General features: G+C 46.3%; 3 protein-coding genes across 10 annotated transcripts; all 3 read right to left on the bottom strand.

The window, feature by feature from the left end:
• Nucleotides 1–9,497: 9,497 nt before the first annotated feature.
• PABPC1L (poly(A) binding protein cytoplasmic 1 like) lies at nucleotides 9,498–481,771 on the bottom strand. 8 transcript variants are annotated; one of them, XM_063959585.1, is made up of 15 exons: nucleotides 481,614–481,771; nucleotides 478,630–478,828; nucleotides 278,845–279,038; nucleotides 198,057–198,172; nucleotides 197,278–197,417; nucleotides 187,946–188,040; nucleotides 175,410–175,547; nucleotides 164,890–164,985; nucleotides 164,313–164,579; nucleotides 151,439–151,526; nucleotides 141,822–141,944; nucleotides 113,295–113,428; nucleotides 87,041–87,134; nucleotides 85,652–85,782; nucleotides 9,498–9,824 (listed from the first exon to the last, which is right to left on the bottom strand). In XM_063959585.1, the coding sequence occupies exons 2-15, from the start codon at nucleotides 478,820–478,822 to the stop codon at nucleotides 9,744–9,746; spliced, it is 1,890 nt and encodes a 629-aa protein (XP_063815655.1). In that variant the 5' UTR covers nucleotides 478,823–478,828; nucleotides 481,614–481,771; the 3' UTR covers nucleotides 9,498–9,743. The 8 variants fall into 8 exon arrangements, with proteins under 8 accessions (XP_063815655.1, XP_063815653.1, XP_063815654.1 ...); XM_063959583.1 differs by lacking the exon at nucleotides 481,614–481,771 and adding an exon at nucleotides 481,471–481,603; XM_063959584.1 differs by lacking the exon at nucleotides 481,614–481,771 and adding an exon at nucleotides 481,516–481,592.
• Nucleotides 481,772–543,993: 62,222 nt separating this feature from the next.
• Nucleotides 543,994–591,123, bottom strand: YWHAB (tyrosine 3-monooxygenase/tryptophan 5-monooxygenase activation protein beta). Its single transcript, XM_063959591.1, has 6 exons — nucleotides 590,939–591,123; nucleotides 567,575–567,876; nucleotides 562,809–562,932; nucleotides 555,427–555,590; nucleotides 555,084–555,179; nucleotides 543,994–545,635 (listed from the first exon to the last, which is right to left on the bottom strand). The coding sequence occupies exons 2-6, from the start codon at nucleotides 567,866–567,868 to the stop codon at nucleotides 545,579–545,581; spliced, it is 735 nt and encodes a 244-aa protein (XP_063815661.1). The 5' UTR covers nucleotides 567,869–567,876; nucleotides 590,939–591,123; the 3' UTR covers nucleotides 543,994–545,578.
• A 232,289-nt stretch (nucleotides 591,124–823,412) lies between these two features.
• On the bottom strand, nucleotides 823,413–1,147,972 carry RIMS4 (regulating synaptic membrane exocytosis 4). Its single transcript, XM_063959592.1, has 6 exons — nucleotides 1,147,513–1,147,972; nucleotides 970,164–970,302; nucleotides 849,319–849,428; nucleotides 847,182–847,283; nucleotides 826,892–827,031; nucleotides 823,413–824,484 (listed from the first exon to the last, which is right to left on the bottom strand). Exons 1-6 carry the CDS (start codon nucleotides 1,147,613–1,147,615, stop codon nucleotides 824,266–824,268), a joined length of 813 nt encoding a protein of 270 aa, XP_063815662.1. The 5' UTR covers nucleotides 1,147,616–1,147,972; the 3' UTR covers nucleotides 823,413–824,265.
• Between the last annotated feature and the right edge of the window lie 5,461 nt (nucleotides 1,147,973–1,153,433).

Genomic DNA, 1,153,433 nt, shown 5'->3' on the forward strand with positions numbered 1-1,153,433 from the left:
CATCCACTTAGGACGTCAGAGAAATAGGATTATTTTCCGGTGCATGCGCAGATGAGACCCGGACCACATGTCCAACTGGTCCCGCAAACCACTCTGGTATTTGACCTGCTCACCGAATGGCCTCGTAGGCCGCAACCATCTTCTTCATCAACGGAACGTATTGATGGGTTTATACTGTTGCAAATCTGATCCGACTCTGGATCCTCAAATCTCATTGCACAGGAAAAACCAAATTCTCAACAGGTCAGAATCTAATCTTATCCCCAACTCCTACATCTGCGTCGTTGGGATCAACAGCGATTTCCTGTGTTGAAGAACTTTTAGAGAGAAACAACGATATGTACCCCTTGTTTCTTGACCACACCTTGACCAGGAGAGCGTGCCATTACAGAATAATAATGGTTCTTACTACTGAAGAAAAAACATCATACTGCCATCACTCTGGTGAAATGACACATGACAATCCTGAATAGCAAACCCAGGTAAGCTTAATGCGTATGAAACCGCATTAAAACCCTCATTCTACGTTTACAGGCTGGAGATCCCTGCCCTGAGAGATTCGATCTGTAGTTCAACTTCTTAAGTAGAAATCCTTTTGGGATTGTTCTGACCGAGCTGTCCGGCTCAGAAGCACGAAAAAAGGCTGAACAACAGCTTTTTCCCTTTTTTTTTTGACAGGGACAGCAGGACAATGTCCTGAACCTGAACCAACCCTTGTATGGCGTCGCATACTACCTCCCCGTCCAGAGGAGAATTGGTAAGATCTATTTTAAAATCAGTGAGGGGAAACATCTGGAAAACTCGTGTATGTCCCCCTTTTGACTTTACTCTTAACTCAATGTGTCAAGTCCATTCCAGGACTAACTAGAGAGTATTAGACGAGTTCCCACCAGTGTGGGCAACCAGCAAGATAGACCCAGCGACCTTCGGTGGATGTGGTAGAAACAGAGGACGATATCTGCTTCTGCAAACTTGAAAAGGCCACAGACCTCTTACCTTTTCCCCTTCCTCTACCTGCAAAGAATGGGAAAACAAAACAGTATCCAACCGGTCAAAATGACTGCATCCCACAAAAAATGCGTCACCAAGGGAACATAGCTCAAGACGGCAGACTTACCAGTGGTATCTGCCGAGATCAACTTAAAGCCATTCCCAAACCTGGGTACACCTTCATAGGGAAGATACTCCAGTATTTCTCGGAGTCAGTGCATACCTCTTGTAGTCTCATGGCAGCATGCTGCAATGTTCTAGATAAGACCCAACTTAAGGAATATTCCATCTCTCCCCAGGGTAATTATATCGGATAACAAGGTAACCGACCATTTGTGAATACAAGCACTCCCCCATGCGTATGTAGTGCAATTATCAAAACACAATTAAAATATCACTTAGCTTCCTGTATATGATCCGTTGTGACCCCGTGCAGACCAGGGGTTGACTTTCACTTTATTCTATCCACGGCGGGAAAAGAATAAACACTCGTATTCCTCGAGAAGATTTAAGACCATCTCGTCACGGCTGACCTAGAGCTTTATCAACAGAGTGACCAGCACATGAAAAGGAATAACTTTACTTCAGCTTTCAATAGAAATCGTAATATGAATATACATATTTAAATACACATATACACACATTCTACGTATATGTATTTGGTCAGGAACAGCAGGGTCCCTAGTGACATTAATGTGTTTTGAATGTGTATGAACATGTACTGAATGCCATTGTTGGGGATCTAACCAGGAAACATTATGGTCGACATAAAACATAGTATTCGTCGACAACAGGGAGTAGTAACCGGGCAAAATAACATTCTTGCGACCCGAGGGGTCGGAGGGAAATATATATACATAATGTTAATATTACTCCCCCGCAAATACTACCACGTCTGTGCTAAAGCTACAGCTCAATGTATCCGTACCATACATATACAGTGAGGTTTGAAAGTTTGGGCACCCCAGGCAAAAATTCATTTTAATGTGCAAACAGAAGCCAAGGAAAGATGGAAAAATATCCAAAAAGCATCAAATTACAGATTAGACATTCTTATAACATGTCAAAAAAAAGTTTGATTTTATTTCCATCATTTACACTTTCAAAAGAACAGAAAACAAAAAATGGCATCTGCAAAAGTTTGGGCACCCTGCAGGGTTAATACCTTGTACTGCCCCTTTGGGCAAGTATCACAGCTTGTAAACGCTTTTTGTAGCCAGCCAAGAGTCTTTCAATTCTTGTTTGAGGTATCTTCGCCCATTCTTCCTTACAGAAGTCTTCCAGTTCTTTGAGATTCCTGGGCTGTCTGTGACGCACTGCTCTTTTAAGGTCTATCTATAGATTTTCAATTATGTTGAGGTCAGGAGATTGTGAAGGCCATGGCAAAACCTTCAGTTTACGCCTCTTGATGTAATCCACCGTGGATTTTGAGGTGTGTTTAGGATCATTATCCATTTGTAGAAGCCAGCCTCTCTTTAACTTCAGCTTTTTCACAGATGGCATCAAGTTAGCGTCCAAAATTTGCTGGAATCTTATTGAATCCATTTTATGCACACTATAAGACTTTGAATGGGTGTGAACTGGCTCCTCCCTCCATGCCCCTCCTCCAGACCCCAGTTAGACACTGTGCCCAGAGAGACTGGACACACACTAGGGGAGCTCTCCTGAGTTTCTCTGAAAAGACTTTGTTAGTTTTTTTATTTTCAGGGAGACCTGCTGGCTACAGGCTCCCTGCTTCATGGGAGTGAGGGGAGAGAAGTCGGACCTACTTCTTCTGAGTTCAAGGGCTCTGCTTCTTAGGCTACTGGACACCATTAGCTCCAGAGGGTCTGATCACTTGGTTCGCCTAGCTGCTCGTTCCCGGAGCCGCGCCGTCACCCCCTCACAGAGCCAGAAGAAAGAAGCCGGGTGAGTATTAGAACAGAAGACTTCAGTGACGGCAAAAGACTTCAGAGTCTCTGAGGTACCGCGCAGCGGTCGCACTGCGCGCCATTGCTCCCACACACAAGCGGCACTACACGGGTGCAGGGCGCAGGGGGGGCGCCCTGGGCAGCAATTATACCTCATATAATGTCCTGGCAAAGAAGTATACAGTGCATAGGCACTGTATACAGACCCCTGCCAGTAAAAAAAACAGTGAAAAATTAGCGGGGCTGAAACGCGCCAAGCAGGGGGTGTGGCTTAGCCCTCACAACTCTATACATCGCCATTTTCTCCTCACAGAGATGCTGGCCCGCCTAAACACTGCGAAAAAACACTAACAGTGTAAAACGGAGGGGGGCACAGTTGCTTAGTGCACTATGGGCTCATATAAGCACTATATATGTATAAATGAGCGTGTGATTAATGAGTTGTATAAAAGTTTGTGTTTTCCCTGTCAGGATTCTACCCATTATAGCGATATACACGTGTCGACATGTGTATGGGCTCTGCCACAAACAGCTATGGGATCCCTTTGTCGACGTTGTCGACTCCTGCTGGTACTTCATTCTGTAGATGAAGTGTCAGCATGTCGGTAGTGCTGAGCTTTTCCAAAGTAAACACTGTATGGGAAGACACAGTCGTATGTGGGTGACCCTGTCGGCACCAACTCTATTACTGGGTGTAAATTAACATGATAATGTAAAAATATGCCTGTATATATACAGTGGGGTTTGAAAGTTTGGGTACCCCAGGCAAAAATTCATTTTAATGTGCAAAAAGAAGCCAAGGAAAGATGGAAAAATTGCCAAAAGGCATCAAGTCCATATCTCTCCTGCGGATCCCGTCTATACCCCATGGTCCTTTTGGAGTCCCCAGCATCCTCTAGGACGTAGGAGAAAAGAAGTATAGAACAGAACATTTACTTTTTTTTATCCAATCAAACTCAGTCCTGTATACCCTATTACTGTATGTCCATTAGTGTTATTATTTACACTGAAGAGAGAGAACAGAAAATGATTTTGACAAACTGAAATCTCAAATCTCTACAACTGTAGTATCCAGCCTTTTAGATTCTCACTGTGCAACATGGACTATGGTCGGTATCGCGAGCCTAGATAGATTGTGCTTGTGATATAGGATATGTGCGATTTTGACTAAGTGACAATTTTGACTATACTTTTATACTAGATAGTCAAAATTAACTTGCCTGCACAGTCTATCTAGGCTTGCGATATCAACCACGTGGGGCCGCGCATTGGGATCGCAAGGTGGCTTTCACCTTGCAATAGGCATAACTTTCCTTGCAATTTTGACTATATAGTACATATCTCACTATGGGGGTCATTCCGAGTTGATCGCTCGCTAGGTATTTTTTGCAGTGCTGCGATCAGATCGCTGCCGCCTATGGGAGAGTATATTTTCGCTTTGCAAGTGTGCAAACACTTGTGCACCCGAGCGGTACAAAATAGTTTGTGCAGTTTCTAATTAGGTCTGAACTTACTCAGCCGCTGCGATCACTTCAGTCTGTCCGGTCCCGGAATTGACGTCAGACACCCGTCCTGCAAACGCTTGGTCACGCCTGCGTTTTCCCAAACACTCCCTGAAAACGGTCAGTTGATACCCAGAAACACCCTCTTTCTGTCATTCTTGCGATCGGCTGTGCGAATAGATTCTTCGTTAAATCCATCGCCCAGCAACGATCCGCTTTATACCCGTATGAGGCGCCTGCGCATTGCGGTACACACGCAGTTTTGCCGAGTTTTGACCTGATGGCAGCGCTGCAAAAAATAGCTAGCGTGCGATCAGGTCGGAATGACCCCCTATGTGTACACACCTTAACACCAGTTCAGAGCCAAATTAACACACAAGCATGAAAAGATGGTTTGCATACAAATATGATGTGTGAGGGTATGCGCAGAACAGGTCTTGTGATGTTGCTCACACACCTGTCAGCCACAGCATGACAATTTCTGCGGCATCATCCCCGTTTTGAAGGCATGTCGGGTTCAGGGACTGCGTCATCGGACACAAACTTCCTGGACTTCGATGTCCAAATCCTCAGGGCAGCCTGAGTAAACTTCAGCTTACACAGGCTGACCGAAGCCTGTAACCAAGCCTGTAACCACTGTGATGGCGATCCAAGGTATCCTCAGGTGCAGCGCTCGGATCCTCGCTAATGCTAATCTCCTACAGACACCTCCTGCTGCATTAGAATATTAATGACACAGAATTGCACAACCGCTTCCTTGCAGCTATGCAATTCCTTACAAATATGAATCAGGCCCATACTTTATTAAAAACAACTTTGAAATGTCCACTTATTAGGAGCAAAGTATAATACACACTCAAACATGATGTGATATCAACCAGAGACATAAAGAAACAACCAATGACATGAAAATGTAAAGCTTTGAGCAAGCAGTATTATATGGATCATGTTACAGTTACAAGTGAAAACCTGGTTGCTTGGGAGATTTAGGGGTATATTAAATTGCAGTCGAAAACTGCCGTCTGTCGGAAAGACGGAAGTTTTCGACATACTAGGTCGGAAGGGGCTCCGACCTATTCAATACGCCCAAAAATGATCCGACAAGTCGGAAAAGCACGTGGATCGGCGGAATATCCACAGATACGCGTGCTTCTGTCGGAAACAAGGCCAAATCCGACAGGTTTTGGCCCCGTCTCCGACCATCTCAATCCGGCTTTAAAAAAAGTTGTATTGAAATGAGGGACCCGAGAGGAGGGGAAGGGGAGAGCCGTGGCTCCAGCAGTGTAGTAGGAGGATGGGGCACCGCCGCTGCTCACGGCAGCGTCCACCCGGCTCCAGCAAGCAAGGTCCGCTTGCAGGAACCGGGTGGACGCTGCCATGAGGTCTGGCGGTGGTGCCACGTCCTCCTGCTACGGCGCTACGCTGCTGTAGCCGCTGCTCTTCCCCGTATCCCCGCTGCTCTCTCCGTCTTCTCCTCCTCAGGTCCCTCATCTCAATTCGACTTTTCTTAAAGTCGGATTGAGATGTCAGGAACGGCCAAATCCTGTTGGATTTGGTCATTCATTGAATAGCCCTTGTCATGCATGTCGGAATGGATCAGACTTTAATTGAATATAGCCCTTAAAATGGGATAATATTGCAAATTACAAAAGGTGGACGCTAATCCAATTGTGTAGGACAAAACTATAGGGAACCCTGAGCAGCCTAGTGTGCTATGTTTAGTAATTATCCATCTTATAAGCACTTGTTTAGCAAATATTACAGCACTAGTATTGTGGACCAGTCATTTGCCAGGAAGCCAGCTGTTGTGGCCAGCATTGTCAGGCTTATTATTTTCCTTCGCTCATCTCCCTATCTTGCTCCCCATTCTCCTGTCTTATACCATCAATCTCCCCCTACATCTTGTATTTAACCCTCTGTCTCTCTCTACCGCTTCCAACCTCCCGTATCCCTTTCTACCCCGTGTCTCTTCATCCACCCCGCTCATTAAGTAAAGTTTAGAAGAGAGGGGTGTAAAGGTCAAAGGGTTGTGGGCAAGAGAGGGGGTGCAGGGACTAGATGGGATGAATAATAATAATTTTAAATATTTATATACAGGTTCCTGTCTATAGAAAGACAGTCATTCGTTAGATACTATATGGTCGACAGTCAAAAGTCAGACAGGGTCATAAGTCAGACACACAAAAAAAAAAGTTTTTGTTTTTCTGTTTTTATAACTTTTGCCTCATTTACTATCCATGTCACAAACTATTACCTTTTAATAAAGTTGTGGCGAGCAAAGTGGAGCGAGACACCGAGCCCGAAGCGTGGTGAGCCCGCGAGGGGATGAATTTCACCAAATTTGGGTTAAAAATGTTTAAAGACTCAAAAAAACAAACAAACCAGAATTTTGTTGTGTGTGTGTCTGACTTATGACCCCGTCTAACTTTTGACTGTCGACCATATGGTGTCTAACTAATGGAACAAAAAACAAATGGTCTGAAACTAGTGCTGTGCAGAGGGTGAATCTGACACTCTGGATATAACTTGTACCACCAATACAACAGAGGAGTGTATATGATCCTTCTCAGGAGAAACTAAGAGACACCGTGTTCTTTACTTCATTGGAAAGGAACTTACATTTAATTCCTTTCCCGTGTGCCCGTAAAGGTATCTTTAAACACTATCCTCTCTTCTCTGGTGGGAAATATTGCTGTGCAGTATAGAAAGATGAGACACTTACATGAGATTTCTGTCCCGCATACACGTAACAGGTTCTTTAAAATCCTTCGATCCCCATAAAACTGACGTCCTCCACAATCTTCACAAACAGGTTTATTCCACAGTTCACATAAAACATAGACAGAAAGAAACAGGTGTGGACAATCTTCCGGTTCACCTGGGAAACCAGCAGGATGGAAAATGGACTGGCACCTCCGTCCCGGCTGCAGTCACAGGATCGTGGTGCAAAAGCTGGATACAGTCCTAGCGGTGTCTCCCAAATGTCTCTTCGGTAAAATGACAGTCCTCCTGTACCGAACGGCTTCAACGCGTTTCTGTGAATACTTTCACCTTTGTCAAGAAGTGCCGTTCTGTTACTAGTCAGAGGTTTTATCCCTCCCCAATCACATCACATGACTGGTATTAAAATACACCTGTGTGGCTGGTTTAAACCACACAACTAAAACACATTACAATCAAATAAAACAAAGGCCACTAATAAAACAGCCGACTTTTAGATCCAGGTATTAGAATCCAGCGTAAAAATGGATAAAAAAATACATAAGAATTAAAAATGCCCTTATATAAAAAAACATCGGGTGTAATGGTATCCCATAACAAGTGGAGACCGGAGTCCCAAAAAAGGATCAGATGTGACAACATCTATATAAGTCACTAAGTGCAAACTTTAAAAAAACGCTGGTAAGAATGAGCCATACACACTGAATGGAAATGTCGGCTTTACAATGAATTTTATCATCCGTGGTTACACAACCCTTCCGAGAGGACAATAGAAAATCCGAAGGGGAGTAGTATCAAATATAGGAGGGTAAGATACTCTCCACAGATAATACATCAACTGGGTAAAAATAATTTATCACATCCAATATCCCATCAAACTGCTAAGACAATGGAACAAAACATATCAGTTGTCTTAGCAGTTTGATGGGATATTGGATGTGATAAATTATTTTTACCCAGTTGATGTATTATCTGTGGAGAGTATCCTACCCTCCTATATTTGATACTACTCCCCTTCGGATTTTCTATTGTCCTCTCGGAAGGGTTGTGTAACCACGGATGATAAAATTCATTGTAAAGCCGACATTTCCATTCAGTGTGTATGGCTCATTCTTACCAGCGTTTTTTTAAAGTTTGCACTTAGTGACTTATATAGATGTTGTCACATCTGATCCTTTTTTGGGACTCCGGTCTCCACTTGTTATGGGATACCATTACACCCGATGTTTTTTTATATAAGGGCATTTTTAATTCTTATGTATTTTTTTATCCATTTTTACGCTGGATTCTAATACCTGGATCTAAAAGTCGGCTGTTTTATTAGTGGCCTTTGTTTTATTTGATTGTAATGTGTTTTAGTTGTGTGGTTTAAACCAGCCACACAGGTGTATTTTAATACCAGTCATGTGATGTGATTGGGGAGGGATAAAACCCCTGACTAGTAACAGAACGGCACTTCTTGACAAAGGTGAAAGTATTCACAGAAACGCGTTGAAGCCGTTCGGTACAGGAGGACTGTCATTTTACCGGAGAGACATTTGGGAGACACCGCTAGGACTGTATCCAGCTTTTGCACCACGATCCTGTGACTGCAGCCGGGACGGAGGTGCCAGTCCATTTTCCATCCTGCTGGTTTCCCAGGTGAACCGGAAGATTGTCCACACCTGTTTCTTTCTGTCTATGTTTTATGTGAACTGTGGAATAAACCTGTTTGTGAAGATTGTGGAGGACGTCAGTTTTATGGGGATCGAAGGATTTTAAAGAACCTGTTACGTGTATGCGGGACAGAAATCTCATGTAAGTGTCTCATCTTTCTATACTGCACAGCAATATTTCCCACCAGAGAAGAGAGGATAGTGTTTAAAGATACCTTTACGGGCACACGGGAAAGGAATTAAATGTAAGTTCCTTTCCAATGAAGTAAAGAACACGGTGTCTCTTAGTTTCTCCTGAGAAGGATCATATACACTCCTCTGTTGTATTGGTGGTACAAGTTATATCCAGAGTGTCAGATTCACCCTCTGCACAGCGCTAGTTTCAGACCATTTGTTTTTTGTTCTTATGTGTCAATTTTTTAAAAGTGTTGGATGTACTTTGTGTGTCTGAAACTTGGAGCCTAATTAATTTAGATAGCGCAAGGCTGACCCCATCACCCAGCTGCACTGGTGTCTAACTAATGTCTGTCTATCTTTTAACTGTCTATGAGCTATACCACACAATTGTATACATATACTTCAACTTTCTGGTAATCCTTGATATGGTAATAAGTACAGTAGTTTTATTTATAGCTGAAATTTTCCCAAACTGAGCAAAACAGAAGTACAATTAGTAATTTACTTTGAAAAGAAAATTAAAAAAAACAAGTTTGCAGTGGCAAAGTTTTTGTTTAATGCAGAAATCAAAATAAAAAAAAATGTAAAAAAAAAAATCCCCAAAATTATATACAGTTACTGTTCATTTCTGAAAACATAATTTACTGTACCTCACACAATACTGAATAGAGACTCAAACAAAATACTAGCATTTTTTGTAAATATGTACAAACTGCATCCACTGTGCTTTTCATACAAATTGTACAGTTGTCACCAGTCCATAAGCATCACCAATAGTTAGGAGAACGTTACATGAGAGAAGGTGTGCCGGTTTTATGTGGACCATCCTTAGCATGGTGGGCTTGCAAGACAGCGACTGCTTCTTCAACCTATCATCATAAAATGCATTTTAGTATACAGCTTAGGAAAAAGAAAACCATCTTCATATGAAGAAAAACAGATGTAATCTAAGGATGTTTTATGGGCCCTACACATTTGTCGATCCGCCGCCGAGCTGCCCGATGGCGGATACGGCCGACCCGGCTGCGAGGGGGAGGGGGGGGGCAGTGACGGAGGGAGTGAAGTTTCTTCACTCCCACCGTCACCCGGCTCCATAGCAGTGCAGGCAAATATGGACAAGATCGTCCATATTGGCCTGCATGCACAAGCGACGGGGCACCAGCGATGAACGAGCGCGAGGCCACGCATCGTTCATCGCTGGTACCTCCACACTGAAAGATATGAACGGTATCTCGTTCATTAATGACAAGATCGTTCATAATTCTCACCCAGTGTGTAGGGCCCATAAGGTTTAATTTGCAGCATACTCAAGATCTAGAAGAGCAGACAGGCTAGACATCTATGACACCACCAAGGTAAGTATCACGGAAGCCTTACAGGAATATATATATCAATGTCAGTTCACAACACATTGTAATTCAAGTTAGATTACTCGCATACATTAACTTTACAATTTCGTTGCATGAATTTATTTAACTGGAATACCATGGTGAAGTTTTCCTCAGTGGTAATTAACTTTAAAAGATTACCACATTCGATAACAGCTTAAATTAAATATATGCATATATCGTAAGCACAGGAATACATATTAACTTTTGACATTCTTATCACATTCAAATGACATTTGTACAGAAACAATTGCGTTACAATATTCCTGCAATTGGGGCCCCATAAAACCACTGTCTATTGTAGCTAGGTATAATAAGCTTTGTGTACACTTGTCCTTGAAGGGTTATTTCCTGAGACAGTGTGAAGTCTGAAGTGAGTGTAATAAACCAAAGGGTTAAAGAATATCAACTATAGCCAGTTCTATCTTTCCAGGCAATTTGCAGTTCTATCCCTTCTATAAGCAATACATTTGTAATGTATCAATCCTTCCTTTGCTGTGCGGCAACATAAACCATTGGTGAATTTGTGTCTTTCTGGCTAATCCCTGATTAGTCTCCAACTTAGTAGAGTTACTGGCAATAGCCCACTTAGAGTTATACTGGTTGCTTTAAAGCGGTTTCCTTTAGTAAAGTTAATACTGACATCCGTTTTGCTTTCCTAGGTAATAGCCGTCCATAGGTGCATTTCTTAATCCTGCCACCTCTCGCACCATAGGCCTATGAATTGGCACTATCCGGTATGATGAGGGAGTTCCATGAATCTGGATGAATTCTCTACTTAGGAGTACTAATCAGGGAGCTAGTCACTCTGTCGCTGTGCTACCGTTATTCTACGTGTGGTAACAGTTACTTAAATAACGGCGTGCAAAGCTGCTGGGGTGTAATAAACTGACTATTGGGGAATTTCTATTCCTATTTTCCTGGTGATGATGTGAGTGGTGAGGTAATTGGGGATTTACAGATCTCTCCCTCCTTGTCACAACCTGGTCAATGTGGCAGCTGGCCATCTCCTTGGCTGACTCCAAGCTGGGGCTGCCTCCAGTGCTACCTCTCTGGCTGCAGACACAGGGAACCAAATCCAGCATCGCCTCAACAAGCCGTCGGAAGCTGGGAAGATTCACAGGAGACTGCTGTGATATCCGGTCTGCTGCTTCTTCAGACCAGACATCAGGAACTGGAGATGCATCAGACTTGCTTCCCTCTAAGCTGCCCAGCAACTCTCTCCTAAAATGGCTGCTCTAACTACCACCAACAGTCACACCAGCCAACCTGAGCCAGCCTCTCCCTGAAGCGGCATGTGATATCTGTGTAGCCAGCGCGCAGGTGACAGTTCCCATTCACCACACGCTAGATCTGTAGTTCTAGTCCCACTGTCGCCAATGATGCTCTGGTTCCATTAAATGTATATAAGGGCAGTATTTACAAATAAACAGCAAATATTCTCATAGGAGTGGGGTAGTAGAGTATTCACACTTATACTACTTCTTTAAAGAACATTTTCATATTTGAAGTGTCAAGATTCAGGAAAGGATAGCTTATTTGGTCATCTCCAAGATGCGTTTTCAATGTGATATACACAAAAACTGGTTGTAGTCGCCATATCGACAATCTCATTGTCGACCCACAAAAGTTTAACACCATAATGTTGAATATAATAATGCTGACATGGTTAAAATGTCAACACCTGCAAAATGTCAACATACTGTATGAAGTGTCAACAATACAAATTTTAGGATTCGGGTTTAGAGTTTAGCGTTGGGTTTATGTTAGACTTAAAATTGGGTGTTGACATGTTGCTGTGGTCATTGTCATTCTGAACGCATCTACCGCTCGATTATTAGCAAAACAGAGAATTTATCCACGTATTGAAAAAAAAACACTGGACTAAATGGTAATTAATCGCAATATCCAGACGTTTTGATCAGCAGAAATCGCATAGGGGCTAACCGGATACTGGATAAGTTGAAGATGTACATTTAACAATAAAGTTTTATGGAGGAATTACCGGTTTTTACAAAATATGATTGACACAAAAGAGTATAGGAATTTTGCTGGTGCAGATTGAACAGTTATAGTGTAACTCAAACAAGATCAGGTACTCTGCAGCATAGTATTTGGTCTCTCACAGGGAACTAAAATTGAGAACCAAAATAGGATTGTCTGAATTTTTCAAACTATAAAACACCTCTCTCTGTCTACAGGATCTCTATCAAGGACATTTTACATCATAATAATAATAATAATAATAATAATAATAATAATAATAATGTTTATATAGCGCTTTTCTCCCATAGGACTCAGTCGCTTTACAGACATCTGAAACATGGGAACATCCCCCCCCGAACCAATGAGACCTAATCCATCAGGGGCGGAACTACCAACAGTGCTTCGTACCGAGGCCCCTGGGGAGTAAGAGGCCCGCTGTTGTCATTACTGATCCACAATTCTGTCAGACTGACAGCTGTGACGCATCAGGGATTACTTTGGACAGTCCAGACGGTCAGCAATCCCAGATGAGCTGGGCTACTGTGCATGCACTATTGCACATGCAGTAGGAGGAGAGAGCCTTTTCAAGTCCTCTGACCAGTGTAACCACCGCCACCAGTCTTCTGTCTTTAGTCCGCTCCCACCACTGTGCTATCAGTGTCTTTCTTGGTTTAAACTGCTAAAGTTAGGAAAGACAAATCACTATGGGGCCAAGCTGTAGAAATAAATCTACATACACCGGCACCCTAAAGATGAAAATGCTGTAGTAAATTCAAGTTCTAACTACTTTCAAAACATATCCTTTGGGCAGGAAAACAGCAGCATCGCAATGGGCACTTAAGTTGGAGAATGCCGGTTCTCGCGACTAAACACCCTGTTTAGTCCAAGAGAACCGGTATTCTCCGGCATAACAGCATGCTGAATTAAAACGCACTGGGACCTCCCTCCATTCGTTAATCAATCCGCGCTTTATTGAATTGATCAAATTGTTATAACATACCATTAAACAAATTAACCTTATATGAATTAAAATATTTTAAAATATGCTTGGTTACTCTTTATTTGCCCCTTAATGTACTGTATACTACTAGAGTATACAGTGGGCATTATTAGTACTTTAGTAAAAATTTTTTTTAATGTACTGTATTTTACAAGACAAGACCAAATACACAACCATGTTGGGTAGTGAGGAATGATGCCTAAACTGGGTCCACAGCACACAGTAGTATGATCTCAATAGATATGCCTTTATACATCTAAAGTAAGAGTAAAACATACAATTTGTGATGCAGTACATCCAAATGTGGGTACAGAGAAATCAAGTCCAAATAATACAGATGTTGCAATTCATCGTTGTATCCACCTCAGGAGAAAACCAAAAGGACACCTAATAAATACTGTTACATCTCCTATGTGCAGATCCTACACTTACAGAGCATATTTTGATGTGGAACTAGCCTACAGTGTATGTCATCTTTTTGCCTTGTTCCTTTAATTCCAGTTTCCTCAAATAAAGCACAAGGAGTGGCTCCTCATAGCGTAAAACCAGTGAATCAAAGATAAAATCACAAAAATAAACAAATCTACCATTGGCTCGTAGGAATGCATACTGGACAGTAGCAGTAAATACGCATGTATACAATTATGGTAAAAGAAGCACCAACTTCCCAGGAAATAAGGAGTTCAAGTAATTACTATTTTCTCAGGTTCCCAGTTTCACATCTGCACAGCCATCCACCTACGCATTTTGACAATTACAGTCTTTTTCAAGGGTGTCTTTAAAAAAAGACTTAATAGTACCTTAATCTACAGGTAAAAGCAGATTATTATTTTTTTATTATTACATTTTATTTATAGGGCGCCACAAGTGTTTCGCAGCGCCGTACAAAGGGCAGTACAGGGAGACAAAACTTAGCATAACAGTAAATAAATAATAAAAATGGAGTGCAGGTAACAAAGAGCACCACAATTCTCAAAACATAATACAGCTTAGATGTAAGTAGCGAAGGAGTAATCATTGTACTACTTGGGGCTGGCGGCCACAGATAGAGATGAGCCTTTACCAGCAGGAGAAAAAGCAGGTAAAGATGGTCGCTGAGTGAAATGTGTCAAGAAGAGGGCTTAGACAAGAGGAAAGAGGGCCCTGCTCTGAAGAGCTAACAATCTAGTGGGGAGGGGCAACAGACAGATGACATGAGGTGCAAGCAAGCAGGTAGAAGCCTGATGGTGGTATGCGAGCAAAGCAGAGATGTCCAAGGCATGGGGCAGGGGGATGGAGGAGCAGCCTAAGGACTAGGTTATGCATTGGAGGGGTACGCTTTGATAAATAGGTGGGTTTTCAGTGCCCGTTTGAAGCTTTGCAAGGTCGGGGAGAGTCTAATGGAGCGGGGGAGCGCATTCCACTGAAGGGGTGCAGCACGGGCAAAATCCTGAACTCGTGCATGGGGAGCAGTGACCAAGGCAGAGGAGAGGCGACGGTCATCAGCCAACCGTAGTGGGCGGGAGGGAGTATGAAGGGAGAGGAGGTTGGAGATGTAGGGAGCAGTGGAATTAGAGATGGCCTTGTATGTGAGGGTGAGGAGTTTGAAGAGGATTCTGTAGGGGAATGGGAGCCAGTGTAGATTTTGTCGAAGGGGAGTGGCAGAAGTGGAGCGGCGGGAGAGGAAGATGAGCCTAGCTGCGGAGTTGAGGACAGATTGGAGGGGAGCAAGTGAGGCCAGTGACGAGCACATTGCAGTAGTCGAATCGTGAGATGACCAGTGAGTGGATGATAAGTTTAGTTGCACTCTGGGAGAGAAATGGCCTGATGCGAGCAATGTTGCGTAGCTGGAACAGACAAGATTGCGCCAGAGCTTGGATGTAGGGTGCAAAGGAGAGGGAGGAGTCAAGAGTGACGCCCAGGCAGCGGAGTTGGGGAACGGGGGTGATGATAGTGTTGTTAACAGTGATAGAGATATTTGTAGGGGGTGTTGCTCTGGCTGGGGGAAAGATAATAAGTTCAGTTTTATCCATGTTGAGCTTCAGAGAGCGCTCAGACATCCAGGAGGAGATGGCAGAGAGGCAGCTGGAGACCTGAGAGAGGACAGAGAGCGACAGATCAGGAGAGGAGAGGTAGAGTTGTGTGTCATCAGCATAGAGGTGGTATTGAAGGCCAAAGGAGTTAATGAGCGCACCCAGGGAAGAGGTGTAGAGGGAGAACAGAAGGGGGCCTAGGACAGAACCCTGAGGGACACCAACAGGAAGGATGGAAGGGTGTGAGGTGGTTCCGGAGGCAGACACAGAGAAGGAGCGGTTAGTGAGGTATGAGGTGACAGTAACAGTAACCCAAAGAAAATTCAGTGTTTTGCCAGAAGGGGGTTTCAGGAGGTATAAATAAGACTATCAAAAATAGGATTTTAATTACCTACCGGTAAATCCTTTTCCCGTAGTCCGTAGAGGATGCTGGGGTACACATTAATTCCATGGGGTATAGACAGGTCCACCAGGAGCCATTGGCACTTTAAGAGTTTAATAGTGTGGGCTGGCTCCTCCCTCTATGCCCCTCCTACCAGACTCGGTCTAGAAACTGTGGCCGAGGTAACGGACATACTTCGAGAGAAGGAAATACACAGATAGTGGCGAGATTCATACGAGCTCTCACACAAGGCAAACCAAGCTAACTAGCTTGAAACTCAGCAATAGTTGAAAACATTACTTAACCAAGTAACAACGCAGTACTTAACTAAGAACAAAGTCGTACTGAATCAAGTAACTACTGCAGGATAACGAAGCGCTGGGTGGGCGCCCTGCATCCTCTACGGACTACGAGAAAAGGATTTACCGGTAGGTAATTAAAATCCTATTTTCTCTTATGTCCTAGAGGATGCTGGGGTCCACATTAGTACCATGGGGATGTACCAAAGCTCCCAGAACGGGAGGGAAAGCGTGGAGGCTCCTGCAGAACTGACTGACCAAACTTCAGGTCCTCAGAGGCCAAAGTATCGAACTTGTAGAACTTAGCAAACGTGTTTGATCCAACCAAGTAGCCGCTCGGCAAAGCTGTAAAGCCGCGACACCCCGGGCAGCTGCCCAGGAAGAGCCCACCTTACGAGTAGAGTGGTCCTTAACATATTTTGGACACAGCAATCCTGCCGTAGAATACGCATGCTGGATAGTGAACCTGATCCAGCGAGAGATCGTTTGCTCAGAAGCAGGACACCCAATTTTCTTTGGATCATACAGGACAAACGTTTTTCTGTGACGAGCAGTCCTCTTCACATAGATTTTCAGAGCACCTGTGACTTTCGAAGGTTCAGGATCCAACGGTGTTTCCTGAGCAGATGAGTCGTGAGAGCAATGGACTGCAACAACGTCTCCCTGGACGATGCGTTTATCAGTAGATTTTCCAGATATGGGATTATGTTCACCCCGTCTGCGGAGGAGAACCATCATCTCTGTCATCACCTTGGTGAACACCCTTGGTGCTGTGGAGAGGCCGAACGGCAGTGCCTGAAACTGATAGCGACTGTCTAACAGTGCAAATCTGAGATAAGCCTGGATCGGCGGCCAAATCGGAATGTGGAGGTACGCATCCTTGATATCCAGGGATACCAGAAACTCTCCGCCCTCCAGACCTGAGATCACCACTCTCAGAGATTCCATTTTGAATTTGAAATCCCTCAGGTAAGGGTTTAGCGACTTCAAGTTCAAAATAGGTCTGACCGAACCATCCGGTTTCCGTACCATGAAAAGGTTCGAATAGTAACCCTTGCGTTGCAAACGCGGTGGAACTGGGACAATGACCGGTGACATTTCCAATTTTCGGAAGGCGTCCTGTAGGATCGCCCTGTCTGTCAGCAACGCTAGCAAGCCTGATTTGAAGAATCGGTGAGACGTGAGTTCTTGAAACTCCATTCTGTACCCCTGGGACACAATATCCTGTACCCAGGGATCCTGGCCGGACGACACCCAGACGTTGCTGAAACGTCTGAGTCTCGCACCCACCAACCCGTCCTCTAGGCTGTGCGGTCCACCGTCATGCTGAGGATTTTGAGGAACCAGAAGCAGGTTTCTGGTCCTGGGAGCCTGCAGGTGCAGGATTTTTGGATTTTGCACGACCACCCCTAAAGAAGGTGGTATGAGGTTTGGACATTTTTGTTCTAGCGGTCCGAAAAGACTGCGATGCAGTTGGGGAAAAAGGTTTCCTCGAAGAAGCAGTAGCAGAGGGAAGGAAAGGTGACTTATCCGCGGTTGCCTTGGAAATCCACGCATCTAATGCTTCCCCAAATAGAGCCTCTCCTGTGTAGGGTAGGTTCTTCACACTTCTCCTGGATTTCGCGTCTGCAGACCATTGGCGTAGCCAGAGTCCCCTGCGAGCCGAGACAGACATGGCAGATATCCGTGCAGTCAGTGCACCCAGGTCCTTCATGGATTCCACCATGAACCCCGCAGAATCTTGTATGTTACGTAAAAACAATTCAATGTAATTTCTATCCATTGTATCTAAATCCTCTAGTAATGTGCCTGACCACTTTACTATGGCTTTAGAAATCCATGCACAGGCAATGGTGGGCCTTAACGCCACTCCTGAAGCAGTGTATATGGATTTGAGTGTAGTGTCAATCTTATGACAGGGACAGGTAAAACCACCTTTTTAGACAGTCTGGAGACAGATGCGTCAACTATGGGTGGGTTTTCTCACTTTTTTCGATCCTCCTCAGGGAAGGGAAAGGCTACCAGAACCCTTTTGGGGATCTGGAATTTTTTCTCGGGGTTTTCCCATTAGACGCAGGGAAGGTTAGCGAGGCTGTCTTATTGTCAGTAAAGTAAGCCTCCTCAACCTGCTCAGGTGACGTGTCAGTAATGTTTAATAGATCTCTAATGGCCTCAATCATGAGCTGCACCCCCTTTGCAAGGGAAGCACGTCCCCATCATCGTCTGCTGTATCAGAGTCGGTATCCGTGTCATCTTGCATTATTTGGGCAAGTGCACGTTTCTGTGGGAACATAGTAGGGGGTCTTGCCGGAATAAGAACAGAACCTGACCAAACTGCCATAGCATTCTTTAACACCTGAGTTTCTGAACGCTGCTGGGTCCTCTCTGAGAAGCTCCGCCCCCTGAAGATGGCGCGTCTTCCGCACAAATTCTTTATACTGGCCTGAGGATTCTGTCACTAGCCGGGGGATTCAGACCCCGGTTAGCGTCTGTGTACTGAGGATTCTGTCGCTAGCCTGGGGATTCAGTCTCCAGTTAGCGTCTGTGACCAGTTTAGGGTATTCAGACGCTGGCTCAGGACGACCCTCATAGCACCAACACTGTGTGCCGCTGAGCCTTCTCGGAGCGCAGCCGTTCAGAGCTGCGCTCCTACCCTTGTGCCGCCATATCTCACCACCTCCTGTTCTTCTGGCTCTGTTAGGGTGTGGCAGCATGCTGCGGGAGTGAGCGGTTGCCTGGGGCAGCTAACGATCAGCACCCTCAGGAGCTCAGTGTCCTGTCAGCGGAGATAGTGGCTCGGACCCCTCAGGGCGGACACTACTCCCCACTAAGTCCCTCGAAGCAGGGAGGCTGTTGCCAGCAGCCTCCCTGTGCCTAAACTCGAAAATAAAATAATAAAACTAGAAGAGCTCCTATGGAGCTCCCCTAAGCTGTGACTGGCTCCTCCGGGCACATTTTCTAAACTGAGTCTGGTAAGAGGGGCATAGAGGGAGGAGCCAGCCCACACTATAACTCTTAAAGTGCCAATGGCTCCTGGTGGACCCGTCTATACCCCATGGTACTAATGTGGACCCCAGCATCCTCTAGGACGTAAGAGAAATTAGTTTTAAACCAGTTTCAAATGGAACACAAAGAGACAGTGACACGGGGTGTTCGTACAGAATCAAGTCTAATGGCAGCCTGAACACAAATATAGAAGACAGATTATTAGACATTACAGAAGCTAGCTTCCAGTAGAACCCATCATAGAGCACCAACCAATCAGCTTTTAACTGTCAAGTTACTGGCTGGGTTTAAAAAATGACAGCTAGGAGCTGACTGACTGTTGCATTATTAACTTCCACTTTATCACTTCTCCAGGCTTAATACATCTGACCCATAGTAGAGATCTTACAGAAGCTAGTTTCCGGTTGAACCCATCATGAAGCCTGTGAACTCACAAACCAAACTACAGCCTGGCTCAAGTGAGTTGCCACTTAATAAAGATGACTATGTAGAAGTTATTATCAGAGCTGCCTACCAGGTATAAAATCCACTCGATTGTTATGGACCAAGCAAGGTAAGACAACATTCAGACGGGTTGCGAGGATCTTCACTGTAATTCTGATGTTAGTATTTACAGTGATATAAGTCTATAATGAGCACAATTGGATGCATCTTTCCCGTTCTTAGGTAAAACTATAATTCTGGCCTTAAGAACGAGCCACCAGAAATCATGCTGAACACCTCAGCAAGAAGGGGTAGAGTATAGAATTGAATGCATTATAACAGAGGGCCATGAACCTGGAGCCAGGGCCTTGTTTGATTTAAGACCTTTCATCTGTAACTTCCCTGTGATTTCAATGGGATCATGAACATATTCCTGGGTGAGACCAGACTCTGAGAACATTACTCTCTGAGATTTTACACCTCAAATTGGTCACTATTAACCTGCTTGCCTTAGCTCCTCCCTCGTAAAAAGATTGGTTAAGTAATTTAAGGGAAGATTAAGCCTTGGAAGTTCTCGCGCAGCCACTAGTTTGTAATAGTCTGCATCTAAACCTGGTACTTTGTGAATTCTGTTGAAACAAGCAACCAGTTTAGTATGTTTGGGCAATTTCTGCAATCAACTTTTCTATTTAGCATGTGCAGTGGTTCTTATCAGATTGCCCCAAAACACTGCCTTATGGTCATCCCCCACGTGGCTAATTTATGGGTTGGCATTGGTAGGAAAGGATAGTTAATATCAGTGTCTAGTTACACACATATTCAAGGATTAAGATGAGTCAATCATCAAGGTGCCAGATGATGAGGCATTTACAGGACTGAGGATTCTCTATGTGCACTGTGACCTGACTAGGATTTGACCAAGTAGTAGGATGAAGTGTGTCATGCAAGATCTGTTGCACTGGAGAGAGACTTAAAAGGATTATATACAATCTTGTGTAAACACTGTGTACAGGGGAATCAAGGGAGCTGTTAAAAGTCCAATAAAGAACTGAGCATTTGGAACAAGTAACATTGAGTGGATTTTGGGGGAATAAAAGTTAACCAATACAGGTTGAGTATCCCATATCCAAATATTCCGAAATACGGAATATTCCGAAATACGGACTTCTTTGAGTGAGAGAGAGATAGTGAAACCTTTGTTTTTTGATGGCTCAATGTACACAAACTTTGTTTAATACACAAAGTTATTAAAAATATTGTATTAAATGACCTTTAGGCTGTGTATATAAGGTGTATATGAAATATAAATGAATTGTGTGAATGTACACACACTTTGTTTAATGCACAAAGTTATAAAAAATATTGTCTAAAATGACCTTCAGTCTGTGTGTATAAGGTGTATATGTAGCATAAATGCATTCTGTGCTTATATTTAGGTCCCATCACCATGATATCTCATTATGGTATGCAATTATTCCAAAATACGGAAAAATCCGATATCCAAAATACCTCTGGTCCCAAGCATTTTGGATAAGGGATACTCAACCTGTATATAAAGGATGGTGCTTAATTCCCCATCTTGGACAGTTTAGTGGTCCTTGACTATAATGGTTAAAAATAAGATTTTAAACCTACCGGTAAATCTTTTTCTCGTAGTTCGTAGAGGATGCTGGGACTCCGTAAGGACCATGGGGATAAACGGGCTCAGCAGGAGACATGGGCACTTTAAGAAAGACTTTGACTCTGGGTGTGCACTGGCTCCTCCCTCTATGCCCCTCCTCCAGATCTCAGTTAGAGAAACTGTGCCCAGAGGAGATGGACAGTACGAGGAAAGGATTTTAGTTAATCCAAGGGCAAGATTCATACCAGCCACACCAATCACACCGTATAACTTGTGTTAAACTAACCAGTTAACAGTATGAACAACAACATAGTTTCGGTCCAAAACCGATGAAACTATAACATAACCCTTATTTAAGCAATAACTATATACAAGTCTTGCAGAAGTAGTCCGCACTTGGGACGGGCGCCCAGCATCCTCTACGGACTACGAGAAAAAGATTTACCGGTAGGTTTAAAATCTTATTTTTTCTAACGTCCTAGAGGATGCTGGGACTCCGTAAGGACCATGGGGATTATACCAAAGCTCCCAAACGGGCGGGAGAGTGCGGATGACTCTGCAGCATCGATTGAGCAAACATGAGGTCCTCCTCAGCCAGGGTATCAAACTTATAAAACTTTGCAAAGGTGTTTGACCCCGACCAAGTAGCAGCTCGGCACAGCTGTAGTGCCGAGACCCCTCGGGCAGCCGCCCAAGACGAGCCCACCTTCCTAGTGGAATGGGCCTTAACCGATTTTGGTAACGGCAATCCTGCCGTAGAATGCGCTTGCTGGATCGTGTTACCGATCCAGCGAGCAATAGTCTGCTTTGAAGCAGGGCCGCCAACCTTGTTGGCTGCATACAGGACAAACAGTGCTTCTGTTTTTCTGATCCTAGCCGTTCTGGCCACGTAAATTTTCAAAGCCCTGACCACATCAAGGGACTCGGAATCCTCCAAGTCACGAGTAGCCACAGGCATGACAATAGGTTGGTTCATATGAAAGGATGAGACCACCTTAGGTAGGAATTGAGGACGGGTCCGCAACTCCACTCTATCCATATGGAAAACCAGATAGGGGCTTTTATGTGATAAAGCCGCCAATTCCGAAACTCGCCTAGCCGAAGCCAAGGCTAACAACATGACCACCTTCCAAGTGAGATATTTTAAATACACCGTTTTGAGTGGTTCAAACCAATGTGACTTAAGGAAACTTAACACCACGTTAAGGTCCCAAGGCACCACCGGAGGTACAAAAGGAGGCTGAATATGTAGTACTCCCTTTACAAAAGTCTGTACTTCAGGTAGAGAGGCCAATTCCTTTTGAAAGAAAATGAATAAGGCCGAAATCTGAACTTTTATGGAGCCTAATTTTAGGCCCAAATTCACTCCAGTTTGCAGGAAGTGAAGGAGACGACCCAGATGGAATTCCTCCGTAGGAGCATTCCTGGCCTCACACCAAGAAACATATTTTCTCCATATTCGGTGATAATGTTTTGATGTCACGTCCTTCCTAGCCTTTATTAGCGTAGGAATGACCTCATCCAGAATACCTTTGACCGCTAGGATCCGGCGTTCAACCGCCATGCCGTCAAACGCAGCCGCGGTAAGTCTTGGAACAGACAGGGCCCCTGCTGCAGCAGGTCCTGCCTTAAAGGAAGAGGCCACGGATCTTCTGTAAGCAATTCCTGTAGATCCGGATACCAAGTCCTTCGCGGCCAATCTGGAACAATGAGGATTGTTCTCACTCTTCTTTGTCTTATTATTCTCAACACCTTGGGTATAAGAGGAAGAGGAGGAAACACATAGACCGTCCGAAACACCCACGGTGTCACCAGGGCGTCCACAGCTATCGCCTGAGGATCTCTTGACCTGGCGCAATACCTTTTTAACTTTGTGTTGAGACGGGACGCCATCATGTCTATCTGGGGCAGTTCCCACCGACCTGCGATCTGCGTGAAGACTTCCTGATAAAGTCCCCACTCTCCCGGATGCAGGTCGTGTCTGCTGAGGAAGTCTGCATCCCAGTTGTCCACTCCCGGAATGAACACTGCTAATAATGCGCTTACATGATTTTCCGCCCAGCGAAGAATCCTGGTGGCTTCCGCCATTGCCACCCTGCTCCTTGTACCGCCTTGGAGGTTTACATGAGCTACTGCGGTGACATTGTCCGACTGAATCAGAACTGGTTTGTCGCGAAGTAATGCCTCCGCTTGACGTAGGGCGTTGTATATGACCCTCAACTCCAGGATGTTGATGTGGAGACTAGTCTCTAGACCCGACCAAAGACCTTGGAAATTTCTTCCCTGTGTGACTGCTCCCCAACCTCGGAGACTTGCGTCTGTGGTCACCAGGATCCAGTCCTGAATGCCGAACCTGCGACCCTCTAGGAGGTGAGCACTCTGCAGCCACCACAGGAGAGACACCCTTGCTCTGGGGTACAGGGTGATCCTTTGATGCATTTGTAGATGTGACCCGGACCACTTGTCCAGTAGGTCCCATTGGAAGGTCCTCGCATGGAACCTGCCAAAGGGAATGGCTTCGTACGATGCCACCATTTTCCCCAGGACTCGAGTGCAGTGATGTACTGACACCTGTTTTGGCTTCAATAGGTTCCTGACCAGAGTCATGAGTTCCTGAGTTTTTTCCATTGGAAGAAAAACCTTCTTCTGGTCTGTGTCCAGAATCAAGCCCAAGAAGGTCAGACACGTCGTAGGAACCAACTGTGACTTCGGGACATTGAGAATCCAGCCGTGTTGCTGTAACACCTTCAAAGACAGAGACACGCTGTCCAGTAACTTCTCCCGAGATCTCGCTTTTATGAGGAGATCGTCCAAGTATGGGATAATTGTGACCCCTCGCTTGGCAGGAGCACCATCATTTCCGCCATTACCTTGGTGAAAATCCTCGGGGCCGTTGAAAGCCCAAACGGCAACGTCTGAAATTGGTAATGACAATCTTGTACAGCAAATCTCAGGAACGCCTGATGAGGAGGAAATATTGGAACATGAAGGTATGCATCTTTTATGTCCAGGGAAACCATAAAATCCCCCCTTCCAGGCTGGCGATGACCGGCCTGAGCGATTCCATCTTGAATTTGAACCTTTTCAAGTATAGGTTCAGGGAATTTAAATTCAAAATGGGTCTGACCGAACCGTCCGGTTTCGGAACCACAAATAGGGTTGAGTAATAACCCTTTCCTTGCTGCAGTAGAGGAACCTTGACCACTACCTGTTGAAGATACAATTTTTGTATTGCATTCAACACTAACTCCCTCTCTGAGTGAGCTGCAGGTAGAGCCGATTTGAAAAACCGGCGAGGAGGCACCTCTTCGAATTCCAGCTTGTATTCCTGAAAAACAATTTCTATTGCCCAGGGATCCACCTGTGAATGAACCCAGATGTGGCTGAAAAGTCGAAGATGTGCCCCCACTTGAGCGGACTCCCCCAGGGAAGCCCCAGCGTCATGCGGTAGATTTTGCAGGGGCAGACATATTCCTGGGAACTAGCTGTGTGCAGCTTTTTCCCTCTGCTCTTTCCTCTGGCAAGAAAGGACGATCCTCGTACTCTTTTGCTTTTATTCGAACGAAAGGACTGCATTTGATAATGAGGCGCTTTCTTAGGCTGTGAGGGAACATAAGGCAAAAAATTCGATTTACCTGCTGTAGCTGTGGAGACTAGGTCCGAGAGGCCTTCTCCAAATAACTCCTCACCTTTGTAAGGCAAAGACTCCATATGCCTCTTTGAGTCGGCATCACCCGTCCACTGTCGGGTCCATAAGACTCGCCTAGCAGAAACAGACATAGCGTTTATTCTGGAACTTAGCAAACAAATGTCTCTTTGAGCATCCCTCATATATAATGCAGCATCTTTTATATGCCCTAGGGTCATTAAAATGGTATCCTTATCTAGGGTCTCAATTTCCGTAGATAAGGAGTCTGTCCATGCTGCGACAGCACTACAAACCCAGGTCGACGTCATTGCCGGTCTAAGAATTGTACCTGAATGTGTGTAAATGGACTTCATGGTAACCTCCTGTCTGCGATCAGCAGCATCCTTGAGGGTAGCCGTATATCTTGGGATGGCAGCGCTATCTTCTTTGATAAACGTGTTAAAGCCTTGTCCACCTTAGGAGAAGACTCCCATCATATCCTATCCGTTTGCGGGAAAGGATACGCCATAAGAATCCTCTTGGGAATCTGCAGCCTCTTGTCTGGAGATTCCCAAGCCTTTTCGCACAGCTCGCTCAGCTCATAAGAGGATGGAAAAGTGACCTCAGGCTTTTTCTCTTTATACATGTGTACCCTCTTGTCAGGGACAGGGGGTTCCTCTGTGATATGCAAAACATCTTTTATTGCAATAATCATATATCGAATTCCCTTAACCACTTTTGGCTGTAATTCTGCCTCCTCATAGTCGACACTGGAGTCTGAATCCGTGTCGGTATCTGTGTCCATTATTTGGGACAATGTGCGCTTCTGAGACCCGGAAGGTCCTGGTGACACAGGGACAGGCATGGTCTGACTACCTGACTGTTCCCTAGCCTCAGCCTTGTCTAATCTCTTGTGTAATAAATTTACACTAGCACTCAAGATATTCCACATCTCCATCCAGTCCGGTGTCGGCGCTGCCGATGAAGATCTGACATTCATACACTCCCCCTCCTCCTTAGGCGAGCCTTCCACTTCATACATGTCGACACACGCGTACCGACACACCCCACACACACAGGGAAGCTCTTATCTGAAGACAGTTCCCCACCAGGCCCTTTGGAGAGACAGAGAGAGAGTATGTCAGCACACACCCCAGCGCTATATAACCCAGGCAAAACACAGAATGTTTCCCCAGTAGCGCTGAAATAACACGTTTTTCGCCAATTATGTGCCCCCCCCTCTTGAAAAACCCACTGTCACCTCAGTAAGCAGGGGAGAGTCCGGGGAGCTTCCTCTCAGCGCTGTGCTGTGGAGAAAAATGGCGCTGGTGAGTGCTGAGGGAGAAGCCCCGCCCCCTCGGCGGCGGGCTTCTGTCCCGCTAAAATTATTCAAAAACATGGCGGGGGCTCTTTATATACATTTACAGTGCCCAGCTGTACATGTATATATGTGTTTATGCCATAATAGAGGTTTATATTGCTGCCCAGGGCGCCCGCCCTGCACCCTTACAGTGACCGTGTGAGGTGTATGGGAGCAATGGCGCACAGCTGCAGTGCTGTGCGTTACCTCAGTGAAGATCACGAAGTCTTCTGCCGCCTTTGAAGCCTTCTTACTTCTCATACTCACCCGGCTTCTATCTTCTGGCTCTACGAGGAGGACGGCGGCGCGGCTCTGGGACGAACTCCAGGGTGAGACCTGTGTTCCGACTCCCTCTGCAGCTAATGGTGTCCAGTAGCCTAAGAAACAGGACCTTGAAACTCAGAGAACTAGGGCTGTTTCTCTCTCCTCAGTCCCACGATGCAGGGAGTCTGTTGCCAGCAGTGCTCCCTGAAAATAAAAAACCTAATTAAAATACTTTCTTAGCAGGAAACTCAGGAGAGCTCCCTGCAGTGCACCCATCTCCTCTGGGCACAGTATCAAACTGAGGTCTGGAGGAGGGGCATAGAGGGAGGAGCCAGTGCACACCCAGAGTCAAAGTCTTTCTTAAAGTGCCCATGTCTCTTGCGGAGCCCGTCTATCCCCATGGTCCTTACGGAGTCCCAGCATCCTCTAGGACGTTAGAGAAAATAAGATTTTACTTACCGGTAAATCTATTTCTCATAGTCCGTAGAGGATGCTGGGGACTCCGTAAGGACCATGGGGGATAGACGGGCTCCGCAGGAGATAGGGCACTTTAAGAAAGCTTTGGATTCTGGGTGTGCACTGGCTCCTCCCTCTATGTCCCTCCTCCAGACCTCAGTTAGAGAAACTGTGCACAGAGGAGATGAACAGTACGAGGAAAGGATTTTTGTAAATCTAAGGGCAAGATTCATACCAGCCACACCAATCACACCGTATAACTTGTGATAAACTACCCAGTTAACAGTATGAACAATAACATAGCCTCGGATCAAACCCGATCAACTATAACATAACCCTTATGTAAGCAATAACTTTATACAAGTCTTGCAGAAGAAGTCCGCACTTGGGACGGGCGCCCAGCATCCTCTACGGACTACGAGAAAAAGATTTACCGGTAAGTAAAATCTTATTTTCTCTAACGTCCTAGAGGATACTGGGGACTCCGTAAGGACCATGGGGATTATACCAAAGCTCCCAAACGGGCGGGAGAGTGCGGATGACTCTGCAACACCGATTGAGCAAACAGGAGGTCCTCCTCAGCCAGGGTATCAAACTTATAGAACTTTGCAAAGGTGTTTGACCCCGACCAAGTAGCAGCTCGGCACAGTTGTAGTGCCGAGACCCCCCGGGCAGCCGCCCAAGAGGAGCCCACCTTCCTAGTGGAATGGGCCTTAACCGATTTAGGCAATAGCAATACTGCCGAAGAATGCGCCTGCTGAATCGTGTTACAGATCCAGCGAGCAATAGTCTCCTTTGAAGCAGGAGCGCCAACCTTGTTGGCCGCATACAGAACAAACAAAGCTTCGGTCTTCATGATCCTAGCTGTTCTGGTCACATAAATCTTCAAAGCCCGGACCACATCCAGGGACTCGGAATCCTCCAAGTCCCGTGTAGCCACAGGCACGACAATAGGTTGGTTCATATGAAAAGATGAGACCACCTTGGGCAGAAATTGAGGACGAGTCCTCAACTCTGCCCTATCCACATGAAAAATCAGGTATGGGCTTTTATATGATAAAACCGCCAATTCCGAAACCCACCTTGCAGAAGCTAAGGCCAACAACATGACCACTTTCCAAGTGAGGTATTTCAACTCCACTGTTTTGAGTGGTTCAAACCAAGGTGACTTGAGGAAACTTAATACTACGTTTAGGTCCCAAGGCGCCACCGAAGGTACAAAGGGAGGCTGAATATGCAGCATGCCCTTCACAAAAGTCTGTACTTCAGGAAGAGAAGCCAATTCTCTTTGAAAGAAAATGGATAAGGCCGAAATTTGAACCTTTATGGACCCTAATTTTAGGCCCAAATTCACTCCCGTTTGAAGGAAGTGAAGCAGACGGCCCAACTGGAACTCCTCCGTAGGAGCAGCTCTGGCCTCACACCAAGAAACATATTTTCGCCATATACGGTGATGTTTCAACGTCACGTCTTTCCTAGCCTTGATCAGGGTAGGAATTACCTCCTCCGGAATCCCTTTTTCCGCTAGGATCCGGCGTTCAACCGCCATGCCGTCAAACGCAGCCGCGGTAAGTCTTGGAACAGACAGGGCCCCTGTTGCAGCAGGTCCTGCCTTAGAGGAAGAGGCCACGGATCTTCTGTGAGCAACTCTTGCAGCTCCGGATACCAAGTCCTCCGTGGCCAATCTGGAACAATGAGGATTGTTCTGACCCTGCTTATTCTTATTATTCTCAACACCTTGGGTATGAGAGTGGCCCCTGTGTCGGTATGGCTGGGCTGCTTCAGGTCGGCACACCCTAACACTTTATTAACACTTATTATTTTTCCTATCACTTTGTATATATTATTTTAATCACACCACTTACATAGCACTTCTGTGCTTCTTATTAACCCCTATTAATTCTCACCTGTGTGCTGACCTGGGGTGGCCGACCTGTGCCGACATCATGGGGTCCTGCACCCCGGGCCCATACCTAGTATTAGGGACCCCCAGTGACGGAGAAGCCTTGTCGATCGGCCTGGGGGCTTAACCCTATATCTGCAGATATACGCAACTAAGATCTCCGTATTATCTGACTATTATTATGTAGTAATATTATTCACTCGGTGTGCATTAGGGAACACAGTTTTTTTCCTACACAGAATTACCCCTCCCCTTTTAGCACCTGAGTGACATTACAATCTGATTGAGCAGCTTTCCACTTTGTGTATTGTATGAGAGGAAGAGGAGGAAACACATAGACCGATCTGAACACCTAAGGTGTCACCAGAGCGTCTACCGCTACCGCCTGAGGGTCCCTTGACCTAGTGTAATATCGCTTTAGCTTTTTGTTGAGACGGGACGCCATCATGTCTATTTGAGGCAGCCCCCACCGACCCGTGATCTGTGCGAAGACTTCTTGATGAAGTCCCCACTCTCCCGGATGCAGGTCGTGCCTGCTGAGGAAATCCGCCTCCCAGTTGTCCACCCCCGGGATGAACACTGCTGATCGTGCGCTTACATGGCCTTCCACCCAGCGTAGAATCCTGGTCGCTTCTGCCATGGCCACTCTGCTTCGCGTTCCGCCTTGGCGGTTTACATGAGCCACTGCCGTGACATTGTCTGACTGAATCAGAACCGGTTTTTCCCGAAGCAATTCCTCCGCTTGACGCAGGGCGTTGTATATGGCCCTCAACTCCAGGACGTTGATGTGGAGACATGACTCTAGATTTGACCAGAGACCTTGGAAATTTCTTCCCAGTGTGACTGCTCCACAGCCTCGGAGGCTTGCGTCCGTGGTCACCAGGACCCAGTCCTGAATGCCGAATCTGCGACCATCTAGTAGGTGAGCACTGTGCAGCCACCACAGGAGAGATACCCTGGTCCTGGGAGACAGGGTGATCCTTTGATGCATTTGTAAATGGGACCCTGACCACTTGTCCAAGAGGTCTCATTGAAAAGTCCTCGCATGGAACCTGCCGAAAGGGATGGCCTCGTATGAAGCTACCATCTTCCCCAGAACCCGGGTGCAATGATGCACTGAAACCTTTTTTGGCTTTAATAGGTTTCTGACCAGGGCTATGAGCTCCTGAACCTTTTCGATCGGAAGAAAAACCTTTTTCTGGTCTGTGTCCAGAATCAGGCCCAAAAAGGTCAGACGTGATGTAGGGACTAGCTGGGACTTCGGTATATTGAGAATCCAGCCGTGTAACTGCAACGTCTTCATGGACAGAGACACGCTGTCCAGCAACTTCTCCCGAGATCTCGCCTTTATGAGGAGATCGTCCAAGTATGGGATAATTGTGACAACCTGCCTGCGCAGGAGCACCATCATTTCTGCCATTACCTTGGTGAAAATTCTCGGGGCCGTGGAAAGCCCAAACGGCAACGTCTGAAATTGGTAGTGACAGTCCTGCACTGCAAATCTCAGGAACGCCTGGTGAGGGGGGAATATTGGAACATGAAGGTAAGCATCCTTTATGTCCAGGGACACCATCCAATCCCCCCCCCTCCAGGCTGGCGATGACCGCCCTGAGTGATTCCATTTTGAACTTGAACCTCTTCAAGTACAGGTTCAGGGATTTTAGATTTAAAATGGGTCTGACCGAACCGTCTGGTTTCGGGACCACAAACAGGGTTGAGTAATATCCCTCTCCTTGCTGGAGATGAGGAACTGTGATAATCACCTGTTGAATATACAATTTTTGGATTGCTGCCAACACTAGCTCCCTCTCTGACGGGGAAGCCGGCAGAGCCAATTTGAAAAACTGGCGAGGAGGCAAGTCTTCGAACTCCAGCCTGTATCCCTGAGAAACAATCTCTAATGCCCAGGGATCCACCTGCGAGCGAACCCAGACGTGGCTGAAAAACCGAAGACGAGCCCCCACTAGATCTGCCTCCCCCCGGGAAGCCCCAGCGTCATGCGGTGGACTTTGCAGATGCAGGGGAGGACTTCTGCTCCTGGGAACTAGCTGTGTGCAGCCTTTTTCCCTTGCCTTTTCCTCTGGCAACAAAGGACGATCCCCGTACCTTCTTGCTCTTATTGGAACGAAAGGACAGCATTTGATAATGAGGTGCCTTTTTTGAAATGCTGCGGGGGGACATTAGGTAAGAAATTTGACTTACCAGCCGTAGCAGTAGGGACAAGGTCCGAGAGGCCGTCTCCAAACAACTCCTCCCCCTTGAAAGGCAAGGACTCCATATGCCGCTTTGAATCGGCGTCTCCCGTCCACTGTCGGGTCCACAAGAGCCGCCTAGCAGAAATAGACATAGCGTTTATTCTGGAGCTTAGTAAACAAATGTCTCTTTGAGCATCTCTCATATACAAGGCAGCCTCCCTGATATGCTCTATGGTCATTAAAATGGCATCCCTATCTAAGGTGTCAAGCTCCGTAGATAAGGAATCTGCCCATGCCACGACAGCACTACAAACCAAGGCCGACGCCATAGCCGGTCTAACAATAGTACCGGAATGAGTGTAAATGTGCTTCATGGTAATTTCCTGTCCGCGATCAGCAGGATCCTTGAGGGAAGCCGTATCCTGCGAAGGCAGTGCCACCTTTTTGGATAACCGTGTCAGCGCCTTGTCGACTTTAGGTGAAGATTCCCATCGTATCCTATCCGTTTGTGGAAAAGGATACACCATAAGAATCCTTTTGGGAACTTGTGGTCTCCTATCTGGAGATTGCCAAGCCTTTTCGCACAATTCGCTCAGCTCAAATGAGGACGGAAAGGTGACCTCAGGCTTTTTCCCTTTATACATGTGTACCCTCGTGTCAGGGACAGGGGGTTCCTCAGTAATATGCAAAACCTCTTTAATGGCAATAATCATGTACCGAATACCTTTTGCCACCTTTGGATGTAATTTGCATCTTCATAGTCGACACTAGAGACAGTATCCGTGTCGGTATCTGTGTCATCGATCTGGGATATGGTGCGCTTCTGAGGCCCCGAAGGTCCTGGCGTCACAGGGACAGGCATGGTCTGGCTACCTGACTGATCCCTAGCTTCAGCCTTGTCTAACCTTTTATGCAATAGATTGACATTTGCATTTAAGACATTCAGCATATCCATCCATTCCTGTGTCGGCGCTGCCGACGGCGATATGACATTCAAGCACTCCCCCTCCACATTAAGCGAGCCTTCCTCGTCAAACATGTCGACACACGCGTACCGACACACTTCACACACACACACAGGGAAACTCTTTTCTGAAGACAGTATCCCCTTTAAGGCCCTTTGGAGAGACAGAGAGAGAGAGTATGCCAGCACACACCCCAGCGCAATGACCCCGGAGACCAACACAAAATGTTTTTCCCCAGCCGCACTGTATAATATGTTATCCGCCAATTATGTGCCCCCCCATCTCTTTTAAACACCCCTTCACCGTGTGTAAGCAGGGGAGAGACCGGGGAGCTTCCTCTCAGCGGTGCTGTGGAGAGAAAATGGTGCTGGTGAGTGCTGAGGGAGAAGCCCCGCCCCCTCGGCGGCGGGCTTCAGTCCCGCTCAAAGTTATTAAAAAACGGTGGGGGCTCTTTTATATACATGTACAGTGCCCACCTGTACATGTATATTGTCTTTTGCCATAAGAGAGGTGTTATATTGCTGCCCAGGGCGCCCCCCCTGCGCCCTGCACCCTTACAGTGACCGGAGTATGTGAGGTGTATGGGAGCAATGACGCACAGCTGCAGTGCTGTGCGTTACCTCAGTGAAGCTCTGAAGGCTTCGGCCGCCTGAGACGTCTTCTGACTTTGTTTCTTCTGGCTCTGTGAGGAGAACGGCGGCGCGGCTCTGGGGGTGGACGCCCAGTAAGAACCTGCGTTCACCCCCTCTGGAGCTAATGGTGTCAAGTAGCCGAGGAAGCAGAGCCTATCAATTAAGAAGGTCTGCCGCTCTCTCCTCAGTCCCTCGATGCAGGGAGCCTGTTGCCAGCAGTGCTCCCTGTAAAAATGTAGAAAAAATCCAAACAAAAATGCTTCCTAGGCAGAGAACTCCAGGGGGGCTCCCTGCAGTGCACCCATCTCGCTCTGGGCACAGTGTAAAACGGAGGTCTGGAGGAGGGACATAGAGGGAGGAGCCATGGCACACCCAGAATCCAAAGCTTTCTTAAAGTGCCCTATCTCCAGCGGAGCCCATCTATCCCCCATGGTCCTTACGGAGTCCCCAGCATCCTCTAGGACGTTAGAGAAATAAAGATTTAGATCCCTATAAAATAGGACAGCAATACCTTTCTTTTTACATTTTGGGTAACAGACATAATAGGAGGAAGGGAAATATTTAGATTTAAGTTCTAGGAGACATGAACCAACAAAATGAGTATCCTGAAGAAATATATCTCCCCTCATGGGACAGAGAGTGAGATAAGGCACACATTTTTGAGGGGTTATTTAGACTTCGTACATTCAGTATCAAGACCTTAGTAAACATTGATAGTCACATAGGACGCAGTGCAGAGGACATCCAGGAAAGAGTGGTGAAGTGTTGGGAGGGCAGACTTGTAAGACTAGGTTGTCCGATGCATAATGACCATATGGGGTGAGCGGCAACAAATCTGAGTAAAAACCACAAATCTACAGGTAGAAAATAGGGAAATTAAAGTTATGAGTTCGTTAGAGTGTATAATAAGGTGAGTGAATCTGGAGTGTGAGGGAAGGGGCAACTAGGAGAGGAGAGGGCCAGAGGTAACATGAGTAAGGAGGTAGAGGGGAGAAAGAATAAAAGGGACAAAAACCAGATAAAAAGGTAGCATTTAGCACACAGTAAGCAAATCTTAAAAAGGGTCACATAGGAGATGCCAAATCCTTACCATCCACCCAAGTCCCCCCAGAAATAAGATCACCAACTCAAAAATAATGGAAGGACTATAAAGCAGGCCATGGGCAGGGGAGAAGGGCCACAAAAAAGTCCCCCCATACACCCCCCCCCCCCAAAAAAAATAACAAAAGGCAACAGCAAAAAGGACCCATGAACCACTACCAAATACATGCACAGGTAAATAAACTTGCATAACATACATAACCAGAATAATAGCATTAAGTGGTAACCCAAAATGATCTATGGAATAAGGTTCGAAAAACAAAGGTAACAAGTCCACACGTTGGGACCAGTAAAGAGTAGGACCCTTTCTACTGCATGGAACCAGTAGAAAGGATCCTACATAAACCAACAGAAACAAACTTAAGACCGTCAGTGTCAGTAAAATCACCAGAAAAGTCTAAAGCCAAAATTAAACTCTGGTCATCAACAAGGAACAATAAGAAGAAAGCAAAGTAAGGTTGGATCCTGTTCATGTACTGGATGGAGGTTTAGGATTGGGAGTACTAGTGTGCCAGTCCTTTCTCTGGGCACTTTGGGGTAAAGGCCACATGTCAAGGATTGTCACGGGCTATGCAACGTTTAAAGAAGATGGAGAGCTTAGTCTGGGGTTGTCAGCAAGGACTTTTCCAACCGACCCCACTTGTAACCCACAGATTATTGAGGTTATGATCTTTCAGAAGTTTGGGTAATGTGCTTCATTACAGTGAAGCCAAAGTATATCATCGCTAGGCAAAGCAAGCACACAAGAGCCCATCTCACAAGCTTCTGCTTGGAAGTCGGAGACAGCTTTGTGTAATTCGTTGTGAGTGGCCTGACGAAAGTCACTAAATTTCAGCAAGGGCAGTCAAAATATCCACCTTAATGGAGGCTGCAGTAGAATAGCCTACATCTGAGTTCACATAAGAAGTACTGCAAAGAAAAGGAGTGGAGGGTGGACGTCGCTGAGAGTCAGCAGTGTGTTATGCTTTAAAATAAGAAACAAGATCCTGTGTGCCAGACTTCTTGTTTTTGGGCATTATAAAAATAGTGTCCAGAAGGAATTGATACAAGGGATAAGTGGAGCAGCACCTTACATACAGAACATACTAACAACCAAGTTAGGGGAAGATCATTATATATTGTGGGAGTGAAGGCTATAGCCTAAACTGAGGAAATATGGGCTAATAAATCATATTTTCCGATTGGCGGGGGCAAGTATGACATAATTGTGCAAATCCGTCGAACATAACATGTCTGGCAACAGACAGTGGCAAAGAAGCAGGCTCTGGGTATCTGGGGCTGTACTGAGTTAGTAAATGGACACATTCTAGGCGAAGGCCAGAGGCTGAGGCTCCTGAGTCCCCACAATTTTTGCTAGGGAGTTGCAAGGCAGGCTTCCATGGCAATGCAGCAACACCCACACAATGGAGCTGTAGGAGGCAATACAACAGGTAGACATCAGTAGTTACAGAAAGGGTCGGGATGTTCTGATCTCAAAAGTGTTTGCTTTCAAATGAATTTGTCCTGAAAAACAGTAAAACTGCACATATTGGACCAGCTACGGTCAGGTATGAAGCAGAAACCATAGGAATAACTTATGCTGACAAGAAGTTAAGTTAGACTTTCTGTAAATGACAATAAACCCATAGTATTCGTCTGTGATTTACAGCACATAGACAAAGCAAATATAGGAACTAGCTTTGATCAGACGTTTGTCCAGGTAGGGAATGATAGTCAACCCCCTGGCCTCAGAAGATCCACCATTACGGCCATGATCTTGGTACAGTTGCCAGACCGAACAACAGTGCATTGAACTGGAAATGTTTGTTCTGAACCAAAAATATGCTGATGTTAATCCAATATGGGGAGATGCAAATACAGGTTATTGTGGTATATCAACACCATGACCTTGCCTTGCTCCCTACAGACTTCAGATTACATAGTGAACATGTCCACCCTGAGCTGGGTGTTCAAGGACATTAAATTCAGACTAGTGTGGAATGACTGGACACTGACATAAAGCTTCAACCCATTTTATCCATATGGGAACTGGAATGGCTGCCCAAGGAGAGTAAAAATTTAATGATTTCTGTTAGACCAAGACAACTTGTCTCTGATTTCATTGCTCAGCTGAACCCACTAAGCAACGGAGTTATCCAGGGACCTGGCCCAGGCTCTTCCCACCACCTCAGCATCAGTACATCCTGGCATGGGTGATACCTAATACCCAGGATGCAGATAAACGGTCACAGAATTTAACTGTCCTACCAGAACTTTAGAATGAAAACTGGAGCAGGTAGCTTCTTTTATAGAAGTATCCCTTCCAAGCCGTCACTTTCCTGTGTAACTGAGCATAAAATGAACACTAGACACTAGAACACAATCAGAAAAATGTAAATGAACCAATTGACAGAGACCAGTTAACCTCAAGAAACTTGCCACTCAAAACTGCTAAAGGAAATAAAATAAAACCAATGAAGTAACAACAGCACGGAAGAAATGCCACCGAGTCTTAGGGACTAGAACCATACTGGAGGACCCTTCATGCATGTGTTATAGACGTGGAGGAGTTACAGACAAGATTCCAAGTATAAAATATGCACTCCCAGATCCACTATTATATTCCAAACAGAATGGGGAGGGGGGAGAACTATAATTGAACAGTAGATGTGGATCAATGAATTTAAATGACTAATAGTGATGCATAAATTGATGGTGCTCTATAAAAGATATTATTTAAGCCATAAGGAACTATGCCTAAAGAGAAAAACATTTAATATTTCACTTTGTGCTGAAAAACAGGATTTTGATGCCTACCGGTAAATTCTTTTCTCCTAGTCCGTAGAGGATGCTGGGGTCCACTTCATGACCATGGGGTATAGACAGTTCTGCAGGAGCCATGGGCACTCTTAAGACTTTTCAATGGGTGTGAACTGGCTCCTCCCTCTATGCCCCTCCTCCAGACCTCAGTTATAGGAACTGTGCCCAGGGAGACGGCCATTTCGAGGAAAGGATTTACTTTAATACTAGTGGTTAGATACATACCAGCTCACACCTCAACCATGCCGCACAACATGGCATTCAACAGAACACACGCCAACAGGCATGAACCAATGACCGCAACATGCTGAAACTAATATAACACAACTTGTGTAACTCTAATAACAAATCTGCAGGTAAAGTACGCACTGGGACGGGCGCCCAGCATCCTCTACGGACTAGGAGAAAAGGATTTACCAGTAGGTATCAAAATCCTGTTTTCTCATACGTCCTAGGGGATGCTGGGGTCCACTTCATGACCATGGGGTTTATACCAAAGCTCCAGTACGGGCGGGAGAGTGTGGATGACATTGCAGCACCGATTGACCGAACTTAAGGTTTTCATCGGCCAAGGTGTCAAACTTGTAGAATTTTGCAAATGTGTTTGACCCCGACCAAGTAGCTGCTCGGCAAAGTTGCAATGCCGAGACCCCCCGGGCAGCCGCCCTGGATGAGCCCACCTTCCTAGTGGAATGGGCCTTCACCGACGTCGGCAACGGCAATCCAGCCGTAGTATGAGCGTGCTGAATCGTACCTCTGATCCAACGCGCAATAGTCTGCTTGGAAGCAGGACACCCAATCTTGTTGGGAGCATACAGGACAAACAAAGACTCTGTTTTCCGTATTCAAGCTGTTCTAGCGACATAAATCTTCAAAGCCCTAACCACATCTAGAGACTTTGACTCAGTGAACGTGTCAGTAGCCACTGGCACCACAATAGGTTGGTTTATGTGGAAAGATGAAACCACCTTTGGAAGAAAATGTAGACGAGTTCTCAACTCTGCCCTATCTTCATGGAAGATCAGGTAAGGGCTCTTGTGAGACAAGGCCCCTAATTCAGACACCCGCCGTGCGGATGCCAATGCCAAAAGCATCACCACTTTCCAAGTGAGAAACTTCAACTATCTCTTGTAAAGGCTAAAAAAACAATCCGATTGAAGGAACTGCAACACCACGTTAAGGTCCCATGGTGCCACTGGAAAATGGAGGCTGGATGTGCAGAACCCCTTTCACGAAGGTCTGAACCTCTGGAAGAGAGGCCAATTGTTTTTGGAAGAACACTGACAAGGCCGAAATCTGGACCTTGATTGACCCCAACCGGAGGCCCGCCTCCACACCAGCCTGCAGAAAATGGAGAAAATGTCCCAACTGAAACTCTTCCATAGGAGCCTTCTTGGATTCACACCAAGACACATTTTCTCCAAATACGGTGGTAATGTTTTGACGTTACTCCTTTCCTGGCCTGAATAAGGGTGGGGATGACTTCCTTGGGGATACCCTTTCGGGCTAGGATCCGGCGCTCAACAGCCATGCCGTCAAACGTAGCCGCGGTAAGTCTTGATACACGCACGGCCCCTGCTGCAGCAAGTCCTCGTGTAGAGGAAGAGGCCGAGGATCTTCTATGAGCAACTCCTGAAGATCTGGGTACCAAGCCCCCCTTGGCCAGTCTGTGGCAATGAAGATTGCTCGAACCCTTGTTCTTCTTATGATCCTGAGAACTTTTGGGATCAGCGGAAGTGGAGGGAAGACATACATTGACCGGAATACCCACTGGGTCACTAGCGCATCCACTGCTATTGCTTGAGGGTCTCTCGACCTGGAACAATATTTCTGAAGCTTCTTGTTGAGACGAGATGCCATCATGTCTACTTGAGGAACTCCCCAAAGACTTGTCACCTCTGCAAAGACTTTTTGGTGGAGGCCCCACTCTCCTGGATGGAGATCGTGTCTGCTGAGGAAGTCTGCTTCCCAGTTGTCTACTCCCGGAATGAAAATTTGCCGACAGAGCCTTTACATGTCTTTCTGTCCAGAGGAGGATCTTAGTCACCTCTGCCATTGCCGCTCTGCTTTTCGTTCCGCCCTGCCTGTTTATGTACGCGACTGCTGTTACATTGTAAGACTGGATCTGCACAGGATGATCTTGAAGATGTACCGCATGTTGAAGGACGTTGTAAATGGCTCTCAATTCCAGCACGTTTATGTGGAGGCAGGCTTCCTGACTTGACCATTTTCCTTGGAAGCTTTCCCCCCTTTCCCCATAACAGCTCCCCAGCCTCAGGGACTTGCATCCGTAGTTACCAGGACCCAGTCCTGAATCCCGAACCTGCGTCCCTCTAGTAGGTGAGAACTGTGTAGCCACCACAGGATTATCTTCCGGTGCATGTGTAGGTGGGATCCCGACCACTTGTCCCAACAGATCCCACTGGAATACTCTGGCATGGAACCTGCCAAACTGTATGGCCTTGTAGGCCGCCACCATCTTCCCCAACAATCGAATGCACTGATGGATCGACACACTTGATGGTTTCAATATCTGTTTTACCATTTTCTGGATTTCCAGAGCCTTTTCCACCGGAAGAAATACTCTCTGAACTTCTGTGTCCAGAATCATCCTGAGAAAAGACAATCTTGTCATCGGTTCCAACTGTGACTTTGGATAATTTATGATCCAACAGCGTTGTTGGAGTATTGACAGGGAGAGTGTGATGTTTTGTAACAACTGTTCCCTGGATCTCGCTTTTATCAGGAGATCGTCCAGATAAGGATTATATTGACTCCTATTTGACGAAGGAGGACCATCATCTCCGCCATCACCTTGGTGAATACCCTCGGTGCCGTGGAGAGTCCGAACGGCAACGTCTGGAACTGGTAACGGCAATCCTGTACTGCGAATCTCAGATAAGCTTGGTGAGGAGGATAAATGGGAAAGTAAGCATCCTTTATGTCTACAGACACCATGAAGTCCCCCTCCTCCAGACTGGAAATCACTACCCTCAGGGATTCCATCTTGAACTTGAACCTTTTCAGGTAGAGATTCAGATTTTTCAGGTTTAAAATCGGTCTGACCGAGCCGTCCGGCTTCGTAACTACGAAGAGGCTTGAATAAAAACCTTCTCCTTGCTGTGACAAGGGTACCAGGACAATGACCTGATCCTGACAATTTCTGAATTGCCGTTGTTACTGCCTCTCTTTCTGGAAGAGAAGCTGGCAAGGTCGATTTGAAAAATCGGCATGGCGGGACGTCTTGAAACTCTAGTTTGTACCCATGGGACACTATTTGTAAGACCCATGGGTCCAGGCCAGATTGAATCCAGATTTGACTGAAAAGTTTCAGACTTGCTCCCACCCGAGCGGACTCCCGCAAGGGAGCCCCAGCGTCATGCGGCAGATATGGCAGAAGCAGGGGTGGACTTCTGGTCCTGCGATCCGGTAGACGCTGTGGATTTCTTTCCTTTTCCCATTCCCCTACCTACAAAAAAGGGGGAACCTTTGGCCTTTTTGTATTTGTTGGCCGAAAGGACTGCATGTGAAAGTGGTGTCTTTTTTGCCGGTGTAGGAGCATAAGGCAAGAATGTCGACTTACCTGCGGTAGCCGCCGAGACTAACGCATCCAGCCCATCACCAAACAAGGCCTCACCTTTATACGGGAGAGACTCCATATTTCTTTTTTGAATCTGCATCAGCATTCCACAACGCCCTCCGAGCCGATACTGCCATGGTGGCGGTTCTTGATCCCAAGAGACCAATATATTTCATGGTTTCTAGTACGTACGCAGCAGCGTCTTTGATATGACCTAACGTTAGGAGTATCGCGTCTCCATCTATTGTGTCAATGTCTAATGACAAGTTTTCTGACCACTTCTCAATAGCACTACTCACCCACGCACAGACAATGGTAGGCCTGAGTAGTGTCCCATTGGCCACATCAATAGATCACCTCACTCACTTGCGCCGGTCGGCTCCTTAAGTGAAGCCAATCCAGGCGCAGGGAGAAACACCTTTTCTCTCTTTTATGACAGGGCCCTGTCTAAAATGCGGGGTGACTCCCACCTTTTGGAAAAAGGTAAGCTGCCTGAATTCCTTTTGGGAATCTGAAATTTCTTTTCATGTTAAATCAGACTCCCTCAAAGAGACTGTTCCTGAGGTGGAGGGAAAATTACATTACTTCTTTACTAAAGTAAACCCTCTCCTTGTGGTAAAAGAGGGGCTTCGTAACTTCTAACACCACCTTTATAGCTAAAACATGTTTTGAATGCTTTTTTGCTAATTTAGGACCTATTACCTGGAATCACTAGTGTCGACACAGGAAACAGAGTCCGTGTCGGTATCAGTTTGTACTTGCAAATTTGTATGTGACCCAGAGGGGTCCCTGTGGATGTAAGGCAGAACTATTAAAAATCACATCTTCAACAGATTATATTCAGTTTTCTGTATGAGATTCAGTAGTGATTCACACTATCATGTAACCTTTCACCCAGTCAGCCTCTTGGTGTCATATTACACCTCTGTGTCTCTAACATGTCTTCCACAGAGGAAGAGATTCCCTGCCACAGACATGTCACACACGTGCTCAACCACACCACAGACACTCCGGGACTTATAGGGGACAGACCCACAGTAAAATCTGTCAGAGGGACACAGATAGGATTTGCCAGTTCACAACCCAGAGCCAGTAACACAATGTCTGTGAACAGAAAATGCCCACTGACATGCAGCGCTTTTATAATGCTAATCTCACAATTATATAGCACCAAATTCACTGTGGCCCCCCCTGTTTTGTACCCTGATACTTGTTCAGTAGTGGAGGACCAACGTGGTCTCTGCAGCCTGAGGAGAGAAAATGGCGCTGAGCAGTGTGCTGGCTGACTGAGGAGGAAGCTCCACTCTTCAATGGTGTGTTTCTCCTCAGCTTTTATGAGGTAATTTTTTATACTTGCGGGGGTAGGACTGTGCCTCAGCAACTTATGCCCCTTATTTATGCCAGTTTCCAGAGGTTTCATGCTGCCCAGGGCGCCCCTCCCCCCTGCGCTGCCTGTGTATGGGTGGGCAACATGGCGCGCTGCGCTCCCGCCAGCCGCGCTGTACCTTCTTGATAGATCTGTCTTCTCCTACTCACCTGTCTTCTGACTTCTGGCTCTGTGAGGGGGGTGACAGTGTGCTGTGGGAGTGAGCATCTAGACACAGCTAACGTTCAGTACCCTTCAGGAGCTAATGATGTCCTGTCAGCCAGAAGCAGAGCCATGAAACTCTTCAGGAATTTGGTTCCCACTTCTGCCCCCTCATTCCCACGAAGCAGGGAGACTGTTGCCAGCAGTTCTCCCTGAAAATAAAAACCCTAACATAAGTCTTTTCCAAGAAACTCAGTAGAGCTCCTCTGGAGTGCATCCAGTCTGCCTGGGCACATTTCTAAAACTGAGGTCTGGAGGAGGGGCATAGAGGGAGGAGCCAGTTCACACCCATTGAAAGTCTTAAGAGTGCCCATGGCTCCTGCGGAACAGTCTATACCCCATGGTCATGAAGTGGACCCCAGCATCCTCTAGGACGTAAGAGAAATATTGTTGGGGTAAAGGTAGTATGTAGGAGTACAAAAATGGATAGGACCTAACAGAACAAGTTGTGATTTAAGAATTCAAGTAGTTTAATTAGTTTTCATTTAGGCCTATGTACAGGCAGCAATATCTTGATATATATATATATATATATATATATAGATATATATATAGATAGATATATATATATATATATATATATATATATATAATTTACTAGTGTGTCTGTCTAAGACTGACCAAGTTTGGGATGTAGTGGAGCAGGGGGTGGAGAGACGGGATGAGCAGCAGCGTTCAGGATGTGCCAGACAGTGGGGGAATGGGGAGGAGCTGGGGAAGACTATTAAGTAAAATCAAATAATCATATGTTTTGACATAGTTATTAGCAGAAAATGGTTCGAAAGTGGACTGAGATAAGGCCTGAAGAACCAAAGACAAATCCCTCGGAGCCACTGGAGGGACAAATGGAGGCTGTATTCGGAGTACCCCTTGCAGGAAAGCAAGTACATCTGGTAATGGAGCTAGTCTCTTATGGAACCAATTTGACAAGGCCAAGACCTGGACCTTAAGAGAAGCCAGGCGAAGGCCATGGCTAGGCCCGTCTGTAAGAAGGCTAACAGCCGAGGGATTCTGAGAACTTTAGGATTGCAGTGATGATGAGCACAACACTGGAAGTAGGAGTGCCATATGCAGTAATATATGTGGGCTGAGGCTGGTTTTCGAGCCTGAAGCATAGTCTGAATTACTGCACAGAAGCCTTTTTACCTTAGGGGAGAAGTCTCAAGAGCCACGCCGCCAAAGACCGTCATGATAGGTCCAGGTGCAGACAGGATCCCTGCAATAGCAGATCTGGTCAGAGGTAGAGGGAAGGGCTCGTCTATGGAGAGATACCTCAGATCAGAGAACCAATGGCATTAGGGTCATGCCAGAGCTACCAGAATGAGCTTACCGCCTTCCTCCTTGAATTTGCGCAGTACTCTGGGAAGGGATGATTCTGGGGGGGGGGGGGGGGGGAGAGATCTCTATCCCAGAGGGAAGTTCCATGGAACTGAGTGCTTTGCTGGGATCCAGTGAGGGAGTGATAAGGAAGTACTGTCTGGGTGGACGCCTCAGGAATTAGTGTGTGCCGACGAGAGAACACTTCTTGGACCCAGGTGTCGATTGTGATAAGACTCCATGCCTGGGCAAACTGAAGAAGCCGGTCTCCCACCCTTAGGTCACCCAGGCAGAGGCCCGTCCCGTTATGAGGAGGGTTTATCCTCAGGTTTGGTAGGACGTCTAGTGGCCCAAGCCTATTTGGCCCTGGGTTTGGAAGCCTTGCTGTGCGCTCTGAGCGTGGAAAGGATTGACCCTTGGATTTGCCTTGTGAACGAAAAATCCAAAAGGATGGATTGTGAGGAAGGTATAGTACATTTAGCAACAGTAGGTGCAGGGAGTGTGCCTTGCCCATGTATCGTGCTTTGGGGGTGGATGGGCGGGGCTGCTATGGCCTGGTAAACAGGTTGTAATGGCTGGTGAAAACCAATATAGGGAGCCATTGGAGGCTGCAGTTGCTGTGGAACAGCTACAGGGGAAGCCATAGTTGACTGCACTGGGTGTAGACCAATTCCCTGTGGAGCCAGTGTGGGCTGTACTGGCTGGGGTATCCCCATAGAGGGGGACCACCGGCGGGGCAGCTATATGGTCTGCAATTTTAGCCAGTAAGGTTGTAAATGAAGCCCATGGTGGCTCTTGTACAATAACTGGTGGAGCTGAGGTGCTGGGAGGCACTAGGCAGCCCTGGCATAAACCATCCTGTGATAAATCCTGAGGTAAAACCTCAGTGTGACAGGCATTACATGCTACCGCCGGCACTGCCCTTGCCTGTTTTGCTTTACTTTTGTTAGACATGGTAGCAGCAAGTAGTGAACACACACAATATGGTATTGAGCAGTGTGCAACAGGCACAGTATGTGACAAAAAGCGCACACAAATACAATATTTAGTAAAGTGTGGCAGAGTTAACCCAACACACACCAGTATTCAAGGGTCACAGAGAAAACAGCAATTATAACAGTAATTTAAGTAAGTTTGAAAAAAAGAGAAAATCAAACAGCAGTTGTAGTATAAGTCACATACAATGCAGAAAACAAATTTAACTGCAACGGACACTGGTATCAACTACACAGCACTTTGCGGAGGCTGGTAGGATTCAGCGTTTTGTATAACCTGCTACGTAGGAGAGGTATACAGGGAGACACAGCCCACCACCTTTGGAGACCTGCAGAGTTCTGTAGAATGGCTACTCAGTCTCTTGACAGGAAGGAGGAGCAGCCCAGGGCAGGAAGACCGCTGTGGACTGGCACCCTGGACTGGGGGAGGGGCCGCTGGGGAAGAGCTTACCTCGCCTGTGCTGAATATCACCACCAGTTCTCCTGGCTATTAAAGGGTCCCCAGCGCCAGTGTATATTAATACTCTGGTGGTCTACTCCAGCCGCGAGTACACTTAATGGCCTGGGAGCACATCAGCAGCCGAGGTCTGCCACCTAAGACCGCATTATACGTACTTCGCAATTGGAAGGACCTGCCTTACCTTAACACCATGTCTCCAGATGTAGTCCTGGGACGCCCCTGTGCCTTGCTAGCGAGAAGGTTGCAGTGGGAGTCCCGCCGAAATCACCTACCCACTTGTGGTGTCGTGGCCCGATGGGGGTGATGGAGAGCCTCAGTCACCCTGAGCATAATCCGAGATAAGGGGCCGTCGGAGCCACAAAAACACATGGGATCAGGGTCTTATCCTCAATCCCATGTGTTTTTGTGCGATCGTGGGTCCAATTTCGGACGATCGAAAACGACCTCTAACTGGACACCGCGAAAATGACCTTCGATCATTAATTGCGAAAACCGCCCATTGTGATAGTCTGAAATTGCATCGGGGCTAATAGGATAGCACCCTAAGTGTCTGCTTAACATCTGTTGTGTGCTTTTTATTGATTTCTCCAGCAATATATTACTTTGAGTCACCATGGATACCAGCACAGTGAGCCAGAGGTATTTTACACAGCATGTTTTACAAACATTACAAGCTTCTATTCAACATTGTAGATCAAAAAAAGTAATTACAATGAAAATAAATTATTTGCAGATAAGCAGGTATCATTAAAGGAGGTTTAAATAGAACACAAATGGAACTTCAGTCAACAAACCAGTAGATGAATTGCATAAGACTTTTGGGATATAGTAGACTCAACATGTATATATTCTAATCCTATTTAAGGATCACCAGGTTCCCCCGCCCAAAATAAACCCCAATGAAGCAAACACTATGTGCCTGATTCATGTTTGTAAGCAAAGCAAAAAAGCAGCAACATGTTGCACTGCAGGTGGAGCAGATGTAACGTGTAGAGAGCTTTAGATATGGGTGGGGTGTGTTCAAACTGAAACCTAAATTGCAGAGTAAAAATAAAGCTGTCTAACATTTGTGGGCTACATGCAAATGCAGCCAGTATTTACCTTGCACAGAAAAATACAAATGTATTTGCTCCCTGGGCATTGCAACATGGTTTGTTCTAGACATAGTTACTTGCTTGTTTTTTTTTTTTGCTTTACAAACATGAACCTACCTCCCAGCCAAGAACCAGACAGTGAGTGGCTGTCTGCAAAATGATTGATGGATGGTTGGTGTTATCCACCAAAGTGCTGATAGCCAATCACTGTGTCGAAGCATGAGAAGAGATGGCTTGGTACCACCGCAAGAGGAGCAAGTTATATTTTCTTTAATTTATTCCCGTGAATGGGGATGGGTAGGATTCCCAGTAGATTAAATTACCCAGGGCCCACAATGCTGTTAAGACAGCCATAGGTAAAGATGGCAACCGGGAAATGTCTGCCATATTAACATTGATTTTTGTACAGTACACTTTTTTTTTTTTTAAACGAACATAGGGGTATATGCAATAGCGGGCGAATTAGCAAAATAGGCGAATTCCGGGCCGTTTTCGCCTCCAAAAATCAATTCGCCTATGCAGTGCAGTCATTTTTCGCAAAAAAACGGCCCGTCAAAATTCGCCTTTTCTCAATTCGCCTTTTTCCGAATTCGCCTTTTCTGCAATGGTACAGATGCTGCAATTCGCCTCCAGCATATTCAATTCAAGTTTGGAAATTCGCCTGCAGTGCTTTTAGACAGCAAATTCGCGATTTTCACTCCGCCACACTTTGGAGGGTGAAAACAAATAAAAAAATTTTAAACATGTTTTTTTTGGTGTTTTTTTTTTTAGGAATAGCAGATCTATTTATATTAGAAGGGATTAGGTTTTTTTTTTTTTTTGGGGGGAGGCACAAATATTATTTATATATTTTTTAAAATATTATTTTTATTTTTTTTATTTTTTTATTGCTGGAACGGTAAAATCAGAAAAAAAAATGGCGTGGGGTCCCCCCTCCAAAGCATAACCAGCCTCGGGCTCATTGAGCTGGTCCTGGTTCTAAAAATGCGGGGAAAAAATTGACAGGGGATCCCCCGTATTTTTAAAACCAGCACCGGGCTCTGCGCCTGATGCTGGTGCCAAAAATACGGGGGACAAAACGAGTAGGGGTCCCCCGTATTTTAAACACCAGCATCGGGCTCCACTAGCTGGACAGATAATGCCACAGCCGGGGGTCACTTTTATGCCGTGCCCTGCGGCCGTGGCATCAAATATCCAACTAGTCACCCCTGGCCGGGGTACCCTGGGGGAGTGGGGACCCCTTCAATCAAGGGGTCCCCCCCCCCCCAGCCACCCAAGGGCCAGGGGTGAAGCCCGAGGCTGTCCCCCCCCATCCAATGGGCTGCGGATGGGGGGGCTGATAGCCTTTGTGATAAAAAAAAAGATATTGTTTTTTCCATTAGTACTACAAGTCCCAGCAAGCCTCCCCCGCAAGCTGGTACTTGGAGAACCACAAGTACCAGCATGCGGGAGAAAAACGGGCCCGCTGGTACCTGTAGTACTACTGGGGAAAAAATACCCAAATAAAAACAGGACACACACACCTTGATAGTAAAACTTTATTTCATACGCCGACACACACATACTTACCTATGTTCACACGCCGACATCGGTCCTCTTCTCCATGTAGAATCCCGGGGTACCTGAAAAGCAAAGTTCAATATACTCACCTTAACCAGGCTCCAGAGATAAATCCACGGACTTGGCAAAAAAAGAAAACGCATTTACCCGCACCAAAAACGGACTGAAAGGTGTCCCATGCTGACACATGGGACACCTTTCCACGATTAAGATCTGTCAGTGACAGTTGTCACTGACAGGTCTCTAAGCCAATCAGGAAGCGCAACTTCGTTGCGCTCACCTGATTGGCTGCTCGCTGTGACAGCGCATCGCACTGCTCCCTCCATTATATTCAATGGTGGGAACTTAGCGGCTAGCGGTGAGGTCACCCGCCGGTCAGCGGCTGACCGGCGGGTGACCCCACCGCTAGCCGCTAAGTTCCCACCATTGAAAGTAATGGAGCGGCTTTGCGAGGCGCTGTCAGAGTACAGACGGCGTCCAGCCAATCAGGTGAGCGCCACGGCAGTAGCGCTTCCAGATTGGCTGAAGGGACATCAGTGACAGGAGTCACGTGATGTCCCGGCATTCGGGAGAAAGGAGTGTAATGTGAAAACATTGGACCCCTTTCTAGTCCGGTATGGCTCGGTGATCGTTTTTTTATTTTACAAAGTACGTGGATTTACCTCTGGACCTGGACCTCTGGACGGACGCTGGAAGGTGAGTATAATTTTTTGACAGGTACCCTCGGATCGTCGGAGATCGTTGCAGTCGGCGTGTCAACACAGGTAAGTATGTGTGTGTCGGCGTATGAAATAAAGTTTTACTATCAAGGTGTGTGTGTCCTGTTTTTATTTGGGTATTTTTTCCCCAGTAGTACTACAGGTACCAGCGGGCCCGTTTTTCTCCCGCATGCTGGTACTTGTGGTTCTCCAAGTACCAGCTTGCGGGGGAGGCTTGCTGGGACTTGTAGTACTAATGGAAAAAACAATATCTTTTTTTTTATCACAAAGGCTATCAGCCCCCCCATCCGCAGCCCATTGGATGGGGGGGGGGACAGCCTCGGGCTTCACCCCTGGCCCTTGGGTGGCTGGGGGGGGGGGACCCCTTGATTGAAGGGGTCCCCACTCCCCCAGGGTACCCCGGCCAGGGGTGACTAGTTGGATATTTGATGCCACGGCCGCAGGGCACGGCATAAAAGTGACCCCCGGCTGTGGCATTATCTGTCCAGCTAGTGGAGCCCGATGCTGGTGTTTAAAATACGGGGGACCCCTACTCGTTTTGTCCCCCGTATTTTTGGCACCAGCATCAGGCGCAGAGCCCGGTGCTGGTTTTAAAAATACGGGGGATCCCTGGCCGATTTTTCCCCTGCATTTTTAGAACCAGGACCAGCTCGATGAGCCCGAGGCTGGTTATGCTTTGGAGGGGGGACCCCACGCCATTTTTTTTTCGGGTTTTTCCCCGTTTTTAAAAATCGCGGCAAAATCCGCCAAATCGGCCGATTTTCGCCCGCGACCCTGGCGAATCCGTTTTTCATTGCATATGGTGAATTCCGGAAGCCACCTTCCGGAATTCACCTGGCGAATTTGGTCGAATTGAAAAAACGGCGATAATTGCCGCGATTTCGCCCGCTATTGCATATACCCCATAGGATCTAGATCAGGCATTATCAACCTCGGTCCTCAAGACACACTAACTTCTAGTGATATCCAGGCTTCAGCACAGATGGTTAATCAGAATATCTGAGGTACTAAGTAAGTCACCTGTGCTCAAGCATGGATATCACTAAAACCTGGACTGTTAAACTAGGTGCACACCTAAAGATTTCTGTCCAATCTGTCTGGTCAGAACAAAAATCTGGTAATGTTTGGGATACTAAACTGTGTAGGGTAATTAATTCAGAAATAGATGTGGAGCCTCTACAGAATGACTTATTTAAACTTGAAACCTGGGCGTCTAAATGGGGAATGAGGTTCAATATAGAAAAATGCAAAGTTATGCATTTTGGGACCAAAAACACACATGCATCCTACACTCTAAATGGGGAAAATATAGGGGTAACTGTAGTGGGAAAAGATTGGGGGGGGGGGGGCTCATAGATAATAGGCTTAATAACAGTACACAATGTCAAAATGCAGGAAAAAAGGCAAGTAAATTGCTTGTGTGCATTAAACGGGGCATTGAGACAAGGGACGAGGATGTAATCATGCTACTGTACAAATCATTGGTACATCCGCACCTGGACTATTGTGTTCAATTTTGGGCACCATATTATAAAAAAGATATCGGGAAACTAGAAAGATTTCAAAGGCGAGCTACTAAATTGATTAAAGGGTTAGAGACACTGGAGTATGAGGAAAGGCTTACTAGGTTAAATATGTATACACTAGAAAAGAGGCGTCTAAGAGGGGGCATTATTAATATCTTCAAATATGTAAAGGGTCATTACAAGAAGCTAGCAGGGGATCTGTTTATTAAAAGAACCCTGTATAGGACACGAGGGCACTCGCTGAGGCTAGAGGAGAGAAAATTCCATACACAACGTAGGAAAGAGTTCTTCATGGTAAGGGCAATAAAGATTTGGAACTCCCTGCCGGAGAAGGTAATAATGGCAGACTCTGTAAATGCATTTAAAAACAGATTGGACACATTTTTAACTGGAAAATGTATCCAGGGTTATAGCATTTAACATAGTGACATTAATATCTGGGAGTGGTAAGAATCATAGTTGTCAATTGGTACTAAGCCATTACTTCAGCAGATGCATTATAATATGAACAGTTTAACACAGAATACAGGTTGAACCAGATGGGCATTTTGCCTCATTTTAACCTCACTAACTATGTAACCATTTGCTCCCAAACGCTGGAAAATGGTCCAAAACTATTTTTTGGATACATTTGTTAATTCAAACAGATTTAAACAATTTGTCTGAATGACCGTTGTCTGTTTTCAAGCGCTTTGGAGCCAATGGTTAATAGTTGTCATTTGCTCCCATACATTACCAGATTTTTTTCCCACAAGACAGATTGGACAGATGGTCTAGATACTTTATTGCTCTCTTTAATACTTCTGAAGAGTCTGAAAATATATCTTAAATAGGGAACATGGCATTGGTGCCAGATCTGACAAGGTTGCCCTTTATGCAGACGACCTCCTTTTGTTTTTGCATAAATACGCAGTCTATGCCTCTGGTCTTGCAGATTATTGATAGTTTTGGTAAGTACTCGGGTCTCTGCATAAACTGGTCCAAATCCTACATTATGCCCGTGGTGGGTCCTCCTCCCCCTGTTCCAAAAGTTTTGTTACCTTTGTGCTGGACTAGTCAATTTAAGTACTTAGGTATTCAGGTCACGAATGACCCCTCCGAGTTTGTCCCCTTGAATTTAGAACCACTGATGCGACACATTATTCATAAATCCAAAATTTGGTGTAAACTCCCTTTGACGGTAACCGGCAGGGTCAACCTGGTTAAAATGATACTATTACCTAAAATTCTGTACATCCTTTTACAGTCTCCCGTGTATATATTTCCCTCTTTTTTTCAGGAAGCTGAATAGTGTACTCTCCTCTTTAGTCTGGGCTAATAAGAGACCTAGGATTCAATTAAATACCCTTACTAGAACCAGACAGGACGGGGGATTGGCACTCCCCAATTTTCCGTTGTATTACTACGCTGCTCAAATCTCGCATATGAGGTCATGGTTTCAGGAGGTTGATAGCTCCTCTCTACATTCTGCGTTTATTCACTGCTATTACCCTAACTTCACTCCTCCGAAGGTTCTATTAAGCGGGAAGGTTTCTACCTACTCTCCCCCTATTGTCTTCCAATCTGTAAAAATTTGGCAGGCACTTAGAAAGTTGGCTGGGTTTGTGGACTTGGACCCCTTTGGCATTCACATTGGCTACCGGAATTAGATTCTTTTGAAGGGAGAGTGGCGTGGGCCCCTAAGGGTGTGGTGTCTGTCCCAGGTGTACTGTAATGGGGTATTGAAATCATTCCAACAGCTTAAAGAGGAATTTCCCTTGCCCAATTCCTATTTTTATAGATACCTCCAGCTTAGTCATGCACTGCACTCACAGTTTGGAGACTCCCTGCCCTTGATAAGTGTGTTTCCTATTAAACCCTTTATTCTCAGTCTTGGATGTACTAAGACTGTCTCCCTGGCTTAGTCCTACCTCCTTGCTCAGCTTGACATTGATCCTCTCTCCTATCTCCGCGCGAGCTGGGAGACTGATCTTGGTTGTTTGGACGACGAAGAGTGGGATCTCGCTAGTGAATACCCACGTACGGCTACGAAATCTCTTAGGATTTCAGCATATCCAGTTTTACATACTTCACCGTACCTATATGACCTCTGTGAGACTGAGCAGGATTGGGGATGGTCATTCTGCAATGTGCCCTAAATGCGGTGCTGTTCAGGGTACTTTTCTGCATCTGCTGTGGGACTGCAGTGTTTTGCAGATATTCTGGACGGGGGTAAGGTCGATTCTGGAGGACATGGGTATTCCTCTAATATTACTAACTTCGAAATTATGTGTTCTTGGAGTGGAAGCTTCTAGTTCTCTCTCCAAATGGAGAGAGAATGTATGTTCATAATATGTGTGCATTAGCAAAAGTGTGTATTGCTAGGGGGTGGTTGGTGCAAAATGGTCCCACATTATCCGCTTTTAGAGCACTTGTCAATGACATCGTTTTTAAGGAACGCTATGTTTATATACAAAATAATGCCAGATCTAGGATTGAGAGAATTTGGTCTTTTTGGCTTGAATCTACTTACTCAGCACCAGATATTCATCTGTTGCCTATGTGATGATATGATCAGTTCAGAACGTATACTTTTGGTCCTACTGTTTCTACTTTATATAATATGGTTATTTGGGTTTAAGTCAGAGAGTTGGGATCTTCGGATCACTTTAGGTTAATTACACATTTAAAATGTAAAAAATTATATAGATGGGAGTATAATAATACACGTACTCTTTTCTTTTCTTGAATGGATTCTTTTATTACATCACAGATCGATTGTTTCTTTGACTTGTTTTATATTTACCGATTGTTCTGATATCCGACTATGTATACTGTTCTTCCTTTTATATGATATTGCTTATATTATGAGTGTATGTGCTACTCTTTCTTCCATAAAAAAAAATTACTCTATTAAATAGGAACACGTTGAAAACATGATGATTTTAAGAACTGTTATTGAAACATTAGAAAAAGGATAAGGATCTATCTTTGGTACACATTTTTTTCCTGATAATTAACAATGATTCTTGATCAAATTCTAATGTTGGGTTTTTGCTTGTTCCATAAACTCGCAGTCTTTTTAACGGTCCAGATGATAGATTTCTTAACCAGCTTCAATAATGATTACCTTTATAACTATTATCAGAGTTACCTTTCTTTTTTTAAACAGATGGCATGTGTTTATAATGAAAAAATAAAATAAAAAAAATAAAAAAAGATGATCTCTAGAAAATTACAGACTCATGGACAGTGCTAGTAAGTCATAGTAAAACAACTGATAAGGAGCGTTATGGTAGACTTACCATTGTTAACTCTTTCTGCGAGGTACATTGGTTCCACAGGAAAACATCAGGGTGTACAGTGGATCTTGATCCAGAGGAACCAATAGCCTAAAGCTTTAGGCTCTCCCAGGACGCACTGGGGCCTCCCCTATAAACCCCGCCTCCAGCCACTAAGAGCTCAGTTTTGTTAATCAGTCTAATGCAGGAGCAGGCAAGAGAGAAGGCAGATGTCATATAGAACCACATTCTCACGACAAGAGAAGGTACCAGCAGCTAATGCCATACAAACCTAAAGAAGCAAGGTGCGTCAGGGTGGGTGCCCTGTGGAACCAATGTACCGCGCAGAAAGAGAGTTAACAATGGTAAGTCTACCATAACACTCCTTTTCTGCAGCAGGATACATTGGTTTCCACAGGAAAGCACCAGGGATGTCCTAAAGCAGTTACTCAAGGGAGGGGACGCGCCTTAGAGAGTATGAGAACCCAGCGTCCAAAGGAAGCATCCAGGGAGGCGGGAATCTCAAAGGCATAAAACCTAATAAACGTGTTCACTGAGGACCATGTAGCCGCCTTGTACATTGTTTTGCGGACGCACCACGGCGGGCCGCCCAAGAAGTCCAACAGACAGAGTAGAATGGGCTTTAATAGCAGCAGGAACTGGGAGTCCAGCCTGTGCATAAGCTTGTGCATCACCATTCTAATCCATCTGGCCAAGGTTTGCTTATTCGCAGGCCAGCCACCTTTGTGGAAACCAAACAGAACAAAAAAAGGGAATCTGACCTCTTGATAGAGTCAGTCCTTTCCATATAAATACGGAGAACCCTTACCACATCCAAAGAACACTCTTTGGAATACAAGTCTGAAGAGATAAAGGCCGGAACCACAATCTCTTTGTTAAGATGAAAAAAATTACACCACTTTAAGCAAATAACCCGGTCGAGTTTGTAAAACTGCCTAGCCACTGTGAAAAATCAAATAGGGTGGACGACAGGACAAGGCGCCTAAGTCCGACACCCATCTTGTCGAGGCAACAGGCCAGCAAGAACATGACCTTGGCCGTGAGCTATTTTAGGTGCGCCGACTGAGGAGGTTCATTGGAAACTCTTGCAGGGCTTTAAGTACAACAGCCAATCCCATGAAGCCACATGCAAGGACATAGGGAGGCTGAATCCTAAGTACGCCCTGGGTGAAAGTATGAACGTCAGGTATAGATGCAATTTTTCTCTGAAACCATCCGACAAGGCAGATATGTGAACCTTGAGGGAGGCCAGACGGAGACCTAAGTCAAGGCCTCGTTGCAGAAATGCCATATTCTGGAAGTTCTGAATGTAGAGACATCATAATTCTTATCAGCACATCAGGTGAAGTAAGAATTCCAGACCTTGTATTAAATCCGGGCATATGCTGGTTTGCGGGCCCTTCATATAGTTGGAAATCCTTTGGCCCTCAGGATTGATGCTTCAAGAGCCACGCCGTCAAGGCCAGTTTGGCCAGGTCTGGGTAGAGACAAGGACCCTGCGAGGAGGTCCGGACACTGAAGAAGTAGAAGGGGGTGTTTCGTCGATAGACCCTGCAGGTCTGAGAACCATAGCCGTCGAGGCCACGCTGGAGCGACTAGTATTCCTCCTTCTTGAATTAACTTCCATAGTAACCTGGGCAGGAGACACTGGAGGGAACACGTATGGCAGCCGAAAGTTCCATGGAATCGCCAGTGCGTCCACGAACGCTGCTTGAGGATCCCTGGTTCTTGATCCTAAGACCGGCTATAATTGACCGGCTCCGATGGACGCATTGCGAAGCTGATGAAAAGAACATCCACGTTAATGTATTGTTGTGTTATCAGTAAGCCAATGATATGAAATTTCAAGGGACAATGCGTTTCTCATAATATTTAAGATGCTAAAATGTATTTTTATTGTTGCACAACAAGGTTCAAATAACTCATATTGTGTTTGATTCAGATTGGATTGTTTATCTGTTTAAGTAGGTTTAAAAGTATATTTAAAAGTTGCTGCATAGCCTTGATATAGTTTTTATTTTTAACTCAGGCCTAAAATAACTTCTGGTGCTTGTATGATTTCTTTGGGACAAAGGAAGCTGCATGGTCTGTCCTCCATTTTGGACTAACCACATGGCCTGTCCACCATTTTGTGTAACCCTCATGGATGTGGAAGGGGGAGGAGCAGCGGCCCTTTTGGAAAGGTCATTTTTCTAAATGGCTGATTTTCATTGCTCAGAATAATCAGCTTTCCTTGGTCACATCAAACACCATTTATGAGTTACCAATGCATTTATTTAACCCATGCCATAGTCAATTACAAATAGTTTCAGCTGGGCCTAGTGAGAGTTAAGAGATGAATACTTGATGTAAGAATTACACACAGATATAAAAAAAATAAAGGTTTTTTTTTTCTTTTACCTCTAGGATTTAGTTAAAATCTGCTTGCTAGTTTGGGATAGCCATTGAAATGTTAATTAACCCGTCCCACTACCCTCTTGAACAGGCATATGAACCTCTGTTGATATGCAAATTAGAAGCACTGAATGGGTAAATGAGTCTCATAGGAGACCAGTGAATAGTACATATATATAATAAAATTATAATTATGTGTGTTTATATCAGTGTATGTTCTGCAAGATAGCTATCCAATCTGAATCATATCATTTAAATTATTGATTATTGCTAGTCATTATAGATCTGTGTGAAATAGGATACATTTGTTGCTATATAGTTAAAACTGAAACAACAGTATTTTAAGGAAGCAAGCGTAAAGACACAAACGCAGGTCTGCATAAAAGTTTATACAGAAAAAGTTGTGTCTAGTGGGCAATAGTAGTTAGTATTGCTCACATTTATAGAAGCTGTGTGATTTGTTTTATTGCGGACGCAAGGTTTTGTACACGTGTCTCGGACAAAGTAAAGGACTGCGCACGCAGCGTAAGGGACACGCACGGTCGCATGTTTGCGCAAAGTGCGTAAGATTGCGGGCGCTAAGTACAAATTATACAATAGGGTCGTTTAGTTCAAAGGTGGGATAGTAGACATTTAATACAATAGCACATAACTATCAGATTTCAAAAGCAGGTTACTCTAAATTTAGTTTAAAAAACTATTGCCTCTGGGGTAAAGCTGCCTATCTGAATGAATCCAAATTTTCTTTACAGAAAAGACAAAGTGTACTTGAGTGAGCGAACGAAGGAGTGAGTGAAATTCGAACCCCGGAATTCGGGATCCCGTTGTTTGGTACATCAAGTGAGTGGAGGCTTGATGGCGTGAGAAGGCTGACTCACGTTAGTATAAGGTTTAATACGCAAATCGTGAGGTGATTTGTAGAGGAGCGTGATAGTGCATTGTATTGCGAAGTATTAAAGTAAAAAGTTTTTTTTTGGTATTACGCTCCGGACTGAGGGTCCCAGTTTGTACAACGACCCGTGGTCGTACGGCAGATAAGTAACAAGTACCTATACGCTGTGCGATTGGACCGTGCGTTTGTGGGTGCGATACATAGCGCAACGTGATATCCTTTTACGAGCTTTTGCGTAAAATCGCGGTATCATTAGCTCTATATAGAGCATACTATAATAAAGTGCATAGGGAGTTTTCGCTGGTCTCTCTCAGGAAAATCTCCAACGACTGATACTTTACTGGAAAGGGTAAGTTATTCCTGAAAACTTCCAGTAAATATAGGTCAGATAGGGCCCTAGGTTGGGTACATTGCCTTCGCTATCGACAGTGTATAGTAGTACTGGCCAACATGGGCGTGAGTGGGTGAAAGCGCTCTGAGAACTTTCACCGTCTATTCGTATTGTGCATTGGGGATTGCGTAAAAGGAAACAGTCCGTGATGGGATCCAATTGCACAAGCGGTGGACGTTTTGTAACCAGGGTTCAGGTTGAAGAGCCGTGGCCCAAGGGATCAGCGAGGTTTGTTATATGTGGAAAATATGGTTCACACACGGAAGACTTTTTGTCTGAATGGGTACGTATGACTGACAAAGATAGGGTACCATTCCCTAAAGTGGGCAGCTTTGAACCAGAGGTATTGCAGAACTTAAGGATAAGAATATGTCTGATAAAATCCCGAAAACAAAGGGTCAGACATACAAATTGTTTAAACCTGTGACAGCAAGAGGGGTTGGTGAGTTTGATCATAAGGTATTGCAGGTGGTATGTTAAACCAAAGTCATATAAGACAAGAATGGAAATATAAGAACTGTTTGAACTTGTAGAAACAATAAATAAGTAGGAAGAAAAATAAGATTTTAAACCTACCGGTAAATCTTTTTCTCGTAGTCCGTAGAGGATGCTGGAACTCCGTAAGGACCATGGGGATAGACGGGCTCCGCAGGAGACATGGGCACTTTAAGAAAGACTTTGACTCTGGGTGTGCACTGGCTCCTCCCTCTATGCCCCTCCTCCAGACCTCAGTTAGAGAAACTGTGCCCAGAGGAGACGGACAGTACAAGGAAAGGATTTTTTTAATCCAAGGGCAAGATTCATACCAGCCACACCAATCACACCGTATAACTTGTGATATACTACCCAGTTAACAGTATGAAAAACAACATAGCATCAATCCAAGACCGATGAAACTATAACATAACCCTTATGTAAGCAATAACTATATACAAACCTTGCAGAAGTAGTCCGCCCTTGGGACGGGCGCCCAGCATCCTCTACGGACTACGAGAAAAAGATTTACCGGTAGATTTAAAATCTTATTTTCTCTAACGTCCTAGAGGATGCTGGGACTCCGAAAGGACCATGGGGATTATACCAAAGCTCCCAAACGGGCGGGAGAGTGCGGATAACTCTGCAGCACCGATTGAGCAAACAGGAGGTCCTCCTCAGCCAGGGTATCAAACTTATAGAACTTTGCAAAGGTGTTTGACCCCGACCAAGTAGCAGCTCGGCACAGCTGTAATGCCGAGACCCCTCGGGCAGCCGCCCAAGAAGAGCCCACCTTCCTTGTGGAATGGGCCTTAACTGATTTAGGCAGCGGCAACCCAGCGGCAGAATGAGCCTGCTGAATCGTGTTACAGATCCAGCGAGCAATAGTTTGCTTTGAAGCAGGCTCCCCAAGCTTGTTGGAAGCATACAGGATAAACAAAGATTCTGTTTTCCTGACCTTAGCCGTTCTGGCTACATAAACCTTCAAAGCCCCGACCACATCCAGTGACTCGGAATCCTCCAAGTCAGTAGTAGCCACAGGCACAACAATAGGTTGGTTCATATGAAAGGATGAGACCTTAGGCAGGAATTTAGGACGGGTCCGCAATTCCGCTCTATCCATATGGAAAACCAGATAGGGCTTTTATGTGATAAAGCCGCCAATTCCGAAATTCGCCTAGCCGAAGCCAAGGCTAAATACTTCCAGGTGAGATATTTCAACTCCACTGTCTTAAGTGGTTCAAACCAATGTGACTTAAGGAAACTTAACACCACGTTAAAGGTCCCAAGGCGCCACCGGAGGTACAAAAGGAGGCTGAATATGCAGTACTCCCTTCACAAAAGTCTGTACTTCAGGTAATGAGGCCAATTCCTTTTGAAAGAAAATGGATAAGGCCGAGATCTGAACTTTAATGGAGCCTAATTTTAGGCCCAAATTCACTCCAGTTTGTAGGAAGTGAAGAAAACGGCCCAGGTGGAATTCTTCCGTAGGAGCATTCCTGGCCTCACACCAAGAAACACATTTTCTCCATATTTGGTGATAATGTTTAGATGTCACGTCCTTCCTAGCCTTTATTAGCGTAGGAATGACCTCATCCGGAATACCTTTTTTCCGCTAGGATCCGGCGTTCAACCGCCATGCCGTCAAACGCAGCCGCGGTAAGTCTTGGAACAGACAGGGACCTTGTTGTAACAGGTCCTGCCTTAGAGGAAGAGGATACGGATCTTCTGTGAGCATTTCTTGCAGATCCGGATACCAGGTCCTTCGTGGCCAATCTGGAACAATGAGAATTGTTCTCACTCCTCTTTTTCTTATTATCCTCAACACCTTGGGTATGAGAGGAAGAGGAGGAAACACATATACCGACTGGGACACCCACGGTGTCACTAGGGCGTCCACAGCTACCGCCTGAGGGTCTCTTGACCTGGCGCAATACCTTTGTAGCTTTTTGTTGAGACGGGACGCCATCATGTCTATTTGGGGTAGTCCCCACCGACTTGCAATCTGCGCGAAGACTTCCTGGTGAAGTCCCCACTCTCCCGGATGCAGATCGTGTCTGCTGAGGAAGTCTGCTTCCCAGTTGTCCACTCCTGGCATGAACACTGCTGACAGAGCGCTTACATGATTCCCCACCCAGCGAAGAATCCTGGTGGCTTCCGCCATTGCCACTCTGCTCCTTGTGCCGCCTTGGCGGTTTACATGAGCTACTGCGGTGATGTCTGACTGGATCAGAACTGGTCGATTGCGAAGTAAGATCTCCGCTTGACGTAGGGCGTTGTATATGGCCCTTAGTTCCAGGATGTTGATGTGAAAAAAAGTCTCTTGACTTGACCAAAGTCCATGGAAATTTCTTCCCTGTGTGACTGCTCCCCAACCTCTGAGGCTCGCGTCCGTGGTCACCAGGATCCAGTCCTGAATGCCGAACCTGCGGCCCTCTAGAAGGTGAGCCCTGTTTAGCCACCACAGGAGAGATACTCTGGCCCTGGGGGACAGGGTGATCCTCTGATGCAATTGCAGATACGACCCGGACCATTTGTCCAATAGGTCCCATTGGAAGGTCCTTGCATGGAATCTGCTGTATGGAATGGCTTCGTATGTTGCCACTATCTTTCCCAGAACTTGAGTGCAATGATGTACTGACACTTGTTTTGGTTTCAACAAGTTCATGACTAGAGTCATGAGTTCCTGTGCTTTTTCCGTCGGAAGAAAAACCCTTTTCTGGTCTGTGTCCAGAATCATGCCCAAGAAGGGCAGACGAGTTGTAGGATTCAGCTGCGACTTTGGAATATTGAGAATCCAGCCGTGTCGCTGTAACACATTCAGCAACTTCTCCCTTGATCTCGCTTTTATCAGGAGATCGTCCAAGTACGGGATAATTGTGACACCCTGCTTGCGCAGGAGCACCATCATTTCCGCCATTACCTTGGTGAAAATTCTCGGGGCCGTGGAAAGCCCAAACGGCAACGTCTGAAATTGGTAATGACAATCCTGTACCGCAAATCTCAGGTACGCCTGATGAGGAGGATATATGGGGACATGCAGGTATGCATCCTTTATGTCCAGAGACACCAAAAAATCTCCCCCTTCCAGGCTGGCGATGACCGCCCTGAGCGATTCCATCTTGAACTTGAACCGTTTTAAGTAAAGGTTCAGGGATTTTAAAATCAAAATGGGTCTGACCGAACCGTCCGGTTTCGGAACCACAAACAGAGTTGAGTAGTACCCCTGCCCTCTTTGAAGCAGGGGAACCTCTACCACCACTTGTTGCAGACACAATTTGTGAATTGCCTGTAAAACTATCTCCCTTTCCAGGGGTTGTTTCGGTAGGGCCGATTTGAAAAACCGTCGAGGAGGCACTTCTTCGAATTCTAGCTTGTAACCCTGGGAAACAATTTCTATTGCCCATGGATCCACCTGTGAGTGGACCCAGATGTGTCTGAACCGTCGAAGACATGCCCCCACAGGAGCTGACTCCCTCAGGGGAGCCCCAGCGTCATGCGGTGGATTTAGCAGAGGCCGGGGAGGACTTCTGTTCCTGGGAACTAGCTGTGTTGTGCAGCTTTGTCCCTCTGCCCTTACCTCTGGCAAAAAAGGACGATCCACATGCTCTCTTGCTTGTATTGGAACGAAAGGACTGCATTTAATAATGAGGCGCTTTCTTAGATTGTGAGGGAATATATGGCAAAAAACTGGATTTACCTGCCGTAGCCGTGGAGACGGGATCCAAGAGGCAATCTCCGACCAATTCCTCACCCTTGTAAGGCAACAACTCCATATGCCTCTTTTAGTCGGCATCACCTGTCCATTGCATGTTCCACAGGACACGTCTAGCAGAAATCGACAGAGCGTTGACTCTACAACCCAGTAGGCTAACGTCTCTTTGGGCATGTCTTTTATATATATATATATATATATATATATATATATATATATATATATATATATATATATAAAAGACAACATCTTTTACACACACACACACACACATATATATATATATATACACACACACACACACACACACACACACAGGTTGAGTATCCCATATCCAAATATTCCGAAATACGGAATATTCCGAAATACGGACTTGTTTGAGTGAGAGTGAGATAGTGAAACCTTTGTTTTTTGATGGCTCATTGTACACAAACTTTGTTTAATATACAAAGTTATTAAACATATTGTATTAAATGACCTTCAGGCTGTGTGTATAAGGTGTATATGGAACATAAATGAATTGTGTGAATGTAGACACACTTTGTTTAATGCACAAAGTTCTAAAAAATATTGGCTAAAATGACCTTCAGGCTGTGTGTATAAGGTGTATATGTAATATAAATGAATTTTGTGCTTAGATTTAGGTCCCATAACCATAATATATCATTATGGTATGCAATTATTCCAAAATACGGAAAAATCCGATATCCAAAATACCTCTGGTCCCAAGCATTTTGGATAAGGGATACTCAACCTGTATACACACACTAGGGACAATAACATGGTATCCTTATCTAGGGTTTCAATCTCCACTGATAAGGTATCTGTCTACGCTGCTACAGCGCTATAAACCCATGCCGACACAATCGCCGGTCTGAGTAGTGTACCAGAATGTGTGTAAATGGACTTCAAAGTACTTTTACTGCATGCTATCTGCAGGATCCCTGAGGATAGCTGTAAAGTCAGCGCTACCTTTTTGGGTAAACGTGTCAATGCCTTGTACAGCCTAGGGGAAGATTCCCATCGTATCCTGGCCCCATTAGGGAAAGGATACTCCCTGAGAATTCTTTTTGGGAAGCTGCAGCTTCTTGTCTGGAGATTCCCGCTCTTTTTCTTCATGAGTACCCTCGTATCAGGGATAGATGAGTCATCAGTGATATGCAAAACATCTTTCATTACAATAATCATATATTGAATACTTTTCTGCCAATTTTGGCTGTACTTATTTGCATTATCGTAGTCGACACTGGAGTCAGACTCCGTGTCGATATCAGTGTCTATTATTTTGGATAGTGAGCGTTGCGAGACTCTGAAGGTCTCTGTGACATAGGGACAGACATGGGTAGATTCCCTGTCTGTTCTCTAATCTTGTGTAATAAATTCATCTTAGCACTTAATTTCACATATCCAATCAGGCGTCGGCGTGGTCGACGGAGACACCACACACACATTTGCTCCATCTCCTCCTTAGGAGAGCCTTTTACCTCAGACATGTCGACACACACGTACCGACACACCACACACTCAGGGAATGCCCTTCTGAAGACAGTTCCCCCACAAGGCCCTTTGGAGAGACAGAGAGAGAGAGTATGCCAGCACACACACAAGCGCAATATGACCCAGGAAAAACAGAGCAATTTAATGTTTACCCCGTAGCGCTGTTATTATCTGCACCGAATTATGTGCCCCCCCTCTTCTTTAAAACCCTCTCTTCTACCGTGGTATAAGCAGGGGAGAGTCCGGGGAGCTTGCTCTCAGCGGTGCTGTGGAGAAAAACATGGAACTGGTGAGTGCTGAGGGAGAAGCCCCGCCCCCTCGGCGGCGGGCTTCAGTCCCGCTAAAAGTGTAAAATTGGCGGGGGCTCATGCATATATACAGTGTCCAGCTGTGAGGAGAATTGGCGCTGAGAAAATTAAAATCAGTACTTATCATAAATGTCGGAGTATGTCGGTCGTACAGGTATTTTTCTTATTCTCCTTCTTATTCCGGTGTTCTTCCAATGAGTTTAGCAATGTAAAAAATAAAAGATGACTGTAGGTTAACCACTGGTGTATCTAATTTCTCAGAAGATACTATTGGGAGATACAGTCTACTTGTTCCCAAACTATGTATATTGGTGCAAGAAATACAAGAATAGTGGACCACTGCGCTCACAGCGGCTGCAGTTTTGTAGAACCCTGGTGTCACTCAACACCATATACCCTGAACATTAGCTAACAAAGAATGGGAACTACCAAACTGCGCACAGCTTATAAAAATCCACTAAAAAGTGAATATGTCAGTCAATAATAATAGCGAGGAGGTCAAGGACCAGTGTTCCTCTCTTCTTCTCTTTTTCCTTCTCAATTCCGAGGAATCCCCTTCTGATCTGTCGAATGTCCCTCAAAAACAAGGAAAGAACAATGTTGTGTAGTAGGTCCTGGATTTGAGTGATTTTCTGAGTTATCTGGTTTGACAAGATGGGTCGTACCGTACTCACGTCTAAAACGGAGGGGTTCACACACATAAAGGTTTCTTTCTGGAAAAAACTTCTCCTGACTGGATGGATGATTAGTCGTACTCTCTCAAATCCTCACCAAGTGGTGTCCCAACATGAGAAATACCGGGGAGAAGAATACCTTAATTAGTAAATACCCCACGGTCGAATATATTCAGTCAATCACACTGTAGACCGGAGAGATGGACTAGCGTACCGTACTCACACTCTAAGTGTATTCAATATACCCATAAAGGTATCTTTAAGTGTAATTCATACTCCAACAGATAAAATGAAAATCATACTCCAACAGATAAAATGAAAAGACGTAGATGGGCAGGCGTACCCCACTTACAATCTTCTATGGTGTTGTCTGGCCCGTAGCGGTTTCTTTTTCCACTTTCTTCCCAGGAAGTGGAACTCCACTATCGAATGCTCCCAATCTCGGTATAAAAATGTATATCGAAAATGGAAGTTTAATAAAAGGAATTTATTGAATTCAAACAGTAAAAAAGACAGCAATGGGGCAGAAAAAACTCTAATAGGCCGACCGGAAGATGTTAATACCATCCAAAAAAGGTGAAATAGATCCGGATTATCTCACCTCAATAAATGGTAGTCTGGAAGGTCTGTAGGTGATGTCTGGCCCTCACACCAACGCGTTTCGACCAGGAGGTCTTTTTCAAGGTCCTTTGAAAAAGACCTCCTGGTCGAAACGCGTTGGTGTGAGGGCCAGACATCACCTACAGACCTTCCAGACTACCATTTATTGAGGTGAGATAATCCGGATCTATTTCACCTTTTTTGGATGATATTAACATCTTCCGGTCGGCCTATTAGAGTTTTTTCTGCCCCATTGCTGTCTTTTTTACTGTTTGAATTCAATAAATTCCTTTTATTAAACTTCCATTTTCGATATACATTTTTATACCGAGATTGGGAGCATTCGATAGTGGAGTTCCACTTCCTGGGAAGAAAGTGGAAAAAGAAACCGCTACGGGCCAGACAACACCATAGAAGATTGTAAGTGGGGTACGCCTGCCCATCTACGTCTTTTCATTTTATCTGTTGGAGTATGATTTTCATTTTATCTGTTGGAGTATGAATTACACTTAAAGATACCTTTATGGGTATATTGAATACACTTAGAGTGTGAGTACGGTACGCTAGTCCATCTCTCCGGTCTACAGTGTGATTGAATATATTCGACCGTGGGGTATTTACTAATTAAGGTATTCTTCTCCCCGGTATTTCTCATGTTGGGACACCACTTGGTGAGGATTTGAGAGAGTACGACTAATCATCCATCCAGTCAGGAGAAGTTTTTTCCAGAAAGAAACCTTTATGTGTGTGAACCCCTCCGTTTTAGACGCGAGTACGGTACGACCCATCTTGTCAAACCAGATAACTCAGAAAATCACTCAAATCCAGGACCTACTACACAACATTGTTCTTTCCTTGTTTTTGAGGGACATTCGACAGATCAGAAGGGGATTCCTCGGAATTGAGAAGGAAAAAGAGAAGAAGAGAGGAACACTGGTCCTTGACCTCCTCGCTATTATTATTGACTGACATATTCACTTTTTAGTGGATTTTTATAAGCTGTGCGCAGTATGTATATTGGTGGATATACCTGGCTTACATAGAAAAATGTGTTCTCAAACTCATCAAGGTTTCTTTTAAGGATAATTAGGGCAAATATCTTATTCGGTGGTGCTTCTAAAACGAATGCATACCTCCACTTACACAAAACAAAGTTGATAGGAAGCCTATCAAGGTATCTTTTATGCCGAGATCTAATTCCTCATATTTCAATCACAATTCAAGAAAAGTACACGATGGAATAACAGAAGTTGATCTCTATTGTGCGTACCTAACTTACACTTATATAGTGTGCTATCCTCTCATAAAGGTATCTTTTTGTGACAAAGGTTCGTACCGGTACTCACGGATGATAAATATGTTCTAAGCACATCAGGGTATCTTTATCTTCTTTCAATTAGATGGAGGCTCTTATAAAAGTATAACAATTTTTTTTATAAATTACAAGAATAAAATAAAACAAAAATATTGGCTGCAGGGGGCTGCCAACCGCGATGGGGATTGGTCAGACCAACCTCATCTAGCATAAGGGACCGGTACCCTAACAAACTGAATAGTAAACATACAAAAGTGGTCGTACCTTTCCCACAGCACGGGTGGAGCAGTGTCCAGCAGGCAATAGTCCTCAGCCAACGCGTTTCGAGTAAGTCACTCTTTATCAAGGCTGATGGAGGACTGAATTGGTGAGGTTTTTATAGTAAGTGTCCGGGATTAGAGCTCAGTGACGTCACTTCCGGTTCCGGATTGTCCCGGTAGGACGTATGTGAAAATGGCTTATAATTCTCTTATTGTAGACTGATACATTGGTGGTACGAGTAGTATATAATTGAAGAAGTAGGGGAGCATGTTAAAAGACCAAAAAGTAAAGGATCCTGCAGAACCGCCGCGACCGGAAGTGACGCACCGCGGCTTCTGGGTAATGTAGTTTTCAGGAACAGGAAGTCTCCGTTTGCATCGCGAACAGCAGTACAGGCCGTGGAACCAACAATGTGGGGATTCTGGATATTGTAGTTTTTTTGTCCCGGATGTTATATCCAGTATTGAAGCCCGAGGTGTTAAAACAAGGTGGATTCTGGGTTTTGTAGTAAAATTCCATGGTTTCCCCGGCAACCGCCTCAATTAGAATTTAAAAGTAGATATGTCCATAGATCTTCTATGCATTTGTTCATTTCCACCAGGGCACTATATGAGAAATGGAATTACATTAGTGATAATGTAATGATATATTGAAAAATGGGTTAATTTATTGAAAAAAAAAAAAAGCTTTTACAGAGAGACTGAATATTCTGATATTTTATAAAAACCATTTAAGTTCAAAGTCCTGATTGAGTCCCCTGGGATTTAATGTTTTTAAATAAAAAATGGTGCGCATTTCTGTTCTGGCCAGTCTACTTTCCACATTTTTGTCCTTCCAAGTGGCTTTAATATGTTTCAAGCCAACAAATCTTTCTACATGATTAATCGAGCAGTTATGATGGTTTTTAAAGTGATTTGAAAGGTAGTGTGTTTGGAGTCCTTTTTTGATGTTTCTTAGATGCTCTGAGATTCTTATTTTTAGTGGTCTTGTTGTCCTTCCTATGTACGCTAATCCGCAGGAGCATTCCACTAAATATACAACATTCGGGGTGTTGCAGGTAATGAAGTCTGTGATTTTCATGGACTTGTTATTGATCTTGAGTTCTGTACATTTGGAGTTGGGATCTTTGATGTTACGGCAGCCTATGCACATACCGCACCTGTGGAATCCCTTGGTCCTAACCAGACTTCTTGATGGTAATGGAAGAGCGCTATTTACTAAATGATCCTTGAGATTTTTCGACTTGCGGTATATAAATGAGGGTTTATTGGGGATTATTTTGTTTAGAACTGGATCACGCTGGAGGAGGTGCCAATTTTAATAAAATATTCTTTCAAGTTGTTTATGCTGGGCATCATATTTAGTAATAAACGCCCATTTGAACTTATCCTTGTCTTTCTCCTCTTTATTCCCCTCTCTCTCTGTTGGTTGTAGCAAGGTCTCTCTTTCTTTTTTCTCCGTTTCTTCAATCACTTGATTCAGCATCTCTTCTTTATATCCCTTCTCTAGAAAGTTGCATTTCATCTGTTCCATTTGGTCTTTACAGACTTCTTTCTTACTGCAGTTGCGTTTCACACGTAGGAATTGGCTTTTTGGTACTCCTTTGAGCCAGGTGCTATGGTGTTGGCTGTCCGTAGGTATATAAGTGTTAACATCTGTTGGTTTGTGGAAAGTTTTAGTTTGTATATTATTGTCTTCTATATAAATGGTTAAATCCAAAAAGTTTATTTGAATTTTGCTGTGTGACAAAGTGAAATTAATATTAAATTCGTTCTCATTAATTGACTTAAAGAATTCCATTAAGGAGTTTTCACTACCTTCCCATAGAAGTAACACATCATCTATGTATCTCTGCCATTTTATCAACTGGGAGCCCCAAGCTACGTTGTTATAGATGTTCTTCTCTTCCCAATAGTTTAAATAAATTGGCGTAGCTTGCGGCAAATTTAGTTCCCATTGCGGTTCCTGTGCGTTGTATGTAGAAATCGCCGTTGAAAAAGAAGTAATTATTTTCTAAAATAAATTTTATGGCGTCGACGATGAAGTTCTTTTTTTCTACAGAATAATCTGACTTCTCCAAGGACCATGCTATTGCTTCCAATCCTTTGGTATGTTTGATACAGGTGTATAATGATGTGACGTCCGCTGAAGCAAGAATGCGGTCCGTATTCCATTCAAAGTTTTTCAGTTTATTTAGTGTGACTCCTATGTCCTTTAAAATAAGAATTTACTCACCGGTAATTCTATTTCTCGTAGTCCGTAGTGGATGCTGGGACTCCGTAAGGACCATGGGGAATAGCGGCTCCGCAGGAGACTGGGCACAACTATAAAGAAAGCTTTAGGTCTAACTGGTGTGCACTGGCTCCTCCCACTATGACCCTCCTCCAGACTTCAGTTAGGATACTGTGCCCGGAAGAGCTGACACAATAAGGAAGGATTTTGAATCCCGGGTAAGACTCATACCAGCCACACCAATCACACCGTATAACTCGTGATACAATACCCAGTTAACAGTATGACAACAACTGAGCCTCTCAACAGATGGCTCAACAATAACCCTTTAGTTAAACAAAAACTATATACAAGTATTGCAGACAATCCGCACTTGGGATGGGCGCCCAGCATCCACTACGGACTACGAGAAATAGAATTACCGGTGAGTAAATTCTTATTTTCTCTGACGTCCTAAGTGGATGCTGGGACTCCGTAAGGACCATGGGGATTATACCAAAGCTCCCAAACGGGCGGGAGAGTGCGGATGACTCTGCAGCACCGAATGGGCAAACTCTAGGTCCTCCTCAGCCAGGGTGTCAAACTTGTAGAATTTAGCAAATGTGCTTGACCCCGACCAAGTAGCTGCTCGGCAAATTTGTAAAGCCGAGACCCCTCGGGCAGCCGCCCAAGAAGAGCCCACCTTCCTCGTGGAATGGGCTTTTACTGATTTAGGATGCGGCAGTCCAGCCGCAGAATGTGCAAACTGAATCGTACTACAGATCCAGCGAGCAATAGTCTGCTTTGAAGCAGGTGCACCCAACTTGTTGGGCGCATACAGGATAAATAGCGAGTCAGTCTTTCGGACTCCAGCTGTCCTGGAAACATAGATTTTCAGGGCCCTGACTACGTCCAACAACTTAGAAGCCTCCAAGTCTTTAGTAGCCGCAGGCACCACGATAGGTTGGTTCAGATGAAAAGCTGATACCACCTTAGGGAGAAACTGGGGACGAGTCCTCAACTCTGCCCTATCCATATGGAAAATCAGATAAGGGCTTTTACATGACAAAGCCGCCAATTCTGATACACGCCTGGCCGAAGCTAAGGCCAACAACATGACCACTTTCCACGTGAGATATTTCAATTCCACGGTTTTAAGTGGCTCAAACCAATGTGACTTTAGGAAATCCAACACCACGTTGAGATCCCAAGGTGCCACTGGAGGCACAAAAGGGGGCTGAATATGCAGCACTCCCTTAACAAAAGTCTGAACTTCAGGTAGTGAAGCCAGTTCTCTCTGGAAGAAAATCGATAGAGCCGAAATCTGGACCTTAATGGAACCCAATTTTAGGCCCTAGGTCACCCCTGACTGTAGGAAGTGCAGAAAACGGCCCAGCTGAAATTCCTCCGTTGGGGCCTTCCTGGCCTCACACCACGCAACATATTTTGCCAAATGCGGTGATAATGGTTTGCGGTAACTTCTTTCCTAGCTTTAATCAGCGTAGGAATGACTTCCTCCGGAATGCCCTTTTCCTTCAGGATCCGGTGTTCAACCGCCATGCCGTCAAACGCAGCCGCAGTAAGTCTTGGAACAGACGGGGCCCCTGCTGCAGCAGGTCCTGTCTGAGCGGCAGAGGCCATGGGTCCTCTGACATCATTTCTTGAAGTTCCGGGTACCAAGCTCTTCTTGGCCAATCCGGAACAATGAGTATAGTTCTTACTCCTCTTCTCATTATCCTCAGTACCTTTGGTATGAGAGGAAGAGGAGGGAACACATAAACCGACCGGTACACCCACGGTGTCACTAGAGCGTCCACAGCTATCGCCTGCGGGTCTCTCGACCTGGCGCAATATCTTTCTAGCTTTTTGTTTAGGCGGGACGCCATCATGTCCACCTGTGGCCTTTCCCAACGGTTTACAATCAGTTGGAAGACTTCTGGATGAAGTCCCCACTCTCCCGGGTGGAGGTCGTGCCTGCTGAGGAAGTCTGCTTCCCAGTTGTCCACTCCCGGGATGAAAACTGCTGATAGTGCTAACACGTGATTTTCCGCCCATCGGAGAATCCTTGTGGCTTCTGCCATCGCCGTCCTGCTTCTCGTGCCGCCCTGACGGTTTACATGGGCGACCGCCGTGATGTTGTCTGACTGGATCAGTACCGGCTGGTTTTGAAGCAGGGGTTTTGCCTGACTTAGGGCATTGTAAATGGCCCTCAGTTCCAGAATATTTATGTGCAGGGAAGTTTCCTGACTTGACCATAGTCCTTGGAAGTTTCTTCCCTGTGTGACTGCCCCCCAGCCTCGAAGGCTGGCATCCGTGGTCACCAGGACCCAGTCCTGTATGCCGAATCTGCGGCCCCCTTGAAGATGAGCACTCTGCAGCCACCACAGCAGAGACACCCTGGTCCTTGGAGACAGGGTTATCAGCCGATGCATCTGAAGAAGCGATCCGGACCACTTGTCCAACAGGTCCCACTGAAAGGTTCTTGCATGGAACCTGCCGAATGGAATTGCTTCGTAGGAAGCTACCATCTTTCCCAGGATCCGCGTGCAGTGATGCACCGACACCTGTTTTGGTTTTAGGAGGCCTCTGACTAGAGATGACAGCTCCTTGGCTTTCTCCTCCGGGAGAAACACTTTTTTCTGTTCTGTGTCCAGAACCATCCCCAGGAACAGTAGACGTGTCGCAGGGACCAGCTGTGACTTTGGAATATTTAGAATTCAGCCGTGCTGTTGTAGCACCTCCTGAGATAGTGCTACCCCGACCAACAACTGCTCCCTGGACCTCGCCTTTATCAGGAGATCGTCCAAGTACGGGATAATTATCATCATTTCGGCCATTACCTTGGTAAAGACCCTCGGAGCCGTGGATAGACCGAACGGCAACGTCTGGAATTGGTAATGACAATCCTGTACCACAAATCTGAGGTACTCCTGGTGAGGATGGTAAATGGGGACATGCAGGTAAGCATCCTTGATGTCCAGTGATACCATGTAATCCCCCTCGTCCAGGCTTGCAATAACCGCCCTGAGCGATTCCATCTTGAACTTGAATTTTTTTATATACGTGTTCAAGGATTTCATATTTAAAATGGGTCTCATCGAACCGTCCGGTTTCGGTACCACAAACATTGTGGAATAGTAACCCCGTCCTTGTTGAAGTAGGGGCACCTTTACTATCACCTGCTGGGAATACAGCTTGTGAATTGCCTCTATCACTGCCTCCCTGCCTGAGGGAGTTGTTGGCAAGGCAGATTTGAGGAAACGGCGGGGGGGAGACGTCTCGAATTCCAGCTTGTACCCCTGAGATACTACTTGAAAGATCCAGGGATCCACCCGTGAGCGAGCCCACTGATCGCTGAAATTTTTGAGACGGGCCCCCACCGTACCTGGCTCCGCCTGTGGAGCCCCAGCGTCATGCTGTGGACTTAGAGGAAGCGGGGGAGGACTTTTGCTCCTGGGAACCGGCTGTATGCTGCAGCTTTTTCCCTCTACCTCTGGGCAGAAAGGACGCGCCTTTAACCCGCTTGCCCTTATTGGGCCAAAAGGACTGTACCTGATAATACGGTGCTTTCTTTGGCTGTGAGGGAACATGGGGTTAAAATGTAGACTTCCCAGCTGTTGCTGTGGAAACGAGGTCCGAGAGACCATCCCCGAACTCCTCACCCTTATAAGGCAAAACTTCCATGTGCCTTTTAGAATCTGCATCTCCTGTCCACTGCCGAGTCCATAACCCTCTCCTGGCAGAAATGGACATTGCACTTATTTTAGATGCCAGCCGGCAAATATCCCTCTGTGCATCCCTCATGTATAAGAGTGCGTCTTTAATATGCTCTACGGTTAGCAATATAGTGTCCCTGTCTAGGGTATCAATATTTTCCGACAGGGAATCTGACCACGCAGCTGCAGCACTGCACATCCATGCTGAAGCAATAGCTGGTCTCAGTATAACACCTGTGTGTGTATATATAGACTTCAGGATAGCCTACTGCTTTCTATCAGCAGGTTCCTTCAGGGCGGCCGTATCCGGAGACGGTAGTGCCACCTTCTTTGACAAGCGTGTGAGCGCTTTATCCACCCTAGGGGATGTTTCCCAACGTGACCTATCCTCTGGCGGGAAAGGGTACGCCATTAGTAACCTCTTAGAAATTACCAGTTTCTTATCGGGGGAAGCCCACGCTTCTTCACACACTTCATTTAATTCCTCAGATGGAGGAAAAACAACGGGTAGTTTTTTCTCTCCAAACATAATACCCTTTTTGTGGTACCTGGGGTAACATCCGAAATGTGCAACACATTTTTCATTGCCTCAATCATATAACGTGTGGCCCTATTGGAAGTTACATTAGTCTCATCGTCGTCGACACTGGAGTCAGTATCCGTGTCGACATCTGTGTCTGCCATGTGAGGTAGCGGGCGTTTTAGAGCCCCTGATGGCTTTTGAGACGCCTGGGCAGGCACAGGCTGAGAAGCCGGCTGTCCCATATTTGGTATGTCGTCAAACCTTTTATGCAAGGAGTCGACACTGTCGCGTAATTCCTTCCACAGAACCATCCACTCAGGTGTCGACCCCGCAGGGGGTGACATCACATTTATCGGCATCTGCTCCGCCTCCACATAAGCCTCCTCATCAAACATGTCGACACAGCCGTACCGACACACCGCATACACACAGGGAATGCTCTGACAGAGGACAGGACCCCACAAAGCCCTTTGGGGAGACAGAGAGAGTATGCCAGCACACACCAGAGCGCTATATAACACAGGGATCCCACTATAAATGAGTGTTTTTTTCCCTTATAGCTGCTCATTTATATATACTGCGCCTAAATTTAGTGCCCCCCCTCTCTTTTTTACCCTTATGTAGCTTGACACTGCAGGGGAGAGCCAGGGAGCGTCCTTCCAGCGGAGCTGTGAGGGAAAAATGGTGCCAGTGTGCTGAGGGAGATAGCCCTGCCCCTTTTCCGGCGGACTTCTCCCGCTTTTTCTGGAATTCTGGCAGGGGTATTTTTACACCTATATAGCCTTCCTGACTATATATGGTGTAGATTTGCCAGCCAAGGTGTATATATTGCCCTCAGGGCGCCCCCCCCCAGCGCCCTGCACCCATCAGTGACCGGAGTGTGAGGTGTGCATGAGGAGCAATGGCCCACAGCTGCAGTGCTGTGCGCTACCTTGTTGAAGACAGAAGTCTTCTGCCGCCGATTTTCCGGAACACTTCTTGCTTCTGGCTCTGTAAGGGGGCCGGCGGCGCGGCTCCGGGACCGAACGATTGAGGTCGGGTCCTGTGTTCGATCCCTCTGGAGCTAATGGTGTCCAGTAGCCTAAGAAGCCCAAGCTACCTCCAGTCAGGTAGGTTCGCTTCTTCTCCCCTTAGTCCCTCGCTGCAGTGAGTCTGTTGCCAGCAGATCTCACTGTAAAATAAAAAACCTAAAATATACATTCTTTCTAGGAGCTCAGGAGAGCCCCTAGTGTGCATCCAGCTCAGCCAGGCACAAGATTCTAACTGAAGTCTGGAGGAGGGTCATAGTGGGAGGAGCCAGTGCACACCAGTTAGACCTAAAGCTTTCTTTATAGTTGTGCCCAGTCTCCTGCGGAGCCGCTATTCCCCATGGTCCTTACGGAGTCCCAGCATCCACTTAGGACGTCAGAGAAATAGGATTTGCTCTTTACTACTAAAAGGTTGCAGAAAAGAATCTATAAGTGACGATAAATTGGATGTCAAGCTGTTGGTTCCTGCAATAATGGGTCTTCCTGGTGGATTAATAAGATCCTTATGGATCTTCTTGAATTGTGATTGAACTATGAGGAATTAGATCTCGGCATAAAAGATACCTTGATAGGCTTGCTATCAACTTTGTTTTGTGTAAGTGGAGGTATGCATTCGTTTTAGAAGCACCACCGAATAAGATATTTGCCCTAATTATCCTTAAAAGAAACCTTGATGAGTTTGAGAACACATTTTTCTATGTAAGCCAGGTATATCCACCAATATACATAGTTTGGGAACAAGTAGACTGTATCTCCCAATAGTATCTTCTGAGAAATTAGATACACCAGTGGTTAACCTACAGTCATCTTTTATTTTTTACATTGGTAAACTCATTGGAAGAACACCGGAATAAGAAGGAGAATAAGAAAAATACCTGTACGACCGACATACTCCGACATTTATGATAAGTACTGATTTTAATTTTCTCAGCGCCAATTCTCCTCACCACCATTTGTCACTTTATCTTTAGTTTTCTTGGATCATCTGGGATAGATCCAGGGTGTAGGTGGAGGGTAGCAGAGATTTGAACAGGAGCGCCAATAAACTTCTCAATAAAATTTCTTTTCCACAGTGTCCAGCTGTATATATGCTCTCTTTTGCCAAATAAGACGTTTATATTGCTGCCCAGGGCGCCCCCCCCCTGCGCCCTTACAGTGACTGCCGTTTGTGAGGTGTAATGGAGCAATGGCGCACAGCTGCAGTGCTGTGCGTTACCTCAGTGAAGATCAATGAAGTCTTCTGCCGCCTCTGAAGATCTTTTCCTCTCATACTCATCCGGCTTCTATCTTCCGGCTCTGTGAGGAGGACGGCGACGCGGCTCCGGGACGAACTCCAGGGTGAGACCTGTGTTCTGACTCCCTCTGGAGCTAATGGTGTCCAGTAGCCTAAGAAACAGAGCCCTGAAACTCAGAGAAGTGGGTCTGTTTCTCTCTCCTCAGTCCCTCGATGCAGGGAGTCTGTTGCCAGCAGGCTCCCTGAAAATAAAAAACCTAACAAAAATGCTTTCTTACAGGAAACTCAGGAGAGCTCCTCTGGGCACAGTATCAAACTGAGGTCTGGAGGAGGGGCATAGAGGGAGGAGACAGTGCACACCCAGAGTCAAAGTCTTTCTTAAAGTGCCCATGTCTCCTGCTGAGCCCGTCTATCCCCATGGTCCTTACGGAGTCCCAGCATCATCTAGGACGTTAGAGAAAGAAAAAGAAAAAAAAGAGAATGCAAGTACACCGCCATATTAGATGTGGAAGCAGTTACGGCCAGCATACAAACTATAGAAAATAATAAAAATATGAAAAATATGACTGTAACCTATATATGTACTAATGAATGTTAAAGTTTTATTTAGGAGGAGGAGGTGACCTGATTGTTTTCAGCCATTTCTCATGCACCCAGAGGAGCATCCAACCGGTAAAAGAAGAGCAGTAGCCTGTGGGGGAAGTGGCTGAGACCAGTGGAACAGGTAAGTATGGTATCATTCGTGTACATATATAGTAAAACCCAAAAAATAAAACAAAAAAAAATCAAGAAAGTAACGTCAGAAATGGAGAAAAAACCTGTCCGCACATAAGTATTTGCCAGTAGGAAAGCGGACAGAGCCAAGGTAACCCCAGGGTATTTCTTTCAGTTACCATGCCCCTAGTAAAGATGAGCTTGGAAATGTTTGTTGAACCATGTACAGACCCTTAGTACGGGATGAGAAGGATTGAATGAAATACTTCGCATGACCTAGAAGCTTGTTAAATTTTTTGTTTTTGTCTCTTGCAGTAATAGAAAACTCTCCATCTGGATAAGACCACTGGTAGACAATAATTCGGCAAATGGGAGGTGGCTGTCTCTGTGCAAATGGACGGGCTCAATAAGGCATTGAGTGTCAGGGTGCAGACTTCTTTGCATAATTGGAAAGGGGTCACAGTAGCTAATCTTAGATAGTGTGCTATTGAACATCACAAGAATAGTGCTAGGCGCAGAGAACAACAGGTGGAGAGGTTGAGGACGGTAAGTATACTGGCACATACAGGAAAGACCCATCAGTCCAAACCCCAGATCCCTAATGGTCAATAATATGTTACACTTGTAGGAAGGAAGGGCATTTTGCCAGAGATTGTAGGAGTAGTAGGACACATAGTCAATATAGATCCCCTAGACCGAAAACACAAGCCACACTATTAAACACATAGACGGGACCAAGGGACATATAGGAAGGAATCATAAGCCATATAGAAAACACAGATTCGGCTAATGGGAAGAACAAAATAAATGCAACATTACCCTTTGACAAAACTTGAAGACTAATGTTACATTTCATGGTTCTAGATTCATGTCCATCACAGGTAGAGGAAATTATCTCACAGATACCGGGTTCCCTCTGAACTTAGGCTGGACAGGACACTGGATTGACGGCTGGGATAGTCCCAGTAGAGATAAGACACACAGACATTTTTTTAAGGAGTAGACCAAGTAGAGAATCACTTCCCCATAGTGCCCAATCCAGTTGTCAAATTTTTATAAAATCTTCTCCACCTCTACAAACTCATCTGTCACCAACCTCTATTCTGTTTCTCTACAGTTTCCTCTTCATCTTTTGCGTTCACACAGGGTGGTACAATACATGGACCCAAGTACAGTTCAAACTCCACATGCATAGGTCCTTCAGAGTTCTGCCCAAATACAGTATATCTCAACAGCACAATGACACCAGTATTACTGCAGTGTGCCTTGTCATGCACAAAGGGTGGAGAATGGGAATACTGGTGAAGGGAAATTTTGTATAGACACTGATATGCCTGTTGGTGAATGGCAAACCTGACATTTTCTTTTTCATTTTATTCTTCTTTCTCTTCTCTAGAGATGTTTCTTTTTTCTTTTGAGTTATGCTCATGGTACTCTACATTGCAAACACACGATAGTTAAATTAAGATACAAAAATTTGTGTTCCCTGCATGAAGAGGCAGTCTGGAGGACAAAGGGGTATGGCCAGGAGTCCTCAGGACTGTGGGCAGGTGGACACGGTAAGCCAGTAGCCCCCAGAGCATACCTTCCAAGTCTAGCTGAGGTGGCACACGGTCTGACTCATCTAGGCAAAGAGGGTAGGTGCAGGCTGATGAGAGTCTACTGGTGTGCGCCAGGAATCTATTCTCATGCAGGTAAGAGAGCAATGACCTGTCTTACTTGCTTGAGGAAGAATATTGGTAAAGCAATACCAACAGAGCCATCCCATATCCCTCCTGCAGACGGATCTTTTCAGGAAATACAAATCGACTTCGTACAGTTAACACCCTTTAGGAATTATTGTTATGTATTGGTGTGCACTGATATTTTCTCAAACTGGGTAGAGGCATTTCCTGCCACCACGGATGCTGCTGTGTTTACCGCAAAGAAAAATTGCGCAGAAATTTGTGTGTAGATAATGGTACCCCTAGAAGTAGGAGCAAAGCTTGAAATTGTACTATTGTGATCATAGATACTGCCACTAGTATTATGTAGCTTCGGAACCACTCCCAGATCTTCACTCGACGAATCACCCTCTTCGAAATTTGTTTTTGTTTTGGTATTTGTGTTTTTGGGTTGTTTTTAAAAGGCAACCTCATGTCATGATTGATCCGCACAATGATCAGAAATACACCAATGAGGTGACAGTACAGTACTTTATTGAGATGAGCCAGCATTTGAGAACTTGACAAAAGAACTTGAAACTGTTGATTGCTGGTATGCCAAATGCTAACTGTCTTGATTGTGAACCAAGAGACTGTGTGATTGTTCTTACGCTCAGGTTGCCTAATAGACAGGTGGGAAGGACCATACCAAGATTTGTTGACAGCACTAAAGGTCGCCGAAAGAGAGATTTGGGTCCACTCGTCCCACTGCAAGAAGGTCGCTGACCCGGAGAGAACTCGTGACAAAGTAGTTTATTGCTCACATTCATCGAGTTTGTGTGTTCAAAGTGAACTGTGTGTTCAAAGAGCAAGGTGGAGAGCAAAGTGAACTGTGTGTTCCAAGTGAATTGTGTGTCCAAAGAGCAAGGCAAAGAGAACCTCGTATCACCAGAGACTCTGTTCTGTGAAGACTGAGAGGCGGCACTGTTGAACACTACCTGAGCGTACTAAAGGACTGCAGAAAGACCAGTGATTGTAATTGATTTGTTATGAACAAGAGTTATTTTGTTCTATTTCTCTTTTTTCTCTTTCCCGCTGAAAAACATTTTCTTTCAGGATATTCTATTTTTGCGAGGTTTTTTTTATGAGGAGTCGAGTGTGGGACTGGAACTGGTTCTGTAGGAAGTAGTGATTTCCTTATAGGATCCCAGGATTAGCTGATCAGTTTGTTAAAGTCAGAGAAAAATCAAAGTTCTAGTAGTTATGGAGTTCAGAGGTAATCAGGAACAGTCAGACAATGGCTACTCACACATTGCAGATAAAGAGCTCATTAATATATGTGGAAGAAAGGTTTATGAGTGTCTCTCCCCGAACTCCGAAGGTTTATGCTATTTAGGAAGGACACTACTTATAACCCTTGTTCAATGATTAAACAGACCTAGCATACGCTCCAGAAATGGAAACAATGTTCAGAAAATGATAGGAATATATAGATCATGAAAATTTTATGTGTCACTTTCACAATTTGTTTGTGTCTTCTTCATCTACCCAGCAGAACCTCAATCGAATCCAAACATCAGTGTACAAGGACATAGGTACATGTATGTGTGAAATGTTCGTCGCAAATCAGACATTATAGGCCAAAGCACTGTCCCAGCATACTCTATAGGTTGAATGTTGTCCCACACCCAACCAGTGGTGGTCCCGTGACCGCCGAGTGCATATAGAGGATGTCTCGTCCTCCTCCCTGTCTTCCCCAAATATAGTCAAGTGTCTGATTTGCGAAATTAATACATACTTGTGTCTGGGTCACAGATTATTGTATGAAATATTTTTTTCTTATGTTATTAATTGATGGCAGTTGTTGTTCACTGCCCAATGGTGGACTGTCGAAGTCAAAAATATATTAAATAAAGAGAACATACAAACTACACACATATAAGTCGCTATATTTGCAAATACGCGCAGCGAGCATAGCAATATATGGTAACACACGCATTTACACGGACATTCCACAGAGATGGATTCGACACTTATCTCATACAGTACATAATTATAATAATATCAAGCGCCAGACATCATGATGGTTTAGAATCGTATATGATGGAGTGGTGTCAAGTATGTGTATTATTTGAGCGAAACAAGATAGACCGGTCATGTTTACTATTGAAACAACCAGATTATTGTGTGGATTCATTTGATACTTGTTATTAAATTGTAGGACATTGCAACACGGAATTATGATTAAATGTATAAAAGCTAAAATCACTTTTATTAGAACAATAGATATTCCAAACAGGTAATGAACAGGAAACTCAGGCCAGCCCCTTTGGACATCCCCAAGGCTGAACCTGTTCAGCATATACAAAGGGACTGGTGACTCATCGTGAACCCCTCCCCCAGAAACTAGATAACACATTGATCACACAGAAGCTCAGTGTTTTTTTTGTCTCAGAGGATGATGGACTTGCTGCCAGTTCAGTTCCTGTATTTATTTACAGAGAGAGGGAGACATAAGATGCATTGGAGGGAATGGTAATTGTATCGCTGGCATGTAACTGTATGTTTTAACTGCTTACTGTGTGAGTGTAACCATGTAACTATAGGTATACTGTACTTTGTAGTATATATTTAATCCATATCCTTTTTAATAACAAATATATACATCAATGAGCTTTGGAACTCAGATAATGTGTGGGTGTATTGTTTTCTCTTATGGGATACAGTGTTTTGCGATGTACAGTGCACTTTTATCGTATATGGTAATAAGATGCGCCTGGCGTCTGCAATACATATTAGAGCGGGCATTTTAAATATTTGTGAGAAAGCAATTTGGCCGAGATGCCATCAGGTCTACATCTGGTAGGCCCCACTAGGAGTTGAAAGACTTCCGGATGAAGACTCTACTCTCCGGTGTACACGTCCTGACGACTGAGGAAATCAAGGGGGCCCCCCCTCCAGCCACCCAAGGGCCAGGGATGAAGCCCGAGGCTGTCCACCTCATCCAAGGGCTGCGGATGGGGGGCTGATAGCCTTGTGTAAAATAAAAGAATAGTTTTTTGCAGAAGAACTACAAGTCCCAGCAAGCCTCCCCCGCAAGCTGGTACTGGGAGAACCACAAGTACCAGCATGCGGGGGTAAAACGGGCCCGCTGGTACCTGTAGTTCTTCTGCAAAAAAATACCCAAATAAAAACAGGACACGCACACCGTGAAAGTACAACTTTATTACATACATGCCGACACACACATACTTACCTATGTTCACACGCCGACTCTGTCCACGTCTCCAAGTAGAATACGGGGTACCTGAAAATAAAATTATACTTACCTAAATCCAGTGTGTCCTGTTCAGACAGCGCATCGCAGAGCCTCTCCATTATCTTCAATGGTGGGAACTTTGCGGTCGGCGGTGAGGTTACTGACCACGGGTGACCTCACCGCTGACCGCAAAGTTCCCACCACTGAAGATAATGGAGAGGCTGTGCGATGCGCTGTCTGACAGCTCAGACGCGCATAGGCAATCAAGAGAGTGCCACGACGTGGCGCTCCCTGATTGGCTGACGGGACCCTCTGACAGGAGTCACGGGAGGGTCTCAGCATTCGGGGAAAGGGGTCCCATGTGTAAACATGGGACCCCTTTCAGTGCGTGGATCGGGTATGCGGTTTGTTTTTTTGCCAAGTACGTGGATTACAAAAAAAGAACAGGATACACTGGATTTAGGGGAGTATAATTTTATTTTCAGGTACCCCGGATTCTACTTGGAGACGTGGACAGAGTCGGCATGTGAACATAGGTAAGTATGTGTGTGTCGGCATGTATGTAATAAAGTTGTACTTTCACGGTGTGCGTGTCCTGTTTTTGAGTTTTTTTGCAGAAGAACTACAGGTACCAGCGGGCCCGTTTTACCCCCGCATGATGGTACTTGTGGTTCTCCCAGTACCAGCTTGCGGGGAGGCTTGCTGGGACTTATAGTTCTTCTGCAAAAAACAATATTCTTTTATTTTACACAAGGCTATCAGCCCCCCATCCGCAGCCCATGGATGGGGGGGGGGGGGATAGGAAGCCTCGGGCTTCACCCCTGGCCCTTGGGTGGCTGGAGTGGGGGTACCCTTGATTTAAGGGGTCCCCAACTCCTCCAGGGTACCCCGGCCAGGGGTGACTAGTTGGGGATTTAATGCCACGGCCGCAGGGACCGGTATAAAAGTGTCCCCCGGCTGTGGCATTATCTCTTCAGCTAGTGGAGCCCGGTGCTGGTGTTAAAAATATGGTGGACCCCTACGCTTTTTGTCCCCCGTATTTTTTGCACCAGGACCAGACGCAGAGCCCGGTGCTGGTTCTAAAAATACGGGGGATCCCCAGTCAATTTCCCCCCCGTATTTTTACAACCAGGACCGGCTCAAAGAGCCCGAGGCTGGTTATGCTCAGGAGGGGGGACACCACGCATTTTTATTTCTGGATTTTAACCCATTCCCACCCCTTCCCACTGAAAACCATGCTCTCTCTATTTTAGTCAGTTAAAAAAAAAAAATATTTAAAAAAATATATAAATAATAGTTGTGTCTCCTAATAGACAAACCAAGTACCTAATCCCTTCTAATATAAATAGATATGCTATTAGCAATAAAAAAAGCACAAAAAAACATGTTTTTAATTTTTTGTATTAGATTCCGCCAGCAAAGTGAGGCTGAATGAAATTGACGAAATTACTGTCGAAAAGCAGTTGTCGAATCGACATTCTTCAATTGAATATACTTTTGTCGAAAAGCCGCATTTTTACCATTGCAGACATGTCGAATTTGTCAATTATCGAATTTCAAAAAGTTGAATCTGAAAAGTCCGTTTTTTTGTCGAAAAGTACTGTATTGCATTGTCGAATATTTTTTTTGTGTCGAAAATGCCCCGTTTTTCGACATTTGCAGCAATTCGACCGCAATTGCATATACCCCTAAGTGAGAATGCAACAACAGAGCGACTAAGTACAATATTGCCAGACAAAGTACAATACCTGCCAGTAAATCCTGTATTATGTGACTGAGTCCACAGTAGAATATAAGTATTGGATAAATACTGTGATGTACTATATTTGCAGATCCAGATGCACCTAGCCTCTTAAGGTACAGAATATAGTTACAGTTATATCTGGGAAACACAGAGTGAAACCACACAGCAGATACAGGCATACACAGTCATAGTCAATGCAGAAATTATCACAATAAAGCCACACTGAAAATACATATACAGGTTGACTATCCCTTATCCAAAATGCTTGGGACCAGAAGTATTTTGGATATCGGATTTTTCCGTATTTTGGAACAATTGCATACCATAATGAGATACCCATGTCTAAGCACAGAATGCATTTATGTTTCATATACACCTTATACACACACCCTGAAGGTCATTTTAGCCAATATTTTTAATAACTTTGTGCATTAAACAAAGTTTGTGTACATACACACAATTCATTTATGTTTCATATACACCTTATACACACAGCCTAAAGGTCATTTAACACAATATTTTTAATAACTGTGTATTAAACAAAGTTTGTGTATACTGATCCATCAGAAAACAAAGGTTTCACTATCTCACTCTTACTAAAAAAAAAAGCTGTATTTCAGAATATGTAATATTTGAATATGGGATACTCAACCTGTAAAAAAAACAGCATGGTCCTAGACCGGAAGCATGTATCAGAATACTCGCACAATACTGTATATTCTGTAACAGGTACACTCTTTCTTAACTAACGCTGTCTGTATAAAGACATGTAGAATACTCAAGTGTTTGTAAAGTCACAGCACTGTATACAGGCGGCTTTACAAGGGAGATCTTGCCCTCCAATCCCAGAGACCAGTAGCAACTATGCTCAGAAGATGGCGCCCAGCATCTCCGTCAGGAAATGAGGGAGAGTGTGAGGCAGCTCAAGGGAGGGAAATCTATGTGGAGATGGCGCTCTGGGCACAGTTACTACACAGCCTTATTAAATAAGGGCGTTAGTACACCCGACCTGTACTTTTACGCCCTGGCGGCCTAGTGGGGTCCCTGCTCGGTGACAGTGTCCATGCCAGCGCCGCGACCAGTCTCCATAGGTCGCGGAGGGAACGCGATTTAATGGCGGGTCCAGTCTGGGGGACCCTCTTACCTCCTCCCCGTAGCAGCCACGCGATCCAGGAGAGCGGTCTGCAACTGTGTGCCTAAGCACGAGCGTCTCCACCGTAAGTACCCGGGAACAGAGGTGCGGGAGTATGCAACGCCGCTTGAGAGGTGATGGAGCTGCAGCGCTGAAGTGTCACCCTGACATACAGTGCTGACAGCCCAGTTGGAGAAATCTTAGAACATCTTTTTCAGGGCTGCCAAGTGCAGCCCTCCTGTTAGGTGACCTGCTGCAGGCACCAACTTAAAAACTGAGCTCAGTGCCTGGAGGCGGGATTTATAGGGGAGGCTCCAATGCATCCTGGGACAGCCTAAAACTTTAGCCTGTTGGTGCCTCTGGATCAAGATCCACTCTACACCCCGATGTTTTCCTGTGGAAACCAATGTATCCTGCTGCAGAAATGTGAAATGTAACACAGAAAAATTGCATATTTGACAAAACATGGAGTGAACCTACGTTTTAAAGGTGAACTGTCCCAGACACCCCTAGCCTGTGACTGCCAGCCAAATGTAGCATAATTGGATTAAAACATGTTCATTATTGCAATTTTTCAGAAAAGAAATTGAGAGACGCATTGCTTTTATTCTCTCGTGCATTTACTATAAAGACAGCTGCACATATAGTTACATAGTTTCTGAGGTTGAAAAAAAGACCGGTTGAACTCGATGGACAAATTATTTGGGGGCTCCTACGCTGTATAATTTTTAGGACTTTTTTTTTTTATTATATTGTGCGTGACCTTCCCACCATAACCCTGTATATCCTTATACATTAGGAATTTATCTAGCCCATTCTTAAAAGTATCGACCGAGTCCGCCATTACTACTCTGTCTGGCAGGGAATTCCAAACCCGTATTGTCCTTACTGTGAAAAAAACCTTTTCGCCTCTGTGTGCGAAATCTCTTCTCTTCTAACCCAAGCGGATGACCACGTGTCCTCTGAGTTGATCTTACCAAAAACGGATCCCTCGCAAGCTCTGTGTATCGTCCCCTTATATATTTGTAAATGTTAATCATGTCCCCTCTTAATCTCCTCTTTTCCAGTGTAAATTTGCCTAGCCTCGCAAGCCTTTCCTCATAATCCAGCGTTTCCATTCCCCTAATCAGTTTAGTAGCCCTCCACTGAACCTTTTCCAGTTCCAGGATCTTCTTTTTGTAGTATGGTGCCCAAAATTGTGCACAGTATTCAAGATGTGGCCTTACTAGTGATTTATATAATGAGAGTATAACACTCTCATCCCTTGAATCAATTCCACACTTTATGCATGCTAATACCTTGTTTGCCTTCTTTGCTGCTATCCTACATTGGGTACTGCTACTAAGTTTGTTATCTATGTGAACACCCAAGTCTTTTTCCAGCACAGAAACCCCTAATTTTACCTCGTTTAGTATGTAGATGGTATTTGTGTTTTTGCTACCAAAGTGCATTACCTTACCCTTGCCTGTATTGAAAATAATTCCCCATTTTGCTGCCCATGCTTCCAGTTTATATAAATCGTTCTGAAGAGACTCAGCATCCCCCTCCGAATTTATAACCTTACACAGTTTGGTATCGTCTGCAAAAATTGACACCCTGCTCTCCAGGCCTACTGCTAGATCATTTATGAAAATGTTGAATAATAGTGGTCCAAGTACAGACCGCTGTGGCACACCACTCAGTACTTCAGTCCAATCTGAAAAAGTTCCATTAACCACCATGCGCTGCTCCCTATTGTCCAACCAATTTCTAACCCACGTGCATACTGTGCTCCCTAGTCCCAGTTCTTGTAACTTATGGATAAGTCTCATGTGTGGTACTGTGTCGAAAGATTTAGCAAAGTCTAAAAAGATTACATCCACCTCCTTGCCCTGATCTAGGTTTGCGCTGTTTCATAAAAGCCTAATAAGTTTGTTTGACATGATCTATCCTTCACAAATCCATGTTAGTTCCTATTAGTAACCTTATCGGCTTCAGGGAACTTCTTTATACTATCTCTTATAATACCTTCCAGTACTTTCCACACTACAGATGTAAGACTAACTGGTCTATAGTTACCAGGTTCAGATTTACTTCCCTTTTTGAATATCGGGACTACTTCTGCTATACGCCAGTCTTTGGGAACTATGCCTGATGTAAGGGAGTCTTTGAAGATTAAAAATAGCGGTCTTGCTATTTAGCTATACAGAGTGTAGCTCCCTGAGAACCCTTGAGTGAATTCCATTTGGACCAGGTGACTTATTAATATGCATTTTTTTTAATCGGTCATAGAATACTTCCTCACTTATATAAGCACTTAGCGGTGCGGCATTATCGTTGCTAAGATTTTGAGTTAATCCCTGCAACTGTTCCCTCTCTTGTGAATACAGATGAGAAAAACTCATTTAATTTATCTGCTATGTTATTATAATGTTTGATTAAGACTCTCAGCTTGTCCTTTAAGGGGCCTATACTCTATACTGTATTTGATTTAATTATGCTCCATTTCCCTATGAGTTGTCATGCATGGCTCCTTCCAGCCTCAACTGTAAAGATAGGAGAAGCCAAGATCATTCTTTTGGGTCACCTGAAATACTAGCCTCATTAAAACTTCATTGATCACAAATGCCAATAGACATACTGCAAGATTAGCTTATAATACAACTTAATTTTACCCCAAAAGTTTTCATTTCAGTTGTCTGCTGGAGATGTGATACAGATCTGCAGACAATGGGCCATACATTGTAGACTTGCCTACTCATTGCTATCTTTTGGAAATGTTTATACTAGCCATTTTTCACAGACTAATTATACCCTTTTCACACAGAGGTTTTTACGAAGTAATTTGGCGGGTCAACCTGGGTCGTTTTTCTGTGTGAAAGGGTCAGCCTGGGTGGAAATACCCGGGACTTCGACCCTTGTTTTTACCAGGGTCAAAGACCCGGCAATTTCAACCTGGGTTGACCCTTTCAAGTGGGATCAGTATGAGATACCGGCGGTCTGGAGACCGACGCCGGGATCCAGCCAGAGCGCAGCGTGTCCCCTTCGTTCGCCACAGGATTCTTATTCCCCTTCGGGTGGTGGCGTGGCCAACCACCCAAGTGGGGAAACCAGCCGGCGGTCGGGACCGCTGGTATTGCAGATGGTGTCGGGATTTCTGGCGTCGGTATATTGACCGCCAGGATCCCGTCCGGCTGTCAATTGACTGCCTCCCTTTCACATAGGAGAAATACCTGGGTTGATCAGCAAATTACCGGGTAGAACTGCTTCACCCTGTAAATTGCTTTTCTATGTGAAAGTGGGATAAGGCTGAGTTTTCTGTGTGAAAGTGGTATAAGTATACTTATTGCATTTAGTCAACTTAGTACGCTATGATATATACATCTGTGTCATATACAAATAAGTTTGGCATCTAATATACATAATTGTTGTCAATTTCAGGTTTTAAATACCTTTGAGTGAAGGGACTCTGGAGATTCCAGCATGTGCAGTAGTTCAGAATTATCTATCTCCAACAGCATGCCAGTTATTTTACCGGCAAGGGCTGAGTGCATTCCATGTATCAGAGGATAAATCCGTTCACCTGTTACAAATAATCATTAAAATTGCAATTATTGCAACTTAACAGGGTAAATTAGTCCTCTTTTTCCACAAGACAACTGAGGACTGAGGACTGAGCACTCTATGCTGGTATGTTTTGTTCACAGTTTACGTAGGCTGGGGGAGTCTACCCCCGTAGTGCTTCAAGGTAATTAACATTATACAAAGTAAGTGGTCTACTGGTGGTCCTCTGCAATGGGTTTAATACTTGCGATGATGACCTGACCAACAAAACAGACACAGCATGGTGTCAGTCACATCCTCAGAAAACAGGATGGTGAGTACAGAAAATTTTGAAATCATCAGAGGAGCAAAAAAAATAAATAAATAAAAATTAAAGTCCCCCAAATACAAAACGGCACTTATGGGTGCCGGCACTCATGCAATTGTCTTGTCACTTTTAAAAATGCAGAGGTTTCCTCATACATTATTGCTGAAGTTGCACCAGGTCCCGTGAAGCGCTGCTAGCGTTGGGCGTTTTTTGGACATACCAGGAGACGGCGCTGATGAACTAATATGCAACACTTGTATATCTGTGTGTGACCAAGTCTCTGAATCTGAATATGAGAAGCTAAAATATAGCAGCTGCAGCTTTTTTCCCCAATACAAGTAAGTAACATTGGGCCAGATGTATTAACCTGGAGAAGGCATAAGGAAGTGATAAACTAGTGATAAATGCAAGGTGAGAACACACCAGCCAATCAGCTCCAATATGTAATTTAACAGTTAGGAGCTGATTGGCTGGTGCGTTCATCACCTTGCATTTGTCACTGGTTTATCACTTCCTTATGTCTTCTCCAGGTTAATACATCTGCCCCATTGTGCTCTGGATACAGACTGTGGGGCAGATTTATTAAGCCTGGTGAAGTGATGAAGTGGAAGGTGATAAAGCACCAGCAAGTCAGCTCCTAACTTTTTCAAATCCAGCCTGTAACATGGAAGTTAGGAGCTGATTGGCTGGTACTTTATCACCGTGCAATTTATCACTTCAGTGGGCTTAATAAATCTACCCCTCAGTTACACACAATATACAAGTGTTACATTTCAAATTAATTAGCACAGTCTCCTAGTGCACCCCAGTCACTAAAAAAAAAAAAAAACCCAAAAAGGCATCTGACGCTGGTAGTGGTTCCCAGGACCTGCCGGCTGACTAGCACATGACATCTTACGCTGCATGGCGTATTGAGATTAGAGGCATAAGGACACATGTGTACATGCATGAAAAGATAAATTTCACATACCAAGCATTTGTTTTTGCTCTTGTGGAGGTGCAGCTGCAAGCATGGAAGCAGTGAGTGGTTCTTGTCCTTGCATTAACACTGCAGGTTCTATAACCTGTGGGGAAACGGATACTGGCGATTATAAATATATAAACTTTTTTTCTCTCCACAAAATGCAAATGTGTGTTAAATCCCATTTACATATGTTTTTAACCTTTCCAAAAACACTGAATGTGAAAAATTTGATGATTCTCATTTATTTCACGGAGCATTATCTGCATAATTTGTTGGGAATCTCCAGGAAGCTGGGATAGACACAAAAGCACTGGGCAGAGCACAGTGTGATAACGGGATGCGTTTATGTGACCGGCGGAATACAGACGCCAGGACCCCGGCATCTGAAAATCCTGCCAGTCGGCATGCCGACCAACAGGGACTATTCCCACTTGTGGGTGTCCACGACACCCATAGAGTGGGAATAGAACCTGTGGCGAGGGCAGCGAGCCACGAAGCCCGCAAGGGGCTTTGTTGCGCTCGTCCCCCGCTGGCCATCCAACAGCCGGGATCTCACCGTCTGTATTGTGACCGGCGGTCTGCTGACCGCTCACACGTACCAAACCCGTGATAACGCCATTTACATCATCACTCTACATCACCCACAGTAAAACACCAATGAGAAGAATAAGGACTACATCTGTGTACAGGTGAATGGTAGCTATTTTAGCGTAGTACAGCTCCTCCTTGTAAACTAGTTTTAATATCCTGAGAATATCCTGCAAACCGTATAAATCTAGAGTCAATATTATATCACAGTTCTCCCCAGAACTTCCAGAAGACTATGGAAATATTTAGAGACCTCCTGGACTCCCAAAAGGTAGGCTAACCTCCCAGATCTGTGCCGTGCATCAAAGCGACAATGTTACCCACATGATGCAATGTTGTGACATCCCCTGCGGTCTGCTGTTAGAGTGATAAAAGCGGATTGGATAATCAGTGAGGAAACGTGGAGGCAGGGGGAAAGAAATATAGGCAAATGGCGTTAAGAGGTTTTGAGAGAGGGGAGAAAAAAAAAAACAGGTAAGAGAATAGGGGAGGGAGAAATGGTGTAAGAAAGAGAAGAGTAAAATGGGGGACAAAGGAAGAGGGGTGGAGGTTGCAGAGTGGGTCTGTCTGTGATGGGGAAGGAGAGAAAGGAAGGTGCTGAGAAAGGTTTGGAAAAACTAAGACCTAGAGAGGAATCATTCTACAATTCAATGTAAGTTCATTCTTAATAGTACATCAATAGGGTATCCAGTCTTCAGGTCGACAGTAATTAGGTTGACCACTATTGGTCGACGTGCATTAGGTCGACGTAGTTTATAGGTCAACATGGAAAAAGGGGTTTTCTTCATTTTTTTTTTTTTTCACGTTTTCATACTTTACGATCCACGTGGACTACGATTGGGAATAGTAACCTGTGCCGAGCGCAGCAGTTGAGGAGCGAAGCACCTTGCTCGAAGCATGGTAAGCAAAGCGAGCCATGCGAGGGAACATGGTGCACTGATTGGGGTTCCCAATCACTTTACGAAAAAATCGACACCATTTTTAAAAAAAAGGCATATCAACCTTTTTCCATGTCGACCTATTGACCATGTCGAACTATTCCAGCTGTCGACCTAGTTACAGTCGACCCTATGATCCACACCCCATCAATAGTATAACGCTCTATGTGCCTTCCTGTCAACTTTTCACTACATTATATATACTGTATATACACAGTTACATATCATATTACAGTCACGTGTGACAGACAATGTACACATAATGTAACTTGGTCTTTACAGTTTGCTTTATTCAACCAGAATGCACATTTTTATATTAACAAAATTATTTTTTCTTGCCAATCCCTAGCACTAAATCGAAAAGTCCAACAACGACCAGATCAGGCAGCTGGTCTAGTTTTGATCACCCCACCCACAGGAACCATATTATCAAAACAACCGTCATATACAATTTCTTTACCAGTGTAGGGTTTATAAAGTTGTTTAAATTCATTAAAACCATTTATTGTATTGCTTCTTTCACTTAACGTGAAAATGAAAAATAAGACTAGAATCCATTGTTAATAGAAGACCAAACTGACCCTATATGTGTAGGGGAACAAAGCTGTTACTACATCCTATAATAAGAGACATTAGACTTGAAGCAGTAATGTCTACCACCTGAAGAAAGCCCAATTTCTTATGTGTAGAATTTGATGTCACCAAGTCCTGTATCCTTATTTTGTTATGCTAAATACTACCTGACTTGAACTACTAATGTATATAAAGCTGAAACGTGGAATACTATAATTTCTGTAGAAAATCTTTATAATACCTAGGTATATAACCGCTAGAGACTGTAATAACTAAGGCTGTTGTACGCTAATAACCAATGTCTAACATGTACAGCCATTATTATCTGCTGCTGTAGCACATCTACTTTACGGTTCAACATGCAGTGTGTCCAAAAAGAAAGGTCGTGGTCTCGCAACAGTATGCCCAATTCAAATTACTCCGCACAGTAGCACAATCTAACATTATACCACACAGTAGTGTCCCGTATTCATGTTATGACATATATTAGTGCACCTTATACAATGCCCACAACAGCTGTGCCCCACTGTAGTGGTGGTGCCCCTTATGCAATGCCCACAGTGGTAGTGCACCTTATGCAGAGCCCATAGCAGTGGTGCCCCTTATGCAGAGCACCTTATGCCCCAAGGAGTAATGCACCTTATGCAGTGCCCCTGTAGTTATGCCCCCAATAGTGTATACACCTTGACAAAGGGGCGTTGTGGCCCCGAAACATTGGGAACGCATGGAGTAACTTTTACAATACACTGCATTTCTTTAAGTCTCTGAGTGCCGCTTTATTATCCAGCATTTTGATCTACAACATCCGTTGATTAGAGGGCACCGGAGATGCTGTATCCTACTTGTGGGAGTGCCGGTCCATACCAATCATACTATATATATATATATATATATATATATATTGCATAAAGTGGATTACATGATTTATAGAGTAACAATTGGCCTGACCGCAGCGATTTGTTTTTTCTCTGCATGTTGATAAAGTTGTCCCACAAGCAGCCTGGAGCCAGCAGCCACCACAGCCAGGGACAGCGCTGTCCCTGCTAGGGAGATAGGGCAACGACACCTGCAGCTGTTGAAATGGATAGCTGCAGGTGTCGAATGGTCTGTGCAACAGACCGTTCATACATTGCCCTTCACATCTGCGCACTCTTCTAGACAGCAGCACCGATAATGACAGGGGCGCATGTCACAGAGGGGGAGATGTATTAAGCCTTGAAAAGTGATAAATTGCACGGATATAAAGTACCAGCCAATCAGCTCCTGTCATGTTACAGGGTGGGTTTGAAAAAGGACAGTTAGGAGCTGGTTGTACATCTGGCCTAGAGAGAAACAGAGGGAGGTTATATGAAGTGTTGATATTGGGGGTTGGGGGGAGCGGACGGAGTGTGTTATCAGTGTGCTGATACAGTTTAATACATCTACCTCTGAGTGTGTGTATGTATGTATGTATGTATGTATGTATATATATATATATATATATATATAAAAGTATCGACATAAAAACCATATATATATATATATATATATATATATATACACATACATATAAAATGACTCCCACAGCACTCATTTAGAAAAATATCGGATTTCCACAGTATAGTTTATGTACAGTACAATAAGCACAGCACTGTATCCAGAGATTTAACATTAAATTGTATCAATCGGCAGTCTTTGTAGATCTTGTTGTAATAAAAATGCACTCCACAGCAACACCATTTCACATCAAAAAACACATCAAATGAAAGACTTACCATGATACAGAAGTACCATGCCTAAAGGTAAATGGAAAAAATGAGACACAGCTCACCACCCGCTGGCCAACGTTTCAGGATATCTGGGCGACCTTCCTTCAAGACAGCATTCAGAACACAAAAAAACGAAGCACTACTATGTGCTAGGCACTTACCTTAAATAGTGCTCGCTATAGTCCCCCCACGTGTGCCGGATTAGTGGATCTCCACACTGATATCTAGCTGGAAGTAGGGGATGTGCAGTCTCACCAATACGGTGTATTGGCTGCTAAGTAACAGAACAGCTGATACTGTACAACAAACTACTGCTCAACAGGCTGACTGGTAGAGCTATGACAGCACTGATTGATTACTGCACGTGTGGAACACTGTAATAAAACCTTCATGTGCTACCAGAGTAAAAGGGTCTTATGATTAAATGCATACACATTCTGCAAATGTAATAACTAATGAATATAGAATGAAGATAGACATAACACTAAGTACAGCACTGTTAAAGGGTAGGGTACAAAGAGCTGCAACAAGAATGAATTAAATAATCTGCTGCAGTATTAGTGCATAAAATAATGTACTAACAAATACTAACTTGCTGGCCATACAATAGGTTGATATTGCATACCAATGTACGATTTCACCACACTGTTCGATGCATTGTGTGCACATCGTGCATGTTTTGGGTACGATTACGATGCGATGCGCAACCCCGTCAAATGCATCAAATGATCATATGTGCACCCCATATTATCCGTCATATTCGTATGCACATCGTACCTTGTTTTATGCACATACGATGCATCATAGGCTGGAACATTCGATCAGCATCATTTGAGTGGCATTTCCCTGGACACTCCCACCCACCATTTTGCAGCTCCGCTGATGGCCGGAGAGGAGCGCACACAGCACACCAATGAATAAAGCCCCAAATCAAGCCAGGATTATACAGCATCTGGGTATGCATAATTGCTTTTCAACAATGCACACTGCCCACCAATGTTTGTTGATGCCTAGAGAGGATGTTTTTCAGCCCCTGCAGACTCTGATCTGTTTCTACACACACTGATCACCAATGTTTTATTATGCAGTACGGACACATCCTATATACTGCTACTGTCCACCTTTCTTTTGTGGTGCAAATATGCAGATACTGTAACCCAAAAGTATATTATGTGCTAGTGTCTTTCCATGTGTTATTTCTATGTTGTTTTTCAAATGTGATTTTACTACTGCACCCCAAATGCATATATTCTCATGCGGTTTTCCTAAGATGGTGTGGTGCAAAGGTTTTAGTGATATCCATCCTGCAGCACAGATGGTTAAATCAAAATAACTGAGCTACTAATTAAGTCACCTGTGCTGAAGCCTGGATATCACTAAAACCTGCACTGTTAGTGTGCCTTGAGGACCATGGTTGGGAATGCCTGCGCTAGAGTCTTCTATTGTGGTTTTCCTGTGCTGGTGTGGCGCAAAGGTGATTTTACAGATACTGTAACCCAAATGCTTATTACACGCTAGTGTCCTCTCATGTGGTTTTTACAGATGTGTCCTCCGTTATCTTGGCTGGCTAAGGCATTAGTCGTGATCGGGCATACGCAGCGTGACGGGGTGCAGAGAGGTGCGCCTAGTCGTAGGAAGGAGCACAGTGTGTTTGTCGTTACCTTTAAGTGTAATACCTGCGATCATCAACGAGATGTCGCTTTTTACAATCACCACTGTGCATGCGTGCGGTCTCCCGTAAAATACAATACTGAAACACATAGTAAGAACTACTTTCTAGTGCATCTCATTACGCTACATACAGTATACAGCGTCTCATTACGCTACATTATTTCATTCAGTATATACAGTACAGACGCAAATAGTACAGCATATATGGTCCATTTACAGTACTTTAGAAATATGTGAGCGTCCAAGTCCCGCAGACAATATCAACATAAAACCAGTAGTGTACACAGACGCAAACGGACGTGTTACAAGTACAGTGTTGCCTATTGATGTTAGCATCCTAATCCCATAGCCATTACAGCATAATAAAAACCAATGGATTTATTCATCTGTCGGCAGCGAAGTGTCCGAGTGGTGAACTGTTCCACTTCTCATGTTTAGAGTCCCAGGTTCGATTCCTAAAGTACGAATGCATGTTAGTTTCTTCAAGACACTTAATTATTTTTTTAAATTTTTATATCTATCATACTGTAGTATACTTTCACATTCAATACAAGTGTGCACACAAGTTTTAAATAAAGCAGGGCAAAGCTGCAGGAGCGTTTCTACTGTTAAGGCTCTATGCACCGTACAGTCGGGGTCATTCCGAGATGATCTTAGCTGTGCTAAATTTAGCACAGATACGATCATTCACACTGACATGCAGGGGGACGCCAAGCACAGGGCTATCCCGCCCCGCATGTCAGTGGCGGCCCCCCCGCAGAAGTGCAAAGGCATCGCACAGTGGCGATGCCTTTGCACTTTAAGAGTAGCTCCCGACCAGCGTGCTAGCCGGGAGCTACTTATCGCTCCCCGGCCCGCAGCGGCCGCGTGTGACGTCACGCAGCCGCTGCAGCCAGCCCCCGTTCAGTCCGGCCACGCCTGCATTGGCCGGGCCACGCCCACGAAGCGGCGGCCAGATGCCGCCGCTACACCCCCCCCGCGACCTGTTAATCAGGGCGAGGCGATCGTAGCGTCCCGATGGCCTTCGGCCGTCTGGCATGCGCCGGCACACTGAGGCGCATGCGCAGTTCTGACCCGATCGCACCGCTGCGACAAACTGCAGCGTGCGATCGGGTAGAATGACCCCCGGTACACATACAATTCTGTAACAGGGCAGACTCGATTGAAATGGCTACCACCTGTGACTCCTTGCCCCATGGAGGCACTCCGCTATGGAGCAAGTAACAACACAGGTTTTGCAGACTATGGGCCAATGCTAAAGAAGCGTCACAATCCCCTAGCTAAAATACACAGGGGCGATAGGGATAAGCGAGCTCTATGCACATAGCGATACACCGGACTAGATCGCATAGCAAACTTACAAAATGTCCGCCGCCCAATTCCCCCCGCATCGTGGCAGCCCTCAGCTATGAAGCGAGCGACGGCACAGATTTTGCAGGCTATGGGCCAATGCTAAAGGAGCATCACACTCCCCTAGCTAAAACACACAGGAGCGATAGGGATAAGCGAGCTCTATGCACATTACGGTACACTGGACTCGATCGCATAGCAAACTGACAAAATGGCCACCGCCCGTGAACCCCCACCTCGTGGTAGCACTCGGATATGGAGCGACCGACGGCATAGGTTTTGCAGGCTATGGGGCAATGCTGAAGGAGCAACACACTCCCCTAGCTAAAATACACAGGGGCGATAGGGATAAGCGAGCTCTATGCACATTACGGTACACTGGACTCGATCGCATAGCAAACTGACAAAATGGCCACCGCCAGTGAACCTCCACCTCGTGGTAGCACTCGGATATGGAGCGACCGACGGCATAGGTTTTGCATGCTATGGGGCAATGCTGAAGGAGCTTCAGAATCCCCTAGCTAAAATACACAGGGGCGATAGGGATAAGCGAGCTCTATGGACATAGCAATACACCGGAGTCAATCACATAGCAAACTGACAAAAATGGCTGCCGCCCAATTCCCCCCGCATCGTGGCAGCCCTCAGCTATGAAGCAAGCGACGGCACAGGTTTTGCAGGCTATGGGCCAATGCTGAAGGAGCGTCACAATCCCCTAGCTAAAATACACAGGGGTAATGAGGTCCTGTAGAATGATCAATTAATACTGTATAGTGTACAGTATACAGACGCAAAACAAGGAGTTTAAGCAACAGTGCGGTCTATTGAAGTCAGGGATACAGTACAGTAAGTGAGCGGCCAAGTCCCCTAGCCATTAGGGCAATTTCTAAAACTAATGGCAAGGGATCACTGCTTACTGTACATTTAGACATGAGCTTGTGCATCTGTCATGAGGTGTTTTTTTCCCTGACACAATTTTTTTTTTCTATTGTAATATACAGAGCCGGCCCTAGGCATAGGCAAACTAGGCAAATGGGGCACAAGCAGCTTCTGCAGATTAAAATGATATGCAGCATGCCTATATTCTGTGTGTGACTGCGGCCCTTAGGGGACTCGGACGCTCATATTCCAAAAGAACGGTATTTAGTGCACTGTACATACCTTAAAGACAATGAGCTACATTATTCCTTTCACACATTAGTTGCGTCTGCATACACAATCTTTAGTTGGTTTATGCCTTAGGTGACACGGACGCTCATACTGTATGTGTATTTCAAAAGCACGGTATTTTCCACCGCCTGCCCCGACACCCCTCGCCCTTCCCCCCTGGGAGCCTGCACAGTTCATGCAGTAGACAGGGAGGGAGTTCAGGTCAGGTACAATACACAAACGCCGACGATCTACAGTACTGTGTTGCTCAGTTAGTTGCGTCATAATACACTCATTTATATTTACTGGTACTGTATGTCTACGGGTGCTCATTACCGTTGTGTATTGTATATAGCGGAATGAGTCGCTCCTGCAGATTTACTCTGATTTATGCGAAACCTGTGTGCACCCTTCCATTGAATGTATTACAAAGAAGAAAAAAAAAGTGAATGTCACGGGAACACACACAAAAAAAATAGGATTTTAATACCTACCGGTAAATCCTTTTCTCTTAGTCCGTAGAGGATGCTGGGGACTCCAAAAGGACCATGGGGTATAGACGGGATCCGCAGGAGCCACGGGCACTTTAAGGCTTTGAATGGGTGTGAACTGACTCCTTTCTCTATGCCCCTCCTCCAGACTCCAGTTATAGAACTGTGCCCAGGGAGATGGACATTTCGAGGAAAGAATTTAATGTTGAAACACGGTGAGCGTCACACCAGCTCACACCTCAAACACGCCGCAGACCGTGTTATTCAAAAGAACACCAGCCGACGGCATGAAAAATATACAGCATATGCTGACCGAAAATGTAACACAACCTCTGTGTAAACACGACCAATAATATCATACCGCATGCCATGGCATGAATAACGTCAGCAACAGACTGAAAAGAAACACAACATGTGTAACCATAACCAATAACTGCAGATACAGTACGCACTGGGACGGGCGCCCAGCATCCTCTACGGACTAAGAGAAAAGGATTTACCGGTAGGTATTAAAATCCTATTTTCTCATAAGTCCTAGAGCATGCTGGGGACTCCAAAAGTACCATGGGGTTTATACCAAAGCTCTAGAACGGGCGGGAGAGTGCGGATGACTCTGCAGCACCAATTGCCCAAACAAGAGGGCCCCAACAGCCAGGGTATCAAACTTGTAGAATATTTGCATAATTGTTTGAACCCGACGAAGCAGCTGCTCTGCAAAGCTATAAACCCGAGACTCCTCGGCAGCCGCCAAGGATGAGCCCACCTTCTTGGTAGAATGGGCCTTCACCGATTTTGGTAACGGCAATCCAGCCGTAAAACGAGCAAGCTTAATCGTATTACAGATCCAGCGTGCAATAGTCTGCTTGGAAGCAGGTACCCCAATCTTGTTGGGAGCATACAGGATAAACAGATCCTCCGTTTTCCTGATCTGTCAACACAAAATTTTCTAAATTTCGACCACATCGAGATATTCCGATGTCGCCCAGGTGTCAGTAGCCACCGGCACCACAATAGGTTGGTTCAAGTGAAATCGATGAAACCACTTTTGGCAGAAACTGCTGCCGAATTCTCAATTCCGCTCTATCTTCATGGAAGATTAAACAGGGCTCTTGTGAGACCAAACCGCCAACTCAGACACCCGTCTTGCGGATGCCAAGGTCAACCCGCTGACCACTTTTCCAAGTGAGGAATTTCAACTTAACCATACTGAAAAGTTCAACCAAAGAAATTGCAGGAACTGCAACACCACGTAAAGATCCCATGGTGTCACAGAGGCCAAAAGGGAGGATGGATGTGTAAAACTCCTTTTACGAAAGTATTAGACTTCTGGAAAGGAGGCCAATTGTTTTTCGGAAGAAAACCGATAAGGCTGAAAGCTGAACCTTAATCGAGCCCAACCTAAGATCGCCTCCACACGATCTTGTAAGAAAAGAAGGGAGAAAATGATCCAACTGGAATTCTTCCGCAGGAACCTTCTTGGATTCACATCAAGACACAAAATTTTCCCCAAATATGGTGGTAATGTTTTGACGTTACTTCTTTTCTGACTGAAGAAGAGTAGGGAAGACTTCACTGGAAATACCCTTCCAGGCTGGGATCAGACGTTCAATCTCCAAGTCGTCAACGGAAATCGCGGTAAGTCTTGGAACACACACGGCCCCTGCTATAACAGATCCTCTCGCAGAGGAAGAGTTCAGGGATCTCCTATGAGTAATTGCTGAAGATCTGGATACCAGCCCTCCTTGACCATTCTGGAACAAGGAGGATCATCTGAACTTTTGTTCTTCTTATAATCTTTAACATTTTTGGAAAGAGTGGAAGTGGAGGGAACACACAGACCGACCGAAACACCCACGGTGTCACTAGGGCGGCCACCGCTATCGCTTGAGGGACCCTTGACCCGTAACAAAATTTCTGAAGTTTCTTGTCGAGGCGAGACGCCATCTTGTCTATTATCGGAATTCTCCAAAGCTTTAACACTTCTGTGACAACCGCTTGATGAAGACTCAACCCTCCTGAACGGAGAACGTGTCCGCTGAGGAAGTCTGCTTCCCAGTTGTCCACTCTGGGACCGAACCCTGCTGATAGAGCGCGTAAATGTTTTCGTCGCCCAGCGGAAAATCTTTCTGGCTTCTGCAATTTCTTCTCCGGTTTTTGTCTGTAGAAAACTGTTATAAACGGCCCTTAACTCTAGACCGTTAATGGGGCGACAAGTATCCTAACATGACACTTGTCCTCAGTGAGAATTGTGGCGCTACCACATGAGCGAGATACTGGTCTTGAAACCATGATTATCCCAGGTGGGAACCGGACAACTTGTCCAACAGGTCCCGCTAAACACTCAGGCCTGCAACCTGCCCACTGAATGGCCTCGTAGGCCCCAACCATCTTTTTCAGCAACTGAATGTATCGACGGATTGACACCGTTGCAGGTCTGCCAGACTGAATTCTCAGAGCTTCCCCCTTTTTTTTTTTTTTGGAAGCAAATAAACTCTTCTAGTACTGCCTCTAAAAATATTGCCCAAGCCGATCACCGCGTCGTTGGGACCAACAGGAATTCTGGCAAGTCCAGTTGTTGAAGAACTGTCAAGGTTTTGCACCATTTGGCTTCTTGATCTCTCCGTGATTCGGAGAGCGATCCAGTACAGAATAAATATGACTCCTTACTATCGAAGGAAACCCATCATACTGCCATCACCCTGGTGAAATGGTAACAACAAACCTGAATCGCAAACCTCAGGTAAGCCTAATGCGCAAGAAACCATAATTAGACCTTCTTACTCCACTTACAGAGTGGAGAACCCTGCCATGAGAGATTCCCTCATGGAGTTTAAGTAGGAAAATTGGGATTTGTCTGACCGAGTCGTCCGGCCTCGGGAGCACAAAAAAGCTTGAACAACAGCTTCTTCTTCTTTTTTTTTTTTAATGACCGGAACAGCAGGACAATGACCTGATCCAGACACAAATCTTGTATTGCGTCACATACTACCTCCCTGTCATGAGGATCGGTAAGGTTGATTTGAAAAAAATCAGTGAGGGGAACGTCTGGAACTCCCGTATGTCCCCCTAGTGACTCTTTCCTTAACTCACTGGTCCAAGTCCTTACCAGGACTGACTGAAGAGTTTTAGACGAGGTCCTACCTGTGTGGGCCGCAAGATAGACCCAACGTCCCACGGTGGACGTAGCAGAAAAAATTGATGATTTCTGCTCCTGTGTACCTGAAAAGGCAGCTGACCTCTTACCTTTTTTTTTTTTAACCTTCCTTTACCTGCAAAGAAAGGGGAATCCGTATCTATTCGGTCGAAATGACTGCATCCTACCATAATGCGTCACCAACCATTGTGAGGGAACATACGGCAAGAAGGTAGACTTACCCGTGGCACCTTCCGAGAGCATATTAACAAGGCCATCACCAAACCAGGCTTCAGCTGTATGGAGAAGAGACCCCACTTCTTTTCGGAGTCAGCATTTGCATTTCTTTGGTGAATCCACAACGCCCTCCTTGCCGAGACCGCCATGGAAGTGGCCCACGCACCCAAGAGTCCCATCCCTTGTAGTCGCACGGCAGTATGTTGCAATGTTCTAGACATGACCCAACTTAAGGAGTATCACATCTCTTCTCAGGGTAATTATATCGGATGACCAAGTAACCGACCATTTCTTAATACAAGCACTCCCCCCTGCGCATGCAATGCAAGTATAATCAAAGCATATAATTAAAATATCACTTCGCTTCCTGTATACGATCTTTTGTGACAGGGCCCCGTGCAGAACAGGGGTTGACTCTCACTTTATTCTATCCATGGTGGGAAAAGAATAAACACTCGGACTCCTCGTGATGATTTGAAACCATCTTTTCACGGCTGACCTAGTTATTTAACAGAGCGACCAGCACATGAGAAGGAAAAGTTTACTTCAGCATTCATTATAAATTTTTTGTATAAATATACACATTTAAATACACATATACACACACATCTATATATACATCTCATATGTATATATATTTTATTTATATATTTAAAAAATGGAGGGCGCAATCGTGAGTAATGAATCACACGTATTTTACTAACAAATAACCACTCACATACATTTCAATATAGGGTAACCGGTGCAATGAAGAAAACCAGTGTAGCCTCCGGACCGCTAACACTGGTAACCGCCGCTGCTCCCCAGATCCCACAGACACTGTAACATTCAGCTCCACGGACTTTGTACGCGAACCTCACACTCCGGTACTCCGGACAATGGGTGTCACGTCACACGTCCTGCTGGCCACGCCCAACGCGTTTCGTCAAGGGACGGAGTACTACACTGGTTTTCTTCATTGCTTTCTTCATTGCTCGAGCTACAGCCCAATGCAACCGTACTATATATATATATATATATATATATATATATATATATATATTAGCTTTTTTGAAATGCATTACATTATCATGTTAATTTATACCCAGTCATATTAGTTGGTGCCGACAGGGTCACCCACATACGTCTGTCTCCTCCATATAGTTTTATCTTTGGAAAAGCATACAACTACTGACATGCTGACACTTAATCTCATGAATCAAGTACCATCAGGAGTCGGCGGTGCCAACAGAGGGATTCCCAAAGCCGTTTGCGGCAGAGCACTCACATGCCGACACACGTGTAATAAACACTGACTATAATGGGTAGATCCCAGTATCTGACAGGGAAAACACAGGAACCGTTTACCAACTCATCTACCACACTCTCCTTATATATATTGCTTTATTTTTGTACATATACTGCACTAAACACTGTGCCCCCCCCCCGTTTTACACTGTGAGCTGTTCATCAGTGTTTTGGTGGGGCCAGCGTCTCTGTGAGGAGAAAATGGCACTGGATAGCGTTATGAGGGCTAAGCCACGCTACCGGGGCGCTTCAGTCCCGCTGGTTTTTTTTACATTTTTATACTGGCGGGGGTCAGTATACAGTGCCTACGTACACCTCTTTGCCAGGCTACATATATGAGGTATATTGCTGCCCAGGGCGCCCCCCCTGCGCCCTGCACCCTTGTAGTGCCACTTGTGAGCGGGAGCAATGGCGCGCTGCGCGGTACCTCAGAGACTCTGAAGTCTTCTGCCGTCACTGAAGTCTTCTATTCTTCTTTTACTCACCCGGCTTCTCACTTCTGGCTCTGTGAGGGGGGTGACAGCGCGGCTCCGGGAACAAGCAGCTAGGCGCACCAAGTGATCGAACCCTCTGGAGCTAATGGTGTCCAGTAGCCTAAGAAGCAGAGCCTTGAAACTCACAGAAGTGGGTCTGCTTCTCTTCCCTCAGTATCACGATGCAGGGAGCCTGTTGCCAGCAGTGCTCCCTGAAAATAATAAACCTAACAAAGTCTTTTCCGAGAAACTCAGTAGAGCTTCTCAGTGTGTGACCAGTCTCTCTGGGCATAGAATCTAACTGGAGTCTGGAGGAGGGGCATAGAGGGAGGAGCCAGTTCACACCCATACAAAGTCTTATAGTGTGCCCATGTCTCCTGCGGATCCCGTCTATACCCCATGGTCCTTTTGGAGTCCCCAGCATCCTCTAGGACGTATGAGAAAAAAAGGTTGGCACTTTGGGACTCGAACCCGGGACTCTCAGCGTGGGAGGCGGGAGCCTTCATCGCTAGCCCACGACGCTTCATGAAATATTCACATGTTCATGTGTAAAAGTACTGCAAGCAGCGATTCCTTCTCATTGGTGTTGGTTTATGCCTTACGGGACTCGGACGTTCATATTTCAAAAGCACGGTATTTAGTGCACTGTACATACTTTAAAGTCAATGAGCGACATTATTCCTTTCACACATTAGTTGCGTCTGCATACACAAGTGTTTTAACATGTTCGTTTGTGTCTGTATAAAGTATTTATTTTAACTCTCTCCGTGTGACCATTGGTCACCATCTATTACCTTTACAGTCGTCACTGACCATTTGCCAGAGCTTGTAGATCAATCCGCCGCTATTCGATCTAAAGTACTAGATTAGTGGAGCATTAGCCACCCAGTGGTGGTGAAGTGTATTGCATGCTGAGTATCTAGTCGCGCCTAAACACGCCTGTCCGTGATTAAACTCAGCAACCTAAGCTATCGCCTAGGTGTGACTAAACCTCCGTCTAGGCGCAGAAAGAGCCAAGATAACGGAGGACCCATCTGTATATTCAGATGTACTGCAAAGGTGATTTTGCTAGTGCACACCAAATGCATATTACCCGCTAGTGTCTTCTCTTGTGGTTTTCTTATGCTGTTATGGTGCAAAGGTGAATTTACAATGTACCCCAAAACCAGTCATGTACATAAATGTGCTCTACATTATACTGTATACTATTAAAGTACCAAATATGTATTTAATTCACACAAAGGGCTTGTTAATTTTTTTATTTTTTTTTAAATGACCTTTGTGAAAGTGAAATTTGTTTTGACACTCCTATACATAGGCAATCATTTACAATAACTGACACGTGTAAAAAAAAAAAAAAACAACAACTTTATTTACAACAATGAAACTGTTAAGATTTGGTCAAGCAAGACCCCCATTATTTGGGGGCCACTATTGTCTAATGTTCTGGCCACCCCCACTGTTGGGGGTTGTCAGAATAATAAAGTCCAGGGTAATAACATGTTTACTATGCTGATGTTTTTTGAAAATGATTCTACAAATGCCTTCTGGCTACCCCCACTGTTTAGGGTGGCCAGAATAATAAGAGTCCAGTTAGGCCCCCATTATTTGGGGGCTACAACTGTCTATTCCTCTGGCTACCCCCACTTTTGGGGGTGGCCAGAATAATGTCCATGCAATTAAATGTCTCTGGATTAGGATAGAGATTTATCAACCTCTATAAGTCTCATGAGTGACTGTAGACTGATGTGACTTTATAAGCCACAAACAAGATTAAAAGAAACCATGCATATGAGGAGCTTGTCAACTACAGCAAGCGTTATTATGATTCTGCATCAGTCTTGTGGGTTAGAAATAAAATCTCAGGACTGTGTTTCCTGAAAGAACATAAAAAGATCGAAGAGGAGCCGGGACTGAAGACACCTATCACATCAAACTTTGGTGCTACAAACAACTATTGTTCACAGTCCAGCAGGAATAAGTCCGGAGACCTGTGGTCCTCATGGCAGAGGCTGAAGAGGATGGTGCAGAGGAAGAGGATCAGGTTGAATCCCAGTAGAGTTCCAGCAATCTCAAATGGCAGAAATTAAAATTTTTCCACAGTCCCCTCCACTTTATCTTATGTACTCCTGCCACGGAACCACAGTCTCTGTTAAAGTAGGCCATATACTCTTCTCTGACCTTTTTGGTCACAGCAGTCCCGGTTTCGGCCACTGGTGATACCGCCACGGAGGGGAACTGCGCAACCTCTTCCGGATGGTCTGGGTCTTCCACCGCAGCCGTACCCACTGTCCTCTGCAGGAGAGTGGGCAATGTCAGTCTCCGTATTAGTTACCAAATGCCAGATGATTTTTTTAGTCCATAGTCTTAAAAACAGTCACAATGATATCAACGAGGGTTCCTCTCCCTAAAATGACCAGACAGACCTACCAGCTCTTTTTTTGTGGGAAGAACAAGGAGGTACTTATTCCAGCGTTAATCCAGTGTCCTAACCCGGGAGGTTACTGAATACTATCATACACGCTGTTTTGGGTGAGCACGCTTGACAACCCACACTATTTGTGGTGACCAAAAAGTACATGAGAGGTAACACCACCATAAGGATATTTTATTGGTGAAGAATTTCAAGGAGAGGAACCCTCGTTGATATCATTCTGACTGGTTTTAAGACTATGGACTTCAAAAATCATCTGGAGTTTGGTAACTATTACTAATGAGACTGGAAGTGATATAAGACTCTTGATATCTCTTTATGAACCCAGGGGTGCGCATAACTGCAAGCAATCTTCAATCTTAGTTAGTAGATAAAATGGAAATTATTTGACCTAGCGCCATTTAGTTGTAAAGTTAAAAAGTCCCACTGGAGTAAGCAATTGCTATGATGGTTTAAAGCATCTTATTACTTGGTAAGTGGGAGCTTATAGTTATGTTAGACAGCAAATACTGCTCTTCCATCAGCCAGCATAGCTTTAATAAAGTGCATAAGCTATGGAGCAAGGTAAAGTCACAAACATTTTACCCATCCACTGAGTCCGCAACTGATTTAAAACTACTGACCGCTGGTACTTAATCCTTAGAACGCGGTCTTGTCTGGAGGGAAAAGAAGGGGCTTAATTAAATGCCACAGTGTGGAGTCTAATGCTCTGGGTTAACAGGATTTTTCCTTGTGAACCATGTTAACTTAGCAGTGACACATTTAACGCTCCCTTTAGCCTGCTGCTTGTATGGTAAGGAGAGCCTGATAGTTTCCTGAACAAATGCCAGCTCGTGTTCCTACGGCCTTCTGGGGACCACATGGTACACTCCAGCTGCTATGGAGCTACATTTCCCAGCATTCCCTGTCACAGTTTTAGCATGCCCTAACAAGAAAACTGTGGCAGGACATGCTGGGAGGTCTAATTCCATAGGCAGCTGGAGTGTCACATGTTGCCTAGTCCTGGCGTACGAGATGCACGTGGAATAGAGACTTCATTTTGGGTAATTGGATAGTGGAAAATCCAAGATACGTATTTAGCATGGTTTGCTCTAACATCTATGAAACTGTAAGTGGCACTAGCCAACTAAAGTAACCCCTACTTCCAGATAACCATTCCAGATTACATCCGGCCCATAGTGTATGATTCTGGTGTATGACAGAAGTGTCATACACCAGAATCATAAACTATGGGCCGGATGTAATGCCCCTTTAAAAAACTTCCGAGTTAGGCCGGCTTCCATCATGACCGCCAAACTCGGGCGGCATTACTCTGGGACCAATGACGAAGACACCAGGTAAAGTGCACACGCAAGGGCTCCCTGCCGCTCCCCAGCTCACTCACGCTTCATTCTCCATGTATAATCTCCACTAAGATACTTTTTCTGTCTTCATTTATGAGGCATCTATAACAAGGAATTACTGTAAATATTCGCAGCAATAGACCATTACGGAATTTTGGAAGGTGCTTCCTCTCATCTGTGCTAAACTGTGGCCACTTTATATGACCCGCTCACTCCCAATTCACTGCGATTTGCACAATGGGAGCAGTAGCAGTCACTGAGGTTGAAAACAGTTTATTTCAGACACTATCCTTTCTGGACACTCTCATGACGATTGCACTTCCCACCTCAAGTCTGCAATGCTTTTTGGTAACAGGCTGAGGCGAGTTCTGCAGCGTTACAGCAGATGTTCATTTGCCTTCTTTCAAACCCTAAATAGGAGTTGAGGATCTGCTCACTGGCGAAGAGTGACCAGCAGTAGTAACCCAACAATGCCTAAAATATAGGGTCTCTTCTTTACTCTGAGACTATTACCTGACACCTAATGTATTTTGTACGCAGCAATTACTTTACAGATCTTTTGTGTTTACCTTGTGGAGTCGCAATGATTAATAGAGAATATATTTAGAATTATAATTACAAAATTATATTGGAATTGATTATTGGAATCTTGGAATACACAAATTGATATATTGTTCACCCTTGGATTTTTCCAAAATGATATGGGTTATTAAGAGACTGAATAATTGCCTCTATAAGGCACATATGCAAGAACGTGTGTGACATTGTGTGAAAACTTGCTAATAGGAATTGTTGTTGTTTAAATGGATCTTACTAATCGCTTAAATATATAACTGCATTGGGGCAGACTGCATCTGGCTATAATAATCTGTCTCACAAATCGGATATATTTATGTATGGAAATTTCCTGTGAGGTAATGGGTACACACAGACCTCTAAAGTTAGTTTCCTACATGTAACCTGGCCTCTATACAACCAGCAATTTCTAATCTGTGCATAGATCATCTAACCCGTGCACAGTCTGTATATAAAATACACTTGATGTAATCTTTTTTCATAACTTTTAGGCAAAAGGTATCATACCCCAAGAGATACTGTTTAATTAGTGTTTGTTTCATTGTGTCTATTATGGTCTTGTTTTGTACTGCTCCTGTCACAAATCTGTAGCAAACTGCTCTTAAATCGATAAGATTGTTTCTGTACAGTATAAAGATACATCTATAGACCATACTCATTTGGTACAATGAAGCAAAAATACACCATGGTTACATAATAGATACTGTTGTTTGCACAGCACAAAAGGAGATTTATGGTAGACTTACCACGGGTAAATCTTTCTGCGAGGTACACTGGGTTCCACAGGGTATACATCAGGATGTAGAGAGGGATCTTGATCCAGAGGCACCAACAGGCTAAAGCTTTAGACTGTCCCAGAATGCATTGCAGGGCCTCCTCTATAACCCTGCTTCCAGAAACTGTAAGCTCAGATTTGTTAACTAGTCCAATGCAGAAGCAGGTAAAAGAGAAGGCAGATGGTAGTCACATTGAACCACATTCTCATGACAGGAGAAGGGACTAGCGGCTAATGCCATACAAACCCAAAGAAGCTAAGTGCGTCAGGTTGGACGCCCTGTGGAGCCTAGTGTACATCGCAGAATTGTAACCATGGTAAGTCTACCATAAATCTCTTTCTGCAGCAGGGTACACTGTTCCAGAGGGAATACATTGGGGATGTCCTAAAGCAGTTACTCAAGGGAGGGGACGCACCTTAGCGGGTATGAGAACCCGGCGTCCAAAGGAAGCATCCTTGGAGGCGGAAGTATCAAAGGCATAGAACCTAATAAACGTGTTCACTGAGGACAACATAGCCGCCTTGCACAATTGTTATGCGGACGCACCGCGACGGGCCGCCCAAGAGGGTCCAACAGACCGAGTAGAAAGGGCTTTAATAGCAGCAGGAGCTGGGAGTCCAGCCTGCGCATAAACTTTTGCAATCACCATTCTAATCCATCTGGCCAAGGTTTGCTTATTCGCAGGCCAGCCACGTTTGTGAAAACCAAGCAGTACAAAGAGGGTATCTGAACTCCTGATAGAGGCAGTCCTCTCCACATATATACGGCGAGCCCGTACCACATCCAAAGACCGTTCTTTGGAGGACAATTCAGAAGAGATGAAGGCTGGAACCATAATCTCCTGATTAAGGTGAAAAGATGACACCACATTAGGTAAATAAACCAGGGCGAGTTCTAAGAACTGCGCGGTCACGATAAAATATCAAAAAGGGTGGACAGGACAACGCGCCTAAGTCTGACAACCTTCTAGCAGAGGCAATGGCCAGCAGAAACAGGACCTTGGCTGTGAGCCATTAAAGGTCCACAGATTCAAGAGGTTCAAATGGAGACTCTTGCAGGGCATTCAGGACAACAGACAAATCCGATGGACCCACAGGACGGACGTAGGGAGGCTGAATCTGCAGTACACCCTGAGTGAATGTATGAATGTCAGGAAGAGACGCAATTTTCCTCTGAAACCACCCAGACAAGGCAGATATGTGAACCTTGAGGGAGGCCAGACGAAGTCCTAAATCCAGGCCTTGTTGCAAAAAAGCCAGATGTCTGGAAGAACTAAACTTGGAAGCATTGTAATTCTTAGCAGCACACCATGTGAAGAATTCCAGACCCTATAATAAATCCATGCAGAAGCCGATTTGCGGGCCTTTAGCAAAGTGTTGATAACCTCCTCAGAGAATCCTTTGGCCCTCAGGAGTGAAACTTCAAGAGCCACGCCGTGAAAGCAAGTCTGGCTAGGTCCGGGTAGACACAAGGGCCCTGAACGAGGAGATCTGGGCGTTGAGGAAGTAGAAGAGGACGCTCTATCAATACACCCTGCAGGTCTGAGAACCAATGCCGTCTGGGCTACACTGGAGCGACTAGAAGTAGTATTCCTCCTTCTTTCTTGAACTTCCGTAGTACCCTGGGCAGAAGTGACACTGGAGGGAACACGTAGGGCATCCGAAAGTTCCATGGAATGGTCAGTGCATCCACGAATGCTGCTTGAGGATCCCTTGTTCTTGATCCGAAGACCGGAACTTTGTGATTGTGTCGAGACGCCATCATGTCTACATCTGGTAGACTCCACTTGTCCACTAGGAGTTGAAGGACTTCCTGATGAAGACTCCACTCTCCGGCGTGTACGTCCTGACAACTGAGGAAATTCGCTTCCCAGTTGAGGACTCCCGGAATGAACACTGCCGATATTGCTGGCAGATGGCATTCCGCCCAACGAAGGATTTTAGACACTTCCATCATTGCCATGCAGCTTTGAGTGCCACCTTGATGGTTTATGTAAGTCACTGTGGTTGTCTGATTGTACTTGAACAGGCCTGTTCTGTATCTGAGGCAGGGCAAGAGTCAAAGCATTTAACACTGCAATTCCAGAATGTTTATCGGGAGGAGAGATTCCTCCTGGGTCCACCGACCCTGAAGAGAGTGTGCCTCCAGCACCGCGCCCCAACCCCTCAGACTGGCGTCCGTATTCAGTAGGAGCCAGTTGGGGATCCAGAAGGGACGGCCCCTGCTCAAATGCTGGTCCTGTAGCCACCAGCTTAGTGACAGACGAACCTCCAGAGTCAAGGAGATCATTTGAGACCTGAACCGATGAGGCAGGCCATCCCACTTGGAAAAGATTAACCTCTGTAGAGGGCGGGAATGAAACAGAGTGTACTTTACCATGTCGAAAGCTGACACCATGAGGCCTAGTTCTTGCATCGCTGAGTTTTATAGACACTCTTGGGCGAGAGAGGAAGTATCCGATCCTGTCCTGAAGTTTCAGGACTTTCTCTGGAGACAGAAACAGTCTTTGGCTGTGTTTGTCCAGCAGTGACCACAGGTGCACCATGCTCCGAGCAGGGAGCAGCGAGGACTTCTTCCAGTTGACGAGCCACCTGTGGGCTTGTAGGAAGTGTATAGTCAGTTGCAGATGACGGAGGAGGACATCTTGGGAGTTTGCCAGGATCAGTAAGTCGTCCAGATACGGCAGGATCCCGATTCCCTGACAACGGAGATGAGCCGTCATCACGGCCATAACCTTGGTGAGGGGCCGTGGCCAGTCCAAACAGCAGAGCCTGGAACGGATAGTGAAGGTTGTCAATTGCAAACCACAGATATTGCCGATACGATATGGCAATAGGTATATGCAGATAAGCATCTTGTATATCCAGGTATACCATATAATCTCCGGGTTCCATGGCCAGTACAATCAATCACAGCGTTTACATACAGAACTTGGACACTCACAAATTTGTTCAGTGATTTGAGGTTGAGTATAGGGCAGAAAGACCCATTGGGTTTCGGGACTAGAAACAGGGTTGAGTAGTATCCTCCGCCTCTTTGGGACAGGGGTACCGGCACTACCACTCCTGTATCCGGGAGGGAACGCACAACCAGGTGTAGAGCTTGTGCCTTCAATAGGTCCCCCAGAACTGGCAAGGGGGACGTCTCTTGAAAGAGACTGCGTACCTGAGAAAGACAACTTCTCGCACCCATGCGTTTTAAGTTGTCTTTAACCAGACCTGAGTGAACTGCAGAGGTCGGCCTCCCACCCTGGGATCCCCCAGGGGGAGGCCCACCCCGTCATGCAGCAGGCTTGTCTTGTTTGGAAGCAGGTTGACGGGCGGCCCAGGATTGTTTTGGGCTTAGTGGTTTTGGGAGCACGAGCTTGTCGCGGATATGTCTGATCCTTTGATTCCCTTGAGGTCGAAAGGAACGAAAAGTGGTACTCTTTGCCTATTGTGCAGAAGGATTAGTATTCGGCAGAAATGCAGTCTTAGCAGCCGCTAAGTCAGTCACAATCTTATTGAGATCTTCCCCAAATAGGATGTCTCCCTTAAAAAGGAAGTACCTCCAAGGTCCTTTTGGAGTCCAGGTCCACCTTCCATGACCTCAACCACAGAATTCGGCGAGCCAGGATGGACGTAGTCAACGCCTCAGAGGACATATATATATGAGACAGATATTGTCTGGCATTGTCAGATATATCCTGATGCTGCTCATCCTCTATTGCCTGAACCCATGCTGCAATGCCTTTTGCGGCCCAGGAGGCCGCTATAGTGGGTCTATGTACAGCACCTGTAAGAGAGTAAATAGACTTCCGGCATCCCTTCACAAGCTTATCTGTCGGTTCCTTCAGTGAGGTGACAGTTAGAGTAGATGACACCACAAGACGGGTGACATGGGAATCCACTGGCGGTGAATTTTCCCACCTGTTACACAATTCAGCAGGGAGAGGATAACGAGCTAGAATCTTTTTTTAGACAGGGAGAATTTCTTTCCTGGAGAAGACCAGGGTTCCTGACGTATGTCTACTAAATGGTCAGAATGTGGTAAGACTACTTTAGCTACCTTCTGACGTTTAAACTTATCAGGTTTCTTAGACGCAGTAGTGGGATCTACATCATCATCGATTTGTAGAATCAGCTTAATAGCCTCCACTAGGTCAGGGACATCAACCTGAGTTGTAGATTCCTCGTCAGAAGCAACTGTATCAGTGTCTGACAGATCAGTATACTCCCCATACTCATCAGAAGTATCATCTGATATATTAGTGGATTGTGAGGAGGAAGCGGCCCGCTTAGATGACCCCTTGACCCCAGAGGGATGTGGGGTAGTTTTCTGTCTAACCAAAGATTGATTCAATTGCTGCAACTGGGTAGACAAATTATCCGCCCAAGGCGGATTTACCATAGGAACAATATAAGGGTGCAATGGCACAGGAGGTCCCATAGGGGTGTAAGGCGTGTCACAAGCGTATTGAGCATATTTGAGAACGCCGCCCAAGGTGGCTCCTGATTGGTCACAGGAGCTGCGGACTGACTGGCAGATAAATGGCACATATTACACAGACCATCATTTAAAGCTTCCCTCTCAGGCAAATCCCTGGTGCATGCACTGCATGGTACAGGAGCGCCAGTGGATTTCCCGCCCTTTGTGTTAGACATTTTAGTGAAAGTAATTGCAGAGCATAGGAGTGCAATACAGCCAGAGTAAAATACCTGCGAATAAACCCCCTAGTATGTGATAGCGTACACAGTACACAACACCAGCGTCTAACCCGGTACTACGTGACTGCGTACACAGTACACAACAGCAGCGAATAAATCCGGTATGATGTGACTGAGTACACAGTAGATTACACTTAACGGTAAATACTGTGCAGCACTATATACGAGACCCTGACACACCTAGTCCCCTAGGGTACAGTGACAGCTATAACTGGAATACACTGAAAGTGAAATCCACACAGCAGATACAGGCACACACAGTGACAATGCAGATAATTATTTCAGTCAGACAATAAAACTGCACTAGACTAGTAAATATATAAAACAATGCGCGGTCCAAGACTGGATGTATATATCAGAATACTCGTACAATATATTCTGGTAGAGGTACACTTGTTCTTAACTAACACTGTCTTAAAATGACATGTAGAATACTTAAGTGTCTGTAAAATCACAGTGCTGATGAATCAGACGGATTTACAAAGGAGACCTTGCCCTGCAGTCCCGGAGGCCACTCTCAGCTACTGTGAGAAGATGGCGCCCATAGTCTCAGTCAGGGAGTGAAGGAGAGTGTGAGGCAGCTCCAGGGCGGGAACACCAGCAGTAGATGGCGCCTGGAGCTGGAGGAGGGGCAACAGGTCAAGCGCCTTTTTCCCTATGCTGGTCCTCACCACCGGGTACTATGGAGCCTTAATAAAGTGGATATTTTACTATCTGACCTGTGCTCCCCATGCCCTGGTGGATATAGTGGGGTCCCTGCTCTGACACAGTGTCCACGCCAGCGTCGCGATTCGTCTCCTTAAACCGCGACCGGAACGCGATTTAATGGCGGGTCCCGCCTGGGGGACCCTCTTACCTCCTCCCTTTGTAGCAGCCACGCGATCCAGGAGAGCGTCTGCAGTGGTGTGCCTAGGAACTGGAGCGCCTCCGACGCAAGTACCATGGGTACAGAGCCAGCGGGAGTATGCAACGCTGCTGGGGAGGTGATCGAGCCGCAGCACAGTATGTCACATTGACATATGAAGTGCTGCGGCCCTTGAAGTCTTCTATAAAGCTTTTACAGGGCTGCCTAGCGCAGATCCCTTGTTAAGTGACCTGCTCTGCAGGCACTAACTTACAAACTGAGCTCACAATGCCTGAAGGCAGGGTTATAGAGGAGACCCCACAATGCATTCTGGGACAGTCTAAAGCTTTAGCCTGTTGGTGCTTCTGGATCAAGATCCATCACTACACCCGAATGTATAACCTGTGGAACATAGTGTACCCCGATGCAGAAACAATATTAGGTGTTTAAACACAGAAGAGCAGCTAACCACCACACATAGCAGGTAGTAGATCCAGCAATTGAACCCATCGTCTTTTCAGTCTGTCACACAGAAAATGACTGACTTCTTGCCCATGCAACATGCCTAGGATCACCGCACAGAACACAATCATATAGAATGGTTATTTTAGATCCCAAAATCCATAGGAAGCTCATCATTATCAGGGATAACTGGCGATTATTCAAACTATATGTGATGTGTTAAATGTTGTTTTGTTTTTTGACTGAGTTTAATTTTCAATAAAAACTTCAAATAATCTTTTAATTCCCTAATAAACGTTATGTTTTAAAATTTGACGTATGAGGTAGATAGTGCCCCACAAAGAGAGTACTTTTTTCTTTCTATTTGTAATACAAATTAATTAGAACCAGAACGCAGGATGCGTCCTGAACATATACACATCCTCTTTCCACTTTCATTATTAACTCTTTTAGAATCCCCAATTTCAAATCTATGGAAGTTCCCTAAAGGATGTAATAAGATTCATTCCCTTCGGGAAACACCTAGATCTTAAGAGCCGGTGGAGCCCCGGGCGCTTCACTGTCTATGCAGTGATGTCGCACGTGGAACGCAGACATGCGTTCCACCCATTATTCAATCTGGAAAGAAACGGCCATGCGTTCCACCTAAGATCAGCTTTACTGGAAGTGACAATAACAGGAAGCACCGGCCGGTGGAACGCAGGCGTGCGTTCCACCAGGTCGCGGACCCAGAAGTCTGCACTAGCACTGGACTCACCCCCGCTTTAATTATAGATTAAAAACATTAAATATTTAGCCTCAAGGTCACTCCCTTTATTCCGTGGAGCAAACTACCACATTAATCAACCATATGTATGTGAGGAAGGGCTCTAAATAGGAATCGGATGTTAGTCCTAGGCACCCACACTTCATACAGGAAATGATGTAATGAAGCTTTCACTATAAACTTCTCACAAAGAAGCACTTGGTCATTTCCACTGCAGCCACTGAAGTAGTAGGATCTCCGTATTTGCTCCCAGAAGGATATTTCTGCAAGCTTATTTTTTTCTTTATATATACTTTTTTCTACCTAGCATTTTTTTTCCCAGCAATTTGGAATTCTCCAATTTAGTTTTTTTTGGTCTTTAACAGACTCATTTGGTGTCTATTGTGTATGTAATATGTTTTGGCATATGGATATAGTACTGAGAAAGGTGGTGACTTTCTCGGCTACTAAATTAGCTATGCTGGTGGGTAAACTGAGCTTCTGTTCACGGAACTATGTATTGCATCAATGTCTGTCAAAATTTGCAACACACACCAACTCCCAGTATTCAGTGACATTTTGTGTAACTCTGAATATCACGCCAAATACCCCAGGGTGAGAAACTTTTCATCATAACCCTTTACAGTTATTTTAAACAAAACCCAGGGTATTACATGAAATATTTGAGAATACTAAAAGACAATAAGAATATATAAATATAAATTTAATACAGTGCCTGTTGGAGGTGTACCATATTCCCCATTGGCTGTATATTCCTTACTGAGCACGAATACTTGTACTGTGGCATTGTGCGTATGACTGATGGGTTAACTTGGGTCCGAGCGCCAGCTGTCTGGGTGCCAATATTTGCTGTGTTGGAAGAAATAAAAAAAAATTGAAAAATGACACAGAATACCAGACACAACATTTTTTACAGCAGTTATGTAATGAAGTTATTTTTAAACTTTTTTTTATATAATTAGTTTTTTTTTATTACTTACTGCAATGTTGGCTTGCCACAAAAAAATGAAAACAGAACAGACGGTACTAGCTAATAGTTCAAATATAAACTAGTAAGAACTGCTGCCTAGCAGCAGGGGTCAAGCTGCATAAATAAGGGTGGGTAGAGTATACTGTAGGTGTTCATTATTACACATCTCCAATGGATGTGTTGTAATTGTCTGACTAAAGTAAATAGGATTTTAATTACCTACTGGTAAATCCTTTTCTCATAGTCCATAAGGGATATTGGGGGAATCTAGTACGATGAGGTATAGATGGGGTCCAAAGGAGCCAGTGCACTTTAAATTTCTTCAGCTGGGTGTGCTGGCTCCTCCCCTCTATGCCCCCTTCCCACAGGCAGTTATAGGTAAAATAGTGCTTGAAGGAGAAAGGATATACTTGAGAGAAGGAACATAACGAATGGTGAGATTTACACACTAACACACGACTAACAAAAAACAACTAGTAATGGCTGGTAACAAGACAGCAACAGCTGAACAGGTAACCATAGAAGAGATAACCTGCAGAAAAGTCAACGCACCCAATATCCCTTATGGACTACGAGAAAAGGATTTACCGGTAGGTAATTAAAATTTTATTTTCTCTAGCATCCATGAGGGATATTGGGAGACTCTAGTATGATGGGGACGTCACAAAGCTTCCAGAACGGGTGGGAATGTGCGGAGACGTCTGCAGCACCGCCTGTCTAAACTGGGAATCCTCTTTGGCCAGGGTATCAAACCTGTAGAACTTCACAAAGGTGTTCTTCCCCGACCAGGTAGCAGCTCGGTATAGTTGCAAGGCCGAGTCTCCACGGGCAGCCACGCAGGAAGACCCCACCGATCTGGTAGAGTGGGCCTTCAGAGACTGTGGAACAGGTAAGGTTGCAGACACATAGGCCTGTTGGATAGTAAGCCTAATCTAACGAGCACTGGACTGCTAAGAAGCAGGGCAACCCATTTTCTGGGCATCATATAGCACGAACAAGAAATCAGTCTTTCTGATCCGAGACGTTCTCTTGACATAGATCTTCAAGGCACGCACAGCATCCAATGCCTCCGGAGGAGCAGAAGTGCCAGAACTTGACAGACCCACAATAGGTTGATTCAAGTGAAACGCTCTGTCCTCGCCAAAAACCAAGTAGGGACTTTTACACGATAAGGCCCGCAATTGTGAGACATGCCTAGCAGAAACCAGGGCCAACAACATCACTGTCTTCCACGTGAGGTATATGTCTTCTACCATCATCAGAGGTTCAAACCAGGAGGACTGTAGAAAATCCAACACTATATCCAAATCCCAGGGTGCCGTGCGCGGCACAAAAGGAGGTTGTAGGTGAAGTACCCCTTGCAAGAAGAACTGAACTTCTGCCAACACTGCCAATCTCATCTGGAAGAAGATGGAGAGAGCAGAAATCTGGACCTTAATGGAACCCAGACGTAAGCCCTTAGCCACACCAGCCTGCAGGAAATGTCCCAAGTGGAACTCCGCAGGCAGATACATGCGTTCCTCGGACCAAGAGACCTATCTTCTCCAGATAAGATGATATGTGTTTTCACGTCACAGGTTTCCTGGCCTGAACCATGGTAGCAATAACCTTTTTTGGAAAGGCCCTTGTGAGCTAGGATGTTCCTCTCAACCTCCATACAGTCAAACGAAGATGCCGTAAGTCCGGGTAGACAAACGGTCCTTGTTGAAGAAGATCTCTTCTCAGTGGTAGAGGCCAAGGGTCTTCGGCGGACATGTCCAGAAAATCCGCGTACCACGCTCTCCAAGGCCAATCCGGGGCAATCAGAAATGCCTGGACCCCTTGATTCCTGATCCGCTTTAGAACCCTTGGGAGCAATGGAATCGGAGGAAACCGGTAGACCATCCGGTAACGCCAAGGCGACATCAGTGCATCTACTGCCCTCGCCTGTGGGTCCCTGGTTCGTGAGCAATACCAACAAAGCTTCTTGTTGAGTCGAGAATCTATCATGTCTATTTGTGGGCAGCCCCACCGGTTGATGATCTGCTGAAACACACAATGGTGGAGCTCCCACTCTCCCAGGTGGAGATCGTGACGACTCAGAAAGTCCGCTTCCCAGTTGTCTACTCCCGGAATGAAGATTGCGGACATTGCTCTTGCATTTCTTTCTGCCCAGAGGAGTATCTGACACCTCTCGCATGCAAGCCCTGCTTTTTGTCCCTCCTTGCCGATTGATGTACGCCACTGCTGTGGCGTTGTCCGACTGAACTTGGATCGCGTGTTTCCTGAGTAGAGGAGAGGCATGAAGCAGAGCATTGTAGATCACCCGAAGTTCCAGAATGTTGATCGTTAGTAGGGCTTCGTGGGCTGACCACCTGCACTGGAATGGAGCCCCCTGGGTGACAGCCTCCCATCCTCTCAGACTCGCATCCGTCATGAGGAGGATCCAATCCTGAAACCCGAAACTTCGACCTTCCAGTAGGTTGGAGGACTGCAGTCACCATAGGAAGGAAATCCTGGCCTGAGGTGACAGCGGTATTATCCGGTGCATCTGAAGATGTGATACGGACCACTTGCTCAGGAGATACAATGGAAACGCTCTGGCTTCGAACCTTCCATACTGTGTCGCCTCGTATGAGGCAACCATCTTCCCCAACAATCTTATGCAAAGATGGATGGATATTTGCATAGGCCGTAGAACCAGTCGGACAATCTCCTGAAGTGTTCTCGCTTTGTCCTCGGGAAGGAACACTTTCTGGGCCAAGGCATCCAGCAACATTCCAAGGAACAGAAGCCGCTGAGTTGGCTGAAGGTGGGACTTCTGTAAATGGAGGATCCACCCATGGTGTGACAGAAGTTGGATAGCGTGGTCTACATGGAGCAATAAAAGCTCCATGGATCTTGCTTTTATCAAGAGATCGTACAGATAAGGGACAAAACTGACCCCCTGGACCCAGAGTTGGAACATCATCGCCGCCATCACCTTCGTGAACACCCTCAGAGCTGTGGATAGGCCGAAGTGTAGCACCTGCAACTGGTAGTGATCGTTCAGCAGGGCAAACCTCAGGTAAGCTTGGTGAGGTGGACAAATCGGGATATGGAGATAGGCGTCCTTTATATCCAGTGAGACCATGTACTCCCATTCTTCCAGGCACGCGATCACCGCTCGCAAGGATTCCAGCTTGAACTTGAAAACCTTAAGGTAAGGGTTCAAGGATTCTAGATTCAAAATGTGCCTTACCGAACCGTCCGGTTTCGGTACCGCGAACAGGTTGGAGTAGTAACCCTTTCCCTGTTGTTACAGTGGCACTGGAACAATGACTTGGGACTGAACCAATTTTAGGATGGCCTGTTGCAGCGTAACCCGCATATCCTCCAAAGCTGGTAAGCTTGATTTGAAAAATCGTTGCGGAGGGGCACCGTCGAACTCCAGCTTGTAGACCTGAGAAATTAGGTCCTTTACCCAGGCATCCTGGCAGGAGCTTTCCCAGATGCGGCTGAAGTGATGCAGCCTAGCTCCCACCTCGAGATCCCCTCAGGGTGGGTGGGCACAGTCATGCTGAGGCCTTAGTGGAAGCTGAACTGGTGCTCTCCCGAGAACCTGCGATTGCTGGTTTTCTAGTCTTACCTCTTGTGCCTCTAGCCGCATTGGAGGCGCCTCTGGCCCTAGATCTAAAACTGTTAGACCGAAAGGACTGGGTAGACGGTCTCGAATAGGAACGTCAAGCCGGTGGGGCCCAGAGGGGAGAAACATGGATGTCCCCGCAGTTACTTTAGAAATCCACGTATCAAATTCCGCCCCGAAGAGCCAACCCAGCTGAAAAAGTGAGACTCTACACTGCGCTTAGACTCTGCATCCGCTATCCACTGACGCAACCACAAAGCTCTGCGCGCCAACACTGCCATAGCACTGGTCCTAGCATTAATATTGCCTATGTCCTTGAGTCACACAGGACACGTGCAGTGTCCCGAATGTGTTTTAGGAGAGTCACAGTAGTGATCAGGGACATATCCCCTGAGAGGCACTCCTGAATTTGAGTAGCCCACGTATGAATGCCATGAGTCATCCAACAACCTGCTATAACCGGTCTTTGTGATATGCCTGCCGCTGTGTAGATAGACTTCAGTGTAGTCTCTATTTTTCTATCCTGGGGGTTCTTTATGGTAAAGGAGTCCGGAGCTGGCAGTATAGCCTTTTTAGATAGGTGAGAGTCAACAGCCGGGGATCTTCCCAGATTTTCCTGCCTTCAAGAGCAAATGGGAAAGTGTGCAAAAACTTGACACTTGGTATTTTTTTATCTGGATTTTTCCAGGCTAATTTAAACAGGCCATCTAACACCGCAGAATCAGGGAAAGTGACACTGGGTTTGTTATGTGCTAAGAAAAACGACTGCAATGGTGCAGCGTCCTCTATTGGGAGCTTTAACACGTCCCGAATAGCTAGAATGAGGGGTTCAATACCATGAGTAGAAGAGGAATCCCCAGTAACAGGATCCAATTCCTCCCCCTCCTCCTGTGTCTCCTCATCAGAGTCTGAGAGTAAAGCAGGTAACCCACGCTTTTGTGGTCCTGATCTAGAGAGAGGGGGCTCCTTTGCAGCTAGGTCTGCAACAGCCTGCTGCAGTTATATAGTTTTTCTAGCATTAGCAGTGAGCTGAGATGACATATCAGACATCATGGATTATATGGCACATAGCCAGGAAGGTTCTTGACCCCCCCCCCCCATTCCCCTCACTGTGCTGTGAGGATTGACTATATTGTTCACGTGATATGGAACCAGATGTAGAGGGAGAGAAGCTGGTGTGACATACACTGCATAATTGGTGATTTACCATATTTACAGTAAACACTTACATACACAGACAAGTAATCAATAGGAAGCCTGCCTCTACTGTATGTGAGGGGGAGACAGAGAGAAAGGAATAGCACACCCAAGCTAAACAGACCCATTGAGGCTGCAAGTAGTTATATCACAGTGAAACACTGGAGATTTTTGTCCTTTCCAGGACCCAGATCGTGTACAACAGCGGCTCTCCCCCTTTACCACACCCCTGTACCAGTTTTCCTGCGTAGTGTCTAGAGGAGCTGTGGGTCTGCTGCTGCAGTTGTAAGCAGAGGAGGGCGCCAAAACGCTGCTGGTCCCGCTCTGGGGAAGCTCCGCCCCATGTAATGGCACCGGAGTTTCAGTTATATTTATACTGACAAAGTGTCCCTAGGAGTGTAAAAACATCACAGCAAGTGCTAGTTTTAAACACCGCTGCCAGTGTACACAGGGCGGGGGGGGGGGGGTTTGGTGCTATTGCCCGCAAGATACTTTCTTACCTGTCTCAGCCACATGGTCCTGAGTCCAAAAGCTGCATCGGTGCCAGAGCCGCGGAAGTCCTCGCCGCAAGTACAGGGCACAAACAGTGGGAGTATGCGGCGCCGGCGTGGGGGGGGTGAAGTCCTTTTGAGATTCAAAACAAAAAGCTTTCTGGGCTGCCTCAGCATCCTACTGTTAAGTGCACCTGCAACTGCTGCAGGCACCAACTTAAAACTGAGCTACCAGTGCCTGGAGGTGAGGTTATAGAGGAGTGAAGCAATGCATCCTTGGACAGCTAAAGCTTTAACTGTTTGGAGCCCGGAAGCATCATCCACCTCTACACCCCGATGTTTACCTGTGGAAACCCTATGTACCCTGCTGAAGAAATGGAGAATTTATGAAGACAGCAGCACTAGCAAACAGTCACATACAATGCATGAATATACATTTTCAAATGGGCACTTATTCAACTACACAGTACCACAAAGGTAGGTACTGTAAGTAGGAAATCATTACTGTATTACCCATCTCCTGGGAGCGGGATACAGGCAGATCAATGTATGTGTGTGATACAGGGAGACTAGAACCCGGCTTCCTTAGTGCGATATTGCCGCCAAAAAACGGCCATCAGTAACAGATGTCCCAGTGAACACAGCCACACAGTGACTAGAACGCACCACGTGTACTTAGTCTCATTGCGTAAATACAGTTCATGGCGTTAAAAACGTAAAGGAGACTGGCCATGAACTGGGGGGAGGGGCGACCAGGGAAGGGCCTTACTCATCACTGCTAACCTTCACCACAGGGTTCTGCTGCCTCATTAACCCCCAGAGCCTATGATCCCTGAGGTCTAGCGCTGGTGGTCGACTGTCCGGTAGTCTCCAACCTGCGACATAAACACTGCGTTGAATGCAACTTAGACCGATAAGAGATCAAGACGCCTTACCTTCTCCCCATGTTCCGGACGCAGCCTGGGATCGCCAGCGTGGACCTGCTAGTACGTCTCGCTGGCAGAAACACCAACTTCTACGTAACTTCTTGTTGCGACACCAGCGGGAAGTTTTTGGAGTGACTTTAGCAAAACGTGTTTACACATAGCAAAGTCGCTCAAGATAGGGCTATATAAAATATAAAGCTTGTGGCTGTAAAACAGCCATACCGTTTCTACAGCGGTCCGGCTCCTGCCGCACCTAACAACTGAGTTCCCTGGGCCAGGAGGTGGGGTTATAGGGAGGCTGAACAGAGGCATCCTGGGAGCTCAAAAGTTTTACCGTTTGGTGCCCGATCCTTTCATGCCACCTATAACCCAATGTATATCCTGTGGATCTACTGTGGACCCCGAAGGAGAAATTACATATTTGTTTAACCAAAATACTTTATGGAATGCTCATCATCACAGCAACATTTACTACAAATCTAGAAATCTAAGGATGGCATTTCTATAATAAGTACAGTGCAGACTTTTCAGATAAAATACTACCTCTACTTTAACAGTCATGTATTTTATTTTTTAAATACATCCATGAACAAAACTGGAGATAGCAATAAGCTAACATACAGTATCATGAATGAATTTCCAGTGAACCATATATTGCATGACAAAATAATATGTCGTTTTCACCCCTTTTCTCATCATGAAACCATTAATAAAAGTAAAATGTATAGTAGAAAACAATAAAAGAAACTGATTTGACTTGCATCAATACAAAACACAATTTAACACACTAGATCATTAATAGTGTTGCTGAGCCTTCACATGTACAGTACATGTGGTGTAATACTTTTGTGTAAAATCAGGATTTTGGTACTTACCGATAAATCCCTTTCTCAGATTCCACAGGGGCCCACTGGAGCGCAGTTACAATGGGGATATAGTAGGCAGTAATTGGGAGCTGGCACTTTAAAATTCTAACACTGTGGCTAGCTCCTCCCCTACTATGTCCCCTCCAAGCCAGTCTACGTAAAACTGTGCCCGAGGAGAGCTGTAATAAACAAACTTGAAGGTAGAGGAGGTTAACGCCGCCATGTAAACCAGGATAACACAAAACAAACCTGGAACCTAACCTAACAAAAAGGTTAAACTGAACCAAACAAGCAGTCACATAGTGATCTGCAAACTGTTAAGCGAAAAAGGAGGAAACAGCGCTGGGTGGGCGTCCAGTGGCCCCTGTGGAATCGGAGAAAGGGATTTATCGGTAAGTACCAAAATCCTGATTTCTCCTTCATCCACTAGGGGCCACTGGAGCGCAGTTACAATGGGGACGTCCCAGAGATCCCAAAACAGGTGGGAGAGCGCTGAGAGTCCTGTAAAACCGCTCGGCCAAACTGCGATGCAGATGCCGCAAAAGTGTCAAACCTGTAGAATTTGACAAATGTATGTCGGCCCGACCAAGTAGCCGCCCGACAAAGTAGGCATGGAGACCCCACGGGCAGCCCCCCACGAAGGTCCCACAGAGCGCGTAGAGTGCGCTGAAATTGAAGATGGAGGTTCCAGAGAAGCTGCCATATAAGCTTGTCGGATGGTCAGTCGAATCCATCGGGACAAAGTCTGCTTAGAAGCCGGCCAACCACGGCGAGCAGCATCGTATAGAACAAATAAGGAATCTGACTTCCGAATAGTCGAAGTCCTAACCACATAGATCTTGAGCGCCCTGACAACGATCTTGAATCCGGAGAGTCCACCGAGAGTGCCGGAACCACAAGCGGCTGATTGATGTGATAATCAGACACCACCTTAGGTAGAAAAGACATGCGAGTACGAAGCTCAGCCCTATCCACATGAAACACCAGGTAAGGAGATCGACAAGAGAGAGCCCCAAGTTCCGACACCCGTCTGGCTGAAGCCAGCGCCAGGAGAAGGACCACCTTCCAGGTGAGATATTTTATCTCCACCCATTCCAGGGGTTCAAACAATGAAGACTGCAGAAAAGAGAGGACCAGATTAAGGTCCCATGGCGCTGTCGGAGGGCGGAAGGGAGGCTGTATTCGAAGAACTCCCTGAAGGAAAGTCTGAAATTCCGGCAGCAAAGCTAACTTTTTCTGGAAGAAAACCTAAAGAGCAGAGACCTGCACCTTTAGTGAACCCAGTCTTAAGCCTGCCGAAAAACCTGCCTGCAAAAAACTGAGAAGGCGGGCTAAGCGAAACACGGAAGGAGAAAATTCTCGACGTTCACACCAGGCTACATAAGCCGTCCAAATGCGGTAGTAGTGAGAAGATGCGACTGACTTTCCAGCCCGAAGCATAGTAGGTATAACCGTACGAGGAATCCCCTTCCTTTTCAAGATGGCTTTCTCAACAGCCACGCCGTCAAACGTAGCCTGCGTAAGTCTGGATAAAGAAAAAGACCCTGTTGTAGTAGAACGTCCCGCAGTGGCAGGGGCCAAGGCTCGGCTACTGACAACAGGTATAGGGTGGAGTACCAAACCCTGCGTGGCCAATCCGGAGCCACCAGGAGGACCAGAGCGTTTTCGCTCTTGATGCGTTGTAGAACCCGCAGCAACAGCGGGAAGGGAGGAAAGAGGTAAATGAATAGGAAATTCCAAGGAGCCGTGAGGGCATCCACGCCTGCCGCCGCCGGGTCCCTCGTCCGAGAGTAATAAAGAGGCAACTGATGGTTCAGGTGGGACGCCATGAGGTCGATTTGTGGTTTTCCCCACCAGCGGACCAGTTGCCAAAACACCTGGGGATGGAGTGACCACTCTCCCGGGTGCATGTCCTGTCGGCTTAGATAATCGGCTTCCCATTTGTCCACTCCTGGAATGAATATCGCCGAGAAGGACAGAGCATACTCCTCCGCCCAGAGAAGGATGTTGGTGACCTCCCTCATCGCTGCACTGCTGCGAGTGCCGCCCTGACGGTTGATGTACGCCAACGTCGTGGCGTTGTTGGACTGAACTCTGACCGCTCGACCGCGCAGCAGGTGATGTGCCTGAAGTAGGGCGTTGTATACCGCCCTTAGTTCGAGAATGTTTATAGGGAGAGCGGATTCGTGGATTGACCAGCGCCCTTGAAACCGACGTTCCAGGGTCACTGCCCCCCAGCCTCGCGTCCGTGGTGAGGAGAGTCCAATCCCACACTCCGAACCGCCATCCATCCAACAGATGTGCCGACTGTAGCCACCAGAGAAGCGATGACCGTGCCCTTGGAGATAGCATCACCCGCTGAAGAAGGAACAGATGAGATCTAGACCACTGATGTAGAAGACACAGCTGAAACGGTCGAGAGTGGAAGCGACCGTACGGAAGAGCTTCGAACGCTGCTACCATCTCTCCCAGAAGGCGAATGCACAGATACACCGACACCCGACGGTGTCGAAGTACCAACCTTACCAGTGTCTGCAAAGACAGGATCTTGTCTTGAGGAAGGAAAACCTTCTGACGGACTGTGTCGAGAATCATCCCCAGAAACAGCAGCCGTTGTGAGGGGCATAAGTGAGATTTCGGTAAATTCAGGATCCACCCGTGTCGAATCAGAAGGTCCTGCGTCATCCGGATATTCTGAAGCAACAGTTCTGCCGAGCTTGCCTTTATTAGCAGATCGTCCAGATAGGGAACAATCGTCACACCCTGCTTCCAAAGTAGGGCCATCATGACCGCCATGACCTTTGTGAACACTCTGGGAGCAGAAGAGAGACCGAACGGAAGGGCCTGAAACTGAAAAGGAGCGTCCTGTATCGCGAACCGGAGAAAAGCTTGATGAGGAGGCCAAATGGGAACATGTAAGTATGCATCCTTGATGTCTAAGGACGCCAGAAACTCGTTTTGCTCCAACCCCACAATAACAGACTGGAGGGACTCCATCTTGAACTTGAATACTCTCAAATACGGATTGAGATCCGTCAAGTTCAGGATTGGCCTTACCGAGCCGTCCGGCTTCGGTACGAGACACAGGCTTGAAAACAATTGTTCCACTTGCTCCAGACAAGGTAGAACCCCAACTGCCGCATATTTCTATTAGATGGCTCCCTCAGCCAGGTAGCCCCAGGAAACGGCAGCTTCTTGGACTAGCGATACATCGAGGGGTATACCCTTGGAGAGGTCTGATATCATTTCCTGCTATCTGTAGGGAAAGGATAGAAGAACAAACAATGTTTGAAACCTGAAAGTGTGTAATCGGATGTCTCCAGGCCGCCGACTGGAGCATATCCATCTCATCCGAAACTGGACAAGTCATTGTCATTTCTTCATCGGCGCCGAACTCCGCGGTACCTGAAGTGTCAGATGAACTGCTGTACAATGCGCCTCGATATCCTGAGATACTGGTTCAGACTCCACCGAAAACCGACGGCATCAGTATCCTGGACATCTCTCGCCTCCTCCAAGAGGGGCCACTCATCCGCAGAGTCGTGGAGGTTAGCAACCTCCTTATAGAAAACTGGAGAGGAGAAATGACGTACAAGGTCTCTGGTTAACAGTGACATTACCTGCATAAGCCGAGCTGTTCAAACAGGAGCGCCCTGCAGCTGCATTGAGGGCTGAGCAGATGGCTCCACCGCACAATCCACACCTAACAGGGAATTCTGACCGTTCCAGGTGATACGTTCAGTAAATGAAAGGAAAAAAGGTGGGTTAAAGAAGCGTAGCCCTATGTAATGTATGCACTATAACGTGCAGTGACAGATACGTTCCAAATAAACATTCTGGAGCAGCGGAGACTTGAACTGGTCACTGCGGGACAGGAGTATTAGCCACTAGGCTATAGGCGCTTTAAAGTAGGCTTTTGTTGTCAGATGTCCCCGCTACTAGCGTACTGAGCCACAGCGGCTATTTTGATATCACCCACATTCTCCAAAATACAAACAATATTATTACCAAGTGAAACAAAGGAATAATAAAGGGAAGACAACACCCGCCCTGTATGGAAAATTTGATGTGACGAGGTGAAATTATGTGGGACGTGAATCCAGGTCCGTACCTGGATGTCCCTGCTATTATAATAAATTGTGGTGGAGGTGTGAGCCGCAGCCGGCTGTAACTGTCCCTAGCCCCTTGGACAATGGGGCACTGGGTATAAGCCCTGCCACCCCGCTATGGCGCCTGGTGAAGTTAGAGCGAAGTATTATCAGTGTCAATGTAATAGATTGTACTTATCACTATTACCTGTCTCTCTGAAAAACACCTTCATCGCAAGCAGCGGTATCCGGGTAGAGGAAAAGGCCGCCAGCGCATGCAGAGCCGCCGGGAGCGGAGGACCTCCGGGAGTAAGCTCCGCCCCCCACATTATGGCGCCCATTTTAAATTTAACAAACTCCAGCGCAATCACAGCAGGGAGCGGGCAATGCTGAAACCGCCGTGCAGAGCGGGACTAAGCTCCGCCCCCCCGCTGTGGCGCTCAATTCAAAATTAACAAGCTCCAGCGCCAACGGTGCGGGGGGCGCCGCATTCCCGCTGTGCAGAGCGGGTCTACATCCCCCCCCCCCCCCTCCTGCTGTGGCGCTTAATAAAAAAAAAAACTGACAAGTTCCAGCGCCATCGGAGCGAGGGGCACCGCATTCCCCCGCCGGCAAAGTGCCGCCAATCCCTCTGTGCAGTGCGGGATTAAGCTCCACCCCCCCGCCATGGCGCCCAATTTAACTGTTAACTCCTCCAGCGCCATCGGAGCGGGGGGCGCCCCGCATCCCCCGCAGGCAAAGCGAGCCGCGGCCGGGGGATGCCGAAGCCGCTGTAGGGAACAAGCTCCGCCCCCTCCGTAATGGCGCCGAGCTTGAAACTGAATAGGCGCCTCTGTTATTTAGTGGAGGGAGCGGGGGGGAGCGCAATGTGCAGAGAGCAGGTTTTGAATCTTCGCACAGATTGTGATCATCAGTGAGCAATGTCAGAATGACACCCCCCCCGGTATCTGTATAATCACATACACAGTGTATTAGTCAGCGGTCCTAACTATTTGGCTATACCTGCCACTCTCAGCAGTCAGCAACTTCAAAGTGTATCTATAATAAGAACATAATAGGATCTTACTCACCGCTGCTGACTTCTTTGGAATGATGGAGTGGCCCCGACACGCGCCGCACGCAGCGGTGTCCGGCCACTTATACTCACTGCTGCCCGCTGCCAGAATCTTCTACCGATGGAGGGGCCCCGACACGCGCCGCACGCAGCGGTGTCCGGCCACTTATACTCACCGCTGCCAGAATCTTCTGCCGATGGAGGGGCCCCGACACGCGCCGCACGCAGCGGTGTCCGGCCAGTCTCCGGAGAGCTAGCGTCTCCTTCAGCCGGGGCCCATCCCGAGCCGCACGCAGCTGCGATGGGACCCCGCTGGCAGCCTCCCGCGGTGCAGACTGGCAGTGGCAGAACTGCCAGTCTGTGTGTGTAAGAAAGAATAATAAAAAAATAATAAAAATAAATAAAAAAATCTTCAGAGAAGAGCCAAGTGACCAGCTCACTCAGGCACTAAAATAAGACTGGGTTGGAGGGGGGACATAGTAGGGGAGGAGCTAGCCACAGTGTTAGAATTTTAAAGTGCCAGCTCCCAATTACTGCCTACTAGATCCCCATTGTAACTGCGCTCCAGTGGCCCCTAGTGGATGAAGGAGAAAGGGGGAAAGGAAGCAATGGTGGCATCTCTTGACCCCATCATGGCATGATTCTGTAGAATGGCATTACCTATCGGATTTTCAATGTCTTGGGGGAGTTTGCATATATGGGTATGACTTATCTTTCCAGCAAGCAACAGCATTTTATCCACTTCAATTCTCTCCTCCTTGATCTGGGCGTACAAACAATTACTGAATTAACAAAAGATCCCAACAAAGAGGACACTATTCTCACCGTTGTTGAAGGGTAACCCGAACCAAGATCTAAGTTAAATGTCTTCTAAGATTGGAATGCCTATTCAAATAGAACTACTTTCTGGGAGAAGTGGGTAGGTCACATAGGGACTAAAGGCTTAAAGGTGCTACCAACTGGTTTGAGTTAGAATGTAGGGTCAAATACCCATAGAGAGGGGAAAGAAAAGAGAAACCAGTTATAACTAGGGTGCACACAACCCAAAATAAAACTTTAATTTAAAAATATAATCTTTATTATAAATTCATTAAAACCCCTAATGTTATATCATAACATGTTATAATATGTTATTCAAGTTATCTGACCTACTGAAGGTGTATGGACTATGCCTAAATAAAATCTGCCTAAGGGGCTGGTCATTCACTACTGTTAAATCATTTATGCCCAATAAACAAACACTCAAGCCTAGTCCAGACTGTAACAGTGTATCTCTGAATCACGTGACCCACTCTGATAGAGGATTCACTCTGATACATGAGAATAATACACTGGGAAACTGTCATAATGCCTAATTATCAGCATAACATGTGATGATTGTCGCATATCGGTTTATATTTAAGAGGCAATGTCATACTTAGACATCTATCCTTATTGAAATATGCCACAGCCTGGCAATAAATGAAAGTGTGAATAGATGACATACTGTAGGGTGAAATAACCATTATAAAAGTGACAATTCCACTTCCTACCTAACAGTGTAAAAAATAAGAATTTACTTACCGATAATTCTATTTCTCGTAGTCCGTAGTGGATGCTGGGAACTCCGTAAGGACCATGGGGAATATCGGCTCCGCAGGAGACTGGGCACAAAAGTAAAGCTTTAGGACTACCTGGTGTGCACTGGCTCCTCCCCCTATGACCCTCCTCCAAGCCTAAGTTAGGATACTGTGCCCGGACGAGCGTACACAATAAGGAAGGATTTTGAATCCCGGGTAAGACTCATACCAGCCACACAAATCACACCGTACAACCTGTGATCTGAACCCAGTTAACAGCATGATAACAGAGGAGCCTCTGAAAAGATGGCTCACAACAATAATAACCCGATTTTTGTAACAATAATTATGTACAAGTATTGCAGACAATCCGCACTTGGGATGGGCGCCCAGCATCCACTACGGACTACGAGAAATAGAATTATCGGTAAGTAAATTCTTATTTTCTCTGACGTCCTAGTGGATGCTGGGAACTCCGTAAGGACCATGGGGATTATACCAAAGCTCCCAAACGGGCGGGAGAGTGCGGATGACTCTGCAGCACCGAATGAGAGAACTCAAGGTCCTCCTCAGCCAGGGTATCAAATTTGTAGAATTTAGCAAACGTGTTTGCCCCTGACCAAGTAGCTGCTCGGCAAAGTTGTAAAGCCAAGACCCCTCGGGCAGCCGCCCAAGATGAGCCCACCTTCCTTGTGGAATGGGCTTTTACAGATTTTGGCTGTGGCAGGCCTGCCACAGAATGTGCAAGCTGAATTGTACTACAAATCCAACGAGCAATAGTCTGCTTAGAAGCAGGAGCACCCAGCTTGTTGGGTGCATACAGGATAAACAGCGAGTCAGATTTTCTGACTCCAGCCGTCCTGGAAACATATATTTTCAGGGCCCTGACTACGTCCAGCAACTTGGAGTCCTCCAAGTCCCTAGTAGCCGCAGGTACCACAATAGGTTGGTTCAGATGAAACACTGAAACCACCTTAGGGAGAAAATGAGGATGAGTCCTCAATTCCGCCCTGTCTGAATGGAAGATCAGATAAGGGCTTTTACAGGATAAAGCCCGCCAATTCTGACACGTGCCTGGCCGAGGCCAGGGCCAACAACATGACCACTTTCCATGTGAGATATTTTAACTCCACAGATTCAAGTGGTTCAAACCAATGTGACTTTAGGAACCCCAAAACTACATTGAGATCCCAAGGTGCCACTGGAGGCACAAAGGGAGGCTGTATATGCAGTACCCCTTTTACAGACGTCTGAACTTCAGGTAGTGAAGCTAGTTCTTTCTGGAGGAAAATTGACAGGGCCGAAATTTGAACCTTAATGGACCCCAATTTTAGGCCCATAGACACTCCTGTTTACAGGAAATGCAGGAATCGACCTAGTTGAAATTCCTCCATCGGGGCCTTACTGGCCCCGCACCACACAACATATTTTCGCCAAATGCGGTGATAATGTTTTGCGGTTACATCCTTCCTGGCTTGACCAGGGTAGGGATGACTTCATCCGGAATGCCTTTTTCCTTCAGGATCCGACGTTCAACTGCCCTGCCGTCAAACGCAGCCGCGGTAAGTCTTGGAATAGACAGGGTCCTTGCTGGAGCAGGTCCCTTCTTAGAGGTAGAGGCCACGGGTCCTCCGTGAGCATCTCTTGAAGTTCCGGGTACCAAGTCCTTCTTGGCCAATCCGGAGCCACGAGTATAGTTCTTACTCCCCTCCGTCTTATAATTCTCAGTACTTTTGGTATGAGAGGAAGAGGAGGGAACACATACACTGACTGGTACACCCACGGTGTTACCAGAGCGTCCACAGCTATTGCCTGAGGGTCCCTTGACCTGGCGCAATACCTGTCCAATTTTTTGTTTAGGCGGGACGCCATCATGTCCACCTTTGGTTTTTCCCAATGGTTTACAATCATGTGGAAAACTTCTGGGTGAAGTCCCCACTCTCCCGGGTGGAGGTCGTGCCTGCTGAGGAAGTCTGCTTCCCAGTTGTCCACTCCCGGAATGAACACTGCTGACAGTGCTATCACATGATTTTCCGCCCAGCGAAAAATCCTTGCAGCTTCTGCCATTGCCCTCCTGCTTCTTGTGCCGCCCTGTCTGTTTACGTGGGCGACTGCCGTGATGTTGTCCGACTGGATCAGCACCGGCTGACCTTGAAGCAGAGGTCTTGCTTGGCTTAGGGCATTGTAATGGCCCTTAGCTCCAATATATTTATGTGAAGTGATGTCTCCAGGCTTGACCACAAGCCCTGGAAATTTCTTCCCTGTGTGACTGCTCCCCAGCCTCGCAGGCTGGCATCCGTGGTCACCAGGACCCAGTCCTGAATGCCGAATCTGCTGCCCTCTAGAAGATGAGCACTCTGCAACCACCACAGGAGAGACACCCTTGTCTTTGGTGACAGGGTTATCTGCTGATGCATCTTAAGATGCGATCCGGACCATTTGTCCAGCAGGTCCCACTGGAAAGTTCTTGCGTGGAATCTGCCGAATGGAATTGCTTCGTAGGAAGCCACCATTTTTCCCAGGACCCTTGTGCACTGATGCACTGACACTTGGCCTGGTTTTAGGAGGTTTCTGACTAGTTCGGATAGCTCCCTGGCTTTCTCCTCCGGGAGAAAACACCTTTTTCTGGACTGTGTCCAGGATCATCCCTAGGAATAGAAGGCGTGTCGTCGGGATCAGCTGCGATTTTGGAATATTGAGAATCCAACCGTGCTGCCGCAGCACTATCTGAGATAGTGCTACCCCGACTTCCAACTGTTCCCTGGATCTTGCCCTTATCAGGAGATCGTCCAAGTAAGGGATAACTAAAACTCCCTTCTTTCGAAGGAGTATCATCATTTCGGCCATTACCTTGGTAAAGACCCGGGGTGCCGTGGACAATCCAAACGGCAGCGTCTGAAACTGATAGTGACAGTTCTGTACCACAAACCTGAGGTACCCTTGGAGAAGGGTAAATTGGGACATGTAGGTAAGCATCTTTGATGTCCAGAGAGACCATATAGTCCCCTTCTTCCAGGTTTGCAATCACTGCTCTGAGTGACTCCATCTTGAATTTGAACCTTTGTATGTAAGTGTTCAAGGATTTTAGATTTAAAATTGGTCTCACCGAGCCGTCCGGCTTCGGTACCACAAATAGTGTGGAATAGTACCCCTTTCCCTGTTGCAGGAGGGGTACCTTGATTATCACCTGCTGGGAATACAGCCTGTGAATGGCTTGCAATACTGTCTCCCTGTCTGAGGGAGACGTCGGTAAAGCAGACTTTATGAAACGGCGAGGGGGAGACGTCTCGAATTTCTTGAGACGGGCCCCCACCGTGCCTGAGACCGCTTGTAAAGCCCCAGCGTCATGCTGAGGACTTTGCGGAGGCGGGAGAGGGCTTTTGTTCCTGGGAATTGGCTGTTTGCTGCAGCCTTTTTCCTCTCCCTCTGCCACGGGGCAGAAATGAGGCGCCTTTTGCCCGCTTGCCCTTATGGGGCCGAAAGGACTGCGCCTGATAATACGGCGTCTTCTTAGGTTGAGAAGCTACCTGGGGTAAAAATGTGGATTTTCCAGCCGTTGCCGTGGCCACCAGGTCTGTTAGACCTACCCCAAATAACTCCTCCCTTTTATAAGGTGATACTTCCATATGCCTTTTGGAATCAGCATTTTGGAATAACCCTCTTCTGGCAGAAATGGACAGCGCACTTACTCTTGATGCCAGTCGGCAAATATCCCTCTGTGCATCACGCATATATAGAAATGCATCTTTTAAATGCTCTATAGTTAGTAATATACTGTCCCTATCTAGGGTATCAATATTGTCAGTCAGGGAAGCCACCCCAGCACTGCACATCCAGGCTGAGGCGATTGCTGGTCGCAGTATCACACCCGTGTGAGTGTATATACATTTTAGGATATTTTACTGCTTTCTGTCAGCAAGTTCCTTAAGGGCGGCCGTATCCGGGGACGGTAGTGCCACCTGTTTAGACAAGCGTGTGAGCGCTTTATTCACCCTAAGGGGTGTTTCCCAACGTGCCCTATCCTCTGGCGGGAAGGGGTATGATGCTAATAACTTTTTAGGAATTAACAGTTTTTATCGGGGGAAACCCACGCATCATCACACACTTCATTTAATTCCTCAGATGCAGAAAAAACTACAGGCAGTTTTTTCTCACCCAACATAATACCCTTTTTAGTGGTACTGGTATTATCAGAAATGTGTAAAAACATTTTCCATAGCCTCAATCATGTAACGTGTGGCCCTACTGGAAGTCACATTCGTCTCTTCATCGTCGACACTGGAGTCAGTATCCGTGTCGGCGTCTGTATCTGCCATCTGCGGTAACGGGCGTTTTAGAGCCCCAGATGGCTTTTGAGACACCTGGACAGGCACAGGCTGAGTCGCCGGCTGTCTCATGTCATCAATCTTTTGTAAAGAGCTGACACTGTCACATAATTCCTTCCATAAGCTCATCCACTCAGGTGTCGACTCCCTAGGGGGTGACATCTCTGTTACAGGCAATTGCTCCGCCTCCACCACATTTTCCTCCTCATACATGTCGACACAACGTACCGACACACAGCACACACACAGGGAATGCTCTGATAGAGGACAGGACCCCACTAGCCCTTTGGGGAGACAGAGGGAGAGTATGCCAGCACACACCAGAGCGCTATAGATATACAGGGATAACCTTATATAAGTGTTTTTCACCTTATAGCTGCTGTATTGTTATACTGCGCCTAATTAGTGCCCCCCTCTCTTTTTTAACCCCTTTCTGTAGTGTAGTAACTGCAGGGGAGAGCCAGGGAGCTTCTCTCCAACGGAGCTGTGAGAGAAAATGGCGCCAGTGTGCTGAGGAGATAGGCTCCGCCCCCTTCTCGGCGGCCTTTTCTCCCGTTTTTCTGTGGAATCTGGCAGGGGTTAAAATTCATCCATATAGCCCTGGGGGCTATATGTGATGTATTTTCGCCAGCCAAGGTGTTTTTATTGCTGCTCAGGGCGCCCCCCCCCTAGCGCCCTGCACCCTGAGTGACCGAAGTGTGAAGTGTGCTGAGGAGCAATGGCGCACAGCTGCAGTGCTGTGCGCTACCTTGGTGAAGACAGGATGTCTTCTGCCGCCGATTTTTCCGGACCTCTTGCTTCTGGCTCTGTAAGGGGGCCGGCGGCGCGGCTCTGGGACCGAGCTCCGAGGCTGGGCCTGTGTTCGGTCCCTCTGGAGCTAATGGTGTCCAGTAGCCTAAGAAGCCCAATCCACTCTGCACGCAGGTGAGTTCGCTTCTTCTCCCCTTAGTCCCTCGATGCAGTGAGCCTGTTGCCAGCAGGTCTCACTGAAAATAAAAAACCTAAAACTAAACTTTCACTAAGAAGCTCAGGAGAGCCCCTAGTGTGCACCCTTCTCGGCCGGGCACAAAAATCTAACTGAGGCTTGGAGGAGGGTCATAGGGGGAGGAGCCAGTGCACACCAGCTAGTCCTAAAACTTTACTTTTGTGCCCAGTCTCCTGCGGAGCCGCTATTCCCCATGGTCCTTACGGAGTTCCCAGCATCCACTAGGACGTCAGAGAAATAAGATTTTACTCACCGGTAAATCTATTTCTCGTAGTCCGTAGTGGATGCTGGGAACTCCGTAAGGACCATGGGGAATAGACGGGCTCCGCAGGAGACTGGGCACTCTAAAAGAAAGATTAGGTACTATCTGGTGTGCACTGGCTCCTCCCTCTATGCCCCTCCTCCAGACCTCAGTTAGGATACTGTGCCCGGAAGAGCTGACACAATAAGGAAGGATTTTTGAATCCCGGGTAAGACTCATACCAGCCACACCAATCACACCGTATAACTCGTGATACTATACCCAGTTAACAGTATGAAATAAAACTGAGCCTCTCAACAGATGGCTCAACAATAACCCTTTAGTTAGGCAATAACTATATACAAGTATTGCAGACAATCCGCACTTGGGATGGGCGCCCAGCATCCACTACGGACTACGAGAAATAGATTTACCGGTGAGTAAAATCTTATTTTCTCTAACGTCCTAGTGGATGCTGGGAACTCCGTAAGGACCATGGGGATTATACCAAAGCTCCCAAACGGGCGGGAGAGTGCGGGTGACTCTGCAGCACCGAATGAGAGAACTCAAGGTCCTCCTCAGCCAGGGTATCAAATTTGTAGAATTTAGCAAACGTGTTTGCCCCTGACCAAGTTGCAGCTCGGCAAAGTTGTAAAGCCGAGACCCCTCGGGCAGCTGCCCAAGATGAGCCCACTTTCCTCGTGGAATGTGCTGTTACTGATTTAGGATGCGGCAATCCAGCCGCAGAATGCTCCAGCTGAATTGTGCTACAAATTCAGCGAGCAATAGTCTGCTTAGAAGCAGAAGCACCTATTTTGTTGGGTGCCTACAGGATAAAAAAAAACGAGTCAGTTTTCCTGACTCCAGCCGTCCTGGAAATATAAATTTTTAAGGCCCTGACTACGTCCAGTAACTTGGAATCTTCCGAGTCCCTAGTAGCTGCAGGCACCACAATAGGTTGGTTCAAGTGAAAAGCTGATACCACCTTAGGGAGAAACTGGGGACTAGTCCTCAATTCTGCCCTATCCATATGGAAAATCAGATCAGGGCTTTTACATGACAAAGCCGCCAATTCTGACACACGCCTGGCCGAAGCCAAGGCCAATAACATGACCACTTTCCACGTGAGATATTTCAAATCCACAGTTTTAAGTGGCTCAAACCAATGTGATTTTAAGAAAACTCAACACCACGTTGAGATCCCAAGGTGCCACAGAAGGCACAAAAAAGGGGCTGAATATGTAGCACTCCCTTTACAAATGTCTGAACTCCAGGCAGTGAAGCCAGTTCTTTCTGGAAGAAAATCGACAGAGCCGAAATCTGGACCTTAATGGAACCCAATTTTAGGCCCATAGTCACTCCCGACTGTAGGAAGTGCAGAAAACGACCCAGCTGAAATTCCTCTGTTGGGGCCTTCCTGGCCTCACACCACGCAACATATTTTCGCCAAATACGGTGATAATGGTTTGCGGTTACTTCTTTCCTGGCTTTTATCAGCGTAGGAATGACTTCCTCCGGAATGCCCTTTTGCTTTAGGATCCGGAATTCAACCGCCATGCCGTCCAACGCAGCCGCGGTAAGTCTTGGAACAGCCAGGGCCCCTGCTGTAGCAGATCCTGTCTGAGCGGTAGAGGCCATGGGTCCTCTGATATTATTTCTGTAAGTTCTGGGTACCAAGCTCTTCTTGGCCCATCCGGAACCACGAGTATCGTTCTTACTCCTCGTTTTCTTATTATTCTCAGTACCTTTGGTATGAGAGGCAGAGGAGGGAATACATAAACCGACTGGTACACCCACGGTGTCACTAGAGCGTCCACAGCTATTGCCTGAGGGTCCCTTGACCTGGCGCAATATCTAGTTTTTTTGTTTAGGCGGGACGCCATCATGTCCACCTGTGGCCTTTCCCAACGGTTTACCAACAGTTGGAATACTTCTGGATGAAGTCCCCACTCTCCCGGGTGGAGGTCGTGCCTGCTGAGGAAGTCTGCTTCCCAGTTGTCCACTCCCGGAATGAACACTGCTGACAGTGCTAAGACGTGATTTTCCGCCCATCGGAGAATCCTTGTGGCTTCTGCCATCGCCATCCTGCTTCTTGTGCCGCCCTGACGGTTTACATGGGCGACTGCCGTGATGTTGTCTGATTGGATCAGTACCGGCTGGTTTTGAAGCAGAGGCCTTGCCAGACTTAGGGCATTGTAAATGGCCCTCAGTTCCAGAATATTTAAGTGTTGGGACGACTCCTGACTTGACCAAAGTCCATGGAAATTTCTTCCCTGTGTGACTGCCCCCCAGCCTCGAAGGCTGGCATCCGTGGTTACCAGGACCCAGTCCTGTATGCCGAATCTGCGGCCCTCTTGAAGATGATCACTCTGCAGCCACCACAGTAGAGATACCCTGGTCCTTGGAGACAGGGTTATCAGCCGATGCATCTGAAGATGCGATCCCGACCACTTGTCCAAGAGGTCCCACTAAAAGGTTCTTGTATGAAACCTGCCGAATGGAATTTTGCTTCGTAAGAAGTTACCATTTTTCCCAGGACTCGTGTGCAATGATGCACCGATACCTGTTTTTGTTTTCAGGAGGTCTCTGACTAGAGATGACAGCTCCTTAGCTTTCTCCTGCAGGAGAAACACTCTTTTCTGTTCTGTGTCCAGAACCATCCCCAGGAACAGTAGGTGTGTGGTAGGAACCAGCTGTGACTTTGGAATGTATAGAATCCATCCGTGCTGTTGTAGCACTTCCCGAGATAGTGCTACTCCGACCAACAACTGCTCCTTGGACCTCGCCTTTATAAGGAGATCGTCCACGTACGGGATAATTAAAACTCCCTTTTTTCGAAGGAGTATCATCATTTCTGCCATTACCTTGGTAAAGACCCTCGGTGCTGTGGACAGTCCAAACGGCAGTGTTTGGAATTGGTAATGGCAATCCTGTACCACAAATCTGAGGTACTCCTGGTGAGGATGGTAAATGGAGACATGTCCTTGATGTCCAGGGATACCATGTAATCCCCCTCCTCCAGGCTTGCAATAACCGCCCTGAGCGATTCCATCTTGAACTAGAATTTTTTTATGTATGTGTTCAAGGATTTCAAATTTAAAATGGGTCTCACCGAACCGTCCGGTTTCGGTACCGCACACAGTGTGGAATAGTAACCCCGTCCTTGTTGAAGTAGGGGCACCTTGACTATCACCTGCTGGGAATACAGCTTGTGAATTGCCTCTAGCACAGCCTCCCTGCCTGAGGGAGTTGTCGGCAAGGCAGATTTGAGGAAACGGCGGGGGGGGGAAGACGCCTCGAATTCCAGCTTGTACCCCTGAGATACTACATGAAGGATCCAGGGATCTACCTGTGAGCGAGCCCACTGATCGCTGAAATTTTTGAGGCGGCCCCCCACCGTATCTGGCTACGCCTGTGGAGCCCCCGCGTCATGCGGTGGACTCAGAGGAAGCGGGGGAAGAATTTTGATTCTGGGAACTGGCTGACTGGTGCAGCTTTTTCCCTCTTCCCTCGTCTCTGTGTAGAAAGGAAGCGCCTTTGACCCGCTTGCTTTTCTGAAGCCGAAAGGACTGTACCTGATAATACAGTGCTTTTCTTAGGCTGTGAGGAAACCGGAGGTAAAAATTTTTCTTCCCAGCTGTTGCTGTGGATATGCGGTCCCAGAGACCATCCCCAAACAATTCCTCACCCTTATAAGGCTCTATGTGACTTTTAAAGTCAGCATCACCTGTCCAGTGTCGGGTCTCACATACCCTCCTGACAGAATGGACATTGCATTAATTCTGGAAGCCAGCCGGCAAAATATCCCTCTGTGCATCCCTGTTTTATAGGGTTACAGACCACGCTGCAGCAGCACTATCTGCAGGTCTCAGTCTAGTACCTGAGTGTGTAAATACAGACTTCAGGATAGCCTCCTGCTATTTATCAGCAGGTACCTTCAAAGTGGCCGTATCCTAGGACGGCAGTGCCACCTTTTTTTGACAAACGTGTGAGCGCCTTATCCACCCTAGGGGATATCTCCCAGCGTAACTTATCCTCAGGCGGGAAAGGGTACGCCATCAGTAACTTTTTAGAAATTACCAGTTTCTTATCGAGGGAACCCACGCTTTTTCACACTTCATTCACTCATTTGATGGGGGAACAAAACACTGCCTGCTTTTTCTCCCCACACATAAAACCCTTTTTCAGTGGTACTTGGGTTAATCAGAAATGTGTAACACATTTTTTATTGCCGGGATCATGTAACGGATGTTCCTAGTGGATTGTGTATATGTCTCAACCTCGTCGACACTGGAGTCAGACTCCGTGTCGACATCTGTGTCTGCCAACTGAGGCAGCGGGCGTTTTTGAGCCCCTGATGGCCTTTGAGACGCCTGGGCAGGCGCGGGCTGAGAAGCCGGCTGTCCCATAGCTGTTACGTCATCCAGCCTTTTATGTAAGGAGTTGACACTGTCGGTTAATACCTTCCACCTATCCATCCACTCTGGTGTCGGCCCACAGGGGGCGACATCCCATTTATCGGCATCTGCTCCGCCTCCACATAAGCCTCCTCATCAAACATGTCGACACAGCCGTACCGACACACCGCACACACACAGGGAATGCTCTGACTGAGGATAGGACCCCACACAGCCCTTTGGGGAGACAGAGAGAGAGTATGCCAGCACACACCAGAGCGCTATATAATGTAGGGATAAACACTATCACTGAGTGAATTTTCCCCCATAGCTGCTTGTATAAACAATATTGCGCCTAAATTTAGTGCCCCCCCTCTCTTTTTAACCCTTTGAGCCTGAAAACTACAGGGGAGAGGCTGGGGAGCTGTCTTCCAGCTACACTGTGAAGAGAAAATGGCGCCAGTGTGCCGAGGGAGATAGCTCCGCCCCTTTTTCGCTGACTATTCTCCCGCTTTTTTATTAATTCTGGCAGGGGTAATTATCACATATATAGCCTCTGGGGCTATATATTGTGATTATTTTGCCAGCCAAGGTGTTTTATTGCTGCTCAGGGCGCCCTCCCCCAGCGCCCTGCACCCTCAGTGACCGGAGTGTGAAGTGTGTATGAGGAGCAATGGCGCACAGCTGCAGTGCTGTGCGCTACCTTGGTGAAGACTGAAGTCTTCTGCCGCCGATTTTCCGGACCATCTTCATGCTTCTGGCTCTGTAAGGGGGACGGCGGCGCGGCTCCGGGAACGAACACCAAGGACGGGTCCTGCGGTCGATCCCTCTGGAGCTAATGGTGTCCAGTAGCCTAAGAAGCCCAAGCTAGCTGCAAGCAGGTAGGTTCGCTTCTTCTCCCCTTAGTCCCTCGATGCAGTGAGCCTGTTGCCAGCAGGTCTCACTGTAAAATAAAAAACCTAATTTAAACTTTCTTTCTAGAAGCTCAGGAGAGCTCCTAGTGTGCAACCAGCTCGGGCCGGGCACAGAAATCTAACTGAGGTCTGGAGGAGGGGCATAGAGGGAGGAGCCAGTGCACACCAGATAGTACCTAATCTTTCTTTTAGAGTGCCCAGTCTCCTGCGGAGCCCGTCTATTCCCCATGGTCCTTACGGAGTTCCCAGCATCCACTAGGACGTCAGAGAAAGTAGTCAGACGTGGTACTTATAACTTGTGCACACAATCTAACTAACTCCCTACAGCATTCAGAGCTGCAAGGGAGGAATATTGGTGTGGTTACCAGGGTAAAATTATTGGGCACTTTGCATGCGCCATATGATATACCAAGCTATTGGTATCGACTATAAGACATTTCCTCATATTGATAATTAATATTAGCGAGGACACTCAAGAAATGGGCCGTAATCCGGACTATGTTCCTGATTGTAGGTACATCCAAAGTATGAGTTATAATAACTAGGAGGGGCATAAAGATTTATAAAGGGTAGTCACCATAGCTCTTAACTGACTATCTATTAAAACGTGCAGCATATACAGGCTCTCTGTCCTATGAAAGATAATACAAGAGGACCACACTAATTGGAAAATATCCGGTACCTATATTTATACAGTATCGATGAACACCATCATTATAGTATATATGGTAACACATGTAGAGTAAAAGCGTATGCATAGGGGGTCCACTTTTTATTGATTTTGCAAGAACTCTGTGGAATATATAGGAAACACTTGTAACGAAATATTACCACTAGAGACGGTACAAATCATCTACAAGTTTAAGGAGAATTACTTGCGACCAAAAAATAAAACTATATATATTTACAATCACTCTTTAGCGGGGCTATTAAGCCTTTATTGGTAGAGGGGCGTGACAGCCTTTATTAAAAAAGTTTCTCTCTGTGTATTATAGTAGCTTTGACCATTTAATTCTATATTAATACACCTTTTATTATTTTTTTGTTTTGTAAATTTCACCTTATTTCACATTATGCAAAAAAATTTTTTATGTATACCAATAAAGACTGAACTGTTTCAGGTACGCCTGACCCTTTGCTTTACCTGGAGGTCGAAAGGAACTAAAGGAAGTACTCTTAACCTTCGGAACCGAAAGAGCAGTACTAGGCAGACATGCAGTCTTAGCAGATGCTAAGTCAGCAACGATCTTGTTGAGATCTTCCCCAAAAAGTATGTTTCCCTTAAAAGGGAGCACCTCCAAGGTCTTTTTAGAGTCCAGATCTACAGACCAGGACCGCAACCAGAGGATCCGGCAAGCCAGAATAGACGTAGTAGACGCTTTTGCCGCCAGGATACCTGCATCAGATGCCGCCTCCTGAATATAATGGGAGGCTGTAACAATGTATGAAAGACACTGTTTTGATGACCCCTTGGTCTTAGGCGGGCGAGGCTTAGCCAAAGACTGATTTAATTGCTGTAACAGAGAGGACAGAGTACCTGCCCATGGTGGATTAAATGCAGGGACAATATGTGGCTGTAATGTCACAGGAGGTCCCATAGTCTAGTCTATTCTAAGTCTAGTCACTAGCGTAGTCAGTAAATTAGAGAAGGTAGCCCACGGCGGGTCTTGATTTGCCCCCGTTGCTGCAGACTGGCTGAGGGGTATAAAACCCCCAGTACCTGAACCCTCAGCTGCACTATTTTCCTCAGAGAAACCCATGGCAGTAGCACTGCATGGGGCAGGAACAGCCATGGAACTATCACCCTGTTTACCTGACATTATATGAAAGCGCAACCGTTGGGTGAGGTAGTACAATATATACAGATAAAAGACCTGACAAAAATCCCCTGTATAGTGTGACTGCAAGCACAGCATACACAGAAGACTTAAGACGTATATGGTGACTGTAATACACAGAGAAAAATTCCAAGAGAGTAAATCCTGTGAAACACTATATTATATGAAACCCTGATGTACTTAGCCTCCCTCAGGGTACAGAATATAGGGATAGCAATATGTGCGAGATACACAGAATAGAAATCACACAGCAGCTATTGGCACACACACAGTCACATGTACAATGCGGAAATTATTACAAACAACAATAAAACTGCACTGGACTAGCAATACTAAGTAACTGCACTACTAAGTAAAGCTATGTAGAATATAACAATGCACAGTAAAGACTTCATGTATATCCCAGGGTACTTGTACTACACATCCCTGAATGTATGCACTTGTTCTTAACCAACACTGTCTAAATGACATGTAGAATACTTAAGTGTCCTGTAAATGCACAGCGCTGATGAAGCAGGCCGCTTTACAGAGGAGACATTGCCCAGCAGTCCCAGAATCAGCTCAGCATGTGTAATGGCGTCCAAATGCTGACAGGGAGTGAGGGAGACAGAGAGATGCAGCTCCAGGGCGGGAACATTTGCAGTAAATGGCGCCTGGGGCTGGGGGAGGGACTGCAGGTCAGAGCCTTATCCCCTAAGCTGGACTTCACCACCGGGTACTGTGGGCCTTAGTGGTCCTGGTGATATAGTGGGGTCCCTGTACGGCCACAGTGTCAACGCCAGCACGCGCGGTCCGTCTCCTAGAGACCGCGCCGGATTGCGATTTCCAGCGGGTCCCGCCTGGGGGACCCTCTTACCTCCTCCCTTCATGCGGCCACGCAATCCTGGAGAGCAGCTGCAAGTGTGTGTGCCCTAAAGAAAACCGGAGCCCTCCGCTGTAAGTACCCCGCAACCAGGGCGCGGGAGTATATAGCGCCGCCGGGGGAGGTGAGAGAACCGCAGCCTGATACGTCAGAATGACATATAGCACTTGTAAGTGCCTATGCTGCGGCCCTTGAATTCTTCTATCTTCTGTAAAAGCTCTTTTCAGGGCTACCCAGCGCAGCCCTCCCTGTTAGCTGCCTGCACTGCAGGCACCAACTTACAAACTGAGCTCAAGTGCCTGGAGGCGGGGATATAGAGGAGGCAGCGCTATGCATCTTGTTAACAGTCAAAGCTTTTAGCCTGTTGGTGCCTCGGATCAAAATCCAACTCTACACCCCGATATAATTCCCTGTGGAATCACAGCGTACCCCGCTGCGGAAAATAAACATTTTGAATTAAATAAAAAACAAAGTAGTGAGCTACTAATACCCCTTTCACACCACACAAATAACCCAGTATAGGCAAAATCGCGGGTCGCCTGACCCGGCAATTCAACCCAGGAATAAAGCAATGTTATACCCGGGTTGCATACCCGGTCAGTGGCTGTGTAAACGGGCTCCCGGGTCGATGCCACCCGGGACCCGTTTACTACAGCAGGGAGAGGCGGCGCGGAGATGATCTCATCTCCCAGCGCCGCCTCCACCTCCGCCCGGCATATTGCCAGGTCGGGAAAGCCTGCCGCAGCTGCAAATGCCGGATCCCACCTGGGAAGGACCCGTATCCAAATTCCTGGGTGGGATCCGGCATTGGCAGTGTGAAAGGGGTATGAGAAATTTGAATAAGTTGATGAGTAGTTCAATTAAAAACAAAACAAAAATAAACGTAAGCAGTCCTTACAATATTTACCACCACTATCTCTCTTACCAACTCGCTGACTCTGTGGACCAACTCGGGGCACCTGTGTTGAAGCTTGCTTCATTGTACTAATGTTAGAAGTAATACGTCGAGGAGGAACAGTCCTTAGTATAGGCGTGGGTGGATGATACTCTGAAGCCACACATGTAAAGTTTCAAGAAAGAGGAGACATTACATATTACATGTGGTGAAATGACATCCATTTCAAACCTGAAGGTCCTACAGCATAGTTTTCAATTAGACAGTTCATATAACATGAGACAATTTGTAAAGTCTAATACGGTATATGAATGCTTGTAAGTCGAGGAAAGTTAATTGAGACAGCTGTCAAAACCTGTAACTTCCAACTACTGGGAAAAATTAATAAAACCATTTCACTTGCAAGTGTGCTTGAGGCGTCAGGTGACTAATTTTTTTAACTCAATATACCAATACTAGACAGGGCTGCATCTTACTACTGATTTTATATGAGACCATGACCTTCAAAGAGTTAGGACAGGTCTAACCGTAAAGTACTCTCAGCTAGGAAACTGAAAAGAAAACGCTGCTTACGGAAGCATTACAGCTTGAAACTAATTACCGAAAACGTTATCAGTGAAAAGTGTTAATATTACATGTGAACCCCACCATCCATTTACTTTCAAAACTGCTGTGACATGGTAAAGGTTATTATTATTTTGAGTAAATATTACATTTAAACTGAACATACAACAAGCTGTACAGGAAACAATTATTGTTTCATTTTAACTCATTACTTGGGTCAAAAAAAGGTATATTTTACACAAAAACTGTTGTAATAGCAGATACGATAACAAATGTATGAACACAAATAAACAAATGTTTGAGATTAGGAAGTAAAAAAAAATGGCACATTTAACACATTGCAATAAAAATAGAAAAATAACTTAAGGGGATTACTGACAAGTAAGACAATACACTGCAGTCAGGAAATATGTAAATTACATCATAAAGGCAAACTGCTGTCATAATGAATTGAGCATCATTAGCTTCACAAACGGAATACATTTGATAAAAACAAAGAACAGGACGCAGGGCTGACAGAAAGAGTATAAAGGCAAATAAAATCTTAGGATAAAATATGGAATATATGAACAACACAGGAGAGAACTCAATTTCAGGCACGGGTAACCCAATTCACAAAATAAATTAAGAAATGATAAAAAGTAGGTTTGTTTACAGTGAGCAGAAAATAAATCTTGCATTTGATCTCATATACAGTCGAAACTGGTGAAGTGGGATCTCAAGGGACGGCACGTTTAATCTCACTTAAAGAGGTATCTCACTTATACAGGTTCAAGAAGTGTTTGTCTCACTTACAGAGGTTCTCACTTATGCAGGTTCAATCAGGATACCCCTGTAAATTCAGGTACATGTTACTTTAGTGGGGTATCACAGACTTGTCAAAACCTATACTAATCCCAGTAACAGAGGTTCTAAACGTGGTTGTCTCATTTATAGAGGTTAATAAACTGCACTAATATCACTTAAAGAGGTCCTAATAGCAATCGTCTCAGTTAGAGGTTTGACAGTCTCATCAACAGAGGTTTTGTGGTTTCCCACTTATCCAGGTTCGACTGTATGTATAAACCTATCCACTGTTAAGATAAATCTAACAAACATTTCATACCAAGGACGAGGGACCATTAGTTGCTAATGAGAGGAGGTTTTACTATCAGCACAGGAAGGTGTTGTTTACATGGGGATGTAGTTGACATCATGACGTACGGGATGCCAGCGGTCAGGAGGCCAGAGCCAGAATCATAACACCTGCCAGAATGCAGATGCCAGAATCCCAAACATAAGTATCTGGGGGAGGTTACGGTTAGGCTACATGGGGGAGGGGTTAGGCTGCAGGGGAGGGAGAGTTAGGTTTAGCTTCTGTTCTCACCCCTTTCAGGATTTTAACAGTCGGGATGCCGGGGTTGGTATTTTGACCGCCTTTATCCTGACTGCAGGACTCCCGAACTCATCCCCTTTACAGTAAGTGTTATTGAACTGTTAAATTCCTTTCTTAAATGAGGCTGTCATTGCAAACTTAAAAATGGATTGGAAGCCTTTTCCTACAAGTAATGATATCTGTACTACAGGATTTTATGGGCACAACTGAAACAGACAATTAATTGGACAGCAATCTTTGGAGGATATTTTCCACCTGTGAGGTTCAAATGGCAACGATCACTCTGAGCATTTTAATTTGCCATCCTCTGTATCAACAAAAGTACTGTAGACTCAGAGGTCGAAATTGATGAATCAGTGTTGAAAACCTTACTATGTGCTGTTATAACATAAATATGTTTTTATTGGCTCAATTACTTGAGAATGGGTTGTATTCTGCAAGGGGGAGGGGGCTTGATTTGTATTTTATTTAGAATGTTTAATTTATACTAAAGATGTACTATATTATAGGGTGGTGATTTTATTTTACTATATTTTACCACTTTCTAAAATGTTCTTTTCATTATGGTTGGTATTAGCTCCTTATTATGCAATTCAACTGGATAACTGTTTTAATTAAGATGAGAAATTACATCCAAAGAAATTCAACTTTGTGTTCCTGACTTTATGACCTTTAGCAGTGTGAGCTTAATGCCACAAGTACAATTGAGCAGGTGTATTACTTGGTTAGTTCAAATTGATTTACTGAATATGTAAAAAAAAAAAAAAAAAAAATTTAATAACCTACCGGTAAATCCTTTTCTCGTAGTCCATAGGGGATACTGGGAATCCATTTAGTACCATGTGGTATAGACGGGTCCACTAGAAGCCTTGGGCACTTTAAGAATTTGATAGTGTGCGCTGGCTCCTCCCTCTATGCCCCTCCTACCAGATTCAGTCTAGGAAACTGTGCCCGAGGAGACGGGCATACTTTGAGAGAAGGATAGATAAGGAAAGTGGTGAGATTACAAACCAGCACACACACAAAACAAGAAGAAAGCCATGCTAACCAAACTTGAAACAGGAACAGCAACAGCTGAACCAAACAACATTACTTAACCAAGTAACAGTGCAGGAAGAACGAAGCACCATTTCCCCTACGGACTACGAGAAAAGGATTTACCGTTAAGTAATTAAAATCCTATTTTCTCTTACGTCTTAGGGGATACTGGGGACCCATTTAGTACCATGGGGAAGTAACAAAGCTCCCAAACCGGCTGGGAGAGTGCAGAGGTTCCTGCAGAACTGATTGACCAAACTGTACGTCCTCAGAGGTCAAAGTATCGAACTTGTAAAACTTAGCAAACGTGTTTGAACCTGACCAAGTAGCTGCTCGGCAGAGCTGTACAGCCAAGACACCCCGGGCAGCCACCCAAGAAGAACCCACCGACCTAGTAGAGTGGGCCTGTACAGATTTTGGAAGCGGCAAGCCTGCCGTGGAATAAGCATGCTGGATAGTGAGCCTGATCCAGCATGTAATAGACTGCTTTGAAGCAGGACACCCAATTTTATTGGGATTATAGAGAACGAACAGCGAGTCCGATTTCCTGTGATGAGCTGTTCTCTTTACATACACCTTCAAAGCCCTCACAACATCCAAGGACTCTGAATTAGCAGAGGTGTCCGTAACAACCGGAACCACAATAGGTTGGTTGATGTGAAACGCAGACACCACCTTAGGAAGAAACTGCTGACGAGTTCTGAGTACAGCTCTATCCTCATGGAAAATTAGGTAGGGGCTCTTGTGAGACAACGCCCCTAGCTCCAACACACGTCTTACTGAAGCCAAGACCAACAGTATGACGATCTTCCACGTAAGGTAATTTATGTCAACTTCATGTAATGGTTCAAACCAGTCCGATTAGAGTAACTGCTGCACTAAAGGGAGATCCCAAGGTGCCGTGGGAGGCACAAAGGGAGGTTGGATGTGCAGAACACCTTTCAAGAATGTCTGGACCTCAGGGAGAGAAGCCAATTGTTTCTGAAAGAAAATAGACTAGGCCGAAATCTGGACTTTCTGGAGCCTAGACGTAAACCCACAACTACTTCCGACTGCAGAAAAAGCAGGAAACATCCCAGATGAAATTCCACCGCAGAATATTGTCTGCTTTCACACCAAGAGACATAGGGGGTCATTCCGAGTTGATCGTAGCTGTGCTAAATTTAGCACAGCTACGATCGTTAACTCAGACATGCGGGGGGACGCCCAGCACAGGGCTAGTCCGCCCCGCATGTCACTGCCGGCCCCCCCGCACAAATACAAAAGAGGCGATGCCTTTGTATTTGATGAGTAACTCCCGGCCAGCGCAGTGTCTGCGGCTGGCCGGGAGTTGCTCGTCGCTCCCGATGGCTGTAGCGCCCCCCTAACGGTCCGGCCACGCCTGCGTTAGCCGGACCGGTCCCGCTAAACGGGGCGGCCTAACGCCGCCGTTCAGCCCCCTCCCGCCTAGCGACCGCCTCTGTCTCAGAGGCGATCGCTAGGTAACGAAAGCTGCCATGCGCCGGTGTACTGCGGCACCAGCGCATGCGCAGTTCCGACCCGATCGCTACGACAAACTGCAGCGAGCGATCGGGTCGGAATGACCCCCATACTTCTTCCAGATACAGTGGTAATGTTTAGACGTTACCTTCGTCCTGGCCTGGATCATAGTCTGGATGTCCTTGTTAGGAATCCCTCTCTTGGCTAGAAACAGCCGTTCAACTTCCATGCCGTTAAACGTAACAACGGTAAGGCTTGATAGACAAACGGGCCCTGTTGCAGAAGATCCTTGCGAGGTAGAGGCCACAGATCTTCGATCAGCATCTCGCGAAGATCCGCATAGCCCTTCGCGGACAGTCCGGAGCAATGAGTATTGCTTGAACCTTTTTCCTTTGATTTCTCTTTAAAATTGTTGGTATCAGAGGAAGTGGAGGAAACACGTACACCAGCTGGTAGATCCACGGAGTTGTCAGAGCGTCTACTGCCACTGCCTGTGGGTCTCTCGACCTGGAACAATACCGCTTGAGCTTCTTGTTGAGTTGAGAGGCCATCATGTCGATCTGTGGATAACCCCACCGACGTGTCAACCACTGGAACACCTCCGGGTGAAAGCCCCACTCCCCCGGGTGCAGGTCGTGTCTGCTGAGGAAGTCTGCTTCCCAGTTGTCTACTCCCGGAATGAAGACCGCCGACAACGCCACGGCGTGTTTTTCCGCCCAGAGGAGAATTCTTGACACCTCTGACATTGTGGCTCTGCTTTTCGTTCCGCCCTATCGGTTTATGTACTTTACCGCCATCACATTGTCCGCCTGGACTTGAATGGCCTGATTCTGAAGTAGAGATGAGGCCTGCAGAAGGGCGTTGTAGACAGCCCTAAGTCCTAGACTGTTTATTGGAAGGATGACTTCCTGACTTGACAATCTTCCTTGAAACTGCACCCCGAGGGTGACTGCTCCCCAACCTGCGAGACTTGCGTCTGTGGTTAGCAGAATCCAATTCTGAAACCCGAACCTCCGACCCTCGAAGAGGTGAGAAGTTTGTAGCCACCACAGAAGGGAGATCCTGGCTCTTGGTGACAGACGGATCCTCTAGTGCATGTGAAGATGCGATCCAGACTATTTGTCCAAAAGCTCTAGCTGGAAGGGCCTCGCATGAAACCTTCCATACTGAAGCGCCTCGTAAGAGGCCACCATTATCCCCAGAAGGCGAATGCACAGATGTATCGAGATCCGGGTTGGCTTCAGGACAGCCCGAACCATCGACTGGATTACCATAGCCTTCTCCAAGGGAAGGAACACTTTGAGACTCTGTGTCCAGTATCATTCCCAGGAAAGAAAGCCTCTGTGTCCGTTCCAAGTGAGATTTTGGCAAGTTCAGAATCCACCCGTGATCCAAGAGTAGTCTGGTTGAGAGGCCAATGCTGTCCAGCAACCGCTCCCTGGACGGCGCCTTTATCTGAAGATCGTCCAGGTACGGAATTCTGTTCACTCCCCGTTTGTTGAGTAGAAACATCATCTCTGCCATCACTTTGGTGAACACTCTCGGTGCCATGGAGAGACCAAATGGCAGAGCCTGGAACTGGTAGTGACAGTCCTGCAGTGCAAACCGTAGATAAGCCTGATGAAGCGGCCAGATACGAATGTGAAGGTACGCATCCTTGATATCCAGAGATACTAGGAATTACCCCTCCTCCAGACCTGAGATCATCTTGAATTTGAACACTCATAAGTACGGGTTCAACGACTTGAGGTTCAGAGTCTGTCTTACCGAATCGTCCGGTTTCGGAACTACAAACAAGTTGGAATAATACCCCTTGTTTTGCAGATGAGGTGGAACTGGAACAATGACCTGAGTCAGTACCAGTTTTTGAATGGCGTCCTGTAAAGTTATACTTGCCTCTTGTGAAACTGGTATGCCTGATTTGAAGAGTCTGTGAGGTGGGAGCTCCTGGAACTCCAGTCTGTAGCCCTGGGAAATAAGATCTATGATCCAGGGATCCTGGCACGAACTTGTCCAGATGTGACTGAAGAATGTTTGTCGGGCTCAGACCTGCCAGTCTTCCAGGCATCACGGTCTACCATCTTGCTGAAGGTTTTGAGGAAGCAGAGCTAAAGCTCTGTACCTGTGACACGGCAGTTGTGGTTTGCGTGGTTTACCTCTATTGCACCTCTGGTGGCTGCAGAAGAACAATCTCTGTTTGCCCCTAAACTTGGCCGTCCGAAAGGACTGTAAAATGGGAGCTGAGTAAGCCTTCCTAGCTAAGGGAGCTGCAGAAGGAAGATATGTGGACTTACCCGCAGTAGCTTTTGAGATCCATTTGTCTAGTTCATCACCAAATAAGGGCTCTCCTGTGAAGGGTAGGACTTCCACGCCTTTCCTGGAGTCTGCATCAGCAGTCCACTGAAGTAGCCATAAGCCCCTGCGTGCCGACACTGCCATAGCAGTGTTTCGTGCATTAAGCAAGCCTATTTCTTTTATGGCTTCCACCATAAAGTTCGCAGTCTCCTGTATATGTTGTAGGAGTAAAATAATCTCCCCTTGAGGCAAGGTATCTAACCCCTCATTTAGGTTACCCGACCATTTGGCAATTGCTTTTGTAATCCACCCACATGCTATAGTGGGTCTCTGGGCCACCCCAGCAGCTGTATACAAGGATTTGAGTGTGGTCTCAATTTTACGATCAGCTGCATCTTTTAGGGAGGCTGCACCCGGGAATGGCAATACAATTTTTCGTGAAAGCCTGGATACTGATGCAGCCACTATCGCTGGATTTTCCCATTTTTTCCTATCCTCAGGAGGAAAAGGAAAAGATGAGAGCAACCGTTTAGGGTTTTGAAATTTCCAATCAGGATTAACCCACAGTTCTTCAAACAGAGTATTTAGTTCCTTTGACACAGCAAAAGTGGCTGAGGATTTATTTTTTATATTAAAATAAGATTTCTCACTCTCCTCTGTCACCTTATCAGGGATATGCAGAACTTCTCCGATAGCCTCTATTAGAGCCTCTATTCCCTGCGACACAGCAACCTCCCCCACCTCTGAGTCCACCTCCCCCTCCTCCATGTCTGACCTCTCATCATGAGAGTCAGACTGTAGGATATGGGCCAAAGTACGTTTTTGCAGACAAATGGCAGGGCACCGAGACGCTGGTTTGGGTACTGAGTCTCTTTTCATAAACTCAGTCATAGATTGTCTTAAGTATTGCGTCTCTTTCTCATTGCGGGACAATTTAGTAGAAATGTTGGAAATCATTCCCTGGTTCTGCCCCACTAGCCTGGGAAGGGACACCACACCGAGTACACACTAATGAACCCCCTGGAGAAGAGGAACACTGTGCCTTACATGAAACACGCTCTTTGCCTGACATACTGTAACAGCAACAGCTCACACACAGAGGAAAAGGTTAAATGCACAATTGGCACACAAAGAGCCCTTCCAGGGAGACAAAGAGAGAGTATGGAGCCAGCACACGGTGCCCGTGCCGCTAATGCCAAGCTTAGCCGGGTTGCAGACTAAGTACCTAGATTAGGGACTTAGGGGGTCATTCCGAGTTATTCGCTCGCTAGCTGCTTTTAGCAGCATTGCACACGCTAGGCCGCCGCCCTCTGGGAGTGTATCTTAGCTTAGCAGAATAGCGAACAAAAGAGTAGCAGAATTGCGATTAAATAATTCTTAGCAGTTTCTGAGTAGCTCGAGACTTACTCCTACACTGCGATCAGCTCAGCCCGTTTTGTTCCTGGTTTGACGTCACAAACACGCACTGCGTTCGGTCAGCCTCTCCCCCGTTTCTCCAGACACTCCCGCATTTTATCCTGGCACGCCTGCGTTTTTCCACACACTCCCAGAAAACGGTCAGTTTCCGCCCAGAAACACCCACTTCCTGTCAATCACACTCCGATCACTTAACCGATGAAAATTCTTAGTTCGGACGTGAGTAAATCTACTAAGTTTTGTGCTAAAATACTTAGCGCATGCGCATTTTTGCCTTAGTCGCTCCGTTGCGAAAATCGGCAACGAGCGAACAACTCGGAATGACCCCCTTAGTACACTAATAACCACTTCCCCCTGCTATGACCCACTGGTACCGCTGAGGTAATCTGGAGTCTCTCCGGAGGAGCTGCGCATCCCTGTCAGTCAGTGTCTTTGTCAGCTGCAGAGGGAAAATGGCGCTGGTGAGCTGCTGGATCCTCTCATAGTGAAGCCCCACCCCTCCAATGGTGCGCGGTCTTCCTGCTCTTTTTTATACTGGCTGTTTGTGTCTGAGTGCATAAAATGGAGACAGACTCCTTTTATGGCTTTGTTGCCAGTCTGGGTACTGTGTCTGCTGTTCAGCGTCTGTATCCTTACACAGGAGAAGCAGTCCGCCCCATTTAGAAGCCATACGTCTCCGTACCCTCATGCCAACATAATGGCCGGTGACCCGCTAACTGGGACGCCGGCTTAGTACTCACCACTCTTCTTTCTTCAGGCTCTGTTAGGGGTGGCGGCGTGCTGCGGAAACGTACACTCGCCGTGGTGGGGCTTGCGAATATTTTCGTCAGGAGCTGGTGTCCTGTCAGTGGGGGACGGGACCATTAACCCTGGGAGAGGTGGAGAGGTTGAGCCCCCCCCCCCCTCCTAAGTCCCATGAAGCAAGCAGGCTGGTGCCATCCAGTCCTGCCTGAAAATAACAAACAAAAAATAAATGCAGAAAATTCTTAAGGAGCTTCCAGAGACGTGACCGGCTCCTCCGGGAACATTTTCTAAACTCAGACTGGTAGGAGGGGCATAGAGGGAGGAGCCAGCATACACTGTCAAATTCTTAAAGTGCCCAAGGCTCCTAGTGGACCAGTCTATACCCCATGGTACTAAATGGATTCCCAGTATCCCCTAGGACATGGGTCTTCAACCTGTGGCCCTCCAGCTGCTGTGAAACTACACATCCCAGCATGTCCTGCCACAGTTTTGCTATTAAGGTATGGTAAAACTGAGGCAGGGCATGCTGGGATGTGTAGTTCCACAGCAGCTGGAGGGCCGCAGGTTGAAGACCCATGCCCTAGGACGTAAGAGGGGAAAAAAACAAAAAACACCTTGATCCTTTACACCACCACTTTTAAGTGTTCAGTTTTAAGCAAAAGTAAAACACTCTTCCAATTAAATGTTAGGACCACTGAAGTGCAGAACAATTTCTGTCTCTTTCTTGTTTACTTACGTGGAGGCCTGGAGTGTTGGGATGACCAGTGAGGAGCTGGACGTACAGGTGCTACTGGGCTTGGACTATAAAAGGCTCTGCTGGGTGGCTTCAAGTGAAATGGAAACAATTAACATTCCTGTGACAAGATGCATATTTTGCCCTATTGAATAGCATTATAATATGTAGACAACATAGGTGGCATGATTTGTATAAACAGCTGTGAAAGAGAACATTTACCACTTTCGATTTTACTATTCAATAATGATAATGCTTATTACATTGACAACGTTATGATAAACCTCAATAAATAACAAAATGAAAAACTATGAAATTTCATTTATACATTGCTGAAAGAATGGATAGTTTATTTTAATGTCTTAATTCCATCAAACATACCTTTATCAGACATTACACTGCTGAAAAAATAAGAATTTACTCACCGGTAATTCTATTTCTCGTAGTCCGTAGTGGATGCTGGTAACTCCGTAAAGACCATGGGGAATCGACGGGCTCTGCAGGAGACTGGGCACTCTATAAGAAAGATTTGGGACTATCTGGTGTGCACTGGCTCCTCCCTCTATGCCCCTCCTTCAGACCTCAGTTAGGGAAACTGTGCCCGGAAGAACTGACATTACAAGGAAAGGATTTTTGGAATCCAGGGTAAGACTCATACCAGCCACACCAATCACACCGTACAACTTGTGATACTATACCCAGTTAACAGTATGAACAACAACTGAGCCTCACTCAACGGATGGCTCATAACAATAACCCTTATTTAAGCAATAACTATATACACGTATTGCAGAAAGTCCGCACTTGGGACGGGCGCCCAGCATCCACTACGGACTACGAGAAATAGAATTACCGGTGAGTAAATACTTATTTTCTCTGATGTTCTAGTGGATGCTGGGAACTCCGTAAGGACCATGGGGATTATACCAAAGCTCCCAAACGGGCGGGAGAGTGCGGATGACTCTGCAGCACCGAATGAGCAAACACAAGGTCCTCCTCAGCCAGGGTATCAAACTTGTAGAACTTTGCAAAGGTGTTTGAACCCGACCAAGTAGCCGCTCGGCAAAGCTGTAAAGCCGAGACCCCTCGGGCAGCCTCCCAAGAAGAGCCCACCTTCCTTGTGGAATGGGCTTTTACTGATCTTGGATGCGGCAATCTACCCGCAGAATGAGCCAGCTGAATCGTGCTACAGATCCAGCGAGCAATAGTTTGCTTTGAAGCAGGAGCACCCAGCTTGTTGGGTGCATGCAGGATAAACAGCGAGTCAGTCTTCCTGACTCCAGCCGTTCTGGAAACATATTTTCAAAGCCCTCACTACATCCAGCAACTTGGAGTCCTCCAAGTCCCGAGTAGCCGCAGGCACCACAATAGGTTGGTTCAAATGAAACGATGATACCACCTTTGGGAGAAATTGGGGGCGAGTCCTCAATTCTGCCCTGTCCATATGGAAGATCAGATATGGGATTTTACATGACAAAGCCGCCAATTCCGACACACGCCTAGCCGATGCTAAGGCCAACAGCATGACCACTTTCCACGTGAGATACTTTAGTTCCACGGACTTAAGTGGCTCAAACCAGTGGGATTTCAGGAAATCCAACAAAACGTTAAGATCCCAGGGTGCCACTGGTGGCACAAAAGGGGGCTGAATATGCAGCACTCCCTTAACAAACGTCTGAACCTCAGGCAGTGAAGCCAGTTCTTTTTGAAAGAAAATGGATAGGGCCGAAATCTGGACCTTTATGGACCCCAATTTTAGGCCCATAGTCACCCCTGACTGTAGGAAGTGCAGGAATCGACCCAGCTGGAATTCCTCTGTAGGGGCCGTCCTGGCCTCACACCAAGCAACATATTTTCGCCATATACGGTGATAATGCTTTGCGGTCACGTCCTTCCTAGCCTTTATCAGCGTAGGAATAACTTCATCCGGAATGCCTTTTTCCGCTAGGATCCGGCGTTCAACCGCCATGCCGTCAAACGCAGGCGCGGTAAGTCTTGGAACAGACAGGGCCCTTGTTGCAGCAGGTCCTGTCTGAGAGGCAGAGGCCATGGGTCCTCTGTGCGCATTTCTTGCAGTTCCGGGTACCAAGTCCTTCTTGGCCAATCCGGAACAATGAGTATTGTTCTTATTCCTCTCTTTCTTACTATTCTCAGTACCTTGGGTATGAGAGGAAGAAGAGGAAACACATATACCGACTGGTACACCCACGGTGTCACTAGGGCGTCCACAGCTATCGCCTGAGGGTCCCTTGACCTGGCGCAATATCTTTTTAGCTTTTTGTTGAGGCGGGACGCCATCATGTCCACCTGTGGCAGTTCCCATCGCTTTGCAATCTGTGTGAAGACTTCTTGATGAAGTCCCCACTCTCCCGGGTGGAGGTCGTGTCTGCTGAGGAAGTCTGCTTCCCAGTTGTCCACTCCCGGAATGAACACTGCTGACAGTGTTTGCACGTGATTCTCCGCCCACCGAAGAATCTTTGTGGCTTCCGCCATTGCCATCCTGCTTCTTGTGCCGCCCTGGCGGTTTACATGGGTCGACCGCCGTGATGTTGTCTGACTGAATCAGCACTGGCCGGTTTCGAAGCAGGGGCTCTACTTGACTCAGGGCGTTGTAAATGGCCCTTAGTTCCAGTATATTTATGTGTAGAGAAGTCTCCAGACTTGACCACAGCCCTTGGAAGTTTCTTCCCTGAGTGACTGCCCCCCATCCTCGGAGGCTTGCATCCGTGGTCACCAGGACCCAGTCCTGTATGCCGAACCTGCGGCCCTCGAGAAGGTGAGCACTCTGCAGCCACCACAGAAGAGACACCCTGGCACTTGGGGACAGGGTGATCAGCCGATGCATCTGAAGATGCGATCCGGACCACTTGTCCAACAGATCCCACTGAAAGATCCTTGCATGGAACCTGCCGAAGGGAATGGCTTCGTATGAAGCCACCATCTTTCCCAGGACTCGCGTGCAGTGATGTACCGATACCTGTTTTGGTTTCAGGAGGTCCCTGACCAGAGATGCTAATTCCTGGGCCTTCTCCCCTGGGAGAAACACCTTCTTCTGTTCTGTGTCCAGAATCATGCCCAGGAAAAGCAGACGCGTCGTAGGAATCAGCTGCGACTTTGGAACATTCAGAATCCAGCCGTGCTGTTGCTACACTTCCTGAGAGAGTGCTACGCTGATCAACAACTGCTCTCTGGACCTCGCCTTTATGAGGAGATCGTCAAAGTACGGGATAACTATAACTCCCTTCTTCCGAAGGAGTATCATCATTTCGGCCATTACCTTGGTAAATATCCTCGGTGCCGTGGACAGGCCAAACGGCAACGTCTGGAACTGGTAATGACAGTCCTGTACCACAAACCTGAGGTACTCCTGGTGAAGTGGGTAAATGGGGACAGGCAAGTAAGCATCCTTGATGTCCAGCGACACCATAAAATACCCCTCTTCCAGGCTTGCAATAACCGCTCTGAGCGATTCCATTTTGAACTTGAATTTCTTTATATAAGTGTTCAAGGATTTTAAATTCAGAATGGGTCTCACCGAACCGTCCGGTTTCGGTACCACACACATTGTGGAATAGTAACCCCTTCCCTGTTGAAGGAGGGGGACCCTGATAATCACTTGCTGGAGGTACAGCTTGTGAATTGCCGCCAGTACTACCTCCCTTTCCATGGGGGAAGCTGGCAAGGCTGATTTGAGGTAACGGCGGGGGGGAGTCGCTTCGAATTCCAGCTTGTATCCCTGAGATACAATTTGTACAGCCCAGAGATCCACCTGTGAGCGAACCCACTGGTTGCTGAAGTTTCGGAGACGCGCCCCCACCGCACCTGGCTCCGCCTGTGGAGCCCCAACGTCATGCGGTGGACTTAGTGGAAGCAGGGGAGGACTTTTGTTCCTGGGAACTGGCTGCATGGTGCAGCTTCTTACCTCTACCCCTGCCTCTGGCAAGAAAGGATGCGCCCCTGACCCTCTTGCCTTTCTGAGAACGAAAGGACTGCATTTGATAATACGGTGCTTTCCAGCTGTCGCTGTGGACATGAGGTCCGATAGACCGTCCCCAAACAATTCCTCACCCTTATAAAGCAAAACCTCCATGTGTTTTTTAGAATCAGCATCTCCTGTCCATTGCCGAGTCCATAAGACCCTCCTGGCAGAAATGGACATACCATTAATTCTAGAGCCCAGCAGGCAAATGTCCCTCTGAGCATCCCGCATATATAAGACGACGTCTTTTATATGGCCCAGGGTTAGCAAAACAGTATCCCTGTCGAGGGAATCTATGTCGTCTGACAGAGTATCTGTCCATGCTGCTACAGCACTACACATCAGGCTGAAGCAATAGCAGGTCTCAGTAGAGTACCAGAGTGTGTATACACTGACTTCAGGATAGCTTCCTGCTTTCTATCCGCAGGCTCCTTTAGGGCGGCCGTATCCTGAGACGGCAGGGCCACCTTTTTAGATAAGCGTGTCAGCGCCTTGTCCACCCTAGGGGATGTTTCCCAACGTAACCTGTCTGTTGGCGGGAAAGGGTATGCCATCAGTAACCTCTTAGAAATCACTAGTTTCTTATCAGGGGAACTCCACGCTTCTTCACATAATTCATCAGATGGGGGAAAAGTCACTGGCTGCTTTTTCTCCCCAAACATATAAACCCTCTTGGTATTAACAGGGTTAATCTCAGAAATGTGTAATACATCTTTCATTGCAATAATCATGTATCGGATGGCCTTGGTCATTTTAGACTGTAAATGTGCCTCATCATCGTCGACACTTGAGTCGGACTCCGTGTCGACATCTGTGTCAACCATCTGAGATAGAGGGCGTTTATGAGCCCCTGACGGTTTCTGAGTCGCCTGGGCAGGCGCGGGCTGAGACCCCGGCTGTCCCAAGGCTGCAGCGTCATCAAACCTTTTATGTAAGGAGCTTACATTGTCGTTTAAGACCTTCCACATATCCATCCAGTCAGGTGTCGGCCCCGACGGGGGCGACACCACACTTATCTGCCCTTGCTCCGCCTCCACGTAACCCTCCTCATCAAACATGTCGACACAGCCGTACCGACACACCGCACACACACAGGGAATGCTCAGACTGAGGACAGGACCCCACAAAGTCCTTTGGGGAGACAGAGAGAGAGTATGCCAGCACACACCACAGCGCTATATAACACAAGGATTTTCACTTATAATTAGTGATTACCCAATAGCTGCCTTATATGTTTTATTTGCGCCTAAATTTATGTCCCCCCCCCTCTCTTTTTTACCCTTCTTGTACCTGGATACTGCAGGGGAGAGCCTGGGGAGCTGCTTCCAGCGGAGCTGTGAAGAGAAAATGGCACTGGTGTGCTGAGGAAGAAGGCCCCGCCCCCTCAGTGGCGGGCTTCTGTCCCGCTTTCTGTGTAAAAAAAAATGGCGGGGGTTTTTACATATATACAGTGCCAGACTGTATATATGTATTTTTATTGCCAAAAGGTACTTCAATTGCTGCCCAGGGCGCCCCCCCCCCCCAGCGCCCTGCACCCTACAGTGACCGGAGTGTGTAAGTGTGCTGGGAGCAATGGCGCACATCTGCGGTGCTGTGCGCTACCTTAAATGTAGACAGGAGTCTACTGCCGCCGATTTCGTCGTCTTCAAGCTTCTGTTCTTGTGGCTCTGCGAGGGGGATGGCGGCGCGGCTCCGGGAACGGACGATCGAGGACAGGTGCCTGTGTTCGAACCCTCTGGAGCTAATGGTGTCCAGTAGCAGTGAGTCTGTTGCCAGCAGAAGCTCACTGAAAATAAAAATAAGAATTTACTTACCGATAATTCTATTTCTCGGAGTCCGTAGTGGATGCTGGGGTTCCTGAAAGGACCATGGGGAATAGCGGCTCCGCAGGAGACAGGGCACAAAAGTAAAGCTTTTCCGATCAGGTGGTGTGCACTGGCTCCTCCCCCTATGACCCTCCTCCAGACTCCAGTTAGGTACTGTGCCCGGACGAGCGTACACAATAAGGGAGGAATTTTGAATCCCGGGTAAGACTCATACCAGCCACACCAATCACACCGTACAACTTGTGATCTAAACCCAGTTAACAGTATGATAACAAAAGGAGCCTCTGAAAGACGGCTTCCTACAACAATAACCCGATTTTTGTAACAATAACTATGTACAAGTATTGCAGAATAATCCGCACTTGGGATGGGCGCCCAGCATCCACTACGGACTCCGAGAAATAGAATTATCGGTAAGTAAATTCTTATTTTCTCTATCGTCCTAGTGGATGCTGGGGTTCCTGAAAGGACCATGGGGATTATACCAAAGCTCCCAAACGGGCGGGAGAGTGCGGATGACTCTGCAGCACCGAATGAGAGAACTCCAGGTCCTCTTTTTGCCAGGGTATCAAATTTGTAGAATTTTACAAACGTGTTCTCCCCCGACCACGTAGCTGCTCGGCAGAGTTGTAATGCCGAGACCCCTCGGGCAGCCGCCCAAGATGAGCCCACCTTCCTTGTGGAATGGGCATTTACATATTTTTTGCTGTGGCAAGCCTGCCACAGAATGTGCAAGCTGAATTGTACTACAAATCCAACGAGCAATAGTCTGCTTAGAAGCAGGAGCACCCAGCTTGTTGGGTGCATACAGGATAAACAGCAAGTCAGATTTCCTGACTCCAGCCGACCTGGAAACTATATTTTCAGGGCCCTGACAACATCCAGCAACTTGGAATCCTCCAAGTCCCTAGTAGCCGCAGGTACCACAATAAGCTGGTTCAGGTGAAACGCTGACACCACCTTAGGGAGAAACTGGGGACGAGTCCACAGCTTTGCTCTGTCCGAATGGACAATCAGATATGGCTTTGTGAGATAAAGCCGCCAATTCTGACACTCGCCTGGCCGAGGCCAGGACCAACAGCATGGTCGCTTTCCATGTGAGATATATCAAATCCACAGATTTGAGTTGTTTAAACCAATGTGATTTTAGGAATCCCAAACTACGTTGAGATCGCCCAGTGCCACTGGAGACATCAAAAGGGGGTTGTATATGCAGTACTCCCTTAACAACTTCTGGACTTCAGGAACTGAAGCCAATTTCTTTCTGGAAGAAAATCGACCGGTCGAAATTTGAACCTTAATGGACCCCAATTTGAGACCCATATACACTCCTGTTTGCAGGAAATGTAGGAATTAACCTAGTTGAAATTCTTCCGTGGAGCCTTCCTGGCCTCACACCATGGAACACATTTTCACCTAAGCAGTGATAATGTTGTGCGGTCACCTTCTTCCTGGCTCTGACCAGGGTAGGGATGACCTCTTCCGGAATGCCTTTTTCCCTTAGGATCCGGCGTTCACCCGTCAACGCGGCTGCGGTAAGTCATGGAACAGACATGATTCTTGCTGAATCAAGATCCTTTCTAGTATCTCTTGAAGTTCCGGGTACCAAGTTCTTCTTGGCCAAACCGGAGCCACGAGTATAGTTCTTACTCCTCTCCTTCCTATCATTCTCCCTACACTGGGTATGAAAGGCAGAGGAGGGAACACATACACCGACTGGTACACCCACGGTGTTACCAGAGCGTCCCAGCTATTGCCTGAGGGTCTCTAGACCTGGCGCTTCATGTGGGACGCCATCATAACCACCTTTGGTCTTTCCCAACGGTTTACAAACATGTGGAAACTTCCAGATGAAGTTCCCACTTTTCCGGGTGGAATTCTCCTAGTTGTCCACTCCCGGAATGAACACTGCTGACAGTGTTATCACATGATTTTTCGCCCAGCGAAGAATCCTTGCTGTCATTGCCCTCCTGCTTCTTGTGCCGCCCCGTCTGTTTACGTGGGCGACTGCCATGATGATGTCCTACTGGATCAGCACCGGTTGACTTTGAAGCAGAGGTCTTCCTAGGCTCAGAGCATCGTAAATTGCCCTTAGCTCCAGTATATTCATGTGGAGAGAAATCTCCAGACTTGACCACACTTCCTTGGAAATTTCTTCCCTGTGTGACTGTTCCCCAGCCTCTCAGGCTGGCATCCGTGGTCACCAGAACACAGTCCTGAATGCTGAATGTGCTGCCCTCTAGAAGATGAGCACTCTGCAGCCCCCACAGAAGAGACACCCTTGTCCTTGGAGACAGGGTTATCCGCTGATGCATCTGAAGATGCGATCCAGACCATTCGTCCCGCAAATCCCCCTGAAAAGTTTTTGCGTGAGATCTGCCGAATGGAATCGCTTCGTAAGAAGCCACCATTTTTCCCAGGACTCCTGTGCATTGATGCACTGATACTTGGCCTGGTTTTAGGAGGTTTCTGACTAGGTCGGATAACTCCCTGGCTTTCCCCTCCAGGAGAAATACCTCTTTCTGGACTATGCCCAGAATCATTCCTAGGAACAGCAGACGTATCATCGGAAAACAGCTGCGATTTTTGGAATATTTAGAATCCACTCGTGCTGTCGTAGAACTACTTTAGATAGTTCTTTTCCGACCTCCAACTGTTCTCTGGAAACTTGCCCCTTTCAGGATATCGTCCAAGTAAGGGATAATTAAGATGTCTTTCTTCTTTTAAGAATCATCTTTTCGGCCATTACCTTGGGGTGCCGTGGATAATTCAACGGCAGCGTCTGAAACTGATATTGACAGTTCTGTATCACGAACCAGAGGTACCCTTGTTGAGAAGGGCAAATTTGGACATGGAGGTAATCCGTGATGTCCAGGGACACCATATAGTCCCCTTTTTTCCGGTTCTCTATCACTGCTCTGAGTGACTCCATCTTGATTTGAACCTTTTTATGTAAGTGTTCAAAGATTTCAGATTTAGACTATGTCTCACCAAGCCGTCTGGCTTCAGTACCACAATATAGTGTGGAAGACTAATACCCTTTTCCTTGTTGTAGGAGGGGTACTTTGATTATCACCTGCTGGAAATACAGCTTGTGAATTTTTTCCCAATACTGCCTCCCTGTCGGAGGGAGCCGTTGGTAAAGCAGGCTTCAGGAACCTGCGAGGAAAAAATGTCTCGACTCTCCAATCTGTACCCCTGGGATAATACTTGTACGATCTAGGGGTCAACTTGCGAGTGATCCCACTCCGCGCTGAGACTCTTGAGACTACCCCCCCACCTCACCTGAGTCCGCTTGCACGGCCCCAGCGTCACGCTGAGGACTTGGCAGACGCGGTGGAGGGCTTCTTTTCCTGGGAAGGGGCTGCCTGCTGCAGTCTACTTCCCTTTCCTCTATGTCTGGGCAGATATGACTGGCCTTTTGCCCGCTTGCCCACATGGGAAACGGAAGGATTGAGGCTGAAAAGACAGTGTCTTTTTCTGCTGAGATGTAACTTGGGGTAAAAAGGTTGGATTTCCCAGCTGTAGCCGTGGCCCCCAGGTCCGATGGACCGACCCCAAATAACTCCTTCCCTTTATACGGCAATACTTCCATGTGCCGTATGGGATCTGTATCACCTGACCACTGTCGTGTCCATGACATCTTCTGGGAGATATGGACAACGCACTTATCTTGATGCCAGAGTGCAAATATCCCTCTGTGCATCTCGCATACATATATATAGAATGCATCCTATTAAATGCTCTATATCAATAAAATATTTTTAGTCAGGGAATTCGACCAAGCCAACCCAGCACTGCATCTCCAGGCTGATGGCGATCGCTGGTCGCAGTATAACCACCGTATGTGTGTATATACTTTTTAGGATATTTTTCCAGCTGCCTATCAGCTGGCTCCTTGAGGGCGGCCGTATCTGGAGACGGTAACGCCACTTGATAAGCGTGTGAGCGCCTTATCCACCCTAAGGGGTGTTTCCCAACGCGCCCTAACTTCTGGCGGGAAAGGGTATAACGCCACTATTTGCTATCGGGGTAAACCCACGCATCATCACACACTTCATTTTATTTTATCTGATTCAGGAAAAACTACAGGTAGTTTTTTCACTCCCACATAATACCCTTTTTTGTGGTACTTGTAGTATCAGAAATATGTAACACCTCCTTCATTGCCCTTAACGTGTGGCCCTAATGAGGAATACGTTTGTTTATTCACCGTCGACACTGGATTCAGTGTCCGTGTCTGTGTCTGTGTCGACCGACTGAGGTAATTGGGCGTTTTTTTTTAAAAACCCCTGACGGTGTTTCTGAGACGCCTGGACCGGAACTAATTGTTTGTCGGCCGTCTCATGTCGTCAACCGACTTGCAGCGTGTTGACATTCTCACGTAATTCCCTAAATAAGCCATCCATTCCGGTGTCGACTCCCTAGAGAGTGACATCACCATTACAGGCAATTTCTCCGCCTCCTCCAACATCGTCCTCATACATGTCGACACACACGTACCGACACACAGCACACACACCTGGAATGCTCCGACAGAGGACAGGACCCCACTAGCCCTTTGGAGAGACAGAGGGAGAGTTTGCCAGCACACACCAAAAAACGCTATAATTACATAGGGACAACCTTATATAAGTGTTTCTCCCTAATAGCATCTTTATATATATATTTATATCGCCAATTAGTGCCCCCCTCTCTGTTTAAACCCTGTTTCTGTAGTGCAGTGCAGGGGAGAGCCTGGGAGCCTTCTCTCCAGCCTTTCTGTGAGAGAAAAAATGGCGCTGTGTGCTGAGGAGATAGGCCCCGCCCCTTTTCCGGCGGGCTCGTCTCCCGCTCTTTAGTGAAGTTTGGCAGGGGTTAAATATCTCCATATAGCCTCTGGGGGCTATATGTGAGGTATTTTTAGCCAGTATATAGGTTTACATTTGCCTCCCAGGGCGCCCCCCCCCAGCGCCCTGCACCCTCAGTGACAGCGTGTGAAGTGTGCTGAGAGGAAAATGGCGCACAGCTGCAGTGCTGTGCGCTACCTTTAGAAGACTGTCAGAGTCTTCAGCCGCCGATTCTGGACCTCTTCTAACTTCAGCATCTGCAAGGGGGCCGGCAGCGCGGCTCCGGTGACCATCCAGGCTGTACCTGTGATCGTCCCTCTGGAGCTGATGTCCAGTAGCCAAGAAGCCAATCCATCCTGCACGCAGGTGAGTTCACTTCTTCTCCCCTCAGTCCCTCGTTGCAGTGATCCTGTTGCCAGCAGGACTCACTGTAAAATAAAAAACCTAAGCTAAACTTTCTCTAAGCAGCTCTTTAGGAGAGCCACCTAGAATTGCACCCTTCTCGGCCGGGCACAAAAATCTAACTGGAGTCTGGAGGAGGGTCATAGGGGGAGGAGCCAGTGCACACCACCTGATCGGAAAAGCTTTACTTTTGTGCCCTGTCTCCTGCGGAGCCGCTATTCCCCATGGTCCTTTCAGGAACCCCAGCATCCACTAGGACGATAGAGAAAAACCTAATAAATACTTTCTTTACTAGTAAGCTCAGGAGAGCCCACTAGGAGCACCCAGCTCTGGCCGGGCACAGATTCTAACTGAGGTCTGGAGGAGGGGCATAGAGGGAGGAGCCAGTGCACACCAGATAGTACCTAATCTTTTCTTTGGAGTGCCCAGTCTCCTGCGGAGCCCGTCTATTCCCCATGGTCCTTACGGAGTTCCAAGCATCCACTAGGACGTCAGAGAAAGAGAGATATAGTGAATACAAATATCCCTGCCTCCACATTGAGTCCAATGTCAGCGAACTACAATTATATAGCCTCAATAGTCTTTTACAAGAATAATGTATTCTCCATATCAGAGGTGTATGCTACAAGGTGTATCTAACAAATTCTAAAAGCTTGGTATCGATTAGCAAAAAAAAAAAAAAAAAGCATATGGGATTAGAACATTTAATTTTAATATATGAAGTAATGTCTATAAGAGTGACCTATTCCTTAAAGCAATACGTGTGGTTTGGAATATATATATATATATATACTAGAAGCAATAAGGAGAGCGCACTGGTAAACGTAAAATCAATCACTTTATATAAAAACAGTAATATCCACATACATTGCAGTAAGGATTTCCAAACTTCGTGAAGTCCACACGACCAGCAGAATTGCGCTCAACCGAGCTGGAAATGTCTCGTCGGCTCCGGACCCGGCGGGTGACGTCACAACGTCCTCAGCAGAAAGCCACGCCCAACGCGTTTCGACCTATCACAGTCTTGCGCTCTCCTTATTGCTTCTAGTACCAAGTACCAGTACCAATACCATTTACTCCCTGGCTGGGAGTTGGATTGAGCAGCACTGGAATAACATCCTCCAAAAAAGACTCTGGAAACACGGACATGCAGCGCAGGGATTGAATCCTGTTGTTTATATATATATATATATATATATATATATATATATATATATATATATATATATATATATATAGTAGACAACAAAGCAGGCGGCACTCCAAGTCTGTTTGAAATTCAAGTGTATTTCACACACAAAACATGATCCGACGTTTCGGGGTCCAAGCGCCCCTTTGTCAAGGTGAACGTCGGATCATGTTTTGTGTGTGAAATACACTTGAATTTCAAACAGACTTGGAGTGCCGCCTGCTTTGTTGTCTACTATCCAGTTTTATCTGAGATGGCACCCAAGCACTAAGTCCAGGAGGGGGAGTGCCGGTCCTCACAGTCTTTATATATATATATATATATATATATATATATATATATATATATATATATATATGTATGGACAGGAATGTGACCTAGAAGGCACTAGAACATCAGAAACAATTGTCCATAATGTAGTCCATATGCACGTAGGAATGCGGATATCCGAATATTTTTTTCAACCGTATTTCTGTCGTACTTGATTAGAATCCCACCCTGAGGTGCTGCTCTTTGAAGTGTGTGATAACAGGGGTGTGTGTGTGTATGTATATGTATATATATATATATATATATATATATATATATACACACACACATATATATACACATATACACACCAAGGTTCTGGCATTAGCAATGACGTGCTTACTTGTGGCATAGCAGGTAAGAAGTAGCTTCCATGCTGTTGGAACTGTCCAAGAAGAGGTCCGGGCAATGTCCTTACTGATGCCAATCTCTGCATATACTGGTTGGTGAGAATTGCCTTTCTTTCCTCCTTTCGTTGTGCAAGTGCTACATATAGTGGCTTTGTACTAACTATCCTTCCATTCATCTCTGTAACCGCTTTAGTAGCCTCCTCTGGAGAAGAAAAACACACAAAACCAAACCCTTTGCTGTGTCCTCCATCTGTCATTACCTAAAGTTGAAATACAAATATATATCTGTTGTAGATGCCATTGACGTTAAAACGAAATTATTTATTAAAATATAAACTGTAATAAGACAATGTGGAAAAAAGTTAGTTTTCCCAGGAGGACAAGAGTTTTGCTGAACATAATAGACGGAAACCAGCAAGAGGAGCATAACATGTAAAATATGTTGCTTTTCAATAGTCAAATTTACTTTCCACTTGACACATTTTAGTTATTTAGGACTATTTTGCTGCATGATTTCATTGTATCAGATAAACTCAAGCAGGCACCAAAGCTTACTGAATACATAATTACCTTTGCGCTGGTAATCGTACCATATGGAGAAAATTCCTTCCTGAGCCGGTCATCATCAATGCCGTCGTCCAGGTTTTTAACATATAAATTTACTCCCTGTAACATATTGATGAACAATACACACTGTTTATAAGAACATAAGAGCACCAGGACAAGGAACTACTAATATTAATTCTATTTAACCCCCACTGACAATCACCACACAGTATATTTACAGTTACTAATTTACCATGAGGATTTCATTAACAGTTTGTTTTCCCAATCTCCATTCAATACACGTCAGTTAAAATTACACTTCTGAATGCTAACTGCATACCACCCAACAACTAGACATGCAAATTGGAAAGCACTAAGCCCTGTTTCAGCTCAGCTTCTTTCAAGGTTTACAAGCCAAATCAATTCATAATACGCTTAGTGTAATCCAGAGGTTCTCAAACGTGGTCCTCAAGGCACCCCAACAGCCCAGATTTTAAGTATATCTATGCTTGGTCACAGGTGACTTCATTAGTACCTCAGTGAATTTGATTTAACCATCTGTGCTGACTCATGGATATACTTAATACCTGGGGATTAGTACGTAATCCCGCTGGACGGGATCCCGGCGGTCGAAATACCAACCACACAATCCCGACAGGGGTGGCGAGCGGAACGCAGCCCCTTGCGGGCTCGCTTCGCTCGCTGCGGGCACGGTGCCTCGCTACGCTCAGCACACTATTATATTCTCCCTCTGTGGGTGTCGTGGACACCCACGGAGGGAGAATATGTCGGGATTGTGGCGGTCGGAATTCCGGCGTCGGTATTTCGACCGCCGGGATCCTGTCCAGCGGGATGTTGACCGCATCACAATACCTGGACCATGACCATTAGTGCTGAAACACACGCGTCGGCTTTTGCTGGCTGGGAAAAAGCCGGATGGCTTTTTCCCGTGCCGGTATTGTAATGAACAGTGCAAAGGGTAGGGTCCTTTCACACTGCACGGCCCCGGCCCGGCTGCCGGGTTGCAGCCGGAAATATCCACTGGAAGGACCGGCTGCCGGGCCGGGGCGTCTTTGAAGGCAGTGGACCATGTGTGTGAAGGGGAGCTTTCACACACAACGGTTTTTTTCCAAGCCGTGTCTGCTGCTGCGCACAGCATCACACATGGCTCAAAGCTGTTGTGTGTGAAAGACTCTGCCGATGGCAAAAAGCCGGACAAACTATTTTTGCCTTCCGGGAGAAACCGGCGTGTGTGTTACAGCCCTTAGGGTGCACTGAGTACTGTGTTAGAGAACCGCTGGTGTAATCATAAAAACCACTGCTATAGTATCATGCTCATATGATAAGTAGGCAGTAACTAGGTAGGACTCTCATACTAAGAGATACACTGCTATATATTTGGTCTCTAAATAAACAGGACAAATAGAATGAATATGGGGTAATCTCGCACAGACACCCATCCACTGTTAATGTGATTTTAAATTTGCTAAAACCTGAAAAAACATTGAAATTAGTTTGAATGCTTTCTTATGGGCTCATTTCCAACTTTGCATTCACAAATTAATGATGTGTTTAAAGATTAAGAACATGGTATGATGTATTTCGCAAGTCTTAAAGCAAACAGAAACTGTTAAAAATGCATCAATAAAACCTCTAAAGAACACATTTTCACCTGTTTAACTAGTGCATACAGGTATGACAAGCCCTTAGAATATACCTTGGATGCATAAGTTACATAAAAATTATGACTTTCCACCTTTTGTTTTTAGAATGTAAATAAAATCCCACAAAAGCAACTACATTTTTTGACGTATAAACTTAAATATTTTCAATATTTTGTAAGATTGCGACTATCACAAAATAAGAATTTACTTACCGATAATTCTATTTCTCGTAGTCCGTAGTGGATGCTGGGGACTCCGTAAGGACCATGGGGAATAGCGGCTCCGCAGGAGACAGGGCACATCTAAAGAAAGCTTTAGGACTAACTGGTGTGCACTGGCTCCTCCCCCTATGACCCTCCTCCAAGCCTCAGTTAGGAAACTGTGCCCGGACGAGCGTACACAATAAGGAAGGATTTTGAATCCCGGGTAAGACTCATACCAGCCACACCAATCACACCGTATAACTTGTGATCTGAACCCAGTTAACAGTATGATAACAGAGGAGCCTCTGAAAAGATGGCTCCCAACAATAATAACCCGATTTTTGTAACAATAACTATGTACAAGTATTGCAGACAATCCGCACTTGGGATGGGCGCCCAGCATCCACTACGGACTACGAGAAATAGAATTATCGGTAAGTAAATTCTTATTTTCTCTGACGTCCTAGTGGATGCTGGGGACTCCGTAAGGACCATGGGGATTATACCAAAGCTCCCAAACGGGCGGGAGAGTGCGGATGACTCTGCAGCACCGAATGAGAGAACTCCAGGTCCTCCTCAGCCAGGGTATCAAATTTGTAGAATTTAGCAAACGTGTTTGCCCCTGACCAAGTAGCTGCTCGGCAAAGTTGTAAAGCCGAGACCCCTCGGGCAGCCGCCCAAGATGAGCCCACTTTCCTTGTGGAATGGGCTTTTACAGATTTTAGCTGTGGCAGGCCTGCCACAGAATGTGCAAGCTGAATTGTACTACAAATCCAACGAGCAATAGTCTGCTTAGAAGCAGGAGCACCCAGCATGTTGGGTGCATACAGGATAAACAGCGAGTCAGATTTCCTGACTCCAGCCGTCCTGGAACATATTTTCAGGGCCCTGACAACATCCAGCAACTTGGATTCCTCCAAGTCCCTAGTAGCCGCAGGCACCACACTAGGTTGGGTTCAGGTGAAAACGCTGGAACCACCTTAGGGAGAAACTGAGGACGAGTCCTCAATTCCGCCCTGTCCGAATGGAAAATCAGATAAGGGCTTTTACAGGATAAAGCCGCCAATCCTGACACGCGCCTGGCCCAGGCCAGGGCAAACAGCATGACCACTTTCCATGTGAGATATTTTAACTCCACAGATTTAAGTGGTTCAAACCAATGTGACTTTTGGAACCCAAACTACATTGAGATCCCAAATTGCCACTGGAGGCACAAAAGGAGGCTGTATATGCAGTACCCCTTTTACAAACGTCTAAACTTCAGGGACTGAAGCTAGTTCTTTTTTGGAAGAAAATTGACAGGGCCGAAATCTGAACCTTAATGGACCCCAATTTCAGGCCCATAGACACTCCTGTTTGCAGGAAATGTAGGAATCGACCCAGTTGAATTTCCTCCGTCGGGCCTTACTGGCCTCGCACTACGCAACATATTTTCGCCAATTGCGGTGATAATGTTTTTGCTGTTACATCCTTCCTGGCTTTTGATCAGGATAGGGATGACTTCATCCGGAATGCCTATTTTCCTTCAGGATCCGGTGTTCAACCGCCATGCCGTCAAACGCAGCCGCGGTAAGTCTTGGAACAGACAGGGTCCTTGCTGGAGCAGGTCCCTTCTTAGAGGTAGAGGCCACGGATCCTCCGTGAGCCTCTCTTGAAGCTCCGGTTACCAAGTCCTTTTTGGCCCATCCGGAGCCACGAATATAGTGCTTACTCCTCTCCATCTTATCAATCTCAGTACCTTGGGTATGAGAGACAGAGGAGGGAACACATACACTGACTGGTACACCCACGGTGTTACCAGAGCGTCTACAACTATTGCCTGAGGGTCACTTGACCTGGCGCAATACCTGTCGAGTTTTTTAATCATGTGGACGACTTCTGGGTGAAGTCCCCACTCTCCCGGGTGGAGGTCGTGCTGAGGAAGTCTGCTTCCCAGTTGTCGACTCCCGGAATGATTACTGTTGACAGTGCTATTCCATGATTTTCCGCGCAGCGGAGAATCCTGGCAGCTTCTGCAATTGCCCTCCTGCTTCTTGTGCCACCCTGTCTGTTTACGTGGGTGACTGCCATGATGTTGTCCGACTGGATCAACACCGGCTGACCTTGAAGCAGAGGTCTCGCTAAGCTTAGAGCATTGTAAATGGCCCTTAGCTTCAGGATATTTATGTGAAGTGATGTATCCAGGCTTGACCCTAAGCCCTGGATATTCCTTCCCTGTGTGACTGCTCCCCAGCCTCGCAGGCTGGCATCCGTGGTCACCAGGACCCAGTCCTGAATGCCGAATCTGCGGCCCTCTAGAAGATGAGCACTCTGCAACCACCACAGGATGGATACCCTTGTCCTTGGTGACAGGGTTATCCGCTGATGCATCTGAAAATGCGACCCGGACCATTTGTCCAGTAGGTTCCACTGGAAAGTTCTTGCGTGGAATCTAACGAATGGGATTGCTTCGTAGGAAGCCACCATTTATTCCCCCCCCCCCCCCCCCCAGAACCCTTGTGCATTGATGCACTGAGACTTGGTTCGGTTTTAGGAGGTTCCTGATTAGCTCGGATAACTCCCTGGCTTTCTCTTCCGGGAGAAACACCTTTTTTCTGGACTGTGTCCAGGATCATCCCTAGGAACAGAAGACAAGTCGTCGGAACCAGCTGCGATTTTGGAATATTGAGAACCCAATCGTGCTGCCGCAACACTACCTGAGATAGTGCTACACCGACCTCCAACTGTTCCCTGGATCTTACCCTTATCAGGGAATCGTCCAAGTAAGGGATAACTAAAAATTTCCTTCCTTCGAAGGGATATCATTTCGTCCATTACCTTGGTAAAGACCCGGGGTGCCGTGGACCATCCCTACGGCAGCGTCTGAACTGATAGTGACAGTTCTGTACCATAACCTGAGGTACCCTTGGTGAGAAGGGTAAATTTTGACATGAAGGTAAGCATCCTTGATGTCCCGAGACATCATGTAGTCCCCTTCTTCCAGGTTCGCAATCACTACTCTGAGTGACTCAGTCTTGAATTTGAACCTCTGTATGTAAGTGTTCAAAGATTTTAGAATCGGTCTCACTGAGCCGTCTGGCTTCGGTACCACAATAGTGTGGAATAATACCCCGTTCCCTGTTGCAGGAGGGGTACCTTGATTATCACCTGCTGGGAATACAGCTTGTGAATGGCTTCCAAAACTGCCTCCCTGTCAGAGGGAGACGTCGGTAAAGCCGACTTTTGGAAACGGCGAGGGGGAGACGTCTCGAATTCCAATATGTACCCCTGAGATATTACCTGAAGGATCCAGGGGTCTACTTGCGAGTGAGCCCACTGCGCACTGAAATTCATTGAGAACGGGCCCCCACCGTGCCTGAGCTTGTAAAGCCCTAGCGTCATACTGAGGGCTTGGCAGAGGCGGGAAAGGGTTTCTGTTTCTGGGAACTGGCTGATCTCTGCAGCCTTTTTCCTCTCCCTCTGTCACGAGCAGAAAAGAGGAACCTTTTGTCCGCTTGCCAACAAAGGACTGCGCCTGATAATACGGCGTCTTATTTTGAGAGGCGACCTGGGGTACAAACGTGGATTTCCCAGCTGTTGCCGTGGCCACCAGGTCTAAAAGACCGACCCCAAATGTCCCCTTTCAAAGGCAATACTTCCAAATGCCGTTTGGAATCCGCATCACCTGACCATTTTACTGGTAGAATTGGACAACGCACTTATACTTGATGCCAGTCGGCAATTATTCCGCTGTGCATCATGCATATATAGAAATGCATCTTTTAAATGCTCTATAGGCAATAATATACTATCCTTATCTAGGATATCAATATTTCCAGTCAGGGAATCCGACCATGCCAACCCAGCACTGCACCTCCAGGCTGAGGCGATAGCTGGTCGCAGTATAACACCAGTATGTGTGTAAATACCTTTTTTGGATACCCTCCTGCTTTCTATCAGCAGGATCCTTAAGGGCGGCCATCTCATGAGAGGGTAGAGCCCTTGTTCTTACAAGCGTGTGAGCGCCTTATCCCCCCTAGGGGGTGTTTCCCAACGCATCCTAACCTCTGGCGGGAAAGGGTATGCAGCCAATACTTTTTAAGAAATTATTAATTGTTATCGGGGGGAAACCCACGCATCATCACACACCTCATTTTATTTCTCAGATTCAGGAAAACTACAGGTAGTTTTTCCCTCACCGAACATAATACCCCTTTTTTTTGGTGGTACTCGTATTATCAGAAATGTATAAAAACATTTTCCATTGTCTCAATCATGTAACGTGTGGCCCTACTGGAAATCACGGTTGTCTCTTCACCGTCGACACAGGAGTCAGTAGCCGTGTCGGCGTCTGTATCTGCCATCTGAGGTAACGGCCGCTTTAGAGCCCCTGACGGCCTATGAGACGTCTGGACAGGCACAAGCTGAGTAGCCGGCTGTCTCATGTCAACCACTGTTTTTTTATATAGAGCGGACACTGTCACGTAATTTTCAACAGTACATCCACTCAGGTGTCGACCCCCTAGGGGGTGACATCACTGTTACAGACACTCTGCTCCGTCTCCACATCATTTTTCTCCTCATACATGTCGACACAAACGTACCGACACACAGCACACACACAGGGAATGCTCTGATAGAGGACAGGACCCCACTAGCCCTTTGGGGAGACAGAGGGAGAGTATGCCAGCACACACCAGAGCGCTATATATATATATACAGGGATAACCTTATATAAGTGTTTTTCCCCTTATAGCTGCTGTATGTTTTAATACTGCGCCTAATTAGTGCCCCCCTCTCTTTTTTTAACCCTTTCTGTCTGCAGGGAAGAGCCAGGGAGCTTCCCTCCAACTGAGCTGTGAGGGAAAATGGCGCCAGTGTGCTGAGGAGATAAGGCCGCCAAAAAGGGGGCGGAGCCTATCTCCCGGTTTTTTGTATATTCTGGCAGGGGTTAAATGCATCCATATAGCCCAGGAGCTATATGTGATGCATTTTTTGCCATGTAAGGTATTTCTGTCATGTTTTATTGCGTCTCAGGGCGCCCCCCCCCCCAGCGCCCTGCACCCTCAGTGACCGGAGTATGAAGTGTGCTGAGAGCAATGGCGCACAGCTGCAGTGCTGTGCGCTACCTTATTGAAGACAGGAACGTCTTCTGCCGCCGATTTGTCCGGACCTCTTCGCTCTTCTGGCTCTGTAAGGGGGCCGGCGGCGCGGCTCCGGGACCCATCCAGGCTGGACCTGTGATCGTCCCTCTGGAGCTAATGTCCAGTAGCCAAGAAGCCCAATCCACTCTGCACGCAGGTGAGTTCGCTTCTTCTCCCCTTAGTCCCACGATGCAGTGAGCCTGTTGCCAGCAGGTCTCACTGAAAATAACAAACCTAAACTAAAACTTTCACTAAGAAGCTCAGGAGAGCCCCTAGTGTGCACCCTTCTCGTCGGGCACAGAAATCTAACTGAGGCTTGGAGGAGGGTCATAGGGGGAGGAGCCAGTGCACACCAGTTAGTCCTAAAGCTTTCTTTAGATGTGCCCAGTCTCCTGCGGAGCCGCTATTCCCCATGGTCCTTACGGAGTCCCCAGCATCCACTTAGGACGTTAGAGAAAATACATTTGCATATTTGAACATGATACCAAAATTAAGTACTCACAAGTTGCACTGATCTCAATTTTAGCTTCACACTGAATATAGTAGAGTTTAATGTTTCAAGAAACCTGGTCACTTTGTGAGGATTTGAATATAAATTAGATTTTTGAGTGGATACGGAACATGACCAAATCATACAAACGGGTGATTTCAATGGTTTCTGATAATTTTTCATGCGGTTAAAAATAGGACTTTAATGAAACTTTTTTTCGGGTAATTAAATTAACCCATTTTCACCTGGCAAACAATTTCCCATATTCATGCACAAACACAGGAACTGTGATAAGTTCCTGGAGCCACGTGTTTCTGTTTTTCACAAAAAAGTGGCAGTTTCAGGGATTTTGTTTCGCCGTTGATAATGCTGGCTATCGGGGACAACTGAATTATCCCCCAGGGATCAATTAGCTGCAGTAATTTACTGTGGTCAATGAAATTCCTCCCATAGCGTTTTAGTAGAAACAACATTCTTCAAATTAAACCTTATTTTCTAGCCATATGAAACGGATACTATTTTGGGGACATGGCCTCCATATGTCAAGCATGTATAAAGTACACACCTCTCTCTTAAGCAGGCCACATATCTAAAGATTATCTTTCTAACAGTAATAGATTCTCACACATATTAACTTAAAAAAACCTTTTCTTATAAAATGTGGTTTGTGAGGTTAAAAAAGAAAAGCTTGAAAGAGTAAATGTACTCCTAATGCAATTCACATATGGGCACAATTTCTCTTACTTTATTTTCAGTACTTATCAAGATCCATGTATTGATACAATAACTCCAATGACACCCGTTGGTATACCCAAGAGGTTCCCTTTTACAGCAACATGGTCTTTCAAATTGCCTACCCTACAGATGAGTCCTCCAACAGCTTGCGGTGCGAGATGCCTGGAGTGAGTGAGCCAGATCCAGAGCAACTCTGCTACGTTGGGTGGCTTTATATTTGCCAAAAATTTGTCTTTGTTGCAGTGCAATGAGACTAGGACGCACAAGGGGACTGTGCTGAGTTTAATGGGATATATAACACTTGTATATTGTGTGTGACGGAGTCTGTATACGGAGCAGAACAGAACTTGTATTGGAAAAAAGATGTGGCTGCTACATTGTAGCACTTCATAAACAGATTTAGATACTCCGTTACACACAGTGTCAGAAATTAATCAGCACAGTCTCCTTATGCGTCCTAGTCGCATTGCATTGCGACTAAGATGCATTTTAGGCATAAAAGAAGCAAAAAACGCCAGATGCTATAAGATTCTCAAATGACCTGGCGTGCAAAGAGTGGCTGTTTGACGTGACTGCAGCAAAGATGTATGAGGACATATTTGTTTAATATACCACATCCAGTATTTGCCATCGTAATTGACAAATCATATGATCCTTCTCTTTAAAGCTGTACCCCCAGCTATTAAGATCATTTAATAAATTACTTTTACATTGAAGCTGCTACAAGCAAACACAATATTCAAAGGCTGCCCATTTAGGGAATATATAAAAGGTAATTAACCTTAAATAAAGAGCAATATATTTAATTTAAAAAACAAAAAATACACAGTATTATAAATATATTCTGATTACTCTGGTAGCTTATTTGCAATTTTTATGCTTAGAATACTGTGTTGCCTATGTAATAAAAGGCTAATGCTGCTCCTCACCTCTACGAGGGGGCATTCAAGTGTTTTGCGCGATGGCGGCCACTAGATGGCACCCGACAGAGCAATTCAAGTGTTGTTCCGTTCGGCTGCTCAGCCATCGGCGGTGACATTACTGTTATGCTGTTCTGTCATTTTGACGGGTGGGTAACTAGATTTTAATAATTTTTTTTTTTTTTATATTAAATACATTACACTCTTAATATATGGTTAATTACCTTTATATAGTCTATAAATCTTTAGAATATTTATCAGAGATACTCTTTAGGAGCTGCAATATGTTTCCTATAAGAGGAGATCATAGTGTTTGATTGATACTTTCCATCGTGTTATATCATTACATGCACCTGAAATCTACTGCTTTGGTTCTTTAGGAGCCTATTTATCAGAAAAAAATTGTGTGGTATACCAGAAAACACCTGTTTTCAGGCGATGTCTACAAATGTAAAGTATCCCATGAATGTATTTAGGGAGTGTCTGCAGCAGATAACAGATATCAGCTGCTGTTTCTTGCGTTCGATTACAACCGCTATGTATGAGAGTTACCAAGCGCCAAAATGCGAAGCTCTCATACGAGCCCCAGCCACTAGATGTTTTTAATGGTACATCCTAGCGATACATACATTTTTATTGCCGTAATAAATGGCATTAAGAATTTACAATTAACGGGTCTAAAACCCGATACTAAATATGCCCTTTAGTCTATATCAGGGGTGTCAAGTGGGAGGGACCAAAAATATAGGGGGGAATTAAATTGTCTGAAAAGTCGGTTGGGTGTCTGTTTTTTCCTGTCTATTAGATAGGAAATAACAGACACCCAACTGACTTTTCAAACAACTGAATACCCCCCAAAATGTTTATATTTAAGAATACCTGGTCCAGACTTGTCTGTGCTTTCTGAAATGGATTAAATGAGAAACATTTGGTCTATGAAGAGTTCCAGAACACAGCTTTGAAAGAGTACTCAGGGGCAGCAAGAGCTCATCAGTTTAAAAGTGCAAGTACAGTATTACGGAACAAGGTGTATACTGCACATGAACACAATGACGTCTGTCCCATGGTACCAACTGTTGTGTTAATACCAAGGAATTCAACAATTGCAGGGGATGGGAGTGACTTAAAAGTTAACTATATAAAATGGGTATTGTGTTCCACACCACAACACAAAAATGTTTGAACAGCAATACATACTACAAAGAGATAACATAAGAAATTAGGTGAAATTCCCAACGTCCGAAATTAACATGTTTTCATTAACCATAAGACCAACAATACGTTGAGCTACAGTAACGTCAGTGAGCTGGATTTTTATAATGTTCTGATATGTCCTCCTATAGCTTTGACAAGAAAACCCTGTGACTGAACATGCTGAATTTCATATACCGTATCACAATCCTGGTTACCTGATATCTACTAATTCGCTCCTGCTTGATCTGTTCAAATCTGCGTTTCAGTTCACTTTGACGTTCTATCCTTTTCTGAGCTCTTCCTACATAAACCATACGCCCATTTATTTCCTTGCCATTCATTTCGGCAACTGCCTGTTCAAAAGCAAGTAAAGCCACTTTTTGGACATTAGCATATTATAAAAATACAAATAACATTTTCAGACCAATAGTGAAGAGGTCAGAACTTCAATATTTAGCAAAATGTTTGAGTGATTCCAGAACCAGAGTTATGCAATTGTCTTGCAAAGATCTGAGACCCGATGAGGGGGTTACCTGGACATGGTGGGTAAGATTATGCAAAAAAACTCTAATTACAAAATTTATAGCAAAATGGAATATAATTCTAATTAGTAATGTTTGAATAGTGCACCTGCATTCTCTCTTTGTGTGTGGCACTACAGATCTGAGACTGCAGATGGTTACATATGGGCAGGGCCAGTGATATAATTGCAAATGAAGGACATGCTACATATACTTTCATAATTTGAAAAGGTTATGGTATGTCAAATCCCCCTTTTATAATGCTACACTGTTACAATACAATAACTTCCTCAGAGTACTTGAACTGTATAATGTTTGTTTTAAAAAGAAACAACTGTATTTCTGTACAAAAGGCAAGCCTAAAGCTGGGTACAGACTAGGTGATGTGCTCCTTGAGCGTCATCACCTAGTGTGTCTCCCTCCCGGCCCGAGCTGCCCGACGTGGGCATACACACTGTGATATCGCGAGCGATATTGCCCAGTGACGTCATGCCGCGGGTGGGCCGTGCATGCAGCTTTGGACGATGAGTCCAAATTGCGTGGCATGCACAGCCGACGCCAATTGTCATTAACGACCCGCGCATCATTCGTCATTTACAGAATACACAACGGACACTAGTTTACTATAGTAAACAATATCATAGTAACAGTTTCTGAGGTTGAAAAAAAAGACAATTTGTCCATCGAGTTCAACTTGTTAGTGCACTCCTATACTGTAATATTAACATATATTTAATATCGCTCAGGAAGGGTCAAAATGAGCAACGTCTTTTACTATATCGCCTAGTGTGTACGGACTTGAAGAGTTCTGGTTGTTTGGTATAACCATTATGAAATAAAAAAAATAGGAATTTGATACCTACCAGTAATTACTTCTCTCGCAGTCCGTAGAGGATACTGGAATGGTCTTAGTGCAATGGGGTATACATGGGTCCTACTGGAGCCTTGGAACTTTAAATCTTTAGAGTGTGTGCTGGCTCTTTCCCTCTATGCCCCTCCACCAGACCCAGTCTAGGAAACTGTTGCCGAGGAAACGGACATACATTGAGAGAGGAAATAAGTAGAGGAAAGTGGTGAGATTTCAAACCAGCACACAACAGGAAGATAGAAACATAACCATACTAGAAATTAGGGACAGCAACAGCTGATCCAACCCACAACAAGTAACAACATTTGCAGGAACAAAACCAAAGCACCGAGGTGGGTGCCCAGTATCCCCTACGGACTATGAGAAAAGGAAATCAAATTCCTATTTTATCTAACGTCCTAGGGGATACTGGGATGGTCTTAGTACCATGGGGAAGTCCCAAAGCTCCCAAGACCAGGTGGGAGAGTGCAGAGACCCCTGTAAAACAGATTGCCCAAACCAAAGGTCATCAGTAGCCAAGGTGTCGAACTTGTAAAACTTAACAAATGTATTCGACCCTGACAAAGTGGCAGCTCAGCACAACTGTAAAGCCGAGACACCCCGGGCAGCCGCCCAGGAAAAACCCACCGACCTAGTGGAACGGCCCAAACTGACGTCGGAACCGGCAAAGCTGCCGTTGAGTAAGCCTGTTGGATAGTAAGCATGACCGTCTACCATGTGAGATACTTCACATCAACCTTGTGTAAAGGTTCAAAGCAGTCCGACTGGAGAAATTTTACAACCAAACTGAGATCCCACAGTGCTGTAGGGGCCACAAAGGGAAGCTGAATATGAAGGACACCCTGCAGAAAGGTCTGTACTTCTGGGAGGGCAGCTAACTGTTTTTGGAAAAATATAGACAGAGCCGAAATCTGAACTTTAAGACTTTAAGAGAGCCCAAAAGTAGGCCCATGGCCATGCCTGACTGAAGGAAATGCAGGAAACGGCCCAGATTGAAATCCACAGCAGAAAACTGTCGATTTTCACACCAAGAGATATATCTCTTCCATATACGATGGTAATGTTTCGACGTGACCCCTTTTCTGGCTTGGATCATAGTCGAGATAACATTTGACGGGATGCCCTTTCTGGCTATCTAACCGCAAAAGTCTGGATAGACGAATGGCCCTTGCTGAATAAGATCTTCTTGAAGTGGCAGAGGCCAAGGATCTTAGATTGACATGGCCAGGTCTGCATACCAGGCTCTGCACGGCCAGTCCGAGGCAATGACAATTACCTGAACTCATTCCCTTCATACTCTTTTTAGAACTCTAGGAAGTAGAGGAATTGGAGGGAACAGGTACACCAACTGGTAAGACCATGGCGTCGCCAGAGCATCCACAGCTGCAGCTTGCGGATCCCTTGTCCTGGAACAACAACACAGGAGTTTCCTGTTGAGTCGGGAAGCCGTCAAGTCAATTTGCGGACATCACAACCACTGTGTTAGTTGTTGGAACACCGGCGGATGAAGGCCCTATTCCATAGGGTGCAGGTCGTGCATGCTGAGGAAATCTGCTTTCCAGATGTCTATTCCCGGGACACAGATGCCCGAGATGGCTTTGGCATTTTGTTCCACCCAGAGGAGTATCTTTGATACCTCTCACATTGCAGCTCTGCTTTTTGTACGCCACTGCCGTTGCGTTGTCATGCTGTACTTGAATGGCCTGATTCCGAAGATAATATGAGGCCTGTAGAAAGGCATTGTAAATTGCCCTGAGTTCCGAAATGTTTATCGGTAGAACAGTTTCTTGACTTGACCACCTTCCTTGGAACTGAGCCCCTTGGGTTACCGCTACCCAACCTCTGAGACTTGCATCTGTGATTAAGAGAACCCAATTCTGAATTCCGAAGGTTCGAGCCTCTACCAGGTGAGAGATCTGCAACCCCCACAGAAGGGAAATCCTGGCCTTGGGCGAGAGACGCATCATCTGATGCATCTGTAGATGTGAACTGGACCACTTTTCCAGCAGATCCAGCTGAAAGGGCCGCGCGTGGAATCTCCCGTATTAGATTGCCTCCTAGGAGGCTACCATCTTTCCCAGTAAACGTATGCATAGATGCACCGAGACCCTATTTGGCTTCAGGAGGGACCGAACCATCATCTGGATTGTCCTTGCCTTGTCCATAGGAAGGAAAATCCTGAGACACCGTGTCCAGGATCACACCCAGGAACTGAAGTCTCTGCGTCTGTTCCAGATGGGATTTTTGCAGATTGAGAACCCATCCGTGTGACGTGAGCAGGCGTGTTGTGAGGCTGATGCTTTCCCTCAACTGATCTCTGGACATAGCCTTGATCAGGAGATTGTCCAGATTTGGAACGATGTTCACACCCTGTTTTCGGAGTAGCAGCATCATCTCTGCCATCACCTTTGTGAATACCCTCGGTCCCGTTGATAGGCCAAAACGTAAAGCCTGGAATTGGTAGTGACGGTCCTGCAGTGCAAACTGTAGATACACCTAATAGGGATGTGAAGGTACGCATCCTTGATATCCAGGGACACTAGGAACTCCCCTTCCTCCAGGCCAGAGACTACCGCTCTCAGAGTTTCCATCTTGAATTTGAACACACATAAATACGGGTTCAGTGATTGAGGTTTAGGATGGGTCTTACCGAACCGTCCGGCTTCGGTAGCATAAACAGGTTTGAGTAATATCCCCTGTTCTGGAGTTGCGGCGGTACTGGAACAATGACCTGCATCCGTAACAGTTTTTGAATATAATTCCTGTAGGGTTACTCTTGTTTCTTGTGAAACTGGTAAGCCTGACCTGAAGAATCTGTGAGGTGGGATAGTTTGGAACTCTAACCTGTAACCCTGGGATATCGGGTCCTTGACCCAGGAATCCTGGCAGGTATTTTCCCAGACTTGACTTAAGTATTTCAGGCAAGCACCCACCTGCAGATCCCCCAGAGCACGAGGCCAACCGTCATGCAGAAGGCTTAGAGGAGGCTGAACCTGAACTCTGTTCCTGGGGACCAGCGGCCGCTGGTCTACGAGGTTTACCCTCGTTACCTGTGGAGGTGTTGGAGGCACCCCTGGCATTGCCCCTAAATCTGGCTACCCGAAAGGACTGCAGATTGGATCCTGAGTAAGTTCGTCTAGCTGGCGGAGCCGCAGACGGTAAATAGGTGAACTTAACTGCAGTAGCGTGAGAAATCCATTTGTTCAGCTCTTCGCCAAACAGGGCCTCATCTGTAAACGGCAAGTTCTCAACTCCCTTTTTGGAGTCAGCATCCGCTGCCCACTACAGCAGCCATAACCCTCTGTGTGCTGACACTGCCATCACTGAAGTGCGTGCACTGATCAAGCCTATTTCCTTGGTCGCCTCACATATAAAGTTTGCAGAGTCCTGTATATGTTGCAGGAGAGTGACTACTTCATCTTGAGACATAGTCTTGAAGTTTTCAATTAAATTACCTGACCATTTGGCAATGGCTCGTGTAATCCAACCACACGCTATAGTGGGTCTCTGAGCATCTCCCACTGCAGTATACAGTGACTTGACAGTAGTCTCAATTTTACGATCAGCTGAGTCTTTTAGGGAGCTAGCACCGGGCACAGGTAGTACAGTTTTACGTTACAACCTGGAGACCGAAGTATCCACCACCGGTGAGTTTTCCCACACTTCCCTATCCTCAAGTGGAAACGGAACAGATGACAATAACCTCTTAGGGATTTGAAATTTCTTGTCAGGATTAACCCATGTCTCTTTAAAGAGCGTATTTAATTCCTTGAAAACAGGAAAGGTAGCAGCAGATTTTGGTTTTACCGTTAAAAACATTTCCTCTGCCGTGTCTGCCTCTTTATAAGGGATATTTAGGACCACTCTAATAGAATATATGAGAGTTTCTATTCCCTGAGAAAGAGTACCATCCCCCACATCTACATCCACCTCCCCTTCCTCCAGATCTGAATGTTCATTATCAGAATCAGAGTGGAGTACTTGGGCTATTGTATGCTTTTGTGGATTAAGTACAGGGGACTGAGACGCTAGTCTGTGGTCTGAATGTTTAGTGACAAAATCAGCCATAGACTTCGTTAACGCCTGCGTCTCATGCTTGGCTAAAGCCAGCTCAGTGGAGATGTTAGTAAACATCCCTTTAATGGAGTCTAGCCATGCTGGTTCCTGCACACTGCTTCCCTGTGAAGGGACACTACATTGTGTACACATCAATGATCCCTCTGGTGAAGGGGAAAACTTAGTGTTGCATAACTGACACAGAGAGTTTATGCCAGACATACAGTATAGCAAAATGCACACACACAGGAAAAGGTTAAATGCACAGTTAACCCAAACAGCCTGTTAGAGACAGGAGAGAGAACCAGGCACACTTGCCCCTATAGCTAAAAGTAAAGCTTTGCTGGGCAGCGGACTAAGTACACAAGATAAGGACTTAATATATATATATATATTATAAAATAAGAATTTACTTACCGATGATTCTATTTCTCGTAGTCCGTAGTGGATGCTGGGGACTCTGTCAGGACCATGGGGATTAGCGGCTCCGCAGGAGACAGGGCACAAAAGTAAAAGCTTTAGGACTGGGTGGTGTGCACTGGCTCCTCCCCCTATGACCCTCCTCCAAGCCTCAGTTAGGATACTGTGCCCGGACGAGCGTACACAATAAGGAAGGATTTTGAATCCCGGGTAAGACTAATACCAGCCACACCAATCACACTGTACAACTTGTGATCTGAACCCAGTTAACAGCATGATAACAGAGGAGCCTCTGAAAAGATGGCTCACAACAATAATAACCCGATTTTTGTAACAATAACTATGTACAAGTATTGCAGACAATCCGCACTTGGGATGGGCGCCCAGCATCCACTACGGACTATGAGAAATAGAATTATCGGTAAGTAAATTCTTATTTTCTCTGACGTCCTAAGTGGATGCTGGGGACTCCGTAAGGACCATGGGGATTATACCAAAGCTCCCAAACGGGCGGGAGAGTGCGGATGACTCTGCAGCACCGAATGAGAGAACTCCAGGTCCTCCTCAGCCAGGGTATCAAATTTGTAGAATTTAGCAAACGTGTTTGCCCCTGACCAAGTAGCAGCTCGGCAAAGTTGTAAAGCCGAGACCCCTCGGGCAGCCGCCCAAGATGAGCCCACTTTCCTTGTGGAATGGGCTTTTACAGATTTTGGCTGTGGCAGGCCTGCCACAGAATGTGCAAGCTGAATTGTACTACAAATCCAACGAGCAATCGTCTGCTTAGAAGCAGGAGCACCCAGCTTGTTGGGTGCATACAGGATAAACAGCGAGTCAGTTTTCCTGACTCCAGCCGTCCTGGAAATATATATTTTCAGGGCCCTGACAACATCTAGCAACTTGGAGTCCTCCAAGTCCCTAGTAGCCGCAGGCACCACAATAGGTTGGTTCAGGTGAAACGCTGACACCACCTTAGGGAGAAACTGGGGACGAGTCCGCAGTTCTGCCCTGTCCGAATGGAAAATCAGATATGGGCTTTTGTGAGACAAAGCTGCCAATTCTGACACTCGCCTGGCCGAGGCCAGGGCCAACAGCATGGTCACTTTCCATGTGAGATATTTCAAATCCACAGATTTGAGCGGTTCAAACCAATGTGATTTGAGGAATCCCAGAACTACGTTGAGATCCCACGGTGCCACTGGAGGCACAAAAGGGGGTTGTATATGCAGTACTCCCTTGACGAATGTCTGGACTTCAGGAACTGAAGCCAATTCTTTCTGGAAGAAAATCGACAGGGCCGAAATTTGAACCTTAATGGACCCCAATTTGAGGCCCATAGACACTCCTGTTTGCAGGAAATGCAGGAATCGACCGAGTTGAAATTCCTCCGTGGGGGCCTTCCTGGCCTCACACCACGCAACATATTTTCGCCAAATGCGGTGATAATGTTGTGCGGTCACCTCCTTCCTGGCTTTGACCAGGGTAGGTATGACCTCTTCCGGAATGCCTTTTTCCCTTAGGATCCGGCGTTCAACCGCCATGCCGTCAAACGCAGCCGCGGTAAGTCTTGGAACAGACAGGGTCCTTGCTGAAGCAAGTCCCTTCTTAACGGCAGAGGCCATGGGTCCTCTGTGAGCATCTCTTGAAGTTCCGGGTACCAAGTCCTCCTTGGCCAATCCGGAGCCACGAGTATAGTTCTTACTCCTCTCCGTCCTATAATTCTCAGTACCTTGGGTATGAGAGGAAGAGGAGGGAACACATACACTGACTGGTACACCCACGGTGTTACCAGAGCGTCCACAGCTATTGCCTGAGGGTCCCTTGACCTGGCGCAATACCTGTCCAGTTTTTTGTTGAGGCGGGACGCCATCATGTCCACCTTTGGTTTTTCCCAATGGTTCACAATCATGTGGAAGACTTCCGTGTGAAGTCCCCACTCTCCCGGGTGGAGGTCGTGCCTGCTGAGGAAGTCTGCTTCCCAGTTGTCCACTCCCGGAATGAACACTGCTGACAGTGCTATCACATGATTTTCCGCCCAGCGAAGAATCCTTGCAGCTTCTGCCATTGCCCTCCTGCTTCTTGTGCCGCCCTGTCTGTTTACGTGGGCGACTGCCGTGATGTTGTCCGACTGGATCAGCACCGGCTGACCTTGAAGCAGAGGTCTTGCTAGGCATAGAGCATTGTAAATTGCCCTTAGCTCCAGTATATTTATGTGGAGAGAAGTCTCTAGACTTGACCACGTTCCCTGGAAATTTCTTCCCTGTGTGACTGCTCCCCAGCCTCTCAGGCTGGCATCCGTGGTCACCAGGATCCAATCCTGAAAGCCGAATCTGCGGCCCTCTAGTAGATGAGCACTCTGCAGCCACCACAGAAGAGACACCCTTGTCCTCGGAGACAGGGTTATCCGCTGATGCATCTGAAGATGCGATCCGGACCATTTGTCCAGCAGATCCCACTGAAAAGTTCTTGCGTGAAATCTGCCGAATGGAATCGCTTCGTAAGAAGCCACCATTTTTCCCAGGACCCTTGTGCAATGATGCACTGACACTTTTCCTGGTTTTAGGAGGTTCCTGACTAGCTCGGATAACTCCCTGGCTTTCTCCTCCGGGAGAAACACCTTTTTCTGGACTGTGTCCAGAATCATCCCTAGGAACAGCAGACGTGTCGTCGGGATCAGCTGCGATTTTGGAATATTTAGAATCCACCCGTGCTGTTGTAGCAGTACCCGAGATAGTGCTACTCCGACCTCCAACTGTTCCCTGGACTTTGCCCTTATCAGGAGATCGTCCAAGTAAGGGATAATTAAGACGCCTTTTCTTCGAAGAAGAATCATCATTTCGGCCATTACCTTGGTAAAGACCCGGGGTGCCGTGGACAATCCAAACGGCAGCGTCTGAAACTGATAATGACAGTTCTGTACTACGAACCTGAGGTACCCTTGGTGAGAAGGGCAAATTGGGACATGAAGGTAAGCATCCTTGATGTCCAGGGACACCATATAGTCCCCTTCTTCCAGGTTCGCTATCACTGCTCTGAGTGACTCCATCTTGAATTTGAACCTTTGTATGTAAGTGTTCAAAGATTTCAGATTTAGAATAGGTCTCACCGAGCCGTCTGGCTTCGGTACCACAAATAGTGTGGAATAATACCCCTTTCCCTGTTGTAGGAGGGGTACTTTGATTATCACCTGCTGGGAATACAGCTTGTGAATTGCTTCCAATACTGCCTCCCTGTCGGAGGGAGACGTTGGTAAAGCAGACTTCAGGAACCTGCGAGGGGGAGACGTCTCGATTTCCAATCTGTACCCCTGGGATACTACCTGTAGGATCCAGGGGTCCACTTGCGAGTGAGCCCACTGCGCGCTGAAACTCTTGAGACGACCCCCCACCGTACCTGAGTCCGCTTGTAAGGCCCCAGCGTCATGCTGAGGACTTGGCAGAAGCGGTGGAGGGCTTCTGTTCCTGGGAAGAGGCTGTCTGCTGCAGTCTTTTTCCCTTTCCTCTACCCCGGGGCAGATATGACTGGCCTTTTGCCCGCTTGCCCTTATGGGGACGAAAGGACTGAGGCTGAAAAGACGGTGTCTTTTTCTGCTGAGAGGTGAGTTGGGGTAAAAAGGTGGATTTTCCAGCTGTTGCCGTGGCCACCAGGTCCGAAAGACTGACCCCAAATAACTCCTCCCCTTTATACGGCAATACTTCCATATGCCGTTTGGAATCCGCATCACCTGACCACTGTCGTGTCCATAAACATCTTCTGGCAGAAATGGACATCGCACTTACTCTTGATGCCAGGGTGCAAATATCCCTCTGTGCATCACGCATATATAGAAACGCATCTTTTAAACGCTCTATAGTCAATAAAATACTGTCCCTGTCCAGGGTATCAATATTTTAAGTCAGGGACTCCGACCACGCCACCCCAGCGCTGCACATCCAGGCTGAGGCAATCGCTGGTCGCAGTATAACACCAGTATGTGTGTATATACTTTTTAGGACATTTTCCAGCTTCCTATCAACTGGCTCCTTGAGGGCGGCCGTATCAGGAGACGGTAACGCCACTTGTTTTGATAAGCGTGTGAGTGCCTTATCCACCCTAGGGGGTGTTTCCCAACGCGCCCTAACTTCTGGCGGGAAAGGGTATAATGCCAATAATTTCTTAGATATCAGCAATTTTTTATCGGTCATCACACACTTCATTTAATTCTTCTGATTCAGGAAAAACTACGGGTAGTTTTTTCACACCCCACATAATACCCTTTTTTGTGGTACTTGTAGTATCAGAAATATGCAAAGCCTCCTTCATTGCCGTGATCATGTAACGTGTGGCCCTACTGGAAAATACGTTTGTTTCTTCACCGTCGACACTGGAGTCAGTGTCCGTGTCTGTGTCGACCGACTGAGGTAATGGGCGCTTTAGAGCCCCTGACGGTGTTTGAGACGCCTGGAGAGGCATTAACTGACTTGCCGGCTGTCTCATGTCGTCAACAGTTTTTTGTAAAGTGCTGACACTATCACGTAATTCCTTAAATAAGACCATCCAGTCAGGTGTCGACTCCCTAGGGGGTGACATCACTAATACAGGCAATTGCTCCGCCTCCACACCATTTTCCTCCTCATACATGTCGACACACGCGTACCGACACACAGCACACACACAGGGAATGCTCTGATAGAGGACAGGACCCCACTAGCCCTTTGGGGAGACAGAGGGAGAGTTTGCCAGCACACACCAGAGCGCTATATATGTATAGGGACAACCTTATAAATAAGTGTTTCTCCCTTATAGCTGCTATATATGTTTTTATATGCCAAATTAGTGCCCCCCCCTCTCTTTTTTACCCTGTTTCTGTAGTGCAGGACTGCAGGGGAGAGTCAGGGAGACGTCCTTCCAGCTGAGCTGTGAGGGAAAATGGCGCTTGTGTGCTGAGGAGATAGGCTCCGCCCCCTTCACGGCGGCCTTTCTCCCGCTTTTTATGAGGTAAAATGGCAGGGGTTAAATACATCCATATAGCCCAGGAGCTATATGTGATGTATTTTTTACCATAAATAGTGTTTTCATTGCGTCTCAGGGCGCCCCCCCCCCAGCGCCCTGCACCCTCAGTGACCGGAGTGTGAAGTGTGCTGAGAGCAATGGCGCACAGCTGCAGTGCTGTGCGCTACCTTTCTTGAAGACAAGATGCCTTCTGCCGCCGATTTCTGGACCTCTTCACTCTTCTGGCTCTATAAGGGGGCCGGCGGCGCGGCTCCGGGACCCATCCATGGCTGGGCCTGTGATCGTCCCTCTGGAGCTAATGTCCAGTAGCCAAGAAGCCCAATCCACTCTGCACGCAGGTGAGTTCGCTTCTTCTCCCCTTAGTCCCTCGATGCAGTGAGCCTGTTGCCAGCAGGACTCACTGAAAAAAAAACAAAAAAAACCTAAGTCTATACTTTTATTCTAAGCAGCTCAGGAGAGCTACCTAGATTGCACCCTTCTCGGCCGGGCACAAAAACCTAACTGAGGCTTGGAGGAGGGTCATAGGGGGAGGAGCCAGTGCACACCACCTAGTTCTAAAGCTTTTACTTTTATGCCCTGTCTCCTGCGGAGCCGCTAATCCCCATGGTCCTGACGGAGTCCCCAGCATCCACTTAGGACGTCAGAGAAATAAATATATATATATATATATATATATATATATATATATATATATGTAGCTCAGACCTACTATAACCCCCCTGGTACCGGTGAGGTGCTGTGGAGGGTTCTGGGGGAGCAGCGCTTCCCTACAGCCATCGTCTGAATGCAGTGAAAATGGTGCATCTGGTTCCGTTTTGACCTGAAGCCCCGTCCTATCAATGGCGCGCTGCTCTATTGTTCTCTGTATTGTATTGCAGCTGAGAACAATAGATGAAGGGTTTATTTAATAAACCATGTTGTGCCTAGGCGCAGCAAACTAGCCAAGATAACCGTGGACCCATCTGTATATGAAAACAGGGTTAGAACCCTGTTTCTACACCAGCTCCAGTGTGTGTTTTGATCTGAGACGCAGCCGTCCCATTGTGGAGCCGTGCATCTCTGTACTCTAATGCCGCCAATGGAGCCGGCGACCTGCTACCCAGGACGCCGGCTCTGTACTCACCACTCTTCTAGTCTTCAGCTCTGTTAGGGGTGGTAGCGTGCTGCAAGAATGCACACTCACTTTCATTGGTTATCGAATAGTTCCCCCAGGAACTATGTCCCGTCAGCGGGGATCGGGACCACTAACCCTATAAGAGGTTGGTACAGCCCCCCCCCCCCCCCTCCCCTCCCTGAGTCCCACGATGCAGGCAGGCTGGTGCCAACCAGTCCTGCCTGAAAATAACAAACACAAAAATAAATGAATGCAGAAAACTCTCTGGAGCTTCAGAGGATGTGACCGGCTCTTTCGGGCACATTTTCTAAACTGAGTCTGGTAGGAGGGGCATAGAGGGGAGAAGCCAACACACTCTAAAGATTTAAAGTGCCAAGGCTCCAATAGGACCCATCTATACCCCATGGTACCAAGACCATCCCAGTATCCCCTAGGACGTTAGAGAAAAGTAATTTGTTTTTAACAATGTTTCAGTAGAAGCAATGATGGCTAAGCAATGTGTTTTACCCTTTATGCCTTTATGTTTCTTTTTATATATTCTTTTATTTAAGGATGCACATTACAATGAATACAAACAATAATAGCATGTCAAATACATCAATATCAAAATGCATCATAAATGTTTTTTCATAGATAAAGATAGAAAGTGTAGGTCCAGGAATATCATTAACTACACTACTACTGCTTCAGTTTTGTGCTTCTTCCAAGCAGAAATATCAATCCTTTACTGTCGGCACACAACTTACATCTCACAACTTACAAAGATTAGAAGGGAATTCTTACTTTCTGTGCTTCTTCATGATTTCCAAAGTTGACAAAACCAAATCCTCGTGAGCGGCCACTTTCGTCCATCATTACTTTTACACTTAGAGTGCTTCCTAAAACATACAATTAAATACAAACCTTAATTGTCTTTTATATAAATAGCTGAAGATCCCCACACAAGCAATTATTGTTTCTCACACAAGTAGCAGTAGAGAAGATCTTAATCATTACCGTACAGTCATACACAAAATATTCAGAAATATGATCTTCCAAGCTTGAGCATTTTGTTCACCAAGTAATAATATAACAATATACTTATCAAGTACTTATAAAACAATTAGAGTGCTGGTATTAGAATTAAGCACTATTTATTGCATGCTCAATATCCCATTACAGATTTAGAGATAGTTGTGCCTGTATTTTATGAATCTTTCAATAAAAACACAGAGGGGTATATTCAACTAGACATATTCATTTACCGTGGCTAATTAACCTCCCCCGAAGGGCTATCCAATTAGCCCCGCAGCCAGCACTGATCAGGGATTTTGCTTCACCTACCTCAGGCAATCGAAACCAATTCCCTGATAATCAGGCATTTTGTTCCTGAATGCGGAAACACACAGGACTTGTTACAGATTCTGTGTTTTTAACAGAAAAATATTCAAAAAATGGGAGCTATTTTAATTAAAAAAAATAAAAATATACAAATCCAGTTTTTGGCGGATTACATTTACCTGGTTTATGTGTTTTCCAAAAACCACACAAATTCCTGCTTTAGTATTTTCTATTAAACGCTTCTAAAATACCAAACCTTTACAATACCGATTATCAGAACATTGGTAACGGATACTGTATATTTGTTTACCGATAATCAGGCCATCGCGGCAATGCATTTACCCGGCAGCTGCTCCTCTCTGCAGCCACCAGGTATACACAAGGAAGAGGACAACTTCTCCTACATTTCAGCAGTGATCGGTTGCGCGACAGACACTGGGAGAGGGAACAAGGGAGCAGAGGGGCTGGAAGGTCCCTCTGAGATCTACAGCTGCTGTCATTTCTGACAGGTCGCATCAGATGCTATCATGTCAGGGAAAGCCTAACCTGGTGTGGCCACATCTGAAGTTAAGATATTATTTTAATAATATTAAATATGTTCATGTTACACTAATTAATAGAAAAAAATAAAAGCAGAAACAAATAGGCATAGTACCCTGGCAACTAATGTCATTGTAGCCTATGAGCTACATAACGCACATTTATTTGGGAAAGGGACCAAAAGATTCCATCCCTAGTGCTGTCTGTTCGAGCAAGTGCTGACAGATGATCAGGATCCAGGCCAGTCAGAATACAAGACAGCGGCATTCCGACACTCAGGATCTCGACATCTAATTGTTAAGTAAACTAATCCTAACCCTCCTTTTCCGCAGCCTGACCCGAACCCTCCCCTGGGGTACTTAGCAGTGTGGAGTCCAGGAAGACCTCGATCGGGATCCCAAAGTTCAGGATCTCGGCGCAGGCATTCCAATCTATGCCAGGATACCCCTTACTGCTACCAATGGCAGCTATAAAGAATATTTACAACAAGTGTCAGACTGCAATTATTAATAAATATGTCACTTAGTTTTTCTGAAGACATCTAGAAATATACATTATGGTAAGAACTTACCGTTGATAACGTGATTTCTCTTATGTCCACAGGTATCCACAGGATAACATTGGGATATTGTCGAGCGACAGCGAAAATGGCACCAACACGGTCAGGAGCTTTCTGGCCTCCCAGGATGCATTGGGGCCTTCATCATATAGTCCCGCCCACTGACTCAGTCAAATCAGTTCTTTCCACAGCGCGTTAAGGCAGGAACCTCAGGTAGAGACATGTTTAGGCGATAAGAACACACATGCACACCCTTCCATACAAGAAGGAAGAGGTTTTAGTGATTATTTAGATCCTCACATCAGATGCGTCAGTGTGGGATCCCTGTGGACATAAGAGAAAACACGTTATCAACGGTAAGTTCTTACCATAACGTATATTTCTCTGGCTGGGTCCACAGGATTATCCACAGGATAACACTGGGATTCCCAAAGCCATTTTAGTGGTGGGGACGCTCCTGATTGCACAGGAGGACCTTTCGCCCGAAGCCTGCGTCATGAGAGGCAAAGGTATCCAAGGCATAATGTCTAATGAATGTGTTTATGGAAGACCATGTGGTTGCCCTACATATCTGTTCTGCTGAAGCACCCTGTTGTGCTGCCCAAGGAGGACCTACCTTACGTGTAGAGTGTGCAGAGACATTAGCCGGAATAGGGAGATCTGCATGAGAATAAGCTTCTGATATTACCATTCGGAGCCATCTCGCCAGCGTCCGTTTACTAGCAGGCCATCCTCTTCTATGGAATCCGTAGAGGATGAAGAGAGAATCTGTTTTTCTGATGGCACTAGTACGATCTATGTAGATTCTTAAAGCCCGGACCACGTCCAGCGACGCTTCTCCCGCAGATAGTCCCGATACCTGAAAAGCTGGGACTACAATCTCTTCATTCAGGTGAAACTTTGATACCACCTTTGGAAGATAACTAGATCTTGTTCTGAGAACTGCTCTGTCTAGAAAAAAAAATTAGGAAAGGAGACTTACACGATAATGCTCCCAAATCTGACACTCTTCTGGCTGACGCCATTGCCAGTAAAAAAAAGCACTTTAGCTGTTAACAACTTGCGATCTGCTCTCTTAAGTGCTTCAGAGGACCCTGGAGACATTTAAGAACTAAATTCAAATCCCAGTGAGCTGCAGGAGTAACAAATGGAGGTTGAATATGTACTACTCATTGAAAAAACGTACGTACATCCTGTAAATCAGCAATCTTTCGCTGAAACCATACAGTTAACACTGATACCTGAACCCTCAAGGAAGCAACTTTAAAACCTTTATCCATTCCTGCTTGAAGGAAATCCAAAATCCTGGACACTTTAAAAGATCTCGGATTGAAATTTTTTCCAGTACACCAATGAATATAGGCTTGCCATATTCTATGATACACCCGGGCCAAAGAAGGCTTTCTTGCTCTAAGCATAGTTTGGATTACTTGTTTCGAAAATCCTTTAGCCTCAAAGATAGAGGTTTCAACAGCCACGCCGTCAAAGACAGGCGATCCAGATGACTGTGACAACAAGGACCCTGCATTAGCAGATCTGGACGTTGAGGGAGCAGTATTGGTGCTTCCACGGACATTCTCAACAGATCTGTGTACCAATGCCTTCTTGGCCAAGCTGGAGCTATTAGAATCATTGCTCCTTTTGCTTGCTTTATCTTTCTCACTATTCTGGGTAACAGAGATATTGGAGGGAACAGATACGCCAGCTGAAACCTCCATTCTACTGACAGTGCGTCTACAAGGACCGCTCCTGGGTCCCTTGTTTTCGATCCGTACCTTGGAACTTTGTTGTTTAGACGAGACGCCATAAGGTCCATCTCTGGTAGACCCCATCTGTTCACCAGTGTCTGAAACACTTCTGGGTGTAGTGCCCATTCGGTTTCCTGAATGGTGTGCCGACTGAGAAAATCCGCTTCCCAGTTTAGTACACCCGGGACAAATACTGCTGACAATGCTGGGAGATGGAGTTCCGCCCATTTTAGAATGGGAGTTACTTCCTCCATCAGTCTCTTGCTGTGAGTTCCTCCCTGATGACTGAGGTATGCCACTGCCGTTGCATTGTCTGAGCGAATCTGGACTGGTCTTCCCTGCAGACTGTCCTTTGCCTGAACTAGAGCCAAGTAAATGGCTCTTATTTCTAACAGATTTATTGGCAGGCGACTTTCCCTTGCGGTCCATTTTCCCTGGAACCATAGGCTTCCGAGTACCGCCCCCCAGCCCTGCAGGTTGGCATCTGTTGTTAGGACTTGCCACTCTTTTATCCAAAAGGGTCTCCCCTTGTTTAAATGGTCTGTCTGTAGCCACCACGCTAGAGACCTTTTTACGCTTACTGGAAACTTTATCATCTGCTTTTTTATCGTCTGATGATTTCCGTTCCATTTGCTCAGAATAAGGTGCTGCAATGGTCTGGAATGGAATTGCGCATATTCCACCATGTCGAAGGTTGATACCATCAGACCCAACAGTCGCATTGCTGCATGGACTGACATTGTCTGGGCGTGCAACGCTTCCTGAGCCATGACCTGCACCTTGACTATCTTTTTCTCTGGTAGGAGAACTTTCTGTAGGTCTGAATCCAATATGGCCCCCAAATGAACCATCCGCTGTGACGGATTCAGGGACGACTTTTCCCAATTTATGAGCCACCCGTGTCTCTGTAAACAAACTATCGTCTGTTGAAGATGGCTCAACAGTAAATCTTGCGACTGTGCTAAGATTAACAGGTCATCTAGGTATGGGAATATTCTTATCCCCTGTTTGCGCAGACAAGCTGCCATAACCACCATGATCTTGGTAAACACCCTGGGTGCTGTAGCTAGCCCGAAGGGCAGAGCTTGGAACTGAAAATGTTCCTAGGGGATAGCAAACCTGAGGTAACACTGATGCGACAGTGCTATAGGCACATGTAGGTAAGCATCCCGCACATCCAGAGATACCATGTAATCTCCCGGTTCCATAGCCAACATTATGGAGCGTAACGTCTCCATGTGGAACTTTGGGATCCAAATGTATTTGTTCAAGATTTTCAGATTGAGAATTGGTCGATATGACCCATTTGGTTTCTGGATTAGAAATAGATTGGAGTAAAACCCCTGTCCCCTTTGTGATGGAGGTACTGGGACAATCACACCTGACTGCAGTCATTTTTGGACTGCTTCTTGCAGGGCACTGGCCTTCGACTCTATACGAGACGGGCTGGTGCAAAAAAATCTTTGAGGAGGCTGCCTCCTGAATGGGAACCCATACCCCTGAGATACTACCTTCTGCACCCAAGCATCTGCTGTTGACTGTTGCCATATGTGTGCAAAATGAAGGAGTCGGCCCCCAACCCTGGAATCCTCCAGGCGGAGGCCCGTCTCTTCAGGCTGATGGTTTCTTTTCAGGTTTGGAAGCTGGCTTTTTGCTAGCCCACTGCTTCCTACCCCTGGATTTAAACTGGGGTTGCTTTGGCTCCTCTTTAGCTTTCGCTTTGCTTTGCCAACGAAATGAGCTAAATTTTAAACCCTTGGACTTAGGGTTATAAGTAGCCGGAAATCTGACCTTTTTCGATTCAGCCTCTGATTCTAGGATATCCGATAAAGGTTTTCCAAATAATATATTACCGACAAAAGGCAATGCTTCCAATTCTTTCTTGGATTCCGCATCTGCCTTCCAGGTACGTAGCCAAACTGCTCTGCGAGCGACTACTGTCAAGGCTGAAGCTTTAGAAGCAACTGTACCTACAGCAATTGCTGCTTCTTCCAAATACTGGGCAGATTGTCTTAAACGGCAAAAACGATCCTCTTGCTCCCTAGTAGGAGAAGGGATGTCATTCTCTAGTTCCTCTATCCATTTGCCCATTGCCTTTGCTACCCAAGCCGAAGCCATAGCAGGTCTTACCACTGCTCCTACTAGAGAAAATATATTTTTCAAAAGGCTCTCTACCCTTCTCTCTGTGACATCATTTAGTGAGGTAGATGACAGTGGTAAAAGCAGATTTATGCACGAGTCGCAGAACATGTGCATCTACTTTTGGAGGAACTTCTCTTTTCGAACAATCCACAGCTAGAAATGGATAATAAGAATCCCATCTTTTAGGAATCTTTTACTTTTTACTGGGCGCTGCCCAAGACTCATCCATCATTTCCGTCAGCTCATCTGACGCTGGGAATTCAGCTTTCACTGATTTTGTTCGTTTAAATACAGGTGCTTTAGCTTTTAACACTGTCTCGGCTGGCTCTTCCAACGAGAGAACAGCCTTCACAGCATTAATAAGTTCAGCTACATCTTCTGAACTAAAACTCTGCGACTGATCATCATACAGAGTATTCAAATCTATTGTATCATCATCCGATGTATCATCTTGTGTAGTCTGCCACACAGACGTATCTGTCTTAGTCTTACCTGTCCCTTGGTTGCTTGTAGAGGCTACTGGAACCAAACCATAGGAAGGGAGCAGCATGTATGGGTTCATAGTATAACCTAACCCTTGAGGTGGTGCTACCGGAGTTAACCTGTCTGCTATTGAAGATAGAGTCTTTGCGAACATATTCCATGGTGGCTCTGTTGGTGGTTGAACCAACTCCTGTTTTTTACTTCGCTGAAAAGAGAAACAGTTTGCACACAAACCCTCATAAGTGACCAATTGATTCATATCAATTACCCCTGACTTACAAGATAAGCATGTTAGGGCTGTAGGAGTGCTTGATAAATTCTTCTCATCACTTTTGCCGCTCACAGACATGGTAATAATCTGTTATTGACTACACAATTTGTGACTGGAAATCACCCTATATGTCAGTATATAGAGGTGAGATCAATCTGACCACAGTGCACCTGATTTGAGGGTCAGAACAGGACTAACATTACACAGAAAAGTCAGCACACATACTAGCAGTCAGTCACATGTTAAAGCATTAGACATTGCCATATGAGAATACAACCTCCATAACAACTTATACATAAGTAGGAAAATTGTACTTCTGTTTTTTAACTGGTTCTTTTTTCCAACATAACATGCAGAAAACACAGTAATATACAGGTCTCATATGCAATAGGTACTAAAAATTTACTATTCATACTAAGAAGTAGAGAGAATTTTTAGTACTGTATACCCTGCCTCCGGAGAGCGGGATACAGGGAGACTTACCACACTTCCATATCCAAGCAAATACGCTCGTAAGACGCTGAGTGGATTCAGACGCTACTGATGTACACTACCGCACTTGATAACTGATAACGGACACAGTCGCTCACTGGCGGACACGGACGCTGAGCGGCTTCCACGTGTATGCAGATGCTAAGGCCTGCGACTCGGTCTAGGCGGGATTTATAGTGTACACAACCGCAGCGTTTAAGCTGCGACCGAGTACCCTCGTGGTAGCGTCTGAGCCGGAAGTGAGGTCATTCAGTTCATGAAACGAGAGACACGTGGAAACTGGCCATGAACTCGGAGGAGGGACGGCCAGGAGAGCGTCTGAATCCCCGTTGACTTAAACTCCCAGGATCGCTGCCTCTACCTAGTCCTGGCGCCTATGATCCCCAGAGCGTAGCGCTGTCGCACTCGAGATGTTCGGCGCCTCAACACACTGTTTGTAGTCTCCACCAAATCAGTGTAGCTGCGTCCTGACCCCTCTAGTAAGAGGAAGTCCATAGACTCACCGTCTCCCCATGCTCCGGCCACAGCCTGGTTACGTCTGCTGGACCTGCTAGAACATCCGACACAGACGCCCATCGAGACAGCACTAATACCCGAAGGTAACCGTTGTTGCCACCCGGTGGGGAGTTGTTGGAGCGACTCTTTCTAGTATGCATTTAAGACGCTGTTAAGAGAAGTCGCTCACAAAGAACAACAACAAAAAGCTTGAGGCTGCTATATCAGCAGCCCTGCGACCATGCGGCTTCCTGCCGCACCAAGCAAAAAACTGATTTGACTGAGTCAGTGGGCGGGACTATATGGTGAAGGCCCCAATGTATCCTGGGAGGACAGAAGGCTCGTGACCGTGTTGGTGCCATTTTCGCTGTTGCTCGACAATATCCCAATGTTATCCTGTGGATAATCCTGTGGACCCAGCCAGAGAAAAATCAGGTTTGGAAATGTACGAGGTGATGACTAACACGCTTGTGGCAGTACTTCAGGTACATTTTTCAAGCTTCCCTTTTGTTCTGACTAATGCTGGATACACACATGCAGATATATCTGCAGATCAATGTATCTGCAGATATATCTAAAGCCGGATCAGCAGTGTGCTGTGCATATACACTGCCCCATCCGTCGGGGACTGACGTCATGAACTGGGCGAGCGTTTACACATGCCCGCCCAGTTCAGCTGTCAGTCACCGCTGGCGTCTGCAGCTTGTGTACAGGCAGTCGGCTGACCATCCGTGCACACTCCGACGTGCCAATATGTCTAACGATATATTGGCCGTCGGCTGTGCAGCATGGCCGTCGTTCACTGACATATCGCTCATACACACTGGCCGATGGACTCGCGATATATATTGGCAAGTGTGTACGCACCTTAACTCAATCTCACAATCACCTGTGCAAGAGAGGAAGTTGTTCTCTAACTCAACCCTCAAATTTTCCCAACAGGTCAGGTTTTGAGGATTTCGATTTGTGGAAGCAGACTGCAATTAAATTGCGGTAGCAGCCACAGGGCAGGCCATTTAGCATGCAATAGAAAGGATTGTAGATTCTGATAAAAAACAGAATCTGCAATCCTTACTGAATAACCCCCACAGTCCATACACAGTGCTTCTTTGAAATCCTAAGGTAAATCCTTAACACAAATTACACTAATGCATTAATGGTTCTTGCCAGATTTTTTTCCTTCTTCAGACTCGGTAACAGCACGAATTAAAAAAAAATCAAACTCAAATTGAGAATTGGTGTGCTTGGGCTTCTTGTGGGCAGGTTCCAGCTCCATAAGTGTCCTGGAAATGTTAGTAGAAACATATTCATGTTCCCACAGTTTATTTGAAACTTTTTTTAATAGCAGATGATATGCTTTCTAACAGTCCTAGCCTATGTATCTCAAGATGCCATGCTAAACTTATAAGCACACATAAGTAAATAAGAAGCACATGTGCAGCAGGGATACGGTCAGGATCCTGGCAGTGCGGGTCACGATCAAGTGTAGAATTTAGGTTAATCGCAAATAGAGGATTAGGGAAATATAAACACAAAAATACAATAAAACAATTCCACAATAAATTAAATAAAACAATTCCACAATAAATTAAATAAAACAAACTATCCCAAATCCACTCGCAGTGTCTCCCAGCCAAGGCTTGATTGAGCAGCTACGGCGTTTGGGAGGTGGAGAGGGGGTGTTCCTGGCCAGCTGTCCCAGAAGCAGGGGCATATCACCGGTTTTCCGGGAGGGACGATGCCAGGGGTCTGCATGACTGCACGCAAATTTCCTGGCCTCGCAAGCTGCCAGGAACCGGCCAGGCTGAGTAAGCATTAGCTTAAGCAGCCTGGCCAAACCTGCAACCATCGCAACCAATGGCCGTGGTGGTGTTCAAAGGCAGTGTCTACGGACGCTGCACTCTAATCGCAAATGCAGTGCAGGAGGTGCCTATTTCATATAGACACCTCCTGCTGCATTTGCACTTTGGTGGACGGAATGGCAAAGCCAGTTGTGTCCGCCCATCTCTGAATCAGGCAGAGTTTCAAAGTCATCTAGCAGCAGTGTGACATAGGTGCTACATACCAAAGGTAGAAAATATTTCCTTTAGTCTTACGTCATCCATGTCTTCACCGAAATTCTTAATGTAAACATTGGTAAATTCCATCACTTTTGCTCCATATTCCAATTCTCTCTCTCTCCGTGATTTAAAATGGCCGACAAATCTAAACACAGAAGAGATAACAGCTGGACTGTAGTGGAATGCAACAGTAATTTTAATTTCTAATGTTAGGACCTCAATAGAGACTTCTAAGCTGCAGATAACTCAAATATACTTTCTGCAGTTTATGCTCTGCCAGGATTGTCAGATAGGGGTTTTAGCTCATCCTATTTTTTTCTTTGGAAACCATCTAAACTAATCATCATAGTGTAACAAATACAACATACTGTTATCACTGTAGTTACATGGACTACATTCACACTCTAGAACTCCATGCTCTGTTGGTCAGAAAACAATTTAGCGTACTTGCTTTCTTTGAGTTGCGTGGCACTGATCTTATACAACGGCACTGATCTCATACAACCCGATACAGCCTTTAGACTGGTGCTTTTACTATCAAGCATTTTCGGAATGGATACACTGTGTCTGAATGATAGCATATGTTTTAATGCAAGACTGTAAAGACATGTTTACACACTTAATAATGTTTAAGTACAAGTAGTTATTGTTAATGTTTATAATTTTGAAGGTCTTCCGACTGATTATTCAACTGCAATTTACTACATTTTTATTCCAGCAGAAATGCATGTAAACTCTGCACAGTGCAAGCGGGTACAATACTGTATTCATTGAAAGTACTCACACTTTCCGATCATTGAGTAGCATGCCATTCATAGTTTGTATTGCCCGATTGGCAGCTTCCTGTGTCTCAAAGTGAACAAAACCATAGCCTCTAGATCCATTCTCATCACAAACCACCTAGAATATTTAAAATACATGTATTGTCACAGTTTAAGCTTTTTAGCAGTTAAATTGAGGGACAGTCCCAATAAATGGGTTTTTAACAAAGAGTGAACTATTGCCACAAAAAGCAGTGCCTGTGTTCATTATCAAACCTGTTAGCAACAAGTTGCTCATTGCATTCAGGTGTATTTGAAACGTTTGAACAGAACACATGCAAAATATGATACAGATATATCTGTTTATTTATAGTGCTTTTGTTTGGTTGGGGATGGGGGAGGAGGAGGGGCTGATTACACCGTACTGGCCCCTTTGTTTTTGGTGTATTCATTTTATAACTAGTTCCGAAAAAAAAAAAAAAATTTCAGAAAGGAATAAAAGAATCATTTGAATACTTAGTAGTATTGAAACTAGTATCAATCTTATCAACTTGTAACTTAGGTATCTACAAATGTGTCCTCATACACTATTGCTTCAGTTGCAACAAACCTCTCTACTCGGTGCGCCAGGTCTCGTGCGACTCAGCACAAATGGCTTTTTTTTTTTAAATGTATTTATTTATTTTGAGTCTTTACTGCAATAGGATGCAACAAAACCACTTCAATAGACTGAACTGATTAATTTGTTATCATGACTTGTTTATCTGTGTGCAACAGAGCCTGAATCTGTTCAAGAAGTGCTACGTTGCTTCTTTTTGTTACAAGTACACTGAGGGGGTAATTCAGACCTGATCGTAGCAGCAAATTTGTTAGAGTTATATTTGGGTGGGTTATATTGTTTCTGTGTAAGGTAAATACTGGCTGCTTTATTTTTACACTGCAATTTAGATTTTAGTTTGAACACACCCCATCCAAATCTAACTCTCTCTGCACATGTTATATCTGCCCCCCCCCCCCCCCCCCCCCTGCAGTGCACATGGTTTTGCCCAACTGCTAACACATTTGCTGCTATGATCAGGTCTGAATTACCCCCTGAATCCAACCAGCAAATAACAGGCATCAGGACCAATAGAAATGGAGTATGAAAATACAAAGTAGAAAAACTTCTCCATTCTCACAGGCCTCAGGCAAAAACAAGTGATTGGAGGTGGTTTTAAATGTGGTGTGGAAAAAATATTTAAAAAACAAGCATCTAAATGTGATTTTACAAACACACTGAGCCCAACCAGCAAATCACAGGCCTTAGGACAATTGAAATGGATAATTTTAGAAAATAAAACTCTGAAATTACAAAAACCAAAGTAGAAATTGAGAGTTAAGAAGTTTATAACATACTTCTCTCCAAGCAGCAAATCCCAGGCATCACACTAAAACAAGTGATTGGAGGTGGCGTGTGGTGTGGAAAAAAAATATTTAACAAAGTAGTATGCAAATGTGAGTTTACAAACAAATTGAACCCAACTACAGGTTGAGTATCCCTTATCCAAAATGCTTGAGACCAGAAGTATTTTGGATATCAGATTTTTCCGTATTTTGGAATAATTGCATACCATAATAAGATATCATGGCGATGAGACCCAAGTCTAAGTACAGAATGCATTTATGTTTCATATACACCTTATATACACAGCCTGAAGGTCATTTTAGCCAATATTTTTTACTTTAACTTTGTGCATTAACCAAAGTGTGTCTACATGCACACCATTAATTTATGTTTCATATACACCTTATACAAACAGCCTAAAGGTCATATAATACAATATTTTTAATAACTGTGTATTAAACAATCTTTGTGTACATTGAGCCATCAGAAAACAAAGGTTTCACTATCTCAGTCTCACTCAAAACATTCCGTATTTTGGAATATTTGGATATGGGATACTCAACCTGTATCACAAGTCGCAGAAAAGAAATAGAACTTCAGAAAGTACTTGTTTGTATGGACAGTTTGACACTAACACTTTCTATTAAATAAGAGTAACGTTTAGCGCCGCAAAAGTTTATTAGACTTCCTAAAATGCGGTGTTGTCTGCATATGCTAGAAATAAATTAAGCAGCTAATCTTCTGTGAATGGTAAATAAAATAAAGTTAGGCTAAACTGCTGTAATGGATGATTTAGTGTCTTTGGATTCGGGATGTGGTCAGGATCCTTACAGTCTGAATCACTGGGTTTGGGGTTAAGCACTAGGGGAGGGTTAGGGATTGGCTGCGGAGGTGGAGCTGGTTAGGCTGCGGGGAGGGATGGGGGGATGCTGCAGTTACAGTTAGGCTGCAGGAGGGGATGGTTATGGTTGAAATACCAGGATCCGTCAGGATTCCGACTACCGGGATTTCATACCCAACCTGTAGATACTAAGTAGGGTTTATAAGCACTATTCCATCTAAAATTATTGGCATGAAAAATTATAGTTGCTAATGTCATTTTTTATGAAGTAACCTGCAAATTGTGAGCACAATGATTAAGATCTTTCATTATTTAGACCAGGCCTGGCCAACCAGTGGCTCTCCAGATGTTGTGAAAAAAACACATCCCAGCATGCCCTGCCACAGTTTTACCATTTCCTAGTAGCAAAACTGTGGCAAGGCATGACAGGACTTGTAGTTTTACAACAGCTTGATAGCCACAGGTTGACCAGGTCTGATTTAGACCATCCAATTCCTAACCCTGACAGTCGAGTACAGTTGGTTTGACTTTTTGCATTTCTACTTTTTTTGAACAGTGTATATTTTGTTTTTCTCATCAGTCTGTACATTTAGACAAAACTGTATTTGCACTGTCTCGGTGTATTAAAAAGGTAAGCGTAACAATGTTAAAATACACTTTTCTGTTTTGTTTGATTTCTTTTTGATCAGGGGAGAAAAGCTTAAGTTATATTGGAATTGGTGGGAATTATTTCTAATTGTTTACAGTATTTCTAAAACTATTCATTGACTGGTAAAAAAAAAAAATTAAATAGGTATTTAATACCTACTCGTTATTCCTTTTCTCCTAGTCTGTACGGGATACTGGGATGGTAAGAGTTACCATGGCGTATAGATGTGGTACATTGGAGCCATGGCACTTTAAATTCTTCAGTGTGCTGGCTCCTCCCCTCAAAGACCCTCCTGCAGACTCAGTCTAGGAAAACTGTACCTGAGGAGACGGACATACTTTGAAAGGAGGAAAAGATAAGAAAAAGAAAAAAGTGGTGAGATACGAACCAGCACACAATGCAACAAGAGGATAGCAGCAAAGCCGAGACACCACGGGCAGCCGCCCAGGAAGAGCCCACCAACCTTGTGGAGTGGGCCTGAACAGAACTCGTCAGCGGCAAGGCAGCCGAAGAGTAAGCCTGTTGGATAGTCATCCGGATCCAACGCGCAATGGACTGCTTTGAAACAGGGCATCCAGTCTTTGTAGCGTCACAGAGAACAAAAAGTGAATCAGATGATTTCCGGTGACTAGCATCTCTCTTGACAAATTCTCAAAGCGCGAACCACATCCAAGTATTCTGAGGAAACGGACGTGTCAGACATCACAGGAACAATCGGTTGGTTGGTTGATGTGAAATGCAGACACCACTATAGGCAGAAACTGCAGGCAAGTCCTGAGCTCCGCTATATCCTCGTAAAACACCAGATAAGGGCTCTTACAGGATAAGGCCCCCAATTCAGAGACAGGCCTTGCTGAGGCCAAGGCCAACAACATGACAGTCTTCCATGTCAAATATTTCAAGTCCACCCAGTGCAAATGTGAAAACAACTCTAATTGCAGAAAGTTCAGGACCAAGGTGAAATCCCACAGTGCCGTGGGAGGAATAAAGGGTGGTTGAATACGAAGAACACCTTTTAGGAATGTCTGGACTTCCAGGATAACAGCCAACTGTTTTTGTAAGACAGACAGACAGACAAGGTAGATCTGAACCTTGATGGAAGAGCAAGAACCTTCCCAGATGAAAATCCACAGTGGAGTACTGTCGCCCTGACACCAGGAGACATACTTCTTCCAGATGCGGTGGTAATGCTTAGATGTGACCACCTTTCAAGCCTGGAGCAAAGTTGGGATAACCTTTCCAGGAATCTTTTTTCTAGCTAAAATCTGCCTCTCAACTTCCATGTCGTTAAACATAGCCGTGGTAAGTCTCGACAGATGAATGGCCTTTCCAGAAGAAGATCTTCCTGAAGCGGAAGAGGCCAGGGCTCATTGAGGGACATGGCCAGGAGGTCCGCATACCAGGCCCAACGAGGCCAATCCGGAGCAATGGGAACTGCCTGTACGCTTTCACTTTTTAGCCTTTTTAAGACCCAGGGAATCGGGGGGGGGAACAGACAGATGAACTGGTATGTCCACGGTGCCGACAGGGCGTCCACAGCTGCGGCCTGTGGATCCCTCGTCCTGAAGCAGTACCAACACAGCTTCTTGTTGAGACGAAAAGCCATCATGGCGATGAGCGGGCAGCCCCACCGCTGAGCCAGCAGCTGAAACGCTTGTGGGTAAAGACTCCACTCCACCTGATGCAGATCGTGTATGCTGAGGAAGTCCGCTTCCCAACTGTCCACTCCCAGGATGAATATGGCTGACATGGCCTTGGCGTTGCTTTCTGCCCAGAGGAGTATTCTGGACACCTCTCGCATTGCGGTCCTGCTTCTTGTCCCTCCTTGTTTATGCATGCCACTGCCGTGGCATTGTCTAACTGGACCTGTATGGCCTGATGGTGGAGGAAAGCATAGGCTTGGAGAAAGCCACTGTAAATCGCTCTGAGTTCCAGAATGTTTATGGGAAGAGAGGCATCTTGCGGTGACCACCGTCCCTGAAACTGAGCATCCTGGGTCACAGCACCCCAGCTGCAGAGGCTCGCATCCGTTGTAAACAGAACCCAAGTTTGAATTCCGAAGCAACGACCCTCTACCAGGTGGGAGATCTGTAAAAACCAAAGCAGCGAAATCCGTGCTCTTGGTGACAGGGAAATCCTTGGTACATGTGCAGGTGGGAGCCTGACCATTTGTTCAGCAGACCCAGCTGGAAAGGATGGGTATGAAATCTTCCGAACTGGATTGCCACGTACAAGGCTACTATCTTGCCCAACAGTCAGATGCAGAGATGCGCCAACATTTTTCGGAGGTTTCAGAATGGAGCGCACCATTGAATGAATTATCAAGGCCATGTCCATTGGAAGGAATACCTTCTGAGATACAGTGTCCAGGATCATCCCCAAGAACTGTAGTCTGTGATGGTACCAGGTGTGATTTCTGAAGATTCAGAATCCACCCATGATCAGTCAGTAGCCGTGTAGTCAGGGTGATGCTTTCCAACAGCCGTGCTCGGATACTACTTGATGAGGAGATCGTCAAAGTATGGAACGATAGTCACACCCTTTTACGCAGAGTTGTAGCATCATCTCCACCATCACCTTCGTGAACACCCGAGGTGCCGTGGATAGGCTAAAGGGTAGGGCTCGGAACTGGAAGTGATCTTTCTTTAGTGCAAACCTGAGGTAAGCCTGATGAGGCGGCCATATTGGGATGTGGAGGTAAGCTTCCTTTATATCCAGGGATACCAGGAATTCCCCCTCTTCTAGGCCCAAAATCACCGCTCTGAAGTATTCCATCTTGAATTTGAATACCCGAAGGTATGGGTTCAGAGATTTGAAGTTCAAAATTGGTGGGGCCGAACCATCTGGTTTCGGCACCATGAACAGGCTGGAATAAAAGCTCTAGTTTCTGAGTAGAGAGGGAACTGGAACAATGACCTACAGTTGTTTGATGGCCTCTAGCAAGATAACCTTGGACACAGGTGAAGCTGGTAAGCCTGACCTGAAGTATCTGTGAGAAGGGAGCGGTTTAAACTCCAACCGATCTCCTTGGGAGACTAGGTGTCTCACCCAAGTATCCCGGCAGGATTCCACCCAAATATGGCTGAAACACGTGAGGCCAGCACCCACCTGAACTTTCCCCTGAGGTCGGGGCCAACCGTCACACGGAGGTCTTGGCAGAGGTAGAGCCTGAATTTTGTTCCAGATAACCAGCAGCCACTGGTCTGCGTGTTTTACCTTGGTTTCCTTGAGCTGGGTTGGAAGCACCTCTGGCTCTGCTCCTAGACCTGGCCACACAAAAGGACTGGAGAGAGGGGCTGGGATAGGCACGACTGGGCGAAGGGGCTGCTGACGGCAGACAGGTGGATTTACCGGCAGTTGCTTGTGAAATCCACTTATTTAATTCCCCCGAAAAAGGAAGCCTCTCCTGTAAAAGGAAGGTTTTCAACACCCTTTTTGGAATCGGCATCCGCCGTCCACTGTCGCAGCCACAGAGCCCTGCGTGCCGACACAGCCATAGCTGTAGAGCGTGAGTTGATAATGCAAATCTCCTTAATTGCCTCATTCATGAAATTAGCAGAATCCTGAATATGTTGCAGGAGAGTTAGTAAATCATTTTGAGGCATGGTATCAAAACTCTCTTATGTTACCAGGCCATTTCACAATGGCCCTTGAGATCTCTTAAACACTTATCTGAACTGGCTACTGCCAGGCAGGAAAAACAATGTGTTAGTCATCATTTCTTTTATTGAATCCAGCCACTCAGGTTCCTGTGTGCTGCTTCCATGTGAAGGGAGACTGCACTGTGTACACAGCAGACAGACCACTGGCGAGGGAGAAAACTTAGTGCTACAAGACTGACAAACAACTTTTTTGGCAGACATGCTAATACAGTAGAACACACACACAGGAGCAGTGAAATAACACAGAGACCAAGTGTAAGCCTGGATGGAGTGATACAGAGGAGAGAACCAGCACACTGATTACCTCTATCAGCTAAAGCAGTGCTTTGCCGGGCAGCAACTGGAGCCTTAATAAGGTAACTAGTGTGTCAGTGTTTGGTTGTGTCCAACCAAAGGCATGGGGGAGGGGGGTTCTATCCATGACTGACAGAATACTCTACCCATCACATGGATACCACTGGTAATTGCTAGCCACGACTTGCTGGAGAATCTCCTAACCAGAGCAGAGAAGCAAGAGAATGGTCAGGTCCAGATTATGCAGTGTCTACAATTATGCAAGTCTGTACCATCCAGTTGCTTTCAGTACAGCTGATGCCACCTTCTGTGGTGCCCATTCAAGCTGCAGGAGATTCCGCACCACTACGGAACCTGAATCTCTCAAAGTTTGATGGAGACACCAAAAGTTGTTGGGAGGATTTATGAATATGTATTCAATTCAATTCGGGGTCCAGGTTGCGTACTTCCCTTTTGAATGGACAAAGGTGGCTTACATTATTTCCCTGCTGTGCAGACAGGCCCTAGCATGGACTTCCCTGCTGTGGGAGAGAAATGATCAGCTAGTCAACAACAGCACTAATTACCTAGACATTTCAGGAAAGTTTTTGATGAACCTGGACAGGTGTCAACAGCAGCATCAGGTGAAACTGGACGAGTGTCAACCGCAGCATCAGGTATCATGTGACAGACAAAGCACCCAGTCCGTGGAAAAATATGCAGTGCAGTTCAGAACCCTTGCTTCCGAGCGCAGCTGTAATTAAAAAACTTCTGGTTGCATCAGTCATGCAAGGGCTTTCTGAGCAAATTAAAGATTAACTGTGTCCAGAGAACTGCGCAGATGCCTGCACGACCTGATATCTTTGTGTGGCAGGTAGACCTCTGCCACAAAGAATGAGCTCAGGAAAGGAAACCGTTGCAACGCTTTAGTTTCAAGCTCGCTTATCCTTTCGCAGCTTCTGTTGTAACTCCATGCAGGTTAGGAAATCATGCCTCCCTGCCGAAGAGAGGGAAATGTGGTTCAAGAATAAGCTATGCTTATACTGAGATGAACCAAGTTACCTTCTTACTGGTTGCTCCAAGTGTCCGGGAAACGAAAGGACTTAACTGATCGAGGGTTGGTCAGAGTAGGCGCATTTCAAAAGAGATCAAAAGAAAATGATTCATCACAGTTTTTAACCTGCTGTTGGGAAAGCCCTATAAAAATCTGTAGGCCTTTTTGGATTATGGATGCAATGGCAACTTCATCTCGGCTAAGACAGTTCAGGAGTTAGAAATTCATAGTGTACATCTACTGACTACACTCAGAGTGGCCTGGAATAAACTTAGCATGTCTACCATTTGCTCCCGGACTTCAGAAGTTACCATGCGGTTTGGCGTCCTCCATAGGGAGTTAATTTTCTTCTATATACTCCCATCGGCTGAGTGTCCGATTATCCTGGATCTTTTGTGGCTACGTAAGCACGCTCCCACATAAGACTGGAGTGAACCCCAAATTTTGTCATGGGGATCGAGTGCCATCAGAGGTGTCTGACGACTATCAGACCTCCACAGAGTTGTTCAGAACTTGATTATCTCCCAAGAGAACGCTCTACCAGCTCCGTATCAGCCCTTCAGGGATGTGTTCAGCAAGAAGGCCACTAACACTATCCACTCATCGGGAATGGTACTGCTCTATTGACCTGCTACCTAGGAAACGGTCTCCTCGTGGAAGAAAGCGTTTTCACAAGCCCTTGCAGAAAACCAGGCCATGTCTGAAGATAGCAAAGACAACACTGAGAAGTGGGTTTATAAGAGCCAAAACACCCACAATAACTGGCCTTTTCTTCACTTAGAAGTACGGAGGTTTAACACCTTACAGTGATTACTGGGTCTGAACACCACCACCACCACCACGGACTGATACCCCTAATCTCAGACGTTTTCGATTGGATAAAAAGGGTAAAGCAGCTCGATATTTGTGAGGCCTATAATCAAATCAGGATCCGGTTTGGGGACGAGTGGAAGATAACCTTCAAACACTCATGACAGTCACTGAGTATTTGGTCATGACTTTTGGACTATGCAACACACCTGCTGTTTTCCAAAAGTACACGAATTCCATCTTCCAAGACCTTTTATATAAGTGTATTGGTGTATTTGGATGACCTTCTGATTTTCTCCGAGGATGTAACAAGTCACTGCCAGCATGTATGTGAAATGCTGTCTCTACTCTGGGTTAACCAGCTCTTCTGTAAATGAGAGAAATGCTCTTCTGAGCAAAAAGAACACCTATTTCTGGGATACATTATCTCAGGCTCCAGCCTCCAGATGGACCCAGGAAAAATCTCCACTATTGCCAACTGGCCTCGTCAAACGGGTTGAAGGTAATACAATGATTCCTGGGATTCTGAAACTTTTACCGACAGTTAATGAGGAATTACTCATCTGTCGCGGCCTCCCATCACCGCACTCACCAAAAGGGCCTTCTGAGGCGGAAGTGTTCACTAGACTGAGGCAGTTTTTCATCACAGCACCCATTCTAAGACAACCAGACTATGACCACCCTTTCTTTATGGAGGTGATGCCTCTACAGTTGGCGACGGAACGTGCAAAAAAATGAAGAGGAAAAATGGTACTCATGGGGGTACATTTACTAACATTCGTAATTCCCGAAAATAGGTCAAAGTTCAATCACGAATGACATCGACAGTGTAAAACTGCAACTTTTTGAATTTATTACGATGGATTTACTAAGCTGTCGTATTCGTGTTTTTCTTTTCTTCCGATGTCGATGTCATTCGTTTTTTTTTACCTAATTTTACGGCAGTGATTAGCAAAACACTGCCGTTTTTTTTTACAATCAATCTCGGCCGGATCTGTGTGATCCGTGCTGGGGTTCTTTTTATTTTTTATTTTTAATTAAACAATGTAAAATCCCCCAAAAAAATGCGTGGGGTCCCCCCTCCTAAGCATAACCAGCCTCGGGCTCTTTGAGCCGATCCTGGTTGCAGAAATATGGGGAAAAAAATGACAGGGGTTCCCCCATATTTAAGCAACCAGCATCGGGCTCTGCGCCTGGTCCTGGTCCCAAAAATACGGGGGACAAAAAGAGTAGGGGTCCCCCGTATTTTTAAAACCAGCACCGGGCTCCACTAGCTGGACAGATAATGCCACAGCCGGGGGTCACTTTTATATAGTGCCCTGCGGCCGTGGCATCAAAAATCCAACTAGTCACCCCTGGCCGGGGTACCCTGGGGGAGTGGGGACCCCTTCAATCAAGGGGTCCCCCCCCCCCAGCCACCCAAGGGCCAGGGGTGAAGCCCGAGGCTGTCCCCCCCCATCCAATGGGCTGCGGATGGGAGGGCTGATAGCCTTTGTTGTAAAATAAAAGATATTGTTTTTAGTAGCAGTACTACAAGTCCCAGCAAGCCTCCCCCGCATGCTGGTACTTGGAGAACCACAAGTACCAGCATGCGGCGGAAAAACGGGCCCGCTGGTACCTGTAGTACTACCACTAAAAAAATACCCAAAAAAAGACAAGACACACACACCGTGAAAGTATAATTTTATTACATACATACACACATACATACATACATACTTACCTATGGCCCCACGCAGGTCGGTCCTCTTGTCCAGTAGAATCCAAGGGTACCTGTTGAATAAATTATACTCACGAGATCCAGGGGTCCAGGCTCCTCGGCAAATCCAGGGTTAATCCACGTACTTGTTAAAAATAAAAAAACGGTATTCCGACCACGAACTGAAAGGGGACCCATGTTTGCACATGGGTCACCTTCCCACGAATGCCAGAAACCCACTTTGACTTCTGTCTAAGTGGGTTTCTTCAGCCAATCAGGGAGTGCCACGTTGTAGCACTCTCCTGATCAGCTGTGTGCTCTTGTCCTCACTGACAGGCAGCACACGGCAGTGTTACAATGTAGCGCCTATGCGCTACATTGTAACCAATGCTGGGAACTTTCTGCCCTGCGGTTGACCTAAAGTGACGTCACCGCTGAGCAGAAAGTTCCCAGCATTGGTTACAATGTAGCGCATAGGCGCTACATTGTAACACTGCCGTGTGCTGCCTGTCAGTGAGGACAGGACCACACAGCTGATCAGGAGAGTGCTACAACGTGGCACTCCCTGATTGGCTGAAGAAACCCACTTAGACAGAAGTCAAAGTGGGTTTCTGGCATTCGTGGGAAGGTGACCCATGTGCAAACATGGGTCCCCTTTCAGTTCGTGGTCGGAATACCGTTTTTTTATTTTTAACAAGTACGTGGATTAACCCTGGATTTGCCGAGGAGCCTGGACCCCTGGATCTCGTGAGTATAATTTATTCAACAGGTACCCCTTGGATTCTACTGGACAAGAGGACCGACCTGCGTGGGGCCATAGGTAAGTATGTATGTATGTATGTATGTATGTATGTATGTGTGTATGTATGTAATAAAATTATACTTTCACGTTGTGTGTGTCTTGTCTTTTTTTGGGTATTTTTTTAGTGGTAGTACTACAGGTACCAGCGGGCCCGTTTTTCCGCCGCATGCTGGTACTTGTGGTTCTCCAAGTACCAGCATGCGGGGGAGGCTTGCTGGGACTTGTAGTACTGCTACTAAAAACAATATCTTTTATTTTACAACAAAGGCTATCAGCCCTCCCATCCGCAGCCCATTGGATGGGGGGGGACAGCCTCGGGCTTCACCCCTGGCCCTTGGGTGGCTGGGGGGGGGACCCCTTGATTGAAGGGGTTCCCACTCCCCCAGGGTACCCCGGCCAGGGGTGACTAGTTGGATTTTTGATGCCACGGCCGCAGGGCGCTGTATAAAAGTGACCCCCGGCTGTGGCATTATCTGTCCAGCTAGTGGAGCCCGGTGCTGGTTTTAAAAATACGGGGGACCCCTACTCTTTTTGTCCCCCGTATTTTTGGGACCAGGCGCAGAGCCCGATGCTGGTTGCTTAAATATGGGGGAACCCCTGTCATTTTTTTCCCCATATTTCTTCAACCAGGATCGGCTCAAAGAGCCCGAGGCTGGTTATGCTTAGGAGGGGGGACCCCACGCAATTTTTTTTGAAAAAATAAGCACTTTCCCACCCCTTCCCACTGATATACATGCACGGATCTCATGGATCCGTGCATGCCTATCCAATCACGAATAAAAAAAAAAGGTCTTTTTTTTAAGCACTTTTTTACGAGTTGTAATTTTTGACGGCAGTGTTTGTTCTTTTTTGGCTTTGCACTTCTTAGTAAATGACCGAGATTCATACTTAAACAGCCGCGTTTTGACCGATGGTGTATTCATTCGTAATTTTTTACCTGAACTTGCAAAAAATTACGAATGCCCTCATCACTGCCGTGATTAGTGTTTAGTAAATGACCGAGATTAACCGAGATGACACTTTGAAAAAAAAACGGCATCTCGGTCAAAATCGGGAGCTTAGTAAATATACCCCATGGTCTCTCTTCACGGAACTTATCAATTTTCGCATCAGATACACAAATATTTTACTCACCCTCACTTCCAATTTCTATTGGTAAATCATCACTTTTACTACTCACCCTCATAGTCCATGGGCCAAAGCCAGATTTTATACTAATCGACACCAGTAAAGGGGGCAAAACTTTATTATATTTCTTTTGTAGAACTATGATAGTAGAGTTATTTGTATGATAACCTCACCAGAGTCCCAGCTTATAGGTAGTAAAACACAAAAATGTGTGTGTGTGTGTGTGTGTGTGTGTGTGTGTGTGTGTGTGTGTGTGTGTGTTGGTGGTGGGGAGGGGGGTAATTTCGGTTATAACAAAAGAACCACTTTGATGCAATTTTTTTATAGTTTGCATTGTATTTAAATTATTAATCACAATATGTATGCGTAAAGTTGTAACCCAAACAATTTGAGATATGAATAATTATTACTGAATAAAATTTAAGTATCTAGAAGTGAAATGTCTATACAGAGTCAAAAATCTTAATTTTCCTCCTCTACATCCTCATCCTCAGTCTCCCAGCTCTACTTCTCTCTAAACATGCTTTGAATTTTTGTTGCTACAGTTCTTTAGTGTGCACATCTCAGTACAGGCCAGGTTGTTACTTAGGCATGTACAACCTGGTAAGGTACAAGAGCGAGAACGTGAACAAGACAGTAAGTTCAATACTGATTCGGGAGCTGGTGACACACGTATCCACTCAATGGTAAGATTTCCATCGCCATCTGTTGTCCACCTATGAAGTGTTGGATTAGGAATTGATAGTTGGCCTTCAAGACATCGTCTCCATACAGCTGCCTGGTAGTTTGCCCGAAGAGTGTACATAAAGAGACAGTCTTTACAAGAAGGCAGCTGACTTGACTAACTCCCCGCATTTGGCACAAAATAGTTGGTAGCGCAATTCGTTGACTGAACATGTTTTGATAGAAGGCGAATACATGTGGCATGCAAACTGCTATATGTTGTCAAAGATTTCGTCAGTAATTTCCCACTCTTTGCCAAGTTCACTGAAGATCTGCCAGATGGTCTTGTCCTTTTTGTGTTGATTCAACGCCTTAATCTTTCCTCGACCTGCAAATGCACTCACAGTGTCACATCCGGTGAAAGCATGCAATCCAACAAGCGAATCACAGACATTGCTTCCCAATAAGTTGGCCATTTGACTAATGTCCAGAACAGAGTTCTATTCTGCGTTCCGCACTTGAAATACATTGAACAGTGAATGTTGCGTGCAAATCCAAGGCACAGTACAAGTACATCAGTATCTTCAGCCGATATAACTATTGCCTCAGAACCTGTTTCGGCCGCATGCAATGCATGTAGTAACATCCTAGTATCTGTCTCCTCTTGTGTAGACTTCAATTCAGTAACTTCTTCCCAGTCGTCTTTTGTGATTTTGTAGCACATTTCACCGCACGATACATAGAATACTTTGTCTTGCAGTTTGCTCATATTCTTTCGCAACTTCCACTGTTCAACCAAGAACTGAATAAGAGCGGACTTGTTTGAGGAGTTGCACAAAATTTTTCTCAATTGCTGAATATGGTGCGCTGGTGCAATGTTTTTGAACTGAAGACTATTGCTTCATCCACGAATGCATCTTTCTGCATCTTTAATTGAAGCGTCATGGTACACGTCAAAAACATCAATCCATGGACTCTTTGCACCCTCACGTACTAAACGGAAAAGAATGGAATCGGAAAGCTCTGCAAAAGTCTTTTCACTGCCCGTCATTTTCTGTACTAAGCTCATTCCGTCAATAATGCATGCGGAGTTGGAAGGGATGTCTTCTGCTGGGGAAACATTTTCCAGCTCTCATGCAAGTGCAGCCTTGTTTGTCTTCCTTAACGACCCATCACCATTAGCGAGTGACCAAGGCAGAGGTCCTAGAGGGTGAGACAGAACGTCTCTCATGTCAAGCTGTCGACTTTGGGCAATCAGAACCATGTGACCAAATAGGTTTCGGTCTGCCTTAAGAATAATTTGCTTTACCCCACCAGTTCTAATTATCTTCTTTGGTTTGAGATTAGAGAATGTTTTTAAGCTTTGTTTAGTGATCTTACCATGAAAAGATGTACTAGGGGAGATGTTCAAGGTGGTTTTCTTGAAGTTTTCGTATGCATCTTCTCCGACTTGATGAGCCCTTAGAATATCATCCACAACTTCTGCTGGCGCGATGACACCAGTCGATAGACTTACTAATTCAGAACTCTCATGGTGCATCGGATTGATCCAACTATTCTCCATGAGGTCAACCAGTGATTTGACATCTTCTTCGTCTTTATTAATTCTAGGTTGTTGGAGATCAGGATGTGATAGTCGGGTGCTATTCTGTCCTAACATGTCTCTCAATTGCCTGAGATACATTCTCCTGTACTCGCATGTTATGTAGTACTTACTCACTGCACCTGGATTTAGACTAAATACTTTTGTGCCACCTGGAGTTTGAGTGTCTTTGTTTACGGGCTCTTCTATGGCCTGAGCAGTGCCGACTTAACTACATCTATTGTATTAGCCGATTTTAAACTGCGTAATTCACGCTTCAATGTCTGGTTTTCTTTTGCAAGTTCGTACATCGACAGATTGTTCGGATAGAGAAGAAGCTTACCGTGGTCATCAGGGAATATGTGCAAGACGTTTGGGAAACTCGGTTTCCAATTTACATCGGATATGCTTCTTAGTTGAATCTTTTATTTCTTGAACAGAAAGATGTCATAGAAGCAACAACTCTTGAGGTAAGATCCGATATATACAGCACTTGAGGATGCTGAAGGAACTCATTTCTAATTAATTAAAATAATTCTGCATAAGCATGACTCAGCAGCTTCATATGAAAGTTCATCATCGCTGTCGTCTTTCTTGTCTGCGGTGCTGCTAAAAGCAGGCTCATCTCTCGTATACTCACGGTAGCATGACCTGTGGTAGTGAGCTTCAGCAGCTACAATGTTTCTACTAGTTGTAGCTATCATTCCGGTATCCATTTTTCTTATGGCAGCACATCTAACTATCATCGGCACGAATTTCGAGTCACTGAATCAAAAGCTCTCTTGTATTTCGAGACTTTCGGTACTTATTGACCTTCTGACAAAATATGCATATAGCAACGTAAACTTGGTTGATTTCGAACTGGCAGTTAGTGTGATATCACCTGCAATTTTGTCCTTTTCAAGAATTGTGGGGCAGATGTATTAAGCCTGGAGAAGTGATAAATAAGTGATAAGTGATAACGCACCAGCCAATCATTACAGGTTTCAAAAATGACAGTTGGGAGCTGATTGGCTGGTGTGTTATCACCTTCCACTTATCACTTCGTTATCACTTCTCCATGCTTAATACATCTGCCCCTGAGTCCAGTAATTTTTTCATTGTAAATATGCTTCGGCATTTGCGATGATATTACACCTGTGGTATTTCTCCATCAGATAAATATCTTGCTATTTTCAAGATAATGTCATGACCTCTAATTTCAGCTGCTCTCAGCAAGGTTTTCCATGATTCTCGACTTTGTACAGACACCAATTTTGAATCAGCACCTTCATCAGAACAGTGAATCAAACAGCTCATATGTGGTTGTCTGTTTTTTTTTTTTTTTTCCCCACAAAGCTGTGGCTATAAGGCAGTTATCATACAGAAATATTATGGCTATATATATATATATATATATATATATATATATATATATATATATCTTTAAGAAAAGTGCACTCGAGTTTTGCCCCTCTTAGTGGTACAGACATTTGGTCTGGCCCACGGACTATCATATTTGTAGAGGGTTCAGAAATGATAGAAAGAGGCTTCTCTAATACAGTTGGTGACATCCTTAGACTCTGCTGAAGGATTGTGAAATAATAAATCAATAGTGGATCAGTCGCTAGAAGATTAACCCAGTTTTACTTTAATTAGCAAGGGAAACGTTACGTAGAATTGACAACATGCCATACTTCACACGCACGGCAAGGAAAGGCTCATAGCATGGTCTTTATTTGCAAATGGTAGTCCTGCTACTTCTTTTATGCACTAAATTGCCTATTATGAATACAGTGTAACATCTGTAACCTCACATGCACTACTTTCTCACTTTGGGTCTAGATGTGTCACCTTTAAAACAGGCAAATTTGTGCTCAAAAAGAACACTAAGGCTGAAGAATAAACACTATATTTTACACCAGAACAGTAAGTAGTAAAGCTACTGCAGCTGACCTTAACTGCCACCACACTAAGTTAACATACAATAAGATAGGGAATTGAGGAACTGTTACATTAACCATGCAGTTCTATTAACAGACTAGACTTTAGATTTATTTTACCACAAGAATTATTTTTATTTTGGGGAACAGATAATGGGGACATGACAACAACTAGTAAGTACAATAAAACACGCTACCTCTCAAAACAAGACACACACTTAAAAAGACTTCAAATGTTTTTACACCCACAAAAAGAAAATAGGATTTTAATACCTACCGGTAAATCCTTTTCTCCTAGTCCGTAGAGGATGCTGGGGACTCCAAAAGGACCATGGGGTATAAACGGGATCCGCAGGAGACATGGCCACACTATAAGACTTTTACCGAGTGTGATCTGGCTCCTCCCTCTATGCCCCTCCTCCAGACCTCAGTTATAGGAACTGTGCCCAGGGGAGACGGACATTTCGAGGAAAAGGATTTTTGTTAAACTAAGGGTGAGATACATACCAGCTCACACCACAAACACACCGTACAACTGGATTAGCAGAAATACCAGATAACAGTATGAACGAAAAAACAGCAACAGGCTGAGCATAACCGATACACATCCGTCGTGTAACCGCAAACAACAACAATACAACTGCAAGTAAACAGTATGCACTGGGATGGGCGCCCAGCATCCTCTACGGACTAGGAGAAAAGGATTTACCTGTAGGTATTAAAATCCTATTTTTCCTTACGTCCTAGAGGATGCTGGGGACTCCAAAAGGACCATGGGGTCTATACCAAAGCTTCAGACTGGGCGGTAGAGTGCGGACGACCCTGCAGCACCGATTGAGCAAACATGAGGTCCTCATCAGCCAGGGTATCAAACTTCTAGAACTTAGCAAAAGTGTTTGAAACCGACCACGTAGCTGCTCAGCAAAGTTGAAGTGCTGAGACCCCTCGCGCAGCCGCCTAAGATGAGCCCACCTTCCTGGTAGAATGGGCCTTTACGGACTTCGGCAACGGCAACCCAGCTGAAGAATGAGCGTGCTTAATCGTATTGCAAATCCAGCATGTAATAGTCTGCTTGGAAGCAGGATTTCCAATCTTGTTGGAAGCATACAGAACAAACAGAGCCTCCGTTTTCCTAACAAGAGCCGTCCTGGCAACATAAATTTTCAAAGCTCTCACGACATCAAGAGATTTTGGCACTGCCACAGCATCCATAGCCACAGGCACCACAATAGGTTGATTTATGTGATACGAAGAAACCACCTTCGGCAGAAATTGTTGACGAGCCCTCAATTGCGCTATATCCACATGGAAAATCAAATATGGGCTCTTGAGAGACAAAGCCGCCAATTCTGACACCCGTCTGGCGGACGCTAAGGCCAAAAGCATGACCACTTTCCAAGTGAGAAATTTGAACTCAACCTTTCGCAAAGGTTCAAACCAGTGAGACATAAGAAATTGTAACACCACTTCAAGATCCCACGTGCCACGAACGGAGGATGGATATGCAGTACTCCTTTCACGAAAGTCTGAACTTCAGGTAGGACAGCCAATTCTTTTTGAAAGAAAATAGATAAGCCGAAATCTGCACTTTGATGGAACCCAATTTCAGGCCTGCATCCACGCCTGCCTGCAAAAAATGGAGGAAACGACCCAGGTGAAACTCCTCCGCAGGAGCTTCTTTGGCTTCACACCACAACACATTTTCTCCAAATACGGTGATAAGGCTAGAAAGGAGGTCACGGCGAAGCATTAAGGAGAGTGGGGATGACTTCCCCGGGAATACCTTTACGAGCTAGAATTTGGCGTTCAACCTCCACGCCGTCAAAACGCAGCCGTGGTAAGTCCTGAAATACGCATGGCCCCTGCTATAACAGGTCCTCTCTGAGAGGAAGCGGCCAAGGATATTCTATGAGCAATTCCCGAAGATTCGGATATCCAGGCCCTCCGTGGCCAATCTGGACTGACGAGTACTGCCGGAACCCTTGTTCGTCGTATGATCCTCAACACCTTTGGAATGAGAGAAAGTGGAGGGAACACATACACCGACTGAAACACCCACGGAGTTACCAGGGCGTCCACTGCACTGGCTTGGGGGTCCCTTAACCTGGAACAATACCTCGGAAGCTTCTTGTTGAGGCGAGACGCCATCATGTCTATTTCAGGAATTCCCCAACGCCTTGTCACTTCTGCAAATACCTCTTGATGAAGGGCCCACTCTCCTGGATGGAGATCGTTTCTGCTGAGGAAGTCTGCTTCCCAGTTGTCCACGCCCGGAAGTAAGACTGCTGACAAAGCGGTCACGTGCCTTTCCGCCAAGCGGAAAACTCTTGTGGCCTCTGCCATTGCCGCTCTGCTCTTTGTTCCGCCCTGGCGGTTTACGTACGCCACCGCTGTTATGTTGTCTGACTGAATCAGGACAGGTAGACCTTGAAGAAGGTTTTTCGCTTGCAGAAGGCCGTTGTAAATGGCTCTTAACTCCAGAACATTTATGTGGAGACAAGATTCCTGGCTTGACCATTTTCCCTGGAAACTTCTTCCTTGTGTGACTGCACCCCAGCCTCGGAGACTTGCATCTGTGGTCAGAAGGACCCAATCCTGGATTCCGAACCTGCGTCCCTCTAGAAGGTGAGAACTTTGCAGCCACCACAGGAGAGAAATTCTGGTCCTGGAAGAGAGACTTATTTTCCGGTGCATGTGCAGGTGAGACCCGGACCATTTGTTCAGCAGGTCCCACTGAAACACCCGGGCATGAAACCTGCCAAACGGAATGGCTTCATAAGCCGCAACCATCTTCCCTAGCACTCGAGTGCATTGATGAATTGACACTCTTGTTTCAGAATCTCCTTGACCATGGTCTGGATTTCCAGAGCTTTTTCCGCCGGAAGAAACACTCTCTGTAGTTCCGTGTCTAGGATCATGCCCAAGAAGGGCAGCCGAGTTGTCGGGATCAACTGAGACGTTGGCAAACTTAGAATCCAACCATGATGTTGCAGAACAGTCAGGGAAAGTTCCACATTTCTTAGCAACTGCTCTCTTGATCTCGCCTTTATCAGGAGATCGTCCAAGTACGGGATAATTGTGACACCCTGATTGCGTAGGAGTACCATCATTTCCACCATCACTTTGGTGAAGACCCTCGGGGCCGTGGAAAGCCCAAACGGCAACGTCTGAAATTGGTAATGACAATCCTGCACCGCAAATCTCAGGAAGGCCTGATGAGGATATCTCGGGACGTGTAAGTATGTATCTTTTATGTCGACCGACGCCATAAAATCCCCCCCTTCTAGGCTGGAGATCACAGTTCGAAGAGATTCCATCTTGAACTGGAAAGTTTTCAAGTACGGATTTAGGGATTTTAGGTTCAGGATCGGTCTGACCGAGCCGTCCGGCTTTGGCACGACAAAGAGGCTAGAATAGAACCCTTACCCCCCGTTGGGGGAGCGTTCATGACCCTCTGTTGACACAGCTTTTGTATCGCAGCATTTACTACTTCCCTTTCTGGAATAGAAACTGGCAAGGCTGATTTGAAAAATCGGCGGGGGAACATCTCCTGGGACACTATGTCTAAGACCCAAGGATCTAGGCCCGATTGAAACCAGACCTGACTGAAGATTCGGAGACGAGCCCCCATCGGCACGGACTCCCGTAGGGGAGCCCCAGCGTCATGCGGTGGACTTGGCAGAGGACTTTTGGTCCTGGGCGCCAGACACAGCAGGCAACCTTTTTCCCCTTCCTCTACCTTTTGAAGCGAGGAAGGACGAGACCCTTCCTTTTTTGTATTTATTAAGCCGGAAGGACTGCATCTGATAATGGCGCGCCTTCATCTGTTGTGCGGGAACATAAGGAAGAAAATAAGATTTTACTTACCGATAAATCTATTTCTCGGAGTCCGTAGTGGATGCTGGGGTTCCTGAAAGGACCATGGGGAATAGCGGCTCCGCAGGAGACAGGGCACAAAAAGTAAAGCTTTTCCGATCAGGTGGTGTGCACTGGCTCCTCCCCCTATGACCCTCCTCCAGACTCCAGTTAGGTACTGTGCCCGGACGAGCGTACACAATAAGGGAGGATTTTGAATCCCGGGTAAGACTCATACCAGCCACACCAATCACACCGTACAACTTGTGATCTAAACCCAGTTAACAGTATGATAACAGCGGAGCCTCTGAAAGATGGCTTCCTTTAACAATAACCCGAATTAGTTAACAATAACTATGTACAACTTATGCAGATAATCCGCACTTGGGATGGGCGCCCAGCATCCACTACGGACTCCGAGAAATAGATTTATCGGTAAGTAAAATCTTATTTTCTCTATCGTCCTAGTGGATGCTGGGGTTCCTGAAAGGACCATGGGGATTATACCAAAGCTCCCAAACGGGCGGGAGAGTGCGGATGACTCTGCAGCACCGAATGAGAGAACTCCAGGTCCTCCTTAGCCAGAGTATCAAATTTGTAAAATTTTACAAACGTGTTCTCCCCTGACCACGTAGCTGCTCGGCAAAGTTGTAATGCCGAGACCCCTCGGGCAGCCGCCCAAGATGAGCCCACCTTCCTTGTGGAGTGGGCCTTTACAGATTTAGGCTGTGGCAAGCCTGCCACAGAATGTGCAAGTTGGATTGTGCTACAGATCCAACGAGCAATCGTCTGCTTAGACGCAGGAACACCCATCTTGTTGGGTGCATACAATATAAACAACGAGTCAGATTTTCTGACTCCAGCTGTCCTTGCAATATATATTTTTAATGCTCTGACAACGTCCAGTAACTTGGAGTCCTCCAAGTCACTTGTAGCCGCAGGCACTACAATAGGCTGGTTCAGATGAAATGCTGACACCACCTTAGGGAGAAAATGCGGACGAGTTCGCAGTTCTGCCCTGTCCGAATGGAAAATCAGATATGGGCTTTTGTAAGATAAAGCTGCCAATTCTGACACTCTCCTGGCAGAAGCCAGGGCTAGAAGCATGGTCACTTTCCATGTGAGATATTTCAAATCCACCTTTTTTAGTGGTTCAAACCAATGAGATTTTAGGAAGTCCAAAACCACATTTAGATCCCACGGTGCCACTGGAGGCACCACAGGAGGCTGTATATGCAGCACTCCCTTAACAAAGGTCTGGACTTCAGGGACTGAAGCCAATTCTTTTTGAAAGAAAATCGACAGGGCCGAAATTTGAACCTTAATAGATCCCAATTTGAGACCCATTGACAATCCTGATTGCAGGAAATGTAGGAATCGACCCAGTTGAAATTCCTCCGTCGGAGCACTCCGATCTTCGCACCACGCAACATATTTTCGCCAAATTCGGTGATAATGTTGCACGGTTACTTCCTTCCTTGCTTTAATCAAAGTAGGAATGACTTCTTCCGGCATGCCTCTTTCCTTTAGGATCCGGCGTTCAACCGCCATGCCGTCAAACGCAGCCGCGGTAAGTCTTGAAACAGACAGGGACCCTGCTGAAGCAAGTCCCTCCTTAGAGGTAGAGGCCACGGATCTTCCGTGATCATCTCTTGAAGTTCCGGGTACCAAGTCCTCCTTGGCCAATCCGGAACCACTAGTATCGTTCTTACGCCTCTTTGCCGTATAATTCTCAATACTTTTGGTATGAGAGGCAGAGGAGGAAACACATACACCGACTGGTACACCCAAGGCGTTACCAGCGCGTCCACAGCTATTGCCTGCGGATCTCTTGACCTGGCGCAATACCTGTCCAGTTTTTTGTTGAGGCGAGACGCCATCATGTCCACCATTGGTCTTTCCCAACGGGTTACCAGCATGTGGAAGACTTCTGGATGAAGTCCCCACTCTCCCGGGTGAAGATCGTGTCTGCTGAGGAAGTCTGCTTCCCAGTTGTCCACTCCCGGGATGAACACTGCTGACAGTGCTATCACATGATTCTCTGCCCAGCGAAGAATCCTTGCAGCTTCTGCCATTGCCCTCCTGCTTCTTGTGCCGCCCTGTCTGTTCACATGGGCGACTGCCGTGATGTTGTCCGACTGGATCAATACCGGTTTTCCCTGAAGCAGAGGTTCTGCCTGGTTTAGAGCATTGTATATTGCTCTTAGTTCCAGAATGTTTATGTGAAGAGACGTTTCCAGGCTCGTCCATACTCCCTGGAAGTTTCTTCCTTGTGTGACTGCTCCCCAGCCTCTCAGGCTGGCGTCCGTGGTCACCAGGATCCAATCCTGTATGCCGAATCTGCGGCCCTCCAATAGATGAGCACTCTGCAACCACCACAGAAGAGACACCCTTGTCCTTGGAGACAGGGTTATCCGTAGGTGCATCTGAAGATGCGACCCTGACCATTTGTCCAACAGATCCCTTTGGAAAATTCTTGCGTGGAATCTGCCGAATGGAATCGCTTCGTAAGAAGCCACCATTTTTCCCAGGACTCTTGTGCATTGATGTACAGACACCTTTCCTGGTTTTAGGAGGTTCCTGACCAGCTCGGATAACTCCTTGGCTTTTTCCTCCGGGAGAAAAACCTTTTTCTGAACCGTGTCCAGAATCATCCCTAGGAACAGCAGACGAGTTGTCGGCATTAACTGGGATTTTGGAATATTCAGAATCCACCCGTGCTGTTTTAGCACTTCTTGAGACAGTGCTAATCCCATCTCTAGCTGTTCTCTGGACCTCGCCCTTATTAGGAGATCGTCCAAGTATGGGATAATTAATACGCCTTTTCTTCGAAGAAGAATCATCATCTCGGCCATTACCTTTGTAAAGATCCGAGGTGCCGTGGACAATCCGAACGGCAGCGTCTGAAACTGATAGTGACAGTTTTGTACAACGAACCTGAGGTACCCCTGGTGTGAGGGGTAAATTGGAACGTGGAGATACGCATCCTTGATGTCCAAGGATACCATAAAGTTCCCCTCTTCCAGGTTCGCTATCACTGCTCTGAGTGACTCCATTTTGAACTTGAACTTCTTTATGTACAGGTTCAAGGACTTCAGATTTAGAATAGGCCTTACCGAGCCATCCGGCTTCGGTACCACAAAAAGAGTGGAATAATACCCCTTCCCTTGTTGCAGAAGAGGTACCTTGACTATCACCTGCTGAGAGTACAGCTTGTGAATGGCTTCCAACACCGTCTCCCTTTCGGAGGGGGACGTTGGTAAAGCAGACCTCAGGAAACGGCGAGGTGGATCTGTCTCTAATTCCAACCTGTATCCCTGAGATATTATCTGCAGGATCCAGGGATCTACTTGCGAGTGAGCCCACTGCGCGCTGTAATTTTTGAGACGACCGCCCACCGTCCCCGAGTCCGCTTGAGAAGCCCCAGCGTCATGCTGAGGCTTTTGTAGAAGCCGGGGAGGGCTTCTGATCCTGGGAAGGAGCTGCGTGTTGCTGTCTCTTCCCTCGACCTTTGCCTCGTGGCAAATATGAATAGCCCTTTGCTCTCTTATTTTTAAAGGAACGAAAGGGCTGCGGTTGAAAAGTCGGTGCCTTTTTCTGTTGGGGAGTGACTTGAGGTAGAAAGGTGGATTTCCCGGCTGTAGCCGTGGCCACCAAATCTGATAGACCGACTCCAAATAACTCCTCCCCCTTATACGGCAAAACTTCCATATGCCGTTTTGAATCCGCATCGCCTGTCCACTGTCGCGTCCATAAAGCTCTTCTGGCCGAAATGGACATAGCACTTACCCGTGATGCCAGTGTGCATATATCCCTCTGTGCATCACGCATATAAAGAAATGCATCCTTTATTTGTTCTAACGACAGTAGAATATTGTCCCTGTCCAGGGTATCAATATTTTCAATCAGGGATTCTGACCAAACTACCCCCGCACTGCCCATCCAGGCAGTTGCTACAGCTGGTCGTAGTATAACACCTGCATGTGTGTATATACTTTTTTGGATATTTTCCATCCTCCTATCTGATGGATCTTTAAGTGCGGCCGTCTCAGGAGAGGGTAACGCCACTTGTTTAGATAAGCGTGTTAGCGCCTTGTCCACCCTAGGAGGTGTTTCCCAGCGCTCCCTAACCTCTGGCGGGAAAGGGTATAATGCCAATAATTTCTTTGAAATTATCAGCTTTTTATCAGGGGCAACCCACGCTTCATTACACACGTCATTTAGTTCTTCTGATTCAGGAAAAACTATAGGTAGTTTTTTCATACCCCACATAATACCCTGTTTAGTGGTACCTGTAGTATCAGCTAAATGTAACGCCTCCTTCATTGCCAAAATCATATAACGTGTGGCCCTACTGGAAAATACGGTTGATTCGTCACCGTCACCACTGGAGTCATCGCCTGTGTCTGGGTCTGTGTCGACCGACTGAGGCAAAGGGCGTTTCACAGCCCCTGACGGTGTTTGAGTCGCCTGGACAGGCACTAATTGATTGTCCGGCCGTCTCATGTCGTCAAACGACTGCTTTAGCGTGTTGACACTATCCCGTAGTTCCCTAAATAAAGGCATCCATTCTGGTGTCGACCCCCTAGGAGGTGACATCCCCATATTTGGCAATTGCTCCGCCTCCACACCAATATCGTCCTCATACATGTCGACACACACGTACCGACACACAGCAGACACACAGGGAATGCTCCTAATGAAGACAGGACCCACTAGCCCTTTGGGGAGACAGAGGGAGAGTTTGCCAGCACACACCAAAAGCGCTATATATATATCAGGGATAGCCTTATAATAAGTGCTCCCCTATAGCTGCTTTGTTATATAAAAATATCGCCATAAATTTGCCCCCCCTCTCTGTTTTACCCTGTTTCTGTAGTGCAGTGCAGGGGAGAGACCTGGGAGCCGTCCTGACCAGCGGAGCTGTGAGAGGAAATGGCGCCGTGTGCTGAGGAGATAGGCCCCGCCCCTTTTCCGGCGGGCTCGTCTCCCGCTATTTTGAGAAATCAGGCAGGGGTTAAATATCTCCATATAGCCTCTAGGGCTATATGTGAGGTATTTTTAGCCTTTATAGGTACTCATTTTGCCTCCCAGGGCGCCCCCCTCCCAGCGCCCTGCACCCTCAGTGACTGCCGTGTGAAGTGTGCTGAGAGGAAAATGGCGCACAGCTGCAGTGCTGTGCGCTACCTTTAGAAGACTGCAGGAGTCTTCAGCCGCCGATTCTGGACCTCTTCTGTCTTCAGCATCTGCAAGGGGGCCGGCGGCGCGGCTCCGGTGACCATCCAGGCTGTACCTGTGATCGTCCCTCTGGAGCTTGATGTCCAGTAGCCAAGAAGCCAATCCATCCTGCACGCAGGTGAGTTGACTCCTTCTCCCCTCAGTCCCTCGCTGCAGTGATCCTGTTGCCAGCAGGAATCACTGTAACATAAAAAACCTAGCTAAACTTTCTCTAAGCAGCTCTTCAGGAGAGCCACCTAGATTGCACCCTTCTCGGCCGGGCACAAAAATCTAACTGGAGTCTGGAGGAGGGTCATAGGGGGAGGAGCCAGTGCACACCACCTGATCGGAAAAGCTTTACTTTTTGTGCCCTGTCTCCTGCGGAGCCGCTATTCCCCATGGTCCTTTCAGGAACCCCAGCATCCACTAGGACGATAGAGAAAAGGTGACTTACCCGCAGTAGCAGTAGACACCAGGACAGCAAGGTTGTCACCAAACAAGACACTACCTTTAAAAGGGAGAACTTCCATAGCTTTCTTGGAATCGGCATCAGCATTCCATTGATGAATCCACAGCGCCCTCCTGGCCGAGACCGCCATGGCATTGGCCCTTGATCCCAAGAGGCCAATATCCCTCGCCGCATCCTTTAGGTAAGCTGCAGCGTCCCTGATATAACCAAGAGTCAAAAGAATGTTATCCTTATCAAGGGTATCCATGTCAGATGCCAAATTATCAGCCCACTTAGCAATAGCACTACTCACCCAAGCCGACGCCACGGCAGGCCTGAGGAGTGCACCCGTAGTGACATAAATGGCCTTTAATGTCGTTTCCTGCTTGCGATCCGCAGGATCCTTGAGGGCAGCCGTGTCAGGAGACGGAAGCACCACTTTTTTTGGACAGTCGGGACAGAGCCTTGTCCACATTGGGAGACGACTCCCATTTCTCCCTGTCGTCAGAGGGAAAAGGATATGCCATAAAAATTATCTTGGGAATCTGCCACCTTTTGTCAGGTGACTCCCAAGCCTTTTCACAAAGAGCGTTCAGTTCATGAGAGGGGGGAAACTTCACCTCAGGCTTTTTCCCTTTAAATAAACAAACCCTTGTGTCTGGAACAGGAGGTTCCTCAGAGATATGCAAAACCTCTTTACTAGCCACAATCATGTACTGAATACTCTTTACCAATTTTGGATGTAAAGTGGCTTCACTAAAGTCGACACTGGAATCAGAATCCGTGTCGGTATCCGTATCTGCCATCTGGGTAAAGGAACGTTTCTGTGACCCTGAGGGGGCCTGTACTTGAGACAACGCATCCACCATGGATTTTCTCTTTACGTTTGTGTCTGAGAATCAGATTTATCCAGCCTCTTAGATAATAACGCCACATTTGCATTCAGTGTACTCAACATATTCATCCAATAAGCAGTCAGCTGTGCCGACAGAGCCACTCCCAAATCCTTCTCTGTGCCCCCAGTAACTTCCTCCGGGGAGGAGCACTCAGCCTCAGACATGTCGACACACGGTACCGACACACACACACACTCACACAGGCAAAAGGGGACAGGGAAGCCTGTAGAAAGAACACAGAGGGAGTATGCCAGCTCACACCCCAGCGCCCATATACTACCTAAAACAATAATATATGATAATTTGCGCTGTATTATATAACACCAATTGACTGCCCCCCCGTTTTGTTCCCAGTACTTATAAGGAGAGTGGAGGTCCGGGCCAGCGTCTCTGCATGTACTGTGAAGAGATAAAATGGCGCTGGTAAGCTGTGCGGCTAAGCCCCGCCCCTTCCCAGTGCGCTGTAGTCCCGCTTAAATTTAAATTATTATACTGGCGGGGGACTCATACATAGTGCCCAGACACCTAATATGTGTTTTTGCCAGTTAAACAACCTCAGTAACTTGCTGCCCAGGGGGTTCCCCCCCCAGTGCCCTGCACCCTGTGAGTGCTGTTGGTGTGTGTGTGGGAACATGGAGCACAGCGCGACCGCTGCGCTGTACCTCCGTTACTGAAGTCTTCTGCCTTCTGCATACTCAACCGGCTTCTTTCTTCTGGCTTCTGTGAGGGGGGTGACGGCGCGGCTCCGGGAACAAGCAGCTAGGCGCACCAAGTGAGCGAACCCTCTAGAGCTAATGGTGTCCAGTAGCCTAAGAAGCAGAGCCCTTAACTCAGCAGTAGTAGGTCTGACTTCTCTCCCCTCAGTCCCACGATGCAGGGAGCCAGTAGCCAGCAGGTCTCTCTGAAAATGAAAAACCTAACAAAGTCTTTTCCAGAGAAAATTAGTAGAGCTCCCCTAGGGTGTGTCCAGTCTCTCCTTGGCACAGAATCTAACTGAGGTCTGGAGGAGGGGCATAGAGGTAGGAGCCAGTTCACACCCAGTAAAAGTCTTATAGTGTGCCCATGTCTCCTGCGGATCCCGTCTATACCCCATGGTCCTTTTGGAGTCCCCAGCATCCTCTAGGACGTAAGAGAAATAAAAAAATCCACTTATTATTAGGGTACAGCGGATAGGGACATTCTACATCAAGTAAGTAAAGTAATATACGCTGTCTCTCAAACACACACACACTCTTGAAAAAACACGATTAAATTATAAGACTGAAGATTTGTTTTCACTTTCAATAATTTGGGGTGCAGCTAAAGGGGACACAACCCACATTAAGTACAATAATATATGCTGCCTCTCCAAAATATACACTCTTGAATAAATACAATTTAAACTGAACTATAGAACACTAGATAACACTTTTTTTTTTTTTTTTTGCAATTATATTGTTTGTTATAACTGAAAGAGTGGTCTTCTTTGCAGTGCAGCTCACTTACACAGCACAGTATTTTTTGGACAATTTACAGATGTTTCCTCTTACAACTTGCCTGGCGTCAGTGAGCTGACAAATCCAGTGTACCTTCATTAGTGCCGGATGTCTTTTTGCTGACAAATTAGTCTTAGTTGCATTGCTTATTAAAATATGTGGCATGCCGATATTCTGTGCGCGGACGTGCCCGTATATGAAACACTGTAGTGTAGCATTTCATATGCAGATACAGCCACGGTCACACACAGAATATACCATACCGCATATCATTTCAATCAGGAAAAGCTGCTTATGCGTCCTATTCATATTATTTTGCGATTAAGGCACATTTTAATGGAAAAAGCCACACAAAGAGATGCTTGGCGCTATTAAGTCACTACAAGGACTGTTTAACGTGCAGGGAATACAGATGTAAGTGGACTTGTCTGTACCTTGAAATCAAACCATCTCTGCCCTCATACACAACTGATATATATATATATATATATATATATATACACATACATACACACATATATATACACATACAAGCACAATACTGTGCTAAAGTTTTAGGCAGTTGTGGAAAATTATGCTGTAACGTAAGAATGCATCAAAAGCATTAGTGTTAATAGTTTAGTTTTAGCAATTTACAAAAGTGAATGAACAGATGAAGTCTAAATCAAATCAATATTTGGTGTGACCTGCCTTTCCCTTCAAAGCAGCATCAATTCTTCTAGGTACACTTGTACACAGTTTTTGAGGGAACTCAGCAGGGAATTTGTTCCAAACATCTTGGACAATTAACCATAGATCTTTCTCAAATCCTTCTGTCTCTTCATATAATTCCAGAAAGACTCAATGTTGAGATCAGGGCTCTGTGGGGGCCATATCACCACTTCCAGGACTACTTGTTCCTCTTTACACTAAAGATAGTTGTTAAGGTGCATACATGGTGAGATTTATCCTTGCAATTTTGACTATATGGTAAAAATTGCAAGGAAAATTAGTGCAAATCGCAAGGTGTTAGCTATCCCATTGTGCGGTCCCGCTGGGTCGGTATCGCAAGTCAATCTTGACTATCTAGTACTAAAGTATAGTCAAAATTGTCACTTAGTCAAAATCGCGCATAGTCCATATCGCATATACAAACTCGAAGACAGCCAAAATCTCAACGTGTGTATGCACCTTCAATGACATTGGCTGTATGTTTGGGGTAGTTGTACAGCTGCAGAATACATTTCGAGCCAATCAGACTCCTCCCTGATGGTTTTGCATGATGGATAAGTATTTGCCTGTATTTCTTAGCATTGAGGACACCATAAGTCCTGAGTAAATCCCCAACTCCATTTACTGAAATGCAGCCCTAAACTTGCAAGGAACCTCCACCATGCTTCACTGATGCCTGCAGGCGCTCATTATTGTACCGCTCTCCAGCACTTCTGTGAACAAACCGTATACTGTTGGTTACTAAATTATGACACTAGAGGGTGCTTGTATCTCATTCCCTTTTTGCATCAAATTCCTGTGAGACACTGCAATGAAGATGCAATTAAAGTGCAGCTTTAATTTATGAGGTTGAACAAAAACACTATGAAAAAATTATGAATTGCAGCAATTTTTATACACAGTTCCCTATTTTCAGGGGCTCAAATGTAACTGAACAAATGAACATGATCATAAATAATTTTTAATACTTTAAGAATCCTTTGCAAACAATGTCTGCCTTAAATCTGGGACCAATAGACATTGCCAAATACTGGGTTTCCTTCCTTGTTATGCTCTACCAGGCCTTTACTGCAGCCGTCTTCAGTTGCTGTTTGTTCATGGGTCTTTATGACTGTCTTCAGCAAGTGAAATGCATGCTTGATCGGATTGAGATCAGGTGATTAGCTCAGCCATTGCAGAAAATTCACTGTACATCTGTATTGTGATGCGCTGTTCAATCAACTTTGCTGAATTTGCATCTCACACTCAGTCAGCCCCCAGTGACACATGAGCAAGACAAATGTCCATGCATGCGCATTAGCTGCCGGAGACTCAAACCAGGAAGCACTCTGATAGTGTTATACTATCATACTACTTCCAGCTCTGCAGCAGAACAGGCTCATATCAGAGCCTGTCATCTTGCAAGAAGGTTTCAGGAAATTTGTGTGAAAATATTACTTTTCACATAGTGAACTTGGGCAAAAATTTCACAGCCACATTAAAAATGTGGATTATGATAAAAATGCCTCAACTTTAAAATAGGATGCAAAGCATGCAAACATTTGGGAAGAAAAACCATTACAATTTAGTAACAGAACAGAAAGAGGGAAAAAAATAGGATTTTAATTACCCACCGGTAAATCCTATTCTCGTAGTCCGTAGAGGATACTGTGAATCCATTTAGTACCATGGGGTATAGACGGGTCCACTAGGAGCCTTGAGAACGTTAAGAATGTGAAAGTGTGCGCTGGCTCCTCCGTCTATGCCCCTCCTATCACACTCAGTCTAGGAAACTGTGCTCGAGGAGACGGACATACTTTGAGAGAAGGATAGATGAGGAAAGTGGTGAGATTACGAACCAGCACACACAGAACAATAGGAAAGCCATGCTAACCAAGTTGAAACATGAACAGCAACAGCTGAACAAACAAGAATACTGAACCAAGTAACAGTGCAGGAAGAACGAAGCACCGGGCGGGCACCCTTTATCCCCTACGAACTACGAGAAAAGGGTTTACAGGTAGGTAATTAAAATCCTATTTTCTCTTACGTCCTTTGGGATACTGGGAATCCATTTAGTACCATGGGGAAGTACCAAGGCTCCCAAACCGGGTGGGAGAGTGCTGAGGTTCCTGCAGAACTGATTGACCAAACTGAAGGTCCTCAGAGGCCAAAGTAAAACTTAGCAAATGTGTTCGAACCTGACCAAGAAGCTGTTTGGCAGAGCTATAAAGCAGAGACACCCCAGGAAGCCGTCCATAGGAACCCACCGACCTAGTAGAGTGGGCCTGTACAGATTTTGGACATGGCAAACCTGCCGTGGATTAAGCATGCTGGATAGTAAATTATAAAGGTAAATGGTCTTCAAGCGCTGCCAGAACTTCACGGGAGAGTCCTGTTACCGATGTCCTGTTGACTTCAAAATAAAGAACAGCAAGGAGAGAATTATCTTAACGTGGCTATTGAACTGTGCAACCACTATCTAAGGAACCTTTGGACTCACCCTTATAAAGTGAGATGCGTTCACGTAAGGTTTTTTTTTTCTCCTGCTGATCACACTTCTTACATAACACAATGGTAGTCTCTTAAAAATAGAACTCACCTAGGGTATATTTCCCTATATGCACAAAAAGGTTTCTTTTGGTCACCAACTCGTCACCATACGGTAAAGGTCATTAGTCTGTTTCCATATTTTTCATCCAAAAACCAGGAAAATGGGAATACTTCATAAAAAAATAATTTTTACATAACAAAGTCCATAAAATTGATCTAACATCCAATAAAAAATACTTTTAGTACCCCCTAAGATTCAATATGGTTTGTTCGACTCTATACCTTAAGGTGAAGTCCGGAAAACAGGATTTTAATACCTACTGGTAAATCCATTTCTCCTAGTCCGTAGGGGATGCTGGGGTCCAACTTCAGTACCATGGGGTATAGACGGTTCTGCAGGAGCCATGGGCACTTTAAGACTTTAAGGGTGTGAACTGGCTCCCCTCTCTATGCCCCTCCTCCAGACCTCAGTTATAGGAACTGTGCCCAGGGAGACGGACATTTCGAGGAAAGGATTTACTTTTATACTAATGGTGAGATTCATACCAGCTCACACCTCAACCATGCCGCACAACATGGAATTTAACATGACACGCCAATAGGCATGAACCATTTACAGCAACATGCTGAATACAAATGAAACACAACTTGTGTAACTATAAACGACAAGCTGCAGGTAAAGTACGCACTGGGTGGGGTGCCCAGCATCCTCTACGGATTGGGAGAAAAGGTAGGTAGGTATTAAAATCCTATTTTCTCATACATCCTAGATGATAATGGGGTCAACTTCAGTACCATGGGGTTATACCAAAGCTCCAGTACGGGCGGAAGAGTGCAGATAACCCTGCAGCACCAATTGACCAAACTTGAGGTCCTCATCGGCCAAAGTGTCAAACTTATAAAATTTAGCAAATGTGTTTGACCCTGACTAAGTAGCTGCTCGGCAAAGTTGTAAAGCCGAGACGCCCCGGGCAGCCGCCCAGGATGAGCCCACTTTCCTAGAAGAATGGGCTTCAGTACCGGCAAGCCTGCCGTAGAATGAGCGTGCTGAATTGTCCCTCTGATCCAGCGCGCAATAGTCTGCTTAGAAGCAGGACACCCAATCTTGTTGGGAGCATACAGAACAAACAGAGCCTCTGTTTTCCGTAATCGAGCTGTTCTTGCGACACAAATCTTCAAAGCTCTAACCACATCTAGAGACTGACTCAGTGAAAGTGTCAGTAGCTACCTGCACCACAATAGGTTGGTTTATGTGGAAGGATGAAACCACCTTTGGAAGAAATTGTTGACGAGTTCTTAACTCTGCCCTATCTTCATGGAAGATCAGATAAGGGCTCTTGTGAGACAAGGCACCCAACTCAGACACCCGCCTTGCGGATGCCAAGGCCAAAAGCATCACCACTTTCCAAGTGAGAAACTTCAATTCTATCTCCTGCAGAGGTTCAAACCAATCTGATTGAAGGAACTGCAACACCACATTAAGGTCCCATGGTGCCACTGGAGGCACAAATGGAGGCTGGATGTGCAGAACCCCTTTCACGAACGTCTGAACTTATAGAAAGGAGGCCAATTGTTTTTGAAAGAAAACTGATAAGGCCGAAATCTGGACCTTGATTGACCCCAATCTAAGGCACGCATCCACACCAGCCTGCAGAAAATGGAGAAAACGTCCCAACTCAAACTCTTCCGTAGGAGCCTTCTTGGACTCACACCAAGACACATTTTCTCCAAATACGGTGGTAATGTTTAGACGTTACTCCTTTCCTGGCCTGAATAAGAGTGGGGATGACTTCCTTGGGAATACCCTCTTGGGCTAGGATCCGACGCTCAACAGCCATGCCGTCAAACGTAGCCGCGGTAAGTCTTGATATACACACGGCCCCTGCTGTAGTAGGTCCTCTCGAGGAGAAAGAGGCCGAGGATCTTCTATGAGCAACTCCTGAAGATCTGGGTACCAAGCCCTCCTTGGCCAGTCTGGGACAATAAAGACTGCTCGAACTCTTGTTCTTCTTATTATCCTGAGAACTTTTGAGATCAGCGGAAGTGGAGGGAAGACATACACCGACCGGAATACCCACTGGGCCACCAGTGCATCCACTGCTATTGCTTTAGGGTCTCTCGACCTGGAACAATATCTCTGAAGCTTGTGACGAGATGCCATCATGTCTACTTGAGGACCTCCCCAGAGACTTGTCACCTCTGCGAAGACTTCTTGGTGGAGGCCCCACTCTCCTGGATGGAGATCGTGTCTGCTGAGGTAGTATGCTTCCCAGTTGTCTACTCCTGGAATGAAAATCACCGACAGAGACTTTACATGTCTTTATGCCCAGAGGAGGATCTTTGTCACCTCTGCCATTACCACTCTGCTTTTCGTTCCGCCCTGCCTGTTTATGTACGCGACTGCTGTTACATTGTCCGACTGGATCTGCACGGGATCTTGAAGAGGTACCGCTTGTAGAAGGCCTTTGTAAATGAGTCTCAATTCCAGAACGTTTATGTGAAGGCAGGCTTCCTGACTTGACCATTTTCCTTGGAAGCTTTCCCCGTGTGACAGCTCCACAGCCTCGGAGACATGCATCCGTGGTTATTAGGACCCAGTCGTGAATCCCAATCCTGCGTCCCTCTAGTAGGTGATAACTGTGTAGCCACCACAGGAGTGAAATCCTGGCTTTGGGGGACAGGATTATTTTCCGGTGTATGTGTAGGTGGGATTCGGACCACTTGTCTAATAGGTCCCACTGGAATACTCTGGCATGAAATCGGCCAAACTGTATGGCCTCGTAGGCCGCTACCATTTTCCCCAACAATTGAATGCATTGATGGATCGACACGCTTGTTGGTTTCAATATTTGTTTATCCATTTTCTGGATTTCCAGAGTTTTTTCCACTGGAAGAAATACTCTCCGTACTTGTGTGTCCAGAATCATCCCTAAAAAGGACAATCTTGTCGTCTGTTCCAACTGCGATTTTGAAAAATTCATGATCCAACAGTGTTTTTGGAGTATTGACAGGGAGAGTGCAATGTTCTGCACCAACTGTTCCCTGGATCTCGCTTTTATCAGGAGATCGTCCAGATAAAGAATTATATGGACTACTTTTTAACGAAGGAGGACCATCATCTTTCGCCATCACCTTGGTGAATACCCTCAGTGCCGTGGAGAGTCCGAACGGCAACGTCTGGAACTGGTAATGGCAATCCTGTACTGCGAATCTCAGATAAGCTTGGTGAGGAGGATAAATGGGAACATGCAACTAAGCATCCTTTATGTCTACTGACACCATGAAGTCCCCCTCCTCCAGACTGGAAATCACTACACACTGGGATTCCATTTTGAACTTGAACCTTTTCAGTTAGAGATTCCGAATTTTCAGGTTTAAAATCGGTCTGACCAAGCCGTCCGGCTTCGGAACTACGAAGAGGCTTGTTACTGCCATGGTAGCGGTTCTTTATCCCAAGAGACCAATATATTTCATAGTTTCTAGTACGTACGCAGCAGCGTCTTTGATATGACCTAAGGTTAGGAGTATCTCGTCTCCATCTATTGTGTCAATGTCTAATGACAAGTTTTCTGACCACTTTTCAATAGCACTACTCACCCACGCACAGACAATGGTAGGCCTGAGTAGTGTCCCATTGGCCACATCAATAGATCACCTCACTCACTTGCGGTTAGGGAGGCCAATCCCGGGATCGGTGGGATCCGGGCCCAAAAATGCCGGGATTTGAATCCTGGGATTGGAGCATCCAATCCCGGGATTCACGGGATTATCCTGCGCATGCGCGGCGGCGGGAGGGTGGGTGTGTAAGTAATAATACTTACTCATTTAGGCGGGCAGCAGCCATGAACAAGTTGAACGCGCGCGGCACTTCAAATGTAGCGCCGGCCGCCAGCGAATCCCGGGATTGAAAAAACGGCCCGGGATTGGCCTCCCTACTTGCGGTCTGTCGTCTCCTTAAGTGAAGCCATTCCAGGCTCAGGGAGAAACACCTTTTCTCTTTTATGACAGGGTCCGGTCTAAAATGCGGGGTGACTCCCACCTTTTGGAAAAAGGTAAGCTGCCTGAATTCCTTTTGGGAATCTGAAATTTCTTTTCAGGTTAAATCAGCCTCCCTCCAAGAGACTATTCAACTCCTGAGGTGGAGGGAAAATTACATTACTTTTTTTTACTAAAGTAAACCCTCTCCTTGTGGTAAAAGAGGGGGCTTCGTAACTTCTAACACCTCCTTTATAGCTAAAACATGTATTGAATGCTTTTTGCTAACTTAGGACCTATTCCCCTGGAATCACTAGTGTCGACACAGGAATCAGAGTCCGTGTCGGTATCAGTTTATACTACTTGTGCAAATTTGAATGTGGCCCAGAGGGGTCCCTGTGGATGAAAGGCAGAACTATTAAAAATCACATCTTCAACAGATTATATTCAGTTTTCTGTATGAGATTCAGTCCAACCTCTTACTGATATGATTCACACTATCATGTAACCTTTCACCCAGTCAGGCTCTTGGTGTCATATTACACCTCTGTGTCCCTAACATGTCTCCCACAGAGGAAGAACTCCCTGCCACAGACATGTCACACACATGCACAACCACACCACAGACACTCCGGGACTTATAGGGGACAGACCCACAGTAAAATCTGTCAGAGGGACACAGATAGGATTTGCCAGTTCACAACCCAGCGCCAGTAACACAATGTCTGTGAACACAAAATGCCCACTGACATGCGCTTTTATAATGCTAATCACACAATTATATAGCACCAAATTCACTGTGGCCCCCCCCACCGTTTTGCACCCAGACACTTGTTCAGTAGTGGAGGACCAGCGTGGTCTCTGCAGCCTGAGGGGAGAGAGAAAATGGCGCTGAGCAGTGTGCTGGCTGACTGAGGAGGAAGCTCCACTCTTCAATGGCGTGTTTCTCCTCAGATTTTATGAGGTAATTTTTTATACTGGCGGGGGTAGGACAGTGCCTCAGCACCTTATTTATACCAGTTTCCATAGGTTTCATGCTGCCCAGGGCACCGGCGCCCCCCCCCCCCCCCCCCCTGCAGTGCCTGTGTATGTGTGGGCAACATGGCGCGCAGCGCTCCCGCCAGACGCGCGGTACCTTTAGCCGTCACTTTCTTGATTGAAGATCTGTCTTCTAACACTCACCTGTCTTCTGACTTCTGGTTCTGTAAGGGGGGGGGAGGTGACGGCGGGCTGTGGGAGTGAGCATCTAGGCGCGGCTAGCATTCAGTTCCCTTCAGGAGCTAATGGTGTCCTGTCAGCCAGAAGCAGAGCCATGAAACTCTTTAGGGAGTTGGTTCCTACTTCTGCCCCCTCAGTCCCACGAAGCAGGGAGACTGTTGCCAGCAGTTCTCCCTGAAAATAAAAAACCTAACATAAGTCTTCAGAGAAACTCAGTAGAGCTCCTCTGGAGTGCATCCAGTCTGCCTGGGCACATTTCTAAAACTGAGGTCTGGAGGAGGGGCATAGAGGGAGGAGCCAGTTCACACCCTTGAAAAGTCTTTAAGTGCCCTTGGCTCCTGCGGAACAGTCTATACCCCATGGTCATGAAGTGGACCCCAGCATCCTCTAGGACGTATATGAAAAAGGAGGAATATAATCCCACCCTTATTCACCTTCCTGCTCCCGGGAATATAAACAGTCAGGGTAGTGGGTACCTCCAGAATAGTAAAAAAAAAAATCCTTCTTTAAACCAATAGGTAATTTTTATGAGCGGAATAAAAACCTTAGGGGTCCTCAACACCAACACATTTCGGAATAACTTCCTTCCTCAGGGTGTAGAGGCAAACAAACCATATGAGACTTATATACCCTACAGTACAAACAATCTGGCATTTCCTCCAATCACCAACCTTTATTCACAAAATACATGATTCCCATATCCTCTAATAAATATATATATATATAATTTCATATACATTTCCATCCAGCATAACTACACAGATGGGTATATAGCAGAAAAAATAAGATTTTACTCACCGGTAAATCTATTTCTCGTAGTCCGTTGTTGATGCTGGGAACTCCGAAAGGACCATGGGGAATAGCGGCTCCGCAGGAGACTGGGCACAACTAAAGAAAGCTTTAGGTCACCTGGTGTGCACTGGCTCCTCCCACTATGACCCTCCTCCAAGCCTCAGTTAGGATACTGTGCCCGGAAGAGCTGACACAATAAGGAAGGATTTTGAATCCCGGGTAAGACTCATACCAGCCACACCAATCACACCGTATAACTCGTGATACTATACCCAGTTAACAGTATGAAAACACTGAGCCTCTTAACAGATGGCTCAACAATAACCCTTTTGTTAACAATAACTATGTACAAGTACTGCAGACAATCCGCACTTGGGATGGGCGCCCAGCATCCACTACGGACTACGAGAAATAGATTTACCGGTGAGTAAAATCTTATTTTCTCTAACGTCCTAGTGGATGCTGGGAACTCCGAAAGGACCATGGGGATTATACCAAAGCTTTCAAACGGGCGGGAGAGTGCGGATGACTCTGCAGCACCGAATGAGAGAACTCAAGGGCCTCCTCAGCCAGGGTATAAAATTTGTAGTAATTTTGCAAACGTGTTTGCCCCTGACCAAGTAGCAGCTCGGCAAAGTTGTAAAGCCGAGACCCCTCGGGCAGCCGCCCAAGATGAGCCCACCTTCCTTGTGGAATGGGCTTTTACTGATTTAGGATGCGGCAGTCCAGCCGCAGAAAGCGCCAGCTGAATTGTGCTACAAATCCAGCGAGCAATAGTCTGCTTAGAAGCAGGAGCACCCATCTTGTTGGGTGCATACAGGATAAATAGCGAGTCAGTTTTCCTGACTCCAGCCGTCCTGGAAACATAAATTTTCAAGGCCCCGACTACGTCCAGTAACTTGGAATCCTCCAAGTCCCTAGTAGCCGCAGGCACTACAATAGGTTGGTTCAAGTGAAAAGCTGATACCACCTTAGGGAGAAACTGAGGACGAGTCCTCAATTCTGCCCTATCCATATGGAAAATCAGATAAGGGCTTTTACATGACAAAGCCGCCAATTCTGATACACGCCTGGCCGAAGCCAAGGCCAATAACATGACCACTTTCCACGCGAGATATTTTAGATCCACAGTTTTTAGTGGCTCAAACCAATGTGATTTTAGGAATCTCAACACCACGTTGAGATCCCAAGGTGCCACTGGGGGCACAAAAGGGGGCTGAATATGCAGCACTCCTTTTACAAATGTCTGAACTTCAGGTAGTGAAGCTAGTTCTTTCTGGAAGAAAATCGACAGAGCCGAGATCTGTACCTTAATGGAGCCTAACTTCAGGCCCATAGTCACTCCTGCCTGTAGGAAGTGCAGAAATCGACCAAGTTGAAATTCCTCTGTTGGGGCCTTTCTGGCCTCACACCAAGCAACATATTTCCGCCATATGCGGTGATAATGTTTTGCAGTTACATCTTTCCTGGCTTTAATCAGCGTAGGAATGACTTCCTCCGGAATGCCCTTTTCCTTTAGGATCCGGCGTTCAACCGCCATGCCATCAAACGCAGCCGCGGTAATTCTTGGAACAGACAGGGCCCCTGCTGCAGCAGGTCCTGTCTGAGCGGCAGAGGCCATGGGTCCTCTGAGATCATCTCTTGAAGTTCCGGGTACCACGCTCGTCTTGGCCAATCCGGAACCACGAGTATTGTTCTTACTCCTCGTTTTCTTATTATTCTCATTACCTTTGGTATGAGAGGCAGAGGAGGGAACACATAAACTGACTGGTACACCCACGGTGTCACTAGAGCGTCCACAGCTATCGCCTGAGGGTCCCTTGACCTGGCGCAATATCTCTCTAGTTTTTTGTTTAGGCGGGACGCCATCATGTCCACCTGTGGCCGTTCCCAACGATTTACAATCAGTGTGAAGACTTCTGGATGAAGTCCCCACTCTCCCGGGTGGAGGTCGTGCCTGCTGAGAAAGTCTGCTTCCCAGTTGTCCACTCCCGGAATGAACACTGATGACAGTGCTAGTACGTGATTTTCCGCCCATCGGAGAATCCTTGTGGCTTCTGCCATCGCCATCCTGCTTCTTGTGCCGCCCTATCGGTTTACATGGGCGAGTGCCGTGATGTTGTCTGATTGGATCAGTACCGGCTGGTTTTGAAGCAGAGGCCTTGCCTGACTCAGGGCATTGTAAATGGCCCTCAGTTCCAGAATGTGTAGGGAAGTCTCCTGACTTGACCAAAGTCCCTGGAAGTTTCTTCCCTGTGTGACTGCCCCCAGCCTCAAAAGCTGGCATCCATGGTCACAAGGACCCAGTCCTGTATGCCGAACCTGCGGCCCTCTTGAAGATGGGCACTCTGCAGCCACCACAGTAGAGATACCCTGGTCCTTGGAAACAGGGTTATCAGCCGATGCATCTGAAGATGCGATCCGGACCACTTGTCCAACAGGTCCCACTGAAAAGTTCGTGCATGGAACCTGCCGAATGGGATTGCTTCGTAGGAAGCTACCATTTTTCCCAGGACTCGCGTGCAATGATGCACCGATACCTGTTTCGGCTTCAGGAGGTCTCTGACTAGAGATGACAGCTCCTTGGCTTTCTCCTCCGGGAGAAACACTTTTTTCTGGTCTGTGTCCAGAACCATCCCCAGGAACAGTAGACGTGTCTTTTTTAGGAACCAGCTGTGACTTTGGACTGTTTAGAATCCAACCGTGCTGTTGTAGCACTTTCCGAGATAGTGCTACCCCGACTAACAACTGCTCCTAACAACTGCTCCTTGGACCTTGCCTTTATAAGGAGATTGTCCAAGTACGGGATAATTAAAACTCCCTTTTTTCGAAGGAGTATCATCATTTCGGCCATTACCTTGGTAAACACCCTCGGTGCCATGTACAGTCCAAACGGCAGTGTCTGGACTTGGTAATGGCAATCCTGTACCACAAATCTGAGGTACTCCTGGTGAGGATGGTAAATGGGGACATGCAGGTAAGCATCCTTGATGTCCAGGGATACCATGTAATCCCCCTCGTCCAGGCTTGCAATAGCCGCCCTGAGCGATTCCATCTTGAACTTGAATTTTTTTATGTATGTGTTCAAGGATTTTAAATATAAAATGGGTCACACCGAACCGTGCGGTTTCGGTACCCCAAACAGTGTGGAATAGTAACCCCGTCCTTGTTGAAGTAGGGGCACCTTGACTATCACCTGCTGGAAATACAGCTTGTGAATTGCCTCTAGCACAGCCTCCCTGCCTGAGGGAGTTGTCGGCAAGGCAGATTTGAGGAAACGGCAGGGGGGGGGGGGGGGGGACACCTCGAATTCCAGCTTGTACCCCTGAGATACTACATGAAGGATCCAGGGATCCACCTGTGAGCGATCCCACTGATCGCTGAAATTTTTGAGGCGGCCCCCCACCGTACCTGGCTACGCCTGTGGAGCCCCCGCGTCATGCGGTGGACTCAGAGGAAGCGGGGGAAGAATTTAGATTCTGGGAACTGGCTGACTGGTGCAGCTTTTTCCCTCTTCCCTCGTCTCTGTGCAGAAAGGAAGCGCCTTTGATAATACAGTGCTTTCTTAGGCTGTGAGGAAACCTGAGGTAAAAAAATTTCTTCCCAGCTGTTGCTGTGGATACGAGGTCCCAGAGACCATCCCCAAACAATTCCTCACCCTTATAAGGCTCTATGTGCCTTTTAAAGTCAGCATCACCTGTCCAGTGTCGGGTCTCTAATACCCTCCTGACAGAATGGACATTGCATTAATTCTGGATGCCAGCCGGCAAAATATCCCTCTGTGCATCCCTCATATATAAGACGACGTCTTATGTTCGCAAAATAGTATCCCTGTTTGACAGGGTTACAGACCACGCTGCAGCAGCACTATCTGCAGGTCTCAGTCTAGTACCTGAGTGTGTAAATACAGACTTCAGGATAGCCTCCTGCTTTTTATCAGCAGGTACCTTCAAAGTGGCCGTATCCTAAGACGGCAGTGCCACCTTTTTTGACAAACGTGTGAGCGCCTTATCCACCCTAGGGTATATCTCCCAGCGTAACTTATCCTCTGGCGGGAAAGGGTACGCCATCAGTAACTTTTTAGAAATTACCAGTTTCTCATCGGGGGAACCCACGCTTTTTCACACTTCATTCACTCATTTGATGGGGGAACAAAACACTGCCTGCTTTTTCTCCCCAAACATAAAACCCTTTTTTAGTGGTACTTGGGTTAATGTCAGAAATGTGTAACACATTTTTTTTATTGCCGGGATCATGTAACGGATGTTCCTAGTGGATTGTGTATATGTCTCAACCTCGTCGACACTGGAGTCAGACTCCGTGTCGACATCTGTGTCTGCCATCTGAGGGAGCGGGCGTTTTTGAGCCCCTGATGGCCTTTTGAGACGCCTGGGCAGGCGCGGGCTGAGAAGCCGGCTGTCCCATAGCTGTTACGTCATCCAGCATTTTATGTAAGGAGTTGACACTGTCGGTTTATACCTTCCACCTATCCATCCACTCTGGTGTCGGCCCCACAGGGGGGCGACATCACATTTATCGGCATCTGCTCTGCCATCACATAAGCCTCCTCATCAAACGTGTCGACACAGCTGTACCGACACACCGCACACACACAGGGAATGCTCTGACTGAGGACAGGACCCCACACAGCCCTTTGGGGAGACAGAGAGAGAGTATGCCAGCACACACCAGAGCGCTATATAATTTAGGGATTAACACTATATTGAGTGAATGTTTCCCAATAGCTGCTTGTATAAACAATATTGCGCCTAAATTTAGTGCCCCCCCTCTCTTTTTAACCCTTTGAGCCTGAAAACTACAGGGGAGAGCCTGGGGAGCTGTCTTCCAGCTGTACTGTGAAGAGAAAATGGCGCCAGTGTGCTGAGAGAGATAGCTCCGCCCCTTTTTCGCAGACTTTTCTCCCGCTTTTTTATGGATTCTGGCAGGGGTATTTATCACATATATAGCCTCTGGGGCTATATATTGTGATATATTTGCCAGCCAAGGTGTTTTTATTGCTGCTCAGGGCGCCCCCCCCCCCCCAGCGCCCTGCACCCTCAGTGACCGGAGTGTGAAGTGTGCATGAGGAGCAATGGCGCACAGCTGCAGTGCTGTGCGCTACCTTGGTGAAGACTGATGTCTTCTGCCGCCGATTTTCCGGACCTCTTCTTGCTTCTGGCTCTGTAAGGGGGACGGCGGCGCGGCTCCGGGAACGAACACCAAGGCCAGTTCCATGCGGTCGATCCCTCTGGAGCTAATGGTGTCCAGTAGCCTAAGAAGCCCAAGCTAGCTGCAAGCAGGTAGGTTCGCTTCTTCTCCCCTTAGTCCCTCGATGCAGTGAGCCTGTTGCCAGCAGGTCTCACTGTAAAATAAAAAACCTAAAATAAACTTTCTTTCTAGGAGCTCAGGAGAGCCCCTAGTGTGCTTCCAGCTCGGCCGGGCACAGAAATCTAACTGAGGCTTGGAGGAGGGTCATAGTGGGAGGAGCCAGTGCACACCAGGTGACCTAAAGCTTTCTTTAGTTGTGCCCAGTCTCCTGCGGAGCCGCTATTCCCCATGGTCCTTTCGGAGTTCCCAACATCCACTAGGACGTTAGAGAAAAAATTATAACCCATTTTAGGATAAAATAAGAATTTACTTACCGATAATTCTATTTCTCATAGTCCGTAGTGGATGCTGGGGACTCCGTAAGGACCATGGGGAATAGCGGCTCCGCAGGAGACTGGGCACATCTAAAGAAAGCTTTAGGACTAACTGGTGTGCACTGGCTCCTCCCCATATGACCCTCCTCCAAGCCTCAGGATACTGTGCCCGGACGAGCGTACACAATAAGGAAGGATTTTGAATCCCGGGTAAGACTCATACCAGCCACACCAATCACACCGTATAACTTCTGATCTGAACCCAGTTAACAGTATGATAACAGAGGAGCCTCTGAAAAGATGGCTCCCAACAATAATATCCCGATTTTTGTAACAATAACTATGTACAAGTATTGCAGACAATCCGCACTTGGGATGGGCGCCCAGCATCCACTACGGACTATGAGAAATAGAATTATCGGTAAGTAAATTCTTATTTTCTCGAACGTCCTAAGTGGATGCTGGGGACTCCGTAAGGACCATGGGGATTATACCAAAGCTCCCAAACGGGCGGGAGAGTGCGGATGACTCTGCAGCACCGAATGAGAGAACTCCAGGTCCTCCTCAGCCAGGGTATCAAATTTGTAGAATTTAGCAAACATGTTTGCCCCTGACCAAGTAGCTGCTCGGCAAAGTTGTAAAGCCGAGACCCCTCGGGCAGCCGCCCAAGATGAGCCCACTTTCCTTGTGGAATGGGCTTTTACAGATTTTAGCTGTGGCAGGCCTGCCACAGAATGTGCAAGCTGAATTGTACTACAAATCCAACGAGCAATAGTCTGCTTAGAAGCAGGAGCACCCAGCATGTTGGGTGCATACAGGATAAACAGCGAGTCAGATTTCCTGACTCCAGCCGTCCTGGAAACATATTTTCAGGGCCCTGACAACATCCAGCAACTTGGATTCCTCCAAGTCCCTAGTAGCCGCAGGCACCACAATAGGTTGGTTCAGGTGAAAACGCTGGAACCACCTTAGGGAGAAACTGAGGACGAGTACTCAATTCCCCCTGTCCGAATGGAAAATCAGATAAGGGCTTTTACAGGATAAAGCCGCCAATTCTGACACGCGCCTGGCCCAGGCCAGGGCCAACAGCATGACCACTTTCCATGTGAGATATTTTAACTCCACAGATTTAAGTGGTTCAAACCAATGTGACTTTTGGAACCCAAACTACATTGAGATCCCAAATTGCCACTGGAGGCACAAAAGGAGGCTGTATATGCAGTACCCCTTTTACAAACGTCTAAACTTCAGGGACTGAAGCTAGTTCTTTTTTGGAAGAAAATTGACAGGGCCGAAATCTGAACCTTAATGGACCCCAATTTTAGGCCCATAGACTCTCCTGTTTGCAGGAAATGTAGGAATCGACCCAGTTGAATTTCCTCCGTCGGGCCTTACTGGCCTCGCACTACGCAACATATTTTCGCCAATTGCGGTGATAATGTTTTTGCGGTTACATCCTTCCTGGCTTTGATCAGGATAGGGATGACTTCATCCGGAATGCCTTTTTTCCTTCAGGATCCGGTGTTCAACCGCCATGCCGTCAAACGCAGCCGCGGTAAGTCTTGGAACAGACAGGGTCCTTGCTGGAGCAGGTCCCTTCTTAGAGGTAGAGGCCACGGATCCTCCGTGAGCCTCTCTTGAAGTTCCGGTTACCAAGTCCTTCTTGGCCAATCCGGAGCCACGAATATAGTGCTTTCTCCTCTCCATCTTATCAATCTCAGTACCTTGGGTATGAGAGGCAGAGGAGGGAACACATACACTGACTGGTACACCCACTGTGTTACCAGAGCGTTTACAACTATTGCCTGAGGGTCTCTTGACCTGGCGCAATACCTGTCAAGTTTTTTAATCATGTGGACGACTTCTGGGTGAAAACCCCACTCTCCCGGGTGGAGGTCGTGCTGAGGAAGTCTGCTTCCCAGTTGTCCACTCCCGGAATGAATACTGTTGACAGTGCTATCACATGATTTTCCGCCCAGCGAAGAATCCTTGCAGCTTCTGCCATTGCCCTCCTGCTTCTTGTGCCACCCTGTCTGTTTACGTGGGTGACTGCCATGATGTTGTCCGACTGGATCAACACCGGCTGACCTTGAAGCAGAGGTCTCGCTAAGCTTAGAGCATTGTAAATGGCCCTTAGCTTCAGGATATTTATGTGAAGTGATGTATCCAGGCTTGACCCTAAGCCCTGGATATTCCTTCCCTGTGTGACTGCTCCCCAGCCTCGCAGGCTGGCATCCGTGGTCACCAGGACCCAGTCCTGAATGCCGAATCTGCGGCCCTCTAGAAGATGAGCACTCTGCAACCACTACAGGATGGATACCCTTGTCCTTGGCGACAGGGTTATCCGCTGATGCATCTGAAAATGCGACCCGGACCATTTGTCCAGTAGGTTCCACTGGAAAGTTCTTGCGTGGAATCTAACGAATGGGATTGCTTCGTAGGAAGCCACCATTTTTACCCAGAACCCTTGTGCATTGATGCACTGAGACTTGGTTCGGTTTTCGGAGGTTCCTGATTAGCTCGGATAACTCCCTGGCTTTCTCTTCCGGGAGAAACACCTTTTTTTTCTGGACTGTGTCCAGGATCATCCCTAGGAAACAGAAGACAAGTCGTCGGAACCAGCTGCGATTTTGGAATATTGAGAATCCAATCGTGCTGCCGCAACACTACCTGAGATAGTGCTACACCGACCTCCAACTGTTCCCTGGATCTTACCCGTATCAGGGAATCGTCCAAGTAAGGGATAACTAAAATTCCCTTCCTTCGAAGGGATATCATTTCGTCCATTACCTTGGTAAAGACCCGGGGTGCCGTGGACCATCCCTACGGCAGCGTCTGAACTGATAGTGACAGTTCTGTACCATAACCTGAGGTACCCTTGGTGAGAAGGGTAAATTTTGACATGAAGGTAAGCATCCTTGATGTCCCGAGACATCATGTAGTCCCCTTCTTCCAGGTTCGCAATCACTGCTCTGAGTGACTCAATCTTGAATTTGAACCTCTGTATGTAAGTGTTCAAAGATTTTAGATTTTAGATTTAGAATCGGTCTCACCGAGCCGTCTGGCTTCGGTACCACAATAGTGTGGAATAATACCCCGTTCCCTGTTGCAGGAGGGGTACCTCGATTATCACCTGCTGGGAATACAGCTTGTGAATGGCTTCCAAAACTGCCTCCCTGTCAGAGGGAGACGTCGGTAAAGCCGACTTTTGGAAACGGCGAGGGGGAGACGTCTCAAATTCCAATATGTACCCCTGAGATATTACCTGAAGGATCCAGGGGTCTACTTGCGAGTGAGCCCACTGCGCACTGAAATTCATTGAGAACGGGCCCCCACCGTGCCTGAGCTTGTAAAGCCCTAGCGTCATACTGAGGGCTTGGCAGAGGCGGGAAAGGGTTTCTGTTCTTGGGAACTGGCTGATCTCTACAGCCTTTTTCCTCTCCCTCTGTCACGAGCAGAAAAGAGGAACCTTTTGTCCACTTGCCAAAAAAGGACTGCGCCTGATAATACGGCGTCTTATTTTGAGAGGCGACCTGGGGTACAAACGTGGATTTCCCAGCTGTTGCCGTGGCCACCAGGTCTAAAAGACCGACCCCAAATGTCCCCTTTCAAAGGCAATACTTCCAAATGCCGTTTGGAATCCGCATCACCTGACCATTTTACTGGTAGACTTGGACAACGCACTTATACTTGATGCCAGTCGGCAATTATTCCGCTGTGCATCATGCATATATAGAAATGCATCTTTTAAATGCTCTATAGGCAATAATATACTATCCTTATCTAGGATATCAATATTTCCAGTCAGGGAATCCGACCATGCCAACCCAGCACTGCACCTCCAGGCTGAGGCGATAGCTGGTCGCAGTATAACACCAGTATGTGTGTAAATACCTTTTTGGATACCCTCCTGCTTTCTATCAGCAGGATCCTTAAGGGCGGCCATCTCATGAGAGGGTAGAGCCCTTGTTCTTACAAGCGTGTGAGCGCCTTATCCCCCCTAGGGGGTGTTTCCCAATGCACCCTAACCTCTGGCGGGAAAGGGTATGCAGCCAATACTTTTTAAGAAATTTGTTATCGGGGGGAAACCCACGCATCATCACACACCTCATTTTATTTCTCAGATTCAGGAAAACTACAGGTAGTTTTTCCCTCACCGAACATAATACCCCTTTTTGGTGGTACTCGTATTATCGGAAATGTATAAAAACATTTTCCATTGTCTCAATCATGTAACGTGTGGCCCTACTGGAAATCACGGTTGTCTCTTTACCGTCGACACAGGAGTCAGTATCCGTGTCGGCGTCTGTATCTGCCATCTGAGGTAACGGCCGCTTTAGAGCCCCTGACGGCCTATGAGACGTCTGGACAGGCACAAGCTGAGTAGCCGGCTGTCTTATGTCAACCACTGTTTTTTTATATAGAGCTGACACTGTCACGTAATTTTCAACAGTACATCCACTCAGGTGTCGACCCCCTAGGGGGTGACATCACTGTTACAGACACTCTGCTCCGTCTCCACATCATTTTTCTCCTCATACATGTCGACACAAACGTACCGACACACAGCACACACACAGGGAATGCTCTGATAGAGGACAGGACCCCACTAGCCCTTTGGGGAGACAGAGGGAGAGTATGCCAGCACACACCAGAGCGCTATATATATACAGGGATAACCTTATATAAGTGTTTTTCCCCTTATAGCTGCTGTATGTTTTAATACTGCGCCTAATTAGTGCCCCCCTCTCTTTTTTCTGTAGTGTAGTGACTGCAGGGAAGAGCAGGGAGCTTCCCTCCAACTGAGCTGTGAGGGAAAATGGCGCCAGTGTGCTGAGGAGATAGGCTCCGCCCCCTTTACGGCGGCCTTATCTCCCGGTTTTTTGTATATTCTGGCAGGGGTTAAATGCATCCATATAGCCCAGGAGCTATATGTGATGTATTTTTTGCCATGTAAGGTATTTCTGTCATGTTTTATTGCGTCTCAGGGCGCCCCCCCCCAGCGCCCTGCACCCTCAGTGACCGGAGTGTGAAGTGTGCTGAGAGCAATGGCGCACAGCTGCAGTGCTGTGCGCTACCTTATGAAGACAGGAAAGTCTTCTGCCGCCGATTTATGGACCTCTTCTTGCTTCAGCATCTGTAAGGGGGCCGGCGGCGCGGCTCCGGGACCCATCCATGGCTGGGCCTGTGATCGTCCCTCTGGAGCTAATGTCCAGTAGCCAAGAAGCCCAATCCACTCTGCACGCAGGTGAGTTCGCTTCTTCTCCCCTTAGTCCCTCGATGCAGTGAGCCTGTTGCCAGCAGGTCTCACTGAAAATAACAAACCTAAACTAAAACTTTCACTAAGCAGCTCAGGAGAGCCCCTAGTGTGCACCCTTCTCGTCGGGCACAGAAATCTAACTGAGGCTTGGAGGAGGGTCATAGGGGGAGGAGCCAGTGCACACCAGTTAGTCCTAAAGCTTTCTTGAGATGTGCCCAGTCTCCTGCGGAGCCGCTATTCCCCATGGTCCTTACGGAGTCCCCAGCATCCACTTAGGACGTTAGAGAAAATACATTTAAGTGGTTAAACTGAAAAACAGTACAAGAGCTATATGAACTCCGGTCCCTTTATATTTTGTATCACAACATATACATTCCACAGTGGTCCATACGCCTAATTTTCCATTGTTCTTTTTCCCACAATACTCCTGTTCGTTCAGAGGATTCGATTGGTCCGCCGTTGTCATGGTTACATCACATCCACCTTATATACTATCAGTCATATAGTCATCGTCTCCCCGGAGTTCCCGTCGCGTCACTTCCTGTCAATGGGACCCAAACAGGAAGTGCGCGGCCGCCACTTGAAGCGCATGTACCGCTGTGTCTGGAATCTGCTTCACACAGCCGTACGTCACATGGAATGTAAATAGAAATACATCAGTACATATATTCAAAGCCCCCATCAATATTCAAAACAGCATTCTCATAATATATATCAAATGGTTATAAAAAAAAAAAAGATGTTCTATATGATATGGTAATAATTTAAATATACCTCTAACAGAGCATAATTATTAAAGCCTCTCTATACGTATCAAGCCATAATGCTACATCATAGAAACCATTTGTTTCGAATTGCATAGTTCAATAGCCAATTTGGGATAATTATCTCCTTACTGCTCTTTATTTTGATGTCAACAGGACATCGGTAACAGGACTCTCCCGTGAAGTTCTGGCAGCGCTTGAGGACCACTTACCTTTGTAATTTGTGTGTGTTGAACAAGACTTGGTGCTCTTGCAAGTGGTGATTGAGCTGCAGCTGGTGGGCGCAAGTTACTCTATTCAATTCTGTTATATGCTGGATAGTAAGTCTGATCCAGCGTGCAATTGTCTGCTTTGAAGCAGGACACCCAATCTTATTGGGATCATAAAGAACAAACAGCGAGTCCGTTTTTCTGTGACGAGCTGTTCTCTTCACATACACCTCCTAAGACTTTGAAGTAGCAGAAGGGTCAGTGACAATCGGAACCACAATAGGTTGGTTGATGTAAAATGAAGACACCACCTTAGAAAGAAATTGCTGACTAGTTCTGAGTTCAGCTCTGTCCTCATGGAAAATTAAATAGGGACTTTTATGAGACAAAGCCTCCAACTCCGACACGTCTTGCTGAACCACTCTTCGTTCTCTGGCTCTGTTAGGGGTGGCAGCGTGCTGCGGGAATGTACGCTCGCCGTGGTGGGGCTTGCAAATAGTTCTCTCAAGAGCTCAGTGTCATGTCAGTGGGGAACGGGGCCATTAACCCTTCAAGAGGTTGGGCCATTCCCTCCCCCCTAAGTCCCATGAAGCAGGCAGGCTGGTGCCATCCAACCCTGCCTGAAAATAACAAACATATAAAATAAATGCAGAAAACTCTTCAGGAGCTTCCATAAGCGTGACCGTCTCCTCCGGGCACATTTTCTAAATGGAGTCTGGTAGGAGGGGCATAGAGGGAGGAGCCAGCCCACACTATTAAATTCTTAAAGTGCCCATGGCTCCTAGTGGACCCGTCTATACCCCATGGTACTAAATGGACCCCAGTATATCCTCTAGGACGTAAGAGAAAGAATCTTGTACCTTCACCGGTAATGTTTGAAATAAATACAGCAGTCTCTGTAAGACTTTAAATAGTGTTAATCCTCCCGAAAATAAAAAAAGGCATTTTCAATGTGCAACTAACTTTAAATAGTGAAAAAAATGGAGGATAATTAGCTTGAAAAAACAGGTCATATGTGTTGGTAAGGGAAAAAAAATAGGATTTTAATACCTACCGGTAAATCCTTTTCTCTTAGTCCGTAGAGGATGCTGGGGACACTTCAAGAACCATGGGGTATAGACGGGATCCGCAGGAGACATGGGCACTTTAGGACTTTTAAAGGGGTATGAACTGTCTCCTCCCTCTATGCCTCTCCTCCAGACTACAGTTATAGGAACTGTGCCGAGGAAAAAGGATTTATTTTGATTTAAACTAAGGTGAGATATACACCAGCTCAAACCTCAAACATGCCGTACAACATGGCATTTAACCCAACGCATGCAACGGCATGACTGACAGCAACAGGCTGACTATAAACGCAACACAACACGTGTAACCATAACCAATAACTGCAGATACAGTACGCACTGGGACGGGCGCCCAGCATCCTCTACGGACTAAGAGAAAAGGATTTACCGGTAGGTATTAAAATCCTATTTTCTCCTAGAGGATGCTGGGGACACTTCAAGAACCATGGGGTTTATGCCAAAGCTCAAGAACGGGCGGGAGAGTGCGGATGACTCTGCAGGACCGATTGACCAAACAAGAGGTCTTCCTTAGCCAGGGTATCAAACTTGTAAAACTTTGCAAAAGTGTTTGAACCCGACTAAGTAGCTGCTCGGCAAAGCTGTAATGCCGAGACCCCCTGGGCAGCCGCCCAGGATGAGCCCACCTTTCTGGTAGAATGGGCCTTCCCCGATTTCGGTAACGGCAATCCAGCTGTAGAATGAGCTTGCCGAATCGTATTACAGATCCAGCGTGCAATACTCCGCTTGGAAGCAGGAGCCCCAATCTTGTTGGGATCATAAAGGACAAACAGAGCCTCCGTTTTCCTAATCTTAGCCGTCCTGGCTACATAAATTTTCAAAGCTCTGACCACATCTAGAGACTTCGATTGCTCAAAGGCGCCAGTAGCCACTGGCACCACAATAGGTTGGTTCATGTGAAACGATGACACCACTTTAGGCAGAAATTGCTGACGAGTTCTCAACTCCGCTCTATCTTCATGGAAGATCAAATAGGGGCTCTTGTGAGACAAAGCCGCCAATTCAGACACCCGCCTTGCAGAGGCCAAGGCCATCAGCATGATCACTTTCCAAGTGACGAATTTCAACTCTGCCTTACGTAAAGGTTCAAACCAATGACATTGTAGGAACTGCAACACCACGTTTAGATCCCACAGTGCCACCGGGGGCACAAAGGGAGGCTGGATGTGTAGCACGTCTTTCACGAAAGTCTGAACTTCCGGAAGGGAAGACAATTCTTTTTGAAAGAAAATTGACAAGGCTGAAATTTGTACTTTAATTGAGCCTAACTTTAGGCCCGCATCCACCCCTGCTTGCTGAAAATGGAGAAAACAGCCCAGCTGAAATTCTTCCGTAGGAGCCTCCTTGGATTCACACCAAGACACATATTTCCTCCAAATACGGTGATGTTTCGCCGTTGCCTCTTTTCTAGCCTGAAGCAGTGTGGGAATTACTTCACCGGGAATACCCTCTCGGGCCAAGATCCTGCGTTCAACCTCTAAGCCGTCAAACAAATCCGTGGTAAGTCTTGGTACACACACGGCCCCTGCTGTAACAGATCGTCTCGTAGAGGAAGAGGCCAGGGATCTCCTATGAGTAATTCCTGAAGATCCGGATACCAGGCTCTCCTTGGCCAGTCTGGAACAATGAGGATTGCATGAACCCTTGTTCTTCTTATGATCTTTAACACTTTTGGAATGAGTGGAATCGGAGGGAACACGTATCGACTAAAACACCCACTGTGTCACTAGGGCATCCACTGCTATTGCTTGAGGGTCCCATGACCTGGAACAATATATCTGAAGTTTCTTGTTGAGGCGAGACGCCATCATGTCTATTTGAGGAATTCCCCAACGACTTGTCACTTCTGCAAAGACCTCTTGATAAAGACCCCACCTCTCCTGGATGGAGATCGTGTCTGCTGAGGAAGTCTGCTTCCCAGTTGTCCACGACCGGAATGAAGACCGCTGACAGAGCGCTTACATGCCTTTCCGACCAGCGGAAAACTTTTGTGGCTTCTGCCATTGCCGCTCTGCTCTTCGTTCCGCCCTGGCGGTTTACGTACGCCACTGCTGTTACGTTGTACGACTGAATCAAGACAGGCAGATCACAAAGAAGATGTTCCGCTTGTAGAAGGCCGTTGTAAATGGCCTTAAATTCCAGAATGTTTATGTGTAGACAAGCTTCCTGGCTTGACCATTTTCCCTGGAAATTTCCCCCCCGTGTGACTGCACCCCAGCCTCGGAGCCTCGCATCCGTGGTCACCAGGATCCAGTCCTGGATCCCGAATCTGCATCCCTCTAGGAGGTGAGAGCTGTGCAGCCACTACAGGAGTGAGATTCTGGTCTTGGAAGACAGGATTATCTGTCGGTGCATGTGCAGATGGGATCTGGACCATTTGTCCAACAGGTCCCACTGAAATACTCTGGCATGGAATCTGCCAAACTGAATGGCCTCGTAGGCCGCCACCATCTTCCCTAGCAACTGAGTGCATTGATGAATCGACACTCTTGCCGGCTTCAGAATCTGTTTGACCAGGTTCTGAATTTCCAGAGCCTTTTCCACTGGAAGAAAAAAACTCTAATTCCGTGTCCAGAATCATACCCAAGAACGACAGCCTTGTCGTCGGAACCAACTGTGATTTTGTTAAGTTTAGGAGCCAACCATGTTGTTGCAGAATTGTCAGGGAGAGCGTCATGCTCTGAAGGAATTGCTCCTTGGACCTCGCTTTTATCAGGAGATCGTCCAAGTATGGGATAATTGTGACTCCTTGCTTGCACAGGAGAACCATCACTTCCGCCATAACTTTGGTGAAAACCCTCGGAGCCGTGGACAGACCAAACGGCAACGTCTGAAATTGGTAATGACAATCCTGAACGGCAAACCTCAGGTAAGCCTGATGTGGAGGATATATGGGGATGTGTAAGTAGGCATCCTTTATGTCGACCGACATCATAAAATCCCCTTCCTCCAGACTGGAGATCACTGCTCGGAGAGACTCCATCTTGAATTTGAATTTTTTAGATAGAAATATAGGGATTTTAAGTTCAGAATAGGTCTGACCGAACCGTCCGGCTTCGGGACCACGAACAGGCTCGAATAAAAGCCTTCTCCCTGTTGTGGCGGGGGCACCGTGACAATGACTTGATTTTGACATAGCTTTTGTATAGCACCGCATACCACCTCCCTGTCCGGAAGACAAACTGGTAAGGCTGATTTGAAAAATCATCGAGGGGGCACGTCTTGAAATTCCAGCTTGTACCCTTGGGACACTATTTCTAATACCCATGGGTCTAGGTCCGAACGAACCCAAAAATGACTGAAGAGTCGGAGACGTGCCCCCACTGGTGCGTACTCCCGCAGAGGAGGTCCCAGCGTCATGCGGTGGATTTGGTAGAAGCCGGAGAGGACGTCTGCTCTTGGGAACCTGCCACAGCCGGAGACCTTTTTCCCTTTCCTCTTCCTCTGGAAGCAAGGAAGGAAGACCCTCGTCCTCTTTTCTATTTATTGGGCCGAAAGGACTGCATCTGATAGTGGTGCGTTCTCTTTTGTTGTGCAGGAACATAAGGTAAAAAGGATGACTTACCCGCGGCAGCCGTAGATACCAGGTCAGCGAGGCCGTCACCAAACAAGACACCACCTTTATACGGCAGAGACTCCATAGCCTTCTTAGAGTCAGCATCAGCATTCCATTGATGAATCCACAATGCTCTCCTAGCTGAGACTGCCATAGCATTGGCCCTTGATCCCAAAAGGCCAATGTCCCTTGCAGCTTCCTTAAGATAGGCTGCAGCATCCCTGATATGACCCAGTGTCAAAAGAATGCTATCCCTATCCAGGGTATCTAACTCAGATGACAAGTTATATGCCCACTTTTCAATAGCGCTACTCACCCACGCTGAAGCAACGGCAGGTCTGAGTAGCGTACCCGTAGTGACATAAATGGATTTCAATGTATTTTCCTGCCTACGATCCGCAGGTTCATTTAGGGCTGCCGTATCAGGAGACGGAAGCGCCACCTTTTTGGACAGCCGTGATAGAGCTTTGTCAACATTGGGGGGTGACTCACACTTTTCCCTATCCCCAGAGGGGAACAGATATGCCACCAGAATTCTCTTGGGAATGTGAAACTTCTTGTCAGGATTTTCCCAAACCTTTTCAAAAAGAGCGTTCAGTTCATGAGGGGGAGGGAACGTTACCTCAGGTTTCTTTCCTTTAAACATACAGACCCTTGTATCGGGAACAGCAGGGTCCTCTGTGATATGTAACACATATTTTATCACCACAATCATGTACTGAATGCTTTTAGCCAGTTTTGGATTTAATCTGGCATCACTATATTCAACACTGGAGTCAGAGTCCGTGTCGGTATCTGTATCTGCTATCTGGGTAAAAGATTGCTTTTGTGACCCCGAGGGGGTCTGAACTTGTGACAACACATCCTCCACGGATTTCTTCCATGCCTGGGTCTGAGACTTAGACGTATCCAATCTCTTATTTAATAAAGCCACATTCGCATTCAAAGCACTCAAAACATTTACCCAATCAGGCTTCGGCGGTGCCGACAGGGTCACTCCCACAGTCGTTTCTTTCCCTAATCCAGTCTCCTCCTGGGAAGAGCCCTCAGCCTCAGACATGCCGACACACGTGTACCAACACCACAAACACACTGGGCATATAGGGGACAGACCCACAGTAAAGCCTGTCAGAGAAACACTGAGGGAGTGTGCCAGCTCACAACCCAGCGCCTATCCCGGTTCTGAAACTTTTTTATATAATGCCTCAGACCTGTTAGCTCTTTTATATCATAAATCCAGCACATAATTAACTGTGCCCCCCCAATTTTGCACCGTTACTTGATACAGCAGTGTTGAGGAAGGACCAGCGTCTCTGCAGCTCTGTGAGGAGAAAATGGCGCTGATGAGAGCTGTGAGGGCTAAGCCACGCCCCCTTAATGGCGTGCTTCAGCCCCGCTATTTTTTAAATTATTTATACTGACGGGGGTCCGGATTCAGGGCCTAGGCACTTAAATACCACATAGCCAGTCTTAACATGAGGATTTTATGCTGCTCCCCCCCCCCCCCCCGCGCCCTGCACCCTGTAGTGCCGGTGTGTGTGTGGGAGCACGGTGCGCAGCGCGGCTGCTGTGTGTTACCTCAAAGCCATCACTGAAGTCTTCTGATCTTCTTCTACTCACCCGACTTCTGGCTCTGTAAGGGGGGCGACGGCGGGCTCCGGGAACGAGCATCTAGGCGTACCTAGCGTTCAGACCCTCAGGAGCTAATGGTGTCCTGTAGCCTAAGAAGCAGAGCCTTGAAACTCACAGAAGTAAGTCTGCTTCTCTCCCTTCAGTCCCACAAAGCAGGGAGCCTGTTGCCAGCAGTTCTCCCTGAACATAAAAAACCTAACAAAGTCGTTTTTCAGAGAAACTCAGGAGAGCTCCTCAGTGTGCATCCAGTCTCACTGGGCACAGATTCTAAACTGGAGTCTGGAGGAGGGGCATAGAGGGAGGAGCCAGTTCACACCCCTTTTAAAGTCTTAAAGTGCCCATGTCCCCTGCGGATCCTGTCTATACCCCATGGTTCTTGAAGTGTCCCCAGCATCCTCTAGGACGTAAGGAGAAAACCTTGGTAACGAATTACGAAAGGATGCCATTAAAATTCAAAGTTGAGTTTCAACAATTTCCCTGTGTGAGGAGATGGAGGGCAAGCCCCTCAGACTTGGAATTGTTAGCTTTATAACCGGAAAGGAGGCCAAATTTCTGATATTCCACAAACAAATTAGGCAGAGAGATCTAGGCTGAGGACATATTTCGTCATCAGGGAAAAGTGAGATTTTATATCATCTATTCTGAATTTTAATTTCCATCACTACGTTCAGGTGAACTTTAGCAACAAGTGGTTTAATACAGAGTGGATCGATGAGGGGTGAAAGAGGGCAGTCCTGTCTAGTCCCATTACTGATACCAAATGCTGGGGAGGTCAAGCCATTCGTCAAAACCGAAGAGGATGCAGTGTGAAACAAAGCTTTAATAGCATGGAGAAAGCTTCGAAAGAAGATTTCTAAGGGTTTGGAACAAACGTCTGGGAAAGTCTATCAAAGGCTTTTTTGGCATCTAATGCCATTATCACTGAGGAAATTTTCAACTGGTTAACATAAGACATCAGGTCTATCGCCCACCTGGTACTGTCAGAGGCTTGTCTAGTAGGTACAAATCCTACTTGTTCTGAGTCTGTAAGTTAAGTCAAATAGACATTCAGCTGTTTGCGAGGATCTTAGCTAAGAGATTGATGTACACATTTAGTAGGGAATTGGTACAGTAAGTAGCTCAAACTGTAGGGTCTTTATTAGATTTGGGAATAATGATTATTGTGGAATGAGTGATGTTCCAATAGAACATTCCCAAATTGAAGCACATAGTTCAAAGTAAAAAGCATATGTGGAATCAAGATGCTAAAAAAAAGTATTATAAATTGAGACGGTCTGTCTTAAAAAGTGCAGGCTGATTGGGCTGATGGTGTAAGAAGGCAAAGTAAGTAGCTACAACCAGAAGTAGATAAAAGTTGGGGACAATAAAGTCCTCACACCATCACAGTTTCTAAAGTTTTGGGGGCAAGACTGGGCATAGAAACCTAGGTCAGTCCACCTGGAAACATGAAACAATACATATTAAAAGCAACACACAACAATAAAGCAGTTTGCAAATGAAAACATACATAAAACATGAAAATTTGTCTATATATAATATATATATTTTTTACAATATAAAAAAAAAAAAAAGACACAAATAATCCATTTCAAATATGTGTAAAGCTCAAAATATTTTTTGGGGAGGACAGTAACATCTATACAGTGACCGAATATTTTTATTTTGTGGTGGGGGTAGAGGAGTTACATATTGAATACCCCTTTAAGGAATAAAATAAATAAATAAGAATTTACTTACCGATAATTCTATTTCTCGTAGTCCCTAGTGGATGCTGGGAACTCCGTAAGGACCATGGGGGAATAGCGGCTCCGCAGGAGACTGGGCACAAAAGTAAAGCTTTAGGACTACCTGGTGTGCACTGGCTCCTCCCCCTATGACCCTCCTCCAAGCCTCAGTTAGGATACTGTGCCCTGACGAGCGTACACAATAAGGAAGGATTTATGAATCCCGGGTAAGACTCATACCAGCCACACCAATCACACCGTACAACCTGTGATCTGAACCCAGTTAACAGCATGATAACAGAGGAGCCTCTGGATAGATGGCTCACAACAACAATAACCCGATTTAGTTAACAATAACTATGTACAAGTATTGCAGACAAGCCGCACTGGATGGGCGCCCAGCATCCACTACGGACTACGAGAAATAGAATGATCGGTAAGTAAATTCTTATTTTCTCTGACGTCCTAGTGGATGCTGGGAACTCCGTAAGGGCCATGGGGATTATACCAAAGCTCCCAAACGGGCGGGAGAGTGCGGATGACTCTGCAGCACCGAATGAGAGAACTCCAGGTCCTCCTCAGCCAGGGTATCAATTCGTAGAATTTTGCAAACGTGTTTGCCCCTGACCAAGTAGCAGCTCGGCAAAGTTGTAAAGCCGAGACCCCTCGGGCAGCCGCCCAAGATGAGCCCACCTTCCTTGTGGAATGGGCTTTTACAGATTTTGGCTGTGGCAGGCCTGCCACAGAATGTGCAAGCTGAATTGTATTACAAATCCAACGAGCAATAGTCTGCTTAGAAGCAGGAGCACCCAGCTTGTTGGGTGCATACAGGATAAACAGCGAGTCAGATTTTCTGACTCCAGCCGTCCTGGAAACATATATTTTCAGGGCCCTGACTATGTCCAACAACTTGGAGTCCTCCAAGTCACTAGTAGCCGCAGGTACCACAATAGGTTGGTCCAGATGAAACGCTGAACCCACCTTAGGGAGAAAATGAGGACGAGTCCTCAATTCTGCCCTGTCTGAATGGAAGATCAGATAAGGGCTTTTACAGGATAAAGCCGCCAATTCTGACACGCGCCTGGCCTAGGCCAGGGCCAACAGCATGACCACTTTCCATGTGAGATATTTTAACTCCACAGATTCAAGTGGTTCAAACCATTGTGACTTTAGGAACCCCAAAACTACATTGAGATCCCAAGGTGCCACTGGAGGCACAAAAGGAGGCTGTATATGCAGTACCCCTTTTACAAACGTCTGAGCTTCAGGAACTGAAGCTAGTTCTTTCTGGAAGAAAATTGACAGGGCCGAAATTTGAACCTTAATGGACCCCAATTTTAGGCCCATAGACACTCCTGTTTGCAGGAAATGCAGGAATCGACCTAGTTGAAATTCCTCCATCGGGGCCTTACTGGCCTCGCACCACGCAACATATTTTCGCCTAATGCGGTGATAATGCTTTGCGGTTACATCCTTCCTGGCTTTGATCAGGGTAGGGATGACTTCATCCGGAATGCCTTTTTCCTTCAGGATCCGGCGTTCAACCGCCCTGCCGTCAAACGCAGCCGCGGTAAGTCTTGGAATAGATAGGGTCCTTGATGGAGCAGGTCCCTTCTTAGAGGTAGAGGCCACGGGTCCTCCGTGAGCATCTCTTGAAGTTCCGGGTACCAAGTCCTTCTTGGCCAATCCGGAGCCACGAGAATAGTTCTTACTCCCCTCCGTCTTATAATTCTCAATACTTTTGGTAAGAGAGGAAGAGGAGGGAACCCATACACTGACTGGTACACCCACGGTGTTACCAGAGCGTCCACAGCTATTGCCTGAGGGTCCCTTGACCTGGCTCAATACCTGTCCAATTTTTTGTTTAGGCGGGATGCCATCATGTCCACCTTTGGTTTTTCCCAACGGTTTACAATCATGTGGAAGACTTCTGCTGAGGAAGTCTGTTTCCCAGTTGTCCACTCCCGGAATGAACACTGCTGACAATGCTATCACATGATTTTCCGCCCAGCGAAAAATCCTTGCAGCTTCTCTACGTGGGCGACTGCCGTGATGTTGTCCGACTGGATCAGCACCGGCTGACCTTGAAGCAGAGGTCTTGCTTGGCTTAGGGCATTGTAAATGGCCCTTAGTTCCAAGATATTTATGTTAAGTGATGTCTCCAGGCTTGACCACAAGCCCTGGAAATTTCTTCCCTGTGTGACTGCTCCCCAGCCTCGCAGGCTGGCATCCGTGGTCACCAGGACCCAGTCCTGAATGCCGAATCTGCGCCCTCTAGAAGATGAGCACTCTGCAACCACCACAGGAGACACCCTTGTCTTTGGTGACAGGGTTATCCGCTGATGCATCTGAAGATGCGATCCGGACCACTTTTCCAGCAGGTCCCACTGGAAAGTTCTTGCGTGGAATCTGCCGAATGGAATTGCTTCGTAGGAAGCCACCATTTTTCCCAGGACCCTTGTGCACTGCTGCACTGACACTTGGCCTGGTTTTAGGAGGTTTCTGACTAGTTCGGATAACTCCCTGGCTTTCTCCTCCTGGAGAAACACCTTTTTCTGGACTGTGTCCAGGATCATCCTTAGGAATAGAAGACGTGTCGTCGGGATCAGCTGCGATTTTGGAATATTAAGAATCCAACCATGCTGCCGCAACACTACTTGAGATAGTGCTACCCCGACTACCAACCGTTCCCTGGATCTTGCCCTTATCCGGAGATCGTCCAAGTAAGGGATAATTAAAACTCCCTTCCTTCGAAGGAGTATCATCATTTCGGCCATTACTTTGGTAAAGACCCGGGGTGCCGTGGACAAACCAAACGGCAGCGTCTGAAACTGATAGTGACAGTTCTGTACCACAAACCTGAGGTACCCTTGGTGAGAAGGGTAAATTGGGACATGGAGATAAGCATCCTTGATGTCCAGAGACACCATATAATCCCCTTCTTCCAGGTTTGCCATCACCGCTCTGAGTGACTCCATCTTGAATTTGAACCTTTGTATGTAAGTGTTCAAGGATTTCAGATTTAAATTAGGTCTCACCGAGCCGTCCGGCTTCGGTACCACAAACAGCGTGGAATAATACCCCTTTCCCTGTTGTAGGAGGGGTACCTTGATTATCACCTGCTGGGAATACAGCTTGTGAATGGCTTCCCATACCGCCTCCCTGTCGGAGGGAGACGTCGGTAAAGCAGACTTTAGGAAAACGGCGAAGGGGAGACGTCTCGAATTCCAATTTGTACCCCTGAGATACCACCTGAAGGATCCAGGGGTCCCCTGTGAGTGAGCCCACTGCACGCTGAAATTTTTGAGACGGGCCCCCACCGTGCCTGAGTCCGCTTGTAAAGCCCCAGCGTCATGCTGAGGACTTGGCAGAAAACGGGAGAGGGCTTCTGTTCCTGGGAACTGGCTGTTTGCTGCAGCCTTTTTCCTCTCCCTCTGCCACGGGGCAGAAATGAGGAGCCTTTTGCCCGCTTGCCCTTATGGGGCCCAAAGGACTGCGCCTGATAATACGGCGTCTTCTTATGTTGAGAGGCTACCTGGGGTAAAAATGTGGCCTTTTATAAGGCGATACTTCCATATGCCTTTTGGAATCAGCATCACCTGACCACTGTCTTGTCCATAACCCTCTTCTGGCAGAAATGGACAGCGCACTTACTCTTGATGCCAGTCGGCAAATATCCCTCTGTGCATCACGCATATATAGAAATGCATCTTTTAAATGCTCTATAGTCAGTAATATACTGTCCCTATCTAGGGTATCAATATTGTCAGTCAGGGAATCCGACCAAGCCACCCCAGCACTGCACATCCAGGCTGAGGCGATTGCTGGTCGCAGTATCACACCCGTGTGAGTGTATATACATTTTAGGATATTTTACTGCTTTCTGTCAGCAGGTTCCTTAAGGGCGGCCGTATCCGGGGACGGTAGTGCCACCTGTTTAGACAAGCGTGTGAGCGCTTTATTCACCCTAGGGGGTGTTTCCCAACGTGCCCTATCCTCTGGCGGGAAGGGGTATGATGCTAATAACTTTTTAGGAATTAACAGTTTTTATCGGGGGAAACCCACGCATCATCACACACTTCATTTAATTCCTCAGATGCAGAAAAAACTACAGGCAGTTTTTTCTCACCCAACATATTACCCTTTTTAGTGGTACTGGTATTATCAGAAAGGTGTAAAAACATTTTCCATAGCCTCAATCATGTAACGTGTGGCCCTACTGGAAGTCACATTAGTCTCTTAATCGTCGACACTGGAGTCAGTATCCGTGTCGGCGTCTGTATCTGCCATCTGCGGTAACGGGCGTTTTAGAGCCCCTGATGGCTTTTGAGACACCTGGACAGGCACAGGCTGAGTCGCCGGCTGTCTCATGTCATCAATCTTTTGTAAAGAGCTGACTCACATAATTTCTTCCATAAGCTCATCCACTCAGATGTCGACTCCCTAGGGGGTGACATCTCTGTTACAGGCAATTGCTCCGCCTCCACCTCATTTTCCTCCTCATACATGTCGACACAACGTACCGACACACAGCACACACACAGGGAATGCTCTGATAGAGGACAGGACCCCACTAGCCCTTTGGGGAGACAGAGGGAGAGTATGCCAGCACACACCAAAGCGCTATATATATATATATATATATATATATATATATATATATATATACACACAGGGATAACCTTATATAAGTGTTTTTCCCCTTATAGCTGCTGTATTGTTATACTGCGCCTAATTAGTGCCCCCCTCTCTTTTTTAACCCCTTTCTGTAGTGTAGTAACTGCAGGGGAGAGCCAGGGAGCTTCCCTCCAACGGAGCTGTGAGAGAAAATGGCGCCAGTGTGCTGAGGAGATAGGCTCCGTCCCCTTCTCGGCGGCCTTTTCTCCCGTTTTTCTGTGGAATCTGGCAGGGGTTAAAATTCATCCATATAGCCCTGGGGGCTATATGTGATGTATTTTCGCCAGCCAAGGTGTTTTTATTGCTGCTCAGGGAGCCCCCCCCCTAGCGCCCTGCACCCTCAGTGACCGAAGTGTGAAGTGTGCTGAGGAGCAATGGCGCACAGCTGCAGTGCTGTGCGCTACCTCGGTGAAGACAGGATGTCTTCTGCCGCCGATTTTCCGGACCTCTTCTTGCTTCTGGCTCTGTAAGGGGGCCGGCGGCGCGGCTCTGGGACCGGACTCCGAGGCTGGGCCTGTGTTCGGTCCCTCTGGAGCTAATGGTGTCCAGTAGCCTAAGAAGCCCAATCCACTCTGCACGCAGGTGAGTTCGCTTCTTCTCCCCTTAGTCCCTCGATGCAGTGAGCCTGTTGCCAGCAGGTCTCACTGAAAATAAAAAACCTAAAACTAAACTTTCACTAAGAAGCTCAGGAGAGCCCCTAGTGTGCACCCTTCTCGGCCGGGCACAAAAATCTAACTGAGGCTTGGAGGAGGGTCATAGGGGGAGGAGCCAGTGCACACCAGGTAGTCCTAAAGCTTTACTTTTGTGCCCAGTCTCCTGCGGAGCCGCTATTCCCCCATGGTCCTTACGGAGTTCCCAGCATCCACTAGGACGTCAGAGAAAAGAAAATACCGAAAAGTTTTTGTTGGAAAAACGATGCGCAATAATTGAAAAATGGGCAGATTAATTTTTGGTGGGGCACAAATCTTGCATCTAATTGGATATACTCCTTAGTAATTAATATACACATTCACTGTGTCCTTGTATCAAACACATCTTACTCACTATCCACCTCACATGTTCATTCATTCTGACTCCAAAAAGATACTGTACAGCACTTCAGCAAAGCAAAAAAAAAAAAGGATTTTAATTACCTACTGGTAAATCCTTTTATCATTGTCCGTAGAGGTTGCTGGGGTCCATTTAGTACCATGGGGTATAGACGAGTCCACTAGGAGCCTTGGGCACTTAAGAATTTGATAGTGTGGGCTGGCTGTTCCCTCTATGCCCCTCCTACCAGACTCAGTCTAGGAATCTGTGCCCGAGGAGACGGACATACTTTGAGAGAAGGATATAAAAGGATAGAACCAGCACAGACAAACAAGAGGAAAGTCATGCTAACCAAACTTGGAACAGGAACAGCAACAGCTGAACCAAACAACAATACTTAACCAAGTAACAGTGCAGGACGAACGAAGCACTGGGCGGGGGCCCAGTATCCTCTACGGTCTACGAGAAAAGGATTTACTGGTGGGTAATTAAAATCTTATTTTCTCTTACGTCCTAGAGGATACTGAGGGCCATTTAGTACCAAGGGGATGTACCAAAGCTCCCAAACCGGGTGGGAGAGTGCTGAGGTTCCTACAGAACTGATTGACCAAACTGAAGGTCCTCAGAGGCCAAAGTATCGAACTAGAAGAACTTAGCAAACGTGTTCGAACCTGACCAAGTAGCTGCTTGGCAGAGCTGTAAGGCCGAGACACCCCGGGCAGCCGCCCAAGAAGAGCCCACTAACCTGTACAGATTTTGGAATCAGCAAACCTGCCGTGGAATAAGCATGCTGGATAGTGAGCCTGATCCAACGCACAATTGACTGCTTTGAAGCAGGACACCCAATCTCATTGGGATCGTAAAGAACAAACAGCGATTCCGATTTCCTGTGACGAGCTGTTCTCTTCACATACACCTTCAAAGCCCTCACAACATCCAAAGACTTTGCAGTAACAGAGGTGTCGGTAACAACCTGAACCACAACAGGTTGGTTGATGTGAAACACCAACACCACCTTAGGAAGAAATTGTTGACGAGTCCTGAGTTCAGCTCTGTCCTCATGGAAGATTAAATAGGGCTTTTGTGAGACAAAACATCCAGCTCCGACACACGTCTTGCTGAGGCCAAGGCCAACAGTGTGACGGTCTTCCACGTAAGATATTTTACGTCTACTTCCTGTAACGGTTCAAAGCAGTCCGATTGGAGGAACTGCAGCACCAAATTGAGATCCCAAGGGGCCGTGGGAGGTACAAAGGGAGGCTGGATGTACAGAACCCCTTTCAAAAACGCCTGGACCTCAGGAATAGACGCAGATTGTTTCTGAAAGAAAATGGACAAGGCCGAAATCTGGACTTTTATGGAGCCCAGACGTGGGCCCACATCCACATCAGAAAAAGCAGGAAACGTCCCAGATGAAATTCCACCGCAGAATATCGTCTGTTCTCACACCAAGAGACTTATTTCTTCCAAATACGGTGTTAATGTTTAGACGTTACCCCCTTCCTGGCTTAGATCACATAGCCGTGTCTTGATAGACGAACGGGCCCTGTTGCAGGAGATCCTGGCAAAGAGGTAGAGGCCACGGATCTTCCAGGAGCATCCCCAGAAGGACCGCGTACCAGGCCCTTCTTGGCCAATCCAGAGCAATGAGAACTGCTTGAACCTTTTCCCTTTTTAATCTTTTCAGAATTCTTGGGATCAGCGGAAGTGGAGGAAACAAGTACACCATCTGATAGACCCATTGAGATGTCAGAGCGTCTACTGCCACTGCCTGTGGGTCTCTCGACCTGGAACAATACCGCTTGAGCTTCTTGTTGCGACGAGGCCATCATGTCAATTTCTGGAGATCCCCATCGACGTGTCCAGCACCTGAACATCTCTGGGTGACGGCCCTACTCCCCCGGGTGCAGGTCGTGTCTGCTGAGGAAGTCTCCTTCCCAGCTGTCTACTCCCGGAATGAAGACCGCCGACAACGCCACAGCGTGTTTCTCTGCCCAGAGGAGAATTCTTGATACCTCCGACATTGCTGCTCTGCTTTTTGTTCCTCCTTGTCGGTTTATGTACGTTACTGCTGTCACATTGTCCAACTGAACCTGAATGGCCTGATCTTGAAGAAGATATGAGGCCTGCAGAAGGGTGTTGTATACATCCCTGAGTTCCAGAATGTTGATTGGAAGAACGACTTCCTGACTTAACCGTCTTCCTTGAAACCGCACCCCCTGGGTGACCTCTCCCCAACCTCTGAGGCTTGCTTGTGTTATCAGAATCCAATTCAGAATCCTGAACCGTCGGCCCTCGATTAGGTGAGAAGTCTGTAGCCACTACAGAAGGGAGATCCCAGCCTTTGGCAACAGACGGATCCTCTGGTGCATGTGAAGATGCGATCCGGACCATTTGTCCAACATCCAGCTGGAAGGGCCTCGCATGAGACCTTCCCTGAAGCGCCTCGTAAGAGGCTACCATTTTCCCCAGAAGGCGAATGCATAGATGCACCGATATCCGGGTTGGCTTTAGGACATCTCGAACCATCAACTGGATTACCAATGCCTTTTTCAATGGAAGAAAAAAAACTTTCTGCGACTGTGTCCAGTATCATTCCCAAAAATGGGAGCCTCCAAGTTGGCTCTAAATGAGATTTCGGGAGATTTAGAATCTACCAGTGATCCAGGAGTAGTTTGGATGTGAGACCAATACTGCCCAACAACCTTTCCCTGGATGGTGCCTTTATCAGAAGATCGTCCAGGTATGGAATTATGTTCACTCCCTGCTTGTGAAAGAGAAACATCATCTCTGCCATCACCTTGGTGAACACCTTTGGAGCTGTGGAGTGACCAAATGGCAGGGCCTAGAACTGGTAGTGACAGTCCTGTAGTGAAAAGCGTAGATAAGCCTGGTGAGATGGCCAGATCATAATTAGAAGGTACGCATCCTTGATATCGAAAGACACTAGGAATTCCCCCTCCTCCAGACCTTAGATCACAGATCTCAGAGACTCCATCTTGAATGTGAACATTCGTAAGTATGGGTTCAATGATTTTCGATTCAAAATCGGTCTCACCGAACCGTCCGGTTTCGGAACTACAAACAAGTTGGAGTAGTACCCCTTGTTTTGCAGATGAGGAGGAACTAGAACAATGACCTGAGTCTGTACCAGTTTTTGAACGGCATACTGTAAGGTTACACTTGCCTCTTGTGAAGCTGGTAAGCCTGATTTGAAGAATCTGTGACGTGGGAGCTCCTGAAACTCCAGTCTGTAGCCCTGGGAAATAAGATCTATGACCCAGGGATCCTGGCATGACGATATCCAGATGTGACTGAAATTTTTTAGTCGGGCTCCTGCCAGTCTTCCAGGCCACGCGGTCCACCATCATGCAGAAGGCTTTGAGGAAGCAGAACTGGAGCACTGTTCCTGAGAACCTGCCGTTGCTGGTTTGCGTGGTTTACCTCTACCTCTTTTTATGGCAGCTGAAGATCCTTTGCCCTTAAACTTGGCAGTCCGAAAGGTCTTCATGGTTGTGGGAGCTGCAGAAGGAAGATATGTGAACTAACCCGCAAGTAGCTTTGGAGATCCATTTGTCCAGTTCATCTCCAAATAAGGCCTCTCCTGTGAAGGGAAGGCCTTCTGCGCCTTTCCTGGAGTCCGCAGTCCACTGGCGTAACCATAAGCCCTTGCGTGGTGAATGCATTAAGCAAACCTACTTCTTTTATGGCTTCCACCATAAAGTTTGCAGAGTCCTGTGTATGTTGCAGGAGTAACACAATCTCCCCCCTACATAAGGAATACAACCCTTCAATAAGGTTACCCGACCATATAGCAATGGCTTTAGTAATCCACGCACATGCTATATAGTGGGTCTCTGAGCCACCTCAGAAGCGGTGTACAAGAATTTGAGTGTAGTCTCAATCTTACGATGAGCTGAGTCTTTCAGGGAAGCTGCACCAGGGACGGGTAACACAATCTTCCATGACAACCTGGACACAGAAGCATCCACTATCGGTGGACTTTCCCATTTTTTCCTATCCTCAGGAGGAAAAGTAAAAGATGGGAGTAACTTTTTAGGGATTTGAAATTTCTTATCAGGATTAACCCACGGTTCTTCAAACAGGTTATTCAGTTCCTTTGACACAGGAAAAGTGACTGAGGACTTCTTTTTTACATTAAAATAAGATTCCTCACAGTCCTGTCACCTTATCAGGAATTTGGAGCACATCTCTGATAGCTTCTATAAGAGCCTGTGTTCACTGTGACAGAGTAGCGTACCCCCTTCTGAACCCATCTCCCACTTCTACATGTCTGACCCTTCAGAGTCAGACTGCAGGATATGGGCCAGAGTTCATTTTTGTGGACAAATGGCAAGGGACTGAGACGCTTGTTTGGGGACTGAGTCTCTGTTCATAAACTCATCCACAGACTGTCTTAAGTATTGCGTCTCTTTCTCATTGCGGGACAATTTATTAGAGATATTAGAAATCATTACTTTGAGGGAATCCAGCCACGCTGGTTCAGCCACGCTAGCCTGAGAAGGTGCACTACACTGAGTATATAGTAGTGAGCTCCCTGGGGAAGAGGAACACTCTGCCGTACATGAAACACACTCTTTGCCTGACATATTGTAAATGTGACAGCACACACATATAGGAAAGGTTAAAAACACAATTAACCCACAGAGAGCCCTTCAAGGGAGGCACAGAGGTAACTGGAGCCAGCACACCGCGCCCTTATTGCTAATGCCAAGTTTAGCCATGTCGCAGCCTAAGTACCCAGATTGGGGATTTCGTACACTAATAATCGCTCCCCCACCCCTGCTATGACCCCCTGGTACCGCTGAGGTAATCTGGAGTCACACCAGAGGAGCTGCGCGTTCCTGTCAGTCAGCAGCTGTGTACACTGCAAAGGGAACATGGCGCTGGTGAGTTTCTGGATCCACTCATAGTGAAGCCCCGCCCCTTCAATAGCGCGTAGTCTTCCCGCTTTTTTTATACTGCCAGAGGTAATTTGTGCTTAAAATGGAGACAGAACCGTTTTAAGGCTTAGTTTGCCAGTGTGGGTGCTGTGTACAGTGTACTGAGACGCAGTTGTGTACCGAGTCTGGAGACGCAATCCGCCCGGTTAGAAGCCATGCGTCTCCGTACCCTCATGTCGCCATAATGGCCGGCGACCCGCTAACTGGGACGCCGGCTTAGTACTCACCACTCTTCCTTCTTCTGGCGCAGTTAGGGGTGGCGGCGTGCTGCAGGAATGTACGCTCACCGTGGTGGGGCTTGCGAATAGTTCCCTCAGGAGCTAGTGTTCTGTCAGCGGGGAACGGGACCATTAACCCTTCAAGAGGTTGTACCGTTCCCCCCACTAAGTCCCAAGAAGCAGACAGCCTGGTGCCATCCAGTCCTGCCTGAAAATTAAAAAAAAAAAAAAAAAACAAATGCAGAAAACTCTTCAGGAGCTTCCATAAGCGTGACCAGCTCATCCGGGCACATTTTCTAAACTGAGTCTGGTAGGAGGAGCATAGAGGGAGGAGCCAGCGCACACTATCAAATTCTTAAAGTGCCCATGGCTCCTAGTGGACCAGTCTATACCTCATGGTACTAAATGGCATGCCAGTATCTTCTAGGACGTAAGAGAAAACAAAAACTCTTGCAAGCACTTCTTTGTAAAATATATATTCATATTTTTAACACACCTCAGTTTCACTAGAACTCCAATTATGAGAAGTATACAAACTTATGCTACATAGAACAGAAGAACTATCCATAAAAAAGAAGATTTATGGTAAGAACTTTCCCTTGTTAAATCTCTTTCTGCGATGTACACTGGATTCCACAGGGAATAACATTGGGGTGTAGAGTAGGATCTTGATCCGAGGCACCAACAGACTAAAAGTTTTGACTGTTCCCAAGATGCTCAGCGCCGCCTCCTCTATAACCCCGCCTCCGTGCACAGGAGCTCAGTATCGTTAACCAGTCCAATGCAGAAGCAGGTAAAAGAGACAACAGTTCGTAGCCACAGACACTACATTCTCACGACAGGAGAAGGTATCAGCGGCTAATGCCATACCAACCCAAAGAAGCTAAGTGCGTAGGGTGGGCACCCTGTGGAATCCAGTGTACCTCGCAGAAAGATTTAACAAGGGTAAGTTCTTACCATAAATCTCCTTTTCTGCTGCGGGTACACTGTATTCCACAGGGAATTACATCGGGGATGTCCTAAAGCAGTTCCTTATGGGAGGGGACGCACTGTAGCGGGCACAAGAACCCGGCGTCCAAAGAAAGCATCCTGGGAGGCGGAAGTATCGAAGGCATAGAACCTTATGAACGTGTTAACTGAGGACCACGTAGCCGCCTTGCACAATTATTCAAGGGTCGCACCACGGCGGGCCGCCCAAGAAGGTCCAACAGACAGAGTAGAATGGTCTTTGATGGTAGCAGGAGCTGGAAGCCCAGCCTGCACATAAGCATGTGCAATCACCATTCTCATCCATCTGGCCAAGATCTGCTTGTTAGCAGACTAGCCACGTTTGTGAAACCCAAACAGTACAAAGAGAATCAGACTTCCTAACAGAGGCTGTCTTCTTCATTTAGATACGGAGAGTCCATACCACATCCAAAGACCGGTCTTTGGTGGATAAATCCGGAGAGACAAAGGCCGGAACCACAATTTCCTGGTTAAGGTGAAAAGAAGATACCACCTTAGGTAGATAACCAGGGCGTGTTCAAAGAACCGCCCGGTCACGGTGAAAAATTAGATAAGGAAACCTACAAAACAAGGCACCCAAATCGGATACCCATCTAGCAGAGGCAATCGCCAGCAGAAACAAGACCTTGAGGGAAAGCCACTTAAAGGTCCGCAGATTCAAGATGTTCAAACGGAGACTCTTGCAAAGCCTCCAGAACCACCGACAAATCCCAAGGAGCCACAGGTGGGACATAGGGAGGTTTAATCCGTAAAACACCATGAGTGAATGTATGAACGGCAGAGTCGCAATTTTTCTGTGAAACCATACCGACTATGCAGAAATATGAACCTTGAGGGAGGCCAGACGAAGGCCCAAGTCCAGGCCTTGTTGTTGGAAGGCCAAAAGTTTGGCCGTACTAAACTTGTAAACGTCATGGATTGTTAGATGCGCACCAAGCAAAGTAAGAATTCCAGACCCTATGCTAAATCCGAGCAGAAGCCGGCTTACGGGCCTTCAACATAGTTTGAATGACCGCCTCAGAAAATCCTTTGGCCCTCAGTACGGTAGCTTCAAGAGCCACGCCGACAAAGCCAGTCGGGCCAAATCCTGGTTGACACAAGGGCCCTGAACGAGGAGGTCTGGACGTTGCGGAAGCAGACGAGGACGCTCTAGCGAGAGACCCTGTAGGTCTGAGAACCAATACCGTCTGGGCCACGCTGAAGCTATTAGAAGAAGGATTCCTCCTTCTTGCTTGAATTTCCTCACTTCTCTGGGCAGGCGTGACACCGGAGGGAACACGTACAGCAACAGAAATTTCCATGGAATTGCCAGTGTGTCCACGAACGCCGCTTGAGGATCCCTTGATCTTGCTCCGAAGACCAGTACTTTGTGATTGTGTCAAGAAGCCATCAAGTCTACATCTGGTAAGCCCCACTTGTCCACTAGGAATTTAAATACTTCTGGATGAAGGCTCCACTCTCCGGCGTGTACGTCCTGACGACTGAGGAAGTCCGCTTCCCAGTTGAGGACCCCCGGAATGAACACTGCCGATACGACTGGCAGATGACGTTCCGCCCATTGAAGAATCTGACACTTCCATCATTGCCATGCGGCTTCGAGTGCCGCCATGATGATTTGTGTACGCCACGTGGTTGAGATGCCTGACTGTACTTGAACAGACTTGTTCAGTACCAGATGCCGGGTCAGTTTCAGAGCATTGAACACTGCCCGCAATTCTAGAATGTTTATCGGGAGGAGAGACTCCTCCCTGGTCCACCGACCCTGAAGAGTGTGTTGCTCCAGCACCGCACCCCAACCCCTCAGATTGGCTTCAGTCGTTAGAAGAACCCAGTTGGAGATCCAGAAGGGACGACCCCTGCTCAATTGTTTGTCCTGCAGCCACCAGGTTAGTGACAGATGGACCTCCGGAGACAAGGAGATCATTTGAGACCTGATCCGGTGAGGCAGGCCGTCCCACTTGCCAAGAATCAGTTTCTGCAGAGGGCAGGAATGAAATTGGAGTATACTCCACCATGTCGAAAGCCGACACCATGAGGCCTAGTATTTGCATCGCCGAGTGTATCGACATACGCGGACGAGAAAGGAAGCAACGTATCTTGTCCTGAAGCTTCAGAACTTTCTCCTGTGACAAAAACAACCTCTGGCTGTGTGTGTCCAACAACACTCCCAGATGCACCATGCTCTGGGCAGGGACCAGGGATGATTTCTTCCAGTTGATGAGCCACCCGTGGGCTTGCAGAAACTGGACCGTCAGATCCAAATGACGAAGGAGAACTGGCCAGGATCAGCAGATCGTCCAGATACGGCAGGATCCAGATGCCCAGACGGCGGAGTGAGGCCGTCATAACTGCCATGACCTTGGTGAAAATACGCAGAGCCGTAGTCAGACCAAACGGTAAGGCCCGGAATTGGTAATGGAGATTGCCAATAGCAAACCGCAGGCATTGCTGATGTGACATGGCAATAGGGATATGCAGGTAAGCATCCTGTATATCCAGGGATACCATATAGTCCCCTGGTTTCAAAGCCAGCACAATAGAGCAAAGGTCTCCATACGAAACTTGGAGACTAACAAACTTGTTCAAAGATTTGAGGTTGAGAATGGGCCGGGAGGAACCATTCGGCTAGGGGACTAGGAACAGCGTTTAATAGTACCCCCCTGCCCCTCTGAGCCAGAGGCACCAGGCACTACCACTCCGGTGTCCAGGAGGGATTGTACTACTGAACGGAGAGTTGTTGCCTTCACCTGATCCGAAGGGATGTCCGTCAGGCAACAGCGAGGAGGGGGGGACGTGTCTTGAAGGATCTAGCGTCTCCGTGAGTGACGACTTCCCGTCCTCAAGCGAGTGCTCTTCACCATACCTGGGTGAACTGTAGAAGTCGGCCAGGGGGAGTCCCGCCCCGTCATGCCGCAGGCTTGTCAGATTTGGAAGCCGGCTGATGGACAGCCCAGGCGTTTTGGAAGTGCGAGACTGTTTTGGGTATGCCTGACCCTTTGCTTTACCCGGAGGGCGAAAGGAACAAAAGGAAGTACTCTTAGCCTTCGGGGCCGAAGGAGTAGTACTAGGTAGACATGCAGTCTTAGCAGACGTCAAATCAGCGACAATCTTGTTGAGAGCCTCACCAAAGAGGATGTTTCCTTTAAATGGGAGCAACTCCAGGGTTTTCTTAGAGTCCAAGTCCACCGACCAGGACCGCAACCAGAGAACACGGTGAGCCAAAATGGATGTCGTAGCAGCCTTGGCCGCCAGAACACCTGAATCTGAAGCTGCTTCTTTAATGTAATGAGATGCCATGATAATATAAGAGAGATATTGTCTGGCATGTTCAGAAAAATTGAACGGAAACTCAGCCTCCATTTCCTGCGCCCACGCCTCAATAGCTTCTGCGACCCAAGTAGCCGCAATAGTGGGCCTATGCGCAGCCCCTGCAAGGGTATAGATAGCTTTTGAGCAGCCCTCCACCCGCTTCTCTGTCGGTTCCTTGAGAGAAGTGATGGTAGTGACCGGCAGAGTAGATGACACCAGCAGCCGAGTGATTTGCGAATCCACCGGGGGTGGCGTTTCCAAATTTTTACTCAATTCTGCCGCAAGGGGCTAGCGGGCTAGAGTCTTCTTGTGCGGGGTGAATTTCTTTCCTGGGTTCTCCCAGGATTCCTGACGTATGTCAACCAAGTGGTCAGAATGAGGTAAAACCAATTTAGTAACCCTTCTGATGTTTGAACCTGTCTGGTTTCTTAGATGTAGTAGCAGGCTCAGGATCATCATCAATCTGAAGAATGAGCCTGATAGTCTCTAATAGATCAGGAACATCCACCTGTGAAACAGATTCCCCATCAGAAACATTATGATCAGAGTCTGTGGGGTCAGTATACACGCCATCTTCATTGGAAGAGGTATCCGGAACATGCGTGGATTGAGAGGAAGTAACAGCCCGCTTAGAGGACTTCTTAGGTTTAGTCTTAGGCAGGCGAGGGTCAGGAATATGTTTATCCAAAGAGTTATTCAAGTGCTGTAACTGAGTGGACAGAGCATCTGTCCATGGCGGATTAACCGCAGGGACCACATAAGGCTGATAAGGCACAAGAGGTCCCATAGGGGGTGCAAGTTTAGTTACCAGCGTAGTCAGTAAATTAGAAAAGACAGACCAAGGCCGGCCCTGATGTGCCCCCGTTGTTACAAACTGACTGGGGGGCACAGAACCCCCCAAACCTGAACCCTCCGCAGCCATGTTATCTTCAAAAGCATCTGGTACATCATAACCGCGCACGGCAGAATCAGCCCCAGACCCATCGCCCGCTGTAGCTGACATGATATGAAAGCATAAACCACGGGCGACACAGTAAAATATCAGCAAATATAATACCTAACACAAACCCCCCGTGCAGTGTGACAGCACAGACAGAGGATTTCTGAGGTAAAATGTGACTGAAAAACAGAGAAAAATACAAAATACGTATATCCTGTGAAATATTGTACCTATATTATCTAATAACCCCGACGCACTGATACCCCTCAGGTTACAGAATATAGTACTAGCAGTAGGAGTGAGATGCACGGAGTAGAGATCACCCAGCAGCTATATGCACACACACAGTCACATGTACAATGCAGGAATTATGACAAATAATAAAACTGCACTGGACTAGCAATACTATTATTGAGTAAAGCTATGTATAAACACAGATCTATCAATGCACAGTAAAAACTAGATCAATATCACAGGGTACTTATACTAAAAAAACACTGAATGTATGCACTTGTTCTTAACTAACACTGTCTAAATGACATGTAGAATACTTATGTGTCCTGTAAATGCACAGCACCGATGATGCAGGCGGCTTTACAGAGGAGGCATCACCCAGCAGTCCCAGATTCAGCGCAGCTGTGTGTAATGGCGCCCAACGCTGACAGGGAGTGAGGGAGACAGAGATGCAGCTCCAGGGCGGGAACATTTACTCTACATGGCACCCAGGGGCTGGGAGAGGGGCTACAGGCCAAAGCTTTATCCCCTTGCGGGTCTTAAAAAAATAAGATTTTACTCACCGGTAAATCTATTTCTCGTAGTCCGTAGTGGATGCTGGGGACTCCGTAAGGACCATGGAGAATAGACGGCTCCGCAGGAGACTGGGCACATCTAAGAAAGATTTAGGACTATCTGGTGTACACTGGCTCCTCCCCCTATGACCCTCCTCCAAGCCTCAGTTAGGAACTGTGCCCGGAAGAGCTGACACAATAAGGAAGGATTTTTGAATCCCGGGTAAGACTCATACCAGCCACACCAATCACACCATATAACACGTTATAGGAACCCCGGTTAACAGTATGATAACAAAATGGAGCCTCTGAAGAGATGGCTCACAACAAAACCCGATTTTTGTAACAATAACTATGTACAGGTATTGCAGACAATCCGCACTTGGGATGGGCGCCCAGCATCCACTACGGACTACGAGAAATAGATTTACCGGTGAGTAAAATCTTATTTTCTCTGACGTCCTAGTGGATGCTGGGGACTCCGTAAGGACCATGGGGATTATACCAAAGCTCCCAAACGGGCGGGAGAGTGCGGATGACTCTGCAGCACCGAATGAGAGAATTCCAGGTCCTCCTCAGCCAGGGTATCAAATTTGTAGAATTTTGCAAACGTGTTTGCCCCCGACCAAGTAGCTGCTCGGCAAAGTTGTAAAGCCGAGACCCCTCGGGCAGCCGCCCAAGATGAGCCCACCTTCCGTGTGGAATGGGCTTTTACAGATTTAGGCTGCGGTAAGCCTACCGCAGAATGCGCCAGCTGAATAGTGCTACAAATCAAGCGCGCAATAGACTGCTTAGAAGCAGGAGCACCCAGCTTGGTGGGTGCATACAGGATAAACAGCGAGTCAGTCTTTCCGACTCCAGCCGTCCTGGAAATATAAATTTTTAGGGCCCTGACTACGTCCAGCAACTTGGAATCCTCCAAGTCCCTAGTAGCCGCAGGCACCACAATAGGTTGGTTCAATTGAAAAGCTGAGACCACCTTTGGGAGAAACTGAGGACGAGTCCTCAATTCTGCCCTATCCATATGGAAAATCAGATAAGGGCTTTTACAAGACAAAGCCGCCAATTCTGAAACCCGCCTGGCCGACGCCAAGGCCAACAGCATGACCACTTTCCAAGTGAGATATTTTAAATCCACAGTCTTAAGTGGTTCGAACCAATGTGATTTCAGGAATGCCAAAACCACATTGAGATCCCAAGGTGCCACTGGGGGCACAAAAGGAGGCTGAATATGCAGTACTCCTTTGACAAAAGTCTGAACTTCGGGCAGTGAAGCCAGTTCTTTTTGGAAGAAAATCGACAGAGCCGAAATCTGGACCTTTATGGACCCCAATTTGAGACCCAACGTCACCCCTGCTTGCAGGAAGTGCAGGAATCGACCCAGTTGAAATTCCTCCGTCGGGGCCTTCATGGCCTCACACCAAGCAACATATTTTCGCCAAATGCGGTTATAATGTCTTGCGGTGACATCCTTCCTGGCTTTGATCAGGGTAGGGATGACTTCCTCCGGAATACCCTTTTCCTTCAGGATCCGGTGTTCAACCGCCATGCCGTCAAACACAGCCGCGGTAAGTCTTGGAACAGACAGGGTCCCTGCTGCAGCAGGTCTTGTCTGAGCGGCAGAGGCCAAGGGTCCTCTGTAAGCATCTCTTGAAGTTCCGGGTACCAAGCTCTTCTTGGCCAATCCGGAAACACATAAACCGACTGGTACACCCATGGTGTCACTAGAGCGTCCACCGCTATCGCCTGAGGGTCTCTTGACCGGGCGCAATATCTTTTCAACTTCTTGTTGAGGCGGGACGCTATCATGTCTACCTGTGGTTTTTCCCACCGGTTGACCAGCATTTGGAAGACTTCTGGATGAAGTCCCCATTCTCCCGGGTGGAGGTCGTGCCTGCTGAGGAAGTCTGCTTCCCAGTTGTCCACTCCCGGAATGAACACTGCCGTCAGTGCTAACACATGATTCTCTGCCCATCTGAGAATCCTTGTGGCTTCTGCCATCGCCATCCTGCTTCTCGTGCCGCCCTGTCTGTTTACATGGGCGACCGCCGTGATGTTGTCTGACTGGATCAGTACCGGCTGGTTTTGAAGCAGGGGTCTTGCCTGGCTTAGGGCATTGTAAATGGCCCTTAGCTTCAGGATATTTATGTGAAGAGAAATCTCCTGATTTGACCACAGTCCTTGGAAATTTCTTCCCTTTGTGACTGCCCCCCAGCCCCGAAGGCTGGCATCCGTGGTCACCAGGACCCAGTCCTGTATTCCGAATCTGCGGCCCTCTAGTAGATGAGCCCTCTGCAGCCACCACAGCAGCGACACCCTGGTTCTGGCCGATAGGGTTATCCGCTGTTGCATCTGGAGATGGGACCCGGACCATTTGTCCAACAGGTCCCACTGGAACGTCCTTGCGTGGAACCTTCCGAATGGAATTGCTTCGTACGAAGCTACCATTTTTCCCAGGACTCGTGTGCATTGATGTACCGACACTTTTCCTGGTTTTAGAATGTCTCTGACCAGAGATGACAATTCCTCGGCTTTTTCCAGTGGAAGAAACACTCTTTTCTGGTCTGTGTCCAGAATCATTCCCAGGAACAGAAGACGTGTCGTCGGGACCAGCTGTGACTTTGGAATGTTTAGAATCCAGCCGTGCTGTTGTAGCACTTCCTGAGAAAGTGCCACCCCCACTATCAACTGTTCTTTGGACCTCGCCTTTATCAAGAGATCGTCCAAGTACGGGATAATTAAAACTCCCTTCTTGCGAAGGAGTATCATAATTTCGGCCATTACCTTGGTAAAGACCCTCGGTGCCGTGGATAACCCGAACGGCAGCGTCTGGAACTGATAGTGACAGTCCTGTACCACAAATGTGAGGTACTCCTGGTGCGGAGGGTAAATGGGGACATGCAGGTACGCATCCTTGATGTCCAGGGATACCATGTAATCCCCCTCCTCCAGGCTCGCAATAACCGCCCTGAGCGATTCCATCTTGAACTTGAACCTTTTGATATAAGTGTTCAAGGTTTTTAAATTTAAGATGGGTCTCACCGAACCGTCCGGTTTCGGTACCACAAACATTGTGGAGTAGTAATTCTTTCCTTGCTGAAGAAGGGGTACCTTGACGATCACTTTCTGTGAATACAGTTTTTGAATAGCCACCAACACTGCCTCCCTGGCAGAGGGAGTTGCCGGCAAGGCAGATTTTAGGAAACGGCGGGGGGTAGACGTCTCGAATTCCAGCCTGTACCCCTGAGATACTACTTGAAGGACCCAGGGATCCACTTGTGAGAGAGCCCACTGTGTGCTGAAAAACCTGAGACGTGCCCCCACCGTTCCCGATTCCGCCTGAGCAGCCCCAGCGTCATGCTGTAGACTTACCGGACGCAGGGGAGGACTTCTGCTCCTGGGAACTAGCTGTGTGCTGCAGCTTTTTCCCCCTTCCTCTGCCCCTCGGCAGAAAGGATGAGCCTCTAGCCCGCTTATTTTTCTGGGGCCGAAAGGACTGTACCTGATAATACGGTGCTTTCTTTTGCTGTGGGGTAGCCTGTGGCAAAAAAGTCGATTTCCCAGCAGTAGCTGTGGAAACGAGGTCTGAAAGACCTTCCCCAAAAAGTTCCGCCCCTTTATAGGGTAAAACTTCCATGTGCCGCTTGGAGTCGGCATCACCTGACCATTGCCTAGTCCATAACCCCCGTCTGGCGGCAATGGACATAGCGCTTATTTTTGATGCCAGCCGGCAAATATCCCTCTGTGCATCACGCATGTATAAGACCGCGTTTTTTATATGGTCAATCGTTAGCAAAATATTGTCCCTATCCATGGTATCAATGTTTTCCGACAGGGAGTCGGACCACGCAGCAGCAGCACTGCACATCCAAGCTGATGCAATAGCGGGTCTCAATATAACGCCAGTGTGTGTGTATATAGCTTTTAGGGTACTTTCCAGCTTTCTATCAGCCGGTTCTTTTAGGGCGGCCGTATCCGGAGACGGTAGTGCCACCTTCTTTGATAAGCGTGTCAATGCTTTATCTACCCTAGGGGGTGTTTCCCAGCGTGACCTATCCTCTGGCGGGAAAGGGTACGCAGCCATTAACCGTTTAGAAATGATCAATTTCTTATCTGGGGAAGTCCACGCTTCCTCACACACCTCATTTAATTCGTCAGATGCAGGAAAAACTACTGGTAGTTTTTTCTCACCAAACATAATACCCTTTTTTGTGGTACCTGGGGTATCATCAGAAATGTGTAAAACATTTTTCATAGCCTCAATCATATAACGGGTGGATCTATTGGAGGGTACACTCGTCTCATCATCCTCGACACTGGAGTCGGTATCCGTGTCGACATCTGTATCTGTCATCTGAGGTAGCGGGCGTTTTATAGCCCCTGATGACATTTGAGACGCTTGGACAGGCACAAGCTGAGTAGCCGGCTGTCCTATGTCGTCAAACCTTTTATGTAAGGAGCTGACACTGTCACGTAATTCCTTCCATAAGTCCATCCACACTGGTGTCGACCCCGCAGGGGGTGACATCACATTCACAGGCATTTGCTTCGCCTCCACATCATTATCCTCATCATACATGTCGACACAGCAGTACCGACAGACAGCAGACACACAGGGAATGCTCTTACAGAGGACAGGACCCCACAAAGCCATTTGGGGAGACAGAGGGAGAGTATGCCAGCACACACCAGGGCGCTATATAACACAGGGATATCACTATACAGAGTGTTTTCCCCTATAGCTGCCTATAATATATATATATATATATACTGCGCCTAAATTGTGCCCCCCCTCTCTTTTTTACCCTTTCTGTAGTGCAGGACTGCAGGGGAGAGCCAGGGAGCTTCCTTCCAGCGAAGCTGTGAGGGAATAATGGCGCCAGTGTGCTGAGGGGGTTGGCTCCGCCCCTTTTTCGGCGGGCTTTCTCCCGCTATTTTATCGTTTCTGGCAGGGGTTAATATACACCTATATAGCCTCTGGGGCTATATATGGTGTTAGTTTTGCCAGCCAAGGTGTTATTATTGCTGCTCAGGGTGCCCCCCCCCAGCGCCCTGCACCCATCAGTGACCGCAGTGTGTGGTGTGCATGAGGAGCAATGGCGCACAGCTGCAGTGCTGTGCGCTACCTTGGAGAAGACAGAAGTCTTCAGCCGCCGATTTTCCGGACCACCTTCTTGTTTCTGGCTCTGTAAGGGGGACGGCGGCGCGGCTCCGGGAACGGACGACGAGGTCGGGTCCTGTGTTCGATCCCTCTGGAACTAATGGTGTCCAGTAGCCTAAGAAGCCCAAGCTACCACCACTTAGGTAGGTTCGCTTCTTCTCCCCTTAGTCCCTCGTTGCAGTGAGCCTGTTGCCAGCAGGTCTCACTGAAAATAAAAAACCTAAACTATACTTTCTTCTAGGAGCTCAGGAGAGCCCCTAGTGTGCATCCAGCTCAGCCGGGCACAGAAATCTAACTGGGTCTTGGAGGAGGGTCATAGGGGGAGGAGCCAGTGCACACCAGATAGTCCTAAATCTTTCTTAGATGTGCCCAGTCTCCTGCGGAGCCGTCTATTCTCCATGGTCCTTACGGAGTCCCCAGCATCCACTAGGACGTCAGAGAAAATTTGATTATAGCCTAATTCGACCTGTGCCCTTGCCCTGGTGGTCTAGTGGGGTCCCTGTACCGCCAGTGTCCACGCCAGCATACGCGGGCCACCTCCTAATGGCCGCTGCGGATTGCGATTTCCAGCGGGTCCTGCCTGGGGGAACCTCTTACCTCCTCCCCGAGTGCGGCCACGCAATCCCTGAGAGCTTTGGTTGGCGTGTGTGCCCTGGGTGAAGAACCGGAGCCTCCGCTGTAAGTACCCAGCAACCAGGGACGCGGGAGTATACAGCGCCGCTGGGGGAGGTGATGGAGCTACAGCAGGAGATATCAGAATGATATCTAGAACTAGAGTGCCTCTGCAGCAGCCCTTGAAGTCTTCTATCTTCTTTAAAATAGCTCTTCTTAGGGCTGCTGGAGCAGCCCTGCCTGATAGCTGCCTGCACCAACTTACAAACTGAGCTCCTGTGCACGGAGGCGGGGTTATAGAGGAGGCGGCGCTGAGCATCTTGGGAAGTCAAAGCTTTTAGCCTGTTGGTGCCTCGGATCAATGTCCTACTCTACACCCCGATGTTATTCCCTGTGGAATACCAGCGTACCCCGTTGCAGAAAGTTCTGTAGCATAAAATGCATTGGTAATGACTAACATAAGCTCTAATTTGGGCTTTGACACTCTGGAATACTTAATTCTCCGTTTACGGGCTCAAAAGAGGATATCACTACTCATGAACTACACTATACATATAAACTTGTTTACTTAATTTTTTAAGTATTAGTGCAAGTTGGACTAGTTCTGAACATAAACAATTACGAACAGTAAATATTATCACTTACCTTACAAGATAAAATGTTCCCAAATGCTGAAAAGGTATCATACAGGGCTTTGTTATCAATGGACTCATCAAGATTCTTGATGAATACATTTCCTACACCAGATTTCCGTAGCCCAGGATCTCGCTGAGACCACATGATTCTAATTGGTCTGCCTTTAATGACTTCAAAGTTCATTGTGTCCAAAGCCCGCTCAGCTAAAAAGGGGTTAATGGGGAGAGAAAAAATAGGACTTTAATACCTACCGGTAAATCCTTTTCTCTTAGTCCGTAGAGGATGCTGGGGACACCATTAGAACCATGGGGTATAGACGGGATCCGCAGGAGACATGGGCACTTTAAGACTTTGAAAGGGTGTGAACTGGCTCCTCCCTCTATGCCCCTCCTCCAGACTCCAGTTATAGGAACTGTGCCTAGGGAGACTGACATTTCGAGGAAAGGATTTATTGTTAAACTAAGGTGAGATTCATACCAGCTCACACCTCAACCATGCCGCAGGACATGGCATTCAACAGAACACAGGCCAACGGCATGAACAATTGCAGCAACAGGCTGACAATAAACGTAACACAACATATGTGTAACCATAACTATTAACTGCAGATACAGTACGCACCAGGACGGGCGCCCAGCATCCTCTACGGACTAAGAGAAAAGGATTTACTGGTAGGTATTAAAATCCTATTTTCTCATACGTCCTAGAGGATGCTGGGGCCACCATTAGAACCATGGGGTTATACCAAAGCTCTAGAACGGGCGGGAGAGTGCGGACGACTCTGCAGCACCGATTGAACGAACTTAAGGTCTTCATCGGCCAAGGTGTCAAACTTGTAGAACTTTGCAAAAGTGTTTGACTCCGACCAAGTAGCTGCTCGGCAAAGTTGCAATGCCGAGACCCCCCGGGCAGCCGCCCAGGATGAGCCCACCTTCCTAGTGGAATGGTCCTTCACTGATTCCGGTAATGGCAATCCAGCCGTGGAATGGGCCTTCTGTATCGTGTTACAAATCCAACGCGCAATGGTCTGCTTGGAAGCAGGACACCCAACCTTGTTGGGAGCATACAGGACAAACAGAGCTTCCGTTTTCCTAATCTGAGCCGTTCTGGCGACATAAATTTTCAAAGCTCTGACCACATCCAGAGATTTTGACTCAACGAAGGCGTCAGTAGCCACAGGTACCACGATAGGTTGGTTTATGTGGAAAGAGGAAACCACCTTCGGTAAAAATTGCTGACGTGTTCTCAATTCAGCTCTATCTTCATGGAAGATCAAATAAGGGCTCTTGTGAGACAAGGCTGCCAACTCAGACACCCGCCTTGCAGATGCCAAGGCCAACAGGATGACCACATTCCAAGTGAGGAATTTCAACTCCACCTTCCGTAAAGGTTCAAGCCAATGTGATTGAAGGAATTGCAACACCACATTAAGATCCCATGGTGCCACTGGAGGCACAAAAGGAGGTTGGATGTGCAATACGCCCTTCACGAAAGTCTGAACTTCTGGAAGGGAGGCCAATTGTTTCTGAAAGAAAATCGATAAGGCTGAACTCTAAACCTTGATTGAGCCCAATTTTAGGCCCGCATCCACACCTGCTTGTAGAAAATGGAGAAACCGTCCTAGCTGAAACTCTTCCGTAGGAGCCTTCTTGGATTCACACCAAGATACATATTTTCTCCAAATACGGTGGTAATGTATAGACGTTACCCTTTTTCTGGCCTGAATAAGTGTGGGAATTACTTCACTGGGAATACCCTTACGGGCTAGGATTTTGCGTTCAACTGCCACGCCGTCAAACGTAGCCGCGGTAAGTCCGGATACACGCACGGCCCTTGATGTAACAGGTCCTCGCGCAGAGGAAGAGGCCAGGGATCTCTGATGAGTAAGTCCTGAAGATCTGGATACCAAGCCCTCCTTGGCCAGTCTGGAACAATGAGGATCGCTCGGATCGTTGTTCTTCTTATGATTTTTAGAACTTTTGGAATGAGAGGAAGTGGAGGTAATACATACACCAACTGAAACACCCACGGTGTCACGAGAGCATCCACTGCAATAGCTTGAGGGTCCCTTGACCTGGAACAATATCTCTGAAGCTTCTTGTTGAGACGAGAAGCCATCATGTCTACTTGAGGAGTTCCCTAACGACTTGTCACCTCTGCAAAGACTTCTTGTTGGAGGCCCCACTCTCCTGGATGGAGATCATGTCTGCTGAGGAAGTCTGCTTCCCAGTTGTCCACTCCTGGAATGAAGATTGCTGACAGCGCTTGTATACTTTTCCGCCCAGCGGAAAATCCTTGTGGCTTCTGCCATCGCCGCTCTGCTTTTCGTTCCGCCCTGACGGTTTATGTACGCTACTGCTGTTACATTTTCCGACTGGATCAGTACAGGAAGATCTCAAAGAAGATGTTCCGCTTGTAGGAGGCTGTTGTAAATGGCCCTTAGCTCCAGAACATTTATGTGGAGACAAGTTTCCTGACTTGACCATCTTCCTTTGAAGTTTTCGCCCATTGTGACAGCCCCCCAGCCTCGGAGGCTTGCATCCGTGGTCACTAGGATCCAGTCCTGTATCCCGAGCCTGCGCCCCTCTAGGAGGTGAGAGCTGTGCAGTCACCACAGGAGTGATACCCTGGTCTTGGAAGACAGGATTATCCTCTGGTGCATGTGTAGATGGGACCCGGACCACTTGTCCAACAGGTCCCACTGGAACACTCTGGCATGGAACCTGCCAAACTGAATGACCTCGTAGACCGCAACCATCTTCCCCAGCAACCGAATGCATTGATGGATTGACACTCTTGCTGATTTCAGAATTTGTTTGACCAGACTCTGAAGTTCCAGAGCCTTTTCCACAGGAAGAAAAACTCTGTAGTTCTGTGTCCAATACCATTCCCAAAAACGACAACCGCGTCGTCGGAATCAACTGTGATTTTGGCAAGTTTAGGAGCCAACCACGTTGTTGAAGAACTGTCATGAAGAGTGCAACGTTTTGGACCAACTGGTCCCTGGATCTCGCCTTTATCAGGAGATCGTCCAAGTATGGGATAAGTGTGACTCCTTGTTTGTGAAGGAGAACCATCATCTCCGCCATCACTTTGGTGAAAATCCTCGGAGCCGTGGATAGACCAAACGGCAACGTTTGAAATTGGTAATGACAATCCTGAATTGCATATCTCGGGTAAGCCTGAAGCGGAGGATTAATGGGAACATGTAAGTAGGCATCTTTTATGTCCACCAACACCATAAAATCCCCTTTCTCCAGGCTGGAGATCACTGCTCGGAGAGACTCCATCGTGAATGTGAATCTCTTTAGGTAGAAATTCAGGGATTTCAGGTTTAGGATTGGTCTGACCGAGCCGCCCGGCTTCGCGACCACAAACCGGCTTGAATAAAAACCTTCTCCCTGTTGTGACTGGGGTACCTTGATGATAACTTGATTTTGACACAATTTTTGTATTGCGTCGCAAATTACCTCCCTGCCCGGAAAAAAAGCTGGTAAGGCCGATTTGAAAAAACGGCGAGGGGGGGACGTCTTGAAACTCCAGCTTGTACCCTTGGGATACTATTTGTAAAATCCAAGGGTCTAGGTTCGAACGAACCCAAAACGGACTTAAGAGTTTGAGACGGGCCCCCACCGGTGCGGACTCCCGCATAGGAACCCCAACGTCATGCGGTGGAATTAGCAGAAGCCTGGGAGGACTTCTGCTCCTGGGAGCCTGACAAGGCTGGAGATCGTTTACCTCTTCCACTTCCTCTAGTAGCAAGGAAGGAAGAACCTCGGCCCTTTCTGAATTTATTGGGCCGAAAGGACTGCATCTGATAATGGTGCGTTTTCTTTTGTTGTGGAAGAACATAAGGTAAAAAGGATGACTTACCCGCGGTAGCCGTATACACCAAATCATCCAGGCAGTCTCCAAATAAGGCCTTACCTTTATATGGTAGAGATTCCATACTTGGAGTCAGCATCAGCATTCCATTGGTGAATCCACAACACACGCCTAGCTGAGACAGCCATGGCATTGGCCTTTGATCCCAAAAGACCAATATCTCTCGCAGCTTCCTTAAGGTATGCTGCAGCGTCCTTGATATAACTCAGCGTCAAGAGGATGCTATCCCTATCTAGGGTATCTATATCAGATGACAAGTTATCAGCCCACTTTTCGATAGCACTACTTACCCACGCAGACGCAATGACAGGTCGTAGTGTACCCGTGGTCACATAAATGGACTTCAACGTAGTTTCTTGTTTACGATCCGCAGGATCCTTATGGGCCGCCGTGTCAGGTGACGGGAGAGCGACCTTTTTAGACAAACGAGGCAAGGCTTTGTCCACAGTGGGGGGTGACTCCCACTTTTCCCTATCCGTCAAGGGAAACGGATAAGCTGCCATAATTCTTTTGGGAATCTGAAACTTTCTGTCAGGACCTTCCAAACATTTTCAAATAGCGTGTTCAGTTCATGAGAGGGAGGAAACGTTATCTCAGGTTTCCTTTCTTTATACATACAGACCCTTTTATCAGGGATAGCTGGGTCCTCAGTGATATGTAACACATCTTTAACCGCCACAATCATGTACTGAATGCTTTTTGCCAATTTTGGTTCTAACCTGGAATCGCTATAGTCGACACTGGAATCAGTGTCCGTGTCGGTATCAGTGTCTGCCAACTGGGCCAACGTACGTTTTTGTGACCCTGAGGGGACCTGACTTTGGAACAACATATATTCCACAGATTTCTTCCAAGCCTGTGTCTGCGACTCAGACTTATCTAGCCTCTTACTAAGAGCCACATTAGCATTCAAGGCGTTCAACACATTTACCCAATCAGGTGTCGGCGGTGCCGACAGGGTCACTCCCGCAGCCGTCTGTGTCCCTAATACAGCCTCCTCCTAGGAAGAGCCTTCAGCCTCAGACATGTCAACACTCGTGCACCAAACACCCACAGACACACCGGGCATATAGGGGACAGACGCACAGTAAAGTTTGTCAGAGAGACACAGAGGGAGTTTGCCAGCTCAAACCCAGCGCCTAATCACCGGTTCTGAAACACTAAAGAATGCCCCAGACTTGCAGCGCTTTATATTAAATATATATTGCACCAATATTTCTGTGCCCCCCCTCCGTTTTGCACCCCGATACTTATTCAGAAGTGAGAGGAAGGATCAGCGTCTCTGCAGCCTGTGTAGAGGAAAATGGCGCAAGCTGTGTGAGCAGTGAGGACGAAGCTCCGCCCCCTTAATGGCGCGCTTCAGTCCCACTTTTTTGAAATATATATATTTATACTGGCGGGGGTAAAGACAGTGCCTAGGCACTTATGTCCCCTCTTGCCAGTTTATTTTGAGGCTTTTCTGCTGCCCAGGGCGCGGCGCCCCTCCCCCGCGCCCTGTACCCTGTAGTGCTGCTGTGTGTGTGGGAGCATGGCGCGCAGCGTGCAATCGCTGTGCGGTACCTCAGAATGCCATCACTGAAGTCTTGATTTTCTTCTACTCACCCGTCTTCTGACTTCTGGCTCTGTAAAGGGGGTGACGGCCGGCTCTGGGAGCGAGCATCTAGGCATACCTAGCGATCAAACCCTCAGGAGCTAATGGTGTCCTGTAGCCAGAAGCAGAGCCTTTGAACTCATTGGAAGTAGGTCATACTTTTCTCCCCTTAGTCCCACGAAGCAGGGAGACTGTTGCCAGCAGTTCTCCCTGAAAATAAAAAAACCTAACATAAGTCTTTTTCAGAGAAACTCAGTAGAGCTCCTCAGAGTGCATCCAGTCTGCCTGGGCACAATTCTAAAACTGGAGTCTGGAGGAGGGGCATAGAGGGAGGTGCCAGTTCACACCCTTTCAAAGTCTTAAAGTGCCCATGTCTCCTGTGGATCCCATCTATACCCCATGGTTCTAATGGTGTCCCCAGCATCCTCTAGGACGTATGAGAAAAAAATAAGATTTTAATTACCGATAAATCTATTTCTCGGAGTCCGTAGTGGATGCTGGGGTTCCTGAAAGGACCATGGGGAATAGCGGCTCCGCAGGAGACAGGGCACAAAAAGTAAAGCTTTTTCCGATCAGGTGGTGTGCACTGGCTCCTCCCCCTATGACCCTCCTCCAGACTCCAGTTAGGTACTGTGCCCGGACGAGCGTACACAATAAGGGAGGATTTTGAATCCCGGGTAAGACTCATACCAGCCACACCAATCACACCGTACAACTTGTGATCTAAACCCAGTTAACAGTATGATAACAGCGGAGCCTCTGAAAGATGGCTTCCTTCAACAATAACCCGAATTAGTTAACAATAACTATGTACAATTTATGCAGATAATCCGCACTTGGGATGGGCGCCCAGCATCCACTACGGACTCCGAGAAATAGATTTATCGGTAATTAAAATCTTATTTTCTCTATCGTCCTAGTGGATGCTGGGGTTCCTGAAAGGACCATGGGGATTATACCAAAGCTCCCAAACGGGCGGGAGAGTGCGGATGACTCTGCAGCACCGAATGAGAGAACTCCAGGTCCTCCTTAGCCAGAGTATCAAATTTGTAAAATTTTACAAACGTGTTCTCCCCTGACCACGTAGCTGCTCGGCAAAGTTGTAATGCCGAGACCCCTCGGGCAGCCGCCCAAGATGAGCCCACCTTCCTTGTGGAGTGGGCCTTTACAGATTTAGGCTGTGGCAGGCCTGCCACAGAATGTGCAAGTTGGATTGTGCTACAGATCCAACGAGCAATCGTCTGCTTAGACGCAGGAGCACCCATCTTGTTGGGTGCATACAATATAAACAACGAGTCAGATTTTCTGACTCCAGCTGTCCTTGCAATATATATTTTTAATGCTCTGACAACGTCCAGTAACTTGGAGTCCTCCAAGTCACTTGTAGCCGCAGGCACTACAATAGGCTGGTTCAGATGAAATGCTGACACCACCTTAGGGAGAAAATGCGGACGAGTCCGCAGTTCTGCCCTGTCCGAATGGAAAATCAGATATGGGCTTTTGTAAGATAAAGCTGCCAATTCTGACACTCTCCTGGCAGAAGCCAGGGCTAGAAGCATGGTCACTTTCCATGTGAAATATTTCAAATCCACCTTTTTTAGTGGTTCAAACCAATGAGATTTTAGGAAGTCCAAAACCACATTGAGATCCCACGGTGCCACTGGAGGCACCACAGGAGGCTGTATATGCAGCACTCCCTTAACAAAGGTCTGGACTTCAGGGACTGAAGCCAATTCTTTTTGAAAGAAAATCGACAGGGCCGAAATTTGAACCTTAATAGATCCCAATTTGAGACCCATTGACAATCCTGATTGCAGGAAATGTAGGAATCGACCCAGTTGAAATTCCTCCGTCGGAGCACTCCGATCTTCGCACCACGCAACATATTTTCGCCAAATTCGGTGATAATGTTGCACGGTTACTTCCTTCCTTGCTTTAATCAAAGTAGGAATGACTTCTTCCGGCATGCCTTTTTCCTTTAGGATCCGGCGTTCAACCGCCATGCCGTCAAACGCAGCCGCGGTAAGTCTTGAAACAGACAAGGACCCTGCTGAAGCAAGTCCCTCCTTAGAGGTAGAGGCCACGGATCTTCCGTGATCATCTCTTGAAGTTCCGGGTACCAAGTCCTTCTTGGCCAATCCGGAACCACTAGTATCGTTCTTACGCCTCTTTGCCGTATAATTCTCAATACTTTTGGTATGAGAGGCAGAGGAGGAAACACATACACCGACTGGTACACCCAAGGCGTTACCAGCGCGTCCACAGCTATTGCCTGCGGATCTCTTGACCTGGCGCAATACCTGTCCAGTTTTTTGTTGAGGCGAGACGCCATCATGTCCACCATTGGTCTTTCCCAACGGGTTACCAGCATGTGGAAGACTTCTGGATGAAGTCCCCCCTCTCCCGGGTGAAGATCGTGTCTACTGAGGAAGTCTGCTTCCCAGTTGTCCACTCCCGGGATGAACACTGCTGACAGTGCTATCACATGATTCTCTGCCCAGCGAAGAATCCTTGCAGCTTCTGCCATTGCACTCCTGCTTCTTGTGACGCCCTGTCTGTTCACATGGGCGACTGCCGTGATGTTGTCCGACTGGATCAACACCGGTTTTCCCTGAAGCAGAGGTTCTGCCTGGCTTAGAGCATTGTATATTGCTCTTAGTTCCAGAATGTTTATGTGAAGAGACGTTTCCAGGCTCGTCCATACTCCCTGGAAGTTTCTTCCTTGTGTGACTGCTCCCCAGCCTCTCAGGCTGGCGTCCGTGGTCACCAGGATCCAATCCTGTATGCCGAATCTGCGGCCCTCCAATAGATGAGCACTCTGCAGCCACCACAGAAGAGACACCCTTGTCCTTGGAGACAGGGTTATCCGCAGGTGCATCTGAAGATGCGACCCTGACCATTTGTTCAACAGATCCCTTTGGAAAATTCTTGCGTGGAATCTGCCGAATGGAATTGCTTCGTAAGAAGCCACCATTTTTCCCAGGACTCTTGTGCATTGATGTACAGACACCTTTCCTGGTTTTAGGAGGTTCCTGACAAGCTCGGATAACTCCTTGGCTTTTTCCTCCGGGAGAAAAACCTTTTTCTGAACCGTGTCCAGAATCATCCCTAGGAACAGCAGACGAGTTGTCGGCATTAACTGGGATTTTGGAATATTCAGAATCCACCCGTGCTGTTTTAGCACTTCTTGAGACAGTGCTAATCCCATCTCTAGCTGTTCTCTGGACCTCGCCCTTATTAGGAGATCGTCCAAGTATGGGATAATTAATACGCCTTTTCTTCGAAGAAGAATCATCATCTCGGCCATTACCTTTGTAAAGATCCGAGGTGCCGTGGACAATCCGAACGGCAGCGTCTGAAACTGATAGTGACAGTTTTGTACAACGAACCTGAGGTACCCCTGGTGTGAGGGGTAAATTGGAACGTGGAGATACGCATCCTTGATGTCCAAGGATACCATAAAGTCCCCCTCTTCCAGGTTCGCTATCACTGCTCTGAGTGACTCCATTTTGAACTTGAACTTCTTTATGTACAGGTTCAAGGACTTCAGATTTAGAATAGGCCTTACCGAGCCATCCGGCTTCGGTACCACAAAAAGAGTGGAATAATACCCCTTCCCTTGTTGCAGAAGAGCTACCTTGACTATCACCTGCTGAGAGTACAGCTTGTGAATGGCTTCCAAAACCGTCTCCCTTTCGGAGGGGGACGTTGGTAAAGCAGACTTCAGGAAACGGCGAGGTGGATCTGTCTCTAATTCCAACCTGTATCCCTGAGATATTATCTGCAGGATCCAGGGATCTACTTGCGAGTGAGCCCACTGCGCGCTGTAATTTTTGAGACGACCCCCCACCGTCCCCGAGTCCGCTTGAGAAGCCCCAGCGTCATGCTGAGGCTTTTGTAGAAGCCGGGGAGGGCTTCTGATCCTGGGAAGGAGCTGCGTGTTGCTGTCTCTTCCCTCGACCTTTGCCTCGTGGCAGATATGAATAGCCCTTTGCTCTCTTATTTTTAAAGGAACGAAAGGGCTGCGGTTGAAAAGTCGGTGCCTTTTTCTGTTGGGGAGTGACTTGAGGTAGAAAGGTGGATTTCCCGGCTGTAGCCGTGGCCACCAAATCTGATAGACCGACTCCAAATAACTCCTCCCCTTTATACGGCAAAACTTCCATATGCCGTTTTGAATCCGCATCGCCTGTCCACTGTCGCGTCCATAAAGCTCTTCTGGCCGAAATGGACATAGCACTTACCCGTGATGCCAGTGTGCATATATCCCTCTGTGCATCACGCATATAAAGAAATGCATCCTTTATTTGTTCTAACGACAGTAAAATATTGTCCCTGTCCAGGGTATCAATATTTTCAATCAGGGATTCTGACCAAACTACCCCCGCACTGCCCATCCAGGCAGTCGCTACAGCTGGTCGTAGTATAACACCTGCATGTGTGTATATACTTTTTTGGATATTTTCCATCCTCCTATCTGATGGATCTTTAAGTGCGGCCGTCTCAGGAGAGGGTAACGCCACTTGTTTAGATAAGCGTGTTAGCGCCTTGTCCACCCTAGGAGGTGTTTCCCAGCGCTCCCTAACCTCTGGCGGGAAAGGGTATAAAGCCAATAATTTCTTTGAAATTATCAGCTTTTTATCAGGGGCAACCCACGCTTCATTACACACGTCATTTAGTTCTTCTGATTCAGGAAAAACTATAGGTAGTTTTTTCATACCCCACATAATACCCTGTTTAGTGGTACCTGTAGTATCAGCTAAATGTAACGCCTCCTTCATTGCCAAAATCATATAACGTGTGGCCCTACTGGAAAATACGGTTGATTCGTCACCGTCACCACTGGAGTCATCGCCTGTGTCTGGGTCTGTGTCGACCGACTGAGGCAAAGGGCGTTTCACAGCCCCTGACGGTGTTTGAGTCGCCTGGACAGGCACTAATTGATTGTCCGGCCGTCTCATGTCGTCTTTAGCGTGTTGACACTATCCCGTAGTTCCATAAATAAAGGCATCCATTCTGGTGTCGACTCCCTAGGGGGTGACATCCTCATATTTGGCAATTGCTCCGCCTCCACACCAATATCGTCCTCATACATGTCGACACACACGTACCGACACACAGCAGACACACAGGGAATGCTCCTAACGAAGACAGGACCCACTAGCCCTTTGGGGAGACAGAGGGAGAGTTTGCCAGCACACACCAAAAGCGCTATATATATATCAGGGATAGCCTTATAATAAGTGCTCCCTTATAGCTGCTTTGTTATATCAAAATATCGCCATAAATGTGCCCCCCCCTCTCTGTTTTACCCTGTTTCTGTAGTGCAGTGCAGGGGAGAGACTTGGGAGCCGTCCTGACCAGCGGAGCTGTGAGAGGAAATGGCGCCGTGTGCTGAGGAGATAGGCCCCGCCCCTTTTCCGGCGGGCTCGTCTCCCGCTATTTAGAAAAATTAGGCAGGGGTTAAATATCTCCATATAGCCTCTAGGGCTATATGTGAGGTATTTTTAGCCTTTATAGGTACTCATTTGCCTCCCAGGGCGCCCCCCTCCCAGCGCCCTGCACCCTCAGTGACTGCCGTGTGAAGTGTGCTGAGAGGAAAATGGCGCACAGCTGCAGTGCTGTGCGCTACCTTTAGAAGACTGCAGGAGTCTTCAGCCGCCGATTCTGGACCTCTTCTGATTTCAGCATCTGCAAGGGGGCCGGCGGCGTGGCTCCGGTGACCATCCAGGCTGTACCTGTGATCGTCCCTCTGGAGCTTGATGTCCAGTAGCCAAGAAACCAATCCATCCTGCACGCAGGTGAGTTGACTCCTTCTCCCCTCAGTCCCTCGCTGCAGTGATCCTGTTGCCAGCAGGAATCACTGTAAAATAAAAAACCTAGCTAAACTTTCTCTAAGCAGCTCTTTAGGAGAGCCACCTAGATTGCACCCTTCTCGGCCGGGCACAAAAATCTAACTGGAGTCTGGAGGAGGGTCATAGGGGGAGGAGCCAGTGCACACCACCTGATCGGAAAAAGCTTTACTTTTTGTGCCCTGTCTCCTGCGGAGCCGCTATTCCCCATGGTCCTTTCAGGAACCCCAGCATCCACTAGGACGATAGAGAAACCCAATTCATTAACACGATAAAAGGTGGTGGTTGCCAACTGTTTGAGTACTCTATTTTTGACTGAGTTAGAGGTCACAAAAGATACTTCATATACAAGTTTCTATCTGTACATCCCATATCTGAAAACAAATGAATACAGGTTGAGTATCCCATATCCAAATATTCCGAAATACGGAATATTCCGAAATACGGACTTTGAGTGAGAGTGAGATAGTGAAACCTTTGTTTTTTGATGACTCAATGTACACAAACTTTGTTTAATACACAAAGTTATTAAAAATATTGTATTAAATGACCTTCAGGCTGTGTGTATAAGGTGTATATGAAACATAAATGAATTGTGTAAATGTACACACACTTTGTTTAATGCACAAAGTTATAAAAAATATTGGCTAAAATTATCTTCTGGCTGTGTGTATAAGGTGTATATGTAACATAAATGCATTCTGTGCTTAGATTTAGGTCCCATCACCATGATATCTCATTATGGTATGCAATTATTCCGAAATACGGAAAAATCCCATATCCAAAATACCTCTGGTCCCAAGCATTTTGGATAAGGGATACTCAACCTGTACTGTCTTTTCAAAAATGTGTCTAATGTAAATATTAAGATATGAATATACAACATTCCAGTACGACATTCCTTGGCCAGCCCATAATCACCATCTCCTTCAGATCTCTTGTTATTATGAGTTATGCTCAGCATCTCAAAACCATCTTAGGAAGCTGAAGACCCACCCCTAGGGCTTCGCCCACAATATGACAGACATGTAGAAGCACATGTAGATGAATCTTATATTGCAAAAAAAGCTAGACAAAACCTCTTCCCCACCTTAGCATTTACCTCCGCTCTTTGGAGTCTGAAAAGTCTGACATTCGTCAAAAGAAAAGACAAAAGCTCTGGTTTTTTTCTTTTGAATCCTGAAACTTCATTTAGTTTAACAATCATAGATGTTTCTTCTCCAGTATAACAATATAAGCGTGGAAAACAGGAACTCTAAGTTTATGTGATACTAGTAAAATGGAGCAGGAGTATGCCAGGTCACCTCGGCCTGCCCAACTATACTTACAGGTCCTTCTGTACTCTCCTGGTTTTCTGTACTCACTGCAGTAGTGGGATAACTCTCACTGTGAATGATGGAGACTGGGAAGGCCACTATTACATACATAGGTCATGTTCTTTTAAATAATATGGGGACTCCTTAAATGTGGCGCAGGATAGTACAATAAGTTGGCGTATTGGTTAGGAGGCTCTATCTAGTTCCAATATGTGATGATTCAATCACTAGGCTAATGGTCTTGGCAGGTGATCTCAAGTTTGTAAGAGTTTAATAAAGAATGTTAGTAGGAGCTTCCGGTGGGCAGGGCATCTGAGATGGCCACATTTTAGCACAGCTCCGGGATCGGTGTCTCTAACAAGCGGATTAACCTCACCTTTCAAAACTTGGGGATCCACTTATATTGCACCCTGGTGAAGGGAAACATGCTGAGACACCTTCAGAGATGTGGATCACCTGCCTGGATCTATAACTAACTTTTTCCTGGAGTGCGGACAGATTTCTGGCTGAGAGGCGCGAAAGCCAGCTGGCACCATACTGCAGTGACTTGAGTGTGGCGTGCCACTCAGCAGCAAATTAAAACAAGGATTATTAAAGCCCGAGTCCCGCTGTTATCGTACCCAGTGTGGAAAAGGTGGTGTGCGTAGCATCCAAAGGCAGAGAAAGCACTTATCAGCGCTCCTTAAAAGCAGCGCCGTAGCTTATTTACTTACCCGGACCCGCTGAGTACAAATATATTAAGACTTTGCTTTGGACAAACCTCCCCTGCCTTTGTAGGGCCGTGTGTTCAGACTGTATGAAGAAGGGAAAAACGAGACCTGCTTCACTGCCTGATGATAGCTGGTGAGTGACGGAGGTACGGCTGCACCAGCCTTGACCAGCTAGACACAGCACGAGGAATTATAATTTGTTACTATCGTCTCATGCATAATTGAACCAGAGACATTATGCTCTCTGCACACAATTAACTTTATTGGACTGCGTGGCGGTATAACCTTGATTAACTGCCACCTAACTACTGGGAGAAGCGGCACTGTAACCGCAACTTTCATCCTGACTCACTGGATACAAGCCTTAGGATTCCACACTCAATCATCAGTACCCTGCACCCTGGTTAGCAATTTTCCAACTATTGAGACCTATTGGACATAATACGCAGGGGTGCCGCAGACAGCTTGGATTCCTTAGACGGGACATATGGGAGTATAATTTGTGCGTGTCATCCCGGACACAACTAAGCCGGGAGCATCGCGATCACTGCATACAATTGGCCTCAGTGAACAGACCACGTGGCGGTAAACCTCTCAACTACCTGCCTTCTGATTCCTGAGTAAAGCAGTATCGCAATCACAGTCTCTACATGGATCTATTAGGCATAGGCTGCGGGGACCAGAGTATGGCGCCTTGCCCCTTGGTGAGAAACGCTACAATTAACATAATTACTGCACAGCAAAAGGAATACTCAGTGAATAGTGTACAGCAGAAAACTTGTGTAAAGTTCCCACTCGTACCTAAGAGTGAAGGGACTCATAGCTACAACAGTCTATCACCAGATTAAATATCTGAAGACCTGAAACGAACTGCATCTTGCTGACCTATACCTGCAGAAGGGAAACTGGAGCTCAAGGAACAATAATTCGAATCACACCTTCCGTAACTGATGTAAGACCAAATACCTACGCGATCTTGCGGACCTGCACCCCTTTTATTGAAAATCAGACATTTGGATTCAGAAGGAGTTGCCTCTCCTGGATGGACTTTGGGACTACGTTCCTATTTCTTCATTTGCATTAGGCGTTGGACTCTCTCTCCATAATATATTTTAAAATGACAGGTTTGATCAAGACACACAAGTCTAAAAACCCTCTATTTGTATTTACACACTCAGGGATGGAACCATAACTCATAACGTCCCGAGAGCGCAAACAAAGTTAACATAATAAAATAAATATGTTATATTACTGGGGGACCTACTACTGCAAAATAGCCAGACGACACATTGATGTGAATAAATACCTAGTTATTTAAATCCACTAGGAGTGTATACAATATTAGAACTGAGTGATAACATAGTAACCTTGTTATACATAATATTGATAAAGTGAATTGGTTTTGTGAGAAATTCTCTAGTAATATTGCCCCGAAGATGGAGTACATCCCATGATAAAAAAAACAAAAAAAACAAAAACCTTTACAACAGAAATTACAGTTAAAAATCTCAAGAGTGTGCTAATATACTGATCTGCAACCTACTACTCATCTGACAGACAACAACGCCATCTACTGGCATTAAAGCTTAAATCCTGCGCGCACACACTTTTGAGACTTCAATAAGTCTGAGGAACTACTTATTTGAAGTTCAACATCTCACTTTCCTTTGCTATAAGGTGCACAGGATAATTGCCCTCATTCTGAGTTGATCGCATGTAGCAACTTTTTGCTGCTCATGCGATCAACTTGACGCCGCCTATGAGGGAGTGTATTTTCAAAAAGTTTCCTGCAAAACAAGACCAGGGTCAGAATTAATTACTTACCCTGTGCGACGGATCCAGCAACGAAGGTCCCGGGATTGACGTCCGACATCCGCCCTCCAAACGACTGGACACGCCTGCGTTCGGATCTCCACGCCCGGAAAACGGTGAGTATTCGCCCCGGAACGCCTCCCCGCTGTCAATCATCTTGCGATCGCTTTCACTTTCTTCTCTCTTCTGGTCGTTGCCCGCCGACGGCTGTCGCCGGGCAACGACGCGTATGCGCATTGCGGGTGCCACGCATGCGCCGTAGCGAAGAACCGATGCGTGCGAACGGGTCGGAATGACCCCCAATATTCACACACCTTTAATATAAACACATTTGCCAACGCACTGAACTAATTTGTGATTTAATACACAAAACCAGTCTAGAGGAATACAAGCCAGAAACATTGATATTTTAAATCTGGCAATAAATAATTTACAGGCCAGATACACTAAAGACAAACACAGGGCCTGCACAAAAAGTGATTCAGCAAGACTGCAGGTTATTAGTCTTTACAGTGTTGCCACTGGCCTAATCCAGAAAGCAAAGTGACAGTTATTTTGATTAACAATACCACAAAAGGCTTAAATTAACAAAATGTCATAATACTCACTTTCTCTTCTGATAACTAATTTGAGTAATGTAGTCCTGCTTATAAACTTCAGGAGAGCACTCTTTTCTGATTAGGAACTATACTGATATTGGAAATAATTCATAAAAAAAAAAAATTATTATGTGGCCCATTCGGTGTATGGACACATTTTTGGCCAAATCCCTACCACCATTACCACCCAAATCTTCTACAAGCAATATGATCAAACCCAATAAATTACCACCAAAACTGGGCCCATCTCCACCCTCTTCACAGGGTGTCCCTTTCCCGGAGAGATTGGAGGTGAGTAAAGAAAGCCCTAACTCATCTGGCCCTGACATGGTGACCTCACTCCTCAACGTAATAATGCCTAAAATTGATGAGAAATCTGAGTCACTTATGCATAGGATTAATGAGAAATTTCAACAATTCTTACCTAAGATAGAGGAAAAGCTACCCCAACTCGTACCCAAAATAGATAAAAATTTGTCTATATTGCAGACTTAGTCAGCATTGGCTTGTTTGTCTGACAATACCAATAGACTAGAGCAGGCATTCCCAACCACGGTCTTCAAGGCACACCAACAGTGCAGGTTTTAGTGATATCCAGGCTCCAGCACAGGTGACTTAATTAGTAGCTCAGTTATTTTGATTTAACCATCTGTGCTGCAGCCTGGATATCACTAAAACTTGCAATGTTGGTGTGCCTTGAGGACCGTGGTTGAAAATGCCTGGACTAGAGAAGGTGGAACAAAGGGTTAGTGATGCAGAGTACAATCTAATCTCATTACAAGCTACTTGTATGTAAAACACGACTTCTTACCAGCCGCTAGTCGATAAGGTGGATGATTTAGAAAATCGCCTTAAGGGAAATAATCTCCACTTTGCTGGAATCCCAGAGCAAATTAGAGGGCTGGCATTGTTTGAATATTTAAGTAAAAAACTAATAGAAGCCCTTGACCTACAAGACGAACTGGGCACTGTACAAATTGAAAGAGAACAAAGGCTGGGCCGGAAAGGGAGACCCCAAGTAATAGCTCTCACCGAGTGATTGCAAAGTTCCTGGACTACCGTGCCAAGTAAAAATCTTTTCTCTAACGTCCTTGAGGATTCTGGGACTCCGTAAGGACCATGGGGAATAGACTGGCTCCGCAGGAGATAGGGCACTTTAAGAAAGCTTTGGACTCGGTGTGCGCTGGCTCCTCCCTCTATGCCCCTCCTCCAGACCTCCGTTTTACACTGTGCCCAGAGCAAGATGGGTGCACTGCAGAGAGCTCTCCAGAGTTCTCTGCCTAGAAGCATTTTTGTTTGGATTTTTTCTTTCTACCTTTTACTACTTTTTCACAGGGAGCACTGCTGGCAACAGGCTCCCTGCATCGAGGGACTGAGGAGGAGCAGACCTTCTTGTCAAAGATAGGCTCTGCTTCCTCGGCTACTGGACACCATTAGCTCCAGAGGGGGTGAACGCAGGTTCTTACTGGGCGTCCACCCCCGGAGCCGCGCCGCTGTTCTCCTAACAGAGCTAGAAGTACAGAAGACAGAAGTCGTCAGGCGGCAGAAGCCTTCAGCTTCACTGAGGTAACGCACAGCACTGCAGCTGTGCGTCACTCCCATACACCTCACATACTCCGGTCACTGTAAGGGCGCAGCGCCCTGGGCAGCAATATAAACCTCTGCATGGCAAAAAGTCTATATACATGTACAGGTGGGCTCTGTACATGTATATATAAGAGCCCCCGCCATATTTTACTAAGTTTGAGCGGGACAGAAGCCCGCCGCCGAGGGGGCGGGGCTTCTCCCTCAGCACTCACCAGCGCCATTTTATCTCCTCAGCACTGCTCAGAGGAAGCTCCCCGGACTCTCCCCTGCTTACACACGGGTAAATGGTGCTTAAAAGAGAGGGGGGGAGGAGCACATAATTGGCGGTTTACATATTATACAGCGCTGCTGGGGAAAAACAATTTGTGTTGGTCTCCAGGGTTATTGCGCTGGGGTGTGTGCTGGCATACTCTCTCTCTGTCTCTCCAAAGGGCCTTGACAGGGATACTGTCTTCAGGAAAGGGGTTCCCTGTGTGTGTGTGTGTGTGTGTGTGTGTGTGTGTGTGTGAAGTGTGTGTCGACATGTCCCCATGGTCCTTACGGAGTCCCAGCATCCTCTACGGACTACGAGAAATAGATTTACCTGTAAGTAAAATCTTATTAACAACCTTTATGCGCCAACGTGAGTTGGTGGTTGATAAACGGCGAATCCTGATTTTTCAGGATTTCTCTGTTGCGGTGGCCCAGAAACGAAAAGAATTCTCTCCAATTTGTACATTTCTGGTAGACGATAATTAGCAATTTGCATTACTGTATCCGGCCAAATTGAAAATCACGGAAAATGGTCACGGTTCCGCCTATAGATCATAACTCTCTATGACCTCTTTAGCTTTGAAATAATTTGATCTCCTAACTGCAAGCTCGATAAACAAACCAGTGCAGGTATATGTATATTGGACTTCAAAGAAGTCATTGCTCTTTTTGTTTATAATTTCGTTGTGTGTTATTACGAACCAATCAACCCCTGAGATACATATCAGGGATTGTCATAGTTATGTTTTGGAATGGAAAATGATTGAAAATTCATTGAAGCATGTACTTTCTTTGATTATTTATCTGCGTATCAACTTATTCTATGTGGATGACCCGGATCCATGCCCGTTAGGCGTTTGAGGATTCACATGCTTGCTCCTATTTACGTTACTTGGGGGACTGGTTTACTGGCAAAAGTATGTATACTAATACTGCCTTGGAGGTGTAATTTCTGAATGGTGACAGTATTTCTTACAAGTGAGTGATGAAGAACTATCCACTTTGGTCGGCAACAATCCATTACTAATGTCAACCCGTAAGGTGTGGCATCTCTTACGCCATAAACATTCCTTGAATTCACACGTATCCCTCTTTTTGCCCTTAGTTCATAACACGTTTTCAAGAAGGGAACGCAAATTATCCTTTTACATTATAGGACAGAAATGGAATCCTCACCATAAAAGACAGTTTGTCAACTGTGAATGCAGAAAACACATTTGCACAGGCAGTAGATCAATTCCCAACAATGAAACCCTTTCCTTTAGCATATTAACAAGGTCAACATTATGTGGCTAGCCTATCACCAAGTGATTATGACAACCCATTAGGTGATCTATTAATGACAGAGAACCCTTCTTCTAAAGCAATCTTGGTGCATTATAAATTCCTTCACATACCTTTACAATATGATTACTTGAAGACGGTGATGGTACAATAGGGGGACCAGCTCAGATCTTTCAACACAAAACAACAACTAAAAACGTTTGAATTATCTATTAAATGAATTCCAGTGGCAACCTATACTGAGCTATTCTTGAATATATTGCACAGAACATATCTTTCACCTAATCGTATATACCTAATGGGAATGATAGCGGATCATATATGTCCAAGATGTGGATTTCAGAGGGTGGAGCCATTACACTAATAATGGAGATGTCCAATAGTGAGAAGATTCTGGGTCCAGTTGTGGGATTATGTTAACAGTCACTTGGTCAATTGCTTACCTATAACACCTGAATGGGCGATATTTGGTATTACACCTGAGGGAACCCATGTAGCGCGTGGAGTGAGAAAATGGATGATAATATCGGCAGCAGCAAAAAATAAGAATTTACTCACCGGTAATTCTATTTCTCGTAGTCCGTAGTGGATGCTGGGGACTCCGTAAGGACCATGGGGAATAGACGGGCTCCGCAGGAGACTGGGCACTCTAAAGAAAGAGTCAGTACTATCTGGTGTGCACTGGCTCCTCCCTCTATGCCCCTCCTCCAGACCTCAGTTAAGGAAACTGTGCCCGAGAGAGCTGACATTACAAGGAAAGGATTTTGGAATCCAGGGTAAGACTCATACCAGCCACACCAATCACACTGTACAACTTGTGATAAACTTACCCAGTTAACAGTATGAACAACAACTGAGCATCACTCAACTGATGCTACATAACCATAACCCTTTGTTAAGCAATAACTATATACACGTATTGCAGAAAGTCCGCACTTGGGACGGGCGCCCAGCATCCACTACGGACTACGAGAAATAGAATTACCGGTGAGTAAATTCTTATTTTCTCTAACGTCCTAGTGGATGCTGGGGACTCCGTAAGGACCATGGGGATTATACCAAAGCTCCCAAACAGGCAGGAGAGTGCGGATGACTCTGCAGCACCGAATGAGCAAACACAAGGTCTTCCTCAGCCAGGGTATCAAACCTGTAGAATTTTGCAAAAGTGTTTGAACCCGACCAAGTAGCAGCTCGGCAAAGCTGTAATGCCGAGACCCCTCGGGCAGCCGCCCAAGAAGAGCCAACTTTCCTTGTGGAATGGGCTTTCACTGATTTCGGCTACGGCAATCCCGCCGCAGAATGAGCCTGCTGAATCGTGTTACAGATCCAGCGAGCAATAGTTTGCTTTGAAGCAGGAGCACCCAGCTTGTTAGATGCATACAGGACAAACAGCGAGTCAGTCTTCCTGACTCCAGCCGTTCTGGTTACATAAATCTTCAAAGCCCGGACTACGTCCAGCAACTTGGAGTCCTCCAAGTCACGAGTAGCCGCAGGCACCACAATAGGTTGGTTCAAATGAAAAGATGACACCACCTTTGGCAGAAACTGCGGACGAGTCCGCAATTCTGCCCTGTCCATATGGAAAACCAGATAGGGGCTTTTACATGACAAAGCCGCCAATGCTGACACACGCCTAGCTGAAGCTAAAGCCAACAGCATGACCACTTTCCACGTGAGATACTTTAGTTCCACGGTCTTAAGTGGCTCAAACCAGTGGGATTTCAGGAAATCCAACACCACGTTAAGATCCCAAGGTGCCACTGGTGGCACAAAAGGGGGCTGAATATGCAGCACTCCCTTAACAAACGTCTGAATCTCAGGCAGTGAAGCCAGTTCTTTTTGAAAGAAGATGGGTAGGGCCGAAATCTGGACCTTTATGGACCCTAATTTTAGGCCCATAGTCACACCTGACTGTAGGAAGTGCAGGAATCGACCCAGCTGGAATTCCTCTGTAGGGGCCTTTCTGGCCTCACACCAAGCAACATATTTTCGCCATATACGGTGATAATGATTTGCTGTCACGTCCTTCCTAGCCTTTATCAGCGTAGGAATAACTTCATCCGGAATGCCCTTTTCTGCTAGGATACGGCGTTCAACCGCCATGCCGTCAAACGCAGCCGCGGTAAGTCTTGGAACAGACAGGGCCCCTGTTGCAACAGGTCCTGTCTGAGAGGCAGAGGCCATGGTTCCTCTGTGAGCATTTCTTGCAGTTCCGGGTACCAAGTCCTTCTTGGCCAGTCCGGAACAATGAGTATTGTTTTCACTCTTCTTTTCCTTACGATTCTCAGTACCTTGGGTATGAGAGGAAGAGGAGGAAACACATAGACCGACTGGAACACCCACAGTGTTACCAGTGCGTCCACAGCTACCGCCTGAGGGTCCCTTGACCTGGCGCAATACCTTTTTAGCTTTTGGTTGAGGCGGGACGTCTTCATGTCCACCTGTGGCAGTTCCCACCGACTTGCAATCTGCGTGAAGACTTCTTGATGAAGTCCCCACTCTCCCGGGTGGAGGTCGTGCCTGCTGAGGAAGTCTGCTTCCCAGTTGTTCACTCCCGGAATGAACACTGCTGACAGTGCTAGCACGTGATTCTCCGCCCAACGAAGAATCCTGGTGGCTTCCGCCATCGCCACTCTGCTTCATGTGCCGCCCTGGCGGTTTACATGAGCCACTGCGGTGATGTTGTCTGACTGAATCAGCACCGGTTGGTTGCGAAGCAGAGGCTCCGCTTGACTCAGGGCGTTGTATATGGCCCTTAGTTCCAGGATATTGATGTGCAGACAAGCCTCCTGACTTGACCACAACCCTTGGAAGTTTCTTCCCTGAGTGACTGCCCCCCATCCTCGGAGACTCGCATCCGTGGTCACCAGGACCCAGTCCTGTATGCCGAACCTGCGGCCCTCGAGAAGGTGAGCACTCTGCAGCCACCACAGAAGAGACACCCTGGCCCTGGGGGACAGGGTGATCAGCCGATGCATATGAAGATGCGATCCGGACCACTTGTCCAACAGATCCCACTGAAAGATCCTCGCACGGAACCTGCCGAAGGGAATGGCTTCGTATGATGCCACCATCTTTCCCAGGACTCGCGTGCAGTGATGCACCGACACCTGTTTCGGTTTTAAGAGGTCTCTGACTAGAGTCACGAGCTCCTGAGCCTTCTCCGCCGGGAGAAACACCTTCTTCTGGTCTGTGTCCAGAATCATGCCCAGAAAGGGCAGACGCGTCGTAGGAATCAGCTGCGATTTTGGGATATTCAGAATCCAGCCGTGCTGTTGCAACACTTCCTGAGAGTGTGCTACGCTGATCAGCAACTGCTCTCTGGACCTCGCCTTTATGAGGAGATCGTCCAAGTATGGGCTAATTGTGACTCCTTGCTTTCTCAGGAGCACCATCCTTTCCGCCATTACCTTGGTAAATATTCTCGGTGCCGTGGAGAGCTCAAACGGCAACGTCTGGAATTGGTAATGACAGTCCTGTACCACAAATCTGAGGTACTCCTGATGAGGTGGATAAATGGGGACATGCAAGTAAGCATCCTTGATGTCCAGAGACACCATAAAATCCCCGTCTTCCAGGCTTGCAATGACCGCTCTCAGCGATTCCATTTTGAACTTGAATTGCTTCAGATAAATGTTCAGGGATTTTAAATTCAAGATGGGTCTGCCCGAACCGTCCGATTTCGGTACTACAAACATAGTGGAATAGTAACCCCTTCCCTGTTGAAGGAGAGGAACCTTTACAACCACCTGCTGGAGGTATAACTTGTGAATTGCTGCCAGCACTACCTCCCTTTCCATGGGGGAAACTGGCAAAGCCGATTTTAGGTAACGGTGAGGGGGCGTCACCTCGAATTCCAGTTTGTATCCCTGAGACACAACTTGTATAGCCCAAGGATCCACCCGTGAGCGAACCCACTGGTGGCTGAAATGTCGGAGACGCGCCCCCACGGCTCCGCCTGTGGAGCCCCAGCGTCATGCGGTGGATTTAGTGGAAGCCGGGGAGGACTTTTGTTCCTGGGAACTAGCTGCGTGGTGCAGCCTCTTTCCTCTACCCCTGCCTCTGGCAAGAAAGGATGCACCTCTGACTTTCTTGCTCTTTTGCGAACGAAAGGACTGCATTTGGTAATACGGTGCTTTCTTAGGCTGTGGCGGGACATAAGGCAAGAAATTTGACTTCCCAGCCGTAGCTGTGGAAACTAGGTCTGAGACACCGTCCCCAAACAATTAGTCACCCTTATAAGGTAAAACCTCCATGTGTTTTTTAGAGTCGGTATCCCCTGTCCATTGCAGAGTCCATAAGACCCTTCTGGCAGAAATGGACATTGCGTTTACTCTAGAGCCCAGCAGGCAAATGTCCCTCTGGGCATCCCGCATATATAGGACCGCGTCATTAGAACAGAGTCCCTGTCCAGGGTATCTAACTCCTCAGACAGAGTATCCGTCCATGCTGCTACCGCACTACACATCCAGGCCGAAGCAATTGCTGGCCTCAGCAGCGTACCAGAATGTGTGTAAACAGACTTCAGGATAGCTTCCTGCTTTCTATCCGCAGGATGCTTTAGGGCGGCCGTATCCTGAGACGGCAGGGCCACCTTCTTAGATAAGCGTGTCAACGCCTTGTCTACCCTGGGGGAGGATATATTGTTCATATAGGTAAAATTATATCTTTCCCTCTCTCTGGACCAACTAGAAGATATATCACTCTATATTAAAAAATGTTTTTTCTGAAAGAGATATGATTTCATTCCCCACTGTTAGACTATTTTTCTGCATTAATGTTGGAAGATGCAGTCAAGTGACTGTTGTTACTATTTAATATATTCTGTCTGTTTCTATCATTACAAACTTTTGCTTTAATATATGTATAAGGTTAATATTTAACATCTATGGCAATGAGGGAAGAAGTATTATTAAAATAATACTCTAATATCACCCCCTTTTTCTTAGATATATGTTGAGGGCAGAAACACCGCCGTACTGAGGGCGGAAGTGACTCCTATGTTTATCTATAATCTGGTGATGAAAAACGCCGCTCACGTGACGGGACGCATGCCACGTGATCGGTCCGGTCTGATTCCCTTAAGTTTTCGTGTACACACTAAGGGCGGAAGTGACATGCGCTAAAGGGCGGAAGTGACCCGCCCCGGCACCCGCCCCGTTCTTCATGATAGACACAGTCGATAACGTGATATGATCGAGGTCACGTGACCGGACTCCTCACCATTCACTTATCACATATGATATTGGTCCCTATTACGGGACATTACATTGGCTACAGCTCCGATCATGTGACATGATGTTAGTCACATGACCGGGCTTTGACACACATATCTTTGATAGGGAAAATCATGTGCGTTCCCTATACTGACCCCACCCAATCAGAGTGTCTAAAGAAAGGTTTCCATAGTAATTTAAGCCTCAACAAAGTCCCTGATTGGTTATCAATCTTTGTACTTCCTGGTTTTCTCAGTGATTATAATTAGATGTAATTTTTAAAACCTTATAAAAACTGTGATTAAAAATACAACTTAAACCTGTGTTTCCCCACTATGAGGGAAGTAGGTCTGTCTTCTTTATAAATGTTTTATTATTTGTCCATTATCTGATAAATGTTGCCACAATAGTTCCAGGTGCTAATTAGCCACCATATTGAAATGGGTGTATAAACCCCACATGTCTTACCTATGAACACCTTTGAAAAAGCTGCCACCCTAGTGCAGCGAAACGCGTCAGCTACAGGGACCCACGCCAGGAACTTTGCCTAATACGTCCGGACCATCCCCTACCACATTCCAGCACAAAGATCCATACCGGAAGGTGTCTGCTATTTGGCTGAACTGTCGAACTTCGTCTACCGCATTGCATGAGGAGCTCACCACTTACCATCTTGCAGCAACACATCCTCTAGCGGTAAAAGCCATAATTTTGGATATATACACCTCCTAAAATCTGTAGTTGCTGGACATATTAACCATTAGGGGAACAAATTTGGAACGGACTTTCCTAATTCAATACCATCTAAATTCCTGGCCTATGGGTAACCCTGGTTTTATTGATTCTATCATGTGTACTTTTTAATGTTATTATCTAGAACTACCATTGATGGTTTATATTCCTATATTAAATATACTCACTTTTAACCAAATATTGAATTATCAGATATTATTGTTGTTATATGTAAACAATCTAGCGCAGCCTTAATTGCTTTTTTTATATATATCTCTTGTGGGAGTGACTTCCCGTTTTTATGGTTGCTGCTTGACAGAGCACCCCATATCTAAGCGCCCGGGAACTTTGGATTATTCCAGATTCCCAGCGTAACCTGTCCGTTGGTGGGAAAGGATACGCCATCAGCAATCTCTTGGAAATGACTACCTTCCTATCAGGGGAATCCCACGCTTTTTCACATAATTCATTCAATTCATGTGACGGGGGAAAAGCCACTTCTTGCTTTTTCTCCCCATACATATAAATCCTCGTCAGGGACAGGATTTTCCTCAGAAATGTGTAACACATCCTTCATTGCCACAATCATGTAGCGGATGGCTTTAGTCATTTTAGGCTGCAACTTTGCATCATCGTCATCGACACTGGAATCAGATTCCGTGTCGACGTCTGTGTCAACTGGGATATTGGGCGCTTTTGAGACCCTGACGGCCTCTGCGCTGTGGGAGCAGGCATGGGTTGAGACCCCGACTGTCCCAAGGCTACAACTTTATCCAATCTGTTATGTAAGGAGCTTATATTATCATTTAACACCTTCCACATATCCATACAATCAGGTGTCTCTGCCCCGTCGGGGGTGACACCACATCTATTTGCACTTGTTCTGCCTCCACGTATCCTTCCTCAAACATGTCGACACAGGCGTACCGACACACCGCACACATACAGCGAACGCTCTGACTGAGGACAGGACCCCACAAAGGCTTTTGGGGAGACAGAGAGAGAGTATGCCAGCACACACCCCAGCGCTATTTAACACAGGGATTACACTGTACCTTAGTGTTTACCCAGTAGCTGCTGTTATATATATATATATATATATATATATATATATATATATATATCTCTGCGCCTAAATTTATGTGCCCCCCCTCTCTTTTTTACCCTCTATTGCACCTGTATACTGCAGGGGAGAGCTTGGGGAGCGTCCTTCCAGCGGAGCTGTGAAGAGAAAATGGCGCTGGTGTGCTGAGGAAGAAGGCCCCGCCCCCTCAGCGGCGGGCTTCTGTCCCGCTTCTCATGTGTAAAAATGGTGGGGGCTCGCACATATATACAGTGCCTGACTGTATATATGCATACTTTTGCCATCAGGAATCTTAATTGCTGCCCAGGGCGCCCCCCCCTGCGCCCTGCACCCTACAGTGACCGGAGTGTGTGGGTGTGCTGCGGGAGCAATGGCGCACAGCTGCAGTGCTGTGCGCTACCTTAAGTGAAGACAGGAGTCTTCTGCCGCCGATTTCGATGTCTTCTTGCTTCTGCTGCTTCTGTACTTCTGGCTCAGCGAGGGGGACGGCGGCGCGGATCCGGGAACGGACGATCAAGGTTAGGTACCTGTGTTCAATCCCTCTGGAGCTAATGGTGTCCAGTAGCCTAAGAAGCGCAACTTAGCTGCAGTGAGTAGGTTTGCTTCTCTCCCCTCAGTCCCACGTAGCAGAGAGTCTGTTGCCAGCAGAAGCTCTCTGAAAATAAAAAACCTGACAAAATACTTTCTTTTCTAGCAAGCTCAGGAGAGCCCACTAGGAGCACCCAAGCTCTGGCCGGGCACAGATTCTAACTGAGGTCTGGAGGAGGGGCATAGAGGGAGGAGCCAGTGCACACCAGATAGTACTGAATCTTTCTTTAGAGTGCCCAGTCTCCTGCGGAGCCCGTCTATTCCCCATGGTCCTTACGGAGTCCCCAGCATCCACTAGGACGTTAGAGAAATAAGAGTTATGGAAACACTTACCTTCGTTAACTCTTTTTCTTCGAGGTCCATGGGATTCACAGGGACATTGGGGTATAGGGCTGCAGAGTAGATCACAGCAACAGACATCTAAAGCTTTTACGCTCGCAGGATGCTCCGGTCCTTCCTCCCTATAAACCTCCCACTGGCGAATGGACTTCGGTTTTGTTAGCAAGCCCAACGTAGGAGCAGGATGAAGAGAGCGAAGGAAGAACAGTACACAAGAAACACTCTCAGACATAAGAGAAGGGAACAAGTGACCAGAAGAACCCATTGAAGCCAGGTGCGTTGGGTGGGCACCCTGTGAATCCCATGGACCTCGAAGAAAAAAAGTTAAAGGCAAATTTTACCATAACTCATTTTCTTCTTCAGGGTCCATGCTGATTCACAGGGACATCGGGGATGTTCTAAAGCAGTTAAACCACAGGGTGGGAACACTCCTCAGCTGTGAAGAGTACCCAACATACAATTGAGGCATCCTGAGAAGCAAATGTGTCGAAGGCACAGAACCTTAGGACCATGTGGCCACCTTGTAGAGCTGTTCTGCATGTCACACAGGGAGCTGCCCACAAAGGCCCAATAGACCTCATAGAATTAGCCGAGACCGTGTCCAGCAAAGGGAGGTCTGCTTGTTGGTAGCATGCGAGATGGTCGAGCTGAGCCGCCTGGCTATCCTCTCTTGTGAAAGCCGTACAGAACGAAGAGTGAGTCCGTTTTCCTGACAGAGACCGCTCTCTGTACATAAATCCGTAAAGCTCGAACATAATCCAGTGAGGCCTCACTGGAAGAAAGGCCCGGAGAGATGAAAGCCGGAACCATAATTTCTTCATTTACATAAAAACTTGAGACTAACTTCGGGAGGTAGAACAGCCCTATCCTGGTGAAAGATCAGGAATGGGGAGTTACACAAAAGTGTGCCTAAGTCTGACACTCTCCTGGCCGATGCAATTGCTAGCAGAAATAGCGTCTTTGCAGTAAGCCATTTAAGGTCCACCGAGTCCAGAGGTTCATAAGGGGATTTCTGGAGTGACCTAACGACTATGGACAGGTCCCAAGGGGTAACCGGAAGGAAAAACGAAGGTTGTAATCTGAGTACATCCTGGGGGAAGGTTCGAAAGTCAGGAAGTGTAGCAATCCTTTTCTGAAACCATATGGATAAGGCTGATACCTGCACCTGTAGGGAAGCCAGCCTCAAACAGAGGTCCAATCCGGCTTTTAGAAAATCAAGGATTCTGGAAACCCTAAAAGTATGAGGGTCACACTGGAAGTAGGAGTGCCACACTCTGTAGTAGATTTGTGCTGAAGCTGGTTTTCTTGCGTTAAGCATTGTCTGCACCGCTTGGCAAGAAAACCGTCAAAGACAGATGAGCCAATTCAGGATGTAGACAGGGACCCTGAGACAGCAGATCCGGACATAGAGGAAGTGGCAGAGGGTCATCTATGGAGAGATAGAGGTGGTCTGCGTACTAATGACGTCTGGGCCACGCTGGGGCAATTAGTATCATCATTCCCATATCTTGTTCGAACTTTCAGAGCACCCTTGGAAGAAAGGCCACTGGAGGGAACAGATACGCTAGTGTGAACTACCGGGTCACTGACAGAGCATCCGCAAACGCTGCTTCTGGGTCTCTTGTGCGGGATTGATGGGAGGCTATGAGGTCCACCTCTGGAAGTCCATACTTGTCCACTAGTAGTTGGAACATCTGCAGGTGTAAGGCCCATTCTCCTAAATGTATGTCATGGCGGCTGAGAAAGTCCGCCTCCCAATTTAGGACTCCCGGGATGAAGACTGCTGATATTGCCAGGAGATGGCGTTCGGCCCAACAAAGTATCTGTGCTACTTCATGCATCGCCATGCTGCTGCTAGTTCCTCCTTGGTGGTTTAGGTAAGCCACTGCTGTGGTGTCTGATTGAACCTGTACTGGTTTGCACTGAAGAACAGGCTTGGCTTCCTTGAGGGACCGGAGGATTACCCGTAGTTCCAGTACATGGATTGGCAACAGACTCTGAATAGGTCCGCCTTCCATGGAAGGAGTGGTGACACGTTACTGCCTCTCAACCTCGGAGGCTGGCATCCGTCGTCAGGATTACACAGTCCAATATCCAAAATGGACGGCCTTTGTCTAGGTGGGCTGTGTGCAGCCACCCAGTTAGGGAAAGCCGAACTTCTATGAAGTTGTCCATTCCATCTGGACAGAATTTGTAGCTGAAGGGGCCTGGAGTGGAACCGGCATATTCCACCATATCGAAGGCAGATACCATGGATCCCAGAACCTGCATCGCCGAGTGTATTGAAACTCTGCGATGGAACAAGAGCCTGCGCACTCGCGTTTGCAATGTCGCCCTCTTTTCTGCAGTAAGAAATATCCTCTAAATCTGTGACTCCAACAGGGCTCCCACATGCATCATCCTCTGGGATGGAATCAGGGATGTTTTTATCGGATTGATAAGCCATCCGTGTCTTTGAAGGAAATTGACAGTTATCTGTAAATGAGTGCATAGGGTGTCTGGGGATAGTGCCAGAATCAGTAAATTGTCCAGATAGGGATGGATTCTGATTCCTCGCAGATGACACTGTGCTGCCATGACCGCCATTTTGGTGAAGACTCTAGGAGTCGTAGAAAGCCAAAAGGCAGCGCCTGAACTTGAAAATATTGTTTGAGAATAGCCAATTGGAGGCATTTCTGATGAGCTGATAAAATAGGCACATGCAGGTACGCTTTCTGGATGTCCAGTGATGCCATGAAATCCCCCGGTTCCAATGCTAGAACTATAGAATGGAGAGTTTGATGGAAACATGAATGTATTTGTTCAGAGACTTGAGATTTAAAATGTCGATGTGACATGTTGGGTTTCTGAACTAGAAACAGGGTGGAGTAAAACCCTCTGCCACTGTGTGTTGGAGGTACAGGGATAATTACTCCAGTTTCTTGTAAAGTTTGAACTATCTTTTGCAGGGCAGCAGCTATGGCAGGATCCTTTGGGGAACCTGTGCAGAAGAAAATAAGAATTTACTTACCGATAATTCTATTTCTCGTAGTCCGTAGTGGATGCTGGGGACTCCGTAAGGACTATGGGGAATAGCGGCTCCGCAGGAGACTGGGCACATCTAAAGAAAGCTTTAGGACTATCTGGTGTGCACTGGCTCCTCCCCCTATGAGCCTCCTCCAAGCCTCAGTTAGGATACTGTGCCCGGACGAGCGTACACAATAAGGAAGGATTTTGAATCCCGGGTAAGACTCATACCAGCCACACCAATCACACTGTACAACTTGTGATCTGAACCCAGTTAACAGCATGATAACAGAGGAGCCTCTAGAAAAGATGGCTCACTACAGCAATAACCCGATTTTTTGGTAACAATAACTATGTACCAGTATTGCAGACAATCCGCACTTGGGATGGGCGCCCAGCATCCACTACGGACTACGAGAAATAGAATTATCGGTAAGTAAATTCTTATTTTCTCTAACGTCCTAAGTGGATGCTGGGGACTCCGTAAGGACCATGGGGATTATACCAAAGCTCCCAAACGGGCGGGAGAGTGCGGATGACTCTGCAGCACCGAATGAGAGAACTCCAGGTCCTCCTCAGCCAGGGTATCAAATTTGTAGAATTTAGCAAACATGTTTGCCCCTGACCAAGTAGCTGCTCGGCAAAGTTGTAAAGCCGAGACCCCTCGGGCAGCCGCCCAAGATGAGCCCACCTTCCTTGTGGAGTGGGCATTTACAGATTTTTGGCTGTGGCAGGCCTGCCACAGAATGTGCAAGCTGAATTGTACTACAAATCCAACGAGCAATAGTCTGCTTAGAAGCAGGAGCACCCAGCTTGTTGGGTGCACACAGGATAAACAGCGAGTCAGATTTTCTGACTCCAGCCGTCCTGGAAACATATATTTTCAGGGCCCTGACAACGTCTAGCAACTTGGAGTCCTCCAAGTCCCTAGTAGCCGCAGGCACCACAATAGGTAGGTTCAGGTGAAACGCTGAAACCACCTTAGGGAGAAACTGAGGACGAGTCCTCAATTCCGCCCTGTCCGAATGGAAAATCAGATAAGGGCTTTTACAGGATAAAGCCGCCAATTCTGACACGCGCCTGGCCCAGGCCAGAGCCAACAGCATGACCACTTTCCATGTGAGATATTTTAACTCCACAGATTTAAGTGGTTCAAACCAATGTGACTTTTGGAACCCAAAAAACTACATTGAGATCCCAAAGTGCCACTGGAGGCACAAAAGGAGGCTGTATATGCAGTACCCCTTTTACAAACGTCTGAACTTCAGGGACTGAAGCTAGTTCTTTTTGGAAGAAAATTGACAGGGCCGAAATTTGAACCTTAATGGACCCCAATTTCAGGCCCATAGACACTCCTGTTTGCAGGAAATGTAGGAATCGACCCAGTTGAATTTCCTCCGTCGGGCCTTACTGGCCTCGCACCACGCAACATATTTTCGCCAAATGCGGTGATAATGTTTTGCGGTTACATCCTTCCTGGCTTTGATCAGGATAGGGATGACTTCATCCGGAATGCCTTTTTTCCTTCAGGATCCGGCGTTCAACCGCCATGCCGTCAAACGCAGCCGCGGTAAGTCTTGGAACAGACAGGGTCCTTGTTGGAGCAGGTCCCTTCTTAGAGGTAGAGGCCACGGATCCTCCGTGAGCATCTCTTGAAGTTCCGGTTACCAAGTCCTTCTTGGCCAATCCGGAGCCACGAATATAGTGCTTACTCCTCTCCATCTTATCAATCTCAGTACCCTGGGTATGAGAGGCAGAGGAGGGAACACATACACTGACTGGTACACCCACGGTGTTACCAGAGCGTCTACAGCTATTGCCTGAGGGTCCCTTGACCTGGCGCAATACCTGTCGAGTTTTTCCCAACGGTTTATAATCATGTGGAAGACTTCTGGGTGAAGTCCCCACTCTCCCGGGTGGAGGTCGTGCTGAGGAAGTCTGCTTCCCAGTTGTCCACTCCCGGAATGAATACTGCTGACAGTGCTATCACATGATTTTCCGCCCAGCGAAGAATCCTTGCAGCTTCTGCCATTGCCCTCCTGCTTCTTGTGCCACCCTGTCTGTTTACGTGGGTGACTGCCGTGATGTTGTCCGACTGGATCAACACCGGCTGACCTTGAAGCAGAGGTCTTGCTAAGCTTAGAGCATTGTAAATGGCCCTTAGCTTCAGGATATTTATGTGAAGTGATGTCTCCAGGCTTGACCATAAGCCCTGGATATTCCTTCCCTGTGTGACTGCTCCCCAGCCTCGCAGGCTGGCATCCGTGGTCACCAGGACCCAGTCCTGAATGCCGAATCTGCGGCCCTCTAGAAGATGAGCACTCTGCAACCACCACAGGAGGGACACCCTTGTCCTTGGTGACAGGGTTATCCGCTGATGCATCTGAAGATGCGACCCGGACCATTTGTCCAGCAGGTCCCACTGGAAAGTTCTTGCGTGGAATCTGCCGAATGGGATTGCTTTGTAGGAAGCCACCATTTTACCCAGAACCCTTGTGCATTGATGCACTGAGACTTGGCTCGGTTTTAGGAGGTTCCTGACTAGCTCGGATAACTCCCTGTCTTTCCCCTCCGGGAGAAACACCTTTTTCTGGACTGTGTCCAGGATCATCCCTAGGAACCGAAGACAAGTCGGAACCAGCTGCGATTTTGGAATATTGAGAATCCAGTCGTGCTGCCGCAACACTACCTGAGATAGTGCTACACCGACCTCCAACTGTTCCCTGGATCTTACCCTTATCAGGGAATCGTCCAAGTAAGGGATAACTAAAATTCCCTTCCTTCGAAGGAATATCATCATTTCGGCCATTACCTTGGTAAAGACCCGGGGTGCCGTGGACCATCCATACGGCAGCATCTGAACTGATAGTGACAGTTCTGTACCATAAACCTGAGGTACCCTTGGTGAGAAGGGTAAATTTTGACATGAAGGTAAGCATCCTTGATGTCCCGAGACATCATGTAGTCCCCTTCTTCCAGGTTCGCAATCACTGCTCTGAGTGACTCAATCTTGAATTTGAACCTCTGTATGTAAGTGTTCAAAGATTTTAGATTTAGAATCGGTCTCACCGAGCCGTCCGGCTTCGGTACCACAACAGTGTGGAATAATACCCCGTTCCCTGTTGCAGGAGGGGTACCTTGATTATCACCTGCTGGGAATACAGCTTGTGAATGGCTTCCAAAACTGTCTCCCTGTCAGAAGGAGACATCGGTAAAGCCGACTTTAGGAAAACGGCGAGGGGGAGACGTCTCGAATTCTAATTTGTACCCCTGAGATATCACCTGAAGGATCCAGGGGTCTACTTGCGAGTGAGCCCACTGCGCGCTGAAATTCATTGAGACGGGCCCCCCACCGTGCCCGATTCTGCTTGTAAAGCCCCAGCGTCATACTGAGGGCTTGGCAGAGGCGGGAGAGGGTTTCTGTTCCTGGAAACTGGCTGATTTCTGCAGCCTTTTTCCTCTCCCTCTGTCACGGGGCAGAAATGAGGAACATTTTGCCCGCTTGTCCACGAAAAGACTGCGCCTGATAATACGGCGTCTTCTCATGTTGAGAGGCGACCTGGGGTACAAACGTGGATTTCCCAGCTGTTGCCGTGGCCACCAGGTCTGAAAGACCGACCCCAAATAACTCCTCCCCTTATTAAGGTAATACTTCCAAATGCCGTTTGGAATACGCATCACCTGACCACTGACGTGTCCATAACCCTCTACTGGTAGAAATGGACAACGCACTTAGACTTGATGCCAGTCGGCAAATATTCCGCTGTGCATCACGCATATATAGAAATGCATCTTTTAAATGCTCTATAGGCAAAAATATACTGTCCCTATGTAGGGTATCAATATTTTCAGTCAGGGAATCCGACCACGCCAACCCAGCACTGCACATCCAGGCTGAGGCGATTGCTGGTCGCAGTATAACACCAGTATGTGTGTAAATACATTTTAGGATACCCTCCTGCTTTCTATCAGCAGGATCCTTAAGGGCGGCCATCTCAGGAGAGGGTAGAGCCCTTACAAGCGTGTGAGCGCTTTATCCACCCTAGGGGGTGTTTCCCAACGCACCCTAACCTCTGGCGGGAAAGGATATAATGCCAATAACATTTTAGAAATTATCAGTTGTTATCGGGGGAAAACCACGCATCATCACACACCTCATTTAATTTCTCAGATTCAGGAAAACTACAGGTAGTTTTTCCTCACCGAACATAATACCCCTTTTTGGTGGTACTCGTATTATCAGAAATGTGTAAAACATTTTTTATTGCCTCAATCATGTAACGTGTGGCCCTACTGGAAGTCACATTTGTCTCTTCACCGTCGACACTGGAGTCAGTATCATTGTCGGCGTCTATATCTGCCATCTGAGGTAACGGGCGCTTTAGAGCCCCTGACGGCCTATGAGACGTCTGGACAGGCACAAGCTGAGTAGCCGGCTGTCTCATGTCAACCACTGTCTTTTATACAGAGCTGACACTGTCACGTAATTCCTTCCAACAGTTCATCCACTCAGGTGTCGACCCCCTAGGGGGTGACATCACTATTACAGGCAATCTGCTCCGTCTCCACATCATTTTTCTCCTCATACATGTCGACACAAACGTACCGACATACAGCACACACACAGGGAATGCTCTGATAGAGGACAGGACCCCACTAGCCCTTTGGGGAGACAGAGGGAGAGTTTGCCAGCACACACCAAAGCGCTATATATATACAGGGATAACCTTATATAAGTGTTTTTCCCCTTATAGCTGCTGTATTGTTAATACTGCGCCTAATTAGTGCCCCCCTCTCTTTTTTAACCCTTTCTGTAGTGTAGTGACTGCAGGGGAGAGCCAGGGGAGCTTCCCTCCAACTGAGCTGTGAGGGAAAATGGCGCCAGTGTGCTGAGGAGATAGGCTCCGCCCCTTTTTCGCGGACTTTTCTCCTGCTTTTTTATGGATTCTGGCAGGGGTTAAAATTCATCCATATAGCCCTGGGGGCTATATGTGATGTATTTTCGCCAGCCAAGGTGTTTTTATTGCTGCTCAGGGCGCCCCCCCCTAGCGCCCTGCACCCTCAGTGACCGAAGTGTGCTGAGAAGCAATGGCGCACAGCTGCAGTGCTGTGCGCTACCTTGGTGAAGACAGGATGTCTTCTGCCGCCGATTTTCCGGACCTCTTCTGTCTTCTGGCTCTGTAAGGGGGCCGGCGGCGCGGCTCTGGGACCCATCCATGGCTGGGCCTGTGATCGTCCCTCTGGAGCTAATGTCCAGTAGCCTAAGAAGCCCAATCCACTCTGCACGCAGGTGAGTTCGCTTCTTCTCCCCTTAGTCCCTCGATGCAGTGAGCCTGTTGCCAGCAGGTCTCACTGAAAATAAAAAACCTAAACTAAAACTTTCACTAAGAAGCTCAGGAGAGCCCCTAGTGTGCACCCTTCTCGTTCGGGCACAGAGATCTAACTGAGGCTTGGAGGAGGGTCATAGGGGGAGGAGCCAGTGCACACCAGATAGTCCTAAAGCTTTCTTTAGATGTGCCAAGTCTCCTGCGGAGCCGCTATTCCCCATGGTCCTTACGGAGTCCCCAGCATCCACTTAGGACGTTAGAGAAAATAGGATTTTGGTACTTACCAGGTAAATCCTTTTCTTTGAATCCATAGGGGGCACTGGAGTACTCTTGGGATATGGACGGCTTCCGTAGGAAACAGCACTGAATATTTAAATTTAGAATACTCCACCCCTCCATATCCCCGAGTACCTCAGTGTTTTTTACTGAGCCGAACAGGAACTATAGAGAGGTTGACAATGGAGTATTACATATAACATAACGGACAACAAAGTTGACACATAACGTTACTGACAACTAAACAGTTGACACCATAACCAGCACTTGATAATTTGAACAAGTCGGTGAGAGTGTGTTACCATAAGATCCCCTGAACTTACCACAAACTAGGTAAAACTGCTCTGGGTGGGCGTCGAGTGCCCCCTATGGATTCAAAGAAAAGGATTTACCTGGTAAGTACCAAAATCCTATTTTCTTTTTCATCCACTAGGGGTCACTGGAGTACTCTTGGGACGTACCAAAGCTTCCCCCGTGGGCGGGAGAGCTGTTTGGCACCTGTAACACTAGGCGGCCAAAGCTAGATGCTGATGCCGCAAACGTATCAAACTTGTAAAAGCACACAAACGTGTGCACTGAAGACCATGTAGCCGCACGGCAAAGCTGCGTCGTAGAAGCTCCCCGACCAGCTGCCCATGAAGTTCCCACAGAACGTGTGGAATGAGCGGTTACTGATGTAGGCGGCTGTAACCTAGCATGAAGGTAAGCCTGACGTATGGTCAGTTTTATCCATCTGGATAAGGTTTGTTTAGACGCTGACCAACAACGTATCCGTCTTACGAACTGAAGACGTTCGGGATACATAAACGCGTAATGTGCGTACCACATCCAGAGTTCCAGAATGTGCTGTCAACACAGGAACTACTATTGGTTGATTGATGTGAAAAGATGACACTACCTTTGGTAAGAACGAGGGATTCGTCCGAAGTTCCGCTCTGTCATCATGAAACACCAAATACGGTGGCTTGCATGACAAGGCACCCAAATCTGAAACACACCTTGCCAAAGCTAAGGCTAGAAGAAAAATTGTTTTCCAAGTGAGAAACTTTATATCCACTTGCTGTAAGGGTTCAAAATATGAAGACTGTAAGAAATCTAAAACCAGATTCAAGTCCCATGGCGCTGTAGGTGGAACGAATGGAGGCTGAACTCTGAGGACACCTTGGAAAAAAGTGTGTATAGATGGCAATAGAGCCAATCGTCTTTGAAAGTAAATTGACAAAGCAGATACCTGCACCTTTAGTGTAGATAAACGCAGTCCTCCATCTAAACCAGTCTGTAGAAATAACAAAAGGCAGGATAACTTGAAAGATGATGTCGGAAACTTCCGAGCTTCACACCAACCTATATAGGTACGCCATATTCTGTAATAATGAGCTGCCATAACTGGCTTCCTAGCTCGTAACATGGTTGGTATAACAGATTCTGGGATGCCCTCTCTTCTTAAGAGGGCGGTCTCAACAGCCACCCCGTCAAACGCAGCCGCGCTAAATCGGGGTAAAGGAACAGACCCTGTTGTAACAGGTCTGGACGTAGTGGGAGCGGCCAAGGATTGTCTGCGAGTAGTCTCCGAGGCCAATGAGGCGCCACTAGTATGACTGTGACAGACTCTCTTTTGATCCGTTTTAGCGCCAGAGGGAGCAATGGAAACGGTGGAAACAGATACACAAGGCTGTACGGCCACGCAACGGTGAGAGCATCCACCGCCACTGCCTTTGGATCTCTTGTTCTGGACAAATACTGGAGCGTTTGGTGATTGTGGCGAGACGCCATCAGGTCCACCTGAGGATAACCCCATCGCTGAACCAACATGTGAAACACTTCTGGATTTAATGCCCATTCTCCTGGATGAAAATCCCGACGACTGAGATAATCCGCTTACCAGTTGTCCACTCCCGGAATGAACACGGCCGACAATATCACCTGGTGGTATTCCGCCCAATTGAGGATTCGAGCTACTTCCCGCATTGCCATGCGGCTTCTCGTTCCTCCTTGTTTGTTGATGTATGCGACCGCCGTCGCATTGTCTGACTGCACTTGGACAGTCTGAGAGCGAAGCATGTGCACTGCTTGTCGTAGCGCATTGTAAATTGCGCGGAGTTCCAGGACATTTATAGACAGCAATCTTTCGTGATCCGCCCAGAGACCCTGGAGCTGACAATTTTGAATTACCGCTCCCCAACCTCTGAGACTGGCGTCCGTCGTTAGAATTATCCAATTCCAGCCTCCGAACAGTCTCCCTGCGGTTAAATTGTGTTCCTTGAGCCACCAGAGCAGAGACACTCTTGCCCTTGGCGACAACCTCACCCTGTGTTGAATCTGCAGATGCGAGCCCGACCACTGGGCGAGCATATTCAGTTGAAATGGACGCGAGTGAAATCTTCCGAACTAAAGCGCTTAGAAAGCTGCCACCATTGTGCCTAAGAGGCGAATGCACAAGTGTACAGACACTGTGCGTGGCTTGAGCACTAATTGTACTAGATGGCGTAGAATTTGTACTTTCTGTTGTGGTAGGTAAATTCTTTGATTGACCGTATCGAGAATCATACCTAGGAATTGAAGGCGTTGAGACGGAATTAGATGTGATTTCTTGAAGTTGACAATCCAACCGTGGTGAACCAGTACATCGTACGTTTGCAGCGCATGTTGGAGAAGCATCTGTTGAGCAGATCGTCTAAATACGGAACTATTGTCACTCCCAGGGCTCTGAGATGAGCTATCATCACAGACATCACTTTGGTGAATACCCGAGGCGCTGACGACAGGCCAAACGGTAGAGCCTGAAACTGGTAATGGTTCTGGCGTATTGCAAACCGCAAGAATTTCTGATGAGGCTGCCAAATTGGAATGTGTAAGTACGCATCCTTGAGATCTAGCGCAATCATAAATTCCTTTGGCTCTAAACCCGCAATCACGGAACGCAGAGACTCCATCTTGAATCTGTAATAAGTTACGTACTGATTGAGACCCTTTAAGTTCAATATTGGTCTGACTGAGCCATCCGGCTTCGGTACCACAAACAGACTGGAATAATAACCCTGACCCTGTTGATGTACAGGGACCGGAATCAAAACTGCTGAATCCAGTAGGGACTGAATGGCAATTTGCAGAACCGCCCTCTTGTCGTCCGACAGAGGCAATCCTGTCTTGAAAAACCGCAGAGGCGGAAGACAGTCGAACTCTATTTTGTAACCTTTTAACACTAAATTGCGGATCCACCCATCCGCGGATGTGTGGAACCACGCCAAATGGAACGTCTGAAGGCGTGCTCCCACAATCGGAGAACCGAGATGGGCTGGTAGCCCGTCATGCCACTGGTTTGTCGGTAACCTTAGCGTCCTGGCGACTTGTGTTGGTTTGTTGGAAACCACGTCCACGACCATGTCTAGCAGGCGTGGCTGTTCCTCTGCCACGTCCTCGAAAGGACTGAGGTCTAAAGGATTTGAACGAAGGTCCAGCGTACCTCCTTCTTGATATCGGTGGAGGCAATGGTAAGAAAACAGACTTTCCTCCCGTAGCCTCAGCAATCCATGCGTCCAATTCAGGACCAAACAACTTCTTGCCATCGTAAGGCAACGCCTCTATACCTCGTTTGACCTCTGCCTCCGCATGATAAGCACGCAGCCAGAGTGCTCTTCGTGCCGTAACTAGCGACGATGAAATACGAGAAGTGAGCTGACAGACGTCAGTAGACGCTGTACAGAGATACTCTACAGCCTCACCCATTTGATTTGCAAGAAGTATCAGGTCTTCGTCATGTAAAGCAGATTTGAGTTCTGTAATCCATATTATGAGCGCCTTAGTGACCCAGATGCCAACCAATCCAGGTCTCAGCATCACTGCTGCTGCTACATACATGGACTTTAGCATAGTTTCTATCTTGCGATCTGAAGGGTCTTTAAGCGTAGTAGCTGCTGGCACTGGTATGGTTAATTTCTTGGTAAGCTTCGACACTGACGAATCCACTATTGGTGGATTCTCCCATGTACATGTTACCGAGTCTGGAAACGGGTAACTAGACTTAAATCTGCGAGGTATAGAAAACCGTTTATCTGGATTCTGTCGTGTTTCTACTAACATCTGATTAAGAGATTCCGAGACAGGAAAACTTATTGGAGTTTTTTTGTCATTTAGTAAATACGACCTGATCATTTGTGAGAGGCTCCTCAGTTTCAGTAAACTTTAGAGACTGACGCACCGCTCTGATGAGATCACCAATGCCGGAACTGTTAAAATCCTCACCATCTGACTCCACTTCGCCCTCCTCACCCTCATCTTGTTCCGTGAGATCTGGCATGGAATCGTCAGAATGCAAAATAGCAGAAACTGGAAAATCATAAGACATATGAAATTTATCCCGTTTACCCAAAATGGATTTGGACCTTACGCAAGGCTGAGATGCCTCCGGTAGTTCTGGCGGTCTCACCCTAGACTCAGATCTTGCCGTTTCCCGCTCCTGTCGAGCGGCGGTCAATTCTGATTGCAACCCAGCCAGTACATTTGCTAACATTTCCCAAGGAGGGTTCGGTGAGGAAATTGGTTGTAAAACTGGAGCAGAAATTGTATTCTGAACCGAATCCACAAAACATACTGTACATGTGGTAGATCCATCCGGTAACACACTGCTACAGACTTTGCAATTATGCTTTTTAGTTTTTGCTGGTGCGTTACTCATTATGGCGACAGACAATACAATACACAAAAAACAGACACTTGCACGACTCAGTAAAATAGTACGAAGGTGTCTCTATATATATATCTGGCCAAGTGCAGTACACGTGGCCAGTACTATGAAATGTGATCCCAACTTCCCACTAACAACCCTGCGCCTCCAGTGGAGTAGAGATGTAGTACTGGAACGTTCTGGAATCACAGAGGAAGACACAGGAAGCATGGTTAAAATGGCTGCCATGCTTAACTTAACTTATAATCACAGTGCAGTATTCATACTGATATTATAAACAGCCTGTGTAACCATCCCTCCCAATATAAAACAGCCTACAGCCTTTATATCATACTGCTGATGTTGCTGCTGTACCTTCTCCCCCACCCCCACCCCGCGTCTGCTCCGTTGCGGATGCAGTGCGGCCCGGGCAGCGGGCTCGTGGGGCCGCCAGCGGGACCTGGAAGCGGGACGGGGAGCGCGCTGTGAAGCACTATGATTACCAGAGCAGCGGTGGCTTGTCATCGGCGGTGTGAGCAGCGCTCTGAGAAGCGGCGGCCGGAGCAGCGGGCGGGCTATGACCAGCGGCGGCCGGAGCAGCGGGCGGGCTATGACAAGCGGCGGCCGGAGCAGCGGGCGGGCTATGACAAGCGGCGGCCGGAGCAGCGGCGGCGGGTCAGTAGAGGGAACCCAGTGTAAATCAATGTCCCCACACCTCGGGTCGGCAGCGGGAGCTGTCCGCCCCGCACACATACCTGCACTCCCTTGTGGTGAGGCTCCGACGGGGCTTCTCAGTAAGCGCCGGCCAGCCTGTGTGCAGGAGATCTCTGTGTGGCTGTGAGGGAGCTCATTCAGTGAGGACCGACACGCCACTGCTGCTATCAGCAGCTTGCACTATCCCTGACCCTGCCTGTTGGAAGGGGGAAAGGGATGTAATAAAATTAGAAAAAATATTCCAAAAAAAAATAAAAAAATAATTCAAAGTAAGTGTGGACTCAGCCACAGAGCTGTTACTACGTCGAGCACAGAAAAAACACTGAGGTACTCGGGGATATGGAGGGGTGGAGTGTTCTAAATTTAAATATTCAGTGCTGTTTCCTACGGAAGCCGTCCATATCCCAAGAGTACTCCAGTGACCCCTAGTGGATGAAAAAGAAATGGTGGGGGAAGGGGTTCGGCGTTTGAGACATCGTATAGCATACCTGTGGGAGACTACTTCCCGGACCCAGCCGTCATGGTGGTAGGACACCAGGCGCCTGCGAACTGAAGCAGTCGGCCTCCCACCCTGGTGTCCCCCAGGAGGAGGCCAGTCCCATCAGGCTGTGGGTTTGTCAGTGGGTTTAGCGGCTGGCTGTCCAGTGACCCAGCCCTGTTTATGGGGTTTAGTGGGTCTGGATGTGGCTATCTAGCATGGAAAGGGTTGTCCCTTAGCCGTCCGTGAGGACGAAAGGTCCGGGGTGCATTAAATTTGGATTTGTACGTAGTTGCAAAATGCAGAAATGCTGTCTTAGAAGCAATAGTAGCCACAATCTCATCACGTTTTTTTTACCAAACAAGTAGTCCCCCGTGAAAGGTAGGCCTTTTTTTAATTACTATCGGCTTTCCAGGTACGTACCCAAATAATGCATCGTGCTGCAATAGAAGTAGCAGAGACTTTAGAGGTCAATAATCCTGTCTCTAAGGCCACCTCGCCTAGATCGGACGCTGCCTCCCTAATGTTTGCATCTGCCGGCATACTCTCTTCTAAGGCATCTGCCCAAATTTTAATGGACTTAGCCACCCATGCCGAGACCATGGCTGGTTTAATGACTGCCCCTGAGGGGGAATATATAGACTTGAGGCAAGTGTCTATCTTTCTGTCAGTGGCATCTTTTAGGGACGAAACACATGGGATAGCCAGTGTAGATGTGTGCACTAAGCGTGCCACATGGGAATCCACAGAGGGTGATGTTTCCCATTGTGCACAATACTTAGCTGGAAAAGGGTAAAACGTTGCCAGATGCCTAGGTATCTGAAATTGTTCATCAGGCGTAGCCCAGGCTTCCTGCATATGTTCTGTCAGTTGTTTGGAATGAAAAAACTCTGCTATAACAGTTTTTGGTTGCTTAAATACCAGCACCTAGGATTTGGATGTAGGGGCCGGCTGTTCTTCACTGCTAATTTCCAGGAAACCTCTCTGACTACAGCTCGTACATCTACAGTGGAATGACGTTCCTCCTCCGAGGAAAGGATGCCACGAGGGACGTGTCTGTCTGATCAGGTTCCCCAGAAGATTCCTCTGACTCAGGCTCCAGAGTAGATTGAGAGGATTGTAAAGGCCTTCTGTCGGGGCGCCCTTCCGGAGTTTTATTAGTCTTTAACGTTTGCTAGAATGCAGAAGTTTGAGACAAATTTTGTACTGAACTGGACAGTACATCTACCCAGGCAGGCTGTATGGAAAGTAAAGGAGGATGTAACATTGCAGGCTGTAGCTACTGTTGAAATCCCACACTGTACAGCTGAGCAGGTGCTGATAAGCAGTTTGCAATTTGTGTGAGGAGCTGTGAGAAGGAAGCCCATGGGGGTTCCTGTAGCAGAGGCTGCTCCGAAAAGGTAGACTGGTTAGGAGGATTATAACAATTTATGCATTGACCATCATTAACAGGATCCTGTGGGGTTAAGCCCGGTAAAGAGGTCCTACATGAAACCAGTACCGGATCAGCCTGCTCCTTATGTGCCTTTGTAGGACACATACCGTACCAATACCTAAAGCACACTACAGTGTATGGAATAAAAATGCAATCTGACTGCCTTAACAAAATTTTAATACGTACCGGTAAATCCTTTTCTCGTAGTTCATAAGAGATACCTGGGTCACTTAGTACGATGGGGCCAAAGGAGACGGTGCACTTTAAATTTCTTCAACTAGGTGTGCTGGCTCCTCCCCTCTATGCTCCCTCCCACAGCCAGTAAAGGTAAAACTGTGCAGGAAGGAGAATGTACATACTTGAGAGAAGGAACATAACAGTGAAAGGTGAGATTGATACACCAGCACAACAACAACTGGTAACAAACAGCAACAGCTGAACAGGTAAACTTCCTGAAAAGAAAAACCTGCAGAAAAGTCAAAACACTGTGGCAGGCGCCCAGTATCCCTTATGGACTATGAGAAAAGGATTTACTGGTAGGTAATTAAAATCCTATTTTCTCTATCCATAAGGAATACTGGGGTCACTTAAGATGGGGACGTTCCAAAGCTTCCAGGAAACTATGGAGACATCTGCAGCACCGCCTGCCCAAACTGATTATCTTCTTTGGCCAAAGTATCAAACTTGTAGAACTTCACAAAGGTGTTCTTCCCTGACCAGGTAGCAGATCGGCATAGTTACAAGGCCGAGACCTTCAGAGACTGCGGAACAGGTAAGGCTGCAGACACATAGGTCTGTTGGATAGTAAGCCTAAGCCAATGAGCAATGGTTGTTTAAAAGCAAGGCAACCTTTTTTCTGCGCATCATATAGCATAAACAAGGAACCCTTCTTACTGATCCGAGCCGTCCTCTTTTCAAGGCTCGCACAGCATCCAATGCCTCCGTAGGAGCAGAAGCGCCAGAACCTGTCGGAACCACAATAGGTTGATTTAAGTGGAACGCAGAGACGACCGTCGGCAGGAACAGCTGCCTAGTCCTGAGCTCCGCTCTGTCCTCGTAAAAGACCAAGTAGGGACTTTTACAAGCTAAAGCCCCCAATTCTGATACACGCCTAGCAGAAGCCAGGGCCAGTAACATCACCGTCTTCCACGTGAGGTAATTGTCTTCTACCGTCATCAGAGGTTCAAACCTGTAGAAATTCCAAATTAAAATCCCAGGGTGCCGTATGCGGCACAATAGGAGGTTGTATGTGGAGTACCCCTTGCAAGAAGGTCTGAACTTTTGGCAACACTGTCAATTTCTTCTGGAAGAAAATTCAGAGAGCTGAAATCTGGACCGTACTGGAACCCAGACGTAAGCCCTTATCCACACCAGCCTACAGGAAAGGTAAGAAACGTCCCAAGTGGAACTCTGCAGACAGATACGTTCGTTCCTTGCACCAAGAGACATATCTTCTCCAGATATGATAGTGTTTTGACGTCACAGGCTTCCTGATTTGTACCATGGTAGCAATAACCTTTTTAGAAAGGCCTTTGAGAGCTAGGATGTTCTGCTCAACCTCCATGCCGTCAAACAAAGTCGCTGTAAGTCCGGGTAGACGGACGGTCCTCGCTGAAGATTTCTTCTCATTGGTAGAGGCCAAGGGTCTTCAACGGACAGGTCCAGAAAATCTGGGTACCACACCCTCCGAGGCCAATCCGGGGCAATCAGAATTGCCTGGACTCCTTCATTCCGGATTCGCATTAGCGCCACTGAATCAATGCAATCGGAGGAAACAGGTATACCAGCCGGTAAGGCCAGGGCGACATCAGTGCATCCACTGCCCTCGCCTGAGGGTCCCTGGTTCGTAAGCAATATCAGCGAAGCTTCTTGTTTAGTCAAGTAGCCATCATATCTATTTGTGGGTAGCCCCACCGGTCGATGATCTGCTGAAACATCTGATCGTAGAGACCCCACTCTCCCGGGTGGAGATCGTGACGACTCAGGAAGTCCGCTTCTCAGTTGTCCACTCCCGGAGTGAAGATTGCGGACATAGCTCTTGCATTTCTTTCTGTCCAGAGGAGTATCTTTGACACTACTCGCATACAGGCCCTGCTTTTTGTCCCTCCTTGTCGATTTATGTACGCCACCACCGTGGAGTTGTCTGACTGAACTTAGATCTCGTGATTATTGAGTAGAGGAGAGGCCTAAAGCAAAGCATTGTAGATCGCCCGAAGTTCCAGAATGTTGATCGGAAGTAGGGCTTCGTGGGCTGACCACCTGCCCTGGAAGTGAGCCCCCTGGGTGACAGCTCCCCATCCTCTCAGACTCGCATCTGTCGTGATTAAGATCCAATCCTGAATCCCAAAACTTCGACCTTCCAGTAGGTTTGAGGACTGTAGCCACCACAGGAGGGAAATCCTGGCTTGAGGAGACAGTGGTATTATCCGGTGCATCTGAAGATGTGATCCGGACCACTTGCTCAAGAGATCCAATTGGAATGTTCTGGCATGGAACCGTCCGTACTGGAACACCTCGTATGAGGCTACCATTTTACCCAACAATCTTATGCAAAGATGGATGGATATTTGAGTAGGCCGTAGAACCATTCGGACGATCTCCTGGAGTGTTCGCTCGCGCTTTGTCCTCTGGGAGGAACACTTTCTGAGCCACAGTATCCAGAAACATTCCCACGAACAGAAGCCACTGAGCAGGCTCCAGGTGGGACTTCTGTAAACTGAGGATCCACCCATGGTGTGACAGAAGCCGAATAGTGTGGTATATATGGAGCAATAAAAGCTCTCTGGATCTCGCTTTTATCAAGAGATCGTCCAGATAAGGGACAATATTGACCCCCTGGACAAGGAGCTGGAACATCATCTCCGCCATCACTTTTGTGAACATACTCAGAGCTGTGGACAGGCCAAAGGGTAGCGCCTGGAACTGGAATTGATCGTTCAGCAGGGTAAACCGCAGGCAGGCCTGGTGAGGCGGCCAAATTGGGATATGGAGATTTTATATCCAGCGAGACCATGAACTCCCGTTCTTATAGACCCGCAATCACTGTTCGCAAGGATTCCCTCTTGAACTTGAAAACATTTAGGTAAGGGTTCAAGGATTTTAGATTCAGAATGGACCTTGCCGAACCGTCCGGTTACGGTACCATGAACAGGTTGGAGTAGTAACCCTTTCCCTGTTGTTGCAGTGGCACTGGAACAATGACTTGGGACTGGACCAACTTAAGGATGGCCTGTTGCAGCGTAACTCCAAAGCTGGTTAAGATTGATTGAAAAATCGTTGGGGAGGAACGCTGTCGAACTCCAGCTTTAAGCACTGAGAAATGAGGTCCTTTACCCAGGCATCCTGGCAGGAGATTTCCGAGATGCGGCTAAAGTGATGCAGTCAAGCTCCCACCTCGAGATCTCCTCGGGGAGGGTGGACACAGTCATGCTGAGGCCATAGTGGAAGCTGAACTGGTGCTCTGTTCCTGAGAAGCTGCGGCTGCTGGTTTTCTTGTCTTACCTATGGTGCCTCTAGTCTAGTCGCATTAGAGGCACCTCTGGCTCTAGAACTAAATTTGTTCGACTGCAAGGACTGGGCAGACGACCCCGGGAAGGAATGTCTAGCCGGCGGGGCCCCAGAGGGGAGAAACATGGATTTCCCCGCAGTAACCTTAGAAATCCACATATCCAACTCAACCCCTAACAGCCACTCCCCTGGGAAGGGGAGAGACTCCACACTGAGCTTGGAACCTGCATCCGCTATCCACTGAAGCAGCCATAGGGCTCTGCGCACCGACACGGCCATGGCAGTAGTCCTAGCATTAAGAGCGCCTATTTCCTTGAGAGAATCACACAGGATGCGTGCAGTGTCTGGGATGTGTCTTATGAGGGTCACTGTAATAACCAGGGGCATATCCCCCCCCCCCCCCCCCCAAGACACTCCTGAATTTGAGTCGCCCATGTATGAATGGCATGTGTCATACATATGGCGGAGCTAACTTGTTTCTCTGAACGATTAAAAAGGAGACAACAATATGTGAAGGAACTCAATGATACTAGTGAGACTATGATTTCCTCAACAATGCCGATTGATAGAGATAAGGAATTTAATACTTTGTTTTTCAGATTAGAGGATTTGTTAAAGGCTGAAACACGCCACTGGTGGGATATGGTGACCCTACAAAAATAAGATTTTACTTACCGATAAATCTATTTCTCGGAGTCCGTAGTGGATGCTGGGGTTCCTGAAAGGACCATGGGGAATAGCGGCTCCGCAGGAGACAGGGCACAAAAAGTAAAGCTTTTTCCGATCAGGTGGTGTGCACTGGCTCCTCCCCCCATGACCCTCCTCCAGACTCCAGTTAGGTACTGTGCCCGGACGAGCGTACACAATAAGGGAGGATTTTGAATCCCGGGTAAGACTCATACCAGCCACACCAATCACACCGTACAACTTGTGATCTAAACCCAGTTAACAGTATGATAACAGCGGAGCCTCTGAAAGATGGCTTCCTTCAACAATAACCCGAATTAGTTAACAATAACTATGTACAATTATTGCAGATAATCCGCACTTGGGATGGGCGCCCAGCATCCACTACGGACTCCGAGAAATAGATTTATCGGTAAGTAAAATCTTATTTTCTCTATCGTCCTAGTGGATGCTGGGGTTCCTGAAAGGACCATGGGGATTATACCAAAGCTCCCAAACGGGCGGGAGAGTGCGGATGACTCTGCAGCACCGAATGAGAGAACTCCAGGTCCTCCTTAGCCAGAGTATCAAATTTGTAAAATTTTACAAACGTGTTCTCCCCTGACCACGTAGCTGCTCGGCAAAGTTGTAATGCCGAGACCCCTCGGGCAGCCGCCCAAGATGAGCCCACCTTCCTTGTGGAGTGGGCCTTTACAGATTTAGGCTGTGGCAGGCCTGCCACAGAATGTGCAAGTTGGATTGTGCTACAGATCCAACGAGCAATCGTCTGCTTAGACGCCGGAGCACCCATCTTGTTGGGTGCATACAATATAAACAACGAGTCAGATTTTCTGACTCCAGCTGTCCTTGCAATATATATTTTTAATGCTCTGACAACGTCCAGTAACTTGGAGTCCTCCAAGTCACTTGTAGCCGCAGGCACTACAATAGGCTGGTTCAGATGAAATGCTGACACCACCTTAGGGAGAAAATGCGGACGAGTCCGCAGTTCTGCCCTGTCCGAATGGAAAATCAGATATGGGCTTTTGTAAGATAAAGCTGCCAATTCTGACACTCTCCTGGCAGAAGCCAGGGCTAGAAGCATGGTCACTTTCCATGTGAGATATTTCAAATCCACCTTTTTTAGTGGTTCAAACCAATGAGATTTTAGGAAATCCAAAACCACATTGAGATCCCACGGTGCCACTGGAGGCACCACAGGAGGCTGTATATGCAGCACTCCCTTAACAAAGGTCTGGACTTCAGGGACTGAAGCCAATTCTTTTTGAAAGAAAATCGACAGGGCCGAAATTTGAACCTTAATAGATCCCAATTTGAGACCCATTGACAATCCTGATTGCAGGAAATGTAGGAATCGACCCAGTTGAAATTCCTCCGTCGGAGCACTCCGATCTTCGCACCACGCAACATATTTTCGCCAAATTCGGTGATAATGTTGCACGGTTACTTCCTTCCTTGCTTTAATCAAAGTAGGAATGACTTCTTCCGGCATGCCTTTTTCCTTTAGGATCCGGCGTTCAACCGCCATGCCGTCAAACGCAGCCGCGGTAAGTCTTGAAACAGACAGGGACCCTGCTGAAGCAAGTCCCTCCTTAGAGGTAGAGGCCACGGATCTTCCGTGATCATCTCTTGAAGTTCCGGGTACCAAGTCCTTCTTGGCCAATCCGGAACCACTAGTATCGTTCTTACGCCTCTTTGCCGTATAATTCTCAATACTTTTGGTATGAGAGGCAGAGGAGGAAACACATACACCGACTGGTACACCCAAGGCGTTACCAGCGCGTCCACAGCTATTGCCTGCGGATCTCTTGACCTGGCGCAATACCTGTCCAGTTTTTTGTTGAGGCGAGACGCCATCATGTCCACCATTGGTCTTTCCCAACGGGTTACCAGCATGTGGAAGACTTCTGGATGAAGTCCCCACTCTCCCGGGTGAAGATCGTGTCTGCTGAGGAAGTCTGCTTCCCAGTTGTCCACTCCCGGGATGAACACTGCTGACAGTGCTATCACATGATTCTCTGCCCAGCGAAGAATCCTTGCAGCTTCTGCCATTGCACTCCTGCTTCTTGTGCCGCCCTGTCTGTTCACATGGGCGACTGCCGTGATGTTGTCCGACTGGATCAACACCGGTTTTCCCTGAAGCAGAGGTTCTGCCTGGCTTAGAGCATTGTATATTGCTCTTAGTTCCAGAATGTTTATGTGAAGAGACGTTTCCAGGCTCGTCCATACTCCCTGGAAGTTTCTTCCTTGTGTGACTGCTCCCCAGCCTCTCAGGCTGGCGTCCGTGGTCACCAGGATCCAATCCTGTATGCCGAATCTGCGGCCCTCCAATAGATGAGCACTCTGCAACCACCACAGAAGAGACACCCTTGTCCTTGGAGACAGGGTTATCCGCAGGTGCATCTGAAGATGCGACCCTGACCATTTGTTCAACAGATCCCTTTGGAAAATTCTTGCGTGGAATCTGCCGAATGGAATTGCTTCGTAAGAAGCCACCATTTTTCCCAGGACTCTTGTGCATTGATGTACAGACACCTTTCCTGGTTTTAGGAGGTTCCTGACAAGCTCGGATAACTCCTTGGCTTTTTCCTCCGGGAGAAAAACCTTTTTCTGAACCGTGTCCAGAATCATCCCTAGGAACAGCAGACGAGTTGTCGGCATTAACTGGGATTTTGGAATATTCAGAATCCACCCGTGCTGTTTTAGCACTTCCTGAGACAGTGCTAATCCCATCTCTAGCTGTTCTCTGGACCTCGCCCTTATTAGGAGATCGTCCAAGTATGGGATAATTAATACGCCTTTTCTTCGAAGAAGAATCATCATCTCGGCCATTACCTTTGTAAAGATCCGAGGTGCCGTGGACAATCCGAACGGCAGCGTCTGAAACTGATAGTGACAGTTTTGTACAACGAACCTGAGGTACCCCTGGTGTGAGGGGTAAATTGGAACGTGGAGATACGCATCCTTGATGTCCAAGGATACCATAAAGTCCCCCTCTTCCAGGTTCGCTATCACTGCTCTGAGTGACTCCATTTTGAACTTGAACTTCTTTATGTACAGGTTCAAGGACTTCAGATTTAGAATAGGCCTTACCGAGCCATCCGGCTTCGGTACCACAAAAAGAGTGGAATAATACCCCTTCCCTTGTTGCAGAAGAGGTACCTTGACTATCACCTGCTGAGAGTACAGCTTGTGAATGGCTTCCAACACCGTCTCCCTTTCGGAGGGGGACGTTGGTAAAGCAGACTTCAGGAAACGGCGAGGTGGATCTGTCTCTAATTCCAACCTGTATCCCTGAGATATTATCTGCAGGATCCAGGGATCTACTTGCGAGTGAGCCCACTGCGCGCTGTAATTTTTGAGACGACCCCCCACGGTCCCCGAGTCCGCTTGAGAAGCCCCAGCGTCATGCTGAGGCTTTTGTAGAAGCCGGGGAGGGCTTCTGATCCTGGGAAGGAGCTGCGTGTTGCTGTCTCTTCCCTCGACCTTTGCCTCGTGGCAGATATGAATAGCCCTTTGCTCTCTTATTTTTAAAGGAACGAAAGGGCTGCGGTTGAAAAGTCGGTGCCTTTTTCTGTTGGGGAGTGACTTGAGGTAGAAAGGTGGATTTCCCGGCTGTAGCCGTGGCCACCAAATCTGATAGACCGACTCCAAATAACTCCTCCCCTTTATACGGCAAAACTTCCATATGCCGTTTTGAATCCGCATCGCCTGTCCACTGTCGCGTCCATAAAGCTCTTCTGGCCGAAATGGACATAGCACTTACCCGTGATGCCAGTGTGCATATATCCCTCTGTGCATCACGCATATAAAGAAATGCATCCTTTATTTGTTCTAACGACAGTAAAATATTGTCCCTGTCCAGGGTATCAATATTTTCAATCAGGGATTCTGACCAAACTACCCCCGCACTGCCCATCCAGGCAGTCGCTACAGCTGGTCGTAGTATAACACCTGCATGTGTGTATATACTTTTTTGGATATTTTCCATCCTCCTATCTGATGGATCTTTAAGTGCGGCCGTCTCAGGAGAGGGTAACGCCACTTGTTTAGATAAGCGTGTTAGCGCCTTGTCCACCCTAGGAGGTGTTTCCCAGCGCTCCCTAACCTCTGGCGGGAAAGGGTATAATGCCAATAATTTCTTTGAAATTATCAGCTTTTTATCAGGGGCAACCCACGCTTCATTACACACGTCATTTAGTTCTTCTGATTCAGGAAAAACTATAGGTAGTTTTTTCATACCCCACATAATACCCTGTTTAGTGGTACCTGTAGTATCAGCTAAATGTAACGCCTCCTTCATTGCCAAAATCATATAACGTGTGGCCCTACTGGAAAATACGGTTGATTCGTCACCGTCACCACTGGAGTCATCGCCTGTGTCTGGGTCTGTGTCGACCGACTGAGGCAAAGGGCGTTTCACAGCCCCTGACGGTGTTTGAGTCGCCTGGACAGGCACTAATTGATTGTCCGGCCGTCTCATGTCGTCAAACGACTGCTTTAGCGTGTTGACACTATCCCGTAGTTCCATAAATAAAGGCATCCATTCTGGTGTCGACTCCCTAGGGGGTGACATCCTCATATTTGGCAATTGCTCCGCCTCCACACCAATATCGTCCTCATACATGTCGACACACACGTACCGACACAGCAGACACACAGGGAATGCTCCTAACGAAGACAGGACCCACTAGCCCTTTGGGGAGACAGAGGGAGAGTTTGCCAGCACACACCAAAAGCGCTATATATATATCAGGGATAGCCTTATAATAAGTGCTCCCTTATAGCTGCTTTGTTATATCAAAATATCGCCATAAATGTGCCCCCCCCTCTCTGTTTTACCCTGTTTCTGTAGTGCAGTGCAGGGGAGAGACTTGGGAGCCGTCCTGACCAGCGGAGCTGTGAGAGGAAATGGCGCCGTGTGCTGAGGAGATAGGCCCCGCCCCTTTTCCGGCGGGCTCGTCTCCCGCTATTTAGAAAAATTAGGCAGGGGTTAAATATCTCCATATAGCCTCTAGGGCTATATGTGAGGTATTTTTAGCCTTTATAGGTACTCATTTGCCTCCCAGGGCGCCCCCCTCCCAGCGCCCTGCACCCTCAGTGACTGCCGTGTGAAGTGTGCTGAGAGGAAAATGGCGCACAGCTGCAGTGCTGTGCGCTACCTTTAGAAGACTGCAGGAGTCTTCAGCCGCCGATTCTGGACCTCTTCTGATTTCAGCATCTGCAAGGGGGCCGGCGGCGAGGCTCCGGTGACCATCCAGGCTGTACCTGTGATCGTCCCTCTGGAGCTTGATGTCCAGTAGCCAAGAAACCAATCCATCCTGCACGCAGGTGAGTTGACTCCTTCTCCCCTCAGTCCCTCGCTGCAGTGATCCTGTTGCCAGCAGGAATCACTGTAAAATAAAAAACCTAGCTAAACTTTCTCTAAGCAGCTCTTTAGGAGAGCCACCTAGATTGCACCCTTCTCGGCCGGGCACAAAAATCTAACTGGAGTCTGGAGGAGGGTCATGGGGGGAGGAGCCAGTGCACACCACCTGATCGGAAAAAGCTTTACTTTTTGTGCCCTGTCTCCTGCGGAGCCGCTATTCCCCATGGTCCTTTCAGGAACCCCAGCATCCACTAGGACGATAGAGAAAATATGTTAAAAGCCAAAAAATCCCGAGAGGGCTAAGGATATTCAAAACTTTGTCATTTATAGATGACCCCAACTTAAAAGACAAATGGGATACTTTACTTGATGGGTGTTCATTTGCCCTGATGGGCTTGCTTATAAATTACCGTAGTGATAAAATTAGTTCCATCTCTAAAGAAATAGAGGAAACCAAAAAATTATTATTAACTCATTCAGAACACCCACAATATAAACTTAATGATCAAAAATTGAACCATAAATTAGAAGTGTTTGAGAGGGAGATCATAGACGGGAAAAACCGTAAATTTGAACGAGATAATGAAGATTACACCAACAATCAGGTACGCACTTATAATAAGAAACAGAATTACAGAGGGAGACCACGCAGTAGATCCAATTGGAGACAACAACACAACAACCGTTCCAATTCACGTAATATTCAGAGACGACAGTCTGTCAGTTATCAGAAAGAGAAATTATCTCATAACACACAGGATGGCTATCAGGCGGAAGCAATGGTAGTGAGACCGAAACAAACTTCCCGTCTCAATACCACTGCTGGCAACTCATCACAACATAAACCAATCAAAAATCCAGTTTTTTTTAGAGGAACAGAGCCAAAGCGATCGAGCTCTGTCCCCCTACCATCATCAGAACAGGTACAGTTCATTAAGAATCAATACTCCCAAAAGAGGAAGAGACCCAAGCATAGAGGCCAACGAGGAGGATATAGAGTGCAGAGGAAAAAAGAGAGACGTGAGATATTAAAAAAATCTAATATACATAATCTTTCCTCAATTGAGCTCAGTATAGATGACCAGAAACTTTTGAGCCGAGGCCTTAAATTTGCACCCACTAAACCTCCAGATCAGTTCAACTTATTCGTTGACCTGAACAGATATGTTCGCTCATTAACGAGAAAATAAGAATTTACTTACCGATAATTCTATTTCTCGTAGTCCGTAGTGGATGCTGGGGACTCCGTAAGGACCATGGGGAATAGCGGCTCCGCAGGAGACTGGGCACATCTAAAGAAAGCTTTAGGACTAACTGGTGTGCACTGGCTCCTCCCCCTATGACCCTCCTCCAAGCCTCAGTTAGGATACTGTGCCCGGACGAGCGTACACAATAAGGAAGGATTTTGAATCCCGGGTAAGACTCATACCAGCCACACCAATCACACTGTACAACTTGTGATCTGAACCCAGTTAACAGCATGATAACAGAGGAGCCTCTAGAAAAGATGGTTCCTCTGTTATCCGATTTTTTGGTAACAATAACTATGTACCAGTATTGCAGACAATCCGCACTTGGGATGGGCGCCCAGCATCCACTACGGACTACGAGAAATAGAATTATCGGTAAGTAAATTCTTATTTTCTCTAACGTCCTAAGTGGATGCAGGGGACTCCGTAAGGACCATGGGGATTATACCAAAGCTCCCAAACGGGCGGGAGAGTGCGGATGACTCTGCAGCACCGAATGAGAGAACTCCAGGTCCTCCTCAGCCAGGGTATCAAATTTGTAGAATTTAGCAAACATGTTTGCCCCTGACCAAGTAGCTGCTCGGCAAAGTTGTAAAGCCGAGACCCCTCGGGCAGCCGCCCAAGATGAGCCCACTTTCCTTGTGGAACGGGCTTTTACAGATTTTAGCTGTGGCAGGCCTGCCACAGAATGTGCAAGCTGAATTGTACTACAAATCCAACGAGCAATAGTCTGCTTAGAAGCAGGAGCACCCAGCATGTTGGGTGCATACAGGATAAACAGCGAGTCAGATTTCCGGACTCCAGCAGTCCTGGAAACATATTTTCAGGGCCCTGACAACATCCAGCAACTTGGATTCCTCCAAGTCCCTAGTAGCCGCAGGCACCACAATAGGTTGGTTCAGGTGAAAACGCTGGAACCACCTTAGGGAGAAACTGAGGACGAGTCCTCAATTCCCCCTGTCCGAATGGAAAATCAGATAAGGGCTTTTACAGGATAAAGCCGCCAATTCTGACACGCGCCTGGCCCAGGCCAGGGCCAACAGCATGACCACTTTCCATGTGAGATATTTTAACTCCACAGATTTAAGTGGTTCAAACCAATGTGACTTTTGGAACCCAAACTACATTGAGATCCCAAATTGCCACTGGAGGCACAAAAGGAGGCTGTATATGCAGTACCCCTTTTACAAACGTCTAAACTTCAGGGACTGAAGCTAGTTCTTTTTTGGAAGAAAATTGACAGGGCCGAAATCTGAACCTTAATGGACCCCAATTTCAGGCCCATAGACTCTCCTGTTTGCAGGAAATGTAGGAATCGACCCAGTTGAATTTCCTCCGTCGGGCCTTACTGGCCTCGCACTACGCAACATATTTTCGCCAATTGCGGTGATAATGTTTTTGCGGTTACATCCTTCCTGGCTTTTGATCAGGATAGGGATGACTTCATCCGGAATGCCTTTTTTCCTTCAGGATCCGGTGTTCAACCGCCATGCCGTCAAACGCAGCCGCGGTAAGTCTTGGAAAGACAGGGTCCTTGCTGGAGCAGGTCCCTTCTTAGAGGTAGAGGCCACGGATCCTCCGTGAGCCTCTCTTGAAGTTCCGGTTACCAAGTCCTTCTTGGCCAATCCGGAGCCACGAATATAGTGCTTTCTCCTCTCCATCTTATCAATCTCAGTACCTTGGGTATGAGAGGCAGAGGAGGGAACACATACACTAACTGGTACACCCACTGTGTTACCAGAGCGTCTACAACTATTGCCTGAGGGTCTCTTGACCTGGCGCAATACCTGTCGAGTTTTTTAATCATGTGGACGACTTCTGGGTGAAGTCCCCACTCTCCCGGGTGGAGGTCGTGCTGAGGAAGTCTGCTTCCCAGTTGTCCACTCCCGGAATGAATACTGTTGACAGTGCTATCACATGATTTTCCACCCAGCGAAGAATCCTTGCAGCTTCTGCCCTTGCCCTCCTGCTTCTTGTGCCACCCTGTCTGTTTACGTGGGTGACTGCCATGATGTTGTCCGACTGGATCAACACCGGCTGACCTTGAAGCAGAGGTCTCGCTAAGCTTAGAGCATTGTAAATGGCCCTTAGCTTCAGGATATTTATGTGAAGTGATGTATCCAGGCTTGACCCAAAGCCCTGGATATTCCTTCCCTGTGTGACTGCTCCCCAGCCTCGCAGGCTGGCATCCGTGGTCACCAGGACCCAGTCCTGAATAACGAATCTGCGGCCCTCTAGAAGATGAGCACTCTGCAACCACTACAGGATGGATACCCTTGTCCTTGGTGACAGGGTTATCCGCTGATGCATCTGAAAATGCGACCCGGACCATTTGTCCAGTAGGTTCCACTGGAAAGTTCTTGCGTGGAATCTAACGAATGGGATTGCTTCGTAGGAAGCCACCATTTTTACCCAGAACCCTTGTGCACTGATGCACTGAGACTTGATTCGGTTTTAGGAGGTTCCTGATTAGCTCGGATAACTCCCTGGCTTTCTCTTCCGGGAGAAACACCTTTTTTCTGGACTGTGTCCAGGATCATCCCTAGGAAACAGAAGACAAGTCGTCGGAACCAGCTGCGATTTTGGAATATTGAGAATTCAATCGTGCTGACGCAACACTACCTGAGATAGTGCTACACCGACCTCCAACTGTTCCCTGGATCTTACCGGTATCAGGGAATCGTCCAAGTAAGGGATAACTAAAATTCCCTTCCTTCGAAGGGATATCATTTCGTCCATTACCTTGGTAAAGACCCGGGTTGCCGTGGACCATCCCTACGGCAGCGTCTGAACTGATAGTGACAGTTCTGTACCATAACCTGAGGTACCCTTGGTGAGAAGGGTAAATTTTGACATGAAGGTAAGCATCCTCGATGTCCCGAGACATCATGTAGTCCCCTTCTTCCAGGTTCGCAATCACTGCTCTGAGTGACTCAATCTTGAATTTGAACCTCTGTATGTAAGTGTTCAAAGATTTTAGATTTTAGATTTAGAATCGGTCTCACCGAGCCGTCTGGCTTCGGTACCACAATAGTGTGGAATAATACCCCGTTCCCTGTTGCAGGAGGGGTACCTCGATTATCACCTGCTGGGAATACAGCTTGTGAATGGCTTCCAAAACTGCCTCCCTGTCAGAGGGAGACGTCGGTAAAGCCGACTTTTGGAAACGGCGAGGGGGAGACGTCTCGAATTCCAATATGTACCCCTGAGATATTACCTGAAGGATCCAGGGGTCTACTTGCGAGTGAGCCCACTGCGCACTGAAATTCATTGAGAACGGGCCCCCACCGTGCCTGAGCTTGTAAAGCCCTAGCGTCATACTGAGGGCTTGGCAGAGGCGGGAAAGGGTTTCTGTTCCTGGGAACTGGCTGATCTCTACAGCCTTTTTCCTCTCCCTCTGTCACGAGCAGAAAAGAGGAACCTTTTGTCCGCTTGCCAAAAAAGGACTGCGCCTGATAATACGGCGTCTTATTTTGAGAGGCGACCTGGGGTACAAACGTGGATTTCCCAGCTGTTGCCGTGGCCACCAGGTCTAAAAGACCGACCCCAAATGTCCCCTTTCAAAGGCAATACTTCCAAATGCCGTTTGGAATCCGCATCACCTGACCATTTTACTGGTAGACTTGGACAACGCACTTATACTTGATGCCAGTCGGCAATTATTCCGCTGTGCATCATGCATATATAGAAATGCATCTTTTAAATGCTCTATAGGCAATAATATACTATCCTTATCTAGGATATCAATATTTCCAGTCAGGGAATCCGACCATGCCAACCCAGCACTGCACCTCCAGGCTGAGGCGATAGCTGGTCGCAGTATAACACCAGTATGTGTGTAAATACCTTTTTGGATACCCTCCTGCTTTCTATCAGCAGGATCCTTAAGGGCGGCCATCTCATGAGAGGGTAGAGCCCTTGTTCTTACAAGCGTGTGAGCGCCTTATCCCCCCTAGGGGGTGTTTCCCAACGCACCCTAACCTCTGGCGGGAAAGGGTATGCAGCCAATACTTTTTAAGAAATTTGTTATCGGGGGGAAACCCACGCATCATCACACACCTCATTTTATTTCTCAGATTCAGGAAAACTACAGGTAGTTTTTCCCTCACCGAACATAATACCCCTTTTTGGTGGTACTCGTATTATCGGAAATGTATAAAAACATTTTCCATTGTCTCAATCATGTAACGTGTGGCCCTACTGGAAATCACGGTTGTCTCTTGACCGTCGACACAGGAGTCAGTATCCGTGTCGGCGTCTGTATCTGCCATCTGAGGTAACGGCCGCTTTAGAGCCCCTGACGGCCTATGAGACGTCTGGACAGGCACAAGCTGAGTAGCCGGCTGTCTTATGTCAACCACTGTTTTTTTATATAGAGCTGACACTGTCACGTAATTTTCAACAGTACATCCACTCAGGTGTCGACCCCCTAGGGGGTGACATCACTGTTACAGACACTCTGCTCCGTCTCCACATCATTTTTCTCCTCATACATGTCGACACAAACGTACCGACACACAGCACACACACAGGGAATGCTCTGATAGAGGACAGGACCCCACTAGCCCTTTGGGGAGACAGAGGGAGAGTATGCCAGCACACACCAGAGCGCTATATATATACAGGGATAACCTTATATAAGTGTTTTTCCCCTTATAGCTGCTGTATGTTTTAATACTGCGCCTAATTAGTGCCCCCCTCTCTTTTTTCTGTAGTGTAGTGACTGCAGGGAAGAGCAGGGAGCTTCCCTCCAACTGAGCTGTGAGGGAAAATGGCGCCAGTGTGCTGAGGAGATAGGCTCCGCCCCCTTTACGGCGGCCTTATCTCCCGTTTTTTTGTATATTCTGGCAGGGGTTAAATGCATCCATATAGCCCAGGAGCTATATGTGATGCATTTTTTGCCATGTAAGGTATTTCTATCAAGTTTTATTGCGTCTCAGGGCGCCCCCCCCCCAGCGCCCTGCACCCTCAGTGACCGGAGTATGAAGTGTGCTGAGAGCAATGGCGCACAGCTGCAGTGCTGTGCGCTACCTTATTGAAGACAGGTACGTCTTCTGCCGCCGATTTTTCCGGACCTCTTCGCTCTTCTGGCTCTGTAAGGGGGCCGGCGGCGCGGCTCCGGGACCCATCCAGGCTGGACCTGTGATCGTCCCTCTGGAGCTAATGTCCAGTAGCCAAGAAGCCCAATCCACTCTGCACGCAGGTGAGTTCGCTTCTTCTCCCCTTAGTCCCTCGATGCAGTGAGCCTGTTGCCAGCAGGTCTCACTGAAAATAACAAACCTAAACTAAAACTTTCACTAAGAAGCTCAGGAGAGCCCCTAGTGTGCACCCTTCTCGTCGGGCACATAAATCTAACTGAGGCTTGGAGGAGGGTCATAGGGGGAGGAGCCAGTGCACACCAGTTAGTCCTAAAGCTTTCTTTAGATGTGCCCAGTCTCCTGCGGAGCCGCTATTCCCCATGGTCCTTACGGAGTCCCCAGCATCCACTTAGGACGTTAGAGAAAAAGATATTTTGCTTCTAAGAAATTAGATAAAATGCAAATTACAGGCTCATCCATTATATTGGATGACCAAGATTATGTTGCTATTGAATTACTTGAGTCACTTCAGTTGGAGAGTAATACTTCATCAGGCCGGACACCGATATTTAATGCGGCCAGGTCTGGAGGAAGACTCAACACATTTAGAAATAGGTCTCAATTTTTTCCTTTGCAACATAAGAGCCCACAGATTGACATTGTCTATAAAAAGACTCTGGATGATTTTGATGTCATATGCTCTAAGGAAGCAAAGATTGTCAAATACAAACAGAATTTGCACATAAGGGAAAGAAAATCATTACAGAAATTAATGAGGGACCCCTCCCTTGTCATCAAGCCAGCTGACAAGGGAGGGGGGATCGTTATTCAGGATACAGCTGATTACGTTTTAGAGGCCAATAGACAATTGGGTGACATTGAGGTCTATACTAAATTGATGGGTAATCCCACCAAGATTTTTCTGGCTTCTCTTACCACATTAGTACAGGATGCATTTAATGATGGAATTATAACGAGGGAGGAAACAGACTATTTGATCCCCTCACATCCCATCACACCCACTTATTATCACCTCCCTAAAATTCATAAGTCACTTATAGCACCTCCCGGTCGGCCTATTATTTCTGGTGTTGGTCCCCTCACAGCCAATTTATCACATTTAGTTGATTTCTTTTTGCAGCCACATGCCACTTCATTACGTTCTCACATTAAAGACACTACTTCCTTCTTGAACTCCATTTCAGAGATCAAGTGGAAAGACATTTTTTTGTCACATGTGATGTAAGTGCACTTTATTCAAATATCCCCCATGCTAAGGGAGTAGCTATTATTGAGCAATATTTAAAGAAATCAGACTATCTGTCAGAGAGGCTTCAAAAATTCATAATAGACTCAATATCGTTTATTTTGTCTCACAATTATTTTTTCTTTGACAACACTTATTATTTACAGACACTGGGGACGGCCATGGGGACAGGGTTCGCGCACAGTTTCGCCAACCTATATATGGGCGCCTTCGAGGACGCTCATGTGTGGGGGAGGGGCTTGGGCGAGGACCTTGTCTTCTATGGCCGTTATATAGATGATTTGTTTTGTTTTTTTGATGGGGATTGCTCACAATGTTCTAATTTTCCCTCACTCCTTAATAATAATGAGTTTAATTTACAGTTCACTGGTATAGTAGATAAGAGGTCTGTTTCCTTTCTCGATATTACCATCTCAATATTGGAGGACAATATAGTAACCAAGACTTTCAGGAAAGAAGTAGATAATTATAATTTCCTTCACTTTGAAAGCATGCACTTTAAACCCTGGATGAGAAACATCCCATTAGGACAACTGCGACGATTGCTTCGCAACTGTAGCAACCAGGTGGATTTTAACACACAAGTCCTCGAACTTACTAGTGCATTTAGAGATAGGGGTTATCCTATAGACTTAATTAATTCGGCTTTGGATAAAGCAAATAACCTTGATCGGGCTCAGCTCCTTAGGTATAACACAAGGAAGACGTCTTTTAAAGAAGACTTACCACATTTCTTTTCTAAGGTTAATAGTGCCTCCGGGAAAATTAAAAAGGTTCTGATTAATAATTTCCCGATTTTACTGACAGATAAGATTCTCAAACCAGTTATAGGCCATTCTCCCTCTGTTATCTTTAAAAAATCAGAGAAAACTTGACACAACATCTTGCCCCCAGTCTCTTCGTGGATAAAAGACTGGAGGACAATAAATTGCAAAATCCGGTAGCCTCCTGGCTTAGGAGTAAACCCAATGGCTGTTATAGATGTGGTTCAGGGAACTGCACCACTTGTACTCATATTCAGAATAACCTGCACTTTTTTGAATCTCCTCAGAAAGAAGAATATATTATAAAATCATTTATTAATTGCAATAGTGAATACACCATTTATATGCTGGTTTGTCCTTGCGGGCTCCAGTATATAGGGAGAACGACACGCAAGCTAAAAGTTCGTTTTCTAGAACATAGACGCAACATCATTAAGGGATTCTTAAATCATGGGGTTTCAAAACATTTCTTACATTCTCACAATAGAGATCCAAAAGGTTTAAAACTAATAGGCATTGAGACCATTAGCCCGACTGTTAGGGGGGGAGATAGATTCGGCAGGCTCTGCCGTAGGGAGAACTTCTGGATACACAGATTGAGGTCACTTGTTCCTGGTGGCCTCAATGAGTGTATCGAGATGGATTGTTAATGTTCCTTGCTGAACATTGCAATATTCTCCCGCTTCCTTGGCTCATGTGAATTAATTATTTGTTCTCCCATATTCTGTAAATATATTCTTATGATATTCCTAAAGTATTTTTTGGAGTTAGTAGGAACATTATTATGGTCATCATTTATATTTTTATTATTTTTTTTATATTCATTTTTATTTTTAAGTTTATTATTTATATAACCTCATTTCAAATATTATTTTATTAGGCTTTATTTAATAAGAGTTGGTTATTCTTATATGTTTCAGATATATCAACAATATGATGATATCACAACAATTATTTATTTATTTTTATTTATCTCATTTAGGAAATTTCTTTGACATGTAATATGCAAGGAATTGTGATTGCTATCTTTGGGACAGAACTGCGCTCTCTCTCTCTCTCTTTTTGCATTTACATTTATTATGTATTTTTAATGTATATTTTTTATTATATACAATGAGTATTTAGTTATTGTATAGGGTTCTGAATATCCTTAATGCATACATAAGCCCTCAGCACTTATAGTGCGCACTAACAATCACAGTTGGTATCAGTGTCATAATATATTGTATCAGATTTGTTTTTGTGTTTGACACTTCTCCTCTTTTTTTATCTATGTTAGCTCCGCCATCTTAATACATCTTAATATATTTTATTTCAGCAGTTTTTAAATATATTCTATTTTATTTTATTAAGTTTATTCCTTCAAGGTATACTATCAAATATGTTTTCATTTAAACAACCAAGGCATTCTATGTATAAGTGTCAGTGTTACTATTGGAGTATTATTACATTGATTGATCACATCTGTGTAGGCTTAATTAAGAGCACTTTAAATACCACACACTTTGGCAAAGGAGTCATCTTTGAAAAAGTCACGGGTCACGTGACGAAACACGTCAGGACTCCTCCCCTTCGTTTCTTCACTGAACACCTGCATTCAGGACGTTTCCAGGCCACAGCTACTTCACCTGGCATTTACCCACGGCAGCTACGGGCGGCCCCCAATTGGCTTTACATCCAGCCGCAGGCGTTGTGAGGTCACGATCACCGTCTCCAGTACCTTCCATCTCGTAATCTACCGGCGGACGGTGCACGTCCAGGTAGATTGAAAGGAAGTTTCCTTTACAGCTGGATACCTCAGACGGCGTTTGATTTAGCAGCCACACGCCCGCCGCTCCTCATTGTCTGCACAGCCATAACAAGGTGAATACCAGCAGGTCAATACAACATATCCAGCGGCTGGCTGTTATATTTAAACACGCAACGTACCCTCCTGTTTCACCATCTATTGGGCATTTTCTGGACTTACCCGGGGACGCTCGGGTTCACCAGCCCTTATGGAGAGGTAAATTCATTCATATACAACCCATCCATGCGGGTAATCTCTATTACAGCAATTTTAGCAGCTGTGGCAACAGTGTTCTTAAAAGGATTGTAACATTCTGTTACATTTTTTGAACTCTCATAATATCCAGTTCAGTGAAACTTTATTTGATATTTATTACAGTAATCAAAGCTTAGATTATTAATGTGTTTTGAAAAAAATTTTTGTATTTTATAAATCAAGTACAGAGTATTGTTGTTAATAAATACACATACTTATTATTAAATTCATCTGATTCCTTGGTTGTTATTGAACCCGTGAAAATCTGGTGTGTGGTTCTACATGAGCGCCTCTATTAATTTGTATAATGTGTCATACAGCAACCTGTAAGCACAGGTCTTTGTGATACGCCAGCCCCTGTGTACAGCCCCTGTGTAAATAGACTTTAGTGTAGTTTCTATTTTTCTATCCCCAGAGTCCTTTAATGTAAAGGAGCCCGAAGCTGGCAGTACCACCTTCTTTGACAGTCGGGGGACATACGTCCACTGCTGGGGGTTCCTCCCAATTTTTCCTACCTTCTAGGGAAAATGGGAAAGTGTGCAAAACCCTTTTTGTCACCTGCTATTTTTTATCAGGATTTTTCCAGGCATGCTTAAACATGTCATCTAGTTCCGGAGAATCAGGGAAAGTGAAACTGAGTTTTTTCTGTCCTAAGAAAAACTACTGCGGTGCTGCAGCATCTTCTAAAGGGATTTTTAACACATCCATGATAGCCAGTATGAGGGGCCCCTGTGCAGAAGTTGAATCTTCAGTAATGGGATCTAATTCCTCCCCTCCTCTTGTACTTCTTCCTCAGAATCTGAGTGTAAATCAGGCGGACCACGTTTATGTGGCCCCGAGCTAGGGAGGGGGGGCCTGCTTATCATCTGCCTTTGCAGATAGGTCTGCAAAAGCCTGCTGCAGCTGTTGTCTCTTCTGAGTATTAGCAATGAGCTGGGATGACATATCTGCCATCATAGTTTTTATGGCACCAAGCCCCCACTAATAATTGGGTGTTTTACCATGTTTACACACACAGATAAGTATTACAATAACAAGCCTACCTTACTGTATGTGAGGAGACATAGAATGAGAGAGGGACAGCACACCCAAGCTTGTCAGGCTCAGTGAGACTGCAAGCTGTATCTATACATATATCACAGTGAAACACCGGAATTATTGTTTTTTTTACAAAACACTGTAAAGTGTCCCCTTATTACCACCCCTGCACCAGTTTCCTAAGTATCTGCGAGTGTCTGGAGGAGCTGTGTGTCCTTGCTGCTGCAGCTGGAAGCAGAGTAAGGTGCCAAAGCGCCGCTGGTCCCGCTCTGAGGAAGCTCCTCTCCCTGTAATGGCGCCAGAGCTAAGTAGATATTTATACTGGCAATGTCTCCTATACAGTGTAAAAAATAAGAATTTACTCACCGGTAATTCTATTTCTCGTAGTCCGTAGTGGATGCTGGGAACTCCGTAAGGACCATGGGGAATAGAGGGCTCCGAAGGAGGCTGGGCACTCTAGAAAGATTTATGACTACCTGGTGTGCACTGGCTCCTCCCACTATGACCCTCCTCCAAGCCTCAGTTAGGACACTGTGCCCGGACGAGCTGACATAATAAGGAAGGATTTAGAATCCCGGGTAAGACTCTTACCAGCCACACCAATCACACCGTACAACTCGTGATACTATATCCAGTTTGACAGTATGAAAAACAACTGAGCCTCTCAACAGATGGCTCAACAATAACCCTTTAGTTAACAATAACTATTTACAAGTATTGCAGACAATCCGCACTTGGGATGGGCGCCCAGCATCCACTACGGACTACGAGAAATAGAATTACCGGTGAGTAAATTCTTATTTTCTCTGACGTCCTAGTGGATGCTGGGAACTCCGTAAGGACCATGGGGATTATACCAAAGTTCCCAAACGGGCGGGAGAGTGCGGATGACTCTGTAGCACCGAATGAGAGAACTCCAGGTCCTCCTCAGCCAGGGTATCAAATTTGTAGAATTTTGCAAACGTGTTTGCCCCTGACCAAGTAGCTGCTCGGCAAAGTTGTAAAGCCGAGACCCCCTCGGGCAGCCGCCCAAGATGAGCCTACCTTCCTTGTGGAATGGGCATTTACAGATTTTGGCTGTGGTATGCCTGCCACAGAATGTGCAAGCTGAATTGTACTACAAATCCAGCGAGCAATAGACTGCTTAGAAGCAGGAGCACCCAGCTTGTTGGGTGCATACAGGATAAACAGCGAGTCAGATTTTCTGACTCCAGCCGTCCTGGAAACATATATTTTCAGGGCCCTGACAACGTCTAGCAACTTGGAGTCCTCCAATTCACTAGTAGCCGCCGGCACCACAATAGGCTGGTTCAGGTGAAACTCTGACACCACCTTAGGGAGAAATTGGGGACGAGTCCTCAACTCTGCCCTATCCATATGGAAAATCAGATAAGGGCTTTTACATGATAAAGCCGCCAATTCTGACACTCGCCTGGCTGAAGCCAAGGCTAATAACATGACCACTTTTCACGTGAGATATTTCAGATCCACGGTTTTTAGTGGCTCAAACCAATGTGATTTTAAGAAACTCAACATCACGTTGAGATCCCAAGGTGCCACAGGAGGCACAAACGGGGGCTGAATATGCAGCACTCCTTTCACAAATGTCTGAACTTCAGGTACTGAAGCTAGTTCTTTTTGAAAGAAAATCGACAGAGCCGAGATCTGTACTTTAATGGAGCCTAGTTTTAGGCCCATATCCACTCCTGCTTGCAGGAAATGCAGAAATCGACCTAGTTGAAATTCCTCTGTTGGGGCCTTATTGGCCTCACACCATGCAACATATTTCCGCCATATGCGGTGATAATGCGTTGCCGTAACATCTTTCCTGGCCTTAATAAGCGTAGGAATGACTTCTTCCGGAATACCCTTTTCCTTTAGGATCCGGTGTTCAACCGCCATGCCGTCAAACGCAGCCGCGGTAAGTCTTGGAACAGACAGGGCCCCTGCTGTATCAGGTCCTGTCTGAGCGGTAGAGGCCACGGGTCCTCTGAGAGCATCTCTTGAAGTTCCGGGTACCACGCTCGTCTTGGCCAATCCAGAACCACGAGAATTGTGTTTACTCCTCGCTTTCTTATTATTCTCAATACCTTTGGAATGAGAGGCAGAGGAGGGAACACACAAACCGACTGGTACACCCACGGTGTCACTAGAGCGTCCACAGCTATCGCCTGAGGGTCCCTTGACCTGGCGCAATATCTTTTTAACTTTTTGTTGAGACGGGACGCCATCATGTCCACCTGTGGTTTTTCCCAACGGTTTACCAGCATCTGGAAGACTTCTGTGTGAAGTCCCCACTCTCCCGGGTGGAGGTCGTGTCTGCTGAGGAAGTCTGCTTCCCAGTTGTCCACTCCCGGAATGAACACTGCTGACAGTGCTAGTACATGATTCTCCGCCCATCGGAGAATTCTTGTGGCTTCTGCCATCGCCATCCTGCTTCTTGTGCCGCCCTGTCGATTTACATGGGCGACTGCCGTGATGTTGTCTGACTGGATCAGCATCGGCTGGTGTAGGAGCAGGGATCTTGCTTGACTTAGGGCATTGTAGATGGCCCTTAGTTCCAGAATATTTATGTGAAGGGAAGTCTCCTGACTCGACCATAGTCCTTGGAAGTTTCTTCCCTGTATGACTGCCCCACAGCCTCGAAGGCTGGCATCCGTGGTCACCAGGACCCAGTCCTGTATGCCGAACCTGCGGCCCTCTAGAAGATGGGCACTCTGCAGCCACCACAGTAGAGACACCCTGGTTCTTGGAGACAGGGTTATTAAGCGATGCATCTGAAGATGCGATCCGGACCACTGGTCCAACAGGTCCCACTGAAAGATTCTGGCATGGAACCTGCCGAAGGGAATTGCTTCGTAAGAAGCCACCATCTTTCCCAGGACCCGTGTGCAGCGATGCACTGATACCTGTTTTGGTTTCAGGAGGTCTCTGACTAGAGATGACAACTCCCTGGCTTTCTCCTCCGGGAGAAACACTTTCTTCTGGACTGTATCCAGAATCATACCCAGGAACAGTAGCCGTGTCGTCGGAACCAGCTGCGACTTTGGGATATTCAGAATCCAGCCGTGCTGGTGCAGCACCTCCTGAGATAGTGCTACTCCCACCAACAACTGTTCTTTGGACCTCGCTTTTATTAGGAGATCGTCCAAGTACGGGATAATTAAAACTCCCTTTTTTCGAAGGAGTATCATCATTTCCGCCATAACCTTGGTAAATACCCTCGGTGCCGTGGACAGTCCAAACGGCAGCGTCTGGAATTGGTAATGGCAATCCTGTACCACAAATCTGAGGTACTCCTGGTGAGGATGGTAAATGGGGACATGCAAGTAAGCATCCTTGATGTCCAGGGATACCATGTAATCCCCCTCGTCCAGGCTTGCAATAACCGCCCTGAGCGATTCCATCTTGAACTTGAATTTTTTTATGTACGTGTTCAAGGATTTCAAATTTAAAATGGGTCTCACCGAACCGTCCGGTTTCGGTACCACAAATAGTGTGGAATAATAACCCCCGGCCTTGTTGAAGTAGGGGTACCTTGATTATCACCTGCTGGGAATACAGCTTGTGAATTGCCGCTAGCACCGCCTCCCTGTCTGAGGGAGCAATCGGCAAGGCAGATTTTAGGAACCGGTGGGGTGGGGACGCCTCGAATTCCAGTTTGTACCCCTGAGATACTATTTGCAGGATCCAGGGATCCACCTGTGAGCGAGCCCACTGATCGCTGAAATTCTTGAGGCGACCCCCCACCGTACCTGGCTCCGCCTGTGGAGCCCCACCGTCATGCGGCGGACTTGGAAGAAGAAGCGGGGGAGGACTTTTGCTCCTGGGAACCTGCTGTTTGTTGCAGCCTTTTTCCCCTGCCTCTGGACAGAAAGGACCCGCCTTTTCCACGCCTGTTTTTCTGGGTCCGAAAGGACTGAACCTGATAAAACAGCGCCTTCTTAGGCTGTGAGGGGACATGGGGTAAAAATGCTGACTTCCCAGATGTTGCTGTGGAAACTAGGTCCGAGAGACCATCCCCAAATAATTCCTCACCCTTATATGGCAACACTTCCATGTGCTTTTTAGAATCTGCATCTCCTGTCCACTGGCGAGTCCATAAGCCTCTCCTAGCAGAAATGGACAATGCACTTACTTTAGATGCCAGTTGGCAGATTTCCCTCTGTGCATCTCTCATATATAAGACTGAGTCTTTTATATGGTCTATGGTTAACAGGATCGTGTCTCTGTCTAATGTGTCAATATTTTCTGACAGTTTATCTGACCACGCAGCGGCAGCACTGCACATCCAAGCTGACGCAATAGCTGGCCTAAGTATAATGCCTGAGTGTGTATATACAGACTTCAGGATCGCCTCCTGCTTTCTATCAGCAGGTTCCTTGAGGGCGGCCGTATCCGGAGACGGTAGTGCCACCTTTTTAGACAAACGTGTGAGCGCTTTATCCACCCTAGGGGGTGTTTCCCAACGTGACCTATCCTCTGGCGGGAAAGGGAACGCCATTAGTACCTTCTTAGGAATTACCAATTTTTTATCAGGGAAAGCCCACGCTTCTTCACACACTTCATTTAATTCATCTGATGAGGGAAAAACTACGGGTAGTTTTTTCTCTCCAAACATAATACCCTTTTTAGTGGTACCTGTAGTTATATCAGAAATGTGTAACACCTCTTTCATTGCCTCAATCATGCAGTGAATGGCCTTAGTGGGCATCAGGTTAGACTCATCGTCGTCGACACTGGTGTCAGTATCAGTGTCGACATCTGGGTCTGCTTGCGGTAGCGGGCGTTTTAGAGCCCCTGACGACCCATGCGATGCCTGGGCAGGCACGAGCTGAGAAGTCGGCTGTCCCACATTTGGCATGTCGTCAATTTTCTTATGTAAGGAGTCTATACGTGTACTCATTACTTTCCATAAGCTCATCCACTCAGGTGTCTGCCCCGCAGGGGGTGACATCCCTTCTAAAGGCATCTGCTCCGCCTCCACATCATTATCCTCATCAAACATGTCGACACAGCCGTACCGACACACCGCACACACACAAGGAATGCTCCGAATGAGGACAGGACCCACAAAAGCCCTTTGGGGGGACAGAGTGAGAGTATGCAAGCACACACCAGAGCGCTATATAATGCAGGGACTAACTGAGTTATGTCCCCTATAGCTGCTTTTTTTATATATTATATACTGCGCCTAAATTTAGTGCCCCCCCTCTCTGTTTTTACCCTGTTCTGTAGTGTAGACTGCAGGGGAGAGCCAGGGAGCTTCCTTCCAGCGGATCTGTGAAGGAGAAATGGCGCCAGTGTGCTGTGAGAGATAGCTCCGCCCCTTTTCCGCGGACTATTCTCCCGCTTTTTTCCATATTCTGGCAGGGGTATTTTCCACATATATAGCCTCTGGGACTATATATTGTGGAATTTTTGCCAGCCAAGGTGTTATTATTGCTTCTCAGGGCGCGCCCCCCCCTCCCCCCCCAGCGCCCTGCACCCTCAGTGACCGGAGTATGAAGTGTGTATGAGGAGCAATGGCGCACAGCTGCAGTGCTGTGCGCTACCTTGGTGAAGACTGATGTCTTCTGCCGCCGTTTTTCCGGACCTCTTCTTGCTTCTGGCTCTGTAAGGGGGACGGCGGCGCGGCTCCGGGACCGAACACCAAGGACTGGGCCTGCGGTCGATCCCTCTGGAGCTAATGGTGTCCAGTAGCCTAAGAAGCCCAATCCGGCTGCAAGCAGGCGAGTTCGCTTCTTCTCCCCATAGTCCCTCGCTGCAGTGAGCCTGTTGCCAGCAGGTCTCACTGAAAATAAAAAACCTAAATCTATACTTTCTTTCTAAGGGCTCAGGAGAGCCCCTAGTGTGCATCCAACCTCGGCCGGGCACAAAATCTAACTGAGGCTTGGAGGAGGGTCATAGTGGGAGGAGCCAGTGCACACCAGGTAGTCATAAATCTTTCTAGAGTGCCCAGCCTCCTTAGGAGCCCGCTATTCCCCATGGTCCTTACGGAGTTCCCAGCATCCACTAGGACGTCAGAGAAATAGCATTTTAATTACCTACCTGTAAATCCTTTTCTTGTAGTCCGTAGAGGATGCTGGGGTCCACATTAGTACCATAGGGGTATAGACGGGTCCACTAAAAGCCATTGGCACTTTAAGAGTTTGAGAGTGTTGGCTGGCTCCTCCCTCTATGCCCCTCCTACCAGACCCAGTCTAGAAACTGTGCCCGAGGAGACGGACATCTTTTAGAGGATTTTACACAGATAGTGGCGAGATTCACACCAGCTAACACACAAGGCAAACCAAGCTAACTAGCTTGAAACATCAGCAACGGCTGAACAATATTACTTATCAAGTAACAAAACAGTACTTACCAAGAACTAAGCAGTACTGAACTAAGTAACCACTGGATCACGAAGGATCACGAAGCGCTGGGCGGGCGCCCAGCATCCTCTACGGACTACGAGAAAAGGATTTACCGGTAGGTAATTAAAATCCAATTTTCTCTTACGTCCTAGAGGATGCTGGGGTCCACATTAGTACCATGGGAATGTACCAAAGCTCCCAGAACGGAAGGGAGAGCGCGGAGGCTACTGTAGAACTGATTGACCAAACTTCAGATCCTCAGAGGCCAAAGTATCAAACTTGTAGAACTTTGCAAACGTGTTCGATCCAGACCAAGTAGCCGCTCGGCAAAGCTGTAAAGCCGAGACACCCCGAGCAGCCACCCAGGAAGAACCCACCTTACGAGTAGAGTGGGCCTTAACAGATGTAGGACACGGCAATCCTGCCGTAGAATACGCATGATGAATAGTGATCCTGATCCAGCGAGAGATTGTCTGCTTTGAAGCAGGACACCCAAGTTTCTTGGGATCATACAGGACAAAGAGTCCGATTTTCTGTGACGAAAAGCCCTCTTCACATAGATTTTCAGAGTCCTTACAACATCCAAGGACTTTGATGAAATTGAGGAGTCAGTAGCAACTGGCACCACAATAGGTCCTCCGACACACATCTAGCAGAAGCCAAGGCCAACAAAGTGACAGCCTTCCACGTGAGAAACTTGACCTCAACTTCCTGTAGAAGCTCAAACCAGTCCGACTGGAGGAACTGCAACACCACATTAAGATCCCAGGGCACCGTAGGCGGCAAGAAGGGAGGCTGGATGTGCAGAACTCCCTTCAAAAAAGTCTGAACCTCAGGGAGGGCAGCCAAGTGTTTCTGTAAGAAAATGGATAGGGCCAAAATCTGGACCTTTATGGATCTTAACCTCAGGTACATATCCACACCTGCTTGCAGGAAGAGGAGAAAACGTCCCAGTTGAAACTCCACCGCAGGAAACTTCTTGGACTCACACCAAGATACATATTTGTTCCAAATACGATGATAGCGTTTAGACGTTACTCCTTTCCTAGCTTGTATCAGGGTAGGAATGACTTTGTTCGGAATGCCCTTCCGAGCTAGTATCTGGCAATCAACCTCCATGCCGTCACACATAGACACAGTATGTCTTGATAGGCGAACGGTCCCTGGTGCAGCAGGTCCTCCCGAAGAGGAAGATCCAGAAGATCCGCGTACCAAGCCCTTCTTGGCCTGTCCGGAGCAATGAGGATTACCTGAACTTTTGTTCTCCTTATGATTTTCAGAACTCTTGGAATGAGTGGAAGTGGAGGAAACATGTACACCGACTGGAACACCCACGGAGTCACTAGGGCTTGCGGGTCCCTCGATCTGGAACAATACCGCTGAAGTTTCTTGTTGAAGTCTATTTCAGGTACACCCCATAGACTTGTCACCTCCGTGAACACCACTGGATGGAGGTCCCACTCTCCTGGATGGAGATCGTGTCTGCTGAGGAAGTCCACTTCCCAGTTTTTTTCTACTCCCGGAATGAAGATTGCCGACAGCACCAACGCGTGTTTTTCCGCTCAGAGGATGATTCTTGTTGCATTGCAGCTCTGCTCTTCGTTACGCCCTGTTGGTTTATGTAAGCCACTGTCGTTACATTGTCCGACTGCACTTGAATGGCCCGATTTCTCAGAAGATGGGCCGCTCTGAGAAGCCCGTTGTAGACGGCTCTTAATTCCAGAATGTTTATGTTGCATCTGTGGTTAGAAGGATCCAGTCCTGAATCCCGAACCTGCAGCCCTCCAGAAGGTGAGGTAATTGCAGCCACCAGAGGAGTGAGATCCTGGCCTTTGGCAACAGACGTATTCTCTGGTGCATGTGCAGATGAGATCCCGACTATTTGTCCAGGAGATCCAGTTGGAAGGACCGAGCATGAAATCTCCCGTATTGTAGAGCCTCGTAAGAGGCCACCATCTTTCCCAGAAGGCGAATGCACTGATGAACCGACACCCGGGCTGGCTTCAGGATATCCAAGACCATTGCTTGTATAACCAACGCTTTTTTCTCTGGAATCAACACCCCTCTGCACTTCCGTGTCGAGGATAATTCCCAGAAATGACAACCTCCTGGTTGGCTCCAAATGTGATTTTGGAAGATTCAGGATCCAACCATGTTCCTTGAGAAGTTAGGTCATGAGAGCTATAGATTGTAACAGCTTCTCCTTGGACGATGCCTTTATCAGCAGATCGTCCAGATATGGAATTATGTTCACCCCGTCTGCGGAGAACCATAATTTCCGCCATCACTTTGGTGAATACCCTCGGTGCTGTGGAGAGGCCGAATGGCAGGGCCTGGAATTAAAAATGACAGTCCAACAGTGCAAATCTGAGATAAGGTTGATACGGCTGCCAAATCGGAATGTGGAGGTACGCATCCTTCATATCCAGGGATTCCAGGAATTCCCCTTCCTCCAGACCTGATATCACCGCTCTTAGAGACTACATTTTGAACTTGAACTCCCTCAGAAAGGGGTTTAGTGATTTTAAGTTCAGAATGGGCCTGACCGAACCATCCGGTTTCAGTACCATGAAAAGGTTTGAATAGTAACCTTTGTTTTGCATCTGGGGAGGAACTGGTACAATAACCTGTGCTTCCACCAACTTCTGGATGGCTCCCTGTATGGTAGCCCTGTCTGCCGGCAAAGCTGGCAAGCCTGATTTGAATAACTGGTGAGGAGTCAGATCCTGAAATTCCAGCTGGTACCCCTGGGACACAATATCTTGTACCCAGAGATCCAGGCAGACGACACCCAGACGTGACTGATGTCTGAGTTTCACCCCCACCGGCCTACCTCCAGGCCGCGCAGTACACAGTCATGTTGAGGACTTTGGCGTACCTGAAGCAGGCTTCTGTCCTTGGGAACCAGCGGCAGCAGGTTTCTTGTATTTTGGTCGACCTCCTCTAAAGAAGGTGTTGGACAGTTTGGCCTTTCTTGTATTAGTAACCCGAAAGGACTGTGATGCAGCTGAAAAAAACGGTTTCTTCGTAGCAGGTGCAGCTGAGGGAAGAAAGGGTGACTTACCCGCTGTAGCCGTGGAGATCCACGCATCCAACGCTTCCCCAAAGAAAGCCTGACCTGTGTAGGGTAGGGTCTCCACACCTCTCCTGGATTCTGCGTCGGCAGACTACTGGTGCAGCCACAGACCTCGACGAGCCGAGACAGACATGGAAGATATTCCTGTAGCCATTGAACCCAGGTCTTTCATGGATTCCACCATAAATCCTGCAGAATCCTGAACCTTACGTAAAAACAATTCAACGTCACTTTTACCCATTGTATCCAATTCTTCAAGTAACGTGCCTGACCACTTTACTATGGCTTTGGAAATCCATGCACAGGCAATAGGAGGACGAAGTATCGTCCCTGAAGCAGTTTATACGGATTTGAGCGTAGTATCAATTTTTCGATCAGCCGGCTCCTTTAAGGCGGCAGATCCTGGGAAAGGTAAACCACCTTTTTCGAGAGTCTGGATAAAGACGTGTCCCACTATGGGTGGGTTTTCCCATTTTTTTCCTATCCTCCTCAGGGAAGGGGAAAGCAACCAGAACCCTTCTAGGGATCTGGAATTTTTTTTCTCCGGGTTTTCCCACGCTTTCTCAAAAAATAACATTTAATTCTTTGGACGCAGGGAAGGTTAGCGAGGCTTTCTTATTGTCAGTAAAGTAAGCCTCCTCAACCTGCTCAGGTGTTGTGTCAGTAATATTCAACACATCTCTAATAGCCTCTATCATCAACTGCAAGCCTTTTGCAAGAGATGCGGCCCTCCCGAGCACATCTCCATCACTGTCTGCCGTGTCAGAATCGGTATCAGTGTCATCTTGCATAATCTGGGCAAGAGCACGTTTGTGGGAACCAACAGAGGGGGGCCCTGAGGAAACAGAACCGGACCAAACTGCCATAGAGTTCTGTAAAACCTGAGTTGCAGATTCATCCTGTGCAACCGTAGTAGAAATCCGAGTTATCATAGATTTGATAGAGGATAACCATTCAGGCTCCCTTGCTTGCGCTAAAACAGTGCAAACCTGATTACACGGAATGAGATCATCCTAAGAGGACATATCCTCTGCAGCATATGACAGAGTCCCTGGACATAGCTAAATGGAGACCGCAGACACTCCACACACACACACACACACACACACACACACACACACACAGGGAAGGCTAGACAGAGTTTCACCCCCAAGAATGGCAAGAGAGAGACAGAGATTGGAGCCAACCCACACACAGCGCTTTCAATGGTATAGGGAGACCCCCAACCAGCACTGACTGTGCACCTTAATAGGTTACACAGCCTTCCCCCCCTTCTACAACCCCCTGGTACCGTAAGAGATAGCTGGAGTTGCTCTGGAGGGACTGTTCTTCACCGACAGCGTTTCTGAAGGCAGGAAAATGTCGCTGAACGCTGCTGGGTCCGCTCCGAGAAGCTCCACCCCCTTATTGGCGCTGTCTTCCCGCTCTTCTGAAGATTATACTGGCCTGAGGAATTGTGCTGGCAGCGATCCCGGGACCCTGACAGGCTTGAGAGGTCAGTGTGGGGTGTAGGCGGTGGCCCAGGGCACCCCTCACTGCAACGCACTATGCTCCGCTGAGTCCTGGAGCGCAGTTGGTACTGCACTCCATACCCAGTTGCCGCCATCTTCACACCGGCTCCCCGTTTGCTAGGGGGCTGGTGACTCACTCGCCACTGATCTTCTGGCTCTGTAAGGGGTTGGCGGCATGCTGCCGGGGTGCACGATCCCCTGTGGCGGAAAACGTTCTATGCCCTCAGGAGCTCAGTCTCCTGTCAGCGGAGATAGTGGCTCAGACCCCGCAGGGCGGACACAACTCCCCCCTCACCCATCCCACCCCTCCTTAGTCCCATGATGCAGGGAGGCTGTTGCCAGCAGCCTCCTTGTAAAATAATAAACTCTAAAATGAACTTTACTAAAGAAGCTCTGTAGAGCTCCCCTAGCTGTGACCGGCTCCTCCGGGCACATTTTCTAAACTGAGTCTGGTAGGAGGGGCATAGAGGGAGGAGCCAACCCACACTCTCAAACTCTTAAAGTGCCAGTGGCTCCTAGTGGACCAGTATATACCCCATGGTACTAATGTGGACCCCAGCATCCTCTAGAACGCAAGTGGAACATCACATAAATGCTAGTTCTCACTACCGCTGCCAGTGTACACAGAAGAGCTATTGCAGGTAACCCCAAGGAGGGATCCGTATGCCACCCCTGAGTAGCGCAGCACCAAGAACCAGGGGATCCCCCTAACAGGGCCCCTGGTTTGTACTCGCCACTCTTCTCACCTTCAGGCTATGTTAGGGGTGTCCGGCGTGCTGCGATTGCGTTCGCTAAGGCGCAATGCCCTGCTGTACCAAAAACCTGTGGTCCTGCAGCGGGGAAGCGGCTCTGATGACTTGAGACCGGTAACCGCTCCCCACCCCCCACCCCCACGGTGCAGGTATAGTGTTGACCAAACAGTATACCAAGAATAATAAAGTTTAAAATAAACTGAAGAAAAAATCCTCTGGAGCTCCAGAGTGTGGAGGCTGTGGGAGGGGGCATAGAGGAGAGGAGCCAGCACACCCAGTTGAAGAAATTAAAAGTGCACCGGCTCCTTTAGACCCCATCTATACCCATCGTACTAAGGGGGTAATTCAGAACTGATCGTAGCAGCAAATTTGTTAGCAGTTGGGCAAAACCATGTGCACTGCAGGGGGGGGAGGGGGGCGCAGATATAACATGTGCAGAGAGAGTTAGAATTGGGTGGGGTGTGTTCATACGGAAATCTAAATTGCAGTGTAAAAAATAAGAATTTACTCACCGGTAATTCTATTTCTCGTAGTCCGTAGTGGATGCTGGGAACTCCGTAAGGACCATGGGGAATAGCGGGCTCCGAAGGAGGCTGGGCACTCTAGAAAGATTTATGACTACCTGGTGTGCACTGGCTCCTCCCACTATGACCCTCCTCCAAGCCTCAGCTAGGACACTGTGCCCGGACGAGCTGACATAATAAGGAAGGATTTTGAATCCCGGGTAAGACTCATACCAGCCACACCAATCACACTGTACAACTCGTGATACTATATCCAGTTTGACAGTATGAAAACCAACTGAGCCTCTCAACAGATGGCTCAACAATAACCGTTTAGTTAACAATAACTATTTACAAGTATTGCAGACAATCCGCACTTGGGATGGGCGCCCAGCATCCACTACGGACTACGAGAAATAGAATTACCGGTGAGTAAATTCTTATTTTCTCTAACGTCCTAGTGGATGCTGGGAACTCCGTAAGGACCATGGGGATTATACCAAAGCTCCCAAACGGGCGGGAGAGTGCGGATAACTCTGCAGCACCGAATGAGAGAACTCCAGGTCCTCCTCAGCCAGGGTATCAAATTTGTAGAATTTTGCAAACGTGTTTGCCCCTGACCAAGTAGCTGCTCGGCAAAGTTGTAAAGCCGAGACCCCTCGGGCAGCCGCCCAAGATGAGCCCACTTTCCTTGTGGAATGGGCATTTACAGATTTTGGCTGTGGCAGGCCTGCCACAGAATGTGCAAGCTGAATTGTACTACAAATCCAGCGAGCAATAGTCTGCTTAGAAGCAGGAGCACCCAGCTTGTTGGGTGCATACAGGATAAACAGCGAGTCAGATTTTCTGACTCCAGCCGTCCTGGAAACATATATTTTCAGGGCCCTGACAACGTCTAGCAACTTGGAGTCCTCCAAATCATTAGTAGCCGCAGGCACCACAATAGGCTGGTTCAGGTGAAACGCTGACACCACCTTAGGTAGAAACTAGGGACGAGTCCTCAATTCTGCCCTATCCATATGGAAAATCAGATAAGGGCTTTTACATGATAAAGCCGCCAATTCTGACACTCGCCTGGCTGAAGCCAAGGCCAATAACATGACCACTTTCCACGTGAGATATTTCAGATCCACGGTTTTTAGTGGCTCAAACCAATGTGATTTTAAGAAACTCAACACCACGTTGAGATCCCAAGGTGCCACAGGGGGCACAAACGGGGGCTGAATATGCAGCACTCCTTTCACAAATGTCTGAACTTCAGGTACTGAAGCTAGTTCTTTTTGAAAGAAAATCGACAGAGCCGAGATCTGTACTTTAATGGAGCCTAGCTTTAGGCCCATATTCACTCCTGCTTGCAGGAAATGCAGAAATCGACCCAGCTGAAATTCCTCTGTTGGGGCCTTTTTTGCCTCGCACCATGCAACATATTTCCGCCATATGCGGTGATAATGCTTTGCCGTAACATCTTTCCTGGCCTTAATAAGCGTAGGAATTACTTCTTCCGGAATACCCTTTTCCTTCAGGATCCGGTGTTCAACCGCCATGCCGTCAAACGCAGCCGCGGTAAGTCTTGGAACAGACAAGGCCCCTGCTGTAGCAGGTCCTGTCTGAGCGGTAGAGGCCACGGGTCCTCTGAGAGCATCTCTTGAAGTTCCGGGTACCACGCTCGTCTTGGCCAATCCGGAACCACGGGAATTGTGTTTACTCCTCGCTTTCTTATTATTCTCAATACCTTTGGTATGAGAGGCAGAGGAGGGAACACATAAACCGACTGGTACACCCACGGTGTCACTAGAGCGTCCACAGCTATCGCCTGAGGGTCCCTTGACCTGGCGCAATATCTTTTTAACTTTTTGTTGAGGCGGGACGCCATCATGTCCACCTGTGGTTTTTCCCAACGGTTTACCAGCATCTGGAAGACTTCTGGATGAAGTCCCCACTCTCCCGGGTGGAGGTCGTGTCTGCTGAGGAAGTCTGCTTCCCAGTTGTCCACTTCCGGAATGAACACTGCTGACAGTGCTAGTACATGATTCTCCGCCCATCGGAGAATTCTTGTGGCTTCTGCCATCGCCATCCTGCTTGTTGTGCCGCCCTGTCGATTTACATGGGCGACTGCCGTGATGTTGTCTGACTGGATCAGCACCGGCTGGTGTAGGAGCAGGGATTTTGCTTGACTTAGGGCATTGTAGATGGCCCTTAGTTCCAGAATATTTATGTGAAGGGAAGTCTCCTGACTCGACCATAGTCCTTGGAAGTTTCTTCCCTGTGTGACTGCCCCACAGCCTCGAAGGCTGGCATCCGTGGTCACCAGGACCCAGTCCTGTATGCCGAACCTGCGGCCCTCTAGAAGATGGGCACTCTGCAGCCACCACAGTAGAGACACCCTGGTTCTTGGAGACAGGGTTATTAAGCGATGCATCTGAAGATGCGATCCGGACCACTGGTCCAACAGGTCCCACTGAAAGATTCTGGCATGGAACCTGCCGAAGGGAATTGCTTCGTAAGAAGCCACCATCTTTCCCAGGACCCGCGTGCAGCGATGCACTGATACCTGTTTTGGTTTCAGGAGGTCTCTGACTAGAGATGACAACTGTATATAAGAAATAAGAAAAAGATACAGCAGCGCCTGGGATCAACAGAGCATACAATATAGCACAATTAGTCAATTAATTACACATGCAAATATAAGTCACCGAGTGTCAAATCAATCCAACCCAGTCAATAATGCACATAAATGTTTTAATATAACACAATGGAATTGTATTTAAAATATACTGTGCACAGTATTAAATTAGAAAGATGCTTTGAAAAAGCCAAAAGAGAGAACATATAAAACATAAACATAAAAATGTGTCCACTATTGAACACAATAGTATAGCATATATGATATCACGGACCTGTCTCAGTTAGAAAATGTGATCATTAAGAAACACTGTTGCGCAGTTTAACTTGAAACAATGACTATGAGAACAGTGTATAGTCCTCAACAATGTATAGTAATAAATAAATTCGGACAGATATCTCAGTTTGTCAAGTCCATATATATAAAAAAATAAGAATTTACTTACCGATAATTCTATTTCTCGGAGTCCGTAGTGGATGCTGGGGTTCCTGAAAGGACCATGGGGAATAGCGGCTCCGCAGGAGACAGGGCACAAAAAAGTAAAGCTTTTACCAGATCAGGTGGTGTGCACTGGCTCCTCCCCCTATGACCCTCCTCCAGACTCCAGTTAGGTACTGTGCCCGGACGAGCGTACACAATAAGGGAGGCAATTTGAATCCCGGGTAAGACTCATACCAGCCACACCAATCACACCGTACAACTTGTGATCTAAACCCAGTTAACAGTATGATAACAGAAAGAGCCTCTTAAAGATGGCTCCTTAACAATATAACCCGAATTTGTTAACAATAACTATGTACAGTATTGCAGATAATCCGCACTTGGGATGGGCGCCCAGCATCCACTACGGACTCCGAGAAATAGAATTATCGGTAAGTAAATTCTTATTTTCTCTATCGTCCTAAGTGGATGCTGGGGTTCCTGAAAGGACCATGGGGATTATACCAAAGCTCCCAAACGGGCGGGAGAGTGCGGATGACTCTGCAGCACCGAATGAGAGAATTCCAAGTCCTCTTTTGCCAGGGTATCAAATTTGTAGAATTTTACAAACGTGTTTTCCCCCGACCACGTAGCTGCTCGACAGAATTGTAATGCCGAGACCCCTCGGGCAGCCGCCCAAGATGAGCCCACCTTCCTTGTGGAATGGGCCTTAACAGATTTAGGCTGTGGCAGGCCTGCCACAGAATGAGCAAGTTGAATTGTGTTACAAATCCAACGAGCAATCGTCTGCTTAGAAGCAGGGGCACCCAACTTGTTGGGTGCATATAGTATCAACAGCGAGTCAGATTTTCTGACTTCAGCCGTCCTTGAAATGTATATTTTTAAGGCTCTGACAACGTCCAACAACTTGGAGTCCTCCAAGTCGCCAGTGGCCGCAGGCACCACAATAGGTTGGTTCAGGTGAAACGCTGATACCACCTTAGGGAGAAAATGCGGACGAGTCCTCAGTTCTGCCCTATCCGAATGGAAGATTAGATAAGGGCTTTTATAAGATAAAGCCGCCAATTTAGATACTCTCCTGGCGGAAGCCAGGGCCAGTAACATAGTCACTTTCCATGTGAGATATTTAAAATCCACCTTTTTCAATGGTTCAAACCAATGGGATTTGAGGAAATCTAAAACTACATTTAGATCCCACGGTGCCACCGGAGGCACCACAGGAGGCTGTATATGCAGTACTCCTTTAACAAAAGTCTGTACCTCAGGAACTGAGGCCAATTCTTTTTGGAAGAATATTGACAGGGCCGAAATTTGAACCTTAATAGATCTCAATTTGAGACCCATAGACAATCCTGATTGTAGGAAATGTAGGAAACGACCCAGTTGAAATTCCTCCGTCGGAACACTCCGATCCTCGCACCACGCGACATATTTTCGCCAAATGCGGTGATAATGTTTCGCGGTGACTTCCTTCCTTGCCTTAATCAAGGTAGGAATGACTTCTTCTGGAATGCCTTTCCCTTTTAGGATCTGGCGTTCAACCGCCATGCCGTCAAACGCAGCCGCGGTAAGTCTTGAAAGAGACAGGGACCCTGTTGTAGCAGGTCCCTTCTCAGAAGTAGAGGGCACGGGTCGTCCGTGACCAACTCTTGAAGTTCCGGGTACCAAGTCCTTCTTGGCCAATCCGGAGCCACTAGTATTGTTCTTACTCCTCCTCACCGTATAATCTTCAATACCTTTGGTATGAGAGGCAGAGGAGGAAACACATATACTGATTTGTACACCCAAGGTGTTACCAGTGCGTCCACAGCTATTGCCTGTGGATCTCTTGACCTGGCGCAATACTTGTCCAGTTTCTTGTTGAGGCGAGACGCCATCATGTCTACCATTGGTCTTTCCCAACAGTTTATTAGCATGTGGAAGACTTCTGGATGAAGACCCCCCTCTCCCGGGTGAATATCGTGTCTGCTGAGGAAGTCTGCTTCCCAGTTGTCCACGCCCGGGAAGAACACTGCTGACAGTGCTATTACGTGATTCTCCGCCCAGCGAAGAATCTTGGCAGCTTCTGCCATTGCACTCCTGCTTCTTGTGCCGCCCTGTCTGTTTACATGGGCGACCGCCGTGATGTTGTCCGACTGAATCAACACCGGTTTTCCTTGCAGGAGTGGTTCCGCCTGGCTTAGAGCATTTTAGATTGCTCTTAGTACCAGAATGTTTATGTGAAGAGACTTTTCCAGGTTCGTCCATACCCCCTGGAAGTTTCTTCCTTGTGTGACTGCTCCCCAACCTCTCAGGCTGGCGTCCGAGGTCACCAGGATCAAATCCTGTATGCCGAATCTGCGGCCCTCCAATAGATGAGCCTTTTGCAACCACCACAGAAGATATACCCTTGTCCTTGGCGACAGGGTTATTCGCAGGTGCATCTGAGGATGCGACCCTGACCATTTGTCCAACAGATCCCTTTGGAAAATTCTTGCATGGAATCTGCCGAATGGAATTGCTTCGTAAAAAGCCACCATTTTTCCCAGGACTCTTGTGCATTGATGTACAGACACCTTTCCTGGTTTTAGGAGGTTCCTGACAGGTCGGATAACTCCTTGGCTTTTTCCTCGGGAAGAAAAACCTTTTTCTGAACCGTGTCCAGAATCATCCCTAGGAACAGCAGACGTATCGTCGGAAAACAGCTGCGATTCTTGGAATATTTAGAATCCAGTCGTGCCGTCGAAGAACTACTTTAGATAGTGCTCTTCCGACCTCCAACTGTTCTCTGGAACTTGCCCTTTTTAGGTCGTGCAAGTAAGGGATAATTTAGATGCCTTTTTTCTTTGAAGAAACATCTTTTCGGCCATTACCTTGGTAAAAAGGCCCGGGGTGCCGTGGATAATTCAAACGGCATCGTCTGAAACTGATATTGACAGTTCTGTACCACGAACCAGAGGTACCCTTGATGAGAAGGACAAAATTTGGACATGGAGGTAATCCTTGATGTCCAGGGACACCATATAGTCCCCTTTTTTCCGGTTCGCTATCACTGCTCTGAGTGACTTTATCTCGATTTGAACCTTTTATGTAAGTGTTCAAAACATTTTAGATTTAGACTATGTGTCACCAAGCCGTCTGGCTTCAGTACCACAATATAGTGTGGAAAAATAATACCCTTTTCCTTGTCGTAGGAGGGGTACTTTGATTATCACCTGCTGGATATACAGCTTGTGAATTGTTTCCAATGCTGCCTCCCTGTCGGAGGGAGCCGTTGGTAAAGCAGACTTCAGGAACCTGCGAGGAGAAGATGTCTCGACTCTCCAATCTTTACCCCTGGGATAATACTCGTACGATCTAGGGGTCAACTTGCGAGTGATCCCACTGCGCCCTGAGACTCTTGAGACTACCCCCCCACCTTGAGTCCGCTTGCACGGCCCCAGCGTCATGCTGAGGACTTGGCAGACGCGGTGGAGGGCTTCTTTTCCTGGGAAAGGGCTGCCTGCTGCAGTCTACTTCCCTTACCTCTATGTCTGGGCAGATATGACTGGCCTTTTGCCTGCATGCCCTCATGGGAAAGGAAAGATTGAGGCTGAAAAGACGGTGTCTTTTTTAGCTGAGATGTAACTTGGGGTAAAAAAGGTTGGATTTCCCAGCTGTTGCTGTGGTCCCCAGGTCCGATGGACCGACCCCCAAATAACTCCTTCCCTTTATACAGCAATACTTCCATCTGCCGTATGGGATCTGTATCACCTGACCACTGTCGTGTCCCTGACATCTTCTGGGAGATATGGACAACGCACTTATCTTGATGCCAGAGAGCAAATATCCCTCTGTGCATCTCACATACATATATATAGAATGCATCCTATTAAATGCTCTACATGAATAAAATATTTTCAGTCAGGGAATCCGACCAAGCCAACCCAGCACTGCATCTCCAGGCTGATGGCGATCGCTGGTCGCAGTATAACCACCGTATGTGTGTATATACTTTTTAGGATATTTTTCCAGCTTCCTATCAGCTGGCTCCTTGAGGGCGGCCGTATCTGGAGACGGTAACGCCACTTGATAAGCGTGTGAGCGCCTTATCACCCTAAGGGGTGTTTCCCAACGTACCCTAATTTCTGGCGGGAAAGGGTATAACGCCAATATTTGCTATCGGGGTAACCCTACGCATCATCACACACTTCATTTTATTTTATCTGATTCAGGAAAAACTACAGGTAGTTTTTTCCACTCCCACATAATACCCTTTCTTGTGGTACTTGTAGTATCAGAAACACGTAACACCTCCTTCATTGCCCTTAACGTGTGGCCCTAATGAGAAATACGTTTGTTTATTCACCGTCGACACTGTATTCAGTGTCCGTGTCTGTGTCTGTGTCGACCGACTGAGGTAAATGGGCGTTTTTAAAACCCCTGACGGTGTTTCTGAGACGCCTGGACCGGTCCTAATAGATTGTCGGCCGTCTCATGTCGTCAACCGACCTTGCAGCGTGTTGACATTCTCACGTAATTCTCTAAATAAGCCATCCATTCCGGTGTCGACTCCCTAGAGAGTGACATCACCATTACAGGCAATTTCTCCGCCTCCTCACCAACATCGTCCTCATACATGTCGACACACACGTGCTGACACACAGCACACACACCGGGAATGCTCTGACAGAGGACAGGACCCACTAGCCCTTTGGGGAGACAGAGGGAGAGTCTGCCAGCACACACCAAAAACGCTATAATTATATAGGGACAACCTTATATAAGTGTTTCTCCCTTATAGCATCTTTTATATATATACAATATCGCCAAAATCAGTGCCCCCCCTCTCTGTTTTAACCCTGTTTCTGTAGTGCAGTGCAGGGGAGAGCCTGGGAGCCTTCTCTCCAGCTTTTCTGTGAGAGAAAATGGCGCTGTGTGCTGAGGAGATAGGCCCCGCCCCTTTTACGGCGGGCTCGTCTCCCGCTATTTTTGAAGTTAGGCAGGGGTTAAATATCTCCATATAGCCTCTGTGGGCTATATGTGAGGTATTTTTTTGCCTCTAATAAGGTTTTTATTTGCCTCTCAGAGCGCCCCCCCCAGCGCTCTGCACCCTCAGTGACTGTTGTGTGAAGTGTGCTGAGAGGAAAATGGCGCACAGCTGCAGTGCTGTGCGCTACCTTTATGAAGACTCAGGAGTCTTCAGCCGCCGATTTTGGACCTCTTCTCTCTTCAGCGTCTGCAAGGGGGCCGGCGGCGCGGCTCCGGTGACCATCCAGGCTGTACCTGTGATCGTCCCTCTGGAGCTAGTGTCCAGTAGCCAAGCAGCAAATCCACTCTGCACGCAGGTGAGTTCACTACTTCTCCCCTAAGTCCCTCGTTGCAGTGATCCTGTTGCCAGCAGGACCCACTGTAAAGTAAAAAACCTAAGCTAAACTTTCTCTAAGCAGCTCTTTAGGAGAGCCACCTAGATTGCACCCTTCTCGTTCGGGCACAAAATCTAACTGGAGTCTGGAGGAGGGTCATAGGGGGAGGAGCCAGTGCACACCACCTGATCTGGTAAAAGCTTTACTTTTTTGTGCCCTGTCTCCTGCGGAGCCGCTATTCCCCATGGTCCTTTCAGGAACCCCAGCATCCACTTAGGACGATAGAGAAATAATAATAATGAGTAATATTCTGTTAAATGATGTTCATGCAGAGAAAAAATGAATATGAATACTTGTTCTCTGAAACATATACGTGTGGCGTCCCACCGTATTGTTACCTGGTGAGTAATAAAAAAAAAAAAAAAAAAGGAACCGATGGTCAGATTAACCACACCTCGTGTGGCTGCTGAATAGATAGAGAATATCGAGACCGCTGATCCCTGGTTGATTGACAAAGGGAAAGGTGTGAATACTGAACGCCAGACTGCGCTGGCCTGAGAAATCACCTTATGACGTTCTCACCGGAGATTCCGTCCCATAAATGGTGCAGATGATGGCCGCCAGACTGCGCTGGCCCGAAGGATCGCCTCACACCGCTCTCACCGGCGGACCCGTCCTGCGGCGAGGAGGAGTCAAGCTGGAATTAGACACCTCACGTCGACCCACCGGGTCAGATGGAAACGATGAGGCCGATGTGCTGCAGCGGAGATCGGCTTGCTGTGTCTCATAAGCACCGATCTGAGCTTTCGTGTCGGTTCAGACCTCTGAATGTCAGGCAAGAGGTTTTGCATGTATCAGGTGTCCCAGGTGGGAACAATGAGGAGGAGTCCTAACGCGTTTCGTCACGCCCACGTGACTTTCTCAAATAGTCATCATCTGCACCATTTATGGGACGGAATCTCCGGTGAGAACGTCATAAGGTGATTTCTCAGGCCAGCGCAGTCTGGCGTTCAGTATTCACACCTTTCCCTTTGTCAATCAACCAGGGATCAGCGGTCTCGATATTCTCTATCTATTCAGCAGCCACACGAGGTGTGGTTAATCTGACCATCGGTTCCTTTTTTTTTTTTTTTTTATTACTCACCAGGTAACAATACGGTGGGACGCCACACGTATATGTTTCAGAGAACAAGTATTCATATTCATTTTTTCTCTGCATGAACATCATTTAACAGAATATTACTCATTATTATTATTTTTTATATATATGGACTTGACAAACTGAGATATCTGTCCGAATTTATTTATTACTATACATTGTTGAGGACTATACACTGTTCTCATAGTCATTGTTTCAAGTTAAACTGCGCAACAGTGTTTCTTAATGATCACATTTTCTAACTGAGACAGGTCCGTGATATCATATATGCTATACTATTGTGTTCAATAGTGGACACATTTTTATGTTTATGTTTTATATGTTCTCTCTTTTGGCTTTTTCAAAGCATCTTTCTAATTTAATACTGTGCACAGTATATTTTAAATACAATTCCATTGTGTTATATTAAAACATTTATGTGCATTATTGACTGGGTTGGATTGATTTGACACTCGGTGACTTATATTTGCATGTGTAATTAATTGACTAATTGTGCTATATTGTATGCTCTGTTGATCCCAGGCGCTGCTGTATCTTTTTCTTATTTCTTATATACAATTACAAACATACAGAAGTTTGTTTGCAGCAGCGAACGGGAACTAAAGAGATACGATTAAATTGGATGTACATGTGCACACTTGCATGTGTATATATATATATATATAAATATATTTAATTTTCCCGTAAAAATTAGCGCCTAGGTTCTTTGTTTTCTTTAGAGATGACAACTCCCTGGCTTTCTCCTCCGGGAGAAACACTTTCTTCTGGACTGTATCCAGAATCATACCCAGGAACAGTAGCCGTGTCGTCGGAACCAGCTGTGACTTTGGGATATTCAGAATCCAGCCGTGCTGGTGCAGCACCTCCTGAGATAGTGCTACTCCCACCAACAACTGTTCCTTGGACCTCGCTTTTATTAGGAGATCGTCCAAGTACGGGATAATTAAAACTCCCTTTTTTCGAAGGAGTATCATCATTTCCGCCATAACCTTGGTAAATACCCTCGGTGCCGTGGATAGTCCAAACGGCAGCGTCTGGAATTGGTAATGGCAATCCAGTACCACAAATCTGAGGTACTCCTGGTGAGGATGGTAAATGGGGACATGCAAGTAAGCATCCTTGATGTCCAGGGATACCATGTAATCCCCCTCGTCCAGGCTTGCAATAACCGCCCTGAGCGATTCCATCTTGAACTTGAATTTTTTTATGTATGTGTTCAAGGATTTCAAATTTAAAATGGGTCTCACCGAACCGTCCGGTTTCGGTACCACAAATAGTGTGGAATAGTAACCCCGGCCTTGTTGAAGTAGGGGTACCTTGATTATCACCTGCTGGGAATACAGCTTGTGAATTGCCGCTAGCACCGCCTCCCTGTCTGAGGGAGCAATCGGCAAGGCAGATTTTAGGAACCGGTGGGGTGGAGACGCCTCGAATTCCAGTTTGTACCCCTGAGATACTATTTGAAGGATCCAGGGATCCACCTGTGAGCGAGCCCACTGATCGCTGAAATTCTTGAGGCGGCCCCCCACCGTACCTGGCACCGCCTGTGGAGCCCCACCGTCATGCGGCGGACTTGGAAGAAGAAGCGGGGGAGGACTTTTGCTCCTGGGAACCTGCAGTTTGTTGCAGCCTTTTTCCCCTACCTCTGCCTCTGGACAGAAAAGACCTGCCTTTTCCACGCCTGTTTTTCTGGGTCCGAAAGGACTGAACCTGATAAAACGGCGCCTTCTTAGGCTGTGAGGGGACATGGGGTAAAAATGCTGACTTCCCAGACGTTGCTGTGGAAACTAGGTCCGAGAGACCATCCCCAAAAAATTCCTCACCCTTATATGGCAAAACTTCCATGTGCCTTTTAGAATCTGCATCTCCTGTCCACTGGCGAGTCCATAAGCCTCTCCTAGCAGAAATGGACAATGCACTTACTTTAGATGCCAGCCGGCAGATTTCCCTCTGTGCATCTCTCATATATAAGACTGAGTCTTTGATATGGTCTATGGTTAGCAGGATCGTGTCTCTGTCTAATGTGTCAATATTTTCTGACAGTTTATCTGACCACGCAGCGGCAGCACTGCACATCCAAGCTGACGCAATAGCTGGCCTAAGTATAATGCCTGAGTGTGCATATACAGACTTCAGGATCGCCTCCTGCTTTCTATCAGCAGGTTCCTTGGGGGCGGCCGTATCCGGAGACGGTAGTGCCACCTTTTTAGACAAACGTGTGAGCGCTTTATCCACCTTAGGAGGTGTTTCCCAACGTGACCTATCCTCTGGCGGGAAAGGGAACGCCATTAGTACCTTCTTAGGAATTACCAATTTTCTATCAGGGAAAGCCCACGCTTCTTCACACACTTCATTTAATTCATCTGATGGGGGAAAAACCACGGGTAGTTTTTTCTCCCCAAACATAATACCCTTTTTAGTGGTACCTGTATTTATATCAGAAATGTGTAACACCTCTTTCATTGCCTCAATCATGCAGTGAATGGCCTTAGTGGGCATCAGGTTAGACTCGTCGTCGACACTGGTGTCAGTATCAGTGTCGACATCTGGGTCTGCTGTCTGAGGTAGCGGGCGTTTTAGAGCCCCTGATGACTTGTGCGACGCCTGGACAGGCACGAGCTGAGAAGTCGGCTGTCCCACATTTGGCATGTCGTCAAATTTCTTATGAAAGGAGTCTATACGTGCACTCATTTCTTTCCATAAGCTCAACCACTCAGGTGTCTGCCCCGCAGGGGGTGACATCCCTTCTAAAGGCATCTGCTCCGTCTCCACATCATTATCCTCATCAAACATGTCGACACAGCCGTACCGACACACCGCACACACACAGGGAATGCTCCAACAGAGGACAGGACCCACAAAAGCCCTTTGGGGGGACAGAGTGAGAGTATGCCAGCACACACCAGAGCGCCATATAATGCAGGGACTAACTGAGTTATGTCCCCTATAGCTGCTTTTTTTTTATATATTTGTATACTGCGCCTAAATTTAGTGCCCCCCCCCTCTCTTTTTTACCCTTTTCTGTAGTGTAGACTGCAGGGGAGAGCCAGGGAGCTTCCTTCCAGCGGATCTGTGAAGGAGAAATGGCGCCAGTGTGCTGAGGGAGATAGCTCCGCCCCTTTTCCGCGGACTATTCTCCCGCTTTTTCCTATATTCTGGCAGGGGTATTTTCCACATATATAGCCTCTGGGGCTATATATTGTGGTATTTTTGCCAGCCAAGGTGTTATTATTGCTTCTCAGGGCGCCCCCCCCCCCCCCCCCAGCGCCCTGCACCCTCAGTGACCGGAGTGTGAAGTGTGTGTGAGGAGCAATGGCGCACAGCTGCAGTGCTGTGCGCTACCTTGGTGAAGACTGATGTCTTCTGCCGCCGATTTTCCGGACCTCTTCTTGCTTCTGGCTCTGTAAGGGGGACGGCGGCGCGGCTCCGGGACCGAACACCAAGGACTGGGCCTGCGGTCGATCCCTCTGGAGCTAATGGTGTCCAGTAGCCTAAGAAGCCCAAGCTGGCTGCAAGCAGGCAGGTTCGCTTCTTCTCCCCTTAGTCCCTCGCTGCAGTGAGCCTGTTGCCAGCAGGTCTCACTGAAAATAAAAAACCTAATTTCTATCTTTCTTTCTAAAGGCTCAGGAGAGCCCCTAGTGTGCATCGAACCTCGTCCGGGCACAAAATCTAACTGAGGCTTGGAGGAGGGTCATAGTGGGAGGAGCCAGTGCACACCAGGTAGTCATAAATCTTTCTAGAGTGCCCAGCCTCCTTCGGAGCCCGCTATTCCCCATGGTCCTTACGGAGTTCCCAGCATCCACTAGGACGTTAGAGAAATAAAGCAGCCGGTATTTACTCTGCACAGAAACAAAATAACCCACCCAAATCTAACTCCCTCTGCATAGGTTACATCTGCCACACCTGCAGTGCACATGGTTTTGCCCAACAGCTAACAAATTTGCTGCTACGATCAGGTCTGAATTACCTCCTAAGTGACCCCAGTATCCCTTATGGATGTTAGAGAAATATATGTATGTGTGCAGTACTAAACTAACCTGTTAACACCTGTATCCTATGAGAAAAGGAGACAGGGATAGCAAGTCTGTACAGAGAAACTGAATAAACAGACAGCAGAGCTAGCACAAGTCACATTCAATGCATAAATGTACTGCAATGGGCACTACAGTATATCAACTACACAGACTGCAGTGGCTGGTATGATGAAGTGCTGTATAACTTGACACATGGGAAGAGGTATACTGGAAATTCAGAGCCCAGCATTCCTGGAGAGTTTCAGCTGCAGCCTGTGTCCCTGAGGAAATGGACGCTGCGTGTCTCTAAGGGTGGAGGGTGATGGAGGAGCAGCTCAGTGGCGGGAAACCGCTGTGGAGACCCGCTCTGAGCTGTGGGAGGGGCCACTGGGGAGGGGGGCATACCTTCCCTATGCTGACATTGACCCCTGGGGCACCTGGCTGCATAATATCCCCAGCAGGCCAGTATAATATTGCCCTGGTAGCATAGGGGGGCCGCGGACGGACCGGTACCCACATCAGCACCTTTGGTCCATCTCCATGAGGAGAGACCACAATAGAAGATGCGGGTCCCCGATTTCACAGGGACCCACCTTACCTGTCGTCCCCCTCCTCCCAGTTAACCGGTTGTGGTCCCCGAGTCACCAGGAAGTCTTGCTAGTGGAGAATTGTCCGGCGCCCACCGAGATCACCAGACCAGTTACTGGTGTTGCAGGCCTAGGCGGAGAGTTGTAGGAGCAGCAGCGCTGGCATCCACTGGACAGTCAAGCGTTGCGGTACTATAGTAAAAGATACTAAAAACAAATCGTAAAATAAAGCTCGGGGCTGCGTAGAAGCAGCACCCCTGTCTAATGGTGCATCCGGCTCCAGAGAAAACTATAGTGCCTTGGCCAGGGGGCGGGATATAGGGAGGAATGACCGGTGCATCCTGGGAGCTTAAAAGCTTTAGATGTCTGGTGCCCAGATTCAATCCACAGCCCTATACCCCGATGTCCCTGTGAATCAGCATGGACCCCGAAGAAAAAATAAGATTTTACTCACCGGTAAATCTATTTCTCGTAGTCCGTAGTGGATGCTGGGGACTCCGTAAGGACCATGGGGAATAGACGGGCTCCGCAGGAGACTGGGCACTCTAAAGAAAGATTTAGTACTACCTGGTGTGCACTGGCTCCTCCCTCTATGCCCCTCCTCCAGACCTCAGTTAAGGAAACTGTGCCCGAGAGAGCTGACATTACAAGGAAAGGATTTTGGAATCCAGGGTAAGACTCATACCAGCCACACCAATCACACCGTATAACTCGTGATAAACTTACCCAGTTAACAGTATGAACAACAAACAAGCATCACTCAACTGATGCCACATAACATAACCCTTTAGTAAGCAATAACTATATACACGTATTGCAGAAAGTCCGCACTTGGGACGGGCGCCCAGCATCCACTACGGACTACGAGAAATAGATTTACCGGTGAGTAAAATCTTATTTTCTCTAACGTCCTAGTGGATGCTGGGGACTCCGTAAGAACCATGGGGATTATACCAAAGCTCCCAAACGGGCGGGAGAGTGCGGATGACTTTGCAGCACCGAATGGGCAAACTCAAGGTCCTCCTCAGCCAGGGTATCAAACTTGTAGAACTTTGCAAATGTGTTTGAACCCGACCAAGTAGCAGCTCGGCAAAGCTGTAATGCCGAGACCCCTCGGGCAGCCGCCCAAGAAGAGCCCACCTTTCTCGTGGAATGGGCTTTCACTGATTTTGGATGCGGCAACCCAGCCGCAGAATGAGCCTGCTGAATCGTGCCACAGATCCAGCGAGCAATAGTTTGCTTTGAAGCAGGAGCACCCAGCTTGTTGGATGCATACAGGACAAACAGCGAGTCAGTCTTCCTGACTCCAGCCGTTCTGGTCACATAAATCTTCAAAGCCCGGACTACGTCAAGCAACTTGGAATCCTCCAAGTCACTAGTAGCCGCAGGCACCACAATAGGTTGGTTCAAATGAAAAGATGACACCACCTTTGGCAGAAATTGCGGACGAGTCCGCAATTCTGCCCTATCCATATGGAAAACCAGATAGGGGCTTTTACATGACAAAGCCGCCAATGCTGACACACGCCTAGCCGAAGCTAAGGCCAGCAGCATGACCACTTTCCACTTGAGATACTTTAGCTCCACGGTCTTAAGTGGCTCACACCAGTGGGATTTCAGGAAACTTAACACCACGTTAAGATCCCAAGGTGCCACTGGTGGCACAAAAGGGGGCTGAATATGCAGCACTACCTTAACAAACGTCTGAACCTCAGGCAGTGAAGCCAGTTCTATTTGGAAGAAAATGGATAGGGCCGAAATCTGGACCTTTATGGACCCTAATTTCAGGCCCATAGTCACTCCTGACTGTAGAAAGTGCAGGAATCGACCCAGCTGGAATTCCTCTGTAGGGGCCTTCCTGGCCTCACACCAAGCAACATACTTTCGCCATATACGGTGATAATGCTTTGCTGTCACATCCTTCCTAGCCTTTATCAGCGTAGGAATAACTTCATCCGGAATGCCTTTTTCCGCTAGGATCCGGCGTTCAACCGCCATGCCGTCAAACGCAGCCGAGGGAAGTCTTGGAACAGACAGGGCCCTTGTTGTAACAGGTCCTGTCTGAGAGGCAGAGGCCACGGGTCCTCTGTGAGCATTTCTTGCAATTCCGGGTACCAAGTCCTTCTTGGCCAATCCGGAACAATGAGTATTGTTCTCACTAGTCTTTTTCTTACAATTCTCAGCACCTTTGGTATAAGAGGAAGAGGAGGAAACACATAGACCGACTGGAACACCCACAGTGTTACTAGTGCGTCCACAACTATCGCCTGAGGGTCTCTTGACCTGGCGCAATATCTTTTAGCTTTTTGTTGAGACGGGACGCCATCATGTCCACCTGTGGCAGTTCCCATCGATTTGCAATCTGCGTGAAGACTTCTTGATGAAGTCCCCACTCTCCCGGGTGGAGGTCGTGCCGGCTGAGGAAGTCTGCTTCCCAATTGTCCACTCCCGGAATGAACACTGCTGACAGTGCTAGTACGTGATTCTCCGCCCAACGAAGAATCCTGGTGGCTTCTGCCATTGCCACCCTGCTTCTTGTGCCGCCCTGGCGGTTTACATGGGCCACTGCCGTGATGTTGTCTGACTGAATCAGCACTGGTTGTTTTCGAAGCAGAGGCTCCGCTTGACTCAGGGCGTTGTATACGGCCCTTAGTTCCAGGATATTGATGTGCAGACAAGTCTCCTGACTTGACCACAGCCCCTGGAAGTTTCTGCCTTAAGTGACTGCCCCCCATCCTCGGAGGCTTGCATCCGTGGTCACCAGGACCCAGTCCTGTATGCCGAACCTGCGGCCCTCGAGGACGTGAGCACTTTGCAGCCCCCACAGAAGAGACACCCTGGCCCTGGGGGACAGGGTGATCAGCCGATGCATCTGAAGATGCGATCCGGACCACTTGTCCAACAGAACCCACTGAAAGATCCTCGCATGGAACCTGCCGAAGGGAATGGCCACCATCTTTCGCAGGACACGCGTGCAGTGATGCACAGATACCTGTTTTGGTTTTAGGAGGCCTCTGACCAGAGTCACGAGCTCCTGAGCCTTCTCCTCCGGGAGAAAACACCCTTTTCTGGTTTGTGTCCAGAATCATGCCCAGGAAGGGCAGACGGGTCGTAGGAATCAGCTGCGACTTTGGAATATTCAGAATCCAGCCGTGCTGTTGCAACACTTCCTGAGAGAGTGCTACGCTGATCAGTAACCGCTCCCTGGACCTCGCCTTTATGAGGAGATCGTCCAAGTATGGGATAATCGTAACCCCTTGCTTCCGAAGGAGCACCATCATTTCCGCCATCACCTTGGTAAATATTCTCGGTGCCGTGGACAGGCCAAACGGCAACGTCTGGAATTGGTAATGACAGTCCTGTACCACAAACCTGAGGTACTCCTGATGAGGTGGATAAATGGGGACATGCAAGTACGCATCCTTGATGTCCAGAGACACCATAAAATCCCCCTCTTCCAGGCTTGCAATGACCGCTCTGAGCGATTCCATTTTGAACTTGAATCTTTTTAGATAAATGTTCAGGAATTTTAAATTCAATATGGGTCTGACCGAACCGTCCTGTTTCGGTACCACAAACATTGTGGAATAGTATCCTCTTCCTTGTTGAAGGAGGGGAACCTTTACCACCACCTGCTAGAGATATAACTTGTGAATTGCCGCTAACACTACTTCCCTATCTATGGGGGAAACTGGCAGGGCCGATTTGAGGTAACGGTGAGGGGGCATCACTTCGAATTCCAGCTTGTATCCCTGAGACACAATCTGCACAGCCCAGGGATCCACCTGTGAACGAACCCACTGGTGGCTGAAATTTCGGAGACGCGCCCCCACCGCTCCTGGCTCCTGTGGAGCCCCAGCGTCATGCGGTGGATTTAGTGGAAGCCGGGGAGGACTTCTGTTCCTGGGAACTAGCTGTGTTGTGCAGCTTCTTTCCTCTACCCCTGCCTCTGGCCAGAAAGGACGCACCTCTGACCTTCTTGGTTCTCTGTGATCGAAAGGACTGCATTTGGTAATACGGTGCTTTCTTAGGCTGTGAGGGAATATATGGCAAAAAGTTTGACTTCCCAGCCGAAACTGTGGAAACTAGGTCCGAGAGACCGTCCCCAAACAATTCCTCACCCTTGTAAGGTAACACCTCCATGTGCTTTTTGGAGTCGGCATCACCAGTCCATTGCCGAGTCCACAGGACCCTTCTGGCAGAAATTGACATTGCATTTATTCTAGAGCCCAGTAGGCAAATGTCCTTCTGGGCATCCCTCATATATAGTACAGCGTCTTTTATATGCCCCAGGGTCAGTAAAATGGTATCCTTGTCTAAGATATCCATTTCCTCAGACAGATTATCTGTCCATGCTGCTACAGCACTACACATCCAGGCCGACGCAATAGCCGGCCTCAGTATAGTACCTGAGTGTGCATAAACAGACTTCAGGATACTTTCCTGCTTCCTATCTGCAGGATCCTTTAGGGCGGCCGTATCCCGTGACGGCAGGGCCACCTTTTTAGATAAGCGTGTCAGAGCTTTATCTACCCTAGGGGAGGATTCCCAGCGCATCCTGTCCGTTGGCGGGAAAGGGTACGCCATAAGTAACCTTTTGGAAATCAGCACCTTCTTATCGGGGGAATCCCACGCTTTTTCACATAATTCATTTAACTCATGTGAAGGGGGAAAAGTCACCTCTTGCTTTTTCTCCCCATACATATATACCCTTTTGTCAGGGACAGGGTTTTCCTCCGGTATGTGCAATACATCCTTCATTGCTATAATCATGTATCGGATAGCTTTAGTCATTTTAGGCTGCAACTTTGCCTCATAGTCATCGACACTGGAGTCAGAATGCGTGTCGACATCTGTGTCAACCAACTGGGATAGTGGGCGCTTTTGAGACCCTGACGGTCTCTGAGCTGCAGAATCAGACACGGGTTGAGACCCTGACTGATTATCCAACCTTTTATGCAAGGAGCTTACATTATCATTCAACACCTTCCACATATCCATCCAATCAGGTGTCAGCGCCGTCGGCAGCGACATCACAGTCACTTGCACTTGTTCTGCCTCCACGTAACCGTCCTCGTCAAACATGTCGACACAAACGTACCGACACACCGCACACACACAGGGAATGCTCTAATTGAGGACAGGACCCCACAAGGCCTTTTGGGGAGACAGAGAGAGAGTATGCCAGCACACACCCCAGCGCTATATAACCCAGGGATTACACAGTAACTTAGTGTTTACCCAGTAGCTGCAGTTTATGATAATTTTGCGCATAAATGTATGTGCCCCCTCCCCCCCTCTCTTTTTACCCTTTTTCTACCTTGATACTGTAGGGGAGAGCCTGGGGAGCTTCCTCTCAGCGGAGCTGTGAAGAGAAAATGGCGCTGGTTAGTGCTGAGGAAGAAGGCCCCGCCCCCTCAGTGGCGGGCTTCAGTCCCGGGTCTGTGTAATAAAATGGCGGGGGCTCGTACATATATATACAGTGCCCGGCTGTATATATGTGCAAAATTTTTCACTGTCATTGACCTCTGTTCTGCCTTCTTTTCTGTCCCTCTGCACCCTGACAGCCAATATCTCCTTGCATTTACATACAGGGGAGTACAGTACACCTGGACTAGTCTCCCCCAAGGTTTCATTGACAGCCCAAGTATTTTTTCCCAGGCATTGCATGACTGTTTACAATCCTTTCAACCTGAGAGTGGATCAGTATTAATACAGTATGTCGATGACTTATTGCTGTGTTCTGATTCACTCGAATCGTCCTTGAAAGACACGAAACAGCTTCTGTTTCATCTTTCCCATACGGGACACAAGGTTTCAAAGGATAAATTACAGCTGTGCCAGACCAGGGTAAAATATTTGGGACATTGCTTGACTCAAGGACTTAGACATCTCACCGCTGATAGAATACAGGCGATTCGCGACATGACTCTGCCACAAACCCAGCAACAGATCCGCACTTTCCTTGGAATGTGTGGGTACTGCCGAAACTGGATCACAGGATTCTCCATACTGGCTTTACCTTTGCAAGAAATGTCTCTCCTCGAACAAACCAGATCAGATCTCGTACACAGATGAGTCCGAACTGGCCTTTGAGAGACTCAAACAGTGCCTATCACAGGCACCTGCATTAGGTATGCCAGATTATGGGAAGCCCTTTGAATTATACGGTACAGAAAGTGCAGGGTGCGCAGCAGGAGATTTAACCCAGAGACATGGTGATGCCAGCAGGCCGGTAGCTTACTATAGTGCACAGTTGGACACCGCAGCACAGTCTCTCCCCACATGCTTGCGAAGTGTTGCAGCGATAGCTTTGCTAGTAAGTAAAAGCGAAGACGTAGTGTTAAGACACAACCTGACCATCCATACACCTCATGCTGTATCAGCCTTACTGAACTCTGCCCAAACCAGACATGTCTCATCTGCTCGGTTTACAAAGTGGGAATTAGCACTAATGGCCCCTGTAAACATCACCATAAAGAGATGCAGCGCACTAAATCCTGCAACTTATCTGCCAAGTGTGCCTGGACAGGCACAAAGGGTGGAGGATGAGAATGATGGTGAAGGAGGATTTAGTGCAGATACTGATACGCATGATTGTATGGAATACCTGAATCAGACTTTCACTGCGAGACCTGACATCAGTGACAACCCACTGGAAGGCGTAGACTTTACCTTTTACACTGACGGCAGTTGCCACAGGCAGACGGACTCGGGAGACTTGTGTACTGGATACGCAGTCGTAGATGACAGAGGTATCATAGAAGCTGAACCCCTGGGCCCACCGCACTCAGCACAAGTTGCTGAGTTGGTCGCCCTAACCAGAGCGTGTGAATTGGCCAAGGGTAAGTCAGCTAATATATACACAGATTCTAGGTATGCCTTTGGAGTGGTGCATGATTTTGGGGCCCTATGGCGCCTCAGAAATTTCATGACGGCAGCTGGCACACCTGTAGCGCATGCGTCCCACATAAAAAGGCTTCTAACAGCGATACAAGAACCAGACAGAGTGGCTGTTATGAAGTGCAAAGCACACACTTACAACCAAGACCCAATCTCACTTGGTAACAGCCGGGCAGACGAAGCTGCTAAATCAGCAGCCAGCACCCCCATACAAACGAACATCACATCACTGATGACATTCAACACAATCAACACACAAAAATTAATTGAAATGCTAAATTTGTGTTCTCCACAGGAAAAGGCGGTCTGGAGGACAAAGGGTATGACCAGGAGTCCTCAGGACCCTGGACAGGTGGACACGGTAAGCCAGTGGCCCCCAGAACACATCTTCCAAGCTTAGCTGAGGCGGCACACGGTCTGACTCATCTGGGTAAAGAGGGCATGTGTAAGCTGGTGAGAGCCTACTGGTGTGCGCCAGGATTCTCTTCTCATGCAGGTAAGAGAGCAATGACATGTCTTACTTGCTTGAGGAAGAATATTGGAAAGTCAATACCAACAGAGCCATCCCATATCCCTCCGACAGACGGCCCTTTTCAGGTAATACAAATTGATTTCATACAGTTACCACCCTGTAGGAATTTAAAATATGTGTTAGTCTGTATTGATGTATTTTCCAACTGGGTAGAAGCGTTCCCTGCCGCCACAAATACGGCTACGTTCACTGCAAAGAAAATTGTGCAGGAATTTGTGTGTAGATATGGTATCCCTAGAATAATTGAACCATTTTACAGGTGAAGTCTTTCAGGTAATGTGCAAACTGATGGGAATTAATAGCAAACTGCATACTCCGTACCGACCACAGGCGAGTGCGAAGGTGGAGAGAATGAACAGCACTAATAAGAACAAGCTGAGCAAAGTGATGGCTGAGACTGGATTGTTGTGGCCAGAAGCTTTGCCACTAGTACTGTACAGCATCAGAACCACTCCCAGGTCCCCCCTTAACCTATCACCCTTTGAGATTCTTTTTGGCCGACAACCTCATGTAATGATAGACCCCCAGGATGATTTGAAATGCAATAACGAAGTCACTGTAAAATATTTGGTTAAGATGAGCCAGCAGCTGAGGAATCAAAATAGAAATCTAAAGCTGGTGATTCCTGACTAACCGAACAGTAATTGTCATGACATTGAACCTGGGGATTATGTAATGATTCGAAATTTTCTACGCTCAGGTTGCCTCATTGACAGGTGGGAAGGACCGTACCAAGTCTTGCTAACCAGCACCACAGCATTAAAGGTTGCCAAAAGAGAGACTTGGGTCCACTCGTCCCACTGTAAGAAGGTCGCTGACCCGTAGAGAACCCGTGACAAAGAGCAGAGTGTAGAGAACATCGTATCACTGGAGTGTCTGTTCCGGGAAGGTTGAGAGGCAGGACTGCTGAGACGGCACCTGAGCGCGGAGAACAACAAGACCAGAGGCGGTTGTCGCACCAGTTTTTTTTTTATTGTCTCCATCTCCCACTACCCTCCTTCTCTTTCTCCCCCTTCTTGTTTCCCTTCTCTTCCCTTAACAAGATGGACTTACCCCAAGAAACTGCGTTCCGAGTTTTCCTGTTAATCCTGTTGTTGACCAGGACAGTCTGTTTCGGTGAGGGTCCCAGAGAGGTCGAGAAAGGATCTGGAATAGGTTCTGATGGCGAGGATGGATTTGTAGAATCTTAAGTGCAACACATCACTCGAGCAAAGGCGAGTATCAGAAAGCGCTCTGGTAGTCAGGGAGCTCGGAGGCACTGTGAAGGGTTATTGTCTGAGGAAAATTGCATTTGTAGGAATTGTGAGAACATAGTCGCGGATGGGTGCATCCAGAGATGTCAGTCCAGCCTTAATATCGACATGGACAGTCATCCATTGAGTGATTACCACTCACTAGTGGGTAAGGTCTTAAACCAGACAGAATGCTGGGTGTGCTCACAAGTACTTGAAGGTCAGAGCAAGTCAGGATTAGTACCGTACCCTTTAGCAATATATGAGGTACTCGAATTACGGGGTGGGAGACCGGGTGTAGTATTGCTGACCGGCGGTCTCCTGACCGCCGGTCAGCTTACCGACGCCGGGATCCCGGCAGCATACAGACGCCGGGATCCCGGCGGGGAGGGGCGAGTGCAGCAAGCCCCTTGCGGGCTCGCTGCGCTCGCCACGCTGCGGGCTCGGTGGGTCGCCACGGGTTCTATTCCCACTCTATGGGTGTCGTGGACACCCACGAGTGGAAATAGTCCCTGTTAGTCGGCATGCCGACCATCGGGAAAGTGAGCCGTCGGGCTCGTGGAGGAGGTCATGTGACTGTCGGTCAGCTGACCGGCGGTCACATGAATACCACCCGGGAGACCGGTGGACAAGAAAATAAGAATTTACTCACCAGTAAATCTATTTCTCGTAGTCCGTTGTGGATGCTGGGAACTCCGTAAGGACCATGGGGAATAGACTGGCTCCGCAGGAGACTGGGCACTCTAAAAGAAAGATTAGGTACTATCTGGTGTGCACTGGCTCCTCCCTCTATGCCCCTCCTCCAGACCTCAGTTAGGGAAACTGTGCCCGGAAGAGCTGACACAATAAGGAAAGGATTTGGAATCCAGGGTAAGACTCATACCAGCCACACCAATCACACTGTACAACTTGTGATAACCATACCCAGTTAACAGTATGAACAACAACTGAGCCTCCTTGTACGGATGGCTCATAACAATAACCCTTTAGTGAAGCATTAACTATATACATGTATTGCAGAGAGTCCGCACTTGGGACGGGCGCCCAGCATCCACTACGGACTACGAGAAATAGAATTACCGGTGAGTAAATTCTTATTTTAAAAGAAATGCAATATGAGAGTGCGCTTTTCAAATCCCATGTAGATTTTATTAATTTTTTTTAAAAATTATTATTTGTATACACACAATTATAATAAGAATTTACTTACCGATAATTCTATTTCTCATAGTCCGTAGTGGATGCTGGGGACTCCGAAAGGACCATGGGGAATAGCGGCTCCGCAGGAGACTGGGCACATCTAAAGAAAGCTTTAGGACTAGCTGGTGTGCACTGGCTCCTCCCCCTATGACCCTCCTCCAAGCCTCAGTTAGGATACTGTGCCCGGACGAGCGTACACAATAAGGAAGGATTTTGAATCCCGGGTAAGACTCATACCAGCCACACCAATCACACTGTACAACTTGTGATCTGAACCCAGTTAACAGCATGATAACAGAAGGAGCCTCTGAAAAGATGGCTCACAACAACAATAACCCGATTTTTGTAACAATAACTATGTACAAGTAATGCAGACAATCCGCACTTGGGATGGGCGCCCAGCATCCACTACGGACTATGAGAAATAGAATTATCGGTAAGTAAATTCTTATTTTCTCTAACGTCCTAGTGGATGCTGGGGACTCCGAAAAGACCATGGGGATTATACCAAAGCTCCCAAACGGGCGGGAGAGTGCGGATGACTCTGCAGCACCGAATGAGAGAACTCCAGGTCCTCCTCAGCCAGGGTATCAAATTTGTAGAATTTAGCAAACGTGTTTGCCCCTGACCAAGTAGCTGCTCGGCAAAGTTGTAAAGCCGAGACCCCTCGGGCAGCCGCCCAAGATGAGCCCACTTTCCGTGTGGAATGGGCTTTTACAGATTTTGGCTGTGGCAGGCCTGCCACAGAATGTGCAAGCTGAATTGTACTACAAATCCAACGAGCAATCGTCTGCTTAGAAGCAGGAGCACCCAGCTTGTTGGGTGCATACAGGATAAACAGCGAGACAGATTTTCTGACTCCAGCCGTCCTGGAAACATATTTTCAGGGCCCTAACAACATCCAGCAACTTGGATTCCTCCAAGTCCCTAGTAGCCGCAGGCACCACAATAGGTTGGTTCAGGTGAAAACGCTGGAACCACCTTAGGGAGAAACTGAGGACGAGTACTCAATTCCCCCTGTCCGAATGGAAAATCAGATAAGGGCTTTTACAGGATAAAGCCGCCAATTCTGACACGCGCCTGGCCCAGGCCAGGGCCAACAGCATGACCACTTTCCATGTGAGATATTTTAACTCCACAGATTTAAGTGGTTCAAACCAATGTGACTTTTGGAACCCAAACTTCATTGAGATCCCAAATTGCCACTGGAGGCACAAAAGGAGGCTGTATATGCAGTACCCCTTTTACAAACGTCTAAACTTCAGGGACTGAAGCTAGTTCTTTTTTGGAAGAAAATTGACAGGGCCGAAATCTGAACCTTAATGGACCCCAATTTCAGGCCCATAGACTCTCCTGTTTGCAGGAAATGTAGGAATCGACCCAGTTGAATTTCCTCCGTCGGGCCTTACTGGCCTCGCACTACGCAATATATTTTCGCCAATTGCGGTGATTATGTTTTTGTGGTTACATCCTTCCTGGCTTTGATCAGGATAGGGATGACTTCATCCGGAATGCCTTTTTTCCTTCAGGATCCGGTGTTCAACCGCCATGCCGTCAAACGCAGCCGCGGTAAGTCTTGGAACAGACAGGGTCCTTGCTGGAGCAGGTCCCTTCTTAGAGGTAGAGGCCACGGATCCTCCGTGAGTCTCTCTTGAAGTTCCGGTTACCAAGTCCTTCTTGGCCAATCCGGAGCCACGAATATAGTGCTTTCTCCTCTCCATCTTATCAATCTCAGTACCTTGGGTATGAGAGGCAGAGGAGGGAACACATACACTGACTGGTACACCCACTGTGTTACCAGAGCGTCTACAACTATTGCCTGAGGGTCTCTTGACCTGGCGCAATACCTGTCGAGTTTTTTAATCATGTGGACGACTTCTGGGTGAAGTCCCCACTCTCCCGGGTGGAGGTCGTGCTGAGGAAGTCTGCTTCCCAGTTGTCCACTCCCGGAATGAATACTGTTGACAGTGCTATCACATGATTTTCCGCCCAGCGAAGAACTTATGCAGCTTCTGCCATTGCCCTCCTGCTTCTTGTGCCACCCTGTCTGTTTACGTGGGTGACTGCCATGATGTTGTCCGACTGGATCAACACCGGCTGACCTTGAAGCAGAGGTCTCGCTAAGCTTAGAGCATTGTAAATGGCCCTTAGCTTCAGGATATTTATGTGAAGTGATGTATCCAGGCTTGACCCTAAGCCCTGGATATTCCTTCCCTGTGTGACTGCTCCCCAGCCTCGCAGGCTGGCATCCGTGGTCACCAGGACCCAGTCCTGAATGCCGAATCTGCGGCCCTCTAGAAGATGAGCACTCTGCAACCACTACAGGATGGATACCCTTGTCCTTGGCGACAGGGTTATCCGCTGATGCATCTGAAAATGCGACCCGGACCATTTGTCCAGTAGGTTCCACTGGAAAGTTCTTGCGTAGAATCTAACGAATGGGATTGCTTCGTAGGAAGCCACCATTTTTACCCAGAACCCTTGTGCATTGATGCACTGAGACTTGGTTCGGTTTTAGGAGGTTCCTGATTAGCTCGGATAACTCCCTGGCTTTCTCTTCCGGGAGAAACACCTTTTTTCTGGACTGTGTCCAGGATCATCCCTAGGAAACAGAAGACAAGTCGTCGGAACCAGCTGCGATTTTGGAATATTGAGAATCCAATCGTGCTGCCGCAACACTACCTGAGATAGTGCTACACCGACCTCCAACTGTTCCCTGGATCTTACCCGTATCAGGGAATCGTCCAAGTAAGGGATAACTAAAATTCCCTTCCTTCGAAGGGATATAATTTCGTCCATTACCTTGGTAAAGACCCGGGGTGCCGTGGACCATCCTTACGGCAGCGTCTGAACTGATAGTGACAGTTCTGTACCATAACCTGAGGTACCCTTGGTGAGAAGGGTAAATTTTGACATGAAGGTAAGCATCCTTGATGTCCCGAGACATCATGTAGTCCCCTTCTTCCAGGTTCGCAATCACTGCTCTGAGTGACTCAATCTTGAATTTGAACCTCTGTATGTAAGTGTTCAAAGATTTTAGATTTTAGATTTAGAATCGGTCTCACCGAGCCGTCTGGCTTCGGTACCACAATAGTGTGGAATAACCCGTTCCCTGTTGCAGGAGGGGTACCTCGATTATCACCTGCTGGGAATACAGCTTGTGTATGGCTTCCAAAACTGCCTCCCTGTCAGAGGGAGACGTCGGTAAAGCCGACTTTTGGAAACGGCGAGGGGGAGACGTCTCGAATTCCAATATGTACCCCTGAGATATTACCTGAAGGATCCAGGGGTCTACTTGCGAGTGAGCCCACTGCGCACTGAAATTCATTGAGAACGGGCCCCCACCGTGCCTGGGAACTGGCTGATCTCTACAGCCTTTTTTCTCTCCCTCTGTCACGAGCAGAAAAGAGGAACCTTTTGTCCGCTTGCCAAAAAAGGACTGCGCCTGATAATACGGCGTCTTATTTTGAGAGGCGACCTGGGGTACCAACGTGGATTTCCCAGCTGTTGCCGTGGCCACCAGGTCTAAAAGCCCGACCCCAAATGTCCCCTTTCAAAGGCAATACTTCCAAATGCCGTTTGGAATCCGCATTACCTGACCATTTTACTGGTAGACTTGGACAACGCACTTATACTTGATGCCAGTCGGCAATTATTCCGCTGTGCATCATGCATATATAGAAATGCATCTTTTAAATGCTCTATAGGCAATAATATACTATCCTTATCTAGGATATCAATATTTCCAGTCAGGGAATCCGACCATGCCAACCCAGCACTGCACCTCCAGGCTGAGGCGATAGCTGGTCGCAGTATAACACCAGTATGTGTGTAAATACCTTTTTGGATACCCTCCTGCTTTCTATCAGCAGGATCCTTAAGGGCGGCCATCTCATGAGAGGGTAGAGCCCTTGTTCTTACAAGCGTGTGAGCGCCTTATCCCCCCTAGGGGGTGTTTCCCAACGCACCCTAACCTCTGGCGGGAAAGGGTATGCAGCCAATACTTTTTAAGAAATTTGTTATCGGGGGGAAACCCACGCATCATCACACACCTCATTTTATTTCTCAGATTCAGGAAAACTACAGGTAGTTTTTCCCTCACCGAACATAATACCCCTTTTTGGTGGTACTCGTATTATCGGAAATGTATAAAAACATTTTCCATTGTCTCAATCATGTAACGTGTGGCCCTACTGGAAATCACGGTTGTCTCTTCACCGTCGACACAGGAGTCAGTATCCGTGTCGGCGTCTGTATCTGCCATCTGAGGTAACGGCCGCTTTAGAGCCCCTGACGGCCTATGAGACATCTGGACAGGCACAAGCTGAGTAGCCGGCTGTCTCATGTCAACCACTGTTTTTTTATATAGAGCTGACACTGTCACGTAATTTTCAACAGTACATCCACTCAGGTGTCGACTCCCTAGGGGGTGACATCACTGTTACAGACACTCTGCTCCGTCTCCACATCATTTTTCTCCTCATACATGTCGACACAAACGTACCGACACACAGCACACACACAGGGAATGCTCTGATAGAGGACAGGACCCCACTAGCCCTATGGGGAGACAGAGGGAGAGTATGCCAGCACACACCAGAGCGCTATATATATACAGGGATAACCTTATATAAGTGTTTTTCCCCTTATAGCTGCTGTATGTTTTAATACTGCGCCTAATTGGTGCCCCCTCTCTTTTTTCTGTAGTGTAGTGACTGCAGGGAAGAGCAGGGAGCTTCCCTCCAACTGAGCTGTGAGGGAAAATGGCGCCAGTGTGCTGAGGAGATAGGCTCCGCCCCCTTTACGGCGGCCTTATCTCCCGTTTTTTTGTATATTCTGGCAGGGGTTAAATGCATCCATATAGCCCAGGAGCTATATGTGATGTATTTTTTGCCATGTAAGGTATGTTTTATTGCGTCTCAGGGTGCCCCCCCCAGCGCCCTGCACCCTCAGTGACCGGAGTGTGAAGTGTGCTGAGAGCAATGGCGCACAGCTGCAGTGCTGTGCGCTACCTTATGAAGACAGGAAAGTCTTCTGCCGCCGATTTATGGACCTCTTCTTGCTTCAGCATCTGTAAGGGGGCCGGCGGCGCGGCTCCGGGACCCATCCATGGCTGGGCCTGTGATCGTCCCTCTGGAGCCAATGTCCAGTAGCCAAGAAGCCCAATCCACTCTGCACGCAGGTGAGTTCGCTTCTTCTCCCCTTAGTCCCTCGATGCAGTGAGCCTGTTGCCAGCAGGTCTCACTGAAAATAACAAACCTAAACTAAAACTTTCACTAAGAAGCTCAGGAGAGCCCCTAGTGTGCACCCTTCTCGTCGGGCACAGAAATCTAACTGAGGCTTGGAGGAGGGTCATAGGGGGAGGAGCCAGTGCACACCAGCTAGTCCTAAAGCTTTCTTTAGATGTGCCCAGTCTCCTGCGGTGCCGCTATTCCCCATGGTCCTTTCGGAGTCCCCAGCATCCACTAGGACGTTAGAGAAATATAATTTGCCGGCCTGCTACATAAAAAACTTAGTTCAATTTGATATAAAAGATAAATAATCCTAAATGCTTATATTTTCATTGTGCTGAATTTTTATCCCAATACTCCAAACACCTAAGTCACTCTGCCCAAGTCCAGATATGTATAAGAACGTTTAGCAGCTTATTGCACCAGTTGTATTTGTTAGCAATTAAAGCCAAGCAGGTGGTTAATAATAATCTGAACCACAGCCTTCCTCACAGTTGAACAGTTCCATTTAGGCAGTTCATGAATTGATTTTGTTACAACTGTAACGGATTAAAAGTACTATTTAACAATTTAAAACTTGTATACCATACGTAATATCTCTGTTGTCCACCTTAAGAGCATGCATACGGCGTCCCTCCTGGTTAGTGTTTCTCGTCACTGTCCGTTTTCTCTGGAGGGGAATCACTTTATGTATCACTCGCCGTTCTTGCCCTCCCGGCGCCTGGCCGTACGGCTGGTATTTTTCCTCGTCAGCCTTAGTGGAGGTTTGCGGACTAATGTCGGGCAGTGAAGGCACGACTTCCCCTCACCTTCGGGGTGTTTGTAATCGCCGGCCAGCTGATGTGCAGAGTGCTGCGGTCTCCGTGTAAGTGTATGACAGACGTGTTTCCCCGCCTACTCGAGAGCATCGGCGGCTTCCTCAGTGTCAATTCTTATTTTCTCTGATGTCCTAGTGGATGCTGGGAACTCCGTAAGGACCATGGGGATTATACCAAAGCTCCCAAACGGGCGGGAGAGTGCGGACGACTCTGCAGCACCGAATGAGCAAACTCAAGGTCCTCCTCAGCCAGGGTATCAAACTTGTAGAATTTAGCAAATGTGTTTGAACCCGACCAAGTAGCAGCTCGGCAAAGCTGTAAAGCCGAGACCCCTCGGGCAGCCGCCCAAGAAGAGCCCACCTTCCTTGTGGAATGGGCTTTTACTGATTTAGGATGCGGCAGTCCAGCCGCAGAATGTGCCAGCTGAATCGTGCAACAGATCCAGCGAGCAATAGTTTGCTTTGAAGCAAGAGCACCCAGCTTGTTGGGTACATGCAGGATAAAGAGCGAGTCAGTTTTCCTGACTCCAGCCGTCCTGGAAACATACATTTTCAAAGCCCGGACTACGTCCAGCAACTTGGAAGCCTCCAAGTCCCAAGTAGCCGCAGGCACCACAATAGGTTGGTTCAAATGAAACGCTGATACCACCTTTGGGAGAAATTGGGGACGAGTCCTCAATTCTGCCCTGTCCATATGGAAGATCAGACACAGGCTTTTACATGACAAAGCCGCCAATTCTGACACACGCCTAGCTGAAGCCAAGGCCAACAGCATGACCACCTTCCACATGAGATACTTTAGCTCCACGGTCTTAAGTGGTTCAAACCAGTGTGATTTCAGGAAATCCAACACACCGTTAAGATCCCAAGGTGCCACTGGAGGCACAAAAGGGGGCTGAATATGCAGCACTCCCTTAACAAACGTCTGAACTTCAGGCAGTGAAGCCAGTTCTTTTTGAAAGAAAATAGATAGGGCCGAAATCTGGACCTTTATGGATCCTAATTTTAGGCCCATAGACACGCCTGACTGTAGGAAGTGCAGGAATCGACCCAGCTGGTATTCCTCTGTAGGGGCCTTCCTGGCCTCACACCAAGCAACATATTTTCGCCATATACGGTGATAATGTTTTGCCGTCACGTCTTTCCTAGCCTTTATCAGCGTAGGAATAACTTCATCCGGAATGCCCTTTTCCGCTAGGATCCGGCGTTCAACCGCCATGCCGTCAAACGCAGCCGCGGTAAGTCTTGGAACAGACAGGGCCCCTGTTGTAACAGGTCCTGTCTGAGAGGCAGAGGCCATGGGTCCTCTGAGATCATTTCTTGTAGTTCTGGGTACCAAGTTCTTCTTGGCCAATCCGGAACGATGAGTATAGTTCTTACTCCACTCTTTCTTACTATCCTCAGTACCTTGGGTATGAGAGGAAGAGGAGGGAACACATAAACCGACTGGTACACCCACGGTGTCATTAGTGCGTCCACAGCTATCGCCTGAGGGTCCCTTGACCTGGCGCAATATTTTTTTAGCTTTTTGTTGAGGCGGGACGCCATCATGTCCACCTGTGGCAGTTCCCAGCGATTTACAATCTGTGTGAAGACTTCTTGATGAAGTCCCCACTCTCCCGGGTGGAGGTCGTGTCTGCTGAGGAAGTCTGCTTCCCAGTTGTCCACTCCCGGAATGAATACTGCTGACAGTGCTAGCACGTGATTCTCCGCCCATCGAAGAATTCTTGTGGCTTCTGCCATTGCCATCATGCTTCTTCTGCCGCCCTGGCGGTTTACATGGGCGACCGCCGTGATGTTGTCTGACTGAATCAGTACTGGTTGGTTTTGAAGCAGGGGCTCTGCTTGCCTCAGGGCATTGTAAATGGCCCTTAGTTCCAGGATATTGATGTGTAGTTAAGTCTCCAGACTTGACCACTGGCCTTGGAAGTTTCTTCCCTGAGTGACTGCCCCCCATCCTCGGAGGCTTGCATCCGTGGTCACCAGGACCCAGTCCTGTATGCCGAACCTGCGGCCCTCGAGAAGATGAGCACTCTGCAGCCACCACAGCAGAGACACCCTGGCCCTTGGGGACAGGGTGATCAACCGATGCATCTGAAGATGCGATCCGGACCATTTGTCCAACAGATCCCACTGAAAGATCCTTGCATGGAACCTGCCAAAGGGAATTGCTTCGTAAGAAGCCACCATCTTTCCCAGGACTCGCGTGCAGTGATGCACCGACACCTGTTTTGGTTTCAGGAGGTCCCTGACCAGAGATGACAATTCCTGGGCCTTCTCCACCGGGAGAAACACCTTCTGCTGTTCTGTGTCCAGAATCATGCCCAGGAAAAGCAGACGCGTCGCAGGAATTAGCTGCGACTTTCGGATATTCAGAATCCAGCCGTGCTGTTGCAACACTTCCTGAGAGAGTGCTACGCTGACCAACAACTGCTCTCTGGACCTCGCCTTTATGAGGAGATCGTCCAAGTATGGGATAATATTAATAACTCTTCTTCCGAAGGAGTATCATCATTTCGGCCATTACCTTGGTAAATATTCTCGGTGCCGTGGACAGGCCAAACGGCAACGTCTGGAATTGGTAATGACAGTCCTGTACCACAAATCTGAGGTACTCCTGGTGAGGTGGGTAAATGGGGACATGCAAGTAAGCATCTTTGATGTCCAGCGACACCATAAAATCCCCCTCTTCCAGGCTTGCAATGACCGCTCTGAGCGATTCCATTTTGAACTTGAATTTCTTTATATAAGTGTTCAAGGACTTTAAATTCAGAATGGGTCTCACCGAACCGTCCGGTTTAGGTACCACAAACATTGTGGAATAGTAACCCCCTTCCCTGTTGAAGGAGGGGGACCTTGATTATCACCTGCTGGAGGTACAGCTCGTGAATTGCCGCCAGTACTACCTCCCTTTCCCTGGAAACAGCTGGCAAAGCAGAATTGAGGTAACGGCGAGGGGGAGTCGCCTCGAACTCCAGCTTGTATCTCTGAGATACAATTTGTACAGCCCATAGATCCACTTGTGAGCGAACCCACTGGTTGCTGAAGTTTCGGAGACGCGCCCCCACCGCACCTGGCTCCGCCTGTGGAGCCCCAACGTCATGCGGTGGACTTAGTGGTAGCAGGGGAGGATTTTTGTTCCTGGGAACTGGCTGCCTGGTGCAGCTTCTTTCCTCTACCCTTGCCTCTGGCCAGAAAGGATGCTCCTCTGACCCGCTTGCCTTTCTGAGGCCGAAAGGACTGTACTTGATAATACGGTGCTTTCTTAGGCTGTGAGGGAACCTGAGGTAAAAAAGTCGACTTCCCAGCTGTTGCTGTGGATACGAGGTCCGAAAGACCGTCCCCAAACAATTCCTCACCCTTATAAGGCAAAATTTCCATGTGCCTTTTAGAATCAGTATCACCCGTCCACTGCCGAGTCCATAATACTCTCCTGGCAGAAATGGACATCGCATTAATTCTAGATGCCAGCCGGCAAATGTCCCTCTGTGCATCTCTCATATATAAGACTACGTCTTTAATATGCTCTATGGTTAGCAATATAGTGTCCCTGTCAAGGGAATCAATGTTATCAGACAGGGAATCAGACCACGCTGCTGCAGCACTGCACATCCATGCTGAAGCAATAGCAGGTCTCAGTATAGTACCTAAGTGTGTATACACAGACTTCAGGATAGCCTCCTGCTTTTTATCTGCAGGCTCCTTTAAGGCGGCCGTATCCTGAGACGGCAGTGCCACCTTTTTTGATAAGCGTGTGAGCGCTTTGTCCACCTTAGGGGATGTCTCCCAGCGTAACCTATCCGTTGGCGGGAAAGGGTACGCCATTAGTAACCGCATAGAAATTACTAGTTTCTTATCTGGGGAACCCCACGCTTCTTCACACAATTCGTTTAACTCATCAGATGGGGGAAAAGTCACTGGCTGCTTTTTCTCCCCAAACATAATACCCTTTTTTGTGGTAACCGGGTTAATGTCAGAAATGTGCAACACATTTTTCATTGCCGTAATCATACATCGGATGGCCCTAGTGGATTGTATATTTGTCTCATCCTCGTCGACACTGGAGTCAGACTCCGTGTCGACATCTGTGTCAGCCATCTGAGCTAGCGGGCGTTTTTGAGCCCCTGACGGCCTCTGAGATGCCTGGGCAGGCGCGGGCTGAGATGCCGGCTGTCCCAAAGCTGCGTCATCGAACCTTTTATGTAAGGAGTTGACACTGTCGGTTAATACCTTCCACATATCCATCCACTCAGGTGTCGGCCCCGCAGGGGGCGACATCACACTTATCGGCACCTGCTCCGCCTCCACGTAAGCGTCCTCATCAAACTTGTCGACACAGCCGTACCGACACACCGCACACACACACACACAGGGAATGCTCTGACTGAGGACAGGACCCCACAAAGTCCTTTGGGGAGACAGAGAGAGAGTATGCCAGCACACACCACAGCGCTATATAAACAGGGATTTACACTAACAAAAGTGATTTTTCCCTATAGCTGCTTAATATACTCAGTTTGCGCCTAAATTTAGTGCCCCCCCTCTCTTTTTTACCCTTTGAGCCTGGAAACTGCAGGAGAGAGCCTGGGGAGCTGTCTTCCAGCGGAGCTGTGAAGAGAAAATGGCGCCGGTGTGCTGAGGGAGATAGCCCCGCCCCCTTCTCCCGCTTTTTTATATACTTTTATGGCGGGGGATTATGCACATATACAGTTTATTAGACTGTATTATGTGCTTTTTGCCATGTAAGGTACTCTAATTGCTGCCCAGGGCGCCCCTCCCATAACCCCCCCCCCCAGCGCCCTGCACCCATCAGTGAACGGAGTGTGTGGTGTGCATAGGGAGCAATGGAGCACAGCTGCAGTGCTGTGCGCTACCTTAATGAAGACCGAAGTCTTCAGCCGCCGATTTCCTCCGGTTTCTTCCGTCTTCTGGATCTGCAAGGGGAACGGCGGCGCGGCTCCGGGAACGGACGATCGAGGTCGGGCCCTGTGTTCGATCCCTCTGGAGCTAACGGTGTCCAGTAGCCTAGAAGCACAAGCTAGCTGCAAGCAGGTAGGATTGCTTCTCTCCCCTAAGTCCCACGTAGCAGTGAGTCTGTTGCCAGCAGATCTCGCTGAAAATAAAAAACCTAACAAATACTTTTCTTTCTAGGAAGCTCGGGAGAGCCCCTAGTGTGCAACCAGCTCTGGCCGGGCACAGATTCTAACTGAGGTCTGGAGGAGGGGCATAGAGGGAGGAGCCAGTGCACACCAGATGTAGTACCTAATCTTTCTCTGACGTCCTAGTGGATGCTGGGTACTCCGTAAGGACAATGGGGTATAGATGGGCTCTGCAGGAGACTGGGCACTCTTAAAAGAAAGATTAGGTACTATATCTGGTGTGTACTGGCTCCTCCCTCTATGCCCCTCCTCCAGACCTCAGTTAGTATCTGTGCCCGGCCAGAGCTGGATGCACCCTAGGGGCTCTCCTGAGCTTCCTAGAAAAGAAAGTATTTGTTAGGTTTTTTATTTTCAGTGAGATCTGCTGGCAACAGACTCACTGCTACGTGGGACTGAGGGGAGAGAAGCGAACCTACCTGCTTGCAGCTAAGCTTGGGCTTCTAAGGCTACTGGACACCATTAGCTCCAGAGGGATCGAACACAGGCCCAGTCCTCGGTCGTCCGGTCCCGGAGCCGCGCCGCCGTCCCCCTTGCAGAGCCAGAAGAACGAAGATAAGTTGAAAATCGTCGGCTGAAGACTCCGGTCTTCATTAAGGTAGCGCACAGCACTGCAGCTGTGCGCCATTGCTCCCTTAGCACACCACACACTCCGGTCACTGATGGGTGCAGGGCGCTGGGGGTGGGGGCGCCCTGGGCAGCAATTAGATTACCTTACTTGGCGAAAAGCACATAATACAGTCTGATAAACTGTATATGTGCATTAACCCCCGCCATTAAAGTACATAAAAGGACAGAAGCCCGCCGCTGAGGGGGCCGGGCCTTCTTCCTCAGCACACCGGCGCCATTTTCTCTTCACAGCTCAGCTGGAAGGAAGCTCCCCAGGCTCTCCCCGGCAGTATCCTGGTACACAAAGGGTAAAAAAGAGAGGGGGGGGCACATAAATTTAGGCGCAAAACTGTGTATATAAGCTGCTATAGGGGAAAAATCACTCAGTATAGTGTACATCCCTGTATTATATAGCGCTGTGGTGTGTGCTGGCATACTCTCTGTCTCTCCAAAGGGCCTGGTGGGGGAACTGTCTTCAAATAGAGCATCCCCTGTGTGTGTGGTGTGTCGGTACGCGTGTGTCGACATGTCTGAGGTAAAAGGCTAGTCTAAGGAGGTGATAGAGCGGATAAGTGTGTGGGAGGGTGTCTCCGTCAACAACGCCGACACCTGTTTGGATATGTGTAAGTGCTGAGGTAAAATTATTGCACAAAGGATTTGGGAACAGAAAGGAAATCTACCCTGGTCTGTCCCTATGTCACAGAGTCCTTCAGAGTCTCTCTATGTTCACTATCCAAAATAACAAAGTATCGACACGGAGTTTAACTCCACTGTCGACTACGATAATGCAAAGTTACAGCCAAGAGGGCTAAAAGATATTCAATATATGATTATTGGAATAAAAGATGATTTGCATATCACTGATGACTCATCTGTCCCTGACACGAGAGTACACATGTTAAGGGGAAGAATGCTGAGGTAAATTTCCCTCCTCTCATGCGGAAAAAGAGCGGGAATCTCCAGACAAGAGATGGCAGCTTCCCACAAGAGAATTCTCAGGCTGTATCCTTTCCCCACTAGGGCCAGGATGTGTTGAGAATCTTCCCCTTGGGTGTCCTGTTTGCACTAGCTATTCTCAGGGATCCTGCAGATAGCGTGCACATTCTAGTATACTACCCAGACCGGCGATTGTGTCGGCATGGGTTTATAGCGCTGTGGCAGCGTGGACAGGTACCTTATCAGCAGAGATTGAGACCCTAGTATGCATATAAATATTTTAAGATGCTGTCTTAAGTGATAGATTTATAATTATAAAGCATGCCCAAAGGGACATGAGTATACTGGGTCCTAGAGACAAAAGCTATGTCGATTTCTGCTTGACGTGTCCTGTAGAATATACATTGGACAGATGATGCCGACTTAAGAGGCATATGGAAGGCTGAGGATTGTGTGGAGAAAGGTTCTCTAGCCTGGTCTCCACAGTTATAGCTGGTAATTCTGATATTTTGCCTTATATTCCTGCACAGCCTAGGAAAGCACGACATTATTAAATGCAGCTTTTCGAATAAAGAAACAAGAAAGTCTGAGGTGCGTCCTTTCTTGTCAGAGCCGGGGGCAGAGGAAAGAAGCTGTACAACACAGCTAGTCCCCAGGAACAGAAGTCCTCCCCGGCCTCTACAAAAATCCACCGCATGTCGCTGGGGCTCCACAGGCGGAGCTAGGCCCGGTGGGGACACGCCTTCGTAAGTTCAGCCACAAGTGGGTTCACTCCCTGTTAGATCCCTGGGCAATAGAAATTGTATCGCAGGGATACAGGCTGGACTGTGAGAAGATGCCCCCTCACGAGGACCCGGCGGGCTTCCCCCCCAAGAGAGGGAGCCAGTGTTAACTGCAATTCGTAAATTGTATCTTCAACAGGTGGTGGTCAAGGGTCCCCTCCTTCAACAAGAGGGTGTTACTATTCGACCATGTTATAATCCCGAAACCAGACGGTTCGGTTAACCCATATTGAATTAAAATCCCTGAACATATACCTGAAAAGGTTCAGGTTCAAGATGGAATCGCTAAGAGCGGTCATTGCATGCCTGAAATGAATCGGGACATAAGGGATGCATACCTTCGTGTCCCCATTTATCCACCTCATCAGGCGTACCTCAGAATTGCGGTACGGGATTGTCATTACCAATTTCACCAAGGTAATGGCGGATATGATGGTGCTCCTGCGGAAGCAAGGTGTCACTATTATCACATACTTGGATGATCTCCTCATAAAAGCGAGATCAAGAGAGGAGTTGCTGGACAGCGTATCACCTTCTCTGGAAGTGAAACGGCAACACGACTGGATTCTATATATTCCAAAGTCGCAGTTGGTTCCTACAGCTCATCTGCCTCGCCTAGGCATGATCCTAGACACAGACCAGAAGAGGGTTTATCTCCCGATAGAGAGAGCTCAGGAGCTCATGACACTGGTCAGGAATCCATTGAAAACCAAAACAGGTGTCAGTGCATCACTGCACTCGAGTCCTGGGAAGGATGATGGCATCATACGAGGCCATCCCCTTCGGCTGGTTCCATGCAAGGACAATGGAACTTACTGGACAAGTGGTCCGGATCACATCTTCAGATGCATCGGTTAATCACCCTATCCCCCAGGGCCAGGGTGTCTCTCCTGTGGTGGCTGCGGAGTGCTCACCTTCTCGAGGGCCGCAGATTCGGCATTCAGGACTGGGTCCTGGTGACCACGGATGCAAGCCTCCGAGGGTGGGGGGCAGTTACACAGGGAAGAAAATTCCAAGGTTTGTGGTCAAGCCAACAGACTTGCCTTCACATCAATATCCTGGAACTAAGGGCCATATACAACGCCCTAAGTCAAGCAGAGTTCCTGCTTCGCGACCAACCGGTTCTGATCCAGTCAGACCGCAGGGGCTCATGTAAACCGCCAGGGCGGCACAAGGAGCAGGGTGGCGAGGGTAGAAGCCACCAGAATTCTTCGCTGGGCGGAGAATCAAGTAAGCGCACTGTCAGCAGTGTTCATTCCGGGAGTGGACACGACCTCCACCCGGGAAAGTGGTGACTTCATCAGGAAGTCTTCACGCAGTTTTGCAAATTGATGGAAACTGCCTCAGGTGGACTACATGGCGTCCCACCTCAATAAAAAGATAAAAAAGGTTTTACGCTGGGTCAAGGGACTCTCAGGCGATAGCTGTGGTCGCACTAGTAACACCGTGGGTGTTCCAGTCGGTCTATATATTCCCTCCTCTTCCTCTCAGACCCAAGGGCTGAGAATTGTAATAAACGGAGGAGTGTGAACAATATTCTTTGCTCCGGATTGGCCAAGAAGGACTCGATACCCGGAACTGCAAGAAATGCTCTCAGAGGACCCATGGCCTCTGCCTCTCAGTCAGGACATGTTGCAACAGGGACCCTCCTGTCTGATCCAAGACTTACCGCGGCTGCGTTGGTCGGCATGGCGGTTGAACGCCGGATCCTAGCGGAAAAGGGCATTCCGGGTGCAGTTATTCCTACGCTGATAAAGGCTAGGAAAGACGTGACAGCAAGACTTTTTCACTGTATATGGCGAAAATAGGTTGCTTGGTGTGTGGCCGGGAAGGCCCTACAGAGGAATTCCAGGGGGGTCGATTCCTGCACTTCCTACAGTCAGGAGTGACTATGGGCCTAAAATTAGGATCCATAAAGGCCAAGATTTCTCTCAAAAAGAACTGGCTTCACTGCCTGAAGTTCGGACGTTGTCACAGGGGTGCTGCATATTCAGCCCCTTTTGTGCCTCCAGTGGCACCTTGGGATCTTAACGTGTGTTGGATTCCTAAAATCCCACTGGTTTGAGCCACTTAAGAACGTGGAGCTAAAATATCTCACGTGGAAAGTGGTCATGCTTTTGGCCTTAGCTTGGACTAGGCGTGTGTCAGAATTGGCGGCTTTGTCATGTAAAAGCCCATATCTGATCTTCCATATGGAAAGGGCAGAATGGAGGAGTCGTCCCCAATTTCTCCCTAAGGTGGTATCATCGTTTCATTTGAACCAACCTATTGTGGTGCCTGCGGCTACTCGGGACTTGGAGGATTCCAAGTTGCTGGACGTAGTCCGGGCCCTGAAACTTTATGTTTCCAGGACGGCTGGAGTCAGAAAAACTGACTCGCTATTATCCTGCATGCACCCAACAAGCTGGGTGCTCCTGCTTCAAAGCAGACTATTGCTCGCTGGATCTGTAACACCATTCAGCTTGCACATTCTGCGGCTGGACTGCCGCATCCTAAATCGGTAAAAGCCCATTCCACGAGGAAGGTGGGCTCTTCTTGGGCGGCTGCCCGAGAGGTCTCGGCTTTACAACTTTGCCGAGCTGCTACTTGGTCGGGTTCAAACACTTTTGCAAAATTCTACAAGTTTGATACCCTGGCTGAGGAGGACCTTGAGTTTGCTCATTCGGTGCTGCAGAGTCATCCGCACTCTCCCGCCCGTTTGGGAGCTTTGGTATAATCCCCATGGTCCTTACGGAGTACCCAACATTCCCTAGGACGTCAGAGAAAATAAGAATTTACTTACCGATAATTCTATTTCTCATAGTCCGTAGTGGATGCTGGGAACTCCGTAAGGACCATGGGGAATAGCGGCTCCGCAGGAGACTGGGCACAAAAGTAAAAGCTTTAGGACTACCTGGTGTGCACTGGCTCCTCCCCCTATGACCCTCCTCCAAGCCTCAGTTAGGATACTGTGCCCGGACGAGCGTACACAATAAGGAAGGATTTTGAATCCCGGGTAAGACTCATACCAGCCACACCAATCACACCGTACAACCTGTGATCTGAACCCAGTTAACAGCATGATAACAGAGGAGCCTCTGAAAAGATGGCTCACAACAATAACAACCCGATTTTTGTAACAATAACTATGTACAAGTATTGCAGACAATCCGCACTTGGGATGGGCGCCCAGCATCCACTACGGACTAGGAGAAATAGAATTATCGGTAAGTAAATTCTTATTTTCTCTGACGTCCTAGTGGATGCTGGGAACTCCGTAAGGACCATGGGGATTATACCAAAGCTCCCAAACGGGCGGGAGAGTGCGGATGACTCTGCAGCACCGAATGAGAGAACTCAAGGTCCTCCTCAGCCAGGGTATCAAATTTGTAGAATTTAGCAAACGTGTTTGCCCCTGACCAAGTAGCTGCTCGGCAACGTTGTAAAGCCGAGACCCCTCGGGCAGCCGCCCAAGATGAGCCCACCTTCCTTGTGGAATGGGCTTTTACAGATTTTGGCTGTGGCAGGCCTGCCACAGAATGTGCAAGCTGAATTGTACTACAAATCCAACGAGCAATAGTTTGCTTAGAAGCAGGAGCACCCAGCTTGTTGGGTGCATACAGGATAAACAGCGAGTCAGATTTCCTGACTCCAGCCGTCCTGGAAACATATATTTTCAGGGCCCTGACTACGTCCAGCAACTTGGAGTCCTCCAAGTCCCTAGTAGCCGCAGGTACCACAATAGGCTGGTTCAAGTGAAACGCTGAAACCACCTTAGGGAGAAATTGAGGACGAGTCCTCAATTCTGCCCTGTCCGTATGAAAAATTAGGTAAGGGCTTTTATAGGATAAAGCCGCCAATTCTGAGACACGCCTGGCTGAAGCCAGGGCTAACAGCATTACCACTTTCCAAGTGAGATATTTTAAGTCCACAGTGGGGAGTGGTTCAAACCAATGTGATTTTAGGAACCCCAAAACTACATTGAGATCCCAAGGTGCCACTGGAGGCACAAAAGGAGGCTGTATATGCAGCACCCCCTTGACAAACGTCTGAACCTCAGGAACTGAAGCCAGTTCTTTTTTGGAAGAAAATCGACAGGGCCGAAATTTGAACCTTAATGGACCCCAATTTTAGGCCCATAGACAGTCCTGTTTGCAGGAAATGCAGGAAACGACCCAGTTGAAATTCCTCTGTAGGGGCCTTCCTGGCCTCGCACCATGCAACATATTTACGCCAAATACGGTGATAATGCTGTACGGTTACATCCTTCCTGGCTTTGATCAGGGTAGGGATGACTTCATCCGGAATGCCTTTTTCCTTCAGGATCCGGCGTTCAACCGCCATGCCGTCAAACGCAGCCGCGGAAAGTCTTGGAACAGACAGGGTCCCTGCTGGAGCAGGTCCTTTCTTAGAGGTAGAGGCCACGGGTCCTCTGTGAGCATCTCTTGAAGTTCCGGGTACCAAGTCCTTGTTGGCCAATCCGGAGCCACGAGTATAGTCCTTACTCCTCTCCTTCTTATGATTCTCAGTACCTTGGGTATGAGAGGCAGAGGAGGGAACACATACACTGACTGGTACACCCATGGTGTTACCAGAGCGTCCACAGCTATTGCCTGAGGGTCCCTTGACCTGGCGCAATACCTGTCTAGTTTTTTGTTGAGGCGGGACGCCATCATGTCCACCTTTGGTTTTTCCCAACGGTTCACAATCATGTGGAAGACTTCTGGGTGAAGTCCCCACTCCCCCGGGTGGAGGTCGTGTCTGCTGAGGAAGTCTGCTTCCCAGTTGTCCACTCCCGGAATGAACACTGCTGACAGTGCTATCACATGATTTTCCGCCCAGCGGAGAATCCTTGCAACTTCTGTCATTGCCCTCCTGCTTCTCGTGCCGCCCTGTCTGTTTACGTGGGCGACTGCCGTGATGTTGTCTGACTGGATCAGCACCGGCTGACCTTGAAGCAGAGGTCTTGCTAGGCTTAGAGCATTGTAGATGGCCCTTAGCTCCAGGATATTTATGTGAAGTAATGTCTCCAGGCTTGACCACAAGCCCTGGAAATTTCTTCCCTGTGTGACTGCTCCCCAGCCTCTCAGGCTGGCATCCGTGGTCACCAGGACCCAGTCCTGAATGCCGAATCTGCGGCCCTCTAGAAGATGAGCACTCTGCAACCACCACAGGAGAGACACCCTTGTCCTTGGTGACAAGATTATCCGCTGATGCATCTGAAGATGCGACCCGGACCATTTGTCTAGCAGATCCCACTGGAAGGTTCTTGCGTGGAATCTGCCAAATGGGATTGCTTCGTAAGAAGCAACCATCTTTCCCAGGACCCTTGTGCATTGATGCACTGAGACTTGGCCTGGTTTTAGGAGATTTCTGACTAGTTCGGATAACTCCCTGGCTTTCTCCTCCGGGAGAAACACCTTTTTCTGGACTGTGTCCAGGATCATCCCTAGGAATAGAAGTCGTGTCGTCGGGATCAGCTGTGATTTTGGAATATTGAGAATCCAACCGTGCTGGCGCAGCACTATCTGAGATAGTGCTACCCCGACTTCCAACTGTTCCCTGGATCTTGCCCTTATCAGGAGATCGTCCAAGTAAGGGATAACTAAAACTCCCTTCCTTCGAAGGAGTATCATCATTTCGGCCATTACCTTGGTAAAGACCCTGGGTGCCGTGGACAATCCAAACGGCAGCGTCTGAAACTGATAGTGACAGTTCTGTACCACAAACCTGAGGTACCCTTGGTGAGAAGGGTAAATTGGGACATGTAGGTAAGCATCTTTGATGTCCAGAGACACCATATAGTCCCCTTCTTCCAGGTTTGCAATCACTGCTCTGAGTGACTCCATCTTGAATTTGAACCTTTGTATGTAAGTGTTCAAGGATTTTAGGTTTAAAATTGGTCTCACCGAGCCGTCCGGCTTCGGTACCACAAATAGTGTGGAATAGTACCCCTTTCCCTGTTGTAGGAGGGGTACCTTGATTATCACCTGCTGGGAATACAGCTTGTGAATGGCTTCCAATACTGCCTCCCTGTCTGAGGGAGACGTCGGTAAAGCAGACTTTAGAAAACGGCGAGGGGGAGACGTCTCGAATTCCAATTTGTACCCCTGAGATACCACTTGAAGGATCCAGGGGTCCACTTGCGAGTGGGCCCACTGCGCACTGAACTTCTTGAGACGGGCCCCCACCGTGCCTGAGTCCGCTTGTAAAGCCCCAGCGTCATGCTGAGGACTTTGCGGAGGCGGGATAGGGCTTTTGTTCCTGGGAACTGGCTGTTTGCTGCAGCCTTTTTCCTCTCCCTCTGCCACGGGGCAGAAATGAGGCGCCTTTTGCCCGCTTGCCCTTATGGGGCCGAAAGGACTGCGCCTGATAATACGGCGTCTTCTTAGGTTGAGAAGCTACCTGGGGTAAAAATGTGGATTTTCCAGCAGTTGCCGTGGCTACCAGGTCTGATAGACCTACCCCAAATAACTCCTCCCCCTTATAAGGCAATACTTCCATGTGCCTTTTAGAATCCGCATCGCCTGACCACTGCCGCGTCCATAAACCTCTTCTTGCAGAAATGGACAGCGCGCTAACTCTTGATGCCAGTCGGCAAATATCCCTCTGTGCATCACGCATATATAGAAATGCATCCTTCAAATGCTCTATAGTCAGTAATAAACTGTCCCTATCTAGGGTATCAATATTTTCAGTCAGGGAATCCGACCACGCCAGGCCCGCACTGCACATCCAGGCTGAGGCGATTGCTGGTCGCAGTATAACACCCGTGTGAGAGTATATACATTTTAGGATATTCTCCAGCTTTCTATCGGCAGGTTCCTTTAGGGCGGCCGTATCAGGAGAGGGTAGTGCTACCTGTTTAGACAAGCGTGTGAGCGCTTTATCCACCCTAGGGGGTGTTTCCCAACGTGCCCTATCCTCTGGCGGGAAAGGGTACGATGCCAATAACCTTTTAGGAATTATCAGTTTTTTATCGGGGGGAAACCCACGCCTCATCACACACTTCATTTAATTCCTCGGATACAGGAAAAACTACAGGCAGTTTTTTCTCACCAAACATAATACCCTTTTTAGTGGTACTTGTATTATCAGAGATATGCAATACATTTTTCATTGCTTCAATCATGTAACGTGTGGCCCTAGTGGAAGTCACGTATGTCTCCTCATCATCGACACTGGAGTCAGTATCCGTGTCTGTGTCTGTCATTTGAGGTAACGGGCGTTTTAAAGCCCCTGATGGCGTTTGAGACCCCTGGACAGGCACAAGCTGAGTAGCCGGCTGTCTCATGTCGTCAACTGTCTGTCGTAAAGAGCTGACACTGTCACGCAATTCCTTCCATAAGCTCATCTACTCAGGTGTCGACTCCCTAGGGGGTGACAACTGTATAATAGGCAATTGCTCCGCCTCCATCTCATTTTCCTCCTCAAACATGTCGACACAATCGTACCGACACACCGCACACACACAGGGAATGCTCTGATAGAGGACAGGACCCCACTAGCCCTTTGGGGAGACAGAGGGAGAGTATGCCAGCACACACCAGAGCGCTATATATATATATACACAGGAATACCACTATAAAAATAAGAATTTACTTACCGATAATTCTATTTCTCGTAGTCCGTAGTGGATGCTGGGGACTCCGTCAGGACCATGGGGAACAGCGGCTCCGCAGGAGACAGGGCACAAAAGTAAAAGCTTTAGGATCAGGTGGTGTGCACTGGCTCCTCCCCCTATGACCCTCCTCCAAGCCTCAGTTAGGATACTGTGCCCGGACGAGCGTACACAATAAGGAAGGATTTTGAATCCCGGGTAAGACTCATACCAGCCACACCAATCACACTGTACAACCTGTGATCTGAACCCAGTTAACAGCATGATAACAGCGGAGCCTCTGAAAAGATGGCTCACAACAATAATAACCCGATTTTTGTAACAATAACTATGTACATGTATTGCAGACAATCCGCACTTGGGATGGGCGCCCAGCATCCACTACGGACTACGAGAAATAGAATTATCGGTAAGTAAATTCTTATTTTCTCTGACGTCCTAAGTGGATGCTGGGGACTCCGTCAGGACCATGGGGATTATACCAAAGCTCCCAAACGGGCGGGAGAGTGCGGATGACTCTGCAGCACCGAGTGAGAGAACTCCAGATCCTCCTCAGCCAGGGTGTGCCCCTGACCAAGTAGCAGCTCGGCAAAGTTGTAAAGCCGAGACCCCTCGGGCAGCCGCCCAAGATGAGCCCACCTTCCTTGTGGAATGGGCATTTACATATTTTGGCTGTGGCAGGCCTGCCACAGAATGTGCAAGCTGAATTGTACTACACATCCAACTAGCAATCGTCTGCTTAGAAGCAAGAGCACCCAGTTTGTTGGGTGCATACAGGATAACAGCAAGTCAGTTTTCCTGACTCCAGCCGTCCTGGAAACCTATATTTTCAGGGCCCTGACAACATCTAGCAACTTGGAGTCCTCCAAGTCCCTAGTAGCCGCAGGTACCACAATAAGCTGGTTCAGGTGAAACGCTGACACCACCTTAGGGAGAAACTGGGGACGAGTCCGCAGCTCTGCCCTGTCCGAATGGATAATCAGATATGGGCTTTTGTGAGACAAAGCCGCCAATTCTGACACTCGCCTGGCCGAGGCCAGGGCCAACATCATGGTCACTTTCCATGTGAGATATTTCAAATCCACAGATTTGAGCGGTTTAAACCAATGTGATTTGAGGAATCCCAGAACTACGTTGAGATCCCACAGTGCCACTGGAGGCACAAAAGGGGGTTGTATATGCAGTACTCCCTTGACAAACTTCTGGACTTCAGGAACTGAAGCCAATTCTTTTTGGAAGAAAATTGACAGGGCAGAAATTTGAACCTTAATGGACCCCAATTTGAGGCCCATAGACACTCCTGTTTGCAGGAAATGCAGGAATCGACCTAGTTGAAATTTCTTCGTGGGGCCTTCCTGGCCTCACACCACGCAACATATTTTCGCCACATGTGGTGATAATGTTGTGCGGTCACCTCCTTCCTGGCTTTGACCAGGGTAGGAATGACCTCTTCCGGAATGCCTTTTTCCCTTAGGATCCGGCGTTCAACCGCCATGCCGTCAAACGCAGCCGCGGTAAGTCTTGGAACAGACATGGTACTTGCTGAAGCAAGTCCCTTCTTAGCGGCAGAGGCCATGAGTCCTCTGTGAGCATCTCTTGAAGTTCCGGGTACCAAGTCCTTCTTGGCCAATCCGGAGCCACGAGTATAGTTCTTACTCCTCTACGTCTTATAATTCTCAGTACCTTAGGTATGAGAAGCAGAGGAGGGAACACATACACCGACTGGTACACCCACGGTGTTACCAGAACGTCCACAGCTATTGCCTGGGGGTCTCTTGACCTGGCGCAATACCTGTCCAGTTTTTTGTTCAGGCGGGACGCCATCATGTCCACCTTTGGTCTTTCCCAACGGTTCACAATCATGTGGAAGACTTCCCGATGAAGTCCCCACTCTCCCGGGTGGAGGTCGTGCTGAGGAAGTCTGCTTCCCAGTTGTCCACTCCCGGAATGAACACTGCTGACAGTGCTATCACATGATTTTCCGCCCAGCGAAGAATCCTTGCAGTTTCTGCCATTGCCCTCCTGCTTCTTGTGCCGCCCTGTCTGTTTACGTGGGCGACTGCCGTGATGTTGTCCCACTGGATCAATACCGGCTGACCTTGAAGCAGAGGTCTTGCTAAGCTTAGAGCATTGTAAATTGCTCTTAGCTCCAGTATATTTATGTGGAGAGAAGTCTCCAGACTTGATCACACTACCTGGAAATTTTTTCCTTGTGCGACTGCTCCCCAGCCTTTCAGGCTGGCATCCGTGGTCACCAGGACCCAGTCCTGAATGCCGAATCTGTGGCCCTTTAGTAGATGAGCACTCTGCAGCCACCACAGAAGAGACACCCTTGTCCTTGGAGACAGGGTTATCCGCTGATGCATCTGAAGATGCGATCCGGACCATTTTTCCAGCAGATCCCACTGAAAAGTTCTTGCGTGAAATCTGCCGAATGGAATCGCTTCGTAAGAAGCCACCATTTTTCCCAGGACCCTTGTGCAATGATGCACTGACACTTTTCCTGGTTTTAGGAGGTTCCTGACTAGCTCGGATAACTCCCTGGCTTTCTCCTCCGGGAGAATCACCTTTTTCTGGACTGTGTCCAGAATCATCCCTAGGAACAGCAGACGTGTCGTCGGAAACAGCTGCGATTTTGGAATATTTAGAATCCACCCGTGCTGTCGTAGAGATACTTGAGATAGTGCTACTCCGACCTCCAACTGTTCTCTGGACCTTGCCCTTATCAGGAGATCGTCCAAGTAAGGGATAATTAAGACGCCTTTTCTTTGAAGAAGAATCATCATTTCGGCCATTACCTTGGTAAAGACCCGGGGTGCCGTGGACAATCCAAACGGCAGCGTCTGAAACTGATAGTGACAGTTTTGTACCACGAACCTGAGGTACCCTTGGTGAGAAGGGCAAATTGGGACATGGAGGTAAGCATCCTTGATGTCCAGGGACACCATATAGTCCCCTTCTTCCTGGTTCGCTATCACTGCTCTGAGTGACTCCATCTTGATTTGAACCTTTGTATGTAAGTGTTCAAATATTTCAGATTTAGAATAGGTCTCACCGAGCCGTCTGGCTTCAGTACCACAATATAGTGTGGAATAATACCCCTTTCCGTGTTGTAGGAGGGGTACTTTGATTATCACCTGCTGGGAATACAGCTTGTGAATTGTTTCCAATACTGCCTCCCTGTCGGAGGGAGACGTTGGTAAAGCAGACTTCAGGAACCTGCGAGGGGGAGACGTCTCGAATTTCCAATCTGTACCCCTGGGATACTACTTGTAGGATCCAGGGGTCCACTTGCGAGTGAGCCCACTGCGCGCTGAAACTCTTGAGACGACCCCCCACCGCACCTGAGTCCGCTTGTACGGCCCCAGCGTCATGCTGAGGACTTGGCAAAAGCGGTGGAGGGCTTCTGTTCCTGGGAATGGGCTGCCTGCTGCAGTCTTCTTCCCTTTCCTCTATCCCTGGGCAGATATGACTGGCCTTTTGCCTGCTTGCCCTTATGGGAACGAAAGGACTGAGGCTGAAAAGACGGTGTCTTTTTCTGCTGAGATGTGACTTGGGGTAAAAAAGGTGGATTTTCCAGCTGTTGCCGTGGCCACCAGGTCCGATGGACCGACCCCAAATAACTCCTCCCCTTTATACGGCAATACTTCCATGTGCCGTTTGGAATCTGCATCACCTGACCACTGTCGTGTCCATAAACATCTTCTGGCAGATATGGACATCGCACTTACTCTTGATGCCAGAGTGCAAATATCCCTCTGTGCATCTCGCATATATAGAAATGCATCCTTTAAATGCTCTATAGTCAATAAAATACTGTCCCTGTCAAGGGTATCAATATTTTCAGTCAGGGAATCCGACCAAGCCACCCCAGCGCTGCACATCCAGGCTGAGGCGATCGCTGGTCGCAGTATAACACCAGTATGTGTGTATATACTTTTTAGGATATTTTCCAGCCTCCTATCAGCTGGCTCCTTGTTTTGATAAGCGTGTGAGCGCCTTATCCACCCTAAGGGGTGTTTCCCAACGCGCCCTAACTTCTGGCGGGAAAGGGTATAACGCCAATAATTTTCTATCGGGGGAAACCCACGCATCATCACACACTTCATTTAATTTATCTGATTCAGGAAAAACTACAGGTAGTTTTTTCACACCCCACATAATACCCTCTTTTGTGGTACTTGTAGTATCAGAAATATGTAACACCTCCTTCATTGCCCTTAACATGTAACGTGTGGCCCAAATGGAAAATACGTTTGTTTCTTCACCGTCGACACTGGAGTCAGTGTCCGTGTCTGTGTCGACCGACTGAGGTAAATGGGCATTTTAAAGCCCCTGACGGTGTTTGAGACGCCTGGACAGGTACTAATTGGTTTGCCGGCCGTCTCATGTCGTCAACCGACCTTGCAGCGTGTTGACATTATCACGTAATTCCCTAAATAAGCCATCCATTCCGGTGTCGACTCCCTAGAGAGTGACATCACCATTACAGGCAATTGCTCCGCCTCCTCACCAACATCGTCCTCATACATGTCGACACACACGTACCGACACACAGCACACACACAGGGAATGCTCTGATAGAGGACAGGACCCCACTAGCCCTTTGGGGAGACAGAGGGAGAGTTTGCCAGCACACACCAAAACGCTATATTATACAGGGACAACCTTATATAAGTGTTTTCCCTTATAGCATCTTAATATATATAATAATATCGCCAAATAAGTGCCCCCCCTCTCTGTTTTAACCCTGTTTCTGTAGTGCAGTGCAGGGGAGAGCCTGGGAGTTTTCCTAGCAGCGGAGCTGTGTAGGAAAATGGCGCTGTGTGCTGAGGAGAATAGGCCCCGCCCCCTTTTCGGCGGGCTTCTTCTCCCGTTTTTCTGACAACCTGGCAGGGGTTAAATACATCCATATAGCCCCAGGGGCTATATGTGATGTATTTTTAGCCAGCATAGGTACTTTCATTGCTGCCCAGGGCGCCCCCCCCAAGCGCCCTGCACCCTCAGTGACCGTTGGTGTGAAGTGTGCTGAGAGCAATGGCGCACAGCTGCAGTGCTGTGCGCTACCTCATGAAGACTGAGAAGTCTTCAGCCGCCGATTTCTGGACCTCTTCTCTCTTCAGCATCTGCAAGGGGGTCGGCGGCGCGGCTCCGGTGACCCATCCAGGCTGTACCTGTGATCGTCCCTCTGGAGCTAGTGTCCAGTAGCCTAAGAAGCCAATCCATCCTGCACGCAGGTGAGTTCACTTCTTCTCCCCTAAGTCCCTCGTTGCAGTGAGCCTGTTGCCAGCAGGACTCACTGAAAATAAAAAACCTAACAAAACTTTTACTCTAAGCAGCTCTTTAGGAGAGCCACCTAGATTGCACCCTTCTCGGCCGGGCACAAAAACCTAACTGAGGCTTGGAGGAGGGTCATAGGGGGAGGAGCCAGTGCACACCACCTGATCCTAAAGCTTTTACTTTTGTGCCCTGTCTCCTGCGGAGCCGCTATTCCCCATGGTCCTGACGGAGTCCCCAGCATCCACTTAGGACGTCAGAGAAATGTGCTTTTCCCTTTATAGCTGCTGTTAGTATCAAAACTGCGCCAAATTAGTGCCCCCCCTCTCTTTTTTACCCTTTTCTGTAGTGCAGGACTGCAGGGGAGAGTCAGGGAGACGTCCTTCCAGCGGAGCTGTGATGGAAAATGGCGCCCGTGTGCTGAGGAGATAGGCTCCGCCCCCTTCTCGGCGGCCTTTTCTCCCGCTTTTTGGTGAGTTCTGGCAGGGGTTAAAATACATCCATAAAGCCCTGGGGGTTATATGTGGTGTATTTATGCCAGCCAAGGTGTTTTACATTGCTGCTCAGGGCGCCCCCCCCTAGCGCCCTGCACCCTCAGTGACCGGAGTGTGAAGTGTGCCTGAGTAACAATGGCGCACAGCTGCAGTGCTGTGCGCGACCTTGTTGAAGACTGATGTCTTCTGCCGCCGATTTTTCCGGACCTCTTTGCTTCTGGCTCTGTAAGGGGGCCGGCGGCACGGCACTGGGACCGAGCTCCGAGGCTGGGCCTGTGTTCGGTCCCTCTGGAGCTAATGGTGTCCAGTAGCCTAAGAAGCCCAATCCACTCTGCACTCAGGTGAGTTCGCTTCTTCTCCCCTTAGTCCCTCGATGCAGTGAGCCTGTTGCCAGCAGGTCTCACTGAAAATAAAAAACCTAAACTTAAACTTTCACTAAGAAGCTCAGGAGAGCCCCTAGTGTGCACCCTTCTCGGCCGGGCACAAAAATCTAACTGAGGCTTGGAGGAGGGTCATAGGGGGAGGAGCCAGTGCACACCAGGTAGTCCTAAAGCTTTTACTTTTGTGCCCAGTCTCCTGCGGAGCCGCTATTCCCCATGGTCCTTACGGAGTTCCCAGCATCCACTAGGACGTCAGAGAAAATAAGAATTTACTCACCGGTAATTCTATTTCTCGTAGTCCGTAGTGGATGCTGGGAGCCCGTCCCAAGTGCGGACTCTCTGCAATACATGTATATAGTTATTGCTTAACTAAAGGGTTATTGTATGAGCCATCTGTTGAGAGAGGCTCAGTTTTTGTTCATACTGTTAACTGGGTATAGTTATCACGAGTTGTAGTGTGATTGGTGTGGCTGGTATGAGTCTTACCCTGGATTCCAAATCCTTTCCTAGTAATGTCAGCTCTTCCGGGCACAGTTTCCCTAACTGAGGTCTGGAGGAGGGGCATAGAGGGAGGAGCCAGTGCACACCAGATATAGTACCTAATCTTTCTTTTAAGAGTGCCCAGTCTCCTGCGGAGCCCGTCTATACCCCATGGTCCTTACGGAGTACCCAGCATCCACTACGGACTACGAGAAATAGAATTACCGGTGAGTAAATTCTTATTTTTCTTTAGAGTGCCCAGTCTCCTGCGGAGCCCGTCTATTCCCTATGGTCCTTACGGAGTACCCAGCATCCACTAGGACGTCAGAGAAATGTGGCATAAGTTAGTCTCGTCTTGTGCGGAGTTAACTCTACCGTCTTTTTTATCACTGAAATCTATGATGGCATCAATTCCTAATGGAGCACTAGACAGTTGGATTCAGCAAGGCTTCATTTTCCTAGAGGACCTGTTTATTGGAGATAATCGGATGTATTTCTCCCAATTGCAAGAGCGATTTAATATTAAGAAGCAGGACTTTTTTCTATATCTGCAACTGAGAAGTTGGAGTCAATCCTTTTTGACTCCTCCCCGCAGGAAACTAGTTTTTCCAGCCTTTATTAAAGTTTGGTTAGATGACTCCTTACACAAGGGGGGGGAATTCCTTGGTGGTACCAGTTCCAAATATTAGATAGTAAGAAAGGTAAAGTCTCAGTCTTATTGGGAGAGGGATCTGGATAGATCCTTTACGGATGAAGAGTGGGCATGTATATTTACTGATTGTTTCAAGATCTCTAGGTGTATCAACCACTCCGAAATGTTTTACAAACTTATTCAGCGAGCATACTTTACACCCGAACGGCAACACAAAATATGGCCATCAACGTCCAAATTATGCTGGAGAAAATGTGGGAATATAGGTGACATTTATTATATCTTTTGGGCTTGTCCCTACATACAGCCACTTTGGAAATATATTCCAAATGAGTACGGTGTTAGAATTTAATGTTCTTGCTGACCCGGCTATAGCACTTTTTCATTTATACCTGGATCAACTCTCTTAAGGGGATAAATATTTAATGGGACTTATATTTTTATAGCTACTAAAGCGGCTACTGCCCAATTTTGGAAATCTGAGAAAATTCCCTCTCTAGCAACTATTCAAGACAAAATCCATACACACTTTATATATGAAATAGCAGTAACCAAATACTCTTCTTCTCCAAACTCTATCCACATGAAATGGTACGGCTGGACTCTTTACAGGGAAAAAATAGGTCACACAACCATATATAGCAGCCCAACTGATCTCTCTGTGCTTCATTCCCCCAACTCTGATCTGTGATTAATGTTGGTGTTACGACTACTTTATTTTATCTTCTATTATCATTATTCTATAAATTGCCGATCGCTTTTGTTCTCATTGTTACCTATTGATTATATGGTCAAATGTTCAGTATTTTCAGCGTTAATTTGGAATTTGTTCCTGGCTTCCCTTTTTGTTTCCCCCTTTTCTCCTTTCTGTATCCTCATATCTGTGAAAAATGTCAATAAAAACTAATGTTTAAAAAAAAAGTACATGCAACTCTCCTAACCAGTCTGGCAGATGCTACTGCATCTAGTAAAACTGCTCACACTGTTATACATCCAAGGAGAACTTTACACACTGACAAACAGTTCATGGAACATTAAACGGAGGTCCCATAAAGCCACAAATGACAATGAGACAATGTTTTCCTGTGACTTGCTGCTGAAACTGTTAAATAGCTTTGCATGTTACTCATTTCCAGTATATTTAGATTAAATTTCCTCTCTTTCTTTGACCATGTCAACTACGCTATCCTCAAGAGGAGACCGGCAGGCTCCCCATCCTGTAGCACTGGAGTCTGTAGTTTTCTCTAACGTCCTAGTGGATGCTGGGACTCCGTCAGGACCATGGGGAATAGCGGGCTCCGCAGGAGACAGGGCACATCTAAAAAAGCTTTTAGGTCACATGGTGCGTACTGGCTCCTCCCCCTATGACCCTCCTCCAAGCCTCAGTTAGGTTTTTGTGCCCGTCCGAGAGGGTGCAATCTAGGTGGCTCTCCTAAAGAGCTGTTTAGAAAAGTTTTTTTTTAGGTTTCAATCTCAGTGATTCCTGCTGGCAACAGGATCACTGCATCGAGGGACTTAGGGGAGAGATTTCCAACTCACCTGCGTGCAGGATGGATTGGAGTCTTAGGCTACTGGACACTTAGCTCCAGAGGGAGTCGGAACACAGGTCAGCCTGGGGTTCGTCCCGGAGCCGCGCCGCCGATCCCCCTTACAGATGCTGAAGAGACGGCAGAACGGAGGTCCGGAAAGCAGGCGGCAGAAGACTCCTCAGTCTTCTTGAAGGTAGCGCACAGCACGGCAGCTGTGCGCCATTGTTGTCACACGGCTCACTGACTCAGTCACGGAGGGTGCAGGGCGCTGCTGGGGGCGCCCTGGGCAGCAATATAATTACCTTTAGTGGCAAAATAAATACATCACATATAGCCATTAAGGCTATATGTATGTATTTTAACCCAGGCCAGTTTCTTAAAAACCGGGGAAAAGCCCGCCGAAAAAGGGGCGGAGCTTATTCTCCTCAGCACTCAGCGCCATTTTCCTGCTCAGCTCCGCTGGTGAGGAAGGCTCCCAGGTCTCTCCCCTGCACTGCACTACAGAAACAGGGTGACAAAGAGAAGGGGGGCATAAATTGGCGATATTTATATATTAAGAGCGCATATATAGTAAACAACACCTTCTAGGGTTGTTTATATACATTTATAGCGCTTTTGGTGTGTGCTGGCAAACTCTCCCTCTGTCTCCCCAAAGGGCTAGGGGGTCCTGTCTTCGATTAGAGCATTCCCTGTGTGGCTGCTGTGTGTCGGTACGTGTGTGTCGACATGTATGAGGACGATGTTGGTGTGGAGGCAGAGCAATTGCCGATGATGGTAATGTCACCCCCTAGGGAGTCGACACCGGAATGGATGGCTTTAGTTATGGAATTACGTGATAATGTCAGCACATTACAAAAGTCAGTTGACGAAATAAGACGCCCGGCAAACCAGTTAGTACCGGTTCAGGCGTCTCAGACACCGTCAGGGGCTGTAAAACGTCCTTTACCTCAGTCAGTCGACACGGGTACCGACACAGATGAATCTAGTGTCGACGGTGAAGAAACAAACGTATTTTCCAATAGGGCCACACGTTATATGATCACGGCAATGAAGGAGGCTTTGCAGATCTCTGATACTGCTGGTACCTCAAAAAGGGGTATTATGTGGGGGGTGAAAAAACTACCTGTATTTTTTCCAGAATCAGAGGAATTGAATGACGTGTGTGATGAAGCGTGGGTTAACCCCGATAGAAAACTGCTAATTTCCAAGAAGTTATTGGCATTATACCCTTTCCCACCAGAGGTTAGGGCGCGCTGGGAAACACCCCCTAGGGTGGATAAGGCGCTCACACGTTTATCAAAGCAAGTGGCGTTGCCGTCTCCTGATACGGCCGCCCTCAAGGATCCAGCAGATAGGAGGCTGGAAACTACACTGAAGAGTATATACACACATACTGGTGTTATACTGCGACCGGCAATAGCCTCAGCCTGGATGTGCAGTGCTGGGGTAGTGTGGTTGGATTCTCTGACTGAAAATATTGATACCCTGGATAGGGACAGTATTTTATTGACTCTAGAGCAATTAAAGGATGCTTTCCTTTATATGCGAGATGCTCAGAGGGATGTTTGTACTCTAGCATCAAGAGTAAGCGCGATGTCCATATCTGCCAGAAGTAGTTTATGGACGCGACAGTGGTCAGGTGATGCGGATTCCAAGAGGCATATGGAAGTATTGCCATATAAAGGAGAGGAATTGTTTGGGGTCGGTCTTTCGGACCTGGTGGCCACGGCAACTGCCGGCAAATCCACTTTTTTACCTCAGACCCCCTCCCAACAGAAAAAGACACCGTCTTTTCAGCCGCAGTCCTTTCGCTCCTATAAAAAGCGACCAAAAGGACAGTCTTATCTGCCGCGAGGCAGAGGAAAGGGTAAGAAAGGGCAGCAAGCAGCCCCTGCCCAGGAACAGAAGCCCGCCCCGGCTTCTACAAAGCCATCAGCATGACGCTGGGGCTTTACAAGCGGACTCAGGAACGGTGGGGGGTCGACTCAAGATTTTCAGCAATCAATGGGTTCACTCACAAGTGGACCCGTGGGTCCTGCAGATAGTATCTCAGGGTTACATGCTGGAGTTCGAAAGGTCTCCCCCTCGCCGGTTCCTAAAGTCTGCTTTACCAACGTCTCCCTCAGAAAGGACGTCGGTTTTGGAAGCCATTCACAAGCTGTATTCTCAGCAGGTGATAGTCAAGGTACCCCTCCTACAACAGGGAAAGGGGTATTATTCCACACTATTTGTGGTACCGAAACCGGACGGTTCGGTAAGGCCTATTCTAAATCTGAAATCCTTGAACCTGTACATAAAGAAATTCAAGTTCAAGATGGAGTCACTCAGAGCAGTGATAGCGAATCTGGAAGAAGGAGACTTCATGGTGTCCTTGGACATAAAAGATGCTTATCTACATGTCCCGATTTACCCCTCACACCAAGGGTATCTCAGGTTCGTGATACAAGACTGTCATTATCAGTTTCAAACGCTGCCGTTTGGGTTGTCCACGGCCCCTCGGGTCTTTACCAAGGTAATGACCGAAATGATGGTTCTTCTACGAAGAAAAGGCGTATTAATTATCCCTTACTTGGACGATCTCCTGATAAGGGCAAAGTCCAGAGAACAGCTGGAAGTCGGTGTAGCGCTAACACAAGTAGTGCTTCAGCAACACGGGTGGATTCTAAATCTTCCAAAATCTCAATTGACCCCGACAACACATCTGCTGTTCCTGGGCATGATTCTGGACACGGTTCAGAAAAAGGTATTTCTCCCGGAAGAGAAAGCAAGGGAGTTATCCGAACTTGTCAAGAACCTCCTAAAACCAGGAACTGTGTCAGTACATCAATGCACAAGAGTCCTGGGAAAGATGGTGGCTTCGTACGAAGCGATTCCATTCGGCAGATTTTATGCACGAACATTTCAGTGGGATCTGCTGGACAAATGGTCCGGATCGCATCTGCACATGCATCAGCGGATAACACTGTCACCGAGAACAAGGTTGTCTCTCCTGTGGTGGTTGCAGACTGCCCATCTGTTAGTGGGCCGCAGATTCGGCATACAGGACTGGGTCCTGGTGACTACGGATGCCAGCCTACGAGGTTGGGGAGCAGTCACAAAGGGAAGAAACTTCCAGGGCGTGTGGTCAAACCTGGAGACGTCTCTTCACATAAATATACTGGAGCTAAGAGCGATCTACAATGCTCTAAGCCTGGCAAAATCGCTGCTTCAGGGTCAGCCGGTGTTGATCCAGTCCGACAACATCACGGCAGTCGCCCACGTAAACCGACAAGGCGGCACGAGAAGCAGGAGTGCAATGGCAGAAGCTGCAAGGATTCTGCGCTGGGCGGAGAATCATGTCGTAGCACTGTCAGCAGTGTTCATCCCGGGAGTGGACAACTGGGAAGCAGATTTCCTCAGCAGACACGACCTTCACCCGGGAGAGTGGGGACTTCATCCAGAAGTTTTCCACATGATTGTGAACCGTTGGGAAAAACCAAAGGTGGACATGATGGCGTCTCGCCTCAACAAAAAATTGGACAGGTATTGCGCCAGGTCAAGAGACCCTCAGGCAATAGCTGTGGACGCTCTGGTAACACCGTGGGTGTACCAGTCAGTGTATGTGTTCCCTCCTCTGCCTCTCATACCAAAGGTACTGAGAATTATACGGAAAAGAGGAGTAAGAACAATACTGGTAGCTCCGGACTGGCCAAGAAGAACTTGGTATCCGGAACTTCAAGAGATGCTCACGGAGGATCCGTGGCCTCTACCTCTAAGAAGGGATCTGCTTCAGCAGGGACCTTGTATGTTCCAAGACTTACCGCGGCTGCGTTTGACGGCATGGCGGTTGAACGCCGGATTCTAAAAGAGAAGGGCATTCCTGAGGAAGTTATTCCTACTTTAATTAAAGCCAGGAAAGAAGTGACCGCACAACATTATCACCGCATTTGGAGAAAATATGTTGCGTGGTGTGAGGCCAAGAAGGCTCCAACGGAAGAATTTCAATTGGGTCGATTCTTACATTTCCTGCAAGCAGGATTGTCTATGGGCCTCAAATTGGGGTCCATTAAAGTTCAAATTTCGGCCTTATCAATTTTCTTCCAGAAGGAATTGGCGTCAGTGCCTGAAGTACAAACTTTTGTCAAAGGTGTACTACATATACAACCCCCAATAGTGCCTCCAGTGGCACCGTGGGATTTGAACGTGGTTCTAAATTTTCTCAAATCTCATTGGTTTGAGCCTTTAAAATCGGTAGATTTAAAATACCTTACATGGAAGGTAACCATGCTGTTGGCCCTGGCTTCAGCCAGGAGAGTTTCGGAGTTGGCAGCTTTGTCATACAAAAGCCCATATCTGATATTCCATTCGGACAGGGCAGAATTGAGGACACGTCCTCAATTTCTCCCTAAGGTGGTTTCGGCATTTCACTTGAACCAGCCTATTGTGGTGCCTGCGGCTACTAGCGACTTGGAGGACTCCAAGTTACTGGACGTTGTCAGAGCATTAAAAATATATATTTCAAGGACAGCTGGAGTCAGAAAATCTGACTCGTTGTTTACATTGTATGCACCCAACAAGTTGGGTGCTCCTGCGTCTAAACAGACGATTGCACGTTGGATATGTAGTACAATCCAACTTGCACATTCTGTGGCAGGCCTGCCACAGCCTAAATCTGTAAAGGCCCATTCCACAAGGAAAGTGGGCTCATCCTGGGCGGCTGCCCGAGGAGTCTCGGCATTACAACTTTGCCGAGCAGCTACGTGGTCAGGGGAGAACACGTTTGTAAAATTTTTCAAATTTGATACTCTGGCTAAAGAGGACCTGGAGTTCTCTCATTCGGTGCTGCAGAGTCATCCGCACTCTCCCGCCCGTTTGGGAGCTTTGGTATAATCCCCATGGTCCTGACGGAGTCCCAGCATCCACTAGGACGTTAGAGAAAATAAGAATTTACTTACCGATAATTCTATTTCTCATAGTCCGTAGTGGATGCTGGGCGCCCATCCCAAGTGCGGATTGTCTGCAATGCTTGTACATAGTTATTGTTACAAAAATCGGGTTATTACTGTTGTTGTGAGCCATCTGTTCAGAGGCTACTTCGTTTGTGTTATCATACTGTTAACTGGGTTCCGATCACAAGTTGTACGGTGTGATTGGTGTGGCTGGTATGAGTCTTACCCGGGATTCAAGATCCTTCCTTATTGTGTACGCTCGTCCGGGCACAGTACCTAACTGAGGCTTGGAGGAGGGTCATAGGGGGAGGAGCCAGTACGCACCATGTGACCTAAAAGCTTTTTTAGATGTGCCCTGTCTCCTGCGGAGCCCGCTATTCCCCATGGTCCTGACGGAGTCCCAGCATCCACTACGGACTATGAGAAATAGAATTATCGGTAAGTAAATTATTATTATCAATTCTAGATCTAAGAGAGACATTCCTTGTCGCTTTAGAGTTGATTTTTGCGACCAAATCAGAGTTCTTGCCATTTTTGGATACCTGTTATTGTAGTCTAGGGCAGTAGTGACATTTTAATGTTAGGAATCCAAACTGAAGATTCTACATGCGCCATCTTGTCCAGGGGTCTACTCCTAATGTGGAAGAGAACATTGGCAGCAATTTGCGTTCATTACTTATGATCATACATTGAGCAGTTTGCACTTACAATGAATGAGAAATTTGTGTGGAGACTTTTTTTTGCACGGTATTTATTATCTTATCAAGATATTTGATTTGTTGTAATAGAATCAGTCAACTTTTTGATGGCTTCCAGCCATGTTATAGCAGAAGAGTAAACACCAGTGATGTATTCTATATTTACATTTTCCCAACATCAAGTTATAGTCCCGATACGGCCACTACTTGACAACAATTTTCCTCAATCCACTATAAACAGCACTAGCACCTTTGTGAAGCTTCTTAGAGAAGGTATTCAAGCGAAGTGGAAGAATTATCACATAATCAGATATTTTCTGTTTTGTAAAGCATTAGGATTATGAAAGTAAGCATCCTCAAGATCGATAGATGTGATAAAATCCTGTTTCTGAAAAAATAGGATTTTGGTTACCTACCGATAAATCCTTTTCTCGCAGTCTGTAGAGGATGCTGGGGTCCACAGTAGTACCATGGGGTATAGACTGATCCACCAGGAGCCATTGGCACTTTAAGAGTTTGAGAGTGTGGGCTGGCTCCTCCCTCTATGCCCCTCCTACCAGACTTAAGTCTAGAAACTTTGCCAGAGACGACGGACATCTTCGAGAGAAGGATTTAACACAGATAGTGGAGAGTTATACCAGCTCACACATACGAGGCACATCAAGCTAACTAGCTTAAAAAACTCAGCAACTGCTGAAACCTTACTTACCAAATAACAATGCAGTAAATAACTAAACAGTCGTACTGAACCAGATAACGGTTGCAGGAAAATGAAGCGCTGGGCAGGCGCCCAGCATCCTCTACAGCAGGCATTCCCAACCACGGTCCTCAAGGCACACCAACAGTGCATGTTTTAGTGATATCCAGGCTTCAGCACAGGTGACTTGATTAGTAGCTCAGTTATTTTGATTTAACCATCTGTGCTGCAGCCTGGATATCACTAAAACCTGCACTGTTGGTGTGCCTTGAGGACCGTGGTTGGGAATGTCTGCTCTACAGACTACGAGAAAAGGATTTACCGGTAGGTAACCAAAATCCTATTTTCTCTTACATCCTAGAGCAGGCATGTCCAAACTGCGGCCCTCCAGCTGTTGAAAAACTACACATCCCAGCATGCCCTGACACAGCTTTAGCATTCTCTGACAACAAAACTGTGTCAGGGCATGATGGAATATGTAGTTTCACAACAGCTGGAGGGCCGCAGTTTGGACATGCCTGTCCTAGAGGATGCTGGGGTCCACATTAGTACCATGGGGATGTACCAAAGCTCCCAGAACAGGAGGGAGATCGCGGAGGCTCCTGCAGAACTGATTGACAGAACTTCAGATCATCAGAGGCCAAAGTATCGAACTTGTAGAACTTAACAAACGTGTTCGACCCAGTTGCTGCTCGGCAAAGTTGTAACGCCGAGACACCCCCGGGCAGCCGCCCAGGAAGACCCCACCTTACGAGTAGAGTGGGCCTTAACAGATTTTGAACACGGCAGTCCTGCCGTAGAATAAGCATGCTGGATAGTGAATCTAATACAGCGAGATATAGTCTGCTTTGAAGCAGGACACACAATTTTCTTGGGATCGTACAGGACAAACCAAGTCCGATTTCCTGTGACGAGTAGTCCTCTTCACATAGATTCTCAAAGCCCTCACAACATCCAAGGACTTTGATGAAATTGAGGAGTCAGTAGCCACTGGCACAATAATAGGTTGGTTGATATGAAAAGCCGACACAACCTTTGGAAGGAACTGCTGACGCGTCGTGAGCTCAGCTCTATCTTCATGAAAGATTAAGTAGGGGCTTTTACAAGACAAAGCCCCAAATTCCGACACACGTCTTGCTGAAGCTAAGGCCAACAGGGTTGACAGCCGTCCATGAAAGAAACTTGACATCAACCTCCTGTAAAGGCTCGAAACAATTAGATTGCAGGAACTGCACCACCACGTTAAGATCCCAGGGTGCCGTAGGAGGCACAAAGGAAGGCTGGATATGCAGAACCCCTTTCAAGAAAGTGTGAACCTCAGGGAGGGAAGATAGTTGTTTCTGGAAGAAAATGGACATGGCCGAAATCTGGACCTTTATAGATCCCAAACGCATGCCCACATCCACACCTGCTTGCAGGAAGAGGAGAAACCGTCCAAGTTGAAACTCCACTGTAGGAAACTTCTTGGATTCACACTAAGACACATACTTTTTCCAAATGCGATGGTAATGCTTTGACGTTACTCCTTTTCTAGCCTGTATTAGGGTAGGAATGACCTTGCTTGGAATGCCCTTCCTAGCTAAGATCTGGCGCTCAACCTCCACACCATCAAACGTAGCCGTGGTAAGTCTTGATAAGCGAACGGCCCCTGTAGCAGAAGGTCCTCGCGAAGAGAGAGAGGCCTCGGCTCTTCCAGCATTAATTCAAGAAGATCCGCGTACCAAGCCCTTCTCGGCCGGTCCGGAGCAATGAGGATTGCCTGAATTCTTGTTCTCTTTGAGCTTTAGAATCCTTAGAATGAGTGGAAGTGGAGGGAACACGTACACTGTCTTGAATACCCACGGAGTTACCAGGGCGTCCACCGCTTGCGGGTCTCTCGACCTGGAACAGTACCGTCTTGTTGAGACGGGAAGCCATCATGTCTATTTGAGGTACACCCCAAATACTTGTTACTTCCGTGAACACATCTGGATGGAGACCCCACTCTCCTGGATGGAGATCGTGTCTGCTGAGGAAGTCCGCTTCCCAGTTGTCCACTCCCGGAATAAAGATTGCCGAGAGCGCCACCGCGTGCTTTTCTGCCCAGAGGATGATTCTTGTTACCTCTGACATTGCAGCTCTGCTCTTCGTTCCACCCTGTCGGTTTATGTAGGCCACTGTCGTTACATTGTCAGACTGTACTTGAATGGCCTCATCTTGTAGAAGACCGTTGTACATGGCTCTTAGTTCCAGAATGTTTATTGGAAGAATGGATTCCAGATTTGACCACCTTCCTTGGAAGGTTTCCCCTTGGATGACCGCGCCCCAACCTCTGAGTCTTGCATCCGTGGTTTGAAGGATCCAGTCCTGAATCCCGAACCTGCATCCCTCGAGAAGGTGAGGCAGCTGTAGCCACCACAGGAGTGATATCATTGCTTTCGGCGACAGACGTATCCTTTGGTGCATGTGTAGGTGAGATCCCGACCACTTGTCCATGAGATCCAGATGGATCGTAGGAGGCAACCATCTTCACCAGAAGGCGAATACACTGATGAACCGATACCCAGGCAGGTCTCAAGACATCCCGAAACATCGTTTGTATCACCAACGCTTTTTCCACCGGTAGAAATACCCTCTGCACTTCCGTGTCGAGGATCATCCCTAGGAAAGACAATCTCCTTGTCGGCTCCAAATGTGACTTCAGGATCCATCCGTGTTCCCTGAGCAGTCGTGAGGGCAATGGACTGCAACAACCTCTCCCTGGAAGATGCCTTTATCAGCAAATCGTCCAGATACAGAACTAAATTCACCCCCTCCTTGCAGAGGAGAATCATCATCTCTGCCATTACCTTGGTGAACACCCGCGGTGCTGTGGAGAGACCGAATGGGAGTGCCTGGAACTGACAGTGACAGTCCAACAGTGCAAATCTGAGATAAGCCTGGTGTGGCGGCCAAATCGGAATGTGGAGGTACGCATCCTTGATATCTAGAGATACCAGAAACTCTCCCTCCTCCAGCCCTGAGATCACCGCTTTCAGAGACTCCATTTTGAACTTGAATTCCCTTAGAAAAGGGTTTAACGACTTCAGGTTCAAAACTGGCCTGACCGAACCAACCGGTTTCGGTACCACAAATAGGTTTGAATAATAACCCTTGTTTATCAGATGAGGCGGAACTGGGACAATGACATCTGACCTTACTAATTTTTGAATGGTTTTCTGAAGGATAGCCCCATCTGTCAGCAAAGCTGGCAAGCCTGATTTGAAGAATCTGTGAGGTGGGAACTCTTGAAACTCCAGTCTGTACCCCAGGTACACAATATCCCGCACCCAGGGATCCAGGCCGGATAACACCCAGACGTGACTGAAACATCCGAGTCTCGCTCCCACCTGCCCGTTCTCCAGGCCGTGAGGTCCACCGTCATGCTGAGGATTTTGAGGAAATAGAGGCAGGCTTCTGGTCCTGGGAACCTGCGGGTGCAGATTTTTTTGGGGGGGATTTTGCCTGACCACCTCTGAAGAAAGTGGTAGGAGGTTTGGACTTTCTAGCCTTTGCGGTCCGAAAGTGGCTGAGGGAAGAAAGGTTGACTTACCAGCGGTTGCCGTGGAGATCCACGCATCCAATACTTCCCCAAATAGAGCCTGACCTGTGAAGGGTAGGTTCTCCACACCTCTCCTGGATTCCGCATCGGCAGACCACTGGCGTAGCCAGAGTCCCCCGCGTGCTAAGACAGCCATGGACGATGTCCTTGCAGTCAGATTACCCAGGTCCTTCATGGCATCCACCATGAACCCTGCAGAATCCTGTATGTTACGTAAAAACATGTCAATGTCACTTCTATCCATAGTATCTATTTCCTCAAGCAATGTGCCTGACCACTTTACGATGGCTTTAGAAATCCATGCACAGGCAATAGCAGGCCTTAACGCCACGCCTGAAGCAGTGCATATGGATTTGAGCGTAGTCTCAATCTTGCGGTCTGCCGGTTCTTTCAACACAGTAGACTCAGGTACAGGTAAAACCAACTTTTTTGACAGCCTAGAGACAGAGGCGTCCACTATAGGTGGGCTTTCCCACTTTTTCCTATCCACCTCAGGGTAGGGAATAGCGATAAGAACCCTCTGTGGGATCTGTATTTTTCAAATAATGCGTTCAATTTTTTTTTAGACGCAGGGAAAGTCAAGGGGGGCTTCTTATTGTCAGTGAAATAAGCCTCCTCAACCTATTCAGGGGACTTGTCAGTAATGTGTAAAACATCCCTAATGGCCTCAATCATGAGCTGTACCCCTTTAGCAAGGGAAGCCTCACCCCCCCCCCCCCCCCCTCCACATATCCCCATCACTGTCTGCTGTGTCAGAATCCGTGACGACTTGCGTAATCTGGGCAAGGGCACGTTTCTTTGGGTATATACCTGGGGATTTTGATGAGGAAGTGGGGACAGAACCAGACAAAACCTCCAAACTTGTGTTTCAGTCTCATTATGGGCTACCCTAGAAGAAATCTGGGATAACATTCGCTTAATGGAAGCCAACCAATGTGGCTCAGATTGAGAAGGCTGAGACATGATATTACATTCCTGAGTACAGGGAATGGATTCCTCTGGAGAAGATACATATTCTGCCGCACAAAACAGAGTCCCTGGACATTGCTATTTGAGAAATTTGCATACACGCACACACAGGAAAATGTCAGACACAGTTTCTCCCAAGTACCTTCAGAGAAACACAGTTAATGGAGCCAGCACACACAGCGCCCCAGTAGGCAGTTATGAAATAACTGCGTGGCGCTGACTGTGCACCCTTAATAGACTACACAGTTATATACAGCTCCCCTTCCCCCTTCTACAACCCCCTGGTACCGCACAGGATAGATAGAGTTATGTGGAGGGGCAGCGCTCCCTGTCAGCGTCTCTTGGTGTGGATCTGCAGGGAGAAAATGGCGCTGGTGAGCTGCTGGGACCGCTCTGAGAAGCTCCGCCCCCAAACATGGCACGTCTTCCCGCACTTTGAATCTTTATACTGGCCTGAGGTAATGGCGCTAGCAGCGGTCCCTAAGTCCCTGATAGCATGAGTGACCAGTTTTTCAAGGGTATTACGTTGGTTCAGGGCGCCCCTCTCAGCGCCGCACCCGAGTACCGCTGAGCCTGTCCAGAGCGCAGTGTCAGATCTGCGCTCCCACCCTGTTGCCGCCATTCACACCGGCTCCCCACTTGTCGGGTCACCGGTGACACACTCACCACCGCGATCTTCTGGCTCTGTTAGGGGGTGGCGGCATGCTGCGGGAGTGAGCGGTCGCCTCGGGGGTTAACGATCATCACCCTTAGGAGCTTAATGTCCTGTGAGCGGAAATAGTGGCCATTAACCTCAGAGGGTTGGATACTACTCCCCCCCCCTCCCCAAGTCCCACGAAGCAGGGAGGCTGTTGCCAGCAGCCTCCCTGTGCCTAATCACTCTTAAAAAATAATAAAACCAGAGAAACTCTAGGAGCTCCCCTAGCTGTGACCAGCTCCACCGTGCACATTTTCTAACCTGAGTCTGGTAGGAGGGGCATAGAGGGAGGAGCCAGCCCACACTATTAAACTCTTAAAGTGCCCATGGCTCCTAATGGACCAGTCTATACCCTAATATGAACCCCAGCATCCTCTAGGACGTAAGAGAAATAAGTCATAATTTTCTTGGCTATTGGTTCTTTAAGGAGACCCAACGTCCAGTTGAAGCGAAGTTCTACTTGACACATAAGCTACAGCTACATCTAAAGTACTCCATTCCAGTCTACATCATTTAAAAGAATTACACTATAGTCTCTTAATATTAGACTGATGTCTCTATTCCAATGACTTTGGTCTCTTATCCACTTGCTTAACATTTTTTTTACATCAAATGTAGCACTTATCTTGAGAAAAACGAGATTAATGGTAAGAACTTACCGTTGTTAAATCTCTTTCTGCGAGGTACACTGGGCTCCCCAAGGATTAACATCGGGGTGTAGAGTAGGATCTTGATCCGAGGCACCAACAGGCTCAAAGCTTTTGACTGTTCCCAAGATGCACAGCGACGCCTCCTCTATAACCCCGCCTCCATGCATAGGAGCTCAGTTTGTAAGTTGGTGCCATGCAGTAAGCAGGCACTTAACAGGGGGCTGCCTGAGGCAGCCTATTGATAGCTTAAATTGACAGAAAAGAAGAGGATTTTTCTACAGAGACTTCAAGGGCTGCAGCAGGCAAAGTCTATTAATTAGACTTCTCCGCTTGCAGCTCCATCACCCCCAGCGGCGCTGTATACTCCCGCGCCCTGGTTGCCGGGTCACTGCAGTGGAGGCTCCGGTTCCTTCCTACACTTCAGTCACACGCCGCCATCCTCCCGATCGTGGGGCCGCAGGAAGGGGGAGGTAAGGGGTCTCTTTGACCGCACTTTACCGCGATCCAGCGCGGCCGTGGGAGGCTGGCCACACGCGCTGGCGTGGACACTGATTACTGGGCAGCTGCTTCACTAGCCACCAGGGACGATTATAGGGCACAGGTCCGGGGGTTTTTTAGTAAAAATTACCCCGTTTTGTAAAAAGGTATCTTAACAACAGGATCGGTATGAAATACCTACAATCAAAATCCAGACGGTCGAAATCCCGACATCAATTGAGCGACGGTCAAAATCCCGACATGGACAAAATACAGACATTTAAAATACCGACATGTAAAATGTCGACAGGTCAAAATGCCAACATAGGCTTTTCATTGTGTTTTTTGTGTATGCTGACATAGGTCGACATGGACACCATATAAGTGTACCGCGTCACCTCGCACGATTCGCCATGCTTCGGGCACACTATTATATTCTCCTTCAGGTCCACTGGGATGGTAAAGTATGAACAAGTCGGTTTCAATGAAAAAATCATGAAAAACTCATGTCGGCATTTTGACCTGCCCACATTTACATGTCGGTATTTTGTCCATGTCGGTATTTTGACCGTCTGTCAATTGCTGTTGGGATTTCGACCGTCTGGATTTTGATTGTCTGTAAATTGACTGCATCCCTCTACAACAGGGCTGGCCAAACCGGTCCTCGAGATCTACCAACAGTTCATGTTTTCCAGGCCTCCTGGAGACCTGTAGAACTGTCAGTTAGGAATGAATGCAGCACATCTTAATTAGTAATGACTACACCTGTGCACTAGCCAGGTGATCTGGAAAATGTGAATTGTTGGTAGATCTCGAGGACCGGTTTGGCCAGCTCTGCTCTACAACAATACTGAGTAAAGTTTCTTATACCATCTAACGTGGTGGTTGATTTAAAATTCAAAAATAAAAACACCCAGAACATTTTTGATGATGCCAGCTCAATTGGTCGTAACAATGCCACCAGTTTCCATATTTGTATGGTAGATTACCCTGAGCAGAGGCACTCGTTTGAAAACAGGATTTTAAAATGTCTTTGATACCAGAATTGCTCCACAGGCATACACAAAGAGGCAACCTGCCCTCTGCTTTGCAGCATAAGAAAGTTGCATCTTTGGGACTGAAGGAAAAATATTAACCCCCTCCATGTAAGCATAAATAAAAAATAAACACACACAATACTTGACAGCCTAGGCATAGACCAGAAAACACAAAGTAGAATGGGATAAATGGTGTACAAAATTGAAAGGTGCATTTAAATTACCAGTCTACTTATCTAGAAAGGAGCTAACCCATTGGGCTGTCACGGGTTATTTAATACAGACATTAACAGCAAATATAAATCATGAAACTTCTGAGGAGGTGGAGGAGGGGTTATCAGGTTGATCCAGAGAAAGGTACAGTTGAAGAGCATAAATATTTTGACACCGACACAGTTTTCCTAATTGTGGCTCTGTACATCACTACAATGGATTTGAAATGAAACAATGGCGATGCAACTGAAGTGCAGACTCTCAGCTTTAATCAGGCGGTTACACAAAAGTATTGTATGAAACATTTAGGATTTGTAACCATTTTTATACAGAATACCCTATTTTCAGTGGCTCAGGCATACTTGGACATAATCATAAATAATTGTTCTTTTATACTTTAAGGGACCTTTGCAGGCAATTACGGACTTAAGCCTGGTATGAATGGACATCAACAAATGCAAGGTTTCCATTTTTGCTGTGTTTCCTGGCCTTTACCATACAGTAGCTGACTTCAGTTGCAGTTCATGAATCTTTCTACCTTTAGTTTTGTCTTCAGCATGAGAAATGCACCCTCAATCAGGTTGAGATCATGTAATTGACTCTGCCATACCAGAACATTCTACTTCTTTGTCTTAAAAATCTCCTGTGTTGCTTCCACATTATGTTTTAGGCCACTGTCCATCTGTAAAACGTCGTCCAACAAACTTTACTGAATTTGTCTGAATCTGAGCAGTTAGTATATCCCTATACACTTCAGAAATCATCAAACTGCTTCTGTCTTCTATAGTAATGTTATATCTCTGGTGCTAAAAAATAGGAATTTAATTAGCTACCAGTAAATCCTTTTTTCGTAGTCAGCAGAGGATACTGGGGATCCATGTAGTACCATGGGATATAGACGGGTCCACTAGGAGCAATGGGCACTTTAAGAAATTGATAGAGGGAGGAGCCAACCCACACTATGTCCCGCATACCAGACTCAGTCTAGGAAACCGTGCCCGAGGAGACCGACATACTTTGAGAGAAGGATAGATAAAGATAGTGGTGAGATTCCGAACCAGTACACACAGAGGAAAGCTATGCTAACCCAACTTTAAACAGGAACAGCAACAGCTGAACCAACAATACTTATCCAAGTAACAGTGCAGAAAGAACAAAGCACCGGGCGGGCACCCAGTATCCTCTACGGACTACGAGAAAAAGATTTACTGGTAGGTAATTAAAATCCTATTTTCTCTTACGTCCTAGAGGGTACTGGGGTTCCATTTAGTACCATGGGGATGTACCAAAGCTCCCAAACCGGGGGGATAGTGCTGAGGTTCCTGCAGAACTGATTGACCAAACTGAAGGTCCTCAGAGGCCAAAGTATCGAACTTGTAGAACTTAGCAAATGTGTTCGAACCTGACCAAGTAGCCGCTCGGCAGAGCTGTAAAGCCGAAACACCCCGAGCAGCCGACCAGGAAGAACCCACCGACCCAGTAGAGTGGGCCTGTACAGATTTTGGAACCGGCAAACCTGCCAAGGAATAAGCATGCTGGATAGTGAGCCGGATCCAGCATGCAATTGTCTGCTTTGAAGCAGGACACCCAATTTTATTGGGATCATATAGAACAAACAGCGAGTCGGATTTCCTGTGACGAGCTGTCCTTTTTACGTATACCTTCAAAGCTCTCACAACATCCAAAGACGTTGAAGTAGCAGAAGTGTCGGTGATAACCGGAACCACAATAGGTTGGTTAATGTGAAACGCTGACACCACTTTCGTAAGAAATTGCTGACAAGTTCGGAGTTCAGCTCTGTCCTCATGGAAAATTAAATAGGGGCTCTTGGGAGACAAAGCCCCCAGCTCCGACACAAGTCTTGCTGAAGCCAAGGCCAACAGTGTGACGGTCTTCCACGTAACATATTTTACGTCCAGCTCCTGTAATGGTTCAAACCAGTCCGACTGGAGGAACTGCAGCACCAAATTGAGATCTCAAGGTGCCGTGGGAGGCACAAAGGGAGGTTGGATGCGCAAAACACCTTTCAAACACATCTGGACTTCAGGGAGAGATAGCCAATTGTTTCTAAAAGAAAATGGACAAGGCCGAAATCTGTACTTTTATGGAGCCCAGACGTAGGTCCACATCCGCCTGCAGAAAAAGCAGGAAACGTCCCAGGTGAAATTCCACCGCAGAATATTTTCTGCTCTCACACCAGGAGACGTACTTATTTCTAATATGGTGGTAATGTTAAGACGTTACCCCCTTCCTGGCTTAGATCATAGTCTGGATAATAAGAATTTACTTACCGATAATTCTATTTCTCGTAGTCCGTAGTGGATGCTGGGGACTCCGTAAGGACCATGGGGAATAGCGGCTCCGCAGGAGACTGGGCACAAAAGTAAAAGCTTTAGGACTACCTGGTGTGCACTGGCTCCTCCCCCTATGACCCTCCTCCAAGCCTCACTTAGGATACTGTGCCCGGACGAGCGTACACAATAAGGAAGGATTTTGAATCCCGGGTAAGACTCATACCAGCCACACCAATCATACCGTACAACCTGTGATCTGAACCCAGTTAACAGCATGATAACAGAGGAGCCTCTGAAAAGATGGCTCACAACAATAATAACCCGATTTTTTGGTAACAATAACTATGTACCAGTATTGCAGACAATCCGCACTTGGGATGGGCGCCCAGCATCCACTACGGACTACGAGAAATAGAATTATCGGTAAGTAAATTCTTATTTTCTCTAACGTCCTAAGTGGATGCTGGGGACTCCGTAAGGACCATGGGGATTATACCAAAGCTCCCAAACGGGCGGGAGAGTGCGGATGACTCTGCAGCACCAAATGAGAGAACTCCAGGTCCTCCTCAGCCAGGGTATCAAATTTGTAGAATTTTACAAACGTATTTGCTCCTGACCAAGTAGCTGCTCGGCAAAGTTGTAAAGCAGAGACCCCTCGGGCAGCCGCCCAAGATGAGCCCACCTTCCTTGTGGAATGGGCTTTTACAGATTTTGGCTGTGGCAGGCCTGCCACAGAATGTGCAAGCTGAATTGTACTACAAATCCAACGAGCAATAGTCTGCTTAGAAGCAGGAGCACCCAGCTTGTTGGGTGCATACAGAATAAACAACGAGTCAGATTTTCTGACTCCAGCCGTCCTGGAAACCTATATTTCCAGGGCTCTGACAACGTCCAGCAACTTGGAGTCCTCCAAGTCCCTAGTAGCCGCAGGCACCACAATAGGTTGATTCAGGTGAAACGCTGAAAACCACCTTAGGGAGAAACTGAGGACAAGTCCTCAATTCCGCCCTGTCCGAATGGAAAATCAGATGAGGGCTTTTACAGGATAAAGCCGCCAATTCTGACACGCACCTGGCCCAGGCCAGGGCCAACAGCATGACCACTTTCCATGTGAGATATTTTAACTCCACATATTTAAGTGGTTCAAACCAATGTGACTTTTGGAACCCAAAAACTACATTTAGATCCCAAGGTGCCACTGGAGGCACAAAAGGAGGCTGTATATACAATACCCCTTTCACAAACGTCTGAACTTCAGGGACTGAAGCTAGTTCTTTTTTGGAAGAAAATTGACAGGGCCGAAATTTGAACCTTAAAGGACCTCCATTTCAGGCCCATAAACACTCCTGTTTGCAGGAAATGTAGGAATCGACCTAGTTGAAAATTCCTCCGTCGGGGCCTTACTGGCCTCGCACCACGCAACATATTTTCGCCAAATGCGGTGATAATGTTTTGCGGTTATATCTTTCCTGGCTTTGATCAGGATAGGGATGACTTCATCCGGAATGCCTTTTTCCTTCAGGATCCGGCGTTCAACCGCCCTGCCGTTAAACGCTGCCGCGGTAAGTCTTGGAACAGACAGGGTCCTTGCTGGAGCAGGTCCCTTCTTAGAGGTAGAGGCCACGGATCCTCCGTGAGCATCTCTTGAAGTTACGGTTACCAAGTCCTTCTTGGCCAAACCGGAGCCACGAATATAGTGCTTACTCCTCTCCATCTTATAATTCTCAGTACCTTGGTTATGAGAGGCAGAGGAGGGAACACATACACTGACTGGTACACCCACTGTGTTACCAGAGCATCTACAGCTATTGCCTGAGGGTCCCTTGACCTGGCGCAATACTTGTCGAGTTTTATAAACATGTGGAAGACTTCTGGGTGAAGTCCCCACTCTCCCGGGTGGAGGTCGTCCACTCCCGGAATGAATACTGCTGACAGTGCTATCACATGATTTTCCGCCCAGCGAAGAATCCTTGCAGCTTCTGCCATTGCTCTTCTGCTTCTTGTGTCACCCTGTCTGTTTACGTGGGTGACTGCCGTGATGTTGTCCGAATGGATCAACTCCGGGTGACCTTGAAGCAGAGGTCTTGCTGAGCTTAGAGCATTGTAAATGGCCCTTAGCTTCAGGATATTTATGTGAAGTGATGTCTCCAGGCTTGACCATAAGCTCTGGAAATTCCTTCCCTGTGTGACTGCTCCCCAGCCTCGCAGGCTGGCATCCGTGGTCACCAGGACCCAGTCCTGAATGTGCGGCCCTCTAGAAGATGAGCACTCTGCAACCACCACAGGAGAGACACCCTTGTGCTTGGTGACAGGGTTATCCGCTGATGCATCTGAAGATGCGACCCGGACCATTTGTCCAGCAGGTCCCACTGGAAAGTTCTTGCGTGGAATCTGCCGCATGGGATTGCTTCATAGGAAGCCACCATTTTTCCCAGAACCATCTCATTGATGTACTGAGACTTGGCTCGGTTATAGGAGGTTCCCGACTAGCTCGGATAACTCCCTGACTTTCTCCTCCGGGAGAAACACCTTTTTTCTGAACTGTGTCCAGGATCATCCCTAAGAACAGAAGACGAGTCGTCGGAATCAGCTGCGATTTTGGAATATTGAGAATTCAATCGTGCTGCCGCAACACTACCTGAGATAGTGCTACACCGACCTCCAACTGTTCCCTGGATCTTACCCTTATCAGGGAATCGTCCAAGTAAGGGATAACTAAAATTCCCTTCCTTCGAAGGAGTATCATCATTTCGGCCATTACCTTGGTAAAGACCCCGGGTGCCGTGGACCATCCATACGGCAGCGTCTGAAACTGATAGTGACAGTTCTGTACCATAAACCTGAGGTACCCTTGGTGAGAAGGGTAAATTTGGACATGAAGGTAAGCATCCTTGATGTCCCGAGACATCATGTAGTCCTCTTCTTCCAGGTTCGCAATCACTGCTCTGAGTGACTCAATCTTGAATTTGAACCTCTGTATGTAAGTGTTCAAAGATTTTAGATTTAGAATCGGTCTCACCGAGCCGTCCGGCTTCGGTACCACAACAGTGTGGAATAATACCCCGATCCCTGTTGCAGGAGGGGTACCTTGATTATCACCTGCTGGGAATACAGCTTGTGAATGGCTTCCAAAACTGTCTCCCTGTCAGAAGGAGACATCGGTAAAGCCGACTTTAGGAAACGGCGAGGGGGAGACGTCTCGAATTCCAATTCGTACCCCTGAGATATCACCTGAAGGATCCAGGGGTCTACTTGCGAGTGAGCCCACTGCGCGCTGAAATTCATTGAGACGGGCCCCCACCGTGCCTGATTCTGCTTGTTAAGCCCCAGCGTCATACTGAGGGCTTGGCAGAGGCGGGAGAGGGTTTCTGTTCCTGGGAACTGGCTGATTTCTGCAGCCTTTTTCCTCTCCCTCTGTCACGGGGCAGAAATGAGGAACCTTTTGCCCGCGAAAAGACTGCGCCTGATAATACGGCGTCTTTTATGTTGAGAGGCGACCTGGGGTACAAACGTGGATTTCCCAGCTGTTGCCGTGGCCACCAGGTCTGAAAGACCGACCCCAAATAACTCCTCCCCTTAATAAGGCAATACTTCCAAATGCCGTTTGGAATCCGCATCACCTGACCACTGTCGTGTCCATAACCCTCTACTGGTAGAAATGGACAACGCACTTAGACTTGATGCCAGTCGGCAAATATTCCGCTGTGCATCACGCATATATAGAAATGCATCTTTTAAATGCTCTATAGGCAATAATATACTGTCCCTATCTAGGTTATCAATATTTTCAGTCAGGGAATCCGACCACGCCAACCCAGCACTGCACATCCAGGCTGAGGCGATTGCTGGTCGCAGTATAACACCAGTATGTGTGTAAATACCTTTTAGGATGCCCTCCTGCTCTCTATCAGCAGGATCCTTAAGGGCGTCCATCTCAGGAGAGGGTAGAGCCCTTGTTCTTACAAGCGTGTGAGCGCTTTATCCACCCTAGGGGGTGTTTCCCAACGCACCCTAACCTCTGGCGGGAAAGGATATAATGCCAATAACATTTTAGAAATTATCAGTTGTTATCGGGGTGTCAAAGTCAGAAAAATATCTCTATACACACTGCCATATTTGCACCTCACACTGGTCCGCGCTGCGCATGCGTACGCTCTCCCGTACGTGCGCATACTCACAGTCGCGGGCACCCGCAGGCGCATGGTATGCGTATTTACGGTAGAGTTTATGCGATTGTAGCGTGCGACTCAATCATTACATATTTTCACTAATAATGTATTTTGTAGATCATGGTCCCTTTGATAGATTCTGAAAGTTTGGTTAATATAGAATGTTTATGAACAGAGGAATCCCTCTTTGTATGATACGAAGGGTCAGACAGGAGTAATACAGTGGTGTTTAGTATCCATCGGAAGAATATTTAATTAGAAATGTTCCGGTGTTGGTTTGAAACAGATCAATCGCTCGTGCGAATAGTTATGGACATAAGAAGTTTATGAACATTTACTTTATTTGCACTTTTTATTACCCATGCGGCGGGAAACCCAGTTTCCCTCCCACCTGAGCAGTTGGAAATAGTCACAGCCCACCTGTATGAATCAACCTATGACCTTTTGTTATAATACGAAGCCGAATTCCTGTGTCCAATGAACAATGAGATTGTAGGGACCATTGAATTGTATTGTGTGTGGGGCATAAATAGCAGGCCGACCATATCCAACTTCACTCTCTTCAACGGTTCTCATTGCTGATAATCGGGAGCTGGATATCGAGGCGCATGCGATCGTTCCCCTTGTGCGTAAGTTCTCTCCGTAATCATATTGTCTTACTGTGAGCCATTACTCTCTCTCCCTCTCTTCTCTTTCTCTCGTATTTTCCCTTGATTAGACTTGAATTGTATTGTATTGTATTTCCTGTGTAGTTATCTGGTTAGTTGGTTTATGTTATATTGTAGTGTATGCTTTGTACTGTGATTCCTTTTGCAAGTATAATAGTCATAATACACATAATAGGTTTCGGACCCTAAGCCCAGGTATCTGTGTATTCTTTATAGTGTTAAGTACTCCCTGAGCATCGGTGACACTCAAGCAGCTTTGTAGTTAATCAGGTTACACAAGGTTGCACTTACACTTTGTCTCTACATTAAGGTTTGCTGTGTATTCCATTGCTAAAGGTATAGATATAAAGGTTTAACGTTGTGAGCGTCTGCATCGCTGGTGATCTCCTCGTGGTCCCGAGCGCCGCTACGCTATAGCGAATCATTACGATAAGTCAACAGCCAATAGTCTGCCTGCCTGCGATCACTTGGCCGTGAGTGAACGTGACGCCTGAGCGTCTCGATCACGGCTAAGCGATCGATACGCAACTTGCGTACCCTTACGGTACTTCTTACGTAGATAGCGTACAGTGTTCTTAGACCTCATAAAGGGTTATATACACGATAAATATTTAGCTTTATCAATTGGCGGCTCGCCCGTCCTTCACATATCTGCACTAGGTAGATCAGCAGACATTATCCCTCAGCAAAGGGCGGGAGGTTGTATCCCTCGTAGTGCTGACAGGATAAGCGTCTGCTTCGCTTAGATAAAAGAGTGCTGAAGGAATCCGGGAACCGGAGGTAAGAACAAAACGCTAGTGTCTTTTAAAACTGTTTATTTTTCTGTCTTGCGTACACACGCACGCACACATATATATCTGCATTTCTTTTTCTTTTTCATTTTCGTATATCACTCTCCTGTCTGCCAGTTTTATAGTCGATAGAAGTGCTAAAAAAAGATTTGCCGTTATTTCATAGTTTAAGAGTAAAGGTAATATAGTTAAAAGATAGACAAACACACAGTTTTGCCTGGGAGATAAGGCGAAGTCAGTGTGTTGTGTGGTAGATGACCAGGGATCATCTACATTGATAAAAATATAAATTGTGTTACGGTGGATCTTTGCTTTGCGTACACGTGTCCCTAACAAAAGACTTGTGTACGCAATCCAAAGGCAGACGCACGCAGCGTACATTACGCAACGGAGCGTCCGGTTACGCCCACGTAGCTCGTCACGATAAGTTGATTTTTAACGCAACGCGATAAGTAACGCAAAGCGGTAAATAGCGCCACAGGCGATAAATAACGCAAGTCTATTTTTGGAAATCCAAAATTTAAATTAACAGATCCTGCTCCTAATTGGTAACACAGCTGGGCTAAAGAAAAATTTCTGCGCAGAAATAGAAATAGAAGCAAAAGTGTATATGTGATGAGTGAGTGTTTTTGTATCACATAAGTTTATATAACTTAAAGGTTGAACCACAAGAAAAGTCGAGTACTCGTGAGGTACACGCGTGTAAGTGACGTGCACGGTGGCTAGGGAGGCATCCTTGGTTAAACATAATATTTGAGCATTAGAGTATAGCGGACCAGTATAGAACAAGACCAGGAGGTCGTACAGAACAAGACCAGGAGGTCATAGTAGACCAGCAGGTCCAGGTACAGTAAACAGGGAAGTCCGCTATACAGTTCAGAGGCACAACACCAAGAGAAGGGTTGGTGCAAGACCCATATAGGCCGTACAAGCTCTGGCTGAAGGAATTCGCAGTCGTAAGTTTCGATTCCATTGGTCTTTCTGTACACAAGCTTAGTTGTTTGTGTACTGAACGACTGGACCGCACGTAATTGTGTACAGTAGTTAGTAATCTGACCTAGTACCATTAGAGTAAAGGGGTCACAAACGCTATTTGTACATTCTGACGTGATTTGTGTAATTTTTTATTTTTCAAGAAGGGAAGTTCGCTGGTCACTCAGGAACTATCTGACAAACCTCACCTTTACTGGAAAGAGTAAGTGTTCTGCGGATAACCCTCGCATGTTCCAGTAAACAACGGTTTTTATAGGTGCCCTGGGTCGAGTGCGCCAGCACCATATCGGTGTGATCAGGTCGCATTGGTCGGCGTGGGCGAGTGAGTGGGGTACTCGGTAAACCGCCACCGTCAGCCTATTGTTGGCATTTGGTTTTGCGTAAAGGGTTGGCTAAATAAAGCAACACTTTCGAACTATGGGGGCCACTTGTTCAGGTAGGGGACGATCAACCTCGGTTCGGGTTGATTCAGTGGTCCGACCAATTGGGTCGGCCAGGTATATAATGTGTGAGAAATATGGAAGTCACACAGAAACTTTATGTGATGAATGGGAGAGAATGACGGTACAAGACCGGGAGAAATTCCCAAGAATAGGTAGCTTCAGCACAGAGGTGTTACAAAATTTGAGGAGGATATGTCTCATAAAATCAACAAAGAGACGAGTTCAGCATTATGATTATTTACAGTTGTGGCAACAGGAAGGTGAGATACAGAGAGGTTTGGCTCAGGCGGCGGGATCTGGCTCTAACAGAAAACTGATTGCCACGGCCCCGCCGCCACCATATATATCAGGAGAGAAGTTGATTACGGAGAAAGACGCACTAAGGTGTAACACAAAATCACTTAGTAACTGTGTAAATGTTAATGATAATGTTAACCCATTAACCCATGCAAGTATTAACCCGTGCAAGTTGTACCCTGTTTTGAACTTTCCTCAGGAGTGTGATCAAGAGGACGAAGCGACAACGATTTCAGCGCTCTCTCTAGCAGCCACCATAGCAGAGACCACAGTAGGCACAGCAACACCCACGAGATTAGTAAAGGCCCCTAGCGGAGGGATAGGTGAGGTCGTATCAACTGGTAAGTACGGCACCATGCATTATGCTGAGACTATTTCACCACAAGCTGTAGAATCTACACAGAATGAGGTTGTTAGAATTACTCCTGTTAGGGTAATAGCAGTTCCCAATGGGAAAACAGATGTATCAGGAGCCACTCCCATAAGGAACATTGCCATGTACAGCCCATTTTCCCGAATGGAATTAAGGACCATAGTGTCTGAATTCCCTGACCCTAGAAAAGATTTAGTTGCCAGCCAAAAATACATCACAGACTTAGGAAACACTTTAGAGCCCAATAATAAAGATTGGCAGATATTGCTAAAAGCTTGTTTACCCTCCAATGTCGACTCAGCTCAATTTTTAGCTGATTGTGGACTAGATCTGGATGTACCTCTTACAGATGTGTACAACAAAGATAACGTAAGAAGGATAAACTTACAGTTAAAGGAGCATTTCCCAGCAGTTGTTAAATGGAATAAGATATTCTCCATTAAACAGAAGGAGTCAGAGACAGCTGCAGAGTATTTTCACAGAGCATTATTAGAAATGGCAAAATACACAGGTATAGAGGACATTAAAACAGACACAAACCATCGGGAAGTAGCAGTATCGGTACTGATGGATGGTTTAAAAGAGTCATTGAAGACTAGGGTACAGACCACGCAACCATGTTGGCGAGGTCTGTCTGTGGCTACTTTGAGAGAGGCTGCTATTGATCACGACAGAAACATCACCAGACATAGGGAACAACAAGGTGACAAATTAATGTCAGTAAGTATACAGGCTCTGACCACAAGGCAGCCTTTGTTTGTATCACCAAATCCTGTGGGTAAGTCAAGTATGGTTACTTGTTATTCTTGTCACAAACAGGGACACATGGCACGAGATTGTAGAGTAAAGAATCCACGAAACTCATACCAAACCCCTAGACAACGACACGACACACGACATTGGGAGCAAGGTCCGCAGAAACGGAGTTATGAGCCACATACAGGGGAAACAAAAAGATATCCCCCAAACAGAGACTGGCATGCCTCTGGTAGTTCCCAACTATCTCCCTCACAAATAGTTGCTGCCAGCGGGATTCAGGGAGGTCACCATACCCAATAGGGGTGTGGCCATACCTGTAATCTGCAGCCAGTGAAATTGATTGCCAACCTTGAAAGTGAACCCGAGGTCGCAATCAATGTAGCTGGTAAAACTTTAAACTTTCTTGTAGACACAGGGGCGGCCAAGTCAGTGATAAATTCGACAGTGGGCATGAGGACCACTGGTAGGACAATTCCAGCCATGGGAGTAACAGGAGTAGTCCAGCACTACCCTGTTAGCAAACCAGCCGAGATTACAATAGGGCCTTTGCATACCAAGCATTCCTTTTTGCTGGCTGCATCGGCACCAACCAATCTCCTGGGAAGAGACTTACTGTGTAAAATGGGGTGCGTCATTTATTGTACTCCTGAAGGTGTATTCTTGGACATACCTGAGAATCACGCTCAGGAAGTGCGAGACATGTTAGACTCCCCATCAAAATTAATGTCACATACCATTATGACAAATAGGAATCCATCCCAAGTAGAAGAGATGACATCTCAGATACCAGAGTCACTTTGGACAAAAGACGGACAAGACACTGGATTAATGGCAAACGTAGCTCCAGTAGTTGTACAAGTAAAAGATGGTAGGATAGCTCCAAAAATCCCACAGTACCCTCTGAAGCCAGAGGTGGAGTTAGGAGTTTACCCAGTAATAGAACGCTTGCTACAACAGGGCATTCTGGTAAGAACGTCCAGCACTGCCAATAGTCCCATCTTCCCTGTTAAAAAGAGTGGGGGGAGGGGTTACAGGCTAGTGCAGGATCTAAGGGGGATTAACAAAATAGTTGAGAGTCAGTTCCCCGTAGTGCCAAATCCAGCTGTCATCCTAATGCAAATCCCTCCCACTGCCAAATTTTTCACTGTTATTGACCTCTGCTCCGCTTTCTTTTCGGTACCTCTGCACCCTGACAGCCAATATTTGTTTGCATTCACATACAGAGGAGTCCAATACACGTGGACTCGATTGCCCCAAGGTTTCATAGATAGTCCAAGTATATTTTCTCAGGCTTTGCGTGATTGTTTACAGTCTTTCCAACCAGACAGTGGATCAGTATTGATACAGTATGTGGACGATTTATTACTGTGTTCAGATTCACTGGAAGCATCTCTGAAGGATACGAAACAGCTCCTGTTTCATCTTTCAGACACCGGACACAAGGTGTCCAAAGACAAGTTGCAATTATGCCAAACTAGGGTAAAATATTTGGGACACTGTCTAACACAAGGACTGAGACACCTGACCGCTGATAGAATTCAAGCAATTAGAGACATGACTCTGCCACAAACCCAGCAACAGATCAGAACGTTTTTAGGAATGTGTGGGTATTGCCGTAATTGGATCCCAGGGTTTTCCATTTTAGCGTTACCTTTGCAGGAAATGGTCTCCTCGAACAAACCTGATAGGATTTCGCATACAGACGAGTCCGAAACAGCATTTGAGAGACTCAAACAGTGCCTAACGCAGGCACCAGCACTAGGTATGCCAGACTATGGGAAACCCTTTGAACTATACGGAACAGAAAGTGCTGGTTGCGCGGCAGGCGTACTAACCCAAAAACACGGTGATGCCAGCAGGCCAGTTGCATACTACAGCGCTCAGCTAGATACGGTAGCGCGATCCCTCCCCACATGCTTGCGAAGCGTTGCTGCGATAGCATTGCTAGTGACAAAAAGCGAAGATGTCGTGCTAGGCCACAACCTCACAATCCATACGCCACATGCGGTATCAGCCTTATTGAATTCTGCCCAAACCAGACACGTCTCATCAGCGAGGTTTACAAGATGGGAATTAGCACTAATGGCCCCCGTAAACATCACCATAAGGAGATGCAGTGCATTAAATCCTGCAACATATCTCCCAGGTGTGCCTGGTCAGGCACAAAGGGTGGAAGGTGAGAGTGCTGGGGAAGGAGGATTTAATACAAAGGAAGATACACATGATTGTATGGAATATTTGACCCAAAATTTTACCGCAAGGCCTGACATCAGTGACAACCCACTGGAAGATGCAGAACTCACGTTCTACACGGACGGTAGTTGTCACAGACAGTCAGACTCGGGAGACTTGTGTACTGGATACGCAGTCGTAGATGACCAAGACACCATAGAAGCGGAACCGCTAGGCCCACCTCACTCAGCCCAGGTTGCTGAACTGGTCGCTTTAACCAGAGCATGTGAATTGGCTAAGGGTAAGTCAGCCAATATCTACACCGATTCTAGATACGCATTCGGGGTAGTCCATGATTTCGGAGCCCTATGGCGCCTCAGAAATTTCATGACGGCAGCTGGTACACCGGTAGCGCATGCAGCTCACATAAAAAGGCTTCTAACAGCGATACAGGAACCCGACAGAGTGGCTGTTATCAAATGTAAAGCACACACATATAGCCAAGACCCGGTATCACTTGGTAACAGCCGAGCAGACGAAGCTGCTAAGTTAGCAGCTGCTACCCCCATACAGACAGACACCACACAACTGATGGTATTCAATACCATCAACACACAGAAGTTGTGTAAAATGCAAAATTTGTGTTCCACACAGGAAAAGGCAGTCTGGAAGGCAAAGGGATGTGGCCAAGAGTCCTCAGGACTCTGGACGGAAGGACATGGTAAACCAGTGGCCCCCAGAGCATATCTTCCATGTCTGGCTGAAGCAGCTCACGGGCTGACTCATCTAGGCAAGGAGGGAATGTGCAAATTGGTAAGAGCCTATTGGTGCGCCCCAGGATTCTCCTCTCATGCGAGTAAAAGAGCAATGTCATGCCTTACCTGTCTGAGAAAGAATATTGGAAAGGCAATACCTACAGAACCATCCCATATCCCACCTGCCGGCGGCCCTTTCCAGGTAATACAAATTGACTTAATTCAATTACCCCCTTGTCGGAATTTGAAATATGTACTTGTTTGTATAGATGTTTTCTCGAATTGGGTCGAAGCATTTCCTGCAGCTACAAATACCGCTATGTTTACAGCTAAGAAAATTGTGCAGGAATTTGTATGTAGATATGGTATCCCTAGAATAATCGAAAGTGATAGGGGTACCCATTTTACAGGTGATGTCTTTTAAGGAATGTGTAAGTTGATGGGAATTGATAGCAAGCTGCACACTCCGTACCGTCCACAGGCGAGTGCGAAGGTCGAAAGAGTGAACAGCACTATTAAAAATAAATTGAGTAAAGTGATGGCAGAGACAGGATTGACATGGCCAGAAGCTTTACCCATTGTATTGTACAGTATCAGAACCACTCCCAGGTCCCCTCTTAATCTGTCCCCCTTTGAAATCTTATTTGGTCGACAACCGCATGTCATGATTAACCCTCAGGATGATTTGAAATGTAACAATGAAGTAACTGTAAAGTACTTGATTAACATGAGTAAACAGTTAAGGAATCAAAATGATAATCTAAAGTTGGTGATTCCTGATCTACCTGATAGTAGTTGTCATGACATTGAACCTGGGGATTATGTAATGATACGAAATTTTCTACGCTCAGGTTGCCTTATTGACAGATGGGAAGGACCATACCAGGTCTTATTGACTAGCACGACAGCATTGAAGGTTGCTGAGAGAGAGACTTGGGTCCATTCATCCCACTGCAAGAAGGTTGCTGATCCAGAGAAGTCCCGTGATAAGGAACAGACGGTAGAGGTTGTATCACTGGAGTGTCTGTTCCAGGAGGACTGAGGCGGCACCTGAGCCTTGAAGACCGAGAGCTGTTGTCGACTCCCCACTCCCTTTTATTGTTTTTCTCCACTTCCCATCCCCTCTCCCTCAAATGTATTTTTCCTCCTTCTCATTCTTCTTCGTCTCCTCCTCAAAGATGGACTTGCCCCAAGAGACTGTGATCCGGATTTTCCTGTTGACCATGATGTTGACCAGAACAGTCTGTTCCGGCGAGAGTACCATGGAGGTCGATAGAGGTTCTGGAATGGGTTCTGATGATAAAGATGGAGGCGTAGTTTTCCAAGATCAACCTAACCAACAAGCAAAGGCGAGTATCAGAAAACGATCCGATAGCTTTGACCACAGAAGAAATTGTGACGGATTGTTAGCTGAAGAAAACTGTATCTGTAGGCTCTGTAACAATGTCATCGAAGATGGGTGCATTAAGAAATGCCAATCCAGTTTTAATATTCATATGGACCGACATCCATTGAGTGATTATCACTCCTTAGTGGGTAATGTATTAAACAAAACAGATTGTTGGGTATGCTCTCAAGTACCTCAGGGTCATAGCAAATCAGGGCTAGTACCATTTCCTTTAACGATAGGGGAGGTACTTGAGTTAAATGGTGGGAGACCGGTGGACCGGAGGTTTAATATCTCCAGCCCTCCTAGTTTGAAGCTCCACCAATACCACGTGGATAGGTCCCTATTATGTTTTAACATCTCCAATCCCAGAAAGCCGGGAAATTGGGAAGTATCATGGAGTAACCACACCATGACCTTTTCACATAGAGCAGATAGAATGCCTACAGATACAGAGCTTGTACGCCACATAGCCAGTAGAGGAAAATATTTCCGGTATAGATACACCTTAGGAAATAGGATTACTAGAGTTGGAGAAGTATCACCAGGATACTGTGCACATATCGTACAACCTGATACGTGCATTAAGCAGATGGAAGAATTAGGGCTAGGAGATTTCACCTGGAAGGTGTGTAATATGGTAATGTCTTTCTCCGTCCCATATGTTCTCCCCGATGATGCATATTTCATATGCGGGAGAAAGGCGTACAAGTGGCTTGCCCCAAACTCTGAAGGATTGTGTTATATTGGAAGAGTATTGCCTGAAGTAATGACTGTAACTCATGATAAAATGAAAGACATACACCGTGGTGCCCAAGCTCCTTATACTCACACTCATTACGAGCACCTCGTTAAAAGACAATTGTCAGAAAGGTTAGAGCATCCGGCCTCTGATCTGATCCATGAATCCACCGGGATTCAGGTTCTGGTGGCGTTAGATTTCACTCGCACCGCTCGAGGAGTGATGAATTATAGATACATTTCCGCACTCGCCAATTTGTTAGATAATATCACTGAAATGTATGATGACACGTTTAGATACACTGGAAGAGAACTTCAAGCTTATAAAACAGAACTGGTACAGCATAGAATGGTTCTTAATTACCTCACAGCAGTGACAGGCGGATATTGTGTTACATTGGCAACACAGTACGGCGTGAAGTGTTGCACGTATATCACAAATAGCACCGAGGATCCGGTAGAGGTCATAGACCAAAAGATGGACGATATTCTCCAATTAAAGTGGGAATTTCGCCGAAAACACAATCTCACTCTTGCTGCTGTAGGTAATGAGCTGACTGGTTGGGTGTCATGGTTGAACCCGCGAAATTGGTTCTCTGGTTTAGGAGACTGGGCTCAAGGAGTCATAATGGATGTTGGGAAGTTTCTACTATGTATTTTAGGTGTCGTTATATCGATTGGATTGATATTTAGATGCGGGCAGGCTTTAATGAGGTGCAAACAAAGTACCAGAGTGATGAGTTTGAGGAGTGAGGAAACTGTAATTAACCTGGATTTGATTTACGACCCAACGATAGAAACAATGATGTGATGAAAATGCGATTTCTACGATCCGTTTCTTTCACCTGTTTTTCTGGTTTTTCTCCAAGATAACAAGACCCCCTTGGACGAGGAAGTTGATGAGACGCTATACAGACAACGGATGGACCAAAGAAGAAGTTTTGACCACTTGAGATATGGACACTTGATGAACTTTGCCATGGATCCCCAGTTTCCCTAGAATTCTTAAAATTACGCTAGCCCAACATTTTTTGTAAATCTAATGGCATTGACAAAGCTTATTGCTCACGCTTAATGAGCAAAACAGCGCTAAGAAGACGACTTTCAACTGATACCGAACAAAACTTCAACCGACAGATGTACATTAACCTGACATAGAATACCACCGCATTTACCGTAATTATGTCTTTTCTTCATTTCTACAACCCTCAGGTAATGACACACATAGTATAGGGAATACAGGCACAGATATCAGCAATCACATATTCCCCCATTCATGTATCATCAACTAAAATGTGCTCCCCATTTTGTTCAAAATCCGAAAAGAGCTCGGTAAAGTTGGACAGCCCATCCACAGACCTGTACCACGGGATAAGAAGGAATTCAAATGTATACTTCGCAATACCTCAAAGCTTGATTTACAACACGTACGGCACGATGATACATGACCCCCCAAACATGGACTCATACACACATGCTTCTGCTATCTCACTAGGTCATACCCTCTTCCCACCTACTCCTCTCTCCTCCCTTACCCAACCATGGAAATGAATTAACCCCTGACATATATTTTTCTCCTTTTGAAATGTTTTAGAAGGTGGCAGTTATTATTGACTGCCAAAGGGTGGACTGTCAAAGTCAGAAAAATATCTCTATACACACTGCCATATTTGCACCTCACACTGGTCCGCGCTGCGCATGCGTACGCTCTCCCGTACGTGCGCATACTCACAGTCGCGGGCACCCGCAGGCGCATGGTATGCGTATTTACGGTAGAGTTTATGCGATTGTAGCGTGCGACTCAATCATTACATATTTTCACTAATAATGTATTTTGTAGATCATGGTCCCTTTGATAGATTCTGAAAGTTTGGTTAATATAGAATGTTTATGAACAGAGGAATCCCTCTTTGTATGATACGAAGGGTCAGACAGGAGTAATACAGTGGTGTTTAGTATCCATCGGAAGAATATTTAATTAGAAATGTTCCGGTGTTGGTTTGAAACAGATCAATCGCTCGTGCGAATAGTTATGGACATAAGTTTATGAACATTTACTTTATTTGCACTTTATTACCCATGCGGCGGGAAACCCAGTTTCCCTCCCACCTGAGCAGTTGGAAATAGTCACAGCCCACCTGTATGAATCAACCTATGACCTTTTGTTATAATGCGAAGCCAAATTCCTGTGTCCAATGAACAATGAGATTGTAGGGACCATTGAATTGTATTGTGTGTGGGGCATAAATAGCAGGCCGACCATATCCAACTTCACTCTCTTCAACGGTTCTCATTGCTGATAATCGGGAGCTGGATATCGAGGCGCATGCGATCGTTCCCCTTGTGCGTAAGTTCTCTCCGTAATCATATTGTCTTACTGTGAGCCATTACTCTCTCTCCCTCTCTTCTCTTTCTCTCGTATTTTCCCTTGATTAGACTTGAATTGTATTGTATTGTATTTCCTGTGTAGTTATCTGGTTAGTTGGTTTATGTTATATTGTAGTGTATGCTTTGTACTGTGATTCCTTTTGCAAGTATAATAGTCATAATACACATAATAGGTTTCGGACCCTAAGCCCAGGTATCTGTGTATTCTTTATAGCAGGCTTTTTCAACCAGTGTGCCGTGGCACACTAGTGTGCCGCGACCAGTTGCAAGGTGTGCCGCAGAGCCAGAGCAGCTTCCTGCACCTTCAGAGTGAACTGTTGGCCCGGGCTCTTCTTAGAGGATCAGTCGTGCTCCGACCTTGACCTATACCTTGATGACGTGGCGGTGTGATATCATAGATCACGGACGCTGCGTCTCACCACCCAGCCAGCCCACCCGCCTGCATACACATCTTCCAGTTCCCGCCTGTATACACAGCTTTCCTTGCCCACCCACATCCACACCTGCCAACCGCCCGCTGCTCAGTATTCGCAGCACTCCACTATGAACAATCCCTGCCACTGAGGGACAGGGAGGAGGACAGCTAACCGGTAGGGGCTAATATCTGTTATGTTATTTCTCCCGTGGGAAACAATAGGATTTATGTGGGGAGAATAAGGATTTATGGGGAAAATAATGTGAATAATTCATGTGCGGAGCAATAGGATTTATGTGGGGAGAAATGTGATTGATTTATGTGTGAGCAACATGATTTATGTGGGGAGCAATACGATTTATGTAGGGAGCAACATGATTTATGTAGGGAGCAACATGATTTATGTGGGGAGCAATGTGATTGTTTTTTTCTGTATAGGCCAGTGTATGTATGTTGTTTTTTTTTACTGTGAGGGCCAATGTGTATTTCTTATTTTTTGATGGTGCGCCTTGGCAATTTTAAAATATTGTTCGATGTGCCGCGAGTAAAAAAAGGTTGAAAATCACTGCTTTATAGTGTTAAGTACTCCCTGAGCATCGGTGACACTCAAGCAGCTTTGTAGTTAATCAGGTTACACAAGGTTGCACTTACACTTTGTCTCTACATTAAGGTTTGCTGTGTATTCCATTGCTAAAGGTATAGATATAAAGGTTTAACGTTGTGAGCGTCTGCATCGCTGGTGATCTCCTCGTGGTCCCGAGCGCCGCTACGCTATAGCGAATCATTACGATAAGTCAACAGCCAATAGTCTGCCTGCCTGCGATCACTTGGCCGTGAGTGAACGTGACGCCTGAGCGTCTCGATCACGGCTAAGCGATCGATACGCAACTTGCGTACCCTTACGGTACTTCTTACGTAGATAGCGTACAGTGTTCTTAGACCTCATAAAGGGTTATATACACGATAAATATTTAGCTTTATCAGGGGGAAAACCACGCATCATCACACACCTCATTTAATTTCTCAGATTCAGGAAAACTACAGGTAGTTTTTCCTCACCGAACATAATACCCCTTTTTGGTGGTACTCGTATTATCAGAAATGTGTAAAACATTTTTCATTGCCTCAATCATGTAACGTGTGGCCCTACTGGAAGTCACATTTGTCTCTTCACCGTCGACACTGGAGTCAGTATCCGTGTCGGCGTCTATATCTGCCATCTGAGGTAACGGGCGCTTTAGAGCCCCTGACGGCCTATGAGACGTCTGGACAGGCACAAGCCGAGTAGCCGGCTGTCTCATGTCAACCACTGTCTTTTATACAGAGCTGACACTGTTACGTAATTCCTTCCAACAGTTCATCCACTCAGGTGTCGACCCCCTAGGGGGTGACATCACTATTACAGGCAATCTGCTCCGTCTCCACATCATTTTTCTCCTCATACATGTCGACACAAACGTACCGACATACAGCACACACACAGGGAATGCTCTGATAGAGGACAGGACCCCACTAGCCCTTTGGGGAGACAGAGGGAGAGTTTGCCAGCACACACCAGAGCGCTATATATATACACAGGGATAACCTTATATAAGTGTTTTTCCCCTTATAGCTGCTGTATGTTTAATACTGCGCGTAATTAGTGCCCCCCCACTCTTTTTTAACCCTTTCTGTAGTGTAGTGACTGCAGGGGAGAGCCAGGGAGCTTCCCTCCAACGGAGCTGTGAGGGAAAATGGCGCCAGTGTGCTGAGGAGATAGGCTCCGCCCCCTTATCGGCGGCCTTATCTCCCGTTTTTCTATGTATTTTGGCAGGGGTTAAATTCATCCATATAGCCCAGGAGCTATATGTGATGCATTTTTTGCCATCCAAGGTGTTTTATTGCGTCTCAGGGCGCCCCCCCCCCCAGCGCCCTGCACCCTCAGTGACCGGAGTGTGAAGTGTGCTGAGAGCAATGGCGCACAGCTGCAGTGCTGTGCGCTACCTTGTTGAAGACAGGACGTCTTCTGCCGCCGATTTTCCGGACCTCTTCTGTCTTCTGGCTCTGTAAGGGGGCCGGCGGCACGGCTCTGGGACCCATCCATGGCTGGGCCTGTGATCGTCCCTCTGGAGCTAATGTCCAGTAGCCTAAGAAGCCCAATCCACTCTGCACGCAGGTGAGTTCGCTTCTTCTCCCCTTAGTCCCTCGATGCAGTGAGCCTGTTGCCAGCAGGTCTCACTGAAAATAAAAAACCTAAAACTAAACTTTTCACTAAGCAGCTCAGGAGAGCCACCTAGTGTGCACCCTTCTCGTTCGGGCACAAAAATCTAACTGAGGCTTGGAGGAGGGTCATAGGGGGAGGAGCCAGTGCACACCAGGTAGTCCTAAAGCTTTTACTTTTGTGCCCAGTCTCCTGCGGAGCCGCTATTCCCCATGGTCCTTACGGAGTCCCCAGCATCCACTTAGGACGTTAGAGAAAACTTGGTTAGGGATCCCTCTTCTGGCTAGAATCAGCCGTTCAACTTCCATGCCATCAAACGTAGCCGCGGTAAGTCCTGATAGACGAACAGGCCCTGTTGCAGAAGATCCTCACGAAGAGGTAGAGGCCACGGATATTTGAGAAGTATCTCCAGAAGGCCTGCGTACCAGGCCCTTCTTGGCCAGTCCGGAGCAATGAGTATTGCTTGAACCTTTTCCCTTTTTATTCTTTTGAGAATTCTTCGGATCAGAGGAAGTGGAGGAAACACGTACACCATCTGATAGACCCATGGAGTCGTCAGAGCATCTACCGCCACTGCCTGTGGGTCTCTCGACCTGGAACACCGCTTGAGCTTCTTGTTGAGACGAGAGGCGATCATGTCGATATGTGGATCTGACTTGTCAAGCACCTGAACACTTCCGGGTGAAGGCCCCACTTCCCCGGGTGCAGGTCGTGTCTGCTGAGGAAGTCTGCTGCCCAGTTGTCTACTCCCGGAATGAAGACCGCTGACATCACAGCGTTTTTTCTTCCCAGAGGAGAATTCTTGACACCTCTGACATTGCTGCTCTGCTTTTCGTTCCGTCCTGTCGGTTTATGTACGTCACTGCCATAACATTGTCCAACTGGACTTGAATGGCCCGATCCTGAAGAAGATAAGAGGCCTGCAGAAGGGCAAGGCAAAGCGGAGATACGCCTGATGCGGCAGCCAGATCGGAATGTGGAGGTACGCATCCTTGATATACCAGGAATTCCCCCTCTTCCAGACTTAATATCACCGCTCTTAGAGACTCCATTTTGAACTTGAACTCCTTCAGAAAGAGGTTTAGTGACTTTAGGTTCAGAATGGACCTGACCGAACCATCCGGTTTCGGTACCACAAAAAGGTTCGAATAATAACCCTTGTTGTGCAAATGAGGTGGAACGGGCACAATGACTTGTGACTCCACCAACTTCTGGACGGCGGCTTGTAGGACCGTCCTGTCTGCCAGCAGAGCTGGTAAACCAGATTTGAAAAATCGGTAAGGGGGGAGATTTTGAAACTCCAGCCTGTACCCCTGGGACACAATGGGTGAGATTCAAATGATATATCACGCCCAATTTCCTTTCTAAAATGATCTCCGTTATCGTGCATATTGCGCCCATAGTAATCAGGTTTAGCTGTGTAAAGGGTTGGGTGCCTCGCTACTCCGGGGGTAGCGAGCTGAAATGATACAACGTCCCTGAGGGCAGAAACAGAATGGGTGTGGAAAGGGGTGAAAAGAATTGAATCCCGCCCAATATCTTGCACCCAGGGATCCAGGCCGGACGACACACAGACGTGACTGAACTGCCTGAGTCTCGCTCCCACCGGCCCCATCTCCGGGACCAGCAGTCCACCGTCATGCGTACCTGAAATAGGTTTCTGTTCCTGGGAACCTGCCGTAGTGGGTCTCTTGGACTTGGGTCTACCTCCCCAAAAGAAGGTGTTGGACAGCCTGGCCTTTCTGAACTTTGTAGTCCGAAAGGGCTGTGATGTAGGTGAAGAAAACGGTTTCTTCGGATCAGGAGCAGCTGAGGGAAGAAAGGGAGACTTACCAGCTGTACCCATGGAAATCCACGCATCTAGCGCTTCCCCAAAAGAGAGCCTGACCTGTATACGGTAGGGACTCCACACTTTTCCTGGATTCTGTGTCGGCAGACCATTGACGTAGCCACAGTCCTCGCCGCGCTGAGACCGACATGGAAGAAATTCCTGTAGCCATGGAACCCAGATCTTTCATGGATTCCACCAGAAATGCAGCTGAATCCTGAATGTTGCGCAAAAATAAGCCAACATCATCCTTATCCATAGTATCCAAATGTTCAAGTAAGGTGCCAGACCACTTACCTATAGCTTTGGTAATCCTAGCACTAGCAATAGTGGGACGCAGTATAGACCCTGAAGCCATGTACATGGATTTGAGCATATTATCAATCTTACGATCAGCCGCCTCTTTCAAGGCAGTAGGTTTCGGAACAGGTAACACCACCTTTTTTAAAAGTCTGGATACGGACGCGTCAACAATAGGCGGGTTTTCCCATTTTTTCCTATCCTCAGCAGGGAAAGGGAATGCCAACTGAACCCTCTTAGGGATCTGGAATTTTTTCACAGGGTTTTCCTAAGCCTTTTCAAAAAAAGCATTTAATTCTTTTGACACAGGGAAGGTTAGCGAGGCTTTCTTATTCTCAGTGAAGTAAGCCTCCTCAATCTGCTCAGGTGGTGTATCATTAATATTCAATACATCCCTAATAGCCGCTATCATCAACTGCACCCCTTTAGCAAGAGATGCTGTCACCGTACCCTATCATCACCGTCAGAATCTGTATCGGTGTCATCCTGCATAATTTGTGCTAAAGGACGCTTATGGGAGTACACAGCGGGGGGACCTGAGGTACCAGAACTGGGCCAGACTGCCATATTCTGCAGCACCTGGGTAGCAGATTCATTTTGTGCAACCCTCTGCGAGATCTGAGAAAATAAGATTTTAAACCTACCGGTAAAAATTTTTCTCCTAGTCCGTAGAGGATGCTGGGGACTCCGTAAGGACCATGGGATATAGACGGGCTCAGCAGGAGACATGGGCACTATAAAGAACTTTAGATGGGTGTGCACTGGCTCCTCCCTCTATGCCCCTCCTCCAGACCTCAGTTAGAGAAACTGTGCCCAGAAGAGACGGACAGTACGAGGAAAGGATTTATGTTAATCTAAGGGCAAGATTCATACCAGCCCACACCATCCACACCGTATAGCATGGAATATATGCAACCAGTTAACAGTATGAACAAAACAGTATCAGCCCACGACTGATCTTAACTGTAACATAACTCTTATGTAAGCAATAACTATATACAAGCCTTGCAGAAATATGTCCACACTCGGACGGGCGCCCAGCATCCTCTACGGACTAGGAGAAAGATTTACCGGTAGGTTTAAAATCTTATTTCTCTTACGTCCTATAGGATGCTGGGGACTCCGTAAGGACCATGGGGATTATACCAAAGCTCCAGACTGGGCGGGAGAGTGCGGATGACTCTGCAGCACCGATTGAGCAAACATGAGGTTCTTCTCAGCCAAGGTATCAAACTTGTAGAATTTAGCAAAAGTGTTTGAACCCGACCAAGTCGCCGCTCGGCAAAGCTGTAATGCCGAGACGCCTCGGGCAGCCGCCCAAGAGCCCACCTTCCTAGTGGAATGGGCCTTAACCAAATTTGGTAACGGCAATCCAGCCGTAGAATGAGCCTGCTGAATCGTGTTACAGATCCAGCGAGCAATAGTCTGCTTAGAAGCAGGAGCGCCAACCTTGTTGGCTGCATACAGGACAAACAGCGCCTCTGTTTTCCTAACCCGAGCCGTCCTGGCTTCATATATTTTTAAGGCCCTGTCTACATCAAGGGACTTGGAATCCTCCAAGTCCTTTGTAGCCACAGGTACCACAATAGGTTGGTTCATATGAAACGATGAAACCACCTTAGGCAAAAATTGAGGACGAGTCCTTAATTCAGCTCTATCCACATGAAAAATCAGATAGGGGCTTTTGTGAGACAAAGCCGCCAATTCAGACACCCGCCGTGCAGAAGCCAAGGATAACAACATGACCACCTTCCAAGTGAGAAATTTCAATTCAACCGTTTGAAGAGGTTCAAACCAGTGAGATTTTAGGAACTGAAACACCACGTTAAGGTCCCATGGCGACACTGGAGGCACAAAAGGAGGCTGTATGTGCAGCACTCCCTTTACAAAAGTCTGGACTTCTGGGAGAGAAGCCAATTCCTTCTGAAAGAAAATTGATAGGGCCGAAATCTGTACCTTAATGGAGCCTAATTTTAGGCCCATATCCACTCCTGTCTGTAGAAAGTGGAGAAAACAGCCCAGATGGATAACTTCCGTAGGAGGATTCTTGGCTTCACACCAAGATACATACTTTCTCCAGATACGGTGATAATGTTTCGGCGTCACCTCCTTTCTAGCCTTCATCAGAGTAGGGATGACTTCTTCCGGAATGCCTTTCCCAGCTAGGATTCAGTGTTCAACCGCCATGCCGTCAAACGTAACCGCGGTAAGTCTTGGAACACGCAGGGCCCCTGTTGCAACAGGTTCTCCCTGAGAGGAAGAGGCCACGGATCTTCTGTGAGCATTTCCTGAAGATCGGAATACCAGGCCCTTCGAGGCCAATCTGGAACAATGAGTATTGTCTGCACTCTTTTCCGTCTTATGATTTTCAATATCTTTGAGATGAGTGGAAGAGGAGGGAACACATAGACCGACTGAAACACCCACGGTGTCACCAGGGCGTCCACAGCTACTGCCTGAGGGTCCCTGGACCTGGCACAATACCTCCGAAGCATCTTGTTGAGGCGTGACGCCATCATGTCTATTTTAGGACGTCCCCACTGACTTATCTCTGCAAAAACTTCTTGATGAAGTCCCCACTCTCCTGGATGGAGATCGTGTCTGCTGAGGAAGTCTGCTTCCCAGTTGTCCACTCCCGGAATGAAGACTGCTGCCAAAGCGCTTATGTGATTTTCCGCCCAGCGCAGAATCCTGGTGGCTTCCGCCATTGCCACTCTGCTCCTTGTTCCGCCTTGGCGGTTTACATGAGCCACAGCTGTGACGTTGTCTGATTGAATCAGAACCGGTAGGTCGCGTAGAAGATTCTGCGCTTGACGTAGGCCGTTGTATATGGCCCTCAATTCCAGTACGTTGATGTGTAGACAAGCCTCCTGGCTTGACCATATCCCCTGAAAATTTCTTCCTTGTGTGACTGCTCCCCATCCTCGGAGGCTTGCGTCCGTGGTTACCAGAACGCAGTCTTAAATGCCGAAACTGCGACCCTCTAGAACAGTGTTTCCAAACCACGGTCCTCAAGGCACACCAACAGTGCAGGTTTTAGTGATAACCATGTTTGAGCACAAATGGTTCAATCAAAATAACTGAGGTACTAATTATATCACCTGTGATCATGTATGGTTATCCTTAAAACCAGGACTGTTAGTGTGCCTTGAGGACCGTGGTTGGGAAACACTGCTCTAGAAGGTGAGCACTCTGCAGCCACCATAGGAGAGACACCCTGGCCCTGGGGGACAGGCTTATTTTCTGATGAATTTGAAGATGGGACCCGGACCACTTGTCCAGAAGGTCCCACTAAAACGTCCTCGCATGAAACCTGCCGAAGGGGATGGCCTCGTAGGTCGCCACCATTTTTCCCAGTACTCGAGTGCATTGATGGACTGACACCCTTTTCGGTTTTAACAGGTCTCTGACTGTGTTCTGGAGTTCCTGGGCTTTTTCCATTGGGAGAAAAAAATAAGAATTTACTTACCGATAATTCTATTTCTCATAGTCCGTAGTGGATGCTGGGGACTCCAAAAGGACCATGGGGAATAGCGGCTCCGCAGGAGACTGGGCACAAAAGTAAAAGCTTTAGGACTACCTGGTGTGCACTGGCTCCTCCCCCTATGACCCTCCTCCAAGCCTCAATTAAGATACTGTGCCCGGACGAGCGTACACAATAAGGAAGGATTTTGAATCCCGGGTAAGACTCCTACCAGCCACACCAATCACACCGTACAACTTGTGATTTGAACCCAGTTAACAGCATGATAACAGAGGAGCCTCTGAAAAGATGGCTCACAACAATAATAACCCGATTTTTGTAACAATAACTATGTACAAGTATTGCAGACAATCCGCACTTGGGATGGGCGCCCAGCATCCACTACGGACTATGAGAAATAGAATTATCGGTAAGTAAATTCTTATTTTCTCTGACGTCCTAGTGGATGCTGGGGACTCCGAAAGGACCATGGGGATTATACCAAAGCTCCCAAACGGGCGGGAGAGTGCGGATGACTCTGCAGCACCGAATGAGAGAACTCCAGGTCCTCCTCAGCCAGGGTATCAAATTTGTAGAATTTAGCAAACGTGTTTGCCCCTGACCAAGTAGCTGCTCGGCAAAGTTGTAAAGCCGAGACCCCTCGGGCAGCCGCCCAAGATGAGCCCACTTTCCGTGTGGAATGGGCTTTTACAGATTTTGGCTGTGGCAGGCCTGCCACAGAATGTGCAAGCTGAATTGTACTACAAATCCAACGAGCAATCGTCTGCTTAGAAGCAGGAGCACCCAGTTTGTTGGGTGCATACAGAATAAACAGCGAGTCAGATTTTCTGACTCCAGCCGTCCTGGAAACATATATTTTCAGGGCCCTGACTACGTCCAGCAACTTGGAATCCTCCAAGTCCCTAGTAGCCGCAGGCACCACAATAGGCTGGTTTAAGTGAAATGCTGAAACCACCTTAGGGAGAAATTGAGGACGAGTCCTCAATTCTGCCCTATCCGTATGGAAAATTAGGTAAGGGCTTTTATAGGATAAAGCCGCCAATTCTGATACACGCCTGGCTGAAGCCAGGGCTAACAGCATTACCACTTTCCATGTGAGATATTTTAAGTCCACAGTGGTGAGTGGTTCAAACCAATGTGATTTTAGGAATCCCAAAACTACATTGAGATCCCAAGGTGCCACTGGAGGCACAAAAGGAGGCTGTATATGCAGTACCCCCTTGACAAACGTCTGAACTTCAGGAACTGAAGCTAGTTCTTTTTGGAAGAATATCTACAGGGCCGAAATTTGAACCTTAACGGACCCTAATTTTAGGCCCATAGACAGTCCTGTTTGCAGGAAATGCAGGAAACGACCCAGTTGAAATTCCTCTGTAGGGGCCTTCCTGGCCTCACACCACGCAACATATTTACGCCAAATACGGTGATAATGTTGCACAGTTACATCCTTCCTAGCTTTGATCAGGGTAGGGATGACTTCATCCGGAATGCCTTTTTCCTTCAGGATCCGGCGTTCAACCTCCATGCCGTCAAACGCAGCCGCGGTAAGTCTTGGAACAGACATGGTCCCTGCTGGAGCAGGTCCTTTCTTAGAGGTAGAGGCCACGGGTCTTCCGTGAGCATCTCTTGAAGTTCCGGGTACCAAGTCCTTCTTGGCCAATCCGGAGCCACGAGTATAGTCTTTACTCCTCTCCTTCTTATGATTCTCAGTACCTTGGGTATGAGAGGCAGAGGAGGGAACACATACACTGACTGGTACACCCACGGTGTTACCAGAGCGTCCACAGCTATTGCCTGAGGATCCCTTGACCTGGCGCAATATCTGTCCAGTTTTTTGTTGAGGCGGGACGCCATCATGTCCACCTTTGGTTTTTCCCAACGGTTCACAATCATGTGGAAGACTTCTGGGTGAAGTCCCCACTCCCCCGGGTGGAGATAGTGTCTGCTGAGGAAGTCTGCTTCCCAGTTGTCCACTCCCGGAATGAACACTGCTGACAGTGCTATCACATGATTTTCCGCCCAGCGAAGAATCCTTGCAACTTCCGTCATTGCCCTCCTGCTTCTTGTGCCGCCCTGTCTGTTTACGTGGGCGACTGCCGTGATGTTGTCCGACTGGATCAACACCGGCTGACCCTGAAGCAGAGGCCTTGCCTGACTTAGGGCATTGTAAATGGCCCTTAGTTCCAGGATATTTATGTGAAGTGACGTTTCCATGCTTGACCACAAGCCCTGGAAATTTCTTCCCTGTGTGACTGCTCCCCAGCCTCTCAGGCTGGCATCCGTGGTCACCAGGACCCAATCCTGAATGCCGAATCTGCGGCCCTCTAGGAGATGAGCACTCTGTAACCACCACAGGAGAGACACCCTTGTCCTTGGAGACAGGGTTATCCGCTGATGCATTTGAAGATGCGATCCGGACCATTTGTCCAGCAGATCCCACTGAAAAGTTCTTGCGTGGAATCTGCCGAATGGAATCGCTTCGTAAGAAGCCACCATCTTTCCCAGGACCCTTGTGCATTGATGCACTGACACTTGGCCTGGTCTTAGGAGGTTCCTGACTAGGTCGGATAACTCCCTGGCTTTCTCCTCCGGGAGAAACACCTTTTTCTGTACTGTGTCCAGAATCATCCCTAGGAACAGCAGACGTGTCGTCGGAATCAGCTGCGATTTTGGAATATTTAGAATCCATCCGTGCTGTCGTAGTACTACTTGAGATAGTGCTACTCCGACCTCTAACTGTTCTCTGGACCTTGCCCTTATCAGGAGAGCGTCCAAGTAAGGGATAATTAAGACGCCTTTTCTTCGAAGAAGAATCATCATTTCGGCCATTACCTTGGTAAAGACCCGGGGTGCCGTGGACAATCCAAACGGCAGCGTCTGAAACTGATAGTGACAGTTCTGTACCACAGACCTGAGGTACCCTTGGTGAGAAGGGCAAATTGGGACATGGAGGTAAGCATCCTTGATGTCCAGAGACACCATATAGTCCCCTTCTTCCAGGTTCGCTATCACTGCTCTGAGTGACTCCATCTTGAACTTGAACCTTTTTATGTAAATGTTCAAGGATTTCAGATTTAAAATAGGTCTCACCGAGCCGTCCGGCTTCGGTACCACAAACAGCGTGGAATAATACCCCTTTCCCTGTTGTAGGAGGGGTACCTTGATTATCACCTGCAGGGAATACAGCTTGTGAATGGCTTCCAATACCGCCTCCCTGTCGGGGGGAGACGTTGGTAAAGCAGACTTCAGGAACCGGCGAGGGGGAGACGTCTCGAATTCCAATTTGTACCCCTGAGATACTACCTGCAGGATCCAGGGGTCCACTTGCGAGTGAGCCCACTGCGCGCTGAATTTCTTGAGACGGGCCCCCACCGTGCCTGAGTCCGCATGTAAGGCCCCAGCGTCATGCTGAGGACTTGGCAGAAGCGGGGGAGAGCTTCTGTTCGTGGGAAGAGGCTGTCTGCTGCAGTCTTTTTCCCCTTCCTCTGCCCCGGGGCAGATATGAGTGGCCTTTTGCCCGCTTGCCCTTATGGGGACGAAAGGACTGAGCCTGAAAAGACGGTATCTTTTTCTGCTGAGAGGTGACCTGGGGTAAAAAGGTGGATTTCCCAGCCGTTGCCGTGGCCACCAGGTCCGATAGACCGACCCCAAATAACTCCTCCCCTTTATACGGCAATACTTCCATATGCCGTTTGGAATCCGCATCACCTGACCACTGTCGCGTCCATAACCCATCTTCTGGCAGAAATGGACATCGCATTTACTCTTGATGCCAGAGTGCAAATATCCCTCTGTGCATCTCGCATATATAGAAATGCATCCTTTAAATGCTCTATAGTCAATAATATATTGTCCCTGTCCAGGGTATCAATATTTTCAGTCAGGGAATCCGACCAAGCCACCCCAGCACTGCACATCCAGGCTGAGGCGATTGCTGGTCGCAGTATAATACCAGTATGTGTGTATATACTTTATAGGATATTTTCCAGCTTCCTATCAGCTGGTTCCTTGAGGGCGGCCGTATCAGGAGACAGTAACGCCACTTGTTTTGATAAGCGTGTGAGCGCCTTATCTACCCTAGGGGGTGTTTCCCAACGCGCCCTAACCTCTGGCGGGAAAGGGTATAATGCCAATAATTTCTTAGAAATTAGCAGTTTTTTATCGGGGGAAACCCACGCTTCATCACACACCTCATTTAATTCATCTGATTCCGGAAAAACTACGGGTAGTTTTTTCACACCCCACATAATACCCTTTTTTGTGGTACTTGTAGTATCAGAAATGTTCAAAACCTCCTTCATTGCCGTGATCATGTAACGTGTGGCCCTACTGGAAAATACGTTTGTTTCCTCACCGTCGGCACTGGAGTCAGTGTCCGTGTCTGTGTCGACCACCTGAGGTAACGGGCGCTTTAGAGCCCCTGACGGTGTTTGAGACGCCTGTACAGGTATTAACTGATTTGCCGGCTGTCTCATGTCGTCAACAGTCTTTTGTAAAGTGCTGACACTATCACGTAATTCTTTCCATAAGACCATCCAGTCAGGTGTCGACTCCCTAGGGGGTGACATCACTAACACAGGCAATTGCTCCGCCTCCACACCATTTTCCTCCTCATACATGTCGACACAACGTACCGACACACAGCACACACACAGGGAATGCTCTGATAGAGGACAGGACCCCACTAGCCCTTTGGGGAGACAGAGGGAGAGTTTGCCAGCACACACCAGAGCGCTATATATATATATATATATATATATATATATATATATATATATATATAGGGATAACCTTATATAAGTGTTTTTCCCTGATATAGCTGCTGTATATATTTATCTGCCAAATTAGTGCCCCCCCTCTCTTGTTTTACCCTGTTTCTGTAGTGCAGGACTGCAGGGGAGAGTCAGGGAGCCTTCCTCCAACGGAGCTGTGAGGAAAAAATGGTGCCACTGTGCTGAGGAGATAGGCTCCGCCCCCTTCTCGGCGGCCTTTCTCCCGCTTTAAGGAAAAATTGGCAGGGGTTAAATGCATCCATATAGCCCAGGAGCTATATGTGATGTATTTTTTGCCAAATAAGGTGTTTTTATTGCGTCTCAGGGCGCCCCCCCCCCAGCGCCCTGCACCCTCAGTGACCAGAGTGTGAAGTGTGCTGAGAGCAATGGCGCACAGCTGCGGTGCTGTGCGCTACCTTATTGAAGACAGGACGTCTTCTGCCGCAGATTTTCCGGACCTCTTCAGTCTTCTGGCTCTGTAAGGGGGCCGGCGGCGCGGCTCTGGGACCCATCCATGGCTGGGCCTGTGATCGTCCCTCTGGAGCTAATGTCCAGTAGCCTAAGAAGCCCAATCCACTCTGCACGCAGGTGAGTTCGCTTCTTCTCCCCTTAGTCCCTCGGTGCAGTGAGCCTGTTGCCAGCAGGTCTCACTGAAAATAAAAAACCTACTTTAAACTTTTACTCTAAGCAGCTCAGGAGAGCCCCTTAGTATGCACCCTTCTCGTTCGGGCACAAAAATCTAACTGAGGCTTGGAGGAGGGTCATAGGGGGAGGAGCCAGTGCACACAAGGTAGTCCTAAAGCTTTTACTTTTGTGCCCAGTGTCCTGCGGAGCCGCTATTCCCCATGGTCCTTTCGGAGTCCCCAGCATCCACTAGGACGTCAGAGAAACCCTCTTTTGTTCCGTGTCCAGAATCATGCCTAAGAACGATAGCAGAGTTGTTGGAACCAACTGTGACTTTGGTAGATTCAGAATCCAGCCATGTTGCTGCAGCACTCTCAGGGAGAGCGCCACGCTTTTCAGCAACTGATCTCTCGATCTCGCCTTTATCAGGAGATCGTCCAAGTACGGGATAATTGTGACTCCCTGCCTGCGCAGGAGCACCATAATTTCCGCCATTACCTTGGTGAAAATCCTCGGGCCATGGAAAGCCCAAATGGCAACGTCTGAAACTGGTAATGACAGTCCTGTACAGCAAATCTCAGGTACGCCTGATGAGGGGGATATATGGGGACATGAAGGTATGCGTCCTTTATATCCAGTGACACCATAAATATCCCCCCCCAGGCTGGAGATCACTGGCCGGAGCGATTCCATCTTGAATTTGAACTTTTTCAAGTACAGGTTTAGGGATTTTAAATTTAGAATGGGTCTGACCGAGCCATCCGGTTTAGGGACCACAAATAGGGTAGAATAGTACCCCTTCCCCTGTTGAACTAGGGGAACCTCGACAACCACTTGTTGTCGACACAGTTTTTGAATTGCAGCTAAAACTATCTCCCTCTCTGGGGGAGAAGCCGGTAGAGCCGATTTGAAAAACCGGCGAGGAAGCACGTCTTCGAAGTCTAGCTTGTAGCCTTGGGATACAATTTCCATCGCCCAAGGATCCACGTCTGACTGAGCCCAGACGTGGCTGAAGAGTCGAAGAAGTGCCCCCACCGGCGCAGACTCCTCAGTGGAGCCCCAGCATCATGCGGTGGATTTAGTAGAAGCCGGGGAGGACTTCTGCTCCTGGGAACCAGCCGTAGCAGGCTGCTTTTTCCCTCTTCCCTTACCTCTGGCGAGGAAAGAAGAGCCCCCACCTCTTCTGGATTTATGCGACTGAAAGGACTGCATCTGATATTGTGGCGTTTTCTTTTGCTGTGGGGAAACATAAGGTAAAAAAGTAGATTTGCCCGCGGTAGCTGTGGAAACCAGGTCCGCGAGACCTTCCCCAAATAAATCCTCACCTTTGTAAGGCAAAACTTCCATATGCTTCTTTGAGTCGGCATCACCCGACCATTGGCGGGTCCACAGGGCTCGCCTAGCAGAAATCGCCATGGCGTTGGCTCTCGAACCTAGCAGACCAACGTCTCTCTGAGCGTCTCTCATATATAAGACTGCGTCTTTAATGTGACCTAAGGTCAATAAAATGGTATCCCTATCCAGGGTATCAATGTCAGCTGACATGGTATCCGTCCAAGCCGCAACAGCGCTACAAACCCAAGCGGACGCTATTGCCGGTCTGAGCAAGGCCCCCGTATGTGTATAAATAGATTTTAAGGGGGAGGGCGTGGCCTGACTGGCAATGGGAGAAGCTGCACTACCTTTGAGCTCCTGCCATCTGGTTCAAATAAACCCCAAATAACCCCTCAGGCAGTGCCCTGGTGCCCCTTGCACTCCCCCCACCACCTCTGCTTGTACCTGCCTGATCCGGGGAAGCGAGCCACGGAATCGGAGGGCAGCCTTGGCTGCCTTTGCGGGTTGCGGCCTTCCCCTTCAGCTGAAGCCGGGGCCTCGATTTCAGCGCCTCGCGGGGCCGGACTCGGGAGCTCCCCGCGGGAGCCGGGGACCTCATCTCTCCCCCTCAGGACCACCCACGGCAACCAGCGGTGACCTCGTCCCCCTCGCGGGGACCCCCCCCGGCGGAAAAGCGAGGCCAAAGACACGGGCCTGCGGCCCCCTGTAGCCTCCGGCCGTCGCGGCCTAGCACGCACCCTGCAGCCGGGGACCGGAGTTTGAAGACACCCCGGCCGTGAGCTCCGGGACCGGAGCGCGGCCGAGAAGGGCCTCCCAGGACCCCGGATTTTCCCCCCGTGTGGCTGGACGCCCCACAATACATATGGAGGGCCCCTAAACCACTGACAGCCCCACGGAAGATAAAAAGGGGTGAGGAAAGCAGCCCTGGGGGAACTGAGGCGACCATTTTGGATTCCCGGGACACAGACTGGTGAGGGCTGTGCACACCTGCATGCAGCCCTAGGGAACTTTACAACACAGCACAAAAAAGGGCAGCATTACCTTCAGTACCCGGCCCAACTAGAATACTGTGAATACTTGCTGCTGCCACAACAGCCTTCCCATATATGCACTCCAGTTCCATAGAGACCTGCGACAACAATTCAGAACCGCCATCTTGCTTTCTGGCACATAGCAAGGATAAGCATAAGCTGCACTATATCAATCACACATCACCCCTGCAGGAATACAGAATTCGCTCGCACTTCTGCCCACATTGGCGACGGCCATGAAAGTGCTCTAATACCAACCATGTGCGCCCGGGCCACTGAATGGGGGATCAGGCTATGAGCCACCCCAACTGCGGAGTTGGCGCTTAGAAGAATCACGGCCTCAGCGTTATAACACTCGGACCCACATATCCCCGACACACTCTCAAAATGGCTTCCAGGATGATCTAACGCAAAATAATAAAATACTACACGTGCCATAGCTAAGCGGTCGGTCCCTATATACAACGCTCTGGCATATTATTCTCAACTCCGCGGTCGGAATATCTGACCTGTCTGGACTCTCCGCTCACTATACGGACCTTGACCTGTGTCCTAGCATCAATAATTTTTCTTCCCCCTTTTTTCACCCCCACCTTTACCCTCCCCCCCTTTTTTCCCTTTTATTTTTTCCGATATATGCCACTATGTCCAAAAACAAAAAAGCTTCGCAAGCCCCGACTAACTTCTTCGGCTCAAAGTCTAAGGGCCCGCAGAATCCCACCATGGCCACAAGCACCCCCCCCCTCCCCGTGTTCGTCGTAAACGGGTATCGACCCCCAGATACAGGCGGTCATGTCGAGCCTACTAGAGGGAGTACAGTCCGCATTCAAACAGGAACTCTCGAACGCTATAGCTGAATTTAAATCGGACCTTACAGCTCTTGGCAACCGAACGGACGAACTGGAAACAAAGACGGACGACCTCTGCCGCTCTCAACACCGCCTTGACAGAGAGCTCACTAGACTGCACGAGGAAATGGAGACCCTCAAAGAGCGACAAGAGGACCAAGAAAATCGCTCGCGTAGAAATAACTTACGCATACGCGGCGTCCCAGAATCAGTCCTCGGTCCATCGCCGTCTTCATTCTTGAGAGAATTCTTCAAACATTTAATATCAGACCTCACGGACGAAGAGTGTCACTGCGATAGGGCACATAGAGCACTCCGTGCGAAACCGTCTTCCGCCCAACCACCTAGGGATATTATTGTCCGCTTCCATTACTTCCGCACAAAGGAGAAGATCTTGTCCTCCGTTCGAGACTCATCGGAGATACTGTTCAAAGGCATGCAGATACAAATCTTTCAGGACTTGGCACCCTCCACAATCCAAAAGCGGCAAGACCTCCAGCCGGTCACCCGGGTCCTGCGCCAGCACCAGATCAGATATAGATGGGGATTCCCCTTCCAACTACACGTCTCGGTCAATAAATCTGTTCACTCTGTCAAGACCTTAACCCAAGGACAGGAATTGCTGGCAAAGCTAGATCTTCTCCCAGCATCATCTGTAGTTGACATGGCGGCCTCAGCATCTAAACCGCCACACCCTCAATCCCCTCTTCCTGACTGGACACGGGTGACCCGACAGCGCAACGTGGCCAAAGACCCCCCCTGATCTGGAGAAACAACCTGATGTGGAAAAGTATACGAACTATTGGTGCAATGCCTCCACATGAACGAGGGCAGCGGAAGAATCGACTCCCGTCTAAACGCCAAAGTCGTAATTATTCTCTGTTATTACTGTTATAATTAAGTTATAATTGCTTGCACCCCTGTGGTATTCCCCCCTCCCCCCCCCCCCTTTTTTTTTTCTCTTCATCTCGCCAACCCCCCCTCCCCTCCCCCTCTCCCCCCCCTCCCACACCCCCATTCTTGGTTTTTATGTTTGAATTTTTGTTATCTGGACACAGTTCTCAATGTCCCAAATTATACCATGCTAGATATAGACGAAAAATGGCCATAGCTATTCTCTACCCTTATGGCCCGGGTGCCTCACACCCTCTCACATGGTAGCCTGGTTACCCCCCCACAATCCCTTACTGTTGTTTACAATGTTACTTAAGCAGTGTTTTTTCTTAGCGGCCCCAGAGTGGGACCCACAACCTCAGGGATGTTTCCCCGCTTGGGGTATTTCTTCCTTCTCTCTATGTTCCTCCCTTTCTCCTTTTTCTTGTAGCCTTTGCTTGACCCTCCCGCTCATCATCTTGTTTGGCCCAGAGGGGTGGCCCTCGCCTGACACAAATTGTACGTTACTGGACTATACCTGGCAACATGCCATATTCCCCCACGTAAATGACAATGTCTCTTAAAATATTCTCGGTCAATGTAAATGGCCTGAACTCCCCACGGAAGCGCACCGTGTTCCTGAGTGCTTGCAGACGTGAGAAAGTCGATATAGCATTCCTTCAGGAAACACACCTCACCAGTCCCCACTCAACTTAAGGGCAAATGGTTTTCCCAGTCCTACTTCGCCTCAGCAGATAGTAAAAAACGGGGTGTGGCCATTATGGTCCATCGTAACATCCCGTTTATACATTCCAGGACAGTGACAGACCCAGATGGAAGGTTCCTCATGGTAATGGGTACCCTCCGCTCTATGACCCTTACTCTGGTTTCCATCTACGCCCCCAACCAAGACCAATCTCTGTTTTTCGACTCTCTCTCTAAACGCCTATCACGAGAAGCACAGGGTAGTATTATCATGGGTGGTGACTTTAATACCATAATCGACCCGTTGCTTGATAGATCTGGTCCCCCGCCTCTGTGACAGCCCTTCCTCGGGCCTCCCGCACACTCACCGCTAATATGAAACATCACGGCCTCTGTGACACTTGGCGTTCCCAACACCCCCACACCAAAGATTATAGGCATTTCTCAGCTCCACACCAACACTACTCCAGGATCGACATGATCCACATCTCCTCGGCTCTTGTACCATTGATCTCGGATACAGGCATCACACCACTAACTTGGACGGACCACGCTGGGATCTACCTCCTTACAGACATATATCGCACACCACGTAGGACATACAAATGGCGTCTTGGCGACTCGCTCCTACAACACCCCTCAGCACTAGAGGAAACTAGACTAGCGATCACACACTATTTCACTGAAAATATGTCCCCTGACATTCCACTTAATGTACTTTGGGAAGCTCACAAAGCCACGATTCGCGGCACCTTACTAGCAAAATCGTCGGCAATTAAGAAAAAAGCCGCACAGGAGATATCATACCTCGAATCTGAAATAGCCACCTTACTATCCAAACATAAAGCATCCCCCAATCCGTCCCTGCTCACCCAGATAGATTCCCTCCGGGGACAACTCAATACCCTTCTTTCCAACCGCGCGGCACTAATCCTTCGGAAACTGCAACAACGTTTCTATGACAAAATAGATACCCTACTGGCCAACAAACTACGTCGTAAACAGGCGTTGGGTGCAATAGATAAATTGTACTCGTCACAAAGGGGAACCTATACATATGACCCTGAAGTGATGGCCGAAGATTTCCGTCTTTTTTACAGCTCCCTTTATAACCTTCCCGACCCGTCCCCGTTATCTCTTGACGGATCTGGGGGGGTGCGTCCATACCTTTCTGATATCCCCCTCCCGACCCTATCTGGCAATCAGGTAGAGGCCCTTAATAGTCGAATATCGGAGGAGGAGACAATAGCAGCCATACGATCTATGCGCTCGACGGCTGCTCGGGGTCCGGACGGTTTCACAGCTCAATATTATAAACTTTTTGCGAAGGAATTGGCCCCACACCTAGCCTCCCTATTTAATGGTATCCTTGAGGGCGCCTCCTTCCGGCCGGAGACAACCCGAGCCGACATAGTGGTAATCCCAAAGCCTGACAAAGACCCGACTAGTTGCTTAAACTATAGACCAATTTCACTACTGAATATCGACCTGAAGATATACGCAAAAATACTAGCTAACCGTTTGGGTCCCTTGATGCCCGACCTGGTCCACCCGGACCAGGTCGGCTTTATCCCTGGACACCAGGCGTCAGACAACACTAGAAGGGCCATAGATCTAATACACTCAATTCAGAAACGGAAGTCTCCCTCCCTCATTCTGGCTCTCGACGCGGAGAAGGCCTTCGACCGCATATCGTGGCCTTTTGCCTTTGCTGTCCTTGACAAAATGGGATTTTCCGGAAACTTTCTAGAGGGGATCAAAGCACTCTACCGCTCTCCATCGGCCCGGGTTATGGTTAACGGTGTCTCCTCCTCCAACTTCACGATTGCCAATGGTACCAGACAGGGATGCCCCCTCTCCCCTTTAATCTTTGCACTAGTCATGGAACCCCTAGCAGCAAAGATCCGCAATAACAGCACTATCCATCGAATATCCACAGGCCTATCCGAACACAAGATAGCATTATACGCCGACGATGTCCTGATTTCCCTCACAGTCCCAGCCCGATCTCTCCCCGCCCTCTTATCGGAGATCAGCTCATACTCCCAGTTCTCCGGCTATAAAATAAACGTCAACAAAACAGAGGCCCTCAACTTTTATATTCCGGCAGCTCTCAAACAAGACATTCAAAATATCCTCCCCTGTAACTGGTACACAAAGAAAATCAAATATCTTGGTGTGTATCTGACCCACCATCACCACCAACTTTTCCAAGCAAACTACCCCCGCTTACTACAGATGATAAAGGAGAACCTGGTGGAATGGTCTAGCTATTTTATATCATGGATAGGCAGAATTAACTCCGTCAAGATGAGCGTGCTCCCTCGACTTTTGTATTTATTCCAGACTCTCCCGATTTATGTCCCTACCTATGTTTTCAAGTCCTTACAACGCCAATCCTCCCTCTTTATATGGAATCACAAACGTCCCCGTGTCAGACAAACTGCTTCAACGTCCCTCCAGAAACGGAGGCCTGGGTATCCCGGACTTTAGAAAATACTTCTATGCTGCACAACTTGCGCAGTGTACACAATGGTGCAACGAGGGTGGGACACGGAAGGTCTGGGTGGGGATAGAGGCAGAAGAAACGGGCCTAGCTACACTATCCTCTTTACAGTGGCTTCACCGGAACCAGCGCCCGCGTACGGCCCTATTACACCCCGTAGTAAGTCGCTCACTAGCGATATGGGACCTGACAAATAGACGGTTCAGTTTGGCCCCACACCCATCCCCCCTAATCCCGTTGTTTCACAACCCAGCCTTCCCTCCAGGTATGAGCAGAGCCACGTATACATCTTGGAGCTCGGGTGGTATTCTATACATCAACGATATCACACCCAACGCCACTTTCCCACAATTCGCAGATATCCGTGAAGGAACAGTAATCCCCTCTTCAGATTTATTTCGCTATCTGCAAATTAGACACTTCCACTCCACCAAAACCACTACCCTACTCCACAGACATCTATCCCCCTTTGAATATATTAGTTGGAAACGCACCAATACTAAAGGCCTCATATCAGACATTTACACCCTACTGGACGACCACCCCATTACACCCCAGGCCCCTCACGACGCGGCATGGGAGAGGAAACTGGGAATTACCATAGATAATGAAGATTGGGTAGATATATGGGACAACGCGACCTCCAGCTCTATATGTGTAAGAATCAAAGAAAATATCTACAAGCTACTTTATCGATGGTACTATGTCCCCTCTCGTCTACACGCAATGTTCCCCGACACTTCAGATGGATGCTGGAGAGGCTGTTCGGACATCGGTTCGTTCTTACATATATGGTGGACATGCCCCAAAATTTCCAAAATCTGGAGTGAACTCATTACTTTGCTTTCGCGCTTGTTTGACACCCACATTCTCCCTGACCCCCAATACTTTTTGCTCCCCATGACCCTCCCTACCCTCAATAGACAACAAAACAAACTGCTCCGACACGTAGTTTCGGCAATGACATGCAAAATAGCCATGGACTGGAAGAGCCCGACCCCCTCACCAATGCCGGTGATAATATCCCGGATATGGTATGTTCACAAAATGGAATATATGACCGCAGTCAGACGTAACACCTTAAAACAATTTGACAAAGTATGGTCCCCGTGGCTAAACCTACAACAGGCCTCCTCCCCATTTATAACCTGACACGGTAAGCCACGGACCGAACCAACTCTCGCCCCCGAAGGCCACCCCTCCACCCCCTATGTCCCCTCTCTCTATCTCCGACTGGATGCGCTTAGCTTCCTACACTTCTCTGTACCCTTCTACTCGCTCTTCGAGTACCCTTCTCTTCTTATTTCTTCTGTTGACTCTCTATGACGGAAAGCCACTCCGTTGCCGAGAGTTTCCCATTACATATGCCTTAACTTTAATTCCTAAATATGGGGGGGGGAAATAAAGGAAAAAAAAAAGGATCCATTCTGTTATCGTAACAATTTATTGTAACTACATTTGTTATCTAAGCACCCAAAATGTTCGGGTGCTATGTTGTTAAATGTAATTATTTCATGATCCATCCAATAAAATGTGTTTAAAAAAAAAAAAAAAATAGATTTTAAATAAGAATTTACTTACCGATAATTCTATATCTCATAGTCCGTAGTGGATGCTGGGGACTCCGTAAGGACCATGGGGAATAGCGGCTCCGCAGGAGACTGGGCACAAAAGTAAAAGCTTTAGGACTACCTGGTGTGCACTGGCTCCTCCCCCTATGACCCTCCTCCAAGCCTCAGTTAGGATACTGTGCCCGGACGAGCGTACACAATAAGGAAGGATATTGAATCCCGGGTAAGACTCATACCAGCCACACCAATCACACCGTACAACCTGTGATCTGAACCCAGTTAACAGCATGATAACAGAGGAGCCTCTGAAAAGATGGCTCACAACAATAATAACCCGATTTTTGTAACAATAACTATGTACAAGTATTGCAGACAATCCGCACTTGGGATATGCGCCCAGCATCCACTACGGACTATGAGAAATAGAATTATCGGTAAGTAAATTCTTATTTTCTCTAACGTCCTAAGTGGATGCTGGGGACTCCGTAAGGACCATGGGGATTATACCAAAGCTCCCAAACGGGCGGGAGAGTGCGGATGACTCTGCAGCACCGAATGAGAGAACTCCAGGTCCTCCTCAGCCAGGGTATCAAATTTGTAGAATTTAGCAAACGTGTTTGCCCCTGACCAAGTAGCTGCTCGGCAAAGTTGTAAAGCCGAGACCCCTCGGGCAGCCGCCCAAGATGAGCCCACCTTCCTTGTGGAATGGGCATTTACAGATTTTGGCTGTGGCAGGCCTGCCACAGAATGTGCAAGCTGAATTGTACTACAAATCCAGCGAGCAATAGTCTGCTTAGAAGCAGGAGCACCCAGCTTGCTGGGTGCATACAGGATAAATAGCGAGTCAGATTTTCTGACTCCAGCCGTCCTGGAAAATAAGAATTTACTTACCGATAATTCTATTTCTCGGAGTCCGTAGTGGATGCTGGGGTTCCTGAAAGGACCATGGGGAATAGCGGCTCCGCAGGAGACAGGGCACAAAAAGTAAAGCTTTAGGATCAGGTGGTGTGCACTGGCTCCTCCCCCTATGACCCTCCTCCAAGCCTCAGTTAGGATACTGTGCCCGGACGAGCGTACACAATAAGGAAGGATTTTGAATCCCGGGTAAGACTCATACCAGCCACACCAATCACACTGTACAACCTGTGATCTGAACCCAGTTAACAGTATGATAACAGCGGAGCCTCTGAAAAGATGGCTCACAACAATAATAACCCGATTTTTGTAACTATGTACAAGTAATGCAGATAATCCGCACTTGGGATGGGCGCCCAGCATCCACTACGGACTCCGAGAAATAGAATTATCGGTAAGTAAATTCTTATTTTCTCTATCGTCCTAGTGGATGCTGGGGTTCCTGAAAGGACCATGGGGATTATACCAAAGCTCCCAAACGGGCGGGAGAGTGCGGATGACTCTGCAGCACCGAATGAGAGAACTCCAGGTCCTCCTTAGCTAGGGTATCAAATTTGTAGGATTTTACAAACGTGTTTGCCCCTGACTAAATAGCCGCTCGGCAAAGTTGTAAAGCCGAGACCCCTCGGGCAGCCGCCCAAGATGAGCCCACCTTCCTTGTGGAATGGGCATTTACAGATTTTGGCTGTGGCAGGCCTGCCACAGAATGTGCAAGCTGAATTGTATTACACATCCAACTAGCAATAGTCTGCTTAGAAGCAAGAGCACCCAGTTTGTTGGGTGCATACAGGATAACAGCAAGTCAGTTTTCCTGACTCCAGCCGTCCTGGAACCTATACTTTCAGGGCCCTGACAACATCCAGCAACTTGGAGTCCTCCAAGTCCCTAGTAGGCGCAAGGCACCACAATAAGCTGGTTCAGGTGAAACACTGATACCACCTTAGGGAGAGAACTGGGGACGAGTCCGCAGCTCTGCCCTGTCCGAATGGACAAACAGATATGGGCTTTTTTGAGAAAAAACCCACCAATTTGACACTCGCCTGGCCCAGGCCAGGGCCAAGAGCATGGTCACTTTTCATGTGAGATGCTTCAAATCCACAGATTTGACTGGTTTTAAACCAATGTGATTTGAGGAATCCCAGAACTACGTTGAGATCCCACAGTGCCACTGGAGGCACAAAAGGGGGTTGTATATGCAATACTCCCTTGACAAACTTCTGGACTTCAGGAACTGAAGCCAATTCTTTCTGGAAGAAAATCGACAGGGCCGAAATTTGAACCTTAATGGGCCCCAATTTGAGGCCCATAGACACTCCTGTTTGCAGGAAATGCAGGAATCGACCGAGTTGAAATTTCTTCGTGGGGCCTTCCTGGCCTCACACCACGCAACATATTTTCACCACATGTGGTGATAATGTTGTGCGGTCACCTCCTTCCTGGCTTTGACCAGGGTAGGAATGACCTCTTCCGGAATGCCTTTTTCCCTTAGGATCCGGCGTTCCACCGCCATGCCGTCAAACGCAGCTGCGGTAAGTCTTGGAACAGACATGGTACTTGCTGAAGCAAGTCCCTTCTTAGCGGCAGAGGCCATAAGTCCTCTGTGAGCATCTCTTGAAGTTCCGGGTACCAAGTCCTTCTTGGCCAATCCGGAGCCATGAGTATAGTTCTTACTCCTCTACGTCTTATAATTCTCAGTACCTTAGGTATGAGAAGCAGAGGAGGGAACACATACACCGACTGGTACACCCACGGTGTTACCAGAACGTCCACAGCTATTGCCTGAGGGTCTCTTGACCTGGCGCAATACCTGTCCCGTTTTTTGTTCAGACGGGACGCTTTTGCCATTGCCCTCCTGCTTCTTGTGCCGCCCTGTCTGTTTACGTGGGCGACTGCCGTGATGTTTTTCCCACTGGATCAATACCGGCTGACCTTGAAGCAGAGGTCTTGCTAAGCTTAGAGCATTATAAATTTACCCTTAGCTCCAGTATATTTATGTAGAGAAAAGTCTCCAGACTTGATCACACTCCCTGGAAATTTTTTCCTTGTGTGACTGCTCCCCAGCCTCTCGGGCTGGCCTCCGTGGTCACCAGCATCCAATCCTGAATGCCGAATCTGCGGCCCTCTAGAAGATGAGCACTCTGTAACCACCACAGGAGAGACACCCTTGTCCTTGGATATAGGGTTATCCGCTGATGCATCTGAAGATGCGATCCGGACCATTTGTCCAGCAGATCCCACTGAAAAGTTCTTGCGTGAAATCTGCCGAATGGAATTGCTTCGTAGGAAGCCACCATTTTTACCAGGACCCTTGTGCAATGATGCACTGACACTTTTCCTGGTTTTAGGAGGTTCTTGACTAGCTCGGATAACTCCCTGGCTTTCTCTTCCGGGAGAAACACCTTTTTCTGGACTGTGTCCAGAATCATCCCTAGGCACAGCAGACGTGTCGTCAGGATCAGCTGCGATTTTGGAATATTTAGAATCCATCCGTGCTGTTGTAGCAGTATCCGAGATAGTGCTACTCCGACCTCCAACTGTTCCCTGGACTTTGCCCTTATCAGGAGATCGTCCAAGTAAGGGGTAATTAAGACGCCTTTTCTTCGAAGAAGAATCATCATTTCGGCCATTACCTTGGTAAAGACCCGGGGTGCCGTGGACAATCCAAACGGCAGCGTCTGAAACTGACAGTGACAGTTCTATACCACGAACCTGAGGTACCCTTAGTGAGAAGGGCAAATTTGGGACATGGAGGTAAGCATCCCTGATGTCCCGGGACACTATATAGTCCCCTTCTTCCTGGTTCGTTATCACTGCTCTGAGTGACTCCATCTTGATTTGAACCTTTGTAAGTGTTCAAATTTTTTTAGATTTAGAATAGGTCTCACCTAGCCTTCTGGCTTCAGTACCACAATATAGTGTGGAATAATACCCCTTTCCTTGTTGTAGGAGGGGTAATTTGATTATCACCTGCTGGGAATACAGCTTGTGAATTTTTTCCCATACTGCCTCCTTGTCGGAGGGATACCTTGGTAAAGCAGACTTCAGGAGCCTGCGAGGGGGAAACGTTTCGACATTCCAATCTGTACCCCTGGGATACTACTTGTAGGATCCAGGGGTCCTGTACGGTCCCAGCGTCATGCTGAGAGCTTGGCAGAAGCGGTGGAAGGCTTCTGTTCCTGGGAATGGGCTGCCTGCTGCAGTCTTCTTCCCTTTCCTCTATCCCTGGGCAAATATGACTCTTATAGGGACGAAAGGACTGAGGCTGAAAAGACGGTGTCTTTTTCTGCAGAGATGTGACTTAGGGTAAAAACGGTGGATTTTCCAGCAGTTGCCGTGGCCACCAGGTCCGATGGACCGACCCCAAATAACTCCTCTTCCTTTATACGGCAATACACCTTTGTGCCGTTTGGAATCTGCATCACCTGACCACTGTCGTGTCCATAAACATCTTCTGGCAGATATGGACATCGCACTTACTCTTGATGCCAGAGTGCAAATATCCCTCTGTGCATCTCGCATATATAGAAATGCATCCTTTAAATGCTCTATAGTCAATAAAATACTGTCCCTGTCAAGGGTATCAATATTTTTAGTCAGGGAATCCGACCAAGCCACCCCAGCTCTGCACATCCAGGCTGAGGCGATCGCTGGTCGCAGTATAACACCAGTATGTGTGTATATACTTTTATATGATATTTTCCAGCCTCCTGTCAGCTGGCTCCTTGAGGACGGCCCTATCTATAGACGGTACCGCCACTTGTTTTGATAAGCGTGTGAGCGCCTTATCCACCCTAAGGGGTGTTTCCCAACGCGCCCTAACTTCTGGCGGGAAAGGGTATACCGCCAATAATTTTCTATCGGGGGGAACCCACGCATCATCACACACTTCATTTAATTTATCTGATTCAGGAAAAACTACAGGTAGTTTTTTCACATCCCACATAATACCCTCTTTTGTGGTACTTGTAGTACAGGTTGAGTATCCCTTATCCAAAATGCTTGGGACCAAAGGTATTTTGGATATGGGATTTTTCCGTATTTTGGAATAATTGCATACTATAATGAGATATCATGGTGATGGGACCTAAGTCTAAGCACAGAATGCATTTATGTTTCATATACACCTTATATACACAGCCTGAAGGTCATTTTAGCCAATATTTTTTATAACTTTGTGCATTAAACAAAGTGTGTCTACATTCACACAATTCATTTATGTTTCATATACACCTTATACACACAGCCTGAAGGTCCTTTAATACAATATTTTTAATAACTGTGTATTAAACAAAGTTTGTGTACATTGAGCCATCAAACAACAAAGGTTTCACTATCACACTCTCACTCAAAAAAGTCCGTATTTCGGAATATTTGGATATGGGATACTCAACCTGTATCAGAAATATGTAACACCTCCTTCATTGCCCTTAACGTGTGGCCCTAATAAGGAATACGTTTGTTTATTCACCGTCGACACTGGATTCAGTGTCCGTGTCTGTGTCTGTGTCGACCGACTAAGGTAAACGTTTTAAAACCCCTGACGGTGTTTTTGAGACGTCTGGACCGGTACTAATTGTTTGTCGGCTGTCTCATGTCGTCAACCGACCTTGCAGCGTGTTGACATTATCACGTAATTCCCTAAATAAGCCATCCATTCCGGTGTCGACTCCCTAGAGAGTGACATCACCATTACAGGCAATTGCTCCGCCTCCTCACCAACATCGTCCTCATACATGTCGACACACACGTACCGACACACACAGGGAATGCTCTGATAGAGGACAGGACCCACTAGCCCTTTGGAGAGACAGAGGGAGAGTTTGCCAGCACACACCAAAAAACGCTATAATTATATAGGGACAACCTTATATAAGTGTTTTCCCTTATAGCATCTTTTTATATATTTCTAACGCCAAATTAGTGCCCCCCCTCTCTGTTTTAACCCTGTTTCTGTAGTGCAGTGCAGGGGAGAGCCTGGGAGCCTTCCCTCCAGCCTTTCTGTGAGGGAAAATGGCGCTGTGTGCTGAGGAGATAGGCCCCGCCCCTTTTTCGGCGGGCTCGTCTCCCGCTCTTCAACGGATTCTGGCAGGGGTTAAATATCTCCATATAGCCCCCGGAGGCTATATGTGAGGTATTTTTTGCCAAAAAATAGGTTTACATTGCCTCCCAGGGCGCCCCCCTCCCAGCGCCCTGCACCCTCAGTGACTGCCGTGTGAAGTGTGCTGAGAGCAATGGCGCACAGCTGCAGTGCTGTGCGCTACCTTAAGAAGACTGAGGAGTCTTCTGCCGCCGATTCTGGACCTTCTTCTCTTTTCAGCATCTGCAAGGGGGCCGGCGGCGAGGCTCCGGTGACCATCCAGGCTGTACCTGTGATCGTCCCTCTGGAGCTAATGTCCAGTAGCCAAAGAAGCCAATCCATCCTGCACGCAGGTGAGTTCACTTCTTCTCCCCTAAGTCCCTCGTTGCAGTGATCCTGTTGCCAGCAGGACTCACTGTAAAATAAAAAACCTAAGCTAAACTTTTCTAAGCTGCTCTTTAGGAGAGCCACCTAGATTGCACCCTTCTCGGCCGGGCACAAAAATCTAACTGAGGCTTGGAGGAGGGTCATAGGGGGAGGAGCCAGTGCACACCACCTGATCCTAAAGCTTTACTTTTTGTGCCCTGTCTCCTGCGGAGCCGCTATTCCCCATGGTCCTTTCAGGAACCCCAGCATCCACTAGGACGATAGAGAAACATATATTTTCAGGGCCCTGACTACGTCCAGCAACTTGGGAGTCCTCCAAGCCCCTAGTAGCCGCAGGCACCACAATAGGCTGGTTCAAGTGAAATGCTGAAACCACCTTAGGGAGAAATTGAGGACGAGTCCTCAATTCTGCCCTGTCCGTATGAAAAATTAGTTAAGGGCTTTTATAGGATAAAGCCGCCAATTCTGAGACACGCCTGGCTGAAGCCAGGGCTAACAGCATTACCACCTTCCATGTGAGATATTTTAAGTCCACAGTGGAAAGTGGTTCAAACCAATGTGATTTTAGGAATCCCAAAACTACATTGAGATCCCAAGGTGCCACTGGAGGCACAAAAGGAGGTTGTATATGCAGTACCCCCTTGACAAACGTCTGTACTTCAGGAACTGAAGCCAGTTCTTTTTGGAAGAAAATCGACAGGGCCGAAATCTGAACCTTAATGGACCCTAAATTTTAGGCCCATAGACAGTCCTGTTTGTAGGAAATGCAGGAAACGACCCAGTTGAAATTCCTCTGTAGGGGCCTTCCTGGCCTCGCACCACGCAACATATTTACGCCAAATACGGTGATAATGTTGTACGGTTACATCCTTCCTGGCTTTGATCAGGGTAGGGATGACTTCATCCGGAATGGCTTTTTCCTTCAGGATCCGGCGTTCAACCGCCATGCCGTCAAACGCAGCCGCGGTAAGTCTTGGAAAAGACAGGGTCCCTGCTGGAGCAGGTCCTTTCTTAGAGGTAGAGACCACGGGTCCTCTGTGAGCATCTCTTGAAGTTCCGGGTACCAAGTCCTTCTTGGCCAATCCGGAGCCACGAGTATAGTCCTTACTCCTCTCCTTCTTATGATCCTCAGTACCTTGGGTATGAGAGGCAGAGGAGGGAACACATACACTGACTGGTACACCCATGGTGTTACCAGAGCGTCCACAGCTATTGCCTGAGGGTCCCTTGACCTGGCGCAATATCTGTCTAGTTTTTTGTTGAGGCGGGACGCCATCATGTCCACCTTTGGTTTTTCCCAACGGTTCACAATCATGTGGAAGACTTCTGGGTGAAGTCCCCACTCCCCCGGGTGGAGGTCGTGTCTGCTGAGGAAGTCTGCCTCCCAGTTGTCCACACCCGGAATGAACACTGCTGACAGTGCTATCACATGATTTTCTGCCCAGCGAAGAATCCTTGCAACTTCTGTCATTGCCCTCCTGCTTCTTGTGCCGCCCTGTCTGTTTACGTGGGCGACTGCCGTGATGTTGTCCGACTGGATCAGCACCGGCTGACCTTGAAGCAGAGGTCTTGCTAGGCTCAGAGCATTGTAGATGGCTCTTAGCTCCAGGATATTTATGTGAAGTGATGTCTCCAGGCTTGACCACAAGCCCTGGAAATTTCTTCCCTGTGTGACTGCTCCCCAGCCTCTCAGGCTGGCATCCGTGGTCACCAGGACCCAGTCCTGAATGCCGAATCTGCGGCCCTCTAGAAGATGAGCACTCTGCAACCACCACAGGAGAGACACCCTTGTCCTTGGAGACAGGGTTATCCGCTGATGCATCTGAAGATGCGATCCGGACCATTTGTCCAGCAGATCCCACTGAAAAGTTCTTGCGTGGAATCTGCCGAATGGAATCGCTTCGTAAGAAGCCACCATTTTTCCCAGGACCCTTGTGCATTGATGCACTGACACTTGGCCTGGTTTTAGGAGGTTCCTGACTAGCTCGGATAACTCCCTGGCTTTCTCCTCCGGGAGAAACACCTTTTTCTGGACTGTGTCCAGAATCATCCCTAGGAACAGCAGACGCGTCGTCGGAATCAGCTGCGATTTTGGAATATTTAGAATCCACCCGTGCTGTCGTAGCACTACTTGAGATAGTGCTACTCCGACCTCTAACTGTTCCCTGGACCTTGCCCTTATCAGGAGATCGTCCAAGTAAGGGATAATTAAGACGCCTTTTCTTCGAAGAAGAATCATCATTTCGGCCATTACCTTGGTAAAGACCCGGGGTGCCGTGGACAATCCAAACGGCAGCGTCTGAAACTGATAGTGACAGTTCTGTACCACAAACCTGAGGTACCCTTGGTGAGAAGGGCAAATTGGGACATGGAGGTAAGCATCCTTGATGTCCAGAGACACCATATAGTCCCCTTCTTCCAGGTTCGCTATCACTGCTCTGAGTGACTCCATCTTGAACTTGAACCTTTGTATGTAAGTGTTCAAGGATTTCAGATTTAAAATAGGTCTCACCGAGCCGTCCGGCTTCGGTACCACAAACAGCGTGGAATAATACCCCTTTCCCTGTTGTAGGAGGGGTACCTTGATTATCACCTGCTGGGAATACAGCTTGTGAATGGCTTCCAATACCGCCTCCCTGTCGGAGGGAGACGTTGGTAAAGCAGACTTCAGGAACCGGCGAGGTGGAGACGTCTCGAATTCCAATTTGTACCCTTGAGATACTACCTGCAGGATCCAGGGGTCCACTTGCGAGTGAGCCCACTGCGCGCTGAAATTCTTGAGACGACCCCCCACCGTACCTGAGTCCGCTTGTAAGGCCCCAGCGTCATGCTGAGGACTTGGCAGAAGCGGGGGAGGGCTTCTGTTCCTGGGAAGAGGCTGCCTGCTGCAGTCTTTTTTCCCTTCCTCTGCCCCGGGGCAGATATGAGTGGCCTTTTGCCCGCTTGCCCTTATGGGGACGAAAGGATTGAGCCTGAAAAGACGGTGTCTTTTTCTGCTGAGAGGTGACCTGGGGTAAAAAGGTGGATTTCCCAGCCGTTGCTGTGGCCACCAGGTCCGATAGACCGACCCCAAATAACTCCTCCCCTTTATACGGCAATACTTCCATATGCCGTTTGGAATCCGCATCACCTGACCACTGTCGCGTCCATAACCCTCTTCTGACAGAAATGGACAGCGCACTTACTCTTGATGCCAGAGTGCAAATATCCCTCTGTGCATCTCGCATATATAGAAATGCATCCTTTAAATGCTCTATAGTCAATAATATACTGTCCCTGTCCAGGGTATCAATATTTTCAGTCAGGGAATCCGACCAAGCCACCCCAGCACTGCACATCCAGGCTGAGGCGATTGCTGGTCTCAGTATAACACCAGTATGTGTGTATATACTTTTTAGGATATTTTCCAGCTTTCCATCAGCTGGCTCCTTGAGGGCGGCCGTATCCGGAGACGGTAACGCCACCTGTTTTGATAAGCGTGTGAGCGCCTTATCTACCCTAGGGGGTGTTTCCCAACGCGCCCTAACCTCTGGCGGGAAAGGGTATAATGCCAATAATTTTTTAGAAATTAGCAGTTTTTTTTTCGGGGGAAACCCACGCTTCATCACACACCTCATTTAATTCATCTAATTCAGGAAAAATTACGGGTAGTTTTTTCACACCCCACATAATACCCTTTTTTGTGGTACTTGTAGTATCAGAAATGTTCAAAACCTCCTTCATTGCCGTGATCATGTAACGTGTGGCCCTACTGGAAAATACGTTTGTTTCCTCACCGTCGACACTGGAGTCAGTGTCCGTGTCTGTGTCGACCATCTGAGGTAACGGGCGCTTTAGAGCCCCTGACGGTGTTTGAGACGCCTGGACAGGTATTAACTGTTTTTCCGGCTGTCTCATGTCGTCAACAGTCTTTTGTAAAGTGCTGACGCTATCATGTAATTCCTTCCATACGACCTTCCAATCAGGTGTCGACTCCCTAGGGGGTGACATCACTATTACCGGCAATTGCTCCGCCTCCATACCATTTTCCTCCTCATACATGTCGACACAACGTACCAACACAGCACACACACAGGGAATGCTCTGATAGAGGACAGGACCCCACTAGCCCTTTGGGGAGACAGAGGGAGAGTTTGCCAGCACACACCAGAGCGCGCTATATATATATATATATATATATATATATATATACAGGGATAACCTTATATAAGTGTTTTTCCCTTATATAGCTGCTGTATTATTAATCTGCCAAATTTAGTGCCCCCCCTCTCTTGTTTTACCCTGTTTCTGTAGTGCAGGACTGCAGGGGAGAGTCAGGGAGCTTCCCTCCAACGGAGCTGTGAGGGAAAATGGCGCTTGTGTGCTGAGGAGAAAGGCCGCCGAGAAGGGGGCGGAGCCTTTCTCCCGCTTTTTTACGGAAAAACTGGCAGGGGTTAAATGCATCCATATAGCCCAGGAGCTATATGTGATGTATTTTTAGCCATCTAAGGTGTTTTTATTGCGTCTCAGGGCGCCCCCCCCCCAGCGCCCTGCACCCTCAGTGACCGGAGTGTGAAGTGTGCTGAGAGCAATGGCGCACAGCTGCGGTGCTGTGCGCTACCTTATTGAAGACAGGACGTCTTCTGCCGCCGATTTCCCGGACCTCTTCAGTCTTCTGGCTCTGTAAGGGGGCCGGCGGCGCGGCTCTGGGACCCATCCATGGCTGGGCCTGTGATCGTCCCTCTGGAGCTAATGTCCAGTAGCCTAAGAAGCCCAATCCACTCTGCACGCAGGTGAGTTCGCTTCTTCTCCCCTTAGTCCCTCGGTGCAGTGAGCCTGTTGCCAGCAGGTCTCACTGAAAATAAAAAACCTAAAACTAAACTTTTCACTAAGCAGCTCAGGAGAGCCACCTAGTGTGCACCCTTCTCGTTCGGGCACAAAAATCTAACTGGGGCTTGGAGGAGGGTCATAGGGGGAGGAGCCAGTGCACACCAGGTAGTCCTAAAGCTTTTACTTTTGTGCCCAGTCTCCTGCGGAGCCGCTATTCCCCATGGTCCTTACGGAGTCCCCAGCATCCACTTAGGACGTTAGAGAAAGGTAGTTTCCTGTCTGTGATCAACAGGATCCTTGAGGGCATCCGTGTCTGGAGACGGCAGCGCCACCTTTTTGGACAAGCGCGTTAACGCGTTGTCCACCCTGGGTGAGGATTCCCACCAAAACCTGCCCTGCGCAGGGAAAGGATACGCCATAAGAATTCTTTTGGGAATCTGCAGTTTCTTGTCTGGAGTTTCCCAAGCCTTTTCAAATAACGCGTTCAGCTCATGAGATGGGGGAAAGATTACTTCAGGTTTCTTTTCCTTAAACATGTGTACCCTCTTGTCAGGGACATCTGTGATATGTAAAACATCCTTTATTGCAATAAACATATAATGAATACTTTTGTCCACCCTTGGGTGTAACCTCGCATCATCGTAGTCGACACTGGAATCAGAATCCGTGTCGGTATCCGTGTCTGCTACTTGGGACAGGGGACGTTTCTGAGACCCTGAAGGGCCCTGTGACACAGCCAAAGCCATGGATTGACTCCCTGTTCTATCCCTGGACTCTGCTTTGTCCAACCTCTGATGTAATAAAGACACATTTGCATTTAAAACATTCAGCATATCCATCCAATCATGTGTCGGCATCGCCGACGGAGACACCACAATCATCTGCTCCACCTCCTCCTTAGATGAGCCTTCCGCTGCATCATGCCGACACACGCGTACCGACACCCCCACACACTCAGGGATATATCTATATGGAGACAGTTCCCCAATAAGGCCCTTTGGAGAGACAGAGAGAGTATGCCAGCACACACCCAGCGCCAACTGACACTGGAAACCAAATTCCCAGACAAACAGCGCTTTTATATAAATATACACTCACTGCGCCAATAAAAAGTGCACCCCCCCCCCCCCTCTTTTTTGCCCTCTGTAACCGTGTTCAGCAGGGGAGAGTCCGGGGAGCCAGCTTCTCTGCAGTGTGCTGTGGAGAAAATGGCGCTGGTTAGTGCTGGAGGATCAAACTCCGCCCCCTCAACGGCGGGCTTCGGTCCCGCTCAAATTTTCTATACTGGCGGGGGATTCTATAATATAGTGCCTCCGCAGCCTCTATATATATTATTAGCCAGTCCCAAGTGGTTTATAATTGCTGCCCAGGACGCCCCCCTGCGCCCTTCAGTGCCCGCTGTGTGTGTTGTGTGTGGGAGCAATGGCGCTGCGCGTTACCTCAGAGAAGATCTGAAGTCTTCAGCCGCCTTTGAAGTCTTCTTTCTTCTTATACTCACCCGGCTTCTATCTTCTGGCTCTGTGAGGACGGCGGCGGCGCGGCTCCGGGACGAACGGCGAGGGTGAGACCTGCGTTCCGACCCTCTGGAGCTAATGGTGTCCAGTAGCCTAAGAAGCAGAGCCTATCATTTAAGTAGGTCTGCTTCTCTCTCCTCAGTCCCACGATGCAGGGAGCCTGTTGCCAGCAGTGCTCCCTGAAAATAAAAAACCTAACAAAATTCTTTTTCAGAGAAACTCAGGAGAGCTCCCCTGTAGTGCACCCAGTCTCCTCTGGGCACAGGATCTAACTGAGGTCTGGAGGAGGGGCATAGAGGGAGGAGCCAGTGCACACCCATCTCAAGTTCTTTATAGTGCCCATGTATCCTGCGGAGCCCGTCTATACCCCATGGTCCTTACGGAGTCCCCAGCATCCTCTAGGACGTAAGAGAAATCATATTTTTGATAGAGGATAACCATTCAGGCTCCCTTGCTGGAATCTGTGCTAAATTAGTGCAATGCTGATTACATGGAATGGGATGATCTTGAGAGGACAAATCCTCTGCAGCATATGACACAGAGTCCCTGGACATTGCTATTGGTGACCACAAACACTCCACATACACACAGGTGATACAGAGTTTCTCCCCAAGAATGGCAAGAGAGACACAGAGTTTGGAGCCAATCCACACACAGCGCTTTTATACATATAATGGATACCCCTTATGAGCGCTGACTGTGTACCTTAATAGGTTACACAGCCGTTTTGCAGCCTCCCCCCCCTTCTACAACCCCCTGGTACCGTGAGATAGCTGGAGATTGCTATGGAGGGACTTGCTTCATTCCTGGATAGCGTTGTGCAGGCAGGAAAATGGTACTGAACGCTGCAGGGTCCGCTCTGAGAAGCTCCGCACCCAAAATGGCGCTGTCTTCCCACTCTTCATAGGATTATACTGGCCTGAGGATTGATGCTGGCTGAGATCCGGGGACCCCGACAGGCTGAGTGACCAGTGTAGGGTGCAGGCGCTGGCTCAGGGCGCCCCTCACAATGTACCGCTGAGCCTCCCGGAGCGCAGTTAATACTGCGCTCCTACCCTGATGCCGTCATCTTCACACTGGCCCCCCGCTTGCTAGGGGGGTCGGTGTCTCACTCGCCACAATCTTCAGCTCTGCAAGGAGGTGGCGGCATGCTGCTGGGGTGAGCGATCTATCCCCTCTGGAGCTCAGTGTCCAGTCAGCGGAGACAGTGGCTCAGACCCCGCAGGGCGGACACTGCTCCCCCCCCCCCCCCCCCCTAAGTCCCCCGCTGCAGGGAGGCTGTTGCCAGCTGCCTCCCTCTAAAACAATAAACTCTAAAAAAATAACTTTTACTAAGGAAATTCTGGCGAGCTCCCCTATGCTCCTTGGGCACATTTTTCTGAACGGAGTCTGGTGGAGGTGCATAGAGGGGAGGAGCCAGCACACACTGAACATTTCTTAAAGTGCCAGGCTCCAATGGACCCGATCTATACCCCATGGTACTAATCCTTTCCAGTATCCCCTAGGGCGTTAGAGAAAGCCACTATGATACTTAACACCCCTTTCACACCAGCACCTCTGAACACGGGTTTTTGGCACATGAACGCGCATAACTTGTGTTCATATGCGGTGTGAAAGGGTGCCGGGGTTGAAATACCGGGTCCAGTGACCCGGTATTTCAACCCTGCTCTTGAGCAGGGTTGAACTCGTGTTCAACCCGGCTCACTGTGCGGTGTGAACAGGAGCCAGGTCAATGCGACCCAGCTCCCGTTCACTCTCTATGTACGGGCGGCGCTTGGAGATCGTGTGATCTCCATGTGCCACCCCCGCCGCCGATGTCAGCAACCCGGCAATATGCCAGGCTGCTGACTGTGGTGTGAAAGCGTCTTACCCGGTAATATTACTGCATGATCCCGGGACTGTATTCCCGGGTAAGTCCCTGCATTTTAGGTATGAAAGTGGTATTACAAATGTAGCAATGCTCATCTTTGCAGTGGTACAGCATGCTGCAACACTGCTTGCTGCTTGGCAAACCAGGCTGCGACTATACACAGCTGGCAATCACTCCATTAAAACAAGCGATCGCCAGCTGCAAATAGTCACAGCCTAGCATACCATGCAGCATGCCGCATCGCAGTAAGTGGAGCATGGCTTCATAGCACATCTGTATTTCAGTGTTACTGTATGACCACTGATACTGCAACGTTTATGAACGATGTACTTGTTTTGCCTTGTAATGTAATTCACTGCTTTCTTGTGTGCTCATGTATTTATGTACTGTGTTAAGTGCTGCGGAACCCTTGTGGCACCATATAAAAAAAGATGAATAATATGTAATGGAATCACACATTTCTCAGGTGCGTTGATTTGTATGTCGTCTGCAAGTTTCAAGAAACAAATGCACTTAAACAAACTCGCTCTTAAGTCGATTGAACCTATAAATAAAAAGCAATATACTTTGTTACAGTTAAAGGGGGTATGTACAAACCAACACATTAATTTACTGATAAGTGATAAAACCCTTTGCATACAGTCCAAACTTACCATCAGCAGGCTGCTGGAAATTGATATAGGCATAGCCAAGAGATCGACGAGTGGAAATATCACGACACACCCTGATAGACAGTATCGGGCCAGCCGGGGAAAACTTTTCATATAACATTGCCTCCGTTACATCTGCATGCAGGTCACCTACATACAAAGAGGCCAATGGGTATCCTGTACCTGTTGCATTCATTGTTAGCTGTGAAAGGGTTAAAAGAAAAAAAAAGTGATTGTTCTTTAACTACATCTCTTATTTTACTTTAAGTCAATTGCATAGCAATGGCATTATAGAATTCCATGTAGTCATTCCACAATTACAGGGGTTTCTTTTAAATACACTATTTTTGTGAAGTTCTTTAGAAAAAGACAAACATTTCAGTTATGTTTCATCAATGTAAAATTATTGCATCATATACCATTACCTAACGTCTAAAGTACTGCATTGCATATTATGAATTAGGAGTCACTAATACCGCTTTTCCACTGCGACTTGGGAAATTGCAGGGTCTACCAACCAGGCAAATTCCCAGGTCTCAGCTCCGTGAAACTGGACGGGAGCAGGGTCATTTGCGTTCACACTGACCGAAATCTCAGGATTTGCGTGTTCATGTACAAAAACTCAGAATTTTAAAGTCAGTGGAAAAGCGGCATGAGAGATATGATCCTACTTAATTCTGCTCCCAGCCTCATCTTACAGTAGCTTATACAATTCTAGATGCTATTTTTATTACTTAATGCTGGCCATACGCAATCAGATAAAATGCCTGTCATACCGACAGGCATTTTATCTGACCTTGCCGATATCAAGACATGCACTGTGAGATAGGGATGGCCACTAAATATCGATGACTTGAAATAATCAATGGTTGTATTCTTGTGTCCACAGTCACACAAAAGACTCAGTCATTCACTCTCACTACTTGTGCTGCCACCAGACTGCTGACAGCGAGTCTTCATCCTAGGCCCGGCCAGCAGCAAACATGGCTGCTGCCTGCCACTGCTCAGCTCAAGTCAGTACTGTTTGTCAATCACTCACACCTTCCTGCCCTCTGGACGGCTACTTGCAGGGGGAGGGGGAGCCGCACATGCGCAGAGAAAAATGTGTCTGCTGGTTTGTTTCTCCAGTAAAACCTCTCCTGCACATGCGCCACTAACGATGCCAGGAACCATCTGTCATGGATGATAGCAAATTTTCTAGCCATCGATTGTTACAGCTAAAACACCCATCGATGGGTGTAATTCCGATGGCCATCCCTACTGTGAGATATCTTGCAGTGTATGTCACGTGATATCGGCGCTCCGCCCCCCGGGAAAGAGACATTTGGTCCTACGGCTGTGGTAGGGAATACACTGTCCGATGTGGCCGACATAACGCTTGAAAATATCACATCAGAGGTACATGCTGGTTGATCAGTCGCATATATGCTGCAATTATTTGGCCGATCCGCTGATATCGGCCGGATCAGCCACATAGTTGTAGCGTGTATACCCAGCAGTACCCATTCAAACGGCTGAGACAGATAATTAAGAGGCGGCTTCAGGTGCAAAAAACAAACTATAGAAACACAATTTTAAAATACAAACTTCACAAAAACTAAAAAAAAAAAAAAAAAAACACATGCATCTGTGACGGCTTTTCGCTGAGTTTCCAGTCAAAAACGCTGATATGGGGCCATCTATGATCAGCGACCCATTTGGAAGCGGAGGAAATTTTGATTATTAAAAATCCCAGAATTTTAAGAAGCCTTAGGGTGCATACACACGGTGAGATTCGGACTTATCCGATTCTCACCGTGCGACAGGGGGCCGGGTCGGCACTTAGCCAGTATCGCAAGCACATAATGAGTGTGCTTGCGATGCTGGCTATGTGCGATGTCAATCCTGACTATCTCTTCTAGAGAGATAGCCAGGATTGACTTGCCTGCACAGCCTATTTTTTCTGCCGATGCCGACCGCGCGGGGCCGCGCATCGGCATCGGATCGGGATCGCAAGGTGACTGTCACCTTGCGATCTGCACTATCTTTTCTTCCGATTCTGACTATATAGTCAGAATCGGAAGAAAATATCTTACCGTGTGTACACACCTTTACAAACTTTAGCTACTGGGAAGGTGCAACAATGAAGATAATAGTGGGTGAGCATGAACCTGGGGATAAGTAACGGGCAGATGTATTAACCTGGAGACGGCATAAGGAAGTGATAAGCCAGTGATATGTGCAAGGTGATAAAGGCACCAGCCAATCAGATCCTAACTGTTAATTTACATGTCGGAGCTGATTGGCTGGTGCCTTTATCACCTTGCACATATCACTGGTTTATCACTTCCTTATGCCTTCTCCAGGTTGATAAATCTGCCCCACTGTCCATGGCAGACACCTTGGAGAGTGATAAATTGCACGGTGATAAAGCACCAACCAACCAGCTCCTAAGTGCCATGCTACAGGCTGTGTTTGGAAAAATGACAGTTAGGAGCTGATTGGTTGGTACTTTATCGCCGTGCTGTTAATCACTCTCTAATGATTGATAAATGGGGACCAAGGTTTTGTCTTGCCAACAGATCTATGATAAAGCCAATAAAGAGCCCGTACATGCATTACAAAGCAAAGACGTTATCTTCCGGTAACGCCAGCTTCACGAATAACAGTGATTCTATACAATGACATGACGCATTTGCTGTTGTCGCCACCACCGTCAGTGTAGGCCGGCTGCCGCAGTCACAGACTCCGATCCCGGTACGGTCAGCGCAGCACGCCAGCATCAGCGGCTACTTTAACTCCGACTCACGCACGGGCGGACCACACGGTGGCGGGAAAGAAGAGGCGCTTGCAGTAAATAATTACCGAGAACTTCCACACAAAGCCCGCACCGCCCTGCCGGTCACTCACGCAGCCACTGCCTCCGGCCTACACACCCGAGTCCTGACTCTGGCCTCAGCCCGCCCAGTTACGCAGGAGCGGGATCACCATCAGGGGGCGGGGCCTACCCTTTATATGGCCTCTGTTCCTCTAGGCGACAACGACGTCTCCCTCTCTGTAGTCTCTACTCTCTTTCGCCGCCACCTACAGTGTCGTCAGAAATGAAGTAGGCAGCACGCGGCTCATCACCTGATGAGGTTGGTAGGGCATATCTTGGTTTAAAACACCCTTGTGCCCTAGAGATGGCTCTCGATGGTTTGTCATCGATGGTCAGCAGGTTTACCATCACTGGCATATGAAGGCTGTGTGACGACGATGGATTTATTATTTTGTTGCTGCAGGGTGTAATGGAGCTTAGCTCCACCCTATTCCTTAACTGATCCCCACAACCGTGATTTCGGGTGAAAACCATCAATGTTAATCACTGATAGCTTCATCAATGGTGACCATCGATAGATGACCTACCGATGACCATCCCTATCCTGTTCTACAATCCTCATGAAATGCTAGAGGGGAAAAATAGATAGGGGTTCATGCTGACAAAAGGCACAATTTTCTTAGCTTGATTCACACAGGCCATATCGTGTGCAGCTCTGCAAGGGTATCACATGCACCTAATTTACTGTAGTATATGCAGGCTCGGACTGGCCCATAGGGGTACAGGGGAAACCACCGGTAGGCCCCACTGCCTGGGGGCTCACCCTCTCAATTATACATTATAAATATGTTACTTTATACTGCACAGGACTATGGTGTATTTTCTACAGTGCATTGCTGTTATTAATCTGGTACATTATCATGCATGCACTAGCAGTATTTACTATATATATTATTTATCAAGGGGCCCAGACCATGAACTAATGGTTAGCCAAGCATATAAGAATGGGCCCCTACCACTGCATTTCCCCAGTGGGCCCTTCATGCCCCAGTCCGACACTGAGTATATGCACCTGCTTTACATCAGCAATTTAGAATACCTACCTAAATTTGAGACTCCAAAGTGGTAATTCAGATCTGATCGCTGCTAGCATGTGATCATATCCTAACTGCGCAAGCGTATGCACCGCAACAAGCACACGCGTCGGACAGCTACAACGGGCATCGCCGGTCAGCAACGAGATGGTGTGAAGGATCCATTCTCACTGGCGTACGCAAGATCATGACAGGAAGAGGCCGTTTGTGTGTGGCAACTGACCGTTTACAGGGAGTGTCCGGAAAAACACAGGCGTGCCCCAGCGTTTTGAGGGACGGTGTCTGATGTCAGCTCCACCCCCTGCTCAGCAGCATTCAATCGCACTGGAAAAGTCAGTCCTGAGCTGTGCAGAGACTGCACAAACTGATTTTAGCAGCTCTGCAAACACATAGGAATGCACATTTGCACAGCGAAAATACACTCCCCCTGTAGACGGCGACTATCTGATCGCAGGACAGCAAAAAACGCAGGAAAGCGATCAGATCTGCATTAGTCCCCAAGAGTGTGACTGTTCTGATGAAATTGAGATGGCTGAGAGCTCTGTGTCGGGAGATGTACAAAACATAATACAGTATATTACATGTCTGGAAAAGCCACATTTACCATGTAAAAGTCAGTTAAAACCTGATGCAACTACAATATATTAATTTAAGGGCCTGAATTAATATGTAAGATGTTGCATAGCCGTGGGAAAGCTGCTATGCTATACTGCAGGGGTGGGGAACCTTTTTTCTACCGAGGGCCATTTGGATATTTATAAAATCCTTCGGGGGCCATACAAAAATTCTCAACTTAAAAAATTACCCTGCCCCCCCCCCAGTAGGTCTGCCCCTTAGAGGTACTGTGTGTGCGTGCCAAAAAATGGGTGTGGCCAGTTAAAATGGGGACGTGATACATATATGCCCCCAATAGTGCAGTGCCAGATCTACAATTGCCCCCACAGTGCCAGGTATACAGATGCCCCCAGCAGTGCCAGGTATACAAATGCCCCCCACAGTGCCAGGTATACAGATGTCCCCACAGTGCCAGGTATACAAATGCACCCCTCCCCGCTGCTTACCGTTGCTGCTCCATTCGGCGGCGTTTCTCGTGTGTCAGGACAGGGAGGAGAGCGCGGCTGTCGGGCGGCAGCGTGTAGGACTTCAAACCGGCCGCCGGTTCGAGAGCCAATCAGAGCTCGCGGACCGGCAACCGCGGCTCCTGATTGGCTGCCGGTCCGCGAGCTCTGATTGGCTCACGAACCGGCGGCTGGTTTGAAGTCCTACACGCCGCCACCCGACATAGCCGCGGTCTCCTCCCTGTCCTGACAGCTGAGACACGCTGCCGCCGGACTGAGCGGCAGCGTGTCTCACTGACAGAAGCGGGTGGGCCGGAGCAAACGGCTTCGCGGGCCTTATACGGAGGGTAAAAATGATACACTATAGAATTATCTGCCAGACCTGACTGGTGCTAATCAAATCACATTCTACTAATCCTGAAGCTTATGCAGACTGGTGATTGGAATTCATCAGCCAGGTCCAAGAAATCTGCATCCCACGACTTTGTACAACAGTATCGGGCACACACACACACACACACACACACACACACAATCATGCTGCCGCTAAGGAAGGACTGCGAGCAATTACACAGAACCCATTCTGCACTTGCGCAGAATGGGTCTTGGACATATGCAGATCCCACACATTGGGTTTGTATGTAAACCATTGGGGTTGCGTACGAATCCAAATCAGGCCCCAAAGGCCTAATCCATGTTTGTACGCAATGCCAATGTTTACGCAACTGAGCGATTATTTGTAAACTTTGCATACGCTGCAATCGCATTGTACACACACCAAGATACCTTTGCGGAGTAATTTACAGGGACTGTTTGGGGGAGGTAATGAAGCAAAAACACAAGCATGTCACGGATGTTTTTTGCGGTATTTAAACATAGAATGTGACGGCGGATAAGAACCACTTGGCCCATCTAGTCTGCCCTTTTTTTTTTCTTCATATTTTTACATCAAACCTTATTTGAGCCTTATTTCTTTGTAAGGATATCCTTATGTCTATCCCATGCATGTTTACATTGTTCTACTGTCTCAGGTTTTGTGTGCACATGGATCCTGTTCTGCGGGATGCCGCAGAACAGGATCCGGATAGTGACACAAGGGATTTCAATGGAGAACAGTGAGGCATTGAAATCCCGCCATCCTGTAACCCGGCCCAACCGCAGCATGCTGCGGTGGGACTGCCACATATGTGTGGGCGCCTGCAGTCTCCTTGCAGCCAAGCGGTTCCCGCTAGACGTGTGTGGGCCCAGCCTCAGCCTCTACCACCTCTGCCTTCAGCTGCAATCAAGTGCATAGAGAAACATGGCATCAGCGTTGCTACTGCCGCTGTCAGTCTGCATGACCATAGACTCACTCGGATAGTCAATGTTCCTCATTATTGCGTCGATGTTGCATATGTGTACTGAGGACTTTGCAATGGCTCTGGTGGGCATCTATGGGCCTAATTCAGACTGGATCGCTGCAGCGGCAGCGATCGCAGTTTTAATCCCTATGTGGAGTGCGCGTGCTCACCCCGGGAGCCCAGTGAGATGCTAACTCTCTGGGCTGCGATCGCCTCTGCGCGGTCGTGGGGCAGGAGGGGGCATGCCAGCGGCGTTAGAACCCTGTTGTTGGGGCATGTCCAAACCGTTGGGGTCACCCAGCCTGCGAGCGCGCAGGAGCTGTGCTGGCAGGGAGCTATTAGCCAGGTGCAAAAGCATCACCGCCGTGCAATGCTTTTGCACCTGTGTGGGGGGGGTACGGCCTGACATGGTGGGCGTCCCCCCACATGTCTGAGTAAATGATTGTAGATGTGCTAAATTTAGCACATCTACGATCAGATCTGAATTACCCCCCTATATCCTTTTCTGGGCTGCAGCTTCACTTGAGATGATTAGCAGTTCCGTAACCTGAAAAAAATCGCAGCTGCGTAGGCATGTGCGTACAAACATGATTCAGGCCTTAACTTCGAATAAATACAAACCTCCATTACCATCCTCATTTCAAAATTCAAATGGGGCGATTGCACCTTTTATTGTAATAATGCAAAGAAAATGCAGCAGCTACATTAGCATAGTATTAATATCAGGGCTGGATTAAGATTTGTGGAACCTTTCCCCCCGTGTATAGTACTAGGAGTAACCCAAGTGTCCCCTCCCCCATGTCCGCAGATGACCCCATGTCCGCATGATGAACCTGATGTGATGGCATGGTTTCCAGCTCTATTCTGCATGCACAGCCAGCCTACAGCGCAGGGCAGCTCCAGAGTACTCTCAGCGGCATGGAAGTGATGTGTAACATGACGCTGATGAGCGGACTCAGTAGCCACTCTGCACTGTGCTGTATGCAGTCTGTCTATCCATGCAGAACTACGGCAGCACCCGTCTGGGAACAGGTGCAGTTGAGACATAACACAAACTGCATTTTTTACTGAACTTACACATCAAAATGTAAGCGTGTGTTCTTGCGATAACAATCTTGTGCTTTAGTGGCAGAAGAGGGGTTAAAGGGCTAGTGTAAGTTTGGGCAAAGCACAATAAGGGCATGTTCTTATCATGTCATGCTGATCACAAGAAAGATGCATATGTACCTGTTATGATGCAGACCATTTGCAAGTACTTGACCCCTGGTGTAAAGTGCAAACTGATAACAATTGGAAGCTACTTCTGATTAGTTGATTGCATCCTTCACCAGAATAGTATTCAGGGCCAGAATAAGAGGGGTTTGCAGGCTGCAACAGGGGGTGTCAACCCAGAGCATCCACTGCTGGGTATGGGCCAGTATATCTGTGTCAAAAGATAGCATCTGCAGATCTCAAGCCATTAGAGATGTCCGTTAAGATGGCGTTAATGTACATTTCTGAATAATGCCCTGACTCAGCAGGTCCCTGTGTTGATATGCCATCATTTTGTTTTTATGTTGGCTGAAAATTAAAAAGTTAAAACATGGCTCCATGTTGCCCCTGCATATTTATTTCCCTAGCCTCAGACCCACGTGACCTTTCCACAAATCTAAACATGCACGAGTGGCCAAAGTAGATAAATGTGCCAGTATGGCAGTCACCAGGTACTTTTACTGCGCAAGGTAGATAACCATACACAGTTTCTGCTAACGTACAGCTTTAATGTTTTGCATAAAGTATGCATGTATGTACTGCACATGCACACACACACACACACACACACACAAAAAAAGATTTTAAACCTACCGGTAAATCTTTTTCTTGTAGTCCGTAGAGGATGCTGGGCAGAGGCGTATCTAGCACGGGGCGAGCAGGGCACGTGCCCTGGGCGCCATGGCAGCCCCAACAGAGGGGGGCGCCACCGGCACCTGCACGGCCCACTCGCCCCATGCGTCAGGGATTCCGCCGACGCTACCCGCGGCGTTTTCCCTGTCTCCCCGGCTGCTGTGCCTGTCACAATAGACAGACAGCGGCAGCCAGGAGCCTCCCCCTACTCCCGCCCTGCAAAGTACGCGATTGCGCGATCGCGACCGCGGAGGTGCGCGCATGCGCACCTCCGCGGTCGCGCGCGCGCATGCGCGACCTCGGGGGGGTACGCTGTCCCTGAACAGTGCAACCTCAGGTGAGCGGGCCGGGGTAAACTTTATACTTTCTTGCAGTGTCGGTACAGGGGAGGGAAGGGGGTGCGGGACATTGTGTGTGTGTGTTAAGTGTGTGTATGTGGGACATTGTTCTTGTGGGACAGTGTGTGTGTGTGTTAATTGTGTGTGTGTGTGTGTGTGTGGGACAGTGTGCATGTGTGTTGTGTGTGGGACAGTGTGTGTGTGTTAATTGTGTGTGTGTGTGTGTGTGTGTGTGTGTGTGTGTGTGTGTGTGTGTGTGTGGGACAGTGTGAGTGTGTTAATTGTGTGTGTGGGACAGTTTGAGTGTGTGTTAATTGTGTGTGTGTGGGACAGTGTGCGTGTGTTAATTGTGTGAGTGTGTGACAGTGTGAGTGTGTTAATTGTGTGTGTGTGGGACAGTGTGAATGTGTGTTAATTGTGTGTGTGTGGGACAGTGTGAATGTGTGTTAATTGTGTGTGTGTGGGACAGTGTGAATGTGTGTTAATTGTGTGTGTGGGACAGTGTGAGTGTGTGTTAATTGTGTGTGTGGGACAGTGTGAGTGTGTTAATTGTGTGTGTGTGTGTGTGTGTGTGTGTGTGTGTGTGTGTGTGTGTGTGTGTGTGTGTGTGTGTGACAGTGTGAATGTGTGTTAATTGTGTGGGTGTGTTAATTGTGTGTGTGTGACAATGTGAGTGTGTGTTAATTGTGTGTGTGTGTTATTTGTGTGTGTGGGACAGTGTGCGTGCGTGTGTGTTAATTGTGTGTGTGGGACAGTGTGCGTGTGTGTTAATTGTGTGTGTGTGTGTTAATTGTCCCGGAGGTTATTGGCGTCTGTAGTGTGCGCCCCGTCCTCCTCCGCTGCCGCTGACAGGAGCGGTGGTGTGCGGCTCTCCCCCTCCTCCGCCGGCTCCGTCCTCCCGTCGTGGCCCTGCAGTGTGTGCCGGTCTCCCCAGCAGCAGCAGCAGGTTAGTCTCTCTCTCTCTCTCCCCCCCCCTCCTCCTCCCCCCCCCCCTCTCTCTCTCTCTCTCTCTCTCTCCTCCTGTGGATTGAATTTTGTAAGTATCATTTTCATTTTTACAGGTACCCCTATTGGATTCTACTGGACAAGTAGACGTGATCGGCGTGGGATGTAGGTAAGTAATCTGTCTCTCATTTTTACAGGTACCCCTATTGGATTCTACTGCACAAGTGGACGTGACCAGCGTGGGATGTAGGTAAGTAATCTGTCTCTCATTTTTACAGGTACCCCTATTGAATTCTACTGGACAAGTGGACGTGACCAGCGTGGGATGTAGGTAAGTAATCTGTCTCTCATTTTTACAGGTACCCCTATTGGATTCTACTGGACAAGTGGACGTGACCAGCGTGGGATGTAGGTAAGTAATCTGTCTCTCATTTTTACAGGTACCCCTATTGAATTCTACTGGACAAGTGGACGTGACCAGCGTGGGATGTAGGTAAGTAATCTGTCTCTCATTTTTACAGATTCCCCTACTGGATTCTACTGACAAGTGGACGTGATCGGCGTGGGATGTAGGTAAGTAATCTGTCTCTCATTTTTACAGCTACCCCTATTGAATTCTACTGGACAAGTGGACGTGATCGGCGTGGGATGTAGGTAAGTAATCTGTCTCTCATTTTTACAGATTCCCCTACTGGATTCTACTGGACAAGTGGACGTGACCAGCGTGGGATGTAGGTAAGTAATCTGTCTCTCATTTTTACAGGTACCCCTATTGAATTCTACTGGACAAGTGGACGTGACCAGCGTGGGATGTAGGTAAGTAATCTGTCTCTCATTTTTACAGGTACCCCTATTGGATTCTACTGGACAAGTGGACGTGACCGGCGTGGGATGTAGGTAAGTAATCTGTCTCTCATTTTTACAGATTCCCCTACTGGATTCTACTGGACAAGTGGACGTGACCGGCGTGGGATGTAGGTAAGTAATCTGTCTCTCATTTTTACAGATTCCCCTACTGGATTCTACTGGACAAGTGGACGTAACCAGCGTGGGATGTAGGTAAGTAATCTGTCTCTCATTTTTACAGGTACCCCTATTGAATTCTACTGGACAAGTGGACGTGACCAGCGTGGGATGTAGGTAAGTAATCTGTCTCTCATTTTTACAGGTACCCCTATTGGATTCTACTGGACAAGTGGACGTGACCGGCGTGGGATGTAGGTAAGTAATCTGTCTCTCATTTTTACAGATTCCCCTACTGGATTCTACTGGACAAGTGGACGTGACTGGCGTGGGAGGTAGGTAAGTAATCTGTCTCTCATTTTTACAGATTCCCCTACTGGATTCTACTGGACAAGTGGACGTGACCGGCGTGGGATATAGGTAAGTATGTGTGAGTGTGTCAGTGTGTTTTAATAAATTTTTACTGTCACGGTGTGTGAGTTGTGTTTTTATTTGGGTATTTTTTCTGTTGTAGAACTACAGGTACCGGCGGGCCCGCTATTTCCCTGCATGTTGGTACTTGAGGTTCTCCAAGTACCAGCAAGCGGGGGAGGCTTTCTGGGCCTTGTAGTTCCAGAACAAAAAACAATATTCTTTTTTTACTTATATGGCTATCAGCCTCCCATCCACAGCCCACGGATGGGGGGGACAGCCTCGGGCTTCACCCCTGGCCCTTGGGTGCCTGGAGGGGGGGTGACCCCTTGATTTAAGGGGTCCCCACTCCTCCAGGGAACCCCGGCCAGTGGTGACTAGTTGGGGGGGTAATGCCACGGCCGCAGGGACCTACATAAATGTGTCCCCCGGCTGTGGCATTATGTCCCTGGCTAGTGGAGCCTGGTGCTGGTTTTAAATATACGGGGGGGACCCCTACATCTTTTGTCCCCCGTATTTTTGGAACCAGGACCGGACTAAGAGCCCGATGCTGGTTGTCTAAATACGGGGAACCCCTGTCCAATTTTTTCCCAGTATTTAAACAACCAGGACCGGCTCAAAGAGCCCGAGGCTGGTGATACTTAGGAGGGGGGACCTCACTCAGTTTTTTTTTTACATTTTTAACCCATTCAGACCCTTCTCCATTAAGTTAATGGAAGCCCTGGACAACAAAATTGCATTCATGTCCTCCTCCCACTCCCTTCCCAGTCCCAAACACAAATTATTATTTTTTTCTATAAAAATGTACAATATATTACAAGTATGATGAGCAGGCATGCAGCGGGCATTGGCGGCTTTGGACTGAGTTGCAAATTAGTGGCGGAGGGCTGGGTCAGTTGATGGTGGGCGAGTTTGTAAGCCATTGGTGGTGGCAGCGGGCATCGGCTCAGAGGCAGTGGCGGGCATTGGCTCGGTGGCGGTAGGGGTCATCGGCAGGATTCGGCAGACATTATGGCTGTAGTGCCTCACCGTACGCCACTGACCTCACCGCACGCCACTGGTGTGTGGGACAGTGTGCGTGTGTGTAAATTGTGTGTGTGGGACAGTGTGAGTGTGTGTTAATTGTGTGTGTGTGGAACAGTGTCAGTGTGTGTAAATTTTTGCAGTCCAGTGTGTGTGTGTGTGGGGGAGAGGAAAGTAAGAGAATGTGTGTGTGTAGTCTGAGTGGGTGTGTGTAGGATTTGGGGGTGGCCAGTCTGTGTGTGTGTAATCAGTGTGTGTGGGATGTACTAATGGCCATTTACCGAAGAGAGATATGTATTAAACCACGGGCACTGAGATGCCCTTCTCACTCACCATCCAGCTGGGTGGGCGAGCCGGGCGGGTGGAAAGCCAGCAGCAGGGGCAGCATGCCGGATATCAGCAGCCGAGGGTAGGGGCTGTAATGCACGTGCGGAGCCCAAAGCCGGAGATCAGCAGCATGTTGACCGGCAATAAGCAGCTTCTGCTTCCGCGTTCAACATGCTGCTGATCTCCGGCTTTGGGCTACGCAGGGTTCGGGGGATGGGTGTCCGCTGCCGGTGTACTGCAGCTCCGGGGGTACGGGCTCCGGAGGCTTTCAGCACTGTTGAATATCCAGCTGCCTCAAGTATGTACAGCCCGCACCCTCTGCTGCTGATATCCGGCATGCTGCTGCTGGCTGTCCCCCCGCCCGGCTCGGCCACACAGCTGTATGGTGAGAAGGGCATCTCAGTTCCTGAGGTTTAACACATATGCCTCAGAAAATGGCCTCTGCGGTAAACGATACTAATGCTTACCGTGATAGTAACAGCGGGGAGGAAGGCGCACATCGGGATCCTGCAGCATGAAACAAGAACCCCTTCGGAGCGCAGCAGACCACACTGAAAAGGGTGCATACCCGGTGCGGTGCTCTGCATCCCGGGTGGTGCCGAAGATGTGGAGTGTCGGAGGTGGCAGAAGCGCCGCAGCTTGGGGTGAGAAACCGCTGCAGCCCTTCCGCTGCTAAACTCTGCAATTAGTCTATTAAGGGGGTGGGCTCCCCTCATCATAGTGCCCCACAGGCCATGTTAATTCTGGGGGTAGGATCCCCTAACTCTATAATGGGAATTTTGGCTCATATCATGTGCTGTAACGTGAATTTTAGCTCATACCGTGTGCTATAATGTGAATTTCGGCTCATACTCTGTGGGGTAATGTGAATTTTAGCTCATTCCGTGTGCTGTAATGTGAATTTCGGCTCATACCGTGTGCTGTAATGTGAATTTTGGCTCATACCATGTGGGGTAATGTGAATTTTGGCTCATACCATGTGGAGTAATGTGAATTTTGGCTCATACCGTGTGCTATAATGTGAATTTCGGCTCATACCGTGTGCTATAATGTGAATTTTGGCTCATACCAGGTGGGGTAATGTGAATTTCGGCTCATACTGTGTGCTATAATGTGAATGTCGGCTCATGCCGTGTGGGGCAATGTGAATTTCGGCTCATACTGTGTGCTATAATGTGAATTTCGGCTCATACCGTGTGCTATAATGTGAAAGGGGCACCAGTACTAGATAGTATAAGGGGTCCTACTACACTGAAGGACACGCCCCTTTTGAGTGACCACGCCCCTTTTCCGGGGCGCGCGCGCGCCTTCGGCGCGCGCATAATTGCTGTCTGCACTCTTTCATTCCACCTTCAAAAATTCAACTTCGACCACTGCACCTACATACACACCCTGACATCTTTATATGCAGTGACACCGGTGGCGTCTGCACATACTTTCCTTTTGTATTTTTTTTTTTATTATTATCATTTTATTAATTTATTATTTTTATAAATGGTTTTTTTTTGTTTTTTTTTTTTGTTTTTTTTTTTTGGGGGGGGGGGGGGGGGCGCCATTATTGATCTTGCCCTGGGCTCCAAAAACCCTAGTTACGCCTCTGATGCTGGGACTCCGTAAGGACCATGGGGATAGACGGGCTCCGCAGGAGACATGGGCACTTTAAGTAAGACTTTGACTCTGGGTGTGCACTGGCTCCTCCGTCTATGCCCCTCCTCCAGACCTCAGTTAGAGAAACTGTGCCCAGAGGAGACGGACAGTACAAGGAAAGGATTTTTGTAATCCAAGGGCAAGATTCATACCAGCCACACCAATCACACCGTATAACTTGTGATATACTACCCAGTTAACAGTATGAAAAACAACATAGCATCAGTCCAAGACCGAGGAAACTATAACATAACCCTTATGTAAGCAATAACTATATATAAGTGTTGCAGAAGTAGTCCGCACTTGGGACGGGCGCCCAGCATCCTCTACGGACTACGAGAAAAAGATTTACCGGTAGGTTAAAAAACTTATTTTCTCTGACGTCCTAGTGGATGCTGGGACTCCGTCAGGACCATGGGGATTAGCGGCTCCGCAGGAGACAGGGCACAAAAATAAAAGCTTTAGGACTAGGTGGTGTGCACTGGCTCCTCCCCCTATGACCCTCCTCCAAGCCTCAGTTAGGTTTTTGTGCCCGTCCGAGCAGGGTGCAATCTAGGTGGCTCTCCTAAAGAGCTGCTTAGAAAAAGTTATTAGGTTTTTTATTTTCAGTGAGTCCTGCTGGCAACAGGCTCACTGCAACGAGGGACTTAGGGGAGAAGAAGTGAACTCACCTGCGTGCAGGATGGATTGGCTTCTTAGGCTACTGGACACCATTAGCTCCAGAGGGATCGAACACAGGCCCAGCCATGGAGTCCGGTCCCGGAGCCGCGCCGCCGACCCCCTTGCAGATGCCGAAAAGTGAAGAGGTCCAGAAACCGGCGGCAGAAGACTTTTCAGTCTTCATGAGGTAGCGCACAGCACTGCAGCTGTGCGCCATTGTTGTCAGCACACTTCACACCAGCGGTCACTGAGGGTGCAGGGCGCTGGGGGGGGGCGCCCTGGGCAGCAATGATAATACCTTGTTCTGGCTAAAAATACATCACATATAGCCCCTGGGGCTATATGGATGTATTTAACCCCTGCCAGGTCTCACAAACACCGGGAGAAGAGCCCGCCGAAATAGGGGGCGGGGCCTATCTCCTCAGCACACAGCGCCATTTTCCTGCACAGCTCCGCTGCGAGGAAGGCTCCCAGGACTCTCCCCTGCACTGCACTACAGAAACAGGGTAAAAAAACAGAGAGGGGGGGCACTTTTTTGGCGATATTGTTATATTAAGCTGCTATAAAGGAAACAACACTTCTGTAGGGTTGTTCCTATATATTTATAGCGCTTGGGTGTGTGCTGGCAAACTCTCCCTCTGTCTCCCCAAAGGGCTAGTGGGGTCCTGTCTTCGATAAGAGCATTCCCTGTGTGTCTGCTGTGTGTCGGTATGTGTGTGTCGACATGTATGAGGACGATGTTGGTGTGGAGGCGGAGCAATTGCCGGTAATGGTGATGTCACCCCCTAGGGAGTCGACACCGGAATGGATGGCTTTGTTTATGGAATTACGTGATAATGTCAGCACGTTACAAAAATCAGTTGACGACATGAGACGGCCGGCAAACCAGTTAGTACCTGTCCAGGCGTCTCAGACACCGTCAGGGGCTGTAAAACGCCCTTTACCTCAGTCGGTCGACACAGACCCAGACACGGACACCGAATCTAGTGTCGACGGTGAAGAAACAAACGTATTTTCCAGTAGGGCCACACGTTATATGATCACGGCAATGAAGGAGGCTTTGCATATCTCTGATACTGCAAGTACCACAAAATGGGGTATTATGTGGGGTCTGAAAAAACTACCTGTAGTTTTTCCTGAATCAGAGGAATTGAATGAAGTGTGTGATGAAGCGTGGGTTAACCCCGATAGAAAACTGCTAATTTCAAAGACGTTATTGGCATTATATCCTTTCCCGCCAGAGGTTAGGGCGCGATGGGAAACACCCCCTAGGGTGGATAAGGCACTCACACGCTTATCAAAACAAGTGGCGTTACCGTCTCCTGAAACGGCCGCCCTCAAGGATCCAGCTGATAGGAGGCTGGAAACTACCCTGAAAAGTATGTACACTCATACTGGTGTTATACTGCGACCAGCCATCGCCTCTGCATGGATGTGCAGTGCTGGGGTGGTTTGGTCGGATTCCCTGACTGAAAATATTGATACCCTGGATAGGGACAGTATTTTATTGACTATAGAGCAATTAAAGGATGCTTTTCTTTATATGCGAGATGCTCAGAGGGATATTTGCACTCTGGCATCGAGAGTAAGTGCGATGTCCATATCTGCCAGAAGAAGTTTATGGACGCGACAGTGGTCAGGTGATGCGGATTCCAAACGGCATATGGAAGTATTGCCGTATAAAGGGGAGGAATTATTTGGGGTCGGTCTATCGGATTTGGTGGCCACGGCAACAGCCGGGAAATCCACCTTTTTACCTCAGGTCCCCTCCCAACAGAAAAAGACACCGTCTTTTCAGCCGCAGTCCTTTCGTTCCTATAAGAACAAGCGGGCAAAAGGACAGTCATATCTGCCCCGAGGCAAAGGAAAGGGTAAGAGAGTGCACCAAGCAGCTCCCTCCCAGGAGCAGAAGCCCTCCCCGGCTTCTGCAAAGCCCTCAGCATGACGTTGGGGCTTTACAAGCGGACTCAGGGGCGGTGGGGGGTCGACTCAAGAATTTCAGCGCACAGTGGGCTCACTCACAGGTGGACCCCTGGATCCTGCAGGTAGTATCTCAGGGTTACAGGTTGGAATTCGAGAAGTCTCCCCCTCGCCGGTTCCTAAAGTCTGCTCTGCCAACGTCTCCCTCAGACAGGGCGACGGTATTGGAAGCCATTCACAAGCTGTATTCTCAGCAGGTGATAGTCAAGGTACCCCTCCTACAACAGGGAAAGGGGTATTATTCCACACTATTTGTGGTACCGAAGCCGGACGGCTCGGTAAGACCTATTCTAAATCTGAAATCTTTGAACCTGTACATACAAAAATTCAAGTTCAAGATGGAGTCACTCAGAGCAGTGATAGCGAATCTGGAAGAAGGGGACTTTATGGTGTCCCTGGACATCAAGGATGCTTACCTGCATGTCCCAATTTGCCCTTCACATCAAGGGTACCTCAGGTTCGTGGTGCAAAACTGTTATTATCAGTTTCAGACGCTGCCGTTTGGATTGTCCACGGCACCTCGGGTCTTTACCAAGGTAATGGCCGAAATGATGTTTCTTCTGCGAAGAAAAGGCGTATTAATTATCCCTTACTTGGACGATCTCCTGATAAGGGCAAGGTCCAGAGAACAGCTGGGGGACGTAGTAGCACTAACCCAAGTAGTGCTGCAACAGCACGGGTGGATTCTGAATTTTCCAAAATCTCAATTGACCCCGACGACACGTCTGCTGTTCCTGGGAATGATTCTGGACACGGTTCAAAAAAAGGTGTTTCTTCCGGAGGAGAAAGCCAGGGAGTTATACGAACTTGTCAGGAACCTCCTAAAACCAGGAAAAGTGTCTGTGCATCAATGCACAAGAGTCCTGGGAAAAATGGTGGCTTCTTACGAAGCGATTCCATTCGGCAGATTCCACGCACGAACTTTTCAGTGGGATCTGCTGGACAAATGGTCCGGATCGCATCTGCAGATGCATCAGCGGATAACTTTGTCTCCACGGACAAGGGTGTCTCTTCTGTGGTGGTTGCAGAGTGCTCATCTGTTAGAGGGCCGCAGATTCTGCATACAGGACTGGGTCCTGGTGACCACGGATGCCAGTCTGAGAGGCTGGGGAGCGGTCACACAGGGAAGAAACTTCCAGGGAGTGTGGTCAAGCCTGGAGATGTCTCTTCACATAAATATACTGGAGCTAAGAGCGATTTACAATGCTCTAAGCCTGGCAAAACCCCTGCTTCAGGGTCAGCCGGTGTTGATCCAGTCGGACAACATCACGGCAGTCGCCCACGTAAACAGACAGGGCGGCACAAGAAGCAGGAGGGCAATGGCAGAAGCTGCAAGGATTCTTCGCTGGGCGGAAGATCATGTGATAGCACTGTCAGCAGTGTTCATTCCGGGAGTGGACAACTGGGAAGCGGACTTCCTCAGCAGACACGATCTACACCCGGGAGAGTGGGGACTTCATCCAGAAGTCTTCCACATGATTGTGAACCGTTGGGAAAAACCAAAGGTGGATATGATGGCGTCCCGCCTCAACAAAAAACTGGACAGGTATTGCGCCAGGTCAAGAGACCCTCAGGCAATAGCTGTGGACGCTCTGGTAACACCGTGGGTGATCCAGTCAGTGTATGTGTTTCCTCCTCTGCCTCTCATACCAAAAGTACTGAGAATTATACGGCAAAGGGGAGTAAGAACGATACTCGTGGCTCCGGATTGGCCAAGAAGAACTTGGTACCCGGAACTTCAGGAGATGCTCACGGAAGATCCGTGGCCTCTACCTCTAAGACGGGACCTGCTTCAGCAGGGACCGTGTCTATTCCAAGACTTACCGCGGCTGCGTTTGACGGCATGGCGGTTGAACGCCGAATTCTAAGGGAAAAAGGCATTCCGGAAGAGGTCATCCCTACCCTGGTAAAAGCCAGGAAGGAGGTGACTGCACAACATTATCACCGCATTTGGAGAAAATATGTTGCGTGGTGTGAGGCCAGGAAGGCCCCGACGGAGGAATTTCAACTGGGTCGATTCCTACATTTCCTGCAAACAGGATTGTCTATGGGCCTCAAATTAGGGTCCATTAAGGTTCAAATTTCGGCCCTGTCGATTTTCTTCCAGAAAGAATTGGCTTCAGTTCCTGAAGTCCAGACTTTTGTAAAAGGAGTACTACATATACAGCCCCCGGTTGTGCCCCCAGTGGCTCCGTGGGATCTTAATGTAGTTTTGGATTTTCTCAAATCCCATTGGTTTGAGCCACTCAAATCGGTGGATTTGAAATATCTTACATGGAAAGTAACCATGCTACTGGCCCTGGCTTCAGCCAGGAGAGTGTCAGAATTGGCGGCTTTATCGTATAAAAGCCCATATCTGATTTTCCATTCGGACAGGGCAGAACTGCGGACGCGTCCTCAGTTTCTGCCTAAGGTGGTTTCAGCGTTTCACCTGAACCAGCCTATTGTGGTGCCTGCGGCTACTAGCGATTTGGAGGATTCCAAGTTGCTGGACGTTGTCAGGGCATTGAAAATATATATTTCAAGGACGGCTGGAGTCAGAAAATCTGACTCGCTGTTTATACTGTATGCACCCAACAAGCTGGGTGCTCCTGCTTCTAAGCAGACGATTGCTCGTTGGATTTGTAGCACAATTCAACTTGCACATTCTGTGGCAGGCCTACCACAGCCTAAATCTATCAAGGCCCATTCCACAAGGAAGGTGGGCTCATCTTGGGCGGCTGCCCGAGGGGTCTCGGCATTACAACTCTGCCGAGCAGCTACGTGGTCGGGGGAGAACACGTTTGTAAAATTCTACAAATTTGATACCCTGGCTAAAGAGGACCTGGAGTTCTCTCATTCGGTGCTGCAGAGTCATCCGCACTCTCCCGCCCGTTTGGGAGCTTTGGTATAATCCCCATGGTCCTGACGGAGTCCCAGCATCCACTAGGACGTCAGAGAAAATAAGATTTTACTTACCGATAAATCTATTTCTCGTAGTCCGTAGTGGATGCTGGGCGCCCATCCCAAGTGCGGATTGTCTGCAATACTTGTACATAGTTATTGTTACAAAAAAATCGGGTTGTTATTGTTGTGAGCCGTCTGTTCAGAGGCTCCTACGTTTGTCATACTGTTAACTGGGTTCAGATCACAAGTTGTACGGTGTGATTGGTGTGGCTGGTATGAGTCTTACCCGGGATTCAAAATCCTTCCTTATTGTGTACGCTCGTCCGGGCACAGTATCCTAACTGAGGCTTGGAGGAGGGTCATAGGGGGAGGAGCCAGTGCACACCACCTAGTCCTAAAGCTTTTATTTTTGTGCCCTGTCTCCTGCGGAGCCGCTAATCCCCATGGTCCTGACGGAGTCCCAGCATCCACTACGGACTACGAGAAATAGATTTATCGGTAAGTAAAATCTTATTTTCTCTAACGTCCTAGAGGATGCTGGGATTCCGTAAGGACCATGGGGATTATACCAAAGCTCCCAAACGGGCGGGAGAGTGCGGATGACTCTGCAGCACCGATTGAGCAAACAGGAGGTCCTCCTCAGCCAGGGTATCAAACTTATAGAACTTTGCAAAGGTGTTTGACCCCGACCAAGTAGCAGCTCGGCACAGCTGTAGTGCCGAGACCCCCTCGGGCAGCCACCCAAGAATAGCCCACCTTCCTAGTGAAATGGGCCTTAACCGATTTTGGTAACGGCAATCCTGCCGTAGAATGCGCCTGCTGAATCGTGTTACAGATCCAGCGAGCAATAGTCTGCTTTGAAGCAGGGCCGCCAACTTTGTTGGCTGCATACAGGACAAACAGTGCTTCTGTTTTTCTGATCCTAGCCGTTCTGGCCACATAAATCTTCAAAGCCCTGATCACATCAAGGGACTCGGAATCCTCCAAGTCACGTGTAGCCACAGGCACGACAATAGGTTGGTTCATATGAAAGGATGAGACCACCTTAGGCAGGAATTGAGGCCAAGTCCGCAATTCCGCTCTATCCATATGAAAAACCAAATAGGGGCTTTTATGTGATAAAGCCGCCAATTCCGAAACTCACCTAGCCGAAGCCAAGGCTAACAACATGACCACCTTCCAGGTGAGATATTTCCACTCCACTGTCTTAAGTGGTTCAAACCAATGTGACTTAAGGAAACTTAACACCACGTTAAGGTCCCAAGGCGCCACCGGAAATACAAAAGGAGGCTGAATATGCAGTACTCCCTTCAAAAAAGTCTGTACTTCAGGTAATGAGGCCAATTTCTTTTGAAAGGAAATGGATAAGGGCGAAATCTGAACTTTTAATTGAGCCTAATTTTAGGCCCAAATTCACTCCAGTTTGTAGGAAGTGAAGAAAACGGCCCAGGTGGAATTCTTCCGTAGGAGCATTCCTGGCCTCACACCAAGAAACATATTTTCTCCATATTCGGTGATAATGCTTAGATGTCACGTCCTTCCTAGCCTTTATTAGCGTAGGAATGACCTCATCCGGAATACCTCTTTCCGCTAGGATCCGGCGTTCAACCGCCATGCCGTCAAAACGCAGCCGCGGTAAGTCTTGGAACAGACAGGGACCTTGTTGTAACAAATCCTGCCTTAGAGGAAGAGGCCACGGATCTTCTGTGAGCATTTCTTACAGATCCGGATACCAGGTCCTTCGTGGCCAATCTGGAACAATGAGAATTGTTCTCACTCCTCTTTTTCTTATTATCCTCAACACCTTGGGTATGAGAGGAAGAGGAGGAAACACATATACCGACTGGAACACCCACGGTGTCACTAGGGCATCCACAGCTACCGCCTGAGGGTATCTTGACCTGGCGCAATACCTTTGTAGCTTTTTGTTGAGACGGGATGCCATCATGTCTATTTGGTGCAATCTGCGCGAAGACTTCCTGACGAAGTCCCCACTCTCCCGGATGCAGATCGTGTCTGCTGAGGCAGTCTGCTTCCCAGTTGTCCACTCTAAGAATGAACACTGCTGACAGAGCGCTTACATGATTCTCCGCCCAGCGAAGAACTATGGTGGCTTCCGCCATTGCCACTCTGCTCCTTGTGCCGCCTTGGCGGTTTACATGAGCTACAGCGGTGATGTTGTCTGACTGGATCAGAACTGGTCGATTGCGAAGTAAGATCTCCGCTTGACGTAGGGCGTTGTATATGGCCCTTAGTTCCAGGATGTTGATGTGAAGACAAGTCTCTTGACTTGACCAAAGTCCTTGGAAATGTCTTCCCTGTGTGACCGCTCCCCAACCTCGGAGGCTCGCGTCCGTGGTCACCAGGATCCAGTCCTGAATGCCGAACCTGCGGCCCTCTAGAAGGTGAGCACTGTTTAGCCACCACAGGAGAGATACTCTGGCCCTGGGGGACAGGGTGATTCGCTGATGCAATTGCAGATACGACCCGGAGCATTTGGCCAATAGGTCCCATTGGAAGGCCCTTGCATGGAATCTGCCGTATGGAATGGCTTCGTATGTTGCCACCATCTTTCCCAGAACTTGAGTGCAATGATGTACTGACACTTGTTTTGGTTTCAACAAGTTCATGACTAGTGTCATGAGTTCCTGCGCTTTTTCCTTCGGAAGAAAAACCCTTTTCTGGTCTGTGTCCAGAATCATGCCCAAGAAGGGCAGACGAGTTGTAGGATTCAGCTGCGACTTTGGAATATCGAGAATCCAGCCGTGTCGCTGTAACACATTCAGTGAAAGTGATACGCTGCTCAGCAACTTCACCCGTGATCTCGCTTTTATGAGGAGATCGTCCAAGTACGGGATAATTGTGACACCCTGCTTGCGCAGGAGCACCATCATTTCCGCCATCACCTTGGTGAAAATTCTCGGGGCCGTGGAAAGCCCAAACGGCAACGTCTGAAATTGGTAATGACAATCCTGTACCGCCAATCTCAGGTACGCCTGATGAGGAGGATATATGGGGACATGCAGGTATGCATCCTTTATGTCCAGAGATACCAAAAAATCTCCCCCTTCTAGACTGGCGATGACCGCCCTGAGTGATTCCATCTTGAACTTGAACCGTTTTAAGTAAAGGTTCAGGGATTTTAAATTTAAAATGGGTCTGACCGAAACGTCCGGTTTCGGAACCACAAACAGAGTTGAGTAGTACCCCTGCCCTCTTTGAAGCAGGGGAACCTCTACCACCACTTGTTGCATACACAATTTGTGAATCGCATGTAACACTATCTCCCTTTCCAGGGGTTGTTTCGGTAGGGCAGATTTGAAAAACCGTCGAGGAGGCACTTCTTCGAATTCCAGCTTGTAACCCTGGGAAACAATTTCTATTGCCCATGGATCCACCTGTGAGTGGACCCAGACGTGGCTGAAAAGTCGAAGACGTGCCCCCACAGGAGCTGACTCCCTCAGGGGAGCCCCAGCGTCATGCGGTGGATTTAGCAGAGGCCGGGGAGGACTTCTGTTCCTGGGAAATAGCTGTGTTGTGCAGCTTTTTCCCTCTGCCCTTACCTCTGGCAAGAAAGGACGATCCACGTGCTCTCTTGCTTTTATTGGAACGAAAGGACTGCATTCGATAATGAGGCGCTTTCTTAGATTGTGAGGGAATATATGGCAAAAAATTTGATTTACCTGCCGTAGCGACGAGATCCGAGAGGCCCTCTCCGAACAATTCCTTACCCTTGTAAGGCAACAACTCCATATGCCTCTTTTAGTCGGCATCACCTGTCCATTGCATGTTCCACAGGACACGTCTAGCAGAAATCGACATATCGTTGACTCTAGAACCCAGTAGACTAACGTCTCTTTGGGCATGTCATATATATATATATATATATATATATATATAAAAGACAACATCTTTTACATATACATATATATAATAAGATTTTACTCACCGGTAAATCTATTTCTCGTAGTCCGTAGTGGATGCTGGGAACTCCGTAAGGACCATGGGGGATAGACGGGCTCCGCAGGAGACTGGGCACTCTAAAAGAAAGATTAGGTACTATCTGGTGTGCACTGGCTCCTCCCTCTATGCCCCTCCTCCAGACCTCAGTTAGGATACTGTGCCCGGAAGAGCTGACACAATAAGGAAGGATTTTGAATCCCGGGTAAGACTCATACCAGCCACACCAATCACACCGTATAACTCGTGATACTATACCCAGTTAACAGTATGAAATATAACAGAGCCTCTCAACAGATGGCTCAACAATAACCCTTTAGTTAGGCAATAACTATATACAAGTATTGCAGACAATCCGCACTTGGGATGGGCGCCCAACATCCACTACGGACTACGAGAAATAGATTTACCGGTGAGTAAAATCTTATTTTCTCTGACGTCCTAGTGGATGCTGGGAACTCCGTAAGGACCATGGGGATTATACCAAAGCTCCCAAACGGGCGGGAGAGTGCGGATGACTCTGCAGCACCGAATGAGAGAACTCAAGGTCCTCCTCAGCCAGGGTATCAAATTTGTAGAATTTTGCAAACGTGTTTTCCCCTGACCAAGTTGCAGCTCGGCAAAGTTGTAAAGCTGAGACCCCTCGGGCAGCCGCCCAAGAAGAGCCCACTTTCCTCGTGGAATGGGCTTTTACTGATTTAGGATGCGGCAATCCAGCCGCAGAATGCGCCAGCTGAATTGTGCTACAAATCCAGCGAGCAATAGTCTGCTTAGAAGCAGGAGCACCTATTTTGTTGGGTGCATACAGGATAAAAAGCGAGTCAGTTTTCCTGACTCCAGCCGTCCTGGAAACATAAATTTTCAAGGCCCTGACTACGTCCAGTAACTTGGAATCTTCCAAGTCCCTAGTAGCCGCAGGCACTACAATAGGTTGGTTCAAGTGAAAAGCTGATACCACCTTTGGGAGAAACTGGGGACGAGTCCTCAATTCTGCCCTATCCATATGGAAAATCAGATAAGGGCTTTTACATGACAAAGCCGCCAATTCTGACACACGCCTGGCCGAAGCCAAGGCCAATAACATGACCACTTTCCACGTGAGATATTTCAGATCCACAGTTTTAAGTGGCTCAAACCAATGTGATTTCAGGAAACTCAACACCACGTTGAGATCCCAAGGTGCCACAGGAGGCACAAAAGGGGGCTGAATATGTAGCACTCCCTTTACAAATGTCTGAACTTCAGGCATTGAAGCCAGTTCTTTCTGGAAGAAAATCGACAGAGCCGAAATCTGGACCTTAATGGAACCCAATTTTAGGCCCATAGTCACTCCCGACTGTAGGAAGTGCAGAAAACGACCCAGCTGAAATTCCTCTGTAGGGGCCTTTCTGGCCTCACACCACGCAACATATTTTCGCCAAATACGGTAATAATGGTTTGCGGTTACTTCTTTCCTGGCTTTTATCAGCGTAGGAATGACTTCCTCCGGAATGCCCTTTTCCTTTAGGATCCGGAATTCAACCGCCATGCCGTCAAACGCAGCCGCGGTAAGTCTTGGAACAGACAGGGCCCCTGCTGTAGCAGATCCTGTCTGAGCGGTAGAGGCCATGGGTCCTCTGATATCATTTCTTGAAGTTCTGGGTACCAAGCTCTTCTTGGCCAATCTGGAACCACGAGTATCGTTCTTACTCCTCGCCTTCTTATTATTCTCAGTACCTTTGGTATGAGAGGCAGAGGAGGGAACACATAAACCAACTGGTACACCCACGGTGTCACCAGAGCGTCCACAGCTATCGCCTGAGGGTCCCTTGACCTGGCGCAATATCTCTTTAGTTTTTTGTTGAGGCGGGACACCATCATGTCCACCTGTGGCCTTTCCCAACGGTGTACAATCATTTGGAAGACTTCTGGATGAAGTCCCCATTCTCCTGGGTGTAGGTCGTGTCTGCTGAGGAAGTCTGCTTCCCAGTTGTCCACTCCCGGAATGAACACTGCTGACAGTGCTATGACGTGATTTTCCGCCCATCGGAGAATCCTTGTGGCTTCTGCCATCGCCATCCTGCTTCTTGTGCCGCCCTGTCGGTTTACATGGGCGACTGCAGTGATGTTGTCTGATTGGATCAGTACCGGCTAGTTTTGAAGCAGGGGCCTTGCCTGACTTAGGGCATTGTAAATGGCCCTCAGTTCCAGAATATTTATGTGTAGGGACGACTCCTGACTTGACCAAAGTCCTTGGAAATTTCTTCCCTGTGTGACTGCCCCCCAGCCTCGAAGGCTGGCATCCGTGGTCACCAGGACCCAGTCCTGTATGCCGAATCTGCGGCCCTCTAGAAGATGAGCACTCTGCAGCCACCACAGCAGAGACACCCTGGTCCTTGGGGACAGGGTTATCAGTCGATGCATCTGAAGATGCGATCCCGACCACTTGTCCAAGAGGTCCCACTGGAAGGTCCTTGCATGGAACCTGCCGAATGGAATTGCTTCGTATGAAGCCACCATTTTTCCCAGAACTCGTGTGCAGTGATGCACCGATACCTGTTTTGGTTTCAGGAGGTCTCTGACTAGAGATGACAGCTCCTTGGCTTTCTCCTGCGGGAGAAACACTTTTTTCTGTTCTGAGTCCAGAACCATCCCCAGGAACAGTATGCGTGTGGAAGGAACCAGCTGTGACTTTGGAATGTTTAGAATCCAGCCGTGCTGTTGTAGCACTTCCCGAGATAGTGCTACTCCGACCAACAACTGCTCCTTGGACCTCGCCTTTATAAGGAGATCGTCCAAGTACGGGATAATTAAAACTCACTTTTTTCGAAGGAGTATCATCATTTCTGCCATTACCTTGGTAAACACCCTCGGTGCCGTGGACAGTCCAAACGGCAGTGTCTGGAATTGGTAATGGCAATCCTGTACCACAAATCTGAGGTACTCCTGGTGAGGAAGGTAAATGGGGACATGCAGGTAAGCATCCATGATGTCCAGGGATACCATGTAATCCCCCTCGTCCAGGCTTGCAATAACCGCCCTGAGCGATTCCATCTTGAACTTGAATCTTTTTATGTATGTGTTCAAGGATTTCAAATTTAAAATGGGTCTCACCGAACCGTCCGGTTTCGGTACCACAAACAGTGTGGAATAGTAACCCCGTCCTTGTTGAAGTAGGGGCACTTTGACTATCACCTGCTGGGAATACAGCTTGTGAATTGCCTCTAGCACAGCCTCCCTGCCCGAGGGAGTTGTCGGCAAGGTAGATTTTAGGAAACGGCGGGGGGGAGACGCCTCGAATTCCAGCTTGTACCCCTGAGATACTACTTGAAGGATCCAGGGATCCACCTGTGAGCGAACCCACTGATCGCTGAAGTTTTTGAGGCGGCCCCCCACCGTACCTGGCTCCACCTGTGGAGCCCCACCGTCATGCGGCGGACTTGGAAGAAGCGGGGGAGGACTTTTGCTCCTGGGAACTGGCTGTATGCTGCAGCTTTTTCCCTCTACCTCTGCCTCTAGACAGAAAGGACCCGCCTTTTCCCCGTCTGTTTTTCTGGGGTCGAAAAGACTGTACCTGATAATACGGCGCTTTCTTAGGCTGTGAGGGGACATGGGGCAAAAATGCTGACTTCCCAGCTGTTGCTGTGGAAACTAGGTCTGAGAGACCATCCCCGAATAACTCCTCACCCTTATAAGGCAAAACTTCCATGTGCCTTTTTGAATCTGCATCCCCTGTCCACTGCCGAGTCCATAAGCCTCTCCTAGCAGAAATGGACAATGCACTTATTCTAGATGCCAGCCGGCAGATCTCCCTCTGTGCATCTCTCATGTATAAGACTGAGTCTTTTATATGCTCTACGGTTAGCAATATCGTGTCCCTGTCTAGGGTGTCAATATTTTCCGACAGGGAATCTGACCATGCAGCAGCAGCACTGCACATCCATGCTGAAGCAATAGCTGGTCTCAGTATAACACCTGTGTGTGTATATATAGACTTCAGTATAGCCTCCTGCTTTCTATCTTTTTTGACAAACGTGTGAGCGCTTTATCCACCCTAGGGGGAGTTTCCCAACGTGACCTATCCTCTGGCGAGAAAGGGAACGCCATTAGTAACTTTTTAGAAATTACCAATTTTTTATCGGGGAAAGCCCACGCTTCTTCACACACTTCATTTAGTTCTTCAGATGGGGGAAAAACTATGGGTAGTTTTTTCTCCCCAAACATAATACCCTTTTCTCTATCGTCCTAGTGGATGCTGGGGTTCCTGAAAGGACCATGGGGAATAGCGGCTCCGCAGGAGACAGGGCACAAAAAGTAAAGCTTTTCCAGATCAGGTGGTGTGCACTGGCTCCTCCCCCTATGACCCTCCTCCAGACTCCAGTTAGATTTTTGTGCCCGGCCGAGAAGGGTGCAATCTAGGTGGCTCTCCTAAAGAGCTGCTTAGAAAAAGTTTAGCTTAGGTTTTTTATTTTACAGTGAGTCCTGCTGGCAACAGGATCACTGCAACGAGGGACTGAGGGGAGAAGAAGTGAACTCACCTGCGTGCAGGATGGATTGGCTTCTTGGCTACTGGACATCAGCTCCAGAGGGACGATCACAGGTACAGCCTGGATGGTCACCGGAGCCGCGCCGCCGGCCCCCTTGCAGATGCTGAAGTCAGAAGAGGTCCAGAATCGGCGGCTGAAGACTCCTGCAGCCTTCTAAAGGTAGCGCACAGCACTGCAGCTGTGCGCCATTTTCCTCTCAGCACACTTCACACGCAGTCACTGAGGGTGCAGGGCGCTGGGGGGGGGCGCCCTGGGAGGCAAATGTAACCTATATAAAGGCTAAAAATACCTCACATATAGCCCCCAGAGGCTATATGGAGATATTTAACCCCTGCCTGGATTCACTAAATAGCGGGAGACGAGCCCGCCGGAAAAGGGGCGGGGCCTATCTCCTCAGCACACGGCGCCATTTCCTCTCACAGCTCCGCTGGCCAGGACGGCTCCCAGGTCTCTCCCCTGCACTGCACTACAGAAACAGGGTAAAACAGAGAGGGGGGGCAAATTTATGGCGATATTTTGATATATATAAAGCAGCTATAAGGGAGCACTTATTATAAGGCTATCCCTGTTATATATAGCGCTTTTGGTGTGTGCTGGCAAACTCTCCCTCTGTCTCCCCAAAGGGCTAGTGGGTCCTGTCTTCGTTAGGAGCATTCCCTGTGTGTCTGCTGTGTGTCGGTACGTGTGTGTCGACATGTATGAGGACGATATTGGTGTGGAGGCGGAGCAATTGCCAAATATGAGGATGTCACCCCCTAGGGAGTCGACACCAGAATGGATGCCTTTATTTATGGAACTACGGGATAGTGTCAACACGCTAAAGCAGTCGTTTGACGACATGAGACGGCCGGACAATCAATTAGTGCCTGTCCAGGCGACTCAAACACCGTCAGGGGCTGTGAAACGCCCTTTGCCTCAGTCGGTCGACACAGACCCAGACACAGGCACTGACTCCAGTGGTGACGGTGACGAATCAACCGTATTTTCCAGTAGGGCCACACGTTATATGATTTTGGCAATGAAGGAGGCGTTACATTTAGCTGATACTACAGGTACCACTAAACAGGGTATTATGTGGGGTGTGAAAAAACTACCTATAGTTTTTCCGGAATCAGAAGAATTAAATGACGTGTGTAATGAAGCGTGGGTTGCCCCTGATAAAAAGCTGATAATTTCAAAGAAATTATTGGCATTATACCCTTTCCCGCCAGAGGTTAGGGAGCGCTGGGAAACACCTCCTAGGGTGGACAAGGCGCTAACACGCTTATCTAAACAAGTGGCGTTACCCTCTCCTGAGACGGCCGCACTTAAAGATCCATCAGATAGGAGGATGGAAAATATCCAAAAAAGTATATACACACATGCAGGTGTTATACTACGACCAGCTATAGCGACTGCCTGGATGTGCAGTGCTGGGGTAGTTTGGTCAGAGTCCCTGATTGAAAATATTGATACCCTGGACAGGGACAATATTTTACTGTCGTTAGAACAAATAAAGGATGCATTTCTTTATATGCGTGATGCACAGAGGGATATCTGCACACTGGCATCACGGGTAAGTGCTATGTCCATTTCGGCCAGAAGAGCTTTATGGACGCGACAGTGGACAGGCGATGCGGATTCAAAACGACATATGGAAGTTTTGCCGTATAAAGGGGAGGAGTTATTTGGAGTCGGTCTATCAGATTTGGTGGCCACGGCTACAGCCGGGAAATCCACCTTTCTACCTCAAGTCACTCCCCAACAGAAAAAGGCACCGACTTTTCAACCGCAGCCCTTTCGTTCCTTTAAAAATAAGAGAGCAAAGGGCTATTCATATCTGCCACGAGGCAGAGGTCGAGGGAAGAGACAGCAACAGGCAGCTCCTTCCCAGGAACAGAAGCCTTCCCCGGCTTCTACAAAAGCCTCAGCATGACGCTGGGGCTTCTCAAGCGGACTCGGGGACGGTGGGTGGTCGTCTCAAAAATTACAGCGCGCAGTGGGCTCACTCGCAGGTAGATCCCTGGATCCTGCAGATAATATCTCAGGGGTACAGGTTGGAATTAGAGACAGATCCACCTCGCCGTTTCCTGAAGTCTGCTTTACCAACGTCCCCCTCCGAAAGGGAGACGGTTTTGGAAGCCATTCACAAGCTGTACTCTCAGCAGGTGATAGTCAAGGTACCTCTTCTACAACAAGGGAAGGGGTATTATTCCACTCTTTTTGTGGTACCGAAGCCGGATGGCTCGGTAAGGCCTATTCTAAATCTGAAGTCCTTGAACCTGTACATAAAGAAGTTCAAGTTCAAGATGGAGTCACTCAGAGCAGTGATAGCGAACCTGGAAGAGGGGGACTTTATGGTATCCTTGGACATCAAGGATGCGTATCTCCACGTTCCAATTTACCCCTCACACCAGGGGTACCTCAGGTTCGTTGTACAAAACTGTCACTATCAGTTTCAGACGCTGCCGTTCGGATTGTCCACGGCACCTCGGGTCTTTACAAAGGTAATGGCCGAGATGATGATTCTTCTTCGAAGAAAAGGCATATTAATTATCCCATACTTGGACGATCTCCTAATAAGGGCAAGGTCCAGAGAACAGCTAGAGATGGGATTAGCACTGTCGCAAGAAGTGCTAAAACAGCACGGGTGGATTCTGAATATTCCAAAATCCCAGTTAATGCCGACAACTCGTCTGCTGTTCCTAGGGATGATTCTGGACACGGTTCAGAAAAAGGTTTTTCTCCCGGAGGAAAAAGCCAAGGAGTTATCCGAGCTTGTCAGGAACCTCCTAAAACCAGGAAAGGTGTCTGTACATCAATGCACAAGAGTCCTGGGAAAAATGGTGGCTTCTTACGAAGCAATTCCATTCGGCAGATTCCACGCAAGAATTTTCCAAAGGGATCTGTTGGACAAATGGTCAGGGTCGCATCTTCAGATGCACCTGCGGATAACCCTGTCTCCAAGGACAAGGGTGTCTCTTCTGTGGTGGTTGCAGAGTGCTCATCTATTGGAGGGCCGCAGATTCGGCATACAGGATTGGATCCTGGTGACCACGGACGCCAGCCTGAGAGGCTGGGGAGCAGTCACACAAGGAAGAAACTTCCAGGGAGTATGGACGAGCCTGGAAACGTCTCTTCACATAAACATTCTGGAACTAAGAGCAATATACAATGCTCTAAGCCAGGCAGAACCTCTGCTTCAGGGAAAACCGGTGTTGATCCAGTCGGACAACATCACGGCAGTCGCCCATGTGAACAGACAGGGCGGCACAAGAAGCAGGAGTGCAATGGCAGAAGCTGCAAGGATTCTTCGCTGGGCAGAGAATCATGTGATAGCACTGTCAGCAGTGTTCATCCCGGGAGTGGACAACTGGGAAGCAGACTTCCTCAGCAGACACGATCTTCACCCGGGAGAGTGGGGACTTCATCCAGAAGTCTTCCACTTGCTGGTAACCCGTTGGGAAAGACCAATGGTGGACATGATGGCGTCTCGCCTCAACAAAAAACTGGACAGGTATTGCGCCAGGTCAAGAGATCCGCAGGCAATAGCTGTGGACGCGCTGGTAACGCCTTGGGTGTACCAGTCGGTGTATGTGTTTCCTCCTCTGCCTCTCATACCAAAAGTATTGAGAATTATACGGCAAAGAGGCGTAAGGACGATACTAGTGGTTCCGGATTGGCCAAGAAGGACTTGGTACCCGGAACTTCAAGAGATGATCACGGAAGATCCGTGGCCTCTACCTCTAAGGAGGGACTTGCTTCAGCAGGGTCCCTGTCTGTTTCAAGACTTACCGCGGCTGCGTTTGACGGCATGGCGGTTGAACGCCGGATCCTAAAGGAAAAAGGCATGCCGGAAGAAGTCATTCCTACTTTGATTACAGCAAGGAAGGAAGTAACCGTGCAACATTATCACCGAATTTGGCGAAAATATGTTGCGTGGTGCGAAGATCGGAGTGCTCCGACGGAGGAATTTCAACTGGGTCGATTCCTACATTTCCTGCAATCAGGATTGTCTATGGGTCTCAAATTGGGATCTATTAAGGTTCAAATTTCGGCCCTGTCGATTTTCTTTCAAAAAGAATTGGCTTCAGTCCCTGAAGTCCAGACCTTTGTTAAGGGAGTGCTACATATACAGCCTCCTGTGGTGCCTCCAGTGGCACCGTGGGATCTCAATGTGGTTTTGGACTTTCTAAAATCTCATTGGTTTGAACCACTAAAGAAGGTGGATTTGAAATATCTCACATGGAAAGTGACCATGCTTCTAGCCCTGGCTTCGGCCAGGAGAGTGTCAGAACTGGCAGCTTTATCTTACAAAAGCCCATATCTGATTTTCCATTCGGACAGGGCGGAACTGCGGACTCGTCCGCATTTTCTCCCTAAGGTGGTGTCAGCATTTCATCTGAACCAGCCTATTGTAGTGCCTGCGGCTACAAGTGACTTGGAGGACTCCAAGTTACTGGACGTTGTCAGAGCATTAAAAATATATATTGCAAGGACAGCTGGAGTCAGAAAATCTGACTTGTTGTTTATATTGTATGCACCCAACAAGATGGGTGCTCCTGCGTCTAAGCAGACGATTGCTCGTTGGATCTGTAGCACAATCCAACTTGCACATTCTGTGGCAGGCCTGCCACAGCCTAAATCTGTAAAGGCCCACTCCACAAGGAAGGTGGGCTCATCTTGGGCGGCTGCCCGAGGGGTCTCGGCATTACAACTTTGCCGAGCAGCTACGTGGTCAGGGGAGAACACGTTTGTAAAATTTTACAAATTTGATACTCTGGCTAAGGAGGACCTGGAGTTCTCTCATTCGGTGCTGCAGAGTCATCCGCACTCTCCCGCCCGTTTGGGAGCTTTGGTATAATCCCCATGGTCCTTTCAGGAACCCCAGCATCCACTAGGACGATAGAGAAAATAAGATTTTACTTACCGATAAATCTATTTCTCGGAGTCCGTAGTGGATGCTGGGCGCCCATCCCAAGTGCGGATTATCTGCAATAATTGTACATAGTTATTGTTAACTAATTCGGGTTATTGTTGAAGGAAGCCATCTTTCAGAGGCTCCGCTGTTATCATACTGTTAACTGGGTTTAGATCACAAGTTGTACGGTGTGATTGGTGTGGCTGGTATGAGTCTTACCCGGGATTCAAAATCCTCCCTTATTGTGTACGCTCGTCCGGGCACAGTACCTAACTGGAGTCTGGAGGAGGGTCATAGGGGGAGGAGCCAGTGCACACCACCTGATCTGGAAAAGCTTTACTTTTTGTGCCCTGTCTCCTGCGGAGCCGCTATTCCCCATGGTCCTTTCAGGAACCCCAGCATCCACTACGGACTCCGAGAAATAGATTTATCGGTAAGTAAAATCTTATTTTTTGAGGTACCTGGGTTTATATCAGAAATGTGTAATACCTCTTTCATTGCCTCAATCATGCAACGATTGGCCCTAGTGGACATTAAATTAGACTCTTCGTCGTCGACACTGGTATCAGTATCCGTGTCGACATCTGTGTCTGCCATCTGAGGTAGTGGGCGCTTTAGAGCCCCTGATGGCCTTTGAGTCGTCTGGGCAGGCACGAGCTGAGAAGCCGGCTGTCCCGCATTTGGCATGTCGTCAAATTTTTTATGTAAGGAGTCGACACTTGCACGTAATTCCTTCCATAAGTCCATCCACTCAGGTGTCTGCCCCGCAGGGGGTGACATCACATTTATAGGCATCTGCTCTGCCTCCACATAAGCCTCCTCCTCAAACATGTCGACACAGTCGTACCGACACACCGCACACACACAGGGAATGCTCTTAACAGGAGACAGGACCCCACAAAAGCCCTTTGGGGAGACAGAGAGAGTATGCCAGCACACACCAGAGCGCTATATAATGCAGGGACTAACTGAATTATGTCCCTTTATAGCTGCTATAAGTTATACTGCGCCTAAATTTAGTGCTCCCCCCTCTCTTTTTTTACCCTTTCTGTAGTGCAGACTGCAGGGGAGAGCCAGGGAGCTTCCTTCCAGCGGAACTGTGAGGGAGAAATGGCGCCAGTGTGCTGAGGGAGATAGCTCCGCCCCTTTTTCGGCTGACTTTTCTCCCGCTTTTTTATGGATTCTGGCAGGGGTAATTATCACATATATAGCCTCTGGGGCTATATATTGTGATTATTTTGCCAGCCAAGGTGTTTTTATTGCTGCTCAGGGCGCCCAGCGCCCTGCACCCTCAGTGACCGGAGCGTGAAGTGTGCATGAGGAGCAATGGCGCACAGCTGCAGTGCTGTGCGCTACCTTGGTGAAGACTGAAGTCTTCTGCCGCCGATTTTCCGGACCAACTTCATGCTTCTGGCTCTGTAAGGGGGACAGCGGCGCGGCTCCGGGAACGAACACCAAGGACGGGTCCTGCGGTCGATCCCTCTGGAGCTAATGGTGTCCAGTAGCCTAAGAAGCCCAAGCTTGCTGCAAGCAGGTAGGTTCGCTTCTTCTCCCCTTAGTCCCTCGTTGCAGTGAGCCTGTTGCCAGCAGGTCTCACTGTAAAATAAAAAACCTAAATTATACTTTCTTTCTAGGAGCTCAGGAGAGCCCCTAGTGTGCATCCAGCTCGGCCGGGCACAGAAATCTAACTGAGGTCTGGAGGAGGGGCATAGAGGGAGGAGCCAGTGCATACCAGATAGTACCTAATCTTTCTTTTAGAGTGCCCAGTCTCCTGCGGAGCCCGTCTATCCCCCATGGTCCTTACGGAGTTCCCAGCATCCACTAGGATGTCAGAGAAATATATATATATATGTGTGTGTGTGTAAAAGATGTTGTCTTTTATATATATATATATATATATATATACACACACACACACTAGGGACAATAACATGGTATCCTTATCTAGGGTTTCAATCTCCGCTGATAAGGTATCTGTCTACGCTGCTACAGCGCTATAAACCCATGCCGACACAATCGCCGGTCTGAGTAGTGTACCAGAATGTGTGTAAATGGACTTCAAAGTACTTTTACTGCATGCTTTCTGCAGGATCCCTGAGGATAGCTGTAAAGTCAGCGCTACCTTTTTTGGGTAAACGTGTCAATGCCTTGTACACCCTAGGGGAAGATTCCCATCGTATCCTGGCCCCATTAGGGAAAGGATACTCCCTGAGAATTCTTTTTGGGAAGCTGCAGCTTCTTGTCTGGAGATTCCCGCTCTTTTTCTTCATGAGAGGAGGGAAATTTACCTCAGCTTTCTTCCCCTTAAACATGTGTACCCTCGTGTCAGGGACAGATGAGTCATCAGTGATATGCAAAACATCTTTTATTACAATAATCATATATTGAATACTTTTCTGCCAGTTTTGGCTGTACTTTGCATTATCGTAGTCGACACTGGAGTCAGACTCCGTGTCGATATCAGTGTATTATTTTTGGATAGTGAGCGTTGTGAGACCCTGAAGGTCTCTGTGACATAGGGACAGACATGGGTAGATTCCCTGTCTGTTCTCTAATCTTTTGTGTAATAAATTAAGCTTAGCACTTACTTTCACATATCCAATCAGGCGTCGGCGTTGTCGACGGAGACACCACACACACACACATTTGCTCCATCTCCTCCTTAGGAGAGCCTTTTACCTCAGACATGTCGACACACACGTACCGACACACGACACACTCAGGGAATGCTCTTCTGAAGACAGTTTCCCCACAAGGCCCTTTGGAGAGACAGAGAGAGAGTATGCCAGCACACACCCCAGCGCAATATGACCCAGGAAAAACACAGCAATATAATGTTTACCCCATAGCACTGTTATTATTATCTGCGCCAAATTATGTGCCCCCCCTCTTCTTTAAAACCCTCTCTTCTACCGTGGTATAAGCAGGGGAGAGTCCGGGGAGCTTCCTCTCAGCGGTGCTGTGGAGAAAAACATGGCGCTGGTGAGTGCTGAGGGAGAAGCCCCGCCCTCTCGGCGGCAGGCTTCAGTCCCGCTAAAAGTGTAAAATTGGCAGGGGCTCATGCATATATACAGTGTCCAGCTGTATATATGCTCTCTTTTGCCAAATAAGAGGTTTATATTGCTGCCCAGGGCGCCCCCCCCCTGCGCCCTGCACCCTTACAGTGACTGCCGTTTGTGAGGTGTATGGGAGCAATGGCGCACAGCTGCAGTGCTGTGCGTTACCTCAGTGAAGATCAATGAAGTCTTCTGCCGCCTCTGAAGATCTTTTCCTCTCATACTCACCCGGCGTCTATCTTCCGGCTCTTTGAGGAGGACGGCGGCGCGGCTCCGGGACGAACTCCAGGGTGAGACCTGTGTTCCGACTCCCTCTGGAGCTAATGGTGTCCAGTAGCCTAAGAAACAGAGCCCTGAAACTCAGAGAAGTGGGTCTGTTTCTCTCTCCTCAGTCCCTCGATGCAGGGAGTCTGTTGCCAGCAGGCTCCCTGAAAATAAAAAAACTAACAAAAATGCTTTCTTACAGGAAACTCAGGAGAGCTCCTGAAATGCACGCAGCTCCTCTGGGCACAGTATCAAACTGAGGTCTGGAGGAGGGGCATAGAGGGAGGAGCCAGTGCACACCCAGAGTCAAAGTCTTTCTTAAAGTGCCCATGTCTCCTGCGGAGCCCCAGCATCCTCTAGGACGTTAGAGAAAAAAAAAATAAGAATTTACTTACCGATAATTCTATTTCTCGTAGTCCGTAGTGGATGCTGGGGACTCCGTCAGGACCATGGGGAACAGCGGCTCCGCAGGAGACAGGGCACAAAAGTAAAAGCTTTAGGATCAGGTGGTGTGCACTGGCTCCTCCCCCTATGACCCTCCTCCAAGCCTCAGTTAGGATACTGTGCCCGGACGAGCGTACACAATAAGGAAGGATTTTGAATCCCGGGTAAGACTCATACCAGCCACACCAATCACACTGTACAACCTGTGATCTGAACCCAGTTAACAGCATGATAACAGCGGAGCCTCTGAAAAGATGGCTCACAACAATAATAACCCGATTTTTGTAACAATAACTATGTACAAGTATTGCAGACAATCCGCACTTGGGATGGGCGCCCAGCATCCACTACGGACTACGAGAAATAGAATTATCGGTAAGTAAATTCTTATTTTCTCTGACGTCCTAAGTGGATGCTGGGGACTCCGTCAGGACCATGGGGATTATACCAAAGCTCCCAAACGGGCGGGAGAGTGCGGATGACTCTGCAGCACCGAGTGAGAGAACTCCAGGTCCTCCTCAGCCAGGGTGTGCCCCTGACCAAGTAGCAGCTCGGCAAAGTTGTAAAGCCGAGACCCCTCGGGCAGCCGCCCAAGATGAGCCCACCTTCCTTGTGGAATGGGCATTTACATATTTTGGCTGTGGCAGGCCTGCCACAGAATGTGCAAGCTGAATTGTACTACACATCCAACTAGCAATCGTCTGCTTAGAAGCAAGAGCACCCAGTTTGTTGGGTGCATACAGGATAACAGCAAGTCAGTTTTCCTGACTCCAGCCGTCCTGGAAACCTATATTTTCAGGGCCCTGACAACATCTAGCAACTTGGAGTCCTCCAAGTCCCTAGTAGCCGCAGGTACCACAATAAGCTGGTTCAGGTGAAACGCTGACACCACCTTAGGGAGAAACTGGGGACGAGTCCGCAGCTCTGCCCTGTCCGAATGGACAATCAGATATGGGCTTTTGTGAGACAAAGCCGCCAATTCTGACACTCGCCTGGCCGAGGCCAGGGCCAACATCATGGTCACTTTCCATGTGAGATATTTCAAATCCACAGATTTGAGCGGTTTAAACCAATGTGATTTGAGGAATCCCAGAACTACGTTGAGATCCCACAGTGCCACTGGAGGCACAAAAGGGGGTTGTATATGCAGTACTCCCTTGACAAACTTCTGGACTTCAGGAACTGAAGCCAATTCTTTCTGGAAGAAAATCGACAGGGCCGAAATTTGAACCTTAATGGACCCCAATTTGAGGCCCATAGACACTCCTGTTTGCAGGAAATGCAGGAATCGACCGAGTTGAAATTTCTTCGTGGGGCCTTCCTGGCCTCACACCACGCAACATATTTTCGCCACATGTGGTGATAATGTTGTGCGGTCACCTCCTTCCTGGCTTTGACCAGGGTAGGAATGACCTCTTCCGGAATGCCTTTTTCCCTTAGGATCCGGCGTTCAACCGCCATGCCGTCAAACGCAGCCGCGGTAAGTCTTGGAACAGACATGGTACTTGCAGAAGCAAGTCCCTTCTTAGCGGCAGAGGCCATGAGTCCTCTGTGAGCATCTCTTGAAGTTCCGGGTACCAAGTCCTTCTTGGCCAATCCGGAGCCACGAGTATAGTTCTTACTCCTCTACGTCTTATAATTCTCAGTACCTTAGGTATGAGAAGCCGAGGAGGGAACACATACACCGACTGGTACACCCACGGTGTTACCAGAACGTCCACAGCTATTGCCTGAGGGTCTCTTGACCTGGCGCAATACCTGTCCAGTTTTTTGTTCAGGCGGGACGCCATCATGTCCACCTTTGGTCTTTCCCAACGGTTCACAATCATGTGGAAGACTTCCCGATGAAGTCCCCACTCTCCCGGGTGGAGGTCGTGCTGAGGAAGTCTGCTTCCCAGTTGTCCACTCCCGGAATGAACACTGCTGACAGTGCTATCACATGATTTTCCGCCCAGCGAAGAATCCTTGCAGTTTCTGCCATTGCCTTCCTGCTTCTTGTGCCGCCCTGTCTGTTTACGTGGGCGACTGCCGTGATGTTGTCCCACTGGATCAATACCGGCTGACCTTGAAGCAGAGGTCTTGCTAAGCTTAGAGCATTGTAAATTGCTCTTAGCTCCAGTATATTTATGTGGAGAGAAGTCTCCAGACTTGATCACACTACCTGGAAATTTTTTCCTTGTGTGACTGCTCCCCAGCCTTTCAGGCTGGCATCCGTGGTCACCAGGACCCAGTCCTGAATGCCGAATCTGTGGCCCTTTAGTAGATGAGCACTCTGCAGCCACCACAGAAGAGACACCCTTGTCTTGGATACAGGGTTATCCGCTGATGCATCTGAAGATGCGATCCGGACCATTTTTCCAGCAGATCCCACTGAAAAGTTCTTGCGTGAAATCTGCCGTATGGAATCGCTTCGTAAGAAGCCACCATTTTTCCCAGGACCCTTGTGCAATGATGCACTGACACTTTTCCTGGTTTTAGGAGGTTCCTGACTAGCTCGGATAACTCCCTGGCTTTCTCCTCCGGGAGAAACACCTTTTTCTGGACTGTGTCCAGAATCATCCCTAGGAACAGCAGACGTGTCGTCGGAGACAGCTGCGATTTTGGAATATTTAGAATCCACCCGTGCTGTCGTAGAACTACTTGAGATAGTGCTACTCCGACCTCCAACTGTTCTCTGGACCTTGCCCTTATCAGGAGATCGTCCAAGTAAGGGATAATTAAGACGCCTTTTCTTTGAAGAAGAATCATCATTTCGGCCATTACCTTGGTAAAGACCCGGGGTGCCGTGGACAATCCAAACGGCAGCGTCTGAAACTGATAGTGACAGTTTTGTACCACGAACCTGAGGTACCCTTGGTGAGAAGGGCAAATTGGGACATGGAGGTAAGCATCCTTGATGTCCAGGGACACCATATAGTCCCCTTCTTCCTGGTTCGCTATCACTGCTCTGAGCGACTCCATCTTGATTTGAACCTTTGTATGTAAGTGTTCAAATATTTCAGATTTAGAATAGGTCTCACTGAGCCGTCTGGCTTCAGTACCACAATATAGTGTGGAATAATACCCCTTTCCTTGTTGTAGGAGGGGTACTTTGATTATCACCTGCTGGGAATACAGCTTGTGAATTGTTTCCAATACTGCCTCCCTGTCGGAGGGAGACGTTGGTAAAGCAGACTTCAGGAACCTGCGAGGGGGAGACGTCTCGAATTTCCAATCTGTACCCCTGGGATACTACTTGTAGGATCCAGGGGTCCACTTGCGAGTGAGCCCACTGCGCGCTGAAACTCTTGAGACGACCCCCCACCGCACCTGAGTCCGCTTGTACGGCCCCAGCGTCATGCTGAGGACTTGGCAAAAGCGGTGGAGGGCTTCTGTTCCTGGGAATGGGCTGCCTGCTGCAGTCTTCTTCCCTTTCCTCTATCCCTGGGCAGATATGACTGGCCTTTTGCCTGCTTGCCCTTATGGGAACGAAAGGACTGAGGCTGAAAAGACGGTGTCTTTTTCTGCTGAGATGTGACTTGGGGTAAAAAAGGTGGATTTTTCCAGCTGTTGCCGTGGCCACCAGGTCCGATGGACCGACCCCAAATAACTCCTCCCCTTTATACGGCAATACTTCCATGTGCCGTTTGGAATCTGCATCACCTGACCACTGTCGTGTCCATAAACATCTTCTGGCAGATATGGACATCGCACTTACTCTTGATGCCAGAGTGCAAATATCCCTCTGTGCATCTCGCATATATAGAAATGCATCCTTTAAATGCTCTATAGTCAATAAAATACTGTCCCTGTCAAGGGTATCAATATTTTCAGTCAGGGAATCCGACCAAGCCACCCCAGCGCTGCACATCCAGGCCGAGGCGATCGCTGGTCGCAGTATAACACCAGTATGTGTGTATATACTTTTTAGGATATTTTCCAGCCTCCTATCAGCTGGCTCCTTGAGGGCGGCCGTATCTGGAGACGGTAACGCCACTTGTTTTGATAAGCGTGTGAGCGCCTTATCCACCCTAAGGGGTGTTTCCCAACGCGCCCTAACTTCTGGCGGGAAAGGGTATAACGCCAATAATTTTCTATCGGAGGAAACCCACGCATCATCACACACTTAATTTAATTTATCTGATTCAGGAAAAACTACAGGTAGTTTTTTCACACCCCACATAATACCCTCTTTTGTGGTACTTGTAGTATCAGAAATATGTAACACCTCCTTCATTGCCCTTAACATGTAACGTGTGGCCCAAATGGAAAATACGTTTGTTTCTTCACCGTCGACACTGGAGTCAGTGTCCGTGTCTGTGTCGACCGACTGAGGTAAATGGGCGTTTTAAAGCCCCTGACGGTGTTTGAGACGCCTGGACAGGTACTAATTGGTTTGCCGGCCGTCTCATGTCGTCAACCGACCTTGCAGCGTGTTGACATCATCACGTAATTCCCTAAATAAGCCATCCATTCCGGTGTCGACTCCCTAGAGAGTGACATCACCATTACAGGCAATTGCTCCGCCTCCTCACCAACATCGTCCTCATACATGTCGACACACACGTACCGATACACAGCACACACACAGGGAATGCTCTGATAGAGGACAGGACCCCACTAGCCCTTTGGGGAGACAGAGGGAGAGTTTGCCAGCACACACCAAAACGCTATATTATACAGGGACAACCTTATATAAGTGTTTTCCCTTATAGCATCTTAATATATAATAATATCGCCAAATAAGTGCCCCCCCTCTCTGTTTTAACCCTGTTTCTGTAGTGCAGTGCAGGGGAGAGCCTGGGAGCCTTCCTAGCAGCGGAGCTGTGTAGGAAAATGGCGCTGTGTGCTGAGGAGAATAGGCCCCGCCCCCTTTTCGGCGGGCTTCTTCTCCCGTTTTTCTGACAACCTGGCAGGGGTTAAATACATCCATATAGCCCCAGGGGCTATATGTGATGTATTTTTAGCCAGCATAGGTACTTTCATTGCTGCCCAGGGCGCCCCCCCAAGCGCCCTGCACCCTCAGTGACCGTTGGTGTGAAGTGTGCTGAGAGCAATGGCGCACAGCTGCAGTGCTGTGCGCTACCTCATGAAGACTGAGAAGTCTTCAGCCGCCGATTTCTGGACCTCTTCTCTCTTCAGCATCTGCAAGGGGGTCGGCGGCGCGGCTCCGGTGACCCATCCAGGCTGTAGCTGTGATCGTCCCTCTGGAGCTAGTGTCCAGTAGCCTAAGAAGCCAATCCATCCTGCACGCAGGTGAGTTCACTTCTTCTCCCCTAAGTCCCTCGTTGCAGTGAGCCTGTTGCCAGCAGGACTCACTTAAAATAAAAAACCTAACAAAACTTTTACTCTAAGCAGCTCTTTAGGAGAGCCACCTAGATTGCACCCTTCTCGGCCGGGCACAAAAACCTAACTGAGGCTTGGAGGAGGGTCATAGGGGGAGGAGCCAGTGCACACCACCTGATCCTAAAGCTTTTACTTTTGTGCCCTGTCTCCTGCGGAGCCGCTGTTCCCCATGGTCCTGACGGAGTCCCCAGCATCCACTTAGGACGTCAGAGAAATACAATTCACTACATATGCAAATTTGGTTGCATCTTGTGCTTAAGGTGGCTACACACTAGACAATATTTTAAGCGATATGGACGATGCAGAGGCACTGGAACAGATTATCGGTTAAATTCGTCCAGTGTTTACGTACTATGCTCTGCTGATACGCACTCCTGCAGGTCGTTTGTCGCATCCTCTGATTTTATACACTTGCAAGAAGATCTGTATGTCTTTAAAAACAGCATACTCCTGGATGTGGCCACTGACGATATCTTTTGTAAGATTGCACAGTGTGTATGCATTATGGTGGTCATTCAGAGTTGATCGCACGTAGCAATTTTTTGCTGCTCATGCGATCAACTTAACACCACCTATGGGGGAGTGTATTTTAGCATAGCAAGGCTGTGATCGCTTGTGCAGCCCTGCTATGCAAAAAAAAAAGTTTCCTGCAAAACAAGACCTGGGTCAGACCTACCTACCCTGTGCGATGGATCCAGCGACGAAGATCCTGGAATTGATGTCAGACATCCGCCCTCCAAACGCCTGGATCCGCCTGCGTTCACCTCACCACGCCTTGAAAACGCCCCGGAACGCCTCCCACCTGTCAGTGTTCTTGCGATCGCTTTCTGTGCAGACGATCGTGACCTGGCAAAAACACGCATGCGCATTGCGTGCGCCGCACAACCGCAGTCCCAACCCGTTCGCACCACAGCGAAGAACCGATGCATGCGAACGGGTCAGAACCACCCCCAATAACTTTTGTCCAGGAGTTCCAGGGAAAGCGTTGACGACATCGCATCATTTGCAAGTCATCTAATGTGTACCCACATTTAGAGGCGGAACAGGTTGAGAAGCAAGCAGAGGCCATGTACCGTAAGGTCATGATCACGCAAACCACCCTGTTCATACTGATCTTAAAGCTTAGTGCAGTGGTTCTCAAACTGTGTGCTATGGCACGGTAGGGGTGCCTCGGGACACTTGCAGGAGTGCCTTGGGTTAGTGGTCCAAACAATTAAAATTATTTATTGTCAATGTAATAGGCAAAACCAGTACTGTTGACTAACAGTCATAAAATACGTGGACAAAGCAAATCTTGTCCCTCATCACCCAATGTTTAATTTAATATTGCTTTCCAAATTTCTCAATAAGGAACTTTTGGCATAGGAGGTGCAGTGAAAAAAATTCTGATGCTCTAGGTTGCAGTGATTTAAAAGAGTTTTGGAACCTCTGGTATAGTGTGTACCCAGCTTTAGACACAGTAGTGGTTCTGTGGTCAAAGATGCTCTGTGTGAACAGCATAACTAAGCAGACCTTTTATGTTTTACAAACACATTATTTAAAAAAGACAAAAAAAATAAAAAAAAGTATTGTTCTTGAATTGCAAATGCATTGCAATGGTGTGGTGGTTGTTGGTCCCTGCTCCAAACACCCATGTTGGTGACCGCCTAAGGGATGTTATAGCCTCTCTCTCCAAGGACATAACACAAAGCACATCACCTGACTTTTTCAACTTCTTTGTATTTCCCAGAGAATATTTCTACGAAGTCAGCAAGTATGCTCACTCACAGCATACTAAATAATGCTATATTTAATAGCGGTTAATAACATTGTACACGGTCAAGTCACATTATTATGACCACCTCCTACATTTGACATCAGCAGCACGTAGCCCGTTAAGTACACCACGTGTTGTGCTCTGGCTTGGTGGGTATATTAGGTTTGCAAAAGGCTGTCTGCATACACATCACTTTTTGCGGTCATGGATAAAAGGGGCAGTTATCCAAGTTGCAAAAAAGTATGATTATTGGCTTTTGGGCCAAGGGTGGCAGTATTTCAGAAATAGTGCCTTTTGTAAACTGTTCACGTGCTGCTGTGAAGGTGCATCGTGACTGGATAAATGGAACCATTGCAAATAACCAACGTGGACACTGCAGAGCACCACATGCCGTTGATGATCGGCTACAGAGGTGCGTGAGGGCAGACCAACACACCACAGTGGAGCAGCTCACCATCAAAATTAACCTGGGGGATATCAGACTTGTATCTAAAAATGATAGTTCAGCCGGTCTAGCTGCTGTCTGCGCTACACACGGCGATTACTCTGGCTATTAGCTGGTGGTCATAATGTGACTTGACAATGTACACAGTTGTATATAAAAATGGTGTTAGCGGAATATGAATATTATACAGGGAAAACAGTATAAAGCGACAAGAACTGGCAGGGGTTCACACATGGTTTACGAGTCAGCTATTTAAAATGATACAAACAATGAGATTTTACTCACCGGTAAATCTATTTCTCGTAGTCCGTAGTGGATGCTGGGACTCCGTAAGGACCCTGGGACTCCGTAAGGACCATGGGGAATAGCGGCTCCGCAGGAGACTGGGCACAACTAAAGAAAGCTTTAGGACTACCTGGTGTGCACTGGCTCCTCCCACTATGACCCTCCTCCAGACCTCAGTTAGGATACTGTGCCCGGAAGAGCTGACACAATAAGGAAGGATTTTAAATCCCGGGTAAGACTCATACCAGCCACACCAATCACACCGTATAACTCGTGATACTATACCCAGTTAACAGTATGAAATATAACTGAGCCTCTCAACAGATGGCTCAACAATAACCCTTTAGTTAAACAATAACTATATACAAGTATTGCAGACAATCCGCACTTGGGATGGGCGCCCAGCATCCACTACGGACTACGAGAAATAGATTTACCGGTGAGTAAAATCTCATTTTCTCTGACGTCCTAAGTGGATGCTGGGACTCCGTAAGGACCATGGGGATTATACCAAAGCTCCCAAACGGGCGGGAGAGTGCGGATGACTCTGCAGCACCGAATGAGCAAACTCTAGGTCCTCCTCAGCCAGGGTATCAAACTTGTAGAATTTTGCAAATGTGTTTGACCCCGACCAAGTAGCTGCTCGGCAAAGTTGTAAAGCCGAGACCCCTCGGGCAGCCGTCCAAGAAGAGCCCACCTTCCTCGTGGAATGGGCTTTCACTGATCTAGGATGCGGCAGTCCAGCCGCAGAATGTGCAAGCCGAATCGTACTACAGATCCAGCGAGCAATAGTCTGCTTTGAAGCAGGAGCACCCAGCTTGTTGGGTGCATACAGGATAAATAGCGAGTCAGTTTTCCTGGCACTAGCTGTCCTGGAAACATAAATTTTCAGGGCCCTGACTACGTCCAACAACTTGGAATCCTCCAAGTCTTTAGTAGCCGCAGGCACTACAATAGGTTGGTTCAAATGAAAAGCTGATACCACCTTAGGGAGAAACTGGGGACGAGTCCTCAATTCTGCCCTATCCATATGGAAAATCAGATAAGGGCTTTTACATGACAAAGCCGCCAATTCTGACACACGCCTGGCCGAAGCCAAGGCCAACAGCATGACCACTTTCCACGTGAGATATTTCAAATCCACGGTTTTAAGTGGCTCAAACCAATGCGACTTTAGGAAATCCAACACCACGTTGAGATCCCAAGGTGCCACTGGAGGCACAAAAGGGGGCTGAATATGCAGCACTCCCTTAACAAATGTCTGAACTTCAGGCAGTGAAGCCAGTTCTTTCTGGAAGAAAATCGACAGAGCCGAAATCTGGACCTTAATGGAACCCAATTTTAGGCCCATAGTCAACCCTGACTGTAGGAAGTGCAGAAAACGTCCCAGCTGAAATTCCTCCGTTGGGGCCTTCCTGGCCTCACACCACGCAACATATTTTCGCCATATGCGGTGATAATGGTTTGCGGTCACTTCTTTCCTAGCTTTAATCAGCGTAGGGATGACTTCCTCCGGAATGCCCTTTTCCTTCAGGATCCGGCGTTCAACCGCCATGCCGTCAAACGCAGCCGCGGTAAGTCTTGGAACAGACAGGGCCCCTGCTGCAGCAGGTCCTGTCTGAGCAGCAGAGGCCATGGGTCCTCTGAGATCAGTTCTTGAAGTTCCGGGTACAAGCTCTTCTTGGCCAATCCGGAACAATGAGTATAGTTCTACTCCTCTTTTTCTTATTATCCTCAGTACCTTGGGTATGAGAGGAAGAGGAGGGAACACATAAACCGACTGGTACACCCACGGTGTCACTAGAGCGTCCACACCTAATGCCTGAGGGTCTCTCGACCTGGCGCAATATCTTTCTAGCTTTTTGTTTAGGCGGGACGCCATCATGTCCACCTGTGGCCGTTCCCAACGGTTCACAATCAGCTGGAAGACTTCTGGATGAAGTCCCCACTCTCCCGGGTGGAGGTCGTGCCTGCTGAGGAAGTCTGCTTCCCAGTTGTCCACTCCCGGAATGAACACTGCTGACAGTGCTAAGACGTGATTTTCCGCCCATCGGAGAATCCTTGTTGCTTCTGCCATCGCCATCCTGCTTCTTGTGCCGCCCTGTCGGTTTACATGGGCGACTGCCGTGATGTTGTCTGACTGAATCAGTACCGGCTGGTTTTGAAGCAGGGGTCTTGCCTGACTTAGGGCATTGTAAATGGCCCTCAGTTCCAGAATATTTATGTGTAGGGAAGTCTCCTGACTTGACCATAGTCCCTGGAAGTTTCTTCCCTGTGTGACTGCCCCCCAGCCTCGAAGGCTGGCATCCGTGGTCACCAGAACCCAGTCCTGTATGCCGAATCTGCGGCCCTCTTGAAGATGAGCACTCTGCAGCCACCACAGCAGAGACACCCTGGTCCTTGGAGACAGGGTTATCAGCCGATGCATCTGAAGATGCGATCCGGACCACTTGTCCAACAGGTCCCACTGAAAGGTCCTTGCATGGAACCTGCCGAATGGGATTGCTTCGTAGGAAGCTACTATTTTTCCCAGGACTCGCGTGCAGTGATGCACCGACACCTGTTTTGGTTTCAGGAGGCCTCTGACTAGAGATGACAGCTCCTTGGCTTTCTCCTCCGGGAGAAACACTTTTTTCTGTTCTGTGTCCAGAACCATCCCCAGGAACAGTAGACGTGTCGTAGGGACCAGCTGTGACTTTGGAATATTTAGAATCCAACCGTGCTGTTGTAGCACCTCCCAAGATAGTGCTACCCCGACCAACAACTGCTCCCTGGACCTCGCCTTTATCAGTAGATCGTCCAAGTACGGGATAATTAAAACTCCCTTTTTTCGAAGGAGTATCATCATTTCGGCCATTACCTCGATAAATACCCTCGGTGCCGTGGACAGACCAAACGGCAACGTCTGGAATTGGTAATGACAATCCTGTACCACAAATCTGAGGTACTCCTGGTGAGGATGGTAAATGGGGACATGCAGGTAAGCATCCTTGATGTCCAGTGATACCATGTAATCCCCCTCGTCCAGGCTTGAAATAACCGCCCTGAGCGATTCCATCTTGAACTTGAATTTTTTTATATAAGTGTTCAAGGATTTCAAATTTAAAATGGGTCTCACCGAACCGTCCGGTTTCGGTACCACAAACATTGTGGAATAGTAACCCCGTCCTTGTTGAAGGAGGGGCACCTTGACTATCACCTGCTGGGAATACAGCTTGTGAATTGCCTCTAGCACAGCCTCCCTGTCTGAGGGAGTTGTTGGCAAGGCAGATTTGAGGAAACGGCGAGGGGGAGACGTCTCGAATTCCTGCTTGTACCCCTGAGATATGTCAAAGTCAGAAAAATATCACGCTGCACATTGCCATATATGCACCTCATGCGTGTGCCCGCTGCACGTGCATGAGCCCTCCCATGCGTGCGTATACTCGCGGTCGCGTGCACTCGCAGGCGCACAGTATGCGCATTTACGGTAGAATTTGTGTGCGTCTAGCGGGCGACTCGATCGTTACATATTTTAGTCATATAATGTATTTTGTAGATTATGGTCCCTTTGATAGAATCTGAAAGTTTAGTTAATGTAGCATGTTCGGGGACAAAGAGATTCCTCTTTGTTTGATACGAAGGGTCAGACAGGGGTTACACAGTGGTGTTTAGTATCCATCGGAAGAGTATTAAATTAGCAATATTCCGGTGTTGGTTTGAAGCGGATTACTCGCTCGTGCATATAGTTATGGACATAAGAAGTTTATGGACATTTACTATATTTGCACTTTATTACCCATGCGGCGGGAAACCCAGTTTCCCTCCCACTTGAGCAGTTTGAAATAGTCACAGCCCACCTGTATGAACCAACCTATGACCTTTTGTTATAATGCGGAGACGGATTCCTGTGTCCAATGAACAATAAGAATGTAGGGACCATTGTACTGTACTGTGTGTAAGTGTATATAAAGACAAGCCGACCTGGGCCAGCTCTCTACTCTTTTCAACGGTTCTCATCACTGATAATCGGGAGCTGGATATCCAGGAAGGCGCATGCGATTGTTTCCCCTTGTGCGTAAGTTCTCTGCAACCATATTTATCTCCTATTTTGTTGTAAGCCATTCTCTCTCTCCTTCCCACTTAAATGTAATTGTGTCTTTGTTGTATTTTAATGTGTAGTAACTCGGTTAGGTATTTTTATGTTAGTTTGGTAGTGTATAACTTGTATTGTGTATTCTTTTGCGATTGAACGTTCATTCTCTCCCTTAAAAGGTGTTAGACCCTTAGACCGGTATTTGAGTGTTTATTATATTGCTAAAGGGTTCTCCGAGCGTAAGAGTCGCTCATACAGCTTTTAAACTAACAAGGTTACACTGTTGCATTTACACCTTATCACTGCACAAAGGTTTACAATATAAGTACATTGTTTATGATATTGTTACAAAGGTTTAACTCTGTGAGCGTCAGCGCCGCTTATGATCTCCTCGTGGTCTCGAGCGTCCGCTACGCTGATAGCGTATCATTACGGTAATCGGCAGCCTATAGCGTGCTTGCCTCTACGCATTAAGCCGTGAGCGAACGTGCCGCTCGTGCGTCTCGTCCACGGCTAAGCGTCCGCTACGCTGAGTGCGTACCCTTACGGTACCACATACTCCAATAGCGTACTGAGTCTCTTAACCTTTTAGCGTATTTAATATAGGATAAATATTAGGCTTTGTCAGATACCACTTGAAGAATCCAGGGATCTACCCGTGAGCGAGCCCACTGATTGCTGAAGTTCTTGAGACGGGCCCCCACCGTACCTGGCTCCGCCTGTGGAGCCCCAGCGTCATGCGGTGGACTTAGAGGAAACGGGGGAGGACTTTTGTTCCTGGGAACTGGCTGTATGCTGCAGCTTTTTCCCTCTACCTCTGCCTCTGGGCAGAAAGGACGCGCCTTTAACCCGCTTGCCTTTTTGGGGCCGAAAGGACTGTACCTGATAATACGATGCTTTCTTTGGCTGTGAGGGAACATGGGGTAGAAAAGCTGACTTCCCAGCTGTCGCTGTGGAAACGAGGTCCGAGAGACCATCCCCAAACAACTCCTCACCTTTATAAGGCAAAACTTCCATATGCCTTTTAGAATCTGCATCCCCTGTCCACTGCCGAGTCCATAACCCTCTCCTGGCAGAAATGGCCATAGCACTTATTTTAGATGCCAGCCGGCAAATATCCCTCTGTGCATCTCTCATGTATAAGACTGCCTCTTTAATATGCTCTATGGTTAGCAATATAGTGTCCCTGTCAAGGGTATCAATATTTTCCGACAGGGAATCTGACCACGCAGCTGCAGCACTGCACATCCATGCTGAAGCAATAGCCGTTCTTAAAATAATACCTGAGTGTGTATATACAGATTTCAGGATAGGCTCCTGCTTCCTATCAGCAGGCTCCTTCAGGGCGGCCGTATCCGGAGACGGTAGTGCCACCTTCTTTGACAGGCGTGTGAGCGCTTTATCCACCCTAGGGGGTGTTTCCCAACGTGACCTATCCTCTGGCGGGAAAAGGTACGCCATTAGTAACTTTTTAGAAATTACCAGTTTCTTATCGGGGGAAGCCCACGCTTCTTCACACACCTCATTTAATTCATCAGATGGGGGGAAAAGTAGGATTTTGGTACTTACCAGGTAAATCCTTTTCTTTGAATCCATAGGGGTCACTGGAGTACTCTTGGGATATGGACGGGCTTCCGTAGGAACACAGCACTGAATATTTAAATTTAGTAACACTCCACCCCTCCATATCCCTGAGCACTTACTCAGTGTTTTTTACTGAGCCGAACAGGAATTAAGAGAGGTTAATAATGGAGTATTACATATAACATAACTGACAATAACGAAGTTAACCCATAACGTTACTGACAACTAACAGTTGACACCCTAACCAGCACTTGTAACTTGAACCAGTCGGTGAAAATGTGTTACCATAAGATCCTCAGAACTAACCCCAAGTAAGTAAACTGCTCTGGGTGGGCGTCCAGTGACCCCTATGGATTCAAAGAAAAGGATTTACCTGGTAAGTACCAAAATCCTACTTTCTTTTTCATCCACTAGGGGTCACTGGAGTACTCTTGGGACGTACCAAAGCTTCCCCCGTGGGCGGGAGAGCAGTTTGGCACTTGTAACACTAGGCGGCCAAAGCTAGATGCTGATGCCGCAAAAGTATCAAACTTGTAAAAGCGCACAAACGTGTGCACTGAAGACCATGTAGCCGCCCGGCAAAGCTGCGTCGCAGAAGCCCCACGACCAGCTGCCCATGAAGTTCCCACAGAACGTGTGGAATGAGCGGTTACTGACGTAGGCGGTTGTAACCTAGCATGAAGGTAAGCCTGGCGTATGGTCAGTTTTATCCATCTGGATAAAGTTTGTTTAGATGCTGGCCAACCCATCTTGGCAGCATCATAGAGAACAAATAACGTATCCGTCTTACGAACTGAAGACGTTCGGGTTACATAAACGCGTAACGCACGAACCACATCCAGAGTTCCAGACTGTGCTGTCAACACAGGAACTACTATTGGTTGATTGATGTGAAAAGATGACACTACCTTTGGTAAGAAGGCGGGATTCGTCCGAAGTTCCGCTCTGTCATCATGAAACACCAAATACGGTGGCTTGCATGACAAGGCACCCAAATCCGAAACACGCCTTGCCGAAGCTAAGGCTAAGAGAAAAATTGTTTTCCAAGTGAGAAACTTTATATCCACTTGTTGTAAGGGTTCAAAATATGAAGACTGTAAGAACTCCAAAACCAGATTCAAGTCCCATGGCGCTGTAGGTGGAATGAAAGGAGGCTGTACCCTGATTACACCTTGGAGAAAGGTGCGTATAGACGGCAATAGAGCCAATCGTCTTTGAAAGTAAATTGACAAAGCAGATACCTGCACCTTTAGTGTAGATAAACGCAAACCTCCATCTAAGCCTGATTGTAGAAACAACAAAAGGCGGCATAACTTGAAAGCTGATGTCGGAAATTTCCGAGCTTCACACCAACCTATATAGGCACGCCATATTCTGTAATAATGAGCTGCCGTAACCGGCTTCCTAGCTCGTAACATGGTTGGTATAACTGAATCTGGAATGCCCTCTCTTTTTAAGAGGGCGGTCTCAACAGCCACCCCGTCAAACGCAGCCGCGCTAAATCGGGGTAAAGAAAAGGACCCTGTTGTAACAGGTCTGGACGTATCGGGAGCGGCCACGGATCGTCTGCGAGTAATCCTCGAAGATCCGAGAACCAAGCTCTCCGAGGCCAATGAGGCGCCACTAGTATGACTGTGAGCGACTCTCTTTTGATCCGTTTTAGCACCAGAGGGAGCAGCGGAAACGGTGGAAACAGATACACTAGACTGTACGGCCACGCGACAGTGAGAGCATCCACCGCGACTGCCTTTGGATCTCTTGTTCTGGACACATACTGGGGCGTTTGATGATTGTGTCGAGATGCCATCAGGTCCACCTGAGGATAACCCCATCGCTGAACCAACATGTGAAACACTTCTGGATTTAATGACCATTCGCCTGGGTGAAGATCCCGACGACTGAGATAATCCGCTTCCCAGTTGTCCACTCCCGGAATGAACACGGCCGACAATATCACCTGGTGGTATTCTGCCCAATTGAGGATTCGAGCTACTTCCCGCATTGCCATGCGGCTTCTCGTTCCTCCTTGTTTGTTGATGTATGCGACCGCTGTCGCATTGTCCGACTGCACTTGGACAGGCTGAGAGCGAACCATGTGCACCGCTTGTCGTAGCGCATTGAAAATCGCGCGGAGTTCTAGAACATTTATTGACAGCAATTTTTCGTGATCCGCCCAGAGACCCTGGAGCTGACAATTTTGAATTACCGCTCCCCAACCTCTGAGACTGGCGTCCGTAGTTAGAATTATCCAATTGCAAACTCCGAACCGTCTTCCTGCGGTTAAATTGTGTTCCTTGAGCCACCATAGCAGAGAAACTCTTGCTATTGGTGACAACCTCACTCTGTGGTGAATCTGCAGATGCGAGCCCGACCACTGGGCAAGCACGTTCAGCTGAAATGGACGAGAGTGAAATCTCCCGAACTGAAGCGCCTCGAAAGCTGCCACCATTGTGCCTAACAGGCGAATGCACAAGTGTACCGACACTGTGCGTGGTTTGAGTACTAATTGTACTAGATGGCGTAGCATTTGTACTTTCTGTTGTGGTAGGTAAATCCTTTGATTGACCGTATCGAGAATCATACCTAGGAACTGAAGGCGTTGAGACGGAATCAGATGTGATTTCTTGAAATTGACAATCCAACCGTGGTGAACCAATACATTGTAAGTTAGCAGCGCATGTTGGGTAAGTATCTGTTGAGACGGAGCTTTGATGAGCAGATCGTCTAAATACGGAACTATCGTCACTCCCAGGGATCTGAGGTGAGCTATCATCACAGACATTACTTTGGTGAATACCCGAGGCGCTGATGACAGGCCAAACGGCAGAGCCTGAAACTGGTAATGGTGCTGGCGTATTGCAAATCGTAAGAATTTCTGATGAGGCTGCCAAATTGGAATGTGTAAGTACGCATCCTTGAGGTCTAGCGCAATCATAAATTCCTTGGTCTCTAACCCCGCAATCACCGACCGTAGAGACTCCATTTTGAATCTGTAGTAAGTTACGTACTGATTGAGGCCCTTTAAGTTCAATATTGGTCTGACTGAGCCATCCGGCTTCGGGACCACAAACAGGCTTGAATAATAACCCTGACCCTGTTGGTGTACAGGGACCGGAATCAACACTGCCGAATCCAGTAAGGACTGAATGGCAATTTGCAAAACTCTCCTCTTGTCGTCCGACAGAGGCAATCCTGTCTTGAAAAACCGCAGAGGCGGCAGACAGTCGAACTCTATTTTGTAACCTTTTAACACTAAATTGCGAATCCAGCCCTCCGCGGATGTGTGGAACCACGCCCCATGGAACGTCTGAAGGCGTGCTCCCACAATTGGAGAACCGAGATGGGCTGGTAACCCGTCATGCCACTGGCTTGTCGGTAACCTTAGCGTCTTGGCGAGTTGTGTTGGTTTGATGGAAACCACGTCCTCGACCACGTCTAGCAGGCGTGGCTGATCCTCTGCCACGTCCTCGAAAGGGCTGAGGTCTAAAGGATTTGAACGAAGGTCCAGCGTACCTTCTTCTTGGCGCAGGTGGAGGCAATGGTAAGAACACAGACTTACCTCCCGTAGCCTCCTTAATCCATGCGTCCAATTCTGGACCAAACAACTTCTTGCCATCGTAAGGCAACGCCTCTATACTTCGTTTGACCTCTGCCTCCGCTTGATAAGTACGCAGGTAGAGTGCTCTTCGTGCCGTAACTAGCGAAGATGAAATACGAGAAGTGAGCTGACAGACGTCAGTAGACGCTGTACAGAGATACTCTACAGCCTCAATCATTTGATTCACCTGAATTATCAGGTTTTCGTCATGTAAAGCCGATTTGAGTTCTGTAAGCCATATTATGAGCGCCTTAGTGACCCAAATGCCAACCAATCCAGGTCTTAGCATCACACCTGCTGCTACATACATGGATTTAAGCATAGTTTCTATCTTACGATCTGACGGATCTTTAAGCGTAGTAGCTGATGGCACTGGTATGGTTAATTTCTTGGTAAGCTTTGACACTGAAGAATCAACTATTGGTGGATTCTCCCATGTACCCGTTACCGATTCTGGAAACGGATAACTAGACTTAAATCTGCGAGGTATAGAAAACCGTTTATCTGGATTCTGTCTGGATTCTACTAACATCTGATTTAGAGAATCCGACACAGGAAAACTTACTGGCGTCTTCCGTCGTTTAGTAAATATGACCTGATCATTGGTGAGAGGCTGCTCAGCTTCAGGAAACCTTAGCGACTGCCGTACCGCTCTGATGAGATCATCAATGCCGGAACTGTTAACATCCTCGCCGTCTGACTCCACTTCGCCCTCCTCCCCCTCATCGTGTTCCGTGAGGTCTGGGATGGAATCGTCAGACTGCAACATAGCAGACACTGGAAAATCATAAGACATATGAAAATTATCCCGTTTGCCCAAAATGGATTTGGACCCTACGCAAGGCTGAGACGCCTCCGGTAGTTCTGGCGGTCTCACCCTAGACTCAGATCTTAGCGTTTCTCGCTCCAGACGAGCAGCGGTCATTTCAGTCTGAAATTTCTCCAGTACATTTACTAACATACCCCACGGAGGGTCCGGTGATGAAATTGGTTGCAAAACCGGAGCAGAAATGGTATTCTGAACGGAATCCACAAAACATACGTTACATGTGGTAGATCCAACCGGTAACACACTGCCACATACTTTGCAAATATGCTTTTTAGTTTTTGCTGGTGCCTTACTCATTATGGCGACAGACAATACAATACACAAAACACAGACACCTGCACGACTCAGTAAAATAGCAATAAGGTGGCTCTGTATATATATCTGGCCCAGTGCAATACACGTGGCCAGTACTATGAAATTTGATCCCAAATTCCCACGAACACCCCTGCGCCTCCGGTGGAGAAGAGATGTAGGACAGGAACGTTCTGGAATCACAGAGGAAGACACAGGAAGCTGTTAAAATGGCTGCCCTGCTATACTTATACACATAATCACAGTGCATTCACTGATTATACTGTAACAATCCCTCTGCTGCTGCAGTATTTCACTGATATGTCCCCCCTGTAATGGCTGTTTATCTTATTACAGCGGCAGCGCAGCGTGTGGGCCCCCAGCGGGTATCGTAGAGCGCTACGTGTGTCCCAGCGGTGGGCTCCTATATATAGCGTGTCAGCTACCAAGGTAGCGTTCCGAGGTGCCTGGCCGGAGGCTGTGGCCTAACGGGCGGGTACCTGAGCGGGGAGAGCCGCGGCGCCTGCACGGAGGTCTGTGGCCGAACGTGTGGGCGCCTGAGTGGATAGAGCCGCTGCGCCTGCACGGAGGTCTGTGGCCGAACGTGCGGGCGCCTGAGAGGGGAGAGCCGCTGCGCCTGCACGGAGGTCTGTGACGAACGTGCGGGCGCCTGAGTGGAGAGAGCCGCGGTGCCTGCACGGAGGTCTGTGGACGAACGTGCGGCCGCCTGAGCGGGGTGGAATGGGCGGGCGCCTGAGCGGGAAGATGCCGGAGGCTGAGAGGGGAGAGCCGCTCCTTGCCGTCACCCAGCACTATGTCTCCACACGTCGGGGCGGCAGCGGGAGCTGACCGCCCCGTTTCACATACCTCACTCCTGCAGACGTGCGGAGGCTCCGACGGGGCTTTTCAGTAAGCGCCGGCCAGCCAGTGCAGGAGGATGTGAGGGCTGTGAGGGAGCTCTTTCAGAGAGGCCCGACACGCCCGTGCTGCAATCAGCAGCTGCACTATCCCTGACCCTGCCTTTTGGAAGGGGGACAGGGATGTGGTCAAACAGTAGAAAAAATAAAAATAAAAATAAATAAAAGTTTCTTCAACAAAACCGTGACTTCAGCTAAGCATGTGTTGCCACGTTCAGCACAGAAAAAACACACTGAGTAAGTGCTCAGGGATATGGAGGGGTGGAGTGTTACTAAATTTAAATATTCAGTGCTGTGTTCCTACGGAAGCCCGTCCATATCCCAAGAGTACTCCAGTGACCCCTAGTGGATGAAAAAGAAACCACTGGTAGTTTTCTCTCCCCAAACATAATACCCTTTTTTGTGGTACCTGGGGTAACATCAGAAATGTGCAACACATTTTTCATTGCCTCAATCATGTAACGTGTGGCCCTATTGGAAGTTACATTAGTCTCATCGTCGTCGACACTGGATTCAGTATACGTGTCGACATCTGTGTCTGCCATCTGAGGTAGCGGGCGTTTTAGAGCCCCTGATGGCTTTTGAGACAGTTGGGCAGGCAGGAGCTGAGAAGCCGGCTGTCCCACATCTGCTATGTCGTCAAACCTTTTATGTAAGGCGTTGACACTGTCACGTAATTCCTTCCACATATCCATCCACTCAGGTGTCGGCCCCGCAGGGGGTGACATCACATTTATCGGCATCTGCTCCGCCTCCACATAAGCCTCCTCATCAAACATGTCGACACAGCCGTACCGACACACCGCACACACACAGGGAATGCTCTGACTGAGGACAGGACCCCACAAAGCCCTTTGGGGAGACAGAGAGAGAGTATGCCAGCACACACCAGAGCGCTATATAACACAGGGATTAACACTATAACTGAGTGATTTTCCCTTATAGCTGCTTATATGTATACTACTGCGCCTAAATTTAGTGCCCCCCCTCTCTTTTTTACCCTTTGCAGTCTTGAAACTGCAGGGGAGAGCCTGGGAGCAATCCTTCCAGCGGAGCTGTGAGGGGGGAAAAATGGCGCCAGTGTGCTGAGGGAGATAGTTCCGCCCCTTTTTCGGCTGACTTCTCCCGCTTTTTTATGGATATCTGGCAGGGGTATTTTTCACATATATATATAGCCTCTAAGACTATATTATGTGAGTTTTATGACAGCAAGGTGTTTTATATTGCTGCTCAGGGCGCCCCCCCCCAGCGCCCTGCACCCATCAGTGACCGGAGTGTGAGGTGTGCATGAGGAGCAATGGCGCACAGCTGCAGTGCTGTGCGCTACCTTGTTGAAGACCAAAGTCTTCTGCCGCCGATTTCCAGGACCATCTTCTTGCTTCTGGCTCTGTAAGGGGGACGGCGGCGCGGCTCCGGACGACCGAGGCTGGGCCTGTGTTCGATCCCTCTGGAGATAATGGTGTCCAGTAACCTAAAAAGCCCAAGCAGGTAGGTTCGCTTCTTCTCCCCTTAGTCCCTCATAGCAGTGAGTCTGTTGCCAGCAGATATCACTGAAAATAAAAAACCTAAAAGTATACTTTCTTTTCTAGGAGCTCAGGAGAGCCCCTAGTGTGCATCCAGCTCAGCCGGGCACAAGATTCTAACTGAGGTCTGGAGGAGGGTCATAGTGGGAGGAGCCAGTGCACACCAGGTAGTCAAAGCTTTCTTTAGTTGTGCCCAGTCTCCTGCAGAGCCACTATTCCCCAGGGTCCTTACGGAGTCCCAGCATCCACTTAAGACATCAGAGAAATATACATTAATACACATTTAAAAAAACAGTCCATTATTGTTTAAAACTCCTTTTCCCTCACACTGGTCCTTTAGTGGGACCCTGGCTTGAGACTGTTCAGTAGGATCCCTGTACTTAAAAATTACTGGAGACCCCTGCTGGATACTTTCTGTAATCAAATCACACAAAGAGGGAGGATACAGAAAAATTGTGTAGCTGACAGGTAATTCCAGACTGGAAGAGCTCAGCTGCTATATAATCGGCTCATTATTATTTACAGTCATTCCCAGGGATGATGCACAGGACAAGAGACACAAGGCCTCTATAGGTCATCACTAATAGTGGCAAGACCCTACTGAACACAACTGTCCTACAGACAATAGGAAGGGGACTATAAAGCACCCCTTTATTTCAACAATAGCACTGTAACCACACACCTGAACACCCATTACATTTTCGGGAACAAGAGGGGCAAGGCCTACATTTCTGAAGTGTCTGGTGCTTATAATTTACTAAAATATCTCCACTGTGTTTAAGTAAACAGTGCCTTAAAACAGCTATTAAGTCCTAGCTCTTTTTTTTTTTTTTAAAGACTTAGGGGGTCTATTGTAAGGAGACTATTGCCCGCCCCCCCCCCCCAAATAATAAAATATTGAAGTTGCAGCAATGGATATTTTGTTATCAGAACAATTCAGTATTGCTCCAGTGTGGTGACAGCTGATCCAAAAATTAGATGCACAGCGAGCATACATAACACATGCTATGCATATGTATGGCTGCAAGAATGTATTGTGGAGGGACCCCATCAGAACCTCTTCCTAACCCAGCAATCCTTTTTAAATAGGAAGGAGTGGGACACCGGATCCAACACTATCTGAAGGTTCCTACAGGTGAACTCAAACAACATTTTTAGATTTTACTTAATATTAAGAGGCCCTAAAGGGACATCAATTATGAATGAGCCCATTACAAAAAAAAAAAGAATTTACTCACCAGTAATTCTATTTCTCATAGTCCGTAGTGGATGCTGGGTACTCCGTAAGGACCATGGGGAATAGACGGGCTCCGCCGGAGACTGGGCACTCTTAAAAGAAAGATTAGGTACTACATCTGGTGTGCACTGGCTCCTCCCTCTATGCCCCTCCTCCAGACCTCAGTTAGGGAAACTGTGCCCGGAAGAGCTGACATTACTAGGAAAGGATTTGAAATCCAGGGTAAGACTCATACCAGCCATACCAATCACACTGTACAACTTGTGATAACTATACCCAGTTAACAGTATGAACAACAACTGAGCCTCATTTAACAGATGGCTAATAACAAAACCCTATAGTTAAGCAATAACTACATACATGTATTGCAGAAAGTCAGCACTTGGGACAGGCTCCCAGCATCCACTACGGACTACGAGAAAAGAATTTACTCACCGGTAATTCTCTATTTTCTCTGACGTCCTAGTGGATGCTGGGTACTCCGTAAGGACCATGGGGATTATACCAATGCTCCCAAACGGGCGGGAGAGTGCGGATGACTCTGCAGCACCGAATGAGCAAACTCAAGGTCCACCTCAGCCAGGGTATCAAACTTGTAGAATTTTGCAAAGGTGTTTGATCCCGACCAAGTAGCAGCTCGGCAAAGTTGTAAAGCCGAGACCCCCTCGGGCAGCCGCCCAAGAAGAGCCCACCTTCCTCGTGGAATGGGCTTTTACAGATTTAGGAAGCGGCAGTCCAGCCGCAGAATGAGCCTGCTGAATCGCGCTACAGATCCAGCGAGCAATAGTCTGCTTAGAAGCAGGAGCACCCAGCTTGTTGGGTGCATGCAGGATAAACAGCGAGTCGGTTTTCCTGACTCTAGCCGTCCTGGAAACATAGATTTTCAGGGCCCGGACTACGTCCAGCAACTTGGAATCCTCCAAGTCCCGAGTAGCCGCAGGCACCACAATAGGTTGGTTCAAATGAAACGCTGATACCACCTTAGGGAGAAATTGGGGACGAGTCATCAATTCTGCCCTGTCCATATGGAAAATCAGATATGGGCTTTTACAGGACAAAGCCGCCAATTCTGACACACGCCTAGCCGAAGCTAAGGCCAATAACATGACCACCTTCCACGTGAGATACTTTAGCTCCACGGTCTTAAGTGGCTAAAACCAGTGGGATTTCAGGAAATCCAACAGAACGTTAAGATCCCAAAGGTGCCACTGGAGGCACAAAAGGGGGCTGAATATGCAACACTCCCTTAACAAACGTCTAAACTTCAGGCAGTGAAGCCAGTTCTTTTTGAAAGAAAATAGACAGGGCCGAAATCTGGACTTTAATGGATCCCAATTTTAGGCCCATAGTCACTCCTGACTGTAGGAAGTGCAGAAATCGACCCAGCTGAAATTCCTCTGTTGGGGCCTTCCTGGCCTCACACCAAGCAACATATTTTCGCCATATGCGGTGATAGTGTTTTGCTGTCACATCCTTCCTAGCTTTAATCAGCGTAGGAATGACTTCATCTGGAATGCCCTTTTCCATTAGGATCCGGCGTTCAACCGCCATGCCGTCAAACGCAGCCGCGGTAAGTCTTGGAACAGACAGGGCCCCTGCTGTAGCAGGTCCTGTCGGAGCGGCAGAGGCCAGGGGTCCTCTGAGATCATTTCTTGTAGTTCCGGGTACCAAGTTCTTCTTGGCCAATCCGGAACGATGAGTATAGTTCTTACTCCTCTTTCTTATTATCCTCAGTACCTTTGGTATGAGAGGAAGAGGAGGGAACACATAAACCGACTGGTACACCCACGGTGTCACTAGAGCGTCCACAGCTATCGCCTGAGGGTCCCTTGACCTGGCGCAATATCTTTTTAGCTTTTTGTTGAGGCGGGACGCCATCATGTCCACCTGTGGCCTTTCCCAACGATTTACAATCAGCTTGAAGACTTCTGGATGAAGTCCCCACTCTCCCGGGTGGAGGTCGTGCCTGCTGAGGAAGTCTGCTTCCCAGTTGTCCACTCCCGGAATGAACACTGCTGACAGTGCTAGCACGTGATTCTCCGCCCATCGAAGAATCCTTGTGGCTTCTGCCATCGCCATCCTGCTTCTTGTGCCGCCCTGTCGGTTTACATGGGCGACCACCGTGATGTTGTCTGACTGAATCAGCACCGGCTGGTTTTGAAGCAGGGTTACTGCTCGACTCAGGGCATTGTAAATAGCCCTTAGTTCCAGAATATTTATGTGTAGGGAAGTCTCCTGACTCGACCACTGTCCTTGGAAGTTTCTTCCCTGAGTGACTGCCCCCCAACCTCGGAGGCTTGCATCCGTGGTCACCAGGACCCAGTCCTGAATGCCGAATCTGCGGCCCTCGAGAAGATGAGCACTCTGCAGCCACCACAGCAGAGACACCCTGGCCCTGGGGGACAGGGTGATCAGCCGATGCATCTGAAGATGCGATCCGGACCACTTGTCTAACAGATCCCACTGAAAGATCCTTGCATGGAACCTGCCGAAGGGAATTGCTTCGTAAGAAGCTACCATCTTTCCCAGGACTCGCGTGCAGTGATGCACCGACACCTGTTTTGGTTTCAGGAAGACCCTGACCAGAGATGACAATTCCTGGGCCTCCTCCGGGAGAAACACCCTCTTCTGTTCTGTGTCCAGAATCATGCCCAAGAACAGCAGACGCGTCGTAGGAATCAGCTACGACTTTGGGATATTCAGAATCCAGCCGTGCTGTTGTAGCACTTCCCGAGATAGTGCTACTCCGACTAACAACTGCTCCTTGGACCTCGCCTTTATAAGGAGATCGTCCAAGTATGGGATATTTATAACTCCCTTCTTTCGAAGGAGTATCATCATTTCGGCCATTACCTTGGTAAATACCCTCGGTGCCGTGGACAGACCAAACGGCAACGTCTGGAATTGGTAATGACAGTCCTGTACCACAAACCTGAGGTACTCCTGGTGAGGGGGGTAAATGGGGACATGTAGGTAAGCATCCTTGATGTCCAGTGACACCATAACATCCCCCTCTTCCAGGCTTGCAATGACCGCCCTGAGCGATTCCATTTTGAACTTGAACTTCCTTATATAAGTGTTCAAGGATTTCAAATTTAGAATAGGTCTCACCGAACGGTCTGGTTTCGGTACCACAAACATTGTGGAATAGTAACCCCGTCCCTGTTGAAGGAGGGGAACTTTGATTATCACCTGCTGAAGGTACAGCTTGTGAATTGCCGCCAGTACTACCTCCCTTTCCTTGGGAGCAGCTGGCAAGGCTGATTTGAGGTAACGGCGAGGAGGAGACGCCTCGAACTCCAGCTTGTATCCCTGAGATACCACTTGTAGAACCCAGAGATCCACCTGTGAGCAAACCCACTGGTCGCTGAAGTTCCGGAGACGCGCCCCCACCGCACCTGGCTCCACCTGTGGAGCCCCAGCGTCATGCGGTGGACTTAGAGGAAGCAGGGGAGGATTTTTGTTCCTGGGAACTGGCTGTCTGGTGCAGCTTTTTCCCTCTACCCCTGCCTCTGGGCAGAAAGGACGCGCCTCTGACCCGCTTGCCTTTCTGAGGCCGAAAGGACTGTACTTGATAATACGGTGCTTTCTTAGGCTGTGAGGGAACCTGAGGTAAAAAAAGTCGACTTCCCAGCTGTTGCTGTGGATACGAGGTCCGAGAGACCGTCCCCAAACAGTTCCTCACCCTTATAAGGCAAAACCTTCATGTGCCTTTTAGAATCAGCATCACCTGTCCACTGCCGAGTCCATAATACTCGGCTGGCAGAAATGGACATTGCATTAATTCTAGATGCCAGCCGGCAAATGTCCCTCTGTGCATCCCTCATATATAAGACGACGTCTTTAATATGCTCTATGGTTAGCAAAATAGTATCCCTGTCAAGGGAATCAATGTTATCTGACAGGGAATCAGACCAAGCAGCTGCAGCACTACACATCCATGCCAAAGCAATTGCAGGTCTCAGTATAGTACCTGAGTGTGTATATACAGACTTCAGGATAGCCTCCTGCTTTCTATCTGCAGGCTCCTTTAAGGCGGCCGTATCCTGAGACGGCAGTGCCATCTTTTTTGATAAGCGTGTGAGCACCTTGTCCACCCTAGGGGATGTTTCCCAACGTAGCCTGTCCTTTGGCGGGAAAGGGTACGCCATCAGTAACCTCTTAGAAATCACTAATTTCTTATCTGGGGAACACCACGCTTCTTCACACAATTCATTTAACTCATCAGATGGGGGAAAAGTCACTGGCTGCTTTTTCTCCCCAAACATAATACCCTTTTTTGTTGTAACCGGGTCAATGTCAGAAATGTGCAACACATTTTTCATAGCCGTAATCATGCATCGGATGGCCCTTGTGGACTGTACATTTGTCTCATCCTCGTCTACACTGGAGTCAGACTCCGTGTCGACATCTGTGTCTGCCATCTGAGGTAGCGGGCGTTTTTGAGCCCCTGATGGCCTCTGAGATGCCTGGGCAGGCGCGGGCTGAGATACCGGCTGTCCCAAAGCTGCGTCATCGAACCTTTTATGCAAGGAGTTGACACTGTCGGTTAATACCTTCCACATATCCATCCACTCTGGTGTCGGCCCCGCAGGGGGCGACATCACACTTATCGGCACCTGCTCCGCCTCCACGTAAGCGTCCTCCTTAAACATGTCGACACAGCCGTACCGACACACCGGGAATGCTCTGAGGACAGGACCCCACAAAGTCCTTTGGGGAGACAGAGAGGGAGTATGCCAGCACACACCAGAGCGCTATATACAGAGGGATTTACACTAACAGAAAGTGAATTTTCCCCCAATAGCTGCTTATATCACCTTTGCGCCTAAATTTATGTGCCCCCCCTCTCTTTTTTACCCTTCTCGTAGTGTATACTGCAGGGGAGAGCCTGGGGAGCGTCCTTCCAGCGGAACTGTGAAGAGAAAATGGCGCTGGCTGTGCTGAGGAAGATAGCCCCGCCCCTTCAGCGGCGGGCTTCTCCCGCTTTTTTAATAATATTTATGGCGGGAGATAAGGCACATATACAGTTTATAACTGTATTATGTGCATTTTGCCAAAAAGGTATACATATTGCAGCCCAGAGCGCGCGCCCCAAGCGCCCTGCACCCACCAGTGACCGGAGCGTGTGGTGTGCTGTGGGAGCAATGGCGCACAGCTGCAGTGCGCTACCTTATTGAAGACCGGAGTCTTCAGCCGCCGATTTTCTCCGGGTTCTTCCGTCTTCTGGCTCTGCAAGGGGGACGGCGGCGTGGCTAAGGGAACGGACGACCGAGGTCAGGCCCTGTGTTCGATCCCTCTGGAGCTAATGGTGTCCAGTAGCCTTAGAAGCACAAGCTAGCTGCAAGCAGGTAGGTTTGCTTCTCTCCCCTCAGTCCCTCGTAGCAGTGAGTCTGTTGCCAGCAGATCTCACTGAAAATAAAAAAACCTAACAAATACTTTTTCTAGTAAGCTCAGGAGAGCCCACTAGGTGCATCCAGCTCTGGCCGGGCACAGATTCTGAGGTCTGGAGGAGGGGCATAGAGGGAGGAGCCAGTGCACACCAGATGTAGTACCTAATCTTTCTTTTAAGAGTGCCCAGTCTCCTGCGGAGCCCGTCTATTCCCCATGGTCCTTACGGAGTACCCAGCATCCACTAGGACGTCAGAGAAAAAGTGGAAACTAGCGTGTAAAGGGACAGAGCAGGTTTACCATACCCCTATAATGTTAGGGACCTGTCTGATAAGGTCACCTTGATGATTGGCAGGCAGGCTCATAATATTGACCAATTTCTTAGGCACTTACCACCACTAAAGTATGTTCCTCTGCAGTTCTCATCAGAGTCATGCTCCTGTCTCTACAATTACTAGAAGGAAGTTATGTAATTGCCACCAGTCTCTTCATGTATACCGATCTGTATGTATATTAGGGGGATGCAGTTATCATCCCGGCAGTCAGCATACTGATGCAGGGTTCCCAACTGCCAGAATGCCGGCAGGGGCCTAAGGGCTTTTCCCACTCGTGGGTGTCCACGACACCCAGAGAGTGGGAATAGAACCTGTGGCGATCGCAGACAGCCCGCAAAGGGCATTGTTGCGCTTGCCACCCTGCCGGCATTCTGACGGCCAGAATTCCGGCCGCCGGTCACACAACCTCCAACCCATATTAGGCACTACTGCCATCTGCCTCTGGCCATCTAAATGACTGGTAAGCATGCTTGCTACTTCTCCTCTTAATTCCAGACAGGTACGCAGTGTATAGAATGGCAGCCTGCATTCCAGTCAATGTGGTCGATTCAATTCACTGACAGTTGAATAGCGCCGGGAGCAGCGACGAGTGACCCTCAATTGTCGGGAATTCTTCTCTCATCCCCGGGGGATGAGAGAATAAACCCGACAAAAGTGCTGCAGCGCAGCCGACGCGAGGCTGATTGTCGGGAATCAGCCTCGCGCCGGGGAGTTAAGTCGGAGAATGCCCATTCTCCCGACAAAACCACCTGTTTAGTCGGCGAGAACGAGCCATCGCAGACTTAACTGGAGCTGAATTGAATAGCGTCGGGAGCTAATTCCCAGCGCTATTCAACTGTGGCTGAATAGAATTGACCCCAATGACATCACTGGTTGTTCTTCAATGTAGGTACCAGAGATTGTGTCATCGCTAGTTACAAATTAAGAGACATGGTGGTCACAGAATCTTCAGACATGGCGTTTCCACTTCACAACTGGTCTAGAAAATGGTTTCCAAACAGCAGTGCTTCCATGGTCCCGATTCTCCCACTGAGGAACTACACTGACAAATCCAAATAAAGTTAGTATGATTAATAGAAACCCAACAAGATTTTTTTTCAAGACAACCAAGAGCCAGAATTCAGAAACCCTTGGCATTACTCAATAAGTCAACCAATTATAATAATAAACAATTGTTTACTAGAGTTGCAACAGAGCAGCGTTCAACAAACTCCACTTTCTTCATTGTCTTGGCATCACATCTGCTCAGTGAATATAATAGAACACACTGAACTGATAACATGGATTATTTATTTTTGCTCTTGAATGGTTACATGTTCCTGATTATTCTGTGTAGGGTGAAACAAGAACTGCTGAAAATACATACACAAATTTGAGTACATCAATAACCAGTTTTTTTTTTTTTCGTTTTTTTTCCGCTAGACTACATTTTCACAACCACGTGTGTGCTAGGTAATCAAACCAACACAGAAGCAAATCTTAGGCAGAATACTGGTCAGTAAAAACAAAGCAATAATAATAATAATAAAAAAATAAAGAGCTACCAGATATACAGACAGGCTCAGTTCCACATTCACTACTGCATTTATAAAGCGCAAGTATTAACTGTATGTTTTGTTCAGAGATTTAAAGATCAGTGCATGAATGTTGCCTTTAAGCAGACAGACCGACATTGAGAAAAGATACAGCCAAGAGGAATGTAAAAGTCAGAATAATGCTGTGACACCCTAAACAGTGACTAACTAAATACAGTACTCTGCGCATTAATACAATTAAACAATGTAATTTGTTACTGGGGGAAAAAAAAAAAAAAAAAAAAAAAAGTATATCTAGAATATTTTTCATGAATAACTTATTTTCTTTATCAAGATCTTCATCAGATTAGTAGAAAGCAAAGTGACAAACGGTGTATAAATACACAGAACTTTTTGATTAAGGATCTAACCCAAACTAGGCCATGCGTAGGTAATGAGTTTAACAGACTGAAAATTTGGAAAATTCACCAGGATGGGCAAGCAGAACAATATGTGATTGCTTTAATTAAAACAAAAAAATGTAAACAGTTAAAATACTGTGGCCAAAAAGATAGAACTAATGACTAGTATTATAATGATGGGAAGACCATAAACATACATTATTTCCTTTAGAATCTGACAGTCATTATTATATTAGCAACGATAACCAATATAATTGTATTTTACAGTATGTTTTTGTTTTGAGCCCCTGATGTGTATAATAAAAACTAATTTTTTCCTTTTACATATATAGTGGCAAAAGTGAGCATAACACCAATTCAAAAACTCAACATGACTAAATATTCAAAAAACAAGACTCGATTATATTCAGGCTTACAAATTAGGTTCAATATGTAGCATTTAGATCAATCAAAATATATAATCGTTACAGGAAAACCCCAAAACACCATGGTATGAACCCAATCCATTCCAAAGGTTACAGTATGGTCACTAACATCCTGTAAAACAGGTGCAGAATTGTACTTCGACTTTGTCCTAAAATAGGCTGTAAATATTGAATAAATGGAAAAAAAAAAAAAAAAATCTAGATTTTTAGTAACAAAACCCCGTCATCACAGTGTTCAGTTAAAAATGAAGACAATTACATTTTTTAAATCATATATGATATAAATGTAAAATATCATATATACATAAAAGTTGGCATGCATTTCTCCTGTAAGACACCTGCAATTTTCCTTAATCCACAAATTGTTCTGCTACACGGAGGTTGTGAAAGTCGATGTACTATTCTCTTTACTGGTTGCACAAAAAGGGATATACAATACAGAGTGACGGTGAAAAAAAAACCCAAAAAACTAAAAAATAAAAATTGATGCGTGGCAGTTAGTTGTCTCCCTCTACGTTATCGGCCTCCTCACTCTGATGTTCTGAGGTCCATAGCTGTAAGACAAACACAACATTAGTGTACATAGCACAATGACTTTCCAGAAACTTCACCTACAAATGGAACAGCATTCTAAAGTGCATCTGAAAGTTTCATACACTTTGAATTTAAGGACGTCCAGAGAACAAACTTTTCAAAAGGCTTCAATCTAATAAGTAATAATTCAAGTAAATGTAGGGTAGATGTGTCACCATGATGGCATTAAGATGCCTATATTAGCACTCATTGACCCTACAGCATGCATTTTACCTCAAACCCCCATAAGAGTGCACAAGAAAATTCACAATGTCAGGCTACTGTATTTACAGGTGATATGTGCACTGAGTATCACCCTGTGGCATACAATGTCACATCGTATATAATTGAACAGACCCCTCCCAAAAATAAAAGTAGGTAATGTTCTGCTACGCTTTCCCCACCAACTGAAAACACTTTCAGTCCATGTCGTTGCAAAGATTACGCTGTGAAATGCCCCAATGCTGGCACATATACAATTCAGCAACCAGATACATGATGTCTTGCACCCCTTATTTTTTGCATCCATAACACACACATATATATATATATTTTTTTTTTATTTTTTTTTTGCATATATACATACACAATTACATTTTTTATTTATTACACACACCAGAAGAAGACTGTGTGCCCCAAAGTGCATGAATCAACAAGATTAAAACATGGTTATGTACTGCGTAACTATGGAGTACCCTGGAGGAAACCCATGCAAGCACGGGGAGAGTATACAAACTCCACACAGGGCCATGGTGGGAATCGAACACGTCCTCTGTGTTGAGGCAGTAATGCTACACTATAGAATAAAAATATATATTATATATATATATATATACACATACATATATATACACACACATAACATATATATATATATATATATATATATATATATATATATATATATATATATATATATATACACACACATATACATATATATATATATATATATATATATATATATATATATATATATATATATATATATATATATATATACATACATATATATACACATACACACACACATATATACATACACACACACACACACAAAGATGCAGTCCACTGGTGTAGAATAACCAGGTAATTCCCCCAGACCACTCCACTGGGAGAATGACGACCAGCAGCTCTGGCGCAATTCCCAAACATGCAATGATGTTGGATGTAACTGCAGCATTGCAAGATACCTTCTGCTACACAGATGCCCAAGCAGCTGAAATTTTATTTGATGAGGATCTACTTAGTGGGCAGGCTGATGTCACCGTTGATGAAGTGTATCACAACCTATTGAGGTTAAAGAAAAAAGAAATAGACTATTTACTCCATGGGACATCGCTGTCTGACTATTATAGAGCGAAAAAAATCCCTAGGGGGTTCCGCATTAGGAATACTCCTACGATCGGACGGAGTAACCCTGAATTTTGTCATCGGTGGATCTCCATTTTGAATAAATGTAGTATGGATCTGATACTACTTGTCACAGAAGAAGCGGGTAAAGAGTTAAAAAAATTCCGTGCTAAAATCATGGCCGCAACAGTGGAGCACAAGGAGATTTTGGAGGACCCTAAGTTTGTGCCGACTTGGGAAAAGTTGGAAGCCCAAGTCAACAAATATAAACAGGATCTCATCAACTTCAAAAAAGCCAAACTTCATAGTGTTAACATGGACTATGAGGACCATAGGGTCTATCGGTGGCTCCAGGGTATGGAGGTGGACCCCCCAAGATATACCAGGAAACGACCGACTTGGAGGGACAGACGGGGCAGGTTCCAAAAGAACCCCAATTCATCTAACAGTGACAGTGACTTTGTGGTTAATGACACTGATGAGCCACATTCCCCTGGTTCAGCCCCTTTAGGAGTAACAACCCGTCGTCGCGTGGAAAGTCCAGGTTCCAGCAAACAAGACGCGGGGGGCAAAACCAAAGGCTCTGGAAGGCCTCCAATAAATCAAAAGGAGAAGAAAAAGATTTGATATTTAATCTTTCGGATAGGGCATTATCAGAGTCGGAGGTACAAGTCTTGAACAAAGGTCTTTCATTTATTCCCACCAACAACTATGATCCATTTCGTTGGAAGGTGGAAGAGTACAGATTCACATGGAATCTCCGATAGAAATAATTTTTCCAACATAGGTCTAATACTCAAATGAAGGATCCAGGTTCCATGAAGAAAAAAATCCAAGTTTGACCCCGTCTCCAACAACCCTGCACTGAAAACCCTCTCTAGACTTCTAGATGACTCCGTATCTAAATTCTCTGCGGCACAACCTAAAATATATAAAAATGTCACGGAATTGGAAGCTCAAGCCATTAAGGATTTACAATCCTATTCTGATATCACCATCCGTCCAGCGGATAAGGGCGGAGCTATTGCGATTCAAAATAAATCCGATTATATTAGTGAAATTGATAAACAGCTATCCGATACTGCTACGTATAAGAAATTACACTATAATCCTACCGATCGTTATCAGAAACTGGATTCCATTTTGTCCACAGCGGTGAAGAATGGGTTGATTGATATGGAGGCAAAAATGGCCTTGATTCAGGAGGCACCGGTCACCCCTGTGTTATATACACTACCAAAGGTGCACAAGGACCCCGTGTCCCCCCCAGGCAGACCGATCATATCTACCAGAGGGTCGTTGTCCCAGCCTATTTCACAGTATCTTGATACATTTTTGCAACCTTTGGTGATGGTTCAAAGCACAATTTTAAAGGACACTACACATTTACTTAATTTGCTGGAAGAAATCACAGATGTACCACCGGATACAATTATGTGTACCATGGATGTAAAGAGTCTCTATACCATCATTCCACACGAGGCAGGGTTGAGGGCTGTAGAGACTTTTTTGCACACTAATCAATTTGATCAATTGGATATCCCTCTTTTCATACAATTATTAGAATTTGTTTTGACACATAATTATTTCATTCACAATGGGGATTATTATTTACAGGTAGCTGGGTGTGCCATGGGGTCTCCAGTAGCCCCCATGTACGCTAACATTTACATGTTTTTTCAAGAACAGTTGTTTTTCTTTTCATCTCCGCTTATTTCCTCTAGTATTATATTATATAGGCGGTACATTGACGATTTAAACCTGTTCTGGGGTGGGACACAGACGACCCTGGAGTCCCACATTGCAGCCATTAACAGCGATTCACCAGTTAAACTAACGGCATGCATGAGTACCAGTAACATCAACTATTTGAAAGTGGCGATTGGAATTAAACACTGCAAGATTACTACTGAGGTATTCTATAAAACAGATCGGAACACCCTGCTACTCCATAATAGCTTCCATCCACCCTCGTTAAAGAGGGGTCTCCCAAAATCCCAACTTATGAGAGCAGCACGTATCACGAATGACAGATCATGTTTGGAACCGGCACTTGATAAAGTTGTGCAGAAATTCCTTGTACGGGGTTATGACAGAAGGGTGTTGCTGGAATTAAAGGAAGAGGTGATGATGATTCCCAGGGAACAACTTTTAAGACCTTGTTCTAGAAAGATGGCTAATAAAATCCCTCTGGTCACCGAATTCACTACGGCCAGTGGTGTGTTATCCAGAGCAACTAAGGCCGTGTGGCCCATTGTCACCTCCGATAGGTACCTGCCATGCTTTAAAAATAAAACAATTATGCCAAGCTATAAGAGGGGCAGAAATCTCCATGATTTGTTAGTAAAGACGGATGTGTCCCCTAAACAGACAATTAATACCAAGGGATGCTTTAAATGCCTTTCTTGTGAGACATGCTGCTACATGAATACGGGTCCTACATTTGTGCATCCAAGGACTCAGATGTCACATCGGATACAACATTATGTGACATGCACAACCCAATTCGTGATCTACGTGATTTCTTGTCCATGCGGATTTATGTGGGTCAGACTATCAGAACGTTCAGGGAACGTATGGCGTTACATCGCTCTGCTATAAGGGGGGCGATTGAGGGAGGAAAAAAGAAGTGACCAACCAGTGGCACGCCACTTGAAATTGGCCAAACATTCCTTATCTGACCTTAAATATAAGATCTTGGACCACGTTCCGATATTACCACGAGGGGGTGACAGAGCAAAGGTCCTGGCTCAAAAAGAAGCAAGATGGATCTACAAATTGAACTCTTTAACACCGAGTGGCCTTAATGAACAAATGCCGTGGAATGTCTTTTTATGATCACATCATATTATTATGCAGCATATGACTCCTTATGAAAACTATGCTCATTGGGCTATATTAATCCATTCATGTCAACTATAGTATGATTGCTCAATTGTTCTCGTTATGTCATCAGCTGTTATGTGGTATATATTTAACCATTCTTTAGTACCTCACTCCTATGTGGTGCCGGGTGAAGTGACCTGTCCCCCTTGTGTTGGATAGGGGTGTGGGGAATTAAGGTTCCTGTTTATACTGTTATAACATTATTAGGTCATTGGCAGGGATCTTCCGATCTGCAGTGATATTGCATCATTCTCCTGGGTGTTCTTGCTTTAATGCTTTTAATCTTTTTACTTGCACGCTTCTTTGGGAGCACCTTTCACATATGTGTCTATTTGCTCTTTTCAGTCTGCCCTTGAGCGGCTACCGTGAGCCGCGGTGGGAGCAACAGCCGCGTCCGGTTGCCTAGCAACGACGCAACGTCATCAGTGGAAGCCGGTGACGGAGCTTGGGAGCGCGCACACCGCAGGCGTCCGGAAGCTGACCCAGGGAGACCTTACACGTGGAGACTATTTAGATAAGTACACTGGTGGGTCTGTGTTTGTTTTGTGTTTACTACACTAGTTTGAACACCTTGAAAAAACCGCCTATGGGCGTTGAAACGTCGGAATTATGCTCACTATGCACTATTTGCACTTTAAATAAATAAGCTGCTGTTTTCAAAAATCCGTGGAGTGCCGCCTGGTCCCTGTCTGGGGGAATTATCTGGTTATTCTACACCAGTGGACTGCATCTTTGTATACATTCATGGGATGGCACCCCGGTGGCTGTTATAATAGTGAGTGCCTGCTGCATCCTTCTTGATAGATAGACAGATAGATACACACACACATATATATATATACACATACATACAGCTATAAAGCAGTGGCTTTAGAAAAAAAAAAAAAAAGCAAGTTGCAGACTATACTGTGAAGTAAAGCGATCTTTATTGGATTGCTTTTAGATTTCCTTTTATAACCTAGGTTTTTAAACAGCACAGTTGTTTGGGTCCTGCAGGATTGTCTATTGGCCTGGGTATGTCCACTACCCTCAGGCTTCTAAGACGCTAAAGCTATCTCCAGTTTCAGAAGTAAGAATGTAATAAGTTTTTTCTCTTTTCAGTCTACAAACATTAAATATTTGTGTATAGGCCTGATCGTGTTCTGCAGAAGTCTAGCACAATTGGATCAACCTAGTAACATTTCTTGCTACTCACTTAGGGGTATATGCAATTGCGGTCGAATTCCCGAAATTGTCGAATTTCGGGTCATTTTCGACCAAAAAAAAAAATCGCCTATGCAATTCAGTGCTTTCCGACCAAAAAACGGACTTTCAAAATTCGACTTTTTGAAATTCGAATTTTTGCAAATTCGACTTTTCTGCAATGATACAAGTGCTGCAATTCGACCAAAGCATATTCAATTCAAGTTTGGAAATTCGACAGCAGTGCTTTTAGACAGCAAATTCGTCATTTTCAATCCGCCACACTTGAGGGTGAAAACAAATAAAAAAAATTTAAACATGTTTTTTTTTTGTGTTTTTTTTTGGGGGAATAGCAGATCTATTTATATTAGAAGGGATTAGGTACTTTTTTTTTTTTTTGGAGGCACAAATATTATTTATATATTTTTTAAAATATTATTTTTTTTTTTATTTATTTTTTTATGCTGGAACGGTGAAATCATAAAAAAAAAATGGCGTGGGGTCCCCCCTCCAAAGCATAACCAGCCTCGGGCTCTTCGAGCTGGTCCTGGTTCTAAAAATGCGGGGGGAAAATTGACAGGGGATCCCCCGTATTTTTAAAACCAGCACCGGGCTCTGCGCCTGGTGCTGGTGCCAAAAATACGGGGGACAAAAAGCGTAGGGGTCCCCCGTATTTTTAACACCAGCATCGGGCTCCACTAGCTGGACAGATAATGCCACAGCCGGGGGTCACTTTTATGCCGTGCCCTGCGGCCGTGGCATTAAATATCCAACTAGTCACCCCTGGCCGGGGTACCCTGGGGGAGTGGGGACCCCTTCAATCAAGGGGTCCCCCCCCCCAGCCACCCAAGGGCCAGGGGTGAAGCCCGAGGCTGTCCCCCCCCCCATCCAATGGGCTGCGGATGGGGGGGCTGATAGCCTTTTGTGATCATGAAAAGAATATTGTTTTTTCCAGCAGTACTACAAGTCCCAGCAAGCCTCCCCCGCAAGCTGGTACTTGGAGAACCACAAGTACCAGCATGCGGGAGAAAAACGGGCCCGCTGGTACCTGTAGTACTACTGGAAAAAAAATACCCAAATAAAAACAGGACACACACACCGTGAAAGTAAAACTTTATTTCATACGTCGACACACACATACTTACCTTTGTTCACACGCCGACATCGGTCCTCTTCTCCATGTAGAATCCAGGGGTACATGAAAATAAAAGATCAATATACTCACCTCAACCAGGCTCCAGAGATAAATCCACGTACTTGGAGAAAGAAAACAAACCGAACACCCGCTCCATGCCGGACTGAAAGGGGTCCCATGCTGACACATGGGACCCCTATCCCCGAATGCAGAGAGACCTGTCAGTGACAGCTGTCACAGAAAGGTCTCTATAGCCAATCAGGAAGCGCAACTTCGTTGCGCTCATCTGATTGGCTCTGTGCGTCTGAGCAGACAGCACATCGCACAGCCCAGTCCATTATATTCAATGGTGGGAACTTAGCGGCTAGCGGTGAGGTCACCCGCCGGTCAGCGGCTGACCGGCGGGTGACCCCCCCGCTAGCCGCTAAGTTCCCACCATTGAAAGTAATAGAGTGGCTTTGCGATGCGCTGTCACATCACAGACAGCGCACAGCCAATCAGATGAGCGCCACGGAAGTAGCGCTTCCTGATTGGCTGAAGGGACTTCAGTGACAGGAGTCACGTGATGTCCCGGCATTCGGGAGAAAGGGGTCTGATGTGAAAGCATTGGACCCCTTTCTAGTCCGGTATGGATCGTTGTTCGTTTTTTTGTTTTGCCAAGTACGTGGATTATCTCTGGACCTGGATGTACCTCTGGACGCTGGAAGGTGAGTATAATTTTTTCACAGGTACCTCGGATCGTCGGAGACCGTGGCAGTCGGCGTGTCAACATAAGTATTATGTGTGTGTCGGCGTATGAAATAAAGTTTTACTTTCACGGTGTGTGTGTCCTGTTTTTATTTGGGTATTTTTTTTTCAGTAGTACTACAGGTACCAGCGGGCCCGTTTTTCTCCCGCATGCTGGTACTTGTGGTTCTCCAAGTACCAGCTTGCGGGGGAGGCTTGCTGGGACTTGTAGTACTAATGGAAAAAACAATATATTTTTATTATCACAAAAGGCTATCAGCCCCCCCATCCGCAGCCCATTGGATGGGGGGGGGGGGGGGGGGGGGGACAGCCTCGGGCTTCACCCCTGGCCCTTGGGTGGCTGGGGGGGGGGGGGCCCCTTGATTGTAGGGGTCCCCACTCCCCCAGGGTACCCCGGCCAGGGGTGACTAGTTGGGTAGTTAATGCCACGGCCGCAGGGCACGGCATAAAAGTGACCCCCGGCTGTGGCATTATCTGTCCAGCTAGTGGAGCCCGATGCTGGTGTTAAAAATACGGGGGACCCCTACTCTTTTTGTCCCCCGTATTTTTGGCACCAGCACCAGGCGCAGAGCCGGGTTCTGGTTTTAAAAATACAGGGGATCCCTGCCCAATTTTTCCCCTGCATTTTTAGAACCAGGACCAGCTCGAAGAGCCCGAGGCTGGTTATGCTTTGGAGGGGGGACCCCACGCCATTTTTTTTTCCGGGTTTTTCCCGTTTTTTACCGTTTTTTAAAATCGCGGCAAAATCCGCCAAATCGGCCGATTTTCGCCCGCGATTCTGGCGAATCCGTTTTTCATTGAATATGGTGAATTCCGGCAGGCACCTGCCGGAATTCACCTGGCGAATTGAGTCGGAAAAAAAAACGGCGAAAAATTGCCGCGATTCGCCGTGAATTGCATATACCCCTTAGTCTTCTTAGGACGAATTGAGTCTGGTTGTGAGCTTTGCTCGTCGCAGGTTCTATTCCCACTCGATTGGTGGCATGGACCAATCAACCAAGTGGATAAACAGGCCAGGTGTCAGGATTTTGGGCTTCTGTAAAATGCTGGCTGTCGGGATTCTGGAGTCGGTATCCCCACAGCCGGCATTTTAACTGCATCCCCTTAGGACACGTGGAGAGGATTCCCATATACAGTAGCAATGTTCAGCTTTTCCGCGATCAAAGCGATTGCGAAAAAGTGCCCATAGGGAATGCATGGTTCAGTCGGACCCATGACTAGTCTCATACTAGTTTGCAGCAAAGCTGAACGTGACTACATCTGTAAATCAGCTTCTAGCTAGCATTTATCAAGTAAGTTCTATAAAATAATAAGTAGAAGCTGATTAGTTGCTATGGCCAAATTCTCCACTCTACAGACGGTGTAATACACGTCCCCCTAAGCTTTAGATCATAATTCGATAACACAATGTTTATCACAGTGAGAGATGTCAAGACATTATGTGGCTAGTTAAGTCTTGGTTATGTGTGGACACATTAGGGCAAATGTATTATAGCGGCACAGACTGACGCTATAGCATTTCCTGCTTCTCTTCGTTACCAGGGTGAAATGCCCATCTGAGCAAAGTGCATCATCTTAGTGCTGATGCGTCGTGTCTCCCTGCCCGGCCAGTTCCAGGGCACATAGAAGAGATCACGCTACTCACAAGAGATCTCACATGCAGTCCAGAGCTGTCAGCCCCCACAGCCAGAGATCGATAGTAGGTGTCATCGGCTATCGAAAAGTTACTGAGCACACACCGCCGCGGTAATACATAGGGGGGGGGGGGGGGGGGGAGCAGTATCAGTGCACACAATGTGCGCTGATACTACTTCCCCACCCCAACAACAAGTGATACATCTACCTCATTGTTTGGCTGTGCACATCAGAGAATAAACAGTGTTGCACTGCTACGTAACACATATGTACTATTCCCAAATTAAATAGTATTAAAAAGTTCTCACTTAAGGTCATATGAAAAGATGACAAATTTCATTTGGTACTTGTTTGCCCCTTAAGTGCCATAAACTAGGGTTATTAGCAGTTCTGGACGTTTACACATATAAACGTAGGAACAGGATCAAGTTGGAGATTTAAAGTTTGTTCATTTCAAGATCTTGACAAAAAAAAAGAAGAATTTGACTTACTGTAAGATTGTCCCTTAGTAGCTGCATGATAAGAGTGCTGTCTTTGTATGACTCCTCATTCAATGTGTCCAGTTCAGCTATCGCCTCATCAAATGCCTGGAGAGAGAAAATATTCACTTTTGGACAAGCATTGTATTTCTAGAATGAAATTCTGCACCTCATGATTAGACCACAATGATAAATATTTGCTTTCACAAGCTGTCTAGAGCTGACTAATATATTGATATTGCAACCTAGCAATGTTAGTAGTCCATAAGGAATAAATGTTGGAGAAAAAAATAAAAAAGAAAGATACTAATGTAAGAAAGCACCAGAAAAGGAGGAGGTGCAGTAAAACACTTACTGATTTTGCTAGACTGCAGGCCTTTTCCGGAGAGTTAAGAATTTCATAATAAAACACTGAGAAATTTAAAGCCAGACCAAGTCGAATTGGATGTGTAGGCTGCATCTCGCTTTTACTAATTTCAAAAGCTTCCTGATAAGACTGTTGAGAGCTTGCTACAGTACCTACAAAGTAAAGAAAATGAGCATTAGAATTTGTAAGATCTTTTCTGGTACAGATGTGGCCTAATATGCTGTTGCTGCAGACATGTCAAACAGCTCTTCATGGAGGACCAGGACCCGTGCGACTTCGCTTGCGTCAAGTGTCTTTCGCCCAACACTGCATATTAGTTGCAAACGGATTAATTTGATATGTGTAAATCTGTATGCTATTGAATCTCAGAATCAGTATACAAATTGCTCTGATGCAGCAGCCACAGCTTTTTTAATGCCAAGCTCCATTGTGCTTTGTATACAGACTCCGTTGCACAGTACCTGGTGGCTCACTTGGCATACTGAGGCAAGGTGTATGAGGACACACCTGTACATACATTATGTCGACTGCTACGCAAATCTAAAAATATTACAATTTACAATACTTTAATTTGCAAGTGACTGAATTAGAGTCAAAGTTATCCAGAGAGACAGGAGTGAAAGTTACAAAACACAATATCAACCTGCACACAAGGGGATGTGTTACAGGAACTGGAGCATAGCATTTTGCCCTACATTATCAACATGCAAGGTCCTTGTCAGCTGTCAGACAAAGCTTACAGCTACTTGGAGAAAGCGCTCTAACCTTGCTCAGTGAATCATAGCTCTTGCATCAGAATTAATTTCTCCACACAGCTCTCTCCCTGCACTGCATATTGTGTGTGAAGCTGTCCAAGGATTGCACTAGTTACAATTCACAGGCAATGGCTCACTAATCTGTTTCTTTACCACCAAGCATTGCAATCAAATAAAATGAAGTGTTTCAAACATAATATTGTGCTATACACAATGGATCAAGGAAATGACAATTTCTCCCTGCAGAAGCACATGGCAAGGTCAAAAGCACTTCCAATTGTGCATGGTCCTTATTGGTCTACTTTAGCATTACCTTAAATTAATGACACAAGCAAACAAATATTCTTTTCCAAGACCAGGGGGACTTTCAGTCACAACAGATGCTCATTCAAGTTTTAAATTCATCAACCAGCCAAAGAATAGGAAATACTTTCCACCATGGATGTCTGTATGATTGACTTCATGCCCAGTAAGTCAGACTAGTAAGTGCACTCTACATTCGGCAGATTTAGACACAAAAACAACTGGCAGCTACCTTCCATATAGATTTCACAAAAAATTTAAAAAAAATAGGATAAAAATATTCATGTAAGTTACCGGTGTTTTCACATAGGCCAAGTACCAGCAGTGACCACTTTATAAAAGTAGGATTTTGGTACTTACCAGGTAAATCCTTTTCTTTGAATCCATAGGGGGCACTGGAGTACTCTTGGGATATGGACAGGGCGTAGCCGGAAATGGCACATTTAAATATTTAAATTAGTAACTGGTTACCCCCTCCATACTCCCATAGAGACTTCAGTATTTTTACTGAGCCGAACAGGAGCGATAGAGAGGATGAACCATAGAGAATTACATATAACATTATAATATAACGGTCAACACTAAAGTTGACACATAACGTAAATTATAACGGTCAACACTAAAGTTGACACATAACGTAACGGACAACTAAACAGTTTACACCATAATAAATATCACCATAACATCGTATCCATTGGTGATAATGTGTTCCCATAAGATCCACTGAGCTTACCACAAGACAGGTAAAACTGCTCTGGGTGGGCGTCCAGTGCCCCCTATGGATTCAAATAAAAGGATTTACCTGGTAAGTACCAAAATCCTACTTTCTTTTTCATCCACTGGAGTACTCTTGGGACGTACCAAAGTTTCCCCCTTGGGCGGGAGAGCAGTTTGGCACCTGTAACACTAGACGGCCAAAGCTATATGCTGATGCCGTAAACGTAGCAAAACTTGCAAAAGCGCACAACGTGTGCACTGATGGTCATGCACCGATGACCCTGTAGCAGCTTGTCTAAGTTGTTTCTTAGAAGGTCCACGACCTGCTGCGTATGACTTTCACAAGGAACGTGTGAAATAGCCTGACACTGATGGAGGCGGTTGTAGCCTATGATGAAGCTAAGCCTGATGTATGGTATAAGGTCTGCTTGGAAGCTGGCAAAGCCAAGATAACTACATTACAGAGAACAAACTGTATGTCTGTGTTACGTACAGTTGATGTTTTGGGCTACATAAACGCACAGAGCGCGTACCACATCTCAAGTAATTGAAGTTCCTGAACCTACTGATAACACAGGAACTACGATTGATTAAGTGATGTATAACATCTTAGGTAAGAAAACGGAATTTGTGCGAAGTTTCGCTCTATGATCATAAAACACCAGATATGGTGACTTGCATGAGCAGGCACCCAATGTTAAAACACGCCTTGCTGAGGCTAAGGGAAACTGTTTTCCAAGTGAAAAGCTTAACATCCACTTGTTGTAAGGGTTCAAAATATGAAGATTGTAAGGAAAAAATTAAATCTAAAACCAGATTCAAGTCCCATGGCATAGTAGGAGGTATAAATGGAGATCGTACTCTGAGGACACCTTGCAGAAAGGTGTGTATAGTCGGCAAAAGAGCCAAACGCCTGTGAAAGTAAACTGACAAGGCAGAGACCTGCACCTTTAGTGTAGATAAACAGTCCTCCACCTAACCCAGTCTGTAAAAATATTAAAAGAGGGGATAACTTGAAAGATGATGTCGGAAACGTCCGAGCTTCCCACCAACCTACATAAGCATGCCAAATTCTGTGATAATGAGCTGCCATAACTGGCTTCCTGGCACGTAACCTGGTTAGTAGAAACAGATTCTGGAATCTGGAATTCTCCCTTAATAAGAGGGCGGTTTCAACAACCACCCTGGCAAATGCAGGTGCGCTAAATCGGGTAAAGAAACTGACCCTGTTGTAACAGATCCGGACGTGGCGTACGCGGTCAAGGACCGGCCGCGAGAAGTTCGGGGAGATCTGAGAACCATGCTTCCCGAGGCCAATAAGGCACCACTAGTATGACCGTCGTGGACTCTCGTTTGGTCCGCTTTAGCAACCTAGGAAGCAGCGGAAACGGTGGAACCGATACAAAGCTGTACGGCCACACGATCGTGAGAGCATCCACTGCATTTTGAGCTCGTGCTCTGGACACATACTGGAATGTTTTTTGTTTTGTTTTGTTTTTTTTATTGCGAGATGCCATTAGATCTCCCTGTGGGTAATGCCACTGCTGGACCAACATCTGGAACGTTTCTGAATTCAATGCCCAGTTTCCTGGATGAAAATCCTGACAGCTGGGACAATCTGCCTCCCAGCTGTCCACTCCAACACAATACTGCCGACAATATCACCTGGTGACACTCGGCCCAATTGAGGATTCAAGCAACTTCCCGCATGCCATGCGACCTCGAATTCCTCTGCGACAGCCGTGGCGTTGTCTGACTGCACCTGGACAGTCTGAGACCGGAGCATGTGCACTGCTTGTTGCAGCGTGTTGGAAATTGCCCTGAGATACAGGTCATTTAAGTGACAGCAATCTTCCATGATCTGACCAGAGACTCTGAAGTTGACAATTTTGGACCACAGCTCCCCAACCCCTGAGACTCGCGTCCGTTGTAAGAATTATCCAATTCCAGACGCCGAACATTCTCCCTGCGGTGAGATTGTGTACTTGGAGCCACCAGAGTACTGATACTGTGGCTCTTGGAGCCAACCGCACTATTTGATGAATTTGTAGATGCGTGCAATACCATTCAGGTGAAAAATGACCTGAATGAACTCCTGCAAACTGTAGTGCGTCGACAGACGCCACCCTCCTTCCTAGTAGTCGTCCAAATGCACTAAGATAGTCCGTGGATTGCGTACTAACTGTACGCGATGACGTACATTTTGTATTGTGTTCAGGCAGGGAAATCCGTTTATCCACGGAATCACTCCTATGCATGAATCATTTGTAACGGAATGAGGGTTGATTTCTTGAGGTTGACAATCCAACCGTGCTGAACGACGCCATTGTACGTTAGTAATGCACGTTGCAGGAATAAGCGTTGAGACGGAGCGTTGATGAGCAGATCTCCAAAGTACGGAAATGTTATCCTTCTCAGGGATCCGAGATGAGCTATTATGACAGCTTTTACTTGTGACTACCCGAGGCGCCGATAAGAAGCCAAGTGGTAGCATTTGAAAGTAAGAATGGATTTTTACAGAAAACCCTAAGTAGGCCTGTGTAAATTCGAGATCCATCGTAATCCGGTATTACTGCGGATCCCAATCTGCAGTCACCGACTGCAAGTATTCCATGATGAACCTGTAGCAAGCAACGTACTGTCTGCAGGGTCAGTATCGGACTGACAGTCATCCAGCTTTGGAACTATCCCAAACCGAAATATAACCGCGACTCGGGTGTTGACTGCGGTATCAAACTACTGAGACTACTATAGCCTGTGTCTCTGTAGCACTGCCGTCTTGTCCTCTGACCTAGGCAGACCTGTCTTGCCCATGGCAATGATGGAAAACCGTCGACTGTATTTTCATAATCTGTGAATCCAACTGTGCGGATCCACCCAGTACCGCCTATCCACAACTGACGATCGGAGATGCTGGAACGCCATTATGGCATTGGCTTGTCAGTGGCGTAGATGTAAAGGCCACTGAAACTTGGATAAAGTAGGTGGCCGTACCATAACCATAGTCTACCACATGTCCTGTAGCACGGCGGCGAAAAGACCGAGTCGTAAAGACAATATCCTGAGTAGTTCTATTCAGGAATTTGCGTAGACAATGGTAGGAAATCAGATATTCCTGCGAAAAGCAGGTGTCCAAAACAGGACCAAACCTGTAGCCAGCGCAAGGTAATGCCTCTATTCTCGTTCGAAATCCGACATCGCCTGTTAAGAACGTAGCCAAAGTGGACGTTGTGCCGCCACTAGTGAAGTTAAAAGGCGAGAACAAAACTGGCTGACGTCCACAGTAGCTGTAATCAGCGAGAAGTGGAAGGTGTTCTTCTTGTAGTGCAATGTGAACTGGAGTGCCATGCCCTACAGCTTCGTTAACCCAAACTCCCACCAAAGCAGGGCGAAGCAACATCCCTACTGCTGTGTCCTGTAGGGTATGCTCCGCCGCGTAATTAAACGTCGTAGACCGAAACGGACAAGGGATAACAGTTGAGAACCTGACGGACAGGCCTGTTGACATGAGGACTGGCGGTGAATCGACCGCAAACAATGCAGCTGAAACAATCATTTATAAGACAATAAGCAAATTTGTCCCCCCCAGGCAGTACATGCGCTCGCATCCCAAAGAGGAGCAGCAAGGGTCTGTCTGTGCAGTCGCATTTGTCCGACACACTGTCCGACCAACTTTGCAGCGAAGCTGCTTGTTTGACTTTGCATTAGACTTACTGCTCATGTACACCAAGCAGTAAGTACAGAAGGACAGATCCATATTGTGACTTAGTACCCTGTAAGTAAAGTGTGTTTAATCTGCATTACAGTGCACGTGTGCTGTACAAAAACAACTAAAACTCCTAACACCACCCCGGCTCCTCCAGAGGCTGAGTGTTGTAGTGCAGCAACTTCCTGGGAAGAACCAGGAAGTAAAGTTAAAATGGTGTCCGCCATGTGCTTGCAAGAATAGATTCTAATGTATACACCCAATCAGACGTGTGTGTGTGTGTGTGTGTGTGTGTGTGTGTGTGTGTGTGTGTGTGTGTGTGTGTGTGTGTGTGTGTGTGTGTGTGTGTGTGTGTGTGTGTGTGTGTATGTATGTATGTATGTATGTATGTATGTATGTATGTATGTATGTATATATATATATATATATATATATATATATATATATATATATATATATATATATATATATATATATATATATATATATATATATATATATATATATATATATATATATATATATATAATACCCCTATACACACATCCAGATTATAGATATATCATATTGCCCAGCAGTCATATTATTGTGACCCCCTCACAGGCTTAATAGCCTGAGCTGTTTGCTGCCTAAACGCAGCTTAGTTATTGGGGCCTCCCTGCGGGCATTCCTCCCCCTCCTCTGTCCTACAGCGTTGGACCGCGGCAGCTATGAGAGCTGTCCGCGGTCATGAAGCTGCAGACTTCCCCCCCACTGCTCCCCCCTGGATTTCCGACTATTCAGCGGATGGGAGCCGGGGAGCGGCGGAAGCAGGGACCAGGAAGCGGCGGGACTTTGAGCGGCTGTGGCCGGAGCGGCTTCCGGAGACTGGGGAGCTGATGAAAGAGCGGGCCGCGGCACTAGCTGTCCGCGGCTGGCTCGCCTGCTCTCCACTCCAGAGCCGTGTGAACCGAGGGAGGAGGGCGGCATGTGCAGACGCCGGAGATGCGGTGAGCGGTCCTGCGGCAGTGCCGGGGACCGCTCGCTGGCTCCCCTGCAAGCACTCAGCGACGCCGTATTTACACTGACCGGCGGGTAGGGAGCGCGGATGGGAGCGACGAGTGGCAGGCAGCAGGGGTTGACATAATATAAATAAAATACAGTTCCCACATAGAGGGCGGCAGCGTGAGCTGACCGCCCGCAATAAACAGTAATAGAAAGTAAGTGAGCGGCGGCAGTGAGAGCTGCCTACCGCTCAGTACCTGCACCACCCGTGGAGACCATGACGGGGCTTCTCTGCCAAGCTCCGTCCTGCTTCCATGTGCAGCCTGAGGCTGCAGTTAGCTCTGCTGATTTTTGTCAATGGCGGGGCCCTTTTCATGGGCACCGGCAGACAATCTGCTGCCCTTCTGCAGCACCAGCGATCCCAGACCCACGCTTTTTGATAAGCTGGGAAGGGATCGGGTAGAAAAAATGAAAAATAATCTTGTTTGAAGAGTCTAAGGACATCCTGTCCACTTGTACCTTCCGACTAGAGGCACAGAAAAATACTGAAGTCTCTATGGGAGTATGGAGGGGGTAACCAGTTACTAATTTAAATATTTAAATGTGCCATTTCCGGCTACGCCCCGTCCATATCCCAAGAGTACTCCAGTGACCCCTAGTGGATGAAAAAAATGTATTGTCTCAGATTATATGCAAAGCTAACCTTTTGTTTTTCCTAATCATTCATTGAGTGATTAAAGAGTCAAAATACCGTAGAAGCACAAATGAGTGGGTGAGGGCTAAATGATGGTTGAAACATCTATATTGTCGATTAATAACCGGGAATAGAAAGTGGAAAATCTGATGGCCCAATGCTCCTGGCCAAAGTAACTGGCTCCCCAACATATGGTTCCATAAAGACTTACCTTGTTTGTGATCTCCACATGCTACTTCAGAAAGGTACCGATAATAATCCCCTTTCATTTTCAAGTAGAAAACTTTGCTTTCCGGTGGTGTGGCACTGGCAATCAGATGCTTGTCCAGAAGTTCCTGCAATGGTGAGTGTGATAAACTGTAGTTTTTTTAGAGTTCATGTGGTTCTTATTTACATTAAAAGGAAAAAAAAAAAACATGTTTCCCCATTACCAATTTTAACACAAATATACTTGAGGAAATAAAAATAGAAACTGACATATTTAACAAGTATTTGATAATGCTGCAGCACCACAAACACAGTTGTGGAACTTTTACATTTTTAATTTTATTAGCTATTTTACGCAAGCCAACATTTATACTAAACTAGTTAGCAGTCCGTCAAAATGATGGAATATAATGGTAGTATCAGCGTCGGAAGCTGTACGCACCTGAACGGAGCAACACTTGCATTGCTTTGTGTGGCGCCATCTAGTGGCCGCCAGTGCACAAAACACTAATTCTCACTTTAACAAGCAACGTTTGCCTTAAACAAAAAAAACAAAACAAAATTATATATACATACATACACACACACCTTTAGGATATAACAGGATAGATATTCAAAGAAACCATTTGTGGACGTGTTCTTGTAGAACCACAATGAAGAGTCTAAATAAAGTGATATTTCTATACTTCACATACTGAAGATAATATGTAAGCAATGCCAGTTGGAGGGCTACAACTATCGATGTCATACCCGCCAGTAGGTGCATTATTGCTCTGTATGGCTCAGTCTACACTAACAGTGCTTTGTGGACAGTCATCTGCAGGGAGCCACTTGATGCCTCCCCCTGTAACTGCCAAGCGAGACGCTAAACAGGCAACATACTGTTTGACAAATGCATCACTGCCTACTTGTCAGCTATATGGAGCAGCCAAACAAGGTGCCAGTAACAATGGAAGACCTGGTGTCACAAACAACTGATTGAAATACCTTGCAAATTGTAAACTGCCCTAAAAGATAATTCTGAGGCAATTATCAGCTTTCCTGGAAGGGAGAGTTTAGCAATCGTGTCTTATTGAATCGAAGAGAACACATTTAAAAACGAAACATACTCTAAAAGATGGCATATGCACATACAATATATTATGTGTGTGTGTGTGTGTGTGTGTGTGTGTGTGTGTGTGTGTGTGTGTGTACACGTCCTAAACAGATTACCCTCTGTTGTTAGTGTTAAATTATGTAAACAAAGTGCATTTAACAGGTAAGGGGCATACACACGGAGTGACCCATGCATTCCGACTACATTACTTAGAAATTAAGCACCGATCTCTCCATGTGTATGCCCGTAGCGATAACAATGCGCAGCCCCGCACGTCGCTATTGCCGGTTCTAGATTGTGCCTAGTCAGGTCGCTCACTTCATTGCTGTGTGAAGTGAGCACCCCCCCACCCTCGCTCAGCACACATCGCACGGGGGGGGGGGGGGGGGGTTGGGATGTGTTCTGAGTGGTCAGTGATATGTTGCTCAGCACACATCTCTACATGTGTACCCCCCTGTACTGCTGGGTATTATGAGAGATGCTCCTAAGCAAGACCTGGAGTGCCAGAAGTTGCACATTCCGGTCACCACTGCTCTCTATAAACAGCATATTCACCAATAGGGATTTACCATTTTATTAAAAAAAATTTTTTTTTTTAAAGTAACCCACTGACATGATCTTTAAACATGTAGCACTATCAGTTTATGGATTATCTTCTGTACCGTTATTCTCAATTGCGTTGCTGTTACCGTGATACACAATAGTATAAAATGGAGAGAAAAAAGAAATCGTGGAAGAAATATGCATTAAAAAAAAAAAAAGTTGACAATCAAACCTGTAATTTGTTTCTTTTTTTATGCAGGTACTGGTCAAAACTCCCCCCAAAAAAACCTGTGAGATGTATTACAGTACATTAAGAAAAAAAAAAAAAAAAAAATTATATATATATATATATATATATATATATATATATATATATATATATATATATATATATATATATATATATATATATATATATATATATATATATATATATATATATATATATATATATATATATCGTATATACTAGAGTATAAGCCGACTTTTTCAGCACAGTTTTCTATGCTGAAAAAGCCCCCCTCGGCTTATACTCGAGTCAACGGCTGCAGCAGACGCCGTGGGCTGTGTGGGCGTCCGCTGCAGCCGGCTCCAGGGACAGACACTAGAGGTCATTATTGACCTCTAGCGTCTGTGCGGCGTTGCTATGGGAGAGACGTCATGACGTCTCTCCCATAGAGATGATCGGGTGCCGGGAAGCGGGCGCCGGCGCGGGCGGCCAGACGGAGCGGCGACCAGATGGAGCGGCGGCCAGACGGAGCGGGGATCCAGATGGAGCGGCGGCCAGACGGAGCGGGGATCCAGATGGAGCGGCGGCCAGACGGAGCGGATGAACAGATGGAGCGGCGGCCAGACGGAGCGGAGCAGCGCAGCAGCAGAAGAAGCGGTCGGGAAGCAGGAGCGGGGCAGTGGTAAGTATTGTTTTAGTGTGTGTTTATGTTTGTAAGCTGCAAAGGGGGCACAGTAACAGGGGGCAAACAAAGGGGGCACAACAACTACTGGGGGCAAAGAAAGGGGGCACAACAACTACTGGGGGCAAAGAAAGGGGGCACCACAACTACTGGGGCAAAGAAAGAGGGGTCATAACTACTGTGGGCAATGAAAGAGGGGGGCACAAATACTGGGGGCAAAGAAGGGGCATAACTACTGGGGGCAAAGCAACGGGGGCATGTTTTTATCTGTCACTGGGGGTATATGTGGCACTGGGGGCACAACCCTAGAAACAAACATTACCCCCTGGCAACAAGCATAACACCTACCGCATAAAATCCCTGGCAACGAGCATGACACCCTGAGCATGAAAACCCCTGGCACCGTGCATTTCCCACCCTAGGCTTATACTAGAGTCAGTAATTTTTCCCAGTTTTTTGTGGTAAAATTAGGTGCCTCGGCTTATATTCGGGTCGACTTATACTCGAGTATATACGGTATATATATATATATATATATATATATATATATATATATATATATATATATATATATATATATATATATATATATATATATATATATATATATATATATATATATATTTATTTTTTTATTTTTTTATTTTTTTTTTATTTTTTTTTAGATACATTACCTGGTTACATGTTGACTGAATATGAAAAATCACCCTTCTGTTGATTGATACTAGTTCAATTTAATGCCAAATAGAGCCAATAGCAGGCAAATTCTATTAAAAGATAGTGCACAAGTATTGCCATAGCAACCAAAAATATGCACAAATTAACCACTCCTATGCCAGGCAGTAATCCCACAGTGAATTCTACATAAGCACAAGTACATGCTCATTTTGTTTTTTTTCTATGGATTGCAGAAGGTTACTCCAGAGGAGTCTATAGATTTACCCCCAAAATCTATACATCCCCAATAACTCCACCGTGCTCATTCCCATTTATAAACTTCCTTCAATATGAAAAACAAACCTATCACACACCAGTGATAAGGGGGTGAACACACATAGTACAACCACCATTAAAATTACGTCTTAAGGTGCTCAAACGCTAGACGATAGTCTGAACAATTTGGCTGTTTACGACGGATCGGAACACCAAGTCGTTCATAATAGTGCACATCGTTCAGTGTCTATGAATGATAACGATGCGTGGTCCCGCAGGTCATTGGTCGGATGTTCTGATGTTCTCTGCTACAGGGAAGCTATCGTTAACAGCATGCTCTTGGATGTGGCCACTCCTAGATCTTTTGCAAGATCTTTAAGATATATCTAATGGGCCCTACACACTGGGCGATAATACTGAAAGATATGAACAAGATGACGTTCATATCTTTCAGTGAGGAGGCACCAGCGATGAACGATGCGCGGGCACCGCACTCGTTCATCGCTGGTGCCCCGTCGCTTGTGCATGCAGGCCAATATGGACTGCATTGCTATGGAGCCAGGTGACGAGGGGAGTGAAGAAACTTCACTCCTCCCCCACCCGTCACTGCACCCCACCGCCGGGTCGCCCTTCGGCCGTATCCGCCGTCGGGCAGCTCGGCGGCAGATCGCAAAGTGTGTAGGGCCCATTATGTGTATAGCACTATATCATAGTCCGGGACTGCAGGGGTGCTGTCAGGTAGTTCAAAGGAATCATTAAGGAGACTGCATCGTTTAAGTCATCTGGTGTACCATAAATTATAGTAAAACAAACCAAGTCATGCCCACAAGTCATAGCGGTCATTTAGCACCTATTTAAAAAGCTGAAATAGTTTGCTAGATAATCTCTTCTAGTTTTTAGCCATGCAAATTTTTAGAGAATGTTCTACTGGGACATCTCCAAAATCAATGTAGGAATCATCTCCCATACCCTGTTCCAACATCTGCAGCTTTCAGCTTCTGACGAGTTCCTACCTACTAGATGTAGAACTACACACATTAATGACTAGTATGGTCACCAAATGCCATGATAGTGTAGATCAGTGGTTCTCAACCTGTAGGGGATACTTGACGACCGAGGTTGAGAACCACTGGTGTAGATTACGAGGGAAAAAGAACAAATTAGCCTCAGCAGTTACTGCCCCAAAAAACGAACTGTAAAATTTAGCCAATGCCCTGAAGAGCATCTTAAACATTTTTGTTTTTTTATTTTAATAATCCATTGATTTGTATGTTAGGGCAAAATTACCAAGACATCTGTGCAGATTTCTGTTAGCTCTGCCTCAATCTTTTCACGGTATTCTCGTGCCATCTGTTGCTTCTTCTCATTGCCCTCAGTCTTTTGCTCAATGCTGGAGATCACACGCCAGGAGGAACGGCGAGCACCTACAACATTTTTGTAGGCAACAGAAAGCAGGTTCCTCTCTTCATTAGAGAGCTCGCCTCCCTGTTCGGTCACAGCTTTCATGGCTGCAGCCATATCATCATAGCGCTCAGCCTGTTCAGCTAGTTTGGCCTTCTGTACCAGTTCAGACTTGTCCATGATGAGTTCTATAGTAAAAAGACAAATTAAGAATTAATTCACATTCAGTCACATCATGGATGTCAGTATTCTGTAATGACAGATGAACAGCACTGTCAGGTTCTGCATGCGACAATCACTGGATGGTTTCATTGAAATTCTCACTTTGATTCAAGAAATATTAGGCAAGTACTTAATTTATTTTACTGGTACTATTAAAAATGTAAATGATAATGAAAGAAAAGCCTAAACACCCTAAACTTTAAGTACAATGCGCATATATTATGGAAATTTAGAAAACAAACACATAAAAACACGTTTTGCACTTGGGTAATCAAAAAGGTGTTACAATATGAATGTGAGCTGACACATTGGGGGCGAATTCAATTGTTCTGGCAGTCTAATTTTCCAGTCTAAAACAGGATTATTTAGACACCCAAACAATTGTCACAAATCAATTGTTGCATGGGCCAAACAGACCGATTTTAGGAAGTTGCGAGAAAAATAAAGAAGTGACCTCCATGGCTGCTGGTCACCCAAGCGTCAAAACAATTGAATTGCTGTCATCAGTTACCATCTAGTGGCAGCCACGGCCCTATTGTTTACATGTCACAACATTCAACAAAAAAAGGGCAAGATTCTGAGTCACATTAAAAAAAAACAAATGCAGCAGCGGTTATGGGCGGTTGGCAGTCTGCAACTTAATGCAAATGCTTACAAACTCCTTTTCATGAGTACTTTCGTGTGGAAGTACTGAGACACCCACTCTTAGCGCCCATGCGCACTGTAAATAAGATTTTAAACCTACCGGTAAATCTTTTTCTCGAAGTCCGTAGAGGATGCTGGGGACTCCGTAAGGACCATGGGGATAGACGGGCTCCGCAGGAGACATGGGCACTTTAAGAAAGACTTTGACTCTGGGTGTGCACTGGCTCCTCCCTCTATGCCCCTCCTCCAGACCTCAGTTAAGAGAAACTGTGCCCAGAGGAAATGGACAGTACGAGGAAAGGATTTTAGTTAATCCAAGGGCAAGATTCATACCAGCCACACCGTATAACTTGTGTTAAACTAACCAGCTAACAGTATGAAAAACATAGTTTCGGTTCAAAACCGATGAAACTATAACATAACCCTTATTTAAGCAATAACTATATTCAAGTCTTGCAGAAGTAGTCCGCACTTGGAACGGGCGCCCAGCATCCTCTACGGACTACGAGAAAAAGATTTACCGGTAGGTTTAAAATCTTATTTTCTCTAACGTCCTAGAGGATGCTGGGACTCCGTAAGGACCATGGGGATTATACCAAAGCTCCCAAACGGGCGGGAGAGTGCGGATGACTCTGCAGCACCGATTGAGCAAACATGAGGTCCTCATCAGCCAGAGTATCAAACTTATAGAACTTTGCAAAGGTGTTTGACCCCGACCAAGTAGCAGCTCGGCACAGCTGTAGTGCCGAGACCCCTCGGGCAGCCGCCCAAGACGAGCCCACCTTCCAAGTGGAATGGGCCTTAACCGATTTTGGTAATGGCAATCCTGCCGTAGAATGCGCTTGCTGGATCGTGTTACAGATCCAGCGAGCAATAGTCTGCTTTGAAGCAGGGCCGCCAACCTTGTTGGCTGCATACAGGACAAACAGTGCTTCTGTTTTTCTGATCCTAGCCGTTCTGGCAACGTAAATTTTCAAAGCCCTGACCACATCAAGGGACTCGGAATCCTCCAAGTCACGAGTAGCCACAGGCACGACAATAGGTTGGTTCATATGAAAGGATGAGACCACCTTAGGTAGGAATTGAGGACGGGTCCGCAACTCCACTCTATCCATATAGTAAACCAGATATGGTGGCTTTTATGGAATAAAGCCGCCAATTCCGAAACTCGCCTAGCCGAAGCCAAGGCTAACATGACCACCTTCCAAGTGAGATATTTTAACTCTGTTTTTGAGTGGTTCAAACCAATGTGACTTAAGGAAACTTAACACCACGTTAAGGTCCCAAGGCGCCACCGGAGGTACAAAAGGAGGCTGAATATGTAGTACTCCCTTAACAAAAGTCTGTACTTCAGGTAGAGAGCCCAATTCCTTTTGAAAGAAAATGGATAAGGCCGAAATCTGAACTTTTATGGAGCCTAATTTTAGGCCCAAATTCACTCCAGTTTGCAGGAAGTGAAGGAGACGACCCAGATGGAATTCCTCCGTAGGAGCATTCCTGGCCTCACACCAAGAAACATATTTTCTCCATATTCGGTGATAATGTTTTGATGTCACGTCCTTCCTAGCCTTTATTAGCGTAGGAATGACCTCATCCGGAATACCTTTGTCCGCTAGGATCTGGCGTTCAACCGCCATGCTGTCAAACGCAGCCGCAGTAAGTCTTGGAGCAGACAGGGCCCCTGCTGCAGCAGGTCCTGCCTTAGAGGAAGAGGCCACGGATCATCTGTGAGCAATTCCTGTAGATCCGGATACCAATTCCTTCGCGCCCAATCTGGAACAATGAGGATTGTTCTCACTCTTCTTTGTCTTATTATTCTCAACACCTTGGGTATAAGAGGAAGAGGAGGAAACACATAGACCGACCGAAACACCTACGGTGTCACCAGGGCGTCCACAGCTATCGCCTGAGGATCTCTTGACCTCGCACAATACCTTTTTAACTTTGTGTTGAGACGGGACGCCATCATGTCTATCTGGGGCAGTTCCCACCGACCTGCGCGAAGACTTCCTGATGAAGTCCCCACTCTCCCGGATGCAGGTCGTGTCTGCTGAGGAAGTCTGCTTCCCAGTTGTCCACTCCCGGAATGAACACTGCTGACAGTGTGCTTACATGATTTTCCGCCCAGCGAAGAATCCTGGTGGCTTCCGCCATTGCCACCCTGCTCCTTGTGCCGCCTTGGCGGTTTACATGAGCTACTGCGGTGACATTGTCCGACTGAATCAGAACTAGTTTGTCGCGAAGTAATGCCTCCGCTTGACGTAGGGCGTTGTATATGGCCTTCAACTCCAGGATGTTGATGTGGAGACAAGTCTCTAGACCCGACCAAAGACCTTGGAAATTTCTTCCCTGTGTGACTGCTCCCCAACCTCGGAGACTTGCGTCTGTGGTCACCAGGATCCAGTCCTGAATGCCGAACCTGCGACCCTTTAGGAGGTGAGCACTCTGCAGCCACCACAGGAGAGACACCCTTGCTCTGGGGGACAGGGTGATCCTCTGATGCATTTGTAGATGTGACCCGGACCACTTGTCCAGTAGGTCCCATTGGAAGGTCCTCGCATGGAACCTGCCGAAGGGAATGGCTTCGTACGATGCCACCATTTTCCCCAGGACTCGAGTGCAGTGATGCACTGACACCTGTTTTGGCTTCAATAGGTTCCTGACCAGAGTCATGAGTTCCTGCGTTTTTTCCATTGGAAGAAAAACCTTCTTCTGGTCTGTGTCCAGAATCAAGCCCAAGAAGGTCAGACGCGTCGTAGGAACCAACTGTGACTTCGGGACATTGAGAATCCAGCCGTGTTGCTGTAACACCTTCAAAGACAGAGACACGCTGTCCAGTAACTTCTCCCGAGATCTCGCTTTTATGAGGAGATCGTCCAAGTATGGGATAATTGTGACCCCTCGCTTGCGCAGGAGCACCATCATTTCCGCCATTACCTTGGTGAAAATCCTCGGGGCCGCTGAAAGCCCAAACGGCAACGTCTGAAATTGGTAATGACAATCTTGTACAGCAAATCTCAGGAACGCCTGTTGAGGAGGAAATATTGGAACATGAAGGTATGCATCCTTTTATGTCCAGGGAAACCATAAAATCCCCCCCTTCCAGGCTGGCGATGACCGCCCAGACAGATTCCATCTTGAATTTGAACCTTTTCAAGTGTAGGTTCAGGGATTTTAAATTCAAAATGGGTCTGACCGAACCGTCTGGTTTCGGAACCACAAATAGGGTTGAGTAATAACCCTTTCCTTGCTGCAGTAGAGGAACCTTGACCACTACCTGTTGAAGATACAATTTTTGTATTGCATTCAACACTAACTCCCTCTCTGAGGGAGCCGCAGGTAGAGCCGATCTGAAAAACCGGCGAGGAGGCACCTCTTCGAATTCCAGCTTGTATCCCTGGGAAACAATCTCCATTGCCCAGGGACCCACCTGTGAGTGAACCCAGATGTGGCTGAAAAGTGGAAGACGTGCCCCCACTTGAGCGGACTCCCCCAGGGAAGCCCCAGCGTCATGCGGTGGATTTTGCAGAGGCAGGGGAGGACTTCTGTTCCTGGGAAATAGCTGTGTGCAGCTTTTTTCCTCTGCCCTTACCTCTGGCAAGAAAGGACGATCCTCGTACTCTTTTGCTTTTATTCGAACGAAAGGACTGCATTTGATAATGAGGCACTTTCTTAGGCTGTGAGGGAACATAAGGCAAAAAATACGATTTACCTGCCGTAGCTGTGGAGACCAGGTCTGAGAGGCCTTCTCCAAATAACTCCTCACCTTTGTAAGGCAAATACTCCATATGCCTCTGAGTCGGCATCACCCGTCCGCTGTCGGGTCCATAAGACTCGCCTAGCAGAAACAGACATAGCATTTATTCTGGAACTTAGCAAACAAATGTCTCTTTGAGCATCCCTCATATTTAACGCAGCATCTTTTATATGCCCTAGGGTCATTAAAATGGTATCCTTATCTAGGGTCTCAATTTCCGTAGATAAGGAGTCTGTCCATGCTGCGACAGCACTACAAACCCAGGCCGACGCCATTGCCGGTCTAAGAATTGTACCTGAATGTGTGTAAATGGACTTCATGGTAACCTCCTGTCTGCGATCAGAAGCATCCTTCAGGGTAGCCGTATCTTGGGATGGCAGCGCTATCTTCTTTGATAAACGTGTTAAAGCCTTGTCCACCTTAGGAGAAGACTCCCATCGTATCCTATCCGTTTGCGGGAAAGATACACCATAAGAATCCTTTTGGGAATCTGCAGCCTCTTGTCTGGAGATTCCCAAGCCTTTTCGCACAGCTCGCTCAGCTCATACGAGGATGGAAAAGTGACCTCAGGCTTTTTCCCTTTATACATGTGTACCCTCTTGTCAGTTCCTCTGTGATATGCAAAACATCTTTTATTGCAATAATCATATATCGAATGCCCTTAGCCACTTTTGGCTGTAATTTTGCCTACTCTTAGTTGACACTGGAGTCTGAATCCGTGTCGGTATCTGTGTCCATTATTTGGGACAATGTGCGCTTCTGAGACCCGGAAGGTCCTGGTGACACAGGGACAGGCATGGTCTGACTACCTGACTGTTCCCTAGCCTCAGCCTTGTCTAATCTCTTGTGTAATAAATTTACACTAGCACTCAAGACATTCCACATCTCCATCCAGTCCGGTGTCGGCGCTGCCGACGGAGGTCTGACATTCATACACTCCCCCTCAGGTGAGCCTTCCACTTCATACATGTCGACACACGCGTACCGACACCCCACACACACACAGGGAAGCTCTTATCTGAAGACAGTTCCCCACCAGGCCCTTTGGAGAGAGAGAGAGAGAGAGAGAGAGAGAGTATGCCAGCACACACCCCAGCATTCTATAACCCAGGCAAAACACAGAATGTTTCCCCAGTAGCGCTGAAATAACACGTTTTTCGCCAATTATGTGCCCCCCCTCTTGAAAAACCCAATGTCACCTCAGTAAGCAGGGGAGAGTCCGGGGAGCTTCCTCTCAGCGCTGTGCTGTGGTGAAAAATGGCGCTGGCGAGTGCTGAGGGAGAAGCCCCGCCCCCTCGGCGGCGGGCTTCTGTCCCACTCAAATTATTCAAAAACATGGCGGGGGCTCTTTATATGCATGTACAGTGCCCAGCTGTACATGTATATATGTGTTTATGCCATAAATAGAGGTTTATATTGCTGCCCAGGGCGCCCCCCTGCGCCCTGCACCCCTACAGTGACCGGAGTGTGTGAGGTGTATGGGAGCAATGGTGCACAGCTGCAGTGCTGTGCATTACCTCAGTGAAGATCACGAAGTCTTCTGCCGCCTTTGAAGCCTTCTTACTTCTCATACTCACCCGGCTTCTATCTTCTGGCTCTGCGAGGAAGACGGCGGCGCGGCTCTGGGACGAACTCCAGGGCGAGACCTGTGTTCTGACTCCCTCTGGAGCTTATGGTGTCCAGTAGCCTAAGAAACAGGACCTTGAAACTCAGAGAACTAGGGCTGTTTCTCTCTCCTCAGTCCCACGATGCAGGGAGTCTGTTGCCAGCAGTACTCCCTGAAAATAAAAAACCTAATTAAAATACTTTCTTAGCAGGAAACTCAGGAGAGCTCCCTGCAGTGCACCCATCTCCTCTGGGCACAGTATCAAACTGAGGTCTGGAGGAGGGGCATAGAGGGAGGAGCCAGTGCACACCCAGAGTCAAAGTCTTTCTTAAAGTGCCCATGTCTCCTGCGGAGCCAGTCTATCCCCATATGGTCCTTACGGAGTCCCAGCATCCTCTAGGACGTTAGAGAAATATAGATTGGTGTATCCTTCAATCCTTCCATCGAAAGTTGCAGCAGGCCTATGGCAGATGTATTGACTTTAGAATTTTTACGATGGCCCCGCCCTGCGCCCGCACTTTCTGCAGGGGGGGGGGGGGCGCAGAAAAAGCAATCGCCTCTGCCTGTCAACCTTCTGTTTCCAGGGAGGAGACGGAGCGTTGCGGAGGCGGCACGAACGATGGGCGGCACGACGTGAACGGGGGCGTGTCGTACCCGTGATCGATGCGGCTGTGTGATATCTCACGCAGCCGCCGCGATGAGTAAGATGGCGCCGGGTCTCCTGCGGGAGGCATTAAGATTTTTTACGATGAAGCAGAAATTGCAAGGCGCTCGCAATTTCTGCTTCAAGGTGGGGAGGCACCGGTCAGCATGCTGGGCAGCCTTGCCCAGCGATGGGCGGCCCCCAGCATACGATCCATTAGCAGAATTTCCTATCCTTACTGAATTGGCCCTTTGTCTGACCATGGCCGCCTATGCTTGCAACACTCCACACCATAATATATTATATATATATATATATATATATATATATATATATATATATATATATATATATATATATATATATATATACACACACACACACACTATATATATATATATATATATATATATATATATATATATATATATATATACATACATACACACACACATACATACACACTATATATATATATATATATATATATATATATATATATATATATATATATACACACTATATATATATATATATATATATATATATATATATATATATATATATATACACACATATACATACACACACACATACATATACACACACATACATATACACACACACAGTGGATGGTCCGGCTCTCCCGTCAGTAGTGATTATGCGCCGGGTGCCCGCACGAGGAAGTGACAGCAGCAGTAAGGGATGGTACGGCACTCCATGCGTCTTAAATAATTCAATCTAAGATTGAATTATTTAAGACGCATGGAGTGCCGTACCATCCCGTACGTACACACACACATACATACATAGACATTGCCCATAGCAACAAGAATCTAGCTATTATCTTCTAGAAGGTACTAGAGAAATGAAAAGTAGAGTCTGGCTGTCTTCTATGGTCTCCACTTCTAAAAACCAGCACTTCAGTAAATATACCCCTAGTGGCCAAAATTATTAAAATCAGTAGGCGATTTTAAGAGAAGTAGCTATTCCGTATATAAGGTTGATTTAAGATATCCAAATTTGTATAAAAACAGAAAAGCAAAAAGGTATGCAGAGACTAATGAAGTTTATCACTCAAAATAAAGGATAAATGATGAGATCTGACAGACTTTGAACGTGGAATGATTGTTGCCGCTCGCAGCAGCGGTATAAGCATTAACAAAAATGGCTGCTGTGATGAAGCGACAGTTAAAATTATACAAAGAGTGGACCAGGAAACAAAAATCTGGATCTGAGCACAAGGCCTGCCAGCAGACTTTCAATCCAACAGCAACAATCTCAATCCCAGCAACAGTGCAGCAAATTCTGTATAATCTGAACCAGGGACCAATTCAGATGGCCTCAAAACCAACAGAAACCCGCACATTATGTGCTACAGAAACACAGGGCCTAACCGTGGGAAGCTGTTGATTTACAGACTGTCTATACCGAAAGCCAATGAGAGAGAGTGAAAATACCAAAGCCAAAATACAGACATGTTCAAAATGCCATGGGCACTTTAAGAATTTGACAGTGTGGGCTGGCTCTTCCCTCTATGCCCCTCCTACCAAAATTAGGCAAGAAAACTGTGCCCGAGGAGACGGACATACTTTGAGAGAAGGATAGATAAAGATAGATTGCGAGATTCCGAACCAGCACACAGAGGAAAGCTATGCGAACCCAACTTTAAAACAGCAACAGCTGAACCAACAATACTTAACCAAGTAACAGTGCAGGAAGAACGAAGCACCAGGCGGTCGCCCAGTATCCTCTACGGACTATGAGAAAAGGATTTACCAGTAGGTAATTAAAATCCTATTTTCTCTTACGTCCTAGAGGATACTGTGGTTCCATTTAGTACCATAGGGATGTACCAAATCTCCCAAACCGGGTGGGAGGGTGCTGAGGTTCCTGCAGAACTGATTTACCCAACTGAAGGTCCTCAGAGGCCAAAGTATTGAACTTGTAGAACTTAGCAAACGTGTTCGAAACAGACCAAGTAGCCGCTCAGCAGAGCTGTAAAGTAGAGATACCCCGGGCAGCCGCCCAGGAAGAGCCCACCAATCTAGTAGAGTAGGCCTGTACAGATTTTGGAACCGGCAAACCTGCCGTGGAATAAGCATGCTGATCCAGCATGCAATTGTCTGCTTTGAAGTAGGACAGCCAATTTTATTGGGATCATATAGAATGAAAAGAGTCGGATTTCCTGTGGCGTATACCTTCAAAGCCCTCACAACATCCAAGACTTTTGAAGTAGCGGAAGTGTCTGTTATGACCAGAACCACAATAGGTTGGTTAATGCGAAATGCTGACACCACCTTCGGAAAAAATTGCTGATGAGTTCGGAGTTCAGCTCTGTCCTCACAGAAAATTAAATAGGGGCTCTTGTGAGACAAAGACCCCAGCTCCGACACACGTCTTGCTGAAGCCAAGGCCAATAGTGTGACGGTCTTCCACGTAAAAAAAATTAACATCCGCCTCCTGTAATGGTTCAAACCAGTCCGATTGGAGGAACTGCAGCACCAAATTGAGATCCCAAGGTGCCGTGGAAGGCACAAAGGGAGGTTGTATGTGCAGAACACTTTTCAAAAACATCTGGACCTCAGGGAGAGAAGCTAATTGTTTTTGAAAGAAAATGGACAAGGCCAAATTCTGGAATTTTATGGAGTCCAGACGTAGGCCCACATCCACACCTGAGTGCAGAAAAAGCAGGAAACGTCCCAACTGAAATTCCACCACAGAAATAAGTTCTGCTCTCACACCAAGAGACATTTCTTCCAAATATGGTGGTAATGTTTAGACGTTACCCCCTTATTGGCTTGGATCATAGTCTTTATAACTTTATTAGGGATCCCGTGTCTGGCGAGAATCAGCCGTTCAACTTCCATGCCGTCAAACGTAGCCGCGGTAAGTCCTGATAGACGAACGGTCCCTGTTGCAAAAGATCCTCACGAAGAGGTAGAGGCCACGGCTCCTCGAGAAGCATCTCTAGAAGGTCCGCATACCAGGCACTTCTATGCCAGTCTGGAGCAATGAGGATTGTTTTAACCTTTTCAGATCAGAGGAAGTGGAGGAAACACGTACACCATCTGATAGACCCATGGAGTCATCAGAGCGTCTACCGTCACTGCCTGTGGGTCTCTCGACCTGGAACAATACCGCTTGAGCTTCTTGTTGTGACGAGAGGCCATCATGTGGATTTGTGGATATCCCCACTGACATGTCAAGCACCTGAACACTTCCAAGTGAAGGCCCCACTCACCGGGGTGCAGGTCGTGTCTGCTGAGGAAGTCTGCTTCCCAGTTGTCTACTCCAGGAATGAAGACCGCTGACAACGCCACAGCATTTTTTTCTGCCCAGAGGAGAATTCTCGACACCTCTAACATTGCTGCTCTGCTTATCGTTCCGCCCTGTCAGTTTATGTACGTTACTGCTGTTACATTGTCCGACTGGACTTGAATGGCCCAATTCTGAAGATAAGAGGCCTGCAGAAGGGGTGTATATGGCCCCGAGTTCCAGAATGTTGATTGGAAGGATAACTTCCTGACTTGACCATCTTCCTTGAAACTACACCCCCTGGGTGACTGCTCCCCAACCTCGGATTCTTTCATCTGTGGTTAACAGGATCCAGTCCTGAATTCCGAACCTCTGACCCTCGACGAGGTGAGAGGTCTGTAGCCACCAAAGGAGGGAGATCCTGGCTTTTGGCAAAAGACTAATCCTCTGGTGCATGTGAAGATGCGATCCGTTACATTTGTCCAACAGATCAGGGTCTTCCATGAAACCTTCCGTATTGAAGCGCCTCGTAAGAGACCAACATTTTTCACAGGTGGTGAATGCATAAATGCACAGATACCTGGGTTGGCTTCAAGGACATCCCGAACCATCGACTTGATTACCAATGCCTTTTCCAATGGAAGGAACACTTAATGCGACTCCGTGTCCAGTATCATTCCCAGGAATGGGAGCCTCTGTGTTTGCTCTGGGTGAGATTTCGGAAGGTTCAGAATCCACCCGTGATCCTGGAGAAGTTTGGTTGAGAGGCCAGTGCTGTCCAGCAACCTCTACCTGGACGGCGCCTTTATCAATAGATCGTCCAGGTACGGAATTATGTTCACTCCCTGCTTGCAGAGTATAAACATCTCTGCCATCACCTTGGCGAACACCCTCGGTGCCGTGGAGAGACCAAATGGCAGGGCCTGGAACTGGTAGTGACAGTCCTGTAGTGCAAACCATAGATAAGCCTGGTGATGCAGCCAGATCGGAATGTGAAGGTACAAATCCTTGATATCCAGGGACACAAGGAATTACCCTTCCTCCAGACCTGAGATCACCGCTCTGAGACTACATCTTAAACACTTTTAAGAACGGGTTCAAGTTCTTAAGGTTCAGAATTGGTCGTACCGAACAGTCTGGTTTCGGTACTACAAACAAGTTGTAATAGTACCCCTTGTTGTGTATATGAGGTAGAACTGGAACAATGACTTGAGTCTGTACCAGTTTTTGGATGGCCTGCTGTAAAGTTATACTTTCCTCTTGTGAAGCTGGTAAGTCTGATTTGAAGAATCTGTGAGGTGGGAGCTCTTGGAACTCCAGTCTGTAGTCCTGGGAAATAAGATCTATTACCCAGAGATCCCGGCACGAACTTGACCAAATGTGACTGAAGAATTGTAGTCGGGCTCCCACCTGACAGACCTCCAGGCGCCGCGGTCCACCGTCATGCTGAAGGCTCTGAGGAAGCAGAGCCTGAGCTCTGTTCCTGAACACCTGCAGTTGCTGGTTTGCGTGGTTTACTTCTTGCGCCTCTGGAGGCCGTAGAAGCACCTCTGGATTTTCCTTTAAACTTGGCTGTCCGAAAGGACTGTAAATTTGAAGCTGAATAAGCTTTCCCGGCTGGGGGAGCTGCGGAAGGAAGATACGTAGACTTACCCACAGTAGCTTTGGAGATCCATTTGTCTAGTTCGTCTCCAAACAAGGCCTCTCCTGTGAATAGTAGGCCTTCCACGCCTTTCCTGGAGTCCACATCAGCAGTCCACTGGCGTAGCCACAAGCCCCTGTGTGCTGACACTGCCATAGCGGTGGTGCGTGCATTAAGCAAACCAATTTCTTTTATGGCTTCCACCATAAAGTTTGCAGAGTCCTGTATATGCTGCAAGAGTAAAACAACATCCCCCCAGACAAGGAATCTAACTCCTCAATTAGGTTACCTGACCATTTAGCAATGACTTGTGATTTAGTGGGTCTTTGGGCCACCCCAGCAGCTGTGTACAATGATTTGAGTATAGTCTCAATTTCACAATCTGGTGCAGCTCTTTTAGGGAGGCTGCACCAAGGACAGGAAATACAATTTTACGTGAAAGCCTAGAGACTGATGCGTCCACTATCGGTGGACTTTCCCATTTCTTCCTATCCTCCAGAGGAAAAGGAAAAGATGAGAGCAACCTTTAAGGGATTTGAAAATTTCTTTTCAGGATTAACCCACAGTTCTTCAAACAGGGTATTCAATTCTTTTGACGCAGGAAAAGTGACTGAGGACTTCCACATTAAAATAAGATTCCTCACACTCCTCTGACACCTTATCAGGAATTGCAGAACATCCAATAGCCTGTATAGGAGCCTCTATTACCTGTGAGATAGTAGCATCCCCCCACTCCATGTCTGACCCATCAGCGTCAGACTGCAGGATATGGGCCACAGATAATTTTTGCGGACAAATGGGAGGGGATTGAGACGCTGGTTTCGGGACTAAGTCTCTATTCATAAACTCATCCAGAGTCTGTCTTAAGTATTGCGTCTTTCTCATTACGGGATAGCTTTGTAGAAATAGGTGAGATCATTCCTTTAATGGAATTAACCCATTCCGGTTCAGCCTTGCTATTCTGGGAAGGTGCACTGCTTTGAGTACCCATTAGTGAGCCCCCTGGTGAAGAGGAACACTCCGCTGTACAACACACTTTGCCTGACATAATATAAATGTGACAACACAAACACAGGAAAAGGTTAAGCACAATTAACCCACAAAGAGCCCTTCAGGGAGAGACAGTAATTTGGAGCCAGCCCCCACTGCGCCGTTATCGCTAATGCAAAGCTTAGCCGGGTCACAGACTAAGTACCCTGATAGGGTACTTAGTGCACTAATAATCGCTCCCCCCCACCACCACCACCATGCTATGACCCCCTGGTACCGCTGAGGTAATCTGGAGTCACACTGGAGGAGCTGCGCGTCCCCTTCAGTCAGCGACTGTGTCCAATGCAGAAGGAAAATGGCGCTGGTGAGCTGTTGGATCCTCTCATAGTGAAGCCCCACCCCTTCAATGTCGCGCGGTCTTTCCGCTTTTTTTTTATACTGGCTGAGGTAATCTGTTGCTTAAAATGGAGAGAAAACCATTTTAAGGCTGTTTTTGCCAGTGTGGGTACTGTGTACTGAGACGCAGCTGTGTACTTTGTCTGGAGACGCATTTCGCCCCAGTTAGAAGCCGTGCATCTCTGTACCCTCATGCCGCCATAAATATAACAAACAGAAAATAAATGAAGGAAACTCTTCAGGAGCTTCCATAAGCGTGACCAGCTCCTCCGGGCACCTTTTCTAAAGGGAGTCTGGTAGGAGGGGCATAGAGGGAGGAGCCAGCCCACAATATCAAAATCTTAAAGTGCCCATGGCTCCTAGTGGACCAGTCTACACCCCCATGGTACTAAATGGAACCCCAGTATCTTCTAGGACGTAAGAAAATGGGTCATGTAGTCTGACTGACCACATTTCGATTACACCATGTAGATGATAGCAGGAAGATAGGCCAATAGCATCGATCATTCTTGCATCGTCGCAACTCTTCGGGCTGGTGAAAGCAAAATTATGAAAATGCAGTTTATCGTATTTGAGCTAAATTCCCCACGAAATATACAGAGAATTAGTAGATACCCTGCCTTAAGGGCAAAGAGTGGCCAAACAAAGCACATACCTAGAAGTCATTATATGACCACTGTTTGTGCAAGATATCTATTTCTATTTTTAAACCTAGGCGTAGGGCAGTCGTATAGAAAAAGAAAATAGGATTTTGGTTACCTATCGGTAATTCCTTTTCTCGTAGTCCGTAGAGGATGCTGGGGTCCACAATAGTACCATGGGCTATAGACGGGTCCACCAGGAACCATTGGCACTTTAAGAGTTTGAGAGTGTGGGCTGGCTGCTCCCTCTATGCACCTCCTACCAAAGTCAGTCTAGAAACTGTGCCCGATGAGATGGACATCTTCGAGAGAAGGATTTAACACAGATAGTGGCGGGATTCATACCAGCTCACATACAAGGCACATCAGGCTAACTTAGCCTGAAAACTCAGCAACCACCGATAACATTACTTACCAAGTAACAATGCAGTACTTAACTAGAATGTTGTACTGAACCAGATAACAATTGCAGGAAAATGAATCGCTGGGTGGGCACCCAGCATCTTCTATGGACTACGAGAAAAGAATTTACCGGTACGTAACCAAAATCCTATTTTCTCTTACGTCCTAGAGGATGCTGGGGTCCACATTAGTACCATGGGGATGTACCAAAGCTCCCAGAGTGGGAGGGAGAGCGCAGAGGCTCCTGCAGAACTGATTGGCCTCTGATCTGAAGTACAGTCAAAGTATCAAACTTGTAGAACTTTGCAAACGTGTTCGACCCAGACCAAGCAACGCTTTAATAAAACTATGACGGGGAGAGTTAAGTTCCTTCACTCCCTGATGTCACCAGGTCCCATAGCCCTGCATTCTAATATTGGCTTGCAGGTATAAACGAGCCGGCACCAACGATGGACAACAGTTGTATTGCCGAGACACCCCGGGCAGCCGCCCAGGAAGACCCCACCTTACAAGTAGTGGGCTTTGACAGACGTAGGACACGGCAAGCCTGTCGTAGAATACGCATGCTGGATAGTAAACCTGATCCAGCAAAAGATCGTCTGATTAGAAGCAGGACACCCAATTTTCTTGGGATCATACAGGACAAACAGGGTCCGATTTCCTGTGACGAGCAGTCCTCTTCACATAGATTTTCAGAGCACTTACAACATCCAAGGACTTTGATGAAATTGAGGAGTCAGTTGCCAATGGCACCACAATAGGTTGGTTGATCTGAAATGCCGACACAACCTTTGGAAGAAACTGCTGACGTGTCCGGAGCTCAGCTCTATCTTCGTGGAAGATCAAGTATGGGCTTTTACAGGACAAAGCCCCCAACTCAGACACACGTCTAGCAGAAGCAAAAGCCAACAATGTGACAGCCTTCCACATTAAAAAAAAAAAAATGACCTCGACCTCCTGTAGAGGCTCAAACCAGTCCGTTTGGAGGAACTGCAACACCACGTTAAGGTTCCAAGGCGCCGTAGGCAGGTACAAAGGGAGGTTGCATGTGCAGAACTCCCTTCAAAAAGGTCTGAACCTCAGGGAGGGCAACCAATTGTCTTTGGAAGAAAATGGATAGGGCCGAAATCTGGACCTTCACAGATCCCAACCACAGGCCCATATCCACACCCGCTTGTAGAAAGAGGAGAAACCGTCCCAGTTGAAACTCCAGCACAGGAAATTTCTTGGACTCACACCAAAATACATTTTTTCCAAATTCGATGGTAATGTTTAGACGTTACTGCTTTCCTAGCCTGTATCAGGCTAGGAATAACCTTGTTCGGAATGCCCTAGAGCTAGTATCAGGCGTTCAACCCCCATGCTGTCAAATGTAGCCGCGTTAAGTCTTGATAGGCGAACAGCCCCTGCTGCAGCAGGTCCTCCCGAAGAGGAAGAGGCCTTGGCTGTTCTTGCAGTAGATCCAGAAGATCCACGTATCAAACCCTTCTTGGCTGGTCCGGAGCAATGAGGATCGCTTGAACCCTTGTTCTCCTTATGAGCTTTAGAAATCTTGGGATGAGTGGAAGTGGAGGAAACGCGTACACCGACTGGAACACCCACGGAGTTACTAGAGCATCCACCGCCACTGCTTGCGGGTCTCTCGACCTGGAACAATACAGCCGAAGCTTCCTGTTGAGATGAATGCCCATCATGTCGATCTGGGGAACGCCCCAAAGATCTGTTACTTCCTTGAATACCTCCGGATGGAGGCCCCACTACCCTGGATGGAGATCGTGTCTGCTGAGGAAGTCCGCTTCCCAGTTGTCTACTCCCGGAATAAAGCTTGCTGACAGCACCAACGCGTGCTTTTCTGCCCAGAGGATGATTCTTGTTAACTCTGCCATTGCAGCTCTGCCCTTTGTTCCACCCTGTCGGTTTATGTAAGCTACCGTTGTCACATTGTCCGACTGCACTTGAATGGCCCGATTTCCCAGAAGATGGGCCGCTTGGAGAAGACCGTTGTAGGCGGCTCTTAGTTCCAGAATGTTTATAGGCAGGCCGGCTTCCAGACTTGACCACCTTCCTTGGAAGGTTTCCCCTTGAGTGACTGCGCCCCAGCCCCGGAGACTTGCATCCGTGGTTCGAAGGATACAGTCCTGAATCCCGAACCTGCGGCCCTCCAGAAGGTGAGGTAATTGCAGAGACCAGAGGAGTGAAATCCTAGCCTTTGGCAACAGATGTATTCTCTGATGCATGTGTCTATGGGATCCCGACCACTTGTCCAGGAGATCCAGTTGGAAGGACAGAGCGTGAAACCTCCCGTACTGCAGAGCTTCGTAAGAGGCCACCATCTTCCACAGAAGGCGAATGCACTGATGAACTGACACCCGGGCTGGCTGCAAGACATCCCGGACGTTCGTTTGAATCACCAACGCCTTTTCCTCTGGGAGAAACACCCTCTGCACCTCCGTGTCGAGGATCATTCCCAGAAAGGATAACCTCCTGGTTGGTTCCAATTGTGATTTTCGAAGATTAAGGATCCAACCATGTTCCCTGAGAAGCTGGGTTGTGAGTGTTAAGGACCGTAACAGCTTCTCCTTGGACGATGCCTTCATCAGCAGATCATCCAGATACGGAATTATGTTCACCCGGTCTGCAGAGGAGAATCATAATTTCCGCCATCACCTTGGTGAATACCCTCAGTGCTGTGGAGAGCCCGAATGTGAGGGCCTGGAACTGAAATTGACAGTCCAACAGTGCAAATAGAAGATAAGCTTGATGCGGCAGCCAAATCGGAATGTGGAGGTATGCATCCTTGATATCCAGGGATACTAGGAAATCCCCCTCCTCCAGACCTGATATCACTGCCCTTAGAGACTCCATTTTGAACTTGAACTCCCTCAGAAAGGGTTTTAGTGATTTTAAGTTCAGAATGGGCCTGACCGAACCATCCGGATTCGGTACCACAAAAAGGTTTGAATAGTAACCTTTGTTTTGCATATGAGGAGATACTGGTAAAATAACCTGTGCCTCCACCAACTTCTGGACGGCTTCTTGCAGGACAGTCCTGAGCTGGCAAGCCTGATCTGAAAAATCGGTGGAGGGAGATTTTAAAATTCCAGCCTGTACCCCTGGGACACACTATCTTGCACCCAGGGATCCAGGCCAGAGGACACCCAGACATGACTGAAATGTGAGTCTCGCTCCCACCTGCCCCACCTCCAGGGCGTGCAGTCCATAGTCATTCGGAGGACTTTGGTGTACCTGAAGCAGGTTTCTGTTCCTGGGAACCTGAAGCCGCAGGTTTCTTGAACTTGGGCCGACCTCCCCGAAAGAAGGTGTTGGAAGGCTTGGCCTTTCTGGCCTTGTTAGACCGAAAGGGTTGTGTTTTAACTGAAGAAAAGGGCTTTCTTCGGAGCAGGTGTAGCTGAGGGAAGAAAGGGTGGCTTACCAGCAGTAGCCGTGGAGATCCACGCATCTAATGCTTCCCCAAAGAGAGCCTGATCTGTGTAGGGTAGGGTCTCCACACTTCTCCTGGATTCCGCGTCGGCAGACCACTGACGCAACCAGTCCTCGATGAGCTGATATAGACATGGAGGAAATCCCTGCAGCCATGGAACCCAGGTCTTTCATGGATTCTACCAGAAATCCTGCCGAACCCTGAATGTTACGCAAAAACAATTCAACATCACATTTCTCCATAGTATCCAAGTCCTCCAGTAACGTGCCTGATCACTTTGCTATAGCTTTGGCAATCCTAGCACTGGCAATAGTGGGATGTAGGATCGTCCCAGAAGCCATGTACACATGGATTTGAGCATACTATCAATTTTACGATCAGCCGGCTCTTTCAAGGCAGTAGATCCTGGAACAGGTAAAACCACCTTTTTTGAGAGTCTGGATACTGACGCGTCAACAATAGGCGGGTTTTTCCATTTATTCCAATCCTTGACTGGGAAAGGAAACACTACCAGAACCCTTTAAGGTATCTGGAATTTTTTATACAATTATACGGCAGTTAATCTGCCAGATCTGGCTGGTTGGAATGAGAATCTGGTATTGGATAAGAGCAACTGACCATTTGCTCCCAAACACAGGAAAATGGTCAAAAACTGTCATTCTTATGGGCCCTACACACTTGGCAATATCCTTGACCGATTTTTCTTCCGCTATTTTAAGCATACACACTGGACAATATATATGAACGATATGAGATTACATACATCAGTTTCGTCCAAATCGACTTGCAGGTTTAAACGATGAACAATTTACGTGCATCGTTGTGGATACCCACTGAAAGATATGAACGATTTATTGTTCATTTTTAAATGATATCATTCATATCTTTCAAAGATAACGCCAAGTGTGTAGGGCCCAATACAAATTGGTTAAACCACAGCTTTAACCAATTAATCTTAATGACTGGTTTTGTCCATTTTCCAGTGTTTGGGAGCAAATGATCAGTTGCCAATTGTTCTCATCCATTATTACATGTTCATTCCAACCAACAGTATCTGGCAGATTATCTGATGGATAACTATAGTATATACCCAGCTTAACATTTCTGAATTCAATACAATGAATTCAAATACACAAAAAGCTACATGCATTTTTGATATAGTTTCTCTCTGCAAGCAAACTCATAAAATTTCTTATACAACTGCTCTTTATTCTAAAGTCATCTCATTAATGCTTTTACCATTTTATACATGTACATAATCAAGTAGCTATCAAATGAATTACTGCATCACTATCTATTTGGACAAATCCCATTATGGCTTTCTGTTTGTAGCCCTCAGTTTCCACACAAACATCTACAAATTCTTATAGGTATTGTTTTTAATTTGCAACATTATATATCATGTGCAGCAGTGGTCAGGGAACAGGGGTTAATTACCCCAAATTGGGTAAAAATGAAATTCCTGGGGGTAATGGGACGGTCGCGCTGCCAAGACACAGCCCCGTCCAGCATCGGCCGGCTCGCGATGTGACGTGCTGACGTCACACCGCGCTCCCTCCTGCCCGCGGTGTGACGTGCTGACATCACACCGCACTCCCTCACGCCCGCCCTGCGCTGTCCTCCCGCCCGCGACCCACCAACCCACACACAGAACTTGAAGTGTTCTGTGGCTGACCGCTGACTGAGTTCCACAGGATCATTCAGTGGCCCACATAACAGTGGGAAATCCCACTGACATTACTGAGGTGAGGATGTGACCATTTGTCTCCTAAAAGTTGTGTCACGTACCCCCCCCCCCCCCCTTCCCTCTTTATCCGTCTTTCTTATGGGCCCTACACACTGGATGATAATACCGAAAGATATGAACGATCTCATTCATATCTTTCAGTGTGGAGGCACCAGCAATGAGCTGCCCCGCGCTCGTTCATCGCTGGCGCCCCGTCTCTTGTGCATGCAGGCCAATATGGACGATCTCGTCCATATTTGCCTGCACTGCTATGGAGCCGGGGGAAGTGAAGAAACTTCACTCTTCCCTGTCACTGATCCCACCCCCCGGGTCGCTCGTATCCACCCTCGGGCAGCTCGGCGGCACATCTGCCAGTGTATAGAGCCCATTACATTCATTCTGGTGTTTTGGGGGAGAAAGTGTTAATTAACCCATTCATTGCCAAAAAGTGTGTGAGTGTGAGTGTGAGAGAGAGAGAGAGAGAGAGAGAGAGAGAGAGAGAGAGAGAGAGAGAGAGAGAATGTATATATATATATATATATATATATATATATATATATATATATATATATATATATATATATATATATATATATATATATATATATATATATATATATATATATATATATATATATATACCAGGAAGATGAGCCGCACTCACAGACTAATAAATGGTATAAACCTCCGGCGTTAGACCAATAAGTCACATAGCCTGGAACAGTTTCCAACGTTTCATGTCTTTATGACATTTTTTCAAGGATACAAACATACAATGAAAAATGTTACACTTTTAAACACTCACCCGAGTTCGTGCGCTGGCTGCCGTCCCGCTCCGTGAAGAGGCGTGATGACGTCATTAACATGCGACTAGCGCTGACGTCCCGTCTCTAGGCAACGGAGACGTCTTGCTGATAGTGCTACCATCACCATGGTGATGGTAGCACTATCAGCAAGACGTCTCCGTTGCCTAGAGACGGGACGTCAGCGCTAGTCGCATGTTAATGACGTCATCACGCCTCTTCACGGAGCGGGACGGCAGCCAGCGCACGAACTCGGGTGAGTGTTTAAAAGTGTAACATTTTTCATTGTATGTTTGTATCCTTGAAAAAATGTCATAAAGACATGAAACGTTGGAAACTGTTCCAGGCTATGTGACTTATTGGTCTAACGCCGGAGGTTTATACCATTTATTAGTCTGTGAGTGCGGCTCATCTTCCTGGTATATGTTCATCACACAGAGCGGGCACCATAGCAGCTGTTTGAGGTATTGGAGTGCCGGACAATATATATATATATATATATATATATATATATATATATATATATATATATATATATATATATATATATATATATATATATATATATATATATATATATATAACCATATATTGCCGGCACTCCACTAAAACGGCAGCTTGCTCCGGTGCCACATCAGAAATAATGCAAGTTCCAAACAAGAAGGCACTCTGGAGACATCAATTGTAGCAAAAATAGCAAAAGTGTATTAAGGTCGGGTCGAGTACTTTCGGGGTCAGCACCCCGTCCTCAGGACCACACCATTGTACTGCTGTGGTGTGGTCCTGAGGACGGGGTGCTGACCCCGAAAGTACTCGACCCGACCTTAATACACTTTTGCTATTTTTGCTACAATTGATGTCTCCAGAGTGCCTTCTTGTTTGGAACTTATATATATATATATATATACGTGGAGTATCCCATATCCGGAATGCTCGGGACCAGGAGCATTCCGGATATGGGATTTTTCCGGATAACAGATTACCTGTTATCTGTATGGGTTTCGGGGATCCAGCAAGTTGGCAGGGGGGACCGCCGTGAGCCCAGCATGACGGTGAGGGTCCCGGGGAACTGGCGCATCAGTGGGGGAGTCCGAGGGGTCAGCGGCAGGTACTGGGAGTCAGCGGCGGTGAGGGAATGGCTGAAAAGCCACTCCCCCACCTGTCTGTGATTGGCCGCAGACTCCAGTGACGTCACTGCAGGACTGAAATATTCCGGTTTTCTGAATATTTCGGTTAACGGGTGTCCGGATACTATGTATGTATGTCTGTGTGTATATATATATATATATATATATATATATATATATATATATATATACATACACACACAGATCAGTGGGCGCTGCTATAGTGTGTATATATATATATACATACACAAACAAACAAACCAGTGGGCGCTGCTCCATAGTACTGTTCCATCATATTATTACACCTTAATTAACATAGAAACATCTGTAATAAAGAGTCTATTTGTACTTTTCATTTATACATAAAAATATACATATGGCATCTGTACAGTTTCAGAAGTATAATTCAAAATGTTGTCCGCTTCACATTCAGTTTTCAAAGCTGTTCTTTTTCAGCATATATCCAACATACAGCGTAGATGGAAATAGAATATCTACGTTTTATGTTGGATATATGCCGATAAAGAACAGCTTTGAAAACTGAATGTGAATCGGACAAAATTTTGAATATATGATTTCCTTCCTTTCAAATCAAGGGGGTAACATCGGCGTATCTAAATATATTTTGTAGTAAAAGGTAACAAAGTTCCCTGACCCCTGATGTACAGTACTTGGATAAGAGGATGATCTGTAATGAACTGAGTAACTTCTAATTTTGACAAAGTACTATATGCAAAGGTTTTTTTTGTTGTTTTTTTTAAATAGAACCAAAAAGGTTGTAATTACTTTTTTCTTTCACATGTGTTAAATGGGCAAAGGAAGTTCCAAACACTATTTACTTATAATATGCTAAATCTATGTGAAATAGAAAAGTAAAGAGACCATTTCAATGCTTACATAAAGGAACCGACAAGATCATTTTAGTCTATGGATTAATATAGTATGGATCAAAAGCAATTAACTGCATTGGCTGCGAGAGGATTTTCTAGTGACAACTGCAATTAGCAGTCAGCTGATCAGAGAACATGCAACTTGAGGCTGCTGCACAATAGAAGCTGATGTAGAAGTGCACATTTTCCTCTGACAATACAAGCAAGTATTGACATCTACTGCAACAACACACATGCAGGCTGCACTTCAGATACGAAAGGTAAATTAATACTGCGCCAATCACATGTGTCAGACAGGGTTATTTGTATTGCTGGGGATTTCCATAAAGCTCTGAAATCCACCATTTTTGCAGTCTTCCCTAGCATCCTTATGGAAGGTGCACAGGAAAATTGGCAATGTTGGAGTAACCATGTTCTACCATGATGAACATTGTAGAGGATCCTAAGACACCGCTCTGGCCTGTCTACTAAAGCATTAACAGATAAAATAATGATCTGCTGTGCAGAAAATTTCAGTGAAAATTAGTTTTGTGGTAAAATTAGTCTATTCTTTAATGTCAGAATTATTAGTGCTCTCACCAGGTATTCATACTGTGGACATATTGGGAGAAAAAATAATCAGCATTGTCTTCGTGCAAAAGCTGATGGAAAGTGCATGTGCCGTCACCGCGATGAGGGCAGACTCAGGCAGGGGCCCAGCTATGCTGTCACTCGGGTACTAGCCGCGGTGATAGGAAGCCGAGTGCACTGCAGCGGCACGCCGCCACCGGCGCGCACACATACAGGCAGCGCTGACTGCTCTCCGCGCTGCACATTACGGAGGAGACACAATAACGATGTAGCCGGGGAGGGGGCGATGCTGCACCAGGCCGCACTGCTCGCTGCTATGGGAGACGCCTGTGTCATGGTGGATGATAGGGCGAGCAGGGCTGAGATCACCTAGAACAGGCCCCTATGATTCCCCGCCCTTGTGCTAGGCCAGTGCCTTAAGCGTCCCCGAGCTCGTTGCCTATCCCACACCCTCCGCCTGGCGCCCCCCCCGAGCCCGGGCCATGCACACCTGAGAGCTGCGGTCCGGTGATAACGGTTCGATAGAGATCAGGGCGAGCACAACTTCCTCTCTGTCACCTCTCCTGCTGCGGATTCTATGCCGTTCCACTTCCGTTCCAGCCCCACTTCCGCTTCCTACAGGCCCCGCCTGTCAGAGCGGGAATGGCGAATTCCCCCCACTCCCCCGGTGGAAGTGATAGGGAGAGTGACCTCACCGTCACCATAGGGACCGCGATGACGTCAGCGTGCTGTACAGGAGGCGATACAGGGCGGGAAGGGGACGGGAGAATGCAAGAAGATACGATGAGTGTGTCAGCTGTCTGCCAGTAGACCTGACATATTTATATCATATGAGCATTTAGGCGTCTGCTTTACACTCTCAATTATACATGTTTGATGGCCTCATCCGTGTCAATACCATGGCCTCTATGCACGTCAGAAGAAAATGTAACCCTTGATACTATATATTTGACTATGATACTAGTAATATATGTGTAACCCTTGATGCTATATACTTATGTGTATATAGAGGGTTTATCAGTTAACCGGCGAGTATCTCACCTGATCGAATTTGCACGACAGCCACCGCACAGGATCATGTTCAAAAGTGTTCACTACTCCATACGGTAGCGAGCACTTTTGGACAAACGGGTGCAAATCAGGCTGGAGTTGCTGGCGTTTAAACACTGTAGCAACAGCAATTCACCACCTTCGCCAGCAATTGAATTTCCCCAGAGATAGATGAACAAACCGGAATCCACCTGGTCAGCTGCCCAATGTCTACGGAGTGGGAGCTGGGGAGTGTGCCATACACAAAGTGGACAAATCTATGGGGCCAGATGTTATACATCCAAGGATACTAAAAGAGGTGCTGGTAGCACCATTAACAGAATTATTCAACCAGTCATTAGCTACAGGAGTAAATCCAGAGTACTGGAAAAGAGCGAACGTAGTCCCACTGCACAAAAGTGGCGTGGCGATCCTGCGAGGGTACCCGCTGCGCTTGCCGCCGGTATTTCTGCTGTCGGGATTCTGACGTAGGTCTGCTGACCGCCGGGATCCGAGTAGCTGGCATATCAAACTGATCCCCAGTCCAACCACCTGTCACTTACATGCCACCCCGCCTGCCAACCTGTCACATTTAATCCCTGCCCATTAACCTGTCACTTGCTGTACATGCAACTTTTCTCACTAGTTTTCCACTCAAATGTCACCTCCTGTCCATCAGTGTGCCCCAGAAAAGCAGAAACCAGGTACATGTCATTTATGCCCCACTTCCTTCTGACTTTCTCCTTTTTCTTTGTTACCAGGATTAGGTCCAAAAATCTTCCATGAATAAATGAACACAGTCAGCTGTTTCAATACCAAAAGTTATCCACTGTGATTTGGCACTGAAAACTATTATTCTTATTTGTTACATTCATTTATTGCACAAGATGTACATGGAACAAATGTTTATGTGAGCTGGCAACATTGTTTTCAATGGTTGGTTGTGATGAGATTTTTGTAAAACAAACTCTTCAAATATTGTAACGTAACTTGTTTATTTAGAGGAATAATTGTAGCAACCTACTTATCACATTGATTCCAACACAAGGGGTCATTCTGACCCGTTCGCACGCAGCGGTTCTTCTCTGCGGTGCGAACGGGTCGGGTTTGCGGCTGCACGGCGTCCTCAATGCGCACGCTCGTCGTTGCCCATCGCAGAAAGTGATCGCAGCGGCGAACGCATGAAGGCTGACTGGCAGGAGGCGTTCCGGGCGTACTGACCGTTTTCCAGGCATGAGGTGAACGCACGCGGATCCAGGTGTTTGGAGGGCGGATGTCTGACGTCAATTCCGGGACCTTCGTCGCTGGATCTGTCGCACAGGGTAAGTAAGTCTGACCCTGGTCTTGTTTTGCAAAAAACTTTTTTAGCATAGCAGGGCTGCACAAGCGACCGCAGCCCTGCTATGCTAAAATACACTCCCCCGTAGGCAGCGTCAAGTTGATCGCACGAGCAGCAAAAAGTTGCTACGTGCGATCAATTCCAATACACAAATATATTTAGTACTCAGAGCAGTGCCGTAACTAGACATTTTAGCGCTGTGTGCAAGAAACGGCATTGGCGCCCCCCCCATTTAAAATAAGGACAGTGCGCGCTGTAGGCGCGTGTCCAAAATATAGGTGCATGGCTTCACGGGGAAAATAATACCAATTCATATTAATACCTTTTGACACATTACGGCAGACAGCATCCCCTTTTTACATATTATGGCAGACAGTGTCCCCTTTTTACACATTACGGCAGATAGCGTCCCCTTTTCTCTAACGTCCTAGTGGATGCTTGGGACTCCGTAAGGACCATGGGGAATAGACGGGCTCCGCAGGAGACATGGGCACCCCAAGAAAGAATCTAGATTCTAGTGTGCTCTGGCTCCTCCCTCTATGCCCCCCCCCCCCAGACCCCAGTTTGAATCTGTGCCCGTACGAGCTGGGTGCTGTTTAGTGAGCTCTCCTGAGCTTGCTATAAGAAAGTATTTTGTTAGGTTTTTTTATTTTCAGGGAGCTCTGCTGGCAACAGACTCCCTGCATCGTGGGACTGAGGGGAGAGAAGCAGCCCTACTCTCTGCAGATAGGTCCTGCTTCTTAGGCTACTGGACACCATTAGCTCCAGAGGGATCGTACACAGGATCTCACCCTTTGTCGTCCGATCCCGGAGCCGCGCCGCTGTCCCCCTCGCAGAGCCGGAAGACAGAAGCCGGGTGAAAGAAGCAAGAAGACTTCGAAATCGGCTGCAGAAGACTCCAGTCTTCACTGAGGTAGCGCACAGCACTGCAGCTGTGCGCCATTGCTCCCACACTACACCCACATACTGCGGTCACTGTAAGGGTGCAGGGCGCAGGGGGGGGGCGCCCTGGGCAGCAATTAGAGACCTCTTTGGCAAAAGTTTGCATAATATACAGTTGGGCACTGTATATATGTATGAGCCCCTGCCAAATATTGTACATGAAAGCGGGACAGAAGCCCGTCGTCGAGGGGGCGGGGCTTCTTCCTCAGCACTCACCAGCGCCAAGTTTTTTCTCCACAGCACCGCTGAGAGGAAGCTCCCCAGCCTCTCCCCTGCAGCTACACGGTAGAAGAGGGCAAAAAGAGAGGGGGGGCACATAATTATGCGCAAAAATCAATATAAACAGCAGCTACTTGGTTAACATTAAGTTACTGTGTTATTCCTGGGTTAATAGCGCTGGGGTGTGTGCTGGCATACTCTCTCTCTTTCTCTCCAAAGGGCCTTATGGGGGAATTGTCTTCAGATGAGCATTCCCTGAGTGTGTGGTGTGTCGGTACGTGTGTGTCGACATGTCTGAGGTAAAAGGCTCCCCTAAGGAGGAGATGGAGCAAATATGTGTGTGAGAGGGTGTCTCCGTCGACAACGCCGACACCTGTTTGGATATGTGTATTTAAGTGCTAAGGTGAATTTATTGCACAAAAGATTAGAGAACAGACAGGAAATCTACCCATGTCTGGCCCTATGTCGCAGAGACCTTCAGAGTCTCTCAATGCTCACTATCCAAAATAATAGACACTGATATCGACACGGAGTCTGACTCCAGTGTCGACTACGATAATGCAAAGTTACAGCCAAAATGGCAGAAAAGTATTCAATATATGATTATTGTAATAAAAGATGATTTGCATATCACTGATGACTCATCTGTCCCTGACACAAGGGTACACATGTTTAAAGGGAAGAAAGCTGAGGTAAATTTCCCTCCTCTCATGATGAAAAAGGGCGGGAATCTCCAGACAAGAGACTGCAGTTTCCCACAAAGAATTCTCAGGGAGTATCCTTTCCCCACTAGGGCCAGGATACGATGGGAATCTTCCCCTAGGGTGTCACGTTTGCCCAAAAGGTAGCCCTGATGTAACAGCTATTCTTAGGGATCCTGCAGATAGCGTGCACATTCTGGTACACTACTCAGACCGGCGATTGTGTCGGCATGGGTTTATAGCGCTGTGGCAGCGTGGACAGGTACCTTATCAGCAGAGATTGAGACCCTAGTATGTATGTATGTATATATATATATCTGTATATATAGAGATATATATATTAAAGATGCTGTCTTAAGATATATATATATATATATATATATATATATAAAACATGCCCAAAGAGACATGAGTCTACTGGGTCCTAGAGTCAAAGCTATGTCGATTTCTGCTTGACGTGTCCTGTAGAATATGCAATGGACAGATGATGCCGACTTAAGAGGCATATGGAAGGCTGAGGATTGTGTGGAGAAGGGTTCTCGGACCTGGTCTCCACAGCTATAGCTGGTAATTCTGATATTTTGCCTTATATTCCTGCACAGCCTAGGAAAACACGACACTATCAAATGCAGCCTTTCGAACAAAGAAACAAGAAAGTCCGAGGTGCGTCCTTTCTTGCCTGAGGCGGGGGCAGAGGAAAGAAGCTGCACAACACAGCTAGTTCCCAGGAACAGAAGTCCACCCCGGCCTTTACAAAATCCACCGCATGTCGCTGGGGCTCCACAGGCGGAGCTAGGCCAGGTGGGGGCACGCCTTCGTAAGTTCAGCCACAAGTGGGTTCACTCCCTGTTAGATCCCTGGGCAATAGATATTGTGTCTCAGGGATACAAGCTGGACTTTGAGGAGATGCCCCCTCACCGACGGCCCTGCCGGCTTCCCCCCACGAGAGAGAAACAGTGTTAACTGCAATTCACAAATTGTATCTTCAACAGGTGGTGGTCAAGGTTCCACTCCTTCAACAAGGAGGGGGTTATTATTCGACCATGTTGTAGTCCCGAAACCAGACGGTTCGGTAAGACCCATATTGAATTTAAAATCCCTGAACATATACCTGAAAAGGTTCAAGTTCAAGATGGAATAGCTAAGAGCGGTCATTGCAAGCCTGAAAGGGGGAGATTTTATGGTGACTCTGGACATAAAGGATACATACCTTCATGTCCCCATTTATCCACCTCATCAGGCGTACCTCAGAATTGCGGTACGGGATTGTCATTACCAATTTCAGATGTTGCCGTTTGGGCTCTCCACGGCCCCGAGAATATTCACCAAGGTAATGGCGGAAATGATGGTGCTCCTGCGGAAGCAAGGTGTCACTATTATCACGTACTTGGACAATCTCCTCATAAAAGCGAGATCAAGAGAGCAGTTGCTGAACAGCGTATCACTTTCTCTGGAAGTGTAACGGCAACACGGCTGGATTCTATATATTCCAAAGTCGCAGTTGGTTACTACAGCTCATCTGCCTCTCCTAGGCATGATCCTAGACACAGACCAGAAAGGGGTTTATCTCCCGATAGAGAGAGCCCAGGAGCTCATTACACTGGTCAGGAATCTATTAAAACCAAAACAGGTGTCAGTGCATCACTGCACTCGAGTCCTGGGAAGGATGGTGGCTTCATACGAGGCCATTCCCTTTGGCAGGTTCCATGCGAGGACCTTCCAATGGGACTTACTGGACAAGTGGTCCGGATCACATCTTCAGATGCATCGGTTAATCACCCTATCCCCCAGGGCCAGGGTGTCTCTCCTGTGGTGGCTGCAGAGTGCTCACCTTCTCGAAGGTCGCAGATTCGGCATTCAGGACTGGGTCCTGGTGACCACGGATGCAAGCCTTCGAGGGTGGGGGGCAGTCACACAGGGAAGAAATTTCCAACAACATCCTGGAACTAAGGGCCATATACAACGCCCTACGTCAAGCGGAGTCCCTGCTTCGCGACCAACCGGTTCTGATTCAGTCAGACAACATCACCGCAGTGGCTCCTGTAAACCGCCAAGGCGGCACAAGGAGCAGGGTGGCGATGGTAGAAGCCACCAGAATTCTTCGCTGGGCGGAGAATCACGTAAGCGCACTGTCAGCAGTGTTCATTCCGGGAGTGGACAACTGGGAAGCAGACTTCCTCAGCAGGCACGACCTCCACCCGGGAGAGTGGGGACTTAATCAAGAAGTCTTCACGCAGATTGCAAGTCGGTGGGAACTGCCACAGATGGACATGATGGCATCCCGCCTCAACAAAAAGCTGCAGAGATATTGCGCCAGGTCAAGAGACCCTCAGGCGATAGCTGTGGACGCACTGGTGACACCGTGGGTGTTCCAGTCGGTCTAGGTATTTCCTCCTCTTCCTCTCATACCCAAGGTGCTGAGAATCATAAGAAAAAGAGGAGTGAGAACAATACTCATTGTTCTGGATTGGCCAAGAAGGACTTGGTATCCAGATCTGCAAGAAATGCTCACAGAGGACCCGTGGCCTCTGCCTCTAAGACAGGACTTGTGCAACAGGGGCCCTGTCTGTTCCAAGACTTACCGCGGCTGCGTTTGACGGCATGGCGGTTGAACGCCGGATCCTAGCAGAAAAAGGCATTCCGGATGAGGTCATTCCTACGCTGATAGAGGCTACGAAGGATGTGACGGCTCAACATTATCACCGTATATGGCGAAAATATGTGGCTTGGTGTGAGGCCAGGAATGCCCCTACGGAGGAATTCCAGCTGGGCCGTTTCCTTCACTTCCTACAGTCGGGAGTGACTTTGGGCCTTAAATTGGGTTCCATGAAGGTTCAGATTTCGGCCTTATCCATTTTCTTTCAAAAAAAACTGGCTTCTCTGCCTGAAGTTCAGACGTTTGTAAAGGGAGTGCTGCAGATTCAGCCCCCTTTTGTGCCTCCAGTGGCACCTTGGGATCTTAACGTGGTGTTGAGTTTCCTGAAATCACACTGGTTTGAACCACTCAAAACGGTGGAAGTAAAATATCTCACGTGGAAGGTGGTCATGCTATTAGCCTTGGGTTCGGCTAGGCGTGTGTCAGAATTGGCGGCTTTGTCACATAAAAGCCCTTATCTGGTTTTCCATGCGGATAGAGCAGAATTGCGGACCCGCCCACAATTTCTGCCGAAAGTGGTTTCATCCTTTCATATCAACCAACCTATTGTTGTGCCTGTGGCTACTACTGACTTGGAGGATTCCGAGTCACTGGATGTGGTCGGGGCTTTGAAGGTTTATGTAGCCAGAACGGCTAAGGTCAGGAAAACAGAATCTTTGTTTATCCTGTATGCTTCCAACAAGCTTGGGGCGCCTGCTTCAAAGCAAACTATTGCTCGCTGGATCTGTAACACGATTCAGCAGGCTCATTCTGCGGCTGGGTTGCCGCTGCCTAAATCAGTTAAGGCCCATTCCACAAGGAAGGTGGGCTCTTCTTGGGCGGCTGCCCGAGGGGTCTCGGCATTACAGCTTTGCCGAGCGGCTACTTGGTCAGGTTCAAACACCTTTGCAAGGTTCTACAAGTTTGATACCCTGGCTGAGGAGGACCTTGTGTTTGCTCATTCGGTGCTGCAGAGTCATCCGCACTCTCCCGCCCGTTTGGGAGCTTTGGTATAATCCCCATGGTCCTTACGGAGTCCCCAGCATCCACTAGGACGTTAGAGAAAATAAGATTTTACTTACCGGTAAATCTATTTCTCGTAGTCCGTAGTGGATGCTGGGCGCCCGTCCCAAGTGCGGACTTCTTCTGCAATGCTTGTATATAGTTATTGCTTAAATAAGGGTTATGTTATAGTTGCATCAGAGTTTATCTGATGCTCTGTGATTGTTCATACTGTTAACTGGGTAAAGTTATACGGTGTGATTGGTGTGGCTGGTATGAGTCTTACCCTGGATTCCCAAGCTCCTTTCCTTGTACTGTCAGCTCTTCCGGGCACAGTTTCTCTGTCTGGGGGAGGGGGGGGGGGGCATAGAGGGAGGAGCCAGAGCACACCAGAATCTAGATTCTTTCTTGGGGTGCCCATGTCTCCTGCGGAGCCCGTCTATTCCCCATGGTCCTTACGGAGTCCCCAGCATCCACTACGGACTACGAGAAATAGATTTACCGGTAAGTAAAATCTTATTTTTACACATTACAGCAGAGTCCACCTTTTACACATTACGGAAGAAAGAGTCCCCCTTTTTACACAGTACGGCAGACAGTCCCCTTTTTTACACATTACAACAGACAGAGTCCTCCTTTTTACACATTACGGCAGATTCCCTCTTTTTACACATTACGGCAGATAGTCCCCTTTTTTACACATTATGGCAGACAGAGTCTCCATTTTTACACATTACGGCAGACAGAGTCCCCTTTTTACATGTTACGGCAGACAGAGTCACCCTTTTTACACATTACGGCAGACAGCGTCCCCTTTTTACAAAATACGGCAGACAGAGTCCCCCTTTTTACACATTACAGCAGACAGCGTCCATATTTTACACATTACTGCAGAGTCCCCATACAATGGGATGTATTTTTTCTCTTTATAAAACGTAATTCCGTAATTTACTAACTAGAAGGAGGAAAATGAGGATCTCCTCCTCCTTCAACTATCAGCTCCTCGCTCGCTGTGCAGCGGTAGGACAGAGCGCTGGGCAGTGTGGGAGAGTCTCTGTGTAAGCCGGGAGAGACGTCTGACGTCATCACCTCTCACCCGAATTGCAGGGGGGCCGAACCGGCGTTCAGGGCTGGGCCAATTAGCAGAGGCAGACACTGATCACAGCGCTGCTGCCATGCCAGCTCCTGGGTCCTTTAGAGCGGCAGCGGTGGTGGGTGATGGGAGACAGGCAGTGCCGTCAGCAGGACTCAGGCCTTGCCGTCAGTGAGATACAGGCGGTGCCGTCAGCGGGACACAGGCGGCGCCGTCAGGGGGCAGTGAGTGTGTGCACTACACGGGAGTCTGGAGATAGCAGTTGTGCTGCCAGATGGTGCGCCCTCAGTGCATTAGCGCTGTGGGCAAGGCACCATCGGCACAAACCTAGTTACGGCCCTGACTCAGAGGTCTAATGATTAACACCATTAATTGCTTTCTATATTTATATGTGTTTGTATGTCAGTGTGAGTCTTTGAAATTTAATTAAAAGTTAAGTTTAAAATTATTTCAAGAGTGTCCCATAAAAAAAGAGTTGTCTTTCCTTTTTGTACTCTATATCAAACTGATCCCCAGTTCAACAACCTGTCACATGCCACCCAGCCTGCCAACCTGTCACTCACATTTCATCCCTGCCCATTAATCTTTCACTTGCTGTACATGCAACTTTGCTCACTAGTTTCCACTCAAATGCCACCACCTGTCCATCAGTGTGCCCCACAGGGTACACATCGAAGCAATCTGTTCCCAGGTGCTATGCCAGCCAATGGGCCAATATATCGTGCTGCCCATACACACTAAATGATGCAGTGTTATGACGGCACGATCTAACATACAGCATGGTATCATTAATGATATCTTCTGGTTGGCCCTGCAGCACGGCCAACCAGAAGATATTGTTAAGGACCCGTGGGGGTGTGCAACTGTGGCTACACACTAGACGATGTAGGTGATTTGTTCCGATACGGCAGATCATCCTAGTGTTTACCAAGCCTTTTACTTAGCTGAATAGCTGCTGAGGATTTGCTGTGGTAAGCGTACGGATTCAAAAGTGGCAGTTCCTGGGTCTGGCTTAGAGTGGGGAGCCCCATACTCTCCCGTTAATACAGCTCTGGTGCCAGTGCAATGGAGGCTGTTACATGTGACAGCCTCAGCTAATAAGAGTCATCCTGATTCATATTGGATATTGCTGTAACGTGAAAGCCGAAGGAGACAGGACAACGAGTTTGTCAGCATTCGGAGTCTTACTTCCGGTTCTGGTCCCTGCGGTCTTCCTGTTAGCTGACTGGTGTGGCTGCGGTGGATAGGAGCGGCGGCAGCGAGGTCCTGTGGTGCGGCTGCCAGGCGTCTGGAGGCCTGGATCTGGGTCCTAAGGAGCGGAGCATGGCAGCCGGAGGTGTCTGTTTCCAAGTGTCCTGTTGCTGGAGTGCAGCGTCTGGGAAGCTGAGGCCAGAGTTAGTGGCTGTGTGCTGGTTCCACATGTGTCCTCTGTGCAGGGAGCCACCATCTTGGAGACCAAGCCAAACCAATAGGTATCCCAGTTCGCGTCCAGCCAATCCGGTGCAGTCTTCCCTTATAAAAAGGGGTTGATTCTTAGCTATGGTGCCAGTGCTTCAAGTTACTTGCTGCTGTAAGGAGCTCAAGCTCCCAGGTTAACCCCTGGTATCCTGGTTCTGTTGTGGCCGCCTGGTTGTCAGTTCTGTGTTCTCTTACGTCCTAGAGGATGCTGGGGTCCACATTAGTACCGTGTGGTATTATGGTATAGACGGGTCCACTAGGAGCCACTGGCACTTTAAGATTTTGAGAGTGTGGGCTGGCTCCTCCCTCTATCCCCCTCCTACCAGACTCAGTTTAGAAAATGTGCCCGGAGGAGCCAGTCACAGCTAGGGGAGCTCTCCAGAGTTTCTCTAGTAAAAGTTATTTCTCCTTCGTCCTAGAGGATGCTGGGGACTCCAAAAGGACCATGGGGTATAGACAGAATCCACAGGTGACATGGGCACGCTATAAGACTTTGAATGGGTGTGAACTGGCTCCTCCCTCTATGCCCCTCCTCCAGACCTCAGTTAGATTCTGTGCCCAGAGAAGACTGGTCACACACTAGGGGAACTCTACAGAGTTTCTCTAAAAAGACATTTGTTAGGTTTTTTATTTTTAGGGATCACTGCTGGCAACAGGCTCCCTGCTTCGTGGGACTGAGGGGAGAGAAGCAGACCTACTTCTGTGAGTTGATAGGCTCTGCTTCTTAGGCTACTGGACACCATTAGCTCCAGAGGGTCTGATCACTTGGGTCGCCTAGCTGCTCATTCCCGGAGCCGCGCCGCCGTCCCCCTCACAGAGCCAGAAGATTGAAGACAGGTGAGTAACCGAAGCAAAGAAGACGTCTGAAGGCGGCAGAAGACTTCAGTCTTCCTGAGGTACCGGGCAGCGGTCGCGCTGCGCGCCATTGCTCCCGCACACACAGGCACTACATGGGTGCAGGGTGCAGGGGGGGCGCCCTGGGCAGCAATATAAACCTCATTTTAAGGTACTGGCACAGTGTATCAGTGCATAGGCACTGTTAGGAGACCCCCACCAGTGAAAATTAAAGCGGGACCGACGCGCGCCATTTAGGGGGCGGGGCTTCGTCCTTCAGCTCTGACCAGCGCCATTTTCTCTCCACAGCTTGCTGCAGAGACGCTGCTCCCGGCCCTTCACTGCTGTCACAAGTAACAGGGTGCAAAAAACAAGGGGAGGGGGCACATAAAATTGGTGTTGGTTGTTTATATAAACAAGCGCTTATAGGTCTGGGGCATTGTGCTTTTTTCAGACCGGTGGGGTGCTGGGTGTGAGCTGGCAAACTCCTTCTCTGTCTCTCTGAAAGGCCTTGTGTGTCGACATGGCAGAAACTGAATGCTCTTCCCAGGAGGAGGTTAGTGTGAGAGCTGAACAGAATGAAGGGGTTACTCTGTCGGCACCGCCGACTGCTGATTGGGTTGAGATGTGGAGTGTGTTGAATAACAGTGTGGATTTGCTGCATAAGAGGTTAGACAAATCTGAGTCTCAGAACCAAGCATGGAGACAATCCTTGGGAGACGTGGTACCACTCACTCAGGCCCCCTCGGGGTCCCAAAAACGTTCATTTACCCAGATAGCTGACACTGATACCGACACGGATTCCGATTCCAGTGTCGACTATAATGATGCTAAGTTGCATCCTAAGTTGGCTAAGAGTATTCAATACATGATTGTGGCGATAAAGGACGTGTTACATATCACGGAAGACCCCGCTGTCCCTGAGTCAAGGGTCTGTATGTATAAGGGGAAGAAACCGGAGGTAACGTTTCCTCCCTCTCATGAACTGAATGCCCTTTTCAAAAAAGCCTGGGAAACGCCAGACAAGAGGTGGCACATTCCAGGAGAATTGCTATGGCATAGCCGTTTCCTTCTCAGGATAGGGTTGGGTGGGAGACAACACCCACGGTAGACAAAGCTTTGGCGCGATTGTCCAAGAAAGTGGCGCTACCATCTCCTGAAATGGCGACCCTTAAGGATCCTGCTGATCGTAGGCAGGAGGCTACCTTGAAATCTATGTCACGACAGGTACGCTGCTCAGGCCGGCTGTGGCTTCGGCGTGGGTGAGTAACGCGATTGAAAGTGGGCAGATAACTTGTCATCGGAAATAGACACCATGGATAGGGATAGCGTGTTTTTGACTCCTATCAGGGACGCTGCAGTCTATCTGAAGGAGACGGAGAGAGATATTGGCCTTTTGGGATCAAGGGCCAATGCCATGGCAGTCTCGGCTAGAAGGGCGTTGCGGACTCATCAATGGAATGGTGATGCTGATTCTAAGAAGGCTATGGAGGCTCTGCCCTATAAGGGTGGAGTTTTGTTTGGTGAAGGCCTCGCGGACCTGGTTTCTACAGCTACCGCGGGTAAGTCCTCTTTTCTGCCTTTTGTTCCTCCACAGCAAAAGAAAACGCCCCCATATCAGATGCAGTCCTTTCGGTCGCAGAAATTCCGGAAAGGACGTGGGTCATCCTTGCTTGCGGCAAGAGGTAAGGGAAGAGGAAAAAGATCACCAGCTGTGGCAAGCTCCCAGGAGCAGAAGTCCTCCCCGGCTTCTGCCAAATCCACCGCATGACGCTGGGGCTCCCCTGCGGGAGTCCGCACCAATGGGAGTGCGTCTTCAGCTCTTCAGTCAGGTCTGGGTTCTCTCAGGCCTGGATCCTTGGGTGCTGGAAATTGTGACCCAGGGATACAAGCTGGAGTTTCAAGACGTGCCCCCACACCAATTTTTCAAATCGGCCTTGCCAGCTTCTCTTCCGGAAAGAGAGGTAGTGTATACGGCAATACAATAGCTGTGTCAGCAGCGAGTCATTGTCGAGGTACCCCCGTCACAACGGGGAGAAGGGTTTTATTCAAGCCTGTTTGTGGTCCCGAAGCCGGATGGCTCGGTCAGGCCGATTCTGAATTTAAAATCCCTCAATGTGTATTTGAAAAGTTTCAAATTCAAGATGGAATCTCTCCGAGCGGTAATCTCCAGTCTTGAGGGGGGGGGGGGGGATTTTATGGTGTCAGCCGACATAAAGGATGCTTACCTACATGTCCCCATTTATCCTCCTCATCAGATGTATCTGAGGTTCGCTGTTCAGGATTGTCACTACCAATTTCAGACGTTGCCGTTTGGGTCTTTCCACGGCCCGAGGATTTTCACCAAGGTGATGGCGGAAATGATGGTGCTCCTGCGCAAGCAAGGGATCACAATTATCCCGTACTTGGACGATCTCCTGATAAAGGCGAGATCACAGGAGCTGTTATTAAAATACGTTGCGCTCTCCCTGCAGGTGCTGCAACAGCATGGCTGGCTCCTAAATTTACCAAAGTCGCAGTTGATTCCGACAACTCGGCTGTCCTTTTTGGGTATGATTCTGGACACCGAACTGCAGAGGATCTTCCTCCCATTAGAAAAAGCTCCGGAAATCCAGAACATGGTCAAGGAACTTCTGAAACCGCCAAGAGTGTCGATTCATCACTGCACTCGAGTGCTGGGGAAAATGGTGGCGGCCTACGAGGCCATTCCATTTGGCAGGTTCCACGCAAGAACGTTTCATTGGGACCTGCTGGACAAGTGGTCAGGGTCCCATCTGCAGATGCACTGGAAGATAAGTCTTTCCCCCGGGGCCAGGGTTTCTCTCCTGTGGTGGCTCCAAAGTTCTCACCTTCTACAGGGTCGCAGGTTCGGCATCCAAGATTGGATTCTTGTGACCACGGACGCGAGTCTCCGAGGTTGGGGAGCAGTCACACAGGACAAAATTTCCAGGGAAAATGGTCAAGCCAGGAAGCTTGTCTGCACATAAACATGCTGGAGTTAAGGGCCATCTACAACGGCCTGCGGCAGGCGGAACTGCTTCTTCGCGGCCTACCCGTCCTGATTCAGTTGGACAACATCACAGCCGTGGCGCACCTAAACCGCCAGGGCGGAACAAAGAGAAGAGCGGCGATGGCGGAGGCCACCACGATTCTTCGCTGGGCGGAAAAACATGCAAGCGCTCTGTCAGCGGTCTTCATTCCAGGAGTGGACAACTGGGAAGCAGACTTCCTCAGCAGACACGATCTCCATCCAGGAGAGTGGGGTCTTCATCAAGAGGTCTTTGCAGAAGTGACAAGTCGTTGGGGAGTTCCTCAAATAGACATGATGGCGTCTCGCCTCAACAAGAAGCTTCAGACATATTGTTCCAGGTCAAGGGGCCCTCAAGCAATAGCAGTGGACGCACTAGTGACGCCGTGGGTGTTTCGGTCGGTCTATGTGTTCCCTCCACTTCCACTCATTCCAAAGGTGATAAGGATCATAAGAAGAACAAGGGTTCAGGCGATACTCGTTGTTCCACATTGGCCACGGAGGGCCTGGTATCCGGATCTTCAGGAATTACTCACCGGAGATCCCTGGCCTCTTCCTCTAAGAGAGGATCTGTTACAGCAAGGGCCGTGCGTGTTCCAGGACTTACTGCGGTTGCGTTTGACGGCATGGTGGTTGAACGCCAAATCCTAGCTAGGAAGGGTATTCCCGGGGAAGTCATCCCCACTCTACTTAAAGCTAGAAAGGAGGTAACGGCGAAGCATTATCACCGTATTTGGAGAAAATATGTGTCTTGGTGTGAATCCAAGCAGGCTCCTACGGAAGAATTTCAGCTGGGACGTTTTCTCCGTTTTTTGCAAGCAGGTGTGGATGCGGGCCTGAAGTTAGGCTCCATTAAAGTGCAGGTTTAGGCCTTATCAATTTTCTTTCAAAGGGAATTAGCCTCACTTCCAGAAGTGCAGACTTTCGTGAAGGGCGTACTACACATCCAACCTCCATTTGTGCCCCCAGTGGCACCGTGGGACCTTAACGTGGTGTTACAGTTCCTTACGTCACATTGGTTTGAACCTTTACAAAAGGTTGAGTTGAAATTTCTCACTTGGAAAGTGGTCATGCTATTGGCCTTGGCATCCGCAAGGCGGGTGTCCGAATTGGCGGTTTTGTCTCACAAAAGCCCCTATCTGATTTTCCATGAGAATAGAGCGGAGTTGAGAACTCGTCAACGATTTCTACCAAAGGTGGTTTCTTCGTTTCACATGAACCAACCTATTGTGGTGCCTGTGGCTACAGAAGCCTTGGCTGATTCAAAGTCTCTAGATGCGGTCAGGGCTTTGAAAATTTATGTAGCCAGAACGGCTCGGGTGAGGAAAACAGAGGCGCTGTTTGTCCTGTATGCGGCCAACAAGGTTGGCGCTCCTGCTTCTAAGCAGACTATTGCACGCTGGATCTGTAATACGATTCAGCAGGCTCATTCTACGGCTGGATTGCCGTTACCGAAATCGGTGAAGGCCCATTCCACTAGGAAGGTGGGCTCATCTTGGGCGGCTGCCCGAGGCGTCTCAGCATTACAGCTTTGCCGAGCAGCTACTTGGTCGGGGTCAAACACTTTTGCAAAGTTTTACAAGTTTGATACCCTGGCTGATGTTTGCTCAATCAGTACTGCAGAATCATCCGCACTCTCCCGCCCGGTTTGGAGCTTTGGTATAAACCCCATGGTCCTTTTTGAGTCCCCAGCATCCTCTAGGACGAAGGAGAAAATAGGATTTTAATACCTACCGGTAAATCCTTTTATCTTAGGCCGTAGAGGATGCTGGGCGCCCGTCCCAGTGCGGACTCTATCTGCAGTAATTGTATATAGTTATGCTTGTGTTACGCAAAGGTGGTGTTGGTACGGGTCAGACTGTTTTGGTTCACACTGTTAACTGGGTTTAGTTAAATGCCATGTTGTACGGTGTGGTGGGGTGTGAGCTGGTATGTATCTCACCCTTAGTTTAACAAAATCCTTTTCCTCTAAATGTCCATCTCCTCTGGGCACAGTTCCTATAACTGAGGTCTGGAGGAGGCGCATAGAGGGAGGAGCCAGTTCACACCCATTCAAAGTCTTATAGTGTGCCCATGTCTCCTGCGGATCCCGTCTATACCCCATGGTCCTTTTGGAGTCCCCAGCATCCTCTACGGACTAAGAGAAAAGGATTTACCGGTAGGTATTAAAATCCTATTTTTCTCTAACGTCCTAGTGGATGCTGGGGACTCCGTAAGGACCATGGGGAATAGACTGGCTCCGCAGGAGATAGGGCACTTTAAGAAAGCTTTGGATTCTGGGTGTGCACTGGCTCCTCCCTCTATGTCCCTCCTCTAGACCTCAGTTAGATCCTGTGCCCAGAGGATGAAGGGCGCACTGCAGGGAGCTCTCTTGAGTTCTTTGCTACAGAAAGCATTTTTGTTTTGGATTTTTACTTTTTTATAGGGAGCACTGCTGGCAACAGGCTCCCTGCATCGAGGGACTGAGGAGAGAGGGGCAGACCTACTTAACTGATAGGATCTGCTGCCTCGGCTACTGAACACCATTAGCTTCAGAGGGGGTGAACACAGGTTCGTCCTGGGCGTCCACCCCCGGAGCCGCGCCGCCGTTCTCCTCACAGAGCCAGAAGAGCAGAAGCAAGAAGCCTTGCGCCCTGGGCAGCAATAGTAACACCTCTTGGATGGCAAATAGGTATATACATGTACAGCTGGGCACTGTACATGTATATAATTGAGCCCCCGCCATTTTTTCACGATTTTGAGCGGGATAGAAGCCCGCCGCCGAGGGGGCGGGGCTTCTCCCTCAGCACTCACCAGCGCCATTTCTCTCTCCACAGAACGCTGAGAGGAAGCTCCCCGGACTCTCCCCTGCTTACACACGGTGAAGGGGGTTTAAAAAGAGAGGGGGGGACACATAATTGGCGGATACAATATAATACAGCGCTGCTGGGGAAAAACATTCTGTGTTGGTCTCCAGGTTGTTGCGCTGGGGTGTGTGCTGGCATACTCTCTCTCTGTCTCTCCAAAGGGCCTTTCAGGGGATACTGTCTTCAGAAAAAGTTTCCCTGGGTGTGTGCAGTGTGTCGGTACGGGTGTGTCGACATGTTTGATGAGGAAGGCTCGCTAAATGTGGAGGGGGAGTGCTTGAATGTCAGGTCGCCGTCGGCAACGCCGACACCGCACTGGGTGGATATGCTAAATGTCTTGAATGCAAATGTAAATCTTCTGCATAAAAGATTAGACAAGGCTGAAGCTAGGGATCAGTCCCTGGGGAGCCAGGACCTTCAGGGTCTCAAAAGCGCCCCATATCCCAGGTCGCTGACACAGATACCGACACAGATACTGACTCTAGTGTCGACTATGAGGATGCAAAATTACAGCCGAAGGTGGCAAAAGGTATTAGGTACATGATTATTGCCATAAAGGAGGTTTTGCATATCACGGAAGAACCCCCTGTACCTGACACGAGGGTTCACATGTATAAAGGGAAAAGGCCTGAGGTCACGTTTCCGTCCTTATTTGAGCTAAGCGAATTATGCGAAAAGGCTTGGGAATCTCCAGAACGGAGACTACAGGTTCCCAAAAGGATTCTCATGGCGTATCCCTTTCCACAGAAGGATCGGATACTATGGGAATCTGCGCCTAAAGTAGACAAGGCGCTGACACGTTTATCCAAGAAGGTGGCACTGCCTTCTCCAGATACAGCTTCCCTCAAGGATCCTGCTGATCGCAAGCAGGAAATCACCCTGAAGCACATTTACACACATTCAGGAACTATAGTTAGGCCGGCCATGGCGTCGGCCTGGGTTTGTAGTGCTGTCGTGGCATGGGCAGACTCCTTATCTACGGAGATTGACACCTTAGATAGGGATACCATCCAAATGACCATGGAGCATATCAGACATGTATATGAGGGATGCTCAGAGAGACATTTGTTTACTAAGCTCTAGAATAAACGCTATGTCTATTTCTGCTAGGCGGCTCTTGTGGACCCGACAGTGGACGGGAGACGCCGACTCGAAGCGGCATATGGAGTCATTGCCATACAAGGGGAGGAATTGTTTGAAGAAGGCCTCTCGGACCTAGTCTCTACTGCTACGGCCGGTAAATCGAATTTTTTACCTTATGTTCCCCCGCAGCATTCTAAGAAGGTACCGCATTATCAAATGCAGTCCTTTCGTTCCAATAAAAACAAGAAGGTACGAGGATCGTCCTTCGTTGCCAGAGATAAAGGTAAGGGAAAACGGCTGCTCTCAGCTAGTTCCCAGGAGCAGAAGTCCTCCCCTACTTCCGCAAAGTCCACAGCATGACGCTGGGGCTTTCCGGGGGGAGTCAGATCAAGTGGGGGGGCACGTCTTCGTCTTTTCAGCCACGTCTGGGTTCAATCACAGGTGGATCCCTGGGCAATAGAGATTGTTTCCCAGGGATACAGACTGGAATTCGAAGACATGCCCCCTCGCCGGTTTTTCAAATCGGCTCTGCCAGCTTCCCCGTCAGAGAGGGAGCTAGTGTTAGCGGCAATTCACAAATTGTACATTCAACAGGTGATAATCAAGGTTCCTCATCTCCAGCAAGGAGAGGGTTATTATTCATCCCTGTTTGTGGTACCGAAACCGGACGGTTCGGTCAGACCCATTCTAAATCTAAAATCCCTGAACCTGTACTTGAAGAGGTTCAAGTTCAAGATGGAATCGCTCAGAATGGTCATCGCCAGCCTGGAGGGAGGGGATTGGCTGGTGTCCCTGGACATAAAGGATGCGTACCTTCATGTTCCGATTTTCCCCCCTCACCAGGCGTTTCTGAGATTTGCAGTACAGGATTGTCACTACCAATTTCAGACGTTGCCGTTTGGTCTTTCCACGGCCCCGAGAATTTTCACCAAGGTAATGGCGGAAATGACGGTGCTCTTGCGCAAGCAGGGAGTCACAATTATCCCGTACTTGGACGATCTCCTTATAAAGGCGAGATCTCTGGAGAAGTTGCTGGACAGAGTGTCTCTGTCCGTGAAGACGTTGCAGAGGCACGGTTGGATTCTCAATTTACCGTAATCCCAGCTAGTGCCTGCAACGCGTCTGACCTTTTTGGGCCTGATTCTAGACACAGACCAAAAAAGAGTTTTTCTTCCGGTGGAGAAGGCTCAGGAGCTCATAGCCCTGGTCAGGAACCTTTTAAAGCCAAAAAAGGTTTCTGTGCATCATTGCACAAAAGTTCTGGGGAAGATGGTGGCTTCATACGAGGCCATCCCCTTCGGCAGGTTCCATGCAAGGACATTCCAATGGGACCTATTGGACAAATGGTCCGGGTCCCATCTACATTTGCAGAAACGGATCACCCTGTCTCCCAGGACCAGGGTATCTCTCCTGTGGTGGCTGCACAGTGCTCACCTCCTAGAGGGTCGCAGGTTCGGCATTCAGGACTGGATCCTGGTGACCACGGATGCGAGCCTCCGAGGTTGGGGAGCTGTCACACTGGGAAGAAATTTCCAAGGTCTCTGGTCAAGCCTAGAGACTTGTCTCCACATCAGTGTCCTGGAGTTAAGGGCCATTTACAACGCCCTACGCCAGGCGGAGGAATGGCTTCAGAACAAACCGGTTCTGATTCAGTCGGACAATGTCACGGCAGTGGCTCATGTAAACCGCCAGGGCGGCACAAGGAGCAGAGTGGCCATGGCAGAGGCGTCCAGGATTCTGCGCTGGGCGGAAGGCCATGTAAGCGCGCTATCAGCAGTGTTCATCCCGGGGGTGGACAACTGGGAGGCGGACTTCCTCAGCAGGCACGACCTGCATCCGGGAGAGTGGGGACTTCATCAAGAAGTCTTCACACAGATCGTGGATCGGTGGGAACTGCCTCAAATAGACATGATGGCGTCCCGTCTCAACAAAAAGCTAAAGAGGTATTGCGCCAGGTCAAGAGACCCTCAGGCGGTAGCGATAGACGCTCTGGTGACACCATGGGTGTTCAGATCGGTCTATGTGTTTCCTCCTCTGCCTCTCATACCCAAGGTGTTGAGATTAATAAGACTAAGAAGGGTCAGAGCAATTCTCATTGTTCCAGATTGGCCAAGGAGGACTTGGTGTCCGGATCTGCAAGAGTTGCTCACAGAAGATCCGTGGCCTCTTCCTCTAAGGCAGGACCTGCTGCAGCAGGGGCCCTGTCTGTTCCAAGACTTACCGCGGCTGCGTTTGACGGCATGGCGGTTGAACGCCGGATCCTAGCGGAAAAAGGGATTCCGGAGGAGGTCATTCCTACCCTGATCAAGGCTCCATTTGGGCCGTTTGCTTCACTTCCTTCAAACGGGAGTGAATTTGGGCCTAAAATTAGGGTCCATAAAGGTCCAAATTACGGCCTTATCCATTTTCTTTCAAAGAGAATTGGCTTCTCTTCCTGAAGTACAGACTTTTGTGAAGGGCGTGCTGCATATTCAGCCTCCCTTTGTGCCTCCGGTGGCGCCTTGGGATCTTAACGTGGTATTAAGTTTCCTCAAGTCACCTTGGTTTGAACCACTCAAAACAGTGGAGTTGAAATACCTCACTTGGAAAGTGGTCATGTTGTTGGCCTTAGCTTCTGCAAGGCGTGTTTCGGAAAAAGCGGCTTTATCATATAAAAGCCCATACCTGATTTTTCACGTGGATAGGGCAGAGTTGAGGACTCGGCCTCAATTTCTGCCCAAGGTGGTCTCATCTTTTCATATGAACCAACCTATTGTCGTGCCTGTGGCTACACGGGACTTGGAGGATTCTGAGTCTCTGGATGTGGTCAGGGCTTTGAAGATTTATGTGACCAGAACAGCTAGGATCCGGAAGACGGAAGCTCTGTTTGTTCTGTATGCGGCCAACAAGGTTGGCGCTCCTGCTTCAAAGCAGACTATTGCTCGCTGGATCTGTAACACGATTCAGCAGGCGCATTCTACGGCAGGATTGCCATTACCTAAATCGGTTAAGGCCCATTCCGCTAGGAAGGTGGGCTCTTCTTGGGCGGCTGCCCGAGGGGTCTCGGCATTACAGCTTTGCCGAGCGGCTACTTGGTCAGGTGGTTCCAACACTTTTGCGAAGTTTTATAAGTTTGATACCCTGGCTGAGGAGGACCTTGTATTTGCTCAATCGGTGCTGCAGAGTCATCCGCACTCTCCCGCCCGTTTGGGAGCTTTGGTATAATCCCCATGGTCCTTACGGAGTCCCCAGCATCCACTAGGACGTTAGAGAAAATAAGATTTTACTTACCGGTAAATCTATTTCTCGTAGTCCGTAGTGGATGCTGGGCGCCCGTCCCAAGTGCGGACTTCTTCTGCAAGACTTGTATATAGTTATTGCTTCAATAAGGGTTATATTATAGTTGGTCGGTCTTGAACCGAGGCTATGTTAATTGTTCATACTGTTAACTGGGTAGTTTATCACAAGTTATACGGTGTGTTTGGTGTGGCTGGTATGAATCTCGCCCTTAGATTACAAAAATCCTTTCCTCGTACTGTTCATATCCTCTGGGCACAGTTTCTCTAACTGAGGTCTAGAGGAGGGACATAGAGGGAGGAGCCAGTGCACACCCAGAATCCAAAGCTTTCTTAAAGTGCCCTATCTCCTGCGGAGCCCATCTATTCCCCATGGTCCTTACGGAGTCCCCGGCATCCACTACGGACTACGAAAAATAGATTTACCGGTAAGTAAAATCTTATTTTTAGAGTTTATTATTTTACAGGGAGGCTGCTGGCAACAGTCCCCCTACTTCGAGGGACTAAGGGGGGGAGTAGTGTCCGCCCTGTGGGGTCTGAGCCACTATCTCCGCTGACAGGACACCGAGCTCCTGAGGGTGCTGATCGTTAGCCGCCCCAGGCAACCGCTCACTCCCGCAGCATGCCGCCACCCCCTTACAGAGCAAGAAGAATTCAGTGGCGAGTGAGTCACCGGCCCCCCTGGCAAGTGGGGAGCCGGTGTGAAGATGGCGGCAACAGGGTAGGGAGCGCAGTATTAACTGTGCTCCGGGGCTCAGCGGTACATTGTACGGCGCTGTAAGGGGCGCCCTGAGCCAGCACCTACACCCTACACTGGTCAGCAAGCCTGTCAGGGTCCCCGTATCGCTGCCAGCAGAAATCCTCAGGCTAGTATAATATAATGAACAGCGGGAAGCAGCACCATGTTCGGGGGCAGAGCTTCTCATAGCGGACCCAGCAGCGTTCAGCGCCATTTTCCTGCCTGCAGTTCCTGTACAACAGACGCTGACAGGGAGAGCTGTCCCTCCAAGCAACTCCAGCTGTCCTGTGCGGTACCAGGAGGTTGTAGAAGGGGGGGGGGCTGTGTAAAGTCTGTGTAGTCTATTAAGGTACACAGACAGCGTTGGTAGTCTCATTAGTTCTACCTCAAAAAGCGATGTGTGTGGGTTGGCTACAATCTCTGTGGCATACTTGGGTGGGAAACTGTGTCTGACATTCCCCTGTGTGTGTGGGGGTGTTTAATATCTCATATAGCCATGTCTAGAGACTCTGTGTCATATGCTGCAGAAGATGTTTCCTCTCAGGAGGGATCCATTCCATGTACACAGGATTGTAATGCTTTGTCTTAGATCCCTATTGTTGAACCTTAGTGGTTAACCTCTATCAAAGGAATGATCTCTCAGATCTCTACTAGGGTAGATAATACTGAGACTGAAACTCAGGTGTTGGAAGAAGTCTATGGCAGTTTGGTCAGGCTCTGTCCCTATTCCTGCAACATGGGAAAACCCACCCATCGTGGACGCATCTGTCTCCAGACTGTCTAAAAAGGTGGTTTTACCTGTCCTTGGATCTACCGCGTTAAAAGAAACGGCTGATCGTAAAATTGACACTACGCTCAAATCCATTTACACTTCTTCAGGAGTGGCGTTAAGGCCCACTATTGCCTGTGCATGAATTTCTAAAGCCATAGTAAAATGGTCAGGCACATTACTAGAGGATTTGGATACAATGGATAGAAGTGACATTGAATTGTTTTTATGTAACATACAGGATTCTGCGGGGTTCATGGTGGAATCCATGAAGACCTGGGGACGCTGACTGCACGGATATCTTCCATGTCGGTCTCAGCCCGCACGGGACTCTAGTAAGCCAATGGTCTGCAGATGCGGAATCCAGGAGAAGTGTGCAGAACCTACCCTACACGGTCAGGCTCTAACCGCTAAGTCATAAAAGTCCAAGCCTCCTACCACTTTCTTTAGAGGTGGTCAGGCAAAATCCAAAAAGCCTGCTCCCGCAGGCTCCCAGGACCAGAGACTGGTTCCTCAAAATCCTCAGCATGACAGTGGACATCAAAGCCTGGAGGACGAGCTGGTGGGTGCGAGACTCAGACGTTTCAGACACCTCTGGGTGTCGTCTGGCCTGGATCCCTGGGTACAGGATATTGTGTCCCAGGGGTACAGACTGGAGTTTCAAGAACTCCCGCCTCACCGATTCTTCAACTCAGGCTTGCCAGCTTTGCTGACAGACAGGGCTATCCTACAGGAAGCCATCCTAAAATTGGAAAAGTCACAGGTCATTGTCCCAGTTCCACCTCATATGCAAAACAAGGGTTATTATTCAAACCTTTTCGTGGTACCGAAACCAGATGGTTCGGTCAGACCAATTTTGAACTTGAAATCGTTGAACCCTTACCTTTGGGTGTTCAAATTCAAAATGGAGTCTCCCAGAGCAGTGATTGCAGGTCTGGAGGAGGGAGAGTTTCTGGTATCCCTGGATATCAAGGATGCATACCTCCACATTCCGATTTGGCCGCTTCACCAGGCTTATCTCAGATTTGCACTGTTAGACAGTCACTATCAATGCCAGGTACTGCCATTCGGCCTCTCCACAGCACCGTTTGTGTTCACCAAGGTGATGGCAGAGATGATGGTTCTCCGCAGACAGGGGGTGAACATAATCCCATATCTGGACAATCTGCTGATAAAGGTATCGTCCAGTTGTTGCAATCCATTGTTCTCACGACTAATCTGCTCAGGGAACACGGTTGGATCCTGAATCTTCCAAAAACACATTTGGAGCCGAACAGGAGGTTGTCTTTTCTGGGAATGATCCTCGACACGGAAGTGCAGAGGGTGTTACTCTCAGAGGAGAAAGCGTTGGTGATACAAACAATGGTCCGGGATCTCCTGAAGCCAGCCCGGGTTTCGGTTCATCAGTGCATTCGCCTTCTGGGGAAGATGGTGGCCTCTTACGAGGCTCTATAGTACGTAAGGTTTCATGCTCGGCCCTTCCAACTGGATCTCCAAGGCAAGTGGTCGGCATCTCATCTACACATGCACCAGAGAATTCATCTGTCGCGAAAGCCAGGATTTCACTCCTCTGGTGGCTGCACTACCTCACCTTTTGGAGGGCCGCTGGTTCGGGATTCAGGACTGGGTCCTTCTAACCACGGATGCAAGTCTCCGGGGCTGAGGCGCAGTCACTCAGGGGGAAACCTTCCAAGGACGGTGGTCAAGCCTGGAATCCAGCCTTCCAATAAACATTCTGGAACTAAGAGCTGTCTACAACGGTCTTCCCCAAGCGGCCCATCTTCTGTGAGATCGAGCCATTCAAGTGCTGTCGGACAATGTAACGACAGTGGCTTACATAAACCGACAGGGTGGAACGAAGAGCAGAGCTGCAATGTCAGAGGTAACAAGAATCATCCTCTGTGCAGAAAAACATGCATTGGCGCTGTCAGCAATCTTCATTCCAGGAGTAGACAACTGGGAAGTGGACTTCCTCAGCAGACACGATCTCCATCCAGGAGAGTGGGGACTCCATCCGGAGGTGTTCGTGGAGGTAACAGATCTTTTGGGTGTACTTCAAATAGACATGATGGCCTCTCGTCTCAACAAGAAGCTTCGGCGGTATTGTTCCGGGTCAAGGGACCCTCAAGCAGTGGCGTTGGACGCCCTAGTGACTCCGTGGGTTTTCCAGTTGGTGTACGGGTTTCCTCCACTTCCACTCATTCCAAGAGTTCTAAAACTCATAAGGAGAACAAAAGTTCAGGCAATCCTCATTGCTTCGGACTGGCGAAGAAGGGCTTGGTACGCGGATCTTCTGGATCTACGGCTAGAAGAGCTGAGGCCTCTTCCTCTTCGGGAGGACCTGCTACAGCAGGGGCCGTTTGCCTATCAAGACTTACCACGGCTACGTTTGATGGCATGGAGGTTGAACTCCAGATATTAGCTCGGAAGGGCATTCCGAACAAAGTTATTCCTACCCTGATACATGCTAGGAAAGGAGTAACATTACCATCGTGTGGATATGGGCCTGAGGTTGGGATCCTTAAAGGTCCAGATTTCAGCCCTATCCCTTTTCTTCCAGAAACAGTTGGCTTCCCTCCCTGAGGTTCAGATTTTTCTGAAAGGGTTTCTGCACATCCAGTCTCCCTTTGTGTCGCCTACGGCACCCTGGGGTCTTAACGTGGTGTTACAGTTCCTCCAATCGGATTAGTTCAAGCCTCTACAGGAGGTTGAGGTCAAATTTCTCACGTGGAAGGCTGTCACTCTGTTGGCCTTAGCTTCTGCTAGACCTGTGTCAGAGTTGGGGGCTTTGTCTTGTAAGAGCCCCTACTTGATCTTCCATGAAGTTAGAGCTGAACTCCGGACACGTTAGCAGTTCCTTCTGAAGGTGTGTTGGCATTTCATATCAACCAACCTATTGTGGTGCCGGTTGCTACTGACTCCTCAATTTCCTCAAAGTCCTTGGATGTTGTAAGGGCTCTGAAAATCTATGTGAAGAGGACTGCTCGTCACAGGAAATCAGACTCTCTGTTTGTCCTGTATGATCCCAAGAAACGTGGGTGTCCTGCTTCTAAGCAGTCGATCTCTTGCTGGATCAGGGTCACTATCCAGCATGCTTATTCTACGGCAGGATTGCCGTGTCCTACGTCTGTTACGGCCCACTCTATTCGTAAGGTGGGTTCTTCCTGGGTGGCTGCCCGGGGTGTCTCGGCTTTACAGCTTTGCCGAACGGCTACTTGGTTTGGGTCGAACACGTTTGCAAGGTTCTACAAGTTCAATACTTTGACTGCTGAGGACCTGAAGTTTGGTAAATCAGTTTTGCAGGAGCCTCCCTACCGTTGTGGTAGCTTTGGTACATCCCCATGGTACTAATGTGGACCCTAGCATCCTTTTGGACGTAAGAGAAAATAGGATTTTAATTACCTACCGGTAAATCCTTTTCTCGTAGTCCGTAGAGGATGCTGGGCTCCCGCCCAGCGCTTCGTGATCCTGCAGTGGTTACTTAGTTCAGTACTGCTTAGTTCTTGGTTAAAATAAGATTTTACTCACCGGTAAATCTATTTCTCGTAGTTCCTAGTGGATGCTGGGAACTCCGTAAGGACCATGGGGAATAGACGGGCTCCGCAGGAGACTGGGCACTCTAAAAGAAAGATTAGGTACTATCTGGTGTGCACTGGCTCCTCCCTCTATGCCCCTCCTCCAGACCTCAGTTAGGATACTGTGCCCGGAAGAGCTGACACAATAAGGAAGGATTTTGAATCCCGGGTAAGACTCATACCAGCCACACCAATCACACTGTATAACTCGTGATACTATACCCAGTTAACAGTATGAAATATAACTGAGCCTCTCAACAGATGGCTCAACAATAACCCTTTAGTTAGGCAATAACTATATACAAGTATTGCAGACAATCCGCACTTGGGATGGGCGCCCAGCATCCACTACGGACTACGAGAAATAGTTTTACCGGTGAGTAAAATCTTATTTTCTCTGACGTCCTAGTGGATGCTGGGAACTCCGTAAGGACAATGGGGATTATACCAAAGCTCCCAAACGGGCGGGAGAGTGCGGATGACTCTGCAGCACCGAATGAGAGAACTCAAGGTCCTCCTCAGCCAGGGTATCAAATTTGTAGAATTTAGCAAACGTGTTTGCCCCTGACCAAGTTGCAGCTCGGCAAAGTTGTAAAGCCGAGACCCCTCGGGCAGCCGCCCAAGATGAGCCCAGTTTCCTCGTGGAATGGGCTGTTACTGATTTAGGATGCGGCAATCCAGCCGCAGAATGCTCCAGCTGAATTGTGCTACAATTACAGCGAGCAATAGTCTGCTTAGAAGCAGGAGCACCTATTTTGTTGGGTGCCTACAGGATAAAAAACGAGTCAGTTTTCCTGACTCCAGCCGTCCTGGAAATATAAATTTTTAAGGCCCTGACTACGTCCAGTAACTTGGAATCTTCCAAGTCCCTAGTAGCCGCAGGCACTGCAATAGGTTGGTTCAAGTGAAAAGCTGATACCACCTTAGGGAGAAACTGGGGACGAGTCCTCAATTCTGCCCTATCCATATGGAAAATCAGATAAGGGCTTTTACATGACAAAGCCGCCAATTCTGACACACGCCTGGCCGAAGCCAAGGCCAATAACATGACCACTTTCCACGTGAGATATTTCAAATCCACAGTTTTAAGTGGCTCAAATCAATGTGATTTTAAGAAACTCAACACCACGTTGAGATCCCAAGGTGCCACAGAAGGCACAAAAAAGGGGCTGAATATGTAGCACTCCCTTTACAAATGTCTGAACTCCAGGCAGTGAAGCCAGTTCTTTCTGGAAGAAAATCGACAGAGCCGAAATCTGGACCTTAATGGAACCCAATTTTAGGCCCATAGTCACTCCTGACTGTAGGAAGTGCAGAAAACGACCCAGCTGAAATTCCTCTGTTGGGGCCTTCCTGGCCCACACCACGCAACATATTTTCGCCAAATATGGCGATAATGGTTTTCGGTTACTTCTTTCCTGGCTTTTATCAGCGTAGGAATGACTTCCTCCGGAATGCCCTTTTGCTTTAGGATCCGGAATTCAACCACCATGCCGTCCAACGCAGCCGCGGTAAGTCTTGGAACAGACAGGGCCCCTGCTGTAGCAGATCCTGTCAGAGCGGTAGAGGCCATGGGTCCTCTGACATTATTTCTTGAAGTTCTGGGTACCAAGCTCTTCTTGGCCCATCCGGAACCACGAGTATCGTTCTTACTCCTCGTATTCTTATTATTCTCAGTACCTTTGGTATGAGAGGCAGAGGAGGGAATACATAAACCGACTGGTACACCCACGGTGTCACTAGCGCGTCCACAGCTATTGCCTGAGGGTCCCTTGACCTGGCGCAATATCTAGTTTTTTGTTTAGGCGGGACGCCATCATGTCCACCTGTGGCCTTTCCCAACGGTTTACCAACAGTTGGAAGACTTCTGGATGAAGTCCCCACTCTCCCGGGTGTCGGTCGTGTCTGCTGAGGAAGTCTGCTTCCCAGTTGTCCACTCCCGGAATGAACACTGCTGACAGTGCTAAGACGTGATTTTCCGCCCATCGGAGAATCCTTGTGGCTTCTGCCATCACCATCCTGCTTCTTGTGCCGCCCTGTCGGTTTACATGGGCGACTGCCGTGATGTTGTCTGACTGGATCAGTACCGGCTGGTTTTGAAGCAGGGGTTTTGCCTGACTTAGGGCATTGTAAATGGCCCTTAGTTCCAGAATATTTATGTGTAGGGATGACTCCTGACTTGACCAAAGTCCTTGAAAGTTTCTTCCCTGTGTGACTGCCCCCCCAGCCTCGAAGGCTGGCATCCGTGGTTACCAGAACCCAGTCCTGTATGCCGAATCTGCGGCCCTCTTGAAGATGAGCACTCTGCAGCCACCACAGTAGAGATACCCTGGTCCTTGGAGACAGGGTTATCAGTCGATGCATCTGAAGATGCGATCCCGACCACTTGTTCAAGAGGTCCCACTTAAAGGTTCTTGTATGGAACCTGCTGAATGGAATTTTGCTTCGTAAGAAGCTACCATTTTTCCCAGGACTCGTGTGCAGTGATGCACCGATACCTGTTTTGGTTTTAGGAGGTCTCTGACTAGAGATGACAGCTCCTTGGCTTTCTCCTGCAGGAGAAACACTTTTTTCTGTTCTGTGTCCAGAACCATCCCCAGGAACAGTAGGCGTGTGGTAGGAACCACATGTTACTTTGGAACGTATAGAATCCATCCGTGCTGATGTAGCACTTCCCGAGATAGTGCTACTCCGACCAACAACTGCTCCTTGGACCTCGCCTTTATAAGGAGATCGTCCAAGTACGGGATAATTAAAACTCCCTTTTTTCGAAGGAGTATCATCATTTCTGCCATTACTTTGGTAAAGACCCTCGGTGCCGTGGACGGTCCAAACGGCAGTGTTTGGAATTGGTAATGGCAATCCTGTACCACAAATCTGAGGTACTCCTGATGAGGATGGTAAATGGGGACATGTAGGTAAGCATCCTTGATGTCCAGGGATACCATGTAATCCCCCTCCTCCAGGCTTGCAATAACCGCCCTGAGCGATTCCATCTTGAACTTGAATTTTTTGTAATGTATGTGTTCAAGGATTTCAAATTTAAAATGGGTCTCACCGAACCGTCCGGTTTCGGTACCACAACCAGTGTGGAATAGTAACCCCGTCCTTGTTGATGTAGGGGCACCTTGACTATCACCTGCTGGGAATACAGCTTGTGAATTGCCTCTAGCACAGCCTCCCTGCCTGAGGGAGTTGTCGGCAAGGCAGATTTGAGGAAACGGCGGGGGGGAGACGCCTCGAATTCCAGCTTGTACCCCTGAGATACTACTTGAAGGATCCAGGGATCCACCTGTGAGCGAGCCCACTGATCGATAAAATTTTTGAGGCGGCCCCCCACCGTACCTGGCTATGCCTGTGGAGCCCCCGCGTCATGCGGTGGACTCAGAGGAAGCGGGGGAAGAATTTTGATTCTGGGAACTGGCTGACTGGTGCAGCTTTTTCCTTTGACCCGCTTGCTTTTCTGAAGCCGAAAGGACTGTACCTGATAATACAGTGCTTTTCTTAGGCTGTGAGGAAACCTGAGGTAAAAAAATTTCATCCCAGCTGTTGCTGTGGATACGAGGTCCCAGAGACCATCCCCAAACAATTCCTCACCCTTATAAGGCTCTATGTGCCTTTTAAAGTCAGCATCACCTGTCCAGTGTCGGGTCTCTAATACCCTCCTGACAGAATGGACATTGCAATAATTCTGGATGCCAGCCGGCAAAATATCCCTCTGTGCATCCCTCATATATAAGACGACGTCTTATTGTTTGAAAGGGTTACAGACCACGCTGCAGCAGCACTATCTGCAGGTCTCAGTCTAGAACCTGAGTGTGTAAATACAGACTTCAGGATAGCCTCCTGCTATTTATCAGCAGGTACCTTCAAAGTGGCCGTATCCTAAGACGGCAGTGCCACCTTTTTTGACAAACGTGTGAGCGCTTTATCCACCCTAGGGGATATCTCCCAGCGTAACTTGTCCTCTGGCGGGAAAGGGTACGCCATCAGTAACTTTTTAGAAATTACCAGTTTCTTATCGGGGGAACCCACGCTTTTTCACACTTCATTCACTCATTTGATGGGGGAACAAAACACCGCCTGCTTTTTCTCCCCACACATAAAACCCTTTTTTAGTGGTACTTGGGTTAATGTAAGAAATGTGTAACACATTTTTTATTGCCGAGATCATGTAACGGATGTTCCTAGTGGATTTTGTATATGTCTCAACCTCGTCGACACTGGAGTCAGACTCCGTGTCGACATCTGTGTCTGCCATCTGAGGGAGCGGGCGTTTTTGAGCCCCTGATGGCCTTTGAGACGCCTGGGCAGGCGCGGGCTGAGAAGCCGGCTGTCCCATAGCTGTTACGTCATCCAGCCTTTTATGTAAGGAGTTGACACTGTCGGTTAATACCTTCCACCTATCCATCCACTCTGGTGTCGGCCCACAGGGGGCGACATCCTATTTTCAGCATCTGCTCCGCCTCCACATAAGCCTCCTCATCAAACATGTCGACACAGCCGTACCGACACACCGCACACACACAGGGAATGCTCTGACTGAGGACAGGACCCCACACAGCCCTTTGGGGAGACAGAGAGAGAATATGCCAGCACACACCAGAGCGCTATATACTGTAGGGATAAACACTATCTGAGTGAATTTTCCCCTATAGCTGCTTGTATAAACAATATTGCGCCTAAATTTTGTGCCCCCCCTCTCTTTTTAACCCTTTGAGCCTGAAAACTACAGGGGAGAGCCTGGGGAGCTGTCTTCCAGCTACACTGTGAAGAGAAAATGGCGCCAGTGTGCCGAGGGAGATAGCTCCGCCACTTTTTCGCAGACTTTTCTCCCGCTTTTTCATGGAATCTGGCAGGGGTAATTATCACATATATAGCCTCTAGGGCTATATATTGTGATTATTTTGCCAGCCAAGGTGTTTTTATTGCTGCTCAGGGCGCCCCCCCCAGCGCCCTGCACCCTCAGTGACCGGAGTGTGAAGTGTGCATGAGGAGCAATGGCGCACAGCTGCAGTGCTGTGCGCTACCTTGGTGAAGACTGAAGTCTTCTGCCGCCGATTTTCCGGACCATCTTCATGCTTCTGGCTCTGTAAGGGGGACGGCGGCGCGGCTCCGGGAACGAACACCAAGGACGGGTCCTGCGGTCGATCCCTCTGGAGCTAATGGTGTCCAGTAGCCTAAGAAGCCCAAGCTAGCTGCAAGCAGGTAGGTTCGCTTCTTCTCCCCTTAGTCCCTCGGTGCAGTGAGCCTGTTGCCAGCAGGTCTCACTGTAAAATAAAAAACCTAATTTTAAACTTTCTTTCTAGAAGCTCAGGAGAGCCCCTAGTGTGCATCCAGCTCGGGCCGGGCACAGAAATCTAACTGAGGTCTGGAGGAGGGGCATAGAGGGAGGAGCCAGTGCACACCAGATAGTACCTAATCTTTTTTTTAGAGTGCCCAGTCTCCTGCGGAGCCCGTCTATTCCCCATGGTCCTTACGGAGTTCCCAGCATCCACTAGGACGTCAGAGAAATACTGTTGTTACTTGGTTAAGTAATATTGTTCATCCGTTGCTGATGTTTCAAGCTAGTTAGCTTGGTTTGCCTTGTGTGTGAGCTGATGTGAATCTCGCCACTATCTGTATAAAATCCTTCTCTCGAAGTTGTACGTCTCCTCGGGCACAGTTTCTAGACTGAGTGTGGTAGGAGGGGCATAGAGGGAGGAGCCAGCCCACACTCTCAAACTCTTAAAGTGCCAGTGGCCCCTAGTGGACCCGTCTATACCCCATGGTACTAATGTGGACCCCAGCATCCTCTATGGACTACGAGAAAAGGATTTACCGGTAGGTAATTAAAATCCTATTATTGCAGTCCTTTGCTCCCAGTCCACCTGCTCTTGCGGTTTAACCACTGGGTCCTCTATCTGGTAGAGGGTCTCCGTTTGCTGATGGTGCTCACAGCGATCCTCTCGTCAGCATTATTTACAAATCATAAGTCATCTCTTCATTCAGTTTTCTTCAGCATAATTTACAAATCACAAGTCATCTCCTCATTCAGTGTTCTTCAGCATCATTTACAAATCACAAGTCATCTCCTCATTCAGTGTTCTTCAGCATCATTTACAAATCACAAGTCATCTCCTCATTCAGTGTTCTTCAGCATCATTTACAAATCACAAGGCATCTCCTCATTCAGTGTTCTTCAGCATCATTTACAAATCACAAGGCATCTCCTCATTCAGTGTTCTTCAGCATCATTTACAAATCACAAGGCATCTCCTCATTCAGTGTTCTTCAGCATCATTTACAAATCACAAGGCATCTCCTCATTCAGTGTTCTTCAGCATCATTTACAAATCACAAGTCATCTCTTCATTCAGTGTTCTTCAGCATAATTTACAAATCACAAGTCATCTCCTCATTCAGTGTTCTTCAGCATCATTTACAAATCACAAGTCATCTCTTCATTCAGTGTTCTTCAGCATCATTTACAAATCACAAGGCATCTCCTCATTCAGTGTTCTTCAGCATCATTTACAAATCACAAGTCATCTCAGTCAGTGTTCTTCAGTATCGTTTACAAATCACAAACCACTTCTTCATTCAGTATTCTGCAGTATCGTTTACAAGTCACGAACCTTTCGTCTTTCAGAATTCACTCAGACTTATCTCCTAGTCGTTGTGTATGATTCAGGTCTCATTAAAACAAAATTAATCTTTCTTCAGTGTATCGTTCTTGGTCATTGTCCTCATTGCCTACCCCTCTACATCTTCGGGCCTAAGTCTTCAATCCATAAGTAAGAACTACATTCAGCCACCTCGTTTCCTTCCTTTGCTAATAGCTGCTCCCTCAGTCAATTATCAGTCGTCAGATCCCCAACTCAAGCCAAGCGTGACAGACTTCAACCAGCAGTGGCTTCAGAGCAGCTAGCCCATAGGAATCGGCATGATTCTTTTTGCTGCTGCATGTGTACATAGTTGATCACAATCAACGTTCTGGCCACCCCTGCCTTATAAGGTACATAAGCAGAAACATTCCAAACATAACAAGAAAAGAAAAGAAAAGTCTTACATTAGAAAACATTGCAAAACATGGGATACAAGCTATACTGTATAAACATTGTTTAATATGCAGTTATACCCACAGAAGTAGCAAGTAGTGTTGAACACAAATGTTTGGTGCCATTGTGGGGGCAAGGTGGTGATGATTGTATAAGTGAGGAAGGGAAATGTACATGGCCGAAGAATGCCATGCTTGTGAAAGCTTAGAATCTAAAGGGGGCAGAGAGATAGTGTGACACAAAGTGTAGAGACTATGGGGGTCATTCCGACCTGATTGCACGCTAGGATTTTTTGCTGCGCAGCGATCAGGTCACTACTGCGTATGCACCACAATGCGCTGGTGCGTCGGACAGGTACAAAGCGGATCGTTGCTGAGCGATGGATTTAACGAAGAATCCATTTGCACAGCCGATCGCAAGGAGATTGACAGGAAGAGGGCGTTTGTGAGTGTTAACTGACCATTTTCTAAGAGTGGTTGGAAAATTGCAGGCATGTCCAAGCGTTTGCAGGGCGGGTGTCTGACGTCAATTCCGGACAAGAACAGGCTGAAGTGATCGCAGCGGCTAAGTAAGTCCTAGGCTACTCAGAAACTGCATAAAACTTTTTTGTAGTGCTCGGCTGCACATGCGTTCGAACACTTGCAAAGCAAACATACACTCCCCTATAGGCGGCGACTTTCTGTTCGCAGCGCTGCAAAAAATAGCGAGCGATCAACTCGGAATGACCCCCTATGAGCAAGGAAGACAGCAGTGAGTTAGGAGGAGAGCTGGAAGGCTTTAATATAGGGGTTTGGTATGGGAACCCAGTTGTCAGAAGACTGACTTCGCATTCTGACATTGAAAGTGCCAATAGGAGCCCCCCTTCCCCCTCATCCCTAGCCTGCCCGGGGTGGCGGCTAGGGCTAAAACTCTGAGGTTTGTAGCTAGGGCTAAGATCCCGGGGATATCTGCTAGGGCTAAGACTCTGGGGTGGCGACTATGGCTCCCCCCTCCCCTCCGGGCACTAGCACTACAAGGGACCCTGATACCTTCTGTGTGTCGGCAGTTGGTGTTCAGGCGCCAGGATTCCGAGTGGTGATGTGATTCGGATGTCAGTCACATGACCACTGGCATCCCGACTGCTGGGATGCTAAATGCCCCACCCTCCCACATTGATGCTTTTGTACCAGTGTAGGAGCTATGGAACCAGAGAGTGCAGAGATACCCTCTGGTAGTGCTAAACCCTCTCAACAAACAAGCTAATACTGAGTGTAAATTTCAGATTATTTCTAAACATTCATTTCAAATGTCAGCGTTAATATATGCTGCGGACGCAAGGCACATCTTATTACCATATACGATAAAAGTGCGCTGTACGTCACAAACACTATATCCCTCAAGAGAAAACAAGCAGTTGCACACACACATTGTAGTCTGAGGTCCAACGCTCAGAGATGTATATATTTGTAATTAAAAGGGTATGCATACAGTATAACATATGTGCAGTATATATATGGTTACAGAGTTACAATTACACATGAAGCAGTTGTAGTTACATAAGGATCAATTACAGCCAGCATACTTCACCCTGTCCCTCAATGTACAGCCTCAACAGCAACGAAAACAAATAGCCCTTCTCGGGTGAGGGGAAATACCTATATACTGTGTATTGGGGCAGGTACATGTCTGGGACTGAGTCTTCTGTTATTGGTCCAGGGGAGGGAGATCTCTCATTCATGATGTGTTATTGGTCAGTTCATATGCAAGCAACGTCCAGCTTGATGATGAAATCCTAGGGGTTAGCCACTGGTTTTTGCTGCCCACATGCTGTCTTTGTTCTAATAAGAGTGACTTTAGATTTCATACATTTAATCATAACTACTCATTGCAATGTGCTACAATATACCCATGGCTATCAAATGAACACACTGATTCCCCTGATTATTTTGATACTAAGCATGATATGTTTATCTTGTTCTGTTCCAATAATACATATATATCCGATGTTACACTCTATTATATAAATACATTATAATGTCTGGTGCTTGACATGTTTAATTTATGTGTTGTATGAAATATGTGTTGAATATATCTTTGTGGCTTGTCTGTGTGAATGCGTATGCCACCATATATCGCTGTGCACGCTGCGTGTATGCGCACGCACAGAGTCCCATCTGTTTGGAGTTTGTATGTGGTGTGTATGTATTATTTTTTACTTTGACATGAGCTTTCTATGGCCTAATTGTGAGGAGCTAATGCCATCCAATGGGGGGAGGGGGGAGATGTCAGAATGATATTGCTATGCACTCGGTTCCAGGACTTCAGTAAATTGATTTAATTCTAGTGGTTCCAATTCATCCCTGTGGTCCACAAAATTCATAAGAATTTAGACACACATAGTCACCATTATTCTGCTTATTGAGGAGGTATTTCTGAGTCTCTGGGCCTCAACCATTCTGAGATCTATTAGTTAAAGGTTTTGATACTTGGACCCTATTATCTCTTGCCAGGTAGTGTGAGGATACCCTCTGGTAGTGCATTGCCCCCTCTACAAAACAACTATTAATGAGCTTTCTTTGGCCTAAGCATGAGGAGCTAGGGCCTTCCATCAACGGAATGTCATAATGACATTACTGTGCCCTTGCTACCAGGACTTCAGTAAATTAATATACTTCTACGGATTCCAACGACATAAGAATTTAAAGACACATAGACCCTATTATTTTGATAATGAAAGAGGTAGGCCTCAACCACCTGGAGATCCATTATTAAACAATTTAGCAGTGCGCACATGCAGCAAGTGATTTGCGAGTGCGGTCACAGCAAGATTTTAGTCGCAAAGTGAGTGACAGGAAGTCAGCATTTGGGGGTGGCAACGGGGAGTGGTCGTGCTAAAACAGGTATGTCATGGCCATTCGGGTAGCTTTTTCTGGGAATGCGTATAATAGCAGCTGCGATCACACTTGCTACTGGAGAGGCCTGTGCATCCCGGGAGAGCAGGTCAACCTGCACATCTTCAGAGGCACTCTTGCTCGGCGTGGCGATGATGTTTCTGGAATCATGTGGCGCCGTACACGAAAGATTCGATCGCAGTGGGAGTCCTTATTAACAGGTTAGCTTCTGCCCATATTAGCATAAAATTGCAATTGCATACGACAAATCATTGCAACAAGAGAAGGAGGCACAATCGCACCTGAATGGCCCCCGGTGAGGGCAAAGAAATGTAAAAAGTAAATTTATTCTGGATTTACCCTAAGGAATACGGGAGGAACATTACACCAACAGTTTTTAAGGGTTACCGTGACCCGCTGGTGGCAGGGACTTCCTCTCCTCCAGACCGTGAAGCACAGCCAGCGGCAGCACCCCTCATCCACAAAGGTAGGAGCCGCCGCTGGTCTGAACTATTGTATCTGTCCACTCCAGGCTGCGCTGAATTGTTTGTCCATCCATTCCTGTCCTGTGCTGCTGAGCTGAACTATTTGTCTTCACACACTGACTGCAGTTTTGCTGAGCTGACCTACCTAGTGTTCACTCCAGTCCCCTTAGTGTTATATTGGCCAAGCTAGATATACTGTACAGGCAGTTAGCAAGTCATTGTTTTTTTTTGTTTGTTTTTTATAGTTCAGGAACTTACATCCATTGCATAATTTTGTCACACTGATTCTGCTGCGTAACCCTAAGTGAAAAATTTGCTAAAGCTTCTAAAAATGAATAGTGATGTTGCCCATAGCAACCAATCAGTTTCTAGGATGCAATAGAGAAATGATGGGCAGAATCTGATTAGTTGCCCTGGGCAACATCACCACTTTTCATTTTTAGAAGCTTTAGTAAATTTACTCCTTAGTGTCACACTGGTGTTGTAATTTTTATCACTGTCCATAGTGCAGCTGCAGCCCAGTACTAAAAGTTCAAGTATATAATACTATTATACTATAAAAAAAAGTGTGCAACTTTGGTGTGCTCAGCTGTACCCCTGAGCATTTACGTGGTCATGAGTGGTCATTTAAAACAAAAAAAAGTTCAAGTAAATAAATAAAAAAGTATTATACAATAGTTTTTTTTGGTACAACGTGTGTGTTGTATGCCACTGCATTCACATAAATATAAGCACTGAGTCATTATTGTTCATTCGATAGACGAGCAGGAGCAGCAACCAAGTACTAGTGCCATCTAGTAAATGTGATCCTGGAGGTAAAAAGTTTAGGAAAGGGAACATAAAATAAAAATCTTTCACACTGTTATTAAAGAGTAGAGGTGTCACATTAAAAACTGTCAGATCAGTGGCCAAAAAAAAACAAAACACTAAGGCTGAAGAACAAACTGTGTTCACTAATCCCTAAGGATAATCTAGGGGTGTCCACATCAGCTATGTGTGAGTCTGACATTGCTGATACTGTACTTGTAGAGAAGCATCATTCCACCTTGTGGGGATGAGCAGTATAAGTAAAAATGGTGGTGGTGATGATGATGATGATGATGTAATAGTAATTGATGCTATTGTGGAAGTACAACAGGATGAGTCGATCATTTGTGCACTATCTGATGCCACTGAGGATGTTGATCATATTGTTTGCGTAAGTCAGTCACCAGTGGCAACAGTTCTTGCCCGTGATAAAAAGAAAGCCATTGTGATGCCTGGGCATAAGACCAAAAAAGTTCCCTCTTTGGTGTGGGATTATTGTTACCCAAAACTTGACAACATTTGTGAAGGCATTTGCTCCATTTTTGAGGCCAAAAGTTAGTTGCTGTAGGGACGTTAACCATTTAGGCACCTCCACCCTGTTATGTCATTTGCCGCGAGTACATGAAATTTATTTTACAAAATTATGAAAATTTGTTGTAAGTAATACCCTCATCATCGGAGGTAGTCCTTAAAAAAAAATGGTTTGTGGGATGTCAAACAAACCAACACTTCAGCCACAAAAGTGGAAGTCCCTTTTGCTGAAGTGCTTGGTTTGTTAAACTGTGCATGTCCTTCATAAAAATGGGTGGGAGGGCCCAAGGACAATTCCATGTCACACCACTTTTCATAATAAGCTGTATTTTGGGAGGCATTTGGGCGGTCTTTGCGTTACTAATTTGCAACACATTTTTAAGAAGGAATTATGTGGTGCCTCACATATGTTAATTTTAATTAATCAATTGATCATTCTTGTATTCTTTTATGGCCTTATCTCTCATGACTCACTGCAGAACAGAGGTTGATATAGTCCACATCTCAATTTTAATTTTTTATTCTAATCATTTGATCATTCTTGTATTTTTTATGCCCTTTTCTCTCCTGGCTTGCTGCAAAACAGAAGATCGATATAGTCCATGTCTCAATTTTAATTTAATACTCAATCATTCTTGTATTCTTATATGGCCTTTTCTCTCCTGATTTCTGCAAAACAGAAGGTTTTTAATTTATTTTAATAATCAATCAATAGATCATTATTTTACCGTCCTTGCACTTCAAACTCATTCTCAATTTCGCTGTACTTCCCTTGGGTCTCTGATCTGGTTCCTGATTTATGCAAACATACTTGGTTACTTTCCATGGGGGTCATATAGTTTACTAAACTGCCATCCTGTCTGCTACTGCAGTGCTACTCTTTCCTAGATGTGCCATGATTGAAGTTGTACTGCCACATTTTTATGCCACCCACTGCTGTCACTTAGCTCATTCAGCCAGCTTGCTCGGTGCAACCTTTTGGACTAAACCGGATGAAAACCATATTGTAAGCTGTGAGGTGGTCAAAATTGACAGGACATGAATGTTACTGAGGTTAGTAATATTGTAAGAACAAAAAATAGGCCCAAATTTTGTGATTTTAGCTGGAAGTAAATATAATTTACCGGCGGACGGGATGCGGACTGTCCATATCTTGACAGCAGCAACTCGCCTGCTTGTGCGCCAACAGTGGGGCGAGCACAAAGAGTCCCCTTGCGGGCTCGCCACAGGATCTGTTCCCACGCTATGGGTGTCGTGGACACCGACAAGTGGGAATAGTCCTGCTGCGCCGGGATTCCGGCTAGTGGCATTGTCGGCTGTCGGGATTCCGGTGTCGGTATCCTGACTGCCGGGATCCCGGCAAGCAGCAAATTGACTACATCCCTCGGCATGATGTATGTTTTGGGCCATAATAAAATCTTTAGGTAAACCATGTTTGCGTTTTACTTTTTGCAAAGTTTTTGTTTACATTTCTTTTAAATCATTATATTTTTATAGTATGTTTTTTGTACAGCTTTACTTTTATGTGAAAATATGTGTGTTTACATGCAATACCATAGGCTGGGTTGTTTATGTGCATGTAAACATATGTTCTGACACTAGGGGCTCTCTTGACCCAGATCTTTTTTTAATATACTGTATTTGGCACTTGTGATCTCATCACCCATAATTCATGCATTTCCTGAGAAGGTCATTATAATTTATGCATCTAATTAGCCAGGAGGACACCTGATCGTTAAGGGCCCCATACACTACTGCAACATATCCATCTAACATGTCGCAGGCGATCGCTGGTGATCACCCCGGCAGCCTTCCGGGCGGCAGGATTGCCCAAGATACATTGTATGGTGTCCTTTTGCATACGATATATTTTGGGCGATCCCGGCCATGCCTGCGGGGTCCGACATATCACGAGTGCAGCACGTTCAATCTGGAGGATCCGATCCGATGCTCACGGGGCCGTGCATCAGATCGGATCAGATACACAGCCAAAATTATTTCACCCAATATAACGAGCCGAATGCCCGAATTGGGCTGAAATCGGACATAATTGTTCTAGTGCACTGGTTCTCAAACTCGGTCCTCAGGACCCCGGCCCACACAGTGCATGTTTTACAGGTAACCCAGCAAGTGCACAGGTGTATTCATTATTCAGTCACACATTTTTAAAAGGTCCACAGGTGGAGCAAATTATTTCACTTGTGATTCTGTGAGGAGACCTGCAAAACATGCACTGTGTGGGGTCTTGAGGACCGAGTTTGAGAACCTGTGTTCTAGTGTATGGGGCCCTTTAGAGTTGAGGATGTGGAGAGGGGTGTTGAGTGATGATGACACCCTTAGAGTTGGACAGACATCAATGTGAATCCTACGTTTTGGCACTGAAAGGGTTAAACATAGCTTTTTCATTATTTTATAACATTGTAAGTATGACACTTTCACATATTACAATCCATTTTGTATGTTGCTCATACAGAATAAATAGCAAAGGTTGTGCCTAAAATTTGATAGTGTAGATCAGGGGTTCTCAAACTCGGTCCTCAGGACCCCACACAGTGCATGTTTTGTAGGTAACCCAGCAAGTGCACAGGTGTATTAATTACTCACTGACCCATTTTAAAAGGTCCACAGGTGGAGCTAATTATTTCACTTGTGATTCTGTGAGGAGACCTGCAAAACATGCACTGTGTGGGGTCCTGAGGACCGAGTTTGAGAACCTGTGGTGTAGATCAGTATTTCACTTGTCATTGTGAAGCTGAACAGAATGTTGGTCTAGTGCCCTTTGTGCAGTGATTCTTATCACTCGCCCTTATTTGCTTAGCATTACCAGGGTGTGCATGGCTGTAAATAGCTGGTTTACATGTTACATAGCAACACCACTCTTGTAGGTTTGGCTGTAAAAAAGTGATTTACCAGGCAGGGGTGTATCTAGGGGTCCGAGCGCCCCTGGCAAAGTAAGGGGCTGGCGCCGCCCCCCCTACACACATTTGGAATAAGGTGTGAGTATTGGAAATGGGGCATGGTCTTGTGGGGGAAGGACGTGGACACAATAGTATTTCCAATTCAAATTATGCCACAAAGTAGTGTCCCTCATTCACATTACACCGCACAGTAGTGTCTCGTATTCACGTTACACCATCTCTCCCCCCTAACCCACCTTTCCCACAGCCTGACCTTAACCCGCCCCCTCAAAAAAAGCCTCTTCAGTGGTGCCTAACCCTAACCCACCCTTCCTAATCTCCCTCCCTGCAGCCTAACCCTAACTCTCCAGCCCTCGCAGCCTAACCCTAACCCTCCCACGTGGCTTGCCAGTGGAGACTTTGGCACCAACTTGATCCGGATTTTGGCATTCTGCATCGCTATCTATGTTGGGATGCCAGCATCAGCATTCCGAGCAGTTTCGGGATGCTGGCGTCAGCTTTCCGACCGCCGGGATGCCAAACGCCGGCATCTTGACTGTATCCTGAATGAAATGCTAATGAGCTGCTGTGAGATGAGCCTCAAATGGACCCAGCCATTAACCAAACACCATTAGTTGGATGGTAGAAGTGCTTCCTGTTAGAAGAAACATCAGGGTGCCATCACTTCCAAGATAAAATGATCAATTATACAATTAACTGATATACATTTCCTTGAACATGGCCTTGAAATAGGTAAGATATGTATTTTCTTTATTACACTCAACAAGTTAAAGTTTTCGCTTACTTACTAGTTACAGTACTTGCATCTCACATGCATGAAAATCGTGTAGTTTTCCAGGTACTACAGTCCCTTCTCCCAAACACGGACACTTTTTTATTATTTTCAACAACTAATAGATCTGTAGCACTGTGCTATACAACAATTGCTGTGTACCAGCGGTGCAAGTATGCGGGTACGCTCGGGCACAGAGTACCCTTAAGAATTTTGCAGCGGGTACGCACTTTGCCATTGCCACAATTAAAATGCGCCACAAAGCAACAAGACCATGGTGCTCGGCAGCATGACAGCTCCTCCCACTTTGTCAGGGTTACTGGGAGTGCGACAGTTGCTGTATTTTCCTGTTATAATGGAGGCATTACTATATATTATTATTGAGGCATTACTATATATTGTTATTAAATTGGGGGCATTACTGTACATTTCTATTATACTGGAGGTATCACTATATATTTATATTATACTGGAGGTATCACTATATATTTCTATTATACTGGAGGCATTACTATATATTATTATTGAGGCATTACTATATATTGTTATTAAATTGGGGGCATTACTATATATTTCTATTATACTGGAGGTATCACTATATATTTCTATTATACTGGAGGCATTACTATATATTTTTTGCCTTGCCTCCAGAATACAAAAAAAAAGGGGCTATGTCATGTGGCCACACCGCTAGTGTCATGTAGCCACTCCCACTAGCAGCATGTGACCACGCCCCATCACAACACATGACCACGCCCATTTTTCGGCACTCAGTACCCATAAGAAAATATTTCTCCACTGCCGGCGCAGCGCCGGTGTCCGTCAGCACTAGTGATCAGACTAGTGTCCAGCAGCACCGCACTTGTAATCAGACTCACAATAAACTATAGTTCCCAGCAGCCCTTGCTGCCGGGAGCTCCCAGCAACAAGGGCTGCTGGGAGCTGTAGTTTATTTTGAGTCTGACTACAAGTGCGGTGCTGCTGGACACCAGCGCCGCTCCAGCAGTAACAGACTCTCACCAGGTACAGTCTGACAGTACTGCTTTTCTATCCTTTGGCCGCGGGTGGCACAGCCAGGCGGCGCCCCCTCCTTGCCTGGCGCCCCTGGCGAGTGCCATCCTGGCCAATAGGTAGATACACCCCTGTTACCAGGTGATAGTCTAGTCTATTATATGTCATAGCTTCTAGCCATGTTTTTCTACAGGTTTGTGTGAAGAAACAATGAGCTATTACAAATGTTCATACAATGCTATTACAAAAAGGAAAGATACATTCTCAATTTAAGATTAGGAGTAGTGACTGGGGGACTGACCATGGAGTGCAACTCTTGACAGGTGTATTTGCTTACCTTAAACTACTATATTATCTGTGACTTGCCTATCAAAGCTTAAGGTGGCACCATTGGCTAAAATGCAGGTAATATTATATTAGTTATAATCAGGGACAGATTGTGGCCATGAAGCAGTCCTGGCACGTCCTTGTGCTTGCACACCAGCTGAGGGGGGAATGCCACTGACTCGGGCCTCACGGCACGCACCCACCTATCTGTATGCCAAGCTTGCCAACTACTGGCAGGCAGATGGGCAGACGAAAAGAGAGCCAGGAAGCTGTGCTGATCGAACAGCAACGCGCTCTGTGTGGATGGACTGGCCCAACAGGCAACCGGCCCTTCTGGTATCTGCCAAATGGCCAGTCTAACCCTGGTTATAATGCTTTATTTTAGAAACGTTTAGATTACAGATGTTTTTATGTGCCTTTAAGGTGACACATTGGGCTTAATGCAGTGTGAGTACTATGCCAGCTGGTGTAATGTATCTTGCCTGGAATATAAGTAAGTTTATATTTGCCTAATTGTGAACAAATCAGACCGATACAAAGACACATACGCACCTGATAAGGAAGTATTATTTCTGGAAGCCAGTTCAGGTGCAAATATAGATGATGATGATGATGATGATGATGATGATGATGATGATACTGACTATACCCAGCTCTTGTGATTGTCTTTTTCCAAATCCACTGGCACTGATTGATTGGGGGCTTGTAGATGAGACTTACCTGTGGTCTTTCTTGGGTTTACCCCGATTATGCTGCTTTCACATCGCAAACCCTGCTTTTGAAACGATTCTTTAAATGGTTCTTAAAACGGGTCTGAGCAGTTAAACCCCCTTCACATCGCATGTTGTAACCAGTATATTACCATTTCATTACCGTTTTGGTACCTTTCACACTGAACCCGTTTCACCCATAGAAAACAGTGGTTGTCATTATAAATGGACTTTTCTGGCTCACACATTATTAATAATTATTGATTAATTAATTATTAATAATTTGGATATTAATTATTCATAATTTGGATAGTCGTACGATGGAACCCAGCAGCTTGAAGCATTTTTTTTTTAATGTAACCTGTTTTTATTAATTAAGGCAGCAGACAGATCATTACAACAATACATTTCCAAAGGGGGGGGGGGGGGGGGGGGGGGGGGGGGCAAAATCATCGCATATCATATATGTCAGTACAATACGTTTGAAGCACCCAAAGTATGGAAATAAGTTGTCTGCATCACTTACAGCATCAGAACATATAAAGGGGGAACATTTTAATAAAACAGCTTAGGAAAATAGGAAAGGAGAGAAAGAGAGGGAAAAGAAGGAAAAAAAGAAAAAGAAAAAAGGAAGGGGAAAGTTTAAGAAAGGTAGAGTCAGGTGAGAGTGTCTGCGCAGAAAGGACGAGTTCTTTGAAAGATAAGGGGTGGAACTTTATCTATTAGGGATCTGAGACATATCAGAAAGACAGCGTACACGGAATATGAGGGGGGTTATGTAGCCATGTAGGACCGATACACAGGAGAGTCTTCAAAGTCGTACCAGGGAAACCAGATAGCTGTGAAGCTAACGGTTTTCCCAGATGAGAAGGAGATAAGGTCTTCCATGTCTAAAAAGTAGTCGATCTTTGTAAACCGTAATTTAATCGAGGGTGGTGAGGTGGATCTCCAAAGAGTTGGAATAACCGCTTTTGCTGCGTTGCTGAGATGTCTCAATAGGGAGTGTTTGTAGGAGTGCGCCCCCGCGGAGGTGTGATTGAGAAGCCAGAAACCTGGGTCTTTCGGGATCACATCCCCTACTATCAGTTCGGAGCACTTGAATACCTCTGCCCAAAATGGAATTATAAGAGGGCAATCCCACCAAATATGCACAAAGCTCCCTGGGGCATTTCTACATCTCCAGCACAGATTCGAGAGGGAGGGAAACATTTTATTAAGAACAAGAGGAGTCCTATACCATCTATATATGAGTTTATAGAGGGTCTCTAATGTCGATAAGCATAAAGAGCTCGCTTGGGCGTTACGAAATACGGAATCCCATTTGATCTGTGTAGGTAGCCCTGGCAGTTCCTTCTCCCAGGAAGCCATGAAGGTAGGAGGTTGCGGAAAAAAGTCTTCCATGATAAGCGCATAAATTTGTGAAATAGTATGTGTGGGAGAGCTAGGAGAAACGCATAGTTTTTCGAACCCGGTGAGATCCCTAGTTATATCAGAAAGGTTCTTGGAAGATGTTATGAAATGATGAGCCTGCAGGAACTTCCAAAACTCAGCACTATGTATGTTCCAATGAGACTGAACATCTGAAAATGAGCGCACCCTACCCGAGCTCACCAGCTGACCGACCCTGAAGATCCCGGCCTCTGCCCATGGAGCAAAAGCTGTCCCATGAAGACCCGGAACAAATTCGGAGTTATGGAGAAAGGATGTTAAAGGGGACCATTTGGAGGATATATGGCTCTGAGATCTCAATGTGGCCCATAATTTAAGCGTGGGGGAGACCGTGGGGTGGGTAACCCTCGGAAGGGTAGGAAGCCAAGGTGCAATTTCGATATAATGTGGAAGGCATCCCTCCTCCAGAAGAACCCATTGTTTGCGATCTTTAGCACGCGACCATTCCAGAATCCTATTCAAATGTACTGCATGGTAGTAGTTAGAAATATGTGGGAGTTGTTGCCCCCCTTGATGTTTTCTCCTAAATAAAATGTAGTGTTTAAACCTGGGTGTTCTGCATCCCCAGACAAATGCACGAATAAGATTCTGGACGTCTCGCAACCAAAGTAGGGGGATGTGTATTGGAAGGGTCTGGAGAAAGAATAATATCCTAGGGAGGGTGTTCATTTTGACAACGTTGATCCTGCCGAACCATGATAATCTTAATTTCTTCCATTTCTGGAAGTCTAGGCGAAGCCTTGCCAACAAGGGGCTAAAATTCAGGGAGAATAATGTGGATAAATCATTGGACAGTAGCACCCCCAAATATTTTAATTTGTGATCATGCCAAGTAAAAGGGAAGGCATGTTTCAGACCCTCTACTACATCAGGAGGAGTAGTTAAATTCATGGCAATAGATTTGGAATAATTTATTTTGAAGTTAGAGAGGGCTCCGAACTTCTCAAATTCTACCATCAGGTTTGGTAAAGAGGTGACCGGTTTCGAAATTATAGTGAGTAAATCGTCGGCATATAAAGCCAATTTGTATTCAGTCCCTTTTACCAACAAACCCGAGATATTCGGATTGGCCCTAATGCTTCGAGCTAATGTTTCCATGCAAAGGACAAAAAGCAACGGGGATAGTGGGCAGCCCTGACGTGTGCCATTGGAAATAGAAAATGAATCAGAAAGGGAACCATTAATCCTGATTTTGGCGGCCGGGGAAGTATAAAGAGATAGGATTCTATGAAGACAGGCATTACCGAGCCCTAGATGCTTCAGTATGCCAGACAAAAAGTCCCAGTCCACCCTGTCAAACGCTTTTTCAGCATCGGTCGACAGTATGATTGATGGGGACGAAAGCTGGCCCGCATAGTGAATCATGTTGAGCACTTTAGAGGTGTTATCTCTGGCTTCTCGGCCTAAAACAAATCCAACCTGATCTCCATGTATCAAACCAGCTTATAATAGTTTAAGGCGGTTTGCAATCAGTTTGGCAAAAAGTTTTATGTCTATATTCAATAGTGAAATTGGCCGATAACTGGAGCAAAGACTGGGGTCTTTACCCTCCTTATGTAAAACTGCAATATGGGCTTCGAGAGATTGCGGGGAGAAGGGCGAGTGTTCTGATATAGTATTAAAGGCTCTCGTGAGTAGAGGAACCAATTTCTCCTTGAAAGCTTTATAATAAGCAATGGTGTACCCATCAGGGCCAGGACTCTTGCCGTTGGGAGAAGATTCAATGACTTTCCTGACCTCCTCAGTAGAGAAAGGGGCATCTAGATCTTCCACTTCTTTTGTGGATAGCGTGGGGAAGTCACGTAAGTAGTCTGCTATGGCTGTTTGATGGGACAACTTATCCGCTCTACCGGTCGGACCGGAAAGGTTATACAGAGTGGAGTAATATGCCCTAAAGGCCCTAGCGATGTGAGGTGTCTCATGTTGGGGCTGACCATGACTATTTTTAATTGTATGAATAAAAGTAAGAGCACGTTGCTCTCTAAGGGCTTTGGCCAGTAATTTCCCGGGTTTGTTAACCCATTGATAGTATCTGCTACGGCATTTCCGATGAGAAAATTTGACTCTGTCGGAGAGTAGCTTATTCAGATCGGCCCTAGCAGCTTCAAGATCAGCATAATGTTGTGGGGTTTGGAATTTCTTGTGTAAAAGCTCAAGAGATTGTATCTTAGACAGTAATTCACCCCGGAGTTTCTCCCTCTGCCTTTTGCGGAAAGATCCTATCTGGACACAAACCCCTCTAATGACACATTTATGTGCCTCCCAGACCGAGACTTTAGAAATGTCATCTAGGTCATTGGTACAGATATAGGAATCTAAGGCGTTGTCGATTCGAGACCGACAGTCCGCGTCCTGCAGAAAAGTGTCGTTAAAACGCCAGGACCGAGACAAGATTACGTTACACGAGGGAAGGTCGGGTTTTTGTGCAGCTCCAGCTAGCCGACCAAAAAAAAACCCATTATTGACCCAAATCAAAGAGCCCACCTGCAGGAACACCAACCCCTCACCCTGCTGTACTACCCCACACCCGGAGGTTGAAGCTGCGGAATCGGGGGGGCCCTGCGCTGCCCCCTGCGGATTGCGGCCTACCTCCGTCTCAGAAGCCGGGGCCTCGATTTTTAAACAGACCCGTCGACGCATCGGAGCCGATACGACGGTTCTACAAACTCCCTCTTCCATCTGAGGGGCACCCCCTGACACCTGGCAGCCTGCCCATCGAGCGCTGGCCAGTGCGGGAGACAGAGAAACAGGCGGCCTGCGGGAGGTGAAGGCTGGGCCGCGTGTGGCTGGCAGCCGGCGGCCATCTTGCGGTTGGCGCCGCCCGAACACTGCGCCGGGCCTCACTAATTCCTGGCTCCACTGAGCGCTCACCTTCTGGCCCCCGCCTCACATATCTGCTCATATGCAGGATCTCCCCCCTCACTGATAAAAATTGATGGCTGGGTGACCTCCGGAGGGACCAGGCCACACCAACAAGCGGCGGCCATCTTACGACTGGCACAGCAACTACTGACAAGCGGCGGCCATCTTGCGATTGGCATGGTCCACACTTCATGGCTGGAAATAGCCATGACCACAGCTCCCTCTTGTGGCGATCTCTAAATTAGACAACCTGCAGCCACTATACAGCTAATCCCATCATTTTACCTATTCTCATATCTCCTATCTGGTGGCTGGAAAGGAACCATTATATCACGCCTTACAACAACAGATGTGATACTTTATCGGCCCGATCGTCACCTGCCGCACCCGGGAATTACAGACTCATAGCGGTGGATGCCTGGCTCCCGCTACCTTACCCCGAACCTTTTGACATATACATCACGTCGCTGAGGCACCCAGCGGTGCCACGCTCTGAAGCCTCTGCAACGTTGCTACCGGCAACCCTGATCCGTAACGTCCTGATATGCCTGCTATCTTCATAGCAATGTAACTTTCTAGTACCCTCCCAACGCTGATGTGACCATCATTAAACCACTCACTGTGCCCTACATTGCTTCTACTCTACATAATTAATTCTAGCGACCTCTTATGGAAAAGTTCCTGGTATCCACCCCAATGTCCTCGACTGGTCCTATTTCAGGCACACGCGAAGACACATCCCGCAGAAATTCATCTGACTCCGATTGCTCCACCACCCGATCTCGATCCCAAAGAAAACGTACTGGCGCTTCAACTACCAAACAGCCTAAAATGAAACCCACTGACATCGCGGCGGTTCTTGGACCTCTGTTAGACGAGAAACTGGCGGGCATCAAAGAAGCCATTGATTCCACCTTAGCCCAGCTGACTCATCACAGTAACCGTTTAGATGAAGTCGAGCAGAGGGTCTCAACATTGGAAGACGATCTACAAGCCGCACAGTCTACCATAAAGACCCAAACCACAGAAATCAAAGGCCTCACGGAAAAACTCGATGATTTGGAGAATCGGAGCCGTCGAAATAACCTGCGGGTGGTGGGCATCCCGGAATCGGTGAGAGGCCACGCACTACTGGACCTTCTATCCAACTGGCTACCCGACAAATTAGGCATGGATCTCCAGGGCTCACCATTAGCCATTGAAAGGGCACACAGGATTGGCCCCGAACGCAGAGAAGCCGCGGGACGCCCTAGACCTGTTATCCTACGGATTTTAAACTACGCGGATAAAGCTAAGCTCTTGGACCACTACCGGCAATCAGCGAACCTCCTTTATAAGGGAGAAAGGCTGCTTATATTCCAGGACTTCTCCACCCATGTCGCCAACAAGCGCAGAGAGTTCGCTCCGATATGCAAGCGACTGTTTGAAGAAAACGTCAAGTTCTCATTGTTATACCCTGCCCGCCTCCGGGTCTTGGTCAATGGAAAACCGTGCTTTTTTGACGATCCGACGGCGGCAAAGACCCATTTGGCACACCCTGACGCTTGACTGTCCACCCTTACTTATAGCTTGCCTATCTTCACAACTGCTTTCATCTACAGGTCACACAGTGTTCGGGATATGATCAAGGCATGCTACTCATGCATGCTGGAGGCTTAGCCTCCCATTGTTCTCTATTTGTTAGTTTGATATTTTTGTATGTTTATGTGTCTGTTTGTTTTGCCTGCTGGGATAATGTGTCTCGATCCTCCATAGGTTGGCCCCTCCTTGCTCACTGGGACGGGGGGGGGGGCACCGTTTTACCTGTACAATTTTGATATTCTATTCTCCATCTACGGGGGTAGGATAGCATGGCTAACCACACTGTTTCCCAGACCTCAACCCCGGTGACAACCCCACTTTTAGACTTTAATATAGTTTCCTGGAATGTGGAGGGTCTAAATAGCCCCATTAAGCGCAAGAAGGTAGTTGCTCATCTCTCTCGCTTGTCCCCTCAAGTAGTGTTCCTGCAAGAAACGCACTGGGAGCATAACTCCCTTGTGTCATTGAGAGCCCCTTGGATTGGAGAATGCGTGTCTGCTCCTTACACCAATAAAACCAGAGGTGTGGCCATCCTTTTTCATAAGAATCTTCAATTCTCTATTCTTAAAAAGTATGTCGACCCTGAGGGCAGATTTATATTTTTAGATGTATTAATCGACAAAGTGATATATACCTTTCTAAACGTGTATGCACCTACTGGATCTAACAATCTCTTTTTTGCAGATATTCTTCAAAGAGTTTTATCCTGGGGTAGCCAGAATTTAATCCTAGGGGGAGACTTCAACACGGTAGTTGATCCATCCATGGACAGGTCGGGGGTAAGTACCAAAAAACCCGGACCCTCCTCTACTCTACTCTCCTCGTTTTGTTCTCAACTCACCTTATTAGACCCCTGGCGTCTACATAACCCCCTTCAACGAGATTATTCTTTCTATTCCCACCCACATTCTACTCACTCTCGCATTGACTATCTATTTCTATCCAAACACCTCTTTTCTAAAGTTACCCACACCTCAATTAAAGACATCATTATTTCGGACCACGCCCCCATTACCTTGTCCCTACACCTGTCCCTACCTCAAAACATATCTAAATGTTGGAGATTCCCAGCATATCTCACACACTCAGAGGACTTCTTATTACATCTTAAACACACCTGGCAGAATTATACTACTGACAACCTGGATCAAGAATCTAACACTCCACTTTTTTGGGGAGCCTCTAAAGCAGTCCTCCGTGGCCATATCATCTCCTACGTCAATTCTAAGCGCAAGAAATTTAATATAAAATTACAGGAACTCAGCGCAGCTCTCACACTTGCATATCGCACATATAAACAAAGCGATAGCCCTACCCACAGGGAGGCGTACCTCATGGCAAAACAAATCTATGATACTTTTCTCACCGAGCAGGCCCAGATCAGCTACGACTACGGCAGGAACAGGTTTCATAGGTGGGGGAATAAATCCGGTAAGCTCCTGGCCAACCTGGTCAGGGGACCCCGAAACAAAACATGGGTTGACTCGTTGCACAGCTCTGGAAGTGTTCTTTCTGATCCCACTGACATCTGCTCGGCTTTCATGCACTTCTATAAGTCCCTATATACTGCCGACGTTGATAATGCAACTGATGGTCAATCATTCCTAGATGAGGCGCAGTTACCGAAGCTGGAATTAGAGGAGAGGGAATCGTTGGATGCCCCCATAACTGAGGAGGAGGTGCGGGCCACCATTAAGTCCCTCCCCAATGGAAAAAGCCCTGGCCCTGATGGCTTCAGCGCTGAATTTTACAAGGTGCTAGAGGCCGACATACTCCCCATATTAACACGATTATATAACCATATACTAACAACAGGGGAGACTCCCCTTCGTTTCAATGAAGCCAAACTCATAGTGCTAGCAAAACCTGGCAAAGACCCTACTCAGGTTGGGTCATACCGCCCCATCTCACTCCTCAATCAGGATTTTAAAATCTTGACTAAAATCATAGCTAACAGGTTGCAAGTATACTTACCCCATCTCATTTCACCTGCACAGATGGGATTCGTCAAAGGTAGACAATCCACACGGGGAGTGCGGGCGGCCCTAACTGCAATATCCTACACCCGCCTTAACCAGGCCAAAAATAACATCATTATAAATTTAGACGCAGAGAAGGCATTCGATAAAATTGCCTGGCCTCACTTATCCCGAGTGCTCGCCCACCAGGGGTTTGGCACAGTATTTTGCAACCTAGTGCAAACCTTATATACCAACCCAGTGGCGCAGGTTTTAGTCAATAATGTGACATCTTCATTTTTCACGTTAGAAAGAGGCACTAGGCAAGGATGCCCCTTGTCCCCCCTCCTTTTTGACTTGGCACTGGAACCCCTTATACGCCATATCCTGTCACACAAGAACTATAAGGGCATCGCTGTGGGAACACAGGAATTAAGGGCGGTGGCATTCGCAGATGATCTCCTCCTTTTCATGTCAGACCCTCACCATACAATCCCACAACTAATTGCCATGACTGATCGCTTCTCCTCTTTTGCAGGGTTTACCATCAATTATAGTAAGTCAGAAGCGTTGGCCATATATGGACAGGCGAAACTGGGTTGGGGAACCGCCTTTCCCTTTAAATGGGCGAATACACATATTACCTTTCTAGGCGTTGCACTCCCTGCTCAACCATGCCACCTATATAGGCTCAATATCACTCCAGTCCTGCATAAGATTAGAACCGAACTTGGCCTCTGGCAATCCCTCCCCCTTAATATGCTAGGGAGATGTAACTTATTTAAGATGGCCAGTTTCCCAAAGCTCCTCTATGTTCTACAGATGACCCCCCTATTGTTATCTAAATCAGACCTATCCTCTTTGAACGCTTCTATCTCCAAATACATCTGGGCTGGTAAACGCCCGAGGATTAGCATGAAAAAATTAACCCAGACGGTACCTAGAGGGGGAATCAATCTACCTGATATCAAACAATACAATCTTGCGTGCCTCTTACGCATTGCTATGGATTGGCTTGGAAATAATAATTACTACACAGATTCTAGACTAGATTCTCAACTATGTGCTCCCTTATCCCTCAGTTATCTTTTACATGCCAAGCCCTCCAAATTGGCCTTACATATCACCACTAATTTACTACTACTCCCCATAATGCAGGCGTGGAAAATGGCAAGGAAATCTCTCAAACTCCAATATCTATACTCACTTTCACTGCCCCTTATCGGCAACTTAGAGTTTCAGGAGGGGGGAGCTTTACAACCTTTTACTACCTGGCACTCTCTTGGCGTTCGCAACCTGCGCAACCTGCTTAACCCCTCCCGCGCCCCGCTGTCTTTCGTGGAGGCGCGAGAGAAATACGGCCTACTTCCTCACCACGAGTTTGCCTATTTCCAAGCAACACACTATCTTAAAACTGTATTATCTAAACTGACAGGGATCGACTTTCTTAACTCTCTGGACACACTAATCCAGTCGACCTGCTACTCCATATCAACCATTTACTCACGTATCCGTCTAGAACTTATCCCAGACGCGGACCTTCCGGAGCTGTCCCAATGGTCCTCCCACATCCCAACGGTCACCCCTGAATCCCTCTTAAATCACTTTCAGTTGACCTTGAAGCTTATTCCTGCAAGTTCTTACCAAGAAATGGCCTATAAAATGCTCCATAGGGCATACATTTCCCCTAAACGCCGATCACTGATGGGCATTTCAGAGGATAGTAAATGCACTAAATGCCTAATGGAGGGGGCCGACCTCTTCCATTGCTTCTGGGAATGCGCTCTGGTGTCACAGTTTTGGCATGAGGTACATCACTATGGAACTACATCCCTAGACATATCCTTTAGCTGCACCACTTCCTGGGCACTGTTCGGATGTCTAACCGATCAACCTGGCATCCCCAAGGCTAACAAAAAACTGCTTATGATATTATCAGCAGCTGGCAGGAAGGCAATCCTGCAACAATGGATTCATAATATACCTCCTAATATTTCGATGGTGACCTCTAGACTATTTTTTCTATTCACCATGGACTGGCTGGAGACCTCTATCCATAAGGAGAGGCTCACCCCTGCTTTGTTCCAATGTTGGAACCCTTACATTTTGACACTCCCCCTACATACTAAACAAGCCATAGACAAATGCTTTCAATCCACCTCATGGTACCTCCTCCACGCTATAGACCACCCTAACCCCTTAAACATCTGACTTATCCTTTCTCTCCTTCTCTAGACCCTTCTCCACTCCTTTCTATTTTCAACCATATACCGGGCTGCTTGGAAATATAGACCCCCGATTTGGGAAGATCGTGCTGTGGATGGATCGATGACCCGTGTCCCATAGTAGGCATTACATGTTGGTTTATTTTTCTTTATGTTTTAGGTATTTTATATGAGTTTAGGGATTTTCTGGATACCCTGTTTTTACTAGTGGAAAATCGGTGTTTGATACATTTTGTTCCATCTATAATCTTCTCCGCTCTTGTGATTAAAGCACACCATAAATTCCCTGATACCATTAGTTCTACACATGTTCCCTTTCTTGGAAGGGTATAAAAGTTATTATAAGAAGAAAAGTTTGAAAATATGTTTGGATCTCTACCTGAGATTATATGAGACTGAATAATATGTGACTCCTTATCTCCTGCTAGGAGGACTTTGTATGATGTATTTTATGTTATACACTGTTAACCATATACTATATTTCATGTCTCGAAATGCTGCTTACTTATTCTGTACGATGTGAGATTGCAATAAAAATAATTTGAAAAAAAAAAAAACGCCAGGACCATTGGCGATGTGTACTGGGAGGCAGGCGTAATGTGAGGTTAACTGGGGCATGATCTGACCACACAATTTGTCCTATAGAAGCATCAGAAAGGAGATGTAGGTGTCGGTGACTTAGAAACAGGTAATCGATTCTAGAATATGTCTGATGTGGGTGTGAGAAAAAGGAATAATCTATCTCGGTGGGATGTGTCAGTCTCCATGTGTCAATCAGCTGGTGGTCGAGCAGGGCGCGCCACACCCCCCTATGCTCCCTCTCCGGCCTGCAAGAAACCTTTTTAGAATTGTCCTGGAGGGGATCTAAGGTCCAATTTAAGTCGCCTCCCATCACCACCACCCCCTCCAAAAGAGGCTCTGCATTATCTAAAACCGAGGACAAAAAGGAAGGTTGTTTAGCATTGGGAGCATATATGTTCAAAAAAGAAAAGCGTTGGCCGTATATATCGCATTTCACCAGCAACCCTCTACCTTCAGCTATTCTATGGGAGGTAACATTAAGGATAGGCAGGTGGCGAGCCAATAATACAGCCACGCCTAATGTCTTTCCGGCAGAATTATTAGACAGGAAAACATGAGGATAGTAGTGACATTTTAGGGACGGCACATGTCCCATCCTAAAATGCGTTTCCTGAATAAAGGCAACGTCAACTCTCTCATCTCTGAGCCATTTGAGGAGTTTAGACCTTTTCTCGGGAACATTCAGCCCTTTAACATTAAGGGTAGTGACATGTAAATCATTCACCCCCTTCATTACGGCAGACCTAAGGGCTTCACAATAGTCATCCCTCCGACAGACACTGGAGGGGGGAAAGGAAGAGCAGCAAGGGAAGGAAATAGAAAGAGAGGGGGAGCAGAGAAAGGAGGAAAAGAAGATGCAGCGTGGAAAACCACGTTGCGAAGTACCATAATATTAAGCAGAGATGAGAATACTAGAAAAAGTACAGCTGCAAAAAGGACAGGAGCGGAATCCTGCCGACTCCCAGTCCAAAGAAACAGGGGATGCAGCATGATGGGGGTCCTACGGGGGGCCCAGGACAGCGACCGTCCACAAAATAGAAGCTAAACAAATATAAAGTATTACCGAGGAGTTCACACAGGCACAGGTGAAACATATAGAGAAAAATAAAATAAAAAAGTATAAACAAAAAATATGTAAACATATATATATATATATATATATATATATATATTGCGTGTATGGGCGGCACTCGTGAGACTTTAGACAGGCGAATAAAGAGACGAACAGCGTCTGCGTGTCAACGTTTCAGTCTTATTTGACTTTTTTCAAGAACAAGCTGTAACAAGTGAAATCTTACCTTAAATAGTGAATAGCCGTCCTGGCCGCCATGCCCGCCTCTCAGTCGCCGCATGTCCCCTTCCAATGACGTCATCGCGCTTGTCCCATTCGCACGCTGCCGCCTTCGGTCCGTCACCTCACTTCCTCCCTTCTAGTGACACTTTCCGGCGCTAGCTGCATGGAACGCAGGCACGTGACCCGTCGTCGGAGGGGATGAGTGGAACCGGTGGTAGCCATGGTGACCTGTAAACAGCCAAAGCAACACGTGATAACTTAGAGCAAACGAATCAAATAAACAAAATACAAGCATATATGAATGTACATAAGGATAAATGAATAAAAGAGTGAAATGTGTTGTAAAAAATCTACCGGCCGGGCAATGTAAGATACAGCGGGCTGAAAACACTTAAGAGCCCCTGTAAGGGTATATAATAAAGTGCAAAAATCACTGAAAAATACAAAAGGCAGCGCACTGCCCCATGAGTGAATGTAAACAAAAATTAAAATCCTCGGAGGAGGAGATTCGGGTAAAAACACGAATCGTAAGTGCTGGTAACTGATGCATGATTCAAAATAAGTGCAGCCACAGTTGGCATTGCCACACGAAAAGGAGACTGCTAAGTCTGTAAGGCTGGTATAGAAACTCTGAGTGTTGTTAAGGATAATACTTGAAAACCTGTAGGAAAAATTCTACAGGTTATCCAAAAAAGGGAAACTAACTACCGCTGTCATTGGTGCAGCTCTGCTGATGGTCCTGCAATATGCTAAAAAAGGCATTGTGCAGGGGGAACGTTATAAAGAAGGGACTCACTTAGGATGCCTGCCGCCATGCTATACTAGTGATGCTGACTGATGTGTGTTATATGTGCCTAATGTATTACAATGCACGATTGGATGGAAGCTTCAAAACCATGCAAAGTTACAGGAAACAGGAGAAAGACAATGTCTCATTTAGGCCAAAGGGTGTAACTGAGTTCATTCTGTGGATCCATCTCGCCTCTAGTTGAAGTAGTTTTTTGTCTCGATCTCCGCCGCGGATGGACACAGGCACATGATCAATCAGTTTATACACCAGAGATGATAAAGGATGCTTTCTTTCTTTAAAGTGACGTGCCACTGGTTGGTCTACAACCTTGCCCTCCAGTGCCAACCGTATAGCCGAGCGATGTTGATTCATCCTTTCTCTTAGGGTGCAGGATGTCTTCCCTATGTACACCAAACTACAGGGACACCTAATCATGTAGACAACATATCTGGTAGTACATGTGAGAACATATTTGATGGCAATTTTCTTCCCCGAGTATGGGTGTGAGACATAAGGCCCTGTCTCCAGGTATCTGCACGTGGTGCAACCAATGCAACGGTAACATCCCGCTTGTTTTGAGAGAAAATGAGAAGTAATCCCTGTAGTTGGAGCTACAACATTGTTATGGACCAGCCAATCCTTCCGATTTTTGTTTCTTTTGTAGCCCATCATGAGTCTGGAGCCTGTAAGAGATGGTAATGTCTGATCGGTGTTGACAATGGGCCAATATTTCTTGACCACTGAATTGATTGCGCTGGATCCAGTATTGTAATTATTGACAAAGATGGTCGTCTTGGTTGCCTGCTTGGGCCTCTTTTCTTGTTTATTCAGCTGTGACCTGTCCAATTGCATCACTTTCGTTTTGGCGTTGGTTAGAGTCATCTTGTCGTACCCCCTGGCCCAAAATTTCAGGATCATCTTGTCAATCTCTAATGATGCCTGTCTGTCATCTGCTGTGATTCGACGTATGCGTAAAAACTGGGAGTACGGTAACCCCAGTTTTAAGGCTATGGGATGGTGACTTTGCGCATGTAGCGCGTTGTTTACATCTGTGGGTTTGATGTATACAGATGTGCTAAGTTCAGTACCATCCCACTGAATGGTTACATCCAAATAATGGATTTTTTGGTGATTGCACTCATATGTGAACTTAATGTGTGGATGGATCTCGTTGATCTCTGTCATCATCTGTCTGAAACTAAGTTCAGAACCTGTCCATAAGAGGAAAAGATCGTCTATGTATCTTGTGAAAAAAAAGTTGTATTGTTGAAACAACCCATGTTTGAAAAACAAGGATTTTTCTATTTGAAACATGAAAATGTTCGCGTAAGAGGGCGCCACATGACTACCCATGGCACACCCTCTCAGCTGGACAAAAAACTCCTTATTAAACAAAAAATAATTGCGGGTGAGCGTTTTCTCTAGTAGATCTACAAAAAACTGCACAGGTGGTCCAGTGTAGTCAGATGTCTGTAATAGATATTCCTTCAGGCAAGTGAGACCTTCGTGGTGCGGTATGCTTGTGTACAGTGACACAACATCTATGGTGCATAGCAGGACATTTTCTGGGATATTACTCAGACTTTGAAGCTTATCCAGGAAGGTATTCGTGTCTTTAAGGTAGGTATCCTCCGACTGTACCAAAGGTTGAAGATAATGGTCTAGATATTTCGACACATTACTGTAAAGGGAATTTCTGGCCGAAATAATGGGACGGCCCGGAGGTGCATCCATGGTCTTGTGAATTTTCGGCAGACAATAAATTAGAGGTACCTCGGGGTGCTGGATGGTCAAGGCTTCACATGTCTTCTGGGATATGCAACCCTCATTGACTGCTGCTGTAAGCATCTGAAGCAATTCATTTTTGTAGGTGCTGGTTGGGTCCCCAGATAGCTTCAAATATACATCCGGCATATTGAGTTGCCTGTACATTTCTTGAAGGTATGCCTCTGTGTCTTGAATGACCAACGCTCCCCCTTTATCGGCTGATCGAAAGACTACTGAATTGTCCTTGCTTAATACCTGGAGTGCTTGAAATTCCTCTTTGGATAAATTGGAATACGGCTTACTAGATCTCTTCTTTTGTGCATCTGTGACTTCTTGATCTACTAGTCGTGTGAAGCTTTTTATAGAGGAATTGAAAGATTGTGGTTCGAAACTGGAGTTTCTTTTGACAGGCATCGGTGCAGGCTTGTTGGTGTCGTCCACCTGAGGGAAGAACTCCTTTAATTTAAGAAGGCGGTTGAAGTTCCATAATTCTTTCTTCCACTCGAACGCGTTGAAATGTGCGGTGGGTATGAAGGTGAGTCCTTTGTTTAATACTTTAGCTTCTATAGGAGAGATGTAACGGCTTGATAAATTCACAATCAGGTTTTCTTCTTGCTTGCATTCCTCCCTTTTGCATTGGCCCCCGCGTCGCGTGCGCGCCCTACGTTTTTGGTGGCGCGAGTGGTAACCCCTAAAGGGGGTTTCTTGGAAAAAGATTTGCGGGAGCTGTCTGCATCACTGTTGGAGGTGCTGTTGTCTCTTGATTGGTCACTGTCAAACCTGTTGGGGCGCCTCCTGTGTGGGAATTTGTGTCGCCCTTCTCCTGAAGGCTGTCTCCCTGTGACCCAGGAGTAAACTCTCTGTTCCTGATAGTCGGCATTAACTTTAGAAAGTTTATCTTTCTTAAACTTGATAAGCTCTTTCTTGTATTCGTCCAGCTGAATTTGTAATTTTTCCATCCACTTGCATGAGGAATCTTCAATCAGGGTTTGCTTATGGGCTGCTTCAAAAACACGTATCTTCTCTTGTATACTGCGCATCTCGCGTGCTGACTCTTCAATCACCAAGACAATGAGATCGAGAGCGCATTTGTTTAGCACAGCCACCCATCGTTTGCAAAACTCCACATTATTGCGGCCAATAGTCGGCACATTTTTGACTCTGAACCCCCGGGGTATTTTCTTCTCCTTATGATAGTCGGTCAGAGTTACCCCATGCAAGTAGTAGCAAGAAGAAAACCTGATTGTGAATTTATCAAGCCGTTACATCTCTCCTATAGAAGCTAAAGTATTAAACAAAGGACTCACCTTCATACCCACCGCACATTTCAACGCGTTCGAGTGGAAGAAAGAATTATGGAACTTCAACCGCCTTCTTAAATTAAAGGAGTTCTTCCCTCAGGTGGACGACACCAACAAGCCTGCACCGATGCCTGTCAAAAGAAACTCCAGTTTCGAACCACAATCTTTCAATTCCTCTATAAAAAGCTTCACACGACTAGTAGATCAAGAAGTCACAGATGCACAAAAAAAGAGATCTAGTAAGCCGTATTCCAATTTATCCAAAGAGGAATTTCAAGCACTCCAGGTATTAAGCAAGGACAATTCAGTAGTCTTTCGATCAGCCGATAAAGGGGGAGCGTTGGTCATTCAAGACACAGAGGCATACCTTCAAGAAATGTACAGGCAACTCAATATGCCGGATGTATATTTGAAGCTATCTGGGGACCCAACCAGCACCTACAAAAATGAATTGCTTCAGATGCTTACAGCAGCAGTCAATGAGGGTTGCATATCCCAGAAGACATGTGAAGCCTTGACCATCCAGCACCCCGAGGTACCTCTAATTTATTGTCTGCCGAAAATTCACAAGACCATGGATGCACCTCCGGGCCGTCCCATTATTTCGGCCAGAAATTCCCTTTACAGTAATGTGTCAAAATATCTAGACCATTATCTTCAACCTTTGGTACAGTCGGAGGATACCTACCTTAAAGACACGAATACCTTCCTGGATAAGCTTCAAAGTCTGAGTAATATCCCAGAAAATGTCCTGCTATGCACCATAGATGTTGTGTCACTGTACACAAGCATACCGCACCACGAAGGTCTCACTTGCCTGAAGGAATATCTATTACAGACATCTGACTACACTGGACCACCTGTGCAGTTTTTTGTAGATCTACTAGAGAAAACGCTCACCCGCAATTATTTTTTGTTTAATAAGGAGTTTTTTGTCCAGCTGAGAGGGTGTGCCATGGGTAGTCATGTGGCGCCCTCTTACGCGAACATTTTCATGTTTCAAATAGAAAAATCCTTGTTTTTCAAACATGGGTTGTTTCAACAATACAACTTTTTTTTCACAAGATACATAGACGATCTTTTCCTCTTATGGACAGGTTCTGAACTTAGTTTCAGACAGATGATGACAGAGATCAACGAGATCCATCCACACATTAAGTTCACATATGAGTGCAATCACCAAAAAATCCATTATTTGGATGTAACCATTCAGTGGGATGGTACTGAACTTAGCACATCTGTATACATCAAACCCACAGATGTAAACAACGCGCTACATGCGCAAAGTCACCATCCCGTAGCCTTAAAACTGGGGTTACCGTACTCCCAGTTTTTACGCATACGTCGAATCACAGCAGATGACAGACAGGCATCATTAGAGATTGACAAGATGATCCTGAAATTTTGGGCCAGGGGGTACGACAAGATGACTCTAACCAACGCCAAAACGAAAGTGATGCAATTGGACAGGTCACAGCTGAATAAACAAGAAAAGAGGCCCAAGCAGGCAACCAAGACGACCATCTTTGTCAATAATTACAATACTGGATCCAGCGCAATCAATTCAGTGGTCAAGAAATATTGGCCCATTGTCAACACCGATCAGACATTACCATCTCTTACAGGCTCCAGACTCATGATGGGCTACAAAAGAAACAAAAATCTGAAGGATTGGCTGGTCCATAACAATGTTGTAGCTCCAACTACAGGGATTACTTCTCATTTTCTCTCAAAACAAGCGGGATGTTACCGTTGCATTGGTTGCACCACGTGCAGATACCTGGAGACAGGGCCTTATGTCTCACACCCATACTCGGGGAAGAAAATTGCCATCAAATATGTTCTCACATGTACTACCAGATATGTTGTCTACATGATTAGGTGTCCCTGTAGTTTGGTGTACATAGGGAAGACATCCTGCACCCTAAGAGAAAGGATGAATCAACATCGCTCGGCTATACGGTTGGCACTGGAGGGCAAGGTTGTAGACCAACCAGTGGCACGTCACTTTAAAGAAAGAAAGCATCCTTTATCATCTCTGGTGTATAAACTGATTGATCATGTGCCTGTGTCCATCCGCGGCGGAGATCGAGACAAAAAACTACTTCAACTAGAGGCGAGATGGATCCACAGAATGAACTCAGTTACACCCTTTGGCCTAAATGAGACATTGTCTTTCTCCTGTTTCCTGTAACTTTGCATGGTTTTGAAGCTTCCATCCAATCGTGCATTGTAATACATTAGGCACATATAACACACATCAGTCAGCATCACTAGTATAGCATGGCGGCAGGCATCCTAAGTGAGTCCCTTCTTTATAACGTTCCCCCTGCACAATGCCTTTTTTAGCATATTGCAGGACCATCAGCAGAGCTGCACCAATGACAGCGGTAGTTAGTTTCCCTTTTTTGGATAACCTGTAGAATTTTTCCTACAGGTTTTCAAGTATTATCCTTAACAACACTCAGCGTTTCTATACCAGCCTTACAGACTTAGCAGTCTCCTTTTCGTGTGGCAATGCCAACTGTGGCTGCACTTATTTTGAATCATGCATCAGTTACCAGCACTTACGATTCGTGTTTTTACCCGAATCTCCTCCTCCGAGGATTTTAATTTTTGTTTACATTCACTCATGGGGCAGTGCGCTGCCTTTTGTATTTTTCAGTGATTTTTGCACTTTATTATATACCCTTACAGGGGCTCTTAAGTGTTTTCAGCCCGCTGTATCTTACATTGCCCGGCCGGTAGATTTTTTACAACACATTTCACTCTTTTATTCATTTATCCTTATGTACATTCATATATGCTTGTATTTTGTTTATTTGATTCGTTTGCTCTAAGTTATCACGTGTTGCTTTGGCTGTTTACAGGTCACCATGGCTACCACCGGTTCCACTCATCCCCTCCGACGACGGGTCACGTGCCTGCGTTCCATGCAGCTAGCGCCGGAAAGTGTCACTAGAAGGGAGGAAGTGAGGTGACGGACCGAAGGCGGCAGCGTGCGAATGGGACAAGCGCGATGACGTCATTGGAAGGGGACATGCGGCGACTGAGAGGCGGGCATGGCGGCCAGGACGGCTATTCACTATTTAAGGTAAGATTTCACTTGTTACAGCTTGTTCTTGAAAAAAGTCAAATAAGACTGAAACGTTGACACGCAGACGCTGTTCGTCTCTTTATTCGCCTGTCTAAAGTCTCACGAGTGCCGCCCATACACGCAATATACCAGGGTCTTGGAGGCTCAGGGAGGGCACCGGAGTAGCTTTGCTTGACAGTATGTGAGTGCCGACTCAACCTCTGCATATATATATATATATATACGTATAATCTAAAAACCATCTAACCAAGTTTCATGAAAGCTGAGCAATTATGTATATGAGTATCGTCACAGAAATAATGAATGCAGCTTGAACAAAAACAAAATAACATATCGACGATACCCCATCACTCATCTATGAAACCATTACAACTTTACAACGTTACAAAAACCGATCTCACGTGTGGGCAACACATAGCACTATTTAAGGAAAAGAACCTGGTGTATGACATGAGTAAGGAGAATTCACGTCCCCATGGGACGAAACCTCCCCCTCAGGGAGGCTTAGAAGAACGTGAACTAGAAGTAGCTCCCCTCGTCCGTGGGGAATGTACTTGTTGCCACGCGTCGTCTGGAGGGAGCACAGCAGGTAGATCTGGTAGTTGGTGAAAAGCTTCCCAGTCAGGTAACGGTACCGGAGGTATTCCCAAGGTCGTGAAGAAGGTCTGTAAGTCCGAAGGTCTAGAGAGACTCGTGACCTTGCCTCCATGAGAAACCTGAAGGGAAAAAGGGAAGCCCCATCTATATTTCAGTTCGAGTTTCCTGAGAGAATCAGTACGAGGCTTCAAGGCTCGACGCTGCTGCAGGGTCGGCCAGGCGAGATCAGGAAATATCTGAATCTTGTCTCCTTGAAAGTCAATACTGTCCAGGCGACGGGCCGACCTCATTATTTCCTCTTTTTGTACATAATAGTGGAGCCTGCAAATCACATCGCGTGGCCTGTCAGATGGCAAGCCACGAGGTCGGAGGGCTCTGTGAACTCTATCAAATATAATATCCTTGTTCGGGTCTAGGTCAATAAGTTCTCCAAATATTGTAGATAGAGCAGTTATCAGGTCGGCTTGTTGAACGCTCTCAGGTAGGCCCCTGACTCTGATATTATTTTGCCGGCCGCGATTATCCATATCCTCAATACGTGATTTTAGAAAAGAGATATCGTCCCTTTGATGAGATAGCACCTCCCGAAATTTAGTCAGAGAATCCAAGCTAGACGACTCATGGCGTTCCAGAACGTCAACACGGGTCGCAATTTGAGACATGTCTTGTCGCAGCGCTGTCACTTCCTGAGTGATGGTGGAAAGCAGGCGAGTCTCCAAGGCCGAAAAGTCTTGCTTCGTGGGAAGTGATTTTACATGAGATAAGATCTCGCTTATCTCCGCAGACAGAGTGGGGGCCTGCGGAGGCTGCAAAGTCCCAGGGGACGTCATGTCGTCTACCAGACCGTGCAGGTTCGGGGAGGCCGGGACAGTAGAAGAAGCAGCGGGTATTGAGGTTGGAGTAGTTAAGAACTGACGTAAATCCGAGGAATGTCGGTTCGTAGGGGATGAGATCGCGGCCGGCTTGGTCTTGGCCTTTTTTTTCTTTATCCCTCTCACCATGAGATCGGTCTTCAAATAAGATAGTGCAGCATTACACTTTCACAGAACCTCGGCAATATAGGAACATGTGGACCGTCGCGGTGCAAAGGCCCCCACGTGGTCTTAGGGCGGCATCAGGCAGGCAGACACATAGTTATGAAACTATATAGCTGATCCGGGTGTGGATACTGGACGCCGTGCGCCAGAGAGTGCACGGCTGCAACACCACTCCCCAGGCTCCGTGGCCCTCCCTCTATGATCAGCAACAGTAACAGCAATAATTCTATTATGGCTCTGATAACAGCAGGGAGCCAACTGGTTCATGTGGGTACTGCACCTGGGTTGGAAACAGTGTGTGGGCAGCAGAGAGGTCACTGCTATGCCTCCAATACAGGACTCCCTGCAGCACACAGCCCCCCGATCACCCCTCTCTCCCCCCCCCCCCCCCACTGGAGCCCCACTAACCACAAGTCCGAGGTGAGCGCTCACTTCCGGGGCCCAGCGGGGGAGAGACAGCAGGAAGCAGCCGTTCAGCGGAGATGGCCGCCGGGCGTTTTTCCGCCCCGTCCCGCACAGCGATGTCCAGGGCACCCGAGCAGCAGTGAAGGTAGGCGGCGGGCAGCGGGGAATATCTCAGCCGCGGCTGGCGGCACTGTGTTAGATAGAGGTCCGGGAGAGGTTTGCGGCCCGTTCCGGCGATGCTGGAGCTGCCGCCGGGCTGGAGAAGAAATCGAGGGGGGAACAGGAGGAACAGGGGAGCCGCTGAGGGCACAAAAGATTTCAGAGAAGGGGTTTATAAAGAGGGAAAAGCCCCGAGTCTCAGGAGCTCACTCAATATGCGACTGCCTCCATCAGCAGCCAGACCACGCCCCCAGCTTGAAGCATTTTAACCTCGTTTTTATATATGTGTGCATCCTTGACTGTCCCAGTAATTTGTCTGCAGATTTCCTCATCCCCTCTGATTCTTAGCAGCTCCCTCACCTCTTCATCACTCCAAGTTGCCATTGTATAATATATTTGCAGTAAGAAAACGCTTCTAAACCCACTCTCATGTGTCTGATGTGTTTTTCCTCCAGCTTCCTGCTTCTGCCTGGTGACATCACACATGGAGACAGCCTATCACCTCCTGTGGCTTGGAAATACCGTTTCAGAGCCTTTCACATTGCACAGTGAAACGGTTCTGAACCGGGTAGGACCCTGCTTTTTAACCGTTTCAAAATACCAGTATTTTGAAAACAGTAAATTCAAGGTGGCCCTTTCACATCGCAGCTAGAACCGTTTAGGAAGGCTGAAAAATCGGCAATTTACCGGGTTAAAGCTGCGGTGTGAAAGGGGTGTTAGTTGGGCTGAGCAGTATAGGAGCAGGAAGGCATTTTGTATTTCTATTTTATTTTAACTTGAGTCTGGAGTCCTGAACAATTTTATCAGCCAAGGTGGTGACATCATTTTATCACCACTTTGCTTTATATATGTAGATTGGCATGTTCTCTGAGGAGATATGCATTACTGCTATTTTAATAAGTGCTGACACATGCTGGGGCTGCAGCTATTCAGTAGAAATGATAATTAGTTACTATGGCTATAAAACTAATAATGATAGGATAAATGTTGATGTTTAGAGTCTTTAGACTATAATCTGATAATATTTTTTACATTCTTTGTAATGGGAAAATAAAGAGGATTTACAATACACATACTGTATATGTTCCATACATATATAAAATTGCAGGTTTCAGAACATTAAAAATTACTACCCATCAATGTGATATATGATACTTCCTCATCATCTTTAATCTGGTAGCACCAGTTCCAGGGAAAACTCATGATTACCGTTTGAATTAGCCATTTCAGGATATGACAGAACATAACCTAGATGCAAGGTGCACATGAGTGTCAATAGGGAAAGTATGCTTTGAAATAACTCTAGATATTAGTCTGTAAGACCTGTATGTAGTAATGTACATTTGTGCAAGGGGATCCGTTCAGGATACCGGCATTCAACTTCCCGGCAGTCGGAATGCAGACGCTGGCATCCCGACATGGATTGAAATGCCTACGCCGGAGTACCAAACAAGCTCTGCCGGGACTGCTGCATGGTAAGCCAGCAATGGAGTACCAAATAAGCTCTGCCGGGACTGCTGCATGGTAAGCCAGCAATGCTCTGTCTAGAAAACTTTCATTAAATTCCTTCCTTTGATTTATCATAATGTATGGATCAGTGTTACAGTGTGAGAATTATGCTGCTCTCCAGTGATATAGATTGGAGCTAGTTTTGATGAGGTATAACATTTCAGCACTCTCCCAAAAGTCATAATTAGACATTTTGGTGCCCTGTGCCAGAAAAAGCACTGGTCCCCCAGCCCACAATATTTTGAACATGGACAAAAGGGGTGCGGTCTCACAGGAAAGGGGCATGTTCACACAGTAGTACCCCAATTTAGATTACCGCACACCGTAGTTCAACCTTATTCACATTACGCCCAAAGTAGTGCAACCTTATTCACTTTACACCGCACAGTAGTGCCCCTTATTTACATTATACCACACAGTAGTGCCCCTTAGATACATTACACTACACAGTAGTGCCCCTTAGATACATTACACTACACAGTAGTGCCCCTTGTTCATGTTACGCCATACAGTAGTGCCTCTTATTCATGTTACCCCACACAGTAGTACCCCTAATATACAATATTCTGCACAGTAGTGCCCATATACACAGTATGCCGCATATTAGTGCCCCTTATTGACAATAAAACCCCCCCACTAATTTTACTATTAGATCAGGCCTAGACGGGGGTGGGGGGGGGAGGGGCATTAGAATTCAACTATTCAATTAAAGAACAATAAATTATTGTTCTTTAATGGTTTAATTCTAATATCCTCCTCCTTAATCTGCCTGATCTCTAGCAGCACTGCAATGTTTTTTATTTGTGGGTAATTTGACCTCTGTCAGTACCACCCAACACAGAGGCCGCAGCAGCTTACAGCCAAAAGTATATAGAAAATATGGATAAGGAAAGAGTAAAATCAAAACAGAATGATACATAAAAAAAGATTATGCATGGTCACAATTAACCAATTGCCTGCACCTGGAAGTGCCTTATGTAATCTGGTCGCACTGGATGCTACCAGTCAGATACACAGTGTGTGCAGTTGCAGGGAAGAGAAACTTCCCACAGCTGCCACCCTCTGCACCCTCGAACAGTGTCTGCCATGCTGCCGATCACTGCTGATTGGTCAGCACGGCAGGACCTCCTCCTCACCCGGCAGCTGCAGACAATAGCAGCCGCTGGGGAAGTGTAAAGTAACCCCCTCCCCGAAGTGTATACCCCAGCTGGTGGCTGCGGAACTGTATACCCCAACTGGTGGCTGCGGGTATACAGTCACGATGACTTCCAGTCATAAAAGTCACAATGTTCCCAATGTTCCGATAGTGCTGACCGAAGAAAACACTTTTTTTTTTACAGTAAAATAGTTTTGGATAAATTTAAATGCATGTTCTACACCTAATTCATTCATAGAACAACCCAACAATTTCTGAGCGTTTTTTGTGGGGAAAAAAGTGACAAGTTAAGTGGTTAGGAGTACTATAACAGGTACTGTACATGAATGCAAGTCTTTCATATCATAATAAAAACAGGATTTACAGTAATACACAGCATAGCAGCATGTGGTGCAGGCAGAACACTTAGCATAGACATAAGTCCCATACACACTAGACGAGAAAGTCAAAGATCTCGCTCAGAAGGGCCAATCTGAGCGAGATCTTTCACAATCTCGTCCAGTGTCTACACTCAATGTCGTTAACAATGCACGCTCATGCGCATCGTTAACGACCCCCTTCCTCGTCTGAGCATGTACAGTTAACGACAGCCAGCATGGGCGTCGTTATCCCCCGCCGTCGCTCCTTCTTTATATGCCGTCACCCCGCTGGGTCCCTGCCGCCACCAATATTGGCGTTGGTGGGGATCGGCTAGTGTGTATGGGGCTATACAAGAACCATAGTGCATAGAGGGCTCTTATCACAAGATCTTACATTCTAGAAGACAGAGAGGGAAAAATTAAAGACAATGGGGCTGATTTACACTGAAGACGTTTGTTAGCAGTTTAGTTTTGTAAATGTTAATCTGTCCTGCAAGATTTTACTATAAAGCACTTCTTTTTCTCTTACGTCCTAGAGGATGCTGGGGACTCCGTAAGGACCATGGGGAATAGACGGGCTCCGCAGGAGACATGGGCACTAAAAAAAACTTTAGATATGGGTGTGCACTGGCTCCTTCCTCTATGCCCCTCCTCCAGACCTCAGTTTGATACTGTGCCCAGAGGAGACTGGGTGCATTACAGGGAGCTCTCCTGAGTTTCCTGAAAGAAATAATTTTTGTTAGGTTTTTTATTTTCAGGGAGCCTGCTGGCAACAGGCTCCCTGCATCGAGGGACTGAGGAGAGAGAAGCAGACCTACTTAAATGCTAGGCTCTGCTTCTTAGGCTACTGGACACCATTAGCTCCAGAGGGAGTCGGAACGCAGGTCTCTCCTAGCTGTTCGTCCCGGAGCCGCGCCGCCGTCCTCCTCACAGAGCCGGAAGATAGAAGCCGGGTGAGTATGAGAAGATAGAAGACATCAGAGGCGGTAGAAGACTTCGGATCTTCATTGAGGTAACGCGCCATTGCTCCCACATAACACACACACGGCAGGCCCTGTAAGGGTGCAGGGCGCAGGGGTGGCGCCCTGGGCAGCAATTTAAACCTCTGGTCTGGCAAAAGCAGTACTTATATAGGCTCTGCACGGTATATTTGAGATCCACCGTCAGTTTTAAACGAAATCAAGCGGGACCGAAGCCCACCGCTGAGGGGGCGGAGCTTGATCCTCCGCACTCACCAGCGCCATTTTCTCCACAGCACACCGTTGAGAAAGCTGGCTCCCCGGACTCTCCCCTGCTGAACACGGTGACAGATGAGATGGTTTTAAAGAAGGGGGGGGGGCACATAATTTGGCACAGTGATATAATTATATGAAATAAAAGCGCTATCTGGGTATTTTTTTGTCCAGGGTCATTGGCGCTGGGTGTGTGCTGGCATACTCTCTCTCTGTCTCTCCAAAGGGCCTTGTGGGGGAACTGTCTCCAGTTAGAGAATTCCCTGAGTGTGTGGGGTGTCGGTACGCGTGTGTCGGCATGTCTGAAGCGGAAGGCTCTTCTAGGGAGGAGGTGGAGCAAATGAGTGTGGTGTCTCCGTCGGCAACGCCGACACCTGACTGGTTGGATATGTGGAATGTTTTACATGCAAATGTGAATTTATTGCATAAAAGGTTGGACAAAGCTGAGTCCAGGGAATGTACAGGGGGTCTAGCCCTGCTTTTCACTATGTCGCAGGGGCCTTCGGGGTCTCAAAAGCGCCCACTATCCCAAATAGTAGACACTGATACCGACACGGATTCTGACTCCAGTGTCGACTACGATGATGCAAAGTTGCAGCCAAAGTTGGCTAAAAGTATTCATTATATGATTATTGCAATAAAGGAGGTGTTGCATATCACGGATGAACCCTCTGTCCCTGACACGAGGGTGCGCATGTATAAGGAAAAGAAACCTGAGGTAACCTTTCCCCCATCTCATGAGCTGAACAAATTATTTGAAAAGGCTTGGGAATCTCCAGACAAAAAACTGCAGATTCCCAAAAGGATTCTTATGGCGTATCCTTTCCCGACTACGGACATGATACGGCGGTAATCCTCCCCAAGGGTGGACAAAGCGTTGACGCGCTTATCCAAAAAGGTAGCGCTGCCATCTCAAGATACGGCAACCCTCAAGGATCCTGCTGATCGCAGGCAGTAGACTACCTTGAAGTCTGTTTACACACATACTGGTACCTTACTCAGACCGGCCATAGCGTCTGCTTGGGTTTGTAGCGCTGTAGCAGCGTGGACAGATACCTTATCTGCTGATTTAGATACGCTGGATAAGGAAACCATTTTATTGACCCTGGGTCATATTAAAGATGCTGTCTTATATATGAGAGATGCTCAGAGAGACGTTGGCCTACTGGGTTCCAGAGCCAACGCGATGGCTATTTCAGCTAGACGAGCCCTTTGGACCCGACAATGGACGGGTGATGCCGACTCGAAGAGGCATATGGAGGTTTTACCTTACAAGGGTGAGGAATTGTTTGGGGAAGGTCTCACGGACCTAGTTTCCACAGCTACGGCAGGTAAATCAACTTTTTTGCCTTATGTTTCCTCACAGCCTAAGAAAACGCCACATTATCAGATGCAGTCCTTTCGGTCGCATAAAACCAAGAGAGTGCGGGGATCTTCCTTTCTTGCCAGAGGTAAGGGCAAGGGGAAAAGCTGCCAACCACAGCTAGTTCCCAGGAGCAGAATTCCTCCCCGGCCTCTACAAAATCCACCGCATGACGCTGGGGCTCCGCTGAGGGAGTCCGCCCCAGTGGGGGCACGTCTTCGACTTTTCAGCCACATCTGGGTTCACTCACAGGTGGATCCCTGGGCAATAGAAATTGTTTCCCAGGGTTACAAGCTGGAATTCGAAGAGGTGCCTACTCGCCGGTTTTTCAAATCGGCCCTACCGGCTTCTCCCCCAGAGAGGGAGATAGTTTTAAATGCATATCAAAAATTGTGTCTTCAACAAGTGGTGGTCAAAGTCCCCCTGCTTCAGCAGGGAATGGGGTATTACTCAACCCTGTTTGTAGTCCCGAAACCGGACGGTTCGGTCAGACCCATTTTGAATTTAAAATCCGTAAACCTATACTTAAAAAGGTTCAAGTTCAAGATGGAATCGCTCAGAGCGGTCATCGCCAGCCTGGAAGGGGGGGATTATATGGTGTCCCTGGACATAAATGATGCGTACCTTCATGTCCCCATATATCCGCCTCATCAGGCGTTCCTGAGATTTGCTGTACAGGATTCTCATTACCAATTTCAGACGTTGCCGTTTGGGCTTTCCACAGCCCCGAGGATTTTCACCAAGGTAATGGCGGAAATGATGGTGCTCCTGCGCAAGCAGGGTGTCACAATTATCCCGTACTTGGACGATCTCCTAATAAAAGCGAGATCGAGAGAACAGTTGCTGAACAGTGTATCACTCTCCCTGAGGGTGTTGCAACAGCACGGCTGGATTCTCAATATCCCGAAGTCACAGTTGGTTCCAACGACTCGTTTGCCTTTCTTAGGCATGATTCTGGATACAGACAAGAAAAGGGTTTATCTTCCGATGGAAAAGGCCCAAGAACTCATGACTTTGGTCAGGGACCTATTGAAGCCAAAAAGGGTGTCGGTGCATCACTGCACTCGAGTTCTGGGAAAAATGGTGGCGTCTTACGAGGCCATTCCATTCGGCAGGTTCCATGCGAGAACTTTTCAATGGGACCTTCTGGACAAGTGGTCCGGGTCACATCTACAGATTCATCAGATGATCACCCTGTCCCCCAGGGCCAGGGTATCTCTCCTGTGGTGGCTGCAGAGTGCTCACCTTCTGGAGGGTCGCAGCGGTTCGGCATTCAGGACTGGGTTCTGGTAACCACAAACGCGAGCCTCCGGGGTTGGGGAGCAGTCACACAGGGAAGAAACTTCCAAGGTCTCTGGTCAAGCCAGGAGGCTTGTCTTCACATCAACGTACTGGAGTTGAGGGCCATATACAGCGCCGTTCGTCAAGCGGAGAATTTGCTTTGCGACCTACCGGTTCTGATTCAGTCAGACAACATCACCGCAGTGGCGCATGTAAACTGCCAAGGCGGAACAAAGAGCAGAGTGGCAATGGCAGAAGCCACCAGGATTCTTCGCTGGGCGGAAAATCATGTAAGTGCTCTGACAGCAGTCTTCATTCCGGGGGAGGACAACTGGGAAGCAGACTTCCTCAGCAGACACGATCTACATCCAGGGGAGTGGGGACTTCATCAGGAAGTCTTCGCAGAGATTGCAAGTCAGTGGGGACTGCCTCAGATAGACATGATGGCGTCACGCCTCAACAAGAAACTACTGAAGTATTGCGCCAGGTCAAGGGACCCTCAGGCAGTGGCGGTGGACGCCCTGGTGACACCATGGGTGTTTCAGTCGGTCTATGTGTTCCCTCCTCTTCCGCTCATCTCAAAGATATTAAGAATCATAAGACGAAGAGGAGTACAGACAATTCTCATTGGTGGTCATTCCGAGTTGTTCGCTCGCAAGCTGCTTTTAGCAGCTTTGCACACGCTAAGCCGCCGCCTACTGGGAGTGAATCTTAGCTTCTTAAAATTGCGAACGAAAGATTTGCAATATTGCGATAAGACATCTCTGTGCAGTTTCTGAGTAACTCGAAACTTACTCTGCCAGTGCGATCAGTTCAGTGCTTGTCGTTCCTGGTTTGACGTCACAAACACACCCAGCGTTCGCCCAGACACTCCTCCGTTTCTCCAGCCACTCCCGCGTTTTTCCCAGAAACGGTAGCGTTTTTTCACACACTCCCATAAAACGGCCAGTTTCCGCCCAGAAACACCCACTTCCTGTCAATCACATTACGATCACCAGAACGAAGAAAAAACCGTGAGTAAAATTCCTAACTGCATAGCAAATTTACTTGGCGCAGTCGCAGTGCGGACATTGCACATGCGCACTAAGCGGAAAATCGCTGCGATGCGAAGAAATTTACCGAGCGAACAACTCGGAATGACCACCATTGTTCCAGATTGGCCGCGAAGGGCCTGGTATCCGGATCTGCAGGAAATGCTCACAGAAGATCCGTGGCCTCTTCCTCTCAGAGAGGACCTGTTACAACAGGGGCCCTGTCTGTTCCAAGACTTACCGCGGCTGCGTTTGACGGCATGGCGGTTGAATGCCGGATCCTAGCGGAAAAGGGCATTCCGGATGAGGTAACTCCTACTCTGATAAAGGCTAGCAAAACATTATCACCGTATATGGCAGAAATATGTAGCTTGGTGTGAGTCCAGGAATGCTCCTCCGGAAGAATTCTATCTGGGCCGTTTCCTTCACTTCCTACATACTGGAGTGAATTTGGGCCTAAAATTAGGCTCCATTAAGGTTCAGATTTCGGCCCTATCTATTTTTTTTCAGAAGGAATTGGCTTCTCTCCCAGAAGTCCAGACTTTTGTGAAGGGAGTGCTGCATATCCAGCCTCCTTTTGTACCTCCGGTGGCGCCCTGGGACCTTAACGTGGTGTTGCGGTTCCTCAAGTCTCACTGGTTTGAACCACTTAAAACGGTGGAATTAAAATATCTCACTTGGAAAGTGGTCATGTTGTTGGCCTTGGCGTCGGCAAGGTGAGTGTCGGAGTTGGCAGCTTTATCTCACAAAAGCCCCTATCTGATTTTCCATGTGGATAGAGCGGAGTTGCGGACTCGTCCTCAATTTTTGCCCAAGGTGGTTTCTTCTTTTCATATGAACCATCTATAGTGGTGCCTGTGGCTACACGGAACTTGGAGGATTCCGAGTCCCTTGATGTGGTCAGGGCATTGAAAATTTATGTGGCCAGAACGGCTCGGGTTAGGAAAACAGAGGCACTGTTTGTCCTGTATGCAGCCAACAAGGTTGGCGCTCCTGCTTCGAAACAGACTATTGCTCGCTGGATCTGTAACACGATTCAGCAGGCTCATTCTACGGCTGGATTGCCGTTACCTAATTCTGTAAAGGCCCATTCCACTAGGAAGGTGGGCTCTTCTTGGGCGGCTGCCCGGGGTGTCTCGGCATTACAGCTGTGCCGAGCTGCTACTTGGTCGGGTTCAAACACCTTTGCGAAGTTCTACAAGTTTGATACCCTGGCTGACGAGGACCTCATGTTTGCTCAATCGATGCTGCAGAGTCATCCGCACTCTCCCGCCCGTTTTGGAGCTTTGGTATAATCCCCATGGTCCTTACGGAGTCCCCAGCATCCTCTAGGACGTAAGAGAAAATAAGATTTTAAACCTACCGGTAAATCTTTTTCTCCTAGTCCGTAGAGGATGCTGGGCGCCCGTCCCTGTGCGGACTACATCTGCAAGACTTGTATATAGTTTTTGCTTACTTAAGGGTTACGTTACAGTTTTGATCAGTCTCGGACTGATACTGTTTTTTTTCATGCTGTTAACTGGTTCGTATATTCCATGTTATACGGTGTGGATGGTGTGGGCTGGTATGAATCTTGCCCTTAGATTAACAAAAATCCTTTCCTCGTACTGTCCGTCTTCTCTGGGCACAATTTCTCTAACTGAGGTCTGAGCATAGAGGGAGGAGCCAGTGCACACCCATATCTAAAGTTTTTTTTAGTGCCCATGTCTCCTGCGGAGCCCGTCTATTCCCCATGGTCCTTACGGAGTCCCCAGCATCCTCTACGGACTAGGAGAAAAAAGATTTACCGGTAGGTTTAAAATCTTATTTTCACACACTAAATTTGGCAGTCCATTTTTAATGAGCTAGGTGTTCTACTCGTTCTTCGCATGGCAGTTTCTGATTTTCACGATGGTAAATATAAATAAGTGTTAAACATTTGGAAAATCTAAATAGATGTAAATTTGAGACGTCTTAATGTAAGTAAATATTAATCCATGGTTCTTGGCGTTACCCGAGGAGCACTCGTAGCAGATACGGTAAAATGTGACAAGACCATTTTTGTAGTTTATTAAATTCTACCCACTGGAGGTGCAATCCAAATTTTGATCTAATTGTCCGTTTGGGCGTTATTGTTCACGCAACGCAAGCCACACATCGGTAATGATGTCATTATGTCAACCCCCTGTTCCTCCACTTAGGGGAGGTTTATTAAAATTCTAATAACATAGTTCTCCTATTTCTCACCTGCAGAATACATAATTTGAATTTCAGCTTCCTAACATATCGGGAAGTAAGAGAATTAGTGATCAGTCAGTCAGTCAGTCAGTCAGTCACTGAGTGAGTGAGAGATACGGTAAAAAGTGACAGGACCATTTTTGTAGTTTATTAAATTCTACACACTGGTGGTGCAATTCAAATTTTGATCCGATTGTCCATTTGGGGGTTATCATTCACGCAACGCAAGCCACGCATCAGTGATTACGGCATTATTTCAACCCCTTTTCATCCTCTTAGGGAAGGTTTATTAGAATTCTGATTATGTAGTTTTCCTATTTCCCACCTGCAGAATACATGTTAAATTTCAGATTCCTAACATATCAGGAAGTAAGAGAATTAGTGACGAGTCAGTGAGTGGGGGCTTTTGATTTATATATACAGTATAGGGTAATTCTCCAGAAAGTGAACATAAAGTCCCGTGCATCACACACTTTAATAAAATGTTTCCTTTTAAACTGGTCTGTTAAGAAATTGTTGTTATATGAAAACTTAATTGCTTAGTAGCAACGTCTTACCCTATAACTTAAGACCCAGTAAAATCTTGGTATTTTGGAGAAGTATGTTGTTTGAATTTGTGTAGCTGTCCCGTGCATCACAAAGAATCTCCCTATAGCAGTGGTTTCCAAACTTTTTAGAATCACGGCGTCCTAGAATATCAGAATTTTTTTCATGGCACCCCTGGGCCAAAAATTTCTTATTGAGAAATTTAGAAAGAAATATTACATTAAGTAGATCGCGTTTATATGACATCCTTAGGGTCAGTTGTGTGGTGAGGGACAAAATTTACTTCTGTTTGGCCACATATTTTATGACTGGCAGCCACCAGCACTGGTTATGCCTATTATATTGACCATGAATAATTTGAATTGGTCCTGGACCACCAACCCAGGGCACCCCTGCAAGTGTCCCGAGGCACCCCAGGCAGCCACGGCACACAGTTTCTGAACCTCTGCCCTATAGATAAAAAGAGACTGCCACCAAAAAGGTTTTTAAATGTCATGCAGTTCTACTTTTATTTTATTATTTATAATTAGTCCACTAAGTTGCATTGTTGCAGTGTCAGAGGGAGAGAGAGAGACAGCATCAGTGAGGGAGAGATTCAGTGTCAGGGAGGGTAAAGGTGCATACACGCTGGGCATTTTTGCCCAGCGTGTATGCACAGCGATGATCGCTGACATTGCTGGGCTGAAAAGCGCTCAGTGCATACACACTGAGCGCTTTTCCCCGCTGTCCAGCGATGTCAGCTGGGGTGAGCGGCTTTCCATAGCAGGACGCTAAGGAAAGCCGCTCACCCCGCCGTTCATCTACTGGTAATACCAGTAGATGAACGGCGGCCGCTGGCGATGAAGCGGGAGTGCGCATCAGTGCTCATCGCCGGGGCATACACACTGGGCAGCTTTGAGCTGAAAGCAGCTCAACACACCAAAAGTGACCTGCTTTCAGCTCAAAATCACCCAGTGTGTATGGGCCTTAAGACAGTGTCATAGAGAGAGGGACAGAGTGTCAAGGAGAGAGAGCGACACAATGTCGGAGAAAGGCAGTTTCAGAGGGAGGGAGAGATACAGTGTCAGAGACAGTAACATAGAGAGAGGGAGAGACAATGTCATGGAAACAGTGTCAGGAAGAGAGTGAGGGAGAGAAAGGGACAGTTTCATCAGGGAGAGAGCGATAACAGTGTCACGGAGAGAGAAAAAGAGGAGTAAGAGATAGTGTCAGGGAGAGAGAGGGAAGGGGGGCAAGCACTACCTGACTCCAGCAGAGGTCTCTAATGGGGCGGGCACTTCCCATCATTAAGTCCTGCCCTCTAAATACCTGCGAATCACTGCACTCGGAGCCGGCCAAGTATCCCTTCCCTGCTGCATCTTCCATGTGGCTGCAGCCATGGGGGAATGAGGGGGATCAGGGGTTTATGCTATCTGCGGCCGTTCTTGCCGAGGAGTGAAGGGGAGCTACAGGCCTTGGAGGCATTCTGTGACTGGGAGCAGCGGGCCCTCGAAACAGCCTGGGCCCCATAGCAGCTGCACCCAAGGTAGTTACGCCACTGGACTTACCATACATTAGAAGAGTTTCTGCTCTCACTCCTGGCAGATCTCGGATGGGGCGGCCTTCTAACTGGTCAAACAGAAGACCTGGGGTTGTGAGCTTTATGGAAAGGAGGTAGCTACCAAACTCAAGGAGCAGAAAACATAGGTCTTACATCAGCCAATAAGGATAGAGCTGGGGTGGAGACTAGGCTTTATAAAGTTTTCATTATCTGTGTGAGTTGTGAGTGATGCTTAACAAGCTCGTCGATGTAATAGAGATGAACTCTGTTAGAAAGGGATCTCCTAGCAGCAATTTTATTATCTGTAAGTTATTTGCCATCCTTACAAATAAAATAAACTGCTATAATAATAGAATTACTTCATATTGAAGGTGTAAGTGTCAAAGTAGGTATAGTCAATTATTGTGTGCCTATAGTGTATTGGATATTTTTAGCTAAAATAATTTTCCAGGTAATATCTCACAACTTGCCGAACTGTAGGCTCCCATGCCAGGTGAGAGGATACTGCGGCACGGATCGTTAGGTTCAGCAATCACACAAGTAAGGAGGAGAGGAAGGTACAATAGCACCTATATTGAGCGAAAAGCACACACACGGTAAGCAGAGGCGTAACTAGGCTTTTCAGAGCCCAGGGCAAGATGAAGAAAAATGGGCATGTACACGCACCAGAAGGGGTGTGGCCACTGAAAATGGGGCGTGCCAACATGACTATCACCTACCCCCTGTGTCGCCTCTCAGCACACTATCACCTACCCCCTGTGTCGTCTCTCAGCACACTATCACCTACCCCTTGTGTCGTCTCTCAGCACACCTTCATTCAATTTTTGCACAGTACGCATGCAGAGTCCCCTTTTTACACAGTGCCAGATACACAATTGTCCCACAGTACCAGATACACAGTGCCCCACAGTGCCAGATACACAGTGCCCGACAGTGCCAGATACATATTGCCCCACAGTGTCAGATCCACAGTGCCAGATACAGTGCCCCACAGTCAGTGGCGTAACTAGAAATTTTTCTCCCCCAAGCCAAAAAATTCTTCGGCGCCCCCCCCCATAATTGGCAACAGGGGGCGTGGCTTCGTTGAAATGGGTGTGGTTATGCATAAAGGGGCGTGGCATTGCAGGAAAAGACTACCTCATACCCCAGTTTTGCAACCTGCACGCCCATACGTTGGCCACCACAGGAAAAAAAATTATCCTGATTCATGCCCCTTACATTATTTGTCATTTTTCCTCCTTATAGTAATGCCCAGTATACATTATGCCACATACTGCAATGGCCCCATACTGCAATGGCCCTTAGACATTATGCCACACACAATAATGCACACACCGTAATGCCCCCGACACACTATGCCACACACCGTAATGCCTGTGACACATTATGACAGGAATCGCAATGCCCGTTATACATTATGCTACACACTGCAATGCCCCTGATACATTATAGCACATACAATGTCTGTGACACATTATGACACACACCGCAATGATCCTGAGACATTATACCACATACCACAATGCTCGTGATATAGTATACAACACACCGTAATGCCTGTGACACATTATGACACACACCGCAATGACCGTGATACATTATGCCACACACTGCAATGTCCCTGAGACATTATATCACATATCACAATGCCCGTGATATAGTATACCATACACCGTAATGCCTGTGACACATACTGCAATGCCCGTTATACCCTATGCCACACACTGCAATGCCCGTTATACATTATGCCACACTGCAATGCCCCTGAGACATTATACCACATACCACAATGCCCGTGATATAGTATACCACACACCATAATGCCTGTGACACATTATGACACACACCGCAATGTCCGTGATACATTATGCCACACACCGTAATGCCCATTACACATTAAGTTCTACAGTAAGGCTTCTAATTACTTTTAAATTATTTGCTCGTTGCCAGGGGTTTCATGCTCTTGGTTCCATGCACGGTGCCAGGGGTTTTCATGCTCAGGGTGTCATGCTCGTTGCCAGGGGTTTCATGCACTGGGTGTCATGCTTGTTGCCAGGGGTTTCATGCACTGGGTGTCATGCTCGTTGCCAGGGGTTTCATGCACTGGGTGTCATGTTCGTTGCCAGGGGGTAGTGCTTGTTGCTAGGGCTGTGCTCTCCCAGTGCCACATATGCCCCAAGTGCCAGATATTCCCCCATAGTGCCAGGTACTCACATGCCCCCAGTGCCAAATACAGCCCCCTTCCCCCCATGTGCCAGGTACACATATACCCCCCAGTGCCACATAAGCCCCCCTCCCCCTGTGCCACATATGCCCCCAGTGCCACATAAGCCCCCCTCCCCCTGTGCCACATATGCCCCCAGTGCCACATAAGCCCCCCCTCCCCCTGTGCCGCATATGCCCCAAGTGCCACATAAGCCCCCCCCTCCCCCTGTGCCACATATGCTTCCCCAGTGCCCCCCATGCTCCCCCAGTGTGCCCCCGCTCCCCCCTGTTTTGTGTTGGAGGGACACGGAGGAGGGCACAGCGCGCGCCTCTCCTGTGTCCTTCCGTCCTGCGTCTCCGGCGGGTCTGTTAAAGGAAGTGCCGGTTCGTGAGCCAATCCGAGCTAACGAAGGGCACTTCCTTTATTAGACCGGCCGGAGATGCAGGACGGATGGACACGGGAGAGGCGCGCACTGTGCCCTCCTCCGTGTCCCTCCTTACAGCAGCGGAGGTAAGGAGACCGCAGTTTGACATACGGACGGCTCGTCCGCATGTCAATCTGCTAAATCAGTGGCGGCCCCGCAGCCCCTCGCCCCCAAGCCACCGCGAGGACTGCCGGGGCAGTAGTTACGCCACTGCCCACAGTGCCAGATACATATTGCCCCAGTGTCAGATCCACAATGACAGATACACAATTGCCCAACAGTGCCAGTTACACAGTGCTCCACAGTGCCAGATACACATTGCCCCACAGTGCCAGATACATATTGCCCCACAGTGTCAGATCCACAGTGCCAGATACATATTGCCCCACAGTGCCAGATACATATTGCCCCACAGTGTCAGATCCACAGTGCCAGATACATATTGCCCCACAGTGCCAGATACAGTGTCCCACAGTGCCAGATACACAGTGCCAGATACAGTGCCCCACAGTGTCAGATCCACAGTGCCAGATACATATTTCCCCACAGTGCCAGATACAGTGCCCCACTGTGCCAGATACACAGTGCCCCAAAGTGCCAGATTCAGTGCCCCACAGTGTCAGATACACAGTGCCAGATACAGTGCCCCACAGTGTCAGATCCACAGTGCCCCACAGTGCCAGATACACAGTGCCCCACAGTGCCAGATACACAGTGCCCCACAGTACCAGATACACAGTGCATGATGATTTAAAAAAATAAATACAGCCAGCTTACTTTCTCATACGTCCTAGAGGATGCTGGGGTCCACTTCATGACCAGGGGGTATAGACGGTTCGCAGGAGTCATGGGCACTCTTAAGACTTTTTTAATGGGTGTGAAATGGCTCCTCCCTCTATGCCCCTCCTCCAGACCTCAGTTATAGAAATGTGGCCAGGCAGACTGGATGCACTCTGAGGAGCTCTACTGAGTCTCTCTGAAAAGACTTATGTTAGGTTTTTTATTTTCAGGGAGAACTGCTGGCAACAGACTCCCTGCTTCGTGGGACTGAGGGGGCAGAAGTATGAACCAACTTCCTGAAGAGTTTCATGGCTCTGCTTCTGGCTGACAGGACACCATTAGCTCCTGAAGGGTACTGAAAGCTAGCCGTGTCTAGATACTCACTCCCACAGCACGCCGTCACCCCCCTCACAGAGCCAGAAGTCAGAAGACAGGTGAGTAGAAGAAGACAGATCATCTATCAAGAAAAATGACGGCTGAGGTAAAGAGCGGCTTCCGGGAGCGCAGCGCGCCATTGCTGCCCACACACACAGGGTGCAGGGCGCGGGGGGGGGGCTCCCTGGGCAGCAAAAACACCTCTATAAACTGGCAAAAAGGGGGCATAAGATGCCCAGGCACAGCCCTACCCCTGCCAGTATAAATATTATGAAAAGTTTCTGAGGTAAATAGGGCGGAGCTTATTCCTCAGGCAGCCAGCACACTGCTCAGTGCCATTTTCTCTCTCCTCAGGCTGCAGAGACATCGCTGGTCCTCCTTGACTTCTGACTACAAGTATCAGGGTGCAAAACAGGGGGGGGGGGGGGGGGGCACAAGCGAATTTGGTGCTTTACAAGTGTGTTTTACTGTGTAAAAAGCGCTGCATGTCAGTGGGCATTCTGTGTTCACAGGCATTAGATACTGGCGCTGGGGTTGTGAACTGGCTGCTCCTAAACTGTGTCCCTCTGACAGATTTGACTGTGGGTCTGTCCCCTATAAGTCCCAGTGTGTCTGTGTGTGTGTTGTACACGTGTGTAAGACATGTCAGAGGCAGGGAGTTCCTCCCAGGAGGAAACCATTTTAGGGACACAGAAGTGTAATGTGGTGGCGCTGCCAGCACACCAAGAGCCTGCATGGGTGAAAGAAATATGTGATAGTATGCATCATATCAATAGGAGATTAGATAAGTCTGAATCTCATGCTGAGTGCTGGAGAAAATATGTGGAGGATGTGATTTTTCAGGGCTCTGTTCTTCCATCCGCAGGCGACCCCTCTGGGTCACATAAGAGACCATTTGCGAATATTGTGAATACTGATACCGACACGGACACTGAATCTTGTGTCAACGATAGTGACTCCAGAGAAATAGATCATAAATTGGCAAAAAATATACAATATATGATTGTGGCTATAAGGGAAGTTCTGGAAGTCACGGAAGCCACTCCTGTACCTCAGGAGAAGGCTTATTTCTATAAAGAAAAGAAATCTAAGGTCACTTTCCCTCCTTCCCACGAGCTTAATACACTCTTTGAAGGGATGTGGGTGAATCCCGAAAAGAAATTTCGTATTCCCAAGAGAATTCAGATAGCTTGTCCTTCCCGGTGGAGGACAGGAAAAAATGGGAGTCACCCCCTGTGTTATACAGTGCACTGTCCAGGTTGACAAAGAAGGTAATTCTCCCTGCACCTGGCATGGCTTCACTAAAAGAGCCGTCAGACCGAAAGATGGAAACTACATTGAAATCCATTTATGTTGCCAATGGTACGCTGCTCAGGCCCACAATTGCTTGCGCGTCGGTGAGTCGCGCCATCGAAAAATGGTCAGAAAGCGTGTCATCAGAAATTGACACGATTGATAAAGATGAGATACTTGTTAAGTTAGGGAATATCAAAGACGCTGCCGCATACATGCTAGAAGCGATGAAAGATATTGGACTCTTGAGTTCACAAGCCGCTACCATGGCAGTATCGGCTTGGTGGACGTTGTGGATTCGCCAGTGGAACGCGGATGCAGATTCCAAAAGAAATATGGAGACTCTCCCATATAAAGGTGAGGCCTTATTTGGTGATGGACTGGATGCGTTAGTCTCGGCGGCTACCGCAGGTAAGTTGACATTTTTGCCATCTGCGCCTGCACCTGCAAAAAAGACATATCACCCGCACGTGCAGTCCTTTCGGCCCAATAAATACAAAAAAGCGAGAGGTTCCCCCTATTTTGCGGGTAGGGGAAGGGGAAAGGGAAAGAAGTCCACAGAAGCTTCAGGTTCCCAGGAGCAGAAGTCTACCCCTACTTCTGCCAAATCTTCAGCATGACGCTGGGGCTCCTTTGCGGGAGGCCGCTCGGGTGGGGGCATGTCTCAAACTGTTCAGTCAAGGTTGGATTCTGTCTGGCCTGGATCCCTGGGTGTTGCAAATAGTGTCCCAGGGATACAACCTGGAGTTTCAAGACGTTCCCCCATGCCGATTTTTCAAATCGACCTTGCCAGCTTCTCTTCCAGAAAGGGAAGCAGTAACAGCGGCAATCCAAAAATTATGTCAGGATCAGGTCATAGTCCTGGTACCTTTGTCACAACAAAGGGAGGGGGTTTATTCAAGCCTTTTTGTAGTTCCGAAGCCGGATGGCTCGGTCAGACCGATCCTAAACCTGAAAAATCGTAATCTCTACTTGAAACGATTCAAGTTCAAAATGGAATCACTGAGGGCAGTGATTTCCAGTCTGGAGGAGGGGGACTACATGGTGTCTGTAGACATAAAAGATGCTTACCTGCATGTTCCCATTTATCCTCCTCACCAGGCTTATCTGAGATTCGCGGTTCAGGATTGCCATTACCAATTCCAGATGTTACCTTTCGGTCTCTCCACGGCGCCGAGGGTATTCACCAAGGTGATGGCGGAGATGATGGTTCTCCTGCGTCAAAAAGGAGTCAATATAATTCCTTATCTAGACGATCTCCTGATAAAGGCAAGATCCAGGGAGCAGTTGTTACAAAACATCACACTCTCCCTGTCAATACTCCAACAACACGGTTGGATTATAAATTATCCAAAGTCACAGTTGGAACCGACAACAAGATTGTCTTTTCTCTGGATGATTCTGGACACAGAAGTTCAGAGAGTATTTCTTCTGGTGGAAAAGGCTCTGGAAATCCAGAAAATGGTAAAACAGATATTGAAACCATTGAGTGTGTCAATACATCAGTGCATTCGGTTGTTGGGGAAGATGGTGGCGGCCTACGAGGCCATACAGTTTGGCAGGTTCCATGCCAGGGTATTCCAGTGGGACCTGTTGGACAAGTGGTCGGGATCCCACCTACACATGCACCGGAAGATAATCCTGTCGTCAAAAGCCAGGATATTGCTCCTGTGGTGGCTACACAGTTCTCACCTACTGGAGGGACGCAGGTTCGGGATTCAGGACTGGCTCCTGGTAACCACGGATGCAAGAGTCCGAGGCCGAGGAGCTGTCACACAGGGAGAAAGCTTCCAGGGAAAATGGTCAAGTCAGGAAGCCTGCCTTCACATAAACGTTCTGGAATTGAGAGCCATTTACAACGGCCTTCAACAAGCGGTACATCTTCTTCAAGATCATCCCGTGCAGATCCAGTCGGACAATGTAACAGCAGTCGCGTACATAAACAGGCAGGGCGGAACGAAAAGCAGAGCGGCAATGGCAGAGGTGACGAAGATCCTCCTCTGGGCAGAAAGACATGTAAAGGCTCTGTCGGCATTTTTAATTCCGGGAGTAGACAACTGGGAAGAAGACTTCCTCAGAAAACACGATCTCCATCCAGGAGAGTGGGGCCTATACCAAGAAGTCTTCACAGAGGTGACAAGTCTTTGGGGAGTTCCTCAAGTAGACATGATGGCATCTCGTCTCAACAAGAAGCTTCAGAAATATTGTTCCAGGTCGAGAGACCCTCAAGCAATAGCAGTGGATGCGCTGGTGGCCCAGTGGGTGTTCCGGTCGATGTATGTCTTCCCTCCACTTCCGCTGATCCCAAAAGTGCTCAGGATCATAAGAAGAACAAGAGTTTAAGCAATCTTCATTTCCCCAGACTGGCCAAGGAGGGCTTGGTACCCAGATCTTCAGGAGTTGCTCATAGAAGATCCTCGGCCTCTTCCTCTTCGCGAGGACCTGCTGCAGCAGGGCCGTGCGTGTATCAAGACTTACCGCGGCTATGTTTGATGGCATGGCTGTTGAGCACCGGATCCTAGCCCAAAAGGATATTCCCAAGGAAGTCATCCCCACCCTTATTCAGGCCAGGAAAGGAGTAACGTCGATATATTACCACCTTATTTGGAGAAAAAATGTGTCTTGGTGTGAATCCAAGAAGGCTCCTACGGAAGAGTTTGAGTTGGGGCGTTTTCCTCAATTTTCTGCAGGCTGGTGTGGAGGCGGGCCTACGATTGGGATCAATCAAGGTCCAGATTTCGGCCTTGTCAGTGTTCTTCCAAAAACAATTGACCTCTCTTCCAGAGGTTCAGACCTTCGTTAAAGGGGTTCTGCACATCCAGCCTCCATTTGTGCCTCCAGTGGCACCATGGGACCTTAACGTGGTGTTGCAGTTCCTTCAATCAGATTGGTTTGAGCCTCTACAAGAGATAGAGTTGAAGTTTCTCACTTGGAAAGTGGTGATGCTTTTGGCATTGGCATTTGCGCGGCGGGTGTCTGAATTGGGGGCCTTGTCTTACAAGAGCCCTTACCTGATCTTCCGTGAAGATAGGGCAGAGTTGAGGACTCGTCAACATTTTCTTCCGAAAGTGGTTTCATCTTTCCACATAAACCAACCTATTGTGGTGCCAGTAGTTACTGACACGTTCACTGATTCAAAGTCTCTAGATGTGGTTAGGGCTTTGAAGATTTATGTCGCTAGAACAGCTCGAATACGGAAAACAGAGTCTTTGTTTGTCCTGTATGCTCCCAACAAGATTGGGTGTCCTACTTCCAAGCAGACTATTGCGAGTTGGATCAGAAGTACGATTCAGCACGCTCATACTATGGCTGGATTGCCGTTACCGACGTCGGTGAAGGCCCATTCCACTAGGAAGGTGGGCTCATCCTGGGCGGCTTCCCGGGGGGTCTCGGCATTGCAACTTTGTCGAGCAGCTACTTGGTCGGGGTCAAACACATTTGCTAAATTCTACAAGTTTGACACCTTGGCCGGTGAAGACCTCAAGTTCGGTCAATCGGTGCTGCAGGGTCATCCGCACTCTCCCCGCCCGTACTGGAGCTTTGGTATAAACCCCATTGTCATGAAGTGGACCCCAGCATCCTCTAGGACGTATGAGAAAACAGGATTTTGATACCTACCGGTAAATCCTTTTCTCCTAGTCCGTAGAGGATGCTGGGCGTCCGTCCCAGTGCGTACTTTACCTGCAGTTTTGTTATTAGAGTTACACAGGTTGTGTTATATTAGTTTCAGCATGTTGCTGTAATTGGTTCATGCCTGTTGGCGTGTGTTCTGTTGAATGCCATGTTGTGCGGCATGGTTGAGGTGTGAGCTGGTATGTTTGGTATGTATCTCACCACTAGTTTAAAGTAAATCCTTTCCTCGAAATGTCCGTCTCCCTGTGCACAGTTCCTATAACTGAGGTCTGGAGGAGGGGCGTAGAGGGAGGAGCCAGTTCACACCCATTGAAAAGTCTTAAGAGTGCCCATGGCTCCTGCGGAACTGTCTATACCCCAAGGTCATGAAGTGGACCCCAGCATCCTCTATGGACTAGGAGAAAAGGATTAACCGATCGGTATCAAAATCCTGTTTTTTTCTATGCGTCTTCCACGCACGCTGGCTCCACACTCTTCTTCCCTGCAGCCTGCGTGCCCAGCCAATCACTGAGGCTGCACCTGTACACCATTGGATAGCTGAGCCGTCGCTCAGCTGTCCTGAAATTCTATGCGGTGCTGGAGCTGCTGCTGTGCGGTTGCCAGGGCAACCTATAGTGAGCCGCCGGAGGAGCGCAGCGCCGCGCCGCAGATCGGAGGTACGATCTGTGTGCGGGCGGCGGGGGCCCTTTAAAAAAAAATCCGGCTCTGGGGGCGGGTGGCCATGATACCCTGGCCGCCAGCAGCGCCCCCCTCTGCTGGGCCTGCCAAGGCGCCCAGGGCACGTGCCCCACTCGCCCTGCCTTAGATACGCCTCTAACAGTAAGTGCAATCCAATAGTCTCCATAAACACAGCAAAATGTAAAAATTTCATAAAATGCCAGGGTATTACCAATCTCATTAATATCCCCCATAAAGTCTATATCACTCCAGAGGCAAGCAAGCAAGATAATCCCTGTATCTGACAATGCAGCTCAGAGAGTCCAGGTGTTATAAAGGTAATCCTGTACAGACTAACTGCTGCTCTGTTACAGTTTTTGTCTTAATGGTCCTTTGTCTTAATGGTCCTGCACGCTTGGCCAAGCTCTCCAGTAGTGTGATGGGGCTCTGGGTCTCAGTCACCCTGCTCCAGCTGGCAAACACAGCAGAGCCGTCAAGCTACTCCCACTGGAGTGATGCCTTGAACATGTCCTCACAGGTGAAAAAGTCCCACATTCCCACTGGGGTGGACCTGCCTTCCAGTGCTGTCCAAGGAGTGGAAGTCTCTGTTTATTGGTTCTACATAAATAGGAGTTGGAGATGGGAGGGAGGAAGGTCAGGCTCTATGCAGGTTACAACATGCTGAGCCCATGCCACAGTCTGACACAGTCCTAGGGGAGAACAATTTATGCTAATGAGGTTAGCCTTCCCCCAAATTTTAGATAGTGTCTAGCAGTGCCGTAACTAGGCATTTTAGCGCTGTGTGCAAGAAACGACAGTGGCGCCCCCCCCCCATGTAAGATAGGGGCAGTGCGTGCCGTAGGCGCACGAAAATTTTATAGGGGCGTGGCTTCACGGGGAAGGGGCGTGGCCACAAAATAATAGCAATTCATACTACGGTGCACAGTAGTCTACATTATTCAAATTACGCTGCACAGTAGCGCCACTACACCAGGTAGAGCCCCTTTTATACATTACAGCAGACAGCGTCCCCCTTTTTATACATTACAGCAGACAGTCCCCCTTTTTACACATTGCGGCAGCCAGTCCCCCTTTTTACACATTGCGGCAGCCAGTCCCCCTTTTTACACATTGCGGCAGCCAGTCCCCCTTTTTACACATTGCGGCAGCCAGGCCCCCTTTTTACACATTGCGGCAGCCAGTCCCCCTTTTTACACATTGCGGCAGCCAGGCCCACTCTTTACACATTGCGGCAGCCAGTCCCCCTTTTTACACATTGCGGCAGCCAGTCCCCCTTTTTACACATTGCGGCAGCCAGGCCCCCTTTTTACACATTGCGGCAGCCAGGCCCCCTATTTACACATTGCGGCAGCCAGTCCCCCTTTTTACAGCCAGTCCCCCTTTTTACACATTGCGGCAGCCATCCCCCTTTTTACACATTGCGGCAGACGGTGACCCCCTGAGAGAGAGAGAGAGAGGGAGAGAGAGAGAGACATACTTACCATCTCCCTGCTGGCAGTCAGGCTCCTCGTGCAGCTCCCTCGGTGCAGGCAGTGAGGTGAGAAGGAGGAGGAGGGAGGGAGAGCAGGGAGCCGCAGCAGCGCTATGTCATTGGTAGTAAGCGCCGCTGCAGCATCCCCCCTCTCCTTCTGTATTGGCTGCCTGGCGCTGCTGTGGATGCTGGGATGGAGAAACCGCATCCCAGCATCCACAGCAGCGCCGGGCAGTCCCGCTCATCACTATACAGAAGGAGAGGGGGATGCTGCAGCGGCGCTTACTACCAATGACATAGCGCTGCTGCGGCTCCAGTCCCCCTTCCTCCTCCTCCTTCTCCGCTGGCCCGGGCGCTGGTCCTCTTCTCCCTCCACAGCGCGGCGCACGGCGCACACAGCAGAGGCCGGCATGTAATGAGTCAATTTGACTCATTACATGCATCTCGTCTTCCCCCCGCCCACCTGCGCTGTGTGCCAAGCCCACTTGGCACACACCACGTAGTTACGGCCCTGGTGTCTAGTCCCTCCCATAATACTATATGCTTTTGTGACATGCAAGGGATTTCAGCAGTTATTCCTGGCTGGGAAACCCTCTAGCCTACAATTATTCCTATTGACAATAACAAACACTGAACACATTATAATAAAAAACAACTACATATTCAAATATAACAGATACAATATGGGGCCCAGCAGGATAGAAAGTAGTCATTCATCCTTGTGCAAAATGAGGTACAGCTTTGATGTGCAATAAGGGACCTCTTGTTTTGTCACACCAAGATCTATAATAGTTTAGGAGAGGTCACCCCACCAGTGTATACTCCAACGTATACTCTTCTCCAACTCCTTCACTAATAACCAGTCAGTGACTTAGGGGGCCATTCAGAGCTGATCGCTGGGCTGCTCATTTTGCTGTCCTGCGTATTCTAGATAGTCGCCGCCTACAGGGGGAGTGTATTTTCGCTGTAACCAGTGTGCAATCCCAGTGTACGCTGAGCTGCAAAAATCCACTTTGTGCAGTCTCTGCACAGCCCAGTATTTACTCCTCCAGTTCGATCACATCAGGCTGATCGGGGCTGGAGCTGACGTCAGACACCCTTCCTGAAAATGCTTGGATATGCTTGCGTTTTTCCTGACACTCCCAGTAAACAGTCAGTTGCCACCCATGAACGGCTTCCTCCTGTCAATCACCTTTGCGAACGGCCATGCGATCAGATTTTTTGCACCATCCCATTGCTGACCGGCAATGCCCTTTGTTGTTGTCTGACATACGCAGTTAAGACCTGATTGCCCGCTGTGCGAAAATGCACAGCAGCAATCAGATCTGAATGACCCCCTTTGATACATACTACACATTGCAGTATCATTTAAACACAAAGATAACAAGGCTTAAGCTGGGTACACACTACACTATGTGTGTACCCAGAGATGTCAGCAGCGACGGGACCTGGCAGGGAAGCCGGTATCAGCAAGTGCATACACACTTGGGACCAGTATAAAAGTGTCCCCTGGCTGCGGCATTACCTCCCTGGCTAGGGAAACCCGGTGCTGGTTGCAAAGATACGGGGGACCCCTACTACTCTCCCCCCCCCCCCCCCCCCCCCTGTATTTTTGGAACCAGGACCGGTCCAAGAGCCTGGTGCTGGTTGTTGAAATACGGGGAACCCCTACACATTTTTCCCCCCGTATATTAGCAACCAGGACTGTCTCTAACCTGGGGATGGTTATGCTTTTGGAGGGAAATGGGATCTGCACGTCTTTTTTTTTTTTTCCTAACGTATTTTTCTCTAGCATCCACAAGAAATATTGGGGAGACTTATATTGGGGTATAGACGGGGTCCAAAGGAGCCGGTGCACTTTAAATTTCTTCACTGGGTGTGCTGGCTCCTCTCCTCTATGCCCCCTCCCACAGGCAGTTTAGAAAAAAGTGCCCTCAGGAGAGGATGCATATCTCTGCAGCTCCAGAGAGTTTTCGTCAATTTCTTTTAAACTTTTATTATTTTCGTATGCTGTTTGGGCAACAGTATACCTGCACCGTGGGTGTTGGGGGGGGGGGGGGCAGTCACCGAGCTTGCGAGGTGTCAGAGACGCTTCCCTGCTGCAGGACCACCATCCTGAGAGGTTGTTTGTTTAGCTAGCAACTGCGCCCGGAGTAGTTGTGCCCCGGTAGATTTTCCCACAGTAGTTGTGCCCCCTGTAATTGTGCCCCCTGTAGAATTGTCCCCAGTAGTTGTGCCCCCTGTAGCTGTGCCCCCTGGTTTGTGGGCACCTGTGGGATGATTGCGTCCATGCTCATGGGACGCAGTGCCCCGGGTGCCCGCCTTGCTTGCCCGTGCCTAGAACCGCTCCTGTGTATGTCATTGTACTGTGAACATGAGTAAACACAAATTATGCAGTGTATGCCATACCAGATTCTCTCCCTTATCATCTGATTCTGTTTCATGTGAACAATGCAGCCAATCTTCACAGCTCGGTGAAGGGGCTGGGGGAGAGGGACCAGAGCCATCCTGGTTAGGGCTCTTAAGACTATGATGTCTGATATGTCATCACATCTCACTGCTAGTGTTCAGAAAACTCAGCTACTACAACAGGCTGTTGCAGACTTAGCTGCTAGGGCAGATGTTACACAGCACCCCTCTCTAACTCAGGACCACAAAAGTGTGGTTTACCTGCTCTGCTCTCTGATTCAGATGAGGATATACAGGAGGATGTGGAGGACTTGGATCCCATTAGTGGGGATTCCGCTTCTGCTCAGGGTACTGAACCCCTCATTCTGACTATATGTGACATGTTAAAGCTCCCTCTAGAGGATGCTGCATCACTGCAGTCATTTTTCTTCACACAAAACAAGCCTAATGTCACTTTCCCTGATTCTGCAGAGTTAGATGACCTATTTAAATTAGCCTGGAAAAATCCAGACAAAAAATACTAAGTGTCAAAAAGATTTTTGCACACTTTCCCATTTGCTCCTGAAGGTTGGAAATAATGGGAAGAGCCCCCGGGAGTTTAACATCTCAGTCTCTCGACTGTCAAAAAAGGCGGTGCTGCCTTCCCTGGGCTCCTTTACCATAAAGGACCCTTCAGGGAGCATCCCTCCACCAATTGGGGAGGGAGCCCACTCGGAAAGATGCAATATTAGACTTAATACTTACAAATGGAGACAGAATATTGGACGTAAAAGTTTGTGAAGACCTGGGATCCAGTGATCATCAAGCACTATGGTTCAGCATAAAGACAGAGACTGACTCATCCCATACAAAACAAAGATGTTGGATTTTAGGAAGGCTGATTTTGTAGGGATGGGAAAATGTCTAAGCGATTCTTTTGTAAAGTGGAGGAACTTGGAAGCAGTGCAGTAGAGGTGGGAAACATTAAAAAGTGCAATATTAATGGCAACAGACCTTTGTATCAAAACACAAGGTAAAGGAAGCCAGTGTGGTTTGCGAAAGAAGTAGCAAATATTGGCCCTCATTCCGAGTCGTTCGCTCGGTATTTTTCATCGCATCGCAGTGAAATTCCGCTTAGTACGCATGCGCAATATTCGCACTGCGACTGCGCCAAGTAATTTTACAATGGAGATAGTATTTTTACTCACGGCTTTTTCATCGCTTCGGCGATCGTAGTGTGATTGACAGGAAATGGGTGTTACTGGGCGGAAACACGGCGTTTTCGGGGCGTGTGGATAAAAACGCTACCGTTTCCGGAAAAAACGCAGGAGTGGCCGGAGAAACGGGGGAGTGTCTGGGCGAATGCTGGGTGTGTTTATGACGTCAAACCAGGAACGACAAGCACTGAACTGATCGCAGATGCCGAGTAAGTCTGAAGCTACTCTGAAACTGCTAAGTAGTTTGTAATCGCAATATTGCGAATACATCGTTCGCAATTTTAAGAAGCTAAGATACACTCCCAGTAGGCGTAGGCTTAGCCTGAGCAACTCTGCTAAGTTCGCCTTGCGAGCGATCAACTCGGAATGAGGGCCATTGTGAAAGCAACAAAGATGGCTTTTAGGAAATATAAGCAGACACAAAATAATGAAGACAAAGAGATATATCTTGTTAGACAGAAGGAGACTAAGAGGGTAATCAGATGTGCAAAGGCACAAGCTGAGGAGAAAATGGCCCAGTCAGTGGGTAAAGGAGGCAAAACTTTTTTTTAGGTATATAAGCGAAAGAAGAAAAACAAAAGGCAGAATAATAAAACTAAAGACAGAGACTGGTAGTCTTGTTGAGGGAGACAATGTAATAGCAGATCATCTTAATAATTATTTTTGCTCAGTATTCACTACTGAAAGAGAGGGGAAGGGGCCACAGTTAAGTTGCAGGGATATTCAGGAAAATGAAACACGTACATTTACAGAGGAGAAGGTCCTAACAGAACTCTCAAAGCTGAAAGGGGACAAATCTATGGGGCCAGATGGGATACATCCAAGGGTACTAAAAAAACTTAGGCCCTCATTCCGAGTTGTTCGCTCGGTAAAAATCTTCGCATCGCAGCGATTTTCCGCTTAATGCGCATGCGCAATGTCCGCACTGCGACTGCGCCAAGTAAATTTGCTATGCAGTTAGGAATTTTACTCACGGCTTTTTCATCGTTCTGGCGATCGTAATGTGATTGACAGGAAATGGGTGTTACTGGGCGGAAACAGGCCGTTTTATGGGCGTGTGGGAAAAAACGCTACCGTTTCCGGAAAAAACGCAGGAGTGGCCGGAGAAACGGAGGAGTGTCTGGGCGAACGCTGGGTGTGTTTGTGACGTCAAACCAGGAACGATAAGCACTGAACTGATCGCAGATGCCGAGTAAGTCTGGAGCTACTCAGAAACTGCTACGAGGTGTGTAATCGCAATATTGCGAATACATCGTTCGCAATTTTAAGATGCTAAGATTCACTCCCAGTAGGCGGCGGCTTAGCATGAGCAAATCTGCTAAAATCCGCTTGCGAGCGAACAACTCGGAATGAGGGCCTTAAAGTGGTGCTGGTTGCACTATTGACAGAATTATTCAACCAGTCATTAGCTACAGGAGTAATGCCAGAGGACTGGAAAAGAGCGAACAGAGGGGGTCATTCCGACACGTTCGCACGCAGCGGTTGTTCGCTGCAGTGCAAACTGGTCAGAACTGCGCATGCGCGGTGTCGTTGCCCGGCAACGTCCGTCGCCGGGCAATGACGTGCACAACGAAAAAAGAAGACGCAGCGCCGATCGCATGAAGATTGACAGCAGAGAGGCATTCCGGATACTCACTGTTGGATGCTGTTTTTGGGGAGTGGTCGTCCGAACGCAGGCGTGTCCAGGCAAACGGAGGGCGGATGTCTGACATCAAAGCCGGGAGGAACGTCTCTGGATCCATCGCACAGGGTAAGTAGCTCCAGCCTTACTCCTAGGTTGATTAAAACTTTTTTTGCTTAGCAGGGCTGCACAAGCGATCGCAGCCATGCTAAACTCAAATACACTCCCCCATAGGCGGGGATTAGTTGATCGCACCAGCAGCAAAAAGTTGCTGGCTACGATCAACTCGGAATCACCCTCATAGTCCCACTGCACAAAAGTGGAAGCAAGGAAGAGGCAAACAACTACAGACCAATGAGTCTTACATCAGTAGTAGGGAAATTGATGAAAACACTCTTAAAAGAACGAGTTGTAGATTATCTAAAATCCAGCAATTTACAGGATCCCAAACAGCATGTATTTATTGGGGGGGAGATCATGTCAAACAAATCTTATTGACTTTTTTGACTGTGTGACTAAAGTGATGTATAAAGGTGGAGCCGTGGATATAGCTTATCTAGACTTTAGTAAGGCTTTTGACACTGTTCCACATCGCAGACCGCTAAATAAATTTGGAAGCTTGGGATTGGATACTAGGATTATTGAATGGATAATGGATTGAATGGTTATTGAATGGTTTGCAGGATAGAAAACAGAGAGTTGTGGTAAATGGAGTGCATTCACAGGAGGGAAATGTTACCAGTGGAGTACCCCAGGGATCTGTACTTGGACCAGTGTTTTTTAATATCTTTATTGGTGACATTGCAAATGGCATTAAAGGGAAGTATGCCTTTTTGCAGATGACACAAAGGTATGCAACAGGGTAGACACACCAGATGGGGTAAAACAAATGATTGAGGATCTAGATAGACTAGAGGAATGGTCAAGAGTGTGGCAATTACAGTTTCATGCCAAAAAAATGCAAATCATGCACTTGGGTCTCAAAAATCTAAAGGCTAAATATAGTATTAATGGCACTATACTGGAAACTACTGAGGAGGAAAGGGATCTAGGCGACACTATTTCAGGTGACTTAAAGGCAGGTAAGCAAAGCAACAAAGCAATGAGGAAGGCTAGTCAGATGCTTGGCTGCATTGGGAGAGGAATCAGCAGCATAAAGAAAGAAGTAATAATGCCACTGTATAGGTTATTGGTATGGCGTCATCTAGAATACTGTGTTCAATTCTGGAGGCCACATCTTCAAAAGGATATTAATACATTAGGGAATGTACAAAGAAGGGCAACTAAAATGGTGCATGGCCTACAACACAAACGGGTGTATTTAGGGGTCCGAGTGCCCCTGGCAAAGTAAAGGACTGGTGCCCCCCCCATATTTGAAATAGGGAAGGCACGTGTGCCCAAAAAAAGGGCGTGGTCACTCAATAGTACCCCAATTCAAATTACATCACAGTAGTGTGCCTTACTCACAGTACACAGCACAGTAATGTACATTATTCACATTATGCTACACAGTAGTACCCCTTATACACATTATGCCACACAGTAGTGCCCATATATATCTATGGGAAGGCGTGCACGCTCCTGGGAAAGTGGGCTTGGCCTCACAATTTTTTATTATGATATCAAACTATAAATATGTAATCACACACCCTACACATGCGCACACACACAATTAGCAGCCTTACACACAATACACACAGTAGTTCTCCTTACACATAATGTCCCCAGTATAGTGCCAGTTACACATAATGACCCCAGTAGTGCAGTGCCAGATACACATAATGCCTCTGAGTATAGTGCGAGATATACATATGCCCCCACAGTGCCAGATACAAATATACCCCATCAATCCAAACACTCATATGCCCCTACAAAGCCAGACACTCGTATGCCCCCACAGTGCCAGACACTGAAATGCACCCACAGTGCCGGACACTCAAATGCCCCACAGTGCCAGACACACATATGCCCCATGTTGATTTTACTATTAAAGGCAGCATTTTTAGGTAGATTCACTTTTAGAGGTGACAGCTATCCCCCCACCCCTGTGTAATTCCTCAACAGCAGGGATGCCCATTAATGATCAAAGAATGCAGCAGCAGCCATTGTAATTGGCGCAGGGGTCCAGCACCGCACCACAATATAGACAAGAAACTCTACATAAACTACACCCCCCAGCAGCCGCTGCTGCATACTGTGATCGTTACTGGGAATCCCTGCTGGTGAGGAAATACACGGGGGTGGGGGATTAGCTGCTGCCTCTAAAAGTGAATCTACCTCTGGACGGCGCCCCTTCTCGGCTGACGTCCCTGGTGAGTGCCATCCTGGTCAATAGGAAGATACACCCCTGATTATAAAACATACCCAGAAAGATTAGGAAATCTCAATATGTATAGTTTGGAGCAGAGAAGTGAAAGGGGGGACATGATAGAAACTTTCAAATATATCAAGGGTTTTAACAAAGTCCAGGATGGAAACATTCTCCAAATGAAGAGAAGCAATGACACGAGGACATGCACTGAGACTGGAGGGGGGGAGGTTCAGGGGAAATTTTAGGAAAAATTACTTCACAGAAAGGGTAGTGGACAAGTGGAATAGCCTCCCATCAGACGTGGTAGAGGCTAAGACATTAGAGCAATTTTAACATGCATGGGATAGGCATAAGGATATCCTTACAAAGAAATAAGGATCAAATAAGGTTTCAGATAAAACTATGGTAAAAAAAAAAAATGGGGGCAGGCTAGATGGGCCAAGTGGTTCTTATCTGCTGTCACATTCTATGTTTCTATGACCCTGCGGACAGAAAGATAGAGACTACACTAAAGTCTATCTACACAGTAGCAGGTGTATCGCAGAGGCCGGTCATAGCGGGTTGCTGGATGACCCATGCCATTCATACGTGGGCTACTCCGATTCAGGAGGGCCTCTCCGGGGATATGCCTCTGGTCACTACGGTGACTCTCCTGAAGCACATGCAGGACACTGCACGTGTCCTGTGTGACTCGCTCAAGGAAATGGGCAATATTAATGCTAAGACGTCTGCCATGGCAGTGTCAGCGCACAGGGACTTGTGGTTGCTCAGGAACAGAGCACCAGTTCTGCTTCCACTAAGTCCTCAGCATGACGGTGCCCACCTACCCCGAGGGGATCTCGAGGTGGGAGTTTGACTGCGTCACTTCAGCTACATCTGGGAGGTTTCCTGCCAGGATACCTGGGTCAGGGACCTCATTTCTCAGGGCTACAAGCTGGAGTTTAACGGTGCTCCTCCCCAACGCTTTTTCAGCTTACCAGCTTTGGAGGATACGCAAGTTACGTTGCAACAGGCCATCCAAAAGTTGGTCCAGGCCCATGTCATTGTTCCAGTACCATTACCACAACGAGGCAGGGATTATTACTCCAACCTGTTTGTGGTACCGAAGCCGGGCGGTTCGGTAAGGCCCATTTTGAATCTAAAGTCCTTGAACCCTTACCTAAAGGTTTTCAAGTTCAAAATGGAATCCTTGAGAGCAGTAATTGCGGGCCTGGAAGAACAGGAATTTATGGTTTCCTTGGATATCAAGGACGCCTACCTTCATATTCCTATATGGACACCTCATCAGGCTTATCTGAGGTTTGCCCTTCTGGATGACCATTACCAGTTCCAGGCACTGCCCTTTGGCCTGTCCACAGCTCCGAGGGTATTAACAAAGGTAATGGCGGAGATGATGTTCCAGCTCCGGGTCCAGGGGGTCAATGTTGTCCCTTACCTGGACGATCTTCTGATCAAAGCAAGATCCAGGGAGCTTTTATTGCTCCATATCGACCGCACTATCCACCTACTGTCACACCATGGGTGGATTCTCAATTTACAGAAGTCCCACCTGGAGCCAACACAGTGGCTCCTGTTCCTGGGGATGTTACTGGATACTGTGGCCCAGAAGGTTTTTCTCCCGACAAAGCGAGAACACAGGAGATGGTCTGCATGGTGCTCCAACCTGCTCGAGTATCCATCCATCTCTGCATAAGATTGTTGGGGAAGATGGTCGCCTCATACGAGGCGATCCAATATGGGAGGTTCCATGCCAGAACATTTCAATTGGATCTCCTGAGCAAGTGGTCCAGATCACATCTACAGATGATACAGCTGTCACGTCAGGCCAGGTTTTCCCTCCTGTGCTGGCTGCAGTCCTCCAATCTCCTGGAAGGCTGGAGTTTCGGGATTCAGGATTGGATCCTCCTCACAACGGATGCGAGTCTGAGAGGATGGGAAGCTGTCACCCAAGGGGCGCAGTTCCAAGGCAGGTGGTCAGCCCACAAAGCCCTCCTTCCGATCAACATTCTGGAACTTTGGGTGATCTACAATGCTCTGCTTCAGGCCTCTCCTCTGCTCAAGGATCCATGTAAAGTCGGACAACGCCACAGCAGGGCGTATATCAATCGTCAAGGAGGGACAAAAAGCAGAGCCTGCATGCGAGAGGTGTCAAAGATACTCCTCTGGGCGAAAAGAAATGCAAGAGCAATATAAGCTATCTTCATTCCGGGAGTGGACAACTGGGAAGCGGACTTCCTGAGTCGTCACGATCTCCACCCAGGGGAGTGGGGGCTCCACCATCAGGTGTTTCAGCAGATCATCGACCGGTGGGGCTGCCCACAAATAGACATGATGGCTTGACTCAACAAGAAGCTTCACTGGTATTACTCATGAACCTGGGACCCTCAGGCGAGGGCAGTAGATGCACTGACATCATCCTGACCTTACTGGCTGGTCTACCAGTTTCCTCCGATTCTGTTGCTCCCAAAGGTGCTCAATCAGAAATCAAGGAGTCCAGGCAATTCTGATTGCCCCGGATTGGCCTCGGAGGGCGTGGTATGCGGATCTTCTGAACATATCCTTCGAAGACCATTGGCCTCTACCACTGAAAAGAGGTCTTCTTCAACAAGGACCGTTCGTCTACCCGGACTTCGTTTGACGGCATGGAGATTGATCGGAACATCCTAGCTCACAAGGGCCTTTCCAAAAAGGTTATTGCTACCATGGTTTAGGCCAGGAAAACTATGACATCAAAACACTATCATGGTATCTGGAGAAGCTATGTCTCCTCAATCTCCTGGTGCGAGGAACGCAAGTATCCACCTGCAGAGTTCCACTTGGGACGTTTCTTACGTTTCCTGCAGGCTGGTGTAGATAAGGGCATATGTCTGGGTTCCGTTAAGCTTCAGATTTCAGCTCTCTCCATTTTCTTCCAGAAGAAATTGTCACTGTTGCCAGAAGATCAGACCGTCTTGCAAGTGGTTCTCCACATACAACCTCCTTTTGTGCCGCCTATGGCAAACTGGGATTTGAATGTGGTGTTGGAATTTCTTTAGTCATCCTGGTTTGAACTAGAGATGAGCAGGTTCGGTTCGTCGAGATCCGAACCCCTCCAAACTTCACGTGTTTTTCACAAGTCCGAGGCAGCCTCGGATCTTCCCGCCTTGCTCGGTTAACCCGAACGAGGCCGAACGTCATCATCCCACTGTCGGATTCTCGCGAGATTCGTATTCCATATAAAGAGCCGCGCGTCGCCGCCATTTTCACTTGTGCATTGGAGATTGAGTGGAGAGGACGTGGCTACGTTCTCTGCCTGAAAAGCACGATTTCTGTGCTCAGTGTGCTGCAAATATCTGTGCTCAGTGTGCTGCATTGTGGTGACCACCAGTATATTATAGTAGTACAGTACAGTAGGCCATTGCTGTATCTTGCAGCTCCTTGTCTGACTCCGTTCTAGACAGTATCCTGATCAGTGCTCAATATCTGCTGCATTGTTGTGAGACCAGTATATACTATATAGTAGTATAGTGCAGCATTTTGGTGACCACGAGTATATAGTAGTACAGTACAGTAGGCCATTGCTGTATCTTGCAGCTCCGTGTCACTTCAAGTATCCATATCTGTGCTGCATTGTTGTGAGTAGTATATAGTAGTACAGTGCAGCATTTTGGTGACCACCAGTATATAGTAGTACAGTACAGTAGGCCATTGCTGTATCTTGCAGCTCCGTGTCACTTCAAGTATCCATATCTATGCTGCATTGTTGTGAGCAGTATATAGTAGTACAGTGCAGCATTTTGGTGACCACCAGTATATATAGTAGTACAGTACAGTACAGTAGACCATTGCTGTATCTTGCAGCTCTGTGTCACTTCTAGTATGCATATCTGTGCTGCATTGTTGTGAGCAGTATATAGTAGTACAGTGCAGCATTTTGGGGACCACCAGTATATAGTAGTACAGTACAGTACGCAATTGCTGTATCTTGCAGCTCCGTGTCACTTCTAGTATCCATATCTGTGCTGCATTGTTGTGAGCAGTATATAGTAGTACCGTGCAGCATTTTGGTGACCACCAGTATATAGTAGTACAGTACAGTAGGCCATTGCTGTATCTTGCAGCTCCGTGTCACTTCAAGCATCCATATCTGTGCTGCATTGTTGGGAGCAGTATATAGTAGTACAGTGCAGCATTTTGGTGACCACCAGTATATATAGTAGTACAGTACAGTAGGCCATTGCTGTATTTTGCAGCTCCGTGTCACTTCTAGTATCCTGAACAGTGCTCAGTATCACTGGTCAGTGTCATGTCAGAACAAAATGTGTTGGAGGTTGTGGAGGTGTCTTCCTCAGAGGATTCTGTACCAGGTACTCAGGATTGCCTTGAGTGGTTTCATCCCATTAGGATGGAGACAGAATGGCTGGATAGCCTAGGAAATAAGATTCCTCAGAGTTCATTAGGGCATACTCTATTAAGTTGCTGGAAAAAAGCTACGAAGAATGCTCTAGATATGTATCAGTCCATTTCATCTAGGACCCCCTCAGCTCCTGATACACAGGTCTTGCAGGCCAACGTGGACATTGATGCCGACACAGGGATCGACACAGAAGTTAGAGGGGGGCACTATGATAGATTGGAATATAAAATTCAGCAATTTATCAATGTGTTAGAAATACCTATACAAATAAAGGAAAATTCTTGTATGCTAACTGCAAAATCATTAGTGACATTCCCGGTTTCGGAAGAGTTGAATACCCTATTTGAAAGATCCTGGTTAAACCCAGAAGAGGTTTTTCACATCCCCAATAAAGTACTTAAGACATATCCCTTTCCTGAGGAGGATAAAAGGAGATGGGTGATTCCTCCCATAATGGACATTTCTGTGTCCAGGCCATCAGGGGTAATTACATTACCTGTACCAGGCTCGGCCTCGTTAAAGGAGCCGACTGACCGCAAGATAGAGACAACTCTAAAATCCATTTACACAGCTACTGGAGCCGCCCTTAGGCCCACTATTGCATGCACTTGGGTAGCTAGGGCTATGGTAAAATGGTCAGACTATTTAATAGAAGACCTTGATACAATCCATAGGGACGATGTTGTCTTGATTCTAGGTCACATAAAGGATTCGGCTAAATTCATGTTGAAAGCCATGAGGGACATTGGGCTGATGAATTATAGAGCATCCTCCATGGCAGTAGTGGCTCGCAGAGGTCTCTGGATCCGCCAATGGAACGTAGACGCCGAATCCAAGAGGTACCTCCCCTTCGCAGGTGAGATGCCGCTTGGGGACACTCTGAATACAAATCCTTCCGCAGCACCACCTGTGAGAAGACGTAACTCTGCTTCTCTGATGCAGTCCCCTTGGGCTGCCAGATCGAGAAAATTCGGGAGGACCTACTTCTGCACGAGGCTAGGCCATAAAAAGAGCAGAAAGTCTGCACCCTCTACAGGTGCACGGGTTCAGAGGTTGGATTCTACTCCCTTAGCGTCCTCAGCGTGATGCGGAAGGACTCCCATGTGGGGTTCCACTGGGAGGAGGGGGGGGAGGGTATCTCATCTACATCACTACAGGGAAGCCTTAGTGATTATAATTGTATCCCAGGTAAAAAAAAAATGTTACCCAGGGTTACAGACTGGATTCAGGAGTTTCCCCCTGGCTGTTTGTTTAATCAGCCCTGCCAATTGTTAGGACAGTGGGTTTGTCCTTGTCATATAACAAAAAAGTTTTTTTTAAAGTGCCATCATGTCTGACACTTCCGTATATGTCCAGTGGTACTGCCATTTGATATAATTCCCAACATTACTGCCATTTAATTCCAGTGATTTTGTCATTTTCTTCCAGTGATTTGGACCAATAATACCATTGATTAGAACGAATAATTCCTGTGATATTGAGGTGTTTGTGTCGCTTAGCTTAGCCATCCAGCGACCGCCATCCAGCGACCTTGGTGCACCTCTTTTTTTCTTTGCATCATATGCTGTTTGGGGACTATTTTTTTAAGTGCCATCCTGTCTGACACTGCAGTGCCACTCCTAGATGGGCCAGGTGTTTGTGCTGGCCACTTGGGTTGCTTAGCTTAGCCATCCAGCGACCTTGGTGCACCTCTTTTTTTCTTTGCATCATGTGCTGTTTGGGGCCAATTTTTTTAAGTGCCATCCTGTCTGACACTGCAGTGCCACTCCTAGATGGGCCAGGTGTTTGTGCCGCCCACTTGGGTCACTTAGCTTAGTCATCCAGCGACCTCGGTGCAAATTTTAGGACTAAAAATAATATTGTGAGGTGTGAGGTGTTCAGAATAGACTGGAAATGAGTGGAAATTATGGTTATTAAGGTTAATAATACTATAGGATCAAAATTACCCCCAAAGTCTATGATAAAAGCTATTTTTGAGGTGTCTTTGAAAAAAAAACACCCGAATCCGACAAAAATTTTAAGGGAGTTTTTGCCAAAACGCGTCCGAATACAAAACACGGCCACGGAACCGAATCCAAAAACAAAACACAAAACCCGAAAAATTTCCGGTGCACATCTCTAGTTTGAACTAGAGATGAGCGCCTGAAATTTTTCGGGTTTTGTGTTTTGGTTTTGGGTTCGGTTCCGCGGCCGTGTTTTGGGTTCGACCGCGTTTTGGCAAAACCTCACCGAATTTTTTTTGTCGGATTCGGGTGTGTTTTGGATTCGGGTGTTTTTAAAAAAAAAACACTAAAAAACAGCTTAAATCATAGAATTTGGGGGTCATTTTGATCCCATATTATTATTAACCTCAAAAACCATAATTTCCACTCATTTTCAGTCTATTCTGAATACCTCACACCTCACAATATTATTTTTAGTCCTAAAATTTGCACCAAGGTCGCTGGATGACTAAGCTAAGCGACACTAGTGGCCGACACAAACACCTGGCCCATCTAGGAGTGGCACTGCAGTGTCACGCAGGATGTCCCTTCCAAAAAACCCTCCCCAATCAGCACATGACGCAAAGAAAAAAAGAGGCGCAATGAGGTAGCTGACTGTGTGAGTAAGATAAGCGACCCTAGTGGCCGTCACAAACACCGGGCCCATTTAGGAGTGGCACTGCAGTGTCACGCAGGATGTCCCTTCCAAAAAACCCTCCCCAATCAGCACATGACGCAAAGAAAAAAAGAGGCGCAATGAGGTAGCTGACTGTGTGAGTAAGATTAGCGACCCTAGTGGCCGACACAAACACCGGGCCCATTTAGGAGTGGCACTGCAGTGTCACGCAGGATGTCCCTTCCAAAAAACCCTCCCCAATCAGCACATGACGCAAAGAAAAAAAGAGGCGCAATGAGGTAGCTGACTGTGTGAGTAAGATTAGCGACCCTAGTGGCCGACACAAACACCGGGCCCATTTAGGAGTGGCACTGCAGTGTCACGCAGGATGTCCCTTCCAAAAAACCCTCCCCAATCAGCACATGACGCAAAGAAAAAAAGAGGCGCAATGAGGTAGCTGACTGTGTGAGTAAGATTAGCGACCCTAGTGGCCGACACAAACACCGGGCCCATTTAGGAGTGGCACTGCAGTGTCACGCAGGATGTCCCTTCCAAAAAACCCTCCCCAAACAGCACATGACGCAAAGAAAAATAAAAGAAAAAAGAGGTGCAAGATGGAATTGTCCTTGGGCCCTCCCACCCACCCTTATGTTGTATAAACAAAACAGGACATGCACACTTTAACCAACCCATCATTTCAGTGACAGGGTCTGCCACACGACTGTGACTGATATGACGGGTTGGTTTGGACCCCCCCCCAAAAAAGAAGCAATTAATCTCTCCTTGCACAAACTGGCTCTACAGAGGCAAGATGTCCACCTCATCATCACCCTCCGATATATCACCGTGTACATCCCCCTCCTCACAGATTATCAATTCGTCCCCACTGGAATCCACCATCTCAGCTCCCTGTGTACTTTGTGGAGGCAATTGCTGCTGGTCAATGTCTCCGCGGAGGAATTGATTATAATTCATTTTAATGAACATCATCTTCTCCACATTTTCTGGATGTAACCTCGTACGCCGATTGCTGACAAGGTGAGCGGCGGCACTAAACACTCTTTCGGAGTACACACTTGTGGGAGGGCAACTTAGGTAGAATAAAGCCAGTTTGTGCAATGGCCTCCAAATTGCCTCTTTTTCCTGCCAGTATAAGTATGGACTGTGTGACGTGCCTACTTGGATGCGGTCACTCATATAATCCTCCACCATTCTTTCAATGGTGAGAGAATCATATGCAGTGACAGTAGACGACATGTCCGTAATCGTTGTCAGGTCCTTCAGTCCGGACCAGATGTCAGCATCAGCAGTCGCTCCAGACTGCCCTGCATCACCGCCAGCGGGTGGGCTCGGAATTCTGAGCCTTTTCCTCGCACCCCCAGTTGCGGGAGAATGTGAAGGAGGAGATGTTGACAGGTCGCGTTCCGCTTGACTTGACAATTTTCTCACCAGCAGGTCTTTCAACCCCAGCAGACTTGTGTCTGCCGGAAAGAGAGATCCAAGGTAGGCTTTAAATCTAGGATCGAGCACGGTGGCCAAAATGTAGTGCTCTGATTTCAACAGATTGACCACCCGTGAATCCTTGTTAAGCGAATTAAGGGCTCCATCCACAAGTCCCACATGCCTAGCGGAATCGCTCCGTGTTAGCTCCTCCTTCAATGTCTCCAGCTTCTTCTGCAAAAGCCTGATGAGGGGAATGACCTGACTCAGGCTGGCAGTGTCTGAACTGACTTCACGTGTGGCAAGTTCAAAGGGCATCAGAACCTTGCACAACGTTGAAATCATTCTCCACTGCGCTTGAGACAGGTGCATTCCACCTCCTATATCGTGCTCAATTGTATAGGCTTGAATGGCCTTTTGCTGCTCCTCCAACCTCTGAAGCATATAGAGGGTTGAATTCCACCTCGTTACCACTTCTTGCTTCAGATGATGGCAGGGCAGGTTCAGTAGTTTTTGGTGGTGCTCCAGTCTTCTGTACGTGGTGCCTGTACGCCGAAAGTGTCCCGCAATTTTTCTGGCCACCGACAGCATCTCTTGCACGCCCCTGTCGTTTTTTAAATAATTCTGCACCACCAAATTCAAGGTATGTGCAAAACATGGGACGTGCTGGAATTTGCCCATATTTAATGCACACACAATATTGCTGGCGTTGTCCGATGCCACAAATCCACAGGAGAGTCCAATTGGGGTAAGCCATTCCGCGATGATCTTCCTCAGTTGCCGTAAGAGGTTTTCAGCTGTGTGCGTATTCTGGAAACCGGTGATACAAAGCGTAGCCTGCCTAGGAAAGAGTTGGCGTTTGCGAGATGCTGCTACTGGTGCCGCCGCTGCTGTTCTTGCGGCGGGAGTCCATACATCTACCCAGTGGGCTGTCACAGTCATATAGTCCTGACCCTGCCCTGCTCCACTTGTCCACATGTCCGTGGTTAAGTGGACATTGGGTACAACTGCATTTTTTAGGACACTGGTGAGTCTTTTTCTGACGTCCGTGTACATTCTCGGTATCGCCTGCCTAGAGAAGTGGAACCTAGATGGTATTTGGTAACGGGGGCACACTGCCTCAATAAATTGTCTAGTTCCCTGTGAACTAACGGCGGATACCGGACGCACGTCTAACACCAACATAGTTGTCAAGGCCTCAGTTATCCGCTTTGCAGCAGGATGACTGCTGTGATATTTCATCTTCCTCGTAAAGGACTGTTGAACAGTCAATTGCTTACTGGAAGTAGTACAAGTGGGCTTACGACTTCCCCTCTGGGATGACCATCAACTCCCAGCAGCAACAACAGCAGCGCCAGCAGCAGTAGGCATTACACGCAAGGATGCATCGGAGGAATCCCAGGCAGGAGAGGACTCGTCAGAATTGCCAGTGACATTGCCTGCAGGACTATTGGCATTCCTGGGGAAGGAGGAAATTGACACTGAGGGAGTTGGTGGGGTGGTTTGCGTGAGCTTGGTTACAAGAGGAAGGGATTTACTGGTCAGTGGACTGCTTCCGCTGTCACCCAAAGTTTTTGAACTTGTCACTGACTTATTATGAATGCGCTGCAGGTGACGTATAAGGGAGGATGTTCCGAGGTGGTTAACGTCCTTACCCCTACTTATTACAGCTTGACAAAGGGAACACACGGCTTGACACCTGTTGTCCGCATTTCTGTTGAAATAGTTCCACACCGAAGAGCTGATTTTTTTGGTATTTTCACCAGGCATGTCAACGGCCATATTCCTCCCACTGACAACAGGTGTCTCCCCGGGTGCCTGACTTAAACAAACCACCTCACCATCAGAATCCTCCTGGTCAATTTCCTCCCCAGCGCCAGCAACACCCATATCCTCCTCATCCTGGTGTACTTCAACACTGACATCTTCAATCTGACTATCAGGAACTGGACTGCGGGTGCTCCTTCCAGCACTTGCAGGGGGCGTGCAAATGGTGGAAGGCGCATGCTCTTCACGTCCAGTGTTGGGAAGGTCAGGCATCGCAACCGACACAATTGGACTCTCCTTGTGGATTTGGGATTTCGAAGAACGCACAGTTCTTTGCGGTGCTACTGCTTTTGCCAGCTTGAGTCTTTTCATTTTTCTAGCGAGAGGCTGAGTGCCTCCATCCTCATGTGAAGCTGAACCACTAGCCATGAACATAGGCCAGGGCCTCAGCCGTTCCTTGCCCCTCCGTGTGGTAAATGGCATATTGGCAAGTTTACGCTTCTCCTCCGACAATTTTATTTTAGGTTTTGGAGTCCTTTTTTTACTGATATTTGGTGTTTTGGATTTGACATGCTCTGTACTATGACATTGGGCATCGGCCTTGGCAGACGACGTTGCTGGCATTTCATCGTCTCGGCCATGACTAGTGGCAGCAGCTTCAGCACGAGGTGGAAGTGGATCTTGATCTTTCCCTAATTTTGGAACCTCAACATTTTTGTTCTCCATATTTTAATAGGCACAACTAAAAGGCACCTCAGGTAAACAATGGAGATGGATGGATACTAGTATACAATTATGGACGGACTGCCGAGTGCCGACACAGAGGTAGCTACAGCCGTGAACTACCGTACTGTGTCTGCTGCTAATATAGACTGGTTGATAAAGAGATGTCGTAGTATGTATGTATGAAGAAGAAAGAAAAAAAAAACACGGTTAGGTGGTATACAATTATGGACGGACTGCCGAGTGCCGACACAGAGGTAGCCACAGCCGTGAACTACCGTACTGTACTGTGTCTGCTGCTAATATAGACTGGTTGATAAAGAGATGTCGTAGTATGTATGTATGAAGAAGAAAGAAAAAAAAACCACGGGTAGGTGGTATACAATTATGGACGGACTGCCGAGTGCCGACACAGAGGTAGCCACAGCCGTGAACTACCGTACTGTACTGTGTCTGCTGCTAATATAGACTGGTTGATAAAGAGATGTAGTAGTATGTATGTATAAAGAAGAAAGAAAAAAAAACCACGGGTAGGTGGTATACAATTATGGACGGACTGCCGAGTGCCGACACAGAGGTAGCCACAGCCGTGAACTACCGTACTGTACTGTGTCTGCTGCTAATATAGACTGGTTGATAAAGAGATGTCGTAGTATGTATGTATGAAGAAGAAAGAAAAAAAAACCACGGTTAGGTGGTATACAATTATGGACGGACTGCCGAGTGCCGACACAGAGGTAGCCACAGCCGTGAACTACCGTACTGTACTGTGTCTGCTGCTAATATAGACTGGTTGATAAAGAGATGTCGTAGTATGTATGTATAAAGAAGAAAGAAAAAAAAACCACGGTTAGGTGGTATACAATTATGGACGGACTGCCGAGTGCCGACACAGAGGTAGCCACAGCCGTGAACTACCGTACTGTACTGTGTCTGCTGCTAATATAGACTGGTTGATAAAGAGATGTCGTAGTATGTATGTATGAAGAAGAAAGAAAAAAAAACCACGGTTAGGTGGTATACAATTATGGACGGACTGCCGAGTGCCGACACAGAGGTAGCCACAGCCGTGAACTACCGTACTGTACTGTGTCTGCTGCTAATATAGACTGGTTGATAAAGAGATGTCGTAGTATGTATGTATAAAGAAGAAAGAAAAAAAAACCACGGTTAGGTGGTATACAATTATGGACGGACTGCCGAGTGCCGACACAGAGGTAGCCACAGTCGTGAACTACCGTACTGTACTGTGTCTGCTGCTAATATAGACTGGTTGATAAAGAGATGTAGTAGTATGTATGTATAAAGAAGAAAGAAAAAAAAACCACGGGTAGGTGGTATACAATTATGGATGGACTGCCGAGTGCCGACACAGAGGTAGCTACAGCCGTGAACTACCGTACTGTGTCTGCTGCGACTGGATGATAAATAATGATATAAAAAATATATATATATCACTACTGCAGCCGGACAGGTATATATATTATATAATGACGGACCTGCTGGACACTGTCTGTCAGCAGAATGAGTTTTTTATAGAATAAAAAAAAACACACCACACAAGTGAAGTCACACGACGAGTGTTTAACTTTTTCAGGCAATCACAATATAGTATACTACTAACTATACTGGTGGTCAGTGTGGTCAGGTCACTGGTCAGTCACACTGGCAGTGGCACTCCTGCAGCAAAAGTGTGCACTGTTTAATTTTAATATAATATGTACTCCTGGCTCCTGCTATAACCTATAACTGGCACTGCAGTGCTCCCCAGTCTCCCCCACAATTATAAGCTGTGTGAGCTGAGCACAGTCAGATATATAATATATACATAGATGATGCAGCACACTGGGCTGAGCAGTGCACACAGATATGGTATGTGACTGTCTTGTACTCCTGGCTCCTGCTATAACCTATAACTGGCACTGCAGTGCTCCCCAGTCTCCCCCACAATTATAAGCTGTGTGAGCTGAGCACAGTCAGATATATAATATATACATAGATGATGCAGGCATGCAGCACACTGGGCTGAGCAGTGCACACAGATATGGTATGTGACTGAGTCACTGTGTGTACCGTTTTTTTCAGGCAGAGAACGGATATATTAAATAAAACAACTGCACTGCTGGTGGTCACTGTGGTCAGTCACTAAACTCTGCACTCTCTTCTACAGTATCAGCCTCAGGTCAATCTCTCTCTCTCCTAATCTAAATGGAGAGGACGCCAGCCACGTCCTCTCCCTATCAATCTCAATGCACGTGTGAAAATGGCGGCGACGCGCGGCTCCTTATATAGAATCCGAGTCTCGCGAGAATCCGACAGCGTCATGATGACGTTCGGGCGCGCTCGGGTTAACCGAGCAAGGCGGGAAGATCCGAGTCGCTCGGACCCGTGAAAAAAAACATGAAGTTCGTGCGGGTTCGGATTCAGAGAAACCGAACCCGCTCTTCTCTAGTTTGAACCACTGATGACGGTAGAAGACAAGTGCCTCACGTGGAAGATGGTGATGTTACTAGCCCTGGCTTCTGCTAGACATGTCTCAGAATTGGGGGCCTTATCGTGTTAGAGTCCATACTTGGTCTTTTACGAGGACAGAGCGGATCTCAGGACTAGACAGCAGTTCCTGCTGAAGGTTGTCTCTGCGTTTCACCTGAATCAACCTATAGTGGTTCCATCGAGTTCTGACGCTTCTGCTCCTCAGGAGGCATTGGATGCTGCGCGAGCCTTGAAGATCTGTGTCAAGCGGACGGCTCGGATTCCTTGTTCGTGCTCTATGATGCACAGAAAAAGGGTTGTCCTGCTTCAAAGCAGTCCATTGCTTGTTGGCTTAGGCTTACTATCCAACAGGCCTATGTGTCGGCAGCCTTACCTGTTCCTAAGTCTCTGAAGGCCCACTCTACAAGATCGGTGGCCGAGCTGCTACCTGGTCAGGGAAGAACACTTTTGTAAAGTTCTACAAGTTTGATACCCTGGCCAAAGAGGATAAGTAACTACAGGGCTGGTCTTGTTTTGCACAAAATGTGTTTGCAGGCGCTCTGCTGCACAGGCGTTCGCACTCCTGCAAAGTGAAAATACACTCCCCCGTGCCTGTCGACTATGTGTTTACATGGCTGCTAAAAACTGCTAGTGAGCGATCAACTCGGAACGACCCCAAAGTCTCCCTAATATCCTTTATGGACTATGAGAAAAGGATTTACCGGTAGGTAATTAAAATCCTGTTATTTTTACTGCATTTTTTTTTTTACTTTTTAACTCCTTTCTTTACTTTTATACACAAAAGCATGCACAGATCTCACTGATCTGTGCATGCTTCTGACAAGGCGGTCGTTGGCCGGACCGCGCCCATGAAACGGTGGCCAAATGCCGCCGTTCCACCCCCTCCCGCCCAGCGACCGCCTCTACCTGTCAATCAGGCAGAGGCGATCGCAGCACTGCTACGGCCTTCGGCCATCTGGCATGCGCTGGCGCACTACGGCGCCAGCACATGTGCAGTGGGGACCCGTTCGCTCGGCTGCGATGAAAAGCAGCGAGTGAACATGTCAGAATGACCCCCATGGTGTGCACAGCATTAGTTTTGTTATATGTGGAGATTTATTAAAGATTGGAGAAATATAAACTACCAACCAATCAGCTCCTAACTGCCATGTTAAAAGCTGTGTTTGAAAAATGACTGGAGCGTATTTGACAGTTGGTACTTTTTTTATCTATCTCCAATGCTTGATACATCTCCATCATGGATATTTGGGAAATGTTTAAAAATTCTAGTTGAAATTATTATTCAAATGACTGTAGTGACAGGCAATAAGACAGGGGGACCTGTTATTTCAGATACAAGATAATGTGAGGCATTTACTGTATTCAGCAAAAAGCTCAGCGTACAATGGTGAGCAAAATAATGAAAAATACCACTAGAGGGAGACAAAGGCACTTATAAAGTGCAAACACATGCAGACTATTGTGCATTATGTGGGCCTTATGCAGGGTTGGATGCCGCATCTTACGTCAAAAAGGCACACACATAAAATGTGTCTCAGAAATGCATAATAACGTATGTAGGCTGTGCCAGTGACGTGCAGTGAGGTCTTTGGCTGGGGAGGCACACATATCTATATATATATATATATATATATATATATATATATATATATATATAGCAGTTTGATTAGGCGGTACTCGAACAAATTTCACAGAGACACACTTACGTTTATTATTATACTTCATCTCAGTGAAAATTATCTGGTCGTTTGCAATGGCCGAATTGCAGAGCACTTTGACTGGTGTGGTGATAAACACTATTAATCTGGCCATACTACAGCAGAGGTTCTCAAACTCGGTCCTCGGGGCCCCACACAGTGCATGTTTTGCAGGTCTCCTCACAGAATCACAAGTGACATAATTAGCTCCACCTGTGGACCTTTTAAAATGTGTCAGTGAGTAATTAATACACCTGTGCACCTGCTGGGTTACCTGCAAAACATGCACTGTGTGGGCTCCCGAGGACCGAGTTTGAGAACCTCTGCCATAAACAAGTAGTATGCCATACAGACACAAGGACACATGCTAAGTTTTTCTGAATCTGAAGCTGAAGCAATCTTATTAGGGTATTATTACACAGATGCTTAGCACAGCATTAATTCCTATCAATTCTGTAGTACCAATATTGTATATCCTCCCCAAGCTACATAAAAACCCTGTTTGTCCACACAGACGGCCTATTATAGCAGCAAGGGGATCCTTATTTTAGGCAGTCTCTGTTTATTTAGACGCATTGTTACAGCCATGCATGATTAACAGTCCCAGTTTTCTACTTGATACCACAGCCTTCTTGAATTTATTGAACGATATCTCTGAACTACCTCTTAATTGTTTTTTGTGTAGCATTGATATCTCGAACTTGTATACTATTATCCCCAATGAAGATGGTCTTAAAGCGGTACAGACATTGGTCAAGGACAATGTTTGGTATAAGGGCCCTGATGTGAGTTTTTTTCTGAAACTTCTGGAGATGATTTTGACACATAATTTTTTTCTTTATAATGGTAAATTATACCTTCAGGTATCCAGGTGTGCTATGGGGTCGAATGTGGCCCCATCGTACGCGAATGCCTATATCAGGCATTCCCAACCTCGGTCCTCAAGGCACACCAACAGTCCAGGTTTTAGTGATATCCATGCTTAAGCACAGGTGAATTAATTAGTACCTCAGTTATTTTTATTTAACCATCTGTGCTGCAGCCTGGATATCACTAAGACCTGCACTGTTGGTGTGCCTTGAGGACCGAGGTTGGGAATACCTGGCCTATATGATGATTGCGTTTTCAAAAATGCCAATGTAGCTAGGTATATACATACGTATTGCTGCTACATTGACGATTTGTTTATAATATGATCAGGTACTGTGTCAGTTTATTCAGTTTATTGTAGTCCACAATGCCACCAACAGTTCAGTAAAGTTTACCTATAATATCCATCAAAGTAAAGTTAATTTTCTGGGTGTAATAGTGGAGAATGTGAGTGGGAAGATTAGTAAACACTCTTCCACAAAGAAACTGACCGCAATACATTTCTTCATGCAACCAGTTTTCACCCCAAATCTTGCAAATATGGGCTTCCATACTCTCAATTTTTGAGGGCCAATCATAGAAACATAGAATTTGACGGCAGATAAGAACCACTTGGCCCATCTAGTCTGCCCATTTTTTTTTATCCTTTAGGTAATTGCAACCCTTTTTGAACCTTAATTCTTTGTAAGGATATTCATATGCCTATCCAAATCATATTTGTAGTGATGAAAATATGGCCGAACATCAAATTGATTTAATGATAGAAAAATGTATTTTAAGGGGATATAAGAAGGATTTTTTGATTAAAGCTAAAATGAGAGCAATGAAAATACAGAGGACGCAGTTATTATGCAGACAAGAGAAAAAATCGAGAGAGATAAGATTCCGTGGGTGAATCATTTTAATCCCCATAGTGGGGCTATTAAACAAGTTCATAGAAGATTATGGCCTATAGTACAGTCTGATCCCGCTTTAAAATTGAGTCAAACACATATTATGCCATGTTATACTAGAGGCCGCAATATACAAAATATTGTGGTGAAGACGGATATAACTACAATACAACAGGGTACACAATCCAGTTTTCTATACTTTAAACCAGGATGTTTCCGTTGTTTAGGGTGTATTACGTTTAGATACATGACTAATGCAACTAGCTTTTATACATCCTCATACCGGCAAGAGCATCGTGATTCGCCACCGTCTAACCAGTCAAACTAAATTTGTTGTATATTTAATTACCTGCCCTTGTGGGCTAGGTTATGTGGGAAAAACAGAGCGCACCACATGTGCAATGCATCGCTCGTCAATTAAGATGGGTTTGGAGTCAGGTCATAGCGATCAGCCCGTGGCGCGTCACTATGCTCAAGCCAGGCACAACATGTTCACTTTTCGTTTTATTTTAATTGACCATGGGGGTCATTCTGACCCATTCGCTCGCTGCTTTATATTGCAGCCGAATGAACGGGTACCCACTGCGCATGTGCCAGCGCCGTAGTGTGCCGGCGCATGCCAGATGGTGGAAGGCCGTAGCTGGGCTGCAATCGCCTCTGCCTGTCAATCAGGCAGAGGCGGTCGCTGGGCGGGAGGGGGCGGAACTTTGGTATATGCCCTCCGTTTCGTGGGCGCGGTCGTGGCCGGACCGTGCGGGGGCGGCCCGCAGCTGCTGCATGACATCATACACAGCCGCTGCGGGCTGGGGAGTGACAAGTAGCTCCCGGCTAGCACGCTAAAGCTGCGCTGGTCGGGAGCTACTCTTGAAGTGCAAAGGCACCGCCTCTGTGCGATGCCTTGGCACTTCTGCGGGGGGAGGGCCGGCACTGACATGCGAGGCGGACTAGCCTTGTGCTGTGCATCCCCCTGCATGTCAGTGTGAATGATCGTAGCTGTGCTAAATTTAGCACAGCTACGATCATCTCGGAATGAGGGCCCATATTGCACCGTCCCTCCGTGGTGGTGACCGTGCGGGACAACTGCTGCGCAGTGAGGCCCAGTGAATACACAGATTGGGAACGTTAGCCCCCAGCGGATTAAATGAGAATCTCGGACTTCATTGCTTCTTGTGAAAGATTATAGGACTAATTTTATAGTCATTTGGTGTACTTTGGCCTGTAGATTTATATTCATCTAGTTTTATGGTATCAGCATCGGGTTTTGGGGGTGATTCAGAGTTGTTCGCTCGCTAGCTGCTTTTAGCAGCATTGCACACGCTAAGCCGCCGCCCTCTGGGAGTGTATCTTAGCTTAGCAGAATTGCAAACAAAAGATTAGCAGAATTGCAAAAAGAAATTTCTTAGCAGTTTCTGAGTAGCTCGAGACTTGCTCACAAATAGCGATCAGTTCAGTCAGTTTAGTTCCTGGTTTGACGTCACATACACGCCCAGCGTTCGGCCAGACACTCCCGCGTTTTTCCCTGGCACGCCTGCGTTTTTCCGCACACTCCCAGAAAACGGCCAGTTTCCGCCCAGAAACACCCACTTCTTGTCAATCACACTACGATCACTTCAACGATGCAAAATCTTCGTTCGGGCGTGAGTAAATCTACTAAGTTTTGTGTTAAAACACTAACCGCATGCGCACTGCGAACCATGCGCATGCGCATTTTTGCCTTAATCGCTCCGTTGCGAAAATCGGCAACGAGCGAACTACTTGGAATGACCCCCTTTGTTTGACCTGTTTTTTAGTATCCGATATTGTAATATATAATTATGCCGGGGGAGTACAGTGTTACAATACAGTGTTTCTGTTGAGTATAATAGGTGTAGATTATATTTGTAACTGTTAAACTTCAGTATCTGTGAAAAACTGTTATAGCTAGTATGTATCATAAAACAACTTTGTGTATTTTGATAAATGATACTCTGGGGTAAAGGTCCCGATTTTGAGCGAGATGCCGTTTTTTCATCAAAGTGTCATCTCGGTAATTTACTAAACACAAATCACGGCAGTGATGAGGGCATTCGTATTTTTTTGGAAGTCCTAGAAAAAAATTACGAATGAATACACCATCGGTCAAAACGCGGCTGTTTAAGTATGAATCTCGGTAATTTACTAAGAAGTGCAAAGCAAAAAAAAATAAAACACTGCCGTGAAAAATTACAACTCGTAAAAAAGTGCAATAAAAAAACAGACCTGCTTTTTTTTACCGTGATTGGATAGGCATGCACGGATCCATGAGATCCGTGCATGTATATCAGTGGGAAGGGGTGGGAAAGTGGTTATTTTCTTTAAAAAAATTGCGTGGGGTCCCCCCTCCTAAGCATAACCAGCCTCGGGCTCTTTGAGCCGATCCTGGTTGCAGAAATATGGGGAAAAAAATGACATGGGTTCCCCCATATTTAAGCAACCAGCATCGGGCTCTGCGCCTGGTCCTGGTTCCAAAAATACGGGGGACAAAAAGAGTAGGGGTCCCCCGTATTTTTAAAACCAGCACCGGGCTCCACTAGCTGGACAGATAATGCCACAGCCGGGGGTCACTTTTATATAGTGCCCTGCGGCCGTGGCATCAAAAATCCAACTAGTCACCCATGGCCGGGGTACCCTGGGGGAGTGGGGACCCCTTCAATCAAGGGGTCCCCCCCCGCCAGCCACCCAAGGGCCAGGGGTGAAGCCCGAGGCTGTCCCCCCCATCCAATTGGCTGCGGATGGGGGGCTGATAGCCTTTTGTGAAAATGAAAAGATATTGTTTTTAGTAGCAGTACTACAAGGCCCAGCAAGCCTCCCCCGCATGCTGGTACTTGGAGAACCACAAGTACCAGCATGCGGCGGAAAAACGGGCCCGCTGGTACCTGTAGTACTACTACTAAAAAAATACCCAAAAAAAGACAATACACACACACTTTGAAAGTAAAGTTTTATTACATCCATCCACACAAACATACATACATACTTACCTTATGTTCACACAAGGGTCTGTCCTCTTCTCCAGTAGAATCCATGGGGTACCTGTTGAATAAATTCTACTCACCAGATCCAGGGTCCCAGGCTCCTCGTAGCATCCATTTGTAATCCACGTACTTGAATAAAATAAAAAAACGGAGAGCCGAGCCACGCACTGAAAGGGGACCCATGTTTGCACATGGGCCCCCTTTCCCCGAATGCCAGAAACCCACTCTGACTGATGTCTAAGTGGGTTTCTTCAGCCAATCAGGGAGCGCCACGTTGTAGCACCCTCCTGTTCGGCTGTGTGCTCCTGTACTGTCTGACAGGCGGCACACGGCAGTGTTACAATGTAGCGCCTATGCGCTCCATTGTAACCAATGGTGGGAACTTTCTGCTCAGCGGTGAGGTCACTTTCGGTCAACCGCAGGGCAGAAAGTTCCCACCATTGGTTACAATGGAGCGCATAGGCGCTACATTGTAACACTGCCGTGTGCCGCCTGTCAGACAGTACAGGAGCACACAGCCGATCAGGAGGGTGCTACAACGTGGCGCTCCCTGATTGGCTGAAGAAACCCACTTAGACATCAGTCAGAGTGGGTTTCTGGCATTCGGGGAAAGGGGGCCCATGTGCAAACATGGGTCCCCTTTCAGTGCGTGGCTCGGCTCTCCGTTTTTTTATTTTATTCAAGTACGTGGATTACAAATGGATGCTACGAGGAGCCTGGGACCCTGGATCTGGTGAGTAGAATTTATTCAACAGGTACCCCATGGATTCTACTGGAGAAGAGGACAGACCCTCGTGTGAACATAAGGTAAGTATGTATGTATGTTTGTGTGGATGGATGTAATAAAACTTTACTTTCAAGGTGTGTGTGTATTGTCTTTTTTTAGTAGTAGTACTACAGGTACCAGCGGGCCCGTTTTTCCGCCGCATGCTGGTACTTGTGGTTCTCCAAGTACCAGCATGCGGGGAGGCTTGCTGGGCCTTGTAGTACTGCTACTAAAAACAATATCTTTTCATTTTCACAAAAGGCTATCAGCCCCCATCCGCAGCCAATTGGATGGGGGGGGACAGCCTCGGGCTTCACCCCTGGCCCTTGGGTGGCTGGGGGGGGGGACCCCTTGATTGAAGGGGTCCCCACTCCCCCAGGGTACCCCGGCCAGGGGTGACTAGTTGGATTTTTGATGCCACGGCCGCATGGCACTATATAAAAGTGACCCCCGGCTGTGGCATTATCTGTCCAGCTAGTGGAGCCCGGTGCTGGTTTTAAAAATATGGGGGACCCCTACTCTTTTTGTCCCCCGTATTTTTGGAACCAGGACCAGGCGCAGAGCCCGATGCTGGTTGCTTAAATATGGGGGAACCCATGTCATTTTTTTCCCCATATTTCTGCAACCAGGATCGGCTCAAAGAGCCCGAGGCTGGTTATGCTTAGGAGGGGGGACCCCACGCAATTTTTTTTTAAGTTTTACAGTGTTTATTTAAAAAAAAAAAAAAAAAAAATGAACCCCAGCACGGATCACACAGATCCGGCCGAGATTCATTGTGATAAAGTCGGCAGTGTTTTGCTAATCACTGCCGTAAAAAACGGGAAAAAAACACGAATGACATCGACATCGGAACAAATGAAAAATTCGAATACGACAGCTTAGTAAATTAGGCGTAATAAATTCAAAAAGTTGCAGTTTTACACTTTCGATGTCATTCGTGATTGAACTTTGACCTTTTTCCGAAAATTACGAATGTTAGTAAATTTACCCCTCTGTGTCTGTTTTTGGCTGTAATTTTTTTTTAGATATATATTGTCACAGCATTTGTAGTGGGATTCGTCCCGGTACTTGTTTGTTGTTTATCACTCAGCAACGGTAATTGCTTGATAATGGCCCTCATTCCGAGTTGTTCGCTCGGTAAAAATCTTCGCATCGCAGCGATTTTCCGCTTAATGCGCATGCGCAATGTCCGCACTGCGACTGCGCCAAGTAAATTTGCTATGCACTTAGTAATTTTACTCACGGCTTTTTCATCGTTCTGGCGATCGTAATGTGATTGACAGGAAATGGGTGTTACTGGGCGGAAACAGGCCGTTTTATGGGCGTGTGGGAAAAAACGCTACCGTTTCCGGAAAAAACGCAGGAGTGGCCGGAGAAACGGAGGAGTGTCTGGGCGAACGCTGGGAGTGTTTGTGACGTCAAACCAGGAACGACAAGCACTGAACTGATCGCAGATGCCGAGTAAGTCTGAAGCTACTCAGAAACTGCTACGAGGTGTGTAATCGCAATATTGCGAATACATCGTTCGCAATTTTAAGATGCTAAGATTCACTCCCAGTAGGCGGCGGCTTAGCGTGAGCAACTCTGCTAAAATCGCCTTGCGAGCGAACAACTCGGAATGACCTCCCATGTCAATGTTGGGCGTCGGCGGGCGGTTCCGATGGCGGGAGTTACACATGTGGGGATGGGTATATAAGGTCAGTATTGTTTTATGTTTTTTGTCTTTTTCTTGATGACGAGATAATAAATCTCGAAACGTTGAAGCTAAGTGTGTCTCTGTGAAATTCATTCGAGTGCCGCCTGACCTGCTATATTGGATTCCGGGCTCAGAGAGACCTAGGAGGGCACCGGTGTTATACACTGCAAGTATTGGAGTGCTGCCGGTATGCTTTTTCTATATACAGTATATACACAGTGGTCGAAGTGGAAATTTTGAAGTGGGGGTATGGAAAAGTGAAGGTTGCAAGTATGCGCTCGTGCGCTCCGGAAAAGGGGGCGTGGCCACTCAATAGGGTGCGTGTCCTTCAGTGTAGTTTACCACACCATATACCCCTTATACACATTATGCACCACAATAGTAGGACCGCTTATACTATCTAGTACTGGTGCCCCTTTCACATTATACCACACGGTGTGAGCCGAAATTCACATTATAGCACATGGTATGAACTGAAATTCACATTATAGCACACGGTATAAGCAGAAATTCACATTATAGCACACAGAATGAGCCATAATTCACATTATAACACACAGAATGAGCCAAAATTCACATTATAGCCACAGAATGAGCCGGAATTCACATTATAGCACATGGTATAAGCCGAAATTCACATTATAGCACACGGTATCAGCCGAAATTCACATTATATCATACAGAATGAGACGAAATTCACATTATGTACATGGAATGAGACAAAATTCAGGGAGAGTGAACGCATGACATAGGGACAGGGAGAGTGACAGAGGGACTGGGAAAGTGACAGCAGGGACATAGGGACAGGGAGAGTGACAGAGGGATTGGGAAAGTGACAGCAGGGACATAGGGACAGGGAGAGTGACAGAGGGACAGGGAAAGTGACAGCAGGGACATAGGGACAGGGAGAGTGACAGAGAGAGGGACAGCACGGACATACAGTAGGGACTAGGGAGAGAGAAAGGCAGCAGGGTAAGATTACTTATTTAGCAGCAGAGGTGATGAGGATGCTGTGGTCTGCGGTGGATGAGGAGGCTGTGGTCGGCATGGTGCGGAGGAGGCAGAGGTGCAGAGAAGGACTGAGGGTGGCTGAGGTGTAGCAGAGGAGGAGGCTGTGGTCAGCGGCACTGCGGGCGGCTCCTATGACCGCTGCGCTACTATTTCAAATCTGCCGTGGACCGGCAGTCAATTAGGAGCGGCCGTGGGGAGCAAACGGGGACACAGAGGCGATCAGTCCGGGTGCGAGACACGGCAGCATGTTACATTATACACAGCGGTGGTGGCAGCAGCATTGTGCCCATCACACATTACATGCCATGCACTGGGCGACTACTCCGGCTGGCACAGCATATACAGTGCACAGCAGCTACATAATATATACACATTGCACAGCAGCACCATATATACACACACTACACAGCAGCAGATTCACCACCACCATATATACACACTGCACAGCATCATATGCACCAAGGCCCTCATTCCGAGTTGATCGCTAGCTGCCATTGTTCGCAGCGCAGCAATCAGGCAAAAAAAGGCACTTTTGCGCATGCGTATGGGGCGCAATGCGCACGCGCAACGTACTTTCACAAAAGCCATTGCAGTTTCACACAAGGTCTAGCGATGCTTTTCAGTCGCACTGCTGGCCGCAGAGTGATTGACAGGAAGTGGGTGTTTCTGGGAGGTGACTGACCGTTTTCGGGGAGTGTGTGTAAAAACGCAGGCGTGCCAGATAAAAACACAGGAGTGGCTGGGGAAACGTAGGCGTGGCTGGCCGAACACAGGGCGTGTTCGTGACGTCAAAACAGGAACTAAATGGTCTGCAGTGATCGCAAGCTAGGAGCAGGTCTCGAGCTACTCAGAAACGGCACAATCTTTTTTTGTAGCAGCGCTGCGATCCTTTCGTTCGCACTTCTGCTAAGCTAAAATACACTCCCAGAGGGCGGCGGCTTAGCGTTTGCACGGCTGCTAAAAGCAGATAGCGAGCGAACAACTCGGAATGAGGGCCCATATACAGAAACACACTGCACGGCAGCATCACCATAATATACACACAAACATTGCACAGCATCAGATATATATATATATATACACACACACACACACACTGCACAGCAGCATCACCATATATACACACAAACATTGCACAGCATCATATATATATATATATATATATATATATATACACACATACACACACACACACACACACACACACACACACACACACACACACACACACACACACTGCACAGCAGCATCACCATATATACACACAAACATTGCACAGCATCATATATATATATATATATATACACACACACACTGCACAGCAGCATCATCAACATATTTACACACACACACACACACACACACACACACAAACACACACACACACACGACAGCATCATATATACACACACGCACACACACACACACACACACACACACACACACACACACACACACACACACACACACACATTGTACAGCAGCACCCACACACAGTACATGGGACAAAGCAGCAGCTAGATGAGGGCAGCAGGCAGGCAGGCTGAACACACAGAGTCCCCTGGGAGCCACAGCAGCAGCACCCCCGACACAGCGGCAGCAGCGCCTCTATCACATGGGCAGTAGCAGGGGCTCCGCGCTCCCGCTGCCTGGGCACATCCCCACCATCACCGCTCTTCTGGCTCATACCTTGAGCAGGATGAGCTGGTCCAGGGTGATCTGGAGAGCCCGCTGGTCATCCAGCGTCTCCATGCCACCGCCGCTCCCGGTCCTTTCCTTTCCGCAAAGAGCGAGCTGGGCATGATTGGGCTCCCCCACTCCTGTCACCCCAGCGTGGCCGCTCCTGATTGGTAGATTTAAAATAGTAGTGCGGCCGGTCGGGGAGCAGTGCGAGAGTGCTGGTCACCGCTGCCACATACACTCCACGTCTGGGCTTCCCGTGGCCGTCGCTGCTGTAGTGATCCGGGACAGCTCCAACAGTAACTGCCGGGTCCCACCACTGCTTCTCCCCGCCGCGTATGTGTGATTGGACCAGCGAATCCAGCGCTGGATCTGCTGTCCAATCACATGTGCCTTGTTGGCAGGGGCATGCTTTCCCTGCCAGCATGGCACTTGTATAAGTGATGCATTCCCCTTATTTTCTAATGGGCTTTTACAGCCCAGTGCTTGGCTCCGCCCCCCGCTTTTTCCCCCGTTCCCACTGTCTACGGGAGGCACTAGCTGTCAGTGCCTCCCGAACTAATTAAATGGATTGAAATGATTAGAATAATATAAAGAGGATACATATTACACAGAATATGTGTCTTATGTATCTTCTTTGTTTTATTTTAATCATTAATGACAGGGAAGGCACTGCCTCCCCTGACTGCACGTCCCTGGGCTGTGCTGTACATATCCTAAAATACGTGTAATGTAACTATGTTAAACGTATCTGCTGTATGAAGATACATTTAAAGCTTATGGTTTGCTTTCAGCCTATCATACTCTTTAAGAGCACCATAATGCATCAGACGCACCAGGCATCGTGATGAAGTGGATGATGATAACTGGAACTTAATATTAATTAAATCAATATATGTCCCTGTCTGGTTTGCAGCAATTGCTGTTGGAGAAACAATGGCCCTCATTCCGAGTTGTTCGCTCGTTGCCGATTTTCGCTATATTGCGATTAGTCGCTTACTGCGCATGCGCAAGGTTCGCAGAGCGCATGCGGTTAGTTATTTTACACAAAAGTTAGGTATTTTACTCACGGCATAACGAGGATTTTTCATCGTTCTGGTGATCGTACTGTGATTGACAGGAAGTGGGTGTTTCTGGGCGGAAACTGGACGTTTTCAGGGCGTGTGCGAAAAAATGCTGGCGTTTCTGGGAAAAACGCGGGAGTGTCTGAAGAAAGGGGGGAGTGTCTGGGCGAACGCTGGGTGTGTTTGTGACGTCAAACCAGGAACGAAACTGACTGAACTGGTCGCAATGGCTGAGTAAGTCTCGAGCTACTCAGAAACTGCTAAGAATTTTCTATTCGCAATTCTGCTAATCTTTCGTTCGCAATTCTGCTAAGCTAAGATACACTCCCAGAGGGCGGCGGCTTAGCGTGTGCAATGCTGCTAAAAGCAGCTAGCGAGTGAACAACTTGGAATGAGGGCCAATGTGGGGTGCCCTTGCAATGGCCACAACCAAAGGACACAATATAACAGAGAAACCTGCTGCATGGAGTCTTCACCCCATATTGTAAAGCAGCCTTATGGGGGAATACAATTAGACCCAAAATGGTTTTGCACGGTAAAAACATGAGTGTTCCCAGATTTTTTTTCTGGTAGCTCAGAAAAATGCTTCCGGATTGTGACCACGGGCACAAGAAAATAGGCTATTTATTGGGAATTTTCTTTTTCTTCCTTCTCTGGGAACGTGAAAATAAAATCCTTGATGCTGCTGACGTTTGGGGTCTAATTGAATGACACCCCCCAAATCCCCCCCCCCCCCCCCCCCCCCGAGGATCAATTAGCAGCTGTAATTTACTATGGCTAATTTCATTTCCCCCTTAGCCTATTTAACACAGATTAGAATTATCTAGGCTTCCTGGTTATCATCTACCGTACATGGGTGATCATCCCGAGTTGTTCGCTCGTTATTTTTTTGTCGCAACGGAGCGATTAGTCGCTAATGCGCATGCGCAATGTCCGCAGTGCGACTGCGCCAAGTAAATTTGCTATGCAGTTAGGAATTTTACTCACGGCATTACGAGGTTTTTTCTTCGTTCTGGTGATCGTAGTGTGATTGACAGGAAGTGGGTGTTTCTGGGCGGAAACTGGACGTTTTATGGGTGTGTGCGAAAAAACGCTGCCGTTTCTGGGAAAAACGCGGGAGTGGCTGGAGAAACGGAGGAGTGTCTGGGCGAACGCTGGGTGTGTTTGTGACGTCAAACCAGGAACAACAAGCACTGAACTGATCGCAGATGCCGAGTAAGTCTGGAGCTACTCAGAAACTGCTAAGAAGTGTCTATTCGCAATTCTGCTAATCTTTCGTTCGCAATTTTGCTAAGCTAAGATTCACTCCCAGTAGGCGGCGGCTTAGCGTGTGCAATGCTGCTAAAAGCAGCTTGCGAGCGAACAACTCGGAATGACCCCCAGTGTACACATGCATTCGCACACTTGTACAGGACAGTGTAATTTGTAGCACAGCGATCAGGTCTGAATTAGGCCCTGTGTATCTACATGTGAGTCTATGGGGGTAATTCAGATCTGATCGTAGATGTGCTAAATTTAGCACATCTCCGATCAGTTACTCTGACATGCGGGGGGGGGACACGCCCAGCACAGGTCTAGCCCGCCCTGCATGTCAGGCCCTACCTCTTTCCCCCCCGCAAGGGTGCAAAACCATTGCACGGCGCCGATGCTTTTGCACCTACTGAGTAGCTTCCTAGCTGTTAGCATCTCACTGGCTCCCGGGGTGCGCATGCACACTCCACAAAGGGATTCCGACTGCGATCACTGCCAATGCAACATTGCACGTATCAGGCCATGTGTCCCGTGCTCAGCAATAAAATGTGTGTGTTTGTGAATTGTGAATATACACTGTGTGTTAATATGTAGATTAACTAATAAATTATGAATATTACTGTACTGTTAATAAAATTATAGATATTTATTGACACAATTGCTCTTGTGATCAATAATTGTTCCTCTAGATCCCTGAGGAAGTTGTTTCATTATTTATTATTACCAGCTATTTATATTGGCCCTCATTCCGAGTTGTTCGCTCGCTGCTAATTTTAGCAGAATTGCTAATAGGCTAAAATCCGGCAGTTCTGCGCATGCGTATGCACAGCAGGGCGCACGCGCTAAGCAAATTTACACAAAACTATGCTATTTTACTCACAGGCGAACAAAGCTTTTCAATCGCTCTGCTGATTGACAGGAAGTGGGTGTTTCTGGGCGGAAACTGGCCATTTTCAGGGAGTGTGCTAAAAAACGCAGGCGTGCCAGGTAAAAACGCAGGAGTGGCTGGAGAAATGGGGGAGTGCTTGTTCGGACGCTGGGCGTGTTTGCGATGTCAAACCAGGAACTAAACGGACTGAGGTGATCGCAATCTAGGGTGGTCATTCCGAGTTGTTAGCTCGGTAATTTTCTTCGCATCGCAGCGATTTTCCGCTTAATGCGCATGCGCAATGTTCGCACTGCGACTGCGCCAAGTAAATTTGCTATGCAGTTAGGAATATTACTCACGTTTTTTTCATCGTTCTGGTGATCGTAATGTGATTGACAGGAAGTGGGTGTTTCTGGGCGGAAACAGGCCGTTTTAGGGGCGTGTGGGAAAAAACGCTACCGTTTCTGGGAAAAACGCGGGAGTGGCTGGAGAAACGGAGGAGTGTCTGGGCGAACGCAGGGTGTGTTTGTGACGTCAAACCAGGAACGACAAGCACTGAACTGATCGCACTGGCAGAGTAAGTCTCGAGCTACTCAGAAACTGCACAGAGATGTCTTATCGCAATATTGCGAATCTTTCGTTCGCAATTTTAAGATGCTAAGATTCACTCCCAGTAGGCGGCGGCTTAGCGTGTGCAATGCTGCTAAAAGCAGCTTGCGAGCGAACAACTCGGAATGAGGGCCTAGGAGTAGGTCTGGAGCTACTCAGAAACTGCAAGGAAATTGCTTTCGTTAGCAATTCTGCTAATATTAGCAGAATTGCTAATCTTTCGTTAGCAATTGCTAATCTTTTGGCCCTCATTCCGAGTTGTTCGCTCGGTATTTTTCATCGCATCGCAATGAAAATCCGCTTAGTACGCATGCGCAATGTTCGCACTGCCACTGCGCCAAGTAACTTTGCTATGAAGAAAGTAATTTTACTCACGGCTTTTTCATCGCTCCGGCGATCGTAATGTGATTGACAGGAAATGGGTGTTACTGGGCGGAAGCACGGCGTTTTAGGGGCGTGTGGCTGAAAACGCTACCGTTTCCGGAAAAAACGCAGGAGTGGCCGGAGAAACGGTGGGAGTGCCTGGGCGAACGCTGGGTGTGTTTGTGACGTCAACCAGGAACGACAAGCACTGAACTGATCGCACAGGCAGAGTAAGTCTGAAGCTACTCCAAAACTGCTACGAGGTTTGTGATCGCAATATTGCGATTACTTCGGTCGCACTTTTAAGAAGCTAAGATACACTCCCAGTAGGCGGCGGCTTAGCGTGTGTAACTCTGCTACATTCGCATTGCGACCGATCAACTCGGAATGAGGGCCTTTGTTAGCAATTCTGCTATGCTAAGATACACTCCCAGAGAGCGGCGGCTTTGTGTTTGCATTTCTGCTAAAATTAGTTAGCGAGCGAACAATTCAGAATGAGGGCCATAAGGGGTCATTCCGAGTTGATCGCTCGCTAGCAGATTTTAGCAGCATTGCACACGCTAGGCCGCCGCCCTCTGGGAGTGTATCTTAGCTTAGCAGAATAGCGAACGAAAGATTAGCAGAATTGCGAATAGAAAATTCTTAGCAGTTTCTGAGTAGCTCCAGACCTACTCACAGATTGCGATCAGCTCAGGCCGTTTCGTTCCTGGTTTGACGTCAAAAACACGCCCTGCGTTCGGCCAGCCACTCCCCCGTTTCTCCAGACACTCCCGCGTTTTTTCTTGGCACGCCTGCGTTTTTCTGCACACTCCCAGAAAATGGCCAGTTTCCGCCGAGAAACACCCACTTCCTGTCAATCACACTCCGATCACTTCAACGATGAAAATTCTTTGTTCGGACGTGAGTAAATCTACTAAGATTTGTGTTAAAATACTTAGCGCATGCGCACTGCGTACCATGCGCATGCGCATTTTAGCCTTAATCGCTCCATTGCAAAAATCAGCAACGAGCGATCAACTCGGAATGACCCCCATAGTGCACACATATGTGGAGATGTGCCCTGTATCACAGGGCACATCGTTGCAGTGGCGGAGTGCAGGGGTCTGCGTCCAATCTGGCCGCCAATTAAAAGCGCCGCCCGCGGCCTCTCAAATCTGGCACTGTCCGTGAGCCAATCGCGGCTCGCGGGGTGCCGGCCAATCGCAGGAAGGCGTGGCGAACCAATCGGCGCTCGCCCTATCATAGGCCTTGCCCCCGGCGTCTGACATCAGACGCCGGGTGGGAGCCGAAGAAAAAGACCGCGCAGAAGAGTGCTGAAGACGCCGCCAGGAGAAGAAGATGGAAGGCTGCGCTGAAGAGCGGTGAAGATCCGGGCGGCGCCAGGAAGAAGAGGACGTCGCGGCGGGAGGTCCTGAGGCCACGGAAGAGGCCAGAAGACGCCTGGCTCCTGGAAAAAGATGTCCAGCGGCGGCTGGACGCGGAGAGGATACGGCAGCGCCGCTGGCCAGGATGGGCCAGCGGCAGAAGAGCCCATCCAGGCCGAGAAGCGCTGCAGTGGTGGGAAGCAATAGAGCTGTGCAGTTCCCCACTGCAGCCTTCTCCACCGCAGGTAGGCCCTTCTAAGGTGCCCCCCCCCACCTCCTTCTCTCCTCCCTAGACCACCGGGTGATCGGCCACTGGCCCTCCCAGCCCGTGGGCAAATAGGCGGGCATTAGGCCCCCGTGGCCACAATCCAGGCAGCATGCCTGTGGGGGACAGATAGAGGGCGTTAGGCCCTAGTTCCAGCAACCCCCCCCCCCCATTAGGTGTATATAAGGTGACCCCAGGGCCGGCCCGACCATTACGCCGACTACGCGGCTAAGCAAGGCGCCACAGTAAGGAGGGCTCCGGGCAACCATTGAGACAAACAGCGCTGGCAGAATTAGGACAGCCGGGAAGAGCAGTGAGCGGCCAGGTTCATCGGTAGCAACTAAATCTCCCAGAGCAAGCTGGTGACCTTTCAAATGTACACCTGCCGCAAGCCAATCGGAGCTTGTGGACCGGCAGCCAATCAGAAAAGCCGGCTCCTGATTGGTTGCTGGACCGCAAACTCCGATTGGTTTGCGAGACGCCACCACATTTGAAAGGACGTCTGCTTGCTCTGTGATTTGCTCCCGATACACCTGGCCGCCCACTGCTCTACCCGGCTGTCCTAATGCTGCCTATACCCCGTTATCTGGCGCCGGACTGCGGCTGTTGCTGCCCTACATTATTGCTGCTGGGTCCAATGAAAGCCATCGGTTCTTCTTTCTGAGCGCTGTATGATCACACTTCCAGCCAACCAGTAGCGTTATGTGACAGCCTATTGTTGTGCTTTTTATGGTTACACTGCTGGCATGGGGCTCTGCCTATACTCTACCTGTAACTAGAAAGCCCACACCACTCACTCACCCATTACAAAATTAATTACATTAAATAAAGGTGTTATATGTTGTGGGTGTAGTCTGGTGTAACTCGCCCCATGCTGTTGTGTGGAGCAGTGTGACTCTGTGTGGGCATTATTGCCAGTGGTTAGTGCTGCCTGCATCCATTGTGAGAGAGCATCCAGTCCGTAGTGTCTTGTCTATGTGACTACAGCAAACATACACTATATGAAATGTAATAAGCACTAATGTTCTATGAGCAGACCAATGCCAGTGATCCACACAGTGCAGTAAGAGCCATGAATTAAATCCATTACAGGAGCTGATTTGAATTCTTATTATTGGCCTGCATGCCCGGCTGCGTAACGGTCCACTGCTGCAACTTGGCTGTGACTCTCTGCTCCTATTGGGGATTGATTCTGCCAATGTATGCCCCACCCATTTTGTAGCTCCACCCACAATATCCACAGTGAGGGGCGTCAAAATCTATATTCGCTTACCAAAAATATTCGACTCGGGCCGGCCCTGGGTGACCCTGGGCACTAGGCCCAGGTCACCCAACGGGCGACAAGTTAGACGGGCGCTAGGCCCGTGGGTGATGTCAGGCCTCTGGCCTGTGTGCAGTTAGGGGCGCTAGGCCTAGTAAATACGTGCTCCCCCCAGGGTGAATAAAGGTGGCACTGGGCACTAGGCCCAGGCCACCATGAGGTGGATAAGTAGGCAGGCCCGCTTGGCCTGAACCCCACATAAGGAAGTTTACAGGAGGTGGACAGGCTGTACGGCGCCCCCCTGCCCCCCCCCCCCCCCCCAGTGTCAGTTAGGGATTTAAAGGTACAGCACCGTTGTAAATACTTGTATTGTACTCTGTATTGTGATGTATGTTGTTACCGTGCAGGGCAAAGTGTTTGTTTTAAAGTTTGTGCATAGTTTGTGTTGCACCACCCACACGAGCTAGTTTGAGGGCTCTGTTTATGTAGCTAGTGTAGCGGACGCACACTAGGGTAGTTCTTGGTCCTGCACGGCTGTTTTCTCTTTACCTCCTTACGGGGACCTGTAAGTGGAGAAGATCTGAGTGCAAGACTTGTGACGGTGAGCAACATCTGTCCGTGTGTTCCTTTTGGTGTGTGTTTGTCCCTATCTGTCTCCCTTCCTTCAGGGCAAACAGTGAACCTTGCACGCCGGTGCAAGGGCGAATTTACACCTGGTGCAAGAGTACCGATAGGTGAAATTCGGGCTCTGAGGCTGTGTGCCCAGGATAACCTTCACCTAGCCCGAAAGCTTATTTTCTGTTCGGAGGGCGTTTCGGTCCACCGTTAGGAGGAACGGCACTCAGCAATCTCCTACCTCCTAGGTCATCGTGTCCGGGTCCGAATGAAGATTTCCTGGCCCGTTGAAGGTTCCGGTACCTGAAGGTGAGAGAGTGCGGCGCCTGGTAAATGGTGAACCTACACCTGCACAGCAACAGGCACTACGCAAACGGTCCAGACATGCCTGCATTGTCCGGACCACGCTCCGAAAACTGAGCCAACACTCCTAAAGGCCACCTCTGCCTGTCAGGCAGAGGCGATCGCACAAGTAAGATGTCTTTGCATCTCACTGTGTGCACACGTGCAGTGCGGCTGCTGTGGCCTGCAACCGCTGTTATAGCAGCGTCAAGGTCTGAATTAGGCCCTATATTCCTTACCAGAAGTATACACACATCATAGGGGTCTATTTACTAAGCCTTGGACGGAAATAAAGTGGATGGAGATAAAGTACCAGCCAATCAGCTCCTAATTGTCATTTTTAAAACCCAGCCTGTGACATGGTAGTTAAGAGCTGATTGGCTGGTACTTTATCTCCATCCACTTCATCTCCACCCACGGCTTAGTAAACAGACCCCTGAATAATAAGTCTCTACCTGACTATTGCTCCTTGCCAGAACAGCTTCACTAGTAGCCTGTATTTCTGTCTCCACACAGTGCTTGTCTGTTTCTTGTGTTTAGCTACCTCAGACTCCTGTGTGCTTCTGTGCGACCTGCGTCTCCAGCACTAGTTACCATAGCTGTGTGCTCTCCACAGATTCTAGCATACCTGCTACTGAACTCGGTACCAGTGCCAGTCATCATAGATGGGTGCCCACCACAGACTCCAATCACTCACTGCTGTCTGCTCTGTGCACATTCCATTGTGTACAGTAGTGTTTCTGACTCCTCCAGCTTCCAGCTTCTTGCATTGCTCACCGTGCTCAGAATTTACCTGCTACACCAATGTATCTCCTGGTTGTCTCCGCTTTCCATCTGAATCAACCTATTGTGGTTCCATCTTGTTCTGACGCCGCTTCGGCTCCTCCGGAGTCTTTGGATGTGGTGAGCGCTTTGAAGATCTATGTCAAATGCTCAGCTTGGGTCAGGAAGACGGATTCCTTGTTCGTGCTGTATGATGCGCAGAAGAAGGGTTGCCCTGCTTCAAAGCAGTCCATTGCTCATTGGATTAGGCTTACTATCCAACAGGCCTATGTGTCGCAAGCCTTACCTGTTCCTACTTCTCTGAAGGCCCATTCTATTAGATCAGTGGGGTCTTCCTGGGCGGCTGCCCGTGGAGTCTCGGCCTTGCAACGGGATCCCTTCAGTATGCCAACTGTCGGGATCCCGGCGCACAGTATACCGGCGCCGGAATACCGACACTTTTTCTCCCTCGTGGGGGTCCACGACCCCCCTGGAGGGAGAATAAAATAGCAGCGTGGCGAGCGCAGCGAGCCCGTAAGGGGCTCATTTGCGCTCACCACGCTGTCGGTATGCCGGCAGTCGGGCTCCCGGCGCCGGTATGCTGGTCGCCGGGAGCCCGGCCGCCGGCATACCATACTACACCCCTTGCAACTATGCCGAGCTGCTACCTGGTCAGGGAAGAACACTTTTGTGAAATTCTACAAGTTTGATACCCTGGCCAAAGAGGATACCCAGTTTGGGCAGACGGTACTGCAGCAGTCTCTGCACTTTCCCGCCCGTTCTGGAAGCTTTGGGACATCCCCATCATACTATTTCTGTCTCCAATATCACTTATGGATGCTAGAGAAAATAGGATTTTAAATACCTACCGGTAAATCCTTTTCTTGTAGTCCATAAGGGATATTGGGCGCCCCCCTCTGTGCGGTGACTTTCTGCAGGTTATCTGTTAAGTGTTACCTGTTCAGTTGTTGTTGTTACTGTTGCCAGACGTTGCTGGCTTGGTTATGTTTTGGTGTGCTGGTGTATAATTCTCACCACCATTATTGTTGTTATGTTCCTTCTCTCAAGTATGTCATTTCTCCTTCGGGCACTGTTTTACCTATAACTGACCTGTGGGGGGGGGGGGGGGGGGGCATAGAGGGGAGGAGCCAGCACACCCAGTTGAAGAAATGTAAAGTGCACTGGCTCCTTTGGACCCATCTATACCCATCGTACTAATTCTGTCCCCAATATCTCTTATGGACTATAAGAAAAGGATTTACTGGTAGGTATTTAAAATACTATTTTCTCTGCAGTCTCAGCTACAGTCTACCAGGCAAGGCCGTCTTAACAGCAATGTAGGCTCCTGGGCAAAGCAATGCACTAAGGCCCCTACCAATCCTCCAGCAGTAGGGGCGGGGGGTGATATCAGCAGCAACCTTGATGTCCCGCGGAGCGGTAGGGGTGTTCTATCTTCTGCTCAGCATGTAGGACCTGGAGCAATTATATGCATAGCAATTTCAGGGAGAGTTTGCAGGTTTAGAACAAGAACAAATAGTAGCATACTGTCTGTATAATTTTGCCAATAAGATGGCATAGTGTCAGGACAGTGTCATTAACAAATGTGAAAGTCAAATTTACCATGTAACATTTAAACACAGACTCAAAATATAAACATTCAAACTAAGGGATAGATTTAACAACAAGTGGTATTTTTGTTATCACTCACTCCTAATTGTCATGTGTTTGAAAAATTACAGTTAGGAGCTGATTGGCTGGAGCACCATATATTATTAGTAATGAGTGATAACAGGAATATCACTCGTTGCTAAATATGCCCGTAATTCAATGGCATAAAAACTTCCACTGTCCTCCCCTTTGATAATCAAATGGGATGAATGGAAATATCTATTAAATAGTGTGAATAGATGGCCATGACTTCATATTACATAACAGCCAGACTAATGATTTATACACTGTTGAAGGGGTCCAGGTTCAATCAGCCAATCATAAATGTGCGTATTTTGCACCAGTGGTAGAGCACGTGCAAGAGATACTCCCCCTGACAGGCTCATCATCATCTGTGTCCAGGTCCACTGTTAGTCACATGAACACACCCTTGCTTTTCCTACGCTGCCCCTTCCAACCCCTGTTCTGCCTCTCTAGGGGTTGAGAAGGAATTTTCAACATGCTGCCCTCCAACATGCCCTGCCACTGTTTTGCTATTTATATTAGTGAATGCTAAACCGTGGCATGGCATATTGGTATGTGTAGTCCCACAAAAGCAGTCCAGGCCCGAATAATTTGTACCCACTCCCGCCACTGTACACAGCTTAGCTATGTGATAAGTCATTCATATTACTCTCCAGCTGTCCTATGTGAGGGTGATTAATTAATTAACAAGTAAAAACTCTGCAGTCAGCCAGGTCCCTTCAACTGACCAGGTCCAGGACTGCAGTCCCGGCAGTACCCCCTGATGACGGCCCAGGAAGTCAGAATTGACAGAAACAAGATATTAGTATATTATATTACTAAGCATCAGTTTTGGCCTTTCAAGCGCTTTTCCATTGTGTTTGCTTTCAGCTGATTTACTGACAGGAAGCTTAAAAGGCAGACTTTAGAAAACAATCAGTTTACCAAAAATTTGTTTAACATTACAAGTATAGAAAGCCTATATGTGATAAGCATTGGCTTAGAAAACCGATGGAAAACCATCATCACAATCGGCCAAGTAATTGACTACTAATAAGTGAGTTTGTGTGTCGAAACACAATTTATTGGTCAAGGCTTCATCATGATGCCTATAAAAATTCAAATAACAAAACCAGTTTACAAAAAATAGTATTTGTTTGGAAATCTGTAGGCGGGATGTAATGAAGTCCGAGTTCAGCGGCCGTGCATTGTGCCAGTCGAATGCTGACGTTTTTTTAAAGGGGCAATCATGTACAAGGCATGGTTTAGCCTTGTATATGATTGCCCCTTTAATAAAAACATCCGCGCTCGGCCAGCATTCCTAACAACCACCGAACTTGGACTTCATTACATCCCGGCCAGTGTCTTTGATCATGTCCAGCCTTGGGCTGACCCCGTGCTGAGTGTACCCCTGCTATAGTGTCAGCTCCCACCTAGTTCAGGCCGGTTGGGTATGAAATGCCGGCGGTCAGTATCCCAAAGGTCCGAATCTTATCAGCGTAATATCGATGGTCACAATACTGAAAAATATCGGTGAGTATTTTAACTCTGACTCTAGCCTTAACCCACAGCCTAACCAGAGCCGGCCTTAGGCATATGCAAACCAGGCAAATGGCTAGGGCATTTGGAATGTCTAGAGGCACAAGGAGCTTCTGCTGATTAAAATTATATGTAGCATACCTATATTCTGTGTGTGGCTGTATTTGCATATGAAATTCTACATTATAGTGTATTCCTGGAAATCACTGTAATGTTGCATTCCGTATGCAGATACAGCTTCAGTTGCAAACAGAATATAGGCATGCTGCATATCATTTTAATCAGCAGAAGCTGCTTGTGCGTACTAGTCACATAGCAATGCAAATAACATGCGTTTACGGCAAAAAAAGGCACCCAATGTTAGCAGAGCTGCCAGCTGACTCACGCCAGGCATCTCCTGCTGCATGGCGTATTGAGGCAAGATGTATGAGGACACATCTGTATCCAAGCAGAGGCAGAGGTCACAGTGTTAGCACCTGTGTGAGTGCTGTGTGTGGGTGGGTCGGTTGTGCAGTAGTGTTCGGTATATGTGTAAGGGGCATTATGTGTGTCATGTGTATAAATGCCTTAATAATGTGCAACATATGTGTAAGGGACATTGGGGGTAATTCCGACCTGATCACTAGCAAGCGATTTTGGCACTGCTGCGATCAGATAGTCGCCGCCTACAGGGGGAGTTTATTTCAGCTGTGCAAGTGTGCGAACTCATGTGTAGCAGAGCTGTACAAACAGATTTAGTGCAGTCTCTGCGCAGCCCAGGACTTACTCAGCCGCTGAGATCACATCAGCCTGTCCGGTACCGGAATTGACGTAAGGAACCCTCCCTGCAAACCCATGGACATGCCTGCGTTTTTCCAGAAACTCCCTGAGAATGGTCCATTGACACCCACAAACGCCTTCTTCCTGTCAATCTCCTCACGATCAGCCATGCGAACGGATCCGTCGCACAAACCCATCGCTGAGCGGTGATCCGCTTTGTACCTGTGCAACGCGCCTGTGCATTGCGGTGCATAAGCATGCGCAGTTTGGACCTGATTGCCCGCTGTGCAAAAACGTACTGCAGTGATCAGGTCTGAATCACCCCCATTATGTCACGTGTGTCATTATGTGTATAATTGCATTAATAATGTGCAGCATATGTGTAAGGGACATTATGTGTGTCATTATGCATACATCCTAACTGTCCCAAGTTTCGTGAGACAGTCCCATTTTTTGGGGACTGTCGCGCTGTCCCACCTGTGGGCCGCAGTCTACCGCGGTGGGGGGGGGGGGGGGGCAGTTGGGAGTCTCCTGTCATCGCTGTTTTGCTGTAAAGCAGCGGTGAATAGACACTGTGTGCATGCGCACACAGTGTTTATTCATGGAGACAGAGATACTGGGGGCATGCCAGCAGCTCATATAGTGCTGGTCATGCCCCCATAGTGGTGGAAAACAGGGCTCACAATCACGGCATTACCGAAAAGCTATGCCCCCTTTCTATGAAGCCATGCCCCCTTTTCTGGTAGTCGCGGATTCACCACACAGGAGTCCCTCTTCGAGCCTTAGCAAAGTTGGGAGGTATGTTTTATGTGTATAAAGGCATTAATAATGTGCGGCATATGTGTAAGGGGGTATTATGTGTATAAGGGCAGTAATAAAGGTTGGCATAATGTGTAAAGTGCATTATGTTTATAAGGACATTAATAATGTGTGTCATATGTGTAAGGGGCATTACTGTGTGGTATTATGTGTATAAGGTGCTCTACTGTGTTACGTAACGTATAGAAAGGGCACTACTGTGTGGTTCTAATGTGAATAAAGAGCAATATGGTGTGGTGTAATGTGAATAAGGAGCAATTCAGTGTGATGTAATGTGAATAAGGGGCACTACTGTGAGGAGTAACGTATATAAGGTAAAGTGGTACTACTGTGTGATGTAACGTGAATTAGGGACACTTGCATGATATAATGTGAATAAAGTTGCACTACTGTGTGGCGTAATTTGAATTGGGGGTACTATTGTGAGGCCATGCCCCTTCCCAGCAGGAACACACCTCTTTTTTGGCTGCATGTCGAATGTGCGCACTGTTTTTATTTAAAATATAGGGGGTAGGAGCACCAAAATGAGGACTGCTATGGGTGAGGGGTGATGGTGCTGGGAAAGGGGTGCGGGGTCAGAGGCAGAACTAGTGGCGGTGCTAGGGGGCACCAGCCAAAATCTTGCCTAGGGCATCATATTGGTTAGGGCCGGATCTGAGCCTAACCCTAATGTCCCCTTCTGCGGCCTAACCCTAACAGTTCCCTCCTCCAGGCTAACCCTAGCCCTCCCCCTAGTGCATTACCCTAAAACTAACCCTATTACCATCAGTATACATTGGCACTGCAACAATAGGGATTCCACTACCGGGACCATGACTACACCCCATTGAGAGGTCTGTGGCTGGTTATTGTTTTGGTGGGGAACCCCAGTCATTTAAAAAATAACAAAAAAAATGCTTTTATTGCTGTTACCAGGGCCAGATCTAGACCTTGTGGCGCCCAGGGCGGAAAAAATAGGGGCGTGGCTTCATGGAGAAGGGGCATGGTCAGTTATGCCCCCTGTAGCTGTGCCCTCAGTAGTTGTGCCCCCAGTACTGTGCCCACTGTAGCTGTGCCCACAGTAGTACTGCCCCCAGTACTGTGCCCCCTTAGATTTGTGCCCCCTACTTGCACCGCTTACAAAAAAAATGTATATATATTTAAAAAAAATTAATACTCACCATCCCCGCTCCTGCTTCCCAACCGCTGCTGCCCTCCATCTCTGGCCGCCGGCGCCGCCCCTCGGATCTATGGGAGAGACATCATCACGTCTCTCCCATAGCACCGCATAGACAATAGAGGTCCATTATGACCTCTAGCATCTATGTGCCACTCCCACAATGCAGTGCGGTGCGCGATGACTTCACAGCACTGCATCTACACAGCACCGGGCGGCACCAGTAACAAGATCCGCTACTGGCTGTTACACCTAAGAAGCCTACACAGATCATACAGATCAGTGCACTGTTTCTGGTTGGATGGGTTTGTCATCGTTTGTTAATTCTGTTTTGAACAAGAAAGATTAAAACTGCTTAAATGACGGCAATATCCGTTGTTGCCTGTTGGTTCTTTGTTGAAATAGCTCTGCTTGTTCGTCAGCATCAGTCTACGCCTACCATTGCTCTGTGGTTTTACAATTAAGAAAGGTAGCTTTTGCTGCCAAGATGATACATAACACTGGACAGAGAAGGTTATGTTTTAAAGAAAGTAACAGATAATAGGCTTAAAACTATTTAAGGTAGTTCAGTGTGGAGAATAACTTGCTCTTTGACAAAGGCTTTTACAAAGTGGGTGATACTATAATCAGGGTCATCATCATGGGGAGACTGATGTGGCTGGAGTCCCGTCCTCAATAGTAAAGGTGCACATGATGTCATGACATCACACGTGCTGCACCACTGTCAGACAGAGGAGCCGGCTGCAGTTCAAAGAGGACAGCCACATCCAGAAGACACAGGAGAAAGTGCCTATGGGCTGCGGGGCTGGAGCTGGAAAGACAGAAGGGGGGCTGGCTGGAGAGACAGAATTGGTGATGGCTGAAAAGACAGAAGGGTGGCTGGCTAGAGAGACAAATATAGATATAGATTGGGTACCCCTCTTTCTGCGCCTCCTAATATAATGTTATCACACAAAAGACTCTTACTTACATTTTAAATGGTAGAGTTCTCCCAGTATGCTTGATTCTTCCCAAATGTTTGAGTGATGATAATATCCAGACAGTGAAACATGAAAATACTAAGAAAACAATCTAGTGCAGCATGTTCACATCAATTCTCACTAAAATGCTTTTGCATATATACCACTTCCCAAACAAGGAACCACGGACAATTTTGAATGAATCTAATTTAAAAACAGTAGTTTAATGAAAAAAAGTCCACAGCAGTAAATATCCATGCAAGGATATAGATAGTAATCCATAGATATTACATCCACATGAAATCTATGAGGGTGGCTTCCTACCAGATTACAGAGTAAAAAGGTGCACATAAAGGAACTGATTGATGTTCAAAAAAATTCCCCGGGTAAGTTATCAGCTCCAGAAGTGGTCAGTCTGCTGCTTCTCCCTCTCATCAGCCTTTTTGATATTGTGATAACATTATATTAGGAGGCGCAGAAAGAGGGGTACCCCCAATCTATATTTATATTTGTATCTTGTTTTGGGTGAGGCGCAAGATTCGGTGGGTGCAAATCTTTTTGTACAGTTGGCTAGAGAGACAGATGGGGGGAAGGCTGGAAAGACAGAAGAGGGGCTGGCTGGAGAGACACAAGGGGAATGGTTGGAGAGACAGAAGGGGGCTATCATGTGCTGGCTGGAGAGATTTATTCCATATTTAATAGAAATCAGACTTTTGCATAAGAATTTTGATTCAACAGAATTTTTTACATAATTGTTCAAATGAAAATGACATGGACAAAAATTCTGGGAGCCTTAACCTAATATTTTGTTGCACAAACTTTAGAGGCATTCACTGCAATTAAGTGATTTCTGTAGGTCTCAATAAGACTTCTGTAGCTGTCAACAGCTAGTTTGGCCCATTCTTCCTTAGCAAACTGCTTTAGCTGTCGCAAGTTTGATGGGTGCTTTATGCAGACTGCATGTTTCAGTTCAATAGGATTTAGATTTTAGGGCTCATAGAAGGCCACTTCAGAACAGACCAACGTTCTGTTCTTATCCATTCTTGGTTTTTTTTATCTGTGTGTTCGAGATCATTATCCTGTTGGAGAACCTATGACCTACGACTGAGACAGAGCTTTCTGACGCTGGTCTAGTATGTTTTACTCCATAATGCCTTGATAGTCTTAATATTTCATTGTATGGTATGATTTTATTTTAACGTTTCATTTTTTAATCTGGGAACATAGAGCTAATGTGACTTGTCAAAAAGCTCTAGTTTTGACATCTGTCCAAAGGACATTCTCAAATTAGCATTGTGTCATTATACATTTTGGAAATTTCCAGTATGGATTTTTCTATGTTATTTTTTCAAAAGTGAAGTACTCCTGGGTCTACTTCCATGGAGTCCACTGTCACTCATAAAACATCAGATGGTGCAATCAGACACTGACATACCTTGACCTTGCAGTTCAGCGGGTGTTCATTTGGAAAGTTAACTTGTCTCTTATTGAACCATTCTCACTATGCTTCCGTATCATCTTGGGTCAGTTTTCCTCTAGCGGCCCCATCTAGAGAGGTCGGCTACAGTCCCATGGGCTTTAAACGTCTTAATTTATTTTCAACCTCATTTACAGGAAGATTTAGCTGCTTGGACATGGTCTTATAGCCCTTGCCTTTAAAGTCATTGCCTGTAATTTTCTTCTGCTCTCCTCAGACAATTCACTCCTTTGCTTTCTCTGGTCCATGTTCAGTATGGTGCACATAATGATAATACATTCCTTGCTTTATTCTATAAAATATCAAAGACATGCAGGTATACTGTACATGAGACCAGGGGGCATATTCATCATCCTTAAAATGTCACAATTTCTACATTCCTCAGGGAATGTAGAAATTGTGACATTCATCAAACTCCGAAAAAGCATTTTTTTCGGAGTTTGAGCGTGAAATTGTTCGCTATCCAGAGGTGGCGAACAGCCCCAAAATTGCTGTAGAAGCTGCCATTTACATGGCAGCTTGTGCAGTCGTGAGGGGGGGGGGGAGGGGGTCCGCGACTACAGAGCAGGCAGCACCGTACTAAGGTGCCGGCAGCAGGGGTGGTGGAGGTGGGGGCCGTGGCTGCAGAGCAGCCCTGGTACTAAAGGCCGCGGCTGCAGAGGTGTGGGCAGCGGAAGTGCGGGCAGCGGGGGGCCACAGCTGCAGAAATTGCTCTCTGCAGCTCCTGAGATAATATGCTGGTGGCGGGGAGTGAGACGTGAGGCTGCGATTGCAGAGCCGCACCAGTACTAAGGTGCGGGCAGCAGGAGGCAGTGATAATGTGCCAGCGGCAGGGAGAGAGGTGGGCTGCTGCGGCTGCAGAGATCAGCCCCTGAATATGCCCCAATGTCCCGGCGGCAGAGGGGGACAGCAGCTGCTGTGTGATCGCAGTGCAGCCAAGTTGACAGTGTCCCAGCGGCAGGGGGAGCAAGGCCCGCGGCTACAGTGATTGCTGGGCAGCCCCAGCAATAATGTCCCGGCAGGGGAGTGGAGAGGGGGCCGCGGCTGCAGAGTGATTTCTGCAGCCGGAGAGACTTGGGAATAAGGTGCTGGCAGGGGGTCGGGGTGGTTGGGCCATAGTGCTCCACTCTGTAGCCAGCAGCCTGAGGGGGATATTATCCCAAAAAAATGACTTTGTAAAAACTCCAGTTTTTCGGGAGTGATAATTTTATGATGGGGGCATGATGAATTCTGAAAAAAATGTGTGAGAATACAATAAAAAAACTAAAACTAAAAATTCTCATTGGACAATTTTTGCATGATGAATATGCCCCAATAGCTTTTAATTTCATTACTTCTCAGGAGGATAAAGCATTGTGTCAATGAGGTGTAAAGGTAGCAACAAATTTGTCCACATTCTGTACCAATGCTCAGGCAGGGGTCCCTTCCTTTCTAACTGCTTCCAGGCAGCATTACCATCATGTCTTACATACACAGCCCTGTACAAACGTTTTCCTCCCCTCTTCATTTAGTCATAAACAACCTATGCAGAGCCTAAACTTACAGTAAATATATATAATAATCTGCTAAGGTCTGTCCATACCCTCCAACATTTTACACAGAAAAATCGCTACGAATCCTAAAAAGGGGCGTGGCCACGGGCAAAGGGGGCGTGGCCATGCCCTTTTTCCTATACTTTCAATGGAAGTTTGGGGAGGCAAAAATCGGTACAGACCATGAAAAAAAGGTACTGTACCTATTAAAAAGGTACAGTTGGAGGGTATGGTCTGTCCTATCTCCAACATGCATGTGGGGTGGAAGCCGGGGAGCTTGCCAATGGCTCCCATTGCTATATAGATAGGACAAACCTAGATTAGCAGGAGTGGAAGAGAAGCTGTTGGGCTGACATAAATGCAATAAGAGAAGGGGGTGGGATGGACTGGGGGCAGACAGGTCATAAGCAGATCAGCAGACAGAGTGGCACAGAGTAGGGGTGGGGCAGGACAACAGCAAGCAGAGAGGAGTTGGGGCAGGACAGAGAGAAGGCAGGCAGCAAATGGAGGGGGCTGGGATGTGACGGAGCAGTGAGCAGCATATGCTGAGTCCCTATACTAGTATGACATATTTTTGCACATTTAAAAGCATATTTACTATTCATATGCTGAATTTAGTAGACTGAAAACATTAAATAAAATGGTGCGGTACACTGGCGTCTAATGAGGTCTAGAAGGCAAGCTCTAAATGGAGTGCTGGTGCTACAGCTAATTAATTTTATTATATTATGATGTGATTTTCACAAGGTCATATAGAATAAAATTACAAGAATAACAAATCTATGTGTGAGATGATTAGAACGTTACATGTCTTTAATACCTTTCTACTTCACCTATCTCCACGGTAACTGAAAGATGATGAGCGAACACGTGGGTGGTAATAAGCATCATGTCCCCTATTCATGTACATGTGCACAGTGTGTGAGAATAAAGCTTGTCATGTTGGGATGTGGCATTTTATCTCAAGTTCTCATGAGCATGCCATTGCTCCTTGTACTACAGTACATATGAAGAAACGTCTATAGGAGATGTCAGAGAGCAGCCACAACATTTAGGAATATGCAGATGAATATTAGAACCATGCAACTTTTGGACCAATTAAAGACACCAGGGCTGCTACAAAGCCTGAGTTACACCAATAACTTGGTAAGAGATTAAAATAGAAGTTGTTGTAATGGGTTGGGGCTGGGAGAACGGCGCTGGTGATCCTGGCGGTCAGCATACCAACGCCGGGATCCCGGCAGCTGAATACCGTCCGGGGGGTGTGAGCGCAACAAAACCCCTTGTAGGCTTGCTGCGTTCACCGTGCAGCAGGCTCGGTGGCTAGCTGCGCTTGCTGCATGTTCTGTTCCCACTCAAGTGGGAATAGTCCCTGTCATTCGGCATGCCGACTGTCCGGCTGGTAAGTCAGTGGGGTCCAGGCATCGACAAGGTGACCGCCGGGATCCCTAGCGCCAGTCACATGACTGGAATCCGTTGCAATACTGTTCTTGGTGACTTTTTATGAAACCACAAGAAAGCATCAGCAAGATTCCAGAACAATGGGCCTAATTCAGACCTGATCGCTAGCAAGCGATTTTTGCAGTCGCCGCCTACCTGGGGAGCGTATTTTTGCTGTGCAAGTGTGCGAACGCATGTGTAGCAGAGCTGTACAAACTGATTTTGTGCAGTCTCTCTGCAGCCCAGGACTTACTCAGCTGCTGCGATCACATCAGCCTGTCCGGGACCGGAATTGATGTCAGGAACCCTGCAAACGAATGGGCACGCCTGTGTTTTTCCAGACACTCCCTGAAAATTGTCAGTTGACACCCACAAACGCCTTCTTCCTGTCAATCTCCTTGCGATCGCCCGTGGGAACGGACCCATCGCACAAACCCATCGCTGAGTGGCGATCCGCTTTGTACCCGTGCGATGTGCCTGCGCATTGTGGTGCATACGCATGCACAGTTTGGACCTGATCGCCCACTGTACGAAAAAGCACAGCAGCGCTCAGGTCTAAATGTAAAATGTATTCAATGATGTAAAGCATTGGTCCTCAAACTTGTTTTAGATATCCACAGGTGACTTGGAAAGTTTGAGAACCTCTGCTGTAAAGTAAAGAAGAAAGACTATACACAAATATACCAATACATTGCAGCAAGGGCCGGACTGGCCATCTGGCACTTCTGGCAAATACCAGAAGGGCCGATGGCCACGTGGGCCGGTCCAGCGCTCACTGAGACACGCTGCCGCTCCGTCCGGCGGCAGCGTGTCTCAGCTGTCAGGGGAGGAGAGCGCGTCAGCGCGGCTATGTCTGGCGATGTATAGTGGACTTCAAACCAGCCGCCGGTTCGTGAGCCAATCAGAGCTCGCGGACCGGCAGCCAATCAGGAGTCACCGCTGCCGGTCCGTGAGCTCTGATTGGCTCACGAACCGGCGGCTAGTTTGAAGTCCACTACACGCCGCCAGACATAGCCGCGCTGGCGCGCTCTCAGCTGCTGACAGTCACATCCCAGCCGGAGGAGCAGCAGTGGTAAGGGGGCAATTGGCACTGTGGGGGCAATTGTTTACCTGGCACTGTGGGGACATTTGTATACCTGGCACTGTGGGGGCAATTGGCTGGCACTGTGGGGGCAATTGTTTACCTGGCACTGTGGGGGCATTTGTATACCTGGCACTGTGGGGGCATTTGTATACCTGGCACTGTGGGGCATTTGTATACCTGGCACTGTGGGGGCATTTGTATACCTGGCACTGTGGGGGCAATTGTGGATCTGGCGCTGCCCTATTGGGGGCATATGTCTGTGTATCATGTCCCATTTTAATTGGCCACACCCATATTTTTGGCGCACGCGCCGAAGGCACACAGTACCTCTATGGGACACTCTCTGTCTGATTGGTCGCCGCTTAGCCACGCCGGGAGTGCACACAGACGCTCTCATTCTAGTGAATGGGGCAAGTGCGTGTCCATGCCCCTTTTCTGGAGCGCACACGCTTAGTTACAACCTTTATTTTTCCATACCCCCCACTTCAACATTTCCACTTCAACCAATGGTTGTGTGTATTTTAATACAGAATGATGTACACTTGTATGTTGTTATAATATTAATTTATATTTGTAAGAGCATAGACTAAGAAGTAGGAGGAGTCGGGAATAGTAAGGGGAGGAGTCAGATGCTGACACCGAGGTGGGCCTGTGTGCTTCAAAAATGCCATGGCCTATTTTTGGTCCCAGTCCGGCCCTGATTGCAGCTGATGCTGGGTTGGATGCAAATGTGTCCAAAGTGTAATTTCTAAAAAGCTGGAAGTAATAACAGTGTATTACACCCACATGCACAACCACATACACCTGAAATGGAAAAAATTCATTCACTATTTGATTTGATTTAAATGAGAAAAAAAAAATTATACTGTACAAATAAAAAAGTAAAACGGAATTTTAAAAACACCCACAAAATCATATAAACTGTGCACAAGGAATGATGACATCATCTATCAGCTTCAGAGCTGTTTCCAAAATTAGCCATTAATGAATGGTAAACTCTGGCTCATGTAGGGTGAGTGGCAGCAGCCCTGGCATAAATACGCTCCCATCTGAACCGCGGATCAGCCCAGAGCCATCTCTCCTTCCCTTCTCAATGGTTCAGGACGGCGACATATAATTTTCTTCCCTACTCTTCTGGCTGCACTGCATATTGCTGGCTGCAGCTCTATCTCACCTCAGCGGTGACCCTACAAACACAGTGTATGGTGACAGGAGTCTGAGGGAGGAGGGGTGGAGGCAGTCATCCATCTTTACAAGTAAGGAACCATGGTGAGTAGCTTAGAGCCCACCTCATAAAGTTGTTGTTCTTCTCAACATAAATGTAACAACTCTGGTATTTGTAAACAATACACAATATGTAAATGCATCCTATGAATACGTTTGTTTTTTATTTTTGTTTTTTTATGTATGGCTTTTTTTATAGCACAATGTAGCTTATCCATTTGCATAGTGAGAGGACTGCCATCTAGATTATTCGGCCAATTTGTCTATGATAGAGATATCCTTAGACAATGTTTTCTAGTATCCACTTTTAATTAGTATCAGTCTTGTTTATCATTACTTATTTATGTTCTTTATTTAAGTAAACTGTCACATTAGATAATAATAACAACATATGTTTCTTCATTCTCTTCAGCACATTTCATGCTGTCTCCTATTTTCACAACCCACTCAGCTTTGCCCACATTGGACGTCATACTTATATTCACCTAATCACCTAACCCCGTAGCTTCCTATATACTGTAGTGCACAGGTTCTCAAACTCGGTCCTCAGGACCCCACACAGTGCATGTTTTGCAGGTCTCCTCACAGAATCACAAGTGAAATAATTAGCTCCACCTGTAGACCTTTTAAAATGTGTCAGTGAGTAATTAATACACCTGTACACCTGCTGGGTTACCTGCAAAACATGCACCGTGTGGGGTCCTGAGGACCGAGTTTGAGAACCTATGCTGTAGTGCAGGGCTGGCCAAACCGGTCCTCGAGATCTACCAACAGTTCATGTTTTCCAGGCCTCCTGGAGATCAGTAGAATTGTCAGTTAGGAATGAATGCAGCACATCTTATTAGTAATGACTACACCTGTGCCCCAGCTAGGAGGTCTGGAAAATGTGAACTGTTGGTAGATCTCGTGGACTGGTTTGGCCAGCTCTGCTGTAGTGTATACAACTTATTTTCCCCTATATTGCATTCTCTATCTCTCTCTCTTTCTCACCCTCTCAAGATCAGTGATTCAGGGTCATATGCATATTTAGAGGCAATGTACGAACTGAGCCTGGAGTTGAAGGACCATCAAATCTAGATCATCAAACTGTTCACAAATCCATTCATTTTAATTGAAATGTTTAAATATAAAACTAAGAAATGAACCTATGTATTATGCTTGTTTCATTTAAATCAAATTATCCAACATTGAGCTTGTTCTAGATCACAACTGATACAATTATGATATAATTGTGTTACTTTCCTGTTAAAACAAGACTGCAAAGTTAATAAAAAGGGTCTGCCAACAATTGATAGCATGCCTCACAGTAGTGCCGTCATTTATTTTATGCCCTATACTGTAGCAGTGCCAGTGTAATACCCTCATGTATAGTAGGCTCCACAGCAGTAGTCTGACACCAGATCATAAGACCCATAATAGTGTCCCAGTTTATAGCATGCAACCACCCTTCTGCCCTATGAGTTATCTCCAAACCCATGCAAGCGCGGTCAGTTCACCACTTTTAACTTACCTTATGGTGCATTTTCATCTGGCGTCTCTGTCTCCTCACTGAGGCTAGTGTAATTGCATAAGCATAAATAAAGTGACATATGGAAGTGGAACACTGGATGTGTCTTTCCTAGACGCATTTCTACAGTTTTCAGTACAAATGCTTACAGTTGTACTTATGCCAATGTGACCACTATGGTTCTGCCACTGCTGCCAAGTATAATGCTCAGTATATGATCTCCTAACTTACCCAGGGTCATCTTAATTTTAGGCAGACTGAACCAATTTTAGGTGCCTCAAGCAGGGGTTGGCTGGGCCTTAGGGCACCTGCCTCCTGGGCTAGTGCTTCTGGAGCTTCTTAGGTGGCAGGTTGAGAATGCCACCTGGCCTATCTGATTGTGAATTACACCCAATCAGAGCGGCCAGACAGCATTCTCTTCCTACCTCCCAGGCTGCAACAGTACACCAAATGGTTGTCTGCTTGCTGATTGGTGGATGGCTGGAGCAATCCAGCAATAAGAGTGCAACATTCTTTACCTGTCTCCAGCCTGCAGTAAACAGCGAATGGCTGTCAGCTTGCTGATTGGTCAGTGGCTGGAGCCATTCACTGTATGGAAACACGTGGAGAGACGGTGCGGGACCACAGAAGGGGTAAGTTACGATTGTTTCGCACATCACTGTTTTTTTATGATTTATTCCCATGAATGGGTGGGTAGGGACCCCAGTGCATTGCTTTGCCCAGGGCTTTCAGTGCTGTTAAGACAGTCCTGCACTCACCAATGGCTAAACTATATGCTGCTATAATTATTTTAACAAATGTCTGCTGATTTACTATTAAGTATATTCTGTACATAAACATCTGAAGAATGTTACCAACATGTGTGCAACTAGAGAGACATACGTTTATTTTTTATTATGGACAGTAACTAGAAAGTCAAGAGTGAAACTTGAAAAAAAAAATTCCAAACATGAAGAAAGAATAATACGCAACACACAATATGTACATATATTATTTTTTGCTTTTGTTTTCTAGTATCCTCATCATCATGAATCCTGAAAGATAGCCCTCTCTTGACCCTTGGTTACCACTTGTCAACACAATGTACCTGAACACTATTATGGCTACTTACTGCATATATGACTGACCCCTTTCTGACTGCATGGGCTGCTTGTTTCACATAGTCCTGGAATTGTCCTTAACTATGATATACTTTGCAAAAATATACTCCTCTGGCCCACCCCAAGTTTATAATATTCCGCACACCAGTGGGTCACAAGGAGAGGCAGAGGTTGACAGGGGGAAGCAGTGGGTGACAGAGAGAGGCACAGAGTGAAAGGGAGAGGTAACAGGGAGAGGCAATGGGTGACATGGAGAGGGTGACAGGAGCACAATCAACAGTACTGCACACAGTCCTTTGCTGTGTGGAGACCAGGGGAGAAGATGTACCTTTTTGATGGTGGGTGTTGAAAGAAGAGTGTGCTACTGCACAGACTCTAGTCTTCCTGTCCTCCAGGGAGGCCTCATGCCCTATCCCAAGATGGCCACCAAGATTAGTACAGGTTGAGTATCCCTTATCCAAAATGCTTGGGACCAGAAGTATTTTGGATATCGGATTTTTCCATATTTTGGAATAATTGCATACCATATTGAGATATCATTGCGATGGGACCCAAGTCTAGGCCCAGAATACATTTATGTTTCATATACACCTTATACACACAGCCTGAAGGTCATATAATACAATATGTTTAATAACTTTGTGTATTAAACAAAGTTTGCATACATTGAGCCATCAGAAAACAAATGTTTCACAATCTCAGTCTCACGTAAAAAAAAATCTGTATTTCGGAATAAAAATGCCCTGGACACTGCTAAACAAACATATTTCCAAACTCTTATCTCTGCTCGAGCCTCTAACCCCAAACGACTCTTTAATACATTTAAATCACTTCTGAATCCTCCCTCACCTACCCCACCAGCCACTATCAAGGCACAGGATCTTGCTTCCTACTTCAAGGAGAAGATTGATAAGATCCGAGATGAAATGGTATGCTCTTCGGCAACCAGTGACCTGCTCCGTTCTTTACCTGAACCCTCTGGCACTCTTTCTTCATTTGATCCTACAAATGAAGATGAAGTATCATCACTCTTCTCATCCTGCTTCTTTACTACCTCTCCTCTTGATCCTTTACCCTCACAAATAAGTAAAGCTCTGTCTCTGGTGCTCATCCCTTCCTTAACTAACATCTGTAATCTCTCTCTCTCTCTACTGGTATTTTTCCTTCACTCTTCAAGCATGCAGTGATTACTCCCATTTAAAAAAAACAAAATTCTGACCCTAATGCTCTCTCAAACTACCGCCCTATCTCTCAGCTCCCTTGTCTTTCTAAGCTACTTGAGAGACTTGCCTACACTCGACTCACACACTTTCTTCACTCATACACCTTGTTGGACCCACTTCAGTCAGGCTTCTGTTCCCAACATTCCACAGAGACAGCACTGACTAAAGTGGTTAATAATTTGGTCACTACGAAGTCTAAAGGCCACTACTCACTACTTATTCTTCTAGATCTATCTGCTGCGTTTGACACTGTAGACCACTCTCTTCTCATACAGACACTACAATCCCGAGGTCTTAAAGACACAGCCCTTTCGTGGTTCCTATCCTACCTATCTAATCGCTCCTTCAGTGTTCACTTCTCTGAATCTACCTCCTCTTCGCTACCTCTTTCAGTTGGAGTACCGCAAGGCTCAGTCTTGGGTCCTCTGCTTTTCTCTATCTATACCTCATCTCTTGGTAAACTAATCAGCTCTTTTGGTTTTCAGTATCATCTGTACGCAGATGATACTCAAATCTACCTATCCTCCCCTGACTTGTCCCTATCTGTACTGGACCGTGTTACTGAATGCCTTTATGCCATTTCATCCTGGATGACATCTCGCCACCTCAAACTGAATATTTCAAAGACAGAGTTAATTATATTTCCACCGGCCAATAGTAGGTACCAACCTGATATCTCTATCACTGCTGAAAACTCGACTATCTACCCTACACCACAAACTCGCTGCCTATGTGTCACACTTGACTCTGATCTGTCCTTTGTTCCCCACATTCAATCTGTCTCAAGATCATGTTACATGCATCTAAAAAACATATCCAAAATACGACCATACCTTACACAAGACACTGCTAAAACTCTAATCCACGCTCTCATTATCTCCCGCATTGATTATTGCAATAGTCTCCTAACTGGTCTTCCCAAAACGAGACTCTCACCACTACAATCCGTTCTGAATGCAGCAGCGAGGCTTATCTTCCTCGCTAGATGTTCATGGTCTGCAGATCCACTCTGTCAGTCCCTCCATTGGTTACCTGTACTCTATCGCATTCAATATAAAATACTTTTACTCACACACAAGGCCATTAACCAAACTACACCAACGTACATCACTTCGCTTATCTCAAAATATCTCCCAACCCGACCTCTTCGCTCTACACAAGACCTGCGTCTCTCATCCACACTCATTACTCGCTCCCACTCACGATTGCAGGACTTTCATCGGGCTGCACCCACTTTGTGGAATGCCCTACCACGCATAATAAGACTCTCCTCTAGTCTCCAAACTTTCAAGCGTTCCCTGAAAACTCACCTCTTATAGGCAAGCTTATCAAATCCCAGAACCGCCCACATAACTCTCATAAACCTTCCTATCAAATTGCATCCACTCTGCACAGTCCACACATATCCTCACATGTCTTCTCATTCTTCACTTTCCCTTCCTCTCGAACCCGGTTCATCATTGCTGCATGACCATATCATACAGCCCTCCAAGAACCTTTGCAATCTGGCGAACAACTATGCAATAGATAGCACCTATCCTTGTGTACACATGCCTATTTCCCTATAGATTGTAAGCTTGCGAGCAGGGCCTTCCTACCTCTATGGCTGTTTGTCATCACCCAGTTTGTTATTGTTGTTTCAAATTGTAAAGCACAACGGAATTTGCTGCGCTATATAAGAAACTGTTAATAATTAATTAATTAATAAATAAATAAATATTCCATATTTTAGAATATTTGGATATGGGATACTCAACTTGTATTGAGAGTGTGCAGGAGCCATCTTATTTCTTATTAATTTAATGTACAGTATAAGACTTTGTATGGAGGGAGACAGAAGTCTCCTACTTAGCTTCTATCTATTAGAGACCTGGTTAACACCTGCCATAAAGCTGTTCCAGCATCCCTGCACAGCTACCCGTTTGCAGTATACACTCACTGTCCGGTGAGCTGTATGAAACACTGATCCACTTTAGCTCCGCTCCATCACCAGTGTACATGTAACAGTGAGCATGGTTGTACCTGCTGTCTATCAATAAGCCAACACCGCTGGTAAGGTAACTGGGCTGTTCATAGTTTGAGCAATCCACACGAGTGTGACTATATAACTCTGCAATATCAACACCTGCACACACATAATTTCCAACAGTGGGAACACAGCGGCCACTGCCCTGTCTGTGAGAGAGGCCCTACCCCCTGTGCTTTTCTCAGATCGGCAATCGGTCAAGTAGACTCTCACAGCCCCAGTTACACCGGTCATGCGCTGCCTTTAATTCACAAGAACCTATGATTCAGGAAGAATTCACAGCACTGTGAATAACAGGCTGCACGTGTCTGTGATCAGCAGCGCTAACAGGCAGCAGGACTCCTCTATCTGTTTGGCTCAGATGGCAAACTGATGCGGCTGCGCACACACAAGATCAACACCACATTGCTCCCTTTGCTGAGCCAGTCATCTGACTTTGTTCAAAATGATCGTGCGGTGGCCGAGGGGAAAAATTAATTGCTTGTCTGGGCAGCAGTGGGTCCCTTAGTCCCCAGGGACCCTGGTGCAATGAACCTCCTGCACCAATAGTAATTCCTCCCCTGGCCACATAGTGTATTTATATAATATCAAAATACTTGTGTTTTTTTAACTATTGTATTTGAGTATTTGTCTCTCTGACTCTTTAATATTTACAAACTAACTTTAATGCTATATTCTGTGAATGATTATTTTGATGACACCATGCTCTTAAGACCATTGGGGGGCCCTTCTCTTAAGGGACCCGGGCCCCCTAAAGACTTAAGCATTGTGTGCGGGTACTGAGAGTAAATAACCCGTGTCAAAGTCGAAAAATATTGCAGTACACACATCACGTACAAAGTACACACAGATGGCCTCCGCGCGTGTGCTTGTTCTGCTGTGCGTGCACATATCCGCAATTTGCGTATGGTCGCTCCCGTGGTCCTGCGCATTAGCGCGTGGTATGGGTATTTACGGTAGAGTTTGTGAACGCATGGAAGGCTATCAAAACACATTACATATTTAATCCAAATAGTGCACAATGTACACATAGTTTCCCTGCACCACATCAGACAGTAAGGGACAGGGTACAAACATTTTTTGCCTGATTGGAGAGGGGCCACAGTAGCTTGTCGTAGAGAGTGCGCGATTGAACACCATAAGAATATTGCTAGGCGTAGAGAACTGCAGGAGGAGAGGCTGAGGATTGAAAGTATACAGGCTCTTACACCAGAGTCTCATCAGCCCAAACCCCAAAAACCCTGGTGGTAAGAAAAAGACAGAGAAATTGTTACATTTGAAAAAAATAAAGAACATTTTGCTAGAGATTGCAAGAGTAGTAGAGCACATAGCCAATATAGACCCCTAGACAGAGAAAACAAGCCATGTTATTAAACACATAGACGGGATCAAGGGACATATAGTAAGGAGTCACGAGCCATATAGAAAACACAGATTCGGTTAATGGGAAGAGTTGAATAAATGCAACTTTACCCTTTTGACAGAACTTACTGGGGTTAGGACTTAGGAGGAGGTCTCTAAACTTCTGCTTCTTTCTCTAGCAGAAGTGACCTCTAATTAATTTAACAGAAGTTTTGTTAGAGATGGTATACATATATCGTGCTCCCGCCCAGGAAGTACGAATTATGTTGGATACGCGCGAATACTAAGGTTGCATTTTGCTGTTCTAGACACATGTCCATCACAGGTAGAGGAAATTATCTCAAAGATACCGGGTTCCCTATGAATGTAGAATGGACAGGACACTGGATTGATGGCTGGGATAGTCCCAGTAGAGATATAACACACATAGATTTTTTTGGGGGGAGCAGACCGAGTAGAGAATCATTCCCCTTAGTGCCCAATCCAGATGTCAAACTTTGAAAAACCTTCTTTGCCTCTACCAACTTATCTGTTACTAAACTCTATGTGATTTGTCTTCAAAGTTTCCTCTTCATCTCTTACGTTCACCGACAGGGTTACAGTTCAGATGCCACAGGCCTACTCGGTCTTTCAGAGTTCTGCCCTAATCCAGTATATCTCACCAGCATAGGGACACCAGTATCAGTGTGCCTGGTCATGCACAAAGGGTGGAGAATGGGAATACGGGTGAAGGGAGACTGTATATAGACACCGATATGCATGATGGCGTGATTTTCTTTTTATTATTTCCTTTCTCTTTTCAGTTTTCACAGATGGTTTACTTCACACAACTGATAATACACAACAGTTAAACACATTGAAATGCAAGATTTATGTTCCCTACAGAAAGGTCGCTGACCCGGAGAGAACTCGTGACAAAGAGCAGAGTGTAGAGAACCTCGTATCACTGGAGTGTCTGTTCCGGGAAGGCTGAGAGGCAGGAATGTTGAAGGGCATCAGAGCACAGATCTAGAATGGTTGTAGTATCATTCTTTTTTTTTTTTTTTCACCTCCCCCTGCATTTTCCTGTCTTTTAATTCTGGTTTTGATCAAGGACAGTTTGTTTTGGTGAGGGTCCCAGAGAGGTCGAGCAGGGATTTGGAATGGGTTCTGATGGCAAGTATGAATTTGTTCCATCTCAGGATCAGCGCATCACTTTAGTAAAGGCTGGCATCAGTAAGCGCTCTGGAAGTCAGGGAGCTCGGAGGCACTGTGAGGGGTTATTGTCTGATGAATATTGTATTTGTAGGAATTGTGAGATTAATATCGACATGGACCGTCATCCGTTGAGTGATTACCACTCACTAGTGGATAAGGTCTTAAACCAGACAGAATGCTAGGTGTGCTCACAGGTACCTCAAGGTCAGAGCAAGTCAGGATTAGTACCGTACCCTTTAGCAATAGATGAGGTACTCGAATTACGGGGTGGGAGACCGGTGGACAAGAAATTCAATATTTCTAGGCCCCCTAGTTTGAAGCTCCACCAGTATCATGTAGACAGATCCTTATTATGTTTTAATATTTCCAATTACCGAAAACCGGGAAATTGGGAAGTGACGTGGAATAACCAGACAATGACCTTTTCACACAGAGCTGATAGGATACCCATAGACTCTGAACTTGTACGCCAAATAGCCAACAGTGGGAGGTTTTATAGGTATACTCGTGGAAGCAAGACCATGTGGGTTGGAAAAGTATCGCCAGGGTATTGTGCCCATATCATACAGCCCAGAGCCGGCCCTAACCAATATGATGCCCTAGGCAAGATTTTGGCTGGTGCCCCCTAGCACCACCGCTGGTTCCGCCTCTGACCTTGAACCTATTTCCCAGCACCATCACCCCTCACCCATAGCAGTCCTTATTTTGGTGTTTGTTCCCCCTATATTTTAAATAGGGACAGTTTGCACATTTGGCGCACAGCCCAAAAAGGGGTGTGTTTTTGCTGGCAAGGGGCATGGCCACACAATAGTAACCCCAATTCCAATTACGCCACACAGTACTGTAACTTCATTCACATTTGATCATGCGATAGTGTTCATAATTCATATTACATCCCACAGTAGTATCACTTTACCTTATAAACATTACTACTCACAGTAGAGCCCCTTATTCATATTACATCACACTACACCATATTGCTCTTTATTCACATTAGATGACACAGAGTGCCATTTTTATATGCAACGCTACATAGTAGAGCACCTTATACACATAATGCCACACATAAGTAATGCATTTATACACATAATTCCACACAGTAATGCCCCTTACACATATGAGACACATTATTAATGTCCTTATAAACATAATGCGCCTTATACATTATGACAACCTTTATAAATGCCCTTTTACACATAATGTCCCTTACACATAAGCCACACATTATTAATGCCCTTATACACATAACGACACACATAGTGCCCCCTACAGATTTGCTGCACATTAGTGTCCCTATACACATAATGACACACATATAGTAGTACCCTTTTACACATATGCCGCACATTATTAATGCCCTTATACACATAATGACACGCATAGTACCCCTTACACATATGTTGCCCATTATTAATGCATTTTACATGACACACATAATGCTCCTTACACATATTCCGAACACTACTGCACAACCAACCCACTCACATGCACACAGCAATCACACTGCCACTAACACTGTGACCTCTGCCTCTTCTTGGATACAGATGTGTCCTCACAAATATTGCCTCAATGCTAACATCTGGCACCTTTTTTTTAATAAAAATGCATCTTATTTGCATTGCTATGTGGCTAGGATGCACAAGCAGCTTTTACTGATTAAAATGATATGCAGCATGCCTATATACTGTGTGAGACTGTGGATGTATCTGCATATGAAATGCTACACACAGAATATAGGCATGCAGCATATCATTTTAATCAGCAGAAGCTGCTGATGCCCCTAGGCATATCAAACGCCCTAGGCAATTGCCTAGTTGGTCTATGCCTATGGCCGGCTCTGATCCAGCCCGATACTTGTACTGAGCAGATGGGAGAACTAGGGTTAGGTTTCTTTACTTGGAAAGTTTGTAATATGGTGATGTCATATTTTGTCCCCTATGTTCTCCCAGATGATGCCTATTTCATATGTGGGAGGAAGGCGTACAAGTGGCTTGCCCCGAGCTCAGAGGGATTGTGTTATATTGGGAGAGTACTGCCAGAGGTCATGACCATAACCCATGATAAGATGAAAGATGTTCACTGCAGTGCTCAGGCTCCTTATACTCATACTCACTATGAACACATCATCAAGAGACACCTCATAGATAGGACAGAGCATGTATGATGACACCTTCGGGTATACGGGAAGGGAGTTACAAGCTTACAAGCAGGAACTGATTCAGCACAGGATGGTCCTTAATTATATCACAGCCGTGACAGGTGGGTACTGTGTTACTCTGGCAACTCAATATGGTGTGAAGTGCTGTACTTATATTACAAACAGCACTGATGACCCAACGGAGATCATCGATCAAAAGATGGACGATATCTTGCAGTTGAAGTGGGAGTTCAGGAGGAAACACAACCTTACCTTGGCGACTGTGAGTAATGAACTGACCGGCTGGGTCTCATGGTTGAACACACGAAATTGGTTCTCAGGTTTAGGAGAGTGGGCTCAGAATGTTATTATGAGTGTAGGGAAGTTTCTCCTTTGTATCCTGGGATGCGTCATAATTATTGGTTTGATATTTAGGTGTGTTCGAATTCTGACGCGGTGCAAGTGGGCACAAAATTGATGAGTCTAAGGAGCAAGGGTACTGTTTGTTAGGCGCCGGGGTCCGCTTGTCTGCGCGGCCCGGCGCCTAGCAACTAGAGACGCCGTGCGCGTACAGCCGCCGGCTCCCTAGCAATGCTAGACGCCGGGCGCGCTGAGCCGCACGGACCCTAGCAACGGGGACGCCACTGGCGGACCGCGTTCCCCATTGCTAGGCTTTAGGAAATTAAGATATTCACCTGCTCTCTGACCGTGCAGCAAGGCAGCTGCACGGCATTTATTCTAATCAGCCTTTAGCAGCTGATTGGAGGACTCCTTGTTAAATACACTCCCAGGGCTTCTCACAGACGCCGGTAATAGCTTCCTGCATGCTGCCTTTGTTTGCTGAGAGTCTGTTTCCAGTCCTGCTGTATCCGGTCATTCCAGTCCTCAGAAGTCCGGTATTCGGGAGTTGTCATCTCATCCCAAGAGGTCGTTTGGTTCCCTGGAGTCCTGACTGATCACCGTTTTATATCCAGTGGTGTTCGTGAGTTGCGGCTCTGCCGTGTGTTGCGGCTCAGCCGCTTTACCTTTTATATTTTGTGTTTGGAGCATTTGCGGAGGGTTCCGCTTCCACAAGTCCTCTCTGGTACTCAGCGGTGCCGGGTAGGAGAAATTGGACAAGTGGATATTTTGGTTGTCCTTTTCCCTGGCGGTTTCTCCGCACATATTATAGTTTGAGTTTGCTTAGCCCCTGGCCTGGTTGTTTAGTTAGAGGGCCTCTTGTTATCACCCTGTCTCGGGTTTCCCTTTGTCTCTCATTAAGACCGGGGGGCATCAAAGTTGGGCAGACATAATCCGCCCTTCAAACGCGGCTGCCAAGGGCTCAAGAAACCATAGTCTCGCAGGGGATTTCTGACAACACGGGTGAGACAACAGAGTTAGGGCGCCAGGGGCTATTTTCCTGTCCTGCTCCCTTCCCCAGCATTCCGTTCCAGTGCTCCGGTCCTTGCCATAAGATCTCCTCTGACCAGAGTGCTGGAATCATAACATTATTACCGGCCATACCAAAACTTAAAATTAAACGGGGTTTAATTTTTACTCATTCAGTTTTGTGAGAGTTTATCGGCCTCATGAATCCAACAGGTTTAGGGCCAAATCCTGGTCAGCTCTTAGTCAGCCAGATTCAAGAACTTACTCAGATGGTTCAGGATCTTTCTCTTCAGGTGAAGTCGCAGGAAGATCTTTTGCGAGCTTCCCCAAGGGTAGTCCCTGAACCAAAGATGCATTTGCCTGACCGTTTTTTTCTGGTGATAGAAAAGAGTTTTTTAATTTTTTTTTTTTTTTTTTTAAAGATTTATTTATTGGGAGATCACAATACATCAATAATACAGCTTTCAACATTCACAATCCAGTACAATAAAAACTCCTATAAAAAACTTGGGAAGCATGGTACTATCAAATTTCTGTATGTGATCCATTTTATCCGTTTTTAAAGAAATGAAGAAAAAAGAAAAAACAAACGTCTGGATAGTGTAGTTATTGGAAAAAGAAATAAACATAAAAGAAGCAGAGCGTAAGAAAAAAGAGAGTTAGAGGACAGAAGGAGAACAGAGGGTAAGGAAGAAGGAATGAGGGGGGGAGGGTTGGACCCTTGCCAAAAAGGAATAAAGAATCATACAATCCAGTATATTAATTAAAAAAAAAAAAAAAAACCCAAGAGGATAAATATTAAATAGCAAAAGGAGAGCTGATCCCGTGTAGGGAGATCCACGGAGACCAAATGGCAATTAATTTTTTTGAAGAGTTATTGAGGATACTCGTCATGTACTCCATACGGTACACATACCAAATGCGGGACATTATAGTGTGCAAAGTGGGAGCAGTCGATTGTTTCCAGTCCAATGCGATCTGGCAGGTGACCGCAGAGATCACATGGCGCATCAATTTGTTTTGATGTTTGGATAACGTTGGAATATCTAGTGGTAAAAGAAAATATTTAGGGTCATTTGGAATGGGGATATGTAATAGGATTGCTATGAAGTTGACGACTTCATTCCACAAGCTAGCTATCTTGGGGCAAGACCACCATATATGCATAAATGAGCCTTCTAAGTTACACCCTCTCCAACACCTGTCGGAGGCATCAGGATAGATCTTACTAAGTCTGGAGGGGACATAATACCAACGATATAATAACTTGTAAATGTTCTCTTTAATCTTGACGCATATAGAGCTAGAGGCCGCATTGTCCCAGATCTCTGACCACTCATCTTCAGTGAAAGTAGTGTTGAGATCCTTTTCCCAGGCTTTTTCGTAGGGAGGTTGCGGGGACGTGGAGCCATCAGAGAGTAATGTATAGAGAAAAGAAATCAGTCCTCTAGTGGAGGAGCGTCTGAGGCACAATGCTTCAAAAGCAGATAGTGGCCTGCCAGTGAGTGTATGTTTCGTTGAAGAGTGAAAGTGTCTGATTTGTAAATATTGAAAAAAATGTTTAGTAGGTATGTGGTTATCCTGAACTTGAGAGAATTGGGGGAAATTTTTATCTTTAGAAATATCATTAAGGAACAGAATGCCTCTGTGTTTCCATGGAAGAAATGCTGTACTATGCATTCCTGGAGGAAAGGCCGGATTATGGAGGAGTGGAATAACAGGGGAGGGAGAAGGAGCCAAACTATGTTTTCTATTTGCATAGTCCCAGATTGATAAAGAACGAGATACAATCGGGTGAGAAACCACACCTTTAGGACAATTAGGTCTTGAGATCCATAAAAGAGAGGAGATGGAAGAGAGTCCTAGCTCTGCAGCCTCAATATCAACCCAAACCTTCCCTGCTCCAGCACCGCACCACTGCACACATTGTGCTAACTGTGCAGCGATATAATATTTTCTGAAATCTGGAATACCTAGCCCTCCACCATGAGTGGGGCGCTGAAGCAGTTGTAGGCGTATTCTGGGATGTCTATTTGCCCATATGAAGCGAGCGGACTGGAATCTCAAAAATTTAAATACATAAGCCGGGATAAAGATCGGAAGAGTCTGGAAAAGGTAGAGAAGTCTGGGGAGTATATTCATCTTAACCGAATTTATCCTTCCTATCCAGGAAATGAAGTAAGAAGACCATGAGAGTAGGTCTGATTTAATCTGGTCTAAAATACGGGGGAAGTTAGCTTGAAACAGTTGGTGATGTCTATGTGTTAAAAAAATACCTAAATATTTAAGTTTCTTCTTATGCCAATTAAATGGAAAAGAGGCCTCTAGGGTTAGTTTGGTCGGTCCTGGAATATAAAAGTCTAATACTTCAGATTTTTCAGTATTGATTTTATAGCCTGAAAGTTGAGAGTAAAGGCCAATTTCAGATAAAAGGGGATGTAAAGATTGGGTGGGGTTTCCCAGAGATAAGAGTACATCGTCCGCGTATAGGGCAATTTTATGTTCAGTCGGACCAACACGTACACCCAGAATGTCAGAATTATCACGTATTCTCGCAGCTAGGGGTTCCATGACCAAGGCGAAAATTAGGGGGGAAAGTGGGCATCCTTGCCTGGTGCCATTAGTAATCTGAAAAGGAGAAGAAGTGAGACGGTTAACAGAAACTGTGGCTGTAGGGTGCTGGTATAGGGCTTTGACGCCTTGGGAGAATTTACCGGTAAAGCCCATTCTGTCAAGAACCTGGAAGGCAAAAGGCCAGGAAATGCGGTCAAATGCCTTCTCGGCATCTAGTGCAAGGATCAAAGAGGATAGTTTCTGCTTATGTATAGAGTGAATTATATCTATAGCCCTTCTAGTGTTGTCGGATGCTTGACGACCCGGGATGAAACCTACTTGATCTGGGTGAATTAGGTGAGAAAGATAGGAAGCTAAACGTTTTGCCAAAATCTTTGCATAGATTTTGAGGTCTACGTTAAGCAACGAAATTGGCCTATAATTGACGCATTTCGTGGGATCTTTGTCAGGTTTCGGAATCACCACAATGTTTGCTTGCAGAGAGGCTGGAGCAAAGGAGGACCCATTTAAAATGCTATTGAATAAATGGGTAAGGTGGGGGGTGAGTTCATGTACAAAAGTTTTATAATATTGGGCCGTGAAGCCATCAGGTCCTGGGGCAGCAGAGGACCGCATGGACCTGATAGCAGTCGTAACTTCCTCTAGTGATACGTCTGCGTTTAGTGATGTTAGTTGTGTATCAGTAATAGTAGGTAGAGGAGTGTTCAATAAGTATGTCCGTATATTCTCTAAATCAATTGAAGGGGAGGAGGATGTCGGCAAGTTGTACAGCAACTTGTAAAAATCTCTAAATTCATCCACCATTTCTGTGGAATCATACGTAGGACCATTTAATTTTTTGGTAAAGAGTTTATCAATAGTGGTTGAAGCTTGTTTGCGTCTCAGTTTATTAGCTAGCAAGGAGTCGACCTTATCTGATTTATCGTAAAATCTCTGTCTCAGTTTCTGCAAGATGTTCGCTGCCCGATGAGAAAGTAAAGCGTTCAATTGACCTTTGAGATTGTCGATCTGGGATAGGAGCGATGCAGTAGGAGATAGTTTATGTTGGGCCAGTAAAGTAGCTATTTGATTTTCCAAAGAAGAGATTTCACGTGCTGCTTTTTTCCTCATGACAGAGGTCTTAACCATTATGTGGCCTCGGAGGGTGGCTTTATGAGCCTCCCACACAATTCCAGGGGTGACGTCTGTCTGTGCCATTTTCATCAAAATAGTGTTTCAAGGTCATTTTGAGGTCAGTTAAGGTCGAAAGGTGTAGCAATAATGTGTCATCTAGACGCCATTTACGAGTGGGTGGAGGGCCCTGGAGGAGGTCTAATAGAATATACACGCCGGCATGATCAGTCCACGTAAAAGGGGATATACCAGCATCCGCAATTAAAGAGGCAGTGGATTGAGAAATGTGGAGCATGTCAATGCGTGAGTATTGCTGATGAGGGGCTGAATAATGTGTGTAGTCTCGAGCCGAGGAGTGACATAACCGCCATGAGTCGCATAAGTTCAATTGTTTAAGAGACGAGGAAAGGGTGAGAGAAGCCTTAGAAGCGGTAACATCTTTCTTAGCACCTGGAGGGCCGGATTTATCCAATGAGTGATCAATAACAGCATTGAAATCCCCACCTAGAATTATGTGACCTTGTGCAACCTTTTGAAGACGCTTAAATAAAACTTGGAAAAATTGGGACTGGTCTTGATTCGGGGCATATATAGAGGCGAGAGTGAAGGTTTCGGAACGCAGGGAGCCAATTACCACAATATAACGCCCGTCCGGGTCCGTTATTGTTTTAGAGTGAATAAAAGGAATGTTGCGGTGTATTAAAATAGCGACCCCCCTTTTTTTACAATTAGCCGAGGCAAAAAAGGTCTGAGAGTACTGCTTGCCTTTTAGTTGGGTGTGTAGACCCGTGAGATGTGTTTCTTGAAAAAAAACAATATCTGCCTTCTCTCTCTTACATGCGCTGAGAGCCACAGTACGTTTTTTGGGGGAGTTTAGCCCATTAACATTAATTGATAGTAACTTCAGAGCCATAACTGGGTAGCAAAGAAAGGGTAAGCTCTAGATTCCTGAAAACACTGAATGCGCTGAGAAGAGGAAAAGAGAAATAAAAAATAGCAAGGGTCCAACCCAAGAAAAGAAAGGTCGAGAAGAAGGGGGGGAAGAGAAAGGTTAAGTCTACAGCATAGGATGAAAAAGAAAAAGAGACAGAGGGTGCCCATAAGGGCGTAAACCCTAAAAATGTGGGTCCCGATAAGGGGCCGCTGTATCAGTAATGAACAAAATGCAATCTCTACAAACAAAGGGTGCATGGGGGTGGTGGGTTTCGAAACCGGAGCGACTAGAGAACTCTGGTCCCCAATCTGTCAGAGAGTTCCAACAGAACAGCAAGATTCCCTAAACGTAGGGAAAAGATACGGTGTACTACCTGTAGGAAGGGAAAGGGTTCACACACAAAAAAATAAAAAATGAAATAATTTAAAAAAAAAGGGTGTGTGGGGGAGGGGGTTACACAATACCAAGCAGCGAATTAGAACAGTTCAGGTCTGCAAGAATTCTAACCAATAACACATAAGCAGTCATACAGTAAACAGATCAAAGGCGGCCCTATAACACCCAACAACATTTTAAAGGTTAACCAGACAAGCTGAAATAACTAATATAAAATCGAATGAAATAAAGAAATGGGACTAACTGGAACCTTTATGCGAAAGTCCGTACCATAGACTCATAGAAAACCGGTTGTCTGTGACCTGTAGGGAGAGGAAAAAAAAAAAAAAAAAAAAAAAAAAAAAACCACGTACATAACATTGGGAGAAAAGGACGAGAAACAGCCTAGAGAGACCGGGCAGGGCCTGCGACTTGGTGGCGAGAGCGGCCCATATATAAGATCAACTGCGGGCGGAGCTAAAAAAGATATGGCGGGGTTTGTTGGCCAATAAACTTAAACAAAACAAAGTCTGAAAAATAAACCAAGTCAATGTGTTGCGGCAAGTAAGGGTAGAGGCAGAGAGCAACCAAGTAAAGTCAAGGGGGGTCCGCTTCCTCGGAACGTGGACGGCCCACTCTTGTCCACTCAGCTGCTGGAGGCTTCGGGCGTTGAGGTGTAGGCGAGATCGGTGGGGTGGAGGCATGGGCGGGGTCCGGGAGCAGATCCATTTTTGCTAGTAAGTCGTGACCTTGTGCCAGAGTCTTAATCGGGTACACGACATTGTTGGCAGAGACTTGGAGGAGAAAAGGGAAGCCCCACCTGTATCGGATATTATGCTGGCGAAGAATCCTCGTAACAGGCTGAAGGTCCCTCCTCTTCTGAATAGTGGAAGGGGCCAAATCCTGGTATATTTGCAGATGCATGTCTCGGAAAGGAATAGTAGGAGTGTCTCGGGTGGAAAACAAAATGCGCTCCTTGGATTTATAGTAGTGTAGGCGGACAATAACATCTCTGGGAGGCTGAGATGCCGAGGGCCTGCTCCTTAAAGCTCTATGGGCTCTGTCGCAGAGGCAGTCCTCATCAGAAAGGTCTGGTACCAGGTGCTGAAAGAAGTCTCCTAGAAACGCCTGTAAGGAAGGGCCAGACACAGATTCCGCCACATTCCGGATACGGAGATTATTGCGGCGGGAGCGATTTTCTTGATCTTCCTGCTTCTCCTTGAGTATTTCAATTTCGTCTTGGAGCTTAGTAAGTTCCGAGTCCATGCGCATTTGGGAGCGACATAGGTCGTCGGTCTTGGTTTCCAGAGCATCGGTCCTGGAGCCCAAAGAAGCAATTTCTGATTTAAATTCCGAGACCGCCTTAGAGAGTTCTTGGTTAAAAGCGGATTGCACGCCTTCTAGTAGGCTGGTCATCACCGCCTGTATCTGTGGGTCGATACAGGAGTCAGAGGATTGGGGGGAGGAAGGCGAGTCCAGGAGGGAACGCTGTGACTGTGTGGATTTAGTTTTGTTCCCAAAAAAGTTTGTGGGGGCCGTTTGGCCTTTCTTATTTCTTTGCGACATAGCGAGGGAGGGTAGGAGGGAGAATGTAGCCTACACCTCAGAGATAGGGGGGAAAGAGAGCACAGGTAGTACTTTTATACAAATAGGGGACCAGAGGGAAGTATGGTCACATTAGAAAGACATGTCGTAAGGCCCCCAGACAGAGGTCTCGTGACTAGAGCACATCCCTTAGAGAGCGCTGATAAAGGATAGCTTAGCGTCACACTAGAGGTCAGTAAGTAATTAGCGGGGCTTCAGGTGCCAGCTAAAAAACACCACTGTAGGGAGAAATAAATAGAAGCCCCACGTGTCTAATCGTGCCAAGGGGCACTAAAATGGGGCAATCTATAAGCAATTGCAGGGCAATATAATGGCCCCAAAGTGGATTTGTGAGGGATGGGCAGTAGAGGGATCGGCTGAGGGTGGGCGTCTGCAGCGGAGCTCTCAGAGGACACCAGAGATTCCTCACTACAGAGCAAGCAGGTTACGGCCACCCAGCTAGATGATCCGGTGCACGGGTCAGACAGCACACACCACCCAGTAGCCGGTTAGAGCCAGGGGACAACAGCCTTAGAATAATCTGCAGAGAAGCATGCAGCACAGGGTGCAGTACTTCTGATCCCGGGCACCAGGGATCCACAGCACGCTGTCCCCCCAGCAGATGAACAGGTCCGGAGCCCAGCTGAGAGTATGCGGGTGATGGGGATCCACAGTGCGCCCCCCAGGCAGCAGATTGTCAGAAAATCCGGTCCGGGGCCCAGCAGGGGAGAGGAAGCAGCGGCACTTCCGGTCGCGGGTGCCGGGGAACACAGCGCGCCCCCAGGGGTATAGACAGCAAAGTCCAGGGCCCAGCTAGGGAGAACAGTCGGCGGTACCTCCAATCGCGGGCATCCGGGCTCCACAGTGCGCCCCCCAGCCGGCTGATGATCCGCTCTGCAGAAGGTAGCGGTCAGCGGCACTTCCGGTCGCGGGCACCGGGGACCCGCAGCGCGTCTCCTCAGGCAGAAGGCAGATGGGACCCGGCCACAGCAGACCAGGCGGCAGGCAGACGGAGGCAGCAGGAGACCAGCAGGGCCACAGGAGAGCCGAAGTCCCGGAGCTGCGGGCCGCAGAGATCACCCGTCGGGCAGCAGGAGAAATCCAATCCCCGGCTCCAGCAGGGTGCACAGGCCTCAACCCGCAGAGACGCAGGAGGCGTCTCCCGGCTCCGAGGACCGAGACACCCAGGACACTACAGCAGCACACAGGTAAACCCAGGGCCGGGGCAGAGTACCTGTAGCGTGTTAGGGCTATATATTAGAGGACTAGCCAGGAGCTCACAAAATACACGTCCGTTCGACTTGCCGGTCAGGCCACGCCCAGAGTTTTTTAATTTTAAAGAATCCTGTAAGCTTTATTTTCGTTTAAGACCGACTTCCTCGGGTACTGAATCTCAGCGGGTCGGGATTATTATTTCTTTGCTCCTGGGGTATCCTCAGACCTGGGCATTTGGTTTAAGAGCAGAGGATCCGGCATTGTTGTCAGTTGACGCTTTTTTTGAGTCTTTAGGGCTCTTGTATGATGACCCTGATAGAGAGGCGTCCGCTGAAAGTCAGTTGCGCGCTCTCAGACAGGGTAGAAATCCTGTGGAGGTTTATTGTACGGAGTTTCGCCGTTGGTCGAACGACTGTGGCTGGAATGACCCAGCCCTGCGCAGTCAGTTTCGCCTCGGCTTATCAGAGTCTATAAAAGACAGTCTCCTTCAGTACCCCGCTCCTGAGACTCTCGATAAACTCATGGAGCTTTCTATTAAGATTGATCGTCGTCTCAGAGAGCGGAGGGCTGAAAAAGGAGCACCTGTAAGGTCAAGTCCGTGTGTATATTCCATTCCTGAAGACGTAGAGGAGCCCATGCAGATGGGTCTCTCCCGGCTGTCTCCTGAAGAAAGAGCCAGAAGGCAAAATTCTGGTCTTTGTCTGTACTGTGGGGGTAAGGGACATTTTGCTCGTAATTGTCCGAACAAGTCGGGAAACGCTTTGACCAGGTGAATTGTGAGGGGGTTCACCTAGGTCTGCAGCTTATCTCCTCGAATAACTCCCTTTTAGTCCCAGTTAAAGTTTCCTTTGGCAGCCTCAGTTCTTCGGTGTCGGCTTTTGTTGACAGTGGAGCTGCAGGAAACTTTATGGATTTAACTTGGGCTAAGGCCTTAGGCATTCCTCAGTTACCTTTGGGTAGGTGTGTCACCATGCATGGCTTAGATGGGAGTCCGCTGTCTAATGGGATTATTTCTCTCCATACACCCCCTGTACTACTTACAGTAGGAGCCCTACATTCCGAGAAAATCGAGTTCTTTCTTACACATTGCCCTGCAGTTCCAGTTGTTCTGGGTCACCCTTGGCTGGCCTTTCATAATCCCACCATTGATTGGCGGTCGGGGGAGATTTCACAATGGGGTACTTTTTGTGATAAGGAATGTATCACGTTTCCAGTCAGAGTAGCAGCTATCATTCCAGAACTCATTCCGGTGGAATACCAGGAGTTTGCTGATGTTTTCTCCAAAGGCAATGCGGACATTCTGCCTCCCCATCGGCCTTATGATTGTGCTATTGAGTTAATTCCTGGTGCCGCATTGCCAAAGGGAAGATTATATGCATTATCCGGGCCAGAAACTGCGGCTATGAATGATTATGTAAAGGAGAGCCTTGAGAAAGGATTTATTAGACCATCAAAATCTCCTTTAAGTGCAGGCTTCTTCTTTGTGGAGAAAAAGGATGGCTCGCTTAGACCTTGCATTGATTTTAGAGCCCTGAATAAGATCTCAGTTAAAAACACCTATCCTTTGCCGTTGATTTCTGTACTCTTTGATCAGTTACGTTCTGCTGTGATTTTTTCTAAAATTGACCTTAGAGGAGCGTACAACCTCATCCGAATTAAATCTGGAGATCAGTGGAAAACGGCCTTCAGTACTCAGTCGGGTCACTACGAATACCTGGTGATGCCGTTCGGCCTGTCCAATGCTCCGGCAGTTTTTCAAGACCTCATTAACGATGTGCTCTGTGACTTCCTAGGGAAATTCGTGGTCGTTTACTTAGACGACATCCTGATTTTTTCTGAATCAATGGAACAACATGTTACCCAGGTGCGTCTGGTTCTTCAAAAGTTGCGCGAGAATCATTTATATGCCAAGCTGGAGAAGTGTGAGTTTCATGTCAAGGAAGTATCTTTTTTAGGGTACATAATTTCCCCTCAGGGATTTTCCATGGAACCAAAGAAACTCCAGGCCATCCTTAGCAATTTAAAAGCAATTCAGCGCTTTTTAGGGTTTGTGAATTATTATAGGAGGTTCATTCATTCTTTTTCTGACCTGGTTGCTCCCATTGTAGCTCTGACAAAGAAAGGAGCGGATCCTACCAACTGGTCGCGTGAAGCTGAGTTGTCCTTCCGGGCCTTGAAACAAGCCTTTGTCTCGGCTCCAGTCCTCAGACATCCTAATCCGGAATTGCCCTTTGTGGTGGAGGTTGATGCCTCGGAGGTTGGAGTGGGGGCTATCCTTTCTCAAAAGGATCCCGGAGTCTCTGGAGTTACATCCTTGTGCCTTTATGTCCAGGAAATTCTCCTCCGCTGAATCCAACTATGACGTTGGTAATCGGGAGTTACTGGCGGTAAAGTTGGCTTTCGAGGAGTGGAGGCATTGGCTGGAGGGAGCAAAACATACTATTTCGGTATTGACTGACCATAAGAACCTGCAATACATTGAATCGGCTAAGCGGCTTAATGCCCGGCAGGCACGTTAGGCATTATTTTTTACGCGTTTCAAATTTATAATCACTTTCAGGCCTGGTTCCAAGAATACTAAGGCTGATGCCCTATCACGTAGCTTTCTTCCGGTTCACAATAACAATCCTGTTACCCCCATACTTCCATCTTCGGTCATCTGGGCGGGCCTCACACAAGATTTATTTACCCAGTTAAAACAGCTTCAACACCAAGCTCCTAGAAGTACTCCTGCTGGTCGACTTTACGTCCCTGAGTTTTTGAGAGCTACTGTTTTAACGGAATTCCATGATAACAAAGTTTCAGGGCATCCAGGAGTCTCTAAGACATTGGAGTTAGTCTCTCGCTCAGTATGGTGGCCTGGTCTTTCTAAAGACGTCAAGGAATTTGTTTATTCATGTCAGGTTTGTGCACAGCATAAGGTTCCCCGTTCCTTGCCCATCGGGCAACTTATGCCCTTAAATGTTCCTCTCAGGCCGTGGTCTCACATTTCCATGGATTTTGTGGTTGACCTTCCCCTTTCAGCCGGATTCCGAGTCATATGGGTGGTAGTGGACCGTTTTAGTAAAATGGCTCATTTTATTGCTCTTCCCCGATTGCCTTCTGCCCAAGGGTTGGCAGTTTTGTTTCTCCGCCATGTATTCAGGCTTCATGGGTTGCCTACTGATATTGTTTCTGATCGGGGTCCACAATTCATCGCACAATTCTGGAAATGTTTTTGTGCCTCATTGAAGATGAAATTGTCGTTAACATCCGGTTACCACCCACAATCCAACGGGCAAACCGAACGAGTTAACCAATCATTGAAACAATATTTGCGCTTGTATTCAGCCAAACTCCAGAATGATTGGTCCGAGTTTCTTCCGTTGGCTGAATTTGCTTACAATAATTCTTGTCATTCCTCCACTAAAGAGTCTCCATTCTTTTCAGTTTTTGGTTTTCACCCCAGAGCTAATTCTTTTTTTCATCATTCCTCAGTCTCCTCGCTAACCTTAACCTCCCATCTCAGAGCCATTTGGAAAAAGGTGCACCTTGCTCTCAGAAAAGCGGCCTTTCGAGAGAAGACATTTTCTGACAGGCTCTGACGTTCTTGCACTTTTAAGGTGGGAGATAGGGTGTGGTTGTCGACTCGCAACATCAGGCTTCGACAATCCTCGGCTAGACTGGGACCCAAATTTATTGGGCCATTTCTTATTATTAAAAGACTCAACCCAGTTGCCTTTCGGTTACGTTTACCAAGATCTCTCAGGATTGGAAATACGTTTCATTGTTCCCTGTTGAAACAATACGTTTCTTCCAGTAGATTTCCTCGGAAGATCTCTCAGGGTAGATCTCCAGTGGATGTACAGGGACAACAGGAGTTCTTGGTAGAGAAGGTTCTCGATTCCAAATTGTCCCGGGGTCGGCTGTATTTTCTAGTTCACTGGAAAGGCTATGGTCCGGAGGAAAGGTCTTGGGTCCTGGATAAGGATCTTCATGCCCCAAGGCTCAAGAGGGCATTTTTTCGGGAATTTCCTCAGAAACCTGGCTTTAGGGGTTCCTTGACCCCTCCTCAAGGGGGGGGGGGTACTGTTAGGCGCCGGGGTCCGCTTGTCTGCGCGGCCCGGCGCCTAGCAACTAGAGACGCCGTGCGCGTACAGCCGCCGGCTCCCTAGCAGCGCTAGACGCCGGGCGCGCTGAGCCGCACGGACCCTAGCAACGGGGACGCCACTGGCGGACCGCGTTCCCCGTTGCTAGGCTTTAGGAAATTAAGATATTCACCTGCTCTCTGGCCGTGCAGCAAGGCAGCTGCACGGCATTTATTCTAATCAGCCTTTAGCAGCTGATTGGAGGACTCCTTGTTAAATACACTCCCAGGGCTTCTCACAGATGCCGGTAATAGCTTCCTGCATGCTGCCTTTGTTTGCTGAGAGTCTGTTTCCAGTCCTGCTGTATCCGGTCATTCCAGTCCTCAGAAGTCCGGTATTCGGGAGTTGTCATCTCATCCCAAGAGGTCGTTTGGTTCCCTGGAGTCCTGACTGATCACCGTTTTATATCCAGTGGTGTTCGTGAGTTGCGGCTCTGCCGTGTGTTGCGGCTCAGCCGCTTTACCTTTTATATTTTGTGTTTGGAGCATTTGCGGAGGGTTCCGCTTCCACAAGTCCTCTCTGGTACTCAGCGGTGCCGGGTAGGAGAAATTGGACAAGTGGATATTTTGGTTGTCCTTTTCCCTGGCGGTTTCTCCGCACATATTATAGTTTGAGTTTGCTTAGCCCCTGGCCTGGTTGTTTAGTTAGAGGGCCTCTTGTTATCACCCTGTCTCGGGTTTCCCTTTGTCTCTCATTAAGACTGGGGGGCATCGAAGTTGGGCAGACATAATCCGCCCTTCAAACGCGGCTGCCAAGGGCTCAAGAAACCATAGTCTTGCAGGGGATTTCTGACAACACGGGTGAGACAACAGAGTTAGGGCGCCAGGGGCTATTTTCCTGTCCTGCTCCCTTCCCCAGCATTCCGTTCCAGTGCTCCGGTCCTTGCCATAAGATCTCCTCTGACCAGAGTGCTGGAATCATAACACTGTTACAGCAGCAGATTTAATTTATGACCCATCCATAGAGACTGTGATATGATAAGGATTGCAAATGAATTTCATGGCCTGTTTTGTTCACCCATTTTTCTTTTGTCTCCCCCTCTGCCCAGATACATCCATCCGGAAAAAGACATCAGCCCTACCCAAAATGTTTATGTGAATGTATTTTATTTATATGTCTTATTTTCATCTCTGCAACCTTCAGTTAATGGCACACATAGTCGACAGGTGATATCCATATATACTAGCACTCACATATGTTTCCCCCTCCATGTATCATCAACTAAATGTGCACCCCATTTGTTGGAACAAGAAGCCGAAAAGAGCTCGGTAGTGTTTGTTGGCCCACTTACAGACCCTTAATACGGGATAAGAAGGATTTAATGTATACTTCGCAATACCTCGAAGCTTATTTAGAACATATACGGCACGATGATACATGCCCCTCAGACATGGATTCATACATACATGCCTTTTACTATCCCACTAGGTCATACATTTCCCACCTACAACTCTCCCCGATCATCTGTAGATATGGTATTGAAATTTTTCTGTTTAGTAATTAGATAGTTGCAGTTATTGGTGACTGCCAAAGGGTGGACTGTCAAAGTCGAAAAATATTGCAGTACACACATCACGAACAAACTACACACACATGGCCTCCGTGCGTGTGCTTGTTCTGCTGTGCGTGCACATATCCGCAATTTGCATATGGTCGCTCCCGCGGTCCTGCGCATTAGCGGGTGGTATGGGTATTTACGGTAGAGTTTGTGAACTCATGGAAGGCTATCAAAACACATTACATATTTAATCCAAATAGTGCACAATGTACACATAGTTTCCCTGCACCACATCAGAAAGTAACAGCAGTTTAAATGGTATCAGAACAAAGGGATTCACCTTTACAGGATAGAAGGGGACAGAACAAGGTTATAAGGTGGTGTTTGGTATCCAGCTGAAGGGTATTTTAAGGGTAACATTCCGATGTTGGTTTGAGAAAGATCGCATGTTCCTGCGGATAGTTATGTACAGGTGCAGAATATAGATATAAACTGTATTTACTGTACATTATGTATGCGGCGGGAATCCAGAGGAGACCACCCACAAGAGCAGTTGGAAAAGACATCGCCTACCTATTCAAACCGACCTATGACCTCTCCTGTACTATAAATGACCATCCCTGTGTCCAATGGACAAAGAGATTACAGTATCCATTGTGTTATGTTTTGGATGAATTGTATAAAGAGAGCCTGCAGCAGGCCTGGTCAGACACAAGACTCACAACGTTATCTATCAGATGACGGAGGACCAGACTGGACAGCGCGGCGAATCCACTCACGTATGTTACATTGACTGTAGCCATTTACTCTGTTATTTATATTGTATTGTATTGATTGTATTGTAACCCCCTTTCAGCAATAATACGCTGTGGTGTCGGAACCCAGCGGTAAATTACAAACCGGTGTTGTGTCTTCCTTTCCCTGCTAAGGTTTAAAGGTGAATTGCTATCGCATTGCTTTGCTGTATAAGGTTTAAAGTGTATTAGTAACGCATCACATTGCTGAATAAGGTTTAAAGTGTGTTCATTGGGTGTGTACGCGCTGTGTGTACTTTGTACCGTCAGTGCGGCGTTTGTACGCTAAGTCCATACACAGCACGGGACTTTGTACGCTAATAGCGTACAAAGTACGTAGAGTGTGTATTAAGTACAGCGGCCGCAGCGGCTCCATGGTAAAGTGTATTTAAGGTGTGTTTAAGGTATAGCTTTCATTCCTGCATATAAAACGGCATTATCACCCGATACCTACCTTGCCATTCCATCTCTACTACTACTATTTTCACACTTACCTCTTCATTTATTTTAACCCTTGTTTAGCCTCAAATATGTCTTAATTATCAGATAGGTGGATATCAATGTGTTCTCTATTACGGGAGGCAATTAAATTTTTTTGGTTTGAAATGGGCAAAGGGCATCTACAAATGTTACTGAAAGTTGCAAAATGTATCCCATCATGATCATCATCCTCATTGTTTCCAAGTAAACAATCAGATTTAAAAATCATACGTGAGAAAAACACACATTAAAACAGGACAAGTATACTCTGTATAAGGGCGTAGCTACCATAGGTGCAGGGAGTGCAGCTGCTATGGGGCCCAGAGCTGACAGGGCCCACCTTTCCTGTCACAGTTATATGTGTTATATACATTTCTTTCCAACGTGGTGGTCCACAGGGGCCCGTATAAATTCTTGCCTTGTTGCCTACAATATATGTAGTTATGCCCCTGGCCCTGCTCATTGCAATGAGATATAAAATTAACTGAATGACCTTATAATGTTCCATAATATGAACAGGGGGTACTGTAATGTGGCATAATATGAACTGGGGACACTATATGTCATAATGTGAATTGGGGTACTGTGTTGCATAATGTGTACTGGTGGCACTAAAAGCACTACTATGGTTCTGAAAATTTACTTGGACACTATTATGGGGCATAACATTAACCACTGCTGAGGAGAGGTGTCTCTATAGAAGCATCTGGAAAGGGGCCCCTTCAAAATGTTGCTATGGGGCCCAGAAAATTCAGGCTACGCCTCTGACTCTGTATGAGGTTTGATGAAGAAAGGTCAGACATCACATGAGAGAGAAGAAAGGGCTACGTACAGGAGAGCTTAAGCCCCACATACATTACTGCGACTTGTCTGAGGCACAAATCGGATCCGATTTTCCTTGAACTCCCCCGGCAGCTCCCTGGGAGTGCTCTAATCCAGTTTGGTACTTGATGTGCCATTTTTTACATGCGATTTAACGCGGGTTCACTACGGCTGGCCGGCGGTCGGGCTCCCGGCGACCAGCATCCCGGCGCCGGGAGCCCGACTGCCGGCTTACCGACAGCTTGGCGAGCGCTAATGAGCCCCTTGCGGGCTCGCTGCGCTCGCCACGCTACGGGCACGGTGGCGCGCTACGCGCGCCACACTATTTTATTCTCCCTCTATGGGGGTCGTGGACCCCCACGAGGGAAAATAATTGTCGGTATTCCGGCTGTCGGGCTCCCGGCGCCGGTATACTGAGCGCCGGGAGCCCGACCGCCGGCAAACAGAAGACCACCCATTTAACGCATATGATATATCGCATGCTGCTGCTCCTGCCGCTGTGTGTGAGTGGGAGGGTCCAGAGAAATGGCACTGAAGTGAAGACATGCGAGAAATTGCATGCAATATATCACATGTGTTAAAAAAACAGCCACGATGTGCACCCGATGGCTGTGATTACGACTGACTCAGCCCCGATGCACACGGGACCGCACATTGGATCGAATCAGATGTCAAACACCTGCGATTTGGCCACTTTTCATCCGATTTCTTGGCCCGGTGCGTCTGAATTGGATGAAAAGAGGCCAATTCGCACTAGTGTATGGCCAGCTTAACAGTGACACTGAATGTATCTGATGAGATCTGCTATCCACCAACTTAAAAGTCTGATGTAAAAATCTTTTTTGCTTGTGTAATGTTTTCTGTTTTTGAATTTTTAGCACCTGGTTCTACTAAACTGACATGTTTGAAGCATTTATATTATCTTTATTTATATGCAGTAGCAGATTACTGCTATGCTGCCAAAACAGCCGCTTAGGGCTCGGCAGGTCCCCAGAGGCCCGCTCACAGGGCTGAATCATTGTGGACCGCAAACTCATGTCTGAGCGCTGCACTGGCTGAATACTCCTGATAGGGCAGGTTGTCAAGAATGACAGCTGCCGGGTGCGGGCTCAGCCTGCCGTGCATTGAACCATTAGCATAGAGTTAAGTTGATTTCCCTATAGAGAATAGTAGTAGGAGGTCCACCACAATATGGCTGCCCACTACATGGGGACATGGTCTTTACTTTATTATGGAGGAATACAAGGCATAAAATAGAGTCACTACAACACTGATTAAGCCCTGCAGTTGCATTTAGTTTGGCCCTACGCTATGGAGCTGAGCATGTGCAGCGTGGCAGTGTGTGAACACCCTGACTACAGTTTTTGCCCACTGACATTTGGACTTTACTATTCATTGGGACATTTAATGTATAAACGAACACCTTGCCTACAGTTTTTGCATCCAGACATCAACAGTGTGACCTTTAGGAACAATGTACAGGTTGAGTATCCCTTATCCAGAATGCTTGGGACCAGAAGTATTTTGGATATCGGATTTTTCCATATTTTGGAATAACTGCATACCATAATGAGATATCATGGTGATGGGACCTAAGTCTAAGCTCAGAATGCATTTAGGTTTCATATACACCTTATACAGTCAGCCTGAAGGTCATTTTAGCCAATGTTATAATATAATTTGTGCATTAAACAAAGTTTGTGTACATACACACAATTAATTTATGTTTCATATACACCTTATACACACAGCCTGAAGGTCATTTAATACAATATTTTTAATAACTTTGTGTATTAAACAAAGTTTGTGTACGTTGAGCCATCAGAAAACAAAGGTTTCACTATCTCACTCTCACTCACAAAATTCCGTATTTCGGAATATTTGGATATGGGATACTCAACCTGTATCAGTATTAGAGACTTGTACGTAAAGATTTTTTTGTGTTTAAATACACATACAATTAAAGGAGCCCACTTACCAATGATTGCATATGCAATGTAATCCTGGGCGCTTTTATCACACCCAGATCGCATTGCATAATGCGATCACATTGGGTGCATTTATCACCAAGAACAGGCAGGGCCAGGGGCTCCGAAAGGAGCCCGTCCCTGCGATGCACCGAGTGCAGTATCTGGGCCTCTGCGCATGAGCAGCCATCATGATCACCATGATCGCTATGCACATGTTCCTGGGGAACCCTGCCAGAAGTACATCTCCCGAAGTGTGGTATATACAGTATGTGCTCGGTTTGAGAGATCACCTGATTTTAAGGCTTGGAGCCCAGCAGTGTGCGTAATCCGGACAGCACCCTGCTGATATTACCACCAGTGGCTCCATCCACAAAGACCAGGTAAGAACATTCCAGTCTACACCTATTGAACTGCTGTAGCAGTCTTCACTTTTATTCTCATTTTATTGTCTTTGTGAAGTAATTTTATTGTTTTCATTGTGATATATTTATTCTGTTATTTTATTATTTATAATTTTTTCTTTATTGTCTTTAATAGATAAATTTTGTGACAACACTAAGGGGGTCATTCTAACCCGTTCGCACGCAGCGGTTCTTTGCTGCAGTGCGAATGGGTCAGAACTGCGGCTGCACAGCGCCCGCATTGTGCATGCACGTCATTGCCCAGCGACGTCTGTCGCCGGGCAACGACGCTAGGACCGATGAAAGCGATCGCAGGCGCGATCGCAACAAGATTGACAGCAGGAAGGAGGATCAGGGCATCTACACACCGTTTCACGGGCGTGGTAAGGCGAACGCAGGCGTTTGGAGGGCGGATGTCTGACATCACAGCTGGGACCTTCATCGCTGGATCCGTCGCACAGGGTAAGTTGCTGCAGGGCTAGTCTTGTTTTGCTTGAAACTTTTTTAGCATAGCAGGGCTGCACAAGCGGCGTCTAGTTGATCGCACGAGCAGCAGAAAGTTGCTACGTGCGATCATAGGCGGCGTCTAGTTGATCGCACGAGCAGCAAAAAGTTGCCCATTGTCGCTATACCAAACAGATATATACCACATTCAATATAGGTCTTGGGGAGACCTCAGATATAAGACACAAGCTGCACAGGGATTGCGCTACAGAGCAACTCTTATTTCCCATTCGCACATCTCCTGAAGTGTAGCCCGTAGGCTACAATGGGTTACCGCAGTTTGAAAATTGCAGTAGCCACTAGCCAGTATTTCAAATATTGATACATCAGGCAGTATCTATGGGGGATAGAAACCTATGGGGGATGAGGCTGCGGGCAGAAATGGAGGGATCGCAAAAGATATTCAAGATATCTGCTGCGATCCCTCCTTCTTACTGTACATTGGGGAGATACATAATATTTGCGGCTAGACCCTGAAAACGGGTGTTTTCCCCGAAAACAGGTGCTTTTTGGGGACATAGCCACAAATATTGCATGGTAAATGGGCCTTTAAGATTGTAGCTGATAGTCCAGGACAGTACTTAAAGAGAAACATAGGTGATCATCATTACCATAGAGCTTAAGCACATGTATTAGACTTTTGAATTGTACATAATAGCCAATTCCCATCCAAGTATCCTGGAATGCTCCCTGCTTTGTGTTTTAAGCCTCCAGTGCTCACATGTGTCTCAGAGACGTCACACGTACAGAGAGACTGAGAGCAGACGGCCCGGGACATGAAAAGGGTGAGGAGGTACTTGATCGTGGCACAGCTTCTGCCTGCGCCTGCGCAGAGCCGGCCTTAGGCATAGGCAAACTAGGCAATTGCCTAAGGCATCTGGTATGCCTAGGGGCACAAGCAGCTTCTGATGATTAAACTGATATGTGGCATGCCTATATTCTGTGTGTAGCATTTCGTATGCAGATACAGCCACAGTTGCACACAGTATATAGGCATGCCACATATCATTTTAATCAGCAGAAGCTGCTTGTGCATCCTAGCCACATAGCAATGCAAATAAGATGTATTTTCATAAAAAATAGGCACCCGACGTTAGCAGAGCTGCCAGTTGACTCACGCCAGGAACTATATGTGTAACATATGTGTAAGGGGCACTACGTGTGTCATTAAGTGTATAAGGACACTAATAATGTGCAGCATATGTGTAAGGGACATTACGGGTGTTAACAATGTGCAGCATATGTGAAAGGGAAATTATGTGCATAAGGGCATTAATAAGGGTTGGCATAATGTGTAAGGCGCATTATGTTTATAAGGACATTAATAATGTATGTCATATGTGTAAGGGGCATTACTGTGTGGTATTATGTGTATAAATGCATTACCAATGTGTGGCATTATGTGTATAAGGTGCTCTACTGTGTGGCGTAACGTATAGAAAGGGCACTACTGTGAGGTCTAATGTGAATAAAGAGCAATATGGGGTGGTGTAATGTGAATAAGGAGCAATTCCGTATGATGTTATGTGAATGAGGGGCACTACTGTGAGGAGTAACGTATATAAGGTAAAGTGGTACTACTGTGTGATGTAATGTGAATAAGGGACACTATCGCATGATAAATTGTGAATAAAGTTGCACTACTGTGAGGCATAATTTGAATTGGGGGTACTATTGTGTGGCCATGCCCCTTGCCAGCAAAAACACATACTTTTTTGGGTTGTGCTCCGAATGTGCACACTGTACTTATTTAAATTACAGGGGGTAGAAAAAAAAAAAAAAGGACTGCTATGGGTGGGGGGTGATGGTTCTGGGAAAGGGGTGCAGGGTCAGAGGCGGAACTAGCGGTGGTGCTAGGGGGCACCAGCCAAAATCTTGCCTAGGGCATCATATTGGTTAGGGCCGGCTCTGCGCCTGCGTGCCTTGCATTCTTGCAGTGTATTTTCTTTCAGTACACAGTAGTGCCATCTCGCCTGCTATAATAAGGGGGGTGGAATTTGAGGGGAGAACGGTGGAATACACTGACTGGGGGAGGGGGGGGGGGATTTAGCATACACTGACTGGGGGAGGGGGGATTTAGCATACACTGACTGGGGGAGGGGGGATTTAGCATACACTGACTGGGGGAGGGGGGATTTAGCATACACTGACTGGGGGGGGGGATTTGGCACCCACTGACTGACTAGGGGGATGAGATTGTTTGAGGAAGGGGGGCCCCAAATAGAGATGAGCGGGTTCGGTTTCTCTGAATCCGAACCCGCCGAACTTCAGCTTTTTTTACACGGGGCCGAGCAGGCTCGGATCCTCCCGCCTTGCTCGGTTAACCCGAGCGCGCCCGAACGTCATCATCCCGCTGTCGGATTCTCGCGAGGCTCGGATTCTATCGCGAGACTCGGATTCTATATAAGGAGCCGCGCGTCGCCGCCATTTTTCACACGTGCATTGAGATTGATAGGGAGAGGACGTGGCTGGCGTCCTCTCCGTTTAGAGTGACTAATAGTACTAGAGAGAGAGAGACACAAATTTTGGGGAGCATAATATAGGAGGAGTACTACTTGCTGCTGATAGTGTGACCAGTGGCAGTGACCAGTGCCACCAGTTTAATGAATCCGTTCTCTGCCTGAAAAAAAACGATACACAGTGTGACACAGTCACACATACCATATCTGTGCTCAGCCCAGTGTGCTGCATCATATACTGTATATCATTATCTGACTGCTGAGTGCTCACTGCTCACACAGCTTAATTGTGGGGGAGACTGGGGAGCAGTTATAGCAGGAGTACATATTTTAAGTACAGTGCACACTTTTGCTGCCAGAGTGCCACTGCCAGTGTGACTGACCAGTGACCACTGACCACCAGTATTGTGATTGTCTGCTGACCACCAGTATATTGTGATTGTCTGCCTGAAAAAGTTAAACACTCGTCGTGTGGTGTTTTTATAAACGCATTCTGCAGACAGTGTCCAGCAGGTCCGTCATTACATAATATATACCTGTCCGGCTGCAGTACTAGTGTGATATATATATATATATTTTAATTTTATCTCATTATCATCCAGTCTATATTAGCAGCAGACACAGTACGGTAGTCCACGGCTGTAGCTACCTCTGTGTCGGCAGTCGCTCGTCCATCCATAATTGTATACCACCTACCCGTGGTTTATTTTTTTTTCTATCTTCTTGATACTAGTAGCTTACTTTAGGAGTCTGCAGTGCTGAGTCTGACAGACAGTGTCCAGCAGGTCCGTCATTACATAATATATACCTGTCCGGCTGCAGTACTAGTGTGATATATATATATATATTTTAATTTTATCTCATTATCATCCAGTCTATATTAGCAGCAGACACAGTACGGTAGTCCACGGCTGTAGCTACTTCTGTGTCGGCAGTCGCTCGTCCATCCATAATTGTATACCACCTACCCGTGGTTTATTTTTTTCTTTCTATCTTCTTGATACTAGTAGCTTACTTTAGGAGTCTGCAGTGCTGACAGACAGTGTCCAGCAGGTCCGTCATTACATAATATATACCTGTCCGGCTGCAGTACTAGTGTGATATATATATATATATTTTAATTTTATCTCATTATCATCCAGTCTATATTAGCAGCAGACACAGTACGGTAGTCCACGGCTGTAGCTACCTCTGTGTCGGCAGTCGCTCGTCCATCCATAAGTATACTAGTATCCATCCATCTCCATTGTTTACCTGAGGTGCCTTTTAGTTGTGCCTATTAAAATATGGAGAACAAAAATGTTGAGGTTCCAAAATTAGGGAAAGATCAAGATCGACTTCCACCTCGTGCTGAAGCTGCTGCCACTAGTCATGGCCGAGACGATGAAATGCCAGCAACGTCGTCTGCCAAGGCCGATGCCCAATGTCATAGTACAGAGCATGTAAAATCCAAAACACCAAATATCAGTAAAAAAAGGACTCAAAAATCTAAAATAAAATTGTCGGAGGAGAAGCGTAAACTTGCCAATATGCCATTTACCACACGGAGTGGCAAGGAACGGCTGAGGCCCTGGCCTATGTTCATGGCTAGTGGTTCAGCTTCACATGAGGATGGAAGCACTCAGCCTCTCGCTAGAAAAATGAAAAGACTCAAGCTGGCAAAAGCACCGCAAAGAACTGTTTTCTTCGAAATCACAAATCCACAAGGAGAGTCCAATTGTGTCGGTTGCGATGCCTGACCTTCCCAACACTGGACGTGAAGAGCATGCGCCTTCCACCATTTGCACGCCCCCTGCAAGTGCTGGAAGGAGCACCCGCAGTCCAGTTCCTGATAGTCAGATTGAAGATGTCAGTGTTGAAGTACACCAGGATGAGGAGGATATGGGTGTTGCTGGCGCTGGGGAGGAAATTGACAAGGAGGATTCTGATGGTGAGGTGGTTTGTTTAAGTCAGGCACCCGGGGAGACACCTGTTGTCCGTGGGAGGAATATGGCCGTTGACATGCCTGGTGAAAATACCCAAAAAAATCAGCTCTTCGGTGTGGAAGTATTTCAACAGAAATGCGGACAACATTTGTCAAGCCGTGTGTTGCCTTTGTCAAGCTGTAATAAGTAGGGGTAAGGACGTTAACCACCTCGGAACATCCTCCCTTATACGTCACCTGCAGCGCATTCATAATAAGTCAGTGACAAGTTCAAAAACTTTGGGCGACAGCGGAAGCAGTCCACTGACCAGTAAATCCCTTCCTCTTGTAACCAAGCTCACGCAAACCACCCCACCAACTCCCTCAGTGTCAATTTCCTCCTTCCCCAGGAATGCCAATAGTCCTGCAGGCCATGTCACTGGCAATTCTGACGAGTCCTCTCCTGCCTGGGATTCCTCCGATGCATCCTTGCGTGTAACGCCTACTGCTGCTGGCGCTGCTGTTGTTGCTGCTGGGAGTCGATGGTCATCCCAGAGGGGAAGTCGTAAGCCCACTTTTACTACTTCCACCAAGCAATTGACTGTCCAACAGTCCTTTGCGAGGAAGATGAAATATCACAGCAGTCATCCTGTTGCAAAGCGGATAACTGAGGCCTTGACAACTATGTTGGTGTTAGACGTGCGTCCGGTATCCGCCGTTAGTTCACAGGGAACTAGACAATTTCTTGAGGTAGTGTGCCCCCGTTACCAAATACCATCTAGGTTCCACTTCTCTAGGCAGGCGATACCGAGAATGTACACGGACGTCAGAAAAAGACTCACCAGTGTCCTAAAAAATGCAGTTGTACCCAATGTCCACTTAACCACGGACATGTGGACAAGTGGAGCAGGGCAGGGTCAGGACTATATGACTGTGACAGCCCACTGGGTAGATGTATGGACTCCCGCCGCAAGAACAGCAGCGGCGGCACCAGTAGCAGCATCTCGCAAACGCCAACTCTTTCCTAGGCAGGCTACGCTTTGTATCACCGGTTTCCAGAATACGCACACAGCTGAAAACCTCTTACGGCAACTGAGGAAGATCATCGCGGAATGGCTTACCCCAATTGGACTCTCCTGTGGATTTGTGGCATCGGACAACGCCAGCAATATTGTGTGTGCATTAAATATGGGCAAATTCCAGCACGTCCCATGTTTTGCACATACCTTGAATTTGGTGGTGCAGAATTTTTTTAAAAACGACAGGGGCGTGCAAGAGATGCTGTCGGTGGCCAGAAGAATTGCGGGACACTTTCGGCGTACAGGCACCACGTACAGAAGACTGGAGCAACACCAAAAACGCCTGAACCTGCCCTGCCATCATCTGAAGCAAGAAGTGGTAACGAGGTGGAATTCAACCCTATATATGCTTCAGAGGTTGGAGGAGCAGCAAAAGGCCATTCAAGCCTATACAATTCAGCACGATATAGGAGGTGGAATGCACCTGTCTCAAGCGCAGTGGAGAATGATTTCAACGTTGTGCAAGGTTCTGCTGCCCTTTCAACTTGCCACACGTGAAGTCAGTTCAGACACTGCCAGCCTGAGTCAGGTCATTCCCCTCATCAGGCTTTTGCAGAAGAAGCTGGAGACATTGAAGGAGGAGCTAACACGGAGCGATTCCGCTAGGCATGTGGGACTTGTGGATGGAGCCCTTAATTTGCTTAACAAGGATTCACGGGTGGTCAATCTGTTGAAATCAGATCACTACATTTTGGCCACCGTGCTCGATCCTAGATTTAAAACCTACCTTGGATCTCTCTTTCCGGCAGACACAAGTCTGCTGGGGTTCAAAGACCTGCTGGTGAGAAAATTGTCAAGTCAAGCGGAACACGACCTGTCAACATCTCCTCCTTCACATTCTCCCGCAACTGGGGGTGCGAGGAAAAGGCTCAGAATTCCGAGCCCACCCGCTGGCGGTGATGCAGGGCAGTCTGGAGCGACTGCTGATGCTGACATCTGGTCCGGACTGAAGGACCTGACAACGATTACGGACATGTCGTCTACTGTCACTGCATATGATTCTCTCACCATTGAAAGAATGGTGGAGGATTATATGAGTGACCGCATCCAAGTAGGCACGTCACACAGTCCATACTTATACTGGCAGGAAAAAGAGGCAATTTGGAGGCCATTGCACAAACTGGCTTTATTCTACCTAAGTTGCCCTCCCACAAGTGTGTACTCCGAAAGAGTGTTTAGTGCCGCCGCTCACCTTGTCAGCAATCGGCGTACGAGGTTACTTCCAGAAAATGTGGAGAAGATGATGTTCATTAAAATGAATTATAATCAATTCCTCCGTGGAGACATTGACCAGCAGCAATTGCCTCCACAAAGTACACAGGGAGCTGAGATGGTGGATTCCAGTGGGGACGAATTGATAATCTGTGAGGAGGGGGATGTACACAGTGATATATCAGAGGATGATGATGAGGTGGACATCTTGCCTCTGTAGAGCCAGTTTGTGCAAGGAGAGATTAATTGCTTCTTTTTTGGTGGGGGTCCAAACCAACCCGTCATTTCAGTCACAGTCGTGTGGCAGACCCTGTCACTGAAATGATGGGTTGGTTAAAGTGTGCATGTCCTGTTTATACAACATAAGGGTGGGTGGGAGGGCCCAAGGACAATTCCATCTTGCACCTCTTTTTTCTTTAATTTTTCTTTGCGTCATGTGCTGTTTGGGGAGTGTTTTTTGGAAGGGCCATCCTGCGTGACACTGCAGTGCCACTCCTAGATGGGCCAGGTGTTTGTGTCGGCCACTAGGGTCGCTTAGCTTACTCACACAGCTACCTCATTGCGCCTCTTTTTTTCTTTGCGTCATGTGCTGTTTGGGGAGTGTTTTTTGGAAGGGCCATCCTGCGTGACACTGCAGTGCCACTCCTAGATGGGCCAGGTGTTTGTGTCGGCCACTAGGGTCGCTTATCTTACTCACACAGCTACCTCATTGCGCCTCTTTTTTTCTTTGCGTCATGTGCTGTTTGGGGAGTGTTTTTTGGAAGGGCCATCCTGCGTGACACTGCAGTGCCACTCCTAGATGGGCCAGGTGTTTGTGTCGGCCACTAGGGTCGCTTAGCTTACTCACACAGCTACCTCATTGCGCCTCTTTTTTTCTTTGCGTCATGTGCTGTTTGGGGAGTGTTTTTTGGAAGGGCCATCCTGCGTGACACTGCAGTGCCACTCCTAGATGGGCCAGGTGTTTGTGTCGGCCACTAGGGTCGCTTAGCTTACTCACACAGCTACCTCATTGCGCCTCTTTTTTTCTTTGCGTCATGTGCTGTTTGGGGAGTGTTTTTTGGAAGGGCCATCCTGCGTGACACTGCAGTGCCACTCCTAGATGGGCCAGGTGTTTGTGTCGGCCACTAGGGTCGCTTAGCTTAGTCATCCAGCGACCTCGGTGCAAATTTTAGGACTAAAAATAATATTGTGAGGTGTGAGTTATTCAGAATAGACTGAAAATGAGTGGAAATTATGGTTTTTGAGGTTAATAATACTTTGGGATCAAAATGACCCCCAAATTCTATGATTTAAGCTGTTTTTTAGTGTTTTTTGAAAAAAACACCCGAATCCAAAACACACCCGAATCCGACAAAAAAAATTCGGTGAGGTTTTGCCAAAACGCGGTCGAACCCAAAACACGGCCGCGGAAACGAACCCAAAACCAAAACACAAAACCCGAAAAATTTCAAGTGCACATCTCTAGCCCCAAATCAGTGTCTTGCTTGGGGCCCCATGAGCTCTGTTTATATGTTTTACGATTCAATAAAAACCAAATTGATCTGATGGCATTAAAATAGGGAAGTCTGCATCTTATTCTATATCACTGCTATGTATTTCCAGTAAGTAGCAGATCTTAATGTTCTACTGATGATTTATTATATTTGGTTCTGTGTGTGTGAACTACACCCAAATTACAATATTGCATTACATTTAGTACTATAATTGACTGACACAGCTGAGCCTGGCTCTTTGCTGTTAATCCATTTTGTATATTTATGTAATGAAACTTGTATTTAACTTTGAGATTGGACTCAGGCTTCTGACAAGACATTTTGAGCCGGATGTAATGACGTGAGAGACAGCCGGAGCTCTGAGACTCCTGCCGAACTTGTACTTTTTTTTTTATATTAAATTTTTATTGAGGTTATACACAAACATCAGAATACAAAACAAGAAGGGGGGTTGTAGAGAGAAAGAAAAAAAAAAGAAACCAATAGAGACATTGGCCCTCATTCCGAGTTGATTGCTCGCTAGCTGCTTTTAGCAGCAGTGCAAACGCTAGGCCGCCACCCTCTGGGAGTGTATCTTAGCTTAGCAGAAGTCCGAACGAAAGGATCGCAGCATTGCTACTAAAAAAGATTGTGCAGTTTCAGAGCAGTTGCAGACCTACTCCTACCTTGCGATCACTTCAGACTATTTAGTTCCTGTTTTGACGTCACAAACACGCCCTGCGTTCGGCCAGCCATTTCCCCAGCCACTCCTGCGTTTTTATCTGGCACGCCTGCGTTTTTACACACACTCCCCGAAAACGGTCAGTTACCACCCAGAAACACCCACTTCCTGTCAATCACTCAACGATCAGCAGTGCGACTGAAAAGCGTCGCTAGAGCTTGTGTAAAACTGCATCGGCTCTTGTGAAACTACGTCGCGCGTGCGCAGTGCGCACCATACGCATGCGCAGAAGTGCCGATTTTTTGCCTGATCGCTGCGCTGCGAACAATGGCAGCTAGCGATCAACTCGGAATGGGCGGGATGGAGACATATCAGGTAAGCAATAATACTTCAACAGAGTTAGGACACAGTAAGTTAAAGTAATTTAGGGGCCTATTTATTAACATTATTTTTACTAAAATAATGTGAAAAAGGGTGTTTTCACACCCTTTTCACATTATTTTAGTATCACCTGAATGTATTAAAGGGCATTTGGAGCAGTTTTATATAAAAAAAAAACACAAAAAAACTCCTCCAAACCCTTTAATTCACTTTTTTTTTTAGTAAGCCACACTTATAATGGTAAATGTGATCTGACCAGATTTACTAAAAAAAATGTGAAAAAATAACGCAGTGTGCACTGTGATAATCTCGCCAGCTCAGGCTGGCGAGTTCACAGGGCAGCATTGCGATAAGCACCCTTTTGCCCAGCTTTCTCTGCCCCTGGCAGAGATAGCTGAGCGGGACCCGACTCCAGTGATCAGCTATGTGTGTCCGATGGACACACAAGCTGATCACAGTGGGAAAAAAAACCCATACCTGTCCAGGGAGCCGGTGTCCGCTGCTCCAGTGAGCACTGCTGGGCGCCGGGTCCCACATATGCTGCAATGTGACCCCAGTACAGTAAAGTGATGCTGCAAAACGGCAGCGCACTTTACAGCACCGGGGGTCACAGCACAGGAGAAGGACCTGGCGCCCGGCAGCCTCCTGAAGCAGCGCGGACCGGCTCCCTGGACAGGTGAGTATATTATCCTGCAGGGGGGGTCCGCGGCATGCGGTGGTAGTCGCAACGGGGGGGTCGACCGGGCGGCAGCGGCGATGTCAGCAGGACATCGGCGTATTTTTTACGAAAAATACCCTGATGATGCTGCGAAGAGGCATCGCAGGGACAGAGCTTCACTGCAAGCTGTGTTCCTGCATGCGATAATTGATACATCCCTGCGATGTAATCAATTATCGCAGTGCGAGTTTGGGCGATTTTATCACCTGTCATCAGCATCCTGGATGCGGATGGTGATAAATAGGCCCCTAAGTCTTCAACATTAAGGATTCGGGGTCGAGTCTGACCTGAGAAGCCTTAGCACAGACAAGTCCACAGGAGCACAATAAATATAGGATTGGCCTGATCCCTCTTTATATAGGGTCCACTTGTACCATTTCATGTGAATAGAGGAAGCTAGTGAAGAATATTTACATTCCACCATTTCAAAGACAAAATGTTGATGGACCTTATTTTCAATCATCGATATAGTAGGAATTACGGTAGACTACCACATTTGGGCGATAGTGGCCTTAGAGGCTATTAGAATATGGCCTAAAAGGTATTTATCACAACTAGACATCTCACCAGGGTAGTAATGGAAAAGTGCTAAGAGGGGGTCAGCCAAAATAGCCACTCCCAATACCTTGGAAATAAGAAGAAACACCTCTCGCCAAAGTGGCTGTATAACTGGACTCAACCAGAAGATATGTAGGATATCACCCACCATCCCGCAATTCCTCCAACAGCTAGAAGAGACATCAGGCCAAATCCTATGTAATCGCTCCCATGTAAAATACACCCTATGAACCAACTTGTAGTACATTTCAGAATGATTCACACATTTGGAGATTTTAAACAGGAATGAAATACGTCTTTACAAATAGCTTCTGTAAATACATTAGGGAGGTCTTTTTCCCATTTGGTCTGTGAGGGAAACACCCCACTTCAGGATCCCATAATCAGGTTCTGGTACCATCTAGAAATACTACCTCTATTGGTTCGGGACGTAAGAAGAGATCAATATTTTAGGGAGACCATTGTGGCGGGGATGTTTGGTAAGGCAACCCTGGAGCCATTGTCGCAATTGGAGATACTTATAAAAGTCTTGTTTAGGTATGTGAAATTTCTCTTGAAGGAGGGAAAAGGGGACGAAATCACCGTCTAAGATAACATCCTGCAGAATAGAGAGGCCTAGTTCATGCCATGTATTCAATTGTAAGTAAGGGACCATAAGGGCTATAGCATGAAGAGATAACTGTGGGGAGGGCAGATCACCAGTGGGGATAGATGAAATTAGTTTGCCAAGCTGATGTCGCTTGAACAGCCTTACAGTCAGCAATGCTTGAAAGGACTAAAGGGGTGGGCAACCAAAGCAAGTCCAATAAAGAAAAGGGATACACAGCTTTCTGCTCTATAGGCATCCATGGTTTAAGAGTGGTCTGTGTGAACCAATCCCTGGCCTGACTAAGCATACATGCCAAATGATACTTCTCCAAATCAGGATACGCCACCTCTCCTGCACACTTCGGAGCAGTCAAAGTGGTTGAAAGGATCCCTACCTCTCTTTAATTACCTCGATGTGATGGCCACTGACGTCAGTGAGAGCAATCCTTAACGTTACAGATAATACACGACACCATGTAGTTAAGAATCACTCTGTTTATTTAATAAATTACAGCGTACTATATAGAAGAGAAACATGGGTGTATACAATATGTGCAAGCATATGATTGGATAAATAGAAGTAGCATACGACATTACATGCGGGATATTTTAGTAACACACAGAAGTAACAGTTTTGATCTAGTATGTAATTGTCCTTGAAGATAAGACACACAGAAGCCTTATATTATATGAAGAGACAAAGGCATCTTGTAGAGAGTGCGTACGTGTCTATTCAAACACATAACAATTCATATAGCATGTTTAACCCTTCAATCCCCTCTTAGAATCATGATTGTTATATGACATGATTCTTAAGTGAGGCTCCTTTCTTGTTCCTCCAATTCTTGAGATATTGGACATAATCGTCGGGTCCCTTACTATCAGAGGAGGTGACAGGACTGGTGGTTATATCATAGTACATCAGGGCCTTATCAATGCCTTTGGAGGTAAGTTTCTTTCCACAGGGAATTACACAATAAACTATAATGCCTAAAAGAATTAAAGTTACAAGTATGAATATGCTTATTTGCACAAGAGCCTGTTTCCAATTTTCAAACCACCCAAAATATTGGCTCCATGGGTTATCAATACCTGAATTTTTCTTGAGTTCTATGGATAAGGTTTCTAACTTGTTTATGGCTAAAGTAACCTTACCATTGGGACCAGTGTTGTCAGGAATATATGTACAACAGCCTTCCACCTTACTAATGTAAACACATGTACCGCCTTTTTCTGCTAGAATCATGTCAAGGGCCATTCTATTTTGAAATGTCATTTGGGAAGTGGCTTCTAGCTGTTCAGCTATACCTTTAAGAGCATCTTTGGTATCATTAACAAATCTTTGTTGATTATAATATATATAATTAATCCAGGCTACGTTTTTATTTACAGTTACTATAGGGAACAATGACTCAAAACCCGCAGCCACCTCATCTCTAGCTTTGAACTCATTTGGAACACCTCTTGGGACCCCTATAGCATCAATGTACACGTGGGGGTCAAAGCTACCTCCTGGGAGTGCTCTTTTCTTTCGATTAGCAGGAGTATTAGAGGGAGGATTGGGGTCATCGGTGATCATTAGGAGTGGCATTATGACTTTGGCCAGGGCACACTCACCATACCATGGTGTGTCTAATTTAGTTCTAAGCTTCATATCCCCACATATATAATAAATGTCGCCTAGTGATCTAGTTTGGTTGACTAAAACAGTTGTTCTTTTATTTGCACAATACCCTGGTGGGAAGGTTTTTAAATTTCTCCCTGGGGTGATGTTAGATGTATAACAGGTATAGTTTCCAGGATATATGGTTATGGTATTTCCTGGGTTGGGATTTTTTGACAATATGGGATATTCCCTTTTCCACATTTCGCACTGACTGTCATTTGTTTTGGTGTCATTAAAAAGGCTGAAAAAACAATTTTCCTGTTCTAGGGGTATATTAAGGGGCACTGTACCTAGGTGGGGCCTAGATTTGCCACAGACATAACAGTTGCTTTTATTGTGTTTGTTAGCACTATACTTCATCCATTCCAACCAAAAATTAATGTCAGAGAAACCAGTTTCAATAGCTAGGGTGTCTTCAAAGGTAGGGTTAGTAATAGCCACCATATCTTTAGAAGTGGCAATATGGGGCTTTAAAGGTTTGTTTTGGGGAGCAATTTTAGGCTGGTATTTTGGGTTTTTGTACATATCCCATAAATAAAACCTTTGTCTTGCACTATAGTACCCTGCTTGCCACCATATACCAACTACATAAGTTGCATTATCCCGGTTGCTGGGATGCACTATGTTTAGCCTGAACCGATATGAGTCTGGGCCCTCTTCCATTTTATGAATAGACAATCTTTGAAGTAGGTTCAGATGTTGACCATATCTGTTTCTGGCAGCTGATGGGCGATATCCCCAATCTGTTCCTGTATTCCACCCCACAGCTTCCCAGGAATTACAATTAGATCCATAATATCTAATGTCATAGTACCATTCGTCAGTAACACAAATATATACTGTCTCAGACATTCCTGATTTCCTCCTTTGTTGTATATAATATTTGTCATCAGCAATTTTGGGGAACATAAAATAGTCAAGGATATATGTGGCTACGTGTGTGTTAGAGGAATTGTACCACAAGGTGGGGACCCCATCTGTTTGTGTGATGCTGACTTCACATATTGTGAGGTGAATGAGGGCCAGTAGGGCTATCGAGATAGTCCCCAGGATAGAGATAGGGGGCAGGTTCTTCATCGTTTTCTGTTCTTCTGTCTTCGCTAGGTGGGAGGTCAGGGCTGTCTGCCCCGGTTCGTACCTCACTGGAATCACTTGCTTCCCTCTCTAGGTCTGGTCTAGGAACCTTTTTTACTCGGGATGCATGGATCCAGGTAGGACTTTCCTCTGTCAGGACTGCTGTTCGGGTAGCTGCTACGACCTCTGTCTCTGGACCATAGGTGAAGTCTCCTGGGCTCTTGTTCCTGGGGAGCACCTTCACCACGACTCTGTCTCCGACTTTAAAGGGGTGTGTAGGTTCCTGTGGATTCAAAGGGTTTTTACAAACAACCTCATGTTCAATTTCATTCAGTTTTGTTATCAGGGACCTGACATACTCTTCTCTGATAAGTTCTAGATCTCCTTCCTGTATTACTAGTGGTTTCTTAGCCCAGGGTGTAGGAAAAGGCCTACCCATTAGTATTTCAAATGGGGAGTAACCCAGAGTCTTTTGTGGGGTCATTCTGATCTCTGCTAGGATAATAGGAAGGACCTTCTTCCATTTATGGAAGGTACCCCCTGTGGCCTTCCTAAGCTTGTCTTTGAGGGTCCTATTCATGCGTTCTACGACCCCTGAACTCTGCGGGTGATACGGGATGTGGAATTTCCATTCCACCTGCAGGGCCTTTACCAAGGCCTGTGTAATTTTTGCTGTAAAGGCGGAGCCTTTATCACTATTGATTTGCAATGGGCACCCCCATCTGGGGATGATTTCCTGAGTTAGGATCCTAGCAACTGTCTTTGCATCCTCAGATTTAGTGGGGAATACCTCTGGCCATCGAGAGAACATGTCTACAATGACCAGGGCATACTCCTGTTTACCAGTACCTGGGATATGGGTGAAGTCAATTTGCAGGTGTGTAAAGGGTGTGGTGGGGTATTCAAGATGCTGATGTTTTGCCTTGTCAGGGTTGTTGGGGTTGTTTCGCAGACAAGTGATGCATCTACTGACATACTGATCTACTAATGACTTGGCATCCGTGACATAGAAATCATTACGTAAGAGTAAGGTAGTTGTTGCCTTACTGTGGTGTCCTATGCCATGGTAGTGGGCAATAAACAAGGGTGCACTGGACTGGGGTATACAAGGTTTCCCCTCTTTGCAGATTAATCCTGTTTTAGGATTCTTCTGCAAAACTGGGTAAGTCCAGTCAGCTAGGTCGGCTTTGGAGGCTGAGGCCTGTAACTGGGTGATCAGGTAGTGGTTGTCGAGAGCTGGGGGGGTCATGATGGACATGTGGGCCTGAGTGATGGGCTGTGAGGCCGCATGTTTGGCAGCAGAGTCAGCAAGAGCATTTCCAAGGGAGACTGCATCCTTCCCCCCCGTGTGTGCCCTGCAATGGAGGATTGCAATGTCAGAGGGCAGGGTTATGGCATGCAGAAGGTCAGAGATGAGTTGGGCATGTGATATGCCTTTTCCATCAGCTCCAAGGAAACCACGGCGTCGCCAAATGACCCCATGGTCATGCACGACGCCGTACGTGTATTTGGAGTCAGTGTAGATGGTGACTGGTTTATTCTGGTAAAGGTGACAAGCCCTTGTGAGAGCAATGAGCTCTGCAGCCTGTGCTGACTGGTAAGGAATGGGCTGTGCTTCCAGAATAATGTCAGGGAGAGTGACAATAGCATAACCCGCTTGGTACGTGGTGTCATTGGGTCTGCTACAGGAACCATCTACAAAAATGACATCCGCGTCGGGGACAGGGACAGGGGACATGTCCAGTCTGGGGGATGTTTCTGACTCAATGGAAGCTGAGCAGTCATGGGGTTCAGGAGGGTGGTCTTCAGGACCTTTGAGCCCCAGTAGAGCGTTGAGAATGGGTGCAGGACCTGAAGAGTTGGTGGCATACTTAATGGTGAGGGAGGGGTTGTTTAAAAGGAGAACCTCATATCCACTGAGGCGCTGAGCTGACATGTGTTGTGTGTGTAACCCTTTTAAAATGGTTAGAACATCATGAGTGGTGTGAAGTATTGTTGTGTGGCCTAGGGTGAGTGTGGTGGCCATTTCAGTTACCATTGCACAGGCTGCAAGTGCCCTGAGGCAAGCAGGCATACCTTGCACTGTGACAGGCATTACTTTGGAAAAAAATGCCACTGGGCGCAACTTTCCTCCATGAAACTGTGTGAGCACCCCCGCCATGGTTTTACAATTGTCCCTTGCAAACAAATGAAAAGGTAGTACATAGTTGGGGAGGCCAAGTGCCGGACTTTTCATTAACATACACTTTAAGCTTTCATATGCAGTTAACATTTCTTGTGACCATTGTACAATATTAGGTTTGTCTTTCAGTGTGGCTTGTCTCAAAATGTTATCATAATAGGAACAATCAGATATCCACTGTCTGCAGTAATTTACCATACCCAGAAAAGACAGCAGTTCCCTCTGGGTAGTTGGGGTGACCAGGCCCAATACAGACTGAATGCGCTGTGGACTGACTTTCCTTTCCCCCTGAGTGAGCACAAAACCTAAGTAATCCACATGCTTCTTACACCATTGCATTTTTGTTTTGGACACCTTGTGTCCACATTCACAGAGCCAGTTTAACAGTGATATACCATCCTCCCGGCAGGCCTCCTCAGTTTGACTACAGAGCAGCAGATCATCTGCATACTGTAGCAGGACTGAACCATGGTGAGGGTGCCAGGGCCCCAATGTGGCCTGGAGTACAATGCTATACACAACAGGTGCGTCAATGAAGCCCTGGGGTAAACGACACCAGGTGAGTTGCTTGCCCTCAAAAGAAAATGCAAAAAGTAACTGTGTCTGTGCATCCACTGGAATGCTAAAAAATGCATTTACCGCAAAAAATGCAGCATCTGCAGGGATAGCTGAAATGAGTGAGTTAATGTCAGGTACAATGGGTGCTATAGGCACAATGAGTTGGTTAATTGCCCTAAGGTCTTGTACAAACCTTACACTGCCATCTGACTTAGCAACTGGGTTGACTGGTGTGCAGTAAGGTGAAATTACGTGTCTGAGAATGCCTTGTTGGAGAAACTGTTGTATCATTGGTCTAAGACCTTCAATCTTCTCTTGCGACAAGGGGTATTGCTTTTGATAGACAGGTTGTGTGTCAGGTTTCAGGGTTGCTCTATATGGTGTGCAAGGAATGAGGCCAGTGTCATAGGGACCCTCCGACCATAGAGCAGGGTTTACTTTGTCAAAATCAGGTGTAATGTCTGTTGCTTCCCACACCGGTAGGTGTGGGGACTCGACCTCCAGGCCGCTGCTAGTGGGTGAAGGGAGAATGGAGATTTCGAGTTTGCTAAGAAGATCCCTTCCCAGAAGATTAATTGGACATTCAGGTATTACAGTGAAATTGTGTTTACCCATATATGTGCCTCCCGTGGTTCTGACACTAAGGGCATCTGTCAGGTAAGCATCTGTGGGTATCCCATTGATTCCCATTGAAGGAGCAGTCTTTACCAAATGACCATCGTACAGGTCGACACACAAAACACTAGTAGTTGCCCCGCTATCTACCAGGAAAGGGATTGCTCTCTTTCCTATAATCAAGGTTAGTAGCGGTGGGTCCTTCCAGTGTCTGGTGAGCTGGGCAAAGGCTGGGATACCCTCCTCCGGGCCCCGTCAGTGGGAGGGATCCTGCCAGTCAACTCGGAATCGGACATGATCCTGAAAGGGGTTGTTGTGTGACTGTCGGGGATGATCCCGGGAGGGAGCCGGAGCTTGGGGCTGTCGGTGGTTTTGTGAGGGACAAGGGCAATCCCTTGCCCAGTGATCGTCCCTTCCACAGTTGAAGCAGGAGGTTTGTTTCCTGCTGGCAGAGTCAGGGGGTTGGGGTGGCCTGGCTTGTGGGTTTTGATATCGGGCTGGATTACGGGGTGGGCCAGTGGAGTGCTGCTGGCGTCTATCTCCCCGACCTCTCTGATTTTGGTAATTATGAGTTGGGGCATTCTGCAAGGGTTTTTTAACATCAAAGCATCCTGCAGCTTCCTTTTCATATAAGTGCTTTTCAAATTCCTTAATATTATCAGAGGTCCAGGAAGAAACACCTTGCTTAACTGGGACCATAACAGATGGCAACAAGTTATTTACAAAGGTAGAAATTAGTAAATGGTCTGTATCTACAAGAGTGAGACCTGCATCTTCAGACCAACACTTTTTTAAACCTCTTCCAGAACTCAGTGACAGTTTCAGTGGGCTTTTGTTTACATGCTACGGCAATGGGAAGAGAAGCCCGGGTTTTAAAAATCTCTTTCATATGGGTCTCAATTTCCTTCCACATCTCCGTTACACCGTCCCCAGTATTGAGAGGGTAGCGAACGGCATCGTTAAGGGTGGTAGGAGTGTTTATGGTGGGAATCTTTTTCCAATCCCACCCGTTGTAATGGTCTATAACCCCATCTATGATCAGCTTCATATCTTCTTGAGTATAGCTGCGTCCTGTGCAAGCCTTTTTCAAGTAAGCTATGCAGCCGTCAGGTGCAACAGTGGGTTTGGGACAGTTCTTAACAATTCTGTCTAAATCCTCTATTTCAATGGGTTTCTTTAACAACTGATCCCCTACTGTCATGAAGGGCAGGTGGGTGGCAACACCGAGGAAACCAGTGCCGGATCGCGTTGTGGAGGGGGTGAGAGGGTTGTCAGTAGCAATAGTTAAGTCAGCGTTGCGGCGGGAGGCGGTTTGTCTGTTAGGAGTAGGGGCACTAGGGGCGGGGGTGGTTACGTCTATGTGGAGGGTACTGTCAGGGGGGGCTATTCCTCCTGAGCCTCCTTCTCCTTCCCCTTCCCCTCCTCCCCCTCCCCTTTGCATCGGCATTCGTGACAAAGCAACTGCAGCTAAAAGATCTGTGTCTTTTAAGGAGGGGTATAGGGGACTGTAGGGCGGAGGAGAAGAGTTTTTCAGAAACTTGTTGCTTCTAAATTCCTCAGCTTTGTGTAGTCGGGAAGTTACAGATTTTATTCTACGCTGTTTCTGCTTGATATTTTTGTCATACCAATGAGGTGCTATCGTGAGCCATTGCTCTCCTCCAGCACGCATATATGTCATGTCCCATTGTGGGTCATGATCATACCACGGCCAGGCTTCCTTGTCTCCCAGACAAAGCCCTTTGATCATGTCCATATAAAATGGATAATTAATACCATCACGGGGGAATGGGCTGGGGCTGCCAACTTTCTCTGTCCACCCCGCTAAGTTATCTACCCAAGGGTTAACTAGATAATAATCTGTGGTGGAGTTACGGGCTACATACTCCTTACATGTTTCTCCTGGTAAAGGTGGGGGGTAAATGACTGTCTTACTCTGACCCCCTCCCATAGTAAAGAATACAATCTACACCAGCTTTTTACGCAATTTCTACAACAACTTATAACAACTGTCTATGCAATATCACAACAAAAATGCAGTTTACAAAAAAACCTTCTATGCAATTTCACAACAAAAATACGTTCTATGCAATTTCACAACAAAAAATGCAATTTAAAAACTTTCTATGCATGCATTAGCTAACACCAGTTAATTAGTCATTGACAATATCACAATATTATCTGTATAATGAGAACATGAAATCTTTTGACGGGTACGCTTACCTTCGTACAAGATGTCAGAAAAATACAGCGTTTTAAACAGGAAGCAAGAAAAGAGTTTTGAGTAAAGATATCTGGCAGACGAAAACTTACCAGCCGTCTGAACCAAATATAAGAACTTATCTCACTACAACATACAAGAATATATATATAGACGATCAGATCGAGGTATAGTCTACGTTATGTATAGACCCCAGGTCTATATATTTTTTTTTTAAGTATCCCAGATACTAACGTCTTTGGAGAATTGCGCTTGGACTCCTGGTCCTTTCTCAGACGTATCTTTAAGTCCCAGACATTAAAGATTCTATGGTATCCCTGATACCTGTTTTATGTTTTTACATAAAACTTCGTAATATTAAGTCCCGGACTTAAATATTACCTTGTCACGTGTTCCCGGAACACTGACACGGATTCAGCTTCAGTGTATGACCGCAATCCTGTATGGCAAAGATAGACAATAAATTCTCTATTTTTACCATTCAGGGACGATCACTGAATCCCGGACATAGAGCTCCCAGCTGAAAGGATCCCTACCTCTCTTTAATTACCTCGATGTGATGGCCACTGACGTCAGTGAGAGCAATCCTTAACGTTACAGATAATACACGACACCATGTAGTTAAGAATCACTCTGTTTATTTAATAAATTACAGCGTACTATATAGAAGAGAAACATGGGTGTATACAATATGTGCAAGCATATGATTGGATAAATAGAAGTAGCATACGACATTACATGCGGGATATTTTAGTAACACACAGAAGTAACAGTTTTGATCTAGTATGTAATTGTCCTTGAAGATAAGACACACAGAAGCCTTATATTATATGAAGAGACAAAGGCATCTTGTAGAGAGTGCGTACGTGTCTATTCAAACACATAACAATTCATATAGCATGTTTAACCCTTCAGTGGTTCTTTCTATCTTCGGCTTCGCTCCCCCCCAAACATATTTAGCTAATAGTCGGTTAAATTTGTTACAAACAACTTTAGAGAAAGGGCAGGGCATAGTACGGAAAAGGTACATCATTTTTTGGTAAAAGAACCATTTTCGCAGCTGCCACACGAGACCTCATGCATCATCCATTCTTTAGTGAGCTTTCCAAATGTAGGAAAGAGCAGGTCGTAGTTGCACTCCACTAAATCCCCCTCTCTAGAGAAATTAACACCCAAATATTTAAGCGATCTAAGCTGCCACGTCTATTTATATTTATCCTTCAGCGCGCTGTCTGAGATATTCAAAGGGAGTGCCTCAGTCTTTGTGGTGTTCAGCTTGTAGTAGGAAATTTCTGCATAGGAATCTAGGAGAGTGTGTAAATGTGGGAGAGAGGATTCAGGTTCTAGAAGGCATAACAAAATGTCATCAGCAAAGAGACAGACCTTATGGGGCGTCCCTCCTTCGACGGGTCCAACAATCGAGTCTAAAGACCTAATTCGCTCTGCCAGAGGCTCCACAGCCAAAGCAAAAATCAGAGGTAATAAGGGACATCCTTGGCGAGTGCCATTAGTAATATCGAACTTAGAAGAATTACAGCCATTGGTGAAAACCGAAGCCGACGGCGAGGATTACAAAACCAGAATAGAGTCAAGTATCCTAACTGAAAATCCAAAATGTCGTAACGTAGCCTGTAAGTAATCCCAGTGAAGCCTATCGAATATTTTTTCTGCATCCAAGGAAAGGGCTAATAGAGGCTTGCCCTGCACCTGGCAGCGTTCAATTATATTTATAACTCTACGTGTGTTGTCTGACGCTTGCCTGCCTAGCACAAAACCCACCTGATCAGGATTGATCAGACCAGGCAAAAGAGGGGACAATCTATTCGCTACCATTTTAGCACATTTTATGTGCAGATTCTAATTGGGCCACCTCTCTTTCAGCAGAGGCATATCTTTTTATATAGTCACGTTTAAGTCTAGCTGCTATTTGGATTGCAGAGCCTCTAACTACGGCCTTCAGAGAACACCAATGGGTAAAAACGGATGTATCCTCGGGGCAATTAGTAACAAGATATAAATCTAGAGATCTCAGGATGAGATGGCAGGAGAGCCTACGGCTGTGCGAGAAGGTGAGCGCCTGGTCACCAAGAACCCGGGGGAACCACTCGTTTACCAACATCCCAAACAAGCGAAAGAGGCGAGTGGTCCGACCAAGATATCGGTATGTCAATCTTGCTTATGGATGCTAACGTCCATCTATCTACTAATGCAAAGTCAATTCTAGAGTATGAACTATGCACATGGGAATAGAAAGTGTAGTCCCATACTGCAGGATGTTTGGACCACCGTGCATCAAATAATGCATATTCGGCCATCAGTTGACAAAACTTGCTAGAGGGGTCCTGGGGTTCACTCAGACAAAGGGCATGGGCTGGGCGAGAGCGATCAGTACATGGGTCTAAGACAATATTAAAGTCTCCAAGAATCAAGAGCGCACCTCTTGAGTGATCTTGGAGAGTTTTACAGAAGGTTCTAAAAAAGGAAATTTGTTTGGTATTTGGGGCGTAGCAAGAGACCAAGGTAGTCTCAACATTGTCTAACTGGCCGACTAGGATTAAATATCTCCCTTCAGGATCCTCATACTTGGAAGATAGAACAAACAGGCAGTGCTGCGCTATAAGAAGAGCCACACCGGCCTTCATAGTGGGTCCATTAGCCGTGTAACAATGAGGGTATAAAAAATTTGTAAAAAGAGGGGGATTTTGACTCTGAAAGTGCGTTTCCTGTACAGCCACCACTTGTGCCTTAAGCTTATGGAAATAATTTAAAGCCAATCTCCATTTTTGGGGGGAGTTAAGCCCTTTAGCATTACTAGAGACTACGTGTACCATGAATAGAGACTTGACTATGTGGCCCAACTCTAGAATATGGACAGATGCACCTGATAAATGGGGCAAACAAAAGAAACATTAGGGAAAGTAGAATAAACTAAACTAAACTGATCTCTCTTAAGATCACAACCAGTCGCCAAAGTCTGGCGGCTGTGTAGACTAAAGGGGGGATAGTGGCAAATCTCCTACCCTCAACCCTATAGATATAATAAAAAACAATAGATAAGAGAATATATTAGCAATACAAAAACAGATAATCAGACATATATAAACCTTGGACATTGAAGGCACAAGAGGCGAAACCAAGTATAATAGCATGGTGTCACCACATAGTAATCAAAACGGCAGAATTCACCCAGCATCTCTCAATACATATCAAAATGCCCTAAAAAAAAGAAGAAGAGGGCATGCCAATAATAAAAAAAGTGGAATGGGCCATGGTGTTAAAACATCAATGTCTTGAGAGGCACTAGACAAACCCAAACAGAGACATATGGAAAAAAAAATTTGAAAGCTGAATCATTAATGCAGTAAACCATGAAAACAGTGAATCAAACATATGTAGACCTGTACGGTGCGGATAAGAGAGGCAAAACCATGCAGCACAGCATAACACCATATAATAATCAAAACTGCATCATTAATCCAGCGACTCTTAATACATACCATGACCCCCAAAAATTGGAAGTAGACGGGCATGGGCAATACTGGTAAGAGTTGTGGGAACTAAGACAACAAAACAACTATATCTTGAGAGTCACTGGGTATAGCTTAGCAGAGACACATAAAATAGAAAAAAAATGAACCATGTATACTGCGATACCCAGAGATTATATCCTTTACACCACCGTGAACAAGTCCTGCTGGAGTCGCTGGTGTGGGAACGCAACTGAAGTAGAACCTGCAAGTTTCCATGATTTGAGTGGCTAAGTTAAGTAACTACAGGGCTAGTCTTGTTTTGCACAGAATGTTTTTGCAGAGCTCGGCTGCACAAACGTTCGCACACTTGCAAAGCAAAAATACACTCCCCCGTGGGCGGCAACTATGCGTATGCACGGCTGTTAAAAGTAGCTAGCAAGCGATCAACTCGGAATGAGGGCCATTGTCCGGAGCCTTTCTAGCCTTGGGCAACCGATGTATCTGATCAATAATCAAATCCGCGGGGGAGCTTGAGGAAAAAGAGACTTGAATAAGGCCACTTGTAATCATGCATTCTGCTGTTCGACACCGACTCAGGGACCCCACACAATTTGAGGTTACTGCAGCGTGATCTCTCTTCCAAATCCGTGACCTTGTCCCATAAAAGCAGCACCTCCGCCTCGAGCGCGCCATGAGAGTCTATTAGGCCATTATGTGATCCAACTACTTCCTCCATTTTAGTTTCCAGATGGTTAGTACAGCCACCCAGTTCATCTATAGATTGTTGACATGCCATTAAGATGGTTCAAAATTCAACTTCAACATCATCCTTAAAGCGGGACAAAAGTAGCTTCATAGTACCCAAGGTGAGGGCATCATCATCTCCGACTTGCTCCAAGGCTGAAGCGGCAGCAGATGCAGAGGGGGCGGCCGCCATGGGGGTAGAAATTTGAAAAACTGGATCAGTAGTGGGGGTCCCAGTATGTTTAGGACGAGAAGGTTGTGGAGCTGACTTGAAAAATGAAAGCTGTGATACAGATTTAGATGGTTTGCTCCGTTTTCAAGACATAATAAGGCACAGAGGAAAACAGCACAGGGTTCCCAATTACATGAACTAGATGACAATGAAAAACTGAAGGTTCCACTGTCAGTAGCACTATCAATACATCTCATCAATAATGAAAAAGGGTAGGAGAGAATATGCCTTTTAGGTTGACATAGGTAGGGTCAGCAGAGCCAGGGGTCTACCCAGCAGCCAATATATCAGCCAATACTGTAAAAGTTGTAATCCTCAGATGGATGCAGGTGAAGACAGACTCAGTGGCCAATCAGGGTGATGGAGGGCCCCATCACCACACTGAAAGTCCCCTCCGGGTATCCCCTACTGTGATTGCGGCCCCTGTGGTCCCCGCAGCGGTCAGCAGCAGCACAGGGGTAGCGCAGTGACACCTGCGGCAAGTCAGGCAGCAGGAGAGCTCTCAGGGGGGCAGCGGAGGCGCCTCTTCTTACCGGGCCGCGTCCGCAGCTGGGTGACTTCCAGCATCTGGTCCTGCAGGAAAGACTGCGGCTTCACCTCGCGTGGCAGGCCGCAACCCGTCAGAGGCCCCAGGAAACCGGACAATGCAGCGATGTGCCCTGGGTGCGTTGTAGAGGCAGGGCAGAGATGAAAGCAGCCAGTGAAGGGGCTGAATCAGGTGTTTTGGTTACTTAAAGAACAGGCCAGCTAAGAGCTCCCAAGGAACACGTCTGCACTGGTAAGACGCTAAGCCACGCCCCCCTTGTACTTTTATTTTAAAGCAGCAAATGTTTACAAGCCAAAACCTGGTTGGTTTTGCCTTCTAAACGTTTGCTACCTTAAAAAAAATGTATGAGTTTGGCCAGAGTTTCAGAGCTCCGGCAGTCTCGCAAGCCATTACATTCGGCCCTTTGGCTGTGATTTAGTTGCATGGAGAATGATTACAGTATAAGTGGTTTGTACACATGTGATTTGCTCTGTGTTTTCCTACTCTCCACGTTTCGTATTTCTTGCTCTGTTCTTATTGCTGATCCCTTACCCCCCTCCCCTTGCACTAATCATAATTCCAACCAGCCACCTGTTGCACTAATCCTATTAAAGCTCCCCTTTTAATGATATTATTGATAGCGCCTTTGCTGTGATATTATCAGTAGGCCGCACTACGTGCATTGATTCCTTTGTCATGCACATCTGTGAGCTAGGGCAGTGTCTGTGCACATTTCCATCTGATTTGCAGACGTACAAAGCTCTTGCAATAGTAATACAATCTGGCAATACAAGATCAAGTTCCAGGTCTAAAACCCATGGCTGCAACATTTTGCTTTTTAATTAGAAATCTGCATTGAGTTAATGCAGGTCTCAAGGGGAGTTAATCTAGATTTTTGGGGGTAATTCAGATCTGACCACTGGACTGCAAACTTTGCTGTCCTGCGTTCAGATAGTCGCCGCCCCCATGAGGAGTGTAAATTCGCCATGTCTACGCAGAGCTACAAAAATCCACTTTGGGCAGTCTGTGCGCAGCCCAGGACTTACTCCTACAGTGCGGTGAGAACAGGCTGATTGCAGCCGGAGGTGACGTCACACACCCTCCCTGAAAACGCTTGGACATTCCTGAGGTTTTCCGTACACTTCCAATAAACGGTGAGTTACCACCCACAAACGGCCTCTTCCTGTCAGTCACCTTGCGATGCCCGTGCGATCAGATTTTTCGCACTATCCCATCGCTGACGGACGATGCCCTTTGTTGTCCGACACTCGTGCGCATTGCCATGCATACGCATGTGCAATTAGGATCTGATCGATCAGATCTGAATCACCCCCCTTAGTCTGCAGCTCAAGACTAGATGAAAAGTAGGAAACAATGGGGGTCATTCCGAGTTGATCGCTAGCTGCCGTTGTTTGCTGCGTAGCGATCAGTGAAAAAAACTGCAAATTTGTGCATGCGTATGCACCGCAATGCGCACGCGCATCGTACGGGTATGAAGTTCATTGTTGTTTTGCACTGGTTCTAGTGACGATTCCAATCGCACAGCCGAACGCAAGGAAATTGACAGAAAGAGGGCGTTTATGGGTGTCAACTGACCGTTTTCTGGGAGTGTTTGGAAAAACGCAGGCGTGGCCGCGCGTTTGCTGGGCGAGTATCTGATGTTATTACCGTGTCACTCGTCGCAGCAATCATCACACAGGATAAGTAACTACAGGGCTGGTCTTGTTCTACACAAAATGTTTTTGCAGGTGCTCTGCTGCACAGGCGTTCGCACTCCTGCAAAGCGAAAATACACTCCACCGTAGGCGGCGCTATGCGTTTGCTCGGCTGCTAAAAACTGCTAGCAAGCGATCAACTCGGAATAACCCCCAATATCGGACCACAATGCAGTACTCATGGGGCATCACTCCCAATGAATAATAATGTATTTTTAGTTTTTTATATAGCAAAATATGGGCAATAAAGACGTAATTTTTCAGGTGATTTTCTGTATATAAAAAAAAAGATTTTGCACTCGAGCTCCCGACGAGGGGGCATGGCCTTCATAAAATGGGCGTGAGTCCCACATGAAAAAAACTACCTTACACCTCAGTTTTTGACCATGCAACAACAGACCTCGACCACCACAGGAAAAAAAAAAACATTCCACCATATTAAGCCCCACACAGTAATGCTCCTTTCACAATATTATGCTCCCTGCACCATATTAAAAATTTTAGATTTCAGAACAAAGCAGAAGAAAATATATTGAAATAAGCCCTCAATGTATACTTCTTTGTAGTGATTTGTTTAAGTACTTATCTGTCTATTTATCACTTATTTAAAGTCACTGTGAAATGCCTGTAAATTCTGCATAATGTCGTTTGTTTATTTAAAACCAGAGGCAAAAAATAAAGAAAACATGAAATTATCTTCTTTGATTTGCAGCTATTATAAGAAATAAGCAGAGGCAGAACTCTGGGAGGCAACAGAGTCATCTGCCGCCGGGATCCTGCTCCGAAGGGGGCACCTCTCCTCCCATTCTGTGACACCATTGAATTAAGTTCATTGATAGCTGTCGCTGTCTTTTCAGTGGCCCACTTCCTCACTGGTCCCTGCACACTACAAATCACACCCTGTTTCATTATACTGTAGATACACATTTTACAAGTGTCATACCCAGGATTAGAACCCACAACCTATTACACTGGAAGCAGACACCTTACTGATGAAGCTGTTTGCTCCTGTATAGGAAATATGAGAAGTTTAACTACAGTATATGAAGATACTTCTCTGACAATTACACATAACTTCATATAGTTAGAATTCTCATGCTTCCCGGACAGGAGCAAATAACTCCATCAGTAAAGTGTCTGCTGTCAGTGTAACAGGTCATGGGATCTAATCCTGGGTATGACTGCTAAGAAATGCGTGATTTAAAATAAAAGACAAATGTATAAATACAGTATAGAAATAGGGGGGCACCAATATTTATCTTGCCTCCGGGCGACTGTGACGAACTTACGCCACTAGAAATAAGCATTGATTTACAGATGAATTGCATATATTTGCCCAAGAAATCTTAAACAGGGGTGTAACTGTCATCCTAACAGACATGAGGCTACATATTCAGACATGCCACCAGTGCCCTACAGCAGTATGCCCTTCATTATGCCATATGTCCATTACCTGACATCCACCATAACAGATGCCTCCCACCTTCCATCCACTTCGCCACTTGTCCCCACATATATTCCAAAATACCATGTATCTTCACATGCACCTAGTGCCTCTCAAAATTGGCACTGATACTATGCCTTTAGTGTGAGCTCTACATGTCATCTATTGTTCCAGGCATGCCTATATACCATACATTGTGACAGGTGCCCACACAATGCTTGAGCCACTTTATTACATCACTCGCACATTAAACCAATAACACCCCATGCTTCTTCCCACACGCTATACCAATACCACCCACAACCCTCTCACCATACATTTTATAAATAATACCTCCATCTCCCAACCAGTGGCGTAACTACCATCCCCGCAGCCACAGCGGATGCTTGGAGGTGCAGGGCTGCGGGGGTGCTGCCACTGATTGCTGCTTTGCTGTATATGAGGGAGTCCGGAAAGGAGGGCACAACGCGCGCCTCTCCTGTGTCCGTCCTGACTCCTGTGTCTCCGGCGACGGCGGTGTGTCTGTCAAAAGAAGTGCCAGTTCGTGAGCCAATCAGAGCTCGGGACCAGCAGCCAATCAGGAGCCGCAGCTGCCGGTCCACAAGCTCTGACTGGCTCATGAACCGACGCTTCATTTGACAGACACGCTTCCGGAGACACAGGATGGACACAGGAAAGGCACGTGCTGTGTCCTCCTTCCCGGACAGCACAGCAGCGGCGAGCAGGGGGAGGGTACCTGGCACTGGGGGGGCATATTTGGCACTGGGGGCATATGTGTAGCTGGCACTGGGGGGGGCATATGGGGTACTGGGGTTATATGTGTACCTGGCACTGGGGGGGGGGGCATAATTGGCACTGGGGGCATATGTGTATCTGGTACTGTGGGGGCATATGTGGCTCTGACACTGGGGGCATATGTGTTTCTGGCTGTCACAACTGAGGGCCTGAGTTGACGGGAGGCAACCTCAGTTGTAGGGGCTGAGATTTAACGGAACCTGGGAGGTTGTATCAGACCCCTAGACATGTAAGTAACATGTAGAATAACTGCCCGAAGGCGTGACCACGACAACCAGGATAAAAGTCAATGATGTTTATTATGACAAACTCCGTAACACAGCAGAAAATAAGAAAACATAAAAGTCAGCAGGGCAATAATACAGTTCCTGGGTACTACAGGGTGGCAAGGGCCACAGGCACTGGTAGTGTGAGACAGTTCTAATAATCTTCTAGTTGGAAAGTCCTTACCAGGCCTGACTGTAGCAATGGAGAGAACCCAGGATCGTACCAGCTGGTGTTCCAGGAAAGGCTGGGCTGCTGAAGGTAAAACGGCTGCTGTGGATACTGGCTGGAACCAGACTGTTGTTGGTACGGAGTGGATACTGGCTGGAACCAGTTAAATAATAAACGAACTTGAGAGCGATGAAATAATAATACCGGTGGAGAGTGGTAAACTGCAGAAAGGACACCGGCCCTTTAAGGGAAGCTGTACACTGCTGGAAGCTGGGCTGGAAGCAGGTGATTGACTTGAGAGCGATGAAATAATAATACCGGTGGAGAGTGGTAAACTGCAGAAAGGACACCGGCCCTTTAAGAGAAGTTGTACACTGCTGGAAGCTCGGCTGGAAGCAGGTGATTGCTGTAGCTGGAAACAGGTGAGTCCAGAATGGATCGGAGAGTCAGGCTACACCGCAGATGGAATGCTGGTGCGGGTCTCTATAGCAGAAGTCTGGAGACAGGAGCTGGAACCTGGAAGACAACCACAGGAGAGAGACAAACTGGAACTAGGTTAGACAACCAAAGCACTGACGCCTTCCTTGTTCAGGCACAGCTTACTTATACCTGCAGCAAGGAAGGGGTTGGCTAGGCAATTATGCAAATCAACAATACAGACAGCAGATTGGTGGAAATGATCAGATGACAAAAACCAAGATGGCTGCGCCCATGCAGACACTTGGAGGGAAGTTTGGTTTGTAATCCATGTGAGAATTGAAACAGTAATGGCGACGCCGGCCACAGGAGACAGGAGACGCCAGACTGACAAGCGCACATTTAACCACGCGGGCACAGCGGAGGCCGCGGCTGATGAAATCACCACTCTGACATTCTGCATGTGGAAACTCAGAAACAGCGGGATCCGGTCCTGGAATGCTGAGCCAGCCTTAGGAGGCATCTGAAGGGTAAGTAATGGCGTCCAGATACCCGGATCGTGACACTGGCACTATAGAGGCATATTTTTATCTGGCACTCTGGGGGAATATCAGGCACTGGGGGCATATGTGGCACTAGGGGCACACCCCTAGCAACTAGCATTAGCCCCTGGTAACAAACACGAAACCCAGCTCATGAAATCCCTGGCAACAAGCATTACCCCCTAGCAATGAGCATGACACACAGTGCATGAAACCCCAGGCAATGAATATTACCCCCTGGCAACGAGCTTGACACCCAGCCCATGATACCCCTGGCAACAAGCATAACACCTAGCACATGAAACCCCTGGCAATGAGCATGACACCCTGAGCATGAAAACCCCTGGCACCGTGCATGGAACCAAGAGCATGAAACCCCTGGCAATGAGCAGGTAATTTAAAAGTAATTAGAAGCCTTACTGTAAGGCTTAATGGGTAATGGGCATTGCGGTGTGTGGCATAATGTATCACGGACATTGCGGTGTGTGTCATAATGTGTCACGGACATTGTGGTGTGTGTCATAATGTGTCACGGACATTGCAGTGTGTGGCATAATGTATCACAGACATTGTGGTGTGTGTCATAATGTGTCACGAACATTGCGGTGTGTGTCATAATGTGTCACAGGCATTACGGTGTGTGGTATACTATATCACAAGCATTGTGGTATGTGGTATAATGTCTCAGGGGTATTGCAGTGTGTGGCATAATGTATAACGGCATTGCGGTGTGTGTCATAATGTGTCACAGGCATTACGGTGTGTGGTATACTGTATCACAGGCATTGTATGTGCTATAATGTCTAAGGGGCATTGCAGTGTGTAGCATAATGTATAACGGACATTGCGATGCATGGCATAATGTGTCACAGGCATTACGGTGTGTGGCATAATGTATCAGGGGCATTACAGTGTGTGGCATTTTGTGTAATGGGCATTATTGTGTGTGGCATAATGTCTGAGGGCCATTGCAGTATGTAGCAGAAAGTATACAGGTTGCAAAACTGGGGTATAAGGTAGTCTTTTCCTACAATGCCACGCCACTTTAAGCAAAGTCACACCCATTTCAGCTGGGCCATTCATCACTTTTCTAGTGGTAATTATGGGGGGGCGTCAGAGAAGGTTTTGGCTTGGGGGAGAAAAATTTCTAGTTACGCCACTGCTTCCAACCTAAACATTGTTGTACCTTGAATCAATTATAATCGCACCCCTTCCCTCACATTACACCAATGCTGCCCCCACAACTTTCCCCAGTCACACTATACCAATACCACCTCCAATCCTCTCTCCACACAGTACACTACTGACCTAATGAGGCTGCATAATATTTGATTTATACTGTAGCTCTTTGAAATATTCCTTCTTTCAAAATATTTCATTGGTTTTATAAAACCACGCACCCACAGCAAGGCAACCACACCAAACATTTTTAATCCATTTTCAAGAGCACCACACATAGATACCTAATCTTTATTATGCTAGCTTGTGGTCCTGAAAGGTGGACACTAATTGCATTGCTGCTGTGTCTTCAAAAGAAGTAGATCTGAGAACATATGCAAATGCTGCAGACTCCACCTCTTTTACAGAGACGCCCACCACCAGCTTCTCAGAGTCACCGCTTGTGTACACAGTGACAGCATTGGAGGAACATTGGACACACCATCGGACCTCCGAGCTACCCTGCTATCAGTGCACTGCGGAACAGGGCCAAACTGAATTGGGGGGAAGGGGGAGGAGGCCATGAGCCCCTCAGCCAGGGCAGAACTAGGGGGGAGAGGGGGGTGATCAGTGCGATCGCTAACCCCCCCTGCAGACAGAGGAGCCACCCTACACCCACCGCAACCCAGCACATAGCAACGTGGGAGAGAGAGTCTGCGGCTGAAGACTGGCTAATGGGTTATAACCCCCCCCCCCCCCCCTCTCAGCGCCACTACATGCACAGAGCAACTCTGATGCATGGGCAGTAGCAACAATTTCGACCGACTGCACAAACACCATTCCATGTCAAAAGGAAGGGGGGGGGGGGGCGGGGGGACATAAAGAACAACATGTGTAGAAATGTTTTCAGATGTAGGCCATAAATCCTCCAGTGGTAAAGGGAATAAAATGGAAAAGGTGCTGTAGTTGAGAGCATATATTATTTAGGAAGTATTCCATTAATCGAGATAAGGATCAACAAGCGTACCTCACTGACGGTAATGTCGATGGTGCAGCACACATAAAGGTTTCTTTTCATAGACAATCCACATGAGTTTTTCTCCTTGCTCCCAAGCAATACAGTCCAAAGGAGCCAATGTATGCAATAAAAAATATTTTAATTCAAAAACAGAAGGTTCCCCCAAACCATACTTGCCTACTCTCCCGGAATGGCCGGGAGGCTCCCAAAAATCGGGTGACCCTCCCGGCCCCCCGGAAAAGCAGGCAAGCCTCCCGATTTCTGTGTACCCCCCTGCCCGGATGCCCACTTAGTGAGTAAAGTGGGCGGTCCGGGCAGCCAATGACGCGATTCTTGTTGAATCGCGTCATCATAGCCACGCCCCCTGCCGCATAATGCCGGTAATAGCGGCATTATACAGTGGGGGCGTGGCTTAAATGACGTGATACATCAGCCACACCCCCTCCCCGCACCCGTTCTGCCTCTGCTCCGCCCCCTCTTCTTGTCACTACCCTTCCCGGCCCCCTGCTGATCTGACCTAGCTGCTGTCTCCTGGAGAGAGCAGCCAAAAAGTCGGTAAGTATGCCCCAAACGGTGGAAACAAAAAAATATATAAACTGGAAAGTCTATGATGCAAAAAAAAGGCAGTACACAGTACAATTGCATGTAAAAAAATAGCAGGTAAAAATAGCAGGTGCAAATTAAAAAGTCCATCCAACAATGTATTATACCTCCAAGGTATAAATCATAAAAATGTTAAGGAGTAGTGTGAACAGCCATTTTTAGGATGGATAAGAGAGCATATTATACCACCGTTTTTTAGTTATAGCGCCTTGCGATTGAGTGCATCCCATTTATTCTGTTTAGTATGTTCTAGGGAATAGGACTGCTACTTATAAAAAGCCAGAAACTTGCACACCACCCAAAAGCTGTTGCTAGGTCGCAGGCCCCCAAAGAACAAATAATAAAACCTCATAGATGATACAGACTACTCCTGAGGAGCTCCTTATGTAAAATGAGAGAATATTCGTGCAGCTAATCAAGAGCAGTCTATTTCCCTAAAGCACAGGTTCTCAAACTCGGTCTCACAGGTTCTCAAACTCCGTCCTCAGGACCCCACACAGTTCATGTTTTGCAGGTCACCTGTAGATTTTTAAAATGTGACAGTTGGTGATACACAGTGCACCTGCTGGGTGACATGGAAAACGTGAACCGTGTGGGGTCCTGAGGACCGAGTTTGAGAACCACTGCAAAAGGTAACTGATTGACTGTCCTTCTATTAAGTATCGACATGTATTTCTTATATAGGAGACATTTTATCAGTATTTACTATTTTCCTGATTCCAGTCGGCCAGGATGCCAGGGGCTACTCAGCACGAGATGATTCTCTTTTTTTGCATGGGCCTAGGGGGCATCTTAATACTGATTATGGAATGGAGGGAGTTTGTTTTTTTACCTTATTTGTGTTCTAACAGGCAAAATAATTCAAACTGCATTGCCGCGGTTTAAGTTATTTCACCTCTCACAACCATCTTCACAAATCTCACACTTTTTATTCTTACCATGTAAAAAATTGGTGATGATGAAGTGCAATGGGGTGTTTGTGTAAAACCGCTTTTCTGGCAGTGCCACTTTAGTAAAGCCCTCCCACATTGTAGTGTCTTCAACAGATGCAAGGCAGCATATTTCTAAATTATTAACGTGGGAAGAAAATACCGGGGTCAGTGTACAAATAGACTACAGTAGGTTAATTTTTATAAGCAATGTAGTATGTTTTGGGGAAGGTTCTCTATATTATGGGAAGAAGGGCAAATCACTTCAGGATTTGTTTGTGTATTGTGTTTTACAAGAGGTTCCATAAACTGTAAGTGGCCATAAGAAACCTTATTTAAAATGCATGTAGCCATTGGGATCTATGTGCCTTATAACCAATGCAGGGGTATGTCACTGATGAGCCCATATGAATGTATGTATCTCTGATTTATTTCCCCCCCCCCAAGAATGCAGCTGCATAATGGGGGTACGGGGCAATCAGGGAGATTGCTGATCTATTTAGGGAGTCAGGGAGATTGCTACTATTTCAGGGAGTCTCCTGCAGAATGAGGGAGGGTAGGCAACTATGGTTTTCAGGGAGGGTGTATGATGTCAGCTCCAGTCCCAAACAGCCTGTTTCTATTGCAACGTAGTAGTAGATCCTGGGCTACGCAAAGACTGCACAGTTTGGAAAAATCAATAGATGGTGAGTGATTTGCGAATGGATTTGCAGCTGACCGGCATTTGCAAAGCTTTCCGCACGGCATACGCAGACTTGCACGGGGCGTGTATTCACTATGTTTGGGCGGCAACTGTCTGATCGCAAACCTCTGCAAATTCGCAGAGGAGCGATCAGGTCAGAATTAGGCCCAATATTCCTAAATTTCTTGCATATGGATAAGGAATAGTTTGGTTAAAGGTTGGATGCTTAATTTGACAATCTTGCATTTGCCCCTGTGCTGTCCCATTGCTTCTGATTGTGCAAAACATATATTGCTTATGATTAACTGGAATTTTACAAAAGCCTTGCACCACACTAACTCCCAATCAGAAGAGCACTGAGGACAAAATATCACTGGTTTAATGATGACATATGTGCATCTATATTAGTAGCATCACAATATCACTGTCCACACTGCTATAATCTGATCATCGTCAAGGGTTGCTAGGCAACATGTAACTTGGAACCTGACTGTGACTTTTAGCACATACAATAACATTAAAAGATGTTTAACTGGTCACAATATTACATCTAGTTTTGCAGCAATATCTAGACATAATGCATTCATTTTAAATAATAATAATAATAATAATAATAATAATAATAATATTTTTCTTTCAGTTAAGTACATTTTGTTCGCAAAAAAGACCAGCAAACAATTTCTTAAACAATTACTTTTTAATTATACAGAGTCCACAAACCTTTTCTGATACATACATATATATATATATATATATATATATATATATATATACAGCATACTTCATTGTAGAACTGTGAGTAAAAGTTATAATGTAATTAAAGTGAACCTTAGCCTACACATATTTGGTGTAAACATTTTGTAGACTAAACTAATATCCAGCCCACAACGCAGGGGCGGAACTACCGGAGGCAACGGAGTCCGTTAACGTCGGGCTCCAGCCCTGAAGGGGGCATCTGGCTTCAACACTGTCCCCCAACCATGCCCTTCCTGCCATTGCCATTGCCACAGGCTTTCCATCGGGAAGCGGACGTCTCAGGAGCCCCAGCATGGGACACAGGAGGCCGTGAGCACTGGGGCTGGCGATGCTGCTTCTTCTTGAGGTCAGTCACTGTCTGCGTGCCTGGTGTAAACCTGCAGGTTACAGCTCCAGCCTCATGCCCTGTGAAATGCTGCACCCCAGACCTCTCACCCGCTGGCTCGTGACTGCTCCCTATTCCCCTGGCAGCTCTCTATTCCCCCTGACTGCTCCCTATGCCCCATGACTGCTCCCTATGCCCTCTGACTGCCCTTTATGTCCCCTGACTGCTCCCTATGCTGCATGACTGCTTTCTGTGTCTCCTGACTGTTCTCTACTCCCCCTGACTGCTCCCTAGGACCCTGGAATACACCTGACTGCTCCTTATGCCCCCTGACTGACCTTTTTGCCCCCTGACTGCTCCCTATTGCCCTGGCATACCACTGACTGCTCCCTGTGTCCTTGAAACACTTCTGACTGCATCCTATACCCTCTGACTGATCCCTATGCCCATGACTGATCCCTATGCCCCTGACACACCATTGACTGATCTCTGTGTCTCTGAGGCAGTGGCCTCTGACTGCACCTGATGTCCCCTGCTTCCTGCACCTCAGACCTAGCAGGAAAACTGCCTGACAGCCTCTTCCTCTCTGTAGCATCCCCTACTGCCCCTTCCAGTATCCCACTTTGTCACCCAATGCCACTCTGTCTACGACTATATATCTGCATCTCCTGTTGCTTGCTTGTCAACCTCTTCCTGTCATGCAATGCCTCTCCCCATCATTCTCTACATCATCCACTGCATCCCCCTGGTGTTATCCACTGCATCCCCCGTCATCCATCCCCTGTTATCACCCACTGCCTCTCCGTCTCCCACTATCTCTCCCTGTCAGATCTTCCTGTCATCCACTGCCTCACCCCATCATACTCTACAACACCCATTGTCTCTCCCTTGAGTCACCCACTGTATCGTGGTGAGAGCATGATGAAAACGAGGGCACTGGGGAAGGGGGACATGGCTCACACGGGGGAAGAAGGACATGGCTCACACAGTGGGGAAGAAAGACATAGCTCACACGAGCGGGGGGGGGGAACAAGGACATGGATCACACAGGGGGAAGAAGGACATGGATCACACAGGGGGAAGAAGGACATGGCTAACACGGGGGGAAGAAGGACATAGCTCACACGTGGGGAAGAAGGACATGGCTAACACGGGGGAAGAGGTGGACATTGCTCACACAGACTGGGGAATAGAGGACATAGCTCACATAGGGGAAGGGGGGAAATGGCTCACAAAAGGGAGAAGGAGGACACGGCTCACACAGGGGAAGGGGGAGCATATCTCACATATGTGGAGGGGATGTGGCTCACAAAAGGGGGAAGGGGTAATATCACTCACACAGGGCAAGGGGGAACATGGCTCACATGGGGAAGGGAGACATGGCTCACACAGGGAACAGGGAAAGGTGTTACATGGCTCTCACAGGGTAAGGAAAGGGAAATGGCTCACATAGGGGCCAAGGGAGGGTGGACAACACAGGGGCCCCTAGTTATAATAAAAGGGAGAGACCCACCAAGCAGTCATGTAAGGGATGCCACAGCCTGAGACTTTGACACAGTGTGATAATTGAGTTTGTATGTTTTAGTTTTCCTGTCAGTGCCGATGTGTTATTTTTCCTATCGGCGCCATTGTGTTTGTTATTTTTTATGTAAAACAAATGTGTTTTATTATTTTCACTCTGGTGGCCTATGTGCTGTATTATTTTCCCTGTGGTGGCCTATTTGCTTTATTATTGTTGCTGTGGGGGCCTATGTGCTGTATTATTTTCCTAAGGTAGCCTATGTTCTGTATTATTTTTCTATTAGTGCCAATGTATTTTATTATTTTCCTGCAGGGGCTTATGTGCTTTTTGTGGTGGCCTATGTGTTTTATTTTCTATCAGTGCCAATGTGTGTGTTTTTTTCCTATCTGTGCCAATGTGTGTGTCTGTGTTTTTATAACTACAATGGTGGTCTGTAATGTAGTGTAGAGTACAATGGAGTTAGTAATGTAGTGTAGGGTACAGGGGGGTCAATAATTTAGTGTAGGGTGTAAATGGGACAATATTTTAGGATATAGAGGTGTCAGTGATTTAATGTAAGGTATAGAGGGGATCGTGATATGGTGGCGGGTATAAAGGAGTCAGTTAAAATACTATTTTTTTGAGGGGGGGCACAGCATTTTATCTTGCCTTGGGGCAACTGGGATGACGTTAGGCCACTGCCACAATGCACCTTATAAATAAGAAGTACAGTGGATGCACATTACAAATTGCCAGTACACAGAGATAAGGCTCCCAGATTAATTCAAGGTGCTTGTCTATGCTTTGACCTTAGAGGCAAAATAGAGGTTCGTCTAGGTGTAAAGAGTCCCCTAATATTAAATGACACTTTTCACATTTTCTTCTGGTCCATGTAGTCTCATTTATGTCTTATATGACTCGGGAGGCATTTGATATGCCGGCTGTCGGGATCCCGGCGCTCACCATACCGACGCCGGAATCCTGACAGCCACCATACCGACAACTATTCTCCCTCTTGGGGTGTCCACAACACCCCTGGAGGGAGAATAAATAGCGCCACCGTGCCCACAAGGGGCTCTTTTGCGCTCACCCCACTGCTTGCATGCAGGCGGTCGGGATCCCAGCGCTGGTATGCAAGGCTCTGAGATCCCAAGCGCCGGCATAACATACTACACCCATATGACTCATGAGAATGTAGGGACATCAGGGCCATCATTACACAAAACATTGTGTGTTTGCAGCTTTTTTTATGCATTAATAAGAGACATCCTGCATCACCACTTATCACAGCAATGCTAGATGTCTGCAAAGTATTAAAAAAGAGTCTCCACAGAGGTGTTATCTAAACTCATCCCTTCAGTGATCTCTGTCCCTCTCTATTGAAGATGTTAATCTGACTTTGGGATTCCATGACTTTAGGAGGAATAATAGAATATATGCATAAGCATATATGTTGTAGAACTCCTATATTTGAGGTGCAATGCAATTCAAGACCCTGCAGTAGGTGTACGTTTTTATTGTCCTGATCCTGCTAAATGACTTGCTAAAGGGATGATGGGGCCAGACTCTTGGCCATGATGTGTGTCCTAGAATGACACATCACAGTCACTTAAATGAACGTTTTTTGCCTCACAACCCATAGAGGTGCACAGGAAAATGGACGATGTTGGGCCACCATAGTATGTGGTGTATTCAATTCTTGTCGGAAACTGACGTCTTGTCAGAAAGACAGCAGTTTCCAACTGTTTTAGGTCGGAAGAGGTTCTGACCTATTCAACAGGTTTGTTTTTTTCCGACAAGTCGGGAATTCCCGACTTGTTGGAAAACACGTGGATTGTCGGAATCCACGTATTATGACGGAAGCGCGGCTACACTCGACAGGTTTTAGCCCGTTTCTGACAATGTCAATCCAACTTTTAAAAAAAGTCGGATTGATATTGTCGGAACGGCCAAAACCTGTCGAGTTTGGCCAAGTCATTGAATACTGACCTCTTGGATCCTTTCCGTCGGAAAGGATCCAACAGGAATTGAATATACCCCTATGTGGTAATGTGTCCATACATATGCAAACCAGCATTGCACAGAATTGAATAGTCTCCTTAAAAGTTGTAGCAGTGTGACACTCCAGCAGTCTAACTCAGAGGTATTGGACACAACTGTCAGTAACAGAATGTGATTCATGAAGAATTAAACACTGCAAAACAAACAGACCAACATTTAATAACCTTCACTTTCATGGGAAGCCAAAGTACAGTTTTCTCTTATAGAGTAACATACCGCACATTCTGGCCTATGTTGTCTTTAGATTCGTGACACATATTGATGCATCTCTATTCCTATGTGTTATGAGTCGCTGCTGCGGCTCATTCTTGTTTTTATTTCTGGCTGTCTCCTAGCAACTTTCCTGCTGGCGGCTACGTACAGTAGCACACCTGTTTAGAATGCCTCGTTACCAGACTCCAGCCTGATTACTCCTGTGATTGGTCTGTCTTCCTTTTATTGGGGAATCTGATCAATTCTACCCTGCCAGTGATATTACCTAGATCCTGTTCCTAGTGAGCTTGTCACACGGTCATTGTACCCTGTACCATTCCCAGTCTGCCTGTCTGTTCCTGTGTCCTGGTGCCCTGTGATTTTGTTCCATATCCTTGTATCCTGCCTAATTCCTCAGTGTGCTGTTCCTGCCAGTCCTGCACCCATGCCCTGTTAGATCCTGCCCTGTACCTGCTATCCTGTGTCCATTCCTGTTCCATGTCATTGTACTCACCAGTACTTTTGGCAAATGCCACACGGGCCAATGGGCTGGTAGGACGGTCCTGTCACACAAAGAGCCGAGAAGGCCATGAGCAACACAGCCTCCGGCTCTCTGGTCTGGCTGCTTCCCCCCTCCCCATCTCCATGGAAATGGAGGTGTGCCACGTGTCCACACACCCCCTGACTCGCATCACGCCCCTGTGTGCCGTGTCACCTGCCCCCTCGACTCCATGGAAATTGGGGTGTGCTGCGAGTCAACTCCCCCCTGACTCACAGAACACCCCCGTCGATAGTGTCTGCACGTCCCCTTCGAGGGCACGCGTGCTCACACATGCCAGGGCTGATTTCATCCCCCAGTCCATCCCTGACCACTGCTGTATCAATAGTTACCCATCAGTGCTTTTAGCTATGCTGGGGCCACTTAACTGTTTAGCAGGGCCATTGCCACAGCAAAGTGCAAATCAGATCTATCCATGATAACATGCTTCATTTGTAGAGCAACTGAATGAATGCAAGCCAAGCATATGTATGAAATATCGTCCTGTCATCAGCAGAGTGCTATGGACAGCCATAATGCTCCAGTGGTAGAAGCAGTGCTGTTCAAGCTGAGTCTGTTAACAGGAGTTGAGGCCCGCAGCAGAATGGAAGGGCCTGACAATGCTAATGCATTAATAGTTCTATAGGAAGAAGAGGATGTGTGCAAAATTGTAGACGTAAAAGTATGAAATAAAGTTTTATTATAGCATGTAAAGTGGTATTGAAAGTTGAATTGTTACCCAATTATGGGCATAACTTATACTACGGACAAGAATTATGTTTTTTTTTAATATTTATTATTGTCAGTGAATACTGCCATATTGCTTTCTACGCCACAATAAAGACAAAGTAGCATACATACGGCTAGATGCGTCATCGCTTGGAAAGTGATCAAATGGAGAGTGAAAAAGCACCAGCCAATCAGCTCCTAACTGCCATGTCACATGCTGTGTTTGAAAAATGCCAGTTAAGAGCTGATTGGCTGGTGCTTTTTCACTCTCCATTTTATCACTTTCCAAGCGATGACGCATCTAGCCCATAGACTACAAGAAAACAGTGCCACCTTGTGATCAAGTTATCATAAAAAATATATATTGTAATCTTAAGCAATAATTTTAACAAAGTACTAATAAGCATGTGTCATTTTTTTAACTCTCAAGAATACATCTATAAAACAAATGTTTTCAAAAAAATGTTTATTTTAATTTTCTTTCAGCTAGCATTTGATGTTATACTAAACTCTAGTTAGCATGTATGATTAAAATACACAACAAACCCATTATAAAAAAAAAGGTATTTATTTTTTTGCAACTAGTATGAACAGTTTACCTCAAGAGTAACAATAAATCATGTAATCAACCATTACACAGTATGTGAATTGAATCTAGACAGTAAAATAGCACATCATGTATAATTTCTCCATGTATACAAATTGCAGTACTTAGCTAAATGTCCAGAATACTGCAAGCCAAACATTACATTAAACATACTACATTTTGATATGCACAGTACAATTTACTTTGTAGGCCAAACCTAGATCTACATGCACCTGACAATAGTAAAGGTTGGTACTAAAAATTGTTTTGTCACTGTCACTTTCTTGCAAAAAATGATTAAGTATTTTTAATGACCATTCATGCTTTTTTTTGTTTTCTAACAGTTGGTTATAGGGCTATATGTATACTGTAGAATTCCCTTATTTTTTTATTCTTTGTTGCAAATGCTAATTTTTAATAACAAATGAAAAATAAACTTAAATATGGCTAAATAATCTTTACAAATACCTAAACACTTAGAAAAATTAAAATAACTATGTTCTATGATACATTTCTGTTTTATGTCTCTTATAAATAATAATTCAATGATTTAGTTCTCTTTGGATTAGAGTTATCTAAATACAAAAAAAAAACACTTTAATAAATATTTCCAAGTAATCAATGTGGATATTGTTTTCAAGTTTATTTAACCCCTGAGAGCCTTTTACTGATGGGATTTTGAAAAAAAATATGAGATTACTATTTTAGAGATTTACAAAATGTTTTAAATGCAGATTTAAGTTCTTTTTAATTGAATGCATGTATTAATGTGCAATGGAGCTGAACGTTTTCTTTTACCTTTTGCAAATTTTAATATTGGAATTTCTGTGAAGAAACCAGAAGTGTCACAAACTACAATGTAACTAAATCTGAGTAATTTTCATACATCCCTCAAATGTAAAAAATAAATAATCCATATCTCGCGCTAAACAAAAGTTGTTTAAATCCTATTATTATAAATGTAAAACATGTAAATATCATTAAACAAACAAAACATTTTTTTTGGCAGGAAGCATTAGTGTTCCCTTCTAAATCAGTCTCTAAGAACATATTTAAACTTGAATATATCAATAAGTGATTTACTCTATAAATGAAAATGCTTAGCATGATATACCTTCTATAGGGATTTACAGGCTGTCTGACCTTCTTTATAAGTAAAAAATGCAATGTCTAGAAGAATGATCCAGGAGCAAATGTCAAACTTCCAAACTTCCACCATTAAGGCATCCAGTAAAAAAGCTGCTGAAAAATCTCCAGATATATATTTTTTTCATTCCCCCCCCCCCCCTTCTGTAATATATATGTTCAAAAGGACCTCTAATTTCCCTTCTGACCTGACAGTATTTTAGTAACATTAGCAAAGTATTTACCGGCATGCTCAATGTTTGTGAGAGGAAAATTATGGGAAACAGGGATATTTACATGTGCAGACTAGATGGACCAAGTGGTACTTATCTGATGTAAAATTTGATGTTTCTATGTTTATATTTCTATATGCTTATTAGTATACATTTGTTCTTAAAAGTCAAAAGATTTGGTCATTAACCACCTGTTCATTTAAGAAACAGAACCTTTGCAGGTTAATCTGTTCACACTTTATTATCTAAAACATGGCATCATTAATATGCTCCATATTTAATACCTGGAGTAACAATTAAACGTTCAAACATCAAAACAACTTTTATAATATACTTATTCATTAATTGTTTTATGCTTAAGGTTTAAGTAGATTACTAAATTTAAGTCGATTTTTAGATTACTACTTAGTCATATGTAATAACCATCTGTTTAATAACACTCAAATACAAGTTTTGCACAAAAAAACCTCTAGATAATTGTGTCCAAACACTCAATTATTGGTCCCTGGCTAATGCCATTTCAATTAGATGACATTTTTAAAATGTTTTCAAGAAAATGGAGCCTTATAAAAATAGCAGAAAACATAAATGCAATCCAGTGAAACAAATTGTTCCTCATTTCAAATAATAATGCAATTTGCGATATTTCAATATAGCCTATATACTGTGTGCGTGTGTATGTATATATATATATATATTAAATATAATTCATACCAAAATGGAGAAGTGGTCAATTTGCATTTACAACTAGACATGAAAGAAAGTAGAACTGTAACAATGATGATAATAGAATGGTAAGTGTGCAGAAAATAGTAAAAGCACACTCTTTCTAAATGCATTGCATCTGCTAATGAACTTTTTTGCTTACTGAATCAAATTTGCAGTATATTTCTGCAAGACAATTTTTTAAACTTTACCATATAGATTATATAAAAAATCTTTTTAATAATAGCTCCCAGACCACATTATTAGTACCTGGTTAGACATTGGAATTACACATAGATTTGCCTAACTAGAGTAAAACTTTTGCCTTTAGCAGACAATCCTTAACTGGGGGTTGACACTACTATTAGGTGAATCCAAGTGGTTACATAGAATGCCAGTGGTTATGGGGCGATTGCAGCACCCAACTACCAAGTTTACATGAATGAGAAGCAGTAAGCAGGACATGTGAAGCTGCCATCTGCTGCTCCGTCATGTCAATGTGGTACTTGGCTATGATGTCACAGCCAAGCCCTACACTACCAGTCCCAGAAGCAGTAGGTGCTCTAATGGAAAGATTATCACAGCACATTTTATATTAGGGAATAGATAGTAGTATGGAAGGTTGTTTAAAATCGTCTAATTTTCACCATCACTTGCTTCAGTGTCAATTTATACGTTTTCTTTTGAACGTACTATGGTATTTCCTACATCTTCCCAAATTCATTGTACAAATAATGATGTAACTGTGTGCTACATCATATTTACATGCTCAAATTATTTTTTGATTAATATTTCTCTGTGTACACTTTTTGGGGAATGGTGAGGACCAGTTTTTGCTCCATGTCATCAGTGCAATAGATCTGGAGCTAGCTACAATCTCATTCTGAGAACACTGTCTTATAACATTAGTGCTCAGTTCCCCCATTGGGGGCCTTTTTACCCAGCACTTAGTATGTTCCCCTGCTAGACATAGACATTCACATAATGTCTATGTATTAAAGGGTGTATTAATTAATCAGAAGTAAACTAGAAGCTTCCTTTAGTGCCCAAAGCTGCCCTCACAACAAATGCATGTAGAAGAGTGACTCCCTCACTCAAAATCAAATCAATACACAAAAAATGATGCAAATGTCAGAAGAAGGCGCTTTCTAACATTAGACATAGATAGATGACACAAATCGGTAGTTACGTTCCTGTTATAAAACAGTGTTCCAGCACGTATCTCCTTTCTTTGAATACTAGAATCTTCTTAGACTCTTCCCTTTTCCAAACACCTCATTCCCGATGATCATTAAAGATAAAAAATTTAGGATTTTCGTGTAATACGTTCATTTATTCACATAAGACGTACAGGACAAAAAATCCATAAAAATACAAAAAAGCCACAAGAGAGTCCTGAATAGGGACTTGTAAAGCACACTCAACAATCAGTGATATCCTTAAATGTTGAAAAGTGAAATAATTACCGGATGATCTGAGAACAGAAATATTCTCAAATAGATGTAAACCAATTTCCAGGAAGGCTCCCGGGTAAGCAATACTCTGGATACCGGTATCCTTGATAAAGAACCTAGGAAGGGTTTGAAACGCGTCGGTGTAGCTGAAGTGCCGTCCACAGTGGTGATCAGAGGAATTGGATACCGGTATCCAGAGTATTGCTTACCCGGGAGCCTTCCTGGAAATTGGTTTACATCTATTGGAGAACATTTCTGTTCTCAGATCATCCGGTAATTATTTCACTTTTCAACATTTAATGATATCACTGATTGTTGAGTGTGCTTTACAAGTCCCTATTCAGGACTCTCTTGTGGCTTTTTTGTATTTTTATGGATTTTTTGTCCTGTATGTCTTATGTGAATAAATGAACGTATTACACGAAAATCCAATTTTTTTTATATTTTATGATCATCGGGAATGAGGTGTTTGGAAAAGGGAAGAGTCTAAGAAGATTCTACTATTCAAAGAAAGGAGATACGTGCTGGAACACTGTTTTATAACAGGAACGTAACTACCGATTTGTGTCATCTATCTATGTCTAATGTTAGAAAGCGCCTTCTTGTGATTTTTGCATAATGTTTTGTGTATTGTATTAATTAATGTTATACCAATCAATACGATACTTATCTCTTTGTATCGCAGAGATACAGAAAACAATACCACCACAATTTATCAAAACAGTCCCCGGCAATGCTGTGAAAAAAATCTAGTCCCAACTGCAAATCCTGAAATTGCCTTTGTCAGTAGAGTAATGCTCGGGCAGAAGGATTCCTTCATTCATTTCCTGTAGTCAATTACTGCACATGCATGGGCTGAGGAGCCCACTTAAGCTCACCAATCACCAGACATTGTATAATTCATTAGACCATTCTCAATAGTAAAATCATTATGTAATGTTTTATAGCAACACTGGTGCCACATATTGTGTCAGGCGCATAGACCGCAAAGATATTGTGGGACATGGCCATAAAACCAAATTCCCTTTTCAAGTATTCACTGATCAGCTTATAAAAAAGTGTCAGGTAGATCACTAGGACACACAGTTGCAAATGATTCTTTGGCTTTATGAATGAGTGTATTAATGAGGAGGAATGAGACTTGCTGACTGCTGGGAAGTGATTAGGAAGAGGTGATTTCCTCTCCAGCAGCTGGTGACAGTGATCATAACACCTTTCTGAGATGGGATTATATTTTTAACTGAAGCTGCGAAAATTTAGCTTTTCACAGACAGATAAATGGAACTTGTTTGCAGTCCCATACCAGGCAAGGGAAACCTCAGAACATTTAAAAATAGAGGCACAGCAGGAGAAATTCTGTAAGTGATTTATCCTCAGTTTCCTCTTATTAAATAGGCAGTGGAAAAATAGGAAGAGTGGACCCCTTTACCGGCATAAGAACTGGAGAAAGGGGTTATCACTGCTTGTTAAATAGAGTGCTCTAGAACGGTGTGGAGCCTTGGTAGCAGATAAGGGTTGGGTATGGTTTGTGGGCTTGCTGAACTTGCCTCGCTGCGGGCTGGTGGCAAGGGTACTATTCCCACTCTATGGGTGTCGTGGACGCGCACGAGTGGGAATAGTCCCTGCAAGTCAGCATGCTGACTATCGGGATTTAGAGGGGGTGGGATGTAGCCATTGGTATTGTGACCAGTGGTCTCCTGACCACCGGTCACATAACTACATCCCGCAGGTGAAGACATTTCAAGGTTTGTTTTGATTGCTATTATGTCTAAAAAGATATATGTATTATTGAGAGGATAGATGGCTGTATTCAGACATGTTCCGTATGCTTTCCTACGTTTATATATAGTTTACTAAACAAATATCTACATGTACTATACAGTATATGTAATGCTCTTTTACATCTCCACTACAAATCATATGTTTAATATAAATATATGTTCATTTGTTTATTTTACTTCTGCTACTCCCTTTAAAAAAATCTAGCCCTTATTTTAGAGTACAGGACGGACACATTTAAAAACTGCTGTCCTTCAAATGAAATATAATACGGAGGTTTAAGAACATAATATTAATAATCAACTAGCTTTGGCTTTCAGTAACCCTATTAGAACCGGAACACTGATGGACTCGATTCAGTTAATACAGTCCCGATTCTTCAATATAACCTGCAGTATACAGAATTGCCAACATTCTCTAAAAATATATAACGCAATTCTACAGAAACATCTATCCAAGCACTACATCAGTAATAATGGTAATGACTGTAAAGGGTATTGTATGGTGCCACACACATAGTTCTAACAGCTCTCCTCGGACACATTTAATTAAATAATTAAATGCAGCAAATATGTTGTAACCCATAGCAACTAATAGGATATTGCATTTCATTAGTCTGACTACATGTCTTGATAAAGTTCATGCAGATGAATGAAACATGTTGACTACTATCTGAAAGCAAAAGTGGACAACACAGACTTGTTAGTGGACTAACAATATCCACCCTATCTTTACCCCTGGTTCTTTCATACTCACAGAGATACCTATTTCATAAAGTTGCTCGACCGGATTAATGGAGTGGCAATTGTGTTCTCCTGGGACGGTATTGTGGGACAACTGAACACATCAGGGCCCTCTCCTGCCATTGGATCGGCCTGTGACTACTTTGCTAGCTGGGCACTCTGCCCAGTATCAGACCCAGACACATGAGTGACTTATTACAGACTATAGAGCTTGTATCATTACATCTTTCCTGTGGGGCTGCATATTATTTTCTTTGACAGTAGTTTCCTAAAACACCATTTTGGTCCCTTAATTTAAGCAGAATATATCATATTATATAATCTACTATACTGTCGGACTACCTTCCTGTAAGAGCTGTAGTCAACTCTTCATCCGGGTGCTTTTCCTATTACCTGCAACACACTAACAAAGCTCAATTAAGTTGAGTGGCCATTATAGGACCCTTGGTTATTGTGCCACAATCACAATTTTATAAATAAGATTACATCCCTGTGCTATATGTGATCAGTGATCACCTGTGATCCATAAAACACCAAACAAAAAAACATAATTTTCCATAAATGGGGGAGCTCTACTGCCCAGATCTCTCCCATCTTGCCTTGGCTAAAAACAGAGGTCCCCTCATTTATTAATTTAATAATTGAAGTCCTTGTTGTGCTACCATGTTTTTTTCTTACACATTGTAAGCATTTAATTCAAGAAGGAAAAATTTGTAAAACATAAATAGAGATTTAATTGTGAAAACGTCCCGGGAGAGTCCAGCTTTTGCAGAACGTTTGCTCGTTTGTAGTGTGCATTTACTAACACACACACACACACACACACACACACACACACACACACACACACACACACACACACTTTTATTTAACTTTCTTGCAATTTCAAGCAGAAGACAAAACACCACTTTTGTAGTCATTTTGGTTAACTTTAACTAGAAGTGTTAGAACGGGCAAAAAGACTAAAGGTACTTTCTTAAAATACAAACTCTTCTGAAAGATAACAAGGGAGTTGTTTGTTTGGGTACTACATAAAAACATTACTGATATTGATTTTGGACATTGACCGGTGCAATTGTATAAAAGAGAACTCAGCACAGGGGTGAGAAATCCTGGAGCAGCAAAAGAGTTACATTAAGTAACTCCAAACTACTTTGTCTTTGTGGTCTACAGAAGAGTTATATTGAAAGGCCTCCTAGCCATGTCACTGACAACAGTAACACCTCAGATACTATAGAAGTGGAGGTCAATAGTGGAGAGAAAAATTAGGAATGCGACATCAGATGTACAATATTTAAATAATACATAAATAAAATGGAAATGGAAAAATTAAAATGTATTTTAGTTTATTTTAAATTTCTTGCCTAAGTAAGCTTTAAACATGAATACATATAGGCAATATTGTTATGTAATATTTATTGCTCTGTTATATACTCTAAATGATTAAATATATATATATATATATATTTTTTTTACGAAAAGTATATGAATATAAACACAAGATAAACAAGAATGTGCTATCTCCTAGAATAGGAGACATTTTAGGGTAGGGTAGAATTAAGCTCTGCAACAGTAAATGTCTTCTCATTAACAACTTATCTACTATTAGCTGTGAACAGATTAAGGGGAATTTTAACTACATTGGCTTCATAGTTAATTATTCAAAATGCTCCAGTGCCCTACACAGTTCATAAAAAAAATAAAAAAATAAATAACTTTATAATATACGAGTGATGCTAATATATCTATACACTCCTATAACTAATACTGGATACATTATGAGCGCTGATGTACTCAGTTTAGTGCTTATTAGGAATATCTAGGTATTAAGGAGTGACGCGCAACATACTGTAAATTATTATAGATGTTTTCAGTTACCTTTGAGATCCATGACCTGTCCTAAAGCATTCAAACTGTAGCCTTGTGCATTTCTATGGTCAGAAAACTCCACGGTGGCTATGCGATTTACAGTAGGGGGTACATTATTCCATTCATACAGATAAACAATCTATTATTCATGATATACCTCATGCTCATACAGACAGCAAGCAATTAAACATCCACAAGAACTGACCAGTTGATACAATTGTTCTTTAACGATGTGAAAAGAGCTGCTTGCTCCCTTCCATTAATGCCCCTATACAATGGTTGCTGTATGGAGTCAACAGGAACAGGGTCAAGTTACGGGGTTTGGGATGGGTCTACAATCACTATGTCAATTGAGCCAATGTCGATCGCAGAATACAGGTGCCGGCATGTTGACAAGGATAACATTCTACTTATAGCATGCTTACCGGAACAAACGTATAACTATAAAGATACTGTTTTGCTAGCATCAAGACAGTTTTAATTATAATCCAGTTCCCACACTGTAAGTAGCATGATAACCTTGTCAGTATGCTGACTTCTGCATTGTGAGGTCAACATCGTCGCTGTCAACCTACAGTAGTGATTGATGATCCCATGGCTACATCCCAAATTTAGTAAGTGCAGGTTTACAAAGGTGGAGGTGTTACCCATAGCAACCAATAATATTCTGTCATTTTCCAGACTGTACCAGATAAATGATAGCCAGAATTTGATTGAGATAGGCAACAACTCCACTTTTGTAAAGCCGCCCATTAGTACATTTACTCTTTAGACCTCTTTTCCTTTAGTAAACAGTAATATGTACAATTAAAGCAAATTGGTTTATACATAACATACTTTATACTGTGTAGGGCAAAGAAAATATCCCATATGGGGATAACGCATAAAAAATTATTATACTATCTAGGTGTTGCAACCCCATCAAACTGTATGTACTCTAACCTAATTCTGCATTTTATTAGTTTTATATTGAGACTAGAACCAGGGATACTAACAGATCTATCCCGGTAGAAAATACAAAAAATGTTCGCTTATGTACGACATAAGGGGCAGATTCAGTGTGGTGTAGCAGATCTAAATGTTTTAAGTTACCATCCTGCTATTCTCTACTTTTATTTGAAAGATTTATTTTCTATTTAACTGCATTAGCACAGGCGTTTAGTGTTACATTTTATATATATATATTGTATAGTTTGCTTTAAATCACCATTCCATTCATCTGTAGTTTGCATTACCATTCATCTTTCTGATGGGGACTCCTACTGTATATTATCAATAGTTAGTAAGTTAGTCTAATTAATGTTTCACACAACTATGCCTGATTTGAATTTAGAATCCGAAATACTGTGAGTTCCACCTATTTTACTTTATGGGACAGAAAATGATTACAATTTTGTTAACCAGTGTATATGCACTAAACTCATTAATGTTAATAATGACTGGATGTGGAACATTTAATGGGTTGTGTGTAGTTTGCACTGTGTTAAGCTTTACATGTATTATTCAAACTTATCTACTTTTTATTTGGACATCCCCTCCAGGAGACACCGGTGGGTAAGTGAAAGGAGAAAGTGTGGTGGTCGTGATGAAGCTATTTCCATCTCCTCGCTCCAGCTGTACAGTGAATCCTTATGCAGCAGGAGCAGGAAGTTGGTTACATGAGTCACATTCTAAAGACTCTGTCACTTTCCCAGTAAAGAGTAGCAGGATCCAGCAGGTTTCCTGCTTTCCAGGAAAGACTGTCTGAAATTTGTGAGTATCCCAGACATTCCAGGAGATTTTGAAAGTGTATTATATCCTGATGGCCAGGCAGATAAGACTTAAAATGGCAAGTTCACACTATAGAACTTTGCCTTTTACTAACTGTACCTATATCCATAATTTAATGATGTGTGCTGTGTATTTGCAACTTGAATAGAGGAAATCTGCTCATATTTCTTTCATACAAATATTAGGTCCTCCATAATAATCTTAAAAACAAATCTGTCACCTAGAATCCAAACAGTGAAAGCAGCAATTCTGTGCCCTGCACCAATATTCATGAGAAGGCAGCTAACCAATTTACCAGAAGACTAGTTGCACCATTTAATATCAGTGCATTAGTAACGTCATTACTTATTTAGACTAAATTCTCATGAATTTTGGTTCAGTCTACAAAATGATTCTATGGGCGGTATTCAATTCTTTTCACCCCCTTCCACACCCCTTTCTGTTTCTACTGATGGGCGTGGTATAATCATTTCAGCTTGCTACCCCAGGGTAGCAAGGGCACCCAACCCTTTACGTAGCTAAACCTGATTACTTATAACGCAATATGTGCGATAACGGGGATCACTTTAGAAAGGAGATTGGGCATGATATATCATTTGAATGCTGCCCTATGAATGCTTGTAGGTGGCAGATCCAATTTATCACTTTAAGAAGCTATAAGTTAAATCATAAAAGTGGATATTTCAGATTAAAAGGAATGTTTATAAAAAATAATAATTAGTAATATTTTCATTTTAAATACACATTTTAAATTACATTTAAACATTTTTGATTGACAGTTGCAGAAATATAAGTTCCAAAAAGTAAATTGCAGGAATACATTTAGTAAACACAACATAATTCAACATTTGAAGGAACAAGCACATTTCGAATAATAACATTATTTTGCGGTTTTCATTTTCCTTTTAACGCCATGACAAATAATAGTGCATTTATTTAAAAATGCTTTTGTATATACATTCAGGTAGTTTTAATTTCCAGTCGCCAAATAATTGTTGCCTGGATTATGGACTGTATTTAAACAGGATTCTTCAGTTAAAACATACAAAGTTTTTCATACAATTATTAAATACTGTCTCCTGCACAAAAATATTTGTATTCTGAGCCACAACTTTCATTTTGTGAAGAGAAAATAATGTTGTATTAAAACATAAACAGTATATATATATATATATATATATATATATATATTTATATTTAAAATGTAGGCAAATAACATATTGGTTTCCAAAAGCTATCAATAGGCAATAATGCCTAGCAACCAAGTTCCCTTTATTTTAACTAAATACAATCATAAAAATAACCATTGCTACCAATTGTGGTCATTTTCAATAATCAAGAAACAAGTTATTAAAGAGTATTGAAAAACAACTGAAGATTAGGAAATATGACAATATTAACACGTATTAACATCAGTTTAAAACATATGGTACAGTATAATGTTCAAGCCAAGCACATAAGACACTGCCCCAAAATGGGCACACATTGTAGCATGTCACAAAATATGCTTCCCTTGCGCCCAAGAAGCACTTTGATACATCTCAAAAGAATAGGGGGGAATGGATACCAACACCAGAATCCCAATAGCCAACAATGCCGACAGACGGAATCCCGACACACAGGGGCTATTCCCATTAGAGCGGGAATAGAACCTGTGGTGAGCGAAGAGAGGGAATAGAATACTGACAGCTGGCATCCAGGCCACCGGTAAATCATACTGAACCCAATAGGTTTGCCATGATGGGGTCTATTGATGAAGCAGTGAAAAGAGCGGAGAAGTAAGCCAGTGGAGAAGTTGCCCATGGCAACCAATCAGCAATTATGTATAATTTTATAGAATGCATTTAATAAATGTTAATTCAAAATTGATTGGTTGCCATGGGCAACTTCTCCACTCTTTTCACTGCTTCATGAATATACCCAAATATTCCTTTAATCTGGGAGACCCATGATTTACACTGGGTCTTTGGCTGGCTATATTCAGGCCTGCGTTTCACCTGGTTTTAATTAGCCACACAGCCTGTGTAAATTATAGGTGTCCTGGATTATAGGTATATTAAGGCAAGTCTACATAAGAATAAAATAACATTTAGGTCAGCTTTGTACAAACGCAGTACTTTGTGTGACAAATATTCAGGTGTCTTTTTATTCAAAGGCATGTGCAGCAAATGAATACCATTCATAACATCCACTACAATTGTATCATTTCCACCATCTTGAAAATTTCTTTCAACACAATAATGAGTGAAAGCTGAGGTAAAAAATGTCACTAAAGGAAGAGCATGCATTTTAAATTTGCAGCCATTAAGTTCACAACTTTCATTTGTAAATCTAGAGACAGTCTTATTTATATTAGACTGAAATACTGGTGTTCTAGCTTTTAAAATTATCTTATTTGTAGCAATAATAAAAATAATAATAATAATAATAATAATAATAATAATAATAATAATAATGGTATTTAATAAAATTGGCAGTAAATATGTTCTATTATTTTGAAATCTCTCATGTACAATCAACACCAAAAAGTGCCGTAAACAAGCAAAGCTACTATATATTTTGTACAAATGAAAATAGTAGCTAATATTTCCATTTGTATAACAACTATCAATGTCCCTTCATAACAATAAATGTATGTTTTAATCTATAAAGATGTAAACGTAAACTGTCACATAATCAATGTAACAATTATTTTATGCTAGTTAAGAAGTTAAAATCTAATGCACAATAAGATATTGTTCAATGCCAGTAATTCACATGCAAAAGGAATTGTAGCAAATTGATTTTGTCTTTCTACTCTAATCATAAAATATGTTTAAGTAAGGCTGCAAAGCTGGTCTGGACAACCTGTGGATCTTTTGCTATTGTGGAACAACAAGTCCCTGCATAACTGGCTAGCCAGAGGCAGGAGCGGATTTGAGGTTCCACATCAGCTACAGATCCCGCAAGTCTGCTGTAGGCGGTGAGTGGGGTCAGTAGTAGAAAGTTTGATTTTTCTAACATACCAATGCATTGACTTTAACTTTAAATTGTGAATGCACTGAGTAAAAGTTATTTATGTACCAAAAAGTAGTATTATTGCTTTCAAAAGTACCAAGGACAAAAATTTGAAATGTATGACTTATTTTTCAACTTCTTAATGGCATCAAGTAGATTTATAAGGCAAACATTACCACAAGATTATCTGTACAGTAATACAGTAATAGACATGCAATGGCATTTGAAGGTAAAAGATTAAGAGGAAGTGCAGACTGGATCCATTATTTAAATCAGTGTTGACCAGTTTATTTCTGAAACTTTTTTTAAAGAGCAATAATCAAAACTAAACATTTAGTAGCCAAATGAGAACATTTTACTTACTAAAAGTGATATATTTCTTTTTTTTTTTTTTTAAATTCAATCAGATTACACACAGAACAGTCACCAACACAGGACAATGAAGCATTAAAATATTGGCACATTTATGACCAGGAGAAATGTGCTGCAATTCATAGCAACTAAACAGAGATCTGTTTCAATCATCTAAATTGCAAAAGAAAATGGCAGAACCAGATTAGTTGATATGAGTTATAGCACCTTTTCCAGAAATGTTACTTTAATTTGTGAACTTTCATTAGATATGTATTAAATTGATGATCACATTTCAGATTTGATCCAAAGCCACCATTTCTGGATTCAGGAAATCCAAATCTGAATTTCCCATTAGATTAGATTCCCATTCAAAATACTTGTAAAAAGAAAAAATCTCATAAACTCAGCACTGAAATTTATAAATATAAATTATTATCTCTATACTCACTGGGTGTTTTAAACTGACACCTAGAATTTTTTTTTTTAGCAGTCAGGGACGCTGTTTTTGACTAAAACATTTTTCACTAAGGTAAGTAGCGTGACAGAAATGGACATTCATGCCCTCCTTATTCAGTCTACATTTAATTATAAGCTGGAAATGTTCTGTATGTCTTGGAATTTGGTGATGACTCAATTTGGCCTATTAACCCATTTTGTTTTCTTTAAGAACCAAGCCAAAATCATTTAACACATTTTAGCAAAAATATAAGTTTTTCTGCATGAAAATACCTTCAAATAACAATAAGGGTAATGACATCCAGGGGTGGATTGAGCTGCTGGGAGTATGGGTTCAGTACCCACTGGGCCTACTCAGAGGTGGCCCAGTCCCCCTTCTCTTACAAGGTATGGGAGGACCCACTGTGCCGCTGATCAGATAAGTAAACTGATCCACAGGCTGGCTCAATACTACATGAAAGCCTGTGCAAGTTGATCAGGGCCAGCACCTGAAGAGTTGAAGAGACAGCTGGCCAGGACACCTGCACCACAGCAGCAACACTACAAATGACTGAACACAGAGGGGCAGGGAGCATCCTTAGGATAAACTGGTGGCAGAGGGACATCTTAAAGAAAAGCGGGTGGCAAAAGTGCATGTTAAGGATAAAATGGTGGCAGAGGTGGATGTTAAGGAAAACTCATGGCAGTAAGGTATGTTAGGGAAAACTGGTAGCAGTGAGATATATTAGGGAAAACTGGTGGCAGTGGGATATATTAGGGAAAACTGATGGCAGTGGGGCATGTTAGGGAAAACTGTTGGCAGTGGGGCATGTTAGGGAAAACTGATGGCAGTGAGGCATGTTAGATAAAACTGATGGCAGTGGGGCATGTTAGGGTAAACTTGTAGCAGAGAGGCATGTTAGAGAAAACTGGTAAACTGGTAACAGAGGAGCATGTTAGGGAAAACTGTTGCCAAAGGGCATGTTTAGGTAAATATGGCAGAGGGGCATGGGAGAGAAAAATCTGGAGGCAGAGGGGCATGTACTATAACCTAAAAGCTTATACGCAAGGGGCATGTAAGGGAAAACCTAATGGACATAGGGGTATATAAGGGTAAAGCTGGTGGGCAAATTAGTATATGAAGGAAAAAGTGGTTGGCAGAGTGGCAAGTGTGAAAAAAGATAGTGGGCAGCAGGGGGAAGATAAGAGAAAAGTTATTGGGCAGAAAAGCTGCTCAGACATGAGGGAAAACCTGAAGGAGAATTTCATGTTTACATTGCTTAACATTTGGAATTCCCCCCCCCCCTCCCCTGCAATCACACTAACCAGGAGAAGGTATTCTTATCATGTTGCGTACAATATATTTATTGATAGGGGCGCCCGCACGTAAGTTGCCCCGGGGACTCCACAAATCATGATCTGGCCTCGACAGGCTCAGTGTCACAGTCTAACACTGGCTACACTGACTGTAGAAAGGAGAAAGGTCGAGCTCCAAATATATTTGATTAATCAGTTGAGTAAAGCACCAGCCACTGACAGGTGCGAGTGGCAATGCAGTGTGGTGTCAGTGGGTACAAAGCTGGAGCTGGGAGAATTATCTTGATAGCTGGAACACTGGACTTGCCTGTTGTAATCAACGCTATTGATCCCATGCGATATGTCTGAGTGGGATGGTTAGCTACACTTAAGCAGCGTAGATGAAATGCCAGCATGTCTGCTGATACAGAGCTTCAGGACAGGCATTTGTAGCATGATGTAGTAAGAGTTAATGAAAATGTAAGCAAGTTTCAGTGACATCCTCATGATCAAGACCTCTGAAGACAGTCTTCCAAAATCACTAGTGAATTAAGAAAAGGGTTTTAAAAGCATAAATGTTTTTAAGCCCTGTTGGGACACAATGATAACAGTGTCCCCAACAGTCTCATTTTAGTTCATAGCATCTTTGTTTTGTTTTTTGATGAACTCTCTTTATTTTACTTTTTTAATTAAAATTGCTCAGTAAAAAAATCTATGTAAAGCTGGGTACAGACTTGTGTGATTCTCATCCAACCCTCAACACACAAGTTGGTCAGACATTGGTAGAGTGTGCACACAACCTCTGGTTTCATACAATCCTGGTCATCTGGCCTTGCCAGAAGAGTTCTAAATCTGCTGAAAAATCAGAAGACCAGATCGCCAATCACCAGACCAATTTAAAAGTGTGCACACTCCAGAGACTGGTTTGTCCAATTCTTTTCTCAATTCATGTTTTTAAGTGGAAGCCAGTCTGGAAAATGATTGGAAGCAGGGGCGGATTGGGAACAAAAAGCGGCCCTGGAAAAATTTGTACTAGTGGCCCTACATGGGCAACACCAGAGGTGTAAGTTCTAGCCATGGGCCATGGCAGCAGCACTCTCCCTCCCAAGACTTTCCAGATAGTGGGTATGTCCAGCATCAAGGGGGAAGTTAAAAATAAATAAAATTAAATATTATGAGCACATTATATGATACACCTTCAGAATTTAGGAAACTATATCATTCTTTAGAAAGATATATTTTCTTGCTTATTACATCAACCGTATCCCAATCACTATTCACTCAATCTTATATGTCAGCCAAGCAGGCAGACAGAGCATACACTAGATCATCTGCAATCACAGGCTAAGTGGCAAAGTAATTTTCATATATGCAAATTATTTTGCATCTTATTCATTATGTCTATAAAAAGGACCACATGTCCTCAAACACAACAGGCCCCACGGGTGCGTCGGCCCACCGGGAATCTTCCCTGTAAACCCTATGGCCAATCCACCTCTGATTGGAAGAGCATGTGCGATGACACAAGATAGGACATCTGCAGCAAAATTGGAGAGCTGTGTGTATGCATACATTAGATGTCTCCAGTAGAATTGTGTCAACAGTCTGGTCTGTAATTGGATCCCTGGAGGATTGCACAAGTGTGTACCCAGTTTAAGAGACTGTCATGCATACAGCCACTGTATTGAATACTAGATAAAGTTCTAATTTAGTAGAGTATAATATATGTAGAGTGCAGTTTGCATTGCTGTGTATACTTGTAAATAATGTTGTAAAATTTACATGGGACATTTATTTCTAAGAGGAATTATTAAATTCAAGTGTGCTGATATATCTTCTCCTGCTAATGTGGAGCATTGATAGCTGTTATTGTAATAGATTAACCAATTCCTGCTATAATTCAAAAGAGATCTATGCAGAGGTCAGTGACACAGGTCCGTCTCACAGTCAGGTCACGTTTTACTGTATGTATTAACTGTGCAATTGTTTTCTATATTGTAGATAGTCTTAACTTTGGAGAAAGTGTGACGGGAGGAGTGCCAATTTTATTGTATTTGCTTAAAATATTAACATATTGCAAATAATTTCAGGCTTGGCTTTTCCATTAAAGCAAAGTATTTTAAAACAATGCAAGGCCCAATAAGCAGAAATGTGTTCTAATGTGAACTAGGTGCACTGTGTGTCTGGATCTCCCGCCTCCCTACACAGATCCTGCCCCTTTTATAGACCACACCCCTTCCTAAACCCCCATCCGCCATTTAGGGTTGCTCCCAGAAATTTCCTGGCCTGGTTTTCCATACCAATCCACCCCTGATGATGTCCATAATGAGGAGTAAAAGGAGGAAACTCTGCTTAGTGAAAAATTCAATAGCCTTCTCATTGAGGCCAATATAATTTACAAAGACTGCTGTAGTCAACTGTCACTCGTTACGTGTTGTAACTAACTGGAAGGCTTTGAAAAATAGTTATGTGCACTAGGTGTCTTTTATAGCTTATTTTCCTACATGAAGCTTATTCTTCTTTTGAATAATCTACTTGTTATCCTATATATATATATATTATATCTATGTTAAATCGGACTAAAAAATATAAATTTCATATATGTTATTTAAGCTAATACCAAAAAAAGCACAGTACTAATAGCTAAGTATGAGCAATGTACATGATTCAGCCCAAGGTGGGCCATTCAATTGTTGCTCTGATTGGGTGGCCAAAAGCACCGGGATTTAATGGCCAAAAGTACCGGGTTTAGCTATGCAAAGCGGCTAAACCAGATTAAAATAGTGCACGTAAAGTGAAAAGTCCAGATTGGGCGCCCAAACAGGACACTTTTTCAACATTTCTGCTCGCCACCTGAACAGAAATGTCAGCACCAGCGGTGATCGCCCTGAATGCAAACAACTGAATTGTTGCCGTTGGGTGCAATCTAGTGGCGGGTGCCTAAAAAACAACTGGATCGCCCCCTAAATAAGTCAGATACCTCACTAAACAATGAGAAGAGTTAGAAAGATGTTTGTACTGTATTAGTGAGATTGTCTCTAAAGTGCTTCTCTTGCCGTCAAAAATAGTTTTTGTCCGCAAAAGCCTGTGTCCTACTTTGATAACTCAATGGCAAAAACCAGAGGTTCAAATGGCTGCGATTTAGATGACATAAACCAGTGATCCAATATGGAGAGTCTTCTCATCATCCAAATGGGAAAACATTTGTATTCCATGAAAACGACACATTAATTTTCAAGGCTTATTTCATAATAAAACTCTGAAATATGTTGGTCTTAGTAATGAAAAGAACTGGTTAAAAGAGATCTGATACCTAGCCTTCACTGTTCCTCTTAACCTCCCAACAAAACATGTGATGGACATGTTTACATGTAAAACATTTGAGATATACACAAGTAAGTGAAATAAAATGGCTTGTGCCTATGGACAAAAAACATGCTAACCATTATGGTTCATACGCAACTGATTGCAAAAGTGCTAAAAGGCATGACAAAATAGTAAAACACATAGAATGACATACACTGCAATATATGTACAATAACATAATATATTTCTCTTTGTTATTTTGGTATTGGGGCATATTAAAATCAGCAGCAAAACATATTAGAATATATGACTGTAAGTTCTATACATATGCTTGTTAAGCTTGGAAGAGTTTTTTTTTTTTTAAATGTTTTATTTGTTTTTAATTGTGGTGTGCAAAGCATTGCTATTTCTATGTGCGCTAATTGCCTCCATGATATGAAGCTTACAAACAGCATAGTTTTTTCAGTAAGATAACATGATTTTAAAGGGAAAGCATAATATTATCTATACGCTATTATATTTATTAAAATCCAGTTTGGAAATATACATTTGTTAAATTATCTTCATTACTTCTCTCTTTGAACTAAGCTATCAAAGCAATGGTACATACAATTTTCATTCTAAAGAAATAAATTATACACTTAAAATAATTTTTGTATTGTTGCATTCTTTCATTTTTACAAGCTCTTCTGTACCATGGTAAAGGACAATGCAAAATCTGTGTATTCTCAAATATGATTTGCCTTATAATGCTAAAAACATGCTTAAAATGTACATCGTTTGTTAATGATGAATTACTTCATTAGACTCTATGCTGGTATACAATGGCTTAAATTTATATTGGTTGATAGCACTTTAATAAAAAGTGTTTCCCTGATCAAATTATAGATACTACCTATTTCATTACCTACTCTAATTCAATTATAAACTTCATTCCCAAACTGATTTATCAACTGCATTGGCCAAGTAGTAAAAGACACTTCCTGGTAAATTGGCACAGTTTTTAAATCACAAAGATATTTTGTTACACAATAAACAAAATATTATTCCCAATGAAAAGTTGCAGTTGTTTGTAAGCTGTTTATAGTCTTTTCTACCATGTTCCATACACTTTGTTCTAGGAATGTTTAAAAAGTTCTTGATAGAAAGTTATGAAAATACCTTTCTCTAGAATAAAAGATACTGCAACTTTTGACGATTCTCACTCTCGGATTCAGGAATATATATCAAACAATGTGAGAATAGAGGTATTTGTACGATTGTACACCCAGGATAGTCACCCAAGGCTACTTTCATACACAGGAGGAAACCACACTTTCTTCTCTCTGAAGGTCATTTGGTTGCCTTCAGCTTCCAAAAAACTGGTCAAACATGCAAGATGTTTGAGTTTGGCGATCCAGACAATGCCTTGGTAGTGGGTTATAAAAAATAAAGTCAAGAGGTCATTTTCGTTACTATTAAGATCTCTCACAGCATGGTCCAACAGTGCTTTCCAAGGAAAGTTGAGAAGCTTGACGGAGCAGAGGACCTGTTGATGGATCAACCATTGATGATGTTGGGAATAACTTGTACCAGCCTATAACCATGCTTGACAAATCCAACTCTTCTAGAAGTATTCTTGCAACTCCCATGAAATGCTTTCGCTCCATTCTTCCATAATTTCCCCAAACCATCACCTAGAAAAGTAAACATCATCTATGAATTCATCTAGTTTATATAAATTCTTATTCCACCACAAAAACATTTCTATTAACCGTTAACAAACTGAAAGCACTACTAAAGCCTACAATGCACAGCAGTGTGAGAATATCATTGAATGGAAACGTAATTGAATAAACTATCAATTTTAATTAATGAGACTGATTTAATGCTGTAAATTGAGAATGTTAATAACCTAGCATAATACATGCAGTGAATATTTTTTTAGTGAATAACAGCAAAAATTATATATTGTTTTAAAGGTGATATCCACTTTCAGAAGATTGCTACAAGTCCATCTATAACTTTATTTTAATACTTTTGCTTTATTAGTGGCTTGCTTCTTTGTTTGTAACCCAAGTCCTTACTTCATCTAGCTATATTTATTTTTATTATCCTTTGACGTGACGCAGAACAGCTATACAATTTGTACTGGCCACAGTTCTGTTCTGTTCATGTACAAAAATAGTAAACAAACCTCTTGGTCATAAAAAGTTCTTGGCGAAAAGAAGAGATGTGTAAAATGTAAGCAATGTGTCTAGTAAAATAAACTTTCTTTTTAATAATTATTTTGATTTAATTTTGGTAGAAGCAAATGGGGATACACAAAATAAAAAGTGAAAGAAGGGAAACCAGGTGAATTACACATGAGGAGGGTCGTAGCCCAAATAGGCATTACACAACTGGATCATGGGCCTTATTCAGCTTGGATTGCAAGTGCAATCTGATCGCATTTTCCTGATTTTCGGGGCTGTGAGCACATGCAGGGCTCTTCTGCACATGTGCGCCATGGGAAATGCGACCGCAATGCACTGACGTAAACTCCTCTGCATGATTGACAGGCAGAGGCGATTGCGGGGTGGTCGGGGGCAGCAATGCGGCACTGCGGGGGCGGGAACGCGGGTGGGTCCGGGCCATTTTTGGAGCAGCCATGTGTCAACACACATGGCCACTGCGACAGGAAGCATGGCCGACCTGCATCTGCCTTCACAGCCAGGCTGGGGTCAAACATAGTTTGCTGCAATCACAATCACAATGTATTCACAATTAGATTGTGAAAGCAACACTGAGTGTCCCCCAGCATGCTATCGTCAGCAGCTGCAGTTTTGCCAAATTAGCAAAACTGCAACTGAAGCTGAATAGGGTCCCATATAAAAAAATGTATATATACAGATATATATATATATATAGATGTATATATATGTATATATATGTATATATATATATATATATATATATATGCAGTATGTTCACACATATAGAACCCAGGCGACACTCAATCAGTTTGTTGAAAAAAACTTCTGTATTAATACAGAACATCCAATATATAAGTGCAGGCATAGTGTAACCACCAATGCTTTGTCGTTAAAACTTGTGCATAGCACTTTGAGAAAAACGCCTTAGGGCGTTGAAACATTGGTAGTTACACTATGCCTGTTACACCATGGCCCAGTCATGATATTTCATGTAGCATCCACTCCCCAGTCAGCCTCTCAAAAGCTTTCAATAAAGGGCCATAATTACATTCAATAATATCACAGTCTCTTGCCAAACTAACACCTAGATTTTTATCTAGTTAGCCCCGATGCAGCGCACCCCTCCCCCCATGCTAGCACTTATTGGGGATTATGCTTCGGGTGCCTCAGGCGGTGATAAGTGTCCTCCTGAAGCTGTGATAACACATGGGATCGGGAACAATTGGATAATGTGATAATGACCACCGATCATTAATCGCGATAACCAAACTTTTTCATCGGCCGAAAAAGGCATCAGGGATAACCGGATAGTCCTTAAGACCATTATTAAAATTGTTCTCTGCAAGTGTTGAGCAATTTTTATTGCCCATTGCCTGTTACAGTTGGTACCACCATAAATGAAATATTTAAAGCTGAACTACCACCAAGGAAAACATTTTGTGAGGCTCATCCTGTTCTGTAAAAGAGAACCAGTAAATCTATTTAGCTTCCTACCTTTACTACCCATGCCTCAACTGTCTTCAACTGGGATATTGAGATGTATGGCTCAATGCTACTGTATTTTACTCTGGGCTCCCGCTAAAGAGAGGGGTATCTTAGGTAAATATTGTACTAGAGGTTATTGCAGCTTTAAAGTAGATTATGCATAAACAATTATTATGTTCCCCTTGCATATATCATTTATTCATATTTTCACGGCTGCCCTGTTGTATCGCCAGTTCTCCCGCTTCCTGATTTAAAAACTAAATGCAGAAACAGAGTCTAGTCCTGTCTATCTACTTATGTATACATTTTGGTTAAAAATATATAAAGTTGTATAATGGTCAGCAACTGTGCCAACAGTGAAAGTGGTATTAGAGCATTTCTAATTGTTTTCTTGGAGATGCAGTTCAAATGATTTCATTCTTACCTGTAACACTTTCCCTTGCGGGTTCTCTGAAAACACAATCACCTGATTGTACAATGGATCTACTGATTTTCGGGCAATTTTTGTCTTCTTCTTAGCAACACATGTTCCATTGTCTAGGAGATACACCTTTATGTAAGCAGCTGGAAGATATAAAATCAGACAATGTTTGATAAAAATGTTTACTGAAGAACCTGATCAGCGGCTTGCACACTGAGCAGCATAAGAACAATGCTTGCTGCAAAATGCTGAAACTAGTTTAGAAATATTGGGGTAAATGTATGAAGCAGTGATAAGAGTGGAGAAGTGAGTCAGTGGAGAAGTTGCCCATGACAACCAATCAGCATTGACGTAACAGTTATAATTTGCAAACTATAAAAGTATACAGAGCAGCTGATTGGTTGCCACGGGCAACTTCTCCACTGGCTCACTTCTCCACTCTTATCACTGCTTTATACATTTACCTAATTGTCCTTTATTTGTACTGGGAAGCATTTGATATCCCGGCGCGCAGCATACTGTATTGGGGCTGGGATACCGACAACTATTCTCCCTCTTGCGGTGTCCACAACAGCCCTGGAGGGAGAATAAATAGCGTGGTGCACATAGCACGCCACCGTGCCCGCAGCGTGGTGAGCGCAGCGAGCCCGCAAGGGGCTCTTTTGCACTCGCCACACTGCTGGCATTCCGGTGGTCGTGATCCCGGCACCAGTATGCTGGGCACCGGGATCCCGACAGCTGGGATATCATAGTACACCCATTTGTACTGTATAATGACAGATGCTGTCGCTGTACTGCAAATGTTTGTAGATACATCACCAACTACCAAAGTGTCTCACAGAATATAACCCGCTATAGTAGTAACATGATCACTGCCTAGTCAAATTAATTTGATAAAATATGATTTGCAGAGATTTTTATTCTATCTTCTACTATATTATGTAATGTTGAAAGCATAATTTGCAATGATTAGCTTCTGTGTAGCATTAAGTTTTAACTGTTTTGTAATCAGGAGCAAGACAGTGCATTGCTGAGCCTCATGACAAAACTTAGGTAGGGGTCCACAGATCCTGCAGTAGCCTACCAGGTTCCCCAGTCTGCAGGGAAGGAGGCCTCATGCGTGTCTGGCATATGTCAATCAAAAGAGAACACCACTGTACTCTTTTCAGAGCAGTGCAGGAGAGTCTCAGAAAGTGCTGGAGGTAACTTGGTTGGTGTGGGAACATTAGAGCCTTCTCGTCTATGGGCATCATTGCAGCCATACCTTCTGCGCCCACAGTAGCCGAATGTAAAAGTAAGTGAAAGATGTATTGCCACATGTGTTATTTTTAGGCTTACCATACTATTATTCAAACTGGGACACTCATGAATTACACAGGTTCTGTGGCTGGTTGACTTCAAACCTGCATTTCACATGGTTTTAATCAGCCACAGAACCTGTGTAATTCATGAGTGTACTAGCTTATAGGGATGGTATGGTAAGCCTAGTTATTTTAAACTACTTGATATACAGTATGTCAATTGAAGTGCTGACAATGTTAAATATTGCTTTTTTTTATACCAGAAAGCATTAGAAAGTTATAAGCAATAATTTAAAATAATCTTATCATTTGCAATGCTCCAATTTGACTCTTATGAGTGTTTTGTCAAAGAAAAACTAGTTAAGGCTCCATCTGATAACAATAGCATAAACTTTCAGGGGATGTCATACAGCAGATATATTAGTAACTCAGTTCCTAGGTCCAAAATAGTTGTGCAAACATACAGGTGTGTAGTAATTCTCTTCTGTAGCAACAATAAGTAGTCATCTTACATAATCACCACATAAGGATCGGTTTCATGCTAAATTATTGGTTATGTGTTTCTCAACCAGCTGACTAGACTTCCAATAACCACAGATTATCAGTGGAGAGAGTCACTCCATCTCCTCATCCTCACTGACACGTTTTGTAGGTACAGTACTAAGGATAGCCATGCATGAGCACAGGTGGTTTAATTATTACCACAGTCAGTCTGATTTTACCATCTGTGGTGAAGTAGGGATATCCCTAATGTCTGGACTGTGAGTACACCATGGGGACTGGGTTTGGGAAACACTGTACTAGAACAAACTCTTACTTCAGCCAACATGTCATTACAGGTTATTTGTAGTGTAACCTTTCTTGACATTTGTTCCACTTTTACATTTTTCAGTTCTAATGACATCGGATTTACAGTGATGTCTGTTCCACACCTCATTACCATCATCATGAAGTCTACAACACATAGCACTGACTAATTACTTACCGTTCTATGCATTATTATTATTATTATTACTAAAAAGTCTATTTAAATGTTATACATTGCAGAGTCAAATGAACGGTATATTTCATGGTTTGAATTAGACTTATGAAAATAGCCAAGGGAAGTATAAAAAAAAAACGAAGTATAAAATTTTTTTAAACGTTAAATGATAAAAAGATTTCCTCAACTATGGTAACAAAAGAATGCTACACATTTCCAGAAAAATGAATACAATTATTTACAAATGCAAATTATGGACAAAATAGGCTCTGCCCTGATCTGGCCAAACCCTGCCAGACTTGACCTGAAAATTGGGAGAGGTGCAATGTGTGCATTCTATTTTTAATCTATCTGTATTCAGACTGGGGCCTCGTTTGGACTTGTGTGCGACTCAAGTCAGAATTTGGCCAGCATATACAGTATTATGTATATTTTCTACTGTTTACATTTTATGGGTATCTAACTATATATGCTTTTAAATGCTTAACTGTATATTTTTTGCCATTAACTAACTGTACAAAAGTTTCCCATTATTTGGGATTTTTCTGGATCCCCTTGAGGGAAATCCTTGAACAGTAATATATGGCTTGGCCTTGTTTGCCTAGGCTGATATATATGGATTGATTTTCTGTTAAAACTTACAGCAGTGACCATTAACAGGAGTTACTGACAGACAGTGGTTTAATTATATTTCTGCTTGTTATCAGGTGGGAAATCAATAACGCATTCATTTTTAATGACATGATTTAGAATAGGAAAATCAGAAAACTGAACTATAACAAATTGCCATTTCAACTTATTTGTAGATAATACTAATCTGTTCTACTGGAGGAGTTTTAGGTCGTGGAGAAAGCCTGGTGAGTGGGAATATGGTGGCAGAGTCCTGCCCAGGGTGCTAAAATCATACCTCCCAATATTTTGTAGATTAGAATTCAGACTGGGGGCATGGCCCAGAGCATAGTGGGTGTGACCATGCCCTCCCCCAGTGGGCCTGGCAATACAAGTGATCTGCATTTCTAGCACTGATCACAGAGGTTTACCTCACTACTCCTCTTCCTCATATATCAGGGCAAACATCACAGTCATATATATACACACACACACACACACACACACACACACACACACACACACACACACACATATATATTTATTAGCTCTACACTAAAAAGGTCTACAGTCAATCGGTCAACCACTAATGGTCAACATGCATAAGGTCGACAGAGTCTAAAGGTCAACAGCGTCAATAGGTCGACATGGAATAGGTAGACAGTAGAAAAGCTCGACAGCGTTAAGAGGTCAACACGGTCAAAAGGTCGACAAGTTAATAGTCGACACAAAAAATAGTGTTTTTTTTTTTTGGGGGGTGTTTTGCCACTTTTCTGCCACAAATAAGCCCAATTAGTGTACGTGTCCCCTCGGTGCCTCGCTCCGCTACCGATGCCATTGGTTACTTTTGACCATGTCGACCAACTGTCCTCCTTTTGACCCAGTCGACATTTTGACCCTGTTGAACTAATACATGTCTACCATTAGTTGTTGACCTATTGACTGTAGAACTATTTAGTGTAGATCTATAGTCCGGATACCCTTTCCTCCAGCATTGTCAGAGTCTAATTACTACTTCAGCTCGTTCCTGGTTCATCTAATAATTAGGTCCTGGCAACATCCTACTTCACCCGGAAACAGCGTCTGTTAGAGGTGAAGCCCATTTAGTCTACGCAGGAGTTGCGTGGTTTGTAGATAAGCATAACATTATTATGGGATGCAGTCAATTTATCGACAATCAAAATCTCGACAGTCAAAATACCGACAGCAATTGACAGACGGTCAAAATCCCGACAAGGTCAAAATCCCGACATGGTCAAAATACCGACATTTAAAATACCGACAAGGTTAAAATACCGACATTTGTCATGTCGACAGGTCAAAAAGTCGACATAAATGTTTCATGATTTTTTTCATTGAAACCTACTTTACCATCTCAGTGGACCTGGATGGGGAATATAATAGTGTGCCGAGCGCAGCGAGGCACCGTGCCCGAAGCATGGCGAGCGCGGCTACCCAACTGTCCTTGGTGGATGTGTGGCGCGCTTGCTACCCGTTGGAGAGGGAATTTACATGTCTCTCAGCTGCGCATCACACATTATCAAGGATTGATTGTCTGCTGCTTTCTGAATCTCTTTTTTCTAAAGTAGCTGACTCCGAGATTGAAGATATTTGTATCTCCGACCACGCCTTATGCTGGATGAAACTTGTACTTAAATCTGAGAGGGACCCTTTTCGCTCCTGGCACTTCCCTTCCCATTTAAGTAACTCTTTGAAGTTTTGCTCCTCATTAGAAGCAACATGGCTAGAATATCATACCCATAATGGTGAGGTCTTACGTGATAACCCCGCTTTATATTGGCAGGCGTCTAAATCGGGTATCAGAGGACACATCATGTCTTATAGTAAACAAAGGAACTTAGACTTGAACTCACAATATTTGGAGGCCCAATCGGCTCTAACTCACTCATTTCAGGAATTTAAATCCTCCTCCTTCCCTTCCTCAAGAGACCTTACACAAAAAACATTGGGGGTCATTCCGAGTTGTTCGCTCGTTATTTTTTTCTCGCGACGGAGCGATTAGTCGCTAATGCGCATACGCAATGTCCGCAGTGCGACTTCGCCAAGTAAATTTGCTATGCAGTTAGGTATTTTACTCACGGCATTACAAGGTTTTTTCTTCGTTCTGGTGATCGTAATGTGATTGACAGGAAGTGGGTGTTTCTGGGCGGAAACTGGCCGTTTTAAGGGTGTGTGCGAAAAAACGCTACCGTTTCTGGGAAAAACGCGGGAGTGGCTGGAGAAACGGAGGAGTGTCTGGGCGAACGCTGGGTGTGTTTGTGACGTCAAACCAGGAACGAAACTGACTGAACTGATCGCAGATGCCGAGTAAGTCTGGAGCTACTCAGAAACTGCTAAGAAGTGTCTATTCGCAATTCTGCTAATCTTTCGTTCGCAATTTTGATAAGCTAAGATTCACTCCCAGTAGGCGGCGGCTTAGCGTGTGCAAAGCTGCTAAAAGCAGCTTGCGAGCGAACAACTCGGAATGACCCCCATTATTTGACACTCTACTCTCTTAGATGGAGGCCAAATACTAATTTTCAAGGGATTGTGGTATCTACAGATATGGCAATAAGTCTGGCAAACTCTTTTCTCGTTTGTTAAAAGGCAGACACCCTAAAGTGGTCATTTATTCTCTACTAACCCAGGATGGTGACAGAGTACGCACCTCGGCTGAGATTGCTGAGGTAATACAATCCTTCTATACTGATCTTTATTCACGCCCTTTTATTAATCAAGTGCGTAAGTCCAACTTTTGGGTTACTACTGACCTGCCCCAGATGTCAGAGACACACTGTGCCTCATTACTCGCGCCTATATCAGTTGAGGAGGTTTCAGCAGCGATAGCGGGGGTTAAGACTGGGAAGACCCCGGGCCCGGATGGCTTCGCCAATGGTTACTATAGAATTCTTTCCCCTCGACTGTGTGATCCCCTTTCTGTGCTATTTAATTCCTTCTTGCAGGGTGACCCTTTGCCATAATATTTTAACTCTGCAGTTGTAAAAGTCATCCCGAAACCTGGATGGGATTCTGAACTTCCTAGTTCTTACCGTCCAATTTCCCTCTTGAACACTGATTATAAATTGTTCACTGAAATCCTCTCTGATAGGCTCAAATTTGTTGTTCCAGACATAGTCCACACCGATCAGACCGTATTTGTATGGGGTAGACAATCAGTTAGTAATATACGGAAGGTTTTGGCTGTTATGCAGGGCCTTCAGTCCTCCGGGGTCACCGACACCAATGTCTTGTTATCCCTTGATGCCGAAAAGGCATTTGACCTGGTCACATGGGACCACCTGTATGAAACACTACGGCAGTTTGGTGCCCCTGACGACTTTGTCTCGTTAATTTCCCATTTATATGAGTCCCCATCTACTCAAGTTTTAGGGAATGGTGTCCTTTCTCCCCCTTTTCTTATTCAGAGTGGTACACGACAGGGATGCCCCTTATCACCTTTGCTCTTTGCGTTAACCTTGGAACCTCTTGCTGTATCACTGAGAAATTCTACCAGTTTTACAGGTATTTAGATTAAGGATACCACAGTCAAATTGTCGTTATACGTCGACGATATGCTCCTCTTTATTTCGCAGCCTCTCATCTCCATTCCCGAAATTTAGATATTTGGCTCATTTCCGGGGTACAAAATTAATATTTCTAAATCCGAGCTTCTTCTTCTTTCAGGTGATTCCTCCTTTTTCTCTTCACACCCTGTCTTGTCCCAATTTCCGATAGTCCAGAATAGCCTTCGATATTTAGGTGTTCATATCCCCACTTCCCTTGCGGATGTGTATACGGCTAATTTGCGTACCATATTATCTAAGGTGGCTAAAATTCTTGCGGATTGGACATCTCCCTGCCCTTGTCACTAATGGGTCGAGCGGAAGTCATTAAAAGTGTAGCCTTTCCCAAGATCTCTTATTTCCTCCTTATGCTCCCCATTGCCCTCCATAGTACATATGTACTTTTTCTTCGACAGTGCTTCACAAAATTTTTGTGGGCGGGTAAAAGACCGAGAGTCCCCTATGCCAGGTTATAATTATTACGTGAGGAAGGCAGTTTGGGAATCCCGGACCCTATTTAGTAGGGCCGCAATGTACCGTTATATTACGGCTTGGCTCTGGGGCAGGTCGGTATTTATAAACTTGTCACTTGAACTTGCTATCTTCCATACCTACTCCCCTGCAGCACTTCTTCACACACCTAAACCCCAACTTCCATCCGAGATTACACATAATGTCTTATTTTGGCATACCTATCAAGCATGGCAGACTACTCATATTAAAGCTGGTAGACGACCTGACGCTTCACCTCACACTACATTTTGGGGCAACCCCTGCTTCCTCCCTGGCCTTAATAATGCACATTTCCTGAATTGGAGAGAGAAGGCGATTGTGGCCATCAGAGATATCTATGAGACAGGGGGTACTTCTTTGTTGTCTTTTTCTGATCTCCAGTTAAAATATTGCATCTCCCATCGGGAATTCTTTATGTATTTACAAGTGAGACATTTTGCTCAGTCCCAACCCTCCTCTATGCCCCCTGAGGCCACCACAGATCCACTACGAACATTAATAGTGCTCACCAAAGATTGCCCTTACCGTCTTAGTTACTTCAGGTCCACTTTTAGGGTCTCCTATAGAGACCGGCTCTGGGAGACAGCGTTGTCTTCCTGGTCCAGAGATATTCCCAATATGGGATCTGGTGCTGACCTGCTGGATAATATTATGCCTGCTTTCAGATTTCTGTACTCAGCCTCTTTACAAGAAGTTCATCTAAAAACTCTTCAAAGAGCATATATAGCTCCCAACCAGAGAGCGCACATGGTCCCAGATGATGATGATGGCTGTTGCATTAAATGCACTGTGAGTAGCGCCACTTTGTTTCACAACTTATGATCCTGTCGGAAAAAATCTCGATTTTGGCACATGGTGATTGCTTATCTTAACTGTACCTTTCAACTCCAGCTAGTTAAAAATCCGATGGCATATTTATTTCTCAATTTTAGAGAAGGGTCCTTAGGGCCAGAGGAAAGGAATATTGTTAGGGTGCTATCTGTTATTTTGACAATAGTGAAGAAACAAATCCTTAATCATTGGATCAAACCGTCTACCCCCTCTCTAATGGCGGTTAAACATATGACCCTCAGGATCCTCTACTTCGAGAGGCATGCCACTCTTCCTGATATAGAATCAGGGGTTAGTCAGTTTGCCAAAAAATGGGAAAGGTATATTGGTACTCTGGACCCTGCAGTACAAGAGTATATTTATAAATTTTTTGAGACCACTAGATGGTACCTGTACAGACAACTTAATGGTGTTTCTTAAATTACCTGTGCCTATTTATTACTCTCTCTCCAGAGTTTACTGATGCTCTTTGAGCCATGACAATACAATATATTATGTTATGATTTGTACTATGTCTGATTTTACAAGTATACCGAGCTTACTCTCTTCCTGATGCCGCTTAGTATGCTCATGTACCGTCTCTAACCAGTTGATCTTCTGGATATCGCTAGCTGCTACTCATTCCCGTTGGAGTAATATTTGCCTTGTCTTTGTCTTGTCTTTCCCTCCCCCTCCTCGTTTCTCCCCTTCTCTGACCTTTCATGTGTATCTATATTTTTCCTGGTTATGTCGACTGATAGACCACTGTGTATGCATTTTCTTATTTTAACTGATGTCAGACACATGTATGGCCTATCCGTGTTATCGATTTGGCTCAAGATTATTTTTTCTGTCAGGATATAATTTTATACATCTGCTGATTCTTTCAATGATTCTTGACATAGCCACATACTGCCCTTTTCAGATTGTACAAGTCTTTTTCAGTCGTGTATTCCTGATCATGAAGGTCCTTTATGTCTTTGTATTTTTGGAAAACCAAATAAAAATTGTCGATTAAAAAAAAAAATTCGGCAGGCCGGGAGCTGGCTGTTACTGTTGCGCCCTCACCCCTGGTTGCAACAGGTTGCTGTGATGCTGTGGAAACTTTGTACCTACATGCAATATTAGTAAATGAACCTTAAAGCATTCCTAATATAAGATATGTCATTTTTAAAAGATTGGCAAATCACCAATAAGGTTCCAAAATATAAAAAATATGGAAGTAGGCAGATTCACTGCGACTATGCTGCAGGACAAAGCTTTTAATTTTTTCTCCTTTTCAGGCTGCAAAGCATGTCATCCTAGCACAGATTTATTAGGTATTGAATATTTCCTTTAAAATAATTGCAGTATCTTGTAGGACTTTGCTGAATTACATCCAGTTATAGAAAGAGCTTTCTGAAAACAGCTGCAGTGCTTGTTCAATTTCCAATAATAACACAGAGCCGCAAACCTGGCAATCTTTAGCTCTACAATAATTTGGCAAACAACGGAATCTTGATGAATAATTTATTTTCCCGTTTAACTTTCAGCTTCAGAGACCTAAAAATCCTAATGTATAAAAGTTGAACGACTCCCCACGTGTTCCAAGGATGAGCTGTTATTTATATCTAGCCATGATTCATTAGCTTGGATTTTTTTTTAAAGTGAACCCAACCTGTTGGATGAATCAATTTTGTTCTGCTTGTATTTCGTTCTGTCAATGTTTTATGTTTTTATGTTGAGAATCTTCCAGTGTTTAAATTTGGCTACCAGTGCTCCAGCCCCCTGCTTGTTTTAATGCATAGATTGGTGGGGTGCAGTCATTTGGTCGACAATAACAATGTACACATTCATAATGTCAGTACAACATGTTCACAATGTCAACATATGATGAAATGTCGACATTAGAAATACCGGCATTGTCAGAATGTCAACATTAGGGTTAGGCTGCAGGTAGGGAGGGTTATGATTAGGCACTAGGGGGAGGTTAGGGCTAGGCACTAGAGGGTGGGTTAGGTACTAGGAGGAGGATAGGGTTAAAATATGGGGGGAGGTTAGGGGTAGGCTGCAAGGAGGGAGGGTTCTGGTTAGGCACTAGGGTGAGGTTAGGGCTGGGCTATGGGAGAGGATAGGGGTAGGTTATGGGGGGATGGGGTAGGATGCGGGGAGGGAGGGTTATGGTTAGGCACTAGGGGGAGGTTAGGGTTAGGCACTGGGGAAGGTTAGGCATTAGGGGAAAGTTAGGGTTAGGCACTAGGGGAAGGTTAGGGTTAGGCACTAGAGGTTAGGGTAAGGTACTAGGGGGAGGCTAGGATTAAGCTATGGGGGGTTAGGGGTAGGCTGCGAGGAGGAAGGGATATGGTTAAGCACTAGGGTGAGGTTAGGGTTAGGCTATGGGGGAGGTTAGGATTAGGCTATGGAGGGGTGGGGGTAAGCTGCTGTGAGGGAGGGTTATGGTTAGGCACTAGGGGAAGTTAGGGTTAGGCTCTAGGCGAAGGTTAGGGTTAGGCACTAGGGGGAGGTTAAGGTTAGGCACTAGAGGGAGGTTAGGGTTAGACACATTCTATCATATCAACATTTCATCAGTGGCTACATGATGAATGTTGGCATGGTCAGTGTGGACAAGCTGCATGTAAACATTCTGAGTGTTGACATATAATGCACACCCCAAATTAGCTAGCAGTCATTTCTAAACCTTGCCCACACATTCAATTATAAATTGAGTTGATGCTCAAGCATTTGGGAGAATGGAAATGTTGTGTACCCAACTATACACTTGCTTCGTACCCATGGCGATAATAAGATCCTCAGAACTGCTTAGTGAGGTCTTCACAGACAGTAAGCCACCTTAGACCACTACATCCTCACAGGTACTCAGAGATTTCTAGGTCTTTAACTCCTTATTATCTTCAGTATTGTGGGAAATGTGAAGAGGATGCAGACAAGCAATTGCTAGGTAGTTACAGGGATGTTCCAGGAACTTATACAGGCAGGATATGGGTGCCAACAGTGGTTCTGAGAAAGTCCAGAAAACAATCCAAGATCAGGGCAAATAGCAGGCAATCCAAGGACCATACTCTTACTGCTTCAAAAGAGCAACATGTTTTTACTTATTAATATACAGATGTGTCCTCTTACATCTTTGCTTCGTGCCGTGTGATTCAGTAGCTCTGCTCTTGTGTTTTTTCCCACTAAAAAGTAATGTAATAGGAAGCATGAGCAGCTTCTGTTGATTAAAATGATACGCAGCATGCTTATATTCTGTGTGTGACTGACTGTTTTTGCATACAAAATGATAGGCTACAGTGTTTTCCTGGAATACACTGTAGCGTGGCATTTCAGATGCAGACAGCGCCGCAATTACTAACAAAATATAGGCATGCTGCATATAATTTTAGGATCGGTACGGCCTACTTGTATACCATGTATACCTTGATGGGCTCTAATTTGAGAGGCTCAATAATAAGGGCAAATATTAACGGCAATTGAGGGCATCCCTGACGCGTACCATTTGACATGCGGAGCGGAGCAGATGGGACTCCATTGATAAAGACTGTGGCAAAGGGGCTGGAGTATAGTGCCAGAACACCAGTGAGAAAGACACCGGACAAGCCATAGGCCTCGAGGGCGGCTCTCAAAAAACTCCAGGAGATCCGGTCGAAAGCTCTTTCAGCATCCAAGGAGAGCATGATAGCGGGGGATCCCCTGGAGTTCGATATGTGTATAAGATCGATAGCACATCTGGTGTTATCCCTCGCCTGGCGGCCCGGGATAAAACCCACTTGGTCGTTGTTACGTTTCCCCACCAAGACCAGAAACCGGCCATCCTTAGCGGCGTGGGAATCTAGAAGCTCAAAGGTGAGGTAACGGGCAAATAGGATCGCGACCCCCTGTTTTTTGGTCGAATGATCACAGGCATGGTAAGAATCAGGGTATGGTTTACATTGTAGCGTAGGGTGGGAGTTATGTAGGAAATGAGTCTCCTGGAGGAAGACCAGGTCGCCCCTTTGGAGTTTAAGGGAGGTGAAGAGCTTACCTCTTTTTTGAGGGCTATTCAGGCCCTTCACATTAAAAGAGAGTACCCGGAGACCCATGGGCAAACAGCAAAAAGGCAGGCAGAGTAGAAAGAGTGCAGAGCTCTGAAAGTAGGGGAGGGAGGAAGAGAAATAGAAGAGAGGGATACAAGGCGTAAGACAGCATGGTCAGAAGGGAGGGAGGGAGGAAAGGAAAGTGGAAGGGAGGGGAGGGTAGCTGGTCATCCGGCGGTAGGGGCCAGGACCGGTGGTGGTGACAGGGTGAAGGGGTACTAGGTGTCGGGAAGGCACCTAGGTCAGCAAGAGGGCTAAAAGCCCGAAGGGGGCGTGGCATGGCATCCAGACGATGCATCACAAACCACGTAGCAAAGGGTAGGAAGCAGACTCCCCCCTGGGAAGACCTGAGGGGAAAAGCTAGAGAGAAAACAGGAACGAGGGACAGAAGGAGCGCCAGCTCCAGAGAGAAATGGAGGAAGAAAACAAAAAAACAGAGCATGGAAAAACAGATCAGCATGATGTAATAAGGGGTAACAACATAACATTTGAGAACCGACTAAGGGATCAGGGAATCAGGGCATGAAGGAACAAAAGTCAAACAGCTCCCAGGCTAGGGAGTACGACCAAGGAAGGTCGACACAAATATAGATACAGGTCGTCCAATCAGCAAACTTGAAGTCCATCAGGGAACTGGAGGCGGAGCCGGAGAGGTTGTAGAAGCTGGAACCATGAACCACTCCGAACGGGGAGGCGGGGATGAGCTCCGCAGTGTCCGCAGAGGTAGACGTGGAGCAGAAAGGTCCTGTTCAGCGGTGGGAATACTCAGCTTGGAGAGCAGTGATTGGGCTTTGGGCAGGTTTCTGGCCGTGAGCAGCTTCCCTTGATGCCAAACCAGGATACAGAAGGGGAAACTCCAGCGGTACTTAATCTTGTGTTGGGTGAGTATGGAGGTGATGGGCTTAAAGTCCCTACGTTTAGCTAGAGTTAGCGGGGATAAGTCCTGAAAGATCTGCAGGGAGACATTCTGGAAGGACACAGACCCCAGTCATCAGGCTTCTCTCATAACGGCCTCTTTCGCAGTGAAGTAGTGCATTCGGAGAATGACATCCCTGGGCTGAGAAGAGTCCTGGGAACGAGGTCGAAGGGCTCGTTGTGCGCGGTCCAGGAGAAGGTGGTCTTCAGGGGTGTCAGGGGATAGGTGGGCAAAGAGGCGCTTAAGGTAAAGGTCAAGATGGGCCGCTTCAACCTCTTCAGGATTACCCAGAATCCTCAAATTATTTCTCATCGCCCTATTGTCTTGGTCTTCATGCTCCTCCCGCAAGTGGGCAACATCTTGGCGGAGTTGATGAAAGTCAGTCTCGACCGATTGTTGGAACGTCACCACCTCCTCCACTCTCCGTTCAAGTTGATCAGTTCTGGAGCCAATGTCGGCAATATCGGACTTCAGGGAGTGGAGAGCCTGGACAGAGGTCTTAACATCCCGCATCTCCTTAAGGAGGGAGAGAAAGTCCCTACGGGTAAGGGATGTGAGATCGTCATCTTCGGGATCAGAGTCGGAGGGACCATGAGGGTGTTCAGGAGCATCGGATCTGTGCTTTTTTTTAGTAAGGAATGGCGTAAGGTCAGATCCCTGCGATTTTTTGCCAGCTCTGGGCATCTTGAACAGATGAGAAAGGGGGTAGTCGGCAGATTGGTAGGTAGAGAAGGCGCTCCAGCAGTATGGCTCAGGACCAGGGGGGGAAAGGTGGGGGTTCTAGAGGAGTATCATGATGTGGCTAGCAAAGCAGCGTAGGTGGGACAGGGCCGAGGAGCTGCGGTAGAAAGAAGGGTCCACGTGGGTCCGGGGGGGGGGGGGGGGGGGGAGTCAGACAGACAGAGGTTGCAGGAGATGAACTGGTGCACTCCAGTAACCCACCCCCGTCCAGGATCCGTAGGGATGAGGCCCGGACACGGACTAGCCAGTGACCGGGGTAGTACCAGGATCAGGAGCAGCAGCAAGGGACCCCACGGGCACCAGGAGAGGGAGGAGCCTGCAGGGGGGGGCAGGAGCATGCAGGGCCCGAGAGAGCGCTGGGGCCCTCAGGCAGGTTGAAATAGGGGCTCCGGAGGGCCGCAGCAGGGGGACCTCCAGCGCGGGGTCCCGGGCAGCAGGGGTGCGGCAGAGGCAGCCGAGGGCCCGCGCGAGGTGATATATTGGGGAGGGTCCCAGCTATAGCCCGCAGCTGAAGGGTTCCCACTCAGCCTCCAGACAATATTAGCATGGGGGGGCGGAGAGATGACCCAGGAGGGGCAGACCATATAATGCAGGCCCAGGGGGGAACGAAAGCCAGCCCCAGGATAAGCCTTCAGGAGGGATGGGGCTGTTTTCCGTCTGGTGCCTCACTCAGGGTCCCCAGCGGCCGCCGCCCGCAGGCAGCAAGTACAAGGCTGCAGTGAGAGGAGGGGGTAGGGGGGATCACCGCTGGGCCAGGGGAGCAGCTCACCTCGGCAGGAGGAAGTGTGACTGTAGCCGAGCGTCCCCTGCGTCCTTCCCCGGCTCCCGAGATCCAAGATGGCCGCCACCGCCGGGACTCCGGAGCTCCCGCGATCGTCCGGGCCCGCAGCCCTCCAGCAGCGCCGTCAGCTCCCGCAGGCCAGGTGAGGTAAGCCCGCCGCAGGGGTGTAGAACGAGGGTCCGCCATCTGGTGCTCCACGGGCGTATGCCGCGAGCGGCGGGCAGCGCCGGTCCCAAATCGAGGCCCTGGCTTCTGTGAGGTGGACAGGCCGCAATCCGCGGGAGCCAGTAGACCGGCTCCCTGATTCCGCAGCACTAGTCCACCACGGCAAGGAGTCCCCACAGCTGCAGGGGCTAAAGGCAGGGGGGTTATAAAGGGCAGGGGGAGAGAAAACGGAGATATATCTCTCAGGTAGAGTGGAGCGCCCTGCTCGTGCTGCCACTCAGTTCAGCTTCATGCTGCATATAATTTTAATCAGCAGAAGCTGCTTGTGTGTCCCAACATACTACTTTGTGCCTAAGACGCATTTTCTTAAAAATGCAAAAAAAGATCTGCCCTACCAAGTCTCGCCACCGGCTGTTTAGTGTGACTGCAGCAAGGATGTAAGAGGACACATCTGTAGCAGCACTTGAGGAATCCTATATAATAAAGGGCTAAGGGGGATATCCTATTAGCCCCGGTAAAACATCGGGTGCGAAAAATGTATGTTTTTCGAGAATTTTCCTGATGTTTCACTGATTATTTTTTACAGACTATCCAGATTGATTGCCTGTAAAAAAATGCCATTTCTCCCGAAAACATACATGTTCAGTGAAACGAACGTCCGCATGTCAATCTGCTAAATGTCCCCTCCAAAATGGCCGCAGCCATGGAGGAGACATGCTAGAGGTCATACTTGGAGGTGCAGGGACCCACGGGAGCGCATAGCGCTGGCCGCGGCCGGTGGCACCCTGCAAACCTGCTACCCTGGCGCGGCGGTGGCAGCGGCAGCAACAGCAACGGGGGGATCGGGCAGCGGTGCCCGCAGCACACTAGATGGGAGCGGTTTGGGCTGCATTACTCTCCATGACACCCAGTGCATGAAATCCCTGACAACAAGCATTACCTCCTAGCAATGAGCATTACCCCCTGGCAACGAGCTTGACACCCACCGCATGAACCTCTGGCAACGAGCATAACACCCAGCGCATGAAACCCCTGGCAACAAGTATGACACCCTGAGCATGAAAACCCCTGGCACCATGCATGGAACCAAGATCATGAAACCCATGGACACGATCAGGTAATTTAAAAGTAATTAGAAGCCTTACTGTAGGGCTTAATGTGTAATGGGCATTGCAGTGTGTGGCATAATATATAACGAGCATTGCGGTGTGTGGCATAATGTATCACAGACATTGTGGTATGTGGTATAATGTATACTGGGCATTGCGGTGTGTGGTATAATGTATACCGGGCATTGTGGTGTGTGTCATAATGTATCACAGACATTGTGGTATGTGGAATAATGTATACTGGGCATTGCGGTGTGTGGTATAATGTATACCGGGCATTGTGGTGTGTGTCATAATGTGTCACAGACATGACGGTGTGTGATATACTGTATCACGGGCATTGTATGTGGTATAATGTCTTAGGGGCATTGCAGTGTGTGGTATAATGTATAACGGGTATTGCGGTGTGTGTCATAATGTGTCACAGACATGACGGTGTGTGGTATACTGTATCACGGGCATTGTATGTGGCATAATATCTTAGGGGCATTGCAGTGTCTGTGGTATAATGTATAACGGGAATTGCGGTGTGTGTCATAATGTGTCACAGGCATGACGGTGTGTGGTATACTGTATCACGAGCATTGTATGTGGTATAATATCTCAAGGGCATTGTAGTGTGTAGCATAATGTAAAACGGGCATAGTGATGCGTGGCGCAATATGTCACAGGCATTACAGTGTGTGTCACAATGTGTCACAGGCACTACGGTGTGTGGTGTAATGTCTAAGGGCCATTGCAGTGTGTGGCATAATGTGTAAGGGGCATTACCATAAGGAGGAATAATGACAAATGATGTAAGGGGCATGAATCAGGATTATTTTTATTTTCCTGTGGTCGCCAATGTCTCAGCGTGCAGGTTGCAAAACAGGGGTATAAGGTAGTCTTTTCCTGCAACGCCACGCCACTTTCAGCGAAGCCACACCCATTTTAATGAAGCCACACCCCTTTTTGACGCACGCAAATATCTTCACTTTGCTAGTGCCAATTATGAGGATGGTGGGGGGGGGGGGGGGGGGCGCCAGAGAATTTTTTGGCTTGGGGGAGAAAAATTTCTAGTTACGCAACTGAGTGAAACCTGTGTGTTTTCGGTAGCAACAGCTCCGTTTTTGCAGTCAAGCCTAAATCCCTGATGACTGGGACGGCCTGCAGTGTCCCATGCCCGCTGCAGCAGCAGGCTGGGACTTCAGCCATGGCACTGCGGCCCAGAAGCTGCTACTCGGTACGCTGACCCCCGCTGAGGAAGCCGGGGCAGCGCCGTGACCGCATTCCCCCCTCTTCCCCGCCCCTGGCAGCATTCAAATGACGGGGAGCGGCCATGTGACCAGGGGGAGCCGGAGGAGCAGCGCTGCACTGGGAACTGTCAGCAGACGGCACCTGGTGCAGCATCAGGTAACCACCGTTTACCACCGCTCGTGCTGGCTTATTGGGGGTAATAGGATAGCCCCCGACAGGACAATTAGCCCCAGTAAATTACAGGGGCTAATTGGATATCCCCCTAATGCTACACTTCACGTCTGTTATGTGTGCCTCTAGCTCAGACCAAATGACTCACAGCGGTAAGTGAAAGTGATACTGCAGGGAGATGTTACAGCCTTCTACCCTGCTGCTGCTGGTAATATTAATAATACTGATCTGACTGTTTCACACTTGCTGCATATGGAGAGAGTGGGCTGGGGAGAGAGAGAGCAGCGGTTGGGGCAGATAAGGAATTGGAGAGAAAGAGAGAGGATGGGAGGATTGGTGATACTAGGGACTGGAGAGAAAAAGGGGGGAGAAGTAGGGGCAGATGGGGACTTGGGAGAGAGAGAAGCAGATATTTTCAATATAGACAGCTCTGTGGTGCTGCCACCGGCCACTGGAAAGCGTCACTCTCCAGTACACTGCTCCCCCCACCATAAACTGCCCCTATATACACTGCACTCCCATACCTCTCCATATAGTACCGCTATATACAGGGCAACCCCCTCCTCCATATACTGCTCCCACCACATATCGCATACTCTGCACCCCCTCCTCCATATGCTGTGCTGCAACCCCATGTTACTTGTCATCCTGGGAATCGCTAACAAGTAGCAGCAGTAACCAAATAATGGATGCAGGAACCACCAGACAGTCCCACAGCGCTTACAGCGGAGGCAACAGGAACATGTGTGGCCACCAACCGGTTGGAGGAGAAGGGGTGAGCAATGTGGCGACCGAGAGGAGGAGGGGTAGGTGCTGGGGTTGCAGATGATGCAGGTGATCGGGAGGAGGAGGGGTCGGTGCTGGAGTTGCAGATGATGCAGGTGACCGGGAGGAGGAGGGGTCGGTGCTGGGGCTGCAGATGATGCAGGTGACCGGGAGGAGGAGGGGGCGGTGCTGGGGCTGCAGATGATGCAGGTGACCGGGAGGAGGAGGGGACTGTGCTGGGGCTGCAGATGATGCGGGTGAGGAGGAGGCAGATAACCGGCTCAGCTGCTTTATATGCTCTGCGTGCCGGAGGACGGCCAGGGTCCTGTGCTCGCCCCTCACACACCCAGGACAGGCCATGCACAGACTCTCTGGCCAGCTGCTGGTGGCTACTGATGTCCTCTACTCCCTGGACAGGAGCTGTGTGGGGTCTGGTGAGCTTACACGTGCCAGTACTGGCGTATATAGCATACTCATTACTGATATATGCAGCGTCTATCTATCTATATATCTGTTTATTTATTTATCTATCTAATATATATATATATATATATATATATAAAAGGCTAACGCTACCCACACACACACTCGAATTATAGAGCCCCTGCTCCCAGCACCAGGACTTACAGAAATCCATCAGCTTCCGTATGAGTAGCGTGTGCCCCCCTCCACCCCACCCCCTAAAATCCAGCCCTGGTGTCCATCATTTTGACTGGTTTTTAACTAGTAAGTAAATAAATAGAAGTTGCCATTTAAATCCTTTCACTTTTAAATGTATAAAAACATTGTTAATGATGACTAATAGTTGTAAAATATGTAAAACAGTATAGTACTGCAACAGGTAAGACTATGATAATACTGTTCTACATAGGCAGATTTACCATATTAAATAAATATATAAAACCCCCAGTAGCTTCATAATCACTTCCAGTTGGCATCGCAAAAGTCTTAAGCAGAGAGTGTTTATAAAATGTTATTGCAAATGCTAGTAGTTTTCCCAAACAAGGAATGACAAGCATACCCAGTAAGGGATGTATAATTCAACTGGGACAAAAAAGTTTCCAGAAACACCTTCAAGGAAACACTCTGCTTCCAATCTGACACCAGTGAAGCCAGTATTATGTTAGAGAAAGTCATATGGGTGGTCATTCCGAGTTGTTCGCTCGGTAATTTTCTTCGCATCGCAGCTATTTTCCGCTACTTGCGCATGTGCAATGTTCGCACTGCGACTGCGCCAAGTAAATTTGCTATGAAGATTGGTATTTTACTCACGGCATTACGAGGTTTTTTCTTCGTTCTGGAGATCGGAGTGTGATTGACAGGAAGTGGGTGTTTCTGGGCGGAAACTGGCCGTTTTATGGGAGTGTGTGAAAAAACGCTACCGTTTCTGGGAAAAACGCGGGAGTGGCTGGAGAAACGGAGGAGTGTCTGGGCGAACGCTGGGTGTGTTTGTGACGTCAAACCAGGAACGACAAGCACTGAACTGATCGCACTGGAAGCATAAGTCTCGAGCTACTCAGAAACTGCACAGAGAAGTCTTTTCACAATATTGCGAATCTTTCGTTCGCAATTTTGATAAGCTAAGATTCACTCGCAGTAGGCGGCGGCTTAGCGTGTGCAATGCTGCTAAAAGCAGCCTGCGAGCGAACAACTCGGAATGAGGGCCATGGTACACAGACCAAGGGGGGGAATAGGTTGCAATTTTTTGGCAAATTTAAATTGCCAGAAATCACTGTGTGATTCCATAGACTTTCCACTCAAAGGGGGTCATTCCGACCCATTCGCACGTATCGGTTCTTCGCTGTGGTGCAAACGGGTTGGAAATGCGCATGCACGGCGGACGCATTGCGCACGCGACACCGCCAGCGAGAAATGTGATCGCAGCAGTGATCGCAAGAAGAAGGACAGGCGGGAGCCGTTCCGGGGCGGATTCTCACCGTTTTCCAGGCGTGGTGTGTCCAACGCAGGCGTGTCGAGGTGTTTGGAGGGCGGATGTCTGACGTCAGGACCGAGACTTTCATCGCTGGATCCATTGCACTGGGTGAGTAACTGCAGCCCTGGTCTTGCTTTACTTGAAACTTTTTTAGCATAGCAGGGCTGCACAAGCGTTCGCAGCCCTGCTATGCTAAAATACACTCCCCCATAGGCGGCGTCTAGTTGATCGCACGAGCAGCAAAAAGTTGCTACGTGCGATCAAATCGGAATGACCCCCAAAGTTGCCAGTTGTTACAGGGAGTGGTTTTGTGGCAGCATGTAAATCACAGCCAAGTTTCAAAAAATTTTGGCAGTCAAGAAAGGACAAATTTTCACAAAAAACTCACCAGAACATGTCTCTGTCAGAGAGATCAGTCCAACTCGCTGTCCCGAGTGTGTTAATGCCAACTGAGTATTAAGCAGTGACAATTTGCAGGCTATTACATCTGACATCTTGTGCGCTTGACATTAAAAAACAGGACGATGACTTAAATCCAGTTGAGATTGATTCGGGCAAGTTTCTGGTGACTTTAATCGCTGTCTATTACATACAGTGACTTGACACTCACCAGATGAAGGTAACATACCTGGTGGTGTTTTAGAACCAGCCTTGGCTGTTAGACCTCGAGCTTGAATAATTTCTACTTCAAGTTGTCCATTTCTTTCCAGTAGCCCAACCTCAACATCCCCTAAGAAATATAAAAAAATATATGTACACCACATAACACCACATATATTATCTATTCAAAATGGTTCAAATACATCAATAGCAGGCTGTGATAAACTCATGATATTTTTTTCAACCATGTAATCCTGCATTCAATTATCCATTCTGTATTTTTACGTTTGGACTCTGTTTCGTATTCTATTTCCAAGTTGACTTTAGACCTGTTTTCAACCAGCAGACCAACATAAAATAGATGTAAATGCTACATCCAAGCCAAGGTCAGATTTAAAAGACAATTTGGACTCCAAGCTATGCTCCTAGATGTACTTTTACCAAAGCATTGCAAATGGCAATCCTTGCACAATTGCTTAGCAGCACATAGTAATGGGTCTTGTGGCTTCCCATAAGCCTTTAGGTACAGGAAATAGTTTATATATTGATTACATCTCTACCAACTAACAGAACCGAGAGGATCCCAAGGCCAGAGTAAATCTGCCAATAATGGTCATTGCTCCTGGAATGGTGCCTCTCTGTAGAAGTGCTAATGGAAGGTGCCCTTTAGAGACCAAGTAACGTATCTACAAATGTACCTCTCTAACCTTTTAACCTATTTTGCTAAAACCACTCTTCAAAATCCAATAATATTTTTGCATGGGTCTGCAAACCTTGGTATGCATGTCTACCTAGTCCAGACAAAGCGCGTTTGCCACTACAATCTTTAGCAGGTACCGCAATTCTTGACTTCCCAAGTATACTAATTACCTTTAAGTGCAAACTCATTAATGTTTTACATGCTTAATTACTCAATGAAATCAGTTTTGTACACTGTGCTATTGTTATTGTCTGTATTGTATTTGTATCATTTTTCTATGTTATGATTGCTGCACTAAAAATAGTTTAAAATAAACAAATTAATCAATAAATACATCATTCAGTGCAGTGTGACAAGAAAGCTGATTTGATAGCTGCCATAACTCATACACTTAGCACCTGATTCATGTTTGTAAGTAAAGCAACTGCGCAAAACCATGTTGCACTGCAGGTGGGTCAGATGTAACATGTGCAGAGAGATGCATGTCTGATTTTACCACTCAGCTAGCCAGTCACATGTGATGCGACTGCAGCCAGCTGGGCTGTAGCTGACACGGTTACAACCCATGGCTTTTATAAAATAAATCTGTACTGCACATGTGCAGAATGGGTCCCCTGGCTCCCCAGCCCCACAGGCAGTGATGTAGCATTCCATGACCGCTGATACACAACCTGAATACACTGTGGTGGGGGAGGAGGGATGCCCCATTAAAGTCCTTTGGTACTGGTGCATGGGGATGTAAAATAGTAAAAAGAAAAAAAACCACACCAGTTATGGGGGCAGAGGGGGTACAAAAGCAGGATCCTATTACAATGGGAATGGTGGTTATACAGCTGGGGATCTATTACCACTAGGAAGATGGGGGTAATGTTAATGGTGATCTATTACCATTGGGGGAGGTCTATTACTAATGGGGGTGGTAGGTGATTTTACAATTATCCATTTGTTTAAAAAAATGTCAGTTAAGGGTCTAAAGGATTTAGTGTAAAATCTATTTGTAAAATAATATTTTTCTGTCCAGTCATCCTCTGGTGAAATACAAACCGTGCAGTGCAGCAGGCCAAATACATAAATGAAGTTCATGCACTGGAGAAATAGGTAACTATTTTCATATATATTATTATAGTATCATTTTAAGAAAACTGTCTTGCATGCAAATCTGAAGCTGCACTGTCTACACAGCAATGAATTATGGGAAAGGTAGATTGGGAACAAATGACAAGTTACTGTAAATATCTGTACAATAACAACAGCAGGCTATGAAAAACTGATGTTAGTCAAAGTGCAGCATTAAACAACATAGCCAACTAGATCATCGGGTGTCCTTTTTTATTAGAACATCTTAGGTGATGAAAAAGACACTTGTGTTTGTGAAGATAAACTGCAGAATGGGTTAGAGGGAAGGAAAGCAATGTTTCAGTGGCCGATATGAGCAATAAATCAGACTCTGCTCTGTGTCACTTACCCATTGATGTAGTTGCTAGTGTTTGGCGGCCAACAAATTGAGCTGGACCCATGCCGGAAAGGAAGTCACTAAATTGTCCATCGGATGCCAGCATTCCACTGTAGTTTAAGCTGCAGATGAAAGTATATTGTTAAGGACAGAAATATAAACACATTCTATTCACCATGCACATTTTAAGATCAAACTAATGAGTAGCACTGCGTCAATCCAAAGTCCAGACTCCTGCCAATTCAGAACTACTCATTTCATGACATAGATTATCTCCTATAATACTGTCTTAAGCTGGCAATAGTGCATGATAGTGCAGCCAACCCGTGCATGATAGTGCAGCCGGCCAGCTGCCAGGCGTGAGGGGAGGAATACTGGTCTGATAACTGGATAGCCCCCATACAGTGCAAGATGTATGGAGGAGATCTCCATTCACCAGGGGCGGATTGGCCATAGGGCTCACCAGGAAGATTCCTGGTAGGCCGATGTGTCTGTGGGGGATGTAGTCACCATCCTGGTGGTCAGCATACTGAAGCCGGGGTCCAGGCCACCAGAATGCCGGCAGGAAGCCGAGGACTATTCCCATTCGTGTGTGTCCACGACACCCATAGAGTGGGAATAGAACCCGTGGTGAGAGCAGCGAGCCAATGTTCCCACAGTGTGGCGAGCACAGCAAACATGCTAGGGGCTTCGTTCACTGGCGGACAGGATCATGGCGTCGGTATGCTGACCGTCGGGATCCAGTCCGCTGGTCACCCATACCCAACGCGTCTGTGGGGCCTGTTTTGTGTGTTCTCATGTGGCGCCACCCCCCACATGACAGGCAGCCCACTGCACTCAGTACACTGCATTGTCTCCATTCATTCTGTTATTCTATCTCTGCAATACAGCAACTCTGCTATCCATGATGCTGCCATGGCTACACGGAATGTTATACCTCTTGTGCTGCCCATGTCAGCCCACTTCTATAAAATTTTACATGGACACTTTTAGTTCCAAATCAGTCCCTGGTCTCAGACACAACTGCAGCAAAAATATGCAAGGAAGGCTGCAATTGTGCACAATCCAGCCCTATGGGGAGGGATTTCCCCCGCCCCTTCATCAGTCTGCACCCCCATTAGGGCTGCTTCCATTCACTTCCTGGTGTCAGATGATCAATGGTTGTTTGGTTTGTTCGGACATATTTGATAACCAAATCATACAATTCACAATGTATTGAAGTTGTTTTTAGGCTGTGAATGATTATCATTCAGCTCTTTATTGTATACATGTATTGCTCGGAACAGTCAGCTGATCTGGACAATTATCATTCAGTGTATGGCTAGCTTTACACTAATCATGACAATTAGGGAACATTTGCGCAATCTTCATGACCTGTGTGTGGGGCACTATAGATTTTTTACCCTAAGAGCACCTGGAAATTCACCTCTCTGTGGAAGTACAATAGAAGGTGCGAAATTTAAGCACTTATACTGAGTGGATTCAGTGGAAATGGCTGGGCATAAATCAGCAATAAATGCAACTTCGCTAAAATGCACCTCTGTATATTTTTATCCCATTTATTTTAATAATGTTACTCTGCAAAAGAAAATATTATTTATGCATGGGTTTGTAGAATTAAGCTCATTTTGGTAGGCTGAAGTGCAAACCCATGACCTTTGCAGAAGCTAGACACACATGCACAAATCACATTGCACAGGTGTGGTGAATAAGAGAACACAAAAGAAGAAGGTAGCAGGGAAGTAGTACAAATGGTACAAACAAAGGCCTAATTCAGACCTGATCGCAGCAGCAAATTTGTTGCACATCAAAGGCGCTCACTCCGCTCTGCTACTACACCTGGCTTTTCAGTGTTGCTGCCAGCTGCCGCAGCCGGTCACACTGACAAGCAGTAGTGGCGCTTGCAGGATAAACAGAAGCTCCTCAGTCTGATCTGCGGTTTCAGGGCCGTCCCACCTTCCCTCACCTCTCGGCTACTCCCCGTTGCACCTGTCAATCTGGATGACAGACAGGCAGCAGAGTCGCTCCCACCCCCCTTCCCTCCCCCTGTCACTAAAGAGACTGCAGTCTTCAGCAGGTGCCCGCTCCTTCCACCCTCTCTCCCCTCATCCCCCACTCATTAGTGGACATTCTACCATCGAGAGTTGTCTGCCCAACTTCTGCAGTCCCAGCACAGTGCAGCATGTGGCTGCAAAGGAAAAATAAAAGTGTCCGGGCCCTGCGGAATGTCCACTAATGAGTGGGGGATGAGGGGAGAGAGGGTGGAAGGAGCGGGCACCTGCTGAAGACTGCAGTCTCTTTAGTGACAGGGGGAGGGAAGGGGGTAGATGCTAGATTAAAGTGGCCTAAGGGACCTTTTACATCAGGGAAATGAGGCACGACACAAGGGGGAGGAGCTAGGCCAGCGGGATAGTTCCTCTACTATCCACACCACCAACTATTACCTTAGTAATCAGGTGGCGAGAGAAGCGGAGCGAGCCACCGAGCCTGAAGCGTGGCGAGCGAAGCGAGCCCGCAATGGTACATTTTGGGTACCCTGTTCGGCCGTAGCTCCTCCACCTGGTGACGTGTCTCCTCCCCTAGTGACATCAGAAGGTCACTTCTCCCACTCCGATTTAGAACCAACCAACTATTGATGCTCTGCTGAGCCTGCTTCCTCATTAGGCAGGAACAGGAAGTCACGTGTGCACGTGACTGCACTTGGAGGATCCTTAAGACATGAGTGGAGGAGCAGCCCAGCAGATCTAGAAGGCAGCCATACCTACTGGAGGAGCAGACATTCAGGTAAATGCTGCTGACACACATGGGGAAACTGGTGTATTATTGTGTGCTAAGGAGGGGGAGGTGGGGGGAGGGAATGGTATATGCTGGTGGGGGGGAACGATATATTTATGTGTGCTGGAGGGGGGGATGGTATATTTATGTGTGCTGGTGTGGGGATGGTATATTCATGTGTGCTGGAGGGGGGGATGGCATATTTATGTGTGCTGGAGGGGGGGATGGTATATTTATGTGTGCTGGAGGGGGGGGGAATGGTATATTAATGTGTGCTGGGGAGGGGGAGTAGTATATTAACAATGTGTGTGTGTGGGGGGGAGGAGTGTCATATTAATGTGTTTCTTTTTTTAATTGATGCATTTTCCCACTGCTTGTCACCCAGTGCCTCTCCCCGGCCGTCACCTCTCTCCTGTCACCCGCTAACTCGCATCTCTCTCTCCTGTTACACTCTCCCTTTCCCCATCACCTCTCTCTCCTGTCACACAATGACTCCCATCCTCTCTGCGTCACCCTCTGTTTTCACCCTCATTGTCACCTCCCTCCTCTTACTGTCACCCACTGGCCACTGTCTCTCCCTAGCATCACTCTCTGCCCTTCTCCCACTGCCTCTCCCTGCCTTTACCCTTTCCCCATGCACTTTCTCTCTCTCTCCTGTCACCCTCACCTTGTCACCTACTGACTCTCTTGTTGTCACCCACCGACTCTTCCCTTTTTCTCCTGTTATCCTCTGACTCTCACCCCCTCCCTGTCACCCTCTCTCTCTTTTCACATTTCTATGACACATTGTAAAGAGACATGTCAAGAAAACATACAGATGTGTCCCTTCTCAACTTAAAGGCTAATTGTGACAAATGCAACTCGTTTTCGCAATAAGTGTGCCCGTGGGTGTACATGCACCCGTGATCCATAGGATCGGGTGGTGTGTACACTCCCGCGAACGGGACACTGCTTGCTGTGGCTAGTCACAAGCGAGATGCGTCCACTTGCAGGTAGAATGAGAGTGGCCACATCTGTATTTGGGGTTCACTACGGCTGGCCGGCGGTCGGGCCCCCGGCGACCAGCATACCGGCGCCGGGAGGCCGACCGCCGGCTTACCGACAGTGTGGCGAGCGCAAATGAGCCCCTTGCGGGCTCGCTGCGCTCGCCACGCTACGGGCACGGTGGCACGCTACGCGCGCCACACTATTTTATTCTTCCACTATGGGGGTCGTGGACCCCCACGAGGGAAAATAAGTGTCGGTATGCCGGCTGTCGGGCTCCCGGCGCCGGTATACTGAGCGCCGGGAGCCCGACCGCCGGCATACAGAAGACCACCCCTGTATTTGTAGGGGGGCACAAAATTTATAGTTTGCAGGAGGGCACCAAACACCCTAGCACCGGCCCTGGGTGTATTCACTCTGAAATCTAAATTGCAGTGTAAAAATAAAGCAGCCAGTATTTACCTTGCACAGAAACAATGTAACACAATATAAAAAATATGCTGCGATCAGGTCTGAATTAGGTCCAATATGTAATACATTCAGTACATGACATCTCAGATCAGTTTTATAGCCATGTGATAATTGACATAAAATGCAATCTTAAATAGAGCAAGGGAGAAGTCTCTCTGCACAGGCTATGAATGAAATATTCTGGCCAGAGAAAGGGTCAAAATAGTATAGATTATATATGACACCCCTATTATGTAACATATATAGCGGGGTAATGTTCAGCCGTACGTCCCTAGAGTTCTAATACTAAAAGAAAGCAAGAAAAGGAAATAAACTTCATTTTATGGGGGCATTACTTGTATACAATTGTTCATATACTGTATTCAAATTCAATAAAAATAACATACACTACACATGAAGGATCAGTATGAATCTCTTCTCAGCAGGAAAAAGGTTTTTCTACCCATAACTGAGGAAACTACCACTGCTTATCGGGATATTCCAATAATAGTTTTAAGACAAGTAATCAATATTTTCTTGGACCTGCCAACAAAGGAAAATTTGCAGCTGGTAGATAACTCCTCACTTCAAAATGTTACTGTGACAAATTATAATCATCAATATTGATAATGTCGATATTATCTTAAACCATAAAGCTATACCTCTAGATACACTTTTACCGTGAAGCCGCTATGGCCGCTAGACTGAATACACGTGCTACGCACTTTGTACGCTATTTGCGTACAGAGTCCCGTACGTTGTACGTACTTGGTGTACACACGCCACGCTGAGTGTACAGAGTACGCACAGCGCGCGCACACACTTTTAATAAACTTTAAACCTTATTCGTAATGCAATGCAATGTTATTCTTACACTCTAAACCATGTGCCGCAAAGCACTGTAATGATGTTACACTTTAAACCTTAAGTAGCGCTGACGGTATAAAGTACCCGCAGTGCGTACACCTTATCAATATACTCTTTAACCTTATACAGTAAAATACGCTTTAAACCCTAGCAGGAAAATGAGGACACAACACCGATATGTAGTTGTCCACAGGGTTCTAAGGCCACAGTGGATTATTTGAAAGGGGATAACAGTTACAAGTTATACACTACAAGGCTAACAAGATAAATCTACAACAGAATAATGGCTACAGAAAATGTATATACGTGAGAATAATCGCTTACGCAACCTGGTCCAGTCCTCCGCTAATCAGGATGATAGCGTTCAGAGCCTTCTGACCGGCCAGGCAGCAACAGGCTTTTTATACACAACTTCCATACCCAATACAATGGTTACTGTAATCTCATTATCCATTGGACACAGAGATGCATCTTTATATTACAGGAGAGGTCATAGGTTGATTTGAAAAGGTGGGCGATGTCTTTCTCAACTGCTCTTGGGGGTGGTATCCTCTAGATTCCCGCCGCATACATAATATACAGTAAATACAGTTTATATCTATATTCTACTTCTGCACATAACTATACGCTGGAACATGCGATCTTTCTCTAACCAACACCGGAATGTTACCCTTAAAATACCCTACAGCTGGATACTAGACATCACCTTCTAACCTTTGTCTGACCCTTCCTATCATGCAAAGGCGAATCCCTTAGTCCTGGAATCATTTAAACTGTTGATACTTGCTGATGTGGTGCGGGGTGACTATGTGTAAAATGTGCACTATTTGGGTTAAATATGTGATGTTCTAATAACCCTCTATGCGCTCACAAACCCCGCCGTAAATACCCATACCACGCGCAGGAACGCGGGAGCGATCATACGCAAATTGCGGATATGTGCACGCACGGCGGAACAAGTGCACACGCAGCGGGCATGTGTGTGGGGTTAGTACATGGTGTATGCAATACAATATTTTTGACTTTGACAGTCCACCCTTTGGCAGTCAACAATAACTGCCACTATCTAAACATTAAACAGAAAAATATACAATACAATATCTACAGATGATTGGATGAAATATACAATACAAATATCTACAGATAATTGGATGGAAGGAGGAGAGGTGTAGGTGGGAAATGTATGACCTAGTGGGATAGTAAAAGCATGTATGTATGTATGTATGTATGTATGAACTCCATGTCTGAGGGGCATGTATCATCGTGCCGTATATGTTCTAAATAAGCTTCGAGGTATTGCGAAGTATACATTAAATCATTCTTATCCCGTATTAAGGGTCTGTAAGTGGGCCAACAAACACTACCGAGCTCTTTTCGGCTTTTTGTTCCAACAAATGGGGTGCACATTTAGTTGATGATACATGGAGGGGGAACATATGTGAATGCTAATATATGGATATCACCTGTCGACTATGTGGGTCACTACCTGAAGGTTGTAGAGATGAAGGTAAGAAACAGATCAAAAATACATTCACATAACATTTGCGTAATCATTCTTGGGTGTTGATTGAAGTCTTATCCGGATGGGTGTACTTTTGCTGAGGGAAAACAAAGGAAAAACGGGTGAAAGAAACGGGCCGTGGAATCACGTCATATCACAACCTTGTCTCTATTGATGGGTCATAAATTAAATCTGCTGCTGTACCAATGCCCCCGCTCCTTAAACTCATCACTTTGGTACCGTGCTTGCGCCGCGTTAGAATTCGAACACATCTAAATATCAAGCCAATAACTATGACGACTCCCAGGATACAAAGGAGAAACTTTCCTACACTCATGATAACATTTTGAGCCCATTCTCCTAAACCTGAAAACCAATTGCGTGGGTTCAACAATGAGACCCAGCCGGTCAGTTCATTACTCACAGCAGTAAGGGTAAGGTTGTGACTCCTTCGGAACTCCCACTTCAACTGCAAGATATCGTCCATCTTTTGATCTATGACCTCGGTTGGGTCATCAGTGCTGTTTGTAATATACGTGCAACACTTCACACCATACTGAGTTGCCAAAGTGACACAGTACCCGCCTGTCACTGCTGTGATATAATTGAGGACCATCCTGTGCTGGATCAGTTCCGTTTTGTAAGCTTGCAACTCCCTTCCTGTATACCTGAAGGTGTCATCATACATCTCAGTGATATTATCTATCAGGTTCGCTAGCGCGTGGATATACCTATAATTTATAATTCCTCTGGCGGTGCGAGTGATGTCTAACGCGAGTAGGAATTGAATCCCGGTGGATTTGTGAATTAAATCAGAGGCTGCGTGCTCTGTCCTATCTATGAGGTGTCTCTTAACGATGTGTTCATAGTGAGTATGAGTATAAGGAGCTTGAGCACTGCGGTGAACGTCTTTCATCTTATCATGGGTTATGGTCATTACTTCTGGCAACACTCTTCCAATGTAACACAATCCCTCTGAGTTTGGGGCAAGCCACTTATACGCCTTCCTCCCGCATATGAAATAGGCATCATCGGGGAGAACATATGGGACAGAATATGACATTACCATATTGCAATCTTTCCAAGTGAAAAACCCAATCCCTAGTTCTCTCATCTGTTCAGTACACGTATCAGGCTGTACCCTGGTGATACTTCTCCAACCCGCATGGTCTTACTGCCTAGAGTATACCTGTACCGAAAATACCTTCCATTGTCAGCTATTTGGCGTATAAGTTCAGAGTCTACGGGTATCCTATCAGCTCTGTGCGAGAATGCCATGGTTTGGTTATTCCATGACACTTCCCAATTTCCCGGCTTTTGGGAATTGGAAATGTTGAAACACACTAAGGATCTATCTACATGGTACTGGTGGAGCTTCAAACTAGGGGGCCTAGAAATATTAAACTTCTTGTCCACCGGTCTCCCACCCCGTAACTCAAGTACCTCATCTATTGTTAAAGGGTACGGTACTAGTCCTGACTTGCTCTGACCTTGAGGTACTTGTGAGCACACCCAGCAATCTGTTTGGTTTAAAACCTTACCCACTAGTGAGTGATAATCACTCAATGGATGATGGTCCATGTTGATATTAAGGCTGGACTGACATCTCTGGATGCACCCGTCCTCAACTATGTTTTCACAATTCCTACAAATGCAATTTTCCTCAGCCAATAATCCTTCACAGTGTCTCCTAGTTTCCTGACTACCAGATCGTTTTCTGATACTCGCCTTTGCTCGATGGATGTGTTGCTCTTGGAATTCTACAAATCTGTCCTTGTCATCAGAACCCATTCCAGATCCTTTCTCGACCTCTCTGGTACTCTCACCGAAACAGACTGCTCTGGTCAACAACAGGGTTAACAGGAAAACCCGGAACGCAGTCTCTTGGGGTAAGTCCATCTTGTTAAGAAGAGAGAAAAGGGAACAAGAAGGGGGAGGAAAGGAGGGTAATGGGAGATGGAGAAAATAATAAAAAGGAAAAAGAAAAATTGGTTCGACAACCGCCTCTGGTCTTGTTGTTCTCCGTGCTCAGGTGCCGTGACAACAGTCCTGTCTCTCAACCTTCCCGGAACAGACACTCCAGTGATACGATGTTCTCTACACTCTGCTCTTTGTCACGGGTACTCTCTGGGTCAGCGACCTTCTTACAGTGGGACAAGTGGACCCAAGTCTCTCTTTCGGCAACCTTTAATGCTGTCGTGCTGGTTAGTAAGACTTGGTACGGTCCTTCCCACCTGTCAATGAGGCAACCTGAGCGTAGAAAATTTCGAATCATTACATAATCCCCAGGTTCAATGTCATGACAATTACTGTTTGGTAGGATAGGGAATCACCGGCTTTAGATTTCTGTTTTGATTCCTCAGCTGCTGGCTCATCTTAACCAGATATTTTACAGTCACTTCATTATTGCATTTCAAATCATCCTGGGGGTCAATCATTACATGGGGTTGTCGACCAAAAAGAATCTCAAAGGGTGATAGGTTAAGGGGGGACCTGGGAGTGGTTCTGATGCTGTACAATACAAGTGGCAAAGCTTCTGGCCACAACAATCCAGTTTCAACCATCACTTTGCTCAGCTTGTTCTTAATAGTGCTGTTTACTCTTTCCACCTTCGCACTCGCCTGTGAGCGGTACGGAGTATGCAGCTTGCTATTAATTCCCATCAGTTTGCACATAACCTGAAAGACTTCACCTGTAAAATGGGTACCCCTATCGCTTTCAATTATCCTAGGGATACCATATCTGCACACAAATTCCTGCACAATTTTCTTTGCAGTGAACGTAGCAGTATTTGTGGCAGCAAGGAACGCTTCTACCCAATTGGAAAACACATCAATACAGACTAACACATATTTTACATTTCTGCAGGGTGGTAACTGTATGAAATCAATCTGTATTACCTGGAAAGGGCCGTCTGTTGGCGGGATATAGGATGGTTCTGTTGGTATTGACTTTCCAATATTCTTCCTCAAGCAGATAAGACATGTCATTGCTCTCTTACCCGCATGAGAGGAGAATCCTGGCGCACACCAGTAGGCTCTCACCAGCTTACACATACCCTCTTTGCCCAGATGAGTCAGACCGTGTGCCGCCTCAGCTAAGCTTGGAAGATATGCTCTGGGGGCTACTGGCTTACCCTGTCCATCTGTCCAGAGTCCTGAGGACTCCTGGCCATACCCTTTTGACCTCCAGACTGCCTTTTCCTGTGGAGAACACAAATTTTGCATTTCACCTAGTTTTTGTGTATTGACGGTGTTGAATATCATCAATGATGTGATATCTGTTTGTATGGGGGTGCTGGCTGCTTATTTAGCAGCTTCGTCTGCCCGGCTGTTACCAAGTGACACTGGGTCTTGACTGTAAGTGTGGGCTTTTCACTTGATAACAGCCACTCTGTCAGGTTCTTGTATCGCTGTTAGAAGACTTTTTATATGGGATGCATGCGCTACAGGTGTGCCAGCTGCCGTCATGAAATTTCTGAGGTGCCATAGGGCCCCGAAATCATGCACTACTCCAAAGGCATACCTAGAATCTGTATATATATTGGCTGACTTTCCCTTGGCCAATTCACACGCTCTGGTTAGGGCAACCAGCTCAGCAACTTGTGCTGAGTGCGGTGGGCCCAGGGGCTCAGCTTCTATGATACCTCTGTCATCTACGACTGCGTATCCAGTACACAAGTCTCCCGAGTCCGTCTGTCTGTGGCAACTACCGTCAGTGTAAAAAGTAAAATCTACGCCTTCCAGTGGGTTGTCACTAATGTCGGGTCTTTGCAGTGAAAGTTTGGTTCAGATATTCCATACAATCATGTGTGTCAGTGTCTATACTAAATCCTCCTTCACCATCATTCTCATCCTCCACCCTTTGTGCCTGTCCAGGCACACCTGGCAGATAAGTTGCAGGATTTAGTGCGCTGCATCTTTTTATGGTGATGTTTAAAGGGGCCATTAGTGCTAATTCCCACCTTGTAAACCGTGCTGATGAGACATGTCTGGTTTGGGCAGAGTTCAGTAAGGCTTACACTGCATGAGGTGTATGGATGGTCAGGTTGTGTCCTAACACTACGTCTTCGCTTTTACTCACTAGCAAGGCTATCGCTGCAACACTTCGCAAGCATGTGGGGAGAGACCGCGCTACGGTGTCCAACTGTGCACTGTAGTAAGCTACCGGCCTGCTGGCATCACCATGTCTCTGGGTTAGGACACTTGCCGCGCACCCAGCACTTTCCGTACCGTACAATTCAAAGGGTTTCCCATAATCTGGCATGCCTAATGCAGGTGCCTCTGATAGACATTTTTTAAGTCTCTCAAATGCCAGTTCGGACTCATCTGTGTGAGAGACCCGATCTGGTTTGTTCGAGGAGACCACTTCCTGCAAAGGTAAAGCCAGTATGGAGAACCCTGGGATCCAGTTTCGGCAGTACCCACACATTCCAAGGAAAGTGCGGATCTGCTGCTGGGTTTGTGGCAGAGTCATGTCGCGAATCGCCTGTATTCTATCAGCGGTGAGGTGTCTAAGTCCTTGTGTCAAGCAATGTCCCAAATATTTTACCTTGGTCCGGCACAGCTGCAACTTATCCTTTGAAACCCTGTGCCCCGTATTAGAAAGATGAAACAGAAGCTGTCTTTCAAGGATGACTCGAGTGAATCTGAACACAGCAGTAAGTCATCTACATACTGTATTAATACTGATCCGCTCTCAGGTTGAAAGGATTGTAAACAGTCATGCAAAGCCTGGGAGAAAATACTTGGGCTGTCAATGAAACCTTGGGGTAGGCGAGTCCAGGTGTACTGTACTCCCCTGTATGTGAATGCAAACAAATATTGGCTGTCAGGGTGCAGAGGGTCCGAAAAGAAAGCAGAACAGAGGTCAATGACAGTGAAAATTTTTGCAGTAGGTGGAATTTGCATGAGGATGACAGCTGGATTTGGCACTACGGGGAATTGGCTCTCAACTATCTTGTTTATCCCCCTTAGATCCTGCACTAGCCTGTAACCCCTCCCCCCACTCTTTTTCACAGGGAAGATGGGACTATTGGCAGTGCTGGACGTCCTAACTAGGATGCCCTGTTGTAGCAAGCGCTGTATGACTGGGTACACTCCTAATTCCACCTCTGGCTTCAGAGGATACTGTGGGATTTTTGGAGCTATCCTACCATCTTTTACTTGCACAACTACAGGAGCTACATTTGCCATCAATCCAGTGTCTTGTCCATCTTTGGTCCAGAGGGATTCCGGTATCTGGGTGATCATTTCCTCTACCTTGGATGGACACTTGTCTATAACAGCAGAGTGTGACATTAACCTTTGTGGGGTGTCTAACAGATCCTGCACTTCCTGAACGTGATTCTCGGGTATATCTAAAAAGACACCCTCAGGAGTACAATATATGACACACCTCATCTTACACAATAAATCTCTCCCAAGTAGATTAGTCGGAGCCGATGCAGCTAGCAAAAAGGAGTGCTTGGTCTGCAAAGGCCCTATCGTAATCTCCGCTGGTCTACTTAAAGGGTAGTGTTGCACTATTCCTGTTACCCCCATTGATGAAATTGTTTTACCCGTGGTTTTCATACCTACCGTTGAATTTAACACTGACCTGGCCGCCCCTGTATCTACAAGGAAAGGTAGTGATCTACCAGCTACATCAACTGTGACCTCGGGTTCACTTCCAAGGCTAGCAATCAACTTCACTGGCTGCAGACTACAGGTGTGGCCTAACCCCTTTTGTATGTTGTGACCTTCCCGCAGCGCGCCAGGGCCAGATCTAGGGGGGGGGGGGCGAAGGGGGCGACCGCCCCCCCCCCTAACACAGTCATAGCCATGCCCACTTTTGAGCAGGAGAGAGCTCTCCAGAGAGAGCCTGAGACAGAACGATGTGCTGCAGCTTATACCACAGCAGCACAGAGGAGCCAGGAGAGCAAGGGTTACAGAGCATTTGCCCCTCACTTGCTGGTGTGTGGGTACTATGGCTAATAAATACAATTACCCCATATCACAGTCACATGTACATAGAATAATCACAAAGCTCTACCTCAGTCTCACTCAAAAAGTTCAGTCAGAATTGAGAGAGGAGTAGTTAGGATTGCAGATGGGAGGAGTTGGGACTGTAGAGGGAGGAGTCAATATTAAACAGTAAATCGCCCCCCCCTAAAGAAAAGTCTAGATCCGTCCCTGCAGCGCGCTGGCAGCTACAATATGTGAGGGGGGTAGCTGAGAATTTTCAGAGGTCTGCCAGTCCCTCCTAGGTGGGTACCTCCTTGTTTCCCCTGCGTGTGGCTCATAATTCCTCCTATGCGATCCCTGATCCCAATTACGTGTATCATAATGTGGTACATGTTCTGGTCTAGGGGGTCAGTATACCTTATGTGTGCCTTTATAATTACAGTTCCGTGCTTACCATCAGGGGTCTGGGGTTTCGGCTGATGCGGCTTTGTTGTAAGGGCTTTTATACTTACTGTCATCAGCTTATCCCCCTGTGACTCCCTGTGCTTAATGATGTTCCGATCATGCTCGATAGCGGACTCTCTTAATGCAGCCACCGAGATACCTCTCCAGTTAGGTTGAGTGGTTTGTACCCTTGTTCTCAATGTTTCTTTTAACCCGTCCATTAATACTGACACAGCTACCTCCCTATGATGTATATTTTCCTTAATGTCCTCGACCCCAGTGTATCTAGCCATTTCCTGCAGTGCTCGATGGAAATATTCAGAAGCAGTTTCACCTTCTTTTTGTCTTATGGAAAAGACTTTATTCCATTTGACAACAGTAGGGAAATATACTCCTAATTGTAGATTGATCTGTCGTACATTCTCCTGAGTGTATTCATCAGTGAGAGGTACTTCTACGTCTAATTTACAATCAGTAATGAATTTCGCAGGGTCAATATTGGAGGGTAAACATGCCCGTAGCACTATTCGCCAATCTTTGTTTGTGGGTTCGGTGGCGTTTCCTAATTCTCTAATAAACCTCTGAAATGCGGCTAGATCCTTTCTGGGATCGGGAAATTCAGACATAATTGTCCTCAATTCTGTCTGGGACCAAGGACAATGCATAGCAATGTTCCTGATGGGAGTGATTCCCTGAGCGTCAGTCTTCCCATTGGGGACCGCGATCACCCTGACAGGATTTAGTTCAATTACATCATTTTGTGTTGACTCTACAATCTGAGGTGCTATTGTCTCTGCATAATGTACGGTACCGTACTTACCTGTGGACACGACCTCACCTGTCCCTCCGCTAGGGGCCTTTGCTACTGCTCTTACTGGTTGGGCCGTGCCCACTTGGGTGTCTTGTATGGTGGCTGCTAGAGAGTGCCGATATCGTGCTGGGTTCATCTTCTTGCTCGCAGTCCTGAGGGAAGTTTAAAATGGGATACAACTTGCACGGGTTAGCATTAATACATTTATCAAGTTCACTCTTATCATATACCAGTATGCCATTGTCTGTAGCCACTTTTTCTCTTGTAATATGTGGTGGTGCGGTTGCCATCAGTTTCCTGCTAGGTTTGGAACCGGCTGCGTGAGCTAGTTCCCTCTGCATATCGCCCTCTTGATGCCATAAATGTAAACAGTTTGTGTGTCTGACCCTTTGTTTTCAGGATTTTATCAGACATATCCTAAACCTTAAATTCTGCAACACCTCTGGTTCAAAACTGCCCACCTTAGGGAACGGTTCCCTATCTTCCGCAGTCATACGTTCCCATTCATTGCATTAAAACCTCTGTGTGTGATCCATACTTCTTACACATTATGTACCTCGCCGACCCCTTGGGCCGCGGAATATCAACCTGAACCCTGGTTGATCGTCCCTTTCTTGAGCAACTGGCCCCCATATTTTGCAGGTATTGCCTTCTCAGCTAATTCCTACAAAAAACCCAAAATACTCAATATAAGGCAACGGTGAAAGTTCAACGAGTGCTCTCACCCACTCACGCCCACGTTGGCCAATACTACCATACACTGTTGATAGCGCAGGCAATGTACCCAACCTAGGGCCCCTGTGTAACCTCTATTCACTGAAAGTATCTGGGAGTGACTTACCCTTTCCAGTAAATATTGGTTGTTGGAGATTTCCTGAGTGACCAGCGAAACTCCCTTAAAATAATTTTTATTTACACAAATCACGCTTGCGTATGCTACACCCAGCGCTTATGATCCTGCGATTTTACGCAAAGCTCGTAAAAAGGGTATCACGTTGTGCTAAGTATTGCACCCACGAACGCGCGGTCCAATCGCACAGCGTATAGGTAACTGTTACTTATCCGCCGTACGACCAATGGAATCGTTTTTCAGGCTGCGAAACCTCAGCCGGAGCGTATCTAAACGGGCCTATATGGGTTTTTTGCTAACCCCCTGGGCTGCGGTCTCTAAACAAAAACCTCGCTGACCTTTGGTGCTATTATCGCGTGGCTACCGTCTCGCGCCTAAAGTAAACAATGCTATTGTGTAATTTGTACTTAACGGTCGTACCTTTACGCACGTTGCGTAAACACGCCACGTGCGTATGTCTTTACGTAGCGTACGCAGTCCCGTACTTTGTCCGAGACACGTGTACAAAGACCGTACGTCCGCAGTAGTACAAATCCCACACTTCTATAAATGTAAGCGATATTACCTATAATCGCTCACTTAACACCACACACAGTTTCTTCTGTATAAACCTTTATAACTAGGCCAGGCTGCGTATACGTCTTACACTTACTTCCTTAAATATTAACTCTATATTTTAACTAAATAGCAACAAATTCCTCAGCACAGGTCAAAATGAAACTAATAATCAATACTTATGGCAACAATGCGAGCAGGTATGCAAAGTACAAAATACAGGTGTATGCATGTATTGTGTGCGCATTTGGCGCCAAACAGAAATTCACAGACTTTAAAAATAGCTTTGCGTTCTTACCTTACGGATCCCACCAGCATCCCTACAAACCATGCAGAGCAGATGCTTATCTTATCAGCAATTTGAAATAGGGTTTACCAGTGTATCCACCAACCAGGAGAAGGCTTACGTGGATACCTGTCCGCCCTTTGCTGATAGATAAAGTCTGCTTTAACCTGCTAGGTAGTGGGTATGAGGAAAAACCGGACGATGCCCCCAATTGATAATGTCGATATTATCTTAAACCATAAAGCTATACCTCTAGATACACTTTTACCGTGGAGCCGCTATGGCCGCTAGACTGAATACACGCGCTACGCACTTTGTACGCTATTTGCGTACAGAGTCCCGTACGTTGTACGTACTTGGCGTACACACGCCGCGCTGAGTGTACAGAGTATGCACAGCGCGCGCACAAACTTTTAATAAACTTTAAACCTTAGTCGTAATGCAATGCAATGTTATTCTTACACTCTAAACCATGTGCCGCAAAGCACTGTAATGATGTTACACTTTAAACCTTAAGTTGCACTGACGGTATAAAGTACCCGCAGTGCGTACACCTTATCAATATACTCTTAAACCTTATACAGTAAAATACGCTTTAAACCCTAGCAGGAAAATGAGGACACAACACCGATATGTAGTTGACCACAGGGTTCTAAGGCCACAGTGGATTATTTGAAAGGGGATAACAGTTACAAGTTATACACTACAAGGCTAACAAGATAAATCTACAACAGAATAATGGCTACAGAAAATGTACATATACGTGAGAATAATCGCTTGCGCAACCTGGTCCAGTCCTCCGCTAATCAGGATGATAGCGTTCAGAGCCTTCTGACCGGCCAGGCAGCAACAGGCTTTTTATACACAACTTCCATACACAATACAATGGTTACTGTAATCTCATTGTCCATTGGACACAGAGATGCATCTTTACATTACAGGAGAGGTCATAGGTTGATTTGAAAAGGTGGGCGATGTCTTTCTCAACTGCTCTTGGGGGTGGTATCCTCTAGATTCCCGCCGCATACATAATATACAGTAAATACAGTTTATATCTATATTCTACTTCTGCACATAACTATACGCTGGAACATGCGATCTTTCTCTAACCAACACCGGAATGTTACCCTTAAAATACCCTACAGCTGGATACTAGACATCACCTTCTAACCTTCGTCTGACCCTTCCTATCATGCAAAGGCGAATCCCTTAGTCCTGGAATCATTTAAACTGTTGATACTTGCTGATGTGGTGCGGGGTGACTATGTGTAAAATGTGCACTATTTGGGTTAAATATGTGATGTTCTAATAACCCTCTATGCGCTCACAAACCCCGCCGTAAATGCCCATACCACGCGCAGGAACGCGGGAGCGATCATACGCAAATTGCGGTTATGTGCACGCACGGCGGAACAAGTGCACGCGCAGCGGGCATGTGTGTGGGGTTACTACATGGTGTATGCATTACAATATTTTTCGACTTTGACAATATCCACATCAAAGCATATATAAACTGTAAAATATATGTGCACTCTTCATATTATCAGTTGTAGCGCTAGATACAGCACATCACAGAATTGTCACCAGACAGACCTTGCAAATAAAATTAATTCACAGTTGTATTATGGCCCTCATTCCGAGTTGTTCGCTCGTTGCCGAGTTTCGCTATATTGCGATTAGTCGCTTACTGCGCATGCGCAAGGTTCGCAGAGCGCATGCGATTAGTTATTTTACACAAAAGTTAGGTATTTTACTCACGGCATAACGAGGATTTTTCATCGTTCTGGTGATCGGAGTGTGATTGACAGGAAGTGGGTGTTTCTGGGTGGAAACTGGCCGTTTTATGGGTGTGTGCGGAAAAACGCTGCAGTTTCTGGGAAAAACGCGGGAGTGTCTGGAGAAACGGGGGAGTGGCTGGGCGAACGCTGGGTGTGTTTGTGATGTCAAACCAGGAACGAAACTGACTGAACTGATCGCAGTGGCAGAGTAAGTCCCGAGCTACTCAGAAACTGCAAAGAAATTTCTGTTCGCAATTCTGCAAAGCTAAGATTCACTCCCAGTAGGCGGCGGCTTAGCGTGTGCAATGCTGCTAAATGAAGCTAGCGAGCGAACAACTCAGAATGAGGGCCTATGATCATTGAGAGTATGGTCCGCATATTCCAGCAATGAAGCAAATGTAACACAGCAAATATCAGCATTGAAACATATGTAACACAGATGTATGTATGTATGTATGTATGTATGTATGTATGTATGTATGTATGTATACAGAGTATCAAGAAAAATAATATACTCTGGGAAAATAGGTCAAGTAAGATAAGATTCACTCCTGGAGGGCGGATTACTACTGTTTAGTATTTGTCAGATGGACATTGGGTACTCAATGAGTGTGCCCACTTCCCCATAGAGTAAATATAATAGGTAAAATAACAGGAGTGTAGGAATAACGGAAAAGACTCAGCAGCTGTTCCTCCTCTTACTTCAGGGGAAATGCTGATGAAAATGAACATCTCAGTGGGTATTATACACGGCATGTGGCTTCAGGTACTTGACATTGATTTCCGTTGTTCCTACAGTCCTGTAATCTTACCTATTATATTTACTCTATGGGGAAGTCGGCACACTTACTGAGTATCCAATGTCCATCTGACAAATACTAAACAGTAATAATCCGCCCTCCAGGAGTGAATCTTATCTTACTTGACCTATTTTCCCAGAGTATATAGGGGTCTGTACGTAAGCAGAGAAAAGCCTTGTTTTGCATTAAACGGGGCTTTTTTCTGCTTACCACAATTCACAGAGCGGGTTACCGTGGAGAAGTTCCTGACTTCTCCAGCAGCACCCCCTCTTTTGTATGGTGAGTGCAATTCATGCAGGAACAGAAAGTTCAGCCCTCGGTTCCACTTTGCAAAACCCCTTCGCCATCTCAGGTTGGCTAGTTAGTGGAGGAAAGCAGTGAAGACGTCCATCTCCCTGTCTTCTCCCCAACCCCTTCTGTGACTGCAGCCAATCAGAGGAGCCCAGGGCATATGCATATTCATATGCAGAGTCTCCTCCTCTTTACTGCCCCCACAGTTTTCTCCCGCCTCCTGTGTGCCTGCTGCCCGCAATCCCGCCAACGCTGAGGTAACCCGATATATGCATATGCCAGGTCACCTTCTCCCAACTGGCCGCTGACCCCTCACTCTACTCCTAACTTATCACCACCCCCGCCGCTGCTGAGAAGACACGGCGCATGCACACTCGATCTCACAGGGACTGGATAGCTAGCGCATAGGCCGGCAAAGGATGATGAATTGAGGTAAAGATATGAAAAAAAGCCGCCCATAAGAATGTGATGTTTGGTGATAAGTGAAGCCATTCTTACATAAGTAGACTCCCACAGTGATTACTTTTAAAGTAACATTGCTTATGTGCTCAAAAAGCAGTGACAGGAGTAAAAAAAATAAAATCTCTATTATTGATTTAACTATAAGACATTGGTTCCCAAACTTTTTTGAGTCACAGTGCACCCCTGCAAGTGTCCTGAGGCACCCCAGGGTGCCGTGGCACACAGTTTGGGAACCACTGCTATAAGATATTTGTATAATGTAATAAACATGATAAACATTGCATGTAAAATTAGTTTTTATTGTGAAATTTAACAAAATGAGTTCAATTGATCAGTGATTCCTACTACTACCTTCAATTAAAAAGCTTTTTAATGTGCCCAAGCTTTTAATCAAGATCATGAAAGAAATAGGTTCAGTAGATAATAGACTAAGCAGGGTAAGCACACCATGGGGGAGTAACAATATAGCAGGGCTGTCTAAGTGGTAGCCATGGGAATGAATGTAACCGCCAACACCGTCACTAGGCATAAAGACAGAGCGGAGCTTTGAACCATGATTTGTGTCCTACTTCTGCCTGAGATGTGTTTCATTCATGCTCATACTGTGGGGTATATTCAATTGACGTCGAAAGCTGCCGTCTGTTGAAAAGACGTCAGTTTTCGACTTTTTTTAGGTTGGAAGGGGTTCCAACCTATTCAATATTTTCGACAAGTTGAGGTATTCGACTTGTCGAAAAGCACGTGGATCGGCGGAATAGCTGCCGATCCACGTGCTTGTGTCAAAAACGGGGATAAAACCGACGGGTTTTGGCCCCCTTTTCGACCATCTCAGTCCGACATAAAAAAATGTCAGACTGAGATGTGGGACCCAGAGGAGGAGAGGGGGGAGAGTCGCAGGGAGACGGGGGACAGCCGCTGGCATACAGGGGAGATCAGCGCTACAGCACAGCACTGCAGCAGGATGTCTCACAGCCGCGCCGCTCACGGCAGCTTCCACCCAGCTCCAGCAAATGAGATCACTCTTGCTGGAGCTGGGTGGACACTGCCTTGAGGTCGGGCGGCTGTGTGATATCCTCCTGCAGCGCTGATCTCCGTCTGCCTGCGGCTGTCCCCGCTGGTCTCCCCGCGGCTCCCCCTCCCCCCTTTCCTCCTCTGGGTCCCTCATCTCAATTTCGACTTGAAAAAGCCGAATTGAGATGAGATTGAATAGGGGTTGTCGGATCCATTCCGACAAATACATGTCGGAATGGATCTGACGCTAATTGAATATACCCCTGTATGTCAATGGAGGGAAATGGAAATGTACCTGTTTAAAGAACCCTTTAATCATTACTTTAATAATAAGCAGAGACAGAGTTGATGTAGTTGGCAAAATATGAAAAGAATGTAAGGAGGGAAAGCTAGGACTACACCCACATTATTATTTAGCCCCCCACCCCCACTGTTTGATGAGGGAAACACAATGGGCCTCATTCCGAGTTGATCGCTCGCTAGCTGCTTTAGCAGCAGTGCAAACGCTAGGCCGCCGCCCTCTGGGAATGTATCTTAGCTTAGCAGAAGTGCGAACGAAAGGTTAGCAGAACAGTGCTGACATTTTTTCATGCAGTTTCTGAGCAGCTGCAGACCTACTCCTTCCTTGCAATCACTTCAGTCTGTTTAGTTCCTGGTTTGACGTCACAAACACGCCCTGCGTTCGGCCAGCCACTCCCCCGTTTCCCCAGGCACGCCTGCATTTTTACCTGGCACACCTGCGTTTTTTAGCACACTCCCGGAAAACGGTCAATTACCTCCCAGCAACGCCCCATTCCTGTCAATCACTCACTGATCAACAGAGCGACGGAAAAGCGTCGCTCATCCATGTGTAAAACTCCATAGTTTTTTGTGAAAATACTTTGTGCATGCGCACTGCAGCCCGTACGCATGCGCAAAAATGCAGATTTTTAGCTTGATCGCTATGCTGCGAACTACGGCAGCTAGCGATCAACGCAGAATGACCACCCATGTGCACTGCTGGGGGGTCAGATATAACATGTGCAGAGAGAGTTAGATTTGGGTGGGTGTGTTTAAACTGAAGTCTAAATTGCAGTGTAAAAATAAAGCAGCCAGTATTTACCATGGGGGTAATTCCAAGTTGATCGCAGCAGGAAATTTTTTAGCAGTTGGGCAAAACCATGTGCACTGCAGGGGGGGCAGATATAACATTTGCAGCAAGAGTTAGATTAGGGTGGGTTATAGTGTTTCTGTGCAGGGTAAATACTGGCTGCTTTATTGTTACACTGCAAATTAGATTGCAGATTGAACACACCACACCCAGATCTAACTCTCTCTGCACATGTTATATCTGCCTCCCCTGCAGTGCACATGGTTTTGCCCAACTGCTAAAAAATTACCTGCTGCGATCAACTTGGAATTACCCCCTATGCACAGAAACAAAATAACCCACCCAAAGCTAACTCTCTGTGCACATATTATATCTGCCCCCCCCCCCCCCCCCCCCAGCAGTGCACATGGTTTTGCCCAGCTGCTAACAAATTTGCTGCTGCGATCAGGTCTGAATTACCCCCAATGCACGGAGGCTTAACATTTACTCTTATGCAGGGTTGCTTTGAGAAAATGTAAATACATGGTCGAGTCACATTATATTGACCACCTTCTACATTTGACATCGGCAGCGCGTAGCCCATGAAGTACGTGTCATGCGCTGGCTTGGTGGGTATATAAGGTGTGCAATAGGCAGTCCGTCCCTCGTTGCTGTCATGGGTAAAAGGGCTGATTTTTTGAGTTGCAAAAAGGGAAGATTATTGGCTTTCGGGCCAAGGGTGACAGTATTTCTGAAACAGCACAGTTTGTGAACTGTTCACGTGCTGCTGTGGTGAAGGTGTATCGTGACTGGACAAATGGCACCACAGTTCAGCTGCTGTCAGTGCTGCACACGGCAGTTACTCTGGCTGTTAGCCGGTGGTCATAATAATGTGACTCGACCGTTTATATTAGTAATGATGTGGGCTATGATAAAGTAAAATAACTAGATCACAGCAAATAATATATTGCACAATTATTATTATTATTATCCTTTATACTCAGCACTTTAAAATCAGAGGACATTTATTCAGTCACGATTCACAACTTCTATGGAACAGAACATACTATCTAGGGCCTAATTCAGACCTGGTCACTGCAATGGCAGCGATCGCAAGTTGAAGCCCTATGTGGTGTGCACATGTGCAGTGACCTCACTGCGCTTTCACACACAGTGAAATGTGAAAACATCTTACTGGTGCGATCGCCTCTGCCTGATCGACAGGCAGAGGCGTCATAGGCGTGTCAGCAGCGTTGGGGGGGGACGTGTTGGCAGGATTGGAGTGGGGGTCCGGACAACGCATGTGTGTCCGGACCGTTGTTGGGGTGGGCCGCATCAGCTGCATGATGTCACAGGCAGCGACCCAAAACATGACTGGAAGCCGTCTGCCACCGCAGGTAGGCTGCGTAGGCAGGGAGCTACTCGCCAGGTGCAAAAGCATTGCCGCTGTGCGATGCTTTCGCACCTCTGCAAGGGGGGTAGGGCGTGGCATGCGGGGCGGACTAGCCCTGTGCTGGGCATCCCCCCGCATGCCTCTGATTGTGATCGTAAATGTCCTAACTCTACAACATACACATACCTATTAACTCAGAAACCAGTCAGCTTACTAGTAGATTTTGGACTATTGGAGGGGAGGAGGGGGGTGAAAGGGGGGACATGGCACCTCAATGGAACCCATGCAATCACAAAGAGCACATTTAGGGGTCTATTCATGGAGCAGTGAAAAGAGTGGTGAAGTGAGCCTGTGGAGAAGTTGCCCATGGAAACCAATCAGCTGCTCCGTACAATTGTATAGTATGCAAATTATAGATGTTACTTCAATGCTGATTGGTTGCCATGGGCAGCTTCTCCGCAGGCTCATTTCTCCACACTTTTCACTGCTTCGTGAATAGACCCCTTAGCCTCCATGCAGATACTGTATTACTCTGGCTGCACGGGAACTATGGTATCTATTTACTAAGCCTTGGATGGAGATAAAGAGCACGGAGATAAAGTACCAGCCAATCGTCTCCTAACTGTAATTCTAATTTTAATTCTAATTAGAACTGTAACTCTAATTTTTAAAACCCACCCTGTGACATGCCAGGTAGTTGCTGATTGGCTGATACTTTATATCCATGCACTTTATCTCCATCCAAGGCTTAGTAAATAGACCACTTAGGCCCTCATTCAGGTTGGATCGCAAAACACGATCCAACCGCAAAAATTACCAAAATGATGCGGGCGCATGCGCAGGGCCCATCCTGCACATCGCCTGCATTTCCTGCAGGCGTCCCACAGTAAATGTGAAGCCTTCGCAGGGTGGGAGGGAAGCAGCAATGCTCCGGTTCCAAGGCGGAGATGGAGAATTGTAGGGGCAGCGGCGGGGAAATGGAGGTGCGGCAGCGCAAATAGGGGGCGTGGTGTGGTCGTGATCGGGGTGGCTGCATGATGTCACAGGCAGCCGCTGCAATCACAAAGATGGCGGCCGGCCTCCTGTGGTCGCAGCAGGCTGCGCCGGCAGGAGGTATCAACAAATTCTGCGATCACGCTGAAATTTTGGCGTGACTGCAATTTCGGCGTAGTCGCAGGGGGTAGGTGGTGGGTAGCATGCTGGGCGGCCTTGCCCTGCAATGGGCGGCCCCCAGCATGCGATCAAAAGGATTGCAAATTCTGCAAATAGGCAGAATGTGCAATCCTTACTGAGTCAGGGCCTTAGAGTCCAAACATGAAGAGACATTGCTAACAACTGTGCCACTGTCCCATGTGCTGGATGAACAGGGTGCTGGAGTTGGCGAGGCATTGTGCAGTGTTAACTACTCCATCAAAGATGATATCAGACAAATAAATAACAAAATGAAATCATTTTACAACATAAATGGAGCAGCACGGACGGTGTATGGTTGGCATTACTAACTACTGCCTCACAGCATTGAGGTCTTGGGTTCGATTCCCACCACAGCCCTAACTGTGCGGAGTTTGTATATTCTCCTCGTGCTAACATGGGCTTCCTCTGGATACTCCTGTACTGGTTATTCATACTTGCCGACTATCTGGCTGCTCCCTCTGGGAGGAAGCATCCAGGTCAGCTCACCAGGGGACAGGGCTTGGAAAAAAGGGGTGGTCAGGGGGCGTGGAGATGCAAATGCATTATCATGGTCTCGACCCCCACTATGCAACATCCACATTACCAACATTGCAAAAGGGGGGGGGCAGGGCTACAATGATGTTATTTGCCGCAATTCGCGTCATCGCCCTGTCCACTTCTCCTCTCGCTGTGGGCGGCTGCGGGAGTAACTGGGGGTTTCCACCAAGCTGCGGGAGACTTGCCTCCTTTTGCAGGTGGCTGGGAGTGCCACCCGATTTTAGGGAGCCTCCTAGTTATTTGGCTCTCAAATCGAATTAATCCTACTGTATATGTGTGTGTGTTTGCAGTAGGGAATATAAGCTCCACTGGGGCAGGGACTGATGTTAATGCGCTGCGTAATATGTGTGCGCTATAAAAAATAAATAAAATAGTGTTAATAATAAACATAAATTGTTGATTTTATAGTGTGTAAAGGGCCATACACACTAGACAAGTTTTTTGACCAATATGGCCGATACAGATGGTTGTGAACGATATATCATTCACATCGTCTAGTGTGTATGGTCCTGCGCTCGTTGATTGCAGGTTGGCGGTCGCCCCTGCAGCACGCTCAATGTGAGAAATGTCACTTGTGACATCGCTCATCACGGCATGTGTGTTCGGAGCCACGATGAGCGATGTCCACAATGTGACATTGCTCACCTACCCGCAGGCGGCTCCCTCCCTCCCCGGCAGCGGCTCCCTCCCCTCCCTGCCAGCGCCTTCATTCTATCGTAGCCGCTGACGGAAGCTGCTGACAGCTCAGCGGCTCCCCTCCAGCAGCTCCCTCCTCGCCAGCGGCTTCATTGTAGCTGAGCCGCTGACGGGAGACGCTAGAGGGGAGACGCTGATCGCTCAGCATCTCCGTCCACTGCCCCACCAATTCACCCACTGCCCCACCAATTATATTTACACTGTGCCACCAACGTAATTAAAAATGTATTATAATAGGTTATATATATATATATATATATATATATATATACACACACACATATATACTATATATATATATATATATATATAGTATATCCACACTCACTGCTCCAAGATATCAATATGGTGGTGCTCCATAAAGGGCCAGTATAGTCCATAATATATCAAATCCAATGGTATGACAAACAGTGGTAATCGATAATAGCATGTCAGCAGCATGCTATTATAGATTACCACTGTTTGTCATATGTAAGGTAAAATAAATACATGCCGCAATTAACTGGGGAGTGCCTACACCATTGGATTTGATATATATATATATATATATATATATATATATGGTATACATATATATATATATATATATATATAAATAAATAAATGTGTGTGTATATATATATAATTATATATATAATACATTTTTTATTACGTTGGTGGAAATATAATTGGTGGGGCAGTGGGTGAAAAAAAACTTCATTGGTGGGGCAATATAAAGTTCAAAGGTGCGGCACTCCTAGGTGCGGCAACTCCTAGTTGTCTACACGCAGCAGGGCGTGCGCGTAGACAACGTTTCAATGCCTTTATTGCGGCATTGTCATTAGGTCTTTTTTGCCGCAATAAAGGCATTGAAACGTTGTCTACGCGCATGCCCTGCTGCGTGTAGACAACTAGGAGTTGCCACACCTAGGAGTGCCGCACCTTTGGATGCCCTGCTGTTGTCCTTTATTCAAGCCGCTAGGAGTGCCGCACCTTTGGACTTTATGTGACTATTATTTGTGGAGGCACCCGGCGCAGTAACGTGGTCTTAATGGGAGAGTCGGGCACTCTGGTTTGTGTATATATATATATATATATATACAGACCAGAGCGCCCGGCTCTCCCATTACGACTGCGTTACTGCGCCGGGTGCCTCCACAAATAATAGTCCGTATCCGCCGTTAGGAAGCTCGGCGGTATATCCCTGAATGTGTAGGGGTCATTAGTGTGTACACTCAATTTCATTTGTCAGGGCTCTGGGAAGTTCAAGGGAAATTGCTCATCTTCCACATTGTTCATCTTTCACATTGGTCATGTCTTCTAGTGTGTATGGGCCTTAACTGGGGTTGCTCATCATAATAGTCCAAAGGATACCAATTATTTTTATCAAACAGGGTGTGTGAGTTTTACTGAACTCTATTTTGTGTTAATTCTGCTGTGCGTTTCACCTGCTAAGTTAAAGTATCGCTATTTTCTACACACAGGGAAGCCCTTTTTTTGTTGAACTATTAGTCAGTCCATCAACTGTCTTGGAATTAATGGCAGCAATTAGACACTTTTATTTGTACAGTTTTTTATACTTGTCGACTTTTTAGGCCTCGTGTCCAGAAGATCCAAGAAGCTCACATGAGCAAGTGTTTGGCGTGTGCTGATAGAAAACGGAGCGACTTGCAGCACTGTGCAGTGGGGGGCGGGGCTATGATGACACGAATCACAAATGCAGCCTAATGTATATGAGGGCTAAAACTTTTTTATCTGCTTGAGATGAAAAGAGACACTTTTTTTTCCTATGATCAGAACAGCAGTTACCGAGTACAGTCATAGGTTGTTCTGTGGCACAGCCATATCATTTACTATCTTAATGAGCAAACGCATCACCCAGCTGTACATGCATCACTGGCATTGGCAAGTAAGTGTAGAAGCTGTGTAATAGACCATGAATCATGCAAGGTACACATTTCCCTGTAAATTCCAGAGCTGGGAATACACTTGCAGTAGATACATGAGGACAAATATATGGGAAGCAACCAACATCATGGCATTTACATAGGTTTTGCAATAACCAAGAGTCCTGTGGGCTCATTTCGAATAATATATTTAGTACTGGTCTGAAAAGACTTTCCAAGGACAAATGAGAATGGCAGGTATGTGGAAGCCATTATTGTTCTGAAAATGGCATGGATATGTTATGCTTGCATTACTACTGTATCTGCATAGCACAGATTTATTTGGAGAAAAAAAAAATGTTAAACTGACATAATAAAAGGGAAACTACATCCAGGGCCGGTGCAAGGTCTCTCGTCACCCTAGGTAAAACTTCAGCAAACTGTCCCTAACTAACACTTACATCAAGTACAACAAGGACGATTTTATCAGAGACATCCTTAATTTTGTGATAGGCAGAATCAGTGGCGACCCCCCCTTCCCCCAAAGCTGTCTAATGGTAGAGACGGCCCTGGCTACATCAAAACATAAGTTTAAGTTAATAAAGACAGATGCAGGTCTGTGATTAACTGGCATATTAAACTAACGGTTGGGCAGTGAAACCATACACGGTCTGTAAAGTGGAACTGTCGCAAATGTTACTATAATGTCACCTGACATGCTAGTAGCATCTTCCTGAAATATTTTATTTTTTGTTTCTTATCTAACACAGGGGTCTATTTACTACGTGCATGGAGATAACGTACCAGCCAATCAGCTCCTAACTGTCATGTTACAGGCTGTGTTTGAAAAATGACAGTTAGAAGCTCATTGGCTGCTACTTTATCTCCGTCCACTTTATCTCCATCCACAGTCTTCTGCCTGCATCTGCTCTGACACCAGTGGGAACAGTGTTTTTGATGAAACGTTTAGAATTTATTTAAGGGGTGTTGTAAATCACATTTGCCCTATTTCTTCGTTCTCTCCTCCCAGCACTATGGGGTACATTTACTAAGCAGTGATAAGAGCGGAGAAGTGAGCCAGTAGAGAAGTTGCCCATGGCAACCAATCAGCACTGAAGTAACATCTATAATTTGCATACTATAAAATGATACAGAGCTGCTGATTGGTTGATGGGGAAATATCTCCACTGGCTCACTTCTCCGCTCTTATCACTGCTTAGTAAATGTACCCCTAAGTCTGTCACCAGTGTGCCTTTGTCCTCCTTTACCTGTCTCCCATCAGCGACTCTAATTCTGTCTGTACACTCACTTCTTGGGCACAGGTTAAGTGAGTGCTGCTTTACTTCCTACAGCCCCAGCTCCCGGCTCCCCATGCTTTGTCACTACTTACTTTTGCTTGTCATAGTTAGTCGCCCAACGCTACCTTTCACTGCACAATTAGTTTCTCCTGATGCCACCTTCCCTTTGGTTACATCAATGACAGTTGTATTCCCATGTGCAATTATGTATACTTGTGATCTAAAGGGGTCTATTTACTAAGACTTGGAGGGAGATGAAGTGGCTGGAGTTAAAGTCCCAACCAAACAGCTCCTAACTATTATTTTTCAAACCCAGCCTGTGACACGGCAGTTAGAAGCTGATTGGCTGGTACTTCATCTCCGTCCACGTTATCTTCATCGAAGGCTTAGTAAATAGACCCCTTAATCTCTGTATGGTACTGCAGACACATTGTGGCACCATGACAATAGTTATCAAAGATGCATCCTGTTGTTAGACCAGAGAGGACTATTTCAGAGTAACCAAGCCTGTTACGGCAACTAAACGAAGGCAAGAGAACTTTTTTTGCATTGCAATTTCTAACAGGGTAAGTGTCTTCAGGTGTCCTTTTATCATGGTTATAACCCATTTGTAATGAACTCTTAAATTATCTTTTCAGAAATGATGAAATGAAAGTAGAATTAATGACTTGCAGCCCATGTTAGAAGTTATATGTTAGCAACATATGAAAATAAACAAGTTGCAACTTCATGGAAGATGTGTGGTTTTAAGCTTATTGCGATTGAACCAGGTACTTTCTTCTAGCGGGCACTGACACGCCACCTCTGTTACCCTGATCATCCAAATAAATCTAGATGAGATGCCTAGGGAACAGATAACATTAAACAAGTTGGTCAGCGCAAGCTCAGAATTTTGACTTATTCCAATTGCATGTCTGTGTCATCTTGTCTGATGAATGATCTCTATTTTCCTCAGTGTAATTTCAATGTATCCTAAGACCAGCGCCATCAATAAAACCTATTATAAGAGTGCTGTTTCAAAGGAGTGCAATACAATTACACACTTGGCACTTGACTGGCAACTATTAATTATGATTCTGAACTGGCAGCAAATGTAGCAAAACACTTAGCATTCCTCAGTGTCAAGTGTTACAAATGAGTCTAAATCAGCCTGGCCTGCTCATTAGTGTATCCACAGAGATGCTGCGAATTACAAATCCTCCTGTCTTCATCTACATCTACATGTTTTCTTATACTGTTGGTCAAAGAGCTGATATGCTTCAGTTAGTGACAGCATCAATGAATCTAAGGCTAGGTACCCCCCTTACTGACTTTGCGAACCAGCGACACGGTAATGCGATGCAACAATACATAGCATTGCTATACACACAACACAGTCCACTGTAGGACAGTCTCGCATATAATAATAGCACTTCGCAGCGGAATCATCCCATTGGACGTGCAGCACATCCAAATAAACAATGTGACTGACCAATTCATCGTTCTATTCATCATTTAAAGAATTGGGTGGCTATAAGGGTACACACTATGGGGGTTATTCAGAGTTGATCGCAGATGGACGAAAATCACAAACGGATGATTCTTGGCCATCTGTGCATGCGCAGTGGCCGAAGTGCATTTAAGAAGCATTCACATTGTGATTGCATCATGGAAGATTGCAATCACAATTTGATTGACAGGCGGTGGCATTTAGGGGTGGCGATGCATCGTTGTGGGTGGATCAGGAAATGCAGGCATGTCATGGCCATTTTCGGGGATGTCCGATGACGTATTTGCGCTTCCTGGGATCGGAAACATGGCGGTGGTTCCCTTGCCTGCGCAGTCAACCGCTATTTGAGGTTTTTGCGATGCAATCGCATCGTGGGTCAGCGCCACACATGCTGGGCGGCATTTCCCTGTGCTGGGCGGCCCCCAGAATGTGAATTTAGTGGTTGCAGATTTTGCTAAAATAAATGTTGGTCCATCACGAATTGCAACATTGTTCAATATGCGTATTGTATACTGTGTACCCAGCTTAAGAGACATGGATTTAAGGCAAATAAATAAGTATTGCTATAGAAAATGACCATAGATGTAAATAAAGTTATCATCACCAAAATGTGGGGCTCCAGTTCTAATTATTATCATTTATTGCATTTTACACTGAATTAATTTTCATATTTTCAATTAATCACAATATTAAATAAATGCAAGAATAGAGATGTTAAGACTTCAATAGTACTGTATGGCCATAATATATGGGCTTGACAGAAAATAATTTTACTTCTGCATCAAACTATTACTAAGCACAAAGACTCCCAAGAGGTGATGTTTATGAAATACAGTAAAGATGCAATTTTGCTTACTCAATTGACAATGACAGGTAGGAGATACAGTTTGCATTAGATTATCTATCTGGAAGAGCAGATAACATTGCTGTATGTGAATTTGGATGGCTCCTGGACAAATGCTTGAGTGAATCAGAATCAGCTTTATTGGCCAGGTGTACTCATGTACACTAGTAATTTTTTGTGGTACAGTGCATTGCCAAGCAGCAACATGAAGGAGGAATACATAGCATAAGAAGGGGGAAAAAACGTAGCATACATTACATACATTACACGTATGAGTTCATACTGCACACTGCAACTAAACGATAGACTCGACATATTAGACATATTATACATGTAAGACTAAAAACGAAGGCAGCTTGGAAGAGCAGCACCAAGGCAGCCATCCGCGGTGCCAAATTTCACTTATGGATTTCACCTATGTTGAACTTGCCTAATTTTTAGATATGACCTCTTGAATATCCCAGAGATGAAATCCAAATGTCAAGTGTGGTTGGCATGGCATCATCACACTCTCTGTTCTACCCATTTCACTAGGGAAGTGGCAGGGATGCAAGAGGGGGCACTGCTATTGACTTCCAGATGTTCAGAGAGTGTAGGCAAGTATATGGACATACTGCTGACTAGTCCAAAGCTTAGACTTCTTAATTCTGCATTCTGAAATGGCACTTTGCAACCATTAACGTCACATATTTGGTTTTGCACCCCATAGAAGTACACAGGGAAATCTGCGTTGTTGGGTAATGTACATATCCACACATTGCTACACAACATAGCCAAGAACTGAACTGACCCCTAAGTACATTACAGTATAATAATAGCAATCATTTCCAGTACATGAAATTGTTACATAAGCTGAATGACTTACATTATACAAATGTAATACACCTTGAACAAAAAAAAAAATAACTTAATATGTATTTTTGATAGCTCTTCGGCTCCCCCTATACATATATCTGCAACACTGCCTTTACGCATATACTGTTGCATCTAAAGGGAAGCTGAAATTTGCATTTACGTTTGTACTGACCTGGTTACCTAATTTTAGTTCTCATCAGTTAAGGAGGAACAACAGGGCTGCCAATACTTATAGCCAGTGAAGAACAAGACTATTAATACCACACAAAAAAAAAACAGACGTAAAGATCCTAAGCTGAAAACACTGTAATATAAGTGATTTCTTGTTGCTCCGTTTCTGGGGTGAGAAAGAACATGAAGCACAGACCAGAGTTACAATTATTTTGTATTGTTATTCATGGAATGGGTCTCCTGTGTACTACAAGTGACACACTGAACATCATGTAAGGACACAGCATGGTGACATTTATATAAGTAAAATCGTACAAAGAGAGTCCCCACCTCCTACCAGACAACAGAAAGGCCTGTGAACACATCGTTGCCATGGCAATAAAAATGTCCACTTGTTTATGACTGCTGGAAACACAGCAGTGCTGACTTAAATGTGTGCCACACACAAAAGAGACAGGATGTGGTACAGTTGTAGAAAGCGAACATCACGCCTGGATTTCCATGCTACAGAGGCTTGTGAACAATGCTTACATATGAGAACGTCAGAAATAAATGGAAAAGGGGAATGTACGCTATGTTCTATTCTAGGGGAAATCTGAATAGAAATTTATTGTCTCATATTTCATCTTCTTTTATGAAGGATCGGCCAAGAGAGACAATAGTCTGTGGCAAATAAAGTACTTTATACTGAGTGAAAACAAATGTGTGTAAACGTGTTACATAGGGTGGGATGCATCAATGACAAAAATGTGGTCAAACCTCCATTCCCCATATGCACTATGATGAATGACCGCATTCCCCATATTCCCCAAAACTATCTGGAGCTTGGACTCTAAAGGCGACGCCATCTATAGATGGCATTGCCTCCTAAATGCCCATGATCTTCTCAACCGCAACAATCCTCAAGAGAGATCCAATAGGTTTGCGCACGCGCAGAAGAACTCGAACATCATAAACCTGGGAGACCCCACACCGTAAAGGACAACTGTTATTAGGAGAGCTGTAATACATCTACATGCAGATGGTGTTAATGAATGCTGCTATTCATGTGCATTTATGATATGCATTTGGAGCGGTGTAATTAGTAGAGATGAGCGCCTGAAATTTTTCGGGTTTTGTGTTTTGGTTTTGGGTTCGGTTCCGCGGCCGTGTTTTGGGTTCGAACGCGTTTTGGCAAAACCTCACCGAAATTTTTTTGTCGGATTCGGGTGTGTTTTGGATTCGGGTGTTTTTTTCAAAAAACACTAAAAAACAGCTTAAATCATAGAATTTGGGGGTCATTTTGATCCCAAAGTATTATTAACCTCAAAAACCATAATTTACACTCATTTTCAGTCTATTCTGAATACCTCAAACCTCACAATATTATTTTTAGTCCTAAAATTTGCACCGAGGTCGCTGTGTGAGTAAGATAAGCGACCCTAGTGGCCGACACAAACACCGGGCCCATCTAGGAGTGGCACTGCAGTGTCACGCAGGATGTCCCTTCCAAAAAACCCTCCCCAAACAGCACATGACGCAAAGAAAAAAAGAGGCGCAATGAGGTAGCTGTGTGAGTAAGATTAGCGACCCTAGTGGCCGACACAAACACCGGGCCCATCTAGGAGTGGCACTGCAGTGTCACGCAGGATGGCCCTTCCAAAAAACCCTCCCCAAACAGCACATGACGCAAAGAAAAAAAGAGGCGCAATGAGGTAGCTGTGTGAGTAAGATTAGCGACCCTAGTGGCCGACACAAACACCGGGCCCATCTAGGAGTGGCACTGCAGTGTCACGCAGGATGTCCCTTCCAAAAAACCCTCCCCAAACAGCACATGACGCAAAGAAAAAAAGAGGCGCAATGAGGTAGCTGTGTGAGTAAGATTAGCGACCCTAGTGGCCGACACAAACACCGGGCCCATCTAGGAGTGGCACTGCAGTGTCACGCAGGATGTCCCTTCCAAAAAACCCTCCCCAAACAGCACATGACGCAAAGAAAAAAAGAGGCGCAATGAGGTAGCTGACTGTGTGAGTAAGATTAGCGACCCTAGTGGCCGACACAAACACCGGGCCCATTTAGGAGTGGCACTGCAGTGTCACGCAGGATGTCCCTTCCAAAAAACCCTCCCCAATCAGCACATGATGCAAAGAAAAAGAAAAGAAAAAAGAGGTGCAAGATGGAATTGTCCTTGGGCCCTCCCACCCACCCTTATGTTGTATAAACAAAACAGGACATGCACACTTTAACCAACCCATCATTTCAGTGACAGGGTCTGCCACACGACTGTGACTGATATGACGGGTTGGTTTGGACCCCCCCAAAAAAGAAGCAATTAATCTCTCCTTGCACAAACTGGCTCTACAGAGGCAAGATGTCCACCTCATCATCACCCTCCGATATATCACCGTGTACATCCCCCTCCTCACAGATTATCAATTCGTCCCCACTGGAATCCACCATCTCAGCTCCCTGTGTACTTTGTGGAGGCAATTGCTGCTGGTCAATGTCTCCGCGGAGGAATTGATTATAATTCATTTTAATGAACATCATCTTCTCCACATTTTCTGGATGTAACCTCGTACGCCGATTGCTGACAAGGTGAGCGGCGGCACTAAACACTCTTTCGGAGTACACACTTGTGGGAGGGCAACTTAGGTAGAATAAAGCCAGTTTGTGCAAGGGCCTCCAAATTGCCTCTTTTTCCTGCCAGTATAAGTACGGACTGTGTGACGTGCCTACTTGGATGCGGTCACTCATATAATCCTCCACCATTCTATCAATGTTGAGAGAATCATATGCAGTGACAGTAGACGACATGTCCGTAATCGTTGTCAGGTCCTTCAGTCCGGACCAGATGTCAGCATCAGCAGTCGCTCCAGACTGCCCTGCATCACCGCCAGCGGGTGGGCTCGGAATTCTGAGCCTTTTCCTCGCACCCCCAGTTGCGGGAGAATGTGAAGGAGGAGATGTTGACAGGTCGCGTTCCGCTTGACTTGACAATTTTGTCACCAGCAGGTCTTTCAACCCCAGCAGACTTGTGTCTGCCGGAAAGAGAGATCCAAGGTAGGCTTTAAATCTAGGATCGAGCACGGTGGCCAAAATGTAGTGCTCTGATTTCAACAGATTGACCACCCGTGAATCCTTGTTAAGCGAATTAAGGGCTCCATCCACAAGTCCCACATGCCTAGCGGAATCGCTCCGTGTTAGCTCCTCCTTCAATGTCTCCAGCTTCTTCTGCAAAAGCCTGATGAGGGGAATGACCTGACTCAGGCTGGCAGTGTCTGAACTGACTTCACGTGTGGCAAGTTCAAAGGGCATCAGAACCTTGCACAACGTTGAAATCATTCTCCACTGCGCTTGAGACAGGTGCATTCCACCTACTATATCGTGCTCAATTGTATAGGCTTGAATGGCCTTTTGCTGCTCCTCCAACCTCTGAAGCATATAGAGGGTTGAATTCCACCTCGTTACCACTTCTTGCTTCAGATGATGGCAGGGCAGGTTCAGTAGTTTTTGGTGGTGCTCCAGTCTTCTGTACGTGGTGCCTGTACGCCGAAAGTGTCCCGCAATTCTTCTGGCCACCGACAGCATCTCTTGCACGCCCCTGTCGTTTTTTAAAAAATTCTGCACCACCAAATTCAAGGTATGTGCAAAACATGGGACGTGCTGGAATTTGCCCATATTTAATGCACACACAATATTGCTGGCGTTGTCCGATGCCACAAATCCACAGGAGAGTCCAATTGGGGTAAGCCATTCCGCGATGATCTTCCTCAGTTGCCGTAAGAGGTTTTCAGCTGTGTGCGTATTCTGGAAAGCGGTGATACAAAGCGTAGCCTGCCTAGGAAAGAGTTGGCGTTTGCGAGATGCTGCTACTGGTGCCGCCGCTGCTGTTCTTGCGGCGGGAGTCCATACATCTACCCAGTGGGCTGTCACAGTCATATAGTCCTGACCCTGCCCTGCTCCACTTGTCCACATGTCCGTGGTTAAGTGGACATTGGGTACAACTGCATTTTTTAGGACACTGGTGAGTCTTTTTCTGACGTCCGTGTACATTCTCGGTATCGCCTGCCTAGAGAAGTGGAACCTAGATGGTATTTGGTAACGGGGGCACACTGCCTCAATAAATTGTCTAGTTCCCTGTGAACTAACGGCGGATACCGGACGCACGTCTAACACCAACATAGTTGTCAAGGCCTCAGTTATCCGCTTTGCAGTAGGATGACTGCTGTGATATTTCATCTTCCTCGCAAAGGACTGTTGAACAGTCAATTGCTTACTGGAAGTAGTACAAGTGGGCTTACGACTTCCCCTCTGGGATGACCATCGACTCCCAGCGGCAACAACAGCAGCGCCAGCAGCAGTAGGCGTTACACGCAAGGATGCATCGGAGGAATCCCAGGCAGGAGAGGACTCGTCAGAATTGCCAGTGACATGGCCTGCAGGACTATTGGCATTCCTGGGGAAGGAGGAAATTGACACTGAGGGAGTTGGTGGGGTGGTTTGCGTGAGCTTGGTTACAAGAGGAAGGGATTTACTGGTCAGTGGACTGCTTCCGCTGTCACCCAAAGTTTTTGAACTTGTCACTGACTTATTATGAATGCGCTGCAGGTGACGTATAAGGGAGGATGTTCCGAGGTGGTTAACGTCCTTACCCCTACTTATTACAGCTTGACAAAGGGAACACACGGCTTGACACCTGTTGTCCGCATTTCTGGTGAAATACCTCCACACCGAAGAGCTGATTTTTTTGGTATTTTCACCTGGCATGTCAACGGCCATATTCCTCCCACGGACAACAGGTGTCTCCCCGGGTGCCTGACTTAAACAAACCACCTCACCATCAGAATCCTCCTGGTCAATTTCCTCCCCAGCGCCAGCAACACCCATATCCTCCTCATCCTGGTGTACTTCAACACTGACATCTTCAATCTGACTATCAGGAACTGGACTGCGGGTGCTCCTTCCAGCACTTGCAGGGGGCGTGCAAATGGTGGAAGGCGCATGCTCTTCACGTCCAGTGTTGGGAAGGTCAGGCATCGCAACCGACACAATTGGACTCTCCTTGTGGATTTGGGATTTCGAAGAATGCACAGTTCTTTGCTGTGCTGCTTTTGCCAGCTTGAGTCTTTTCATTTTTCTAGTGAGAGGCTGAGTGCTTCCATCCTCATGTGAAGCTGAACCACTAGCCATGAACATAGGCCAGGGCCTCAGCCGTTCCTTGCCACTCCGTGTCGTAAATGGCATATTGGCAAGTTTACGCTTCTCCTCCGACAATTTTATTTTAGGTTTTGCTCTGTACTATGACATTGGGCATCGGCCTTGGCAGACGACGTTGCTGGCATTTCATCGTCTCGGCCATGACTAGTGGCAGCAGCTTCAGCACGAGGTGGAAGTGGATCTTGATCTTTCCCTAATTTTGGAACCTCAACATTTTTGTTCTCCATATTTTAATAGGCACAACTAAAAGGCACCTCAGGTAAACAATGGAGATGGATACTAGTATACAATTATGGACTGCCTGCCGAGTGCAGACACAGAGGTAGCCACAGCCGTGAACTACCGTACTGTACTGTGTCTGCTGCTAATATAGACTGGTTGATAAAGAGATAGTATACTCGTAACTAGTATGTATGTATAAAGAAAGAAAAAAAAACCACGGTTAGGTGGTATATACAATTATGGACGGGCTGCCGAGTGCCGACACAGAGGTAGCCACAGCCGTGAACTACCGCACTGTACTGTGTCTGCTGCTAATATATAGACTGGTTGATAAAGAGATAGTATACTCGTAACTAGTATGTATGTATAAAGAAAGAAAAAAAAACCACGGTTAGGTGGTATATACAATTATGGACGGGCTGCCGAGTGCCGACACAGAGGTAGCCACAGCCGTGAACTACCGCACTGTACTGTGTCTGCTGCTAATATAGACTGGTTGATAAAGAGATAGTATACTCGTAACTAGTATGTATGTATAAAGAAAGAAAAAAAAACCACGGTTAGGTGGTATATACAATTATGGACGGGCTGCCGAGTGCCGACACAGAGGTAGCCACAGCCGTGAACTACCGCACTGTACTGTGTCTGCTGCTAATATATAGACTGGTTGATAAAGAGATAGTATACTCGTAACTAGTATGTATGTATAAAGAAAGAAAAAAAAACCACGGTTAGGTGGTATATACAATTATGGACGGGCTGCCGAGTGCCGACACAGAGGTAGCCACAGCCGTGAACTACCGCACTGTACTGTGTCTGCTGCTAATATAGACTGGTTGATAAAGAGATAGTATACTCGTAACTAGTATGTATGTATAAAGAAAGAAAAAAAAACCACGGTTAGGTGGTATATACAATTATGGACGGGCTGCCGAGTGCCGACACAGAGGTAGCCACAGCCGTGAACTACCGCACTGTACTGTGTCTGCTGCTAATATAGACTGGTTGATAAAGAGATAGTATACTCGTAACTAGTATGACTATAAAGAAAGAAAAAAAAACCACGGTTAGGTGGTATATACAATTATGGACGGGCTGCCGAGTGCCGACACAGAGGTAGCCACAGCCGTGAACTACCGCACTGTACTGTGTCTGCTGCTAATATAGACTGGTTGATAAAGAGATAGTATACTCGTAACTAGTATGTATGTATAAAGAAAGAAAAAAAAACCACGGTTAGGTGGTATATACAATTATGGACGGGCTGCCGAGTGCCGACACAGAGGTAGCCACAGCCATGAACTACCGCACTGTACTGTGTCTGCTGCTAATATATAGACTGGTTGATAAAGAGATAGTATACTCGTAACTAGTATGTATGTATAAAGAAAGAAAAAAAAACCACGGTTAGGTGGTATATACAATTATGGACGGGCTGCCGAGTGCCGACACAGAGGTAGCCACAGCCGTGAACTACCGCACTGTACTGTGTCTGCTGCTAATATATAGACTGGTTGATAAAGAGATAGTATACTCGTAACTAGTATGTATGTATAAAGAAAGAAAGAAAAACCACGGTTAGGTGGTATATACAATTATGGACGGGCTGCCGAGTGCCGACACAGAGGTAGCCACAGCCGTGAACTACCGCACTGTACTGTGTCTGCTGCTATTATAGACTGGTTGATAAAGAGATAGTATACTCGTAACTAGTATGTATGTATAAAGAAAGAAAAAAAAACCACGGTTAGGTGGTATATACAATTATGGACGGGCTGCCGAGTGCCGACACAGAGGTAGCCACAGCCGTGAACTACCGCACTGTACTGTGTCTGCTGCTAATATAGACTGGTTGATAAAGAGATAGTATACTCGTAACTAGTATGTATGTATAAAGAAAAAAAAAAAAACCACGGTTAGGTGGTATATACAATTATGGACGGGCTGCCGAGTGCCGACACAGAGGTAGCCACAGCCGTGAACTACCGCACTGTACTGTGTCTGCTGCTAATATAGACTGGTTGATAAAGAGATAGTATACTCGTAACTAGTATGACTATAAAGAAAGGAAAAAAAACCACGGTTAGGTGGTATATACAATTATGGACGGGCTGCCGAGTGCCGACACAGAGGTAGCCACAGCCGTGAACTACCGCACTGTACTGTGTCTGCTGCTAATATAGACTGGTTGATAAAGAGATAGTATACTACTAATATTATATATACTGGTGGTCAGGTCACTGGTCACTAGTCACACTGGCAGTGGCACTCCTGCAGCAAAAGTGTGCACTGTTTAATTTTAATATAATATTATGTACTCCTGGCTCCTGCTATAACCTATAACTGGCACTGCAGTGCTCCCCAGTCTCCCCCACAATTATAAGCTGTGTGAGCTGAGCACAGTCAGATATATATATACATTGATGCAGCACACTGGGCTGAGCAGTGCACACAGATATGGTATGTGACTGAGTCACTGTGTGTATCGTTTTTTTCAGGCAGAGAACGGATATATTAAATAAAACAAACAACTGCACTGTCTGGTGGTCACTGTGGTCGTCAGTCACTAAACTCTGCACTCTCTTCTACAGTATCACAGCCTCAGGTCAATCTCTCTCTCTCTCTCTCAACCCTAATCTAAATGGAGAGGACGCCAGCCACGTCCTCTCCCTATCAATCTCAATGCACGTGTGAAAATGGCGGCGACGCGCGGCTCCTTATATAGAATCCGAGTCTCGCGAGAATCCGACAGCGTCATGATGACGTTCGGGCGCGCTCGGGTTAACCGAGCAAGGCGGGAGGATCCGAGTCTGCTCGGACCCGTGAAAAAAACATGAAGTTCGTGCGGGTTCGGATTCAGAGAAACCGAACCCGCTCATCTCTAGTAATTAGGGCTGAGCAATGTGGCAGGGGCAGTAAATGTATGTGTGTGTAATAATCATGTGTGGTCTGACATGGTCACATGAAACTACTTTGTTCCGATCAGTTATGAGCAGACTGGATTTTATGTCTTGTCTCATCTGATTCTGATTTCGATCAGATATGATTGTTATCCAATTGTAGGGCTACAATGTGTCTGTGTTTTCTATGGACTGTTCCCTTTTTGACACACAAAATCTTAACCTTACAATATTAGTATCTTATAATTTAACTCCAGATGAACCCAAACTATAAGATAAAATGTGATCCTGTAACTATTTTAGATACAGTATTTTGGAACCAAATGGGAAGTACTGTATAAGGTAGATATAATAGCCTGAGCAGCTACAACTCACATGATTATCCTGATTTCTCATTTTAAACTATCAAATGTGCAATACATGCCATGATACAATTCACCTCCTTAGGCAGAAGTTGTAATTGTAGTGCCAGACTAAAAAGGTGTTTTCTGCTGATCAGACACAGTGGGGGGTATTCAATTGTTTGAAAAGTCGGTTGGGTGTCTGTTTTTTCCTATCTAATAGACAGGGCAAAACAGACACCCAACTGACTTTTCAAACAATTGAATATCCCCCAGTGAATGTGTAACCATACCACTGCATCTTACTCTGTTCATTTATTTATGGGGACCAAGCTGTTTTGCACATTGATTGTAAATGTGTGAAACAGTATAGCCTCAGCAGTCCAAAACGCTAGGTTACATACACACAACTCTTGCTAATATTGATGATTTCAACAATTCTAAAAGAAGCTTGAATAATCAGAATCATTATTGGCTTTATTGGCCCAGTGTACTCACGTACACTAGGAATTTTTTGTGGTACAATGCATCGCCAAGCAGCAACATGAAGGGGGGAATACATAGCATAAGAAGAGGGAAAAATGTAGCATACATTACAAACATTACACGTATGAGTTTATGCTGCACATTGCAACTGTACGATAGACTCAACATATTATACATGTAAAACTAAAAACGAGGGCTACTTGGCAGAGCAGCACCGAGGCAGCCATCCGCGGCGCCATCTTGAACTCAAACAATGCACGTAACATAGAAGATTTGAGCAATACATCAAAAGATAAACCACACAGACATAAACAAACAAAAAAAACAAACCATGAACACACAGAAAGCATAATGGATGATTGGTGTAGGCAATTTGGGTAATAATAATAATAATAATTTTATGTATATAGCGCTCTTTCTCCAAACAGGACTCAAGGCGCTTTACAGGCATCAAAACAATGCACATAATACAGAAGATTAATACAGCAATATACACAGACCTAAAAATGAAAACCTAGAATGCATAAAGTAATCATAATGCAGGATTGGTGTAGGCATTTTGGGTAATAACTTCCATGGGCTGTGTATTCCACCCTCACAGGGTACCAGATGCGACAGCCATCTTGGGCACACTGCGTAGGATTACCCTGGGTGGAATAGTCCAACCCTAGAAGAGCTGACACAAAATGGGGGTGATTGCAGCATCCTAACGTTCAGAGTAGGGTACCAACAAAACTATCAGGTCCATGTATTTTCATCCCATCCACAAGTGTACCAGATGAGGCACCCATGTTGGGCGCACTATGGAGGTTACACTGGGAGGTAAGCCATACATGGGCCCAATGCATACATGGGAGAACGGTCACTTGTGTGGTCGTATGATATAACCTGTATGAACAATCCACGTGAGGCACATCCTGCCCGCAGAGGAACCATCAGAGTCCCCCATTTGGGGTGCACTGTGATAGATGCTGCTGGCAGAGTGTGCAATCAGTGGAGGTACACCTCACAGGAATACCACACGGTATGCAGTAAAAGTTTTTTGTTTTTTTTTTAAAGAAAGCACATGGTGAGATCACCTTTGCAGGTAAACAACGAAAGGAGGGAAATTATCCTGGTCTAATAGGAGCAGTACGGGGGAGGGCGGGAGGGTTGGGGGGTATGAGAATGTGGGGAGCACACCAAAATCTGATGAAGATGACCCTGCTGGGCCTGGCCTTGGTAGAGAATGTTTTTAAGTTAAATTTAGGACTTAAATTCTAGATTAAGTTCTAGATTAAGTCTGGTCATATTGGTGTATTTGCTCCCAAAGCCCCCTATTCTGCTCTATCCATGTCATACCCAGTGAGCCCAATCTCTCAGTGACCGTATCTTTCAGTGCATGAGTATGTACTGTACACATGATTACTATACAACTACACTGTACTCCCCCTGCCACAGTGCACACAGGCTGACACATAAACAGTGAAGCATCAAATATTAGACCCCGGCAATGTGTCCTTAAGCCCCTGGTATTAGCATATCTATCAAATATAACACTAGCCAGCTACATATTATATGTACTGTACCATGTTATATCTACAATGTGTGTAGGAAGCTATGTTTCAGTGCTTTACAGTCATGCTTTCTAATACAAAGGTTTAATTTGATCTGTCAGTGAGATTTGAGCTCAGAATAATCCACAGAAGCCAGCTTCATTAATTCTTCTGTTCATTACATTCTGTTAATTTGTCTAACAGCTCGCAGGCACTTACAGAGACACTGAATTCACTTAATGTTAGACAGCGGCCATCATGTTGGGAAATGACTGCAGAAGTTAGGAATAGGTCTCATTTATGCCACTTGAGCTTGATAAAATTAACCCATGATGATCAGCGCAGTAACGAGAAGATACTTTACACCTAGCATTTGTGTGGGTTTTATGTTTTGTTTCCTTCATGCAAGCTATCCACAAACCAAATTATTTCTCTGGGGCATTCATTTGGTCTCAAAAAAGCCAAGGTCCAAAAACTCATTACATCCACAGTCCCTCTATGCTAATAGAAAGACTACTTTTCTCTGACGTCCTAGTGGATGCTGGGGACTCCGAAAGGACCATGGGGAATAGCGGCTCCGCAGGAGACTGGGCACAAAAGTAAAAGCTTTAAGACTACCTGGTGTGCACTGGCTCCTCCCCCTATGACCCTCCTCCAAGCCTCAGTTAGATTTTTGTGCCCGAACGAGAAGGGTGCAGTCTAGGTGGCTCTCCTGAGCTGCTTGGAAAAAAGTTTAGTTTTAGGTTTTTTATTTTCAGTGAGACCTGCTGGCAACAGGCTCACTGCATCGAGGGACTAAGGGGAGAAGAAGCGAACTCACCTGCGTGCAGAGTGGATTGGGCTTCTTAGGCTACTGGACATTAGCACCAGAGGGACGATCACAATCCCAGCCATGGATGGGTCCCAGAGCCGCGCCGCCGTCCCCCTTACAGAGCCAGAAGAGCAGAAGAGGTCCGGAAAAATCGGCGGCAGAAGACGTCCTGTCTTCAATAAGGTAGCGCACAGCACCGCAGCTGTGCGCCATTGCTCTCAGCACACTTCACACTCCGGTCACTGAGGGTGCAGGGCGCTGGGTGGGAGCGCCCTGAGACGCAATGTAAACACCTTAGGGGGCAAAAAATGCATCACATATAGCTCCTGGGCTATATGGATGCATTTAACTCATGCCTGTTTTTCCATAAAAAAGCGGGAGAACGGCCGCCGAGAAGGGGGCGGAGCCTATCTCCTCAGCACACTGGCGCCATTTTTCCTCACAGCTCCGTTGGAGGGAAGCTCCCTGACTCTCCCCTGCAGTCCTGCACTACAGAAACAGGGTAAAACAAGAGAGGGGGGGCACTAAATTGGCAGATAAATCTATACAGCAGCTATATAAGGGAAAAACACTTATATAAGGTTATCCCTGTATATATATAGCGCTCTGGTGTGTGCTGGCAAACTCTCCCTCTGTCTCCCCAAAGGGCTAGTGGGGTCCTGTCCTCTATCAGAGCATTCCCTGTGTGTGTGCTGTGTGTCGGTACGTTGTGTCGACATGTATGAGGAGGAAAATGGTATGGAGGCGGAGCAATTGCCTGTATTAGTGATGTCACCCACTAGGGAGTCGACACCTGACTGGATGGTCTTATGGAAGGAATTACGTGATAGTGTCAGCACTTTACAAAAGACTGTTGACGACATGAGACAGCCGGCAAATCAGTTAATACCTGTACAGGCGTCTCAAACACCGTCAGGGGCTCTAAAGCGCCCGTTACCTCAGGTGGTCGACACAGACCCAGACACGGACACTGACTCCAGTGTCGACGGTGAGGAAACAAACGTATTTTCCAGTAGGGCCACACGTTACATGATCACGGCAATGAAGGAGGTTTTGAACATTTCTGATACTACAAGTACCACAAAAAAGGGTATTATGTGGGGTGTGAAAAAACTACCCGTAGTTTTTCCTGAATCAGATGAATTAAATGAGGTGTGTGATGAAGCGTGGGTTTCCCCCGATAAAAAACTGCTAATTTCTAAAAAATTATTGGCATTATACCCTTTCCCGCCAGAGGTTAGGGCGCGTTGGGAAACACCCCCTAGGGTGGATAAGGCGCTCACACGCTTATCTAAACAAGTGGCGTTACCGTCTCCTGATACGGCCGCCCTCAAGGAACCAGCTGATAGGAAGCTGGAAAATATCCTAAAAAGTATATACACACATACTGGTATTATACTGCGACCAGCAATCGCCTCAGCCTGGATGTGCAGTGCTGGGGTGGCTTGGTCGGATTCCCTGACTGAAAATATTGATACCCTGGATAGGGACAATATATTATTGACTATAGAGCATTTAAAGGATGCATTTCTATATATGAGAGATGCACAGAGGGATATTTGCACTCTGGCATCAAGAGTAAGTGCGCTGTCCATTTCTGCCAGAAGAGGGTTATGGACGCGACAGTGGTCAGGTGATGCGGATTCCAAACGGCATATGGAAGTATTGCCGTATAAAGGGGAGGAGTTATTTGGGGTCGGTCTATCGGACCTGGTGGCCACGGCAACGGCTGGGAAATCCACCTTTTTACCCCAGGTCACCTCTCAGCAGAAAAAGACACCGTCTTTTCAGGCTCAGTCCTTTCGTCCCCATAAGGGCAAGCGGGCAAAAGGCCACTCGTATCTGCCCCGGGGCAGAGGAAGGGGAAAAAGACTGCAGCAGACAGCCTCTTCCCAGGAACAGAAGCCCTCCCCCGCTTCTGCCAAGTCCACAGCATGACGCTGGGGCCTTACAAGCGGACTCAGGCACGGTGGGGGCCCGTCTCAAGAATTTCAGCGCGCAGTGGGCTCACTCGCAAGTGGACCCCTGGATCCTGCAGGTAGTATCTCAGGGGTACAAATTGGAATTCGAGACGTCTCCCCCTCGCCGGTTCCTGAAGTCTGCTTTACCAACGTCTCCCCCCGACAGGGAGGCGGTATTGGAAGCCATTCACAAGCTGTATTCCCAGCAGGTGATAATCAAGGTACCCCTCCTACAACAGGGAAAGGGGTATTATTCCACGCTGTTTGTGGTACCGAAGCCGGACGGCTCGGTGAGACCTATTTTAAATCTGAAATCCTTGAACACTTACATACAAAGGTTCAAATTCAAGATGGAATCACTCAGAGCAGTGATAGCGAACCTGGAAGAAGGGGACTATATGGTGTCTCTGGACATCAAGGATGCTTACCTCCATGTCCCAATTTGCCCTTCTCACCAAGGGTACCTCAGGTTTGTGGTACAGAACTGTCACTATCAGTTTCAGACGCTGCCGTTTGGATTGTCCACGGCACCCCGGGTCTTTACCAAGGTAATGGCCGAAATGATGATTCTTCTTCGAAGAAAAGGCGTCTTAATTATCCCTTACTTGGACGATCTCCTGATAGGGGCAAGGTCCAGAGAACAGTTAGAGGTCGGAGTAGCACTATCTCAAGTAGTACTACGACAGCACGGATGGATTCTAAATATTCCAAAATCGCAGCTGATTCCGACGACACGTCTGCTGTTCCTAGGGATGATTCTGGACACAGTACAGAAAAAGGTGTTTCTCCCGGAGGAGAAAGCCAGGGAGTTATCCGACCTAGTCAGGAACCTCCTAAAACCAGGCCAAGTGTCAGTGCATCAATGCACAAGGGTCCTGGGAAAAATGGTGGCTTCTTACGAAGCGATTCCATTCGGCAGATTCCACGCAAGAACTTTTCAGTGGGATCTGCTGGACAAATGGTCCGGATCGCATCTTCAAATGCATCAGCGGATAACCCTGTCTCCAAGGACAAGGGTGTCTCTCCTGTGGTGGTTGCAGAGTGCTCATCTTCTAGAGGGCCGCAGATTCGGCATTCAGGACTGGGTCCTGGTGACCACGGATGCCAGCCTGAGAGGCTGGGGAGCAGTCACACAGGAAAAAAATTTCCAGGGCTTGTGGTCAAGCATGGAAACGTCACTTCACATAAATATCCTGGAACTAAGGGCCATTTACAATGCCCTAAGTCTGGCAAGGCCTCTGCTTCAGGGTCAGCCGGTGCTGATCCAGTCGGACAACATCAGGGCAGTCGCCCACGTAAACAGACAGGGTGGCACAAGAAGCAGGAGGGCAATGACGGAAGTTGCAAGGATTCTTCGCTGGGCGGAAAATCATGTGATAGCACTGTTAGCAGTGTTCATTCTGGGAGTGGACAACTGGGAAGCAGACTTCCTCAGCAGACACGATCTCCACCCGGGGGAGTGGGGACTTCACCCAGAAGTCTTCCACATGATTGTGAACCGTTGGGAAAAACCAAAGGTGGACATGATGGCGTCCCGCCTCAACAAAAAACTGGACAGATATTGCGCCAGGTCAAGGGACCCTCAGGCAATAGCTGTGGACGCTCTGGTGACACCGTGGGTGTACCAGTCAGTGTATGTGTTCCCTCCTCTGCCTCTCATACCCAAGGTACTGAGAATCATAAGAAGGAGAGGAGTAAGGACTATACTCGTGGCTCCGGATTGGCCAAGAAGGACTTGGTACCCGGAACTTCAAGAGATGCTCACGGAAGACCCATGGCCTCTACCTCTAAGAAAGGACCTGCTCCAGCAGGGACCATGTCTGTTCCAAGACTTACCGCGGCTGCGTTTGACGGCATGGCGGTTGAACGCCGGATCCTGAAGGAAAAAGGCATTCCGGATGAAGTCATCCCTACCCTGATCAAAGCCAGGAAGGATGTAACTGTGCAACATTATCACCGTATTTGGCGTAAATATGTTGCGTGGTGTGAGGCCAGGAAGGCCCCTACAGAGGAATTTCAACTGGGTCGTTTCCTGCATTTCCTGCAAACAGGACTGTCTATGGGCCTAAAATTGGGGTCCATTAAGGTTCAAATTTCGGCCCTGTCAATATTCTTCCAAAAAGAACTAGCTTCAGTTCCTGAAGTCCAGACGTTTGTCAAGGGGGTACTGCATATACAGCCTCCTTTTGTGCCTCCAGTGGCACCTTGGGATCTCAATGTAGTTTTGGGGTTCCTAAAATCACATTGGTTTGAACCACTCACCACTGTGGACTTAAAATATCTCACATGGAAAGTGGTAATGCTGTTAGCCCTGGCCTCAGCCAGGCGTGTCTCAGAATTGGCGGCTTTATCCTATAAAAGCCCTTACCTAATTTTTCATACGGACAGGGCAGAATTGAGGACTCGTCCTCAATTTCTCCCTAAGGTGGTTTCAGCTTTTCACTTAAACCAGCCTATTGTGGTGCCTGCGGCTACTAGGGACTTGGAGGATTCCAAGTTGCTGGACGTAGTCAGGGCCCTGAAAATATATGTTTCCAGGACGGCTGGAGTCAGAAAATCTGACTCGCTGTTTATCCTGTATGCACCCAACAAGCTGGGTGCTCCTGCTTCTAAGCAGACTATTGCTCGTTGGATTTGTAGTACAATTCAGCTTGCACATTCTGTGGCAGGCCTGCCACAGCCAAAATCTGTAAAAGCCCATTCCACACGGAAAGTGGGCTCATCTTGGGCGGCTGCCCGAGGGGTCTCGGCTTTACAACTTTGCCGAGCAGCTACTTGGTCAGGGGCAAACACGTTTGCAAAATTCTACAAATTTGATACCCTGGCTGAGGAGGACCTGGAGTTCTCTCATTCGGTGCTGCAGAGTCATCCGCACTCTCCTGCCCGTTTGGGAGCTTTGGTATAATCCCCATGGTCCTTTCGGAGTCCCCAGCATCCACTAGGACGTCAGAGAAAATAAGAATTTACTTACCGATAATTCTATTTCTCATAGTCCGTAGTGGATTCTGGGCGCCCATCCCAAGTGCGGATTGTCTGCAATACTTGTACATAGTTATTGTTACAAAAAATCGGGTTATTATTGTTGTGAGCCATCTTTTCAGAGGCTCCTCTGTTATCATGCTGTTAACTGGGTTCAGATCACAAGTTGTACGGTGTGATTGGTGTGGCTGGTATGAGTCTTACCCGGGATTCAAAATCCTTCCTTATTGTGTACGCTCGTCCGGGCACAGTATCCTAACTGAGGCTTGGAGGAGGGTCATAGGGGGAGGAGCCAGTGCACACCAGGTAGTCTTAAAGCTTTTACTTTTGTGCCCAGTCTCCTGCGGAGCCGCTATTCCCCATGGTCCTTTCGGAGTCCCCAGCATCCACTACGGACTATGAGAAATAGAATTATCGGTAAGTAAATTCTTATTTTCAGTCTATTATAGCTATACAGATGTTGGACTCGCACAATAATATAAATTTATCACAAAACACACAGCATAAAACTATAACAATAATAAGAAAAATAAATAAATTTTAAACATTACCCACTGCATAATATTTGGAACAGAGGGACTGTTTTGTCAAAGGGCACGCTGATTGCTGATATATTATGAATGCTGTTATATTATTTTGATCCATAAGATATTTTTTGGGGAAATAATTTTTAAACAAACACTATTTTCCCATTTTTATTTCAGTATCGCCAAATTGATTTGAATTATCTCGAATATTGACAGATTAAAACACGTTATATTTTACCTCCCTATAAGGGAGTCCAAGGTGCAGACACTTCTAAGTGAATGTGAGTTGAATGAAGACTAAAGCCTGAGAACCCAGTATTATTTCTAATGTTACACACGATGCTCCTTTTTGTACGCCATCTCTGAGCATTTGCGTCCTATAGCAAACCATCTTCAGGATACATCCAGCCCAGTGTTGTTTCTATCAATCACTGCTGACAGCGATATGAGTTTTTCCAAAACGCTATCAGAACATCTACTTGGTGAGTATAAGTCACACGTGCCAATTTCAGACAATAATCTCACAATGTATATTTAGAATGTTCTTTATTTTACATATTTGGAAAATGTATTTGAAGTCACATGATGATCACATATAAGAGACATTAGACCTTAGAACTGCTGAAGCAACCCACCACAACTCTCCACATAATAATAATAATAATAATAATAATAATAATAATAATAATAATAATAATAATTTTATTTATATAGCGCCCTTTCTCCAATAGGACTCAATGCGCTTAACTGATACATAGCATAATATAGTACAGAAAATAATGACGAACAGAAAAGCTTTTCATAAAATACAGAAGCATGAAGATACTAAAGAGACATTATGGAAATGCTTGAGTAAACAGTAAAGTCTTGAGTCTACTTTTGAAGGATTCTATAGTTGGGGCCTCCCGCACTGTGCAGGGAAGTGAGCTTTGTATATATATATTATATATATATATATATACTGTATATTTTATATATCATGACCTATTTTAAAATCTACTGTAGAGCCTCCAACAAACTGTGATATATTACCTAATGTCACATGAGTCCCCAAATACTTACTAATTTATTATGTGTTTATGCAGGAATCATGAAAACCTATGAGCTAATAAATCATTCCTGTCACTTGTGCTGAGATCACAACTATTGTATAATCTACACCTCTGTATTATCCCCCCAGGAAGAACACAATTAAAGTGCAGTAGACATAATCGCAGGTAAAAATGCACATATATCTGGCTTTAAAGATTTTTACATTATCTTGAATTGCACACTTCTGGGAAAAGCGCATCCATTTGCCTGTGATTTAGATCTCTCTAATATACTTACCACTGAAGAGAAGGCTTGACAGGTCGACATTTAAATGCCATTTTAAATGAAAACGTTGCGTGCTGTTGTAAACTTTAATTCAGCAGAATGTATCTTGCTGAGTGAAGTGTTTAATCTGTTTAGCTGGGAAAATCTGTCAGTGGTCACACACAAAAAGATTTTAAAGGACAATTATTTAACCAGAGAGACAAATTATTTTTACGTTTCAATTGGCAGCTGCAAATGTATGTCTTACAGCAGGCATGTCCAAACTGCGGCCCTCCAGCTGCTGAGAAACTACACACCCCAGCATGCCCTGACACAGTTTTAGCATTAACTGCAGTTTCACATCAGCTGGAGGGCCGCAGTTTGGACATGCCTGTCTTACAGTCACACTTGAAATTCTGACACCTTTAAACATCACCAGAACGTTTCCTCATAGTCAAATATGTATCCCTAGGGCCTATAGGTGAAGAAGCCCAGTTTCTATTTGACACCTGGCTTACCCCCCACTTCCCCATGGACCTTCAACTCAACTTTCATGGAATTTTGAAGACTTCCAGTATGTTGAGTTTTCTTTCCAGATAACCAGCAAATACGGTTGTATGAGTGTGTTGATTTTAAAATAAAATCAATGAAAACTGATGTGTTTCTGGGGCTAAAACAAACATCAAAAATCATCTGTTAGTACAAATGTGTCCTCAAACATCTAGCCTCAATACGCCACGTATGTCTGGCACAAGTGAGCTGACATTTCGGGTGTAAGTCGGCTCGCATCGGGCGTTTTGTTTTCCCCCTCAAACGTGTCTTAGTTGCACACATATATACATATGTCACATATGAAATTATTCAGCACAGTGTCCCGTGCGTCTTAGTTGCATCGCATTGGGACTATACAATGCAACTGGGCAAAAAGATGCCCAATGCTAGCAGAGTCTCACGGGACCTGGCATGTCAAGAGGGCAAGAGGGGCTGTTTGGTGAGACTGCAAAGATGGACACGTCTGTACATGTGTGTTATAGCCCCTGAAACTCAGTATTGATTAAGATTGAGTTCATTGATAACATTTATGAAAATTGACCTTTAATAAATACCCTTTATCTCACAAATGACTGAAAAGTGGAAACTGGCTAATGCCATCTAATGGTGGTATAAGCTAGAAGACATAAACTCTGAAGATCAAATGTAACTATGCTGGTATTTGCCTGTATACTGCATAAATGATTCTACTGGTATAATGCTGTAATAAAGTTCAATGAGCATGGCAAGAGTATGTTATGCTGCTGTAGGGAATTACTGATGACTAATGGGCATGGCTCTGTATGTGGTGGCCACTAAGCGTGTTACTATAGAGTATTGTGGGACATGGGCATTCCAGTGTAATGGGAGGGCAAAAGAATGCATGAGAGAGATGTGTTCCACTTGCAGCGCTTTATTTTATTGTCACGGAGCTGGTTACTCCTAGGTTAGAACCACACAGACAAGTGCTTAGTCCTGAGAAGAATCGTCAAGGGTTGATGAGTTGGAGAATGTACAATTGTGATGGACAAAGTCAAAGTCGATAAACAAACAAACAAACAAAACAAGACTCCTGAAGCACCAGGAGAGAAGCAATATTCCAAACTCTGTCAAGCAGAGATCGGGGGGAGTGAGGGATTCTATAAGGCTGAATACAGGTAAGATCTTAGTCCAAAATGACTGGACTGTCAGCAAAGTGATGATTGAAGGAAGTGAATGTCTGTTTACCCATGTTGATGATGCACTACCATCTGTCATCTGCAGCTGGGATTGAGGTGGCTCCTCATTTGTTGCAGTCATCAATGTTAATAGTGTACTAGGGGGCTAATTCAGACCTGATCGCTGGGCTGCTAACTTTGCTGTCCTGCGTTCAGATAGTTGCCACCCTCCAGGGGGAGTGTAAATTCGCTGTGCAAGTGTACGATCACATGTGTACTCCGAGCTGCAAAAATCCACTGTGTGCAGTCTCTGCGTAGCCCAGGACTTACACCTACTGTGTGATCACATCAGGCTGATCGGGGCCGGAGCTGACGTCACACACCCTCTCTGAAAATGCTTGGGAACGCCTGTGTTTTTCTGGATACTCCCAATAAACGGTCAGTTACCACCAACAAATGGCCTCTTCCTGTCAACAACCTTGCGAACGCTCTTGCGAATGAAATTTTCGCACCATCCTGTCGCTGACCGGCGATACCCGTTGTTGTTGTCCAGCACTCGTGTGCATTGTGGTACATGCGCAGTTATTACCTAATCGCCATCTGTGCGAAAACGCACAGCAACGATCAGTTCTGAATCAGGCCCTATCACCTGTCATCTGTTGTTGGTATTGCAGTGGTATTGCATACTGTCCGTATGACACCTTCTATACTAACTGGAGTGTTATGAATGGTGAAGTGTGCGTGCATTTGTTGTGGGTGAGCTTAAAGTGGAAATAAGCAGGTAATACTAATAATAGTAATCCTAAAGCAAGGAAAGTAGCAATCCCAATAAATTCAGAGAAAGGCTGTTGAGAGCAACTGAAAAGCACATATGGGGCCGGATTCTGAGTTTGATGCATCCTAAGAAATGGACGTGGTTCCCAATTTTGAGCTGAAAATGTATACATCTTAATCTGAAAACATGTTGTGCACATAATATGTCCCATGTAGAAAGTATTAGCGTCTGTGTCGGATCTAGAGCACAGGAAGACTAACATCAAATACAGTAGGTGTTTCTGGGAGGTAAATAGGTAGTGAGTATTAAAATGCACAGAACGGCTGCATGTGATGGGAAAGTCATAGGCGTCTCGTATGCGCAATGCAAGTCCAGACACTAATGATGACAGCTGCCACGCAGACACAAAACAACAGTAACCAGAGCATGAACAGATATGCACATAGAGGGATAGTGTAATCAGCATATCTCTGTACACTGCCACAGTCACAAACACAGCCGCCTCCAACTTAAAAATCACCCCATTGTCCTCTTTCATTTATTTTTACTTTCAGGTGAATTATAGCATTTCAATGGACAGTGGTAATGTAAATGTGAAAGTAGCATGGGTAGCAGCTGCTACTGGTCCTGCATCCTCTGTCTCCCCACGATCAGCATTAGGCTTAATGACCTCCCTGCTGTGTGACCCCTAACACTGTCCGCAGGGGATGAATTGTGCTCGGTGAAAGAATTTATTTCCTTTTGCCTCCTCTCTGAGCAAAACGGGAAGTGCAGCAGTGGCAGAGGAAGAGACAGTAGGCCTAGAAACCTTATAGACAACTTCATCATTCTGCTACAGGCTGGGACCCATAACTTCTATTTGTGTCCCAGAAAGGCAGGTAATGTGTATGAGAGTTCCCTTTCCGGATACTCTTACAATTTAAATTATTTCTTATGTGCTACAATGATGTTCAGTGAGCGTCTGTGGACAGGTGGCAGGTACAGGCCTGCCCTGTGCTATGGTCAGAATAGTGAATGAATACTCTGTATCAGCGATGCAAGTGTGCGGGTACGGGTGGGTACGGCGTACCCTTAAGAATTTAGCCGTGGGTACGCCGTACCCACGCCGATGGGCCAACGCTCCTCGCCGCTCCGTCCCTTCTTTAAGCTGCTGACCGCCGCTGATGTGAGGGGAGGAGAGCGCAGCCTGCGCCTCTCCTGCCCCTCAGTGTCTTCGTTCAATTCAGCGCCGCCCGTGAGCCAATCAGAGCTCGTGGACCAGCAGCCAAGGCTGCCAAGGCTGCCAGACTGCGAGTTTTGATTGGCTCACGGATCGGCGCTGAATTGAACTAAGACACCCGCACCCGCCGGAGACTGAGGAGGAGGAGAGGCGCACGCTGCGCTCTCCTCCACTTTCACACACACATACACACACACACACACACACACACACACACACACACACACACACACACGACAGCATCACGGGGAGGGGGGGGGGGTGCATGCATACCTGGCACCGGGGGCATATCTGGCACTGGGGGGGGCATGTATACCTGGCACTGGGATCATATCTGGCACTGGGGGGGGCATGTATACCTGGCACTGGGATCATATCTGGCACTGGGGGGACATGTGCATCTGGCACTGGGGGCATATCTGGCACTGAGGGGGCATGTATACCTGGCACTGGGAGCATATCTGGCACTGGGGGCATATCTGGCACTGCGGGGACATGTGTATATGACACTGAGGGCAAATCTGGCACAGGGGGACATGTGTATCTGGCACTGGGGGCATATCTGGCACTGTGGGGGCATTTCTGTATCTGGCACTGGGGGGCAATGTATATCTGATACAGTGGGGGCATTTGTGTATCTGGCACTGTGAGGCAATGTATACCTGGCACTCTGGGGGCATTTGTGTATCTGGCACTGTGGGGCATTGTATATCTGGCACTGTGAGGCAATGTATATCTGGCACTCTGGGGGCATTTGTGTATCTGACACTGTGAGGCAATGTATATCTGGCACTGCGAGGACATGTGTATCTGACACTGAGGGCATATCTGGCACTGGGGGGACATGTATATCTGGCACTGGGGGCATATCTGGCACTGTGAGGGCATTTCTGTATCTGGCACTGGGGGGCAATGTATATCTGGCACTCTGGGGGCATTTGTGTATCTGGCACAGTGGGGCAATGTATATCTGGCACTGTGGGGCAATGTATATCTGGCACTGTGGGACAACGTGTATCTGGCACTATTGGGGTCATATGTGTATCTGCCCCTCCCCCCATATGTGTATCACGCCCCCATTTTCATTGGTCACGCCCCATGTGGCATTTGGACACACCCATTTTTTGGCGCAAGACGTTTTTTCTATTTGCACCACTGCTCTGCATACAACCAAAGGCAGAGAGACGAGTGGGGGTGGTTTACAAGGTATTTGAGCCAAAGCCTCCATTAGGGGCCCTGTAATAGCAATGACTGTTGGGGCGGGATCAGTGTGAAATCCCGCCGGACGGGATCCCGGCGGTCGGAATACCAACACCGGCATCCCGACAGGTGGGTGAGCGCAACGCAGCCCCTTGCGGGCTCGCTGCACTTGCCACGCTGCGGGCACGGTGCTTCGCTACGCTCGGCACACTAATTTACTCTCCCTCTATGGGTGTCGTGGACACCCACAGAGGGAGAATATGTCGGGATTGTGCCGGCCGGGATTCCGGTGTCGGTATTCCGACTGCCGGGATTCCGTCTGGCGGGATCTTGACCGCATCCCATTGGGGCTCATGCATTCACTACCCTATCTACAGTAAGTCAGATTATTGGCATGGAAAGGTAACAGTGTAAAGCAGTAGTTTCCTATTACAGAACCTGTAATAAAAAAAAAAAAGGGGGAGGGGGCATGTAAACACAACCTGGTAAAAGCTGTTGATGTTTTACTTTAAAGTATAATAAGAGATAACTCATAAACAAAATGTTAAAAAATGTTTTTCAATTTTACTTTACAAAGATTATTATTAACATGCAATAGAAAGCATGGAAGCTTACTATCTTACTCACTTGAAGCTACTGTCTACTTGGAGACATTTTAGGCGGGAGCGGTATGGTATACCGCCGCACGGGGTACTGATGGTCAGTATACCGAAATCGGCATCCCGAGCGGTGGAATGCGGGCAGGGGGTTGAACGCAACAAAACTCCTTGCGGGGTCCACTGCGCTCACCACACTGCGGGCTCGGTGGTGAGTATGGGTGTAGTGGACACCCATAGAGGGGGAATCACCTACCTCGCCGGTATACCGGCGGCAGCATGGTACCCCAGTCGGGATCCCGACGTCGGTATTATGGCAGCCGGGATCCCAACGAGCGGTATGCTGACTGCATACCTTTAAGGTTCTATGGGGTCCGTTCATCATCAGGGCCGGATGTTCACTGATTAAGTATCCAACTTATCGACAATGGATTCTTAAATATCAGAACAATTCAGTATTCGAAAAGCAGCTATCCCTGCAATCCCTAGAACTGCTACCAATATAGTAGTGTTACGTAGCTCTGCCGTGCCGGCTGACCGCGGATGTGTGATCTGAGTTCACGTCCGCTTTCTTTGTTCAAAGTCTGTTGAATACTAGGCGGCCCCACTGGGTCCCTAATAATGAATGGGCCTGTTACATAGAACATGCGGAAACGCTAACAGGCCCATAGGTGATAATAAACAGGCCCCTAGCCTAGAGGCTTTGAATACTATCCTTCAGTGTGTTTATACCTTTCTATGTTGACTTTCAAAATGTAAAAAGAAGTTTCAACTTATCAAATGGCAACATGTAAATATTTGTGCATTTAAATAAAAAATCTCTCACATAGCTGAAAAATATTGACAAATTACAAAAAATATGTTGATTTTTATATTTTGATTGCAAACTGTAACAATGAAATAGTAACATTCCAAGGGGTATATGCAATTGCGGTCGAATTGCCGCAAATGTCGAAAAACGGGGTATTTTCGACAAAAAAAAACCTGTTGAATTGGATTCGACAATGCAATACAGTACTTTTCGACAAAAAACCTGCCGTTTCAGATTCGACTTTTTGCAATTCGACATTTGTCAAATTTGACATGTCTGCAATGTTAAAATGCGGCTTTTCGACAAAAGTATATTAAATTGAAGAATGTTGATTCGACAACAGTGCTTTTCGACAGTCATTTCATCAATTTCATACCGCCTCATTTTGCTATCGTGATCTAATAAAAATTTTTAAAAACATGTTTTTTTTGTGTTTTTTTTAATTGCTAATAGCATATCTATTTATATTAGAAGGGATTATCTACTTGGTTTGTCTATTTATGGGCCACGAGTATTATTTAAAAGATTTTTTTTAAAGAATATTTTTTTTTTTAACTGACTAAAATAATATGGAGAGATCAGTGCATGTTTTTCAGTGGGAAGGGGTGGGAATGGGTTAAAATTTCAGGAAAAAAATGCGTGGGGTCCCCCCTCCTAAGCATAACCAACCTCAGGCTCTTTGAGCCGGTCCTGGTTGTAAAAATACGGGGGGGAAATTGACAGGGGATCCCCCCGTATTTTAACAATCAGCACCGGGCTCTGCGCCTGATCCTGGTGCCAAAAATACGGGGGACAAAATACGTAGGGGTCCCCCGTATTTTTCACACCAGCACCGGGCTCCAATAGTCAGAGAGATAATGCCACAGCCGGAGGACACTTTTATGTAGGTCCCTGCGGTCCTGGCATTAAATCGCTATCTAGTCACCCCTGGCCGGGGTACCCTGGAGGAGTGGGAACCCCTTAAATCTAGGGGTCCCCCCTCCAGCCACCCAAGAGCCAGGGGTGAAGACCGAGCCTGTTCCCCCATCCAAGGGCTGCGGATGGGGGGCTGATAGCCATGTGTCAAAAAAAAGAATATTGTTTTTTGTAGCAGAACTACAAATCCCAGCAAGCCTCCCCTGCAAGCTGGTACTTGGAGAACCACAAGTACCAGCATGCGCGGGGGGGGGGGGGGGGGGGAATAGGCCCGCTGGTACCTGTAGTTCTACTACAAAAAAATACCCAAATAAAAACAGTACACACACACACACACCGTGACAGTATAACTTTATTACATACATGCACACCAACATACACACATACTTACCTATGTTGACACGAAGGGTCGATCCCCTTCTCCATGTAGAATCCACGGGGTACCTGTAAATAAAATTATACTCACAACAATCCGGGGTAGATCGGTCCTCTTCTGTTTCTAATCCACGTACTTGGCAAAATAAAAAAAACGACAAACACGATCCATGCACTGAAAGGGGTCCCATGTTTACACATGGGACCCCTTTCCCCGACTGCCGGGACCCCCCGTGACTGCTGTCAAATCAGGAAGCGCCAGGTTATGTGGGGTCACCCTCGCGGTCAACCGCTGACCGCAAATGTGCTACATTGTATCTCGAGTGCGCCGCCTGACAGCTCAGATGCACACGACGTGGCGCTCCCTGATTGGCTGAAGGGACCCTCTTTGACAGCAGTCACGGGGGGTCCCGGCAGTCGGGGAAAGGGGTCCCATGTGTACACATGGGACCCCTTTCAGTGCATGGATCGTGTTTGTTGTTTTTTTAGTTTGCCAAGTACGTGGATTACAAACAGTAGAGGACCGGTCTACCCCGCATTGTTGTGAGTATAATTTTATTTACAGGTACCCCGTGGATTCTACATGGAGAAGGGGACCAACCCTTCGTGTCAACATAGGTAAGTATGTGTGTATGTTGGTGTGCATGTATGTAATAAAGTTATACTGTCACAGTGTCTGTGTATTGTTTTTATTTGGGTATTATTTTTGTAGTAGAACTACAGGTACCAGCGGGCCCGTTTCCCCCCGCATGCTGGTACTTGTGGTTCTCCAAGTACCAGCTTGCGGGGACTTGTAGTTCTGCTACAAAAAAACAATATTCTTTTATTGACACATGGCTATCAGCCCCCCATCCGCCGCCCTTGGATGGGGGGGACAGCCTCGGGCTTCACCCCTGGCCCTTGGGTGGCTGGAGGGGGGGGACCCCTTGATTTAAGGGGTTCCCACTCCTCCAGGGTACCCCGGCCAGGGGTGACTAGTTAGTGATTTAATGCCAGGGTCGCAGGGACTTATATAAAAGTGTCCCCCGGCTGTGGCATTATCTCTCTCTGACTAGTGGAGCCCGGTGCTGGTGTGAAAAATACGGGGGACCCCTACGTGTTTTGTCCCCCGTATTTTTGGCTCCAGGACCAGGCACAGAGCCCGGTGCTGGTTGTTAAAATATGGGGGATCCCCTGTCATTTCCCCCCCCATATTTTTACAACCAGGACCGGCTCAAAGAGCCCAAGGCTGGTTATGCTTAGGAGGGGGGACCCCACGCATTTTTCTATGACGTCCTAGTGGATGCTGGGAACTCCGTAAGGACCATGGGGAATAGCGGCTCCGCAGGAGACTGGGCACAAAAGTAAAAGCTTTAGGACTACCTGGTGTGCACTGGCTCCTCCCCCTATGACCCTCCTCCAAGCCTCAGTTAGATTTTTGTGCCCGGCCGAGAAGGGTGCACACTAGGGGCTCTCCTAAGCTTCTTAGTGAAAGTTTAAGTTTAGGTTTTTTATTTTCAGTGAGACCTGCTGGCAACAGGCTCACTGCATCGAGGGACTAAGGGGAGAAGAAGCGAACTCACCTGAGTGCAGAGTGGATTGGGCTTCTTAGGCTACTGGACACCATTAGCTCCAGAGGGACCGAACACAGGCCCAGCCTCGGAGCTCGGTCCCAGAGCCGCGCCGCCGGCCCCCTTACAGAGCCAGAAGCAAGAAGAGGTCCGAAAAAAGCGGCGGCAGAAGACATCAGTCTTCAACAAGGTAGCGCACAGCACTGCAGCTGTGCGCCATTGTTACTCAGGCACACTTCACACTCCGGTCACTGAGGGTGCAGGGCGCTAGGGGGGGGCGCCCTGAGCAGCAATGTAAAACACCTTGGCTGGCATAAATACACCACATATAACCCCCAGGGCTATATGGATGTATTTTAACCCCTGCCAGAACTCACCAAAAAAGCGGGAGAAAAGGCCGCCGAGAAGGGGGCGGAGCCTAACTCCTCAGCACACGGGCGCCATTTTCCATCACAGCTCCGCTGGAAGGACGTCTCCCTGACTCTCCCCTGCAGTCCTGCACTACAGAAAAGGGTAAAAAAGAGAGGGGGGGGGGGGCACTAATTTGGCGCAGTTTTGATACTAACAGCAGCTATAAAGGGAAAAGCACATTTTATAGTGGTATTCCTGTATATATATAGCGCTCTGGTGTGTGCTGGCATACTCTCCCTCTGTGTCCCCAAAGGGCTAGTGGGGTCCTGTCCTCTATCAGAGCATTCCCTGTGTGTGTGCGGTGTGTCGGTACGATTGTGTCGACATGTTTGAGGAGGAAAATGAGATGGAGGCGGAGCAATTGCCTATTATACAGTTGTCACCCCCTAGGGAGTCGACACCTGAGTGGATGAGCTTATGGAAGGAATTGCGTGACAGTGTCAGCTCTTTACGACAGACAGTTGACGACATGAGACAGCCGGCTGCTCAGCTTGTGCCTGTCCAGGGGTCTCAAACGCCATCAGGGGCTTTAAAACGCCCGTTACCTCAAATGGCAGACACAGACACGGATACTGACTCCAGTGTCGATGATGAGGAGACATACGTGACTTCCACTAGGGCCACACGTTACATGATTGAAGCAATGAAAAATGTATTGCATATCTCTGATAATACAAGTACCAATAAAAAGGGTATTATGTTTGGTGAGAAAAAACTGCCTGCAGTTTTTCCTGTATCCGAGGAATTAAATGAAGTGTGTGATGAGGCGTGGGTTTCCCCCGATAAAAAACTGATAATTCCTAAAAGGTTATTGGCATCGTACCCTTTCCCGCCAGAGGATAGGGCACGTTGGGAAACACCCCCTAGGGTGGATAAAGCGCTCACACGCTTGTCTAAACAGGTAGCACTACCCTCTCCTGATACGGCCGCCCTAAAGGAACCTGCCGATAGAAAGCTGGAGAATATCCTAAAATGTATATACTCTCACACGGGTGTTATACTGCGACCAGCAATCGCCTCAGCCTGGATGTGCAGTGCGGGCCTGGCGTGGTCGGATTCCCTGACTGAAAATATTGATACCCTAGATAGGGACAGTATATTACTGACTATAGAGCATTTGAAGGATGCATTTCTATATATGCGTGATGCACAGAGGGATATTTGCCGACTGGCATCAAGAGTTAGCGCGCTGTCCATTTCTGCAAGAAGAGGTTTATGGATGCGGCAGTGGTCAGGCGATGCGGATTCTAAAAGGCACATGGAAGTATTGCCTTATAAGGGGGAGGAGTTATTTGGGGTAGGTCTATCAGACCTGGTAGCCACGGCAACTGCTGGAAAATCCACATTTTTACCCCAGGTAGCTTCTCAACCTAAGAAGACACCGTATTATCAGGCGCAGTCCTTTCGGCCCCATAAGGGCAAGCGGGCAAAAGGCGCCTCATTTCTGCCCCGTGGCAGAGGGAGAGGGAAAAGGCTGCAACAAACAGCCAGTTCCCAGGAACAAAAGCCCTCTCCCGCCTCCGCAAAGTCCTCAGCATGACGCTGGGGCTTTACAAGCGGACTCAGGCACGGTGGGGGCCCGTCTCAAGAAGTTCAGTGCGCAGTGGGCCCACTCGCAAGTGGACCCCTGGATCCTTCAAGTGGTATCTCAGGGGTACAAATTGGAATTCGAGACGTCTCCCCCTCGCCGTTTTCTAAAGTCTGCTTTACCGATGTCTCCCTCAGACAGGGAGGCAGTATTGGAAGCCATTCACAAGCTGTATTCCCAGCAGGTGATAACCAAGGTACCCCTCCTACAACAGGGAAAGGGGTACTATTCCACACTATTTGTGGTACCGAAGCCGGACGGCTCGGTGAGACCAATTTTAAACCTAAAATCCTTGAACACTTACATACAAAGGTTCAAATTCAAGATGGAGTCACTCAGAGCAGTGATTGCAAACCTGGAAGAAGGGGACTATATGGTGTCTCTGGACATCAAAGATGCTTACCTACATGTCCCAATTTACCCTTCTCACCAAGGGTACCTCAGGTTTGTGGTACAGAACTGTCACTATCAGTTTCAGACGCTGCCGTTTGGATTGTCCACGGCACCCAGGGTCTTTACCAAGGTAATGGCCGAAATGATGATACTCCTTCGAAGGAAGGGAGTTTTAGTTATCCCTTACTTGGACGATCTCCTGATAAGGGCAAGATCCAGGGAACAGTTGGAAGTTGGGGTAGCACTGTCTCAGATAGTGCTGCGCCAGCACGGTTGGATTCTCAATATTCCAAAATCACAGCTGATCCCGACGACACGACTTCTATTCCTAGGGATGATCCTGGACACAGTCCAGAAAAAGGTGTTTCTCCCGGAGGAGAAAGCCAGGGAGTTATCCGAACTAGTCAGAAATCTCCTAAAACCAGGCCAAGTCTCAGTGCATCAATGCACAAGGGTCCTGGGAAAGATGGTGGCTTCTTACGAAGCAATCCCATTCGGCAGATTCCACGCAAGAACCTTCCAGTGGGATCTGCTAGACAAATGGTCCGGGTCGCATCTTAAGATGCATCAGCGGATAATCTTGTCACCAAGGACAAGGGTGTCTCTCCTGTGGTGGTTGCAGAGTGCTCATCTTCTAGAGGGCCGCAGATTCGGCATTCAGGACTGGGTCCTGGTGACCACGGATGCCAGCCTGAGAGGCTGGGGAGCAGTCACACAGGGAAGAAATTTCCAGGGCTTGTGGTCAAGCCTGGAGACATTACTTCACATAAATATCCTGGAGCTAAGGGCCATCTACAATGCTCTAAGCCTAGCAAGACCTCTGCTTCAAGGTCAGCCGGTGCTGATCCAGTCAGACAACATCACGGCAGTCGCCCACGTAAACAGACAGGGCGGCACGAGAAGCAGGAGGGCAATGACAGAAGTTGCAAGGATTCTCCGCTGGGCGGAAAATCATGTGATAGCACTGTCAGCAGTGTTCATTCCGGGAGTGGACAACTGGGAAGCAGACTTCCTCAGCAGACACGACCTCCACCCGGGGGAGTGGGGACTTCACCCAGAAGTCTTCCACATGATTGTGAACCGTTGGGAAAAACCAAAGGTGGACATGATGGCGTCCCGCCTCAACAAAAAACTAGGTGGCCTCTACCTCTAAGAAAGGACCTGCTCCAGCAGGGACCCTGTCTGTTCCAAGACTTACCGCGGCTGCGTTTGACGGCATGGCGGTTGAACGCCGGATACTGAAGGAAAAAGGCATTCCGGATGAAGTCATCCCTACCCTGATCAAAGCCAGGAAGGATGTAACCGTACAGCATTATCACCGTATTTGGCGTAAATATGTTGCGTGGTGCGAGGCCAGGAAGGCCCCTACAGAGGAATTTCAACTGGGTCATTTCCTGCATTTCCTGCAAACAGGACTGTCTATGGGCCTAAAATTAGGGTCCATTAAGGTTCAAATTTCGGCCCTGTCGATTTTCTTCCAGAAAGAACTGGCTTCAGTTTCTGAAGTTCAGACGTTTGTCAAGGGGGTACTGCATATACAGCCTCCTTTTGTGCCTCCAGTGGCACCTTGGGATCTCAATGTAGTTTTGGGGTTCCTAAAATCACATTGGTTTGAACCACTCTCCACTGTGGACTTAAAATATCTCACTTGGAAAGTGGTAATGCTGTTAGCCCTGGCTTCAGCCAGGCGTGTCTCAGAATTGGCGGCTTTATCCTATAAAAGCCCTTACCTAATTTTTCATACGGACAGGGCAGAATTGAGGACTCGTCCTCAATTTCTCCCTAAGGTGGTTTCAGCGTTTCATTTGAACCAGCCTATTGTGGTACCTGCGGCTACTAGGGACTTGGAGGACTCCAAGTTGCTGGACGTAGTCAGGGCCCAGAAAATATATGTTTCCAGGACGGCTGGAGTCAGGAAATCTGACTCGCTGTTTATCCTGTATGCACCCAACAAGCTGGGTGCTCCTGCTTCTAAGCAAACTATTGCTCGTTGGATTTGTAGTACAATTCAGCTTGCACATTCTGTGGCAGGCCTGCCACAGCCAAAATCTGTAAAAGCCCATTCCACAAGGAAGGTGGGCTCATCTTGGGCGGCTGCCCGAGGGGTCTCGGCTTTACAACTTTGCCGAGCAGCTACTTGGTCAGGGGCAAACACGTTTGCTAAATTCTACAAATTTGATACCCTGGCTGAGGAGGACCTTGAGTTCTCTCATTCGGTGCTGCAGAGTCATCCGCACTCTCCCGCCCGTTTGGGAGCTTTGGTATAATCCCCATGGTCCTTACGGAGTTCCCAGCATCCACTAGGACGTCAGAGAAAATAAGAATTTACTTACCGATAATTCTATTTCTCGTAGTCCGTAGTGGATGCTGGGCGCCCATCCCAAGTGCGGATTGTCTGCAATACTTGTACATAGTTATTGTTACAAAAATCGGGTTATTTTGTTGTGAGCCATCTTTTCAGAGGCTCCTCTGTTATCATGCTGTTAACTGGGTTCAGATCACAGGTTGTATGGTGTGATTGGTGTGGCTGGTATGAGTCTTACCCGGGATTCAAAATCCTTCCTTATTGTGTACGCTCGTCCGGGCACAGTATCCTAACTGAGGCTTGGAGGAGGGTCATAGGGGGAGGAGCCAGTGCACACCAGGTAGTCCTAAAGCTTTTACTTTTGTGCCCAGTCTCCTGCGGAGCCGCTATTCCCCATGGTCCTTACGGAGTTCCCAGCATCCACTACGGACTACGAGAAATAGAATTATCGGTAAGTAAATTCTTATTTTTTTTCACGATTATTGAACACTTTTGTGCCGTCCATGAAGTAGAATCCAGGACGCACACTATTCGTCAATTGGTCCATTTTTCGACAGCGGGGACTGTCGAATCCGTTTTTTATTGAATATGTCGAATTCCGTTCCCGGCGGGCAGGATTCGACTGTCGAATTGTGTCGAATCCAAAGACGGTCGAATTCCAGATGGAATTCGCCTGCAATTGCATATACCCCCAAGCTTGAGAGACATTACTCACACTTTCAACCTCTAAACTGAACAGTTTGGAAAAAAATTGTATTGCATATCAAGGTTACCAGAATAAATTCCATGGCTCCCAAATTACAGCGCTTGTATGGAAGTTGCCATTGATTCAGTGTTCTTTGTGAATCCATATGAGAAACAAACTGTAGAAATGAATGGTGGGGGATAACCAATTATAAGCATGGATTTTACCTATGGGCTGCAGGACTGCAGCCCCTCCAGTACAATCTTCAGTGAGCTCAGATGAGCCAATTGCAATCTGTTTTGGAAGTGATACCTGCCAGTCACCCTCGGGACAGGCAGTCCTATTGGGAGATGTTTCCACCTCCTTTTCATGACCTCTATCATTCAGAGTACCGCAAGGCTCAGTCCTGGGTCCTCTGCTTTTCTCAATCTATACCACATCTCTTGGCAAACGAATCAGCTCTTTCGGATTTCAGTGTCACCTGTATGCGGATGATACTCAAATCTACCTATCCTCCCCAGATTTGTCACAATCGGTATTGGCCCACGTCACTGAATGCCTTTCTGCCGTTTCATCTTGGATGTCATCTCACCACCTCAAACTTAATATTTCCAAAACAGAATTAATTATATTTCCATCAGCCAAAAGTACTTATCAACCTGATATCTCTATCATTGTTGATGACAATGAATCATACCCCCAAGCTCACTGCCTAAGTGTCATCCTTGACTCTGAACTGTAATTTGCTCACCACATTCAATCTGTCTTTAAATTATGTTACATACATCTAAACAACATACCCAAAATACAACAATATATTATACAAGACACTGCAAAAACTCTAATCCCTGCACTCATCTCCTACATTTATTATTGCAATAGCCTCCTTACCGGTCTTACCAAGAAGAGACTCTCACCACTACAATCCACTTTGAATGCAGCTGTGAGGCTGATCTTCTCACTAGACGTTCATTATCTGCAGATCCACTTTGTCATTGGCTACCAGTATTCTACTGTATTCAATATAAAATACTTTTACTTACATATATATAAGGCTATTAACCAAACTGCACCAACATACATCTCTTCCCTTATCTCAAAATATCTCCCAACCCGACCTTTTTGGTCTGTACAAGATCTACGTTTCTCATTCACACGCATTACTCGTTACCATTCACGATTGCAGGACTTATTTTGGGCTGCACCCACTCTGTGGAATGTTCTCCCAATCAAATAAGACTCTCCCCTAGTCTCCAAACCTTCAAGAGTTCCCTGAAAACTCACCTCAACAGTCAAGCTTAGTAAATTGCGGAACTGCCCACATAACCTTCATAAACATTCATATCTAATTACATCCCCTATGTAGAGTCCACACATCCTCACATATTTGCTTTTTTTTCAATCTGATATCTCCCTGATCCCTGGTCAACATTGCTGTGTGACTATATCATACAGCCCACCAAGAAACTCTGCAATCTGGTGGACCATTATGTAATAGATAACATCTATCCTTGTGTATCCATATCAGTGTCTATTTCCTATAGATTGTAAGCTTGTGAGCAGGGCCTTCCTACCTCCATGTCTGTCTGTTATTACCCAGTTTGTTACCACCATTGTTTCCAACTGTAAAGCGCAACTGAATATGCTGCACTATAAGAAACTGTTAATAATAATAATGATAATTGTAATAATATTAATAATAATAATAATAATAATAATAATAATAATAATAAGTATAGAAGTTTTACAGAATAATACCTGTAATGGATCCTGCTTTACAGAGTTAGGAAGCTAGTCGGAAAACTGTGGTCCAAATATCCTATTGTACATGGGTATGTTAACATTTAAAATGTCAAAGATTATAATGTCGACACCACAATGTTGACAGTTATGATGTTGACATTGTTGAATTGTCAACATGGAACACAATGACATCTGCAGAACATAAAACAGTTGACATTCTGCAGAAGGGCGACATTAGAGTTAGCCTACAGGAGCGGTTACGGTTAGGCTGCGGGAGGGGAGGGTAAGGGTTAGCCTGCGGGAGCCAGGAAAGGAGGGATAGGGTTAAACAATAGCTGGAGAGTTAGAGTTAGTCTGTGAGGGGAAAGGTTACATTTTAGGTTAGGGAGCACTCACCGCTGCTGGACCATATGAGGTAAGTGAAGATGATGCATCACCAGGACACACAGTTTTGCTGTCATTTTAATTGTGTCGACATTATGAATGTCTAAATGATGAATGTCAACAAAACATACCCAACCCCACCAAATAGGTGTAATGAATTACATTATATTCTATACTCATTTTTCTGAATATATTATTTATATATTTTATTATATATTTTCTTTAGTAAATTAGACCCCAAAGAGGAATAGTTTGGATGAAAGGAGCTAGACAGAGATTTTCATGTAAAAAGGACAGTCCCTCTAATGGGCAGACACAATGAGTAATCCAGCATAATGACATTGATGCAGTAACTAACTAATTCTTATTAGAACTGCTGGATGGGCCCAGGTGCATTTATTGAATTCAAGGGCAGAGGGAAACCTGACTCACTCCCCAAGCCTATTTCTGCAACTCGCAGGTTGAGGAAGATGACTAATTATATTTATTCCTATTTATTGGCTATTTCCTTATGTTTATTTCTAATTTTGTCATATACTCTCATACATTGATAATTGGTTGAGCTCCTCACATATAAAAACATAGATGATTGCAGGGTGTTATGGTGCACACACCAATATCCAGTTAGAAAGCAGAAGCTTGCCTCTAAGGTTTAGAGTGTGATTCCTTCTCATTCTATACAAACATTAAACAGAACAGTGAATATGCTAAGCTGGAACCAATAGCTGTGACTGGTAAATATCACAGCGACCTGTGCTTCTCACTCTCCAGCTCTGGTCACAGTCAGGCAATAAATCAAGTTAATATCACAGGATCAAACAACGTGTCAAATGAAAAGCACAAATGTTTAGTATGTACACAAAACATGTTTACATGTACAGTATGATGGACCTGTCTCCGACATATACAGTAATGGATATTATTGAACATTTCTAGGTTAAAATGTAATTGTGCTGAGTCTGAGTTTGGAGCAAAGCAAAATATATATATATATATATATATATATATATATATATATATATATATATATATAAAGCAAGTAAAACCATGTTGCCCTGCAGGTGGGGCAGACTTAGTGCAGGAAGATTTTTTATGAGAGGGGTGTGTACAAAAATAAGATTTTACTTACCGGTAAATCTATTTCTCGTAGTCCGTAGAGGATGCTGGGACTCCGTAAGGACCATGGGGAATAGACGGGCTCCGCAGGAGATAGGGCACTTTAAGAAAGCCTTGGACTCTGGGTGTGCACTGGCTAGTCCCTCTATGCCCCTCCTCCAGACCTCAGTTAGGGAAACTGTGCCCAGAGGAGATGGACAGTACGAGGAAGGATTTATGTAAATCTAAGGGCGAGATCCATACCAGCCACACCAATCACACCGTATAACTTGTGATACACTACCCAGTCAACACTATGAACAACAACATAGCCTCGGTTCAACCGATAAACTATAACATAACCCTTATGTAAGCAACAACTATATACTAAGTCTTGCAGAAGAAGTCCGCACTTGGGACGGGCGCCCAGCATCCTCTACGGACTACGAGAAATAGATTTACCGGTAAGTAAAATCTTATTTTCTCTAACGTCCTTGAGGATGCTGGGACTCCGTAAGGACCATGGGGATTATACCAAAGCTCCCAAACGGGCGGGAGAGTGCGGATGACTCTGCAGCACCGATTGAGCAAACAGGAGGTCCTCCTCAGCCAGGGTATCAAACTTATAGAACTTTGCAAAGGTGTTAGACCCCGACCAAGTAGCTGCTCGGCACAACTGTAATGCCGAGACCCCTCAGGCAGCCGCCCAAGAAGAGCCCACTTTCCTAGTGGAATGGGCCTTAACCGATTTAGGCAATGGCAAACCTGCCGTAGAATGCGCCTGCTGAATCGTGTTACAGATCCAGCGAGCAATAGTCTGCTTTGAAGCAGGAGCGCCAACCTTGTTGGCCGCATACAGAACAAACAGAGCTTCAGTCTTCCTGATTCTAGCCGTTCTGGTCACATAAATCTTCAAAGCCCTGACCACATCCAGGGACTCGGAATCCTCCAAGTCCCGTGTAGCCACAGGCACGACAATAGGTTGGTTCACATGAAAAGATGAGACCACTTTTGGCAGAAAGTGAGGACGAGTCCTAAACTCTGCCCTATCCACGTGAAAAACCAAGTATGGGCTTTTATGTGATAAAGCCGCTAATTCTGAAACACGTCTTGCCGAAGCTAATGCCAACAACATGACCACTTTCCACGTGAGGTATTTCAACTCCACAGTTTAGAGTGGTTACTTTAAACCAAGGTGACTTGAGGAAACGTAACACCACGTTAAGATCCCAAGGTGCCACCGGAGGCATAAAGGGAGGCTGAATATGCAGCACACCCTTCACAAAAGTCTGTACTTCAGGAAGAGAGGCTAATTCTCTTTGAAAGAAAATGGATAAGGCCGAAATTTGGACCTTTATGGACCCTAATTTTAGGCCCAAAGTCACTCCTGTTTGAAGGAAGTGAAGTAGACGGCCCAAATGGAACTCCTCCGTAAGAGCAGCTCTGGCCTCACACCAAGAAACATATTTTCGCCATATACGGTGATAATGTTTTAACGTCACGTCTTTCCTAGCCTTGATCAGGGTAGGAATGACCACCTCCGGAATCCCTTTTTCCGCTAGGATCCGGCGTTCAACCGCCATGCCGTCAAACGCAGCCGCGGTAAGTCTTGGAACAGACAGGGCCCCTGCCACAGCAGGTCCTGCCTTAGAGGAAGAGGCCACGGATCTTCCGTGAGCAACTCTTGCAGCTCCGGATACCAAGTCCTCCGTGGCCAATCTGGAACAATGAGGATTGTTCTGACCCTGCTTATTCTTATTATTCTCAACACTTTGGGTATTAGAGGAAGAGGAGGAAACACATAGATCGATCTGAACACCCAAGGTGTCACCAGAGCGTCTACCGCTACCGCCTGAGGGTCCCTTGACCTGGCGCAATACCGCTTTAGCTTTTTGTTGAGACGGGATGCCATCATGTCTATTTGAGGCAGTCCCCACCAACCCGTGATCTGTGTGAAGACTTCTTGATGAAGTCCCCACTCTCCCGGATGCAGGTCGTGCCTGCTGTGGAAGTCCGCCTCCCAGTTGTCCACCCCCGGGATGAACACTGCTGATAGCGCGGTTACATGGCCTTCCGCCCAGCGTAGAATCCTGGTCGCTTCTGCCATGGCCACTCTGCTCCTTGTTCCGCCTTGGCGGTTTATATGAGCCACTGCCGTGACAGTGTCTGACTGAATCAGAACCGATTTTTCCCGAAGCAATTCCTCCGCTTGACCCAGGGCATTGTATGTGGCCCTCAACTCCAGGACGTTGATGTGGAGACAAGTCTCTAGATTTGACCAGAGACCTTGGAAATTTCTTCCCAGTGTGACTGCTCCCCAGCCTCGGAGGCTTGCGTCCGTAGTCACCAGGACCCAGTCCTGAATGCCGAACCTGCGACCCTCTAGTAGGTGAGCACTGTGCAGCCACCATAGGAGAGATACCCTGGTCCTGGGAGACAGGGTGATCCTTCGATGCATTTGTAAATGGGACCCGGACCACTTGTCCAAGAGGTCCCATTGAAAAGTCCTCGCATGGAACCTGCCGAAAGGGATGGCCTCGTATGAAGCCACCATCTTCCCCAGGACCCGCGTGCAATGATGCACTGAAACCTGTTTTGGTTTAAATAGGTTCCTGACCAGGGCTATGAGCTCCTGAACCTTTTCGATTGGAAGAAAAACCTTTTTCTGGTCTGTGTCTAGAATCAGGCCCAAAAAAGTCAGACGCGTTGTAGGGACTAGCTGGGACTTCGGTAAATTGAGAATTCAGCCGTGTAACTGCAACGTCTTCATGGACAGAGACACGCTGTCCAGCAACTTCTCCCGAGATCTCGCCTTTATGAGGAGATCGTCCAAGTACGGGATAACTGTGACCCCCTGCCTGCGCAGGAGCACCATCATTTCCGCCATTACCTTGGTGAAAATTCTCGGGGCCGTGGAAAGCCCAAACGGCAACGTCTGAAATTGGTAGTGACAGTCCTGCACTGCAAATCTCAGGAACGCCTGATGAGGGGGGAATACCGGAACATGAAGGTAAGCATCCTTTATGTCCAGGGACACCATCCAATCCCCCCCCCCCTCCAGGCTGGCGATGACCGCCCTGAGTGATTCCATTTTGAACTTGAACCTCTTCAAGTACAGGTTCAGGGATTTTAGGTTTAAAATGGGTCTGACCAAACCGCCCGGTTTTGGGACCACAAACAGGGTTGAGTAATATCCCTCTCCTTGCTGGAGATGAGGAACTGTGACAATCACCTGTTGAATATACAATTTTTGGATTGCTGCCAACACTAGCTCCCTCTCTGACGGGGAAGCCGGCAGAGCCGATTTGAAAAACCGGTGAGGAGGCAAGTCTTCGAATTCCAGCCTGTATCCATGGGAAACAATCTCTAATGCCCAGGGATCCACCTGCGAATGAACCCAGACGTGGCTGAAAAACCGAAGACGAGCCCCCACTAGATCTGCCTCCCCCCGGGAAGCCCCAGCGTCATGCGGTGGACTTTGCAGACGCAGGGGAGGACTTCTGCTCTTGGGAACTAGCTGTGTGCAGCTTCTTTCCCCTGCCTTTCCCTCTGGCAACAAAGGACGATCCCCGTACCTTTTTGTTTTTATTGGAACGAAAGGACTGCATTTGATAATGAGGTGCCTTTTTTGTATGCTGCGGGGGGACATAAGGTAAGAAATTCGACTTACCAGCCGTAGCAGTAGAGACAAGGTCCGAGAGGCCGTCTCCAAACAACTCCTCCCCTTTGTAAGGCAAGGACTCCATATGCCGCTTTGAATCGGCGTCTCCCGTCCACTGTCGGTCCACAAGAGCCGCCTAGCAGAAATAGACATAGCATTTATTCTGGAGCTTAATAAACAAATGTCTCTCTGAGCATCTCTCATATACAAGGCAGCATCTCTGATATGCTCTATGCTCATTTGAACGGCATCCCTATCTAAGGTGTCAATCTCCGTAGATAAGGAATCTGCCCATGCCACAACCGCACTACAAACCCAGGCCGACGCCATAGCCGGTCTAACAATAGTACCTGAATGAGTGTAAATGTGCTTCATGGTAATTTCCTGCCTGCGATCAGCAGGATCCTTGAGGGAAGCCGTATCCTGAGAAGTCAGTGCCACCTTTTTGGACAAGCGTGTCAGCGCCTTGTCTACTTTAGGCGAAGATTCCCATCGTATTCTATCCGTTTGTGGAAAAGGATACGCCATAAGAATCCTTTTGGGAACTTGTGGTCTCCTATCCGGAGATTCCCAAGCCTTTTCGCACAATTCACTCAGTTCAAATGAGGACGGAAAGGTGACTTAAGGCTTTTTCCCTTTATACATGTGTACCCTCGTGTCAGGGACAGGGAGTTCCTCAGTAATATGCAAAATCTCTTTAATGGCAATAATCATGTACCGAATACCTTTTGCCACCCTCGGCTGTAATTTTGCATCTTCATAGTTGACACTAGAGTCAGTATCCGTGTCGGTATCTGTGTCATCGATCTGGGATATGGTGCGCTTCTGAGACCCCGAAGGGCCTGGCGCCACAGGGACAGGCATGGACTGGCTACCTGACTGATCCCTAGCTTCAGCCTTGTCTAACCTTTTATGCAATAGATTGACATTTGCATTCAAGACATTCAGCATATCCACCCATTCCAGTGTCGGCGTTGCCGACGGCGACATGACATTCAAGCACTCCCCCTCCACATTAAGCGAGCCTTCCTCGTCAAACATGTCGACACACGCGTACCGACACACTTCACACACACAGGGAACCTCTTTTCTGAAGACAGTATCCCCTCCAAGGCCCTTTGGAGAGACAGAGAGAGAGTATGCCAACACACACCCCAGCGCAATGACCCTGGAGACCAACACAAAATGTTTTTCCCCCAGCCGCGCTGTATAATATGTTATCTGCCAATAATGTGCCCCCCCCCCCTCTCTTTTAAACACCCCTTCACCGTGTGTAAGCAGGGGAGAGTCCGGGGAGCTTCCTCTCAGCGGTGCTGTGGAGAGAAAATGGCGCTGGTGAGTGCTGAGGGAGAAGCCCCGCCCCCTCGGCGGCGGGCTTCTGTCCTGCTCAAACTTACTAAAATATGGCGGGGGCTCTTTTATATACATGTACAGTGCCCACCTGTACATGTATATTGTCTTTTGCCATAATAGAGGTGTTATATTGCTGCCCAGGGCGCCCCCCCCTGCGCCCTGCACCCTTACAGTGACCAGAGTGTGTGAGGTGTATGGGAGCAATGACGCACAGCTGCAGTGCTGTGCGTTACCTCAGTGAAGCTGAAGGCTTCTGCCGCTTGACGTCTTCTGACTTCGGTTCTTCTGGCTCTGTGAGGAGAACGGCGGCGCGGCTCTGGGGGTGGACGCCCAGTAAGAACCTGTGTTCACCCCCTCTGGAGCTAATGGTGTCCAGTAGCCGAGGAAGCAGAGCCTATCTTAGACAAGAAGGTCTGCTCCTCTCTCCTCAGTCCCTTGATGCAGGGAGCCTGTTGCCAGCAGTGCTCCCTGTGAAAAAGTAGTAAAAGGTAGAAAAAAAATCCAAACAAAAATGCTTCTAGGCAGAGAACTCAGGAGAGCTCTCTGCAGTGCACCCATCCTGCTCTGGGCACAGTATAAAACTGAGGTCTGGAGGAGGGGCATAGAGGGAGGAGCCAGTGCACACCCAGAGTCCAAAGCTTTCTTAAAGTGCCCTATCTCCTGCGGAGCCCGTCTATTCCCCATGGTCCTTACGGAGTCCCAGCATCCTCAAGGACGTTAGAGAAAGCAAATATAATTGGAGTATAAAAATAGAGCTGTCTAGCATTATTGGGCTACATGCAAAAGCAGCAAGTATTTACCTATTTGCCAAAAAAAAAAAAAAGTATTACCATGGTTCCACCACGTGCATTGCAACGTGGTTTGTTCCAGATACAAAGTTACCTGCTATTTTTTCTTTACACCCAACCCAGAATCTGCCAGAACTGAGCCCAGAGCCTAGTGCCTGATGTTTTTACTTGACACTTTGGTATTACTTGCAATCATACCACTGTCACACATCATTGTTTTTAAGAGGGTTAGGTTAAGGATTGTGGGGGCCCCAGTGCAACAAACTTACGGGGACCCCATATGCCCCACCACCACCAAAAAAATATATAAATTGCTCTCCCCAACCCATTCTGTTCTTCTTTAAAAAATAAATTACCACTGCTGATAGATGATTCAATACTTGTTGCTGAAAGACATTATAGTAAGAATTGTTCCTCCATATGCTGATTTTGTACTACAGGGATCAACCCGCACCATAGACTGATGCTGTCTTATGGTACAGAAATGAGGAACAGATATAATACAGAGGAGATACTGAAATTTAAGAAGAGGAGTAGACATGACGTGGGCAAGAGAAGGCAACGGGCAGATCAGGGATGTGTCGCACATCGCTGTGAGAATTGTGGTTACCTGGCTCCCACTCTGCTCCTCACATGGTGGAGACATTGGATGTACAGTACACTACTAATTTTCATCAGCGGCACTAAGTGTTACTAGTGAGTGAGGACTTGGATTGGTATCCGGGCACCTTCTTAGGTTAATAATTGCAACCCTAGAGGGAGCCCTGGCCGCCCCACCTATAACTCAACCACACTCATCCTGTAGTAGAAAGCTATAACAAGTACAGAGAGAACATAAAAATTCCATACTCCAACATGAATACAGATAGAGCCATGGCCGGAAAAATATATATACGGTAAGTAAAATATATATTTAAAAAAAAGTTTTACTAATAAGAACTTTTTCACATTAAGGAATGCTTTATTCAGAGCAAGAATTACTGTATATTCTTTACTCTTAGGACAGGCAGCTTGATGACAGGGACTACCAAGCCACCACTGCTACTCTATACCTACAGGACAGTCATCCTCACACCACACACACTATAAAAGGCAATTAAAAGGGGGGTATTCAATTGTTTGAAAAGTCAGTTGAGAGTCTGTTTTTTTCCTATCTAATAGACAGAAAAAAACAGACACCCAACCAGCTTTTCAAACAATTGAATTCCACCCAATGAGTGTATAAGTATTGACCAGATGAATCATTGCTAAAGACACTTACCTGCTTGTGTGAGTCACAGAGAACAGTGACAGATCGTGACTACCTATTGGACTGAGACACATATTGGGTAAATAATTTACTAGAAACCTAATGAGACATAGCCATCATATTAAATCATATTAAAATGATTTATATTGTCAGACCCATTTAGATGCATTTTCCAAGCATTAAGAATGCTAGCAACACAAGTGCACAAATCACATTTTTGTATTGGTTTAACTTCTGATAGTATTTCCCTGTAAATCAGTCAAGGGGTTTGATAAAATACTGTTAATGAAAGATTATCACTGTGACTCACCCTTTTGACCAATGACATTAACAAATCCTGCTAATGTGGGCTTTCCAGGTTTCGAATAGAAACAAACATCAATAGGAATAAATCGCATTAGAAAAACAAATTCCCAAATGTAAAGTCATGATCAAAAGTGTATGAACAAAATGTGCAGAGGCTTGGAAACTCTGATGACAAATGCCAACTAATAAAATATGCATGTGTCCAATTTAGTCAGCTCCAACACTGCAATGAAGTGATATTAACTTGGCTGGTAATGGGCTTTGGTGTCTCACTGCATTTATAGTGTATTGGGAAAATGAGGGGGGAAAAAAGAAGTATGAAATTAAAACTTATGCCATTAAATAAAGATGAAACTGAGATTAATGTGAATGTAATGTCTGACTCTGCAATATGCACATCGCGTAAGTACCATTTTATTTTACTAACAAACGTGCATGTTCAAATTTACTAACAAATGAGCATGAACAAATTTACTAACAAATGTGCATGAAAAATCTACTAACAAATGTGCATGTACAAATTTACTAACAAATGTGCATGAAAAATCTACTAACAAATGTGCATGTACAAATTTACTAACAAATGTGCATGAAAAATCTACTAACAAATGTGCATGTACAAATTTACTAACAAATGTGCAGGAACAAATTAACTAACAAATGTGCATGAACAAATGAACTAACAAATGTGCATGAACAAATGTACTAACAAATGTGCATGAACAAATTTACTAACAAATGTGCATGAACAAATGAACTAACAAATGTGCATGAACAAATGTACTAACAAATGTGTATGAACAAATGTACTAACAAATGTGCATGAACAAATTTACTAACAAATGTGCATGAACAAATGAACTAACAAATGTGCATGAACAAATGTACTAACAAATGTGCATGAACAAATGTACTAACAAATGTGTATGAACAAATTTACTAACAAATGTGCATGAAGGCTCATTTAAAAGAAAAAAATAGCGCAAAATGCTGTTTTATGATATCATGCCTACTGGGCAAAGATGGCAGCATCTACAGGTGTACAAACATTTACACCCTCTAATGGGAGACATGGGTTGTGTCAGAGGGCATTCAGTGCAAAGAATATATTGATATTAAGTTTTATCATTATCAAACAGATCTGTGCAATCCCAACTACATGCACGCAACATGCCCACAGAATGTGCAGATTCCTAGTTGCTGCCCAGTTATACCCATTCAGCCCACAGTGGAGATGAGGCTGAGATGCAGTATCGCAAAACTGAGTTAGATAATCTCTGAACCTGATTTAGCTCGGAACCAGGCCTTAAATGAGGATACACTGAGCAGTATTTTAAAAAGAAAACTCAAAAGTTTAAATTAATTAATGGTTTCTCCTAAAGTGTTTGTGGATTGGACAGTATCCGGATGCTAGGTCAACATGGATAAGGTCGACAGTCAATGGGTCGACCACTAATGGTCGACAGGCATTAGGTTGACATGGTCAAAAGGTCAACATAAACAAAAGGTCAACATGTGAATGGTCAACACAGGGGAAAGGTCGACATGACTTAAAAAAAAAAAGTAAACTTTTTTCATACTTTCCGATCGACATGGACTATGATTGGGAACAGTGACCTGTGCCGAGTGCAGCGGTAGCGGAGTGAGACACCATGTCTGAAGCATGGCAAGCAAAGTGAGCTATGCGAGGGGATGCGGTGCATTAATTGGTGTTCCTGGTCACTTTACAGAGTAAATAACATCTACAAAAATGACAAAAATCTCATGTCGACCTTTTCCTGTGTCAACCTTTTCTGTGTTGACCTTTTTGTCATATTGACTTTTTTCATGTGTTGACCTTATGCCTGTCGGCCTTTTGGGGTCAACCTAGACACTGTCAACCTTTTTCAGGTTGACTTAGACAGCCATACCCGATTGGACTATGATGTGACCTTTCAATCTTTCCAGCATGTGCATTTTATGCTTGATTTATAGTTGGTTGTAAATTCATATATACCATGCAGGTGCACTTCAAGAGAGGTGGAGTCCCATGTGCAGAACCCGTCTGAGCCTCCTCCTCTCTAGTCAGCTGTGTTGTGGACTCTGGACACTAGGGTCTCTAAGGGGCCCCAGCGCTGTCCCAGAGTCTAATGCGCATGCACAGGTCTACTGGGAAATGGTGTGGTGGCCATTTTCCCAGTGATTTCTGACTGCACATGCACAAAACGCTGGTAAGATGGTAGCCGTGTCATTTTCTTGGGGATTTCCACATTGCTGCTGCTACAAAGTGGGACTCCAAAGGGTAGGTATTGAAAAAAATGGGCACAGGGTGTGCGGTGTGGACTTTGGGGGCCCTTGTGCACCGCACGCACTACACCCATTATTAAAACATCAGTGATGCTATGTAACAAGCAAACTGTATAATCAAATTAGTAGCAGTGCACAACTTGCACCAAAATTGTGATAAGAGTGCATCTTTTACTTGTGACCTCATGGCCTTGGAGAAATGGATTAGGGAAATTCTCAATGTAGGAGGAGCAAAGAGATGTAAGTCTACAATCCATCTGAGTCTAAAGAGCCCTACACACTTAGCAATTTCACTGATCAATATGAACGTTCTCGTTCATTAATGAACGAGAACGCGTTCATATCGGTCAGTGTGTAGGCACCAACGATGAATGATGCGCGGCCCCGCGCTCGTTCATCGTTGGTGCCGGGTTGCTTGTGCAAGCAGGCCAATATGGACAATCCCGTCCATATTAGCATGCACGCATATGGAGCCGGGTGATGGGGGAGTAAAGAAACTTCACTCCCCCCGTCACCTTCCCCCGCCGCCGGGTCACCCGTCTGCCGTATCGGCCGCCGGGCAGCTCAGCGGCAGGTCGCCTAATGTGTAGGGCCCTTAACTTACATGTATCTGTGAAATTTGCTTTTTAGGAGGCATAGCTTTACTTAACAGCATGCCCTGTCACAATATTGATGTTAGGACATGCTAAAATTGTGGCTGGGCATGCTGTGAAATGTAGTTCCACAGCAGTTGGAGTGCCACATGTTGCCCACCCATACCATAGCTGGTGATGGCCACAATACTATGCTTCTCATTTCTGCATTTTTCAAAACTTTATGCCTCAGTGCCGTAAAAGCACGCTTATATGAATCTTATCTTCTACTTCTTTATGACTACTAATGCTGCCAGATTTCAATATATTCCTAGGTTTGAGAATCGGTGAAAAAAGATAATTGTATTGTATTATAAACAGGGTCGACAAAGACAGACTCCTTATCAGAAACATAAGACTGAATTTAGAACTGCGGATAACTCATAACTAACTTGAGAGTAAAATAATGTTATAAACAGTACAAATACATTTCTTTATCCACTGCTATAAAGAGAGCTGGACAGCAACATTTATTGACACAGTGATGACTATATTTATTATTGGTAGCAGTGGGGCTCCAAAAATTATCATTCCTTATTGTTGCATATTGCTGCAATAAATAATGACTTTTCTGGGCTAGTTATTGAAAAGGGTGGTCTTCACTTTGCCGGCGGTCGGGCTCCCGGCGACCAACATACCGGCGCTGGAATCCCGACCGCCGACATACCGACAGTTCTTCTCCCTCTTGGGGGTCCACGACCCCCCTGGAGGGAGAATAGATAGCGTGGTGCGCGTAGCGCACCACCGCGCCCGCATCGTGGCGAGCGCAGCAAGCACACAAGGGACTCATTTGCGCTCGCCCAGCTGTCGGTATGCCGGCGGTCGGGATTCCGGCGCCGGTATGCTGGTCGCCGGGAGCCCAACCGCCGGCATAACATACTACACCCCCTGAAAAACCCTGGTGAGGCAGCTGAGATAGGAGCCTGTTCCTGCACTGAGGTTTGCAGCAAAGTGCTATTGTAGCTACGCTATAACATCTCTGAAAGATCTAAATTTACATATTCTCAGATATTATGGGGAAATCAGATTAATAATATGTCCCTGAGCCTTCTTCACAGACTAGTGCTGTTTCACCACTATACACACACACAAGTGTTTTAGAGCAAAATGCTTCAATCAAAATCATATTTTATTTAAAAAAAAAAAGTAAGATTACGTAACAGTTCTTTTGATACCACTCACCTATAGTCAGACTGTTCTGGTATCATGCCCAAAAGGGAACTGTTATTTTATTCCTATTCTGATATTTATTATACTAGCATTTTGGTGCGGATCCCTCCACCTGGACCCCCTATTATATTGTATGTTATTTTAAGGCAGACCCTGCAATCACATAAAGCCAACATCTCTGACAATCATTTTTGGTGCTACTTGGTTGCCCCTGAACTGGAGCAAATGAGTCAACTATCTAAATTAATATACTTCCCAATAGGGTTTACTACAGTGGAATTATGTGCCACTGAAATAATGAGTTATATTAATTTATTTCGGAATTCTACTGAAAAAGTGGTCAGAAAGCTTCCTGAAGCATCATGGCAACATAATATAATGCATATTAGAATTGAACGGACATTTATATAAAGTACAATACAGTATATAGATTTAAAAATGATCAGCACTTTTAGGGGTGCTGTGAGTAGTGGTATCAGACTACAGACATGACTTGCATATCTACTTACATATAAGTCATGTGACATTGCTAAACCTTGGTAGCCACATTACATAAAGGTGCCAATAGAAGGATAAACTAGCTTAATCCATCACCTCTTTAAAGGTCTGGTTATAAAACATGTGAATACAATTAAAATTAAACTCTTTTGGGAAAGATTTAAGAATAAGAGAAAATTCCCTTTTATCATATTTACCTACTTAATTTCTAACCAAACTATGAATGCATTCATATTTTAAGGAACAGTAACTAGGTCATTGAGCCAATGCTATCTTGCTAAGCGTCTGCCATGCATTCAGTACTGTAATATCCCTTTATTTGATTAGCTGATATTTGTTTAATAAACTGTGTGATGCTATTTTTGAACTTAATTTAGTTTCAGTATAGATTGGTCTTCCTGCTATCCAGCTCTCTTTATATTGTAAAGACTTTTCAAGTCCACATTTAAACCAACTCAATGAAGCATTACATATCTCCCCATTAATATATGCTTCTGGCTTTATAAAGATACAGCCTCTCAACCCATGAAAGCCCTCGCCATTCACAATGAGTAACTTCATTTACCACAACACTGGCTTCATACATTTTAATTCTCTCAGTTACTGATATCTAAATTGTCACTTTTAAATATGATTTTTCCTTAATTGTGTCAGTCATTGCGGTCTCTGACAATTCAATAATTGTTCCCTAAGCTATAATAAAAAGCACTGGAACTGTGCAGTGTTTCTTCTAGTTCAAAATATATATGAAAATATTCTACAGATGGGCGGCACCATAAGCAGCCAGGGGACAGGGAGAAATGAACCCCTTCAAGAGGAGATAAGCAGTAATCCACCATAAATATTCCCCCCTTCCCACCCAGCATCACACCCACTGTCCGGCAGGCTGCGGGCAGGAGGTAGGAAGGCTGCAAGTCCACAATGCCTGTAGCCCGCATCCAGTGCAGGGTGGGCCAGGGCCAAGGTGGAGAGATAGGGGATGACCCAATGCAGTGGGAATATATATATATATATATATATATATATATATAGATTCATGTGGCAACTAGCCCACACTATTTTAAACTGGGTACGGGCAGCAATATACTAATCTAAGTGTATATATGGTACACCAGAAACTCTCTGGTGTTGACCCAGGTTGTATGCATTGTGAATTAAGGGCCTAACTCAAGGTTGATTGCAAAACAACAGTTTAATCTAATGGGCAAAACCATGTGCACTGCAGGTGGGGCACATATATATCATGTGCAGTGAAAGTTAGATTTGGGTGGGGTATGTTCAAACTGAAATCTAAATTGCAGTGTATAAAGCAGCCAGTATTTACCCTGCACTGAAGCAGGAGAGTCCCGTTGTGGATCCCTGGAGTGCCAGAGATGTAACAGATCTCATCTATCTATCTATCTATCTATCTATCTATCTATCTATCTATCTATCTATCTATCTATCTATCTATCTATCTATCTATCTATCTATCTAATGGGGTGTAGTTCATATATTGATGAATATATTTAAACTTGCAGCCCCTGGCAAGGGACCCCATTTTTATGCAAGTTCTAATCTATTTCTCAGATTTATATACATGACAATTGCTATCACATTAGAATAAGCACCAACGTGGTCACATATCATACTGCACCCCAGATCTAGGAATGGTGAGTGCATATATAAAACAATCCAGAGTCCGGCACTTCAAGCTGTCATTGATGTTAAAGGGGGCAATACACGGTATTAAGAACTGGGGTATGTAAACTTTTGATCAGGGTCATTTGGGTAATTTCTGTTGTCATGATTTAAAAAGAGTAAACACAGTTGTTTGACAATAAATGGCTTCACCCAACCACTAACCATGAGTGAAAGAAAAGTTTGTTAGTTATCATTCATATTCTCTGACAAATGGCCAGAAAATCACAAATTCTGCTAGGGTATGTAAACTTATGAGCACAACTGTATATATACATACATATAAAACTGTGGGGCATAATAAGGTGTCCTGGGCAAGTGTCAGGGGCATTACTGTGTATGGCTTAATATTGTGCAGGGGCATTACTGTGTGGGGTATATTATGGTATAAAGGGCATTACTGTGTGGGGCATAATATGGTATAAGGGGTATTACTGTGTGGGACATAATATGGTGCAAGGATCATTACTGTGTATGGCTTAATATGCTGTAGGGGCAATACTGTGTGGTGCATAATATGATGCAAGGGGCATTACGGTGTGGTGCATAATATGGTGTGGTGCATAACATTAGCTTGGGGTGCATATTGTGTGAGGTGCATTGCGGTGCGTGGCATATTGTGTAAGGGGCATTATGGTGTGGTGAATAATGTGTAATGGGCATTACTATAAGGAGGAAAAATTACAAATAATGTGATGGGCATGAATCAGAATTTATTTGTCCTGTGGTGGCCAATGTCTGTGGGTGCAGGGTGCAAAACAAGGGTGTAAGGTAGTCTTTTCCTATGAGGCCATGCCCATTTTTATTGTTCACTCTGGGAGCCATAATGTGTAGGAACAGCCCTGATGGCCACGTCCATGTTCAGCACTAAATTGGATAGATGAGTTGTTTGAATATCAGGGTAATGAAACACAGATGGCCAAATGTAACCAGTGGATAAATGATTGGGTTCACACACTGATGCAAAACATTTCCAGCTAAATAACAAAAATCTGTCTGGCCAATTTCTTTTTTGACCAAATCAGCCAGCCTAATCTCCTGTACCACTGCGTGACTATTTTAAAATGATTGAATAGGATGACAGGAAAAAAAATCCATGGCTACTTGTATGAATAATTATTTGGTAGGAAGACATTTAACCCCCTTTTTTTTAATTAGTTTTCAGCGTCTGCCAGAAACATTTGCTGCGACAGTACATTCCATAGTCTCACTGCTGTTACACCAAAGAACCCGTTTTGCAGAAATTGGTGCCTTTATGTTCTCTGGGACTAATATGGAACAAAATGTGTTTCATTTGTACACAGTAATGATAAATGTCACTTTTCCAGCATAAATAAATTTAGTTTGGAAAATGCTTCATCATAAATAAACTCCACCATACCCGTTATTACCTCAATTAGCAATCTCTGATTATTGTTTGTGCATTAATGCCACAGTTATACTGTATATTCAAGATAAGAGTTCAATAGAAAATTATACAGGGTATCATTATCATTTCTACTTTAAGAAAACATTTTACAGATTAACACTGCATCTACATATATATTGTATATACTGTCACAGTGGTTGTCAATCAGTGGCACATGTGCCACAAGGTAGTATGCTGGGGTATTTGACATGGCACTCACTACTCAGGACTCAAGAGATGTCTACTGGTTTTGGGTTCTGTGCTCCATAATTCTGTCAGGTCGGTTCCAAGAACTGACCCCTTCTACTACGCAGACTGCCATTTATATCCTCCCCTTCAACTCAACCTCCATCCCTCAGAGAAGCCATTTTTTGTGCACCTGCACTGTGGAAAGCCTCCACTCAATAGTGGTTTCTCTTAACGAAGTGTACCTCTCAAATCCTTAACTGAGATTACAGGAAAAACCTTAGTAACTGGAGGAGGGGATGGGGTCACACCAATGCCTTAATACGGGTTCAGTATGGTATGCTGGCGGTCGGGCTCCCTGCGACCAGCATACCGGCGCTGGGAGCCCGACCGCCGGCTTACCGACAGTGTGGCGAGCGCAAATGAGCGTGCCACGCTATTTTATTCTCCCTCCAGGGGGGTCGTGGACCCCCACGAGGGAGAATACGTTTCGGTATGCCGGCTGTCGGGATTCCGGCGTCAGTATGCTGTGAGCCGGGATCAGTGTCGGAACTAGCAAGTGGTGGGCCCAGGTGCAAAAATATGCTCTGGGCCCCTTTTCTCCACATCATGGGGAGAAACAGTGGGTGATAGCAGGAGAGGCCATGAGTAATCGAAAGCCAGGTGGTGACTGGGGAGTCAATGTGAGACAGGTATGGTGGCCAATCCCGGGATCGGCGGGATCCCGGGATTTAGGGCCAAAAATGGCCGGGATTTAATCCCGGGATTGGAAGCTCCAATCCCGGGGATTGAGGGATCAGCGTTGAGCGTCCACAGGACGCTCAGACGCTGCCCGGCTTCCTCCTTCCGGCTCTCCAGCGCAGTGTTAGAGGTCACGCTGCGCTGTCAGCAGCCAGGAGCGATTAGACGGTGTTCCCCACCTGCCCTCCCCCGGTATATGGTGAGTTATATGTGCAGGGCGGGCGGGGCGAGGGGGCGGCCACCTAGCTAAAAGCCAATCCCGGGTATCCCGGGATTGGCCATTTTTCAATCTCGATACCCGGGATTGAAAAAATGGCCCGGGATTGGCTTCCCTAGTGACAGGTAGAGGTGGCTGGGAGAGACAGATGATTGGGGAGGCAGTAGGTGACGGGAAGAGGCAAAAGGTGGTAGGGGGAGGTAGTGGGCTTAGGATGGTAACTGGAGAGTCTGTGGGTGATGGAGAGGTAAAGGGTGACAGGGAGAGCCAGTGAGTGACGGGAGAGACAGCGGATGATGGGGAGAGACAGAGGGTGGCAGGGGGAGGCAATGGGTGGTAGGTGCAACTCTTAGCTCAGCTGACAGATATAAAGTGGGTGACAAAGGTAGAAGGTGACAGGGAAAATCAGTGGATGACAGGAAGATAACAAGGGAGAGGCAGATAGGGAAAGGCAGTGGGTGAATGGAGAGGTAGAGGGTGATGGGGAGAGGCAGAGGGTGGCAGGAGGTGACTAAAGTCAATGGGTGACAGATAGGGAGAGGATGCCAGGGAGAGGCAATGGGTGACTGGGTAATTAATGGGTTATGGGTAGTCAGTGGGTGAAAGGGAGAGGCAGAGGGAGACAGGGAGAGACATGGGTGAAATTGGAAGGTAAAGGGAGACAGGGAGAGGAAGTGGATGACAGCTGAAGGCACAGGGAGACTGGGAGAGGCAGAGGACGACTGGGAGATAGGGAGAGGCTGAGTGTGACAGGAAAATAGTTGTGGTGAGAGGCAGAGGTTGACAGTAGAAGGAAGAGAGTGAGAGGGAGATAGTTGGTGATGGGGAGAGGCAGTGGGTAACAGCTGTGAGGTGGCTGCAGGCAGACACACTGATTGGTTTACTTACTGCCGGGACCTGGGACCACACCAGACTAGCTGCCTCATTCAGTGTCATGAGATGGACTGGCATGCAGGCAGGGGCAGGGCTGTTCCTCCTATTCGCCTGGCCATAAAGTTATGCTATATAGATTTAAAACCAACATATTCTCATACAGCTGACCAGCATTAGTTTTAGAGAAGAGTAGTCATGTTTATTGTTCACAAATATTTGTGCCAGTGCTGGTCGGTAGTGAACAAGCTCACAAATCTGCCTAAATACAATGGGGGTCATTCCGAGTTGATCGCAAGCTGCCAATTTTCGCAGCACAGCGATCAGGTAAAAAAATGGCAAAACTGTGCATACGTATGCGGCGCAATGTGCACGCACATTGTACAGGTACATAGTGCATCGTTGCTGTGCAGTGCTTCTAGCGACGAATACATTCGCACAGCCGATCGCAAGGAGATTGACAGGAAGAGGGCGTGTATGGGTGTCAACTGACCATTTTCTGGGAGTGGTAGGGAAAACGCAGGCGTGTCCAGGAGTTTGCAGGGCTGGTATCTGACGTCAATTCCGGGTTCTCCGTCGCTAGGATCATCGCACAGGATAAATAACTACAGGGCTGGTCTTGTTTTGCACAAAATGTTTTTGTACCGCTCGGCTGCACATGCGATCGCACACTTGCAAAGAGAAAATACACTCCCCTGTGGGCGGCGACTATGCATTTGCACGGCTGCTAAAAGTAGTTTGCGAGCGATCAACTCAGAATGAGGGCCAATGTTTCTGGAGATTTGCAACTTCAAGTTCAACATCTTGACTGATTGCAGCAACAGTTGGTGGGAGCTGTGAGGGTCTCTGCAGGGAGTGGACACTGCTGCATGGCATGCCCGGTTATTCCGTTGCCTCTTCCAAGGCTGCCGGTTCCTGCTCCCCTTATGTGACAGTGGGACGCCACGGTGGAGAGGCAGGAACAGAACAAGGAAAAGCCGGCACTGATGTTATGCCGCACAATGCAGACTACAACAGGTGACATGGGTAACTGTGGGGGGCAAGGGGTACGCTGGATGGCTTGATTGTGTGGTATTTTTTTGTCCACTTGTGCCATACTGGATAGGCGGCAGGCACAATTAGGCACTGCGGAATATAAATAAGAAAAGGGAGTACCTGAGACAGGGGTGGATTTGGGACTAAAAGTGGTCTTAGAAAAATTACTGGAAGTGGCCTCACATGGGGGGTTGCACCAAATCAACTGTAAGCAGAGACAACACTGTAATTGCAGCCTGCTTCGAACCCCACCCTAATTGCTGCCTAAACTAATCCTAACTGCAATCTAATCCTAACCCTAGCCTAACTGCAGACTAACCCTAACCGCAGCCTAATATTAACCCTACCCTAACTGCAGCTTAACCCTAATTGCAGCCCTATACTAACCCTACCCTAACCAAGACCATTCCTAACCCTACCCTAACTACAACCTAACCCTAACCTATGCCTAGTCCTAACCCCATCCTAACTGCAGCCTAACCAAAGCCTAACCTCAATTGCACCCTGACTGCTGTCTAACCCTAAAGGTGGGTACACACTGGTAGATATATCTGCAGATCAATTGATCTGCAGATATATCTATGTACGGATCGGGCAGTGTGCTGTGCATACACACTGCCCGACCCGTCGGGGACTGACGTCATGAACTTGGCGGGCGTGTACACATGCCCGCCCAGTTCAGCTGTCAATCACCGCCGGCAGGCGCAGCATGTGTACGGGCGGTTGGCTGACCGACGGTACACACACAGCGACGAGCCAACATATCGGTAGATATATTGCCCGTCGGCTGTGCTGCGGGGCCGACGCGATACGCCTGTGAACGACGGAGTTCACAGATGTATCGGCCGTACACACCGGCCGACGGACCCGCGATATATCGGCCGTTCAAGAGAACAGCCAATATATCGGCCAGTGTGTACCCACCTTAACTTGTGTGTGGGGGAAGGGGTGATCGGGGATGCTGCGAATGAGGTTAGTTAGAGCTGTGAGGGAAGAGAGAGCAGGAAAGGGGAATTTGTGTGGAAGACAGAGTGATTGAAGGGGTCATTTTGAGGTTTGAGGGGAGCAGGACAGGGGAATGTTTGTGGGGGTGAGGCAGGGTTTGGTGGGTGCCTTGGATTTGGTGGGGGAGATTTTGAGCTGTGAGGGGAGTTGGAGCTAGAGAGAGAAATGTGTGTGTGGGGGGGGGGGGGGGTGGAGCTAGAGAGGGGAGAGAGCAGTTGAGGGGAAAATGTGTGGAGGAGGCGGGGGATGTACCACGGATGAGATGTGAGTTTGGAGCTGTAAGGTGAGATCTAGCAGGAGAAGGGAATCTATGTGGGGAAGGGGGGGTGAACAGAGTCTGCAGATGGGGGATTTGGAGTTGTGAGGGGAAAGTAGGAGAGCAGAACATGCGTGGGGGGAAGGGAGGGTTACGGGTGACACAGATGTGTGGGGGGTGGGGGTGGCGGCCTATATTTGTGAGGGAACAAGAGTAGCCTACAGGAGCGGGTCTTTTGGGGTGCTGTGTGTGGGGTGCGGGCTGTAGCTGTGGAGGAACAAAGAGGAGCCTGTGCGGGGGAGGGGGGGGTCGGATGGTGCCTTGAATGGGGGGTTGGGCTGTAGCTGTGAGAAGGTACTGCGGATGGGGAAACATGCCACTTACCGCTGTTAGTGGGAGCTGCTTTCGGACCGTTACTGCATGTGCTATTCTGTAGGGAGTCGGGACTGGGAACTGGCGAGGCGACTGGAAGAGTTCTGTCAGAAGCTCCTCCAAGCTGGAAGTCCCTGACAGGTGCCGGTTTGCTGCCAGTACGTGCCTGTCATTTAGAATGGTGACTGACAAGCTGCTGGGGGCGTGGCCACATGCAGGATTCGGGTCCGCAGCATGGCCGGCCTCCCAGGAAACGTCTCTGTTGGAAGTAATCAGGCAGAGGCAGGAGGCAGCAATGCATTACTAAGTCTGGGGGAGGAGCGACTCCTTCTCCCGCTCCAGCTGGGACCCAAACATGATGAACAGTCAGTGACTGTGAGTGACTGCTTTCCAGGTCCAACGTTATTGTGCAGAGACCCTGGGGCACTGGTGGCGAGCGCAGCTCTGCCGGCATTTAATGAGTCATTGTGACTCATTGTAATGCCGTCGGCAGTGGGCCCCTTCACTGCGGTGGGCCCCAGTGCAATGCACTGGCTGCACCGCTAGTAGTTCCGCCTCTGTCCGGGATCCCGTCAGTCGGCATACTGAAGACCACCTGTGGTGGAAATAGATGTTCTCCAGTTCATCATGGAACCTGCTGAAAAGTATGATTTAAAAAAGAAATTGTTTCCTTTATGTATTGATGAGGCAACGGCAGAAGAAAATATTGGTTTTGTTGGACTGTTAAAAACAAAAGTAAGGAAGACCAATTTTTGGCATCCACCAAGGACATTTGTGCTTGAAAATGTCTTTGAATGTATTTATTTTGGTTGAGTTTCCAGAATTAAACATACAACAGTTGAAGACATACATTTATCTTTTACAAGATAATTTTTCATAATGGTGTTAAGATCTCCAAATTACCAGGCCCCTGTTTCAATATATCTGAGAAAACAGCAAAAATACATTAGTAGCAGAACTTCTGGAACTGAAATGAACTAATTTTCATAGTTGTCACGTACAGTATGGGTCAAAGTTTGCATGTGTGAGAAATTAAAATTAGAAAAAATATATATATATTCGTAGATACAGTATTAAGTGCATGGGGTGAACTGCTATATTTTTTCTATAAATGAAGATGTTGCATTTTCGCGTTAGTCCTGGCCACAGTCGATTAACTGTACAAAATTTTGAAACATGCCTTTGCCTGTAAACTAAAAATTTTTAGCTTCTGAGCTAATTAACTTCAAAGAAGAAGAGGAGGAGGGAGGAGGAGGGAGGAGGAGGGAGGAGGAGGAGGAGGAGGAGGAGGAGGAGGAGGAGGATTATTATTATTATTACTACCTTTTCACCAGTACAGGCATTGTGGATGTGTATTGTGGTGGTACAAGTACTGCCATGATACATTTTACATCATTTATGTCATGAGAGACTATTATTATCTCATTTTTTTTTTCTAAAACATCTTTCTTTTGCACATTTTATTTGCCCTATCTACATCTACAATGGTAGCAATGAAAGTTTAGTGGAAATTATTTTGTTAAATTGTTTGTCAAATTTGCTTTCATTATACTGTATATATTTAAATGAGTTGGGAGTCAGGATGCTGACGGTCAAAATTCCAACAGTAGCATCCAGACTGTCATAATCCCTACACATTTTGGTAAGTACTATACCCCTTACTCTTAACTGCCCCCTAAATCACCACTCCCGCAGCCTAACCCCAAAACCACCCCTCCTGCAGCCTAACCTCAGAACCACCCCTCCTGCAGTCAAACCCCAAAACCACCTCTCCTGCAGCTAACCATAACCAAGCCCTCCTGTAGCCTAACCCTCCCCTCTTGCAGCCTTACCCCCCCCCCCCACACACACACACACACACAGCCTAAACCTAATACTTATTGGCAATGTATCAGGGTACGGACAGTCGGGATGCCGCTATCAGTATTTAATTTGCGACTGTCGGCATCCTGACTACATCCCAAATATTCTATAAAATGCACTGCATAGTGTTCAGGTACTGTATACAATACATAACTGTTTAACACTAATAATAGCAATAATACATCTAAAATATTTTTTTAAAATGTCCATTGAGTGTTCTAAACCAACCAACTTTCCATCAAGAATTATGGGTAACTGCAGCACATCCTCCCGTGCACCTCACCTGCTGACACTGGCACACAAAGCCAACTGCTGTTAAACTGAGTGGAGGCGTTATGGAGCACTCCTGGAACTTTCAATGTATGCATCATCTAATTGATGTCCTGAATTCTGTGCTGAATGGGGTTGATGGTTTTATAAGGATGAAGGATTTTTTGAGAATGAAAATAAGGAAAGGATAATGAAGGATAATGATTATGAAATGAAAAATTATAATGCTTAAAGAAGTTAAAAGATGGTGGATGAGGAGGTTAATGATTAAGAAAAAGGGTTAATGGTGGATAGTTAATAAGGAAGGATGAGGGATTAAAGGCAATTAGGCCCAATACTTTGTGAAGACCAACCTTCATGCTCTGCTTTGCAGATACTGTATTTACACTTCAAGGCTGGGGGCTCTCTCTTGTCTGTAGGACAGGATAGTAAGCACATCCAGTATTGTTCTCTGAGAAAGGGGCAAAGACAGAGGACATCACAGTTCAGAGAGGAGGATGAGTTCCAAAGATTGAAGGATGAGAAACACAGTCTCGGGGAACTGGTGGGGGATGTGAAGGTGACCTCACAAAGCAGTGATGTCTGCTTCTGGAAGATGAGTCTCAGAGGTCTGGGTGACTTGTAAGGAACCGAAGATCACCAAGCGGTAAACACACATACAGTAGTTGCCAATTTAAATAATAACTGAAGGAAAAACACTTTGTTGAAGCATCAATGGGCTGAGACTAGTTGGGACTGCAAAGCATCAATCCCAGTTCAACTCGCCTCTTACATGATAATTGTGTCTTCATCTGCATGCTGTATAAAAAGGCCTGAGTTACTGATAGTTATTTGTAGCATCACTTGTGTGTTAATACATAATTATCACATCACATTCACAAGGACAATTTCACAGATTGTATGATATTTCAAAAAAGTATTAGGAATATTACATTTATTTAGAATGTAAGCTCTCACGAGTAGCAGTGACGTGCGGTGGGGTGAGGCAGAGCCTTTCCTATCATACTAACGTTTGTGTCAGAGTTTTGACTGTATAAAGTACATGAAAAATAGAAAGAATATTTTTTGAAATATCTTCTTTGCATTATTCTAATCATTTTTATAGCCAAAACTCTGGAGTAAAAAGTGTATGGAGTGTCTCACCTGCTTATCTTTTCTGCACATCTCCGATAAAAACTCACCACATTTCCAGGAGTTTATACTGCTGCACCTGTGTATAATGCCTACATGTACCCTTTGGCTCATATATTGGCCCTCATTCCGAGTTGATCGGTCGCAAGGCGAATTTAGCAGAGTTACACACGCTAAGCCGCCGCCTACTGGGAGTGAATCTTAGCTTCTCAAAATTGCGACCGATGTATTCGCAATATTGCGATTACTAACTACTTAGCAGTTTCAGAGTAGCTTCAGACTTACTCTGCCTGTGCGATCAGTTCAGTGCTTGTCGTTCCTGGTTGACGTCACAAACACACCCAGCGTTCGCCCAGGCACTCCCACCGTTTCTCCGACCACTCCTGCGTTTTTTCCGGAAACGGTAGCGTTTTCAGCCACACGCCCCTGAAACGCCGTGTTTCCGCCCAGTAACACCCATTTCCTGTCAATCACATTACGATCGCCGGAGCGATGAAAAAGCCGTGAGTAAAATTACTTTCTACATAGCAAAGTTACTTGGCGCAGTCGCAGTGCGAACATTGCGCATGCGTACTAAGCGGATTTTCATTGCGATGCGATGAAAAATACCGAGCGAACAACTCGGAATGAGGGCCATTGTGTGTAAATCTGGCTCTGGTACTAGCCAGTTCCTCCTGAGCCATTTAGCGTCCCTGATGAGCAGGGCCCTCTTCCCTCATGTGCTTATCCTTTTCTTACTTTAATAATCTTCAATTGCAACTAATCCTGCGGTTTTCTGCCACCTGATGCTTATTTCAGTGTCATCTGCTGATGCAGCTATGTTTATATACCCTGTACTTGTCTTATATTGTCTTCAACTGTATGTCGCTGTTTTCCTGTTTTATTTGTTTATGTACTCTGTAATTGGGCGCTGCGGAACCTTTGTTGCACCATATAAATAAATAAAGGATAATAATAATAATAATAACAATAATAAATATGTAAATTGTTGTGCAGTTAGCTGTCTAGAAAGAGAGGTGTTGTAATTATTCTAGATTATAATCTTAAATTAAACTGGTTGCTATGCAAATGAGTATTAGAAAATAAGCAGTTTATATTGTTGACTATTATCTAGAACATAATCAGTACAGAGACAGTTGTCATACATAGATGTTCACTGGTATCATGCACTAATAACTTGGAAGGTTAGGCACAGCTGAATCAATGGCCCTCATTCCGAGTTGATCGGTCGCAAGGCGAATTTAGCAGAGTTACACACGCTAAGCCGCCGCCTACTGGGAGTGAATCTTAGCTTCTTAAAATTGCGACCGATGTATTCGCAATATTGCGATTACTAACTACTTAGCAGTTTCAGAGTAGCTCCAGACTTACTCTGCCTGTGCGATCAGTTCAGTGCTTGTCGTTCCTGGTTGACGTCACAAACACACCCAGCGTTCGCCCAGGCACTCCCACCGTTTCCCCGGCCACTCCTGCGTTTTTTCCGGAAACGGTAGCGTTTTCAGCCACACGCCCCTGAAACGCCGTGTTTCCGCCCAGTAACACCCATTTCCTGTCAATCACATTACGATCGCCGAAGCGAAGAAAAAGCCGTGAGTAAAAATACTTTCTTCATAGTAAAGTTACTTGGCGCAGTCGCAGTGCGAACATTGCGCATGCGTACTAAGCGGATTTTCACTGCGATGCGATGAAAAAGAACGAGCGAACAACTCGGAATGAGGGCCAATGTACTGGTGTAAGCAGGTAATAGCAATTAGGGGGATGTTTATCAAATCACAGAGCGAGGTAAAGTGGAGAGAGATAAAGCACTAACCAAACAGCTCTTGTCATTTTTCAAACACAGGTGTCTATTTACTATGCCTTGGAGATCGATAAAATGGATGGAGATAAGTACCAGCCAATCAGCGCCTACCTGTCATGTTACAGGCTGTGTTTGAAACGAATGGTAGTTAGGAGCAGGTTGGTTGGTACTTTATCTCCATTCACTTCCTCTTTCCAAGGCTTAGTATATCTCCCCCACAGTCTGTAAAATGAGAATTAAAAGCTGATTGCTTAGTGCTTTATCTCCAGGGCTAATGCAATGTCTCTCTGCAGCCTAGGCAAAGCTTTACCCTAGCGCCCCCTATCCTGCAAACTTCCCCCACCTCCCGGGATATATATATCTGGGTCTGGTGGGATATTTAATTGTGTAAATGTTGGAGGTAGACCTCCTTTAGCCTCAGCCTTCTCTGAGAGGACTCCAACAACAGCCTGTCTTTTGTATTCAGAACCACCTGTGGACAGAATTTTAAGTGCCGTGCAGCTAGCTGGAGAAATCAAATGATCACACACTGCCTGGTGTGGTCAATAAGAGTTCTGCTTTATTGTTTCTTACATACACATATTTATACTTGTTCTAAAAGGCTCAGAGCAGTTTACAGTTTAACCTCAGGGTTGTGTCCTCTTCCTGATAACGGTCTTGTTCCTCTTTTTTGCTCTATCTCTCAGACATGGCTTACCCACAAGTTCCTCTTTTTGCCAACTGAACATTTCATCATTCTATATTTTTCCTTCTCCCCAGCATATTTAAGCATATTTAAGCATATTAATGCTAAAGTAAGTTTATAATCTATTGAATATAACAAAATGGAGTAACATTGGCTTATTGCAGAATCACACTAATGCTTGCCCATCTACCTTCCTCATTTTATCCTCCTTTTGATTCTCAAAAAGACATCACACTATACCTTGCTACCCTACTTCGCCGAGCAGGCCAGACGATGACCTGGTCAAGTACGTCTGTCTCCCTGGGCCTATTGCCAAGGGAGGGTAATAATAACCATCCCGTACAGGCAAAATAGTCACAAGGCATATATGCATAAGAGTCCTTTTTACAGTCTATTTTGATTGGTTCCATTTTTGTAGATGGGTGGTCTGTCATTACGTGATTCAAGATAATCATATTCCTCCATTTCTCGAGCGTCACTTTCTGCTGTGGGAGCTGGTTTGGCTTTTTGTTTTTTTGTTTTTCTTTGCAGCTTGTGCTTAAGTTTTTTTCGATGAACATGAAATACAACATAAAAGCAGCTTGATCAGTACATAACATAATAAGCATATCCCAGCTACTTTGGCTATTAGTACCACAATTCCCATCAGCCATCCCCCTATACCTTTAAACCAGTTTGCTGGGTTTAACCAACCGAAATCCCACTTTCCACACGTCCATGATGATTCCTCTACCTTTTTCCTTAATGGCTTGATTAACCGGAGAATCATATCCCACAGTGTACACATGGCGGCTTTCCCTTAATTGTACACAGAAATCAACCTTTCCCCACACCCTGGATATCAAAAATTGGGGAGGTCGTAAGATAAATTGTTCTTCTTTATCCTTTGTTGAATTCCACCCAACCTCTATTAATTCTTCCATGGTGGCTGGGACAAATGTAAAGCCCATCCCCTTCCCCGTTTTCGGGGCATGGGAACAGACCCAACAGTCCTCCTTCCCAGCAACCGTTTTTGCTACCCTTGAGTGTAATTTCAATATTAAATTATCATTCTGTTTCAGGGCTTTTACACCATTCCTCACATCTTTCCTCGGGGGGGGGTGCCCACAGTACTCACAGATACATTTTAGTACCCAGGGTAACTGAGTACAATCTTCATTACTTTTTACTGCCCTCCTGCCTCTCTTATGCCTGGCTTCTAACAGCCATGCCCATTCATTACTCTTATGCAGGGAGGGCTTTGTCCAACATCCAGTCATACATGACCATTTCAAACTGTTTTCTGGGCAACACTTCCAACATGTCTGCACCCTTGCAAAGTACTTTCCCCATGTACTATAATCGAATTTACATTGTTTCTGACATTCCATTATTTTTCTCATTGGTTCCTGCCCACACTCACACAAACATTTATCCCTGCCTTCCATTTTTGCACTTGGTGGTATTGGCCACACTGCATGCCTTTTTCTGACAATTCGGGGGTATTTATTCATGGTTACATGGTATTCCTCTGTATTTATCTCAGGGGCCGGGGCTGGAGTGGGGCCTTGACTTCCAGATGTGTTTACCAAATGTACAGTAAATACAATTGTAACCACCAATATTGCGGATCCCAAAATAACCCCCCACAGGGACCTATCAGGCTTAGGTCCAAGTAAATTCATGGTTATTACTTTCCTGGGGGTTTAATAGTGATCTTGGTCTTTTTGCAGTGCAATACATGCACCCACGCATCTCGACCCTCGAGTTTCACCGAGGTGGGGGTCACTAGCAACACTTGGAAAGGACCATCATATCTAGGCTCAAGTGCTCCTCTCACATGTCTTTTTAAGTAGACCCAATCGCCAATCAGGATGCTGTGTGGTCCAAGATCAGCTCTTTCAGGTCTTGAGGATAAAACTTGAGAATGTATTTCAGTTAAATGTTCATTCAACTGTTTTATATACTCCGTCATATTTCCATGTTTATGCTGCAGTTCCTGGGGCAAATAACACCCTGTCTTGGGTTTTGTCCCAAATAAAATTTCATAAGGTGAGTACCCTGTTTCCTTGCCTGGTGTTGTTCTAACTGCAAACAATGCTAAGGGCAAGCACTCTACCTATGCTTTCCCTGTCTTTTGCATGGCCATTTGTATTTTAAACTTTAGGGTCCCATTCAGACGTTATATTACTTCTGGAACCCCAAATCTGCACACTATGTCTGCTATTATTTTCCTTGCAGTAGAGATAGCATTTGCTTTTGCTACCGGCCCCGCCTCTGGCCATCTGCTAAAAATGTCAGTACATGTTAGGGCATATTCATATGTTCCATGCTTTGGCATGTGTATATAATCAGTTTGAAGTGTCTGAAAAGTGAAATAAGCTTGTGGTGTCTGTCCAAGGCTTGTCCTTGTTCTTCTTCCTGGATTGTTCTCTGCACATATCCAGCATTGGTCTGTAAAGTTCTTTGCTGCCACATAAAATCCTGGTGCTACCCAATGGTCCTGTACCAGCCTAGTCATTTATTCTTTTCCCTTGTGATCTGATCCATGGGATACATGTAGCATAGGTGGGTATAGTGCTCTTGGTAAGCACCATTTGTCTTCCTTCTTCCATAACCCTAAACAGGTTGCCTTGGCTCCCATCTTTTTCCATGCCTTGTGTTCTATTTTAGCTTGTTCTTGCAGCTTGATGAGAGTCTTTATGTTTACTTCATCTGCTTCTTCTTGGACATAGATTGCTGGTTCATGCTTGCTCTTCAGGGCTGCTTTCCTTGCTTCTGCATCTGCATATGCATTACCCTTGCTTTCTTCTGTTTCTTCCTTTGTATGTGCTTTGGTCTTTATAACTGCTATTTGTTTGGGCAGTTTCAATGCTCTTGTTAGTCTTTGTATTAGATGCCCATTCTTTATAGGTTTACCTGCTGCTGTAAGGAAACTTCTGTTCTTCCAGACTTCATGGGGAGAAACAATTGCATACTCCGCCACCCTATACCCATGAACATAGTAGCTAGAACCATCGGTAAAAAATAAAACATTTGGATTATGTATTGGTTTGTCATCAATCTTCCAATCTGGCTGTATTTCTTCCTCCATGAGGGCTATACAGTCATGTTCTTGTTCCGGGTATGGTTCTGTTCTTTCCTCTGGCTGTACTTCTTCATCTTTCCCTCCTTTTGAACCGTCAGGTTCATCTTTAAGAGGTAGTAAAGTTGCAGGGTTGAGAGTGGTACATCTCTTAATAGTAAGGTTGCTTGCTGATAGAAGGGCTACTTCATATTTTGTCAGCCTTGCTGTGCCGAGATGTCTTGTAGATGCCTGTTGCAGTATTTCTGTGACTGCATGTGGAACTTGTATGGTAAGTGTGTGATCTAACACAACATCTGCACATTTGTCCTTTAGGATGGCTGCAGCTGCTACTGACCTTATGCAGGTTGGTGATCCTTGCATCACTCCATCCAGTGCTGCTGAGTAGTAAGCCACAGGACGCTGCTTGTGTCCATGCTCCTGTGTCATGTCCTCTGTGTTCATGGCAGAACAAGGTAAAGGTCTTTGTATAGTCTGGGAGTCCCAGGGCTGGAGCTGAACATATGGCTTCCTTGATCTGTTTAACTGCCACCAATTGTGTCTCTTGCTCTTCTTGGGAGTTTGTAGCAGTCTTCTTGGTGGCATTATACAGTGGTTGCATAAGGGCTGAAGCTCCTGGTATCCACTCTCTGACATAGGACACCAAACCTAGAAAGGATCTTTTCTGTGTTAAGGTCTGTGGATTTGGAGCATCCAGTATAACTTTTATTCTTTCTGTTGTAAGGTGGCGTGTTCTTGAGGAATGCAGTGTCCTAGGAATATCACCTTCTTCTGGGCAAATTGCAGCTTGGCTTGTGTCACTCGGCAGTCTTCATCTGCAAGAAACTTTAACAATGATATTGTCTCTTCTTGGCATTACTGTTTGGTAGCAGTTGCTAGTAGTAGATCATCCACATATTGCAGTAGCTGAGTTTCTTCTGGATACTCAGGTGCCCATTTCTTCAAGGCTTTGGCCATGGCTTCTGTGAACTCTGATGGGCTTGTAGGTCCTCCTTGAGGTAGTCTTGTCCAGCAATATTGCTGTCCATCATGTGTAAAGGCCAATAGCAGTTGAGAGTCTTCAGTGATAGGAATAGAGAAAAACGCACTTGCTAAGTCCAATACCGAGAACCACCGGGCTTCTGGACTTATTGTGTTTAGCAAGGTGTGTGGGTTAGGTACCATAGGAGTTGGGATAATCAATCTTTTGTTAATTTCCCTCAAATCGTACACCATTCTGTAGTTTGCTACCCCATTATCTTCTGGGGTGGCTTTCTTTTTCACAGGAAACAGGTGTGTTGTAGGGAGACTTGCACTTCCTTATGATACCCAGTTCAAGCATATCTTTGATCTGTACTCCTATGGCTGCTGTCTGTTCCTTGTTCAAGGGGTACCGTTTTATGGTTACTGGTACAGTTCCTGGTTTGATCGACAGCTACACGGGCTGGACCTTCAAGGTTCCCACATCTCTTTTTCCTTTTGCCCATACCTTGTCTGGTTTATTCTTCATCCTCTTCTGTGGTGGTTGCTAGAAATATCTGTACAGCGGCTTGCACTTGATCATAGTCTGTGGGTGATAGTGCTGTCTTGAATATCACCTTGTTCCCTCTGTACAGAATACTTGCTTGTAGTTTCTGCAGCAAATCTGCTACCAGCAAGTTGACTGGGCAGGTGGGAGATACTAGGAACTCTACTGGGATTTCATGTGGATGTCCTTGTACTTGTACATTGAGGATCCTAGTTTTCCTCAGCTGGATCTTTTCTCCACTTAATCCCTTTGCTGTCACTGGTTTTCCTGTAATGAGGTGTGCTGGTACTTCTTCCTGTCTTATAACTGATTGGCTTGCCCCAGTATCAAGCAGGCAGGAAACATTTTCTCCAGTTGGCAGTTTGACGTTAATAAACCCATCTTCCATTCTGTCCGAAGGGTATATTGGGAGTATCGTCTGTACTGGGGTGCCGGGGCTTCAGTCTGACTTGTCCTTGGGGGGGCTGATTCCCCTTCTTGTCAGCCCAGACCTTGTACGCTCGGCAATCTCTCTTGAAATGTCCTGGCTTCTTGCACCAGAAGCATTTTCCCGATTCGGGCTTGATCATGGCTCTTCCTTCCCCTTCTAATTTTTTCTTTGAGCCTTCTCCTGTGACCAGGTAGACAGTTTTAGGTTTGGCTGCCTTTTTCTCCTTTTCTTCCTTTTCCAGATCTTCTAAGGCCTCTACCGTATCCAGAATTTGATCCATAGGTGTAGACCTATATGCAGGAGTACTAGTAATTAATTTCTGTTTTAGACTTGGTCTTAAACCTTCCAATACTCGGTATCTGACCATCCTTTCTCCTGCTTCTGCTTCTGGGTCCAAACCTTCATTTCGGACCATATCCTTAATTTTACAGAGGTAACTTCTAAACGGTTGTTCTCCTTGTGGTCCAATGGCTTCTTGATACCTTTGATTTCTTAAATAACACCATCTCCTTAGGCGTGCCACAAATTGTGGTCCACTGGCTATAGTTTTCCTTTGTGCTTCTAGTACATCTTCTATCTGTTCATGATAATCAGTGGCTTGATGAGCTGCCATATCCTTAATCTGTCTTAGATCACCCTCTGCTAATTTATTTTTACATATTTGTTCCACATCTACCCATGCTGCGGAATGTAAATTACACATAGTCTCTATGTATAACCCAAACCGTCCTGGCTGCTTATAGGGATCTGGACTGTCCTTAAGCATAGCAGTACTTCCATTACTGAAAAAGGGTTATGTTGTTCCCTAGTGAGGAATTGGGGTCTTCTGTTGGCAGCACCTTCTACATGACCTTTGTCCCCTGCTACTAACAATTCTCCTCCTCTGGGGTTGACATAGGCAAAGGTACGCACTGGGTAGCATGTTTGTGGGGCAGTCTCTTCCTGATCACTATCTTCTACTTCATGCATCTGGAGACTTCCATCTGGTTTCTCAGTATAAAAGATATGTTTGGTTCTTCTATTATGTTTTTTCCTGCTGCTCCTGGACCTAGGAGTCAGCGTAGGGCTTTCCTTTCTACCTGGTAGACTATGAGGGTCTAGTCTAGTGACCATCCTTGAAGTGGGGTGGAAATCAGGTGTGGTGCATGAGGGACATTCCCTGCCTTCATGAAATTACTGTGGGGTAATTGTTTCATGGTGTGGGAGGATGTACAGGAGTTCCCAGATTTGCAGGATAAGGGGGTGGATCTGTGACTAGTGTGGCTACTGGGACTGGTGCTACAGGTGGAGGAGGGGGCGGATTGGGAATTACTGGCACATTATGGCCCTGGTTCGTTCCTGTAGTTGCCAAACAGACCGTCATATGCTGGTCATCTTCCCTTTGCTTCTTTTTCCTCTCCTCCTCTTCCTCCCATTTTTCACTTGCTGTTAGCCAAATATAGACCTGATCCCCTTTCTTGCGTTTTTCTATCCATTCCCTGTTTTACAGATTCTAAACTTTCTCCATTTGTCAGTGTTAAATTCCCCATCTGGAGGAAATCCTCCCCTTTTAAATACCTTGGATATATCTTTAACTGCATGTGGTCCAACCTCCTGTTTAACTATTTCCACAGGGGTTAATTCACCCTTGCTATTAGAGGTTCCCATCCTGCCTTCTGCCAACTTATCAACACTTCTCTCTCCGATATGAGTTACACAACTTCAGTACTCTATGTTGATTATTGTAAAGATGGGTTTCCTGAACACTATAGGTTTACCTCTGTCCTACTGATTACATACACCTGTAATCATTCAGTTTCCTTATGGGTGGACTCACAATCTTCCGTTATCAAGGTATATCTCAATCTGGTGGATCTGACAGAATAGGATCAAAAGAATCTTTCAGTTTCTGGTTCTTTCAGTATCTGGCGCAAGTCCTTGCCTTCCCTTAGATTAACAAAACCATGACATCCTGTTAATATACCTTTCATATAACCCACAGTTTTACCATAAACCCCTTCTTGATGTACCCTACAACTTTTAAAACCTGATATATCTTTTTCAGTGCGTGCAACAAATGTAATATTTACTGACCCATGAGGACCTTGCACAAACCACTTTAAACTAACAGTACAACCTTATGTACAGAAACAAAAATCCTACTTACGAGACACAACACATATACTAAATAAAATCCAAGGAATAGAGCAGAATAAAGAAATGTGGCTTGTAACATCAGATGTGACTTCACTGTACACAGTGATAGATCACGATCAAGGGATCTCGAGCATCAAATACCACCTAGAAAAAGATGGGAATCTTACAGACATACAGAGACAATTCATTATTGACAGTATATATTTCATACTTAAACATAACTACGTATGGTTTGAAGATGAATTCTATCTCCAGACCAAGGGTACCGCAATGGGCACGAGATTTCGCCCCCAGCTACGCCAATCTCTTTATGAGTTGGTGGGAGGACCATCATGTGTGGGGGAGACCACAGCTGGGGACGAGTCTCGTGCTCTGGATACGATACATAGATGACATCTTTTTCATATGGCGGGGAGAGGAGGAAACACTAATTGAATTTATTCGGTACATGAACCAGAATGAAAACAACCTACACTTCACAACCACCTATAGCAAGAACAACGTCAATTTTCTTGACCTAAACATATTTGCAGATAATGATCAACTACACACAAAAACCTTTAGGAAGAGTGTGGATGTAAACAGCTACATTCTATCCACTAGCAGACACCACCCCAACTGGTTAAAATCCATTCCAAAGGGACAATTCACAAGACTAAGGAGAAACTGCTCAAAGAAAACAGACTATGTGACTCAAGGGAGAGAAATGATGACAGAGTTTAAAGAAAAGCATTACAAAGAGGAACTTTTAGAAGAGGCATACAACTTAGTGGGGGAGACAGACAGAAGTCAGCTACTTCAGTACAAAAATAAGAAAGACAGGGAATACTCAGATGAGGTTCTATTTATCACAAATTACACACAACAAGCCAGATCATTACAACATATCCTCAAAAAACATTGGCCTCTTCTGATGGAAGATGAAGTCCTGAACGACATACTAGACACTAAACCAAAAGTCATATTCAGAAAAGCACCCGATTTGAAGCAGAAACTGGTACACAGCTACATAAAACCAAGCAAAATTACCCAATCCCACATTAATAACTCCAAACCCAAATCAGGGTTTTATTACTGTGGTACATGCATAGGATGCAAAAATAGAAGAATATGCAGCACGAAACCAGTGACCCATTTCAGTTCTACCAATACACACAGAACCTATAACATCAAAGAGAGAATAACCTGCAACAGTAAAGGTGTCATCTACTTACTAGAGTGTGGATGCCCCAAACAATACGTAGGACGCACCACACGCCCCTTGAAAACAAGAATAAGTGAGCACATTCGGAACATCAAGAAGGGGTTAGAAGAACATAACCTATCAAAACATTTTAAGGACCACCACAACAGCGACCCCCTATCACTCAAATTCATAGGGATTCAGGAGGTACACCCTAACTGGAGGGGAGGAGACTATAGTACAAAGATCAATACCATAGAATTAAGATGGATGTACGAACTAAAGACACTAGCCACAATGGGACTAAATCGTGACAATGAAGTCAAATCACTAATATGCAAAAAGTAAAAAATAAAGAAAACTTAATGTAAAACTGGGGAGCAAAGCGCATCTTTGTGTCCATAATGAACCTTACAAGTATGGACCTTGTGTCCATAAAGAACCTTACAAATAGGAACCCTGTTTTACACTGCACTCCAGTGTAAAACAACTACTTACCTATACTTGTATACAGGTATATGTATCTACTATACCTTTATACATATACATGTATCAAAATAACTCTGATCCAGATTCTAAACATAGAATCCAACCCTCATGTCACACACACCAACTAATCAACCATTCATACAACAGAAACCTTTCCTATTACTGTTTAAAATGAATACTCTGCATATAATCAATTTAATACTTTCTTTTGTACAAATGCCACTACCAGACAAGGTTAACCTGCACATGAAACCTACAGAAAGCAATTTCTGCAACAGTGACATCACCACATTGGTCAGGAACATGGAGACCAATGACGAGCAGGAATCCTAACCACATGACCTATGAGGTCACAAGATGTTCCTATAAAAACCTGCACAATATCATTCCAAGCATCCACTACTCCCAGAGGAAGGACCTAGAGGCTGAAACGCGTTGGAGCTTTAACACTGCAAATCTAAAACTAAAACACACAAGACTGAACTAAGCGCTAACTACGAAGCAGAGACCCGGTCACGTGATCGGGGAACCCGGAAGCAAACTACGCTGCCTAGCAACAGACGGAAGACCAGGAGAAGAAGCCGGTGACGGAGTGCGGCGGGGAAACAGGAGAGAATAGAAGGTGAGTCTCCGTATGCGGCGGGTGTCACTCGTGAAGCTGCTCCGTAGAGCGCTGACCGAGTTTCCCCCTCACCCTAGACAGGTCAGCCTCTCGAACCCTCGAGCACCCAGGCGTGTCTGTACCAGGGCACACCATGGGAAGCTGAGACTAGAGAAAAAGACCAAGTCCGGAGCAACCTTACTTTATTCCGGTTAACCCTAAACACTCCCTTCGTGAAGACAACACAAGACTGCATTTTGTTTATATAGACTTTTCCCCCGGATTTGACACAGAATCTGAACTTCACCAAAAGACTGTCAGCAGCTGTGCGGGACGCCGCAGGCTGCAGCACATACTTAATGAACTTAGAGACTAAGAGTTTTGTGACCAAACAACTCTTCTACTTATCATTTTTCCATATACCTAACCCTATATTAGCAACTAATAAAACTCATCATTTCTATTATTATTAACCAACTGTTTATGGACAGTTATTGAGAAACATACTATGATTTATCTGTGAAACCATACACCATATAAGAGTAATCACCATATCACGTATATTTGGTTATAAACAACCCAAGGGTACCCACAGACAACATTATTTTTACCTAGACAACTAGTAGCTAGGACTGAGCGCTACACTACGATTTAAATATAACAGTACAACACCCACAACCATATGAGCTTTCAAAATCAATACATTCTTCAATTTCAGACATATATTTACATTGCTTGTTCTGATACAAAAGAGGCAAGGCTTTTACTAGGAAGCGCTTGAGTTGAACAGAGAAAACTGACACCTCTGACACAGATGTTAAAACACGTAAAGCAACAACTGGCGAAAAATCGCAATCAATTTGCTACTTACCGCGGTTTAAATGGTTCCAACGTCTAGAGGCAGGTGACTTGTTGCTCCTCTATTCAACTTCTTGGCTTCCCGGGTTTCGGCACCATGAAAATGTTGGAGGTAGACCTCCTTTAGCCTCAGCCTTCTCTGAGAGGACTCCAACAACAGCCTGTCTTTGTATTCAGAACCACCTGTGGACAGAATCTTAAGTGCCGTGCAGCTAGCTGGAGAAATCAAATGATCACACACTGCCTGGTGTAGTCAATAAGAGTTCTGCTTTATTGTTTCTTACATACACATATTTATACTTGTTCTAAAATGCTCAGAGAAGTTTACAGTTTAACCTCAGGGTTGTGTCCTCTTACTGATAACGGTCTTGTTCCTCTTTTTTGCTCTATCTCTCAGACATGGCCAACCCACAAGTTCCTCTTTTTTTGCTCTATCTCTCAGACATGGCTTACCCACAAGTTCCTCTTTTTTGCTCTATCTCTCAGACATGGCTTACCCACAAGTTCCTCTTTTTGCCAACTGAACATTTCATCATTCTATACTTTTCCTTTTCCCCAGCATATTTAAGCATATCATATATTAATGCTAAAGTAAGCTTATAATCTATTGAATATAACAAAATGGAGTAACATTGGCTTATTGAAGAATCACACTAATGCTTGCCCATCTACCTTCCTCATATACAAATATATATACATACATACATATATTTTTATGTTGCTGTGTTTTATGTTTCTGTGTAGTTTACAGGTGCAATCCCCTCTTCTCCCCTCCACCACTGGACATTGGGCTGAAAGATGTGTACTGTTTTTGGTCCTGCAGAAATTGTTTCCTAGTTTTCCCTCGTCATTGGCATGGCCCCTCTTACAGGCGGCGGCAGGATTACAGCGACGCTGCCGGGAGCATACATCAGCAATCAATTGGTGCAATTTGCTGTTTTGCAGATTATTGTGCAAATAAATCTGCAATTTATGGGCTTCACTGATCACAGATTCAAACCAAAAAATTGATTGGGATTGTTAAATCAGGTTGTCCAACGTGTTGGAGTTTACAGATCAGTTGGGGCTGTAGATTGCTAGTGTATGGTAACAATCAGATTTGTAAACCGCTTTTATTTTACTGATGAGCCTTTCAAGACTGGAAGATGTGTATTTGCTGAAAATGATCTGCAAATCACTGAAAAATATGTATGGGTGCAGATTGGGGGACTGGGGATTCTATAAATCTGGGAATAAAATCTCATAATCTGCAGATTGTTTTTTTGTGATTGCTGATGTATGGGGGCCTTTAGACACATGGCCGATATAATTTAGGGCCTAATTCAGAGCTGATCGTAGATGTGCTACAAATAGCACATCTACGATCACAATCTCTGACATGCGGGGGGACGCACAGCACAGGGCTAGTCCGCCCCGCATGCCAAGCCTTACCCCTTCACCGCCCCCCGCAGAGGGGCAAAAACATTGCACGGCGGCGATGCTTTTGCATCTGGCAGGTTGCTCCATGCCTACGCAGCCTAGCTGCGGAGGCAGGCGGCTACCCATGTTTTGGGTCACAGCGGCTGTGTGTGACATCATGCAGCTTCCGCTGCCTGCCCCAGCATCAGTACGGATACAACTGCATTGTCCGGACTGCACCCCCCCCCAACAGCGTTAAAACCCCGCTGGTACACCCCCTCCCACCCCTCGACCGCCGCTGCCTGTCAGTCAGGCAGAGGCGATCATACTAGTGAGATGCTTTCGCACGCTCAGTGCGGCCTGCTTTAGGGTGCGATCACTGCCGTTGCATCGATCGACTCTGAATTAAGTCCAAAGGGGTAAATGTATGAAGCAGTGATAAGAGTTGAGAAGTGAGCCAGTGGAGAAGTTGCCCAGGGCAACCAATCAGTATTGAAGTAACATTTATAATTTACACACTATACAGTTGTACGGAGAAGCTGATTGGTTGCCATGGGCTAAATAATACAGTAGTATTAATCCATGCTAAAATAGTACAGTGGTATTAATCAGTACTATTAGTTTTTGCACTTGCTTTGATATACTGTACATCAGGGTCTACCTGTTTTTCCATGGGGTTTCATTCAATTTTTTGATAGATTGGACTGTAATATCCACAAACATGGTGGGTCTCTGGCAGACACAGTTAAATGTACCCGTGTTTTTGCACGGGGGCGCGCATCAACACAGGTTTTTAGTAAGTGGAAACGGCTCAACACGGGTTGAGTGACCCTGCAATCCTACCCGGGTAGCTACCTGGGTTGAACACGGTAACACGGTAATGACCCGGGTAATTGTGCAGTGGAAACGGTCATTACCCGTGTTTCAGAACCGAGTAAAGAGTGACATTAATAGGCTTTTACAGAGCTTAAGTGGAAACAGATCCGACCCGGGAATAACCCGTGTCGAAGTGCAGTGGAAAAGGTGGGGCCGACTCGGGTTGTAGCTGGGTTAAACATCCTGGATCGGACCCGGTACTCAGGTCGAAAAGGGGTATTATATTATATTCCCCCTCCAGATTAAAGATTCCCTGAATACATGTGTTTAGGGTAGACAAGATGGGCCAAGTGGTTCTTATCTGCCATCAATTTCTCTGTGTCTATGTTTCCAGTAACTGCTTTCAGCTGTCCTCTTGGTATGAAATGGAGAGCCTCAATCATTAAATACTATTTTACTGGTTGCCATCCCTCCCTTTCCTATATTATGGGGTTATAAAGTGTTACAGTATTATGGATGTTATCCAGTGGGATTATTATTATTATTACTGCTTTTACAGTACTATTTTTGTTGTGTTTTTTTCTTTTTGCCTATTCTTGGATTATTACTTGTGCATACATTTGATACTGTATCCATGTCCTGTTTTGATACTATACGTCATGTATTCTATGACAATAAAGTATTTTAATTAAAATCTTTTTTTTTTTTTTTTACGCTTTTTTTGCTATTTTGGGTAGATTTTCTTTGCTATATGAAGACATAAATAAATTAACTGCATTTTCAAAAAAATTGAAAGGTATAAAAGTAAAAACAAGGTATCATTTTTCAGTGCTGCTTAAAAGAATTACTGATATTGATGTTAGAATGTTACCAGCTCAAAATGTACCAAATGGCACAGTGGCAAAGGGGTTAATAAATATTGAGTAACATTTGTGTGGAGCTGTAGTTGTTTTTATATATGAAGAATCACCGTACTCTTTAGCCAAGAATCAATGCTAACCAGGAATCAATATTGCAGCAGTCATCCAGAATAGCAAATTACAATTTCTCTGTCCACAAAACAACAGGACAGTAAACCACTAAATAATTCAATAGAACCAAACAATGCTAAATAGGTAGAGATGTTCAGATATTTAACAGCTGCTTGTGCTGTACTGATAGCTAGCTAGTATACCATAATGGACAGATTTGGATAAATCCACCAAAAAGCCATTTTACCCAGATTTAGGATTGTAATTCACAAGAGAATACAAAGCATTTGCCAAATTTTTATATCTTTATCAGTGGTCCTAATCTGCAACCTTTAAGACAAGTTTTAACATACAGATGTGTCCACATAGATCTATCCTCAAATCACGCCAAATAGCCCATTTAGCATGCCGTCAACTTTGCCGCACCAAAAATTAAGTATCTCGTACACTATAAGGGTCGTTCCACATCAGATCACACCCCAAAAAATGAAATATCCATCACCCATCTCAGATTTTTACAAACTTTTTTATCCACCACCCATCTCAGATTTTTACGATTTTTTTTTAGTTAAGAGAGGATGTCAAATGAACTATTTCTGCCAAATATCTCGACTATCTGACAATTAGTTGATTAAATATTGATTTTTAAATTTATAAAATTATTTCCTAATTGCGGCTTCTTTAGCTAGTTTATTTGAAGTATCACGGGTGTTTATTAAGGAATCTCCATAAAATTTGAACCACTAAGGTAACTTTCCTCCCGAATCCAAAAATCCAAATCAAATGACTTTATCTGCCTCATGTTTTGCTTTACGGCAAAACTGCACTTTTTTTAATAGAATTAAAAACCATAGGTTCAATCGACATTAGGGATCCCATTTTTTTTGGGTGCATGAAAAAGGTATACATTACTACCACACACAAAAATCAGCATGGTACTCTGTTTAATAGTGGAGAAAAAAAAATTTAATTGATGTTCGATTACTGTTGTACCGCATACACAATTAACTAGAGATGAGCGGGTTCGGTTTCTCTGAATCCGAACCCGCCAGAACTTCATGTTTTTTTTCACGGGTCCGAGCGACTCGGATCTTCCCGCCTTGCTCGGTTAACCCGAGCGCGCCCGAACGTCATCATGACGCTGTCGGATTCTCGCGAGGCTCGGATTCTATCGCGAGACTCGGATTCTATATAAGGAGCCGCGCGTCGCCGCCATTTTCACACGTGCATTGAGATTGATAGGGAGAGGACGTGGCTGGCGTCCTCTCCATTTAGATTATAAGAGACTGAGAGAGATTTACTGGAGCTGACTAGGGGGAGTACTGTTACTGTAGAAGTGTAGAGACTGAGTGGAGAGAGTTTACTAGTGAGGACAGTGCAGTTTACTTTATAATCCGTTCTCTGCCTGAAAAAAGCGATACACAGCACACAGTGACTCAGTCACATACCATATCTGTGTGCACTGCTCAGGCTTAGGCCAGTGTGCTGCATCATCTATTATCTATATATAATATTATATATATATCTGTCTGACTGCTCAGCTCACACAGCTTATAATTGTGGGGGAGACTGGGGAGCACTACTGCAGTGCCAGTTATAGGTTATAGCAGGAGCCAGGAGTACATAATATATTATATAGTGAGTGACCACCAGACACACAGTGCAGTTTATTTAATATATCCGTTCTCTGCCTGAAAAAAGCGATACACACAGTGACTCAGTCAGTCACATACCATATCTGTGTGCACTGCTCAGGCTCAGGCCAGTGTGCTGCATCATCTATTATCTATATATAATATTATATATATCTGTCTGACTGCTCAGCTCACACAGCTTATAATTGTGGGGGAGACTGGGGAGCACTACTGCAGTGCCAGTTATAGGTTATAGCAGGAGCCAGGAGTACATAATATATTATATAGTGAGTGACCACCAGACACACAGTGCAGTTTATTTAATATATCCGTTCTCTGCCTGAAAAAAGCGATACACACAGTGACTCAGTCAGTCACATACCATATCTGTGTGCACTGCTCAGGCTCAGGCCAGTGTGCTGCATCATCTATTATCTATATATAATATTATATATATCTGTCTGACTGCTCAGCTCACACAGCTTATAATTGTGGGGGAGACTGGGGAGCACTACTGCAGTGCCAGTTATAGGTTATAGCAGGAGCCAGGAGTACATATTATATTAAAATTAAACAGTGCACACTTTTGCTGCAGGAGTGCCACTGCCAGTGTGACTGACCAGTGACCTGACCACACTGACCACCAGTATAGTTAGTAGTATACTTATATTGTGATTGCCTGAAAAAGTTAAACACTCGTCGTGTGACTTCACTTGTGTGTTTTTTTTTTTTTTATTCTATAAAAATAAAACTCATTCTGCTGACAGACAGTGTCCAGCAGGTCCGTCATTATATAATATATAATATATACCTGTCCGGCTGCAGTAGTGATATATATATATTTTTTATATCATTTATCATCCAGTCGCAGCAGACACAGTACGGTAGTTCACGGCTGTGGCTACCTCTGTGTCTCTGCACTCGGCAGGCAGTCCGTCCATAATTGTAATACCACCTAACCGTGGATTTTTTTCATTCTTCTTTTCTTTATACATACATAGTTACATAGACATCTTCTCTTTATCAACCAGTCTATATTAGCTGCAGACACAGTACAGTACGGTAGTTCACGGCTGTGGCTACCTCTGTGTCTGCACTCGGCAGGCAGTCCGTCCATAATTGTATACCACCTAACCGTGGTTTTTTTTCATTCTTCTTTATACATACATAGTTACATAGACATCTTCTCTTTATCAACCAGTCTATATTAGCTGCAGACACAGTACAGTACGGTAGTTCACGGCTGTGGCTACCTCTGTGTCTGCACTCGGCAGGCAGTCCGTCCATAATTGTATACCACCTAACCGTGGATTTTTTTCAGTCTTCTTTATACATACATAGTTACATAGACATCTTCTCTTTATCAACCAGTCTATATTAGCTGCAGACACAGTACAGTACGGTAGTTCACGGCTGTGGCTACCTCTGTGTCTGCAGTCGGCAGGCAGTCCATAATTGTATACTAGTATCCATCTCCATTGTTTACCTGAGGTGCCTTTTAGTTGTGCCTATTAAAATATGGAGAACAAAAATGTTGAGGTTCCAAAATTAGGGAAAGATCAAGATCCACTTCCACCTCGTGCTGAAGCTGCTGCCACTAGTCATGGCCGAGACGATGAAATGCCAGCAACGTCGTCTGCCAAGGCCGATGCCCAATGTCATAGTACAGAGCATGTCAAATCCAAAACACCAAATATCAGAAAAAAAAGGACTCCAAAACCTAAAATAAAATTGTCGGAGGAGAAGCGTAAACTTGCCAATATGCCATTTACCACACGGAGTGGCAAGGAACGGCTGAGGCCCTGGCCTATGTTCATGGCTAGTGGTTCAGCTTCACATGAGGATGGAAGCACTCAGCCTCTCGCTAGAAAAATGAAAAGACTCAAGCTGGCAAAAGCAGCACAGCAAAGTACTGTGCATTCTTCGAAATCCCAAATCCACAAGGAGAGTCCAATTGTGTCGGTTGCGATGCCTGACCTTCCCAACACTGGACGTGAAGAGCATGCGCCTTCCACCATTTGCACGCCCCCTGCAAGTGCTGGAAGGAGCACCCGCAGTCCAGTTCCTGATAGTCAGATTGAAGATGTCAGTGTTGAAGTACACCAGGATGAGGAGGATATGGGTGTTGCTGGCGCTGGGGAGGAAATTGACCAGGAGGATTCTGATGGTGAGGTGGTTTGTTTAAGTCAGGCACCCGGGGAGACACCTGTTGTCCGTGGGAGGAATATGGCCGTTGACATGCCAGGTGAAAATACCAAAAAAATCAGCTCTTCGGTGTGGAGGTATTTCACCAGAAATGCGGACAACAGGTGTCAAGCCGTGTGTTCCCTTTGTCAAGCTGTAATAAGTAGGGGTAAGGACGTTAACCACCTCGGAACATCCTCCCTTATACGTCACCTGCAGCGCATTCATAATAAGTCAGTGACAAGTTCAAAAACTTTGGGTGACAGCGGAAGCAGTCCACTGACCAGTAAATCCCTTCCTCTTGTAACCAAGCTCACGCAAACCACCCCACCAACTCCCTCAGTGTCAATTTCCTCCTTCCCCAGGAATGCCAATAGTCCTGCAGGCCATGTCACTGGCAATTCTGACGAGTCCTCTCCTGCCTGGGATTCCTCCGATGCATCCTTGCGTGTAACGCCTACTGCTGCTGGCGCTGCTGTTGTTGCCGCTGGGAGTCGATGGTCATCCCAGAGGGGAAGTCGTAAGCCCACTTGTACTACTTCCAGTAAGCAATTGACTGTTCAACAGTCCTTTGCGAGGAAGATGAAATATCACAGCAGTCATCCTACTGCAAAGCGGATAACTGAGGCCTTGACAACTATGTTGGTGTTAGACGTGCGTCCGGTATCCGCCGTTAGTTCACAGGGAACTAGACAATTTATTGAGGCAGTGTGCCCCCGTTACCAAATACCATCTAGGTTCCACTTCTCTAGGCAGGCGATACCGAGAATGTACACGGACGTCAGAAAAAGACTCACCAGTGTCCTAAAAAATGCAGTTGTACCCAATGTCCACTTAACCACGGACATGTGGACAAGTGGAGCAGGGCAGGGTCAGGACTATATGACTGTGACAGCCCACTGGGTAGATGTATGGACTCCCGCCGCAAGAACAGCAGCGGCGGCACCAGTAGCAGCATCTCGCAAACGCCAACTCTTTCCTAGGCAGGCTACGCTTTGTATCACCGCTTTCCAGAATACGCACACAGCTGAAAACCTCTTACGGCAACTGAGGAAGATCATCGCGGAATGGCTTACCCCAATTGGACTCTCCTGTGGATTTGTGGCATCGGACAACGCCAGCAATATTGTGTGTGCATTAAATATGGGCAAATTCCAGCACGTCCCATGTTTTGCACATACCTTGAATTTGGTGGTGCAGAATTTTTAAAAAAACGACAGGGGCGTGCAAGAGATGCTGTCGGTGGCCAGAAAAATTGCGGGACACTTTCGGCGTACAGGCACCACGTACAGAAGACTGGAGCACCACCAAAAACTACTGAACCTGCCCTGCCATCATCTGAAGCAAGAAGTGGTAACGAGGTGGAATTCAACCCTCTATATGCTTCAGAGGTTGGAGGAGCAGCAAAAGGCCATTCAAGCCTATACAATTGAGCACGATATAGGAGGTGGAATGCACCTGTCTCAAGTGCAGTGGAGAATGATTTCAACGTTGTGCAAGGTTCTGATGCCCTTTGAACTTGCCACACGTGAAGTCAGTTCAGACACTGCCAGCCTGAGTCAGGTCATTCCCCTCATCAGGCTTTTGCAGAAGAAGCTGGAGGCATTGAAGAAGGAGCTAAAAGGGAGCGATTCCGCTAGGCATGTGGGACTTGTGGATGCAGCCCTTAATTCGCTTAACAAGGATTCACGGGTGGTCAATCTGTTGAAATCAGAGCACTACATTTTGGCCACCGTGCTCGATCCTAGATTTAAAGCCTACCTTGGATCTCTCTTTCCGGCAGACACAAGTCTGCTGGGGTGCAAAGACCTGCTGGTGACAAAATTGTCAAGTCAAGCGGAACGCGACCTGTCAACATCTCCTCCTTCACATTCTCCCGCAACTGGGGGTGCGAGGAAAAGGCTCAGAATTCCGAGCCCACCCGCTGGCGGTGATGCAGGGCAGTCTGGAGCGACTGCTGATGCTGACATCTGGTCCGGACTGAAGGACCTGACAACGATTACGGACATGTCGTCTACTGTCACTGCATATGATTCTCTCAACATTGATAGAATGGTGGAGGATTATATGAGTGACCGCATCCAAGTAGGCACGTCACACAGTCCGTACTTATACTGGCAGGAAAAAGAGGCAATTTGGAGGCCCTTGCACAAACTGGCTTTATTCTACCTAAGTTGCCCTCCCACAAGTGTGTACTCCGAAAGAGTGTTTAGTGCCGCCGCTCACCTTGTCAGCAATCGGCGTACGAGGTTACATCCAGAAAATGTGGAGAAGATGATGTTCATTAAAATGAATTATAATCAATTCCTCCGCGGAGACATTGACCAGCAGCAATTGCCTCCACAAAGTACACAGGGAGCTGAGATGGTGGATTCCAGTGGGGACGAATTGATAATCTGTGAGGAGGGGGATGTACACGGTGATATATCGGAGGGTGAAGATGAGGTGGACATCTTGCCTCTGTAGAGCCAGTTTGTGCAAGGAGAGATTAATTGCTTCTTTTTTGGGGGGGGTCCAAACCAACCCGTCATATCAGTCACAGTCGTGTGGCAGACCCTGTCACTGAAATGATGGGTTGGTTAAAGTGTGCATGTCCTGTTTTGTTTATACAACATAAGGGTGGGTGGGAGGGCCCAAGGACAATTCCATCTTGCACCTCTTTTTTCTTTTCTTTTTCTTTGCATCATGTGCTGTTTGGGGAGGGTTTTTTGGAAGGGACATCCTGCGTGACACTGCAGTGCCACTCCTAGATGGGCCCGGTGTTTGTGTCGGCCACTAGGGTCGCTAATCTTACTCACACAGCTACCTCATCGCGCCTCTTTTTTTCTTTGCGTCATGTGCTGTTTGGGGAGGGTTTTTTGGAAGGGCCATCCTGCGTGACACTGCAGTGCCACTCCTAGATGGGCCCGGTGTTTGTGTCGGCCACTAGGGTCGCTAATCTTACTCACACAGCTACCTCATTGCGCCTCTTTTTTTCTTTGCGTCATGTGCTGTTTGGGGAGGGTTTTTTGGAAGGGACATCCTGCGTGACACTGCAGTGCCACTCCTAGATGGGCCCGGTGTTTGTGTCGGCCACTAGGGTCGCTTATCTTACTCACACAGCGACCTCGGTGCAAATTTTAGGACTAAAAATAATATTGTGAGGTGTGAGGTATTCAGAATAGACTGAAAATGAGTGTAAATTATGGTTTTTGAGGTTAATAATACTTTGGGATCAAAATGACCCCCAAATTCTATGATTTAAGCTGTTTTTTAGTGTTTTTTGAAAAAAACACCCAAATCCAAAACACACCCGAATCCGACAAAAAAAATTCGGTGAGGTTTTGCCAAAACGCGTTCGAACCCAAAACACGGCCGCGGAACCGAACCCAAAACCAAAACACAAAACCCGAAAAATTTCAGGCGCTCATCTCTACAATTAACACAAGAAACCATGACATTTAAAACTTTTAACATAACTTTAGTCCATAACTGAAGCTGAGTCAACAATCTCATTATTTTTCCCTTGTTTGGAACCTGTTGTAACGGTCTGTAATTTTCTGTAAGGGAACTAAGACACAAAATTGAGGGAAAAAGTAGCAACATTTTTGGAAAAGTACACAATCAAGCGAAACAAGGCAAAAGCGTTAAATTTAATCTGTGACTTTATACCAATTCCTTTGCAACAAGAATACTAATCCTAAGTACCTAGTACACACTAAGCAGAGTAATGGGCCCTACACACAGCGCGATGTGCCACCGAGGTGCCCAATGGCAGATACGGCCGACAGGTGACCCGGCGGCAGCGGGGGGGCTTTGGGGGATGATGGGGGGGAGAGGGGTGACGGGGAGTGAAGTTTCTTCACTCCCCCGTCACCCGGCTCCATAGCACTGCATGCTAATGTAGACGAGATTGTCCATATTGGCTAGCATGTTTAAACGAGCCAGCACCAACGATGAACGAGCACGGGACCGCGCATCGTTCATCGTTGGTGCATACACACTGAAAGATATGAACGGTATATCGTTCATTAATGAACGAGATCATTCATGTCTTTTAGTGGTATTGGCCAGTGTGTAGGGACTATAAGCAGCAAAACTAAGGAAAAAGTATGCAGTGTGTATAAAAAGGCAGAAGACAGACACCAGTGACCACCGCCATGCCTTATGCTTTATCTGCTATATGGCTCAAAAAGTATAGGTGTATAAGGAGACAACTGCATACTGAACATTGCTTGTATTGGGAATCAGTGACTATAACTGTATTTACATTTTCTACATTTGTTTAATAAATGCTCTAGTTTTCTACTATGATGAATGATGAGTGAGAGCTGGAGGTCCCGACAGGCTCGGCTGGTACCCGAAAGTGTGTCTGAGTTGCAAACGGATGTGACACTCCACTTCATTAGACTGCACTGTTTAATTTAATAAGCGACACTTGTGCAGCTGAGTCTGATTCTGTGGCCCTCATTCCGAGTTGTTCGCTCGTTCTTTTTCATCGCATCGCAGTGAAAATCCGCTTAGTACGCATGCGCAATGTTCGCACTGCGACTGCGCCAAGTAACTTTACTATGAAGAAAGTATTTTTACTCACGGCTTTTTCTTCGCTCCGGCGATCGTAATGTGATTGACAGGAAATGGGTGTTACTGGGCGGAAACACGGCGTTTCAGGGGCGTGTGGCTGAAAACGCTACCGTTTCCGGAAAAAACGCAGGAGTGGCCGGAGAAACGGTGGGAGTGCCTGGGCGAACGCTGGGTGTGTTTGTGACGTCAACCAGGAACGACAAGCACTGAACTGATCGCACAGGCAGAGTAAGTCTGGAGCTACTCTGAAACTGCTAAGTAGTTAGTAATCGCATTATTGCGAATACATCGGTCGCAATTTTAAGAAGCTAAGATTCACTCCCAGTAGGCGGCGGCTTAGCGTGTGTAACTCTGCTAAATTCGCCTTGCGACCGATCAACTCGGAATGAGGGCCTGTATACGGAGTACTTCGAAGCAGTGTCTGTTGTTTTTTTCCCCAAGACAAGTTTCGTTGTGCTTAACATACAGATAAAGGGGTCTATTTACTAAACCTTTGGTGGAGATAAAGTGGATGGAGATAAAGTACCAGCCAACCAGCACCTAACTGTCATTTTTCAAACCCAGCCTGTGACATGGCAGTTAGGAGCTGATTGACTGGTACTTTAACTCCATCCACTTTATCGCTATCCAGGGCTTGGTAAATAGACCCCGAAGTCACACACAGATACAAGTGTCATTGCTCAGTACAGTCTTGTGAAGCAGTTTGTTGCATTCATTTGTGACTAAAGGCCCGTACACACTGGTCGATATATCGTCCGTTCCCTTGAACGGCCGATATATCGCGGGACCGTCGGCCAGTGTGTACGGCCGATACGTCTGTGAACTCCGTAGTTCACAGACGTATCGCGTCGGCCGCGCAGCACAGCCGACGGCAAATATATCTACCGATATATTGGCGCGTCGCTGTGTGTGTACGGGGCGGTCGGCCGACCGCCCGTACACATGCTGCGGCGGCCGGCGGTGATTGACAGGTGAACTGGGCGGGCGTGTAAACACGCCCGCCCATTTCATGACGTCAGTCCCCGACGGATCGAGCAGTGTGTATGCTGAACACACTGCTCGATCTGTCCATAGATATATCTGCAGATCAATTGATCTGCAGATATATCTGTTAGTGTGTACCCACCTTAAGATGCATTTATGGATGAAAAAGAGGCCAAAAAATGCTCTGCGCAAGATGAATCGCATGGGACCTGGTGGCTCACTTACATCAGGTCTCTCACACTACCACATTGCTATTGAGGCTAGGTGAATGAGGACTAGTGATGAGCGGGTTCGGTTTCTCGGAAACCGAACCCCCCCGAACTTCACCCTTTTTACACGGGTCCGAGGCAGGTTCGAACCTTCCCGCCTTGCTCGGCTAACCCGAGCGCGCCCGAACGTCATCATCCCGCTGTCGGATTCTCGTGAGATTCGGATTCTATATAAGCAGCCACGCGTCGCCGCCATTTTCACTCGTGCATTGGAGATGATAGGGAGAGGACGTGGCTGGCGTCCTCTCCGTTTATTGTTGAAGTTGATTGCTTTATTGCTTAATTGTGGGGAGGACTGGGGAGCAGCTGTTAGGAGGAGTACAGTGCAGAGTTTTGCTGATAAGTGACCACCAGTTTTTATCCGTTCTCTGCCTGAAAAAAACGCTCCATACCATATCTGTGCTCAGTGTGCTGCATAATATATCTGTGCTGAGTGCTCTCACTGCTTAATTGTGGGGACTGGGGAGCAGCTGTATTATATAGCAGGAGTACAGTGCAGAGTTTTGCTGACAGTGACCACCAGTATACGTGCGCCTCTTTTTTTCTTTGCATCATGTGCTGTTTGGGGACAATATTTTGGAAGTGCCATCCTGCCTGACACTGCAGTGCCACTCCTAGATGGGCCAGGTGTTTGTGTCGGCCACTTGTGTCGCTTAGCTTAGTCACACAGCGATCTTGGTGCGCCTCTTTTTTTCTTTGCATCATGTGCTGTTTGGGGACAATTTTTTTGAAGTGCCATCCTGCCTGACACTGCAGTGCCACTCCTAGATGGGCCAGGTGTTTGTGTCGGCCACTTGTGTCGCTTAGCTTAGCCATCCAGCGACCTTGTTGTGCCTCTTTTTTTCTTTGCATCATGTGCTGTTTGGGGACAATTATTTGGAAGTGCCATCCTGCCTGACACTGCAGTGCCACTCCTAGATGGGCCAGGTGTTTGTGTCGGCCACTTGTGTCGCTTAGCTTAGTCACACAGCGACCTTGGTGCGCCTCTTTTTTTCTTTGCATCATGTGCTGTTTGGGGACAATTTTTTGGAAGTGCCATCCTGCCTGACACTGCAGTGCCACTCCTAGATGGGCCAGGTGTTTGTGTCGGCCACTTGTGTCGCTTAGCTTAGTCACACAGCGACCTTGGTGCGCCTCTTTTTTTCTTTGCATCATGTGCTGTTTGGGGACAATTTTTTGGAAGTGCCATCCTGCCTGACACTGCAGTGCCACTCCTAGATGGGCCAGGTGTTTGTGTCGGCCACTTGTGTCGCTTAGCTTAGTCACACAGCGACCTTGGTGCGCCTCTTTTTTTCTTTGCATCATGTGCTGTTTGGGGACAATTTTTTGGAAGTGCCATCCTGCCTGACACTGCAGTGCCACTCCTAGATGGGCCAGGTGTTTGTGTCGGCCACTTGTGTCGCTTAGCTTAGCCATCCAGCGACCTCGGTGCAAATTGTAGGACTAAAAATAATATTGTGAGGTGTGAGGTGTTCAGAATAGACTGGAAATGAGTGGAAATTATGGTAATTGAGGTTAATAATACTATGGGATCAAAATGACCCCCAAATTCTATGATTTAAGCTGTTTTTTAGGTTTTTTTGAAAAAAACACCCGAATCCGACAAAAAATTTTCGGTGAGGTTTTGCCAAAACGCGTCCGAATCCAAAACACGGCTGCGGGACCGAATCCAAAACCAAAACACAAAACCCGAAAAATGTCCGGTGCACATCACTAATGAGGACACATCTTTATGTGCCATTTAACGTCAAAAAGTTTGTGTGCTGGTATAATACTAATTCAGAACCATAAACCATTCAGTTACAAGCTATCTTATGGAGAATAAATGCTACTGATAAACAGTGACGTGCAGTGAGGTGAGGTAGGTGAGACAGAGCATTTGCTGTCATACTAATACATATGCCTGAGTTTTGACTATATAAAGTATATGAAAAATATAAGAATATACTGTATTATAAATAACTTCTTTGTATTATTCTAATCTTTTTTATAGTCAAAACTCTGGAGAAAAAAGTCTATGATAGGTGAGGCAGTGCCTCACCTGCCTATCTCTTCCGCACATCTCTGATCAAATCTCACCAAATTTCCAGCAGTATACTGTATACTGTACTTCTGCATCTGTGTAAAATGTCTACATGCAGAGCTGGCCCTAGCCAATTTGATACCCAGGGAAGATTTTTCCTGGTGCCGCCGCTAGTCTGCCTCTGACCCAGCACCCCTTAGGCAGTGGGGCCCACCAGGGGTATACCCTGTGCCCCTGTGGTATGTTCAACCCTGCATAATGCCACACCGTAATACATCTTACATATATGCCCCACATTAGTAATGCCCATAATACACAAAATTGCCACACAGCAATGCACCGTACACATATGCCCCACATTAGTAATGTCAATAATACACATTGCCTCAAAATAATGCACCGTACACATATGCCCCACATTAGTAATGTCAATAATACACAACACTGCCTCAAAATAATGCACACTACACATATGCCCCACATTAGTAATGTCAATAATACACAACACTGCCTCAAAATAATGCACAGTACACATTTGCCCCACATTAGTAATGTCAATAATACACAACACTGCCTCAAAATAATGCACAGTACACATTTGCCCCACATTAGTAATGCTAGTAGTTTTTTTTAATGTTTTATAAAACTTATTTATGCTTGCTGGCAGTCAGCGTGTGCGCCCCTGCAGCTCCCTGAGTCCCTGACTGCGCTTTGTGAGGTGGGGGTGGCAGGCTCGGAAGAAAATGACGGGGGGAGGGGAGACCATGATAGGGGGAAGGAGCAGTGGTCAGCTTGTGCATCACAGCATTCAAGTTGTGGTATTCGCGGGGAGGGTGCGTGCTTGCGCTAAAGGGGCATGTCCTCGCTGCAAGGTATGTGGCCTCACAGGGTATGCTGTCCTTTGCATGTCTCATCCCTTATTTTCATTTTTTGGACACAAATACATTGGCCCAGATGCTGTGCACTTGCTGGTTGGACACAGATGGCAGCAATGTCCAGATACTGCATTACTTGCTGGTTACACAAAAAGACCAGTAACAAACATGTAGCAACTGTCCACTCTCTTCACTGTTCAGTGTGTTTGCTGGTGTCTGTTACCCCTGGCAACCGCATGCCCTTGATTTTATACTGTGAGAGGGATATGCTCTGCCCTCCAGTCTGACGAGTCCAAAAGCTGCGCTGCACTGACGTTTCATATAGAAATAGTGCAAAGCAACTAACTGACCACGTTACAGTGCTGGGGGCAGGGGAATTCTACGGCATGGACTGACTGAGAAATATAGTGTGGGAAAAGCACTGCCCATGTTACGTCCCTGCAGACACCTGGGATTTGCACAGGTATAAGGGACACACACAGGATGTGCTTGTGCACACTTTAAACACAAGCAGTATAGGTAATGCCAGAATCATCTAGAACAGTCTGCAAAATACACATGTGGTATCATATGAAGCCAACCAGTAATAACCTTACATAGTCAGTGAATATGTCACAGTGAGGTCCAGGAATTGCAGTCTCCGGGCTTCTGCTATCTCTGTCTCTCACAAGTCACTCACGCTGAGACTAAGGGACAGTCTGCAATCAACTTGCCAAGTCTAATCAACAGCTTATACAAGTGTAAGAAAGCGTTGGTAAAGTAGAAATTGTTAGCAGACTGTCCCCTGTTCCCTCCCAGAATGAGATAATGCAGACGTGCTTGAATGCCCCTAGGATTTCCAAATGCCCTAGGCAATTGCTTACATTGCCTATAGCTAAGGCCGGCTCTGTCTACCTGCACCCATGGGCTCATATATTGTGTGTAACTCTGGCTCTGGTACTAGCCAGTGCCTCCTCAGCCATTTACCTCACCGCACATCCCTGCTGATAAACTTGGTAACTTTAACTTCACAAAAAATGATTTTCCTTACATCACCTAATATTTAGGCAATGTTCATAGATTGGCTCACTGAGCAGTTATATTATATGTCATCCAGATCCATGAACAATGCAGCAACTTATTTCTGCTTCAAGTCAATGTCATAGTCCATTTTGCAAAGAAAGCATTAATCTAATAAATATGTTCTATTGTAAAAGACATGCATTTTCACAAAATGCTTTATGAACAAGCCAGACATATCTTCTACAGTTTAGAAGCACGTCTGAGAAGATTGCACTCACAACTGTGAAGTTACAGGGATCGTTGCAAAACAGTTATACCTTACTGAAACTACATTACTTCATGACAGGTGTATAATTACTAAAGGTCAATTTTCATTGATTTGTATCGACTTAAAAAAGATGGATACTGATCTAAATCGATGATGTGTTTCCAGGGCTAAAACACACATTTATTAACAGGTGATTTTTCTTTATATTCATTTTAGAATGTTAGTATATTTTTTTAGATTTAGAACCACAGTGAAAATAGTCAGATACTATTTCACCAATATAATATACAACATTTGGATAACAAGGGAAGGAAAAAATATATTTTTTTAAATATACAAAAGAAAAATAAGAAAATGACCTTGAAAATAGATGTAAAAAAGGTAAAAAGAAAGAAAAAACTCTCTGAATGGAAATTCTATTTAATTTATTGTACTTTGAAACTGTTTCAACTGAACTTGATTACACCGCTTTCTTCTCTTTCTTGCAGTGATAGATGTTTCCCATATAAAGTAACTGATAATGCCTAATCCAAAAAGAGGAGTATTTGGATGAATATGAGAACCACAATTAACATTTTTCGACATGCACTACAACACTCTTTAAAAAAAATAAATAAATGAAATAGCAATAAAATACTACATTTCAGCAACAATTGTGTAGAAAACACATAGACAACCAAGACAATCATTATTCAGCGATTTTGGACTAATGATCCCAGGTCTTTTTAATGACACATGTATATTTTTTTTCTGGCCATAAAATTAGCCCTAAATAAGATAAAACAATTATAGAAGCCCAACAGTTGAACTCTCAAACTGATTTTATCAAGAGTTTAACTTATTTGGAAAAAATGTACCAGGAAAACATGAGAGCCTTATCCTGAATCATTATATAATTGTACACATAAGATTAATTGGGGTGATGACTTACTTTCCTTCAGATCCATAGCTGTTCATACTGTCTTCTATAGATTCATGGCTTGCTTGACGTACAGTCCGACTCGGCATCTCAACAGCAAGTCCAGTCTCTGTACTGCGCTGAATAGCACCTTTAAGCTTGCGTCCGTCTTCTGAAAGACACAAGAAATATCATCAATAACTTGTGTGTAAAGTATGGAGCCAGTAAGATAATACTCTCTTATTAGTGTACAAACCCTGACGGTTTCTTGGTGCAAAGCAGAAAAACACAGATATCTCTACTCTATATTTGTGCATTAAATACTTGTAGACTGCATCAAAGCACATAGCATATAGATTAAAAAAACAAACCTGCATTTTCCTAATTTAGTGCATTGTGTGCACAGTCATACAAATACTGTATATCTATTAAAATTAGATAAGAACAGATAGCGCTTCATATTAAGCACCCAATAAGAAACCTCTGCAGTTTGAGGAATGGCAAGAATTCCCCAGCAGAGGGATATGCAAAATGCATGGTATATCAGGAAGCCCTGTAAAGGGTGGTTAATGAAATGGAGAGGTCAGAGGGTGTGAGCAGCAGGTACTAAAAGGACATACAAAATCAGAATCTGCTCACCTCCTCCTCTTTCCAGGAAAACATGTCACCTTAACCCACCCGACTGGCCTAAATCAGAGATAAGAGGGAGGAAAAGGACTGAATGTTTATTAAATTTTACCAATACGTTTGTATTGTACAGTAGTATGTAAACATTGTAATGTTTTACGGGGTTTCAAAAAAAAAAAAAAAAAAAGGATGGGGAGGGCGTATATTGGTATTGCTTTGAAAAGGTGGGGCTTTGTTGTCATATTTAGTTCCTTTCTAATGGAGTTATGTAACATTTTACATCTAGCTATGTTCATCACTAGGACAGAGCATCAGGTGGCTAGTTGGTTGGGCAAGGTGTATATGACCCATGAAATGTTGTTATCATGTCTGTGGCCCTTAGGGCAATTGCTTGCTTGGTATGCCCCACCCCATGAGGTTGATAGATTGGAAATATACAGTCTATGGCAATATTGCTCAGCAGCTTGGTTATGTGGTATCTATTATGGATTAAAATCTGATCATTTTCAGGATAGAGGGGTAGATAGTTGTCCTGTATATGGCCATGTAAAAACCTTTATGCAGCTATTATAGTGATATTTCAGTTGCTTTTATCATTTGACAACAATTAATGGCCAAAATGTTGCCTATTCATTAGAGATGTTCGATTTGCCTCTTTAGAAATTCGAACCCACATAAATTTGCTGATCTGAAACGAACCAAGTTCTGGTTCTGATCTTCCCGCGGTTTAGAATGTGTATTTTAAATCCGAATTTAAAAATTTTAACTATAAAAATTGCATGATTTTAGCAGTTGTTATACATTTTCATGGACTTCAAAACCCAAGATTCGGATTTTAAATCTAAATTCCAAACCAAAACACTTGAGGATGATTTTGCAAAACCAAAACCAAAACACAACGATTAATTTAGAACAAAAACCAGAACAAGAAAATCTGCGCACATCTCTACTATTTATAGTAGAATAAAATGCTCCTATTTCTTTTTTATGTATATTAGAGTACAGTGACACTCACATACTAACATATATATCACACCTAAACAAAATGCTTACGGCTTAAAGACAACCATTTGTGATGCTGTGATCATTCCAGAGCTTGGAAAATCTGACAGCATTGCATCCCCAATAAAAAGCTATGGGGGCTGCAGCTGCCGTCGGAGGGACCACAGCAGGTATCTCCGTCCCTCCTTCTTACATTGGGGTGATACTAAATATTTGTGGATAACCTTTTGAGGAATATGCCACAAATATCGAATGACTAATAGGACCCAAGATCTGGTGGTGGTGTAGCGGGTGGAGGGGATGATTCTTTTTTTAAGGAGTGGAATAAAAATACAGTACATGTTTATGATCACATCCTTTGGTCACAGAAGTACCCACAGTAAACACAGTGGTGTACAATTATACTGTATACACTTTGACAAGATGCAAAATGAAAACAAATCCTTTGGGGACTTTGAGGGCAACTTGTCCTTTCAATTCTGCCATTCTCGGCAAAGACCAATGGCAGTTTATGAAGTGCCGCTCTTTGGACAATATTATTTTGTGGTTGTATGTACTGTAAATCCAGTTGTATGCAAATAAGTTTTTCAGTCAGTTCTAAAGCACACATCCCTACTTAAATTCAACTGAGGTGAAAATTATAATGAAAATAAATGTATGTAAAAAAACCTCGCATAATGGTCCTGGCTGATGTCTTCAACCACTGAGATTGTAGAACAGTATTTTATTGGCCAATGGGAAATAATAATTAAACAGTACTTGGTATGGAGAAGAGAAAGGAAGGGTGTGGGGTGGGGGGTGGGAGAGGTGACAATTCTGAATACAGTATGTTTCGAGATAAAAGCTCTACAAAGTGCTGTTAATGCCTTTAGTGTTAATCACAGCCAAAAACAGCCATTTGTAATTGCAGAAGACATTTCAAGTGACAATTTCCCAGCTATGATTGTGCTTGTTTTACAATTAGCCTTATATATGCACCTATATTATGCAGAGTTGTAAAAAAATACCATAGCTTCATCCCTTATCTGTAACAGTGCATTTAACAAATTTCAATTACTAACACATTCAATAAATGAACAAGAGAATTGGTGTTTTAATACAAATGTGGATGGCACATGGGGATTTATATCAAAAAGCAACTGGAAAAAAAAATCAATAACCAGAGTTAGAAGCGTAATAGCTTTGTTAAAATGAGCTTGCACAGATAAAACACACACATATATATAGAGAGGACAGGGCTAAGACTTGCTGTGTCTTGGGACAGCTACACCATGGCCCAATTATGTCATTTTCAGCTATTTATATCCAAGTTGGAGAAAAAAAATTGTACTGAGAGTTAAAATATGCATGAATTAAAGTACAAAATGTGGATGTTGAAAATAAGGCATTTTGCATTTCCTTCCCTTGAATTCTAAATGGCAGTGCTGTGAGAAGAGGAAATGCTAGGAAATTGTAACGTCTCCAGTTGTTGGCAGGTATTGCATTGAACAGATGGAATCTTGCCTCCTAAGTGCTGACAACACAAGCACAGCTCACACACTGCATGGCTGCTTAGCAAGCAAGAATATTTCAATAATCACAGTGTAATGATTCTGTAAAGGGGGGTACACATGGAGAGATCCGTGCTTAAAATCTAAGCAATCTTGCTAGATTGCTTAGATTTTAAGCACGGATCTGCCATGTGTATGCCCCCCAGCGATAAGGATGCGCGGCCCCGCATATCGCTATCGCCGGTGCTAGATTGAGCCTGCATGCAGGCTCAATCTAGCTGGTCGCACACTTCACCGTTGTGTGATTTGAGCAGCCCCCCGTCGGCTTTCTCCCTCGCTCAGCACATCGCGCTGTGCTGAGCGGGGTGAGAGATGTGTGCTGAGCGGTCTGTGTTAAGATCGCTCAGCACACATCTCTCCCGTGAGTTACCCCCCTTAAGTCTTTTTGCAGGATCACTGCACACACAATAGTTTATACAAGTATGGGGGGGGGGGGGGGGTCCTTTCTTTACTAGTAATCTCCTCCCAGGAGTATATATACAGGGACTGGCAACTTTTTGCCTGGGGGGCAAATGCAATCAAATGGCCTTGGCTTCTCTACCAGCGCACGGCAATGGCAAAATGGATGTGGCAGAAAAAACTGCAAGAGAGGTTTATCTAATGGGGATGCAGTTTAAATGTGTAGTGAAATATCTTAAAAATCATTATATCTAAGAACAATAATCAAATCCATCGCCTACCAGTCCTGTCTGACAAACAGAAACTATTCTAATGACTGATCTAATATATAAAAATGAAAACTTGTCCTTCTGTCTTTCTATACAAATCCACAGTTTACAAGCGAAGATCGTGAAATTTTACATACAAGCGTATTAAACACGGTGGAGGCAACTAAAACAATTAGAAATCCCTAGCACCCATAGGGGGCAGACAGCAGTACAGAGTATATCAGGAGACAGCATAACTCCAGAATTGCTGGAGCAATGTACTCAAAACTTGGTACACATATGCCTTACAATCTGGGAACAAACACTGTGGGGCAGGGTCGGACTGGCCCACAGGGGAACAGGGGATACCACCGGTGGGCCCCACTGCCTGTGGGCCCTCCTCCTCCTCTAGGGATCAGGTACCAGACTCTATCCTAGTGCACTTGAATTATGCATTATACTTATGTTACATTTTACTTCACAAGAATACGGTTTATTATATATTTACAGAGGGAAAAGGTAGCAGGTGCACTATCTCACACTAGCTCAACCTGTAGTAACCAGAGGCACTTAGCATATTCCTGGCCAGGGCTATGAGCTTACCCACCGCATCAAGGTAGCCTCTCATTGGGTAAGTCCCTAACACTAACTATAGGGGTTCAGGTCCGGGGGGCAGGACACCCCAGAGCCATCCAGCCAGACAACCCCAGGGCGTCGAAGATCAGGGTCCCTTGGGGGACCAAAAAGGGTTCCGGTCACTACACAAAGTGCGTCAGGGAAGCAAGATATGCCTATATACTTGATCTCCAACCAACGTAAATTAACGAACAACTATCATTCTCATTTACCATCCTCATCCCATAGCAAAGCACGGGTATTCAGCTATCTACAATGTTATTTATACTGTGTGTTTCATATTTACATTTATTTTTAGAAACAGACATTCTTAAAATCGCGGGCAACGCCGGGTACTCCAGCTAGTATAATATAAAACATAGGAAACAATGGGCCTAATTCAGACGTGGATGGAGTGGCTGTCACTTCCTTAGAAGCAGCAGTGATAGCGCTGCATGGTGATGCTGCAAGAGGTGTCTATAACAAGTAGACGCCTCCTGCTGCAGTAGTGATCTGACCTGCGTCCTAGGATGCAGGCATCGGATCACTGACTCCCCATCGTACAGCTTGCAGAGATTCTTGGCCTTTTCTCTCCATCTAACCTGCTGCGACATGCCTCCGTTATAGGAAACTGAGGAGGTTACCATCCCCCCCATCCCAAAATGGCAGTAGACTGTCTATCACTGACAATCTGCTGCCATCCTACTTCCTAAATTGCAGGACCCATTTGTGCATGTACTAAATGGGTCCTGCGCATGAGCAAAGTACCGATAATAAGTAGCAGCATCAACTGGACCAGAATGAGGGCCAATATACTGTACAATAACCGCTTCACATCACCTCCCTCAGCTCCTTCAATGTCCAAATTACACAAAATGTATATCAAGAAAAAAAAGATAAGAAGGTGCAGAACAAACAAACACATTCATAACACTGAGGTGTTTGAATAAGCAATTCATAAATCACAATAAACCATTAACATTACATCACTGTTCCTGGCGCATACAGATGACACAGTACTGTAACTCATTTCAGCAACTACATGTACACCAGACCTGGGCAAAGTACGGCCCGCGGGCCACATACGCCCCTTTGGCAATCCCTGTCCAGCCCGTGTATTTATTCCAGTCACACGCCCCCCCCCCCCCCCTTAATCTCACACACACGGCACCTGTGGCTCTCCGCCCACAGGCTCCCTGCACCACACACTGTACTGTATCGCTAGGTCACAAAGACCCTGCGATGCAGCTTAACAATTGAGGCCCAGTGACTGCCCGCGAGTCGCAAGCTACAGAGCCGCAGTGCACGGGCAGTCACTGCCGGCGGTCCCCGCCGCCTGGGTCCCTAGCAACCAGTGCCTGATGACGTGTATCCCGCGGGAGACGGCTTTGCCCTGTCACTTCCTGCTTAAACTTCGGGGTGCTATAGAGATCCCTTCAGACCGGCAACCAGGGTGAGTCTTGCAGCAATGGGACAGCAGCCCGTCATACAGTGAACATTATAAGCCAATAGCAGAAATAAATGACATTAAAAAAAGTAGGTTTGTGCTTTTATTATATATTGAGCATAATTAAGTTCAAGTTATCATTGGTTCGGCCCTCCAACACAGTTCACATTTTTCATGTGGCCCCCTATAGAAATTAATTGCCCACCCCTGATGTACACAGAGTAAGCACCAGTTTATAGTTTATGGAGGTAATGCATGTTGCTGATGATGTACAGGTGGTGCTGAACAGGTTCAGTGGGCACAGATGGGCTGTGGAACCCCACAGCTGTGGAACTATATGTCCCAGCATGTCTGTGACTGGAAGTCACTGGAGACATGCAGCCCACAGTACACAGACTTTGTCACATAAGCTTCAGGGACAAGCTAGGGGATAATACATTGTTGCTAGGGTCGGTTCTAGACCTTGTGGCGCCCAGGGCGAAAGTTTCCTGTGGCGCCCCCTCCCCTCCAGGTAAAATACAGTTGGTGCACGCCGAGGGCGTGCGCCCCAAAATAGGGGCATGGCTTCTTCATAGGGAAGGGGCATGGCTTCTTCACAGTTATCCCCCTGTACTTGTGCCCCCCTGTAGCTGTGCCCCCAGTAGTTGTGCCCTCAGTAGCTGTACCCCCAGCAGCTGTGCCCCCAGATAATTTCCCCCCAGTAGCTGTTCCCCCTGAAGTAGTGCCCCCTTTAGTAGTGCCTCTTGTAGCTGTGCCCCCAATAGCAGTGCCCCCTATAATAGTGCCCCCAGTAGCTGTGCCCCCAGTTGATTTGCACCCTGTAGCAGTGCCCCCAGTATGTATCCCCTGTAGCTGTGCCTCCAGTAGCTGTGCCCCCTGTAGATTTGCCCCCAGTAGCTGTGCCACCAGTAGTTCTGCCCCCAGTAGTTGTGCCCCTTGTAGCTGTGCCCCCAGTTAATTTGCCCCCAGTAGCTGTTCACCCTGTAGCTGTGCCCCTTGTAGCTGTGCCCCCTGTAGCAGTGCCCCCAGTAGCTGTGCCCCTTGTAGCTGTACCCCCCAGTTGATTTGCCCCCAGTAGCTGTTCCCCCTGTAGATCTGCCCCCAGTAGCTGTGCCCCTTGTAGCTGTGCCCCCTGTAGTAGTGCCCCCAGTATGTGCCTCCTGTAGTAGCGCCGCTTTGAAACCCTAAAAAAACCCAACACAATACTTTCCAGCCTCGCTCCTGCTTCCGGACTGCTGCTGCCGCTGCTGCTGCTGTATCCGGACGCCGGCTCCTCTCTATGGGAGAGACGTCATGACGTCTCTCCCATAGCAGCGCCGCACTGACACTAGGGGTTAATTTTGACCTCTAGCATCAGTCAGCGACGTCGGCTGCAGTGGGCGCACACTGGCTCGCTGCAGCCGGGGGCAGGGTAGCGGGGGTTAGTAGCGGTTCTCGCCACGGCGGTGGCGGCGCCCTCAGGGTAGCGGCGCCCCGGGCAAAAAGCCTGCTTGCCTGTGGCAAGAGCCGCTACTGATTGTTGCCAGGAGTGAGCAGCCGGTATGCGTGGGGACAGCCAGCGGGAGCCGTGGCAGTAGCAGTCTGGCCCGCAGAGCCGGCCCTAGGCATAGGATAACTAGGCAAATGCCTAGGGCATTTGGAATGCCTAGAAGCACAAAGAGCTTCTGCTGATTAAAATGATATGCAGCATGCATATATTCTCTGCGTGACTGCGGCTGTATCTGCATACGAAATGCTACGTTACAGTGCTTTCCTGGAAATCACTGTAACGTAACAATTCATATGGAGATACAGACAGTCACACACACAATATAGGGGTGGTCTTCAGTATGCCGAAAGTCGGGATCCCGGCGCACAGTATACCGGCGCCGGAATCCCGACACACGGCATACCGACAGCTATTCTCCCTCGTGGGGGTCCACGACCCCCCTGGAGGGAGAATAAAATAGTGTGGCGCGCGTAGCGCGCCACTGTGCCCGCATCGTGGCGAGCGGAGCAAACCCGCAAGGGGCTCCTTTGCGCTCGCAGCGCTGTCGGTATGCCGGCGGTCGGGCTCCCGGCGCCAGTATGCAGGTCGCCGGGAGCCCGAACGCCGGCATACCGTACTACACCCCAATATAGGTATGCTGCATATCATTGTAATCAGCAGAAGTTTTGTGCATACTAGTCACATAGCAATGCAAATAACATGTATTTACGGCAAAAAAGGCGCCCAATGTTAGCTGAGCTGCCAGCTAACTCACATCAGGCATCTCCTGCTGCATGGCATATTGAGGCAAGATGTATGAGGACAAGGGAGCCGGAACGGGGCGGAACTGCATTAAGTCAGTTCCACTTGGAGACGGAATGCAGTTCCGCCTCACCTAACCCGATTTGTGCCCGGCGCTGCAGGGAGATGCTGGGCGCCCACTGAGATTGTGCTACCAGCGGCTCTCTCTCCACAGCATCAGCTGGAGGCAGGAGCTCACTACTGAGCTCTGTCAGTGCGCGCTATGGGAGAGACGTCATGACGTCTCTCTCATAGTGCTGAGGAGCGGACGCCAGGGAAACTGCAGCGGTCGGACGCGGGAGCGGGGCTCGGTGAGTATGGTCTTTTTTTTTTTTAAATATGTGTGACTTCTTCTACTGGGGGCAAACTACAAGGGGGCAAACTATAAGGGGGCAAACTACTGGGGGCAAGCTATAAGCGAGTAAACTACAAGGGGGCTAGCTACTGGGGGCAAACTGCAAGGGGGCATTACTACTGGGGGCTATCTACAAAGGGGCTAAACTACTAGGGGCATAACTACAGGGGATAAACTACTGGGGGCAAACTACAAGGGGGCTAGCTACTGGGGGCAAACTACAGGGGTGCATTACTACTGGGGGCTAAGCTACAAGGGGGCTAAACTACTGGGGGCATTACTAATGGGGCAAACTACAAGGGGGCATTACTACTGGGGGCTAAGCTACAAGGGGGCAAACTACAAGGGGGCTAAACTACTAGGGGCATATCTACAGGGGCTAAACTACTGGGGGCATAACTACAGTGGCTAAACTATTAGGGGCATTACTAACAGGGGCTAACTACTAGGGGCAAACTACATGGGACTAAACTACAGGGGCTAAACTACTGCGGGCATTACTACTGGGGGGCTAAACTACTGGGGACATAACTGCAGGGACTAAACTACAGGGGGCATTACCAATGGGGGCTAAACTACATGGGGCAAACTCCATGAGAGCAATATGGTGTGGTGTAATGTGAATATGGGGCACTACTGTGAGGAGTAACGTACATAGGGTAAAGTGGTAGTACAGTGAATAAAGGACACCATTGCATGTTATTATAATGTGAATAAAGTTGCAATACTGTGTGGCGTAATTTGAATTGGAGATACTATGGTGTGGCCATGCCCCTTCCCAGCAAGAACACATTCCTTTCGTGTGCACTTTTCCTATTAAAAATATAGGGGGTAGGAGCACCAAAATGAGGACTGCTATTGGTGAGGGGTGAGAGGTGATGGTGCTGGGAAAGAGCTGCTGGGTCAGAGGTGAAAATAGCGACAGTGCTAGGGGGCACCAGCCAAAATCTTGCCTAGGGCATCATATTGGTTAGGGCAGGCTCTGAGTGGGAGCAAATACATTTATATTTTTTCTGTGTAGGGTAAATACTGGCTGCTTTTGCGTATAACCCACAAATGTCAGGCAGCTTTATTTTTACTGCTGGATTTCAGTTTGAACACACTCTACCCAAATCTAACACTGCACATGTTACATCTGCCCCACCTGCAGTGCAACATGCTTTTGCCCAGTTGTGTGCTTTTTGCTTTACTTACAAACATGAATCAAGGGCAAGGGCTGCTGGGAGCTGTAGAACAGTAGTGTGGTGCTGTGCTGCCAGACACTGGTGCCGGCAGTAACAGTGACTCACAATGTATAGTACTGCCACTACTGCAGGTACACCACCGATAATTTGGCATTCTTGGTTCCAGCACCGTGCCGGATTAGCAGTTTTGCCGGATTATTGGTGGTATCGGTGGGGGTTTATTGGCGGCAACCTGATTCATAACCCCCCCCCCCTCCGCCACAGCTTAATTCCCCCCCCCCCCCCACAGCACGTAAACCTTTCACAGCCCGACTCCCCCCACGGGCACCCGCCGCAGCACTGACTGTGACTCCCTGCTTCCCCCTCCTTCGTCTTCCCGAGTACCCCGCTCAGGGGGCGGAGTTTCGCGGAATGAAGCGAAACTCCGCTCCACCCCGCCCCCCCCCCCTCCCGAGCGGAGTACTGAGGAGGAGGGGGAGCCAAGTTACGAAGAGGGAGAGGCGCCCGGCACGAGGAGCGACTGGGTAGGCGGACCGAAGAGCGGGAATCGCCTCGGTAAGTATACGCTCGCTCGCTCTCTCTCTCTCTCTCAATCTTTCACTCTGACTGCTATTATGTGTAAAATGGGGATACCTTCCGTAATGTGTAAAAAGGGGACTCTTGCCTGCCGTAATGTGTGAAATGGGGACTCTTGCCTGCCGTAGTGTGTAAAAAGGGGACTCTTGCCTGCTGTAATGTGTAAAATGGGTACTCTTGCCTGCCGTAATGTGTGGAATGGGGACTCTTGCCTGCCGTAATGTGTGGAATGGGGACTCTTGCCTGCTGTAATGTGTAAAATGGGTACTCTTGCCTGCCATAATGTGTGAAATGGGTACTCTTGCCTGCTGTAATGTGTAAAATGGGTACTCTTGCCTGCCGTAATGTGTGGAATGGGGACTCTTGCCTGCCGTAATGTGTGGAATGGGGACTCTTGCCTGCTGTAATGTGTAAAATGGGTACTCTTGCCTGCCATAATGTGTGAAATGGGGACTCTTGCCTGCCGTAATGTGTGGAATGGGGACTCTTGCCTGCCGTAATGTGTAAAATGGGGACTCTTGCCTGCCGTAATGTGTAAATTGGGGACTCTTGCCTGCCGTAATGTGTGGAATGGGGACTCTTGCCTGCCGTAATGTGTAAAATGGGGACTCTTGCCTGCCGTAATGTGTAAACTGGGGACTCTTGCCTGCCGTAATGTGTGAAATGGGGACTCTTGCCTGTCGTAATGTGTAAAATGGGGACACTTGCCTGCCGTAATGTGGAAAACGGGGACACTTTCCTGCCGTAATGTGGAAAATGGGGACTCTGCCTGCCGTAATGTGGGGATTTAATGTATTAAGGGCATTGTGGTGTGTGGCATAATATGGTGCAGGGGGCATTACTGTGTGGGGATTAATATGCTATAATTTTTATTTTTCCTACGGTGGCCGTGATCTGTTGGAGCAGGGTCAAAAACTGGGGTGTGAGGTAGTCTTTTCAGATGTGACCACGCCCATTTAAATGAGTCCCAGTGGAGCTTACAATCTATATTCCCTATCACATGTACACACAGACACATTCACACTAGGGCTTATTTTGTTGGAAGCGTATTAATTTACCAGTATATTTTTGGATTGTGGGAGGAAACCAGAGTACTCGGAGGAAACCCACGCAAGTATGGGGAGAATATACAAACTCCGCACAGTTAGGGCCACTGTAGGAATCGAACCCATGACCTTAGTGCTGTGAGGAAGTACTGTAATGCTAACCATTACACCATCCGTACTGCCCCATTGGGATTGGTGGCAGCTGCTTTCACTGAGGAGTCAGTGAAGATAAAATAACTCAAGGAGGACCAGAGATGGCAACAGCAATGTCAGCTGACAGTAGTGGCAGATAAACTGACTGGATCCAGCTGCTGATGGTATACCTATTAAATGGTAATCATTTAGATCTTCTAAATACCATTGTCCTTGACACAATGACTCCTTGGTGCCACCACAAGAATTTCCCACTGCCTTCACAAATTTGTTTGGAAGTTGTGGAAAGATGGTTATGTGGGAGGTACTGTAGGAAAGAGTGCTGATAGCGGGGCAGAGTGCTGATCTAGTGCAGCCATCTCTAACTGCCACCCTCATGCCGTGATTAAAGAGAAAACAAAGAGAGAAATCTATCAAACTCCAATCTGCCAAAATATGCAATTTTTTACCTTTTGTGCCAGTTCTGTGGGCTTATCTACTTGATACATACCACTGAACAACTAGTGCATTGCTCCTTAGATTGGTGGGAGTGGACAGTAGATGTGCACCTTGACATGTATTAGAAAAGACATCTACTGTAGATGCAGTAGCGCAAAACCAAGTATTTTGGGTTTTTTCTGCGCTGCATATCTACTGTGTTTCATAAATTAGGACCATTGTGGATTAACATGCCACGCAATATGTGTACAGAGCAGGCAATCCTGCATGCATGAGTTCTTTCATTTATAGAGAATATTACATGCCTCAGCAAGGGAAAGGGGATGTTTAGTGGGTGTAATAACTCAGCCACGGAGACAGTATCATTTCATGCTCTGATTTATTCTGTTAACATTCAAATCTGAAATGCACATGTTGGTATATAGAGATTGAATGCACATGAAAAATAGGCCTTACATCTTTCTTTAACGTGGATGAAATCACATTTACACCAAACACCTTGCTCTTCCATCAGGAGATGGCTTGCAATGACTGAATATTATCATCTCAAAGAACTTGAATTTGTTTCTCTTTTTGTAAAAATAAAAGGCAATTTGAAGCATTCAGGCATTTAATCTGTTACGTTCTATGGTAATTTTCAGCAATTAGAGCTCATGGCTCTTGCAGGGATACAGCTGTCGTGTGATTCTCTTGTGTAGGACTGAGACATTAATACAGACTTTTCCCAATGCAGCACACTTAGGACAGGCACAAGCTCCCCCCAGATCAGAGTAACACTCTCACCCATGCTGTTTCTTACCTAAGCAGATGGGGGCTGGGGCGGCATCACCTTCTTGGATGCTTGGAAGTGTGGCGCTTGGCTCTAACATGTAAGACGCTGCTGGCTGCGTCTCCTTCATGTCAGCAGCTTGAGCTCCATATACGGATGTCGCAGGGGCATTAAAAACAGTGACTTAGTGAAATCCCAAAAATTTGGGAGTCTGCTGGACATTCCAGAAGAGTAGAAATGTATACTTTATACCCCTTTCACACCACACAAATAACCCGGTATCGATCTCGCATATTGCTGGGTCGTCACGGGTCGGCGTGCGATGTGAAAGCGCCATAGTCGAAATCCCGGGTCGCCTGACCCGGTAAATCAACCCGGGAATAAAGCAGTGTTATACCCGGGTTGAATACCGGGTCAGTGGCAGCATAAATGGGATCCCGGGTCGATGCGACTCATTTACTACAGCAGGTAGAGGCGGCACGGAGATGATCTCATCTCCCAGAGCCGCCTCTGCCTCCACCCCCACTGCCGGTTCTGCCCCCATGCCGCAATGGCAACCCGCCCGGCATATTGCTGGGTCGGGGAAGCCAGCAGTAGCGTCCAATGCTGGATCCCACCCGGGAAGGACCCGTTTCCAATTCCCGGGTGGGGTCCGGCATTGGAGATGTGAAAGGGGTATAAGTTATCCACTTATACCTTTCACACCGCACAAATAACCCGGTATCGACCCGGCATATTCCCGGGTTGACACGGGTCAGCGTGCGGTGTGAAAGCGCCATGTCGGAAATCCCGGGTCACCTGACCCGGCAATTCAACCCGGGAATAAAGCAGTGTTATTCCCGGGTTGAATACCGTGTCAATGGCAGCGTAAACGGGCTCCACCCGTTTACTACAACAGGGAGAGGCGGCGCGAAGATGATCTCATCTCCCAGCTGCGCCCCCCGCTGCTATGGCAACCCGCTCGGCATATTGCCGGGTTGGGGAAGCCAGCAGCAGTGTTTAATGCCGGATCCCACCCGGGAAGGACCTGTTTCCAATTCCCGGGTGGGTTCCGGCATTGGCAGTATGAAAGGGGTATAAAATGCCTTTCACATAGCCAAAATAAGCCGGGTTATTGCCGGTGTCGACCCGGGTTGAGGTGAGAGTGTGAAAGCGCCAAAGTGAAATAACCCGGGTCGAGCAACCCAACATTCCAACCCGGGATTAAAGCAGGATTAAACACAGATTGGACCCAGGTCGATGTGCAGTGTGAAAGGGTCTGACCAGGGCTATTCAACCCAGGACACATAAAAAGGCACTGACTGGACGTTGTTGTGTCTCCTTTTTGTTTCCTTTTGACACCTCCTCTTTGTGAGCCAGAAAAAGTCAATTTGAAATGACATCCATAGTGTTTACATTAGAGATGAGCGCCTGAAATTTTTCGGGCTTTGTGTTTTGGTTTTGGGTTCGGTTCCGCGGCCGTGTTTTGGGTTCGAACGCGTTTTGGCAAAACCTCACCGAATTTTTTTTGTCGGATTCGGGTGTGTTTTGGATTCGGGTGTTTTTTTCAAAAAACACTAAAAAACAGCTTAAATCATAGAATTTGGGGGTCATTTTGATCCCAAAGTATTATTAACCTCAAAAACCATAATTTACACTCATTTTCAGTCTATTCTGAATACCTCACACCTCACAATATTATTTTTAGTCCTAAAATTTGCACCGAGGTCGCTGTGTGAGTAAGATAAGCGACCCTAGTGGCCGACACAAACACCGGGCCCATCTAGGAGTGGCACTGCAGTGTCACGCAGGATGTCCCTTCCAAAAAACCCTCCCCAAACAGCACATGACGCAAAGAAAAAAAGAGGCGCAATGAGGTAGCTGTGTGAGTAAGATTAGCGACCCTAGTGGCCGACACAAACACCGGGCCCATCTAGGAGTGGCACTGCAGTGTCACGCAGGATGGCCCTTCCAAAAAACCCTCCCCAAACAGCACATGACGCAAAGAAAAAAAGAGGCGCAATGAGGTAGCTGTGTGAGTAAGATTAGCGACCCTAGTGGCCGACACAAACACCGGGCCCATCTAGGAGTGGCACTGCAGTGTCACGCAGGATGTCCCTTCCAAAAAACCCTCCCCAAACAGCACATGACGCAAAGAAAAAAAGAGGCGCAATGAGGTAGCTGACTGTGTGAGTAAGATTAGCGACCCTAGTGGCCGACACAAACACCGGGCCCATCTAGGAGTGGCACTGCAGTGTCACGCAGGATGTCCCTTCCAAAAAACCCTCCCCAATCAGCACATGATGCAAAGAAAAAGAAAAGAAAAAAGAGGTGCAAGATGGAATTGTCCTTGGGCCCTCCCACCCACCCTTATGTTGTATAAACAAAACAGGACATGCACACTTTAACCAACCCATCATTTCAGTGACAGGGTCTGCCACACGACTGTGACTGATATGACGGGTTGGTTTGGACCCCCCCCAAAAAAGAAGCAATTAATCTCTCCTTGCACAAACTGGCTCTACAGAGGCAAGATGTCCACCTCATCTTCACCCTCCGATATATCACCGTGTACATCCCCCTCCTCACAGATTATCAATTCGTCCCCACTGGAATCCACCATCTCAGCTCCCTGTGTACTTTGTGGAGGCAATTGCTGCTGGTCAATGTCTCCGCGGAGGAATTGATTATAATTCATTTTAATGAACATCATCTTCTCCACATTTTCTGGATGTAACCTCGTACGCCGATTGCTGACAAGGTGAGCGGCGGCACTAAACACTCTTTCGGAGTACACACTTGTGGGAGGGCAACTTAGGTAGAATAAAGCCAGTTTGTGCAAGGGCCTCCAAATTGCCTCTTTTTCCTGCCAGTATAAGTACGGACTGTGTGACGTGCCTACTTGGATGCGGTCACTCATATAATCCTCCACCATTCTATCAATGTTGAGAGAATCATATGCAGTGACAGTAGACGACATGTCCGTAATCGTTGTCAGGTCCTTCAGTCCGGACCAGATGTCAGCATCAGCAGTCGCTCCAGACTGCCCTGCATCACCGCCAGCGGGTGGGCTCGGAATTCTGAGCCTTTTCCTCGCACCCCCAGTTGCGGGAGAATGTGAAGGAGGAGATGTTGACAGGTCGCGTTCCGCTTGACTTGACAATTTTGTCACCAGCAGGTCTTTCAACCCCAGCAGACTTGTGTCTGCCGGAAAGAGAGATCCAAGGTAGGCTTTAAATCTAGGATCGAGCACGGTGGCCAAAATGTAGTGCTCTGATTTCAACAGATTGACCACCCGTGAATCCTTGTTAAGCGAATTAAGGGCTGCATCCACAAGTCCCACATGCCTAGCGGAATCGCTCCCTTTTAGCTCCTTCTTCAATGCCTCCAGCTTCTTCTGCAAAAGCCTGATGAGGGGAATGACCTGACTCAGGCTGGCAGTGTCTGAACTGACTTCACGTGTGGCAAGTTCAAAGGGCATCAGAACCTTGCACAACGTTGAAATCATTCTCCACTGCACTTGAGACAGGTGCATTCCACCTCCTATATCGTGCTCAATTGTATAGGCTTGAATGGCCTTTTGCTGCTCCTCCAACCTCTGAAGCATATAGAGGGTTGAATTCCACCTCGTTACCACTTCTTGCTTCAGATGATGGCAGGGCAGGTTCAGTAGTTTTTGGTGGTGCTCCAGTCTTCTGTACGTGGTGCCTGTACGCCGAAAGTGTCCCGCAATTCTTCTGGCCACCGACAGCATCTCTTGCACGCCCCTGTCGTTTTTTAAAAAATTCTGCACCACCAAATTCAAGGTATGTGCAAAACATGGGACGTGCTGGAATTTGCCCATATTTAATGGACACACAATATTGCTGGCGTTGTCCGATGCCACAAATCCACAGGAGAGTCCAATTGGGGTAAGCCATTCCGCGATGATCTTCCTCAGTTGCCGTAAGAGGTTTTCAGCTGTGTGCGTATTCTGGAAAGCGGTGATACAAAGCGTAGCCTGCCTAGGAAAGAGTTGGCGTTTGCGAGATGCTGCTACTGGTGCCGCCGCTGCTGTTCTTGCGGCGGGAGTCCATACATCTACCCAGTGGGCTGTCACAGTCATATAGTCCTGACCCTGCCCTGCTCCACTTGTCCACATGTCCGTGGTTAAGTGGACATTGGGTACAACTGCATTTTTTAGGACACTGGTGAGTCTTTTTCTGACGTCCGTGTACATTCTCGGTATCGCCTGCCTAGAGAAGTGGAACCTAGATGGTATTTGGTAACGGGGGCACACTGCCTCAATAAATTGTCTAGTTCCCTGTGAACTAACGGCGGATACCGGACGCACGTCTAACACCAACATAGTTGTCAAGGCCTCAGTTATCCGCTTTGCAGTAGGATGACTGCTGTGATATTTCATCTTCCTCGCAAAGGACTGTTGAACAGTCAATTGCTTACTGGAAGTAGTACAAGTGGGCTTACGACTTCCCCTCTGGGATGACCATCGACTCCCAGCGGCAACAACAGCAGCGCCAGCAGCAGTAGGCGTTACACGCAAGGATGCATCGGAGGAATCCCAGGCAGGAGAGGACTCGTCAGAATTGCCAGTGACATGGCCTGCAGGACTATTGGCATTCCTGGGGAAGGAGGAAATTGACACTGAGGGAGTTGGTGGGGTGGTTTGCGTGAGCTTGGTTACAAGAGGAAGGGATTTACTGGTCAGTGGACTGCTTCCGCTGTCACCCAAAGTTTTTGAACTTGTCACTGACTTATTATGAATGCGCTGCAGGTGACGTATAAGGGAGGATGTTCCGAGGTGGTTAACGTCCTTACCCCTACTTATTACAGCTTGACAAAGGGAACACACGGCTTGACACCTGTTGTCCGCATTTCTGGTGAAATACCTCCACACCGAAGAGCTGATTTTTTTGGTATTTTCACCTGGCATGTCAACGGCCATATTCCTCCCACGGACAACAGGTGTCTCCCCGGGTGCCTGACTTAAACAAACCACCTCACCATCAGAATCCTCCTGGTCAATTTCCTCCCCAGCGCCAGCAACACCCATATCCTCCTCATCCTGGTGTACTTCAACACTGACATCTTCAATCTGACTATCAGGAACTGGACTGCGGGTGCTCCTTCCAGCACTTGCAGGGGGCGTGCAAATGGTGGAAGGCGCATGCTCTTCACGTCCAGTGTTGGGAAGGTCAGGCATCGCAACCGACACAATTGGACTCTCCTTGTGGATTTGGGATTTCGAAGAATGCACAGTTCTTTGCTGTGCTGCTTTTGCCAGCTTGAGTCTTTTCATTTTTCTAGCGAGAGGCTGAGTGCTTCCATCCTCATGTGAAGCTGAACCACTAGCCATGAACATAGGCCAGGGCCTCAGCCGTTCCTTGCCACTCCGTGTGGTAAATGGCATATTGGCAAGTTTACGCTTCTCCTCCGACAATTTTATTTTAGGTTTTGGAGTCCTTTTTTTTCTGATATTTGGTGTTTTGGATTTGACATGCTCTGTACTATGACATTGGGCATCGGCCTTGGCAGACGACGTTGCTGGCATTTCATCGTCTCGGCCATGACTAGTGGCAGCAGCTTCAGCACGAGGTGGAAGTGGATCTTGATCTTTCCCTAATTTTGGAACCTCAACATTTTTGTTCTCCATATTTTAATAGGCACAACTAAAAGGCACCTCAGGTAAACAATGGAGATGGATACTAGTATACAATTATGGACTGCCTGCCGACTGCAGACACAGAGGTAGCCACAGCCGTGAACTACCGTACTGTACTGTGTCTGCAGCTAATATAGACTGGTTGATAAAGAGAAGATGTCTATGTAACTATGTATGTATAAAGAAGACTGAAAAAAATCCACGGTTAGGTGGTATACAATTATGGACGGACTGCCTGCCGAGTGCAGACACAGAGGTAGCCACAGCCGTGAACTACCGTACTGTACTGTGTCTGCAGCTAATATAGACTGGTTGATAAAGAGAAGATGTCTATGTAACTATGTATGTATAAAGAAGAATGAAAAAAAACCACGGTTAGGTGGTATACAATTATGGACGGACTGCCTGCCGAGTGCAGACACAGAGGTAGCCACAGCCGTGAACTACCGTACTGTACTGTGTCTGCAGCTAATATAGACTGGTTGATAAAGAGAAGATGTCTATGTAACTATGTATGTATAAAGAAGAATGAAAAAAATCCACGGTTAGGTGGTATTACAATTATGGACGGACTGCCTGCCGAGTGCAGAGACACAGAGGTAGCCACAGCCGTGAACTACCGTACTGTGTCTGCTGCGACTGGATGATAAATGATATAAAAAATATATATATATCACTACTGCAGCCGGACAGGTATATATTATATATTATATAATGACGGACCTGCTGGACACTGTCTGTCAGCAGAATGAGTTTTATTTTTATAGAATAAAAAAAAAAAAAAACACACAAGTGAAGTCACACGACGAGTGTTTAACTTTTTCAGGCAATCACAATATAAGTATACTACTAACTATACTGGTGGTCAGTGTGGTCAGGTCACTGGTCAGTCACACTGGCAGTGGCACTCCTGCAGCAAAAGTGTGCACTGTTTAATTTTAATATAATATGTACTCCTGGCTCCTGCTATAACCTATAACTGGCACTGCAGTAGTGCTCCCCAGTCTCCCCCACAATTATAAGCTGTGTGAGCTGAGCAGTCAGACAGATATATAATATATATAGATGATGCAGCACACTGGCCTGAGCCTGAGCAGTGCACACAGATATGGTATGTGACTGACTGAGTCACTGTGTGTATCGCTTTTTTCAGGCAGAGAACGGATATATTAAATAAACTGCACTGTGTGTCTGGTGGTCACTCACTATATAATATATTATGTACTCCTGGCTCCTGCTATAACCTATAACTGGCACTGCAGTAGTGCTCCCCAGTCTCCCCCACAATTATAAGCTGTGTGAGCTGAGCAGTCAGACAGATATATATAATATTATATATAGATAATAGATGATGCAGCACACTGGCCTGAGCCTGAGCAGTGCACACAGATATGGTATGTGACTGACTGAGTCACTGTGTGTATCGCTTTTTTCAGGCAGAGAACGGATATATTAAATAAACTGCACTGTGTGTCTGGTGGTCACTCACTATATAATATATTATGTACTCCTGGCTCCTGCTATAACCTATAACTGGCACTGCAGTAGTGCTCCCCAGTCTCCCCCACAATTATAAGCTGTGTGAGCTGAGCAGTCAGACAGATATATATAATATTATATATAGATAATAGATGATGCAGCACACTGGCCTGAGCCTGAGCAGTGCACACAGATATGGTATGTGACTGACTGAGTCACTGTGTGTATCGCTTTTTTCAGGCAGAGAACGGATATATTAAATAAACTGCACTGTGTGTCTGGTGGTCACTCACTATATAATATATTATGTACTCCTGGCTCCTGCTATAACCTATAACTGGCACTGCAGTAGTGCTCCCCAGTCTCCCCCACAATTATAAGCTGTGTGAGCTGAGCAGTCAGACAGATATATATAATATTATATATAGATAATAGATGATGCAGCACACTGGCCTGAGCCTGAGCAGTGCACACAGATATGGTATGTGACTGACTGAGTCACTGTGTGTATCGCTTTTTTCAGGCAGAGAACGGATATATTAAATAAACTGCACTGTGTGTCTGGTGGTCACTCACTATATAATATATTATGTACTCCTGGCTCCTGCTATAACCTATAACTGGCACTGCAGTAGTGCTCCCCAGTCTCCCCCACAATTATAAGCTGTGTGAGCTGAGCAGTCAGACAGATATATATAATATTATATATAGATAATAGATGATGCAGCACACTGGCCTGAGCCTGAGCAGTGCACACAGATATGGTATGTGACTGACTGAGTCACTGTGTGTATCGCTTTTTTCAGGCAGAGAACGGATATATTAAATAAACTGCACTGTGTGTCTGGTGGTCACTCACTATATAATATATTATGTACTCCTGGCTCCTGCTATAACCTATAACTGGCACTGCAGTAGTGCTCCCCAGTCTCCCCCACAATTATAAGCTGTGTGAGCTGAGCAGTCAGACAGATATATATAATATTATATATAGATAATAGATGATGCAGCACACTGGCCTGAGCCTGAGCAGTGCACACAGATATGGTATGTGACTGAGTCACTGTGTGCTGTGTATCGCTTTTTTCAGGCAGAGAACGGATTATAAAGTAAACTGCACTGTCCTCACTAGTAAACTCTCTCCACTCAGTCTCTACACTTCTACAGTAACAGTACTCCTCCTAGTCAGCTCCAGTAAATCTCTCTCAGTCTCTTATAATCTAAATGGAGAGGACGCCAGCCACGTCCTCTCCCTATCAATCTCAATGCACGTGTGAAAATGGCGGCGACGCGCGGCTCCTTATATAGAATCCGAGTCTCGCGATAGAATCCGAGCCTCGCGAGAATCCGACAGCGTCATGATGACGTTCGGGCGCGCTCGGGTTAACCGAGCAAGGCGGGAAGATCCGAGTCGCTCGGACCCGTGAAAAAAAACATGAAGTTCTGGCGGGTTCGGATTCAGAGAAACCGAACCCGCTCATCTCTAGTTTACATGGGTGACCCGCGTTCAGTGTGAAGAATAACCCAGGTCGATAGTGCAGTGATATACCCCTTTCACATCTCCAATGCCGGATTCCACCCGGGGAATGGAAACGGGTCCTTCCCGGGTGGGAACTGGCATTAGAGCCTCAGTGCTGGCTTCCCGACTCGCCAATATGCCGGGCTGGCAGGGGTCAGAGCCGGCAGCGGGGGCAGGGGTAGAGGCGTCGCTGGGAAATAAGCTCATCTCCGCGCCGACTCTCCCTACGTAGTAAACACTGCCACTGACCCGGTATTCAACCCGGAAATAACCCTTCTTATTACTCGGGTTGAATTACCGGGTCATTACATGGTACTTTCATGTAATGGACACCACATTGCATGTGAACAAGCAGGAGCAGGTGTGAAATGAATCAATAATCCCTAAAACAGCTTCATTGTAAATTGGCTTGAAAGTGAATTTTTCAGCTTTAAAAAAGCTACAGGCAATGCTCAGATATTACATGTAAATGTCTTTGCCACAATTCAGTAATGCCTACATTGGCAAAATGATATGTCACATGTCAGTAAGGCTTATAAAGAGGTACAGTCTCACAGTATGCAGCTAAACTGCCAGATACCACTCCAGACTAAGGAGCCTTTTTCTGAAACATTTTCTTTCTTGTGTAAAGGTATTGGAACCGTTTAATCAATGACTTTCAGGAGATATTGTATATATCACCTGCATTGTGCTAACTAATAGCGAATACTACAGTCTCGTTCTAAACAGGAGCTTCAGATTTAAGTGAATTATCAAGCCCTTAAAAGATTAGCTTTACAGAGCTTGTCCTTGATCACTAACATTGGCCGAGAGTGGCATTAGCCTACCTATCCTATGGTGACAGCATTGCCAGGGCGGCATCTTTAGAGGGATCTTCAGATTTCTCCCCGGCACGCTGGACTTACAGTAGCGCGTGTGCTCTCCAATGGTCGCTTATGTGCACTAGAGATGAGCGGGTTCGGTTCCTCGGAATCCGAACCCCCCCGAACTTCAGCCTTTTTACACGGGTCCGAGGCAGACTCGGATCTTCCCGCCTTGCTCGGTTAACCCGAGCGCGCCCGAACGTCATCATCCCGCTGTCGGATTCTCGCGAGGCTCGTATTCTATCGCGAGACTCGGATTCTATATAAGGAGCCGCGCGTCGCCGCCATTTTCACACGTGCATTGAGATTGATAGGGAGAGGACGTGGCAGGCGTCCTCTCCGTTAGAATAGATAGAGACACTTGAGTTGATTTACTACTAACTTAGTAATTTTGGGGAGCATTAGGAGTACTCAGAGTGCAGAGTTTTGCTGATAGTTACTAGTGACCACCACCAGTTTTATTTATTATTTAATATAATCCGTTCTCTGCCTGAAAAAAAACGATACACAGTCACATACCATATCTGTGCTCAGCCTCAGTGTGCTGCATGATAATATCATCTATGTATATCTGACTGTGCTGAGTGCTCACTGCTCACACAGCTGAATTGTGGGGGAGACTGGGGTGCAGTTATAGCAGGAGTACAGTGCACACTTTTGCTGCCAGTGTGACTGACCAGTGACCACCAGTATATTGTCTGCCTGAAAAAGTGAAACACTCCTGTGGTGTTTTTTTTTTTTAATTCTATAAACGCATTCTGCTGACAGTGTCCAGCAGGTCCGTCATTCATTATATTATATAAATATTTACCTGCAGTAGTGTTATATTTTTTTTGTTCATCTCTATCATCTTTATCATCTCTATATTAGCAGACGCAGTACGGTAGTCCACGGCTGTGGCTACCTCTGTGTCGTCAGTGCTCGTCCATAATTGTATACCTACCTGTGGTGGGGTTTATTTTTCTATCTTCTTCATACTAGTAGTTTAGGAGTCTGCTGACAGTGTCCAGCAGGTCCGTCATTATATTATATATACCTGCAGTAGTGATATATATATATTTTTTATATCATTATCATCTCTATACTAGCAGACGCAGTACGGTAGTCCACGGCTGTAGCTAACTCTGTGTCATCAGTGCTCGTCCATAATTGTATACCTACCTGTGGTGGGGTTTTTTTTTCTATCTTCTTCATACTAGTAGTTTAGGAGTCTGCTGACAGTGTCCAGCAGGTCCGTCATTATATTATATATACCTGCAGTAGTGATATATATATATATATTTTTTTTTTATATCATTATCATCTCTATACTAGCAGACGCAGTACGGTAGTCCACGGCTGTAGCTACCTCTGTGTCGTCAGTGCTCGTCCATAATTGTATACCTACCTGTGGTGGGGTTTTTTTTTCTATCTTCTTCATACTAGTAGTTTAGGAGTCTGCTGACAGTGTCCAGCAGGTCCGTCATTATATTATATATACCTGCAGTAGTGATATATATAAATTTTTTATATCATTATCATCTCTATACTAGCAGACGCAGTACGGTAGTCCACGGCTGTAGCTACCTCTGTGTCGTCAGTGCTCGTCCATAATTGTATACCTACCTGTGGTGGGGTTTTTTTTTCTATCTTCTTCATACTAGTAGTTTAGGAGTCTGCTGACAGTGTCCAGCAGGTCCGTCATTATATTATATATACCTGCAGTAGTGATATATATATATATTTTTTATATCATTATCATCTCTATACTAGCAGACGCAGTACGGTAGTCCACGGCTGTAGCTACCTCTGTGTCGTCAGTGCTCGTCCATAATTGTATACCTACCTGTGGTGGGGTTTTTTTTCTATCTTCTTCATACTAGTAGTTTAGGAGTCTGCTGACAGTGTCCAGCAGGTCCGTCATTATATCATATATACCTGCAGTAGTGATATATATATATTTTTTATATAATTATCATCTCTATACTAGCAGACGCAGTACGGTAGTCCACGGCTGTAGCTACCTCTGTGTCGTCAGTGCTCGTCCATAATTGTATACCTACCTGTGGTGGGGTTTATTTTTCTATCTTCTTCATACTAGTAGTTTAGGAGTCTGCTGACAGTGTCCAGCAGGTCCGTCATTATATTATATATACCTGCAGTAGTGATATATATATATATTTTTTATATCATTCTTATCTCTATACTAGCAGACACAGTACGGTAGTCCATGGCTGTAGCTACCTCTGTGTCGTCAGTGCTCGTCCATAATTGTATACCTACCTGTGGTGGGGTTTTTTTTTCTATCTTCTTCATACTAGTAGTTTAGGAGTCTGCTGACAGTGTCCAGCAGGTCCGTCATTATATCATATATACCTGCAGTAGTGATATATATATATTTTTTATATCATTATCATCTCTATACTAGCAGACGCAGTACGGTAGTCCATGGCTGTAGCTACCTCTGTGTCGTCAGTGCTCGTCCATAATTGTATACCTACCTGTGGTGGGGTTTATTTTTCTATCTTCTTCATACTAGTAGTTTAGGAGTCTGCTGACAGTGTCCAGCAGGTCCGTCATTATATTATATATACCTGCAGTAGTGATATATATATATTTTTTATATCATTCTTATCTCTATACTAGCAGACGCAGTACGGTAGTCCATGGCTGTAGCTACCTCTGTGTCGTCAGTGCTCGTCCATAATTGTATACCTACCTGTGGTGGGTTTTTTTTTTCTATCTTCTTCATACTAGTAGTTTAGGAGTCTGCTGACAGTGTCCAGCAGGTCCGTCATTATATTATATATACCTGCAGTAGTGATATATATATATATTTTTTATATCATTATCATCTCTATACTAGCAGACGCAGTACGGTAGTCCACGGCTGTAGCTACCTCTGTGTCGTCAGTGCTCATCCATAATTGTATACCTACCTGTGGTGGTTTTTTTTTTCTATCTTCTTCATACTAGTAGTTTAGGAGTCTGCTGACAGTGTCCAGCAGGTCCGTCATTATATTATATATACCTGCAGTAGTGATGTATATATATTTTTTATATCATTATCATCTCTATACTAGCAGACGCAGTACGGTAGTCCACGACTGTAGCTACCTCTGTGTCGTCAGTCACTCGTCATCCATAAGTATACTAGTATCCATCCATCTCCATTGTTTACCTGAGGTGCCTTTTAGTTGTGCCTATTAAAATATGGAGAACAAAAATGTTGAGGTTCCAAAAATAGGGAAAGATCAAGATCCACTTCCACCTCGTGCTGAAGCTGCTGCCACTAGTCATGGCAGAGACAATGAAATAAATCCAAAACACAAAATATCAGTAAAAAAAGGACTCAAAAATCTAAAATAAAATCGTCGGAGGAGAAGCGTAAACTTGCCAATATGCCATTTACCACACGGAGTGGCAAGGAACGGCTGAGGCCCTGGCCTATGTTCATGGCTAGTGGTTCAGCTTCACATGAGGATGGAAGCACTCAGCCTCTCGCTAGAAAAATGAAAAGACTTAAGCTGGCAAAAGCACAGCAAAGAACTGTGCGTTCTTCGAAATCACAAATCCACAAGGAGAGTCCAATTGTGTCGGTTGCGATGCCTGACCTTCCCAACACTGGACGTGAAGAGCATGCGCCTTCCACCATTTGCACGCCCCCTGCAAGTGCTGGAAGGAGCACCCGCAGTCCAGTTCCTGATAGTCAGATTGAAGATGTCAGTGTTGAAGTACACCAGGATGAGGAGGATATGGGTGTTGCTGGCGCTGGGGAGGAAATTGACAAGGAGGATTCTGATGGTGAGGTGGTTTGTTTAAGTCAGGCACCCGGGGAGACACCTGTTGTCCGTGGGAGGAATATGGCCATTAACATGCCTGGTGAAAATACCAAAAAAATCAGCTCTTCGGTGTGGAAGTATTTCAACAGAAATGCGGACAACAGGTGTCAAGCCGTGTGTTGCCTTTGTCAAGCTGTAATAAGTAGGGGTAAGGACGTTAACCACCTCGGAACATCCTACCTTATACGTCACCTGCAGCGCATTCATCATAAGTCAGTGACAAGTTCAAAAACTTTGGGCGACAGCAGAAGCAGTCCACTGACCAGTAAATCCCTTCCTCTTGTAACCAAGCTCACGCAAACCACCCCACCAACTCCCTCAGTGTCAATTTCCTCCTTCCCCAGGAATGCCAATAGTCCTGCAGGCCATGTCACTGGCAATTCTGACGAATCCTCTCCTGCCTGGGATTCCTCCGATGCATCCTTGCGTGTAACGCCTACTGCTGCTGGCGCTGCTGTTGTTGCTGCTGGGAGTCGATGGTCATCCCAGAGGGGAAGTCGTAAGACGACTTTTACTACTTCCACCAAGCAATTGACTGTCCAACAGTCCTTTGCGAGGAAGATGAAATATCACAGCAGTCATCCTGCTGCAAAGCGGATAACTGAGGCCTAGGCATCCTGGGCGGTGAGAAACGTGGTTCCGGTATCCATCATTACTGCAGAGCCAACTATAGACTTGTTTGAGGTACTGTGTCCCCGGTACCAAATACCATCTAGGTTCCATTTCTCTAGGCAGGCGATACCGAAAATGTACACAGACCTCAGAAAAAGACTCACCAGTGTCCTAAAAAATGCTGTTGTACCCAATGTCCACTTAACCACGGACATGTGGACAAGTGGAGCAGGGCAGACTCAGGACTATATGACTGTGACAGCCCACTGGGTAGATGTATTGACTCCCGCCGCAAGAACAGCAGCGGCGGCACCAGTAGCAGCATCTCGCAAACGCCAACTCTTTCCTAGGCAGGCTACGCTTTGTATCACCGCTTTCCAGAATACGCACACAGCTGAAAACCTCTTACGGCAACTGAGGAAGATCATCGCAGAATGGCTTACCCCAATTGGACTCTCCTGTGGATTTGTGGCATCGGACAACGCCAGCAATATTGTGTGTGCATTAAATATGGGCAAATTCCAGCACGTCCCATGTTTTGCACATACCTTGAATTTGGTGGTGCAGAATTATTTAAAAAATGACAGGGGCGTGCAAGAGATGCTGTCGGTGGCCAGAAGAATTGCGGGACACTTTCGGCGTACAGGCACCACGTACAGAAGACTGGAGCAACACCAAAAACGCCTGAACCTGCCCTGCCATCATCTGAAGCAAGAAGTGGTAACGAGGTGGAATTCAACCCTCTATATGCTTCAGAGGTTGGAGGAGCAGCAAAAGGCCATTCAAGCCTACACAACTGACCACGATATAGGAGGTGGAATGCACCTGTCTCAAGCGCAGTGGAGAATGATTTCAACGTTGTGCAAGGTTCTGCAACCTTTTGAACTTGCCACACGTGAAGTCAGTTCAGACACTGCCAGCCTGAGTCTGGTCATTCCCCTCATCAGGCTTTTGCAGAAGAAGCTGGAGATATTGAAGGAGGAGCTAACACTGAGCGATTCCGCTAGGCATGTGGGACTTGTGGATGGAGCCCTTAATTAGCTTAACAAGGATTCACGGGTGGTCAATCTGTTGAAATCAGAGCATTACATGTTGGCCACCGTGCTCGATCCTATATTTAAAACCTACCTTGGATCTCTCTTTCCGGCAGACACAAGTCTGCAGGGGTTCAAAGAACTGCTGGTGAGAAAATTGTCAAGTCAAGCGGAACGCGACCTGTCAACATCTCCTCCTTCACATTCTCCCGCAACTGGGGGTGCGAGGAAAAGGCTCAGAATTCCGAGCCCACCCGCTGGCGGTGATGCAGGGCAGTCTGGAGCGACTGCTGATGCTGACATCTGGTCCGGACTGAAGGACCTGCCAACGATTACGGACATGTCGTCTACTGGCACTGCATATGATTCTCTCTCCATTGAAAGAATGGTGGAGGATTATATGAGTGACCGCATCCAAGTAGGCACGTCAGACAGTCCGTACGTATACTGGCAGGAAAAAGAGGCAATTTGGAGGCCCTTGCACAAACTGGCTTTATTCTACCTAAGTTGCCCTCCCACAAGTGTGTACTCCGAAAGAGTGTTTAGTGCCGCCGCTCACCTTGTCAGCAATCGGCGTACGAGGTTACTTCCAGAAAATGTGGAGAAGATGATGTTCATTAAAATGAATTATAATCAATTCCTCCGTGGAGACATTCACCAGCAGCAATTGCCTCCACAAAGTACACAGGGAGCTGTGATGGTGGATTCCAGTGGGGACGAATTGATAATCTGTGTGGAGGGGGATGTACACGGTGATGAATCGGAGGATGATGATGAGGTGGACATCTTGCCTCTGTAGAGCCAGTTTGTGCAAGGAGAGATTAATTGCTTCTTTTTTGGTGGGGGTCCAAACCAACCCATAATTTCAGTCACAGTCGTGTGGCAGACCCTGTCACTGAAATGATGGGTTGGTTAAAGTGTGCATGTCCTGTTTATACAACATAAGGGTGGGTGGGAGGGCCCAAGGACAATTCCATCTTGCACCTCTTTTTTTTTCCATTTTTCTTTGCGTCATGTGCTGTTTTTTGGAAGGGCCATCCTGCGTGACACTGCAGTGCCACTCCTAGATGGGCCAGGTGTTTGTGTCGGCCACTTGGGTCGCTGAGCTTAGTCATCCAGCGACCTCGGTGCAAATTTTAGGACTAAAAATAATATTGTGAGGTGTGAGGTGTTCAGAATAGACTGAAAATGAGTGGAAATTATGGTTATTGAGGTTAATAATACTTTGGGATCAAAATGACCCCCACATTCTATGATTTAAGCTGTTTTTTAGGGTTTTTTGAAAAAAAACACCCGAATCCAAAACACACCCGAATCCGACAAAAAAAATTCGGTGAGGTTTTGCCAAAACGCGTTCGAACCCAAAACACGGCCACGGAACCGAACCCAAAACCAAAACACAAAACCCGAAAAATTTCCGGTGCACATCTCTATGTGCACTAAGGTCATTGCTGCTATAAGCAAGTGGCGAAGAAACGCTGAATGTGACACAATCATCAGCCCTATTCAGGTGCGCTGTCCCGGCAAGACATTATTAATAAATAAGCCCTTCCTCTCTACTGAAAATAGGGGCGATTAGAAACTATCCATATGTGTCCCTCATACACTGAGCGTCTTTATGCCATATGGCATCAGGTGCCCGGCGCAACTGGTACGCTTCAAGACCTATATCATACTGTATTTTTCTTTCAATTGTGCATCTTAGAAAATAGTATTCCACTGTACAAAATACCAGAGCTGCTAGATGATCAAAGGTGTTATCAAGCCTTCACAGATAGTATACAAAAAAATAAAATAGAAAAATCTTCACATCTGTATTGGGAATGTATTTGTTCCAAAAGTTCCTCTATATCATAAACAAAGCCTGTTGCTCCAATGTCCACAGGGTATTCTTATTCTCTCACTTTAGGGTTACTTGTCAGTGGCACTTAAACCATATATGTCCTCTCCTCTTCAATATTTCAAACAAACACATGAGGTACAAGAAAAATACAGTCCAGACACAGGATACAGGCGGGCAAGGTTCAGGAGCTGGCAGTCAGATAAAGCAATTTTCGGTAAATATGCCGGGGTCAGGGCGGGCAGCAGTCAAAGCCCTTTTGCACAGATTCAGAGTTTCAGACTCAGTCGCACACAGATGTACAAATGCTGCAAGCCCCATCGGACAGTAGGCCTAATTCAGACCTGTTCGCTCGCTAGGTTTTTTTTGCAGTCCAGTGTTCGCATAGTCGCCGCTCATAGGGGAGTGTATTTTCGCTTTGCAAGTGTGCGATCGCATGTGCAGCAGAGCTGTACAAACAGATTTTGTGCAGCCGCTGTGAACACTTCAGCCTATCCGGGACTGGAATTGACGTCAGGAACCCTCCCTGCAAACGCATGGACACGCCTGCATTTTTCCAACTGCTCCCTGAAAACGCTCAGTTGACACCCACAAACGGCTTATTCCTGTCAATCTCCTTGCGAACGCCCGTGCGAATGGATTCTTCACACAAACCCATCGCTAAGCGGCGATTTGCTTTGTACCCGTGCAACGCGCCTGCGCATTGTGGTGCATACGCATGCGCAGTTTAGACCTGATCGCCCGCTGTACGAAAACGCAGCCTAGCGATCAGGTCTGAATTAGGCCCAGTGCACGCTAGTAATGCAGTTTTATCGCTTCTAGTTGTTTTATTTATGCCAGTAAGATGCAGATTTTGAGCAAAAAATATGCTGGACACATCCAAATAGCACATGACCTGGTGCACCAAGAGGGACTATTTGGCACGACTTGAGCCACGGTATAAAAGGATACATGTATATTTAACAGGCCACTTATACCATACCTCCCAACTTTACAGTTCCCTAAAGAGGGACACATGCGCCCCAAAAGGGGCGTGGTCTAAGAAAGGGGAGTGGCTCCACAGAGGACCCGCGATCACAAGCCACGCCCCCGTTTTCATCACTGAGGGGGCATGCCCAGCGCTCTGTGAGCCGCTGTCATGCCCCCGCTCCCTCTGAATCCAGTGAATAGACGCTGTGCGCATGCGCACAGTGTCTATTCACCGCTGCTCTGCTAAGACACAGAGACTCCCAACTGCCCCCCCCCCCCCCCACCGCGGGACACTGCGGTCCGCGAGTGGGACAGCGGGACAGTCCCCAAAAAACGGGACTGTCCCGCGAAAATCGTGACAGTTGGGAGGTATGCTTATACTGTCATATATAAGTAGGTCTATAAGCACCGACCCTTCACTGTTCACAAAGCTCAGATGCTCATTACGTGATTAACAATATGCTGACAAAAACCTGAAGTTTGTCACATTTTAAGCTGCCCTATGTGTCACTATACACAGGCATGCCTGGCTTTGCACTACATACTCATATGAAACACTGACAGATGGGCTCTAGGAAAATACGCCTTATTTATCCATGGTACTTGGATTCACTCCTCTGCATGGCTATGAAATTAGGATCTGCCCTCATTAAGTTTTAATTGCTGTGTATGACAAGATGCAACTTGTTCAGAGATCTAACTGATGTCATTGGAAATTATGCTTCAACTCATATTAGCTGCAAGCATCTAGATCACTGAGAGCAGGTAGACGTATATTATATCACTATAAAAATACAACATACTCATTAACATTCTTTCAAGAGGAAGCATTCCTAGCAGCATTAGTGCGCCTAGGGCCTGATTCAGGTTTATTAGGAAAGCAAAAAAGCACACAACTTGGCAAAACCATGCTGCACTGCAGATGGGGCAGATGTAACATGTGCAGAGAGATTTAAGCCGCATACACACGGTGCGATTCTGGCAATGAACGATTTTGGCTTAACGATTTCCCTTGAACTTCCCTGGAGTCCAGAACCAACGATATTGACTATACACACAGAGCGATTTTGGCTATGAACGATTTTGGCTTTGACTGTCCAGTCAAGTGTCTAGCCAAAGTTGATGTGCATGCACAGTCTATTTTTTTCAACTATGACGATCCGCGGGAGCACTCATCATTCATCGTTGGTTCTACACACATGGAACGCACCTACACCACGTGTAGGCTCCTTTAGATTTGCAGCTGCTATGAGCCAGAGCTCTGTCATGCTGAGCAGGTGTGTGTGTGTGTGTGTGTGTGTGTGTGTGTGTGTGTGTGTGTGTGTGTGTTCTTGTGTTTATTGCATAGTTCTTCATTTTTGTCAGGCCAGCTGACTACTTATATCTAGGGTGTGGATTATTAGATCTACCCTAAAAAGGTCTACAGTTAAAAGGTCTACCACTAATAGTCGTCATGCATTAGGTCGACAGGGTCAAAAAGTCACCATAGAATAGGTAGACATTAGGAAAGGTCGACAGGGTCTAAAGGTCGACAGGATCAAAAAGTCAACATGGAAATGGTTGACACAAAAAAGGTAGACACAATTATGTTTAATATTTTCTGGGGGTGTTTTGTCACTTTTCTGTACAAACAAGCCACATTAGGGGTACATTTACTAAGCAGTGATAAGAACAGAGAAGTGAGCCAGTGGAGAAATTTCCCCATCAACCAATCAGCAGCTCTGTATCATTTTATAATATGCAAATTATAGATGTTAGTTCAGTGCTGATTGGTTGCCATGGGCAACTTCTCCACTGGCTCACTTCTCCGCTCTTATCACTGCTTAGTAAATGTACCCCTTAGTGTACTACGTTCCCTCGCATGGCTTTGGGCAAGGTGCCTCGCTCTTCTACCGCTGCACTCAGCACAGGTTACTATTCCCAATCATAGTTCACGTAGATGGTAAAGTATGAAAAAGTTGAAACAAATGAAAAAATCTTGTGTCAACCATATGTGTGTTGACCATTATCATGTCGACCATTTGACCATGTTGACCTTTTGATACTGTTGACATGGTGAACTGTCTACCTTTTACATGTTGACCTTTTGACCCTGTCAATCTACGGCATGTCTACCATTAGTGCTTTTTAGTGTAGATCTATAGTCCGGATACCACCACAATTATGTAAAAATATCCTGTGCTACAAAAGGATTAATCAATAAACCAGATCTGCTGTAATAGTATCAACACTGTCAGGTTTCTCATAGAGATGAGCGGGTTCGGTTCCTCGGAAACCGAACCCGCCCGAACTTCAGTTTTTTTTACACGGGTCCGAGCGACTCGGATCTTCCCGCCTTGCTCGGTTAACCCGAGCGCGCCCGAACGTCATCATCCCGCTGTCGGATTCTCGCGAGGCTCGGATTCTATCGCGAGACTCGGATTCTATATAAGGAGCCGCGCGTCGCCGCCATTTTCACACGTGCATTGACATTGATAGGGAGAGGACGTGGCTGGCGTCCTCTCCGTTTATAGAGAGTGAGACTACTAGAGTAGAGAGAGACACAGTATTATTTACTTTAGTAATTTTGGGGAGCATTAGGAGGAGTACTACTACTTGCTGAAGTGATAGTGTGACTGTATATCTGACTTGTGGGGGAGACAGTGGGGAGCAGTTAGAGTCTGAGAGCAGGAGTACATATTTTAACGTACAGTGCACACTTTTGCTGGCACTCTGCTGCCAGAGTGCCACACTGCCATTGTGACCACACTGACCACCAGTATATATTGTGATTGTCTGCTTAGGAGTACTACTTGCAAGTTGCTGATAGTGTGACCAGTGACCTGACCACCAGTTTAATTAATCACCACCAGTTTAATATATATATATATATATATATATATAATTGTATATAATATATATATAATTGTATATGTATACCACCTACCCGTGTTTTTTTTTTCTTTTTTTCTTGATACATACTACTATAGTAGCTTACTGTAGCAGTCTGCGGTGCTGCTGAGCTGACAGTGTCCAGCAGGTCCGTCATCAGTCATTACATAATAAATATATATACCTGTCCGGCTGCAGTACTAGTGATATTATATATATATATATATATATATATATATATTAATTTCATCTCATTATCATCCAGTCTATATTAGCAGCAGACACAGTACGGTAGTCCACGGCTGTAGCTACCTCTGTGTCGGCAGTCGCTGGTCCATCCATAATTGTATACCACCTACCCGTGGTTTTTTTTTTCTCTTTCTTCTTGATACATACTACTATAGTAGCTTACTGTAGCAGTCTGCGGTGCTGCTGAGCTGACAGTGTCCAGCAGGTCCGTCATCAGTCATTACATAATAAATATATATACCTGTCCGGCTGCAGTACTAGTGATATTATATATATATATATATATATATATATTAATTTCATCTCATTATCATCCAGTCTATATTAGCAGCAGACACAGTACGGTAGTCCACGGCTGTAGCTACCTCTGTGTCGGCAGTCGCTGGTCCATCCATAATTGTATACCACCTACCCGTGGTTTTTTTTTTCTCTTTCTTCTTGATACATACTACTATAGTAGCTTACTGTAGCAGTCTGCGGTGCTGCTGAGCTGACAGTGTCCAGCAGGTCCGTCATCAGTCATTACATAATAAATATATATACCTGTCCAGCTGCAGTACTAGTGATATTATATATATATATATATATATATTAATTTAATCTCATTATCATCCAGTCTATATTAGCAGCAGACACAGTACGGTAGTCCACGGCTGTAGCCACCTCTGTGTCGGCAGTCGCTGGTCCATCCATAATTGTATACCACCTACCCGTGGTTTTTTTTCTCTTTCTTCTTGATACATACTACTATAGTAGCTTACTGTAGCAGTCTGCGGTGCTGCTGAGCTGACAGTGTCCAGCAGGTCCGTCATCAGTCATTACATAATAAATATATATACCTGTCCGGCTGCAGTACTAGTGATATTTTATATATATATATATATATATATATTTATTAATTTCATCTCATTATCATCCAGTCTATATTAGCAGCAGACACAGTACGGTAGTGCACGGCTGTAGCTACCTCTGTGTCGGCAGTCGCTGGTCCATCCATAATTGTATACCACCTACCCGTGGTTTTTTTTTTTCTCTTTCTTCTTGATACATACTACTATAGTAGCTTACTGTAGCAGTCTGCGGTGCTGCTGAGCTGACAGTGTCCAGCAGGTCCGTCATCAGTCATTACATAATAAATATATATACCTGTCCGGCTGCAGTACTAGTGATATTATATATATATATATATATATATATATATATATTAATTTCATCTCATTATCATCCAGTCTATATTAGCAGCAGACACAGTACGGTAGTGCACGGCTGTAGCTACCTCTGTGTCGGCAGTCGCTGGTCCATCCATAATTGTATACCACCTACCCGTGTTTTTTTTTCCTCTTTCTTCTTGATACATACTACTATAGTAGCTTACTGTAGCAGTCTGCGGTGCTGCTGAGCTGACAGTGTCCAGCAGGTCCGTCATCAGTCATTACATAATAAATATATATACCTGTCCGGCTGCAGTACTAGTGATATTATATATATATATATATATATATATATATTAATTTCATCTCATTATCATCCAGTCTATATTAGCAGCAGACACAGTACGGTAGTCCACGGCTGTAGCTACCTCTGTGTCGGCAGTCGCTGGTCCATCCATAATTGTATACCACCTACCCGTGGTTTTTTTTTTCTCTTTCTTCTTGATACATACTACTATAGTAGCTTACTGTAGCAGTCTGCGGTGCTGCTGAGCTGACAGTGTCCAGCAGGTCCGTCATCAGTCATTACATAATAAATATATATACCTGTCCGGCTGCAGTACTAGTGATATTATATATATATATATATTAATTTCATCTCATTATCATCCAGTCTATATTAGCAGCAGACACAGTATGGTAGTCCACGGCTGTAGCTACCTCTGTGTCGGCAGTCGCTGGTCCATCCATAATTGTATACCACCTACCCGTGGTTTTTTTTTTCTCTTTCTTCTTGATACATACTACTATAGTAGCTTACTGTAGCAGTCTGCGGTGCTGCTGAGCTGACAGTGTCCAGTAGGTCCGTCATCAGTCATTACATAATAAATATATATACCTGTCCGGCTGCAGTACTAGTGATATTATATATATATATATATTAATTTCATCTCATTATCATCCAGTCTATATTAGCAGCAGACACAGTACGGTAGTCCACGGCTGTAGCTACCTCTGTGTCGGCAGTCGCTGGTCCATCCATAAGAATACTAGTATCCATCCATCTCCATTGTTTACCTGAGGTGCCTTTTAGTTGTGCCTATTAAAATATGGAGAACAAAAATGTTGAGATTCCAAAATTAGGGAAAGATCAAGATCCACTTCCACCTCGTGCTGAAGCTGCTGCCACTAGTCATGGCCGAGACGATGAAATGCCAGCAACGTCGTCTGCCAAGGCCGATGCCCAATGTCATAGTACAGAGCATGTAAAATCCAAAACACCAAATATCAGTAAAAAAAGGACTCCAAAATCTAAAATAAAATTGTCGGAGGAGAAGCGTAAACTTGCCAATATGCCATTTACCACACGGAGTGGCAAGGAACGGCTGAGGCCCTGGCCTATGTTCATGGCTAGTGGTTCAGCTTCACATGAGGATGGAAGCACTCAGCCTCTCGCTAGAAAAATGAAAAGACTCAAGCTGGCAAAAGCACCGCAAAGAACTGTGCGTTCTTCCAAATCCCAAATCCACAAGGAGAGTCCAATTGTGTCGGTTGCGATGCCTGACCTTCCCAACACTGGACGTGAAGAGCATGCGCCTTCCACCATTTGCACGCCCCCTGCAAGTGCTGGAAGGAGCACCCGCAGTCCAGTTCCTGATAGTCAGATTGAAGATGTCAGTGTTGAAGTACACCAGGATGAGGAGGATATGGGTGTTGCTGGCGCTGGGGAGGAAATTGACAAGGAGGATTCTGATGGTGAGGTGGTTTGTTTAAGTCAGGCACCCGGGGAGACACCTGTTGTCCGTGGGAGGAATAGGGCCATTAACATGCCTGGTGAAAATACCCAAAAAATCAGCTCTTCGGTGTGGAAGTATTTCAACAGAAATGCGGACAACATTTGTCAAGCCGTGTGTTGCCTTTGTCAAGCTGTAATAAGTAGGGGTAAGGACGTTAACCACCTCGGAACATCCTCCCTTATACGTCACCTGCAGCGCATTCATAATAAGTCAGTGACAAGTTCAAAAACTTTGGGCGACAGCGGAAGCAGTCCACTGACCAGTAAATCCCTTCCTCTTGTAACCAAGCTCACGCAAACCACCCCACCAACTCCCTCAGTGTCAATTTCCTCCTTCCCCAGGAATGCCAATAGTCCTGCAGGCCATGTCACTGGCAATTCTGACGAGTCCTCTCCTGCCTGGGATTCCTCCGATGCATCCTTGCGTGTAACGCCTACTGCTGCTGGCGCTGCTGTTGTTGCTGCTGGGAGTCGATGGTCATCCCAGAGGGGAACTCGTACTCGTAAGACCACTTTTACTACTTCCACCAAGCAATTGACTGTCCAACAGTCCTTTGCGAGGAAGATGAAATATCACAGCAGTCATCCTGTTGCAAAGCGGATAACTGAGGCCTTGACAACTATGTTGGTGTTAGACGTGCGTCCGGTATCCGCCGTTAGTTCACAGGGAACTAGACAATTTCTTGAGGTAGTGTGCCCCCGTTACCAAATACCATCTAGGTTCCACTTCTCTAGGCAGGCGATACCGAGAATGTACACGGACGTCAGAAAAAGACTCACCAGTGTCCTAAAAAATGCAGTTGTACCCAATGTCCACTTAACCACGGACATGTGGACAAGTGGAGCAGGGCAGGGTCAGGACTATATGACTGTGACAGCCCACTGGGTAGATGTATGGACTCCCGCCGCAAGAACAGCAGCGGCGGCACCAGTAGCAGCATCTCGCAAACGCCAACTCTTTCCTAGGCAGGCTACGCTTTGTATCACCGGTTTCCAGAATACGCACACAGCTGAAAACCTCTTACGGCAACTGAGGAAGATCATCGCAGAATGGCTTACCCCAATTGGACTCTCCTGTGGATTTGTGGCATCGGACAACGCCAGCAATATTGTGTGTGCATTAAATATGGGCAAATTCCAGCACGTCCCATGTTTTGCACATACCTTGAATTTGGTGGTGCAGAATTTTTTTAAAAACGACAGGGGCGTGCAAGAGATGCTGTCGGTGGCCAGAAGAATTGCGGGACACTTTCGGCGTACAGGCACCACGTACAGAAGACTGGAGCACCACCAAAAACGCCTGAACCTGCCCTGCCATCATCTGAAGCAAGAAGTGGTAACGAGGTGGAATTCAACCCTATATATGCCTCAGAGGTTGGAGGAGCAGCAAAAGGCCATTCAAGCCTATACAATTGAGCACGATATAGGAGGTGGAATGTACCTGTCTCAAGCGCAGTGGAGAATGATTTCAACGTTGTGCAAGGTTCTGCAACCTTTTGAACTTGCCACACGTGAAGTCAGTTCAGACACTGCCAGCCTGAGTCAGGTCACTCCCCTCATCAGGCTTTTGCAGAAGAAGCTGGAGGCATTGAAGGAGGAGCTAAAAGGGAGCGATTCCGCTAGGCATGTGGGACTTGTGGATGGAGCCCTTAATTCGCTTAACAAGGATTCACGGGTGGTCAATCTGTTGAAATCAGAGCACTACATTTTGGCCACCGTGCTCGATCCTAGATTTAAAACCTACCTTGGATCTCTCTTTCCGGCAGACACAAGTCTGCTGGGGTTCAAAGACCTGCTGGTGACAAAATTGTCAAGTCAAGCGGAACGCGACCTGTCAACATCTCCTCCTTCACATTCTCCCGCAACTGGGGGTGCGAGGAAAAGGCTCAGAATTCCGAGCCCACCCGCTGGCGGTGATGCAGGGCAGTCTGGAGCGACTGCTGATGCTGACATCTGGTCCGGACTGAAGGACCTGACAACGATTACGGACATGTCGTCTACTGTCACTGCATATGATTCTGTCACCATTGAAAGAATGGTGGAGGATTATATGAGTGACCGCATCCAAGTAGGCACGTCAGACAGTCCGTACTTATACTGGCAGGAAAAAGAGGCAATTTGGAGGCCCTTGCACAAACTGGCTTTATTCTACCTAAGTTGCCCTCCCACAAGTGTGTACTCCGAAAGAGTGTTTAGTGCCGCCGCTCACCTTGTCAGCAATCGGCGTACGAGGTTACTTCCAGAAAATGTGGAGAAGATGATGTTCATTAAAATGAATTATAATCAATTCCTCCGTGGAGACACTGACCAGCAGCAATTGCCTCCACAAAGTACACAGGGAGCTGAGATGGTGGATTCCAGTGGGGACGAATTGATAATCTGTGAGGAGCGGGATGTACACGGTGATATATCGGAGGATGATGATGAGGTGGACATCTTGCCTCTGTAGAGCCAGTTTGTGCAAGGAGAGATTAATTGCTTCTTTTTCGGTGGGGGTCCAAACCAACCCGTCATTTCAGTCACAGTCGTGTGGCAGACCCTGTCACTGAAATGATGGGTTGGTTAAAGTGTGCATGTCCTGTTTATACAACATAAGGGTGGGTGGGAGGGCCCAAGGACATTTCCATCTTGCACCTCTTTTTTCTTTCATTTTTCTTTGCGTCATGTGCTGTTTGGGGAGTGTTTTTTGGAAGGGCCATCCTGCGTGACACTGCAGTGCCACTCCTAGATGGGCCAGGTGTTTGTGTCGGCCACTAGGGTCACTTATCTTAGTCACACAGCTACCTCATTGCGCCTCTTTTTTTCTTCTTTGCGTCATGTGCTGTTTGGGGAGTGTTTTTTGGAAGGGCCATCCTGCGTGACACTGCAGTGCCACTCCTAGATGGGCCAGGTGTTTGTGTCGGCCACTAGGGTCGCTTATCTTACTCACACAGCTACCTCATTGCGCCTCTTTTTTTCTTCTTTGCGTCATGTGCTGTTTGGGGAGTGTTTTTTGGAAGGGCCATCCTGCGTGACACTGCAGTGCCACTCCTAGATGGGCTAGGTGTTTGTGTCGGCCACTAGGGTCGCTTAGCTTACTCACACAGCTACCTCATTGCACCTCTTTTTTTCTTCTTTGCGTCATGTGCTGTTTGGGGAGTGTTTTTTGGAAGGGCCATCCTGCGTGACACTGCAGTGCCACTCCTAGATGGGCCAGGTGTTTGTGTCGGCCACTAGGGTCGCTTATCTTACTCACACAGCTACCTCATTGCGCCTCTTTTTTTCTTCTTTGCGTCATGTGCTGTTTGGGGAGTGTTTTTTGGAAGGGCCATCCTGCGTGACACTGCAGTGCCACTCCTAGATGGGCCAGGTGTTTGTGTCGGCCACTAGGGTCGCTTAGCTTACTCACACAGCTACCTCATTGCGCCTCTTTTTTTCTTCTTTGCGTCATGTGCTGTTTGGGGAGTGTTTTTTGGAAGGGCCATCCTGCATGACACTGCAGTGCCACTCCTAGATGGGCCAGGTGTTTGTGTCGGCCACTAGGGTCGCTTATCTTACTCACACAGCTACCTCATTGCGCCTCTTTTTTTCTTCTTTGCGTCATGTGCTGTTTGGGGAGTGTTTTTTGGAAGGGCCATCCTGCGTGACACTGCAGTGCCACTCCTAGATGGGCCAGGTGTTTGTGTCGGCCACTAGGGTCGCTTAGCTTAGTCATCCAGCGACCTCGGTGCAAATTTTAGGACTAAAAATAATATTGTGAGGTGTGAGATATTCAGAATAGACTGAAAATGAGTGGAAATTATGGTTTTTGAGGTTAATAATACTTTGGGATCAAAATGACCCCCAAATTCTATGATTTAAGCTGTTTTTTAGTGTTTTTTGAAAAAAACACCCGAATCCAAAACACACCCGAAACCGACAAAAAAAATTCGGTGAGGTTTTGCCAAAACGCGGTCGAACCCAAAACATGGCCGCGGAACCGAACCCAAAACCAAAACACAAAACCCGAAAAATTTCAAGTGCACATCTCTAGTTTCTCATCCACAGCAGATTCTGGAAGCATTAACCTCAGTTGTGTCCTGTTTCTTATGCAAAATGGTCCATTCCACAGACATATTTTCTAATTATTGCTATCTATTATTTTTCAAACATACAGAGCTTGAGTTTTATGAATATCTCCAGGTTACCACTTCATTGGCTACCACTGAATTTGCCAATTCTAGCAACAGAGTTTTCAAGTGTGAATAAATTCCTAATATCTATCTATCTATCTATCTATCTATCTATCTATCTATCTATCTATCTATCTATCTATCTATCTATATATATATATATATAGACATAAATATATAGCTTAGAACACAAATATTTCAGTACAAAATTGAATATTCTAACTGAGCCTTTGAGTTAGACACACTGGCAATTCTAGACTAGCAGGGGGATCTGTGGACTGGCGGACGGGATGCCATCGGTCACAATACCGACGTCGGCATCCCGATGGTCACAATCTCGACAGGGGCTAGGTAAGTATTTTAACACCCCTCCTGCACCCCTTACCCTGACCCTCAGATACTGCAGCCTAACCATAACTGCCCCCCTTAGTGCTAACCCTAATCTCCCTCATTAGTGCCTAAACCTAACCCTCCCTTTCCACAGCCTAACCCTAACCCTCCCCCTTAGTTCCTAAACCCGGTGTTGCCTAATTATAACCCCTCCTCCCTACAGCCTAACCCCCCCCCCCCACAGCCTACCCTAACACCCCGTCCCCCGGGTGTCGCCTACAGCAAATCCCCACCCCCCTTCTCAGCCAAACCCGAAACCTCCCAGCTATACTTACCATGGGAATTCAGTCTGTCAAGATTCCAGCGTCAGGATGGTGACCGGGTCGGGATTCTGGTGTTGATTAGAGATGTGCACCGGAAATTTTTCGGGTTTTGTGTTTTGGTTTTGGGTTCGGTTCCGTGGCCGTGTTTTGGGTTCGAACGCGTTTTGGCAAAACCTCACCGAATTTTTTTTGTCGGATTCGGGTGTGTTTTGGATTCGGTGTTTTTTTCAAAAAACCCTAAAAAACAGCTTAAATCATAGAATTTGGGGGTCATTTTGATCCCAAAGTATTATTAACCTCAATAACCATAATTTCCACTCATTTTCAGTCTATTCTGAACACCTCACACCTCACAATATTATTTTTAGTCCTAAAATTTGCACCGAGGTCGCTGGATGACTAAGCTCAGCGACCCAAGTGGCCGACACAAACACCTGGCCCATCTAGGAGTGGCTCTGCAGTGTCACGCAGGATGGCCCTTCCAAAAAACACTCCCCAAACAGCACATGATGCAAAGAAAAAAAGAGGCGCAATGAGGTAACTGTGTGACTAAGCTCAGCGACCCTAGTGGCCGACACAAACACCTGGCCCATCTAGGAGTGGCACTGCAGTGTCACGCAGGATGGCCCTTCCAAAAAACACTCCCCAAACAGCACATGACGCAAAGAAAAAAAGAGGCGCAATGAGGTAGCTGTGTGAGTAAGCTAAGCAACCCTAGTGGCCGACACAAACACCTGGCCCATCTAGGAGTGGCACTGCAGTGTCAGGCCGGATGGCCCTTCCAAAAAATACTCCCCAAACAGCACATGACGCAAAGAAGAAAAAAAAGAGGCGCAATGAGGTAGCTGTGTGACTAAGATAAGTGACCCTAGTGGCCGACACAAACACCTGGCCCATCTAGGAGTGTCACTGCAGTGTCACGCAGGATGGCCCTTCCAAAAAACACTCCCCAAACAGCACATGACGCAAAGAAAAATGAAAGAAAAAAGAGGTGCAAGATGGAAATGTCCTTGGGCCCTCCCACCCACCCTTATGTTGTATAAACAGGACATGCACACTTTAACCAACCCATCATTTCAGTGACAGGGTCTGCCACACGACTGTGACTGAAATGACGGGTTGGTTTGGACCCCAACCAAAAAAGAAGCAATTAATCTCTCCTTGCACAAACTGGCTCTACAGAGGCAAGATGTCCACCTCATCATCATCCTCCGATTCATCACCGTGTACATCCCCCTCCTCACAGATTATCAATTCGTCCCCACTGGAATCCACCATCACAGCTCCCTGTGTACTTTGTGGAGGCAATTGCTGCTGGTGAATGTCTCCATGGAGTAATTGATTATAATTCATTTTAATGAACATCATCTTCTCCACATTTTCTGGAAGTAACCTCGTACGCCGATTGCTGACAAGGTGAGCGGCGGCACTAAACACTCTTTCGGAGTACACACTTGTGGGAGGGCAACTTAGGTAGAATAAAGCCAGTTTGTGCAAGGGCCTCCAAATTGCCTCTTTTTCCTGCCAGTATAAGTACGGACTGTGTGACGTGCCTACTTGGATGCGGTCACTCATATAATCCTCCACCATTCTTTCAATGGTGAGAGAATCATATGCAGTGACAGTAGACGACATGTCCGTAATCGTTGTCAGGTCCTTCAGTCCGGACCAGATGTCAGCATCAGCAGTCGCTCCAGACTGCCCTGCATCACCGCCAGCGGGTGGGCTCGGAATTCTGAGCCTTTTCCTCGCACCCCCAGTTGCGGGAGAATGTGAAGGAGGAGATGTTGACAGGTGGCGTTCCGCTTGACTTGACAATTTTCTCACCAGCAGTTCTTTGAACCCCTGCAGACTTGTGTCTGCCGGAAAGAGAGATACAACGTAGGTTTTAAATCTAGGATCGAGCACGGTGGCCAAAATGTAGTGCTCTGATTTCAACAGATTGACCACCTGTGAATCCTTGTTAAGCGAATTAAGGGCTCCATCCACAAGTCCCACATGCCTAGCGGAATCGCTCCCTTTTAGCTCCTCCTTCAATGCCTCCAGCTTCTTCTGCAAAAGCCTGATGAGGGGAATGACCTGACTCAGGCTGGCAGTGTCTGAACTGACTTCACGTGTGGCAAGTTCAAAAGGTTGCAGAACCTTGCACAACGTTGAAATCATTCTCCACTGCGCTTGAGACAGGTGCATTCCACCTCCTATATCGTGGTCAGTTGTATAGGCTTGAATGGCCTTTTGCTGCTCCTCCAACCTCTGAAGCATATAGAGGGTTGAATTCCACCTCGTTACCACTTCTTGCTTCAGATGATGGCAGGGCAGGTTCAGGCGTTTTTGGTGTTGCTCCAGTCTTCTGTACGTGGTGCCTGTACGCCGAAAGTGTCCCGCAATTCTTCTGGCCACCGACAGCATCTCTTGCACGCCCCTCTCGTTTTTTAAATAATTCTGCACCACCAAATTCAAGGTATGTGCAAAACATGGGACGTGCTGGAATTTGCCCATATTTAATGCACACACAATATTGCTGGCGTTGTCCGATGCCACAAATCCACAGGAGAGTCCAATTGGGGTAAGCCATTCTGCGATGATCTTCCTCAGTTGCCGTAAGAGGTTTTTAGCTGTGTGCGTATTCTGGAAAGCGGTGATACAAAGCATAGCCTGGCTAGGAAAGAGTTGGCGTTTGCGAGATGCTGCTACTGGTGCCGCCGCTGCTGTTCTTGCGGCGGGAGTCAATACATCTACCCAGTGGGCTGTCACAGTCATATAGTCCTTAGTCTGCCCTGCTCCACTTGTCCACATGTCCGTGGTTAAGTGGACATTGGGTACAACTGCATTTTTTAGGACACTGGTGAGTCTTTTTCTGAGGTCTGTGTACATTTTCGGTATCGCCTGCCTAGAGAAATGGAACCTAGATGGTATTTGGTACCGGGGACACAGTACCTCAATCAAGTCTATAGTTGGCTCTGCAGTAATGATGGATACCGGAACCACGTTTCTTACCGCCCAGGATGCCAAGGCCTCAGTTATCCGCTTTGCTACAGGATGACTGCTGTGATATTTCATCTTCCTCGCAAAGGACTGTTGGACAGTCAATTGCTTGGTGGAAGTAGTAAAAGTGGTCTTACGACTTCCCCTCTGGGATGACCATCGACTCCCAGCAGCAACAACAGCAGCGCCAGCAGCAGTAGGCGTTACACTCAAGGATGCATCGGAGGAATACCAGGCAGGAGAGGACTCGTCAGAATTGCCAGTGACATGGCCTGCAGGACTATTGGCATTCCTGGGGAAGGAGGAAATTGACACTGAGGGAGTTGGTGGGGTGGTTTGCGTGAGCTTGGTTACAAGAGGAAGGGATTTACTGGTCAGTGGACTGCTTCCGCTGTCGCCCAAAGTTTTTGAACTTGTCACTGACTTATGATGAATGCGCTGCAGGTGATGTATAAGGGAGGATGTTCCGAGGTGGTTAACGTCCTTACCCCTACTTATTACAGCTTGACAAAGGCAACACACGGCTTGACACCTGTTGTCCGCATTTCTGTTGAAATACTTCCACACCGAAGAGCTGATTTTTTTGGTATTTTCACCAGGCATGTCAATGGCCATATTCCTCCCACGGACAACAGGTGTCTCCCCGGGTGCCTGACTTAAACAAACCACCTCACCATCAGAATCCTCCTTGTCAATTTCCTCCCCAGCGCCAGCAACACCCATATCCTCCTCATCCTGGTGTACTTCAACACTGACATCTTCAATCTGACTATCAGGAACTGGACTGCGGGTGCTCCTTCCAGCACTTGCAGGGGACGTGCAAATGGTGGAAGGCGCATGCTCTTCACGTCCAGTGTTGGGAAGGTCAGGCATCGCAACCGACACAATTGGACTCTCCTTGTGGATTTGTGATTTCGAAGAACGCACAGTTCTTTGCTGTGCTTTTGCCAGCTTAAGTCTTTTCATTTTTCTAGCGAGAGGCTGAGTGCTTCCATCCTCATGTGAAGCTGAACCACTAGCCATTAACATAGGCCAGGGCCTCAGCCGCTCCTTGCCACTCCGTGTGGTAAATGGCATATTGGCAAGTTTACGCTTCTCCTCCGACGATTTTATTTTAGATTTTTGAGTCCTTTTTTTACTGATATTTGGTGTTTTGGATTTTACATGCTCTGTACTATGACATTGGGCATCGGCCTTGGCAGACGACGTTGATGGAATTTCATCGTCTCTGCCATGACTAGTGGCAGCAGCTTCAGCACGAGGTGGAAGTGGATCTTGATCTTTCCCTATTTTTGGAACCTCAACATTTTTGTTCTCCATATTTTAATAGGCACAACTAAAAGGCACCTCAGGTAAACAATGGAGATGGATGGATACTAGTATACTTATGGATGACGAGTGACTGACGACACAGAGGTAGCTACAGCCGTGGACTACCGTACTGCGTCTGCTAGTATAGAGATGATAATGATATAAAAAATATATATATATCACTACTGCAGGTATATATAATATAATGACGGACCTGCTGGACACTGTCAGCAGACTCCTAAACTACTAGTATGAAGAAGATAGAAAAAAAAACCCCACCACAGGTAGGTATACAATTATGGACGAGCACTGACGACACAGAGGTAGCCACAGCCGTGGACTACCGTACTGCGTCTGCTAGTATAGAGATGATAATGATATAAAAAATATATATATATCACTACTGCAGGTATATATAATATAATGACGGACCTGCTGGACACTGTCAGCAGACTCCTAAACTACTAGTATGAAGAAGATAGAAAAAAAACCCCCACCACAGGTAGGTATACAATTATGGACGAGCACTGACGACACAGAGGTAGCCACAGCCGTGGACTACCGTACTGCGTCTGCTAGTATAGAGATGATAATGATATAAAAAATATATATATATCACTACTGCAGGTATATATAATATAATGACGGACCTGCTGGACACTGTCAGCAGACTCCTAAACTACTAGTATGAAGAAGATAGAAAAAAAAACCCCACCACAGGTAGGTATACAATTATGGACGAGCACTGACGACACAGAGGTAGCTACAGCCGTGGACTACCGTACTGCGTCTGCTAGTATAGAGATGATAATGATATAAAAAATATATATATATCACTACTGCAGGTATATATAATATAATGACGGACCTGCTGGACACTGTCAGCAGACTCCTAAACTACTAGTATGAAGAAGATAGAAAAAAAACCCCCACCACAGGTAGGTATACAATTATGGACGAGCACTGACGACACAGAGGTAGCCACAGCCGTGGACTACCGTACTGCGTCTGCTAATATAGAGATGATAAAGATGATAGAGATGAACAAAAAAAATATAACACTACTGCAGGTAAATATTTATATAATATAATGAATGACGGACCTGCTGGACACTGTCAGCAGAATGCGTTTATAGAATAAAAAAAAAAAAACACCACAGGAGTGTTTAACTTTTTCAGGCAGACAATATACTGGTGGTCACTGGTCAGTCACACTGGCAGCAAAAGTGTGCACTGTACTCCTGCTATAACTGCACCCCAGTCTCCCACACAATTCAGCTGTGTGAGCAGTGAGCACTCAGCACAGTCAGATATACATAGATATATCATGCAGCACACTGAGGCTGAGCACAGATATGGTATGGAGCGTTTTTTTCAGGCAGAGAACGGATTAAAAAAAACTAGCAAAACTCTGCACTGACTGTACTCCTCCTAACAGCTCTCCCCAATCCTCCCCACAATAAGCTAAGCAGCAATCAGATCAACTAACTACTAACAGTAACTATAAATGGAGAGGACGCCAGCCACGTCCTCTCCCTATCAATCTCAATGCACGTGTGAAAATGGCGGCGACGCGCGGCTCCTTATATAGAATCCGAGTCTCGCGATAGAATTCGAGCCTCGCGAGAATCCGACAGCGGGATGATGACGTTCGGGCGCGCTCGGGTTAGCCGAGCAAGGCGGGAAGATCCGAGTCTGCCTCGGACCCGTGTAAAAAGGCTGAAGTTCGGGGGGGGGGGGGGGGTCGGATTCCGAGGAACCGAACCCGCTCATCTCTAGTGTTGATGTTCTGACGGGTGTTACGATTCCGGTATCGCAGCTGCCAGGATTCCGGTGGCTCGGATCTTGAACGTATACCCTAGCAGGATGTGTATGTAACAAGGGCAGGTACTAAAAGAAAGTGGAAGGATCTACAAGGTTTATATGAAAGTCACATGCAAAACTGCTGGTCAGCATAAACTATGTAGACAGTGGATAGAAAACAACATGGACAGGACCAATGGTGTAGCATCTGGAATTGCAAAGTCCCCATTTGCCTTCAGGCAAGCTAAATGATCTGTGCTCTCAATAAATGTGATAGATGCAAAATGATCCAGTATTCCATACAGTTGCTGTTCCGAGTGATACTCTCTCTATCCCACATTCACATCAACCAGCCCTTTCCACTCTTTATCCCATCTTCTCAAGTACTGATGCTAGATCAGACATGTCAATCTCACAGCCCGAGGGCCGCATGAGGCCCACAATGCATACTTTTGCGGCCCAAGTTTACTTTTTTTTAAAACAATGGAATGCGGCCCACCACCACCGGATGAGTTACTGTTGGCCCATCTGCCGTGCTCGGAGCTTATCTCCGATCGGGCAGCATTCACCGTTCTGCACATGATAATGATAGAGATGGGGAAAAGTCCACGGGCAGTGCTACTGCGCATGCCGGCTGCCTTTGCAAAGCTCTGCCCCTGCCGCAACCCACCAGCTCAGTGCCATTAGCACTGAAGCTGTCATTCCCTGTATGTGTGTGTGCCTGACTGCCCTGTGTACCCAGCTGCCCTAGTTGCAGGAGGATTCGTCTGGAATCTGGATAGATGTCTCTCAACGAAGAAGGTAAATTGGATGGGGTTGGCACAGGAGACACAGAGAGCTTATGGTTGGAGTGGACACAAGGAGCAAGAAGGATACCAGGGGGTATGTGGCTGGACTTGAGGGATAGAGGGGGGCTGGAAGTGACACATTTTACTAGTTCACACTGATATGTATTATACAGGAGAGGGGCACAGTGATATATGAGGGGGAATAACACAGCTCCCAGCTCACACTATTACAGTTGTTTTCTTTCCGATACTTGACATGTCTTTGATTATACTTTATTGTTGGGTTTTCTACTAAACCTTTTAAAATTGCATATAAGACATTTTATGTTTCTTGAATCCCACACAAGATTTAGGGGTCTATTGGAGATAAAGTGGTCAGAGATAAAGTAGCAGCCAATCAGCTCCTACCTACCATGTCACAGGCTGGGTTTCAAAAATGACAGATAGGATCTGGTTTGTTGGGACATTATCTCCATTCAAGGCTTAGTAAATAGACCCCTTAAGGGCCGTACTGACGGGAAGATTTCCCCAGAGATGTGTGCTGAGCGGCATCTCTCCCCCTGCTCAGCACAGCGTGATGTGCTTAGCGAGGGGGTTACAGACATGGGGGGCCGCTCATTTCACCCAGCGGTAAAATGAGCAACCTGGTAAATTGTGCATGCATGCTGGCCAATCTAGCACCGGCGATAGCAACGTGCGGAACCGCGCATCGCTGTCGCCAACACCCCTAGTCAGATTGCTTAGAAATTAGCTGAACATCGCTCCGTGTGTACCCCCCTTTAGACTTTGATTATTCGGCCCAGTTGGGATTTTGAGTTTGACATGCCCGTGCTAGATTTTCTCTTTAACCTGATGCAAGCAGCTGCTAGTCAGAATTCAAAGTTGTTAACACCTACATATAGGGCCTACTTCAGACCGGATCGCTGTACTGCAAATTTGCAGAGGTCTGCGATCATATAGTTGGCGCCCAGGCAGAGTGAAAACCCGCCGAGTGCAAGTATGTGAATGCATGTGTATGGCGTGCGAAAACTTTGCCAGACAGCGGACAGCTGCAAATCTGTTTGCAACTCACTCACCATCTAATGATTTTTCCAGTCTGTGCGGCCTGTGCGAAGCCCAGGACTTACTCCTACAGTGCGATACAAACAGGCTGTTTGGAGCCAGAGCTGACGTCACACACCCGCCCTGAAAACACTTGGGCATGCCTGCCTTTTTCCTCACACTCTCAGAAAACGACCAGTTACCACCCCCCAAACGTCCGCTTCCTGTAAGTCACCTTGCGTACACCTAGAAATTAAATTTTTGCACCATTCTGCTGCTGTTTGGCATTGCGTCTGCGCATTGCAGTGAATACATGCGCAGTCATTTGATAATTGACCGCTATGTGAATTCGCACAACAGCGATCAAGTCTGAAATAGGCTCATAATTTCCATAGATGCTTCTGTGTGGGGCAAGGAGCATGTAACCATACAACAGGGTGCACACTTAAGTGGCATTGATATAGTTAACCACAGGGGCACTAATTTTGTACGGAATGGGCTCGTCTGGTTAGCTGGGCTTGTCTGGGGGCCGGGTAGGGGCTGAGCCAGTCAGAGAGGTGGAGCACTATCTTTTCAGGGAATGATGTTTTGAGTAGGAGGGAATGTAACAGGGTGTGAGAATCAGGAGGTGTGATATTTTGTGAGAGTTTTCCTGTTTTTTAAAGTGGCAATCATTTACATGGCAAAATCAACCTGGTTGATTGCCACTTTAAAAAAAGAAAAAAACAGCAAAACTCTCACACAGGGGTCAATTCTATTCTCTGACAGTTGAATAGCGCCGGGAGTTTGCTCCCGACGCTATTCAATTCAGCTCCAGTTAAGTCGGCGATGGCCAGTTCTCGCTGACTAAACAGGTTGAATTGTCGGGAGAACGGGCATTCTCCGACTTAACGAGGCTGATTCCCGGCAGCACTTTTGTTGGGTTTCTTCTCTCATCCCCCGGGGATGAGAGAAGAATTCCCGACAATTGAGGGTCACTCGTCGCTGTATTGAATAGCGCCGGAAGCAAACTCCCGGCGCTATTCAACTGTCGGAGAATAGAATTGACCCCATAATCTCTCACCTCCTGATTCTCACACCCTATTACATTCCCCCCTCCCCCGGTGTGGCACAGGGCAGAACTCACTAGGGAAATTGGTTCCGCATAATATAATGTGCTGAAGATTAGTAGCTGTGGACAGAAGTAGGCTTCTTGGCATCTATGTGGGTATTTTTTAACTGGTTAACATGAGAAGAAAAGCTGAAGAAAGAAAGAGGATGGAAAAGATGAACTCAAAGGATTTGTTTGCAGTAAAGAAGTCTATAAGGGAAATGTTTCAATTAAAGGACCCTTTACACTAAGTCAGTGGTTCTCAAACTCGGTCCTCAGGACCCCACATGGTTCACGTTTTCCATGTCACCCAGCAGCTGCACTGTGCTTCACCAACTGTCACATTTTAAAAATCTACAGGTGACCTGCAAAACATGAACCGTGTGGGGTCCTGAGAACCGAGTTTGAGAACCTGTGCACTAAGTCAATGGCGGAATGTACTAAAGGGAAAATGTGGGGCTTCATTGTGGAGAGTGTGGCGTTATCCTATAGAAGTCTATTGGCTTCTTTCCACATTCTTCTTCAGGGATCCCTCCCAGAATCCCGTGACTGCCATATAACTCTGTACATGTGCAGTCAGACTCCCAGGGCTGAAACCTGGAAGTCCAGTGACCGGCGCTGATCACAAAAGCTCTAATCGCTCTAATCTAGCTATCCTTTGCGATACTAATCGCATATGTTAGTATATGTGATTAGTATTAATGCGATGTGTGGCGGGATGTAATGCAAATGCTTAGTACATCCTGCCCTGTGTGTCTACTTCTTTGTACTTTACTATGGGGAACTGGGATCACACTCACATCCATTTTGTTCCACCTCTCTAAGTGGATGGAGTTGTAAGTGTAAAGGCCCCTACACATTTGGCGATCCCCCGCCGAGCTGCCTGACGGCGGATACGGACGACGGGGCGACCCTGCAGCGGGGGGGCAGTGATGGGGGAAGTGAAGTTTCTTCACTCCCCCATCACCATGCTCCATAGCTATGCACGCTAATATGGACGATATTGTCCATATTGGCCTGCATGTTTAAACGAGCCGGCACCAGCGATGAAAGAGCGCGGGGCCGCGCTTCGTTCATTGCTGGTGCCTACACACTGAAAGATATGAACAGTAACTCGTTCATTAATGAACGAGATCGTTCATATCTTTCACTGGTATTGACCAGTGTGTAGGGCTCTTAAGATGTGCTGAATCTGTGTACAGATGTATGAATGTATATCTTTGGTGCGCATGTGCAGTAAAGAAGGGTTGGGTATGGGTGATCGGCGTTTGAAATCCCGCCGGTCACCATACTGACACTGGGACACTGGGCGAGCACAACGAAGCCCCTTGTGGGCTCACCACAGGTTTTATTCCCACTCTATGGGTGTTGTGGACACCCACTAGTGGGTATAGTCCCTGTTAGTCGTCATGCCGACTGTCAGGATTTTGAGGGGTTGGGAGACCGCCAGTCACATAACTGCATCCAGTATAGAAAAATGTGCACAAAACAAAACAAAAAAAAATCCAACATCATAAGACCCTTTGCCTCAGTAATGTTACGTGTTCTCAGTAACTTACAGTAATAGGCTGAGTATTAGTTTAGTCCGCAAAATGGTTTTGTATGTAGACAAAAATTGACATTGTAATCTAAAGTTTCCCTGGCACGAGTTTCTGTGCGCAGATCATCTTTAGTAAAATGCTACTTGAGATACTACTCAAGACTATTATTGTTTATATAAACACATCAGTTTAAGTCAGACACTAATAAATGCATACATTCTGGGCACCTTGTCAAAAAACACAGATCTTATTTTCAAAATCTGGAACTACTTACTGTATATTTGTTTATTGTATAAGTAGCAAACCATCTGGCCATCAGCTCTGCGGCACAAGATCACATGTAACGTTGCAGCCATTTCAAACGGCAGCTGTGAAAGTTGTAGTGTACCCCGGGATATGTAAAGTACATTATGCTGTTCAGATAGAAAGAAATGCATTTTCTGACACAGATCATCTTGCTTGAGAAAGACATTTAGTCGTTGTCCATTCTCAATATTATGCAGTATGTGTAGCATGGAGAGGGATAACAAGGCATTAACCACGTAACTTATGATTTTTTTTTCACTAAAAAAAACCGCTCATAAATTGTCTGGGTTTATTTATGAGTGAAGTAGGTGAAGAACATGAATTTAATCTGATCCACAATGATTTTAGTTAAATAAAAAGATGCATTTATTATTATATTTGTAAAAAAAAAAGAAAAGAAAAAAAGCATTTTTCTCAAACATCGGCACATTGGTCGGCACCATCAGAAGCATCACGACTTCCGTTTTAACAGCAGGGACAGCTGAGACAGGTACACAGGGGGGCTTGGGGGGGTTGATTTATACTTCTCCAGTGGCTATTATTGTCTGCAGCTGCTGGGTGTGGGGTCCTGCGGTGCTGACCGATCGGCAATGATCAGCAGCACGGCAACACTGAGGGGAGTGTGCAGGAAGGCAGAGGAACCTCTGATAGAGGCAGCAGAGGGAAGTTTCTCTTCCCTGCAGCTGCAAACACTTTATCTGACTGGTCGCATCCTGTATGACCAGATCAGATAAGGCACTTGCTGGTATGGTCGCATCTGATGTGACTATGCCAGGCAAGTGGTTAATATGGCCATTTTAGAAGACACGATATATCATATTTGACGAAACAAAGCATTTGTATTAATCTGAACAATGTAGCTCATGTAACCTTTCTGCTATTGTCAATCATTGCAGTAGTCGTACTTTTTCTTTTTTTCATCAATTTTTATGAAGGTTTTATTCCGTTAACTGTACTTTTTCAACCTCTATTAGAGAAATGGTCAATGGGGAAAAAAATATAAGAAAGGAGCTCCAAATGCTAACAATGTTTGAGAGTCTCCAAAAAAACATCAACTCCTGATTTAAATTTTAAAACAAAAATTACTAATAAATGTGGTGATTTATAAAAAAGAAAAGAAAAAAAACAAATCTATGGGGGAGATGTACTAAGCAATGATAAAAGTGGAGAAATGAGCCAGTGGAGAAGTTGCCCATGGCAACCAATCAGCTGCTCTGTATACTTTTAAAGTATGCAAATTAGAAATGCTACATCAATGCTGTTTGGTTGCCTTGGGTAACTTCTCCACTGGCTCACTTCTCCACTTTTATCACTGCTTAGTACATGTCACCCTAAAAGAGCTAACATCATGACAACATATTGTACAATGCTGTGGGTGAAGGTGGCACCACAATAACATATTTTCATACTCATACACGTATTGTGCGACACTGTTGGTGAACTTAAACTGCAGTGTTTGATTACTATTTCTGACTCATACACGTATTGTGCGACACTGTTGGTGAAATTAAACTGCAATGCTTTATTATTATTTCGTACTCATACACATATTTTTGCGACACTGTTGGTGACATTAAACCGCAGTGTTTGAGAACTATTTCTGACTCGTACTTGGATTCTGAGACACTGAAGGTGGTACATTTTTTGTACAAATTGTAGTGTGTGCTGTACCCTACTTCATTCGTGTTTATGGATAGCTATGGAGGACGAACAAATGAGAGGAGAGCAGGCAGCACATACTAGTGGTGCAGGTGCTGCCACCAGTCATAACGATACAAGTCCGTCAACATCATCTACTAAGGCCAATGCCCAGGGGCATAAAGGGCTTAAGTGAGGGCACAATCTTGAGAACGTTTAGGGGTGTCCACGTCAGCAATGTGTGAGTCTGACATTTCTCACAATGTCCTCATAGAGAAGCCTCTTTCACCTCCTTCCACCATTTCTGCACCATCAGCACATGTTGAGAGCAGATGGTAAAGATGGTGATGATGAGGAGGACATGATAGAAATTGAGGATTCATGTGTGTGACTGGAACAGGATGAGGGGGATATGTGTGTACTACTACTATCTGACACAGAGGATGTTGAAGATGTTGTTTGTGTAAGTCAGACACCAGTGGCTGCAGTTGCTGACTGTGTTAAAAAGAAAGCCATTGTGATGCCTGGCAGGAGACCAAAAAAGCCACCTCTTGGGTGTGACATTATTTTTACCCCAATCCTGACAATGTTTGTGAAAGCATCTGCTCCATTTGTGAGCATCAATGTCCTCATTACTGATCGGAGAAAGTCTTTCTAAAAAATTTTTTTGTGGGGGGCAAATAGACAAATAAGTTCAGCCACACGTGACAGTCCCTGTCATTGAAATGATTGGTTTGTTAATCTGTGCATGTCCTTTCTAATATATAGACAACACAAGGGAGGCTGGCAAAGGGCCCAAGGACAATTCCATCTTGCACCTCTTTTCTTTATGTGCTGTTTGGAGCATTGCTGACTGTGACGACAAACATTTGTATAGTTTATTAAACTGCCACCCTATTGTTATGCACACCAGTGCCTGCAGGAATGTACTGGTGTTTGAACTGTTATACACACCAGTGCCTGCAGGAATGTACTGGTGTCTGAACAGAGAGGGATGCAAAACAAATGAACTCACAGACAGACTGGGAAATATGACATAACGTACACAGAAGGTGATAGGGTAACAAAACCAACACAGAGTGAACAGAGAAGCCCAGAGGCTAAGAAACTGGGTGTCTCCCTAGTATTAGAAATGCTCAGATGGAAAAAGCAAGATGTTGTGTTTTAATACGTAGAGAACCCGAAATGCTGTTGCTAACGGCAACAGCAAAACCCTAAAGGGTTACCAACGGGTGTGGCAGTAAACTCCTTGGTCAGAGATGGAATAATAGACACAAGGAGAGTCTCCACAATCCTAATTCTCACTTGCAGGGCCCAGGTTCAGCTTACTGCCACTAAACTGACACATGGACGCCCTGCACAGTGAGAGAGGATTATGCAGGCAGGTCTGAAAGTACAGCCACAAACCTGCTGGGTTCACAGAATAGCAAAAGAACCTCAGCAGGCTAAACGACTGACTCCAGTCTTACTGCTAGGTCTGGATTGGCAGAGTGTAGTACCAAATGCCCAGGCCTATTTGCAGTAAGCAATAACAAAATACAAAGCTACACAGTACTGGCTAACTTTCAGGAACTGACTAACCAACAAAGATTCAGCAGCATCTGCTTAATCTGAGAAGAGGCCTTATAAAGCAGGTGCTGTCCACGCCCCCCTCAGACCTCACAGACTGTGAGCACAAAAACCAGCACCGGATCCCATGCCTGTAACCACTGCACAGCAAAAGACCCGAACCGGAGTATCAGCTGCGCTCAGGTTACTCCGCTAGCACTTGTCTCCCGGTTGCCATGACGACGTGGCAGCACAGGGCAGGAGACCCTAACAGTACCCCCCCTCTGACGAGGGGTCAAAGAACCCCTACCACCGGGTTTATCGGGGAACTGCGAGAAGAAAGAGCGTATCAGTCTGGGGGCATGAAGATCACAACTGCGCACCCACGACCGCTCCTCCGGGCCATACCCCTTCCAGTGCACCAAAAATGACAGCCGACCCCGAACCATCTTGGAGTCAAGAATCCTTTCAACAACAAACTCCCTCTGGCCACGTATCAGAAGAGGGGAAGGTCTTCCTCTGGAAGAAGGATTACTAATCGCCCGTTTTAAAAGGGAACAATGAAATGTTTTATTGATACCCAAAGAACGGGGCAGATCTAACTGAAATGCCACCGGATTGATAACCCTGGTGATCTTATAAGGGCCGATGAACCGGGGGCCTAACTTATAAGAATGGCTGTTTCAACTTCAAATTCTTGGTAGACAACCAGACGAAGTCTCCTAATTTGAAGCTGCAGGGTCTTTTCCGCTTATCAAAAACCCTTTTGGTCACTAATGACACAGACACAAGGGCTTTCTTCACTTTCCTCCAAATACCTCTAAGGACCGAAACGACAGAGGAACCACCAGGCGTGGAGTCCAGGGGGTCAAAAGAATTGGCCTTAGGATGATGCCCATACACACAAAGGAAGGGAGAGATCCCTGTAGCAGAGTGAGCCGCGTTGTTATAGGCAAACTCCGCCATTGACAGATGAGCAACCCAGTCAGTCTGACACTTGGAGACATAACACCTGAGGAACTGCTCCAAGGTCTGGTTCACCCTTTCAGTCTGCCCATTAGACTGCGGATGGTAGCCTGACGACAAGCTGACAGAAATCTGGAGATCGGAACAAAATGCCCTCCAGAATTTGGCCACAAACTGGGATCCGCGGTCAGAGACCACATCAAGTAGCAACCCGTGGAGGCGCACAACATGCAGCATAAATAATTCAGGCAGGCGTCTGACCGATGGCAGCCCAACCAGTGGAACGAAGTGCGCCATCTTCGAAAACCTGTCAACGACAACCCAGATGGCTGTCATCCCAGAGGATTTGGGCAAGTCCACAACAAAATCCATTGAAATGTGGGTCCATGGCTTAGATGGAATAGAGAGTGGATGTAATGGGCCAACAGGAACCCCTCTAGGAGTCTTATTTCGGGCACAGATGTCACATGCCCGAACCCACTGATCCAGATCCTTAGCCACCGAGGGCCACCACACCGCCCTAGATAGCAACTCCCGAGTTCTGGCAATACCCGGGTGACCTGCCGACTTCTTGGCATGGAATTCCAGGAACACTCGCTGTCTTAACCTAGGAGGCACAAATAAAAGACCTACCGGAAGGTCTGGAGGAGCCTGCTCCTGTGCTCTAAGGACTAATGACAAGAGGTCCTGGGTAATGCCCACTTTAATACATGATGGGGACACAATGGGCAACGGCTCCTCGGTGGTCTCCTGGATTGGAGCAAAACTCTGCGAGAGCGCATCAGCCTTGATGTTTTTTGACCCAGGGCGATATGTTATCAAAAAATTAAAGCGAGCAAAAAACAAAGCCCATCGTGCCTGCCTGGCATTGAGACGCTTCGCTGACTCTAAATATGCCAAATTCTTATGGTCGGTGAGAATTGAGACCACAAACTTAGCCCCCTCAAGCCAGTGTCTCCACTCCTCGAGTGCATCCTTAATAGCCAACAATTCCCGGTTACCCACGTCATAATTCATCTTGGCAGGCGAAAATTTACGGGAAAAGTAAGCACAGGGATGAAGGCGATTATCAGACACTCCCATCTGAGAGAGCACTGCCCCAATACCCATCTCAGAGGCATCCACCTCCACCACAAAAGGACACTCTGGATCTGGGTGTCGCAGCACCTTGGCCGAGACAAATGCCCTTTTGAGACGGGCAAAAGCCGCTTTGGCCTCACGAGACCAATGAGCAACATCCGCCCCTTTCTTAGTGAGTGCCACCAAGGGCGCCACTATAGACGAAAATCCAGCGATAAATCGTCTATAAAAATTTGCAAAGCCCAGGAAACGCTGAAGCGCCTTCAAACTAGTGGGCTGCACCCAATCCAGGACTGCCTGTACCTTGGAACCCTCCATTTGGAAACCTTCTGGGGAGATAATATATCCTAGAAATGCGATTTGCTGAACTTCAAATTCGCACTTCTCCAGCTTCGCCCCAAGCCGGTGGTCTCTGAGTTTCTGGAGGACTAAGCGTACATGCTTCCGATGTTCCTCCAGGGAATGGGAGAAGATTAGGATGTCATCTAAGTATACAACTAAGAATCTATCCAAATATTCCCTGAGCACATCGTTCATGAAATCCTGGAAGACTGCCGGGGCATTACAGAGCCCAAAAGGCATCACCAAATATTCATAATGCCCTGAGTGGGTATTAAAGGCAGTCTTCCATTCATCCCCCTCTCTTATTCGGATTAGATTGTACGCACCGCGTAGGTCAATCTTAGAAAAAATGGTGGCAGTACGAAGCTGGTCAAACAAGACCGAAATGAGAGGCAGTGGGTATGAGTTTTTAATCGTGATACGGTTCAATTCCCTGAAGTCGATGCAGGGTCGCAATGAACCGTCCTTTTTACCCACGAAGAAGAATCCCGACCCAACTGGAGACTGTGAAGGTCTGATAAATCCTTTAGCCAAGTTCTCCTGAATGTACTCTGCCATAGCCTGAGTCTCAGGACGTGACAGGGAGTACAACCTGCTCTTGGGAAGCTTAGCATTCGGCAACAAATCAATGGCACAGTCATAGGGGCGATGGGGAGATAGTACCTCTGCAACTTTTTTGGAGAACACGTCCGCAAAATCTGCATAACACCCTGGCAATCCTGGCAAACTTAGCTGCGAGAGCCTGACTGGAAGGCTCAAGCAACTCCTGAAACAATCAGTACCCCAACTAAGAATCTCCCCAGAGACCCAGTCAAATTGAGGATTGTGGGCCCTTAACCAGGGTAACCCCAACACCAATGGGGCAAAAGTACAGACAGTCACATAAAAGGACAATTTTTCAGAGTGTGTGGCTCCAATAAACAAAGAAATCTGGCTAGTGCAAGAGGTAATTTTACCCTGGGATAATGGTTCCCCGTTTAACCCATAAATCTCAATTTCCGACGCCAAGGGTACTAAGGAAACAGAGTGTTTCAGGGCGAATTGGCGGTCCATATAAACCCCGTCGGCCCCACTGTCCACAAAGGCCTCAGTCTTGACAGTTTGACCGAGGATCTTCAAGGTCACCGGAATGATAAAAGTCTTCTTGGGAAATTCTGACTTCTGGCCTGACAGGATATTTCCCATCACCCTCAGGCCCTGAAGTTTTCCGGCTTTTCTGGGCATGATACTACCACATGACCCTTATTCCCACAGTACAAACACAACCCCTGCTGTCTCCTCCACGTCTTCTCACGCGAGGAGAGGCGGGTAGCCCCAATCTGCATAGGCTCCTCGGAAAATTCCTCAGAGTCTGAGGTTCCCTTGGGAAAGAAGGAAACCTCGGTCTCCCTTTCAAGCCTACGCTCTCTCAGCCGTCTATCCACCCGGATGGATAACTGCATGAGCTGATCCAAGCTATCAGGCAAGGGATATTGTACCAGTTGGTCTTTTATCTGGTTAGAAAGACCTCTTCGGTACTGGTGTCTCAGGGCTGGGTCATTCCACTGGGTATCATGGCCAACCTCCGAAACTCCGTACAGTAAACCTCAACTGGCCTTCGCCCTTGCTTAAGGATCGAAATCTGAGCCTCGGCTGAGGCCGTCTTGTCAGGGTCATCATACAACATGCCCAGTGCCGTAAAAAAAGCATCAACACTTTTAAGCGACGGACAGTCAGGCTGCAACCCATATGCCCAGACCTGTGGGTCTCCTTGTAGCAAGGAAATCACTATGCCCACCTGCTGAATCTCTGACCCAGAAGACTGAGGCCTAAGCTGGAAATATAACTTGCAGCTCTCCTTGAAGGCTGGGTCATTCCACTGGGTATCATGGCCAACCTCCGAAACTCCGTACAGTAAACCTCAACTGGCCTTCGCCCTTGCTTAAGGATCGAAATCTGAGCCTCGGCTGAGGCCGTCTTGTCAGGGTCATCATACAACATGCCCAGTGCCGTAAAAAAAGCATCAACACTTTTAAGCGACGGACAGTCAGGCTGCAACCCATATGCCCAGACCTGTGGGTCTCCTTGTAGCAAGGAAATCACTATGCCCACCTGCTGAATCTCTGACCCAGAAGACTGAGGCCTAAGCTGGAAATATAACTTGCAGCTCTCCTTGAAACAAAAGAACTGCGAGCGATCTCCAGAAAAACGATCCGGAAGATTTACTTTCGGCTCCTTAACCCCTGAAGGTGCTGCTGCTGCGGGAGCTCCGCCAGCGGCCTGGGAGGTGTGCATTTTAATGGACAAATCATTAAATTGACGAGTCAGGACCTGCACCTGATCGACCACCTGTTGCAACGTATTTTGAGGGGTATGCTCCATATTCCCACAAAATTTCAAGGAGTATTGGGCTGCTGAATATGTTATGCACACCAGTGCCTGCAGGAATGTACTGGTGTTTGAACTGTTATACACACCAGTGCCTGCAGGAATGTACTGGTGTCTGAACAGAGAGGGATGCAAAACAAATGAACTCACAGACAGACTGGGAAATATGACATAACGTACACAGAAGGTGATAGGGTAACAAAACCAACACAGAGTGAACAGAGAAGCCCAGAGGCTAAGAAACTGGGTGTCTCCCTAGTATTAGAAATGCTCAGATGGAAAAAGCAAGATGTTGTGTTTTAATACGTAGAGAACCCGAAATGCTGTTGCTAAGGGCAACAGCAAAACCCTTTAGGGTTACCAACGGGTGTGGCAGTAAACTCCTTGGTCAGAGATGGAATAATAGACACAAGGAGAGTCTCCACAATCCTAATTCTCACTTGCAGGGCCCAGGTTCAGCTTACTGCCACTAAAATGACACATGGACGCCCTGCACAGTGAGAGAGGATTATGCAGGCAGGTCTGAAAGTACAGCCACAAACCTGCTGGGTTCACAGAATAGCAAAAGAACCTCAGCAGGCTAAACGACTGACTCCAGTCTTACTGCTAGGTCTGGATTGGCAGAGTGTAGTACCAAATGCCCAGGCCTATTTGCAGTAAGCAATAACAAAATACAAAGCTACACAGTACTGGCTAACTTTCAGGAACTGACTAACCAACAAAGATTCAGCAGCATCTGCTTAATCTGAGAAGAGGCCTTATAAAGCAGGTGCTGTCCACGCCCCCCTCAGACCTCACAGACTGTGAGCACAAAAACCAGCACCGGATCCCATGCCTGTAACCACTGCACAGCAAAAGACCCGAACCGGAGTATCAGCTGCGCTCAGGTTACTCCGCTAGCACTTGTCTCCCGGTTGCCATGACGACGTGGCAGCACAGGGCAGGAGACCCTAACACCTATCTGCCACTGCAGTGCCATTCTGTTTCATAGATGTGCCATGTTGGAATTTTAAGTGCCACATGTTTGCGCCGCCCAATGCTGTTGCTTAGATACTGTAAGTCATCCAGCTACCTCGGTGCAACCTTTTGGCCTAAACTGGATGGAAACAATATTGTGACTTGTGAGGTGGTCAAAATTGACTGGAAATGAGTGAAAATTAATGTTATAGATGTCACTTTAGATGGGAGAGTGGGTGCGGTATAACAACTGAATATCTCCCGTTGTACTGGTTGCTTCACTACAAACATACTGGTGTCAATCTGTCTGAAATATTCAGCAATCATAGCAAAATGGCTCACCCTGCTAAGGCGAGCCCCAGGACTTCTCATAGCGGATAACGGAGCACACATCAATGCTGATTAAGGGGTATATTCAATAAGAGTCAGGTCCATTACGACATGCAAATGTCGGAATGGACCCGACAACCCCTATTCAAAGAGTGGCCAAATCCGACTGTCGGATTTAGCCGTTCCCGATGTCCTGTCCTGCTGCTGCTGTCAGCGGCTGTGGGGTGCGCTGACAGCGGCAGCGGGGGGAGCTGTCAGCGGCACCGGGGGAGGTGAGCTGTCAGCGACTGCCGCGGGACCTCACTTGCTGGAGCCGGGTGACGCTGGGTTCCTGCTCTTCCCGTTGCTCCCCCCTACCCCCCCCCCCCCCCATCTCCTGCTCTCAGCTCCCTCATCTCAATCCGACTTTTTTTAAAGTCGGATTGAGATTGTCGGAGACGGGGCTAAAGCCTGTAAGGCCAAGATTTATCGAGCCTTGGAGAGTGATAATTTACACACTAATAAAGTACCAACCAGTCAGCTCCTGCCAGCCTGTAACATGGCAGTTAGGAGTTGGTTGGTTGGTTGGTTGGTTGGTTGGTTGGTTGGTACTTTATCACTGTGCAATTTATCACTCTCCAAGGTTTGTTAAATCTGGGCTAAATATTAAACTTTTCACTAAGATCATTGGCTAAACTGAGCTACAAAATAGGTGGAACTCTTATGTATACCTAAGGGTGCAATATCTAAAAAATGAGGAACTGAATGTAAGTGATGTGAAGGAAATGGAAAGGACAACACTATTAAATACACATTATGGATCACAAATAAAGCCCTGAGGGTAAAATAGGAAAATATGATGTTAGCAATCCTTATAACAATAAGGTAATAACTGGAAAGAATAACAATAAAGCTAAATACACACTGTCAGATATTTTGGGTCGTGTCGACATTCAGGATTTTGTAGGCACCACTAAAAAAAAAAATCTTAATTTACAGATTTTCTGCCACATCACACTGCATTTGCACATACTGTAGTGACAGGAAAACATAGGAAATATGGGCAGATTATTGAGAATGCGCACACACTTCTCGATAATGGGAGATTATGGTTAAGATTTCTGCTTAAACGACAGATCGGAAAATCGATCATTCATGTTTGTGGGAAAGATTGAAACGATCGTTCATTTGTATGCACTATACGATAAATCATCGATGTCCCGATTATTGGCAAATCAGCCCAATAATTGCATAGCGTTAGACTCTGATTTATGTCAGAAATTTGAGAGGCATGTACTATTCACTGGTTGCTGTAATGCCAACATGGTCATACCCCTTGTCCTTAATCCCTGCAGTCCAAAAAGGGTAAATTATTGTTCAATTAAAGGAAACCTCTTTGGAAAAAAATGGGCAAACCCTCAAAGTGAGCAGCTTATGTAGATATTGAGAGGTAAATTTAACACCATATGTAGGGAGTGCTCAGGCCATTTCAATGGTATCTGGCTGATAGATCTGCAGTAAAAAGATTGACAGTCAATAGGTCAATCCCAAATGGTCGACATGCAAAGGTCAACAAGTAAAAGGTAAACAGTGCCTAATGTCGACAGGTGCAAGAGGTTGCCATGACAACGTCGACACACATATGATCGACACAAGTTTGATTCCCCCCCCCCAACTTTTTCATCATTTGTCATCCACGTGGATTATCATTGGGAGTAGCAATCTGCCCAAGCGTGGCGAGCGAAGCGAGTCAATAAGGGCACACGTTTCCACTAATTTGGCTCAGATATGGTGAAAAATACAAACTGACAACAAAAAACTTGTGTCGACCATTTACATGCTGGCAATTAGATCCTGTTGAACTTTTGTACCTGCAGACAAACAGTGGTAGCTGCTCAATAATTCCTGGAGATAATTATATCAGATGCTAAAAAAGGGGAGTGGTCACAAACAAACAGCAGACAGAGAGGGGGGGGTGCTTTTCTCCCCCCTGGTATCACCCCAGCACACTGACACTGTCACCCGTTTGTACTGTTTACCTTTTCCATGTTGAACTTCTGACCCTGTTGACCTTTTTGCATATCGACCATTTGGGGTCAACCTATTGACTGTCTATCTTTTTACTGTAGATCTTTTGAACCACACCCATTCCAGTATTGCTTTTATTTATGTTTTATAACCAACTGAAACATTCATCATTATTTAATAACCCCTACAAACCCCCTTTGAGAGTACATTTTCATTAGAACACAAAGAAATCGCTTTCCTCAAACGTCAGTAATTTACAACTTAAAACATCCTAATTATACTAAGGCCCTGCTTTATAAACAATATCACTAATTATTATTACTACATATAATGAGATGATTCCTATATATTGTTTTAAATTGATGATACATATTAAGTGGATAGTGATTAAACGATTCATTCCAGTTTTTATGCCTGCTGAAAATTATTGGCAATAAGCCAACAGAGGCAAAATTATGTTTCCATTGATAAGTCACAAAGAAATAAAAAGAATAGAAAAGGAAACACATTTATGGGACTTGGGAGTATTTTTAGGCAGTCTATTGATACTTGTGAATACCCACAATCTGACATTAACAAAGCTCTGGAGAATAAATTGGCTACACGCTACTTTTCTAATGTGAGCTGCATGACACATCAGATTTACTAATCAGCAGGCTAAAAAAATATACAAATATAGAAACAATTTTAGGCCATATTGTTTATAAGAACAAGCCCTGATCATCATTATTATTATTTATTATTTTCTGGAAAAATGCAATATATGACAAATAATTAACTTAAATGTATAAGCATGACGGAAACATATACTGGCTTCATTTACATGATGCATTGGTTCTAAAGGAAGAGTGGACTCTAAGGTGCCCTTATTCACAGATAATATAGTCCCCGCTCTGACTTCCTCTCACACGTCCCTTCCAAATCTCTTCCATGTTGGAACTACATATGGAGCCATCTCAGGATATACAATTAATCTACTTTGTTCTTCACATGCAATCTTCGACTTTAGAAACATTGAAAGGTTATTGCATCTTCTCCTGGACGTGCACTGAAATTAAATAGTGCTCCTGGGAATTTATAGTTCTCTTTTCTATGGTTGAAGTTATTGTTGGAAACTTTCCCAAACTCTTCCAGTCGATCTGCTCTGGTGGCAGAAATTATTTCATGGCTTGGTAGGTTAGTAATTAAAGTACCTAGATCCACTTTAATGCTGCAGTGGGTTTTTTTTTTAAATCCAATTTAAGTAGAAGAATAAACTTCCATACACGTTTCCCAAATTTGCAAAGGACTATCTCTGGCGGTGGAAGTGGCTTCCCGGATATTCATTTTTATTATCTAGCGAAAGTAAAATTTTGCTTTAGAAGCTTTAGAAATAAGCATGTGCCAAGATGGATACATTTGAAGAAATACTTCTGCAAAAACACTCCTTGGCATGGAGGTGGACTTCCCAACTGCAGTTCCGCCACTAATACAGTTATATGCAGTAACAGCTTTCACATGCCCAATTAGGGATTACTTGTTTAAGATTACTTCCATGCCCTCTCCTATTAAGTCTCTCTGGAACAATGTTGACTTCTCCCACAGTCCATGTATGCTACCCACATACTACCCTTGGTTCCAGAGGCATATCAGGATGGTGCTGGATGTCTTGGACTCTATATTGCATATTTAGAGTGGAAACATTTTGTCAGCTCTGTTACAACATTAAAGCCGGGTACATACTGGGCAATTTCAGCCTGAAAAATAAACGATAACGACATAAATGTCGTTATCATTTATTTTTAGGCTTATATCGTCCAGTGTGTATGGGGGTAATATTGGTGAACGATGAACGATGCATGCTCCCGCACGTAGTTCAGTGATCAACAATGTCGGGCTGAGCTGCATGTCCGGGAATGATGGCAGTGACGTCACTGGTTGTTATCTTTGAATGATAACATTCAGTGTGTACGCGCTTTACTGTTCATCGCTGGCTTTTCAGTATCGCTCAGTATGTACCCAGTTTAAGAGACCTCTTTGATTACTATATATGCATTATCTTTTGAAGGGCATTATTTCTGTGATAATCTTTTGATGACTGTTAGATTGATTAATGAATCCAGTAGGGATGCTGACTTGGGTCTCCTGCCAGATGAAGATGGGTGGTAGTGCACATTAAAGGAAAGGGTTTCTTAAGTCTTGAGTCTCCTCTCTAGTGAAAGATAATGCATTCAAGTTAAGGAGGAGTTATGGCACTGCCTCTGAACAGTGTTGGTGAGGCAGTGTCGAAATGGGATCCTTTGTCCACATATAGTTGTCCTGTCCTAGGATCACACAGTTTTGGAACAGCATTGCCAACCAAGTGCTGGTTCTAATGCCGAAGGTGGTGAGCTCTCACAGTCATGTACTCTGACTTCTGGGTTCTCTACTACATGATTTGAAGAAATACTCCAATAAAACATGCATGGAATTTCTCAAAGAAGTTAGACACTTATTTGCAATTCATTGTAAAAATCCTGATCTCCATTCTAGACAGTAGTTCCCCAACAAAATAATGTATTTCCAAAGAATAAATAACTGCATACTTAAATAGTAGAGTCCATCAATATACCCAAATCTGGTGCAACTGGTTCATCTGTAATAACACATTCTCCCAAGGGGTCTTTTCCTAGGGCTTTTTGGGCCTACTCTTAATCTAATATTTTGATATCAGTTTCTGTAGTTGTTAATTTACTTCAACTTATTTTGCCTTGCACAAGTGCCTCTGAGCTTCACTGTTTTTGTGGGTTTCCAAGGTCCTTGTTATTGCATAAATTATTGTTCCTATAACTGCTCTAACCTTACTGCCACTCCTACCGTTACTGTACTCTGTGCTGTTGCTTCATGGCTTTTCATCTGTCTTCTAAATTGCCTAAATATGTCCCTCGCTGTGGTGCTGCCAAAGATTGCTTGTTTCCACATGTGGAGTACACCGCTGCCGGGATATGGACACTGTCATCTAGCCTTCAGTCAGTTGATTGTCTTTTCAGCCAATCCTGGACCTGACTCTCGCACATGACTCTAATGGCCTATCAGCAGCCAGGGTGCCCTATTGAAGTCTCTCTCTAACTATTGCTTCATGCCAGAACAATTTCTACTGCAGTCTGCTATCTATAGCTTCCTCTGTGTTGTTACAGAGTTTGGTTTCACAGTCCAGTGTGCTGCTCTATTACTCCAAGTGCAAATCACCATTGCTGTGTGCTCTCCACAGTTTCCAGTATGCTCCTGTGTTAAACTCAGCACCAGTCAACTAGCGACGGACGCATGGCTTGTCGTTTCACCCCGCCTGCCACGGCACTTTACACTGTCCCTGACTGCTCCCCCTCCGCCCTCTCATAGTTCCCCGCTCAGGGGAAGAGTTTCACGGAATGATGTCACGATGCAGCGCGTCATTTCACAAAACTCTGCGTCCTCTGTCTGTCTCTACATGGCGCACTGATCGTGATCACCCAGCTTTTAGCCATGTGCGTGGTAACAGTGCGGACAGCACAGGGAGAAGAGCTGCACCAGGTCAGATGTAACAATAAGAAGTTGACTGTGCTCACGGTGGGGGGGGGGGGGGGGGGATAACAGATGTATGCTGTATTGCAGTGTGTCCTAATTCCCTTATAAATGCAAAGGGATACAGTGCAGCTTAGAGAAAGAGAAAGGGGGAAACTGGAGATGGGGGAGAGGGGAGAACTAAACTGAAAAAGCAAAAGGAGCAGAATGGATAGAGGTGAAGAAAAGGAGAGAGAGGGTAATCGAAGAAAGGGGGAGGGGTTGGAGTAAGATGGGAGTATGAGGAGCCCGGGACAGGAGGGGGGATGGCATGAATATGAAAATGTATTTGTGTGTCATAGAGGAGTGTAAAGGATTTCCCTCACTTCCCATTGCGGTGTGTGGCATAATATGGTGCAGGGGGCATTACTGTGTGGGGCTTAATATGGTGGAATACAATTTTTTCCTTGTGGTGGCTGAGGTCAAAAACTGGGGTATAAGGTAGTCTTTTCCTGCAAGGCTGTGCCCATTTTAGCGAGACAACACTCTTTTAACAAGGCCACACCCATTCACCGGGAGCGCACGCACATTTGTGTTTTTCTATGGGGGGGCACATTTTTAAATCTCGCACTGGGAGCCAAATTGGCTAGAAACTGCCCTGATTACTGGGCACTCTCCACAGTTTCCAGTGTGCTCCTGTGTTACTCTCAATACCAGTCACCATTGTTGGATGCTGTCCATAGTTTACAGTGTGCTCCTGAGTTACTTTCAGAGCCAGTCAACATTGCTGGGTGATCGCCACCATTCCAGTGGGCTCATGTGTAAAGGGCCCCATAAACTAACGCCACATGTCCTTCTGACATGTCGCCGGCGATCAACCTGGCAGCCTCCCAGGGGGCAGGATTGCCCAAGATACATCATATGCTGTCCTTTTGCATACGATGTATCCTGGGCGATCCTGGCCGATCCCAGCAATGGCTGCGGGGTCGGACGTGATTGAATGTGCAGCACATTCAATCTGGAGGATCCGATCCGATGCGCACATCAGATCGGATCGGAAACCCCTCCAAAATGCCCGATTTCATCCAATATACAGTATCGGGCCAAATACCCAAAATTGGATTAAATCGGGCATTATCGTCCTAGTGTATGGGGCCCTTAACTCTCAGTGCCAGTCACCAAATGCTGGGGACTCGCCACAGTTATTAGTGTGCTCCTGTTACCATCAGCGTCAGTCACAACTGGAAAGTGCTCTTCTATTAAGGGTTGTGCACATACTCAACTATAGTTACACTGGTGAGCCCTCTCCCGTTTCCTACTACATGTGCAGCTGTAAGATATCCACCACCCAAGAGTTTCAGCTGGATTACCATTGCCTCCTGTGTTGCAGCTATTAACTGTAGAGTACTATTTCTGCAAGTATCTCACCAGAAACCCTCCATACCAGCACTATACTGGCTAATTTCCAAAGTCCCCTATCTTAATTATATATTTGCCAATCTCTACTAGTAGTAATCAGTGACTGAAGTACTGTGTTCTCTCTGGGGCAGATGTATTAAGCCTGGAGAAGTGATAAAGCAGTGATAAGTGCAAGGTGATAACGCACCAACCAATCAGCTCCTAACTGCAATTTACATATTGGAGCTGATTGGCTGGTGCGTTATCACCTTCCACTTATCACTGCTTTATCACTTCTCCAGGCTTAATACATCTGCCCTTTTGTTCTCTAACTGTACAGTATGTGTGCCAACATCAATAAACAGCTCAGCTTCCGTTATGATGAGAATCCCCATTTACCCTCCAAGTTTCTTACATACAGCCTCTGCCTCTGCCCACACACAACCTTTTGGGTCCTAATCCAGAAAACCCACAGATCTTGACAGTCCTGTTTTTGAACAACTATGTTCTTTATTCTTTCCATTTGTTTATCTTGTGGCATCTTGTTCCTTGCTTGGAAAACTAGTGATATTTAGAACAATGGCAATTGTTGCTACTGTATATTTAACTAAATTTTAATAAGTTCTTAAAAATAAACAAAATCTTTTGCTTTTGAGGTGTAGAAATAGCTGTACAATCCTCTGCACAGCAAACCTGTTGATCTGATTTCAGCAGAATAAAGTAATGCATTTGCACTGCTCCCTAAAGTAGGGACAGAGATCCTCACTCTGCCCACATCTTGCTTTCAGCCTATGTTCCTCTGTAATTGTTACTTAGTAAAACAATGCAGCACATTAGAAAGCCAGATCAAGTGCCTCACCCGGTAGCTAAGCACTTTTTCTTCTCCGCATTCAGTGCTGCTGCCAGGAGAGTAGTTGTATTTTAAGCACATAAATTATGTTTACTCTAAATAAGCTTTATCTGAGCATTATTAAACAGTGCTTCCAGCTTCCTAGTAGCCTGTCAGTTTAGGTCCAGAGCGGACAGACTTATCTTGCTCTTCAGCCATCTTGGCTTCTGCACCATTTACGCTGACGCTGGGCAAGGATCACTCAACAGAAATCTCTTTGGCTCTTTGTTATAGAAAGTAATACTTAATCAGCACCATTTCCTCTGCTACCACCATGTCTGGGGAACTCTCTACCTCTACCAGATTGTCCTACTAGTTAAACCTCCATAACATGCTGCTTTTGGCTGAAGATCCAAGCTAGGGCTCAGCTTCCATCAGCTCATGCAGTTTGTCTTGCCATGACCTCTTTCTTTCTTGGATGTTCAGCAATAGATGGTCATACTCCCTTAGTCTAGGAACACATTCCCAAATGGGAATTCACTGTGCCTGCACCTTTCCCATGTGTACTCAGAATAGCAGAGATGTACTGTGCAGTTGCTATGTGACATGGGAATGGAATACTACAAACCTAGAATTAAAGGACATTCTTTTACAGTTCTTCATGCCTTTTGGTAACAATCAAGTAGACACAGATCTTGGCAGTTTTACAGATGGTTAATCATCTTGGTAGTGTGAAAGGGGTATAGGCGGAAATAAATCCTCAAAGTTTTTGCCCTTTTATTGGAACTCCAACATAAAATATGCACACAGTGCGGAGAGGTCTCTGGGCAGCCCAGGCACTAGCTTCCATTGTCTCTGGTAGTTACACCACTGTTCTTGTGTACAACGAGTCTTGTGTCAACTATGTCTGACTGCCACTTGTTTGTTTTATAGTTATAGTGACTATACAGTATGTGCAGAGATGTGTAGTTATTGACAGCCAAGTATATCATACTTACCTATATTAATGATTTTCTCTCCTGGGGATGCCCAGAGAGAAGTAGGTGGGCATTATGGGGCAGGGCAAGTTTAATCAAATCATTAGGCCCCCATAGGGGGGTGGGGCCAAATGATGCAATTTCCATACAAATGCATCATTAGGTCACGTCCCCCCGTAGGATTCCCCTATTATTCTCCCCATTCTGTTTACTTCGCTAGGAAGTGGGTGGGATGCAGGAGGGGTGCCCACTCTTTCGGAGTGAGGGGGACCACCCAAAAAATCAGGTGTCTTCCATAGGAACTGGAAGAGTGGGCAAGTATGAAGTATATATTGTTTTTATCCTGTTATACAGTATTTGTACTGTACTTTTGCATGCACTTTGTATGGCCTTAAAGACTCCTTGTGAAACTGTATAAGTGGATATAAGAATAATGAAAATAATAAAAATTAATAATAATAACAAGACGAATAAAAATATAAAGAATAAACCATTTTATAAACACATATGTGATAGATCCAGTCCAATGGAAAAGTTATCTTTAAAGCAATTTATTTACGTTTAACATTCAAAATTTAACGTCAATGGTCTTCATTTTTGACAAATTTACAGTATTTGGACAGTACATGTTTTTACTGATTCCTTTTCTGTTAAGCATACCCAACTGAACAGTGCATTTTTAGCATCATGCACTCTTCGAACACCAACTTGCTGTGTCTTACAATATGATTGCGTGTTCTGAGACAAAGTCATGACCTGCACTTGAGAACCAGGATTGTACATATATTTCTGGCGCAGAAATATTTCTCTGCTCAATCTGCAGCAGATGTTTAGGACACCCGACCACACACTGAAAGGGGCCCCATGTTTTCACATAGGACCCCTTTCCCTGACTGCCATGAACCCCCCCTGACTTCTGTCTAAGAGGGTTCCTTCAGCCAATCAGGGAGCGCCACGTCGTGGCACCCTCCTGATTGGCTGTGTGCTCCTGTAGTGTCTGTCAGGCAGCACACGGCAGTGATACAATGTAGCGCCTATGCGCTCCATTGTAACCAATGGTGGGAACTTTGTGGTCAGCGGTGAGGTTACTTTCGGTTCCTGGCAGTCGGGGAAAGGGGTCCCATGTGAAAACATGGGGCCCCTTTCAGTGCGTGATCGGGTGTCCGTTTTTTATTTTGCAAAGTACGTGGATTACAAAAAGAACAGAAGAGGACCGATCTACACTGGATTATGTGAGTAAATTTTTTCCCACAGGTACCCCATGGATTCTACATGGAGAAGAGGACTGACCCTCGTGTGAACATAGGTAAGTATTATGTTTGGAGGTGTGGATGTATGTAATAAACTTTTACTTTCAAGGTGTGTGTCTCCTGTTTTTATTGGGGTATTTTTTTAGTAGTAGTACTACAGGTACCAGTGGGCCCGGTTTTCCTCCGCATGCTGGTACTTGTGGTTCTCCAAGTACCAGGTTGCGGGGGAGGCTTGCTGGGACTTGTAGTACTGCTACTAAAAACAATATTCACATTTTGTGAAAAAGGCTATCAGCCCCCCATCCGCCGCCCTTGGATGGGGGGGACAGCCTCGGGCTTCACCCCTGGCCCTTGGATGGCTGGAGGGGGGGACCCCTTGATTTAAGGGGTTCCCACTCCTCCAGGGTACCCCGGCCAGGGATGACTAGTTGGGTATGTAATGCCAGGGCCGCAGGGACCAATATAAAAGTGTCCCCCGGCTGTGGCATTATGTACCTGGCTTGTGGAGCCCGGTGCTGGTTTCAGAAATATGGGGGACCCCTATGCTTTTTGTCCCCCGTATTTTTGGAACCAGGTCCAGGCGCAGAGCCCGGTGCTGGTTGATTAAATATGGGGGAACCCCTGTCATTTTCCCCCCCATATTTTTTCAACCAGGACCGGCTCAAAGAGCCCGAGGCTGGTTTTGCTTAGGAGGGGGGACCCCACGCATTTTTATTTTTTATTTTTAACAATGTTTTATTTTTTACGAAAGGTGCACAATGAAGCCCAGCACGGATCTCACAGATCCGGCCGAGATTCATTGTGTTAAAGTCGCATTTTTTTTCAACAAATTTAACACTTTCCCACCCCTTCCCACTGATAAACATTCACGGATCTCATGGATCCGTGCATGCCTATCAGAACACGGTAAAAAAAAAGCAGGTCTGTTTTATTTTAGCACTTTTTTACGATTTGTATTTTTTCACGGCAGTGTTTGGCTATTGCCGGCAGTGTTTGTGAATTACACTTTTTAGTAAATTACCGAGTTCTAACAAATTACAGGCGTATTTGACCGATGGTGTATTCATTCGTAATTTTTTTCTTTGAGTTTCAAAAAAATACGAATGCCCTCATCACTGCCGTGATTTGAGTTTAGTAAATTCCCGAGATGACACTTTGAAGAAAAAACACCATCTCGGTCAAAATCGGGAGCTTAGTAAATTTCCCTACATGTCTTTGTTTACAATGTTCTGCACTGAAAGTCACTTTTTTTCTTGTTTTGCACATAATGTTTCTGTGTATGTAATTTGTACGGTGCTGCAGACCTCTTGTCTTGCCACATAAATAAAGGATAATAATAATAATTATATATTTAAAAAATATATTATATTCTATATGTTTCTGGCAGAGTGGATAACAAAGTAAAAATGAGCAAATTAAAATAAATGTAATACATTTAATAAGTGCATGTCTGACTGTCCCTCCTGAAATCAAAGGAAACAATGAACACTTCATGTTTGGAATGATGGTAAATTGAATTATATTGATGCTGTGTATACATTTTTCTTCTGCACTACTTCATGGCAGCCATTACTCTGGGATTGCATCCCATCCACCTAGTTCTAGACAGGAAGTTTTTTCACACTTCAGGGACCACCCACTTAGAGTATATAGAGCTACTCCTCCTCTTCCTCCTCAGTCTTTTTTTCCTGTCTCCTAGTCAGGACAGTGTAGTTGTTTGTTATTTTGTTCCAAGGGCTTACCTCATTATCTATACCCAGTAAATGCGCCTCTGTGTAGCCGCGATCTGGATGGGGTGGCACCCTGGGGAGAGGCTGGTGCATGGCAGTTTTTAAGGCCAGTCAAGTAAGTGCCTGTCTGTATGTTTCACAAAGCCGGATCGCTGCTGGCTTTCCTCTCTCCATTTGCAGCCACATGTGTTTTTATGCTCCCTGGCCCTGCAGAGCAGCCGGCAGAGGTGCATGTGATGAGTGATGGCTGGTGGCTGTCCCAGGAAGATGGTCCGAACATATGCCCGCCCTAAGCTAGGGGTCAGAGGCAGAGTGGCGCTGTGCACCGAGAAATAATGGAGCTGCTGGTTCCTCCAATTTATGCTACAAGCCTATGACAATATGAAGGAGAGCCTTCTCCCCAAAAGCCTGTATGTGCCCAAAAAGGAGAGGTAAGTCCTCATAGAGGGCACTTTATTAATATAGTGTTAGTCAGGATATAGTCTGGTTACAGTCCTATGCTGCATTGTGTCTCCTGCGTTGGAACGAAGAAGCGAAGAAGAAAATTTATAAGAAACCCCATTTATTTGTGCTGTCAGGATGCAAGAAGCTGTACCTGTATTGAAGTGGTTAAAGGTCACTCTCCTGATAGTGCATTCAGCACACCTCATATTCTGTGTGTTGTCTAATTGCCAATTAAGGAATTGTGGGCTACACCCTGGACTTGTTAAATTTATCTGCACCAGTATGTGTTCGGCCCATCAAGTAAAATATGCCAAACTGGATATCCTTAATCTGTCTGATCTTTGAAGCTAAGCAGTGTATATTATAAAAAGTCTGAACCTACATTGCTAGTGTGGACTTTGATTATGATGGCAGAATGTTGGGTGATGCCAAGAGAATTTATCATGTGTATCTGTTTCTGATGAGCAGTTCCTAAACTGAGGAACAATTCCTAGAGCTGATACTGCAGAGGCTGTTTCATAAGCTGCCACTGGGAGAGCCGATCCCGGCAACTGGTCCTCGCAGTCCCCCACAGAGAGCAGGACTGTATTGTAGCACTGAAATAAATCAATCGATAACATAAAAAAAAAAAAAATAATTATATATATATATATATATATATATATATATATATATATATATATATATATATATATTAGTGTGTGGATATATATAATATTATAATATGCATATACTGTATACAGCAAGTTTTCTTTGTAAAACTAATGTTACTAAAGCTTCATTGTCACAGCTTCAATACACTGCACATGCCCAATCTCTTCAGTTCCTGGCAGCTAAGCAGCTTTGGGCATGGTTAGTATTTGGATGAGAGACCATCTGGGAATTACAAGGTGCTGTAGGTTTAGTGCATTGTGGCTTGGACTATGATGAACAGTCTTGGAAGAGAAATGTCAGGACTTTATATACAGATATATAATAGCTGTATGTTTTCTCATAAAATATGTTGGAATTACAGCGCTGTGGTGCATTTATGGGCAGATCTACATAGAAGGGAAAGTCTGCTTTCTTAGCTTATGAAAGTTCCCTGCTGTTTGGTAGCAGGCTGAAAGTGACCTCAGGATAGAAGTAGGTCTCCTATTCCATCTTCTATGCAGCAATTTTTCTAGAAGCCAGATGTTTTGTGCCAGTATGGTACTACTGTGGTAGATATTCTACAGGAATGCTGAGACAGTCCTTTTGCCAAACCTTCAGAATAAGCAGTCGATAACTACTATGGGTCTCCTGCATCTATGCCAATAGGGGGCAGTCTTCTGAAATTTGTCAGGCATTGGCAGGAATCTGTGCAGAACAGATGAGTTCAGGATGTAGTATCTCAAAGCTATCGGATGGAATTGTGGGGTTCTAAGAAGGAATCATTTTGTGAAAAATTAGGTTACAGTTGTGAATTTGAAAGTCATGGTGCTATGACAGTATACAGAAATTAGCTCAAAGGCTGTGGAGATTTTGTCAAGTCATCCAAGATAAATTAGAGTTTTTACTCTCATATATTTCTTTTAGAAAAGTATTCAGGGGGTTCAGAACTAATCTGGATCTCAATACAGCTTGGTGAAGAGAAGGTTTCCTATGGAAACACTGAAATCTATTTTGACTGTTTTAAGACGTTTTTACTGAAGATGTCAAAACTAAATTAAAGTACCAATTCCCTTTACTATTGTTTGTTATAAATGTGGTACAAGTCACTTTGTGTGCAATAAAAATTATATATACTTGGGATCATTTATGATGGGGTGGATATTACCCATCAAGTAATTTATCAAGAGGAGCATTCTATAGTATCAATACATATGAAAGATGCCTGTTCTCATGTGCTGGTATGCAGGGAATATATTATAAATATCTCAGATTCTGCATCCAAGGCAAAACATCTTCAGTTCACATGTCTTCCCTTTAAAGTTGACAACATCCCCAAGAACATTTACAAAGCTCCTTTGTGTCACTTAATGTTTAGAAGAACAAAAGGAATAGAAGTTTGACAGTATTTGAACAACTTACTATGTTGCTGAAAAGTCCAAAATAATCAATGAATTATGCTGTGTACAGAACTCTACAGATCCCTCAGTATTACAGAAGGATAATAAACTGGGAGAGAATTCAGTTAAATCCACTTCGACAAATACAGTTCTTGGGGGTACAAGTGGATACTACAGTAAGTAGTCCCTCTGTAACGAGATGTGGAAAGATTCAAGAACTGGCCGCATTGGTACAGGCATGTGACATTACATACTGGACTACGTTTGCTGGGAATAATATCCTCAAACATAGACCTATCCTTTGAGCACGATGGAGAATGAGAAAGTTATAATAGAACTTGCTGAAGTACAGCCAAGAAGGACCCTTCCTGAATTACCAGTTAAAGCTATGTCAGGCTACAAGAGACTTTGTCTTGACAAACAGGTCCGGATCTAATTCTAGAACTTCCTTGGCAGAACACCACTGCTTGGTATTTACAATCGATGCAAGTGCAACAGGTTTGGTAGTGCGTCTATTGCAATAAGGTTGTCAAAGTTTCTGGACTTGTCAGGAGAAGAGGAGTACTTCAAACCAGCGAGACATAAGGGCAATTTGGAATGCATAAAGCTGTCTAAAATTATTCTCAGACAACGTGGCGGTGGCACAGTGTTTAAATCAACGAGGTGGCACCAAGAGTCGAATGCTTTAGAAGTGACAAGAATTTTTAAACTGGGCAGAGTGTCATCTCTGTTCTCTGTAAGCTCTGTATGTACCAGGGAAAGACAACTTCGTTGCAGACTTTCTCAGCAGACACGAGGTGTTGCCAGGAGAATAGGAGGTGGACGCAAAGATATTTCAAGAGATTGTAATAAGGTTTGGATGGTCGCAGGCGGATCTAATGGACACATTCCCAAAAAAAAAAAAAAAAAACCCTCTTTTCTAGGTACCACCTGCTGTGAACAAGCGTATTAGACATGTTTCTCCCTAACATGGAATTTCACACTGGAATATATGTTCCCTCCTTTATTCCTACTATTGCTTGTGTCATAAAAAAAAAAAAAAAGCAAGTAATTCTTCCTTACCGGCCAAGGAGAGTGTTTACCAACAATGGTGAGTATGGCAGCAGAGAGTCTATGGATGTTACCACTCACACCAGGTCTATTATACCCGGGTCCAATATTCTATCTAAACTTGAACATTTTCATTTGATGATATGGAAATTGAATGAATTATTAAGAAAAAGAATTGTCTGAACAAGTTGTTCAGTTTCAAGCAAGAAAGAAGTTATCCTCTAATTTATTATAGGATCTGGAATACCTTTTATCTCATGGACCGAATCTGAATTTGATGTCATGAGAGTTGAAACACCCCAAATATTACAGTTTAACTTTCTATATGATGGGTTGAGAAGGGTCTGACTGTATCAACCATTAAGATACAGATAGCAGCCTTGAGCATGTTGCTGGATAGGAAACGGTCTGAAGACAATTTTGTCAAAGGTTTCTGTCAAGCTATGAAAAGGTCCTAGCCCTATGGGATCTGAATCTGATACTGAACTTTAGTAAGAAGGGTCAGTGAATTACAAGTGTTATGGGCCTTTCTGCCCATATCTTAATATTTGCAGATAAGGATGTTCAAAGAACAAATACAGCTTCTTTACCAAAGATGGTGCAGCGTTTCATTAAACCTAAAAGTGAGAAGAAAGAACTCGTGACAAGCACTTTTTGTCTATTTGGATAGGAGTTAAAAACTTTTGGTAAACAAAGTATTTGTTTTACATGTAGGCATAAAGAAAGGTGGAGCACCCATGAAGCAACCTTTTGCCAGGTGGATCAAGGAGTTAATTATTTTTGTGTATGAAGAAATTAGTCATAAAATCTGAAGGCACACTCAACCAGTGTTGCAATTTCCTGGGTTAAGGACGCTTTGGTATCAATGAAAGACATGTACAGTAGCCAACTGGCCGTCTGTTCACACTTTCTCTAGTCACTATGCTCTGGATTTGGCTGGCGCCCACTTTGACAGTGATGTCCTTTGAAGGGGCATTGCGATGAATGAATAAAATTGGGTAATTAAGCATGAATTTCTGCTTGCTGGACTATTTGTTACCCTCCCTATATTATGCTTTGGTATATCCCAGAGTAATGGCTGCCATGAAGTAGTGCAGAAGAAAACGGCAAATTATATTTACCGATAATTTCATTTCTTCAAGATACCTCATGGCAGCCTATAATATCCCTCCCTTTTTTTAGTGTGTTTTTTCACAGGAACCGAATGTGAGGAGACACTCAAAAGACTGAGGAGGAAGGGAAGGATTAGCTCTATATACTCTAAGTGGGCGGTCCCTGAAGTGTGAAAAAACTTCCTGTCTAGATCTAGGTGGATGGGATGCAATCCCAGAGTAATGGCTGCCATGAAGTATCTTGAAGAAATGAAATTATCGGTAAATATAATTTGCTGTTATATTGTACCATGTTGTGAAATGTCGCTACTGTATCTGTTTGAATACATTGTATATGTCTGGACATATGCTCTTTCCAAGAGACTGCAATGTGGTCAAATGTAAGTATATAATTCTAGCATTTTCAGCTTTTATGGTCCTGTTATAAGACAAATGCTGGTCTCTGATGCATATTGCAGCTCATATCGATCCTGATAGTGCAGTATGCACTACCCAAAAGGTATGTAGTTATGTGACCAGCAGTCTCACAATACCGACAGTCGGCATGCCAACTAACCGGGACTATTCCCACTCGTCGGTGTCCACGACACCCATAGAGTGGGAATAGAACCTGTGGCAAGCGCTGCTCACCACTGAGGCTGCAAGGGGCTTCGTTGCGCTCACCCCCCCACCAGACCTACCTCAGTATGCGAACCCAACCCACCCAAAACTGTAATGATAAAAGGATTGAGATCAATGAGATCATTATTGAACAGGTTTGTCAGTGTGGTTGGAAAGTGCCCATAGATGACTGCTATCAGGCTGTGTGCGCAGTCATTTCCCCTTACAAATACATGTATAACCGACCACAATTACAGTATGCTAGAAGTAGTCTGAATGGCTAGGTGTGGTCTCCTACATGTGTGGCCCAGTTGTTAACTGAACCTGTTGCCCGGCACTTGCACTGCAAGGCAAAATTGACCCAAACACTCTTTATTGGTTAAATGTTACAAAAAGATTTCAATATGTCTAGGGAAACAATGTAAATATATTCATGCATGGCTCAATGGGGAAAGGATAAACAAGCCAAGGTGATGAAAAATAAAACATTTACACGATAACCTAGTGCGTTAATTTTTCACTCACAGAAATTTTACATCAAGTGAGTTTGTGCTGAGCAGAACAATCTGCCCTGCACTGATGAGGCCGTTCCAGGCAGAAACAGGTCTATGTTCAGGTGAGTATTCGGTGTCAGCAGAAACCACATGGGCATAAGTGGAGATGCAGTCAATATACCGGCTGTCAGGATCCCAGCGTTCAGAAGGGCGACGCCGGAATCCTGACAGCCGTCATTTTACAGACAGACAGAATTCCGACACCTGCCCATTATTCCCACTCGGTTGGAGGGTCCATGCCACCAACCGAGTGTGAATAGAACCTGTGACAAACGAAGCGAGCCACCAGGCCCGATGCGTGGTGTGTGCGGGGAGCCCACGAGGGAACCTGCTGGCTCGCTGTCGGGATTCCAGCAGATGGAATGCCACTGTCGGTATACTGACAGCCGACATCCCATCTGCCAGGATATAGTATGTATCCCCATAAATGTGTTTTGTACTGTACATCTTGTTATGTTTCGAATAATGATGGTATTTTCAATAAACACTGATAATAATAGAAAATCTTTACCTTACATCAGGCCTGTATGAACCTAGTATAAAAGTAAACTCATTCAATTAACAGTTTAAAATATTTCCCTATAGATTGTAAGCTTGCGAGCAGGGCCTTCCTACCTCTATGTCTGTCTGTTTTTATATAAGAAACTGTTAATAAATAAATAAATTTCGTCATGATGATGGTTGAGAGGACAGGAATGCATTTATATCATAATAAAGTGAAGTTGCCCATAGCAACCAATTATCATCCAACTGTCATTGTGTAGACTGTGGGGGAGATGTACTAAGCAGTGACAAAAGCAGAGACGTGAGCCAGTGGAGACGTTGGCCATTGCATCCAATCAGCATTGATGTAAAATTTATAATTTGCATACTATAAAAGTATAAAAAGCAGCTGATTGGTTGCCATGGTTCACTTCTCCACTTTTATCACTACTTAGTACATGTCCCCCTTAGGCAGATAAATGACAGCTAGAATCTGACTGGTTCTCCACTCCATCTTTCTCTAAGGTTTGATACATCTCGACTTGAGTTTCTATACTGGTCAAGGTAATTTTTTGTACTTTTGTCCCCCTCCACAGATTTCCAGGTATGCATTTAACATTTAAATATTTTTTCTTTCAACCGGGTATCTGTTGGTCTTGTAGATCTGTGTGTCTGCCAAAAGTAAAGTGACAGTGAAACAAGTCTTGAATGTAAGAATAATCCCCCACAGGATTAAAATGCTGTGTGGCCAAATCTATTTTTGGCCTGACCAGGTGCTAGCAGGAAGGTGTCCTGTTTCTGGAGAGAGATTACAGTAAGTGGCTGAGTAGGGAATTTCAGTTCCGTGTAGTTTTCCTGAATGAGATTATTACAGTATGATGCAAAACTGCTGACTATTAAGCTGGGTACACACTATACTATATATCCTGTGATACTGGTACTTTTTGACCAATCTGCACGATCTTAGTATAGTAAGTATGTCCACTATGTCGTTTCTGGCCATCGCTCATTGAATCGTCCCACTGGATGTGCTGCATGTCCAATGGCAGAGGTTAAAGTGAGGGGAACGGGGTGGAACTGAGTTCCACCACCTGTAATGGTAGCACCTCCCCCATATGGCCCTGCATAGTAACTCCAACAGAGAAGCCTGCTCCACCACCCTTGTCAATAGATGATGCGGGCAGCACTAGTGTCATTGCGGAGCTGCAGCCACCTCCCCTTACTCAGGTCCTGGTGGCTCCATTGTCCTCTGCCTGCAGCTCGCCCCTCCTGGTACTCACACACGCTGTATCTGTCGGAGGGCATTCATCCCCTCCTCAGGTCCCAGTGGCTTATTTTTCTGGCACAGTTTATATGATGTCATGCCGTCACTGCTACTGAAGTGAAGAAGAGCCACAAAGAGGAGCAGGCTCTGTGCATACTGAAGACAAGGTGAAATGGGGCTGAAGGAACACATGTTTATAAGTGGCACAGCCGTGGACATTGTGTGTAAGGGGCACTACTATTGTGGGCATTACAGTATCTGTAAGGATCACTACTACTGTGGGCACTGTATATAAGGGACACTACTGAGAGATGAAATGTGAATAAGGGGCACTATTGTGTGTTGTAACGTGAATAAGTGGCACTGATATGTGGTGTAATATGAATCAGGGGCACTACTTGCGGTGTAATGTGAATAACATTGTTTACTGTGTGGCATAATTTGAATTTGAGGTACTATTGTGTGACCACACCCTTCCTTGTGAGACCACACACATTTTTTTTGCAACAGTAGGGTGCCGAAAATCCTAGCCCTAGCTCTGCCCAATGGGAGGGGCTGGTTGGTGGTGATAGAGATGAGTTCCCCCACCTCTCCAGGACCACTTTAACCACTTAACTGACGATTTGTTTCGACGAAAACCGCTCCGAAATTGTCGGTTTTTTTTAATGAGTGAATTAAGTGAAGAACATGACATTAACAAATGATTTTAGTTAAAAAAAAAAGCAAAAAATATATTTTTTTATAAAAAAGTTTTTTCCCCCCAAACATCGTTTGGGAACATCGCGACTATCGCGGCTTTCATTTTGAAAGCCGGGATAGCCTGCAGGTATACAGGGGGGGTCTGAGGGTGGCTTGGGAGGGTTAATTTACTCTCTCCAGCGGCTGCCATTGTCTGCAGCCGCTGGAGGGGGGGATCCTGCCGTGCTGACAGATCAGCAGTGATCGGCAGCCCACGGCAGACACAGGGGGTGAGTGCAGGTCCCTCTTACAGCAGCAGCGGAGGGAAGTTTATCTTCCCTGCCACTGCTAACACTCCCTATCTGACTGGTTGCATCCTGTGCGACCAGGTCAGATAGAGCACTTGCAGGCATGGTCGCATCTGATGCGACCATGCCAGGCAAGTGGTTAAGCCCTGTCCAATGGGATGATTACAAGACTGAAGCGGTATTGTTACATGCAGCGTGTAACAATACATTTCTCCGTTGTACAGTGGATCAAGTAGTGTGTGCAGCAGTGATTTAGCACAGCTACGATCAACTCGGAATGACCCCATAGTCTGTAAGCTACACTGAGGAAGGGACTGATATGAATGACCAAAATATTCTCTGTAAAGCTCTGCGGAACATATGTGCGCTATATAAATTACTGGTAATAAATAAATCTATACCTAAAATATTTGACGTGCTGATTTGAGACGTTTTCCATACACCAAAACACAAGGTACTGGCCAAAAGCTTATCCATTCTGTATATACACCCCCCTTTTCCTCTGTAGGGAAACCCTAGTTTCCAGATTTAATTTATTCAACCAGAGCAGGAGACAAAAGTCACGTTTATGTGAAAACTCCTGTTTTAAAGATTTTGACTTGACTAACCCCTCCTCCCGAGTCTCAGTCTGTTAGTATACATGCATTCCCAATCTGTGTCAGTTGCCATAAACCTGAAGGCAGACCCCTAGAGTAATTTCCTTGTAAAAAAAAAACAATGTCTGCAATATATAATGAATGTTCTGCTAGTGTTCTCTATCCCAAGTTTGCTATTCTAAGCAACTTCTATCTAGAATGATGATAGTAGAAACTGTTCTGTAACATAAGATAAAGGTCAATGTTTTATATATAACACTGAAGAGGGATAGATAATTATTAGTTTTCTACACAGACAGTTTCTTCTAAGATGATGGTCAGTTTCATATATACATACCTGTACTGTGGTGCGAGGGCTTGTGTCTCACCACAATTGTCCACTTTTCTGTGGGATCAGCTCCCTTCAAGAGAGAGGAAAACAAGACCTGCACATTCTGCACCTGCATTAGTAATTTGGAACTCCTGACTTTTTGGAATGCATAGCTCCAAGTGGAAAAACACTTAGCCACGCCCAATGCGTTTTGTCACCTGACGAAGTCCAACGGTGACGAAACGCGTTGGTCGTGGCTAACTAAGGACGTGTTTTACCGGCTGATGAGTAGTGTAAAGTCCGGGAGCTGAGACGCTGTTTTATGTGAGAACTGCAGCCAGACCTGTGCGGGGCAAGCCGCTTGTTGTGATTTGGAGACAGCGGTGATTCCTTCACTTATTGGTGCTTTTAAACCTTGATGTATGTGAGCATATGTTATGTGCAATAAAAGCAATTGATTTTTTATCTCACTGAGTGCGCCCTCATTTATTGCAGTGCATTCTTCTGGGAACAATGATGTTGGTAACATTGTTGAATTAGAGGTGCCGGCATTCACGTCAATTGGATACAAGGACTTTACTGATTATGGACACAGAACATTGATAGCGCGACCACCCTCTGTACTTATATATATATATATATATATATATATATATATATATATATATATATATATATATATATATCACTTTACCAGAAAAACATCCAAATGGAGGCGTACCAGAAACAGAAGATACAAGGCTTGTCCTTTGCAGGGAAGATCTTACTTCTTTTATTTGGTACACTCCATATGCACACAGCATCTATTCACAGGAGACAGAAGAACAGGGGGCATGCCAGCAGCTTACACAGCGCTGGCCATGCCCCATAATGATGGAAATGGGGCGTGGCTCGTGTCAGCAGCATTCCTGTGAAGCCACGCCCCTTTCCAAAAGGCCATGCTCCCTTTTTGGGTGGGCGGTGCTTCGCCGTGCAAAGTGTCCCGTCTAGAAGTCAATAGAAGTTGGGAGGTATGGAAATGTGTAAAGATTTTGTCATGTTAGTTGATAGGCAAACATTGGATATCATCAGTAACTTGTTAATAGCTCCAGAGGTAATCTTGGGCCTGATTCAGAGATGGACGAAATGTGGATGTTGAATGCAGTGGAGCATTTTTTTGCCACTGTGCATGTGTGTGTGTCCAGTGGCGTAACAAGAAATTTTTCTCCCCCAAGCCAAAAAATCCTTCGGCGCCCCCCCCCCCCCCCCCATACCCCCCCGTAATTGGCACTAGCAAAGGTAGAAAAATGCGCGCGCCGCAAAAAGGGTGTGTGGCTTTGTCGAAATGGGCGTGGCTTTGCGTGGAGGGCGTGGCATTGCAGGAAAAGACTACCTTATACCCCAGTTTTGCAACCTGCACGCCCAGACGTTGGCCACCACAGGAAAGAAAAATAATCCTGATTCATGCCCCTTATATTATTTGTCATTTTTCCTCCTTATAGTAATGCCCAGTATACATTATTCCACATACTGCAATGGCCCTTAGACATTATTCCACACACAATAATGCACATGACACAATATGCACACACTGTAATGCCCCCGACATATTATGCCACACACCGTAATGCCTGTGACACATTATGACAGGAATCGCAATGCCCGTTATACATTATGCTACACACTACAATGCCCCTGATACATTATAGCACATACAATGTCTGTGACACAGTATGACACACACCACAATGATCCTGAGACATTATACCACATACCACAATGCCCGTGATATAGTATACAACACACCGTAATGCCTGATACATTATGACACACACCGCAATGTCCGTGATACATTATGCCACACACCGTAATGCCCATTACACATTAAGTTCTACAGTAAGGCTTCTAATTACTTTTAAATTACCTGCTCGTTGCCAGGGGTTTCATGCTCTTGGTTCCATGCACGGTGCCAGGGGTTTTCATGCTCAGGGTGTCATGCTCGTTGCCAGGGGTTTCATGCACTGGGTGTCATGGGGCCATGCTCCCAGTGCCACATATGCCCCCAGTGCCAGATATTCCCCCACAGTGCCAGGTATATGCCGCTAGTGCCAGATATTCCCCCACAGTGCCAGGTACATGCCCCCAGTGCCACATATACCCCCCCCCCCCAGTGTCACATATGCCCCCTCAGTGCCTGCTCCCCCCAGTGCCAAATATTCCCCCACAGTGCCACATATGCCCCCTCAGTGCCTGCTCCCCCCAGTGCCAAATATTCCCCCACAGTGCCAGGTATATGCCACCAGTGCCAGATATTCCCCCACAGTGCCAGGTATATGCCTCCAGTGCCAGATCTGCCCCCAGTGCCAGATCTTTCCCCCCCACAGTGCCAGGTATATGCCCCCAGTGCCAGATCTGCCCCCAGTGCCAGGTATATGCCCCCAGTGCCAGATCTGCCCCCACAGTGCCAGGTATATGCCCCCTGTGCCAGATCTTCCCCCCACAGTGCCAGGTATATGCCCCCAGTGCCAGATCTGCCCCCACAGTGCCAGGTATATGCCCCCAGTGCCAGATCTGCCCCCACAGTGCCAGGTATATGCCCCCAGTGCCAGATCTGCCCCCACAGTGCCAGTTATATGCCCCCAGTGCCACATCTGCCCCCACAGTGCCAGGTATATGCCCCCAGTGCCAGATCTGCCCCCCACAGTGCCAGGTATATGCCCCAAGTGCCTGCTCCCCCGCCCCCCCGATGTGTTGGAGGGACATGGAGCGCATCGCGCGTCTCTCCTGTGTCCATCCTGGCTCTCCCCCGCTGGTCTAATAAAGGAAGTGCCGGTTCGTGAGCCAATCAGAGCTCACGAACGGCACTTCCTTAGACCGGCCGGGGGAGAGCCAGGGATGGACACAGGAGAGATGCGCGATGTGCGTTCCGTGTCCCTCCAACACAGCAGGGAGGGAGAGGAGACCGCAGATTGACATGCGGACGCTCGTCCGCATGTCAATCTGTTCTAAGTCAGTGGCGCCCCCGCAGCCCCTCGTCCCCAAGCCACCGCGAGGACTGCGGGGGCAGTAGTTACGCCACTGTGTGTGTCGCAATGCGCATTTACTGTGATAGTCTTGCAAAGGTGGTCACAGTGTGGATTAATTTGAAAGTGAGTGACATGCAGGGATCATTTGTGGGCGCTAGCGAGGAGTGGCCACTGAAACACAGGTGTGCTGCGACTCTTTCGGGTGCGTATCACAGCTTGCAGTATGCAATCCTGTATGTAGTTACAACGGCTTTAGCGCCAAGCTGCGCAACTACAGAGTCATTCAGAAGGTCGATTATAGTCCTTGTACACAAGTGGCGGATCTGGGAACCCTGTAGTGGGTGTTTTAATACAAATCCCGCACAGCCATTGCGTACTGAATCTCAGCTGCTAAAGCAGTTGCGTACATCTCTCAATCAGGCCCCTCATCCACTATAAATTGTCTATGAATCATATCTCACCACACTCCACCTGCATATAATGGGGTTGGTGAACTGTGGTGTATATCTATCTATCTATCTATCTATCTATCTATCTATCTATCTATCTATCTATTTATAAACCGCAATTGTCTGTCTCATCATGATGCACACTTGGCGGGAGGGGGTGTGTGTGCAACTTAACATTATTCTGGAAGGATCTGTCAGGCGAATAGAGAGCAGTGTTAAATATAAACCTTAGGTGTCCTACATTCTTTGCAGCTCGATATTCTGCACACCTGAAGGTCTGACGCCTCATAAATAACAGTATAAATAGAACTGTGATATCTCAACTGTACTAAGAAAACTAAAAATTGCTTAAATTGCATAAGAAAAGTGTTCTAGTTTTGGCTCAAGCCTGATATCCCAGCATGCAATGCATCAGTCAATAGCTGCGCCATGTCAGAGTTCCACCATTATTGTCGAAGGCTGAATGCTGATACAATATAATAGTGCAATATGCTGTGCAATATAATAGGACAATATGCTTCTTTTTACCCCCCCCCACACTATATTGTGTTGTGAATAATAAATAAATAACTAAACAAAAGCATTAATCTAGAATTAATTAGGAATTTCCACTGCAGTTGATTAAGATTGTACAGGATTGTTTTGTGCTTTGTTAAAGGAAAACAAAACCATTATATTCTGGGGGGTTTTATATAACTTCTTATATAAGGAAACTTAGGAGAAACAAAGCATAAAATAATTAAATGATGTTCATTTTTAATAACAAAAACTACAGAACACTCATCTGTGCATAAAGAGTATCTGTGACCCCTGGCAATGACCCCTGGCAAGGAGAATGGCATTTGATTTCCTTTTCTAACTTACAGTATATATGAAACGCTGACATTACAATCTGATAATTAGCCTGTTTTAGCACATACCTTACATAGAGGTGTATCAGGTTTTCTATAGATATTTCACATTGGGGAGCTTTATCATATCTTAAAGAGAGATAAAATGGAGAGAGATAAAGTACCAACCAATCAGCCCCTTTCATTTTTCAAACACAGCCTGTAACATGGCAGTAAGGAGCTGATTGGTTGGTACAGATGTACCCATACTCATTGTGACTTTGCATGTGCACGCCCGGCGCACCAAGTCGCACCCCACGCCAGGCCACACTGCAGCAACTGCCGCTCAATACATTCTTATTGGGCGCGGGTGTGACTATGATGCATGCGTACGCCGAGCATGCTCGCAGTCACAGTAAACATGGTGCGAATGTGCCTAGGCGAAGCAATGATGAGAGTGGCTACATCTGTACTTTCTCTCCACTGTTTCTCTTTTATTGGTGAAGTGTGAAAGGTTGTTTAAGTAGAGTTTAGGGTCTACTGAAATTATTACACCCACCCATTTACACCAAACCTTTGTTACACCAATTTTCTCAGGCATAAACTGTAATACATGTGGCTAGAATCCATAGAACACATTACAATCCCAGATAAGGTGGTATAAATTATGTAGGGTTTGACACATCTAGGACAAAACTGATAGAAATCGTTGTATAACAAATAGGTTCTAGATGGAATATATTTAACAGTAGAGTCATCAACACTGGTGAATATGAAGAAACTAGCTTGGGCACCTCCAGAGCATAGAGGACTTTGGGGTATATGTATTCAGTATTGGAGAGAGATAAAGTGGATGGAGATAAAGTACAAACCAACCAGCAAATTTTTCAAGCACAGCCTGTGACATGGCAGTTAGGAGCTGAATGGCTGGTACTTTATCACCGACCACTTTATCTCTTTCACACACTTACATAGACACCATTAACTGTCACTGATGTTTTCTGTCATTTGTGCCATCTGACATTGTAAAGAAAATATAGCTTACATTATGCAAAGCACCTGGCTACTAAGGCCAACATACATTGCATACATTACCTAGCAAGACAAACAAATCTCTTTTGCTCAATACAGAAACACAGAATTTGACGGTAGATAAGAACTACTTGGTCAATCTAGCCTGCCCCTTTTTTTACCATACTTTTATCTCAAACCTTAATTGATACTTATTTCTTTGTAAGAATATTCTTATGTCTATCCCATGCATGTTTAAATTGCTCTACTGTCTTAAGGGCCCTACACACTGGCCGATTTTTTGAAAGATATGAACGATCTCGTTCATAAATGAACGAGAACTCGTTCATATCTTTCAGTGTGGAGACTCCTGCGATGACCGATATGCGGCCCCGCGCTCGTTCATCGCTGGTCTCCCGTCGGCTGTGCATGCAGGCCAATATGGACGATCTCGTCCATATTTGCCTGCACTTCAATGCAGCCGCGTGACGGGGGGAGTGAAGAAACTTCACTCCCCCCGTCACTGCCCCCCCCGCCGCCGGGTCGCTCGTCGGCCGTATCCGCCGTCGGGCAGCTCGGCGGCGAGTCGGCCAGTGAGTAGGGCCCTTTAGCCTTTACCACCTCTGATGGGAGGCTATTCCACTTGTCCACTACCCTTTCTGTGAAGTAATTTTTCTTCAAATTTCCCCTGAACCTCAGCCTTCCTCCAGTTTCAGTGCATGTCCTTATGTCCTATTGCTTTTCTTCATTTGGAGAATGTTTCCCTCCTGGACTTTGTTAGAAACTTTCAAATATATCAAGGGTTTTATCATGTCCCCCCTTTCCTTTCTCTGCTCAAAACTATACATACTGAGATTTTTTTGTCTTTCTGTGTATGTTTTGTGATGTAGGCCATGCACCATTTTAGTTGCCCTTCTTTGTACAATCTCTAATGTATTAATATCCTTCTGAAGATATGGCCTCCAGAATTGAACACAATATTCTAGATGAGGTAGTACCAATGACCTATACAGTGGCATTATAACTTCTTTCTTTCTGCTGCTGATTTCTCTCCCTATGCAATCAAGCATCTGACTAGTTACATAGTTTGTGAGATTGAAAAAAAAATTGTCCATCAAGTTCAACATATTTGGGTGCTCCTATGCTGTATTATTTTTAGGACTATTTTTTTATCTATTTATTTCTATTTTCTCTTACGTCCTAGAGGATGCTGGGGACTCCGTAAGGACCATGGGGATAGACGGCTCCGCAGGAGACATGGGCACTGTAAAGCTTTAGAATGGGTGTGCACTGGCTCCTCCCTCTATGCCCCTCCTCCAGACCTCAGTTGATTCCTGTGCCCAGTGGAGACTGGATGCACTGCAGGGGAGCTCTCCTGAGTTTCTCTGAAAAAGCTTTTGTTAGGTTTATTATTTTCAGGGAGCACTGCTGGCAACAGACTCCCTGCTTCGTGGGACAGAGGGGAGAGAAGCAGACCTACTTCAGTGATAGGCTCTGCTTCTTAGGCTACTGGTCACCATTAGCTCCAGAGGGACTCGGAACGCAGGTCTCACCCTCGCCGTTCGTCCCGGAGCAGCGCCGCCGTCCTCCTCACAGAGCCGGAAGAAAGAAGCCGGGTGAGTATAAGAAGAAAGAAGACTTCAAAGGCGGCAGAAGACTTCAGATCTTCATGAGGTAACGCGCAGTGGTAACGCAGTAGCGGATCTTGCCACGGGCAAGCAGGACTTTTGCCTGGGCGCCGGCGCCTTCCGGAGGGCGCCGCACCATGGCAAGATCCGCTGCTGCTGTGGTGCCCCCCGCTGCCCGCTGTGAAGGGAAACTAGACGCTACGCGTCTAGTTTCCCTTCGTGGGCTGCCCGCTGTGAAGGGAAACTAGACGCTATGCGTCTAGTTTCCCTTCCTGGAGAGGACCTTAACTGTAATGATGTGCGGTGCGCGTTGACGTCATCGCGCACCGCACAGCAAAGGTCCTCTCCACGAAGGGAACTAGACGCTTACCGTTCCCATTATGTTTGGGAGGCACTGCTATCAGTGCCTCCCACACGCATTTAAACTAGGAAAATTATTAGAATTACATAAAGAAGATACTTATGACACAGAATATGTGTCATAAGTATCTTCTTTATATTATTTTAATAATTAATCACAGGGGAGGCACTGCCTCCCCTGCCTCCCCTGACTGCACGTCCCTGATATACTGTAGAGGCTATATATTCCAAATCCCCCGCCAGTATAAAGATTTAGAGCGGGAGTATTTTGACACATATATATATATATATATAAAGCGCTGACAGACTGGGATTTTTGTCTCAGTGTACAGCGGCGCTGGGTGTGTGCTGGCATACTCTCTCTCTGTCTCTCCTAAGGGCCTTATTGTGGGTCAGTCCCCATAATATTAGGTATCCCGGTGTGTGTGTGGGGGTGTCAGTACGTGTGTGTCGACATGTCTGAGGTGGAAAGCTCATCTAAGGAGGAGGCAGAGCTGATGATTGTGGTGTCTCTGTCGGCGCTGTTGACACCTGATTGGAAGAATGTTTTAAACACAATGAGTCCAAAGAAAAAAGCAGGGAGTTAATCCATAGCTTTGACTGTGTCACAGGGCCCTTTGGGGTCTCAGAGACGTCCCCTTTCACAGGTAGTAGACACTGATACCGACACGGATTCCGACTCCAGTGTCGACGATGATGATGCTAAGTTGCACCCAAGGGGGGCCAAGAGTATTCAATATATGTTTATTGCAATAAAAGATGTTTTGCATATTACTAAGGACCCCTCTGTCCCTGACATACGGGTCTGCATATTTAAGGAAATGAAACCTGAGGTAAATTTTCCCCCATCTCACGAGCTGAACGCCCAGTTTGAAAAGCTTGGGAAACTCCAGATAAGAAACTGCAGATTCCCAAGAGAATGATTATGGCGTAACCTTTCCACTCCCAGGACAGGTTACGGTGGGATTCCCCACCCATGGTGAACAAGGCTTTAATGCGCTTGTCAAAAAAAGGTGGCGCTACCATCCCCGGATACGGCAACCCTCAAGGATCCTGCTGATCGCAGACAGGAAACTACCTTAAAATCGATTTATACACATACGGGTGCCCTACTAAGGCCGGCAGTAGCATCGGCATGGGTGGGTAGCGCAGCTGCAGCGTGGGCAGATACCTTGTCATCTGACATTGACACCCTAGATAAAGATACAATTTTGTTGACCTTGGGTCACATTAAAGAAGCAGCATTATATATGAGAGAAGCTGCGAAAGATATTGGGCGGTTGGGTGCAAGAGCCAATGCCATGGCAATTACTGCTGGACGGTCCCTGTGGACCCGCCAATGGTCAGGTGATGCTGATTCAAAAAGACATTTGGAGGCTTGGCCTTACAAAGGTGAAGTTTTTTGGGGAGGGCCTCGCGGATCTGATTGCCACAGCTACCGCGGGTAAATCTTCTTTTTTGCCTTATGTTTCCCCATAGCAAAGGAAAACACCTCAATATCAGAGGCAGTCCTTTCGGTCGCATAAGTCCAGAAAGGGTCGGCGCTCTGCCTTCCTCGCCAGAGGTGGAGGTAGAGGGAAAACAGCGCCTGCTACGGCTAGTTCCCGGGGACAAAAGCCCTCCCCGTCCTCTGGAAAATCCACTGCATGACACTGGGGCTCCGCTGAGGAAGTCCGCGCCGGTGGGGGCACAGCCGAGTCTGGGTTCAGTCGGACTTGGATCCTGGGGCAGTAGATACTGTATCCCAGGGATGCAAACTAGAATTCGAAGATGTGCCTCCTCACCGATTTTTCAAATCGGTCTTGCCAATTTCCTTCCCAGAGAGGAAAACAGTGGCAGCTGCCATACAGAAACTGTATCATCAGTGAGTGATTATCAAGGTTCCCCTGCTACAACAGGGAGAAAGGGTTTTATTCAAGCCTTTTTGTGGTCCCGAAACCGGATGGCTCGGTCAGGCCCATTCTGAATCTAAAAATCCCTGAACCTATATATATATATATATATATATATATATATATATATATATATATATATATATATATATATATATATATATATATATATATATGTGTATATATATATATATATATGTGTGTGTGTATGTATATATATATATATATATATATATATATATATATATATATATATATATATATGAAAAGGTTCAAATTCGGGATGAAATCTCTCCGGGCAGTGATCTCCAGCCTGGAAGGGGGAGTTTTTATGGTGTCACTAGACATAAAGGATGCATACCTTCATGTCCCCATATATCCTCCTCATCAGGCGGGCCTGAGATTCGCTGTACAGGATTGTTCTTACCAGTTTCAGGCTTTGCCGTTTGGGCGTTCCACGGCCCCGACGAGGTAATGGTGGAAATGATGGTGCTCCTGCGCAAGCAAGGCGTCACAATTATCCCGTACTTGGAAGATCTCCTGATAAAGGCGAGTTCAAGGGAAATAATTGTTACAAAGCGTATCTCTCTTCCTGAGAATACTACAACAACACTGCTGGATCCTAAATCTACAATAAGGCGCAGTTGGTTCCAACAACTCGACTGTCGTTTTGGGAATGATTCTGGACACAGAAAACAAAAGGTCTTTCTCCCAGAGGAAAAAGCCCAAGTACTCCAGAACATGGTCAGAGACCTGTTAAAGTCAGAAAGAGTGTCGGTTCATCAAGGCACTCATGTATTAGGAAAGATGGTGGCGGCCTACGAGGCCATTCCACAAGGACTTTTCAGTGGGACCTTCTGGACAAGTGGTCAGGGTCCCACCTGCACATGCATTGGAAGATTGCCCTGTCTCCCCGGGCCAGGGTCTCTCTCTCGCTCTTTCTCCTGTGGTGACTCCAGAGTACTCACCTTCTAGAGGGTCGCAGGTTCGACGTTCAGGATTGGGTTCTTGTGACCACGGACGCGAGCCTCCGAGGATGGGGAGCAGTCTCACAGGAAAACAATTTTAGAGAATAAGGTCAAACCAAGAGGCTTGCCTACACATCAATGTGCTGGAATTAAGGGCTATTTACAACGGCCTCAAACAAGCGGAGAATTTTCTTCGCAACCTACCTGTTCTGATCCAATCAGACAACGTCACGGCCGTGACGCATATGAACCGCCAGGGCGGGACAAAAAGCAGAGCAGAAATGGCAGAAGCCAACAGGATTCTTCGCTGGGCGGAGAATCATGGAAGCAAACTGTCAGCGGTTTTCATTACAGTCAACCGGGAAGCAGACTTCCTCAGCAGACACGATCTCCATCAGGAGAGTGGAAGCTTCATCAGGAAGTCTTTACAGAGGTGACAAGTCGTTGGGGACTTCCTCAAATAGACATGATGGCATCACGCCTCAACAGGAAGATTCGAATGTATTGTTCCAGGTCGAGGGACCCTCAGGCAGCGGAGGTGGACGCCCTGGTGACACCGTGGGTGTTTTCAGTCGGTCTATGTGTTCCCTCCACTTCCTCTCATCTCAAAAATATTGAGAATCATAAGACGAACAAGAGTGAAGACGATACTCATTGTTCAAGATTGGCCTCGAAGGGCCTAATATGCAGATCTTCAGGTGCCTTCCTCTCAGGGTGGACCTGCTACTACAGGGGCCGTGCGTGTTCCAAGACTTACCGTGGTTAAGTTGGATGGCATGGCGGTTGAACACCAAATCCTAGCTAAAGGAAATTCCAGAGGAGGTCATTCCTACTCTTATTAAAGCTAGAAAAGATGTTACGGCGAAACACTATCACCGTTTCTGGAGAAAATACGTGTCTTGGTGTGAAGCCAAGAATGCTCCTACTGAGTATGTCCAACTAGGACGTTTTATCCATTTTCCACAGACAGGAGTGGATATGGGCCTAAAGTTAGGCTCTGTCAAGGTGCAGCTTTCTGCCTTATCCATATTCTTTCAGAAGGTATTGGCTTCTCTCACAAGTAGTCCAGTTTTTTGTAAAAGGAGTGTTGCACATCCAACCTCTTTGGTGCCCCCAGTGGCACCATGGTACCTTAACGTGATGTTAAGTTTCCTTGAGTCACACTGATTAAACCGCTTCAAACAGTTGAATTGAAGTTTCTCAATTGGAAAGTGGTCATGTTATTGGCCTTGACATCTGCGAGGTGGGTATCCGAATTGGCGGCCTTGTCTCTCAAGACCCCCTCTCTGGTTTTCCATGCGGATAGGGCAGAGTTGAGGACTCGTCCTCAATGTCTGCCTAAAGTGGTTTCATCATTTCATATGAACCAACCTATTGTGAGCCTGTGGCTACGGGGCCTTGGAGAATTCCAAGTCCCTTGATGTAGTCAGGGCCTTAAAGATTTATTGAGCCTGAATGGCTACGGTTAGGAAAACAGAGGCACTGTTTGTCCTGTATGCAGCCAACAAGATTGGCACTCCTGTTTCTAAGCAGACTATTGCTCGCTGGATCTGTAACACGATTCAGCAGGTTCATTCTATGGCTGGATTGCCGGTACCAAATTCGGTAAAGGCCCATTCCATTAGGTAGGTGGGCTCTTCTTGGGCGGCTGCCCGAGGCGTCTCGGCATTACAGCTTTGCCGAGCAGCTACTTGGTCGGGGTCAAAAACTTTTGCCAAATTCTACAAGTTTGATACCCTGGTTGATGAGGACCTCATGTTTGCTCAATCGGTACTGCAGAGTCATCCGCACTCTCCCGCCCGTTTTGGAGCTTTGGTATAATCCCCATGGTCCTTACGGAGTCCCCAGCATCCTCTAGGACGTAAGAGAAAATAAGATTTTAAACCTACCGGTAAATCTTTTTCTCCTAGTCCGTAGAGGATGCTGGGCGCCCATCCCATGCGGAAACATTCTGCAAGACTTGTATATAGTTATTGCATACTTAAGGGTTAAGTACAGTTGAGATCGGCCTCTGGCTGGTGCTGTTTTGTTCATACTGTTAACTGGTTATTGTATGCCATGTTGTACCGTGTGTATGGTGTGGGCTGGTGTGTATCTCGCCCTTAGATAACAAAATCCTTTTCCTCATACTGTCAGTCTCCTCTGGGCACAGTCATAACTGAGGTCTGGAGGAGGGGCATAGAGGGAGGAGCCAGTGCACACCCATTCTAAAGCTTTACAGTGCCCATGTCTCCTGCGGAGCCGTCTATCCCCATGGTCCTTACGGAGTCCCCAGCATCCTCTACGGACTAGGAGAAAAAGATTTACCGGTAGGTTTAAAATCTTATTTTTATCTATTGTGAAAGTCGGACATTTTATTTATTTTACTTTTTTTTCTTTTATTATAGTGCGTGACCTACCCACCATTACCCTGTATATCCTTATTCATTAGGAATTTATCTAGCCCGTTCTTAAAAGAATCGACTGAGTCCACCATTACTACACTATCTGGCAGGGAATTCCAAACACGTATTGTCCATACTGTGAAAAAAACTTTTTGCTCTGTGTGCGAAATCTCCTCTCTTCTAACTTAAGCGGATGTCCACGTGTCCTCTGAGTTGATCTTACCAAAAACACATCCCCCGCAAGCTCTGTGTATTGTCCCCTTATATATTTGTAAATATTAATCATGTCCCCTCTTAATCTCCTCTTTTCCAGTGTAAACATGCCTAGCCTAGCAAGCCATTCTTCGTAATCCAGCGTCTCCATTCCCCTAATCAGTTTGGTAGCCCTCCTCTGAAGGTATTGAAGATGTGGCCTTACTAGTGTTTTTTTTTTTTTTAATAAATTTCTTTATTAGACAGCCATAAAGTCACAACATAAGTTACCAGGGATCAAGTTACAAGAATATTCAGCAGTGACATATAATCAGGTTCAAAAATGAATATAATACAGAAAATTGAAGCCTGTACAACTTTTTTTTTTTTTTTTTGGAAGAAAAGAAGAAAAACAGAAATATTTCACATCAAATAATACAAACACAGCTGTCTAGTAACAATAGTAGGGGGCATGATTCACCTAGGTGCACCACTGCCTCTAATAATAAGCAACAGTCATAACAAGTGAACTAAATATCACAGCTGTTAGAGGGAAGGAGAGACAGGAAAGAAAAGGGATAGAGATAGAAAGTAAAGAAAAAGAAATAGTACAGAGATACCATAGATAGGTGGTGTATATTGCCGGGGGAGGCGGGGGGGGGGGGGGGGGGAAGGGTCAAATATATATTCTGGATGAGGAGATTAAATCGTGGCTTTGGAGTGAACACTGTAGTATGCAGTACCCTAATGTGGAGAGTCTATGTTATAAGCGAGGTCTACCAAGTAAACCTATCTTTCAGATTACAGAAGGTCAAGTAATAGTTCCCGCTATCCGACTAGTCCAATACCACGTTGTGTCCCGGAATACCTTCCAGATACATTCGCGTCTGTCTAGGGGTAAACTCTCTATATAGGTTCCCCATTTTTTATGGAAAAGTATCACTCCATTTTCAATTTGGAAAGTGGCCATTCGTCTCTCACAAAATAGTACGTCTAATAAAGCAGATTCCCATTCTCCTACCGATGGAGCAGTTTTATATATCCAATGTCGCAGTATCACCTGTTTCGCCACCGTGACCATCACAGTCAGCAGAGGGATCACAGGAGCGAGGTCAAACCGTGACAATCAGGGCGAGAAGTCCGCGAACAGCAACGGGCCCTCCGCTCCAGGAAGAGTTAATTTGAGTAAACGGGATAAATACTGGAGAATCTTACACCAGCACCGTTTAATTTTCCCACATAACCAAAGATTGTGTGCAAGGGATGCTCCACTCACTCCACATTTAGGGCAAATGCCCGACTCACCAGGGCGGAAATGTTGTCTTTGGGAGGGGGATACATACATCCTGTTCACAATCCTTAAATGTATTTCTTGTAGTGTAGCGGATTTTAGAGCTTTTAGGACCAATTCAGTGTTCGCAGAAATCTCGCCCATCGCGGGTGCCTCCGGGAGCTCCTGCCGCCAAGAAGCAGAGAGAGGGGACCAAGAGGGGGCTGACACCTCAATCAGGTCATTGTAAAGATAACGAATCTTGAATGGATTATGTCTGCAAAACGTGAGAGTGTCGAGTATTGTTCGAGTAGAGGCCTTTTTGCCTAAGGGGTCACCAAGAGAGTTAATATAATGGCGCGCTTGGAGGTACATAAAAAAATTAGAGTGGGGCAAAGAAAATCTGTCACGTAGTTGCATGAAGGAGAGCATCTGTCCACCAGGATCAAAAACATCCTTGATAGTGTATATTCCTTTACATTTCCATGTGTAAAAAGGACGATTATCTAAAGAAGAGGGGAAATTGGAGTTGCCCCATAAGGGTATGTATGGTGACTCAAAAGGGTCAGTACGAAATAGTTTGAGTGGAGATCCAGGCCCTATAAGTATCCCAAAATAAATTCCTGGGATAGTTTAGACAGTGGTGTGTGAAGCAATGCTGCAGGGGAGTAAGGGGAAAATAGTGCCTCCTCCAATTCCAGGTTCGTAAATAGATCTGACCGAAGCAGCCAGTCTGAGGCAAACTTAAATAGTGCTGATCTAGCAAACATCTTCACATTGGGCATACTCAGGCCACCTTTTCGTTTGTTAACATAAGTTCGGGCCTTGGGCATGCGAGGCTTTGTATTTTTCCAGATACATTTTTAAAATATTTGCGAGCAGAGTAAGGAGTCCTGTTTAGTGATCGTGACGGGGAGCATTTGGAGCAAATAAGCCAGTTTTGGGAAGATAACAGCCTTTATCACCACTATCCTGCCTAACAGAGAAAGTCTGAGGTCTTTCCAAGTTTCTAAACGTGTTTTAATTTGTTGAATAATGGGTGTATAATTAAATAGATACAGCCGGGAGAGTTCCGAAGGAATATAAATACCTAAGTATTTTAGTTTAGTAGGAGTCAGCGTGAATTGGGAAGAGAAGTCAGTATAGAGAAGGGGGTCCTTTATGTTAGTCAGAGGGAGTAATTCAGATTTATGGGTATTTATGCGATAACCAGCAAAGGTACTAAAACAGTGTATAGTGTCAAAAATAGCTGGTATCGAAGTACGGGGATTGGAGACAAATAAGATCATATCATCTGCAAATAGTCCAAGTTTAACTTCCTTCCCCCCTACCGAGACCCCCGAAAAGGCCGGTAATTGTCTCAGTGCTATAGCCAGTGGTTCTAAAGCTGCCGCAAAAAGCAAAGGGGATAAGGGGCAGCCCTGTCTAGTCCCCCTATGAATCATTAAGGGTTGAGACAGATATCGATTAGTGAAAATTTGTGTAGATGCATTATGGTATATGGTGTGTATAATGGCCACAAATCGGTCAGCTAATCCAAAACGCCGGAGTGTCTCAAACAGGTGGTCCCACGTCACCAAATCAAATGCCTTTTCAGCGTCTAATGATAACAGGAACGTGGGATCACCCGTCTCCACCCCCCCCAGGGATTGTAGAACTGTCAGAACTTTACGGATATTGGTCACCGAGTGTCTGCCTGAGATAAAACCGGTTTGATCCTCATGGATTATTTCAGGCAAGATAAATTTTAGCCGATCCGCCAACAGTTTAGTAAACAATTTGTAGTCCACATTAAGTAAGGAGATAGGGCGGTAAGAAAACGGGAGGAGCGGGTCTTTACCAGGTTTGGGTATAACTCGAATCAGGGTCGAGTTAAAATAGTGTGGGATAGTAAAACTGGAAAAAATAGAATTAAAAAAGGCTGTTAGAGAGCAATTTAAAGAATTCCCCAGATAAACCATCAGGGCCCGGGGTCTTCAGTGGTTTAAGGGCTTTAATAGCCTCTGTCACTTCAGTGACAGTAACAGGAGCCGTAAGGGAATCTGATTGATCTGGGGAGATCTGAGGCAACTGTAATGTTTCCCAGAAGGAGTTTTTAGTAGGTTGGTCAACAGCGCTATGTGAATAGAGATTGCTAAAAAAGGAGTAAAAAATATCAGTGATCGCCTTCCCTTCGGATTGTACAGCTGAGGTCGAGTCCCTCAGAGCTGTCACATGTTGGGGTCCCTTATCAGATTTAAGTAAATTGGAAAGTATTCGGCTAGGCTTATCTCCATATTGAAAAAAATTATATTTACCTGCAATAAGGAATCTATTATCCATATGTGTCAGAGTATGTTCAAACTGGGTCCTAGCGTCCCTATATTTCTGCTTGTTAGCTAACGTAGGTGAGGATTTAAAGTTTTGAAATGAGGAAGTGAGTATAGATTGTGTCGCCCTATATGCGGTGTCTTGGTCTCGTCTATATTTCGCCATGTATGCAATTATATCCCCTCGTAAAACAGCTTTAGCAGTCTGCCAAAACAAGGCAGGGTCAGACGTATGGTCAGAGTTGTTGAGAACATAAGAGTCCCAGGAAGCCATCAACATATTTTTAAAGTCTGGAGAAGCCGCCATCTTGGCAGGGAATCTCCAATGTGAATTGGTACCCAAAGTGAGTCTACCCTGTAGCACAAGCGATATAGGGGCATGGTCTGAAATGGTTATGGGGTTAATAGCTGCCTCAATGATCCTGGGGGACAGATCGGTGGAAACAAAAAAATAATCAATACGTGAGAAGGAATTATGAGTTGAAGAGTAGTAAGTATATTCCAATTCCACAGGGTTATGAAGACGCCATACATCAACCAGTCCCAGCTGTGCAGACATGTAATCCAGATTGATCCCGGGAAGTTGGGTCCTCTGAGACGAGGCACCCTTCCTGTCCAAAACCAAAGAGCACACCATATTCATATCCCCTCCAACAATAAGAGAGGTATGCGAATATGGGCGGAGAATATTCGTTATCTCCAAATAAAATGATTTATCATAGACAGCCGGGGCATAGACATTGCATAAGGTTAATCTGGTGCCCTCCAAGGTGATATCTAAGACAATGTATCTACCTAGAGGGTCAATAATCTGATGATGAATGTCAAACACCACCCCCTTACGGATAAGGATCACGACCCCCCCTCGCCTTAGAAGAGAATGAAGAAAAAGCTACAACCTCTTGTCTAAGCATGGTAAGTTTAGCATGTTCAGCAGGGGTCAGGTGTGTCTCCTGGAGCATAGAGACGTCTGCTTTTATCTTATTTAAGTAGGTAAGGATACGTCTCCGTTTGATAGGAGAATTGATACCCCTAACATTCCACGATATTATATTAAGTTATGACATTTATACCATCAGCAGGGGAATACAGAAGGACAGTAACAGGTCTCTGGATTATTTATATAAGGATGTTTCTCATCTCGAGTATCATAAACATAGACAATCCCCACCCCAACCGGCTAGGCATCTTCAAGTAAGAAGGAATAGAGAAGAAGGCAGAAAAAGTCGGAAAGAAGAAAGAAAAGTAAAGACAAAGGTTAAGACAAAGACAATATATGAGAGCGTCTACACCAGCATACATCAGTATAGACTTTCAGCGTGGGCCCGCTGCAATGTAGAACAAAAAGAAATAACAAAATAACCAACAGGCAATACCAAGATAATGAGCTCAAGGAAACATCACAATGACCCTTATATAAAGAAAATGAAGCGACTTCTAAATTATCATGGTAGGAGTTAAACCAAATACACTCCGCAATAGAGGAGAAATATTAGCTATATCAACCAGCATAAGAATATGGACTAAGTCCCGGTATCAGGTTTCAATCATTATCATCAGCTCTGCTCGGAGAAGATGGATGTGAAGCCGAGGGCGACCGCATGGGTCCTCCGAGCTCCGTTACAAAGTCCTTAGCCGAGTCCACTGAAGTGAAATCCTTCGGACCTTGTGGAGTGAAAATGCGCAGCCGCGCAGGATAAAGAAGGGCAAATTGGATACCGCTTTTCACCAACTGAGAGCATACTGGAGACATTTCCCTTCTGGCTCTAGAGACTTCCGCGGAATAATCCTGGAAGAGAAACAGCCGTTGGCCATCCCATTGAAGTGGGCCTTTGCTCCGAGCCGCAGACCATATCAGTTCTTTATGTCTGAAATTTAAGCATTTAAAGATAACCGGACGAGGTCTAGATTGGTTAGAGTCACGTGGCGGACCCAGTCTATGAGCCCGTTCAATTTCCAACGAAGAGAGTTCTTCAGGAATATCCAGGAGGTCTGGCAAGTCGGAGAGGATAAATTTTAGAAGATCAGGGCCTTTCAGTGATTCTTTAAGGCCTACAATTCTCAGGTTGTTACGTATCGAACGATTTTCTAGGTCGTCCATCTTCATCATCATATGTTGGCGTGAAGATGTTAAGGATACGACCTGTTCTTTAAGATCCTCAATTTCCTTGAAGTTAACTCCAATCCTATTCTCATTCACCGAGATTCTGCGAGTCATAGACCCAAGCTCTGATTTCAAGTCTGATACTGCAGTCATAAATTTATCCGCCTGAGCTTGTAATAAAGGTTCCACGGTTTCCTTAATCGCTTTCACTATTTCCGAATAGGAAGGAGGAGCGGGGGGAGCCTTTGGGGGCATGGTAGGCGATGATTCAACCGCGATGTCTAGGCAGACAGGATTAGATGACAGTGGCGGAGAGTTGGGGCTTGGTTCCCCGCGTTTACTACCACTTCTATATCTTTGGGGTTTTGGTGCAGAAGAACTTAAGAATTTGTCCATAATAATAATTATGAGCTCATGAGGGTCGGACAGATGAGATGGTATGCCGTTGGTTATAGAAGCAGGAAGAATTTTACATCACAGTTGCGGGTGGTGCGAATTCACATATCGCCGTGAAATGTGTCGATTTAGGGGAAACTGAGAGCGGGTGTAGTCCACCAAGTTGTCAGAGGAATGCAATTGTGTTTACCGGGTATAAATTTGATATCGCCAGTATATGTGGGAGAGTAAGCAGCGAGATTTAGGGAGCGTGGTAAATAATATCGGTAATGTAGTATTTCAATTACAACGGCAATCCGGCCAGTGGCATCATCGTATGAGCACGCCAACTGAAGACAAATTAGTAGGTATTGAGATAATCACAATACCGCTGCTTCTGAGGATCAACAGTGATGGTATTGGGAGTACCACTATAATGTGGTCCAGGAGATATCCAGCGTAGGGCAAAGATTTAATCAGCAGAGGATGAAGGGAGGTAGGGTTTGGTAGGTCTGTGGTGTCTCTGTAGCTGATTCCATGTAAGAGGCCCGGAGTGTCAGGTGACCCCCCCCCAGTCTCTCATATAACTATGGCACTTATAGGCCTTCTCACCTTCAGGGCCCTCTCCCGCCTCTCCCAGTTCCGGTAGATGATATTTCCAGGGGGAGAGGGGTGCAGGGAAGGCGCAGCCGCTTCAGAGGGAGTCCGCGGCAGGCAGAGGCAGATCCATGCTGTCGCAGCACCGGAAGTGCGGCCCCGCGGCTTTCTCCGTCTGTGAACGCCGGGTCTCGATTACCGCTTCACGGGGCACCAGCTTCGGTGTAGGGGGGTCCCAGAGACCTCTCAGCAGGCTGTAAGATGAACCCAGGTGTTCCAGTGTTCGCGGGCAGCTCCGGCGTCAACGCGTCTCACGGAGCCTCCCGGCGGGCCGGACATGAAAATTTAGCCCGCGGCTCCGACACCCGGCGTAGGCCACAACCTGCAAAGACCGTAAAAACGGTCTCCCGGCTCCGCGACCAGGCACTCAGGCACCCAGAGCCACAGGGGGAACAATAGGGGTATTATGGGGCTAATAAGTCCAGCGGCTGATAATGTTTGTTGGATAATAAGCAGGAGCTCTGAATTCCTGCATCCAGCCGTCTCTCCAGTCAGGCCACGCCCCCCTTACTAGTGATTTATATAATGGGAGTATAACACTCTCATCCCTTGCATCAATTCCCCGCTTTATGCATTCCAATACCTTGTTTGTCTTCTTTGCTGCAATCCTACTTTGGGTACTACTACTAAGTTTGTTATCTATGTGAACACTCAAGTCTTTTTCCAGCACAGAAACCCCTAATTTTACCCCATTTAGTATGTAGGTGGTATTTATGTTCCTGCTACCACAGTGCATTACCTTACACTTGCCTGTATTGAACCTCATTCCCCATTCTGCTGCCCATGCTTCCAGTTTAAATAAGTTTTTCTGAAGAGACACAGCATCTCCCTCCAAATTTATAACCTTACACAGTTTGGTATCGTCTGCGAAAATTGACACCATGCTCTCCAGGCCTACTGCTAGATCATTTATGAAAATATTGAACAATAGTGGTCCAAGTACAGACCCCTGTGGCACACCACTCAGTACTTCAGTCTAATTTGAAAAAGTTCCATTAACCACAACTCGCTGCTCCCTATTGTCTAACTAATTTCTAACCCAGTGCATATTGTGCTCCCTAGCCCTAGTTCATGTAACTTATAGAGAAGTCTCATGTGTGGTAAAAGCTTTAGCAAAGTCTAAAAAGATTACATTGACCTGCTTACCCTGATCTAGGTTCACGTTAAATGTTTCATAATAGCCTAGTAAGTTTGTTTGACATGATCTATCCTTCACAAATCCATGTTGGTTCCTATTAATAACCTTATTGGCTTCAAGGAACTTCTGTATAATATATATATATAATACCTTACAGTACTTTCCCCATTACAGATGTAAGACTAACTGGTCTACAGTTACCCAGTTCAATCCTTTTTGAATATCGGCACTACTTCCGCTATACACCAGTCTTTGGAAACTATGCCTGATGTGAGTCTTTGAAGATCAAAAATAGCGGTCTTGCTAGTTCAGAATGTAGCTCCCTGAGAACCCTTGGGTGAATTCTGTCTGGACCAGGTGATTTCTTAATCTTAATTTTTTTTAATTGGTCATAGACTACTTTCTCACTTAAATAAGCACTTAGCGGTGGGGCATTATCGCTGCTGAGATTGTGTGTTAATCCCTGCATCTGGTACTCTCTAGTGAATACAGAAGAGAAAAACTCATTTAATTTATCCGCTATGTCATTATTGTGTTTGATTAAGACTCTCAGCTTGTCCTTTAAAGGGCCTATACTCTCCTTCCTCCTCATTGCTTTGTTTCATTGCCTACCTGCCTTTAAGTCACCTGAAATAGTGACTCCTAGATACCTTTCCTCCTCAGTAGTTTCCAGTATAGTGCCATTAATACTATATTTAGCCTTTGGATTTTTGAGACCCAAGTGCATGATTTTGCATTTTTCGCATTAAACTGTAATTGACACCTCTAGTCTAACTAAGTCCTCAATCATTTGTTTTGCTCCTCCTGGTGTGTCTACCCTGTTGCATACCTTTGTGTCATCTGCAAAAAGGCATACTTTCCCTTTAATGCCATTTGCAATGTCACCAATAAAGAAAGATATTAAAAAGCACTGGTCCAAGTACAGATCCCTGGGGTACGCCACTGGTAACATTTCCCTCCTGTGAATGCACTCCATTTACTACAGCTCTTGGTTTTCTATCCTGCAACCAAGATCTTATTCATTCAACAATCTTAGTATCCAATCCCAAGCTTTCGAGTTTATTTTGCAGTCTGCGATGTGGAACAGTGTCAGAAGCCTTACTAAGGTCTAGATAAGCTATATCCACGGCTCCGTGTTTATCCATCACTTTTGTCACCCCCTCGTCACTGTCCGATGTTCTACTATTGTATATAATTATAATGTCAATACATATGTTGGGTCGGAGGATGGGGGAGGGGGAAAAGGGGGCTGTCTGTTTCATCTGTACTGGGCCCACAATTTCTGATGGCAGCTCAGCACACCCGTAGCATGCCCATCACTCTCCAAGATGTTGTGCTGCCCAAGCAATGAATATGGGAGTAATAATATTTAAGCAACACATGTCTTCTTTTACTTTTACCTACTGGAAGAGTTCCTGGAGGGGAGAGGCAGGAGGAGCCTAGGGTTTAATGGCAAATCGCACACAAGGAGGAGGGGCTATGAAGATGTAATTCACTGAGAATTGCTTCATCAAGGCACCCCTGTTACTTCTGGGAGAGTAGTCAAGTATGAGTTAAATTATATACAGAAATGAATAGTAAGGTTTACATTCTATACATTGTCAGGTTCATAGTCACCTGATGCCAAAGTTTACAACAGCCAAAAATCTACAAATTGTGACTATGACTCTGCTAAGAAACCTATTTAGCTAACTGCAAACAATACGTCTATTGCACGTTCTACTTTCTGCCAAAATGAGAGAGAGACTGTGCTGTCAATAAATAAAATTCACAAGCTGTCTTCCTGACATCTACTGTTGACAAATGTTTCCTTTTAGCCACATCAGTATAAAACAGCACTTATTTTGTTTGAGGGCAATGAAGTCCAACCATCTAACAATGACAGGCAGAACTAGATACAGACAGCTTTCAAGCAGATTATTCACCTTTGAGATTTCCTTGTCAAGGTCACTAATTATTTGTTGCAGTTCAGTGACCTGATTTTGGAAACTTCAAATATTCTACAGTATGTTTTATTTAAATCATGTATTTCATGTCTGTTTTAATAAGTAAATCATGTCTGTTTTAATAAGAATTTTGGAATAATATAAAATGCACACCTACTATATAGGCCTGATTTTGAGTCGGACACAAAAACAATTTATGTGCAAATGGTTAATGATTTTCATCTGTGCATGCATCTCAGTAGCTTCAAAATCACACAGCCCCTGTGTCTCACGGTGTGTAAGTGGAGAGTTGCAGCTGTGATTGAAAAGCACGGTCTCAGAAATGTATTGGGAGTACTGGGTGATGACTAGGAGGTGGTTGGTCAGACGCATGGAGATACTATGGGCGTGTTATGGGAGTGTCGTGTGCGTGTCTCATAACTGGCTACAAACTCAGAGTTAGATGTTTGAAGCAGTGAAAAGAGTGTATGCTAGTGGAGATGCTACCTATAAATTTATAGACTGTCCTTGATAAATGTTACTTCAAAGCAGATTGGTTGCTATGGGCGACTTCTCTACTAGCTCACGTTTCCACTCTTTTCACTACTTCATACAATACCCCCTCTTACGCTTAATCGCTTACACTGGAGACCATACTTACAGAGATCCTGCACATAACATGGAGCTGGTGCAAGTTTTGATTGTGCGACTGATCAGATGCGGAACTACCATTGGTGCAGGTGCATTGCCCCAGGGTCCCTGAGGCCTAAGGGGCCCACTGCTGCCCGCCCAGACCAGCAATGAGTTATCCCACAGACAATTTTGAGCAATGTCAGATGAATGGCCCAGTGCAGACTGCAGGGTGTGGCCCCACTGCCTGAGGGACCTGCCCCATATATTGATAGGCAGGGCTGACATTGTGTGTGCCGGATTGATACAGTAGTCCTGCCACCTATCAGCAGTGATGATCACAGTCTCGAACAGACTTGTATATTTTTTATGATTCACTGCTGTCTGTGCATTAAAGGCAGCTAACAAGCGGTGTAACTGGCACTGTAAGAGTCTGCCTGACCGAGTGCCAGACTGAGGAAAGCACAGACAGAGCAGAGACCGCTGTGTTTCTACTCCCACTAAGATACATGCCCCCTGTTCTCTACAACACACAGTACATTGTGCTTGTACCCCTTGTTTTGTTCATATGTTTGTAAATCCAGTCATCAGGACACAGAGACATGTGAGTTCACTGCTGTGCTGTTTTATTTCATCACCAACTCCAGGCACACTTCACACTGGACCACCCACTTCCCAGCATCCCCCTGGTCCCAGGGACCATCACTGAAGATTCAGGCTTACACATATTAGTAAGGGAGTGTCTACAAATATTAAGCATTCTAATACACTAACATCACATCCTCTTTTCTTTAAAGATAAGCCCTGTACGCTTCAATGCAACAATTAACAACGTCATATTAAGAACATCATCTAACACGTTTCAATGAGTCTCTCAGGTCTGCGTATTTCCCTTTTGGGTCTTTCATACACAGTCTGTGTTTCATCTACCATGTCGGACCTTTCTAGAATCGTAGCTTGTTCACCATTATGAGGATCATCATACATGTCAGATGAAGGGTATTCTTCAGTCATGTTGTCTTCATTATGGTTAGGTTGAGATCTTAAATCCACCCGATTTCTTCTTACTTCCGATCCATGCTCTGTACATATAGTATAAGATCTTGGTGCTACTTGTGCTTGCACAATACCTTTCTGCACCCAAATACCTTTCTCGTGATCTCTGAGACAGACTTGGTCACCCGATTTTAGATCAGTTAAGCTTTTTGTTCGTCTGTCATGGAACAGTTTCTGTTTCGCCTGTTGACGTACCTTACTCAGTCTGACCAACGCTGAGTTATGTGTATTAAGCAGTTCATCATGTATCGGGAGATTTGCTCTAATCCTCCTTCCCATCAGCATTTGTGCAGGAGAAAGTCCATTCTGTAAAGGTGTACTGCGGTAGATTAAAAGACTTTTGTATAAATCTTCTTTACCTTCTTGAGCTTTTTTCATGAGACTCTTTACAGTTTTTGCTGAACTTTCCCCCAACCCATTTGAGCGTGGATAGTGGGGACTTGACGTAGTATGGACAAATTCCCACTCATCAGCAAATTGTCTAAATTCAGCACTGGAAAACTGAGGACCATTGTCAGTGAACACTTCCATAGGAACACCATGCCTTGCAAAGATTGACTTCATGCAATTGATTACGGCTTTACTAGTAGTTGTATGTAGTGTCTTCACCTCAGGGTAGTTAGAGTAATAAACAGTCACAACAATGTACGTTTTCCCATTACAATCAAACAAATCTGCGCCAACTTTCTGGTACGGTCTCTTTGGCACTGCGTGAGGACTCAGTGGCTTGACTCGTTGTTTCGATCTACACGTAAGACATAATTCACATGTAGCTGTAGTCTGTGCTATGTCTTGGTTCATTCTTGGCCAATACATAACTTCACGTGCTCATCGCTTACATTTTTCTTCTCCTAAGTGGCCTTCATGTATCTTGCACAGCATAGTTTTTCTTAGTCGTGCAGGTATGACAAACCTATTGCCTTTGTAAATATTACCATCGACAACTGTAAGGTCACTGCGGTACATCCAATAATCATGGATAGACAGCGGGTAGGCATGTTTTTCTGCTGGCCAACCTTTCAGAATGATATCTTTCAACACTTTCATTGTGTCATCTGTCTCAGTTTCTTTCCTAATCTGTTCTTGTCTTGCAAGAGACACTGGTAGAGAAGCTACAATCAAATTAACATAGGCTTCTATCTCTCCATCCATCAGACTTTTGGAACCTTCACTTTTGTCCACAGCACGAGAAAGTGTATCAGCAATGTACATGTATTTGCCGGGACAGTACAGTAAGTGTACATCATATTTCTGTAATCTGATAAGCATTCGTTGAATTCTCATGGGACAGTCATGTAATGATTTAGTCATGATAGCTACCAATGGCTTGTGGTCAGTTTCCACTGTAAATGTTTGACCATACACAAACTGATGAAATCGCTCACATACATATGTGATCGCTAGAAGTTCTTTTTCTATCTGAGCATACCTTGTTTCAGCACTTGTCAGTGCTCTTGATGCATAGATTACTGGTTGCCATGTATCCTCATGTTCTTGTAACAGCACTGAGCCTAGGCCAAATTGCGAGGCATCTGCTGAAATTCTTATTCTTTTCACAGGATCAAAGAATTTTAGCACTGGTTGCTCTGTAATGATCTGTTTTTCTCTCAGCGCAAACTGTACTTTTCTACAGGGGTGTATCACTGAAGAAACTTGCATGTCTATATTTATTTTATGCTCTCCAGGCAAACAATCTAGGCCTTCAAACAAGTCTCTGTATTCTGTAAACATCAATTTGCAGTCATCTTCTACTTATGATGTCACCATAAAAACTTTCTTTAGCAAGCTTAGTTTCTCACAGGAACTTAATCCTAGAATCGGTTGCACATTTTTATCCACAATCAGTAGAGATGTTTTAAACTGTTGTCCCTTATATTTCAGTGTCACTAAACATGTACCTTTCCCAGAAATTTCCTCCCCAGTGTACCCTGTAACTTTCACTTTGGCTGGATGAATTTTAGGTTTTACTCTAAAAGTCTTATAGTCTTAAAACGATATTAAATTCACCTGCGCGCCAGTATCAAGCTTAAAGGGAATGACAATCTCGTTCACAGTTAAAGGGACAATCCATTCTTTCTTATCTTCACTGCAAAGTTCAATGCAATCCACAAATAATTCCTCTGTTTAACAGCATGCACTTTGGTTGTTTCACTTTTCATTTTACAGCATTTGGCAAAGTGATTAAGTCTACCACATTTCATGCAGGTTTTACCATAAGCAGGGCACATTTTAGGATTGTGAGCATTTCCACATCTACTACACATTTCCTTGTTAGACTGTGGCTTAGACTGCTTCATTCTTGAGAATGGAGGTTTGCTTGGCTCTGTTTTCTGCACTACATGTAGAGCACCAGCTTCCTTGTGTAACTTTTTGGCTTGAAATCTAGTTATTTCTGCAGATCTGCACATAGTCACTGCCTTTTCTAGTGTTAGGTCTTGCTCTCTCAGCAATCTCTCTCTGAGTCCATTATCAGGTATTCCACAGACAATACGATCTCTAATCAGTGAATCCTTTAAATCACCAAACTCACAGGTTTTACTGAGTGATTGCAGCTCTGTAACATACTAATCAAATCCATCTCCAGACCTGATCACATGTGAAAAACTTATATCTTTCATATGTCACATTTTTCCTTGGCACAAAGTAATCTTCAAACTTTTGCATTATAGAAGATAGCACCATATTCTGCCCTCATCAAACTGAAAACTATTATAAATGTCCAGCACATCCTCTCCTATCACATGGAGGAAAATGGATGCCTTAGTTTTGTCAGCCTCTGTATCAGCTCCACATGCAGCAAGATATATATTAAACCTTTGCTTAAATCTTTTCCAGTTTTCAGACAGGTTACCAGACATCAGCATGCCGGTTGGAGGAGCCAGTTTATCCATGGTTACTCACTGTTTGAAGAGAGAAGCACAAGGCAGGCTTTGCAGACACTGAGTATCACAACCTTACAGACTGCTGCAGGATTCTTTCACACTCTGAGAACACTAGCTGTCCAAGTTAAACTTCTTCTGACACCATGTTTTGTTCATATGTTTGTAAATCCAGTCATCAGGACACAGAGATATGTGAGTTCACTGCTGTGCTGTTTTATTCCATCACCAACTCCAGGCACACTGCACACTGGACCACCCACTTCCCAGCATCCCCCTGGTCCCAGGGACCATCACTGAAGATTCAGGCTTACACATATTAGTAAGGGAGTGTCTACAAATATTAGGCATTCTAATACACTAACATCACACCCCTGTCACCCACTGCCTCCCCATGTCACTCTCTGCACCACCCCCCACCTTCCGTTGGCACCATCTGTCTCTATGTTAAGCTCTGCCTCTTCCTGTCACCCACTGCCATGTTGCATATTGCGAACTTGGCTTGGAGTGGAGGAGGGGAGGGGGGGGCAAAATTATATTTTTGCACTTGGGCCAACCACTCACAAGTTCTGCAACTGATGGCTGTGTCTAAAGAGCATACCATTGGAAATACCAAGCAGAAGGCACCAAGTGGGAGTGGGCATCCCAGACGTGCTCTTGTACACCTGGGGAAGGGCTAATACTAGTATTAGCATAAAGTCACAGACGCGTATGCTGCAAAAGATGCTAAAGCAGTCGCAGCAGTGTGCTACTCTGAATCATCCGAATCATAATATGTTGTATTACTGATGTATGTTATTCTTGTTGATAGGTCTACAGTTGACTTCTGGATGGGAGGTGGGGGCTGGTAGAGTTGATGCGGTGATAACAATTTGCTATGGCTGCTAATTAACTGTGTGTATTTATATATTTCTCCTAGCCTGTAGCAGCAGCAGATAATGGTGCAAGATAGTGGGGGCATAAGAGTACCTGACACACTACATTCATTGATAATACACCACTATGTGGCACTATGTAGCACAGGAGATATTGGGCAGGTAGAAGAATGGCCTCAACCAGATATCAATGAAACCTATAAATAAAGACCCCTGAGTTAGTGAATGAACTGCTGCTACAAAAATGTTGAATATGTCAGCTAGTTAATACAAACCTCAAAATCAATTATAAAGTAGAGGAATAAAACATTATGGTTTTGGAATGAACATCATAGGGGGTCATTCCGAGTTGATCGCACGGTAGCAGTTTTTTGCAGCCGTGCGATCAGATAGTCGCCGCCTATGGGGGAGTGTATTTTAGCATAGCAAGTGTGCGATCGCTTGTGCAGGGGAGCTGTGCAAAAAGTTTTTGTGCAGTTTCTGAGTAGCTCTGAACTTACTCAGCCGCTGTGATGTCTTCAGCCTGTCAGGTCCCGGAATTGACGTCAGACACCCGCCCTGCAAATGCCTGGACACGCCTGCGTTTTCCACGGCACTCCCAGTAAACGGTCAGCTGCCACCCAGAAACGCCTTCTTGCTGTCAATCACCTTGCGATCGCCGCTGTGATTGCTTTCTTCGTAAGGTCGTACGCTGCCCAGCGTTTTCCGTTGCCGGGCAGCAACGCGCCTGTGCATTGCGGGTGTGGCGCATGCGCAGTTCAGACCCGATCGCACCGCTGCGGAAAAACTGCAGCGTGCGATTGGGTCGGAATGACCCCCCCCCCCCCCACACACACACACACACACACACACACAATGCAAAAAGAAATAAAAATATGCTGTTGAAAAAGCTGAAACAAAATCTTAAAGCAAATGATACATTATTGCCAACATGCCCTCTGTGAAATACCAAGGGGCAGGCATCATGGTAATGGTGCCCCTCACTGCCCAATTCTGCGATTAGTAGCATATGGCAGCTGGCAGAGAGGCCATGGTGTTGCAATTAACCATGAAGCAAGTCATCTGACCAGTCACTTCAATGTGAAAGTGAATGAATCTGGGAGAGTTCCTTACATTCTAGAGTCTCCTTGACAGTCCAAGAGAACAGACAAGAATGAAAAGATAGACTGTCAGCTGGGTACAAGAAATATTTGGAGACTGTAATTTCTAACACTGACAGCTAGTTTTCCTTTTCACGTCAAAATCCCGGGTCTGACTCAGGATTTGGAACATGATTCCAATCTGGGTCAAACCGAGTTGTCGCTGTTTACACTGCACACTGCAGTTCTGCCCATGCTTGGTGATAACATCTCTCCTTGTGTTGTTAACAGGACCCGGGTTATCAATTTGCAGTGCCCCTTAACCCACAGTTCTTCCATGTGTAATCCGGCAAGATACTTATGTTTATTTAAGGACCCTTACACACCGAGCTATGACGCAGGTTAACCCTGCAATAACCGGGGTCAAAAGCGGCAGTGTGAAAGGGGTACTGATTTGTTCAAGAATTGGCAAATACCTTATTCACTGTTTTGTTCAGTCATACACATTAGAAGATTTTTTCCAGCGATTACAACAATTTTCAAGGATCTATCGTTTAACTAATCTAGTGTGTACACAGCGAACGATGAACGATGCGTGCACCCGCGCTCGTTTGAAGCCGGTCGTCCATGCATGCTGCTCACTCCTTTCAATCCCAGCAGAGAAGATCATTTGCCGTTCAGATCGTTTGTAAAATCACTCAGGGAGTTCACATCTTTCAAGTCTTCTAGTGTGTATGGGCCTTATAGCCCCTACACATTAGCCAAGGTGCCCAACGGCCGATACGGGGGGAGTGAAGTTTGTGATGGGGGTAATGAAGTTCCTTCACTCCCTGACATCACCCGGCCCCATAGCCCTGAATGCTAATGTGGATGATATTGTCCATATTGGCATGCAGGTATAAACGAGCCGGCACCAACGATGAACAACTGCGCATCGTTCATCGTTCATTATTGGTGCCTTCACACTGAAAGATATGAACTATTTCTCATTCATTACTGAACAAGATTGTTCATATCGGCCGCACACATCAGCCAGTGTGTAGGGCCCTTAAAGTCTGTATCAGGCAGACTGTACCATTGCACTATTGTACTATCGTCTACATGTTGTCACTTGCTTTGTAAGTGAATTTCTGCAGGTAACCTACTAGTGTTGTAATCTTGTTCTCAAATTTCAGTTCTGGGATACACTCATGCTTAAATTCTGACCATCCACACATATACTGTAAATATGATATTTATCACTATTATTTTACCTTTTTACTTTAGATTCATCTTTTTATACTAGGCTTATATAAACATATTAAGTTATTTGTTATATAGAACAATTTCCACTACTTGTTTTATCTTTTTCTTCTAAATCACAAAGATATATTTTTGGTTCCACTTACTGTGCAATCCTGATACACATATTCCCCCCACTAAAATTTAAAGGTCTCTTTCATTTCCGATTATACACTTATTCCCATATATGTTACTTTCTCATGCACATTTACCATAAAAAATATAGAGATTTTACAATGTACTCCTACCCACTGCCATCACAAATCTCTTAAAATGTACTCCTACCCATTGATATCATAATACTTTCCTAGTGTCATCTCCACGGCTAGTGCTACCCTTAGGAAGCTTTATGCAGCTGCCTAGGGCTCTGCTGAGGTCACCTAGCATATATTGGGAAAACAACATATTTGAGCAATATAAAATACATTTCCTTTTAGAAAATAACATGCTGGAAATCTTGCTTTGTTCCTGGTAATCTCCCACCCCCTTACACTGCTCACATTGGGGGTTATTCCGAGTTGATCGTAGCTGTGCTAAATTTAGCACAGCTACGATCATGAACTCAGACATGCGGGGGGACGCCCAGCACAGGGCTAGTCCGCCCCACATGTCAGTGCCGCCACCCCCCACAGAAGTGCAAAGGCATCGCACAGCGGCGATGCCTTTGCACTTCAAGAGTAGCTCACGGCCAGCGCAGCTTTAGCGTGCTGGCCGGGAGCTACTCATCGCTCCCCGGCTCGCAGTGGCCGGACCGCTCCCACAAAACGGCGGCCCCTCCCGCCCATCGACCGCCTCTGCCTGTCAACCAGGCAGAGGCGATCATAGCGCAGCGATGGGCGGCCATGCCCTGGCGCACTGCGGCGCCATTGCATGCGCAGTTCTGACCCGATCGCTACACTGTGAAAAACTGCAGCGTGCGATCGGGTCAGAATGACCCCCATTATCCTTCTCCTTCACAATGTAGACATATTCTGCATTCAAATTTATTTACCAATCCTTTTCAGCCACACTCTACCCTCTAGGGTTAGCCACTGTGGGGGAAGGGGGGGGGTTAGGGTTAGAGGGGTTAGTTGGCTATAGCCAACACCCTCGGAGGGTTAGCTGTAGCCGCCACCCCTGGAGGGATAGCCATAGCCGCCACCCCCAGAGGGTAAGGGTAGGGGACGGTTGAGATACTTACCCCATCCGGGGTCAGGATCTTCAGGGTCGGGATGCCACCACTGTCTGTCATGTGCCACTCAATCAGGATGACCCAACAAACTGGGAACAGACCAACACTCAAAAACAATGTGTTTAACTACAAAAATAAGCTTTGCTATTGCACTTTATAATACCACAGATTTTCATGTGCATCTGACAACTGGTAGGACAAGAGGAGGAGAGGGGTTGAAAAAAAAAAAAATCAAATCGCAGGCATCGATACTGTATCCCATCAGTGTATATAATTAGAAAAAAGGAGATTTACGGTAAGAACTTACCTTTGTTAAATCTCTTTCTGCGAGGTACACTGGGTTCCACAGGTAATAACATCGAGGTGTAGAGTTGGATCTTGATCCGAGGCACCAACAGGCTAAAAGCTTTGACTGTTCCCAAGATGCACAGCGTCGCCTCCTCTATAACCCCACCTCCATTCTCAGGAGCTCAGTTTTGTTAACCTGTCCAATGCAGTAGCAGGAAAAAGAGACGACAATCGTTAGTAGCCACATATACCACATTGTCGCGACAGGACCCATTTGGTTTCGGGACTAGGAAGGAACAGCGTGGAATAGTACCCCCTGCCTCAGAGGCACCGGTACTATCACTCCTGTATCCAGGAGAGATTGTACCACCAAATGGCGTATCCGCGAGTGACGACTTCCCTTACCCAGGCGTCCGAAGTGGTCTGTAACCACGCTTGAACAAACCGTAGAAGTCGGCCTCCCACCCTGGGATCCCCCAGGGGGAGGCCCGCCCGAGCACGTTTAGGTTTGGGCTTAGAGTTTTTGGAAGTGCGAGCCTGTTTTCGGGTACGCCTGACCCTTTGCTTTACCTGGAGGTCGAAAGGAACGAAAGGAAGTACTCTTAGCTTTCGGAGCCGAAAGAGAAGTACTAGGCAGACATGCAGTCTTAGCTAAGTCTGAAGCTAAGTCAGCAACAATCTTGTTGAGATCTTCCCCAAAAAGAATGTTTCCCTTAAAAGGGAGCACCTCCAAGGTCTTTTTAGAGTCCAGATCTACGGACCAGGACCGCAACCAGAGGATTCGGCGAGCCAGAATAGACGTAGTAGACGCTTTGGCCGCCAGGATACCTGCATCAGATGCCGCCTCCTGAATATAATGAGAGGCTGTAATAATTTATGAAAGACACTGTCTAGCATTATCAGGAAGATTAGACGGTAGTTCCATTTCAACTTCCTGAACCCACACCTCTCTAGCCTTAGCAGCCCAAGAGGCCGCAATAGTGGGCCTATGTACAGGTCCGGGAAGAGTGTAGATGGACTTCAAGCAACTCTCCACACGCTTATCTGTTGGTTCCTTCAGTGAGGTGACGGTAGTGACAGGCATAGCAGAGGACACCACCAGACGTGCGACTTGCGAATCCACCGGCGGAGGTGTTTCCCAATTTTTACTTACCTATGCAGCAAGGGGATAACGGGCTAGTATCTTTTTAGACAGAGCAAATTTCTTTCCTGGATTTTCCCAGGATTCCTGTCGAATGTCAACCAAGTGGTCAGAATGAGGTAAAACTAATTTAGTAACCTTCTGACGTTTAAACTTATCTGGTTTCTTAGAGGTAGCTGGAGGCTCTTCGTCATCATCGATTTGAAGAGTCAGCCTGATAGCCTCCAAGAGGTCAGGAACATCCACTTGTGTCAGAGATTCCCCCTTCAGAAGCATCTGCATCAGTGTCTGAAGGGTCAGTGTAAGTGCCATCTTCATCGGATGAGGTATTCGAAACATGTGTGGATTGTGAGGAAGTAATGGCCCATTTAGATGACCCCTTGGTGTTAGACGGGTGAGAGTCAGGACTTTGCTTAGCCAGAGACTGATTTAATTGCTATAACTGAGAGGACAGAGTATCTGCCCATGGCGGATTTACTGCAGGGACAATATGTGGCTGTAATGGCACAGGACGTCCCATAGGGGGCACAACAACTGAGACTGGAGGGTGGGAGGTTCAGGGAAAATTTAAGGAAAAATGACTTCACAGAAAGGGTAGTGGATAAGTGGAATAGCCTCCCATCAGAGGTGGTAGAGGCTAAGACTGTAGACCAATTTAAACATGCTTGGGATAGGCATATGAATATCCTTACAAAGAATTAAGGTTCAAAAAGGGTTGAGATTGTCTAAAGGAAAAAAAAAAAAAAAGGGGCAGACTAGATGGGCCAAGTGGTTCTCTGCCGTCAAATTCTATGTTTCTATGTTTATTAGCATAGTCAGTAAATTAGAGAAAGCAGCCCAAGGTGGGTCTTGATTTGCCCCCGTTGCTGTAGACTGACCATGGGGTATAGACAGGGGCGGATTGGGAACAAGAAGCGGCCCTGGAAAAATTTGTACTAGTGGCCCCACATGGGCAGCACCAGAGGTGTAAGGTTTAGCCATGGGCCATAGTGGGCATGTCTAGCACCAAGGGGGAAGTTAAAAAGAAATAAAATTAAATATTATGAGCACATTATATGATACACCTTCAGAATTTAGGAAACTATATAATTCTTTAGAAAGATATATTTTCTTGCTTATTACACCAACCGTATTCCAGTCACTATTCACTCAATCTTATATGTCAGCCAAGCAGGCAGACAGAGCATACACAAGATCATCTGCAATCACACGCTAAGTGGCAATATATATGCAAATTATTGTGCATCTTATTCATTATGTCTATAAAAAGGACCACATGTCCTCAAACAAAACAGGCCCCATGGGTGCGTCGGCCCACCGGGAATCTTCCCTGTAAACCCTATGGCCAATCCGCCTCTGGGTATAGAACCCCCAGTACCTGAACCCTCAGCTGCTATGTTTTCCTCCGAGTAATCCGTGGCGCCAACACTGCATGGTGCAGGATCAGCCATAGATCGACCACCCTGTTTAGCAGACTTTATATGTAAGCGTAACCTTAGGGTGTAACAGTACAATATAAGCAGACAAATTACCTGACACTACCCCCCTGTATAGTGTGACTGCAAAGCAGAGCACAAACAGAGGATTTAAGAGGTATGTGGTGACTGTAAAACACAGAGAAAAATACCAAAGTAGTATATCCTGTGAAACACTATTTATGAGGACCCTGACACACTTAGCACCCCTCAGGGTACAGAATATAGGGATAGCAATATGTGTGGGATACACAAAATAGAGATCACACAGCAGCTATTGGCACACACAGTCACATATACAATGCAGAAATTATTAGCAACAATAAAACTGCACTGGACTAGCAATACTAAGTACAAACTGTACCACTAAGTAAAGCTATATAGGTATATAGATATAACAATGCACAGTAAAGACTGGATGTATATCACAGGCTACTTGTACTAAATATCCCTGTAGTAATACACTTGTTCTTAACTAACACTGTCTAAATGACATGTAGAATACTTAAGTGTCCTGTAAATGCACAGCGCTGATGAAGCAGGCGGCTTTACAGAGGAGGCATCACCCAGCAGTCCCAGAATCAGCTCAGCATATGTGTAATGGAGCCCAAACGCTGACAGGGAGTGAGGGAGACAGAGAGATGCAGCTCCAGGGTGGGAACATTTGCAGTAAATGGCGCCTGGGTCTGGGGGAGGGTCTGGGGGAGGGGCTACTGGTCAGAGCCTTATCCTGTTGCTGGACTTCACCACCTGGTACTGTGGGGTCTATTAAACTGGATAATGAGGTAATCTGACCTGTGCCCCTTGCCTGGTGGTCTAGTGGGGTCCATGTACGGCCACAGTGTCCATGCCAGCGCGTGCGGCCCATCTCCTAGAGACTACGGCGGATCGTGGTTTTCAGCGGGTCCCACCTGGGGGACCCTTGTACCTTTTCCCTGTAATGTGGCCAAGCGATCCTGGAGAGCAGCGGCAGGTGTGTGTGTGTGTGTGTGTGTGTGCCTGGAGAGAAACTGGAGCCCTCCGCTGTAAGTACCCGGCAACTAGGGCCTAGGGCGCAGGAGTATACAGCGCCACTGGGGGAGGTGAGGGAGCCACAGCACGATATGTCAAACTGACATATAGCACTTTTAAGTGCCTGTGCTGCGGCCCTTGAAGTCTTCTTTCTTCTAAAAAAGCTCTTTTCAGGGCTGCCTAGCGCAGCACTCCTTGTTAGCTGCCTGCACTGCAGGCACCAACTTACAAACTGAGCTCCTGTGCACGGAGGCGGGGTTATAGAGGAGGCGGCGCTGTGCATCTTGGGAACAGTCAAAGCTTTTAGCCTGTTGGTGCCTCGGATCAAGATCCAACTCTATACCCCGATGTTATTCCCTGTGGAACCCCAGTGTACCCTGCTGCAGGAATACAGTTTTGCTTTTAATACTAGTGATGATCTTCACAAGGAATGTGAATCATAACTCTGTGTTGCTTTTATTTTTATTACTGATGGTGACATTTACAAATCATTTTTGTTTTGTTCAGGTTAAACATTTCCTTTCAGCAACAATGTTATTTATTGAGCAATAAAACTATAGCCAGTAGCTAAAACTGACCATCCTTTACAATAAGTGTGAAAAATAGGTGTGTGAGATCTCAGAGGTGTTGTGCAAATGATCATATCTTCCACACAGAGCAGTCATGTCTCCCCCTCCCGCCCCGTAGAGGACACACTAGTCATCAAATAAACCTACACCTCTCTGGGACCATAACTGATCAAATCCATTTTTTATTTGCCCTCCCTGTTCCCGAGAGAAAGGACATAACATAATTATGTGCCATCAGATGGAATATGACGTTATATTTATCATTTACAGCCTTGCTCTAGTTCTCTTACATAAGTTTGGCAATGGGCGACATTGAATACCTGGTGTAGCAAAGATGGAGCACATAAAGTACAATGGACTTTGTATCTTCCAAAGGTGTTGAGAATCCATTTTTTCTTCAACAGTAACATAACATGGGGTTTCTGAAAGCTTTGTGTCTCAGAAGTTCACAAACATACATACAAAAGAAGCAACAGAACAAAACATACAGGTAACCAACCGATCTCTACTTTTAAAGGTATTTTCATATTACATTGTTAACTACTTATGTACACTGTAGAAGTGACATCTATTGCTGATGGAGTATGTACATGTGCATATTAAATAAGACTAAAAGCCAGGCTTACTGATTAACTTATTGCAAAAAGTAGACATGTACCATTGATGCCAGTCCCTGCACACTTGACTGCGCATATTCTGGGTTGGTGCAGGATTGGTCGATTCCTATTCTCTGCTCCCGAGAACAGAGCAGGGACCTCAGGAAGGTAGCCTGGTATCACTGGGCTCCATTGTCACTGTACCCCATGCAGTGGCAGCAGTTATACCACTGCCATGAATTTAGACCTTCATCACAAACTCCAGAATATTTGGAGAGGCATAGAAGAGGGTTTTACTTGGCCTATGAGAGCCATAATGTAACACTGAGATCCAATCCTGGGATCCCCAGGTCTCTTCTGATGCTGAGTCCTAAAACCAGTCTAATTCCAGGACCTTTAAACAATAATTAAAGCATACCATGCAAGGGAGTAGCTACCATAGGTGCAAAGAGTGCAGCTGCTATGGGGCCCAGAGCCGAGGAGGGACCACCTTCCCTGTAAAAGTTATATGTGTTATATTCATTTTTCACCAATGGATGTAAAACAGGGCCCCCTACAAACTTTTACCTCGGAACCTACAATATATCTAGTTATGCCCCTAAACCTGCTTATTGTAATATGGTATAACATGAACTTGTGGGCATTATATAGTTACATAATATGAGGAACTATAGTGTGGCATAACATGAACTGTGGACACTGTATGTCGGGATGCGGTCAAGATGCCGCCGGCCGGAATCCCGTCGGTCGAAATACCGATGCCGGAATCCCGACCGCCACAATCCCGACATAGTCTCCCTCCATGGGTGTCCACGACACCCATAGAGGGAGAATATAATAGTGTGCCGAGCATAGCAAGGCACTGTGCCCGCAGCGGGGCGAGCGAAGCGAGCCCGCAAGGGGCTGCGTTCCACTCGCCACCCCTGTCGGGATTGTGTGGTCGGGATTCCGGCGTCGGTATTTTGACCGCCGGGATTCCGGCCGGCGGCATTTAGTACTGATCCCTGTATGTCATAATGTGAATTGGGGATACTGTACAGCATAATGTATACTGAGCCTGGCAGCCCTACAATGTGACATCCTGTGAACAGGGCCGGTTCTTGCCCTTGTGGTGCCCCGGGCAAAGTATAGGGGCGTGGCTTCAAATGGGGGCATGGTCAGTTACGCCCCCATTTGTGCCCCCTGTAGCGCCGCTGAAAGAAAAAAAAAAAGAAAAAAAATATACTTACTATCCCCGCTCCTGATTCCAGACCGCTGCAGACCTCCTCCGCCGGCGCCGCTCTTCTCCTCTCCTCGATCTATGGGACAGACGTTATTACGTCTCTCCCATAGAACAGCATAGACACTAGAGGTCAATTATGACCCCTAGTGTCTGTGGCACTATGCTGTGCGGTGCGCGATGACATCATCGCGCACCGCACAGCAAAGGTCCTCTCCATGAAGGGAAACTAGACGCGTAACTTCTAGTTTCCCTTCATGGAGAGGACCTTTGCTGTGCGGTGCGCGATAACGTCATCGCGCACCGCACAGCAAAGGTCCTCTCCATGAAGGAAAACTAGACCCTACGCGTTTGGTTCCCTTCAAAGCGGGGGGCACAGCAGGGCACTGCGGGGGGCACAGTGGCGGATCTTGCCATGGTGCCGCGCCCTCCGGAAGGCGGCGCCCCGGGCAAAAGTCCTGCTTGCCAGTGGCAAGATCCGCTACTGCCTGTGAACTAGGGTATTACTATGGTTCATATAATTAGGCACTACTATGGGGCATAACATTTCCTAAGGCACTACTATGGTTCAGAAAATAAACTAGGGCACTATTCTATGGCATAACATTACCTAAGGCACTATTATGATTCAGAAAATGAACTAGGCACACTATTATGGGGAATAAACTTAACAACTGTTGCAGAGAGGTGCCTCTCTAGAAGCACTGGGACAAGATCCCCTTGAAATGATGCTATGGGGCCACAAAGTTTTGACTACGCACCTGATTCCATGAAATTATCACATACAAAATAAATTCTGCAATTAAATCTGGGGAATATAAATAGATTGATCATGTAATCACTCACAACATGACACCAATAGTAAGTTATTGTTGGCCAGATTTTATGCAACTTATTATTATACAGTATTTCAACTGTATGCTCTTATTTTGCTTTTGCTACATCGTCTTTTCCAGAAATTTGTTCCTGTCACTTTATTATCAGCTGTCATCTACCAGATTACATGAGCATTAAAAATTCTCGTAGCCCTTGGTGGATATTCTGTTACACTGGAGAGAGGGGCTCGGGCTGCCGGAGGGGCTGGCTCCATCTTTCTGCGATATCGTAGGGGAAATCGCTCTTCAGTGGCCAGTATCATCTTCTCAAATATCACTGGGAAGATGGCCCTGGCCGAGGAGAAGAGACCAGCTTCCTGATCAAGTAAGGTAGAAAGAGGGTGCCCTTCCCCGTGCTCCCCTGCCTCCCTCCCCCCTGTATTGAAATGGCGCTCTCATTGTGGAGCGCGAAGCATCCCCGCAATTATTTTAGTTTTTACATAAATTAATATTAACAGCAATCACCACGCCCATTTTTTTAAGCCACGCCTGGCATGGCTCTCTACGCCCCTGCTCCTTACCTGCTATCTCACAGCCAACAGTTTCAGAATAAAGCTATACACAACTTTACATTCAGACAATATTGTATAATATAAATACATTGTCATTTTTATTTAAATAACAAAAAATCATTACTTCGAGGTCAAGGTTTCAAAAGGCATATTGGCCCTCATTCCGAGTTGTTCGCTCGCTAGCTGCTTTTAGCAGCATTGCAAACGCTAGGCCGCCGCCCTCTGGGAGTGTATCTTAGCTTAGCAGAATAGCGAACGAAAGATTAGCAGAACTGCTACTAAATATTTTCAAGCAGTTTCTGAGTAGCTCCAGGCCTACTCTTAGATTGCGATCAGCTCGGTCCGTTTAGTTCCTGTTTTGACGTCACAAACACGCCCTGCGTTCGGCCAGCCACTCCCCCGTTTCTCCAGACACTCCCGCGTTTTTCCCTGACACGCCTGCGTTTTTTAGCACACTCCCGGAAAACGCTCAGTTACTACCCAGAAACGCCCCTTTCCTGTCAATCACTCACCGATCAGCAGTGCGACTGAAAAGCGCCGCACGAACAACAGCAAAACTGCTAAGTTTTTAGTTAAATAACTAAGCGCATGCACGCTGCGTACCATGCGCATGCGCATTTAGCAACAAATCACAGCACAGCGAAAATCGGCAACGAGCGAACAACTCGGAATGACCACCGTTATCCCCTCAAGTCAGCCACAGTGAAAAGACGAAGCATTATACTTGTTTCTGTACCAAGGACTACAGAACAGTGGCCCTCATTCCGAGTTGATCGGTCGCAAGGCGAATTTAGCAGAGTTACACACGCTAAGCCGCCGCCTACTGGGAGTGAATCTTAGCTTCTTAAAATTGCGACCGATGTATTCGCAATATTGCGATTACTAACTACTTAGCAGTTTCAGAGTAGCTCCAGACTTACTCTGCCTGTGCGATCATTTCAGTGCTTGTCGTTCCTGGTTGACGTCACAAACACACCCAGCGTTCGCCCAGGCACTCCCACCGTTTCCCCGGCCACTCCTGCGTTTTTTCCGGAAACGGTAGCGTTTTCAGCCACACGCCCCTGAAACGCCGTGTTTCCGCCCAGTAACACCCATTTCCTGTCAATCACATTACGATCGCCGGAGCGAAGAAAAAGCCGTGAGTAAAAATACTTTCTTCATAGTAAAGTTACTTGGCGCAGTCGCAGTGCAAACATTGCGCATGCGTACTAAGCGGATTTTCACTGCGATGCGATGAAAAATACCGAGCGAACAACTCGGAATGAGGGCCAGTATTTTATGGCAGCTTTGAGAATATGGTAATGAGGATAATATGTGCCTCTGCTTTTCTGTATTGACTGAAAGAAAAGAGCCATTGACAGCTAGGTAAGAGTATAAGAGCACACAGGGAATATAAATTACTTTTAACGTCATATCATTTGAGATTTGTATGAAAAAAGATAGATCACAGCTATTTACATGAAAGAGGTTTATGGAACAGTTCCTACGCACAGCCCCTAAATGTGCAAGTGTACAGAAGAATTCTTTAACAAAGCCATGGTTTTTACCTCTGTTTTCAACCACTGCTCTCAAGGCCACTTATCACACATATAACTGAATGAAATTACATATTTGCTGTAATAATCAAGACTACTGAGTTGGAAAGTTGTATCCGGGGTTTGCCTGGCTCTATGGCTTTGCTTCATTGTTGAACACCCTCAAATTCCTTAACAATAAATTTTAAAAATATGTCCCTCTTTAACAGGTTACTACTTCTATAGCCAGTCCCTGTTATAGCTGCTATAGGAAGCAGCTCTGGATAATGTTGACCATTGATGTCTCTGCTATCAATGGTTGATAGTTTTAAACTAGGCATGTCCAACCTGCGGTCCTCCAGCTGTTGAGAAACTACACATCCCAGCATGCCCTGACACAGCTTTAGCATTCTCTGACAGCAAAACTGTGTCAGGGCATGCTGGGATATGTAGTTTCACAACAGCTGGATGGCTGCAGGTTGGACATGCCTGTTTTAAACCATCAGGCAGAAGCCATCAATGGTTTGTGTTTTGCACATGAGCAGTCGTTGCATGCACAGACACAAAACATATTTGTAATTCACCACCCGGCTCAAACATCAATGGTTGCTCAACTGTAAAGTGGTCTGTGTGCAAATCACCACAGGATTCTGGAGAACTGCAGAAGTTTGACTTTACTATCAGCAGAACCATGGCAGAAGACGCACTTCCACTTCTGTATTACAAGTGGATAGCAATGATGCAATCCACGTACAGCATACATCTGCATCCACCTTTTTGCAACATACCGAACAATAAACAAGTGTGTGGGTGTAAGATAGTGTGACAGGTGTTGAATGCTTAAACAATATGCAACAAAAGAACAAACATTAACTGAACAAACAGGAGATAAAGTAACAAATAAGGTCTTGGGGTTTGTTCAGTGTCTTAATAAACTCACTATAGGGCTAGGGCATAGGATTGTACTGCACCCCAATAGGTGTTTCTTTGGGGGATTCATTATCCATGATGATGGGTGTTTTGACATGCTCAGTCGGATCAGTTAAGGTGGATGTGTTGGCACACATACCCCTAGGAGGTGGCAGTTGTGCTCATACAACACACCATCAGATTGTACCACACAGATGTTGGGCCTTTTGGAAGATCCCTGCAGAGTCTTTACTCTGTCACACCCCACAGGGGCCTGGATGCCCATGGTCTGCCCAGGGGACACTGGTTTTAAGTTATGAGATGTTTTATTATAAGTGATTTTGAGATGCAACCTGGAGTTCTGCAAAGCTTCTTGCACGTTGTTCTCAACTTGCGGTCTAAGTTTGAACTTTGTGGTGGGAATTATGGTGCAGGTGTGCCCGGACAGACTACATTGAGCAGTATTGCTTGGAGTATTTCTCAAATTAAGGAGCGTCAAAAACATGTCAGAACCATCTTTAGAACATTTGTCTAACAGGTGCTTTGCAGAATTTGCTGCCTTTCCTGCAAGTCCATTGGACTGTAGATAGCGAGGATTAACCACTCAGGAATTACATGGCATTGTCAGTAAGTAGGTAGGCCATGTGCAGAAAAGTTTTTATTTTTTTTATTTTGTTGATGACTGTGAAGTTTAAGAAGGTAATCTATCTTGGACCAGTTGGACTAAGGGAGGTCAGAAACCTCATGGAGAGTAAACAGTTTATTGGCACGATGGGCCTGTAAAGCATTGTAGGGGGCATATGCAGAGACAACCCCCTAAGTGTCAGCAGCCATAGAGGGTCAAAATAGGGCATTCCTAGCTTACTGTATGGTCACCTCATGCCTGGGGTACCCTTGGTGGGCCTGGTGATCATAGAAACCATGAAAAATGAGGAGCAAATGCAGGATTTCTGGAGCCGAGTTTCCAACTGTTTGATTTTATAGAGATTGTCCAAGTGATTGTCCAGATGTTTCCTCATACATCTATCCTCAATACGCCATGCAGCTTGAGATGCCTGGCAGGAGTGAGAGTGCAACTCTGCTAAAGTTGGGTGTCTTTTTGACGAAAATGAGTCTTAGTCGAAAAGCAAAGAGACTAGGACACACCAGAAGAATGTGCTGATTAATTTGATATGTGATACTTGTACTGTGTATCTGTGTGTGACTGAGTATGTACATGGAGCACATCGAATCTTGTATTGGAAAAAAGCTGCCTCTGCTACATTGTAACACTTAATTTAGGAGATTCAGAGACTCAGTCGCACACAGATATAAAAGTATTGCATATTAATCAGCACAGTCTCCTGGTGCATCCTAGCTGCACTGTGCTGCGATCAGGGGTTAAAGTAGGCAGGAACGGGGCGGAACTGCGTTCCGTCAGTTCCATTTGGAGGCATAAACAGTTTTGCCTCCTCCTGCCCACCTAACCTACTAAAAGGGATTTTACCATAGCACTAACCAATGACGATTACAGGTCATCCTTGCTACATAAGGTGAAAGATGTCCCTAACGCAAGGGAAAATACTTATCTTAGTTGTATGTATGTAAACGCCAGAAGCATTACTGGTAAAAAGGGTGAACTAGAAATACTTGCAGCAAGCAAACAGTATGATATTATAGGCATTACTGAAACTTGGTGGGATGAATCTCATGATTGGACAGTCAATCTAGAGGGCTATACACTGTTTAGGAGAGACAGACTAAATAAAAAGGGTGGAGGGGTGTGTCTTTACGTAAAGCCGTTTTTAAAACCTAATATATGGGAAGATATTCAGGAGGGGACTGTAGACACTGTCGAGACATTATGGGAAGAAATTGCATGCGGGGAAAAAGGAATAAAAAAGTTAGTATTGGGTGTATGCTATAGGCCGCCTGGTATCAACGCATCTGATGATGAATTGTTACTAAAGCAAATTGAAAGAGCAGCAGGAGTAGGAGACATAGTAGTGATGGGAGATTTTAACTATCCAGAGATAAACTGGAAAAACGATTCATGTGATACTGCTAGGGGCAATATGTTTTTAAACACACTTAATGATAACTACTTAGTCCAACTAATTGAGGAACCAACTAGGTACAATGCAATCTTAGACCTGGTATTAACAAACAATGGGGATTTGGTATCAGGTATTATAGTAGGGGAACCCATAGGAAACAGCGACCACAATATGGTCACATTCAATATCAGTTTCTATAAACAGCCCTATACTGGCTCAACTAGGACTTTAAACTTTAGCAAAGCAAATTTTGAAAAGATGAGGGTATTTTTCAGGGATATTGAATGGGAAGGTTTGTTTTTAGGAAAAAATACTACGGAGAAATGGGTGGTACTAAAATTCCTGCTAGCTAAAAATACACTCAAATGTATTCCTATGAGTAGCAAAAAAAGGAATAAAAATCATAAACCGATGTGGCTTAACAAAAAGATTAAGGAACTTATGGGCAAGAAAAGGCGAGCATTTAAAAAATACAAATCTGACGGGGAAGCAGAGTAATTTCAGCACTATAAGGAATGTAACAAAATTTGCAAAAAGGAAATAAGAGCGGCTAAAGTAGAAACTGAAAAACTAGTAGCAAAGGAAAGCAAAGCGAATCCCAAAAAAGGAGAGTATAGGCCCTTTAAAAGACAAGTTGGGAGTCTTAAGCAAAAATGATAATGACATAGCGGACACACTAAATGAGTTTTTTTCAACAGTATTCACTCGTGAGGACCCAATTCAGGGACTAACGCACAATCTAATGAGAATATCACACTGATAGGTACTTATTTAAGCGAGGAAGTAGTCTGTGACCGATTAAAACATTTAAAGATTAATAAATCACCAGGGCCCGATGGTATTCATCCAAGGGTTCTAATGGAGCTTCACTCTGAACTGGCAAAACCGCTATCTTTGATCTTTAAGGATTCAGTTATATCAGGTATGGTTCCCAAAGACTGGCGTATAGCGTAAGTAGTGCCTATATTCAAAAAGGGAAGTAAAGCTGAACCAGGTAATTATAGACCAGTTAGTCTTACATCTATAGTGGGGAAAGTATTGGAAGGTATTCTAAGAGATAGTATTCAGAAGTTCCTTGAAACCAATAAGGTCATTAAAAGGAATCAACATGGGTTTATGAAGGACAGATCCTGTCAAACCAACTTACTTGGCTTTTATGAAACAGTAAGCGCAAACCTAGATCAGGGTAAAGACGTGGATGTAATCTTTTTAGACTTTGCCAAAGCGTTCGATACTGTACCACACATGAGACTTATCTACAAGCTACAAGAATCAGGGCTAGGAAGCACAATATGCACTTGGGTCAAAAACTGGTTAGATAATAGGAAGCAGCGCGTTGTGGTTAATGGATCTTTTTCAACTTGGACTGAAGTGCTAAGTGGTGTGCCGCAAGTCTCAGTATTAGGACCGCTATTGTTCAATATTTTCATTAACGACCTAACAGAAGGTCTAGAGAGCATGGTGTCAATTTTTGCAGATGATACCAAATTGTGTAAGGCTATAAATACAGAGGAGGATGCCGAGTCTCTTCAGAACGACTTAGTTAAATTAGAAGCATGGGCAGCCAAATGGAGAATGCGCTTCAACACAGACAAGTGTAAGGTAATGCACTGTGGTAACAAGAACATAAATTACACCTACCTACTAAATGGGGTAAAATTAGGGGATTCTGTACTGGAAAAGGACTTAGGTGTCCTCATAGATAGCAAGCTAAGCAGTAGTACCCAAAGTAGGACTGCAGCAAAGAAGGCTAATAAGATATTAGCATGCATAAAACGGGGTATTGATGCTAGGGACGAGAGTATTATACTCCCGTTATATAAATCACTAGTGAGGCCACACCTTGAATACTGTGTACAATTCTGGGCACCGTACTACAAAAAGGATATCCTGGAGCTTGAAAAGGTACAGAGGAGGGCGACCAAACTAATTAAGGGCATGGAGACGATGGAATACAAGGAAAGGCTTGAAAGACTAGGCATGTTTACATTGGAAAAGCGGAGACTAAGAGGGGATATGATCAACATCTACAAATATATATGGGGACAATACACAGAGCTTGCGCGGGACCTGTTTTTGGTTAGATCAACACAGAGGACTCGTGGACACTCGCTCAGGTTAGAGGAGAGGAGATTCCGCACAATACGGCGTAAAGGCTTTTTCACGGTAAGGACAATACATGTTTGGAATTCCCTGCCCGAGGGAGTTGTAATGGCGGAATCTGTCAACACCTTTAAGAATGGGTTAGATAAATTCCTAATGGATAAGGATATCCAGGGGTATGGTGCATAGTCATGCATTATAGTTACTATAAATAGGGATAAAATGTAACGGCTGACAGCAGCATCAGTCAGAAATTTTAGTCAAATCATCATGCATAGGAGACCACAAATAGGGTGAACTCGATGGACAATTGTCTTTCTTCAACCTCAGATACTATGTTACTATGTTACTATGTATGTAACCCAGTTCCACCACTTCTCTAGGACCACTTTAAGCACTGATTGCGACTAAGACCCAATTTCAGCAAAAAGACAGAATAATACGACCAACACTAGCAGAATCTCCTGGGACCTGGTGTGCTGAGAGGGGCTGTTTGGTGCAAATGCAACAAAGATGTATGAGGACACACCAGTAAGCAGATATTTTTCAGACTCATATATGCCGTCTATGGGGGAAATTCTGACCTGATCGTAGCTGTGCTAAATTTAGCACAGCTACGATCACTAACACTGACATGCGGGGAGACGCCCAGCACAGGGCTAGTCCACCGCGTATGTCAGGCCGCCCCCCTCCCCGCACAGCGGCAATGCCTTTGTACATGAAGAGTAACTCCCGGCCAGCGTAGCTCCTGCGGCTGGCCAGGAGTTACTCGTCACTGCCCTGGGTCGCAGCGACTGCGTGTGACGTCAAGCAGCCGCTGCAGACCGCCCCCCACACGGTCCGGCCGTGCCTGCGTAGGCTGGACCGCGCACACGAAACGGCGCCCATACGCCGCCGTGCCGCCCCCTCCCGCCTAGCGACCGCCTCTGCCTGTCAATCAGGCAGAGGTGAACGCTAGGCAACGACAGCCGTCGGCTGTCAGCCATGTTCCGGTGCACTGTGGCGCCGGCGCATGCGCAGTTCTGACCTGATCGCTGCGCTGCGAAGAACTGTAGCGAGCGATCAGGTCAGAATGACCCCCTATACCCGTTGGATTCCGTTGGTTTTGGACGTGGTCCAAAAAAGACAGTAATGTACCCTTTGGTGTGTCTATAAAGAAAATACAAGAACCCAGAGGGATCTCTGCATTTGCCCCGGGTTGTAAGACGTTTACACAGTTTTAAGTGACCAAGATGTTTATCAAGTACTGTCAGAAATGCAGACATAAGTCTTTGGACACAAGATGTGCCTCTTAGATACTGGACTTATAGTGACTACTGTATAAAAGATTAATTGTGCCAGTAGTACTAGAGTATCTCAGACTGCAGTAAGGATCAATATACCTTATAAACTTCAGGTGCTAGTTTGTGTGAGAAATGTGTGATTCAGTCCATTAAGCTTGGTAAAGACTACATCAATCCAAACATTACAGAAAAAACTAAGCTCAGCTATATTGTGTGTTCTTAGCTGAAATTGATGTTGCTTGTGTAATGAGCGATGGACTCCACAGATGAGACTGTAAAAGTAACAGCTATACTATGCGAGCCCAGGTTTAGTGAATTCTTGGCAGTAAACAGAGTACCAGGCTCGACAATATTTCTCTGATTCTCTGATACAGCACTCTCACTCTCTGACCAGGGCACCAGGGCATTCATCGGGTCTGAGAGAGTGCTGGACATTATATATATATATATATATATATATATATATATATATATATATATGTGTATATATATATATATATACACACACACACACACACACACACACAGAGTCAGGTCCATAAATATTGGGACATCGACACAATTCTCATATTTTGGGCTCTACAAACCACTACAATGGATTTGAAATGAAAAAAAAAAAACAAGATATGCTTTAACTGCAGACTTTCCGCTACAATTTGAGGGTATTTACATCCAAATCAGGTGAACGGTGTAGGAATTACAACGGTTTCTATATGTGCCTCCCACTTTTTAAGGGACCAAAAGTAATAGGACAATCGACTCAAAAGCTATTTCATGGACAGGAGTGGGCTATTCCCTAGTTATTTCATTATCAATTAAGCAGGTAAAAGAATTTAAAAAAAAAAAAAAAAATTTTTTTATTATTTTAAATTAATCAATTTTTTCTTTATTATTTTATTTAAGTATTTTTTTTTTGTATTTTTTTTTTTTTTCATACTTTTATTTTCACTAAGTATTTTTACAGAACACTATACATTAGCACATATAAGCGCTCGGTTCAACAAAAATTCTAAGCAGGTAAAAGGTCTGGAGTAGATTCCAGGTGTGACATTTGCATTTGGAATCTGTTGCTGTCGACTCTCGATATGAGATCCAAAGAGTTGCCACTATCAGTGAAGCAAGCCATCATTAGGCTAAAAAATCAAAACAACCCCATCAGAGAGATAGCAAAAACATTAGGTGTGTCCAAATCAACTGTTTGGAATATTCTTAAAAAGAAAGAACGCACCGGAGAGCTCAGCAATGCCAAAAGACCCGGAAGACCACGGAAAACAACTGTGGTTGATGACAGAATAATTATTTCCCTGGTGAAGAAAAATCCCTTCACAACAGTTGCCCAGATCAAGAACACTCTCCAGGAGGTAGGTGTATATGTGTCAAAGTCAACAATCAAGAGAAGACTTCACAAGAGTGAATATAGAGGGTTCACCACAAGATGTAAACCATTAGTGAGCCACAAAAACAGAAAGTCCAGATTAGAGTTTGCCAAACAACATCTAAAAAAGCCTTTACAGTTCTGGAACAACTTCCTATGGACAGATGAGACAAAGATCAACTTGTACCAGAGTGATGGGAAGAGAAGAATATGGAGAAGGAAAGGAACTGTTCATGATCCAAAACATACCACCTCATCAGTGAAGCATGGTGGTGGTAGTGTCATGGCGTGGGCATGTATGGTTGCCAATGGAACTGGTTCCCTTTTATTTATTGATAATGTGACTGCTGACAAAGGCAGCAGGTTGAATTCTGAAATGTTTCGGGCAATATTATCTGCTCATATTCAGTCAAATGCTTCAGAACTCATTGGATGGCGCTTCACAGTGCAGATGGACAATGGCCCGAAGCATACTGCAAAGGCAACTAAAGAGTTTTTTAAGGCAAATAAGTGGAATGTTATGCAATGGCCAAGTCAATCACCTGACCTGAATTTGACTGAGCATGCATTTCACTTGATGAAGACAAAACTGAAGGGAAAATGCCCCAAGAACAAGCAGGAACTGAAGACATTTGCAGTAGAGGCCTGGCAGAGCATCACCAGGGATGAAACCCAGCGTCTCGTGATGTCTATGCGTTCCAGACTTCAGGCTGTAATTGACTGCAAAGGATTTGCAACAAAGTATTAAAAAGAGAAAGTTTGATTTAGGATTATTTAGTTTGTCCCATTACTTTTGGTCCCTTAAAAAGTGGGAGGCACATATAGAAACCGTTGTATTTCCTACACCGTTCACTTGATTTGGATGTAAATACCCTCAAATTAAAGCGGAAAGTCTGCAGTTAAAGCACATCTTGTTTGTTTCATTTCAAATCCATTGTGGTGGTGTAAAGAGCCCAAAATATGAGAATTGTGTCGATGTCCCAATATTTATGGACCTGACTTTATGTGTATATATAATATATATATATATATATATATATATATATAATTTTCAACGTGCGGCACTCAGCTATATAAAGAAAATACACTGGAAACCAGTAGCGTATAACAACGTTTCAGTGCCCGAAGCACTATCGTCAGGTTTATAAAGATTAAACACACATATTACATACCTTTATACATAACCACCCGTGCAAACTGCCACGCCGGGAGTCACAGCGACCCCTCCTCCTTTCCGGCTGCGGCTGATGACATCATCAACAAGTGCTCCCATCACCATATTACCAATCATGTTACCCATATCATCTATGATTAAACCATTAAGGTTATAAATGCCTTCAGAAACAGTTATAACTCAAATATTCATTTAGTCCCCGTGAATATTTGAGTTATAACTGTTTCTGAAGGCATTTATAACCTTAATGGTTTAATCATAGATGATATGGGTAACATGATTGGTAATATGACTCTTGCGTATTGTTGAATTTTCAGAACCGCTGCATGTTGTTTATATGTTACTATGGTGATGGGAGCACTTGTTGATGATGTCATCAGCCGCAGCCGGAAAGGAGGAGGGGTCGCTGTGACTCCCGGCGTGGCAGTTTGCACGGGTATGTATAAAGGTATGTAATATGTGTGTTTAATCTTTATAAACCTGACGATAGTGCTTCGGGCACTGAAACGTTGTTATACGCTACTGGTTTCCAGTGTATTTTCTTTATATAGCTGAGTGCCGCACGTTGAAAATTATATGTGTGTACAGCCGTACATGTGAGGGCACCAGCGCAGGAACCGTGTAACCGAGGAGTGCCGGCCCTATGCTTCTATATATATATATATATATATATATATATATATATATATATAAAACGCTATGGCGTTAACCATGGGAGCCTATATACTACATTATAGATGTTTACATTTTTTTTGCAGAGTGATCCTTAGGATTCACTCTCTGGTAGAATATGTTCGCTCTTAAATCTGCACTTTACCATAACTAATTTCAGTTGTTGTAATTATTAATAGTTGCTAAATATTACAGCGATCTGAATGAAGCAAAGGCAAGTGAGATACAGAATCCTGCAGGATACAGAATCCTGTAGTCTTCTTCCCTCCCTGCATGTTATAAGGTTAATAACCCTGACAGATAGTGCATTATTTAAATCACTTCTAAATCTGGCTTCATTTCAGTGTATCACTGTAACATTTAAATCTTCACCAGTTTTCATTTGAATCCAACAAGTTTTGACAAGCGTTGGTAATTTTCATTCGCTTATCTCCTCAGCAGCTGTTCCAGTGTTTAAGCACAGGATTTCCAATCCACTAAGCAGACACTGGTTTACGGTCATAGACCAGGTACTCTTCCTCACCTACAGCAGCAAATTTCATTGGCAATATTTCTTTTAGCTGCTGCTGTCATTATGTGCCAGATATCACAAAATTTACAAAAGATATAGCAGATCCCCATGGAAATGCATATGGTGCAAAGAAATCATACCTTTTATGTTCAGCTATTAACAATATAGAACCACACACTTCAATAAATTCAACTTGTCCTTATTTCCCCTAAAACATTGTTCAAACCATTTTAATAATTTTAACAGACTGATGGAAGTGTGCCTATAAAAGCGCAGAGTGTGTTACTTTGCAAGGTATAAATTAATCAGTAGCCACTTGACAAATTCTATCTATCTATCTATCTATCTATCTATCTATCTATCTATCTATCTATCTATCTATCTATCTATCTATCTATCTATCTATCTAATCTATCTATCTAATCTATCTCATCCTTAGTGAGATCGGCACACCCAATAACCATTCCAGAAATGCCAGTGCTTCCACAATCTTGTATAAGGACAATACAGTAACCACAGAATAAATCACGCTAGATCGGTAGATACTGTATATCAATCAACTTCTCAATGTTAATAAATTTTTCCTCAGGACTTTACTCATAGATTCCTGCACTAAACGAAGAGTTTATGGTGCAGGTTTACGGCACTGAAAAATTGACTAAAAATTGAATAGCTCCAACGCTAAACTGGTCCAGTGCTGTTGCTTTTTTTTTCTTTTTACCTTTTCAGCGCATAACGAATATTGTAAAGAAAATGTTATACAGTGTTATTACAGATACTCAGATAAATACATAAACATTCCCATTCAGCCAGTACAGGTGGTTTTCCTGGGTTCTTGTCACCTGAAAATGAAACAGAGAACCGATATAACCCTGAGCGAGTGAGCGTGTGCACTGAATTGAGAGTGAACGTCTCTCTGGCAGCGCTCCTTCCTCTGGGAAGCAGCCAGCCTACATTTATAACAACAGACAGCTCTGCTCTCAGGAAACTCTGGAACAGCAGGACGTATGAAGAGCCACAGTAAAAATGAGATACCCAGGAAGGGAAAGAGAAATGAATAAGAGTGGAAAGTGAGGTAGACAGATATCAATTTATTTTAACATGGTGATCTGGCTGCTAACCTGCAACACAAATCAGTTTTAGTGATGGGCTGTGGATTAAGAGCAGACAAGATTTCTTCTTACAGTATTCGGAATCCGGACTATAGATCTACACTAAAAAGGTCTACAGTCAATAGGTCAGCCACTATTGGTCAACATGCATTAGGTCAACAGGGACAAAAGGTCAATAGGGTCAACCCGTTTTTTTCTTTTCTTTTTTCAACTTTTTCATACTTTACTATCCATGTGGACTAAGATTGGGAATAGTAACCAGTGCTGAGCGCAGCGGTGCAAGTCGCTTTGTCCGAGGCATGGCGAGCGAAGCGAGCGCAGAGAGGGGACGCAGTACACTAATGGGGCTTGTATGTGGCAGAAAGGTAACAAAACACACAAAAACAAAATAATTGTGTCTACCTTTTTTGTGTTGACCATTTCCATGTCAACCTCTTGACCCTGTCAACCTTTTCTACTGTCTACCTATTCCATGTCGACCTAATGAATGTTGACCATTAGTGGTCGACCTATTGACTGTAGACCCTTTTAGTGTAGCTCTACTAAGGACAGCAAAGTGGGGGGCGTGGCAGTAGCATGAGGGGGGCATGGTATTTAATGACGCCAAATGGGGGGCGGTTCTGGGGCTTTGCAGCTTAATCACGTCACTGTGGCCCCGCCCTCACTACACAATGTTGAGATTACTGGCATTGTGAGTGAGGGGGAAGGGCCGCGATCACGCGATTCAGCACGTCATAGGACCCCCCGCCGGACAGAATCAACTGTGCGGCACTGCAGGGCACTTCTGGGGCTTCGGATAGGGGGGGTCCAGCTGGGAGACTTGCCTAACCTTGCGGGAGGCCGGGAGCGCCACACAATTTTTGGGAGCCTCCCGGCCATTTCGGGAGAGTAGGCAAGTATGTACTAAGTGTATGAGTCTGCAGTCACCTAACTATCCCATCCATAATTCCCCTTTTAACTGCCCACCTGCTAGGAATCATAGAATCTGTATTTCAACAATATTTGCTGCTAAAAATAATGTAGAAAAAGTAAAAAAAATTAGAATATGTTCAAGTGATGCTTGTGTAACGAGGATAGGTCAGGGTTAAGTGCGTCATTATGCACCCCTCCCACCACCCACACAGCGCAATGTTGTGCAGCGAAGTCGGGGCTATCACTGAGGAATGCCACTACTTCAGCTCATTATACTAACAGCTAAGTTAAAAGCTCTGGCGGTTAAGTGGCAAAGCAGATTTAAAAAAAGTAAAATAACTGATAGTACTTGGTCATTTATTATTCACAGCAGACAAGAGACACTACTCAGCCTTAAATGACAATATAACATCACACCACACACAGAACAGGACTAGAATTGAAAGATTTAACAGACACTTTCCAGGTTTTCATGCCTTGATTCCTGGATCTACAATGGTGGGTCTAAAAAGAAAATTAAGGTGGGGCTTTGGTTATTCAAAATCAAATTGTGTATAATTCTAATTGTGTAATTTCCTCAATGCACACTCTGTTCACGGAGATAAGAGATGGCTTGGAGTATGATGGTACAAATAACGCCTCTGCAAAACTGAGTCATGTCATGGGGACAGGAAATGATGACGTTTATGATCACAAAGGTTAGCCAGCCCAGCATTATTTGTATAACTAAATAGCATACTTGCCTGCTCTCCTGGATTGTCAGGGAGACTCTGGAAATTTGTGGAGCTCTGAACAGCAAGAAACCCTCCTGCAACCCACTCACTTACCTAGTGAGTCAGTGGCAAACGCAGGATTTGCATGGGGGGGTTTCCAGAACTGGGCGGAGCCAATCACGGGGGTGCGGACTGAGGTGACCCAGTAGATGCTGGGTCCGTAAAACTAGTGTGTCTGTGTGTGTAGATATATATATATATATATATATATCTCTACACACATATATATATATATATATATATATATATATACATATACACATATACATAGCATATTAAACATGCATATATATATATATATATGTACACACACACATACAGTACACATATATATATATATACACATGTATGTATGTATATATATATATATATATATATTGTGTGTGTGTGTGTGTGTTTATATGTATGTATGTATATACATGTGTATATATGTATGCACATAGATATATATGTACTATAATTAAAATAAAGTAAACTTTTACTGCACTTACAAGTGCCACCCGGAAGACAGCAGGCTGTAGAGGACGCTAGACAGCCATTAATAATACTCATGCAGCTTAAAAAAAAAAAAAAACATTTTTTTTTTTTTTAGTGGAGGGGGGTTTCTGGGTGCTCGGAAACCCCCCCTGGGTGCGCCACTGTGAGTGGGCACGGACATGACAGAAATCATATTGCCACACCCCCTAACCTTGCCTCTTCTCCAGGATCTCCCAGAAAATGTTGGCACTTCTGACTAAAAGTACTGCACTGAGAACATTTATAGGGTTGTGTCTAGAGATGAGCGGGTTCGGTTTCTCTGAAACCGAACCCGCACGAACTTCATGTTTTTTTTCACGGGTCCGAGCAGACTCGGATCCTCCCGCCTTGCTCGGTTAACCCGAGCGCGCCCGAACGTCATCATGACGCTGTCGGATTCTCGCGAGACTCGGATTCTATATAAGGAGCCGCGCGTCGCCGCCATTTTCACACGTGCATTGAGATTGATAGGGAGAGGACGTGGCTGGCGTCCTCTCCATTAGAAATTAGATTAGAAGAGAGAGAGAGATTGTGCAGAGTCAGACAGAGTTTACCACAGTGACCAGTGCAGTTGTTGTTAGTTAACTTTTATTTATTTTAATATAATATATCCGTTCTCTGCTATATCCGTTCTCTGCCTGAAAAAAAACGATACACAGCAGCAGCCAGTCACACAGTGTGACTCAGTCTGTGTGCACTCAGCTCAGCCCAGTGTGCTGCACATCAATGTATAAAAGGCAAAGCTTATAATAATTGTGGGGGAGACTGGGGAGCACTGCAGGTTGTTATAGCAGGAGCCCCCAGGAGTACATAATATTATATTAATTTAAAATTAAACAGTGCACACTTTTGCTGCAGGAGTGCCACTGCCAGTGTGACTAGTGGTGACCAGTGCCTGACCACCAGTATAGTAGTATATTGTTGTATGTATTGTATACTATCTCTTTATCAGCCAGTCTATATTAGCAGCAGACACAGTACAGTGCGGTAGTTCACGGCTGTGGCTACCTCTGTGTCGGCAGTCGGAACTCGGCAGGCAGTCCGTCCATCCATAATTGTATTACAATATATACCACCTAACCGTGGTATTTTTTTTTCTTTCTTTATACCGTCGTCATAGTGTCATACTAGTTGTTACGAGTATACTACTATCTCTTTATCAACCAGTGTACAGTGCGGTAGTTCACGGCTGTGGCTACCTCTGTGTCGGCAGTCGGCAGGCAGTCCGTCCATCCATAATTGTATTATTATTATAATATATACCACCTAACCGTGGTTTTTTTTTCATTCTTTATACCGTCATAGTGTCATACTAGTTGTTACGAGTATACTACTATCTCTTTATCAACCAGTGTACAGTGCGGTAGTTCACGGCTGTGGCTACCTCTGTGTCGGCAGTCGGCAGGCAGTCCGTCCATCCATAATTGTATTATTATTATAATATATACCACCTAACCGTGGTTTTTTTTCCATTCTTTATACCGTCGTCATAGTGTCATACTAGTTGTTACGAGTATACTACTATCTCTTTATCAACCAGTGTACAGTGCGGTAGTTCACGGCTGTGGCTACCTCTGTGTCGGCAGTCGGCAGGCAGTCCGTCCATCCATAATTGTATTATTATTATAATATATACCACCTAACCGTGGTTTTTTTTTCATTCTTTATACCGTCGTCATAGTGTCATACTAGTTGTTACGAGTATACTACTATCTCTTTATCAACCAGTGTACAGTGCGGTAGTTCACGGCTGTGGCTACCTCTGTGTCGGCAGTCGGCAGGCAGTCCGTCCATCCATAATTGTATTATTATTATAATATATACCACCTAACTGTGGTATTTTTTTTTCTTTCTTTATACCGTCGTCATAGTGTCATACTAGTTGTTACGAGTATACTACTATCTCTTTATCAACCAGTGTACAGTGCGGTAGTTCACGGCTGTGGCTACCTCTGTGTCGGCAGTCGGCAGGCAGTCCGTCCATCCATAATTGTATTATTATTATAATATATACCACCTAACCGTGGTTTTTTTTTCATTCTTTATACCGTCGTCATAGTGTCATACTAGTTGTTACGAGTATACTACTATCTCTTTATCAACCAGTGTACAGTGCGGTAGTTCACGGCTGTGGCTACCTCTGTGTCGGCAGTCGGCAGGCAGTCCGTCCATCCATAATTGTATTATTATTATAATATATACCACCTAACCGTGGTTTTTTTTTCATTCTTTATACCGTCGTCATAGTGTCATACTAGTTGTTACGAGTATACTACTATCTCTTTATCAACCAGTGTACAGTGCGGTAGTTCACGGCTGTGGCTACCTCTGTGTCGGCAGTCGGCAGGCAGTCCGTCCATCCATAATTGTATTATTATTATAATATATACCACCTAACTGTGGTATTTTTTTTTCTTTCTTTATACCGTCGTCATAGTGTCATACTAGTTGTTACGAGTATACTACTATCTCTTTATCAACCAGTGTACAGTGCGGTAGTTCACGGCTGTGGCTACCTCTGTGTCGGCAGTCGGCAGGCAGTCCGTCCATCCATAATTGTATTATTATTATAATATATACCACCTAACCGTGGTTTTTTTTTCATTCTTTATACCGTCGTCATAGTGTCATACTAGTTGTTACGAGTATACTACTATCTCTTTATCAACCAGTGTACAGTGCGGTAGTTCACGGCTGTGGCTACCTCTGTGTCGGCAGTCGGCAGGCAGTCCGTCCATCCATAATTGTATTATTATTATAATATATACCACCTAACTGTGGTATTTTTTTTTCTTTCTTTATACCGTCGTCATAGTGTCATACTAGTTGTTACGAGTATACTACTATCTCTTTATCAACCAGTGTACAGTGCGGTAGTTCACGGCTGTGGCTACCTCTGTATCGGCAGTCGGCAGGCAGTCCGTCCATCCATAATTGTATTATTATTATAATATATACCACCTAACCGTGGTTTTTTTTTCACTCTTTATACCGTCGTCATAGTGTCATACTAGTTGTTACGAGTATACTACTATCTCTTTATCAACCAGTGTACAGTGCGGTAGTTCACGGCTGTGGCTACCTCTGTGTCGGCAGTCGGCAGGCAGTCCGTCCATCCATAATTGTATTATTATTATAATATATACCACCTAACTGTGGTATTTTTTTTTCTTTCTTTATACCGTCGTCATAGTGTCATACTAGTTGTTACGAGTATACTACTATCTCTTTATCAACCAGTGTACAGTGCGGTAGTTCACGGCTGTGGCTACCTCTGTGTCGGCAGTCGGCAGGCAGTCCGTCCATCCATAATTGTATTATTATTATAATATATACCACCTAACTGTGGTATTTTTTTTTCTTTCTTTATACCGTCGTCATAGTGTCATACTAGTTGTTACGAGTATACTACTATCTCTTTATCAACCAGTGTACAGTGCGGTAGTTCACGGCTGTGGCTACCTCTGTGTCGGCAGTCGGCAGGCAGTCCGTCCATCCATAATTGTATTATTATTATAATATATACCACCTAACCGTGGTTTTTTTATACCACCTAACCGTGGCAGTCCGTCCATAATTGTATACTAGTATCCAATCCATCCATCTCCATTGTTTACCTGAGGTGCCTTTTAGTTCTGCCTATAAAATATGGAGAACAAAAAAGTTGAGGTTCCAAAATTAGGGAAAGATCAAGATCCACTTCCACCTCGTGCTGAAGCTGCTGCCACTAGTCATGGCCGAGACGATGAAATGCCAGCAACGTCGTCTGCCAAGGCCGATGCCCAATGTCATAGTACAGAGCATGTCAAATCCAAAACACCAAATATCAGAAAAAAAAGGACTCCAAAACCTAAACTAAAATTGTCGGAGGAGAAGCGTAAACTTGCCAATATGCCATTTACCACACGGAGTGGCAAGGAACGGCTGAGGCCCTGGCCTATGTTCATGGCTAGTGGTTCAGCTTCACATGAGGATGGAAGCACTCAGCCTCTCGCTAGAAAAATGAAACGACTCAAGCTGGCAAAAGCACAGCAAAGAACTGTGCGTTCTTCGAAATCCCAAATCCACAAGGAGAGTCCAATTGTGTCGGTTGCGATGCCTGACCTTCCCAACACTGGATGTGAAGAGCATGCGCCTTCCACCATTTGCACGCCCCCTGCAAGTGCTGGAAGGAGCACCCGCAGTCCAGTTCCTGATAGTGAGATTGAAGATGTCAGTGTTGAAGTCCACCAGGATGAGGAGGATATGGGTGTTGCTGGGGAGGAAATTGACAAGGAGGATTCTGATGGTGAGGTGGTTTGTTTAAGTCAGGCACCCGGGGAGACACCTGTTGTCCGTGGGACGAATATGGCCGTTGACATGCCAGGTGAAAATACCAAAAAAATCAGCTCTTCGGTGTGGAGGTATTTCACCAGAAATGCGGACAACAGGTGTCAAGCCGTGTGTTCCCTTTGTCAAGCTGTAATAAGTAGGGGTAAGGACGTTAACCACCTCGGAACATCCTCCCTTATACGTCACCTGCAGCGCATTCATAATAAGTCAGTGACAAGTTCAAAAACTTTGGGTGACAGCGGAAGCACTCCACTGACCAGTAAATCCCTTCCTCTTGTAACCAAGCTCACGCAAACCACCCCACCAACTCCCTCAGTGTCAATTTCCTCCTTCCCCAGGAATGCCAATAGTCCTGCAGGCCATGTCACTGGCAATTCTGACGATTCCTCTCCTGCCTGGGATTCCTCCGATGCATCCTTGCGTGTAACGCCTACTGCTGCTGGCGCTGCTGTTGTTGCTGCTGGGAGTCGATGGTCATCCCAGAGAGGAAGTCGTAAGACCACTTTTACTACTTCCACCAAGCAATTGACTGTCCAACAGTCATTTGCGAGGAAGATTAAATATCACAGCAGTCATCCTACTGCAAAGCGGATAACTGAGGCCTTGACATCCTGGGTGGTGAGAAACGTGGTTCCGGTATCCATCATTACTGCAGAGCCAACTAAAGACTTGTTGGAGGTACTGTGTCCCCGGTACCAAATACCATCTAGGTTCCATTTCTCTAGGGTTGCGATACCGAAAATGTACACAGACCTCAGAAAAAGAGTCACCAGTGTCCTAAAAAATGCAGCTGTACCCAATGTCCACTTAACCACGGACATGTGGACAAGTGGAGCAGGGCAGGGTCAGGACTATATGACTGTGACAGCCCACTGGGTAGATGTATGGACTCCCGCCGCAAGAACAGCAGCGGCGGCACCAGTAGCAGCATCTCGCAAACGCCAACTCGTTCCTAGGCAGGCTACGCTTTGTATCACCGGTTTCCAGAATACGCACACAGCTGAAAACCTCTTACGGCAACTGAGGAAGATCATCGCGGAATGGCTTACCCTAATTGGACTCTCCTGTGGATTTGTGGCATCGGACAACGCCAGCAATATTGTGCGTGCATTACATCTGGGCAAATTCCAGCACGTCCCATGTTTTGCACATACCTTGAATTTGGTGGTGCAGAATTTTTTAAAAAACGACAGGGGCGTGCAAGAGATGCTGTCGGTGGCCAGAAAAATTGCGGGACACTTTCGGCGTACAGGCAGCACGTACAGAAGACTGGAGCACCACCAAAAACGCCTGAACCTGCCCTGCCATCATCTGAAGCAGGAGGTGGTAACGAGGTGGAATTCAACCCTCTATATGCTTCAGAGGTTGGAGGAGCAGCAAAAGGCCATTCAAGCCTATACAACTGACCACGATATAGGAGGTGGAATGCACCTGTCTCAAGCGCAGTGGAGAATGATTTCAACGTTGTGCAAGGTTCTGCAACCTTTTGAACTTGCCACACGTGAAGTCAGTTCAGACACTGCCAGCCTGAGTCAGGTCATTCCCCTCATCAGGCTTTTGCAGAAGAAGCTGGAGACATTGAAGGAGGAGCTAAGACAGAGCGATTCCGCTAGGCATGTGGGACTTGTGGATGGAGCCCTTAATTCGCTTAACAAGGATTCACGGGTGGTCAATCTGTTGAAATCAGAGCACTACATTTTGGCCACCGTGCTCGATCCTAGATTTAAAACCTACCTTGGATCTCTCTTTCCGGCGCACACAAGTCTGCTGGGTTTCAAAGACCTGCTGGTGAGAAAATTGTCAAGTCAAGCGGAACGCAACCTGTCAACATCTCCTCCTTCACATTCTCCCGCAACTGGGGGTGCGAGGAAAAGGCTCAGAATTCCGAGCCCACCCGCTGGCGGTGATGCAGGGCAGTCTGGAGCGACTGCTGATGCTGACATCTGGTCCGGACTGAAGGACCTGACAACCATTACGGACATGTCGTCTACTGTCACTGCATATGATTCTATCACCATTGATAGAATGGTGGAGGATTATATGAGTGACCGCATCCAAGTAGGCACGTCACACAGTCCGTACTTATACTGGCAGGAAAAAGAGGCAATTTGGAGGCCCTTGCACAAACTGGCTTTATTCTACCTAAGTTGCCCTCCCACAAGTGTGTACTCCGAAAGAGTGTTTAGTGCCGCCGCTCACCTTGTCAGCAATCGGCGTACGAGGTTACATCCAGAAAATGTGGAGAAGATGATGTTCATTAAAATGAATTATAATCAATTCCTCCGCGGAGACATTGACCAGCAGCAATTGCCTCCACAAAGTACACAGGGAGCTGACATGGTGGATTCCAGTGGGGACGAATTGATAATCTGTGAGGAGGGGGATGTACACGGTGATATATCGGAGGATGATGATGAGGTGGACATCTTGCCTCTGTAGAGCCAGTTTGTGCAAGGAGAGATTAATTGCTTCTTTTTTGGTGGGGGTCCAAACCAACCCGTCATTTCAGTCACAGTCGTGTGGCAGACCCTGTCACTGAAATGATGGGTTGGTTAAAGTGTGCATGTCCTGTTTTGTTTATACAACATAAGGGTGGGTGGGAAGGGCCCAAGGACAATTCCATCTTGCACCTCTTTTTTCTTTTATTTTTCTTTGCGTCATGTGCTGTTTGGGGAGGGTTTTTTGGAAGGGACATCCTGCGTGACACTGCAGTGCCACTCCTAGATGGGCCCGGTGTTTGTGTCGGCCACTAGGGTCGCTTATCTTTCTCACACAGCTACCTCATTGCGCCTCTTTTTTTCTTTGCGTCATGTGCTGTTTGGGGAGGGTTTTTTGGAAGGGACATCCTGCGTGACACTGCAGTGCCACTCCTAGATGGGCCCGGTGTTTGTGTCGGCCACTAGGGTCGCTTATCTTTCTCACACAGTCAGCTACCTCATTGCGCCTCTTTTTTTCTTTGCGTCATGTGCTGTTTGGGGAGGGTTTTTTGGAAGGGACATCCTGCGTGACACTGCAGTGCCACTCCTAGATGGGCCCGGTGTTTGTGTCGGCCACTAGGGTCGCTAATCTTACTCACACAGCTACCTCATTGCGCCTCTTTTTTTCTTTGCGTCATGTGCTGTTTGGGGAGGGTTTTTTGGAAGGGACATCCTGCGTGACACTGCAGTGCCACTCCTAGATGGGCCCGGTGTTTGTGTCGGCCACTAGGGTCGCTTATCTTTCTCACACAGTCAGCTACCTCATTGCGCCTCTTTTTTTCTTTGCGTCATGTGCTGTTTGGGGAGGGTTTTTTGGAAGGGACATCCTGCGTGACACTGCAGTGCCACTCCTAGATGGGCCCGGTGTTTGTGTCGGCCACTAGGGTCGCTTATCTTTCTCACACAGTCAGCTACCTCATTGCGCCTCTTTTTTTCTTTGCGTCATGTGCTGTTTGGGGAGGGTTTTTTGGAAGGGACATCCTGCGTGACACTGCAGTGCCACTCCTAGATGGGCCCGGTGTTTGTGTCGGCCACTAGGGTCGCTAATCTTACTCACACAGCTACCTCATTGCGCCTCTTTTTTTCTTTGCGTCATGTGCTGTTTGGGGAGGGTTTTTTGGAAGGGACATCCTGCGTGACACTGCAGTGCCACTCCTAGATGGGCCCGGTGTTTGTGTCGGCCACTAGGGTCGCTTATCTTACTCACACAGCGACCTCGGTGCAAATTTTAGGACTAAAAATAATATTGTGAGGTGTGATGTGTTCAGAATAGGCTGAAAATGAGTGTAAATTATGTTTTTTGAGGTTAATAATACTTTGGGATCAAAATTACCCCCAAATTCTATGATTTAAGCTGTTTTTTAGGGTTTTTTGAAAAAAACACCCGAATCCAAAACACACCCGAATCCGACAAAAAAAATTCGGTGAGGTTTTGCCAAAACGCGGTCGAACCCAAAACACGGCCGCGGAACCGAACCCAAAACCAAAACACAAAACCCGAAAAATTTCCGGCGCTCATCTCTAGTTGTGTCATGATATTTACTGCATAAAAACATAAAGAGGGACAGAAATCTGAGTTCTGTCTATGTAAGAGTTTGTAACAAAATGCCAATGGATGTATTCAAATGTCTTTACCGAATTTCATTTTATGCCAATGTATAAATAATACATAGTTATTATGAAGTTTTTGGCTGACTGTAAATGAAAAGTCAAGATGTTCTCCAAAATGGGTTCTGTTAGCGCATTAGTCATTAACTTCTTGACAAAATCAGGACAATTAGAACAAGTGCCATTAAATTAAAGAGAAAAGAATTCAAATTGAATTTATCTCATTTCCAACCATTATATACTGAGAAAGTTCTTTCTAAGCTACTGGGAAACAATACAAAAAAGAAAAAGATTTATAGATGGTGACATTTATTCTTACAATGCATGTGGGCTGTGGGACAATCTCTCCGCTTTCACAGAACTCAGCTAAAGAGCTGGAATAGTGCAGTAATTACGTGAAAAATCAAAGTGTGGGAAGAACAGATCTACAGTATAAAACCTGTATTTGGTAATAAAAACATTCTTTACAGATGACTAATACCCTTTTCAGACATACTCCAAACAAAATCCCGGGTTTTTGTACATGAACGCGCATCAACCCGGGATTTTGGCATGTCTGAAAGGCCCTGTTGCCACCCTGCAATTGACCAGGGTTTTCTCTGGGACTTAAGACAACTCGGCTTAGGTCTGAAAGGTGTGACCCAGGAATTTGCTTCCGCCTCGCACCCAAATGCCTTTGATTGGAGCTGGACCGACTGGAAGGGGCGGGGCTGCCTGGAGGGGGCCGGAGTGAAAGAGGGGGCCTGCTGTAGTCCATGCTGCAGTGAGTAGTAGAAGCAGCCGGCACAGCCTAAAAACGGAGAGGTGGCCTGTTGTGGTGAGTGTGTGTGTATGTATGTGTATGAATTTGGCATGTGTGTGTATATTACATGTATGTGTGTGTTTGAGTGTGACATTTGTATGTGTAAGACGTGTGTGTGTGTGTGTGTGTGTGTGTGTGTGTGTGTGTGTGTGTGTGTGTGTGTGTGTGTGTGTGTGTGTGTGTGTGTGAGACATGAGAGTAGCCTGGTCTGCCCTGAAAGGGGTTGACCCGGGAATTTCCCAAGTCTTAGGTTTAGTGTGAAAGGGGGTCCCAGCAAAAACCAAGAATTTTTCAGAGGTGAAACACCCGGGACTGACCAGGGAAATTCCCAGGTCGTATGTCTGAAAGGGGTATAAGGGGCAGATGTACTAAAGCCTTGGAGAGAAATAAAGTTGAGAAAGATAAAATGCCAACTAATCAGCTCCTAGCTGTTATTTTTCAAACACAGCCCATAACATGGCAGTTAGGAGCTGACTGGCTGGTACTTTACCTCTTTCCACTTTATCACTCTCCAAGGCTTATTACATCTCCCCCTTAAAGTCACTTGCCTTTAGCTCTGGCAATCATTGTCCTATGAGTAAGACACACTGACCTATTTCTTGCGTTATGGTATTTTTCATGTGTAATGTGAGCACCTAATATTTACAAGGGTCTCAAAATATAACCTTTATGCACAAAACTCTGCAGCCACTCTGTATAACAAACCATCAAAATACGAATCATATATAGAAAGAGAACAAGGACATACAAGGTTGAAAAAGCAGATGCAGACATGAGACAGAGGGTTCAGATAAACCTGGTGGTTAGATCTTATTATTATGTAAAGGTAGAGAGTAATGCTGAGAAAATAGGAGCCACAGGTGCAATACACTGTAGAGGTGAGGATACAGATGGACCGGTGCAGGTGTAAGCCGGAGTTACCTCACTAGTGGATCCATTTTCTCACCTCAGCTATGACTCTCACCTCAGACCACACCCTGGCAGAGAGGCAAGCATTCCACAATCACAGACAAATTGAGACAAAACATAGGCAAGTATTTGTATACATTTTTTGCTAATGACCCCAAATGAGATCTGAAATAGAAACTGTGATTAAAGAAGTAAATAGCAAGGATTTCACAAATGAGAAGGCAGAAAAAGCAGACAATATCACAAATATACAGTGTAATCTCTTAGTGAGCACACAATATAATCTCATGGACTTTGTACAAATAAATATAATACAGAATTAACCCTACAGATCTATTTTGCAACCAATATATTGTGCACACCTTTGAGTTCAAAGATGATTAGTTATGATAAATGAAGGTACCTTAACGAAAATGCCCAAGACACTCTGTAAGAACTCTTTAAATGGCTTGAATGGTGACCACCTGGGTGACAGCTGGGCCCCGTATTATGCATAAAACAGTATAAAGTATTTACTTAACTTACACTGGGCCCGATTCAGCATGCGAAAAATCACACATCTACAATCCATTACACTAACATGAGGGGGGGATAGAACTACAAGTCTCAGCAGTCTTCCTTGCTGCAGCTCAATCCTCTTTTTGCAGGTGTAGCTTGGCTCGGGTTTCACACAGCTTGTAAAGGTGCATACACATTTGCAGAGAAAATGAGCGATGTCGCTCATTTTCCTCTTTCCTGAGCGACGCTGCTCATTTTCTCAGCAAGTGTGTATGCGACCAGCGACGATCGATGGGCAGCCCCGCGGGTCGGCAACGATCGTCGCTTTCATATCGCTCAATGGCCCGGGTGGGAGGGAAACACTAGATGACATTTATAAAACAACGTTGTCTAGTGTATATGTACCTTTTAGTTTCTGGGTTCCCATCATACGCACTGCCAATTCTCAGCTGCTTGATAAAGGCTGCCAGGCGTGGTCGTAACTGTCCAGCACAATCTGCCTTTAACTTTCTGGTTCCATTGTCTGCCATTTTCTCTGTATCTATCAGTGACTTCCTCTACACTGCCGTTTGCTTCTCCCTTGCTTGCGTCGTGCCTCCAACTGACTCTCCTGTCCTCCCTTCAACTGTAGTTTATCATCATGCGTTTTTCTGAGCTCCTGTAATGCAACCCGTGGCAGGTGCTTTCTATCACATGAGTCTCCCTGCATCCCCAATATCTGCAATGGGCACCAGTGCAAGTGATACCTCACAAAATGCGGTTATCACAGAGGTACAGACTGGGAGCTGAGGTAGAAGTATTAGGGAGTGGGAGAAAATGTCTAGTATGGCAGTATAAGGAGTTCCATAAGAGGACAGAAGCACATAGGAAACTCTGGAAAGAGGTGGTAATCAGAGAGGATGTGACCTAACAGCTTAAGGGACTTGGGGGGAGGGGGGGGGGGGGATGTATCATGCCTTGGAGACAGATAAAATGGGAGTAGTTGCCAAAATCAAATAGGGGAGTCACACCAACTGCCAATGAGTCCCAGACGGCAATCTTTGGCAGCGTTTGGTGTGGCAGTTGGTGTGGCACCTCTATTTGAATTTTGGACTGTGCTGCAACTCCACCTCTGGAGCCGCGACTGGTTGTACTAGTGATTCCAAACTAGCTGGTAGGCAATAGGTTGTCTGCCTACTGACTCATTTACAGAGCCGTAACTAAACTTTCTGGTGCTCTGTGCAATTGACGCTCCATCCCCACCTATTGTTTTCAATAGGGACATAAGGCGCATGCACATTTATAGACCACTGCAACAAAATGGATTTTTATACAAATGCTCTTTATACCACATTCATGCACTTAACTTGAGAGCTTGTTGTTATTCAGTTACAATACCCTTTATTAAATAACACATTTCAATATACTGCCATGCCCATATAACTTGTTGAATTCTAATCAAACACCCTACTCATTGAGCTATTTGATTCTACATAAAAACTATGAACACTATATGAAGCTACTGGGTCTTTGTAAAAAAAAACCAATCAGTATTGCAATTGAGCAGATCTATGTAGTGTGCAACCACACATCCAATCCCTTACGGCCACACCCTACACAAATCTACTCAGCCGCAATGCTGATCATTTTCGCAAAGTACAAGGTAAGCTTCAAATGGTTAGAATTCTCTATCTTTCTATAAAAAGGGCAGATAACTCAATGAATAAATTGTCTGACTGCAATGCCACAGGAGATGGGTTTGAATACCAGGTATATCAGCATTTTGAAATGTAATAAAGGACAGTGTGTCTGAATAACAAAGAAATCTCAAATTGAGTTCATGAATGCTGTATAGGTATTAGTGACAGAAGTGGTCAGGGTAGGAGACAGGGGCGGTCAGGAGATGCTGGGCTTCAAAAAGGGGGGAAGCTGCAAGTGAAAGCAATTAAAACAGATAATTGACAAGTGCTGCCAACAGCGCCCCCTACCCTGCAGTGCTATGTGCGGTGCCCCCTCCGCACACACCTAGTTACGGCTCTGCTCATTTGGTAAACAAACTCCTATGTGACATTATTCTAAATTACAGTATGGATTACATCATCCTATGTTTTAACTATTTAAAACCAGAAATGAATAATTCTGTATTAAATTGAAGCTTGTATGAAGCCAGTTTATTCTTAGATTGGCTTATCATTATTATTATGAATAGCTGCTTACTGTGTTCTGTCACAAACGATCACACAGAGAAGGTAGATCTTCTGTAGATCTTTACAACTCCATGTAAGTCCTGTTCAAAATGACATGTACTGTAGGGAGTCGCTCAGTCAAATTATTTCAATTCCTGTGGTTGCCATGGTGACATATCATGAATGGTAACGCTGACAGGTTTTTTATACATTGTACAAAATAAGCTTATAATACCACAGCACATGACAATCGTACGTAGTTCCAGGACAAGCCAGTTCAAGTATATTTTCAATCACAGCAATGCTATAGGTATAAATGCTCCAATTGTATGACGGAGGTTCTTCTATAGCAAATGGTACAGTGACCTTCCTGACAATCCCCATCTAAAATTTGTCACCACACTGGGTGAAGTTCTCTTTAATTAACCACTTAACTGGCATGGTCAGATTTCATGCAACTGGGTCCCAAGTTTAATCATCAAAGCGTTGGGGTGAGTATTATGGTGATACTGCCATATAGGCTTGCCTATACAATGACATTCAAAGGCACGAAGAAGCCATTGTGGGAGTTATTGTCAGGCACCAGCGATAGCAGTGTTATCACCGTTGGTAACACTTTCATGTCTTGACTGATATGAAAAAAGAACACACCAACACGCTTAGTAAGTACAGCTTTTTTATATATATATATTTTAAATAGATGCTTACACGGAGGTTGAAAATAAGTGTGCGATTATGGAGAGTTACTGTAAGTATCACTTTACCAGCATGTCAATGAATTCCACTGCTTTGCTGTAGTTACACTGTGGCAGATAATAGGCATTGGCTAGCTCCCTGTGACAGACACCACTATAAGCCTATCTTACGCTAGACTGATCCAATATTACATCTAATTGGTTGCTACTGTATGTGATACACACATTTCTTATTACTGTAAATAAACTTAGGAAGTATTATCAAACTGGCCACATTACATGAGACGTACAGGTTACTCATTCACACATAAACTTGTGCACATTGTATGGCATGTCAATACAAATTATCATCATAAAACAATATCCTTTATGTAGAAGGAACAGATTCCATTAGTAAACAAAATATTTATGCATGCCCTCCACTGGCATAACAATGGTCTTGATGTGACAGTCTAGTCATTTATTATTGTATCTGGCTGCCTAGATACACAATATCGATACGCATTATTATAATGGATGTCTGTGTATCTTTCAGCTGTAGTTAAGGTAAATTTCTGATTTTTCCCCACAGCAATTCAACATTCTGCCATACTAACTGTGACTAGTGATCTCACAATTGTACATTTTAAATAAAAATAACATGGTTGAATGAAAATATTGAACATAGGAAGAAGAAATACAAGTGCTTAATCAATTGTTGAAAAAAACAACTGTTTAAAATGTAAACACTGCATGACAGCAATATAAATGTAGATTTTAGGTGGGATATCTTTGTACAAGCTGTAGACATACTGTGGTAAATTTACTAAGAATGGAGTTTTTTAGAACTGGTGATGTTACCCATAGCACCCAATCAGATTCTAACTAGTGATGAGTGGGTTCGGTTCCTCGGAATCCGAACCCCCCCGAACTTCACCCATTTTACACGGTTCCGAGGCAGACTCTGATCCTCCCGCCTTGCTCGGTTAACCCGAGCGCGCCCGAACGTCATCATCCCGCTGTCGGATTCTCGCGAGATTCGTATTCTATATAAGGAGCCGCGCGTCGCCGCCATTTTCACTCGTGCATTGGAGATGATAGGGAGAGGACGTGCAGCGTTCTCTCAGTTGTGGTCAGTGTGCTGCAAATATCTGTGCTCAGTGTGCTGCAAATATCTGTGCTCAGTGTGCTTGCAAATATCTGTGCTCAGTGTGCTGAAAATATCTACGTTCTCTGCCTGAAAAACGCTCCATATCTGTGCTCAGTGTGCTGCAAATATCTGTGCTCAGTGTGCTTTATTGTGGGGACTGGGGACCACCAGTATTATATAGTAGGAGGACAGTGCAGAGTTTTGCTGACCAGTGACCACCAGTATTATACGTTCTCTGCCCGAAAAACGCTCCATATCTGTGCTGCATTGTAGTATATAGTAGGAGGACAGTGCAGAATTTTGCTGTGACCACCAGTATATACATAGCAGTACGGTACAGTAGTCCACTGCTCTACCTACCTCTGTGTCGTCAAGTATACAATCCATCCATACCTGTGGTGCATTTAAGTTGTGCGCAGTATATATAGTAGGAGGACAGTGCATAATTTTGCTGACCACCAGTATATAATATATAGCAGTACGGTACAGTAGTCCACTGCTCTACCTACCTCTGTGTCGTCAAGTATACTATCCATCCATACCTGTGGTGCATTTAAGTTGTGCGCAGTATATATAGTAGGAGGACAGTGCATAATTTTGCTGACCACCAGTATATAATATATAGCAGTACGGTACAGTAGTCCACTGCTCTACCTACCTCTGTGTCGTCAAGTATACTATCCATCCATACCTGTGGTGCATTTTAGTTGTGCGCAGTATATATAGTAGGAGGACAGTGCATAATTGTGCTGACCACCAGTATATAATATATAGCAGTACGGTACAGTAGTCCACTGCTCTACCTACCTCTCTGACGTCGAGTATACTATCCATCCATACCTGTGGTGCATTTAAGTTGTGCGCAGTATATATAGTAAGAGGACAGTGCATAATTTTGCTGACCACCAGTATATAATATATAGCAGTACGGTACAGTAGGCCACTGCTCTACCTACCTCTGTGTCGTCAAGTATACTATCCATCCATACCTGTGGTGCATTTAAGTTGTGCGCAGTATATATAGTAGGAGGACAGTGCAGAATTTTGCTGACCATCAGTATATAATATATAGCAGTACGGTACAGTAGGCCACTGCTCTACCTACCTCTGTGTCGTCAAGTATACTATCCATCCATACCTGTGGTGCATTTAAGTTGTGCACAGTATATATAGTAGGAGGACAGTGCATAATTTTGCTGACCAACAGTATATAATATATAGCAGTATGGTACAGTAGGCCATTGCTATTGATATATTACTGGCATATAATGCCACACATTAAAAAAATGGAGAACAAAAATGTGGAGGGTAAAATAGGGAAAGATCAAGATCCACTTCCACCTTGTGCTGAAGCTGCTGCCACTAGTCATGGCCGAGACGATGAAATGCCATCAACGTCGTCTGCCAAGGCCGATGCCCAATGTCATAGTAGAGAGCATGTAAAATCCAAAAAACAAAAGTTCAGTAAAATGACCCAAAAATAAAAATTGAAAGCGTCTGATGAGAAGCGTAAACTTGCCAATATGCCATTTACGATACGTAGTGGCAAGGAACGGCTGAGGCCCTGGCCTATGTTCATGGCTAGTGGTCCAGATTCACATGAGGATGGAAGCACTCATCCTCTCGCTAGAAAAAATGTAAAAGACTTAAGCTGGCAAAAGCACAGCAAAGAACTGTGCGTTCTTCTAAATCACAAATCCCCAAGGAGAGTCCAATTGTGTCGGTTGCGATGCCTGCACCTCTTTTTTCTTTCATTTTTCTTTGCATCATGTGCTGTTTGGGGACTATTTTTTTGAAGTGCAATCCTGTCTGACACTACAGTACCACTCCTAGATGGGCCAGGTGTTTGTGTCGGCCACTTGTGTCGCTTAGCTTAGCCATCCAGCGACCTTGGTGCACCTCTTTTTTTCTTTGCATCATGTGCTGTTTGGGGACAATTTTTTTAATCTGCCATCCTGTCTGACACTGCAGTGCCACTCCTAGATGGGCCAGGTGTTTGTATCGGCCACTTGGGTCGCTTAGCTTAGTCACACAGCTACCTCATTGCGCCTCTTTTTTTCTTTGCATCATGTGCTGTTTGGGGACTATTTTTTTGAAGTGCCATCCTGTCTGACACTGCAGTGCCACTCCTAGATGGGCCAGGTGTTTGTGTCGGCCACTTGGGTCGCTTAGCTTAGCCATCCAGCGACCTCGGTGCAAATTTTAGGACTAAAAATAATATTGTGAGGTGTGAGGTGTGAGGTGTTCAGAATAGACTGGAAATGAGTGGAAATTATGGTTATTGAGGTTAATAATACTATGGGATCAAATGGGATAAGCTGTTTTTGAGGTTTTTTTGTAAAAAAACACCCGAATCCAAAACTCACCCGAATCCGACAAAAAATTTTCAGGGAGGTTTTGCCAAAATGCGTCCGAATCCAAAACACGGCAGCGGAACCGAATCCAAAACCAAAACACAAAACCCGAAAAATTTCCGGTGCACATCACTAGTTTGTACCTATATAACTTTGGAAATAACAACACCTGAACACACATCGGGCCTAATTCTAAGTTGATCGCAGCAGCAAATTTGTTATCAGTTGGGCAAAACCATGTGCACTGCAGGAGGGGCAGATATAACATGTGCAGAGAGAGTTAGATTTCGGTGTGGTGTATTCAAACTGAAATCTAAATTGCAGTGTATAAATAAAGCAGCCAGTATTTACCCTGCACAAAAACAAAATAACCCACCCAAATCTAAGTCGCTCTGCAAATGTTATACCTGCCCCCCCCTGCAGTGCACATGGTTTTGCCCAATTGCTAACAAACTTGCTGCTGCGATCAACTCAGAATTACCCCCATCATTCCCAACATTCCTCATTCCAGCTCACGAGGCACTGTAGTTTAAGAGGCAGATGCGGTGTTGTTCACAGATGACACATGTTCTGGGAAGGGAGCAGGAAGAGTGCACTCAGGGTGTTAGGGATCCAGCAGACAGTTTGAATGCTGCATTCCAGGCAAGTAATGATTTTACTTAGAATAGTCAACTCAAAACTGAAAATTAATTTTTGTGTAGAATAATCCAATATAGCTACAATGCCAGACTTTCCCAATACCAGTGCAAACATACAAAAGTGCTATTTTTTTTCTAAACTATTTTCCTGCTGTTGTTTTTTTTGGCATTTCTTCTGTACAGGCTGTCTTTCAGTGTATTTGCAGTACACCATAAGACAGCACCACAGCGCTTTTGAAGAAAGTAAAGTCAATATTTGATGTGATATGTCAATGTATTTTGCTACGCTGAATAGTATGCATAAAATAACTGGATTGTGTATACAACCTACATTTGTCCATCATTCATTCTTCCATTCCTTTGCAGCAGGATGTTACATAGGAGAGATGTCTTCTCTAAAAGAGCAGACACAAAGGGCCTAATTCAGAGATGGCCACTAACTGAATGCACTAACTGCACTAACTCGATTCAACTCTAAACCCCTAAGTTCAGGTGCGTTTGTTTTTCAGGAAAACCGAACCGCGTATCTCTAATAAAATGGGTTTCCTGTCAAATTACTCTTTAGCAAAGCCAAGCAAGTATTCTATCAGTTGATAATGGGCCTAATTCAGACCTGATCACAGCTGCAAAATTGTTCTCTAATTGGCAAAACCATGGGGGTCATTCCGACCTGTTCGCACACAGCGGTTCTTCGCTGTGGTGTGAACGGGTCGGGACTGCGGCTGCACAGTGCCCATAATGCACACGTGCGTCGTTGCCTGGGGACGGTCGTCGCCGGGCAGCGACTCCACCAGCGCTGAAAGTGATCGCAGCGGCGATCGCTAGAAGATTGACGGTGGGGAGGCGTTCCGGGGCGTCTACTCACCGCTTCACAGGCGTGGTGAGGCAAACGCAGGCGCGTCCAGGCGTTTGGAGGGTGGACTCAGTTACCATTGCAGTCAAACTCCCTTCCTGTTACTGTTCTATCCAGCATAGGCGTGTCAGATGATGCAGAGGATACAGTGCAACAAAAACACTAGGTGGAAAATTTACTAAACCGTCTGAAAATGAAAAGTGGTGATGTGGAAATAATAGACAAAATCTGATTGGTTGCTATGTGCAACATCACCACTTTTCACATGAAGTTTAGTAAATTTACCCCCTATGAGTTCTTAAGGTTACCTCAAGTGTCCCAGTAGTATGAGTGTTGTGAATAGGTGGCTAGGGGCATAGGGGGTCATTCCTAGTTGATCGCTCACTAGCTACTTTTATCAGCCATGCAAACGCATAGTCGCCGCTCACGGGGGAGCGTATTTTCGCTTTGCAAGTGTGCGAATGCGTGTGCAGCCAAGCGGGACGAAAACGTTTTTTGCAGTTTCTGAGTAGCTCTGGACTTACTCAGCCCTTACGATCACTTCGGTCTTTTTGGTCCCGGAATTGACGTCAGACACCCGCCCTGCAAACGCCTGGACATGCCTGCGTTTTTCCAAACACTCCCTGAAAACGGTCAGTTGACACCCGTAAACGCCCTCTTTCTGTCAATCTCCTTGCGATCGGCTGTGCGAATGGATTCTTCGTTAAATCCATCACCCAGCAACGATTCGCTTTGTACCCATACGACGCTCCTGCGCATTGCGGTGCATAGGCATGTTTAGTAGAGACCTGATCGCTGCGCTGCGAAAAACAGCAGTGAGCGATCAACTCAGAATGACCCCCATGATTCCCCGTTCCAAGCAGCTTCTGTGTTTGTGCCATACTTCGTTAGCAACAAATCACCTGGAACACTAAAGTTTAATACTGCCCCAACCTTTCCCTGACTTATTAACTTGGGACCCTAATAAAGAATTAGCAAGTGTCTCACAGTGCCGTTGACATAAATTAAATTCCTGACCAAGGCACTATCTGTGTGGTCTTTACATGTTCTCCTCTTAATTGGCTTCAGTCAAAAACTAACCATATTTTTGTGTGAGTCAATTAGTCTTTGTAAGCGCTGAAGAATGTGTGGGCTATATAAATTACTACAAATAAGTAAATAAATAAATAAATGACAATATAGCTGAACACACAAAATTCACAGTCATAGGACACTATGGGGTCTACTCTATTTAAGAAGTGATGATAAGCAGAGGTGCCGATTTATGTTTTTGCTGGTGGGTGCTCAAGCCAAAAATATAGGGGAGTGGCTTCACAGGGAAGGGGAGTGGCCACAAAATAATACCAATTCATGTTACGCAGCACAGTAGTCTCCATTACTCAAATTACGGCAGCAGAGTCCCCTCTTTACACATTACGGCAGCATGGTCCCCTTTTTACACATTATGGCAGCAGAGTCCCCCTTTTTACAATTTACAGCAGCAGAGTCCCCCTGTTTACACATTACAGCAGCAGAGTCCCCCTTTTTACACATTGCGGAAGCATGGTCCCCTTTTTACACACTATGGCAGAGGTCCTCCTTTTAACACATTAAGGCAGCAGAGTCCCCTTTTTACACAATACAGCAGCAGAGATCCCTTTTTACCCATTACAGCAATAGAGTCCCCCTTTTTACACACTGCACTACATTCTTTACAATTAATTAAAATATCTCAGTGCCTCTCTCTATGTGAACTCACCATGAGTCCTATCCCCAACGGAGCACCAGGCTGAGAAGAATGAGGGCAGCAGCGTGGAGTGGAAGGAGGAGTGAGCTGGATGGGAGAAGGGAAGAAGAGGGCGGGATAAGGGAATGAAGGGGGCGGGCCTGGTCCTATGGATGAGGGGAAACTGTGTCCGTAGAAGAAAATAACAGGGCAGACTGCCGCCTCCATGGTTACAGGCACATCCGCACTTGCGGCTGTCAGGCAGCCCATGCGGGTGCGGAGGGGAAGGGAGACTAAGCACTGGCTCTGCAGGGACCAGTGTACTTCTGGTACTGCGGTGACTGACAGCGGCTGCTGTGCTGGCTGGACCTGTGGAGCATCCGCCGCTAGAGCATGCCGCCCTTCAGTGGCCAGTGTCCATAGCTGCCTATTCATGGTAGCACCGGCCCTGGTGGATGCTCATCACTTTCCGTGGGTGCTCGGGCCCGGGAGCACCCAGGGAATCGGCGCCTATGCTGATAAGCCAATTGTCGCTGAAGGAAGACTGTCACCCCTTCACACTGTTTAGCAAGAGGTTCACTGCAGAGAAATCCTAGGTTTCTCTGGTTGTAACCCACTTTTCGCAGTGTACTAAGGAGACAGTGGACCGAACACATGTAAAAAACATAACAAAGCAAACTAATGAGATCTCAGGATGGCAGCAGTGACGTGCGGTGGAGTGAGGCAGGTGAGACAGAGCCTTTCTGTCATACTCACGTTTGCACAAGAGTTTTGGCTGTATAAAGTATATGAAAAATACAAAGAATTTGTTACAACTATCTTCTTTGTATTATTCTAATCATTTTTATAGTTAAAACTCTGGAGTAAAAAGTCTATGACAGGTGAGGCAGTGCCTATCTTTTCCGTACATCTCCATACCTCCCAACTTTTAACTTGTCATAAGCGGGACACACCGCTTGCTCCCAAAAAAGGGGCGTGGTCTATTAAAGGGGGCGTGGCTTTGCGGGGGATTGCGAGCCACGCCCCGTTTTCGTAACTGAGGGGACATATCCAGCGCTCTGTGAGCCGCTGGCATGCCCCCTCTCCCTCTGACGCCAGTGAATAGACGCTGTGCGCATGCGCACAGCGTCTATTCACCGCTGCTCTGCTAAGCAGGGCAGCGAGGAAAATCCGGGAAAGTTGGGAGGTATGCATCTCTGATCACAACACCACATTTCCAGGAGTTTATACTGCTGCACCTTTGTATAATGCCCACATGAACCCTTTGGCTCATATATTGTGTGTACATCTAGCTCTGGTACTAGCCAATGCCTCCTGAGCCATTTACCTCACCGCACGTCCCTGGATGGCAGTAACGTTATTCATCAATGGGAACCAGTGTAGCTGCCGGGTCATATCACTATGCACGTGGACAGACGTTAGCTGTGTATGCATATAAAACATTTTCCTTTGCTTAATTTTCCTTTCCTTTGCTCCTTTGCTTGTGTTTAATTTGCCGGCTGTCGGGATCCCGGCGGTAAGGATACCAACGCCAGAATCCTGCCAGCCTGCAATGCCGCCAGTCGGAATCCTGGCACAACAGGACTATTCCCACTTGTGGGTGTCCACGACACCCATAGATCCTGTGCCGAGCGCAGCAAGCCACTGAGCCTGCTGCGTGACGAGCACAGGGAGCCCGCAAGGGGACTCTTTGCGCTCGCCATGCTGCCGGCATTCTGGCGGGCGGGATGCTACTGTCGGGATATTGACAGCCGGCATCCCGTCCGACGGTAAAGCATACTGAATCTGTTTCTACTGATAGTGGTAGCAGAGACAAAATCCTCTCAGGTGAGCAGGGTTTTCATGGTAAATAAAATGAATGATACTTACTACCTGTCCACTGCCATCAATGGAAAATATACTCCTATGCTTAGAACAGGCCATGTGCAGTTGTATTTTCACCTTCACTAGCCTTGCAATGACTGCATTCTCTTGTGACCTTTCCATGTACTTGCAGGGTGTTTATTTACTGTACATCAAAATTCCAGAAAGTTTGTTGCTTACAAGAAAATGACAGTGAGCAGTCGCTGTCTGCAGTAGCAGGCCTCAGATTGGTGGAAGAAAATACATTGTGAATATATAAACATTCACATATAGTCACCAACTATAATTATCCCCCCCTCACACCTCCCATCAGAGGATGTCTAGGAAGTAATTACAGGAGCTTGCTGACACAGGATGTAGTTGTCATCCTGACAGTGACCATGCCGATTGTCACAATCCCAACATCGGAATCCCGACAGCGCTCACAATACCGCCTGCTTCACAGTCCCAAAGGTAAGTATTAAGGTCATGGTTAGAGTTAGGCACTGTGGGAGGGGAGGGTTACAGTTAAGCTGTGGGAGGGGAGGGTTAGGGGCAGGGGAAGGGTTACAGTACTTACCAAAATGTGTTGGGATTCTGACGGTCAGGAAACAGATGTCGGTATTTTTACCATCGGCAGGCTGTTGGGATCCCGTACCCAACCTGGTGACACAATTGCTGCAGATTGCGTATAGCCTGTGTGATGTGAGAAGGATGAGGGAGAGTGGCCGCTCCTGCAGAAGGCCAGGAGAGGTTCTCATGGTTTGTGAATCAGTTGTTTGCATATTATTCAGGAAGTTAGAAGATGCAGTTTTACATTGTTGATCCTGTTAACACATTATGGTACAGATGTATTAAGCCTGGAGAAGTGATAAAGAAGTGATAAGTGGAAGGTGATAACGCACCAGCCAATCACTGCGGGTCTGAAAAATGACAGTTAGGAGCTGACTGATTGGTGCGGTATTACCTTCCACTTAATCACTACTTCATCACTTGTCCTGGCTTAATACATCTGCTCCTAAAAGTCCAAACATACAGTCTTTAAGTTTCCACATAGTGGAATATGTTTATTTTACTTAGATTCTAATTTAAAATAATTCATTATTGCAGCAAAAGTTAATATTCAGTTTCCATAGCGAATTGACATTCTTTTTAGTTTCTCATAAAAAATTGTAATCAAAATATTTTTTACTACTTTTATAAACAGGCTATGACTTCACTTAACTTCAGCATGCAAAAATTAATTCTTTTATAATCCAAACTGCAGGCTCTGGAGCTAGATATCCAGCACAATCAGGCACAGGGCGGGATGTACTAACCTATGGTGGTAGATTCACATTGATACTCATCGTGTACGTACTAACATATGCAATTAGTATTGCAAAAGACAGCTCTTCCGATTAGAGCTGTCCTTTGCTATGCTGGCACTTCCTAGTTTAGGCCCCTGGAGTCCCTCTACACATGTGCAAAGGGATGAAGTGGCTGCCGTGGGTGCTGGTACGTATTCGGTAGGATCCCTCGCAGAGCACAATGCGGAAATAAGACCATAGGCTTCTATAGGGTAACGCACCACCCAAAGATGGCGTTACCCACCACACCAAAGCACTGCATTGCCGGGATTAGTACATATGGGAAATGCGGCCAAAGTCCGAAAATTGGCTTTTGCCCACATTTTTTCTTATGTACATCCCACCCACAGTGAGATTGCCCAAATATGGCTGGTTCTGAGCACAATATCAGGCATATTTATTACTGTATGTCCTTTATTCACAGAAATTGGGTACCACAGGACATATCTCCTATACTACAGGATTTGCACAGGGTGTTTATATAAATATATATATATATATATATATATATATATATACACTGCTCAAAAAAATAAAGGGAACACTAAAATAACACATCCTAGATATGAATGAATGAAATATTCTTATTAAATACTTTGTTCTTTACATAGTTGAATGTGCTGACAACAAAATCACACAAAAATGATCAATGGAAATCAAATTTATTAACCCATGGAGGTCTGGATTTGGAGTCACACTCAAAATTAAAGTGGAAAAACACACTACAGGCTGATCCAACTTTGATGTAATGTCCTTAAAACAAGTCAAAATGAGGCTCAGTAGTGTGTGTGGCCTCCACGTGCCTGTATCGCCTCCCTACAACCCACACAAGTGGCTCAGGTAGTGCAGCTCATCCAGGATGGCACATCAATGCGAGCTGTGGCAAGAAGGTTTGCTGTGTCTGTCAGCGTAGTGTCCAGAGCATGGAGGCGCTACCAGGAGACAGGCCATTACATCAGGAGATGTGGAGGAGGCCGTAGGAGGGCAACAACCCAGCAGCAGGACCGCTACCTCTGCCTTTGTGCAAGGAGGAACAGGAGGAGCACTGCAAGAGCCCTGCAAAATGACCTTCAGCAAGCCACAAATGTGCATGTGTCTTCTCAAATAATCAGAAACAGACTCCATGAGGGTGGTATGAGGGCCCGGCGTCCACAGGTGGGGGTTGTGCTTACACCGTGCAGGACGTTTGGCATTTGCCAGAGAACACCAAGATTGGCAAATTCGCCACTGGCGCCCTGTGCTCTTCACAGATGAAAGCAGGTTCTCACTGAGCACATGTGACAGACGTGACAGAGTCTGGAGATGCCAAGGAGAACGTTCTGCTGCCTGCAACATCCTCCAGCATGACCGGTTTGGCAGTGGGTCTGTAATGGTGTGGGGTGGCATTTCTTTGGGGGGCGGCACAGCCCTCCATGTGCTCGCCAGAGGTAGCCTGACTGCCATTAGGTACCGAGATGAGATCCTCAGACCCCTTGTGAGACCATATGCTGGTGCGGTTGGCCCTGGGTTCCTCCTAATGCAAGACAATGCTAGACCTCATGTGGCTGGAGTGTGTCAGCAGTTCCTGCAAGACGAAGGCATAGATGCTATGGACTGGCCAGCCCGTTCCCCAGACCTGAATCCAATTGAGCACATCTGGGACATCATGTCTCGCTCCATCCACCAACGCCACGTTGCACCACAGACTGTCCAGGAGTTGGCGGATGCTTTAGTCCAGGTCTGGGAGGAGATCCCTCAGGAGACCATCCGCCACCTCATCAGGAGCATGCCCAGGCATTGTAGGGAGGTCATATAGGCACGTGGAGGCCACACACACTACTGAGCCTCATTTTGACTTGTTTTAAGGACATTACATCAAAGTTGGATCAGCCTGTAGTGTGTTTTTCCACTTTAATTTTGAGTGTGACTCCAAATCCAGACCTCCATGGGTTAATACATTTGATTTCCATTGATCATTTTTGTGTGATTTTGTTGTCAGCACATTCAACTATGTAAAGAACAAAGTATTTAATAAGAATATTTCATTCATTCAGATCTAGGATGTGTTATTTTAGTGTTCCCTTTATTTTTTTGAGCAGTGTATATATATATATATATATATATATATATATATATATACATTAGCTCTGCTGTGTCTAAACTCAGAAGTAAAGTGATTGCATAGTGAGGCCAGTGTCCCTGCATGATGCTTTTGATAAATAATTAATTTCGGTATTATTATTTAAACACTTATCATATAACGCCTAAGTTGCGTTGTCTCATGGGTATATCGTCAGATGCCAAATGTTTCAAATGTCAGGCATCCAGGGCTGATCTTTATAATTGTTTATGGAGTTGCCCGGAAGTGACTACATTTTGGTCCCTTGTCCAGAACTATATTCAAAACACTTTAGGCATATATTTGAACCCTGGACTCTTTGGGATATATACCCAACTACTGGCAGGAGACCCCCCATGGGACACCGCAACTTAATAGCAAATATTGCAGCGGCAGGAAGGAAGACCATCCTTTCTCAATGCATATCCTCTGACACCTTAACCCTTACACTGTTAAAACCTCAAATCATTCATTTATTCAATATGGATTGGCTGGAAATGTCCATTAATAAAAAAGCGAGAGCAGATAAAAATGTTTAAATCTAGTTACCCTATATAAAAACCTTATCCTTGGCTCAAAAAAAGATATTTACCGGAAAGTGGTGTTACCTACTTCATGGTATAACTTATACCCCTTTCACACCACATGAGGCGGGTCGCACACGTGAGCCTGACACGGGAGCTCCCAGGGTGCGACCTGCCTCAGGCACACCACCGCCGATGTTTGCAACCCGGCAGATTGGCGGGTTGGTGACGTCAGCGGTGACGCGGGGGCGATTGTAGATCACATGATCTACAAGCGCCGCCCATATACACACCGTGAATGGGAAATGGGTCACATCTACCTGGCACCCGTTCACACTGCTCAGCGAGCCGGGTTGAACACGAGTTCAACCCTGCTCACTACCAGGGTTGAAATAGCGGTATTTTCCCCCTGGCACCTTCCAGACAGCACATGAACACGGGTTATACGCGCTCATATGCCAATAACCCATGTTCATAGCTGGCAGTCTGAAATGGGTATTGGAAATACTTTCCTCAAATTGTCCTCCTTTTTAAACTAACTTAGTACTAATTGAAATTGACTGTGGGCCTAATTCAGACCTGATCGCAGCAACAAATTTGTTAGCTAATGGGCAAAACTAATGCGGCTAATTCAGTAAGGATTGCAAATTCTGCTAATTAGCAGAATTTGCAATCCTTTTGTTAGCATGCTGGGGGCCGCCCATCGCAGGGCAAGGCCGCCCAGCATGCTGACTGCCACCTTTCCCCCTTCAACAATCAGAAATTGTGAACGCATCACAATTTGTGCTTGTTAGCAGAAATGAAGGATGCCTCTGGCAAGCGCAGCTTAGGAGGCCAGCCGCCATGTTTCCTATCGCTGACATGTTTTGACATCAAGCAGCCGTCATGATCACACCCCCGTCATGCCCACATTCACGCCACACCACACCATTTGGCCGCCCCCGCAACGCTTAATCTCCGCCCTGGACTGCCTCTACCTGTCAAGCATTTTGCGCCTGCATCTTTTTCTCATTTTTGCGGTTGGATCGCATACTGCAATCCAACCTGAATTAGCCCCCATGTGCACTGCAGGGGGGCAGATGTAACATGTGCAGAGAGAGTTAGATTTGGGTGGGTGTGTTTAAACTGAAATCTATATTGCTGTGTAAAAATAAAGCAGCCAGTATTTACCCTGCACAGAAACAAAATAACCCATCAAAATCTTACTCTCTCTGCACATGTTATATCTGCCCCACCTGCAGTGCACATAGTTTTGCCCATTAGCTAACAAATTTGCTGCTGTGATCAGGTGTGAATTAGGCCCAATGCTTCTATCTTTTTGACTAAAAGTGTTTTTGTACTCACTCTTCTAAGTTTATTGTCCTTTTTTATTCTTGTATGCATACTTGACATATTTGTGTATTCTTTGTTAACGATATGTTCGTTATTGATGCATATATCTTTTGTACCCTGTGCAGTTCTTCAATAAAATATTTTCACACAAAAAAGCACGCTTCTCTGTGTATTAATTTGCCTTCTCTACAGTACAACAAAATTGTATTCCCATAAACTGCATTGAGGCAGATTTAAAATGCTGAAAGGTAGAACCTTGCATGATTACACTGCACAGGATATTAATGTAATAAAGTGTCACTTATTTTTGCTAGTGTTCCATAGAGGTGTGTGCAAAAATAAGCAATAATTCAGCTATCGCAATACTCAGGGAAGCAGGCTGCTGCAAAACCATGCCTTGTAAATGAGTGTCGCTTTAAAAAATCATCCGACTTTGGCCGGCAACCCACACCTCCGGCCAACTACGCCATTACATCCCACCCCCAGTACCTTAACAGTGTTGAATGAATAAGGTATATGTAGAATGTGAAAGCTAAACAGGCTAACAACCAGGAAAGCTACAAGTACTAGTAGAGATGTGGGTTTGGAATCTGTATGATATATGGGGGTAATTCAGAGTTGATCGCAACAGCAAATTTGTTAGCAGTTGGGCAAAACCATGTGCACTGCAGGTGTGGAAGATATAACATTTGCAGAGAGAGTTAGATTTGGATGGGTTATTTTGTTTCTGTGCAGAGTAAATACTGGATGCTTTATTTTTACACTGCAATTTAGATTTCAGTTTGAACACACCCCACCCAAATCTAACTCTCTCTGCACATATTATATCTCCCCCTCCCCCTTCCCCTTCCTCTGCAGTGCACATGGTTTTGCCCAACTGCTAACAAATTTGCTGCTGCGATCAACTCTGAATTAGGCCCTATGGGGGTAATTCCAAGTTGATCGCAGCAGGAAATTTTTTAGCAGTTGGGGAAAACCATGTGCACTGCAGGGGAGGCAGATATAACATGTGCAGAGAGAGATAGATTTGGGTGTGGTGAGTTAAATCTGCAATCTAAATTGCAGTGTAAAAGTAAAGCAGCCAGTATTTACCCTGCACAGAAACAAAATAACCCACCCAAATCTAACTCTCTCTGCACATGTTATATCTGCCCCCCTGCAGTGCACATGGTTTTGCCCAACTGCTAAAAAATGTCCTGCTGCGATCAACTTGGAATTACCCCCTATGTGTGTATACTACTGGAGGATGCATACTGACATATCGGCTGCTCAGTATATCAGAAGACCTCTAACAGCACATATGCAAATAATCACTAATGAGCCATTGCATATTCATTTATGTTTTACATTCATCTCATTACATGATATTCAGATTAGCTTTTATTGTCTGCCCAAATATTCAGATGCTATGTAATTAACTGAGATCTTGTGTGATAAGCGTGCTTGAAGCATGTTCTCAGAAAAGGAATACCTTCAGGAAGACAGCTTATCTTCTACATGAACAGGAATTTTTACTGATATTTATTTTCTGTAGCTGAAACGCGCAAAAACAAAGTAAAAGATAATATTTATGTTCATCTTTGCTACATTTATATAAAATAAAAAAATAGTTGAGCAAAAAAAATCAAGTGGAGTTAGTTGAAAGGGACAATAATATCTGAAATGTGTTTCTATCACAGGGGAATGTATTTACTAGACATACAGTACTGTAGTTTAACGCTATTCCTCTGTGTATGCCAGGGCCGGACTGGGAAGGTCTGTTCATGAAGCAGTTAAAAAAAGTGGAGAAGTGAACCTGTGGAGAAGTTGCCCATGGCAACCAATCAGCTGCTCCGTACAATTGCATAGTATGCAAATGTTACTTCAATGCGGATTGGTTGCCATGGGTAACTTCTCCGTTGGCTCACTTCTCCACACTTTTCACTGCTTCATGAATAGACTAAGCATCAGCCCTGGTTTTTAAAGCACACAGGCCTACCTGCTGAGGGCTCCACGCATGATATTGTTGCATGCTGATGAAGCATTGCTGGTGCAGTGCAACACAAAACATTGTCTCAATCTAAAAATCTGTATGAATGTCTGTACAAGAGGTCTGTGGAAGGTGCAGGTGTCTGACATATCTGAGGGTGTATATACAGTACAAGGTGTTTTGTCCAAATGTGGAAATATCAATCAATACACTTGGAAGTTTTTGGTAACATATTCCTGGATTGGTTCCAGGAATACAGTACCCAAAGCAATGACTTCTGTACAATACACAGTGCGACCCCGTTACATACAATTTGACGGCAGATAAGAACCACTTGGCCCATCTAGTATGCCCATGTACACACACACACACACACACACACACACACACTATACACAAGGATTAATTCTTTTTGTTGGGATCCAATTAACTTTCCAGTATATTTTTGGAGTGTGGAAGAATACCGGAGTACCTGGAGAAACCCACGAAAGCATAGGGAAAATATACAAACTCCACACAGTTAGGGCCCCTGTGGGATCGAATGCATGACCTCAGTGCTGTGAGTCAGTAATGCTAACCATTACACCATCGATACCATCCGTTGTACAATACACGGGAAATCCCAGTGAGACTCCTACTAAACACAGTACAAAAGGCATCCCAGTGATCACCATACAATAAATAGAATATCAAATGATTGCAATACGTTTTTGTGAAAATAACACAACACCTCTCCAATTATAGTTTTTAATTATAATACCATTCAACATTAACTCCGTCATCTCAATGATTAATGAACTCCCATATTTTAATTTATGTTTATATTTATTAACCCCTAATTACCTCCCTTACTGTGTAGGGCTTTAGCCAGATACCACATTTTTAAGCTGTGTTGGTACCTGATAAGAATATTGTCCTTGACATAAATGTAAATATTTGTGAATTTATACAAGTGAGACCTATTAAGAAATGAATGGTTCGATTATGAGGGTGTAAGTTCACTATGACATTGTAATTAGGGTGGCCAATCCCGTGCCATTTTTTAAATCCCGGGTATCGGGATTGAAAAATGGTCAATCCCGGGACTCCCGGGATACCCAGGATTATCTTTTTTACTTTGAGTCCGCCCGTCCCCGCCCCGCACTGCCCACCTCTCCCCACCCATAACAAACATAATCCACATAACTCACATGACTCACATAACTGCTGGGGCAGGGGGGAGGGAAACTTCATCCACCATAGTGGCGGGTAACGGACAGCTTTCCGGGCTCGGCGGCGAGTGATCGGCTGGTGAGTGACTGCGCAGCGTGACCTCAGAGGTAGAATTAGGCCCAGTGCAGAACATGTAAAGGTGATATTGTGGTGGAGAGTACACAGCCAATAATAAACACAGACACACAATTCCAGCGGCGGCTCCTACCTGACGGTGTTAGGGGGACTGCTGCTACCTAGAATATAAATATATAGTAATACCCCTATAATAATAGAAATATATAGTAATACCCCTATAATAATAGAAATATATAGTAATACCCCTATAATAATAGAAATATATAGTAATACCCCTATAATAATAGAAATATATAGTAATACCCCTATAATAATAGAAATATATAGTAATACCCCTATAATAATAGAAATATATAGTAGCGTCCACATTATATTAGAAATGAATTACCCCACACAGTGATGCCAGAGACATGCCCAGCAGCCCAGCCTGTGAAGAACAAAAGCCGCTCAGTGCTGACAAATCATACAAGCTGAGTGAATGGAAACTGCTGCACTGTTGCTCCCAGCAAGGGATGCTGTGGGAAAGTGCAATCAGGCTCCTCTCCTCACGCCAGCCACAGCCTCCAGGAGAGGAAATGTGATGTGACACCATGACGTCACCGTCGTGCCCCAGTAACCCTGACAAAGTGGGAGAAGCCGTCATGCTGCCAAGCACCATGGTCTTGTTGCTTTGTGGTGCATTATAATTGTGGTAATGGTGGTCATGAGTTCAAAGAGTGTGGCAGGTGGTACTGAGTACCCGCTGCCAAATACTTAAGGGTACTCAGTACCCAAGCGTACCCGCATACTTGCACCACAGCGCTGGCGCCATATTTCTCTATGTATGTGATCACAGCTGAAGGCAGATACACACCCCAAAAATGGCCATGAATTAGGTCCATTGACACAATCACTAATAGATCAAACCTCACAGATTCACCTGTTAATGTCTTTTGAGGATGAACATCTCAAGTAACAAAGCAGCTCTCAGGAATATCTCCACTACACAAATATACAATGATGCAACAACAGCCCCCAAATACCAAGATTACAAATGTTTGATGATTGTCACAGTTTCCTTAACAGGATCCTTATGTAACTGCCGGGACCTGGAAGAAGATACTGGAGCCGCTGCAGCCACTAGGACAAGGGAAGGCACTGTTAGACCACCAGGGACCTCTTGTCAACAGTTTATCATGTCATCATACCGAACCATACATGTAGACATGATGAATATCAACCTGGCTACTGTCGACATGCTATGTGCGCCGACATGCATTTCAACAGTTCAAGCAAACATTGTATCAAATAAAATAAAAGACATTTTCATGCTCTCAGGAAATGAAAGATGCTAAAGCATGCGGCATTGTTGAATGCTCATCTTACTGTCACAGGACTGTGTAAAACAGCCATTAGTATTTTACTTTGGCTCTTATTTATAAACTGCAGGTATCTGGATAGAACAAGTTGTTACAGAAAGATTTAAAGGGGTTCATTCAGTGAAATCAAGTAATGCTAAAATAATTATTACTCAGTCACAACCAAAAAATCAGATAGACCTAGCCATTGTAGTTTACAACACAAATAAGTGTTGGTGAGTCACACTAAAAACATCAAACTGGACTGACTACTGTACATCTTAAGGTGCATACACACTGTACGATGCCACTCTATGAGCGACGTCGTGAAGTGTTTCCCCCTCCCCGGCCTGGCAGTCGGCGGCCAGCCGTACACACTGAGTAATATGACGACCATTTCGCTCAGTGACGTCACGCTGCGGCCCGGTCAGTGCAGGCAGCTCTTGGACGATGGTCCAAATTGAGCATGCATGCACCACCGACACCGAGGGTCGTTAATGACCTGCGGTGCTGCGCATTGGTCGTCGTCACCGGCATACACACTTGCTGAGACAGTGAACGACGTCGCTCAGGAAGGGTGAAAATGAGTTACGTTGTTCATTTTATGTATGCAACTTTAGGGTGTGTGTGGCAAGCTTTACATTGGAGACTGCAAATATCTAAAATAAAGATATTCAGTAATTATATTGTCACACATATATACAAGTTAAATGAAGGAAATGAAAATAAATGCCCACTATAAACAAGTTGATATCATGATATGGATTTAACCAGATGTTAACCTTAATGATGAATTTTAAAAATTGTGTACAGAACATTTAATGCTTTTCTTTATACATCTTCCACCCAAATGGAGTGTATCCAGAGGCGTAACTCTGGGAGGCAACGGAGTCATCTGCCACCGGGCTCCTGCTTTGAAGGGGGCACCTCTCTCTCTATTCTGTGGCACCATTCAATTAAGTTAATTGATATCCGCAGCTATCTCTTCAGTGGCCGACTTCCTCACTGGTCCCTGCATCTTACAAGTCATACCCTTTTTATTATAGCTATACATTTTACAAGTGTCATACCCAGGATTATAACCCATGACCTATTACATTGGAAGCAGACACCTTACTGATGAAACTATTTGCTCCTGTATAGTAAACATGAGAATTCTAACTATATGAAGTTACTTCTCTGACAATTACACGTAACTTCATATAGTTAGGATTCTCATGTTTCCTATACAGGAGCAAATAGCTCCATCAGTAAAGTGTCTGCTGTTAGTGTAACAGGTAATGAGTTCTAATCCTTGCTATGACTGCTAAGAAATGTGTGATTTAAAATAAAAAAACAATTAAATGTATATATGCAGTGAGGGCCGGTGCTAGGTTATTCGGCGCCCTCCTGCAAACTCTAAATTTTGCGCCCTCCTACTCCGCTCTCATCCTACCCACAAGCAGCCACATTGCGCTTGCGACTAGCTGCATCCAGTTAGTGGGAGTGCACACACCATGCGATCGTATGGATCACGGGTGTGTGAGAGAGAGAGGATAGCAGGAGAGAAAGGGTGACGGGTAGAGGGTGAGAGTAAGTGGGTAACAGGAATGTCAGTGGGTGACAGGGAGAGGGTAGCTACAGTGAGAGATAGTGGGAGACGGGCACAGAGTGAAGCTAGGGAGAGGCAGTGGGCAACAGTGAGAACCGGAAGGTGACGATGAGAGGGTGACAAGCAGAGGGTGAAAAAAGAGAATGACGGGGAGAGGATGAGCGTCAGTGGGTGACAGGAGAGAGAGGTGATGGGGAAAGGGTGAGAATTAGTGGGTGACAGGGATAGTTCAACAGGAGAGAGAGGTGATGCGGAGAGGGGTGGGTGACAGGGAGAGAGTGACAGGAAAGAGGTGACGGGGAGAGGGTTGGATGACAGGGAGAGAATGACAGGAAAGAGGTGACGGGGAGAGGGTTGGATGACAGGGAGAGGGTGATAGGAGAGAGAGGTGATGGGGAGGGGGGGTGACGGAGAGAGTGACTGGAGAGAGAGGTGATGGTGAGAGGATGAGAGTGAGACAGGAGAGAGAGGTGACGGCTGTGGAGAGGCAGCGGGTGGCAGGCAGTGGAGAAACTGCATTTAACATAAATTAAAAAAAATAGTAACATTACAAGTCCGGACTTACAGTCCCATGAAGAGAAACACTTCCTATGGTACAGTAAGTCACTGCCACTGCTAGGCAGTCCCTGCGGGTGGCAGATTTTACTGGGGGGATGCAGCCCTGTAGTCCATAAGTAAAATCTGTTAGTCCTAGTGACCTTTACACAACATATTGAGGTATCCTATTACCCACGGTCACTGATCGCGGGTAATTGTGTCTCCAAGGGGCTATTCAATTAGCCCTGATAAGGCTGTGCCAGACATGGCTTATAAGGGATTTTTTTTCCTCTACCTCCCCACAATGACTAATTAAGCAATTAATCCCCCCTCCCCACACGCTACACCACAGCTACCCTGCAGCCCAGTCCCCGCAAAAACTACACTACCACCACCACCCAGCACACATTATATGCCACTTTATCCACCCCCCACCCCAGCAAACACTAATATTCCACTTTATCCCACCCACCCCAGCACACAGAAACATACCAGTCCCCCCTCCCCCCAGCACACAGTAACACACCAGCCCCCCCCCCTTCCCAGCACACAGTAACATACTACTTTACACACACACTAATATGCTTTTTCTCCCTACCTGGTCTTGAATCCACCATTGATGAGAGGGGACTCCGTGGAGGGGCGGTGCTGAAGTCTGCTGTGAGGGGGGAGGGAAGAGAGGAGGTGGGGACGATGCTCCTGCCTCCCAGCATGACATGTGCAGCGGGGAGGAGCAAGACGGGCAGGGAAGGGGGAGGGCTCTGACACAGGAGGAGACCGAGGATCCTGTGTTCATGCTGCCAGCACCGCGTCTGCCTTCTGCTTGTCACACAGTGTGACAGGCGCAGGCTGCACCAACACTGCGCATCAGCAAGGTACAGTAGCAGAGCAGGGAGGGCGCCTTTAATGCCAGGCGCCTCCCTGCTTTGCGGACCTTGCTGAGCGGCTAGCGCCGGCACTATATGCGGTATATACATTTTTATTTCAGAACACTGTATATATTTATCTCAGAGGTTTCAAAATGCGGTCCTCAAGGCACCCCAACAGTCCAGGATTTAGGTATATCCATGGCTCAGCACAGATGGTTAAATCAAATTGATGGAGGTGCTAATTAAGTCACCTGTGGCCAAGCATGGGTACATTTAAAACCTGGACCGTTGGGGAGCCTTGAGGATCGCGTTTGGAAACCTCTGATTTATCTAAATTTAAGGGGGGGGGCACCAATTTTTATCTTGCCTCCCTCCGGGCAACTGGGACGAACTTACGCCACTGAGTGTATCAGTGGTTCTCTTGTGGCTTTCTTGACCCTTACTAACCCCATCCTGTAATCATATATCATTTGTATTGTGCAAAGTATGCATCTGCACAGCCTGCTCAGATTGGTAATAAATGTTTAGATGCTGAAGTATTGATTAACCTGTAATTTGGTTGTCTGCACTTGTCACAATGGTGTTATGGGATAATAATATGGGGGATACATTTTTGTTTCCCTCCAAAAAAATGTATATTATAAATGGCAATCTATGATAGCTTTCCATTCTCCTCTAAACCACTTTTTCCACAAGATTAATATGTGCTCACAGTTACTATGGCTTTGTGTATCAGTCAATAGCCTGGACTCATTCTGCAGGGAGGGAACGCACTCTAGCATCGCACATACATTACTTTGTATCAGCGTTGACAGCTCAGACAGACAAAATCTGAATAATAACAAAATCTGATCATGGCATGTAAAAATGATCAATGTATTCCATGAAATTCATATGGGACAAATCTATTAAGTAATATTACACCAGTGACATTCGGCGAGGTGAAGCAAGTAAGCAGAGCCTCTCCTGTCATATTACTCCAGAGTTTTGACTATATAAATTATATGAAAAATACAAAGAATATATTATAAATATCTTCTTTGTATTATTCTAGTCATTTTTATAGTCCAAACTCTGGAGCAAAATAGGAAATATATAGAAAAAAATTATGCGCTGCCTGACTTAATAAATGTAAAAAAATGTATACATATAGTACATACAATACATTCATTATTATAGCACACGGCCGGTGATTAAATTGCAATAAAATTAAATCACATATAAAATTAATAACACAACCACTTCTGTCATAAATTAGATGTTATTGGCAGTATGTCATTAATAGTAATGAATGAAAGGCAATTAATCCAATAGGTATCAGTATATTAGTAACGGTAATGATTAAAGTCCATTATTCAATAGGTCCAGGTTAGAAAGCATGCCATTAAGAAGCACTATTAGTTCAGCATAGTCTGTATTAATATTAGTATAAATGCTTGCAAGCTCACAACCACAGTTCATCTGTTAGTGTACGGTACATAAATACAATATACTTGTGTGGCCATTATCTATTCTATTTATAGAATAATATGTAGAAATATATGTTCAACTAACAGATGAACTGTGGTTGTGAGCTTGCATTACCATTACTAATATACTGATACCTATTGGATTAATGGGCTTTCATTCATTACCATTACTAACATACTGCCAATAGCATCTAATTTATGACAGAAGTGGTTGTGTTATTCATTTTATATGTGATTTAATTTTATTGCAATTTAATCACTGGCCGTGTAAATTTTTTTAATTTATTGAGTCAGACAGCGCATCATTTTTTCTATATATTTCCTGGTGTCCATATTAGGAGGTTCAGTGACCTCTGATGATGAAGCAGCAGCCTTGACTCCATATTATTGCAGGAGTGTGTATTGGTAGCACCTGAGTATTTTATATATATTGTATTTTTTCTGGAGCAAAATGTCTATTGCGGGTGAGCCTATGTTTTTTCTGCACCTCTCTGATCAAAACTCACCAAATTTCTAACAGGATATACTGCTGCACATGTGTGTAATGCCCACATGAACCCTTGGGGCTTGGGCTCATATATTGTGTGTAAATCTGGCTTTGATACTAGCCAGTGCTTCCTGAGCCATTTACCGCACCGCACTTACATGTATTAAACATAGCGCCTATAACCACGGACAACAAATGTAGCAACTAACCAGGCAATTGTTTTTATTAGTATAACTTCCCATAGTCGGATTATAAATGATGAATTGCTATTGGTTACTGTACTGTACATTTTAACACCTATGTTATTAACTCCTGACTTTCATACTGACCAGCAGAAAATATATTTGAATATGTGAAAATAATATGCCCTGCTGGAAAACAGTCTGAAAGGTGAGGACATACAGTATCAACCGCTTTCTAATGCTTAGTGCAAAAGGTTGGTTGAGACATACGTATACAGTGTATATTTTTAACAATTGTCTAGCATGAAGACCAAGTCTGTGAGATAGCAAAAGCAACACAATAGAGACTCGGTGCTATGTTCTAACAATTCGGTTACAGAGACTTTCTGTGCTCAACAGGGAAGCGTTCTCTGTATAAATGACATATGTTCACCCTACAGCTGATACAATTCCACAGCCAATAGCCATTATGTTGCAATGACAGCATGAGGCATTGCATACTGTGTACTCCCTTATACAGAGACCTTTTAATGCATTTCCAATTCTTTACATATAGCACAACTCCTTTGGCATAGTCATTATGCAATATTGTTTTCTCATGCAAATGTACAGCAATACCTATAGTGAAATGTCATCCATTTCTGTTTGCTATACATTACTACACAATTTAACTACTAGCTATCGGCACTTCCTCTTACACATACAGGCATTGTAATTACTAATTAAATTTAGCACTGCTTTTTCTATAATTAGTGGCAGAGTTTAGTCTGCTGGGGCTGTAATGATACAAGACCTGGACTCCTGAGGGCATGACAATTCCCAATGGCTATTTATCCCATATACCAAGCCAATAACACATAACCAATTCTGCTGTTCAGTTTGTAAATAAATTATGAGGTTATGTTAATGCTGATTAAGCTCTAGATATGTGTTTTTTTACAGTACACCCTACGACCTGACACGCCTGACATTCTGATACATAAAAATGGTTAATTATGTTTCCTTTAGGCCTCCTAATGATATTACTGACCCTTTTCCACAGAAGTTCACTGATAAGCTTTTTCCAGAAAGGCTAAAAAATAATTAAACCACTGGTAATATTAAGAGCATTATATAGCAGACACAAAAATGTGTGTGAAAGAACTTGTATTCCTAAATTCATTTAAACTTTTTTTTATTAATTTTTAGATAAAAAAAAAAAAACATCTGCAGAATCTGTAGGACTGTCGATTAGACTGGAGGTTTGGAACAAATACAAATATGAAATCATTTTTGCATATGTGTTAATGCAAATTTACATTTTGACAAGTTACTGTAAGTATAAGAAAAATTTAGTTAACGGTTAGCATTGATTATTCAACAATTACTCTGCATTGTCTTCGGCTTATTTACCTGTTTTGCAACATTGTACTATAGGGATGTAGTTGTGTGACCCTACACAACTACATCCCTATAGTACAATGGGATCCTGGCGTCGGTCACAACACTGACGCAGAGATCCCGCCCCCTAACAGTCACGATAGTCATCATGCCCACGCGTGGGTGTCTACGACACCCATAGAGTGGGAATAGAACCTGTGGCGAGCACAGATCGCCACCGAGCCCGCAAGGGTCTTTGTTGCGCTCTCCCCCTTCCCTCCACCAGGCATCTTGAAGCCGGGATCCCAGCATTGGTATGGTGAATACCCAACCCATATATATATATATATATATATATATATATATATATATGTGCTGCTGCTTACAGCTAAAGACAATAATATTTTATGTTCTACAGCATTCTGGGCATGAATCTTAGATTTTGTTAAGTGGCTCTTTATGAAAAATAGCAATATTTAGATAAAGGAGCTGAATATCCAGAAAGAAGAGTTAACAAACGGTGCTACCATTTAATGTGTACTTTGTTTTAAATATTAACAGTGGATGTATAATAAGAGCAAATATTACTGTATACCTTCTAATACGTTAAAATTCACCTGTGAGACAATGTCTGCTCAGGTTTATGCAACTTAGAGATCTATGAACTAAGCCTTGGAGTGAGATAAAGTACCAGCTAATCAGCTCCTGTTACATGGTGTGTTTGAAATATGACAGCTAGGAGCTGATTGGCTAGTATTCTGTCTACTTTTTCTCTATACAAGGATTAGTACGCAGAACCCTTAGTTTCCAATCTCAATAACTTGAGCTGTAGAAGATGGTGCTAGCCTATAACCTATGGGCTACTATATCATGTATTTTTCAGGAGGGGGGAGGGGGGGGGGGGGTACTAGGATACCTTTGCATCGGACCTACAGATGCATGCACCAGCTGAAGGCTGTGCATTTGCTATACAAGTGCCAACACCAAAAACTGCAAACAGAGTGCTATCGCCCTGCTTCCAGCTCATTGCCGGAATGGACTCTTATCCGAGCCTGTGTTCTGGCAAGAGCACAGTGCTAAATCCTAGCTAAAATATACATTTTTGCTTTGTGAACATAGGTGAAATTTATCACATCTGCATTCAAATTGCAAATTGTGATACTAGGGCCCTATGAGAGTGAGAAAGGCCTCAGCACGTGTTGTGTTTAACATCCCTGGTAGATTTTCCCAGTCACTGTTTATTACCAGAACTATATGATATATGCATGGCACATGGGAAATTACTTCAGATATATGGTACATGCTTTTGTTTGTTATTAAGTATAGGCTTGCAACAGACGCAGCATCAGTATACAAGTGTGTGGTTTTAAATGATCTAAAAACCACAGATATTTTTTTTATCACAGTTACTGACAAATAAGTGTATTTCCTCTTATGTTGGAAAGTATGCATTTTGAAAAACCACAAACCTTGTACAGACAGGCATCCATTGTAAGAATTTGTTGTGCATGTGCTTTGATGTTGGTAGTTCCAACAATAAAGTAAGAAAAAGAACCTATACATACAGAATGACAAGCCTTGTTTTGCGTCAATTTAATTTTTCATTCACTGCAATATAATGGAGCATGGGAATGTTCATTAAGTACAGTATGCTGCAGCAAAGCCTTGAGATGTCTTGATAAATGCACTGCTATTGTTCTGATAAAGCAAGGGCAAATATGCTTGTAATCAGCATTTTCATGACAGTTAGTACAAATGGAACAGAATTCTCATATACTGTATATAATGTATGAAGAAGATCTTGCCACTGTACCAAGATTACAAAATATAACATTTACCAATAAAGCACTTTTGACTTCAATAGTAATGAGGGTAAATCAGTCACTGGGAGCATTGTTAAAACATAGCAATATAAAATCTAGTCAAATGAAATTGGAATGATGGGGTATTCTTGTTGTGTGCTTATTTATGTCAAAGGCCAAAGTTTGCCTCCAACATTAATAGGCACCCATTCCTCTTATTTGGTTTGGTACATTAACACCACTTCAATAGCAATTAATCCCACCATCCAAGCTCTCGTACTTCACTAACAGACTGACTGACCATCTCTGACATCTTGTAACCTAGAACTCAAGATCTGCCTTTTGCTGCCTGTACATATTACCTGTGATTATGTGTGGATTAGAAATTGTAACTCGTCACTACAACTGCTTAATCATGTTAGAAACCTGTCTCCTGGAAGAGAATCCAGACACAGATCACTGCTGCCACTTGCAATTGTAATTTTGGTATGGTCCAACTCGGCTGGACCATACCATGATGCCAAGGCACACACAACGTCTATGAGAGAAGGGCAAAATCTGAATACAGTGCTACAAAACTAGCGATGCCAGCTCCTTACCCCCATCTTCTTCATCGAATGAGTTCATACAGGGGAAGTAGATGGCCAGAGCCTCGAACGATGCGGACAGACTGATCCGGCTCTGTGACCTCTCCATGAACATGCCGGGGGCGCTCCCCGGGTCTGATGGGGGTTTCGGGAGCTTGGACGCCCCATTCTTCACTCGGAGCACTGCACGAGGCGTCTTGGCTGCCTTTGTGGGTCCCTGGATGCGGAGAAAAGACCACTGTGACCTCCTGCACCCCAACAAGTGCCCCCGAACACAGCAGTCCTATGCACGACCCTTGTGGTTGGTGCATTTACAGAATCAGTATGTCCAGCCACTACGGGTACAGATTCCAAGTCCCGGCCACCAAGCGAGCCGCAAATATCCCCGTAAATCGGAGCTCTGTGCTGCGCCCCCCTCTCCGCTCTCTTTCCACTTGCTCAAGGGTTCGCAGGCTGACTCTTCATTCACAGAGAGATGACAGGAGGGGGCTGAATGAAGTCATTATTAGGATGCGTTGTAGCCAATCAGGACGGGCGGAGGATGGAGGAAGGCGTGGCTATACGTACAGCAGAGTTGAGGATGAGAGAGAGGGTTAGCAGTAAGCAGCAGCAGCACGTTCGGACAGAGCATCCTTGCTCTCGGTGGCGATGTCTAGTCATGGTTGCTATAAAAATAAATACAGGACCCCATTACGCTGATGCTATGTAACACATCTGTCTGCAGTCTTCCTAATGTGGACATTGGAAACATGAGTTATATAGTTACTATTGCGAAGTCTGATGCAGCTACTGGGTGCTGTGTGAATGTTCTCCATCTAATTACCGTGCGCTTTCATTTTTTTTTTTTCGAAAGAGTTGCTCTGATTGGAGCATAATGGTGCTTTTACATCGACTTTACAGCAATGCATGTCTTTTACGTGTTGTTTGTCGTTTATGCAATACTAGACATTTTTAGCAAATATGTGTTTACAGAAGGTATCACTTTTGCAACAAACTAGGGATCCATTTGGCTTGCTGGTTCGTTCTGCAAATTATGCAGACACTGCTATATCCATATAATTTTTGACACCTTCGGTATCAGAAAAATATATGTTAAAGCTACTGTATAATGCAGGATGTATCCTAAATATTTTTTTTTTAACAGTGATTAAGGACCTGCAGAACACCACTGTTCCCATAGACCTACAGTATATTGATGATGATGATGATGAGGAAGTCCAATTTGCCAGTCTCCAAAAACAGTTGTGCTGTTCAGAGCTTGGGTCTTTTAAACATTACATAGTACCCAGTGCCAGATTAAGGTACACATGGGTCTGAGCTGTAATATCTATAGTGCCTAATATTGTGTGCTGTGTGGTGGGTACAAAAATGACTGACATATACAGAGAGCATAGTGAACACCATATAGTACAGAGAGCATCATTGACCACCATATAATACTTTTTTTGTTTGCTAACAAACCTGAAATAACCCCCTTTATTCACCATCAGTTGCAGTTTTGCTAAATTAGCAAAACTGAAACTGCTTGTGATCGCATGCTGGTGCTGCCCAGAACAGGGCAAGGCCGCCCAGCATGCTAATGGCCGCCAACAATGCGATCACAATTCAATTGCGATTGCATTGCTAAATAAGGAAAGCCCCTCTGCAGCCTGGAGGCAGTCAGTTGGGCTGCCACCATGTTTCCCATAGCAGCGGCCGTGTGTGACATCACTTGGTCAACCCGAAAATGGTCCTGTCCCACCCCCATTCTCACCGCACCGCCCCCCTGCAACGACACGTTGGCATTTGCATCACAGAGATATGATTGCGTCTTCCTGCATCCACACGCGCGGTACAGCTCCTCATGTGCACACTGGGCAGAAAATCGTCAGTATGCGATTGCATCGCTGCTGCGATCCATACTGAATAAGACCCATTGTTTTAATATTTTGGGTTATTGTTTGGTTTTAATATTTTTTATTTATCTGTTTATTTTTATAAACAAACTTCTACTTGACAATTGGATAACACTTTCCATAGCTACTCTGCAGATCCTAAAGGGGAAGGGAGTGAACGTAGTGTTTGAGTTTCATGACTAATATGATGTATAATTAAAAATATCTCATTAGTTCTGGGGGAGGTCAGTACCATAAACAGTCTTTCATCCTTAACTGAGGTGATCGCCGATAGACTATAGCAACATAAAACAATGGAACTACAGTGAAAATTGGGTTTATACAAAACCTCAGAATAGGGAAATCCTGCCATTAAAATAATACATATGATTCTGATGTGAATGTAATAGTTTAATCACATTCTCATTAGGCCAGTCAAGCAAAATACAATACAGGCTGTGATGTCATAATAGACCTCAAACCATAAGTAACCAGTCCTGGCCTGTCTGGTGGAGTCTGTGAGATCATGCAGTGATGTCATAATAGTGACTGCCTATATCAGGGCTGTGCTGCATCACTCATTCACATCCAGGGCCCTGGCAATGAATATCTCGCAGAAGGAGATACTCACATAAGGTTAGGTACAGGACATAGATTAGGGCAGATTAGTGCGATGCAGCAGCAGACCCGGAGCGTGCCTACTGTAATATATGACTTATGACCAGAGGCGGGGCATAGGGTTTACAGGGAAGATTCCCGGTGGGCCGACGCACCCGTGGGGCCTGTTTTATTTGAGGACATGTGGTCCTTTTTATAGACATAATGAATAAGATGCAAAATAATTTGCATATATGAAAATTACTTTGCCACTTAGCCTGTGATTGCAGGTGATCTAGTGTATGCTCTGTCTGCCTGTTTGGCTGACATATAAGATTGAGTGAATAGTGACTGGAATACTGTTGGTGTAATAAGCAAGAAAATATATCTTTCTAAAGAATGATATAGTTTCCTAAATTCTGAAGGTGTATCATATAATGTGCTCATAATATTTAATTTTTATTTTTTTTATTTTTTTTTCCCAATAAATGTTTATTGATTTATAAGAAAATAACAGAAAAAAGGCAGACATCGTACATAAAATAACTGGTAATACAGGAAAATACGGTTCAGTAGATATACGCATTAACAGCTGAGTAGTGTCGTTATGGCCATGTTTGTATAGATTCAGTATCTAGGTGAATACCTCGTGGCCCAAGTCATACTGAGCCTCTTTAAGTAACAGCTGTCTAGACAAAACCTTTCTTAGCTCTACACCATTAAAAGAGAAAGAAAAAGAAAAGAGAGCAGAGTGGGACAAAAGAGAAACCAGAAGAAGGGAAGGGAGGGAAAAGACAGTGTGGGCTGTCCTAGGTCCAGTCGTATCAAGGAGCATAAATATCAGCACCTAGCTCCAGATTAAAGTAAGACAGTCAGAAGTCGTGAATAGGGGTCGTTGTGAGGGGCCCAAGTTAGAGCAGTAATGTCGGATATCCTTGTGAGGATTTAAATTCCAACCAAGGGGACCAAGTGTTTGTGAATCTCCGTTGAGTCTCTGGTGTCACCCGCAGTTCCTCCATAGACATATACCAGTCCACTCTGGCAACCCATTCCCTCATAGTTGGGGGTTCTGAGGATCGCCAGCGAACCGGAATAACCGCTTTGGCGGCACTATTGAGAAACTTTAGTAAAGAGTGCTTGTAGGTCGACAGGGGCCATGCAACACAGTTGAGGAGCCAGAAGGCAGGCTCAGAGGGAACCTCCACTCCCACCATCAATTTTGAGGCTGCAACGACCTTACCCCAAAAGGGACGAAGTACGGGGCAGTCCCACCAGACATGCATCGGGGAGTCCGTTGCATTATTACATCTCCTGCACGTGTCTAGTACATCAGGGAAAATTTTAGCCAGTGTTAGGGGGCATCTGTACCACCTGGATAAAACTTTAAAATGTGTTTCAAGGACTGAATAACTTGAGGAGCTTGCAAAGGTGGTCTGAAAACTTTTCTCCCAGTCCTCCTCTAATAAATCTATCTGCATGTCATGGCCCCAGTCCCTGGTATATTTAGGGAGATCTGGAAATTTGTTCTCAATCAGGAGTCTATAACATTTGGAGAGGAAGTGCAACGGGCAAGAGGGGTCTGAACACAAATTCTCAAAAATCGTTAATGATCTAGTCAGGCTTGGGCGAACATTACTCCCCAGAGCAAAGTGTTTCAGTTGAAGGTATTTCCAAATCTCCGAAGGCGGGAGATTCCACTTTGATTGCATCGAAGGGAAGGGGATTATCTCTCCACGCTCCACCAGCTGGCCAGCACGCGTCACCCCCACCTGTTTCCAGGAGTCAAACCCCCGGCCTGAGGCTGCCGGTGGGAAATCAGGGTTATGGTATAGTGGGGTCATAGGAGAGTGTTTAGAAGAAATATACGGGAGGGCCCTAAGTCTACTCCAGCGTGAAAGTGTAGGGCCAATTGTAGGATGATCTATATGTGGTATCTTTGAACGCCAAGGGTAGTAGGCAATGGGGGCAGGTAACACTGTCCCCTCAATATGGACCCATTGCTTCTTATCATGCGGGCGTGACCATTCCAAAATTCTATGGAGGACAAAAGCATCATAGTACAAAGTGAAATGTGGTAGCTGAAGACCTCCCTTATGTTTGGGGCGAAAAAGTATGGTATGCTGGAAACGAGGCCTTTTGTTTCCCCAAACAAAGTCCCGAACTAAATTGTGTAGATCCCTGAACCAAGCTTTGGGAATGGAAACTGGGAGCGCCTGGAGGAGATAGAGGACTCTCGGCAAGACGTTCATTTTAATAACACTGAGCCTCCCCAACCAGGATAGTCTCCTGTTACCCCAGTCCCGAAACTCGGAGCGAAGTACAAGGAGTAATTTTTTAAAATTCTCATCAAAAAGGCGTGATAAATCTTTGTGTAAAGTGATCCCCAAGTATGTAAAGCTAGAGGGGTGCCAATGGAAGGGGAAGGAGTGTTTAAGGTCGTCAAGGGCTTGGGAGGGAACTGATACAGTCACTGCCACTGACTTAGAGAGGTTAATTTTAAAATTTGACAGGGAGCCATATCTATCTAGTTCAGACATCAGGTTAGGGACAGATATCACCGGGTTCGATATAATAGCTAGCAAGTCATCTGCGAATAGCGCAAGTTTATATTCTCTGCCCCCCACCGTGAGTCCCGAAATATTTGGATTTACTCTAATAGAGCTTGCTAAGGCTTCCATACAAAGTACGAAGATCAGGGGTGAAAGAGGACACCCTTGCCTGGTACCGTTTCTAATCAGGACAGGGCGAGACAGGTCTCCGTTAATTTTGATCCTAGCGGTTGGAAATTTATATAGTGCCAAGATGCGGCCCAAGCTGACCGGGCCCAACCCTAAGTGTCGCAGGACCCCCTCCATAAATATCCAGTCAACTCTATCGAAAGCCTTCTCGGCATCAGTAGAGAGCACCACTATTGGGTTATGGCTGTGAGAAGCTAAGTGCATCAGATCGATGATTTTAGTCGTATTGTCACGGGCTTCTCTCCCAGGTATGAAACCCACTTGGTCTGAATGCACAATATTGGGTAGAAGTAACTTCAATCTGTTTGCTATAAGTTTAGCAAACAGCTTGATGTCTGTGTTAAGGAGGGATATCGGGCGGTAACTAGCACATTGAGCCGGATCCTTCCCTTCTTTTGGTATCACCGTGATGAAAGCCTCTAGTGATTGAGGGGAGAAACTACGATTGTCGGAAACCTCATTGAACGCCATAAGCATCTTAGGCAAAAGAGAGTCTTTAAAAAGCTTATAATAAGAGACTGTATAACCATCGGGACCCGGGCTCTTCCCAGAAGGAGTCTCTTTAAGAGCTTGCTCCAATTCCGGAAGAGAGAACGGGGAGTCTAGCCAGGCGCTATCGTCCTCCGATATTCTAGGGAGCCCCGCGTCACAGAGGTATCCCTCCACCAAATCCCGGGTGGTCGACAATGATCCTGGGGTTCTAGATTCCTGAAGGTTATATAAC

Source organism: Pseudophryne corroboree, chromosome 3 (genome assembly GCF_028390025.1).
Source record: "Pseudophryne corroboree isolate aPseCor3 chromosome 3, aPseCor3.hap2, whole genome shotgun sequence".
Lineage (NCBI taxonomy): Eukaryota > Metazoa > Chordata > Amphibia > Anura > Myobatrachidae > Pseudophryne > Pseudophryne corroboree.

What these genes read in the sequence shown, in the direction of transcription:
- YWHAB (XM_063959591.1), bottom strand. Translation starts at nt 567,868, where the DNA reads ATGGACAAGTCTGAACTGGTACAGAAGGCCAAACTAGCTGAACAGGCT. An exon ending in ATGTGGAGATCACAAACAAG is followed by an intron (nt 555,591 to 562,808) that starts GTAAGTCTTTAT and finishes TTTACTTTGTAG; the next exon opens with GTACTGTAGCAAGCTCTCAA. An exon ending in TACTAAGGGACAATCTTACA is followed by an intron (nt 545,636 to 555,083) that starts GTAAGTCAAATT and finishes TTTGTCTTACAG; the next exon opens with CTATGGACCTCAGAACATCA.
- PABPC1L (XM_063959582.1), bottom strand. An exon ending in GGAACATTTTATCTTGTAAG is followed by an intron (nt 198,173 to 278,844) that starts GTAAGTGATAAT and finishes TAAATATTCTAG; the next exon opens with GTGGTTTGTGATGAGAATGG. An exon ending in ATCATGAAGAAGCACAGAAA is followed by an intron (nt 175,548 to 187,945) that starts GTAAGAATTCCC and finishes GCTTTTGAACAG; the next exon opens with GCAGTTGCCGAAATGAATGG.
- RIMS4 (XM_063959592.1), bottom strand. Translation starts at nt 1,147,615, where the DNA reads ATGTTCATGGAGAGGTCACAGAGCCGGATCAGTCTGTCCGCATCGTTC. An exon ending in ATTCGATGAAGAAGATGGGG is followed by an intron (nt 970,303 to 1,147,512) that starts GTAAGGAGCTGG and finishes TGTGTCTTTCAG; the next exon opens with AAGACGGACGCAAGCTTAAA. An exon ending in CGCAAGGGAAAGTGTTACAG is followed by an intron (nt 824,485 to 826,891) that starts GTAAGAATGAAA and finishes TTACTTTTCTAG; the next exon opens with GTGATGGTTTGGGGAAATTA.